Here is a 1,153,433-nt window from a genome sequence, read left to right as displayed (position 1 = left end):
TAGAGAGAACAATCCCAGCCTGGTTCATCTCACATGGTAGTCGTGAGAAACAACCGAGACAATGTACTTTGTAAATAGCATCTGGGAGAGCCAACGAAGACACCCCTCCAGGTGCCTGGACTCTAGGGCATCGCATTTCTGGCTTGCCAAACTTCACCTTTGCTCACAACTTTTCAACTTGAAACCAGAATAGAGGGGCAACCAAGCAAGCAAAGCACGATGTGCATGCAAAATCACCTTGTTTGATCTCAAAGTCGTGGGGATCAAAACCACGTAATGGAGCCTCGGCAACCTCTGGAAATTTGATCTCATTCAAGGACGGTGTTCAATAGAAGAAGTGTTCCTGGGCCCCAGGCAGTTCAAAACCTTGGCTAGATTGGCAAATATTTCAGCAGGAGGTTAGCAAAATTGATGTCAACTTAAATGAGCCTCCTCTGTGGTGCTGCAGAGGTCCATGTTTACACTGCAATATTTTCCGTTACTGTGTAAAGAAGAGAGTGTCCCAGCACATCATCAGTGCAGGCTTTCATAGTAAGTGCCTGACACAGGGGTGGGCCAAACATAGAAAGCAGTGCTCAGAGGCAGTGGTAACACAGCCGAAGCTGGTAACACTGGGAGACTTGGGGAAGCATTTCCAGGCTAGAGACTGCATTTCTGCAGCCTCATGAGGACCCTCAGCCAGCAGAGCCGCAACACTGCAAAGTGCATGAGCTCAGGCAGACCTGGTTCAAATCCCACAGTGCCAGGATTTGTGTAAACTTGAGACAGTGAACTTGAGTCACCATTGCCTCACTTACACGAAATTAGTAAAATAAGCCTACTCCTAACCCTGATTCCCACTTTCCTCTGGACTGGATAACAGACAGATATCTGAATGATGTGATGATCAAGCAGATGATGGTTGTACGCAGCCTAGTCTATAGGACATGCTCAGTCATTCCTGGTGCCTTTGCCTGTCCCCACTCAGACCGCTGAATTATATTAGAAGTGATTTCTGACAAGTAACTGATGGTCTGATTTTTAACAAGGTAAAGACTGGGAGGCTTTAATGCTGGCTACCCTAGAGAGCCTCAACCACAGGGAAGAGCTGCTAAGTGCATGTGCTGATGGCCAGTGACAGAGCCCAGGCGGTCCTGGGCATCTTACTCTGTGCCTTCGACTCTTTTCCTTGATCTGAGGAACAAAGCCTGAAGGAGAAATAGCAGAGGACCAGGAGGTGAAGGAGTCAGTGGGCTCCAGCTCCCAAGACCCGGAAACACTAGAGGTTGGTGTTAAACATCAGGTGACAGAGGTCTCAAGAGAATCTTCAGCAGAGTCTCTGCCCCCAGGGCCCACAGTGTGCAGAAAGTGCCAAGTGGTGGGAATGGACAAGCCCTGGCAGGCCAGGGACATCAATAGAAGGAATTCCACCTTGTGGCCCATCATAGACCACTCCGTGTCTCATAGCTCCTTTGCCTCCCATGGCACAGTGCTTGATGTTTACAAGTGAGCCCCATGGAAAAAAGGGTAAATCAGTGGGAGTGAGGAGATGGGGGTGCAGGTGGGGGCAGAGGACTAGAGCCTATGCACATAACAAAATAAATCGTTTAAATGGCATAGCATTGATGAAAGTCATTAGGTAGCTCTGTGTATGTGTGTTGTGTCTGTCCTCAGTTGCCAAGGTCTCTGGAGGCAGGAATCTTGCCTCGTTCCTGTCTGCAGTCCCACAGGGACTAGGACATATTAAGTATAAAAATCAGTATTTTGAAAGAATATGTGAATGAACAAATTAAAGAAGCTCCTAGAGTCAATGTGTGGGCTGTGTCCAAGTGACTAGCAGAGACCCAGCTAGTCTCTGAGACCCAGCAAATGTGGAGAAAAGCAACAGGGAAACCATTCCTTTGGCCTTCTGGTTACTATACCTGACTCCAGTCTCTCTCCTCCTGGTCTTTTCTGCCCACCACTTTCCAGGACTCGTCCGTCTGCAACACTGCTTGATCCTGAATCTCCCTGCCTGGGTGCCTTCTATGGTTCCCTATTGCTCTCAGCATCAAAATCCTCTCATGACTTTTAAGCCTTTGCATTCTCCACCCACAAGCCTCTCCTTGCCCTTCACCGGCCACACATTCCAGCCAGCTGCTCCCACTGACCACCATCACTCCTGCTCCTCCCTCCTTGTTTCCTGACCAAACCCAAACAGTGTCCAGGGATCAAGACCCATCTAACAGCTCCAGCTGTTAAGGACCTGTTTTGAAACCTCCAGGCTTCCAGTTTGGGCCATGCCATTTAGCAGGGTCAGATTGCAGGTCCTTATTCCCTGGGTTAATCCTGTCTCACCAATGAGACTATTAATTCCAAGAGGAGAGGGAAGCATGACCCTCTGACCCCACTACCCAACTTGCAACTTGCTGATAAATCAATTATTATAAATTATTGTAATTATAATTATAATGAGTATACTTGTATATTAATTGTATAATTATATATATAATTGTAATAATTATATAATTGTAATAAATTATAATTGTAATAAAGTATTGTAATAATTATAATAATACATTATTGTAAAATAATTTATTAAAGTCAATTTTAAAAGCCCTTCTGGGCTTCAGGCACAGGGATGGTGAAGACTGGGTAATATATATGAATGTGATGATTAAGCGGGATGGGTATTGCCTGTCCTGAGGAGAGAGACAGGGACCCCATCAGCCAATAGTGATGAAGAGTGGTCAGTGCTCAGTTGGAGTTGGACGTCGGGGAGACACCAAGCTCACTCCACAAAACTTGCAAAGCCTGGTCTTCCCAAGGAGGTGATGGCTGAGGGAACCCCTCCCTCCCTGACCCAGATCAAACCAAAACTCACCTTTCTCCATCCCACCGGGTTCATGATTCTCATCTCCCCTGATAGATTTGGCCAGGTTACTTACATCTCTGGGCCTCTATAACTTCATTTGTAAAATAATTTTAACAAACCTAATCCTGATCCTAATCCAGTCTCTAACTCTAACCTTAATGGGATGATGAACTGCTAGCAGGACTATGGGATGTTTAAGCTGGATAAAGCCTATCCTACATGCAGGACATAAGAAGTGTCCGTCATTATTGGTTCCTTTGCCCTTCCCTGCTCTGACCACAGACCTTAAGTTTGGGGATCCAGGCTTGTCTTGGAGCTCAGTGTTATTGTTAGTTGAACTTGTCCTGAGAGCAGTTAGCAGTTTCTCAGCTAAGCAGATACTTAAATATATGGAGGTCTACCTCTAATTTACCTGATGAGAAACCTCTTCAGCAGACTGTAATGCCTAAGAATCTCCAGAAAGGAGATTTCAGGCACACCTGCAGAAGTGTCAGGGACTTGATGTAAGTATTTCTAATCCTCCTAAAAGTCATGAAAGTGGTTATTGCCCCTATTTAACAGATAAGAAAACTGCAGTTTCTAGAGGTCAAGTGTCTCAAGACCTCACAACAAGTCAGTGGAAGAGCTGGGGTTTCAGTTTCTCTCCGACTGCAGGAAAACTCCAGTGGAGTCACTCTTCCAGCCAGGATCATTTAGAAGTAAGGGGAGGGCAGTGGACTGATGAGGACCTTTTAGTGACTCTTAGGTCATATTCAGGGAGGCATCAATTCTGTCATTTCGCTGTTTTCTTGTAAGACTTTAGGTAAATTACCTTTCTTCTCTGTAGACCTCAGGCTGGTTTGTTTTTTAAAGTCCTAACGTTTTATGGCTAAGATAGACCGAGATGGGAAGGAGTTTGAGGCAAGTAGGGGCAATTTCAGATAAATGATCTCCCTATCAGCACCAACCTTATAGGAGTCTCCATGGATTCCGCTAGTTTGAATACAAATCACATCTCTCACTTCCAGAACCAGTTTCCCTAAAGCCATCATCCAAGTCAAACCCTGAGCCCTACTTCCTGCCTTTGCAATCCATGCCTTCCTGAATCACCAATGTTCCCCGAGTTCTTCTGCTCATTAGCTGGTCAGACCCCACTGCCTGCCCGCCCCAAGGACCATCATCAGCATTGAGAAGGAATCCAAAAAAGAGCAGTATGGCATGTTAGAACTGGGAGGCACTCAGAGACCACCTACAGTCCCCTCCTTTTACAGGTGAGGAGACAGGCCTGGCAGGAGCTAAGAGACTCCCCACAGCTCCACAAATACCAGCTGCGAAGCCGCCCACACACGTGCTCCTAGGCTCTTACTGTCTGACGGTGGATCACGACTCCATGGAAATTAGATGGATCAGCAGGCAGTGGCAATTGAATGTAGTGGGCTACAGGCGTGGGGGCTGTCAGGAAAAACAGTGCTCAGAGTGATCAAAAAATGTTTCCTGAAATAAATGTGTGGTGAAGCCAGCATTGAAGAATGTAAAGAACATGGAGAACTTTGCTTGAAGACTTTGAAGCAGAAATACGTCTCAGAAATTGTGGCACAGAACATTGCTTGTGGCTAGTTGTCTATGCCAATATCTGATCTCCCTTTCTTCCTCAAAAATAGATTTCCTGATTTTTCGCCACTAGGTACACGAATACCCAGAGTGAGAACGACATTTCCCAGCCTCCTTTGCAGCCAGGTATGGCTAAATGACTAAGTTTTGGCCAATGAGATTTAAGATGAAAGTGCTGTGTGCAACTCCCAGGAAGCTTCTGTAAAGAAATGAGCATGCCCTTCTCCCTTCCTTTCTTTCTTCCCACTGGAATGCAGATGCGATGACTGGACCCTGAGCAGATATCCTGGGCCATGAGGCAGCATGTTAAGGCTGGCAGAGCTGCAACATAGCATGCTCTTGTCAAAATAACATTAGTTTTGGATGGCCTACTACCAGCCTCTTTACATTAGAGGTATGAACTTCTGACTTGTTTAAGTCACTTATAGCTGTCTTTTTCCCCCAAACTGAACCTAATTCCAGCTAATTCAGAGATAGAAAATAAATAAATTCAGAAACCCCTAGGAAAATCCAGAAACCTGAAAGAGAAGCTGGTCTTGCAGGGAGTTGAAGTGAATGGAGAAGAATCACTGACATTCTGGTGGATTTGGTGGATGTTTTAAGAGATTAGTTGTATTAGTCTGTTTTCACACTGCTGATAAAGACATACCCATGATGGGGCAATTCACAAAATAAAACAGTGTATTCGACTTACAGTTCCACATGGCTGGGGAGGCCTCACAATTATGGCAGAAGGCAAGGAAGAACAAATCACTTCTTACGCGGATGGCAGCAGGCAAAGAAGGCTTGCGCAGAGACACTCCCATTCTTAAACCTATCAGATCTCGTGTGATCCATTTACTATCACGAGAACAGCACTGAAAAGACCTGCCCCCATGATTCAATCATCTCCCACCAGGTACCTCCCACAACACGTGGGAGTTATAAGAGCTACAAGATGAGATTTAGGGGGGGAGACAAAACCAAACCATATCACTAGTGGTTCGCATATTTGAGTGTGCATCAGCATCACCTGGAGAGTCTTTTCAAACACAGACTGCTGGGCCCCAACCCCAGAGTCTCTGATGCCATTAGCTTGGGGTGGGCCCTGAAAATGTGCATTTGTAATGAGTTAGTAGGTTGCTGATGCTGCTGGTTCAGGGGACCAAACTTGAAGAACCATTGTTCTAGGCTCTTCAAAGACACTTAACCCAACTCAGTTTTCTTGCGTGAGCCTCAGCTTTGTGGCTCTAAGAAGGAGATATGATTTTCAGCTGCTTTCAAAGACCAGGGAATGTGGGGAGGCAGGAAGGGTCTGAACAACAGCTTGGGCAAGCTGAGCATCCAGCAAAGAGAAGATTTGTGATGCAAATGATTTACTGGTGTTCAGCTGGGAGCAGAAGGGATTTCAATATGGTGAGCCAAATCGAATTCATTACCTGACAATTAGCTCTAAATTAATGCAAGACTGTGCCGTCTGAATGTGCTGTAAAGGAGAAGGTCCCTGACAGCTTGAGATGGGCAGGATCTGAGACATCAGTCTTGGCTGGATTCAGAGAGAGCTTTTTGCCAGCTTGCCTGTGTACTCTGAGCTCAGAGAATGGCCAACACCCCACTCAGACGCCCTTTCCAATTGCACTCCCTCTAGGTTTAGTCCTCATTAACCCAGCCATACCCCATCCAGGATGGACTTGGTCTCCTCTGCCCTGGCACCTCCAGGTTTGTTTCTCAAGAGACTGCCTTTTGCTTGCACACGGGCTGGCTGCTAATTCTCTTGCAGTGAGATGCTGTAGAATGAAACTCATTATGTTTTATAGGAGCAAACTGTTAGCATTGTGTGAGTATATTTGACCTCCTCAAGTGGAAGTTGTAAATCCCTGGAGGATAGAAATTATTTTCCTTCTTTCTTTAGTTAATTATCTCCCCTACTTTTTCCCTCCCCTCCCTTTCCCCTACCTTCCTCCATCACTTTCCCACAGGGCTCCTGATGTAGTGCACACAGGAGTATGGCTGTAATGAATGATGACCTGCAGTTTGAGCATCCTTGGGACTTCATTTATTTATTCATTAAACATTATGTGCCAGGATACAGGTCATCATGGCCTCTGTCCACATAAAATTCATAGACTAGTCTAAGAGACAGGCAACTGAGGAGTTAAAAGTCAGACCCTAGGGTCCTAGGGCATGTATGTGGAGTGGGGGCACAGGCACTTTGCAGAGAATCCTCTAAACATTCTAGCTGGCCATGTGGATCCTCTTTCCCCTTCCCAGGACAAGCCTCAGGGCTGCCAATTGCCTACAGCTCCCACCCTCTGCTGAGGATGCAAAGACGTCGCTGTCTGGGGTTGGCTCTGAAACATAAAGGTAAGGAAGGCAAAGAAATGATGGGGAACAGGAGGACCACAGGGGCTAGATCTGCCGCTTCTCCCTTAAACATCCTGCAGCCCAAATACCCCTCAAAGCCCCTTCCAGTGGGAATCTTTCCTTCCCCAATACCACCTTCTAGCAAGTTCAATAACCTCATATTTACATCCTTGATAAAACTCTTTTAAAGTCTGTTGACAGTTTCCCTTGGTTCGGACAAATGGCCCTCAGTTTTTTCTCTTCTTGTTTGACATTGCTGAACTGTCACGCAGACGGAAGACAGCCAAGTCCATTCCCACCCATTGGTCAGATTCTCTCTCAAAAACAATTAGATTATTTGTGGAATGAATCTGCATTTTAAAAAATTAAGAGATACCAAATAACATTTGCATAGTGCTTTACCAAATGCTGTAACTTTCATATTTTATTTGGTTTCCCTGATCATTCTTGGAATTCCCCCCAATTTTACAGAAGAGCAGTAAATGTCATGGACCAAGGCCTGAGCTCTGGCCTTTGGCTCCCCAGTCCAGTGCTCTTCCCAGTAGACCCTCCCTCTTTACTAGGTGTAGCAGATAATGTCCACATGACACAGGCTCAAAAAAATGTGTGTGTGCATGTGTGTCTGCATGTCAGCCTCAACCTTCCACCCACCTTCTCCACCACTGCCATCACACCTGCCATTCCTGGGTCAGAGTTGCCAAGGAGAATTAAAACGTTATGTTCAGGGGTTTGTCTGTATCAGCCAGGGTTCCCCAGAGAAACAGAACCAGCAGAAGTGGGGTGTGTGTGTGGGGGGGGGTGTGTGTATAAAATATTTACTTTTTATTTATTTTGAGGAATTGGTTTATGTGATTTTAGAGTTGGCAAGTATGAAATCTGCAGAGCAGGCTGGAAACTCAGGCAGGAATTCATGCTGCAGTCTTGAGGCAGAATTTCTTCTTTCCTGGAAAAACTTTAGCTTTTGCTCTTTAAAGCCTTCAACCAATTGGATCAGGCCCCACCACGTGATAGAGGGCAATCTCCATCAGTTGAAGTGAGCTGACAGTAGATGTTAACCACATCTACGAAACACCGTGGTTAGTGTCTAATATTGCAACCTTACCAAGCTGACACATACAGATGACCATCCCATCATGTCCAGTTGCTGGTGATACCAGCTAGAAGGCATGAGGCAGAAGAATTTGGGGTAAACAGAAGTATCCCTTCTAATCAGAAACCCAGAGATAGGATGCCAGGAAAGGGAGCATTCCCCACATAAGACTCAGGGAAAGGGTGACTACTTCGGTCCCATCCTGCCAGGAATTTGAGAGGTGCATTCCTGCCAGAGAGGGAGTCTGAATAAAACTCCTCTACCCAGAGCACAGGCCCTGCACCCTCCCACGGCGGCCTCTGTGGCAAGGGTTCCGACCAGCTCTGCTCAAAGACTTCTGTGCTAGGAAGAAGGTGGGGTCACATCATGGCATCAGGATTCAAACACCATCAGGAGCCAGGAGTGGGATACGTGAAGGGCTGGGAGCTGTGGCCAGAGGCAAACTGGACAGGGACACTTTGTCCACAAGCACCTGACAGTCATCTTTGAAATCACAGCAGGAACAAGGTGCCTCAGAGAGCTGGGGGTCACCAGTCTGCCGCCTTACTCAGAGGTAATGAAGGCCGCAGCCTGAAAGCCACAAGTGCTGAGTCACAGAGTCCGTGGAGAGATTCTGCAGATACAAAGAAAATGGGAAAAATACCTGATACCAACTAGGCTCAAAGACCCCAACACCTGCTCCCCATCTGCAGCCCCTCTCAAATCCTGGAGCACTGATAGGCTCAGTCCTCACACTAATCCTCACCCTCCTGGAAAACAGTAACCCCAGGATTGATTTTTCCTGATTAAATTATTTCCTAAGTTTGATAAATAACACCTGCCCTATTCTATGGCTTTCCTCTGACTCTGTTTATTAAACAACGCTTGAGATTTTTCTTCTTGCATGATAGGTACTAAAGGCACAAAATTCAAACTCATCATATCGAGGGGAGGGCTCCAGCCATCCGTGGGTTTGCATCAGGCAGTGAGTGACGTTTTATTTGCCAAGGGCTGAGCAAGGCCAGGAGCTGAGGCAGCACAGCTTTAATGGAAAGAGGTTTGGTTCTGCAGTCAGACCTGGGAGTCATCCTGGTGCAACCTCAGCCCCTGTGTGACCTTTGGCAAGGACTTAACCTTCATAAGCCTCAGCATGAAAATCGTCTGAAAATAGGGTTTTCCCATCCATAAAATGAGAATTGTTGAGGCATCCATAGTATGGAAAAGAACCTTTGAAAGTGTAAAGTGCACATGAACACAGGAGTTAACCCACTCTCCAACCTGTTTATAAATCCCTCCTGAGCCTTGTCACCCACACCACCTCAGGCAGTCCCTGCTTTGGGACTAGCGTGGGTTACTGGTGCTGTGTCATACACCACCACAAATGCATCAGCAGTTTTTTTCTTTTGGAGGTAGAGCCTTGCTATGTCGCCCAGGCTGGAGTACAGTGGCATAATCTTGGCTCACTGCAACCTCCACCTCCCCTGTTCAAGCAATTCTCCTGCCTTGGCCTCCCAAGTAGCTGTGATTGCAGGTGCCTACCACCTGGTTGATTTTTGTATTTTTAGTAGAGACAGGGTTTCTCCATGTTGGCCAGGTGGTCTCGAAGTCCTGACCTCAGGTGATTCGCCCTCCTCGACCTCCCGAAGTTCTGGGATTACAGGCATGAGCCACCATGCCCAGCCATGCATCAGCATTTGAAACAACCTTTTTTTTATGCTCAAGGATTCTGCTGGTCAAGAATTCGAACAAGGTGTATTAGTCTATTTCACACTGCTATAAAGAAATATCTGAGAGGATAATCCATGAAGGAAAGAACTTTAATTAACTCACAATTCTGCATGGCTGGGAAGGCCTCAGGAAACTTACAATCATGGCAGAAGGTGAAGGAGAAGCAAGTACTTTCTTCACAAAGTGGCAGGAAAAGGAGAGAGTGAAGGAGGAACTGCCAAACACTTAATAAAGCCATCAAATCTCAGAAGAACTCACTCACGATCATAAGAACAGCATGAGGGAAATCACCCCCATGATCCAATCACCTCCCACCAGGTCCCTCCTTTAACACGTGGGGATTACAATCAGAGATGCGATTTGAGTGGGGACACAGAGCCAAACCATATCACAGCACAAGGCAAGAATTGCTTCTCTCTGCTCCACAATGTCTGAGGGCTCAGCTGGAAAGAGTCAAAGGCTGGGGTGACTCAGTGACTACCTACTGGAATCATCCAAAGACCTATTCACTGATACACCTGGCTGTTGGCTGAGGCATCACCTGGGGCTGTTGGCTACAACACCTCCACATGGCCTCTCCATGTGATTGCTTGGGCTTCCTCATAACATGGTGGCTGGATTCCAAGAACAAGTGTCCCAACAGAGCCAAGTGGAAAATGTATTGCCATTTATTTATTTATTTATTTATTTATTTATTTACTGAGACGGAGCTTTGCTCTTGTTGCCCAGGCTGGAGTGCAATGGCATGATCTCAGCTCACAGCAACTTCCGCCTCCCGGGTTCAAGTGATTCTCCTGTCTCAGCCTCCTGAGTGGCTGGGATTACAGGCATGTGCCACCACGCCCGGCTAATTTTGTATTTTGAGTAGAGACAGGGTTTCTCCATGTTGGTCAGTCTGGTCTTGAACTCCCAACCTCAGATGATCCACCCGTCTCAGCCTCCCAAAGTGCTGGGATTACAGGCATGAGCCATCATGCCCAGCCTAATGTATTGCCTTTTATGACCTAGTCTCTGAAGTCTCATAGCATCACTTCAGCTATAACTGCACATCCACTCAGATTCATGGGGAAGAAATACAGGTCCTACCTCTAGATGGAAAGTCCCACTATAAGAATAACGTGTGGGATGGAAGATAGTGTTGCAGTCATTTTTGGAAAATTCAATCTGCCATCAAGTCTGAGTCATTAGATGAATGAACAAGCTGGCAAGTTAGAATTTTGAACCAGGAATGGAACTTGGCGGATGTTGTCTCCCCCTATTCCTGGTCATTTCTGGCTCCAGATGCCCACTGAGGTCAGCACAAGTTGTACCCATATCAGGAAATCTGACCGAGGCAAAGTTCAAACCACGAAGTCTTCTAAGGAAAGAGAAGGACAGACTGCCCTTTCCTCCCACTCCTGACCTCCCTGCCTCCTTGGAGACCTAAGCTTGTCTTGGTCTTTATGTCTCCCCGTTTTCCAGAATGATTGCTGCCTCCCATCCTATGGGCAGCGCTCCCCAGGGTCTGCAGCTCTGGGGTGTTTGTAGCACACCCTGCTACTTGGGAACTTACTGCAAATGCAGAATCTCCACCCCACCCTAGACCTACAGAACCTGCATTTGAACAAGATCCACAAGTACTTCTTATGCTTACTAAAGTCGCTGCAGCACCAGAGTAGGGGAAAGAGAACCTGGTTTGAAAGCTGTCGCTGGGCTTCAATTCTAATTCTAGCTTTGCCCACTTATTAGCTGGACAAAACCATGCAAGTTATTTAACCTCTCTGGGCCTCGGTTTCCATAATATGTAAATTTGGTATGATGACAGCTGTCTCAGTGTATGTGTATGAGTGTCTGAGAGAGACAGAGACGGAAACAGAGAGAGACAGAGCGAGACGGAGTGGTTTTTCCTCCCAAGGCAGAGAACCAACATGTTTCAACTCTAAAGGCCAAGCACCACTGTCAGCCCCGCCCTGCAGGGTGGAGACCTCTCCCACAGCCTCTGCCTGCTGTGGGGTCCATCAGGAGGCTGTGGTGGTCCGTGAAAATGGTGAGCAGCTAGCGCGGCAGGGAGACAGCAAGGCAGACCTTTCCTCTGGAGTGGCCAAAGCGGGAGGCTCAGGGAGTCCCCTCCCAGGAGAGAGCTGTCTCTCTGAAAGGCAAGGGAGTCTTAGGAAGCCTGCTCGCCTTTGGAGATGTTATTATTTCTAACAGAGACTGTTTATCACCCACTTACAGGAGTTTTGACTGGGGCTTTTTGTCACCCTTTAGACTCTGGAAATTAGGTCAATCCGCTTCAGAATTTACTTGAGCCGGGAAACCTGACTTGAAGTGGCAGCAAAGGGGCCCCACCAGCGGGCTTAGGGAGGATTCACAGAACCACAGTCCTTGTGCCCAGGGCAGTCACAGAGGTCACCTCAGCTCTCCCCGCCATGACAACAGCCACTGATGCCAAGGCCTGCCAGGCTCCAGGTGTGTCTGTGAGAATGGGGGAGGGCCTTAAGTAAAAATCATACATCGGTATCATCCTGGAAAGCAGGAGGAAGACAGGGAGAAATGTTAACGGGATCGTTAAATATTCAGTCCCTCTAAGCCTTTATTCAAAATGTTCTCGAGAATGATCTCATCCTTCCCTGATGCTGCAAGCTGTGAAGCAAGCTTGGGTCCCACTATATCAATACCAATAGCTGGAAGTCCTTCCTTACGTCTAACTTAAAGACTTACTGCTCTAAGTATCTGCAACTAGCTTCTCCCAGCACCTTGAACATAATGAGTTTTCTGTCAATGCATGGTGCATTGTTGCTCTGGAAGACTGTCCCCCAAGGAAGGCAGAGAAAAATCTCTTCATAGCTTTCCGGCTTTCCTGGCAGGTCTGGTTTCCTTAAGGCTAGACAGCCCGAGTGTGCTAAGGGTCTTACTAGGCCCACTGGCCTCCTCCCCACAAGAGTCCAGACAGGTGATCAATGCTGAAATTGTCCTTCACAACTGGGCACAAAGCTGTGGGGACATTTGATTTTCTTTTCCCAAAGGAAACTCACATTGAGGTGCCTCATTGAAGTAGAAATAAAAACTAGGGAAATACTGCATCACAGATATCAGGGACTCTCTGGCAGGAAATTTGTTTCAGAAAAAGATCCGGCTGCTGATCCTCAGGGTAACCAAGCCTCGGTTTGTCTTCTGTACTGTGGCCTTTCTGCGAACGTATAATATGTCTGTTTGTTTAGTTGCCCTGCAAAGTTCAGGCAAATCTAGGTAATTGTATAGATACTGTTCTCCAGTTATTTATTAACGCATTTCAAAACATTTCTGCAGAATGTGCTGGTGCTATAGCAGGCATCTCCTCAGAGCCTAGCATCTGCAGGCAGGATTGAGTGTCCTGGGACGGGTCATCTCCGAGTCCTTGGAGCAGGGACACAGAGGTCCTCACTCAGCGTCTTCTGAATCACTGTGTGGCTGCAGGCCAAGTCTCTTTCCCAGCACAGCCACACCCTGCTGGAAATGAGAGGCAGCGGAGGAAGCTGATTAAGTGAAGTTGTGGAGCTTAGGAGCAAGGAGGAGGTGCTGACAGCAGAGCAGACCTTGAAGGCAGGTGCCCCAGGGAGGGAGCGGGGAAAGAGCAGGCCTCCTCCATGCCACCTGGCTGATCCAGAGTCACCTAATCGGGGTAATACAGATGAGTTCTGATGATGAGATCCCCACATAACCAGACTGGGAGAAGCCCAGCGCCACAGCCTGGGGTTGTGACTGGCATGGCTACAAAGGCAAAAGGTTTCCCTGAAGATTTTCTCTCAGCCTGTACAGATCTGGGTCTGGCTTTGGAGTTGAAGGCAAAGATTGAGGGGTCTCTAATAGTGGGGTGGGGGTCCTCAGGCCCCTGTCTGTGTGGGAAAAACATGGAGGACTTGCTAAACTTTGATCCCAGACTGTGGACTGATTACAGGCTACCATGGGAATGGACCGGATTAACCAGCCGAAGGGGTCAGTATCTGACCTGTGGCTGACGAGGTCCCTGGATGCCTCACCAGGAAAAGCCAGCCTTCACCTTCCTGGAAATTCCCCCGTGCTTTCTAATCACAACGTAGCTGCTCAGCGTCTCAGTTCCTCCCGGGAGGATTATCTATCATTTTAGCATGCCAGCACCCTGTCAAACCCATCTATTCATACAAATGTGCTAATAGGAGAGCCTCCTTTTTCTTCCAGAAGCTTCTGTCACAGGCAGAGGAGGACAGAAAAAAAGGGACAGGACAGGAGGGGGAAATGGGAGAGGAGCAGCCTGCAGCATTAGGGACCCACATTGCAGTGATTGAGAGGAGAGAACAGAGGGAATCATGGCAGACCCATGGAGGTGGTGTTTACGACAGATGGGGTCCTGCAAGGGAACACTCTGCTCATCAATGCAGAGGCAGATAACTAACATATCTGCAAGAGGACCAGCTCCTGGGAGCCATCCTGTGAGGTACTATGAAATCCCCATATGTCATTTCACATGTCTGTATATTTGAGTCTGCATGTGGGGTGATGGAGGTGAAAAAAGTTTACACTACCCACCACAAAGAATTCCTATCCAAGATGTGCCCGTGGAAGTTACCAGAACCTCCCACCATCCCTCCTGGCCTGCCCCACCCTCTCCCTCCTGGGTGATGACCCTACTCTGCCTTCTCCCATTCCCCGATCAAAATTCCAAGATCTAGGGCCTCCAACTCCATTTCCACCCATAACTCTCCTCAGGAACTACCTTCCAGGGGGACCTGTTAGAGCGAGCTCATGTAAACGGTAAATGGAGTCACTCAGCAGCAGCTGGCAAGTGTTTTCAATGAGTTGGAAAATCAGGCTGAAGGTATCGTGAAATATGGTGCTTACAGAGAGGCCCAGATGCATGGGCTAAGTACTTTGTGATTAGCCTTACCCATTCCACCCTCCAGCCCCGTCTCTTCACCCTCCTTCTTTCCTTCTCCAGAGTTTTTAAAGTTAAAATGTGCCTGTGTATTTTATTAATATCTTGTAAGAGAAGCTTCTTCAAGCGAGTGGTTCTTTGCCTTAGGGGTCAATGTGATCTTTTTTGTACATGTGTATAGCAGGATATGTTGGCTTGTAAATGTGCGTGAGTTTCTGAGTGTAGGTGCTGAATAAATGTTTATTGATGATGCCTACCTATGCAGTCTGCATGGTGCTTGTATTTCTATTGCATGTGCATTTGCACATCATGTACATACAGAGAGAGAGCGAGAGAGAGAGAGCCTTGCTTCCAGAGAGGCAGTGGTTAGGTGTGCTTGACTGGGATTCACCAAGTGCAGACATCAAAACAGTAAAGGGATGTGGACACCATCTCTAACCTCTCGTTTCATGACGGGCTAATGGAGGCTCAGGGATGCTGAAGGATTTCTCCGGTGTACCCAAGGTAGGTCACAGAAGAGCCTGCGTCAGAGCGTGTGTTTTCCCAGCCTTTCCCACAACCTGGCCCCCGGTGGAGGAAGTGCTTCCCCTCCACCGACCCCTGCCTCCCACATCAGAGGTGCCGCACCCAATGAGTGTGGCCAACCAAGCCCACCAGGGGGTGAAATGAGTCACCTCGACTGTCTCTAGGATGGAAACTTGGTAGGGATTCTGGTTCCTGTGAGCAGGAGGAACGCGAGATGAGAGGCAGGAGGACCGACCCTGCTGCTCTCGGGCTCTCTGTGACTTCACAGAGGACAACTTTGGCCCCTCCCCGCTCAGCTCAGGCAGGTGCACGTCAGTGGACTCTGTCCAACAGGCGGAGTCCATGGAAAGGAAGGACAAGATGATGTAAGCATGAGATCCCAGATGCTGGCCCTGGAAGGGTTTTAGGGACCATGTCCTCATTCAGCGTCCTTGCATTATACAGAAACTGGGCACATAGAGGCTCCAGGACTGGCCAATTTGCCACCGGGACCGGTCCCAGGCTTTGCACTCCCAGAGTGCTGTCCCATTTACAAACCCTCGCCGTCCATTCCTTTTTGGAGTGAGTTCTGGTGGCACTCCTATAGGAGCAGCGTGTGGGGAGGCCTAGGTGTGGCCTGGCCTCAGGTGAGGACACCATCCTGGTGACCCGGCCGCTGCGTCTCTGCTCTTTGTGCCACACTCCAAGTCCCTTTGCTTCCCGGAGATGGAGCAGATGACAGGGGCGCACGGAGGAAGCGGGCCTGGGGACACACGGTGTGCCGAGCTCTTTTGTCCACCTGGGTCGCCCTCCGCAAAGCCACTGTTCCCGGCTTCCCACGCCGGTCCCCAGGCAGCCAGCAGTTGGCGAGGAAGGGGCTGCGGCCGCGCGGTTCCTTCTCCAAGGACAGGCGCGCCCTCTGCTGCTAGAACGAGGAAGCACGAGCCCGGGCCGGCACAGAGCCCGAGCTTGGAACCCGCAGCCGCGCGCACCCACCAGAGAAGCCGGCTTAGTAAAGCCTGCCGCCGCTAACGCATCCAGAGGACTTTCCCTTTCCAGGGTGCTCTGACTCAGACAGGAGGGTATAGAACCTGGGAGAAGGAAGAGGGGCCGCCTGAACTCTGTGAGGAAAGGGAGGGGATCCTTGCATTTGGGATTTAGGACAAAATCCTTGCATTTGGGATTTAGGTCAAAATAGTTACATTTGGGATTTAGGCTCCTTCCCCATCCTTTGTCCTCTCCACGAAGCTCCTCTCACCCCAACCACCAAACTGTGCCCATGAAGTGAAGGGCCCATTAAGGAGTCTGTGGGAGCCGCAGTGTCTGGAGATTTCACTCGGCCATCTCTTGAGCCCTGGGAGAAGTTTTAAAATGTTCACTTTGGCAACTTTGAGCTTGGTTCAAAGCATGGTGTCTCCGCAGGAAGAGTACAGGACTGGGAATGAGGCCTCCTGGAATCTGGTTCCATTTCAACCACTCTTTTCCCTTGTGCTAAGTCACATGTCCTCTCTGTGGCTCAGTTTCCTGACCTATTACATGGGCCTCTCATGTCCTGGAAAATTCACTGAGGTACCAGATGTGCTACAGCATTAGCAAGCAGTAGTGCCACTGCCCTGCTCTGTCTGGGTTGGCTTTCCCTGGAAACTGGCAGTGGTAAGAGGAGGGTGGAGACAGAGCCTCCGGCCATCTCCCCTGCTCCTCGCCCCTGCTGGGACTCCCACTGTGCAATATTTCCCTCTCATCTCTGGACAATCCCACGGACTCCTTCCTTCAGGCAAGGCATCCCCAAGGATGTGCAAATAAAAATGCTGTTGGTGGTGGGGGCAACATATTCAGTGAAAATCCACCAGGGACACTGGCTGGGGCTGGAGCAGGAGGGGGGTGAGGGGAATACTGCTCGAGGAAAGCGGGAGGGACCGGGGAAGAGGTCCCCGGACAGCACCAGCTGGAGGGTCCTAGCATGGGGCCTTGGAGGCAGCAGGGAAAGGAAGCCTCTCTGATTTTAGAATGTTCATGGAGCCAGCCCTGAGTTGCTTTCCTTGTCAGATCACAAGCATAGGCTTTGGGAAGAACTGGTGAACAAACTGTAAGGTGGCATTCTCCTTGTGCCTAGGACAGCTACTGACCCCCTCAGCCTCACCTCATCCAGAAATTGGGGGTGTAAAACCTACCCCAATGCAAGTAACCCGCTTCACTCAGTAAGCAGCACAGAAGTGCACAAAATTATTGTTGTTGTTATCATGATCATCGTGGTCCTATCAGGCCTAACCCTCTTATTTTCTGCATGATGTTCCCTTACTTGAATTTCTGTTTCCTCATCAACAAAAGTCATTTTTGTCCCTCCTTAGTTCTGGGCGTTGTGGTGGGGAGGAGGAAAAAGGCATCCCAGGTGCATCAGCAGAGGAATGTCCCTGAGGGACCCGAAATACTATTATTGACGGCTAAATGTTCCGTGGCTAAAAGCTGCTGTAGCGATCTTTGCATCCACTTGATTTGAATGGGCACATTACTGTAATGTCCTAGTGCTGCAGTCAACACAGGGAAGGTTGAGCTATTTGTAACAAGATGCATGAGCAGCATAAAGATCAAATGGTGGAATAGAACGCGTCTGGCTCACCTGAGAAAACAGGGCTAGTGGCTTTGAATATGGCTGGAATCCATCCATGGCCACCTGCCTCAGAAACACTGCCTGGGGCTTCCTGTAGGGAGGACTGAAGAGACAGGAGCAGGTGGAGAAAGAAGGCAAGTGTGAGGAGGAGAGAGACAAAGACAAGCCACTGGACACCATGAAAGAGAATCTAGTCAAAATTCCAGCTCCAAGGGCATTATGGATGCTAAGAGTCCTGTCCTCCACCTGCAGCTCTGAGAATACTGCCTGTCCTCTAGCAAGCTTTCTCCAAACCCTCATATCTGGACTGAGATCCTCGTTCTTGGTGTCAAGCTGTTCCGGTGAGCAGCTCCAGGCTATTTCTCCCCCTGCGCTCCCATCCACAGGGACAGAGCACGCCACCACTGCAGGTCTCCAAGGCTCCATTTGGAACAGGGGTGATGGGGCGATTGATGCCCTAGAAGGACTAGGGAGGTGGCAGGAGATGGAAACTGGACAGGCTGGACAAAAACACTTGCAGACCCTGATCAGCACGCCCTCCAGGCCAGTGCTCCCTTTTAGCTCATCTCCATTGTCCTCCATCAGCTCCTCCCCAGAACTTCATTTGAAACTAATATTGGGAAGGGTCTGGGTGGAATGCCATTTGGCTGAAATTGAATCCCCTATGGGATGGCCAAAGACTCATCCTCCTTTTTATTTTCCTTCCAAACCCTGGGAAAGTCTCTGGGTCTTGTTTTGTTATCTGCAGAGTAAGATCAGGATTTCAGGCTCTCTACGGACCTTCCTCACTTCTACCTGGTGACCTGCATAACTCACGCCCTCTCCCGACATCACATGTGGCATGGACTCACACTCACGCTCAGCGTTCAGTCCTATTTCTCAGCCTCGTCTCCACACGTGGTGTCCCTTTGCCCTCCTCAAAGCAAGTCTGGTGCCTTTCAGCACTGACATTCTGATGGCTGCCTCTGCCCTCCTCACCCTCCCACTTATCACAGGAGAACTTCCTCCCAGCTCCCCCTCACCACACTGGCTGCTTTATGCCATTCATTTTTATTATTATGGCAAAATATGCATAACTTATTTTTTATCATTTTAACCATTTGTCAGCATTCAATTTGGTGACATTAAGTGCATTCACAATATTGTGTAACCATCACCACTGTCTCATCATCCCCAGTACAAATTCTGTCCCCATCCCCAGATAACCTCTAATCTACTTTGTCTCTATGAATTTCATTATTTTAGGTTTCTCTTATAAATGGAATATGCAGTATTTGTCCTTCTGTGTCTGGTGTATTTAGCCTAGTACGATGTTTTCAAAAAGTCTATCCATGCTGTAGCATATATAAAAATTTCCTTTCTTTTGATGACTAAATAATATGTCATGGTATGGATATACCACAGTTTACTTATCCATTCATCCATCAATGCACACATGGGTTGCTTCTACCTTTTGGCTGTTGTGAATAATGCTGCTATGAACATTGATGTGCAAATATCCCTGCCTTCAATTTTTTTCAGGATCTACCTAGCAGTAGGATTGCCAGATCCTATGGTAATTTTGTGTTTATATTTTTGAAGAGCTGCCAAACTATTCACAGAGGTTGTACCATTTTGTATTCCCACCAGCATTGTATGGCGGTTCCAGTTTCTCCACGTCTTCACTAACACTTGTTATCTTGTTTCTGGATTATAGCCCCCCTAGTAAGTGTAAAATGGCTTCTTCTTAACTTCCCTCAACACCCAAGATCTTTGTACTTTTGTCTGTCAGCCCTAACCTTACAGCACACTAGGCACAAATAACCCAGTTGAAGGCTGAAGGCTCCTTAAGGCCAGGTTCTATTGTCCACAGGCCACCAGGCAGGGCCCAAGTGTGGCATGTCAGTGGAAATAGCCAGTGTCTCCATGAACCAGTTTTGGTCACAGTTGTCTGCCTTACACTGGAAGGTCCTGAACCCAGCTGTCAGTCCTCCCTGGCAGAACCTGTAATGCCCAATGACTTAATAGTGGTGTTTGAGGAATAGGGAGAAAAACAAATGAAAGAGGATGTTTTTAAAATTGGAGGACACTGAAACTAAAAAGACAGGACCCAAAGAGTGAAATGGGAGAGGAGAAAGATTGAAGGAGAGAACTAATCCCAGAATCCAATCTCCAGTGAGGCAGATTCTGCAAGCTCCTTGGCAGTGCCTGATTCTGATGCCTCATGGATCCGAGCTGGGAAATTGAAGAGATGGTGCAGCCCAGCTCCATGCCTCCTTCACTACGAATCACCTGCAGGAGGCTGAGGGGCACAGCTTCCCCTGGGGCTCTGCTGGGCTCCAAGGAGCCTGGGTGCCCCCAAGAATTTCAGTTGGGGCCTCAGCAGGCTGTCCAGCCATTGTCAAGACAGTTGTAGCTCTGGACATTGCTAAGGGAGCTTCTCATTGCCAGGCCCTGGAGGGCTGCAGGCTGCCCCAGGAGAGGCGCCCTTGGGGACTTGGCCACAGTGGAACCTGTGTGGTCCTGCTAAACAGTCAGTGGCTTTGTCCCTGCTTCTTCATGTCCAGACAGCCATGGGAAAAGCAAAAGAGATGCTCAGAAGCTCACTAACAAGGTGGAATAAGGGAGATGACTGGAGACAGCCAGAAGGTCCAGAGAGAGGACTGAGAGTGAGCACACACTAGGGCAAAGGGGGAATGGAGAACACTGATCAAAGGTAAATCCAGTGTGTAGGTCTAAACTGCAACGCTTTCCCCTCTCTGGCACCTTCTCACTCCCTCTTTTCTCATCTCTCTCCCAGTTACTATCAAAGGATAATTTATGAAGGGCTCGAGGCATTGGATATTCCCTGTATTTCAATCTAACTTTTTGCAATCTCCAGTGAACAGCTCGGCTGCCTCTGCCTGTCAGGGAATTTAAATTGCAGATGGGATGGTGAACCTGTGCCCAGAGCAGGAGCAGCCCCTCTGGTGAGCACCAGCATTGCTTAGCAACTAGGCCGGGAAGAACTTTAAGAAGCAGCAGAAAGTTCCACTCTGGAAAGTGCCCTTGAGCCAGGGCATCTCCTGGGAACAGGGAAGGAGTATCCCAGAAAGAAACAGCAGCCAGGCAAGAGATCTGCTCACCCCAGGGTCAGGGGTATGGCCAGGGGGTACAGTCAGCACCACTATGCTCGGTCACCATTGAGTGTGTCCTTTGCCAAGGGACAGAATGCCCTCCAGCCTCCATGTAGTTTTTGACATTTATTGTTTTGGAGAGAGATTTCAAATGCATGGTATCTTCCCTATGTGCCCCCTCACACCTCACACACCAACAGCAAGTAGAAATGGAAATGAATAATCCCAACACTCTAACATACACACAACATGCACACACACACTGATACGGTTTGGCTGTGTCCCCACCCGAATCTCATCTTGAATTATAACTCCCACAATTCCCATGTGTCATGAGAGGCACCCAGTAGGAGCTAACTGAATCATGGGGCTGGGTCTTTCCCATGCTGTTCTTGTGACAGTGAATGAGTCTCACGCTATCTGATGGTTTTATAAAGGGGAGTTCCTCTGCACAGGTTCTCTTCTCTTGTCTGTCACCACGTGAGAGGTGCCTTTCGCCTTCTGCCACGATTGTGAGGCCTCCCCAACCACGTGGAACTGTGAGTCCATTAAACTTCTTTCTTTTGTAAATTTCCTGGTCTTGGGTATGTCTTTATCAGCAGCGTGAAAACAGACTAATACACAGACATAATCACAAGCTGAGATAGGTAAGCTCTTATGCTACTGAAAACAAAATGCCAGCAAATACCCACAGCAGGTCAAAAGGAACAAACCATTAAATCTGCTCCTTTTCCCAGCTCAGTTCTTGGGACAGTGTTTCTTTAATTATGGCCTTCCCTCAATAAAGTATTTGCTACATTTAGCATCCTAGTCTGAAAGGCAAGAATGTCCCAACTATGCTTGAGGCCATCATTAAGGCATATGCTTTTACAGTGGAGCTTGAACAACATGGGTTTGAACCGCACAAGACCGCTTGGACGTGAATTTTCTTTCAACTCTGCCACCCTAAGACAGCAAGACCAACGCTTTCCATTCCTCAACGTGGAGATAACAAGGATGAAAATGTTATGATGACGAATAGTAAATATATTTTCTCTTCCTTAAGGTTTTCTTAATCACAATATCTTTCCTCTAGCTTACTTTGTTGTAAAAACACAGTATAAAGTACATATAACATACAAAACGTTTTATTCAACTATTTATGGCATTTGTAAGGTTTCCAGTCCACAGTAGACTTTTAGTAGTTAAGGTTTTAGGGAATCGAAAGTCATTCTTGGATATTCAACTATGTGGGGGTGTTCAGCACCCCTAAACCCCGTATTGTTCAAGGGCCAATTGTACTTAAATAATTGGCTTGAAAATAAAAATGTAAATAGTAGTTCAGTGTGAATGTTTGGCAAAGTCTGCAGATTCTGGTGTTCCATCAACTTAGAACTATGACGTACCTTACACACAGTCACAGAAAAACACCCCCAAGTCAGACACACCCAACTACTCCTGGCCTGTGTCTACAAGAAAGCTAGTATATTTTCTGGGTTCCTGTTTTGGTTTGAATCATGTCTTACCTAAAAAAGATACATTGAATTCCTGATCCCCAGTACAACAGAACGTGAATTTATTTGGAAATAGGGTCATTACAGATGTAACTAATTAAGATGCGGTCATACTGGAGTGTACTAATACAGTTCTATTAGTGCATTCTCATGCTGCTAATAAAGACATACCCAAGACTGGGTAATTTATAAAGGGAAGAGATGTAATTGGCTCACAGTTCCACATGCCTGGGGAGACCTCACAATCATGTTGGAAGGCAAGGAGGAGCGAAGTGATGTCTTACATGGCAGCAAGCAAGAGGGCATATGCAGGGAAACTCTCCTTGATAAAACCACCAGATCTCATGCGACTTATTCACTCTCACGAGAACAGCATGGGAAAACCCTGCCCCTATGATTCAATTACTTCTCACCAGGTCCCTCCCAGAACACGTGGGGATTATGGGAGCTACAATTCAAAATGAGATTTGGGTGGAGACACAGCCAAACCATATCAACTGTCATGTGAAGATTCAGGGACACAAGGAGAACTCCATGTGAAGATGAAGGCAAGACTGGAGTCATGCAGCTGCTGCAACACCAAGGATTAGCAGCAACCCAGAGTGTGGCCCTGCCAACACCATGATTTCAGACTTCTGGCCTCCAGAATTGTGAGACAACAGAATTCTGCTGTATTAGGCCACCCAGTTTCACCCTAGGAAACACACACAGTCCCTTTTTGTTATTCTGTGGGAGGGTCCAGGAAGGTCCTGTTTACAGACAGTGACAACTTGCTGTGGGATAGAAATGAGTCTGCAGAGGAGAGAGCTGGCCTTGCAGGTTGAGCTTCTGGACACAGATGCTCAGATGGAGTTTGAAGGATTGAAAATCTTTGTGACTTGGGGCAGAGAAATTGATATTGACTTTTTGGTTAAACTGTTATTTTTCATTAAAAGTTTGCTCGATAGACAGTTCATGGCCCTTGAGTGGAACGTGGGGAAGCAGTGCTTTTCAGAGGGCTCAGGCTGATGCAGGGCCCAGCACCTTTGCCCTCATCTTGCTCAGATGCTGCCTGTTGCAGCTGTTAGCTTGTCCTGCTTCTGCAGGGGAAGGAACATACTCCAGGGCTGGTACCCTCCTATCTCCCTGTCTGTATCCCATAGAGTGCTATGCACTTAATAGGTGCTCAGCAAATGTGTGGCGAATCAGATGCATGGGGCATAAAGTATAAAAATCATTATCTGCTCAAACACTCCTAGTGAAGCACCTGTTGAATTAGCACTCAAATCCATTCATTTCTGAATTATTATTACTGCTGTATTACAAATTCCCCGTTTGACGTGGGAACAATCCTGTTTTTCCTTTTGAGTCATTCAGAGTATTGTTTTGCATAAAGCTAAAGTACCTGACTTTATCTTCCTGGAAATTCCATGAGGTAGTGTGGTGGGTTTGATTACCCCACAGCTGAGAGACTGAGCTAAGTATGGGATCTGAGCTCTGACTGGCAAGGAAAGCTGCAAGGGGTGTGGGCTGAGAGTTGGAAGAAGATGGTTCTAGACTTGCTCACTGGATGTGCAAGTGACTTCACCCCATGACAGGGTATCAGAGATACCAACCTGTTAAATGAAGGCATCAACAGCTTAACCATTCTGCATAGCACTCTTTGACCTGCTATCTCCCCACTGTGGTAGACAGAAAAGTGCCACTGAGATTCCCCATTTCTGTGGTCAGTAGAGACCCTCCCCTCCCCACCTCACAACTGACAGCTCCTTCAAGGTCAGCTTCAACTGAGCCACATCAGGGATCTGAGAGAGGCACAGGCATCAGAGGCCTGATCATTTTGTCCTGATGGGCAATTCACACTCCAAAACTTCCGAGGCTTTTGGGGACCTGTGTGACAGACTCAATTCAGCTTCTGCCTTTTCTCAGTCCTACTTCGTCCCTTTCTTTTCAGAGGTATTGATCCCTAACAACATCTCATAGACCAAACTCCATCCCAGCATCTGCATCCAGAAGGCACAACTTGCGACACCAAGTGTATTAGTCCGTTCTCACACTGCTAATAAAGACATACCCGAGACTGATAATTTATTTATAAATGAAAGAGGTTTAGTGGACCCACAGTTCCAGATGGCTGGGGAGGCCTCACAATCATGGTGGAAGGCAAAGGAGAAGCAAAGGCACGTCTTACATGGAGGCAGGCAAAAGAGCATGTGCAGGGGCAGCACCCTTTATAAAACCTTCGGATCTCATGAGACTTACTCATTATCACAAGAACAGCATGGGAAAGGAAAGACCCGCTCCCATGATTCAAATACCTCCCTCCAGGTCTTTCCCACAACCTGCAGGGACTAAGGGAACTACAATTCAAGATGAGATTTGGGTGGGGACACAGCCAAACTATATCACCAAGTCTCTCCTCTGCAGACTTTTTCAAAAGTTGTGATTAAATAGATAAAGCATAAAATGTACCATTGTAACCATTTTTAAGTATACAGTTCAGTGGCATTAAGTACATTCCCATTGTTCTGCAACCATCACCACCATCCATTTCCAGAACTTTTTCATCTTCCCAAATGGAAACTCCACACTCACTAAACAACAGCTCCCCATTCCCCCCTCCCCCTCATCCCTGGTAACTTCTTTTCTACTTTCTGTCTTCATTATTTTGCCCATTCTAGACATCTCATATAAGTGGAATCATACAGTGTTTGCCCTTTTGTGACTAGTTTATTTTATCTAGCTTGTCTTCAATGCTCATCCATGCTGTAGCATGCATCATGGTTTTCTTTTTTGTAAAGTCTGGATAACAATTCTGCATGTGTACTTACCACATTTTGTTTATTCATTCCCCCATCAGTGCATCACTGGACACTTGAGTTGCTTCCACTTTCTAGCTATTGTAAATAATGCTGTGCAGACTTATTTCATCTCACGCCAACTACCCCCTTATACAGATGGGCCTTCCTAGCCTCCTTCAGGATGACCAAGAGCTAAGAGGAAAGGCAGGCATATTCATAGTTTCCCAATCATGGGATCAAGAGGGGCAGTTGTTCCAGCCCCTCACTGCCTCAATGTGATTAGTTGGGCAGTGTCCTGAGACCAGATGTAGGCAAACAGACAAGGCCATATTTGCTTTCCAAGGAGAAAAAAAGGTACACAAGATGCACATGTGAATGACAGAAAAGCCCCGGGCCAATCCAGGAAAGAGTCATGCTCCTGCATCCTTTCTGGGATCTCTTTCCCTACAACACTGTCTGTGGTATTCCTTGGAGGGGTAAACAGGAGGTGAGCATCGCGCTCTGGGCTTTGCCTTGTCCTGCATCCCACTCTGCACTAGCCAGGGGGAGCCCAGGAAGGTTGATATGTTACAAATAATAATCCCTGACCTGAAAAAAAAATGATTGAATGCAGTCATGCAACAGCAGCTTTTTGGATGCCTAATGTGTGCTAGGCTCAGTGCTAGGCATATGCCACCTAGCCATCGAGGTCACCCTTCCAAGAGCTGAGGAACCCCCAATGTAGGTCTCCAAATATAGTGGGGCAGTCCCAACCAAGCACAAGACAAATGCCCAAGGGCGCTGTCCTCTCTGGGATGTGAACTCTGCTCCCGCTCCAAAGACCTGTGCTCCCTGAGTTTCAGGGCAGTTCCCCATCCATCCATGCATCCATCCATTCATTCCACAGTTGTCTTCTCTTCTGCCAGATGCTGTTCTGGGGAAGTAAATGCCTGTCCAAGAATGGTGAAGAATGCAACCCAAGTGGATAAAAAAATGCACACATGCACGCACACACACACACATACAGAGAATGAAAAATATTGCTCAGTGATGAAGATGTGCCCTCATCTCAAAACTATAAGATAGAGCCTCTGACCAACTCCCGTAGGAGGAGAAGCACACCTCATGCCCTGCCCGCACCGGGTCAGCAGTCAGCAGGTGTGGGAGTACTTTCTCTGGCTGCTCTCTCTGTAGGAGACCTTGGGTTGAACAGCCATGAGTCAGTCCCTACCTTCAGAGGGTCCCTCAACTGCATCCCTTAGCACCAAGTGGCCCCTAATGAAGACTCGAGGCCACCCATCCAAACATGATCTTAGTTGTCAGTTGTCACTCAGGAACGAAAAAGCCCAAACCGAAGGCACGTGTGCTCTCCTTCTGTGCCAGAGAGCTCACTGCCTGTCACAAGCCAGGTATGATGTATAGGAATAATAAGGCCCCTTGAATTACCCATTAAGTGCTGTCAGCAAATCACATGATTTCTTTTTTAATATTGCAAATATCTGGCCCCTGGAAAATGATGATGATGCTATCTCCACTCAGCTAGATGATAAACAGAGTTCCTGTGCCAGGGAGTCACCACCCCTCCTCCAGAGTTGTCTCAGAAAAGGCAAGGAAGGATGAGGAGAGGCTCCTGTGGTTTTGAGCTTCAAGTCCCATCTTCATCTGGCACAAATGCCCCTACACTGCACCTCCCTCCAGCCAATGTTCCCTGGCTTTCCTGACAGCATGGCTGAGGCATAAATGCCACTTCCTCTGAGTGGCCTTCTCTGACTGCCTTACCTAAACAGGCACCTTGCACTGTTCACCCTCCAAGCACCTGCTTTTTCATTCCCAGCATTACACCTGTTTGCTTGTTTAATGCATCACTTATTAAACAATAAGCTCTGTGAGGGCTGTCTTGTTAATTATTCAACCCACAGTGCCTAGCACATTGTAGGGCACATAGTATGACCCCAGTAACCACTTGTTAAGTAACTTAATACTCAGTAAACACTGCTTGACAGATCCACACTTCCTAGAACAGTCAGTGCTTCTCAAACCTCATCGTGCATCAGATCACCTAGAGGGTTTGTTAAGCCACAGATTACTAGACCCCACCCTCAGTGTCTGGTGCAGTAGGTCTGGGTGGGGCCTGTGGATTTGCATCTCCAACAACATCCAAGGTGATGACAATGTTTCTGGTACAGGGGACCCACTTTGAGAATCACATCCCTGAGAACTGCTCATAAATGCAGACGCTCACTTTCTGCTCTCCTGGCTTCTGGGCGTATTTATCAGAGCTGTCCATGTGACTCTAAGTGACAGATGCAAAACACGGGGTTCTTCAGATCCAGTTTGTCCAAACTGAATAAAAGTATTCTTATCCCTAATAGTGGGAAGGTAACTTGAGGCCAGTAGATGCAAAGTGAGGTGAGTTGCTCAGCAAGTCCTGGCAGATACAGCACAGAACTCTGCGTACCAGATACACAGTTTCCTGTTCCAATCACTGAGCTGCACTTTTCTGACACCAACTGTAGAAATGAGTTGGCTTCCAAGTGGCTTATTAGAGAACAAATTATTCCCTGTTTTTCTACTCTTTCCATGTGAGTTAATCTGCAAGTCTAAAGTCCAAGCAGGTGCCAGAGTTATTCCTGCAACTGGCACCAAATTGCATTCAGAAAGCACAATTAGCAGTTCATTAATGTGCCTCAGAATGGGATAATCTACATTTTACCCAAAGGCAGCCTCCATCCCCACTGCACTTTACCCTAACGTGCCAACATACAGGTTGCCTGGCTAACCGGGCCTTTGCACATCCCACCATTTGCCAGGTGACAGTCCTTACCTATTCACTGGACCAGAGGAGGAAGGACCCACCCTCCGCAGTTCAGGATCCAAGAAGCACTCTCTATTCATCTTTTCTTCTTCTTCTCCCTGTTCTTCTTCTTCTTTTCTTCTTCTTTTTCTTCTTCTTCCTTCTTCTTCTTCTTCCTTCTTCTTTTCCTCCTCCTTTCTGCTTCTTCTTCTTTTCCTCCTCCTCTTCCTCTTCCTCCTTCTTCTTTTCCTTCTTCTCCTCCTCCTTCTTCTTCCTTCTTCCTCCTCCTCCTCTTTCTTCTCCTTTCTCTTCCTCTTCCCCTTCCTTCCTTCCTTTCTTCCTTACTTCCTTCTTTCTTTCTTTCTTTCCTTCCTTCCTTCCTTCCTTCCTTCCTTCCTTCCTTCCTTCCTTCCTTCCTTCCTTCCTTCCTTCCTTCCTTCCTATTCCTTCCCTGCTTAAACTATTCAGTCTGCAAACCATTAGTGAGACCTAAAAGAGCAGGCACCTGTGCCAGAGCAGGAGGGAGATGCAGTGGCCCACAGAGGTGTTGGAGACCAACAGTATATTGAGGCTGAGGCTGTGACAGAGGAATGAGAGGGTGACCAGAGCTGAACCAAGCATGGTGTGTGGGGCTCCACGGAGATGAGGAGCTTGGGCAGCATGAGACAATGAGCATGGAGTGTGGAGACCTGAGGAATGGGGAGGGCTTCTGCCTTAGGTCAGAGGACAGCCCAGCACAGGCTAGAGACAAAATTGCATGAGGAGGGCATCTATGCCAGGAAGGAGTGATGGCAGCAATGGAAGATTGGTGACACATAGGGAGATTTATCAATTAAGGAAATATGTTCAAGATGACTACAGCCAGGATTCCTGCTGGCAGTGAGGGGAGCCACAAATATAAAAAGGAAAAAAAAAAAACTAAAGTGAATCCTGAGGTGTTAGAATTTATAGTATATATGTGAACTTGGGATTTTTAATAAATAGACAAATCAATATGTAAATATGAATGCAATTTTATGTGTACACATACCTATATGTAAACATACACGTATATATTTCTTCACTCTGTCCCCCAAGAGGGCCTGAGGAACACTCCAACACCAGTGATCACATCTAACCTCCTGGATCTGGGTTTCTAAACAGCATTCTTCTCTACAAGGAAGCAGGACTCTCCAGGCTGGTGCAGGAAAGTACAAGATGAGCCTGGAATGTCTCGTTGTGCCAGAAGTAAAGACGTGCTCAAAGTGTGAAGGGAAGATGAGAAAAGCACACAGAAGCCTGCCTGGAGGGACTCCTACTGGCCAACTCAGAGGCAAACAGAGCAAAAAAAATAAATAATGAAGATCATAGGTTGCAATCCATTGAACAAGATATAAAACCATGAGCTCATGCCAATAAAAATAGATAAGTGAACAAGGCTGATCTCCAAGTATCTCCACACATGATTACTTACAAAGAGGAAAAGAGTAGCTTAATGGTGGAAATGCCTGGCAGACACTACCGCAAGCAAGTAATCAAAGTCAGCATCCCTCATTCCAAGACAAAACAGAATCGTGTGCCGCCTGATAAGATGTGATGAGAAGTTTCTGTGAAACTCTTGCCAAAGATGTATGGTCTGAAATTAATCATGAGGAAATGTCCTACAAAGCCAAAGTGAGGGGCATGCATTAAAACAGTTGGCCGGTAGTCTTCAAAAGCATCCAGATCCTAAGCATTAAGGAAAGACTGGGGAACTATTCCAGATGGAAGGACACTATAGAGACGAGACAAGTAAATACAGTGTGGGATCTTGGACTAGATCCTTTTGCTATAAAGATTATTCCTGGGGCAACTGGCACAACGTGAATGGGGGCTGAGGATTCAATCAGTTCCTTTCCTGCCTTTGATGGTTGTCCTCCGGTCACATAAGAGCATGTCTTTGTTGATAGGATATGTAAACTAAAGCATTCAAGGGTGATAGACATCACTTCAGCAACATATCTGAAATAGTTCTAGAAAAAGAACAATGTTTTGCTGTACTTACAGCTCTTCTTTATGAATGAGATTGTTTGAAAAACACCATTTAAAAAGCTATCACTGTGATGCCCAGTAAAAGCCTTCAGTCTCCTTCAGCCCACATTATCTGTCCATGCTTGCGATGAGCTCAGTCTGCTTAGAGATGCTGAGTGAGTCAGCCTCACACCATGGTGCTGAGGTCATCACAGTCATGCCCACCATCTAAAATATCCTGCATGGAAGAGGGAATTAAGGGGGAGACTGGTGGACTCCATGCTCTTCTGGAGCCCTGCATTGATTTCAGGAAGGATTCAGGCCACAAGAATTGGGAAGATAGACGTCTCTATCATGTTGGCATTGGGTGTGTGGTCATAAGAGCAATGTCCCGACTTCCAGTCTCATGTCTGGCCCCCACAGGTGCTCTGCTCTCAGGAGTATACCCTGGGAAGCTTCTGCCTCCTCCTCTTCCATGTGAGGAAGGCTGACAGAGCAGGGCTATCTATCCTGGAGCACGGGTTGAAAGAAGGGGCGTGTTCCTCTCAGGGCTTGGAGCTCCTGCCTAGGACAAGAAGCCCTTCCAAGGAAAAGAAGCCTCTTCCTATGTAGTTCTAAGTCTACATCTGTCACCATAGTGCAAACACAGCAAAAAGAGACTCATGTGCACCCAGGAAAGCGTGGTCAGGGTAGTGAAGGATCTGAAAACCATGTCATGAGAAGTGAAATCAGGTGAGATGGAGCATCTGTCTTCAAGTATGTGAGGCGGTGGCTCATGGGAGACACTAGACCTATCTTGTATAGCTCCAGATTAAGAACTAAAACCAACAGTGGGCAATGGAAAGAAGTGTAGTTCAGCCCCACATAAGGAAGGAACTTTCCAACACTGGCTGTCTCCAAAATGTCCCAGGTAGCCCACACAGCCTGAGACCCTAGAAGTGGGCAAGCAGACCCTGAAAGACCACCCGCAAGGGCTGCTGCAACGATGTTCAGACCAGACTGTCCTGATGTAGATCAACTTCAGCCTCTAGGAAAAGGAGCCAGAGATTCAGTGAGCAGAGCAAAAATGGAGAATATTGGGCTTTGCTTATGCCAACAGGCTGGCCCAACAAACCAGCACAGCCTCTTCTCTCCCCAGCAGCACACCGTCTGCCACCCAGCCCAACATTTCCAACATTCAATGTGAATAAGTGTCAAATTCCATGGTCAGGGTTTCTAACTTACATATAAGTTACTTGGATAACTTACATATAAGACTCACTGGTCCCAGATTCCTGTGCCTCACCATCAGCACCACAGAGGTTACCCCTAAGTCCAGCTTGACCACAGATCGACATGTTTATAGCAAAAGGACCCAGTCCAAAGTCCTCTGGCCTCTTGAAAAGGTGAGATGGGGCGTCTGCATGATGAATGCTTAGCCTCATCCTTCCATCATCAGCTTCCCTTACTTCTACCCTTGACCCTCCATCCCTTCCACATCATACAGGTGAGCAAGGAGCAGACCTAAGTGGAACAGAAAAGCCATTCTCTCCTTCCCACTTCACCAAGAGTTGGTGATGAAGACAAAAGGTCATCTCAGCCCCTAGAGAGAAACAGTAAGGTGCTCTGAGTCTAGTTATCATCACGATTCACTTGGAGGCAAGGATAAAGTCAACACTGAATGTTTTAGACTTTTCCCTGAAAGTTGTAATCCACTGAAGGGTCTGTCATATACATATATAGGGTATGGTTTCAAATTTGTATTCATTGTTCCCACTGAACTTAATAAAAGGAGGAGACATGGTGATTTGAAGTCAGAGAAGGGGGCTTTCCTGTAGCACATGGAGAAGATGTTAAAGCTTATTGAGTCATCATACGGGAAACATTATTCTCCAGGGGCCTAAATAAAGAATCAGAGCAGTGAGATCTTATTCAGCATTTGATGTTTCAGTTTCCCAAGAAACATTCTTCCTGTTGAATTTGCAGCTTGGATGCAATGCTAAGCAGACCCATTGGCCAACCCCTCCCATCGCCACACTCTCACTAAGAGTTTTAAGGAAAACCAGTTAAGATTTATTAAACATTTTTATTATTCAACGTATATTGCACTCAGATCCATTTGCACAAGTCACTTTTACAGAACTCATGTATTCACATTACACATTGTTAGCAACTTCATTTTAGTGTCTCAAAGTTTACCTAGTAGCAAAGTCCAAAGTTGAGAACAACTGACAACTAGATCTAGAAATACATATATATTTTTATTTCTGGAAACTCTGCTTACTTTACTTAAGTGTTGTTTCTGCTGCATTGCATGCTGCATGGTATTGCTCACTAATAACCCCTCTCTGTGGCATTATCTGCCCATGGTGGAAAAGCCAGCAAACATGCCCTGGGCAAAAGCAGGCACAAGCAGACAGTGTGCTGGACTGGCTGTCCCAAGACCTGGCATCCATGTTGTCTCTGCTGCTAACTCACTAGGTACCTTGGGAGAATCCCCTTCAATTCCTCTGCCTCGGGAATCCAATCTTTTCTATTTACTTCACAGAGTAATGGGGAAGAAACATCAAGATAATGGATGTGAAAGTGCTCAGAAAAATAGGAAGGGTCTTCAACCTATAAAGTTAAGCCTCTGTCATTAGGATCAGGTTCAGAAAATGAGGTCTGAACACAGGGCTGTAAAGCAGACAGGTTCTGAGACACGCCTAGCTCCATTCCTCATTTTACAGGTGAGAGCACCATGGGGTACACATCACAGCTACTCACAGGACAGCGGTGGGGCCAGTCAGGTTTGGATGGGACACTAGAAGCCCCAACCCATACTCAGATGCCCACCCAGTGGCCATCTAGCTGCCGCTTAATTACCTTTGTAGACCAGGAGCTCACCTCCTCAGAGGCAGCCCCTTTCACCTTTGAAAGGCTTAGGTGCTTAGGAAACTTTACCAAAACACGAGGAAGGGGAAGAAATTATGGTAGCCTTATCAGAGAAATGCAAATCAAAACCACAATGAGATACCATCTCAAAACCAAAATGAGATACCATCTCACACCAGCTAGAATGGTGATCATTAAAAAGTCAGGAAACAACAGGTGCTGGAGAGGATGTGAAGAAATAGGAACTCTTTTACACTGTTGGTGGGACTGTAAACTAGTTCAACCATTGTGGAAGACAGTGTGGCGATTCCTCAAGGATCTAAAACTAGAAATATCATTTGACCCAGCCATCCCATTACTGGGTATATAGCCAAAGGATTATAAATGCTGCTATGAAGACACATGCACACATATGTTTATTGCAGCACTAGTCACAATAGCAAAGACTTGGAACCAACCCAAATGTCCATCAATGATAAACTGGATTAAGAAAATGTGACACATATACCATGGAATACTATTCAGCCATAAAAAGGATGAGTTCATGTCCTTTATAGGGACATGGATGCAGCTGGAAACTATCATTCTCAGAAAACTATCACAAAGACAGAAAACCAAACACCGCATGTTCTCACTCATAGGTAGGAATTGAACAATGAGAACACTTGGACACAGGAAGGGGAACATCACACACCAGGGCCTTTTGTAGAGTGGTGGGAGGGGGAAGGGATAGCATTAGGAGATATACCTAATGTAAATGACAAGTTAATGGGTACAGCACACCAACATGTCACATGTATACTTATGCAACAAACTTGCATGTTGCGCACATGTACCCTAGAACTTAAAGTATAATTTTAAAAAAAAAGAAAGAAATTATGGTGGCCTTTTCTCTTCTAATAATTGGTGTCACTGGTGCTAAAACAACCCCACAGACTGCATCTACCCCCTTTCCTATACAACGTGCATTGAGTCCACGTGTGTTCCCTACGACACTTTTCTTCTCCAGCCTGTGCATCCCTACTTTCTTGGTTCCCACCTCACTTCAGTCTCTGTCATCCTGGTTACCCTGCAATCAGCATACTTGAATTTGTCCACAACTGGCTCCCAGCTCCTCTCCCAGGTGGCCATCTTGTCTTTGGCTATTGACAACCTGTATGTTCAGGAACTCATCTGTCACCTTCCTTTTGAGCAGCTACTGTCCACAGCTCTTTAATTCCACAGTAAGCCTGGGTGTCAGGCCTGGACAAAGAGAGCTCCACCTGCTCCTCGTACATGATTGATACCTAGCAGAAGACAACGACCTTGGAACAACCCAGGAAGGTGGATCCAGAGTCTGAGGCTTGGCTGGGGCGCTGGTCAGGGGCCCCCACTCCAGCAAGGAAGCCCCCTACATGTGTAGAAGGCGTAAAGAGAGGCCTGTTGCCATGGTGACTGTCAGGCAGCCTAGCCTGCCTGAAGCCTGTGAGGAAAGGCTCTGGGAAGGATCGTAGTGAGATGCAGGAATTCACCCACAACCACTACCAACCCTCCAGGGGCATTTACTGAATCAAGCAGTGCCTGGGCTGTTTCAGTTGTGGTCCAGAGAGGAGGATTGGGCAGGGCTGGCATAATCCATTCCACAGGAGGGAAGGAGGCCTTCAAGTGTGTGTGTGTGTGTGTGTGTGTGTGTGTGTGTATGTGCATCTGTGCATGTGTGTGAGCATGATTGTGTGTGTGCAACTGTGTGTGCACCTGTGCATGTGTGTGTGCATGTTTCTGTGTGTGCTTGTGTGTGCATGTGTGTGCACCTGTGCATGTGTGTGTGCGTGTGTGTGCCTATGTGTGCTGACACATTGAACTGACACAGCACTGTCTTCTCCTTGGGCAAAGCCTCTTTCTTCAGGCGCCACAGTTATGTGAAGCATCTTGGAGCAGCTGGGGGGATATGAGCAAGACTGAGGAGTCATTTCTCCTCCATGCCCCCAGAGTGCTCTGCCCACGCCTCCATTAGCACTAATTACATTGTGCTCTAATTCTCTGTTTACACGTCTGGCTCTCCCACCAGAGCAGCTCCAGTGCAGGGGCTGCATCTTGTTTTTATATCCCTGATTCCTAGGACCATTCTTGATATATAGTAGGTGTTCATTAAGGGTTGCCTGAATAAACAAATGAATCTCTGCCAAGGACAGAATCGGAGTGTTCTGACTTAAAATGGCAGCATGCGAGATTGAGGTTCAAATCTCACAACAGCTTTGTGCAGTTCCTGCCATGTGTAGGATACTGTGCTGGGCATACAGCCTCATCTTCAGGGACATCACACTCAGTGACAGGGACAAGGCAGTGGGCCATCATATTTGTAGGCTCAAATACCCAATTACCCAACATATTTGTAGGCTCATTACAAATTGTCTTTATTAACCAGTCATTCCTTCCTGGGACTGTAGAAAGCCTTTATTTGTTGACCTGTTTCCTGTCACTGTCAATACTTGAATGTAATGACATTGTATCTCTTTTAAAAGATTTCATAATTCAAATTTTTCACTAATTCAGACCAAGTTTCCACAAATTATTCTGAGTTAAAGAAGTTTGGTTGTGCTAAGTTGGCCCATACGAAATTGGTGCTATTCAACCATTTTTGACCTAGAAAAATGACAATTTTATATGGTTCAATCTAATACATTTCTTTTCTGGTACCCCTTTCCAAGGAACTAAAATCATTCTTTATTTCCATGCTTTCTTCCTATGGTATTTTAAAGATAAAAGTAGAAGAGTGGGATTGACTGCCACAGCCAGCAACCACCTGCTCCTCAGTTCACAAGTACAGAAACTGCAGACCTGTTGGGCACGAACTTAGCAGCCAGAGATGGGTGATGAGTGCCAGGCAATGACAGAACTGTGAGAGGAACCCAGAAGACTCACCACCAGGGTGCCTGCTTGGTAGGTTACCAAGGAAAGGCCTGGGCTTATTTCATGTTTATTTAGTTGTTTCTGATTTACGTACGGTCCAACTACTCTTTTTCATGCATAGGTTTATGCATTTTGACAAATGCATAGACTTGTGTAACTGCAATGAAGATAGAAAACAGTTCCATCATTGGTCAGTTTTTTGTTTGTTTGTTGTTTTTAAATAATCACTTTTATCTTACCTGGTTCCTTTTTTATTTTATATCCACTTTAGTGGAGACATGCAACTGAAAACTGAGTGCATTTCTTGTAATAGCCTCATCAGATTTATCTGGCCTTTAGTCCTATTTGACATTTCAAAGCAAGAGGAGAAGGGAAAGGAAGCAGTAGGATGAGATTTGGCACCAAGTTACATTGAGAGAAGAGCAGTGTTTTTCTCTAGATTCCCCATCTCTGATCAGAAGGACATACCAGCCAGGGAGGGAATCCTGTGAGGATAAACTTTGCCATGCATCCCAGGTGCACTCCTGGAGAATTATGCCTAATTCCAATTCTATCAAAGAGTCTATCCATCTCTGTTTCTGCTGGTCACCAAACGTTGCCTCCTCTCCTCCCACCCATGCATTCCCTAGCATTTCAAGTAAGCAGAAAATTGATCAAATCACTTGTAAATAAACTTAAATATAATGGACAAATTATTATTATTTAGGGAACCTTTTGAAATGTTTTTATATGAATAAATATCTTTCCGAAAGAATGGTTTTAAACCATAATGGACGGAATTTGTACATTCACATCAGGGTTGCTCTTTGAAACATTCCTGTAGGATGTTGTTGGCTTATTCCAAGTTTGCTGCTATTACCCAAAACATTGGTTGAACTTTGCTTCTGAAACTGCCTCCAGAATCAGTATACAAGACATATAAGAAAACCAGCCTTCTTTTTCAGGTCACATATATTTCCATCAAGTATATTTTCCTCTTCCTGGATATTTATGAGAGCTGCTCTCCACTGATTTTCATTAACCTAATGTCCAACCTTAAGGTCAGGAATAGAGCAGTCAAACATCATTAATTTGGAATCCACTATTTTGGAATAAGAAATAGTTCAGACAAGTAAACTTCAACCATACAATTGCTTTCTTTGAAAGAAGGACCCTTTGTTAAGCAAACTAATCATATATGCAAATCAAAAGGCAACTATTTAAAGCTACTCAAAAGAATAAACTGAATTGAATAAGCGTTCTCAAGTACATATACCCTATATTAAAGCATCCTTTACCCAACATATCTGTAGGCTCATTACACATTGTCTTTATTAACCAGTCATTCCTTCATGGGACTGTAGAAAGCCTTTCTTTGTTGACCTGTTTCCTGTCACTGTCAATACTTGAATGTAATGACATTGTATCTCTTTTAAAGGATTTCATAATTCAAACTTTTCACTAATTCAGACCAAGCTTCCACAAATTAGTCTGAATTAAAGAAGTTTGAGTTTACTAGGTTGACCTATATGAAATTGGTGCTATTCGACCATTTTTGACCTAGAGAAATGACAATTTTACATGGTTCAATCTAACACATTTCTTTTCTGGTGCCCCTTTCCAAGGAACTAAAAGCATTCTTTATTTCAATGCTTTCCTCCTATGGTATTTTAAAGATAAAAGTAGAAGAGTGGGATTGACTGCCACAGCCCCCAACCACCTGCCCCTCAGTTCACAAGTACAGAAACTGGGAGATTTAACAGAAAGAAGAAAAACATTCAAAACACAACTGCTGCTTTTTTTGCTGTACAGAGCTTTTAAATTTGATGTGGTCCTACCTGTTTATTTTTGTTTTTGTTGCCTGAGCTTTTGGTGTTATTTCCATATAATCATTGCCAAGACCTATGTCACAAAGCTTTCCTGTATGTGTTCTAGGAGTTTTAGGGTTTCAGGTTTCATATTTAAGTCTTTAATCCATTTTGAGTTGATATTTACGTATGGTGTAAGATAAGGGTCCAATTTCATTCCTTTGTGTGTGAATATCCTGTTTTCCCAATACCATTTATTCAAGAGACTATCCTTTCCCCCTTGTGTGTCCTTGGCACTGTTGTGGAAAATCAGTTGACCATATACATGTGGATTTATTTCTGGGTTCTCTGTTCTGTTCCATTGGTCTAGATGTCTGTCCTTATGCAAGTACAATACTGTTTTTATTACTGTGGCTTTGTAATATATTTTGAAATCAGGAAGTATGATGCCTTCAGGTTTGTTCTCCTTTCTCAAGATTAGTTTGGCTATCCATGGTCTTTTGTGGTTTTACATGAATTGTAGAATTTTGCCTCTACTTCTGTAAAAAAAATTATTGGAATTTTTTTAGGTATTTGCATTGAATATGTAGATTGATTTGTGCAGTAGAAACACTTTAACAATATTAAATCTTTCAATCCACGAACATAGGTCTTTCTTGGTTGTGTCTTCTTTAACCTCTTTGTCACTATTTTAGAGTTTTCAGTTGACAAGTCTTTCATCTCTTTAATTAAATTTATACCTAAGGCCAGGTGTGGTGGTTCATGCCTGTAATCCCAGCACTTTGGGAGGCCAAGGCAGGCAGATCACCTGAGGTCAGGAGTTTGAGACCATCCTGGCTAATATGGTGAAACCCCATCTCTACTAAAAATACAAAAAAGTAGCTGAGAGTGGTAGTATGCACCTGTAAACCCAGCTACTCGTGGTGGGGCTGAGACAGGAGAATTGCTTGAACCCAGGAGGCGGAGGTTGCGTTGAGCCAAGATCACAGCACTGCACTCCAGCCTACGTGACAGAGTGAGACTCTATCTCAAAAAAAAAAAAAATTATACTTAAGTATTTTATTCCTTTTGGAGCTATTGTAGGTAGGATTGTTTTCCTAATTTCCTTTTCAGATAGTTCGTTGTTAATGTAGAGAAATACAAGAATCAACAGAGTAAAAAGGCAACCCACGAAATGGGAGAAAATATTTGCAAACCATATCTCTGATATAGGGTTAATCTCCAAAATATATTAGGAACTCCTACAACTCAATCACACACAAAAAAATAACTAATAATACAATTTTTAAAAGGCTAGGGACTTGGATAGACATTTCTCCAAAAAAACATACAAATGGTCAACAGATACAGGAAAAATACTCAATATTACCAATGACTGGGGAAATGCAAATCAAAACTACAATGAGACATCTATCTCCTCACATTGTCAGAATAGCTATTGTCTGAAAATAAAAATTAAAAAAACACAGTGCTAGTGAAAATGTAAGAGAACTTGAAACCCTTGCACACTATCGGTGGGAATGCAAAATGGTGCAACCACCATGAAGAACAGTATGGAGGTTCCTCACGAAATCAAAAATAAACTACCATATGGCTTAGCAATCCCACTTCTGATTATCTATCCAAAATAATTAAAATCAAAATCTCGGCCGGGCACGGTGGCTCACATCTGTAATCCCAGCACTTTGGGAGGCCAAGGCGGGCGGATCACGAAGTCAGGAGTTCAAGACCAGCCTGACCAACATGCTGAAACCCCTTCTCTACTAAAAGTACAAAAGTTAGCCAGGCACAGTGGCACATGCCTGTAGTCCCAGCTACTTGGGAGGCTGAGGCAGAATTGCTTGATCCTGGGAGGTGGAGGTTGCAATGAGGCAAGATTGCATCATTGCACTCCAGGCTGGGCAACAGAGCGAGACTCCATCTCAAAAAAGAAAAAAAATCTCAAAGAGATACTAGCACTCTTATGCTCATTATAGCATTATTCTCAATAGTCAAGATGTGGAAACAGCCTAAATGTCCATCTATGGATAAATGGATAAAGAAACTGTGATAAATATAAGAATGAAATACTATTTAGCCTTTAAAAAGAAGGAAACTGCAATATGCGAATGCAGCATGCAATATGAGTGAACCTTAAGGACATTATGCTACATGAAATAAGCCAGTCACAGAAAGTACACAAATCATGTGTCCCTCCACTTACATGAAGTATCTAAAATAGTCAAATTCACAGAATCAAAGAGTGCAGTGATGGTTGCCAGGAGCTGGGGTTGGTGGCAGCTGGGGGGAAGGAAGAAATGGGGAGTTACTAATAAGAGGCATAACATTTCAATTGAGCAAAATGAATAAGCTCTAGAGATCTGCTGTATGACAATGCACCTACAGTCAACAATACCATATTGTACACTTAAAAATGTGTGAAGAAGGCAGATCTCATGTTAAGTGTTCTTACCACAATGAAACAAAATTTTAAAAAGCACACACACAACTGTTGCAAACTGAGCATAAAAGAGAACTATATCCAGAATAAATAGAACTTAAAGCTGCTTCCCCATCGTCCACACTCGCACCCTCTGCTTTAGACCTGTTTGCCCTGAGAAGTTGGTTGGGCAATCTAAAACTCGCTTCAGGGACAAAATACATCCTTCCTGTCCATAAGTATAATCCACATGAGCCCAAGAGATTCTGATCGTGTGAAGTAAAATTCCAACCTAAGACTTCCTAAAGGACTGGGGATGAGAGGAGAGGAAATTAAAGTTTAATAGAATGGAACCTCGGAAAACAGACAAATGCAAATTAGTAGAGAGAAGCAGAAATTCTTCTCATTTTTAAAAGCCTCTTCATTAACTTATTTTATAGCATTCTGAGAATTTGTTTAAGGAATGCAGGGATGTGTAGATTCGAGAGTGCAAGAATGACTCTTCTCTGCTTCTGGAAAGGAAACGGATTTGCACTGTAGCAAGAAGTATTACTGATGAGTATGAAAAACTTCCTGGATTGTGAAGCAGGGGGATAGCATCACACCGTGAACTTTCTTTGTCTGGAGGTATTACAGTAGAGGAGCCCACTTGGAGAGATCGGGATTAGTTTTGTCTTTATTCGACGTTGTCCTCCTCTGCCAGAGTCCCCTGTGGCTGGATTGTAGATTAGTCCCCATGGCCACATTGGGCCTCTTTGAAGTAGCTATGGCCACTGGGAAGAATGAAGATGAGCATCAGTCAGTAGATTCCTCTGCAGAGCTGGGGAGCTCCATCCAGCCAAGAAGACTCTTCTCCCATAAAGACCCCTTTTACGGGAGCCATGTGATGTTGCTGCTTGCAACCTCTTCTGACACATGCTTCCGGAAACAGAGAGGGAGGAAGAGCTACCTGAAAAGGTCTCCTCTGCACTGTGAGGTGGGGGAATGTAGGAGGAGTGATGTATGCTTAGTTTACTTTTAAGCAAGTGACATACAGACATGGAGAATGAAAATACAAGATAGGTTTGAAGCTGCAAGCTTTCTCGGGGGAGCTGCAAGGAAAGGGGCTCTCCGCGAGGCAGCTCCATTTCCCTATGCCCTGTGTTACAGGGGGGAGCACTCCCCACTCCTGTAAAGCCAGACAAACCTGCCACTTGAATCCCCATCTCCCGGTGACTTGGGCACACAGTGGCAGTATATGGCAATAGAATTAATGTGACTCTAAAGTAATTTGAAAATGGCAAGAGTAGCAAATTATCACATGAAAATGCAAATTGTTCCTTATCTGGACTGTTCCATAGATGCTATGATTCATCACTGAGTGTTCAGCTGTATTTCCAAGTAAGATCTCAGTGAGAGGGTAGAAAGGCAGGGCTGAGGCACGTTCTGCCTGAAGAGATTTATAGCTCCTTTTATCCAGATGTAAAGTACACGAAGTTGGGAGGGAATATTAAACCTATAAAATCTCAATCTATCATGGAGTCCTTATTTGAGGAGGGCCAAAGGACACACAAGCACACACTTAAATCCTCCAAAATTTCCTCTCCTCAGACATGCATATACCTCATAGGCAATTCACCCTTCACTTTACCTTCTTACCTGAGTCAAGGCAAATTCTTCTATCCATCCATCCACCCATCCACCCACCTACACATCCATCCATCTACCCATTCATCTATCCAGAGTTTCTTTCATATATTTACTCATTTTTACTGGGTATATTGGTGAATCCATTAAGCACTTACTGCTGGCCACAGTCACAGTTTCCGATTACGAAAAGAGATCCAAATGAGCTTTTTTTTTTTTTTTTAACTTTCTCTTTTACTAACATTTATAGCGGATGCTTGTTAAAGAGGAGATGCTAAACTTGAGAACTGCATCAGAGCCCAGTGTGTGAATGAAAAGCAATTGTCTAAAAGCTGGAACCCAAAGGAAGACATCCCTTAGCCAGGTCAGGAGGTAATATTCACATAGTGCTTTCTGGGTGCCAGTGCAGTTTTAAGTGTTTTATGAATACTAATTCATTTACTGGGATCAGAAAATGAGTGTCACCCTAAGTGAAAGTCACTGGCAGGTCACACTTCCACTTTTGGCAACTATTAATATCATGGAGAAAAATCCCTTAAGCTCAGGATATGTCCTAAGGGAGCCAAATCTAGGGTCTTTTGCAGAGTCTCTGCACATCCTACTGTTGGTCAAAGTAGGCTCCAGGAGACTGCCATAGAATGGGTGACTTCCCCAACCTCCCCATGTTCCCATGTATCCTTGTATCTCTTCCTTGCAATCTGGGAAGCCTGACCAGTAAGCGACTATCCAAAAGGCTGTTCCACTAATGACTTCCTGAGCCACAGTGCTGCTGGAACAAAGAGCTCCTGTATGGGAAAGGTGGGCAGCAACCCTGCAAAGGGAGCCTGGGGCTACTGTCAACTGGAGCCTTTACAGCAAAGTTCCCCACCCCGCAGGCTGCAGATGAAGAACCGGGCTGTACAGCAGGAGGTGAGTGGAGGGTAGGTGAGCAAGCATTACTTCCCAAGCTCCACCTCCTGTCACATCAGCAGCAGCATTAGATTCTTATAGGAAGGTGAGCTCTTTTGTGAACTCGGCTTCTCAGATTCCAAGGAAGAGATACAAGGATATCTGGGAATATGGGGAGGTCAGGGAAGCCACCCATTCTGTGGCAGTCTCCTGGAGTCTACTTTGACCCACACTAGAGGTCAAAACACTATTCCAGGCCTATCTCCTAGCTTCTGGCAGATTCTTGGCTTGTGGAAGCTGAGCTCCAATCTTCATATGGTATTCTCACCTGACTCTAGCATGACTTCATCTTAAGGAACTACACCTGCAAGGACTCTATTTCCAAATAAGGTGCCAGTCTCAAGTGCTGGGGGTTAGGACTTCAACTTATCAATGGGGACACAATGCCATCCCATAACACAAGCTATGGGATTTGGACTTTACAACAAACTGTCACAGGACTGCAGCCTCCAATTTGGCCTTTCAAAAGCGTATAAAATTTGGCCTTTCAAAAGCCCCCTACTGCCGATGTCTAAAAACAATAATGAGAAGCTATGTCAGAGACCTCCCAACCCTGCTTCCTGTGAAGATTTCAGCAGGGAAGACACCATAGCTGGTATTTCCAAAGCTCAGATGCCACTGTCAGAGTTGCTTCAAGCATCCTTGTCATACTTCCCACCTCTTGGTCCCTTTGACATGTAGTTTCAGGAGAGGCACAGAATTGCTCTCTTTCCTAAACACACTGGCTGTCCTCCCAGAAGAAGCTGCACAGAGGGATTTTGAGTGTTTGGTCATCCTTCTCATGCAGACTGACACAACCCTCCCAGACTTCTGCATGTTCCACTTCGGCCCTCTACCCCCAAGGACTGCCCTGCAGATATCAATAGTTTTCTACAACAGAAGCGGAGAGCTGGGAGCGACCATATGTAGAAGGCCACCTAAGACTTCACAGCATCTAAACCAAGCAGAGGAGGCACCTGGTTCAGATGCTGCTAAAGATAAACTACACCTTTAATGAGATGTAATTTACATACAATAAATTTCATCAAATTTTAGCATGTAACTCAGCACATTTTGACAAATATACATGGGTGTGTAACCACCACTACAGTCATGACACAGTATTTCTATTCCTTGTGCTTCTTTTCAGTCAATATTCTCCTCCTCCTTCCCTGGCAACCACTGATGTGCTTTCTGCTTTTTCAGAAAAAGTTTTGGCTTTTTCAGAAGGTCACATAAATGAAATGATTAGCTATGGAGTCTTTTGTGCCTCGCCTTCCTTCATTTAGGATCACGTTTTTGAGATTCTTCATGTTGCTTATGCCAGTAGCTCATTTCTTTTCGCTGCCAAATAGTATTCCATTATGTTCATTTGCCACAGTTTTTTTATCCATTTACTTGTCATTAGACATGAGGGTTATTTCCAACTTGGGTCCAATAAGAATACAATTGCTCATACTGGCGAACACTGTGAAACCCCGTCTTTACTAGAAATACAAAAAAAACTAGCTAGGCATGGTGGTGGGCACCTGTTGTCCCAGCTACTCAGGAGGCTGAGGCAGGAGAATGGCATGAACCCGGGAGGCAGAGCTTGCAGTGAGCGGAGATCGTGCCACTGCACTCCAGCCTGGGCGACAGAGCAAGACTCCATCTCAAAAAAAAAAAAAAAGAATACAATTGCTATGAGCATTTGAGTATGTCTTTGGGCTGACCTATGTTTTCATTCCTTTCAAGTAAGTACCTAGGAGTGGGCTTTCTGGGTGGAATAGCAAAACGGTATTTGACTTTTTAAAAACTGCCGCTGGGCTCAATGACTCACACCTGTTATCCCAGCACTTTGGGAGGCTGAGGCAAACGGATCACTTGAGGTCAGGAGTTTGAGACCAGCCTCGCCAACATGGCGAAACCCCGTCTCTACTAAAAATAAAAAAAGTTAGCCAGGCATGTGCCTGTAATCCCAGCTACTTGGGAGGCTGAGGCAGGAGAATCGCTTGAACTGGGAGGCGGAGGTTGCAGTGAGCCGAGTTCGTGGCACCACACTCCAGCCTGGGTGACACAGCGAGACTGGGTCTCGAAAGAAAGGAAGGGAAGGAAGGGAAGGGAAGGGAAGGGAAGGGGAGGGGAGGGGAGGGGAGGGGAGGGGAGGGGAGGGGAGGGGAGGGGAGGGGAGGGGAGGGGAGGGGAGGGAAGGGAAGGGAAGGGAAGGGAAGGGAAGGGAAGGGAAGGGAAGGGAAGGGGAGGGGAGGAAGAAACTAACTGCCAAACTGCTTCCCAAAGTGGCTGTGCTGAGTGCTTTGCTGCACTTTGCTGAGTGCTGCTGCATTCTCAGCAGCAAGGTATGACAGTTCACGTTGCTGCACATCTCCATCAAAACCGAAAATCATCAGTTCTTTAAATGTTAGTGATAGTGGTAGCTCATTGCAGCATTAATTTGCATTTCCCTAATGAGTAATAATGTTGATCATCTTTTCATGTGCTCATTTGCTATTTATATATCTTCTTTGGTGACATGACTGTTTAAATCTTTGCCCTTTTTTTATCATGGTGTTTGTCTTATTAATCAGTTTTAAGGATTCTGATCCATGAACATAATACATATCTGTTTATTTAAGTCTTTCTTAATTTCTTTCAGCAATGTTTTATATTTTTCAATGTGAACGCCTTGCATATTATTTCTTGCACTTGAAAAGAATATGCAGTCTGCTCTTGTTGGGTAAAATGTTTTATAAATATTAATGACCTCAAGTTTGCTAATCGTGTTTATGACCTCTAGATACTTGCAGATTTTTTTGTAGAATTGCTCTATAAATTTTTTGAGAGAGGACTATCAAAGTCTCCAACTGTAACTGTGGGTTTTTCTATTTATTCTTTCAGTTCAATCAGTTTTGCTTTGTGTATTTTGAATCTTTATGTTTAGGTATATATGCATTAAGGAATTTTATGTCCTCTTGGTGAATTGACCCCTTTTATCATTATATAATGCCCTTCTTTATCTCTGGTAATTTTTCTCATCCTGAAGTCTGATTTGTCTCATATTAATAAAGCCACATAAGCTTTCTTTGTCTTAGTGTTAGCATAGCATATTTTTTCCATACTTTTACTTTTAACCTATCTTTGTCTTTATATTTGAAGTGGTTTCTTATAGGTAATATGTAGTGGATTTTGTCTTTTTATATCCAATCTGACAATTCTTTTATTTGGAATGTTTAGACCATTTACATTTAATGTAATTATTTGTATGATTAAATTTAAATCTACCATTATTATTTGTTTTGTTTTGTTTTATTTGTTTTTTGTTTTTTGTTTTTTGTTTTGAGATGGAATCTCGCTCTGTCGCCCAGGCTGGAGTGCAGTGGCACAATCTCGGCTCACTGCAAGCTCCGCCTGACGGGTTCACACCATTCTCTTGCCTTAGCCTCCCGAGTAGCTGGGACTACAGGTGCCCACCACCATGCCCGGCTAATTTTTCGTATTTTTAGTAGAGACGGGGTTTTACGGTGTTAGCCAGGATGGTCTCGATCTCCTGACCTTGTGACCCACCTGCCTTGGCCTCCCAAAGTGCTGGGATTACAGGCGTGAGCCACCGCGCCTGGCCTTATTATTTGTTTTCTATTTATCTCATATGTTCTTTTTTTCTTGTTTTTCCATTTTTTTCTTACTGTATTTTTAGGACACCATTTTATCTCCAATATTAGCTATACTCTCTTTGTTTCATTTTTTTAGTGATTATTCTGGGGTCTGTTAAGTTATCCCAGTCTGCCTTCTCACATATAGTGTAAGAATCTTACAGTAGTATATTTCTATTTCTTCCTACTATCTCTTTGTGCTGTTATCATACATTTATTTCACCCAATAAACCATAAGTTACATTGCTATTATTTTTATGTAAAACAATTAATTACTAAGTCATGCATTTAAAAATGAGAAAGAATTTGTTTTATATCCACCCATATATTTAGTACTTGGAGAACTCTTCATTCCTCTGCATAGATCTAAATTTTCATCTGTTCTCATATTTCTTCTACCTAAAGAACTTACTTTTTTTTTCCAGTTCTGGTGTGCTGTGATATATTCTCTCACCTTTTGTTTGTCTGAAAATGTTTTCATTTCACCTTCATTTTAAAAGATATTTTTAACACCAATGAAAATGAGACTCTGTTTCAAAAGAAAAAAAAAGGAACTAATGAGCAATATTAAGTCTTTTGCTCTTATCTGATGTATCTGGGGAAAACAAACACATAAATAAATAAAATATATTTTTGCTAGGGATAGAATTCTAGGTGGAGAATTGCTTTTTTTTTTTTTTTTTTTTTTCAATCGTACCTTGAAATGTTGCTCCATTATCTTCTGGTTTGCTTAGTTTATGATAATGTGCCTTGATGTAATTTTCTTTATGCTTTTTCAACTTTGGTTTTATTGATATTGTTGGATCTATAGGTTCAAATTTTTCATCAAATTTAGAAAATTTTTGGCAGTTATATCTGGAAATATTTTTCTGTCCTACCCTTTTCTCCTCTCCTTCTGTAATTACAATTACATGCAATAGGCCACTTAATATTATACCACAGGTCATGCACAATTCTGTTTCTTTTTTTAAGATTTTTTCTCCTGTGCCTAATTTTGAATTATTTCTATGCTATTTATTTATTTATTTATTTGAGATGGAGTCTTGCTCTGTCGCCCAGGCTGGAGTTCAGTGGCGCGATCTTGGCTTACTGCAACCTCTGCCTCCCAGGTTCCAGCGATTCTCCTGCTTCACCCTCCTGGGTAGCTGGGATTACAGGCGCACCTCACCACGCCTGGCTAACTTTTGTATTTTTGGTAGAGACAGGGTTTCACCATGTCGGTCAAGCTGGTCTCCAATTCCTGACCTCAGGTGATCCGCCCACCTTAGCCTCCCAAAGTTTTGGGATTACAGGCATGAGCCACCGTGCCCAGCCTATGCTATTACTTTAAGTTCAGTGATATTTACTTCTGTAGCATCTTATCCACTGTCAATTCCACCCAGTGTATTTTTTCATTTCAGTTGTTGTGTTTTTCACCTCTAAAAGTTTCACTTGGCCTTTTTTTATATCTTCTATTTCTCTCCTTCTCTTACTCATATGTTCTTTCTTGGATATACAGATCATTTTTATAATTCTTTTAATATCTTCATCTGCTAATTCCATATCTTTATAATGTCAGAGTCTTTTTCTACAAACTGATTTTTCCCCCACTTGTTCATCTTATTTTTTTGCTTCTTCTAATGGCTTGTAATTATATGTGTGTTGCATGTTGCTCTCATACACAGTTAAGTTACCCAAAGTCAGTAGAATATTTTTGAGGCTTGCTCTTAAACTTTGTTGGGGCAGGTCCAGAACAACCATCGGTCTAGGGTTGTTCTGGCTCTACTACTGAGGAATGCTCTTCTGAGGATTCCACCCCATGCCTTATTTATTAGGAGATCTTTCCACTATAGCTGGTGGGAATATGAATTATTCCCATCCTTCTGTGAGCTCTAGCGATTGTTTAGTCTACTGCTTTCTACTGGGTTTTCCCCCGCCGTGGTGAGTTTCCTTTCGTGCATGTGCTAATCAGTACTTAGCCCAAGCTTCAAGAAGACATCGCTACAGATCGTTAGAGATTGCTCTCTGGGCAAGTCCATTCCATCCTCTGTGCTACTCTGCCCTGCAAATTCAAGTTACCTTTTTCTCCCCAAATTCTGATACCTGTCTTCTCAAGTGAACAAGATTACCAAGCCGCATTTTTCTCCCCGCACCGTCACCTCACACCGTGGCTTAGAAACTGTCTCCATGATTAGGCTGGTACAATCCCGGTACTCGCCTCCTTCATTTTCTTTTTCTTAGAGCTCACACTCCTGCACTACCTGCTGTCTGATGTCTATAAACTATTGTTTCATGCATTTTGTTTTGATTGTTTAGTTGTTTAAAGTGAGAGCATAAATCCGATCCCAGTTACTCTTTTGTGGCTGTTTGGTGGAAGTCAGTATCTATATGGAATTTTAAAGGATAGATTTCCACATTTCCCTCACTGATCTATCCTGTTATCCTATTTAACCTCGCTATTATTCCTTCCGAACCGCCGTATTTTGGATCTACTGGAAGGGGCTCGGCACAGATACAGTGTTCAGGATACTGCTAGAGCTTTACCAGCCTCAAGCATGCACTCTCCAGGCAGCAGAAGAATGGAAACTCAGCTGGCCTTAATACAATGGTCCCTCAATTTCTTATCACAGAGAAATGTGTATTTGGCCAAATGACCTGAGCCTAATCAGTGGGAATGCCAAACAGAGCCCTGTACTGGAAGGAACCTAGTCGTCAAGGGAGGAAGAGATGGAGCGGGGAAGGAGTGATGCCCGTGGCATCTGGGGAGGGGGAACTAGAACTGAATTCTAGTTCCATTCTGCTGCTTAGTGGCAGTGTTCATTTGGGCACGTCACTGAGTTCAGTTTTCTCATCTGGATGACTTTGAAGTTTCCTTCTAATTTTAACAGTTTATGCTCCTAGAACTCGATCATAGTCTCTTTCCATCAGCTTTTCCACATAGGTAAGTTATGCACGCATTCTTCTCTGTTCCCTGATCCTGAACACTGCCACCCATCAGTTCTCATCATGGCTGCAGAGGGTCTTCTGGGTTGAGGGGGCCCCCATATGACCTCAATGCTGGGCCATTATCTTCCTGGGCTCACCTCTTCCTTTATTTCTTCAAAAGGACATATATGTGTCATCTCATTTGCCAGATTCTTCTTTTCCATTTGCCATCACATAGAAATGCATGTTCCAAATCCCTGGTAACTCCAACCCTGACAACTGCAGTCTTCCCTTCCCCCCCCCCCAAATGCAACAGGCATCACTGCTTCCCCACTCCATCTGTTCCTACCTTGACAACTACCTGCTGGATGCTGTGATAGTCACTGCACAACAGCTCTGGGCCTGGCATCAGGAGAAGAGGAATAGAGTAGGGTCCAACAAGGGCTGGTAAGATTCCTGTAAAATAACAATCCCTATATCAAATGTGTTCATGCTCCAGCAATCAAGCCCAGAGAACTCATTCCATTCCCAGTGGAAATTTAGTGAAAAAACCCTTAGGATACAGACATTCATCTCTGACTCTGACCACTCCATCCCCGGGTGACCTTCCTTCTGTGGACCTTGTTTCTCTCCTATCTAAAATAGGGTGCACCATTGCTGGGCCCTCCATGACTCAGCGTTGTTGATAGGGCCAATAAGATCATAATGGCAAGGACAGAGTTTGCTGGATGCAAGGAGGCAGCATCAGTGCTGAGATAATTAGCTTTTCTGTACTGATGAGCTGCAAATGCACACACAGGAACTTTCTTTTCAGGCTTTCAGGCTGTTAAAAGATACTGTGATTTCCCAGTTCACCCCTAGAGTTTCTTTGTGTTGTCCTGAAGAAAAAGAGAGGGAAAGGAGGGGGCAGGTTTACTCCACAGTTGCTATTTTAGTATCCAGAAGAGTCAGCCTTGTTGATTGCAGAGAGATAGTTATCTCTTCCAGGGCTCAGTGAAGGTCACCTTCAAATCTTTTTTATAAGCCAGAGGCTCCTTTTTCCCTTGTGCTCAGTCAATGCAAACCCTGGGACAGTGGAGTCAAAAGGGGGTGGAAGGGGCACTGTGCAGCAGAAGCCCTGAGAGCTAAGAGAAGAACTCTGTTCTCTTGGTAGGAGAGAGGGAGGAAAAGGAACAGGTGAGAGGGATGTTTAATGCCACTCCCCGCAGTACAATATAATAGATGTCTGGTAGGAATGTAACTGAGAAGTCATTTTTAATAATGCAGATAAGGACATAATTAATGCCCTTATCTGCACCGGATCTCCCCCAGGAAGACAACAGGATAACTGGGAGGGAAGGGTTATAGATTCGGAGTCGTAGCTCTTCTATGGGTGCCTGTGATTAGGACACAGCCACTGCCTAGGGGGCCAGGGCTAAGGAGGGGAAGGGAGCCGTCAGAAGGATTCTCAGAGATGTGACACCGGTTGCAGGAGTTACATCTATTAAAGGAGTTAATAGATGTAATTCACTTAGCATAGAGTCTAGCACATTCTCAACACTGCAGGAGTAGAAGCAAAGGGGGTTTTCAAACACTCATTCAGCCCCTCATAGCTGTGGCAGAAGGGGCAGAGAATGTATCGCACAAGAGATACACAGAGATGCCTCCACAGAGGAAAAGCTTCCTGTGACAAAAGTCATCATCAGCCACCCTAGAATCCAGACCCTCATTCCAACACCTGTGTGAAACAAGAGACCAGAGTGATGCTATCTCCAAGGGCATTCTAAGCCAGGCTGCTCCTTGTAATCTGGTCTCATTCCTGCCCTTTGCCCCCTCTCCACATGTCTCTCTGTTCTTCCTTTCCCAGGTTTCCTGGATGTCACCCACATCCACCCCTGCACCAAGACAAATCATACAGGGCCAGGCTCTCCTGAGAAGGCCTTTGCAGACTGCTGCTGGCCTCCCAGCAAGTGCTGCATCTCTGCGAGCCACTGAGCATGCAGGGACCCTCTGAAGAGACAGCTTTGAAATGGGATCATTTTCTTCCTGGAAGCAAATGGGTGTTTCCTCAAGACCCTATTTCTACATTAAAGTATGAGAAATTCCATCTTTGAAGCTCCCAGTGAGGCCAGACATCGGGTTGGGGTGGGGACAGGATGTTGATAAGAGTCAAATCTAGAACACTGCGTTCTTACGCCCTCATTTCACCCGGTGTCTCTGGGCCTGGCCTCTGGGAGCTATTTGTGATGTGTGGGATGAGTGCATGCGCCAGAAAGTATTCGTGTATGAGTTCAAATTTATGTGCTCACCTTGCCCCTTGGGGTATTACTGGCCTTCAAGTTTGACGCCTTTGGAAGCTGAGTCCTCTCCCATCCTTTCAATCAAATTCAACCTTGCTGCAGTAATCTGTCTTTAACAACTCCCACTGCAAGTCAATAAAATGTCAATTTAGTTCTCCTTTTGTTAAATCTTAAATCTGTGTAACGCCTCTCCTTTCCTTTGCTTGTTAAGTGCAGCTCATGTTTACCTCCCCCAGCATCTCCCAGCCTCCTCAGTAGGGGCACCTGCCCTTGAGCACAGGAGTAGACATGCTCACTCAGATGGGAGTCAGCAGAGGGGCCCTGGAGATAGGGAGACCTGAAAAATGGAACCACCAGCTATCTCTAGTTTTCTTCTATTCTTGGAAACCCTGAGCAAACCAGCCTTCTTTAGGACCACTAAGGTCCTTGATTTTCCCAAGCTTGCTTTTCAAGTGGGCAGTAGTGAAGTGGACAGTACTGCATAGGCATTAGGAATGAGACTTTGACTCAAAACCCAGCACCGCCACTTACTAGCTCTATGGCCTGGGATAATTATTTAACTTTTCTGGATCTCAGTTTCCTTATCTGTCTAACGGGATAACAATATCCTCATTGCCTACATAGGCTGATTAAAGGAGTTAATAGATATAATGCACTTAGCGCAGAGTCTAGCACATTCTCAACACTGTATACCTGTTTGCCATGATTTATTATTTTCTGGTTTCTTATCCTCTATCTTCTCTCCAGTAATTCAGTTTCCTCCATTGGAACTATGTCTTCTCCATTGGGTACAGCTTGAGGGATAAATAACTAGAACCTCTCCCTTTTCCAGACAATGAAAGGGTGCCTAATGCAAGCAATGCGTAGGATGCCCTTTCTGGAATTTGAATCTTGAGCATAGGCACAGACTGAAAACAATTGGCTGCAGCTGCATCTTGACCAGGCTCATCCTAATTGGCCACCACTATGTGGTAGCTGCTTCTGGGCCCCTGGATGCAGCCTTTGTTCTTGCCTGTCCCCAATCCCATTTCTCCCTTCCATGCTGGGAGCTCCCTTTAGGAGAATTAACCAGTTTGTTTCCTCTGTTTGCAATCAAAGAATCTTCATCCATATGGAAGGAGTTCAGAGTTCATGTGTCTTCATGAACCAGGGCTCCTATCCTACCATCTCCTGCCTCCTTCCCTGTGCCCACTCACTCCACCTGCTTTCTGACCCCTTCTCTTATGTTTTGCAAGGCAAAGAGAAGCTAAAGGAGAAGAAGAGAGAGTCCCAAAAAGTCTAGGCAAAGAGGAAGAAACATGAAGAACATCAAGCAGTGATTCTTTCCTTGGGTTTGGTGTGCCAGCCCTCCACCCGGCTCCACACCTCCCTGGCTCCATTTCCCCTTCAGCAGCCTCCCTCCTCTCAGTGAAGAACTCCTTTGTGTTAATGGCCACAAATGTGGCAGAAAGAGAAGCAGGAAAAGGACAAGACAGCTCTGGCATCAGCCGCAAACTGCAGGCCTCAGCATCCAGCAACATCATGCTGAAAGCAAGCTGCTCCCTGCTTCTGCCCTTCATGCCGCCTGAGCTGAGCATCTCACTAAACCTGCATTTCAATCAGCCCAGTCCACCTAGAGGATTCCTCTGGGAGGCAGGCTCACTTGCCAAAAGTAACTTGGCCAAGGTTTGATTGATTGGAAGCCAAATCATCATTTGGCAAGATGAAATTGATGAATGTACTTTCTGCAAATTGAGTTTTGGTGAATTTTCCCAGAGCCCCTGTGCCCAGAACCACATTCAGAGAATCACCACTTAAAAAAAAAAATTCAGGGTGTCCCAAGAGTCTATTCCAAGGGAAAGTCTAGAGAGGTAGATAGGGAGGTCACCTGACATTTGGGAATCACCTACTCTGTTCCAGGGGCCTTACGGACACGATCTCATTTCATTCTCCACACCCAGCCCATGAATTAGGAACAATTCACTTTATATGTGGGAAACCTAAGGCTTGAGAAGTAAGTGACTTGCCCACAGTCTCTGCCTTCAGAGGTACAGACCTTTCTTTATGTCCTTCAGTCTCCTTCTCAGCCATCTCTTTCCCCACCTCAGGCCAGGCCAGTGAAGAGTGGTCCAGCCAGAAATAAACCACTCTAGAAACCCACAGAGTCATGCAGAGGCCAGCATTTAGGCTGTAATCCTGCAACTCACCCATATTCAGTCCAGGCCCCAATCTCTTCCATTTGGCAACCAAAGAGTGAAGAAGAAAACTGATGTTCTGGGAGGGTCTGCTGTGTGACATTGTCACACACACTTGTTTACATAGTCTCCTCTGTTTGAGGCCAGGGCTCCCAGCAGTGCATATAGCTCACCTAGGGTCACATAACTCCCAAGCGGTGGTGACAAGTCGCCCCAGCAGTAATATCACTTGCTTTCCTGCCAGTAGCATTTGTGCCCATATGTTAAGACTTGTTTAGGTCTGCACCTCAATGTTACAGGTAAGTAAATGAAGGCTCAAAGAGGGGCAGCCCATTGTTGGCTTGGTGTTCCAACAAAGCAAGCCTTTGAGTTCCCTGATGGAGCATGGGACGTTTGAGCCTTTGGTCTTCCTGGCCTAAGATGTGGTCTTTATCGCTGAATTTCTAAGAACTGTGGGCTTTGCCTGTTGCCAAATTACCCTCTAGGACCTTGGCTCCTCCAAGCCCACTACAGAATCCAGCTGAAGCTTTAAATTATGTCAGCCTGTGGAAGTATCTAAGGTGAGTGATTGATGGGCTGCTATCCGAGAAAGCAGAATGGACCAAGCTCAAAGATCCGATAGGCAGCTGTACCACACTTTCCTGAAATGCAAACCCCACCCCCACGCCACCAGCCTCCAGATTTCAGCAGCATTACTACCCATCAAGGACTGCTTAATTTGCCTTCAACATCCAAAGGCTGTCAGCAGGGAGGGCACTGCCAATTAGTCCATCAGTGAGTGAGATCAGATGTAAGGTTGTAATTGCCCCGGGACCCATATAAAAGTATCAACATTCTGTAGGAGGGTGAGAGACCCAAGAGTTTGGAGCAAAAAGAGATTCTGACTCTAAGAGAAATGGCAGTCGCAAGCTGAGAAGAGCAAATACATAATTATTTTAGCTCCTGGATGTCCTAGTATTAAGGAAACTGGGTCCTATAAATTCCTTCTCTTCAATACCTCCCAAATTCCTTATCTCCTTCCCTTTCCCATGGCCACCCCTTAGCTCTTGTTTACTCTGATGGTAATGCAGAGCAGGTAAGCCCCTAATGGGGCTTAGAAAGGGAGGTTTCTTAGTTTTGCCCAGGAAAGAATTAAAGGGCAAGCCGCAGTAGAAGAAAACAGCTTTACTGAAGCAGTGTTACAATTGTGGTGGTTTTATAGTTCCATGACTGCTCCTGCACAGCAGGGTGACCCCATGGGCAGAGAGTAGCATCTCAGGGCAGTTTTGTAGTCATATTTATACCTATTTAATTACATGTAGATTAAGTGGCAGTTTATGCAGAAATTTCTAGGGAAGGGGTAGTAACATTTGGGTCATTGTGTCATTGCCATGGAAAGGGGCAATAACTCCAAGTGTTGCCATGGCAATGGTAAACCTACATGGCACACTGGGGTGTGTCTTATGGAAAGCTGCTTCTGCCTCAGCCCTGTTTTAGCTAATCCTCAGTTTGGTCTGCTGTCTGAGGCCTGCTTCCAGAGTTGAGTCCCACTTCCTACCTCAGCAAGAGTATATCAATAGCCTCCTAAAGCCTCTTTCTGTCTTGACTACTGCTCCTTCCAGTTCATCTTTCACATGCCAACAGGGTGATTTGTCTAAAATGAAGTCCACCTAAAATGTCATTCACTTAGGGCACAGGTCTCTAAATTGGCATGCATATACTCAAGAATACACAAGATGCATTGGGGTGTAGGAGGAAAATAAGACAACATATATTTTCATTCATTTTTCTAAAAACTAATTATAAAGAAATTGAGTTTTCCTAATATGTAATACACGTAATATGCGTCTTGACATTGGCAACCCTGTTTAGCCCAGGAGGTGTCATGAGGGGAAAATGGGGGCCCTACAACAAGGGGATTAACAGCAGTGTCCTCATTCAGTCTTTCAGGGTCAGATTTTTCCTCTCAGTGTACCTCAGTGGCACTGAGTCAGGTTATTCAGAATTCTTGATGCATAAAGGCTTCTCATGGGTCATTTATTCATTTATGTATGTATCTACTTTTCACTATCTGATAAGCACTTGTAATTCAACCATCCATCTTGAAGACTAGGACCTTGGCAAAAACTTTCATCTCGCTACACGCCCATTCTCCTGCCCAGCCTCTTGTTTCCACCACCCAAAGCAGCCACCATCCTGAACCACAAGTCTATTGTTCCTTTACTTCCTTTGAATATAGTGTTGACTCATCTATATGTATTCCTTAAAAGTATACATTTTTATTTTAGTTGTTTTTACCATTATAAAAAGGGCTTATGCTGCATGCAATATTCTGAGTCTTTTCTTCCCCCACTTAATAAAACTTTGCTAAGATTCATTCACATTGCTACACTGCATAGTTTCATTCATTTTTACTGCTATGTAATATCCCTTTGTGTGACTTTACCACAATTTATTCATCCACTCTCCTCTTCATAAGAACTTGGGTGGTTTTTATTAATAGATAAAAATAAAAAATTATTTTAAAATTTAAATGGAAATGCAAAGATCCAAAAATAGCCAAGACAATCTTAAAATATATGTATATTCTCCAAAAAGACTCATATACATAATTTAAAAGGAACATCAAAATTCAATAAGGATAAGACAAATAATCCAACAGAAAATAAGAAAGACTCAAACTTCATGAAAAAAATCTAAGTGGCCAATAAATACACAAAAAATGCTCAACCTCAAATCTTCAAAGAAACATAAAATAATACCATAGTAAGATATGACCTCACACCTAACACAATGGTAAAAAAGTAGAATGACTGATAATACTAAGTGTTGGTGAGGATGTGGAAAAACTGGAACTCTCAAGACTTGCTGGTGAGAGAATAAATTGGTAGGACCACTTTGGAAAACCGGCATTATCTACAAAGTTGAACGTATGCATTGTAGTCCCTGCTTACCCAAGGGTTTGGCTTTCCACAGTTTCACTTTCCACCATTTTAGTTACCCATGGTCAGCCAAGGTCTGAAATAGGTGAGTATGGCACAATAAAATAATATATTTTGAGGAAGAAAGACTACATTCAGATAACTTTTATTGAAGTATAGTGTTATAATTGTTCTTTTTTCATTAGTTGTAGTTAATCTCTTACTATGACTAATTTATAAATTAAACTATATCATAGGTATGTAGGTATAGGAAAAAATATAGTATTTATAGGGCTAGCTCTATCCATCGTTTCAGGCATCCACTGGAGGTCTTGGAACATACCCTCCACAGATAAGGAGGGACTACTACTGTATACTCTATGATCCAGCAATTTTACTACTAGATATATAGCCAAAGGAAATGTATACATACATAAACTAAAAGACATGTGTAGGAATTTTTATAGAAGCACTATTTATCATAGTTCAGTGCCAATTATAAATTTAGCTCCAAGGACATACATACTATATGTATATATACACATACACATTCTTCAGCATACCTACATCAGGATATAAGAGAGACTGGAATTCGCCTCTCCTCAGCAAGGTGTATGGCAAAAGTATTTCTAAGTACAGTGGGCTACAGAGAGGCATTTCTATCCCCCATAGGAAAAAACTGATTGTGTTTCTAGAACTTCTACCTGGGGATCCAGTGCTAAATATTCACTCATCACCAGAATTTTCTTTAAATGAAAAAATTTGTATTTTGGATTTTAGATATTCAGCATGGGATTAATCATGATCCTAGTTATGACTCAATGCCAACATTGTTTCACATATACCCCACTTTTTTACGCACTCATTCATTCAATTATTCATGCATTCATTCATTTTTTTTTTCACTATCTGTTTTAGTCCATTTGTGTTGCTATAAAGGAATATTTGAAACTGGATAATTTACAAAGAGAAGAGGTTTCTCTGTCTTGCAGTTCTGCAGGCTGTACAAGAAGCATGGAGCCAGCATCTGCTTCTGATGAGGGCCTCAGGCTACTTCCACTCATAGTGGAAGGGGAAGGGGAAGGGGAGCTGGCTTGTGTAGGGATTGCATGGCAAGGGAGGAAGCAAAAGAGAGAGAGAGAGAGAGAGAGGGCAGGTGCCAGGTTCTTTTTAACAACCAGCTATCATGTAAACTAATAGAGCCAAGAGCTCACTCACCCCATCCCCAGGAGATTAATCTACTCATGAGGGATCCACCCCCATGACACAAACACCTCCCATTAGGCCCCACCTCCAACACTGGGATCAAATTTCAATATGAAGTTTGTTGGAACGAACATCCAGTCTATAGCACCAACCAACTCAAAATCTAGAACAATACGAACAGCATGTCTGCATGTTCCTCTGCTATTCTGGCCCTCTGCCTTGGCTCTCACCACCTCTGCCAGGGGTAATAATTACACTAAACCTTTTGCTTTTCTTTCCTTTGCTTTATTTTTCAGTTGTATCACCAAGATATGCATGCCTATGTCACCTATTTTTTAGTTGCAATTTTGAAGTTTGATGTGTGTAGACTTCTAGAACTTGCATTTTCCCACTCACTATATTCTAAGATTCACCCATATTGCTACATGCAGTTTACTCCTTTCCATTTCCCATGCTGTAAAATATTCCATTTGGTGAAGATGTCATTATTTATTTATTCTTCTCTCCATGGACTTTTGGGTTGTGCTACGGACAGTCTTGTTCAAGTCCTAACCCCCTCCCTTCTCACTCTGGTTGTTATGGCTACATTAGGTTTGGGGCATGGATTTTTGGAAAGGTGGTAAAAAAAAAACTCATCATCATCATCATCATCATCATCATCATCATGTGATGGTGATAGCTGATATTTGTCTGAAGTGTTACCTGTTACAAAGAACTTTTATCAACATTATCTAATTGGACAAACTCCAAGAACAGGCAGGCCTATCACAGGGTTAGGAAACAACCAAATCCGCATCCTTTAGATCTTGTTTCATGTGTTACTCTGACCCATTCTGGAGCCTTGGGCTTGACTGGCATTTCTCTCACTGTAAAGCCTAGTTTCATTGCAATACATCATTAAAACTGGATGGGACGTCTGAGAAAACTGAGACATTGAAAAAGGCTATCAGAGAGCAGCCAGGCCTAGTATCACCCAAAGTTTTTTTTCCTAGTCTCCAGCCAAAAGCCAGAGCCTCCATGACCGTGGGAGGCCAGGGGCTGCCCAGGAGATAGAATTTTCCCCACTACCATCCACCACTGGTCCTCCTAGGATGAGAGTCAGTCATCTTTGACTCTTCCAGGCTGTCTGCCTCTCCCAGTTCCATGTTACCCCTGGTGAAGCCAGGCTCACTTGGTGGCACAATGCCAGCATTCTCCACTCCCCATCCCTATCACTGAATAATGAATACCAGCTAAGTGTTGAGCAAGTGCCAGTGAACTTCGAGCAAATATTCCCCCTGGAGCTTGGATCAATAACACTTAGCTGCTCCTTTTCAGCCGGGAAAGGGGGCAGCAGGAAACCCATCCTGAACCTTTCCCTCAGGGACAGGCTGTCTGACATCCCCAAGCCCACCCTCAAGGGCTCTTGACTTTCCAGTGCAGGAGTGAAGACTTGTGTCCACAGGAGACTAATTACCCTCCTTCCTCAGCCCCTGTTCCCCAAACATTCCCTTGGAATGTGATTGTTAAGCTCCATCTCCAAGAAAGGGCTCTTTCCCTGGGAGCTCTGCTTGGGTAGCCTATGAGAGCTAAGGGGACACTGTGTTCTGGATTCAGGGGTGGTCACCAGCCATCTCATAACCTTGAGCTGCATAGTTTGGGATTAGAGAGGAAGAGAAGAAAAGAGAAGGTGTTTTACACATGTACATCAATTCGGTGGCCTTGGCCATGCTCCATGTCTAATCTAGGCACTGTCAACTCCAGCCTGGTTCTGAGAATCACATCTTCTTTGTTCTTAGAAATCTTGCAGAGTTGAGAGAGTAATGACAACCAGTAGTCACAAATGCCTCTTTTGTTCCAGGCTCTGTTCCAAGCCCTTGGCTCTAACTCATTGTATCCCATAGTAACTCATGAGGTACAGGCTATCATCTCCACTTTAGAGACAAGGACGTTGAGACGTGAAGAGGTGAAGTGACTTGTCCAGAGTTACAAAGCAAGGAAGCATGAAGCCAGGGCCTTGTCCCAGGCCACCTAGATCTAGAATACATTGTCTGGACCATTCCACCAAGCCACTTCCATAACACCTCACCCCTGGGCTAGAACAGGAGCTCTGGAGGCAGATGTTCCTGGCTCTGAATCCAGCTGTTACTTACAAATGATGTGGTAGGTACATTTCTCAACCTTTCTACTTTTCTGAGTCTCCCTTTCCTAATGTAAAAAACTGAGATAATACTCAGCTCAAAGTGCTGTTGTAAAAATAAAAATTCAATAAACTACAGAGCTGATATTCAACAGGTATTTATTTCTTGAGGGGCTGAAGCGCCTTACTCTTCTCTGCAGAGGCAGGCCTACTGGCCTGGTCTGGAAAGCCTTGGCCCACATTTGAGGTTCTGGCATCACCTCCCTGGCCTGGTATCAGGTTGCTTTTCCCAGGTTCCTCTTCTTGACACTTTCCCAATATCCCAGCCCCCTTCAAGAGTGGAGAGTTAAACCACTTCCTTCCCCTGGCCCTGCTGGCCTCTATTACTCCCGCCAATCTCCCAGGCCACAGCTGATGCCTGCCAAGGTAGACTTTTAAAGCCATTCCCCAAATACTGGCAGGGGCTATGTCCTCCTCAAGGAAGGCTTGACCACACCATCTGGAAACACTGCTTTGCTGATGGCACAGCTTAGACCTGTGGCCATATAAGCTTTTCAAAATGGCATTACCCCCTCCACCTGAGTTAAATGTCTCACTTGGTCACAGTAGACCTGGCACATTGGTTATAACAAACCACCCCAAGCCTAATGACATCACACAACAGTAATCATGTATCATCTCATGGTTTAGGTGAGTCAGGAATTCAGATGGGCAGGGGAGGATGTCTTGCCTCTGCTCTGTGATGTCTGGGGCCTCAACTGGAGCACATGAGGGCTGTAGGGCTGGAGTCATCTGAAGGTTTGACCAGGGCTGGAGGATATGCTCTCAAGGTGGTTCACTCATATGGCTGATGAGTTAGTGCTGGCAATTTTGTTCCTCTCCACGTGGGCCTCTGCACAGGGCTACTGGAGTGGTGTATGAGTTTGCTAGAGCTGCCATAACAAAGCACCACAGACCAGGTGGCTTAAACAATGGAAATTTATTTTCTCACAGTACTGGAAGCTAGAAGTCTAAGCTCAAGGTATCATCAGGGTTGTTTCTTCTGAGGCCTCCCTCCTTGGCTTGAGGAGGACCACCTATTCCCTGTGTCTTCTCACAGTCTTCCCTCTATGCATGTCTGTATCCTAATCTTCTCTTCTTATACAAATACCAGTCATCTTGGACTAGGGCAAATGCTTAAAGACCTCATTTTATCTTAATCACCTCTCTAAAGTTCCTATCTCCAAATATAGTCACATTCTGAAAAACTCGGGATTAGGATTTCAACATATGAATTTGGGGAGATACAGTTTACCCCATAACAAGTATCCTTATGAAATGGTGGCTGGCTTCCCCCAGAATGAACGTTCCGGGAATATTGGGTAGCTGCTGTCATGTCTTCTATGAGTAGATTCAGAAGCCACACAACACCAATTCTGTGCTATCCTACTGGCTTCATAGATCAACCCTATTCAATATGGCAGGATGCCACAAGATGACATGTGTTCTGGGAAGTGAGGATCCAGGAGGGCAGCCTGGAAATGAGCTACCACCACACCCAGGCAAACAAATGCCTCCCACATTCACCACACACCAGAAGAGAAGCCCACCCTGAAAGACAAAGTCCAGAAGGCACAAAGCCTCTTCTTGTGCTCAGCAGCAAGGCAGGAGGCTCCAGAGGCATACGGAGAAAGAAGGTGGCCACGTTCTTCTCAAACTACCATCTCTGGGGAGGAGAAGTTTTACTCCCTCCATGGAAACCTGGGGCTAGCATCCCAGATGTAAAGAGAGGTTCCAGTCTGGTCCTGGGTTTGCTCCACCTGCCCTGTTGTATAACTGCACAGTGCCCCTACAATGGACACCACCGAGAGGACACAGATGGAAAAGATGAGTAAGATAACTGTCGTGCACAAGGAGCTTACAGCATACATGGCACAGAACAAGTGCACAAAATAATAACTCACAAGTTAGACTGTGATTGTTAATTCCTAGAGCACATAGCTAGCTCTATATGTGTAGCAGAGGAGGGAAAGGTTTCACTCCTTTGTTCCAAGTATATGTGACTTAAAAGCAGAACCCTGGTATTCCTTCTCCCTTATCTGATTAATCTGCAGAAACAGAGAATCATGGTAAAGCCAGCATCTGATACTGGTGATCATAAGGTCAAAGGTCTGTGTCTGGGACCCCAGATGATTTGCAGTTCATTTATTGAGTCCTCGCTGGGAGTGTGTCCATGAAGACATGGGTCAGCTGAAGACCATGTGCCTCGTGACTGCTGGCCTTCTCCAAGCAGATGTAGCCTTCTGATTGGCCTAGTGCTGAAGTCCTAAAATACTGGGTCCTACCTTCGAGTCCTGGGCAGGGCTGCCTCTCCTCCCCTTTTCATGTACCCCTCAGGCTACACACCAGAATAGCCAGTTCTCCTCAGTCAGTTTTCCCATCACCTTCCTCCTAAGCGAAAACTCACCTGGCTCAAGTTTTGGGGACAAAAGGGGAGAAGAGCTCATCCTGCAATGTTGCTTTCTCTTCCTCAGAATCTTTGGGACGGCCTAAAAGTTCCTGCGTCCCCGCCCTACTAGAGAGTGGGGGGATTCCTCCAGTCCCAGCTGGGCCCACCTCCCAGTCACCTCATCCATCATCCTGACAGGTGGGCCCTGGAGAGAAGCTATAAGCAGGTCAGGGGTAATTAGGATCCATTAAAGAGATGAGGCTGAGCTGCAGGGGGGACCATTCATTCCACAGCACCCTCTTCTAAATGGGGCTGTCAGCCATGTAGAGCTTGCTCCCGTGAGTTCCTGGGGAGGCTGTGGCAACCGGGTAAAGAGCATCTTGAAGACATGGAGGCCTGGAGATGAGGCAGGGGCCATCAGCCAGCATTCCTGCAGAGAAGGCAGGGGGCAGAGAAGGGGATAACAGAACCCACCCCCAACCCCCACCAGCAGGGTCTCACATAGGGGCTTGTTTGTGAGCCAAGTCCTCAGCTTATGACTCCACACTCTGCAGTCCAGGCTGCTTTCCATGGCCTCCCTGCGCATCCCAGCCCAGGGCAAGACTACATCTCAAAATAAAATTAAATTAAATTAAAATTAAAATAAAAAACAAGCATTGGACCTAAGATGGGAGCACTCTTCCTCTTGCTCTCTTGCTTTTGGGAAGGCCATGCCCTGCCTATGGAGTAGCCATTCCTTTGTTTCTTTACTTCTCAAATAAACTCGTTTTCACTTTATTCTGTGGACTCACCCCAAAATCTTTCTTGCATGAGATCCAAGAATCATCTCTTGGGACCTGGATTGGGACTGCTTTCCAGTAACATTTTGAATATAATTTAGTGTACTTAATGTAGGCACAAATGTGATCTGAAATACGCTGGTTGGGTCTTTAGTAGGATTTTCTTTTTCTTTCTTTCTTTTTTTTTTTTTTTTAGGACTGGGGATACCCAGTTCCCTTACGTCTGACCAGTCCATTTCTGAAAGGACTAGAAAACATCGTGGTTCACAATCCCACAAACAGTAGCCCAGGACCCCTGGGGAAGGCACCTCTCTGCCTCCTCTTTTCCGAGACCCCCGCAGAGCAGAACGAGTGAAGCTCGAATCTTGGGGGCCTTCCGTCTGGCCGGCCTACTGCAAGGTCTGTGCTTGCTTTGCCTTCGTTGCTATTGTTTTCAGTCACGGCAGCAGTTAAGCCCACATTAAGAACAAATGAGAGAGGCCAATTACTAATGTGCTGAGGGGGAAAAAAAACAACCCATAAATAATTGTACTGAGGTTTGATGTTAAATATAAGGAGGACTAATAATTCAGACAGGCAGAAACTCCTGAATCTACCACAAAACTCCCCAAGGCAGAATGGCAGCGAATGGCCACACATTTGCATAATAGCTTTCTTGTTGTTCTCTTTGTTCTTTTTGTTGCTTCAACTAATTGCATTTAAGCACCCTGTTATTTCCCTCATTCCTCTGAAAGGAGCCAGCCCCAGTGATCCATAAAATGGTAACTTTCACCAGCACAATACTGTTGTTATACACTTATAAATTGAGGGATCTGAAAAGAAACAAAGCTCTATATCAAAATAGCCCCAGGACCTCTCCTTTGATTCAATTTGTTGTGCATGCTTTTCTCCAGGGCTGGATTCACAGGTGGGCCACCTGCACCCCCATGCAGCTGTCCCATGCTAGCTGGTGCCCTGTGGTTAGAAAGGCCCTGCTTGGTTTAATGCTCGGCTGTCACTGTATAGAATTGCTCAATACTTTTTAATAAGGGGCCCCACGTTTTCATTTAGCATTGGCCTTGCAAATTATCTATGCTTCTCACTCTGAGTCAGGTCTGGCTGGGATAGTGCCTAGCTCCAACGGCAAAGTAGACATCATGTGGTGAAGTCTCCCAAGAGTCCAACAGCTATCGCATTTCTGCCTCCTCTAGTATTCATTTATATAAGCCACCCACCACCCTTGATGGCCATGACTCACGGAAAAGGGAAAATTCATTTCCCCAGGACACAATCTGACACCAAACTTTCTGAGCTCAGCTTGCAATTTAGCTGGAACCAAAAAAAAAGCACAAAGATCTCTGTCTGGATGGGACTTTTAATTGTTGAAGTCACTTCCTTTGTGGAGAAACCTGGATGAGTTGAAGAGGTGTTTCCCTGGTCCTAGGGATTCTAACGGTCCCACTAAAAGGAGCATGGGAATGCCCTACACCTGCTGCTTCCTTCCCACTTTTGCATCTTTCAAGGTAATCATTAATCTATTCCCACAACAAACGTTACCGTATTACTCCAGGCTGTCCTGGGCATCAGGGATCCAAGTGTAAATGACAGAGACTCAGTCTCTGCCATCATGGATCTCATGGTCCCATCTCAAATGAGACCCAAATGCCATCCCCATGTCCACAGGCATGGGAGGACTAACTCTCACATTCTAACCTTGGAGCCTATTGCTATTCCACTAGGAATAGCTGCTCCTTCTTCCTACCAATGCATGTCTGGCTCACTTGATCGCCAGAGTCCAGCTTGAAGTAGATTTCTACCAGAAGTCCTTCCCTGATCACTGCCCTAGGCCGCTCCACTCAGCTGCCTCTATGCTGTACCCACTGGGGACTCAAGTGTTTCCAGGACACTCTGTGTTTTTCAGTTGCTATAAATAATGTAGTTTTCTTAGCCTGAGAGGAGATTCTAACAGATCTGAAGTCTGTTTTGCTCCCTACCTTTATGACTGTGCCTGATGTAGCAAGTACTGTTTGTTGCCCACACGAATCTATTGCCCTCTTCTTGGCCAGTAGAAACCAATTTTGTTTCCATATTGACACTTTCCTTTGAGTCCTTCTGCTGAAGATGGGTGACTTTATCTCTAGCCACTTCCCAGGAGGGTGAGACATGGATATTGATTGGTCTATGGTGATCCCATTCTCTTTCCTACCATTGGTTTAAGAAGGGTCATGAGACCTCGTCTTGATCAATGATACATAAGAGAAATGATGGATGGTTTCTACAGAAAAGATTTCCAATCGATAGAAAGAAACTCAGGGGAGGAAATGGTTCCTTCTCTTCAGTTGGATTAGTGTCATGTCCCCATGGGACACCTAGAACTGTGGCAGCCACCTTGTGACCGGGAGAGATAACACCAACAGGTTGAAGCTGACGGTGAACAACGATGGTGTTCTTGATGAGGTGATTAGATAGACATTAACCAACCTGGTCCCACCCTACCTACTTCCAGGATTCTGGCCATGTAACTTTAATATTTTTATCACTTAATATACATTTATTTCGGTTTTCTGTTCTTTGTAGCTGAAAGCTTTCTAAATGATAAGAGGTTTGCCTGTAATAGGTGTGCTTTGTGGATTTTGTCTAATTAAATGTTGGGAACAGGGTGTGCAGGGTCTGCCCTTGGAACAGGCTAACTAGACTTCCTGTAAGGAATGTGAGTGGTCTAACAGAAAAAGAATATAGGCATTCCAATGTTTCTGAGGGCCAGTTCTGATTTTATGCCGGACTATGACTTTGATAATTGGGAATGTGGGAAATTAAGACATTAAGAAGTAAAAGTATTGACTTTAGTCACATCACAAACTAAAGAAATTCAGTCTAGAGCACTGACTTGGTGTAGAAGTAAAATTCCAAGTAGATCTCCATCTACTTCCTCTGGCTGGGGGGCACTTGCTTCTTTCTGTAAGTGATCAAATTTAAAGAAAATGTTGTTTCTTGGGTCTAAAAATCTGCTATTACCCAGGTTACTGAGTTCTGTAATTAAGACCTGATCTTTTCCCCTGGGGAGTGCATGAGCGATGAATTCAGCAGCTATGCATACCTTCTCCTCACCCAGCACCCAGTCCTCAAATTCAGCCAGCTTGGGCTGCTCTCCACACAGTGAAATTTTAGGAATATCTGTGTAATCTAAAATTATACCATCTAGGGCTAATAAAATCTGGAATTCCATTATGAGACATTCATTCTTTTGGCTATATGTCTATAAAAGTCACTAAAATCCAATCATCCCTATGTAGGAGTAGCCCCTTTTCTTGAGCACAAATAGGATATAGAAAATGGGGCAGGGGACAATTTCCTGGGATGAGCTTATTGTTAAAGAGTTGAACAGATTTATACAGAAGAACCTTGGTGCACTAAAGACAAACTTTTCTTATGTCTCAACTTTACTTGGAAATAATGACTATCTTCGCGGAAGGAGCAGCACATGCATTTTCCCACTGTAACATGGATCCATTCACGCCTGTGAAGATAGAAGGATACGAAGATCAGAAAGAAGCAAGTGGCCCCCACGAAGAGGAAGTAGATGGAGGTCTGAAGTCCCGGAGACAATTCTGTGACAGTGCTTTAACAGTGTATGCAGCAGCCCAGGCACAGTGGCTCACGCCTATAATCCCAGCACTTTGGGAGGCTGAGGTGGGTGGGTTGCTTGAGCCCAGGAGTTCCAGACCAGCCTAGACAACACGGCAAAACCTCACCTCTACTTTAAAAAATACAAAAATTAGCCAGGTGTGGTGATGCACGCCTATGGTCCCAGCTACCCAGAAGGTTGATGCTGCAGTGAGCCACTGCACTCCAGCCTGGGCTACAGGAGTGAGACCCTGTTTAAAAAAAAAACAAAAAACAAAAAACAAACAAACAAACAAAAAACCCTATGTGAAAGATCATTATTCCAATGGCCAAGGCTTCTATACTGTTTGTGCTAAAACAGACTGTTATTGCATGTACTGAAAGCCACCAGTTTCAGCCTAAAAACTTCTGGAATGATCATTGGAGATAAGAGCAGAAGTCCACAATCAAACAACCTATAGCCCAGGTAGTTGAAGTGCTTAAAATTCAGGTTCACTATTATGAAGAGGGTAATGCACCATTGGTCAGTCATAAAGTTGTACAGGATTCACTAACTGTCTCGAATGAAGTACAAACTGTAAAGGAGTTTATTAAAATCAGAGAATGCAGGAAAGGAGTATCAAACAGCAATTAGTAAAAACTATCAAATGATGTCAGATGCCACATTAAAGGCCTTGCACCGGCAGCTACTCATTACCTGCACCAAAATTGATGAGAACAAGCTACTCAGCTACAAGAATGGCAAAGAAATGCAGAAGACTTAAAGGCTGAATGTAGGATTCTTCTGTATGTGGAAAGACAAAGATTCAACGTGTGGTCGTATGACAAATAAGTGATTTATAAACAAGAGTGATATTTTGCTAGGGCTTTCAAAGTTAATGGATTTTCTAGCCAGCCTCATGGAATACTGTTGAACCTCTAGCATTGTCTTGATTCTTTTCTGTTCTCTGCCTTGTAATTTTCTGTTATCACTATATCCATGTGTGAATCTGTTGTTGTTGTTAATTCTGCCACATTTAATGTTGGAAAGAGACATCTAATCTGGAGTCACTTACTGTTTAGAAAATTTTCCTAGCCGTGAAGCCCTGTTACTGATTTAGACAAGGTGTGATGTTCACTACTTTTCTACTGCTATTCTTCCAAGAACTTCTGGGACTTCAGTGGTTTTTACCGCTCCACCAACAGCTGAAGAGGTATTCCTACAAGCTATAGCTAAATGGAAGACATATTCATCCTTCTTCTACTTTCATCTTCATTTATAGCATCTCATAACTGTTGATTTCCAAAGTTTGGATTGGGGCTTTTCAGGTCCTTTTTGGAGGGCAAAGGAAGTTTTCTGGAAATTCCATTATAGCCAGCTTCTCTGGGGAACTTGTTTTTAAATCCAAAGACTTGAACCACCTTCCCTGCAAATGGACATGTCTGCTTTCTTCCCCTCTGTCATTGTCTCCTTCTCATCTAGTACCATTGTAGTTATAGACATCTGCACTCTTAGAAGAGTTTTATTCACTTATTTTTTTAAAGCTCAATAACTGATGACATACTGTGGATGTAGAGGTATAAACCTTGAAAAATCCAGATGTTGAAGGAAAAACGAGTATCTTCTGCTTTAATACTTTGTGGCAGGATTGTACTGTAAGCAAAATAATCAAACAACTATGCACATCACAAATAAAAAATAAAAATGAACCAAAGTGAAAAGGGTGGCTTCCAGGTAGTATCTTCCTATTGTAACCTGTTATTTAAGGGAATACTAGCGATTTCTTTCAAATAGGATGTAAAACATTCTAAATTACTCTTCCTTAGTCCTGCCTGCCAAGAACTCAAATGTAACTGTGATACGGCAACCCTTCCCAGGTATTTTGGCAGGTACATGTATGATCTCAGAATACACAGGTAACATAGATACGATACAACAACTCACAATGGTGAATTCATTTACATTGTTCACACTTCTATGACCAAGTCCTAAGGGAAGGTCAGTTTTTTAAAAAAGAAAAACAAGTAGTGCCTTCCTACCGATCTCCAAATGCATGTCAAAAAAGAAGGGTATTTTTGTTTCAACTTCATTTTTGCTCAGTAATACAGTCAAGTCAGAGTTTGTTTCCAAGTAACCCATTGAGCTGTGTAAGCATTTTTGTTTATTTCAAATACAATATGTTTACATTATTTGTCATTCACACTATCCATCCATAGCACATTATCTTCTGTATCAGGTAGTCCAGTAGAACCATATGTGTTTTGTTCTAAAGAAAAGCATTTTTCACTGTCAGTAGCTGCCAACTTCTCCTGCTTGAAGGCCTCACTCTTGCCTTACCCTGCCATGAATGTTCTGCCTTTCTCAGTTGCCATGACCGTTGACCTATTCTCTGCCCTAATGTAGATTTTGGCTGACTCTACTGTCCAGTGTACATTTTTGTTTGCCCAATTAAAAGGTTCTGAGTTGGTGAAGGGGAAAGAGAAGGCATAAGGAGGCCTGCAAGCATGGGCCTGGCAATGAATAAGACCCATTTCTTGCCGGGCACCATGGCTCATGCCTGTAATCCCAGCACTTTGGGAGGCCAAGGCGGGTAGATCACTTGAGGTCAGGAGTTTGGGACCAGCCTGGCCAACATGGCGAAACTCCATCTCTACTAAAAAAAAAAAAATGCAAAAATTAGCTGGGTATGGTGGCCGGTGCCTGTAATCCCAGCTACTCAGGAGGCTGAGGCATGAGAATCGCTTGAACCGGGGAGGCAGAAGTTGCAGTGAGCCAAGATCACACCACTGCACTCCAGCCTGGACGACAAAGCAAGACTGTGTTTAAAAAACAACAACAACAAACAAACAAAAAAAAAACTATTTCTTCTCTTCTCCCAGAAAAAGGAAGAACACCACCACCAACAAAATCACCTTGACTAATGTAATGGAGTGCCCAAAACACTGTGGGCTGCCCAGAAGGAAGGAGAAGTTCACAAATATAGCAGCCTTCTTCAGCATCCCTCTAGCTGCAGAAAAACAAGGAAGCCTTTGGCTGTGGGTTGTATTTCTTCTGCATTTCCGCGTCTCACTCATGGCTTTCTGCCAAGAAAGTCTAGCCACAAAAGACCTGGGAGAGGGGCTCACTGAAGGGGCATGACTGTTGCCAAGGAGACCAAAGGACAGTGAGGGGAGACACAGGCTCCTCTGTCTGCTGTTAAACCTTCATAAGAGAAGGAAAGACAGAGAGAAAGTGCAGGCAGCAGGAGTGGACCGTTCCACCCTCCATCCAGGCAGGCCACAGACAGGTCCCTTCATGGAGACTCTCCCATACAAAATTGCCACCCAATTCACCTCAGCGGCCTGTCCCCAAAGTGGTATTCATGCTATATCTAGACTCAATTCAGCTTGTGGAATGCATTTTAAAGGTAGAGAAACCAAAGCCTGGCAATGATTTGACTGTAGTGAGTCAGTGACTGCTGTGCATCTCTCAATGGCAGCTTTTCAGAGACCACAGAGCAGTGGGGAAGGGCTTGACAAGCAGGTGCCCCCAAGCTAGGAGACCAGCCTCAATACCGAGCCAGAGGTCTGGCTAGGCCACCTGTGCATTCCCAAACTCTGGTGGCACTTTCTGCCCTGAAGAAAGCTGCTGGAACCCACCCTGAAGGGAGCTACCTCAGGGGGTCACTTTTCCTATTTTAGTTCCATGAGACTGAGTGCCCTTCGCTCCTCGCCCAGTCCCTATATAGCACCAGTGAGCCCCTAGGGGTTGTGGCCTTCCTGCCCTCTTCCCAACCTAAGGTCCCTGGTGGATTTCTAGCCTCTAAGAAGCACAACTTGAGAGTGGAAGGATCCTGGGTCCTATAGCTTTCAAGCAATATCTGGGGTGTTGCAATAAAACAGTGCTGCCCAATAGAACTCTCTGTGATGATGGAAATGTTCCCTGTCTATGCTGTCCAATACATAGCCACCAGTCACATGTGGTCATGGAGCACTTGCAATGTGGCTAGTGCCACTGAGAAACTGAATTTTTAACTTTATTGAATTTTAGTTAATTAAAATTTAAACTCAGAGAGCTGCATGTGGCCAGTGGCTAAGGCACTGGACAGAGCAGGGAAGGATAAGGCCTCACATAGGCGGTATCCATGGATACCAACAATAGGGGATAATGTGATCTCCCTTCCCCACCAGCCCCTCCTTGAGAGGAAAGCACTGAGGGAAGATGGCACTTCTTGGGGGAAATCAGAAGTTTGTCTTCGCTATGTGTCCTTTCCTGCTAAAAGTTCCACGCGTCAGTGAGCTATACAAACCCTGAAACGTGTAGAGAAAGCAATGCCTAGGCACCTGTGTCAGCACAACAGACAGGAAGGGGGCCACAGGGCTGGGGGAACACTCTCTGCAGGCCTGGAGAACTGAAAGCCTGGAACCCCCTCACTTTCCAGTAAAGTCTTGAAGAAATTTGATGTTGTAGGAAAGATGGAGGTAATAACTGAACATGTATACATACTTCGGGGTGTATATGAATTGAAACTGTGCTCACTCTGTTTCAGGGAGCCTTGCTATGGGGCCGTCTTCCAGGTTGAAACCTCATGGTAATAAATTTCTTCTGCTTTTTTCTAAGTGCCTGGGTTGGGGTCTGAGTCCAACTTTCCTTCTGTCACACCACGTCAAGGTAGAGAGAGGAACCAGCATATTCGTGTCTAGGCAGTTCTGTAATCTTCAGAGCAAACAGTGATCAGCTTCTCATTTTCACAGAGCCCAGGTCATCACCTTTATGATTTTAGGAGATTGTTTCAGGAAGAAGCCGGGGTATTTGGCAGACAATAAATGTGAGGCACACAATCCAGGCAAACGGAGCTGCAAGGATGCACCATGATTGCTGAGGGAGCCAGGCAGCATGACTGGACTCATCACTTCTCTACCCGAAACCTGTTCCTTGTTTGTACTCCCCATCTCTAGAAGATAACCTCTATCCACTCACTTTAGAGAGAAATCTGGCAGGGATCACCACAGACACCCTTTTCCCTTGTCCCACATCAAATTAGTCACCAAGCCCTGTTGATTCTAAGCTAGAAATGTCTCCAAGTTCCCCTCATCCTGGCCTTCACTGTCACCATGGGGGTCCTTGCTGCTTCTCACCTGGGGCCCCGCCTGTGTCTGATTCCCATATCTCCCCACTCAGTCTATCCTTCATCACTGGCCAGAAGCACGAGGCTAAAACTTAAGCTATATGGTGCCTATCACTCCTCTGCTAAATCTGGGTTTCATTTAGCCTAAAGGATAATGTCAGCACTACTCTGTGTGACAGGAAAGGACTCTAAGGAGCTGTCCCCAGGGTCTCTATCCAGTCTCACCTCAAACAGGTCTGCCTGCATGGACTCACACTGCAGTGGACTCTGCCTTCTCAAGCCTGGTCTTGGTACATGCCATCCCCTCTCTTCAGAGGCTCTTTTCCTAACAAACTCCCATTCAATCTTCAACAAGTAGCTCTAGCACCCTCTCCGCCATGAAGGGTCTTTGGGATGCAAGTGGAATTGGATGCTCCCTTCTCTCTGCTCCACAAACCTCCAGTGTAGATTGTGATTTGCTTTTTTGTTCCAAAGTCTGTCTCTGTTTTAGACTGTGAGCTCCAAGCTCCACAATGCCTATGACTATGGCATCTAAGTCATTTCTATCCCCCTGTTGCTCTGCACGTGCCTCGGATATAAAGGAACTAGATGGATGGATGGATGGATGGATGGATGGATGGATGGATGGATGATGGATGGATGGATAAATGGATGGATGGGTGGGTGGATGAGTGGATGCATGAGGGGTTGGGGAGGTGGATCGATGGATGGATGGATGGATGGATGGATGGATGGATGGATGGATGGATGATGGATGGATGGATAAATGGATGGATGGGTGGGTGGATGAGTGGATGCATGAGGGGTTGGGGAGGTGGATCGATGGATGGATGAATGGATGAGTGGATGCACAGGGAGTTGGAGGGGTGGATGGATGGATGGATGGATGGATGGATGGATGGATGGATGGACGGACAAACAAATGAACAAAAAATAGGTTCCACAGACTAAAACCAGGCAGGAGACTCTAAAGGTTAACTTGTATTAGCATCAGGGTGTGGGAAAGCCAGAACTACGGTCAGGAAGGTGAGCCAGATTCCTGGAGTCCCAAGTGACTAAGGGAGAACCCACAGGGAGATACAAGCCTTCAACCTGACTCAGGCAAAGAAAAGACATGGCGTGAGTAGGAATCCCCTGAGAGGGTGGAAATGAAGGGGCTGGGAAGAAAGTGGCAGCCAAACAATAAACCGTGATGCTGAAGAGTCAGCTATGGGGTCTGTTAACCCAAGAGGGGCTGTATGCCAAGAAGTTCAAGAACTGTGTAGACTGGAGACAACCAGGACCACTGCCCACCCCAGAGAATCCGAAATCAAGTCCTAGAGTGTTCAAGCCCTGTGTACACACCAATACCATTCAGAGGAGAGAGTTTTGCCAGAGTCTCCAGTAAGGAAAAGTACTGAGGAGAGAGGGTGGTGACAGAGTGAAGGAACACCTGAGGGAAAATATCTAAGGGTGGAAGTTGTTGAATAGCAAGACACTTACATGGTTTCAATGTATCTCCCCGACAGGTTACTTGTCAATTACAAAAGAAAAGAAAACCATAACAGCAGAGTAATCTGGCAGATGCCAATTTAACCAAGGGACTGAAGCTGATGTCTTCAACGATGAGACAGACCCCCATCTTTGCTTCCTAATATGAGGCTTCCCCATGGCGCGGCATTCCTAACCCAGCGGAAACCTCAGACAAGTCCAAACCCAGGGACATTATGCAAATTAACTGGCCTGTACTCTTCAAAAATGTCAAGGTCATGAAAAACAAGAAAAGGCTGAGGAACTATTTTAAATTAAAGGAAAATAAAGAAACACCATTACAACAGCAACGTGTGATCCTGGATTGGATTTCGAACAACCCCCAAAATTGCTATAATGGACATTATTGGGACCACTGGTGAAGCTGGACTGTGGATTGTAGATTAGCTGACAATAATCACATAAGTGTGAAATGCCTTGATTTCAATACTTGTAATGAGGTTTTGGAAGAGAATGTCCTTGCTCTTAGGAAATATGTACTAAATTATTAAAGGGTAAAGGGACTTTATGTAGGGAAGTTACTCTCAAGGGGTTCAGAAAACCAATGATATCTTTAGAGAGAGAATAATACAGCAAATGAGGCGAAATACTAACAATGAGCGAATCTGGACAGGTAGCATAAGGGCATTCTTTGTACTTTTCTTTTAAAAATCTTTAAGTTTGAAATTCTTTCAAAATAAAAAGTGAAAATGCAAAAGGATCTGAAGGAAGAGCGTTTAACCTCGAGGGAGAGTTGTAAAAGACCAACCCAAATTCCTCTTGCAGTAACTGGGATCAAGACTTCAGGTTAGGCCCTCAACAAGGGATGACAAAAGAGCAAAGCTGTTTTTCCTAAACTCTACTTCTTCCAGAGTCTGAAAAACACTTGTTTTTATCTCTTTGCCTGCCCCCTCCCCACATTTCAGAATCTCCCCCAGAGCCAGTTTCCATTTAGATAGGAAGCCAGTATTGAAATCTGTCTCCCTACAAGTCACTCCATGAGGCCCTGGGATGTAAAGATGAAGAAGGAACTATTCTGCAGGATTCAGATGTCTGATGGGAGAGAAGGGAACATGAGTAGCTAGTCTCATAAAATGCTGAGAAAGCTGCACACGATACCACCGGGAAACAGAGGCACAATGTCCAGAAAGGAGACTCCAGGAAGAGGCACGAGGGGTGACACTACAGCTGGGTATGAAAGTGGGAAGAGTTTGCCAGTTAGGTGGGAGAGAAAGGAGGCTAAGGGGCAGTAGCATTTTCTAAAGGTTCAAAATGAGAAAAATCTCAGAAGGATTCCAGGGCCAGGCTTGTTCTGGGAATATCCAGTATCCAGTGGAAATGGAGGTTATAAATAGCAGGAATAGTAAAATCTTAGGTAGGGGCCAGACCACAGAGATTTTATCTACATGCCAGTGCCTGAGCAAAGGACAGCCCATGATGTAAGAGAGTAATGTGATCAGATGTGATTTGCTCTAGAAAATTCCAGTTGCCATATGAAAAATGTATTGGTTGGAGGCAAGACAGGAGACAGGGAGCATAGTTAGGAGGTGGTGACAGTGAGGCTTGCAAGGATGAGGTACAAGGATGAGGCAGGCCAGGAGTTACACAGCCCCTGGGTGTGAGTGTCTCCATAAATTTCTTTTTTTTGTATTTAATTTTTATTTTTTTATTATACTTTAAGTTCTAGGGTACATGTGCACAATGTGCAGGTTTGTTACATAGGTATATATGTGCCATGTTGGTTTGCTGCACCCATAAACTCATCATTTACATTAGGTATTTCTCCTAATGCTATCCCTCCCCCAACCCCTCAACCCCCGACAGGCCCTGGTGTGTGATGTTCCCTGCCCTGTGTCCATGTGTTCTCATTGTTCAATTCCTACCTATGAGTCAGAACATGTGGTGTTTGGTGTTCTGTCCTTCTGATAGTTTGCTCAGAATTATGGTTTCCAGCCTCATCCTTGTCCCTGCAAAGGACATGAACTCATCCTTTTTTATGGCTGCATGGTATTCCATGGTGTATGCACCACATTTTCTTAATCCAGTCTATCATTGGTGGACATTTGGGTTGGTTCCAAGTCTTTGCTATTGTGAATAGTGCCACAATAAACATACGTGTGCATGTGTCTTTGTAGTAGCATGATTTCTAATCCTTTGGGTATATACCCAGTAATGGGTCAAATGGTATTTCTAGTTCTAGATCCTTGAGGAATCGCCACACTGTCTTCCACAATGGTTGAACTAATTTGCACTCCCACCAACAGTGTAAAACTATTCTTATTTCTCCACATCCTCTCCAGCATCTGTTGTTTCCTGACTTTCAATGCCTAACTGGCATGAGATGGTATCTCATTGTGGTTTCGATTTGCATTTCTCTGATGACCAGTGATGATGAGCATTTTTTCATGTGCCTGTTGGTTGCATAAATGTCTTCTTTTGCGAAGTGTCTGTTCATATCCTTTGTCCGCTTTTTGAGGGCGTTGTTTGTTTTTTTTTCTTGTACATTTGTTTAAGTTATTTGTAGTTTCTGGATATTAGCCCTTTGTCAGATGAGTAGATTGCAAAAATTTTCTCCCATTCTGTAGGTTGCCTGTTCACTCTGATGGTAGATTCTTTTGCCATACAGAAGCTCCTTAATTATATCCCATTTGTCTATTTAGTCTTTTGCTGCCATTGCTTTTGGTGTTTTAGTCATGAAGTCCTTGCCCATGCCTATGTCCTCAATGGTATTGCCTAGGTCTTCTCCTAGGGTTTTTATGGTTTTAGGTCTAACATTTAAATCTTTAATCCATCTTGAATTAATTTTTGTATAAGGTGTAAGGAAGGGATCCAGTTTCAGCTTTCTACATATGGCTAGCCAGTTTTCCCAGCACCATTTATTAAATAGGGAATCCTTCCCCCATTTCTTGTTTTTGTCAGGTGTGTCAAAGATCAGATGGTTGTAGATGTGTGGTGTTATCTCTGAGGCCTCTGTTCTATTCCATTGGTCTATATATTTGTTTTGGTACCAGTACCATGTTGTTTTGGTTACTGTAGCCTTGTAGTACAGTTTGAAGTCAGGTAGCGTGATCCTCCGGCTTTGTTCTTTTTGTTTAGGATTGTCTTGGCAATGTGGGCTCTTTTTTGATTCCATATGAACTTTAAAGTAGTTTATTCCAATTCTGTGAAGAAAGTCATTGGTAGCTTGATGGGAATGGCATTGAACCTTTAAATTACCTTGGGCAGTATGGCCATTTTCATGATATTGATTCTTCCTATCCATGAGCATGGAATGTTTTTCCATTTGTCTGTTTCCTCTTTTATTTCATTGAGCAGTGGTTTGTAGTTCTCCTTGAAGAGGTCCTTCACATCCCTTATAGGTTGGATTCCTAGGTATTTTATTCTCTTTGTAGCAATTGTGAATGGAAGTTCACTCATGATTTGGCTCTCTGTTTGCCTGTTATTGGTGTATAGGAATGCTTGTGATTTTTGCATATTGATTTTTGTATCCTGGAGTGTCTCCATAAATTTTACACCCTGGGCACCTCATTTACCTCATCCTAGTCCAGCCCTGGGGAGGAGAGGAGCCATTTATGCAAGTGGTAGGATCCTCAAGATGCAGTGATTGTGGGTATGGGGATGACATGGAGGGAGAGAGAGGATAGTTTAGGGGAGACTTCTTGGTCCTGGAGACAGGGGTTTGCACAGTGAGAAGTACAAAGGAGATATAATAATGTTCAATTAATAGAGTGGGAGCAGATACCAACTTCCTCTGGGCAAAGGCCCAGACTAGCACTCCTGAGCTGACTGGACTCCCCCACTAATGAGGATGCTAACCAGGGCACCTCTCCCTCCCTGTAGGGGTCAGCCTAGTTGGCCTGCCTAGGGCAGTGTTTGCCAGTTGGCCAATTATTGTTGAATGAAGAGGAACTTCCAGGGGTCTGATTTTCTGGCCTCCCCCCCTTGTAGGACAGCAGTCAAGAAGTGCTCCCAGGCCCCCTGGGAGGTTGGCCCTAATCCTTGTCCAATGACCAGCCCCAAGCACAGCTCTTAGCTTTCGTTGTAAGCACAACTGTTGTGAAAGACCCAAATCTCCCTTCTCCCAAGGGATAGAGAGGTGGAGATAATGCTTTTTATTCCACAGATGGGACATCTGAAAATAAAGGGATGTCTTAGTCTGTTCTGGCTGCGATAACAAAATACTGTAAACTGGGAGGATTATTAACAACAGAAATCTATTGCTCACAGTTCTGGAGGCTGAGAAGTCCAAGATCAAAGAAGATTCAGCATCTGGTGAGGGCTCATTTTCTGGTTCATAGAAGGCATCTTTTTGTAGGGACCTACATGACAGAAGGAGTGAATGAGCTCTCTGTGGCCTCTTTTATATGAGCACAATCCCATTAATGAGGTTTCCACTCTAAAGGCCTAATCACCTCCCAAAGGCTCCACCTCCTAATACCATCACCTTGGGGGTTAGGATTTCAACAAATCCATTCTGGAGGTGGGATATATAAACATCCAGCCCATTGCAAGAACTTACCCAGGGTCCTACAGGACATTTGCCTTCTAGTTTTTTGTTTCTGGTACTTAAGCTTTGACCATAGAGTGACTTGTTACATTAGCTAATATTTTTTAGCTATCTTACATCTTATAATCATGTGTATGTTATTTCTCTGATCAGGATGTCTGTCCTTCAAAATTAGGGACACCATTGTCATTATTTATCCTTAAATCTATATCACAGGTGAGAGAGGAAGAGCTTCTAGAAGCTCTAATAAAAGAAAGCTTGAAATGTTTTTTCTGACATATTATTTTACATAAGACTAGTGCGTGTAACATTGAAAAGGACATTCAGGCCCCTAAATGTTACATGGATTACCCAAATTCATATAATTGACAAGTTCAGGACCTGGGTCTGCTGATTTCTACTCAAGGGCTCTTCCCATCACACCAGGGACCATGCGGAAGCACACAGAGCTCTTGGGAAGTGCAGGGACTCTGGTTTCAAGCCACCTGTTTCACTTGCCCAGCTTTGTGACCTTGGGCAGGTAGCTGAAGCTCTCTGTCCCAGTTTCCGACATCTCAACCAAAGCAGGGAAGGTGATGACACTTGCCTCAGAAAGCTATTTTGAGAACCAGAGGAGCTAATACAGAACTCAGCAACATTTGTGTTCATACTTCCTGGGCACACAGCTGAACCGGCGCTTCTCAAGCATTTTTTTTTTTTAGACGGAGTCTCACTCTGTTGCCCAGGCTGGAGTGCAGTGGTGCAATCTCAGCTCACTGCAACTTCTGCCTCCTGGGTTCACATGATTCTCCCACCTCAGCCTCCTGAGTAGCAGGGATTACAGGCACACGGCACCACACCCAGTTAATTTTTGTATTTTTAGTAGAGAGGGGGTTTTGCCACATTGGCCAGGCTGGTCCCGAACTCCTGACCTCAGGTGATCCACCCACCTCAGCCTCCCAAAGTGCTGGGATTACAGGCATGTGCCACCACGCCCAGTCTCAAACCTTCATGTGCACGAGTCACCTGGGAATCTTGTTAAAATGCACATTCCCTCTTAGTGGATTGGGATGGGGCCTGAGATTCTGCATTTCTATTAAGCTCACAGATTATGTTGATGCTGCCGCTTGGGGGACCATGCTTTGAGTGTAGGAAAAATAACAGAAAAACTTGCCCATCCTTCAGCCATATAACAGAACACATTTCTGCTACTTAAAATGATGCTCCATTTGTTGATGTGGAAGTATGCTAACTGAGCAGATGTAGAAAAGATGTAGAATAGAATTTCATATTGTTTAAATATAGCTAGATAAATAGAATAATAACATTTATCAGATAGGAGAAAGAGAAAGGGAGGGAGAACGAGACAGGGAAAGGAGAGGGAGAGGGAAGGAGAGGGAGGAAGGAGAGGAGAATGAAAAAGTTACATAAAAAGTACTGACAGTGGTTATCTCTGGAGGATGGAATTGCAGCTCTTATATTTTTTTCCTTATAAGTATTTGAATTTTCCCATTTTCTACTATAGCCATGCATTTCTTTTATAATGTGAAAAAAAGTTATTTTCATCTTTAAATGAACCCTAAATATGCATTCATTTACCTGCCTAAAATGCATTCATTTATAGCCCTCCCTATAAACAAGGTGGTAGTTCCAGTTGGGGGGTCCTTGGGTGCCCCCATAGGGAGTACCGAAGTCGTTGGCCCTTTGGAAAGGGATGTGACAAGGGTCAGGCAACACTGTGAAAAACCTCAGCCCAGGCTCCTCAGAAAAATGCTCTGAACATCCAGGGCCATGTGAGCTGTCCATCCTAGCCACTGGCTGTACAGCTTGTGGGCCACAAGTAACAGGACAAGAGGTAACCCCGAGCCTTGGGATGGGGCCAAACACTGTAGCTGAGATAACCATGTGACTTGGGGGAGGGAGCAGCACCTGCTGACATCTCTGACTGACAGGCCCCTTCGATCTGATCTGCGTTCCTGCCATGTCCCCTGGCTTCTCCCCAGGGTTCTTTCTCTCTGCACCACATTGTTTCATTCTCTCTCCTCCTCTCTTCTAAATAAAATTTAAATCCCTAAGACACTGTCCTTAATAAATCCTCCCTTCTGATCCCACAGGGTCACACAGCACCTTGATTATTTTAGTTTTCCTTCTTTTTTTTTTTTTTTTTTTTTTTTGACAGAGTCTCGCTCTGTGGCCCAGGCTGGAGGGCAGTGGCGCGATCTCGGATCACTGCAAGCTCTGCCTCCTGGGTTCATGCCATTCTCCTGCCTCAGCCTTCCAAGCAGCTGGGACTACAGGCGCCCGCCACCACATCTGGCTAATTTTTGTATATTTAGTAGAGACGGGGTTTCACCGTGTTAGCCAGGATGGTCTCGATCTCCTAACCTCGTGATCCGCCCGCCTCGGCCTCCCAAAGTGCTGGAATTACAGGCGTGAGCCACCGCACCTGGCCTATTTTAGCTTTTCAAATGGGAAAACAAGTAGGGCAGAATAGCAACCCACAGGGGGCCCCACAGCAGACAGCATCAGAGTCAGACTAACAGCCTGGAGATCTGGTTTCTGGGAAGGAATTCCCTAACCTTATTTCTCTTATGCCTTTGAGAACCAGGACCCAGCCCCTGCGGCAGGGTTTTGTAAGCAGAGGTCTAAAGGAGTGAAACATGCATCCAGGAGCATATGGACTCTCTGCCCAATCCTGCACCACGGCTCCATGAACACACAGCCTTCCACTGTGAGTCCAGGGCCACCGGCAAGGCCCGTGGTCAAATGGGGAGTATCACTTGGGGTAGGCAGAGCTGTAGGAAAAAACAGACACTAGGCATTCAGCGGCTTAAAGAATAAGAAGTCTATTTCCCTCTTATGTGATAGTCTAGATGGGTTTCCAAGTTGAAAGCACAGCTCTGCTCCACGTAGTCATTCACAGCTCAAGCCACCAGCTGCTCTGCCAGCTTCAGTGTGTGGGTTCTAAGGCTTCCCTGCGAATGGGCATTTCAACCAGCCAGAGGGAAAAAGGACATAGAGGAGACAGGGGGAGGTTTTGACAGGCCAGGTGTGGAGGGGGCACTCATCATTTCTGTTCATGTTCTATGATTAGGTCTCAGACCCATAGCCCAATCTAACATCAGAGGAGGGAAATTATTCTAGTGGTATGCCCTGGAAGAAGAGCACATGAGTTTTGATGGATAGGCAGCAGTCTCCACCAAATTTTATTACCTTGGGTCAGACTCCAGATTTCAGGGTCATAAACAATTATTGGACACCTACTGTGTGCCAGGCACCATACAAGGAACTAGAGACCCAAAGATGAATAAGACAAGTCCCTGCCCTTGAGGGGTTCATATGCAGAAGAGGTCCTCACTGTGGGCAGTGACTGAAACCTACGTCACAGGATTTGGGAATGAGAAAATATAGCCAACCCAGGCCCCTCCTATGCTCCACATTTGCAACGAAGAAAATAACAAGGGACTTGTTCTTCATGGGCATGCAAACAGGGACTAATGAAGTCCACAGGTGATAAATTGGTGCATAGATGTGCAGGTAGAGTGCCCCAGACCAAGTATGCATGTGTTTGAATGTGTGCATGTATGTGCACACATGTGCATGTGTCTGTGAGCACATATGCATGTGCTGGAGTGTATGGGGGTGTGTGAAAGAAAGAGAGGATTAAATTATGTTTAGGACTAGCCAACATCTTCAACTAACATGATCATTTCCTTTCTATTCTGAATTTCAAAGGACTGCATTAGCCTGGTCTAGAAGTTTAAGTACAGTAGCTGCAAATGAACTTTATTTCTCCTTTCATAATAATATTCTTTCTTATTCTTAGATTTTCCCTCAGGATGATTTAATTCCATTCCACAAAGTTTAATAAAAACGTATCCCATCACCCTCTAACCCAAAGTCTCAGCCTCTTGTTGTCCCTCAATTCTTCGGCACAGTGGTCTAAGTGGGGCACAGTGATCAGTCGTCCGGGTACAAGAAGAATGTCCCAGCCTCCAAGGGAGCTGAAAGGAGAGCCCTCTGGCCTAGTGTATTCTCAGAGACCAGACACACAGCCCTCCCTGGCAAAGGGTTCCCAGCCCACAGCAGAACTGGCTTGGATGGAACCATTTCCATGGTGCAGGCAAGCAGACACGGTTTTCTGTCCAGAAACAGAAGATGCTAAGGTCTAGGAAAATAGGAAGGAAAGGCCCAAACAAATGGAGAATATTGCACACCTTAGCAAAGTCAGGGGAGTTGGACGTCCTGAGATGAGGCAGGGGCAGCAGACCTGGTCTGGAGGAGCAGCCTGCAGAGGGACAACCAAAGGGGTAGTTAGAAGCTGATGGGTCCATGAGCTTCCAGGATTTTAGGCAGACAGGAAGATCTGAGGCATTTGGTTCCAAAGCTGGAGTGGAGCCTACCACAAGTCAGGAGGAGCACTTCCCAACTACAGTCTCCCCGGGGAGACGCTGTGTTCACCATCTCCTACAGTCACCTCCACGTAGTTCCACTATGTCCCTGGGAAAAAAGGAGTACTGCGCAGGCTCCAGTCTGCAAAATTTAGAGCGGCCACCACTTACTCCTTCTGCAAGGGAGAACCTTGCTGGCCAGCATCACACCAGCCTGCAGTCCTCCTCCTGCTCCCAGGCTGAGGATCAGAGAAATGATGGGACAAGGGCACAGCCACCCTTCAGGGGTCAACCAGGTGGTGCCAAACTTGCCCTGAGTCTTGCTGCAGTGGGAGAAAGAGAGAAATCCATAGTCATAGTAAGGACAATATACAAGCAATTGTGATGATTCTCCCACCTGCACAGAGCTTTATATTTAGCAGGGCCCCTTCCTTTCTGTTGTCACCACCCATGGCCCTGGGTGGAGATACTGGGAAGGCAGGAAGAACCCCCTGCTCCATCCTTCGTTTGGGGGATCACCCCCACTGGCAGAAGGAAATGGGCAGCACAGGGCCTGGCCCCTGTTTCCACAACTTGCACTGGTGAATGTTGGGCAGCTGCGTCCTTCCCATTTGCTGGCATGAGCACTGGGAGGAGACACTGTCAAGGCTCCCTGGTGCCAGAGGCGTCCTCAGAGGACATTCAGCCACTGCCCCTGCCTCTGGGAAAGACAGGCAGCCCCTGAGTCATTGCGGGCAGATGGGAGCCTGTCCTATTTTTTCAAAATATCCACAAGACACGGTACCATCTGCTTAGGTAGTCAAAGGTGTATGACGATCTGACAAGGCCAAATAGGAAACTGTTACAGCACCATTTATGGCTGGGATCAGCAATCTGTGCAAATGAAAGAATCCCTTTTATCTGAACAGCATTTTTTAGTTTACAAGGTACTTTCTGAGGAGCTTTCTAGTTTTCTAAAGACTTACCTGTGACACTTCTTAAAGGAGCACTACTTTTTAAATATGGGCCTTATCTCTAAGAATGAATGAGTAGTCTTGGATGTGACCTGGGTGTTTGTAGTTTTAAAAAGACCCACAGGTGATCCTGATGCACATCCAGAAGGCAATCCCTGGTGGGCACCATCTCCTTACTCCTCATGGCTGCCCTGAAAGATAGGACATCCCCTAGTAGGCCTGATTTGCTGATTAGAAAACTGAGGCTCAGGACACTGAAGACGCTTGTCCAGGGAAACGCCATTAGCTAAGACCCCAGTCCAGGTCTTCTGAGCACTGGTCAGTGCTCCTTCATCTCTTCTTACTGTCCATCATCAGCAGGATGGAAGAAGCTCCCCTGTTCAAAAATATACCTCCAAGGTGGGTGGGACCTCTGAGTCATCCACGTGCTAATTAATTTAACATGCTCTCATAGTGCTCTGTCATGTCAGCCATCAAGCTTCTACATCATTGTGAGGGAAAGAAAGGAGGTAATCCTTATAAACCATGAGCAATGTCAACTGAAAATCAGCCCCATCCAAGTGGTGCATACACGTTGAAGCTGTTTAAGGTAGTTTCCAGACTTTCTTGGTAATAAAAACCACCTGAGACACTCAAACTGCAAATTCTTTTCTTAAAAATGTTTTTAGAATGTGTTTTTAAAGACTGGATCAGGATCTTCAGCAGAGGGGATGAAGAAACTACAGCTCTAACAGGTGACTTGATGATTCCCATCCTCACAGAACTTTGGGGGAAATTGCTCCAGGACAGTGGTTCTCAACAGGGGAAGGTGGTTGCTGAAGCACGGCAGGGCTCCAACTCAGCACTCTCTTCTTAAAAGTTGTCCTTGAGTCATTTCTGGGTGGCAAGAAAATCCATCTAAAGTAGTTTCTCAACCTCGGCACTGCTGACATTTGGGCAGGTGAATTCCTTGTCGTGGGGGGCTGTCCTGCATTGGAGGGTGTGTAACTGCAGCCCTGGCCTCTCTCACCAGATGCCAGAAGCACTGCCTATTCAGTTGTGGCAACCAAAAATATTTTCAGATGTTGCCACATGACCTGGTGGGCAAAGTTATCCCCTGTGGAAAACAGATGGGATCTAGTGGAAAGGATGGTCTAGTGGAAAGGATGGGGGCTCAGGTGTAGACAGCCCTGGTGGTCTCAGGTCAGTTCTGCTATGACCCTCCCTGTGTGATGAGGCTGTACACACGACTCCCTAAGGCCTCAATTCCTTCGTCTGCAAAACAGGGAGAAAGTCTGTCTTGCAGCAATGTTGTAAAGATAGATTCTGATGCAGAATGCAGGGTTCTAACTTCCTTAGTACAAGGCACCTAAAGGTGGGGAGAATTAGTCACAGTTTCCCTGAAGCTTCTGGGATTAATCCAACAATTAACTCCATAGAGGCTGCTTCCTCGACTCTGCCACCAAAGCAGATGCCCACCTGAGCAACCATTCTGGAATCAGCTTATGGCATTGACTTTCTCTGCCACTTTGTGGGTCATCTCTACTGGCCCTCATTTCCCTCTACTCTTCCCTGCAAAGAGGGAGAGGGGGAGAGCAAGAGAGAACCACACAGCCCTTCATAAACAAGTCATTGGAGGTTAGGGCATTCTCCAAGACCAGAGTGGTATGTGCATGTTGAAGTGCTCTGTGCATGTTGAAGTGGAATGCACATGTTGAAGTGGTCCATGCGTGTTGAAGTGGTCCGTACTTGTTGAAGTGGTATGCGTGTGTTGAAGTGGTCTGTGCATGTTGAAGTAGTCTGCGCATGTTGAAGTGGAATGCATATGTTGAAGTGGTATGCACATGTTGAAGTGGTCTGTGCATGTTGAAGTGGTATGCGCATGTTGAAATGGTATGAGCATGTTGAAGTGGTATGTGCATGTTGAAATGATATGAGCATGTTGAAGTGGTCTATGCACATTGAAGCGGTCTGTGCATGTTGACGTGGTATGTGCATTTGAAGTGGTATGCGCATGTTGTGAAGTGCTCTGTGCATGTTGCAGTGGTATGCACAGGTTGACATGGTCTGTGCATGTTGAAGTGGTAGGTGTATGTTGAAGTGGTATATGCATGTTGACGTGATAGGTGCATGTTGAAATAGCCGTGTATGTTGAAGTGGTATGCACATGTTGAAGTGGCCTGTGCATGTTGAAGTGGTATGTGCATGTTGAAGTTGTATGCGTGTGTTGAAGTGGTAGGTGCATGTTGAAATGGTGATACATGTTGAAGTGGTAAGCACATGTTGAAGTGGTCTGTGCATGTTGAAGTGGTTCACACATGTTGAAGTGGTCCATACATGTTGAAGTGGTATGCGCATGTTGAAATGGTCCACGCATGTTGAAGTGCTCTGTGCATGTTGAAGTGGTATGCGCATGTTGAAGTGGTCCACACATGTTGAAGTGGTCTACGCATGATGAAGTGGTATGTACATGTTGACATGGGCCGTGCATGTTGAAGTGGTAGGTGCCTGTTGAAATGGCCATGCATGTTGAAGTGGAATGTGCATGTTGAAGTGGTCTCTGCATGTTGAAGTGGTATATGCATATTGAAGTGCTATGCACATGTTGAAGTGGTCCATGCATGTTGAAGTGTTCTGTGCATGTTGAAGTGGTATGCACATGTCAACATGGTCCATGCATGTTGAAGTAGTAAATGTGTGTTGAAGTGGTATGTGCATGTTGATGTGGTAGGTGCATGTTGAAATGGCCATGCATGTGGAAGTGGAATACACATGTTGAAGCACATGAAGTGGTATGTGCATGTTGAAGTGGTATGCATGTGTTGAAGTGGTAGGTGCATGTTGAAGTGATATGCACATGTTGACATGGTACATGCATGTTGAAGTGGTCTGTGCATGTTGAAGTGGTATGTGCATGTTGAAGTGATATGCACATGTTGACATGGTCCATGCAGGTTGAAGTGGTCTGTGCATGTTGAAGTGGTATGCACATGTTGACATGGTCCATGCATTTTGAAGTGGTAGGTGCATGTTGAAGTGGTATGCACATGTTGACATGGTCCGTACATGTTGAAGTGGTAGGTGCATGTTGAAGTGGTATGCACATGTTGACATGGTCCGTACATGTTGAAGTGGTAGGTGCATGTTGAAGTGGTATGTGCATGTTGAAGTGATATGTGCATGTTGACATGTCCATGCATGTTGAAGTGGTCTGTGCATGTTGAAGTGGTCTGTGCATGTTGAAGTGGCATGAGCATGTTGACGTAGTCCATGCAAGTTGTAGTGGTCCATGCATGTTGAAGTGGTCTATGCATGTTGAAGTGGTATGCGCATGTTGAAGTGGTCTGTGCCTGTTGAAGTGGTATGTGCATGTTGACGTAGTCCCTGCAAGTTGAAGTGGTCCATGCGTGTTGAAGTGGTCTGCACATGTTGACATGGTCCATGCATGTTGAAGTGGTCTGTACATGTTGAAGTGGTATGCGCATGTTGACGTAGTCCCTGCATGTTGACATGGTCCGTGCATGTTGAAGTGGTCTGCGCATGTTGAAGTGGTATGGGCATGTTGAAGTGATACGTGCATGTTGAAGTGGTCTGTGCATTCTCACTTTCATCTCCAAAACCCTTTCATAGAGCTTAACAACAGCACACAGGGTAAACCTCCAACAAAAATTCTTTGTAAACATGTGTTTTCAGCTCCAGGTAATAATACCCTGCATGCTTGTACTAGAGTGATAAAAAGGCATCTAGACAAAGGTGTACTTTCCTGGCGTTAAATAATCAGCATTTCAGTAGAGCCTGGTTAGAGGTTTGATGTTTTTCTGGAGAGGGTACCTGGGGACCAGGCTTTCCTTAATAGGTTAAGAGCCACATACTACACAAGTGACCCTCAATTGATACAGGGTGTATAAAGACAGAGCTTGTCCTAATAATAGTCTTAACTTACATCAATCATGCCATGGACCAGACTCAAGTATGAGTGCTTCACCCACTTACTTCTCACAACGATGCTATAAAATTGGTACTGTTATCACCATTGTAGATGAGGAAACTGAGGCACAGAGATGTTAAGCATAAGAAGGAAGGATATGTCCATAGCCAGTGAGTGGCTAAACAAGGAGTCAAAGCCAAGGAGTCCAGGCATCTGGAGGGGAGGAACGGAGTCATGTTAATTTGATTTCAGCCCCTCCCCACTCCTACTAAACTGAACACACAGAATGTACCCTCTTGCGTTAATCAAGCATTCCAAAAACGAGAAGTTCTGTGGACGAGTGGAAAGAACATGAATTTGGAAGTCAAGTTAATTCCTCCATCTGTGTGACCCTGCATAAGTTACTTAACTTCTTTATTAAGCCCTAGTTTATTCAACTGTAAAATGTGAACACACCTCACACAATTATTTTAAGGGAAATAAAATGAGGTAGTGTTCATCATACAACACCTGGCACAGAGCTAGCCACTTGGCAGTTCCTCAGTAAATGTTTCTTCTCTTCCCTCTTCCTCACATCTTGTTGAAGACCTTGTCATTGACTCCTGGACAGTGAGAAATCCTTCTCTCATGTCAGAAATCATCCCCCAATCCAGGGATTTAGTGGAAGACAAACTGGTATTTATACTTGTTCAAATTCAGGTTGACTGACACACACAACAAGGGGCTTATTATCCTCTGTGTTAAATTTGGCCCCACATCCTTCTTTTAACCTATATTTGAGCATCTACCATATGCCAGAATGTTCTAAACCATGGGATACCTCAGTGAACAAAACAGAAATGGGTCACCTTGCAGGGCATGCTTTCTAAACATGACCACTGATTACTGTCTACAGGGTCAGATTTACATGTGTTCTATTCCAAGGACAATTCAGGTCATACGGTGTGACTGGAGGGGACTTGATAACCACCCTCCAAAGCCTGATTACCACACTACGAGTAATTCTCTTGGTTTGGGGATGGCATTCTATGGCATTGCCTCACGTTAAGCCATCATCGGTCATTGACCTGCGGGAGTGAATTTATCCAGAGGATCCAGGTTCACACTGTATCTCCCCAGCCCCATCCTTTCAGATTCTAGATCTAGTGATTCTCTGAGCTCTGTGGTGTAGCTCCTGCACAGCGAAATGCCTGTTTCACCATTTTCTATCATATGAGGTGGGGAGGATGTCAGGAAAGGGGACAGAATGCAGAACTTCTGCATTCCTACTTTGAAACAGGTCTGTGACTTGTCACTCCTCTGCCTCAGTCTCACTCCTATTCCTAAAACTGTGCAAGAGCTTGGGCAGAGGAGTTGTCCTATTGCTGTGAAACAGATATTAAGTTCTAGAAACCAGCCTTCTTTGGAAAACTCCGTGCCTCACTCTGCTGTCTCCGGATGTCATGGATACAGAGAGGAGTCATTCTTTGCCTTGGGGAGAGAGAGAAATTGAATCTAGAGACATCACATGGATCATCTTAGCAGCATCTACTATATTAAAAAAGAAAGAAAAAACACCCCACCAGAGAGGCAGCAGCCAAATTAATTGTTTTCCTGATTAACAAAACACAATTAAGCCCCAAATGCCGCCGCTTGAGGGAAGGTCATTTGCAGTTTTTTTCCAGGGACTGTTCTGGCCACAGAGCAATGACAACTTCATTCTGGTCCCTGCAAGAGGGGCCGAGAGAGAAATAATGCCACAAACTTATTATGACCGTGCTGTCTAATTCCTCTCCAGGGAAGCCAGACCCTACATCAGCCTGAGTGCGGGATACAAAGGCAGACAGGAGTGTTGTCACTAAACAGCAGTGACAGCAGCTTCAAAGGACCATGTGCAAACTAGGGTGATGAAGCGAAAGGGCGAGGGTAGCAGAGGCCATGGGGAAGACTGTTGGCTCCTGCAGGGCAGGGGTCCTAAAAGTCCAATGGCCTAGAACTGCTCCTTGTGGAAACAAGCTAGCCTCTCAATGCACAGTTATGGAATTGGGAAGGAAAGAAAGGAGGGATAGGGGCAAGTAGAGAGGAAGCAAGGAAGTTTATAACTGAGGTGACTTTATGAAACTGCATACTGGAGAACTGAAGCATAATTCCCTGTTTGTTTGTTTGTTTGTTTTTGAGACGGGGGTCTCACTCCCATCACCCAGGCTGAAGTGCAGTGGTGTGATCACAGCTCACTGCAACTTCAACCTACCAGGCTCAGGTGATCCTCCCACCTCAGCCTCTCCAGTAGTTGAGACTACAGGCATGCACGACCACATCTGGCTAAGTTTTTGTATTCTTAGTAGAAATGGGGTTTTGCCATGTTGGCCAGGTTGGTCTTGAACTCCTGGGCTCAGGGGTATCCACCCACCTCAGCCTCCCAAAGTGCTGGGTTTACAGGCATGACCCATCATGCCCAGCCCATAATTCCAGTTTTTCTGGGTTTTTATTTTATTTTTTTTAGACAAGAGTCTTCCTCTGTCACCCAGGCTGGAGTGCAGTGGCATAATCTCGGCTCATTGCAGTCTCTGCCTCCCAGGTTCAAATGATGCTTGTGCCTCAGCCTCCCCAGTAGCTGGGATTACAGGTGTGCACCACCACACTCGGCTAATTTTTGTATTTTTTAGTAGAGATGCAGTTCCACTGTGTTGGTCAGGCTGATCTCGAACTCCTGGCCTCAAGTGATCTGCCTGCCTTGGCCTCCCAAAGTGCTGGGATTACAGGTGTGAGCCCCCATGCCAGGCCTAATTCCCAGTTTTGAAAGTACAGTAATAAGCGTAAGAATGCCTCCCACGGTCACCTGCCTACAGTATTCCAGGCTCCCTGCTGAATGCTTGCCATCCAGAGCCTCGTTTCACCTTCCCAACAATCCTGCCCATTTTACATATAAGCAAATTCATGAAAGTTGAGTAATTTGTCCTAGGTCACAGCCAATAAGTAGAGTTGCACCCACATCTCTCCAACCCATATTGTCCGCCGCAAAGTCTGAGAGGCAATTTTCTCTGAAGCCACTCACCTGGGGCAGCACTAACAGTCACCGAGGCAGGGCTGAATGCAGTGTGACCCACTGCTCCCTTCTGCATCACCAGCCCTTCTCTGCCAGTCAAGGGCTTCCAGGGAGACACATCAAAGCAACAGTGGAACCCCTGACCTTAGGATTAAATGCCCTGAAGAGTCGCCTTGCTGTCCACTCTCGTGTCTCTAATGTTGAAGATGCCTGTCTACCCATACCATGAAGCTGTGGGGTACAAGGCAGGGGAGATGGGGGAGGGATGAGGGTGGCAGATGGAGCTCAGGTCTTCAATCAAAGACAACCAGGCAGTGCCCCAGCTCCACAATCCTGGGCAAATCCTGACCTTTCTACCACTGTTCCTCATTGGAAAACCTCTCTAAGCCATTGCAAAGATTAGGGGTAAGTTATATAAAGCGCTTGGTACATACAGGCTCTCAATAAGGAAGGGTTAGGATGGAGATTAGATGAAGATGTAACCAAAAGTGCAAGACATGTTTGGAACAATTTGCCTTCATCCAGAAGGAATGGGTGGAGGCAAAGCTCAAGCTACACAAACAGCAGGAACCTGCTTCCCTCTGGTGTCTTCCCTCTCCCCTCACCTCCTCCACAGACAGCCGCCATTCAAGGGAACTCCAAGAAAGGCCAAAGGGTCTTGCCAAGGGGTCTTGTTAGAAGCCACCCTCCCACAGACTCTATGGCCTGGGGATAATTTTGTGTAGTGTCACTGACAAGGTTTGGTTGTGTCCTCACCAAAATCTCATCTTGAATTGTACACCCCATAACTCCCACGTGTTGTGGGAGGGACTCAGTGAGAGTTAATTGAATTAGGGGGTGGTTTCTCCATACTATTCTCATGGTAGTGAATAAGTGTCATGAGATCTGATGGTTTTATAAGGGGTTTCCCTTTTCTCTTGGCTCTCATTCTCTCTTGCCTGCCACCATGTAAGACGTGCCTTTTGCCTTCTACCATGATTGTGAGGCCTCCCCCGCCACGTGGAACTGTGAGTCCATCAAACCTCTTTCTTTAAATCAATTACCCAGTCTCAGGTATGTCTTTATCACCAGCAAGAAAATGGCCTAATATAGTGACCAATCTATTTTTTGTCACATATGGAGCAGTCTAGGCATTGTTTACTTGAGATCCCAGGAAACATGTGCTGGATGAATATCTTGACATTTTCTTACTTGGTGACTCAGTCTCCCCTCATGAAAAGTGAAGATCATTATCTCTACCCACTTCTCTCCATTCATTGACATTGTGAATATACAGGAGAAAACTCTGGAAATATTCCAAGAACCATTAGAAAGCTGGTAGGACCGTAGGAAGTCTTGGAGAAAGATTTCCCTCCTTGGAGGAGGAGGAGAATGCCTCTGTTCTAAGGGCTCAGTGGGGGAGATCCCAGCCTCAAGTTCCCTCTGTACCATTGCATTAATGCACTGCATAGCCCCAATTTCCCCCCTAAATCTCAACCAGCCTGTCTACCAAATAAACCAGGTGAGTGAATACAAACACGCTCTAGAAACAGGCTGCTGGCTAGTATATCATTGCCACTGTCAATCCCACCCAGGATCTGGAGCAGAGGGGAAGGAGCATCACATTGGGATGTGCAGGCATTTCCTGCCACACAGGAACACAGACCACTGCGGCCTCCTATCATCAGCCACACTCTGCCTTTATTACTGTCTGGTGCCTTGCGTCTTGGAGGAGTACTTCCTGTAAGTGGGAGCCCAACATGGGCTATGTCTAGGAGCCACAGACTCAAGAAGTCCAGGTCAAGGAAGGACCCAACAAAGGGAGGTGAATGGCCCCAAACTGTGCATCAGCCTTGCAGTGGTGAAATGACTTGAGACAAGGGGACCACCTGTCCAGGGGTACCCCGGGAGCCACAAGATGGGAGAACCTGGTCTGACCTCCATTAGTGTCTTAGGGGCCTGGGCAGCAGGGTTTTTTCTGCTAGGCCTTTCTTTCTCAGAAGCCAGGCTAGGGGCTGCTCGGCTGAGACTCCGGGTCCTTCAAGAGTCGAGGCTGCCTTGTTTGGATTTTTATTGAGTTCACTCACTTCTCCCTGGGGCTCAGTGCAGACCAGACATCATGTCCCACCCCCTCGCTCTGCCTCCTCTGCTCCCCCTGCCTGACTGTAAAGAGAGACCCTCCTCCTGGTGACCTCTAACCTCCTCCCAGGGAGCATGCCCACACTTTATGCTCTGAGATGAGGGGCCAGTTACTCCTCACGGGAGGAGACACAGGTTACACTCCAGAAATAATAGGTCCTCATGTCCATGGAGGTTTATGTACTTTACAGAGTACATTTCACATCCACTCTCTCATTTAATTTGTGCATTCAATTAGCAGATATTTATTGAGGGCATATGACATGCTGAGTGCTGCCCTAAACAATAAGCATGCAGTGGAGAACATGATAGATGAAGACCCCATTCTCACAGGGCTTAGGCTGAGAGACAGGCAACAAACAAGGAAAGGAACAAGATACTTTTAGATAATGATAAGACAGCCCAAGAAGCCAGTTATGGTAAAGGCAAAGCATGGGATTTTGTGAGTCTATTGTAGGGGGCAGGTGGTATCTCTATAGATAGGGTGGTCAAGACCTCTCTAAGCAGACGACATTCATGAGCAGAGCCCTAAATGATGAAAGGGGCCAACTCTGATGCTCTGAGAAACTATGCAGATGGGAAACAGCAAGGATTAAGATTCTGGGGCAGAAATGAACTTGGAATGTTTGCAGGACAATGACAGGCTGCTGTGGGTGAGAGTGGAGGAGGGGAGGGGAGGGGAGGTGGGAGGTCAGTGGTGTCCAGAGCCCATGGATCTGGGAAGCAGACAGAGCAGACCTGACCCCCTATGGTTGTGTATGTTTTGCAGGTGAGAAATGTGAAGGGGGTCAAATTCACATATGAATTTGACGTTAGAGCTTCCACTTGCACACAGTTCTCCAGACTCTGGGTCTTGTGCACTCTCCTGAACCAGCTGCCTCCATGGAGCATGGCTGTCAGGCAGGAGCTCATCTGTCTCCACCCTTTTGAGGCAGAAGCCACTCCCTCCATGTTCACACCACTGCGTACTATCTGTCCCTCTGGCCTCTGAGGATTTGCATTCATTCATTCACTCAACAAATATTTGCTGAAGACCCACTATGTGTCAGGGCTCTTTCTAGCAACTAGAGATACCGCAGTGAATAAAATAGACAAAATCCCTCCCTCGACAATGGAGCTAACATTTAAGTAAGGGGAGATAGAAACCAAGCAAATAAATATTTGTAAAATATGTTAAATGGTGAAAAGTGCTATGGAGAAAAACAAGAAGGAAAAGGAAGATAGAAAACACAGGCTTTTGGGGTTCGACAGAATAGGAGAAGACCTCATGGAGATGATGTCTGCACGAAGAGCTAAAGAAAGGGAGAAAGGAGCCACACAGCTCCCTAGGGGAAGAGCATTCCTGGCAGAGGAAACAGCAAATGCAATGCCCTGAGTAGGGAGGCTGTTGAGGAGTTTGAGAATCTCTGATGGTATGAGATAGATAGATAGATACATAGATACATAGATAGATAGATAGATAGATAGATAGATAGATAGATAGATAGATAGATAGATAGAGAAAGAAAGATGATAGAAAGAAAGAGAGAGAGAGAGATGTTTGGATAGGCAGACAGACAGATGGATGGGCAGACTGACAGATCGATAGATTGATAGACAGATGATAGAGATAGATTAGATTAGATAGATAGAGAAAGATGATAGAAAGAGATAGATAGATAGATAGATAGATAGATAGATAGATAGATAGATAGATAGAGAAAGAAAGATGATAGAAAGAGAGAGAGAGAGATGTTTGGATAGGCAGACAGACGGATGGATGGGCAGACTGACAGATCGATAGATTGATAGACAGATGATAGAGATAGATTAGATTAGATAGATAGAGAAAGATGATAGAAAGAGATAGATAGATAGATAGATAGATAGATAGATAGATAGATAGATAGATAGATGATAGATAGAGAAAGAAAGATGATAGAAAGAGAGAGAGAGAGATGTTTGGATAGGCAGACAGACGGATGGATGGGCAGATTGACAGATCGATAGACTGATAGACAGATGATAGAGATAGATTAGATAGATAGATAGATAGATAGATAGATAGATAGATAGATAGATAGATAGATGATTGGATAGGCAGACAGGCAGGCAGATGGATGGATGGGTGGATTGACAGATGGATGGATAGATAGATCGAGAGATGATAGAGATTAAATTAGATAGATAGATAGATAGATAGATAGATAGATAGATAGATAGATAGATAGATGAGTTTTCATTCATGGTTCCTGGCTCAACTCTCATAGCCCTTGTTATAATGTTGGACACTTTAAGCCAGCCTTAGAAAACAGAATCACAAATACACACACACACACACACACACACACACACACACACACACACACACACCTTCTCCTGTCCCCGTTCACCTGCTCCTTCTTCTCCCCAGGGCTGGAATCTTCCCCCACCTTTCTGTCTTGGAGCTGGCAATAAGAAGTTCTCTGACCTACCTTGTCTGATTGAAGATCCTAAGACCTTCATTTCAGAAGGTGTCCTGCCCCACACCCTGAGGCTCAGAGGAATCTGGACAGGCCTCACTGGGTTTCCCCACTCAGTCTATTTGTATTAGATCACACCCTTTTTCTCCAATCACATTTCTACATGGTTGTGAATCATGCCTATCCAAAGAAGTCTACATAAAAGTCCTAAGAGTACAGGGTTGGGGAAGCTTCCTGATAGCTGAACACATGGAGGTTCTTGGAGGCTGCCACTCCCAGACAGGGCATGGAAGCTCTATGCCCCTTCCCCCACACCTCTCCCTGTGCATCTCTTCATTTGTATCCTTTGCAATATCCTTTAAATAAACCAGTAAATGTAAGTGTTTCCTTGAGTTCTATGAGCTGCTCTAGACGTTAGCCCCCCAGGTGGAGAATCCCTGATTTGTAGTTGGTCAGTCAGAAGCACAGGTAAAACAACCTGTGCAATTCACAATGAAAGTTGTTGGGGGAGCAGTCTTGGGGACTAGGCCCTCCCCATGGGATCTGACGCTATCTCCAGGTAGATAGCATCAGAGTGGTATTGGATTGGAGGACACCCAGCTGGTGCCACTGCAGGATTGATTGCTTGCTTATTGGTGAGAAGAAATCCCCATCCACTTGGTCACAGAAGGCTTCTGTTCATTGTTGAGTGAAAGAATGGAAAAAAGCCCTTGGAGTGTGTTTTTTCCACTCAAAGAAACATGCCAAGCAGGCAGTGTAGCTGGGGAGGAATAAGCAAGGGAAGAGGCACTGGGGACCTGGAGCATGCCACACCACATCCCCTCCAGCCCAGGCTCCAGTCCCATGGAGGAAGGACCCTGCAGGCATCACTGACCCCACATGCTCCTCACCGATCCAGGGCTCACTATCCAAAGACCTCAGTTGCACAGACAACCTCTGAGAGCCAGATTTGGAGCAGGCAAAGTTCCCAGTGAAGAAAACATGGAAGTTTTAACAGGAAATGACATAAAGTGAAGAACTCCAGACTCTCAGCTACAGCTGCGTTGCAAGAGTGAAAAAGCATCACAGGCCTCTCAGCTTCATCTTAGCTCTCCACATATTATATGTGTTAAATAACAGAACTTAACGAAAGCTAGTTACATAAATTTGGAGAAAACAGCAACAAAGCACTTCTCATAACACAAGACATCAGCTCTTTTGTTTCATTGCTTTTGGCATGAAAGTGAGTTACTGAGAGCAGGTACTTCAGAAGGATACATAATTTTGGTATTTTTCACCTTACCATCGGGAGTACTGACTCAATAGATCATTTGCTGTTAACAAAAAAAAAAAAATGACCCACGTCTAATCTCCTTTTTTCCCTGTTGCCTTTTTTGAACTAATTCAACAGTCATCAACTGACAGGGTGATGCTCACCTTTACCCACAGCTGTTGAAAACAGACTGCTGCTAGATTCTAGACCCTTGAAGGGACCACCTAGAAAGTTATACAAGGCTTTGTGCAGTGTAGAAGGTCAAAGTCCATTGTAATGAACTCCAAGGAGATGTAGCCACATGTGGTGAGGCCACAGTGGAGCAGTACAGCCTTGTTGCTAAAACCTATGGTCTGGGCCGGGTGCGGTGGCTCACGCCTGTAATCCCAGCACTTTAGGTGGCCGAGGCAGGCAGATCACCTGAGATTGGGAGTTCGAAACCAGCCTGACCAACAAAGAGAAACCCCATCTCTACTAAAAATACAAAAAATTAGCCGGACATAATGGTGCGTGCCTATAATCCCAGCTACTCGGGAAACTGAAGAAGGAGAGTCCATTGAACCCGGGAGGTGGAAGTTGCAGTGAGCCAAGATCGCACCATTGCACCCCAACCTGGGCAACAAGAGAAAAACTCCATCTCAAAAAAAAAAAGAAAAAGAAAAAAGAAAAAGAAACCTACGGTCTGGAGTTGGACATCTTGGGCTCAAATCCCAGTTCTACTACTTACAGTTTGAGTTTCAATCATGCAAAAGCATCTTATGCCAAGTGACTTCATTCTAGCTCTTCAGAGATTTTATGCATCAAACTACAGTCAGATCGTAATGAAAGTTGTCAACCTAGGACAAGCAACTTAATGCAAGCCTGAGTTTTCTCATCCGCAAAATGGGTACAGCAATGTTATCTACCTCAAAGAAGGGTTGAGATGTTAAACAAAAGAACCATTGAAAAAAATTTGCATGGAAACTGCTCTATAAAAGTAAGTTACCACCATTAAATTTTTATTAAAATACTGGAAATGAGTGGGCTAATCAGCTAGAATTGGGTGTGTTTGTGGTTATAATGAAATCCAGAGACATGGTCAGTGAACTAAAATAAAATTGACTTCTGCACCTAGGCCTCCTATATCACTTTCCAAGAGCTCCTAGCATCACTTACCAAGGGCTGCCTCAGTCATTATCTCACCCTGAGCCCCCTCCCAATCCCTCCTCTGTGAAACGGCTTAGACTCCACGCCCTACGAGGTCCCTTATGGCTCTGTTGTATGTCTCTAAACAGAGCTGGAACCACATAGGGGGAAGGATGATCACAGGAGGGCCTACACTGTCTGCCCTTTCCTGGAAGAGAGGACAACCCCCTCTTGCAATTGATCACCTTACCCTTGGCTGGCCAATGTTCCTCAGATTCACATTCTTCCCTTCTGTGTGAGGCTGCCCCAGTTTTCCTTGGTGGGAAGTGAGGAGCTAGGATTATGAGATGAGGACCTCGCACATGTACACACACATATACATTCATGGGCACATGTGCTCACACACACATGCACACCTCTTGTGCCTGATGCCTCAGTTGCATAGAACAGGATAATTTAAGTCCTCTCTGGTGGCAGCATCTGCACCAGCTGCTGCATCCAGTGGAAGATGCTGTTAAATCTCCCACAAATTGTCTAGAGATGGAGAACATCTGGATTCCTGGCAGGAGGATGAGAGAGAAAGCAGTTCTACTCCACACCCTATCCCTTGCTCGAAGTGATTCTCTTTCTCAGTGTTCTCCAATCCAGACACTTTGGCCAAACAGGCTGGTGCATGGGCCCAGCTGCAATGAAGCCTGGGAGTGTGAGGCCCGGGCCCCTGAGTAGCAGAAAATCTGGGATGAACTGCTCACTCAGCAAGGTAGAATCCAGAGGCTGTGCTTGCTGGCTGAGTCCTGGACTCCATCTCACAGTCATTTCTACCAACCTCCCGATATCCTCAGTTTCCCTAGTTGGGTTTCACACCAGCTGCTCAAGCAGTACGTTGTGAAGTGTGAAAATGGTTCAGAGAACCAATTCCAAACCTCCAGATGAGGAAATCAGAACCTGCCATTTGAGTGCCTTGGCACCCAGGCTAATCTACCACATTCAGCTCCAGGCTTCAAATACAAACAGCTCCCCAGGGCACTCTGCTCATCACTCCTCCGGGGCACCCTTGGATGGAACTTCAGACCTTTTCTGAACAGTATGCCTGGCAGCTCCGTCCATAATGACCCTCCCAGTCCAGCACCTGCGGGATCCCCTGCTTGAAAGAGACCCTCTTCCACTCCCCATTTCCCAGGCATGCCGGGAACCAGAGGGGCCTCTACCATATAAGCTGATGAATCTCCTAGTTCTGCTCCCTTACTTAGTAAACAAACATTTCTTCCTTGTTTCTCCATGTCCAGTGTAGCCTCTGGGAGCCCAGGGCCCTCAGAAGCTTCAATCCAGCAAGCAGGGAGTCTGGGAGCCCAGGAGGCTGCCTCCAGGGCCACCACATCGTCTGGGGCAAATCAACCCAATTCCTCTCTGCTTCAGTTTCCACGTCTGTAAAATATAGACAACGATCTCCTTCCTGCCTGACCCCAAGGGATGTTTTGGAAAGCAAAATGAAGGTAATTTGAGTGGATAGTATTTAAATGTAAGTTTTTTGTAAAGTTTGGGGTTTGTCTGTGTGTTGCACTCAATTTAAGAACTCTTATTTTGTATTAATTCCTGTGAGATTATTTTGGATGAGAACAAGCCCTCTTTCTGGGGCTCACGATCCTATTGGAGGAGGTTAAAGAACCAGAGAAAAGTAGTAGGGCTAGGGAAAATAGCAAAACAACACAAGCTAAAACAAACAAACAAAAAGCCCCTCTGGAATCCAGAGACCCTGAGTCTTCCGAACATCCCTGACAAAGCTCTTCCTCTCCCTGTTACCTTCATCATGGGAGAGGTGACAGCTTGCAGGTATAAACTCCCTGCCCAAATGGCCCCTATAGTATTTGACCCTTTTCCCTATCACTCTGCTTATAGTTCCAGAACTTGAATAAGAAGCTAAGAAAATAAGAATATATAAAATAGTCAAATCTATCTCACCAGCTCATGAGTGTCAGCTAAGAGAGCACAGTTCAGGTGCTCACTGAAATCCTACAGGCTTCTGGATTGTGAATGATACATTTCTCAAGCTAAAAGGTACTTTCAGAGAAGAAATGATGGCCGGGCGTGGTGGGTCACCCCTGTAATCCCAGCACTTTGGGAGGCCAAGGCAGGCTCCTCACCTCAGGTCAGGAGTTCAAGACGAACCTGGCCAACATGGTGAAACCCCATCTCTACTAAAAATGCAAAAATGAACCAGGTGTGGTGGTACTCGCCTGTAATCCCAGCTACTTGGGAGGCTGAGGCAGGAGAATCATTTGAACCCAGGAGGCAGAGGTTGCAGTGAGCCGAGATTGCGCTACTGTACTCCAGCCTTGGCGACAGAGTAAAACTCGGTCTCAAAAAGAAAAAAAGAAAGAAAGAAAGAAAAGAAAGAAAATGATGAGGATGACGATGATGATGAGAAGCCACTTTTGCTACCATAGTTTATTGAGCAGCTCATGTGTGCTATGAACTTTCCATGTTTTAATTCTAAGCCCACATCAGCCTTATAAGGCTGATGGTATTATTAGTTTGAGGAGCACTTCTCAAACTTCAGCATCTACCAGAATCACCTGGAGGACTTCGAAAACCCAGATTGCTGAGCCCCACTCAAGAGTTGACCATTCAGTAGGTCTGGGGTACAGCCCAAGAATTTGTATTTCTAACAAGTTACCAAATTATGCTGATATTGCTGCTTGGGACACCGCGCTTGGAGAGCCACTGAGTTAGGTGTTCAAAGGAGGCATCATAAAAATTAAGTCATCTACCTACAGTCAAATCATTTAAAAACATCTGAGCTGAGATTCAGACCTAAGTCTGCTGACGCCAAGCCTTGTACCTGTACCTTGGAGTCTCATTTTCTCCTGAAGATGAACCCCCTGCAGTTATCTAAAATCTGAAGCTTTTTGAAGAAGGTTTGAGGACACAGCAAAGGAAAACAAGGCCAGATGTATGAGACTTGGTAGAGGCCTGGGACTGCTTCAGAGGAATTCTGCAGACAGGAAAGGTTAACAGAAGTCATCCTGGATGCTTTGTTTCTATGCCCAATTCCACCTCTAACCAGATGTGGTCCTCACGTGGTCCTCACAGACCATTTCAGGTCTGAAATTCCAAGAGGTCAATCCACAAACTTGCCACAGGTGACCTCTGAAACCCACTCCAATACTGTGGGACTGAATCTAAACTTTAATGAAGTCACTTGAACTGGTTGCTGTGACTCAGTTTCCTTGTTTATTAAAAAGGAGAGTGATTTCTGTCACCCCAAGGTCCCAGCTTGATTGTGTAAACAAGTGGTGCTTACAAATAAATGCCCAGTGCTCACAGCTCTTTCATAATGGGTGTTCTATAAACACCAGCCGCCATCACTATTATTGGTGAGGTGGAGCGCTCTCCAAACTGGGAGGTTTGCAAAGCAATTTCCAAACATACTTCTCATTGTTGATGTTGGCAAGAGCTTTAAAACATTCCTGGATGCAAGCATTTCCTGCAGATTTTAACTCTGTTCTCTCTCCTAAAATTTTGATTTGGAGAAAGAAAAAAAAGAGAAGAACCATTTTACTTAGTGGTTCTATCATTTCAATAGCTCCATCTCCTGGTCCCTGCATCTCTGTGTCTGCCACCACCAAACACCATGTCAACAAACATTAATTCAAAGTAAATTAAGTTTTTAAAAATAGCGAGACATCTGCATATAATGTTGTTTTATCATTACAATTAGGCAAACTGATTTAAAGCAAATGCAAAATTATTTCAGGAGGACTTTATTCCACATGAGACAAACAGGGCTGGGCAGGCCCCAGGCAGGCGGCTGCATCCTGCACCTTGTCCATCCAGCAGTGCTACCGGAAGCAGGAGGGGACTCTGGAAGCTGCACCGTTGCTTGGCTTTCATTGAGTTCATAGCCCTGTGACCCTGACTCTGTGTGAGGTAATTCCCATCTCTTAGAATCCAGCCTGTAGCTGGTAGAATCCATCTGTGCCCTTCTCAAGACACAAATCTCCACTCGAGAGGAAGGTATTTACTCTACCCATGGAAGGCACTGGTCTGCTCCTGAATCCTGGGGAGCAGGTATTTCTCTTCATTCTGCCCCAGATTACGTTTTTGAAAATCCAAAGGCAGTTCTCAGAGTCAATCACATAGAAAGAAGGGGAAAGATCATGCCCCCCATAAGTGCCACTTGATAAATGTCTTCTTCATTGTAGCCCCAGAAAAAAAGAGTTACTATTCCCTCACAAAGAGGCATCTTTCTTAAATCATATCATGAGATTTGTGCAATCCATTTTATTCCCCTTTTTTGCCTTAGTTGCCAGACATCTCAACACTCAAGTATTCCATTGCAGTCACTAACGGAGCTTAGATTTTCTTGTTATTATCTCTGCTCCTTCTTCTATAGGGTTCTGAGCTTTTGTTTTGTGTCTTATTGAATGCATGCCATTTAAAGGAAATCAGGCTCAGAGTTAACATTAACCCTGCATTTCAGCAGGAATGGAAAGGACCTTATAATGTTTTTAGGAGCCGGAACTGGCCCAGATTCATTAATGAACTGAATTATAGACCAATATTCCTAAGAGGGGGTCTCATGGTGGTAGAACCATTCCAAAAGGGAGGTGAGAAGAGAACTCTAATACTATTTATTGAGTGCCTACTCTGCCTGTCTCCTTAATTATCTTATTTCATGTGATTTGCACAAAAACCCTGTGAGATTGGTTGAATCCTTCCCTATAACCCCCAGTTGCCTCATTTGTAATCTGGAAACAGGTTTCCTATTCAAGTTCTCATAATTAGTGAGTGGGGCTGAGATTAGACACAAGATAGGCCTGACTTCAGAGCATATATCGGGCCACTGCTAGCTAATGTAGCACTTTTGTGTAAACCCAAGAAAGGTGCCTCTGAGGGAGGACACAGTCTTACAGTGATGGGGACACTGCCCTCATGTAAATAGCACCTGCGCTATAGAGAGGGCATTCTGCTTCATTCTCAGAAACAGCCCTGAGAGAGGCAGAAACTGCTAATTCTCAACAAGACTTTTGTTCTCCTTTTCTTTCTGGGCCACAACACTGGGCAGTATTTTCCAGTCCCTGGGCTTCTAGGTGGGGCCATGTGACCACTCCTGTTGAATGGAAAGAGGGCAAGCATTATATATGTCACTCCCAGGCTGGGCACAGTGGCTCACATCTGTAATCCCAGCACTTTGGGAGTCAAGGTGGGTGAGTCACCTGAGGTGAGGAGTTCAAGACCAGCCTGGCCAACATGGTGAAACCCATCTCCACTAAAGTTACAAAAAAATTAGTGTGGTGGTATGCACCTGTAATCCCAGCTACTCAGGAGGCTGAGGCAGGAGAATCAGTTGAGCCTGGGAGACAGAGGTTGTAGTGAGCTGAGATCACACCACTGCATTCCAGCTTGGGCAACAGAATGAGACTCCATCTCAAAAAATAATAATAAATTTAAAAAATATGTCACTGCCAGCTTGGCCTGTTAACTCCTAGGCAATTCTCCACTCTCTCTCTTTCCCCATCCACTGACTGAGCAGAAAACTTTGAGGACTGGAAGAGGATGGAATCATGAATTGGAAGGACTCTTGAGTCCCTGAATGACCTTGTGGAGCAGAGCCCATTGCACCTGTTTCAAACTGGACTATGATATGAGTGACAAATATAATTGTATTGCATTTCAGCCTCTGATTTTTCAGGGTTCTTATGGTACTTGATTTGTCCTAATGCAAGCCCAAACCATCTTGCTTCCTTTTAACAATCTTGCCTAAAAAGATTCAAGTGACCACTGGCTAAAAGCAATTGAAAAGGTTCTCATCCAAGAGAATGGAGACAGTGGGGAGATTATTTCATTTTCTTATTCCTCTAAATAAAATTCTCCATAAATCAGCTCCAATTGTGTATATCTGTTACTCCAAGCCCAACCTTCCAGAACATTTCAAGTTAACTCATTTTTCATGAGAGTTTCAGTCATACGTATGAGTCATAGAACTGTGGGGTATTAAAGCTAAAAGGCACCTCTGCGATAATTCTTGCACATTTTGAAGATAAGAAAAATAAAGCCAAGATGTTTGGCTTCTCTGGGGTCCCAGAGTCAAGGCTGGCATCCAAGGCTCATGACCTCACGACTCTGGGTCCAGGGTTCTTTGCTCTCCCCAGATGGATGGAAGCCATGCTCAAGCAGCTGAACACCATGAATGGACACAGCTCTGCCTATAAACACTCCCTCAGAAAGCAGTGAGGGTGTTCACATTGAGGCAGTTCTATGGGTGGAGGCCACTGGCAGCCTCCACTGGACAGGTTGGGTATGTTCTCTGCTGCCCAATCAGGTCCAAATTGCACAACTCTAAGTCAAAGTGATGGAGCTATGGCAACCCTGTCTCCAGGTGTCCATGGCCACCGTCAGTGCCTGTGTTAAAGCCTCTCTGAGATTGTGAGCTAGTCCCAGGCACATCCCCGTGTTTTCCAGCTGATGGATCATGCTTCCCGAACAAATGTAACGTCACTTCAGTCAGGGACTCTGGAGTCTACTTTCTCACACTAAGAGCGGGGAGCACAGCTTCCCAAATCACAACAGCCCCTCTTCCTTCCTCTGGTTCACTGATGCTTTGAAAATAAAGAATATTCCCTCTGAGGTCCCATCTCCTTTTTAAAAAGAAATTCAGGCTCCAGTTCTAGATTAAATTAGCATTTGTCCTCTCTAATTGTGTTTGCAGCTGCATCCCAATAGGAAATAAAGGAAACCAAGAGAAAAAGAGATAATAAAAGCCTCCTTCTAAATGAGGCTGGAGTGGAAAATGAGGAGAAGGACCGAGAGGCCAGTGGGCTTGTTCCAGCCTCTCTGCATGCTGCTTTGAACAAAAGCTTGCCCGGGAGAGAGTATGGTCTGGCAGTGGCCAGCTCACTGAACAGGGAAGCAGAGACCAACTGTAATTCCACTCTCTATTCAAAAGGCAATTTTCTCCAAGACGTCCTGACACTGAGCCTCAATTTCCCCAGCTCTACAAAGCAAGCGGCTGAAAAATCATGGAATAAATGTCAGAAGTTACATTTCATCTCACCAGTTCACTTTGCAGAGGAGAAAACCCAGGCCCAGAGAGGGACAGGATTTGCCTAAAGTCACCCAGCTAATATGTGGCAGACGTCATCTGGTCTTCATTGCTCAGCCCCAAGCTCAGCCCTGCCTCCTTTCCTTGCACAAGAAATGCCAAGAGACAATGGTCCCAGAAAAGGCTCAGAGTGAGGTTATGAGTATTTCTTCCCCAGACACCTTTAAACGAAATAGCCCTCTACCAGCCTGGGTGCAGTCCTGTCTGTAAACAGAGGAACAGAATAAGAAACAATGTTTTAGGAATCAGAGGTTTGGGTGTGCACTGAACATGGGCTGAGGAGCTGATGCTGGATGTTTTGGAAGAGCGTGGGGCTATGGATCAGGAGATGCTGGATTCTCAACTCAACTCAGCCATGAATCATGATCCTGACCTACCTGCTTCAGAAGATTATCATGATTTTCATAAAATAATATAATCCAAATTTTATTTTACTTCATTTTATTTGTAGAGAGGGAATTCTTGAGTGAATCTCACCCAGTTTCTTTGCTAGATTTTGGGATCATTTTAGAAGGCCAGAACTCAGAGACGTTAAATGGCATGAACTTCAGAACTCTACTTCCTAAGCCAATGCAACCTTTGCATTGCTTTCTCCAGATACTGGGGCCCACGTAAGAAGTCGAAGCTCCACAAGCTCTCCAGTGCTTTCTCAATTCATAAAGGAGTCTCAGTGCTAGGCTAAAGCAGAATTGGGGTCTGGGATGCTGCAGGGAACCAGTTATCCTTCCTTGCTACTCTGTGATGTATTTGACCCAAAGTCTCCTCCCATGGTGATTCCAAATCTAAATAGCAGTCGTTTAGTCAAAGTCTAAGTGCTCTCTCTAAAATCTAACATCAAGAATTATTCACAGACTTCTTGTTTTGAAACCACGGGGAGAATGTTTTGCAGATTCCAAGGCTTCACACCACTCACTGAATCAAATCTTCAGATGTGAGCTCCAGGAAATTGATCCACATTTATCCATCCTGAACTAAGAGCTCCTTATGCATTTAAAATTAAATAAAACTAAATCTAAACACCTGAGCACCACCTGCAGGGCCCCATGGGAGCTCCCACCCTCAGCTCTCACCACTGCAGACACACTGGCACGCTTGTGTTCTTCATGCCAAGCTCATTCCTGCCTTGGGGCCTTTGCACTTATTTTCTCATCTTCCTGGAGCAATTCTCTTCCTGATATTTCTGTAACTGGTTCCTCTTCATTATTTATAGAAGTGTTTGTTCAAATGCCATCCTCTTCATTACTTAGGCCCCATGCAGTGCCTTTGAGATGTCTGTCTTGACCATCCTATCTAATACTACACCTCATCCGTCAAGTCCTTTTCTACCCCAAGAGCATCTTTGAAGACAGGACCTTTGTTTTGTTCTCTTCCACATGCCCAGCAACTATAGTAATATCTAACATGTCATAGGTACTGAATAAACATTTGTTGAATGACTGAATGAACAGCATTACCCTGTTTTGATCTAAGATTCTCTTCTTTATCTGTTTACTGTTTACTTGTATATTACCTAACTCTCCCATAAGAATGACAGTTCCCTGAGAGCAAAGTCCTCCTCTATCATGTACCCACCATATCCTCATTGCCTCCAATAGTATCTGACCCATAGTAGGTGTTCAATATATAGTTGTTGAATGAATGGATGGATGAACTAATGCATGAGAATCCTTGAGCTGGGACCTCCGTTTGGGCTGGGGACAAGGTGACTGTCTCAAATAACAAACATATTTCTAGTCACTGTTCAAGAAGTAGGGATAATTTTTTAAAGTCTTAAAACATGTACCTTCACCCAAAATTGCCCACAAATTCATGAGGGGAAACAGAAGTATGAATGAAACCATTGCAAGAGCCTCAATATGGTGTGTATTAGTCCATTTTCACACTGCTATAAAGAACGCCACCTAAGACTGGGGTAATTTATAAAGAAAAGTTTAATTGACTCACAGTTCCACATGGCTGGGGAAGCCTCGGGAAACTTACAATCATGGCAGAAAGTGCAGGGAAAGCAAGGCATATCTTACATGGTGGCAGGCAAAAGAGAGTGCAAGAAAAACTGCCACTTTTAAACCATCAGATCTCATGAGAACTCCATCACTATCACAAGTACAGTATCGGGAAAACCACTATCAGGCTGCAAATTTTCCAAACTTTTATGCTCTGCTTCCCCCTTTAAATATAAGTTCCAATTTCAAACCATTTCTTGGTGAGCACTATAACTGAATGCTTTCAGAATCAACTAGGTCACCTCTTGAATGCCTTGCTGCTTAGAAATTTCTTCTGCCAGATAACCTAAATCATCTCTTTCAGGTTCAAAGTTCAACAGATTTCTAGGGTAGGGACAAAATGATGCCAGTGTGTTTGCAAAAGCATAGCAAGAGTGACCTTTGCTCCAGTTTCCAGTAAGTTCCTCATCTCCATCTGAAACCACCTCAACCTGGACTTCATTATCCATATCACTATCAGCATTTCGGTCAAAACTATTCAACAAGTCTCTAGGAAGTTCCAAACTTTTCCACATGTTCCTATCTTCTTCTGAGCCCTCCAAAGTGTTCCAACCTCTGCCCATAAGTCACTTCCACATTTTCAGGTTATCCTTATAGCAGTACCGCACTCTTCCTGTACCAATTCTCTATATGAGTCCATTTTCAGACTGCTATAAAAAATACCACCCGAGACCTGGGTAATTTGTAAAGAAAGGAGATTTAGTTGACTCACACTTCCACATGGCTGGGGAGGTCTCAGGAAACTTACAGTTGTGGCAGAAGATGAAGAGGAAGCAAGGCATGGCTTACATGGCAGCAGGCAAGAGAGGGCACAGGAAAAACTGCCACTTTTAAAACCATCAGATCTCATGAGAACTCCCTCATTATTACCAGAACAGCATGGGGGAACCCGCCCGCATGATCCAATAACCTCCCACCAGGTCCCTCCTTCAGTATGTGGGGATTACAATTTGACATGAGATTTGGGTAGGGACACAGAGCCAAACCATATCATGGTGTAAACAAGATGTTTTAGAGCACAGAGCAAGAGGCCACCTCTAATCCAGACAACCAGGAAGTCTTCAGGGAAGATGTGATGTTTGAATCAAGCCTTAAACAAGGAAGTAAAATGGGAAAGTGGAGAAGTGGAAAAAGATGCTCAAAGAAGAAAGAGATTGAAGGCCGATGGCATGTTGAGGAAAGAGCTGGTGGTGGAGAGTGTGGGGACCAGGTGATGCTGAGAAACTAAATTTCGATCAATAGGTCAATGATTCCCCAACTGTTCAAGCGGGAACAATCTCTCTCCCTTTAAAGGCTCTTTATAAATAAGTATATGAAAATCAAATATTCATTCATACAGAATGAATAAACCTTTGAAGTCTTAAAAAAATATAAAGCCCATACTTTACTCCAGAAACATGAAACAAAGGTCAGCAGCCACAATTTTGAAAGGAAATAATTTCTCTACGTTTCAGTGGCCATCACTTGATCATAAGTATATTTTAATTTGATTGATTAGAAAGCATAAGTATACTGAGAATAGCAGGAGGCAGCCAAACTCCTAGGTAGATAGGGGACTAGGTGAAACCCCACCTTCAAGCCAAAAAAACAGCATGAAGGCTGAAAGACGGGACTGCTGATCCCAGAAAAAATTCAAGACTCAGAGTGAGAACTTATGTTCCTATTTGCCTGCCCCTCCCCTATTCTAGCCCATAAAATCCCCAGTCTCAGTCACACTAGGGGGACTTTCCCACCTTCAGGTAGGGGGACCACCCCTGTGTCCCCTCTCTGCTAAAAGCTGTTTCATCACTCAATAAAACTTCACACATTGCTCACTGTTTGATTGTCAGTGCATCCTCATTCTTCTTGGGTGGGGGACAAGAACTTGGGAACCAATCCACAAGCCAGACTCAGCCCCAGTGGGTGGGCTATCTCCTGCAACAGGTAGCCTGGTTGAGCAAGATCTGGGTGGCGCGTCACTGGCCAGAGGTCCTTGGCTTGCAAAGTGACCAAGAAAATCCTGTGTCAATACTACATACAAAAGGCTTTCTAAAAAATTAATAGACTATTTTTGAGGGAAGAAGTTTTAGGTTTACAGAAAAAAATTAGTGGAAAGTACAGAGAGTTTCCATAGATCCCCCCCCGCACCTGCCTTCCTTGGGTTCCCCGATTTTTAACATCTTGCATTAGTACAGTACATTTGTACAATAGATGAACCAATACTGATACATTATTATAAACCAAAGTCTGTGGTTTACATTAGGGTTCACTCTTCGTGCTATATAGTCTATGGATTTTGAAGTGTATGTTGAATGTATCCACCATTATGGTATCATGCAGAATAATTGTTTTACTGCCCTAAAGATCCTCTGTGTTCTTTCTATTCATTCTTCCCTTCCTCCCCCTACCACAAAAAAAAGCTTTTTTTTTTTAAATTTTTTTGAGACAGAGTCTCATTCTGTAGCCCAGGCTAGAGTGCAGTGGCATGACCTCAGCTCATTGCAAGCTCCGCCTCCCTGGTTCATGCCATTCTCCTGCCTCACCTCCCGAGTAGCTGGGACTACAGGCGCCTGCCATCACACCCGGCTAATTTTTTTTTTTTGTATTTTTAGTAGAGACAGGTTTTCACTGTGTTAGCCAGGACGGTCTTGATCTCCTGACCTCGTGATCTGCCCGTCTTGGCCTCCCAAAGTGCTGGGATTACAGGCATGAGCCACTGCGCCTGGCCAAAAGAGGCTTTTTAAACCAATATTTTGTATTGTATTGATGACAACAGCATTTACCTGCATTGAAAAACCACGTGCATAATTTGCTGATCATGTGTGTGAGACTGTGTGTGAGACATGGGTTCCTGAGCCCCAGTTCTGGAGAGTCCTCCACAGATTGGGAGCCACTGCTAAAGGTAATAAGGAGCCATAGAAGAATGTTGAGTAGAAGCTTACTAGGTTGGGTTTGGGGTCTGGGAAGTTAAACAGCAGCCTTGCAGACAGGGAAGATGAGATAGAGGGATCCATGAGGAGGCCACGTCACTTCTGGGTTCTCCAAGACGTGTCATCACCTCTGCACATGTTAGAGACATGATTTTATGAACAGAGGCACTAGTTTTGTCCCCTTTGTCTCTTCACACCCACCCCAGTGCTGAAAAACAACAAACAAACAATGATGCCGCAGAGATAAAGTGGAACCAAATCACAATTTCATGCTGATTTTCAACCATGGCGTCCTGACCATCAGAACAGGAGAAACTCTGAAATGAATTGCATGCGGTGCTGCAAGCGGGGCTCTATGCTTTTCCAATCAACTAACATATTGGTGAACATCCTTCTAGACTTTTTCCTGTATGTATTCGGATCACACTGCCATATATCATTTTTTTTCACTCTCTATATTATTAACACCGCTATGTCATAAAACATTTTTCTAAAAACATGATTTTTAGCTGTCACATAATATTCCACTCTAGGAATGTCCCATCATTTACCATCCTCCCACAGATGGACACTTAGAGAGTCTCCAGTATTTCACTATTATAAATAGCACTGGGATGCACATCCTTGTACATAAATCTCTGCACATCTCTGATGATTTCTTTGGGACAGATTCTTAGAAGTGTGAGTGCTAGAATGTTTGCCATCTTGATGGATTTTCCATCTCAGTGTTCCATCCTCCCTTGTGTCCTGATGGCAAAAGATAAATACCCATGGAGGAATGCATGTGAAAGAAAAAAGGAGCATTATCTGAGTGCTGGCAAACAAATCACAATGGAATAGAGACACAATTCCCGAGGGTTAATCTGAGTGATAGGCAAGGCTATTTATTTATTTACAGCATTTACCTGACTCCTTCTATCTAAAAGGGACTGACCAAGAACAAAAAGAATTAAAAGTATCACATGAAAAATGTCAGAGGGGGTAGGGAAGGAGAGGTTGCCAGGACTGCAGTGACTTAGTTGTCTCAGACCCAAGAAGAATGAAAACAGGAAGAGCAAGGGAATTTTGCAGTCTCAGTTCCCCCTTCTGCTAGGGTTGCCAGAAAGTATACAAGTTGCCCAGTTCAATTTGAATTCCGCCCCCCCAAAAAACAAATAATTTTTTAGTGTAATTATATCCCATGCAATATTTGGGACATGCTTATCCTAAAAAGTACATTGCTGATTTGAAATTCTAAAGTAGTGGGTATGCTGGATTTTTATTTGCAACTCTACTTGCTGCACAATTATACATACCCCTAATTGCTGCATAATTATCACTGCACAATTTAATTGGCAACCCCACTTGCTGCACAATTATTGTGGACTAGCTATTATGAGAAGGTCAGCAGTCACACAGGTGGGGGAGGGGGTGAATGTGAATCGAGGTGACACATAACTTGGTACCCTGCAAACTGAGAGCAATAGTTAAAGCAGCAGGGGCTGCGGCTTCTTACCAATGAGGGGGTTTATTTGGGGGAATCTCAGTCCAAGGATTCCTACTCTGGAGAAAGCAACAGAGCTATCCAGAGATACGGAGGTGGCTCTTACTGCAGCCTGCATGGGGCCTGGGGCTCTGGGTGTGTGCCAGGATCACTGGGCGAGGAGCCAGAGAGGACATGCACAACTCAGGTAAGGGAAGGCTGTTTCCACTGCAATCTTTCCAGGTAGAATGTGAGCAGGCAGCTGAAGACAGGCTGGTGCTGCAGACCTGGAAAATGATTCTCTCCCTGACCTCGCTTTTGTCAACAAACTGCTTTGCTTTATGTAAAGGAGGGAGAAAAAAAAGAAGGCTTGCTCTCATTACATATACACACACACACACACAGAGCACCTTCCCCAGGTTGTGCCTCAGCAGTCCCTCGAACAATATGTTCTAAATTAATAGCATCAGGAGATAATGGTTTATAAAACAGGAGTTTGTATGCAACCAGGGGAAATGTTCAGCTCCTTATTATATAGCTATATATTTTTTGCAACCAGATTATGAGCAAATGAGGTTAAATGCAAACGCACACGCACACACACACGCACACAGATAAATAGGCTTAAATTTTCTGCTCCCTCAGACGCCCTCCTTTGGTTTTGTTTGGGCTATCACACATGCTTCCACTTTTCTGCTTGTCTGATGTTCCCGCTCACTGTATTTCTCCCCTCATTATTTTCTTTTCCTCTATTTCTTTCTATTTCTCTTCTTTCTTGGTTTTCTTATTATTCATTCTTTGTCTTCCTCTTTGAGGCAGGAAAATGGCTAAATCAAAAATAAATTTCAAATCATAAAATGTTAGGACTGGAAGTTATCTCAGATATCTAGATGGATGTCCTTGTTTTGCAGACAAACTGATGCCCATGAAAGTAAAGAGACAGGCTGGGCACAGTGGCTCATGCCTGTAATCCCAGCACTTTGAAAAGCCAAGGTGGGCAGATTACTTGAGGTCAGGAGTTTGAGACCACCCTGGCCAACATGATGAAGCCCCACCTGTATTAAAAATACAAAATTTAGCCGGGCATGATGGCGGGCTCCTGTAATTCCAGCTACTCAGGAGGCTGAAGCAAGAGAATTGCTTGTACCCAGGAGGTGGAGATTTCAGTGAGCTGAGATCAGGCTACTGAACTCCAGCGTGGGTGACAGAGCAAGACTGTGTCTCAAAAAAAAAAAAAGAGGCCGGGCGCGGTGGCTCAAGCCTGTAATCCCAGCACTTTGGGAGGCCGAGACGGGCGGATCACGACGTCAGGAGTTCGAGACCATCCTGGCTAACACAGTGAAACCCCGTCTCTACTAAAAAATACATAAAACTAGCCGGGCGAGGTGGTGGGCGCCTGTAGTCCCAGCTACTCGGGAGGCTGAGGCAGGAGAATGGCGTAAAAACCCGGGAGGCGGAGCTTGCAATGAGCTGAGATCCGGCCACTGCACTCCAGCCTGGGCGACACAGCAAGACTCCGTCTCAAAAAAAAAAAAAAAAAAAAAAAGAAAGTAAAGAGACTTTGCCAAGGTAAGACCACAGTTTCTAGTACTTAGGTCTTGGGGACAATCTCCTCTATCCCAGTTCAGTTCCCTTTACACTGTCTCAAGCTTTTCCTAGGATGTGACGCCCTTGGATAGGTGGAGTAACCTTCTGATGTGGGGTGAATTAACTCCCCCAAAGAGATATGTCAACATCCTAGCCACTACCACCTGCCATGCCTGTGAAGGTGGCCTTATTTAGAAATATGATTTTAGCAGATGTAATTAAGTCACTTCATACTAGAGTAGGATGGGCCCTAAGATGAGGTCATACTGGAGTGGTGTGGGCCCTTAAATCCAATGACTGGTGTCTTTATAAGAAGGTCCCGTGGGCCGGGCATGGTGGCTCATGCCTGTAATTCCTGCACTTTGGGAGGGCAAGGCGGGTGGATCACCTGAGGTTAGGCATTCAAGACCAGCCTAGCCAGCATGGTGAGACCCCGTCTCTACTAAAAATACAAAACTCAGTCAGGCATGGTGGCAGGCATCTGTAATCCCAGCTACTCGGGAGGCTGAGGCAGGAGAATCACTGAACCCCCGTGAGGTGGAAGTTGCAGTGAACTGAGATCTCGCCATTGTGCTCCAGCCTGGACAACAACAATGAAACTCCATTTTTAAAAAAAGAGGCCCCATGAAAATACAGGCACACAGAGACAGAAGAAGAATACCATGTGGCAAGGGAGGCAGAGACTGGACCAACACAACTACAAGCCAAAGGACACCAAGGAGTGCCAGTGGCCACCAGAAGCCAGGAGGGGAACAAGGAACAGATTCTGCCCCAGGGCCTCCTGCAGGAGCCAACCTTGCTGAAACTTTGATGGTGGATGTCTGCCCTCCAGAAATTTCTGCTGTTTTAAGCACCCAGGTTGTGGTACATTATTAAGGCAGTCACAAGAAACCAGTAGGCCTTCTCAGGCTGGCACAGCTACAGGCACTGACACAGAGACTACAGCGCAGTTGTGCAGACGGAGGGCCCAACCTCTCTCCTCTCTTACATGCTGCCTTGATCCCCTGGAGAAAGGTACCTAATGAATATCTCACATGGCCAAGAGCTTGGGCCTGGTGTTGTTGGGATATGAAGCAGTGCAAGACACAGTCCCTGCCTTCAAGACATTTCTGTAAGACTAAAATAAGGAAGGCCATCCGAAGAGATGGCTGCAGGGGTTCCAAGAAGGGGCCAGGCTGCCACTGTCCCAAATCAAATGATTGTTCAAACTGAAGCTCTATCTAGAGTAAACAGAGCAACCCCATACTTGCTGAATGGGGATCCCCCTGAGACCCAGCTTTGAGGGGAAGCGGACCCTCCAGGGATGCAGGCTGTGTTCCTGATAGGCACCGCTTGGACATTCCTGAGAGCCGGCAGGAGCCCGAGCACTGGAAACTGGATCAGGGCTGTGTTCAAAGGCCTGCGCAGCCTGTCCTGCCACATGCCCATGCTTGAGGAACCTGAACACTTGTCCCAGAGCTGGCCATTGTCCAACACAGTCCCTCTGGTACTTGACCCTGAGCAAGTGAAGAAGGGTGTGGAGGGACTTGGGCAGCAGTGAGGGCAATCTCCACCTTTCCCCTTGTCCCTGAGCTGTCTGAGCGCCTCTCCTTGAGCCTGAACGCACCCCAGTCCTACACTTCCGCCCGGCCTCTGAGCTCTGCAGAACTATCGACTCCCACTCGGAGCTACGGCACACGGCCTGCCGGGCCAGGCCAGAACCAGTGGCTTCCCAGGACCCAGAGGGAGCCTTCCTTCCTACAGGGTGTGAGAGGTCCTGCTCTGTTCCAGAACACAGTGGAAAATGGGGGGCAGGCCAGGAGCTCTGGGGTCCTCTTCCGTTTGGACTCCTAGTAGGTTGCCTGTTCTCGGATCCCAGAAAATTAAAATGTCCTTTATATTAATAACAGGGGCAATAATCTGCCTTAGGTCTTGAATCCAAGCAGAATCCAGTCAGTGTAGCTCTCCCGGCAGACGCTGGTCTGTCTTGCTGATAATGAAGGAAGCAGACGGGGATCAGAGGGGAAAACCAGGTTGGTCTGTGTAGTCAGAGGATTTGCAAGGGAAGGGGGGCTGGAATTAAAATTAAATATTAGGAAGTGGAGAAATCGCATGTGAAAAGACAGGCCTGAAAGCGATTCAGGAATTGATGAAGCTAGAGAGAGAGGGGGAGAGAGAGCGTGCGAGAGAGAATGACAGCTGGGTGGGCTGCTGAGTACATTATTAATCTGAAATCAGATTATAGCTTTCCCTCCTGAATTAATTCTGGGGAGAGTACATGGGGAGGGGGTAGGGGCTGCTGATAGCAGTGGGTTTTCCTTGAGCATTTATTTTTTATTCTACTTTCTTGTCGTTTAGTTCTTGAGTTGGGGCTTTTCTGGATAGGGAGGGAGGTTGGTGAGTGATTAAGAGTTAAAGGGAAATAGCAGGAGGAACAATGAATAAAAGGAATCCTCTGTATGCAACTCAAGGGAAAGTCCAGGATCAGATTAGATTGCTTTTGCCCCATTTCTTGAATTAAAAGATCAAAAACAGGAACGTCTTTTTCTTTTTGTCCAGAAAATGAGGTGTGCAAAAGAATGGTCTCTTCCCACAGTTTTAGTTTACACAGAGCATGTCCCTCCCAATCAGTCCCATGGGTGTCTCCCGGTTCTTCAGTATGGGAGCAGTAGGATCTCCTTGAGATCCTCAAAGTGAGGTTTGAATATACCACATCATTGCTATTTTAAGGCAGACCATCCCAGCCATGCCCCCAACTTAGTGAAAACTCATCTACCTGTTTTCACATGATGTAGAGGAAAAAAAAAAAGAAGTAATTGTATTTATTTGTGTAAAACCTGTCCCATAGCCAAGCAATTCTAATTGTCAGAAAGCCATCCCTTTCACACACTGAGCTTCCCAGTGACCTCATTGCTTTCACCCCTAGAGGTCTGCTCCCTTCTGGTTGGCGGCCACTCTCACAGAACATGGTGGCTATCTTGCCCAGTGTGTTTCTCTGTGTTAAATCAGGCTAGATTCTTGACTCTTCCTTATATAGCATTTTCCAGATCTGTTAGCTACAGTTTGCCCCTTTCCCCTTTAAAATACGGTCCCTATAACAGAAACTGATAACAGAAACGTAAACAGAAACTGATTTTCTTCCCTTCGTCTTTCTTTCCTCCAATCCATTCTCTACACTGCCACTAGAGCAATTATTACAAAATTCACACCCCACCCAGTAACCCACTGCTGGGCAAAACGCTTCAACAGCTCCCACTGCCTACAAGAAAAATACTGCTACTCCCTAGCATCTTCCAGAGCCCCCTCTTTCCTCTGACTACTCCAACAGCCTAACCAGGGTCCTGAATCCGTTATTACCCAGCCACTCCATAATCCATTCGCTACAGCAGGATTTATCATCTTCTCAAATTATATTCCAAAGGCCCAGTATTTTGAGAGGCTGAGATAAGAGAATCACTTGAGCCCAGGAGTTTGAGACAAGCCTGGGCAACACAGCAAGACTCCATTTCTACAAAAAAAATTAAAAGTTAGCCAGGCATGGTGGTGCGCACCTGTAGTCCCAGCTACTTGGGAGGTTGAAGTGGGAAGATTGCTTGAGCCAGGGAACTCAAGGCAGCAATGAGCTTTGATCTCACCACTGTACTCCAGCATGGGTGACGGAGTGAGACCCTGTCTCTAAAAAAATAAAAATCAAAACAAAAACCAAGTATTGGCCGGGCACAGTGGCTTACACCTATAATCCCAGCACACTGGGAGGCTGAGGCAGGCAGATCACAAGCTCAAGAGATCGAGACCATCCTGGCCAACATGGTGAAATCCCGTCTCTACTAAAAATACAAAAATTAGCCAGGTGTGGTGGCATGCACCTGTAATCCCAGCTACTTGGGAGGCTGAGACAGGAGAATTGCTTGAACCCAAGAGGCAGAGGTTGCAGTGAGCCAAGATCATGCCAATGCACTCCAGACAGAGCGAGACTGCATCTCAAAACAAAACAAAATCAAACAAACAAACAAAAAACACAAAGTATTACCCCTATTTACACCTCATTAATGAATCTCCGTTGTGCTTGGACAACGGAGCAAACCCAAATTCCTTCCTAAACCCGACAGGGTCCTGCATGATGTAGCCCATACCTGCCTCTCCAACGCCTCTAACACTCCTCCTCACCCACACCCCAATTTCAGTCCTTATTTCAGTTCACCCTCTTTCCTGCTGCACACCTTTCTCTCATGCTGTTTCCTCTGCCTGGAATGTGCTTCCCTCAATCCTCACATGGCTAGTTCCTTCTCATTACTCCTGCGTCAACTGGATGTCACCTCCTCAGAGAGGCCCCCCTTGACCACCATATGAAAATAGCATCCTCCCTCACCACACATACGTAACTTTAAATTACAGCACTGGATCAAATTTGTAACTTGAGGGTTGGCTTCTTTCTTGTCTATTTATCGTCTGACCCTCTCATTGGAATGTGACCTGCACAAACCAGAAACCAGGAGAGTTTGTTCATCAGTTTATACCCAGTATCTCATCTCGTATCTTGTGCATAGATTATGCTCAAGAAAATATTTGTTGTTGAATGAATGAAGGTCTCAAATTCCAAATACCCTTATGTCCCATCCTCCTGCTGCTCCACTCACTCCCTAAAATCCAGGTCAAGAATTCAATACAAAGTCATCTCTGACTTCAAGAAACAGAGGTCACCATTCCTTCCATGCACGCAGGAAACAATAACTGGATGTCCACTTGGTGCCATGCATGACGATAGACACTGAGAACCTTGGAATAAATCAACACGCATCCCTGGACCTCGAGGATCCTGCAGCCTAGTGGACATACCATGGGAACACACTCCCTAGGGTTTACCCTCTGCCTTAGGCTGCCTTGGGCCTGCTGCTCTGCGATGTTTGCATTCACACAAAAGACCCGTCTCACTCAAAAAAAAAAAGAAAAAAAAAAAGCCCTCCCTGGAGAAAGCCCAGCTATTTATTGAGTGCCACCTGCCACATGGGTTAGTCCAGCCCCAGATTTTTCCTTTATGGCCAACCCCATTTCAACCACAGCTGATATCCCATCTGACCCTTCACAACTGTTGAGAAATGAGGGGCAATAAATCGCCATCCACTGGCCCAGCCTGGCTCCCTGCCACCGCACTGCAACCGTCACCGCCTCTGCCTCCACACTTCAGAAGAAAGACTTTACAGGAGCCGCAGATGATGCCGAACTTCAATTAGGCCCTGCTGGCAAATTAGTCACGCAGGGTGACATTTTCCAATCATAGACATTAGCATCCCCCTAATTATGAAATTGTGGAGCTAACATGTTTGGGAGAAAATAAGACCAGTGTTCTCAGCATCACAAGTGTGTGTTTGCACACACACATGCACACACACACACATGCACACGCATGCACACGGGACCATGGGACACTGCCATTTACCTCTGCCCTAACATTGTTTAAAGTTAACTTTGCCTTTGCTTAGAAGGAGAGATGAAAACCACATGAAGGAAATCCTTAAATCTCAGCGACTATTTCTAAGAATTTCACAAAGAGAATTGCATAAAACAATGGCTGTTGGATGCAGCTGGAAACCATCATTCTTAGCAAACTATCACAAGAACAGAAAACCAAACACCGCATGTTCTCACTCATAGGTGGGAACTGAACAATGAGATCACTTGGACTCGGGAAGGGGGACATCACACACCGGGGCCTATCATGAGGAGGGGGGAGGGGGGAGGGATTGCATTGGGAGTTATACCTGATGTAAATGACAAGTTGTTGGGTGCTGACGAGTTGATGGGTGCAGCACAGCAACATGGCACAAGTATACATATGTAACAAACCTGCACGTTATGCACATGTACCCTAGAACTTAAAGTATTATTATAATAATAATAATAAAAACAACGGCTGAAATACTGAGGGCATTAAACCAGGCTGAGATTACACTCTCTGCTCTTTAGATTCAGGCCTGGAAGCTAAAAGCACTTACATGGGGATGGGATGTAAGTTTACCATGCTCTTACTCTGTGACTTTGTGGAACTCGTGGAAACTGAGCTCTCCTCCCACACCTAGAACTCATTCATTCAACAAAGACTTATTGAGTGTCTACTGGGTGCCAGGCACTGATGGAAGCACTCAGGATTCATGGTGTACAAGGAACTCTAATGCATATGTGCACACGCGAACAATGATCAATGCTTACATAGCTTGGACAACACGAGGGTGTCAGGCAGCACAGCAGTGATGTTCATTACTCTGATGTTCGCCAGGCAGGACTGCTTGATGCAACTGCCTCTGGAGCTGTTCCTGCTTCGAAAGGCAGCTCTTCCCAGGTCAAGGTCTACCTTTAGCCACTCTTCCTCGCTGGGATCTCCCATAGCCAAGTATTCAATACATTTTGGTCACTAGAAAGGAATGAAGGTTTAGAGAGTATAAACATAGTCTTAAGTATATAAATAAGCAGATATAGGCAGTGTATTTCCATATTAAAGGCAAGAGAAATAGAGGATAAGTGATTTATGCAAAGTTAAACCAAGCTTATAGCAAAGTTATTATATATGTGTTTGCATACATATACACATATATACACACACTTACACATATGGATATATATGGGTGTATTTTATTTATATATGTGCTATATTTATACATGTGTGTATGTGTGTGTGTATGTTTATATATCCACTTACTTATTCTGTTTATCTCAGGGGTTTCTTGAAGGAGTAAATAAGTATGTAAATTCCCTACCAAAGGGTCTAGCACATAGTAGGCATCCAGAAAGCATTAGCTATAATTGCTGTCTTTGCTTTATGACCATCTGAATGTGACGACAAGCCAGGCTCCTCCACCCTGCACCATCTGGTACTGCATTTCTGAAGGCTACATCTGCACTTGCAGCTCTACTAACATAAAGCCTGCAGCTTCATCATAACACGGCTGCCTGATCCAGCCTGGAGATGCCACCTGCCTCCTTTACAGTAGGAGCCACCCTATCCTATCCTATGGGTACCTTAGCAGGGAAGGGACAGCCACCATCATCATGCCTGCAAACCCAGCACTGTCCTCTGTCAAGCATGTAAAATACAGTTACTCATTTGTATTCGCTTTTTGCCATGTCCTCCTTCCTCCCATCTGATGTCACCTGTCTATGCACACTCAATCAGGGGACAGACAACGATCGAAGCTGGAGACCACCCAGGAGCTCAGCATGCCGGGAGGCTGGCTGGAGCTATGTGCAATCAATCTCTTGTCTGTCCACTCTCCATTGCTCCAAGCACACTGGCTCTGGTTAAGAGCCAGCAATAGGACTTCTAGTCCAGTGTTCTTTGACTCATCACTCTCTCCCCTTCTGAGCTATATCCCAGACAGAGCCCAGTCCCCTCCCCATGGCATGCTGCCAGTCATGAAGACGTCACTGGAATGTCTCGTCTTTTATTTTTTTAATGCTGCTCCCTGTCGCCACAGATTGATCTGCCAGTTAAATATTTAGACATGCTCATCCGCCTTAGTCATAAAACACTGCTTGACTTTGAGCAATGAGCAAGGAGGTACTGAGGCTGCAGCTATTCCCTGCCTGGGACATGGGGAGAGATGGAGGCAATGACAAGAAGAGCACTTCACCCCCTGGGTCTGCGTATCTCTGCCAAAATCCAAGCAACTGAACTTGAGCAAGTTCCACACCTCACCTCCAGAGCTTGAGGGGGCTCATGGGGCAGTGGGTTCCTATCTTAAGTGGCCAAGGTCATCAGTTCTGCTCAATCACATCCACTGGCCTGGCTCAGACAGTCCCATTCTGCCCCAGCCTTCCCAATTAGCAAATGGCCTTCCTGTCAGCTGGCTCATTTAATCCTCACAGTATCTGTAGGAAAGCTAAGAGTGCTGGCAACATGGCATGACACCCATTATCTCACTTAATTGTCACAACAATCCCCCATGAAATGGGAATTCTTGTCCCAATTTACAAGTGAGAAAGCTGACAGTCACAGAGGTTAAGTGAATGCTCAGCCCAAGGTCACTCAGGAGGGAGTGAGGGATCTACTACTAGAACTACCTCGACACCCATGTGAACCCAATGTGTTCTTTCCACCACACAGCCACAGACAGTCACCAAATAGCCATAGAAGGTCACCACCAAAGTAGACCCTCTGAATTAATTCATTATCACCTTGGCCAAAACTCCCCATTATTCCTCTGTGAGTTCTGCAGAAGGTCAAGGTCCTTCCTGGGAAATATTGCTTGCCTCCTAATCATAGGAAGAGATATAGGGCCAAAGGAATGGAACACCTGAGCTCCCTGCCTGAACTTCCGAACAACTAAACTATACGACAATTTCAGAGCCACGGCCGTCAAAGCCCGAGGGCCCTGTTCCAGGCTGTCTGCAATAACGTGAACTTCAGAATGCGGATCATCATTAGCAACTCTTCAAAGGCAGCCTATAAGGACCCTGGGTGACATAAGGGCAAGGTGGGCAAAGTGGGCCACAGAGAACAGTGTGATATGGAGGCTATTGGACACTCCTGAGCCCACAATGCCTCCAGCCCAGTGTTTGCTCTGACAGTGAAAAAGGTTTGCAAAGAAACCCTTCTTTTCATTCTCTTGTTTCAAAAATAAGCAGGTTCTCGGTCATCTAAGCAGTTGGCAATTGGGGAAGGGGTTGGGGACTGGGGGACAGGGTGTAGAAGCAGGGGCTGGAAGGTTGGAACTGTCCAACAGTCCAAGAAGCACAAGACAAGTTCTGCTTGAGACCAAAGACTCCAGCTAGAGAAGCAACCACTATAGTGCCCAGCTTCTGCGGGGAACAGCCAGAGGAAAGCTAATGGTTATTGAATCTTACTTTCTCACTCTCCACTTGGAGAAATTGAGGCTTTGAGAGAATTTTAAATGCCTTCCAGAGGGTCACTTGGATTTCCTAAGTCCCAGCCAGCACTCACATTTGTCTCTGGAAAACCAGCCCAGTGATTACTATCTAGGAGATACTCCACGACTCCCCGAAGATACTAACGTGAGTATAAGAGTGAAGGTCACAGTCTTCGGTTATAGGAGTGTTTGATCAAGGAAGAAAGAGAAGGAGAATGGAAAATGCTAAGAAAAATAAAAATAAAAGATGCTGCATGGGTCTAAAAGGATCTACTTTGTCATTTTATACCTTTCCAATATGTGCAGTGGTCTATATTCAGGCATTAGAGTCTGCAATATTTGTCTCTAGTGGCCACCCAGGTTACATGTTTGTCCAAAATTATACATCCTTAAGCTGAGTTTTTGTTAAAATGGTAAAGCAATAAAGCCATAATATTTTATGATGAGATCAGAGTGATACACCCAAAAAGCAGCATTTCACTCCCACCAACTTCTTCCTAAACCAGTCCAAAAGGAGCAGAATTGCATTTCCTCAGGATTCCCTCTTACTCATAGGTAAAGCCCCTCTAACTCTCCCCTCCTTATTGATATTTGTCTGCTGAGAAAAAAATGGAACTCTCTACCACCTCTCAGAAGTGGTGACCAGATTTCACAAGTTTCAAAAATATACTCAGAATAACACTTACATGACCCACCAGATTGGGCCTGGATCATTAAGCCTCACCCTTCTAGAACATCTCAGTAGCAGGGAGCTCACGAGAAATAGCAGCAAATCCCTTTTTCATTGCATTCATTGATTCCCAAGAGTCTAAAAGAGGGGTTCACCTACCTTACTCTTGGGAGAAAACATGCTTCCTCAATTAGAGGAGAGTGAACCCTTCTGCCCACACTTTGAAGCACATCTCCACCCCACAGTAGCTCCTCCAAAATTGGTCAAAGCCTCATATTCATCAAGCCACATGGTGCCAGCAGGCAGGATGGCTGCGTTGTAAAGTGACGCACATCAGAAATAATTTTCTATGCCGAATGGGTGAGTGGATTAGTCAAGACTTTTTTGACTACAAGTCTACAACAAAGCAATTTAAGATAAGAAGAAAGGTGAATTATTGTAGCCACAAATCCCAAGAGTGGAACCTAATGCAAGCCTATCTAGACCAAGAATGTCATCAGGTATCTATCTATCTATCTACTAATCTCTTGCTCCATCTCTCAAACTCCTTTTGCAACTCTTCCATCTCTCAACCCTGCTTTTCTCTGGGTGTTAGCTTCAACTTCCTTCTTACCATGTACAGTCCTCCTCCATGGCACGGACAGAGGCCTCAGGTGACTCTACATTTATAGCACTTCAGTTGGTAACACCCAAGAAGGAGGAAGACCTCCTCTTTCCCAGGTCCATGGATCAGCCTTGCTTGAGTCACATCCATGTTCCTGGATCAATGTGGCCATGACAAGGCAGGAATGCAGATACTGTAACTGGTGGCCTCTACAAGAATGACAAGGAATGGAAGAGAGGCAGTCTCCCAAAAGAAATGGCAGTGCCATTGCCAGAAAAAAAGATAGGGACAAGTATATTGGATGTCCACATAGAAAGACAGGCTAGTTGTTCTTTCTTCATGAGACTAGTTTTAAAAAGTGGACTCAGAAATTTCTACAGAAGGCCAGGTGCGGTGGCTCATGCTTGTAATCCCAACACCTTGGGAAGCCGAGGCAGGCAGATTGCCCAAGGTCAGGAGTTTGAGACCAGCCTGAACCAACATGGCAAAACCCTGCCTCTACTAAAAATACCAAAATTAGCCAAGTATGGTGGTATGTGCCTGTAATCCCGGCTACTTGAGAGGCTGAAGTAGGAGAATCACTTGAACCCAGGAGACGGAGGTTGTAGTGAGCCAAGATTGCACCACTGCACTCCAGCCTGGGCAACAGAGCAAGACTCTGTCTCAACAAAATAAAAAAAAGAAAGAAATTTCTACAGAATATTTACATTCTAGATGTAAAGAATAGGAAATAGGAAGCTAAACTTGGGCCTCATGATCTCCAAACCAGATTTTTGCAGAGAAGGCTGGCCTTTGGAGTGTCAGTTTTCCTAGCTACTAATGAAGTCATAGGTTTTCCCATTTGACTCTTGTTCCCTGTGAATATCCTTCCTCAGTCAGGAGCCTTGAAGGAGATAAACGGTGGAAAGTAGGATTCAGAGACAACATTTTATTCACATCTCTGGCAGTCTCTCAACTCTCTGTGCCCTGCCCCCTCTCTAAAAGTTCCTCTTGAACCCACACTTGTAAAGGCCAAATGGAAGAGATAAAGGAGAAGAGAGTAAAGCAGGATGTGCAGTCAAGAGAGGTTGGCACGTGCTCACAGCCGGGAGGCCGACTTCAAAAGATGCTGAAGAGAGTGCTGGAGTGTCTCCCCCATCACACCTGCCTGCATGTCAGCAACATGCAAAGTCTGCAGTGGGTGAGTCTTGCAGACTGTGGCTGATGATGTTGATGACAATAACCGATGATTCAGGGATGAACATTTTTTCCATCACTTGCCAGGTGAGTGACCCAGGGCAAGTTACTTAACATCTATGATCCTCAATTTCCACATCTGTAAAATGGGAATAGTGATTGTTACCAATCTCACAGAGTTGTCATGAAAATTAAATGAGATAATGCCTTAAAACAGGGCGGGCACAGTGGTTCATAGCTGTAACCCTAACAGTTTGGGAGGCCAAGATGGGAGAATCACATGAGCCCAGGATTTGAGACCAGCCTGGGCAGCACAGGGAGACCTTATCTCTACAAAAAAATTAAAAAGTTAGCCAGGTGTGGTGGCATGTGCCTCTAGTCTCAGCTACTCAGGAAGTTGAGATAGAAGGATTACTTGAGCCTGGGAGGTCAAGGCTGCAGGGAGCCATGACCATGCCACTGCACTCCAACCTGGGCAACAGAGCAAGACTTTGTCTCAAAAAAGTTGCTTAGAACCGTACCTGGAACATGATAAACTCTCAACAAGTATTAGGTACGCTGTTACCATTAGCAGCAAGATCTATGTTCAGTCTTTAAACTGAAAAAAAAAAGTGTCTCAATCATATATGCACTATTTTTCAAGTGTGTTATTTTCATGAATTAAATATAAACTCATTGAAAATTGTTACTGAATACAGTGTACCCTACAGTAATTATGTATCTTCTCAATCAGTCAACATTCAGGTGCAGTTACTCCCATGTTGAGATTCCTTTCTTCCAATTAAAAGAATCTTCATATTCAAAAAAGGTTGAGAAGTACCAACACATATCACAATGTTGTCTCTACAGTGACTTCAACCCCAGAGAAGTCATGCCTCCAATGCAAAGTTTAGGACTTGATCTCTTACCTTTTCAAAGAAAGATGCTCTTTTTCTATTGCCCTTTGCTACCGTTGCTTGCAAAGAAATTAAGTAGAATTCATGGCATCAGCAAGCATTAAATATCCCCATCTGTCCTGCCTACCCTAGGAGTTTTGCGCACCTGGATTTTTCTCTCCTACCCATGATGGATGGCCAGGAGCCACACTGTCAGAATGACTTCCAATCCATAAATAGCTCTGCCATTTAGATGCCATGGGGATAACATTAATACCAAACACAAAGGCTAAATAAAAAGCCTTTAGCAACTGAATGGCCCTTAGATTTCAGAGTTATCGATCCAGTGGAGCCTGCTAAGTTATTATGGCTAAAGCTCTGCTCAGAGAAATCTGTGATCCTGAGAAAAGTTAGCAAAAGTCATAGTCACCTTTAACTACAAAGTGCAGTGAGAGGACTCCAGGGCAGCTAATTACCCCATCCACTCTGGCACATCCCAAAGGCTGTGTCCATTCCTCTGCATCTGGTCTGGGGAATGGCTCTGTGGCTCAGTTTCCCCAGATCAACAATAGTTCAAAATGTACGGTGCTTTTAACTTTTGATTTCAGTCTCACAACAACTCTCCCAGATGGGATGGACATTATGACATTTCTGTATCATAACGAACAAATTAAGAAACAAAAGGTCACGTGAGTTGCCCAAGATCAAGTAATATGTGACAGACAGAGCTGGGACAAGAACGGCAGTCCCCATGTCCCCCCAGCTACAGAAGCCCCAGATTGGTTCCTGGAACCTGCAACTAGTTCTTTGCATCATCTCCTAAGGCCTTCTTTGATTGAGGGCTTAGACTCCATCTGGTGCTGGGAGTTGCTATCACCTAGAATAATTTATACCTCTTTCCCTTAATAACCTCCCCAACTTCAGGTCTGAAGTAAGTTTGTCATACTGCTTTAGGCTAACTGTTGAGCAAAAGCACTGGGGTGGCCACCAGCAAATGCTGCTTGGTGCAGGCTGGCACTCATGGGCAGAAGGGGCTGAATTTGCCTTGGTTCTCTAGCATCCTGCACAAAGCCATGCTGGGATTGGGTTGCAGGATCACAGGGGGTGAGATGGAGGGAGGGTGTGTCAGCAGAGGGACCCCACTCCCTACACCTCTCCTTTTAAGGGACAAGCATGAGAGGGGCCATGGAAGTGAGGCAAAAACTGTCTGAGATTGGCTGCAAAATGTCCTGAGCTTGGGCACCAGCTATTTACAGGAGTCACAGGGAAGGCTAGCAGCCCTGCTTCTGGATGTAGGAGGCTGAGAAGTTGAGGGTGTGCAGCACCTCCTGCTGGAGGGGGCAGGGGAGCCCTGAGCCCTGCTAGCTTGTTACCAAGCTACCCGAAGAGATATTGGGGACAAATCGTCAGTGGCCAACACTGCTTGTTCCCCATATTTGCATTTTTGGACTGTCAGTCTCGCCCCATGATGGGGGATAGAATAAGGAAGAAAGGGAACATAAAAGATATCTCTAGGGCTCCAAGGCCATGTAAAGAAACCACAATACAAAGCCCACTCACCACAATGGCCCCTTCTCTGGGAGAAGTCCTGAAATGTGGCCATTGACCCCCCAGCCTTCACCATGGCTGACTGATCCATTTGTACACCCCTAAGTAAATCTGGTTTAATCACATTTTCTTCCAACAGAAGATTTATCTTGTGGGATGGTGAGATCTCAAGAAATGTGAAAACGGGGTTGCACCATGGCAGGACAAGGTGATAAGGTCTAGGTTCTCCTATTGCGGGGTCTCCGGGCATGCCCCAGTTTTTCCCCTCTCTGAGTCTCAGTGGTTTCACGTGCTTCTTTGAGCCCATGAAATTCACCAGTGTTCCTTTAAAAATGTCCCTTTTGTTTAAGCCACCCAGAATTGATTTCTGCTGTTGCAGGGGCAGAGGAAGGATATCTTAATTAATATGCATGGAATAACTATTTTCAAACTCTTCTGTATTATACTCATATGTAAAACATCCTGAAGAAAAACACTTGGTTCCTTTCATGAATCTCTGCAACAAACCTTTTTAAAATTAAAAACCTTTTTACAATTAGCAGAGAACCATGATGCTCTGTAATTTTCATTAATGTAAAAGATATGTTAGTAGAGATAGAGAAGAAGGTTGGATACAGAAAGGTTTGTTATAGGCTCAAAGACTCACTCCTTAAGGGATTTTTCTCTCTGTTTGTAATCAGAGTGGGAGCAACCAAAGGGAGGCGGGAATAGAGTCCAGGGACAATAGCACCTGGTTGCAGGTTGGGAGAACCCAGGTTCAACTCCAAGCACCTCCCACCTCACTTGACCTTCAGGAGGCAGGGTGGGGCACAGGCTCTACCGCCACTCTTCAGCCATGTGATCTTGTGCTGTTTCTAAGTCACAGCATCCTCACTGGCTGGCAGTAAGGAAGTGCTCAAAAAGCATTTGCAGCTGTTATTATTGTGTTATATTCTAGAACCACTCTCAATCAGATGGTTAGCTAGAGAGAAAGAGGGATGGGAAAGGTATTCTAGAAGCAAAACTTGGAGAAATTTTTGAAAAATGGTTTGTTTTTGTGAAGGAGCTGTTATCCTCTAGAACTAATTAGAGAAATGATGAAACACTTAACGCTTTGCCTCCGATAAATCATAAGCAGGGTTATTAGAAGGATCAGCAGGAGAGGAGTTAGAAGTGATTTTCCGAAAAACCGTACACCAGCCTAAGGACATTTTTGACACTTGAACCACCAAAAGAAAGTTAAGTGTTCTCCTTGAGTTGAGTAGGGAGACCAACATGAGGCCACAGTGATAATTAATGACCCAGGGGAATGAGATAAAAAGGTACTTAATTTGAAGACAGACATTTATATTTCTTTTAATATTGTTCCATATCATTTCCCTTGTTTTATCTCATAATTAAGAACCGTAGTTATATTGACAAAGGGTTATGTTTCTGAAGGAAAACTTAAAAGGTTTGGCCAAATGCTACATTTCTATTTTATGCCAATAATAAGGGGGGTGGGACTGGATTCAGAACTGGTTCTTTCCTGACTGTGATGGCAGCACGGCAGTGGAGCAAGGTACGAGCTCAGGCCTTTCGTGGGGACCCTTCCCCTAACTCTGGGTGTCTTTTAGGTTGCTGTCGGAGAAACCTGCTTACATATTCCTGGTATTAAAAACACTCCTCTCAAAGTGATGGCAATCAAAGCTGTTTTCAAAATAAAAATATTTACAAAGTGTTTCGTGAATAGCTCATTCTGTTGCTCAGAGGGCCTGACGGGACCACAAGTGGAGCCTGGGCAGAGATTAGGCAAAGTCAAGGGCACTTAGCAAGAAGCCCAGTCCTTCCATAGCCCTGGATCCCATTGATGGGGCCCCAGTGGGGTTCAAACACCTGTATCCCCATTGACCTCACCTGTCTGGCAGCTGCAGCTTGAGCCTATGAGAAAACTCGTGTAGATCTGGATCCCATGGAAAACAGCTGAGACCTGCCTTTTTGGTTAACAAAAAATCATCAATGAAGGTTTATTCCATGTTGAGGCTGAGACTGTAACAGTAATGATGCTAATTGTGCCAGTCTAAAAGCTCAGGCTCAAGCAGAGCCTTACGTATGTGTCCACCTGAGACTCCCTGTCCTTCCATTTGTATTTATCTTAATCTTGTTCATTATTGTGCCCCCTTAGGGTCTCTATGCCAATACCAGGTTTCTGTGGCCTTAACAAACAGAATATGTTTCATTATCCTAATGCTATACAAATTTAAATAGAAAAGTGGGAAACAGAGAGGGAGCAAGCATGTTGCACCTTGACAGCTGGTGTAGGTGCTGTAAATGGGCATTGGTGTGGGCTCTGAGCCTCTGGAGAGGGACAGCAGATGCTAACCTGCCTGTGACTGTGACTGCCTCATGCCGGGAAGAGACATGCCTGAGAGCTGGCTGCACACATAGAAAGGGAGGCATCCGCACATGGAGCTGGCTCCAAGGAGAAGCCCTGCTGTTGGAGGCCTCACTCCTGCAAAGTTCTGAATGCTGGGTTAGTGACAATGGTTGTAACTTATGGGTGGGATGGAAAAGCTATTTTTAAAACTTCTCATTTGTGTGGCAGGAAAGTCCTTTGGCCTAAAGACCAAGAGCCGAAAGTCAATTGCAGCTGAGGCTACCAGATGTGACCCCAACAGAGCACTCAGAACAAAGAGAACCCGCCACCAAAGCTGAACAGAACTTTTCAGCTCTTTCTTCAACCCTTATGCAAAAAAGCGTAAGCCAATTAGAGCACCTGAAAATGTGACTGAGATGGAGAAGCATGACTTTCTGGACTGGGTGCTGTGCAGCTTTGCAGGGCATTGGGGTTCAGAATCAGGATTTTTCCAGGATCCTGAAAAGCTATCACCAGCAAACACAGCTTTCCCAGACACAGAAGTAAAGCGTCACAGATTGAAGGGGGTTCCTGACAGGTTAATGGCAGCACTCTCCCCAGCCCTCAACACGCACACACCCACTCGCTCTCCTCCCCTCCCCCCCGGCCTCCTGCTAATGAGAACAGATTTATAAGGCTGCTCCTGGGAGAGCTGCTCAGCTGTCAACCTGGCTTCCCCCCAGGTTCTCCATGGGGCCTCCAGTTTCCAGGGCCGACAGGCAGGGTTTGACTCACTTAACATATGTGTAGAGCTGACTACAGGCTGGACATGTGCAGGGTTCCCGGGACACAAAGAAGGCTGAGGCCCAACCGCGAAGGAGTTCACCACCAGTTGGGAGTCAGACATGCAGGCAACTAGTCATCATACAAGTCACAGCTGACTCGTACATGCCCCTGGCAGGTCAGACAGTCCCATGAGGAGAAGGCTGTAGTTCAAGTTCCACGCAGGGGCTCCTCAAGATGGCCCCAAGCGAGCAAGCTTCACTCACCCCTTCACTTAGCCCCACTCAGCTGTGAGCAATTTGTCCAGCAAGAAACTAAGAAGGGCGATGTCTCACATCTGTCTCCAAAGCACAGTTTTTCAAGTTGACACTAAAGCTAAAATTATGTATCAAAAAGAGACCCGGTGTAAATCGGTTCCATCAATTTGAGTGAATTTAGATGGATGAGTCTCCACTGGCACTGAGAAATAGAAGGCCTATATGAGATGCTGAGGTCAAAGCAGACCTGCCACCACAGGCATCTCCCCATTTCTCAGAAAGGAAATAAAAAAAACCAGCACTATGGTCCATCCCTGCGTCCCTACCCCATCTCACAATGCTGTGTTCCCAGAGGATCCTTCCACAGTTGGCTTCTGCTCCAGCCTAAACTTCATTAATGTTGAACACACAGAGATTGTTCTGAATGTGGGAGGCTGTGTCTTCACCTGAGATGGGAAGAAAGGGATGATTGATATGCCGTGTGTCTATTTCCCTGGGAGGGGAGAGGGAGGCACCTGGAGCCCTCTCCAGTGGCAGAGGTGGCAGGAAGAGCAGAGAGTTCAGGAAAGGCAGGCAATCAGCAGGGTGAACAGACAGGTCACCTGCCACCAGGAGGCAGAGCCTCTCCCTTCCCCAACTTTGAGCCCCACCTCACCCGAACCTCCCTCTATCTGTCACAAAACCTCCTAGATTCTCAGAGACTTGATACAGCCATGCCAGGCCCCCAGATCACTCACCTACCACAGCTTTCTTCCAAAAGGTCCATTTCCCATCCCATTATCAACTTCACAATAACTTTGTTTCACATGAGTATGCCAAGAAGGGCCACTTTCCTGAGGAGGGGCGTTATCTTGTTTTATTGTCACAGCAAACCTGGGACATGGTGGACCTCGGTCTGGCCAAAGAGAAAACTGAGGCACAACAAGGAGGCTAATAAATTAAAATTATAAAATGAAATGAAACAACACTGCAGAGGCAGGACTAGAACCTAGGGCTCTAGACTCTAGCCCTTGGTGCTTCCCATGGCTGACCTTGCTCCTCCGCCTTCTTGTTGGGCTCATCTTGGATCCCTTTGCCTCCATCTTCCCCCTGAAGAACCTCAAAGACGGCGGAAGGTGGGACCCACATGACCCATGCCAGTGCCCCACTGTTTATGAAGACCTTGTGGCTTTGTTCATGCTTTGCACATGGACTTGATGATGGCTGTGGGGTATTCTGCGTTATGAATGGACTAGGACAGAAACTAGCAGAGAAATGTGACTCTGAGAAGAAGCTCAGCTCCAGAGGGTAGGACAGTTAAGGTCTTGAGAATCATTTGGGATGGGGTGCACATTGCCTGAGGCTCTCAAACATCCTCAGGTCTGTGGGCAGCAGGGCAGTGGGGAGGGGCCTGGAGCAGCTCCACTTTAGGGAACAGTAAGTAGTCAGGGGTCCAGGTCAGGCCCTGCCTCCTGGTGTCCTTGTCTGCCAGCTGGGAAGCCATCTGCCCAGAAAGGTCTCTCCCCTCTTCTGGGCTGATTTCTAAAAATATGCAGCTTAAAGACTCCCCTGTGATTTTAGCATCCTACTCTCCCAAATCCCTAAATGGCTGAGCTCACCAAGTGGGTGAGGAGAAAAGATGGGGGTCACTGCAAGGCGGAAAGGGGCAGGAGATGAGCTGTGTGGTGGCAAGCTGCCGAGAGCCCATTCTGTTCCGGGTCAAGATGCACCCCCCTCCCCCACCCCGCCGCAACTGGGCTGGACCAAGGTTGCATAGCATTTTTGCCCAACACTCTAAGGTCATGGGTTGGAAACAGGACTGCTGTGCCCGGGAAAGAGAAAGTGGGAGTCGAGACAGGACCCCCAGCCTGAAAGAACCAGATTATCTGACAGGAGACCAGGAAGCAACTCAGCCACGGAGGGGCAAGCATGATAAATTGTGGATCAGGGGCCTGGTCACAGTGACCCGGAGAAGGGCCCACTCCTGCCAGCAGGACAGAAGGCTGGCGTGCTTACATCTAGAAACTTCTGGCCCAGGCTCTTTTGATCTCCGAGTGTAGCAGATGCTGCCAATGCCTTCCCTGTCCACAGCCCTTTGTCCTACGCTGGGGCCCCTAAAGACAATTTGTGTACAGTCAGTGGTCTCCTACCTCGCTCTGCTGAGATCATTCACTGGCTGCAGAAGCTCGCTGGGCTCCTTTTGGGAAAGATGGAGTGTCAAGGAGTTCATGCTCTGGGCAAGCCTCAACTGAGGTGTAAACGCCCACCACCTTGCCCCCGGGAATGCAATTCCTAGTGTTGCTCCCACAGCCCCTCAGAGGGTTCCAGATGAACAGAGCCCCAGGGGAGGGACTGACTCTACTCTTCATTGTCCCTTCTCCCTTGCTGGTCTCACTTCCCCACTTCCTCTGCATGCATCCTGGAATCACCGCCTAAACTCCTTGCACCAAAATCCTTGTCTCAGGGTTGGTTTGAGGGGGGAAGGATTTAAACTAAGACATCTGTTATGGATTGAATTGTGTCCCCTAAAAAGATGCAGGTGTTGATGTCTTCACCCCCAGGACCTCGGAATGCGACCTTATTTGAAAATAGGGGGTGGGTGCGGTGGCTTACGCCTGAAATCCCAGCACTTTGGCAGACCAAGGTGGGTGGATCACCTAAGGTCAGAAGTTCAAGACCAGCCTGACCAATATGGTGAAATCTCATCTCTACTAAAAATGCAAAACTTAGCTAGGCGTGGTGGCACACACCTGTAGTACCAGCTACTCGGGAGGCTGAGACATTACAATTGCTTGAACCCAGGAGGCGGAGGTTGCAGTGAACCAAGATCACACCACTGCACTCCAGCCTGGGCAACAGAGTGAGACTCCATCTCAAAAAACAAATAAATAAATAAAGAAAAGAAAATAGGGCCATTGTAGATGTAATAGGTTAAGATGAGGTCATACTGGAGTAGGGTAGACTCTTAATCCAACACAACTGGTGTCCTCATAAGAAAAGAAGAGACACACAGAAAACGGCATTGGATGAGAAAGGGAGAGATGCAATATCTGCCTCCCTGGGGATTGGGGTGATGTCTACAAGCCAAGGAACACGGAGGATTGCCGGCAAACCCCAGAAGCCGGAAGAGGCAAGAAAGGATCCTCCCCTACTGGTTTCAGAGGGAGCACCTTGATTCCAGACTTCTGGCCTCCAGCACTGCAAGAGAATAAATGTCTGTTGCTATCAGCCACCCAGTTTGTGGAACTTTGCTATAGTGGCCCTGGGAAACTTATATAGAACCTGATGACAGTGTTTAGGTGCAGGCTAAACCTGAGTATGGGGTACAGTGACACGCACTGTGAAGGTGGGAGGGGAGTGCGGACCCCCTGAGATTGTCACCCACTTCGCAGCAGTTTTATGCACTAAGTAGGAGGACCCAGGCCTGCAACGGGCCCTGAGAAGCAAAGCCAGCTGAGGCCTCGGGTGTCGGGGATCCTGCCGACTGTCTGCCTACCCTCCCCAATCCCACCTCCATCCCCCTTAAACCTAATACCACAATCCCTTACTGATATTAAAAACTGACAAGGAATTTTGCCACCGGCACTAGCATTTTAATATTGAAAGGTTGTGAAATCTAATAAGAGCTACAAGGAGGTTGATGGGGATGGCGTCATTTTTCCCCCTTCCAAGCTTCAATAGAACTGGGATTCAATAAGCAAATGTGACAGAATGTGTAATTTCCCCTTGATCCACCACGGCCAGGCATTTCCTGTTTAATAACCTTAAGCCAGCGCACACCCCCCTCCTTGAACGGCCCCCTCCCCGAACATCTCTCCTCTCCATCTTATCAGAATCATCCTTCATTTGAACGCAGCTCAGACTGGCACTTTGGTGGCACCTTATCACCGCTTGAAGACACAAAGGGAACAAGCTGAAATATTATTTTTCCCCTTTGTGGAAAGGTGTTAATGAGATCTTCCTGCCTTAGCCCTGCCTGAGGCGGCAGGAGATTCCTGATCTCAGCCCTTTCCGGTCAAATCTCAGCTTTAAAACCTGTCCATGAAAGAGGGGGTTCCTGGCCCACACCCAGCCCCCAGACGAGGGGAGGCTGAGACAAAATTTCCAGCTAGAAAGTGATGAGGAGTGGGAGGAGCCCACGCCTGACCTGGGAGGCTGGGCTCTGAGAGTCCTGGCCGGCCACAAACAGCTCCACATGTGATATTGACAGCAGGCACTTCTGGCTTCCTGGCCTTGCCTGCTGGAGCAGGAGAGGGCAGCAGAAACTCCAGGGCGAGGTCTGGGATACAGAGTGAGAGGAGTCCTACAGCCTGCCATGGACACCTGCCCCCGGCCTCCCAGCAGAATCCAAGCCCAGGAGCGCCAAAGAAGGTGTTTCCGGGTGGGCTGGGGCTTTACAGGAACACAATGAAATCTGTAGAGTAAGCCAGATTTGCCAGACTTATCAGGAAAGAGATTTCTCTAGACACCAGCTGAGCATTGGAATAAGAAAGGTATTGTCAGGTGTTGATTCTTGTCACTGCTGCTACACAGAGCATAGAGCAAGCATTTCCTCGGTGCTGGGCACACACTAAGACCACACATGCAAGGAATGGTTAAGGGCGTACAGGTATGGACCTAGCCTTGGTATGGAAGAAGGGCTTAGTCCTCTAAACTCAGGAAGGAGGCAGGACAGGCGTGGACATAGACTCACTCTCAGGAAGCCAGAGGACTGATGAGTGAGGTCCCATCGACGGCCTCAATGCTTTTCCTTATTTACCCCCCAAGGACACTTCCATTGCTAGGCCACAACCACCCTTTTCAAACTTGGCCACCTCTTCCTTCTTCTCTCCTGGAGGACTTTATGTACCCAAGTGCCTGGAAGTTTCACTTGCTTCTCACCTGTTTGCCTCTGTCTTGGTCGGTTCATCTGGATATTAGAGTAGAAAATAACTCAGAGGTATTTTAAGGAGGTCACATTTCAACCATGGGTTTTGAAAGTGTAACTATGGGCTGGGCGCAATGGCTTATGCCTGTAATCCCAGCACTTTGGGGGACCAAGGCAGGCGGATCACAAGGTCAGGAGTTCAAGACCAGCTTGGCCAATGTGTTGAAACCCTGTCTCTACTAAAAATACAAAAAAAAAAAAAAATAGCCCAGCATGGTGGTGTGTGCCTGTAGTCCCAGCTACTCAGGAGGCTGAGGCAGGAGAATCTCTTGAAACCAGAAGGTGAAGGTTGCGGTGAGCTGAGATCACACCACTGCACTCCAGCCTGGGTGACAGAGTGAGACTGAAAGAGAAAAAGAGAGAGAGAGAGAGAAAGGAAGGAAGGAAGGGAGGAAGGGAGGAAGGAAGGAAGGAAGGAAGGAAGGAAGGAAGGAAGGAAGGAAGGAAGGAAGGAAGGAAGGAAGGAAAGGGAGGGAGGGAGGAAGAGAAAAAGGCAAGGAAGGAAGGAAGGAAGGAAGGAAGGAAGGAAGGAAGGAAGGAAGGAAGGAAGGAAAGAGAGGGAGGGAGGCAGGGAGGGAGGAAGGAAGGAAGGAAGGAAGGAAGAGAAAAAAGCAAGAAAGGAAGGAAGGAAAAGAAAGAAAGAAGGAAAGAAAGAAAGAGAAAGAAAGAGAAAGAAAGGAAAGGAAAAGAGAAAGGAAGGGAGGAAGGAAGGAAGGAAAAAGAAAGAAAGAAAGAGAGAGAGAAAAAGAAAGAAAGAAAAGAAAAGAAAAGAAAGAGTATAATGTTGCCAGGCAAGAAAGGAGAAGGTGGACCAGGCAGAGCAAATCTGTTGAATGAAGCAGGTCCTGGGGCCTAGATATGCTTGAACTATTTGGGGACAGATCGAGGATCCTCAGGACAGCAAAGACAAGTTGAAACAACTGAGAAAGAAGGAGGCTGGAAGGGAGGGTTTGTTCTTTCTGGGAAAGGTCTTCAAAGCCACCCAAGAGAGATGAGCATGGGATCTAATGAGAATGGAGGTGAGGGCCTTTGTAGGTTTTTAAAGCTCTCGAGTGACATAACTGTTTTGCGTTTTTGAGCCATCACATTGCTAACGGTGCAAAAGAGGTACTGGAGGGTAGAGAGATTGCTTGAGCAGATGCTGCAGTGATCTAACTCAGGGTTGGCAAGCTTTTCCTGTAAAGAGCCAAATAATAAGTATTTTAGGCTTTGCAGGCCATACTGCCTCTGTGGCAACTATGAAAATGAATGAGCATGGCTGTGCTCCAATGAAACTTTATTTACCAGAAAAGGCACCAGGCAGAATTTGGCCTGAGGACTACAGTTTGCCAACCTCTGGTCTAAGCCATAAAGAGATAGATCGAAAGTAAGGGATTCTGCCCTGCCTTAATGAGGTGCCCTATAAAGAGAGCAGAGCAGCTTGGGGGCAAAGAAAGGCATAAAAAAGAAAGAATAGACTCATCAAAAATGATAAGGAAGTATTAGAGTCAAATTTGACCCAGACCTCTCCTCAGTCAGAAATGACGTCAAACAATAGATTTTTAAAGTGTCCTTACATTGTGCATTTCCGTCCCTATTGCAGAAGTTAGGAAACTAAGACAGACCCTTGGGTAAGGAGAAGCATCTGCTACCCACAGCTACCCAGGAGGGCAATCGCCAGGCAAGGAAAGTAAGGGGTGTCCCCTGGCTGTGAGTCCCCCAGAGCCCAGGCAAAGAAAGGCATCAAGAAAGCATGACATCCTTGTCTCCTGTTTCAGTTTTCTCAGGAGTGAGCCAAAGAGAGCATTGCTACTCCTCAGAAAGGAGATGTGAAGGCTGCAGTGTGAACGAGTCATTAACCATCCCTGAGTCTTCCTGCAATCACCTCACTAAAGCCCAGAGAAAACACATTCTTTGTCCAAAGCTACGCGGCTTGCTCATTGTAGAACCAGAAATAAAACCCAGGGCCCTTCTCTCATTTCTGCGCTAATTTGGCTACACCTACTTCTTCACCAAATAACAAAGGATGTGGGCCAAAAAATCAGAACTGCTCATTAAACGTGTCCCAATAAACACTCAAACACACACACACACACACACAGAGCACACTCAAAAACATCTTGAATTTTTAAAAAGGAGTAAAAATTCCCCAGTTTCCACTGCTCCGAGTCCTCTTGAGCAGGAACAATAGAGCTTCTTCATTCTCTGCTGCACAAACCATCGTCATGAGGACTTGGTATTTACTCGGATAAACATAATCTGCCCTGGAATGGCAGCCGGCTTCCGCAGATCACCTGACTAATAACATTTGCAGTTGCTATGTTACTTCAGCTCCTCATTTGCCATCATTTGTTACTTGGAGTTCCTGGAATTCCCTGCAAAGCTGTGGGAGGCAGACGGGAAGCCACGCTGGCTTGGAGCGAGGTTTGCCAGGATTCCAATCACACCCTCCCCATTGATGGCCAAGCCAGGGCCCCCATTGCTGGGTGGGGTGAACGGCAAGCTTCCTCTGTGCTTTCCCTGCTGGGTCTCTTCTCCTTGAGCCACAAAGAGAAGAGGATGCTAACAGGGGTTTGAGAGCCACAGAGACTGCCCCAGGTGAATGGAATAAGGAGCTAGGGCATCCAGAAAGCACTCATTAAGGATCATCTAATGTTTAGTATCAGTAGCTAAAAAACAGAGACAATGCAGTACCATGTAGAAGAACTAGATTTGGAGCTGGAAGACCTGGATTTGAATCCAGGCTCTGCTAAGAGCAGCAGTTTGTCTTGGGCAGGTGTTTTGACCTCTTGGAGCCTCATTATAGATTTCTCATCTATAATGAGAACAGGATATACATACTTCCAGAGTTTTCTAGTGAGAGCAGAATGATATAATGTGTGAGTGAGCTTTTAGTAGTCCTGGTGCATGACAGGGTTCAATATCACCACTGGGTCCTTCCTTTGTCCTATCTGCAGGAGGGCCTGGATGAGGGTTTGGCCCTCAGTTTCCAGAGGGCTGGGAATGAAGAGCTAGAAGACAGTAATGACAGACAACAGCAGGAGAGACAACCACACAAGGACAGAAGCCAAGTACAGGGAACACACCAGGCAAGGGTGTCACAGGCCATGCTAGTGGGGCCAGGGCACTCTGCAATCTCTCTTCATTGCAACGAGTCAATGGAACTTGTTGAGAAAGGGAGTTTTCAGTTAAGCGTTGCCAGCACATACTATGGTCAAGTCAAGAGTGGGAAATTGTTGGAAAAGTGGTCAGAGAGAGGGCTGGGGGGGCAAGACATGCTCAGTTTTCCTCTTGGCTGCTTTAATTCTATGCTAGGTGCAATCTCAGAAGAGGTCTCCTCCAGCCACGTCTTCTTCATCCATCTCTTTTGCAAATGGCTGAAAGGCAGGGAGGAGGATCTGAGAGCAGGAAGAATCTTCCTGCTCCCATTTCCCAGCTCTGGTAGTGCTAAACTTGTCCCAGTAATGGAAACTAGCCCATGTTCAGCAAAAAGGCTCCAGGCCATTCTGTAAAAGTAGATTACAATTATCCCTTGGTGCCTGTCCGTGGGGGATTCATTCCAGCACCTCGTATGAACACCAAAATCCACAGATGCTTAGGTCCCTTACACAAAATGGTGCAGTATTTGCATGTAACCTACACACATCCTTTAAATCATCTCTAAACCACTTACAACACCTAGTACGATGTAAATGCTATATAAATAGTTGTTACATTGTATTGTTTAGGGAATGGCAAGAATAAAAAGTCTGCACTGTACAGATGCAAACCTCATAGGCTCAACCACGTCTTTGATCCACAATTGGTTGAATCTGTGCCTGTGGAATGGTGGATACAGAGGGCGGACTGTACACGGGGCTTTCCTGCAGGAATCTCTTTTATCCACATCCTTCTGCAGAGACTGCGGGGCCTCTGCCTGTATATATGCCTGTCACAATATTTGAGAAAAATATTCCAGGAAAAGTCCCTCTTCCAAGAGGAATATTTTATTGTTTATGAGATAATTTACTTTAAAATTCTTTGGCATAAACAACCTGGGATGTATGTGGAACTGTCCCTTAGGTACATTCAAGGTGGTCTGCGTTTGAGACACCCTAAGCAGAACAGAACACTCCAGGACACTCAACAAGCACAGAGAGTCCCTGTTCAAAAAGCATCCCTTTCAGAGCTGATACGTAGCCTTCAAAACAGCAGTGTCGAAAATCTACTAGGTCAGTTTGCCACCTGAAAATGGGCATAAAATGAACAACTCTAACCATCAGCATCAGTGCCCGTGCCATGAACAATGGCATCACAACTGTTCTGACCAAGGTGATCTGAGCCACCCTCCAGATGTAGCTAGGGCTATAGCTGACGAAGGCTGTAATCTCATCCATGGCTTGGCAGAACGTTACCATAACAAAGCCACACTCCCTCTTGTAGATGCTCCACACAGGATCACCATTATTCTGTGAACACATACCTCCTTCTAGGTTTCTGCTAGCACCAGCCAGAGTTGAGAGCTCTGGCCACATCCAGGTGCTCTGGTCCACTTGGTGGGAAACCTGGACAGCTGAAGGTGCTATAGAGTGTGATTTTTAGGGCAAACACTGGAGTCAGCCTCGCTGCTTTAAATTCAACCCCACTGTTCACTAGCTGTGGGCCCTGGGGATATGGCTTAAACTCAGTGTCTCAGTTAATACATGAAAAGGGCTTAGAATCATGCTCAGCAAACAGAAAGTGCATTGTTAGTCAGCATTATTATTACCACCCCCTAGAGGAGAGCAGAGTACCAGGTCATTGAAGTCCAAGGCACCAGGTTGTATGACAATAACCACGACTACCTTCTGATGAGCACCTTAATCACTGTAAGCACACTCTACCAGCTCCTTCCTACGCATTAATTCCTTTAACCCTCACAACTCTTGGGGTGGTTATTATTAGCCCCATTTTGTGGGTGATGAAATCAAGGCTTAGAAAGATTAAGTAACTTTCTCCTTGTCATGTAACTTAAGGCAAGGGAATTAAGACATATACCAAGTCCTGTGTTACCCCAGAGCCTGGGTTCTTCCCTACCACAATGCCCCACCTCTCCCTAGGATGGCCAAGCTATTTCTGGGAGCACTTTGACTCTCTATGTTGACTTTTCTACCAAGGAGAGAAATCATGGATAATGGAATATCTCACCTCCTTGACAATTATGTTTCTCATTTTGCATTAACAAATTAGCATTCGGGTTTATCAGTCCATCTCTTATTGAGAGACAGGACTAGTTGGATTTCCTAGGCCAACTAAGAATTCCTTTGCCTAGCTGGGGAAGGTGACCGCACCCACCTTTAAACAAGGGGCTTGTAACTCAGCTCACATCCAACCAATCAGGTAGTAAAGAGGGCTCACTAAAATACCAATTAGGCTAAAAGCAGGAGGTAAAGAAATAGTCAAATCATCTATCATCTGAGAGCACCAGGGGGAGGGACAATGATTGCGATATAAACCCCAGGCATTTGAACCAGGAATGGGCAACCCCCTTAGGGTCCCCTCCCATTGTGTGGGAGCTCTGTTTTCAACTCTATTAAATCTTGCAACTGCACACTCTTCTGCTCCGTGTTTGTTCCAGCTCGAGCTGAGCTTTTGCTCACTGTCCACCACTGCGGAATGCCGCCATCGCAGACCCACCATTGACTCCTACCCCTTTGGATCCAGCAGGGTGTCCACTGCACTTCTGATCCAGCAAGGTGCCCATTGCCGCTCCTGATTGGGCTAGAAGCTTGCCATTGTTCCTGCATGGCTAAATGCCCAGGTTTGTCCTAATCAAGCTAAACACTAGTAGCTGGGTTCCACAGTTCTCTTTCATGACCCATGGCTTCTAATAGAGCTATAACACTCACTGCATGGCCCAAGGTTCCATTCCTTGGAATCTGAGGCCAAGAATTCCAGGTCAGAGAATAAAAGCCTTGCCGCCATCTTGGGAATGGCCTGCTACCATCTTGGGAGCTCTAAGAATGGTCTAGTAACATCTGGTGGCCTGTACGGGGATTCTCCAAAGTGGTGAGTAATATAGAATCACTTTTGCTTGTTATTCTGTCCTATCCTTCCTTAGAATCAGAGGAAATACCAGGCACCTGTTGGCCAGTTAAAAACAATTAGCGTGGCCACCAGACTTAAGACTCAGATGTTAGGCTTCCTGGGAAAAGGCTTTCTAACAACCTCCAATCCTTCTGGGTTGGGAGCATTGGTCTGCGTGGAACCAGCTTTGGCTTTCACAATGTCCTGGGGGAAGCCGAGGGCCTACTAGAGGCAGAAAGCTGTTGTCCCAAACTCCGGCATTGGCCAGTGGAGATCATGGCACAGCCAGAAGTCTCTACTCAACAGTCGCCCAAGCATGTGCCCCTACCTCTCCTTCTGACCTATACCTCCTGGGTCCCGACCACAACTTTCTTGAAAGTGTAGCCCCAAAATTCTCCTTACCTCTGAATCTACTTCCTCCAATCCCTGCCTCCTAGATGCTAATGCTTCAGACTTTCACTTCCTCTCCCAAGTATTAGAGCAAGTTGTACCTCCAAAGGGATCTAGGGAAGCTCTACGCTATGTCCTTAGGCATCTAGGCTATGAACCCAGGGAGTCTTGCCCCGGTGTCCCTCCCAATTAAGGTATACAGCTCTCGACATGGGCAGTTATTTGGGGCCCATTCCCCACCACCCTTGCCAGGGCCCCAAGTTTGTAAATGGCTAGGAGGATTGCTCTCCCATTATGTAAGATGCTCTCCCCCCAAATTTCTACCCAGCTTACCCTGCCTCCGCAATACAATCTCCAAGCCTTGGCTCCTTGGCCAGGGCCTTAGAACTGATGACCCAGTACTTTAACAACTGGAACTGGGTCTACGACAACATAATAGATCAGGATGAAAGTGAATTGAGTAAATTAAAGGGAGGCGCATATTCCTATAGTGGCAAATGGGGGCAATGAGTGAATTTCCTTCCACTGTGTTCCCAAAATCCATCTACAGAGAGAGAAAGGAAGAGACAAAGGGACAAAGAGGGAGTCAGAGAGAAAGAGAAAAGGGAAAAGAAAGAAAGAATGCAGAGGGAGAGAGAAAAGAGGGGAAAGAGAGAGAGAAAGGCAGAGAGAAAGAGAAAAGAGAGAAAGATGCAGAGAAAGAAAGAGAGGGGAGAAAGAGAGAAAAAACAAAGAGAAGGGAAAGAGAGAGGAAGAGACAAAGAGGGAGTCAAAGAGAGAAAGAGAGAGAGAGAGAGAGAAGTAGTAAAGGAAAAAACAGTGTACCCTATTCCTTTAAAAGCCAGGGTAAATTTAAAACCTCTAATTGATCATTGAAGGTCTTCTCCAGGACCCTATACACTCCAATACCAAACAAGGGCATAGCCCAAAAGCACTGAGACCACTAACAACCCATAGCCTTCCTATCAAACATCCTTAACCCAGTAACCTGAGGATGGCCCAAACGCATTCAATCAGTAGCAGCAACTGCTTTGCTAACAGAAGAAAGTAGAAAAATAACTTTTAGAGGAAACCTCATTGTGAGCACACCTCACCAGTTCAGAACCATTCTAAGTAAAAAAAAAAGCAAAAAGGTAGCTTACTAACTGAAAAATCTTAAGGTATGGGGCTATTCTGTTAGAAAAAGGTGATTTAACATTATCCACCGAAAAATTCCCTTAACCCAGCAGGTTTCCTAACGAGGGATTTAAATCTTAATTACCAAACAAAGGTCCGATCAGATCTAGGAGGAACTCCCTTCAGGACAGGATGATAGATGCCTCCTCCCAGGTGATTGATGGAAAAAAAACACACACACACACACACACACACACACACACACACACACAATGGGTATTCAGTAATTGATAGGGAAACTCTTGTAGAAGCAGAGTTAGGAAAATTGCCAAATAATTGGTCTGCTCAAACATGCAAGCTGTTTGCACTCAGCCAAGCCTTAAAGTACTTACAGAATCAAAAAAGTCTATCTCAATCCTCACTCAAAAGGTTACCTACCCCCTCTCTGAAATGCATTTGCATAAGAACTGTTGTTTATGGGAATGCATCTTGATGGGGCAGCTGGATTGTTATGAAATACTCAGGAAACCAGCCCAGCTCTAGAACTCACCCCTGAGTGCAAAGGCAACGTTGGGCATGCTGGTAAAGGACCACTAGAATCTGGCAGCCCGGACCCCTTTCTTTGTGGTCAAGAAAGGTGGGAAAACAGGTGCAGGACTGCTACATCTGTGAGCGTAATGAATTCGATAAGCAGAGGTCCATAGGTGGTTACGCACCCTGGAAAGGAACTCACCCCTGAGCACAAAGGCAATGTTGGGCACGCTGGTAAAGGATCACTAGAATCCAGCAGCCCAGGCCCCTTTCTTTGTGGTCAAGAGAGGCGGGAAAACAGGTGCAGGACTGCTACATTGGTGAGCATAACTAATTCGATAAGCAGAGGTCCATCAGTGGTTACGCACCCTGGAAAGGAATAAGCATTAGGACCATAGAGGACGCACTAGGACTAATGCTCATCAGAAAATGACTGGGGTGCTGGCATCCCTATGTTATTTTTTCAGATGGGAAACATTTCCCCCAAGGCAAAAATGCCCCTAAGATGTATTCTGGAGAATTCAACCCAGTCAGACTGTATGTACCTTTTTCCCTCTCACACTTGAAGCAAATTAAAATAGGCCTAGGTAAATTCTCAGATAACCCTGATGGCTATATTGATGTTTTACAAGGGTTAGGACAATCCTTTGATCTGACATGGGAGAGATATAATGTTACCGCTAGATCAGACACTAACCCCAACTGAGAGAAGTGCCACCATAACTGCAGCCCGAGAGTCTGGCGATCTCTGGTGTCTCAGTCAGGTCAATGATAGGACGACAACAGAGGAAAGAGAGCAATTCCCCACAGGCCAGCAGGCAGTTCCCAGTGTTGACCCTCACTGGGATGCAGAATCAGAACATGGAGATTGTTGCCTCAGACATTTGCAAACTTGCGTGCTAGAAGGACTAAGGAAAACTAGGAAGAAACCTATGAATTATTCAATGATGTCCACTATAACACAGGGAAAGGAAGAAAATCCTAATGCCTTTCTGGAGAGACTAAGGGAGGCATTGAGGAAGCGTATCTCTCTGTCATCTGACTCCACTGAAGGCCAACTAATCTTAAAGGATAAGTTTATCACTTAGTCAGCTGCAGACATTAGAAACAAACTTCAAAAGTCCACCTTAGGCCTGGAGCAAAACTTAGAAACCCCATTGAACTTGGCAACCTCGGTTTTTTATAATAGACATCAGGAGGAGCAGGCAGAATGGGACAAACGGGATTTAAAAAAAAAAAAGGCCACCACTTTAGTCATGGCCCTCAGGCAAGCGGACTTTGGAGGCTCTGGAGCAGGGAAAGGCTGGGCAAATTAAAAGCCTAATAGGGCTTGCTTCCAGTGCGGTCTACAAGGATGCTTTATAAAAGATTGCCCAAATAGAAATAAGCCGCCCCGTCCTCCGTGCCCCTTATGTCAAGGGAATCACTGGAAAGCCCACTGCCCCAGGGGACGAAGGTCCTCTGAGTCAGAAGCCACTAACCAGATGATCCAGCAGCAGGACTGAGGGTGCCCAGGGCAAGTACCAGCCCATGCCATCACCCTTACAGAGCCCCGAGTATGCTTGACCATTGAGGGCCAGGAGGTTAACTGTTTCCTGGACACTGGTGTAGTCTTCTCAGTGTTACTCTTCTGTCCCGGACAACCGTCCTCCAGATCTGTCACTATCTGAGGGGGTCCTAGGACAGGCAGTTACTAGATACTTCTCCCAGCCACTAAGCTGTGCCTGGGGAACTTTACTCTTTTCACATGCCTTTCTAATTATGCCTGAAAGCCCCACTCCTTTGTTAGGGAGAGACATCCTAGCAAAAACAGGGGCCATTATACACTAGAATTAGGAGAAGGAAAAAGGGTAAATATATATACAGACTCTAAGTATGCTCACCCAGTCCTCTATGCCCACGCAGCAATATGGAGAGAAAGGAAATTCCTAACTTCTGCAGGAACACCTATCAAACATCAGGAAGCCATTAGGAGATTATTATTGGCTATACAGAAACCTAAAGAGGTGGCAGTCTTACACTGCTGGGGTCATCAGAAAAGGAAAGAAAAGGGAACTAGAAGGGAACCGCCAAGCGAATATTGAAGCCAAAAGAGCCACAAGGCAGGACCCTCCATTAGAAATGCTTATAAAAGGACCCCTAGTATGGGGTAATCCCCTCTGGGAAACCAGTACTCAGCAGAAGAAATAGAATGGGGAACCTTACAAGGACATAGTTTCCTCCCCTCAGGATGGCTAACCACTGAAGAAGGAAAAATACTTTTGCCTGCAGCTAACCAACGTAAATTACTTAAAACTCTTCACCAAACCTTTCACTTAGGCATTGATAGCACCCATCAGATGGCCAAATTATTATTTACTGTACCAGGCCTTTTCAAAACTATCAAGTAGATACTCAGGGCCTATGAAGTGTGCCAAAGAAATAATGCCCTGCACTTCAGGCCTACATTTCAATCCCTGTATCTTTAACCTCCTTGTTGAGTTTGTCTCTTCCAGAATCGAAACTGTAAAACTACCAGTGGTTCTTCAAATGGAGTCCCAGATGCAGTCCATGACTAAGATCTACCACGGACCCCTGGACTGGCCTGCTAGCCCATGTTCTGATGTTAATGACATCAAAGACACCCCTCCCGAGGAAATCTTAACTGCACGACCCCTACTACGTCCTAATTCAGTGGGAAGCAGTTAGAGCAGTCATCGGCCAACCTCCCCAACAGCACTTGGGTTTTCTTGTTGAGAGTGAGGACTGAGAGACAGGACTAGCTGGATTTCCTAGGCCAACTAAGAATTCCTCTGCCTAGCTGGGGAAGGTGACCGCACCCACCTTTAAACAAGGAGCTTGTAACTCAGCTCACATCCGACCAATCAGGTAGTAAAGAGGGCTCACTAAAATACCAATTAGGCTAAAAGCAGGAGGTAAAGAAATAGTCAAATCATCTATCATCTGAGAGCACCAGGGGGAGGGACAATGATTGCGATATAAACCCCAGGCATTTGAGCCAGGAATGGGCAACCCCCTTAGGGTCCCCTCCCATTGTATGGGAGCTCTGTTTTCAACTCTATTAAATCTTGCAACTGCACACTCTTCTGGTCCTTGTTTGTTCCAGCTCGAGCTGAGCTTTTGCTCACTGTCCACCACTGCTGAATGCCGCCATTGCAGACCCGCCATTGACTCCCACCCCTCCAAATCTGACAGGGTATCCGCTGCACTTCTGATCCAGCAAGGTGCCCATTGCTGCTCCCAATCAGGCTAGAGGCTCACCACTGTTCCTGCATGGCTAAGTGCCCGAGTTCATCCTAATCAAGCTGAACACTAGTTGCTGGGTTCCATGGTTCTCTTCCATGACCCATGGCTTCTAATAGAGCTATAACACTCACCGCATGGCCCAAGGTTCCATTCCTTGGAATCTGTGAGGCCAAGAACCCCAGGTCAGAGAATAAAAGCCTTGCCGCCATCTTAGGAGTGGCTCGCCACCATCTTGGGAGCTCTAAAAACAAAGACCATCCGGTAACATTATGACCTGAGTTGGGGTAGTGGTTAATGGCCTTAGATGCATGTTAGATTCACCTTTTAAAAATCCCAGTGCTCAGGGCACACCCTGGGCCAATTAAATCCAAATCTCAAGGACAGCTACCCAAGCATCAGTATTTTTACAGCTCCCCAAGTGATGATAACGCATGTCAAGGTCATGACCACTGGATGAGGGTAACCAACAAGGCTGCATCTAACAAACTCCTGAAAAATTAAGCACCTGATCCTGCGACATTCTGAATCACCATGGCCATGCTTCTTGGACGGCCAATAGCATCACCTCCCAGATCTCAGAAGGAAACTCTGGGAATGAACACAGGGCTCAAAACCGAGGCTTTTCTTCCCTCCCAGCAGAGAAAAGAATGGTTGGTGTAAGGTCTGGGCTCTCCCTCCACACCCCTTGTGAACAGCCCTCAAGCACTGCCTCCAGACAGCTCACGCCAGGCTCCTTTATCCACCTCCCTGACTCATACAACACATTTGAATCTGGACATTTGGTTATTCTTCTCAAAATGAAGGATAGGGTTTTTGCCTGGGATATAATGAGTTGAATAAAATTTTATGGGTCTCTCTGGGAAGACTGAGTGTGGGTCTGGGGCCAGAGCGGGAGGGGCAGGCAGAGGGCAGATGGTAAGAGCTTAAGGGGTCTCTCCCCAGGGACAGATAAAAAGGCTGAAGCAGAATTCCCGGAAGAATCAAAGGCAATCAGCGGATTAGCATACAAACTGCCTCCTCTCACGCCAGCTCCTGGCAGCCAAGCACCCATCAGGGGCAGCAGGCTCTTATCCCTGCAATAAATACTTAAGAAAGCTCACTGAAGCCAAACCTCTCCAGAGGGCAGTGGGGAGGAGCTAGGGTCTCAGGATCCAGTAATGGTCCCAGAGAGGGCGGTGAGGAGAGGGCAGGGGGTAGGTGGACAGGCATGGGGTTGGGAGAGGGGCCCAAGGTAGACATAGGAATGACATCAGTGCCCATGGGGGACCTGGGGAGGAATTAAGACACCATCTCCTCCACTCAGATGCTGGGGACTCCGAACCTGTCACCTTCTCTTAGGGCAGCGTCTGCTTCTATAAAGTAGGGAGACAAAAGCTGCTTCCCAAAAGAAAATGCTGTAACAGTGCCCCATACAGTTCTCACTTCCAATAGCAAGTGACAGAGAGGAGATAGCCTTTACATGCCCCTCGGCATAACAGAACTGGTTTGTTTTTTTTGTTGTTTTTTTTTTTTTTTTTTTTGAGACAGCGTCTCACTCTGTCACCCAGGCTGGAGTGCAGTAGCACAATCTCAGCTCACTGCAACCTCTGCCTCCCAGGTTCAAGTGATCCTCCTGCCTCAGCCTCCTGAGTAGCTGGGACTACAAGCACATGCTACCATGCCTAATTTTTGTATTTTTAGTAGAGACGGGGTCTCACCATGTTGGCCAGGCTGGTCTCGAACTCCTAACCTCGTGATCCACCTGCCTCGGCCTCCCAAAGTGCTGGGATTACAGGCATGAGCCACCGTGCCCAACCCAACTGAACTTTCTTTAGACAAATCTCTTCCTGACTGTAGGCTCTGACCTCTTGTTTCTTAGAGCACTTATTTAGCAAGCTTGCAATTATACATTCTTTCTCTGCCCCTTTGAGAGGTAAATCTCTCCCAGCCTCTTGCCAGTTTTATAACCCAGGAATGTCTTTTTCAAGAACCTGGGAGCCATCCCTTTGAAATGTAAGCATCAAGAAGAATAGGGCCCCTCTCTCCCTGTCTCTGTGAGAGGGTAGTAGCCTAACTTCCATATGGGACAATGAGCAACCACAGATGTTCCTTTCTCTTTCCCCTGCCCCATAAGACTTTTGCTCTGTGAAGCCTCAAGATAACTAGGAAATACCAGTGATTGAACTTTTAATGGTCCATATTCTACATAGAACAATGTGGACATTGAACAACTATTCACTGAAGTTGACATTTTCCTACCTGTGTTTGCCATATACCCACACTATCCCTTAGGTCCCTGCAACTTGTCCCTGAGCCCAGTGGATGGGGAGCCCCCAATAACCTACCAAAAGGTAGAAGCCTAGCTTATCCCATTTCTTAGCCTCTCCTGATATCCTGGTGATGAGAAGGAGGAGTGAGTACCTCCCACGACCTTCATGGTGAGCCCTTAGCTCTGTCCTCACAGCTGCTGAGCCAGGCTCTACATGGCTATGCCCTTCACTTCATCCTCACCTCTCTTTGGATCCTTTTGGCTTTGATACTACCCATACTGGACCACTGCTAAGATGACCTCAGTATCCATCTTTGTCTCCAACTAGAAAGAAGATGTCTTGCTTTTCTCAGTCCCACCACTGGACCTTGAACGTGGTTTCATGGATCCCGAGGGAAATGTTTTCTTTGTGTTTGACCAGACTGCCCTCTCCTTTCCAGAGGCAGGTTTGCGGTGAGTGAGTTCAAGCAGAGCCTCTTATCATTCCCAGGTACCTGGTCTTTCTTTGGCTTGGTCCATCCTACCACCAGATTCTTTCCTTCCACATGATCACCCCACTCCCATAGCAGCACTCCACTGTCCCCTTCTGAAACCTGATTCTTTTTCAAGGCCCCTTGAGACCACCAAGCAAATCAGGGATTGTGACTAGGGAGAAATTGGGTTAGTCACCAGCAAGAGGGACTGCTGCAGGCCAAAGCCTCAGTCTCAGCTCACAGATACCTACCACCTGGACTGAGCCTTCTGCTCCTTTGAAGTCTACAGTAAAAAAAAAAAAAAAATTGATTTTCAAGGGCAGCTCACAGATTTGGTCATGTGACTTCATTACCATATAACTTTCAGTCAATTATTATAGACTATCACTGTCCTTGTTGAGGTTGGGATTTTATGCATCTAGGGGTCCACCTGGATAAAAAACAAATACCTAGTTTTTTAAGATATTTAATGGCAGGGTGGAAGACTGATAATGATTTAAATAGCTAATTTTATTTAGCACTTTCTATGTTTCAGTCACTCTGCACTAAACACCCTACACAGATAACTTCATTTGTTTTCAAAATATGTAGAAAAGAAAACTAGGACTTTGAGAAGTTGGGCTATTTGCCCAAGCTCACACAATTAGGTGCTGAGGTCAAGATATGAACCCAGGTAGCCTAAACTCATAATCATTACACTCCACCACCTCCTTATTACAAGGACATTTCATGATATTGAATTCATCCCTCCCACCAGAATCAATACATAACTTCTCAGCATGTCTTTCTGAGCTGTTTCTGCTGAGAGAACCAGCAGCATCAAAAGGATCCATTGTTTAGTTTATGTATTTCTCTGTGTTTTTAGAGACAGGGTCTCACTCTGTTGCCCAGGCTGGAGTGCTGTGATCATAGCTCACTGCAGCCCCAAACTCCTGGGCCCAAGCAATCTTCCTGCCTCAGCCTCCCAAGTAACCAGGACTATAGGCACCCACCACACCCAACTAATTTTTTTATTTTATTTTTTGCAGGGATGGGATCTCAGTATGTTACCCAGGTCTTGAACTCCCAGTCTCAAGTGATCCTCCCCGCTCAGCCTCCCAAAGTCCTGGGATTACAGGCATGCCACCATACGAGGCCAGAATCCATTGTTTAATTGGACTCATCAAACAACAGACCAATTGTCTATTACTGGCATTTTATGGATTTGTTACTGCCACTCTATTTCAAAACACCTTATATCAACCATTTTACTATACCACAGTGACCACATGGCCTGGATTTTCCAGAGTAATCCAGATTTCAATATCATGACCTATTTTTTATATAAGCCACAAAACACTTAAGAAATTATATTATATTCATATGCAAAACAGCCCCTTACCATTTGCCTCTTGCATCAACAAGGAGCCCAGATTCAGATTCCTTCATCAGACTTCCTTTTTCAAAATGTCTTGGGCTCTGAAAATATAGTCATGGTAGCCTGTGAACTCCTTCCTATCATGATGAGGTAGTTTTAACACACTTGCTCATGGCTGAGGCTAATTTACACTTTAGCCAAGTGATGGTGTCACATGGTATCATCGCCACAGCTGAGGCAGAGCCTCTCCCAGTCACAGCTCTGGTGTTTAATTAGCCTCCATCTTCCTACTGACTGCAACCATCATCACTGAGTCCATTCTTATTCATTATGGACTTCTGGTGGCATTACTGCGATTTCCCAGCAGCCCGATTTTCCCCCCTAGAGAACAGACAGCAGATTGTCATCAAGCACTGAAGCAAGTCCTCACCACTCCTCATGTCATGCTGCTGTGCCTGGCACTGAGCCCTGCATCAACCAGGCCTGGTCAGACAGACTGGAGGCCTAATTGGTGCCAGGAACACATGTGGTCGGGCATTCTGTTGGTTCTGTAGTTTATAGACTGCGCACACGCCCCCACACCCCCACCCATCCCATACACATGTGTTTACACAGCCCTCCTCTGCAGCATGTCCAAGAAACATGGAAAATGACTTTGGCCAAGAGCCACGAAGACTAGCAGTTCCAAGTGATTGATTCTCAACTGAAGGCAGGTGGAAGGCAGAGATTTGCCTCTTCTAATTATCCATCTCTTCCCTCCAGGTAACCTCTTGGCCATTGAGCCTGTAAGGGATGTCACCAGCTTCCTAAAATGTATTTCACTCTGCTGGATGAAGTAGGCTGCTCATGACATAAGGGTCATGGAATATGTGGGGTGGACTCCCTCCTTCTATTCAATAACTCAGCATTTTGGTATATTTAAAATTATCTCTAACTCTTTGCTTCTGAAATAAAAGGAAGTTTATGTGAAAATATATTAGCATGGTGAAAGTATTAAATAAAAGTCAAAGACTTTCAGTGTTAAGGGAAAAGACAGACAAGGTCCATGCCCTCCAGAGCAAGAGTTCCCCACCTGGGGAATAGAGGGCAGAGGGTAGACACATGGTCTGGAGAGACAGCAGATTGAGACAAGCATGACTTTATTTGGCCATCACTGATCCATCACACAATTTCAAGCAGGTCCACTTTCCACACACCAGTTGACATGTATGGCCGGGTAATGGAGCAAGACCGCTACAAGCTGTCAGCAATGAGCTGGTAGTAATGAAGGCAAGGCCAGAAGGTGAGCAGGATGGTCAGAAACCCAGAAAGCAATAGCAAGATGTCAAAGCCATGTCTGTGTGGTAGAGTGGAGTTCAGAACATGGCTGTGGTTAGACCAAGAGAGCAAAACAAGAGATGCCAAATCCAAGGAGGATGTGAGAGTCAAAGTGGGCACATCCAAGCCCAAGTTGGCAGGAGCCAGCAGGAATGCAGGGTACGGAGACTGAAGGAGGGGACAATCCAAGTAAACCCCCGTGGAGTCACCAGTGGGGGTTCCACAATGGTAGTCCCTCCCATCCCCTCATAAGCAAGCATTTTCGTGTGATGCTAATGTGCATCCTTTCATTTGTATACATTCTTGAAAAATGTGTACTGTGACTTTGTGAGCATGCATTTTCATTTATATAAATATTATTGTGCTATGGATCTGGTTCCCCTTTTCTTAACTCTTTTCAAGAAGCTCTCTGTATTTAAGATCCTTCCATGTTACTATGTGCATATCCAGCCCTCTGTTTCTAATCACTGTACAATAATCCATAGCAAGCATCCACCATGCTATACTGTGTCATCTCCTGGTGATGGAACCCAGATTGCCTCCAACTGCACCTTCCCCGCCAGCCTCATGAAACATGGGGTTATGAGCACCCTCATGCATGCCACTATGGACCTATGAAAGAACTGGGGGGTTATGTGCCCTAAAGTGGAATTTGGGGGTCATAAGGAAAATGTATTCTTAACAACTAAATCATGTGAGATGGTTCCAGAATGGTTGCACAGTCTACATGCCCACCAGCAGGGCAAGGTGATTCCTACGTCTAAGGATTCCCCATTGAAGTTCTGGGGCTCTGCTTTTTTCCATTTATTTCTTTCTGTGCCAGGGTACCTAATACCATTCAAACAGAAACTTCACATGAGGGCAGTGCTCAACTTCTTCCCCAGGTGACCACAAAAATATTTTGAGACCCAATGCATGTTTGTGCAATTCTTCTAGCTCCCACCTAAATGTTCTCTATTTATTCTCAGGATTTCAAAGGACAAAATAACCAAGGCATATTTTCAGGCAATATGTTTCTAGCATTCCCCAAGTCCTTTGACCTGCTGACTCCAATTGCCACCATCAATAGACACCCATAATAAAGTGACTGCTCAAGAATCTATACCGCATTAACCATAGCTGTGTTCATCTAATAAGATTCTGTGCCAGCACACTGTGATTTATATGGGTGTTTAACTTCCATATTTTGTTGTCTTTCTTCTGAGTTATCTTCTCATATCACTCTTATTCTACCTTTGATTTTTTTTTCCCCTTGGGTTTTTCTGCTCTCTTCTAATTAAATATGTGTATAAGTATATGTGCATAACTCTGATAGATATAGATTGGACTCCACCTCTGCTGCCAAAAGGCTTAAAGGCATAAAACTACATCTTGAATCTATAGCCCGGGGGCACACAGCTGTTTAGCTTGTTTCTTTTTGTTTTACCACTCCCCAATTGCATTCCCTCCTGCCTAAAGTGACACCATCCTGCCTAAAGGTGAAGAGCCAGTCACCGTTCTTCATCCCTTTTCACATCTTGACTCCGTCATTACAAATGAACCGCCTGCAGAGGCTTCTGCATAGTCCCCACAGCCATTTTTCTTGGTTGTTTTTGTTTTTGATTTGAGACAGAGTTTCACTCTTGTTGCCCCAGCTGGAGTGCAATGGCACGATCTCGGCTCACCGCAACCTCCACACCCTGGGTTCAAGAGATTCTCTTGCCTCAGCCTTCCAAGTAGCTAGGATTACAGGCATGCACCACCACGCCTGGCTAATTTTGTATTTTTTAGTAAGGATGGGGTTTCTCCATGTTGGTCAGGTTGGTCTCGAACTCCCGACCTCTGGTGATAGGTCTTCCTCGGCCCCCCAAAGTGCTGGGATTACAGAGAGGAGCCACTGCACCCGGCCGATTCTTCCTGTTTTACACCCATATTTTCCAGCTTTTTTTGAGACAGGGTCTTGCTCTGTCACCCAAGCTGGAGTGCAGTAGTACAATCACAGCTCACTGCAGCCTCAACCTCCAGGCTCAATTGATCCTCCCACCTCAACCTCCCTACAGGCGTGTGCCACCACGCCCAGCTAATTTTTTGTATTTTTTGTAGAGACAGGGTTTTGCCATATTGCCCAGGCTGCTCTTGAACTCTTAAGCTCAAGCCATCTGCCTACCTTGGCCTCCCAAAGTGCTGGGATTACAGGTGTGAGCCACCGCACCCAGCTTATATTTCTCAGCTTTCTTGCAGATAGGTCTTGCCTTAGATGAAGGCACCTATGTAGCCATTCTTCCTTCTTCCAGCCCTCACTGGCTGGAAATAAAATGTGATTATGAGAGCTGAAGCACCACCTCAGATCATGAGATGGACAGTGAGGGCATTGTAAGGATGACAGAGGACATACAGGGAAGGATCCTGGGTCTCTGCTGATAGTCGAACTACCGCAGAAGCCCTGGACTGCTTACCTAGCATTTCAAATGGCAAAAATAAGCTTCTCCTTCTGTACGCCATTAATGTTACATATTAGCCTAGCCAGTACATATATGTTCCAGGGGCCGCAAACATTTTCTGTAGGAAATATTTTAGGCTTTTCAAGCCAAGACATTTGTTGCAGCTATTCACCTCTGCTCTCATAGCACAAAGGCAGCCATAGACAATATGTAAACAAATGAGTGTGGCTGTATTAAAACTGTATGTACAAAAAGAGACATTTGTTGGGTTGGATTTGGCCCATAGGATACAGTTTGCCACCCCTCATACAGAGGATATGGGGTTTTTTTTGTTTGTTTGTTTTTTGGTGTTGTTTGAGATGGAGTCTCGCTCTATCGCCAGGCTGGAGTGCAATGGCGCGATCTCGGCTCACTGCAACCTCCGCCCCCCAGGTTCAAGCGATTCTCCTCCCTCAGTCTCCCGAGTAGCTGGGACTACAAGTGCACGCCATGCCCAGCTAATTTTTGTATTTTTAGTAGAGATGGGATTTCCCCATGTTGGCCAGGATGGTCTTGATCTCTTGACCTCGTGATCCAACCACCTCAGCCTCCCAAAGTGCTGGGATTACAGGTTTAAGCCACCGTGCCCGGCCAGGATATGTTTTTAAACTTTATGTCAATCCTATCATCACATTGTATGTATCCTTCTGCTACTTGGTTTCTTCGTTCAGCATTGTTAGTTTTTTTCGTTTTGTTTTGGTTTTGCTTTTTTCTATTTATGCATAATAGATGTACATAGTTTCAGGGTGCATATGATAATTTGATATATTCATATAATTTGTAAAGATCAAATCGTGGTGTACTTGAGAGATCACCTTGATCAATATCATGTTCTTGAGATCTATCCATGTTACATATGTCAATTTTATTCAATCATTCCAGTTACTAGAAACTATAGCATTTGAATAAATGCTTCACTATTTATTCATTCATTCTCCTGTCAATGATCTTTCAGGTAGAAATAATTAGGTTTGTGGTCTTTCAGGTTGTTTCTAATTATTCATTTTCACAAACGGTGTTACAGCCCACACTCACCGGAATGCCTCCCGAGGCCTATGTGACTTTCTGTAGAACTCACTCCTGGGAATGAAATTACTGTATTCACACAGTATGTGCATTTCCAGCTTACTAGCAATTTCCAAACTTTCTCTCCACGACGGTACCAATTAAACCCTCCATCAGTATATGATGGCTCCCCTGGCTCCACGTTGTTACCCATACTTGCTATTTTCAGACTTCCTAAATTGTGTCAATCTGATCGGTCAGAAAAGTATCTCACTGTGATTTTAATTTGCATTGCCTGTTTACTAAGGAGGTTGAGCACTTTCTCATGTATTCACTGGTCATTTAGGTTCCTCTTTATAAAATTCATTGGTAGGCTGGGCACGGTGGCTCACACCTGTAATCCCAGTACTTCGAGAGGCCGAGGAAGGCAGATCACCTGAGGTCGGGAGTGTGAGACAGGCCTGACCAACATGAAGAAACTCCATCTCTACTAAAAATACAAAATTAACCGGGCGTGGTGGCGCATGCCTGTAATCCCAGCTACTCAGGAGGCTGAGGCAGGAGAATCACTTGAACCCAGGAGGCAGAGGTTACAGTGAGCCAAGATGGCGCCATTGCACTCCAGCCTGGGCAACAAGAGTGAAACTCTGTCTCAAAAAAAAAAAAAAAAAAGAAAAGAAAGGAAAAAGAAAAAAAAAAAAAAAAAACCTCACTGGTAGTATCTTTTAGATTATTTGTAGTTTTCATGTTGGTTTGTAAGTGATTGTCTCGTATTCTGGATACTAATTATTTATCTTTTGTAAGCTTTACAAATATCTTTATCAACTCTGTAACTTGATTTTTAATTCATACTTCAATTGATGAATATTTTTAATTTTAATGTAGTCAAACCTATCTAATTTCTCATTTTAGTTACTGCTTCTGACATCTTAATAAGCCTTTCCTATTTCCAAGGTTACGAAGACATTCTCTTACACTTTCCTCCAATGCTTTGAAGTTTTCCTTTGCACATTTAGGTCATTTAATGTCCTAAAATTGATCTTAGTATAGGTTTCAAATAGAATTTTTTCCATTATAGATTACCAAGTTTTCCAGTGATGTTTGTTAAATAGCCCATGCATTCCTAACAGATTTGCAATGCACCTTGTCACATATCAAATGCCCATATATTCATGGTTTTATATCTGACACTGCTTTTCTATTCTTTTGATCTCTTTTTCATTTCCTGTGCCAATACCACACTGTCCTAATCATGATAGCTTTATAATAAGCCTTGATTCCTGGTAGATCAATTCCCTTGATTTTTGTTATTTTTCTTCAAAACTTGATGACTTGGATATTCCTGTTCCTTTCTTTGCTCTCCGTAAAAAATTTTAGAATCTGCCCACCAGGTTCTATGAAAAAAGTTGTTAGGATTTTGCCTGTCATTGCATTCAATTTACAGATTCATCTAGAGATAATGACACCTTTGCAATAGTGACTCTTCCTAATCACTCTGTCTCTTGCACTTCCACGGCATCAGAGGACAATAATTTGAGGCAAATTTATGGCCAGTTGAACTGCTGTAATCAAAGGTTGTTGATTAATGGTTCTGTGTCAATTCAGAGAAAAGTTCCCACTGCCTGGCTACAGGATTCTGTCCTTGACCTTGTCCTTTTGAAAATACCTGTCAATCAATCAGTCAGATTACAGCAACCTGATAGGGAGAGCACGTGCCACAGATGACATAATCAAAATTCACAATGATCTCAATAGTCTAGGCTACTTGGCCGAAGCCCAGAAAATAACATTTAACAAGTATAAATGCAGAGCCCAGCAGCAATTTCTGAAATTCACTTGCACAAATGCCAAGAGGTTGCAGAGGGAGTACTGATTTGGCAGCAATTTATGTGAAAAGGATTTTGTGGCACAAGGGAGGCAGGTAGGTAGTCATTGATCACAAACCTAATATGAGGCAATAATATGATTTGGCCATTTAAAGAGCTAAGGCAAACTTATTAAAGTCAATATCCAGTTCATGTGAATTACAGGCTCCCTGTACTCTGGTGTTATCTGATCATATCCACAGCACATGCTTCATCTTTGGATGCCACACCAACATATCTCAGAGCATCTAAAGAAGGGTGGACAACGTGGTGAGAGATTGTGAAAAGCTTTCAATGCAAGGTCTGGATAAAGAGGCATCCATGCTGTTATTGCTTCCATGGCAAAGCAACAAAGTAAACCACTGTCCAGCCTGTATAAGGCAATACTCTCTAACTTACGTTGAAGATGTCTCCAACAATGGAATGGTCAGGTGCATAGTAGTTAGTGAATTTCTGCTGTTATAACCATTCTAGCAGGGGCTAAGAGAACACGTCCCAAATGTGTGGCATGGATAGGATGCCTGCTTTGGGTGGACTCCTTGGTAAGTGACCATGGCTTTAAGATCATACATTTTTTTCTGCCTGGTCCAGCACAAACTTCTTCAATCATAAATATAAAGAAGAAATAATACACAGGTAGGCAAAGGCAGGAACACAGAGTGAATACAAAATGAGGAAGGATTTTGTCCAGATTAGGCCAGATTAGGAAGGATTTTGTCACCTTTTTTATTTAAAAAAAAATGCATTTGTGAAATATTTCAAATATACAAAAAGCACAGAGAAAAACAAAAAAAATATCTATGTCTCTACCAACAAGATTTAATCATTGCTATATTTTGCCATATTTGTTTAAGATTTTTTAAAAGAAATAAAATATTACAGGTATGGTCAAAGTTACAGTACCTAGTCTAACCCATTTCCCATGAGAGACAATTCTCCTTAAGTTGGTATATATCCTTCTCACCCGTGTATTGAGCCTTACTACACATTTCCATTAAAGTATATAGTATTAAGTGTTTTTAAATTTTATAGGAATGGTTTTAGGCTATTTATAATATTCTGCAACTTGCTTTCTTAGAAGACCATTATAAATAAGGCTGCAACAATCATCTTTGTACACATCTCCTTGTTTATACATGACTGTCTCAGAGTATATATATCTAGAAGTGAAATTGCTGAGTCAGAGTCACAGGTCTGAAATGTTACTAAATACTGCCTAATTGGTTGTACCCAGGAGTACTATAAGACAGTTTCCATTATCTCACATTCTAGCTGATACAACAAACTTTCACATTTTTGATAAACTGATTGGCATGAAATGGCATTTCATTGTGATTTGAGAGTTTCTGGCATTTCTGAATGCTAGAAAGATTGAATATTTTTCATATACTTATGGATTTGTGGAATTATTCATATATTCTGGACATTTATCCTTGATTGATTATATACAGGTCAATATCTTCTTTTAATTTTTTACTTTTTTTGAGATGGAGTCTTGTTCTGTTGCCCAGGCTGAGTGCAGTGGCATGATCTCAGCTCAGTGCAACCTCCACCTCCCAGGTTCAAGCAATTCTCCTGTCTCAGCTTCCCGAGTAGCTGGGACTACAGGTGCACACCATCATGTCTGGCTAGTTTTTGTATTTCTTTAGTAGAGACGGGGTTTCACCATATTGGTCAAGCTGATCTCAACTCCTGACCTCAGGTGATCCACCCGTCTCAGCCTCCCAAAGTGCTGGATTACAGGCATGAGCCACCATGCTCGGCCCAGGTTCTTCTACCTGTGACTTCATTTTCTTACTGGCTCCACTCTGATTCTCTTCTTATTCCCCACTGAGCACAAGTCACCTGCAATCTAGTATCTGCTGTCACTTATAAGGCATGATTTCACCATTTAGTCTGCGGGTGGTTGGTTGCTTGTTTTCATCTTTGGCATGAAACTTGCAATTCCAGGAACTTCCATGGGCGGTGCTTTTGTTTTTGATGTGGGAGTTAGTTAGATGAAGTTGAGTTTATAATTGGGTCAGTTTTCACCTATTTAGTTGTTTAAATAAAACATTACTTGTTTCATAATTAATAATGAACAGTTATCTAACAAATTAGAAGCAAAGTTTAAAGAAATGGGACACCAAGGCACAAGTCATAGGCATTAACGACAACCTTGAGAAAAGCAATCGTTTATTCTACCTCTGGTTCTATTTTGTATGGGGATCAACCTTGAGTCAGGCCAGCCTTCCCTGTTCAGCTTAATCACCAGAATTCCGACCTAAGGCTGCAGTCAGCACTGGCTGCACTAAGATTTCAGGTCAGCTGGGTTTACGGCAGGAAGGGCGAAAGGAGTCAAAGCCAAGAATTATTAGCTTCTTTCAATTGTCTTAGAACTTCTCTCCGTTCTTGCTTAGGGATCACTCTCCATTCCTTTTTTGCCCATCAGAGAGAGGTTACTACTGGCAACCAAGCTGCAAACTCATTCACTCATCCTGGTTCTAGGTAGCCTTCAATACGTGGGTTTGTTTTCTAACTTCTACAACCAAGCATTTAAACACCTCGTTCAGACTTCAAACACCACTTTTATCACACATTTTTCTTAAAGTAAATGTTTCTTAAGCATTCACTGTCTGAACATTTAAACTTACAATGTGAATGCAAAAATATATATATTAATTTATGGCCAAGAAGAATGATATCCCTTCTGCTCTCTGTCCCTATTCACAGACCAGAGTTGGCCACTAAGCAACACAGAGTCCTGCAAAGCAGCTGTCGCCTGATCTCAGCTCCCACCAGACCAGTTCTCCTCTTAATTTCTCCTTTCACCTTCCATCTTAACACTTAGCTTCCTTGTTCATTTCATAGTCCCGAAGACCCAGAGAAGGAGAGAGTCAAAGTAATACTTATATCTGATAACAGATTACAATGGATTAAGGACATTGCATGATAAATACCAAATAGATACAATCAACTGGGGCCTTGCAATGGGTCACCTGATTTTAACTATAACAAACAAAGCACTAAACACTTAGATCTACCCCAGCTACAGATGAATTCTGAATGTCTGTCTCAAAGGTGTGCTGTAAACTTGAGGAATGAGCAAGAACATGGGACAAATTTCCATCGCTGGTCATACAACCCAAAGAATCAGCCCAATTCATGCGGTAGGGAAACACAGTAGGTGTTGACTAAACACTTGGAATTTGGGGCCACTGTGCCCCTCTCTTTGGATTTCTCCATTGGCCCAAATGAGAGAGGTCTTCTGCCTCCAACCACAGCAGAGGGTGCTAATCTGCTGGGTCAGAGTCTGGGATCACCATCGAGCCATGTTGCCTGGAGGCTGGGTGACCTAACTGAAAGGTAATGGGAATGTACAAATATGCCCTCCTCTCCACCCAGACCAGGTAAAGCTGGGTGGGCCAACCTTATCCATACAACTGCTTGGCTAAGCCCATGAAGCTCTAAGTGTTTTACAGGCATTACTTTCATCTGCAAAACAGAAATAAACCATTGTTTCTCAAATGCAGGATGGTCCAGGAAACTACCATCACCCTCTGCTCTCCAGCTCCTGGGCCCTCCTCAGCCACTGCGGTGCCTGCTCCCTTGTACCTCTCTTCCCAACTCCTACTGCTCCTCCCTCCTGGAGATCCAAGAACAAGTTCCAATTGTCCACCATTCTGGTGCAATTTGTTTGGGAATTGCTGTCCTAAACTACAGGGTTCTGATGAACTGAACTATTTAGCCTGACCCAGAAGCCATTGCTTAGGAACAAATGTTGAATCCTAAGATAGCAGAGCAAGCCCCAGGGTGAGCAGGGGACCTCCTGAAAACCAGCAGAGCAGGGAGATCTTCTTCTCTCTTCTATCGTATTGATTTGCATTGGGTGCACTGTGTCACAGGCTACTTTGTAATTTATCATGTGCTATTTTTTATATTATCCAGACATTTTTTAGAGTCCATGTCCTTGGACTATATCCTTGAGATATTATTCAGCCTTAAATGGGAAGGAAATTCTGGCATATGCTACAACCTGGATGAACTTTAAGGACATTATGTTGGGGAAATAGGGAAATAGTCAAAAGGTACAAAGGTTCAGTTACACGGGATAAATAAGTTCTAGAGTGTCAAATCCATGGAAACAGAGAGTGAAATGGTGGTTGCCAGGGGATGGGGGAGAGGGAAGTGAGGAGCTATTGGATGGGTATAGAGTTTCAGTTTTGCAAGATGAAAAAGTTCTGGAGATTAGTTACACAACAATGTGAATATACTTAACACTACAGAATTATACACATAAAACTAAATTTTCTTATATGTGTTTCACCATAATTTTTAAAAAGAAAGTCCATGTCTTCTCTTTCCTTTGTAGATTCCCTAGTAATGCCTTGCACCATGCATACAAATGCACCCTGTCTTCATCAAAACATTTTTATCAGTCATTACAGGCATTTCCACCCCATTATCTTATTCAATGTAATGTAATCGTTACAGTAACCTTGATAGAGAAATATTGTAGCCCAATTAATAGATAAGGAAACTGAGGCTTGGCAACATTTATGTGACTTGCCCTCAGCTAATTGGAAACAAAACTGGGGAAACACAGCTGTGCAATTCCAGATAAGCATGATTCCCAGTTGTTTTATTAACCTGGAGATCTGGAATTGAATTCTTTGGGGTTAGACTCAGAGGAAGTGTTTCAAAAGCTCCTCCAACATCAACAGCTGAGAATACAGATTCATATGTGACCAAGGTTCAAGAAGTGTGTATGTGTGCGTGTGTGTGTGTGTGTGTGTGTGTGAATATCGCCAGAAAAAAAAAATTACCACTTCATGTGTAGGGAGGAAAACCCCACAAACTCTCAAGTCCCAAAGAAAGTACAGTAGTTTTTCCTCATACCTTGTTGGTGGGAATGTGAACTGATACAGCCATTATGGAAAACAGCACAAAGGTTCCTCAAAAAACTAAAAATGGAATTACCATATGAGCCAGCAATCCCACCTCTAGTCATACACCCAAAAGAAATAAAATAATTTCAAAGATAAATCTGCACTCCCATGTTCATTTTTCAGCATCACTCACTATGGCCAAGATGTGAAAACAACCTAAGTGTCCATCAAAAGAGGTGGATAAAGAAAATGGGGTGATAGTCACAATGGAATATTATTATTCAGCCTTAAAACGGAAGAAGGCCGGGCACAGTGGCTCCCACCTGTAATCCCAGCACTTTGGGAGGCCAAGGTGGGAGGACCACTTGAGGTCAGGAGTTTGAGACCAGCCTGGCCAACATGGTGAAACTCCATCTCTATTAAAAATAAAAATTAGCGGGGTGTGGTGGCACACACCTGTAATCCCAGCTACTCAGGAGGCTGAGGCAGGAGAATTGCTTGAACCTGGAAGGCAGAGGTTTCAATGAGCCAAGATCATGCCATTGCACTGCAGCCTGGGAGACTGGCTAATCTCAATCAGCCTGGGAGACACGCTGGTCTAAAAAAAAAAGAAGGAAACCCTGCCATTTATGACAACATGGATGAACCTGGAAGACATTATACCAAATGAAATAAGACAGGCACAGGAAGACAAACACTGCATGATCTCACATACGTGTGTGTGGAATCTTAAACAGTTAAACTCCTGGAAGCAAAGGGTAGAGCAGTGGTTGCTAGGGGCCAGGTGGTTGGAGAAATGGGGAAATAGTCAAAGGGCACAAAGGTTCAGTTACACAGGATGAATAAGTTCTGGAGATCTAGTGGACAGCATGGTGACTGTAGTTAACAATATTCTATTGTATACTTAAAATTCGCTATGAGGGTAGATTTTAAGTGTTCTCACCACACGCACACAAAAGTGGTAATGATGTGAAGTGATAGATACGTAATTATCTTGATTGTGGTAATTATTTAAGAATATATATGGGTATTAAAACATCACAACGTATGCCTTAAGTATATACAATCTTTGTCTGTCAATGATACTTCAATAAAGCAGAAAACAAAAGAACAAAAAATATAGTAGTTCTCAAACACAGACAAACAAGCCAGAGGCAGAACCAGCCTCAGAATTGGTTGCCATGGGCAACATAACACCATTCAGTCTCCACATCCTTGACTTGCATGTGGCTTGCTGTCCTCGGGCCTCGCAGCTGGAGGTATCTGAGCAAGGACCATGGCCAGAGAGGAGAGTCTGTCCTCAGGAAACGCATCCACCCTGAGGATAGAGACAACTCTGATGAGAAAGATCTGGGGCAGAGCTCCTCTCTGAGAAAGCAAAGGGCAGAGAGTGGAAGGTGAAGGGAAGTGGTGGGTGTGGGCCAGCAGATCATACTAGAAAGGACAGGAGTGTGTGTGGCTTCGAAACCTGTATTCTTCTGAGGCCAACAATTCTGACAAAAAACGTGAGGCCACTGTTGCTGACAAGAGAGAGAAGGCAGCCCAGTCATGTCTCAGGGTCTCTGCTCATGTCATCACCCTGCATCCTTCCTCTACTATTTAAAGACAGGTGGTAGCATACAGAAAATTCTTTTTTTTTTTTTTCATTAATGGTCTTTCCTTTAATATCTTAGTTTTCTCTAAACAAACACCATAACCCTCTGGCCCTCGTCTTTCTCCTGGGGTCTTTTCTCCCCACTTTCCCTTACTCTTATCCCTAAGAGTCTGCTTAGGGAGATAAGAGCAGATCAGGTCTGCTCCCCTGATCTCCTGGACCCTGGGAGGAAACCATGTGGTTGGGCTGGAGAGGAGCAAGGAGATGGATGTCCCCATAGAATGAGAGAGGCATGGGGTTCAAGCTGTGCTGCATCCCTCCAGATCTTCTCCAGAGCCTTCCTGAGATGGGAAGAGGGAAAGCTTTCCCACTTCCAGCTAAACCTATTGCCTTCACATCCCAAAATATGTCTTCTTGTCTCTCACTCAACAGCTAAACATACAAAATTTGGAAAAGTTGAGAGAATAGTAAAGCTGGAATATTTCAATCAACAAGCAAATATCTTTGCAATCCCTACCAAACCCAACCACAAGTCCTCACACTCAGCTTGGGTAGGTAAGACTGATGCACAGGAAATATATATTGTTCTGCTAAACATATTATCAATAAGTCGTATTAGCTAGGATCCAACTGGTGACCTTAGGCAAGTCACTAAACCTCTCTGATCCTCAATTTCCCCATATGTGAAATTAGAGAAAGGGATGGAAGAGAAGGAGAATACCTCTCCTACCTTCCAGGGTCACATGAGATCATAGGTCTCTACAAAAGCTGTTGGAAAGGCCAAGTGAGGAACCCATCTCTTGCTTCTGAGCCACATTTCACCTCCATCCCACCATCAACCGCCTCTTGAGGATATGTAAGTAACATTTCCCAGAGCCCTGTTTGTATGGGTAAGGGTTAGACACAGGGTAGAGGAGAGATAGGTTAGAAGGAGCCAAACACAAATCATTTCTGCAAATGTATGAGCATATTCAGCATTTATAATGAATGCCTGGAAGGTGTGATGCATGTGCCTGTGCACTGCTGCTGGATCTCAGCTCTCCTCTTCCTGCCTGCATTCATGTCTGTCCCCTTCACTTTCTGTCATGCTCAGCTGACAGTAATATACGCCACCTTTCAAGAAGGTTAGAAGAGGCCTGAGTGGGCAGCTTTGAAGCCAGGGCACCAAGACAGGTGGCTCTGATAAGGGCAAGCAGAAGCCTGGCTGGGGAGACCCTGGAGGCCAGGAGCCCTCTGAAACCCCATCTGCAGTCCTTTGTGTTTCAGGTAGGAGCAGTGTAGGAAGCCCTGCCCCATGGCAGGTCACGTGGCAGCTATAACTTGTCCTTCTGTTTCTTTGCACTTTGTGAAGGAGACCTCAACTGAACCCACAAAAATGACTTTTTCACAGCTATTATTCCAACCAGCAGTCCTGGGGGACTGGTGCGGTGGGCAGAGGTCTTGTGCTGCCTCATAAAAAACCACCTCAAGCCATAGCAGGATGCCTGCAACCCATGTTGGAGGCTGGTCAACCAAGGGATCATTGTCATTCAGGTCAACCAGTTGGTCATTCTGTTCACCTGTCAAAGAATGTTCCTAAACAAGTTCAGTTACAGTGTCATACCCTTTTTTGCAAACTAAGAAGTATCAGGATCCCTCACCCCACCCCCAGGAAGGAGGATATCCCTGTGTTGTTGAACCACCCTTACTCCTCTATGATTAGAATGGTTGGAGAACTGTAGGCCTCAGCTATGTACTTGATGGCATATTTGGCAGGGACCTAAAAGAAAAACAGGAATACCCCTGTATTAGTTTGTTCTCACACTGCTATAAAGAACTACCGAGATGGGATAATTTATGAAGAGGTTTAATTGACTCACAGGTCCGCAGGCTGTACAGGAAACATGGCTGGGAGTCCTCAGGAAACTTACAATCATGGCCGAAGGCGAAAGGGAAGCAAGTACTTCTTCACATGTCAGAGCAGGAGAGAGCGAGGGGGAAGTGCCACACACTTTTAAATCATCAGATCTCCTGAGAGCTCACTCTCACAAGGGGAAAATCTGCCCCCATGATCCGATCAACTCCCACCAGGTCCCTCCCCCAACAATGGGAATTACAATTTGACATGAGATTTGGGTGCGGACATGGAGTCAAATCATATCAACCCCTCCCCGAGAAAAGATACTAGCTTTTTACTTTACCTGGTATTTGATTTACTTTAAATGCAGCATTCACTTTGTGCCTTGCTTTCTTGAGTGCTTTGCTTTTCATATATTAAGTACTTAATCCCCACTTAAGACCTCCCTCATCTTAGAGGTATCATATGAGTAGGAAGATCATGAGACATAAAGAAATGGCATCCCAAGCTTCTTGCCCAGTGGCAAGGCTGATGTATTTGAGGAGTGATGGATGAGAATGCCTGAATGAGACTATCCCTGAGCCCCCAAGGATGATGCATTGGCAGGAGCTGGCTCTGCCAATCTTGCCCACCCTTGGGGTACTATGATGGCAGTAGTTACAGGTTTGAGGACATGGATTTAGGGACATGTTGTGCGTTGTGGTGGACACAGCCTACATTGCCCCAGACTAAAGGCTGACTATCTATGAAAGACCTGCTTCTAGCTCTGCACAAGACCCACGGGAACCTAATTCTTCCTCAAGTTGCACTGAAACTCAACTCCTTAGGTGTCTATTGTTTTATGCTCCATTGGATTCCCATCTGCGGCAGGCAGCATATTGCACACTCGTGGAGCAGCATGCCTGTGCCTGACCTGCTGGGTCAGCCCTAAGCACCCTGAGCCAGGCAGTGTGGTGGCTGTGGAGGACTGGCAGTTGCTGCAAACCCAAAGCATGGAAGAAGAGTTACACTTCTAGTCTCAGGGTTCAAGATGTATGGACAGGTCCATGTCAGGGACAGGGTGATTAACAGAGCCCTGCTCTCAGCAGCCTGTGGGCACAGCAGGAGGGTCGGCTGACAGCAGCCTGAGGGTTTCTACTACTGGTTTCTTTGTTTGAAGCTACAGCATCAAAGGTCTGCTGCCCAGACTCTGTCTACCTGGCCAGCTGGTTGGCTGGTCCTGTGGATTGAGAGATCCTTGCTGGAATAAGACCAGGTGCCATCATGATCAAATCCCTTGAGAACACAGGTTCTTAAACTTATAGGACATACAAAATCACTCCCGGGGTTTGTTTAAATGTGCACTGCCCAGCTCCATCCTCAGTAATTTGAATTCAGTGGGTCTGGAGCAGTGCCCAGGAATTTGCGTCTTAATAGACATCCCAGGTAGTTGCGATGCAGAACTGTATTTTGAGAATGAAGCTGAGTTCCTTTGCTCTTCCAAGTACAGTCTGTGCACAAGCAACATCTGCATCATTAACTCAAAAGCTCAGGCCTCAGCCCGGATCTACTGAATCCCTACCACCAGTTTAGCAAGAGCCGCAGGTGACTGATTCCTATGCACATTGCAATTTGAGAAGCACAGCTCTGGAGTAGGTTCTCAAACCAGCATGAATCTGTATCACCTGAAGGTCCTGTTAAAACCACAGATTGCTGGACCCCACTCCCAAAACTTCTGCTTCAGAAGGTCTCGTGTGGGGCAGATGCATTTATATCTCTAACAAGTTCCCAGGGTACACTGATGCTGCTGGTTCTGAGACCACACTTTGAGAACTACTGCTCTAGTCTAGCAGATTTTTTTTTCCAGCCCTGCTTCATCCTGTCATCACCTGGGGAACTTTAAAAACAACTGCTCCCTGAGTCGTACATCCCAGAGGCTCTAATTTCATTGGTTTCCAGGCCCAGCCTGGACATCTGGATTTAGCAGTTCCCCCGGGTGATCTTATTGTGTAGATAAGATTGGGAACCATTGCTCTGGAGTCAGACAGCCTGGAGACAAATGCCAGCTGGTGACCTGAGAAAAGTTACTTAACCTCCTTGAGCTTCAATTCCTTCCAGTAAAATATGGATGATAATTCTTACTGTTCAGGATTCACATGGAAATTCATAATATAATGAAAGTAAAGGATCAGGCATATAATAGGTGTTCGATTCATGTAACTTTATCTTCCTGTGACACTGTCTTCAAGGGGAGCCCCCATATCTCAGCACCTGCCCTCCAAATTCCCTCTATTCAGCATACATTTACTGAGTTGTGCCTGCTGTGGATCAAACACTCTTCCAGGTGCTAGGGATACAAAGGTGAACAGACAGGCCTTATTCAGGACCTTAAATTAAGTGACGAGCTTAAACTCAGGTGGGGGAGATAGGCAAAAAAAATTTTTTTAATTAAACTTTAAAATGTGAAAGTTTATATGAAGGAACAAGAGGCCAGAATCTGGGGAGAAAAAAAAAAAGAATCTGGTTATGTAGGCAGTCACGGGTCAGGGAAAGCCTCTCTGAGAAGGTGCCATTTTTGCTGACCCCCAAGGGAAATAAAAGAGTCCTATCACAGTGGACCCCTCTGATGTCTGGCATGAGAGTCGTCTGAACCAGCAATCCTGACGTTGCTAGTGAAAGACACAGGTCATACCCCAGACTCTGTCTCCTCTCAGCTGGCTGCAGCCAATGTCCCCTGATGGTGGCCATGGAAGAGGCCAATGCCAGTAGCACACACAAGTCCAGGCATTCTGACCCTTTCTAAGGCTGCCAAGCAGAACCAGCCCAGAAGGACCGTGGCTCCATGGCCAGAGTCACCAAAGCCAGGGTCTTGTGGTTCTTCAACTACCACCTCAGTGCAATCCATTACAATACAGGGATAAAAGTATGGCCAGGATGTGCATGAAGTGTAAGGCCCACTTGAAGCAGTAGGATGGGTAGGTGGCTGAGAAGATGGGAGGGCAATGGAAAGGCAGGTGCGTTCATCCATTTTGTGTTGCTATAACAGAAGAACACAGACTGAGTAATTTACAAAGAAAATAAATGTATTGCTTACATTTCTGGAGGCTGGGAAGTCCAAGGTCACAATGCCTGCATCTGTCAAGGGCCCTCTTGTGTCTTCCATGGCAGGAGGCAAAAGAGCAAGACAGGGCTGAACTCACTTTCTAGTAAACTTGCTCCCACAATGACATTAACCCATTCATGTGAGTAGAACCCTCACAACCCAATCACCTAAGAGTCTCACCTCCTAATACTACCACAATGGCAATTAAATTTTATCACGAGTTTTGGAGAGGCCATTTGGACCATAGCAGCAGGCCAAAGCCTACTCCTCCAACATGACAACCAACTACCCCATGGCCAGCTCAGTCCTGACATTTGGATTCAGCCTTCAGTCTGTCCACTCAAGATCATTTATCCAAAGCCTCAAGCCCAGTTATGGTCCTGGCAGGTACTGAGAAGCAAAGAAGCCCTAGCACCCATTCAGAAGGCACAGATACAATCTACAGAGATGCTTAGAAATGCAAGAGCTCAGACTAATGGCAAAGATAGACAGCAACATCTGGCAATAAACCAAGAAAACAGAGCATGAAAAAACATTGCATCCTGCCCACCCTGAAACCTCCACATACCTGGATGGCATCAAATATGTCTTTTCACCTTGTAGTCTACATTCTTCCATGGGGAAGACCCATTTAAAATGGGTCATTCAAATCCAGGCTGCAGCTGGTGCTCATTTTCCTATTAGCTCTGGAAGGTTTCCAGTACCCACACACCCCACTCACTGTCTGCCTGGAGAAGGACCTCATTCACCTGTCCATAAACCTAGCAGATGGAGATAGCATGGAAACTTAATTTACATACTTTATGGAGCCTCAAATATGTCAGCAAGCAATTCTTTCTCTATGTCTGTCGTTCACAAATATCTGTTGCTATCTCCCAAGTGCCTTAAGTACATCATCTCATTTAATTTAGTGTTTACAACAACTCTATATGATCGACATAATGATGCTCATTTTCCTGGTGAGTAAATTGAGACTCAGAGAGGTCAAGTGACTTGCCCAAGCTAACACATCTAGAGGTGGAAAGTCAGAATTTGAATTTCAGACAGCCATACCCTTGTGCTGTCTCCATTGACCGACATGCCACATTGCCTCCCTTTCCCAGTGGGACTGCCTCTCCTCCACCTGGTATCTTCTGCAACATAGAGGGTTTAGGGAGGCAGAAGTCACCCCAAGAGCATATCCTCCACTCCGATGTAAACCTGATCTTTGAGCACCCTCGATCCTGCTTGAGACATGAGTTGGTCCATCCTCATTACGAACCCAGGGATATAGCCACAGATGCAAATAAAGTTACATTTTCCGACAGATACAAATGGATTTGTGTAAAGGCATCAGAACAAAGCTGCTCTGCTAAGCCCTCCATGAAGGTGCAAATTGCTAATCTGATTTAAATGCATCACTGGTTTGCTTAGGTCTCATCAAAAGGTTTGGATACAAGAGTCAAGGAATAATAAAAGTTTCTCATATGAGCTCTACTCATATTTGAGCTTGAAATGAATTCTTAGTTGTTTGTTGTGGGAGCCAATTTCTGTATTTTAAAATGGGGTTGGCAAGCAAGACAAGGACAGGACAGAAAGGAACCAATAAAATCAAGAGCAGGGATTAATTAAAGTCCTGGAGATGGCAACAAAGGAAGGAGGGTAATCACGCTTCTTCCAAGAAAGACAAGTTGCGGGATTTTATATATATATATACACACACACACACACACACACATAAGTTTCTGGAAAAATAATTTAATTTTAACACCATCTCCACAAATCGACTGGGCTTATCTGTCTCCCATAGAAAGTAAAGATTGCCCTTTTCTGGCCAGGGGGTAATCTCATTTCCCCTCTCCTTATCATTTATTAGAAATCAAAATATTGTTTCAAATAGATGTGTTTAATATTTCAGACTACATAATGTGACCAGCACAAAAGGGCAGCGTCAGTAGGCAGGCTACAGAAGTTAGAGAGGAGATGAAAAATGACCCTGAACCACATGACCATAGATTTCTCTCCGATCTATCCTTCCTCGTTCTGGGAGACTTGGCTTGTTGGCCATCGCTCATTCTTGAACTTCCTCCACTCTGAAAATGGGGAAAGTAACTTGAAGATTTCCCTCCCCTGCCCTATGGTATAGAGGTATTCCAACAACATTGATTGCAATAGCCACTGTCTAAAGCAAATTTCCCTTTCCAAATGATTTTGGTCATAGAGAAGCTAAGATGTTTTCCCAGTAAAAACACCACTCTATATAAGGCTGAAAATTCTGGCAAGAAAAAAAAATTAAGACTTAGGTCATATCTATTAGCCATGTGGTCCAAATTAGTGGCTTATTTTTCCTTTGTGGCATTTATATCTTAGTCCTTGGCAGCCACCTTCTCTCAACTCCTCTCATATCTAAAGATCTGGTGACACATCACGTCCTAGACTTCCACTACCTCCCGTTTTCTTTATATTTAAAATGCCTGATGGAAGCTGGGTGTGGTGGTACACACCTGTATTCCTAGCACTTTGGGAGGCTAAGGTGGGAGGATCGCTTGAGGCCAGGAGTTCAAGACCAGCCTGGGCAACGTGGCAAAATCCCGTCTCTACAAAAAATGTAAAAATTAACCAAGCATGGTGGTGCGCATCTGTAATCTCAGCTACTTTTGACGCTGAGGTGAGAGGATCACCTGAGCCCAGGGAGGTCGAGGCTGCAGAAGCCACGATTACATGACTGTCCTCCAACCTGGGTGACAGAGTGAGACCTTGTATCAAAAAATAAAAATAAAAGGTCTGATGGAGTTAATTCATAGTATTGTGCATCACACGTGGCTATCTGCATTGAACACCTGATGAACCACAGTCTCCAAACACCTTACATTCTAGACTCTCAAACAGGCAAAATGCAATCCCTCCACTTTATCAATTTGGCAGGTTTGAAATTCAGTGTGTCAGGTTTACCCATAATGAGTAACACCTCAACTCACCCAGATGATGGCATCAGTGTGAGGGATAGTGGCGATGCAGCTAACCCAATTACCAATTGTTCTGGATGTGCAAAGCGCCGTGCGAATGCTAAGTCATAATGTTATGGCTTCATCTGAAAGATGTGCATATCACCCTGGAGCATCAGCAAGTCAGTAACATAATTTGCAATAAGTCATCATTAATTAACGCTAAATTACCAGGTCCTTCCTCGGGAAGCAGCATATTAAACTGACATTGGTATGTGAAGAGTTCATTATGGTTAATGCTATGAGAACACAAACTGAAGGACTTAATAGTGGATTAGAAGGTGTTTATGTCCAAACACCTCATGTAGGCCCCCAGCTGCCACACTCCAGCAAAGACATTAGCTCGTTGCTAAGGACGAACATGGGAGATGGGGAAATTTACATGAAGAGGTTCTCCCAGCGTGGAGTAATGAGGTATTTGGAAGCGTTGAGAAAACGTGAAAGAGCAAGCTCACCCAGCCCTTCCCCTCATCCTTACCTCTTTCACACCATTTCCATGAGACAGAAGCAAGGAGCAAAGAGATATCAGCAGCAACGGGCCCCTGGGACAGAGGGAGGGATCAGATTCACCTGGGGAATGGGAAGGCATGGATGTGGGGAAGGGTGGGATATGATGGTGGGAAAACTCCTCGGGTGATTTCGTTGACCACCCCACATCCCCCTTCCCCACCTCACCAACTGTTATGGAGTGATTTTTGCCACGTTTAATGTTATTGCTTCAAATTGTAATGTGAAATGATCCTAACCAACATAAATTTGTGAGGCACATGGTTGTAAATCAACATTGCCATAGCTAATATAATCGCTAACCTATGTAGACATTATCATAAAAACAAAATGAAAGGGTGCACAGGGTACAATGCTGATGATCCAACAGCAGCACTTCTGTGGCTGTTAAACTCATTGCAAGAAAGGGATGCGAATCCCTGAACCACAGGAATTGGAATGCAGTGGCTACAGCCTTGGTGCACCTCCTTCATTCCCCAGAGTGAAGGGACCTAGTGGCAAGCACACTTTAGTACAAGTTTCCGTACTTAGTTGTAATAAGTCCTCATTCAAAAAGAGGCCCATAGTCCCAGCTACTCAGGAGGCTGAGGTGGGAGGATCACTTGAGCCCAGGAGTTCGAAGCTGCAGTGAGTTATGATTGCACCACTGCACTCCAGCCTTGGCTACAGAATGAGACTCTATCCCTTAGGGGGAAAAAAAAAAAAAAGACAGAAAAGAAAAGAAAGAAAATAATAAAAATAAAAAGGAGGACATTTCTTCTGCTACTAACAAAATATTAGCATAAAGACAAAGAAGTGTGAAGTCTTTGGAGAGATATATTGTTTTTCATGCATTCATTCACTCAACAAATATTTACTGAGCATTCTGATAACATTCAAGATACAAAAAAAGAGAGAGACCAAAAGGCTTATCCTCAAGGCACTCTCCTGCTAGCATGAAAGGGAATACAGTGCACAAATAGGCAATTAGTTATGAAATGGTGGAGGAGTAGAAGGATTCACAAGTTGTGCAGAGCAGATGGGGGTGGGGGAAGGAAAGTGACAGGGATACCTCTCAGAAAAAAATATACATGGGCTGAGGATAATCTGGGAGGGGAGGCTAGGGCCATTCCAGGCAAAGGGAACCATCTAAGCACAGCCACAATCCTGGAGAAGAAAGCCCTTCCTACCACCAGCCCCATCCCTCCCAGCTAGAACAGACTGGACCATGATAGACACCAGATCCACACTAAGCCAATTGATTTCCTCTTATAGGATGACCAAACTAAATGAGTCACCTGCCCTGAAACTTAAAACTCAAATGTCCAGCCTGCCATTTGGAGACCCTGTATTCAGAGGAGAGCAGAGACGGGGGTCTCTAAGGAGAAGCAGGGGAGGGAAGTAAGCACACAGAGAAGGGCAGATCCAAGAAACCATGTGACCCCAATGCCGAAGGGAGGAGAATGAAGGTTTTCAGGCACAAGTCTAGACCTTCATGAGGCTCAGCTATTTTCATGGGCCATGACTTCCGTGAAATACTCTCAATTCTTTTGAATAAAGTCCCCTTAATTTAAGACAGCTGGGCCAGCATTCTGGCTGGGAGGCACTGGCAAACAAGAGACACTGAAGGATCCTGGGTGGAAATGGGCTCTGCTGTACCCTGGCATATGGCAGTCACTGCAAGGGTGATCTCAGACCCACCCAAGTTAATCATCATCACCAGAAGTGAGAGGACTGCAAACAAACTGATTGGATCAAGGACAGCGGGGCTGGATTCACCAGGAGGTCTTCACACCTACTCATCAGTTTTTTATAAAGATAAAATCTCTGAAGCACTTGTAGCTTCTCTGGAGAAAGACGTGAGATAAATACAAGGTATTGTTAACGAAAGGGTCTTTCTCCTTTATTATAAAGCTATTGGAAAGGAATTGCTTTTCCAGGCCATAAGGGAGCTGCAGCCCAATCTCAACAGGTAACCTTGAAAATCAGACACAATAGCCGTCCCTTTTCTCAATTCTCTTTCTTCCCTTACTTACCATCCCTCCAAAAACACACTTATCCATTCACAGTCTTTTTCATGTAATGAGACTACCACCTCGTCCTCTGCATACTGAACAACCATGACTGTCGCTGGGCCAGACCCTGCCCTGTCTCATCAGTTCAGCATCCATCATGCTTGGCCTACGATGCCACTGAATTCTGGGTGGGAGGATGTGTGGCCAGGAAGGGCAGACGTCTTTCATGGCTCATAAGGAAGAGCCTTCCCGGTTAAAGGTTATGTACAGCACCCTGAGGAGTTCTACTTTTGAAAGATCAAAGAAAAAGTCCCTCCTGGTACAGTACGTATAATTTCTTCACAATTCTTTCTGTGGCAACAGGATGTTTGTGTCAATAAAACTGTGTTCAAGTATTTTGCATATGTATGGTCACTGGAATGCAATCCAAAGATCTAAGGAAGACACAGATGAAGAAAAGGGAAACCACTGACATGAGGCAGATGAGGGTGCAAAAGAGGTAGGCGTTAGATACATTCGCTTTGTAAAAATGGAGGCCAAAAACCAGGAGTGGGAACTGAGAAACAAGCATTTTCTTGGTATTCAAGGATGCTTAGGGAAAGCCCTGCCCTGGGGACAGAAGCGGCAGGAAACTATGCTCTCTGACTGTGGGCTAATTCCCCCATAAAAGAACTTCCTAATTCATCTATGGAACCTGCTGTAGGACATAGGACTTCGAGGAGTCTTGGTTTCTGGAGAGCTCCTGAAATGCCTTCCCTGTGAAATGGAGTTTGCAGAAGTGGCTGGACCACTGGAATGCTCTCTAGACCTCTGAGCCCTGATAAAGTCTTCAGCGAGACTGAGATGTAACAGCATCCCATGCCGAACCTTTCATCCCAGGGATGTTCCAGAAGGCAGACGCTTCCCCTGTGGACCACATCAGCTCTCTGGAACACAGGCATGGGGGCTTGGCATCTCACCAGCACATATTCAGATTCATTGTCATTTGGAGTTGAAAAGGACACTAGAATCACCAGGTATAACCCTCTCCATGTCTCAGATAATATGACACCACAGGTTGAAACATTTCACTGTCCTCTGGGGTTCTCCAGGAAGAAGCCATTTCTGTTTGCATTTAATACAGCTACGCTGTCATTGTTAGAACCTAACTCCTCTGTCCACCCGGCCATACAGGAGGCACGGTTGCTGCACTTGAGCTCACCAACTATGCTAGAAGAGACTGGTATTTGACCTAAACAAGTTATTCAGAATAGCTTCTTGGGTCACATGACCTCTTACAAGTTGTTTTGAAGGGAACCTGGGCTTCAAAAACAGCATTATATAGTCCCAGCTACTCGGTGAACCCGCGAGGTCAAGGCTGCAGTGAGCCATGATCATGCCACTGCACTCCAGCCCAGGTGAGAGAGTGAGACCCTGTTTCAAAAAATAATAATAAATAATAATAATAATACAGTATTATCTGGGGAGACCATGTATTTGTTATCTATTGCCATGCAACAAATTACCTCCAAAACTTAGTGGCATAAAAAAACAAACTTTTAGTATCTCACATTATCTGTGGGTCAGGAATTTGGGCATAGCTTAGCTGGGTATCTCACCTCAGGGTGTCTGACAAGCTACCGTCTGGTGTCACCAGGGCTGCAGTCATCTCAAAGCTCAACTGGGGAACATCTGCCTCCTCAGTTGACTCATGTGGTTACAGGCAGAATTGATTATCTTGCAGATGTTGGACCAAGGCTTCTGTTCCATGCTGGCTGTTGGCCAGAGGCCTCCCCTAGTTCCTGCCACATGGACCTCTCCATAGGGCAACTCACAACATGGCATTTGTTCCATCTGAGCAAGCAAGAGAGTAAGAGAGGGCATAGAAGATGGAAGCCACAGTCTTTTGGGAGTCTAACTCAGAAGTGACATCTAATTACTTTTCTCATAGTCTGCTTAGGAGAAGTGAACCACTAGGTCCAGCCCACACTCTGGGAGAGGGGATTACACAAGGACATGAACCCCAGGAGATGGGGATCACTGTGAGGCCATTTTGGAGACTGCCTACCACACACTAAATATTACCTTCTCATATTACCTTTACATACTACCTTCTCATTTACATGTCTCTATCATGGGGATTGGCAAGAAGAGAAGGAAAACAGCAACCATGCTGCCCAGATTCCTTCTGTCTTTGCAGTAGTCAGCCATTACCATTAAGCCTGTGCTGAAAGGTAAGCCCACATGGTCATATTTTGGTATAGGACCTCCCTTCACACCATATCTGCTAGGAACACTGGTCAAAGCTGAGCCAGAGTCCTCTCCCAGGAATGAGTAGTTGAGGTACACAAAGTTAAACTGAATGGTCACCTAGAAGTGAGGCCAGAGCCAATACAGTGTCTTGAGCGAAGCCATGCTCAAGCTGAAGTTAGGACAGCGGAGACTAGGTATAAGCAGAGGTAGCCAATCAGCAAAGAAGAATCTAGAAGAGCAAAGACAGAGAGATACCAGGACCGTTATGACATAAGGACTGAGACAAAGACACAGAAACACAGAGAAACTGCCTCAAGGCTTGCCTCTTTTTTATTTTTTTTCTGTTTATTCAGTCTTGACCACATACCTTCTTCCCTGTATCTGAGCTAACCTACATTGGGTTTTGTTTCTTTACCTTTAATCCTGACTAAGACAGGTTTTCCCCAGTCTGTTTCTTCTCCTAGAAAATGATTAACATCAATTCGATTTCACTCCAGAAAATGACCTTTGAGATGTGAAATAATGTGCAGATTCCAAGCAAAGCATATTTTTGTTCAAAGCACAGGTGCAATGCAATTCATTTCCATAGCTCTTTATTGAGAGGGAGGTTATTGTTCTCTCTGTGAATCAAGGGGGAAATGTAATTAAAGCAAAGAGAATTTGACTGATCCTAAATCAAACTAGTCATTAAACTAGAGCTTGAGGGCCAATATACTTAGCCTTCTGTATTAGTCCATTCTCACACTGATAATAAAGACATACCTGAGACTGGGTAATTCATAAAGGAAAGTAGTTTAATTGACTCACAGTTCTGCATGGCTAGGGTGGCCTCAGGAAACTTACAATCATGGCAATAGAGGAAGCAAACATGTCCTTCTTCACATGGTGGCAGCAAGAGAGAAGTACAAAGCAAAAGGGGGAAAAGCCTCTTATAAAACCATCAGATCTTGTGAGAACTCATCCACTATCATGAGAACAGCATGGAGGTAAGTGTCCCCATGATTCAATTACCTCCCACTTGGTCTCTCCTATGACATGTAGGGATTACGGAAACTACAATTCGAGATGAGATTTGGGTGGGGACACAGCCAAACCATATTACCTTCTAAACCCACAGTAACTTACAAAGTGAAAATATATGTTACAAATTCATACAAATGTGCATACACACATGCACATACCTGCATGGCAACAGACACACGTCACAAACTAGGAAAATGAAGTCTCAGCAAAGAGCAACCTCTCTTCACTCGTATTGATGTATCACAAGACAATATGCACCCCTTGAGTCAACTCCCACATGGATTTGCTTTCAGAGCACATTTTCTAAGTATTCAACAGTCTGTCAATAGAGAAACCAACTCTAGAGTGGTTTACAGGACTCCCCCAGGCAGTTCACGTAAATATTGCAAACTGCAAGTTTATACTGCCAACTCACTGCAGATACCCAGAAGAATAAGATTTTACAAGCTCTCTTTCCACAGGAAATCAGACTGCAAATACTGAGCGATCATAGCTTGGATAATGCTGCCCCCTTTGATAGATGTAGCCTGAAGAAATGTCTTTCTTAATATATAAATGATTTTTTAATCATAAAGGTAATACGTGCTTATTATGGGGAATTCTGAAATTTCAAAAAATAGAGAGGAGAAAATAAAGTCATGTATAAATACTACCACAAAGAGACAACTGAGGTTTGTGTTTGGTATATTTCCTTCTAATCTTTTTTCCATATCATATTATATATGTACATATAGAATATGTACATATGTGTATATATTGCATATGAGTATGTATATCCATATACATATATGTATACACACTATATATATTCGCATCTTTTACAAAATTGAAATAATACTTTTTGTTTTGCTTTTTTCACTTATTATTTGCAAGGGAGACATGGGGAAAGACTGCTAATAGGTACCCAATTTCTCTTTGGAGAGATAAAAATATATTAAAATTAGATTATATTGCTAATTGTGCAACTCTGAAAATATACTAAAAACATTGAACTATACACTTTGAACAGGTGAACTTTATGGTATGCAAATTACATGTCAATAAAAGTTGTTTAAAAAAAAACCTTAGATCCCAGCACTTTGGGAGGCTGAGACGGGCGGATCACGAGGTCAAGAGATCGAGACCATCCTGGCTAACCTGGTGAAACCCCATCTCTATTTAAAAATACAAAAAACTAGTCGGGCGAGGTGGTGGACGCCTGTAGTCCCAGCTACTCAGGAGTCTGAGGCAGGAGAATGGCATAAACCTGGGAGGCAGAGCTTGCAGTGAGCTGAGATCTGGCCACTGCACTCCAGCCTGGGTGACAGAGCAAGACTCCGTCTCAAAAAAAAAAAAAAAACTTTAGTGAGATACTGTCACATACCTATCAGGATGGTTAATATTAGAATATTACTACATGGCTAATATTACTATATAGCCAACATTAGAATATTAGAATACTACTACATACCTATTAGAATGGCTGATAGGTGTAAAAACAAAAACAATTGATTTTCAAAACTTCAATTCCAAATACTAGTTAGGATATAAAGTAACTGGAACGCTGACAAAAATATAAAATGGTGCAGCCACTTTGGAAAACAGTTTGACAGTTTCTTCCAAAGTTAAACATGCACTTACCATACTACCTGACAATCCTACTCCTAGGAATTTACCCAAGAGAAATGCATGCATATGTCCACACAAAAACCTATCCCTTGTGCAAATATTCATGGTAGCTTTAGTTACGTTAACCCCAAACTAGTAACAACAAAAATGTCCCTCAATAGGAGAATGGACAGAGAGAAACTCCCTCAAGCTTTGCCTCCTTTTATTTTTTCCTGTTTATTTAGCCTTTATAACATATCTGTATATCACATATTAAATAAAAATGTGATATATTTATTCAGCAAAATACTATATAGCATTAAAAAGGAATTACCATTGCAGGCAACAACATAGATGAATCTCAAAACCGTTATGTTGAGTAAAAGAAGCTCTGCAGAAAAGACAAAATACCAGATTGTTCCATTGATATGAAACTCTAGAAGAGGGAACTCTAATCTGTCACAACAGAAAATGGATCAGTGGTTGCCTGGGTCTGAGAATGGGAAAAAGCAATTGAGTACAAAGGAGCATGAGGGAATTTTGGAGAACGATGATAAAACTTTGTGTCATGATTGTGGTGGTGGTTATATGGCTGTGAGCATTTTTCTAAACTCATCAAATTGTATACCAAAAATTCTTAAATTTTTTTATATGTAAATTATACCTCAATAAAGTTTATTTCTAAAAATAAAAAATTCATCAAACTGTAAATTTGTAGGTGCATTTTTTGGTATATAAATTGTATCTCAATAAATTTGGGTTTTTAAAATGCACAAAATGTATATTCTATTGTGTTCATTTTCACAGGTCGTTAAATATTTTTCAAAAACACCCTAAATTAAACATTACACAGCTATTCTATTCAATGTTATAGATGTGCCACAACTTCATTAGCCATTATTGCTGAATACTTAGCAATGTTCTTTTTTTTCTTTTGCACTTAAAAAGCATTGTAATCAACATCTGCCTATATAAAACTTTGTCTAAGTTTCAGATTCATGAAAAGGGGAAAACTGGGTCAAACAGCAAAAATATTTCCAAGGCTCTCAATACATGTGGAGCAATATTTTCTCAAAGTTGATTGCTTTTAACTGTGTGGGTAGGAAGAGAAAGAGGCTTGTTGCTATTTCTCCAGCTCCTCTGCTAGAAGAGAAGCCCTTTATGTGGATTCCCATGAAAGAAGCATGGGGCTACAGAGGCCATGGGTTCTTGTCCTAGCACTATCAACTGCTTTGTAACTTTGAGTCATTTCCTCCTCTTTAAATACTGTCTTTTTTGGTCTGTATGGTGGCTCATGCCTATAATACCAGCACTTTGGGAAGCCAAAGCAGGAGGATTGCTTGAACCCAGGAGTTCAAAACCAGCCAGGGCAACATAGTGAGATCCTGTCTCTATAAAAAATAAGTAATAAATAAATACTGTATTTTTAATCTCCAAAATGAGAATACTAACTTATGGTAGCCAAATATTTTTTGACAGGACATAAAAAAGCACTAACCATAAAATAAACAATTGATAATTGAACCTAAAAGCTTGTGTTTATTCAAAGACATTATCAAGAAAAAAGACAAACCACAGACTGGAAGAAGTTATTTTATAAAACATATATTTAACTCAGGATTTATATAAAGAACCCTAAAAATAATTAGGAAAAAGGTGGGCAAAAGAACATGCAATTAAGCATGCACTTCACGCACACACACAAAGATTCACGTGGGTAACATGCAGATGAAAATGTGCTCGGTATTATTAGTTATATGGAAATGCAGATTAAAACCACTTGAGGTACCACTATATGTCCAACAGAATGGCTAACATTTAAAAGACTGACAACACCAATGTTTAGTGCGGAGACAGAGTAATTAGAACTCTTTCATTGTTGACAGGAGTGTGAAATGGTATAATCGCTTTGGAAAACTGGAAGTACCTACTAAGATTAAACATATATACCCTTGTGAGGTAGGAGATTCACAGGATTTGTTTTCTGAGCATCAATCAGGACCCTCCTGATAAAAATGGGTTGCAATAAAGAAACAAAATGAAACCAGCAGATGGCAAGGGAAGTGACCTCTAGTTGCCCTCACTGCTCAGTAGCATAAAGAAACTCCCACCAACACCATCACAGTTTACAAATGCCATGGCAATGACCCGGAAGTTACCTTATATAGTTCCAGTAACTTCCCCTACTCCTTTTTTAAAATATTCTGAACAATCTGTTCCTTAATTAACATATAATTAAAATAGATACAAATATAGTTAGCCAGCAATCCACAGGGGCTGCTGCTCTGCACTGCTACTGTTGCTGTTCACTGCTGCTGCTGCTTTTCCTCCTAGGGGCTGTCTGCTTATGAGATAGCTCTGCCCTACGGATGGAACAGCCACTTTGCTGTACGCTGATACTCTGGGCCACTCTGCCCTCCTCTGTCTGTGGAGCAGCCACTCTGCTGTACACTGTTGCTCTGAGAATCTTACTTTCTTTCACTGTCTGCTCACTATTGAATTCTTTCCTGAGCAAAGCCAAGAACACTCCTGGGGTAAGCCCCAATTTGGGGGTTCATCTGTATCACTTGGACTCAGCAATTTCACTCCTAGGTATATGCCCTAGGGATATAAATTTGTGCACAGGTGCACCAAGGCACGTGCAAGAAATTTGATAGCAGTTTTATTTTTAATAGCTAAAGAGTTGAAAAACCCAAATGCTCATGAACATAATAATAGATACTTGGTGGCATATCTATATAACAGAATGCTACTCAATAAGAAAAAACTAACTTCTGCTTTACGCAACAACCTGGATAAATTTCTCAGACATAATGTTGAACAAAAGAGCTCAGATTCAAAAGAATACAGATTGAATGATAAAATTTATATAAAGTTCAAGAACAAGCATCCATCTGTTCTTGGTAGTAGTAGAAGTCAGAATAACAATTCCTTCTGGTATGGGTGGCAGAGGTATTGACCAAGAAGAAGCACAATGGAACCTTCTGGGGGCATGGAATTGTTCTGCATCCTGCCCTTGATGGTTATTACAAAGGTGTGTATATATGTAAAACTTCATTTGTCTGTCTTCTTAAGATGTGTGCACTTTCCTATGTATATGCTATGCCTCAATAAAAATAAATGAAAATTAAATAAAATTAAAATATTGGACTAGATGATAACTGGAGTTTTTCCAACCTTTTACAGTCTCTTCACTTTCTATCTTCTTTCTCTCTTTTCCTCTATTTCCCTTTTTCCCAAGCTCTCCCACTCTAAAAGCTTTAGTTAACACTGGGCTTGGAGAGTTCACACATCTGCATGTCTCCAGCCCCAAACCCATCAAAGAACATCTCATCTGGATTTGCCACCTCCTGCACCTCACCGACACCACAACTTGTCCAAAACAAAACTCATCCTCTTCTACCTCCTCACCCTCACCCAGAGCAGGTACCAATCAGTGTGGCTCCCCAGCTCACAACAGGATCAGTCCTAGTGTGTGGGTGTGGGCTACCACAAAGCAAGCCTGTACACCATGAATATAACTCCAGGCCAGAGGTGACTGAACCAGGAAGAGACTTCTCCACCAAGCTGGACTAGACTCCCTGTCCTGTGAATTTAAAGGACACACAATGAGGAAAGGACAGTCTCTTCAATAAATGATGTTGGAAAAACTGGATATTCACATGCAGAAGAATAAAATTAGGCTTTTTATTTTACACCATATACTAAAATCAACTCAAAATGGACTAACCATTTTTAAGGCTTAAATATAAGACCTTAAACTACAAAACTACTAGAAGAAAACATAAGGGAAAAGCTACACAACACTGATCTGGGCAATGATTTTTTGGATATAACCCCAACAAAGGCAAAAATAGACAAATGGGATGGCATCAAACTGAAAAGCTTCTGCACAGCAAAGGAAACAATTAATAAAGTGAAGAGACAACCCACAGAATGGAAAGAAATGTTTGCAAACTGTACATCTAACAAAGTGTTATCAAAATACAGAAGGAACTCAAACAACTCAATGGCAAGAAAACAAATAACCCAATTAAAAATAAGCAAAGGACCTAAATAGACATTTCTCAAAAGAAGACATACAAATGGCCAATAGATACATGAAAACATGCTCAGTATCACTAATCATTAGGGAAACACAAAATAAAACCACAATGATTTATCACCTTTCACCTGTTAGAACGGCTATTACCAAAAAGATGAAAGGTAACTGTTAGGGAGGATATGGGAAAATGGCAATTCTTATACATTGTGGGAATGTAAATTAGTTACAGCCATTATGGAAAATGGTTTGGAGGTTCCTCAGAAACACTAAAACTAGAATCACCATACAACCCAGTAATCCCACTTCTGGATGTATAGTCAAAGGAACCGAAATCAATATGTTGACGGGAATATCTGCACTTTCACGCTCACTGCAGACTTATTCACAATAGCCAAGATAGGAAACAGCCTAAGTGTCACCACATGATCACATAAGTGTACTATACAATCTCACTTACATGTGGAATCTAAGAAAGCAGAACTCGTAGAAGTAAAGAGTAGAACAGTGGTTACTAGAAGTAGGATGTTGTTCATCAAAGGATATGAAGTTTCAGATGGACAGGAGAAATAGGTTTCATGATTTATTGCACACCAGGGTGACTACAGTCAATAATTATGTATTATATATGTCAAAATAACTAAGAACATAAATTTCAAATGTCTCACCGTAAGAAAATGATGGGCAAGTAAGGTAATGGATATGTTAATTAGCTTGATTTAATTATGTCACATTATACACATATATCAAAACAGCCCACTCTACCCCATAAATGTATACAATTACGGTTTGTCCAGCTCACACCTGTAATCCCAGCACTTTGGGAGGCTGAGGCAGGCGGATCACAAGGTCAGGAGTTCAAGACCAGCCTGGCCAACATGGTGAAACCCCATCTCTACTAAAAATACAAAAATTAGCTGACCGTGGTGGCACATGCATGTAATCCCAGCTACTCAGAAGGCTGAGGCAGGAGAATTGCTTGAACCCGGGAGGCAAAGGTTGGAGTAAGCTGAGATTGTGCCATTGCACTCCAGCCTGGGCACCAGAGCAAGACTCCATCTCAGGGAAAAAAAAAAGTTGCACTAAGAGCCATTGAAACAGACTCCTGTTTGATCTCTCTCTCCCTGCAGTCTCCTAATTCTCTAATTCATCCTTCACAGTTCTGTGAAACGGGGCTTCCTAAAGCCCACTTCAGACCAGACCATTGTACCATTCATGGACTTTGCCAGCTCCCCATTAACTACTGGAGTATGAGTGCAGGCTCCTTAGTGTGGCAGTCAAGGCCCTCCACAATGGCCCAACTTCCCTTTCTAGTTTCTGCTCTGATGCTCTCCTTCCTGCTTCTCCCAAGACCCATGCCTTGCCCCGTCCAATTGCACTAGACAACACACACGCTCCCCATAGATAGGTTCACACCTCTTGGCCTTTGCTAATGTTGTTCCCTTAGCTTAAATGTCACACCCCACCTTCCTGCCATCACTTCCTCTGTGGCCATGGAGACCTCACCCCTTTTTGGAGGCCCAGATAAAATGCCAGTGTGTGTAGGAAGCTTGTCCTCATTAGAATTCATCATCAGAAGTATTTTGTTCATTCTTCTGGTGTGGGTGTGTCGTACCTGACCTTGAGGGACCATGATTTGCACCTGAATATGTTTATCTGGGAGCTAAAACTAGACGCTCTTTTCTACTCTATCCGTCCTTTCCACCATCAACCCTACCATAGAATCAGTGCTCAATAGCTGTCTGAGGAATTTACATTTTCTAAAACTACCATAAAAAAAAATGAAAATGTAAAAGGAGGGATGACAGAGGCCAGAGGCCTGTAGGGTGGGGTGAGGGGCAGGGGAAGTGGGAATGGATGGGGTGGAGAAAGTGGGGGGAACGTGGGAAGTGGTGGGGAGGGCACAGCAACCTAAGAGAATGAAAGAACAAGGAGCAGAGGAACAAAATCCTGAGGAAATGGAACTCTCTTCCATGACAATTTTTTTTTTTTTTTTTGAGACAGAGTCTCCATTTGTCACCCAGGCGGGAGTGCAGTGGCATAATCTCGGCTCACTGCAACCTCCGCCTTTCTGGGTCCAGGCAATTCTTCTGCGTCAGCCTCCTGAGAAGCTGGGACTACAGGTGCGTGCCACCACGCCTGGCTAATTTTTGCATTTTTAGTAGAGACAGGGTTTCACCATATTGGCCAGTCTGGTCTTAAACTCCGGATCTCAGGTGATCTGCCCGCCTCGGCCTCCTAAAGTGTTGGGATTACAGGCATGAGCCACCGCACTTGGCCCCATGATAATTTTTAAATCAAAAGGGATAAATGCTGACCAACTTATCCCTGTCAAGGGTGCTTCTGGGTATGGAGATGAGACAAGGGGCAGATCCAAGGCTAAGAAGAAGAGCATGGAAGACAGGCAAGAAGCTCCCGTTTCCCTAAGCCTGGCTCAGAAGCAGAGGGCACTTTAGCAGGGAACCTGCTACCTGTCCTGATGGACTGGTTTGCTTCCTACACCCAAGGGCATAGCAACTGGCTCTTTTAAACATCAGAAATGAAGCAAAAAGACAAATCTTTCCATGGTGTTGCCTCCCCTGGCAGAGAAATGATGGAGGTAAAAAGAAGAAGAATGGAAAGGTAAAGACAATCTGAATCTCTACAAAATGCCCACAAGGCCAAAAACTTCCAGGTGATGGACTGTCGGCAGCCTCAGACCCAATCTCCCTGGGAAGGGGGTTACAAAGCGAGAGTGAGAAGGGGAAAGAATCGAAAGGCTTTTTATAGCCCCTAATATCTCTTCTGACAGCAGTCTGCACAGCTTTCCTGTGCCAGGATGCCAGGAAGACGAATGGATTTGTCTTTCCGTTAAATACCATTACCCAGAGCACTGGGGAGAATGAAGAATGGGTTGCAAACTCACACCCGAGATTCCATCTCTTTTCTCATAATTAACAAAAAGGCTACAGAAACAACTCTCATGTGTCCTCCTCAACCCATCCCCACCAACAACACACGTAACCTCAGAAAATAGGTAGCCCACTGAACTTCAGCAATCACCACCTAGCACCAGTGCCCAGCACACGGCCAGCCCTGAGGAGCTGAAGTTCAGCCCTATCAGCATGGTCAGGTCCACACGAGTCAATAACCTACTCCAAGATCCATTAAGCCACTTGTAGGAGCCCATCATCTTAGGTGGGAAAACCCAGTAGCGTTTTCCATTAAGAAAAATAGCAAGGGTTTGCTCTTTGCTATAGGGGCAAATGATTCTGCTTATTGATGGAACTCTCAGTTGCTTTAGTGATGTGAGCCATTCACAAGCATCAAAACAAAGGGAGAAAAACAAACAAAAGTAGTGGTCCCACCTCCAGTTTAAGGATACATTTAACAAAATATGGGCAAGATCTGTACATCGTAAATAACAAATACTGCTGTGAGAAATGTAGAGATGTCTTATGTTAAGTACTAGAACTAATACATGAATTTAGCAAGGTCATAAAATACAAAGTTAATATACAAAAATCAATTGTATTCTTCTATATTAGCAGCAACAATCAGAAAATGACATTTGAAAATAATTCTATTTACAGTAGTGTCAATAAATACATAAAAACATAAAATACTAGGAATAAACCTAGTAAAAGTCATTTCAGACCCCCACACTGAAAACTACAAAACATTGTTGAAATAAATTAAATAAGACCTAAATAAATAGAGATATCCCACATTTGGTTTGGAACACCCAATCCTGTCAAGATATAAATTTTCCCCCAAACTAGTATACAGCATCAGTGCAATCCCAATTAAAATTCCAGCTAGAGTCCCAGGAGTCACTTTTCCATGCCTCCCTTTGCCATCTCTGAAGTGAATGAAATGATTGTATTAGGTCTTGAATATTCATTTGTCAATGGTCACTGGCCTCTCCAAGGAGGAAGACTCTGTTTTCCTGGTGCTGATCGAATAGAGACCTTCTCAGAGCACAGCCATGAAACTCAGTAAAAATCCTTTTTCTCCTTGCTTTTGCCAGCATTACAAGTTACCTGCCTGTTGACACCACCAGAGCTGCTTCTCCACCCACCCTGTCTTGGGAGCCAGTCAAGGTGGCAGTAGGCCACGTGACATGGTTCAGCCCAGCGTCACACCCCATACTCTCAAAGTGGGACAACTGCTACTCCAGATGCCTGGGTTAGAAGGCACTTTCTGACTCCTACTAAATAAAGTCACCAACTTGGTGACACTAGATGCTGAGCCTCAATTACCAGGTGTGGAGTGAGCATAATGACAATACAAAAAGGAATACGGTAGGGTGTCTGCCCTCACGGAGCTCCTAGTCTGTAAGTGAACTGTGAGAAATAGACACATCTCATGATGTCCAACGGATCGAGGTCAGCACTAGGGAGACAGAATACAGACTGTGGGCAGCCCAGGGAAGAGCATGTACCTCTGTAGTTGGGAGCCTCAATCTACATAGGGGCTTCCCTGTCTCTCATAGGATGAAATTTTTGAGCACGGAACCCGCAGTACTCCATGGCCCCAAGTTGGCTGCCCCTCCCCTCCAGACATGCTACCTTAAGCCACCCTAAACCACTCCCAGGCACCTGACCATGATACTCCCTTCCCTCCATGACTTCCCCCATGCTCCTCCCTCTCCACAGGACATGAACACCTTTCTTCTCATCTCTTCTGTGTCACTCTGAGATGTAGCATAGGGGGCCCCTCCTTTGTGAAGTCTTCCCCAATTCTCCTCACACAGATGCAGCAGAATCAGACTTCCCTTCTCTCTGTCTCAAAACCCGCATACCTTCTTCTATTAGGGCAAGTGACTTTGGGCCTCTTTACACGTTGCCCCCACCCCCAGCCTGCCACCTCCCTAGAAGTAGTAACTGTATTAATTTGCTTGCTTACTTTTCAACAAATGTTTAGTGAGGACCTGCTCTGTGCCATGCACTGTTCTAAAGTCTCAAGAAAGAGGTTGGCAAGGTCCTTATTTCTCTGGAGCTTCTGTTTAGTGGAGGATGGGGAGACAGGAGACTTCCTGAAATAAATTGAATTTTTAAAAGCATAAGAGCGATGAGTACTCCATAGAATAGTATTTACAAACAAGGTAACCTCATAGAAGGTGACTGTATGGCTACTTTAGAGTGGATGGTTACAGAAGGCCTCTCAGAACAGGTGACATCTTAACAAAGGTGTGAATGACAGAGTTACCCACCCATTAAGAAAACTGGGGGGAGAGCTTTCCAGGTACAGAGAACAGCTAGAGCAAAGGCCCTGCTATGGACAGAATTGTGTCCCCCCAAAATTCATATATTGAAAGTCAACCCCTAGTGTTACTATATTTGGAGTAAGGAAGTAGTTTGGTAATCATACTTAATTAAGCTTAAATGAGGTCATAGGGCAGAGTCCTAATTTGATAAGGTTACTGTCCTTATATGAGAAGATACCAAAGAGTTGAGTGCTCGCTCGCTCGCACTCTCTCTCTCTCTCTCTCTCCCCCCTCCTCTACCCCTCCCAACCCCCCCCCCCACTCCATCATATGAGGGCACAGTGGTGGCTCACTATTTTAGTAGGTGCCCAATTAGAAAACCATTGAATAAATAGGGAATACGAGTAAAACTTTTCCTTTCAGAGAAGTCATTAACCCAATGTCCTCGATGAGCCAAACCTAAGTGGCATGTCAGCCTTTGAGTTTTAAATATTGTTTACTCTCTGGGTGAATGGTGGGTAGTTTTATTCCCCTCATCTTTTATTATCAGATAGAAATGTGTGTTTAAGGTGAAATCCAAGTTCTTTTTTAAACCTTTCATTCCAAGGATCATTATAATCAAGGAGACAGGAAATCTCCAGATAAGAGGCAGTAGAAGGATGAATTGATAAGAAACTGCAACATTAAGGCATAGAGCTCCTGCATTTCCTCAGCAAAGAGAGACTGTGGAAACTGTGGCCCCCTCTCCCACTTCCCAGAATGACAGGAGGCAAGCCTGGGCTAGTCCTCCCTGCCCTGAAGGGTTGGTGCTGACCCTGCCACCACCAAACACATTGCTTGTGGCCCTGAGCAAACTCTCTTCCTAACTCTATTTTCCCCCAAGGATTAGCTGATGCAACAGTTTTGATAAGCATTGGCTGATTTCAGTCACTTATATTCATTGCTCAATAAATAAAAGGGCAAGGATCAGCCTGAGATTTGGATAGTGGAGAAAAGTGTTCCTTTTACTTATTTAGAGATAAAAGGGCCAAGAAGAGGAGTCATTGGCCACAGGCTCCCAGAAGGAGGCAGGAGGGAGCTGGGAGGAGTGGGCAGGACTTACAGCTATCAGGGCCCTAATGCCAAACAAGGGCAGCCCAGGAAAGGGTTGAAGAAGATGGTGTCAAGAGTGGGCAGAGCACAGGTCGGGTCCCCCACGGGTGACGACTGTCAACGAAAAGAGTCAAACTCTGTAAAACATTTGAAGAGATTTACTCTGAGCTAAATACGAGTGGCCATGGCCTGTGACACAGCTCTCAGGAGGTCCTGAGAACACGTGCCCAGAGTGGTCTGGGCAAGCTTGGTTTTATACATTTTAGAGAGGCATGAGACATCAATCAAATACACGTTAAGAAATGCATTGGTTTGGTACAGCAAGGTGGGACAACTCAAAGCAGGGGCTTCCAGGCTACAGGTGAGTTTAAACATTTTCTAGTTGACAATTGGTTACGTTTGTATAAAGACCTGGGATTGATAGAAAGGGAATGTTCTGGTTAAGCTAAAAGATTGTGGAGACCAAAGTTCTTTTGAAGCCTTATAGTGGCTGCCCTTAGAGACAATAGATGACAAATGTTTCCTATTCAGATCTTAGTTAATCTCTTCAGGATTGGGAGGTTCTGAAAAAAAAAAAAAGAGAGAGAGAGAGAGAGAGAGAGATCTAGCTATGTTAATAGAGATTCTTTACAGATGCACATTTTCCCCTACAAAGGACAGCTTGGCACGGCCAGTTTTAAACATGGCAAAGAAACACGTTTCCAGGCAAAATATTTTTCTTTCTTCTCTCGTAATGTTATGCCAGAGTCAGGTTGGAAAGTCTCCATATATAGGGTTAAATAAAACCCATCTGATGAGAATTTATGATTTGTAGGGCCCGACTCCCCAGACCCCTTAGATAGGAATTAGAGCAAGTTAGAAAAAAAATCTGAGTTTAGTCCTCATGGCAAAATGGAACAAGCCATTTGCTCACGTGCTCTTTCCCATCTTTGGGATAATGGCATCAGGGATCAGATTACCTGGGCACAAACCGCACCTTTGCCATCTGAAAGCTGTGTGAACTTAGGAAAGTCACTTAACCTCTCTGTTGTCCGGTCACCTCATCTGTGAAATGGAGATAAAGTAATGTTACCTGATAGAATTATCATGAGGATAAATAAGTCAGGACATGCAAAGCACTGCCTGTCATAAAGGAAGCACTCAATAACCATTAGTTCTTATCTTTGACATGCTGATAAAGGTATTTTCCCACATACCTAGCAGAGTGGTTTTTAAAATATTTTTTAAATAATAATAAGGTCATCATATATTTTGTTTTCTAAAATATTTTCATCCTATGATCTCATTTTAACTTTCCAGCAAATATATGATATTGAAACTTTAGATGCAAAAGTACTTTGGAATTGTAGGAGACTTGGTGAGTCACTTTTATTTATTTATTTATTTATTTGAGACAGGATCTTACTCTGTCACTCAGGCTGGAGTATAGTTGTGCAATCATTGCTCACTATAATCTCCAGTTCCTGGGCTCAAGTGATCCTTCCACCTCACCCTCCCCAGTAACTGGGACTACAAGCATGCACCACCATACTCGGCTAATTTTTATTTTTATTTTTAGTAGATATAGGGGTCTCTCCATGTTGCCCAGGCTGGTCTTGAAGTCCTGGCCTTGTTGAGCCACTTCTAAGGAAAATTGGCTCAGACCTGCTTGTGGCAGCCTTAGTCAATGAGTTTCTTACCACCTGACTCCCACTCTCCCGCCACTAGTAATTAGATCGGGGTGGGCACCTGATCCAATGACAGCCAATCCCTGGGCTGCACAGAAGTCTATATATCAGCCTGGAGAAAAAAATCTGTTCAACAGAGTCATGCTAGGTTTATCAAAATCTCAAGTCTTAGAAATTTGAATTAAAACATAAAGGTTCTGGGAACATAAATCAGTACAATTACTTTGGGAGCAATATAACAGTGTCTATTCAAATTTTAAAACGTCATAATCTCTGACTCAACAGTATTATTTCTGATATGTAACCTAAAGAAATATGTACCACATAAGCCAGGTGCGGTGGCTCACGCCTGTAATCCCAGCCCTTTGGGAGGCCGAGGTTGGCAGATCACGAGGTCAGGAGATTGAGACCATCCTGGCTAACATGGTGAAACCCTGTCTCTACTAAAAATACAAAAACAAAATTAGCCAGGCATGGTAGCGGACGCCTGTAATCCCAGCTACTCCAGAGGCTGAGGCAGGAGAATAGCATGAACCCAGGAGGCGGAGCTTGCAGTGAGCCTAGATCACACCACTGTACTCCAGCCTGGGTGACAGAGCAAGACTCCATCTCAAAAAACAAAAAAAAAAAAGAAAAGAAATATGTATCACAAAAAGACACATCCAAGGATGTTTTGCACCATTGCTTATTGACAAAGCTTGGAAATATGGAAACAACCTAAATATCCACTGGAAATGACCAAATAAATTGTGATATATCATTCAATAGAATGCAGAAGGATCACTTCAACCCAGAAGTTCAAGACCAGCGTGGGCAACATAGCAAGACCCTGTCTCTATAAAAAATAAATAATAAATAAACAAGTTTAAATACTGTCTTTAAATTTCCAAAATGAGAATAGTAAGTTACAGTAGCCAAATATTTTTTGACAGGACATAAAAAGCACTAACCGTAAAATAAACAACTGGTAATTGGACATAAAAGCTCATGTTTACTCAAAGACATTATTAACAGAAAAGGTAAACCACAGACTGGAAGAACTTATTTTATAAAATATATATTGAACTAAAGTTTTTTTGTTTGTTTGTTTGTTTAGACAGAATCTCACTCTGTCACCGAGGCTGGAGTGCAGTGGCACTATCTCGGCTCACTACAACCTCCACCTCCTGGGTTCAACCGATTCTCCTGTCTCAGCCTCCCAAGTAGCTGAGACTATACAGGCGTGTGCCACCACGCCCAGCTAAATTTTGTATTTTTAGTATTTTTAGTAGAGACAGGGTTTTGCCATGTTGGCCAGGCTGGTCTTGAACTCCTGACTTCAGGTGATCTACCCACCTCGGCCTCCCAAAGTGCTGGGATTACAGGCGTGCACCACCACACCTGGCTAAATTTTATATTTTTAGTAGAGACAGGGTTTTGCCATATTGGCCAGGCTGGTCTTGAACTCCTGACCTCGTGATCCACCTGCCTCGGCCTCCCGAAGTGCTGGGCTTACAGGCGTGAGCCACCGTGCCCAGCCAGAAGTAAGGATTTATATCAAGAATTCCTAAAAATAATTAGGGGAAAAAAGTGGACAAAAGAACATGCAATTGAGCATGTACTTCACACACACACACAAAGGTTCATGTGGATAACATGCAGATGAAAATGTGCTCAATATTGTCAGTGTCTGGCTTACTTTCTGTACTAGTTGCCATAAGCCAAGGCAAAGGATGTAGGAAGTAGAGCTAATGGAAAGGAAAGATGGCAAATCTGACTTTGGACATTTAGTGTCTGTGGGGCACACAGGGGAAGATGTACAACAGGCAATTAGATGTGTGGATCCAGAGGCAAAGAAAGAGGTTTGGGTTTAAAAAGAGATATAACAGTAAAAGATATGGGAGAGGATGAGCTCACTTGAGGACACTGCCTTGAGTGAGAAGGAAGGAAAGCTTAGGAAATAACCTACTTTTTTTTTTTTTTTTTTTTTTTTGGAGGGACGGAGTTTCGCTGTTGTTGCCCAGGCTGGAGTGCAATGGCGTGATCTTGGCTCACTGCAACCTCCACCTTCCAGGTTCAAGCAATTCTCCTGCCTCAGCCTCCCGAGTATCTAGGATTACAGGCACATGCCACCACACCTGGCTAATTTTTGTATTTTTAGTAGAGACGGGGTTTTGCCATGTTGGTCAGACTGGTCTTGAACTCCTGACCTCAACTGATCCACCCACCTCGGCCTCGAAAAGTGCTGGGATTACAGGTGTGAGTCACCACACCGGGCAAGAACATGCATTTTCAAAAAGGACAGCAGGGAAGAGGCCTCAATAAGAGAGACTTTGAATTTTGAATGGCCAGAGGTTCACCCTGGGATGCCAACATTTAGTCAAAACAACCAGACAGTTGGGTAACAGAACCCTTGGGGTCTAAGCCTTTCAGGAGAACACTGAACTAGAAGTTCCTCTTTGGTGTCTAAAAGCCAGAAGATTCAGAAGTTCCAACTTTTCAGCTCCTGAAGATTTTGTGAACATGAATCAGGTCTCATGAAGCTTTTTGGAGAAGGATCAATATGCAATGAATACAGGTGATCTCAAGAGGCACAAGCCCAGAGGACTCCAACTGTCTACCTTTGAGTACAAGATGCAGGAGACTTCTTAAACACAAAAGTGTTTCCCCTTCAACTCAGGATCAATACTACTCACTTTTACCCCATGGGCCAAATTTCTATGTATTTTTATTAAAAGTGAAGAAAATTCAGGCTTCGGAGTTGCAATTCACCTAAGTATAAGCCCTGAAGCTTCAGAACCACGACTAGGAAATTACCACCTCACCTATCTTTAGCCTTGATTACTGCAGTCTTGACAGAATGTAGGAAGTAGAGCTGATGTGAAGGGAAGACAGAAAGTCTGATTTTAGACATTTAGAGTCTAAGGTGCCTGTAGGACACACAGGGGGTAGTTATACAACAGGATCCAGAGTTAAGAAAAGAGATCAGGATTAAACAGAAGACATATGATAGTAAAAGATAGGGGAAAGGATGCTGGCTATTCCTGGAGATAATCGACACAACTAATAGCCTCTAAAGTGTTACATGATTCAAAGTACATTCCACAATCTGTTCTTTTATCTTCTGAATCAGGGAGCAACCCGGTTAAAGTTTTTAGGAAGGGACAAGCAGGCTATTTTTCAAAAGAATGACAGGGCCTCTCTTCTGAACAGCTCAATTAAGAGGGTCAGGAAAAGGGAACGAGAAGGACGATGAACATGAAACCCTCATTGGTCTGGATCTAGGTCTCTGATGATATTGAAAACTGCACCCCATGCACATACCACCAACAATGGATCTGTCAGAATCCCCAGTAGCTGAAATGAGGCAGAAGAGATGTGTGCCCTCGGCTTCCAAAAAGAAAAAAATAATAATAATAACCCATGCATTACAGATTTGGAATATGCTTTCAATGAATAAATATATGGAGATGATTAAAAGATGTACATGGCAAATAGCTGGCCAGACAGGCACTGACGTGGATGTGCCATAGGCTTATGTATTTACAAAACACAATGTAATAGAAATGGACATCATACTTTGCATTTATATAGCAAGTGTTTCTCCAAGGACCTCAAAGGATTCTACAGCCATTACTTGATTCATCCTTGTTACATGCTTGTAAAATGAAGGCGAGGCAAGGATTACTCATCCCATTTTATTAAAGAGGAAGCAGAAGCCCCAAGAGGATCCATAGATTGGCCAAGGGCATATTGTGAGTCATTTATTTGCTCAAAATCATGTAGGGGCTGAAATTCGTCCTAAATTGTCCTTACACCTGCTGATTTTTACCTGCAGACTTCTGTTTCTCAAGCTTGTGTTTGTGATTCAGGCCATCAAATGGGCAGTGTTAAAGGAAGGGTATAAACTGGGGAAGTGAAGAGGTTAGCAAGCATTTGGCATTTCACTTTTCCTTCAGTAGACAAATGCTTCTGCATTCTTATGGACAGGCACAGCGTTCTTTACAACCACGTGGAGAAAATGTTCCTATCATTGTTGCACTGGAACCAAGAGACATGGCTCCATGTTAATACTCGCCAGTTAATGACTGCCCACAATGCATGTATTTTTTGTTTTCATTTGTCTTTTCCACACGCACATTTTTAATGTGCACTTTATATTCATTATGTCATTTATCTTGCAACTACTATATGAGCTAGATATTTCCTTGCAAAATTAAGAGACAGGCTTAAAGAGATTAGATGACTTGTCCATGGTCCCATAACAAACAAGTTTAGACTTGGGATTTGAGTGAGTTTTTGCTGATTTGAATAGATGTGCACTTCTACCATGTTTTACCAATAGAACTTCACTTCCACAGCCAGCAGGGGTCCTACAGTCAGGCATAGCCTAGAGATGTATAAGAAAGCTGGGGCCAGCCTGGGTGCCTACCTCACACACATGTTCTGAATGACAGCCCAGGGTAAATGCAGAGATTATTCCATTCTCCCCAGACAAATACATGGGATACGGCCCCACCTCAGCCACTCTGATTGCCAGGGTAGTTTGGGCCTTCCTGGTTCCAGATTCACACCTTGCATCTGACCCAAGCCCAAGCTAGCGGCAGTGCCAGCTGAGCTTCATAAACAGGGGATGGAAAGGAAGAACAATAACCTAGAAGCTACTCCAGGGCGCTCTTCTCCCACTTGCACCGACCACTACTAATTGGCATCTGAGTTCCAACCATCGCTGGGCAGTAAGGATAGGGTTTGTCTCCTGGGGGCACCCATTCTTCACAGAGTGGAAAACTGAGGCTCACACATGTTCAAAGTTACCAAGGAAATCAGAAAGCGAAAAAGCATCAGGGGCTATTTTCCCCAATGTTTTCTGTAATTTTGATTTTAACCATTAGAATGTGCTATTGCAAGTGGTAGAGAAAGCCATCCTCTGAAAATGCAGAATGGAAAAGAAAAATTCTGAGATGTATTATTATCCCCATTCTCCAGATAAGAAAAGTGATGCTCAGAGTGTAAATAGCACATACTAAAGCCAGGATCCGAACGTGGATCTGTGGAAGTCATGCCCTTTCCATCAAGCCTCACTAACCTCCAAAGAGTTTGATGGTGTATCCGTCTCCTGATGATGCCATCCCGGTGGTGTCAGAGGAGGCTTTGAGCGCAGCCTCAGAACAGCAGTATGAGTTATAGATGCAGAGAAGGCCAAATGTTGGTAAGATGCCCTTCTGTGAAATTCTGCAGTTACTTGGGCTGGCACTGGGATGCAGCCTCTGCAGTGCTGTGACTCTCAGGGTTTGCTTGCCAGCCAGTGCTGTCCACAAACATAAGTCACATATTGATAGAGTTTGGAAATTTGCCCCACCCAAATCTCATGTTGAAAAGTCATCCCCAGTGTTGGAGGTGGGGCCTGGTGGGAGGGGAGGGGATCATGGGGGTGGATTTCTCATGAATGATTTAGTACCATTCCCTTGGTGCTGTTTTTGTGATAGTGAGTGAGTTCTCGTAAGATCTGGTTGTTGAAAAGTATGTGGCACCTCCCCTCCTCTCTTACTCCTGCTTTCTCCATGTGATGTGCCTGCTCGCTCTTCACCTTCCACCATGATTGTAAGATTTCTGAGGCCTCCCCAGAAGCAGATGCCGCTATATTTCCTGTACAGCCTGCAGAACAATGAGCCAATTAAACCTCTTTTCTTTATAAGTTACCCAGTCTCAGATATTTCTTTATAGCAATGCAAGAACGGACTAACACACATACACAGTGTTAAATTTCATGGGAGCCACAGATGCAAGCCACATATGATCTTAAAACATCAGGTACTTACATAAAAATAAGCAAAAAGGAACAGGTGACATTAATTATAATAATACATTTTGGCCGGGCGTGGTGGCTCACGCCTGTAATCCCAACACTTTGGGAGGCCGAGACGGGCGGATCACGAGGTCAGGAGATCAAGACCATCCTGGCTAACACAGTGAAACCCCATCTGTACTAAAAATACAAAAAAAAATTAGCCAGGCGTGGTGGCGGGCGCCTGTAGTCCCAGCTACTTGGGAGGCTGAGGCAGGAGAATGGCGTGAATCCGGGGAGCGGAGCTTGCAGTGAGCTGAGATCGCGCCACTGCACTCCAGCCTGGGTGACAGAGCAAGACTCTGTCTCAAAAATAATAATAATAATAATACATTGTATTGAAACCAATAGAGCCATTAGATTGCCATTTCAACATGTCATCAATATGCAAAATATCAATGAGATACTTTACATATTCTTATTCTTTTTATCTAGGTCCTCGAAACACGTCACCATTTGGACAAGCCACATTTCAATCACTCAACATCCGCAGGTGGCCAGTGGCTTTCACATCGGATAGTGCTAATCTAGAAGGATAGGATGGCTCAGAAAGCTTGGACTGTGGATTGCGGATCTTGACTCCGATCAACTGCCAGGGTGACTTAGCAAAGGGCTTGAAAGGTTAGACACTATTTCATTTCCATCTCATGCCAGTTACTAGACTCTGTTTTCTCAGTTTCTTCATCTATAAAACAGAGATAATAACAATATCTATCTCGTAGGCTTTTGTGAGGATGAAATGAGGAAGTGCTTAGAACAGAAACGGGCACAAAGTAAGCAATATAAAGTCATTCGCTATGTTTTTCTTATTTCCCCTGGGACTCTGTTTTCTTTTCTGTAAAATAAGGCTATTGAAAACAGATAAGCATTGAGATCCCTTCTTGCTCTTATTCAATGAAAACCCTGGGTGGGAATCCAATTCTAGTGCTGTCTTATCTCTGTGCATTCGTTCTGAAGCATGCACTGGGCAGGGCCTCACATCCAGACTGTTTTATAGCAGAGGCTTGCAAGGTGCTGCTGTGGCTGCCTTAAAGTTGGGTAGGCAGAAGGACTTGCCTCATTTGTTGTCAGTGTTAGAAGCTTGTTCCCTCTGTCCTGGGTTCACGCTGACTTGCTCCCTGGACAGCCTCCACATTCTCACAGTTGTCCTCCTCAGACACAAAGTTCCCAGTTATAAACCCTCACGTATTTGAATCTCTAAGCTAGAAGAAATCCAAGCTGGACCTGGAGTTTGGGGGAAAACTCATCCATTTCCAAGTTTCTTCAGCACCAGCTAATAGAAAAGAATCTCCCCGGGAATGACAACCCTGCAGCTTTGCACAGCAGCTGTTCTTGGGGCTGAGAGAGGGATGGGAAGCTGAGTGGTCAAAAGGACAAGCCCTTGAAAAGTTGTGAATGAAGATGCTGAAGCCTCGGCAATAGACATTCTAGCTCAGGAAAGTCCAGCTGTCTGGCTTCTTTCCCCTAGAGATCAAACTGAAGAACTGTAGAAATTCAAGGTGGAGACTAACCAGGGAATCAGACACCTCCTGCCCAGAGAGGCTGGCAGAGACGAGTGCATCTCAAACTCATCTCCAGGGATCTCTCCAATTCACTCAGAAGCTGGAGTCTCTGCTACTTCTTGGAGGTCAGGGGTCTGCAGACTGATGTGTCTTCATGCCAGGAATTCTTCCTCCCCATTTTACTGAACAGAGGAATGGCAGGGCTGCTCTTCTCAAAAGAGAAGAACAAAACCATGGCCCCTCCTGCCAAGCAGCGGTTTCCTCCCAGCTGTTCATGTAGATTTGCTGAGAGCTACATTCTCCCATATCAGCAAGCCCTTAATCAAGAGCCCACCCTGAAAAGAGATATGCCAAAGAATTGGAAGTCACAGACCTACCCATGAGAAAGGACTCCAGACCAATCACTGGGCAACAGTGAAACCAAACACCATCTTGGTTCTGATGGAGGAAGGAATGAAACACAGAGACTCTTACACTCAGCCATCATTGGCTATTAGGAGAACCAGACCCTGACTCCTCGAGCCTTCTCTAGGCTGAACTAAAGAGCTGTTTTCCATCTCCCAGACACAGTTACTGAATCTGACATATTTCAATATTCTGGCCTGGCTGAATGCCTACTAGGGACTGAATGTTTGTGCCCCTGCAAAGTTCATATGTGGAAACCCTACCCATCCCCTTGACGTGATGCTATTAGGAGCAGGAGCCTTTGGGAGGTGATTAGGATTAGAAGAGGTCATGAGTTTGGTGCCCTTGGAGTCACAAGAGAGCCTCAGCTCCCCACTCTCTCCTGGGGAGGATACAATAAAAGAAGCTGGCAATCTGCCCAGAAGAGGGCCCTCACCAGAACCCTGCCCTGCTGGCACCCTGATCTCAGACTTCCAGCCTCCAGAACTATGAAAAATGTTACAAATGTCTGTTCTTCCTAAGTGACCCAGTTCGTGATGTTCTGTTGCAGCAGCCCGAATGGACTAATACGGTGCTCCTCGACTGCTGAGGGGCTGCGTTCTCCCTTTGTGGCCTACATGGCCGAGCTGCACATATAAAAAGCTCCTGAATGCCACTATTTTCATCAGAAGGGCAGGTGGTGCACTAATCACGTGGAGGTGCCAACATGGGTGCCTCTGTCAGCGCCACCATCCCATACCCATCAACTTCACCACACCCTCAGCCCCCGTCGAGCTGGGGCGACAGAATGCTGAGATGGGAGAGGTCTTCCTCATACAACAGCCAAACAACATCACCCCAACCCAGGCAAGTCCCAAAGGGAGTTTCCTGTCTGCCCCCATGAAGGGAAATGAGGGCCCTGCTTGTCCTGGACCACGGAGAACTGGAATGTGGAGAGGCAGAGAGAGCTGGATATTTCTGCACGGCAAGAGCAGGAGTTTTTCACTCTGAAGCCACCTGTGGTCCCCGGTCTCAGAGCCTCTCCAGGCCTGTTCCTTCTGCTCATTAGGTAAATGTGCCAACACAAGGAAAGAAATCAAGATCTATTTAGCTTTTCCCACTGGCCCTGTCAATCGTTCCGAGGAAGACAGCTCCTGCCACACAGCTCAGGAAATGGGCCCCAGAGGGCCAAGAAACAGTTCCATCCCGTAAATGTATTTACACAGCACAGTGCTTGTTCTTCACGTTTCACCGGCAGCCCACCTCTCCCGAGTGCCCGGGGAAGTTTTATCACCTGGGAGGGCATGCGCCGCTGCTCCACCAAGACCCTCCTTGATCATCAGAACAGACAGATTGTGCAGAGACGCGGCCTCCCTTGGCGAGGTGAGGAAAGGCAGCTCCGGGGCTGACAGAAGGTGGCAGCTCCAGGGTTGACAGAAGGTTCTCCAGCCAACAGGAGAGGGCTGGGCCCGTGGCACCCACAGAACATTTCTGAACACCCACTGTGCTCCCTGGCTGGGGCTGCCTCCTCTGGCAGCTCTTCTCAAGATCAAGGGAGAGATGTGGGTTCTGGTTACAGCATCTTTGAAAAGGCTACCACTTGGAAATTTCGGGAACAGGCAGAAGTATGGGGGATCAAGATCAAGATCGGACAGGCAAGACTGTATTAAAAAGGCTAGGCATTCCAGAGTTTTCAGAGCTGCAAGGGGAGTTCAAACACTATCCAGTCCTCTTGAACATTGTACAGAGGAGAAAACTGAGCTTCAGAGAAAATAAGAGTCTATTCCATAGTAGTTAATAAGACTGAGGGCTTTGGAGCCAGTTTGAACTTGGTTGTAACCCCAGCTCTACAACTTGCTTGCTCTATAACCTGGAATTTGATCTCCATAAGTCTCCATTTTCTCATTTGTAAAATGTATATGAGAAAACTTCCCTCGTATGTTTTGTAAGGTTCACATGAGATAAGGAAGTAAATAAAGCACTTAGCGTAGGAATTGAACAATTTGTGGTAAACGTTATCATTATAATTACGTAATTTGGCCAAAGTCATCCAGAGAATTCTTATCCGAGGCAGAACTCAAATTCAGTTCTTTCAACTCCTAGAGCAGTGTTCACTTTCCAGTGATCAAAAAGACCTTCAAAGTGAAGTCACTTTCTTTATCATTTAGGAATTTCATTCATCTACTAATACCAGTGGCTTAGAGAAATTAGGGTTGTATTCTCTTGTCAATCTAAATAACAAAGAGAAGTTCTCTAAAAGAAAAGGTGTTTATTTGGGAATAAGCATTGTAATGGAAATACATATGCCATAGTAAACTATGTGTATATTCAGGGAAGACAAAGGGTTTTAAAGGAGAAAATGAGGAGAATTGCATAACTGTTTTGAAATAATTATCCCTGGATACAAAGACCAATGACAAGGATGATGCCAGTCCGAGGTTAAACAGGCAGTTGCTGGGTAGATGTCCTTGCAGAAGGATTTTTTGTGTAAAGTTGCAATGCCCTTTGCACAAGGTTGTGGTTTTTACAGTCTTCTGTGATAGCTTTTGTTACCAGGCGTATAAGCATGAGAAACCTCTCTACATAGCCTCTCTGGCTCTATTTGTTAGATTTTTCTTGATATTAATGACTCCATTTTCATCTTAGCACCTTTCACCCCCCACATAAAGTAAAACCAAAGGTAAGTAGTAGAGGATTGGTAAGGAAGCACCGTGAATCCAGACTTCTCTATTTTTCTACCAACCTGAGCTCTTTGTTTTTATCCTCAAGGTCGCAAGATAGTTGCTGTGGCTCCAGCCATCGGGAGGAAATGGAGTGGAAAGGGGCGATGGGGCATTCCTTTGAGTATAGTTATAGTTAGCCCCCTTTAAAAAGATTTCCTGGAAGCCCCATTCTGTGGCGTTTGCTTCTAACTGGAAGCCCTGGATGCAAGGAAAGTTGGACAATGCCTGATAAAGCCAGGGAATTATTTACAAAGAAGGGGAGAATGAATACTGTAACAGCAATGAACAATCTTAGCCTTTCAGCCACACTCTCTGAGATAATGGGGTGTCACCCTTCACATCTGCCTCCCACCCAGGACCTCTGGAGGAGTCTCTGAGTGTTTCCCATTTAAGCTTGTGGCTGCCCAGTGTCCCAGCCTGGTCCAGGATCAGTGTCTTACTGCCCCACAGCACCTGGCCCATGCTTTGGCCCATGCCACTCACTGACAAGGACTTTGTGCAAAAGCAAAAGTGCAAAGGAGGGACTGCTGGAGGAGAGCCCTACCTTGCCCACAGCTTCCCTTGGTGCCTATAAGTTTAGAGGATGAGTTCTTTTTTCTTCCCTTTAATTAGAGCCAATCTGAATAACACAGAGCAAACACCTTTGTGAGTCATTTTGTAAGGAAAATTTTGCCTCTTCTGCCCCAAACCCTCCAAAGGTACTCTGTTTCTCTCACAGTAAGAGCCAGAGTTCTTGTGCTGACCTGCCAGGCCATAGAAAATCTCCCCTAGGCACCTCTTTAGCTTCTCCCCTTTACTCTGCTCCTGACACCACAGCCTCCTTGCTGTTTCTCAAACACACCAGGACACTCCACGCTCCCAGGGCCTTAGCACTTGCTATTCTCTTGCCTGGAATGCTCTGTCCCTTGGCATCTGAATGGTTCCTCGTTCACCTCCTGTAAGGCTTTGTTTAAAGGTCATCTTCTTTTTTTTTTTTTTTTTTTTTTTTTTTTGAGATGGAGTCTTGCTCTGTTTCCCAGGCTTCGTGTGATCTCAGCTCACTACAACCTCCACCTCCCAGGTTCAAGCGATTCTCCCACCTCAGCCTCCCAAGTAGCTGGGATTACAAGCATCTGCCATCATGCCCAGCTAATTTTTGTATTTTTGTAGAGACGAGGTTGTACCATGTTGGCCAGGCTGGTCTTGAACTCCTGACCTCAGGTGATCCACATGCCTTGGCCTCCCAAAGTGCTGGGATTACAGGTGAGAGCCACTGCACCTGGCCAAATGTCACCTTCTCAATGAGGTTGCACTGACCACTCTTTAAAACCATAATTCCCTAGGCACTCCCAAACTCTCCTCTCACTTCCCATAGCACTCATCACCTCCTAACTTTCCATGCACTTCATTTATTTATGTTTGTCATATTGCTGTGTAATGTGTTTCTTATGCCTATTTATTTCTATATTATGAGGGAAGAAAGTTCTGTCTGTTTGGTTTACAGCTGTACCCTCAGCATGTAAATAAGAGCCTGACGCACGAAGCAAATTCTTAAGTATCTATTGAATAAGTGCACACATAAGCGTAGCTCAGTTTTGGGACAAATTAGAATCTCCAGTCAAAGAAGGCAATTGACAAAAAAGGAATAGATAAGTATCTGAAGTAACCAGCAATAAAAAAAAGAGCATCCATATAAAGTCAGATCAAGAAAATGGCCATCTTAGAGAAGACACAGAAAATTAATGATCTGGATTTATGGTACTGCTTTCTCACCCAGATGAGTAAACACATTAGCTATCCACTCTCTAGGTAATTGTTGTCACACCCATTCAGAGGAAGGGGATGCTAAGACCCAGGAATGGCCAGTCCAGTATCTCCTATGGTCCTACTAAATGACCCAGCATCTTAGATCCTGGCTCAAGAGACCATAGCCTAAAAGAAAGTGGGCTCTGTCCCAAACTGGCTGCCACCAGGACAATTGTTCATTTTCTTTCACCTTCAACTTTCTGTTGACTGTGTCCCTGCTCCTAAGCTGCTCATTTACTCTATGGCTTCCACAGGCATCCCTTTACCTATGTATGGGCACTTTTCAAAATAAGACTACCTTGTGACTGAAAGCAGTCAAAAGGACTTAATCAGAAAATGGACAGCCATGCCCCCTCCCATTCATATGCCTCAATACTCACATTTGAGGGGTGCCCAGGTGATGAGATAATTAAATCTCTGTCCCTAAGTCAGCTAGAAATTGGTTTTTTCTTCTCTTGCTGAAAAGTTAGAAAGTGATTTTGAAAATGCAATGCAGAGAAAGTAGTCTTTCTTTTCCTCTCTCCTCTAACCATGGAAATATCCACTACCAGAGCTTGATTAATGTTAAATATGACCTTTCGCAAAGTTTCTTGGCAGTTAATTTATGATACTTCCAGATTCTAATGTATCAGGCAGTGGCTGTTTATGCATTTGATGAAGTAGTCTTTGTCCAGAGTTGATATGTTTTACCAGAACTTCTGTAGCTCGCTTTTCCTTTCTCTCTCTTGCTGTTTCAATCTCTCTTTCAGTCTAACTTTGTGCTTGGGTATTTAATCAATTTGACTGGGAAGAAAACATGAATATATTTATGAATTCTCAGTCCCTAAGTTGTCATGCACGCTGTATTAGCTTATTACTGTATCTCCAAGATAATTCTTTCCTCTCATCTCCCTACACCTGTGCTTTTGAGTTCAGGGAGATCTCAGCTCAACCAAAATTACTTTTAATGTTTGGTTTGCTACAAGAGCTGCTTTGAGGGTTTCTGTCTTGAACAGGTGTATCTTCTCTTTGCATCCTTATTGCTTTTGCCTTTATTCTTCACTGTCTCTGAAAAAAAGAAATCTAGTGAACTAGATGTGAGCTCCAAGAGGTTATTTCAGCCCAAGAATGTAACTAAGCTTAATGAGTGGAGGAGAAGCCAACAAATGGGTGCCTGGGATGCAAGGAACTCAGGATGCTTCACCTTAGAAAGTACATGATGATAGTCAATTACTACATGAAAGTTTCAGGATATCAGAGATTTTAGCCTGTCTTTTCCAGAACCTAGAATGGTGCTTGGTACAGAGTAGTTGTACAATTTTTGTGGAAAGAAAGAAGGAAAGTGAGATATCAAGCAAGGGAAGGAAGACCACAGTCTCTAATACAATGACCTTTAAATCTTTTACTAGAGTTTGGTAAATAGCCCATGAGGCCGTTTTTGGATTTTTATAATAAAAGCTCAGGGAACTACCAGAATCTTCTTACCTTTCTTTTCTTTGCCACTACCTGAGAAACTGTTATAGGTGTTATAGGTGCTGAGAACACCTTTCCCTGAGTCCTGGAGCTCCCTCTATGCTGTCAAACCAGGTGTCTGCACTTGGACCAGCATCTTTAAATCTTTGAATGCATCACGAATGGCTTTACCTACAACAGTGAGGACAGGAAGAGGCCAGCAACCAGAGTAGAGCGAAAGCTCCACTAAGTGGCATCAAAGGCCCAGGTGAAGCAGGAGAACATAGATTGATGAGAACTATGTGGTTACTCCAAAACTATTCTGCAACCTAGAGAAAGAGCAGGGGAAAGGGACAATTAAGTTTGCCCAAGGTTAGGAATCAGCCAAGTAGATGCAACATGAGCTCAAGAGGAAAAAGGAATGGGTGGAACCAGAAAAAAATGTGGGATTCAGGCTGTAAACAGAGGTGGAAGAAACCAAGGGCTGCATGGGCTCTGTTAGCATTTGGTCTACAAGTTTTATTTTACATTTGCAAATATATAAATCATTGATGAGATGTTTTCTTTTCTAGCCATTTGGGCATAAATTACACACATCCCAATTTTCTTTGTCCTCCCAAGGAGAAAACTGAATGGAGCCAGGCAGAGCTGCTATTCGCGTCACACACCTTCCGAGGCTACTCACACAGTGTGACATCCCAGGACTCTAGAGCAGTAAGCCTCACTTGTGAGACAAAGAGACAGATGTCACTTCTACAGTGTGATTTGAAGGGCAACAGGAAACCTGTGTAGCCTCCCTACCCCATGCCTTCTGTCAACCTTCCATTGTGCCTGAAATTTCCCTATTACTCACTGCTTAGATTTACTGTACAGAAATGCTAATAAAGCACAAATGTTACCTGGAGGTGTCACGCAGCTGAAGCAGTCCAAAAAACTTGAAAGTCGGACCAAGCTAGGGTCAGATCCCAGCTCTCACTCTATAGCAGTGGGATACCTGGCAAATTACTTAGCATCACAAAGACTCTCTATCCTTATTTATAAAAATCTGAACTCTACCTACATTATAGGGTCATGATAAGGCTAATTTGACTAACATGTATAGAGCAACCACCACAGAAACTGATACCTACTGGGGGCCCAAGAGATGTTCCTTCTTTTTATCTTTATCTATGAAAACTGGCATGGTGGGAAAAGCACGGGACAAGAGTCAAGGACCATGGGTTCCAGTCAATGCTGTTCCACTAAGGAGCTGTGTGACCTTCTTAAAGTCACTTTATTTCTCTGGGCTTGAGTTTCCCAGGGACCTGAACTGGATTTATTCATTCAAAAAATGTTATTGAGCTCCCAATATGTGTCCAGGAGCTGTTAATCTGCTTGCATGATGAATAAATGAATGAATGTGTGTGAAATCGTGGTAAGCAATAGACAGATAATTAAAATGTAGTCTTATGATGGAGAGGTCCTGGGTAGCTACTTCAGATGGAGCACCCAGGGAAGACCTGTGGGAGGGGGTGAATTTTATACTGAGGTCTCCAATGACAAGAAGGAGATAGCCATCAAAAGATCAAGGGGAGATGCTGTCCTGGCAGAGGAAACAGCAAATGCAGAGGCTCCCTGAAAAGAAGCAAGCTTGGATGACTTCCAAAGTCCTTTCTAGGACCAATAGCCCTTATCTTGTGTTTTCTGTGGTCAGGATCTGAATTTGGATATGACACTAGGATAAGTCAAATGGCAGTCCTTTTATGGGCTGATCACTGCCAGTAAGAGGTAGATAGTGATACAGTTAGACTAGTTATGCTAGGGGCCAGCTGAGCAAGGGAAAATCATAATCCAGACTGGAAAGAGAAAAGTACAGCTAAAAAAGCAAAGACATCATTGGGCTATAAAGAATATTTAGAGACTGGGGCCAATTTCCTTTCAAAGCACCAAGCAGGCCCTTATCATAAGACAGTGACAGAGAAACAATGACAGAAGTTTGCTGCTTGGACAATTGGACACTTTTTTGAAGCCCCTTTACAGCAGCTGAAGAAGGGCAGAACTAAGTCAGGAAGAACATTCCTAGAAGAACTTAGAAATAAGGGTCTGAGCTAGGAATATTTTGGTCTCAGATGACAGAATAGATATTCATTCATTTACCTCACTCATTCACTCATTCAACAAATATTTATTGAGGACCCACTCTTCTAGGCCCTGCTCTTACAGCTGGAGCCATGGTATTGAAGAAAGCAGATAAAAATCCCTAGAAAAAGGCTGGGTGCGGTGGCTCATGCCTGTAATCCCAGCACTTTGGGAGGCCAAGATGGGCGGATCACCTGAGGTTGGGAGTTCGAGACCAGCCTAACCCACACGGAGAAATTCCATCTCTACTTAAAAAAATACAAAATCAGTCGGGCTTGGTGGTGCATGCTTATAATCCCAGCTACTTGGGAAGGCTGAGGCAGGAGAATCACTTGAACCTGGGAGGTGGAGGTTGCAGTAAGCCGAAATCGCACCACTGCCCTCCAGCCTGGGCAACAAGAGCAAAACCTGTCTAAAAGAAAAAAAAAAAAAATCCCTAGAAAAGTCCTTACATTCTAGCAGGGAAGATAGATCTTGAGAGGTCAAGATCTTTAACCTGAACAAGCTTAGACCTTTTATTTGCTCTAAATATTGAGTGCCCAGTCTGTGCCTAGTGGCGGGTTAGTTGCTGGGTACTGTGCTGACCACACCTGGTCATGCAAACACATAATAACATATATTGATAGAAAATTTTACTGCCCTCAAACCACTGATCTTCTTTCATCCTCATGCCACCCTACAAGCTCTCAAAGGCAAAGAGGTTTGCTCAGGCTCACCATGCTGAGCGTCTGGACTGCATCCCAGGTCATCTTGCAGTCTAGAGCTCTTTCAGTTATATCACTTTGTTGCTTACTATAGCAGATGTTTTCATTCTGTTGAACTAACCTATATGCACCTTCCCAGACATTATATTGGAAGCAAGAACTGTGAAGAGGCAGGAGCTGAGAGAATTCACTGTGTTGATGTGTGGCAGCAGCTACTCCCAGGTTCCCAGGGCAGCATCCAGTGTCGGTGGTGTCTGCAAGGCAATCGCAGCATCAGTGTTGGGCTGCAGCAACAATGGTGTCTTCACTCCTTTAGTTTTGTTGCATGATTAGAAACATTGCTTCCAGGTGTATAGCCTACAATCCAGATACTCTAGGCTTCCTGAAGATATTCTGAACTACCAATATTCATTTTAATAAATTCTTTTTTGTATGTGCTTAAATCAACCAGATTTGGTTTATGTTGCCTGAAACTACACACTGTGACTGCTATGCTTACAAAATCCTTTGTCCTCATTTACCAGCAGGATAGGCAAAGTTTTCTACAATTTAAAAAAAAAATCCCTAGTGGTTTAAAACCATATGGCTTCTCTCTTGCTCATAGCCCTTGTGCATCCCAGGTTGACTGGATTTTTCCAAATAAATGTTTAAATATTTTGAACTAAATAAAAATGAAAATACAACTGATCAAAATTTGTGGTATGCAGCAAAAGTGGGGTTTTGAAGAAATTTTCTAACATTGAATGCACACATTAAAAAAGAAAAAATATCTAAAATCAATCATTTAAGCTTCTACCTTAGGAAACTAAGGAGGAAATAGAAATGTAAACCCAAAGAAGCATAATACAAAATAATAAAATTAGAGCAGAAATCAATGGAAGTCGAAACGAGAAATCAATAGAGAAAAATCAAAAAAATCAAAAGCTAGTTTTTTCACAAGATCAGTAAAATTGATAAGCCTCTAGTCAAGTTACAAACTACTAGTATTGGAAATAAAAGAGGAGCTACTTCTACTGATCTCGTGATCATTAAAAGCATAATAAAGGCTAGTTTAAAAACATAAGAGCATAATCAAATGCTAATTATTTTCAAATGATGAGTAAAATTGGTACACCTCTAGTTAAACTGCAAATTACTAATATTAGAAATTAAAGAGGAGCTATTTCTACTGATCCCATGAACATTAAAGGTATAATAAAGGAATATAAACAATTCTACGTCTACAAATTTGATAAAATATATGAAATAGACCAATCCCTTGATGGGTATAAATTACTGATACACAGGAAGAAACAGAATATGAATAACCTATATCTATTGAAGAAACTGACTCAATAATTAATAACCTTCCAAAAACAGAAAATACCAAGTCCAGATGGTTTTACTAGTGAATTCTATCAAACATTTAAGGGAGAAATTATACCAATTCTCTATGATCTCTTTCAGAAAATAGAAGCACACGGAACATTTTCTAACTCTTTCTATGAGGTCAGCATTGTCCTAATACCAAAACAAACCAGAGAAAGACGTTAAAAGAAAGAAAAATTAGAGGCCAATATTTTTCATGAACACTGATGTAAAAATTCTCAACCAAATATTGGCAAATCAAATCCAACAATGTAGAAAAAGAATTATACACCATGACAAATGAGATTTATTCCAGGTATGCAAGGCTGGCTCAACATTCAAAATTACTTCAGGCCGGGCGTGGTAGGTCATGCCTATAATCCCAGCACGTTGGGAGGCTGAGGCAGGCAGATTGCTTGAGGTCAAGAGTTCAAGACCAGCCTGGCCAACATGGTGAAACTTCATCTCTACTAAAATACAAAAATTAGCCAGGTGTGGTGGTGTGTGCCTTTAATCCCAGCTATTTGGGAGGCTAAGGCAGGAGAATCGCTTGAACCTTGGGGGTGGAGGTTGCTGTGAGCCGAGATTGCGCCACTGCACTCCAGCCTGGGCGACCCAGTGAGACTCAGTCTCAAAAAATAAATAAATAAACAAAAATCACTTCATGTAATCCATTACCTCAACAGGCTAAAGAAGAAAAATATACAATCATATCAATAGATGCAGAAAAAACATTTGACAAAGTCAAACACCCATTCATTATTTAAGGAAAAAAAATCAGTGGACTTGGAGTAGAAGGAAACTTCCTTACCTTAATAAAGAAAGTCGCCCGGCTATCCCCGAGGCCACTGAAGGTCAGCACAATCGTGACGTCCCCTGCACCGGTGGCCTACCTGACCCATCAGCAGAAAGTGTTGAGGCTTTAAAAGGGGGCACTGCCAATATCATACTGAATGGGCAAAAACTGGAAGCATTCCCTTTGAAACCTGGTACAAGACAGGGATGCCCTCTCTCACCACTCCTATTCAACATAGTGTTGGAAGTTCTGGCCAGGGCAATCAGGCAAGAGAGAGAAATAAAAGCTATTCAATTAGGAAAAGAGGAAGTCAAATTGTCCCTGTTTGCAGATGACATGATTGTATATTTAGAAAACCCCATCGTCTCAGCCCAAAATCTCCTTAAGCTGATAAGCAACTTCAGCAAAGTCTCAGGATACAAAATCAATGTGCAAAAATCACAAGCATTCTTGTACACCAATAACAGACAAACAGAGAGCCAAATCATGAGTGAACTCCCATTTACAATTGCTTCAAATAGAATAAAATATCTAGGAATCAAACTTATAAGGGATGTGAAGGACCTCTTCAAGGAGGACTAAAAACCACTGCTCAATGAAATAAAAGAGGACACAAACAAATGGAAGAACATTCCATGCTCATGGATAGGAAGAATCAATATCATGAAAATGGCCAAACTGCCCAAGGTAACTTATAGATTCAAGGCCATCCCCATTAAGCTACCAAAGACTTTCTTCACAGAATTCGAAAAAACTACTTTAAAGTTCATATGGAACCAAAAAAGAGCCCACATCGCCAAGACAATGACAAGCCAAAAGAACAAAGCTGGAGGCATCACACTACCTGACTTCAAACTATACTACAAGGCTACAGTAACCAAAACAGCATGGAACTGGCACCAAAACAGAGATATACACCAGTGGAACAGAACAGAGCCCTCAGAAATAATACCACACATCTACAACCACCTGATCTTTGACAAACCTGACAAAACAAGAATTCTGTGTTTAGTAAATGGTGCTGGGAAAACTGGCTAGCCATAAGTAGAAAGCTGAAACTGGATCCCTTCCTTACACCTTATACAAAAATTAATTCAAGATGGATTAGAGACTTAAATGTTAGACCTAAAACCATAAAAACCCTAGAAGAAAACCTAGGTAATACCATTCAGAACATAGGCATGGGCAAGGAATTCATGTCTAAAACACCAAAAGCAATGACAACAAAAGCCAGAACTGACAAATGGTATCTAATTAAACTAAAGAGCTTCTGCACAGCAAAAGAAACTACCATCACAGTGAACAGGCAACCTACAGAATGGGATAAAATTTTTATAATCTACTCATCTGACAAAGGGCTAATATCCAGAACCTACAAAGAACTCAAACAAATTTACAAGAAAAAAAACAAACAACCCCATCAGAAAGTGGGCAAAGGATATGAACAGACACTTCCCAAAAGAAGACATTTATGCAGCCAACAGACACAGGAAAAAAATGCTCATCATCACTGGCTGTCAGAGAAATGCAAGTCAAAACCACAATGAGATACCATTTCACACCAGTTAGAATGGAGATCATTAAAAAGTCAGGAAACAACAGGTGCTGGAGAGGATGTGAAGAAATAGGAACACTTTTACACTGTTGGTGGGACTGTAAACTAGTTCAACCATTGTGGAAGACAGTGTGGAGATTCCTCAAGGATCTAGAACTAGAAATACCATTTGACCCAGCCATCTCATTACTGGGTATATACCCAAAGGATTATAAATCATGCTGCTATAAAGACACATGCACATGTATGTTTATTGTGGCACTGTTCACAATAGCAAAGACTTGGAACAAACCCAAATGTCCATCAATGACAGACTGGATTAAGAAAATGTGGCACATATACACTGTGGAATACTATGCAGCCATAAAAAAGGATGAGTTCATGTCCTTTGTAGGGACATGGATGCAGCTGGAAACCATCATTCTCAGCAAACTATTGCAAGAATAGAAAACCAAACACTGCATGTTCTCACTCATAGGTGGGAATTGAACAATGAGAACACTTGGACACAGGAAGGGGAACATCACACACCAGGGCCTGTTGTAGGGTGGGAGGAGGCAGGAGGGATAGCATTAGGAAATACACCTAATTTAATTGACAAGTTAATGGGTGCAGCACACCAACATGGCACATGTATATATATGTAACAAACCTGCACATTGTGCACATGTACCCTAGAACATACAGTATAATTTTAAAAAATTTAAAAAAAGAAGCGGGCGCTGCACCACCTCGAGTTGTGGTGCATCCAAAGCGACAAATACCAATACTTTGCTTATCTGATGAGAGCCTGGTTTGAAGAACATAAGAATGAAAAGGATATGATGAAGGCCACCCAGCTGCTGAAGAAGGCTGAGGAAGAATTCTGTTATTTTCAGCATCCACAGCCATACACCTTCCCTGACTCTCCTAGGGGTGCCTCCTATGTGACATATGAGTGCTACAAGGTACCAGAATGGTGCTTAGGAGACTGGCATCCTTCTGAGAAGGCAGTGTATCCTGATTACTTTGCCAAGAGAAAACAGTGGAAGAAACTGCAGAGGGAAAGCTGGAAACGAGAGGTTAAGCAGCTAGAGAAGCAAATGCCACCTGCCCAAAAGGAAGGTGATTTGCCCCCACTGTGGTGGCATATTGTGACCAGACCCCGGGAGCAGTCCATGTAGAGAGAGAGAGAGAGACAGACCTCATCTTTCATGCTTGTGCGTGAAATACATTACAGAACATACACTTGCTCTAATAAAAAATCAGTGAAATGGGGGGGGGGGGGAAGAAAGCTTGCCAACCCCTACAGCTAGTATTATATTTAATGATGAAACTAGATTGTTTCCCCTGAAAATCAGAAACAAGGAAAGGAATTCTCCTCTCACCACCCTATTCAGCATCATACTAGAAGTCCTAGCTAAGACGATAAGATAAGAATTAAAAAATTAAACAGATAAGGAAGGAAGAAATAAAACTGTCTTTGTTTGCAAATGTGATGATTGTCCATGTTGAAAATCCCAAAGAACTGACCAAAAAACAAAAAACAAAAACAAAAAAAGTCTTGAAATGAACAAGCAATTATAGCAAGACTGCAGGATACAAGGTTAATACAAAAAAATTTAATTGCTTTCCTATATACCCACAAGGAAAAAAATGGATTATAAAATTAAAAATACATCATCTATGTCAGCACCAAAAAATTGAAATACTTAGGTTCTAATCTAATAAATAAAATCAATACAGAATCTATTTAGGGAAAACAAGTCTGATTTAAAAAATCAAATATCTAAATAAATGGAAATGTATTCCATGTTCACGGATAGGAAGACCCAATATTGTTAAGATGTCAATTATTTCCAACTGATCTATAGATTGAATGTAATCTTGATCAAAATCCTGACAAGTTATTTTGCAAATATCAAAAAAAGATTTAAAGTTTATATGGAAAGGCAAAAGACAAGATAATCAACACGATACTGAAAAAGAAGCACAAAGTCAAAAGGCTGATATTACCTGACTTTAACACTGCTAATAAAGGTACAGTAATCAAGACAACATGATATTGGAGGAAGAATAGACAAATAAATCAGTGGAACATAAAAAAGTCCAAAACAGACCCACGCAAGACAGACCACCTATCTTTGACAAAGGAGCAAAGGAGATTCAATGAGGAAATAGTAGATTTTTAGGCAAAGCATGGTGGCTCACACCTGTAATCCCAGCACTTTGGGAGGCTGAGATAGGAGGGTGGCTTGAGCCCAGGAGTCTGAGACCAGCCTGGGCAATATAGTAAGACTGTGTATCTACAGTTTTTTAATTAGCCAGGCATGGTAGTACACACCTGTAGTCCCAGCTACTCAGGAGCTGATGTGAGAGAATCACTTTAGCCTGGGAGGCAGAGGCTGCAGTGAGCTGACACCACACCACTGCACCCAGCCTGGGCAACAGTCTAAGAATCTGTCTCAAAAAAAAAAAAAAAAAAGATACCATAGATTTTTAAATAAATGGTACTAAAACATCGGACATCCTTAGGAAAAGATTAATCTAGATACAGACCTTCCTTCTACTTTTCACAAAATATTACCTCAAAAAGGATCATAGACCTGAATGTAAAACTATAAAACGTCTAGAAGATAATGTAGAAGAAAATCTAGGTGACTTTGAGTTTGGAGATGAGTTTTCAGATTAAAAAGAAAAAAAGAGCAATACATGAAAGAAAAATATTGGCAACTTAGATTTTATTAAAATTTAAAACTTCTGCTCTGCAAAAGATACTTTTAAGAGAATGAAAAAACGAGCCAAAGACTGGAAGAATATATTCACAAAGCACATGTCTGATAAAGGCCTTGTAGCCAAAAGGGAAAAAAAAAAAAAAACCTTAAAACTCAATAATAAGAAAATAAACAACCCACTTTAAAAGCTGGCAAAAGACTTGAACAGATACCCCACCAAAAAGATACACAGATGACAAACAAGTATATGAATACATGCTCAACATCATATGTCATTAGAGAAGCGCAAGTTAAAACAACAATGAGATACCACTAAATACCTATTCTAATGGCAAAAAAAAAAACCCTAACAATGCCAAATATTGGCAAGAATATTATTCAGTGGCAATGCAAAATGGTGTGGCCACTTTGAAAGATAATCTGGTGGTTTCTTACAAGGCTTAAACATAGTATTGCCATACAATCCAACAATCGCACTCCTAGGTATTTATCCAACTGACTTGAAAACTTATGCCCACATAAAACCTACAAATGAATGTTTATAGCAGCTTTATTCATAATTGCCAAAAACTGGAAGCAACCAAGATGTAACTCAATAGGTAAATGGATAAGCAAACCATATTCTATACAACGAATATTATTCAGTGACAGGAAGAAAGTCCTACCAATCCATGAAAAGACAAGAAAGAAATTTAAATGTGTATTGCTAAGTGAAGCCAGTCTGAAAGGGATACATACTGTATGATTCCAACTATATGACATTCTGGGAAATGAAATACTATATAGACATTAAAAAGGTCAGTGGTTGCCAGGGGTTCTGGGTAGGGGAGGGATTAGCAGGTGAAGCACAGGAGATTTTTAGAGCAGCAATAGGATTCTGTATACTATAATTATGGGTATATGACATGCATTTGTTGGGACTCACAGAATTGTACAATGCAAATAGTGAACCTCTATGTAAACTATGAACTCTAGTTAATAATAATATATCAGTATTGGGTCATTAATTGTGACAAATATACTATACTAATGTATGATGTCAATAATAAGGGATATGTCAGTAGGGGAGATACATGGAAACGCTGAACTATCTGCTCAATTCTTCTGTAAATCTTTTTTTTTAAGACAAAACCACGCTGTTATGCATGTTAGAGTGCAAATGCAGCAGCATGATCATAACTCACTAAAACTCCTGGTCTCAAGCAATCATCCTGCCTCACCCTCCTGAATACCTAGGGCTACAGGCACATGCCACCACACCCAGCTAATTTTCTTTCCATATTGGGTAGAGATGGGTCTTGCTATTTTGCCCAGACTGGTCTTAATCTCCTGGCCTCAAGGGATCCTCCCACCTCAGCCTCCCAAAGCACTGGAATTATAGGCATGAGCCAGTGTGTCTGGCCCTTCTGTTAATCTAAAACTGTGCTAAAAAATAAAGTTCATTAATTTAAAAAAAAAAAACTTGATGGTTTAAAATAACAATGGTTTCTTTCTTGATCGCACTTCATGTTCATGCTGGAATTGGCTGCTTTTTCCTTATTCAGGAAACTGGTACAGACTTATTCAGGGGCAGCCTGGTTGATGAAAATCTCATCTTGAATATCACCAGTCTTCATGAAAGAGTGGAGAAATCATTCAGTGGTTCTTAAATATGATGTACCAGAGGAGGCACATGGCTTCTGCTCACATTTCATTATGAGTAAATCATCCAGCCACACCTAGCTTTAAGAGTGATGGGAATGTAATTTTATCATGTGCCCAGAAAAAGAAAAATCCAAATTCTAGTCACTAGTCCTAATGACTACCACCCCTTTTTTCCTAGTTCCTTCTCCTGGTCCAGCGTTATCACCAGGACACTTGTGCACAGGACACTTTTGTGCCAGCACACAGAAAAACATTCTGGCTGCTCAGAGGCAGAGGCTCTCCAAGCCCACTGATCCCTGCTAGGGTCATTGATACATCTCAAGCAAGCTCCACCCGCTTAATTGCTTCTTCACTTTGAAATCCCTCCTGAAAAACCTAGTGCTTTTATGAAGTTCTTCCTTGGCTTCATACCCTCAGTATCAATTTACAAGAGGGAAAAAGTCCAAAGAGAAACAGAAGAAACATTGGGAAAAGTATGCTTCAAAAATCCTTTGTAGGTTAGAAGATCAAGGACCTCCATACCAGCTTTCACTCCATTGAGTGTTGCTCAGCAAGGAGCTTGACCTGTCTCTTCACCTACCACCACAAAGGCCAATGGCAGGCTACAAAGGACACATCCATTGTAAAGAATTATAAAGTCTTGTTCTGTTCACAGTGGCCAAGAATACCTTGAGCATTCTAAAGCTGAGATGAGTGGAAGAAAAAGTGTTACTAGGACTACTTGATTTGCATGTGACAAATTTAACTCAAACCAGCTTAAGCACAAAGAGAATGATCTGGTCTGTGTAACCAAGAATTCCTGTCCAGATTCAGGAATTAATTTGAACAATATCATTAGATCTCAATCTCTCTCTCTCTCTCTCTCTCTTTTGCTTTTCTGAGTTGATTTTATTCTCAGGCAATTTTCTCCCACATGCTAAAAAATTGGCTTAGGGAGCAAAATGGTTTGGCTGTGTCCCCACCCAAATCTCATCTTCAATTGTAGCTCCCATAATCTCCATGGGTCGTGGGAGGGACCCGGTGGGAGGTAATTGAATCATGCCGGCAGGTTTTTCCCATGCTGAATAAAGGGCAGTTCCCCTGCACATGCTCTCTTGCCTGCTGCCATGTAAAACGTGTTTCTGTTCTTCCTTCACCTTCCACCATGATTGGGAGGCCTTCCCAGCCATGTGAAACTGCGAGTCCACTAAACCTCTTTTTCTTTATAAATTATCCAGTCTCAGGTATTTCTTGAGAGCAGTATGAAAATGGACTAATACAGGTAGTTAAATCTATCCCAAACTTTCAGAAAGTTAGCTCTTTCAGGAAGAGAGAGGCAGAGACAGAAGCACAGAGAGAGAAAGAAAACCTCTGCCACTGGTCCCAGCAAAGTCCTGGAAGAATGCTGAGGATTCTAGTTGATCAATCGCAGGTCACATAGGCCTCCTTGAACCAATTGCATGATCACTGTAACTCTGTCCCATAGGATCAATATAGAATAGACTTCTTGTTGGAAAAAAGATGTTTATGTTTCCAGAGAAAAAGAGGAGAGGAGAGCTACAACTACCAGAGCCAACCACAGTAAGGGGACAGAATCAAGCAAGCACACAAGCATGTGCAAGCACGTACATACCCACATTCAGGTAGCCCTTCCATCATCAGACTGCCCATCTTAGAAACAGGTTATGGTTCCAGGATTGTCTAAGGCTGAAGACGATAGAACCGCTCCTCCAGAGCTATAGCCCTGCTGCCGTCCTCCACAAAGATGGAACTTGCCTGTGCATGCTCTTCCAGGTCTCCCTGGTTGAACACCTCCCTTAGTAATTTGCATACCCACCTCATGCCCATTATTTATCTTGAGGAAAATAATGGTTTCTGTTTTTCTTTGCACTCCGTCACATGATCCAGGGATAGTCATTCAGCCAGTATTGAATGAATGTCTGTATCTCTGGATGCATAAATGGACAGAACAAAGAGCTTCTAAGAAAGTAGAATATACAGTCCCTGACTCTGGGATCTTTTCACTTTGTCAAGGACAATCAGAATACCTCTTAACATAACAGAACAGATTTAAATAAAAGCCACAAGAATAAATTAACTACATAAGATTTGAATCAGATAGTGATCAGAGGATGCCAAGTAAAAGTGTAAACAAAGTCAGGCTCCCACAGTTGTCAAGTGCACTTAGAGACAGCTTTTGCTTCTTATTATTTGTGCTCAAATCTTATTCATCTCAGTAATGTGATTCTCAAATGGGAGGGACACATGGTGAATGCCGAGAGCAGCTTGGATTGGAAGGGCCCATGGTGCTTTGATTAGTACAGAGGAACAAACCCTAGGGCTCTGATTCCTGCCCAGGCCTAGAAAAGTCTACCCCTCTTTCCTGACCACCAGTATCCCACTAATCCCAACTGTCCTCCATCTGGGAGTAGGTAATTTCTCCATTTGCAAAGAGTAAGAGTCCTTCCCATCCTTCCTCCTCTGACATATGCAGACTACACATTAGCATGGTAATGTCTCATGCCATTAGTGAGTAACGTGCTGAATAATTAGGCTATGAAAATCTAACAGCAGGGATTTTTGTTTTATTAGCAATTTTCCATCCTATTGTGTTAATTTCATCTCATGTCAGCCGGCTTTCTAAGTAAACAATGATCACAGGCAGACATCAGTTCCCAGCACATTGTGCTGCTGTGGGTGACTTCACAGACCAGAAAATGGCTTAAGTTGTCTTTTGTCTTGCAGTCTCTGCCTTCTGTTGATGTCACAAGATCTCTAGTCCCTGGTTTCTTATGACCCTAGAATATTCATTTCCTCTTTGTGTGTGTCTTTCTCTGCTTGTCTGTTCTCAATCTATCTCAATGTCCTTCTTGCTCATCTTTGTTTTTCTTCTCCCTCTTTTATGCCTTCTCCTCTCCAATACTTCTGTGTGCCTAACTGCAATGACATTGCACTTTTCAATACCACTTTCTTTTCAAATAATTTTCACATCCATCTTGCATCTTCTGCCCCCACTTCGTTTTTCCATACACCTTCTTTAATGTCTCTCACTTTCCTCCCCAATTCATCTGCTTTTCCTTCCACTTGACTATCTTCTCACCATTCCTTCCTTCACCTCCTGTACTCTCCATTTGGCCTAGCTCCTGGAGTGCTATCTTTCAGCCTCTCACCACCCTCCATCCCTCACCCCTCCATACACACACACACACACACACACACACACACACACATACACAACTCATTTTCTCCTTCCTGCTCACCAAGATTCCTGGCTGACAGATGATTAATATTGGGCCCAGGCATGCTGGAAAGTTTAATGCTTGTTCTGTGATATCCCCACAGTCATCAAACATCGGCAAGTTTCTCCCAGAGCTGAGAAAAAGTTCTGTTACTTAATACGTTGCTGTTGTCCAAGTTACAAAAGCACCTTCCAAGTCCCTAAGAAAGATCATGGAGAAAGGTATTGGCAGCATTTACCTGGGTCACCACATGGACAGAGCTGATGAAGAAGGGTCATCCTTAATCAAAAGCTCCTCTTTCATTCTGTTCCTTTCTGTCTGACTCCAGGAGAGTAGGAACCTGGATTCCCCCAAGGCAGGATCATGTTTACTGACTCTACCCAAATATCCAGGCCAAAGAACTAGAACAATGAGGTAATATCTCCTTCAAAAAAAGATATAGCTAAATACCAATAACTCAAGCACTCAAACTATGCATCCACAGAAGACCAATAACCCAACAGGCTGCTGTCTGGGGCAGCAGTTTGGGACACGCCAAAGCAATGTATAATTTTTATAATTAACCCACAAAATGTAACATAGTTGCCCTTCCTGCTAAGGGGCATAAATATTGTCCCTTTGATTTCATTCACCCTTGCCTCCTCATCATTCAGCCACATTTCACCATCCCTCCTCTATAATGCTCAACATGTACATGGCTATTTGATGTCTCAAAAAATCAACCGGCTTAATAAATGAGATTTTAGCCCTACAAAGATTGTCATGACTCAGATGAAAAAGAGAGCCAGAAGAGGATACAAGAAGCTTTTGAAAAGCACCAAGGCCCAAAAGGATCTGAGATATTTGCAAATCTGTCCCGTACCCACAACTGTGCAGCAGTGAGAATTACAAAAGAAATGGAAAATAATTTCCGTGATCTCAAGAAAACGTTGATTAGACAAGAAAATAGGATTAACTCTTAGATTCTGTGAAATAAGCTACACATATAACACAGGCATTTTAAAAGAGATAGCTAATGTAGCTCCATGAAATCAAAAGTGATTTAAGACAGATTTTGAACATTCCTGCGTAGAGAAATAAAACAATCAAAGCACAAATGTGGAAATGTGAATGGCCTGGAATCACAGAAAAGGCAGCTTTGCTGCTATGAGCAATGGAAACTACTCCACTGATAGGCACTTCCAGCTGCTGTCCCAGCACAGCGACCTCACCAGCATCACGCCAGGACTGAACCACTGAAACCATTATGTTTAGTGCACAGTGAACCAATTTTAGAATAAGAAATGGGCAAGCCAATCTCACTTCTGCCACACCTTCTTCCTCTCAGCTCTCATCGCCTGTCCATATCAATATCCCGCATCAGACATACAGACAACCCCCTATACCGACTGCTGCACTAGCGAGAATCACCTCGCCCAGACGCGTTCACCCTGCATTCAGCACATCAGCATTCAGCACCACGGCCAGCGCCTGAGGCGCAGAAGGGAGCGAAACCCAGAAGGGGCAGCAGAAAACATAATCATTCTCTCAGTAGTCAGCCACAGGGCTCCTATTTCTTTCTCTTGTTTCTGAAGCTTCTTCCCTCTGGGTCCAGGCAGGGCTACTGCATCTGGGTATCCATAAAAATTGACTGTGTTGTACTAACATATTCTGTGATTAACTGGTAGGAGAAGAAAAGGGAAAGCACCCCTCCCCTCCTCTACATATGTGCATAGATCCCTCCCTCTCTAAGAAGCTGGCTGCCTTTGACAAATACTGGAAACTCCTTCCCACCTCCTGCCTTTTAATGACTAAGAGAGCAAGACCTGTAGTCAAGTTGTCTTCTCTAAACTCGACCACATGGTAGCTGTGTAACCTTAGGCAAGTCACCTGCAAAATGAAGATAAAAATAGTACCTATCTCATTGGCTTTGCTGTTATTATTGTTCATGATCAGTGCTATCATCTGGCGACACTGGTCACCTTGCTGTTGCTTGAACATACTCCTGCCTCAAAGTCTTTGCATTCACTATTTCCTATGCTTAGAACCTTTCTCCAAAATAGCCATGTGGCTTGCTCCCTCACTTTCTTCCAACTATCAGTGAGACTTTCCCTGGTTATACCCTATAGTACCTCTCTCTCCACCACTCCCTACATCCCATTCCTGCTTTATTTTCCTTCCTAAAATGTATTACTTTCTGATGTACTAAATATTATGTTTATGTTTTCTCTATCCCCTTTTAGAACGTAAGCTCCATGAAGGCATGAATTACATTATGTTCACTTGTATCCCTCATGCCATTAAACAGTACCTGGCATGTAACAGGTGTTCAAAAACACTGGGTGAATGCAGTGTTATTATTATTATCAAAATGATTATTCAAGGATGATTTTCTCTATTTTATACAGGAGCAAACTGAAACATTTAAAAAATGTGGCCCACCTATAAAGTGCAAGCAGAAAATAATGAATTGAGAGCCAACCTTTCAATCTATTCCACCAGAGCAGCCCATAAACTAATGAAGTATTCAAGACGCAGTTTGAGAGAAGTTCCCCATACCTTGAAGAGAGTCCTTGGGTAACCATTTTCAATCTCCTCCACCCCTCCCCAGAGCCCAGCCCAGGACCCTGTGGAGACTGCTGAAGGTTGGCAAAGCTCTAAGTCTTCCCTGATCCAATGTACATCCCAGAAGGATCCAACTCCCATAGGTCTACCTGGCTTCAGGCCTTTGACATGGGGACTTGGTGAAAGCTAGGCAGCACTCAGCACTGAGAAGGCCATGCCACCAGTGTTCTGATACATCAGGGTTCATCTCAGCTTCTTCTCCTCCCAACAGAGTCTCATGCTGAGACTCATGCTCTTCCATCAGCCAGGAGGAGCAAGGTGAAGGGCACAGGGCAGGGATCATTCTGAATCTCTTGCAAAAAGAGTTTGCTTCCAAAGTGGCCAAAGTCCCCAGTGGAATTTGCTGATGAAGACTTTGCCTTAGAGTCAGGATTGAGGGAGGAGATGAGCCCGATCCCAGGATGAGGTCACATAAAAACCTCCTGCACCACGACTGTGCTAATGAAGAAGGGCCCCACTGGGGGACAGGAAATTCCAGATTTGTGCTGGTAAAGCCCACCTGAACAGCTATTTTTTTCCCAACACTGAGGCTTGCGGATGAAATAAGAACACCAGAGACAAGACAGGTAAAGGAATAAATGAGAGATAGGAAACTCTGGTTCTGCTACAAGAAGGCCATTGAAACCAAGCTCAATTCCATAAAAGTGAGTCCTGTGAGAAACAGGAAGACAGAGTCACAAACCAGGTCGCTATGTGTTAATGAAGAAGTCAAAGGAGAACTTCTACAACTCAAAAGTCACAGGCTCCACATCACACAAAAGAATGGCACACTGCAATTTGTACAGCACCAACCAGAGAGCTTGTTAAAAATGCAGAATCCCTGAGCTCCACCCCATACCTGCTGAATCAGGATCTCTGGGGCTGGGCCCAGGAATAGGCATTTTAACATGCTGCCCAAACAAGTTTTGTACACGCTGAGTTTTGTTTGTTGTTACTGTTGTTGTTGTTGTTGTTGTTGTTGTTGTTGTTGTTGTTGTTTGAGACAGTTTCACTCTGTCACCCAGGCTAGAGTGCAGTGGCACAATCTCGGCTCACCGCAACCTCTGCCCCCCAGGTTCAAGCCATTCTCCTGCCTCAGCCTCCCGAGTAGCTGGGATTACAGGAACACACCACCACACCTGGCTAATTTTTTATATTTTTGGTAGAGATGGGGTTTCACCATGTTGGCCAGGCTGATCTCGAACTCCTGACCTCAAGTGATCCACTCGCCTCAGCCTCCCAAAGTGCTGGGATTACAGGAATGAGCCACCACGCCCAGCCCATGCTGAGTTTTGGAAGCATAAATGCATTGCCCTGTTGAGGAACAGCAATTCAAATCACTCCAGCAAACCTTTGTGAGACCTTCCATGTTCTGGACTATCTGATAGTGGCTGGACTTCCTGGCAGTTTGGTTGGGAAGAGGGGGTGACTTGGGTGTCCTCTTATCCATACAATGGTCAAACAACAACAAAAACCTTTGGGAAGGCTGCGAAGAGCAGCCAAAAAGCTTCATGGATTGGGGCAGAAGAAGACAGGAGCTGCTGCTTGGTGTAGCAGAGAGGCCTGCAGAGTTAGAAATTGGCAAATTATCTGGCCTTGGCCCTTAGGTCAGACTTGGATCTCATTCTCAGAGAACTAGGGTACACTCAGTGTGGCTGATAGGTGGGTGGGAGGGAGAGGCCAGGTCACTCTGGGAGATTGGTACCAACCTCGTCCCACATCTCAACACATACATCGCTTTCAAATGTATCTCTTTCTTCTTTCCTACTCAGCTATGTAGAGAAGCACAGATGCACAGAAACTCATGTGTGAAAGGAACTTAAAGGTCAGCCAGCTCAGGCCCCAACCAATATAGTCCTGATGTTTGTCTCTGTTGTCCTTTTCTTTCCTGCTAAGTGTGAGGTCTACCTAGGTCATCCAAATAAGATACACACTTGTTTGCATTTCTCAGCAGCAAAAAGGTTGTTGATTCATATTCTAGAGGCAGTAAAATCTGCAGTGAGGACCTGAATCTATCCAATATCTGGCACCTAAATGGCTGACAGAGCTCCCCCACTTCCCCAGGAAAGACTAAAAGTACTGTGTGGAAGTACGGCTTCCCCCGAAGTTCCTGGGGACATACTGTGTTTCTTTGGATAATTTTGATGTCCTTTAAGTGTGCTTTTAAACTTTGCTTCCCAAAAGGTACTAATACTACAAGTGGAGTCATTTCTGATTTTAGCTCATCACCTTTAGCCACTGTCATGAACCCAAGAGGCCTAAATTCAAGATCCTGTATTGTTAAGAAATTTCAATGAAGAAGCAATGGCTTGAGATTAAGAAACCTGCTTTAGCCATTGACACTACCATCTCCCCAGCCTCTGTATGTGAATCTGGAAAATGGGGCAGGTATGGCAGCTCCAAGCTTGTCAGTGACAGTACATGAAACCATGCCTTCTCTACCATCAGAGCTCCCAGAAGAGAGTGCAATATGCATGCCAGGTGGTGTTATTAATGACACACTCAGGTGCTTTCTACAGTTTGTGATTAGTACTAAAGGGTAATAGTTAACTGTGTCACCTTCTCAAGACAACACCAAGCAGAAGGTCCTGGCATTAAAGGAATGACCTGCTGCTCCCATCTTTATCGGAATTTTCAGCATTTGCACTGACTCACTGATGACAGCAGATAGTGCTCAGAGAGTTTGTTCCAAGAATATTAATTGGCTTCCCTATTCAGTGATGCTCACTTACTCACCCCACTCCCTCTCATTCTTGCTCTTTCGCTTTCTCCCTCTTTGTTGAGTTGACACAGGCAACAACTCCTCAAAAGCTGTTTCCTCAAAGCCACAACAGCAACAGGCAACAGCAGCCTCAAGAGCCTCAGAAGAGGCAGCAGTGTACAGCATCAAGAGCTTTGCTTCCCTTCGTTTCAGGAGGTGAGAGGAGCTACGCCAAGGAATGCAGAGGGACCTGGCTGCTCTAGAATCTCAGCTCCTCTCCAGGAGCCTGGCACTGGGCACAGAGTTACCATGAGCACACATACCAAATAGGGTGGCTTCCAGCTGGCACAGGGAGTCGTACCCTCAGCATTGTTGGGAAGAGCCGAGGAAGGATGGGGCAGAGCCAGCTTCTGGCTAGAACTGAGATGCAGCCATGACAGGAGTAGGGGATTGGAAAGCCATAAGGCAGCACCATGCAATTGGACACAATCTCTAGCAAGGAAATCCATCTGTCCTTGAGACTCAGGGAGGGAGGATGCTTTACTGAAGGTCACAGAAAGATGGAAAGGAAGGGCCAAATATTTCCAAAGGACTCAGGCTCTGCTTCAGAGAGTTCAAAAAAGAGCCCATAAATAAAGACAAGATATCAAAGTCAACAGATTTCTTCAGCTCTCTGGGCACTACCTACCTGAGCTATACTTCTGGACAAAGCACTCAAACAATGTTACAGTATATTATAATATTATAGTATATAATATTTGGATACCGCATTAAGATTTGGAAAAGCCTCTGGAAAATGCTTTAAGTCTTCATAGTTTTATGCAAGACTGCAGACCCTGCTCCCCACGGATGCATCGCCTCTCAGTGCAAGTCCCACCACCACATCCCTGGGACACAGGGCCCCAGGAGAAGAAGCTCGGCCCCTCCTCCAGCCCAAATCTAGCCAAGGTTCCCCCTCTCCCCTCTCCCAGCAGGCACTCTGTTAAAATGCCTGAGACTCTGGCACCCAGAGCAAGAGGCAGAAAGAGAGCAGTGAAAGCGTCTCCGATAAGCAAGCATAGCAGACAGGGTGAACAGCAAACCCCCTGGAACCAGACAGCCTGGGTTCAAGAGCTGGCCCCATCTCCTGCTAGCTAGTGATTCTTGGACACAAGACTTAACCTCTGTTCCTCAGCTTCCCCACCCAGAAAACAGAGCTAGTAACAGCAGCACCTATCCTCTGACTGTGTTGAGGGGATTCAGTGACAGAGTTGAAAGAGTCCTTAGTATGGTGCCTGACCCCTAGTGACTATTCATTAAAAAACAGTGCACTAATATAATACCACGGGGAAGGCGTGGTATTTATACGGGACAGGCGGAGGACTGTGGTCAAGGCAGCTGTTTTGAACTGTAGAAGTTCAAACCCACTCAATACAACTTGGCAAGGACAAGCCCATACTATACAAATTGGCTAATTTCCTGCAAAGAAATATCCTGGTGTGTAGAGAACAGGAATTCTTACATACTGTTGGTACAAATGTAAATTTGTATAACCATTATGGAAAACAGTATGGAGGTTCCTCAAAAAGCTAAAACAGAACTACCGTAAGATCCAGCAATCCCACTACTGATATATATCCAAAGGAAAGAAAATCAGTAGACCAAAGAGACATCTACAGCCCCATGTTTACTGCCACTCTAGTCACAACAGCCTAAGTGACTGGAATCAGTCTAAGTGTCCATCAGCAGATTAATGGATAAAGAAAATATGGTATACATCTATAAATAGAATATCATTCAGCTATCAAAAAACAATGAAATCTTGTCATTTGCAGCAACATGATGAGCCCGGAGTACATTGTTGGTGAAATAACCCAGGCACAGAAAGATAAATACTCCATGTTCTCACTCATGTAAAGCTAAAAAAAAAAAAAAAAAAAAAAAAAGTTGATCTCATAGCAGAGAGTAGAAGAGAGTTTACCAGATGCTGAGAAGGGTAAGGAGGAGGGGCAGATAGGAAGAAGTTGGTTATAGGATACAAAATGACGACTAGATGGGAGGAATAAGTTCTAGTGTTCCATACCACTGTAGAGGGACCATAGTTAACAATAATTTATTGGATAGTGTCACATGAAGGTGAGACTTTTGAATGTGCCCAACACAGAGAAATTATCAATGTTTAAGATGATGGATATGCTAATTACCCTGATTTGATCATTCCACATTATATGTATCCAAATATTACTATGCACCCCATAAATATATGCAATGACTATGTGTCAATTTTTACTTCAATAATTTTTTAGGTACAAGTGGTTTGTTGTTACATAGATAAGTTCTCTAGTGGTGATTTCTGAGATTTTGGTGCACCCATCACCCCAGCGGTGCACGCTGTACCCAGTAGGTAGTCTTTTATCCCTCACCTTCCTCCCATCCTTCCCTGTGAGTCACTAAAGTCCATTATATTATTCTTATGCCTCTGCATCCTCATAGCTTAGCTCCCACTTATAAGTGAGAATATATGACATTTATTTTTCCATTCCTGAGTTACTTCACTTAGAATAATGGCCTCCAACTCCATCCAAGTTGCTGCAAAGGTCATTATTTCATTCCGTTTTATGGTTGAGTAGTACTCTATGGTGTGTATATATACCACATTTTCTTTATCCACTCATTGGTTGATCTCTCTGATCAACCAAGGAGTGAGATAAGGTCTCTCTCCGTCACTCAGGCTGGACTACAGTAGCGCAATCACAACTCACAGCAGCCTCTACCTTCTGGGCTCAAGCAATCCTCCCACCTCAGTCTCCCAAGTAGTTGGGAACACAGGTGCATGCCACCATACCTAGTTAATTTTTCTTAATTTTTGTAAAGATGATGTCTCACCATGTTCTCCAGGCTGGAAAAATGTTTTTCAGGCTGGGCACAGTAGCTCACACCTGTAATCCCAGCACTTCGGGAGTTGGAGACCAGCCTGAGCAACATGGTAAGATCCTCTGTCTACAAAAAAATTAAAAATTAGTCAGAAGTGGTGGCGCATGCCTGTAGTCCCAGCTACTCCAGAGGCTGAGGAGGGAGGATCACTTGAACCCAGGAGGTCAAGGCTACAGTGAGCCACGATTGGGCCACTGCACTGCAACCTGGGCAACATAGTAAGACCATGTCTCTAAAAATAAAAATAAATAAAATTTAAAATGTTTTTTAAAATTGCTGTGGACACACAACCCCCACTGATTTGAGGCTCCCATTGTCTTGCTGACATGTCCCTTCTTCCTCTGGTCATCTCTCTCTCTTTTTTTTTTAATTTTTTGTTTGTTTGTTTTTTCTTTTGAGACATGGTCTCACCCTGTTGCCCAAGCTGTGGTACAGTGGTGCAATCTTGGCTTACTGCAACCTCCCCCTCCTGGGTTCAAGTGATTCTCCTGCCTCAGCCTCCCGAGTAGCTGATAATACAGGCACCCACCACCACGACTGGCTAATTTTTGTATTTTTTTCTGTAGAGATGGGGTTCCATCATGTTGGCCAGGCTGATCTCGAACTCCTGACCTGAAGTGATCACCCGCCTCGGCCTCCCAAAGTGCTGGGATTACAGGCATGAGCCACCGTGCCCGGCCATCTGGTCATCTCTTCTAAAGTCCCTGAGTCCTAGGCCAGAGGGGCCCTCTGTGTTCTCATAACCCCTTGGCTCCTTTGTGGAATGAGATTTGAGGAAATGCAGGCAGGAGAGGCAGGGGGCCTGCCTCTGCCCTCACTCCTCCTTCCCCCACCTTGTAACTCTTCCTTCCCCACCTCCCACAGGTTCCCGTGACAGCTGTTGGGGTGAGAGCCAAGTTTTCTGCAGCCCTTGCCCCTCCCCTGCAGGCGCCCCTCCTTCCGTCCTGGGATCTCCCTCCTGAGCGTGTCCCACACCCGTATTTGTTAAGCTGCGGAGGACACAGTAATTGCCCAGCAGAAAACACGGGTGTAGATATTAGGGAGCGCCGGGGCAAAGGCACTAAATGAGATTCTTGTTTTCCAAACAGAGCCCGAGATTTAATTACAGCCTTTCCAAGTGCTTATTAAAAACCCTTATTTTTTTCCTTATTGTTTTCCTGCATGGTGCATATTGAATCAGCCACTGCTGTTGTCTTGTTTTTGGAGCGTTCATAAAAAGAACCGATGTGGAAAATTGCAAACACAGATTGTACCCAAACAATACCTTCTCCCTTTGCTTTTCTTCCTCTTCTTTCTTCCCACTGAATAACAACATGGGAGAGTGTTTTCCGTGCACATCCGAGCCCTCTCAAACAGCCGCAGGGGGTCTTTTCAGCACTCAGAGACCACTCCTCCACCCTCCTGAGAAACGGGAGCAGGCCAGAAGGAGCAGGAACCCATGTCCTGTGCGAAACAGGAGGAGACAGGTGCTCTGCAGAACTGCAATCATAGACCATCAAGGCCAAGAGGGCCCTCCGCAGAGTGACCTCACCATCCCATCACGGGTGAGGAATCTACTTGAGCAGAGAGGTGAAATGATGGAGCCTAGACACAGCCAGTTCCTTTGTCTACTCGACCAGAGCGTCTTCTACTGAGGTGGCTCCCTTCATACTTCTGGCATTTGCACCCAGAAGGATCTGTGGACTCTTTTTTTAACCCATACAGTTCCTCCTCTGGCAAGAGGGTTGGTCTCTCCAAGGCTTCCCCTTCTCACTGGCAGCGTCCCATATTGATCATCAGCAGTGCTACCCCCAGGTAGCAACCCTGCTCCAAGAAGACCAGGTCCAGGGTCCCAGCCAGATGCGATATCAACCAGGGACTCAAGTTTTTAACTGCCTGCTTACCTCTGAATGATATTGCCTCTCAAACAAACAAGCCTGTTTCCCAGCCTTTCTCAGAAAGTTTCCATAAGACAAAGTCCTAAGGAGGCACCTTAGGGACTCCTTAGGGGAAAGAGACTAGACCCCTTTGGGTGTCCTCAGGTCCTCACCAGAGCCTCCCTGCCATGAGCCATCGTCGCTGCCCTCCCCGCTTGCCCAATTTGGATCTGGAATCCAGGCTCTAGAGGGGAGGTAGTTCCTCTCCCCATGCCATCTTTCCCCCCTGCTGCTCAATTGGCAGGAATGGGGGGGCACCAATTATTGCCAATTTGGAGGAGTGATGCCAGCTTGGGGAATGTGTCTTATTGAATGCTGGTTAAAATTCTATTCCCCCTTCCTGTCCCCCACTCCTCATATGCCACACTAGCACCCAGTCTCCCAGCTTCCATTCTGCTCATTAGCTCAAGTCGCCCTTCTTGGGAAGGAAGGGCAGAGCAGGAGTGATGGAGCTGGCACCCTCTATTCCAGCTCCCTGATAGGAAGCCTGCTGAACCCACAGTCTGCCACCCTCTGCTCAGGTTCCTCCCTGGTGAGGAAGGGTACTTGTGCTTAGATTACGAAGCCAAGACCTTGGCCATGTGATTCCAGAGAAGAACTCTTGGTTTCCTCCTAAACTTCATTTTTCTCTGTCCTTCCAATTCTATTTTTCAAGCTTACACAAAGTTGAGAGTTGAGGTGGGAGGAACTTTCCAAAGAGAAGGCAATTGGCAGATTCCTTCATGGCTCTCCCACCCCCTCACAGAGTGGACATCTAAAGTAGACCTCAAGGAGCCTCAAAATCCCACTGCTCCAGCATGCAGGCAACCTCACCCCTTGGGCTGTGAACCACACACAGGAGGCTGGGTGAAGTGTGGCAAGACCAATGAAAACCTAAAAAAGCTGATATTTCTGCTGAAACTCCCCAAGTCTACTCTCCCCAGCAGAATCATGGAACTTCAGAGCAAAAAAACTACGCCAAATGCCGAGGTTGATTCTCAATTTCAATTTCACGCTTCTGTCTCCAGAGCTGGCAAAGCTAAAAGTGACACTTCCCAGAGCTTCTCATACCTCAACTTGGGTTCTGCTCATTAGCTGCATTTGTGCCAGAATTGGGGAGTGGGACCCAAAGGACGTCATCATCTCTCTGCAGAGGTGCAGTGGGACAATCAATGTTGGTTGTTGCTGGATTCCAGGGCCCATGGTCTTGTCACCAGCTTCAAGGGTGTGATGATGACAGTGGAGGCTACCACCCATGACAGCAGTTTTCTGACCGGTGGCCTTCAACTTCATTCTTCTGGCTCTTCCAGTGAACTTTGTAAAGACTTCACTCTCTGTATAAAATTATTTTCTGTTCAAAATACCTTGAGATATTTCAGTTTCCTGGTTTAAATCTTGACTGATACAGTCTCTGTATCCATTTTGCAGATGAAGTTCAAAGAAATGAAGTGACTTTCCCAAGGTCCCAGAGCAACTTAGAAGGCAGACCTGGGACCAGATTCAACTTTCCTCACTCTAACCCAGAGTGTATTCCACAGAATAGTGAAGAAGAGAGTAGCTGTCCTTTTAAAACTCCCCTTCCTTTCTCCCAGAAGTCCGCCTCCCCACCCCTAGCTCAGCAAGTGTGTGTGCATGCGAATGTGTGTGTAGACACACACAGGCATAGCCATACATGTGCCCTGGCACAGACTAATGCAGTGTAGCCCAGTTTTGAAGTGTTCTGTCACTGGTACCACCAAAAGTCCAAGTGGCTCAGATGTGACCTTGGTGCTGTGGCTCTATTAAACTTCTTTCGGGGAACAAGCTTTTATTTCATGGATGATTCAGAATCTCCGTTCAAAGGAAATCGATGTTTTGCCAGGCATTTTCCCCCTTGAGAGATGGCCAGAACTCACGGTAAGAACAGATAAAGACAATGTAAGTCAGCAGCTTCGAACAACAAATAAAATAGCGGAACCTATGAGAAAAGTCTCTGAAGGTGATGTTGCTTAAAAACTGTGTCTCCTGGGGAAGCTGTTAATAGCCTGTCATGTGGGGCCCCAGGGAGTGATCCACCAGCCAAAGTAAACCTACAGACGAGCTTCACTTCCACTGGCTCCGAGGAGTTCTGGACTTGGGCTTCCCAGCTGAACTCTGCTTGGGCCTGGTGAAGTTATGTCTAGGCCTTTGAGTTGGACAGAGCTTCTTTCTGAAGGGAAAATTCATTCCACCTTTATGGAAGGGGCAGTGGTCATTTGCTTAGCAAACAGTGAGGGCTATATGAAGGAAGAGGAGGAAATGGAAGAGAAGTCCATTGGAAAGCAGAGTAATTGACCATCAGAAAGTCCGTTATTATTCCCTCTTCCTCCAGTTCTTTCCTGAATCTAAAATGTGTTGCATTAAAAGAATCGGCCTGGCCTGCTTTTAGAAGATTCCCCCACTCTACCAGCCCCTGGTGTTGGGCAGATCATCTTTCAGCCATTTCTTCCATCTAAGCCCTCCACTGTCCTCTCTTCACACTCCACACTTGGTGAGCCCCAGAGTCATTTGTCCCCAAAGCCAACCTATCTAGCAGGCCTATTTATGGGAAAGTTTTCATCGGACTTAAACAAAATGAAAAATAAAAATAAGGATAATTCAGGGTGTGTGTGTGTGTGTGTGTGTGTGTGTGTGTGTGTGTGTGTGTAAGGTTGCCAACCTTCCTTTCTTGGGAAAATTATCCTTTATTTCAAGAATATTCCCTTCCAGGGAATAGTCCTTTTTCATGTTAAAATATCCCTTCTTTCACGAATTGGTAATAGTAGTAATAGTGGTTTCGCTGTTGTTGCTGCTGCTGTTCTTTCAAGGTGGGGAGCAGGTTGTTTCTTTTCTTTTTCAACATTCTTGCTTGACAAAAGGTATCAGCTCCCTCGTGTTAGTCCTGGTTTGTTTGTTTTATTTTTACTAGTCTGTGCCAAGTGTAGACCTATGATATCCCCTGCCTGTCCCCCTCGCATTTGCAAGACCCATGCAAAGGCCCCAGGCAGGTTCCTCCTTCCTCTCCTCTTCCCTCCAATTTCTTTTCAACAGTGCAGCAGATGAGCCAGAACTTGGAGGCTAAGGGCTCTAGGCTGGCTACCAACCCTTCCTAAGACAGTCGTGGGGACCTGACCTCCCGTTATGCTCAGGAGAGCCACCTACCCACCATCCTCTACCAACTCTTTCCCAACATAAACCAACAGCTTTGATGTCAGCCCATTGAAAATCACATCAGTCTCTGACCCAGGGAAGCTTCAAATTGTTTTTAAAAGGCTACTGGTGAGTATATGAGATATGGTGTTCCATCTCAAAACCAAGCCTGTCCTCTCTTAAGAAGGCTGTCAGCTCCAAATGAGGCAAGTGCCAGCCCAGCAGATACAACACACACTTAGGACTAGCTTCCTCTTTGCCTCTGCGGAAGCCCCTCACTGCCTGCAAGGTTCCCTCGGCAGCTTCCTTCTGCCTCCAGCTTTATCCTGCTTGTGATTCGAATGCAAAATCAGCCAAAGAGATGACCACTGTCAGAGCTGCTCCCTTCCTGGAACCACCACTGCTCCAGATGGGTACTCACCGCCACCCAGTTCATGTGCAGGCTGCAGCCTCAAACCCTGCAGGCCTCCTCCCCAGCAGGACTTCCCCATCATCCGGGCACCTCAGGGCTACAGGAATGGGGTCTCCATATAGAGGGGTCCCTGCCAGCTCAGTGAGTTTTTCCTATCTTCACCTTGTGCCCAACCACGCCAGCAAGCTGCAGGGTCCCCCACTATATACTTTTGTGATTCCCTAGGAGGTGAATTCGGCTGCTAGATCTTCTGGCCCCAGTTTCTTTTAATCTCACATACATATTAACTCATTTAATGTGTACTATTATTATTGACATTTTATAGATAGGAAAATAAGGTACAGAAAGATTAGTCCACACAACCCATAGCTGGGGGAGCTGGGATTTGAACCCAGCAATCTGACTCGAGAGTCCACGCCCTTAACCTCATAGTGTTACCCCTGTGCCTGGCACACAAGGGTATCCTGAGACCCAGAGCTTTGGACAGAAGTAGGATCCAGGGAAAACAAAGATCAAGAACTTATCTCCTGCCAGGCCCCAAATAAGTCCTGCCAAGAGATCTCTTAGAGTCTCAGGAATGTGGAAATAGCTCTGAAGCTCTATGAAAGCTGCTCGCCTGACCCAGGAAGCTGTGCTAAGCCCCTATTCATTCAACACCCTCTTGTAGTCAGTAAGAGCTTCATAAGGACACTAGGAAAACCCCTAGAGGTAGTTTAAGGCAGGACCCTGACACCTTCCTCACCGTCAAGGCCACCTTCCCAGACCTACCTCCTGACTTAACTCACTCTCCAGGGCACCCCCAGATGTCTCTGAGGCCCACCGAGTTTAGGGGACCACATGATAAGCAGTGGCCCATAGCAAGCCTCTGTGCAAATTATAAAAAGAAGCCCTTTGAGAGTGGACAAAGCCCTGTGGAAGCACCATGTGGTAAGCAGAATGAAATCTGCATTCGAGTCCCCACTAACCCCCCAAATAGGTGCCTTCATGCAGTAAACAACTGTGTGCTGCTTTGGAGGAAGAACATTCCAGGTGGAGGGAATAGCAAGAGCAAAGGACCGGAGCTTGGGAAAGTGCTTGGCACCTCCGAGGAACAGCAAGAGGCCCTGGTGGCTGGAGCAGAGGGAGCTGGGAGAGCAGTGAGAGGTGCTGGGGCTGAGTCATGCTGAGCTTTGAAAACCATCATGAAGGCTTCGGCTGTTCCCTGAGTGAGATGGGCCCATTGGAAGCTATTGGGCAGAGAAATGATGTCATCTGAGTTACATATTTTTAAAAGTCGCTCAAGCTACTGCGTTGAAAATTAACATGGGAGGAAGACAGGAAAGCTGGGAGGCTTGTGCAGCATCCAGCCATGAAATGCACATGGCCTAGGCCAGGCAAGTGAAAAAGATGGCAAAGTGGTTGAAATCTGAACCTGGATGATAGGATGTGGAGGATGAAAAAAGGAGTCAAGGAATAATCAAAGATTTTGGGGCCTACGCAATAAAAAGGTAGAGTTGCCATTTATTGAAATCAGGAAATTGCAGGAGGAGCTGGTTTGGAATGGAAGATGAGGAATTTGAGTCTGGACGTGTTAACTTTGGGGTCCCTTTAGATACCTAAATGGAGGTGTCAGATAGTCAGTTGGATAAAATTGACAACTGATGAAATATGGAAGTGGTCAGCATAGAGATTCTACTTAAAGCCATGACACTAGACGAAGTCACCAAGGGAGTAAGCACAGGGAGAGATGAGAACAGGAACTGAGCCTTCAATGGCTGGAAGTTGGGAAGAGGAGGAGGAACTAACAAGAGTCTGAAAAGGAAAGGCCAGGCACGGTGGCTCACTACTATAATCCCAGCACTTTGGGAGGCTGAGGTAGGAGGATCACTTGAGGCCAGGAGTTTGAGATCAGCCTGGGCGACATAGTGAGACCCCATCGCTACAAAAATGTTTGAGGCTGCAGTGAGCTATGATTGCACCATCTACTCCAGGCTGGGTGACAAAGTCAGACCCTATCTCTAAAAAAAAAAAAAAAGAGTCTGAAAAGAAGCCACCAGCAAGGCAGGAGGTGTTCCAAAGCCAAGTCAAGTGTTTTGAAGAGGAGAAGTCAGTGCCCAATGCTGTTCACAGGTCAAGATGAAGATGAGGAAGAACACCTGCCATTGGACTTAGCTAATTTCCTGCCACTTATTCTCTGAATAGTCTTGGATGAGTTCATGTAACTCTGTAGGCACCATTTTCTCCATGGTGATAACATAATACCTGCCTTGTTGGATGGTTGTGATGAGCTGCTATGTTGAAAATAGAAACTAAAGTACCTGTCACCATGCCCAGCACAGGGCAAACACTCAACAAATGGTGGCTATGAGTAGAATTAGATATTCCACTCATTGTTCTGCTCTTCTGTTCTTAAGATAGCAAAAGAAAGAAATGAAGAGGAAGGCAGATTATCTGTGGAAAAAGCTTCAGAGATCTTTTCTAGCTTCTTTTTCTCAGGCTTTGAAACATCAGTCTAATGGTTTCCCGCCAAGATGTCACCAAAGCCCTACGAGGGGTCCGATGATTAATAGGGAGACAAGCAGGGTATAATGCAACAGGGAGAATTCCAGCAGTGTCCGGGAATCTCACCACCACAGAAGGCACCATTGGAGCAGAGCAGTCATGAATAAGAATCAAGGTGGATGTGGAGGGAAGGGGGCAGGGAAGAGGCTCCCCTGGACTCTATCCTGGAAGTTTTCTACTGCAGCTCCTGATGATATATGAAGCCCTCACAAACACTTATACACCATTGGTGCGAATGTAAATTAGGTCAGCCCCTGTGGAAAGCAGTTTGGAGATTTCTCAAAAAATCAAAAAGTAGCTACCATTCAAGCCAGCAATCCCATCACCAGGTATCTGCCCAAAGGAAAATAAATTGTTCTACCAAAAAGACCTGCACTCTATGTTCATTGCAGCACTATTCATAATAGCAAAGACATGGAATCAACCTAGGTACCCATCAACAGAGGACTGGATAAAGAAAATGTGGTACATATATGCCATGGAGTACAACTCAGCCATAAAAAATGTGTTTTGCAGCAACATGGATATAGCTGGAGGCCATTATCCTAAGCCAATTATACAGAAAAGGAAAACAATATCTCACATGTTCCCACTTATAAGTGGGTGCTAAACATTGGGTACACATGAACATAAAGATGGGAACAAAAGACATCAAGGGGTCGGAAAGCGGAAAGGAAGGGAGGGGTCAAAGGCTGAAAAGAAGTCTCCTATTGGGTACTATGTTCACTATTTGGGCGATGGAATCCACAGAAGCCCAAACCTCAGCATCATGCAACATACCCTTGTAACAAACCTGCACATGCACCCCCTGCATCTAAAATTTAAATTAAAAAAAAAAAAAGCAGCCCTCACAGAGCTGACAGCCCCATGGGTTACCATGACATTCTCAGGGCAGCACTGAGGTATCCCTCATAAGCACCCCAGCCCCTCCCAGAAAACTCCCTCCTGGGTGACAAAGCCCATCTGCCTGGGATCTGCCTGCTGCCCACCCCTCCACAACTGCAGCACCTCCCTGCCCTTTGGATCTTAGATGGTAAGGCCACCATATACATCCTACATGGGGCCTTAAGACTTCCAGTTACCTTAGTCACCACAACCCTCCTACTGGCTCCCACCAGGTCAGAACTCAGACCTGCCTCACCACAGGGCTGCCTGGCCTCACTGCCCAGCCTACCAGGGTGACGTGGTTGGGCATATAGGAAACAATTCTATTTTCCTCAGCTCTGTGTCAGAGTCACAATCTCCTTCACTCATCATCACTGCATGTTTGTCTCTCTCACCTCCAATCTGCCAGGCCAAACCCAAGCTCTCTTTGGGTTGCCATGGCAACTCACTTTACCACTACATTTACCTTGACCCTAGAGCCAAGGGACTGAAGTCTAGGCTTGCAAATCTTTGGGATGGCCATCAATGAAGCTAGCAAACAGGCTGGACATGCAGGTGAGATCACAGATAGAGGGGGCACTTGCCCTTCTTTGCTATTTCTGTGATAAAAAATTGGAGTATGCAAATAAGAAACAGGACATTTTTCAAATCTGTCTACTTTTCCCTGGTCCTGTCTGCCATTAGCCCAGTCCAGGCCATCAGCTTCTCTTCCCTGGACTAGGCCAGTGGCAAACAGGACTGGAGGAAAGGGAAGCAACCTCCTAGTTGGTCCCCCTGACTCAAGGCCCTGCCCCTATCTTCCATTCTCCACCCAGGGCCAAGCATTGTTTTGTAGCTGGGAAACGAATTGTACCCTCCCCTGTGGGACACATGTCAGAAATGCCTATTGTCCTCAAGATAAAGGCCCCTCAAGGTTCCAGGCCCTTTATGCTCAGGCTCTAGCCACCTTTCAGTGCCTGCTATCCCTTCATCCTCACCCCCTCAAACCCTGCCGTCTATGATCCCATCACCCTGAGCTTTCTCTCCTCTGGGCCTTTGCACATACAGTTCAATATGGTTTGGCTGTGTCCCCACCCAAATCTCATCTTGAATTGGAGCTCTCATAATTCCCATGTGTCATGGGAGGGACCCAGTGGAAGGTAATTGAATCATGGGGCCGGGCCTTTCCCATGCTGTTCTCATGATAGTGAATAAATCTCATGAGATCTGATAGTTTTATAAAGGGGAGTTCTTCTGCACATGCTCTCTCTTGCCTGCCATGTAAGATGTGACTTTGCTCTTCATTCGCCTGCTGCCATGATTGTGAGGTCTCCCCAGCCATGTGGAACTGTGAGTCAATTAAACCTCTTTCCTTTATAAATTACCCAGTCTCAGGTATGTCTTTATTAGCAGCATGTGAACAGATTAATACATTGTTCCCTCTGCCTAGGTTGCTCAGCGCCTTTGTCTAGTTAATTCCTACCCAACCTTCAGGGCTCAGTTTAGTTTTCACTTAGTTATCCAGAAAGCCTTCTCTGATAGCCACCAGCAACTAGGCTGGATGCCTCAGAGTACCCTCCCATGGTGGCTTACCCATCCCCTCTTTGAAGCCATATCACCTGTACTCTGATTCTCTATGGGCTGTTCTGCCTTTCCACTGACTGTCAGCTCCCTGAAGGCAGGGGTGACTGGTTTTTGCTCATATCTCTATCACTAACACTAAGCCCCTGGGAGGACACAAGAGCCAAGGAGTTTAGTGTGTGAATGAATGAATGGGAAGATGGAAGGGAATCTCTGTATATAAGACTGTCAGTATATCATTTCTACTACAGAATGTTAATGAAAGAGTTTACTGAATGGTACTTCTCCAATTGTCTTGGCTTGCAGAATCACAGCTAAGGTCTTAAATCCAAAAATAATGGCATGAAGTTCTCCCTACATTCTTAAGGAAGCTGCCAGAAACTTATAAGGCCTTCCCTGCAACTACAATTACACCTGCCTTCCCTAGGGGAGGGGAGGAAGAAGCTTCCCAGAATCAAAGTCAAGTGAAGGGGCTCCAACAGAACCCTTTGTAGAGACAGGGAGTGCCTGGATCTCATTCAATCCCAGCAGGAAGAGGCCTGCTGGGTCTTTCCCAGGTCTGTTTGGACATTTCTTCCCTACCACAGCAATACTCTGAGAGGTCATATCAAGCTGAGCAGAGGGAGGAGTGGAGCCCTGAACAGATGCAAGATTGAGAAGTGAGTTCTACACTCATGTAGACCAGGCTGCTTTTTAGTTCCTCAAAGGGTCTGGAAAGCCAGGGCTCTGTCTGAGACGTCATTAGGGCACAGGAAGGGAAACTCATCCTGATGTCCTTGTATCCCTTTCAGGCCAAACTGTTCAATACATGAATTCCATCAGGAAAGAGGGATTTGTGAATCATTTACGTCTAGAGAAATAAGGCGGTTGGGGAATTAAATGAGGAAAAAGTTCTTCTCAAGCTCTGGAGATGAGCTTTTAGGGCTCCACAAAGCCCTGGAAGAATCGTTCTCCTCTTCTTCTCTCTGCCCCATCACTCCTCCTCCCCATGTTATTTCCCTGTTGTCTGGTTTTTTGGGTTTTGTTTTTTGTTTGGTTTTTGGTTTTTGTTTTGAGATGAGGGTCTCACTATGTTGCCCAAGCTAACCTTGAACTCCTGAGCTCAAGTACTCTTCCCATCTCAGCCTCCCAAGTGGCTGAGACAACAGATGCACACTGTGGTGCAAGTTCCGTCATAAAATGCTGCCACCCAGAACTACAGAAACTCCAGGGGCACCCCAGTGGGTGTCCAAGGGGTGGCTCTGAGATGAGGTAGCTTGGCCAAGGGGCTGGTGGCCTCCCCTTGGGGCTAGAGGCTGCAAGGCCAGGCCCCCTGAACTGCTCTAGATACTGGAGTCCCACTCCTCTGGCTGGGCTGCAGGTGGTAAAGTCTGGCCTGCTTGTGGGAAATGGGGATAGGATTGGAAGAAGGAACTCCTTCCTGTATCCTGCATGGCTGCCTGGCTCTGGCCCTAGAGATGTCATCAGGCTATCTGTCCGGAGGAGTGGACAATGGAGCTGCTGAATTTAAAAATGGCCAAGCTCTGCACCTGGTTTCCCATGTTATTTTGATTATAAAATATGAAGCCTTTGGATGGAGATTCAGCATTAAAGTCAAGCATCCAAATGCTGAATCTACACCAATGCTATTTTCAAATAACCAGAGAAGAGGATACGAATGGGTGCAACATCTGGCTAAGATGTTTTCCTCCATTATTCATTAAAATGTGTGCCTCGGCATCCTGAAAGCACAGCATGTACCCAAATGCAAAACAAGTCTGACTTAGCCAGCACACATGGTACCCCCAGCCCTGCCTGGCTTTGGACAAGAACACAGCTCACGGCTCTGAATCCTGAGATCGTATTTCTGCCCCAGCCAGAAAATCCAAGCAACCTACATAAGAAACCCCAATCCAAGAGGAAAATTTAATTCCTCTTTGGTTCTTAAAATGATCTAGTTTTCTCTCTCCCCTCTTCCCTCTTCTGTCTCCAGCTCCTTCATTCCAAGTATTTATGACATCATGACTCATTAACATTCTTCCCAGGACATCTTTAATAAATATGCGGGGGGAGCCCCGCATACTTGGATATTAAATATTAAATTTATAAGACATATAATCCTAATTAAGTTGAATGTAGTCTTGTGCATTAAATTAGGAGAAAGAGAGAGGGTACAAAAGAGCACAGTGGACACCAAGAAGCCCAGGAATCTGGCTACAGCGCTTGGCCATTTTTAAATTCTAGCAACTCCATCATCTACTCTTCTGGACAGATAGGCTGACAGCATCTCTATGGTCAGAGTCAGGCAGCCACTCAGGACACAGAAAGGATTTCCCCCTTCCAAGCCTATCCCCATTCCCCATAAGCAGGCCAGACTTTACCACCTGCAGCCCAGTCAAAGGAGTGGGACCCCAGCGTCTAGAGCAGCTCAGGGGGCCTGGCCTTGCAGCCTTTAGCCCCAAGGACAGGTCACCAGCCCCTAGTCCAAGCTACTTCATCTCAGAGCCACCCCCTGGACAACCACCGGGGTGCCCCTGGAGTTTCTGTAGTTCTGGGTGGCAGCATTTTATGATGAAACTTGCCCAAAGCATTTTCTCTGATTTAGGCCTCCTCTTCGCTGGCCTGTTTAATGGTGCCTAAAGGAATGTCCCTCCAGGGTATCCCTTTCCATGCCTCACACACACCTGAGATGGCCTGTGCCATCTCCTCTTCTTCCTAGAAAACATCAAGCGCTGGGCTGTGCATGGTGGCTCACGCCTGTAATCCCAGCACTTTGGGTGGCCAAGGCACCAGGTCACTTGAGGTCAGGAGTTCCAGACCAGTCTGGACAACTTGGTGAAACCCCATCTCTACGAAAAATACAAAAATTAGCTGGGTGTGGTGGCACGTGCCTGTAATCCTAGCTACTCAGGAGGCTGAGGTAGGAGAAGCACTTGAACCCAGGAGGCAGAGGTTGCAGTGAACCATCTCAAAAAAAAAAAAAAAGCATTACACCCAGTTTCACTCTCATCTTTCTCACCCAGTATTTATTGAGTACCTATCATAGGCAGCTGTCTTTCCAATTCTACAAGGAACCTCAGAGTAGAAGGTGCCCTGCCCTCTCAGAGCCAGCCAAGCATAGGCTGCTGTGAAGTCAAGAAGGTGACCAGTTACTCCAGGATTATGGATTACCAGCCTCCTCCCCTGAGCCAGGGCCAGGTGGGAAAGGAAAAGATTCAGTTGGCAAATGTTCTGAGGAGGGGCTGCGGTACCTGCTTAGCCAAAGTTCTCACTGGTGGACACAGTCAATTTCTCATGCCAGTTCCGAGCCCCTTGATAGGATGGAAGATGTAAAAAGGATAAGCCATGATTCTCACCCTCAGAAGGCATCTATTCTTGTTGCCTTGAGAATAAAGCAAGGCAGAAAGGAGTGAATGTTCAAATGTGCAGGACTAGGCAACCCCTGCCCTCTGCAGAGCCTCTCCTTATTTGCAAGAGTGCAAATAAGAACACGAGCAAAGAACCCTGGCCCAGGGCCACCCCCAGCTCCTTCCTTCCCTTCCTTTTTCCACACCCTGTGGGGGCTTTGCACACATGTGACAAGATGGTCCATACATCCAAGTCCCCACCCTACTCCTGCCAAATAGTTGTCCTCTGTGGTCACACACTTAACACCCGGCAGGGGACTGGGCATCACTTGGGCAGGAAATTCTGGTGTCTCAGGTACATGAACATAGTCTAGAAATACTGTGCCCTGTGGACAGGGGCCTGTTGCAAGGAGGGCCAGAGGGAAGCCTTCTAAAGCACAAGCCCGAAAGGCAGGGGGACGGCTTGAGGCCAGGAGTTTGAGAGCAGCGTGGGCAACATAGTGAGACCCTATCCTTACAAAAATAAAAATAGAAAAATTAGCCGGGCATGGTGGCATGCACCTGTAGTCCTAGCGACTCAGGAGGCTGAGGCAGGAAGGTTGCTTGAGCCCAGGAGTCTGAGGTTACAGTGAGCTATGACAGCAGCACTGCACTCCAGCCTGAGTCTCAAAACCTGTCTCAAAAACAAAAATACCTGATAAAAGGTATTTGTCTCAAAACTTCAAAAATGATCAAAAACTTATGGCAAACATAGCATAGGGGGCCTTTTTAATAATTCTTGCAGAAATTAGAACCGTAAGCCACTCTTAGTGGTACATGCCTGTAGTCCTAGCTACTTGGGAGGTTGAGGCAGAAGGATCACTTGAGCTCAGGAATTTGAGGCTACAGTGAGCTGTGATCATGCCACAGCACTCCAGCCTGGGTAACAGAGTGAGATCCTGTCTCTAAAAATACTAATAATAATATGTCACAAGCCCAGACAGGGGTCTGGCTATCTGGCTCTAGGATGGTGCTAATGGGGACTGCATGTTCTTCAGGAATTTGGAGCGGGGCTCAGGGGAAGGGAGAAAGCTTCTAGGTGGAGGAGAACGAAGCAGAGTGTGCATAAGTGGGCAGAACCCAGAGAGACAGAGGGCATAGAGACATTCCAGAGAGGCCAGCTAGTGCAACGGGGAAAGCCGTAAACAGATATGACATCATCTGCTCACTCAGGGGTAAGGTTATATCCTATGCTGGGAAGCATCACAGGGCCAAGCAGCAGGACAGAGAGAACAAAGCGGTTTCCTTTCTGACATCTTCTAGTGCTCCAGTCACTGCTGGAGAAGAAATACTGATTTTGTGAAGAGAAGCCCTTACCTACCTGTGCCCTCGTGTGACTTTGGTGGGTCTGGCAGCTGCTTTCCTGCCAATCGATGGGAAGTGGCTACTGACTGATGCTAGCTTTCACTGGTAACGGGAAAGTCAACAGCCTCTGGCCCGTTCTGTGAAGGACAAAAGCAGAAAAGTGCTCAGAATCCTAAACAGGAAAACAGATCAAAAGAAGGGTGGGACATCCAGGAGACAGAGACAAGGGGTAATTAGCTGTTCTGCTCCCTAAAAGGTAGGACCTAGGCAGTCTTTGCTGCTCAGAGCCAGGTCAATGAGCAGCTGCTGCTGAGCTCAAAATAAAATTGAAAAACTGAGGAACTACCACCCTCTCTGGAGCAAGAGAATGCAGGAACAGCTCAGCTTGGATTAGGGCTTGAAGCTATGAAACCCAAAGAAAATGCCAATTTCTTAGCACAGCAGAGGAAACAGGACTGGTCTGATATGGGATCAGGCTGGCTTTGGGGAGCTGGACCAACGCTCACAGAGCTGAAACCTCTTCTGCAAAAGACACATGCAGGATGATGCATCTCTCCAGTACGTCTGCAATGCCCACCTGGAAGCCAACTGGGTAGACCTAGCGGTATGATCACAGCAATGTTTTATAAATATGCACGGAAAAACCTGGAAGGAAACACACCCAAGTGTTTACCATGGCTATGTCTAGGTCATTCAATTGTGGGTGACTTTTAATTTTCTAGTTAAAATGTGATCTATCTTCCCCATCAGAGCACCCCCTTAAATTATGTTATTATTCTGAAGAGTCTGCATGCTATCGATGCTTAAGCTTGCAAGCACTTGTTGCATTTGAAATGACCAGTCTGAAATCATGTCATCAATAACTTTCTATGAGATAGTCAGGAGAAGGCAGACACAGGCTGTGACCACAAGAACAGCTCCAGACAGACCCTCAGAGACAGAAGGCTGGTGAATAGACATTGGGTCAGCTGGTCAATACCCTTGGAGCCATGCCCAGCTCTCTGCACCTGGAGTTTGCAGGTGGAAATAGCACCAAGAAAGGAAGCCTTTGCCAAGAATGAGGACAAGCCAAGAAGTCCAAGAATGCAAAGCATCAGTCGTAAGAAGTTCCACTTGACAAGCTGACCTTCTGTCTAGGAAGGGCCTCCGATATATGGGGGCCACGGAGAGTACGGAATTAAAGGGGTATGCGCAGATGAGTGGGGCACACTTGGGCCTGATGGGAGACAAAGCAATTAGCCCGGAAAAAGGACAGCAGGATATGTGGGTGGGAAGGCCTGATGCAGAGCCTAGCCTTTCCCAAGTTCATCGTCAGGGATGAGCTCATTTGAGTTGGGCTCCATCAGCTCGTGAAGACACCCAAGCCCTCTGGCATTTCCTCTGTTGTCTGCATCCACTATGTTTGTTCATGTCTGGGGGGAATTGGATTTTAGACTCCCAGGCTGGAAAGCTCAAGGATAACAGGATTAGAGCATTTCCTGTGCCTTCAACACACGCATGCAAAGAATCACAGAAGGAAGGCGAGTTCGCCCAGAGAAAGACCCCATCCCCCAGAGTCACTTCACAGGAACATGTAAGCTGCCACTTTCAAAAGCCGTGGCTCCTGGCTCCTCTCAGCAGCCCCTCCTTCATCTTCTAGCCCCCAAGAAGCAGCTTCAAGGTATAAGAGGGGCAGGGGTAGTGTCAGAATTCTTTCTGACCATGCACACCAACCTCTGACCAAAGAACTGACTGGATGTCAATGGGTGGCCCCCAAGTGGACAAGTCTGCCATGTCCCCTCCAGCATCAGAGATCACATGGTTGGTATACATCTTTGTCTTCATTCACTGCACCATTTTTTATTGAATAGCTAGTGCCAGGCCACAAGACAGACAAAGACAAGGTCACTACTATCACAGAATTGCATCCTAGTGGGAGACAGAAAAAAAAATACATAATAAGGACATAAGTTAGCAAAGTCTTATCTCCCCAACCTCTTAAGGTTAGAGTGTCCCAGGGCTCAATCCTTACGCCACTTCTCTTTTCCACCTATACCCACTGATGACTCTCACACAAACGGCTTAGCCCAAGTGTTGTCTCAGAGCTTGGACACTACCCAAACGTCTACTCAGTATTTCCACATGGAGATAGAGATACATAAAATATATCATATATATTATATGTATATATGTATTTGTATATGCATATATGTATTTATATATGTATATATACACATATGTATACATATATGATATATATGCATATATCATATATATTTGTATATTGTATTATATGCAATGTATAATATATATTATATAATATCTAAAATGATCTATAACATATAAAGTCAAATTTAACAAATTCAAAATTGAACTAATAATCTTCATAAATTTACTCCCCATATAAACTCCCCATCAAAGTAAATGGCAATAGAATCCTTTCAGCTGCCCAGGTCTAAAATCTTGAAGTCATTTTTGACTGGTCTCTTTTTACATATCCTATATCTAAGATGTTAAGAAATCCCACAGGTACTACCTACAGAATATATTCAGAATCCAGTCACCTGCAAGGAGGTGGAACCTGTAGTGTGCTATGATCGCAATGCTGCACTCTAGCCTGGGCAACAGAGCAAGGGCAAGACTCTGTCTCAAAAAAAAAAAAAAGAAAGAAAGAAAAGAAAAAGAATCCAGCCAGTGAACTCTACCGCACCACTATGATCCTGAACCAACCTACCACCTTCTCTCACTTGGATCATTGTGATGGCCTCATAAATGGTCTCTTTGCATTCACCCCTGCCCCCACAGTCAGTCCATCACTCAGTAGCCAAAGGGATCCTGCATGGTAGGTGTCACATCTCAGGAATTGCCTGGGCATGGACAGTCACTCGCAGGCCATGCAAAGTGGGAGAGTCCAGGTCCTAACACTAAATCCTTTCGATAGGGCAGAATAGAGAATGGAGGAGTGCTTCTGCTATAGGGGTCGGAAGGAAAGGTTCTGTCCAGCAGGCAGCTCTGTATCCCAGGGGAGCAACAACCTCTGGCAGCAGTCCAAGTAATAGAAGAGAAGGAGAGTCCAAGGCAGGGAGATGAGATGTTCTAGGGGAAGAACATCCAGTCATGGGGATGCTTGGCCAGTGATTCCCAGAAAGCAGGAGAGCAGCACAGAGAGGAAAGGGGACCCCACCACTGTCCTTAAGGAAGTGCTCAGGTCTCTGTTCTCAGTTTACTCCAACCCTGAAGAGAGCTCAAGACTCTCCTCTCTGCCTCTGTCTCAAGGACCAACAATCTAGACTGAGACCAAAGACACTATTAGGCCAATGTGATGGGAAGGACAGACACAGGAAAGGTAAAGTACTGACATGGGAAATTCTGACTCTCATCACTCTGGAATGCAAGGGTCTGAGCCTCTTGGCCCTTCCTTTAAGTGCTATGTGTATCTTCTTGTTTCTTGACCTCCCAAGAGAACTGGTATAGTAAAATGGGCCAAGGACTACCTTCCGCCCCTTTTTCCATGCCCCACTCCCTAAACAAGAACTGAGGTGGGGCCAAGGGAAAGGAATCCTGGTTGGATGCAAGGGGACCTACCCCCTCTGTATGTGGTCTAAGTTGCTTTAGTAGAACCTGGGATTATACATAGAGCTTTAACGCCAAATCGTAACATAGTGCATATTTGTGGGTTATATAGTTGATATGGTTTGGCTCTGTGTCCCCACCCAAATCTCACCTTGAATTGTAATAATCCCCACATTTCAAGGGCAGGACCAGGTGGAGGTAACTGAATCATGGGGGCGAGTTCCCCCATGCTGTTCTTGTGATAGTGAGTTCTTGTGAGATCTGATGGTTTTATAAGGGGCTTCCCCCTTCGTGTGGGTCCCATTCTCTCTCCTGCTGCCCTGTGAAGAGGTGCCTTCCACCATGACTGTAAGTTTCCTGAGGCCTCCCCAGCCATGTGGAACTGTGAGTCAATGAAACCTTTTTTATTTATAAATTACCCAGTATCAAGTATTTCTTCATAGCAGTGTGAGAACAGACTAACGCAATAGACAACATATATCCGCCTACTGAATCTGGCAGGGCAGAACATAGTTTGGCATTCTGACTAGCTCCTCTTCAGAGTCACAACTAATGTTTGCAGTATAAGGCATGACGTGTGCTTGGCTGCCTATCTATTTAGAAGACTAGACTATAGGGAACGAGTCTGCAGCCTCCTATTGTCAGACAGTCATTGCCACATCCATTTGCACTAGTTTAAACTCCTCTCTAAAGCCCAAAATGCAAACACACAGACACCATAAGCCCCAGGTCCCAAGAGTCCATCTGTCTGCATCAGCAGCAGCCTCCCCACACCCACTCTCAATACTACTATCCATAGAGCAAACTCTGTGTCATTTTGCTCCTATCCTCAGCTCTAAGGCCATCCACGACCTTTCCTGCCTCCCCTTCCCATCCCTCCCTCCCCTGGGTGCTGCTTCTTGGATTGCCCAGGGAGACAGTGTGCAGTCAACACCATCCCATACAGAAGCTGCCGGAGCATCATATCCTGAGCATCCTAGAAAGGAATGTAGGTAGTGGGTTGAAGCTGGCAGCCACTCGCTCTGTTTTCTCTCAAATCCCCACTCTAGCTGCCTTGGAACTCTCTGATTAACTCCCACATTGGCTGGTAATTTATCAGTAAGCCTTGGCAGAGCCTCTGTATGGGAAGCTCTGGGATGCAGCCATGCTCTGCTTGGTGAGAATGGGAACCCCACAGAAGGGGGCTGCAGGTGGACAGCAAGTTACAAGAGTGCCCACTCCCAAGGCCTTTCACACCCAGCAAGGCTCTCCTTCTGGGCATGCAAACTCCTATAGATAGTTGTAGTCACTTGCCCAGAGGGGTAGTACACTTCTAATGCATGTGTAGGTGTGTATATGTGTGTTCATGCATGTGGTAGAGGAGGGATCAGACATTGTTATCAACATCATTCAATATAATCATACTACACTGGGAAGTATCCAGCCTATGAACAAGTGTGGAATAAAAATGTCTATGTGTAGACTTAACCCAGGTCAGAAGTCACCAAAATAGAAGGAAACGGCCTTGCTATCCACTTGCGTTTTATCCTAGCCACCTATTTTTATCCTGGAAAAACAGAAGCATTCAGGCGGGGCACGGTGGCTCATGCCTGTAATCCCAGCACTTTGGGAGGCCGAGGTTGGTGGATCACTTGAGGCTAGGAGTTCGAGACCAGCCTAGCCAACATGGCGAAACCCCATCTCAACTAAAAATGCAACAGTTAGCCTGGCATGGTGGCAAATGCCTGAATCCCAGCTACTCAGGAAGCTGAAGCAAGAGAATGGCTTCAACCCAAGAAGCGGAGGCTGCAGTGAGCTGAGATCACGCCACTGCACTCCAGCCTGGGCAGCAGAGCGAGACTCTGTCTCAAATTAAAAAATAAAAATAGAAAATAGAAAAATGAAAGCATTCTAATCAATTTGAGAACAATTGCTTGAGAACAATTTTTAGATTGGCTGAGACATTTTACTTATTGTTGTTCATGAGTGAGTGCAGGCTTGAAGGAACAGCAATTCATATGCTCTAGATCGATGTATTCTTATTCTTTAACAATGATTAGCACTTTGTATCTGTGCATGAGAAACAGACAAATATGACAAAGTTCTTGCCTTCACTATTTTCAGTCTTCAGAAACATCCGTTAAAACTTGCTTTTTATGCATATTCAAATCAGATATTGGACACCATGTAGATTCTTCCTAAAAAATGAACGAATTGACTTTAGTTTTTAGCAATGTGGCAAAAGAAATAGCCTCCTATTACCAAATACTAAGAAATGGTGGCCAGGCATGGTGGCTCACACCTGTAATCCCAGCACTTTGGGAGGCCAAGGCGGGCGGATTGTCTGAGGTCGGGAGTTCGAGACCAGCCTGACCAACATAGATAAACCCCATCTCTACCAAAAATACAAAATTAGCCGGGCATGGTGGCACATGCCTGTAATCCCAGCTACTTGGGAGGCTGAGGCAGGAGAATTGCTTGAACCCGGGAGGTGGAGGTTGCGGTGAGCCAAGATCCGCCATTGCACTCCAGCCTGGGCAACAAGAGCAAAACTTGGCCTCAAAAAAAAAAAAAAAAAAAAAGAAAGAAAGAAATGTTGGATAAAGTAAAACAAAAATCCTTTAAATGCATGGCTGATCTCATAAGAAAAGAAAATTCTTAGAGATGACAAGAAAAAAGGAAGCTGAAAACTAGAGTGGTAAGTGGTGCTGATGCAATGGCTGTGTTCAGAGCATTTTTTAAAAAGAAAGAAGCTTGGGTTTGAATAACCATATAGGAATGAGACACAAAGCCTCGAGACTGGATAAAATGGGGAGGCAGACCTAAAAAAAAACATGATCCTTGAAGTTTTATGGTCTTTGTGCAAAGACAAAGTAAATATATATATATATATATATACACACACACACACACACACACACACACACTGTCAAAGAGAGGTGGCACAGAAGCCCATCTGTCTGGACTGGGGATCTGGGTAGCCAAGAAACATCTTCTTAACAATTTATAACCACAGGCCTGCCCTACACTATCTGCATTCTCTCAGAGCCTCACAATTAAGAAAGCCACATAAAAGCAGCCCCTTCTAGTAATGCCTTGAGCACAAGACAGAAACAAATGTAAACCATCTCTAGAAGGAATATACTCTTATATACGTTGCACAGAATACCACTAAAAAAGCTCCATTAAATGACAGCTGGAATTTCCAAATTGCAAAACACATAAGGACAGAAGACAGTGAATGGGAGTTATAAGAAACAACAAATAACAGAATTTGACCCACAGAATTTTTAGTTAATAGAATTACTCAATGCAGACTATAAAATCAAAAATGCAAATTCATTGGTAATATAAAAGAAAAGGTCAAAAACAAAAAAGGAGCAAGGTTTTTAAAGTGACATAAAATTTCTATAAAGAAATAATGTAGTTATTGGCCAGGCATGATGGCTCACACCTACAATCACAGCACTTTGGGAGGCAGGCCAAGGCCGAATGATAGCTTGAGCCCAGGAGTTCGAGACTAGCCTAGACAACACAGTGAAACCCCATCTCTACAAATAATTTTTAAAAATTAGCTGGGCATGGCGGCACATAAAGCTACTTGGGTGGCTGAGGTGGGAGGATTGCTTGAGCCTGGGAAGCAGAGTTTGCAGTGAACCAAGATTGTGCCACCACACTCAGCTTGGGCAACAGAAAAAGACTCTGTCTCAAAAAAAAGTACAAAAAATAAGAAATAATAGTTATTAAATTTTATAGAAACGTGGATAGATTTTCTTTCTTAAAAAAAACAGCTAAAAATGCTAGATAATTTTTTTTTAGTTTTCTTTCTTTTTTTCTTTTTCTTTTCTTTTTTTTTTTTTTGAGACATTGTTTCATTCTTGTTGACCAGGCTGGAGTGGTGCAATCTCAGCTCACTGCAAAATCTGCCTTCTAGTTTCAAGTGATTCTCCTGCCTCAGCCTCCTGAGTAGCTGGGATTACAGGTGCCCGCCACCACGGCTGGCTAATTTTTGTATTTTTAACAGAGACAGGGTTTCACCATGTTGGCCAGGCTGGTCTCGAACTCCTGACCTCGTGATCTGCCAGCCTTGGCCTCCCAAAGTGCTGGGATTAGAGGCGTGAGCCACCACGCCCAGCCCACAGTCTTTTTTCTAAAAACCTCAAAAAGCTGACAACTAGGGGATTATCAGACCAAAATCTATGTGACAAAGAAAATCAAGAATCTTTAAGTGACATTTGTTCTGAGGGCATTTGCCAAAGCAAAAGAACTTCAGCCTTGAGTTTACTCAGCTTCACAAGGCTTGGGAGACAAAAGACAAAGTCCAAAGCCTGCCCAACATGGGGAATCTCACAGTGAATCTCTTTCCATAAGGTTGGGAGCCCAAAAAGCTATACCCTCAAGATACACTTTAAATAGAAATAAGCCCAGCCCACCCTCACGCTCTCAGGGGACCACATCAAAAGTTGCCTTGGTACAGAGAAGAGCAGGAATAAAACACTAACAAAAAACCCTATTACTGAAAAATTGAAACCAGAAGTCAGATTTTCAACCCATTTGAATGGCCCAAATAACTTCAAACAATAAATTCAGCTTAAAGAGAACTGGTATCAGTACTGTTCTAAAGCATATGGAAGAAGTAAGTGAAATCCTGTCTGCAAAAATGAACCTTCATCCTAGGCCTCAAAGAAATACCACAAATAAGTACCTATAAAAAATGTGCAGCTTGGCTGGGTGGGGTGGCTCATGCCTATAATCCCAGCACTTTGGGATGTCTAGGCAGGCGGATCACTTGAGGTTGGGAGTTCAAGACAAGCCTGACCAACATGGAGAAATTCCATCTCTACTAAAAATACTAAATTAGCCGGGCATGGTGGCACATGCCTGTAATCCCAGCTACTCAGGAGGCTGAGGCAGAGAATCTCTTGAACCCAGAAGGCAGAGTCTGCAGTGAGCCGAGATTGTGCCATTGCACTCCAGCCTGGGTGACAGAGCGAGACTCCATCTCAAAAAAAAAAAAAAAAAATTCAGCCAGCTTATAGTCAAAAATAACCAAGCACAAAAGCAAGCAATGCACCATGAATAAAAATAGCAGAAACAGATAGACAAAGTCATTCATTGTACACTGAAATTACAAGGTTAGATTATAAGACAATTGTGTAGTCTGTCTTTAAATAAATACAAGGCAAGCTAAAAAAAAATAATAAAAAAAAAAAAACCCTGCAGGCAAACAGAAACTGTTTAACAAACACCCAGGCAGATTTGAAAATGAATAAAGTTGAAATTTAAGAATTAAATATGAATTTGGGCAGGGCATGGTGGCTCATGCCTGTAATTTCAGTACTTTGGGAGGCTAAGGCAGGAGGATCACCTGAGGCCAGGAGTTTTGAGACCAGCCTGGCCACACAGCAAGACCCTGTCTCTATAAATACATTAATAATATGAATTAGAATTTAAAACTTGGGGTAGATTTAACAGTAAGTTAGACAATCTACACAGAGAATTCAGGCCAGGCGTGGTGGTTCATGCCCATAATCCCAGCACTTTGGGAGGCTGAACTAAAAAAAAGCTTAAAAAAAATTTACTACAAACAACTCCATTATATCCTAAATACATACATATACACACACACACACACATATATACATATACACACACATATATACATATATATGCATATATACATATATAATATACATATATATATTTGTATTTTTCGAGATGGAGTTTTGCTCTTGTTGCCCAGGCTGGAGTGTAACAGTGTAATCTCGGCTCACTGCAACCTCTGCCTCCTGGGTTCAAGCGATTCTCCTGCCTCAGCCTCCCGAGAAGCTGGAATTCCAGGCATGTGCCACCATGCCTGGCTAATTTTGTATTTTTAGTAGAGACAGGGTTTCTCTATGTTGGTTAGGCTGGTCTCGAACTCCTGACCTCAGGTGATCCCACTGCCTCAGCCTCCCAAAGTGCTGGGATTATAGGCGTGAGCCACCGTACCTGGCCCTTACATCTTTTTTTTTTTTTTTCTTTTTTTGAGACAGAGTCTCACTTTGTCACTCAGACTGGAGTGCAGTGGCATTATCTTGGCTCCCCGCAACCTCCGCCTCCTGGGTTCAAGCAATTCTCATGCTTCGGCCTCCCAAGTAGCTGGGATTATAGGCAGCCACCACCACACTTGGCTAATTTTTGTATTTGCAGTAGAAATGGGGTTTCACCATGTTGGCCAGGTTGGTCTCAAACTCCCTCCCAAAATGCTAGGATTACAGGCATAAGCCACCGTGCCCGGTCTATATCTTTTTTTTTTTTTTTTAATGAATCTGTGGTTAAAAACCTTCCACCAAAGAAAATTCAAGGCCTAGATGTCTTCACAGGTGAATTTTTCCAAACATCAAATAAGAAATCATATCAATTCTACACAAAAACTTCCAGCATATACAAAGTGTATACAGAATACTTCCCAACTTATAAGACTAACATCACCTGCATATCAAAACCAGATGAAAACACTACAAGAAAAAGAAATTATAAACCAATACCCTTCATAAATATAGCTTCAAACATCTTTAACAAAACATTGACATGTCAGGTTCAAAATTAACAAAAATAACTCATCATAACCAAGTGGATTTATCCAAGAAATGCAGGATAGTTCAGCAACCAAAATTAGTCAACGTAACTCACCATATCAACAGGCTAAATCATTTCAACAAAAGCAGAAAAAGCCTTTGACAAGATTCAACATCCATTTATGATTTTCAAAATCAGCAAACTAGGAATAACAATGAACTTTCTCAATCTCATAAATGGCATCACTAGAATCATATATAATGGTGAAAGACTTTATAACATCATATTTTATAGGTGAAAGACCAAATGGTTTTTCTCCTAGTTTAGGATTAAGGCAAAAATACCCACTCTTACCACTCCTATCCAACATTATAGTGAAGGCCCTAAGAAGTATAAAAGAAAAATAAATAAAGGCATATAGATTGGAGAGGAAGAAATTGCCTTTCTTTACTGACAATTTTTGGATAAAATGACCTGAAAAAAATCTATCAAAAACCTACTAGAAATAAGTGAGTTTGTCAAGGTTATAGAATACAAGGCTAGTATAAAAAAAAATCAATCTATTGCTATATACTACCAATGGAAACTAGAAATTTTTTTTTTTTTTTTTTTTTGAGACAGAGTTTTGCTCTTGTCACTCAGGAGTGACATGATCTCAGCTCATGGCAACCTCCGCCTCCTGGGTTCAAGTGATTCTGCTGCTGCAGCCTCCCAAGTAGCTGGGATTACAGGTGCATACCACTAGCCCAGCTAATTTTTGTATTTTTAGTAGAGACAGGGTTTCACCATGTTGGCCAGGCTGGTCTTGAGCTCCTGACCTCAGGTGATCCACCCGCCTCAGCCTCCCAAAGTGCTGGGATTATAGGCGTAAGCCACTGCTCCCTGCCAAAACTAAATTTTTAAAATGCCATTTACAACCACACCAAAATACATAAGATACTTAGGTATAAGTCTTGAAAAATATGTGCAAGATCTGCTGGCTAAAAACCACAAACTACAAATGAAAGAAAATCAACTAAATAAATAGAGGATATGTCATGTTCATGAATTGGAAGATTCAATATTGGTAGTCTGGCAGTTTTCCCCAAACTAATCTAGTGATTTAATATAATTTCAAGAAAATCCCAGCATAATTTTTATATAAATCAACAAACTGATTCTAAAATGTATATGGAAAGGCAAAAGAACTAGAATAGCCAAAACAATTCTGGAAAAGAAGAGCAAAGTTGGAAGACTAATGTTACCTGATTTTCACACTTCCCATAAAGTTCTTGGAGTCAAGTCAGTGCAGTATCCAAGAAAAGATAGACATACAGATCAATGGAATAAATAGAGGGCCCAGAAATAGACCTACACATAAAAGGTGAATTGATTTTGACAAAGGTGAAAAGGTAATTTAATGGAGAGAGAATGGTCTTTTCAACAAATGGTACTGGAACAACTGGATACTACATGCAAAAAAGTAAACCATTATTCATACCTTGTACCATATACAAAAATTAAAAATCCGGCTGGTGTGGTGGTTCATGCCTGTAATCCCAGCACTTTGGGAGGCCAAGGTGGGCAGATCACCTGAGGTCAGGTTGGTCAAGACTAGCCTGACCAACATGGTGAAACCCCATCTCTACTAAAAATACAAAATTAGTTGGGCATGGTAGTGCATGCTTGTAATCCCAACTACCCGGGAGGCTGACTGAGGCAGGAGAATTACTTGAACCCAGAAGCCAGAGGTTGCAGTGAGCTGAGATTGTGCCGTTGCACTCCTGCCTGGGTGACAAGAGCGAAATTCCATCTCAAAAAAAAAAATTAAAAATCGATAACAAACATAAATGTAAGAGCTAAAAGTGTAAAACTTCTAGAAGAAAAACTAAGAGAAAATCACTGTGACCTTAGATTAGGCAACAATTTCTTAGCTGCAACACTAAAAGTACAATCCTTGAGAGAAAATTAAGAAATCAGACTTTAGGCCAGCGCGGTGGCTCACGCCTGTAATCCCAGCACTTTGGGAGGCCGAGGTGGATGGATCACAAGGTCAGGAGATCAAGACTATCCTGGCTAACACGGTGAAACCCCGTCTCTACTAAAAACACAAAAAATTAGCCAGGTGTGGTGGCGGGCGCCTGTTATCCCAGCTACTCGGGAGGCTGAGGTGGGAGAATGGCGTGAATCCCGGAGGCGGAGCTTGCAGTGAGCCGAAATCGCGCTGCTGCACTCCAGCCTGGGGGACAGAGCGACACTCCGTCTCAAAAAAAAAAAAAAGAAAAGAAATCAGACATTACCAAAATTTAAAATTTTTTCACTCTATGAAAGAGTGAAAATACAAACCACAAACTGGGAGAAATTTGCAAATCACATGCCTTATAATGACTTGCATTTAGATTATATTGAAAGTTCTCAAAACCCAACAATAATCAAACAACCCAACTTTTTTAATGGGCAAAAGATTTAAACATACGTTTCACCAAAGAAGACATGCAAATGGCAGGTAAACACATGAAAAAATGCCACAACATCATGAATCACTAGGCAAATGCAAATTAAAACCGCAATGAGGCCAGGCACAGTGGCTCATGACTGCAATCCTAGCAATTTGGGAGGCCGAGGAGGGGGATCAGTTGAGCCCAGGAGTTCGAGACCAGCCTGGGCAATATGCCAAGACCTCATCTCTACTAAAATTCAAAAAACTTAGCCAGGCATGGTGGCACACGCCTGCAGTCCTAGCTACTTGGGAAGTAGAGGCTGCAGTGAGCCCTTATTATGCCACTGCACTCCAGCCTGGGCGACCAAAACACACACACACACAATGACATACCACTGCACACCTATTAAAATGACAAAAAGACAACCCCCCCGCCCGCCTCCTACCCTGCAACAAAAAAACCTGACACAGCCACTTTAGACAACAGTTTGGCATTTCCTCATGAAGTTAAACATACTCTTGCCCTACATAACCCAGGTATTTACCCAGATGAAATGAAAATCTATGCTTACAGAAAACCTACATGTAAATATTTATAGCAGCTTTATTCATAATATCCAAAACCTAGAATCTGTCTAAATGTCTGCCAGCTAGGAAATGGATAAGCAAACTGTGGTAAATCTATACAATGATATACCACTCAGTAATAAAAAGAAATGAACCAGTGATACACACACCAATCTCACACGCATTGCACTATGTGAAAAAAGTCAGACTCAAAATGCTACATACTGTATTCTTCCAAATACAGTAGTTTTTTAAAAGCAAAACTATAGAAACAAAAAAATCAGTGGGTAGTAGGAGGAAGGGGAAGACTGGACTTCCCAGAGGCTCAGGGGAAATGTGGAGGATGATGAATTGATTCTATATTTTGAATGTACTGGTGGCTCTACAACCATTTGCATCTATCAAAACTCAGAATCACAAACTAAAAAGGATGAATGTTACTGTATGTAAGTTACTTGAATTTTAAAAATGAAAACTAGGAAAATGGCATTAATCATTTAGAAAGATGTGCAGCCTTGCTCACAAAGAGAAATGCAAACTAAACTGCCCTGAGGTACTATTTTTCACCTTTCAGACTGGCAAAAGCTCAAAAGTATGATAATATATCCTATGGGAAAGGCTGTGGAGAAACAGGCATTCTCACCTACACCCCTATGGAAGTGAATTTGTCAATAATTAGCAAAATTACATATATATTTACTCTTTAATTCAGAAATCAATCTCAAAGAGACATTGGTAAAAATACAAAAAGACATACGTAAGTCTATTCATTGTAACAATCTTTATAATAACAAAAAAGCCTGGAAACAAACCAAATATCCGTCATCAGAAGACTAGTTAAATATTCTATGGTACATTCACAAATAGACTATTATACAGCTGCCAAGAGGCATAATCCTATGTAGTGATCTCCAGGATATGTTGCTAAGTGAAAAAAGCTAGGCAGAGAAAAACACGTATGGTATGTTATCATTTTATCTAAGAAAAGGTAGGGGGTTACAAAAATATACGCATTTTTGCCTATATTAAGAACAAATAATAGAATGATACGTTATAAAAATATTTCAATTGTTTCCTACAAGAGGAGCAAAGAAATGCTGTGGGGGTAACAGGAATGGAAGTCAGGTTTTACTGAATATGTGAAACTGTATAAATGTTTTATATAATTATAAGAAAATTATAAAGCAATCCCTAAAAATCAAATGCAGATTTACGTAAATGAATCTAACCTAAACTAACTTATGTCATCTAGTTGGTGACACAAACACAAAAGAATCACCCAAATGATTTAACTGAACAATCCTAGAGGGATATATGCTCAGGGCCAAGGAAAAAAAGACAAAAAAAATCTAAACTATTTATGGGGAAATCAAATGAGAAATGTTGTGGGTGTTGTAAACCAGGATTTTTGGTGTGGAAGAATGGAGGAGGTTAAGTGAAAGTAATCCTGAATTTCAACTCGAATTGAAAATACCAGTATAAACTCACGATATATTATATATTTTTCTTTAGTTACATATTTTCTAACTCCGTTCACTGAAAAGGCTTAGAGACAATGACCAACCCACGGCAATGAGCACCCTAGCACCCAGATTGTGGGATTCAAACACTATTCTTACTAAAATAAACCAGGACTCCCTGAAGAAATGGCTGACTCCAAGTCAAGGCATGACATGCTATAGGACGGACAAACATCTTTTCATATGAGAAAGAAAGGCACTCTCAAAACCTACTAGGCTCATGTCAAAAAGGACTCAGTAGCAACCCATAGAGGATTACACTAGCCAAAGATGGAAAATTTTATATGTAAATAAGGAAAATAATGGCAGCAGATTGTCCCACATCAACTGTGTTTACACATACATGGTTCATAATTCCTTGGTCACCTTTAGAGGACGCTAGGGAACCAAACTGCTATTTAGAAAACTGACAAAGGCAAAGAATTAGGCATTTATCTTAGCTCACTGTACTCCAGCATAATCAAATAGGTAAGGAAGGGAAGTTTCTCTTTGTAGAGATATTCCTGCTAATAAATGAAGAAGGAAGAAGGAACAATAGAATTATAATATCACCATATTTTGTAGCCCCTAACGAATTAATATACCTAGGTAATGATCATCAATGTCAGCTAATATCACAAAAAGAGAGAGGTATTTTGTGCTGCCTGATGGAAGTATGCAAAATAACCTGTCAGGAGTTCTTGAAATGAAATCTTAATCTCAAATCAAGCTTCTAGATATAACTATTAATTTACAGGTAATATAGGAATGAGAGGAGCATGTTGATTGATACAATAAGAATGAAATCGGCAAAGTCCAGACTGCGGGAAACCACAGAACAAACTACCCAGTTCTTTGGCAATCACAGGAAAAGAAGAGATGCAAGGGAACCAGAGAGTAAAAGAGATCTAAGGGGCATATGAAAGACTTGCAATTAATTAGTGGATCTTTACTGGCTCCTTATTCAAATGAAGAAACTGTACGAGAGAGAGAGACAGAGACAGAGAGAGAGAGAGAGAGAGAGGGAACCAGAAAAAATAATATTGATAATATTAGTGAATTTTTAAATTTTAGGTGAAATAACAGTGTTATCGTATTTTTTTTTAAAAAAAGAATTCTTATAGAAATACATTCTGAAAAAATAAGAATGAAATGATACAATGTCTTTTTTTTTTCCAAAATAATCTGGAAAGACAGAGAAAGGAGAGAAAGTTGTAAATGAAACAAGATTAGCCATGTTGAATCCAAGTGTGGGTACATGGGAGTTTGTTATATTTTAAAAAAAAAGGAAAAGTAAAGATGTGTTCAATCATCCTGTAAGAAGTCCAGAAAGGAGAAAAAAAGAAACATAGAACAGGTAGGACAAAACACATGAAATATAAGAGTCCATATAAATCCAGATATGTTGCTAATTAAAATAAATGTGAAAGAATTACATGCTCCAGTTAAAAAGTCAAATATTATCAATTAAATTCTATTATAGGTGGTCTTCAAGATATACCTCTAAAACATAGGTTACATAAATATCAAAAGGAAAAGAATGAAAAACATATAGCATACAAATGTTAACCAAAAAAAAAAAAACTATTGCAGGTATACTAATATCAGGCAAACCAAATTGATGATAAAGGATTTCTAGTGAAAAAGTAAGTTCCTTCATAATACAAAAAGTACAATTCATGAAAGAACTCTAACAATTTTAGACTTGAATGCATCTAATAACACAAACAATATGAAAAGCAAATTTGACAGATCCAGAAAGAAAAATATACAAATACACAAACATAATGGGGAATTTTAACGTATTTCTCTCAGTAACTTAGAATGAGCAAAAAAAATCAATAAGAATAAGAAGAGGTGGGCTGGGTGCAGTGGCTCACGCCTGTAATCCCAACACTTTGGGAGGCCGAGGCAGGCGGATCGTTTGAGGTCAGGAGTTTGAGACCAGCCTGGCCAACACGGCGAAACCTCATCTCCACTAAAATACAAAAAAAATTAGGCAGATGTAGTGGCACACGCCTGTAATCCCATCTACTCGTGAGGCTGAAGCACGAGAATAGCTTGAACCCAAGATGCAGAGGTTGCAGCGAGCCGAGATCGTGCCACTGCACTCCAGCCTGGGCAACAGAGCAAGACTCTGTCTCAAAAAGAAAAAATAAAAAGAAGAGATGAACAATAAAATTAACAAACCTGGCCTAATGAACATATATGGAACAGGAAGTGCAAAAACCTCCATTTTCAAGCATATACGGAACATTTATAAAAACTGATAATTATAAAGTAGATTTGTATAATTTTCAAAATATTGAAATAATATAGAGCATATTCACTGATTTAAATGTGATTAATCCCAGTCTGGGCAACATGGTGAAACCTCGTCTCTACAAAAACTTAGCTGGGCATGGTGGTGCGCACCTGTGGTCCCAGCTACTCAGGAGGCTGAGGTGGGAGGATTACCTGATCCCAGGAGGCAGAGGTTGCAGTGAGCCAAGATTGCACCACTGTACTCCAGCCTGGCGACAGTGCAAGACTCAGTCAAAAAAAAAAAGTGATTAAGCCAGAAGTGAATATAAAACAAATATAACTAAAAAAGTACCAAATGTTGGCCAGACGCGGTGGCTCACGCGTGTGATCCCAGCACTTTGGGAGGCCGAGGCGGGCAGATCACGAGGTCAGGAGATGGAGACCAGCCCGGCTAACATGGTGAAACCCTGTCTCTACTAAAAATACAAAAAAAAAAAAAAAAAAAATTAGCCGGGCATGATGGCACGTGCCTGTAGCCCAGATACTCGGGAGGCTGAGGCAGGAAAATCGCTTGAACTCGGGAGGCGGAGGTTGCAGCGAGCTGAGATCGCGCCACTGCACTCCAGCCTGGGTGACAGAGTAAGACTCAGTCTCAAAAAAAAAAGAAAAGAAAAGAAAAGAAAAATACCAAATGTTTAGAAATTAAGAAACTAAGTTCTAAATAATCTATAGGTCAAAAAGAAATTATTACATAAATTAGAAAATATTTTGAAATGAAAAAATTTGAAATGAAAATATTTTTACAATGAGAACACTGCAAGTCAAAACTTCAGAAATTATACGAGGAAAATCTGTAGTCTTAAATGTACATATTAGATAATAAGAAAGGATGAAAACTTTATAACCACAAAATTGAAAGCCTAAATAAAATGGCCACTTTTCTAGCAAAATCTAGAAAAACTAACCCAAGAACAATAGAATAAACACTAATCATTAAAGTAATTAAATCAGTAGTTAAAACTCATTTGCAGGAAGAGGGGGAAGAGAGAGCTTTCTGGGCCATATCATCTTACAAGCATATTCTACCAAAACCTCAAGAGAAAAATGCAATCTTACTCAAATTGTTTCAGAGAAGAAAACACATCAATGTATGAGTCTTTAAAAATTTTGATTCCAAAATCAGACAAAGATAGTAATAGGAAAGAAACTTTTCAGGCCAACCTCATTTATGAAAAATAGATGTAAAAAATGTTAAACAAAAATTTTTAACAAACAGAATCAAATCATGTTTAAAATAATAATACTATAATTAAGGCCATGTAAGATTTATTGCACAAGGGCAAGGAAAATTTAATACCAGAATATCTACTCATACAAGAAATCACATTAACAGAAGAAGATAGAAAAACTACACCATTAACTCAGTAGAGACAGACAATCTTTCGCTTAAAAATGCATTAGGAACTTATTAATCTAGAAATAGGAGGGATCTTAATAGCTACCAAAAATCTTATACTTACAGTGAAATAGAAGTATTTATTTTTAAAATCAGGAACAAGGTAAGGATACTACTCTCCTTATTCTATTCAGCATTTTAATTGAAGTATAAAGCTATAGTTATTCCAAAATAATATGATGTCTACATAGAAGGCCCAAGATGATTTTAAAATTAATTAAAATTTGTAAGTGAATTTAACAAACTTCTGGGATGAAAAATTATTATACAAAATTTAATTATAATCTATATACCACTATCAAAGTTAGAACATTTAATTTTTATATATGTAATTTACAATAGCAAATCAAATTAGAAAGTATCTAAGAATAAATCTAACAATAGGTGTGCAAGACCTTTATTGATAAATTATTAAATACATTTTAATGCCCTTTAAAACAAGAAATTAAAAAATAGAGTGCAATGGTATGATCATGGCTCACTGCAGCCTCAACCTCCCTGGGCTCAAGTGATCCTCCCACCTCAGCACCCTCCAACCTCTATATCCCCTCCCGTCCCCCTCACCCCTACTAGCTGTGACTACAGGCATGAGCTACCATGCCCAGCTTTTTTTTTTTTTTTTTTTTTTTTTTGAGAGGGAGTCTCACTCTGTCACTCAGGCTGGAGTGCAGTGGCACGATCTCGGCTCACTGCAAGCTCCGTCTCCCAGGTTCAGGCCATTCTCCTGCCTCAGCATCCCAAGTAGCTGGGACTACAGGCACCCGCCACCACGCCCGGCTAATTTTTTTTTTTTTTTTTTTTGAGAGACAGGGTCTCACTATATTGCCCAGGCTGATCTCAAACTCCTGGGCTTAAGCAATCCTCCTGCCACAGCCTCCCAAACTGCTGAGATTACAGGCATGAGCCACTGTGCCTAGCTTCCAATCCCATTTCATACCCATTAGATTGGCAAAAAAAAAAAAAAATGACCCTACCAGATCCTGGCAATGATATGGTGCAACGGGAATTCCATATGGTGCTGGGAAAACTACTTTGGAGAACGATTAACATGTAATCCACGATCCAGTCATTCCACTCCAAAATATGTCTCCGAAAAATTCTTCTACACATAGTTAAGAAGTTTATAGAAGTCACTATTGCAGCATTGTGTATAACAGTGAAAAACTGGAAATACCCTAAATGTCCATCAACAGACCTCGTCTCTACAAAAAATAAAGAAAATTTGGCTGGGTGCGGTGGCATGCACCTGTAGTCCCAGCACTTTGGGAGGCTAAGATGGGTGGATTGCTTAAGTCCAGGAGTTTCAGACCAGCCTGGGCAACACAGCAAAACTCCATCTCTACAAAAAAAAAGAAATACAAAAATTAGCCAGATGTGGTGGCGTGCACTTGTGGTCCTAGCTACTTGGGAGGCTGAGGTCGGAGAATCACCTGAGCCTGGGAGGTCAAGGCTACAGCAAGCCATGATTCTGCCATTGTACTCCATCCAGCCTGGGTGACAGAATAAGAGCCTGTCTCAAAAAATAAATAAACAAACAAAAAATAAACAAAATTAACGAGGTATGGTGGCATATGCCTGTTGTCGCAGCTACTTAGGAGGCTGAGATGAGAGGATTGCTTGAGCCTAGGAGGTCAAGGGTGAAGGGAGCCATGATCAAGCCAGTGCACTCCAGGCTGGGTGACAGAGTGAGAGCCTGTCTTTAAAAAAAAAAAAAAAAAAAAAAAAAAGTACTATTTCATACCCACAAAAATCTTCCTAATGCTATCCCTTTAGAATTACACCTTCCCTTGCCTCTACTCCCCACCATCCCTAACCTCTGTTATCCACTAATTTGTTTCCACTGTATACTTCTCTCACTTTGAAATTTTATGTAAACACAATGATACAATATACATCATTTTAAGATTGGCCATTTTCACTCAGAATAATGCCCTTTAGATCCACCCAAGTTGTTCCATGTATGAATAGTTCCTTTTCATTTCTGAGTAGTATTTCATGTAATATAGGTACCACAATTTATTTAACTATTAGACTTTTGTAGAACATTTTGGTTGCTTCCAACCTTGGGGCTACTACAAACAAAGCTGCTGTGGACAATCATACAGAGGATTTATGTGAGCATAATTTTTTCATTTCTCTTGAATAAATCCCTAGGAGTATAATTGCTGAGATATATGGTAAGTGTATGGTTTTTCAAATAAATCAATCAATTATTTTCTAGAGTGGTTATACCATTTTACTTTCCTATCAGCAATATGTGAGAGATCCTGTTTCTCCACATCCTCACCAGAATTTGGTATTGTTATTTTGTTTTACTTTAGCTGTTCTGAGGAGTGTGTAGTGATATCTAATCACGATCCTAATTGCATTTCCCTGACAACTAGTGATACTGTACATTATTTCATGTGTATATTTCATGTGTATATCTTTGGTGAAATGTCACCCCATGTCTTTTGCCTATTTCTTGTTTTTTTCAGTGTTGTTTTGAGATTCCTTTATATAGTCTAGATATGAGTTCTTTATCAAATACGTGGCTTGTAAATATTTTCCTCCACTCTGTAGCTTGTCTTTTCATTCTCCTAACAAGGTCTTACACAATGTAAGAGATTTTAATTTTAATGAAGTTCAATTTCTCAAGTTTTTATTTTTTTTCTTTTATGGATAGTGCTTTTCTTATCATTTCTAAGAATTCTGGAGGTCCCATATTTTCTTTTAAAAGTTTTATAATTTTATAGTTTACATTTAAATCTATAATCCATTTTTAGCTAATTTTTGTATAAGGTATAAGGTTGTTAAGTCAAGCTATTTTAGGTTTTTGGTAATGTTTTTTGGGTTGCATCTGTGTTTTTTTGGTTTGTTTATTTTACCCATAGATACCTAATTGCTCCAGCACTATTTGTTGAAAAGACTGTACTTTTCCATTGAATTACTTTTGTATTTTTTTCAGAAATCAGTTGGCATGCAGGGTAGAAAGAAAGAAATTAAACTGTCCCAACTTACAGATGACATGATTACCCATGCAGAAAATTCCAAGGAATCTACAACAAAAGCTCCTAGAGCTAGTAAATGAGTTCAGCAAGGTCACAGAATATAGTATTAACATATGAAAATCAATTACATTTCCATATCCTACCAATGAACACATAGAAACCAAAATCAAAATTACAATGTCACTTATAATTGCTTAAAAATAAATAAAATATTTAGGTATAAATCTAGCCCTTTCTGACATCTTTCTGTACTGCCACAATGGTGTGCATGAATGTCCTGGTTGATGCTCTCAAAAGCATCAATAATGCTGATGAAGCAAATGGCAGGGTCTTATTAGGCCGTGCTCCAAAGTCACTGTCTGGTTTCTAACTGCAATGGTGAAGCATGGTCACATTGGTGAATTTGAAATCACTGATTATCACAGAGCAGGGAAAATTGTTGAAAACCTCACAGACAGGCTAAATAAGTGTTGAGTGATCAGCCTCAAATGTGATGTCCACCTCAAAGATCCAGAAAAATGGCAGAATAATCTGCTCCCACCCTGCCAGTTTGGTTTTATTATACTGACAACCTCAGCTGGCATCATGGACCATGAAGAAGGAAGCTGAAAACACACAGGAGGGAAAATCCTGGGATTCTTTTTCTAGAGACATAATACATATTGACAAAATGCCTCAGGGACAGAAAAAAAATCTGAAAAAACTCCCAGCATACACAGGAGTATGCTGAAAACTGCAAAACAATAATGAAAGAAATCAAACACCTAATTAAAATGGAGAGACATACTATGTTCATGGATTGGAAAACTCAACATAGTAAAGATGTCAATTCTCCCCAAATTTATATACAGGTTTGATACAATTGCTGTCAAAATCCTGGCAAAAAAAAATTTGTCAATGTTTTATAATCTTTTTTTTTTTTTTTTAGACAGAGTCTCACTCTGTCATCCAGGCTGGAGTGCACTGGCGTGATCTCAGCTCACTGCAACCTCCACCTCCTGGGTTCAAGTGATTTTCCTGCCTCAGCCTCCTGAGAAGCTGGGATTGAGCACAACTGAGCTGCCACACCTAGCTAATTTTTGCATTTTTAGTAGAGATAGGGTTTCACCATGTTGGCCAGGCTGGTCTTGAATGCCTGACCTCAAGTGATCCACCCACCTCAGCTTCCTAAAGTGCTGGAATTACAGGCGTGAGCCACCACACCTGGCAATGTTTTACAATCTTAAAAAATCTCTTAAATCAAACAGTGTTTACTGATTTCAACTGAAAGAATGTATGTATGCCTACATGTGTGTACATGTATGTGTATGTAAGTGTGGGATTAAGCTTTAATTCAATTCAGTAAAATACAACCCATCGTTGGGCTTGGCAATTCATGGGAGGCAAACATGCCAAAAATCTCTTCTGCCCATTATGCTCAGCTTATATGAGATACAAAATAGAATCACCTGTAAAACGAAGAAGTATGTGGATCACTATATATTACATCTTGCATCCAGAAATGCTTTTCTTTGCCTTTTCTTCCTTCACCCTTGTCTGAGACCCACTTGGGAGCTGTCTTTCCCTTGCAGCTGCCTCTCAGAACAAAGCTGAGCACAGATGAGGACTTCAAGAAATACCAGAACTGACTCTTAATCTAGTCACTTTTTCCTTCACTTTCCTCTTGCCCTCTTCCAAACTAAGAGATATCCAATATCTACTTGGGTCATTTGAGATCCACACAGTGCTCCTCCCTTCATCTTACCCAGCGAAGAATGCTTTTTATTCTTTTGTCTTCTTCAAACAGTTATTCTCTGCTCCACATTCCCAGCAGCCCACCAGTGTCCCGGTCTGATTATGGAACACTCATTGATATTCACCACGGTACCCTCGTGGGTGTCTTCTCTACCCACCGATGTGTCTAGACTTCCATGAATGTCAGCATTGAGAAAAGCAGGTTAAAAATCAGTCATGAGTCAATGAGGAGGGCACAGAGCTCTGAGGTGGGACCCTGAGCTATGGGGCTGAGGGGACATCTGGAGTGTTTGTGGTGACTCACAAATTAGTGTGACACAAGATTCTATGAGAAAGTCAAATTCCATTAAACAGCTGCTCTTAGTAGTGACTGGAAATTTTGTTGGTTGATAATCCAAATGTAAATCACAGACTTAATTTCACACATTTCAATCCAGAAGTCTTGATGCTGTGTGAACATAGCTATGATTAGACTCTACTGAGTTCCACTGCTCTGCTAACTTCAAGGTAACTTGAAACACTCTACAATTGTCACATAGTACTCATGCCCAAAACACTGGCTCTGGCTTCACTGCCAGTGGATAGGATGAACTGTAATTAACAAATGAATGAGTATTTACTGCCTGAGCACCCTCCGAGTGCCAGGTTCTGCACTAAGCACATTGGTAGACAAAAAGGCAAACAAGTTTTGGCCTCTCCTCTCCAAGATCTTACAATCTAATGGCAGGAAAAAGAGCTATCACATAAGAAACAACTGAGAATGTCTTAAATAATGTACTGATATCTACATTCTGTAGGTAAGTTACAAGGAGGATAATCAGAATAAATGGCAATGTCAGGGAAGATTTCATGACCAGGGCAAGATTTTCACTGTGACTTTCAGATGCCTGGTGATGGGGTGGGTGGTAAGGAGAAGAGAAGCTGTTTGAAGCAGAAGGAACTTGCCAGCCCCACAAAGACAGGAAGCTTTCTAGCTAGCTGCTGTGCCCACCTCCGGAGCTACTTTGAGTGTCCCTTCCACAGCGAGTGGGTACCATATGGAGATGACAGTTGCCCCAGCTGATCCATATGGATCCTCACCTCACTAGTTCTCCCTAGAACTTATGGGGACCAGTTGCTGATACCTCAGAAAATCACAATTTAATGAAAGAAGCATAGACTTGGGGGTAGGGCCAACTCAAGTTCCTTGCTTAGATGACCTCAAGCAAGGTACTTTTCCTCTCTAAGCTTTAGCCTTTTTATGTGCTAAGTGGGACTAATAATGGTACCAAACTCATAGGATTGTTATGAAGGATAAATAATGCATGCACACTGCCTGGAACATAATACATACTTCATAAAAAAGTAACTCTTGTCATTGTTTTATACAGTCAGTATTTGTGTAGATTTATCCATAATGGGTGCCCATTTCTTCCCACATCCTTATGCTTCTACCTGGGATCTTTTCCCTACTGTCTGGAGAGTTTTTTAGTATTTCCTTTAGGGTAGGTCTGCTAGTAAAAAAATTTCCTATTTTTGTTTGCCCAAAAATGCTTCACTTCACCTTCACTTTTGAAGGACATCTTCAATTAATGGGTATAGAATTCTAGGTTGGCAATTATTTTCTTTCAGCACTTTGAAGATATCATTACATTGTCTTCTGGCTTCCGTCATTTCTAGCAAGAAGCCAGCTGTTGATCTTACTGCTGTTTGTTTGAAAGTAATGTATATTTTCTCCTCTTTGGTTGGTTTTAATATTTTTCTCTTTCCCTTTTGTTTCAGGCCATTTTATTAAGATGGGCCTAGATATATGGTTTTATGGTATTTATCCTGCTTGAGGTTCATGGTGATTAATAAGCTCATGGCTTGATTTTTTGTCACTTTTGTAAAATTCTTGGTCATTATTTTTTTCAAATATTGTTTCTGCTCTCTTATCTGTCTCGTTTTCTGGGATTTCCACTGCACATATGATCGACATTTTCACCATGTCCCTTCTATCTCTTATACATCTTTCTGAATTTTCCATCTTTTTCTTTAGTCTGGATATTTTCTTCCATCTTCAAGCTCCCTATTCTCTTCATGTGTGTTAAATCTGTTATAAAACTCATATTGTGCTGCATTTTTTCAGTTCTAGAATTTTTTGTTTGTTTATTTATGGGTTACAGTTCTCTCTTCTGTACCTTATTTTACTTCCTGAGTATGTTAATTATTTATTTTAAAGTTGATTTTTGATCATTCTAAAATCTGTATCTACTGTGGGTTTATTTTTACTGTTTGTTTTTTCTCTACGTTTTTTGTCACATGGTCTTCTCTCTGGAGATGACTCACATACCTGAAGCCCAATGACACCACGATTATTTTCCAAACTATGTCCTTAACTCCACCTGCTACTCCACCCACTTTTCTGAATTTAATTCTCTCAATCGCTTTCCCTATCACATGATGCTTGTATAGAATTCTAACAAGTTTATATTATGGTCCTTTAAACATAGAATTACAATGTGATACTTTTTTTCTCACAGCATCCAAAATGGTATTTGAGGATTTTGTGGCTTAACCTTCCAACGCTGCCTCTCACACATCCTACAATCCTACAAATTTGAACTAGTCCCTATTGCTTGTTGCCCTGTATTTAGTTGCTCACTTGTTTCCTGTTTTTCTACACCAGTACACATTTTAGAGTTATTTCCAGCATATGGAATCCCCCTTCTCTTGTATCTGCCTATCCAAATTCTATCATCTAAGTCCCAGATTAAGTGACATCCCCCTAAAAAGTAAACCCTGAATCTTCAGAGTTTGTATTAATCTCATCCTTCTCTGAGCACCCACAGCCTTCTATCTGAATGTCATTTGTGTCCAGGTCTCATTTCCACCAGCAGCTAATTGAGGATGGTGGCAGGCAGCCATTGTTCCTCTCTTCTAAAGATCCTTTCTCCCTTCTAGGGTCATGGTTATATGCTCATCTGACTTTCCATTTAGGAACCACCTCTTCCCACTCTCAGACTGAATGTTTCTAGCAAAACTAACTCCCATCCCTGGCTCCAGGGCTAGGGATTGGTTCAGAGCTGGGACAACAAAACCTGGGAGCCTCAGCCATGGAACTTACGCTGGAAGGCAGGGATTTGAAGCTGAAAGGATGTCATGCTATCTCTTTTTCTAACTAAAACACTGCAAAGTCTCCCATGTCACTTAGAAGAGAAGCTTAGAATGTTCTATATACATCTGGAACTCCACTTCTCAACTGCTTCCTTTTTTTTTTTTTTTTTTTTTTGAGACAGAGTCTCGCTCTGTCGCCCAGACTGAAATGCAGTGGCATGATCTTGGCTCACTGCAACCTCTGCCTCCCGGGTTCAAGCAAGTCTCCTGCCTCAGCCTCCCGAGTAGCTGGGATTACAGGCACATGCCACAACGCCCAGCTAATTTTTTGTATTTTTGTAGAGACTGGGTTTCACCGTGTTATCCAGACTGGTCTCAAACTCCTGACCTCGTGATCCGCCCGCCTTTGCCTCCCCAAGTGCTGGAATTACAGACGTGAGCCACTGCGCCTGGCCTCAACTGCTTCTTTGATCTTTAACCCTACTATTCTCCTCACCTACTCTACCTCAGCCACACTGGTCACTTTGATATTCCTGAGACATGCCAGGCATAGCCCTGCCTTCATGCCTTTGCTCTATCTGTCTGGACCACCCTTCCTCAGACACCCACGTGGCTAACTCCAAATGGAGACTTGAAGAAGTCTCTCTCCAAATCTCCTTTTATCGGCAAGACTTCCTCTGAATTCCCTATTTAATGCTGGCACTCACCATCACCACCTCACTATTCCTAATGCCCCTTTTTCTGCTCTGCTCTCTCTTTTCTCCAAATCACTTCCTCTTCCCAGTGTATTCTTTAATGTGCTTATTCATACATTTACTTATGTAAACATCTAGTGTAAACACACACCAGAATCTAAGCTCATCAAGGGCAGGGATCTTTGTCTACTTTGTCGACTAGTATGTCTCAAGCCCTAGAACAGTCCCTGGCTCAGAGAAGGACTGCAGAAATCTCCATCAGCTGTGGCATCACTTGGAATCCCTCGTTTCTGTAAGCGTATCTCTGCACCCCACCTTTTATTTGGGTACTAGAAAGATGTTGATGTTCAGCTAGAGTGAGTGTCCTGTGAAAGTATCACCTTCACAGACTTCTGTGGCCCCAGAGCACTTTTGCTCTCATGGGCAGGGATACCTCTTGCCTGAAGTCACCCTTTCCCACCGTCCTCACTTTAGGAGAAATTCTATTAATCAGGCAAAGAAAACAAGCTGGGAAAACATGGACTCCCACTGGACTCTGGGAAGTTGAGATTGAGCTAAACAGAAACTCTAGGTAAAATAAATCTATTGAATGCAGTAAAATAAATTTGGGAGCACAGTAAATCATAGTAAGCGCAAATGTGGTTCAAATGGCCTCCTGATGTCAAAATGTAAATGTTAACCAAAAATGTCAGGCTTTTGCACTTTGCAAGTCATTTTCATGTCTATATTTCACATTGTCTTCAAAACAACTCTAAGAAGTAAATCATGCCCATCTTTAGAGATAAGGAACTGATAATCAGGGAGAAGGGAAGATGCACACACAGCCATTCAGTCATGTGGTAAGCCTGGAACCCAGGCTCAGCTGTCACAGAACAGTTTTTTTTGCTGGGTGTTTGAAGCTTTGGGGTGTGTGGCAGTGCACCCAAGGGTCTTAAGGCCACAATGCAGATGTGATATGTCTCCCCAAAGCATCAATTCTATCCCAACGTTCATAGAAATAAAAAATGTTATTCTTAGATTAAAACAAAGGCGGATTTTGCATAAAGCACAATGCACAATATTTGCGCAAATTACTAAGATTAAAAAATTCAGCTTAAGACAAATGTCCATCCTTGCAGAAGTCAGCTTAGAGCTCTGTAGCACACTTTCGCCACCTCTATCTAGCTTTTACATTAGCCAGCTATGTGATTTTGGGCAAATTGCCTAACATCTCTTAACGTCCCTAATTTTTCTCACCTGTAAAATGGAGTAATACTGCCTTCCTCATAAGTTTGTTGTTATGAAGTTTAAATTAAGATACATAAGAGAAACCCCAAAAACAGAGCCTTACGCAGAAAAAAAAAAAAAGAATGAAAACATTCATTTTCTTATCATTATTATCTTGAAATTTTTTTCTTTTTTTTTTTTTCTTTTTTTTTTTTTTTGAGATGGAGTCTCACTCTGTTACACAGGCTGAAATGCAGTGGCACAATCTCGGTTCACTGCAACCTCCACCTCCCGGGTTCAAGCGATTCTCCTGCCTCAGCCTCCCGAGTAGCTGGGACTACAGGCACGTGCCAACATGCCTGGCTATTTTTTTGTATTTTTAGCAGAGACAGGGTTTCACCATGTTAGCCAGGATGGCCTCAATCTCCTGACCTCGTGATCCGCCTGCCCCAAAGTGCTGGGATTACAGGCATGAGCCACCGTGCCTGGCCTATGTTGGAATATTTTCTTAAAAAATATATATATATATAAAAGCCAAGAAGAAATCATCCCATTAAAGTCCCAAGCTCTTAATGTATCCAGTTTAAGGTTTCACTTGAGAAGCAAGAACTGGAAAAGATTTACGGGATAGAAATTGCAAGAGTGATTAGGGATTAAAAAGCAGAATGCTTGAGGAAAGTTTAAAGGAACCAGATTTTCTTTGAACTTGAGGTAGAAAGAGCTGAAAGAGACTTAAAAACAACGTTTGCAAAATAAAGACAAGGGCCCAGCTGTTGTCCATCTCCACCAGCATGGAAGGGGACACTCTGACCGGGTTGGGGTTGAGGGTGGGGGGCTTGGATTCGGCATCAGAAGAATCTGTGTGGCTATGAGAAATGTCAGAACTACTGAGAGAAAAGTGGAGTCATTTCCCTGCAAATTTACTTGGAGGTTCTAAAAAACCCATCCAGGCACATGGGTGAGAACAAGCTGGTCTTTAAGCATGAAGTACCGCCATCTGCGTAGTTGGTTTCCTGCACCATGAATTGAAATTTCCTGCATTATCTTCTCCTCTGAACCTGTCTGGCTGCTCCACATTTCTGTTTTACTTATTACTTTGCACAAAACTATCTGTGGTTCCTACCAGAGGATAAATGCTACCTGCAAGGCTTTTTCCTGAAAAGGAGTCATTAGCAGTGTCTAACACCATAACTCCTTCAATGAGCTCCTGTCAATCAGGAGAACACTCAGGAAAGGGACACAGAACAAGTATGGGTTTTTTTGTTGTTATCGTTGTTTGTTTGTTTGAGACGGAGTCTCCCACTGTCACTAGGGCTGGAGTGCAGTGGCGAGATCCGGTTCACGGCAACCTCCACCTCCTGGGTTCAAGCAATTCTCCTGCCTCAGTCTCCCAAGTAGCTGGGATTATAGGTGCCTGCCACCATGACTGGCTAATTTTTTTGTATTTTTATTAGAGACGGGGCTTCACTATGTTAGCCAGGCTAGTCTCGAACTCCTGACCTCGTGATTCACCTGCCTTGGCCTCCCAAAGTGCTAGGATTACAGGCGTGAGCCACCACACCTGGCCACAGTATGTTTTTAAAGCTCAGACAAGAGAAAGGCAGGGCTGAAATGCCCAACTTAGGATGATAAGGGTAGGGTGTGCTCAGTTTGCAAGGAACAGGCTGGCGGCATTGGAGGGGCCTTAGCTTGGAGCAGGAAGACAAAGGGTAATTCCTCACCATCCACTGCTCATCCTGCTTCAAGCTGGCTCTGTCCCCTCAAGTGGGAGCCCCCTGTAGGCAGGGACTTTTTTATGTGGATGACTTTATTCCCAGGGCCTAGAAGAGCACATGGTCCCCCTCCCAGGCACATAGACAGGTCAGGTGCACACAGACATGCAGGCCTCCTCCCACAATCCACTGCAGGCACTTGGGCCAGCCGTGCAGCTGCAGCTGTGACATCGAGGTCCCTGGGGACCCGATCCGAGGCTAACACTTCCAGACCCGAACTCAAGACCGCCTTATCCTCCCTCCACCTCTCTTCTCAGTACCATTCCCCCAACCCATCTGTCTGGTTTTCCCACTGCCTCTTCCCCAAGATGTGCCCCTCCTCTGTTTCTGTCTCTTTCCCTCTCTGGATCTGTCCCATCCCTTCCCCTGGATCTGGCCTGCCCCATCCACCTTGTCTCTTTCCCCAATCTTCCCCACGCTCTGTCCAGCTGTGCCCACTTCTTCCCCAGCTCTGCCACAGCTCTGCTCTCAGTCAGCTCTGCTTTTCCACATGCCCCTAATCGGCCCCCAGTGCTGGTCCTCCGTCCTCCGGCTCCATCCTACTCTCCCCTCTGTCTGTCCCCACCTGTGGGCCCACCACTGGTTCTCTTTAGGAGGGAGGAGTGGCTGGGTGCAGTGGCTCACGCCTGTAATCCCAGAACTTTGGGAGGCCAAGGTGGGCAGATCACCTGAGGTCAGGAGTTCGAGACCAGCCTGGCCAACGTGGTGAAACCCCGTCTCAACTAAAAATACGAGAAAAAAAAATTAGCCAGGCGCTGTGGCAGGCACCTGTAATCCCTACTACTCGGGAGGCTGAGGCAGGAGAATCACTTGAACCTGGAAGGCAGAGGTTGCAGTGAGCCAAGATGGCACTCTAGCCTGGGCGACAAAGCGAAACTCCATCTCCAAACATAATAAATAAATAAATAAATAATAAAACGGGAGGGAGGAGTGAGACTATTCCTAGGGCTCAGAAACACCCCTCCCTGACTGAGGGAGAGAGAATACACACCTGGTATGTAGTAGAGGCTCAATCATGTGTGATAAACCAGTAAGCGAATGAATGAACACTGCAGAATGAATCATTTAATAACAGTACACCTGGAAAGCTCAGGAGTGCAGAGAACAGAACCCTGGCATCCTCACCGTAGGATCTTCTGCAGCGTGGAGTACTTCTCAGGTGCCAGCAAACATTGTCTTCAATCCCTGCTTTCTGGGGAGAGGGAGCCTGCGAGAGAGGCCTTGCATCACCCAGGAAAGCAGAGTAACCTCCAAGGCACAGGACAGGACTGGCCATTGTTTCAGATGGCAGAGAGAACAATGGTGCTGAGGGGCTGACCCCACCTTGAGGCCCCCCCTCAAAAACTCCCTCTAGGCAAAAAACAATAACAGAAACTCTAGATGCAGGCGAGTTTATCTTTCCTCAAGGAGTTGCAAGTCCCTAGAGACCCTGGGCCAAGCCCTTTGCAGTTGCCAACACCGACCTGCTACATCACCCTGCAATGCTGCCAGATGCTGAGTGGGGGGCCCCTCACTATGAATGGAACCTGGCACCTGCCTCCAGTCTCAATTCAGTGGCGCTGACAGCCATGTCCTGAGGAGCCCAGGAATCCAGAAAGGGGGAATGGCTGAGCCCAGTGCAGAGGCTTCCAGAAGCTAGAGCAGCTGGGTGCCAGGGCTCATGTCAAGAGTTTGAGGGTGGTGGGAGGGGGCTGAAGACACAGTGGTGGGGGCACAGAGGACAGCCCCTCTGGTCCATGCAAGGTCAGGAGGGGCCTGGGTGGAGGCCGAGAGGCTGCCTCAAGGCCCGCTGGGTGGGTGCGCCCTTGTCATTGTTACTACCTGGGCTCAGCAGTGTACCCTAGAGAGCCCGGCCAGTGGGATCCACCTGCTGACTTTCCATCCCATCCTCTGCGTTCATCTGAGCCACACCCACGGTCCCCTCGTGTGTGACACAAGCAGCCCCTGTGAGGGCCACCTTGACCTCCCCATTAGCATCACCAGGACACCTCCCCCCTCAACCCCTGCTGCCCAAAGGAAATCAACACGTGTTTCCAGGCCTGGCCCCCACGGCAGCCCTGCTGCGTCAGGCCCTCTGCTCTTCCAGTGCGCGCAGGCAGCACAGGTCATTAAGACATTCTCGACCTGCGACCCGCAGGCGCACACCCGCTCACAGAGGTGGCCTCCTTGGAGCCCAGGACCGTGGCCGGGAAGCACCGGGAGGGTCCCAGGCATGCAGTGCTACTGCCCCCTGCTGGCAGCTTCTGGAACACCGCGGGCTGATGACAAGACAGAACACGCAAAAGGGCCTCCTCCCTTCCTCCGCTCAGCTTTACAACAGGGAACATTCAGGGTTGCGGCCCTCAGTGGGGACGTGGAACTGGCTGCAGCCAGAATAGTTCCCAGTTTGCGGAGAGGGAACGGGCAGCACAGAAAAAGAAAGCAGGGGGAGGAGGGCGGAGAGACGGGAGCTCGCAAGCCAGCCTGAAGAGTAAGTGTATACACGCCCCTGCCATCTGTGTTGCCCTTCCCAGGTTACAGAGGACGTTCATCTTCAGTGAACATCACAGCTCTTTCAGACGACCCTGAAAGGCAGGGCAGGGCAGGTAGGGTTCCTTCTGTTTCGCCAACAAGATCATGGAAGCCCAAGGAGCTGGTATGCTTCAACTACAGTCACACAGCGAGGTGCTGGGTTGCACCCAGCATAGCGTCTGCCTCCTTGTCCAGGGCTCTGATGTGTGATATTAAACAAGTGTTTCTGGGCCCCTGTGGTGGCCCCAGAGCATCTACAGTCATGAGATCTTGTTCTGACAAAAACTCCCTCTGCCCCCAGAGCTAGACCCAACCTGTTGCCTGGTGACAGGCAGGTGTGGGCGGGGAGAGGCTGGGTCTAACAATGGTCTGTATTCTCCATGACAGACTGGAGGACACATTAAGCAGAGATTAGCAGAGGTCTGAGAAAACAGAAGTATCATGGAGCGCAGAGGTCCCGCCCCAGCGTAGCAGCTAGACAGCCCCTGGGATGCTGAGATGCTGAGCTAGCCTCCACAGCAAGGCTGGAGTTTGCGTGGTTGCTCATTTAACCTTGAGCTCCTGTTGCTTTCCAAGTATTCAGGAAGAGCCAAGGTTCATAGATAAAAGCAGCCACGGCCGGGTGCAGTGGCTCATGCCTGTAATCCCAACACTTTGGGAAGCCGAGGCGGGTGGATCATCTGAAGTCAGGAGTTCCAAACCAGCCTGGCCAACATGGCAAAACCCCATCTCTACTAAAAATACAAAAATTAGCCAGGCATGGTGGTGGGCGCCTGTAATCCCAGCTACTCAGGAGGCTGAAGCAGAATTGCTTGAACCCAGGAGGCGGAGGTTGCAGTGAGCCAGTGCCGCACTACTGCACTCCAGCCTGGGTGACAGAGTGAGATTCCATCTCAAAAAAACAAAAAAGCAGCCACACACCCTGGGCATGCCACAGGCTGGACTCCTTCTTTTGATAATGGAACCCTCTTCCTCCCTGGGGACAGATCAGCTCAAGTCAGCCTCCCCAAACTTCTATCTGGCATCTCTCAGATTCTCCCTGTTCTTGTCTGATCTCCTACTGCCTCTGCCCTAACCATTGCCCAGACTCCCCTCCGCCTGCCCTGCCCTTCCCCAGGGCTAAGGCCCCACCAGGGTCAAGGGCACAAATGGCCCTTCCAAGCAGGAATAAACTGATTGGAGGAAGCAAACCCATTCTTCATCCCTGTCTCCAAGTCACCATAAGCGACAGCGAAATGCATCCTCTGCTCTGGACCGAGGAGCCGGTGACAAATGGGAGACTTGTTCTTCCTCTGGAATTTTTTTTTTTAATGCTGAGAGAGGAAAGGAAGAATATTTATTAGTGCGGAAATGGGACTTGTCAGAGCCTGTGAACGCCCCCACACGTGTCTGTTCTCAAGGAAGAAGAAAGACAAGTTAAGGAATCCAAGACCCTTGTGAGCCATGAAGCAGTCTCTCCAGAAATAAAATGTGCACCCAAGCAGGGGCTCCAATCAAGCACTTCCACCAGCTAGAAAAGGGAGCTGCCAGAGGAGAAAATCCAACCCTGCTCCTACTGCCACCCCCGGCCCCGCTGCAACGTGGACAGTCCACCCCAGCCCTCTCCCGCCTGACCAAGTCCTGCCATCCTTCACCCCTCCCTGCTGCCCTAGGGCCAGAGGGGCTAAGGCAGCTCAGATATAGGCTAATTCGGGCCCAGGGAATGCTTCCTGCAGGAGGCGTCACCTCACAGAGAGTTCTGGGGTCTTTACCCACTGTCCTCAGGTCAGGCCTGGGCAGCGTTGAGCCTCTTGGCCTCCTCCCCTGTTCACTCCCTCATTCACTCAGGGACCGCCCTCCCTCCAGGCGCCAAGACAGTGCTGGGTCCCATGGGGAAAGAGAGATGAGTAAGACCCTGTCCTTGTCCCTCATCATGGCTGAAAAGGATGATGGGCGACCAAAAGTCACATTTCTGTGTCATGTTACTGTGTCGTGAACTTTGACGCAGTGACCTCATCTCGGGCTCCAGGGTGACAGCTGGTTTCAGAGCTCCATTGCACAGAAGAAGAAACTGAGTCCCAGAGAGAGGAGCGGTGGCCCAGCCTTAGCCTGACCCGCAGCCTGACCCGCTCCACACGCTTCCACGCTCCTGCCCGCGGCTGAGCGGCAAGGCCGGTCCTTCGGCCATCGGGGGAGTGAATTTCATCCTCAAGACAGAGACACGACCACTGGCTGGGGTCCTCAACTCTGAGGGTGTGGACTGCCACCCACAGTAGCTTCTCGCACAAACCAGAAGTACCCTCCAAAGAGCAGGCACGACTGGAGGAGGGGACAGATAACCCCTGTTTCTGAAGGCTGAAGCAAAGTGGAGAAGTCAGGCGGCCTGAACCAGAGCTCAGAACTGAGGTCCTCGTTGGCACTGTCCAGGAGGACCACCTTCAAAAGCCACCGTCTGCAAAAGTAACCCCACCCACAACTCCTGCTACACTCTGTATACCCCAGGGGCTGGAAATGTCCGTCCAAAGAGGCTTTCTTGAGGAGAAGAAGATTCTGGCCTAGCCTCACCCTCTGCAATTCTCTCCGCGCCTTCCTGGCCACCCAATCCCCCAGGAGAAGCCAATAACCCCCGCCGCTCTGTGGCTGCGGCCATCCCAGCCTCATGTGTGGGTCTCTCCTGCCCTCTGGTGGACAGACTCCAGCAGTGCATCCTGCATAACCCAAATGCAATCAGCTTTCCTCCCACAGCCTCTTCAGTCTCTGTTCCTCTTCCCACAGGATCCTGTATCTGGGCCCTGCACCTCCAGGGCCATCCTGAAGGTAGGGGGTTGCTCTCTGCTCCCCCACTCCCACTCCCCTTATCTCCTCCTTTCTGACCACAGCATTCGGGGACCTTCTGACCTAGCATCCAGCTCCTTCTGCATGGCTGATGCCCTCCCCCTGATGCTGCCGGGCCTCCCCTGCAGCATGACCCCTTCCCCCTGGGTCTCCTTGCCTGGATCTCATCCCTGCTGTCTGCCTGCCAGTCTGGTCTCCTCCGCCACTGAAGGCTCTGATCATAGGTTAGGGGCTGACCTGGCCCTAGATGCCCAGCTGTAGCCACCAGCTTCAAGACTCTGGGCGGCCTGTTTCTGAGCCTCTGCTTCCTTGGGCTTGCTGGATTTGGTTGCTGGCCTTGGTTCAACCGACTTCAATTTAACTGGCATTAACCAAGCAGCTCTGCTCTTTAGCAGATATTGCCCTAGGAACAAAGAGAATAACAGAGGTGAAGAGGCTGCAAATCAGTCTACCAGGGAAGGCAGACACAGGCAAGAGGTACCCGATCAGAATGTGCTGGGTGCTGAGCCAGGAAGAGCGTCTGAGGACAGCAGGGCCTGGGAGCCCCAGGGAGAGGATTCATGGGGAAAATGACCTAAATCCTAGGCCGATGGGGGAGCAGGCTCCCCAGCACAGAGCAGAGGGGATGCTGGCTATGACAACCACCACCACTGAGCACACCTTTACCTACACTGTTCTCACCTCACCCTAATGCTGAAGTTAAAGCTGATGTTATTATCCTGCTTTTGAAAGATAATAGAGCCTCAAAGCGTTAGGGTACCCGGCCCTGGGTCTCATCGCTAGCAAGTGATTTGAACCTGGTGCCATTCAAGGCACCATTCTGTTGCTTCCCTAGCAGAAGGCAGAGCGTGAGCAAAGGTATGGAGGTTGGAAGTGGCAGCCCACTCAGGAATGGAGAGTGTTTCCAGGCAGGCTAAGACAGCGTCACGTGAGCGTGGGACCTGCACTCTCAGAGCCACACAGAGGGCAGATGAGGAGGGCAAGATGAGAGGTGGGTGACCACGTGTCCCTCACTCACCCTTCCTTTTTTTTTTTTTTTTTTTTTTTTGAGACAGAGTCTCGCTCTATCACCCAGGCTGGGGTGCAGTGGCGCAACCTCTGCTCACTGCAACCTCTGCATCCCGGGTTCATGCAACTCTCCTGCCTCAGCCTCCCGAGTAGCTGGGATTACAGGCGTGTACCACCACACCCAGCTAATTTTTTGAATTTTTAGTAGAGACGGGGTTTCACCATATTAGCCAAGATGGTCTCGATCTCCTGACCTTGTGATCTGCCTGCCTTGGCCTCCCAAAGTGCTGGGATTACAGGTGTGAGCCACCGCACCCAGCCCTTCCCTTTTACTCTAAAAAAACCCTTGGTTTTTATCTTAGTTCTTGTTTACCCTAAATACAAACTATATTTCCTAGCCTTCCTCGCTGGTAGATGCGGCCATGTGGCTAGGGGTACGCAGGTAGAACCTATGTAAACAGCTTCCAGGTGACACTTTGAAAGGAAGGAGAATGCCTCTGACACCTCTTCCTGCTGGCTGGGTTGCGGGCGAGGTGGCAAGGGGCGCCAGCTCATGCAAGCCAGGGCATGCCTCAGGAACAGCAGGGCCACAACATGGAAGATGTCACGCTGTCCTGGGAATGCTTATCATCAGGTGTTACTTGCAAAAGAGAAATCTACTCCTCTCACGTGTAAGCCCTTATTTGGGTCTCTGCCACGTCAGCTGAACCTGAATTCTAGCTAACATAAAAGCTATCACAGGGGTCTCAGCCAGACAGCAAAGTCGGAGGCTATAGAAGGGAAGGGGCAGGGGCAGGAGATCCTCAGATTCTGTGGAGACAACTCCAATAGGATTCGGCACGTGGTTGAATGTGGGCGGTGGGGAAGGAGGACCGGCAAGGCATGAAGTTGACAGCAGAATGGAGGTATTTGAGACAGGCCATCCTCTTCTTTGTCATTTCACTTCTAGATCTCACCTTCTCCTATGTGCATCTCCCCTTCTTCAAGACCTCTCCTTTCCCCGGGTTCAAAAAATCACTTGACCAAGACCTCTCCTGCTTCTGCCCCTCACCTGTGCTTCTCTTTGCTGGACACCACCTCCAGCCCTGCACCACCCAGCCTGACCACTTCAGTGTCTTTTAGAGACTCTGCAAACAGCACCTCCCCACTGGAAGCTTCCCTGACTCCTTTGAGCTGGGTTAGGTCCTCAATCTCTGTGCTCCCTTCTGACTCAGCATGGACCCCACTAGGAGCTCCAGGAGGGCAGATACCTTCTCTTTTTTTTTTTTTTTTTAAGAGACTGGGCCCAGGCCAGGCACAGTGGCTCATGCCTGTAATCCCAACACTTGGGAGGCTGAGATGGGTGGATCACTTGAGGTCAGGAGTTCAAGACCAGCCTGGCCAACGTGGTAAAACTCCGTCTCTGCTAAAACAAAAATTAGCCGGGCGAGGTGGTGCACACCTGTAGTCCCAGCACTCAGGAGGCTGAGGCAGGAGAATCGCTTGAACCCGGGAGGTGGAGGTTGCAATGAGCAGAGATCACACCACTGCACTCCAGCCTGGGTGACAGGCCAAGACTCTGTCTCAAAAAACTAAGAGACCGGGTCTCATTCTGCCACCCAAGCTGGAGTGCAATGGCACATTTACAGCTCTCTGTAGCTCCATTTCCTGGGCTCCAGCCATCCTCCCACCTCAGCCCCCGAGTAGCTGAGACCACAGCGGTGCACCACGGTACCTAACTGACCATATTCACCTTTGGATCTCAATGCCTGGCATCCTGCCTGGCACAGGATGGGCACCCAGGAAATACCATTATCCAGGATTTTCCTTTATCCCTGCGCCTGGAAACCATGTCCTGGCTCCCCGTCACCATTCCCCCTCGGCAGGCTCCACCCACCTGAGTGGCAACACTTAGATGAAACAAAAGCAAACCAGTCAGCGTGGAGAAATGAAGCCTCTAGAAGCAATGTCAGGTAGCTTTCTTCAGCCACCCAAACCACACTCTGTTTCAGAACTGCCATTATCAAAAGGTAACAGGTTTCCATAATCTTACTCCCCATTGGGGCAGAAAAACATGAAACACGCTTTCCCAAGGATGTGTAACTTGAAATCTTCCATACCTTAAAATTTAGGTATCCATTTCAGAAATGATGCAGCCTTAGATGAAAGAAGACAAATGTCGCTATTTTATGGAGAGGAAGTTATGAAACACCACGCACGTCAAATCTCCATATACCTTTTCCTCCTAATGCAACCAAATGATACCTTTATACCATTCAATCAAAGGCTCAGTAAGTCGGCACGGGGAGATGGGGCTGCAGCAGTAATCATCGATGTTTCTGGCAACCCCCGGCACCAATCTCCTGCATTCTAAATACATGAAAGGCTTCCTCAATTTCACTCTCCATCGTCATCAGCCACAACAGATATTTATTGACTGCCTGTTATATGTGGGACATTTGCTGGGTGCAAGGAAAGAAAACTTGAAATTTCCCAAAGATTTTGAAAGGGGAAAGATCTATACTTTAGAAGTAAGTTATCTGTCTCTTAAATGAGCCACATGTATAAAAAAGACAATTGCAGAGACTGTTACAGAGATGGTCTAGACCGTTATACATTCTCAGATTGCTCCATGTGCAACGTTTGCCAAATACATGACAATGATGCCATCATAATCATTCAACGGCGTGGTAACCTAATCGATGTGGGAGACAAAACCTTCCAAAGAGGATTTATAGCTCTTCTGATCCTCACCCGGCCCTGCCAATTACAGATGGGTAAAATATTTCCATGATCTCATTCTCCGTTTTACCATGAAAATGTGCAGACCGAATCTGTATTTTGAAATCAAGAAGGTCTGAAAAGGGCTACTTATCTCCAAACGTAGTCGCACATAGATTTAAAACAAATGCAATGGCTTTAGGGAGGAAAAAGACAGAATTCTTTGAACACAAAAGCTCTGTGTGCCTTTTTTAATGAGTTCAGAAAATGATAGAAACATTATTGTCCTGCAAATGCTCCCTGAGTCATGGCAGCAGCATGAAGCCTTTATCAGCCATTTCTTCACGTCTCTTTCTACATTCAAATCACTTAGCATCATTATTAGCAAGGATTACAATTTACATGATTGTACTCATCTGTGCAAGAAAACATGAAGGGAAGTTTCTCAATATTTTGAATCAGGTTTTATATATCTGACATGTACCTTTTTTTTTTTTTTTTTTTTTTTTTTTTTGAGATGGAGTCTCACTCTGCCATCCAGGCTGGAGTGCAGTGGCGCGATATCGGCTCACCGCAACCTCCGCCTCCCAGGTTCAAGAGATTCTCCTGCCTCAGCTTCCCGAGTAGCTGGGATTATAGGCACCCACCACCACGCCTGGCTAACTTTTGTATATTTAAATGGTTAAAATATATTTGTATATTAAATGGTTTCACCATTTTGGCCAGGCTGGTCTTGAACTCCTGACCTTGTGATCCACCCGCCTCAGCCTCCCAAAGTGCTGGGATTAGAGGCGTGAACCACTGTGCCCGGCTGACATGCACCATTTCTATCAAATGTCTGTGTACTTTTTGTTAAATGTGGAGAAATAGGGTCTCTATTCCTTTTTAGTATGGAGGCTGAGAGAAACCAAAACCCAATTTCTTTATTCTAAAAGATGAGAGGGACCAGGCATGGTGGCTCAAGCCTATAATCCTAGCACTTCGGGAGGCTTGAGGCAAGAGGATGGCTTGAGGCCAGAAGTTTGAGACTAGACTGAGCATCATAGGAGGACCCCATCTCTACAAAAATGAAATAAATAATTAGCTAAGCGTGGTGACACGTGCCTTTAGCCCTAGCTGCTCAGGAGGCTGAGGCAGAAGGATGGCTTGAGCCCAGGAGTTCAAGGCTGCAGTCAGCCATGACCACATCACTGCGCTCCAGTCTGGGTGACAAAGTGAGACCTTGTCTCTAAAAAATATTTTAAAATGAAAGATGAGAGGACTGAGGCCCAGGAAGGAGCATGAACTGTGATGCAAGGAACAGGGACAAGATTGCCTGGATGGGACGCTGAGACCTCACTCTGGATTTCCTGGGCACTGAGCTTCCCAAGCCCAACTTCTCATGGAACCGGTGGGTTTCCTCCCCGGCCTTCACCTACCCCTCGGCAGAGGAGCTGAAACTTCTCATGGAACCAGTGGGTTTCCTCCCCGACCTTCACCCTAACCCTCTGCAGAGGAGCTGAAACTTCTCACAGCCCCAGGTCTCCAGGCGCTGAGCAGCTGGTATTCCCAGACAACTCTCTTTATAGCTGGCACTGAAAACCAGATGGCTCAGCACCCAGGCAGTGAGGTTTCCCTCCCCTGCCATCAGTCGGCCCCACCCTTGCCACACAGAAACCAGACCCCAGGGGGTAAAGTCCTCCCAGTGTGATGCAAAGCCACTTTGCGCACCCAGGCAGGCCTCTTTGGGGATAACGAATGGGGAAAGAGGGGTCTGCTGACTCAGCTTTGTAAGTTCTCCTTACCCATGCCCCCATCCCTAAAAGAACTTTATTCCTTAACATACCATGTGAGATTGTGGAATGTGTACCGAGCCCTGATGCACCAGTGGGCAGCAGAAGGGACCTCTCTGTGTGACTGTGGTGATCATCACAGGACCACGTTGTGCCATACAGAGCCAGTTAGCAACAATAGTTGGGAAGAAAACCCAGGCCCCAGACTCCCAAACTGCTACATTGTTAGAACTTACCTCAAAACACTTCAGTATAGATGGTAATACATATAAACATGTATCACAGTTATACATGTACAGTCTAGGGGAAGTTATTTAACATTTGAAGTTCGTTAATGGGGAATACATACTCCCGGGGCAAACAGCATCTGAAATACTTTCATGAAAACCCCATACCCAAGAAGTAGCTGCTTAAAGCATTCCAACCAACTAGATTTCTGATTGACATGACAGCTTTTGTTAATTAGTATAACGGATGTTAGAAAGCATTTCATTGCTGAAATGAGTGCAGTTCAAGACGCATGGGTGGATAAATGCATTTCATAGGCGTTCTCACCCGTGTGTGTGGGGTGGGGAATGGGTGTAAGAATCCACTGAACCCAGTTGCTTATGGCCTTTGGAATAGCAACCCAGGTCTTCTCCATTTGGCGGTTATGGAGGGTTGTCAGCTGATCCCAGCTAGAAAGTTAACTGAACCTTCTGCTCAAGCATTTCTTCATCTACCAGGTATGCAAAGTGCTCCTAAGGGAACCCAAGAGTCAGGGACCTGGGACATCATGGAGCCTACATGAGTGGGTTTCCTGACCTTTTTTGTGCCTGTTTGCTACTAAATTTTGTGCATGTAACAGAATTCATTCTAAGATTTACTTCCACTGGAACATACCATGAGATACAAACTGTAGTAGGAAAAAAAAAAAAACTAAAACAAATCTATATTCCTCACCCATCTCTAAATAATATAAAGGACTGATACCAAACAAAAAGAACCTAAAATAGTGAATGACCTAATTGGCTTCGGCAAGTCTGCAACACCATTCACTGCTTTTTCTGCTAAACTATCCAGTCCACCATATCTTATGATGCATCACCCTCTTTAATGAGCAGAATCAAGATCCAAAATCACTTTAGCAAGCTGAAATGTGGACTTGAATCATCAAGATGAAATTTCACAGAGGTAAATGTGAAATCCCAGAATCAGTGTGCAAACTGTCGATTGCAAAATTATAGGATGGGATGAGAGACTGGGTTTGCAGCAGACTTGTATCATAATCTCTGAATTATGGGTTTAATGGAAGTTTACAGAGTGAACAGGAAAAACTACTAAGTGTTCAGATGGCATCTAAAGTTCAAGGGAAAGAGCAATTTCACAGTGCTCTGCCCTCATCAAACCACATCTGGAATATGGTAATAAATTCTGGGTTCCATATTTTAAATCATTTTGACAAATGAGAATATATCCAAAGGAGAGTGACCAGGAAGATAAGGAGTCTTCAAATAATAAATCTCACTTAAATAAATAACTCATGAGATCTATCCTGGAAGAAAACACAAAAGAAAATACATTTAAACATCAGACAGTTGAGAGCTTGTGATGAAGAGAGTGTTTTGTAGACTAAGAGGTAAAAGATTTCATCTAAGTAGAACAGATAGCTAGAAGTGTCAAGTAATGTAAGGTGCTGACTATAGGATAATTTCTGTCTTATGCAGTAAGTATAGTCATCACCATCATCGCCATTATCATCACCATCACCACCATCATCACCATCACCATCATCACCATCATCACCACCATCATCACCATCACCATCATCACCATCACCACCATCATCACCATCACCACCATCATCACCATCACCATCACCACCATCACCACCATCACCATCATCACCATCATCACCACCATCATCACATCATCACCATCACCATCATCACCATCATCACCATCACCACCATCACCATCACCACCATCACCATCATCACCATCATCACCATCACCATCACCATCATCATCACCATCATCTTCAGCATCATCAGCATCATCTTCATCATCATCACCATCATCACCATCCTCATTTTATAGATATGGTATTAAGACTAAGACAAGTTAAATGACTCATCCCATATCACATTGCTCATAAGAAAGCCACTTCCAACACTGCCATTCTATAATTTTTAATTCTCTAAGAAGCTATCTCTTTTCTCGTCTCTTCTTGACAAGAGTGAAGGGAATGTGAGTCAGGGGTCTACCTTGAGTCCTTCCTTTGCTGCTTCTCCCATGTAGCAATTGGTAAGATTATAGGTATTTATTTGTTCATTCATTCATTCATTCATTCATTTGAGACGGAGTCACTCTGCCACCCAGGCTGGTGCAGTGGCGTGATCTCAGCTCACTGCAGCCTCTGCCTCCCAGGTTCAAGTGATTCTCCTGCCTCAGCCTCCTGAGCAGCTGGAATTACAGGTGCCTGCCACCATACCTAGCTAATTTTTATAGTTTTAGTAGAGACGTGGTTTCTCCGTGTTGGCCAGGCTTGTCTCAAACCCATGACCTCAAGTGATTCTCCCACCTCAGCCTCCCAAAGTGCTGAGATTATAGGTGTGAGCCACCATGCCCAGCTATGAGCTTTTATATTAGACTAATTCTTTAGGATCCAATCCCCAGTTCCGCTATTTATCACTCATGCAACCTAGGGCAAGTTACTTAGCCCCTTCCATCCTTAGCTTCTCACTCATAAGGTAGTGTTCATGAGAAGAAATTTCTCATGGAGTTTATTTGTGAACTGAGCTAAAGCACATACACCACTGTGAAGGTGCCAAGGCACAGTAAACACACAATAAAAATTTGCTAATTGGCCAGGCACGGTGGCTCACGCCTGTAATCCCAGCACTTTGGGAGGCCAAGGAAGGAGGATCACAAGGTCAAGAGATCGAGACCATCCTGGCTAACACGGTGAAACCTTGTCTCTACTAAAAATACAAAAATTAGCCGGGTGTGGTGGCGGGTGCCTGTAGTCCCAGCTACTGGGGAGGCTGAGGCAGGAGAATGGCGTGAACCCAGGAGGCGGAGTTTGCAGTGAGCTGAGATCACGCCACTGCACTCCAGCCTGGGCAACAGAGCAAGACTCTGTCTTTAAAGAAAAAAAAAAAATTGCTAGTTATTGCCCACCTTTTCCATGCTGAGCACGTAAAGACACTGCAAGATCCACAGAGCCGATAATCTAGCTGCAAAGCCTTCTTCTTCCAGGAAGCCCGCCTCAAACAAATAACAGAGGGTCTGAAAACTTTGCAGGGGGTCTGTAGTACTGTCAGTCTCAAGGCTAATGAATTTCCATTCCAGATACTCAACTTCCAAAGGTACCACTCCCTAAATTGATCTTCCTGAAAATGTCTCCAGCAGAGGACTCTGCTCTCAAAATATCCCTTCTCCCACTTTATGAAAGAAAATCACACTTTTTCTCACCCACTCGGAACCTCACTGTATTTTTCACATCTTTATCCTCAGATGTGAAAACATCTGGGCATCAAACAAAAGAGCGATTTTGAGGCATTGGTTTACAGGGTGAGAAAATGAGTGACTCCATTTACTTTCTTCACGTCACATGATTTTTCAGTTCTTTGCCTTCTGTGAAATTGAAGGAGAACTAATCAAATGGCTAACAGATAGATTGCTAAAAATCATTTTTGATGGTAGATCATGGTACAATTTTGGGCTTAAAAAGTTTAGAAGTTGGCTGGGTACGGTGGCTCAATCCTGTAATCCCAGCACTTTGAGAGGCCGAGACGGGTGGATCACGAGGTCAGGAGATCGAGACCATCCTGGTTAACACAGTGAAACCCCATCTCTACTAAAAAATACAAAAAACTAGCCGGGCGAGGTGGCGGGCGCCTATAGTCCCAGCTACTCGGGAGGCTGAGGCAGGAGAATGGCATGAACCTGGGAGGCGGAGCTTGCAGTGAGCTGAGATCCGGCCACTGCACTCCAGCCTGGGCGACAGAGCGAGACTCCGTCTCAAAAAAAAAAAAAAAGTTTAGAAGTTAAAAAATTGAATAACAGATCGGACAAAACTTCTTCCTTCTCCCTCTCATTTATGTGAATGAAGCTGTTAGGTGCTCACATCTATTAAAATAGAAGAGCAAAATGTATACTGAATCCTGTCTCATTCAAGCAATAAGCAATATTTGCTCATACATACTTAACCTAATGCCTCAGTCCCATTCATCTCAGGACAGGATACATTTCTATTTTCAAAATATTTAAGTATTTCTTTATCAAAATGTATTTGGTATTTTGATCAATAGCATAGCTGCAAAAATGATCCAGAAGAAGTGTGTCCAACATTGAAGTATTTATGATCACAGAAAATAAAATTTAATTTTATAAAATTGGTGTATTGCTGAGAAGCATGAAACAATGATCAGTAAAACACATTTAAAGGCAAAATCAGAGTAAAATTATTCACCAGGAAGTGGTACAGAAAAAATGGGTTCCAAGAGGAAAATGATATAAAGTTTCCAACTTTTTTTTTTTTTTTTTTTTTTTTTGAGCCAGAATTTTACTCTTGTTGCCCAGGTCGGAGTACAATGGCCCAGTCTCAGCTCACTGCAACCTCCACCTCCCGGGTTCAAGTGATTCTCCTGCCTCAACCTCCCAAGTAGCTGGGATTACAGGCACCCTCCACCATGCCCGGATAATTTTTGTATTTTTAGTAGAGACAAGGTTCCACCACATCGGTCAGGCTGGTCTCGAACTCCTGACCTCAGACAATCTGCCCGCCTCAGCCTCCCAAAGTGCTGGGATTACAGGCGTGAGCCACTGTGCACAGCCAAGTTTCCAACTTTTTAAGAAGTTGTATTTGCATTTGTAATAAATGATGGTAGGTATCAAATCACTAACATATTTAGATTACTTTGAACACATTTTTAATGATGTAATAGTTTTATTTTTAAGTGAAAATATTTAATGTATGTTGGAAGTTATCTTTTGCAACTATTATTTATTTTGAAAATGTTTATAAAACTTTTTAAATGTGCTACAAGACTCATTGGTTTTCAGAACTATTTTAAGCAAAAGAAGGTAAAGACTACTGAGGTGGCTGCTATTCATCTCTCCTAAAGAGACTGTCTGCAGATTAACACAACCAATTCTGCTACTCTCTCCCCTTCTTCCCCATCCACACAGTAAGCATAGTTCTTATTCAGTAACGAGGAGGAGCTGGGAAACTTTAGATTCCAGAAAGATGAGGACAAAAATAACCCTCAAATTTCTAAAATTTTGGAAAAATATAACCAAAAAAAAATTTTTTTTTTTTTGAGACGGAGCCTCACTCTGTCACCCAGGCTGGAGTGCAGTGGCGCGATCTTGGGTCACTGCAACCTCTGCCTCCTGGGTTCACACCATTCTCCTGCCTCAGCCTCCCAAGTAGCTGGGACTACAGGCAACTGCCACCTCGCCCAGCTAATTTTTTGTATTTTTAGTAGAAAAATACTTATGTTAACCAGGATGGTCTCGATCTGACCTTGTGATCCGCCCGCCTCGGCCTCCCAAAGTGCTGGGATTACAGGCATGAGACGCTGCGCCCGGCCGAAAAAAAATTTTTAATGTATAGCTAGCTGAGCTCTTGAGAAGAGGTAAGTCAGGAGATTCTCAGGTGCCAGAAACCAGGTGGGAACTGAAATCTGGGGCAGTAGGTTTAAGCTGACGCTATGGCTGATCTAGTTCATCTGAGGTCGTTCATCTGCCCTAGTTAAGTCTGAGCTGTTAATCTCAGTAACCAGCAGCTTCCTATACCCAAGTGTAGGAAATGAGATTTTGTATAGTACAAGGTGGGAAGTTAGCACTAAGATCCCTTAGCAGAACCAGAACTCTCAAAGAAATGTGACCTCAGCAGAAGGATGGATTCGAAAAATTCATTCACCAGGACAGGCGGACTCCAAGGAAATTTATCACTTCCTTCCTGGTTTATCTGAGAATTTTAGACAACAGGTCTACAACTTACAAGAGTTTGGGGTTTGGAATAATACCACCCTATGGGTCTGGAAACCCCCAAGTAGGAAAATTAACATAAAATTGGTTCCATGGAAAGAGATAATCCAGGAAGCCCAGCGAGGCAAATGCTCTGAGGGCACCTGCACACACACCACCCACCGGCAAAGCACCACTGAAAATGAGAGATAACCATCCAAACGTATAAGGAAATATCCACTATCAGCGAGAGTCTGCAGACAAAAGCAACAAGAGTATCAAGACTCAAAAATTTCAGATAAAGAAAAAATTGACAGAGACTATAAAACAAGAATATTTAAGTAGACACAAAAGAAATAATTAAAAGTGGCTGTGCAGAAGCTCTTTAGTTTAATCAGATCCCATCTGTCTATTTTGGCTTTTGTTGTCATAGGTTTTGGTGTGTGAATAGGCAACATACATAATGGGAGAAAACTTTTGCAATCTATCCATCTGACAAAGGGCTAATATCTGGAATCTACAAAGAACTTAAATAAATTTACAAGAAAAAAAACAAACAACCCCATCAAAAAGTGGGCAAAGGATATGAACAGACACTTCTCAAAAGAAGACATTTATGCAGCCAACAGACATATGAAAAAAAAGCTCATCATCATTGGTCATTAGAGAAATGTAAATCAAAACCACAATGAGATACCGTCTCACGCCAGTTAGAATGGCAAATCATTAAAAAGTCAGGAAACAACAGATGCTGGAGAGGATGTGGAGAAATAGGAATGCTTTTACACTCTTGGTGAGAGTGTTAATTAGGTCAACCATTGTGGAAGACAATGTGGCAATTCCTCAAGGATCTAGAACTAGAAATACCATTTGACCCAGCAATCCCATTACTGGGTAGATACCCAAAGGATTATAAATCACTCTACTATAAAGACACATGCACAAGTATGTTTATTGTGGCACTGTTCACAATAGCAAAGACTTGGAACCAACCCAAATGCCCATCAACGATAGACTGGATAAAGAAAATGTGGCACATATACACCATGGAATACTGTGCAGCCACAAAAAAGGATGAGTTCATGTCCTTTGTAGGGAAAGGACATGGATGACGCTGGAAACCATCATTCTCAGCAAACTAACACAAGAACAGAAAACCAAACACTGCATGTTCTCACTCATAAGTGGGAGTTGAACAATGAGAACAAATGGACACAGGGAGGGGAACATCACACACCGGGGCCTGTTGTGGGGTGGGAAGAGGCGGGAGGGATAGCATTAGGAGATATACCTAATTTAATTGACAAGTTAATGGGTGCAGCACACCAACATGGCACATGTATACATATGTAACAAACCTGCACATCCTGCACATGTATCCCAGAACTTAAAGTACAATAAAAAAAAAAAAAAAAAAAAGTGGCTGTGCCTGGTGACTCATGCCTGTAATCCCAGCACTTTGGGAGGTTGAAGCAGGCGGATCACCTGAGGTCAGGAGTTCGAGACCAGCCTGGCCAACATAGTGAAACCCTGTCTCTACTAAAAAATACAAAACTTGGCTGGGTGTGGTGGCTCACGCTTATAATCCCAGCACTTTGGGAGGCTGAGGCAGGCAGATTATGAGGTCAGGAGATCAAGACCATCCTGGCTAACACGGTGAAACCCCGTCTCTTCTAAAAACACAAATAATTAGCTGGGCGTAGTGGCACACGCCTGTAGTTCCAGTTACTTGGGAGGCTGAGGCAGGAGAATCACTTGAACCCGGGAGGCGGAGGTTGCAGTGAGCCGAGATCGCACCACTGCACTCCAGCCTGGGTGACAAGAGTGAGACGCTTGTCTCAAAAAAAAAAAGAAATAATTAAAAGTGTAAAGAGAACACACATCATGAAAGAAGAATGAACTATTTGGGGAATGATCCCAAAGAAAACTCAGGCCCAAATGATGGGAAGTGCCTTTATACTGCCTTCTGTCTGGCAACTGTCAGGATCTTTAGTGAGATAAGACCCCCAAAGGTCTAGAGAATGTCCAGCCAGGCAAGTGGTAAGTGGCAAGCCAGACTGCTGCAAGCCTATCTGTGCTGTGCATACACCAAGCTGCATCAAAGTTATGCTTCCAGGAGGGCTGAATCACCCTGCACTTTGGAGCAAAGCCCAGTTTGGCCAAATGACCTTTCAGCAGACCCTTCCTAGAGTTACCTGTTGTTTGCAGAGTTAATAAGAAAATCAGTTGGTGTTGTATTGCCTTGCTTTTAAGCTCAACTGTGGGCTGGGCACAATGGCTCACGTCTGTAATCCCAACACTTTGGGAAGCTGAGGCAGGCAGATCACGTGAGGTCAGGAGTTCGAGACCAGCCTGGCCAACATGGTGAAACACTGTCTCTACTAAAAATACAAAAATTAACTGCCTGTGCTAGCATGTGCCTGTAATCCCAGCTACTCGGGAGGCTGAGGCAGGAGAATCGCTTGAACTCAGGAGGCGGAGGATCGTGCCACTGCACTCCAGCCTGGGCAATAGAGCAAGACTCCATCTCCAAAAACAAAAGGATCAACCTTGGGGTGGGGCACAGATCAGTTTTCTGCAGAGAGAGTCATGATGCTAAGCCAGAAAGATACACCAAGACTCAGGAAACTGTTATATAGTGTGGAGTCTACAGAGAACAATTATAGACTCACTGGATGGTCAGACAGGAAGGGATCTTGGGCATCATCTTCTTAAACCTTTGTTTTCCATAAAAGGAAACAAGCTCAGAAAGGAGAATTAATTTTCACGAGGCTGTACCCCAAGTTTGTGAAACAGATGAGGCTCAGACTTGGTGTCTCCAGCCCTGAACCTGCAGCAGAGCTGGCTGAAAGCAAGCCTGCGTGAGTGACCTGGCCTGCCCGGCCTGCCCTTTCTGTTTCCTCCCTTGGATGGAGCCCCTCCTCCTCCACCCACAGACTTCTAAGAGGGGAGCACAATCGGGGATGTGTAAGATGGGCAGGAGGCAGGATGGGTTTCCCTCATTAGTTGACGTAATTACCCTGCAGGGGGGTAGAATTATATGAGAATTTTATTTTTGTGTCAATAGGGTTTGGTTGTGTCCTCACCCAAATCTCACCTTGAATTGTAATAATCCCCATGTGTCAAGGGTGGAGCCAAGTGGAGATAATTGAATCGTGGGGTGGGGTGGTTTCCCTGATACTGTTCTTGTGGTAGTGAATAAGTCTCACGAGTTCTGATGGCTATATAAAGGGCAGTTCCCCTGCACATGCTCTCTTGCCTGCCACCATGTAAGACGTCATGTTGCTTTTCCTTCGTCTTCCGCCACGATTGTGAGGCCTCCCCAGCCGTGTGTAACTGTGAGTCCATTAAATCTCTTTTTCTTTATAAATTACCCAGTCTCAGGTATTTCTTCAGAGCAGTATGAAAATAGTCTAATGCAAATATACTGTCTTCAGGGGAAAATCAAATTCTCCTGATAAGACTTTACTTCGGGTTGCATTGTAATAAAATAATCTCTAATGGTAAAACTTTAAGCAGGTACAACCTAAGAACAAGAAGAGGCAAGGAAGAGATACAAGCACCCCTCTCCATGCCTCAGCCCAAACTTAGGCCACCCCATCTAGCCTCTCAGTGATCTAGCTCTAGTATAAGAACCCAAAAGGGAAGACTGGGAAGGGAAGAAAAGGACTAATCCATGCCTAGGAGGAGAAGCACCAGCCAGCCAGCCTGCAGCAAGCCCACAGAAGATCTGGAAAAGAGCAAGGCTAATTTAGTCTTGGAACGTGACTCAGAGCCACCAGAAGCAGCTGTCACCCTGCTTATCCCCTTCCTGCCCTGCCTATCATTCACTCCCCCGGCTCCCCGCAAAAACCTCCTGCCTGTATGACCTGTTGGCTCCTAAGTGAGGGAGCAGCTCCTCTTCCCTTGGTGACGCCTCTGTGTGGGCTCTCTAACCAACCATATGTTTGAGCATGCCACACAACCCTGCAAAAAAAGACAGTAAGGCTCGTTCCTTGGGGACCCTAGTGTCGGCGAGGGTGAACCTTCCCATCTGAGGAAGGAGGTGAATGTGAACTGCCTCATCCTACACGAATGATCTGGGGACAGCAGAGGGGACTCCACTGAACCCTTGGGTCAATTAGCCCGAAATTAAATTTAAAGGGCAATGACATGGAAATGAAAGATGGTCATTCCACTAAGAAGAGCAGATGCAGCACTGTGGTTAGGAGCACGGCCTCTGGTGTGCGACAGACCTGGGTCCTGGCGCTGCCGCTTTCTGCTCATGTGACTTCATGTAAATTACTCAGCTCTCCAAATTCCAGGTTCCTTATCTATAAAACAGGATAATAACAGCTAGCCCAAGGAGTTACTGGGAGGATTAAACGAGACAGTGCATTAAAAGTACCCAGTTCTGTGTCTGCACGTTGTAGGTGCCTGATAAATGTTACTTCCTTTCTTCACCCTGGGCCAGATACCACTGAAGATATGAAGAATAAAAAATGCTGATTGCAGAGAAAAGTTACGTACAAAGGGAAAACCCTGAAGACCCACATGAGGATGAGACCAGACAGGTCAAAAAGAAGGAACAGCAACAGGACTGAACAAAATCTTACCTCATTTCATTCTAGGACTCCAGAGTCTTGGAGTTTCAGGGATCCCTTGGCTTCTCTTCCCCTCAAATCCTCTTTTCCACCCAGGTGTGTCTGTCTGTGTCTTTCACAAACTGATCTACCCAGGTGCCAAGACATATGCCAGCCAAGCAAGAAGCTCCTGGCCCAGAAGGTGGTTGACTTAGCCTCTGCTCCATCCCTGCTGGGGATCCCCTTACCTTGTACCAAAACCCTTGCCTGAATCCTGACACCTGGTTGCCCAAGCCCTTGGCCTGGGCCCCTGATGCGTCTTTTGTTCTCCAGGCTCCAAGTGTGCATTCCAGGCAGCTCTCAGCTGACCTGGCCTGGGCCCTCTTTGAACAGACCTTGGACACTCATTTCTCCCTGTCTCAGCTGACCTCTCTGATTTCAGACCGGCCAGGTTTTCAGTCTTCATCCAATCTGCCTAGATTCTCACTCTTCTTCCCTCCTTAACAGGTCTATCCCACTTTTGCCTGAGACCCAGGATGACAAGTAGCAACTCAAAGACCAACTGGAATCCAACGATGACCGTTGCAGGGTAGGAGTTTAAGAAAAGAAAAGCTCCGAGTTATCTCTCCTGTAAGGAATAGCACTGCCTGAAGCAATTACTCTGGAAGGCAATTTGGCAATATCTAGGAAGGCCAAGGATGTGCATACCCCATCACTCAGAAGATTCATTCGTATTGGTCAGGATAGACTAGGACAGTGATACTGCTGTTAAAAACAACTCACAGGCCGGGCACGGTGGCTCACGCCTGTAATCCCAGCACTTTGGGAGGCCGAGGCGGGCAGATTATGAGGTCAGGAGATTGAGACCATCCTGGCTAACATGGTGAAACCCTGTCTCTACTAAAAATAGAAAAAAAAAAAAAAAAACACAAAACAAATTAGCCAAGTGTGGTGGCACGTGCCTGTAATCCCAGCTACTAGGGAGGCTGAGGCAGGAGAATCTCTTGAACCCAGGGGGCGGAGCTTGCAGTGAGCTGAGATTGCACCACTGCACTCCAGCCTAGGTGACAGAGCAAGACTCCATCTCAAAACAACAAACAAACAAACAAACTCACAAATAATCAACAGTATAAGACAACGAAGGTTTATTTCTGCCTCATGCTGCTCGTCTCTCCCAGCTCAGCTGGAGTGTCTGTTTCAAACTGTCCTCATGCGGGGACACAGGCTGATGGAGGCTCATTTTCTGCAACTTCAACAGTGACCATAGTAGGGAGAAGAAAAAGGTAAGTTGCATACAGGTTCAGGGAGGCTTCAAATGCTCACATTCATTGGCCAAAGCAAGTCATATGGATGCTTCTATCTTCAATGGCATGGAGAAATGCAACCCAAGGCACTCACCGCAGGTTTTCCAGACAGCAAGCTGGTTAGTACTGGATAGATTTTCCCTTTTCCCAGCTAGAGGGGCAGTGCCCAGCTCATCTTCCTGCACTGGTATCTTCTTCCTCCCCGATCAGAGATGACTGTAACATCCCACAAGGCTCAAGGTCCTTAGACAAATCTGATAAGCCCAGCACCCCAAATCCAGACTGCCTAGCACTAAGCATCTTGTGTCTCCCCTCTAATAAAGCTACACTCTTATACTTTCCCTACAGAAAGAGACACTGCAGTGTGGAAGAAGCTTTCCACTGGAATGAACCCCCAGCCCTGAGGGCAGGTGGTCTGGCCCTGGCATCACCGAGAGAGACTGTACGCATGAAGCCTTGCTAACCCTGGTCTTGTGAGTTTGTCCTTTTATAAAATAGCTCCTATTTCTTTATGCATGTCTTGTGACATTGTAGAATTCATTCAACGCTTTGCATGACCAATGTCAGACCTGAGCAACCCATCTGGAACAATAGCTAAGAAGAGAATCAGAAATACTGGTGAACAGCAATAATGACTCACACAGTCTAACCTCATTCAAAAGCCAATATTTGGTCTACTCTTATTCCTGGATGGAAATATACTCTTCCTTTCTCAAGGGAGATAACTCAAAGGCCCCATCCCAACAAGGCATCAAGCTTAAAGCCCAAGATATCAATTTTTCACAGTAATTTTTACATCAAAGTGATGAGTAGTTATCTCTAGATCTTGAGTCAATGTCTCTTTATTAGAAGACTAAAAAGATAAGCTGTCTTTGCCAATGTACCAATATTTAATGTTGAACCATGGGACAAGAAAATGGCAGTAAACACTCCCATTCAGAAAAGAGAATAATGGGTCACAGCAATTCTGAAATCTCAGAGTATTCTTCCCCAGGGATAAAGTGTATTCTTGATTAGGTCTTGACTTCATCTCCTGGAACATTCTCTGTAGGCCTGAGCTTACCCTTCAAGAGATAGCCCTTTTCCACCATCTTTGGCCACAATTGCAGGGGAACCCGGAAGATAGGCTCTCCTTATGGGCAGAGCATCCTCCTAAGCACATTGTCTGGAGGATCCAAAGTTTGTTTTGAGATTCAAATGAAGTCTAGATGAGGTCAGCGGTTCTTTGGCAGCATGTATAATTTTCTCAAAACCCTTAGTCTCTTATCATTTGATTCCAGGTAATGCTAGGGGTCAAACTTCCTTTATAAATAAATCTCCTGTTAGCTATATTTCTTTACTTTCTTTCTACCATGCCACTCTAGATTTAATTGAAGATATTTTGGTCCACACCCTTAATCTTTTTCCCTGGTACATTTTGTCTAATTGCTAGAACAGGGACCATTACTAAAAGATGCCTTAATACATCCAGAGATTTTTTAAATGGGCGTAACATCTATGGCTGTGATTTCATCCTTGCTTACAAAACTAAATTTTCATCATTCTTTGTCCAAGCCTTTCTCAATTTTATCTTTGACTGTTTGGAGATAAGAAACATTTGCTTTTTCCAGACCTAAAAGGGGTGTACATTGGCCAACTCTTTCCTGAACTCATCTCTTTCTTTTAATACCTTGCCAAGCATTGTCAAGAGTAAGTAACACACAATATTCTGCTGACCAAATGCAGTGGCTCATGCCTGTAGTCCCAGCACTTTGGAAGGCTGAGGCAGGAGGATCGCTTGAGCCCAGGAATTCTAGACCAGCCTAAGCAACAGGGTAAAACCCTGTCTTTACAAAAAAAAAAAAAAAAAAAAAAATTAGCCTGGTGTGGTATCATGCACCTGTGGTCCCAGCTACTTGGGAGGCTAAGGTGGGAGGATAACTTGAGCCTGGGAGGTCAAGGCTGCAGTGAACTGTGATTGTACCACTGCACTCCAGCCTGGATGACAGCATGAGACCTTGTCTCAAAACAACGACAACAACAAAATTCTGCTTTCCAGACTTTTTCCCTAAATCTGTAAGTTCATTAGGTAAATTATCTACCTCTCAAATTCCTACAAGTGCTGCTGTACATAACGTTTCTCCGCTGCGTAATGTGGGTGACTATTTCTCCAGCCTTCTGTGTTTTCTCACTGCACATCACACAGCACCTAAGCCAGCACCATGAACAAGTGTTTTGCTGAAGGAGTGCTGCTCTGCAGTTACTGATTTATGTTTCAGACAGAATGGAAGGTTATGCTGACTGAACAAGATAAACTAAATCTCAGGAGCTAAAATCAAGATAGATTTCTTCCTCATGCTACGTATCCATCATGGGTTAGCTAGGAGCAGAGCTCCATGCTGTTCTACTCACCAGAAGGAGGAGCATGCAGCCTCACCACCCAGATGAGTCAATCCCAGCACTTTGGGAGGGCAAGGCAGGAGGATTGCTTGAGCCTAGGAGTTCGAGACCAGCCTTGGCAACATAGGGAGACCCTGGGTCTACAAAAAATAAAAAATAAAAAATGAGTTGGGCATGTGGCTGCACAACTGTGGTCCCAGCTACTTGGGAGCCTGGGGTGGGAGGACTGCTTGAGTCTGGGATTGTGGCAGTAGGAAGGAAAGGGAGAATCCCATACTAGATTCTAAGAGCTTCCACCTGTGAGTGACATTTACCACCCCCACTTATATCTCATTGGCCAAAGATGTCACTTAGCTAGGTCTAACATCAAGGGGACAGGGAGTACAATTGTGTCTTGGGTCCAGCAAGAGGAAAAATGGAAAATTGGTACATGGTAAACAGCATCAATGATTGCCATTCAGCTTTAGATATATATCCTTGAGAGACTCACATATATATGACCAGGAAAACTCAATACAAGCATGGTTCTTGACACATATTTTGTAATAGCAAAACATGGAGTGGGGACAACTCAAGTGTCCATCACTGCGACAGTGGATTTTTTTAAATGTGGTATATTTGCATAATGATTTTTTTTTGAGAGAGAGAGTCTCACTCTGTTGCCCAGGCTGGAGTGTAGTGTCGTGATCTCAGCTAACTGCAACCTCCGCTGCCTCCCAGGTTCAAGCGATTCTCCTGCCTCAGCCTCCCGAGTAGCTGGGATTATAGGCATGTGCCACCACACCCAGAAAGTTTTCGTATTTTAGTAGAGATGGGGTTTTACCATGTTGTCCAGGCTGGTCTCAAACTCCCAGCCTCAAGAGATCCGCCCGCCTTGGCCTCCCAAAGTGCTGGGAGTACAGGTGTGAGCCACCATACCTGGCCCATAATAAAATATTTTTAACAATTTAAATGAAAAACTAGAATTACAAGCATCAACCTGGATAAATCTCAAAAATATAACATTGAGTGGAAAGGGCAATTTGTAGAATACAGCATGATGCTATTCGTGTAAATTTGTAAATATATGCAGCATTATAACATAGTGCTCATAGAAGTACCTGTAACTGTTGAATTGAACAAGCAGGGCTCATGGATATAATCATAAAGCAACTTTATTGTTCTCCATTAATGTTCCTTTAAATTTATTTAGTTAGGCATGTTCTTCCTTCACCCCAGAGAAATTTAGGCAGTTCTATCCAGTAAACAATGTCCTCCAGTTAATAAATAATGTTTTAATGTAATCATCATAACTTTTTACTGTATTTGGTTACTCCTTTTATCAGTCAATTATTGCCATAACTATGCTACATAATAAACCAGCCCAAAGCTCAATGACCCACAGAAATAAGCTTCCATTTCTAGCTGGCAAGTCTGAGGGTCAGTGGAGTGGCTGCGCTGATACGGGCTGGCTCAGCACTAAGCATGAGCTCCATTGGAAGAAGCTCCAGGTGTTGGCCAGGCACAGTGGCTCACACCTATAATCCCAGCACTTTGGGAGGCTGAGGCAGGTGGATCACCTGAGGTCGAGAGTTTGAGACCAGCCTGAACAACATGGAGAAACTCCGTCTCCACTAAAAATACAAAATTAGCTGGGTGTGGTGGCAGATGCCTGTCATCCCAGCTACTCGGGAAGCTGAGGCAGGAGAATTGCTTGAACCCAGGAGGTGAAGATTGCAGTGAGCCAAGATCACACCATTGCACTCCAACCTGGGCAACAAGAGTGAAACTCCATCTCAAAAAAAAAAAAGAAGATGCTCCAGGTGTCTTATTCTTTAGGAATACTGGTCTACCTGGGAAATGTTCTCTTGATGATGGCAGAGGCACAAGAGGAAAGTCTCCAGTGCAAGGGCACTGCAAGCCTCTATTCATGTGACACCAGCCCACAGCCCTCTGGCAAGTCACATGGCCAAGCCCAATACCAATGGGGTGGGGAAGTACACTCTACACTCTGCCCCGGGAGGGGAGGGAATGCTTACAAACTATGCAGCTCAGGCCAGCTACAGAAGAGCCAATCCAGTGGAGAAAGAGACTGACTCCTCTCCCACCTTGCCAACCCTAGTTTCTGACCCCTCCAGATCAGAGAAGGGAGAGGAAGGGAAAGGGGCAGGAAGTTCTTACTTGACCAATACTGGCATCATCCTCTGTAGCCTAGGAAATGGTTAAAGGTGACTCTCATGGATGCTGCCATGAGTTTTCAGGGTCTTCAGGGATCTTTAGAGCTCCCAGTCTCCTGATAATGACCAGTGCATGTCTTATCTAGCTGGTCACTGACTCCTTCCACAGCCCTGAGAATCAGGAATGTCCCCAGCTTCTATCTGCAGAAGTCTCTTTATTCTTCTCCCCCAGGCCATCTTCTCCATGGGCTCTAGAAGATCCTCTGCAGCGCTCTTGCACTCCTGGCACAACTGGTCTCATGTTCTTCACTCTGGCAAACTATGGGAGTGCAGGGACCCCCAGTGAAGCCATCTACCTTGGTTCTACCTTTAAAGTAGCTGGTCAACCAGTGACCACCTTTGTTAGTCCATAAAGATACTACCTGAGACTGGGTAATTTACAAACAAAAGAGGTTTAATTGCAGGGCAAGGTGTTCATGCCTGTAATCCCAGCACTTTGGGAGGTAGAGGTGGGTGGATCACCTGAAGTCGGGAGTTCACGACCAGCCTGACCAACATGGAGAAACCCTGTCTCTACTAAAAATACAAAATTAGCCAGGTGTGGTGGCGGGTGCCTGTAATCCCAGCTACTCAGGAGGCTGAGGCAGGAAAATCGCTTGATCTCGGGAGGCAGAGGTTGCAGTGAGCTGAGATCGCACCATTGCACTCCAGCCTGGGCAACAAGAGTGAAACTCCATCTCAAAAAAAAAAAAAAAAAAAGAAGTTTAACTGACTCATGGTTCTGCATGGCTGGAGAGGCCTCGGGAAACTTACAATCATGGCAGAAGATGAAGCGGAAGCAAGGTATGTCTTACATGGTGGTCAGAGAGAGAGAGAGAGAGAGAGAAGGGGAAAGCACCAGACATTTATCAAACAACCAGATCTCATGAGAACACACTCACTATCACAAGAACAGTATGGGGAAAACAGCTCCCATGATCCAACCACCTCCCATCAGGTCCCTCGCTCAGTACATGGGGATTACAATTTGAATTACAATTCAAGATGAGATTTGGGTGGGGACACAGCCAAATCATATCATCACCCTTTAGATTTCTCAAGTGAGAGTCTGGCACTTGTCCCCTGAACACCCAAAAGTGCAGAGGATGCTCATCCAGGCTTGAGGTGGGAGGTAGGCCCTTCTGACCTCTCCCCTTCAGAGAGCATGCACCATGGAGCTCACGAACAGGAGATGATGCCATAAATCCTCCTCAAATCTCAAATCTCTGACTCATTTATACTCTCATTGTGGATGAGGGTTAGGGGTTGTTCAGCTGGTCTTCCTTCATAAATCCTCCAACAGGACCTCACTTCTCATCTATTGTCTGGGTGCCTCAGCTGGAACTTCCACTTTACCTGCCTTATTGATATACAAACCTTTGTAGTAATCATATAGAAACATAAGCAAGAAGGAAATACTCCAACTTCAGGATGGTTGCTACATCCCTGGGGAGGAGGAGATGACTAGAAGGGCATCAGAGAGGGACAAAGAAGGTGGCCGGGATGGTGAATTTTATGTGTCAACTTGGCTGGGCCATGGAACCCAGATATTTCATGAAACATTATTCTAGATGTTTCTGTGGAGATATTTTTTAGATGAGACAAACGTTTAAATCAGTAGGCATTGAGTACAGCGGGTTACCCTCTGCAACGTGGGCAGGCCTCAGCCAATCAGTTTGAAGGCCTGAGTAGAGCAAAGACTGACCCACCCCAACCAAGAGGGAATTCTGCCAGAAGACTGGCGTTGTTTTTTGGTTTTGTTTGGTTTTTAGTTTACACAAAGGCAATTTATTCACAGCAAACAATTTGAGGAGTCCTGTTCACAAACAGTGAACACAGCAACCCTCCTTCTGGAAGATAATGTCAGAGCGGCTGGGGGTGATGTTCTCAATCTACCAGATCTTCGTACGTGAGCGGGCAAGGGTTCGGGGGACCAAACACACCCCAGGTCCAGGGGTCTTGGGTCTTGGTCCTATTTCCTCCTGTGGCCAGGAGCTTGATGTGTAAGGCAGTGATGCCCAGCTCCTTGCCCCTCTGGACCACAGCCTGAGCAGTCAACATGGCAGTACATGAGGAGGATTCATCTTGGTCAGCCTTCTCCTTCATCCCACCGGCCACATGGCAGGTGGTTCCTTGCCAGAAAGATCAGTGACATGGACAAAGGTGTCATTCAGGCTGCCTTAGGATTCAAACTGCAGCTCCTCCCTGGGTCAGCAGCCTGCTGGCCTATCCCAAAGATTTTGAATTTACTAGTTTCCACAATTGCCCGAGTCAAATCCTTGAGCGAGAGAGAGACCCTCTGATATGGTTTGGCTCTGTGTCCCCAACCAAATCTCTTCTCGAATTGTAATCCCCACATGTCAGAGGAGGGACCTGGTGGGAGGTGACTGGATCATTGGGGCGGATTTTCCCCATGATCTTCTCATGATAGTGAGTTCTCATGAGATCTGATGGCTTAAAATGTAGCACTTCCCCCACTTCTCTCTCTCCTGCTCCACTATAGTAAAGATGTGCTTGCTTCCGCCATAATTGTAAGTTTCCTGAGGTCTCCTAGCCATGCTTCCTGTTAAGCCTTTGGTACTGTAAATCAATTAAACCTCTTTTTAAATAAATTATCCAGTCTCAGGTAATTCTTTATAGCAGCGTAAGAATGGACTAATACACCCTCTTTTTTTCTGTTTCTCTGGAGAACCCTAACTAGTATAAGGACTTAACTACAGATGGACAAGGTGAGGCAAGACTGAGTATTATAGCTTGTAAAAGTTTTCTTTTTCTTTCTCTTTTGTTGTTAAAACCTGCACGGGCAGTTCCTGCCTTTTGCCACAGTGCATTTTATCCCTAGGTCAGGTTATGTTGCTCTTGGCCAAAGACTGCTTTGAGACAAATGCATTCCTGGAAACTACGTTGTAAATCCAATTGTCATAAAGCAGATTGAGCTTTCCCATGGAAACAATGTTACCAGCAGGACTAGTACCCTGCCCTTGCACAGAGCTTCGTAGATCAAAAAGGACTTTCACATACACTGTTGCATTTACTCCTGGAAGGTAGCAATATGTTCTCTGCTTTTACAGAAGCAATTGAGGCGCAAAGAAACAATTTGCTAGGGTCAGATGGTTAATAAAGGACCCAGCTGGGACTCAGTCCTCATTTGGTGGTCTTTCCAACTTCTTAACCATGCAAGGTCTCAGCTTCACACATAACAAAAAGTGTAACCATTGCAAAAATTCCAGAACTCCAGGCCCCCACAACTACAATTTTGCTCTTAAGTCACACACACACACACACACACACACACACACACACACACACACACACACCAGGTAAATGGGCATACTGATTCCTCAAGAGACCCCTGAACTATAAAGCAGACATTTAATATGTAAATAACCACCACAAAGTTCCAGTGTGGTGGTTCACGCCTGTAATCCCAGCACTTTGGGAGGCCGAGGCGGGTGGATCACAAGGTCAGGAGATCGAGGCCACCCTGCCTAACACAGTGAAACCGCATCTCTACTAGAAATACAAAAAACCAGCTGGGCGTGGTGGTGGGCGCTTGTAGTCCCAGCTGCTGGGGAGGCTGAGGTAGGAGAATGGTGTGAACCCGGGAGGCAGAGCTTGCAGTGAGCTGAGATCGTGCCACTGCACTCCAGCCTGGGTGACAAAGAAGAAAAAAAAAAAAAAAAAAAAACCTTGGACTTGGCTTCTCCAGACCCCTTACTGGGAGGCACAGCCTTTGGCTGTGATGACACTCCTACTTTGATATTGCAGCTATACTATATTCTGCTCCACTAATAAATGCATATTTGGAAGCACTGCCCTTGTGAACCTCTGAACTTTCTTTAGAAATTGAGCCCTGTTTAGTGGCAGCTGTAGTGCATCGCCACCGTTACAGGTGGAGTTATTTTCCCCCAAAATTTTTGTGCGGAAGTTCTAACCCCCAGTACTTCAGCATGTAGCCTTATTTGGAAAGCAGGTCATTGCAAATGGAACTAGACTAGATGAGTCATACTAGAGTAGAGTGGGCCCCTAACCCAATACAACTTATAAAAAGGAGAAATTTAAACAGAGGGAGAACATGCAACATTTCACAAACCAAGAACTAGCAGATGCTAGGAGGAAGATCTGGAACAGATCTCTCCCTGGTGCCTTCAGAGGAAGTGTGGCTCTGCCTACACCTTGATCTCAGACCTAGAAAGCCTCCAAATAAGTTTCTTTTTGTTAAGCCACCCAGTTTGTGGCACTGTATTACGGCAGCCTTAGCAGACTAATACGTGTGCAGCAAGCCCCCATTCTCTCCCTCTCCCACCTGCAACAAATGCTGCTGTCAGCTCAACTCTGGAATCCCTAGGTTCTCCCCCTCATCATTCTCCATGTGGGACCCTATGACTTTACCTCTCTTCTCCCCAAGCGAATGTGTTCTCTTCTTAGCCAAAGCATTTGCAGAAAAAGAAGATGAGGACAAGGAAAGGGGGATCATTTTCCAAGGATCGCATGCATAGCTCATTAATATTAGGGGTGTGATGATGACCCAGGAGTTCTGACTCTCAACTCAGTGCCTTTTTATCTGTCAATACTAGGTTTGCCTCCAGGGGTGACTCTCGTTACCAGCTGTCCTGATGTGCACCTCTCTTGCTCCTTAAAAGTGAATTGTTGGACATGCATGGTGGCTCATGCCTGTATTCTTAGCACTTTGGAAGGCTGAGGCAAGAGGATTGTTTGAGGCCAAGAGTTCGAGACCAACCTGGCCAACATAGCAAGACCCCCCCATCTCTGTTTTAAAAAAAATAATTTTTAAAACAAATAAAGAGAATTGAATTTAGAATAGCAAACTTGGGCCAGGAGCAGTGGCTCATGCCTGTAATCTCAGCACTTTGGGAGGCCGGGTGGGGAGGATCACTTGAGGTCAGCAATTCAAGATCAGCCTGGGCAACATAGTGAGATCCCATGTCCACAAAACATTTAAAAAAAAAATTAACAGGGCATAGTGTCACAAACCTATGGTCCCGGCTACTTGGTAGGCTGAGGTAGGAGAATGGTTTGAACCTGGAAGATCAAGGCTGCAGTGAGCCATGATCACTGCACTTCACCATGGACAACAGAGCCAGATCCTGTCTCAAAAAAAAAAGAATAGCAACCTTGATTGAGTCATCTTTGTAACCCCCTTCAGCAGTCCTTCACTGTGTGAGTATTTTTTGTTGTTGTTGTTTGTTTGTTTGTTTGGAGAGACGCGGTCTGGCTATCACCCAGGCTGGTTTCATTTAAACTATTAGGCTCAAGTGATCCTCCCCCATCAGCCTCCCAAGTAGTTGAGACAAGTACACAACACCACACCTGGCTGATTTTTTAAAAAATTATAGAGACAGAGTCTTGCTATGTTTCTCTAGCTGGTCACCAACTCCTCACCTCAAGTGTTCCTCCCACCTCTGCCTTCCAAAACCCTGGGGTTACCATCATGAACCACCATGCCTGGCCTAATAAATGTTTTAATTGGATTGATCAAAACATCCCTTTCTGTTCAAATCTAGAAGATCTATAGGGAATAAAACTCTAGGTCAGTGTTTCTCAAAGTATGCCCAGGGGAACCCTTGCAAAACTTTTTTTTTTTTTTGGAGAAGGAATCTTGCTCTGTCACTCTGGCTGGAGTGCAGTGGCGCAATCTCGGCTCAGTGGTCTGCAGTGGAGGCTGGGGACACAACTTAAAAATAAATTTTGCAGGCCGGGTGTGCTGGCTCACACCTGTAATCCCAGAACTTTGGGAGGCTCAGGTGGGTGGATCACCTGAGGTCAGGAGTTCGAGACCAGCCTGGCCAACATGACGAAACTCCATCTCTGCTAAAAATACAAAAATTAGCCAGGCATGGTGGCAGGAGCCTGTAATCCCAGCTACTTGGGAGGCTGAGGCAGGAGAATCGCTTGAACCTGAGAGGCAGAGGTTGCAGTGAGCAGTGAGCTGGGATGGTGCCATTGCACTCCAGCCTTGGGCAACAAGAGTGAAACTCCGTCTCAAAAAAAAAAAAAAAAAAAGAAAAGAAAGAAAAGAAAAGAAACACAGACACCTGGGTACCACCCCAGAGACTAATTCAACTGGTCTGGAGTGCAGCCTGGGACTGGGGGATTTTTAACAACCACCCAGGTGACTTTCTGGGCAGGCAAGATTGAACCCACTGCACTAATGCTTTAAGACACTTGAGCATTCTGTGTAAAGAGAGTAAACAACTTGTCAGTTTGCTAGTACTCACACCACTTTTAAAACTCAAAGTTGCCAGGCACAGTGGCTCATGCCTGTAATCACAGCACTTTCAGATGCTGAGGCAGGTGGATCACCTGAGGTCAGGAGTTCAAGATTAGCCTGGCCAACATAGCGAAAACCCATCTCTACTAAAAATACAAAAATTAGCCATGGGGGTGCCTGCCTGCCTGTAGTCCCAGCTACTCAGGAGGCTGAGATGGGAGAATCACTTGAACCTGGGAGGTGAAGGTTGCAGTGAGCCAAGATTGAACCACTGCACTTCAGCCTGGGCAACAGAGTGAGACTCAGTCTCAAAAAAAAAAAAGTTCCATGTCCCAGGAACCTACTCAGTGCTGGACAAACCAGGACTCTTGGTCAACCCAATAAGGAATGACATCTACATGCAATTAAAGATCAACAGGGGCCAGGTGCGGTGGTTCACTCCTGTAATCCCAGCACTTTGAGGTCAGGAGTTCGATACCAGCCTGGCCAACATGGTAAAACCCCATCTCTACTAAAACTACAAAAAATTAGCCGGGCATGGTGGCATGCGCTGAAATCCCAGTTACTCGGGAGGCTGAGGCAGGAGAATCACTTGAACCCTGGAGACGGAGGTTGCAGTGAGTCAAAATCACACCACTACCCTCCAGCCTGGGTGACAGAGCAAGACTCCGTCTCAAAAAATATGGCCGGGCGCAATGGCTCATACCTGTATTCCCAGTACTTTGGGAGGCTGAGGTGGGTGAATCATGAGGTCAAGAGATGGAGACCATCCTGGCTAATGCGGTGAAATACCGTCTCTACTAAAAATACAAAAAAAATTAGCCAGGCATGGTGGCGGGCGCCTGTAGTCCCAGGTACTCGGGAGCCTGAGGCAGGAGAATGGCGTGAACCTGGGGGGCGGAGCTTGCGGTGAGCCGAGATGGCGCCACTGCACTCCAGCCTGGGCGACAAAGCGAGACTCCGTCTCATAAATAAATAAATAAGATCAACAGGGCACAAAAGTGCTGTGTTAGGAACTACGCAAAGGTGAGCCTGGTGTTTCTCAGTTGGAACGCCCCTCCCCAGCCCACCCAACTCTGGCTCTCTCCAGTTCTTTCCAGAGAGTTCACAGGGAGTTGCAGTGTTCCTGCAGGGTGGTTGCTGCCCCTGCATCTCTAGTCCTGATTTCCTGACAATTCAGAAAGCATTTCCATGTTGGCCCAAAGTTTCTGTTTCCTGTTCCCTCCCAACACTATTTTTAGATCCAGCAGACATTTCCTGCCTTGGCCTGTCCCGCCCGCCTCAGTGTCTATCCCAGCCTCTGATATCAGGGTACATGCAGGGTGGGCCTCAAAGATGAAGTATCTGATTCCAGGTCTGGGACCCTGGTGGCCAGGAGCAGCTTAGCACCCAGCAGTGATCCCCCCAGGCTGTTGCTTTCCTGGTTTACTTTGTAAGCTTCAAAATAGTAGTTTCTCAGGTCCTTTTCCTTCAGCCTGTCTATACCAAGCTCCCTGTGCCTTTATCCATCCGTCTACAGCCTTAAAGGTGGACGAGCCCAACATGGTGGTATGTTGGCTGACTGTGCTACAACTTAACTGCGAGCAGACAGCAAAGTTTCAGGATTAAAGGTCTATCTGCAGCCTCCGTTTTCCAAACACCTCCTGTTTGTCAGGCACTATTCTCGTCTCGTTAAAGCTCACCGCAATCTTATGAGGTGGCAAAAGTCTTCATTTCCCAGATTAGAAACCTGAAGCTCAAAAAGGTAGACAACTCACCCCAAGGTGCACAGTGGCAGAGCCTCACCAAACTCCATTTCACCAACTGAAATGCCTCTATGTCAGCATTTTTCAGTCTTTTCTTTTCTTTTTGTAATCGCCCTCCTATGGAGCCTTTGTAGACATTTTTTCCCCTAATACTCCCTCCTTTATGCAACGTTAATACTACAGACAGACCACATATCAGCTTATGGACTGAATGTGTATCTATGCTTTATACATTTAAAAAATAAGAATTGGGCCGGGCACAGTGGCTCACACCTGTAATCCCAACACTTTGGGAGGTTGAGGCAGGAAGATTGCTTGAAGCCAGGAGTTTGAAACCAGCCTGGGCAACATAGCAAGACCCCGTCTCTACAAAAAGTTTTTAAAATTAGCTAGGCATGTTGGCATGCACCTGTAGTCTCAGCTACTTGGGAGGTTAAGATGGGAGGATCACTTGAGCCCAGGAATTTGAGGTTGCAGTGAGATCACTGTACTCCAGACTGGGCAACAGAGCAAGACCCTGTCTCTAAGGGAAAAAAAAAAAAAAAAAGAAAAAATAGATTTTTTTACTCTTCAGGAGCCAATTTCGTCCCCTTCGGGTGGTAACACCCTTGTGGAGAATGCCAGCAGGGCTTGAAGTCTTACTGTTTTTTTTTTTTTCTTGAGACAAATCTCGCTCTGTTGCCCAGGCTGGAGTGCCGTGGCACAATCTCTGCTTAGTACAAGCTCCGCCTCCCGGGTTCACGCCGTTCTCCTGCCTCAGCCTCCTGAGTAGCTGGGAATACAGTTGCCCACCACCACGCCCGGCTAATTTTTTTGTATTTTTAGTAGAGACGGAGTTTCAACGTGTTAGCCAGGATGGTCTCGATCTCCCCACCTCATGATCCACCCGCCTCAGCCTACCAAAGTGCTGGGATTACAGGCGTGATCCACCACACCCAGCCAAAGTCTTACTGATTTATTCTTTTTGCAGCAGATGCTGGTGGAGAAGAAGAAGGTAAAACCATAGAGAAGAGTTTCCCAAACTGACATTCCCCAAACTGTAGTGTGGAGAGGTGGTTCCCAGGAAGGACTCCATGACCAAATGCACCTGGGAAATGCTGAATGCAACCCCCACCTTTGATTTTATCAAAACATCTGGGTAGCTACTTCAAAAACACTGTTTAACTATTTCTACAACTTAAATTATGTTTTACCAATATATCCTAATTTAACTTGACCATCAATCTCTCATTTTTCTCATCTTCTCATTTTTTCTCTCTCTGCATTTGAAATTTTCATAAATATTATAAAAATTAACTATATTATAATATGGCATAAATATTAATTGTATTATAGTATAAATATTAATTGTATTATAACATTATATTAATTTTATATTGTGTTATGATTATATTGATTATATATTATATATAATATTGTTATATTAATTATATTGTATTATTAATATTATAAATTACCTTGAGTTAATGTTTATAGAACATCCTTTTGGAAATGAGCCATAGATACAGGGTCGCTTTGTTTCCCATGTCAGTCTTGCTGGTGACATTGGCCTGTTTAGGTGAATAAGCAGCTTTTTCTGTGATCCAGTCAAGTCAGGCCAGTCAGACCAAGGAGCTATGACCGTCGACACCAAGAGAACACAGCAGCGTCAGCCCATCTCGCTGTATTTCAGCCAGGTGCAGGCAGCAGGAACCCAAGAAAAGAAATACATCATGGCAACGTCATTAAACTCTCACTTACTTTGTGCCAGACAGCAAAGCTGCCACTGGCAGGGCCCCACTGTCTCTGTGGGGGCCACTGCTGCCTTATGGGAGCCCACAGCACGGAGCGTGGAGCCCTGGCCTCCTAGGTCCAGAGCAATCAGCAAAGGCGCCCAGATGCTCTGAGAGCTCCTCTTCCCCAAGCAGCACAAGCCTGTTGCCTTGAAATCCCCTGCCCTGTCTCCACTCTCCTATCCCAGTCACGTTCTAAAAAAGGGGCCACACACCTGGCTTCCAGGAGCTTCATAGACTGATTGTATCAGAATCTCAGAGCATCAGAATGTGAGTTTCACACAGATGAGTCTGAAAAGACCCGTGTGTGAATTCCTGAAACACTAACTCTTAAAGGCCCCCATGTCAGACGCTTTGGGACCACAGCCTTTGTTCAGGTGAAACCCCTGATGCAGGCTTCTTGGAGAATTTATCTTGATGTGGCCTCTTAGCTGTAGTCAGGACCCTGGAGGGCAGGATGTGTTTGTTCATCTTTTTTGTCCCCAGTATCTAGCACAGTGCCAGGCATGTACTGCGTATTTAATGAATACTTGTTGCGTCAGTAACCAAATGTACAAATGAATGAAGGAATCGTCCCGCGCTTAGGGCAGAGTTATCAGCCCAGGGAGCTCTGTCTAAAGAACCTGGGCCTGCTCTTTAGGGAGAAGGGATCAGTAGTTAAAACCAGAACAACACCTGGACAGCACATGTGCAATTACTCACAGCATTTGCTTTAATTGCTTAGTAAATCCACACGATGTAACTTTATGCATCTCCAATAATTCCCTTGTTTGTTTTGAAAATCCTTGATAGAAAATAGACAGCGGGCTGAGCGTGGTGGCTCACGCCTGTAATCCCAGCACTTTGGGAGGCCGAGGCGGGTGGATCACAAGGTTAGGAGATCGAGACCATCCTGGCTAACACGGTGAAACCCCGTCTCTACCGAAAATACAAAAAATTAGCCGGGCATGGTGGTGGGCGCCTGTAGTCCCAGCTACTCGGGAGGCTGAGGCAGAAGAATGGCATGAACCTGGGAGGTGGAGCTTGCAGTGAGCTGAGATCGCGCCACTGCACTCCAGCCTGGGCAACAGAATGAGACTCCATCTCAAAAAAAAAAGAAAGAAAGAAAGAAAGAAAAAAAAAAAAAAAGAAAATAGACAGCAGGTGGGTGTTGCATGGAGTAGAAATGCCTGACTGCTGACACCTGGCCACCTTTCCCATGAACTGACAGGGACGGAACCCGTGCTGGGATCCTGAAGGGGCGGCTCCACAATAGCCACCTGATACTGAGGGGTTGCAAGCTGGTCCTGTACCTATCCTGTCATGCATGAGGGGCCTCCGACCTGCCACACCCTGTCACAGCCCCCTCCTCATCCGTGTCATCCTCACGACCATCCTGGGAGGCAGGCAGCCTTGGAGACTTCGCTCCCATTTACGTTGAGACGTTTGGGGAAACCCAGGAAGAAATCCGACCCCCTTGGTACAGAGGTGAGAGAAGGAGGTAGAGACAAGACGCTGAAGAGGAGAGACACAAGCAGAGAGGGGGACAGGACCTATTCTTAAAAGAGGATGCGCCCAAGCCATGGCCGTGGTGAGACGCCCGGTCGCCCTTCCACTCTCGGCCACCAGGTGGCGGGCACAGGCCAACTAAGCCAGGCAGGGCTCAGGAGAAGCTGCCCAAAGGGCGGCCCAGGCAGAGGCAGCACTGCCAAGGTGGGACCATGCCCAGGAGGACACCGTGCAACACACATCCCACAACACACACAGTGCATCCCAACACACACACTACACAACATACATACCCCCAACACAACCCAACACACACCACACATATACACCCCAACACACTACACACACCCCTACAACACACACCCCACAACACACACAATGCATCCCAACACACACTACACAACATACCCCCAACACAACCCAACACACACCACACATATACACCCCAACACACACTACACACAACCCTACAACACACACCCCACAACACACACAATGCATCCCAACACACACTACACAACATACATACCCCCAACACAACCCAACACACACCACACATATACGCCCCAACACACACTACATACACCCCTACAACACATACCCCACAACACGATGTACCACATACCACACAACGCATGCCACACACACCCCTATAATTCACACCCACAACACACAATGCATCCCAACATCCGCTACACAACACACATGCCCACAACACAACCCAATACACACCACAAACACCCTTACAACACACATCCCACAACAGAATGGACCATATACCACGCAACACACACCACACATACACACCACACACACCCCTACAACACACACCCCACAGCACAATGTACCACACAACTCATCACACATCCATACAACACACCCCACAACACACACACAACATACCACACAACACACATCACACACCCCACAACACAACACACAATGGACGACTCACCACACATACCCACAACACAACATAACACACAACACACACATCCCTACAACACACACCCGACAACACACCCACAATACAATGTACCAGACAACACACAACACACGCAGCATACACACAACACATAATGCAACACATAAACCTTACACACACATCACACAACACAAAAACAACAGCACACACCACACACACCACAAATACACACCCCCACAACACATACCACTACAACAGATAAACACATCACACAACACTAAAACACCACAGCACACACCACACACACCACAAATACACACCCCCACAACACATACCACTACAACAGATAAACATATCACACCACACACACAACACACAGCATACACAGCCTACATATACAATATAGCTCCCATACACCACAGCACACACAACATATACCACAACAACACATATGACACACACAAAACATCACACACACACACCCCACACCTGCAGCGACTGCTCACTATCCCTCCACTTTGGGACACGTTAGATTCTTCTGCCCCACTCCACACCCTGCTTATTCAGCCTCCAACCCCAAACCGCCCCCAACAGCACTCCTCCCCTTTTTCTCCTGGTATCTACAAATTCCAAAGTGCTCTTCATCAGCTTTTCCCAAACACGCCTGCCCAGGCCTTTCCCTCCCACTGTCCCCGCACCTCCACTGTCCACTCCTCATGAGGGAAAAATAAAACCTCCGCCAGCGGAACACTTTCTGCTTCACCAGGAGTTTTCCCACCTGCTTTCCTTTTGACCGTCTCAACCATCCTATGAGGAAATAATGAGGACTGCCATTAGATGAGTTGGAAAACAGAGTCCAGGAGGCTGAGCTCCTTGCCCGTCCAGATGGGAGGACAGGGCCAGCTCTTCAGATCCCAGGGTGCACCTCTGCGACCCCCACATCCCGCAGCCACACCCTGCGTTCCACTCTCCAGACACACACCTGTCACTGCAAAGAAGCCCAGGTGTGTTGGGAGGGACAGGTGAGGGGAATCGAGGGTCACTGCCCAGAAGAGGCAGAGAGCCCCATTCCACAAGGCTCCATCTGCTTTTCCAGAAGTTTCTACCCTGGGAAAGAGGCACTCACAACCAGAGCTGAATTCTCAGTCTTCTTTGCACAAAAGCGAAGAAGACTGAGAAAGTCACTTGCAACTTAGTGAATGGCCATTTCTGCTGGAATTTGTCGCATGTGTTAATGACTCAGCACAGGGACTCCAGGGACAAAGGTTCTCAACACCCTGGCCACAAGAAATGGGAGCTGGGTCTCTGTGGGACTGAGACCCTCTCCCCCCATCCACAATTCCCAGCTTCAAGTTGTTTTAAATACAACAGAGGGACCCAAACCTCCTTTTGGAGGCAAGAGGTATCTGCATAAGCCCTGCCTGGATGCCATTTCTTCACCCGCATCCATAGCACCTTCAGGTGGCTCCTGTAGGGATGTTAAGAGGCAGTAATTAAGGCTGGGCACCATGGCTTACACCTGTAATCCCAGCGCTTTGGGAGGCCGAGGCAGGTGGATCACGAGGTCAGAAGTTGGAGACCAGCCTGGCCAACACCCTGTCTCTACTAAAGATACAAAAAATTAGCTGGGTGTGGTGGCACGCACCTGTAATCCCAGGTACTCGGGAGGTTGGGGCAGGAGAATCGCTTGAACCTGGGAGGCAGAGATTGCAGTGAGCTGAGATCGTGCCTCTGCACTCCAGCCTGGGCCACAGGGCGAGACTCCGCCTCAAAAAAAAAAAAAAGCAGTGATTAGGACTGAACACCTAAGACAAGGGACAGGAAGAGAGTGGGGACGATTAACTCAGACACAGTGCAGGTCCTGGGGCTCAGGCCTCTTTCAGGTCAAACACTGTTTTCAGCCCCCAGGGTCCTTCCTGACTTCTAACATGGAGACCCTTGCAGCCCAAACCCACTTTAGGGTGGCTCTCAGACTTTGGGGTGTGGACAGCTGCTCCTGGCCTTGGGGAGGCCTCTCTCAGACTCAGCCTCCTGCCCAGAGCTAGGACTTAGGTGAGTCAAGTGAGCACCCAGGGCACAGATATGCAGGGCACTTCCTCTCAGGGCAGGTACTGCACCCTGAGCACCTCGCTGCCTCCTGCTAGCCCTGCTCCAAGCTACCCTTTCCCCTCCCATCCCTTCTTCCACCTCACACGTCCATTTCTTCATCCAAAATATGGAGGCCACAAATCTCACACAGTGGATGCAATGCCCAAATGACATGTCACCATTTCAAAAATGCATTGTTTGTTCATTTTTCTTATTTCTATTTTTTGAAATGCTTCTGAAAGCAGTAGAAGTTCCCAACTGAATCCTTTGTTCAGAACATGTAAACACGGCCAAGGAATGAGGGCTTGTTCTGGTGGAACCGTGTTCTTGGGGGTCAGGGAGGCGGGAGGAACAAAGACCTTTTCCACCTGCAATGGAGTTTCCCAAAAGTGTGAGAACTTCCTAAAGACCGTTACCTAAGACGTTAAAACAGTCCCCAGTGTTCAGTGGGTGTGCAATAATGGCCAGTAACAGCATAGTCCGAATCCAGGCTGGATACATCACACAATAGATGCGAGGTACCCCATGCTAAGATAACGTGGGATAAGAAACTGTGGTCTCAGCTGGGCACAGTGGCTCACGCCTGTAATCCCAGCACTTTGGGAGGCCGAGGTGGATGGATCACGTGAGGTCAGGGGTTCGAGACCAGCTTGGCCAGCATGGTGAAACCCTCTCTCTAATAAAAATACAAAAATTGGCCGGGCACAGTGGCTCACACCTGTAATTCCAGCACTTTGGGAGGCCAAGGTGGGTGGATTGCCTGAGGTCAGCAGTTTGAGACCAGCCTGGCCAACATGGTGAAACCCCATCTCTACTAAAAATATAAAGATTAGCTGGGCGTGGTGGTGGGCGCCTGTAATCCCAGCTATTTGGGAGGCTGAGGCAGGAGAATTGCTTGAATCTGGGAGGCGAAGGTTGCAGTAAGCCAAGATCATGCCATTGCACTCCAGCTTGGGTGACAGAGCAAGACTCCGTCTCCAAACAAACAAAACAAAAATACAAAAATTAGCCGGGCATGGTGGCAGGCACCTGTAATCCCAGCTACTCAGGAAGCTGAGGCAGGAGAATCGCTTGAACCTAAGAGGTGGAGGTTGCAGTGAGCCAAGATCGCACCCCCCAAAAAAGAAAGAAAATGTTGTCTCTGCACACAACAGAACTTGATGCAGCTATGGAAAGAAAGGAAACTTGCTACCTGCTACAACACAGAAGAACCTTGAGGTGAAGTGAATGATTACACCTATGTCCATGAAAAGAGTCCCCTCACATAAGGGATATAAAGAACTCAAACTCACAGCAACAGAAAGTAGGATGGTGGTTGCCAGGGGCTGTGAGGAAGGGAAACGGGGAGTCGTTCTTTAAAGGGTACCATTTTAGCTTTGCAAGATGAAAAGTTCTGGAGATTTGTTGTATAACGATGTAGATATATGTAACACTACTGAACTGCACATGTGAAAATGGTTAGGAGGGTAAATTTTATGTTATGTGGTTTTTACTACAATTAAAAACAAATGAGGGCCGGGTGTGGTGGTTCACACCTATAATCCCAGCACTTTGGGAGGCTGAAGCGGGTGGATCACATGGTCAAGAGTTTGAGACCAGCATGGCCAATATGGTGAAACCCCATCTGTACTAAAAATACAAAAATTAGCCAGGCATGATGGCGGGAGCCTGTAGTCCCAGCTACTCGGGAAGCTGAGGCAGGAGAATTGCTTGAACCCAGGAGGCGGAGGTTGCAGTGAGCCGAGATCGCGCCATTTGCACTTCAGCCTGGGGGTCACAGAGAGACTCCATCTCAACAACAAAAAAAAAGGCCAGGTGTAGTGGCTCATGCCTATAATCCTAGTACGCTGAGAGGCTCAGGTAGGTAGATGGCTTGAGCCCAGGAGTTCAAGACCAAACTGGGCTACATAGGGAGACCCCCACCCCTATCTCTACAAAATAAATTAGCCAGGTATGGTAGCAGGTGCCTGTAGTTCCAGCTACTCAGGAAGCCAAGGCGGAGGATCACTTGAGCCCAGGGAGCCAAGGCTGCAGGGAGCCATGATGACGCCCCTGCACTTTAGCCTGGGTGACAGGAGACCGCCTCTAAAATAAATAATATAAACTAAGAATGAATGATGAATGAATGAACCTGAGTGAATGGTGACCCAAGCACAGAGTTCGAAATCTGAGACGGTGCAGCTGAGAGTATCCCTCCCTCCTCGGCCCCACAGTTTTGCCCAGCTGAGACCAAGTTTCCACAAACAACCAAGCCAGTTTCAAAGGGGAGAGGAAATCACAGGAACCAAGCGGAGGAGGTGGGAGGAGTTTGTTTACATGATCGTTGTAAGAATTTCTGAGTTCAAGGTTTGTCATGTGCGCTGCGTTGAAGGCCGTTTTAGGCATCAACTCAGTGAATCCCTCCTTCCCAGGCACCTCCAACACAGTCCCCAGACTGCAGGCACCTGCTCAGTGCTGGACACACGCTTGTGGAATGATTTTGTCTGAGACTTGGCCCCCACCACCCCGCACAGGCCTAAAGCACACACAGCCAGGGATCCCCGCAGGATTCCAGTTCCAGAGTCCTCGGTAGCATCTACCCAGGGAGCAGCCAAGACACCTAGCATCCCCGGTGACTGCACGCTTTCTGCCTACACCCTCCTGAAGCTACTGTACTCAACCGTGGCCTCGTCACCTGGATGTTAAGAGAGCAAGAACCCTGGCAAGGTGGGAACAGAATGGATCTATCAGGAAGACAAGTGATGACGGCATTTCTGAGCCCGTGGGCAAAGGGCCTGTGTGAGAGCTTGCAGAGGCACGTGCGTCAAGGCAGCCAGGGCTAGAGAGGGAGGCCAAGCACCATCGCCCATGGCCTGGTTCTACCACTTTAAAAGGAAATGCCTCCCCAGCTCATGATACATGGCAGGCACTTTGCACAACTTATCTGATTTTGTCCGGGTAACCACCCTGAAAAGTGGCTGCTAATGTTCCATCCCAGGAGGCTCCGAGTTGTTGACTGGCTTGCCAGAGGTCAGGCAACCAAGGAGGGGTGGTGGCGGGATGGGAAGTTAAGCCTGCCTCTGAGGAGGTAACTTCTGAGGAAGTTAAGCTAGCCTCTGAGGATGTCCAGCACGTCAGCAGTCAGCCACGGGGTCCAGGGCCTCTGCGTAGGGACATCACCAACTCAGCTTCCCAGACCAGCTCAGGCTCAGCTCCTAAGAGCCTCCTCCTTACCCAGCCTTCGGCATAGAAAGTGTTAACGTGAGAGTCACAGCCAGGCTCCTAACGCCTGTTCCCCAACTCTCTGCATTTCCCGAACCCCACTGGTTTCCAAACCAGTCCGGGACCTGAGTTCGTCACGCGCTTTTTTAAACTTGTAATTGTAAATGAACTTTTCCTTCCTGCCTTTCTAGCCTCAGATCACCCCAGTCTTTTGGAAAAAGCGACATCACACTTTGCATCTTGCCTGTTGGTCAATTTCTTCTGTTCCAGCTCTGAGTTTTTGGCAATTCTTTCTCTTTTCTTCCCTTCCTTGGACTCTCCTTGTCAACCCTTCAATTGTTTTGTAATCCTCCTCAGAGCATTCCTGCTAGGAACGTATTTACACTCCTCAATCTCTTGTTTTCACAGAAGAATAACACAAAAGCAAACACCACAACCACCACAATCAAAGCAGCTAATTCCCGAGCTCTGGGAGCAAGGCCTTTAAAGAATGGAGTCAGGTTTGATTTGGGGTGGGGGTGGGTCGGTGGAGGGTTAGGGCAGGGGAGGAGACATTCCTGGCTTAGGAGCAGGGAGTTTAGGGTTATCTCGAAATAATTGCACTTAAAAGTGGTTGCTTCACTTCAAAGGAGCTTTTAGGGCCGATGTGGGCTCTGGCCATCAGAGCCTGTCCGCTGAGCATGCAGTAAAAATGTGAGAAAGAACAGAAGCAGGGCCCCGCCCTCCACGCCACCCTGGGTCCCACACAGACAGCCAGGCTGTCAGGGCAGATTCCAGAGCTCGTTACAGGCGTTACTGTGAATCTCACCTCCTCGCAAGATAGCCTCTTTTGTGGCAAAGGGAGAAACTGAAGCAGAGGGCAGGTGGCACCCAGTCCTCATGGAGCAACGAGGACTCTGAGCCACCCTGGGCCTATCTCCGTACACCCTCCTCCCCCAAGAACCCCTCACCAGGCTTCCTGCCTCACTTGGTGGCTTTCACACATGTCCCAGGCTGTGGGGACAGTGGTGGTAGAAGAGGCTTCTGGAGAGACCCAGTGTGCAGCAGGGACACCAGCATCACATGTGCAACCCCCATGCCTCCGAAGGGCCAGGCCTCTAGGCTGATTCTCAAGAAGCAATTAGAAAAAGTAACGGTGGACAACCTTTAGTGAGCACTCATGCTACGGTTTTGGCTTTACACCAAGGGCGTTCTTCTCCTTTAAGCCTGCTCACCACCCAGTGAGGGAGCTGATCTAACCATTTCCAAAATTCAGACAGTGGTTCAACATCACCAAACATTAGGGAAAAATGAAAATCAAAACCACAATAAGGGCTGGGCACCACGGCTCATGCCTGTAGTCCCAGTGCTTTGGGAGGCTGAGGTGGGCAGATCACTTGAGTCCAGGAATTCGAGACCAGCCTGGGGAACATGGTGAAACCCCATCTCTACTAAAAATACAAAAATTACCGAGGCATGATGACGCGTACCTGTAATCTCAGCTACTTAGGAGGCTGAGGCAGGAGGATCATTTGAGCTCAGGATGCAGAGGTTGCAGTGAGCTGAGATTGCACTGCTGTACTCCAGCTTGAGCAACAGAATGAGACCCTGTTTCACAGAGAAAAAAAGAAAAACATCACAAGGAGATATCACTTTACACCCCGCAGGAGGCCATTATAAAAAAAAAAAGGCCAGGTGTGGTGGCTCACACCTGTAATCCCAGCAATTTGGGAGGCCGAAGCAGGCAGATCACAAGGTCAGGAGATTGAGACCATCCTGGCTAACATGGTGAAACCCCGTCTCTACTAAAAACACAAAAAGATTAGCCAGGCTTGGTGGCGGGCGCCTGTAGTCCCAGCTACTCAGGAGGCTGAGGCAGGAGAATGGCGTGAACCCAGGAGGCGGAGCTTGCAGTGAGCCGAGATCGTGCCACTGCACTCCAGCCTGGGTGACAGAGCGAGGCTCCATCTCAAAAAAAAAAAAAAAAAAAAAAAAGTAAGAACTGTTGGCAAGGATGTGGAGAAGCTGGAACCCCGTGCACGGTTGTGGGACAGTAACATGACGCAGGTGCTATGGAAACCAGCATGGTGGTTCTTCTAAACAGGTGAGTCATTCTCAGAAGAACACAAGGATTCATGAGAAGGTGCGTGGCTTCAGATGTCTGTGCCCCAGATTATGCATTTTGATCAATCAATGGAGTGAATTCTTTTAAATAAAAATAGAATGGCAATATGATCCAGCAATTCCACTTCTGGATAATACCCCAAATAATCGAAAGCTGGGACTCAAACCCCCATGTTCATAGGAGTGTATTCATAATGGGCACGAGGTGGAAGCCACCCAAGTGTCCATCGATGGATAAATGGAAAACAATGTGGCATATTCATCCAATAGAATATTATTCAGCCTTCAAAAGGAAGGGAATTCTTTCGGTGAGGCACGGTGGCTCACACCTTTAATCCCAGCACTTTGGGAGGCCAAGGTGGGTGGATCACAAGGTCATGAGTTCAAGACCAGTCTGGCCAACAGAGTGAAACCCCGTCTCTACTAAAAATACAAAAAAAAAAAAAAAAAAAAAAAATTAGCCAGGTGTGGTGGCGTGCACCTCTAATCCCAGCTACTCGGGAAGCCGAGGCAGGAGAATCACATGAACCTGGGAGGTGGAGGTTCCCGTCGGCGTGGTGGTTCACTCCTGTAATTCTAGCACTTTGCAAGGCCAAGGCGGGTGGATCATGAGGTCAGCTGTTCAAGACCAGCCTGGCCAAGATGGTGAAACCGCTTCTCTTCTAAAAATACAGAAATGAGCTGGACATGGTGGCAGGCACATGTAATCCCAGCTACTTGGGAGGCTGAGACAGAGATTTGCTTGAACCCTGGAGGCGGAGGTTGCAGTGAGCCGAGATCACACCACTGCACTCTAGCCTGGGTGACAAGAGTGAGATTCCATCTCAAAAAAAAAGAAAAAAAAAGAAAAAAAGGAAGGGAATTCTGGGCGGGGCACAGTGGCTCACACCTGTAATCCCAACACTTTGGGAAGCCAAAGCAGGAGGATCTCCAGAGGCCAGGAGTTCAAGAACAAGGTGGCAACATAGCAAAACTCAGTCTCTGTGAAAAGGTTTTTTTTTTTTTAATTAGCTAGGCATAGTGGCACATGCCTATAGTCCCAGCTACTCAGGAGGTTGAGGTAGGCGGATCAATTGCTTGAGCCTAGTTGTTCAAGGCTACAGTGAACTAGGATGGCACCACTGCACTCCAGCCTGGGCAGCATACCAAGACCCTGTCTCAAAAAAAAAAAAAAAAAAGGAAATTCTGACACAGACTACACACCATGGATGAAACTCAAGGACATTATGCTAAGTGATATAAGCCAGTCACAAAAGACAAATACAAATACTGTATAATTCCATTTACATGAGGTTCCTAGAGTAGTTAAATTCACAGAGACAGAAAGTAGAATGGTGTTTCAAGGGCCTTGGCTGGAAGCTTGGGGGAGGATAGGGAGTTATTGTTTGGAGGATACAGAGTTTCAGTTTTGCAAGATGAAAAGTCCTGGGGATAAATGATGGCACAACATTATGAATATACTTAATGCCACAGAACTCCCTTAAAAATGGTTAAGATGGTAAATTTTATTTTATGTGCATCTTATCACAATTTAAAAGTTTTTTTATTTTTTATTTATTTATTTATTTTTGAGGTGGAGTCTCATCACTCTATCTGTCACCCAGGCTGGAGTGCAGTGAGTGGTGCAATCTCAGCTCATAGCTCACTGCAACCTCTGCTGCTCGGGTTCAAGTGATTCTTCTGCCTCAGCCTCCCCAGTAGCTGGGATTACGGGTGTGCACCACCATGCCTGGCTAATTTTTATATTTTCTTTTTTTTTTTTTTTGAGGCGGAGTCTCGCTCTGTCGCCCAGGCTGGAGTGCAGTGGCGCGATCTCGGCTCACTGCAAGCTCCGCCTCCCGGGTTCCCGCCATTCTCCTGCCTCAGCCTCCCGAGTAGCTGGGACTACAGGCGCCGCCACCACGCCCGGCTAATTTTTTTGTATTTTTAGTGGAGACTGGGTTTCATTGTGTTAGCCAGGATGGTCTCGATCTCCTGACCTCGTGATCCGCCCGTCTCGGCCTCCCAAAGTGCTGGGATTACAGGCTTGAGCCACCGCGCCCGGCCTAATTTTTATATTTTCAATAGAGACAGGGTTTCACCATTTTGACCAGGCTAGTCTCAAACTCCTGACCTCAAGTGATTCGTCCACCTCGGCCTCCCAAAGTGCTGGGATTACAGGCGTGAGCCATCATGCCTGGCCTTTAAACTATTTTTTAATGAGGAAATTAAATTGTCCAGGATTAAGAAACTCTCCCAAGGACAGGGCTGAGATTTGAATTCAAGATCTACCTAGGTGCCGGGCGAGGTGGTTCACGCCTGTAATCCCAGCACTTTGGGGGGCCGAGGCGGGCAGATCACGAAGTCAGGAGATCGAGACCATCTTGGCTAACATGGTGAAACCCTATCTCTACCAAAAATACAAAAAATTAGCTGGGCGTGGTGGTGGGCGCCTGTAGTCCCAGCTTCTCGGGAGGCTGAGGCAGGAGAATGGTGTGAACCTGGCAGGTGGAGGTTGCAGTGAACAGAGATGATGCCACTCCAGCCTGGGCAACAGAGCGAGACTCTGTCTCCAAAAAAAAAAAAGAAAAAAGGCCAGGCGTGGTGGCTCACACCTGTAATCCCAGCACTTTGGGAGGCAGAGGTGGGCGGATCACTTGAGGTCAGGAGAAACCCCGTCTCTACTAAAAATACAAAAATTAACCGGGTGTGGTGGCGGGCTCCTGTAGTCCCAGCTACTCGGGAGGCTGAGGCAGGAGAATTGCTTGAACCCAGGAAGCGGAGCTTGCAGTGAGCCGAGATCGTGCCACTGCACTCCAGCCTGGGTGACAGAGGGAGACTCTGTCTCACAAAAAAAAAAAAAGATCTACCTGGGGTCAAAGCACCCGACTTCCAAAGGCTTCTGTAGAGTCAGCCACATTCCCTTGCTTGTGCCCTGGTAACCACAGCACACTTTTCCCAGCCGACACTCCAGGCTCCTGTGCACTTGGTGGTTGGGGCATATGCACCTATTAATCCACGCCTATTTTTGGGGCACCTATACACCAGGTTCTGTACCAGGCACAGAGTATGAAGATGAATAAGACAGAACAGGTTCCTGTCCTCATGGTACTTATATTCTATGAGGAGAGACAGACAATAAATACATAAACAAATATCCGAGAAAATGACAGATCATAATGAGAATTGTTAAGGAAATAAACCATTAATAAGAAGGGAAATAAGGGAGGGTGGGAGGAGAGAGCAGGTGGCTTTAGCTGGGATTGTCAGGGAATGACCTTGTGAGGAGGAGACGTCTCAAATGGGGCCCACAGGTATTGCCAACAGAGGATACAGTTTATCAAAGACGGAGCCAGGAACAAGCTCACCATGGTGAGAGAGAGGGGGCCAGAGTGGCTAACCCAGAGAGAAAGAGGTGAGAAGGGGTAGGAGATGGAGATGGAGAAGCAGCAGGGCCAGGTTCTAAGGGGCCTTGGAGGGCTTGCTGAACAGTCTGAATTTTCTAAGGGCAATAGGAATAATTGAAGGGTTTCAAACAGGGAGGCATGGTGTTTGATTTTTGCTTTAGAAATAGCTCATAGATGCGGCTTTTTTCTATGTGAAGTGAACTTGTCCCTGGGATGTCATCAAACCTCTGCTCTATCAGGGGGACTCAGGGCTCAAACCAGGACCTCTTGGAGCCTCCTGGATGGAGGCGTCCTGGCCCATGATACAAATGCACTCTATTCTCGGCCATGCGTGGTGGCTCATGCCTGTAATCCCAGCACTTTGGGAGGCAGAGGCGGGTGGATCACGAGGTCAGGAGTTCAAGACCAGCCTGGCCAACTTTGTGAAACCCCCGTCTCTGCTAAAAATACAAAAAAATTATCTGGGAGTGGCGGCAGGCGCCTGTAATCCCAGCTACTCGGGAGGCTGAAGCAGAGAATTGCTTGAATCCGAGAGGTGGAAGTTGCAGTAAGCCGAGATCACCCCACTGCACTCCAGCTGGGGTGACAGAGTGAGACACTGTCTCAAAAAAAAAAAATGCACTCTACCCAGATCTTCTGCATCTTTGTCCCCTGGGGCACACTGACCTTTCCACAAGGGCTCTCTCAGAAAGAAGAGGGCCTTGGAGACAGCACCATATCCGGGAGTAGCTGAGAAACACTCTGAACTGGCACGAAAGGGCTAGGGGCTAGACCTGCCTTTCCCCAGCCTCCACATCCCCCATCTGTAATAGGGAACCAGTAGGGAGAGGGAGGAGGAAATCCCTGCTCATCTTTGCTGAATTATGACTTAAGGAGTCAGTGTAGGAAGGACGTGGGAATTAATTCCCTAAGTTACAAGGTGTCCTTTCTCTAAAAGGTGGAGTATTTTTAGCTTCCTAAGCAGCTCAAGAGAGTCAGGAGCTGTTTACACACGAGACAGCTGAGACGCAGAGATGAAGGTTCTGAAGGCCCTAATCACTGACAGAACCACAAAGAGAACCTGGGTGTTCCCTTCCCGAGTGTGGCAGCCCCGGGGCCCCTGCGCCTGTCTATAAGCAGGAGCCTGTGCTCCCAGGATTGGCCAGCCTCATTATTACACCTGCTGTCACCCAAGGCCCACCCTGGACCTTCTGAACTCTCTATCAGCGGCTAGCCCTGATATAATCCATCTCCATCTGCTCAAATTGTCAGAACTACGTGGCAGGTGGAGTGATGCTTTGCTTGACCACCACGATGGTTTACATTAAAATAACCCAGCTCCAGTTAGGCGGAGCCCCCTGGATGGGGCTCCCTGTGTCCTCACACTGAGCTCATCATTTTCTCTTCTCTGAGCTTCAGTGTCCCTGTCTCTGGGATATCCTTGCTCTCTCCTCTGCGCCTCCTGCCATCCCTGTTTTCTGGTACCTACAATGGCCATCCCTTCAAAGTTGGGATAGCCAAGGCTTCATCTTCAGCCATCTGGTCCTCTCACCTCACGCTCCCCTGGACTAGAACCATCACCCCCTTCCTGAGGGGACCTGGCACCAGCTCCAGCCCTAATCCAGCTCTGGGCTAAAGAGGCCAACTCGCTACAGAACCCCAACCCCCGTAACTGTCCTACAGACACAAAACTTAGCTTGACTGATGTCAAAATAATTACTTCCTTCCCCAAACTGGCTCCCTCTCCTGGGTTCCATCTCCTTAAATGCCATGGTATTTGGCAGCCAGACATTCATCCTCTCTGACTTCACCCATGCTCATTTCCCAGGGGAAGTGACGACATGGAAGAGTTCTCCTTTCAGCATGCCTCTCCCCACTGTCCTCTCACCATCGCCACCACCATGCCCAGCCCTCACTCAGGCATGTGGCTCTGTTGCCTGGATGACCACAGTGTATCTCAAATGGCCACTAAGCTTCTGAGCCCTACCCGACACCAACCACCAGAGGTATTTCTCCAAATCACAGATCTATCCGCACACGTTACTTCCTGATTCCAAAATCTTCCACGGTCCCCCACGGCCTCCGAACCCTTCCTAATCCACTTTAACCACCTTTCAGAGGCTGCTCTCACATTCTGCAAAGCGCCCTTCTCCTCAGCAAGGCCACGTTCGTCGTTTCCAAACGCACCACACACTTTTTACTCACTTTCTTCGTGCAATTCCTCTGCCTAAAATGAGAATCCCTCCCTCCACTCCTACCACTAGGCAAAACCTAGACTCCATTCAGATGCCATCTCCAGTGAGGGGGCTTTCTCTGACCCTCTGTCCTAAGGGCTGCATCACCCTGGCTCTGTCTTTAGCCACTGGGCTACGGTCCTTTGGGTGATGGTCCGCTTCACCTGCCTGGGAGCTCCTGAATAAGGGCAGGTCCTGCCTTTGTATCCCTGGCTCCTCTCAAGATGCTAAGCACATCAGGTGCTCTGACATTGACAGAATTGAATTCATTCATACATTCATTCATTTATTCAGTCAACAAATAATTATTTACACCCCCTCTCTCTGCAAAGCATAGTTTTAGGCACTGGGGAGAGCAGAGGCAGGTGGTGGTGGTGTGCAAGGATGCTTGACCCAGAATCCACTAGAGAACTAAGATGTGCGGCCGGGCGCGGTGGCTCAGGCTTGTAATCCCAGCACTTTGGGAGGCTGAGGTGGGCGGATCACCCACCTCAGTCGGGGGTTTGAGATCAGCCTGACCAACATGGAGAAATCCTGTCTCTACTAAAAATACAAAATTAGCCGGGCGTGGTGGTGCATGCCTGTAATCCCAGCTACTCGAGAGGCTGAGGCAGGAGAATCGCTTGAACCCAGGAGTCAGAGGTTGCAGTGAGCGGAGATCATGCCATTGCACTCTAGCCCGGGCAACAAGAGGAAAACTCCATCTCAAAAAAAAAAAAAAAGAAATGTGCACACTCACACCTGTGCCACTTGACATGTGACCCATGGCTCATGCTTGACCCAGAATCTGCTAGATACCTAAGATGTGTACACTCATACCTGGTCCATCTGACACATAAGAAGGGCTGCCGGGCGCGGTGGCTCAAGCCTGTAATCCCAGCACTTTGGGAGGCCGAGACGGGCGGATCACGAGGTCAGGAGATCGAGACCATCCTGGCTAACACGGTGAAACCCCGTCTCTACTAAAAAAATACAAAAAACTAGCCGGGCGCGGTGGCGGGCGCCTGTAGTCCCAGCTACTCGGGAGGCTGAGCCAGGAGAATGGCGGGAACCCGGGAGACGGAGCTTGCAGTGAGCTGAGATCCGGCCACTGCACTCCAGCCTGGGCGGCAGAGCGAGACTCCGTCTCAAAAAAAAAAAAAAAAAAAAAAAAAGAAGGGCTGTGTGAACATTGCAAAGGGCAGGGGGATCCATGGAGGGACATATCCCAGCACAATGACTGCCTCTTCCCCAACAGTCCAAGGGGCCTGCTGGGACCCAGGCCTGGGAAGGGGTTGGAAGCTATTGCTGAACACCAGGCAGCATCAAGCATTCCAGTTCAGTTCTGTTAAAAAATGCTTCAGGCACCATGCTAGGAGCCACTCAGACATGTGAGTTCCCACTGTCCTTCACGGTCTCAGATCCCATGACCTTCGGGAAGTCCTCTCTGTCTACCCCAGGCCACGAGAACGTTCACTCCTCCAGACGCCTACAGCACTCACTCCCTGCGGGGCGGAAAACTGTGCTCCACCGGTTCTTTTCTTTTTTGTTTTTTGAGATGCAGTCTCACTCTGTCACCAGGCTGGAGTGCAGTGGTGCGATCTCAGCTCCCTGCAACCTCTGCGTCCCGGGTTCAAGCGATTCTCCTGCCTCAGCCTCCTGAGTAGCTGGGACTATAGGCACACACCACCAGGCCCAGTTTTTTTTTTTTTTTTTTTTTTTGAGTTGGAGTTTTGCTCTTGTTACCCAGGCTGGAGTGCAATGGCACGTTCTCAGCTCACCACAACCTCCACCTCCCAGGTTCAAGTGATTCTCCTGCCTCAGCATCCCAAGTAGCTGGGATTACAGGCATGCACCACCATGTCCAGGTAATTTTGTATTTTTAGTAGAGACAGGATTTCTCCATGTTGTCAGGCTGGTCTCGAACTTATGACCTCAGGTAATACACCCGCCTCGGCCTCCCAAAGTGCTGGGATTACAGGCATAAGCTACCGCGCCTGGCCTAATTTTTGTATTTTTAGCAGGATTTCACCATGTTGGCCAGGACGGTCTTGTTCTCTTGAACTCGTGATCCGCCTGCCTCGGCCTCCCAAAGTGCCGTGATTACAGGCGTGGGCCACCGTGCCCGGCCTCCACTGATAATTTTCTATCTGTAGGTCCTATTCTTTGTATCAGTCAGCGCCCAGCAGAAAACAAATAGCCCACTCTAACTAGGATGATTGTAGGAAAGGGTTTTTTTTGAGATGGAGTCTTACTCTGTTGCCCAGGCTGGAGTGCAGTGACATGATCTTGGCTCGCTGCAACCCCCATCTCTCAGGTTCAAGCGATTCTCCTGCCTCAGCCTCCCAAGTAACTGGGACTATAGGTGTGCACCACCATACCCAACTAATTTTTGTATTTTTAGTAGGGTTTCACCATGCTAACCAGGATGGTCTCAATCTCTTGACCTCGTGATCTGCCTGCCTTGGTGTCCCAAAGTGCAGGGATCACCTGGCTAATTTTTGTATTTTTTAGTGGAGACAGGTTTCACCATGTTTTCCAGGCTGGTCTCGAACTCCCTACCTCAAGTGATCTGCCCACTTTCACCTCCCAGAGTGTGGGATTACAGGCATGATGAGCCACCACGCCTGGCCTATTGTAGGAGAGTTTTAAAAAGAAAAGGGCTGTTTACACAGGGCAGATTGAAGAGGAACCAGAGGAGACAGGGCTATACCCCAGGGCTGGAACAAGGCACCTACTTCCCCCTTTGAACTGAACAGACTAGGAAAAAGTTTACCACTAGTCCTGGAGAGGAGGGCAAATAGGACACTTGGACAGGAGGCGCAGCTGTCCATTCAGGGATCCCCAGAGAGGGAGCGGGAGAAATAAATCCCCAAAGCATCTTCCTCTATCCCACTGTTCTCTTGCCAGAGCTTCCCGCTGGCCAAACAGAGGGCAAGGGAGGCCCTGGTGTAGTCTGCACGAAATGCAGACGGGGTGGGGCTGGGCCCCCAGGGGCAAACAGGTGATATCTGACACATTCTCCAAACTTCAGGAAGCTCCCAGGCGCAAGAGGTGTTTGTTCTGCACCTGGCATCAGCCTCGCTCAGAATGCACCTTGAGAGTGTTCTGGCTGAATTAGCGACTGTCATGTTCCTTCTCAAGGTTGCTCCTAGCCCACCTCGGGGCCAGACTCATTCAAAGCAAAGGAGATCTGCAGACAGAGACCAAAAGCCTGAGCTGGACTTTAGGCCAGGAAGGCAGTGTCTCTGCACCTCAGTGACTTTACCTGTTAAAAATAAAACCAGTGAAAAATCAGAGGATTGTTACAAGGATAAAGAGGTATTTTACAAAGCATGTAGAGGTGTGTCCATCAGATAACAACACTGGATACCCAATACATGTTCATTGTCAGCTGCTGTTTGCTGAACTCCCATTGTCTGCAGAGCAAAAGGCCCTGGCCCCAGCTCTGATAAGACCCCCCTCAGGCAGAGCTGGCTTTCTTCGGAACCCTTTTCCACCATCTTCCCTTCCTCTTCCCACCTGCTAACATCTCTAGGTACAGTGTTCTGTACCTTCTGGGCCTGAGAGGCGATGGGAGGTTCAGTTGCTTCCTGCAAGTGCCCTGCTGACACAGACCCTGATACAGACCCTGAGGCTGACGAGGGGCCTGCCCACCCAATGCCAAGACCCAGGGTTGGCCTCACAGATACATTGGGATTTGCAGTCTTTGTCCGCTAACCTACCTAGATGCTCTGGGTTTGTTTTCCACCCAAGACTGGCCAACACCTGACTGTGGAGTCCTGGGGCCACCGTGTTCCCTTTCTAGGGGAGCCAATGTTTCTCTCCAACACAGAGCCCATCACCTGGCTTGTAAACATCTAGAGAGGGAGGCTGGGGAATGGGGCCACTGGGATTCCAGGGCTCCCCACCAACACCCTTTGACATAATTCCCAAGCTGTACCAGGATCGTGGGAGCCCACAAGTCCTCCTGAAGTTTCTCTAAACATGGGGGTCCCGGGTACAAGGCGGCTCCAGTCACAACCCCCAGCTAGGAGCTGGCAAGGCATGCAGGGCTTTGCCCTTTATCATCATGTCAGCCCAGCCAGGAAGCTCCCCCACCCCACTCACCAGCACCATAAACAGGGCCCAGAGCAGGAGAGGGGGTGGAGGTGGGGGGATGACGAACTGCTCTCTCCGCAGCAGTCAATTAAGAAGGAAGTTTAAGTTAAGAGGGCCATTGCGTTATTCCACTTATGAGAGGAATGTGGCCTGGGGCGGCAGTGGTACCTGCTCTCACGGCTCTGGTGCTCTCCCTGTGATGGTGATAAGGGGGTTCTGGGGGAGTGAGGCTCTGTCTCCTGGAAGTGCTCACCCTGAGCTGCCTGCAGGGCCCACAGCAGGGTATCCCGGTCAGCAGGTTCATCCAGGACCCCAAACCCCACAGCAGGTCCCCCAGGCCTCTCTGGCGCAACCTCTTTTGTCCGCTCTGTGTCTTATGCCCCACCCTCAGAGATGCCCAAGTCCGTCTGCTCCCAGACCTATGCAGATGTGGCTGTGTGAGCCAGGCAGTTTGAATAGAGGGGCTACACTCCATCGGCATCAGGGCCCACTCCAGTGTAAACGCCCAGGACCGGCAGGATACCTGAGGGCACCGGAGAAAGAACACTCTCACCAGCTGGCTGATACTCACAATTTCACCCTTAGACATTCATGTCTTCGACTTAAAACTCTGTATCTTCAGGAGTCCTCATATACTCCTACCACCCCCTTCCCTTTAGGCGCTCACATGTTAATTCCAATGGCAGCTTTCCAGAGACAGTGGCCTTGCTCTGGTTGTCCACCTTGGAGTACACAAGTCCTGGTACCAAGAGGGCATGGCCTGCCAATGAGGAGACGCTGCTGAGGACTGGCCCTTCTGAGACCACATGGCTCAGTAGAAAGGGCAGCAGCCCAAGGGTCAGGAGTCCTAAGCTGTGTGAGCTTCAGCAGGTCATTTACTCTCTCCGGGTGTCAGTTTTCCCAACTCTAAAATGAGGGGATGGGAGCAGATGTCCTCTAGCTTCCTCCCTGCTCCAGAATGCTCTGCTGTGCGTGAACCTGACCCTCAAAGACAAAGAAAAGCCCCAGCCCAGGCATGCCCTGTGGTGACTGAAGGCAGCTGAAGTTTAAAGTTTTCAGCAGATGCTTCCAGGCATCCCTTCTGCCTCTTTTCTGCCATCCTCAGGCTCCTCCACGGGCCCCAAGTCTTGGGTCTCCATCTATCCTTCTGGACCGTGCTGATGTTGCCACACACTCACACCAAGCAGGTCTTCCAGCCTTCTGAGTTTGTATAAAAGCAAGGTCCTGGACCAGGCACAGTGGCTCACACCTGCAATCCCAGCACTTTGGGAGGCCAAGGCAGGTGGAATGCTTGAGTCCAGAAGTTCCAGACAAGCCTGGGCAACATGGAGAAACCCTGTCTCTACAAAAAATACAAAAATTAGCTGGGCATGGTGGCACATGCCTGTAGTCCCAGCTACTCAGGAGACTGAGGCAGGAGGATTGCTTGTGTCCAGAAAGTTGAGAACGAAGTGATCCAAGATTGCACCATTGCACTCCAGACTGGGTGACAGAGTGACACCCTGTCTCAAAAAGTAAAAAATAAAAAGCAAGGTCCTTTGGCACTAGAGTCTGTCCTCTGACTTTAGGCTGAACGTGACTTTTCCAGGAGCCACGTGCAACTCCAATTCTGTAGCATCGTGGAGCAGCCCCTGAGCAAGGCCCAGAGCAGAGATTCCATGCCTATCTGTGGCTGCTCTCCTCAGCTCTGCTCTTGCCTCTCTCCTGCACCCACCCTGGGTCTGCTCCCAGGCCTTCCTCGCAGCCCTTCCTCATGCTTCTGTGTGCAGCTTGGCCTCCTATCCCCGGACCACCTCCTGTGCTGGCCTGGGGAGCACATTTCCCACGCACTCCTTGGCGATCGCCATCTTCCCTTCTGGTAGTTCACGATCACATTAGTCAGGACAGAGGCCAAGACCAACAATTACAGCAGCACTGGATGCCTTAGTGGAAATTGTCATGCTATCCCACATCCGTGTCACACCCTGACTTAAAGGAAAGAAAGAGGCCAACCCAAAGCCTTCATAAGCTTTCTGCATGAAAAGTTTGCATGAGAGGCTGGGTTCAATGGCTCACGCCTGTAATCCCAGCACTTTGGGAGGCCAAGGCAGGCAGATCACCAGGTCAGGAGATGGAGATCATCCTGGCTAACATGGTGAAACCCCGTCTTTGCTAAAAATACAAAAAGTTAACCAGGCGTGGTGGCGGGCGCCTGTAGTCCCAGCTACTTGGGAGGCTGAAGCAGAAGAATCCGCTAAACCTGGTAGGTGGAGGTTGCAGTGAGCCGAGATTGCGTCACTGCACTCCAGCCTGGGCGACAGAGCGAGATTCCATCTCAAAAAAAAAAAGTTTGCATGAGAGTCCTTGGGTAGAAGAACATCAAGGCACTCACGCACCCCGCTTCCAGAGGTAGCTGCCAACACCTCAAACCTCAGGGCATCCCAAGAGTCCCTCCCTGCAGATAAAACACTTAAAGCCAACATTAACCATTTCTCAATCACGTCTGGCCTGTCCCAGGAGAGCTCTTTTATCTATAATCACCTTGGTAAAGGGGAGGTCACAGAGCTCTTTTGCCTCAAAGACTTCCCTGGTCTTGGCCTGTCCTGGGTTGTTGTCTTGTCCCTTCACCCCTAGTCAGGGTGAGGACCAAAGGGATGGTCATTCAGTAGAGGGGGGGTGAGCGAGGCTGATGTCTATTTCTCTACCAAGTTCAAGCATGACAGTGGAGGAGTCAGATGCCTGGACCAGGGACGGTTGGCAGGAGGGAAAAATGAGGATGCCCTCCTCCCCATCTGATCCTCAGGTGGTGGCCCACCATGTTTGCAGGAGTGCCGCCAACAGGAAACAGTTCCAATATTGTGTGTTTGCCAGTGGTTCATAAATCAGTATAATTTAGCTCTCCACAAGAAACCTAAAGAATTATTTCTCCACGTCCTCCTTAATTCATACCTTCTCCCCAGGAAGGCCAACAAAAAATGTTCTCTCTTAAAGCCTATTGATGAGAAGTGGCTTGAACTCCAACTGTAAAACCCTGAATTCAAAGCATAGAGATAATACCTTTCAATTAAATATGTATATATATTTAATCTTTTGAAACAAAAATAGCTATGATCTCCAATGTGGCGAGCCAGTTCTCTAAATTCCAAGGCCCCAGTAGAAAGCTTAGAAAGAGATGCGTTAAGCCGGGTGCGGTGGCTCACACCTGTAATCCCAGCACTTTGGGAGGCCAAGGTGGACAGATCACTTGAGGTCAGGAGTTCGAGACCAGCCTGGCCAACATGGTGAAACCCCGTTTCTACTAAAAATACAAAAATTAGCTGGGCATGGTGGCGCATGCCTGTAGTCCCAGATAGTCAAGAGGCTGAGGCACAAGAATCACTTGAACCTGGGAGGTGGAGGCTGCAGTGGGTGGAGGTGGCAGTGAGCCTGAGAGAGTGCCACTGCACTCCAGCCTGGGTGACAGAGTGGGATCCTGTCAGAAAGAAAGAGAGAGAAAGAGAGAGAGAGAGAGAGAGAAAGAAAGAAAGAGAGAGAGAGAGAGAGAGAGAAAAAGAAAGAAAGAAAGAAAGAAAGAAAGAAAGAAAGAAAGAAAGAAAGAAAGAAAGAAAGAAAGAAAGAAAGAAAGGAAGGAGGGAGGGAGGGAGGGAGGGAGGGAGGGAGGAAGGAAGGAAAAGAAAGAGAAAGAAAGAAAAAGAAAGAAAGAAAGAGAAAGAAAGAAAGAAATAAAAGAAAGAAAGAAAAGAGGGAGGGAGGAAAAGAAAAATAAAGAAAGAGAAAGAAAGAAAGAAGGAAAGAAAGAAAGAAAAAGAAAGAAAGAAAGGAAAAGAAAAGAAAGAAAAGAAAGAAAGAAAGAAAGAAAGAAAGAAAGAAAGAAAGAAAGAAAGAAAGAAAGAAAGGAAGGAAGGAAGGAAGGAAGGAAGGAAGGAAGGAAGGAAGGAAGGAGGGAGGAAGGAAAAGAAAGAAAAAGAAAGAAAGAAAAGAAAAGAAAGAAAGGAAAGAAAGAAAGAAAGAAAAAAGAAAGAAAGGAAGGAAGGAAGGAAGGAGGGAGGGAGGAAAAGAAAGAGAAAGAAAGAAAGAAAGAAAGAAAGAAAGAAAGAAAGAAAGAAAGAAAGAAAGGAAAGAAAGAAAAAGAAAGAAAGAAAGAGAAAGAAAGAGATGGGTTAAGAACAAGGAAAGAAAGCACAACTTGAGTCATAAATACTCTCAAGAGACAGTCCCTGTTAGCTATATAAACTGACACCAAAACTTTTAGATAAAATCAGAAACAGTCTGTCCCTAGTGGAATATTAAGTGCAAGGTGGGATTTGGAGGATAAATCCCTTATCTTTAAAGCTGACATCAGGGAGATTAATCACCCACAAAGCCAGGGCGCTTGCTCCTTCTAAGAGAGGGACCCAGCCCCTCTGCTCAGCGGACCACAGACCTGAGCCAGTGGGACACTTTCTGCACTCTCATGGTCACCCAGAGACCCTGCTGCCTGACGCAGCCAGAAACTCCCTCATCCGAACGGCCTGAATATCTGCCAAATGCCTTTGCCAGGGCCTGACGGTCCAAGTGCAGAGAATAGCATTTTTAATTTAGCTGCTTTTCTGTCTCTTTGTTCTTGCCTGTGCTTCATTATCTTGAGAGGTCTTTAATAACTGAGCAGTCCTGGAACATTCCTCCTTGGCTTCTCCCACATGGCTTTTTCCACCCCAGTGCTTGGAGGAGGATGCTGGAGCCCTGAGCTGGTGCTGGCTGGAGCATCTCCTGCTGGGGCTGCTGGCACGAAGCCCTGGGGCAGGGACTGGGAAGAGAGGGTCCTGGAGCCTCCTTGCAATTTGTCAGCCACAGGAAATGAGAGTTATAGCAGAAAAGAAGAAGGTATGTCGCCAACACTTCCTCCCCACCCTGCACACACACACATACACCCATGAGTCCTCCAGCAGCAATGCCTGAGTCATCGTGTCCCATGAGTTGTTAGGTCAGAGGGGTTTCGGGGTGAAAGGTGTCCTAGGTTTACAACACACCGAATCAGGTGTTTTCCCACAGCTCACTGTGACATTTGGCACACACCCCCATGGACAGGACATTATTACATAAACGGCGAGGCCCCAGCTGCTCAACACCCAGGTGGCAACTATAGAATGTTCCAGATCTCCAAAATGCTTCTCAAACTATCAGGTTTTCTGTCTCTCCAGGTGGGAAGAAGGGAGGTTGCTGTTGTCAAGGCCACAGATGCAGGCACTGGGCTGGGATAGAAGCACCCAGGCTGAAGCCAGCCCCTGGCCCAAGGGGCCCACGGCCACATTCAGCAGGCTATATTCTGCAAGACCACCAGCAAAGGTCAGGGAAGCGTCTCAAAAAAGGTGATGCTAGAGCCAAGCCCTAGACGTCCCATGGTGTCTGAGCCGTCTTCTACAGGAGGGCTCCCGAGTGTGAGCCCAGATACCCCAGGCCTGAGACCACCTGCAGCTCAGAGCAGGCCAGAGCTGCCAGAGCACAAGACATTTGAGAGCTGATAAGCCTAGGGCCAGGCGCGGTGGCTCACGCCTGTAATCCCAACGCTTTGAGAGGCCAAGGCAGGTGGATCATTTGAGGTCAGGAGTTCGAGACCAGCCTGGCCAACATGGTGAAACTTCGTCTCTACTAAAAGTACAAAAATTAGCCGGGCTTGGTGATGCATGCCTGTAATCCCAGCTACTGGCTACTCTGCAGCCTGAGGCAGGAGAATTGCTTGAACCGGGAGGAAGAGTTTATAGTGAGCTGAGATTGCACCACTGCACTCCAGCCTGAGTGACAGAGTGAGACTCTGTCTCAGAAAAAAAAAAAAAGAGCTGATAAGCCTAGAAAGGAAAGCAAAACAAGTCAAAAGGTTTGAATGTTGAGGAAAGAATTTGGATTTCCTTTACTCTAGAAAATGGATTTCTAAGGAGGGCTTTAGAGTAAAGCAACATTCTGGTGATGGTTAGAAGCGCAGCCCTTAGGGACAGATTGCCTGGCTTCCAGTGCCAGTTCTGCCACTTACTGGCTATGTGACCTGGGGAAAGATACTTAATCTCTCCACTCCTCAGTTCTGCTATCTGTAAAATGGGCTAAAGTGCTTCGTCGATTATAAGATGCATGGTGTGTTTTGTTTTGTTTTGTTTTTAACACATCTAAACATCATCTTAGACTCATTGGCTAGGTGACCACAATGACACAGTTCTCATTACTTGTGCAAACATACCAAGAATTACAGAATTAATGTCATTTGGAAGAAAATCCACACTTTTAAGAAATACTGCTTCCCTTAATGGCACAGAAAAAATGATGCAGAAAAATATAACTCTGGGTTATGATGATTCTGAGTTTCAAAACAGTTCAGAAGGATGGGACCCTGAGGATGTGAAAATTTTAAGTGTATCTAAACATTTCTTTCTTTTTTGTTGTTTTTTGTTTTTTGTTTTTTGTTTTTAAGACGGAGTTTCACCGTTGTTGCCCAAGCTGGAGTGCAATGGCGCGATCTCGGCTCACAGCAACCTCCGCCTCCCAGGTTCAAGCCATTCCTCTGCTTCAGGCTCTGGAGTAGCTGGGATTACAGGCATGCACCACCACAGCTGGCTAATTTTGTATTTTTAGCAGAGATGGAGTTTCTCCATGTTGGTCATGGCTGGTCTTGAACTCTGGACCTCAGGTGATCCACCCGCCTCGGCCTCCCAAAGTGCTGGGATTACAGGCGTGAGCCACCGTGTCCGGCCATTTCTTTCATTTGTAAACATCCTAAGTATGCACAGAATAGATCTATGACTTTGAAAACCCACGTTTAAACAAACCTAAAAGGGCACTTTCATTAAATATAAAATTACAACTCTACGTGACAAGAAAGCATTGTGTCATAGTTTTTCTCTTGGTATTACAAAAATCAGGTGCGTCTTACAACTGGTGGCACGTTAAAGTCAAGGAGATATGGTTAGAACCATACAGACCTTTTAAGAGTGTTAGGAGTAAATGGATTAATATTTTGGAAGTACATAGAGTATCCTGGCACACAATGATTCCAATATGCACACTATGAGATAAATGAATAGAATCTATTTTTTTTTTTTTTTTTTTGAGATGGAGTCTTGCTTTGTCACACAGGCTGGAGTGTAATGGCGCGATCTCAGCTCACTGCAACCTCTGCCTCCCAGGTCCAAGCGATTCTCCTGCCTCAGCCTCCCAACTAGCTGGGATTACAACTGTGAACCATCACATCTGGCTAATTTTTGTATTTTTAGTAGAGACGTTTCACCACGTTGGCCAGGCTGGTCTTGAACTCCTGACCTCAAGTATCTGCCCGCCTCAGCCTCCCAAAGTGCTGGGATTACAGGCGTGAGCCCTGTGCCTGGCCAGATAAATGAATAGAATATGATTTGTGTTTTATAAATGTTCTTAGCAGGACTGAGCATTAAAGGAGTAGACTGTGGGGGCACAGGGCAGGAGACCCCCATAGTGGTCCAGGAGAGAGATTATAAAAGCCCAAGGTAATCATGGTCATGAGGACAGGCAGAGGGGATGGGCAGACGAGAGTCTTGGAGGTGGGTCTTCACCCTTCTGTTACTGGCTGTGTGCACATGAGGAAGACGGAGGAGATGAACACAACCCCCGAGATTTATCCTGGGGCCGCAGAGTGGGGCTTTCACCTGCAATGGGAAATCCTGAGAAACAGGTATGGAAAAGAAAACAGTGGGTTAAGGCCGGACCATGCTGCCTGGGGATGTCTGTGGGACATCCAGGTGGAAGTGTCTGGCAAGAAGCTGTCAATTAAGGTTCAGAGGTCAATGGACATATCTGAGACTATGGAAAGAATGAGGGAAGGAAGGAAAGAAAGGAGAGAGAAAGGGAGGGAGAAGAGGAGAAAGGGAGGATGAAGGGGAGGGAGGGAAGAGGGAAGGAAGAGAGCTGAGCTGTTCCTGCAAAGGAACATCATCGCTGGAGCACTCACCCCCTTCTCTTTAATACCTGATTTAATTGTACATGTGTCCGTCTCCCCACTACAGAGTGAGCCGGGGGAGGCCGTGCTTAGCTCAGAGTCTGGCATGTGCCAACTGTCACCTGAGCATCTGTTGGATGGGTGTCTCTCCTCATAGATACCAGCATCTGCCAGGTGGAAGCCTCATCTCCGGGTCCCTCACTCCTCACGGTGCTCCTGCAGTCCATGCTGGTGACTGCAGAACAAAACTGACTGGGAACCAAAGTGGATCAGGAGGGAAGGGCAGGCTCCTTGCCAGCATTAGTGCTCAACAGAGGAGGAGAGAGAAGAGGAGGCAAAGGAGACAGGAGACAAGAGGAGAAGGCAACACAGGACACACCCCACGGGCACACAGGTGAAGGAAGAGAGGAATAAGACCATGCGAGGTGCAGCCGGTAGATCTGGATCTGCCAGGCATCCCAATGGCTGGCCCCTGTTCGACCTCTGTGTCCCTACCTTTGTGTGTCTCACAAATCACCCCGACCCCACTGGGGAAACCCCACCCACTCAGCTTTCCTGGGACAAGTTCTTCAGATCCCAGGCAGCAGCCAAAAGTGTGAGGAAAGAGCCCTGCTCTCAGGAGCTTAAAGCAGGGGCAGCCAGCCCCTCTGTGGCTGGGGGACCTGGAGCCGAGCCCTCACCTTGCCAGATGGGCTTTAGTTTCCTCCTCTTGCCATGAGCAGGTAGACTCAGAACCTCGACTCTGTTCCCTCCGCTGCCCGCCCTCCCCCTCCCACACCCTGCAGGGAGAGTGGCTGCAGGACACAGTGATGGCATCTTCGTGGTGCTTGTGGGCACAGGGCAGGAGACCACCCATCCCTATCGTTCCAGACCCTTCATCTTTCCCCACAACGTCTCTGTTTCTTTTGTACCCACTGCCCTCATTCAGGCCTTAGGAACCAGAGTTCCACTCTGCGACACACAGTAGGTCTCAGCCATCAGAGTCAGCTTTGCTGGTCTCTCCTGCCTGTTCCAGGGCACCCCACCCACACCCCAAGACCTGCAGGTCTGGCTGTCAGCCCCGGGCATGTTCCTGTGATCACGTCATTGTTCCATGTGAGTCACTGTCCTTTTCAAGGAGAAAGGCTGAAGGGGAAGTTTGGGACCACCCTCCTGGTTCACACCCTCCACCAGACAGGCTTTCCGTGAAGCCCCCATGCTGAGGGGACAGTCCAGCCCTGCCCTGTCCGCTCCAGGGCCCAAATTGAGAAAATGGACAGAGAAAGAGGGAGACCACTGCCCAGCCCGATCTGCCCTGAGCCCTGACATTTACAAACCACAGCTGGAGGAGGCCCCAGATCCAGGGGAAGCAAAGGAAACAGGGGCTGGATGATGTCAGGGGACCTGTGCCCCACCTGCTCCACCCCACCATACTCCCCATGGATGCCTCAGAACGAATCCAAGCTGGGTTTTTGGTCACTGTGCACCCACCCTCCACCCCAGGCCGATCTGAGCCCTGCAGGGTTTACTCCCCAGCCAGCCGCCCCTCCTGCCAGGCCCTTAGATGGGTCACAGGGGCATCCCACCCAACACTGGCATGGGGAGACTTTCCAAAACCCTGTGACATGTTCCACTGCCTGTGCTCTTCCCTCGACCCAGCCAGCTGGGAGGGGACAAGGCCACCTTATGTCACCAGAGCTGAAAAGGGAGAGCTGAGCCTGAATGAGGAAGAGGGGACCAGGAGGTCGCAGAGAGCCCACAGGAGACCAGGGCCTAAGAAGCGTGGGGTCGTACCTAGAAAATGATGGCCTTGGTGGCTGTGAGAGTCCCCAGAGACCAAGAGGCTTTCAAGGAGACTCTGAGGCAGAATTAGAGTTGGGACAGGCAGGGGGAGGAACGGGGACACTCAGAGGAGGGAGGAGGAGGCTGGAAGTGGCAAAGAGAGACACAGCAGCCAAATGTTGTAGCCAGAAGTTTCGTAGGGAGGTGGGGAGGGGCGTGTCAATGGGGAATCTGGAGAATGATAACCCCAAGGAGGCCCTGAACTGGAGGCCAGAATGGGGTCCTTAGAGGGCATGGTTGGCAAGCTCCAGTGGCTCAGAATGCAAACCTTGGGGAAAATGAAAAGGAAAAAAAAAAAAGCAGCACAGATTTTGGCAGTGAATTTTCCTGGGTCGGTAGACACACAGGAGGTAGGCGGCATGTGGGTTTAGGCAGGGAGGTAAGTGTTGAGAAAAGTTGATTTTTTGGAGATACTTTATGTCTTGGTGCTTGGTTTATCCAATTGTCAAAGCTCCGACTTCATCTGTCCAACTTCATGTTGGACAGTTTCGCAGATATTTTTACAAGGTGCCTGCTCCTTGAGGATGGAGACATTCTTTTATTCATCTTTTATTTCTAGCAGTGTGATAATTTAAAATATGCAGTAATTGGGGCATGGGTTCCCGCCCATGAGAACAGCCATCAGCCAACACACCTTCCCCGTGACCATCAGCTGGGCTTGCACCCTCTGCAGTGCTGCGTCCCAAGAAATATTTGTTGCATTGAAATGATGAATGAGCATCCATTTAATGAGGGGAAATATCAATCAGTTTAGTCAAGCAACTGGCTTGACTTGGAGATGGAGGTACCTTTCTTTTCCCTGAATTCTGGTCTTAATGAGGGCCCTAGGCTGGCACACAGAGCTTGGAGCAGTATCACATGGAGGGCACTGCCCCGACACCTGCTGTTTCCTTTACATGGGCGAGCTGGTCCTAAATGAGGGGCCAGCCCAAGGAGAGCAGCTGGGCCCCGCTGTGTTTTCAGAACCCAAGACTGCCTCTGGCATCAGCAAATAGCACCAGAAATTTTAATCAGAACGCAGGGACAAAGTAAATAAATAAAAAGAAACCAGTGACAGCTGCTGGCCATCACCCTAATTAAAAACAAATATGCAATCCACCATGGTCAGCTTTTTGCAGTTCCCTGGCTCCCCCTCCACACACACACACACACACACACACACACACACACACGTTCACACGCAAGCAATAGGCCACCTGTGTAGGGACAGAGGTCACCGCCATGGGGGCAGAGCTCTGGGCCCAGACAGAGAGAGACTCCTTAGTGTGTGTGAGTAGGTTACCGAAATAGACGTGGCCACAGTGCTGAGCCCCTGCAGCCTTGAGTCCTCACCCCAGCCTCGAGCTTGTGCCTGGGAGCTGGACCTCCAACCCCAGGCTTCCCAAGGTGCTGTCCCTTAGGACTGGGAAACTCCTGGCACAGGTTTCCAGGCCCACTCCTTCCCTTCATGCCAATATTGCTCAGATTTCACCTCTTCAGAGAGGCCTTCTCTGCACATCCTATCAAAAATAGCACACATGCAACCAGGCACAGTGGCTCACGCCTGTAATCCCAGCACTTTGGGAGGCCGAGGTGGGCGGATCACGAGGTCAGGAGATTGAGACCATCCTGGCTAACACGGTGAAACCCCATCTCTACTAAAAAATCAAAAAATTAGCCGGGCGTCGTGGTGGGCCCCTGTAGTCCCAGCTACTCGGGAGGCTGAGGCAGGAGAATGGCATGAACCCGGGAGGTGTAGCTTGCAGTGAGCCAAGATCGCGCCACTGCACTCCAGCCTGGGTGACAGAGCAAGACCCTGTCTCAAAAAAAAAAGAAAAAGAAAAAAGCACACATGCAACCTGTTGCCTTCTTTTTATCTTTGTATTTATTTATTTTTTGAGACAGGGTCTTGCTCTGCTGCCCAAGCTGGAGTGCAGTGGTGCAATCTCAGCTCACTGCAGCCTCAAACTCCTGGACTCCAGTGATCCTCAGCTTCTGAGTAGCTGGGACTACAGGCTAATTCTTTTATTTTTTGTTGAGGCGGGATCTTGTTATGTTGCCCAGGTTGGTCTCCAACTCCTCTGTTCAAGGGACCTCACAGCTGAGACTACAGGTGCTAGCTACCATGCCTGGCCTCCTGTCACCTTCTAACCCCTTGTGTCATTTTATTTGTCTTCCAAGCCCCCCTCTCTATGTGAGGTTATATTATTTTTACTTGTTTTCACTAGTTTATCTGTTACCTTCCCAGCCCCCTGTGCTAGCCCTGCACATTCACACCAACCTGTGGACTGGGACGACTGGGCTCACTGGGTCTCGCAAGCTACTCAAATGATGCGTGGCACAGGGTAACCTGCCAATAAATATTTATCAAATGAACAAAGGGTTTTTCCTTCCATGTCAAGATGACCTCTCTAAGTTGCCATGGCAAGTGGAGCTGCTCTTTCCAGTAAAGGGTGAGGTGTAGAGTGTCCCCCTTCACTCTCATCACAAGGCCACCCACCCGAGGCCCACACAGAGGTGGCGCTAGGAGAAATGACCATCACGATAGCCTCCCTGTGCCAGGCCCTCTGCTAGGTTCTCTGCATGTATTTATTTATTTATTCATCATTTATTTATTTCCTATGATGACCTTAAGCGGTGGCTGTTTGTACCCCCATTTAGCAGATGAGAAAGCCAGGGCTTGGAGGAGAAACTTAAGTTTCCCAAGATCATTGAGCTCATCCGTGATAGAGCCAGAACTTAAACTCACATCTGTTTGACTCCAGAGCTTGGCTACAAAGAAGCTTTTTCCTAGGACAAAACTACAGCCTTTGAACCATCCCTACTAAAACCTCCCCTCAACCACCCAGAAAGCACCTGGCCCTCGCCCTGCTTCCTGGAGGTCACCAGACTGCCCAGGGAGGGGCGCATTTGCCACCAGCACACTCACAGCACTGACGGTGCTGAAGGAGTTAATGAGACTCAGCCTTGCACCCAAGTTTCCCAAAGACTCATCAAAACCTTTGGGGGGGATGAGGGAGAGGTGGGTTTAGTGGGGACAGGGGGAAGGTGCAGAGGACAGGCTGTGGGATGGAAGGCTCTCCTTTCTAAGCATTGTCTGCCGTTATCACAGGGCAGGGAGGGGCTTGCTCAGAGGCTCCCCTTTCCCTGAACCTGATAGACATCTCTTGGAGTTATCTCAGCCAGAGGAGAAAGCTGTCACCCCAGGGCAGCCAGATTCCCGAGGCCTAAGACAATGGGGCGGAGTTTCCGGCCAGAGTCAGCGGCAAGATGGGAGGCAGGGCCCCAGGCTGACCAGCAGCAGGCAGAAACTCAGGGCACTGGCAGAGAGAGCCACTGGGGCAGGGAGACCCAGGCTCCAGGACGCCCCAGCTGTTGACTCACCGCTGTCTCAGGAACAAGTCATTTCTGTGTGTCTTTGTCTCCTCCTCAAAAGGACAAACTCATCCCACACCTGCCCCTCCAGGGCTCAGAGGAGATCGGCCAGGGAAAGGGAAATGGAAGGCCAGCTACAAACAGAGAGAGCCTTTAAGTAATAACACAGTTTTCACTGGGTGCAATAGCTCGCGCCTGTAATCCCAGCACTTTGGGAGGCCAAAGAGGGCAGATCACCTGAGACCAGGAGTTCAAGACCAGCCTGGCCAACATGGTGGAACCCCGTCTCTATTAAACATACAAAAATCAGCTGGCATGGTGGCACATGCCTGTAATCCCAGCTATTCAGGATGCTGAGTGAGGAGAATCACTTGAATCTGGGAGGCGGAGGTTGCAGTGAGCCGAGATCGTGCCATTGCACTCCAGCCTCGGTGACAGAGTGAGACTCCATTTCAAAAAAAAAAAAGGAAAGAAAGAACGCAGTTTTCTCAGCCTCCTGAAGTTTCCTGTGCGCAGGCGCCCCATGGGCACTTTCCATAAGTATCATCTCACCCCCCCGCAACACCCCGAGAAGTAGGTACTTTCATTGTTCCTCCGTTACAGATGAGGAAACTAAAGCTCCAAAGGGTTAAGTCACTTGCCCTAGGAACTTCTGTGCTGCATTTTTAGATCCAGCCATCCTCTAGCCTTTCCAGTTACCATCAGCTCAATTATGGGTCCAGAACCCCCCAGGAAACTTTCCATGGGGAATGAAGATGGTTCTATTGTCTACTACGATACCTCTGACCCATTTAAGCCACAGACAATACGGGCTCGTTGACCAACATATGGAACTGTGGAGCTGTGTGATTCTTTTCAGCTCTGATGATACATTTCCTGCTTCGTGTCATCGCTGGCTTTTGGAGACCCTTTGATGGGTGGGGTCCCCTTACGGCACACGGCTCACTAGGTGGGTGAGGACCCTGGGAATCAGGAGATTGAATTTCAGGCTCAGTTCTGCTGCGAACGGCAGTGTGACCTCCGCCTATCGCATGGTGGGAAACCTGTCCTCTGCACTTTAGAGGGCCCTCCCAGGGCCCACGTGACCCCTCCCCGCTGTTGGTGCTGTGCAATGTGCTAGTGCTGAATTGGTGAAAGGGCAGTAAAAAGGAGAATGCTCTCCAGGAGGTAAGGAAGGACTCATGTGAGATCAGCACTGTTCAGCACAGAATGTTGAGGCAGAACAAGTTCCCCATGGGAGGCCCCGAGGCCCCATTCTGCAGCAGGAGCTCATACAGGATCTGGACACCTGAGATGGGACCCAAAGCTGAATCCAGGGATAACAGATCCAGGGGCCAATCTAGCCAAGCATGAGTTACCTGTCCAGTCTCTATTAAACATACAAAAGTTAGATTCTTTGATCATGCAGTCCAGTTTTTTTGATTATTCAGATAATTTATAGACCCCAGAACCTTGTAGTAAGCTTATTGCTCAAAGATCCTCAGTGAACACACAGAAACTCTAGGACTGTTGACGGCAGAAGAAACAAAATGACATTCTTAAAAGAAAGTATCATATTTGGCCAGGCGCAGTGGCTCACGCCTATAATGCCAGCACTTTGGGAGGCCGAGGCAGGCGGATCATGAGGTCAGGAGTTCAAGACCAGCCTGGCCAACATGGTGAAACCCCATCTCTACTAAAGATACAAAAAATTAGCCAGGCGTGGTGGTGCGTACCTGTAATCCCAGCTAATTGGGAGGCTGAGGCAGGAGAATCGCTTGAACCCAGGAGGCGGAGGTTGCAGTGAGCCGAGATCACGCCATTGCACTCCAGCATGACAGGGTAAGATCCCGTCTCAAAAAAAAAAAAAAAAAAAAAAAAAGCACAATCTTTTAGAGCACCATCTCCAAGCACTTCCATGGGGCAGATTTGAGGGTAGATGCCAAGAGTTTAAGTTTAAACAGGGCATTTGAACAGGGTGCCCAGACCAAAGAGCCAACTGATTTTTCTAGGTGTGACCCCAGTACCCCAGCAGAACCTTTGAGGTTCCTGTCAACTCTATTTTTGTCCCTGTGTCTGGGAAAAATGACTAAATTTCCTTTTATTTGGAACCAAGCCCAACTCTGAAGTTGGGTGGATGTAGCCACACTTCCGCACCCAAGTTTCCGCAGGTTTGAAAACAAGGCTGGGTGTTGCAGAGAACAGCTGTGCTAACAAGCACGGGTCTTATCTACAGGAGTCTCGTCCTCCGGGGTGTCCTGTAGAGCCAGGGCAGTGACTGAAGAGTGGCCAGCCACACCCCACAGACCCAGGGGTTGGGCAGGGAGCCTGAGCCAGAGTCACAAAGGGGCTGGCTCATCAGATAAGGAACCCCTGGGAAAACCCATAGCAAGGACCTGAAGAGTCCGTTCACTGGGGTGGGGGACTTGCCACCCAAAACTTTTTCCAGAACCTTCTCCAGAAAGCCTGGCCTGATTAACCTCAGCCTACCTGAGCTGCCTCCTTTCTGTGCGTTCCAGTACCCAAGTCACGTTGAGTCTACCCATCTCTGTGCACAGGGTCTAGCTCTTTTTCTAATCAACTATAAGCCCTCGGAGTCATCATGTGTCCTCTTCCATGCTGGACCCTTTATCAAGGCCCACCTTGGAGGGGGCTTTTTCCATCTGCCTGGATGCCTCCGTGGTTCTCAACTGTGACTGCACAGTAGAGCCATCTCAGGAAAGTTAGAAAATACCCCTGCCCTGGGCTTATCCCAGAGTTTCCAGTTTAACTGGTGTGGGGTGCAACTCCAGCATTAGTACTGATTGACTGATTGATTGATTGATTGATTGGAGACAGCGTCTTGCTCTGTGGTCAGGCTGGAGTGCAGTGATGCAATCATACCTCACTGCAGCCTCAACCTCCCAGGCTCAAGTGATCCTCAGCCTCCTGATTAGCTAGGACCACAGGTGCACCCCACCACACCCAGCTAATGTTTTTGGTTTTTTGGCTTTTTGTTTTGTTTTTTCATTTTCTTTGTGGAGACGGGGTCTTGCTGTGTTGCCCAGGCTGGTCTCAACTTCCTGGCCTCAACCCATCCTCCCACCTCAGCCTCCAAAAGTGCTGGGATTACAGGCGTGAACCACTGTGTGCAGCCCTTGGTATTTTCTTAAATATGCAGCCAGGGCTGAGGTCTTCTGCTTTGGAGTGTGGACACCAACCTGGAGCTGCGATTCCTAACTCTGAAGGCTGGGAGTTTGAAACAAGGAGCCCAGGAGGGAGCTGGTAGAGTTCCCCCACGCAGCCTCTTTAAAGAGCACAGAGATCGGCCGGGCGCTGTGGCTCACGCCTGTAATCCCAGCACTTTGGGAGGCCAAGGCTGGTGGGCGGATCACGAGGTCAGGAGATCGAGACCATCCTGGCTAACACAGTGAAACCCCGTCTCTACTAAAAATACAAAAAATTAGCCGGGTGTGGTGGCGGGCACCTGTAGTCCCAGCTACTTGGGAGGCTGAGGCAGGAGAATTGCTTGAATCCAGGAGGCAGAGGTTGCAGTGAGCCGAGATTGCGCCACTGCACTCCAGCCTGGGTGACACAGCGAGACTCTGTCTCAAAAAAAAAAAAAAAAAAACAGAGATCAACATAGTGAGTCCCTCATTGGACTGGGCTGCTGGCTGGGGGAAGGTAGTGAGTCCCTCACTGGACTGGGGCTGCTGTCTGGGGGAAGGGAAGTGGTCACTGGGTAGAATCTTTCTCCCTTCCAAAGCAGAGAGCATGACTTCCAGCCAGGAAAGATATCAAAATGCTTATCAATGGGCATGATCAGTCAGAACAGGTCCCTGACTGTCAGGACCGATGCCAGCCACACTGCTACATACCCACTGGATGCCAGCCCAGCTCTGGGCTTCTGTGCTCACCCTTTAAAACTCACTCAACAATGCTCAGTAAACATCTGTTTCAATTTCTAACTCTCTGTCTCTTTTTTTTTTTTTTTAAGACATGGTCTTGCTCTGTCACCCAGGCTCGAGTGCAGTGGCTCACTGCAGCCTTGACTTCCTGGGTTCAAGTGATCCTCGCACCTTAACCTCCTTAGCAGTTAATTCCCCTATTGAGAGTGTAAAAGTCATAGTTGTTCATGGTAGCAAATCCAGGAAAGCATGAAAAGGAAATCCAACTCATACACACACTCATTCGCACACACACACTCACCCACCCACACACACACTCACACTCACACACTCCCACATACACACTCACACACACATTCACACACATACACACACTCATGCACACACACTAACACTCTCACACACTCACATACATACACTCACATACTCACATACACACACATATAAACATATACACTCTCTCACACACACACACACAGTGCCTCTCAACTCCTGGGATTCAATGAGTTAATAACTATAATGTTTAAAATAGTACCTGGAACATAGTAAGTGCTCTGTGAGTATTTCCTGATAATCTTCTTTTTATTACCCAAGACATTTTGGCATGTAAGGGCCAAGAGAGTAAGAAAAATCAAAAGGCCTCTTTGTTTGGAGGCAGGAAAGATTGCTGGGTTTTGGGTGGTCAGGCATCATTTACCGGATCCTAAGAATGGACAAAGGCCCAAGCCCTGAGCTTTGGAAATGCCCCAGGAACAAAGGCCAGCATGGGCAGAAGCTTGGGCAGGCCACCCAGCTGGGCCCCATGCACCCACCGTCAGACATCCTGCGGCTCTCCTTTTCTTTAGGTGTGATGGGATGAAGCGAAGGGGATTCCCCGGGCAGGTGTAAGAACCTGCAGGCCATCACAGTGCAGCTGTTTGCTGAGTTCTGCTGTGGTTTTGTCTGCTGAGTGAAAACTGCAATCCGCAAGCTGAGGGAAATTCCGAGCAGGCCTGGGAGGAAGATCTGGGAATGGCCACATTGCATATGGGAGAGCAGAGGGGTTTTTAAGTCTGAAAAAAGAGCAGGAAAGGAAGAGGAGGCCTGGCAGCCCAGTGCCAATGAACAGGGATTCCGGAGAGGGTAGCGACGTCTACTGGGCAGGGGAGTCTGATGTCGAGTATTGCTGGGTGATTAACGTGTGATGTGACCCTCTCTTCTGTACCTCCACAAGACCTCCAGGAAAAGCTACTCTTCTCCCCAGGGCTTAGGGGTCTGATTTTTATTTACAGGCCGTGGAAAGTTGGTTGACCCAAAACCTGGCACGGGACAGGCACAGAGGCCCCCCATAGGGAGCAGGTCCACAAAGGCTGCTCCTGATCTTCATTTCAGGCCAATCTGGACTCCACAGGATAAACACAGGCAGAGGAGGAAGGGCTGGAAGGAATCCTACAAGCAGGATGCAAGACCCAACACCACCACTGGGGTGGTGAGCTGTGCAGGGGAGGCACACGGCCGGCTCACACACAAGGGAATGTTTGTGCGGGAGGCTCCAAAATCCCCTCCGTGCATATGTATCCTCTGCCTTATCTCTCCAGCCACTGGGCAGTGGATCCTGGGAAGAGCATGTGTGAGGGAGGGGCCCGAGCAGTTTCCTTTGATCCAACCTTATCTACTCTAGAGGGTGTGAGGCCCAAGGCTCCCCCAGGCCAGGCCTATAATTCACACGTTCTGGCCTCCAGGCTTCAGGGGGGTTATGTTGGTGAAAGTGCAGTCCTAGTCTGTACCAGCCGTACCCTCCCACCAGGCCCTGGGGATTAGGGCCGGGGGGCTCGTGCATTCCTTTGGACCACCTCACCTCCAGTCTCCTGTGTGTAGCAGCCTCTCAGACTTCTACGGGGCAGGCCCAGAGCCTCTCCTGGCACCTAAGGAAGGCTGTGTGGCATTTCAGCTGGAGAAAAGAGGAAGTGAGATCTTTTCTCCCCAGGAACCTCAGGCCTTCCTCTCAGACAAGCCCTTTCACCTGGCATCTGCCTCCCCCAGTGCCTGTGGCTAGGAAGCACCTCCTCAGTGCCTGACAGACCTGCCTCCGCAGTGCCAGGGGAGGAAGTGCCAGCAGGAGTGGCACAGAGTCACCCACCTGCCCCCTGTCCTGTCTCCCAACAAGCCTCCATCTTTACTGTCCCAGAGAGGGGCAGCCATTCCGCCCCTTGCTCTTGGAGGGCTGAGCCGTGCTTTTAATCCTTTTATCCCAGAGCTCAGCCTGGGCCTTAGCTGAGTCTTCCAGGAAGAGACACTTCTGGAAGGCTCCTCTCTCCTCAGGACCAACCTCTTTCATTTGTCCTTGCCAGAAGGAGAGCCTGTGTGGTACCGGAGAAGATCAGGGAGTCAGAACTCCTGGGTCTTGTGCATTTCACTCTCCACATCAGCTGCCCGTGTGGGAACTTGAGTACCCACCGAGGTGGGTGAGGGAGGATGGGCTGGGCTCCCCCCATTGCTGGAGGGTGAGACATGGGCCAACTCCACAGCCAAAGAGCTGTCTCCCTTGAAGACCTTCCAGTTAACATTTCCTCTCCAGAGAAGATAAACAACTGGGCTGGTGATATCAGGGGCCACCCAGTGCTTAAAACCAGGGAGGATTGCTCCTCTGAATTCGGGTTTGTATTTTGGTGCTATTTTACCAGTAACTCTCACCTTGGCAACAACCTTAGGAGGTGGGCAGGTTTTACTGTCTCCGTTTCAGAGACATGACAAGATGGAAACTGAGAATGTGATGCGGCTTGCCCAGACCTCCTAGCCACTACATGATAGCCAGATTAAAGCTCAAGCTCCTGGCTCTTCTCTGAACTGTACACAAGGGAAGGAAGGGTGCCCAGCTCGGTTCTCTTCTCTGGCACCCTGGGATTATGGAAGCAGCAGAGAGGGGAGAGTTGCTCAAGGTAAGCCTTGAGGTACACCCCAAAGTTCCACAACAATCAGTCATTAGTCGCTCATCAGATAAGCAGTAAGTACCCACCTCATCCCAAGTACTGCTCCAGGACATTTCTAGTGGGAAGAGAGGGACATTAAACAAGCAGTGACAAGAAAGCCAGAGCTATGGGAATCTAGTCTAGGAGCCAGGGACAGATTCCTGGAAGAAGTCCATTTAAGATAAGACCAGAAGAGTGAATAAGAGTTACCCAAGCCATGAGGAAGAGCATGGACACCCTGTCGTCCGCGTGGAGATCTTTAGCAGAAATAGGTGAATGTGAGAGGAGTCTAGACTACAGATAGAGACTTCAAAATTAGTAGCCTAAGGATAGATGGCTTCAGCCTTTCCATGCCCAATAACCAAAAAATTTCCCCAAGTAAACAGACCCTAAGTGAGGGAAGTATGCAAACAATTTTTTTTTCCTTTTTTTGAGACAGAGTTTCGCTCTTGTTGCCCAGGCTGGAGTGCAATGGCGTGATCTCGGCTCACTGCAACCTCCGCCTCCTAGGTTCAAGCTATTCTCCTGCCTCAGCCTCCTGAGTAGCTGGGATTGCAGGCATGCTCCACCACGCCTGGCTAATTTTGTATTTTTAGTAGAGACGGGGTTTCTCTATGTTGGTCAGGCTGGTCTCAAACTCCCGACCTCAGGTGATCCACCTGCCTCAGCCTCCCAAAGTGCTGGGATTACAAGCGTGAGCCACCACACCTGGCCTTTCTAAACAAGCTTCCTATTATATTTCTAGTTCCAATCAACTAGACCAACAAGCCTTCTCCTTTTTTTTTTTTTTTTTTTTTTTTGAGATGAAGTCTTGTTCTGTCACCAGGCTGGAGTGGGAGTGCAATGGCATGATCTCGGCTCACTGCAACCTCTGCCTCCAGCATTCAAGCGATTCCCCTGACTCAACCTCCCGAGTAGCTGGAACTACAGATGCGCACCACCATGCCCTACTAATTTTTTTGTATTTTAGCAGAGATGGAGTTTCACCATATTGGCCAGGATGGTCTCAATCTCCTGACCTCGTGATCCACCTGCCTTGACCTCCCAAAGTGCTGGGATTACAGGCATGAGCCACTGTGCCCGGCCACCAACAAGCTTTTTCACATGGGAACTCTAGATCTAGTGGCCACTGTCTACAAGGCCAACCATTCTGCCTAGAGTCCACCATCCCCTCCCTTCTGTCCCAGGCCCACCCAAATTGGGTTTACCTCCGTCTTCCTCTATATTGGCTCTCTGCTCCTACTACAGGGCAAGATGCTCGCATCATGAGCATCCTCTTCTTACCCCTGTGGCTCCCTCAAGCCAAGCTGCTGGTTCTCTCCTCCTTTTCTGTGCCAGGTGTGTGCCTGTTGCTCTCAGATCCATTCTTAGCCCTCTCCTGCTCTCCTCTGCTCTGGACTGCTGGGGAACTGACTGCTGCAAGCTCTGTTCCCCAAGTTCTGCTGCAAATGAGCTTCCAAACAGCAGACAGGGTTGTCCCATGAAATGGGGGAACCGGAGACAGCAAGCAAGCAGGGCATTTCTCTCCCTTCTCTCTCTGCCGGTGGGGTCTCCAGCAGGACCTGCATCTCCTTCACATTTCCACCTCCCATCCGGCAGCCCTGTCATGCTTCTGCTTCCCACCAGGTATCCCTGACTCTCAGCTCTCGTCCTGCCACATGTCCCTCCTTTATGATGCCAGGTCCTGAGGTCCGTTCCTGCTCATGATCACTAGACCACCACCTCCTCTTCCTCTGCTCTTCCAGTCGCGAGGGCAGTGGCAGCTTCCCCATGCAGCTACCCACTGACTTCCGCTTCCCCACTGCCCTCTGACCTTTCTGCAGTTCCAAGAACCTTGATCTAGCTATCTGCATTATGTTCCCTGCATTGCAGTGGCCCTTAAACTTCTTGGTGTCAGAGCTCCTTTACATCTTTCTTTCTTTCTTTCTCTCTCTCTCTCTCTTTCTTTCTTTCTTTCTTTTTTTTTTCAGAGACAGGGTCTTGCTCTGTTGCCCAAGCTCTAGGTACAGTGGTACAATCACAGCTCACTGCAGCCTCAAACTCCTGGGCTCAAGAGATCCTCTGGCCTTTGCCTCTCAAGTAGCTGAGACTACAGGTATGTGCCACCATGCTCAGCTAATTATTATTATTATTATTTTTGAGATAGGGTCTTGCTTTGTTGCCCAGGCTTGTCTCAAACTGGTTGCCCCAAGCAATCCTCCCACCTCAGCTCCCAAGTAGCTGGGATTACAGGCATGAGCCACCAGGCCTGGCTTCCTTTGCATTCTTAAATATCAAAGACACTAAATAGCTGGATTTGATATATTGATATTTACCATATTTGATAGTAAAACAAAACAATTAAATATTGACTGGGCACAGTGGTTCACACCTGTAATCCCAACACTTTTGGAGGCCTAGGCAACAGGATTGTTTGAGGCCAGGAGTTTGAAAGAACAGCTTGGGCAATATAGAAAGACCCTATGTCCTCAAAACATTTAAAAATTAGCCAGGTATTGTGGCACACACCTGTGGTCCCAGCTACTCAGGTAGCCCAGGTGTGAGGATCACTTGATCCCAGCAGTCAGAGGTTGTACTGAGTTGTGATCATGCTACTGCACTTCAGCCTGGGTGACAGAGTGACAGTCTATCTCAAAAAAAGAAAACAAATTAAATATGTATGCATTTAAAGTAATAAGCCCATTATTTGTTAACATATTTTATTAAATACTTAAAAAATTATATTAAATCAATAAATATATTTATATTCAAAATCGTTAGATGATAAAGCAAAAAATACATTTATGAGAAAAGTGGCATTGTTTTACATGTCTGCAAATCTCTTTATTGTCTGGATTAATAAAAGACAATTGGTGGGCCAGGCACGGTGGCTCACGCCTGTAATCCTGGCACTTTGGGAGGCCAAGGCGGGTGGATCACCTGAGGTCAGGAGTTCGAGAGCAGCCTGACCAACATGGAGAAACCCCATCTCTACTAAAAATACAAAATTAGCCGGGCATGGTGACGCATGCCTGTAATCTCAGCTACTCGGGAGGCTGAGGCAGGAGAATCACTTGAACCCAAGGGGTGGAGGTTGCAGTGAGCCGAGATCACACCATTGCACTCCAGTCTGGGCAACAGGAGCGAAACTCCATCTCAAAAAAAAAAAAAAAAAAGACAATTGGTTTCTCATATCTGCTTCTATATTCAGTCTGCTGTGATATATTCTTTTTACTGAGGTATCTGAAGAAAATCCAGCTTTGCAGATTTGTACTTGAAAAAGAGGAATATTTTAATAGCTGTTGCAGATAATTCTGGATGTTCTTCTTTGCATACTATAACTTAACAAGTGGTCATTTCTTTTTTCTTTTTTTTTAGAGATGGAGTCTCGCTCTGTCGCCCAGGCTGGAGTGCAGTGGTGCGATCTCGGCTCACTGCAAGCTCCACCTCCCGGGTTCACACCATTCTCCTGCCTCAGCCTCCCGAGTAGCTGGGACTACAGGTGCCTGCCACCACGCCCGGCTAATTTCTTGTATTTTTAGTAGAGACAGGGTCTCACCATGTTGGCCAGGACGGTCTCTATCTCCTGACCTCGTGATCCGCCTGCCTTACCTCCCAAAGTGCTGGGATTATAGGCAAGAGCCACTGCGCCCGGCCAACAAGTGGTCATTTCCTAAAGGTAGCTTGCAATGTGGAATCTGAAACCCCATCAGTGAACATTTTGCACCCTCATACAATAAAACGCATTAGTCTCTCTTGTACTTTAAATGAATCTTTTGTCTATGCATGATTTTTTTAATTTCATGCATTGGTCACTTGAAAAATATTAGTTCATTACATTATAAAAAGCTTCCAAGTGTGGGCCCATTTTGTGTGATATCAAAAAGCTGTATTCATTACCATCAACACCAACCTTATCTGAAAAGGCTTTCAGTATCAGCCAGCCATCACACTCACAGCAGCGGATACAAGTTTTGCAAAATTCTAATTTCTGCTTTAAAGCTGAAACTTTATAATTGGCCACAAATACTATCAGTTGTTTTTTATTGAAGTGACAGGCTCACTTTGTTCATTTTCAACAAAGTATCTGCAAAACATCCAAGTCTGAACAAACACAGTTTGTCACTCTTTCAAGCAGAAAAAATGAGATCCAAAGAAGAAATGGTCTAGTTCAGCTCACAGGTCTCACAGGTCAAAAAAAATACATACTTTTTTCTTTTTTTCTTTTCTTTTTCTTTTTTTTTTTTTTTTTTTTTTTGAGACAGAGTTTCGCTCTCATTGCCCAGGCTGGAATGCAATGATGGTGCGATCTCCGCTCACTGCAACCTCCGCCTCCTGGGTTCAAGCGATTCTCTTGCCTCAGCCTCTTGAGTAGCTGGGATTACAGGCATGCTCCACCACGCCTGGCTAATTTTATATTTTTAGTAGAGATGGGGTTTCACCATGTTGGCCAGGCTGGCCTCAAACTCCTGACCTCAGGTGATCCACCCGCCTCGGCCTCCCAAAGTGATACATACTTTTTTCTTTTTTTTTTTTTTTTTTTGAGACGGAGTCTCGCGCTGTCACCCAGGCTGGAGTGCAATGGCCGGATCTCAGCTCACTGCAAGCTCCGCCTCCCGGGTTCACGCCATTCTCCTGCCTCCGCCTCCCGAGTAGCTGGGACTACAGGCGTCCGCCACCTCGGCCGGCTAGTTTTTTGTACTTTTTAGTAGAGACGGGGTTTCACCGTGTTAACCAGGATGGTCTCGATCTCCTGACCTCGTGATCCGCCCGTCTCGGCCTCCCAAAGTGCTGGGATTACAGGCTTGAGCCACCGCGCCCGGCCCGATACATACTTTTTTCTTAAGACAACCATCGTTCATCACTCGGCACTAGAAGCGTATGCACACTTCCTATTTCATCACATGGAAAAACAGGAAGAATCGTGGGTTAAGACTTTATAAAATTAATACTTCTCACTGCTTCATCAAAAACATTTTTAAGTGAAATGGGCTTCTTATTCTTTTTTCTGCGCGTACCCAATGGTAAATAATACAAGGCAGCTGCTACAGTGTGGGGCCATTGCCTCAATTTATGCTAAGGCACCAACCGGATACAGAATTCAGACATTGAGGAAACTATTTCTCTCCAAAACTTTCTTCTATGGACTGTCAAATGGGGCTTCCCTCTGGCTTTGGACTGGGTTCAGCCAGTGGGAAACACCAGCCAGAGACTGGAAGGCAGGAGGCAAGAGACCAAGACACATGTTCTGCTGGCTCCGCTCTCCAGGTCACTGGGGTTCCCTGCAATCCCGCCAGGCAGCCCCCTCTGGACAGCTGTCTCTCTGGATCCCCTTTCCTCTCCCCTCAAGCCAGGGGACGGTAAGGGCTCCCAGCTGTTGTTATTATTATACTGTGCCATCTCCTGCTGGTTTTCTGTACCCTTACCCACCTACTGTAAATGGTCCTTCTATTAAACTCTTTCCAGTGATCTTTGTGCATGCCATTGTTTCTCTGCATATACCATAACTTACCATCGACTCCCAACCTCATAGTCCAGGCGTCATCCTTCCTCAGTAGCCAGTCCTTTCCTTTCTGTCGATGGCTCTCTTTTCTCACCTCCTACCTCCTATCTGCAGGGCCACCAGGTTTTTTATTTTTATTTATTTATTTATATTTTTGAGACGGAATTTTGCTCTTGTTGCCCAGACTGAAGTGCAATGGTGTGATCTCAGCTCACTGTAACCTCCGCCTTCCGGGTTCAAGTGATCTCCTGCCTCAGCCTCCCGAGTATCTGGACTACAGGCGCCTGCCACCATGCCCGGCTATTTTTTGTATTTTTAGTAGAGATGGGGTTTCATCATGTTGGCCAGGCTGGTCTTGAACTCCTGACCTCAGGTGATCCACTCACCTCGGCCTCCCAAAGTGCTGGGATTACAGGCATGAGCCACCGCGCCCAGCCCAAGGCCGCCAGTTTTACAAGTGTTCCGCTCCTCTTTCCTTTACACTCTCCTTTCCTTAGGCACTCTTCCTCTTCCACCATTTCCCTTGGGTCATATACCCATGAAGAGGATAGGGGTAGGCTATTCTGTTACTTCATCCTCCAGTGCGAGTAGGGCTTAGGAATCATGTTTCTTTTGTTGTCACCTCTGAATGTTATAATGTCTTTCCTAATCCCTACAAAACAATAGGGATCCTTGACTTTATGCTTATACTTTATGTGAAGATACAAATTTGACCTTTAAATAACAGTTGCTCTCCAGATAGAGAACAGAGCTAAAGAAAGGACAGAGAGACAGAATGGTAGGGTAGAAATAGTGCTGGGCTGGGAGCCAAGACCAAAGTGTTCTAACCTAGCAAACCAAGATGTAACCCAGGAGCAGTAAAAGCAGGGTTTGAGGTCAGGGTCTTGTTAGCTGAAATGAGGACTTACTTTGTAGTTCTGTTGTAAAGATAAATGAAACAGTATATATGAGGCACTTAGTACAATACTCATTGCATTGGCCAGGCGCCGTGGCTCATGCCTCAAAATCTCAGCACTTTGTGAGGCGGGTGGATCACCTGAGGTCAGGAGTTCGAGACCAGCCTGACCAACATGGAGAAACCCTGTCTCTACTAAAAACAAAAAATTAGCCAGGCATGGTGGCACATGCCTGTAATCCCAGCTACTTGGGAGCCTGAGGCAGGAGAATCACTTGAACCGGGGAGGCGGAAGTTGCAGTGAGCCAAGATCGTGCCATTGCACTCCAGCCTGGGCCACAAGGGTGAAATTTTGTCTCAAAAGAAAAAAAAAAAAAAAAAAAAAGCCTCATTGCATTATAAAAAATGGTAGTTATTGGCCTGGCGTGGTGGTTCACGCCTGTAATTCCAGCACTTTGGGAGGCAGAGGCAGGCAGATCATGAGGTCAGGAGATCGAGACCATCCTGGCTAACATGGTGAAACCCTGCCTCTACTAAAAAAAGAAAAAAAAAGAAAAAAAAAAGCCGGATGTGATGGTGGGCATCTATAGTCCCAGCTACTCGGGAGACTGAGGCAGGAGAATGGTATGAATCCGGGAGGCAGAGCTCGCAGTGAGCCGAGATTGCACCACTGCACTCCAGCCTGGGCAACAGAGCGAGACTCCGCCTCAGAAAAAAAAAAAAAAAGAAGTTAAAAAAAAAAGGTAGTTATTGTTAATTCTGTTTCATTGTTACACTAATGGTATTGTCACATTGTTTCATACAGTGTTGTGTCACAAGTGCCTTGGAAAGTATCTGGCACACATTAGGGATTCAATAAATATACGTGTCCAATGAATAAATAAATCAATGAGTTCTCAGCTTTGCCAATGACAAACAGTGTGATCTTGAACAAACAACTTCACCGCCCTGGGTCTGTCTGCTCTGCTATAAAGAAGAGTATGGGCACAGGGTTGTCACGGTCCCTCCCAGGGCAGTTCGCCATGCCACAGAACAGGCAGAGCTGGGGGCCAGAGGAAACTCGGTGCTCTGGACAAAAGAAGCATGGGCACTGGTAGAGTGGGCTGGTGAGAAAATGCCAAAAGCAAGGCAGGAGGGTCTGCAGGTCTCCACTTCCCAAAGGAGGCAAGTAATTAGGGCTGCTAATTCCCCTGGACCACAGAACCTCCTCTGTTCTCCCTGGCTCCCTTTGGGTTAAAAGAAGAAGTTGTAGAACTGCAGGGGCGGGCCGGGCATGATGGCTCACACCTGTCATTCTAGCACTTTGGGAGGCTGAGTGAGGCAGGTGGATTGCCTGAGTTCAGGAGATTGAGACCATCCTGGCTAACATGGTGAAACCCTGTCTCTACCAAAAATACAAAAAATTAGCCGGGCATGGTGGCAGGTGCCTGTAGTCCCAGCTACTCAGGAGGCTGAGGCAAGAGAATCGCTTAAACTGGGGAGGCAGAGATTGCAGTGAGCCAAGATTGCGTCCCTGCATCCCAGCCTAGGTGACAGAGGGAGACTCTGTCTCCAAAGGAAAAAAAAAAATGCTGGGGGCTTCCGCCCCAACCCCTCATCCCTGTGTCCTGGGAGCCTTCCAGAGCCTGGGAACTGCCCGGCATTATATCGCCATGGTCTGTGGTATGGGCCTGAAAATTTGGCCTCATTCATTCACTCATGAGGTATCAGACCTAGCTAAGTGCTGGGGCATAGCTGGCAGTTAACCAACTCATCACTGCTCTCATCCCATTCAAGTCAAGGGGCAAGCATGAAACAGGTACTCAAATAATTGATTTCAGGTTGCAATAAGTACCACAAAGAAAAACAAAGCAGGTAACGGGGCAGCTAGGGTGCTTAAAGGAGACTCCCTCGACCCACGGCATCCTCTCCTGGGCTAAGATGCAGGGACTGGCAACTGGGAGACTGTCAAGACCTGGGAGGTTGGAGAGAAAAGAGAGGGAGGGGAAGAGAAAGAACGAACGTGGTTCACAAGGCGGGGCAGGGTGCAGGGAGGCCTGAGTGGCTGCTCCTGGCAATTATATAGGCACCTCCTCCTGCCCCACTTAGCTGAGCCCTGTGAAGGACCAAAAGCTGCCAGTGGCCAAGGCCTTGGCTTTGCCTGGTGCTCACCTGAGTCCTCCCCTCTACTCCCCTCTGGCCTCAATCTTTTCTTTTTCTTTTTTTTTTTGAGATGGAGTCTCGCTTTGTCACCCAGGTTGGAGTGCAGTGGCCTGATCTCAGCCGACTGGCAAGCTCCGCCTCCTGGTTTCACGCCATTCTCCTGCCTCAGCCTCCAGAGTGGCTGGGACTACAAGTGTCTGCCATCATGCCCGGCTAATTTTTTGTATTTTTAGTAGAGACAGGGTTTCACCATGTTAGCCAGGATGGTCTCGATCTCCTGAACTTGTGATCTGCCTGCCTCAGCCTCCCAAAGTGCTGGTATTACAGGCGTGAGCCACCACGACTGGCCTTTTTTTTTTTTTTTTTTTTTTTTTTGAGATGGGATCTCACTCTGTTACCCAGGCTAGAGTGCAGTGGCGTGATTTCAGCTCACTGCAGCCTCCACCTCTTGGGTTCAAATGATTCTCATGCCTCAGCCTCCTGAGTAGCTGGGATTACAGGCACACACCATCATGCCTGGCTAACTTTTTGTACTTTTTACTAGAGACGGGGTTTTACTATATTGCACGGGCTGGTCTTGAACTCCTGACCTCAGGTGATCCGCCTGCCTCGGTCTCTCAAAGTGCTGGGATTACAGGCGTAAACCACCATGTCAGGCCCCAGTCTTTTCTTCAGAAGCCTCCTCAGCACCCCACCCCCAAACCTGAGCTTGTGAGAGTCTATCAGCCAACTCAGAGGCCTGGGCAGGGCCCCAGGGGAGGCCCCAAGATGGCCTGGCCGGGAGTGTTTGTCTGTCTCTGGTAGAGGACTGAAAACACAACAGCATTTTTCCTAAAAATCAAGTGACCCCAAGACAGCTGTCATCTCAGAGGGCTGGGCCTGCAAGACCTCCAGGACTGCTCCCAGATCTCCTGGGCCTGCCTGTCAACGAGCTCCAAGGAGTGAGGACATCACCACCACACTACTGCCACAGTCACCCAGCCTGAATCCAGGGAACAGACCCCAGGAGAGCTGACTCAGGGCTGCCGTGGAGACAGGAGGGGCAGGACAGGGGTTGGGGTGGAGGGCGGACAACCAGGAGAAACTCAGGCCTGACCTCTACTTGATGCCAAACCTCTCCCTCCCACAAGGCCAGTGCTCAAGTTCGCCCTGGTTTATCCAAGCCAACATGTTAGGCCCCCTTGCCCATGAAGTCTTTCTTAATTCTCTCACCTGGATGGAATTAATTGGCTCATTTGTTTCTCAGCAAATATTTATTGCACCTTCCATGTGGCAGCTGATACAGAAAAGTAAAGCAATCCTTCCTTGAAGGAGGCCACATTCTACTGGAGCAGATAAAGAAATGAGTGTGGCCGGGCGCGGTGGCTCAAGCCTGTAATCCCAGCACTTTGGGAGGCCGAGACGGGCGGATCACGAGGTCAGGAGATCGAGACCATCCTGGCGAACACGGTGAAACCCCGTCTCTACTAAAAAAATACAAAAAACTAGCCGGGCGAGGTGGCGGGCGCCTGTAGTCCCAGCTACACAGGAGGCTGAGGCAGGAGAATGGCGTAAACCCGGGAGGCGGAGCTTGCAGTGAGCTGAGATGCGGCCACTGCGCTCCAGCTCCGGCGACAGAGCGAGACTCCGTCTCAAAAAAAAAAAAAAAAAAAAAAAAAAAAGAAATGAGTGTGAAGAATGCTGGACATACGTGTGTGTGTGCATATATGCCTATCCCGTGTCCTGGGAAATCCTTTGGTCTCAAGTTGACTGGGACACTTGGTTACCCTAGAAAAGAACAGGTTCAAAAAAAGAGAGGAAGCCAGGGATCTGGCGAATTCACTGATTAACCACATTGGGTAAATAAGCGTTGGCTGGGCAGGACACAGTGGCTCACACCTGTATCCCAACACTTTGGGAGACTGAGGCGGGAGGATCGCTTGAGCCCAGGAGTTCGAGATCAGCCCTGGCAATATGAGAGATGCCATTTGTACCAACAATTTAAAAATTAGCTGAGTGTGGTGGCACACACCCGTGGTCCCAGTTACTTGGGAGGCTGAGGTGGGAGGATCATTTGAGCCCAGGATGTTGAGGCTGCAGTGAGCCATGATCAGTACCTCTTGAACCACAGAAAGTCAGCTAGCCTGGAATTGCCCAACCAGATTTCTGGCCTTGGATTCAGTCTTTGAAGATTTTTTTTTTTCCTTTTTTCTTTTTCTTTCTTTCTTTTTTTTTTTTTCAAGACAGAGTTTCTGATCGGGCACGGTGGCTCATGCCTGTAATCCCAGCACTTTGCGAGGCTGAGATGGGCAGATCACAAGATAAGGAGTTCGAGACCAGCCTGGCCAACATGGTGAAACCCCGTCTCTACTAAAAATACAAAAATACATGGAAATACAAAATAAATGTAAATACAAAAATACATGGAAGGTGTGGTGGCGTGCACCTGTAATCCCAGCTTACTCAGAAGACTGAGGCAGGAGAATCACTTTAACATGGAAGGCAGAAGCTGCACCATTGCACTCCAGCCTAGGTGACAAAGCGAGATCTCATCACAAAAAAAAAAAAAAAAAAGACAGTTTCCTTCTGTCACCCAGACTGGAGTGCAATGGCATGATCTCGGCTCACTGCAACCCCCACCTCCCAGGCTCAAGTGATTCTGGTGCCTCAGCCTCCAGAGTAGCTGGGATTATAGACATGCGCCACCACGCCCGGCTAATTTTTATATTTTCAGTAGAGATGGGATTTCACCATGTTGGCCAGGCTGGCCTCGAGCTTCTGGCATCAAGTGATCTGTTCGTCTTGGCCTCCCAAAGTGCTGGGATTACAGGCATAAGCCACCAGGCCCAATCAGAGGTGTTTTTTCATGTCACAGATAAGCCACTGCACTCCAGCCTAGGTGACAGAGTGAGACCCTGTCTTCTAAAAAAAAAAAAAAAAAAAAGAAGGTGGCTATAGGTGGACACAGAGAGGGTGTGTCTATATATGGGGAAGTATTAAACCTTTCCTTTCCTTTGGAAGTGTTAGACCCACCACGCCCCTACCCCCATGGTCTTCTGATCCTGACTGCCCTTGGGCAGTTGCCCTCCATCCCTGGCTCATAGCCCCTGCACAGCCCCTCAGCAAGGCTGCAGCTCTCTGTCACCTTTCAATGACCCCTCAGAGGGGGCACACTGGGATTCCATCCCCCTTCAACAGACAGAGGCATCTGGCACCCTCCCTTTGCTGGTAGCCTAGGCCCCAGTGGAATCATGCTTTGGCGATGTCTCCAAGCAGCTGTCTTTAACCCATTCGTGTCCAGCCCACCAGCTTACTCCACGCGCACGTTGACCCCTGTACTCACATTCTGTGTCCCTGTAGAGCCTCAAACACCCTCGAGGCGGGTCAGGGCAGCCTCGGCTAGAGACAACATGACTCTTAGTGTATTCCCCTCTGAGAAGAGACCCAGGAGCGCCCCCCCACCCCCAGCCGAGACAGGGTCAGGAGGAGCAGCAATGTTGTTCTACCGATGCCACGCGTCCACCAGACCCCACGCCTGCCCTCTAGCCACCGTCACGCTCAATGCCGCCTCTGTTGTAAGGCCCCTTGTGAAAAGCCCCTGTGTTGCGGCTCCTGGCTCCAGCGAGGTCTTTGGCACAAGGTCTCCATTCATACCAGGCTCGCCTTTCTTGGCCACACAGGCAGCCCTTGCTCCGAGAGGAAAGCTGCTGGGTGCAGGGTGGATCTTCCCCCTTGGCTCCCAGAGAGGCCAAGACATGCTGCCTGAATTCCCTCTCTCCACCCAGTGCCGCCTTCTGTCTGCCTCCTGGGAAATCTTGACACCAGCTCAGAGGGACAGGGCTGAGGAATACCCTGACTACCGCTCTGCCGGCCATCATCTGAGCCCCTGGCTCCACGAAATGTCAGCGAGAGGACATGCACAGACAAAGCGTACAGACAAAACTTTCTCCCTCTTCCGATGAGCTAGGGGATAAAAAGAGCCCTCTAAAAGACACCTATCTCTAGGGACTGAATAGAGAGTCAGGGCTGAGGAATGAGGCTGCGGACAGGGATTTTATCAGGCTAGCGAGTTAGCCGCCTGGCTTTCTGAAGCACATGCGGTTTGGTGAGTCGGAGTCCTTCGCTATTCTGCAGACCATTCGTGTCCCAAGCAACAGAACACAGCAGTGGCTCTCAAACTTGAATGTGCCTCAGAGTCACCCAGGGGACTTATTAAAACCCGGAGGCCGGGCGCAGTAGCTCACGCCTGTAATCCCAGCACTTTGGGAGGCCAAGGTGAGCGGATCACCTGAGGTCAGGAGTTCAAGACTAGCCTGATCAACATGAAGAAACTCCATCTCTACCAAAAATACAAAATTAGCCGGGCGTGGTGGCACATGCCTGTAATCCCAGCTACTCAGGAGGCTGAGGCAGGAGAATCGCTTGAATCCGGGAGGCGGAAGTTGCAGTGAGCTGAGATCATGCCATTGCACTCCAGCCTGGGCAACAAGAGCGAAACTCCGTCACACAAAAAAAAAAAAAAAAAAAAAACCCAGGCCGGGCATGGTGGCTCACGCCTGTAATCCCAGCATTTTAGGAGGCTGCAGCAGGAGGATGGCTTGAGCCCAGGAGTTTGAGACCAGTCTGGGCAACATAGTGAGACCCTATCTCTACAAAAAATAAAAAAATAAGCCAGGCACGGTAGCTCATGCCTGTAGTTCCAGCCACTAGGGAGGTTGAGGTGGGAGAATCACTTGAGCCAGGAGTTCAAGACCAGCCTGGGCAACATAGTCAGACCCTATTAGACTTCCCTTGGTCCCTACAACCTATAAGGTGAGTAGTCGTTATTCCCATTTCACAGGAAACAAGAGGCCCTAAGGTCCATCACTGGCCCAAGGGTAAGCAACTAACAGAGTGGCAAGCAGCGCAGGTTCTGAGGCCGGGTCGCCCGACACCAAGAGGGGAGGTGGAGTTTGTCAAAAAGCTTCCAAGAGGAAAAGTGACCCAAGCCACAAGGCGAATGCAGTGAGCAGGATGTGCAGTGAAGAAGGCGTGGGGAGTTTGTGAAATGTCATATTGAAATCGGGGGTGTGGGATAATTGGGAAGTGTGGTGGATGTGGGTGGCCAGGTCAAAAGGCCACATCAAAGGGCCTCGCAGGGTGAGTTGTAGAGGCTGGGAGGAGGACACCCTGGCTGCGGGGGGCCTTCGGGGCCACACCAAGGTCCCTGGGCCAGGCACTGCAGCTATAGCCTGCTACTGCAGAGTCTGAAGTTGGCAATAGCACCACTAAGTCAGTACTTCAGGGAAAGTATTCTGTCTGCCAGAGGGGAGCAAAAAGAGCTGGAGGCAAGTTCACCAACCAGGCGGGTACTGGCAGAGAGGGAGGCGACTCCCCTAATATTGTCATGTGGTAACTGGAACAGCCCTCTACGGGTTGTGTACTCCATTTCTTATCACTCCCAACCTCTCCCCTAAGATTATTTATGAGTTGTCATCTTCTGTGCTTTTTCTCACCGTCTGAGGGATCCTCGTGACCCCCAAAGAACTCGATGTCCTGCAGAGAAGGGAGAAGAGGTCACGGTGAAATAAGCTGGCAGAGTGAGGGCCGGCAGACATTTACCCAGATGGCCAAGGACCCCTGCCACATCAAGCGTCACTCAGTCTCTTCAAGACGTCTTACAGAGAGAATTCTTGGGACTCTTTCCCTGTCTCTTTTTCAATCCTTATGATAGAACAGCAGCTTATTCTTTTTTGTTCAGCCTCCAAAGGAGAAGAACAAAAGAGCCCTGAGCCAAGTGAGTGCTCCTCCTAAAGGGTCCTCGGAAAGTGAACAAGTTTCCACCGCCCCGGCGCAGGTGGGGTGTTTTGTCTGCTCGACCCGCCCGCCCAGGGGCTGCTCCCACTGGGGACAGGAGTCCAAGAGTGTGCACTGCCTGATGGAAACGTCCCTGCCATGTACCGGCAGAACCACGCACAAGGCCCATCAGTCAGCCGGGTCACAGAAGTATCTTCTTACATGAGGACAAGTGCATGGGCTGAGTGGGGCCATGCCTGATTTCATTTCTCCTCATCCAGGCTTTTAGTGAGTGGGCAACAGGCCAAGCCGGGCCTGGAGGAGAAAGTCGCCATTCCCATCCATGGCGCCTGTGGAGCACAGCCAGAGGTGGGGGGAGATGCCGTTTGAAGGAGGCTCTTTGGAAATTCTTCACATTTTTTGGCTTTTGTCTCTGGGCATTGAGATGGAGACCCACATTTTACTCTGCGGAGAGTTCCCAGTCTTCCTTTGCATTCAAAAGGAAGATCCTGGAAGAGAGCTGAAAGAATTCTGCGGCTTTTTCATCTCAATGACCAATGGAGTCATTTAGGGGGTAGGGGGTCCAGCGAGATTTGTTTCACTGCATTTCCCTTTCTGTCTATAGCCCCAGCCCCAGGCCCAGGTCCTAAGTGATGTAAATGTGATGCTCTTTCTGGGAAGAGCAGCTCTCCCAGACTCCCTGGGTTCTCGGGTGAATGTGACAGGGAGCCTGGACACCTGGGTTCTGAGGACTCTGCAGGACCTCAGGCAAACCACCGTGAACTTGGAAGCCACATTTCCACCACCTCCCGGCATGGAGGAGAGTTTGGCCACATCCTCTGACTTCCCATCCAGAGAGCAGTGAGGGCACCCATGGTGATAGTCATGGTGTGTTCAGTGTGGGAACATGAATAAGAGGCGGGGACATCACGGATAAGTTCCATCAAGAGCTTAGCCAGAAGCTAACCTCAGCCAGGAATTTCAGATTTCCACATATCTCTCTGTCCAGCAAGCCTTTTGCAGTTGTGAAGGAGGATCTCTGTTACCAATCTGAGATCCCTATCCTTTCATTCCTAGATGAATTGCTCATCCCTCTCCCACCAGATGCCACTTTGCTTCCAAATCAACAAGCAACTAGTGATTCACAAGCAACTGGGGGAGGAGGAAGCTGGGAGGCTGCCCATGAATACCATCCTTTGACTGTCTCTTCTCACTGTCTTCCTGATTCTGGGACTCCAGATCACCTGTACTCTGCAGGGCTTATGTTTTCTATTGTTTTTCTATGACTGAGAAAGGGGTCGCTTGAGCCACCCTATCCTTTTTGTGACCAAAATAAAGTCTTTATCAAGGGCCCAAAGGAGAGATCTTACAGAAAATGGGGCACATATTCCTTTAACTGTTCTCCAGTACCCTCTCATCAGCCTTCTTAGAGATCCTTGTACCTATCGTCAGGTTTTGTCCCCACCCACAGAACTGATCCCCCGCCAAGGGGAAAAACTAGCCTAGGTGGAGAGGCACCAGCCTTTAATACATGAGTCTGCCAGGGCATCATTAACTTACTGCAGGGCCTCAGGGGAATCACTTAGCCTCTCAGCTTCAGCTTTCTCCAGCAAAAAAGGAAAAGGTTGGACTAGAAAACTTCTAAGATTCCTTCCAGACATGGCAGCCCTAAGGCTCAAGTGTGAGCTCTACCTTTTTTTTTTTTTTTTCTTGCTCTGTCACCCAGGCTGGAGTGCAGTGGCACAATCTTGGCTCGCTGCATCCTCGACTTCCCAGGCTCAAGCAATCCTCCCACCTCAGCCTCCCAGAGCTCCACGTCTTACTGCAGGACAACTTATCCATTTCCTTCTTCAGCTGTTCAGGTACTGGCCCTGCCCCTGGGGCCTGGCTATGGCTGCAACACAGTAAGGATCCAATTCCTTTGCGGCTCAACCCTCCTGTGGGTGGCTACACAGTGCAAACCACAGACAGACAATAGCCATCTCTCTGTGCAATGTGGGCCCTGATGAGACTGGCCATTTCTCCAGGCTCTGACCAGTGTCACAGCACTGTAAAGACACCCCTCTCAGGGCCACTGCCCCAGTGTTCCCGGAGGGGGGTCCTTTCTGAGTGCTGGAGCCACAGCCTAAACAGACGCTTAGAACTTGTCTGCATTTTGGCAACTTCTCCAACAGTATTTCTATTGCTTTTTTTTTTTTTTTTTTGGCTTTTGCTTTTCAAATTTAGAAAACACATTTTCCTATGAAAATGGATTATACTGGCTGGGTGCGGTGGCTCACCCCTGTAATCCCAGCACTTTAGGAGGCCAAGGTGGGTGGATCAGCTGAGGTCAGGAGTTCAAGACCAGCCTGGCCAACATAGCAAGACCCTGTCTCTACTAAAAATACAAAATCATCCGGGCATGGTGGCACGCGCCTATAGTCCCAGCTACATGGGAGGCTGAAACAGGAGAGTCGCTTGAAACTGGGAGGCAGAGGTTACAGTGAGCCAAGATCCTGCCACTGCACTCCAGCCTGGGTGACAGAGCAAGACTCCATCTCAAAAAGAAAAGAGAGAGAGAGAGAGAAAGAAAGAAAATGGATTATATTGACTCAAATTTAGAAAACAGTTTCCTCTGAAAATGGATTATATTGACTCCCGTCGGCCCCTCCTTTCTTGAGATAAGCCCAGCAACTCCTTTACAATGAAATCCTGATCATCGGGAAAATGGCCTTTTCCTTTTTGTAGCAGACAGCTCAGCTTCCCACATCAAGGGACAATGCAGTGTTCACTTCCACTAGCCTGGCTCCACTTGAGCTGCAAGCTCCCTAGAGCCCTGTGCTTGCTTCGGTGAATGATTGTGTGCCACTGTGTGTGTTGCTTCATGTGAGTGTTTATCTCTGTGTCTGTGTCTCTATCTCTCTGGCTCTCCCTACATGTGGCTGTCTGTGGCTCTCAGAGGATCTCTCTTTCCCGCACTGTCTGTCAAGGCGTGTGTTGGCGTGTTTGTCTCTCCATCTGCACAGGTCTCTCTGGGCTGTGCACAGATGCTCCTGTTACTCCAGTAGAGTCAGCCCACTTTCCCCTTCCATTCACTGCCAAATTTCAAGTTTTTCTGTAGGTAACCAGTGGTGGCTCGGCGCCCAGGAGCAGCCTCTTTTCTGAACCTGTGCCTTCCCGGAAATCTGAGTCAGCACAGCCAAACTCCCTCCAAAACACAACTCCAATGACAGGAGGATGTGTGGGTGATGAGCCCTTCACCAAGTCTCCACAGGATGACACAGGAGAGATTTTATCCCATATGCCATCACATCAGAAAAATTCAATCACACGTCCCAGGTAGAAGACTCGGCTCTCTCATTAGAATTCTTCTGAAAGTGTCGCTTTTATTGTGTAGTTGACACCAGAAGACCTGGCTCACCTGCAGCCCCCTTTAAAAACACCACCTGCTCCTTGGGACCTGCGGCAGTTGGGCCACAGCTGATTGGACCAAGGGTGGGCACCTGACCTGGATGCTGCTGCTCTATTGGTTGGCCGGTGTCCAAGAGATGGTGATTACCTGAGCCAATCAGGTTCTCCTGCAGCCAATGCCCAGTGGGACCCAAGTGACGGTTGGCAGAGAAGCAGAATGGCTCTGGAAGAAAAGCAGAGAATGGCCCTGGAAGGAAAGCAGGGACGGGAGGGATGGAGCCATGAGGCCGCAAAGGAGAGGAGGCTCAGTGCTCTCTCCCCAGAATGAGAAGCTGCAGGTGCAAGGCTGTACAGCTCCGGGCTCTGTTACAGTGCTTCTCTGCATCCCTACCTAGCAGGTGCCACAGGACACATTGGGTTACTGATACATCCTGTTAAATGGCACCTGGATGGATTGCTGAAACACCTCCTTGCCTTTTGGGGGCTCAGAAACTGATACCCCAAAATATGGCGAGGCGACATGCAGAACTGCGGAAGCCTCAAGGTCTCTCTGACCTTTTCCCCACTCCCATCGTGTCTCCCAAAGAAGCTGAAGTTCCTTTATGTGCCTGAGATCCAGATAATTGTTTTTTTCTTCCCCTTTCTGTAAGACCAAGAATATAACCACACCTGAACAGACCCTTTTGCTGTCAAAGAGAACTATTTCTGGTTAATCTCTGTTTCCTGATCTATTCATTCTCCCCAGTAATCCCCCCAACAGAATTCCTGTTCTCCCCCGTCCATAACTTGTTTTGTCAGGTTGGAATACAAGCTTTTGAATCTCACTGGGCGAGGGGGGTCTTCATGCTGCGGGCTCCCGTGTCTACATGTTAAATAAATGTGTACATCTTTTCTCCTATCAATCTGCTTCATGTCAGTGATTTTCAGGAAAACTTCATAGGGCCAAGGGGAAAGCTCTTCCCTAAACCCTCAAATCACATCCACTCTCCAAAAGGCCAGCACTCAGCTGATTTCTGCTCTTACTGCTTGGGAAGATCCCTGGATCCCTTGGAAGTCAGCCTTCAAGAGCCTTGTTGGCTGTTTTCTTTTGTTTCTTGTTTGTTTGTTTGTTTGTTTGTTTGTGTTGTTGTTGTTGTTTGAGGCGGAGTTTCGCTCTTGTTACCCAGGCTGGAGTGCAATGGTGCGATCTTGGCTCACCACAACCTCCGCCTCCTAGGTTCAAGCGATTCTCCTGCCTCAGTCTCCCAACTAGCTGGGATTACAGTCATGCGCCACCATGCCCGGCTAATTTTGTATTTTTAGTAGAGACGGGGTTGAGAAACACCGTTGGTCAGGCTGGTCTCGAACTCCCGACCTCAGGTGATCCATCTGCCTTGGTCTCCCAAAATGCTGGGATTACAGGCATGAGCTACCATGCCCGGCCTGTTGCCTATTTTCATGTGTTATATGTACAGGTTAGGTGTGCTGCTCAGTGGGGTGTCTGGTACCCTTCCTTGAATGACAGTCTGTGTAACTGAGGCCCTGAGGGAAGTTTGGGTCAATTTCCCATGTACACATTTGAGGTCGGGGTAAACACGGCTGAGAGGCTTTCCTCTCCCTTCATGTCTTTCTCATACCATCACTTGAAGACAGTTCTTCCCCCAGTACCCAATCAAGTGAAATCCTGGATCTCTTTGTCTTTGAATATCAAGGACCATCCACAGAGTACCTACTACCTTGTTGGGTCGCATGAGTTCCCTCCACCCAATGTGCTCCACTCTGGCTGGGCCATACAGTTAAAGGGGAGTGAAGCTGGAGAAGAATGTGTGGACGTTTGAGGCTTTCATCTCTTAAACAAATAGCAAATTCCTCTGGGCTGCCTGTGCTGGAATTAAACAATGATGTGTTCAGGGAGGCTCTAAGGCGTTCCCTTAGCAACGCCCAGGCTGTTTTCAGGCAAGATCTGGTTAAAGAGGAAAGAGAACAAAAATAATAAAGGGACGGGTCTGGATGGAGTCCAGGAAAGGGGGTCTTTTGGCTGAATGTGTGTGTTTTGTGTTCTGATGTGTTTGCAGTCCTCCTTTATGCTAAGTTTCCTCTCGCCTTCCCTGATACGTCTCACTGTTGCGAGGTGGGCTCACTGGAATACTAATGGAGGCTAAGAAGAGCACACGCTACACAGGGGGACCAGTTAGGTAGGGAAAGGTGTCACAGCTGGGACTACCTAAGGGAAAAGTGACACATATGAAACCTGCTAGGCTGGCTCTTGCTATCATAAAGGTCATGGGAGGAAGAGGGTGAGTGGCCAGGCTCCTCAAAGGTGCTTGGGCCTTAGGCAGGGCAGAGGCCTGTATGGTAGAAAACCATCAGACCCTACTCACAGTGTGATCTGTGGACAGCAGCAAAGCCATCCCCTGGGAGCTTGACAGCAATGCAGAATGTCAGGCCACCCCAAGCACGCTGAAGCAGGGTAGGTATTTTGACAAGACACCCAGGCGATGAATGCATGCCTGTAGTTAGAGAAGCAGAGCCCTTTCTCTGTCTCTCCCAGGATTCTGCAAATCAGGTTTGTTTGTTTATTTGTTTGTTTGTTTGTGACAGTCTGGCTCTGTCACCTAGGCAGGAGTGCAGTGGCTCGATCTCTGCTACGTGCAATCTCCACCTCCCAGGTTCAAGTGATTCGTGTGCCTCAACCACCCAGGTAGCTGGGATTACAGGCGTGCACCACCACTCCCCGGTAATTTTTTTTTTTTTTTGAGACGGAGTCTCGCTCTGTCGCCAGGCTGGAATGTAACGGTGTGATCTCGGCTCACTGCGACCTCTGCCTCCCAGGTTCATGCCATTCTCCTGCCTCAGCCTCCCAAGTAGCTGGGACCACAGTCGCCCGCCACCACGCCCAGCTAATTTTTTGTATTTTTAGTAGAGACGGGGTTTCACTGTGTTAGCCAGGATGGTCTCGATCTCCTGACCTCAAGATCCACCCACCTCGGCCTCCCAAAGTGCTGGGATTACAGGCGTGAGCCACAGCCCCTGGCCAATTTTTTGTATTTTTAGTAGAGACAGGGTTTCACCATGTTGACCAGAGTGGTCTTGAACTCCTGGCCTCAAGGGATCTGCCTGCCTCGGCCTCCCAAAGTGCTGAGATTACAGACATGAGCCGCTGCACCTGGTGGGATCCTGCAAATTTATCACCACCTTTCTAGAGTCAAAGTGGACTACTAAGGCAAGGTGGCAATTCCACATAAAACCAAGCAGATTCAGTTTGCTGATTGATAATGCAGTTTTGGGGGGTGTGTGTGTGTGCATGCACACGTGTGTGTGTGTGTTTTGAGACAGGTCTTACTCTATTGCCCAGGCTGGAATGCAGTGGTGCAATCTCAGCTCACTGTAACCTCTGCCTCGTGCATTCAACCAATTATCCCACCTCAGCCTCCAGAGTAGCTGGGATTATAGGCTCACGCCACCATGCCCAACTGATTTTTTTTTTTTTTTTTTGAGACAGAGTTTCACTCTTGTCACCCAGCCTGGAGTGCAATGGCACAATCTTGGCTCACTGCAACCTCCACCTCATGGGTTCCAGCAATTCTCCTGCCTCAGCCTCCCTAAGTAGCTGGGATTACAGGTGCCTGCCACCACACCCAGCTAATTTTTTTATATTTTTGGTTGAGATGGGGTTTCACCATGCTGGCCAGGCTGCTCTTGAACTCCTGACCTCAGGTGATCCACCTGCCTCGGCCTTCCAAAGTGCTGGGATTACAGCATGAGCCACTACGCCTGGTCAATTTTCGTATTTTTAATAGAGACGGGGTTTCACCATGTTGGCCAGGCTAGCCTCGAACTCCTGACCTCAAGTGATCTGCCCACCCCGGCCTCCCAAAGTGCTGGGATTACAGGCCTGAACCACTGCACCCGGCCTTGGTGGGTTTTTTTTTGTTTGTTTTTTTTTTGTTTTTTTTTTTTTTTTGAGACGGATTCTCCTTTCTGTCGCCCAGGCTAGAGTGCACGGATCTCAGCTCACTGCAAGCTCCGCCTCCCGGGTTCATGCCATTCTCCTGCCTCAGCCTCCTGAGTAGCTGGGACTACAGGCGCCCACCACCTCACCCGGCTAGTTTTTTGTATTTTTAGTAGAGACGGGGTTTCACTGTGTTAGCCAGGATGGTCTCGGTCTCCTGACCTGGTGATCCGCCCATCTCAGCCTCCCGAAGTGCTGGAATTACAGGCTTGAGCCACCGCGCCCAGCCTTGGTGGGTTTTTTAACATCGATTTTCTGTGATCATGATGACAAAGATGATGCTGATGGTGAAGATGACATGGGTTGAATTGTGCCCCCTGCAAAAAGATATGTTCAAGCCCGAAGCCCTGGGACCTGCAAATGTGACTGTATTTGGAAACAGGATCTTTGTGGATGTAATCAGATCATTAGAGTGGACCTCATCCAATAACTAATGTCCTTAAAAGAAGCAAGACAGCCGGGTGCGGTGGCTCACACCTGTAATCCCAGCACTTTGGGAGGCTGAGGCAGGCGGATCACGAGGTCAGGAGATTGAGACCATCCTGGCTAACACGGTGAAGCCCCATCTCTACTAAAAATACAAAAAATTAGCCAGACGTGGTGGCACATGGCTGTAATCCCAGCTACTCAGGAGGCTGAGGCAGAAGAATTGCTTGAACCCAGGGGGCGGAGGTTGCAGTGAGCCGAGATTGCGCCACTGCACTCCAGCCTGGGCAACAGAGCAAGACTCCATCTCAAAAAAAAAAAAAGCAAGAGATTTGGACACAGACACACAGGGAGAATGCCATGTGATGATGGGGGCAGAGATGTGTCACCTCTCAGAGTGATGGTGTCACAGCCAAGGAGTGACAGGGATTGATGACAGCTGTCAGAAACTAGGAGACAGGCATGAAACAGATTTTCTCTCAGATTTCCCAAGAAGGAACTAACCGTGCCAACACCTCAGTTTCAGACTTCTGGCCTCCAAATTGTGGGACAATAAATTTATGTTATTTGGAGCCACCCAGCTTACAGTTCTTTGTTCTGGCAATCCTAACAAACTAATAGATAGTTTCCTCTCTTAAAGCACTTTTATATGCATTTTCTTGTGAAAGCAGAGGCAAAGAAGCATTTTAACACTTTACAAACAAGAAAGCCCCTTTAGCTGGGCATGGCAGCTCAGCCTGTAATCCCGGATATTCAGGAGGTTGAGGTGAGGGGATTGCTTGAGCCCAGCAGTTTGAGGCTACAGTGAGCTATGATCACACCAACGCACTCCAGCCTAGGTGACAGAGTAAGACCCCGTCTCAAAAAATAAATAAATTCTTTTTTTTTTTTTTTGATACGGAGTTTTGCTCTTGTTGCTCAGGCTGGAATGCAATGGTGTGATCTTGGCTCACCGCAATCTCCACCTCCCGGTTCAAGCGATTCTCCTGCCTCAGCCTCCCGAGTAGCTGGGATTACAGGCATGTGCCACCATGCCCAGCTAATTTTTTGTATTTTTAGTAGAGATGGGGTTTCATGATGTTGGCCAGGCTGGTCTCAAACTCCCAACCTCAGGTGATCTGCCCTCCTTGGCCTCCCAAAGTGCTGGGATTACAGGCGTGAGCCACCGCACCCAGCCAAAATAAATAAATTCTTAAAGAAAGCTGCTTTATTACTCTGAGAAGTCACAAAGTGATGGTCCTAAGGCCACAGAGTGGGGAAGTCATGAAGATGGGCCTGTGCAAAGAAGTTCACACTCCGGGGATGGGGGCCTGCTGCCTGGCCTGTGCATCTGACCCTCGGTAGCTGCCCCAGACCTGAGACCACCAAGGACTCTGAGTGGGAGGGAAGAACAGTGTCATGGGGCTCATTCTTTCCAAAGTGAAGATCCCACAGCTCCTCTTCCATCTGTATCACATGGGCTCACAGGTGCTGTCTGCAATGTGTGTCCCAGCTCAAAACTGGATGTACCAGCCTGGGCAACATAGCGAGACTCCATCTCTACAGAAGATCCAAAATTAGCCGGGCCTGCTGGCGCTCGCCTGTCGTTCAGCTACTCGACAGGCTGAAGTGAGAGGATTGCTTGAGCCCAGGAGGTCAAGGCTGCAGTGAGCCATGATTGCACTGCACTCAGCCTGGGTGATAGAGCAAGACCCTGGCTTAAAAAACAAACAAACGAAAAAAATTGACATAACCCAAGTATGCATCCTACATGTGGTCCAGAAATTCTAACTGGAGTTATCAAACATCACTTCACCTCCATAGTGACATTGCCCTGAAGCCCCCAGATCCTGTTTTATTTTCCTCCTAACACTTAACCTCACCCACAATGCTCCTGCCTATTAACTTAATTTCTGTATATTTCCTGTCTCCCTTAATAGAATGTAAATTCTGGTCCCCAGAACAGAGCTTTGTCCATGACAGGCCCTCCACAAATAATGGGAAGAGAACCTGTTAAAAATAAAATATAATGGCATTTGCATGTACTGAAATGTTAAGCGGCCACTGAGAAGAAGGAGTTAGATCCACGTAGTCAGTCCACGGGAAGATGGCCATGATATCACTGGGGCGGGGGAGCATGTTGAAGAGTCATATACATTGTATGATCCTGGTTTTGAAATATATATATATATATATATATGCAAATATTCATGGGTTTTTATTATTTTTTATGTGGAGACAGATTCTCTCTACGTTGCCGAGGCTGGTCCCAAACTCCTGGCCTCAAGCAATCCTCCAGCCTTCCAAAGTTCTGGGATTACAGGCATAAGCTACCGTGCCTGGACAGTACTTTTGTGTATATATATGTACACACAAATACATACGTTTAGATATATATTATGTATTTGTATATGTACATGTCTATATATGTGTGTGTGTGTATATACATACATATATAAAGAGAGAGGGGACAGATATACACTAACTATTACAGTGTGTGAAAGGAAAATAAAAACTTGGGATTCCAATTCACTCTGCCAAAAGGAAAAAATTAAGCTGAAAGCTGAGTCATGGAAGAAACTGCCATTCCTTTTGTTCCTAAGCAGACAGTAGCTACAGATAAAAGATCAAACATCTCCACAGGCAGCTACTCTATGTTCACCTTATCTTACGTAAAGTTCTGATTGACTGAGTGCAAGACAAATACAAAATTGACTATTCCCCAATTATTCCTTTTCTCTTGCAACATGTGGATTATGGTACCCACCTTTTCTCCCCTGCAGCCTGCTTTTCCTCTTTAAATATTGAAATCCTCAAAATCATCCTTGGAGAGAAACATAGAACACAGACCTTTTTTGTGACTTTCCGTGTTTTTCTCCTGGGCTGTCTTAACCTTGGCAAAATAAACTTCTAAATTGATTGAGACCTGTCTCAGATTTTTGTTTTTGTTTTTGTTTTTGTTTTTGAGGTGGATTCTCACTCTATTGCCCAGGCTGGAATGCAATGGCATGATCTTGGCTCACTGCAACCTCCGCCTGCCAGGTTCAAGCAATTCTCCTGCCTCAGCTTCCCGAGTAGCTGGGATTACAGGCACCTGCCACCATGCCTGACTAATTTTTGTATTTTTAATAGAGACGGGGTTTCACCATGCTGGCCAGGCTGGTCTTGAACTCCAACCACAGGGATCAGCCTGCCTTGGCCTGCCAAAGTGCTGGGATTACAGGCGTGAGGCACCACGCCAGGCCCTGTCTCAGAATATTTTTTTTTTTTTTGGCTTACAAGTGGCTACCTCCTGGAGGTGGAGAGGAAGGGAGCATGGTGGGAGCCAGAAGCCAGGGACCAGGGCCAGGCTAAAGGAGGCAAAGCATAAGGCCAGTTACTTGCTGAGGGAGAAAATGTGCCAGAGTCAGAAGAGGGACATGAGGGAGGAAGACCAAGGACAAATTCTACCTCTGTGGCTCTTTGGCCAAGCGTTGGCTAACTAGGCCGCTGATCTGGGGATAATCTCTTGTGCATTTTCCTTTTTGTTTGTTTTTGAGACAAAGTCTCACTCTGTTGCCCAGGCTGGAGTGCAATGGCATGATCTCGGCTCACTGCAACCTCCGCCTCCCAGGTTCAAGTGATTCTCTTGCCTCAGCCTCCCGAGTAGCCAGGATTACAGGCATGAACCACCATACCTGGCTAATTTTTGTATTTTCAGTATAGACAGGGTTTCACCATTTTGGCCAGGCTGGTCTCGAACTCCTGGCCTCAAGTGATCCGCCCTCCTCAGCCTTCCAAAGTACTGGGATTACAGGCGTGAGCCACCGTGCCCAGCTTCCCTTTTTCCACTCCTGCTGCTGTTTCATTGTGCATGCCTGGGCAGGGTGACAGTTTGCAGAATCAGCAGGCAGGGCTAGAGCAACCTTTCCTCCCCTACGGGACATAAGGGAGCGGCTTTCCCCCATGGACTTCTAGGCTCTTTGCTGAAAATCAGTAATGGAAGTGTTGACAAGCGGGTATGAGGGAAGGTCTGGTGTGTGCATTAGGGTAGGAGGAAGAGGGTGACCAGAGGGACTTGCTGAGAAGGCCACGCAGGAGTGGGCCCCGCCTCATCAGACCTCAGGCTCACCTTCCCATCCTCCAGGTGACCAAAAGGCTCGCAGGATGTCTCTCTGCCTCTCCCTAACACAAACAAGCACAAGCAGAGATCCCTGCCCCAGACGAGAGTGCAGTGTCACAGGCTCTTTTTTTCCTGAGACAGAGTCTTGCTCTGTGGCCCAGACTGGAGTGCAGTGGTGTGATCTTGGCTCACTGCAACCTCTGCTTTTCGGGTTCAAGCAATTCTCCTGCCTCAGCCTCCCAAGTAATGGGATTACAGGTTTCCATCACCACACCCATCGAGTTTTTGTATTTTTAGTAGACAAGGTTTCACCATGTTGGCCAGGCTGGTCTCCAACCTCTGACTTCAAGTGATCTGCCCACCTCAGCCTCCCAAAGTGCTGGGATTACAGGCGTGAGCCACCGCACCCAGCCATGACAGGGGTTGTTGAAAGTCCAGCACAAACACTGTAAAAGTATTGCTATTTCTCCCCAACCTTGCCAGCATCTGTTGCTTCTTGACTTTTTAATAATCGACATTCTGACTGGTGGGAGATAGTATCTCATTGTGGTTTTGATTTACATCAGTGGTGTTGAGTTTTTTTTTCGTATGTTTTGTTGGCTGCATGTATGTCTTTTTTTGAGAGGTATCTGTTCATATCCTTTGCCTACTTTTTAACGTGGTTGTTTGTAAATTAGTTCAACCATTGTGGAAGACAGTACAGCAATTCCTCAAAGATTTAGAACCGGAAATACCATTTGACCCAGCTATCCCGTTACTGGTTATATATCCAGAGGAATATGAATCATTCTATTATAAAGATACATGTATGCATATGTTCACTGCAGCACTATTCACAATAGCAAAAACATGGAATCAACCCAAATGCCCATCATTGATAGACTGGATAAAGAAAATGTGGGCTGGGCACGGTGGCTCACTCCTGTAATCCCAGCACTTAGGGAGACTGAGGAGGGCAGATCACCTGAGGTCAGGAGTTCGAGACCAGCCTGACGAACATGGAGAAACCCCACCACTACTGAAAATACAAAATTAGCCGGGCATGGTGGTGCATGCCTGTAATCCCAGCTTCTCAGGAGGCTGAGGCAGGAGAGTCGCTTGAACCCAGGAAGCAGGGGTTGCGGTGAGCCGAGATTGCGCCATTGCACTCCAGCCTGGGCAACAAGAGCAAAACTCCATCTCAAAAAAAAAAAAAAAATGTGGTACATCCGCACCATAGAATACTATGTAACAAGATCATGTCCTTTGCAGGAAGATGGATGGACCTGGAAGCCATTATCCTCAGCAAACCAATTCGTGACCAGCAAACACTGTGTTCTCACTTAGAAGTGGGAGCTGAACAATGAGAACCCATGGATACTGGGAGGGGAACAACACTTGGCCACTGGCTAGGGCTCTGAGCCCAAGCAAGGGGCTTCCCTTCTCCCCAGCAGGAGTAGCACCTGTTTGCCTGGTCTAAGGGTTGCTGTGGAGGGCAGTTGGAGCAGGGGTCTAGCAAAGAGGTTGAGAACACAGTCTCTGGAGCCAGATTCCTTGACTTTTCAACCCATTACCTGTGTGACCCTGGAGAAGTTACTTAATCTCCCAGTGCCTCAGTTTTCTCACATGTAACACGGGGATAATAATAATAGTACCTACTTCATAGGGTTATTATGAGGATTAAGTATATTAATACACGTAAAGCGTCTAAAACAGTCTCTGCCTATTAAGATCATGTCTGCAAAGCTCTTTGCAGAATACCTGACTCTGGATAACACTCAATACTGAAAAAATAGAGGGAGATTATGGGCCAGGTGGTGCACAAGCCTGGAGTCCCAGGTACTTGGGAGGCTAAGATGAGAGGTTCACTTGAGCCCAGGAGTTTGAGAAAATGTAGGAGAGGCCAGTCACAGTGGCTCATGCCTGTAATCCCAGCACTTTGGGAAGTCCAAGCAGGTGGATCATTTGAGGTCAGGAGTTCAAAACCAACCTGGCCAACATGGCTAAAAATTCAAAAATTAGCCAGGTGTGGTGGCGTGTGCCTGTAATCCCAGCTACTCGGGAGGCTGAGGCAGTAGAATCGCTTAAACCTGGCGGCAGAGGCTGCAGTGAGCCGAGATCACACCACTGCACTCCAGCCTGGGTGACAGAGCAAGATCCTGAAAAGAAAGCAAGCAAGAAAGATGTAGGAGAATATCTTTGTGAGTTAAAACTGGAAAGGAAATCTTTTTTTTTTTTTTTTTTTGAGACAGAGTTTTGCCCAGGCTGGAGTACAATGGCGTGATCTCGGCTCACCGCAACCTCTGCCTCCCAGGTTCAAGCAATTCTTCTGCTTCACCCTCCCCAGTACCTGGGTTACAGGCATGAGCCACCTTCCCTGGCTAATTTTGCTTTTTTTTTTTTTTTTTTTAAGTTCTCCATGTTGGTCAGGCTGGTCTCGAACTCCTGACCTCAGGTGATCTGCCCGCCTTGGCCTCCTAAAGTGCTGGGATTACAAGCGTGAGCCACCACACCCAGCGGAAAGGACATCTTTTACAAATGTTTATAGATTTTGGGGGTATAAATGGAGATTTCTTACACGCATATATTATGCAGTGTAGCCTGGGCTTCTAGCATACCCATCACCCGAATAGAGCACATAGTACACAGCGGGTAAGTTCTCACCGATCACTCTCCTCCCACCCTCCCACCTTTTGGAGTCTCCAGTGTCCATTATTCCACTCTGTATGTCCATATGTACCCATCGTTTAGCTCCCACTTATAAGTGAGAATACGCAGTATTTGACTTTCTGTTTCTGAGTTATTTCACTTAAGACAATAGCCACTTAAGACAATAGCCTCTAGTTCCATCCATGTTGCTGCGAAAGGTATGATTGCATTTTTTTTTTTTTTTTTTTTTTTTTGAGACTGAGTCTCGCTCGGTTGCCCAGGCTGGAGTGCAGTGGTGTGATCTCGGCTCACTGCAAGCTTCGCCTCCCAGGTTCACGCCATTCTCCTGCCTCAGCCTCCCAAGTAGCTGGGACTACAGGGGCCCACCACCGTGCCCGGCTAATTTTTTGTATTTTTTTAGTAGAGACCGGGTTTCACCGTGTTAGCCAGGATGGTCTCGATCTCCTGACGTCGTGATCTGCCCGCCTCAGCCTCCCAAAGTGCTGGGATTACAGGCGTGAGCCACGGCGCCCGGCTTTTTTTTTTTTTTTTTTTTTTTTTTTTTTTTGAGACAGAGTTTCTGTTGCCAAGACTCGAGTGCAGTGGCGCAATCTGGGCTTACTGAAACCTCCGCCTCCCGGGTTCAAGCGATTCTCCTGCTTCAGCCTCCTGAATAGCTGGAGCTACAGGCATGCACCACCACGCCCAGCTAATTTTTGTATTTTTGGTAGAGACGAGGTTTCACCATACTGGCCAGGATGGTCTCCATCTCTTGACCTCATGATCCATTCGCCTCAGCCTCCCAGAGGGTTGGGATTACAGGCACGAGCCACCACGCCCAGCCTGATGTCATTCTTTCCTGTGACTGAGTAGTATGCCATTTGCTTTATCCAGCCCTCTGTTGATGGACATTTAGGCTGATTCCACAACTTTGTTATTGTGAATAGTGCTGCAATAAACATATGAGTGCAGGCATCTTTTTGATATAATAATCTTTTTCCCTTTGGATAGATACCCAGTAGTGGTATTGCTGGGTTGAATGGTAGTTCTGAGTTCTTTGAGAAATCTCCACACTGTTTTTCACCAAGGTGGTACTAATTTACATTCCCGCCAACAGCGTGCAAGTGTTCCCTTTTCTTCACATCCTCACCAACGTCTGTTGTTTTTTGACATTTTCGTAATAGCCATTCCGACTGATGTAAGATGGCGTCTCATTGTGGCTGTAATCTTCATTTCCCTTATGGTTAGTGATGTTGAGCATTGTTTCATATGTTTGTTGGCCACTTGTAATGTCTTCTTTTGAGAAATATCTGTCCGTGTCCTTTGCGCACTTTTTTTAATGGGGCTACTTGTTTTTTTCTTGTTGAGCTATTTGAGTCCCTTATAGATTCCGGATATTAGTCCTTTTGTCAGATGCATGGTTTGCAAATAATCTTTCCTATTCTGTAGGTTGTCTGTTTACTGTGTTGATTATTTCTTTTGCTATGCAGAAACTTTTTAGTTTAATTAAGTCTCATTTGTCTATTTTCGTTTTGTTGCATTTGCCTCATAAATATTTGCTGTTATTACTGTAGTCTAGTCAGGAGGAATAGAAACCCACACTGGGGTGGGACAGTAAGAAAAGACAGTGACAAGGAAGAAGGAAGAGAACAAATGCAGTCAGTGATTGGACTTAGGGAGTGGAGAACAGGGGAGCCTGGGGAAGGCCTGGTTTCTTAGCCTGGGTGCAGGCAAGATGGCAGGAAAGCTGGGATCAGAGGCACAGGACCATTGTGGCCATGAACCTGTGAGATACTCTTTTAAACTCTTCTGCCTGAGCGGCTGATGAACGTGGAGCAATGGAAAAATACCTGTAGCAGCGCAGAACAGAGGTGAGGCAGGTGCGGGGAGGGGCAGAGCCTACCCAGCTGGCCCAGAGAGGGCTTCCAGAGTGAGAGGTGCTTAGTCTGGACCAGCACAACGGGTCCGGGTCCTTGGAGAGTTCCAACCCATTCACCATGCTAAGCCTGGGATGGATGCGTGTGCATGCAGATGTCCAGGGAGCTCCTAGGAGGGGCTGGGGAAGGCGGCAGGGCAGAGGGTGTGGGCAGGGACATAGCCAGTAAAAGTATGTCCTTTACCCAACCCCTGAGGGATGGATCCCTCAAGGACAGAGGTGCTTTCTAGGGTGGAGAGGATGGGCAGAGCCGTCCCCAGAGAGGAAGCTGTGCAAACGCAGGCCCAGACCCAGGAAAACACCCAGCCTGTGCAGAGGAGACCAGGAGGCCCCTGAGAGGGCGAGGAGGCAAGGCGGTTAGAACGGCTGAGACCGAACTGTGAAGGTTCCCATGACAGACACTGTCAGACCTCTGAGCCCAAGCTAAGCCGTCATATCCCCTGTGACCTGCACGTATACATCCAGATGGCCTGAAGCAAGTGAAGAATCACAAAAAAAGTGAAAATGGTCAGTTCCTGCCTTAACTGATGACATTCCACCATTGTGATTTGTTCCTGCCCCACCTTAACTGAGGGATTAACCTTGTGAAATTCCTTCTCCTGGCTCAGAAGCTCCCCCACTGAGCACCTTGTGACCCCCACCCCTGCCCGCAAGAGAAAAACCCCCTTTGACTGTAATTTTCCTCTGCCCACCCAAATCCTATAAAACGTCCCTACCCCTATCTCCCTTCCCTGACTCTTTTTTCAGACTAGCCCACCTGCACTCAGGTGATTAAAAAGCTTTATTGTTCACACAAAGCCTGTTTGGTGGTCTCTTCACACGGACACGCATGACGGACAACACACACACACTCCACACACTCCACACATACCACACACACCACACCACACACTTACACTACACACACATACCACACGCCACACATACACACACTGCACCACACACTCACGCTACACACTGCAGCACAACACACACAGCACACACACCACACTCTGTACCACACACTCATGCCACCCACTCACACCACACACTCAGACCACACACACATTGCAGCACCACACACACCACACCACACCACATACACCACAATCTGCACCACACACTCACACCACACATATACACGCTGCACCACACCCACTACACATACCACAGACTACACACACACTGCACCACACACACTACGCAAAGAACACACGCCATACACACACACTACACTCACACTACACACACACACCACACACACTCTGCACCACACACTCACACCACACATATACACGCTGCACCACACACACTACACATACCATAGACTACACACACACTGCACCACACACACTACACAAAGAACACACGCCATACACACACACTACACTCACACTACACACACACACCACACACACTCTGCACCACACACTCACACCACACATATACACGCTGCACCACACACACTACACAAAGACCACATGCCACACACACACACTACACTCACACTACACACATACCACACACACTCTGCACCACACACTCACACCACACACTCAGACCACACACACATTGCAGCACCACACACACACACCACACTCTGCACCACACACACCACACATACATATGCCACACCACACACTTACACTACACATACACACCACACACACCATATACACACTGTACCACACAAACACTACACACACACTGCACTCTGCACCACACACTCACACCACACATGTACATGCTGCACAACATACACTACACACACACCACACTCATCACACACACTGCACCACACACTCACACCACACAAACTATACTACACACACTATGCCACACTCAGACCACACACACACACACACACACACAGAACCACACACACCATACACTGGACCACAGACACACGTATAATGCACCACACACATTTCACACACACAACACCCACACATTTCACACACACAACACCCACACATTTCACACACATAGCATTTGCACATACACATACACCACCAACTACACACTACACATGCACATTACATCCTTAACTACCTAAACACGTGACAAATTACACCTGTACACTACTCATGCCCACAAGACCACCTGTCATGCACATACTACCCCTCCCCCCACACACCCCCCCCACACACACACACACACTGCACCACGCTGGAGTTATGCCTCTAATAAATGTGAGCACTGACTTGTAAACAACCTGAATGAATAAAAGGTAAAAGGCTTTCAGCCTCTCATGCCACTGGTGGGCATTCAGACCCCAAATAAGGTTTGCATCTCCTGGATTTGGGGAGACCTCAGGGAACTCCGTCCCCACTTCCTTCCCATCAGCATCACAGGACTTCTCTCTGTCACTTGTGACCAGGCCAAGGTAGAAGCTGCCCCTCCCAGCTGGAGTTCCAGCCCCACAGGCCTGCTCCAGCCCCTCCTATCTCCCTCTGACGCACTTTGGCACCTTCCTGTCTTGGAGGACCCTGCCCCCAGAGGGCCCCCTCCCGCCTCTCCTTGGATAAACTCAGGTTATCTGTCCATCTGCTGGCCACTGGCCTGTTTATCTTCTTAGGGCTTTCTTCCTGAAATAGCTCAGGGTTATCTAAGCTGCGGGTGTGCCCCCGCCTGCCTGACAGCCACCTCCACCCCTCCAGGGAGATTGGTCACTCATCCCCAGCAGTCCTTCTCCTTTAATCCAGACCTGAATTCCACACTTACTAGACTAAGCTGGAGCCCTTCCTGGGGAGGCTCCGCACCTCCACCTCCATCAGGTTTCCCAACTGCCATGCATGTCCAGGACAGTACCTGATGGCTTCTGTTCTCCCTGGGGGAGGTGGTCAGGGCTCGTGAGCTCTCCAGTTACCCCTGAAAGTTGCCAAACTCAAAGCCAAGCTCATCTGAAATCCTCTACCTCTCCTACATTGCCATTCAAACAGTCACGTCAAAGACCTGGTGTCCAATAGCTCACGAGGGTGACTACAACTAACGTCAATTGATTGTCCACTTTTTTTTTTTTTTTTTTGAGACGGAGTCTTTGCTCTGTCACCCAGGCTGGAGTGCAGTGGCGCGATCTCCACTCACTGCAAGCTCCGCCTCCCGGGTTTACGCCGTTCTCCTGCCTCAGCCTCCCGAGTAGCTGGGACTACAGGCGCCCGCTACCACACCCGGCTAATTTTTTTGTATTTTTAGTAGAGACAGGGTTTCACCGTGTTAGCCAGGATGGTCTCGATCTCCTGACCTTGTGATCCGCCCGTCTCGGCCTCCCAAAGTGCTGGGATTACAGGCGTGAGCCACCGCGCCCGGCCGATTGTCCACTTTAACTTAGCAAGTTAGCCAGGCAGGTGACAGGTGCCTGTAGTCCCAGCTACTCAGGAAACTGAGGTAAGAGTATTGCTTGCGCCTGGGAGGTTGAGGCTGCAGTGAGCCATGATTGCATCACTGCATTTCAGCCTGGGCAACAGAGAAAGATCCTTTCTCCAAAAAACTAAAATAGCTAGAAGCTGACAATTCAAATGTTCCTAACATAAAGGAAAAATAAATATTTGACGTGATAGATATCCCAATTACCCTGATTTGATCATCTGAATGATCAAACTATCACACATATCCCCATTATTAGCCACCATGCTCGGCTGATTTTTTTAAATTTTTATTAAAGACTCTGTTGCCCAGGCTGGTTTCAAACTCCTGGCCTCAAGCGACCCTCCTGCCTCAGGCTCCCAAAGTGCTGGGATTACAGGTGTGAACCACTGCATTGGCCCTAAGCATGCTTCTTTATTTATTTGAGATAGGGTTTGGCTCTGTCTCCCAGGCTGGAGTGCAAAGGCATTATCTTGGCTCACCACAGCCTGGAATTCCCAGGCTTAAGTGATCCTCCCACCTCAGACTCCCTAGTAGCTGGGACTACAGGCAGGTACCACCACGACTGGCTAATATTTTTGGATTTTTTGTAGAGGCGGGGTTTCACCATATTGCCTAGCCTGGTCTGGAACTCCTGAGCTCAAGCAATCTGACCACACTGGCCTCCAGAAGTGCTGGGATTACAGGTGTGAGCCACCGCACCTGGCCCAAGCATGCTTCTTTAAAACAACAACAAGGCCGGACGTGGTGGCTCACACCTGTAATTCCAGCACTTTGGGAAGCAGAGGCGGGTGTTTCACTTGAGGTCAGGAGTTCGAGACCGGCCTGGTCAACATGGTGAAGCCCTGTCTCTACTAAAAATACAAAAATTAGCCAGGCATGGTGGTGAGTGCCTGTAATCCCAGCTACTCAGGAGGCTGAGGCAGGAGAATGGCTTGACCCCAGGAGGCAGAGATTGCAGTGAGCCAAGATCACACCACTGCACTCCAGCCTGGGTGACGGAACAAGACTCTATCTCAAAAATAAAATAAAACAAAAATGAAACAACAACACCTTTCCGAGACTCCAGAGTAAAATCTCAGTCACCTTCCTGAGCCCTTGCCACCACAGCAGTGCCCCTCATCAGCACCACTGCCCAAGCCCAGGCCCTCGTTCCTTCCAGGCCACAGTCCTCAGACAGCCTCCCCATGGGCACTGGGATTCCAAGTCTCTCACACTGAGGCATCACAGAAACAGACTTATGCTATCATTTCCTCTTGGCACTTCCCTGCTTGAGACTTTCTATGGCTCCCTGTTTCTGGCTGCATCAAGTCTGAACATGTGTGTCTGGCTCTCAAGGTTCACCTCCACTTGTCTAACATCAAATCCCATGACTCTGTAAGTACTGCCCTCAGCAACCACCACACAAGCGTGCTCTTGGGGCCTCTATGCCTCTGCCTGAGCCGGCAATATTTCCTCTACCTTGTCAAGACTTCCTCCCACTCCAAGTCCTAGTTTTGTTAAGTCCTCTTCCAGACCTCCCATCATTCCTTGATTCAGCTTATTTTATTTTATTTATTTATTTGAGACAAGGTCTTGCTCTGTTGCCCAGGCTGGAGTTCAGTGGCATAACCTTGGCTCACAGCAACCTCTACCTCCCAGGTTCAACTGATCCCCCCACCTTAGCCTCCCTAGTAGCTGGGACTACAGGCACATGCCAGCATGCTCACTCAACTTTTTTATATTTATATTTTTAGAGTCACAGTCTCACTATATTACCCAGGCTGGTCTCCAACTGCTGGGCTCAAAAGATCCTCCCACTTTGGCCCCCCAAAGTGCTGGGATTATAGACATAAGCCACCATGGCCGGCCAATTCAGCCAATTTTAACTGAGCACTTTCTATGGACCGATGTGGAAGGTGCTGCGTCTGACCAGCCTCCCCTCTTAGCTCCAACAGCATGAGTCACTCCTTCCACACACTTGGGCACAGACCCAGGAGGTCTTATAATGTGCCACATTACAGGCCTGGCGTCCCACCAACCATGTCACAAGCTCGAGGGCAACAACCTTGTCTCCTACGTCTTCTGTGTCCCCCATGGCCCTGGCTCCTCCACTTGGGAACTTCACAAACCACAGGCTCTTTTTTCCTTTGGAAGACTAACACAGGGTTGTCAACTTTTTATTTTATCAAAGAAACACCTTTTTTAATTACTGCGTTGTCATAAACAAAGGCACATTTTAACACTAAGAAAGGAGAAAGAACATAATCCTAGAATAAACTTTTGAAATAAAGCTATACTGCTAAGCTTATTCAATTTCAAAAGTTGTTTATTCAACTTTTATTATTCAATAAAGTTGTTATTCAATAAAGTTTATTCAACTTTATTCAACTTTTGAAATTGAATAAAGTTGTGTATTCAGCTTTTGAAATTGAATAGATAAAGTTGTGTATTCAACTTTTGAAACTGAATAAGCTTAGCAGTATAGAAAAAATTCACCACATTTTCTTTTTCTTTGTTTCAGAAAATCTCAGAAAAAAAAGGACAGTCTTTTCCATGGAATACATTTAGCAAGATGGAAAATTCATTACATGCCTTTTCTTTTTCAGTTCCCAGGGGACAGGTGACCATTTTATCAATGTCCATCCCAGCATTTGGGAGCCACTGTCTACAGCCCCTCACCAGGGCTGAGCACACCTCAAGTGAGAGGAGTAGTCATTTGATCTCTTGCTTTGGTTATTGGCAGGAAAAGCTATCCTGAGTGTCCTCTCACCAGATCAGGCCTGGGATCCAGGGATATGACTGGTCCAGGCAGTGGATGACCCCACACCCAGCTGCCCATCCCCTTAGACTCTGTCTCAGACTTTTGTCTTTTTTTTTTTTTTTTTTTTTTTTGAGACAGAGACTTGCTCTGTTGCCCAGGCTGGAGTGCAATGACGTGATCTTGGCTCACAGAAACCTCCACCTCCTGGGTTCACGCGATTCTCCTTCTGCAGCCTCCCAAGTAGCTGGGGTTACAGGCGTCCACCACCACATCCAGCTAATTTTTGTATTTTTAGTAGAGACAGGGTTTCACCATGTTGGCCAGGCTGGTTTTGAACTCCTGACCTCAAGTGATCGCCTGCCTCAGCCTCCCAAAGTGCTGTGATTACAGGTGTGAGCCACCCCACCCAGCCCATTTATCCTGATTTTGTGCTCCTGGAAGCTGGATTCTGTAGGCACGCAGGTATTTGTGACACTCACTGCTTCCTACTCTTGGGCAGTGAAGCCCTTGAGTCTCAGAGGAGCCAGGAGGGAGGGTGCATCTGGAGTGGTGAACAGGAGCCAGAAGCAAATGAGTCCCAGACACAGACACCCCCACACCACGGCGGCACAGCTCCTGGGGTGGGAACCCTGAGTGCTGCTGGGGCTGTGCCCTCTCCCTTCCCTCTCTGAGTGGGGCTTCTTCAGGGGGGAAGTGCAACCTAACTTTCCACTTCTCAGCCCTGCATCCCTGCAGCCGCTTCCAAAAAAAGCCACTGCTGCCTGGATGGGAGAGAGAGACAGAATTTTTCCAAAGGATGTGTGTGTGCATTGTTGGGAGCAGCAAGCATTTCAGTGAACCCCGGGTCACAGCACAGCCTGACAAATGGCAGGAAGTTCAGGACTTGGGCCTGATAGTTTTTGCACAAAGGCCCCATAGCCCAGCCAGGTGAGCTGGGCCCAGGGACGGACACAGGGGCCACCGCCCACCACTTCCTGCCCTTTGTTGGCCCATGTGAGAGCCTTCCCGGCGCTCCAAATGGCCTTTCTTTGGTGCCTGACTCCTGTGCTTTATTTATGGAGAGGAGCTCCTCAATATAGAAACGGGTGGGCCAGGAGCCGGCGGCAGGATGTGGGAATGCAGACTGGCAGGGTGCCCACCACCGGGGGCAGGGTTGCCGAATTAAAAGAATGTGGCCATAGATACCCAATAAGCCTGCCTGATATTTATATATCTGAAAAGATGTTCCGCATGTTCCCCTGGCACATTTCAGGGAATCACAGCCTGCCCTGGCATGAGGCTTCCCTGTGGCCCCACCCTTGGGTTCTCATGGCCTGGCTGGCCTCTGCCTGAGCGTGAGTCAGGTCACGTGGCCTGACCCTCCAAGGCTGGTGGGCTTCTTGAAGGAAGGGGCCATTTCTTTCTACCATAGGAGAACCTTTGTTGCTGGCATCTGAGGGTCAGCTAGATGCCTGGGGTATGTGTCTATGGGCAACAGTGCATGTAGGACCCTTTTATGCTCCCAATCTTTTCTTCGTTAGCATCATTTCTGGTGGAATTCTTCCCAAAGGCAACTACACATACTCCTGCTATCTCAGATAGGATACTTAGAACAGAATTTGCACTTTTCTTGGAAATTTGGGGTCTCAGTTGTGAGTCCTGGGTAGAGAGGTAGAGAGAGCCCTGACCAGGTAGGTTTGAGATCTGGGCTGCCACACTCACACTGCCTAGCTGTCTGTGCAACCTGGAGCAAGTTTCTTTTCTTTTTGAGACAGAGTCTTGCTCTGTCACCCAGGCTAGAGTACAGTGGCATGATCTCAGCTCACTGCAACCTCCGCCTCCCAGGTTCAAGCAATTATCTTGCCTCAGCCTCCCAAGTAGCTGGGATTCCAGGCACACACACACACCTCACAGAGGTTGGCCTGACAACACTGTTCATCTAATTCGCATGTTCTGCAGTTCCATGATTTGTTTTGTACCATGTGGTCATGCAGTGATGTCAACACAAAAGTGACTGAGTTACAAAAGGCCATTTGTCCTCCACACTAACTCACAGCTGACTTTTTGAGTTCCCATGACCATTTTTGGTAGATTTCCTTTTCTCTTATCTTGACTTTAGGCTAATTAAAAAAAAAAAAAAAAAAAAAAAAATCTGCGCCCGGGTGCGGTGGCTCAAGCCTGTAATCCCAGCACTTTGGGAGGCCGAGACGGGCGGATCACGAGGTCAGGAGATCGAGACCATCCTGGCTAACACGGTGAAACCCCGTCTCTACTAAAAATACAAAAAAATAAGCCGGGCGAGGTGGCGGGCGCCTGTAGTCCCAGCTGCTCGGGAGGCTGAGGCAGGAGAATTACGCGAAACCGGGAGGCGGAGCTTGCAGTGAGCGGAGATCTGGCCACTGCACTCCAGCCTGGGCGACAGAGCGAGACTCCGTCTCAAAAAAAAAAAAAAAATCTGATATTGTAGAGATGGGGTCTTGCTATGTTGCCCAGGCTGGTCTCAAACTCCTGGGCTCAAGCAATCTTCCCAACTTGGCCTCCCAGAGTGCTGGGATTATAGGCATGAGCCACTGCGCCTGGCCTAGGCTAATTTTAGACCATTGTTTATGGATCCATCCACAGCAGCAACTCTTTCTCTTTCATGTTTGTGACTTCTTGATCTGCTATAACTATATGCAAATCAAGCATTAACAGATAAGAGTAAACATGTAAATGCACAGATTTATGTGTGTACTTGAGGGATAATTTTGACTAATCAATCACTTTGTGTTTTCTTTCTAATCCTTACTTGTTTTTTCGTTTATTTGTTGGTTCATCGGTTGTTGGTTTTTTGTTTTTGTTTTTGAGACAGAGCCTCACTCTGTCACCCAGGCTGGAGTGCAGTGGTGTAATCTCCGCTCACTGCAAACTCCCCCTCTGGATTCCAGTGATTCTCCTGCCTCAGTCTCCTGAGTTGCTGGGATTACAGGTGCCTACCATGACATGTGGCTAATTTTTGTCTTTTTAGTCAAGACAAGGTTTTACCATGTTGGCCAGGCTGGTCTCAAACTCCTGACTTCAAGTGATCCACCCACCTCGACCTCTTAAAGTGCTGGAATTACAGGTATGAGCCACTTTCCTAATGTTTGACCCTATTGTGGAGAAAGGAATTTGTGAGGAAGCCAAAAGCACCCGGCGTGGTGACTTACGCCTGTACTCCCAGCACTTTAGGAGGCCAGGGCGGGCAGAAATCACCTGAAGTTAGGAGTTCAAGACCAGCCTGGCCAACATAGTGAAACCCCCATCTACTAAAAATACAAAAATTAGCTGGGTGTGGTGGTGCGTGCCTGTAACCCCTGCTACTTGGGAGGCTGAGACAGGAGAATTGCTTGAACCTGGGAGATGGAGGTTGCATTGAGCCAAGATTGCACCACTGCACTCTAGCCTGGGCAACAGAGCAAGACTCCATCTTTTAAAAAAAAAAAAAAAAGTCGAAAGCACAATGAGGTACTACCATACCTTGCTAATATATCTCTATTATACCTTTATAGAACACAGTAGGAACTTAATGAATTATTGTTGAATGGGATATCTTCCCTTTCTACTAAAAAATTCACTGAGGGTATCAGTGTGCCTCATCCAAGTTTATTTCCAAGCGAAGGTGTGAAGTGTGAAGCAGACTAGGCCTGCATGCTTGTTTCACAAAACACTGCTCCTTTGTCCTCCTCCTACAAAACATAATATTCCCTTCCCTTCCTCACAACCTCTATCCCCCTCTTACATGGAGCCCCATTATTCCCATGGAAGGAAAGGGATGAGGTAATTAGATTATCCTTTCTTCTCAGAATGCAATTTGGAAGTCCCAGACTTCTCTAGAGGCCACACAGAGGCATTTCAGGAAGGTGATGCTCAAAAGATGATAATAACTGGGCCAGGTGTGGCGGTTCACACCTGTAATCCCAGCACTTTGGAAGGCCAAGGCGAACGGAACCCTTGAGGTTGGGAGTTCGGGGCCAGCCTGACCAACATGGTGAAACCCCTTTCTACCAAAAAGTACAAAAGTTATCTGGGCATGGTGGCACATGCCTGTAGTCCCAGCTACTTGGGAGGCTGAGGCAGGAGAATCACTTGAACCTGGGAGGCGGAGGTTGCAGTGAGCTGAGATTGCATCACTGCACTCCAGCCTGGGTGACAGAGTGAGACCCTGTCTCAAAAAAAAAGAAAAGACAAAAGAAAAAAAATGATAATAACTAACATTTGCACAGGCTTGGAAATTCACAGAGTATTCCACATGCTAGTTTCACCGAATTAGCTCTCCCATCCTGAGATGGTATTGCCCGCATATGACAGGCCAGGTAGAGTTAAGCTATTTTCCAGGATGAATTTTCCAGCCAGGACTTTTCTCAATGTCTCCACCCATCTTAGCTGGAGGGAAGCCAGGACGATGGGAGATGGTGTTGTAGGGGAGTCAGGGGGTCATCTCCTTCCACAAGGTAAAGACAGAGTTATCCTTAAGTGGAGAGAAAAAGCAAGGAGGAGGCAGGAGGCACCAATCTTGGGGTCTGAAGTAAGACCTTAACTTCCTTATTAGAACAAGGTAATTAGCTGTAGGTTCTGGCTGACTTTGTTTGCCATCAGAGTACACTGGGACAAACCTGGGATTTGGGATCAGAAGACTTGAGCTGGACTGGAGCTCTGGCAGCCTTAACTTTCTCACCCTGGAGAAACTTAAACTCTCTGCGCTCCCTGTCAACCCTTGTCTACAAAAGGAGAATGATAACAACAATACAACGGCAGCAGCAACAATACAGCCACAGCACCAATAATACTTGCTCTCATTCTTGTTCATAAGGTCAGTATGAAGATCAAGTGGGTCCGTGCACATGAAAATGCCCTTACGACATGAACCACAATATTCTAGCAGGTTGTCCTTGGTTTTCACTCATCCCACAGATATTAATTTAGCACTTACTATGCTCTGGACCCTGAGTTAAGCCCTGAGAATTCAATGAAGAAAGAAAAGGAAAGGCATCCCCAGTGTTTGTCCTCATGGGATCATCCACTTCATTCCTCCACAACCCTCTGCTTTGGAACCACTAGGCTATGGAGCACGGTGGGCTGCCTCTTTGGACATCAGTGTCGTTATCTGTTGTAATTGTTGCTGTAAGAATTAAGTGACTTTGGCCGGGCGCAGTGGCTCACACCTGTAATCCCAGCACTTTGAGAGGTCAAGGCAGGTGGATCACCTGAGGTCAGGAGTTCAAGACCAGCCTAGCCAACATGGCAAAACCCCATCTCTACTAAAAAAGCACAAAAATTAGCTGGGCGTGGTGGCAGGTGCCTATAATCCCAGCTACTTGGAAGGCTGAGGCAGGGAAAGTTGCTTGAATCAGGGAGGCAGAGGTTGCAGTGAGCTGAGATCATGCCACTGTACTCCAGCCTGGGTTACAGAGCGAGACTCCATCTCAACAAAACAAAAGTATTAAGTGACTTAATTTATGTGAAACATCTACATGTGACTTAGTGCCTGTCACAGAAGAGACACTCAATGATTGTTAGCTTTTTCTCTAAAGTGTCCTTCAAGATCACACCTCACTCTGAACAAGAAGACTTAGTCACTGACTAAAATACCTTCCTGTGCTCAATGCAGATGGCTAAGACATTTCAAGGCTCTGCTGCTCCCTGGAGCTCTGAGCTTTAAAGCATTCTGTCCACCTTGGTCGTGAGCACGCTCTGTGCTTTGCCCTCCAAATAGACCTAGAGCTCCTGGAAGGTAGGGACTCGCCCAACCAGCTCGGTTCTCCTCCTGTGGTGGGCCCAGGAAGGGACTAGCAACCTGTCCGCTCTCAAGTCGGTGAGAATGCACTCACAGCTCTAGTTCTGTGGACTTCCCTTCTGGCTTGCCACTGAAGTGTGAAGTGCTCTGAGAGCAAGGCCAGGAAGTGTCAGGAAGAGCCTCTGACACTCACAGTTAAGGAAGGATAATTTAATAGTCTTAGGAACAGTCGCGACTCTATTTTCTCTGACAAAACCAGTCCAGGCATGAAAAAGCAGCCACAAAGATTGTGAACTGGACGCTATTTTCTGGCTCCCTGCTCCCAGCTTGTAGGGCCCACCCCAACCCTAGGGAGTGTCCCATGTAAGAACACGGTTCTCCAGTCTGGCCACAACCTCCTGCCTCCTGCCGTGGTTCCAGGCCCAGATGGCTTGTCTGTGCTAGTTAGGAAAAGGCACCGCAAGTTCTGGGCAGGCCAAGCCCACACCAGGGCACAATCAACCTCATCGGTCAAGGTAGCCCTCCAGCTCCTACAGTGATGGCGGCCACTAGGTGCTGTTGATACGGAAGCCTGCAGGGCTACCCTGACCTCGATGGAGCTTCTGGTCATCACAGCCTGGGCCACTAAGGCCACCAAGCCCTCTCACTGCTCAGTAGAGATGTTACTCAAACATATCTTTCTTTTTTTTTGAGACAGAGTCTTGCTCTGTTGCCCAGGCTGGAGTGCAGTGGCACAATCTCAGCTCGCTGCAACCTCTGCCTCCCAGGTTCAAGCAATTCTCCCACCTCAGCCTCCTGAATAGCTGGGATTACAGGCACCCGTCACCATGCCCAGCTAATTTTTGTATTTTTAGTAGAGACAGGGTTTCACTATGTTGGTCAGGCTGGTCTCAAAATCCTGACCCCAGGTGATCTACTCGCCTCGGCCTCCCAAAGTGCTGGGATTTACAGGCGTGAGCCACAGTGCCTGGCCTTTTTTTTAAAGACAGGGTCTCACTGTCATCCAGCCTTGCCCTCCCAGGCTGAAATGATCCTCCAATCTCAGCCTCCCCAGTAGCTGAGACTACAGACATGCACTACCATGCATGGCTAATTCTTTAAAAAATTTTTTTGTAGAGATGGAGTCTCCCTGTGTTGACCAGGCTGGTCTCGAACTCCTGACTCAAGTGATCTGCCCACCTTGGCCTCCCAAAGTGCTGGAATTACAAGCGTGAACCACTGTGCCTGGCATCAAGTTCGTCGTCTTGTTTTTTTTTTTTTGAGATGGAGTCCCACTCTGTCGCCCAGGCTGGAGTGCAGTGGCGCGATCTCGGTTCACTGCAAGCTCCGTCTCCCGGGTCACACCATTCTCCTGCCTCAGCCTTCCGAGTAGCTGGGACTAGAGGCGCCCGCCACCACGCCTGGCTAATTTTTTTGTATTTTTAGTGGAGACGGGCTTTCACCATGTTAGTCAGGATGGTCTGGATCTCCTGACCTCATGATCTGCCCGCCTTGGCCTCCCAAAGTGCTGGGATTACAGGCATGAGCCACCACACCCAGTGTCTTGTTTTTATTTCCTCTGTGATTTTATTTTGAATAAAATCTTGTCTTGTCTTGTTTTTATTTCCTCTGTGATTCAATCCTCTCGCTATGGGAGCTGGACCACAGGATAGCCTGGGAAATAGACACTTTCTGGCCTCAAGAGTTGAATCTTCTCTCTGTCCTTGGCCTAGTGTTCTAGAACCTGAGTGGTGTGTGACTCTCTCATTCCTTAGGACAAATTCTCTGCCCAAAGGCTTTTGAACTCTCCATGCAGCTCCATGCAGGTAAAGGGCTCCATGCAGGTAAAGGAATCCCTCTGATGGACCTGAGCCCTGATGGAAACACAGCCTAGTTTTAAACTGCAGCCCTGCAATACACAGCCATCCTCGGCATCTCAAGATGCTTTCGTCTAATTGCCCTTCCATGCGTGAATGCCCACCTTTGGGGCCTCTGGTGAACCCTTCACTCATAGGTCCTCCTGGTGCATCCATTTCATTGTTTACATTGCTTTCGTTGATGAAAAGTTCATTGCACAGATCCGTTCCCAAGTCCCAGATCCAGCCCTCAATTCTGGGGACAAGCCAGACGTGGTCTCTGCTCACGAGGAGCTGGAGTGGAAGGTGGAGAGATCGCAGGGAGAATATAAATTATGAGAAGGCCGGGTACGGTGGCTCCCCGCTGCAATCCCAGCACTTTGGGAGGCCAAGACAGGAGGATGGCTTGAGCCCAGGAGTTGGGGATCAGCCCAGGCAACATAAGGAGATCTATAAAAAATAAAATCTCTATAAAAAATAAAATCTCTATAAAAAATAAAAATAAATTAGCCAGGCATAGTGACACACACCTAATGGTCCCAGCCCCATGGGAGGCTGAGGTGGGAGGATGGCTTGAGCCCAGGAGGTCAAGGCTGCAGTGAGCTGGGATCACACTACTGCACTCCAGCCTGGGCGACAGAGTGAGGCCCTGTCTCAACAAATAAACAAGCAAACAAAAAAGCACAGCGGACGTTGATTGTCTCACAGTTCTGGAGGCTAGAAGTTTGAGTGCAGGGCGTGGGCAATGTTGATCCTGGCTTGGGGCTCTGGGAAAGAATCTGTTCCAGAGCTCTCTCCTGGTTCCTGGTGATGGCCAGTGATCCTAGGCGCCCCTAGGCTGTAGGTGTGTCACCCCAGTCTCTGCCTCCATCTTCATGTGGCTGTCTTCTCTCTGTGTGCCTCTCTCTGAGTCTCCACGTGGGATTTTCCTCTCTGTATCTTCTCTTCTCTTCTTCTTTTTTTTTTTTTTTTTTTTTTTTTTTTAAGACAGAGTCTCCCTCTGTGGCCCAGGCTGGAGTGCAGTGGCACGATCTCGGCTCACTGCAACCTCCGCCTCCCAGGTTCAAGCAATTCTCCCACCTCAGCCTCTCAAGTAACTGGGATTACAGGCGTGCACCACCATGCCTGGATAATTTTTGTGTTTTAGTAGAGACGGGATTTCACCATGTTGGCCAGGTTGGTCTTGAACTGCTGACCTCAGGTGATCCGCCCACCTCGGCCTCCCAAAGTACTGGGATTACAGGCGTGAGCCACCACGCTCAGCCCTTCTCTTCTTATAAGGACATCAGTGACGTGGGATTAAGGGTCTACCTTACTCCAATATGACCTGGTCTTAACTACATCTGCAATGACACTATTTCCAAATAGGCTGCATTCTGAGGTAGGTGCTGGGGGTGAGGACTTCAACATACATCTTTTTTCTGGGGGACAAAATTCAATTCATAGCACTTGGTAAGTTTAAATTCTTTCTTCTCTTCTAAAATAGATATAATGAAAGTATCTCCCTGCAACATGAACATTAACTAATAAATTTCCAGTGTTTAGTCTTTTGAATAAACATTCAAAAAGATGGCCACTACAGTGACCAATGTTGGTAACTGGCCAACCTGCTAGGAATTCTTCCAGAAAGGGACACATCCCATTCCTTTTTCTTTTTAAGCCCCAGTGTCGTGTCTAGCACAAAATTAGAGCTCAAAACGTTTTGCTGTATGAATGAGCAGTTGCCATTTTGAGAGCAATGTTAAGATCAAAGGCGTGACTTTGAACGTCTATTTCCTTCAAAAAAAAAAAAATATATATATATATATATATGGAGAAGAATTAGGCGATGGTTCAAACTTTCCTGGATAACTCTTTTTTTCTTTTTTTTTTTCTTCTTTTTTTTGAGACAGGATCTCACTCTGTCACCCAGGCTGGAGTGCAGTGGTGCAATCTCAGCTCACTGCAGCCTCAACAACCCTAGGCTCAAGTGATCTTCCCACCTCAGCCTCCTGAGTAGGTGGGACTACAGGTGTGCACCACCACGCCTAGCTAATTTTTGTATTTTTAGTAGAGATAAGGTTTCACCATGTTGCCCAGGCTGGTCTCAATGTAATGTGTTTTACGTTGATCCATGCCACTAATCATTATCTAGATAGGCTTTTTTTTTTTTTTTGCCTTTGCTGATCTGTGGCTTCATTAAGCCTTAAGCTGCATGCTTCAAGCCATGCACATATAACTTCCCAGTTAGATCCCAAACTCCTCAAAGTCCAGTATCATGCCTTTCGCTCATTCTGTATCCTCCAGGATCCCAACTAAGTGTGATGCTCATCCTGGTCCCTAGAATCACTTGTGGCAGAATCCACCATCTTAGTGTTCATCTTTATTTCAAGCAGCAAACATTTGTGGAGATTCTTCTAGGAGCCGGGAGCCAGCAATGAACATGAGGCAACATCCCCCCTCTGCCGCAAGAGAAGGGGCAGGAAAGGACCGGCTCGGGTGCTCCCATTATCACAGCATGGCAAGAACTCCAAAAACGATATGAAAAACATGCCCCAGGGAAGAGAAATTCAGAAAATAAGCTTCATGACTGAGGTTCTTTTGAGCTGAACTGTGGGAAGGGAAAAAAGAGGATTCGGTCAGGCGTGGTAGCTCATGCCTGTAATCCTAGCACTTTGGGAGGCCGAGGCGGGTGGATCACTTGAGGTCAGGGGTTCGAAACCAACTTGGCCAACAAGGTGAAATCTCATCTCTACTAAAAATACAAAATTAGCCAGGCGTGGTGGCGCATGTCTCTAATCCCAGCTACTCGGGAGGCTGAGGCAGGAGAATCGCTTGAACCTGGGAGGTGGAGGCTGCAGTGAGCCAAGATCGTGCCATTGCACTCCAGTCTGGGCAACAAATGGAACTCCATCTCAAAAAAAATAAAAGGATTCTTGGAGAGAAAGGGGTTTTCACTTGAAGGGTGTAGCTTTTCAAATAGCTATGGTAGAGTTGACCGCCTAGCTTTGAAGCCCAGCTCTGCCACGTACTACCTGTATGACTTTGGGTAAGTGATTTAACCCAGTAGGCCTCAGTTTTTTTTCTTTTCTTTCTTTATTTATTTTTTTGAGACAGGGTTTTGTTCTTCTTGCCCAGGCTGGAGTGCAATGGCACGGTCTTGGCTCACTGCAACCTCCACCTCCCGGATTCAAGTGAGTCTCCTGTCTCAGCCTCCCACGTAGCTGGGATTACAGGCACCCACCACCACACCCATCTAGTTTTGTATTTTTAGTAGAGATGGGGTTTCACCATGTTGGCCAGGCTGGTCTCGAACTCCTGACCTCAGGCGATCTTCCCGTCTCAGTCTCCCAAAGTGCTGGGATTACAGGCATGAGCCACCATGCCTGGCCTAGGCCTCGGTTTTCTTATCTGTAAAATAGGAAGACAATTGTTTGTTCCTCATAGGTTTGTCATGAAAATTAAATAACGCTTGCAACACACTTCAAATAGGGCCCAGCACAAAGTAAGTGTTCTGCAAACAGTCACTATTGATCATTAGACTTACCTGACATATGAAGAAGAAAACATCTTCAAAGACTGAATTCAAGGTTAGAAACCTGCTCAGGTAGTTCCAGGCTCGACAACTGTCTGTGGCGCAGAGGTGCCTCATTCTATATATTTAGTGCGTTACAGTTTCCAAGTAAAGCCTTGGGTGGATTTTTGGTTTCAAAAGTGGAGAGAAAAATGCTGAGGGGTCACTAGAGGAAAATGAGGAGGCTGGGCTTTGGGGTGCGCCTGTGGAGTGGAGATCTGGGACTCTGGAACCTGCAGGGCACTGGGCAGAAGCAGGGAAGTCTCAGAGCTTTATTTCTGTGGACAAAGCAACAGGCTGCAACTGCAGTACTTAACAGTTGGACAGACAATGCAGTCTTTTGATCCTTCCTGTAAGCGGTGGTTGCTGCTAGAAAAGCAGATTCTTCAGTCATCAGATGATAAAAGGGTGGGAGCTGTGCTCTTTGGTCTGGAGGTCCCCAGGGAGACATGTTAAGAAATGTTAGATCCAGGCTTTCTTCTAAAAAGTCCAAATTATTTTCCCTAGTGAGTTTGCAGTCTAGATAAAATAACTTGGATGTAAGAACCTGAACTCCTTGACAGAGCACTGTTAGACACTTTCTAAAAGATGATGACACTGCAGAAAGTCACTCACTTGATGGTTCCTATGGAAAGGATGGGGACCTCCCCCTTCAGAATAAACTAGGTACACTCACTCCCACCTTGGGACAGAGTAACAAACCACGGGATCTTGACCCTCGCACCCTGCCTCATCCATCACTGTGTCTATGTCTAGGGGTTCATAAAAAACAGCACATGACCGGCCACAGTGGCTCACACCTGTAATCCCAGCACTTTGGGAGGCCGAGGTGGGCAGATCACTTGAGGTCAGGAGTTCGAGACCAGCCTGACCAACATGGTGAAACACCATCTCTACTAAAAATACAAAAATTAGCCAGGCATGGTGGCAGGTGCCTGTAATCCTAGGTACTCAGGAGGCTGAGGCACAAGAATCTCTTGAACCTGGGAGACGGAGATTGCAGTGAGCTGAGATCATACTACTGCACTCCAGCCTAGGTGACAAAGTAAGATTCAGTCTAAAAACAAAAAGGAAAAAGAAATAAAAACAGCACATGGCTTGGCGTGGATGCTCACACACCTGTAATACCAGCATTTTGTTCAAGACCAGCCTGGGTGACAAAGTGAGACCCCTGTCTTTACAAAAAATATCTGGGCATGCTGGTGTGTGCCTGTGGTCTCAGCTACTTGGGAGGCAGAGACAGGAGGACTGCTTCAGGCTGAGAGGCTGAGGCTGCAGTGAGCTATGATTGCGCTACTGCACTCCAGCCTAGTTGACAGAGCAGGATCCTGTCTCAAAAAGAAAAAAAAAAAAATCACAGAACGGCCTTCAGAAACTGTCCTTCCATAATTTGAAGGTTTAAAAATAGAATAACCTTGAGGCACCCTGTGATAGAAAATGGGGTGTTCATCCCTGGAGTTAAATGAGTTGCCCTGGTCAGCGTTAGATATCCACTTATGTGAGGTCCATGAGCGACTGTAATAAAACAACTAATAAGCCGGGCGCGGTGGCTCACGCCTCTAATCCCAGCACTTTGGGAGGCCGAGGCGGGCGGATCACAAGGTCAGGAGATCGAGACCACGGTGAAACCCCGTCTCTACTAAAAATACAAAAAATTAGCCGGGCGCGGTTGTGGGCGCCTGTAGTCCCAGCTACTCGGGAGGCTGAGGCAGGAGAATGGCGTGAACCCGGGAGGCGGAGCTTGCAGTGAGCCGAGATCGCGCCACTGCACTCCAGCCTGGGCGACAGAGCGAGACTCCGTCTCAAAAAAAAAAAAAAAAAAAACAAAAAAAAAAAAACAACAACAACAACTAATAATATAAACATAGTAATACATGATAGGTACAAGGAATGTTTAGTTTTCAAAGCTCTTCAGCAATTTTGCCTGCAGAGTTTCAAATCCTCTGAAAAGTAGTAAGGGCAGATATCCTTTTCCCCACTTTGCAGATAAAGAAACTAACATTTACAGGGTTTCCTGATATTGGGCCAGGCGTGGTGGCTCACGTCTGTAATCCCAGCACTTTGGAAGGCTGAGGCAGGTGGATCACTTGAGGTCAGGAGTTTGAGACCAGCCTGGCCGACACAGTGAAACCCTGTCTTACTAAAAAGTACAAAAATCAGTCGGGCATGGTAGTGGGTGCCTGTAATTCCAGCTACTAGGGAGGCTGAGGCAGGATAATTGCTTTAACTTGGGAGGCAGAGGTTGTAGTGAGCTGAGATCGTGCCACCACACTCCAGCCTGGGAGACAGAGCAAGACTCCGTCTCAAAAAAACAAAAAAGAGTGTCCTGATATCATAAGCCAGTTGATGGTAAACAAAGCACAAAAACATAACTTTTTGCTTTTTAAATTACCTTTGGAGGATGATTCATTTATTCAGCCAGTATTTATTGAGCAGCTACTAAGGCCAGGCACATGCTAGGCCTCAGGTGTAGGTGTGAAGACAGAGACATGGCCCGAGGTCTCATGGAGCTCTGAGCGTCCTGGATGGGGCACCCTGCACACACAAAGAACCGAATCTGGAAATGCATGACCCACTCGTGCTATAAGGGAAGAGAAGGCAAGAGCTCTGTAAGCTCTGGGATTCTCAAAGTTCGCGATTTTACTCAAGCCCCTAAGCTATTTGTCAGGATTCTTTCCAACTTGAGAATTCTGGAATTCCCACATGGCGCCTGCAAACAGCATTTGTGATGGTTCGGGGCAGGGGAGGCTCTGCTTTTTCTTCAGCCCCTCAGCCGCCTCTGCTCCGGGCTGGCCCTCTTGGAGCTGTGGGCTCTGTCTTCCTGCCACAGAGGCAGATCTTACAACCCCAGCTGTGCACTTTGCATGTGCAACTGTTATCAAGTGCCCCGGTGACATGGGGAAGAACAATGCTTTAGAGGTTAATGAAATCATAGGAACCTCCACTGCTAAATCCCAGCCTCATGTGTTGCTGTCATTTGTTCGTATCTGGGTTGCTTGTTTGCTCTAGCGGGTCTGCAGCCCTGACCCCTTGGGGTCCCGGCAGGGCTGCTCTATTTTACAGTTGAGAGAAGGACACCTGAGCTACATACTTTTCCCAGAAACCTAAGGCCCTGAAAACAGAGTGTGTACTCAAAGAGCAGAAAGTATGATGGACTTGCATAAATCTGGGCTTGATTTGTGAATCAAACTTCCAGGAAAGGTGAATAGAATCCCGTAACAATTACTAACCAGTCAAGACAATTAGGAAGCCCCCTGCACATGTGAAAGGGAGAAGTGGGGAACAATAGTGTGAAAACGCCGGGGTGGGGTGGCAATTCTGATTTGTGCAGATGGAGGAAGTAGCCCAGAGCTGAGCAGGATCCTGTGATTACATGGAAAGTTCTGTGTATGTTTGCCTTCAATGCACGGCATGGTCTCTTGTGTATTGTATAATAAAGGCTCGGTAACTGGAAACTGTAAGGCTAAGTACATGTCCATTCTTATTCAAGTTGGGTGGGCCCCTTTGGGGATCCAGGGTGGTGTGGATTTGAAAAGTTTACAAATGACTTTGGATAAGTGATTACAAGAGGTTGTGTGGGTGAACCAATCATTTCCTTGATTTTTTAAAAACACTAGTAGTCGACTGGGCGTGATGGCTCACCCCTGTAATCCCAAGACTTTGGGAGGCAGAGGCAGGCAGATCACCTGAGGTCAGGTGTTCGAGACCAGCCTGGCCAACATGGTGAAATCCCATCTCTACTAAAAATACAAAAATTATCTGGGCATGGTGGTGCACGCCTGTAGTCCCAGCTACTTGGGAGACTGAGGCAGGAGAATTGCTTGAACCCAGGAGTGGACGTTGCAGTGAGCCAAGATTGCATCACTGCACTCTAGCATGGGTGACAGACTGAGACCCTCCCTCTCAAAAACAAAACAAAAAAACACTAGTAGTCTGCTTCATCAGCATCATATATTTTAGATTGCTCCTAGGGTCAGATAGTTCATCTTTTCGCCATGTTTATGGGACACAGAAGGCAAAGTTGTAATATAATGAATATCCGTTTGCAGCTGTTTATTTACCCTCTAAATATCATAGTAGTTTTGGGAGTCAGGCTGCCGGGTATGAACCCCGACTCCACAACTGTTAAGCTGTGTGGTTTTAGTCAAGTTACTTAATTTCCACAAAGTCCTCTGATTCCTTATCAGTAAAACAAGATTAATAACAGCACCTATCTCGTGGAGTTGTTGTGAAGATCCAATGGGCCCATCCATGTAAAACACGTAGCTCAGCGCTAGCACACACGGTAAGGATTGGTGGACTCCAGATAGTATTCACATTGTTCTTATTATTGAATGCCAATATTGCAACTACTCTGCCCTCAACCTGGACCAGGTGCTGTGCTGAGAATGAAACGGACACAAACAAATACAGTGAGGTTCTTGCCCTCAAAGAAAGAACTTAAGGTCTGTCTGAGTAACTAACAAAAGGCGCACAAAGTCAGACAGTGAATGAAGGCACCAGTACAAGGCAAAGGGAATCCAGAGGAGGAAGTGTTTCTCTCTGGCCTGAGGGGCAGGGCTCAGGTCAGAATAGGCTAGGAGATGACTGGCAGGTGGGAGCAGGTTAAATCCAGCACAAAGAGCAGCATCTAAAGCATTCAAGAGTGAAAGCGTGGCCGGGTGCAGTGGCTCACCCCTGTAATCCCAGCACTTTGGGAGGCCGAGGCGGGCAGACCACTTCAGGTCAGGAGTTCGAGACCAGCCTGACCAACATGGTGAAACCTTGTCTCTACTAAAAATAAAAAAATTAGCCAGGCGTGGTTGCGGGTGCCTGTAATCCCAGCTACTTGGGAGGCTGAAGCAGGAGAATGGCTTGAACCCTGGAGATGGAGGTTGCAGTGAGCCAAGATTATGACATTGCATTCCAGCCTGGGTGATAGAGTGAGACTCAATCTCAAAAAAAAAAAAAAAAAAAAAAAAAAAAAAAAAAAAGGGAAGAGTGAAGGTGAGTGTCATAGTTGAATCTAAAGAGTTTTATCTGCCGGGCCCAGTGGCTCATTCCTGTAATCCCAGCACTTGGGGAGGCTAAGGCGGGCAGATCACCTGAGGTCAGGAGTTCGAGACCAGCCTACCCAACATGGAGAAACCCTATCTTTACTAAAAATACAAAATTAGCCGGCTGTGGTGGCCCATGCCTGTAATCCCAGCTACTCAGGAGGCTGAGGCAGAAGAATCGCTTGAACCTGGGAGGTGGAAGTTGCCATGAGCCGAGATCATGCCATAGTTGCCTGGGCAACAAGAGCAAAACTCTGTCTCAAAAAAAAAAAAAAAAAAAAAAAAAAAAAAGAGTGTTCTCCCAGGCAGTGGGAGAAGAGGTTGGAATGGTTAGTTGGGGCCAGAATTAGGGAGTTTGGTCAGGTACGGGATGAAATCCCATCTGACTCTGAGGCCACTTCTCTGGTGGCAGGCGAAGGGAAGGTAGGAGAGGAGACGGGTGAGGATGCAAAAGTCAGGCCCTGCCAAGGGTGGGAAGGAGAGCCAGACACAGCTCTGTCCTCAAGCAGCCACAGCTCATCAGGGAAATTAGCTGCATACATGTCAACATCAGGCAGCAGGGCCACATAACAAAGACACAATGATATCATCTCATCCCAAATCTCATATAGAAATGTAACCTCCAATGTTGGAGATTGGACCTAGGGGGAGCTGATGGATCATGGGGGTGGATTTCTCATGAATGTCTTAGTACCATCCTTTTGGGTGCTGTCCTTGCAATAATGAGCGAATTTTTGTGAGATCTGGTCATTTAAAAGTGTGTAGCACCTCCTCCCTCACTGTCTTGCTCCTGGTTTTGACCGTGTGATGTACCTGCTTTCCTTTTGCCGTCCACCATGATTGTAAGTTTCCTGAGGCCTCCCCAGAAGCTGATCAGATGTTGGCCCTAGGCTCCTGCACAGCCTGCAGAATTGTAAGCCAAACAAATATTTCTTTCTTTCTTTTTTTGAGATGGAGTTTTGCTCTCATTGCCCAGGCTGGAGTTCAGTGGCACGATCTCAGCTCACTGTAACCTCCGCCTCCGGGTTCAAGCGATTCTCCTGCCTCAGCCTCTCGAGTAGCTGGGATTACAGGCACACGCCACCACACCCAGCTAAGTTTTTGTATTTTTAGTAGAGATGGGGTTTCACCATGTTGGCCAGGTTGGCCAGGCTGGTCTGAGGCTCCTGAACTCAGTGATTCACCCACCTCAGCATCCCAAAGTGCTGGGATTATAGGCTTACAGGCATGAGCCACTGCACCAGGCTGAATCTGTTTCTTTATAAATTATCCAGCCTCAGGTACTTCTTTATAGCAATGTGTTAAAGCAAACTAAATAGGGCCTGAGAAGGACTATATTTGAGTCCTTGTGGATGAACTGTAACCTAGCTTAATAGGCAGACAACATTGAAAACCTAACTTAGGGGTATGCGCCTGTAACAATAGCCAAGTCTTGGCCAATCCCAGGGGCCATACTTCAACCATTCATCTACTGTTGAGTGTACAAACTGTGTTCAAATAAGGCAAACACCAAGCTGTAACCAATCCAGCTGTTCTGTACCTCACTTCCAATTTCTGTATGTCATTTCCCTTTTTTTGTCTGTAAATCTTCTTCCACTACGTGACTGTGCTAGAGTCTCTGTGAATCTGCTGTGATTCTGGGGGCCGCCCAATTTGCAAATCGGTCATTGATCAATTAAACTCCTTTAAATTTAATCAGCTGAAGTTTTTCTTTTTATATATATATACACACACACATACTTATATACTTTCTTTATATATATATATATATATATATATATATATATATATATATATACTTTTTTTTTTTTTTTTTGAGATGGAGTCTCACTCTGTCACCCAGGCTAGAGTATAATGGTGCGATCTCGGCTCACTGCAATCTCCATCTCCTGAGTTCAAGCAATTCTCTTGCCTAAGCCTCCTGAGTAGCTGGGACTACAGGCACCTGCCACCACGCCCAGCTAATTTTTGTATTTTTTAGTAGAGATGGTGCTTCACCATATTGGCCAGGCTGTTCTTGAACTCCTGAATTCAAGTGATCTGGCCATCTCAGTCTCCCAAAGTGCTGGGATTACAGGCGTGAGCCACCGTGCCTGGCCTGAAGTTTTTCTTTTAGCAAATGTGAGAACAGAGTAATACACATGTCTACCTTCGGGTTATCCTAGGGAAATAAGGTTTTCATCTGCTCATCTGTAAAATGGGATCATGGTAATATATTTGCCTTTCCAGATATATGAAGATTAAATCATGTTAGGAATGTAAAGTGTTTAGCACCATGCCCAGAATACGGGCAAAATTCCATGCAGTACTATCCAAGTGCTGATTCTGGTCCTGGTCAGCCTCCAGGGTGGAGGAAGCTAACTGCACACTATTTTTACTATACCGGGCAGGGGAATGGGAGGGATGGTCAGGGACTGAGTGAGAATGGAAAGCAGGTTGGGGTGTAGGGCGAAGACTGAGCCGAAGCTGATGCCTTGGTCTTCTTTTAGTTCAATGTAAGTAGTAATTGTCTCATAACTCCCTCCCTCAGTTCCATCTCCATGGCACATTGTCTTTTGCTCCTGCCAGGGGACCTGTGCCTTTTTGAGTTGTAAGACCAACAGCTGTGGGACACAGATGCATGCAATGGGCTGTTAGAACAGGAGCTAGAGTTCTAAGCTGCTTCTGGAACCTGCGCTGTTGATGAGTTGAGTGAGTGAGGACTTCACCTCCACTCTCTGGGACTCTGCTTTCTTCCCACATTGGGCCAAGCTCTCTAACATCTGCTGAGCCTTCGACTCTCTCTTAGATGCTAGGCCTGGTCCCAAGGGCCCACGTTCAGGTAACTCCATTACATCCGAGCAGGAGGGACAACCCCAGTTTTGCAACCCACAGCTCTGGCCTGCAATGGATGCAGCCATCGTGGAAAACCCTCTCTACCTGCTGTGCCAGGGCATGACCTGCTCTTCCAACCCACGGCGAAGGGCATCCAAAAGAAAAAACATCTGTTGAAGAGCAGGCTCCTCATTGGAGTGAATGCAACAGGAACCACATGGGCATTGAAGCTCTGCTGTGGACACAAAGTTTTGCTCTTTTTTTGAGACGGAGTCTCGCTCTGTCGCCCAGGCTGGAGTGCAGTGGTGCGATCTCTGCTCACTTCAAGCTCTGCCTCCCTGGTTCAAGTGATTCTTCTACTTCAGTCTCCTGAGTAGCTGGGACTACAGGTGCCTGCCACCTCGCCTGGCTAATTTTTTGTATTTTTTAGTAGAGATGGGGTTTCAGTGGTTAGTCAGGATGGTCTCGATCTCCTGGTCTCGTGATCTGCCTGTCTCAGCCTCCCAAAGTGCTGGAATTACAGGCATGAGCCACCGCGCCTGGCAAGTTTTGCTTTTTAAATGTATTTATTGTGCACCAGCGAGGCATTGTGCACACCCCACACACAAATTCTCGCAGAGATTCTGCAAAACTGATGTTATTTATTTCATAAAGGAGAAGACTGGGGCTCACAGAGGTTAAGTAAAAGCTCAAAATCACACAGTTACTAAGTCAAAAAGCAAAGATGAAGTTCTAACTCATTGCAAGGCTATTCCTATCTACCATGACAAACTGCGTTTCCATCCATACCTTCAGTGGCGAGGTTCCCTTGGCCTGAGATTAGTCCTTCCATCTCTGCTTCTCATCCCATCTCTTGTAACTTCTCCCTTTCAAATATCTTCTTCTGGTTGGCCCACAGTCATATACACATTTCCAATTTTCTTTTTCTTTTTTGTTTTTTTTTGAGACGGAGTCTCTCCCTGTCGCCCAGGCTGGAGTGCAGTGGCGCGACCTTGGCTCACTGCAAGCTCCGCCTCCCGGGTTCACGCCATTCTCCTGCCTCAGCCTCCCAGACAGCTGAGACTACAGACGCCCGCCACCACGCCCAGCTAATTTTTTGTATTTTTAGTAGAGACGGGGTTTCACCATGTTAGCCGGGATGGTCTCGATCTCTTGACCTCATGATCTGCCCGCCTACATTTCCAATTTTTTAAATTTTATTTTATTTTTTGAGACAGGGTCTCACTCTGTAACCCAGGTGGAAGTGGCGTGATCTTGGTTCACTGCAACCTCTGTTTCCCAGGCTCATGCTATCCTCCCACTCAGCCTCCTGAATAGCTGAGACTACAGGCATGTGCCACCACACCTGGCTAATTTTTACATTTTGTGCCGAGATGACATTTCACCATATTGGCCAGGCTGGTCTCAAACTCCTGGGCTCAAACGATCCGCCTGCCTCAGGCTCCCAAAGTGCTGGGATTACAGGCATGAGTCACCACGCCCGGCCACATTTCCAATTTTTAAATGAACCAATGCACACAAACTTTTCCCTTGACTTCATGTTCTCCCTTCTTCCCTTCCCATTCACGCTCGCTGCCTCCATTTCCTCATCTCCATTCTCTCCCCTCAGTTACTTCACTTTACTAAAATCACCCTGGGTAAGATCCCCAAGGACCCTTTCATTGTAAACTTCAGCTGGTAGATTTCAGTCGTTGGAGCAGGTGACACTCTTGACCACCTCCTTCTCATTAAAACACTCTCCTCCCTCCGTTTCTATGGCCTCCTTCTCTGTTGGTTGACTTTCTATTCAGCAACACATTCTCCATCTCTTCCCAAGCCCATTCCTTAATGTTGATCTTCTTTTTTTTTTTTTTTTTTTTTTTGGGAGATGGAGTCTCGCTTTGTCACCCAGGCTGGAGTGCAGTGGCAGGATCTTGGCTCACTACAAGCTCCGCCTCCTGGGTTCACGCCATTCTCCTGTCTCAGCCTCTGGAGTAGCTGGGACTACAGGCGCCCACCACCATGTCCGGCTAGTTTTTTTTTTTTTAATTTTTAGTAGAGACGGGTTTTACCGTGTTAGCCAGGATGTTCTCGATCTCCTGACCTTGTGATCCACCCGCCTTGGCCTCCCAAAGTGCTGGGATCACAGGAGTGAGCCACCGCGCCCTGCCTTAATGTTGATCTTTTGAAGGGCTCTGACTTCAGCCTCTTCTCTTCTCCACGGCAGAATATTCCTAGCCCATCATCTATAGTCATGGCTACAACCCCATCTGCTTGGTTATGGTTCTTGGATCTCCATTTCCAGTCCTGACTTCAGGTCTGAGCTTCACTGTCACAGATAAAACTTCTAGGTCAGGTGTGGTGGCTCACATCTGGAATCCTAGCACTTTGAGAGGTCAAGCTGGGAGTATCACATGAGGCCAGGAGTTTGAGACCAGCCTGGGTAACACAGCAAGACCCCATCTCTATTTATTGGGGGGTGGGGGGGAAGGAAAGAACTTCTAGACATAGCCCCTGAGTCTTGTCTTGGATATAACTTTGAGACATGGCCATGGGTCTTCAGACCTGCTTGAAATTGGACCCATCATTTTCTTCTCCCACATTTGCTTCTCTTCTTATATTCTCCATCATGGTTTGTTCCATTTGCTCTCCCTCCAACCATGTCACTCAGATAATTCATGCAGTCCTGCCACGTCTTTCTGCCCTCAACACACCACACACACCAGCCCACATACCATGTCCACATCCAGTGGGCCACTGAGTCCTATATCAATGCTACCCTCAGATACCTCTTGCATCAGGCCCTTCTCTTCTTTCCCACCACCACTGTCTGAGGGCAGGCCCTTTAGGGACAGCTGCACTAGCCTCCCCAAATGCTGTGCTCACCTCCCACCTCACATCAGCACACCCTTCCTAAGTCCACTGCAGCTAGAATGATCTTTCTTTCATGAAAAGCTGATCTTGAGGCCAGGTGCAGTGGCTCATGCCTGTAATCCCAGCACTTTGGGAGGCCAAGGCGGGCAGATCATGAGGTCAGGAGTTCGAGACCAGCCTGGCCTACATGGTGAAACCCCATCTCTACTAAGAATAAAAAAAAAAAGTAGCTGGGCATGGTGGCATGGGCCGGTAATCCCAATTACTCAGGAGGCTGAGGCAGGAGAATTGCTTGAACCTGGCAGGTGGAGGTCGCAGTGAGCCGAGATCGCGCCACTGTACTCCAGCCTGGTTGACAAAGCAAGACTCTGTCTCAGGAAAAAGAAAAAAAAAAAAAGGAAAAGAAAAGCTGGTCTTGCCCCTTCCAGCTGAAACCCTGTAGTGACTCTTCATTGTCTAAGCATCTCACCTTTACCCACCTCCCAAGCCTCATCTCCCATCACCCCCACAAATCCTATGCTCTGCTGAGGGCAAAATACCTGTAGATCTTGTTCCATCTGCCCAAAAAGCCCTCCCTTTCACTCTTCCCTTGGTGAAGTCCTACAACTCCTCCAAGACCCAGTTCCCTCCTCTGGAGCCTTCCTTGACCTCCCCAGGTGGGGCTGAGCCATCCTGCTCTCCACTTCCCACATGCCCACCCATGCCGGTGTTACAGCCCCTACTACACGTTAGTCATGTTTGTGTACAGGGTTGCATTCTCAGCAACCTATCACACTCTGCCTGTTAGAGTAAATGTTATTGAATAATAGTACATAGAGGCATGACTTTGGGGTGAGCTGCCCAACTTGAGTCCCAGCTGATATTCATAGAACCACACAACTTGGCAGTCAGGGGTAACCCAACCTTGGAGATAAAATCCAAACACTTCTTCATCCATGCAGCCTTTGAATATCATGCACCTGCTTGGGGTCAGACACCACCATACTGGGCACTGGATTCCAAGATGAAGTAAACACTGCTCCGACCCACAAGGAACTCAGAGGTCCGTGATTAGAAAGCCCAGGTAAGAGCATCCCTAGCTCCTTACAAGTAGGAGTTGTGGCTTCAGGATGGATACATGTGTGCACTCATCTTTTACTGGGGGATGTGGTAGCGGACAGTCTGTCTCACCCCTAGATGTTGTGTCTAGGGATCAATATTACTTAGGAAGAGGGTCAAGAGGACTTACTGAGTCTGTACGTAGGGATGCACTTATGTAAACAACATCACCAAATTGCACCTGGGGCAGAGAATTATGACCCCTAACATTGACAGCCAGGGGCCATGGAAAAATGTGTAACCTTGTGCCATGGGTTCCTGCGTAATATCTTCCAGGTGACATTCATATTTGCATTCAAGATCTGTATCTATAGATCTGTATCTGTATGTATGATGTTGTAACTGAAGGACAAGCCCAAACTGGGCTTACTCTGTTGATAACAAAATGTCATGCTGCCCCCAGCATGAGCAATAGAAATCTCCCCTGGAACTAAAATGACTAAGAGACTTGATGGGAACCCGAATGCCAGAACTCTCTCAGAAGCCAGAGGTACAATGGCTTGGAAGATGTGGGGCTAAAAGTCCACCTCAACATACCTTTCTGTATATGGTCACATTTATTTATTTATTTATTTATTTAGAGATGGAGTCTTGCTCTGTCGCCCAGGCTGGAGTGCAGTGGCGCGATCTCGGCTTACTGCAAGCTCCGCCTCCCGGGTTCACGCCATTCTCCTGCCTCAGCCTCCTGAGTAGCTGGGACTACAGGTGCCTGACACCATGCCTGGCTAATTTTTTTTGTATTTTTAGTAGAGACGGGGTTTCACCGTGTTCACCAGGATGGTCTTGATCTCCTGACCTCGTGATCCACCCGCCTCGGCCTCCCAAAGTGCTGGGATTACAGGCGTGAGCCACCGCGTCTGGCCAAACAGTCAAATTTAAAGCCCTCCAATCAGATTCTGTCAGGTCAACATTCCTAAATCTTTTCCCTTGCCTTCGGATCCCATAAATTTACCCCAGGTCCCAAATCGGGGAGACATTTTTTCTTTTATTTTTGAGATGCAGTCTTGCTCTGTTGCCCAGGCTGCAGTGCAGTGGTGCAATCTCAGCTCACTGCACCCTCCACCTCCCAGGTTCAAGCAATTCTCCAGCCTCAGCCTCCTAAGTAGCTGGGATTACAGACGCATGCCACCAAGCCTGGCTATTTTTTGTATTTTTAGTAGAGATGGGGTTTCACCATGTTGGCTGGGCTGGTCTCAAACTCCTGACCTCAGGTGATCTGCCCACTTCGGCCTCCCAAAGTTCTGGGATTAAAGGCATGAGTCACCATGCCTGGCTGGGGAGACAGATTTGAATTCACTCCTGTCTCTTTGCTGACCAGTTTTGCAAACAAAGCCACTACTTTCTCAAAAGCTAGTGTTCCATAGTATTGGCTTCTGCGCCCATGGGGCAGCAAAACCATTTGATTGATAAAAATGTGAAGGCCAGACACAGTGGTTCTCGCCAGGAATCCCAGCACTCTGGGAGACCGAGGAGGGCAGATCACCCGAGGTCGGAAGTTCCAGACCAGCCTGACCAACATGGAGAAACCCCATCTCTACTAAAAATACAAAATTAGCAGGGTATGGTGGTGGATGCCTGTAATTCTAGCTACTCAGGAGGCTGAGGCAGGAGTATCGCTTGAACCCAGGAAAATAACCAAAATGCAACAAACCTCAGAAGGAATGATCCTGCAAACTTCCTGATGAAAAGCTTCAAAGACAGCATCCATAAAGTGCTTTGGGTTTCAAATATAAGCTCAGGTGTTCTAGGCTGGCGAACTCACTAGTTGGAGCACAATGCTAAATGGGGCCAAAAGCACAGGCCAATTACCTTGGGGTGGCTCATCTCACTGGCCACCAGTGACCTCAAAACCCAGCCAGCTTCATTCCAGAAAGCCACGTTGTACACAAGTTGAGGGGGGCTGTTGGATACTGGGGAGAGTTCAGCACAATTCTCACTTTTCTGTGTCTTCTCTAAGCCCAGATGTCTGCTCTCATTTTAATTTTGCATGATCTTGTAATGGCGCCAATCCCAAATCATGTGCATTTAAAATGCCCTAAGCTTCAAAATATACGCTCTCTTTATAAAGTTAACGTGATTGCTTCTGAGTTTTTAGAGAAATTGAATGATTGAGTGCAAAAACACTGTTTAAATCAGACAGCGTGCTATACACATTTAAAAAAATCCCAGTTAAAAAAAAATATGTATATATTGCTTGGTTTCAGAAGAGAAACAGGCCTTTTATTGACATGATGTCAGGGGAACAGTACTAAAAAAACATCAAAGATAGTCACACACACACACACATATCGGGAACACCCTCTGTCTTTCCCATATGCGGTGTGGAAAACGGGGCCAGACGATCCTGCAGAAACTTCCTGATGAAAACAGCCCCGTCAGCCCTTCCCCTAAGCTTGAGGCCGGCTGCCACGGAACCCCATCCAGGGCTCCAGAGCTTCCTTCGCGGCTCCAGGGACGCACTGCCCTGCAGGCATCGCCTGCTTACAACCGACTTCAGGGGCTCACGAAGTACCCTGTCCCCGGGACGCGGCTAGATCCTGGGGAAAACCCCTCCACCCAGCCCCATCTGGCAGAGAGACTCCAGATTAGCAGCTCCGGAGTCACGTGAGCCAAATTCACGCCGTACCCCGGTTCCAAGGTTAACCACCCCTCGCCCCCTCCGCTTCGCGGCCGCGCTGATGTGCCTCCTCCTCAGGCGGTCCTGGGGTCTGCGTCTCCCAAGCAGCTTTCAGGGGTAAAAAGGAGGGGAGCGGGGGAGGGGAGACGAACTTCTTTGTTCTTACGCCAGATAAACTCAGTTTACGGAATTCTCCAAAACTCACTCCCATCCGCAATGTGCAAATATCTCTGATCCTCACGTGGAGGGCGAGCTACTTCATTCATTGAGACTTTCGTGTTCCTGGCCCTAGGCTAAGTATTATCTTGTAGGATCACATTTAAGTCTCCCAGTAACCCCCTGAGGTAGGTGTTATTATCCCTATTCTACAGATGAAAAGAAATGAGGTACTGAGAATAACTTGCCTAGGGTTTTACAATTAACAGATTGGCACAGTTAGGTTTTGAGTCCAAGTCTGTTTTGACCCAAAAGTTCTAAATCTTTGTAACTGTTCTTTATATAGCAGGAATAAAAGTAACAACCACTCCTTGCAGAGCAATTACTATATTCCAGGCACGGTATTTCTCCAAACTACTTTCAGAGGCAGGTTTGTCACTTACCTGTTATGTGACCTCAGGAAGTTTCTTAACCTCTTTTTGACTCAATTTCCCTGTCTGCAAAATGAGGCTAAAAATATGGTTGTCATGAAGAGCAAACGAATTAATATACGTAAAGCCTGGCACACATTCATCCCTGAAATTGTTGCTGTTGTTTTTTTAACCATCATCTCCATTTCACAGGTAAGGAACCTAGCCTTGGAGAGGTGAAGCAGTGAATTAGTCCAGCTTGCCCGGTGCACACCCAGCTGCAAGGACCCGCTCAGAAGTCGTGCGGGATGGGGGCCCGCCGGCAGGTGAATTGCACTTGGCAGGTAGGAGATGAGCTTCTCCGGGGTCGCTGCAGAACGCGCCGCAGCCCGGGAGGCCGCGAATGGTTATCAGCTACCACGCAAGGCTGGAGGTCCGCCCGCTCCGGATTTGCTCGTAGTGCGAGGGCCCCTGCTGTGTGCTGGGGGTTCCCGCCAGGCCCACTCAGAAGCACTCGGGGGGACACCTGTGGGCGGGGCCCAGCTGCCCCGCAGAAGCCCCCGGCCCCGGCCCGCGCGCACACATTCAAAGCCCCCCAAGGCGCGGAGGCTGCCCGCCCTCCCGCCCGCCGCGCTTCAGGGCGGAGTTTCCTCCTCTGCTCATTGTTCACGGCCCAGCGCCCGCCCAGCCCCGGCCCCGCCCTGCCCGGCCGCCGCCGCCGTGGGCGGGCTCATGGGGGAGGGGGAGGGGGAGGGGGAGGGGCGGGGGCGGGGGCGGGGGCCGGCGCGGACGGGACGGGCCAGGAGTAGCCGCAGCCGCCAGTGGGGCCGCAGCCGCGCAGACGCCGCCCAGGACGCAGCCGCCGCCGCCGCTCCTCCGCTGCTGGCTCTGCGCCCCAGCCCCGCTCTGCGGCAGCAGCAGGGAGGAAGAGCCGGCGCAGCGCGACCCGGGAGCCCCGGGCCACAGCCCGGTCGCCGGAGCCACCCACAGGCCTCCCCGAGCGGCGCCCACTCTCCTACCGTCCGGACGCGCGGACCCTCCGCCGGCCCCGCAGCCACCTGCTCCCGGCCCAGAGGCGAGGACACGATGCGCTGCGCGCTGGCGCTCTCGGCGCTGCTGCTGCTGCTGGTGTCGCCGCTGCTGGCCTCCCAGGATGGTGAGTGGCCGGCCCGGGCTCCGCCGGATGCCCCACCGTGTGCGTGTGCCCCCTACCCTGCCAGGTTGCAGGGAAGCCCGACGCGCCGCGTGGTCTGACCCGGAGCAGCCCTGTCGCCGCCGGGGTGATACACGAAGCCCTGACCTTGCACCATCCACGCCCCCTCCAAACTCCACTACGCGGCAGGTGCAGGGCCCGAGCGTGGATTCGTCTCCAGTCTCCACTCGGGAGGAGTGGGCAGTGGATTCTGCCCGGGCAGACAGGGGCGCGCCGGTGCTAAGTGGGTTTGCTTGGGAAAGAAAAGGGAGACAGCACCGCGAGGCTCGACGCTTCTGCGGGACCCTTGGGATCTGATTACACCTTTCCTTCGTGTTGGAGGGAATGTGGGGCTATATTGTGTATTCGTTAATTCCAGGCAAAGAGGCAGGCGAGAAGCTCCCGAGGAAGTCCCTGAAGCAGGTGACAAGCCTCCAGCCACTGTCCACGCGGGCAATGTGCTTACCCGTTTGCAGAGAGGGTTTTCCAAGCAATGTGTGCAGGCTCAACCCCCTGAGCCCGTGCTGGGGCAGGTACAGAGACTGTGGAAGTGGACCTTCCATAGTCCCAGAGTCACCTGGCTGAGTGGGGGTCCTACCTCCGTGTCCCCAAACCAGTCACTTCTTAGTGCGTGGCTACGATGGTGAGACCCCCTCGAATCCTGTTGTTCAAACGGGAACTTCTCTCTCGTAGAATAGGATTGAGCTGCATTTTAGACACACCTTAGAAACCGTACCTGTCTCTCAAGGAACAGAGCTGTACCTCAGAACATTCCCTCCTTGTTTCTTTTCAAGGTGAAATGTTACTCATTCTCTTTGGGGGAACAGGTGATGGCTGCAAACTCAACCAGAGCAGGTGTTCCTAAGCCCCTAGGAACATCCGGAGTCGGATCAGGACCATGGGAGAAGCGTATTTCTCATTCTCTCTTGCCCACCTGAGCACGTGTCTGCAGGGAGAAAGGGGAGGTGGTGTGATCACCCTAGGCCAGGAGGACTGCAGGGACAGCACAGACAGGGAAGGGACTCTGCCGCGAGCAGGTGCTGGCAGTTTGGGACTGGACTCCAAGGGGCGGGGGGAGATGGGAGGGCAGTACAGTCTCTCCTCTACACCGCAGGAAACCTTTGGTAGTGGGCAGGGGCTGGCACTCAGGGAGCAGGCAGGTGTGGGCATCCTCCTGTGGCTGGCGGGAGACTCCACCAGCCTGACTAGAAAGGGAAGGTCCTGGCGGGGAAGAATGTGTGTCCCCGGAAGAGGGGCTGCAGTGTGAGGAACAGTCAAAACAGCTTTCAGGGTGGCAATCACTGAAGAGCCACACGACATGCAGGGTTGAGATGACACCAGAGTGTGGTGGCACTCCTCAGCCCTACTCTCTGGGGACAGCTGGACTTCAGGGTGGGCCTTCATATGAACCTTTTGTTGGGAAGCCTCTTAGAACCACCCAGAAGGGCGTTGGGCTGTGTCAGGAAAGAGGGGTTAGTCCCTAGTGCTTCTGAGCTTAAGGTGGCTGAGCCACCCTCACTTTGAGGAGTGGGAGGCGCTGTGGGACAAGACCCTCCCTGTTCTGCCCTAAAAGGAAATGTTCCTAAGCCACCAGTGGGCAAAGCTCTGACTCTAGCTCACTGCTGGCTTCAAGGATGGATGGGACTGTCTTTCCTGGCACCTGGGCACTGCCAGAAACCATGTCTCTTCCATGAAGCACCACTTCTAGCCTAGCACGGGGCATGGCACATGGCAGAAGCTTGGTATGTGGCAAACAAAAATGACCATAACCCAGTGCCTGCTATAACCAGCAAGTAACCTGGCCCATCCGAGCACTGTGTGCATTACAGAGTGCAGCACTGTTGGGAAGCACTTAGGAAAGTGCAAAGTGCTAAGTGGGGGATGGGGGGAGGATGATGATCATGATGGTGATGATGATTTGCATATATTGAGGCCAGAAAAGTCTTGGTAGGGGGGTTGCGGCAAGCTTGGTCTGTTTGGTAGCTATGGTGCATTTTACACCACCCTCTAGGGACTCAGGAAGGCCAGCTCCATCCCTGTCCTTCTGAAGGTCTGGTCGCCTGGGCCGCTGTCATCAGGAATAGCATAAACACTGCCCCCCACCTGCTGGAATGCTGTGATTTGATTCAAAGCAAGAAAGATTTATAGCTCGAGTCTCTGCAACAAAGGAATTATCCCCAGACAGATCCATCCCTGCCCCTCTCCCCCAGCTTACCTTCCAATATATGGGCAGATCATGCAGCCTACAGCAAAGAAAGCATTCTCCTTAGGGGCCGGACAATTCATCAGACCCCCTTTCCGTGCTTTTCGGTTTGATAACCATCTGGCAGAACCACAATGGTAAGTCACATCTCTGTGCCTCCGTTTCCTTATCTGTGAGATAGAATAAAAAACCAAAGGGACCTCTAGTTCCGCCATGATAAGATATCTGGGGTTCTGTGTTCCCTCAGCTACCGAAAGGACAAGCTGATTCAGTATTGGCAATCTGATGTTGAATGGATGAATTCTGGGCAACAGGAAGGCAGCTTGGTGGGGTGGAAACACTCAGGCTTTGGGTCAGAGAGATGTGCGTGACCATGGACAAAATAAGGGACTTCCCTGAACCTCAGTTTCTTCATCTATAAAGTAATAACAGCAATACCTTGTGGGTTGCTATGAAGATGAGTGAGTATATATATCATGGGCTTGACTTTACGCCCAACTCAGGACCACCACTCAGAAAATAGCTGTGATGATTAGTAAGCATATATATTGAGCACCTGGTGGGTTTAAGGGACCCCAGGTGTTGGGATTCTGCCAGTGTTTGTGGGTATCAGTGGATGGATGATAATAAAAACTGAAGCCCCAGTGCCACTCTGTGGGACAGGGAGGCATATGTAAAAGGGTAAGATTTGGAAGGGGTGGTCTGGAGAAAGCCTCCTGAAGGAGGTGGGGTTTTCACATAGGGATTTTAAAATTAAAAGGGTCAGTGTTTCCTAATGTGGCTGAGGCTCTACACATTGTAGTATGTAGGGGGAGATGCAGACTAGGGACGGGGAGTCTGTGATGGCAGTTCTTGAGATGGGGTCATTGAGGCTTTAGGGAGATCAGCTCTCAGAGCTGAAGAGAAAGTTCCACGGTGGCAGGGCGTGACTGCTCACACCTGGAATCCCAGCAACTTTGGGAGGCCAAGGTGGGAGGATTGCTTGATTCTAGGAGTTCAAGACCAGCCTGGGCAACCTAGTAAGACTGTCTCTACTAAAAAGACAAAAAAATTAGCTGGGCATGGTGGTGGCATACGCCTGTAGTCTCAGCTACTCGGGAGGCTGAGGTAGGAGAATTGCTTGAACCTGGGAGTCAGAGGTTGCCGTGAGCCAAGATCACGCCACTGTACTCCAGCCTGGGCAACAGAGGCAGACCCTGACTCAAGGAAAAAAACAAGGTGCCCAGGGCTGGGGTGGGGGAATGTGGGTGTCTCCAGCATGGTGCAGCTTGGGACAGGATCTGAGGCATGAGTGAGCTGGACATTGGGGGTTAGGAGCCAGCCTTTCTAGGGAAGACCCAGAAGCACCTGGTGTCATTGTGGCCAGAGCTTTGGGGTGTGGTCACCCAGAGAAGGGCTGAGGAGGGGAGCGTGGCCTGCCCAGGAGGGTCCTCAGGGTGTCCCCCAGGCCTAGAGGCGTGAGGGAGAGGCATGGAGGCTGCCCCTAGTCTGGTTTTCCTCAGGAGCCCATGTTTGAAGGGAGAGGAGGGTGCTGCCCGGGATTTTGACACCACTGCCCTGTGGAAGCTGAGACGGGAAGGGGACTCCATGTGGTTAGAACTCCCCCCCTGCAGGGAGGAAGGGGAAGAGTCACTCCCAGCCGCCCTCAAGCATCATCTCTGAGACGCCTTCCCTGGTTTCCTAGGGAGAACCAACATGTGTTCCATGATCTGTGTGTCTCCTCCGCCATGCGGTAAGGCCCTCGAGGAGCCAGCAACGTACTCACCGGCCCCTCCAGGGCCCAGCCCAGCACCAGGCGCTGAGCAGTGGCTTGGGATACGCTGGACTGTGGGACCGAGGGGAACCAGCCTCAGCCCTGGCTTCAGGCTCCCTGGAAGGGGAGTTTGCATCCTGGGAAGAGATGTCTGGCCAGTGGGCTTGTTCTCCAGCAGCCGGAGCTGGTGGGAGTAACTGCTGAGGTTTAAGGCTTCTGTGGGGCAGGTGACCCCTGTTGGAATTGGGGCTCAACACTTAACTCAGAGCCCTTCACTCCTTTTTTTTTTTTTTGGAGACAAGAGTCTCGCTCTGTCACCCAGGCTGGAGTGCAGTGGTGAGAACCCAGCTCACTGCAAGCTCCACCTCCCCGGTTCAGGCCATTCTCCTGCCTCAGCCTCCCGAATAGCTAGGACTACAGGCGCCCGCCACCACGCCCGGCTAATTTTTTTGTATTTTTTAGTAGAGACGGGGATTCACTGTGTTAGCCAGGATGGTCTCGATCTCCTGACCTCATGCTCCGCCCGCCTCAGCCTCCCAAAGTGCTGGGATTATTACTGGCGTGAGCCACCGCACCCGGCCCAGAGCCCTTCACTCTTAAGGGAAGTGGGAGGAACCGTGTCTACAGTTCACTGGACTTCTTGGGAGGGGACTTAGATGACCCCTATTCCAGGAAGGGCTGCTTCTTCACACCCTTTGAGGCAGAGGCCCTCTTCAGGGCTGCTGAATGCAAGCTTTGCTCTAGCCGAAATGGAAGCCATTCCTACGTAGTCAGAGAAAGAGAATGGCATTGCCCTGCCCATCCCTACCCACCAGCCTGAGCCTGCCTGGACACTTTCATCGGACCTCAGCCAGGAGCTCTTTACCCAGCTCTGGGCTCATTTCCTATTTGCACCCACTGGGCATGAAGCAGGGCAGGGAGCTCAGCTGGTGGGGTGTCCCGGACCCAGGAACACGGGCAAAGTTGAATGGGTCTCTCTTTATCATGTGTCCTGCCTGCTTGATGGTGCTGTTAAGAAATCAAGTGATGTAGCAAATCCAGGATGGTGACTCCTACCCTGCACAGGCCAAATGACGGGGGCATTCTCTTTAAGAAAAGCCTTCAAGAAAATCGACACAGAGGATCCCTTAAAGGAGCCTCTTCATATTTGCAATAACATTTGCCATATGACTGCTTCGAGTAGGCAGCCTGCGGGCTGTGTGCAATGTGTAACTCAGTTGGCAAAGGGTACTTTCCACACCACTTCTAAATGAGCCAGAAAATCATAGGACACAGAATTCTAGAGCTGCGGAGCCTTCTGGAAGTCATCTGCTACAACCTGCTTGTTTCAGATGGAGGATTGCAGGCCAGGGAGGTAGGTTCATTTGACCAAGTTGCCAGTGACTCTCAATAAATGGCTTTCCAGGAGATGGGTGTGCACACGTGTGTGTGTGTGCACGTGTGCATGTGCATGTATGTGTGTACACGTGCGCATATGTGTCAGCTGTGGGTACCAGAATAGAACTCAGCCCTTTCAGTGCTGATTCCCTCCTGGGAATTGGAAAAACTCAGCAAATCCCCTTTATATAATTTTTTATTTTACTTTTTTTTTTTTTTTGAGATGGAGTCTTGCTCTGTTGCCCAGGATGGAGTGCAGTGGCATGATTTTGGCATGCTGCAACCTCTGCCTCCCAGATTCAAGACATCCTCCTGCATCAGCCTCCTGAGTAGCTGGGACTACAGGCGTGTGCCACCACACCCAGCTAATTTCTGTAGAAATGGGGTCTCACCATGTTGACCAGGCTGGTCTTGAATGCCTAACCTTGAGTGATCTGCCCACCTCGGCCTCCCAGTGCTGGGATTATAGGCATGAGCCATCATGCCTGGTGAAAAGCCTCTTTAAAAAGGATTTTAGGATGGTGACAAACTATACTGTGCCCACATCTCTTTCCCTACCCCTCTACCATCAGGGTAAATTAAGGCTTGGTGTCACTTTGCTATTTAAGAGTTAGGCTCCTAAGGGTGCCTGAAATACTGTGCCATAGTACTGGCCACCATGCATTATGCCTATATATGTCTGTGTTTGCCACTGGTCCACTAGCTGAGACCCCCTGTCATGTCCACGGCCTCTAGCCAACTAGGTGGTTAAGAAATGTTTGCGGGACAATTGGCTGCACAAGATGCAGCGTTCAGCTGCAGATTCATCAGTGGCCCTTGCCCACATCTCCTGCATCCCAAGCTCTTGCATTGTCTCTGAGTCCTGGCCCTGCCCTGAATAACTGGAGCAGCAGCAAGCACAGACCCTCAGCTAAGGGGGTCTCCTAGCTAAGGTTGGCCCCTGGGCCACCTCCCACCCTCCCTACCCTCTTACCCGACACACATCACCACCACCCTCTCTTCCTTTGTAGCCTTATTCCCCTTGGGTCAGCCACCTCACACTTCCCAGGACCAGGGTGCAGGGTGGCACCTCGTCCGCCAATTGTCATGGCCGGAAGGCTATGTGCCTCCACTCAGGGGGAAGAGAATTCCAAGAAGTGGCTGAAAGAGGCTTGCTATCTAGCCCTGGATTAGGGTACAGGGGCCTTCCAGAGCCAGGCCCCTAGGGATGTGTGGACTGACCTGAGGTCTAAGCTGTCTGATCTCTTACCTTCCTGCTACCTGACCCTGATCAGGGTAGAAGGGACAGCACTTAAGCAAGCCGGTGAGGGGGGCATTCTGTAATTCTTATACATACTGGCTGTGTGTGAGGCTGAAGCCACAGCTCCTTCTTAACTGAAATTCAGGGAGCCGCCGGGTGCGATGGCTCACGCCTGCAATCCCAGCACTTTGGGAGGCTGAGGTGGGCAGATCATGAGGTCAGGAGTTCGAGATGAGCCTGGTCAGCATGGTGAAACCCAGTCTCTACTAAAAAGACAAAAAATTAGCCGGGCATAGTAGTCCCAGCTACTCAGGAGGCTGAGGCAGGAGACTTGCTTGAACCCAGCAGGTGGAGGTTGCAGCGAGCCGAGGTCACACCATTGCACTCCAGTCTGGATGCCAGAGTGAGACTCCGTCTCAAAAAAAAAATAAAAGAAAAGAAATTCATGGAGCTCTGCCTGAGGACGGAGGCCCTTAAGTCTCCATCCAGCCAGGTTCCCATGCCAACCTACTCCCAACACACAACAATTGGAACACACAGAACCCTCCAGCTGGGGTAGCTTGACTTTATCTCACAGACCATTTCAGGGAGGAGAAACTGAGGCACAAATGCAAGGACTTACAGTAGATCATACAACCAGCTCTTCTCCCAAATATGTACGTGGTTCACTCCCTCACTTCCTTCAGCTCTCCCCGTGAATGCCACCTTCTCAAAGAGGCCTTCCGGGGCTGCTCTGCATAGAAACCCCTCCCTGCAGCACACTCGTTTCCTCCTACTCGCTTTTATTTTCTCCATAGCACTCATCACCTGATTTGTCTGTCTCTCCCCCATTAGACTGTAAGTTCCATGAGGGCAGGGACTTCCATTGTGCTGTAGCCACAGCACCTAGAATAGCACTTGGCACAAAGTAGCTGTTCCATAAATATAGGTCGAAGGAGTGAGTATGTAAGTGAGTGGGTGTCAGGGCTGGCTTAGAACTTAAAGTCTTGCCTGCCAGCCTGTGCTCTCCAAATGCAAGGCTCTTCACCTGATTCAAGAAGGAAGTGGCAGGTGGGGACTGGCCCTAGGTCCTGGGGGAACAGGCATATGGGCAGGAAGGAGCAGGGATTCCTGGTAGGAAGTGGGAGGGGGGCCATGGGAGGTGCAGCAGCGTCATGTCTCCTGTGCTGTCCCCACCCAAAGGATCCTTCAGCTGAGAATTGGGGCTTGTGTTTGTTAGAACTTGATTTGGCTGTTCATAGCAACAAAAAATAAGTAGTGGATTAAAGAAGACAGGCGTCAGTTATATCTCTCTCATATCATAGAACTTCAGAGGGCTGGTGTAGTGGTTCTCCTATCATTCACACGTGGCCTCACGGTCCAAGATGGCTGCTGGAGTTCCAGCCATCAGGAAAAAGGAACAAGAAGCATGTGGCTCCTCTTTTGAGTGCGCCTCCCAGAAACCACACGTGACACTTCCAGTCACATTTTGTTGAACAAAACTTAGCATGTGGCCACACTAGCTGAAAGTGGGGCAGGAAAGAGAACTTAGGGAAGAGTAATTTTTATTTCAGGCACTCGAGTGCCTAACTGAAGAACAGTGGTTCAGTTACATAGAGGAAGCAGCGAATGGATATTTGGAGTAGGTGACTGGCAAATGCTACTGCAGAACTGGTCCCTGCAAACCCTGGGCTTCTCTGTAGCGGCCCTCTGTCCCCGCCTTGCTGGTCAGATCAGCTTCGCCTCTGCACGAGTGAAACACGGCTCTTAGGCAGCCTGGTCCCACTTAGCCTTCCAGTTATGTGGCTGTAGCCTTCTGGTCTGAGGGGCAGTTCCTGGTAATGCACAAAGAAACCTGGCTCCTTCCTAATTGGGTCTTGAGCTGCAACAGGGATCCAAGGTGTCCCAGGACCCCCATGAGCCGGGCCTTGGGCAGGCTAGGTAGGGGAAAGACCTGGGTTCCCCCACTGGCCTGTGGATAGGGAAGAAGTGCTTCTGCTCCCCATCTCCCCCTCTCACCTCAGAGCGGGTGAGTGCAGGGCCAAGGAAATACTGTCTTAGGGGTTTGGACAGTGACCCCTCAGTGACAGCAGCAGCCGGGGCCAGTGGCTTTGAAACCTGCGGGAGGTATTCCGTGGAACTGCCTTGGGACCACCGAGGGTTTGGGGTGCACACCTGGAGAGGAAAATGAAGAGGAGGCTGATTTGAGGGGAGTTTTACGTCCACCCTTTTCACGAAGGCCCTTCGGTATGATGAGTCTCTACGCAGGAATTTCTTTGACAAAAAAGTTTTGCTGTGACGGCGAAAAGAAGAAAAATGGAAATCTCTGCGGATGCTCTGCGGTTAAGAGGCTTGGATTTTAGCCACGGCTTCGACACTTGCTAGCCTTGTGATCTCAGACTTGTTCCTTGACCTGGGCTTCTCCAGCAGAAAGTAGGTATTGTGCCCTCCTCCATAGCAAGGGCTAAATAGGATCATGTAGGGGGTGCCTCTGATATGCAGAAAGCATCCACATGGGTTGATTTTTTTTTTTTTTTTTTTGAGACGGAGTTTCACTCTTGTTTACCCAGGCTGGAGTGCAATGGCACAATCTCGGCTCACCGCAACCTCCGCCTCCCGGGTTCAAGTGATTCTCCTGCCTCAGCCTCTGGAGTAGCTGGAATTACAGGCATGCACCACCACACCCAGCTAATTTTGTATTTTTAGTAGAGATGGGGTTTCTCCATGTTGGTCAGGCTGGTCTTGAACTCCCAACCTCAGGTGATCCGCCTGATCGGCCTCCCAAAGTGCTAGGATTATAGGTGTGAGCCACCTGCGCCTGGCTTGTTGGTGTTATTTCTTGTATTGGCGTCAGCCCTAGCCCAGCGTGAGGTGTGAGTCAACGGACCCCCACGCCATGCTAGAGAGCACCCTCTGCGACCTCACAGGGCCAGGCTTTCTTCTTCACGGCCCTTCCCCATTACTCAGGCTGGGGGCCTCAGTGCGGGGAGGCAGGGTCAGTTGCAGACTGCAGTTTCAGATAAAGGTAGCCAGGGTGGGCTTAGCTAAGAAGCAGCTGAGGTGGCCCCCTGCCCCTCCCTGACCTTCCTGTTCCTGCCTGGTGCTCCTCAGCTCACCCCTAGGGGGCACTGCCCTTCACTTTGGGGCTTTGAGTCAAAACAAACTTTTTTTTTTGAGACAGGGTCTCACTCTTTTGCCCAGGCTGGAGTGCAGTGGCAGGATCTCGACTCACTGCAACCTCTGTCTCCGGAGTTCAAGCGATCCTCTTACCTCAGCCTCCCCCATAGTTGGGATTACAGGCACCTGCCACCAAGCCCAGCTGATTTTGGGGTTTTTAGTAGAGACGGAGTTTCCCCATGTTGGCCAGGCTGGTCTTGAACTCCTGGCCTCAAGTGATCTGCCCGCCTCAGCCTCCCAAAGTGCTGGAATTACAGACGTGAGCCACGGCGCCCAGCCCAAAACAGGCTTTCTGAAGTCACCTGCACCCTGATCCTGGCAGCCCCTGAGGTGGTTAGCCCATTACTTGGTTAAATGCAGTCTTCCAGCTCCTGGCTCTCTCTCTACCTGGATAAATGCGCTTGTGGTTGGCTAATCAGCTCCTGGCCACGCCCACTGTAACTCCCTCCTAGCCCTGGGATCCCAGTCTCCCTTTCACTTTCCTTTCTCAGATCACCCAACCCTGAGCCTACCCTAACTCTTGCACCAAATTCCTCTTGATGCCATCGAGCCAGGCAGTGAAGCAAGATGTTGATCTTTCTGTGGCCAGCTCTCCATTTTCCTTCTCAGGAAAGGGAGGGCCTGGGGGAGGTGCATGGAGCTACACCCAACAACTAGGGCAAGGAGTATTTCCTCACAAGGATGAAAAGTGGGAGGAAGATAGGAAGGGAAGGTAAGAAGTACTCACAGATCTGCCTTGGGGGCATTGCTGTGTGCCTCAGTTTACTCACATGGTAAGTCTGGGGTAGCACTGTATGAGGTTTTTTATTTTACTTTTATATTCCATAAAGCAAGCTGTGTTCCAAACTGTGTCCAATAAGAACATTTCGTAGTCCTCGAGATTTTAATAGTTACGCTCTCAATGAATATTTAATAAAATGAATACATTTCCCTTCTTAGAAGGTCAAAATACATTATGATCTTACATGCTTTGAAATGTCCTCTAAGGAGATTACTTTTTACCTTTGTTTAACCCATCATTCCCCAAACGTACTTTAACCATGGGACCATTTCCTTTTCGGCTTCCTCTTTTTAGTAGAACATCGATTAACATCTTGTGAAACACTCGTGTTTCCCCAGGATATTTTGGGGGAAATAATGATGTGAAGATAGAGTGACCAACTGTCCCAGTTTACCCAGTATTAACAGGTTTTCCTGGTATGTGGGACTTTGAGTACTAAAACCCAGACACTCCTGCGTAAAGACCAAGCTGGAAAGGCATTAACTATAACAACACACTGATATGTGTCCGGCTGAAATGAAAATGAAACCTCACCAGGCCCTCCGACCTTAGGGGATTATAGGAAACGACATGGCAGGTCGCAGCCAGTGTGAAGGCTGCTTGCCCCAGAGTCCATTGAGAACAAGTGACATTCAAGGCTGGTGGCCCCTCAAGAGTGTTTGCAGTGGTGTTGCTTCTAGCCAGAAGTGGGAGGCTCTGTTAAAAGAACTATGGAAGTGTGTGTTTTTGATGTTTGATCTTTCTGCCCAGATGGGGGCAGACATTGTTTGTCGGTTGCCTGTGGCTGGCTCTTTCCTGTTGTGCCTCTGTCCCCTGCTGCTTTGAGTCCTTGACCCTGACGGCATCATGGTACTGTTTTAGATCCTGAGTCCCATCATCCTGTCAGCTTGGAGGGGAGCTTGGACAAGGGGATTCCAGGATGTTCTGGTAGCCAGCACTGTCATAGTGGCTCATGGACAGTTCTGGCTGAACAGGGCCTGCTGAGTGTGTGGGTCTCATCCACCTTCATGCTGTCATTGTTCCTGGGAGTTGGTGGCTGAGGGGGTGGTGTGCTTGTTTGTTAAGCCACCAGCTTGCATGTGCTTTTCCAGCTGCAGCTAGCACCTAAGGCACTACTTGCAGGTGTGACAATGAAGAGGGGTGCCCGTTGCTCAGCCAGATGCAGTCCTGCACCCTGCCCTGGGGGCACTGCGGAGCATGGTGCAGGGCGTGTGGGGGCCCTGCTGCTCCCTCCCCAGGCCTGTGCTGTCCTAACTCCTGCCCATGCCTCCCCGATCTGGAGGCCCCAAGAACACCACCCAAAAAGTTGCTTCTCATCCTGAGGCCATCCTGGGTTTAGCTTCTCCATGGCCGGGGTTCTAGAGAGCTTGTGCTGTGGATCGGCTTCTGGGGAAGGGCAGGGTGGGAGCCTGTCCTGTCCTTTCATTCACCCATGGCATCCAATGGGGGCGTTACACTTGGGCAGGGAAATTCCCTGGCTTTACAGTCCTGGACGAATCTGGAAGTCTGGTCCTGTTGACGCAGAATCACATCTCTGAACGCCACAGGCACTCTAGGGCAGTCGTGTCCATGTGCCAGCTATAACTGGCCCTGGGGCCTCCTGTTGGTTGAGCACTGGGTGTTTATGTGTGGGTGCGCCATGTGTACACAGGGCTGGTGGCAGACACAGTGAAGAGGCACAGCAGGGTCCATCTGAGTTGGGTGTTGAGCTGAGGAGTGGATTTGCAAAAGAAAGAGATCCTCTGTCTGGACACTCACAACCCAGTGCCCTCCCTGCAGGCCTCAGTTTCCTCATCTGTGAATGAGGAGCTGGCCCAGTGGCTCTCAGGGGCCTTGCTGTTTAGTGTTTCCCATGGTCTAAAGCTGGGTGATTTTGGCCCCAGGACTGCTGGCGTCATGGGACTGATGGGTGTGTGTGGCTGCATCTGCAGAGGGAACCTAGCTGGACAGTGTGGATGCTCTGAGCCATTGGGAATGGCTGGAGGGGGCTGTTCTCGTGCATTTGGTTTCTGGGGAGGTGACACCATGGATTCCTAGGTCATGTGAAGGGGGGCATGGACACATGTCCTGTAGTGTCCTGGGGGCTCTTGGTGTTTTGCTGGCCTCGGCCCTTTCTTCATCTCACTGCAGGTCAGATGCCTCCCCTTCCCCTGTCCAACGACCAGGAGGGGTGCGGCAGCTGGAGCCAGGCACATGTGGGCACTCAGGCCCCACAGGATTGGAGAGCCGCACTGGGAGTGGGACTGCATGGTTCTAGATGCCAAAGAAGGCGTGGTGGTGCCTGGTCCTCTGACTGCTTGCTCATCTCTACTTGTTGGGCTGAGATCACATGACATCTAGGGTTCTTCTAGCTCTAACATTACGACCCTGGGATGCAGAGGAATGTGATGCCTGTGTGACTTTTAAGGAGCAGGGGACAAGGGATGACCCGGCACAATGGTTCACACCTATAATCCCAGCACTTTGGGAGGCTGAGGCAGGAGTTCAAGACCAGCCTAGGCAACATAGTGAGGCCCTATCTCTATATACAGTTTAAAAATTAGCTAAGTGGCCGGGCGCGGTGGCTCACGCCTGTAATCCCAGCACTTTGGGAGGCCGAGGTGGGCGGATCATGAGGTCAGGAAATCGAGACCATCCTGGCTAACACAGTGAAACCCCATCTCTACTAAAAATACAAAAAAATTAGCTGGGGGCGGTGGCGGACGCCTGTAGTCCCAGCTACTCCGGAGGCTGAGGCAGAAGAATGGCGTGAACCCGGGAGGCGGAGCTTGCAGTGAGCCAAGATCGCGCCACTGCACTCCAGCATGGGCGACAGAGCAAGACTCTGTCTCAAAAAAAAAAAAAAAAAAAAAAAAAAATTAGCTAAGCATGGTGGTATGCACCTGTAGTTCCAGCTACCTGGGAGGCTGAGGTGGGTACTACTCGCTAATCCCAGAAGTCTGAGAGGCTGTAGTGAGCTACGATTGTGCCACTGTAGTGAGCTACGATTGTGCCACTGTACTCCAGCCTGGATGACACAAGAAGACCCTATCTTTAAATGAATATGAAAATAATAAAAAGTTTCAAAAGTAGAAAACACTGGCTTAAAAACATAACTTCGGCTGAACTGATGACCAAAAAAAAAAAAAAAAAAAAAAAGAAAAACAGAGAACATCCCAGCCTCTGGTCACAGAGCACCATGGACTCAGCCCCAGCCTGGCCCTGGCCCCTGCGTCCAGCCCGAGGGGTGGCATCAGCTCCTCGTGCTGTGCATCTCTAGGCCTTGTGCCAACAAAGACCAAGCTGTAAGGGAAAACAAGAAAGGTGACAGCTCCTGGGACCAGGATCTCTGGATCCCGTGATCCTGGCTGTGCCTCTCCCTAGGAGCTGCACTGCTGCCATGCTGCAGAGGGCGGGAGGCTCTAACTGGCACTGGACCTGCTTTCCAGATGGGAAATCCAAGGCGGAGGATGCGGGGGATTTTACCTAGTCATGTCTTGAGGCTCCAGGTACTCCTTTTCCCCTTCATTTGTTGTTGTTATTGTTGTCATCGTTGTTGAGACAGGGTCTCCCTCTGTCACCCAGGCTGGAGTACAGTGGCACAAACATGGCTCACTGCAGCCTTGACCTCCTAGGCTGAAGCGATCCTCCTGCCTCAGCTTCCTGTGTAACTGGGACCACAGGCATGTACCACCATGCCTTGCTAATTTTAAAAATTATTTGTAGAGATGAGGTCTCATTATATTGCCCAGACTGGTCTTGAACTCCTGGGCTCAAGTGATCCTCCTGCCTCAGCCTCCCAAAGTGCTGGGATTACAGGCGTGAGTCACTGCAGCCAGCCTCCCTCCCACTTTGAATTTGCCTTTTCTTGTTCTGGGCATGGGAGTGGCCAAATAAACTTGGCCTAGACATCTGGGCCTCTGCACCCACCTTGCAGGGTAGCCAGACTGGAAATACAGTAAAGAGGGCAGAGAGAGAAGGGGCATGGAGCCCGTGAGGGCCAGGGGGCAAGAGGCGGTGCCTGCCTTTCCTCCACCCCTTTTGGAGCCCCAAGTCTGACTTAAGAATCAATCTTGTGTGATCTAAGCAAACCTGACCCCTTTCCTAACCTGCGAAACTTTAGAGGGAAATAAATATTTTGCTCCCAGTTTCTTGGGAAAAGAAGAGCTGTGAATTCACAGCTGTGTGCATGAGTGTGTGTGTGTCATTGAGGTATTTACTCAGTCATTGCCTCTGATCCCCCTCTCTGATGTCATGAAACTACTTTTAGGGGATGAATATTCAGCTGTTTGGACACCTGGCTCCAACTGGGGCTGGCCCTGAGATTCTTGATTCACTTCCCTAGGCGGTGCCCGTAGGAAACCGGGCTTCCTTGACGAACTCTAACGTCTCAAACACAGGGAGGGCCATGACGACTTGGCTTTGTTTAAAAGGAACATGGCCTTTAACTTTCCCTGCAGGCCCTGGCAGGGGACAAGGGAGCCAGTCCTTAATTGTTTAATGATATCCACTTACTTGGTTTCTTTTCTTTTTTCTTTTTTTTTTTTTTTAGATGGAGTCTTGCTCTGTTGCCCAGGCTGGAGTGCAGTGGCACAATCTCGGCTCACTGCAGCCTCCGCCTCCCAGGTTCAAGCAATTCTCTGCCTCAGCCTCCAGAAGAGCTAGGATTACAGGCGCCTACCACCAAGCCTGGCTAATTTTTGTATTTTTAGTAAAGATGGGGTTTCACCATGTTGGCCAGGTTGGTCTTGAACTCCTGACCTCGTGATCTACCTGCCTCAGCCTCCTAAAGTGCTGGGATTACAGGCGTGAGCCACTGCGCCTGGCCTGTTTGTTCTTTTTAAGCAACACCCCCCCACCCCTAAGTCGCCCCCAACCCCACCTCCACTCCACTCCCCACTGTCCAAAAGATACAGGCTCCACTGTCATCAACCACCAAAGAAATTCGGATTGTGTGCTCTGTAGGAGGTAATCATGCTTTTTCTTCCACCTGTGGGGCCAAGGAGAGAGTTAGGTGGTAGTTTTAGCTTTATTTGCCCTGCTTTGCAGAGTAAGCAGGTGACCATCGGAGAGCCTTAGCTCCTGCTCCTGCCCCACCCTCAGCACGCACGGAGTTAGTCTGGGATTTTGCCTGGGGAACGTGCCCGGCTGTGAATTACTGTGCAGCAGGGAGGACACAGGTGTTAGTCCTGGAAGGGGAGAATTCTCGCCAGGACAGAACACAAAGAGGATAGAAATTCAGAAAACTGTACTTACTGCCTTCACCTTCAGTGTCCACCAGACGGAAGCAGATCCTTCCCTGGGAAATTCACAGGCTCCATTTCACAGAACTTCCTCCCTCTCTTCCCAGAGGCACTGTCCGTTTCAGAGGTGACTGTCCCACAGCCATGCGTGTGGGACTTCCCTCTGGCTTGGGGCCCTTGTTTGTTTTAGGCCAGGAGTGGAGACTGGGCCCTGGTGGAGGTTTCCAGGGGCCACTGAGAAACCCATACACATCTGGTTATTTTCACAACTGCGGGAGGCCAGAGGTGGCGTGGGAATGACAACGTGCTCCCTCAGGACAATATTTACCAAGGTTGTTTTTGAACTTACTGCTAGGGGAAGAGTTGCGTGCCAAATGTCCGCACGCTTTGGCCCTGGAAGTGTGTGTGTGCCTGGGGACAGGTCGCAGGCGCTCCTGGGAGCACGAACAGGGCCAGTTGAGAAGTGTGCGGGTCTGTGCAGACCCAGTGTGATGAGTGTTGGGGGGCGGGGGTGGGGTAGAACGCTCATCCCTGAGACAGTTGGGTTAGAATCCGGCTCTCTGACCTGGGGAGGGGCCTTCCTGGGCTAGTCTGTCTCTCCTTTTCTGAACGAGGTACATAACAGGCCAGACACTGTGGCTCACTCCTGTAATCTCAACACTTAGAGAATCTGAGGCAGGAGGATCACTTGAGCTTAGGAGTTCAAGACCAGTTTGGGCAACATAGTGAGACCCTATCTGTATAAAATAATCAAAAACATAGCTGGGTGTGGTAGCGTACACCTGTGGTCCCAGCTACATGGCAGGCTGAGGTGGGAGGATCATCTGAGCCCAGGAGGAGGTTGAAGCTGCGGTGAGCTGTGATCGCGCCACTGCACTCCAGCCTGGGTGACAGAGCAAGACCCTGTCTCTAAAAAGATTAAAAATTAAAAGGTACTAAAGGTGTGTCCTCAGAGGGTGCTGGAGACACAAATGGGATCATATGCAGGAAGAACGAGGCACGGAGTCCCGCCAATATGCTAAGACCTCAGTATTTGCCCAATGTTAAGTTTACAGTCATGATGACAAACTGCTCTTAGGAGGTGTCATTTAATAGGTGGATTTATAGAAAGTTCCAGCATGTGAGTGAGGCAGCATGTCCACCCCTCTACCCGGTGGTCTCAGAGCTGCCCTGAGTGTACCAGGACACATGCAGTACCCAGACTGGGCACAGAAGGTCCTGTCGCCTGCTCACAGCAGGGGGTCGGCAAGGCTGGCCGAGCCTGGCTGCCCCTTCCTCCAGCCCCGCCCTCAGTAAGGTTACTGTAGATTTGGAATATTTAAAGATTTTCCTCAAAGGTTTTACATTTCGGGGGCTGGGAGTGGTGGCTCAGGCTGTAATCCCAGCACTTTGGGAGGCCGAGGCAGGCGGATGGTTTGAGGTCAGGAGTTCAAGACCAGCCTGGCCAACATGGCGAAACCCCATCTCTACTAAAAATACAAAAATTAGCTGGGTGTGGTGGTGCACACCTGTAATCCCAGCTACTCTGGAGACTGAGACTGGAGAATCACTAGAACCCGGGAGGCGGAGGTTGCAGTGAGCCCAGATCACAATACTACACTCCAGCCTGGGTGACAGAGCAAGACCCTGTCTCAAAAAAAAAAAAAAAAAAGCTTATACATTCTAAAAAATATGTTCATTTTGTTCCAACTTAGATATGTCTCCCTTGACAGATGAGGAAACCAAGGTCCAAGGACGTCTCCAGCTCACACAGACATCCAGGTCTCCATTTGCAGAGCTCACTTTTTCTGTGGAGGCTGCATCATATCTTGGATGTGGTCGTTTAAACTGACCTTGAAGACAGGGCGAGGGGCCACTCTGCCACCTCCCCTAGGTGCTGTGGTGGTGACTTTTGTCTGGGAGCCCATCTTGGGCAGGCGAGGTGAGCGAAGGCATCCGGGCATCAGCCCTGTCCCCACCCTTGCCTGCCTGCTGGCCGGTGGGTTGGCTGTCCCTGGGCACACGGCCCGGGCAGACAGATCAGGATTCACATGGTCTGCAGCAGGCGAAGGGATTAGGAGGCCCTGGGGAGGGTATTGTTTTAAGGAGGTTAGTCTGTTCTTTCCAGCTCAGGAAGAAACCAGCCTCTTCCCTGGGCAGGTTGGTGGTCCCTAGACAAAGCCTGACACCACGGACAAAGCTGTCCAGGGGCTCGGCATGGGGACGCCCCTCTTGTTAGGAACAGCAACAACAGCGGGAGGGGGAGTGGGGAGACGGATGGGGAGAGGGGAGCCGTTGACAGGGAGAAGAACCAGAGCGTGCAGTGGTGGGCTGAGCCCCAGGGAGTGGCAAGGCAGGAATCTTGGGTGGCACCATCGATTGAATTCCAGGCTCTCCTGTTACCTCTGTGCCTTCAGCCACAGAATTCTAGTCATGAGTAATCCAAAGAAGGTATTTAGAAGCTTCCTGCTTAGGTGCTCGGTCCTTTTAGTGGGTAGGGGTGGGGTTCAACCCTCTGACCTCCACCTGGAGGATGCAGTGTCACCAACTCTGGGCCAGATTTTCATCAGGTGGGACTGCAGAGGTCATGGAACCCTGGGCTGTCTGCATGATATGGGAACTGAGCCCTGCTAGCTGCTGTGCCAGTGCAGGACAGAGGATGAAGCTGGCTCCCCGCAGTGCGCTTCTGCCCCGCCACTTCTTCCCTGCCAGGCCTCAGGGATGGAAAGCCTGGTCAGAGAATGGGTCTGGGACACACAGCTGAGTGGGGCAGCCCACACAGAGACAGCCTGAGGGTCTGCCAGGAGCTGGGGGCATCCTGCCAACTAAGTCAGAGCACAGGGGAGGGGCCAGGAGCTGGTCTCCTGGTTCATCTGTCTCCTGTACTCGGCAGGGCCACAGTGGGTCCTGTGCAGCCTTGACACAGACCTGTTTGAAGTGCATACAGAAGTTCCCCAGACAGGGACTGCGATGGTCATGGAAGCCCTACTCACAATGGCCCTAAACTGGAAGCTGCCCAAATGCCCATCAGCAGCAGAATGGACAAATAAATAGTGGCATATGCACACAATAGAGTCCTCCACTCTAATGGGGGTGAACAGTCTGCGACCGCACCCCACGAGAAGGATGAGTTAAACCTACCAAAGCTGAGTGAGGGAAGCCAGACCCAAGAGTCTTGACGGTGTGATGCCATTGATATGAAATCCCACAACAGACACAACGCTGAATCTTCTCAGTCAGAATAGCGGTTACCCTCAGGGATGGAGAGGAACACAGGCAGGGCTTCTGAGACGAGCTGTCCTGTTTCACCATCTGGTGCTGGTTAAATGTGCGTATTCCCTCGAGGACAATTAATCAAGCTGTACACGTGTGATATGCACCTTTTCTTGGGGGGATGGGGATGGAGTCTTGCTTCCACGCCCAGGCTGGAGTGCAATGGTGCAATCTCGGCTCACTGAAACCTCCGCCTCCCACTCCCAGGTTCAAGCAGTTCTGCCCCAGCCTCCTGCGTAGCTGAGACTACAGGCATATGCCACCGTGTCTGGCTGATTTTTGTATTTTTAGTAGAGACGGGGTTTCACCATATTGGCCAGGCTGGTCTTGAACTCCTGACCTCAAGTGATCCGCCTGCCTAGGCCTCCCAAAGTGCTGGGATTACAGGCGTGAGCCACCGTGCCCTGCTTTTTTTTTTTTTTTTTTTTTAGTGGGAGTCTCGCTCTGTCACCTGGGCTGGAGTGCAGTGGCACGATCTCAGCTCACTGCAAGCTCCGCCTCCCGGGTTCACATCATTCTCCTGCCTCAGCCTCCCGAATAGCTGGTACTACAGGCGCCCACCACCACGCCCAGCTAATTTTTTGTATTTTTTTAGTAGACATGGGGTTTCACTGTGTTAGCCAGGATGGTCTCAATCTTCTGACCTCGTGATCCACCTGCCTCAGCCTCCCCAAGTGCTGAGATTACAGGCATGAGCCACCGCGCCCAGCCGTTTTTTTTTTTTTTAAGACAGTTTCTCACTGTCTTAAATAATAACGCTGGAGTGCAGTGTTGCAATGACAGCTCACTGCAGCCTTGACCTCCCAGGCTCAAGTGATTCTCCCACCTCAGCTCTGCAAGTAGCTGGGACTCTAGGTGCACACCACCAGGCCTGGCAATTAATTAATTAGTTAACTAATTTATGCATACATACATATATACATGGTCTCACTCTGTCATCCGGGATGGAGTACGGTGGCACAATTATGGCTCACTGCAGCCTCGGCCTCCCTGGGCTCAGGTGATCCTCCTGCCTCAGCCTCCTGAGGAGCTGGGACTATAGGTGTGCGCCACCACACCCAGCTAATTTTTGTATTTTTAGTAGAGATGGGGTTTCACCATGTTGGCCAGACTGGTCTTGAACTCCTGATCTCAAGTGATCTGACTGCCTCGGCCTCCCAAAGTGCTGGGATTACAGGTGTGAGCCGCTGCACCTGGCCATGTGCCATTTTTTAAATGCCTGTAATTCTTCAATGAAACATTTTTAAAAATGAAAGGGGAAAGGGGCTGTTCTGAGAACCTCCTGACTGGGCACAGTAGAACCTACCGTGAGCTTGGGGCAGTGACACTGAGGAATGAAAACACCAGGCTCCAGACAGGCAGCTCAGGTGGGCCTCCCAGGGAGAGGGGCGCTGTGGACAGGAACCAACAGGGAGAGGCCCCAGGAGAAGTGGCAGGAAGGCCAGATTAGGCACCTTAACCTGCTGTGTTTGACTGGCCTTTTTTGCTGGCTGATTTCTACCCCAGCCCTGACGCCAGCTGCCGCTGGCCCGAGGGTGTAAGCACCATCCTGGAACACACTTATCAGGTGTTTGTTGGGACTGGGTAACAGTCGTGGTCCCTCCTACAGATGCCTCAGCATCTGCCCACTGAGGGGTGGCAATACCAGCAGACAGCACCAGCCATCCAGAGGGGAGGGCACCTCTCCAAGGACCCGTCATGCTCTACGTCCCTCTGGTGTCTATTATTGGAGTGTGGAACTTTCAGATTTTAAAATCTATCTTACTTTTTGAGTGGTTGTTTTGAGTAGCTAGCTAACTGCTAAGGTATTTCCCTTTGCCATATGAGTTGGAACTGTTTTTTCCCAGTTTGCCATGATGTGGCTTGGTTTCTAACAGGCTAGTACAAGTGACACTTGTCAGGCCCTTTAGGGAAGTCAGAATAGGATCCACAGCTGGGTTGAAAACAGTCCTTTTTGGCCAAGCACAGTGGCTCATGCCTATAATCCTAGCACCTTGGGAAGCAGAGGAGGGAGGATCACTTGGGCTCAGGAGTTTGAGACCAGCCTGGATAACACAGCGAGACTCTGTCTCTACAAAAAAATTAGTTGGGCATGGTGGTAGGCACTTGTAGTCCTAGTTACTTGCGGGGCTGAGGTGGGAGGATTGCTTGAGCCTGGGAGGTCAAGGCTGCAGTGAGCTCTGATTATGCCACTGTACTCTAGCCTGGTCAACAGAGTGAGACCATCTCAAAAAAACAAAGAAACAAAAGTAGGCCTAGCCCGAGGGGCATCTTAGACATCAGTGGTCCGCACTTGACTGCTTGGCCAGCGTATTTGTCGGTGAAGTTTTCTTGGAACACAGTCAAACCCATTTATGTACAGGTTGTCTGCGGTTGCCTTCAGGCCCATGACGGCAAAGTTGAGTAGTTGTGGCAGAGACTGTATGGCCCCCTACAAGGCCTAAGATATTTACTTTGGCCTTTTATTGAAGAAGCGTGTGACCCCTGTTGTACACTACTGTGTCACAGAGCGATTCCACACATGAGAGCGTGTTCTTTCCTGCACGCAGGGCCGTGGAGAGAAAGCTGCCCCCGGTCAGACTGGCATCCCAAACGGACCTGTTTACTTGCTGTGGTGTTGAACGCTTTCTTCACTTTTGTGTGTATGTGGTCCAATTGGCTTACCATACAACTTACTGTAATAACCATTTTTAGAGGTGCAGTTCAGTGGCATTAAGTACTTTCACATTGTCATGCACCTGCTACCATCATCCACCTGCAGAAGATGTTCATCCTCCGACACAGAAACTCTGCACCCATCAGATGCTAACTCCCCCTTCCCTCCCCTCCAGACTGCCTTCGCTTTCAAAATGGGGATAATAACACATATCTCATGTCCTTTTGAGAATTAAGGAGATACCCTAGCCCTCCATTGATGGTCAGTATATTTCTTTTATCTTTTCTTTTCTTTTTTGAGATAGGGTCTTGCTTTGTCACCCCAGCTGGAGTGCAGTGGCTGGATCTTGGCTCACTGCAACCTCTGCCTCCCAGGCTCAAGCCATCCTCCCACCTCAGCCTCCTGAGTAGCTGTGACTACAGGCTACACCACACCCAGCTAATTTTTGTGTGTGTATTTTTTGTATAGACAGGGTTTTGCCATGTTGCCCAGGCTGGTCTTGAACTCCTGAGCTCAAGCGATCTGCCCATGTCAGCCTCCCAAAGTGCTGGGATTTCAAGTGTGAGCCACCGCGCCTGACCACATGTATTAAAATACCTTTTAATACATTTGAGTTCCCTGCCTTCTTCCAGAGTCTCACTTCCATCTTGGTTCACACCCTTTGTGATGGACAAGGGAAGGAGGCAGAAGTGATTTGAGCTTCATTTCCCTGAGGAGGAAACCCAGGCCCGAGAGGGAGAAGGGCACAGCCAGTGAAGTCTGAGCTCCAGCCCCCTCCTGATCCCCACCCCATCCCTGCTGCCTACCCCCGCCGGCCACCCCTGTGGTCCTGACATCAGGTGCTGGTCCCGGAGCCCAGCAGACCTCACATAGAGCTTTCACAGATGGTGGTCTTGCCCTGCCGGGATGGGGTGTGGGGTCGTTGTCGGGCCAGAACTTGAGGCTGACAGCCGGAAAGCCCCTCCCTCAGTCTCTGAGCCAGTGAGGAATCACTTCCTGGAGCTGGGGTCCCCCAGGCCTGGGTTTCCTTTCCTTCCCCGGGAAGGTTCAGGCTCAGCCCCTCGTCTGGGTCTTCTCTTGACCACAGCTGCCCTGGTGCCTCATCTTCTCCCCTCCCCAGATCAGCCATGCCTCACTGGGAAGGAAGAGCCCCATGGGTCTGGGCAGACCTGTGCCTACTCTTGTCTGGGCAAGGCCTGTGCAGGTGTGAGTGGCTTGAGAGGGAGTGGAGGAGGTGGGCGGCGCGGTTCTAACAGGGAAGGGGAGGTGGGGTGCAGTGCAGGGCGGGAGAGTGGAGTGCCTTTCCTTCCCCCCTGCAGGGCTCAGCAGGAATATAATTAGAGCTGACATAGACCGGGCACTTTCTATGCGTACACACTGCTCTCAGTACTCAAAGGTATAGAGTTTGTTACTTTTATTACCCTGCTCCCCACTTCTGACAGATGGGAAAACTGAGGAACAGCGTTCAGACATGTGTGTTAAAAGTCGAGACTCTTGCCTGGTTGTACAGCTTGCGTGTGGACCGGAAGCCGGGTGGTCGGGCTCCCTGCTACCTGCTCTTAGCCTCTGTCCTGTGCTGCTTCGGTGGGGAGTCACAGAGGGGCACCGCTGAGGCAGTGATGTGGGCACACGGGAGCCAAGTAGCCTTGGGTGCTGTGCCCTGCTCCCAGGTGTTGAGGACAGGAAAGAATGAGGACTTGTCAGCCCCGGGAAGAAGTGGTGTGAACCAGGGCTTCTTACAGGTGATCTGGCCACAGTGCCCTCCCTGCAGGGAGAAATTCTCCCAAGTGAAGGTGGCCCTTCCCCATTGCTGGGACATCTCCACGCTGGACAGTGGCAGCCCCCTCCTGCCCAGGGAAGCAGGCAGACGGGCCCCACCCTAGGGGAGCAGCGGGTGGCGGCCAGGCCAGCTGAAACAAGCTGATAAGGGCAGAACAATTCCAGATTTGAAGAATGCCCGGAATTATCTCCCCTGAGGGGGCAGCTCTGGGCCCCTCTGGGAGAGGTGATTCTGAGAGGCAGGCCTGATGACCCCACCCCTGGGGTGCCGTCCTGCTGCCCAGAGTCTCAGGGTCCCAGGGACCGCAGAGCCAACAGAACTGCCAGGGTCCCAGGGAAGGGACGGGGAGGGTGGAGCATGACTGGAGTCTGTGGCTGCACCTGACACTCAGCCTGTGTGGGGGTAAGGGGCGCAGGTTGGGGACCCGGCCCTGCCCCAGACAGTTGGAGCAGCCCTTCTTGCGTCTCTGTTCTCGTTGTGAATCTCCATCCTGAACCCCTTGTCTTAGCTCTGACTTTTGTTACAGTATAACAGAATACTGTCGGCTGGGTGGCTTAGGCAACAGACATTTATTTCTCACAGTTCTGGGGGCTGAAAGTCTGGGGGCAGATCAGGGTTCCGGCATGGTCAGGTTCCGGCGCGGGCGTTTCCTGGCTTGCAGACAGTGCTTTCATGCTGTGACCCCACAGGGCAGAGAGAAGGTCTGATGTCTCTTCCTCTTCTTAAAAGGACACTAATACATCATGGAGGCTCCATCCTCAGGACCTCATCTAAACCTAAGTATCTCCCAAGGCTCTACCTTCACACTGGGGGTTCGGGCTTCCACATATGCATTTTGCGTGGGGCCCAGACAGTCAAGTCTGTCGTACCCCTTATACCCAGGGAAGTCAAGCCACCCCACTTTTGGGTTCCTAAGCAGGGGACCATTTGGAGGGAAAGAGAGCAACCCCAGGAGTCACTACCCCCTCTTTTCCAGATGGGGACCTATGGCAGACCAAAAATGTCCCCCCACCTCAAAAAAAAAGATATACAAGTAAAAATCTCTGAAACATGTGATTATTATCTTATGTGGACAGAGGGTCTTTACGGATAACTAAGGACCCCAAGATGAGAGCATGCTGGATTTCAGTGGGTGGGCCCTAAATCCAATGACAAGTGTCCTCATCAGAGGCATATAGAGAAGGTGGCCATGTGACCATGAGGGCAGATGTTGGAAGGATACTGCTTTAGCCAGGGAGTGTCAGAAGCACACACCTTGATTTTAGACTTCTGGCTTGCAGAATGGCGAGAGATTACATTTCTGTTGTTTTAAGCCTTTGTGGTAATTTGTTATGGCAGTCATAGGTAAACTGATCTAGGTAGGACCTGAGTGCAGAGATGGGCCAAGGTTCACCCAAGCACATGCAGACGGGGAAGACAGCCATCACTGGTTGGCGAGAGTGAGGCGAGTCAGGTCCTCCATGGCCTTCCCATGCTGTCCTCTGCAGACAAGCCCCTGGCTCTTATCCCGGGTCAGGTTCCTCCTGGAGGCACCAACATCTGGTTGGCACCTTGCGGGTTACAGAGGGGGAGACACTGGTTTTCTTAAAGCCACAGAGGGCAATTGTTTATAAGCGGGTGGATGTAGCATTAATAAGATTTCAGAGCCGAAGACCAGAGCCAACAGCCTCCAAGGACGGGACCCACACTGGGTTGGAGAGATCCAGAAGGGCCTTTTGGTGGAAAGAAATGAGCGCCCAGCTAAGCAAGAGCTGGGCAGGGGGATGACCAGACTGCTGGGGCAGGGAATTAAGGGTACTGACTTTTTTTTTTTTTTTTTGAGATGGAGATTTGCTCTTGTTGCCCAGGCTGGAGTGCAATGGCGCGATCTCGGCTCACCGCAACCTCCGCCTCCCGGGTTCAAGCGATTCTCCTGTCCAGCCTCCCAAGTAGCTGGGATTACAGGCCTGTGCCACCACACCCAGCTAATTTTGTATTATTAGTAGAGATGGGATTTCTCTATGGTGGTCAGGCTGGTCTCAAACTCCTGACCTCAGGTGATCCTCCCACCTCGGCCTCCCAAAGTGCTGGGATTATAGGTGGGAGCCACTGCGCCCGGCCTTTTTTTTTTTTGAGACATGATCTCTCCCCATTGCCCAGGCTGGAGTGTAATGGTGTGATTATAGCTCACTGCAGCCGCAAACTCCTGGGCTCAAGTGATCCTCCTACCTCATCCTGAGTAGCCAGGACTACAGATGCACCCCCCACCCCGGCCATGCCCACCTAATGTTTTGATTGTTTTGTAGAAATGAGGTCTTGCTATGTTGCCCAGGCTGGTCTCAAACTCCTGGGCTCAAGTGATTCCCCTGCCTTGGCTTCCCAAATTGCTGGGATTACGGGTATGAGCCACCAAGCCCAGCCCTGACCTCACAAAACCCAAGACACATGGAGGTGGGACCGCAACATGGGGAGCATCAAGTTCTTCACAAGGAAGGCAGGGGAGTAAGGGGGCTGCATGCAGGGGCAAGAGAGGGCACCTGGTGCCTTGGTGCTGGGAGGAGCCCTGGCCAGGTGAACAGAGAGCAGCCCCGGGTCCCTTACTGACCCGGCTCTCTCATCCCACCCTGCCTCGCTGTCCTGCCCAGCTACCACCCAGAAGCCTGGCAATAAAAGGGCCAGTGTACAATGGCCAGCAGGACTTGTAGCCTGAGAAGGTGGGCCCTGGAGAGCTGGGGGTGGAGGCGTGGGATGTAGACCTCAACCTGGCTGAACCCCACAATGGCATCACACCAGGCCCCTCCCATCATACCAGGCCCTGCCTGAGTCCTAGCAGCTCCCTGCACCCCCTGGAAAGAAGGGGCTCGTGGAGCAGATGTCACATGTTGGAAAATGATGTTAGGGTTGGGCAGCCCTTGGAAAGGCCCCGCCTGTACCCCTAGGGAGGCCCAGCGCGAGCCCTCGGAAGTGACTGGCTAGGATGGCTCTGCTGTCACAGCCAAAGCAGGCTTACCTAGTACACAGTGTCGTGCTCGACAGAGTCCGAGGCCAGGGTGTGTCATACACACCCAGAGGGACCTTAGGAATCTTCTGGCCCACCTTTCACAGATGCATTTCAAGAGGGCGGACAGCTTGCCCAGGCCTGGGGGTCCCACGCAGGGACAGGACGAGGAGGTTTCGGACCTCCCATTTCCCAGCCTGCGCTCTTCCCTTTGGCACACCAGTCGAGGAACACATCCGCCCGTCTTGCCTGTCTCTCCCCTTGGAGCTTTTTTGTTTTACTTCTGTGGAGATGAGTTGGGGGTGGTGAGCAGAGGACAAAGAAGGAAGGAGAGGTCAACACTGGTGTCCAGGCCGGAGCCTCCCATCCCACCTCCTCCCTGGACTCTTTCCACACCCCTCTTCCCGGAGCATTCTTTCCAGTTTCCTTTCCCACTATTAATAGTCAAGAGTCAATCCTAGGTCTGGAAATAGCCAGGAACAGAGGAAACAGGCCCTCCTTGAAGATTGAAGCAGCCTTCCCACCGCAGGGGAGCAGGCCGAAGTCCGTCTTCTCCTCCCACTGTCCCCCTGGCCCCTGCGGGAGCTGGCACTGTGCTAACTCATTCAACATAGGCTTCCACATCAGCAGGAATGTCATGTCATTTCTGCCCTGCTGTGATGTACTGGCCTTTGCAGCCCTGTCCATCACTCACCGGACTTTCACTCCATCCTCTTCATCTCAATACGTGTCATCATTCTTGTTGACTTCAGTAGTCACTTGGGTAAACACTGAAATACCCTGGCCTCTGTTTCTCAACCTTTTCTCATCTCTACTTCATTGGGTCATTCCCATTTCACCCCCTGAACTTTTTCAGCCCCTCAAACTGTATCACCTCTGAAATCTTGGCATTTCCTCCTTGTATCACTGTCTCTCTACCTTCCAACTTATCTGCTCAAGTAAACCCACATCACAATGCTTGAACTCAAGACGTAACAAAGTCCAGTAACCTTCCTCATTGCCTTTTGGCCCCTACCTGGCCTTATTTCTGTCTTTCTCCATCCTCTATGTCAATAATCCACCATTAGAATCCCTACCTTGCAAAGATATTCCCAAATTCCTTGCACCCTCTCCTGCTGTCATACCTAGCAAAACCCCATTCTCAGATAAACCTTTGCCTCTATTTTTCTACACCAAGCAGCTGAACATTGCTACAGTAAAATCTGGCTGATTGCATTAACTTTAAATTCATGATGCCATGCCTCAATTTGGCACCAAATACTACTTGACAATCATATTTTACTTCTTTTTTGAGACTGAGTCTGGCTCTGTCACCCAGGCTGGAGTGCAGTGGCCGGATCTCAGCTCACTGCAAGCTCCGCCTCCCGGGTTTACGCCATTCTCCTGCCTCAGCCTCCGGAGTAGCTGGGACCACAGGCGCCCGCCACCTCGCCCGGCTAGTTTTTTGTATTTTTTAGTAGAGACGGGGTTTCACCGTGTTAGCCAGGATGGTCTCGATCTCCTGACCTTGTGATCCGCCCGTCTCAGCCTCCCAAAGTGCTGGGATTACAGGCTTGAGCCACCGTGCCCGGCTCATATTTTACTTCTTTAGCATGGTAGTTCTCAAAGTGTGGAACTCTGGCCAGACGCATCAGAATCTTTTGGGAACTTGTTAGAAATGCGTATTTCATATCCCAGGCCTGCGGAATCAGGAACTCTGGGGCTGGATCCAGCCACTGGTGTTTTCACAAGGCCTCTGTGTAATTCTGACGCTTGCTGAAGATTGAGAACCTCTTTTCTAAGAGGTTCATGTTCCTATTTCCAACATGAGTATTTTACACTTTTCCCTCAAACACTCCCTCCTCCTTTTTTCTATCTATATCACTATAGCTGATTTCATCTAGACTTCATTGAGAAAATTAAAGCTGTCAAATGTAAACTCTTTCTACCACCAAAATACAGCTGTACTTACGACTGTATCCATTTTCTTCCCTCCTGTTTCAAAGATGGAAGTGTCGGCAGGGCGCGGTGGCTCATGCCTGAAATCCCAGAACTTTGGGAGGCTGAGGCGGGTGGATCACTTGAGGTCAGGAGTTTGAGACCAGCCAACATGGTGAAACCCCATCTCCACTAAAAAAAAAATACAAAAATTAGCCGGGTGGTGGGTGCTTGTAATCCCAGCTACTTGGGATGCTGAGGCTGGATAATTGCCTGAACCCAGGAGGGAGAGGTTGTGGTGAGCTGAGATTGCACCACTGCACTCCAGCCTGGGTGACAGAGCAAGACTCCTTCTCAAAAAAAAAAAAAAGGTGTCTGACTATCCAATGAAGGCCAAGTCCTCTATGGGTGCTGAGTTGGCACAGGTATATCTCCTCTGCATCTTAAGGACCCTATGAAACAGTAGGAAGAGAACACATACACAAAGAAAGCATTCATACCAGCTCTAGCATCTCCTACCTTTGAAAAGAAAACAGAAGTTTCTTAACTGTCCCAGCGCCCCCCGGCTGCTGCCGTATGTCTCTGATCCCCTAGCATTTGATAACGAGTTGTCCACACATGCAAACTCATTTTCCTACCATTCATTCACTCTTCAGTCTGCCCGAGTCAGGCTTCCACCTGCCCTGTGCCCACTGAAACTGCACATGGTGGTTGCCAGGGACTTCTCTTTGCCAGTCTCATCATTCAGCACAGCCAGCCACTCCTTCCTTAAAACAAAACAAGAATCTAAAGCAGAAACTTCTGTTGCATCTCCCTGTTTCCCCTTAGAGATAACTAGTATCCTAAACTTAGTGTTAAATTCTCTGTAAAATTTTTGTAACATTTTCTGTTTCCCTAAAAACATTTAGTTTTGCCGATTTTTGTACCCTGTAAGTAGAACCATGTAAGTGTTCTTGTTCTTCCTTTTATTGTTCAGTATTATTCTTTAGATTAATGCTAATAGAGGTAGTTATAGTCCACTCATTTTCAGTCCAGTATAGCATTCTCGGAGAATATACTATCACTTTATCCATACTACTGTCAGCCGTACTGTCGACTGTACTCTACTGTACTACTGTCAACACTGCGTTTTCTTGCTACCTATATGGGGCCAATGTAAACTATTCTTAAGGGCATTTTTGTAAATGCACTGTGATGCACATTTTGTCTCCCTAGGATAAATGCCTAGTGATACAATTGGAAGTTGTGGGCCGGGCGTGGTGGCTCACGCCTGTAATGCCAGTACTTTGGAAGGCCAAGGTGGGTGGATCACTTGAGGTCAGGAGTTTGAGACCATCCTGGCCAACATGGTGAAACCCTGTCTGTACTAAAAATACAAACATTAGCCGGCCATGGTGACGGACACCTGTAATCCCAGCTACTAGGGAGGCTGAGGCAGGAGAATTGCTTGAACCCAGGAGGCGGAGGCTGTAGTGAGCTGAGATCATGCCACAGCACTCCAGCCTGGGCAACAGACTTCTTAAAAAAAAAAAAAAAAAAAAGGAAGTTGTGGATTGAACAATATGCGCATGTCTTTCTTTGATAATGCCACACTCTTTTCCAAAGTGTTTCAACCAATTTACACTACTGCATATTCTTGCTACCCCTTCTTACTGACTTTAAAATGTTTGTCAATCTGATGGGTATGAAAAGAAAATTCTTTCTTATTTTGCATTTCCCTCATTACTAATATTCTCAGATGTTCTTAGGCTGTTTGTGCCATTTTTTTCTGAAAAATGCATGTATAATTCTTTTATTTTTCTATTGGGCTGTTTTCTTAAGTATAGAAGTTTTTGGGGCATATCTACAATTTTTTGGAATACCACTATAAGGATGATTTGTTATTTAATCATTTATTTATCAGATTAGACTCGTGGATATTTATTTTATTCTTGGGGTTCCAATCCAATATTTCTTGTTTTGTTGCTCAAATTGTTCCAGGTTTGGCCATTATGAGCTCTTTCCTGTTGACCCTCTTTCAGGTCTTTCAGGTTGAACTTGCCTTCCTCTTCCTTTTTTTTTTTTTTTTTTTTTTTTTTAGCACTTCTTTACTTTCTGACATTACAAGATGTTTCAGGCTCATTTTGCATTTTCCCTGTATCAGCACTAGAATCAAGCCCTTTCTCCAAGGAGCCTTGGTTCCTTTTTTTGTAGAATGGTATCAGAAACCAAATATGGACCCTGGGTGTACCCTATGCTACTGGTATGTCTCTGCTTCTAGATGCTCTGAGTGGACAGAGCTGGGAAATAGACATTTGTTAACTATGTATTCATTTCCTCATCTATCATCTATTTGTCTATTGAAACATGAGTTCTGACTGACTGACATCCGCTGTCTCTCATCAAGCATCGCAGGGCTAGCGTCCTCTCCACCTGTTTACTTACTTGTAACTTCTTTCTCCAACAGTTAGAAACCTGGCTTATGTTATCTATAATTTGTTTAATTATTTGTTCAATCCTAGTATACATGTAAAGTAGGTTTGAAATTGACATGCCCTTGTAAGAAACATTCTTATTACTTAAAATACACTGTTTATATGCAGTTCTTTTGTTACAGTATCTAGTTAAAAAAAAAAAAACTCTTCTAGAGTCGTTTAGGTCAACTCTTGTTCTCCACCCCCTTTAGCGAGGTTATGTTATACCTTTTTTTTTTTTTTTTTTTTTTTTGAGACAGAGTTTAGCTGTTGTCTCCCAGGCTGGAGTGCAATGGCACGATCTCGGCTCACTGCTACTTCTGCCTCCCAGTTCAAGCAGTTCTGCCTCAGCCTCCCGAGTAGCTGGGATTACAGGCACGCACCACTGTGCCTGGCTAATTTTTGTATTTTGTTTTGTTTTGTTTTGGTAGAGATGGAGTTTCGCCATGTTGGCCAGGCTGGTCTTGAACTCCTGATCTCAGGTGATCCGCCTGCCTCGGCCTCCCAAAGTGCTGGGATTACAGGTGTGAGCCACTGCGTCTGGCCATGTTATACCTTTAGAATATAGTTAAATTGATTTTTGTAGTCTCCATTACATCCTAGGATTTCCTGGACATCCGAGGTGATTATTTTTCTAAATTGGCATTAAGTAAAGTTAATTCTTGGAGTACACAAATCTTTGGGTTTCAAGAAATGCAGAGTCTTGTGGATTCTTGTGCATCACTCACTGTCCTAAAAATAACCTTGTATGGAGCTGAGGAGTCCGTTCCTCCCAGTTCTCTCAACCTCTGGTGTCCACTGATCTGTTTTCTTTCCCTATCATTTTGCCCTATCTATAAAATCAAAATGGAATCATGCTGTGCAGACTTTTGGCTTCTTTCACTTAGCAAAATGTATTTAAATCTTATATATGCTGTCACATGAATCACTAGTTTATTCCTTTTTATTGCTGAGTAGTCATTATATGGCTATATAATATCCATTCACTTGCTGAAGAATATCCCGGTGGTTCTCAGTTTTGGGTGATTGTAAATAAAACTGCTGTAAACATTTGCATGTAGGTTTTTGTGTGACTATAGGTTTTCATTTCGTGTAGGTAAATAAGGGTGGAATTGCTGGGTCATATAATAATTGTTTGCTTCACTTCAAAAGAAACTGCTAAACCGTTTTCCAAATTATCTGTACCACTGTGCATTCCGACCAGCCATGTATGAGAGATCCTGTTTAGCGTTTGGTTTTGTCAGTTTGTTTGATTTTAGCTATTCCAATAGGTATGTAATGGTGCTGCACTGGAGCTTCAATTTGAATTTGCCTAATGACTAATGATGAGTATCTTTTCATATGCTTATTTGCCATCTGTATATCTTCTTTGGTAATTTTTCCTTGGAGATCTTTTGCCTGTTTTAAAATATTGGGTTTTTATTGTTGAGTTTTCTTTGTTGTTTTCTCTGTGTGTGTGTGTGTGTGTGTGTGTGTGTTTCCTATTGAACCCGGTAGGACTCACAGTACAATGTTCAATAGGAGTGGAAAGAGAGGACATCCTTGCTTTGTTCTCAAACTTCATAGCAAAGCGTTCGGTCTCTTCCCATTAAGTATGATGTTAGCTGTAGGTTTATTTGGAGACATCACTAATTAGGTGAGGGAAGTTCCCTACTATTCCTGGTTTGCTGAAAGGTTTTGTTTTGTTTTAAATCATGAATGGATGTTAAATTTTGTTAGATGGGCTGGGCGCGGTGGCTCACGCCTGTAATCCCAGCACTTTGGGAGGTCGAGGCGGGTGGATTTTCTGAGCTCAGGAGTTTGAGACCGGCCTGGGCAACACAGTGAAACCCCGTCTCTTCTAAAATACAAAAAATTAGCTGGGCCTGGCGGCGTGCACCTGTAATCCCAGCCACTTGGGAAGTTGAGGCAGGAGAATTGCTTGAACGCGGGAGGCGGAGGTTGCAGTGAGCTGAGATCGCACCACTGCACTCCAGCTTGGGCGACAGAGTGAGGCTGTCTCTGTCTCAAAAAAAAAAAAAAAAAAAGTTAGATGATTTTTCTGCAAATATGAAGAGAATCATATGGTTTTTCTTATTTTGCTTCTTAATGTGTTGAATTGCACTGATTGATTTTTCAAACACTGAACTGTCCATGATGAGCCTCACTTGGTCATGATGTCCTTTCTATGTAGTGCTAGATTTGATTAGTCATCAGGGAAATTAAAAAACCACAATGAGATACTACTTCATGCCCACTAAAATGGCAATAATGGAAAAGATGATAATTGTTGGCAAGGATCTGGAAAAACTGGACTCACAAAACAATTGCTGATTGACATGTAAAATGGAGCGGCCGCTTTGGAAAATAGCTTGGCAGTCCCTCAAAATACTCAATAAAGAGTTACCACATGACCTAGCAATTCCGCTCCTAGGTATGTACCCAAGGGAAATGAAAACATGGTCACACAAAAACTTGTACACATAGCAGCATTATTCATAATAGCCCAAGGGTTAAAACAACCCAAATGTTCATCAGCTGATGAATGGATGAACAAAAATGGAAGCTCCATACTATGAAATATCATTTAGCAATACAAAGAAGTAAGGAACGGACACATGCTACCATGGATGAACCAGGCAAACAAAAGTGAAAGAGAAAAGCTTGAAAACACATCAAAGTAAAAGAAGCCAGTCACAGAAGACCACATAGTGATTGATCCCATTTACGTGAACTCTCCAGAATAGGTGAGTCTGTAGATAGAAGTAGATTGGTGGCTGCCTACTGTGTGGCTTTTCTTTTGCTGTGTTTTTAGTGTGAAGGTTTATGTTAATGAAGACACAAGTTAGGCTGGGCTTACAATTTGTTGTTGCTGTGGATACCTTTGCTGCACCCGGGGCTGCAAAGTCCTCCAGTAATATCTCTGTGGGTCCTTGCTTGGCTGTAGCTCATCCTTGTTTGCTGCTCCTCAGATAGTCTGCCTTTTGCAGCTCCCCACAGCTGTATTCCACTGTTTTTATTTGAGATGCATCCTCACCATGTTGCCCAAGCTGGAGTGCAGTGGCACGATCTCGGCTCACTGCAACCTCCACCTCCCGGGTTCAAGCGATTCTCCCATCTCAGCCTTCTGAGTAGCTGGGACTCCCATCTCAGCCTTCTGACCACGCCTGGCTAATTTTTTTGTATTTTTAGTAGAGACAGGGTTTCACTGTGTTGGCCTGGCTGTTCTCCAACACCTGACCTCAGGTGATCTACCTGCCTTGGCCTCCCAAAGTGCTGGGATTACAGGCGTGAGAGCCACTGCGCCCTGCTGCTCCACTGTTATTTTTTACTTCACACTTGCTGGCCTTGTAGAACAGGGGAGGGGACCATTTCCTGGTGTTCTGTTTAAGTCTCCCTCAGGCCCTGGGAAGCTGAGCTTGGGGGTGTGGCCTTCACTCACATTCCTGCCTCTTACCTAGATGTTGCAGCTGGGTTTAGCTTCAGGAGTAAGGAGCTGTTTTATTTTTCCTGTACTCTTCCCGGGCTGTGGGAGGTTTCCGCCAGTGCCCTCAGGCCGGAGACTTTGTTGACCTCCACCTGAAAGGCTTTTTTCCTGCCCTATAGGGATGTGGAGGGTATGGAGTTTCAGCACCGGCTGTTTCTTTCCCCAGCGAGCCCCACCCACAAGGGGTTGCTTTTTCAAGGCTTCCTGTGAACACCTGATGGGGTTCCTAGGAGTAAACTGCCCTGTGTTGTGGACATTACAAGCCTACAGCTCATAGGGCTTCACATTTTCATACTAACCCATCCACAGCTTTTAGAAGCTCATTTAAAATTTGTCTTTAATCAGCTGAGTGCGGTGTCTCACGTCTGTAATCCAGCGCTTTGGGATCAGCACAAGGTGGGTGGATCACGAGGTCAGGAGTTCGAGACCAGCCTGACCAACATGGTGAAACCCCTTCTCTACTAAAAATACAACTGAGCATGGTGGTGTGTGCCTGTACGCCCAGCTGCTCAGGAGGCTGAGGCCAGAGAATCACTTGAACCTTGGAGGCAGAGGTTGCAGTGAGCCAAGATCATACCACTGCACTCCAGCCTGGGTGACAGAGCGAGACTCCGTCTCAAAAAAAAAAAAAAATTGGCCTTAATCTTCTTACTGAACTTTGCCCACGTCCCAGGTAAAGCAAGTGCCCTGGTCGGGTTGCTCCCTGCAGTTGTCCATCCATCTCCACTTTTTAGGGGCGTTTTCTTCATGACCTCAGGGCTCAAGAAAAGTCATGACTTTTTGGCTTCTCAACTTTTTCTTTTCTTTTTTTGAAACAGAGTCTTTGTTTTGAGATGGAGTCACCCAGGCTGGAGTACAATGGCACAATCTTAGCTCAGTGTAGCCTCCGCCTCTCGGGTTCAAGTGATTCTCCTGTCTCAGCCTCCTGAGTAGCTGGGATTACCGGCCCCCGCCATCACGCCTGGCTAATTTTTGTATTTTTAGTAGAGATGGGGTTTCACCATATTGGCCAGGCTGACCTCGAACTCCTGACCTCAAGTGATCCACCCGCCTCAGCCTCCCAAAGTGCTGGGATTACACATGTAAGCCACCATGTCCAGCCTCTCAGCTTTTTTCTTGTAGTCAGAGTAGGAGCAAAGTTCTTTCTAGTCTGCTCTCATTAGCTGAAACCGGAAGTCCTATTGTTTCTTTTGATGAACACAAATTCTTAACTTTGATGCTAAATGTATCAGTCTTTTTCTTTGGTTTGTGCTTTTCATGTTTTGTGGATGGACAACTGTATATGAAACAATTCCTTTTACAGACACATATTAGAGCAGAACAGACTGTGCTATAGAAAGTTCATTCATGTAAGGCCAGAATGATTTGATCTTTGAATCCTGTTTTGGAGTTTCTTTATGATAAAAGTAACTATTCAATTTCTTTTTTTTCCCTTTTTTGTGGTTTTATAACTTTGTTTGGTGTACTTGACAGTCAGCAGTTACTTCTCATCCACATTGACTGTCTATAGATTTTTGAAAGTGGTAACAGGCACGTGGGTGACCAAAGTATAGAGCTTGTTTGGTGGATCTTCATCCTGTTTCCTGGACAACCGCACAGGGATAGATAGGTATGGGACATTCTTTATTCCTTGGGCCCAGACAGCTTTGATGAGCCTGGTATCAATGCGCACATCTGGAGTTCCCATCTCCTTCATGGCAAATTTCTGGATCTCTGTGAGTACCTGAGGGGCATGCTGCTTGAAGCCCACTCCAGGATGCTCTTGGGATTGTTGATGGTACATTCTCGGTCACCACCTCGTTGATGGTAGAATGGCCTTTCTTCTCACCACCCTTCTTCGCAGGAGCCATTTTACCGCACCCAAGTTGGAAAGGCTCAATTTCTTTATTATTATAGGATAAATGATTATTTCCATTTTCCTTGAGTCACTCTGGTAAGCTTTTCCTTTTCCCAAGAAATTTGTGGCAGGGCACAGTGTCTGATATCTGTCGTCCCAGCACTTTGGGAGGCCGAGGCAGATGGATCCCTTGAGCCCAGGAGTTTGAGACCAGCCTGGGCAACATGGTGAAACCCTCTCTCTACAAAAAATACAAAAATTTTAGCTGGGTGTGGTGGTACATGCCTGTAGTCCCAGCTACCCAGGAGGCTGAAGTAGGAGGATTGCTTGACCCCAGGAAGTTGTAATGAGCCAAGATCACACCATTGCACTCCAGCCTGTGGGACAGAGTGAGACCCTGTCTCAAAAAAGAGAAAGAAATTTGTCTGTCTCATCTGCTTCAAATTTATAAGTATTTGCCCATAAGGTATTATGCTTTAAATATCTATTATTATTTTTGTACCTCACATTGTTTACTTATACCTTTGGATTTTTTTTTCCCTTTTGATCAACTTCTTCAAAGACTTTTTGGTACTTTATTAGCCCGTTTAATAAAACCAGTTTTTGATTTTGATATTTGCTATTGTATTTTGCTTTCTATTTCTTTGGTGGTTCTTTCATTCTTCCATTTTTTTCTTTAGGTTTGTTTTGTGGCTTTCCATTGTCAGATTGAAGGTGGTAGATAGAGGACCAGGCCGGGGTTGGTCCTAAAGGAGGACAATGGAAATTGCAGCGTGGCTCACACCCTCAGAATGCCTGTTCCTGCCCCCACCCATACCTAAAGGTCTCTAAGAGAATTAGTTCCCTGTGATCAGCTGAATGAGGAGTGAAAAAGCCAAGCCTGGTTTTATATGATTTGGGGTAATATGCTAGTACCAGCCAAAAGTGGACGGTGACAGGAGAAAAGCTCTATTTAGGGGGGATCCTGAAGGGTGGTGTAGAAACAAAATTCTCCCAATGACCAGGACTTTAAAGAATACATTTCCCGGTCTTTTGTTTTTGAAGGAAAGGTCCACTGAGGCGAGGTTCTGAACAGATTCATCGGCAGGAGCTAATGATTTTTAAAGCAATGCTAGGGAACTCAGAAGGAACAGCAGTGGAGAATCAGTGTGACTCGGAAGGTTAGGCAGGCATGTGGGGGGACCCGCAGGGATAGGTCTGGAGTGTGAGGATGTTTGCCTGGCTCTGGAGAAGGTTCTGGGTAATCAGATGGGCAAGATGATCCCTTCTGCATATCAGTTTCTTTCTCCATCGCCTAATGATGGCGCTGTGGACCCGTGGCCAAGTGGCCATGGTGGAGGGCGGCCCGTTCCGGACCTGCATGTACCCTCCAGGCTGCCACATTTCTTGTCAACGGCGCCGTTTCTGGACTCCCAGGATGCTTTATTCACCATCACAATTACCCCACAGACCATAGGCTTTACCAAGGAGCTCACTCTACAGCAGAATCAGTGGCCCGTTAAATTTAATCAGACTTAGTGTGAACCCTACATGTGGCTAAATAATGAAGCAGGAAGGAATATGGCTAGAACCCCAGGGATTCCCCATGGTGCCAGTCATAAAAGTAAATGGAAAGACCTCTTACGGACAGCATCCTTAAACACTCTCATCCCCAATAAAATCCAGTATCCAACACTAATGTTGCCAGTGGTGCGAACTGCTGATGCTCGATGGTGGTAGAAGTGATGGTCTCAGCAGACCAGCTCAGGAGAAGAGGTCTTGAGCACTGTTTCTGACTTATGCTTGATTCTTTAGTCACCTCGAGTATTTTATTAGCCAACGCACTATCTTTTTAATAGATTTACTTTCTCTTTAAAGCAGACAGAATTAATTTCTAATATTTGAAAGACTCCTGGTTTTTATACGAGGATGTAGGAGAGCAGATTAGGAGAGCAAATGGCATTCCCCCCCAAAAAGACATGTTCAGGTCCTAATCTCTGGTACCTGGTACATGTGCAGGTGACCTTATTTAGAAATAGGGTCTTTGCAGATGTAATCAAGTTAAGATGAAGTCATACTGGATTAGGGAGGGCTCTAAATCCAATGACTGCTATCCTTATAAGAGGAGAGCTACGTGGCCGGGCCCGGTGGCTCACACCTATAATCCCAGCCTGTAATCCCAGCACTTCGGGAGGCCAAGCAAGGTGGATCATCTGAGGTCAGGAGTTCGAGACCAGCCTGGCTAACATGGTGAAACCACATCTCCATTAAAAATACAAAAATTACCCTGGCATGGTGGTACACACCTGTGGTCCCAGGTACTTGGGAGGCTGAGGCATGAGAATTGCTTGAACCCACGAGGCGGAGGTTGCAGTGAGTGGAGATCGTGCCATTGCACTCCAGCCTGGGAGACAGAGACTCCATCTCAAAAAAAAAAAAAATGGAGAGTTACGCAAGGAGGAAGGTCATGTGTTGATGGAGCCAGAGATCGCAGTGACACAGCTACAAGCCAAGGAGCAGCCAGGATTGCTGATTAGAAGCAGGAAAAGAGTCTTCCCTGCTACCTTTGGAGGGAGCTTGCCCCTACCAGCCTCGGACGTCTAGCATCCAGAACCGTGAGAGAATATATTTATGTTTTCTGTAGCCACCTAGTTTGTAGTCATTTGTTAACGCAGCCATAGGAAAGAAATGCACAATTCATTCAAGGAACACTGAGTCCATGAAAACTTTGAGTTCTGGGACCTGGTTAAGTGGCTGCGTTCTCTATCGTGAATCAACACAGTTCCCAGTTTGCGGACCCTACACCTAGGAAGTCAGTGAGCTGCCCAACCATTTTGATCCGAAAGAGCACATAAGCTCTTAGCTGCTGCTCGAAATAGCCTTGGTTACACCATTGTGATCGCCACACTGGTCTTGCTGCCCACTGTGGAAGCACACACACCTTTTTTCCTGGAAATGAAATTCTATTATTTTCTCTACACCAAGGAACCTGGTGTCCATCCCCACTGAAATCAGCAGCATTTCCTATTAACATACCTGACCAGTGAAGGACAGCCACAGAGTTCTCAGAACATGTGAATAGTCCTCTTAACAATATCCCAGATGTAATCAAATCCAAGCCACCATCAGTTATAAGATGCACTATTATTTTATGAACCACTTAGAAAAAAAGCCAGGCATGGTGGCTCGCACCTGTAATCCCAGCAATTTGGGAGGCTAAGGTAGGAGGATCACTTGAGCACAGGAGTTCACGACCAGCCTGGGCAACATAGGGAGATCCTGTCTCTACAAAATTTCTCAGCTGTCTTAGTGCACACCTGTGCTCCCAGCTACTTGGGAAGCTGAGGCGGAAGGATCACTTGAGCCCCGGAGTTTGATGCTTCAGTGAGCCCAGATCATGCCACTGCACTACAACCTAGGTGACAGAGCAAGACCCTGTCTCGAAAAAAAAGAAAAAGCACCACAGTCAAAGTGTTATTTATAATACATTCTCATTTCAGAGACACGGAAAGATGTGAATCTTAGAAGTCATGAATTATGTTGCCCAAAGCCTTGTAAAGGGAGTGTCATTTGAGTTCTCATGACACACCAGAGCATGAGTAAGCAGGACAGACATGATAAACATTCTGTCTTTCCAAGACTTTGCCTTTTTTTTTTTTTCCCCCTGAGACAGAGTGTCACTCTGTGCCCCAGGCTGGAGTGCAGTGGTGCAATCTCCCGGGTTCAAGCAATTCTACTGCCTCAGCCTCCTGAGTAGCCAGGATTACAGGTGTGCACCAACACGCCCGGCTAATTTTTGTATTTTTAGTAGAGACAGGGTTTCACCATGTTGGCCAGGCTTGTCTTGAACTCCTGACCTCGTGATTCATCCAACTTGGCCTCCCAAATTGCTGGGATTACAGGCGTGAACCACCGTGCCCAGCCAAGACTTTGCATTTCTTCCTATGCATTGTTCCAGGGTATTTCTGACAACTCAGCTTTATTTAATGTGGATTTCCATTGAGTCCAGGTTTCAGTCATCCAACTAAGAAAGCAATGAGAACTACCTGTAGCTGCTGGAGTCAGTATATTGGATCCAAAACCTATGGTATGCGTACCCATAATTCAGCCTGATATAAAATTATGATCATCCTCCTTTTGATACAGCACCCTTATGGTAAATATCCATAAGTATTTGCAAGTTTCTTTCTAGATATTTTTAGTGTGTGAGCCTTCTCCTAGGTCAGAGTCTGTGTTTTTCCTCCTGGGACATGCTGGAATCTGACTCTTGTTATAGGTTTGAAGAAAAGAAAGAGCGGTGGGGATCATGATGAGATTCGGTTTTTGGTGCCAATAAGCTCAAGTGAGGTTATCGAGAATCTTACAGGAGAGCAGTGGTAGCGCTTCCTGGCAAGTGAATTCCATTGAAGATGGAGATTTATGGGTAGTCTGACTCATCTACACCCTCTCATGTCACCATTTAATTCTCTAAGTTGGCCAGGCATGGTGGCTCACGCCTGTAATCCCTGCACTTTGGGAGGCCAAGGTGGGCGGAGCATCTGAGGTCAGGAGTTCGAGACCAGCCTCGCTAAGATGGTGAAACCCCATTTCTACTAAAAATACAAAAAATTAGTTGGGCATGGTGGCATGAGCTTGTAATTTCAGCTACTCGGGAGGCCGAGGCAGGAGAATAGCTTGAACCTGGGAGGCAGAGGTTGCAGTGAGCTGAGATTGCGCCATTGCACTCCAGCCTGGGCAACAAGAGCGAAACTCCATCTCAAAAAAAAAACCAAATTCTCTAGGTTCTATTTTCTTTCTTTTTTTTTTTTTTTTTTTTTTGAGACGGAGTCTCGCTCTGTCGCCCAGGCTGGAGTGCAGTGGCGCGATCTCGGCTTACTGCAAGCTCCGCCTCCTGGGTTTACGCCATTCTCCTGCCTCAGCCTCCTGGTTCTATTTTCACATAAGAGACCTGGTGAGGTTATGAATTAACACCGTAATTCGGCAACTCATGGAATCAAGCTTTTAAAGTCTTTTGAACGTCTCAGCCCTTCAGCTGCAAACAAAGAGACTCCTTGAATGTGTTCTTGGAAAGTCTCTGGTTTTCAGTCTGTGCTTTCACAGGAGGATTTAGGAATTTGAATTTGTTGTTCTCTTTCTTTAAACCAGTAGTTTTCACTGGCAGTGATTTTGTCTCCCTCAGGAGACATTTGGCAATATCTGGAGACATTTTTCTTGGTTACAACTGGAAAGGGGCGTGCATGTGTATTACTTGCATCTAATAGGTAGAGGCCAGGAATGTTGCTAAGCATTCTGTGTATAATGCATAGGACAACTTCCCATAACAAGAAATATCCAGTTCAAAATGCCAGTAGTTTCAGAGTTGAGAAATCCTGTTTTAAGCTGTTCACCATTGTAAGAAGCAACCATCCAGGGCTGGGTGCTGTGGTTCACACCTGTAATCCCAGCACTTTGGGAGGCCGAGGCTGGAGGATCACTTGAGCCTAGAAGTTTGAGACCAGCCTGGCCATTATAGCAAGATCTTGTCTCTACAAATTATAAAAAAAATTAGCTGGGTGTGGTGGTGCGTGCTTGTGGTCTCAGCTACTTGGAGGCTGAGGTGGGAGGACTGATTGAGCCCGGGAGGTGAAGGCTGTAGTGAGTCCTGATTGTGCCACTGTACTCCAGCCTGGGCAACAGAGCAAGATCCTGTCTCACAAACAAAACAAAACAAAAAAATCATCCCACATATTCCTTAATTCCCCAAATACGCTGATATAGTCCCTTTGCAATCTAGTATCTTGCCAGATGACACTATGATACCATCAATAGTAAGAAACACTGTTATTTTATGAACTACTAAGAAGAAAAAATGCCTGTCAAACCCTCACATTGCACTGCTTTTTTTTTGTTTTTCTTTTTTTTGAGACCGTGTTTCACTCTGTCACCCAGACTGGAGTGCAGTGGCATGATCTCAGCTCACTACAACCTCTGCCTCCCGGGTTCAAGTGATTCTCCTGCCTCAGCCTCCTGAGTTGCTGGGATTACAGGCACCCGCCACCACACCTGGCTAATTTTTGTATTTTTAGTAGAGGCGAAGTTTCACCATGTTGGCCAGGCTGGTGTCAAACTCCTGACCTTAGGTGATCCACCTGCCTTGGCCTCCCAAAGTGCTGGGATTACAGGTGTGAGCCACCGCGCCCAGCCTGTATTGCTTTTTAAAACAGATTTGGTGAGTGTGCCTTTCATACTCTGGCAGCAGCCACTGGGCCACACCAAAGCCACTTCCTGGGCACTTCACTTTAGATTAGAGGTGATAATGTCACTGCTTATCCTTGAGATGTCACGGGACACTTGCAAGTATTCCTTAATACTTGCAGAATTTTGACTGCCCTTTGTCCCCAGTAAGGCCTGACAACCAATCCCTGAAGTCTTGCTGCCGGCAGCTACTCCTGATAAACATTTCTGCTTTTCAGTAGCAAAATGTGTGTGTAAAAGATTTTGGATACTGTCCAGTGTATGGAGTAGCTGGGATTGCTGGAGGCCACAACATTCAGAGCTACTTTGAACATCACCCAAGCCAGGCTGTAGAAGTGATCCAGGGAGGCCAGCGCTGCTTACCCATGCCAAACACCAGGTGGCGCTGCGGCCCGGGATGAGTGCTTGGCCTGCTTGGCCTCACCTCCATGCATGATGTCACCACTCTTGCCTGCAGAGCCCCTCACGGCTGGAATGAGACTGCTCATTCATGGTAGCACTGCCACCTGCTTATGCTCATCCCAGGGGAGGCTGGCAAGGCAAAGAGCTGGCATTTTCATAGGAGCATTGCCATAGGAGGCAGATTCTGCTGCCATCAAGTCTCATGGGGTGCAGAACTCCCAAATATAGAGAAATGGTATGGGCGTTGGCTGGTACAGAGAACGGGATGCAGCCAGCAGCCCCCTTCCCACCACTCCCTTCTGCTCCAGACAGAAAACTAGGAATCAACGTAGATTCTCTTCTTCCCTCACTTAGGACATCAGCAAGCAGTTGATCTCCAAAACAGTCTTTACACTATCTGCCTTTTGTCTCCAGTGTCAATAGCTTCCTGTGGCCAACGCTGTTCATTCCATCTGGATCACTGCAATTGCCTCCTAACTTCTCTTCCCTCTTCCACACGCTCTTCTTTCCAGTCTGCCTTCCCCAAAGCAGCAGGAACAGGTTTCTCTGTAAGTCATCCTATAAAACTTCCTTGCTTTAATGCCTTCAGTGGCTGCTTTTTTGCATCAAGAATAAAATCTGGAATCTGCATTTTGGCCTCTGAGGAGGATGATCTTATGTCTCATTCTACGTAGGATATGATTTTTTTATTTTTATTTTTTTGAGACAGAGTCTTGCTCTGTCGCCCAGGCTGGAGTGCAGTGACACCATCTCAGCTCACTGCGACCTCTGCCTCCCGGGTTCAAGCGGTTCTCCTGCCTCAGCCTCCTGAGTAGCCGGGACTACAGGCTGCACCACCACACCCGGCTGATTTATTTTGTATTTTTAGTAGAGACGGGGTTTCTCTTCATTGGCCAGACTAGTCTGTAACTCCTCAACCTCAAGTGATCTGCCTGCCTCAACCTCCCAAAGTGCTGGGATTATAGGCATGAGCCACCGCACCTGGACGAATGTGATTTTTAAGAGAGCCTTTTATTCTCAAAAATGTCTGGTTTGGACATTCAGTTGCTGTCACTGTCATAAGACCCTGTATTTTCTCAGCCCTGTGCCTGACCCCTCCTCACCCAACTCCATTCCTGCTTGTCTTCTTTCAGCTCCTTTCCCTACTCGGGGGCTTTGCAGATTCTGTTCCTTCTGCCAGGGACACTTTTCCTCCCATTCTTCACAAAGCATTCTCCTTGTTACCCTTTAGGACTTAGCTTAACCGTCACTGCAGAGATGCCTTTCCTTCCCTCGCTCGACATGGTCCCTCCCTGCTCGCCTCTGCATCCTTTCCTTCCTCACTTCCTCCGTGCTCTGTCCACGTGTTTAGTCTCTGCCTCTCCACCACAGTGTAAGCGCCTCGAGGGTACGACTCTCTGTGTCGTGTTCACCATTGTGTCTCCACTGCCTGACACAAAACCCATTTCCTCAAGAAATGGCAGGTGAAGCCGCCATGCTGCATGCAGTCTGGGCACTCGGCCTTTCTTTCTTGGCACAGCTCACCTGGTACTGAAATAGTAATTTGTGTAATTTCAGTTTATCATCAGTTTCTCCTAGATTTAACTTCCATGAGAACAGAGCCCATGTCTTTTTTTGCTTAAGCTCAGAACAAGGCCAGGGCAGTTCAGGAAGCATTAGTCTGTGGAATTTTCTGTGGGCCATGTGCCTGGGAGCTGGGGAGGAGGAGACAGAGGTGTTCCTGGAGGCTGGTTCTGGGGTAGCATATTGAGAAACTTAAGGGGGATGTGCGTGGGGCCGGACGGGGAGGGCAAGGTGTGCACGACAGCCTCCACGTGTGGTGGGCCTTGCTGGCCTGGCCTCCCCTTCAGCAGCATTTCGCTTTTCTGACCCCGCTGCACGCCAAGCTGCCCGCTTAGAGGTTTCTTGAACCTCAGAAAATTCGGGATTTACCAAAGACCCAGGCCTTCAGCAAGGCAGACGGCAGGGCTGCGAGCAAGACCTCTGAATCCTGGGGAAGAGCTGGAGAAGTGTGGTGAGGAAGTCTCCCAGCCCTAACTCCATTCTGTGTTGTCTTTGCAAACAGCAGCCCCGACTACTAAGAACCCATCTAGCACAACACCGGAAACCACTGTCAAGCAAGGCCTGACTTCAGCATCCAGTGTCTCCACTACAGCTACAGTCCAGCAGAGCACAGTCCCCACTTCCAAGGCCGTGAACACCTTGGCCCCGACCACGGCGAGCACCCGTGGTGTGTCCAGTGACTCACCGGGGACTACAACCCAGGTTCCGCAAACCTCAGGCCCAGTCACCACTACCGTGACTACAGGATGCTGCTCAGACAACACTACTACCGCCAACAAGGGCTCCAGGAGCACGCAAGGTGCAGGCGCCACTACAGTTGCAATCTCCACGACCACAGTGAAACCTAACACCACAAGCAGCCAGAATGGAGCAGAAAATACAACAAACTCTGGGGGTCAACGCAGCCACAGTGTGACCACAGACCTCTCATCCAGTAAGGCAGAACATCCAACCACCCATCACCCTACAAATCCAGTCAGCCCCTCACAACCCACTTGGACGCATCCTGTGGCCACCCCAACACGCTCGGGACATGACCATCTTACGACAGCTTCAAGCAGTTCAAGCAGTTCAAGCACTGTGGCTAGCCCTGGCCACACCTTCACAAGCCCGGGGATGATCACCACCCCACGTAAGTAATGCCTGGCTTTCTTCAAGCACCAAGAAACTTTTCAGGGCCTGATTACAGGGCATGATGGCTCATGCCTGTAATCGCAGCACTTTGGGAGGCTGAGGCAGGTGCATCACCTGAGGTCAGAAGTTCGAGACCAGGCTGGCCAACAGGTCTCTACTAAAAATACAAACATTAGCTGGGTGTGGTGGTGGGCGCCTGTAAAGCTACTCAGGAGGCTGAGGCAGGAGAATTGCTTGAACCCGAGAGGGGAACAGTTTCTATTCCATACCTGTTTATTTTTGAGATGGAGTCTCTCGCTCTGTCACCCAGGCTGGAGTGCAGTGGCACAAACTCTGCTCACTGCAACCTCCACCTCCGGGTTCAAGCGATTCTCCTGCCTCAGCCTCCTGAGTAGCTGGGACTACAGGTGTGCACCACCACACCTGGCTAATTTTTTTTTTTTTTTTAAGTAGAGACAGGGTTTCACCATGTTGGCCAGGCTGGTCTTGAACTCCTGACCTTGGGTGATCTGCCCACCTTGGCCTCCCAGAATTGCTGGGATTACAGGTGTGAGCCACTGTGCCTGGCCAATACTTATTTATTTATTTATTTATAAGAGCTGGTCTTAACCTAGTAAATCAATTTCAAAATCTACCTGTGGATCATGAGCCTTAGGATCATGACCCATCTCAGATCTGTGGACCCAGAATTTCTGAGTGCTCCCTGGTGATGTTGCTGCGTATCAGCAGCATATGGTCTGAAGTCAGCAGGCCACCACTCTACAGGAGGGTGCCACACAGGAGTGTGGGCTCCGGCTGAGATAATCCTGGATTCGAATCCCTGCCCTGCCACTTGTTGGCATGGGAACTCGGGCAAATCACTGAGCTCCTCGGAGCCTCAGTTTCCTTGTTTATGAAATAGGGACGGTGACGATTCCTCCCCCAGAGGGTTGTTATGAGGATTCAGTAGGAAAGTACCTTTGAAGCACTTGGTCCCTTGCACACAGTAAGTGGTTGGTGAATGTTCACTGCAGCTGCTGTGACTTCCTTTGCTGGGTTATTCCACTGGCTTGTCATAGGAGTCAGTCCACTTCTTCCGTCTCTGTGGGAAGTAAGACTAAAGAACTTGGGAAAACTATTAGAACGAGAAAAGACTGTCCTCTTCTCACGAGGGTGCACTCATCTTTTCCCATTACCCTCGTTTTCCCAATGACAGCGCCATCAGTTATCTCGCAAAGAACTGAACAGACCTCCAGCCAGATGCCAGCCAGCTCTATGGCCCCTTCCTCCAAGGGGACAGTGCAGCCCACAAGCCCGACGACAGCATTGAGAATGTCTCCCCTGCCAGAGACCATGAGCTCCAGCCCCACGGCAGCATCAACGACCCACCGATACCCCAAAACACCTTCTCCCACCTTGGCTCATGGGAGTGACTGGGTAACTCTGGCGGGCGTGGGGCAAGTCTGAGAACCCAGACTCAGGTAGAAGGGGCTTTAAGACAAGCTTTTCTGTTCTTTCCTCCAACCCAGGGCCCCTGGCTGGGGCTTTGAGCAGCACTTACCCGTTCGCTCCTCCCTTTCCCTGGTTAGCCTGGTCCTGGTTTGGGCTGCCCTCAAGCCACGCAGCCAGGACATACCTGGTTCTGGAATGGGTCCAGCCATGCCTCCGGCTTGCCATGAACTCCTTCCTATCTGGGTCACCCCTTAGTTGGGGGGAAGTGTCAAAGATTCCCTGACTATGAACCCAAACCTTAATCTCAGTGGCTTCTTGCAGACCAAGTGTGAGGCTCCTGAGATGCAAAGTGAGAAGCTCCTCATCCTGAACCTCACAGGAAACACCCTCTGTGTGAGTAGCTCGCTGATCTGAGGCTCGCAGCAGGGCTGAGGGAGGGAGAGGGAATGCATGTTCTTTCTAAGTGCATTTATAAGCATATTTCTAAGGCGCATTCGCTTTCTGGCCCTCATTTCTTCCTAGTAGGAAGTGGTCCTTTCCCATCTTACAGAGCGACAGACCGAGGTTTAGACTTCTCTAAGTCAGGACACACCCACAGGACTGAACCCCCTCGCCCCCCGGTTTCCTCGGTTTTCACTGTGTGACTATTCCCAGTATGCTGAGTTGAGGGACCCTGATCCTAGTTCCTGTTTGCCCTTAGTTCTGGGAGTGACTTTGGTGAGTTGATCTCTTTGGGTTTTAGATGTCTCAGTTGAAAACGAGAGGTGAGGCCAGGTGTGGTGGCTTACACCTGTAATCCCAACACTTTGAGAAGCTGAGGCAGGAAGTTTGCTTGAGGCCAGAAGTTCAAGACCAGCCGGGGCAACATAGGGAGACTCCGTTTCTACAGGAAAAAAAAAAAAAAAGAGAGAGAAAATGAGAGGTGTAGTCTGCCTGAGTCTCTCGGCTTTAATCGTCTGTGGCTTCACATTTCCCGGTCTGTGGACTATCTGAGAGCCTTGATGGACGAACAGTCCTGGGAGATTCTCCCTCTAACCTGAGGAGCTGACGGGATGGGTGGGAGAGAAAAGGGCCCAGGAATGCAGGAGCCACTGCCAGCAGTTCTCCAGTCTGGGTGGTGTGTGTATGTGTGAGCACCTGTATGAGGGAGGTATAGCAGTGTGTGAACAGCCTTCAGGCTGGCGGTCTCCCTGGGGCCAAAGGCTTTGGTCTGGGGATGCGCTGTGCATACTTGGTAAATAGCTGCTGAGCGCTGTGTGTGCTGGAGATGGCTGGCTCACTGCTGCCCTCTCCCGGTCAGTGCCGGTTGTTTGCAGCCACACCCTAGGAACCAGAACTAGAACAGACCCAAACACTGTGTCTATAATAGGACGGAGAATTTGGGCTTACAACACTTTAATGCTGCCTGAATTTTCTGCAGTTGTTTTCTTTTGGGTGTCCATTATGCCGGCATTTTCCAAGTGAACTTTACAAAAGCCTACATCTTGACCAGAGTTTAAAACACAGTGGTGTTCTCCTAGGGTTGGGCTTATTGGACAAGGCAGGCATTGCGTGAGATGATCTCTGGGGACAGTCAGGTGCCCGCCCAGCCATTCCTCAGACCCCCTTTTTGGATGTAGCTTGGCAGGCTGTATGATTGTTTGTGAGAAACATTTTTTTTTTTTTCCTTGCTAGACAAGGAAGATGGAAAACCCTGGATCCCTTCCTGATGTCAGGGTGGGGAATGAGTGAGCTTAAGGAAATTCTGGTAGAACCCTTAGGGGTGGTTTGTATGGGTTCTGTGCTAAGCCATCCCTAGAGTCCTTTTCTTTGTCTTAGACATTTATTCCGGAATCAGGTCAGAGAAACCCCAGGGAGGGGTGCCCCTAGATGGCACGGCAGAACTGGGTAAAAAAAGCTGCCCATACCTCTCTCCTCATCCTCAGCCCTAAAGCCACGTCAGCCATAATCTTTCTTCTTAGAGCTAAATAAGACTCCTCCAAGATATCCTAGGGGTAGAATTCCACCTGTTCCCTTACTCAGTGGAGGCCCCTTCCCCTGTCAGCCTGTCTGTGTCTTCAGAGCCAGAGGCTCTGCCTAGGGCAAGGGCACGTGGATTTCAGCTTTGCGGGTAGAGACCCTTCTGCTGAGAGTTGCAGCCTCCTCGCCTGATTTCTCTGAACTGGGCATGAAAGGCTGGTGAATGGGAGTTCAGGGGGAATTGGAGTCTCCCCGCAGGTTGTGGGGTGGGGTCGCTGTGCAGTGCCCCCACTCTAGCCCTTTCTAGGAATGGAGATGAAAAAGACCCCCAATCCACAAATAGCTTGGAGGGAAAAAAGGGGCACTAGGGTGAAAGGAATGAAAGGTGCAAGCATAGACCAGATAAACACAGTGTGGGGAACAAGCTGATGGGAACGAGGCAGAGGAGGCAGGAGCTGGCCCAGGAGAACAGCGTGCAACCCTTGGCTCCTGGCTGGCCGGCATGGAGCAACAGCTGGGGCTGGAGAGGGAGGCAGGTTCTAGCAGAGCAACAGTATTGTCCCGACGGAGCTGGAGGGCAGCCCTACAGGCCTAGGCTGCTGTCACACTCCCGCGGAGTCACCTGCGCTCTCCCCACCATAGGCAGGGGGCCCTCCAGATGAGAAGCTGGTCACGCTGATGTGCCAAGCAGTCAAAGCCACCTTCAACCGGACCCAAGATGAGTGCAGCATACGGCTGGCACGCATTCAAGGAAGTCAGGCAGTGGCCGTCAAAGAAATCACTATTCACAGTGCGTGGAGGGCACGGGGTCCTGGGCGGAGGGCAAGGGGGCCTAGGCTGAGGCCTGCATGGGTGGGAATGGGGGCGTGCAGGAGCCACATTGGAGGGTGGGTCACAGTGGTACCCCTTCTGTTCCCTAAGAACTGCCAAGCCACACCCCCTCCCAGGTCACCCAAGAGACACACTCAGGAGACTGAGATACCTGCGTCCCTCTCTTGGAGTGCAGTCCCCGTCCCCCACTGCCTCTCTCTGGGCTGGGCCATTGGACAGCGTCTCCCTCCTCTCCCACAGCTAAGTTCCCTGCCAAGGATGTGTACGAGCGGCTGAAGGACAAATGGGATGAACTAAAGGACGTAAGCGGCCCCCCAAGTGTGGGGACAGAGTAGAAGCCCCTTGTGGGAGGTCTGGTTACTACCCTCTCTCTGTGGGGAGGAACCCCATCACGTGCCTGCATGTAGACGAGGGTGGTGGCACGGACCCCAGCAAACTGCAAGCAGAGGGGCTCTACAGTGAAGCCGGGGGGCTGATGGAGAGAGGGTGCCCCCAGACTGTTTTCTGCCACTTCCTGTGCAGGCAGGGGTCAGTCACATGCAGCTGGGGGACCAGGGGCCACCGGAGGAGGCCGAGGACCGCTTCAGCATGCCCCTCATCATCACCATCGTCTGCATGGCGTCCTTCCTGCTCCTCGTGGCGGCCCTCTATGGCTGCTGCCACCAGCGCCTCTCCCAGAGGAAGGACCAGGTAAGCAGCTGTTTGTGGCCACACAGAGGAAGCAGCCCAGGTCACCAGAGGAACCCTCCCCTCGTGATTCCCAAGTTGCAGAAAAGGAAAAGGGAGCAGGCCCTGGACCCTTTCTAATGGGCAGAGGCCATCCCTGATGGGCAGCCGCCTCAGTCCACGGAGCATTACAGAGGCAGCGTGGCAGAGGACACAGCGTGGGCTTTGGAGTCAGGAAGTCTTACTTTTTATTTTATTATTGTTATTTTTTTCAGACAGTGTCTCGCTCTGTCACCCAGGCTGGAGTGCAGTGGTGAGATTTCGGCTCACTGCAACCTCCACTCCTCGGGTTTAAGTGATTCTTCTGCCTCAGCCTCCCCAGTAGCTGGGATTACAGGTGCCCACCACTATGCCCACCTAATTTTTGTATTTTTAGTAGAGATGGGGTTTCGCCATGTTGGCCAGGCTGGTCTCAAACTCCTGACCTCAAGCAATCTGCTCGCCCCAGCCTTCCAAAGTGCTGGGATTACAGGTGTGAGCCACCACGCCCAGACTGGAGTCAGGGAGATTTGGTTTAAGTCCTGGCCCTGGCCTTGAGAAAATCAGTCAGATGAGCTCTTTGGACGTCAGGTTCCTCATCTGCATAGCAGGGATAACCTCCTTGCAGAGCTGGTCTGAGGATTCATTGATAGAAGCAGGTCTAGGTGTTCCTGTCTAACCAAAAATTTTTCCGCCTAAAACGCTCCCCAGGTGATTCTAGCATGCACTCAAGGTTGTGTTTGAGAGAGGCAGAAAGCCCCTCTGCCACATGGCTGCTATCTGCGGCAGGGATGGTTCTAGAGACACCGTACCCATCTTAGAGAGGCTTAGAGAGGGCTCAGTCACCCAGCGCAAGACAGGTCATTTTTTAATGATCTTTCCCCATTCATTACGATAGGTGAAGTAGGTGTCTGGAGAGGAGGTTTTGGGGGAAGGGATGAAGGGGAGGAAAGAGCTTAGAGGACTCTGGAGAACAAAGGTCATCTCCACTGACTTCACCGGTCTGCCACCAGGGTGAGGGTGAGGGGCAAGTCTTTGTTCCAAACTAGTTCCGGGAAGGCTGAGAGCCAGAATGACCACCAGGAGCAGCCAGCCCCACAGGGGAGCAATGAGGGCCTGCTTTAGCTACAGTGGGGCTCCGGAGTGGGAGGGGTACATGCGCTATATTAAGCTCCGAGCCCTCTGAAACCCCCTTCTCACTGGTCACCTTCCCCACTCTAGCAACGGCTAACAGAGGAGCTGCAGACGGTGGAGAATGGTTACCATGACAACCCGACACTGGAAGTGATGGAGACCTCTTCTGAGATGCAGGAGAAGAAGGTGGTCAGCCTCAACGGGGAGCTAGGGGACAGCTGGATCGTCCCTCTGGACAACCTGACCAAGGACGACCTGGATGAGGAGGAAGACACACACCTCTAGTCCGGTCTGCCGGTGGCCTCCAGCAGCACTGCAGAGCTCCAGACCGACCACCCCAAGTGCCGTTTGGACGGGGAAGGGAAAGACTGGGGAGGGAGAGTGAACTCCAAGGGGTGTCCCCTCCCAATCCCCCCAGGGCCTTAATTTTTCCCTTTTCGAGCTGAACAAATCACATTCTGTCCAGATTCCTCCTGTAAAATAACCCACTAGTGCCTGAGCTCAGTGCTGCTGGATGATGAGGGAGATCAAGAAAAAGCCACGCAAGGGACTTTAGCGATGAACTAGTGGAATGCCTTCATTCCGCAGTGAGGTTGCCGAGACCTGAGGAGGGTAAGTGACTTGCCCAAGGTCAGAGCCACTTGGTGACAGAGTCAGGATGAGAACAAAGATTCCATTTGCACCATGCCACACTGCTGTGTTCACGTGTGCCCTCCGTCCAGAGCAGTCCCGGGCAGGGGTGAAACTCCAGCAGGCGGCTGGGCTGGAAAGGAGGGCAGGGCTACATCCTGGCTCAGTGGGATCTGATGACCTGTAAGTCCAGCTCCCAAGTTTTCCTTCTCCTACCCCAGCCTGTGTACCCGTCTTCCCACCCTCTATGTTCTTACCCCACCCTACACTCAGTGCGTGTTCCCACTTACTCTGTCCTGGGGCCTCTGGGATTAGCACAGGTTATTCATAACCTTGAATCAACCCGTTGTTCTGGATTCTGATTTTCTCACATTTGCCTCGTGAGATCGGGGCTTAACTCACACAGGTCTCCCTGCGTGAACCAGGTCTGCTTAGGGGGCCCATGTGCAGGTGGAGAGAGAAAGGGACACTCTTCAGTCCAGGCTAGCGTCTCAGGGCAGCTGATGAGGGGGTCAGCAGGAACACTGGCCCCTTGCCCCTGGCACTCCTTGCAGAGGCTCCCCGCGATCTTCTTTGGGCTTCCATGTCCACCAGGGACTACAATCTGCTGTAGCTACTGAAAGCAGCGTGTTCCTTTTGTTGTTCACTGCTCAGCTGATGGGAGTGACTCCCTGAAACCCAGTATGAAGGAGCAGTGGCTGCAGGAGAGGCCTTCCCAGGGCCCCCCCATCAGCGATGTGTCTTCAGAGACAATCCATTAAAGCAGCCAGGAAGGACAGGCTTTCCTCTGTATGTCATAGGAAACTCAGGGACATTTCAAGTTGCTGAGCGTTTTGTTGTAGTTGTTTTCTAACCCAGCCCTCCACTGCCAAAGGCCAAAGCTCAGACAGCTGCAGACTCCCAGTTAGCTCATCACACTCATTGATTCTCCTGGGCCGCAGGGAAAGAGGGGCCTGCAAAGCGCAGTGCATGCTGGGTGCATGAAGGGCAACCTGGGGGACAGACTGTTGTGCGAACATCTCACTGTCCTGGCCTGGAGCTAGGCCTTGCTGTTCCTCTTCTCTGTGAGCCCAGTGGGGCTGCTGCAGTTCTCTTGCAGTTTCTGGTGGCATCTCAGGGAACCACAAAGCTATGTCTATTCCCCAATACAGGACTTTTATGGGCTGAGCAGTTAGCTGCCATGTAGGAGGCTCCTAAGCAGTGGGCATAGCGAGGTTTCATCTGATTGAGAAGGGGGAATCCTGTGTGGAATGTTGAACTTTTGCCATGGTCTCCATCGTTCTGGGCATAAATTCCCTGGTATGAAGTAGGAAAATGGGCAGAACTGCTTAGGGGAATGAAAATTGCCATTTTTCGGGTGAAATGCCACACCTCCAGGGTCTTAAGAGTCAGGCTCAGGCTGCAGTAGTTCTGATGAAATAGGCTATCCACTCTGGAAGGCTTACTTTTTAAAAGGGTAGAGGGAGAGGCTGGGGAAGATCTCTGTCCAGCCCCGTCTGCCTAATTCCTTCCTCATAGCCTGTAGCCATCTGATATCGTAGGGGGAAAGGAAGGCCAAGGGTTCACTTAGGGCCCCAGCGAGTTTCCCAGGAGTTGGGGGATGTGAGGCTAACAAGGTCTGAAAACATCTGCCCCAGCGCTCTGGTGTTTGGAGGTGGGCAAGATGGAGAATAGTGCCCGTTTGGGGGGAAACAGGAAATCTTGTTAGGCTCAAGTGAGGTGTTTGCTTCCTTCTTGCCCAGTGCTGGGTTCTCTCCACCCAGTAGGTTTCTGTTGGTCAGACTGGATTATTGCTCCTTTGCTGATCCTGGGACACACTTCACCAGCCAGGGCTTTTGACAGAGACAGCAAATAGGCCTCTGCAAATCGATCAAAGGCTGCAACCCTATGGCCTCTTGGAGACAGATGATGACTGGCAAGGACTAGAGAGCAGAGTGCCTAGCCAGGTTGGTCCTGACTCTGCCGACTCCATCGCTCTGTCCAAGGAGAACCCGGAGAGGCTTTGGGCTGATTCAGAGGTTCTTTATATTCATCCAAACTGTGTTAGTCTAGTCTTAGGGCAGCTTCAGAATCTGACACCTTGCCTTGCTCTTGCCACCAGGACACCTATGTCAACAGGCCAAACAGCCATGCATCTATAAAGGTCATCATCTTCTGCCACCTTTACTGGGTTCTAAATGCTCTCTGATAATTCGGATTCTGGGTCTGGGAAGAGGTAAGGGGAACACCAGAAGCTCAGCATGACTTAAAACAGGTTGTAGCAAAGACAGTTTATCAACTCTTTCAGTGGTAAATTGTGGTTTCCCCAAGCTGCACAGAAGGCCAGAAACCACGAGTATGGTGACTGGGAAGCCTACTGTCATGTGAGTGGGGAGCAATGCTTATGAAGGAGGTACAGAATATTCTTTGCATCGTAAGACAGAGTACGGGTTTAATCTAGTCTAGACACCAGATTTTTTTCCCGCTTGATAAGGAAAGCTAGCAGAAAGTTTAAACCACTTCTTGAGCTTTATCTTTTTGGACAATATACTGGAGAAACTTTCAAGAACAAGTTCAAACTGATACATATACACAGATTTTTTGGATAATGTAAATACAGTGGCCATGTTAATCCACCCTGCACTGCTTTAAGTGAACATACTTTGAGAAAACATTATGTTACCTGAGTGATGGCCAAGTTTTTTCTCTGGACAGGAATGTAAATGTCTTACTGGAAATGACAAGTTTTTGCTTTTTTTTTTTTTAAACAAAAAATGAAATATAACAAGGCAAACTTATGATAAAGTATTTGTCTTGTAGATCAGGTGTTCTTTTTTAAATTTTAAAATGCAACCCTGCCCCCTCCCCAGCAAAGTCACAGCCCCATCACAGTAAAGGTTGGAGTCAATATGCTCTGGTTGGCAGGCAACCCTCTAGTCACGGAGAAAGGTATTTCAAGATCTAGTCCAATCTTTTTCTAGAGAAAAAGATAATCCGAAGCTCACAAAGATAAAGTGACTTCCTCAAAATCACATGGTTCAGGACAGAAACAAGATTAAAACCTGGATCCGCAGACTGTGCGCCTCAGAAGGAATAATCGGTAAACTAAGAATTGCTCCTTGAAGGCGCCAGAATGACACAAAGGACAGAATTCTTTTCCTAGTTCTTACCCTCGCAAGGCTAGGGAGGGCATGAACACAAAAATAAGAACTGGTCTTCTATACTTTCTCTGAATCATTTAGGTTTAAGATGTAAGTGAACAATTCTTTCTGCCAAGAAACAAGTTTTGGATGAGCTTTCATGTATGGAATTTATTCCAACAGGACCGAGGGACCAAGGAAACAAGGTGGGGGAGGCAGAGAGGGCAAGAGTAAAACTGTAGCGTAGCTTTTGTCACTGTCACTAGCTGATCCCTCAGGTCTGCTGCAAACACAACATGGAGGGAGGGCGCGGATGACTCTTTAGTGTGGGTCTTTTTGTCTGTAATGTTCAACAGTTTGCCCAGGAAGTGGGGGATCATATGTGTCTTAGTGGACAGGGGTCTGAAGTACACTGGAATTTACTGAGAAACTTGTTTGTAAAAACGATAGTTAATTATTGCATTTTCTTACAAAAATATATTTTGGAAAATTGTATACTGTCAGTCAATTAAAGTGTTTTTGTGTAAACTGGCTCAAGCTCTAGTATTTTGCTGTGACTTAAAGCCTTCACTTGCGACGAGGCTCATTGCCAAAGCACCTGAGAATGTCGGATCACACTCATAGCACAGGGGCCTCTGTGCTGAGTTACACTTGTCCAACTCTGCGGGCAGAGAAACTAGGAGAGAGTAGGAGAGAAGCTGAAAGGAAAAAAAAGGGGGATCCTAAAGGTAGTTATGAGTCTACGTTACTCAAACTGTCCTAGTGACCGTAAACGACCTCACTTTCCCCTAAGATGTTGTTGTATAAATGTTTCACTGTCTTCCTTCCTTCTACTTCTGCCTCAGATACATTGGGAATCACCAATATCAGAAATCTCCAAGGGGGCTGCTGAAGACTGATCAGGTATGAAAACACTGGCAAAGGGAACACACATACACACGCACGCACGCACGCACGCTCTGTTCTGGCCCTGTTTCTGCCATAAATGGATCTGTTTACTGCCACAAGAGGCTTCTGCCTATCCCTCCTCCAGGTCTACAGTGAAGATAGAGGTTTAGGGAAGGACTCACTGGAGATGATTCTGACTTTCTCCATCTCCTAGCGTGGTTTGATCCACAGCTGCATGCTTCCTCACTGGAAGGGGAAAACTTCATCATTCCCAACTTGCAGAAGGGAAACTGTCAGGTAGAATTGGTCTGTAATCTTAGTTGCTAGACAACAATCTTGTCTGTTTGCCTAGCATCTTACCATTTACAAACCATTTTATAGGAAACCTATAGGTTTACAAACCTATCTTACAGGAATTGTCCCCACTCGGGAAATTAGATGCAGGGGTTAAGTATTCTCTTTGAGATTGATCACACAACCATTTAAATGGCAGCACAGGCCTTGATTCTCTTTTTGCTCTTTAGTCCTACACTCTTTTCTTAGTATCATGTTAATGCCAGAGTTCCAACAGCAAAATACATTTCTAGAATGCAACCACTGTTACAATATGATTTTCCTGTCATGAGAGTTGTGAAAGGCAGTTAAACCCTGAAGAGAGGGCTAGAGTTGGGCCAGGGTTATTTCGAGGTTAACTTCAAGAGGGTGCCAAGGATACAGAAAGGAGTCCAAGTACAAGGAACTCACACAGGACGCTGGCCATGGTCGAGGTGCACTGTTCTAAGAGTGACTCATAGCTTATCATGGGCCACAAGTTAGATCTAAGACCCCATTCTCTTCCTGAGTAGGTCATTGACCTGCTCCCTGCCTGCCAACCAAGACACATGCTCATTTGTCAATTTAAATGTGTTATGCTGATTTGTCACTAAGAACCTCCCCTATAAGCTCCCTCCTAAATCACAGATTTCTTCTGTACACAAGGGAAAAAAGTAAAGCATAGAACTGGCTACATAATTAACACCAGTGATAAACACTAAGATAGCTAGTGCTTTCAAAGGCCTTGGCAGGGAATGGTGGCTCATGCCTTTAATCCCAGCACTTTAGGAGGTCAAGGTAGGAGGATAGCTTGAGCTCAGGAATTCAAAACCAGCCTGGGCAACATAGCCAGATCCCATCTTTACATTTTTTTTTTTTTTTTTTTTAAATTAGCCAGTTGTGCTGGCACGTGCCTGCAGTCCTAGCTACTCCGGATGCTAAGGCAGGATCACTTGAGCCCAGGAGTTGGAGGCTGCAGTAAGCTACGATCATACCACTACACTCCAGCCTGCATGAGAGTGACACCCTGTCCAAAAAAACAAACAAACAGCAACAACAAAAAAAATCAATAGGATCCCAGCAAACAAGATCTGCTGCCAGTATTTACTTCACAGAAGAAATGAGGCAGAGAAGGTGTGGTTGTGAACAATGCTATGCAGAAGTCATTGGTCATCAGGAAATATCAGCCAGGATTCCCGATTCCTCCTGGGCTCTCCATTCTATGACCCAAGTTTAGAGGGTAGCTGTACAATGCTGCTATGTACATCGCCAAGGGTCCTAACTTCCTCTCGGGGTTTGCCAACCATTAAAACTTACGAACATAGTGCTAGGCAGGCTACTTCTGCATAGTTTCTCCTTCCCTATAATAAGAATGTCTCCGGCAAGCATATGATTGACGGCTGCTGCTTTTGCTGGGTGAAAGCCCACAGGAAAAAAGGCCCCATAAGACAATAGTGAAGCTGTAGAGTAAGGATGGTGGCACCATCCTCTGCTGCCCCAACCGCCCTATGCCCCAGAAAACCCAAGTCTCCAGTCCCCTCTTGCTTTTTTCTTTCCAAGACATGTAAAAGGCAAAGGAAGATGTAGCATAATGTGCTGCTAAAGAAGAAACGTCATTAACCAGGATTTAGACTTACGCCAGGACTGTACAAGCCTCAGATGGTCTTTCCAGTCATATTAATACCTTCAGAATCTGAACTGTTAGTGATAAACCAATGTTGCCTTCATTTACAGGGAAAATGTTTTCCCCCAGTTTCTAGGAACCCTGCAGTCATTTATATGAGAAGCTATGGGAGCATGGGCACACACAGCCATTTCCCTATTGGGTGCTCGGTCGTCTTCCTTAGACGGTAGAAGCCCCTAACGCAGCAACTTCCAAGCTCTGTAGTACAGTCTCCACATGCACTTGACCTGGGAGCAGCTGGCTCTCATCTGTGTTTAGGGCCAAGGTTTCTTTACTTACTGCTGTCTTCCCACCAGAAGGTAGTGACAAACATATCAAGGGTACTGTCCTGCATTTTGATCCTTTTGAGTTAATTCTCTGGAGGACTGACCAAGGAAAGGTCAATTCCTTACCTTATCACTGCACCTCATGCTTTCCTGTTTTGAGAACACAAAGAAACATTACTTAAGGGCCACACTCAAAGGACACCCTAGAAATGAAAGCTCTGCAGTAACATTTGGATTATTCAATTTGTAAATTGAGAAAGCATGATCCCTGTTTGGAATAAAACCAGCTGACAATTCACTCCAGAATGCATGATCACAAAGCCAAGATGTAAAGCAGACCAGGAGGTGGAAAGGGCAGAGAGGGGATCTCGTTACTGAGAGTCCCACCACTCGGCCCCAGTGATCCAGTACCTTTATCTGGCATATTTCTCAGTTTAGGTTTTTCAAGATTTGGCCCATAAAGTGTCTTTCCCCTTTAATGGGGACAGGGATAAAGAATTTTCCCAAACTTTGCAACACTTCTAGGTTCTCTCCCTTTACTATCTTTTCTGCAACGAATTTTCCATTTCAGTTCAGTCTTTTCTTCTAGTTCCTAGCCTGTACAAGCATATCCCCTTTCAAGAGGAACACAAGTCCAAATGGACAAGGCAAATAAAATAAGGCTGGTTCATGAAATAATTTACCAGTGGTCTTTAAAAGTGGAAGCCTTCCCGCAGAAACTTTGTGAGTACGGCCAGAACTTCTTTATCTGAGCGCTGTTTCAAAGGAAAACACCCAAAGGCCCTTCGAAAGCACATCATTTTCAATTTTTGGAAGCCTAAATAAAACTTACCTTTCTGAGGGAAAAAACACAACTGTAAAGTCCAAGGACATTTTAAAGGTTCACTTCAAAAGTAGCTTAAGCAAATACAAGAGACATCTTGTAACATCCATATATAACTTTTTATTAAGAAAATGAACAAAATACATTCTTTCTCCATATGTACATTACATACAACGTAATTCTACAATTGCCATTGTTCAGCAGATCACTCATTTATTCACAGAGTAGAGTTAACACATTTACCAAAGCTGGGATCTGAAAATTATTTGTACTAAAAAAAAATCCTAAAAAGTCCATACAGATTGGATAAAAGATAAACCAGGGAGTAACATGAGGGGAATGGGGAAGACTGCAGAACACAACAGAGTCCTAAGAACACAATGATTCCTAACAATTGATGTCAGAAGAGATCTGATACCTATAAAGCACTTCTGTTTAAAAGCTCCAACCAGCTCATGCCAGCTTTCCAGAGTCCCATGATTTCCATTTAAGACGATGTGGATACTTTAAGATATGGCCCTGACCCCACACTGCCACAGAAGAGGGGGTTAGAGTAGAACCAAACAAGTTAGCAGTTTTCTCCTCCACACATTGAGTCTCATCTGAAATACTGAGGTGCAAAATGTGTGAGTCTCAGCTAATGTGCAGAGAAATACAATTTTTTTGAGAGACATTTGCTTAAACGTGGTAAAGAACTCTTGTTTTATGGACTCCTTGCTTCATGTTCATTTTGTCTGTTTTTCTTTTGGCTTTTAACAATAGCTCATCTTTTTTGAATGTGAATTTAATTATGACCATATTAAAAAGTCCATCATAAACAAAGACTCCTCCTCATGGTATGAATATGCTCCATATGCCCATAATGGTGCATAAAGGATTTAGAAATTCAAATGAGTCTTAGGGTTGAAATTTCCAATGACCTGAGCAAGGCAGCTCCCTATAGCTTCTGGATAACATCTTACACCCAGAGTTCAGGCTTAAAGAGACCCATCAACACAATTATTTTCAGATTGTCTGTCTAGAAAAGGGCAATGCTCAAAGGAATATAAATAAGGGTGGGGACATATGCTTCCAGCCTGGTCCTTTCTCCATGTGGTTAAAAACAAAACAATGGAATGGCTGTGTTAATTTTTTTTTTTTTTAATCTTTTCTAGCCTTTACTAAAATGTTTGGTAATGGAAATAAGTCAGGGAAAATAAAATGAAGAGGTCTCATTACTTAGTTAATACTGGTTTTTCTTCTTTATACTTAGTAATTTCTTAGTTTTTAAAATGATAAACCTATTTTGACAATCACTAACATCAATACATTTTATCATAAGTCCCATAAAAGATATTTAACATTCTCCACCTTTTGGCTAAGCTGGCTGCTACAGCACCACATTTCCAGTCCAGGAGATGTTTTCACAAACAGAAGGAGCAATTCACAGCATTAATAAGCAGACTTGGAAAGATAGATTTTATTGGCTATGGAGGAAGTTGTATCTTTCTTCTCAATCTAATTTTCAGTCCCATTTCGGTTTTAAGAATCTATCTCTATCAGAGGGGATCTTAATTTCTGACTACTGAGTACTTCCAATTTATAAAATAGCTGACTTTTAAAAAATTCTAACATCTTTCCCAAACTGTTTAGAAATATGCCATATTTGAAAGATGGAATACTGTTTGTTCCCAAGACCAACATAAGAAAAGGAGGTCCTCATCTTTGCTTTCCCGTACTCTTCCTCTGAGGCTAACGACTCAACTGTACATAGCTTTTGGAGTGGGAGCAAGGCAAGAAATCTCTTTAAAAAGAGCATTTAAAAAATGTGTGTCTATGTGTATATATATTTATATGTCTACATAAATCTGTTCACAGGAAAATGTTACATTATTTTCAACTCTAAATTATGCAGAAGACTATACAAAGTAGTTAGTTAATACTATACTATCTACCTTCTTTTCAAAAGACATTTCACACAAATCCAAAAAGTAAACTGGCTTAAAGAATAAGACAATCATAACACCTCTTGCCCAGGCTAATTGTAATGCTTAGGAAAGGAAGTTCACGTTTATTTTTCTAAATGGATGATTTGTAAGTAAGGAAGAAAATTGTTTACAATTGATCAGTCACCAAAATAATTTTTTTTTTCTGGGAAAGGAAAAAAAAAAATCCCAAGATCAGTATACGACTTCTTAATAAATTTATCTTCCCCCGTGGAAGACTACTCATAAGTAACCTTTTGGACTCTGATATTTTATTATTAAATTTGGGAGTGAGTTGTTAATTACTTGGTATTAACTATCTTGTAACTTGGTATTATTTGAGGCAACACACTACAGCTGTCACTTGCAAACACCTGATGGCATGGCTCTAATGGTGTAAGATCCTCTCCTTTGTTGTAACTCAATTCACAAAGCTCTGCCAGTTGCAATGGGATTGGGATTTATTCTGCATGCCTCCTCTAATTTAATTAATCACTTTACAGATGTGGAAGAGACCTAAAGAAAAAACCAAAATTATGAAATACTTTTTTTTTTTTTTTTTTTTGAGACGGAGTCTCGCTCTGTCGCCCAAACTGGAGTGCAGTGGCCGGATCTCAGCTCACTGCAAGCTCTGCCTTTTGGGTTCATGCCATTCTCCTGCCTCAGCCTCCTGAGTAGCTGGGACTATAGGCGCCTGCCACCTCGCCCGGCTAGTTTTTTGTATTTTTCTTTAGTAGAGACAGGGTTTCACGGGGTTAGCCAGGATGGTCTCGATCTCCTGACCTTCTGATCCACCCGTCTCGGCCTCCCAAAGTGCTGGGATTACAGGCTTGAGCCACCGCGCCCGGCCTATGAAATACTTCTGATGCCAAACCCAGATCTCATTATTTCTTGGCAAAGCAAAATTAACAGAGACCCTTGGGATGATATATAATTAATTTAAGGCAAAGAAACTAATTATCAGTTCAATTCTGTATGTGTTACAAGTTATACATGAAATGACAATTTTCCTCCTATGTTAAAGGGCTAGAAAATAAAACCAACCAAATGACATGAGCTAAACTGTAGCAAAGGCTTTCTTGAGATTTGCTAACAAAGGAGAAATAAAGCTCAAAATTGGCTTTTTGAGTGGCTCCTTAATCATGCACACAGGCTTGTTCAGTATATCACACAGAGTGTTTCTTCTTCCTGCCAATTAATTTGGCATTCATTAAGTAATGAATGAAACTGAAGAATGATGATCTCCTCAGGCTGGTATTTGTGTGGCAGACAGCTCAGATATCTGAGCTAACTGCTGGGACTGCTAGCATCCCAGATGGTACAGAGCTATGTTGCAGCAAGAGCTTAAACTCAGTGAATAAGCAAGGGAGCCCCCAAACTGCATGTGGAAATGTTTCATGGCTGGTTTTCCTGCTGGATCCTTAACAAGGAACTGGCTATACATAAGAAGCTGCTCACCTAGTTTAAGATTTAGAGCCCATTAACACTAGATTTTCTGTTTTAAGATCTCACACGGTTATTTGGGAGAAGGGAAGAAAGGTAACTAACCAAGAAATGCTACTTCCCAAAGATTATTTGGAATTACTGAATATTCTGGAAGCATGAGCTTTGAGGCCTTTTGGTAGTCTTTTCCCCAGCATCTCATTAACAAAATTATTTTAGGGTTAGAAATGAAGAAATTTCTTTTTCCTTTCTATTTGTGGACCTCTAAAATCCATGGGCAAAAAAGCTCCTATTTTTCCTCCTCTAACATACCCTCATTGTCTTCTCTAGCTCGTTCCTGAAGTTTAATACTTCCAAGTCAAAATGCCTTAGATAAGCAAAATAAGACCTTGCACACAAATGTTTAATAGTTCCCTGAGGCTGTTTGAAAAGCAGATAAAAAGGAAGACATTATTTTATAATTAAAAGTGATACCTTAGAACTGGTCCAGTTCCCTACTAAACATTTCACCTTTTTTGTTGTTGACCCTACAGCTTTCAGATAACATCCATGTTAAATTCTGTTTTCCTGCAAGCTCGGCAGTGTTTGGGGATAGACAGCATACTGCAAATCTTATTTCCAAATAACGATTCCAATTAAGAAGATAAACTAGGACTACTCTTTCATTTTTGTGTTTTTAAGCTGTTAAGTAGGATCCAGCTCACAAAACTTTAGCAAAAAAGACAGTGATAATTTCCTCCGATGGCATTTCTCTCTGCACCACTAGAGAAACTAATTTACTATAACCTCTAATGACTCTTTAGGTTAAGGGCTACAGAAGCTACCATCAGATGATTTCACTGGCTATGACTGGCATAAGAGTTAGTCATTTGAAAATGGAGCTAAATTCACATTTTTTTGTTGTTGTTTTTTGGAGACAGAGTCTTGCTCTATTGCCCAGGCTGGAGTGCAGTGTTGCAATCATAGCTCACTGCAGCCTCAAACTCCTGGGTTCAAGTGATCCTCCCACCTCAGCCTCCCAAGTAGCTGGGACTACAGGCACGTACCACCACACCTGGCTAAAAAACAAAAAAAATTTTTTTTTTTTTTTTTTTTTAGACGGAGTCTCGCTCTGTCACCCAGGCTGGAGTGCAGTGGCCGGATCTCGGCTCACTGCAAGCTCCGCCTCCCAGGTTCACGCCATTCTCCTGCCTCAGCCTCCCGAGTAGCTGGGACTATAGGCGCCCGCCACCTCGCCCGGCTAGTTTTTTGTATTTTTTAGTAGAGACGGGGTTTCACCGTGTTAGCCAGGATGGTCTCGATCTCCTGACCTCGTGATCCGCCCGTCTCGGCCTCCCAAAGTGCTGGGATTACAGGCGTGAGCCACTGCGCCCGGCCAAAAAACAAAAATTTTTAAAGTACAGATGAGGTCTTGCTATGTTGCCCAGGCTGGTCTCAAATTGCTGGGCTGAAGCAATCCTCCCGTGTCACCCTCCCAAAGGTCTGGGATTACAGGTGTGAGTCACTAAGCCCAGCCTAAATTCACATTCTTGAGGGGAAGAGACATTTATAAGACTGTATTATTTTTAAGAGAAAAAAAAAGAAAAGCAATTATTTCTTTTCTTTTTTTTTTTTTTTGAGGCGGAGTTTGCTCTGTTGCCCAGGCTGGAGAGCAGAGGCACAATCTAGGCTCACTGCAAGCTCCACCCCCCCGGGTTCACGCCATTCTCCTGCCTCAGCCTCCCGAGTAGCTGGGACTACAGGCGCCCGCCACCACGCCCAGCTAATTTTTTGTATTTTTAGTAGAGACGGGGTTTCACCGTGGTAGCCAAGATAGTCTCGATCTCCTGACCTCATGATCTGCTCACCTCGGCCTCCCAAAGTGCTGGGATTACAGGCGTAAGCCACCGTGCCCGGCAAAAAGCAATTATTTCATGGCAATTGAAGCCATTTCTAGTATTCAACTATGTCAGAAATTTAAAGTCAATTCTTAACACAAATTCTAACTTCAGCAGAAAATCAATGCCACTCATGAGAGGTAGGAATAGAAACAAAAAGATTAAAAAATACAATAAAAAGAAAAACAAAAGGTAAATGGAAATTCTGATGATATGCTGAATTCAGGAGCTCTGCTATCAAACTTGTACTTTACCGTAGATATTTCTATGACAAGAGTCCCTAATGCCAGGAAAAGAGGCCAACACAGGTTTCTCCATTAAAGCTGCCACAGCCATTATTACTATCCCCAAATGAAAATGACTCAAGTATGTTTACAGCAACATCTGAATGCTATTAATTCCTTATTAATTTCATTATTCTCTTGTCATAAATAAGGATAATAGAGCACTTGCCTCAGAATTGATCTTTTTTTCCCAAGTAATACAATGCTCCTACAGAATGCCACAGAAAATCTCAGAAGTCTAGGGCTAACAAAAGTCAAGAATAAAGTTACATTACCTAAGAAAAATAAATGGAAAAACAATTCACAGTATTTGGTGGATAGAAGGAAACCAAGGTTTTAAAAATCATGTATAAATAGAACCTCTAAGACAGGATTTATTGAGAAAAAGAAAAAGCATTTGGTGAAGAAATTGACATACTGCAGCAATGAGTCCTCACCCAAAACAAATGAGGGCAGCATCATTCATGTGAGCTCGTCAGCTTCATATTATTTCGACAAACTTGGAAATGTCTACCTTCAACCAACAGACCTCTAGACTAGAAGTTTTGGATAGCCAAGTCATTTCAGCATTAAAACAAATCACAGGGAGATAGAAGCCAGGGTCTAGAACCACAAAAGAATAGTGTTATTTGACTAATAAGGATTACAAAAATCTCTTGTGTTAAAGCGCCCAAAGATCTAATCCGTCATATGTAGACCCTCTATGATACTCCTCCAGTCATAAACTTTTTCTGGGGCAGCCTTCACATCCTAGATCAGGGGCTATTTTAGGAATTCAAAACTTGGTGAGAATTCAGGCAAGAATTTCTGCAAAGGGATGAAATTGTGGATTAATGTGGATTTTTAAGAAAAGAAGGGTTAGGAAGGGTTGTTTTTTTTTTTAATAGTTAGATGACTTTATTTAGAATATACGTTGTAATGATTCCCTCCCACAGAAATCACTTTAAACCATAACACACAAATACTGTGCAACATTCAACCAGCTAAGGATTTCACGTGACTTTCAGGAAATAAGTGACCCACAATTACCCAGTGAATTCCATGTAGTGTTAAGAATAATTGTAGGTACTTCTTCATGTAATTACCATGAAATTGAGTATAATTTAGAGAATAAAATCAGGAACATACTCCTAAGTGCTTTTTTGATCCATTAAGCATTCGTGCTTATCTCTCACTAAATGCTTGGGTGCCTCAAACTAGCTTTTGTTTACAGGCTAGATTTTAAAACACTGTTTTATTATACCTCTGTTAATGTATCTCTACATAGCACTTTAAAAGCAGACGTGAAGAGACCAACTGGAATAAGCTGCCAACTATTTATATACAATATACATACTTTGCCCAAGAATGCAGTTTTAGCAGCTTAAATCACTGAGCTCTAAACCCATCAAACTTTTCTATGATAAGCCAGTGACTTTTTAATGTATTCTATCAGTTTTTACTTATTAGACATGGACAGGTCTGTTTTCATATAAATGAAAATCAGGTCTAAAAGATGGCCTTGATAAGAGTTAATACTGTCTGTCAGCTTCAGCACAGAGGTAGGCATTCAAGTCTGAATTCCTTTGTTTGAATAAGAGTGATATATTCTTGAATCAATCAAACTGGCCACACGAGGTCTCTGCCATTACCAAAATAAAATGCAAATGCACTTAAGAGGTATCTTGAAAATCAGATTATTTCTCATGAAGTACAAGCACTGAAAATAATGTTGGATATCTAGTTTAATTTCTGGTTGAAAATAACGTATTATACTAGGAAAAAGGAAGACTGAGGTTGAAGTTGGAGATAATACAAATGAGCAAACTGTATCCCACTTAATTCATGTGTCTAAAGTGTTAGCCAGGTGTTTCAATTAGGGATTCACCTAGGCTAGAATGAAATAATTGTTAGGTAGTAAAGCATATACACTTGGCTATATAAACAGTGTACCTAAATACCAAATTCGATTATTTAAATTATAGTCTATGCTGGAATTCTTGGAAATACATGTGGGTCCTCACTAAATAGTGACATCTTGTGAGCAACATGTCAATCTTGGTCATGGATATATGAAGCACTACATTCTCTGCAATCATTTCCAGCAGTGCTCCCATTAAAGCCCCACAGTACTGTGTCTGACTTTTCAATTATCTCCTCAGTACATCTATCTCACTTTGGCAAGAGCAAATGGCTCGCTATGATTCAACCCCATTTAAACATGGCGGTGAGCAAAAAATTCCAGAAATGAAGGGGGAAAATTTTACCTAAATAAAGTGAGGAAAGATGAAATTAAAACAAATATGTTTTCCAAAAAAACTAGTAGGGAAGCAATTAGGGAAAAACAAAAATAAAATTACTGAGGTCAAGAACTTAGTTTCCTCCAAGTAACATTTAAGGAACTGATGAAAACAATTACAAAGAAGCACTGTAAAAATAAATGGTGGAGGGCAGGAGGATTTCGCTTGCTTAATCTTTTTAAAGTGCCAGAATTCATACTAAGCAAAACTAGAGCTTTTAAATTTAGGAAGTCTTAGCAAGTTCAAGTTCTTCCTTGTCAATCTTCTGATTTTCACCTGTCTCCCAAAAGATTTAACAGGCTATATTAGTGATATTAACATTTTATGTTCTTGTGTCACTCAGGGGAATCATTTTATGAAACTGTTCAAGTATGTAAGTAAACTGTATTTGCTTGACTGGATAGCCACTTGGTTATTCTGCAGCTACACAAGTTGGTACTTGCTTAATTATATAGCATACCCTTCACAAGTAAAGGTACAGATCAAATTGCTTAAGAAATCACTGTTGACTGCTTTGGGATGCTAGGAAAGCCAAGGAGCCCATGATTCAAGCCTAGAACTAACAAAAATACATTCCCATCAATCCCCAAAAGAAGTAAAACCATGTACTAAAGACAGAATAAAGTGGGACCTCAATGTTTCATTCCTATACATGACACTTTTTGAAACTGCAGGTTAATTTCTTCTTTAGTGAGGCCTAATCTTGCTACTCAGGGACATACTTGATTCCATAAAGCTATTCACTCTTAAGAGCCACTGGATCGACCAACATTTCTTTAATACGAGTCTGCTTTAGCATGGTGGCGGTCAGCTTCACACAACATGGTTTTTGAGCAAATGTAAGCACTAGCCAGATGCAGGTTCCCCACATTGCATTCCACAGCACCTTCTCAGAAGACATGTACCTCTCTCTCTCACAAAAAAAAAAAAATTGACCTGTGGAAAAGTGCATCTGCTATACCTTGTTTTTTAATGAAAAAATATTTGAACTGTTCACAAAGTCTGGTCTATGTGCTTAATGAAATGCCTGTCAGTTGTATACCACTGGACAACCACAAACCATTTCTCTTTAAAATATCAATATCCACAAGCAGATATAGAGAGACAATGTGTATAAAAATAAATGAAAGCAAAGCTCTGGAAACCCAGCCTCCTCTCTCAAATGAAAATACTACAGAGACAGCACAAGAGAAACGGGAGCCCTGGTTCTGCAGAGCTCGTCTGGACGAAAGAGTCATTTTCTCCTAAAATTGCTATGAAGATATTATTCACTACTCGATCCCTCCTGCTGGTCATTTTTAGAATGGCTCTTAAAGGTTCTGAACTATTGTCTCCTCAGTTTAAGGTTTCTGTGACTCAAAGTCAGATGCTACTGTAATATCTACTATAAAATATATCATTACAGAAATATTATATACCAATCTCAGATAGGTGCTAGGGTCAATCTCAGGTTTCATGTTTAGTTTTATGGCCAAGAGTGCAAACTTGAGACCTCAGTTCTGCCTACTGTTTAACGTAACACAAAACAAGTCAACACAGACACAGATATCACCTTAACATACATCAACTGTCCTAGAGAACTATACACTTGTTAAGAATGAAGTAAAGAGGTAAACAAGTGACACCACTTACACGCAGTTGTGTGATGGGAGGTGAAGTGAAATGGGAAGGGAGAAGGCAGGTCAAATGACCAACAGCAACAACATTCAAAATACTTGTAGTGCCGAATCTGTTAATAGTGCTTATTTCCCCCAATTAAAAAAAAGAAATAAAAATCTGAAAGGGTAAACTGCCTAATTTTTCTTTTATACTCATTAATTCTTAAAAGATAAAGTAAGAAAAATATATATATATATTTAACTGGAAAGTATACCAATTTCACTTTATTAGCCTAATTTAGGAATAAGATGAGGAGAGCAGGGATGAGGTCAGGCATGAAGGAAGAGGGTAAAAACTTGTGATGGTTAAGATCCCTTCAAAACTCTGGTGCAGTCCTCAATCACTGCAGCTTTACTGTCAGTCAATGGAGCTGCAATCCAAAAGATGGAAAATCGACTCCTGTTTTCCATTTCTGTGTCCAGTGACTCTTCAGTTACAGTGTGATGAGGTCTACCAGGTTGCCTTTAGGTGGAGTCATGCTGTCAGGAAAGAAATTTACTAAGGTGTCAAAGAGCTGAGTTCTTTGAGCATAGGTGTGATCCACATCAGAAAAGCCTGGTGAAGAAGATACAAAGAAACATCCATTGTGTTTAAAACATGTAACAGAAAAACTAGTTGAGACCAGCAGCAATGTATTTTTATAATGGAGAAATCAAATCAGGCTTCAAAACCAGGCAGACACTACTGATCTGACCCCAGTTCCACTACCTGGCTGTGGTGTGACCTTAGGTAAATTAATCAGACTTTCTGGCTTTCAGACTTTGCTTCCTCAGCTGTAAATATGTGACAATCCTGTTTACTTCATCCAGTTATCGTGCAGATTAAATGTAATTACATGAAAAACGTCTAGCAGAAGGACTGGCAATTCAGTTACTAAATAATATTGATCTTTCTTCTCTTCCTTACAAGGTCTTTCCTCTGCTGGTCCACTGAGGAAATTCCACTTGTCTTTTCTGACTTGTTAATGCTTCTGAACCACTAAGAAGTTTTTTGGTAATAAAAATATAATAAAATCAAAATGAAAGGTCTTTAGAAATTAGTCTAAAATCATTAATGTCTCTGAGACAGCTGGAGGTAGTCTCAGAGAACTGAGTGATGACACAGATGACTGAGGGAAAGAGATACATGTACAATATATAGAATGGTACCTGCACGTAATAAACACTATACCTTTATGCTACTATGTACCAGGCCCTATGCTAGGCACACATTATGTGAGGAATAGGGCAATAAACTACTTCTATCCTGATAAATATTAGAAAGCGCATGACATTTTTAAAAGGTAGGGACTGTTAAACTAAAGGATTTTTCCCCTAACCTCTAATAAACATTCAACGATCAAGTTCATTCCAGCTAAAGGAACATTCAGTGAGATGCTGTCTTCATCAAGTGGTTTATCTCAGCTGCTTCAGATTTCTTACATACAAATGAGATATTTAAGTGATAAAATAAAATAAATAATTTCCCCTATTCCTGAAATAGCTGAGACATGAGAGCACTGCTGAGTGCCATGAGAAACAGAAACAGAGCCATCAAGAGTTATATATGCCATGGTGTTCAGTGAAGGCGACTTCAGATCAGACTGCTTTTCATTCAACTTAGAGAACCATTTTAGGTCCAATCTGTTTTAATCTTGTAGAAGAACAGGAATAGACCATAACATTGCCAAGGATACCAGTTTCCTGGAAGGAACATAAACAATGCCTCAAGAACAGCACATTCCTTTTTATTTTTTAAAAATACATTGTTTTAAGTTTGAGGAAAATGTTTACTTGAGATGAGCTTGAGTTTAACAAAGCCCACTATCGGATCATGGAAATGAATGGAAAGAAATACTCCAACATATTAACAAAGGTTATCTCTGCGGTGAGATAAGAGTCTTCCTTTCTATTTTATGCTTTTTTTAAAAAAAATTTTCAAATTGTTTCTTTTTCAACTTTTTATTTTGAAAAATTTCAAACCCACACAAAAGTTTCAAGAATTGTGCAATGAACACCCCATATAGCCTTCACTTAGATTCATCTCATCAATTGTTAAAAGTTTCACCAAATACGTTCTCCCTCTCTCTTTCCCCGTGTGTGTACCCCACTGAAAATCTTTTTGCAGAACTATTTGGGAGTAAGTTTTAGACAGCTTTGCCCCCTATATGCTAAAACTAATTTCAGCTAAGAACAAGAACATTAACTTACATAATCAATATATATTAAATTCATGAAATTTAACATTGATGTCCCAATAATACCAGTCATTTTTCAGTCACTTTTTTATAGTCATGTTTCCTACTAACATCCAATCCAAGATCACATACTGAATTTAGTTTCCAATCTCTTGAGTTTGAAATAGTTCCTCAGCCCCCTTTGTCCTTTATGATACTAGTACTTTTGAAGAGCACAGAACACTTATCAGTGGAATGTGTTGAAGTTGGGTTGCCTGATTGTTTCTTCATGTTCAGATTCAGTTTATGCAGTTTTGGCAAGAATACTACAGAAGTGATACTGTGTGTCTCAGGGCATCATCTCAGAAGGCATGTGGTATCAGTTTATCCCAACACTGATGATGTTAACTTTGATCGTCTGCTTAAGCTGGTATATATGCCAAATTTCTCCAAGGTAAAGGTATTCTTTTCTACCTTTGTAATTAATAAACTACTGATAGGGAGATAGCTTGATGAGACTGTGTAAATATCCTGTTCTCCAACAGCCCTGCATCCAATAATTTAGCGATCATTGATGATTCTTTCTAAAACAATTATCAGTTATATGATGGTGATTTTCTAACCCTATGATTCCTTCTACAGTTGTTGACATTCTATTGTAAAGAAGAGCTTTTTCTTCCCCTCCTCCCATTTTACTTATTTGTTCACATCACTGTGTACTCAGGGATTCTTCTCTTGTTCACTATGTTATACTCATTACTGTCATCATTCATTCTGATACTCATAGTGTCCCAGATTTGACCAATGAGAGCCTTTTTGAGCTGGCTTCTGTGTCTTTTTGAAATATACGCATTAATTTTGGGGTATCTTCTTACTTTCTGATATATGTCCAAATTCATCTTTACACAGTTCTGGAGTCCTAATTCCTTTTAGCTGTGACTATTATTTAAAAACCAAGCAAGAACAGCTGTACTAATTGCCAGGGTGTCACTGTTTCTAGGCCTATGCACACATACCTATCATATGCATACATTTTTTTTAGAATATTACAGTTCATGCTTTTATTGTTAATTCTAATTTCTTAAAGCCCCAGAGGATTTAAGAAATTAATCCTTCTCTTATCCCATTCCATATCTCCTTTCTTCCACCAAGAAAACCCTCTCAGCAACATTGTATTTGTTCAACTTAAAATACATAAGAGTTCTAGATTTGCTATATATGTACCACCACCAACAAAAACTCAACATTACTTTGCTTTGTTTTTAGACTATACCTCACTGAAAGTATACAGTCTAAGCACTGTACTAAAATGGCTTAGTTCTCTCTTTTATGTTCTGAATATGTAGAAGTACAATGCTGTGTTATATTTTTAAAATAAGATATTGATTCTGTAATGCTACTCTAATAAAGTAATACCATTTTCTTGAGATCAAATTATCTAAGAGGGAAGAAACACTGAGTTCCTGTGTGGTAGGTACTTTAGGTATGATTATATTTCATTGTCACAAAAACAATGAAGTATTATAATCTCCAGTTTCAGATGAGACGACTTAGAGAGATTCAATAATCTTAAAGTTATTACTATTTTTGTTCTTCATCTATCTCTTTTACACAGAAAGAGATTCAGTAATTCAATGAAGTCTCACAGCTAGGGAGGGAAGAGATGGAATGTGGAACCCACGTCTGTCTGACTCCAAAGCCCTTTATTTTTCATTAACTCATAGTCATTAAGTGCTTAAGTTGTAGGGCAATGTACTAAGCTCATTTAACTCTCAAAGCCACATCTTTTATTTTTATTTACTATTTACCTATGAGGAAACTGAAATTTACACTATCATTAGATGAACGGTTAAATTATGGTAGATCCCTATTATGAATAATTATGTATCACTTTGAAAGAATACAACTGATCTAGTGTAGCTTCATAAAAACATCTACAAGCCACATGACTAACTTTAAAAAATTATGCTGCGGAATATGTTTTTACATTATATAATAAATTTAAACAGCACATACAAACCTATATATTTATATGGGTGTGTGTGTGTGTGTATATAGTTGATCTTGATCATTTACACATTCCGTATTTGTGAATTTGCCTGTTTGCTAAAATTCATTTGTAACCCCCAAACCAATACTTGTGGTATTTCTGTGGTTATTACAGACACGTGCTAAAGTGGCAAAATATTTGAGTTACCACACGCACACATCCCCAGCTGAGGCTGAACTCTGTGATCTCTGCTACTTTCTAGTTTCGGCTCTTACTATCCACAACAGCCCTTTCACCATCTGTTTGGTGCCACATTTTTGTGTTTTTGGTGGCTTCACTGTTTAAAATGGCCCCCAAATGTAGTGCCAAAGTGCTGTCTAGCATTCCTAAGTGCAAAAAGGCCTTATGGGGAAAATATGCATGTTAGATAAGCTTGGTTCAGGTATGAGTTAGAGTGATGTTGACCATGAGCTTAATGTTAGTGAATCAACAACATATATTAAATGAGGAATCTTTAAACAGAAACACACATAACATGTGGTTATATATTGATCAGTAGATAAAATGTTATGACCAGAGGCTTGTAGGAACCTAACTCTGTATTCTACTTTGAATGAGAACCAACTGCATCTATGTCTGTGTATATGATTGTGTGTGTGTAAAGGTGTATTACATATAAGTGATTATACTTGAGGGTAAAAGACAGAGATTGAGGAAAGTTGTTTAAGGAGAATCCTAAGCTTTATATGTAATCAATGTTTTTTCTAGAAACAAATAAAAAAGGGGTGGGGATCTAGGAAACTCATCAATAGCACCACAACTACTTAAATGGCACTGCTAGGACAACAAGGTGATACTAATTCTAAACCTCATGCTCCTAATCACTATGTTTATCTTACTTTATTTTCATACATAAAATAAAATGGAAAGAGGATGTAACCATTTGAGCAGTGGAAACTGGTAAAGCTCAGTGAGAGGTAGCACATTTAGTGGTTTAGAGAAGGCGTTCTGAAGCCATACTGACAGGGTTTTAATCCTGGTTTTGCCCTTCACTAGCACTATGCCTGGGCAAGTTACTTTAGCCTCTCTGCACCCTAGTTTCTTCATATACAAAAGGGGATCACATAGTAGCTACTTCATAGGGTTACTGTGGGGTAATCATGAGTTAAGACATGCAAAGTGCTTAGAACAGTACCTGGTCCCAAAGTAAGTGCTCAATAAATATTAATTAGCTATCACCCTATCACTAGTAGTATGACTGAAGGCAATGACTGCTCTAAAAATAAAGTGACCTATTAGGAATAATTTTTTGTTTTTAGAGATGGGGTCTTGCTACATTGCTCAGGCTGGATTCAAACTCCTGGGCTCAAGAAATTCTTCCATCTCACATCACCATGCCTGGTTAGGAATATACTTTTAATTTATCATCCTACACGTAGCTGGATTTTCCTACTGTGGTAAAGGAGAAATAACATGAATTCTCATTTTTTTCCTAGCATACACATTATTAAATGTATACTTATTTCTAACACTAAACTTCATATTTGGACTGTAAACTTCTAAAAAGAGTTGTGAGGACCAAAAAAGGACAAACCTGGGCAAGACAGTGAGATCTCATCTCTTCAAAAGATGTAAAGAAAGAAAAAAAATTAGCTCAGCGTGGTTGTGCATGCCAGCAGTCCCAGCTACTCAAGAGGCTGAGGCAGGAGGATTGCTTGAGCCCAGGAAGTCCAGGCTGCAGTGATCCATGACTGCACCACTGCACTCCAGCCTAAGCATCAGAGCAAGACCCTGTCTAAATAAATAAATAAATAGGTAATATGCTTTAGAGACCAGATTTTTCCTACTTGTCACAAACCTTGCTGAAAAGAAGTTTAATTGTTCCAATTCATACTTTCTAGAAATAACATACAGCTCTCAAACTTAGCAAAGTGACTGAGTTCAATCTTACAAGTGCCTATAGCCACCAGAAGCTCTAAAATCAAGATCCTTGGAGATTTTCTCCAAGGTCACACATTTTTCCAAAACTAAGATAATATCACCTTCCATCTTTCCGATTCTTTAAAATATTACATACAATATTAATACTTTTATTTAATTCTCACTAAGAGATGAACGTAAATTGGATTATTTCTGGAGGGAGTCATTCACAAAGTTTGGCTGAGGCTTTTTTTTTTTCAGACCTTAGAAAATGAAATATTCATTTATACAGTGAAAGGTATAGTAAATAATCCATTTTATTTCTAATCTAATTGGCATAAAGATAAAATAGTCTGACAGAAAATGAATAAAAACAAGAACCAGGAACTCTAAATAGGCATGAAACCTTATGAAAAGTACTTCTTGTTTATAAATAGTAAATCAAATTTCTCATTATTAAAATTAGCATACAATCTGAATTTGCTCCTTATCCAAATTCACCAGTGTTACAAAGGTGACTTTTTTTTTGAAAAACAGAGACAAGATTCTGCTATGTTACCCAGGTTAATCTTGCACTCTCGGGCTCAAGATGATCGTCCCACCTCAGCCTCCAAAAGTGTTGAGATTACAAGCATTAGTCATCGCACCTGGCTAGAAGATTACATTTTTAAGGCAGTCAATATTAATGGTACCCTGAATGGAGCATTATTGCTTTACTGTGCTAAATGTCTTCCAGAATTATTTCACTTAATTCTCTCAGCAATTTGAGGCAAGTACTCCCATTACCTCCATTTTACAGATAAAGAAACTGATAATTAGAAAGTTTAAGTAACTTGCTCAAGATCACTTTTAAGAGATCCTGACTCTTAACCACCATCTCACATTCCAACCTCCTAATCACTAGGCTATACTACCTCCCCTCAGACAAGACAGGAAACAACATCCCACAGGAATTTTCCCTGCTTGTATTTTTCTCTTTTTGTGTTTGTATTGTTCTCAGTACATCTGAGGTTTGTTTAGAATCCAAATAAAACAAACTATTCCTGACAAAATATATTAGTTGGCAGTGAATAGGACAGAGTCAAAAGAAAGGAAAGGAGTTAAGCTGAAGGTAAAATATTTGCTGACACCACCCTAATTAATATATTTAAATTGCTGCCAAGAAATTCTTGTTCTAAAGGCTAAAAATAAGTCAGTTAGATATAATTTAGTGCTATCCACTAATAAATAAAAATAATGGGCCTGGGCTGTGGTATCAGACATAAGGCACACAATCATTCAAACAGAATATATGCCAGACCCCCAATTCATGTATCAGTACATCTATTTCAAATGCTAGAATTCAGAAGAGCATGAACTTTCCAAATTAATGCTTACACCTAGGTTCTCCAGCTCACAGAGTGGAGATTTCTAGTAGCCTAAGGACTTCAACTCGAGTGTATGAATAGTGGTAAATCATTATCTAAATTCTTAGGAGAACCTTCTGGAGTCACGTTTATAGCAGTTTGCTGAGTCTAGTCCTGAGGAATCCTACATATTCTGAAGTTAGAACTTAGGACTGGAGTTGCCTTGATCAGTCTAGAAGCCTCAATCACTCGCTATGGATAAAGGGCAAGACCTCAAGAACACCTCTATTTTTTCATCCCAGTGAAAAGCACCAGAATTATACATACTCTTTTTTCTTTGAGGTACCGTTCACTTTTAAGAGATAAAAGGTCAAATAATGAAGAAACTAAATTGATATCCTAAAGTGTTAATTTATTCCAAATAGAAAAAATAGTATTTATATTACATACAATGGAAAATTTCAATACTATTGCTCAACTCTAAGGCAAACAATAACTGCACTAGCATCAATGGGATTAATATGCATTCACTGACCAGAGGAAAGGTAGGAATTTCCATACTTCAAGAATATCATCTTGGTAAAAAAATGAAGCTACTAATAAGTTATCCTGATGAAAATACCCTTGCAAATTCACCCAAGTAAAGGTGTGGGTTCTGCAGATTACCCACTTTACTACAGTCTTGGATTTTTTTTTTTTTTTTAGATAGAGTCTTGCTTTGTTGCCCAGGCTGGAGTGCAATGACATGATCTTGGCTCACTGCAACCTCCCACTCCTGGGTTCAAGCGATTCTTCTGCCTCAGCCTCCCGACTTGGGATTACAGGCACGAGCCACCATGCCTAGCTGATTTTTTTGATTTTTTATTTTTAAAGACAGAAGGTTTCTCTCTGTTGCCTAGGCTGGAGTGCAGCGGCATGATCTTGGCTGACTGCAGCCTCTACCTCCTGCGCTCAAGTGATCCTCCCATCTCAACTTCCTGGGTAACTAGGACTATGGAAGCACACTACTACACCTGGCTAATTTTTTAATTTTTTTTTTTTTTGTAGAGACGAGGTCTTACTATATTGCGCAGGCTTGGCTCAAACTCCTGGTGGGCTCAAGCATCAGCATCCCAAAGTGCTACGATTACAGGTATGAGCCACTGTGCCTGGCCTACAGTCTAGTTAATAATTCATTAATACTAAATGACAGTATTACTAAATGAAGACTAAAGTGTCTGAGAAAAACTTGAGTTTCAACTAGAAGTTATCTTGAACAATTAAGATAACAAAATTCCCATTTTTAGGAAAGAGATAATCTATCTTCTGTGCTCCCAAAACATTGCCTACCCCATAGCTATTCTCCTGGTGACACACAATTCCATAAAGAACAAACTGAGAAGAAAAACTATTTAATCAACAAGTATTATCTCATAGTATGTATCAGTAATACAGCCTACATTCCAAGCAGTGCTATACAAATTAATTTATTTTGACTGTGTTTCTATTGCTATCTGTTTGCATACTAACACAACAATTGGTATAATAGTCATTGCAAACTGAACTGATAAATGATACCTGAAAGTAACTTTGTAGCAGGTTATTAGAAATTTTGCATGATACCCTGAAACTTCATTTGCTCATCTATTTGTTTGAAACATCTCACCTGATGTTTCATGTAAAGGAAACCAAGATCCAACCTTCCAAATGCTAGGGCATCTAGCTGGATAAATTATACTGCAATACTTACCTAGAGCTGTAAAATCTGAACCAGATTTGAATAGAGCTGATGCCAGGAGCTGAAACTGTTTAAGAAAGAAAAAAAAAAAAAAAGCAGCAAATTAGCTGGCTAAGTGCACTGAAGGAAAATAACCTGCTGTAACTTTGACCATTTATCAGCAACTACATATTTCAGAATATGTGTGACATAGGTCTATTCACCAAATAGTGGCAAGAAGAACACATTCAGATTACAGAATACAATGACTTTTCTATCAGGCTGCTATTATCATTTTCCAAAATACTGGGCCATTTCCTGGAATTATTTTATTTTTAAAATGTATTAAAATATGTATTTATTAAGGAACAACAGCACAATAAAATAAAAAAGAAAATTGTCATTTGAATCTAACAGATATGATCAGATTGGTGCCCTGGGCTCTGTTACCGAATTTTTAGCATATACACATTCTCATCTCAAAATAAATGTAAGCCACTGTAAAATACCTGATGTCTCAGCTGTGTAAATCAAAATCTGAGAAAAAAAGCATGTATAGACCATTTCTAAATTACAACTTAGCTTGAGATTCCACAATGATATATAATCACGTTGTTAAAACCCAAAGGCCTTTTTTAATGGACATAATGTTGTAAATGATGCCTAGATTTCCAGGCTGTCAAAGTTAGTTTAAAACAGACAATGTAATTTAACAATGAAGAAACAGAGTAAGACAAAACTATTGCAACATTAGCAATTTAACAAATAGACACAAAATAAAAAATCTGGAGAACTATTTATATTCATCTTGAATGAGAATGCAGGAAAAGAGGCAAATTAAAGGAATGAATTAAAGCAGACAAACTCCTCAATGGAGTTACTGGGTACTTCCCAAGACCTGAGCGGTTAATATCGCCAATTCCTCAGGATATATTTCACATATATGTTTGCAGTCTTTAACATTTCAGGTATTAAATCATACCAACATTTGTAAGCCCTGATGAATGGTCCGGATGAATCAGAAATTGTACAAATATTCCATAGGTATTCATCTAAGCAAGAGTTACGAAAATGGGGGGTAAAAAGAAAAATTTAAAAATGCATAGAAGTTCTTTATGTATTCTGGGTATCAGTCCTCTGTCAGATATATCTACTGCAAGGATTGTTTAGTCTGTGGCTTGTCTATTTATTTATTTATTTATTTATTTTTTGAGGCAGGGTCTCGCTCTGTCACCCAGGTGGGAGTGCAGTGGCGTGATCATGACTCACTGCAGCCTTGACCTCTTGGGCTCAAGCAATCCTTCTGCCTCATTTTTTGATTTTTTTTTTTTGGTAGAGACGAGGTCTCACATGTTGCCCAGGCTGGTCTCAAACTCCTGGTATCAAGCAATCCTTCCTCCTAGGCCTCCTAAAGTGCTGGGATTACTGGTGTGAGCTACTGAATCTGGCAATATCTATTTATGTTTTTAGTAGTCCTTTAATGAGTAGAAATTTTAACTCTTTTGAAGTCCAATTTATCAAGATTTTTCTTCAACAATTACTGCCTTTGTTCACGTCCAAGACATCTTTACCTGTCCCAATGTTGTGAAGATAATCTCCTGTTTTCTTCTCAAAGTCTTATTCTTCTGGATTTTATCTTAATTAATGTTTCAGTAAAGAGTGAGAAAGGTTTGAGGTATCCAGTTATTCAGTAGCATTTGTTAAAAACTTTCTTTTCCCTGTTGGACTTGGCACCCTGGTCAAAAAACAACTGACCACATATGTATGGGTCTACTTCTGGACTCTATTCTGTTGTATTGATCTATTTATCTATCCTTAAGCTAGTAGCACACTGTCTTGATTACTGGGGCTTTACGTAGAGTCCTGAAATCTGATAGTATAAGGCTTCCAATTTTTTCTTTTTTCAAAATTGTTTTAGCTAGTCTAAAACCTTTGCATTTCCATGTAAATTTTACAGTGGTTTGTCTATTTCCTCAATGACAACAACAATAAAAACCAAATTTACACTGCATTAAAAGGCCAATTTGGGGAAAATGGGCAGCTTTAAACAATTTTTATCGTTTCAATCCATAAATATATCTCTTCATTTATCAAGGTCTTCTTTAATTTCTTACAACAGACTCATTCTACCCATTTGATATTTCTCTTGCTAATATAAACTATGCTTTTCATTTTCTAATTGTTCTCTGCTAGTATAAAAATAATTGCTAATAATTACTTTTTTTTTTCTCCTGACCTTGTATTTTTGTCATCTTGCTAAATTCACTTGTCCTAGTATATTGTTTTGTAGACACCATGGGGTTTTGAATGTACATAATCATGTTACCTACAAATGCAAGCAAATTTACTTTATCCTATCCAATCTATATGCTTTTTATTGTTTTTTCTTTATTACACTAGCTAGTGTAATTCCGGTAGAATGTTGAATAGAGAGGCTGATAATAATTTCCTTGTCACAATCTTAGGGAAAAGGGTTTAATGTTTAACAATTAAGAATAGTCCTAGCTGTATGTTTTTCACAGGTGTCCTTTAGGAATTTAGATTCAAGAAGTTTCTTTTTATTCCTAGTTTGCTAAGAATTTTTATTCTGATGAGTCTGAATTTTGTTAGATGCTCTTCTTCACTTACTAAGATGGGTTTTCCTTCTTCATTCTGTTAACATGGTGAATTACACTGAATTTTTTTTTCAAATGTTAAACTAGTCATATATTCCTAGAATAAACCACCACTTAGTCATAGTACACTAACCTTTCAATATATTCCTAATTAACTAAAATTTTCCTAAGAAGTTTATATTTATGTTCATGAAAAATATTGGTCCATGATTTTCTTCGCTTATAATGTCTCTCTTGGAATTTTATTTTATTCTAATTTATTCTGAGATAGGATCCCACTCTATCGCCAAAGTTCAGCATGCAGTGGTAGGATCACAGCTCACTGCAGCCTCAACCTCCCTGAACTCAGGTGATCCTCCCACCTCAGCCTCCAGAGGAGCTGGGACTACAGGCATGCACCACCACACCCAGCTAATTTTTTGTATGTTTTTGTAGAGACAGGTTTTTGCCATGTTGCCCAAGCTGGTCTCAAACTCATAGGCTCAGGCAATCCACCCCTCAGCTTCCTAAAATGCTGGGATTACAAGCGTGAGCCACCATGCCCTGCTTTTGTTGGGATTTTATATCAAAGTTAACCTGGCTTTATAAAAGGATTAAAGAAGTATCACCTTCCTCTAATTTCTGAGAGTCTATGTAAAATTGTATTTTTTTCTTCCTTCTTTAAATGGTTGATAAAATTTACTGCTATTATGGGCCTAGAGTTTTTTGTTAGAAAATTTTTTATTACAAATGTAATCTCTGTAGTAGATATGGAGTTCCTTAAGATTTTCTATTTCTTCTTGTGTCAGTTTTGGTAAACTGTGTCTTTTAAAGTATTTGTCAATTTCATCAAGTTGCTGAATTTGTCGACGAAGTTGTCCATACCCACTTTACTTTTAATATATGTAGGGTCTATACTGATGCCCTCTTTTCATTTGTGATGTTGATAATTTATGTTTTCACTTTTTTTCTTGGTGATATGGTTTGGATTTGCATCCCTGCCCAGATCTCACGTTGAATTGGGGGAGGGGTTTGGTGGGAGGTGACTGGATCACAGGGGCCGATTTTCCCCTTGCTGTTCTTGTGACAGTGAGTTCTCATGAGATCTGGTGGTTTAAACCTGTGTGGCACTTCCCCCCTCATTGTCATTCTCTCTCCTGCCACCATGTGAAAAAGGTGCTTGCTTCCCCTTCACCTTCTGCCATGATTGTAAGTTTACTGAGGCCTCCCAGTCATGCTTCCTGTTAAGCCTGTGGGCCTATGAGTCAATTAAACCTCTTTTCTTCATAAATTACCCAGTCTCAGGTGGTTCTTTACAACAGTGTGAGAACAAACTAATACACTTGGTAAGTCTTGCTCGGGGTTTATCAATTTATTTACCTTTTCAAAAGGCCAACTTTTCACTTTTAACATTTCTCCATTGTTTGTTTCCTATTTCATGAATTTCTTATTTTCTACTTATTTGGGGTTGAATTTGCTCCTCTTTTCTAACGCCTAAGGTGAAAAATAAATTTTATTGGCTCTACATATAGGATAAGGAGAAAACTATTATCTTAACAATCTGATTAAATAAGTGGAACTGTATGTACTGGCCTAAGGATTTTAACACATACCAAGTGATATTACAGACCTCTTTCCCAAACTCTGGATTTAAATATCCAACAGTCACCTCAACATCTTAAGTTAGCTGTGTCATAGATATCTCAAACTGAACATTTCCAAATTTAAACTCCTGAATGCCAGTCAGGAGTCCCCACAAACCAGCTCCCCCAAGAACATTCTCACCTCAGTTGATAGTAACTCCATCCTTCCAGTTTTTCAGGCCAAAAACTTTAGAGTCATTTCTTTCAAACACTAGATCTAATCTATCATAAAATTCTGTTGGTTCTATCTTTAAAATATATTGAGAATCTGCTCTATTTTACTTCTCACTGTTCTATCATTATTTTGGTCCGAGCTTCAGTAACTCCTTGTGGCCCAGGCTGGAGTGCTGTGGCACGGTCTCGGCTCACTGCAACCTCCACCTCCCGGGTTCAAGTGGCTCTCCTGCCTCAACCTCCCCATTAGCTGGGATTACAGGCACCTGCCACCATGCCCGGCTAATTTTTTGTATTTTTAGTAGAGATGGGGTTTGACCATGTTGGCCAAGCTGGTCTTGAACTCCTGATCTCAGGTGATCCACCCACCTCAGCCTCCCAAAGTGCTAGGATTATAGGCTGAACCACTGTGCCTGGTCCAATACTTACTCAGTTCTAATGTGCTATATAATTTGCTTCTTTAATGTTTATTGTCTTTCTCTACTAAGATGTAAGCACCTCCTGGGCAGGGATCTTGTTTGGTTTGCTGATATAGCTCCTCTGCCTAGAATGCCTGAACTATTATCGGGAATCGATACACATCTGTTAAATGAATGACACCAGTACTCTGGAAACTCTGCAGAAGTGTAATGAATACAAAATGTGTTATTGTAGCTGAAAACTTATTCTCATTCCTTCTCTATTACAGAAGTCTTCTCTGAAAGTGGTATAATTGACTTAGGCATCCTTTTCTCAAGCCTTTTCTAGAAAAAAATATATTTTTTATAAGATTTATTATAAGTTCATCACCAATTCAGAACCCATGTTCTGAGACTGGAGGAAGCAAAGAACATTTTTTTGTTATATAGTTGATAGTTGTCAATGTCCTGACAACAGGCACAATGATGATGATCATAACAACCGTGAAAAAAAAAAATCTAAAAAACACTTTTCGTGTTTTGAGACTTAAATGAGAAAGTCATTTAATAACACGAAATTTTTGTAAAACACACAAACAGAACAAAAACAAGTTACTATAGGAAATGAAGAGCAGTAAGGCCCTTCTCAATGAGTGGAATGATTTCCTACAATGAAAGTGAAGATCTACATGCCTCACTGACAAATATCATCAGTATACATGTGAACTGTCACCAGAGAATTTCTTCCCCACAAACGGACTGTTGGATATAAAACATTTTAAAAGTCAAATCTGTTCACACATTAAAACAAAATAATAGTATTACAGACCAGTTATTCTCAATGTCAGGAATGTTTTCTGTTTTCTGTTCTTTAAGAGCAGACAGAAGAGAATCTTAGTGTGAGGGCATTGTTTTAAAAAGTGGGGTGATTCTGATGCCAACATACACACATACACACACACACACACATACATATACTACCATTTCTTTCTAACTTCTACTAGGGTTCACCAACTCTTGCTAGATTAAGCTTTTATGAAATGGAATGGAAGCTGGTGGCATACAAACTCCTAAGTTGTTACTACTTTAAAAAGAAGAAAAAGAGAAACCAGCTACCAAAATTTTAAAAATGGCTTAAATGAACTTGAGATACCTCCCTGTCCTGTTTTTTTCCCATCAGTTTAACTTTAAGAACAAACTGTCTTGTTTTCTTTGGCCTAGTTGCAGCTCACACAGCTGAAATTATTTACTTTGAAATATTTTGTTTTGGCTTCAAAAAATAAGGAAAAAATGATTGTTCCCAGTTACAGCCATTTTACACAGAATATGGAGAAAACACAAGGAAATCTATGCATAACTCTCAAATGTATGGCCTAACAAAATTAACATTAACGGACTCTTCACAACTAAGTACACTTATAAGTCATAAAAGATTAAATCAAATATATTCTGCCACTTGGCAAAACTATAATTATTTCTCCTATTTCCACAGTATCATCAATTGACTGAAGACAAACATATTCTGCCACTTGGCAAAACTACAATTATTTCTCCTATTTGCACAGTATCATGAACTGACTGAAGACTCAAGGAAAGACAATTAACTGTCCTCCTTCATGGGGGTTCTAAAGTATGTTCTGCAGATTCTCTACCTAGTGAAGGGCTGTAATCAATATCGAGAGACTTAGGACTTAATTTTATAGTACGAAACTATGAAAGAGTATCTCTTTGTTATGGTGCTGAAGGCACGGAACCTCTGTTGCTTGAAAGTACAATAAACCTGGAGCCTGAAAGTGATTCGACATTAAATCTGACACCTGTGTCAATGCTCAAGCATGCCGGGCACAGCTTGATACTGCTATTACAAAGCCAAAGCAAGGCAGCAGCTAACAGGGAAAGAGACCTAAGGGTCAAAACTATATATAATCAGCACAAATTCTGTGAGTGGAAGGCAAATGCACTGCAGTTCAGATATTGCTAGATGAACAAGGACAGCTGGCAAAAGGAAAAAATGACAAAAAGAATCTCAGATATTAGCGGAAAGAGAGCGTATGAAACCACAAAAATCACTGCAGGCATATTCACACACCATGGATAAGCAAACATGTTCTTAAGGATATAAAATCTTTAGAAACAGTTGTTTCTATCCCAATGTTATGTAACAAAAAACTGAAAAGTAATCATTGGCTAACTGATTTCTCAATCTTAGCAACTAGGAATGAATGAAATTAGTAGCCTATAGACAAACTATACTGCTACAACATTCACATAACTAAATATTAAGGCACCAAGGATTCTAACTCCCACCAATCTCTCTTCATTTTCTTCCTAAGCAACAGGGGATTTTTCTTTCCTCTCTTGGGGGATCTAAACTATCAACAGAAAAGTTTATATTGAAGCATTATGTAATCCTTAAGTAAAATAATCATGGGACTATGGACAAAGTAAAAATTTCTATTTGCTTTCCAAAACACAAAACTAAGTTAAAACTTTATACCCGATAATCCTTTTCTGAATGGACCAAGGGTTTTTGGTGACTTGAATCTTATCACATGAAAACATGCCTATTCAATTTTTATTTCACCGGCTCTGTGACATTTTAAAGATTATTGATGTCATCATATTTTCTTCATTTTCCTTTACACACTCAAGAGCAAAATCATTAAATATGTTAGGAAGACATTTAAAAATGCAACTTCTGAAATTTATTACCACCTTTCTTTACCTCTTTTGTCTCTTCTGGGTCTGAATGATCCACAGTTATATAAAGATCATTTTGCAAATATTTCAGAGCACTAAGGGGATCCATTTGGGCCTTTTCTTCAAACCTAGAAAATGTAAACAAGAATAATTATCTGGAGTTATGACAAAGTATCAGAAATGTCTTTCAGACCTGGAATAAAATACACTGTTACACTGTGTATGAGTTGTTCTAGATATCTAGAAAATGTCAGTTTAGGAATCCAGAAGTAACAATACTGCCATGTAGACAGTGTAGGCGTGGAGTTCTTGGAAATGTAATGGTAATGCCAGGTGGTCACAGGCAGCTGTGGTGCTAGAGACTGGGTAGGAGCATTTCCTACTCTTCTCTTAAAACTACAAGGTAGGACTAAACCAGCTACCAAACAAAGTGAATATGCTACATATTTTATAAAACAGAACTTCAAAAAATCCCAATGTGCTTCATCCAAAACGAGTAGACATAAAAATAAAAACACTTGCTTAGATTTGTATGTTTTCTAATGGAGATGCTTAACAGACACCTTGGAAACTGAAATAAGCAGGGTATCTTTAAATGAGTATCATTAACACTGATTACTTTTAATGAGATTATGTCCATGTCTCAGTCAGTAAAAACAACTGCAGCAACCACTTCTCAAGCATTTGTAATATGCTAGACATTGTAATGAGTATTTTACATGTACCACTTCATCTATCCTCACAATAATGCTATGATGATGATCTATTTTATCACCGTTTATCACAAAAAACATGAAAATAGCGTGCTGTGGCTCATGCCTGTAATCCCAACACTTTGCGAGGTCAAGGTGGATGGACGGCTTGAGCCCAGGAGTTTGAAATCAGCTTGGCCATCATGGCAAAACCCCATCTCTACAAAAATCAGCCAGGTGTGATGGCACGTGCCTACAGTCCCAGCTACTCGAGAGTCTAAGGTGGGAGGATTGCTTGAGCCTGGGGGTGCAGTTAGCCATGATCATACCACTGCACTCCAGCCTGGATGACAGAGTGAGATCCTGTCTCAAAAAAAAAAAAAAAAAAAAAACCCCAAAATGAAAAACTGAGGTGCAGAGAATGAATCTGGATGAGCTCTCCTAAACAACAAAAAACTGTATGTATCTATATATCTATTTGAAAAAGATAACGTCTCTGTTATATCATAATTACATATAGATTTATTTCTAATAAGTTGGCATGCTTTTCAAAATATACAGACAAGGAAAAGAGGAATTTCCTTTGAGTAGGAATGGCTATGAAGAGCCTTTCACGATGGCATTCAGGTTGATGGCATCCTCGGTGACAGGGTATCTGTACTTCAGGCAGGGGCAAAGACTAGCAAAATATTACAGCTCTCTTGTACCAGGCAGTACCGTAAGAGTGACAGCCAGGCTTACAGCCTTCAGATGAGAGTCCTTTAGGTAAAGACCATGTTACTCTACCATCTTGTCCACAACAGATTAGATTAGACCAAGGTTTTGGTACCCATGCTTTGATTAGCAGTTTATAAAGTGGTTTGGCAGAATTCTTCCTAATAGGGACACTCTCCCCAGGAAATGCTTTCTAAGAAGATTCTTTCTCTTGGATAATCTGAATGTGAGACATATAAGGACATGTAAAGAGCAGACAGAAATAGAGAAGGCAGTAAACAGAAGCCATGAGATGGCAGATTCTGTCCATCCGTCCATCTACCTATCTATCTATCTGTCTATGCTTCTATCTATGCCTCTATCTATCTATCTATCTATCTATCTATCTATCTATCTATCTATCTATCTATCTACCTACCTACCTACCTATCTATCCATCTATCTATGCCTCTATCTATCTATCTATCTATCTATCTATCTATCTATCTATCTATCTATGCCTCTATCTATCTATCTATCTATCTATCTATCTATCTATCTATCTATCTATCTACCTACCTACCTACCTACCTACCTACCTACCTACCTACCTACTTACCTACCTACCTACCTATCCATCTATCTATCTATGCCTCTATCTATCTATCTATCTATCTATCTAGGCCACGAGGTTGGGAGAAAGTCAGCAGTAGTCAGTAGAACAGGACAAGCAGATGGAGAAAGAAGCAGACAGAAGTACAAGGAAAAGCTACAGTAGCACCCAGCTACTAGAATTTTTTCAGTATCCTAAACAATTCTCCATCCAGTTTCACTGTTCAAATGCTGACAAGGTGCCTTAATTCCCTGAATAATCTAATAATAAATTCTTTTTCAGCTGAGGTATCCAAAGCATGGCATTATCCTTTACAACCTGAAATAACCTAACCAACACACACATACAATCCCATATCCAGTAAAGAGATCAGCTTCCTGAAAGTTATGTTTTCCACCTTCATTTTCTGAGCTATTTTTGGCTAGCAAGAACTTATCACAGACTTGTGTCTGTAGCCTAGAATCGTATTTTAATCAACAGTTCTGCCCTGTTTCTAAGTGAACAGAAATTAATCCTATCACAATTTTTTTTGCCCATTTCTACCCACAAATCATCATCAAGTTTGGAAACCTGAATGTCATATGAAAAAATAAAAGTGGTATTTTATTTATTACATCACATGACATCAGTAAGAACAAGGAGATACTTCCTTGGCACACAATATACTTCTTTCTCTCCTTCTAAATTTATATTCTAACTAAACAGAAAAATTGTTTTCCATTAAGAACAACAACAAAAATAAGCCAGTCTAGCAGTTAGTACAAGCTCCCATATTAAAAAAAGAAATCTGCATAATATTTGAAAAAGGCAATTTTTGTGTTCTACCCAATTCATAGACACAAACTTCTATCTATTCTGTCTATAATGTAGCGATGTCCCTCAAATTCTTGAATTTACCTAACAGCTTGGTAGAGAAAAAGGTCTAAAATAAGCCTTTTATTGTCAGTTTGAATTGGCAGTTGACAAGATTCTCAAGATGCCCTGAGTCATCCTTGACTGCTCTCTTTCTCTCATACCCATATCAAATCCATCAGGAAATTCTATTGGCACAATCTCCAAAGCTTATCCAGAATGTTAAGGTGCCTTCTTGATCTCTTGTGGAATGTCTCTTCCTCTGCCTGTCCTTCAAATGGTGGTGGTCCTCAGAGAATACCCAGCAACCCTTCACTCTTCTTGCTCACCCCGAGCAAGCTCCTTCTCCCCGTGACTCACAACTGTAATGTCAGGCCAAGTCTTTTCACCAAATGTTCAGATGGCCTCCACTTGCATGTCTTACAGACTTCTCAAACCTAAAGTGCCCCAAACTGAAATAATCTTTTCCAACACATAAACCTGTTGTTTCTGAAGAATTCCCCACCCGAGGGAAAGCAGCCACGAGTTTTACCCAGTTCTTCTGGAAGAAAATACAGAATGATTTTTATAAAATATAAGCCTGAATGTGTTACTCCCCTACTTAAAATCTTTCAATCTCCCCTAAGAGTAAAAGCTGAAGGCCCCTTACAAGCTGTCCCTTTCCTAGTCCCTTCAACCTCATTTCTTATCACAATCACCTCACTCATTCCACTTCCACCACGCTTCTTCTCAATTCACTCCTCAAATTATTCAGGCATTTTTTTAACCTCAGAGCCTTGACTATTACCTGTCTAGAACACTCCCCACCCCACCAGACAGCTACATGATTCAGTCCCTCTTGTCCCTTAAGTTTCTATTCAAATGCCATCTTCACTGTGCAGTCTATCCTGATATTATTTAAAACTACATTCCCACCTCCCTCACCTGTATAAACAATAACTCAATCTGTTTCTTTTCATAGTACTTACCATCTAACATGTAATATAAATTCCTTATTATGTTTACTGTTAGTCTGCCTTCTTAAGAATGGAAACTTGAGGGCAGAGTTTTGTTCATTTTCTTCATTGATACATATGTATATATGACAGTTAAGCGGTGAGCTCTGGAATCAGAATGCTCAGGCTCAAGTCCTGGCTCTGCCACATAATAATATACAGGGTCTAGCATAAAGTAATTGCCAGGCTGGTCTTCAACTTCTGGCCTTAGGCAATCCTCTTACCTCTGCCTCCCAAAGTGCTGGGATTATAAGCATGAGCCACTGCACCTGACCCTAAAGCAAATTTTTATTACCATGTAACACTACAGTAACCAAAAGGACAGAAACCCTTTTCTGCATTTTTTAGTAATTTATTACCTTCTAGGCTAAAAAGCAAACATGACTCAGGGTGGGGGAGGGTGTGTGTGTGTGAATGTATATGTATATATGAAAATGCTTGATTAAATGATTTTGCAATTAAATAATAAAGGTGATATAAAGCCACAAGCCTATTTTGAAATTGTATTGTGAAACATCAAATTAGGAAGATATAGTATAGTCAACTATATCATCACATTCACTGTTAAGAGAGTTATCAAGAGCTCAGGCACGTGCCATTAAGCTAGAACTGATCTAATTTGTAGTTAGCTTTGAGTTACTTTGATGTAGGCATGTCACCTTCACAGAAATTATTTTCCATTTTTTAACAGTTGCAAAATTTCACTTGTTCTGTTTTTATAAATTTTTAGCATCAATATCTATATTTTGTATCTTCCTTTGAAAAAGGAAAGCAAAAATAAGTAGAACAGGGCATTTACAAAATTCATGATCTTCGTAGTATTTACAGTGTCATTATTAAATATGCGAAGAGAAAGTTCTATCTCCAAAGCTAGGTAATACCAACAACAGCTGATAATGTTAATTAAATGTTTTCAGTGAATTATTTTCATACCTGTGTTTTCTTATGAGGTACTTGCAATGCCTCAGTAAATAATCTTTTGAAGGTCTACACAACTTCAGTGACCAGAAGTCATCTAATCTCATCTTTGGAGAGCAAGATTTTCCTGGATTCCCACCAAATAAATAATGAACCTATAATAAGCAAAATAAGCCAGACTTTAAAAAATGCATGCATACCCAAGATATTTTAGTAGCAGTGCATAAAAGGTTAACTTACTGAGCCTATTTAAATAAAAAATTAAAAATTATATTGCATTTTTACCAAAATCTTCTCTCGATTTTTCTCATTTCTATTTTACTTTAAAGCACCATGGCTACTTAAAAAAACTGCATGTATGCTAAAATGAGTTATGTTACCACAATTACAATGATAGTGGAAGGCATGAAACAAAAACAATGATAGGAAGAAGCTAATCCATGATATTATTTGCTGAGGACAACAAATAATGGGGATAAAATTAATCAACATATTGATCATATAACAAATATCTTAAAAATTCTGACATAAATGCTCAATTACTAAAAGTTAACAGTCAAGTCAACAGGTCAACTAGAAACTTTAAAAAATTTTAACATCTTAATTTTGCTTTAACTGAAATGCCAAATATTAAATGGCACATATAATTTGTGAAATAACATTAAAAAATTATTCCATAATTCAATACCAAAAATGAAATGCAAAAGGAATTTATGATTTCACTATTACATTAATCAGAGTTATCTGTTCCTCAGATAACTTTGGAAGATAAAACAGTGAAGAAACAGAATCACTTTCATAAGTGGTAGAAGTGAGAGTATAACTGCCTAAATTTATTGCATTTGAATGTTTTTCTGTACTTATGCAAAAGCATTTAAATATTTAAGTATTTTAATTACAATTAGTGTATAAATTTATTAAATTTAAATTAAAATATTTCCTAAAATGTTAAAAACATTTATATTCATTGGTGTTTATATAATAGAGTAATTATCCCTATCCTATAGATGGAAATTCATTTACTCCTTAAATTGAGAGGTTATAAAAGAAAGGGCTTTTACTCACTCCCATGGTAGCTTTTACCTAAAGGTCTCAAAGTATATCATGTAGAATTTAAATAATCATCCGTGGCTTAACAGAAAGAATTGGTCTCTGTCAGTAATTTACTATATAATCTAAGTCCGATCACTAAAGTACATGGTTAAGTTTAAGGGAGAAATAAAGAAATAACTCTCAACACTATGACACTAAAAATTCACAACACAAGACCATTTCACAAGGCTGATTTAAAAGATATATCACTAGTATATCAGGAAAATTAAGATAAAAAGACTTCTTACACAATGGGAAAATCTAAAACCAAAAACCATGTTATATCACAGAACAAGGTACCTGAATGCTGACAACTGTACATCTTTTACTTGGATATTCACATTGTAGAAACAATAGGCTATGTCATATCTCTAGAGCTATACAGCTAAAAAGCTGCCACTGACTATTTCCAAAAAAGGAAAAGTACCAAGAATTACAGACTATGTAAAAATGCTTATTCTCTTAAGGAATTTTAGGGAGAAGTGATATTGAGTGTTTAATATTCTATTGAATGTCTACTATGTATTTTAACTTTTTACTCAAATCCAATTTAAAACAATCAGAAAGATATATTTGGGGATTAATTCAGACAGTAGGCCATGGAAAGTTTACAGGTCAATGTAGTTAGGATACCTTGTGTAGCTCATCGTATACAAGCTGATGGGCAAACCTTGGACATGGTTCTTCTTCCTGAAGACTTTTAGTTGGATTATCCTTTGCAGCTTGATCATTCTTATAGACACAAGACCTGCAAGACACTGCTTTTAAGGCATTCTACCTTAGAGAATTAGCAGCAAAGATAATACAACTGTAGCAAGTAAATTAATTGCATGTCTAACTACTAACAAAAAATTTTAGAAATATGTTCACATCAAATATTAAAGTTCTAGTTACTCAGGCTGGGCGTGGTGGCTCACGCCTGTAATCCCAGCACTTTGGGAGGCTGAGGTGGGTGGATCATGAGGTCAGGGCTTTGAGACCAGCCTGACCAACATGGTGAAACCCCATCTCCACTAAAAATACAAAAATTAGCTGGGCGTGGTGGCGGGCACCTGTAATCCCAGCTACTCAGGAGGCTGAGGCAGGAGAATTGCTTGAACCCGGGAGGCGGAGGTTGCAGTGAGCCGAGATTGCGCCACTGCACTCCAGTCTGGGCGACAAAGTGAGACTCCATCTCAAAAAAAAAAAAAAGGTTCTAGTTACTCATAAAACACTCTGAATTTGTTAGAACTGAGTTCTGAAGTTCTTTTCATGTCCATTAAATAGCTCACGTATCCTACTATTTGTTATGAAACACAAACAGCATACATGAAAGCTCAAACTAAAGAAAGAGACGCTATTTTATGTATGTACAATAAAAAGATGTACAGTATACACTGCTGTCATTTGACTGTAAATAAATGTCCTACTTAGAAAATAATAAATTCCTTAGCTGCAGAGCACTACTCTCCATTATGAAAGGAGAAGTTCTCTGAAGTGCTTCTGTTCTGTACAATATTCACTTATGGAGCAATCACAGAATGTCAGAGCTGGATCCCTGTTTTCCCAAAGCAAAATGTGCAGCACCAGTTCTGTGGGATGCTCTATGACACAAAAGTCATGGTTTGGAAATGCTAAGTAATACTGTCCCCTCCCTGCTATAGTCAAGCCTCTTAGTTTTATGAAAACTAAGATCTGGGAACATTAAAAAAAAAAAGCATTGTTCTCAAGTTCACACAGAACTAGACTAGAAGAGAACAGAACCTAGACTAAAATACAGTTCTCTTGAGTCCCAGACCAGGAACCATCTACTACTTGAAAAACACAGAGGTAAAATCCATTCACTGAACATCACTGTATACACAGGTACTGATACTAATTTTTTGTATTGACTTTTAAATGTACAATGTCACAAATTAACATAAGACTCTTTCTTCTTTTGAATAAACCAACAACCTCAAATAACTGCTACATTGGGATTGCAGCAGATACAAGCGTTCCTTACCAACTATTCCTCACAATGTCATAAATCCAGAATGAATTTCTAACATTTTCTTCCCTCTTTTCCTTATCTTTGCTGAGTCCAGATAAGACATGTATTTCATTCAGTTCTGGATCGATAGTTGCTCTCTGTGTAAATCCTGTCATTGGAACTACAAATTAAAGAAAAAAAAAGATGAAAATACTCCCTTTAGATAGTTTAGTATTTACTTTCTTAATTCTTTCTTTCTTTGTTTATTTTTATTTATTTATTTATTTTGAGACGGAGTTTTGCTCTTGCTGCCCAAGCTGGAGAGCAATGGCGCCATCTCGGCTCCCTGCAACCTCTGTCTCCCGGGTTCTCCTGCCTCAGCCTCCCGAGTAGCTGGAACTACAGGCATGCACCACCACGGCTGGCTAATTTTGGATTTTTAGTAGCGATGGGGTATCTCCATGTTGGTCAGGCTGGTCTCGAACTCCCGACCTCTGGTGATCTGCCTGCCTCGGCCTCCCAAAGTGCTGGGATTATAGGCGTGAGCCACTGTGCTTGGCCTATTTTTTTTTTTTTTTTAAGAGACAGAGTTTCACTCTATTGCCCAAGCTGAAGTACACTGGCACAACCATGACTCACTGCAGGCTAGAACTCCTGGGCTCAAAGGATCCTCCTGCCTCAGCCTCCCAAGTAGCTGGGACTACAGGCATGCACCACCACACCCAGCTAATTTTTGGATTTTTTATAGAGATGGGGTCTTGCTACGTTGCCCAGGCTGGTCTCAAACTCCTGGCCTTAAGCAATATTCCTGCCTCATCCTCCCAAAATGCTGGTGTTACAGGCATAAGCCACCACACCCCGCCCCTACTAGTTTCTCTTGAAAATATCAATACACCTTTATTCTGCTCTATGTGTCCACATACTTAACTTCTAACACACTACAGAACTTTTTAATTAAACAATAAACAATTATATATTGCCTTCTCCTTACTCTATGAGCTCCACAAGCAAAGAGGCCGTTTTGCTCACTATTTTGTTCCCAGTATCTAGAAAAGTGCCTGGAATATAACAATTACTAAATGATTTGTGGAAAGACTAAAGGAATGTCAATTGCCAGCTACAGGGAAAAAAGAAGCAGAAAGAGGTATGCAACATAATCATTTTTACATAAGGAAGGAAAGGATATACTTTAATTAACTGATTTATTATCTGGGACAGTTCTAATTTGATTGTAGAGATTAAATATTTAAATCTTGACCTGGGGAAAAAAATTTGACAAAAGGTAAAGCACAGAGTTGCTTAATAAGGTCAGAGTCATTGAAAATATCTGTTCATAACATACAATAACTTCCAAAAAATAAAATTTAATATTCTGGGCCAGGTACAGTGGCTCATGCATGCCGTATCAGTGCTTTGGGAGGCCAAAGTGGGAGGATCACATGAGGCCATGAGCTCAAGACCAGACTAGGTAACACAATGAGACCTTGTCTCTATAAAAATTAAAAATCAGCCAAGTGTGGTGGTGTGCACATGTAGTCCTAGCTATCTGGGAGGCTGAGGTGGGAGGATCCCTTGAGCCCAGAGTTGGAAATTGCAGTGAGCTATTATCGTGCCATTGGACTCTAGCCTGGGTGACAGAGTAAGACTCTGCCTCTAAAGCAAATAAATAAATAAATAAATATTCTGGGGTATAATATGCCATTTTGTTTTCCTGAGTGGCTTAAACTCCCCGAAGTTAATAATGCTGTATTTTTCTAAGAAACCTATTAAATAAATGATCATTCTGCATTATCCAATAATCTATAAAACACTGATATGGCATATGCCAAATTTTCTTATTTTTATTTGAAAATATTATTTGAAATACAATTCCATATATATAAAGTGCATATTATGAACTCAGCTACTTCACAAATAATTGTCATGATCTAAAACAATGTCATTGTTTTAACATTTCTTTTACCCATGAACAATTATCATAAGCTCAAAAAGCTAAACAAGTATCAGACTGAAGTGAAATATTTATGTCAACCTAGAATACTATGTATGGCAGGAGATGCCAGCCATATTGATCTTGGTCTTCTTTATCTGCTTTAGTGGGACCAAATAATCCAGTATTTATTTTTTCCCAATCTACCTTAAATTCATGTGTCATTTTACATTCTTATTTGATAAATTTGGGACATTTTAAGGACTATCCAAATGCATTCCACAGTAACTATATTATAAAATTACACACACACACACAACATATAATTTGTATACACACATACACGATATTTATATGTATACACAAACATATATCAACCTGATCTTAATAACAGCCTACGCACTCATACCACAGTCTTTTGTGTATGTAAAGTCTGGTACAGTCGAACGTCCATATCCCTGGGTTCTGTGTTCAAGGATTCAAACCACTACAAATTTAAAATATTAAAAAAAAAAAAAACCCAAACAAAAAACAAAACCTATAAATGGCTGCATCTGTATTGAAGATGTACACACTTTTTTCTTGTCATTATTCCTTATGACAACTATTTACATAGCATTTACACTGTATCAGGTATTATAAGTAACCTAGAAATGACTTAAAGTATAGGAGGGGATGTGCATAGGTTACACCATATCACGGACTTGAGCATCTGAGGATTCTGGTATCCAAGGGAGGTCCTGGAACCAGTCCCTCAAGGATGCCACGGGACAACTGCCTTTTCTTAATAAGGCACGGTAAACTTTCAGAGGCGATGTGCTCAGGTTCTGACCTCTATTCCTCAGATAACTTTGGAAGATAAAACAGTGAAGAACTGGAATTACTTTCATAAGTGGTAGAAGTGAAGAGTATAACTGCCTAAATTTATTGCACTTTAATTTCTTTAGATAACTTTGGAAGATAAAATAGTGTAGAACTGGAATTACTGTCATAAGTGGTAGAAGTGAAGGATATAACTGCCTAAATTTATGTATTTAAATTTATTCTATTTTGTCTTAATAGTGAGTCTTTGAATTAAAAATTTAATAACATGGCTTGGCAAACTATGGCTTGATGTGGCCTGCTCAGGGTAAAATCAGGCAATGTCCATTCATTTACATGTTGTCTACAGCTGTTTTCACCTACAATAATCATCAGAGCCTATAACTCACCAGAGATAAAAGATGGAAAACTTCCAAATAAGTCATCGAATACAAAGAGGAGAAGTAGATTGTGAGGAAGACTTCCGTGGAGAGCTTCTAATAAGGACATAGGGGCCTGAATAAGAATGACAGCAGAGCTTAAAGTAACTCCTAATCTTTACTTTGTTAATCATACAGGTTCCCAACTGTGTGCCTATTCTCAGCTTATGCATTCTGTAAGAAAGCTTGGTTGACAGTATGTGCTGCGCACTTGTACAAGACCTTGATCAGTGTCTCATTTATGAGAGAAGCCTACTGGAAAAAGAGACCTATACATTGTAAAAAAAACCACTGTTAACTATCTTTCTTAATTGATACAGTCCTTTATTCATAAATGTTAAAGTTTAGACATGAATTATAGACATACGAGGAAAAAAATCAACAGTGCAAAAGAGAGGGACCTAGATGAACAAATAGAACAACTGGGAAAAGACAAATCACAGAAAAGAAAATAACTCGGGGGCGGGGGGGAACCCATCAGTATCCTTGAAGAGATTAAAGAGAATATTCCATGTGCAAAACAAGAATAAGCTACCATAAAAAGGAGCAGGGACTATGAAAAGATACTAAAAAGTAAAACTATGACCAAAAACTTCAAACGACAGAATGAAAATACAGACATAGTTAGAAACAAAGTCAGTGGTCTCTAGATAAAACTGATAAATCATCAGAATAAAGAGCAAAAAGATAGAAATGATGAGGGAAAAGTTAAAGGACACAGAGGATATATCCATCGAAGTCAAATTATCTGAAAAAAAGACCAGAAGGAAAGAAGAAATAATGTAGAAGAAAAAATAAAAAAAGTTTCCCTGAACTGGGTGTCCGGTTTGAAAGAGCCCACTGCAAGCTAGGCATGTTTAATTTAAAAAGATGGTGCACACATACATCTATATCTATGTTTAATTTTTAAAAAAAGATGATATACAGATGTACATCTCTACCTTAATACGAAACGTTAAAACTCCAGGAAAAGAAAAATTCTAAAAGCTTCCAAAGAAGGAAACAGCAGATTACTATATACAGAGGAATAAAAATCAAACTAACATGAGACCTTGTCAGGGGCTCAGAACACAATACACTCTGGCATGCTAAGTACTTTGAACTAAAGGACACTGGAAGGCCTCAGAACAGCTTCAGTACCAAGTTCTCTCTCACTTCTTTTGCCCTCCTGCCTCTCTTCCCTCATTCTCCCTAGAAGTGAGTTCATCAAATCAGAATTCCTCTTCCCCAAGGTGGGTCATAAAAACTAGAACCTCTTTTTCCCAAAGTCAGCCTAGACTTTCAAATTCTAAAAACTTGAATTACTGATCCAACTTTCCTCTGCCTTTCTGTCTAGGAGCTGGCCATAAAGAAATTCTGTGACCCACCCTTGTCTGATGGTAGGTCCTAAGACCCTTCTCTAGCAGGGTCCTGCCCCATACCCAGGAGGAAGAAATGCTACACAGAGGGGCCAAGAAGAATCCGAACAGACAGGCCTTGATGGATTTCCCCACCTCAGTCTATCTGCATTAAATCATAGCCATTTACCAAATCACATTGCTAACCAGCTGTTCATTCTTCATTAAATCTCAGCATAAAAATGGACAGTTTTCCCTGTATCTTTGGGTCATTTCTTCTGAAGGCTCACACACCACATGAAACTTTGATTAAATCAATTTGTTATGCTTTCTCGTTAACCTGTCTTTTATTATAGGCATGTCAACCATGACTCTTATAAGGGATGAGGAAAAGTATCACAACTCTTTTGGCCCCTACAACTTATCAGTAACAATGAATGCTAGAATACAATGGAAAAACAACTTTAAAATTCTGAGAAATATAAAAAGATACGGAACCAACCTTCCATTTCCAGTTAAACTAGCAATCTTAACGAGGGCAAAATAAGGGAATTTAAGTTCATACATATGACTAGATATATACAAAAAACAAAACAAAACAAAACAAAAAAACAAAAAAACTTCTTTAAGGAGATACTCCAACAAAACAGAAAAAGGAATCCAAGAAAGAAGATGACATGAGATATAAGAGATGGTGGAACTGATATATAACACGGGAAAGGAAAGTTAGAAAGAAAATCAAGATCCATTAACTCTTGAGCCTTGTATATGACATTTTAGTGTTAACAATATAGAAGAGTTTCTTCTCTATATTCTAACCACAATACCTGAATTTATATAGTGTCCCATTTTCCCCTTCCGCCATGGTTCCATGACCTAGAATATTGGTCCTAGTGTTTTTCTTCAGGCAACAAAAAATTTTGATCACCATTTATCACATACTTCTAGCATTTCCTAGATTCAGTTTTCACTGAGTCCTGCTCCCAGATGGGTTTCTATTGTGGGTCTCTATATGGCAAATGTGCTAAGGTAAATATGCCTGAGAATATTTTATGTCACCCTCACATCTCAAAGTTAGGAAGATTTAAATTTCTTGGTTCAAAGTTGTTTTTCTTGGCTGCTTTTAAACTTTATCCTTTTTTCTCATTCCACATTGCTGTTCAACTGTCACACGTCTATGTTCTTGTTCCCTTATAGGTCATCTGCTTTTTCTCTCTGAAATCTTTCAGCATTTTCTCTCTGCTAATCTTAATTCTACTTTAATCTGCTTATGTATGTGCTTTCCCTTATTTGTTCTATTTGGTACACTATGAGTTCTTTTGCCTATCTGAAGTCTTTCATCATTTTTGAATTTTAGGAAATGTATCTCCATTATTTCTACAATTATTTCACCTACTTTTTTTTGGAGACAGAGTTTCACTCTTGTTGCCCAGGCTGGAGTGCAGTGGCACAATCTCAGCTCACTGCAACCTCCGCCCGTGGGTTTAAGTGATTCTCCTACCTCAGCCTCCCAAGTAGCTGGGATTACAGGCATGCACCACCAAGCCTGGCTAATTTTTGCATTTTTAGTAGAGACAGTGTTTCAATATGTTGGTCAGGCTGATCTTGAACTCCTGACCTCAGGTGATCCACCCATCTTGGCCTCCCAAAGTGCTGGGATTACAGGTGTGAGCCCCCGTGCCTGGGCTTAAATTTTTATTTTTCTTTTCTTCTGGAATTCCTTTTAAGATGTTGGTACTTGTACAATTCTCTATCTTTCTTAGTTTTTCTATTCTATTTTCTATTTCTTTATCTTTTTTCCCTGCTTTTTCCTGGGAGAGTGCTCTAATCTTCCAATTGATTAATTCATTCATACCATCCTACTTACATTTATTGTAGTCTTTATTTTAATTATATTTTTCATATCTACTATTTCCATATGGTTCTGTTTTTATAATGTTTGGATCTTATTTCATATTACTAGTGTGTTCCCTTACATCTTTAAGTTTATTCATCATGCTTATTTTAAATTCTTGGTTCACCTGTTGTTGTTGGTTTTTTTTTTGAGATGGAGTTTTGCTCTTGTTGCCCAGGCTGGAGTACAATGACACAGTCTCAGCTGACTGCAACTCCCGCCTCCTGGGTTCTGGGTTCAAGCAATTCTCCTGTCTCAGCCTCCCGAGTGGCTGGGGACTACAGGCACATGCCACTGCGCCTGGCTAATTTTGTATTTTTAGTAGAGACGGGGTTTCTCTATGTTGGTCAGGCTGGTCTCAAACTCCTGACCTCAGGTGATCCACCTGCCTCGGCCTCCAAAAGTGCCGGGATTGCAGGCATTAGCCACCATGCCTGGCCATTCATCTGTTTTAATAATTCTGCTTTACATCATGTATGTCTTTTTTGTTTTTTAAGACAGTTGTAGTCCTCAACTGTCTAGTTATGTCAGCATGCAAGGTAATGTTTTTCAGGGAATCAGCTCTTCTTTCCGATAAGATATACTAGACAGGACTCAAAGGCCAGGCCTTAACTGGCATCAGTACTGGTAGAGATTAAGGAAAATAGAGAGGAAAAGTCGTAGGGTTGTGAACCATAGGCACAAAGAATCAGAATCATTTCCATATATGATCACACCCCTATGCAACAGTTTCGTACCTTTAAACCCTTCAGAGGAAGTAGAAGGCAGTCTCCCTCGACAAAGGGAGGAGAGAAGAAGAAATGAACTATTGAGAACAGATGGTCAGTCCACATGTTTTCATCAACTTTGAACTCCAGCACGGTTTCTGCACTGCCATAATGTTTGCCCACGGAATTCTGACACTAGTAGGATAGGCTACCGCTGCTAGTTTCTATAGTGAAAGGGTAAAAATTAACTGAAGGTTGATCTGGGGGAGAGAGAGCCTTCAGTCTCATTTAAGGAGTTTCTGGAATCCACCTGCTCTCAATTTTATTTCTCTGGGGTTGATTCTGGGGAAGGGAATCAGCAGCCTGTGTCAGTTTGCTACTTTGGCAGAAGTACTTTTCATTTTATAGCATTCTATGTTATTTGAGTTTTGCTTTATTGATCATGTGAATTCCATTACTTTTATAATAATTATAATAAAAAAATGAAAGCTGGTTAAATAAAAATGGCAGTATCAGAAAACAAAAAGACCTAAAGGCCAAAACCAAGAAAGCAGCTTTCATTCTAATATGGCAAAACTATTAATACAGTTTTCTGTACTGATTTTCCTTGCAAGATGAAAACAAGGCTATCTTTTCCATTTTTAACAGTTTCTTTTCTTTTTTCTTTTTTTTTTTTTTTTTTGTTTTGAGGCAGGGTCTCACTCTGTCACTCAGGCTGGAATGCAATAATGTGAATTCAGTTCACTGCAACTTCTGCCTCCCAGGTTCCAGCAATTCTTCTGCCTCAGTCTCCTGAGTAGGTAAGACAATGGCCATGCATCACCATGCCAGGCTAACTTTTGTATTTTTAGTAGAGCTGGGGTTTCACTATGTTGGCCAGGCTGATCTTGAACTCCTAACCTCAGGTGATCTGCCCACCTCGGCCTCCCAAACTGCTGGGATTACAGGCGTGAGCCACCAAGCCCGACCAATTTAACAGTTTCTAATGGGTATAGTTGGGGGAGGAGGGAAGGACAAAAGATCTGCAACATATATGATTTTAAAAACTTTAAGATTCAACTGCTAAAAAGCTCAACTGAATGCCAGGACCTTAACCAGTCTTTCACCTTAACCAGTTTAGAAACTGACTCACAAAGAAAAATTAATCAAGCAGATCAGTAAATGTTAATCATTAACATATTTTGAAAGAACATTTATCTGAAAGAAAATAAGAATGATACAACAATCATCACTGCCAACTCGTTATTTTTAGAATTGTTTTAGGAAGTTACAATGATAATCCTTCAACTCTATTTCTTCTTTAACATCTTTAAAACTCAAAATAGAACAGCTAAAGGGGAAGTAAAAAAATTTTATCTATATGTCTGAATCACATCTTTTCTCTTCCTTCCTTGGTTTATCCTCTAAGCAAATGGGAGAGATTGTCAGAGTATTTAACATAAAGAAACCCTGTGGGAGGGGGGATAAAAAGAAGTTAACAAACATTTTCGAAGTCCTTTGAATTCCTGAGGAAGATATGTTATTGCATTAACTTATGAATTAATCTCAACTCTATTTTTGCTTCATGGTCCAGTGCACATACTCATTACTGATTTGCTAAGACAAAGGAAAATAACAATCTTCAGAGCTGTCACAGAAACACAGAATCTAATAAAAAACAGCTTTCCATGAATTCACTATATATTAGGGTATTTTCAGCTCCAAGTAACAGAAAACATAACTAACAGTAGATTAATTAGCTCATGTAACAAAATTTTGCAAGTAGCTCCAAGATTGTTTCAGAGTTCAACCAAATCATGGTGCTAGGTTAACTTTCGGCAATTTTCTTGGCCTTCTCATTTTTGAAACTTGCCAGTACCAGCTCTAAGCATCACATCCTTATATGGAGCACCCAAAGCAGGGAGGGAAAGAATTCTTTCAGCATCTCTCTATTGCCATCAGGGAAGACATTTTTGTCAAATGTCCTCCAGTAGACTTTCTTTATGTCTCACTGGCCAGAACTGTGTCACATGGGAGGAATGTAAACTGAAATAATTTGCCAAAGGATAATAATGACTGGTTTACACTAACAATGATTCACCATTCATCCCCTGGGGTTAGGCAACTTGCCATTACACAAAATTATGGTTTGGTTAACAGAAGAAAGAGCCAATGACTCTTGGGTAAGCAAACAACAGTGTCTGTCACATCCTTCTCTTTGAAAGTTGGGACATTTTAAAGGTTGGATGGGGACCTATTAAGCACTAGCAGCAACTTCAGTTCAGAACTAACTTCTATTACTAGCTTTTGACACTCAACAATATTTACTGATTTATCTCAGCTGTATTAAGCTACAAAAAACCTGAACTCATTGAATGGACCAACCAATTTATTTACTGGTGGACAATCAAATAAATAAAAATCAAATAAATTGATGGTCAATCTATCTCCAGATTTTTTCTCCTTGCATGCAATACTATGATAAATATCTCTGTATAGTTTATTTTTTGTGGATGTATAAAAGTATATGAGTAGGAAAAGTTCCTGGGTTTTGTAAAATGCTTAGTCAAAAAAACATATTTTTTGCATTTTAACAGATAATGATAAAGTACTGTTTAAAAAAAAAAAAAAAACGGGCTGAACCAAATACATTTCAACCAGAATGTAAGATACCTGCTTCCTCATGGCCATACCAACATTCACTGAGTGTGATCTTTTAATTTACACTTAAAAGTTATGAATAAAGCTGAGCATCTGTATATGTGTAAATTTACTGGCAATATGAATTATTTTTTCTTTAAAGTATCTATTCATATCATTTGTCATTGTTCTACTAGAGGATTATCCACCTTTTATTGGTTTGTAAGAGTCTTTTGTTCATTGTAGGAACTAAGCTTTGTCTTCATTGCTAGCTTGTCATTATTTGATATTTTAACAATTTTTTATATTTTTTAATTTTGCAAAAATCAAACATTCTTTTTCTTTACGATTTCTGGGTTTTGTGGCATGTTTAGAAAGGTCTTCTCTTAATCCTAGATTATTAAAAACAATTGGAATTATAATTTTATTTCTTAAGTATGAAACCTAAGTTCACCTAGACTTTTCTTTGATATACAAAAGTCAAGTAGGGATCCAGATTTTCCCATTCATTCATATTTTATTTATTTATTCATTCATTCATTTATTTACTTACTTACTTATTTAAAGAGAAAGAATCTTGCTGTTGCCCAGGCTGGAATCAGATTTTCCTTTTTTAAAAATACTGCCAAGTCTTAAGCAATGTCTCCATGTCATATATTGTTTAATCTATTCTTCGTCTCTGACTGGAAATGCCAACTTTACCATATACTAAATTCTCATATGCATTGGGGACATTTTTATACTATCTGTTCTATTTCATCCCATTAATCTGTACCAAACTGTAGCTTTATAAATAACTGGTAGTGCCAGTACTACTTCATTAACTTTCATTTTCAAAATTGTTGTTAGTGTTCTTGCATGTTGGTTTTTACGTGTGAACTTAATAATTCTCATTTACTATCAAGTAACCTAAATTTCATATCTAAAAATACAAAATACTTTTGTAAAATTGTAACTAGCAAAAACACCCCTGGGAGAGTGGAAGGGGGAAATTAGGGAAAGTTATTATTACCAATAATTTTGACAGGGAAAAAAGTAGATACTCTACTAAAAAAGTAGATACACCAAATACAAAAGATACTAAACTGACAGCAGTGAAGCCTAGTTATGTTGAAAATAAGCGCTACCATTTTCTAGTTCAGTAACTAATCTATGTATAAAAGTATATGAGTAGGAAAAGTTCCTGGGTTTTGTAAAATGCTTAGTCAAAAAAACATATTTTTTGTATTTTAACAGATAATGATAAAGTACTGTTAAAAAAAAAAAAAAAAAAAAAGGCTGAACCAAATACATTTTAACCAGAATGTAAGATACCTGCTTATGACAGCTAATGACAGCAAATCATTAGCTTCAAAATCTTCTCTGTGTTGCTGGTTTGGCTTTACTCATTTAATTGGTAAAAGTATAAAAGGATCAGAAACATAAGGAGTTATGACTATACTAATTTTTTAAAATGTCAGTAAGCACAATAAGCACATTCCTAGGGCCGAAATGAAAATCAGTATGATTTTGCTTTTAAGGTTTTCATAAAAATTTATTTATAGATAAATCAAGTTCTGTAGACATAACTCACATAGTCCTCATATCTTAGTTTCACAGCCTGATTACAGCAGAAGGGAATGAAATTTAATTTTCAAAATTTTGGAGATAGATGGTCTTATGATCAACTGGTCCAATCCCCTCATTTTCAGATGAATAATCAGGTTCAGGGAAGTTATGTAATTTTTCTAGAACTGCAGAGGGCTGAGTGGCAGACCCAGACAAAGAGAGTACCAAGTCTTCCGATTCTCAATTTGCTATTCTTTCAATTGTACCAATCTGCTACGACGGTTAGAACAGGATGGAATAAAAAATGGCAGATGTGGGAAAACAGAGTGGACAGAATTTAAAGATCAAAACAGCTAAATACATAACTACTAAAGAACAAGGATCAGGTTGTAAGAGCTCAGTATTACCAATACTTGACTTAGCATTTGACAAATGAAGAAGGTTCAATATATGTTTCTTACTTGAATGAATATGAACAGGAGAAAGCACTCTTACTACAGCAGACTGAGTTTCTATAGCAAACTACAAAACTCTGGTGGTGTGACAGATCATCTTCTACACATACATTTCAATTAGTGTTAAATACAGAGCTTACATATGGGGAATCTGCTAAACCCCTTGTGTTCACAGTCTTATTGCCAAAAGTTTCTCAGAAATAAACTCAAATTTTAGATATGCTGAATTCTGATGTAATTATGTATGTGTTAGACACAATGCTAATAAATCCCTTAAAGCAGCTGCCAATCCATTGATTTAAATTATAATTTTCTTCTGCGGAGAGCATAAAATTGTTACACTGTAGTTTAAAAATAGGAATTAAAGTTGCTTCAGATCTTTAGATGTTAAATCTAAGATGGTACATTTAGATAATTATAAAGAGCAACAATTTAAGATTTTATAGTATCTGACAATACAGAATTACATAAACAGCAGTAATTTTACTATTAGCTATACCATCTCGGTGATCTCAATAGTTCAAACAAATTTATTCTATGAGCTCAAACAATCCCATTTGATACTCACATTGTAAATACAATTTTAATCAAATAAGCCACATTACTGAATCACAGATAAACACAGTAATTATATGTTAAGTCCATCTCAAATTACAGTAATTAACTGGAGTAAAAAAATCTTTAGAACAACAGTTAACAAACAACAGAATGATTAATAAGCTACAGAGCATCTACATAATGGATAAAATTGGTGTTTTCTAAGAATATTTTAAAATGTGGGAATTTAAATAGTATTCCACCTTCTTAAAAGTACTTTTCATGGCTTACAATAATCTAGTAAGAGAGAAAAAAATGTACTTTTTAAAAGTGAGGTAAAAGTAATTCTATGGGAGGGCAATATAATATACCATGGTTCTGATGTGAGGTTTTTTGAACAGTCTAACTTAGTTCAGTAAAACACTTTTAGGAGATCTAGAGTACTGAAACCACTGAATGCTCTTTAAGAAATCGTGAACAAAGTCTTGTCTATTTCAGCTGATGTTTGTACAGGTTTTGAAAAGCACAGTCAAGATTTTATACAGCCAGATGAATACCTAGAATTGTGTTAACAAGGATGGCTAGAGCCACATGTTTTTAAATTTCTAACCTGGGCTTAAGGCATTAGAGAATTTTGGGAGACAACAATCTACAAGCTAAGATCTGAGAGGTAAGCAGTACAAGTTAGCTAGATTTTGGAGGTGAGAGGAAAGTGATTCAGGTAGGAGGAATAGCATGGGCAAGTATCAAAGGCAAGTAAAACACACTATCTATAAAGATTTAATATTCGGTGGTCGTGAAACAGAGAGTTGGTGGCAAGAAGTGTACAGATACGAAGTACAGGACTGCAGAACTGAACTGGGGCACATCATAAAAGAGTCTGTGAATTACGTTAAGTTTAGACTTAATCCTGAGGGCAGGGAGAAACAAGATTTAAAGTGAAGAAGAACACCTATCAGGTTTATATTTTAAAAAATATGTTCTTTTCTTCATTAGCACTAATCTAAAGGTAAGGTTGTCACTTTATTTTTCCTCTCCATGTACAACTGTAACTCCATGAAGATAGGGCCCTCATTCACAGTTGTACTCCTAGTGCGTAGCTTATTGTCTGGCACACAGTAGGTGACCAAAAAATATCTGCTGTATAAATGTTAAGGCATATGGTTCTATTCTTTACTGGTAACACAGAATAGCTGTATTCTGCTTGCAGTGTGGAGAATGGGTTGCAGGGAGGGTACACAGGGAGAGGAAGTCTAGAGACAGAGGCCAAATAGGTGATGTTAGCCCAAACTAGTTCATAGTGAAGCAGCAATGGGAATAGAGAGATGAGGCAAAATTGGCATGATTTGATGTTAACTGGCTAGATTAGTGAACCTGAGGGTAGCACTAACATCTTTTTGTGAAAATTAAGGCACCCAACAGTAACACCAACCAAAACTAGAGGGTTAACCCATCTCTACTCCTAGAGCAGCCATGAACGGAGACAGTATTTTCCTTAAAATCTAATTTGGGCCATTTACAAATGTGGAAGCAAAAGCTGAGACATTAGGTAACTTGCCTAAGATTAACTAAGGACTGAAATAGACTCTGGAGAGCCAGAACAGTGGTTCTCAATCCCAGCTGCATATTAGAATCCTCGAGGAGAGAGAAAGTTGGGGGAGAAGTAAGAGGGACATGGGAAAACGAATGGAAAGGAAGGAAAAGAAAGAAAGTGAGAGAGGCAGAGATGGAGGGTGGGGACAGAAAAAAAGAGAATAATTTCCATTTCACTCTAATATGCTAACAGAGCCACTGAGGTTCCTCAATTCCAAGTATAACTGCAACAGTTTTAGGTGGGAAATTTTTCGAAGTAATTCTAACCAGATGCTCAACCCCTGCCATAAAAATCCTCAGTCAACAAGCCTTTGAACTAATGCAACTCACAGGAATATTGTCAAAATTAACCACTTGGAAAATGTACACCTAGACAAAGAAGTGGTATTTTCAAAACTTAAATCAGATCAGGACACTGATATTAAACCTTTGAATTATCTCCTATTTTATTCGGAAAAAAAAAATCCAAACTCCTTGCATTTGTAACAAGGCACTAAATACTGCGACTCTTATCTCTGTAGCTCTAACCTAGTTTCATACCAACTTTCCCCATCCTCAATTCATACCAGTCCCACTATTTCCGAACACCCCAGGTTCCTTACTGCTTTGGAAACTCTGTACTTGTTCTTCTCTCGGTTCTTCACATGGTTCTTCCTAATTCTCTACTTTTCATCTTAAATCTTAAAGATTATCTCCTCAGAGGTGGTTTCCCAATCTACTCTGTCTAAATGAGACCTCCCCTGTTACTCATTATCAAAACATCCAGTGTATTTTCTTCATAGTACTTAGAACACAACTGCAGGTCTCTCTCCACTAGAATGTGAGTCCTCTGAGGGAAAGGATCCTCCAGGTCCATAGATGAATCCCAAGTGCCTAAAATAATATTGGGCCTACAGAAGACAATGAACAATGTCTGTGAAACAGGTGCTTTTATCCACATTTTGCAAATGAGTCATTAATAAAAAACACCAATTTATAAGCAACAGTTAAAAAGAAAAGCTGATCAAATTTCTCACCCTACTGTTCAAATTAGCATTTTAAACCATTGCACCTTAATCAAAGTCACTCTTTTATGTACAATAATCACAGGCAAAGCAACTACTATGCAGGGTAACTGTAAATGATCAAAACAGGACACTTTTGAAAATGAATGGTGCACTATTAATAATTATGCCAGGGCAATATGCATAATCTAAGCAAACCAGCCATTCCATTACTAATAACCTCTTGGATGCTGAGTTTTTAAATTTACAAGGTGTTACCAATCCCATGAAGTTCCCCGCTTAAGACACACACCCTACTATGCTAGTGCCTAATATAAAGATCACTACAGTGAAAACAGAAGACGAAAAAAATTAGCAAACATAGAATAAAAACATAGAATAAAAAGTTTTTAAGCTATTGATTCTTGCAACCCGCCCCCCAATCGAAGGATTTCCTTCGAGCAGAAAGTATGTGAATTTCTAAATGAATTGTTTGTGTGTGTGCTTGTTGAGGGTTGGGCGGCGGGTTGCAAGAATCAATAGCTTAAAAACTTTATACATATTTAAAAACAGATAGAACTGAATAAGCTGATAGAATTTTCTTTCTCTTACTCAGAATTACTCAATTAAGGAAATAAAGAAAGGGTGAAAAATGATTAGAAAGAAAAGAGAATGAATTGTAGTTTTCTACCTAAAGTAATTAAGACATGAGAAAAGAAATCACTCAATGCCCTTACCCATCCCAGAGTCTTTCTTGGTGCCATCTGATATTATGTCTACATGATCAGAGTCCACATCATAACTAAAGAAATCATTCAAATAGGTCTTTGATCGCTGGCCACCAAATACATATAAGCAACGATTTTTCTGAAAAAGAAGAAAAAAAAGAAGAAAGGAGAAACTTGTCACTTCCATGAAGAACTCAGAATGAGCCTTTAAAAACTTAAACCTCTACAAAAGTAATTTTACAATAGATCCCAATGGAGCTGGAATAAAAGGGAAAGAGGAAGCTCTCTACATATTGCTAAAAGGTGATCTCTAGGACATCCTGTTAAAGAAGAAAAGCAAGGTGCAGAATGATATATTCAGGTTCCTTCTTCCTTTGTGTAGGAATGGAGAAGGAGGAACATCTGTGTATGAGACAAAAAGAGAGGGAGAGAGGGAAAGAGAAAGCGAGAGAGGGGAAAAGTGAGAGAGACAGCACGCGAGCGAGAGTAGAGATTTTTTCTTTTTTTCAAAAACGAAGTATAAACCAAAACCTAATAAAGACAGTTACCTATAGTGGCAGGAACAGAGCAGGAAGACCTCTCCAAAAATACCTTGACATATGGTTTTGACTTTAGAACCATGTATATGCTTTTATTTAATTAGAAGACAAAATTAACTAAAAAAAGAAAATCTAAAATTTGGGCAAAAAAAATCCAACAACAAATAAACCTATCTGTATACAAAGATACACTCACACAGAGAAGTAGTATTTCTAGTGATTTTAATACATACATTTTGACTACCCATCCCTAGAAGTCTAAATCCTAAACAGAAAAATAACCAGAAACCAACATTAAACAGCACTCAGTGATTCTGTTGTTAGCTTTTTTACTGTGAAAGCTATTACAGACAGACAAAGCAAGTAATGTTATGAAGCAGTATTTTAACCTTAAAAGACACAAAAATAGGCCAGGCATGGTGGCTCACACCTGTAGTCCTAGCATTTGGGCAGGCCAAGGTGGGATGATTGCTTGAGACCAGCCTGGGTAACATAGCCAGGCCCTGTCTCTACTTCTTCTACTTCTTCTACTTCTTCTACTACTTCTACTTCTTCTACTTCTACTACTACTACTACTACTACTACTACTACTACTACTACTACTACAACAACAAACCCAGGTGTGGTGGTACACACCTATAGTTTTAGCTACTTGGGAGGCTAAGGTGAGAGGATCATTTAAGCCCTGACACTCAAGGCTGTAGTGAGCTATGATCTGCACTCCAGCCAGGGTGGCAGAGCAAGACCCTATCTCTAAAAAAAAGAAAAGCTATAAGTTACAAAATAGAAGACATTAAGATAAAAAATATTTTATTTGAATTAGACAAATCAGTATGAACTCACGATTTAATTCTTCTCTTACAAAAAAAGATACATAAATATGTGGTGGTGGTGGTGTGGGGGTGCTCCTACTAGCCAAAGAGAAAAATTTGAGCATCAAGAAAGTGGCTGGGTACAGTGGCTCAGGCCTGTAATCCCAGCACTTTAGGAGGCAGAGGCAGGTGGATCACCTGAGGTCAGGAGTTTGAGACCAGCCTGGCCAACATGGTGAAACTCTGTCTCTACTAAATACAAAAAATTAGCTGGGCGTGGTGGTGCATGCCTGTAATCCCAGCTACTTGGGAGGCTGAGGCAGAAGAATCACTTGAAATTAGGAGGCAGAGGTTGCAGTGAGCCAAGACTGCACCATTGCACTCCAGCCTGGGCAACAAAAACAAAACTCTGTCTCAAAATAAAAGAAGAAGAATGACAGCACTGGATAGAAATACATCAAATATGTAACATACTTAATAATAAAATTTCTGTACACTTATCATTGGTTAGCTTTGGAGCCTCAAAGTTAACTCATTAATATGAAAAACAATAAAGGAAAACAATCAAACATTTATACTGCCTATTCAGTATGCTTTACATTTCAGGGTAACCAAAAGGTTAATGAGAGGAAGTTTTTTTTTTCTCCCTCCATAATAGGAGAATCACACACTTAATAAATGCAGAGGAAATGACATCATTAGAAAAATCACCATCTTACACATCCTAACGAAATTTAGGCAACGAAAGGCTACAAAAACCATTAGGCACAAGTTTGAAAGAAAACTTTATAATTGATCAGTCAGGCTAATAACACCCAACCTATTAACATCATCGAAAGCATGACAACCAGTTATTAAATGCTTCTTTATATTTTGCAATCAGAGTGTCTATAAAGTATTCTTGCACATTCTCCCTGGCCCCCAAAAAAGACAGTGAATCTAAAATCAAGCCTCTGAGTGCAATGACCAGTTTATAGGAAATATGAAAGAGGAACACATTAAATTACACTACGAAGATAAAATCAAAATCAAAACTGGAAACATGGGAGATTCTAGAGCACAAATGTCTCGCTTAGTGGGTTGTGTGTGGGGGGGAGAATAGGGAATAGGAGGAAAGAATACTATTACAATTTTTTAAAAAATGTATGAGACATAACAACCAAATGCAAAATACCTTTTTTGAATCTTGACTTAAACAAACCAACCAAGTAAAGATATTTTTCAGTATATTAGAAAAAAAGAACACAGATAGAATATTAAATGATAATAAAGAATTGCTTTTATTTTGGTTGATAATGATACTACAATTATGTTTTCTTTCTTTTTTTTTTTTTTTTTAAGAGAGAGAGTCTTGCTATATTGCCCAGGCTGCAGCACAGTGGCTATCACAGGAGTGATCGCACTATTGATCAGCATGGGAGTTTTGACCTGTTCTGTTTCTGACCTAGCCAATTAACCTCTACTTAAGCAACCTGGTGGTCCTTCGGTCTGGGAGGTAACCATACTGATGCCAAACTTAGTATGAACAACTGATCAAGCACAGTGCAATGTGGCCCAGAACTGGGCTCCAGCAATCCTCAGCCTCCTGGGTAGCTGGGACCACAGGTGTGTACCAACACACCCAACTGTAATTATGTTTTTAAAAAGCCCTTATCTGTTACAATTATACACTATAGTAGTATTTACAAGTATGATGATACAGTATCTGGGATCTGCTTTAAAACACTACAGCAGGTGCTGCAACAAGAAAGGAATAATAAAAATTTTAAAAATACTCCAGCACAGTAAAATTTAAGAATAAACTTAAAAATCAAAGAAACATCAAGAAAATGAATGAAATTAAAGTGGAATAGCTGTATGAAAAATGAGCAGATTATTGATGACTGCTGAAACTAACAAATGAGCACACAAAAATGTATTATTAATTATATTATCCTCTCCATTTTGTACAGAGAAAAACATGTTTAAAATACATGTTAAAGAACATGTTTAAAATATTCCATGATATTGTTTTAGAGCTATGTTCACAGAAAGAAGACCAAGATTTCATTAAAACATCTGAAAAGGTTAAAAAAAACTCTGTATGTTGGTTTTGCTGATACATTTATTATTATTATTATTATTATTATTATTATTATTATTATTGAGACAGAATCTTGCTCTGTCACCCAGGCTAGAGTGCAATGGCATGATCTTGGCTCACTGCTGCAGCTTTTGCCTTCTGGGTTCAAGCCATTCTCCCACCTCAGCCTCCCAAGTAGCTGGGACTACAGGCACAGATCACCATGCCAGGCTAATTTTTGTATTTTTACTAGAGATGAGGTTTTCGCCATGTTGGCCAGGCTGGTCTCGAACTTCTGGCCTCAAGTAATCCACTGTGCCTGACCATTGCTGATACATGTAAATTCTAATTCTATAAAATCAAATCTTAAATTCTTTGTACTTAATGGAGAATAGCAGAAGGGAAAAAAAGAGAGAAAGAAATTGTCCTTCTAATTACTAAGAGAAATTAGTAAGTGGAAAGACCTAAGAAAGGAACAAAGCTACAAAATCGATTTAAGCAGTGAAATTAGTCGTGAGATTGCCTAGATTAGTAGTCAGGTAATAACTACTTAGGAATTACCAGGCTGATGGGAAGAGTCTCACAATTAGCCAACAGTTCACTGTTAAAGAAGTTTTGTCTTTCTCTGTCATTGCTACACTAATCATTTATTCCTAAGGAAAAGTTTTTATCACTTCCTGGAGAATTAGATTTCACCACTTCTTTTCCTATCTAGGTATACATGATAAAATAACATTTACGCAATGTACGGAATATTCTTACTGAGTGGAATAGCATGCAGTGTCCTATTCGAGACTGGATGTCCTCAGGCCCAGCATTACAGGAGTCCTCTCGAAGAAGTTTCCAGGTTTGACATTGACAGTTGAAAGCAAATAAGCCACTGAATTGTGGTTCACTGGCTCTGCTGTCATCTACGCTGCCATTACAAGTCAAAATTCTACCACCAAAAGTGTAGATCATGTGTTTTTCTGAGTCCATACACATCTATCAGAACAAGGCAACAGATTGAATAGTTTTAGTTTGTTCCTGTCATATGTGCTAAAACAAAACCAACATGTACAGTTTTACATTCTCAAAAAAAAACTAAACTTTGTCCCTAATGACACTAAATATCACCCGATTATCATATGCAAGTTTATAAATACTTTTTCAAGTTGCCATTTTTCCCAGTGAGAGTAAAAACATGTTGGGATAAAGAGCTTTCTGCTTTCTTGAAACTGCATAATTTTTACCAAAATCAACCAATGATACATGAGGTGTAGATTGATACGTAAGAGTGAATACTTATCATATTTCGGGTGAATAGTGATCATACTCTCCTTATTAAAATTCCCTTTCATTCTAGGCAAGCATCCTATTAATATTACTACCATTTATTAAGCGATCAGATATGCAAATAAGAGTGGTACAGCTAAATTCATCTCTCTGCATTTATTTTTATAAAACCCTTCAAATTATGTTACAAAACAGTAGAACAAACAAAAAGACATTTACAACAATCAAGTCTCCAGACTGACTTCTACAGAGTAAAGAACTCTATCTGCTTTTAACAAAGCACTATTAATTTTCTTTGAATTAAGCTATACACTTCATGTTTAAAAGTCAAGCTTTATTCTTCCATTCTTCCAACTCAAGATTGTAGCTTTTCTCAATCTCCTGACCTCATGATCCGCCCGTCTCGGCCTCCCAAAGTGCTGGGATTACAGGCTTGAGCCACCGCGCCCGGCAAGATTGTAGCTTTTCATAAAAATGTATGAGAAAACAGCCATTTGTCATGAGACAATAAGAATCAAATTCTGTTTCAAATAATACATAAATCCAAGTTGGGAATTAGCTGTTAAACGTAAGTGGCGTTTATATAAAGAATAAATTGTGTACACAAAACATCTATGTTTTGCTAAAAAAAAAAAAAACTAAACATTTGATATTCAATTCTTCTACCAAATTACTTCTGCTACTTATGTATTTTTGTATTTTTTTAATAAAAGGCTATTTTCATATATGTGTGTGTGTGTGTATATATATATATATATATATATATTTTTTTTTTTTTTTTTTTTTTTTCCTCCCCGAGACAGAGTTTCACTCTTGTTGCCCAGGCTAGAGTGCAACAGTATGAGCTCAGCTCACCACAACTTCTGCCTCCCAGGTTCAAGCAATTCTCCTGCCTCAGCCTCCTGGGTAGCTGGGATTACCCGCATATGCCACCATGCCAGGATAATACTGTATTTTTAGTAGAGACGGTGTTACTCCATTTGGTCAGGCTGGTCTTGAACTCCCAACCTCAGGTGATCCACCCGCCTCGGCCTCCCAAAGTTCTGGGATTACAGGCATGAGCTACCATGCCTGGCTATTTTCATAATTTTAAAGGTATTAAAAAATTGAGGTTATTATTATTAAAAAGAAAAGATTCTAACATCTCCTAATTTTTATCTACCACTAAAAAGATCTACCTCATTAGCCATTTCCTAGGTTTCTCAAAGACTTCTATAAATTAAGATGAAAATCTATTCCCTAAGGGTGAAATCTTGGTAAATATGGTGGAAAAACAAAGATGTCTGGCCTACCACAGAAAGTATTCCTATTTTTTAAATGATCATATAGTTAAAATCAGCACATTGCTGAAGACAACTCAGTTTGGCTCCATCCAACTACTGCCTCCGTTGAGGGCTCCATTGGAGCTGGGTCACATTTCCCTTGCTGAAGTACTTCAGACTCAATCACTCCAAATATCTGGGAACTATGCTGAAAATCTTTAGGGACTCACATTAAATGAGTTTATTTCCATTTTTTATTAACTCACAGATTCATACTAATGGCCAATCTTTGTTACCAACCCCCTACCTTTCTACTTCGTATGGCTACAAAGAGAGTTTCTTTCTTTTTGAGGATATTCAAGCTTAATTTTGATGTGGCTTACTCTCATTTGTTTGCAGGGCTGAAGTATAAACATCCTTATCTTGGTAGTTCTTCCTAGGACACCAGTCTAAACCAAGAAACCTTTTAATATTTGATTTCCACTCTTTTGATTTGTCATTTTTACTCTCCAAAAAAATTTCTGAAAAGCTAGTAACTTATTAAACTCTGTATGATAATGTCTTTTCCATCAAAGACTTAAAAAAATCTTTAAAGCCAAAAGTTTAAAGACTATTCATTTATTATGTCAGGGGTTAGATATTTAATTTTTAAAATCAAACAAATAGTGGATAACCACTTATTTTCCTGGGAAAAATTATTTTTTGAATCTGAAAATGACTTTATTTTACCCTATCACAGGAATACAAGATTGGTAAGGGTTTGGCTGGGTTCAAAATAATCGTCTCCTCACAAAATTTGAAGATACTGCTATAAAGCCTTCTAGGTATCCAGTGTTACCCAACCTACCACTTTCCCTTCTACAAACCTCCAAAAATGCCTCATGACCCAGTGAGAATATCAATGAGCTGAGATCTTCAATTCTTCAACTGAAGTTTTTCCTGCTACTTCTTGGCTAGCTCACTTTCCATTTTCTAGTAATTTCCACAAAAAGTGATTACACTTGAAGGACAGTTTGGCTAGATATAAAATTCTTGGCTCACACTGTCTTTTCTTGAATGTCTTCTAGATGTTGCTCTATTATCTCCTGGCACTGAAAGGAGATGTAGAGAAATCTGATACCGGTCTCATTTTAGTTCTCTTATAGGTGACTTGATCATTTTGTCTACTTGCTATAAAATGATCTCTTATCTTTTATAGTCAATGTTATTAATATATGTCTTAGAGTTAAGTATTTGGGTCAACTTTTTCTGAATATAGTATGCCCATTTGATATGTGGAGTAAAATCTTTCTTCAGGAAAATGTTCTTGAATTCAATTGATAAATATTTGTTTTTTCCATGGTTTTGGTTTTCTTCTTTAAAGTCTCCAATTACATATATGTTGGCTCTCCTCTGCCTACCTTCCCCGGTTAATCATTTTTACCTCTTTGTTTTATCTTATTCCTATGCTGTATGATCATTACCTATCCTTCTTTACACTCTTTGTAGATAAGTCTTCATTTCTGAAAGGGGCAATATACCAGGATATAACTTTCATTTACTGTTATTTTTCTTTTTATTGTTTTTCTTTAGAATGTCTCTCTAAAGCTTTATTTATTGCTTTTTAGTTTTTCATATATAATTGAGTTGAATTTTCCTGGACCAGATGACTTTACAGAGGATTTCTGTGGAAGGTGGATATTCTTGCTCAAGAACTCCTTCCTCTGTTGCTATTGAATTGAATGATTCCTTCAAAATATGGCACTTCTGGTGAAGCCATATCTTCTCTAATTTTATGAACCTCATCTGGCTTACAGGGTTGATCTCAAGCTTTGAGCTCCCCAAATTTCTTACTGGCCATTGCAAAAGGAGCCATCATTCCCACTATGTTTCCTTCACTTTTACAAAATAGTGCTTTCTGACATATATCACCTCTGGATCTTTCTGGGTACTTTACACATGTTAATTCACTGATTCTTCCAGTGGCTGCCCTGGGTGCAATCTGTGCCCTGTCCCTGACACTTCTCACTATGATATACAACTGCTAGGCTCCCTCTGCTTTCCCAGGCCTCCCTATTATACTGTTGTGAAAAGTTCTGAATATTTCAGTTGTTTTTGGATAAACTTACAAGGCACTGGGAGTTGTAGGTTTACTCTGGCTCTTGATTTTGCTGAGAGAGAGAGTGTGTGTGTGTTTAAATCTTTTTGCTTGATTATTATTATTCCTGGAAAACCACACAAAGCAATATCAAGGAAAGCTTGAGAACTAAACTGCCACTATGTTCTTAAGAAATCCAGAAGTCTTTAAATTTTATTTTTTAAATATGTTAAAATTAAAAATGGCAAATAGCTTTTAGGCATGTTTGTATCGTATAGCTTTCTCATATTTTTATCAAATTTGAACATTAAGTTTTTAAATCCTAAATTGTCATGAACACCACAAGCTATTTTTGGAGTGTCATAAACACTACAAGTATAAGTTCTAACTTATAGCTTTATTTGTATGAAATAGAATAGCAAAATGCAGGAGCATACAGATTACTTGCTCACTATTACAGGGCTAGTTGTTGGCTGAATGAGTACTGAAATCCTTATTTCTTCACCCCCAGTGTTCTGCTGTACCACCTAATCAGTTGAAAACCATGCATTATTTAATAGCACCCAGCTTCCAAGAAACATCCTATTTTATAAAATCAAGAGACACAAAGGCCACACCCAAGAACTCTCTACATGCTACTCCTAAGCTATTCTTTTTTTCAATCTGTTAAAAAAAAAAAAAAAAAAAAAAAAAAGGACATCAGCATCTTTTGTAAAAGAAATACATAACCATTTGGGAACAAGAGAAGAAATTGTTCCCTAACAATATTATCTGCTGATATTTCTAAAAAATCAGAACCAGCCTAACTTTTCTTGGCATGCTTATTTTCCACATGAAGAACATTGAGGGTGTCAGCGGGGATGTGCATAGCTTTGTGGAGCTCAGTTAAATAGAGCCAACAGAAGTTCCAAATTTAAGCTGGGGAGTATTTCTAAGAATACTGGTGTTGATTTTCTACCTACCACTTAACTTGATAGGCATAACTCACTCTTCCTCTCCTTACCACTCTCCTATAACAATTATATGTTAATAGAAATATGGCAATAGGATAGTTTAAAAGCAAAGAATTAACAAAAATCTATAAAGACACAATAAACAAAGACCCTGGGTTCTGACTCCTAGATAAGATTTTAGGTCTCACCTAGGTTTTGTCATAATTCTAGTACCACCTCCCATTTCCCAAATACTAGATAATTTATGTTCATCAACACAGAGTTATAGATTTTTAAAGTCTTTTTCTCCTCAATACATAAAAAAAAAAAAAAAAAAAAAAAAAAAAAAAACTTGGGATGTGGGTTGAGCCAGGTAAAAACTTGCTTATAGAATTCAAAATGGTTACTGTCTTTTTTGACCTACATTGACTTTGTATGGAATAAGTATTCAAAGACAGGTAACAATGATAATGACAATGATGGGGCTAATGAGAGCTACATGTATATTAATATTAAAATGGCTTACAATGAGGCTATGTTCAGTCTTCTAGTCAACAACATTATTGTATAATTTCTAGTGGTGCTGAGTTTAATTTAGTATGTCAAATTCCTCTCCAGGTTCATAAAATTTTGTGACTATAAACAAAACAAAATATATTTCACTCTAACTGGAAGAAAAGCTCTAGATTTCATCTAGTTCATTATAAAGTGATTTTCCATTTCTTACAGGAATGTAGAATAAGAAATATAATTAAAAGGGTAATTTGTTACTCTTATGATTTATGCATATGCATTATAAAACTAAATGTGTTTTTCCTAATATTACTCCATCTGCTCTCTAAAGTTTCTATAAATCAACAATCTATGTCCTGAGATTTTTGTATTTTGCCCTGAAACAAACAAGAGAAAAAAATTTAAAGAATAACTTTATACCTACTGAAACAACAATTATTATTATCTGTCATAGGTATTTGTCATGGAAGCACTACTAGACAACTCAGCATAACATCTAACATAAACTCTAATTGCAAGAATCACTAAGCACTGATTAATTCCATCATATATTTAACTGTGCATCAAACCTGATGATCAAACACCAATTTCGGCCCTCCATCAGCAGCAGTATCCTCACTTAGTAACATCCACGTGTTTGTATCAATGTCATAACGATAGAAGTCACTTTTCAGAGATTTGCTATTCCTCACAGAGGAATCCAAATAACGCCCCAATGTGTAGATCTGCCTCCGTTGAATGTCAATGCACATTTTATGACATGATCTGGCACTAGGACCATTCTGTAGAGAGAGAGAAAATGAATAAACAAATAAACAAATGAAAGAGAAAAAACAATCAAAGAACAAATAAAAGACAAATTAAATGCCCTTTTTATTACCTTTCATTAAAAGGTTTCTCAGAGACTCACATCAAGTCAACCAATATGAGTCCAACACTAGGCTTAACTCTCTAAAGAAAAGCAAAAGCAGTAAGCAGTAGGAGACACAAATCTTACCTTAGAAATGCTTAAAATCTACCATGAAAGATGAAATGAACTACACTGCAGCTTATGGCACTCTGTTGATAACATCTATATGGTTTCTACCATATACTGCACTGTGTTTTAGTCATTTGTGCACAGAGTTCAATTCCCTATTACATGACAATCTACTTTAAGACATGTTTGGTCTTTATGAACATTTTTGTATTTCTCATCAGACTCTAGCACAAAAGAGGTACTCCAAGAATATTTAGAATCAGTGAATTTCAAAATTAGAAGAAACATCAATAAAATCTCTAGTTTAATCACTTGGACACAGGGTGGGGAACATTACACACCAGGGACTGTCGGGGGATGGGCAGCAGGAGTAGGGATAGCATTAGGAGAAATACCTAATGTAAAAGATGAGTTGATGGGTACAGCAAACCAACATGGCACATGTATACTCACCTATCAAACCTGCACATTGTGCACATGTACCCTAGAACTTAGAGTATAATAAAAAAGAAATAGAATCTCTAGTTTAGTTTTCTCCTTTTAAAGATGAGAAAATACAACCCTAGCAAGAAAATATAAGACCAGGATGATACCTTTAATATGCTAGTGACAGAAACTAATAAGAATCCAAGTCTATGACTTCTTTATCCATCCTTTGCATTGTAAAATCAATTTTCCTGACTGAATAAACAGCACAGCTACAGTAAATAAATAGGGAATAATATTAAGAATAGTATTTATCAATAAATTAGTTAGCTGGTATCACTTGTATCACAGGACCCGATAAAACATAAAACATACTGTAGTATAATCAAAAGGATTCATGGGGGAAAAAAGAACTTCAACTGCACAGGGTTTAATTAGTTGAAAGGGGGAAAGGAAAGGAAACTAATGTTTGTTAAACAACTCCGAAGTTCTGTTTACACTATTACTGTGTATGTGTGTGTTCCATTTAATCCTTATAACAACCCCGTATGGAAATATTATCACCATTTCACAGAGTCCACCGTCACAAAACTAGGAAGTAAGATAGCAAATCTACGCCCTTGTGTACCACAGCCAAAAACTGGGCTCTTTCACAATTTCAGATTATTTTTTCTAGAAGAGAAACAAAGGCAAAAACATACTTGTTAAAACAGTGTATGCAGTTATGACTGAGATGAAGAGTTCTTGCTGCAGAAATAACAGAATTGATGTATAAAGTGGACATAGGAAGCTTGATGAATGACTGACAGAGGAGACAGTTTATGATCTTGCAGGCAATAAAGAACTACTGGTGGTTTCTAAAGCAAGATACAACATAAAAAGGCAATATTCTAAGAAGAGTAATCTAGCAGTATTAATTAAGTGAAATGAAGGAATATTAGGCAGGAAGAACAGTATTTTGACAATGAAGTTGATGTAAATGTACACTTTAATATTCATACTATTATTTTTAAACTTATTTTAAAATATTTTTGTCAAAGAATATCTTCAGCAAATAAGGTGAAAATTTTATTTAAGAAAGGATTTCCTCCATTAATAATCTCAAAAACAAAGATGAAGTAACATATATCTATGCCATAATGCATAGAGTGTAAAACTTGAAATTTTAATAAGAGAATAATAGAACTTCTTGCTTCAACTAAATAAGCACAAATAATATTAAAATGATGATCAAATTATATGCCAAGAAAAAAGAAATAAAGATAAATCAATAGACTAGAAAACATGAAAAAAATAGAGAAAATTAACAAAGTTGGTTCTTTGAAAGACTGATAGAATTATAAACCACTGGCAAACTAATTTTTTACAAAAGAGGGAAAATACAAATTGCTAGTACCAGAAACAAAAGCAAGATTAACACTACAGACTTCCTAGAAATGAAAAAAGAGAGAATACTATCAAAAACATAGGTAAAATCTGACAACGCAGATAAAACAGACATAATTCCTTAAAAAACCTAACTTACCAAGATGACATGAGATGAAAGAGGAAAATCTGAAGTAATTACACATACTGAAAAACTGAATTCATTATTGCCCACATATCTACACTGGTAAATTGTATCAAGCGCTTAAGGAAAAAACGGTATCAGTTTTAGACAAAATTTTTCAGAAAACGGGGAAAAAGAAAAACTCTACTGTTTATCCACATTCTCTTCCATTCCTAGCTTATTTTATGAGGCCAACATAACACTGAAACCAAATAACAATACTACAAAGGAGAAGGAAGAGAAGGGAAAGGAGGAGGAAGAAATGGGGAAGAGGTGGAGAAATCATTTACAGGTGGCTAGGACCCCTTATGAACAAAGACAAAACCAATCTTTAATGAAATATTACCAAACAGCAGGAGCAGTATATGAAAAGAATATTTTACAACAAAAAGGTGTTTTTATCTCAGGAATGTAAAGTTGATTTTACATCTGAAAATCAATCAGGATAATCTGCCACATTAAATTAATAAAGAAGAAAAAACACAATTATATCAATAAATATGTAAAGGAGCATTTGGTAAAATTTATCTATTCATGATCAAAACTCATAGCAAAATAGGAATAGAAAGACTTTCAATCTGATAACAGATGTAAGAAAATGTAAAATTTAATTTTCTTAATGACACACTGAATATTCTCCTGCTTAGCTATGAAACAAGACAGGGATGTCTTTTCTCACTACTTATATTTAACATTGCTCTGGAAGTTCAAGTCAGTGCAATAAGGAAGGCATTAAAAAATAAAATAAAGGTTGGGCCTGGTGGCTAATGCCTGTAATCCCAGCACTTTGGGAGGCCAAGGCGGGAGGATTCGTTGAGTTCAGGAGTTCAAGACTCCTCTGTACATTCAACATACAGAGACCCTATCTCTATACATAATTTAAAAATTAGCTGGTCATGGAGGCACGCGCCTGTGGTCCCAGCTACTGCGGAGACTGAGGTGGAAGGATTGCTTGAGCCCAGAAGGTCGAGACTGCAGCAAGCCATGATCATGTCACTGCACTCCAGCATGAGCAACAAAGAAAGACTGTCTCAAACAAACAAAAAATAAAATAAAATAAAGATGGAAAAGAGAACAGAAAGAAGAAAAATGACTGCTTCTTTAAAATACTCTAATAAAAAAAAAGAAGCTATTAGAAATAAGTAGACTTAACAAAGTGACATGATACGAAGGCAATATTAACAAACCAATAGTATTCCTCTATATTACCAGCCAACAAATGGAAAATAAAAAATTTTAAATTCCATTATAATAGCACAAAAAGCAAAATACACTGATATCAAGTTAACTAAAATATTACAGACCTCTTAAATAGAAAACTTTTAAGAGTGCTGAGAGATAATGAAGACTAAAATAAATGGAGACTAAACCATATTCATGGAGTAGAAAGATTCAGTATCATTAAAACACCAATTTGCAGCTGGGTGCAGGTGCTCATGCCTATAATCTCAGCATTTTGAGAAGCTGATGTGGGTGGATCACCTGAGGTCAGGATTTCGAGACCAGCCTGGCCAACATGGTGAAACCCCACCTCTACTAAGAATACAAAAATTAGCTGGGCAGGTGCCTGTAATCCCAGCTACTCGGGAGGCTGAGGTAGGAGAATCACTTGAACCTGGGAGAAGGATGTTGCAGTGAGCTGAGATCGCATCATTGCACTCCAGCCTAGGCAACAAGAGCAAAACTCTGTCTCCAAAAAAAAAAAAAAAAAAAAAAAAAAAGGTCAAACAAAATAAAACCCACCAATTTGCTCCAAATTAATATATAATTTACCATATTCCCATCATAATCCCAACAGTTTCAGAAATTGATGATTCTAAAATTTATATATTACCTAACTTCATGAATTACTATAAAGTTACTACTATAAAGCTACAGTAATCAAAGGAGTGTCATACTGGTTAAGAAGAGACCAAAATATAATAGAACAGAACAGAGTCCAAGAAGAGACATATACTTACATGATCAATTGATTTTTGGCCAAGGTGCCAAAGCAAATCAATGAGCCAAGAAGATAGGGAGTAACCAGAAATCTCATACATTGCAGGCAAAGTATAAAATGGTATAACCATTTTGGGAAAAGCTTTAAGTTTCATTAATGGATAAAAGGGTGAGAGTTTGATGAGTAACAGCATATTTTCATAATCTTGAAATGTCTCCCTATAAATTACTTGTTAATTATAAATTAGACAAATCTGGTGGGCATCCCCTTAACCAAGTGATTGAAGCTAGTATCAGATAAACGGACGTAATGTGTCTCCTGATATGATATACTGAGGAGATGCTAATGTGATCTATGGGTTATTCTTGCTAAAAATATATCATCTAAATCCAATCCTAAGAAAACATACAAACCCAGCTGAAGGATATTCTAAAAAATAACTGCCCTGCACTCTTTAAAAATCATCAAAGTCAAGAAAGACAAAGAAGTTTAGAGAACTATTCTAGACTAAAGATGACTAAAGAAGCATGACACCAAAAAGCAATACATGATCATGGTCTAAATTCTGGGCTGGGGTTGCAGAGTGACAAGGGATGCCTATAAAGAACATTACTGGGGCATTATTGGATAATAGTCTATATCTGAATAGGAACTGTGGATTAGATTAAAGCAGCAGTTCTCAGTGTGGTCTGGGGTCTCCAAGGTACTTCAAGGGAGTCTATAAGTCAAAGTTATTTTTACAACAATACTAACAAAAAAAATTTGTCTTTTCACTCTTATTCTCTTATGAGTGTATGTGAACATTTCCGGAGGCTACATGACTTTCTGATACAGCAACTGAATAAAGAAGCATATGAATCCAGATGTCTTTTATTGAGCCAAACATTAAAGAGATTTAGAAAACTATACAAAAATGCCACTTGAGGGCCAGGCACGGTGGCTCACGCCTGTAATCCCAGCACTTTCAGAGGCCGAGGCAGGTGGATTATGAGGTCAAGAGACCGAGACCATCCTGGCCAACATGATGAAACCCCGTCTCTACTAAAAATACAAAAATTAGCCAGGCATTGTGGCAGGCGCCTGTAATCCCAACTACTCAGGAGGCTGAGGCAGGAGAATCGCTTGAACCCGGGAGGTGGAGGTTGCAGTGAGCCGAGATCGCACCACTGTACTCCAGCCTGGCAACAGAGTGAGACTTCGTCTTAAAAAAAAAAAAAAAAAAAAGCCACTTGACTTAGCATGGTTGTCTCAGGAAAAAGCACCTTTGTAATTGTCTGAGCTGTGAACTGATGGCAGTTGCTTCTTCTACGGCATACTATATATTTACTTGAAAGAACAAAGAATGACCAAACTATGGTTATTTGGACATTATGGCAGACATTTTCTCAAAAATGAAGCAGTGTATCCATCTTGAAGGAAAAAAAATCAACAAAATTTGTTGCCGGTATTCTAACGCATGTTTTAAAGCAAAAATTCGAATTATTGAAAACCTATCTGCCACTCTGATCTTGACATCTTCCCAATACTTAAAAGACTCTAATGAGACTGATAGTGATATTAACAAATGTGGCATATTTTGTAATACAGTATCCCAAAAACCAATCTTTGGAAGATGTGCATAACTCATGGAACCAATATTTTTCAAGTGACCAACACATGGATAAACATACATTCATAGGTAAAAGATCCAAAGAGCAAAACAGATCAATGGATTTTAACATAACAATGCAAAAAGTTAGCTGGTATGGTTTCAGAGTCTATATTGCAACTATCTTTAAGAAAAAAACACTTGTCAATTTGAGATATGAAATCAAAAAAGAACATGCAATTATTTGAAAAGGCTATTAAAATACTACTTTCTCTCAAAAACACAACTATATGAGGTCCAACTCTCTTCATGTATTTCACAGGTAAAACATGTTGTAAGACAGTAAATGTAGAAGATATGAGAATCTAGCTGCCTTAGCTAGACATTAAAGAGATTTATAAAAATGCAAAACAATGCCACATTTCTCATTTTTTGAAAGTTATTTTTAATAAAATGTTTTATATCCACCTGTAATAGGTTTATTACTATTATTTAAAATTGATTAAAAATATTTAAAGTACTCAGCACTAAGAACACCAATGGGTTTTTGTTTAAACGTCTAAACGGCCCCTGAGACCATGAAGTTTGAGAAGCACTATTACAAGTAAAATCCAACAAGAGCCATGTCTAATTCCTTCAAATGCTACAATTCTGTGAATACTCAAGAAAATGGAGATATGATTTAAACAATAAACAAAAGTAAGGAACATTTTCCCATCCTCCCTTTATGAAAAAAATATAATCCAGCCTTTTCCAAGATACCTCTTGCTGTAAATTTGTTTTCATTAATAATCATAGCTTATAGCCACATTATAAAATATTGGATTTTTATAGTTAATCTTAAAAAAAGAATCTAGGAACTAGATTGAAGCTAATAAAAATGGCCTTCATTGACTACTTTAAAAAACAATACATTCGTTTTGAACCTATAAAAGCTTACTTGCATACGTACGTGAACATTTAAAATATTTATTCTCTTTTAAAAATGTTTTACTTATTTATTTTTTGAGATAGGGCCTTGTTCTGTCGCCCAGGCTGGAGTGCCGTTGTGCTATCATGGCTCACTATAGCCTCAACCTCCCAGGCCCAAGTGATCATCCCACCTCAGCCTGGCCTAAAGTAATCATTCTCTTTGAGAGCTGAGCTATCCTCTTATCCTTCAATCTCCTAAATGTGTTATTAGGTACATATTTAAGTTAATTAAAGTGAATTAAATTAATTTTGCTTTTTAATTGTTTATCATGCTTCTAAAATACATACTCTGGGATCTCATCAAACAGCAACTTGCACTCACTGGTATGGAAAATTAGATATATGAACTACTTAATTGTTCAATTTTGAAAGGAATGAGCATTTATGCTAGATACATACTATCATTCAATTCACAGAAAGATCAACAAAAGGTTTTTATGAGTCTATTAATTAACTATAATAAATCTCAGCTCTGGTACTGAATCACCACGTTACTTATCTCTACTGACCCTGAACTAATAGAAAGTGTTCTCATCAAAATAATCTCTATATTTTAGCAGCACGAGTTTTAAAATAATTACTTATTGCATTATAAAGATTACTTACAATATATGTACATGGTATAAAAAATAACAGAATGAAGTTATGTACCCATACCCAGCTTTAGAAGAATAACATTTAATATTACCTTTAAACCCCCTAACCTCTCTGGATTTTGTATTTATTGTTCCTTTTTCTCTGGTATTAATTTCTCATTTAACTTACCTCACCTACTTACTAAAGAGTAAGAATGTGCACATCCTTAAAATACATACATTTTAAAGAATGTGATTCATGCTTTTAAGGAATTCAGATAGGGAAACATGAAGATAAATCAATCATTATAGTAAGCCATTCAAGTATTAAAAGGGGTTAAGTGAGCACATCAAAAGAAGCTTTTAATTCTTCTTGGCGAGGTCAAGAAAGGCTTCACAGAGAAAGTGAAGTCTGAACTGAGTTTCAAAGAATAAGTGGGTATTTACTAGGTAAAGTTAGGGGGAGATCCTCTGTTAATTCCAAACAAGGAAAACAACATTGCCAAAGGACACAGGTGAGAAAGCTGAATAATTCCAGCAACTATAACTGGCACACAGGAGATGAGGCTGGAAAAGAAATTGAGTAGCAAATCTTGATGAGAAATTTGGAGTTTTCACTCCAAATTTTACTCCAAATTTTCCAAGCAAAAGGAACTGAGATAAATTGTTTTATTATTGTTGTTGTTATTTATAATTTCCTATATCTATGACCTTTAATAGTATCCTGCACAAATTGACTCTGGACTTGGTTACATGATTGCTTTTTGCTATCAGGGAAAGAAAAAAATTGATGGACTGCTCGTGTCTACTTCATCCCCTTTGCAGCCCAGCACCTGCCACGAAAACAAGCTCTGGCTAGCCTATATAAAACAGAGCCAGGCAGTCCCAGTTGAAACCATGCTAGACCAGCTGATAGATAGCTGACTCCTAGACAAATTAATGAGCCCAGCCAAAACCAAAAGAATGACTGAGCCAACCTGTAGACTCACGAGCAAATAAATGCTTATTACTCTATGCCACTGAAGTTTTATGAGTGCTTGTAATGTAATAAACTGTGTAAACGATAACTGAAACAAAGGCTGAAGCTAACCACAGGGTTTAAGTAGAGGTGTCATAGGATCAAATATGGTATTTAGGGGACTTGTTTTTGTTTTTTTTTTTTTGAGACAGAATCTTACTCTGTTGCCCAGGCTGGAGAGCAGTGGCGCCATCTCAGCTCACTGCAACCTCCACCTCCTGGGTTCAAGGGATTCTCCTGCTTCAGTCTTCCAGGTAGCTGGGATTACAGGTATCTGCTACCAGGCCCAGCTGGAGTTTCTATTTTTAGTAGAGATAGGGTTTCAGCATGTTGGACAGGCTGGTCTCAAACTACTGAGCTCAGGTGATCTGCTGGCCTCAGCCTCCCAAAGTGCTGGGATTACAGGCATGAGTCACTGTGCCCAGCCTTGTTTTTGTTTTGAGATAGGGTCTTGTTCTGTCACCCAGGCTGGAGGCAATGCCACAGTAATGGCCCACTGCAGTCTCCACCTCCAGTCCTCAAGCAATTCTCCTGCCTTGGCCTCCCAAAGTGTTGTGATTATAGGTATAAGCCACAACACCAAGCCCAAATATGCTTTTTAAAGACTGTGTTGATGAACAGAGAATAGGTCAACAATGGAGACATAAAAAGTATAAGAAACCATAAAGTTGAAAAAACTGCCAAAAGGAATGGAGAGGAAAAGACATTTGAAATGTGGTATTGGATGACCTGTTGGATCATGTCAGGCACTTGGAGAACTGTTGGATCTTAGGCACTAATTAGACACATTCACTGAAGAAAAGGGAGGATTTTAGGATGAAACTTAGGCTTAACACAAGAATAATTACAGATGTCATCACCCTAGATTTATGATACTTTAGTAGAAAAAAGTTAATTTTTTTTTAAAGATTTGTCTTTTGTTGTTGAAGACAGAAATAATTATTTCAGAAAACAGTACTTCAATACTGAAAAAGGAAGGCCACTTACACATCCTTTCCCAGGGGTAAGAAAAGTAAATCAGAATTTCAACATCTATTTGAAAAAACAAAAACTGTCCAGTGATTAATCCCTGAACAGTTTTTATTAACATAGTTTCAGAGTAAGCAAGAACCTAGTTCCCCAGGATTAAAGACACAGCACTAGATCTTTGGAAATGGCCTTCCTAGATCAAAATCAGTGGGTTATGAATTAGGCCTTTTTATCTCCTTTTCATTTGAGGCTCCTACTGTTTTCTTATAGTTCATTTTTCACTTTATATCCTGAAACAGTTTAAATGGAGAGTGCAATTAAAATGTTCTACAATGATTTGAAAAAATAATAAATGAATTAATATTTGCTTTACTCCAGGATATAATCATGCACTTAATTCAAAGCCATAGACCTAAGCCATCTTATTCACTATGGAAATGCTTTATGTATATGTGCATACGCAGACATGCACATGCATACATATGTACAATTTTAATAAAAGATAATATATATCATTTATGAAAACTGACATATAGTAAAATAACAGGGGCCAAAATAGTGAGATAGCGAGTGTCAAAAGCACAATATTCCAGAAGAAATAAAAATAAGATGAACGTTAAAGATAAGAATAGAGGTAGTGGAGACATGAGCAAAAAAGACAGTTACACAGTTACATTTCTAGGCTAACGCAGTTTAAAAACAAAATGATATAAAAATCCCCATTTCTATCTCTATAATACAGATTTGGTTGTGTATCAGTAGCTGAAGAGCCAGTTATAGAAGCTGAAATTCAAGAGTACTTAAAAAAACCTGTTTACCACAAACTCTATTGCTACTACTGCTGATAGACATTAGTGAAGAATATAATCACGCCGAAAAACAAGTGCACATCTACGTCCCTACTGTAATAGAGATGTATGAAAAGTCCGAGAACTTGCCTCTTTTTCAGTGTCTCTAGAGATACATGTCCACTGGTTCTCCTTCACACTGTACGCCCAGAAGTCAGCAAGATCTTGTGTTCCATCCCAGCCACCAAACAAATAAACAGTCTCTATGAAAATCAGAAAAATATGTGTAAAAAAATAAAGGACAAAATAAGCATAGGCACCCAAACCTATAGCTGTTTCTAAGACCACTTAAGAAGGCACATCTAAATAAATTTTAAAATAAAAATGTTAACCTGGTAACTCTCTCAAATATATACTAGACTAGTATATCCTACGAATGAATGGATGCTGCAGAACCACTATTTTGAGAGATTTATAAAAATACAGATAAGTAGGAGGCATGTCCCAAGATTCTGATTGCACAGGTTTTCAATGGGTAAAAATGAGTCTGTATTTGTAAAGTATCCCAGAAAAATCTAATGTGCAGCTGGTTTGGAGCTTCTGTGTTTGGCCTTGAAAACTTTACATTTACCAGCTTCTTAATAATGCAGCCACTTTTTATCCACTATGGAATTTTAAAATTCAGATTGTAAAAAATAAAAACTCCAGAGGAATATACAGTGTAAAAGTATAGCATAAGAACATTTAGCTGTTTTTGAAAAAAGTCGTATTAAAGGTAATTTCTCTCTATTGCTATATCAAAAACAATGGCTAAAACTAGCTTTAAGTTAAAATTAGATATCTTAAGAAAAAGTGATCCATAGCTTTGATATTCCTATAAAAACTGGGGAAATTTTTTCCAAATATATGGTGGTATGTTTAACTCATCAGAAATTATCCTTTAAGTCATTCTAAGTATCTTGAGAATTTGGTTTCTTCTGACTCTGAAATGTCTACTATATTCACAGACTTTATCACTGACAAAACTGATTTTCTTGCTCAGTGAATAATGAATCTTTACATATAACATTGTGTATCATAGATCCTTCTTTATTTTCATTATTCATTTATTTTGAGACCGGGTCTCTCTCTGTTGCCCAGGCTGGAGTGCAGTGGTGCAATCATGGCTCACTGCAGCTTCCTGGGTTCAAGCAATCCCCCCAACTCAGCCTCTTGAGTAGCTGAGACTACAAGCATGTGCCACCATGCCAACTTTTTTTCTGGGGGGTGAGGGGGTACAGACAGGGGCTCACTATGTTGTCCAGGCTGGTATTGAACTCCTGGCCTCAAGCAATCCTCCTGCCTCAGCCTCCCAAAGCGCTGGGATTATAGGCATGACCCACCCCATCTAGCCCCTTCTTTATGCAATAATAGTGCATTTCCAACTGGGTGCGGTGGCTCACGCCTGTAATCCCAGCACTTTTTGGGGGCTGAGGCGGGTGCACCACAAGGTTAGGTGTTTGAGATCAGCCTGGCCAACACAGTGAAACTCCGTTTCTACTAAACATACAAAAAAATTAGCCAGGTGTGGTAACGGGCACCTGTAATCCCAGCTATTCAGGAGGCTGAGGCAGGAGAATCACTTAAACCTGGGAGGCGGAGGTTGCAGTGAGCTGAGATCACGCCACTGCACTCCAGCCTGGGGTGACAGTGTGAGACTCTGTCTCAAAAAATAAAACATAAAAAAAAGTTGTTTCCTTTCTTCAAATATTTCCCCCTTTGTAACTGTTTTAAGTCTACCAGTTGTATAAGCTCACCAATGATTATCTTTTAATGTTAAATAAAACACTATATGAAAACTGTAAAGTCATGTACTCTCTAACTAACACGCCTTAGGCCTGTATATATGGAAGCTGCCATCCAAGTTATATCCCACCATGCAGGGTTACAATTCAAAGTGTACTTGGAAATACTAGAAGACTATTTAAGAAAACCTTTTGTCATTCACAGAGTTAGGCTATCTTCTACAAGATTGCTGTCATATTTGCATATAATTTCAAACTCTAAGTAAATTTTTCAAGTGATTTGTCTCTTCTATCCCCCAAATACCTGGGGAAATAAAAAAAAATGTTTCACTGTTTTCTGGATAAGAACAGGCCACTGGAGGACGACTGAGTTCTAGTACTAACTGGGTGATCAGTACAGATCATTTAAACCTCCTAGGTTTTAGTTTTTTCGTCTGCAAAATTTCAGTGTTGTGAAGTCCTTCAGATATAAGTTACATGAGGCCAGGCACAGTGGCTCATCTGAGGTCGGGAGTTCGAGACCAGCCTGGTCAACATGGTGAAATCCCATCTATACCAAAAACACAAAAATTAGCCTTTCATGGTGGCACACATCTGTAATCCCAGCTACTCAAGAGGCTGAGGTAGGAGAATCGCTTGAACCCAGGAGGTGGAGGCTTCTGTGAGCTGAGATTGCACCACTTCACTCCAGCCTGGGCAACATAGCGAGACTCCATCTAAAAAAAAAAAAAGTTACATGAAAACATTCTGAAGGCTGACAAGTATGAACATCACTTCTACCTTTAAAATATGCATAAAATGAAAAATACTCTATAGTTACTAAGTACAATAAAAATGATATTATAACTGACTACATGCCTAATTCAGTACATAAAACACTTTTGGCGCTGTATAAGTGTGAAATAATGCCAATTATTTCAAATTACCAAAAAAACTGTCCTATCTTGGAACTATAAAACAATCCATTATCATCAGTTAAGTAACATTCTGTTTCCAAAATGGCACACGGTAATACTCAAGACACATAATTTTACAGCAAAAAAAAAAAATTAAAGAATTTTCATCTGGCTTAAAAATTATTTGCCAAGGCCTCACTAAAAGGAAATTAACCCTGTTAAATTCTGAAGCCTGGAGAGGGGGTATATAACTAAAATAGCAATAGCAATTGACCTTTTGTTTTACAGTGTTTCTGGGTACCCTCTGGATAAGGTTACCCTGGTTCATTAACTTTAATAACCCTTCCTCTTGGGCTCTGGGTTCTCAATGTTCTTTCTGAAAAGCAGGTCTCTTTGTACGCATAAATTCTCACAGCAAAGAAAACCCACATTTCCACAACAGCCTCATTGATAGCTGAGCAAAATAAAATCTGGCACGCAGTAAGCATCCTAATGGAATTAAGCCAAGATGTCATTCCTATCCATGAAGGCTTTGTGGTCCCAGCTGAAGTTTAATAGTAAAATTAAATGAATCGGATGGAAACTGAGCCTTCTGACATACCTGAATGAAAATGCATAACAAAAATTTTAATTAATTCATCTAATTATTTAAGTCATGCAAAGAAGAACTATTATCTGGAAACAGACACCAGAAAAGGTATTATTTAATGCACAAAGGATATCAAAGACCTTTAAAAATTATGGATATAACTGGAGAGAACTGTAGAGAGAAGTAAGGAAGTAAAAAGGAGAAAAAAGAAAGCATTAATATTTGCAGTAAGGTAGTAGATTGGTTAGGGAAGCTCATTCTTGTGCTTAGACGTTCTATAATAATTCATTTACATCTGGGGCAGTACGATCTTCTTCAAGGAGCAACCCCTTCACCTCTTCTCTATATTTTTTCTGAATGGGGTATAGGCTATAGTGTCTATCCATTTCTCCCAGCACTTTGAGGAATGTTTATTTAACACTTTTTGAGTACTGAGAATTAGCAAAGCACTTTAGAGAATTAAAAAGAAAGAAGACATAGTCCCCAGTCCCTATCCTCAAGGAACTTACAATCTAGTCAAGAATATCAAAAGGCAAACAGATCAACATAACGCAAGGCAGACTAAATGTCATAAGAAAGGTAAACAAGTTAAAAAGCACCTGAGGGTTCAAAAGAGGGAAGAGAGTATATCTGGCTGAGGGGACTCAGAAGAGATTTCATGGTGACAGTGGTATTTGACCTATGCACCAGCAGGAAGGAAAAAAAAAAAAAAAAAAGAATAACAAAAGTATAGAGACAGAAAAACACATCAAAAGCGTTTTACGGAAGGTGTACTCTAGTCAGGCAAATCCTGGCTACAATCCTGGCTCTATCACCACAGCTATGCGACCACCACACAGTTCCTTAACTATTGGTTTCTTAATCTCTAAGATGTGCTACAGTATCTATCCCATAAAGCTGCTGTGAGAATTAAATTAAATTAAATAACGCATGTTAAATGGTTAAACTGTATGATGAATAAATACACTGTTTGATTTAAAAGAACACATAGGTAGGAGGTGGAGAGGAGGTTAAAAGACAGGCAGTGTCCAGATCATGGAAGGGATTAAATAACAGGATAAGGGCTTTGAACTTGATTTCACACAGACAGTGGAGAAGCCACAGAAGATCTTAGGCAGAGGGGTAACAAGGTAACATCAGAACTTGCAGCATACAGGACTGACTGAAGGAGTTGAGAATGACAGGGATTGGAGGTAAAGTGGCCAGTAATAGCTTATGTTCGAAATGTCAAACAAATTTTATTCTAAAACACTGAGTCAATCAATCACCAATCAATCTATTTTTCATTACTTAGGCCACAAAAACTAAAATTCAACCATATTCTTTGGTATACTACATGTACCAATTTGGTACTAGTATAAAACAAACTCTGGAGCTACCTACTACCAGTAGTACTAATCTACACATCTTATATGCACTAAAAATAATGTAGAAATCTAAGGTATATAAAGACATCTCAGTGTCTTTGCACAATGGAACAGGCTTTTTATTTTTAGTGCCCAAGTGCAATATCTGTCTTCTACTTTGATTTTTAGGATAAATCAGACTGTGTTGATTGCATAACCCTCCACAAGATGGCACACTACTTTTGCAATTAAATCAGTTTTTCAGTTTTTCCACTTTGACACTGTATAGGATGCATATACTATGCATTGACATAGCCCTGACCCAAAACTTAGACAAAATTCATGTATCAAAAAGAAGAGGTAGGGGAAGGGTTAACAGGCTGGTGAAATAAGTTACCTTAATTCTTAGTTTAGACACTGACAGAAAAACAAAATTTTTTTAAAAAAAGGTTTTAAGAAACACAAATTTATCTTTAAGACAGAAATAAAACTCTATAATAATTAGACGAAGAGTTTAAATCCTTCTAAAAGTGAAGTTTAGTAAGACTTAAATTAACATGACAATTTTTGAAGAGAGAAATAAATGGTAAGGGGAAAAATATTCTATATGCTCTTTACCCTTCCCTTCTTAAGCCATCCCCTTGAAGTACCATGACCCAGCAGATTATCAACTGGATTCACTGCCTCTCTTTTTAAATAAAACTGTATTCTTACGTAAAGCTATGGTTACAACACTATCTAAATCTTTTGGGTGAATTCAACATACAGTCACTTTCCTTGCTAAAAGGCTGAATGTTATGCCTATGACAATATACTTTGTACTCTTAATGAAGTCTGCATTTCAGAATTACTTTCTGTTAACTGTGTAAAAGAAAGATGCACATTACTTTCAGAAATACAGCCACATGAATAAATTTGTAATAGCAACCAAAACCCATGTTTAGGCACTCCCTTCAAGTTTCTTTAAGGAACATCAAGAAAAACTGAACGTGGTACCACAAAATAAAAGCACTTTCAGGCTGGACGTGGTGGCTCACTCCTGTAATCCCAGCACTTTGGGAGGCCAAGGCGGGAGGATCACCTGAGGTCGGGAGTTCGAGACCAGCCCGACCAACATGGAGAAACCTTGGCTCTCCTAAAAATACAAAATTAGCCAGGCGTGGTGGCACATGCCTGTAATCCCACCTACTCGGGAGGCTGAGGCGGGAGAATCGCTTGAATCCAGGATGTGGAGGTTGCGGTGAGCTGAGATTGCGCCACTGCATCCCAGCCTGGATGACAAGAGCAAGACTCCGTCTCAAAAAAATAAATAAATAAATAAAAATAAAAATAAAAAAATAAATAATAATAAATAAAAGCACTTTCATAAAATTGCTATAGAATAGTTAAAGGTTCAAATTTCTACAGAAGGGCTCTTCCAAGTGACAAGCAACTCTCCATCAACTTCTTTTGTAGATACCAAATATTAGAGCTTTGCCTAAGTCTTCGTACCTGCTCTGGTTGAGAAAGAAGAAAAAGGCTTAAACTGTAGGTTCTCAAAATGTAATGAGAGTTACACAACAAGGAACAGCCTAACACAATGGAAATTTATTAATACATTTCTAACTCAGCAGACTTCCACACTGAAACAAAATAGACATGGCTTTTCTCTCTTTCTATTCACTGTTCTTATCCCAGTCGAAAACCAAGTCACAGTTGAAGAATCTTAAGTGGAGAGATGCCAGGTACAGGGATTACAATTAATAAAACTGATCCAGTAGGACAAATCCAGTAGGACAAAATACAACATTCCTTCTCTACCATGGCATGAATGATAGGACTCCCTTAGGATGGAAGAAAGCTTTGAAAATTAAATAATAAAATTTGTGCCATCATACACCTTTTAAAATGGTCACTGTATCCTTAGAGAAGGCAGCAATATGGGGGGGAAAAAACCCTATAGACTAAAAAAAGAAAATAAAATCTACATACTACTAAGTTTCTAATATCTAAGAAAACAAGGTATATGAAACACCGGGAAGCAACAATTGCTTTAAAATATAAGCCATGTTAAATAAACTGAAATTAACTTTATGAAGTTTTACTCTAGTGAAGGTGTTCTTTTTAAAAAAAAAATTCGAGAGACAGAATCTTGCTCTGTTGCCTGGACTGGAGTGCAGTGACATAATCATAGCTCACTGCAGCCTCGAACTTCTGGGCTCAAGCTATCCAAGCCTCAGCCTCCCACACAGCTGGGACTACAGGCACGTGTCACCATGCCTGGCTAATTAAAAAAAATATTTTGTAGAGACAGAGGTCTTGCTACGTTGCCCAGGCTGATCTCGAACCCCCAGCCTCAAGTGATCCTTCCACCTCAGCATTCCAAAACTCTGGGATTATAGGTATGAGCTACCATGTCTGGCCAGTGTTCTTAATTTTGTGAGTTAGTAAGAGTCTCTTTGATTATCTGAAGCCATGGATTCTCTTCCTAGAAAAAATTTGCAAATAGACAACATGTTGCGCCTAACTTCAACAGATAAAGAACCCTTGTGCTGGAAAACTTCAAAATGCATATTTAAAGTAATAACTGAGCTTCTTTAAACTATATTTTACTACTTATGCACCAATTTTGTTAACATGGAATTTCCTGGTTGTTCAAACTCTACTTAGAGAAAGTTATTCTTTACTACTAAACCTACCTGATCTTCATCAACAATATTCTTATATATACTTTAGTATTTTGTCTCAAAAATATTATAAATATATTTACGGTTTCCCTTCCCTAAGGCACTAATTATACAAAAGATTAAACAAATATACCAAAATAACATTGATTTTTTTAGAATGTGGAATTATGAGTGAGTTACTTTTTCCCCTCAACACTGCTTTTCAAACTGTTTTAAACTTTTTCGAAAATTTTTTAATTACTTTAAAACATTTCCGTAGTGAAATTTTGTCCAATTATACAAAAAAACCACAAAAGTTCCTTTGAGTTATATAAAATTATCTCAGCATAATTAATGACTGCTGCATATTAATATATGGCATATCAAATGCATGTTATATAAATATTATATGCATATATAAAATACATTATTTCATTTAACTCTCATAATTACTTAGTTTATTATCACCATTTTAATCAATACAATTCATTCAAGATTGAACAAGAAGTCAGGGTTAAAGCCAGGATTCAATCTCAGGGATGTCAGACACCCATCTTTCCTTCCCACAAACTTAACACCTACCTATTATATTTGGCTGCCATATCATTAAGATCCGACTAGAAAGGTTCTTTCAAAGATTGATGATAAATACAATCTCTTTGAAAGTGATTAAGATCAACCTGATAATTAAGATAATTGCTGATCAATAACACAGCTATGGTACCTAAATGATTAAATAAATACTAACAGTATATGAAAGCCCTCAGTAAATCATGCTACTAATAGTCATAATAGAAACATAGAAGAAATTTTGGAGAGAAAAACCCAAGGATATACCAGATTCTGCACTTGAGCCCAAACCAAGTTCAGAAAGCAACAAATTTTACTTTAACAAATGCAAAGCTCTATATTTAGTTTTTCTACCTAGATCCCAAAGTAATGATAATTACAGCTTTGGGAAGCATAGTCTAAATGGTATAACAAGCAGAATCCGAAAATTTAAATATGTTTGAATATAACCAATAAAATAGATCCACCACAGAAAATATTAGTATAGTATAATACATGACATAATAACCTGATCTACTTATCAAGGTTTACAGCAGTATCTGAAAACAGTTTCCAAGTAAATATTTTTCTTTCTACCCAAAGGAAAATGAATTTTAAAACTTTGATCCAATCCAACAAATATTTAGTACACGTCTACTCCATACTAGGCCCTATAGTCATAAAAATAAATGAGGCAAGATCCTTGGCCTTCCCCCTTGTCCATGGGGGCTGGGAAGCTGGAGAGACAGCAATGGTATACACAATACCTATGTGAACAACTCTAAAACAATGTGGAAATTATTGTAGTAATAACGGTTTGAACAGTGTTACATAAATACAGAGGGAATTAATTATTATTTTGCTTAGATCTATCTCCTGAACCTCAAACTAATATATCCAACTGCTTACTTGACATACCTATGTAGATGTCTAACTGGCATCTCAGACTTAACTTGTCTAAAATCAAGTTGCTGAACAACCCACCATATGGGATCCTCTTGTACCCATCTTAGAGAATGGTTACACCATTTTTCTAATTGTTCAGGTCAAAACTTTAAGTCATCCTTAGCTTCTTTTTCTCACACTCCTCATCCAGTTCCTCAAAAAATCCTGTCAGCTCTATATGATACCTTTTAAAATACATCCAAAATGTGACGAATTTTCAACATTACTACTACCATTCTGGTATAACCCAGTGCTATAATCACTTCTCAGATGAGCAACAGGCTCCTTAAAGTAAAGGACTCGCTGCTCTTCACTCAATTTGTTTTGTTAAACTGCAAGGTCAGTTCATAGCGTTTCTTAAACCCAACAATGGCTTCCCACTTCACTCTGCACATAGGTTAAAGTCCCAAACAAAGTGCTAAAAAATTCAACACAATTTGTCCCCCCAGCTATTTCTCTGACTTCACCTCTTACCACTCTCTTTCTCACATACCTCTGATCTAGCAACAAAAATTCTGGAAAAAAACCAAGAATAGTAGAAAGGTGGCAATGTTTTACTTTGTAATAATATCTGTTCAATAATGAATATCACCTGTATGAAGACACTTTATTTGAATACCTGGTTCAGCAGTACTTACCATAAAATGTCAAAAATTAAGGGATTAAGCTCTTTAAGAATATCTGTAATGAGGCCAGGCACAATGGCTCATGTATGTAATCCCAGCACTTTGGGAGGCCGAGACAGGATGGTCACTTGAGGTCAGAAGTTCAGGACCAGCCTGGCCAACATGGCAGAACAGTGTCCTACTAAAAATACAAAAATGAGCTGGGTGGGCACCTATAACCCCAGCTACTCGGGAGGCTGAGGCAGAAGAATTGCTTGAACCCCAGAGGCAGAGGTTGCAGTGAACCGAGATCATGCAACTGCACTCCAGCCTGGGCAACAGAGCGAGACTCTGTCTTTAAAAAAAAAAAAATATATATATATATATATATAAAATAAATATATACATTATATATATATAAATTTATATATATATATATATATATATATATATATATATAATGAATCTTCCCAGAAAACTGCACAAAGACAAAAATTTTGCACACCATTTAAAGATTATCATGGGCCCCCTTAAAACCTATTCATGAAGCTTCATGTAAACAAACATGAAATATATCCCAAGGCGAGAGAACAGAACAAAAACTTGACAGCAATAGCTGGCTGAGACAAAAGATTGGGAATGCCGCGGTGTGAAAGTTGTTAGACTTCTGAATAGTGTTTTCTGGTTTCTTTTGTTTTCTCCTGATCAGATTCCTGGATTACCCACACTCACAACCAGAGACCTGTTTAATTTAACCTGAACCGTAATTTCAGTCTTGTGAAAGTTCAGAGCTTTTCCTATTGAGTCCCAGGGCATCTTTCCTCATATTTCTCTCTGCTTCCAGACACTGGAATCCACAGAAGTTGCCTCACTACTGCCCTACCTCAGTTTGAACCCCAAACCTAATTGTCTCATCAGTTTCTACCACAAAATAAATAAATAAAAATCAACTCCAAAATCAATTTTACTAGAGAAAACTTCTAAGAATTTGGTGAGTAAAGAAACAGTCATGTCATGAAATGTGGCATTCTGCCATCCATCTGGCTCTACTACCACTTATCTCAAGCTTGTCCAACCTGCGGCCCATGGACTGCACGAGGCCCAGAATGGCTTTCAATGTGGCCCAACACAAATTTGTAAACTTTCTTAAAACATTGTGAGACTTTTGTTGTGATTTTTTTTTTTAAGCTCATAAGCTATCATTAGTGTATTTTATGTGTGGTCCAAGACAATTCTTCTTCCAATGTGGCCCAGGGAAGCCAAAAGATTGAACACCCCCGATTTATCTCCAACTTTTTTTTTTGAGACAAAGTCTTGCTCTTGTCCCCCAGGCTGGAGTGTGATGGCGCGATTTTGGCTCACTGCAACCTCCGCCTCCTGGGTTCAAGCAATTATCCTGCCTCGGCCCCCTGAGTAGCTGGGATTATAGGCACCTGCCACCATGCCCGGCTAATTTTTGTATTTTTAGTAGAGATGGGGTTTTACCATGTTGGCCAGGCTGGTTTAGAACTCCTGACCTCAGATGATCCACCCGCCTCAGCCTCCCAAAATGCTGGGATTACAGGCATGAGCCACTGCACCCAGCCATCTCTTTCTATTTCTTCTTCCCTTTCTCTGATCCTAATGAGACAATTTTTCTCAGTGTTGCAAAAATAGTTCCTTCCACAATCAGGTCTCAGTATTTTACTTTGTACTCCAAAGCACCTTCACCAATACATACAGTTCTCTTCCTAAAACGAATGCTATTGAGTAAAATTTTCTCCAACTTATAATTTAAAGTAGAAAATTTTAAAAATACATTTTAAATAAAAAAATTTTAAACCACTGGTAATTGTACCACCAGACATAACTAAGGTCAATATTTTGGTATGTGTCCTTCTAGTCTTCCCCTCTATAGTAAATGATAAATTTAAAAGGAATCATCACTTCTGTCTCTATTTCTATACCAAGATATCAAAATATCGACAAAAGGTTTCAGATAGCTCTTCTTGGAAACATATTTTTTGAATGTAAAAAACGAAAACAAGAAAACAAAAGAGGAATTCCACCTCCAAATGTTTTATATGCCATCTCTATTACTGATAACAAGGATCACCTGAATCTGGTGAAATCCTTTCGACCTCAATGTCCACATATAGTTAGTACTGTTTCCACACTATACGTGGCAATGGTAACATACTGAAAAGCATGAGAACTTGAGCAACGGACAATGTATATTAAATGACCACCCATGATTCCTTTTTAAGGCTGAAAAATCTAGTTTTGTCATCCACCATGGGCCTAAATAAAGTTTGACCCAGAATTCATAACGATTAAAAGAAAAAAAGAAAACACTCTAAATGGGTGCAAAATGGCTCTAACTAAAAAATTTTCTACTAACAGGGTAATTCCCTAGATTTCCTGTGGTAGAAATATTTGCGTAAAAGTGTATTTCCAAAGTACTTCTGTAGCTTTCTATAAACTGCTGTCAATATTGAAGTGTGGATATAGGCCGATTTTTCTTTGTACACCTTCACTAACGTATAAAAACTCCTTAGAAGCTATCAAAAAGACATTACTCCTTTAAAGGTCCATCTGGAGGAAAATTCCATGACTATAATAGTCATTCTCACTACTCTTTCTTATAATTTCTAAAGTAAATCTAGTAGTTACTCAAATAACATTTTTTCTTTTTTTATTTTTTGACGGGGTCTTGCTTTGTTGCCCAGGCAGGTGTGCAGTGGTGTGATGATGGCTCACTGTAGCCTCCAATCCTGGGCTCAAGCAATCCTTCTGAGTCAGCCTCTCGAGTAGCTGAGACTACAGGCATACACCACTACACTCAGCTGATTTTTTTTATTTCTTATATAGAGGGGGGTCTCACTATGCTGCCCAGGCTGGTCTTGAACTTTTGGGATTAAGCGATCCTCCTGCTTTGGCTTCCCAAAGTGTTGCAACTACAGGCATGAGACACTCACTGTGCCTAGCTGAAATATTTTTTTTAAAGGGAGTAGGGGTAAGGACCCTGACCATCAAGAGTTTGCTAATGCATAAAACAAAAATATTATAGAAAAATATCTAGGCCTTCACGCCACTGCACTCCAGCCTGGGAGACAGAGCAAGACTCCATCTCAAAAAACAAAAAAACAAAAAAAAAAAAAAAAAAAAAAAAAAGAAAGAAAGAAAGAAAAATATCTAGGCCTTTATCACTTTACTGTAAGTATTTCAAAGATCTCTGACCTGAAAAGTTAGATTTTAATTCTCAATGACTTGCTCACACTAAGTTCTGTCATGACATTTGCCTATTCTTTGAATAATTTTCTGTTTTCACATTTCATGGATTATAAAAAGAGAATTTTTTTGTCTTTTCTTACACATGTACTTTACCTATCAATAATTAACGCAGTAAGCACTACGAAAATTCCTTCTGCTCCCCCAGATAAGGTGAGCTTTAATTGTTAAAGTAAACCATATTACTTTTATATTTAAGGAAAGTGCATTTTGCTTTAAAAGGTAAAAGCTCTTCTCAAATAAACATAAATTTAGTATATTATTATAGCATACTATAACCAAATTTGTTCGAAAGGGTGGGCTGGGCATGGTAGCTCATACCTGTAATACAAGCACTTTGGGTGGTCCCAGCAGGCAGACTGCTTGAGCCCAGGAGTTCAAGACCAGCCTGGGCAACATGGCAAAACCTCATCTCTATTTTAAAAAAAGGTTGAGGGGGAGGCGTGTTTAATAATATTTTCCTTATAGTACTGCTGGAGAAAAAAGAAAAGCATTATAAATTCTACTCTATGTTCAAAAAAAGGGGAAGCTACTGCAGACAATCTAAAAATAAATTATCATGTCTGTATTCATAAATTATTTAATTATTCTGGATAAAAAAACAATTTGTATATAAATCTGGCTCTTTAGTAAATAAGCATACGAATATTTATTATACTCTCAGGCAGAAAAAAAAGATGCCTAAGACTCTATAGCTAATTCAAGCCTATTTCTGTAGGGCAGAAAGGCATTCGGAAAGAGGGACCAAGATTAAGAAAGTCAATTCCTATATGCCTTAAAATGAACCTTTTCCAAAGAGACCCTAATAACAGTCTCAAACCAGTTCAGAGGTGATCATAGAAATTTAGCTTTTAATTTTAAAAGAAAAGTTATAATTTCTCTTCTTACAAAAATTATGAAAATAAATTCATGTCAAGAAGACTTAGTATCTACATTGTAACCATTTTTATTCTTAATTATTTTATGAGTCTCCAGAGCAATTATTTTATTCCCGAAGCAATATGAGTTGGCATAATACACAGTAGAACTGAGCATTCATTACTCTTGGAAAGAGTGGTATTCTATGCAGTAAAGTTTTCTAAAATCCAATAATAACATATAACTATGCTAGATTATTGGTATTATTTGCTTTTTAAGCGGCTAATCTGAGACCTATTATAATGTTGGCATTAACCTCTAAATATTATGGTAATTAAGTTTTCCTAGGTTTTAGAAACTTAAGAAACATGTTTGCTACCAAGCTTCAGAACAAAATTTAAAAGGCAGGAAAAAATACAAAAACAAAAAACAACAACTAAAACAACGAAATTATTTACAGGCTTATGAAAAGTTTTTAGCAATTAATGGACTTACCAACACTTGGCTGCCTAATTTGATATCTGCTTCCTCTGAAAATGTATCTTAGTTCTCTTTATTCCAGTAATTCTCATATTACTCTACTACAATATAAGCGCAACAAAAATCCAGAAGTACACCAGTTTTCCATGAAAATACAACACATATAAACTAGACACATACACACATAAAAGCCCACGTTACACTTTTTTTAGGCAATCTAATTTCATTTGTGTAAGAGCTCCCCACCCCCACCCCCGACCCTTCCTTACCTGTCACTGCCTGGTTTAGATGATGCCTGTAGCCAATGAAGATTTTGTTTTCCATTGCAACTGCTACTCACCTGTTTGAACATCAATAACCATCTGATGGCCTCCTCTCATTCCTGGTCGGTTATCTTCCCCATCACCTTTAGTAGAAATAACAGTTTCTTTTAAAGGAATAACAAACAACAGCATACCCAGAGTAAATTTATTCATAAGTCTGTAATCAGTAGTAAAAATAACCCACACTTATTTTTTCAAAATATTAAGAATAAGTAAAAGGACTCATAAAAGTAACAGTATGACTCAAATCTGTATTTATAATAATCTTGTTCTTTTTTCCAAATGCTTTCAGGACATGAATGAACTTGGAAGTTATTTTTGATTTATTTATGATCAATGCCACAAACCAGCAGACACAAAATATTATACAAAAACATAAAACAAAAATCTCTAAGCCCCTTGGGTGCCAAAGTGAAGGTCAAAAACATTACAAAATTAGATCTCCTGTATATATTCTAGGCATAGTTCATTAGTATAATGAGCAGTTTTAAAGTTGAGTTATTAAACTATTTACAAAAACAAAGATGTTATCAAGTTTTATATTAATGATATTAATTTTGTATAATGTGTACAATTATTTTGTATAATTTTTGTACAATTTTGTACTTTGTATAATTATTTTATATAACTTTGTATAACGTATTAATTTTGTGCCAATATTTCAACAATCAGTTCCCACCTAATTTACCAACTACTTCATTTAAGTACTGACTGAAGAAATCTAAGATTTACTTCACTTTGATTCTTATTTCCATCAGAATTTAATAGGCAGGTTTAAATACAATCAGTAAAACTTTATTTAAACTTCCAAAAGAGAACACTATTATTCAACTTGTATCTAATCTTACTTTACACCAAATCTTACATAAATAAAGTTATGGCCGGGCGTGGTGGCTCACACCTGTAATCCCAGCACTTTGGGAGGCCAAGGTGGGTGGATCACCTGAGGTCAGGAGTTCAGGACCAGCCTGGCCAACATGGTAAAACCCTGTCTCTACTAAAATACAAAAAATTAGGCATGGTGGCATGCGCTTGTAATCCCAGCTGCTCAGGAGGCTGAGGCAGGAGAATCACTTGAACCCGGGAGGCGGAGGTTGCAATGAGCCGAGGTTGCACCACTGCACTCCAGCTGGGCAACGAGAGTGAGACTCCATCTCAAAAAAAAAAAAAAAGTTATAACTTCATTTCGGTAGTTCAAAAGGTTATAAGATTCTAATGTCTTACCTGATATAAACTAGAAAGCCTAAGGCTTTCTTCATAACTCTCCTATTAGTTGAAATATATTACTTTGGCTAATAAGTTTCCCTGTATTGGCTTTCTCCTAATGTAAAATGGAGAATATCCAATTTTATACTAATTTCACAAGGGTCCTATGAAAATGACTGAAATGTCAGTTCTTATATACAGAAAATAAGACACAAAACTGAAGCTTTTCATTACTACTGTATTCAGCGGCTAATCGTCCAGAAGTTCCCTTCAAATCCTTTCTCCTAATAGTTAAGCCTTTAGACTGTGCAATTTATTATCATTGAAGTTTTGCCCTTTCTTCTTTTCTTCCCCCATTAGTCAGTATCACCATTTTTAAGAATAGATTTAAGAAAGCATATTCATCCCTGAGAGGTCTGAGGGAAAAAAGAAAGCACTAAAATGAATCCATTTTCAGTATGTATTTTATATGTTGAATCCATTAGTTTGCAAATACACAATTACAGTCTGTTTGCTAATAATATGTGTCTTTAAAGAAAATTACCTCATACATGACTGATAAAATAGGAGAATGATGCTCATCTAACATCAATTATGGAGGTTCTTGAGCAATTTTCCCCTGCATATTAATGTGCAACACTATCAGGAGAAAGCTTTCTCACAACTAAAGAGAAGTCCTTAGCAATACATGAAGACCACAATGAAAAAAGCTCAGTATCCACAGAACTGTCTTCCTTTAATGCAAACAGTTGCATTAAGAAATTGCTACACTTTCCACTATGTTAACTATCTGGCAAAGCAGTGAGTACAGATTAAGAAGTGACAAAAACTTCCCCCTTATATGAAAATAAGGGATTCATGAAGAAGACTATACTCTGGATCTGATTTCAAGTTTTGATGAAAACAGTCTTTATTAGAAGCAAATGCCCTCCAGGATCCACATTTCAAAGATGAAGGCATGAGCCCAGGGCTTAAGTCTAAACACACTATGATGTTCAATATAAGTACCTTTGAAGATTTAAATGCACTGATATTAATTTTTATTATAATTATTACACTAGTTTTTATTAGTAGCTGGTTATAAAGTTCCACAGATTTGGAATGGTCTTCTGCCTTTCTATTTTTCTTATATGCCCTGCTAGGTTTAGCAAGCAATTTTGCAGAACTTAAGCTTTTCAAGAACATGCGTATGGCAATACAACACAGCCTATAATTTTATACCATGCATCTATCAAAGCAGTTTATAATGATATTCTGTGTAAAAGCTGCCCAACCTTCTGTTATGGCAGTAAAACAAAAAGGTTTAAAAAGAAAATTTTAATATAACAACGAATTCTACTACCTGGTTAAGGAACCTATGTCTTGTTTTAAACATCTGCTTTTTATTTATTTTGTTATGGTTGTTGTTTTGTTTTTTGAGACACAGTCTCACTCTGCTGCCCAGGTTGAAGTGCAGTGGTATGAACATGGTTGACTGCAGCCTCGACCTCCCAGGCTCAAGCCACCCTTCTACCTCAGTACCCTAAGCAGCTGGGACAACAGGTGCCTGTCAACGTATCTGGCTTTTTTTTTTTTTTTTAAAAGATGGAGTCTCTATCTGTCTCCCAGTCTGGAGTGCAATAGTGTAATCTCAGCTCACTGCAACCTCTGCCTCACAGGTTCAAGTGGTTCTCCTACCTCAGCCTCCCAAGTAGCTGGGATTACAGGTGCACACCATCACACCCAGCTAATTAATTTTTGTATTTTTAGTGGAGACAGGGTTTTGCCATGTTGGGCAGGCTGGTCTTGAACTACTAACCTCAGGTGACCTGCCCACCTTGGCCTCCCACAGTCTTGGGATTATAGGTGTGAGCCACCACACTCGGCTGTATAGTTAATTTTTTGTAGAGACAGGGTCTCACCATGTTGCCCAGGCCAATCTTGAACCCCTGAGCTCAAGCAATCCTCCTGCGTCGGCCTCCAAAAGTACTGGGATTACAGACATGAGTCACTGCACCTGGCCAACATCTTTTTTATTAACATAGTACTATGACACTTGAACTACCTTGGGAAAACTGAAGACTGAGACATTGAAGAAACAGAACTACAATCTAGAAGGTATGGCTTACCTTTGGTACTTTTGGGAATGATTTGACTCCATCGTGGTTTATATTCCTGTTGACTGATATACTGATTGAACAAGCCATCTGCAAATATTGAAGAATGAGAAAGAATTATACCTTAACTACTTATATTATTTATTATAGAAAAAAATTAAAATTTAAAAGACGACATTAAGAGAAATTACTAATATGTCACTAATAAAAAAACACATTTTCATAAAATATGCATCACTTCAATTTCACTTCATGCTACCCCAACTATAAATAGTAAAATATTAATTGGCACAACCATGCAAACAAATTGCTTTAGGGGAAGCTCATATTAAACGTACTATGTTTCTCACCATTACTGCACCTATTAGATACAAAGTCATTGCTGCATTCAATGGACAAGTATGTGACATTACCAAAGGGTTAGAGACCTTGAAAGAAGGAAAAGGGAGTCAACTGGGAGGGGAAAAAAAGTCATAAGACAATTTAAGGCTGCAAAATAGAAGCAGGAGAAAATAAAAATAAATAATCTGTATAAATGTGCTACTTCATTGAAAAAATACCTTACATATCTTTAAAAAATCTCTTATATATCTTTAAAAAATCATTTATATCATTATTATAAATATAATTGGGAAAAGGATAATTTAAGATTAGGAGAATTATATTTTAATTTCTTTTTGTGACCTCCCACCACTTGTCTTTATTTCAACCATGAAATTCTTAATCTTTACATCCTATAATGACATGGATTCATTGCATCCCAATCTCTTTCCCCCAACAGTGCTTTGTGCCAGTTCTTTTTGCCACCCATATCCAAGAGAACTAGAGAAGAAAATAGAGCTCTAACAATTTTGGTCTAGGTCCTTGATACATTTACAGGAAAAGGGAACACTAACTTTAACATGTGAATTCCATTATTATACGGTTTTGAGTACAAAACTACATAAAGATAAAAGTACTAACAGCAGTAATAAAACTATACTTATGGAACACTTACCAAATGTTAGAATTTATGCTGTCTCATCTCATTTAATTCTAAAAACAATCCTATGAAATACCCATTATCATCTCCATTTTATAAACCCGGAAATGTGTATTTAAAAAAAGTAAGAAACTTAACCAAAACCACACAGCTCTTACTTAAATGGTGGAGTTGGTACTAAAGTTCTACCACGCTTTCCTTACTCCTGATTCTGCTGTATCGATAAACTCATTATCTACTTATTAAGTTGTTACACTAGTTACTGTAATGGTATGGAGACTGAACTCCCTACATACATCCCCACATACAAACATAAATAATTATGAAGCCCTATTCCCGTGGCCCTCAACAAAGATTAGTTTAAGAATGGTATGGAACCCAATTTTGGCTAATGAAACATGAGGAATCTTCTGGGAGACTTCTAGGCAATTTTCCCTTACTTCTAAAGAGACATACAGAAAAGAAAAATCTACTATTATACTTCTGGAATATCTGCATGTAATGTATACAAATATTAAAGCCAATTTATCGAAGTACAAGAATGTAGTCAATTCTATAATGATGACACAGCAGAGTGAAAGAAAGAAATGATCACTGAGTCAACCAACCATGAAATCCACCTTACCTCTGGACTTCTTGCTATGTGCTACAATAACATTTCCTTAGTTTTTAGGCTACAAATCCTAGCTTTTACATGCGCCCAAATAGCGTAATTTATAAAGTGACTTTTACTATAAACTCTGTCATGTGGCTCAATTTAAAAGTAAAACTATTTTCTGTGATTTATATATTCACCAGAGACTAAGCAATTTAGAGCATTCCCCCTAATCTTTCTTTCCTGGGTAATTATGAAGCTCAGTTGTAACCAACCCTTTCAGCTTTCAAGACTTTTCAGCTGGCTTTAACTGGAAACTTCCATCCTACAGGCACAAATTTCCTTTCTTCTTTCCCTTTGAGACTTTTCAAAATTCTTGCAAAAAGTCAATAAATACTGTAAACACTAAAGCAGGGTAAAGGTTAAAAAAAATGCATTGCATTTAGTATCTTGTTTTAATGTAAAAGAACTTCCTACAACTTTCACAATCTAAAAACAAAAAGTTGACACTGCTACATCCCAAATAATCTCCATGCTCCCTATTATTTCTAATTCTTGGAAACTCTTGCCAATAAGGCCTTTTGCCTTGGTAGGCTTGCTTTAGATATATAATTCAGCAAAAAAACTCAGCCTCTCTATTGAAACAATAATGACATTCTCATCTATAAAAATATGACATCCATTACAATGTTTGAAAATCTCAGAAACAAATTAGTAAATAAGAAATTTAAAGATGCCTGTGAACCATGTGAGTTCAAAAAATTATTTCTGTTTAAAGAAGAAGTCAGGCAGTTGCTAATATTTCTGTAAGTCTATTTTTGACAAAAATCTAAAGCAAGAGATCAGAACAGTCAGATAAAATTAAAACTATACAAAAGAAATTTAAATATCACTAGGAGAAAGCACACTAAGAATTAGTTGTTAATAATTTTTAAACTATTTAACTAGAGTCTCAGGTCCAATATCACTTCTTTTTTTTCCAATAATTATGACTATACTAAATATATTTCATAGAGTCCTCATTGAGCACAAGCAGTTCTTTTCTCCAATAATAGTGGATACTCTCTTTAAAAAGCACATGATGGCCCAGCCTAGTGGCTGAGACCTGTAATTCCAGTGTTTTGGGAGGCTAAGGCAGGAGGATCATTCAAGGCCAGGAGTTCAAAACCAGTCTGAGCAACACAGAAATCCTGCCTACACACACACAACATGATTTAAAAATGAGACTTAGGAAGCTTTTACCAAAAGGGAAAAAAATTTCAAATCTCTTGCCCAGAATTAAAAAGAAAACAAAACCCAAAAAATCCACATAGATTATAGTACTGCTGCCTAGTTATATGTATTCATATTTGATAAATTCAAACTTTTATCAAATTTGGTTTTTCCCCAAAATAGAGATTATATACAAAAGAAATAATTTAAAATGCATGTATAGGTAAATAACTTATAGACCATAAAATCTTTTTTGATCATTCAAGAATGATGAGATCAAAAAGAATTTTTAAGAAACGAATTTCATCAGTTTGTCCAAATTCTAAAAAAAAGGCCAATATTATACCAGTAATAATATAATAATCAATATTAGGACATTGAACCAGTAAATATTTACTAAGATAGTAAAGCTTAGAGATAAAGAGTATGGATCTTGGCACCAGACTACCTGAATTCAAATCTTAGCTCTGTCACTTACTAGATATACCATCTTAAGCAAATTAATCATTCTCATATATTAAACGGAAATAACAACAATATTTACCCTAGAAGGTAAGCATGAAAAATAAATTCATGTAAAAGGTCTAGGAGAATAGATGGCACATTATCAAGCTCTCAGATATGTTACTTACGATGATGATGATAATGATACAGTGTTTGGAAATATACTTGACAGAAAATTAACAATCTTTTATGAACAAAATGAGAAATACAGCATCAAGACAAATACGAGTTAAGAGGAGGAAGGAGTGATTCAGTGATAATATAACGAAAGAAGATACCTTGAAAGAGTTGGCTTTGAAGAATGCACTGGAACTGAACTATATGAAAAGGAAAGTAATCGGAAAGAAAATACAGCATACACAAAGGCACAAAGGCATAAATGAGCAAAAATTATGAAAAAAAAAACCATGTTTCAGAAAAAGAGTCTGGCAGTTGGGAAAGGGTTAAAAAAGAGTGAGATTTTGCATTATGAGCATTACTAAGAAACAAAATCTTAAAGAGAAAAAAGGAAAAATCTTGCTATCCTGGAACACAACCCTACCTCCTAACTCAAAAGAAGCTTCTAAAAATAGGAAAAATTCACATTCAAAGATTAATAGTGTTAAAAAAGAATCAACCCAAGAATTATACAATATAAAAAGGAAAAGAAATGAATTTTTTAAAGTAGCAATGAATCTGATTCAACAAAAAAATATAGCCATGCAATAGATGAAAGTAGCCAAATACCTTTCCACAAATAAAAAAAGCAACTCTCTCTATGAAACATGAGTACAGATTAGAGATACAAGCAGTTGGAAAGTAGACATCTAAATAGTTGGAAAAGAAACGGTAAGACAACAAAAGGAAACAAAAATTGAATTGTCAGAGACAAGAGAAAAGAGGAATGAACAAATTGAAAATATCACAGAACTGAAGGTCAAAGTGTAAGAAAGAGACACTAAAAATAACATAGTAGTGGAAATGGGATAAAGGGTTTAGAGAAGCTTAAAATATTAAACAGAAACATGCAGTTAAAAAAGATAAAGGAGAAAATAAAAGAAATGATAGACTAAGGCAACATATATTTAACTGAAAGAAAACCAAAACAGACAATAGTTAACAGGGCTGCCACACTGGAGTTTCGGACAGCCTTGTTAATGTAATTACAAAATAATCTAAAACAAATATAAAATATTTAAACAGTCAGAGGGAAAAAGATTACATTAAAAAATGGCAGTTGAAAATGACAGCACACCTCTCAAAAGAAACAATGGAAGCTGATTAATAACAGTCAAATGATATTCAAAATATATTTCAAGAAAATCAGTGTCAATCTGGAATTCTACATCTAGCAAAAATACCCTCCTAGAAAGGAGACAAAATTTTCAGGTCAGCAATTCTGAGAGAGTTGAATTGCATTATAGAAGAAATTCTAAAGGATGGGCTTACGGCACAGGGAACGAACATAATCTTAGATATAAGATTAAAGACACAAACAATAATGAAGAGAAAAAAACAGTAAATATTTGGGTAAAATTAATGAACAATTGCTATATAAGACTAATATTTTATAGGGTCTTCGAACATGGTATCAAAATAAATGACAACAATAGAGCAATCGACAACAATAGAATAATGAATTAGAAGGTGAGAATATGAAGCTGAAAGTCTACTAAATCCTACATGGGAAGAGAGAAAAGGCACTGATCGGCTGGGCGCGGTGGCTCACGCCTGTAATCCCAGCACTTTGGGAGGCCGAGGAGGGCGGATCACGAGGTCAGGAGATCGAGACCATCCTGACTAACATGGTGAACTCCCGTCTCTACTAAAAATACAAAAAATTAGCCAGGCGTGGTTGCGGGTGCCTGTAGTCCCAGCTACTCGGGAGGCTGAGGCAGGAGAATGGTGTGAACCCTGGAGGCGGAGCTCGCAGTGAGCCAAGATCGCACCACTGCACTCCAGCCTGAGGGACAGAGCAAGACTCTGTCTCAAAAGAAAAAAGACACTGATCAATTTTGTTAAGGCAATCATGCATACTTGTTGTAATTTCTAAACTAATCATAAGTCAAATGATTTATTAATAAAATAAAATTTTATTTAAATAGGTTTGTTTTATTTAAATAAAATTTATAAGAGATATTTCTCTTCAGAGGGATAAAGGTTGAAAATAAAAGATGGAAAAGATATGCCATATGGGCCGGGCGCGGTGGCTCAAGCCTATAATCCCAGCACTTTGGGAGGCCAAGGTGGGTGGATCACGAGGTCAGGAGATCGAGATCATCCTGGCTAACACGATGAAACCCCGTCTCTACTAAAAAATACAAAAAAAAAACTAGCCAGGCGAGGTGGTGGGCGCCTGTAGTCCCAGCTACTCGGGAGGCTGAGGCAGGAGAATGGCGTAAACCCGGGAGGCGGAGCTTGCAGTGAGCTGAGATCCAGCCACTGCACTCCAGCCTGGGTGACAGAGAGAGACTCCGTCTCAAAAAACAAACAAAAAAAGATATGCCATACGAATAAGAAATGAAAACAGATCTTAATACAATTTACACCTGAAAGCAAAAATATTTGTAGAGATAAAAAGGCACTTCATAATAAAAGATTTAATTCAAAATAATTTAAAATTTGTTTTCAACTAAAAACATGGCATCAAAATGTAAAGTTAAATTAGACCAACTATAGGAAACATACGATTCCATGATCATAGTGGAAAGTGTTAAAATCTTTCTCAGTAATGAGAATCAGAAAATTCTTATTGATAAAGATTTGTGCAATATGATTAGCAACTCTGACCAACTGAACAGATATACAACACTGCTCCAACAACTACAGAATTCACATTCTGTTCAAATACATATGATATGTTTATAAAAATTGAATAAGCTGGGCTACACAGCAAGTCTCATTAAATTTCAAAGGAGTGGAAACACACAGGATATGCACTCTGGACCCTATGCAATTATGCCAGAAATCACTAACAAAGAAAACAACTAGTAAACCTCCACAAATTTGTAAATTAAAAACCACGGTTCTTCCAAAGAGCCATTTCATTTCATAATGAAAATACTAAACTGAACAAAAGTAAAAATACTTCATAGCACAACTAAAGAACAAGAAGAGGAAATTTTATTTATTTATTTATTTATTTATTTGAGACGGAGTCTCGCTCTGTCGCCCAGGCTGGAGTGCAGTGGCCGGATCTCAGCTCACTGCAAGCTCCGCTTCCTGGGTTTACACCATTCTCCTGCCTCAGCCTCCCGAGTAGCTGGGACTACAGGCGCCCACCACCACGCCTGTCTAGTTTTTTTTTGTATTTTTCAGTAGAGACGGGGTTTCACCGTGTTAGCCAGGATGGTCTCGATCTCCTGAGCTCGTGATCCGCCCATCTCGGCCTCCCAAAGTGCTGGGATTACAGGCTTGAGCCACCGCGCCTGGCCGAGGAAATTTTATATATTTAAATGTATATGGGAAATTTTCAAAGTCCGAAAACTAATGAGACCCTGCCAAAATAACACAAAAACCTCCACACAAAGGTAACTTCAGGTCCAGTTGCCTTCACTAGTAAATTCTACCAAGCTACTACTCATTCTACACAAACACTTTTAGATTCCTGCCTCATTCTAAAAGGCTAGAACTACCCAAACACACCAAAAGATACCAAAACACGACATGCACATTATAAGAAAACTGCAGACCAATATCTTACATACACAAATATATGCAAAAATACTTCATAAAAATGTGGCAGATCAAATACAATACCTGAAAAGAGTAAGACACCATTTTCAAGTAGGGTTTGTAACAGGAATACAAAATTGCATTAAAAACAGAAAATCAATGAAGATAATTCAATATACATATGCCTTTATAATGCTTTGCTTTACCACGCTTCACAGGTACTGTGTTTTTTATAAATTGAAGGAAGTCTATGGATGCCATTTTTCCAATAGAATTTCTTCACTTTGCGTCTCTCTCACGTTTCAGTAATTCTCGCAACGTTTCAACGTTTTTCATTATTGTAATATCTGTTACAGTCACCTATGATAAGTGATCTTTGATGTTAATAATGTAATTGTTTTGAGGCACCATGAACTACACCCTTATAAGACAAGGAACTTAATAAATGTGTGTATTCTGACTACTCCATAAACCAGTAGTTCCCCCATTTCTCTCCCTCTCTTTGAGCCTCCCTATTCCCTGAGATGCAACAATACTGAAATTAGGCCACTTAATATCTTTACTGGCCTTTAAGTGTTCAACACATACCTCTCACTTTAAATAAAAAACTAGAAATAATTAAACTTAGGGAGGAAGGCATGTCAAAGGCCAAGATAGGCTGAAAGTTGACCTCTTGCACTAAAGTTGACCAAGTTGTACATGAGAAGGAAAAGTTCTTGAAGGAAATTACAAGTGAACCCACGACTGATATGAAAGCAAAACAGACTCCATATTTCTCCATATTAATATGGAGAAAGTTAGAGTGGTCTGGATAAATTAAACCAGTCATAACACTTCCTTAAGCCAAAACCTAATCTAAAGCATGGCCTTAACTCTCTTCAAGTGTATGAAAGCTGAGAGAAGTCAGAAAACTGCAAAAGAAAAGTTGGAAGCTAGCAGAGGTTGGTCCATGAAGTTTAAAGAATGAAGCCATCTCTATAACATAAAAGTACAAAGTAAAGCCACAAGTGTTGATGTATTATAGAAGATGCAGCAAGTTATTACTATCTAGAAGATTCAGCTAAGATCACTGATGAAGGTAACTATACTAAACAGATTTTCAATGTAGACAAAACATTCCAATAGACTTCTATTAGAAGAAGGTGCCATCTAGGACTTTCACAGCTAGACAGAAGTCAATGCCTGGCTTCAAAGCTTCAAAGGACAGTGTGACTCTCTTGTAAGGGTTTAATGCAGCTAGTGACTTTAAGTGGAAGTCAATGCTCATTTACTATTCTGAAAAATCCTAGGACCCTTAAGAATTAAGCTGAATCTACTCTGCCTGTGCTCTACAAATGGAATAACAAAGCCTAGATGACAGTACATCTGTGTACAGAATGGTTTACTGAATATTTTATGCCCACTGTTGAGACCTACTGCTCAGAAAAAAAAAAAAAAAAAAGATGTATTTCAAAATATTACTGCTCACTAACAATGTACGTGTCACCCAAGAGCTCTGATGGAGAAATACAGGGAGATTAATGTTTTTATCCCTGCTAACACATATCCATTTTGCTGCCTATGGATCAAGGAGTCATTTAGACTTTCAAGAAAGTCTTGTTATTTAAGAAACACATTTTGTAAGGCGATAGTTGCCACAGATAGTGATTCCTCTGATGGATCTGGGCAAAGTAAATTGAAAACCTGGAAAGGATTCACCATTCTAGATGCCATTAAGAACATTCATGATTCATGGGAAGAGATAAAAATATTAACATTAACAAGAGTTTGGAAGAAGTTGATTCCAACCTCATGGATGATGTGGAGAGGGTTAAAGACTTCAGAAGAAGTAGTTAACTGCAGATGTGGTAGAAACACCAAGAGAACTAGAATTAGAAGTAGAACCTGAAGATGTGACTGAACTGCTACAATCTCATGATAAAATCTGAATGGATGAGAAATTGCTTCTTATGAATGAGCAAATAAAGTGGTTTCTTGAGAAGGAAACTACTCCTGATGAAGATGCTGTGAACATTGTTGAAATGACAACAAGGGATTTAGAATATTACATAAACTTAGCTGATAAAGCAGCAGCAGGGTTTGAGAGGATTGACTCTAATTTTGAAAGAAGTTCTACTGTGGATCAAATGCAATCAGACAGCATTGCATGACACAGAGAAATCTTTTGTGAAAGGAAGAGCTCATTGATGCAGCAAACTTCATTTTTGTCTTATTTTAAGAAACTGCCACAGCCACCCCAACTTTTAGCAATCACCATCCTTATCAGCCAGCAGCCATCAATACTGAGGCAAGACCCTTTACCAGCAAAAAGACTGTAACTCACTGAAGGCTCAGATGATCATTAGCATTTTTTAAGTAATAAAGTATTTTTATGTTAAGGTATGTGCTTTTTTTTTTAAAGAAATAATGCGACCGTACCTTAACAGGCTACAGTAAAGTGGAAATATAACTTTTATATGCATAGGGAAAGGAAATAAAATTTGTGTGACTTGCTTTATTGTGACATTCACTTCATTGCAGTGGTCTGGAACCAAACCTGCAATATCTCCAAGATATGCCTATAATTAACAACTACTGCACAATCCAAAAGAAAAGAGTAGAGAGATTTGTTTTAAAGCAGGATAACAGAAAAAAGAAAGAAGCAGGGAAAGACAGAGGGAGAAGGGTAGAGATTTCAGGTTGAAACTTTATGACTACCTTATTAAACTTTATCCTTCCCTTATCTCACAAAAGAAAAATTCTCTTTCTATAGCAAAAAAAGATAAGCTCAGCAAAGGGAGGTTTTCAGTACAATCTCTACATGTTTGAGTAAAACATTCCTGTCCCTAGGTGATTACTTTTGCCTATCATCACCGGATCCTGCATTGGCAAAGAGGTAGTAGCAATTATTGGTTCTGAAATCACCTATAATAAAATGAAATGTAAATACAGTGATATTTCTAGACAAATAAAAAGCCTATTAGAGAAATAAATACAGCCTTACGCTTTCTTAAAATACAGACAATACTTAAAGATCATACTAAGTAATATACTAAAAATACTAAAAGTAGCTTTTGTATCCTCCATTACAAGAAGCTTGACAGAGATTCTTTTGATTCCCTAGATCTTCCTATTTAGCAGGCAGGAACTTCTTGTCCTTCTCTGCTATGTTTTTAATAGAGCAGAAGCCAAAAAACTCTGCACTGTTTACTTCCTTATTTGTCCAACAAATCATCATCAATGAGGTCAGAAGCAAACTGAACAACCCTGAAAGGAATGTTTATTAACTAACAGTGTTCCAGGCCAGTTTAGAGAGCCCATAGTATTCATAGTACAAAAACTATGATGTGGCTGTTTCAAGAATTGAGCAACTACTAATTTTTCTAAACTTGGTTCCTTTCTGGAGCCAAAGGATAAGTTAAGTCTCTGTAGATATTAAAACTGCACAAGATTTTTATCAGCTAATCTTAACCAACTGAGTACGTCACTAAAGACAGCTTTAAAATATATAACTGTTTTTAGCTTATTAATTGTATAGAGTTGCCTGTGCCTGTTGTTTTGCTTTCCCTTCACAAAATAATAAACGCCTTATGATAAATATCTGAAACAAACAAAAAAGCTCTAAAATTACCTATGCCTCCCTCATCCTATGAGGCTAAAATACAGAATTCACTCCTAGAAATGGCACACATACATATATATATATACACAGACATACATATATATACACACACACATATACTTTTATTGGTAGCTTTTCAAAGTCTGGTAAGAGATTAGTTACGTGTTTTGTTTATACTCCAAAATATATTCAATTTCAAACATACCAATCATTTATTTGCAAGTATCATCATCAATCAAGTAAGCAATAACAATGTACAAGGCTTAGAAGCAGATTTGTCATATTTTAAAAAGTGGAGCTCAAAGCAATTCATTTTAAGTTAACTTTACATTTACAAACTCAAAGAAGGCAGTGCAGGTCTGGTTTTTTTTTAGCTACCCAATATCTAATAAATATGAATACCTAGTAAAAGATGATAACTGTGATAAAATGAAAATGAGAGCAAATCACTGAAAAATGTATTATTTCTTATTTCTTCCTATAAAAGATGCACCAAATTCAATTCCACAAGTTTTGTATTGTACAACTATTCTGTTCTTTGTCACTATGAAAGTTACTGTGGAAGATTTTTAAAAAATGTCATACTATAAGCAACAGAGTCCCTTTTTAGTTTAAATAACAAAACGCATCAGACCTTAAATATCCAAATGAGCGTTACCCTCCAAAGTCAATACCCTGGGAGATAATATAGATGTTCAACTATTCACATTTCTTTCAAAGCCAGATTACAGGTCACACAAGAAAATCGGCAATTATATAGTATTTACACCATAAGGAAGTTATTTTCAATACAAATCTCCTTGTTCCTTATATATAATTGCTTATTAATAACACTTTTTATTATCTAGCCCCCTCTTCTCAAAATACACTGTTAATAAATATTGGCTATCAATATCAAAATATTTCTGATACAGTTTAATGCTAGTTGATGCTATCATTTGTAAGTGCACGGTTTCCCAAGATGCCAACTTAAATTTATATGTGAGTTCAAGTACATTTCATTTTTTAAAGTCTCATTACATCATGGATCTATTTTACATGAAAGAAGTCCCTAATCCAAAGAGCTAACAATCTTTAACTGAGTAAAAAAAAAAACAAGAAAAAAAATTAGAGTAATAACTGGCATAAGCCTATATTCTTTTCGTGAAAGTTTCCCGTATGTACTTGAATTTACCCTAATAACCAATCAAAGTTTCATACCATTTACAGCTTTTTCAATCAACTCTTCACAAGCATCAAAATCACCCTTCAACACCAGCTTGTCATGAATATCTGTTAACATGGGATGTTCCAGTGCAATCTTGGTTTTCTTTTGCAGTGACTCAAAAGCTTCTGTATAGTTGTGTTGTCTGAAGTGTTTTAGGCAAAGGCGAATAGCTTCCTGTTCACGGTACTACTAGAACACAGAGTAAGTATGGAAAGAAGAGATTTGGTTAGATGATACTGTAGGAAACAGTTAACAACAGTAAAAATAACTAATCTACACTGAGCATTTATTAACACTATGTCCCAAGCAGTGTACTAACCTGATTCATTAGGTATCATTATTTGGCTCTTTTAACTAGCAAAACTAAAACTTGGCCTGTTCCAAACTTGTCCAAGGTTACAAAGTATGTAGCCAAAAGTTATTAAACCAAACCTAATTCCAGAGTCTCAACTTTGAAGAAAGGGAGAACACCTATTTCTTAAACTCCACTTAATATTGTAAAAATTATAACTCCATAGTGTCTATTAATCCCATTACAATGCAGGTACTGAGAGCACAAAAAACATGAAATAATTCACATACAATTATATTATGCTTTCTATTTTTGGTTTTTAAGCTATTACTTGAATGACAAGTATCAAGTATACAGATACTTCAAATTTACAAACATGTGTTATGACTCAAAAATCATCAAAAACAGACTAAATTTAATTTTTTTTTTTTTTTTTTGAGACAGGGTATTGCTCTCTCTCCCAGGCTGGAGTGCAGTGGCGTAATCTCAGCTCACTGCAACCTCTGCCTCCTGGGTTCAAGCAATTCTCCTGCCTCAGCCTCCTAAGCAGCTGAGCTTACAGACACATGCCACCATGCCCAGCTAATTTTTGTATTTTTAGTAGAGACGGGGTTTCACCATGTTGGTCAGGATGGTCTCGAACTCCTGACCTCAGGCAATCCACTACCTCGGTCTCCCAAAGTGCTGGGATTACAGGTGAGAACCACTGTGCCCGGCCCAATTTAATTGTTTTCTAAGCCTGCACTACCTCATCTATTAAGCAGCTATAAAGTAGACATCTCAATTAACTGGAATCCAAAAAGCAGGCACTTAATTTATTAAAAATTTCCCCTAATAGGACAGATGCCAAAAATACAATCTTATAAAAAGGATTTTTTTTAAAAAATCTCAACTTCAGGAGTATGTTCTGGGACTACGTCAAATTTCCTAACTATACCACTATTCAAACAAACAGATGACATGCCAATCAAACAACATGATAATCAAACAACAATGTTGCATGATAATCAAACAACAATGATTTACTTATAGGCATTACCCTTTAATGAGGCAAGAAAATAAAATGTATTTAGGAAGATGTATAAGATCTGAAACACAAATCAGTTGATAGCTGACTTCTTAACTAATAAAAGGTCATTAAACATCTAATCCTTACACATTATAATTAACTATTAATAACTTAATTATAATTAATTAACTATAACTTACTCTTGGCCTCTAAAAAAGATTTATCGTAACTACCATGTAACAATATATATTACAGTTATATTAAACAGCAATATTTTTTAACCCTGTTGACTACTTTAGGAGTCTAAATCACATCGACATCTTAAATTTTCCATCAGACTGCAAAACTATCCCACTAAAAACTATGTTTTAAGTATTTATATGAATACAAGTAAAAAAAACAAAATTCAGAGTCAAATGGGTATAATATAAAAGCAGACTGTGGAGCCAAACTGCCTGAGTTCATACACTGGCTCAAGCACTTTACAGTTGTGTGATCCTAGGCAAACTATTTAATCTCTCTGTGCTTCATTTCTTCATCTATAAACTAATGGGGATAGTAAGTGCACCTGTCTCATAGAGTGATAATGACAAAGTGAGTTATTAGGATCGCTTAAAAGCTGGCAGACTGGAAGTACCTAATAAAACGTTAGCTAACTGTTATTATTATTTTGAATATTTTAAATTATTCTCAATGAATAAGAGATTGACATATTTCTCCTTTTATAGCCATTAAAGTCAGGATTTAAAATACAGTCCTACCTTGCTATACCAGTTGAGACAAGGTTGTACTACATCAGGATCATCAATGCCACTAAGTTCAACATACCAGATGCTAAAGTTAAAGCTGGGTCCCCAGGACAAGAGTGGAACTTTAAGAAGAAGAAACAAAAAGAAGAAGAAAAATATTAACACAGTTCAAATAAAACTTTAGCAAAGTAAAAGCACTATTCAACCTTATAAGGATTCATTGAACAAATTTTCTGGGCATCTTTTATATGACTAGCATGGTGCTAAGGCTACAACAGTAAAACGAAACAGATGACCCATGCCAACATAAGATTTCCTTAGTTAATAAAAACACTGTAAGATAAATTAAAAATGTTCATATGTCTACCCCCAAATAAATGCCACCAGAATTAGATGATTTAACAGGTAAATTTTACCAAATGTACAATCAGCAAAAAATTACTTCAGAATTTAACCTACATCAGAACACTGAAAGAGACTGAAAGTTCAATTATTTATCAGTGGCATAACCCTGAAATCCAAATCAGAAGAAAAAAGACTTAAGGCCAATTGCAGCTATGAATATATATTTAAATACAAATTAAAAGGAGAAAAGTTGCAAAAAAAAATCAATTAGATTTTCATTGTAACCAGATAGATCTCACTCCAGGAATGGAAAGATGATAGTTCAATAAATAATAGGAGCTGTATTAACATAATGTACCACGTTAACAAAATAAAAGAAAAAACACATTTGATAACTTTAATACATTATTATTTTTAAACCCTCAATGTATAAGCAATATAAGGCAATAAAAAATTTCCTTACCTACATTTTTTTAAAAAGCATCAAAAACCTTAAAAATTAAACCTAATGGGAAAATACTAAGTATTCAAGTCAGAACAAGACAAACAAGTCCAATATCTCTACTATTCGACACTAATCAGAGGTCTCAGCCAGCGCAATAAGGAAACAAACAAACAAACAAATTAAGAAAAACGAATTGTAATTTAAAGATGACCTGTCTACCTAAAAAAATTCAAGAGAGCCAGGAGCAGTAGCTCACACCTGTAATCCCAGCACTTTGGGAGGCTGAGGCAGGAGATCACTTGAGGCCAGGAATTCAAAACCAGCCTGGCCAACACAGTGAAACTCCGTCTCTACTAAAAATAGAAAAAATTAGCCAGGCATGGTGGCATGCGCCTATAATCCCAGCTACTCGGGAGGCTGTGGAAAGAGAATCGCTTGAACCCAGGAGGCAGAGGGTGCAGTGAGCTGCCATTGCACCACTGCACTCCAGCCTGGGCAACAGAGTAAGACTGTCTCAATGTAAAAAAAACAAAAAACAAAAAAACAAAAAACATATATATATATATATATATATATATATATATATATTCAATTGAAAAACTTTTTATTTGTAAACAAGGTAAACACACAAAAATAAACTTTTCCTATACCTACAATAACCAATTAGAAAATATAACTCAAAATTAAGTCCTATTTATAATGGCAAAAAGCTGAAAATATCTCAGAATAAACTTAAAATACACAATATTTATAAGAAAATATAAAATTGTAGTGAATAATTGAATACATGAAAGAACATACTATGTTCCTATATAGGAAAACTCAACGTTGTAAATGTGTAGTTTTCTCCAATTAATTATAAATTTAACATCATGTCAATCAAAATCCCAATGGTCTTTCCGGAGGTCCCATGTAGTCAAAACTATTTTTTTTTTTTTAGTAACAACACTAGTTACTTTTCAAAATAACTATTTTTCAAAATAACATAATAAACAGTTTTCTAGCCTTTTAATAATAGCACCATTGCACTAATGGCACAAAAGCAATGGTGTATAAAATTTCTGGCACCTGGGTACCAAACTAATGGCACCAAACAGTACTAGTAGTGCTCAGTAAGTACAAATTGCACTGTACTCCTCACCACCATACACTGGCAATAAAAATAAATAAATAAATATAAAATAAAAAAAAATTTTACCGATGGCATGGAAAATTTTATTAAACTCCCATCATTAAGTACACATCTTTTTAATATCCTGTGTGACAAAATGAGAATTGCATATAAAGCATTTTTGTTGTATACCAAAGCACAATGGTTATCTCAAGGAAAGGACCTGTACAATTATTCAAGTTGTTAGTTTAAAAACCAATTTATTTTTCATGGGTTGCCATTTTATTCTTGAAAGAAAAACAGACAACCTATGATTGTTTAGATTTGGGTATTTGCCAAACATTTACATGTCATTTCAAGGAAAATAATTAATGATATTTGCTGTCAAGGATAAAAACCAAACTTTCAAGAGAAAAATTAGAATTTTGGAAGATAAGTATCCACCACTGTGAACTTAACTGATTCCCAACGCTTAGATTTTTTAAAATGAGATTACTTGTGATATTAATAAACGTGATTTTTAAAATATTATATAATGAAGTGTTTCAACATTTGGGAGATCTGTATCATTCAGGTTATTTTCTAAATAACCAATGAATGTTACAAAATCACACCTGGCTAAAAAGTCCAAGATAGACCAGTGAATTTTAATGTAGCAATAGATTCACTGATGCAGTTTCAGAATCAATAATGCAACTATCTTTAAGAAACTAACACTTGTAGAGTTTTGACGAAGCATCAAAATAGAATATCCAGAATAGCTGATACCAGGCTTAATGATTTCCAATATCCGACTGAATAAGGAAGACATATGGGGTACGATACTTTTATGTATTTTTGTCATCTAAAACAGGGGTCCCAAACGCCCAGGCCCAAACCTGTATGGGTCCATGGCCTGTTAGGAACCCGGCCACACAGCAGGAGGTGAGCAGCGGATGAGGGAGCATTACCGCCTGGGCTCTGCCTCCTGTCAGATCAACACTGGCATTAGATTCTCAAAGGAGTGCAAACTCTACTGTGAACTGCACATGCAAGGGATCTAGGTTGCACACTCCTTATGAGAATCGAATGCTTGATGATCTGAGGTGGAAAAGTTTCATCCCAAAACCATCTCTCTGCCACACCCTGCCCCTACTTCTGGATCCATAAAAAAATTGTCTTCCACAAAACTGGTTGCTGGTGTCAAAAAGGTTGGGGACCACTGATATAAAGGAAGCTGTGTGAATAAGAACACAGGCAGTAGCAACCAGTCATGAGAATGTATGAAGTACTGCTGGGATATTTAATATGCCTTTGTTTATGTATGTAAACCACACACATTTCAAAAAGTTTTTTTTAACAACAAATATTAAATTATCATTATTGTTTTAGTGTTTATTTCTTTATGCAGCAGTGTCATTTAAAAGTTTATCTAGTAAATCACATAGCAATAACCATCAAGTAGTATAAGAGTCAGAATAAAATATGATTCTAAACTCAAAAAGCACCAAGAATATAGTCTATATATGTCACCAGACATAAAATATTAGAGATTTCCAGGTCCAAGTCTCATTAAGAATTCATTTATTGGTCCTGGTGCAGTGGCTCGCGTCTGTAATCCCAACACTTTGGGAGGCGGAAGCAAGAGGATCACTTGAGCCCAGGAGTTCAAGACCATCCTGGAAACATACTGAGACCCTATCTCTACAAAAAAAATTAAAAATCAGCTGGGCATGATAGTATGTGCCTGTAGTCCTGGCTACTCGGGAGGCCAGATGGAAGGATCACTTGAGCCCAGGAGTCCAGTGTTACAGTGAGCTATGACCACACTACTAAATTCTAGCCTGGGTAACAGAGAAAGACACTGTCTCTTAAAAAACAAAACAAAACAAAAACCTTTTAAAACACTTGCAGTGAAATTTATTCTGTTACCCAATGGTTCAACAGAAATATTTCTAGAATAAAATTAGTTATAATTTTTAATACCTTTAAAGAATACCTTTAGAGGAAGGAGGTAAATCATGAAGTTATCTCACCAAAGGGCATCATATATTACAGATGAATAAACAATATAATTAATTTTCAAGACTAAAAGGGAATGTAAAAAATGAGCAGAATCATGTCCACTCACTTCAAATGCCAGTGATTTTTGATATCATTAACAATACTAATAATGCATATAGAATACTATAAGAAATCTAAAAGTGAATTAAAGCTCCAGGCACATGTTTTTGTTCCCTAATAAAAGACTCCTCCCTCATCAAATAAAAGAACTAGAAACTCCTAATACATATCCCAAGGCTAGCAGTTTGTTTTCTAGGATTCAGCTTTTCCCCACAGGACAATCAGACATGAATATAATCAACATCCCTGTGTGTCACCTTTTTTCATAAAAAGGCCAGCCTGGGCAAGACAGCAAGACTCAGTTTCTAGAAAAAAATTGTTTTTAAAATTAGCCAGGTGTGGTGGTGTGCTACTAGGGAGGCTGAGGTGGGAACATGGCTTGAGCCCAGGAGCTGGAGGTTGCAGTGAGCTCTAATTGTGCCACCTGAGCAACACGGCAAGCCCCTGCCACTGCTCACACCCGTAATCCCAGCACTTTGGGAGGCCAAGGCGGGCGGATCACCTCAGGTCGGGAGTTCAAGACCAGTATGACCAACATGGAGAAACTCTGTCTCTACTAAAAATACAAAATTAGCCGGGCATGGTGGCGCATGCCTGTAATTCCGGCTACTTGGGAGGCTGAGGCAGGAGAATTGCTTGAACATGGGAGGTAGTAGGTTGCCATGAGCCGAGACCGTGCCATTGCACTCCAGCCTAGACAACAAGAGCAAAACTCTATCTCAAAAAAAAAAAAAAAAAAAAAAAGAGGTTCTGAGAGATCCCAAAAATTCAAGATTAACTATTCTGAAATAGTGCATCTACTATTCTACTACAGATTTAATGACATAAGTATACTTAGCACAGTAACTGGCACATACTAAGTGTTCAATAATTGTTAGCTGTTATCTATTATTATTATATTAATTTTCCTCTTAATAGTACACTTCCAAAATGTCACTTTTCCACATGCTCTCCTAAAGGGCTTCCTGGACTTAATACTCAGACTTCATGCTCAGAATTTACGCCACATCCAGCCAGAGCAAAAGCCACTCTCTGAAGTCTCCACAATCATCCAGGCTGCAGCTGACTCCTTTACAAAAATCCACATCCCTCCATTTACCAAAAACCAAGACTCCCCCTGAATCCTTCCAAGACCCTGTACCTCCTTTTGCCCTCACCTACCCCTGATTTCCTCATACAGCTGTTATTGTGACTATGAATCCAAATGTAAACCCTTCGAGCCATCTGTAACCAATACCCTCATCCCATTCTACTTTATGTTTACTTTCCTCTGATCCAGTCTCCTGCTGAGGTTTCCCTTTCCAAACTGTAACTTGCCCTTGGGAATCCAGTCTCCCAATTAATAACTTACCTCTGTTACTAAATTTTTCTTTTATCTCTAGGTCTTATCTAAAACCAAGCTTCTTTCTAAGGCCAACTCTCCTTCTACACTAATTCCCATCATAGTCCCTAAAATACTACATGTAAGAAGGCATGTAAACACAAGCTTTAAAATTGTAAGTATAAAAATGCACAAAAGAGATATCCAAAATGAAATCATTTCTTCCATAAATGCTCTCTTAAATTAAAACCCCAGATCCACAAACTAGAACAGAACTCAAGAAAATATCCAATATAGCTACCTATCCTACCATTAGACAGAAAAAGCATTAACATCCTCATTTTATACAAAAAGTAACTTAAGAAAGTAAAATTTACCTGAAGGAAGGCAGTCCAATGATATCAGTTCAGCTTTGCTGGTACTCTGAATTACCCACAACAGATCTTAAAACTTAACCCCTGCCACACAGTAGAAATGTGGGCTATTTTCCTTGTTAACAATTTATGACCAAACTTACTTCAATTTGCTTTAAGCAAAACTTAAATGAATAAGCTATATTCATTATAAATGAAAATTATTATAGTTACATGTCAATAAACAACTTGGAGATGATCTGCCATTGTGTTAGCCTTGCTTCTATTCTCCTCCATTACGTGAATAATTGAAGGCTGACTAAATTTAGAAATTGTGCCGTATAGGCATTAACTTGTTTTTTAAATACAGCAAGATCTTTCAAACATGTCACTATAGAACACAGATGTAAAATACTCAAAGGCTTTTTTTCTTTTAAGTCAAATTCTAACAATTTACCTGAACCAAATAAATATCTGTGCTAAATTACCACCAAGAGAGAGCTATACATCATTCAGGTCCTCTACTGGAATAACTTTTGAAGAAAATACGACAAACTACAACTACTGACCTAACATATGGCCTTTTAGTTCCATATTTCTTTATATTACTTAAAACAAAAAGTTCTTAAGAGAATGTTGGGAAAGGGTTGGGAAGCAGATACTGCTGACTGGTATTAACATCTTTTAGAGAAAAGTAAGACATACTAAGTTATCTATATATTAATATTCTAAATAGAAAATGGGCTAATAAGTGTCTACTATTATTTGGAAAGCTCCAATTAACATTTTGCCAAATACCATAAAACTAACCCTAGATCAAGTAAAAGACATCATTATGCCCTATAATTAAAAAGGTGATGGGAGAAATGGGTGGCTGTTGATGAAAGGGTAAAAAGTTTCAGTCAAACAGGAAGAATAAGTTCTACTGTAGAACTTATCTACTGTTCTACATCTAGAATGAGATCTACTGCACAGCATGGTGACTACAGTAATAACAACTGAAAATTGCTCAGAGAGTAGATCTTAAATGTTCTCACCACAAAAAAATCTTAAGTATGTGAGGTGAGGGATATGTTAATTAGCTCGATTCAATAATTTCACAATGTATTCATACGTCAAAACATCACATTGTAAACCATAAATATATATATAATTATTTGTCAATTATACCTTAGTAAAGCTGGGGGGAAATTTTTTAAGTGCACATATTCAACTACTCAGCAAAAAAGAAAAGAAAGGGGAAAAAAGGCTGACAGAGCTAGAAAAGATTCCCATTTCCACTGCTTGTATACTTGAAATATAAAATCATGAAATTGTTAAAGCTATGCAAAGGTCTTTAGGAACTGGTAAATCTAAATACTGATGAAAACATTACTTACTACAAAAGAAGGAAATAACCAAAAGTTAAATTTATTTTTAAAATTTGCTTGCTCATAAATTCTTATAAGAAAATAGAATATAGGTTTTTATTTATAAGTATTTATTATAACAGAAATTATAATACTACTAAGTGACATATTAGAATCCAACTGTTCCAAAAACAGTTTCTGTATATAAGCAGTCTTTCTTAAGACCTCAAATATTCTTTTGCCCAACAGAACTATCTGAGTCACAAAACAAAACGGCAGCAACTCTTGACAGATTGGCAAACAATGACTCTGTTTGTTCCAAAAGAGTAATTATTCTCCCAAATCAAAATGTGGAATCTGGCTTTTATTATTATTCTTCAAAGTATCTAATTCACTTTAATCCCCATATTAATATAATATTCTCAAAAGTATGCAATATGGTTATAAATTAGAAGATTTGTTTTTTTTTTTTTTTTTGAGATGGAGTCTTGCTCTGTCTCCCAGGTTGGAGCGCAGTGGCGTGATCTCGGCTCACTGCGAGCTCTGCCTAATGGGTTCACGCCATTCTCCCGCCTCAGCTCCCCAAGTAGCTGGGACTATAGGCGCCTATGCCCAGCTAATTTTTTTTTGTATTTTTAGTAGAGATGGGGTTTCACCGTGTTAGCCAGGATTTAAGTCCTCAACTTCCCTACCTTCTAAATAATAAATTCTAAAGGAAACAAAATCACCTGAAAAATACTCATTTTGAGGATGCATTATAAATACTTTTTTAAGCTAAAATACTTGCTAAAGAAATACATGCCTTAAGGTAATATTTTTCAAACAGTGATTTATAACCTATCAATGGGTTATTAAATAAATTTAATGGGTCTGACCAGCATTTAACTAAAAAAAATAAATAAAATAAAAGAACATAACAGATAATAACCATAACATACTGCCTTAAGGATTTTATCAGTATTTGGTTTTAGAATACTATTGTTTTAGTATAAGTGATAAACCTTCCATAAAATTAAGGCAATCAAATCACTAGATCCCATAAAATCTAAGAAAACTTTCAAATGAGAAAACATATGGAAAAGATTCCACTTGAAATAACTGCCATTTAGTAATGAATTTATATAAAGCAGAAGTCAGCAAACTTCTCCTGTAAAGGGCCAAAGAGTAAATTTAGTGGGCTCTGTGGACTATGTGGTCTCTTGCAACTACTCAAGTCTACTTCTGTAGCACAAAAGCAGACACAGACAATACGTAAACAAACCAGTGCAGCAATGTTCCCATAAAATTGTATTTAAAAAAACGAGGGGCCTGTACGATTTGGTCTATGGGCTATAGTTTGCTGACTAATGATACCAAGAATTTGTTTCTATTCCCAAATGCTAAAACCTTACCTATTTTAATGAATCGACAAGGAAACATCTGTTCGTCAATTTTATGCTTCAAGGTGAATGTTTCTTTGTTATAATCATTCTTTAAGCCACTGTAGGAAAAAAAAAAAAATAAGGCTGTTAAATCTGACTTCATAATTTAGTAAATGTACTAGAACACGAACTAATGCATACTCAGGTTTTAAGTTCAAACTAATGCTCAAAATATTATGACCAAGACAATATAAACAAGTAGTTAAACATGGGCATATAGGTCAAAACTAGCACATTCAAATCAACAGCATTATAACTGGATTCTCTGAATTACATGAGAATTAATGAAAAATGTTCCGTATTATAAAGAATATAGCTACAGTGCTTAAAAATGTGTGACAGGGCCTAGTGTCCTGAATGGATAACTGAATATAACAAAATTTTCAAATGGTAAGAAGGAAATTAAAAAACAATTCACAGTCAAATCCAACAACTTAAACAAAACCACATATTAGAATTCGCCGAAGAATTTAGTTATTTAATTTTGAGATGCCAATGTTTCCTTTATAGTTCAAAAAATTTTCAAAGCCAGCCTTACTCTGTTTAATAGCATCTGCTTTATCCTAAATAAAAATAAATGCATATCACCTCTCTACTTAAACAACTAGGACTGACACAAGGATTTATGGGAAAGTCACTCACCCTCAGGTTGCTATTATATTTCCTGAAATACTTTCATGACTGAAATCAAATACAGTATAGAGTATTTGCTTATATAAAATATTATGTTAATGGGCCATACCATATCACAAATACATTCTTTGTTTTTTTTTTTTTGAGACAGAGTCTTGCTGTGTTGCCCCGGCTGGAGTGCAGCGGCGTGATCTCGGCTCACTGCAACCTCCGACTCCCAGGTTCAAGCGATTCTCCTGCCTCAGCCTCCCAAGTAGATGGGATTACAGTTGCCCACTACCATGCCCAGCTAATTTTTGTATTTTTATTAGAGACAGGGTTTCACTATGTTGGCCAGGCTGGTCTTGAACTCCTGACCTTGTGATCCGCCTGCCTCAGCCTCCCAAAGTACTGGGATTACAGGCGTGAGCCACTGTGCCCAGCCATCACAAATATATTCTAAATTTCCATGGTTTCATTTGTCCATTCTATTAGCTATCTGATTTTTCATTTGCTGGGCAGCAAATTAACACATTCATTCCTGGTTGTCTAATATTATTAAAACTCAAATTTACTGAGCTCCTTCCAAGTGACAGGCATGCATCTTTCAATTTATAAAACATTCCTCTTTTTAGTCTCCAACTTACAGTAAACCACTGCTTCTGGATTAAGGCAATTAATCTTAGCCTTTTGCAAAGAGCCTGTATTTTTTTACAGCAAAGATTATAGCAAAAAAAATTATTAAAGCTGAAAATATTTCTGAAGTCATTAACAGCTCAAAAATACAATTAAAAAAGGAAGAAACAAAAAAGTTTGATTCTTCTTTGGTAAAAATATTAACTAGGGTCTGTTGGTTTAAAAAAAAGAAAGAAAGAAAGAAAGCTAACTCAACCCACAGTATTAAACTAAGGCATTAGGAATAGAAGAGAAGGAATACTCTTTTCTCCTTTGAAAGAAAAATCAAACCATGCAGATTAGCTACAAAGAGACTAAGACTACATTTTGTTTAGAAGACAGCTCTCTTCCCCATAACCATAACTCACCTGGACAACAGCTCTGTCATATTCTCTTCATTCATGCCACCAAAGACTTTAAATTTCTTCAAATTGCAAACATGAGTTTTCTCATATTTTCCAAATGTGATATTCTGAACTATAGCAGGCCTTTCGAGTTTTAGAATCAAGTACTAAAAACAGAAACAACCAAATTTTATCCTCTTCTGTTTAAAACAAATGTTAGACAACTTTAAAACTATTGCCAGTTAACAGGAGAATGTATAAGGTTCATCCTTGTCCATCCTGTACTAGCAGATTTTTTTTTTAAAGTTATTGAATAGTACATAACAGCCTTTTAAAGGTTATCCCACCAGAACCACTTTTCACTCCAGTAGATCCCCAAAACTACATTATCCCCAACACTGCAGGTGAAGGGGGAAAAAAAGAACTAGTGAGATAACTTCTAATCAAAGAATGGTATTCAATAAAAGATATAACCAGACTATGCAAAACCAAATAAAACAAGATTAGAATACAAAAATAGCAATTACATATTCCTACGGACTCTACTTCAATAACTAAATCAACGTTTCAAAGCAGCACTAAAATTTTTAGATCTAGAAGCAAAGATTTACTAATCAACCCTGCCAAGTTTACAAATTTAAAACCCACATCTATTCTAGATATGTCTAATGTAGCTCGTTTTCCTACTGCACATTGGATAAAATGGGATCAATTAAATAGAGAACAATTTACATCATGCAGACAGTTCCCTATTATAAAAATTAAGAGGAAAATCACCACTGCTTGAACACATGCTGGAAAAGCTATTCAGAAAAACAATTCAGATGTTTTGTTGGAGAGACGTCATGCTTCATGATATTGGATGATAAAGGTGGTAAGAATAAACTTGCTGGTCCTGCTGCCTCTTATCACACACAAAAATTAACTCAAAATGGATAAAAACTGATCCAACATCAATCCTTTAGGACTGAAGACCTGGCCGGGTGCAGTGGCTCACACCTGTAATCCCAGCACTTTGGGAAGCCAAGGGGGGGGGGGGGTGGATCACAAGATCAGGGGTTCGAGACCAGCCTGGCCAACATGGTGAAACCCCGTCTCTACTAAAAATACAAAAATTAGCTGGGCATGGTGGCAGGTGCCTATAATCCCAGCTACTCAGGAGGCTGAGGCAGGAGAATTGCCTGAACCACAGAGGTGGAGGTTGCCGTGAGCCAAGATCACGCCACTTCATTCCAGCTTGGATGACAGAGCAAGACTCCAGCTCGGAAAAAAAGAAAGAAAGAAAGAAAAAAAAAGACTGAAGACCTAAATATAAGAGCTAAAAATTTAAACATCTTAGACAAAAACTACAGGCAAATCTTCATGACTTTGGATTTGGCAATGGATTCTTAGATATGACAGCAAAAGTACAAACAAAATAAAATAAATTGGATCTCATCAAAACTAAAACTTTAGTATCAAAGGATACTATCAAGAAAGTGAAAAGACACCCTATAGAATGGGAGAAAATATTTGCAAATCATGTATCTGATAAGAGTCTGGTATCTGGAATATATTAAAAATGCCCTTACAATTTAACAACAAAAAGACAAACAACCCAACTTAAAAATAGATAAAGGACCTGAATAGCCCTTTCTCCAAAGAAAGTAAACAAATGGCCAACAGGCACATGAAAAGATGCTTAACATCATTAGTCACCAGGAAAATGTAAATCAAAACCACAAAATATGATTTCACATCCACTAGGATAGCAATAATAATAATAATTTAAAAATGCAAAACAATAAGTGTTGACAAAGCTGTAAAGAAACTGGAACTCTCATGCATTGCTGGCAGGAATGTAAAATGGTAGATATACTGTGGAAAATCATTTGGCAGTGCCTCAAAAAGTTAAACAGAATTACCACATGACCAAGAGCGTCCACTCCTAGGTATAAACCCAAATGAAGTGGAAAAAAAAAAGAAGGTATACACATAAACAGTTGTACATGAATGTTCACAGGGATACTGTTCACAGTAGCCAAACGGTGGAAGCAACCCAGATACAAAAGGTATCTGACTTACCCAGAACAAGTATATGCATAGAGGCATAAAGCAGATTAGTGGTTGTGAAAAGCTGGGCTGAGATCGAAAGGGAGATACTCCTTACCGAAGTTTCTTTGTGGACAATGAAAATATTTTGGAACTAGATGGAGGTGATAGTTGCTCAATTCTGTAAATGCACTAATTGTCACTGAATTATACACTTTAAAATGGCTAACTTTATATTATGTGTGAATTTTACCTCAATAAAAAAAGAATTAAGTTGGTGGTGACAAGAATGGTAATGAAAATAACCCTAATATTTTATGAGCACTAACTTCTTATTTGGCACACTGCTGAGACTTTTACATGCAATAGCTCACTCACAGTAGTAGTGGGAGGAATATATGAACACAGGTTACTCTCTTCATCCTCATTTTACAGATGAAGAAATACAGTTATACAGTTAATAAATGACAGAGTTGAGATCAAAAATCAGTCATCTGCTTCTGGCTTACACTGTTGGTTGGCTGACCCAACTTCCATTCCCACCCTAGTTCTTCCTAGATACCCTCCAGGCAAGGGTAGACATATGACAAAGGCCAATGAGATGCAAGCAGCAACTTGTAATGGGTTAATTTTTGCTTTCTGAAACAAATGCTACCTCTTCTTCTGCCTCTTTGCTATATGAACAGTTACAACTGCAACAATCACTGTGCAACCATGAAGAGAAATGGCCAAGAGAATCTTAAAGATAACAAACATTAGTGAGCCACTCAACTCTCATCAGCAGCAGCCTACCTCCAGTTTTACTTTTTCATTCACAGCCACTTTAACCTGTATAAATTCCAGCCATATTAACTGTACATATTTTAGTACGTTTCTCCACAAGATACAGACTTAAAGAATATTCATGATAGTTACATACCAGAAAAAAATAACAGTAGCTCCTTAATATAATGGCATCAAAAAATCCTGTCATTGTTCACAAATCCACAATTGTCTAATTTAAAAAAATGGTTTTTCTAGTTTGAAGTTCAAATAAGGCTCATGAATTATGATTGGTTAATACACCTCTTAAGTAACTTTTAATACACTGGTGTCTCTCAACTGCATTTTTCCCCCTTTAAATTTTTTGCTGAAGAAACTGGGTTGTTTGTCCTTAAGACTTTCCCACAGTCTGGATTTTGTTGACTACACCCCCTACCTCAATGTTTATTTTCTGTAAATTAGTAATTTAATCTTCTCTAGTTTTCTTACGTAGGGAACAACAACCAGAAAACCTATTTGTTTAATCCACTGTAACAGAATCTTCTGTTAGTTGAAGCTAAAAGCATTTCTACTGATTCACTGACCCCAGCTGACCAAAGCTTTAACCACTACTTCATAAGGACTGTTTACTATTAAACTGATATTCTCTAGTCATTAACCTTCTTTATCCCTATTAAATTAATAGGTGTAGTAATGTGTCTTTTGGTAATACAAAGTTTCTTTAAGAATACAACTGCATACTGAACAGATGATATAGGTCTGTTCGCACTCTTTATCTTTGCATATTTAAGATAATATAGGTAGATATTCATATCTATCTTTTTTGTTAACTCACACTCCCTTCATCCCCGTATATCCCCCTTCCTCTCACTCTTCAGTCATCCTTTTAAGTCTTAGACATCACCTTTCCCTGACAATTCATTTAGCATAGCCTTGTAACTGTAATAGTAAAAATGGGCCTTTATACAAATTGTTGTACACTATCCATTATCCCATATACTAAACGCCTAAAACCAATGAAAAGCATGTTTGTACATATATAGTAGTATTAACAACCAAATATCGACAGAATTTTTGTTATTAAAAATAAAATAAAAATCTAGAATATCTAAAGTAAAACATAGTGGTCTGACTGAAGAACATTGTGGGTAAAATTTTAAATGTTTGAATCACATTTTAACTTTATTGGTAAGTTTTTCAACTCCATTTTTTCCAACTCTTCCTTTTTCCTTCTCTTTTCTTTTTTTTTTTTTTTAAAGACAGTGTCTCACTCTGTTGCCAAGGCTGGAGTGCAGTGGTGAGATAGGGTGTATTAGTTTCCCTGGGTTTCCATAACAAATTGTAACAAATCAATGGCTTAAAACAACAGAAATTTATTTTCTCACGGTTCTGGAGGCTGAAGTCTTAAATTACAGTGTCAGCAGTACCATGCTCCCTTCAAAGGATCACAGAAAGGATCCTTCTTTGCTTCTTCCAGTATCTGGTGGCTCTTGATTTTTTTGGCTTGTGACAGCGTAACTCCTATCTCTGCCACCCATCTTCACATATCTTTCTTCCCTGTATCTGTGTCTTTTCTGTGTCTAGTAAGGTCACTTGTCATTGGATTTACAGGCCACTCTAACCAAAGATGCTCTCGCCTCGAGATCCCTACCTTAATTACATTTACTAACACTTTATTCCAAATAAGGTTACATTCTGAGATGTCACATATCTTGGTAGGGGTGGGGGTGGGGGGAGAGACCATTCGATCTACTACACAGAGCCAGCCAGGCAAAAAAAAAAAAAAAAAAAAGCAGTGAATGCTTATGAAAATTAGCTCTAGGTACCGCTATTAAAATGTCAGTGTGGTCAGTCACAGCTTAGTAGGCAGGGCAGAAAATGGTATGTGCTGAAAATGAAGAGGCAGGCAGTCACCAGATCATGCAGTTTGTGCAATTACATGGAGTTTGAATTATAAATGCAATGGGATCTACTAAGCACAACAAAAAGCTATGATCTGATTAACATTACACACACATATGCACACAATGTGCATTACAGAGAGTGGATTAAAAGAACTAGCAGACCAGTTAGGATTCTGTCACAATAAACTCAGGAAAGAGGTGAGATGAAGGAGACTTGGACTAGAAGAGTGCAGAGATGGACAAGAGTAGACAGTTTTGACACACATTTTGGAGAAATAATTGATGGGATCTGGTGACAGATTGCATGCAGGGAAAAAAGAGGAGGCATCAAGGATGATGACATAGTTTCTGACTTGAATAACAGGGTAGCTGGTGATATCACTTACTTTGATGGGAAGAACTGGCAAAGAAACAGGAAGTACAAAAATGAGACTAGAAAAGTCCAGATTTTATATCTATGTATATCTGAGGTTATGTAATAAATCACTCCAGTGTCTTAAAACAACAGTGGTTCATGATTTCTCATGATTCTGTGGGTCTGCTAGACAGCTTTTCCATTGGTAGCTCCTGGATTCATTCATGTAGTTGTATTAAGCTGATGGATTGGCTAGGGGACTGGGCTTAATTGGAGTGGTGAATGGGAAGGCTGGGGCTAACTGGGATTAGGCTTTCAACCTCAAAGAAGCTAGACGGGCTTTCCTCAAGCACAGTTATCTCTAAGTTTCTATAGGCCTTGCTTAGAAGTTGCAATATCACTTTCTTAGACTTCTCTGTTGGTCAAAGAAAATCACAAGACCAACCAAGACTCATGAGGTAGAAGAGCCTGCACCTTCTGCTGGAAGGAGCTGTAATTTGTGGCCATATTAAGAAATTTGGACTCTGCTCTAGGACAAATAGAGAAACATAAAAAGGTTTTAAGGTGTGGAACAATAGCAACAAAATTTGATACCCATTCAGGATTAGAAATTCTCAGAAAACTTCAAACAGGAGGAAATTTTCTCAAACTAACACAGGGCATATATAAAATATCCATAGCTGGCGGGGTGCAGTGGCTCATGCCTGTAATCCCAGCACTTTGGGAGGCCAAGGCAAGCAGATCACGAGGTCAGGAGATTGACACCATCCTGGCTAACACAGTGAAACCCCATCTCTACTAAAAATACAAAAAAATTAGCCAGGTGTGGTGGCAGGCGCCTGCAGTCCCAGCTACTCAGGAGGCTGAGACAGGAGAATGGCATGAACCCAGGGGGGCGAAGCGTGCAGTGAGCTGAGATCGAGGCACTGCACTCCAGCCTGGGAGACAGAGTGAGACTCAGTCTCAAAAATAAAATATAAAATAAAATAAAATAAAATATCCATAGCAAAGCATCATGCTTAATGATGATTCCCTCTAATATTGGAACAGAAGGAAGGCTGGGGCAGTGAGTGGTGAGAACAGGAAGGGGAAACAATGGATGCAAAGAAAATATTTGCAAATCATATATAAATCTGATAAAGAACTTAAATACAAAACATACAGAGAACTCTCGAAACTTAACAAGAAAACAAATTTCAAAATGACAAACCTTTCGAACAGACACTTCACCAGAAAACAGTCAAGAAAGCAACAAGCACACAAAAAATGGTAACATCATTAATCATTTTAAAAATGCAAATTAAAACCACAAAGACTTGTGTATTAATTTTTTTTTTTTTGGAGACAGAGTCTTGCCTTGTCTGTCGCCCCGACTAGAGTACAGTGGCAAGATCTTGGCTCACTGCAACCCCTGCCTCCCAAGTTCAAGTGATTCTTGTGCCTCAGCCCCCCAAGTAGCTAAGATTACAGGCATGAGCTACCACGCCTGGCTAATTTTTTGCATTTTTAGTGGATATGGGGTTTTGCCATGTTGGCCAGACTGGTCTCGAACTCCTGGCCTCAAGTGATCTGCCTGCCTCGACCTCCCAAAGTGCTGGGATTACAGACATGAGCCACCATATCCAGCCACTTCTATTTTAATATTTAGCACATCTTTGTAATAGCCAAAAGTTGGAAAACGATTCAATGTTCATCAACAGGTATATGGATAAACAAACTGTGAGATATTCATACAATAGAAATCAAATAGGTAACAAGATCCTGCCATCATTACCTGAATAATGACACTTGCACTTGCCAGTATGTTTGTGAGTACACACAGACGTATGCATGTACATGTTTAAATTTGTATTTGATGAACCCATATAAAGATATGAATGAGCACAAACCTGATTGTTAGCATTGGTTATCAGAGAAGAGGAGATGAGAGGACAAAAAAAGAAAACAATTATTTTGTTAATCCTATTTAAAAAACCAACATGTATGGTATTCCACTTATGTAACATATGTGTCTGTGTGAGTGTATGCATAGAGTTAAGCTGAACTATCTTCAAAATGACAGCAGTGGTGGTGGTGGTGGTGGTGGTGGTGGTGGTGAGGTCAGGATGATGGAATTCAGGTGATTTCTAATTTCTTTTAAAGTTCTTATGCTTTTATCTCCTTTTTGATTCTCACTTTTAGTATTTGTAATTTGTATAAACAAAAACGTTAAAGTCATTTTCACAGTGATACGGGCAATATTTTGAGACCTTAATGAGAAAACATTGCTGTTAATTCTAGATCATCTGTGCTGGTAGAGTAAATGTAGCATGAAGGAAAATCCCATAAATGCTTTAAAGATACAACGTCACCCTTTTCTGTCATCAAATATGTGGTTACAATACTGATACTGTCACGGAAAACATGTCTTTCAAGATGACTGGTGAAAACTCTCTAAGGTTGGTTAAAATGTATAGGCAGTTGCAAATGTCTTTTTTTTTTTTTTTTTTTTGAGAGGGAGTCTCGCTCTGTCGCCCAGGCTGGAGTGCAGTGGCGCGATCTCGGCTCACTGCAAGCTCCGCCTCCCGGGTTCACGCCATTCTCCTGCCTCAGCCTCCCGAGTAGCTGGGACTACAGGCGCCCACAACCGCGCCCGGCTAATTTTTTGTATTTTTAGTAGAGACGGGGTTTCACCGTGGTCTCGATCTCCTGACCTTGTGATCCGCCCGCCTCGGCCTCCCAAAGTGCTGGGATTACAGGCGTGAGCCACCGCGCCCGGCCCTGCAAATGTCTTTTTAATTGACATAAGAAGGGTTAGATCATAACTCTTTTACTGCAATTATAAGCTTCTTCCAAGGTAGTTTAAGTAAATGATATGCCTTATGGAGAAAATACATGTGTTAGATAAACATCATTATGATATAAGTTATAGTATTGTTGGCTGTGAATTCAATGTTAATGAATAAAAAATACCTATATTAAAGTTTCTTTAAACAGAAACATACATAAGACAAGATTATATATTGATTAGCTGATGGAAATATTGTAACTGAAGACTCACAGGAACCTAACCCTGTATTTTCCTAGGAGCAATGGTTCAGTACTTGTTAAATCACTGTTCATGACTACTTTATAGGACATAACTACTGTGAATAACCAGAATCAATTGTATATGAAACCAAAATACTTGCCATAGTTTAAGGGCAGCAAAGTAGCTACTACGTTTATCCTAATCCTTGCAATTACCGTATGATTATGGGAAGAATTAAAAACCACATCAACATTCAGTGAAATAAGGTTTCTCCTTATTCAAAACTAAATAAAACTAATTTATATAGCATGATTATCCTCTTAAGTGATTTGAAACAAGCAGGTCACGTAATAGCTTATTATTAGAATACACTAAAATGTAACTTTTTACATCTGCAATATTATATTACAGGTGACAATTATTTTCTTAGCAATACCTGCCTATTATAATAATACTGCTACTTTACATAAAGTATACTAAATTGCAGAAAATGCTCTTGCATACATTCTTATTTTATTCTCATAAATGCAAGCTGCATTTTGGGTATTGTCTTTTTCATTTCTATTTTGGTCCTTTTTAATACAGTTTTCGGTTCTTTGCCAAAATTTTCAATATTAATTTTCATCTCCTTTTTTCCTTTCACATAGCAAGGGGACTTATTTTAAGACTTATATCTAAAACTCCTATTATCTGTAAATCCTTCTTTTTGATAGACACCAAATATGAAAAACTAAAAGTAACTAGATGCCTAGGGTATCAGCTTCCTAAAAAAGTATATCTTCTACTGTAGGTCTATTGCTAGGGATACTATCAATTCTTGATTATTTTAATCCAGTTTCAAGTACTGGGATGATACGAAACTGGGCTTCACCCCCTGTGAGGGCCCGACTATTTCTGGTTCACGCTTTCTCTTCAGACATAGCTTCAGGGACTTAACCCAGAGCAAGAGGAGTCTACCACCCTATCACACCCCAGGTTCTAGCTTCTAACCTGTATCTCCCTGGCCCCAAGTGTTTGCCAAAGGTGCTATTTCGACTTCTTAATCTCTTAGAACTTGTTTAGGATACTCAGCAGAAAAGTGGCCCCAAGCAGTTCTTTTTGGATTCCCATAGTCTTCTAAATCTTGTCCCCATCACTTTTGAAAAAAAATATTGTGGGCACACGGTAGGTGTACATATTTACGGGGTACATGAGATGTTTTCATATAGGGATGTAATGTGAAATAAGTCATCATGGAGAATGCGGTTACCCCTAACCTCAAACGTTTATCCTTTGAGTTACAAACAATCCAATTACACTCCTTACGTTATTTAAAATATATATAGTTATTATCGACTACAGTCAGCCTGTTGTGCTGTCAAATAGTAGGTCTTATTCATTTCCATCACTCTTTACTACCTTATTTTCAATATACTACCTTCAAAAATATTTTTTAAAATTTCACTTCTATTTCATCTTTTCTATCTGTGCTTAGTGGAAAGTCTTGTCAAAACTGACTTTTTTAAATTATATTTTTCATTTATAGAAGTTTTATTTGGTTCTTTTTCAAATCTGCCACATCACTTTTTAGTGTCCAATTTCTTTTATTTCTTTAAATACAAGTAGTTAACTTAATTCCAGTATCTTTCAGTAGTTTTAATTCTAATATCTAAAATTCTGGAAGGGGGTTCTGCTATTTGTTCTGCTAGTTCTTAAAGTATCTTATTTTCTGCTATACTTAGTTATCTTTGAGTGTGTACTGCTCAATTTCCTTTAATAATGATTTGTGGATAATACCTGAGGCCTAGAAATAAAGGTAACTATTTTCAGAGAAGATCTGCATTTGCTTCTGCTGAGAACCTTAAACGTACCATTCATCCTCAATCGCTTTAAACTCAAATCATACCACAAGGTTTAATGGATAGTCAAGTATTGAGAATCCAACTACCAAATGTGAACAAAAACCAATACACAGCTATAACCTCTCAGAGATGAGTTTTCTTCCTCATTTTCCCTTCCTCTACTGAGTGTCAATGCAATTCTTTCCACAGTCCCCAGAAGGTGGGGATTTATTCTGTTTAATTCTTATCCTGAGAATGAATTGCTTTAAGGTTCCAGCTTCCCAAAAAAAAAAAAAGCCCCAGTTTTCATTTGTGCACGTGCACATATGTGTGTGTATGTGCACGTGCGTGTATTTTTTTTTTTTTTTTTTTTTTGAGACAGGGTCTCACTCTGTCACCCAGGCTGGAGTGCAGTGGCATGATCTCGACTACCTGCAGCCTTGACCTCCTGGGCTCAAGCAATCCTCCCAACTCAGCCTCCTGAGTATCTGGAACTACAGGCACATGCCACCATGCCTGACTAATTTTTGTATTTTTTGTACAGACAGGGTTTCACCAGGTTGCCCAGACTGATCTCAAACTCCTGAGCACAAGTGATCCACCCGTCTTGGCCTCCCAAAGTGCTAGGATTATAGGCATGAGCCACCACGTCCAGCCGTGGATATATCTGTTTTTTATTCAGTGCATTTGGGAACCTTCAGATCAAGAGTGGGAAAGAAATATTATAGCTTACAACCACTAGAAATGCAAGACTCTGCTACATATCGATACATGAAAACTATGGTTCACGCTTGTAAGCCCAGCACTTTGGGTAGCCAAGATGGGCAGATCACCTGAGGTCAGGAATTCGAGGCCAGCCTGGCCAACATGGCGAAACCCAATATCCATTAAAAATACAAAAATTAGCTGGGCGTGGTGGTGCACGCCTATAATCCCAGCCACTCGGGAAGCTGAGGCAGGAGAATCACTTGAGCCTAGGAGGTGGAGGCTGCAGTGAGCCAAGATTATGCCACTGCACTCCAGCCTGGGTGACAAGAGCAAAACTCAATCTCAAAAGTAAAATAAAATAAAATAAAATAAAACTATACCCATTCCATCCAACATGGCAGTTTCTTATAAGACTAAGTAAACATTGAAATTGCTTTCAATTTTATTTTTTCTTTTCTGGTAAAAATGTTGTCCCTTGAGATTGGCCATGGAAAACCCCAGTTATATTTCAGTAATAACTACAATGAAGAAAACTAGATTGCATGGTATTTATTTTCATGACAAATTAGTCCTCCTTCATTACAAAAACTTCAGATAACTTCTACTATAGGACTTATCACATTGAAATATTTCAGGGTATCTGATGCAATACCCGTGGTTCATCAAGAGGAGACAATATTGAATTCCCTACAGTATTCAAATACCTGAAGTTTGGCACTTCATAGATGCTTACTAAATAATTTTTTAATGAATGAATAAGCAAACAAAAAAGTTAAGAAAAGCATTAAATTCTACTACCTTCAAAATATAGCCCAATAACAAATAAAGACAATTTCATAATAATAAGATTATCATAGTTTCAGTTATGATCACTGAATTTTCTTTTTTGCAGAAAAAAGATCATTAACAAGAAATAAAAATAACTAAATGAAAAACACTAACGTACCACAACTCAAGCACTAAAATTATTAATAAGTAAAATGAAAAAATGAATCAAGAAAAGCATGATTAAAAACACAGTGTAAGTCCATTAACGTATGCAAAGAGATTTTAATGTAAATAGGAAAAAGCAAATTACAACCACAATGAGTTAAAATGAAAAATCCACCAGACTGGCAAAATATAAAAACCACCCATAGAAGTGATGAGGAGAACGTGATCCAACAGCAACTTCCATACACACCCAGCAAGAGGATAAATTCTACAACTACTTTGTAAAACAGTTTTCTACTACCTGATAAAGTTCAAAACACATATACCCACCCTATGACTCAAGAATTCTACTCCAAGGTATATATACCTTAAAGAAACTCTTACACATGTGTACCAGGAGACAACATATAAGAACATTCACAGCAGAACTGTAAAAAGCCTAAATGCTTATCAACAGCAAAATGGATAAATACATTTTGGCATATTTATACACAGGAATACTATATGGTAGTGAAAATGAACAAACTGCAATTATATATAACAATATTAATAAAAATCATGTTAAAAAACAGCAAGTCACAGAAAATTTATAAACGACTAAATTAATTTATATTTTACTTTTACAAAGTCAAAGCCAAAAAAACTAAATCATAAAATATTTATATGCTCTATCTATGGAATATTATTTTAAAATGCTTAATAAAACATCAATTATAGTTACAGGGGAGGGGTTAGAGGAAAGAGATAAGAGGGGGCTCATAGGAGGCTTCAAAAGATAGCAATCACTTTCCATTTCTAAACATGGCTGATGAATAAACAAGTTATTTGTTTTATTCTTTACATTACATATAAAAATTATAAATATATATATATACACTTTTTTTTTTTTTTTGAGACAGAGTCTCTGTCGCCAGGCTAGAGTGCAGTTGTGCAATTTTGGCTCACTGCAACCTCCGCCTCCTGGGTTCAAACGATTCTGTTGCCTCATCCTCCTGAGTAGCTAGGACTATAGGCATGCACCACCACACCCAGCTAATTTTTGTATTTTTAGTAGAGACAAGGTTTTACCATGTTGGTCAGGATGGTCTCGACTTCTTGACCTTGTGATCTGCCCGCCTCGGCCTCCCAAAGTGCTGGGATTACATGCATAAGCCACCGCGCCTGGCCACTTTTTTTTTTTTTAAGCATAGATCAAAGGTTTCTATGTTGCCCAGGCTGGCCTCGAACGCCTAGAACGCCTAGCCTCACCTCCTTATACACCAGGACAACAGGCCTGAGCCACTGTGGCTCCCAAAAATTATAAATAAATATTCTTTAGACATGTATTTTGCAATAAAACATGTAAACACCAGGGGATCCAAATACGTAGGCAAAGAGAAAAAAAAAATACACATATATATATATCTCCATGAATTACACTACAATTAAAAAATAAAGTAAGTATTATTTACCCATTTGCTTTACCTAGCAGAGCATTAATTTCTTCAAGGATATGGACATATGTGTGCCTAGTACATTATAAATACTAATGCTGAAAGCATATAACTGAAAGAATGATTTTAAATTCAGTCAACCATAGACACTACTTGCCAGGGAAAAGAAATTTAGCACATGGTCCTGATGTCATTTAAAATATTATTTTAATATGAAATATAATATTTTAATAAAATAACAAACTATTTAAGTTTATTTTCCCCATAAGATAGTCATGAGTCAAAGTTCAATTTACTAACATTTCCTTAAACATTTACACAATAACCTGAGTGTAACTGTTCTGGTAGACAGAAGTAAAAGTTCATGTTTCATCAAATCTCACACTGCATTTGCCTATGAGATAAAAATTCTTCCAAAATTTAATAAACAAGCAAAAATAGAGAAAATAAAAATTTACCTCACAATCTCAAAAAGAGAATAAACTATTAGGAGATTCCAGATAACTAGTATCAATTGAGTGTTTATTTAAATGTTCACTTCTAAACAGCATTAAGGGATACATGTAATCTTACCTGGGGAGGATAATTGCTCTCTGAAGACCATCTTGAAGATTGGTCATTTGGTTTGTCCACTAAAATGTTCCTGGAATAAAGAAAAGTATTAACAAATTAAAAGAACATGAATAGGCAAAAACAGGAATAATCTACCAGATGCTGAAATTATCACAAAGTTATGTAATGTTTGGAACTTGAATAAGAATAGAAAACAAAACAGAGTAAGAAAAGCACAGAAAACTTCTAGTAGATAGAAGATTTTAAAATATAACAAAGGTAGTATGTTCAACAACAGAGAAAAATCAAGACTTTTCATAAGCCACTTTTGTTTAAAATAAAAAGTTCTATTAACACTTTACACTAAGTGTCAAAATGAACCTTAGATATACATATTTAAGAATTTAAGGAAAAAATAGCTGGGTGCAGTGGCACACGTCTGTAACCTCAGCTACTTGGAGGAAGACTTGAGGCCTGGAGTTCAAGGCCACAGTGTGCTATGATGGATCATGTCTGTGAATAGCAATTCCAGCCTGGGCAACATAGCAAGACTCTGTCTTTAAAACAAAAAAAGACTTCAAGGTAAAAATAAAGCAATAAAATACCTAAAAATAAATAAAATACCATATACACATATTATATGTAGCATGCATTATATAATATTACATGTAATCATATTGTTACATTATATATTCATTACATATATCATACATGCATCTTTTTTTAATACATATATAAAGTACATCTTTGGAATAAGACACACTTTTAAGCATACCATCAAAAGCAGAGCTGTGAGTGGAAAAGGAACTGATATAAGTAACTTTAGAAGATGGTGATTACACTGGAAACTGTAAGGCTAAAGGCAAGCAGAGCTATACATAAACACTGCTTGATTTGGTAAAGTTGTTTTTCACAAGGAATATGGGTTAATTCCTATGTTACATACATACTGGGGTTGAACAAATAAGTAAATGGCTGGTAGATGTGGGAACCATGTTTCTCACTTTTGGAGGGGGACGTTACAGTTAAGCAAGGGGAGGGAGAGCAGAAGGAACCCTGTGGTACTGGATTAGAATCAGAGACATCAGTGCAAACTTGTGTTTACCGTAATATAATATAAATAAATAATTATGGGGTGTGTGTGCACAAACAGTATTTTCTAACTGTCCACTGAGGGGGACTAGAAGCAGTGACACACCAGTACCCGAAAGCACACCCAGCACCCTGATATTTGTTTCTACATACCATCCTCCAATAAAAGAAAACAAGAGTAGCTGGAGAAATGGCTGATTCTAGAGCTGGGTAAGAGAATACAGAAGACAAACCTGGAGTATCTTATACAAGAAAAAAAGAAGTGTTTTTTTTTTTTTTTTTTTTTTAGAGGCAGAGGAAGGGGGCGATATGGATCATGTCAAAGGGTCACAGAGAATGACAGGCCAATGCTAAAAAAAATTAAGTGGTAAAATATACACGAGTCCATATTGATATAACCCCAGTCTAACCAGCAGGAAAACATCAGAGGAAGGTTCAATGAAACAAATGAATATTCCTCCAAACTCAATATAATAAAAAACAAGGCAAGACTGAGAAACTCACAGACTAGAGGACAATAATGAACATGACAACTAAATGTAATGCGGGATCTTGGATCAGAGAAAGAATAATTTGTGGGAAAACTAATGAAATCCAAATAAAATGTGGCATTTAGTTAATAGTAGTGTACCCTTGACATCTTAGTTGTGACAAATGTATCATGGTAATGCAGGACATCAGCAACAAGGGAAACTAAGTAAAGAACATATATAGTAACTCTGTGCCATCTTTGCAACTTTTCCATAAATCTAAAATTATTCTCCAATACAAATTCTATTTTTTAAAAGTCAGATCTATACTGGCAAAGAGAAGGTGCTTAATAATTACAGATTTATTTATACCATCACAAATAAGAGACTTATTATCAAAAATAGATGAATGAATTTTTTTAAAAAGCACAGTGTTTGGAAAACAACTGCCTTTAACACATGTTCCACAAAGGCAAAACACAAATACATAAAACAACTAAAAATCAAATTAACAGGCAAACAGCCAACTAGAAAAAATAAAGGCAACATAAAATACATTGCGCTAACTAAAATTTGAATATTTAAAGAGCACTTAAATATAAATACCCCCATATGAAAATGGTAAAAAAAAATCCAAAATCAATAATCAAAAATTGGAGATTAAGACAAACATATATATTGCCCCTATAAAATTAGTCCCACACCCTCAAAAATAACTACATTTTACAATTATAACAGCAGTTGTTGGCCAGAGCTGGTAAAATGTTACTCTTATATTTTGCTGATAGGAATGCAAATTAATGTAACTTTTCAGGAGAAAAATCTAATCGATAGCAAAAACATTTCAAATATGTACATCCTCTAAATAAAAATGATGACAACCATGACAATGACTGTGTTTGAGTCCCAGACAATGTTTTCTATGTATAAACCATTATCTTTGAAGTATACAAATTAAGAAATTGAAACATAGTGCAGGAAAAAGGTAAGAGAAAGAAAAGAAAAAAGAAAAGAAAAGAAAAGAAAGGAGGGAGGGAAGGCAGGAAAGAAAGAAAAAGAAAAAGAGAAATTGCCTAAATGTATGCACCTAAGTAGGGATTTGAACCCAAGGCGGTCAGACTACAAAGTCCATGCTCTTAATCACCCTATTAAGCCTCAGAATTCTTCCACTTCTTAGAACTTTATCCAAAGGAAAAAAAAAAAAAAAACCTAGGGGATATAACTCATCCACATTCATCAAAGCACACTTTAGGAGAGCAAGCTGTAAATAAACTAACAATGTAGGATTAATTAAATTATAACATGTCTATACAGAATACCATGTAAATTATTATGTATTCTACAGCTTGACTTTAATGTCATAGGAAAATGTTCAATACATAGTAAGTGAAGGGGAAAAGTAGTTAACTGTGTATGTAAAGAATCAAGTGTTGCAAAGTGATAACATTCATACACAGGGAGAAAAGGCAAAGAACATATACTAAGTTACTAATATAATTCTCAAAGGGAGATTACAAGTGATTTTTTTTCTTTGTGCTTGTGTTTTTTTTCAAATTTTCTAAAATTAACACAAATTCCTTTCCTATCAGAAAAAAAGCTTTTTCTCAAAAACGAATTAGGAACACAGAAGACTGAAGATATGAACTGAGTCTGAAAAGACTATAGTACAATTAAAAGCTAAAGAACGAGAATGATTTTTAAAAATCACATGGATATACATGTTATAAAGCATGAAGGAAAATCTAATACATTATAACTATGATAAATTGGAACCACAGAAATCATGAAGTATAATAAATTTGGGGAGGGGAATGTTAGATGTCACTGAAGTGAGGTAGTTCCTTCATCTTTCACAGTTCCTAGGAAAGAATGTTTCTGAAGTTGATAAAAAGAAAAAAAAGTAATACTATTTAAAGTTTAAAATTAAACAAAGATAGAAATAAAAGCATACCACACACCTTCTAAATTATTTGAGACAGAAAATCGAGAAGGCATCAGGGAGAGACCCTGTCTCTAAAAAAGAAATTCAATGATGACATAATTTGTCAGTTGTAATGAATCAAATAAAGCAAAAACCACAGTAAATATGAGAAGAAATTGATTCTAAAAATAGGAGATTAACAGCTCTCAGCATCTGGAAAATTAACTATATATATATGTTATATATGTCAAGTATAATGTAAAGTATTGGTAAGATAGTGGTAAAGAATAATGTTACTATGAGGAAAAGTAAAGGAGAAACAGGCCTCAATAACATAAGGAAGCTAGCCATGTCATAATCTGAAAAATGAGCAGATGGACCACTAAATGCAAAATCAAGGGGGCCAAACAGTTACAATATGTTTTGGTCTTGTGAATTTTGACATGCCTATTAGATAGCCCACTGGAGATATGGCAGTTGGCTATCTGGGGCTGAAATTCAAGGAAAATACCAGTGCTGAATAAAATATACTCTTCAGAGATGTCAATGTATCAATGCTATTTAAAGCCACAACATTCAGTGAGATGACTTAGGGAATGAAATAGAGCTCAGAAGAAAAGCTTAAGGATTGATTATGCTCCGGGGGTCCATCATTTAGGAGGTCCAGAAGAAAAGAATCAAGCATAAGAAACTGAAGAAAGCCAAAGATGAAGAAAATGAAAACCTAGAAAATGTAAATACTAAGTGAAGAAAGTATTTTAAGTAGAAAGAAAAGAAATTTTTTGCAAAATGCTGCTGAGAAGACAAGGACTGGGTGACACATCTTCACAGGCCTAAATGTTGCCATACACACGGTACTTAATAAATATCTGATAATGAAATGAACAAATAACACAAAAAAGAAAAAAAATTAAAGGATACAGTACATTAATCCCACTGATTACCTGTAACTTAAAGCTCATACTAAATTGAAATGAAAATTAAAAAGAAATAAAATACAGACCAGAAATGGAGTGAGGTTAGCCTAGAGGGTTTGGAAGGACAGAAGCTTGAAGATACTCCTGCTGATCTCCAGTCCCAGCACTAAGCCAACTAAGTATCTCTCCTGAGCCCAACAGGTTACAGAGGACAGGCTCAGATCTTTAAGAATCTTGACAAAAGCTTGGCCCTAGGAGAAGAACCATGAATTCCTTGAATACTTCTCTCCCTAAGAGTCAGGCATCAACTGCATGCTGTGACAATCTGCTATCTCTACCCCACTAAGAGCTTCAAGAGAAGTAATCTGCCCTAAAGGTGAGAAGAACTTGCCGTGTCAGTTGAAGCCATCTAACTGCCGAGGGGTGTCTCCTGGTGACCCACAGAAATCTAACACAGGAAGTGGTATACCAAAAGCCACAAGACAAGCATTGCTGGACTGCCAACTATTTGAGGTATGCGAAATTTTACCCAAGGAGTACACAATGCAAAAAGTTTGTAGGGAAAAATAAATATACAAAAAGCGCTAAGAAAACTTATTTAAAAAAAAAGAATAGTGACAGGAAATCATCTTGTCACTTTTAAAACACTTTTTAAAAGTAAGAATTAAAGATTTTAATTTAAAAAAGATTCCTTTAAAAAACCATTTTAAATCCTCTATAATTAAAAACAGAAAGGACTGGAATAGGAAAAAAATAATAGCTCAGAGAAACACAAATCCAGATACGAAGCCCAGTGTAGATGGAAACTTAATATCAGATTAAGGTGATATTTTAATTCAGCAGGAATTGATAATTCATTTATTAAATGATGCACAACTGAATATCCATCAGAAGAAAGTTAACTCCTGTCTAATATCATATAAAAGTAATCTCATGGCTGGGCGCCGTGGCTCACGCCTGTAATCCCAACACTTTGGGACGCCGAGGCAGGCAGATCACCTGAGGTCAGGAGTTTGAGACCAGCCTGGCTAACATGGTGAAACCCCATTTCTACTAAAAATACAAAAAATTAGCCAGGCATCGTGGCATGCGCCTGTAATCCCAGCTACTCAGGAGACTGAGGCAGGAGAATCGCTTGAACCCGGGAGACAGAGGTTGCAGTGAGCCGAGATCGCACCATTGCACTCTAGTTTGGGCAATAAGAGCGACCCTCTGTCTCAACAACAACAAAAAGTAATCTCAAAGATTTAAACATACACATATACATACAAACCCTAGGGGAAAAATGTAGGGGCCAATACGTACAACCTAACATGTTAGAGAGATCTTTCTGCCAAGAAACACATAATCTATAAAACAAAAAGTAACCATTTGATTATATTAAAACTTTCAAATTTTGCGTTACGAAAAGTGCCATGAAGAAAAACAGGAGACAAGCAATAGTTTGGACAAAAATCTCTGCAACTCATATGACTGACAAAGATTCCATATCTAGAGTATGCAAAATGTTGTTACACTTCATAAGATGAACAACAGAATTGAAAATGAGCAGAATGCAAGTCACTGAAGAGTCATTCAAACAGCCAATAAACTATGACCAAAAATATTTCTCAAAATCCCTGTATATTGTCTGTGTCATGGAAAAAGAAATTAAAATAGTAAGATATCCCTTTTTACCCATCAAATTGATGAAATTAATCCCTAATTATCAGAAAATTGGGGAGAAAAGATGAACATGTACATTATCCTAGCCTTTATGGAAAGTTTAAATATTAAAATTTATTAAAATCTAAAATGTACATATTCTTTCAACTAGAACTCTCATTTCAAAATCTATCCCACAGAAGTAAAATCACCAGTACGTAAAGACATATGATAGAAATGTTTGACGCCACATTTTCTGAGGTAGCAGGGAAATTATCAAACAAATTATAGAACATACATCATGGAACTTTATACTACCATTATAAAAAACTTGAAGGGATTTCTACTATGCAGGACACAAAGAAGCATGTAAGATTCTATTCTTGTTTTAAAAACCTGTTATATACAGGGGTGTGTGTGTGTGCGCGCGTGTGTGTGCATGTGTGTGTGATTATACAAACAAGCAGGTATATGATCCAATGTACATCAAATTATATAAAGTACAAATAGTAGCCCAAAATGAGGCATAAATACCATTAAGAGATCTTACTTATTTTCTTATATTTGTCATATTATTCATATATAATATAATAGCATATATTATTTATAAAAATAGTAAAAATAGTTATTGTTGAAAATAATAGTTGACATGACAGCAAACTTCCTGCATTTATAGCAAACTGACTTGCAAACTGATATGGTTTGGCTCTGTGTCCCCACCCAAATCTCATGTTAAATTTTAATTCCAAATGTTGGGGGAGGTACCTGGTAAGAGGTGATTGGATCATGGGGGTTGAATTTCCTCCATGTTGTTCTTGTCAAAGTGAGTGACTTCTCACAAGATCTGATGGTTTAAAGGTGTGTGGCACGTCCCCCCTCACTCTCTCTCTCCTGCTGCCATGAGAAGAAGGTGTTTGCTTCCCCTTTGCCTTCTGCCATGATTGTTTCCTAAGGCCTCCCAGTCATGCTTCCTATCAAGCCTACAGAACTGTGAGTCAAGTAAACCTCTTTTCTTCACAAATCACCCAGCCTCATGTAGTTCTTTATAACAGCATGAGAACGTACTAACACACCATCAGAAAATCAAATCAGGCTCTACTTTTCCATCATTTTAAAGACATAGAAAAAGACAGCAAAGAAACTAATAAAAGCTCATTGTCTCTTAAAATTTTTAAATAATGGATCTTATTTCAAAACATAAAGTAAGATCTAGACTGTTTTTAATTCTTCCTCCTACGATGTTGCTCCCCTCAACCCATTTCCACTCTCCTGCAAGGCAAATGAGAAACCAGTTTAGGGTAATGACTATTAACATCAGTCCCTCAGCAGTGGTAATAGAGCCTATTGCCATAGTAGTATTCTATAAAACATGTTCATTATTATCCTCCCTTGAATTACTTTCCAAAGACTTATACAATCTACCATCACTAATGATATATATAGCCTTTCCTCCTTCTAATTTTCAGGACTAAGTGAGAGGCGTTAACCTCTTATACTACATATGTCAATCATGGTATCAATTCAACATCCCTTGTTTTTAAAAACGGAATACCCCATCCACAGCCTCTACTGAAGGAGCAATCATAGGCAATATGCTTTGTACATTTGATTTTTACTTATGACTATTTTAATGACTGCTAATCTTGGCTATCTCCTATGACAGGAGATGGGATGGGCCAGTATGGAAATAAAATTCTAAGACAAAAAATATATAAGTAAACAGAACGAATGAAACAGAGAACAGAGATACCAAATAAAAGAGAAATAAGGCAGTCAGTAGCATAATAAAAATGAAGCAGATGTAGAGCAGAAGGAGGGGTATCTTGAGAGACCATGCACTAGAGGGAATAATAAAGAATAGAAACTGATAGCTTTTTAGTTCCACTTGCCAGGAGTCACTGCTCTGGCAACCAAAGCGATTGTGACCACAACACTCTTCTAGATACCCATGACTTTCATTTATACTAACATCTAGAAAAATAGAAAATAAGTTTTATAAGACACAATTCGGTATCAACTATATGAGTCAAATAATAAAGATTTGCCAACTAGAGTTAAATTAAGTATCTGTCATTTAAAAACATTTAAAATGCAAATAATAAGTGAGAACTGGTCAAGAAGAATTGAAAAAAAGAGTTGGGTTGAAGACTAAAATGGCTACCTATTTCCATCAGGTTAGTTTAATATTAAAATGTACATTTTCATTCCTACCAATGCTGGATGAAAACTGAAAGCAATAAAAATGAATAACATTTTAAGTTTCTCATACACAAAGACTACAAAAGCAAGACTATGAGTAATTAAATTCTTCTATTAGAACTTTAAAAATTTATAATGAAACACAAATGGGTAACTGAAAAATGGGATACAGTTTTAATTTTTCCCAAGTTATATGTCTCTATTTTTGCATATTTTAAAATCTACTATATCTGTATATACTACCAATTAAATGTCAGGAACAAACGATTACAATTCATCATGAGAAGATAATTTATTCGGCATTTTAGGTTTCAATTCAAGTCAGTAAATTAAAAACCTTTCCTGATTACATATGCTTAAACCATAAGCTTGCTTAGCAATACCTTTCAAATTAATACTCTTGTTTTGTTTTGAGACGGAGTTTCACTCTGTCACCCAGGCTGGACAGTGGTGCGATCTTGGCTCACTGCAACATCCACCTCCCAGATTCAAGCAATTCTCCTGCCTCAGCCTCCAGAGTAGCTGGGATTACAGGCGCCTGCCACCATGCCTGGCTAATTTTTGTATTTTTAGTAGAGACGGGGGTTTCACCATGTTGGCCAGGCTGGTCTCGAACTCCTGACCTCAAGTGATCCTGCCGCCTCGGCCTCCCAAAGTGCTGGGATTATAGGCATGAGCCACTACACCCAGCCCCAAATTACTACTCTTAAGAATACTTAAATATAACAGCAGAAATTGGGCAAAAAATTGAGAATTTAACATTTTTTCTGATAATGGCTGCTCAGGATGCTTATCAGTAAGACCAGCCAACTTTAAATGGGAAGTTTTAGATACTTTAAAGCCACCCCTAATTTTTATATGAAGAAAAGTCAGTCAAGCAGCATTTTAGGAAGTATAAAAGGATGTTTTTCCTTTGGTAGTTTAAAAACATCCTTTTAACGCCTGTGCCTTTTTGTTGAATTATATGATAAAATGGATCTGAAAAAAAATCAACTTCAACTAGAAATCTTAAGATTTTGGATCTTGGTCACTAATTGGTTAGATAATCCATTACATAATCTCTCAGGACTTGAATTATTTTATCTGCAGTATAAAGGGAAAGGTTTAATTCTTTAGTCTCAAATTTCTTTCAGCTGTCATCAGGGCAATTGAATTGCACAACTCTAGGAAATACTACTCATGAAGGCCAAGTTAACATTCTACATTTGTATGAAAAGCTTTCACATCCTTCATTCAAGGTATCATGTATACTCTTGCTCCTACACGAAAGTCAGTAATAACAATCAATCAATCAACTATAATAGAGCTTCCATTACATGTGAACACTCTGCTGGGGTAATACCATATCAGAACAAGAATGGTTATTTGTGGCCAAGGGGATCACAAGGTATTTTTTAAACATAAAAAAAAACAAAACCCACATAAAATTCAAGAGACAGACAAAAAAAGTATACAATAAAGGCCACACACCTATGATCATCTGATCTTTGACAAAGCTGATGAAAACAAGCAATGGGGAAAAGACTTCTCTTCCAATAAATAAGATGTTGGGGTAACTGGCTAGCCATATGCAGAAGATTGAGGCTGGACCCCCTTCCTCACACCATATACAAAAATCAACTCAAGATGAATTAAAGATTTAAATGTAAAACCCAAAACTATAAAAACCCTGGAAGATAACCTAGGCAATACCATCCTGGACATAGGAACAGGCAAAGATTTCAAGACAAATCAAAAACAATTGCAACAAAAACAAAAATTGACAAGTGGGATCTAATTAAACTTAAGAGCTTCTGCACAGCAAAAGAAACTATCAACAGAGTAAACAGACAACCTACAGAATGGGAGAAAATATTTGCAAACTATGTATCTGACAAAGGTCTAATATACAGCATCTATAAGGAACTTAAATTTACAAGAGAAAACCCAAGTAAAAAGTGGGCAAAGGATATGAACAGACACTTTCGAAAGAAAACAAACATGACAACCAACAGGTATATGAGAAAAATCTCAGTATCACTGATCATAGAAATGATCATCAGAGAAATGCAAATCAAAGCCACAATGAGGTACCATCTCACACCAGTCAGAATGGCTATTATTAAAGTCAAAAATGACAGATGGGGTAAGGTTACAAAGAAAAGGGAACACACTGTTAGTGGGAGTGTAAATTAGTTCAACCATTGTGGAAAGCAGTATGGCAATTCCTGAAATAGCTAAAAGGAGAACTGCCACTGAACCCAGCAATCCCATTACTGGGGAGATACCCAGAGGAATAGAAATCATTATACCGTAAAGACACATGCACACGAATGTTCACTGCAGCACTACGAACAACAGTAAAGACATGGTGTCAACCTAAATGTCCACCAATGACAGACTGGATAAAGGAAATGTGGTATATATGCACCATGGAACACTATGCAATCATAAGAAAGAATGAGATCATTTCTTTTGTGGGAACATGGATGCACCTGGAGACTATTATCCTCAGCACAACTACTGCATGTTCTCACTTATAAGTGGGAGCTAAATCATGAGAACTTATGAACACAAAGAAGCAAACAACAGACACTTGGGACTCTTGAGGGTGGAGGGTGGGAGGAGGGAGAAGAGCACAAAAGAGAAAAGATCACTACTGGGTACTAGGCTTACCTAGTACCTGGGTGATGAAATAATCAGTACAACAAACCCCTGTAACACAACCATGTAACAAACCTACATGTGTGCCCCGAACCTAAAATAAATGTAAAAAAAAATAACCAAAGTCCTTATACATCAGGAAATACTGATAAGGAACACACTTAAATACCCAAGAATAATCAGTTTGGTAAAAACTGGGGGCATTCTCTCCCAATATTCAAGAAATATCTTTACCTGCACACACGGGAAGTCTAGAGAGTTTTTGATTATAGCTACAAATGTGTGGGAAGGGGGAATTCTGATAACTTTTCGAGGCTTTCTGATTTAAAATCTAAGAACACTGTATTTTGAAAGGATAAGTACATGTAAATAAATAAACAAGCATGTTTTTTCTAAAAAAAAAAAAAACTGATTCAAAATGCAGTAAGGATCAACTCTTAAGTCAATTTTTAATATCTCCAGCTATAAAGAATATACTGTAAATATGATAGCTCTCTCCCAAATCACTTATACTTACATATAGTGCAAAGGTTTAGACTCACAAGTATTTCCCAATTTTAAGAGCATAGTAGGAAGGGGATCTTACTATTTGTTGGAGTTACTTATCAAACAAATATTTACTGAGTCCTACCCTTATGCTAGACAGTGTTATAGGCCCTGGGAATACCGTGGTATACGCGATAGGTATACCTCCCCAGTTGTGAGGCTAACATTCAAATGACAAGCAGCAGAAAATAAACAAGTAGAATTGTAAACAAGATAATTATGGACTGTGATAAGTGCTATAAAAGAAATAAATAGGGTGTTGACACAGGGCAGGACAGTTTTTTTTACCAGGGATGGTACAAAAAAAGAAAAAAATCACCGCTCTGAAAATATTTTAATTATGCTAATTAGAAGGAACTACTCATGTAAAAATAAAGAAAAAACCTATTCTTCACAAAGGAACCAACAAGTTCAAATTCTGGTCATAGGAAATAATCTGACCAAGAAAATCTGATAACTAAGTAAAGTTAGATAACACATTCTTCTCAGGCTCCAAGACTTGCAGGTAAATGCAGAGAAGGCTGGAAAACTGAGAGAGGCAGATTCTACACTCTAAGAGGACTGCAGAAGTATCCTACCAACGAATACTCCTACTTTCACGAAAACAGAGACCCATTCTGAAAAGAAACTGCAAGAAACAGAAATAGACCTAAGCAAAGCAAAAAGAATGAGAACTCTCCCAAATACAATAAACAGGTATATACAATAAACAGGTATATTATACTCAAATAAAATAAAAGAAAAAATTTCAAGAAAATCAAGTACAAAAAACGTGAGCCTAGGACTGTATATATAATCAAACTATCTTTCAAGTTTAAAGGCATAGTTAACAAAGCATTCCTTGAGCCACTCTTTCTGAGAAACCTTCTGACGAATAAACTATACATACCGAAGAAATGATTTCAAAAGCTTCAGCATAAAATCTGGTTACACGAAATAAAAATATTTAACCACCGAACTAAAACTAACCATGAATATAAGAATGACATACATAACAGAAAATAAATGTGTGATGCAACAATGTAGAAAAGATAGAGCTAACAAAAAAAAAAAAAAAAAAAGAGAAGAATGGAGAGAATAAGTAGAATTTGGAATACACTTACTGACTGCCTCACCAGTACAAAATGAAAGGAAAAGATCATCACTTAAGATCAGATGTTGGGAGAGTGAGGAAAGAAAGTTAGAAAAAGTTCCCAGTTAACTTCCTCAGAGAGATTTAAGTGTTAAAGGAACAGGATTGAAGGGAACCCAAAAAACAAAAACAAAAACAAAACAAAAAAAACCCCATAAAAGGTAGACAACATGCAAGACAGATGGGTAATGTACCATGGAAAGAATCAGTGAGCTTAAAGATATGATAACAGAAAGTTCCCAAACTGAAAAAAAGAAAATAAAGAAAAAAAAGAAACAGAATATCCCAAAACTATTTTCTAAAAATAAAAAAGCTATAACAGGTGCATAACTGCAGTATGAGAAGGGAAAGAAAGGAGCAGAAGAAATATTTGAAGTAATAATGGCTGGAATTTTCCAAAATTAATGACAGGCACCAAACCACTGACCAGAGTAAACCAAGCAGGAAGCTCAGAGAAAACCAAGCAGGAAATAGCAAAAAAATTTACAAGTTGGAGTATCATATTCAAACTGCAAAAACCAAAGACAAGGGAACAAAACCCTTCATTTATAGAGAAACAAGGAGAAGAATTACATTGGATTTCTCATCAGAAACTATGCAAGCAAGAAAAGAGTGGAACGAAATACTTGAAGTGTCAGGGGAAAAAAAAAAAGAAACAAAAACACTCACCTAGACTTCCATATCCAGTGAAATTATCCTTTAAAAGTGAAGGAGAAATAACTACTTCCTAAAACAAAAACTAAGGGAATCTGTTACCAGTAGATATGCCTTGCAGAAATGTTAAAAGAAGTTCTTCAGCAAGAACAGCTATATAGGTTACAACATTGATCTATATAAAGAAAGAGTGTCAGAGAAGGATTAAATGAAGATAAAATTAAAACGTATTTTTTTTTTACTCTTAACTGATCTAACAACTGTTCAAAGTAACAATGTTAACAATATATTGAGTGATTATGGCATGCAGATAAATGAGTAAGAACAACATTATAAGGGATACAAGAGGGGAGTAAGAAATACCCTGATAAGTACATGGCACATGAAACAGTACACTGCTACTTAAAGCTGGACTTAGTTTAGATGTACATAAATATCACAAATTCTAGGACAACCACTAAAAACAAGTTAAAAAGAAATGTAACTGATATGCTAAGAGATGAGAAAACAGAATCACACTGAATGTCCATTTTAAATCAGAGAAGACAGAAAAAGGGGAAGAGAAGAAACAAAGAACAAGTACAGTAAATAGAAAACAGTTACAAATATGGTAGATATCAATCCAATTGTATCAACAATCAATTAGTATGTGAATGGTCTAAAGAAACCAATTAAAAGGCTGTTAGAGTAGATAAAAAAACAAAGTCCAAATATGTTGTCTACCAGAAACCCCCATAAAGATACAAATAGGTGAATACAAAGAAATGGAAAAAGACATACCATTCTTTAAATAGAAAACTGGAATAGCTATATTAATTCACATCAGACAAAGCAAACACAAGATCAAGGAAAATCATCAGGAAAAAAGAGAGCCATTAACTAGGCGCAGTGGCTCATGCCTGTAATCTCAGCACTTTGGGAGGCCAAGGCAGGTGAATCATTTGAAGTCAGGAGTTCGAGACCAGCCTGGCCAAAATGGTAAGAAAGTACATGCTTTAATTTTATTTCTACTAAAAATACAAAAATTAGCCAGGCATGGTGGCACAGGCCTGTAATCCCAGCTACTCGGGAGGCTGAGGAAGGAGAATTGCTTGAACCTGGGAGGTAGAGGTTGCAGTGAACCGAGATAACACCACCGCACTCCAGTCTGGGCGACAGAGTGAAACCCTGTCTCAAAAAATAAAAGTAAAAAAAAAAGGAAGCATTAAATAATTTTAAAAACTGTCAGTACTCCAAGAAGACATAACAATCCTTAAGGTGTCTGTATCAAACAAAAGCGTGTCAAAATACTTGAGAGAGACACTGACAGAAGTTCAAGAAGCATTATTATAATTGAACACATCAATATCTCTCTGTCAGTAATTGACAGACTCAGCAGGCAGAAGCTCAGAATACCCTTGAACTGAACAGCATCATCAATCAACTAGATCTAATAGACTTTGCAGAGTATTTCACCCAATAACAGCAGAACACATATTCTTCTCAAGCTCACACAAGAATATTCACCAAGGAAGATCATAAAATATATGTTAGTAATGTAAAAGAGTTGAAGATTACACAAAGTATGCTCTCAGACCACAATGAAATTAAACTAGAAATCATTCACAGATAGATGGAAAATCCCAAAATATTTGGTGTAAACATACTTCTAAATGATACATGGGCCAAAGTAGTCTCCAGATAAATTTAAAAATATTCTGAACAAGTGAAACTAAGAACAAAACATCAAAACTTGTGGGATACAGTGAAAGGAATGCTTAGAAGGAAATTTACGGTATTGAAAGCATTTTATTAAGTCATAAAGACTTAAAAACAATCACTTAAGCTTCCACCCTAGGAAACTAGAGAAAAGCAACTGAAGCGTAAACAAAGCAGAAAAAGTAAATAAATAAAAATTAGGGCAAAAAAATCAATGAAACTGAAAACAGGAAATGTGTAGAATAAAGCAAGAAACCAAAAGCTGGCTACCTGAAAAGACCAATAAAACTGACAAAACTCTAGCAGGGCTAACAAAGAAAAAAACAGAGAAGACACAAATTACTAATATTGGAAATGCAAAGGAGTGATCACTATTGATCACTTGGATATTAAACAGATAATAAAATGAACAATTCTATTCCCACAAAACTGATAACATAAATGAAATGGACAAATTCCTTAAAAGATACAAACTACCAAAAGTCAAGAAAGTGACCTTCTGAATATGCCAATAACTATTAATGAAACTGAATTAGTAATTAATAATCTTCCAAAAAAGAAAATCTCCAGGCCCAGATGGTTTTACTGGTGAATTCTACCAAGCATTGAAAGAAAGCAATGATACCAATGCTCTAGAATGTCTTTCAGAAAAGAATACCAGAGGAAACACTTCCTAATGCTTTGCATGAGACCAGCATTACCCTAATACAAAAACCAGATAGAGACATTACAGAAAGAAAACCTCCAGCCAATCTCTTATGAAATATGGATGCAAAAATACTCTCAACAAAAAATTAGTAAATCAAATAAAAAATGTATACAAATAATTACACACCACAATCAAATGTATTTATTACAGGGCTATTTCAACATCCTGAAATCAATTAATGTATTACACATCAATAGGCTAAAGAAGAAAGTCATATGATCATATCAACAGACGCAGAGAAAGCATTTCACAGAATCCAACACATATTCATGATTAAAATCTTAGCTAACTAGGAATTCTGGTAGCCCTCTTCAATTTGATAAAAGAGTACCTACAAAACACCTACAAGTAACATCATATTTAATGGTGAGAAACTAGATGTTTTCCCCCAAGACTGGAAATGAGATAATTCTATTCAATACCATCCTGGAAATGCTAGCTAAATCCAAGAAGATAAGGGGGAAAAATGGTCTATGGATTGAGAAGAAGGAAACAATACTGTTATCATTCATAGATGACACGACTGCCTATATAGAAAATCCCAAAGAACTGACGAACTCCTGGAAATAATAAATGATTATAGCAAGGTTTCAGGATATAAGGTTAATGAGAGGGACTAAAAGAAACAAAACCCCCAAAGCAGCACATCCAGCACCCAGATTTTGATTTCTTATGCCTTTCTCCAATAAAAGGAACAACAGTTCCATGGAAAAATGGGGCAGAAAATAAAACAAGATGAGGCTGGAGCATCTTGTAATACCAGAAATTAAGAAAGCACTAAAACGAAAAACAAAACAAAAACTTGATGGAAGTTATGTCAAAGGGGCACATGAGCCAACTGAAACAGCTTCCAACAACTAAAGCTGGAACAATTTGAGCAACAAAATAAACAAAGTAGTACTGGATTATAATAAAGTATAAAATAAGTATCTGAGCTCACATGATACAAATAAATTACTGGATAAATTAGTATGGCAGAAGAGACAAATCTCCCATAAAGAAGAATTCCTAAGAAATTATGTAATACTCCACTCTAAAGAACTGAGAGCACTCCCTCAGTGTTAGCTGTGTATAACGACTTCTTTCCAAAGAGTACAGTATGCAAAAGGGAAAAAAGGGGAAAATATTACAGTGGAGAAACCTGACAAACACTACCTCAGGGAGGTGATCAAGGGCCTGCTTACAATATATTCCCTCCCAATCACCCAAACTCCAGTAGAGAGGCATCCTACAATATACCTGTTTTTTTTTTTTTTAAAGGTATTAAGTTAAAACAAAGAAATCAGAGCCTTCAAACATAAAAGCGAAAAGCAGTTAGAAGATATAATGCAAGAGAAGACCTCTAATTACAACAATAAAATACAGTATTAGCCATAAGCTTAGAAAAGAAATGTGCAAAACCTATGAGAAAATTGTTTTAAACAGCCCTGAGATAGAGAGATAGACAGACAGACAGACAGACAGATTAGATAGATAGATGATTGATTGATAGATAGATAGATAGATAGATAGATAGATAGATAGATAGATGGAAAAATGCAAAGACATGCCATGTTCCTGCATAAAAAGACTCATCATCATAAAAATACAATTCTATGTTAACTTATAAATTTAATTACACCCAAAAATAAAAACAGGTTTCCCTACAACTGGAAATAGCAGTATGAATTCAAGATATTTTTTCTCCTAAAAAAATTTATTTCCTAGCTCTATCACCTAGAAGGATCTAAAAGAAATGACAATCTGGTAACATTAAGTATCTCTATTTTCCAATTATGTACTCCGAACATCATGCCTCAACTAAAGCATGGTAGATAAAGTCATTTTCCTATGCCAAAAAGCAAGAAAATAAAGAATGGGGTCATGTCAAGGGAACACAGGAGAAAGCCTGAAGGGGCTCCCACTGGCCTAAGATGGAACCATCTGGCATCACAAAGAATGACTACTGAAGTCATTTAAAACACAACAAATAAAGAGACTAATGTTCATAAATGCTTTTCGTTTTTTTTTTTTTTTTTAAATTAGTTAGACACCTGGAGGTATATAACAACTCACTATGCTGAAAACTAGTGATTAAAAGGAAAGCATTAAGCATTTATCATGCTTTTCCAGTAGAACTATATTTCAGAGTAACCAAAAAGCTCAAATAGATGAGGTAAATTTTTACCCAGGAAAATTACAGCTAATAAATGTGAAAGGAATGGTAAGATGAGAGAAATCCAATTTTGACACTTCTACTGAAATAGTTTATTCTAACAATGAGTTATCTTTGGATATTAACATGATTAATGAAAAGTGGAGAGCTTTACAAAAAAGTTGTCACCACCACATTTTGTGCCTTCTGAAGTGATAAAATACAAAGTATATGGCACCACCTAGGGAATGGTCTTTCTACAAAAGTGATGGAGGCCAATGTGGGAGGATTGCTCAAGGCCAGAAGTTTAAGACCAGCCTAGGCAACACAACAAGACCTTGGCTCTACAAAAAAAAAAATTTTTTTTAAATGAGCCAGGCATGGTGGCACACGCCTGTAGTTCCAGTTACTCAGGAGGCTGAGATGGGAGGATCACTTGAGCCCAGGAGGTTCAAGGCTACAGTGAGCCATGACTGTGCCACTGCACTCCAGCCTGGGCAACAGAGCAAGACCATCTTAAAAAAAAATCTGATCCAAAATCTAAATAAGGTTTTCTGTTTAACTTCCAGTATATATAAAGCACAAATGGAGGAATTAGTCAAATGCCACTACAAAAAAACAACTGAACATATCTAGAATGGGGGAGCTTCTTCAGGACAAATGACCCAATTTCTTCAACAAATCAACAGATAAAGGAAAACAGCAAGAGGATGGGAAGACTCTTCTTCTTTTTGCTTTTTAAAAGAGACAGAGTCTTGTTCTGTTGCCCAGGCTGGAATGCAGTGGCACAATAATAGCTCACTGACGCCTCGACCTCCTGGACTCAAGCAATCCTCTTGCCTCAGCCTCCAAAGTAGTTGGGACTACAGGTGCGCACCACCATACCCGGCTAATGGAAGAATTCTTGATAAAAAGAATTGTAAAAGGGACATAACAACAAATACAATAAGCGTTTGGATCCTGATTCAAACGCTTATTGCTGATTCAAACGCTATAAAAAGACATTTTTTAGAAAACTGAAAATTAAATATGGACTAGGTATTAATTGTAATTAAAGAATTACTGCTAAATCTGTTAAGTAAAATAATGACATTGTAGCTATAAGAGAAAATGTCTCTGGCAGGGCAGTTCAAAGATGGCCTCAAATGATCCCCACCACCAAGTATTCACACCATTGTGTAATTCCATCTCATTGTAATTTCATCTCATTGAGTGTAGGTTGGCCTAGTGACTTGTTTTTAACCAAGAGAATATGGCAAAGGAGATGGGACATCATTTCTGGGTCTACGCTACATAAAACTGTGACTTCCACTTCACTAGCAGACTTTCCCTTGTTGGCACTGATGAAGCAAAACACCACATTAAAGACGCCCACGTGGCAATGAACTGAGGACAACCTCTGGGCAACAACTTGCAAGAAACTGAATCCTGCCAACAATCACATAAGCTTAGAGGCAGATCCTTCTCCACTCAAGCCTTTAGGTGAAACCACAGCCCCAGCCAACATCTTGACTGTAGCCTTAGAGACCTGGAGCAGAAGACCTCTATGTCCAAAAACCGGACCCTCATCGATATAATAAATGTGTATTGTTTTAAGCTGCTAAGTTTGTAGCAATTTGTTATAGATTAACAGATATCCAAGGCCAGGTGCAGTGGATCATGCCTGTAATTCCAGAACTCTGGGAGGCTGAGGTGAAGGAGTGCTTGAACCCAGGAGTTTGAGACTAGCTTGGGCAACATAGCGAGACCCCACCTCTACCAAAAAAAAAAAAGTTTTTAAATAAAACAATGAAATAAAAAATAACTAATAAAATGTCCTCTTTTTCATGTATACTGAAATATTTAGAAATAACATAACTTATATTTACTTTAAAATAAACCAGAAGAAAGAAAGAGAGGTGGGTGCAAATACAGGTTGAAAACTATAGAATGTCCATGGCCTAGCAAATAGCAGGCTATTGTAGTATCATTAGGTACTATCACTCAAAGCAAAACTCAAGTCAACTTATTAGTACCAAGCAACTGAAAATGTTTGAGCATGTAGTAATTATCTCTAAGGACTCAAAGCACTTTGGGAACACATACCTGCAAACTCCACACAAATGAATGGAGCAACCACTAGGAAAAAAGAATGGCAACAAAATAAAATAAACATTCCTATACAGAAGAATGATAAAATAGGAAATTCTCACTAGACAAAAATCAAACTAAAAAGCTCATTAACATGATTTGGTGTCTCCCCAAAACCAAAAAATCAATGTATTGAGACACTCATATAAAAATAGTCCTCAACCGCTGAGTATCTCAGAAGGCTTGAATTATCAATCTTTTCAGAAATTAAATGACCCTTCAGAATATATTTCAAAACCAAGAACTATCCCCTTTCTACCTAATGCAAAGATCATTAAATTTGTACATGATCTGGCAATGATTTACTGCTTAGTACACACAGTCTTCAAACCTTAGACAATATAACAATATAATCACAGAGGGATTAGAAAGATTTAAGGCCGGATGCGGTGGCTCACGCCTAAATCCCAGCACTTTGGGAGGCAGAGGCAGGCGGATCACAAGGTCAAGAGATCGAGACCATCCTGGCCAACATGGTGAAACCCCGTCTCTACCAAAAATACAAAAAATTAGCTGGGTGTGGTGGCACGCACCTGTAGTCCCAGCTAGTCAAGAGACTGAGGCAAGAGGACAGTTTGAACCCATGAGGTGGAGGTTGCAGTGAGCTGAGATCGTGCCACTGTACTCCAGCCTGGGCAACAGAGCAAGACTCTGTATTAAAAATAATAATAATAATAAAAAAAAGATTTAAGAGATCAAACTGTTTCTAAGCACTCTCAAACCTTCATTTATATGTAATTAATTTAACTAAAACAATCACTATCATCTAACTATATCAAGTTCTTAAAATATCTTTGCTGGGCAACAATTTAGCTTAATATGAACTATAATATGTGGATGTGGGGAAGAGTACATGTCTTTAAAAAATTACTCTGTAATATCAACTCTTTGCTGTCTTGCGTCAAAAAAGAACTTCAGAATCTAAATCCCTCATTTTGTATGAGAAAAAAATAAAAGGCTAGAGAAACTAAATGACTGATCTAAAATTACCAATTAATCGGTGGTAGAACTAGGATTAGAACTCAAGTCCCTGGTCCTAGGTCAGTGTTCTCTCTATACCACACTGTCTCAATTCTTTCATGTTTTCCTTTGCATCAGATCCAGCTTTTGCCACAGTATAATACAGTAATTTAAACTGTACTAAAGATGACAGGTCAAACCAATATTATCTAATCCAAATCTGCTTACTTAATGAGAACTCTCCTTTCATTCCCATAATAGGTATCTTTGACTAATGCCCTAAGTCCCATGGTAAAGCATTTTTCAAACTCTCTTCCTCAGAGAAATCCAGAGGATCTACAAATATTTTTAAATTACATTTGTGGGACCCTGTCTAAAAACAAACAAACAAACAAACAAAAAACCCAACAACTATAGTTAACTCTTAAAACTATTTAAAAATTCAGAAGTAGTATAGATCAAATATTACCACAATGGATAATATCATCTATAAAAACTTGTGTACCTTGTTTTGTGTTAGCTTTGGAATGAAACTTCTCCCAACATCTCTGCATATACATGAATTATTTTCTTTTTTTTTTTCTTTTTCTTTTTTTTTTTTTTTTTGAGACAGAGTCTAGCTGTGTCGCCCAGGCTGGAGTGCAGTGGCGCGATCTCAGCTCACTGCAAGCTCCGCCTCCCGGGTTCACGCCATTCTCCTGCCTCAGCCTCCTAGTAGCTGGGACTACAGGCGCCCGCCACCACGCCTGGCTAGTTTTTTTTTTTTTTGTATTTTTAGTAGAGACGGGGTTTCACCATGTTAGCCAGGATGGTCTCGATCTCCTAACCTCGTGATCCACCTGCCTCGGCCTCCCAACGTGCTGGGATTATAGGCGTGAGCCACCGCGCCCGGCCTCATGAATTATTTTCTACATGTGTCCCTGATTAACGGCTGTAGTTGTATGTTAGACTTTCAAAAGCTCATTTCTATATATGCCTGTTCGCATAAAATTCACAAATAAATTCACACCTAGAACATATCTGATAAATGGGCAAGGTTGTTTTAATGCTCTCTTCATATATTTTATTTTATTTTATTTTATTTATTTTTTTGAGACGGAGTCTCACTCTGTTGCCCAGGCTGGAGTGCACTGGCTGTGATCTTGGCTCACTGCAAGCTCCGCCTCCCGGGTTCACACCATTCTCCTGCCTCAGCCTCCAGAGTAGCTGGGGTTACAGGCGCCCGCCACCACAGCCAGCTAATTTTTTGTATTTTTAGTAGAGACAGGATTTCACCGTGTTAGCTAGGATGGTCTTGATCTCCTGACCTTGTGATCTGCCTGCCTCGGCCTCCCAAAGTGCTGGGATTAGAGGCACGAGCCACCCCGCCCAGCCTCTTCATATATTAATAAGAGATATGTCATACGGCAAATCACAATATAGATAGCTGTAGCACAGAATACAACTTTGGAGTGCTTTTCTGTTTAAATATTATATGGAACATGAGCAGTTTAGTGATATAACTGAAATCAAGTTTATTACAGGTAATAACTCTCCTCACTCAACAGTCAGACAACTCATACTTACGTATCTTAGAGCTCTCAGCCTTTCCTTTGTTAAATTCAGAATGTTCATCAATTCACAAACCATTAGTTTGTTACTATACTATGATTACCTCACATGCCAGCCAACATTTGTTTCAAAAGCACTACTGTCTTTATAATTCAGTACCCATTTTTGCAATTTAAAAAATGTTATTGCACTTTATAAATGGAAAACAGAAATACAAAAGCCTACCAGTAATATTAATCCACTTGAAACAATAATGGGCATCAGATTAGCCAGACGAAGAAAACTTCAGATACTAGATTTAACCAGTTTAAGCATAAATGAAATGCTGAGAAAACAGTTTTTAAAATCACATCAAAAGGCAAAAGTAAAGGAGCCAATTATGGATTTATTGACTCTCACCTCCAAATTCACCCTTTTTTCCTCCTCTTTGAAAATGGATTTGGGCCCTTTATGTTTCCTTTACCAGCTGGCACAATGTTAAGCTGTGTCAGTAAGAGGGGGCAGGAGTCATCGCAGCAAGTAAGGGTTTTTTGTCATTGGGTTTTTTTGTTTTTGTTTGGCTTCTTGGTTCAGGTATGCTTGGCCTGCATGCTCTTGCAGCATACATAGCTTCTCCAGCTCTTCATTCCTGCCATACAGATTTCTCCAGCATCAGGCTCCAGCAGCATATACAGCTTCAATGCCCAGTTCCTGTGCCTGAGCAGCTTCTCCAGCACCAGGTTCCTGCATCTGAATGCAGACTAATTATGGATATTTTTGCACTTACTCTCTTGACAATCAGCAAGGCTGTTCAAACTAATGACTTCAACTGAGTCTTTCTTTAGCTAAGATAAATTTTCCTCTATTTTTTTCCTTTCATTTCTATTTTTTTTTCTAATCCTTTTCTAGGCCTATTATTAGGTAGAAGGTGCAGGGCTGCTATATACAATTATGCAGGTTGCACCGTGCACTAGAAGATCCCACTGAAGAGTGAAAGCTGAAATTCAGCCTGTGTCCCACCCATCAAGTCCTGAATCCCGGTCAAAGAGCATCATCTGCTCATTAAGCCACATGTCCTGAAGGTGAGAAGGCGGACCTTCTGGATCAAGGCTAGCCTCCATGTTCAATTTTTCATTAATATTTTCCTATCTTTTTGCTTTTGTTTAGATTCCAAGTCTTTTCTATCTATACATGTAACTATATAATAAATACATATGTATATGTAATTATATAAAAACAATAACTTTTGTAGGATCTTCATCATAGTCTAGTACTTTGGGCCTAGGCCCAAAATAACAGGTTATTTTATAACCTAGGAGCATCAGAATTTTTGAAAGATTCGCAAGTAACTTGAATGTGCAAACTGCTGTCAGTTAATGGTGCACAAGCTTTTCTGCTCAAGTACCCTCTAAATTAATTTTGAAAATCTATGCACATCCTCAACATTTTTTAGTTGCAAAATGTTTCATACCTTATAATTATCACAAAGGTTGTGATTTCCAGTGTACTTTAAATTTTTTTTTTTTTTTTTTTTGAGATGGAGTCTCGCTCTGTTGCCCAGGCTGGAGTGCAGTGGCCGGATCTCAGCTCACTGCAAGCTCCGCCTCCCGGGTCTACGCCATTCTCCTGCCTCAGCCTCCCGAGTAGCTGGGACTACAGGCGCCCGCCACCTCGCCCAGCTAGTTTTTTGTATTTTTAGTAGAGACGGGGTTTCACCGTGTTAGCCAGGATGGTCTCGATCTCCTGACCTCGTGATCCGCCCGTCTCGGCCTCCCAAAGTGCTGGGATTACAGGTTTGAGCCACCACGCCCGGCCAATTTTTTTTTTTTTGAGACTGAGTCTCGCTCTGTCGCCAGGCTGAAGTGCAGTGGCACAATCTTGGCTCACTGCAACCTCCGCCTCCCGGGTTCAAGAAACTCTCCTGCCTCAGCCTCCCGAGTAGCTGGGATTACAGGTGTGCACCATCATGCCCAGCCAACTTTTGTATTTTTAGTAGAGACAGGGTTTCACCATGTTGGCCAGACTGGTCTTGAACTCCTAGCCTCAACTTACCCGCCTTGGCCTCCCTAAGTGCTGGGATTACAGGCATGAGCCACCACACCTGCCCAAATATTGTTAATTTTTAATAAAGTTGTTATATATGCTCTTTTAAAAGCATCAATAGAATAAAAATACCATCATCTGTTTTTTAAATGAACAGCCTCTTCTTATACAGTCAAAAGTTTATATTATCTTGGTTTCTCCTTAAACTTCCCCCACAGACTTTTCCAAAATGTAATATATGCTGGAAGGTCTTTCATTTTTCACTCCATATGACTTCTTTGAGAAAATGCCATGTAAATTAAGATTAAGCTTTTTTTATTTTTCATCATGAGATTCCAAGTGATTTTAAAAATTTCTTCTGGATGTTGTTATCAATTTCGTAAACATATTACTGACCAAAACAATATAAATATATTAAAAACTTTGACAGATGATTAAGTATAAAGGTATTAGAGATGATTCTCAAAGACACGTGTACTTTCAAAACAATTATCTCATGTATATATGAACAAATATCACTGCTAGAATCAAATGGGATTCAACATCAACTCTATAGTTATTTTTAAATTTTTTTTTTGAGACACAGTCTCGCTCTGCTGCCCAGGCTGGAATGCAGTGGCATGATCATAGCTCACTGCAGCCTCAAATTCCTGGGCTCAAGTGATCTTCAAGCCTCAGCCTCTCAAGTAGCTAGAACTACAGGAGCACACCACCACACCTGACTAATTTAATGTTTTGTAGAGAAGAGGTCTCGCTATGTTACCCAAGCTATTCTCCAACTCCTGGACTCTATGATCCTCCCTTGCTCACATAAATAAATACAAGGCAACAGAAGGAATTTCTGTTACTACAGTTTGAGAATTCAAAACCTGAAAACCCAAAATCAGAAATGTTCCAAAATCTGAAAACTTTTTGAGTTCTGACCTGACACTGCAAGAAAATGCTCATGGGAGCATTTCAGATTTCAAATTTCAGATTAGGGATGCTCAATTGCTAAGTATATATTAACATAATGCAAATATTCCAAAATCCTAAAAATTCCAAAATTCAAAACACTTCTGGTCTTAAGCATTTCAAGTAAGGGATACTCAACCTGGACTGTTCCTGTACTGCTAATTTTTTTTTTTTACCACCTTCCAAATTATATGCCAAAAATCGCGTAACGAGCTATCATTAAAAATTATTTATGATCAGTCCAGGTGTGGTGGCTCACGCCTGTAATCCCAGCACTTTGGGAGGGCAAGGCAGGTGGATCACCTGAGGTCAGGAGTTCAAGACCAGCCTGGCCAACATGGTGAAACCCCATCTCTACTAAAAATACAAAAAAAAATTAGCCAGGCGTAGTGGCATGTGCCTGTAATCCCAGCTACTCAGGAGGCCAAAGCAGGAGAATCGCTTGAACCCAGGAGGTGGAGGTTGCAGTGAGCCAAGATGGCACCACTGCACTCCAGCCTGGGCAACAGAGCAAGATCCGGCTCAAAAAAAAAAAAAAAATTATCTATGATTTATCAACTGACAAATTGATTAGGTCCTCCTTTTATTTTGTTTAAAAGAATTGAGAACCACCTTTTTTGCATTTAACCAACAACCAGCAACGACAATACTGCTGGTGAATAGACCACACTTTTGAGGAGCAAGGGCATAAGCCACAGGCATGTTCTTAGGCAAATCAATTTTAGGAAAGAATACACAAGAACAGTAAGACTTAGGAAACTGAGTATTTTAAAACTATTTTTGCCCGCGTACCCAGTGGAAGGTCTACGTGTAATCCCAGGGATAAGCATGCCTGAATTTGAAGATGCTCAAAATTAGCTACTAAAAACTGAAACTGCTGGGTCATAAGAGTACTTAAAATTTTAATTTTAAATCATAGACTTAACTTTATTCACATCACTTTTCTATTAAAAAATCCTTTGATGGCTCCTCACTTTAAAAAAACAAAGGAACTCACTAACATGGGACACAGGATCCTATATAATTTGTGTTTATAATCAAAGCAATTCACACAAACACAATTATCCATTTTTTTCTTATTTAAAAGTAGTATTTGTTATTTGCTAAAATAAGATAATATTTAACATTTCAGGCAATACCCAAAGAAAAGGCACTTAAAAAATAAAAATCACCCCAATTACTACAACCCAGAGATAATCACTTAATATTTTGGTAAATCTCCTTAAAATCTTTTCTATATATACAGGCATACAAATCGTGTGTGTTTTTAAAATATAAATTGAATCAAACCATTTTAAAATCAGGGTTTTTTGCTGTTTTCTCTTTTATATGCCATTGTATCTGAAGCATTTTCTCTACATCATTAAAAAATATTCTAAAATTTACATGTGGCAGCCCAATATCCCATCATAATTCAAGGATATACCAAAAGACTGTCTCATTAAATCCAATAAATCTCAGGGCAACACATCTCTATCAACAGCATTAGATATCTGCTAGAAGATTAATCCGCAATTCACACATTCTCAGATTTATGTAAAAATAAGTGCTCCCTGTATGCCCCAGAAAAGCAGGTTAAAATATCATAAAAGATATCTTAATTTCCTCAAAAGAGTAAAATAAAATTCAAAGAGTTCTGTTTTCAATATATTTAATTTTTTTACAGAGAGTAGTACATCCCCTAAATGCATTTGTGATAAGTGCTTATTATCTTCTGATATGCAGAATCATAAAGAAACTATAAATAAACAGAAGGGAGTTCACTGACAAATAACGAGGAGAATAAATGTTAATTACGCAGAGAGGAAAGTGGCAAGTGACTCTGGAACAGTATCAGTCAAGTTACCTTCAATAAACACAATATAATACTGTAACTGTGAAATAAATCTTAACAATAACTGAAAAGACTTACTAAAAGCATTAAAAAAGGATGAATGTGGAAAGAAATAAGGACAAGGACACCATTTCATATATACAAAGTCTAAGAAAGAAGTACATGATCAAGGACCCAGTCCATTAAGTGCCTTGTATAAACTTTAGGGAAAAGTCTACCTCCAAGCATCTTTCTGGTTATGATATGCTACACTAGCCAATTTCCTAAATTGGAGCTGCTGAATATGCACAGGGGTAAGGATAAATTCCTACATTCAAGAAATGCAAAAAATGGCAAAAGAAATTAAATCAGTACCCAAAGGAAGGCATAGCTCATTTACCTCTTTCAAAGTCTCTCCTCAAGCCTTCCTCAACAGTGGAAGCGCAATTCTCTGAATTTCAGTTCTGCAGCATTTACTGCTTTTGTCACTTACTCATACTTAGCCTTTGCTACCTCCTATTGAACCATGTATGGAAAGTGTATCACCAGAGTTTCTTTCTTCTACCTTCTAACAGATCAGGCTATCATCTGGAATCAGTAAGCACCTAATAAATCTGTTTATGTTAAAAATAGGAATTTGAAAAGCCGTAATACCACTATATAGCAATAAAAACATACGTTTTTTAAAAAGGTTTGTCTTTAACCTGTCACCCATCATAGCATTTTAGGTTGTAGAAAACAGAGATCTCCATAGATGCCAAAGACTTAAACTTTCAGACCTAGATGTATGAATTTTCCAATCATCTGAAATTCTAAGCTCTGGAAGAAACTATTTTGTTAAACTAGAAGTTATTTTCAGCTCTTGAAAAATCTATGTCTCTCACTTCCCAGTCATCAATGCTGAAAGAAACAAATAGAAAAAGATTAATTTGTTTTAAAAAAACCTATTCTCATTTTGTATAAGGAAAGAATTCATTAACAAATTTCACTGCTTCCAAAAATGTCTCCCATTTGATATTTCACATATACACAAACAATATACATTTTAGGAAAAAACACACTGACTTTCAACTACTGTCCCCAGCATGAACTGCTTAGCAAAGTATCATATGTGTACCTATGTGTGTACATGCCTGTACATTGATAGGTAAATATCTTCAAAGATGAAGGCAGGGAGCTAATTCACATATTCTCAAGAAAAATAAGGAACACAAAGGACTAGCTAAACTGTCACAGAAAATTCTCAAAGTAATACATTTGAAGTCAAGCAATTTGCTATCTAATCCCAAATGATCACTTTCCTTACAGGGCTTCAATTCATACGCATTAAACGGTTTCTTGACACTACATAACAGAAAAAAAAAAAAATCAACAAAAAAATCTGGCAGTTTCTCCAATAACTAAATCATAGAGTCAGCAAATGACCCAGAAATTCCACTGCTAGACATATACCCAAGAAATGACAACATGTCCACAAAAAACTTGTATGAATGTTTATTATAGCAGCATTATTCATAATAGCCTGTAAGTGGATATAATCCAAAGGTCTATCAACTAATGCAGGGATCCCAAACCTCCAGGCCACAGACCAGTACCGGTTCCTGTTAGGAACTGAGATGCACAGCAGGAGGTGTTGGCGGTGGGTTAGCAAGCATTACTGCCTGAGCTCTGCCTCCTGTCAGATCAGCATAGGCATTAGATTCTCATAGGAGCACCATCCCTACATGCAAGGGATCTAGGTTGGGTGCTCCTTACGAGAATCGTTGTTGTTGTTGTTGTTGTTGTTGTTGCTGTTTTGGTTTTGTTCCTTATAAGAACCTACTGCCTGATGATCTGAAATGGAACGATTTCATCCTGAAACCATCCTCCCCGCTTACCCCGATCCATGGAAAAACTGCCTTCCACAAAGTCAGTCCTTGGTGCCAAAAAGGTTGGGGACCACTGAACTAATGAATGGCTAAACATACTGTGGTATATCGATACAATAGAATACTTACCAGCCATAAAAACGATGTAGTACAGATACATGATACAATATTGATGAACTTTGAAAACAATATCCTAAATGGAAGCCAATCACAAAAGGCCATATATTATATGATTCCATTTATAGAAAAAGTCTGAAATAGGCAAATCTATAGACACCAAGAGTAGTTTAGTGGTTGCTCAGAGATGGAAGAGTAAGTGGATAATAGCCAAAGGCTACAATTTTCCTTGAGATTATGAAAATGTTCTAAAATTGACTGCAATGACGGTCACATCTGTGAATGTATAAAAAATCCATTGAATTGAATACCCTAAAGTAGAATTGTATGGTATATAAATTACATCTCAAAAACACTGTTACATGAAAAAAAAAAATCAACCAACAAATAATTATGTTCAAAGAATTAGAGGAAATGATCCCTATCTTAAAATTAATAAAAATACAGATACTCAAAAACTATTAGGCAAATCAGATTCTGTAATAAACTGCACTCTACAAATTTTTCAAAGTCTCATTAAAAATATTACCTATAAAATCATAAATAACTTCATAATAAAAATCATTTAAAACTCAACAATTTAAATAAAAAGCTTTCTATTGTTACAAGTCTTTCCAAATATAATACCTCCACCCTAGAGATAACCAATTTCACTCAAGACACTCTCAGATTTTGCTGAAACTCATTGAAAAAAAATACAGAATGGACTTAAAACTATGTCACTAATGTGATATTCTGAATATGGCCAATATGACACCTTACAGTCCTAAACCAAAACTGCACTAAAAAGAGAAAAGTAATCAAAATGGCTAGTTAATTCACTCATTTACTCATTTAATAAATATCATGCTTGGACTACAATGATGAAGGAAAATTCCATACATTCTATGGAGTTTTTGGTCTATTTGGGAAGACAGCTATTAATCAAGTAATTATACATTTTAATACATTATACATTTTAATACAGGAATAATTATACATTTTAATACAGGAAGCCAGGCATGGTGGCTCACGCCTGTAATCCCGGCACTTTGGGAGGCCAAGGCAGGTAGATCACCTGAGGTCCGGAGTTTGAGGCCAACATGATGACACTCCGTCTCTCCTAAAAATACAAAAATTAGCCAGGTGTGGTAGTGCACACCTGTAGTCCCAACTACTCAGGAGGTTGAGGCAGGAGAATTATTTGAACCTGGGAGGCGGAGGTTGTAGTAAGCCAAGACTGCACCACTGCACTCCAGCCTGGGCGACAAAGCAAGACTTCATCTCAAAAAAGAAAAAAAAAGCTGTAATTACAAACTGTAAAAAATGATCGACAGGTACTTGTTGCTATGAAAACATTTAACTGTAGGGCCAGGGGAGTGGGTGCCAGATCAATGGGGAAAGGGGGGTCGGGCAGGATTTCCTGAGAAAGTGACATTTTAGCTGACAGCTGAAGAATAAACAGGAGTTAGATTTTATGACTTTTCTGATGCAACTTCTTAATCAAAAGGGAAAAGGGAAGAAAAAGGACAGTGACAGGAAGGGAAAACAAACGTATCCAGGATTGTTTAAAGTAGCTTATTATAGCATTTCTATGTATATAAGACAACTTCCTTAACAACAAATACATAGGTGATATTGGCCATAATATTAGTCATACTAAAAAAAAAAGTAGGAATATTTTTAAAGTATTAAATACTAACATTTACAAAAACCAAAGTTTACACCAAACCCAAGTATCTTCTTTCTAGACCTACATCTTCACAGAAATATAAGATTCCATAAAAGTTCTAACAAAAAGGTAGATAATTTAAAAATCTTATTACATGAAGGGAAATACTATACTTAAAGATTAAACTCTCAATTTTCGTTTTTTTTTTTTTTTTTGAGACTGAGTCTCACTCTGTCACCCAGGCTGGAGTACAGTGGCACAATCTCAGCTCGCTGCAACCTCTGCCTTCTGGATTCAAGCAATTCTCATGCCTCAGCCTCCCAAATAGCTGGGAGCACAGGCATGCACCACCACGTCCTGCTAATTTTTGTATTTTTAGTAGAGATGGGGTTTCACTATGTTAGCCAGGCTGAATTCCTGACCTCAAGTGATCCGTCCACCTCCGCCTCCCAAAGTGCTGGGATTACAGGCATAAGCCACTGCACCTGACCAACTCTCAATTTCCTAACCTTATAAACAAGTAAGTCTCAAAAGAAATGTGCAAATCACCAATAAAACCAAAAGTAAAATCTCATTTTAATTCTTAATAAACATTTAAAACAACTGCTTAACAATCACTCTTCAGCCTTTTGGCTAAGATCAAGAATAAAACAACTGCTAACAAATCATGTTATAGTTAGTTGACCCTTGAACAATGCGGGGCCTAGGGGCGCCAACTCCCATGCGGTTGAAAAAGCCATGTATGACTTTTGACTCCCATAAAACTTAACTGCTAATAGCTTACTGTTGACCAGAAGCCTTATCAATAACATGAAGGGCCAATTAACACATATTTCTTGTGTTACATGTATGACATACTTATTGTATTCTTACAACAAGCTAGAGAAAGGAAAATGTTATCAAGAAAATTAAAAGAAAGAGAAAAAGTATTTACTATTCATTAAATGGAAGTAGATCATCACAAAGGGTCTTCATTCTTGTCATCTTCACGTTGAGTAGGCTGAGGAGGAGAAAGAGAAGGGATCGACCTTTCTGTTTCAAGGTGGCAGAGCGGAAGAAAATCATGTATAAGTGGACCTGCAAATTCAAATCCATGTTGTTCAAGAGTCAACTGTATTTATGTTCCAAAATTCTTTCCCATCAGATAGCAAGAATAAGCAGTTAATGAAGGAAAACACTGAGCAAGAGACAAAGAACTCTGGGGATCAAGTCTTACATTATTACATTAATATAACCATGAGAAACTCATAGGCCTGTAAGATATAACACTATTCCAAAAGAACTAAACACAAAAAGATTTCTGCTTTTGAATATGACGGAACAGTCTGTAGCAGACCAACACTCCCTCTTGAATAGAAAACCTGTATTAAATAGGGAGAAAGTTCTTAAAATATCAGAGACTTTCTGAGGTAGCTAAGAACTCACTGAAACTTTGAGGTGACAAGAAACTCACTGAAGGGTATCTCACATTCTGTGCAGCTTTCCCTTTCAAGACATGTCACCTATTTCTTTAATGGCACAGGACAAGAGGGTGGGAAGCCAAAAAAGGACAGCCACTAGGAGGCAGAGAAGTCAGCAAAGTTTTTGGCAATTTCGTGGGAGTAGGGGGACAAAACTTGGTAGCTAAGTCTTGAGGAGTCAAGATCCCATAGTGATCTTGTGAAGGCACAGAAGAACAAATCTGACACTTAGTACTGATTTTCCTCTTGAGGGATTTGTCAGCTTTTAAACTACACATAGCAAAAGGCTAAAAAGCCAGCAGAAAGCAATTAAAAAGGAAGAAGGAGCTTTTAAAGCTCTCATGGGTCCGGAGAAAAAAAAAAGTTGGAGAAGCCCTAAAAACACCCTATCTCTTAACTGAGATCTCTAGGGCACTAACAAGTTGGAAGCCAACTACAGGTAGAACAAGGTTTATAAGGCTGAAAACCTAACCTCAGCTCAGTCCTTGACAGTTGCAGTGATCTCTACCTGCCTGCAAGAAGATGGGTGAATCTGAAGATATGTGAATCCTATCTGGGGAAATGTATCATTATAGATACAAAATGTGTATCTAAAATTCTGCACATAATGTCTGGCACTCAATCAAAAAGTTGCCTAATAATAATTATTACTATTATGTTATCCACATATAATAGTATATATAATGTACAATAGAATATATAATTAACATATGTTAATATACAAATATATTAACTATTATTATTATTTGACCTAACAAGATGCTAAACCAAAAGGAAAAAGATGATGGAAACAGGCCTATAGGTGATCCAGATACTGGAGTTTTCAGACACAGACTTTAAAGCAATTTGATTAATATGCTCAAAAAATACATGACTTTCACATGAGAATCAGAATCTATCTTAAAAAGAGAGAACCAAATAAAAATTCTAAAACTAAAAAATACTATAACTAAAATTAAGAATAGACGGTTTTAAAAAGCAGGTTGGACATAGTTAAATACAGAATAAATGAACTGAAATACAGTCAAGTAAAAACTATCCAGAATGGAGTAAGAGGACGAAAAAAATTATAAAAATAACAGAAGAGAGCAAGAGACATATGGGGGATGATAAAAAGTATAATAAAGATTTAATTGGAGTCACAGAGGAAAGCAGACAAAAATGGGGCAGAAACAATATTTTTAAAAGGTCAAAATTTTTTCACAACTGATCTCATACTACAAATTCAAGAGGTGCCAGAAACTTCAGAGTACAAACAAAACCATTATTAGGTGCATCACTGAAAAGCTGTTTAAACGTAAAGAAAAAGAGAAAGACAAAAAGAAAGGCAGCTGAACAAGAAAGTCACATTACCTTCCAAGAAGCAACAATAAGTCTGACAGCTGATTTTGCAACAGAAACAATGGAAGCTAGAAAACAATGAACTGAGACCTTTAAAGTGCTTCAAGAAATAACAGCTAATAACGCAGAACTCTACAGTCAGTTAATATATTCTTCCAAGATGAAAATAAATGAATTTCAAACAAGCAAAAACTGAGAATTCAGTACCACCAAACTCCCCAAAAGGAGCTCTTCAGACAGAGGAAAATTAATCTCAGATGGAAGCATGTAAATACAAAAGGAAATAAAGAACAATGGAAAGGGTAAATATTAACTGTACAAAATAACAGTCTCTGGATTTAAATGTAGACTTGAAATGCATGGCAATGACAACATAAAAGCAAGAGAATGATAAATGCTATTAAAGTTTTCTAGGGTCCTAACAATGTCTGAGATGTTTTTCAAAATCCTAATGAATATGCAACTCTAATGTACCACAAGAATGCTTGTGGTAATCTAGTGTAACCACCAAAAGAACAGTAACAGAATATATAACAAGCTATTAAAGGGAGGAATAAAATAACATTTTTTAAAACACTTGATTAATTCAAAAGAAGGCAACAATGGAGAGAAAATAGAATATAGAACCAGTAAGACAAACAGAAAACAATAAAATGATAGCCATAAACCCAAATTTATCAATAATTATATTTACTGTTAATGAGCTAAATACACTTCAGATTTAATTGAAAACAGGCAAACAAAAATCTGTTTATTCTTAACAAGAAAGAGACCTCAAATATAAAGCTACAGAAGCATTAAAAGCAAAAAGGAGAGGGAAAGTTATACCACACAAGCAAACAGTTGCCAAAATAAAGCAGGTGTAGCTATACTAAGACGACTTTGAGGCGAGAGACAAGTATTACTAGACATAAAAAGGGACATGTTATAACGATAAAGAGTCAATATACTAGAAAGATATGTTTGTATGTGCCTAGTAATATGACTTCAAAATACATAAAGCATACAGTTTAGTTCTTTATAGAACTAAAAGGAGAAATATACAAATCCACAATCACAGTAAGACACATTTAACACTTAACCTCAAGACACCTCTCTGTAATGAATAGAAAAAAAGGCAAAAAAGATTCAGTAAGGATAGAGAAGATTTGAACATCACAATTACACAATTTACAAACTTGAACTTAACAAAGTACAGAGAAGACAGTAGTTAATAGCAGAATGCATAGTCTTTTCAAGGGTACATAAACATTTATAAAAAGGCTGAGCCATAAAATAAGTATCAATAAAGGTCTAAAACCATCCACAGTGTGTTCTCTAATCATAGTGAAATTAAGAAATTAGTAACAGAAAGATAACTAGCAAATCCCCAAATGTTCAAAAAGTAAGCAATATACTTGTTTAAAAAAAAAAAAAAAACCCACAGGTCAAAGAATAAGCCAAAATAAAATTTGAAAAACATTTTTGCATAAATGACAACGAACATGTAACATACCAGAACTTGTGGGATACAGCTAAAATGAGCTGAGAGGAAACCCTACACTCTTATGACTAAACATAGCCTAGTTTTCCAATTATTATTAACTACCAATTCAAAATATAAGTTATGTTAGGGTATTTTAATCTAATTAACTGCCATTCAACAACTTTTTAAATGACAGATTTATATTAGACTACTTAAATTATTACTAGATAATGACTATAAATGACATTTCCTTTCTCTTTGTATACTTTTTAAAACATGGATTAATCTTAATAAGTAACATTTCATCATAAGCAAAACCCATTAAACAATATCTTTATCTACAGTATGAATATATATATATATATATATATATAGTATTATACAGAATGTTGCTTTGACTTCACGGATTTTTACAAATATTCATAACCAAGTCATGAAGTTCTCACTAAACAACAAAAAAATTTTTTCTAACTGAAACATCTCCCCAATGTGCAAAGATGTTAAGAAGTATTTTCTTCAAAAGTCCCCCATATTAATAGATGATAATACTGCTGGACTTCTAGAGCTTTATCTGACCACCCCTTAATAAGCAACAATGTACAGAATCAGCCATTCACAAAACAAGCCCTGGGAAATCCAGTAGTAGAGAAGATACCCGGATGAACTATCCTAAGATTGAACCTATAAAGACCTAAAAATTTTATAAATTTTCCACTCTATCGTCCCTTATCAGAGATTTCTAACAAATGATATTATAAACAAATAGTAATTAGGGATCTCTAAATTCTCAACTGTTCATTCTTTGAAACATTTTATACATATTAAAATGTCTATTATAAATAGCTGTATCTCTATAGACTATGTAAAGTCTAGAAAATCTTTCATATTTCCAAAAATGATTTTTGAATGACTGAAATACAGCAAACTCATTGCCACAAGTGGCTGAAATGTATCTTATTTACATGTAAAACATCACAAAGTATTTGTATCAGGCCAAAAATCATTTATTAAAAACCTATTTAAATATTTACCTAAAAGTTAATGCAAATAATAGGACCATTTACCCATCTGCCCAAAAAACTCTACATAAACCTCTCAACATTTATTTGATCAAGATAAAAAGTATTTCTACAGAAGAAACTGATGCTCAGAAAAGAATCATAACTTGCCAAAAGTCACAAAAATCTAATTCTAGGAATCAGCTCTGCAGACTCAAATTATCATCCTGAGTTTACCTAATACATTTCTTCCATCCTGAGTGTTTTTATTTTTCTGAATTTCTAAGAGTCCCAGACTGAAAAATACAGAACTTTCAGTGGCCAGTAGATTCCCAAGCAAGGCCAGTGTCTTTAAATCTCAGTTTAAGATAGGGAGAAAAGGAAGAAAAGGAAGGGCATAATAGTCTCTAGTCTCCTGGGAGTTGCATGCCTCCAAACTAGGGGTTCACAAATTCTAGGTTGCAGGAGCCTATAGAATTATTGTAACAAGACCTCAAACCCATTTGCATAACCACCATTATCTGTACACCAAATACACAATAAATTTCATAAATATGTTCTATTTTCAACCAGATGTGATTAATAAAATCAAAATTCACTTAAAAGCTAAAATAAAGGGATAGAGGACGAAGAAACAAAAAAGTTATTGGGAGCATTATCACTTTTGAATTATATAAGCAATCTCTAGACATCTCTAAGGACCTCTGATTTAAACATGTTTTCTTCCAAATTACCAAGGATAATGCCAAAATGAACCCAGAGTAGTCCACACAGATAGAAGGAAAATAAACTGATATCTTTAATCCAGCAACTCAACATCTAGGAATTTATCACCAATGAGTTCAAAATTTTTTTCCAGGCTATGCGCAGTGGCTGTAATCCCAACACTTTGGGAGGCCAAGGTGGGAGGATCACCTGAGGTCAAGAGTTCGAGACCAGCCTGACCAACATGGAGAAACCCCGTCTCTACTAAAAATACAAAAAATTAGCTGGGTGTGGTGGCACATGCCTGTAATCCCAGCTACTCGGGAGGCTGAGGTAGGAAAATCGCCTGAACCTGGGAGGCAAAGGTTGAGGTGAGCCGAGATCATGCCATTGCATTCCAGCCTGGGCAACAAGAGCAAAACACCATCTCAAAAACAAACAAACAAACAAAAAAATTTCTATAAAGCAAAATTACCTCATGACTCATAATGGTCAAACAACAACAAACACAAATGAAAATAAAATAAAGCCACAAAGCCTAAATGTCTAATAACGAGACCAATTAAACAAAATGACATAAAGTCATTACATGGAATATAATGCATCCATAATAAATAAATTTTGGCTGGGCACAGTGGCTCACACCTATAATCCCAGTACTTTGGGGCACTTAGGTGGGAGGATCATTTGAGCCCAGGAGCTGGAGACCGGCCTGGGCAACATAGTGGGACCCCATCTCTACAAAAAATTTAAAAAGTTAGCCAGGCTTGGTTGGCTTGGTTGGGCATGGTGGCTCATGCCTGTAATCCCAGTACTTAGGGAGGCCGAAGCAAGTGGATCACCTGAGGTCAGGAGTTCAAGACCAGCCTGGCCAAGATGGTAAACCCTGTCTCTACCAAAAATAAAAAAATTAACCAGGAGTGGTGGCACACACCTGCAATCCCAGCTACTCAAGAGGCTGAGGTACAAGAATCGCTTGAACCCAGGAGGCGGAGTTTGCAGTGAGCCAGGATGGTGCCACTAAACTCCAGTCTGAGTGATAGACCAAGACTCTGTCTACAAAAAAAAAAAAAAAAAAAAAATTAGCCAGGCATGATGGCATGTGCCTGTAGTCCCAGCTACTTGAGAAACTGAGGCCGGAGGATCGCCTGAGCCCAGGAGGTCGAGGCTGCAGTGAACTATGATCATGCCACTGTGACAGAGCAAGACCCTGTCCCTTAAAAAAAAAAGACAATATAGAAGAATATTTAATAACATAAGGAAATATTTACTATTTGTTAAGGAGGAAAAAGCAAATACAGAACAGTAAACAGAGGACAAAAGTAAATTGAAAAACATACATCTACAGTACAAAATCTGGAATGATAATCAGTATTTAAAGGGTGACTAGTGATCTTTAGGTAGTGTTATCAAGGTTAATTTAAATTTTGTTTATGTGGGTCCATATTTTACAAATATTCCATAACAAACGTAGAGCATTTTTTACATCAAAATATATATTAAAATATATATAAAGTATATTTTTATATATTACATAAAAAGTGTCTATTTTTTCTTCTTAGACATGGGGTGTTGACGAGGTGCTGTCTTTTTCTTTTGTAGAGACAAAGAGGAAGGAAAAGAATATATATATACACATTTACATATTTTTTACGTAATAATATATAAATATGCATATATGTTTTATGTAACAAAAATATATAAATATTTATATATTTTTTTCCTTTTGTAGAGATGGGGTATTACTATGTTGCCCAGGCTGGTCTCAAACTCCTGGCCTCAAGTGATAGTCCTGCCTCAGCCTCCCAAAGTGCTAGGATTACAGGCATGAGCCACTGTGCCTAGCCTATATTCATTTTCAAATGTGAAATTTTAAAATTAGTTTTAAAAATAGTTGAAATAAATTCATCTTCTATTCTAGTGGTCAAATCATAACATTTGTACTCTGAACCATGAATCAATCACATGTTGACACAAGGTACTATTTTAAGTACTATTTGATTTTAAGTAATAAGACTAACAGGAAAAAGGTAAACACACTTAAAAATCTATCAGATTTTATCATCTAAATTATCTAAGTCATTCAATAATACGTAAACAAGATAAGAATCATTGTATACCAATGAAATTACCTAATATGTAAAAAATACTTTCAAAGTTTCTCCCTGTTCTCATGAGTATACTAAAATCTTACACATCAAGATAAAATCTATTTTTCCCTCTCTTGCTGGTCTAACCTTAGAGCACTTCTTATCTGTAATCTCAATTAGACATATACAATAGCCATGTATAATAACGAGCAGCTTTCGTAACAGAAGAAGTCAAAAGGCCCAAGATGAGAACCTTATCACCTACATTTTCTTCCTCCTCCTCATTATTATTATTATTATTGGAGATGGGGTCCCACTGTGTTGCCCATGCTGATCTCAAACTCCTGGGCACAAGTGATCCTCCAGACTTGGCCTCTCAAGTGCAGGGATTTCAGGTGTGAGCCACCCTGTCCTGCTCCTCTTACATTTTCAACTCTTAGACCTGGGCAAGTTAACTTACCTCTCTGAATCTCACTCTTCCTAGCTCTAAAATAGAATAATAATATTTATCTCATAGGGTTTTTGTGAAGACTACATCAAAGAACGCATGCTAAATGCTCAGTACAGAGCCTGAAGAATAGAAGGTACTCAATAAGTGGTGACTGTTATTAAAGTCACAATGCAATAGTTTTTAAGTCAGAAAACCTGTCAAGCCTCTGGAAAACTATATGACCCTGGGCAAGCTACTTACCCTGTATGGACCTCAGTTTCATCCTCTGCAAAACACACACACATATATAATACCTATCTTACAGGTATGTGCCAAGAATTAAACAAAACTGTATACAAAAAGCATCTTGCATATATTAAGTGCTCAACAAATTGTAGCTAGCATCATTATTAGGTGCAAAAAAAAATTTGAGTACAGGGATTAGCAGTTTACAAAACATTTTTATGTATAAGAGTATGTGTAATTCTATGAATTATTTAAATAAGTATATTTAATTCTTAAATTAGGTGTAAATTTCAGAAAAAAGTAAAATACAGGCAATCTCTTCTAAGCACACAAAAATAAAAGGCCTTTTTTTAAGTCTCAAAGTAAAAATGTGTTCCCTATAACTGGATCCACTTTAACATTTTTAAAGTCCAAATAAATCAAAAAGAGTTGAAAGGGGAAATGTTTACTTTTTCTGCCTCTGGAAGAAGCGAAAAAAAATTCTAAGTCCTTAGAAAGAAAATAGAGATAAAATTGTTCAATTTTTTTTAATGACTTCACATTTCTTTACACAACTAAAATATAAGTGCCTTTAATACAAGAGCTCTTAAAGTTCTGATTTCCTGTACTATATATACCTTTGTGCAGAAGCAGTAAAACACTATAGTTAAAAACCACAGACTGTGGAGTCTGACTACCTTGATTCAAATTCTGGCTCCATCGTAGCTGTGTGACCTTAGGCAAGTTTTAACTTCTCCCTACCTGTTTCCAACATCTGGCAAATGGAGATTCCTCTTGGGACTGTGGTAAGGATTAAACGAGTTAATACACTTAAAAATGTTCATCAGAGAGCCTAGCAAATGGATGGCACATCACAACTGTTTACCATTTTTGTTACTGATTTATTACTGCCACCTCGAAATGCTTATATCTATGTTAACAAATACGTGCCACTTTGTGGACAATTTCAACAAATGTCTTTACCTAAAATGAGACCTGTTTAAGAAGTACCTTAATATGGTTTCCACTGCCAATAAAGATACAGCAATTGCTGCTAGAGAGGATTTTAGGGCAAAGGTAAGTAAAGTCCATCCTTTCTTACATCTTCTGTCACACAGAGGAGTAACATCTTTGCTTGCTAATAGAAGTTCAGAGCCAAGAGTTTTATAATTTAGGCATGACACACACCAACCCAGCAGACACAATATTCTCCAACATGTCATAGAGATTAAATAAGATATAGTAAATGGAAGTGTATGAAAATTACATATGTATTAAATACTATTTTATGTATGTACTTGAGAAAATTGCAGCAATGTATTTCTCCAATCTCATATTGTTGCTTTCTAACTCCAAAACTAGTGTTCTGCCCACTGCAAACCAGGGGCCAGAGTAACAAGACACAAAGTCAGATTAAAGTTGCCATCCCACTAAATCATTTCCTGCTTGAAATGTACTTTCTTAAAATGTCTGTACAACAGATAACGCAAATAGTACTTGTATTATCCAAGCCTCAGGCCTACACCAAAAATTTAAGGAGTGACATCCTGGAAATAGGCCAATTCAAGACCAGAAAAATGTCTCTACAATTAGATCAAACAATGCCACACCAATTCCCAACTGTCCATAATCCTAGCCTGAGTACAGAAAAAAGCTGAATAACTTCAGATTCAAGAACATGATAACCCAGAATATCAGAGGTCAAGTACATAGGGCCACATTTCAACTCCAAGTACATGGCTGGAATGTTTACCTGGCTCACTAACTGAAAGTTGGGTTTCAGCATCAATCAGGGATACGGCCATGAATAGGCTACACAGGCCAGATCAAACCACAGGTCACTTGGCACCCTTCATTGGGCCAGATCCTACTGAATGCCAACCCTTGACCTGGTGAATAAAATGGGAGGCTGGCAGTCAAGACAGATTCTTCCAGTTGCAGCTCCATTTTGAGATTCTTCATTGATATAACCAGTGAAATCAAATTTGGATAAACGTGAAGAATTTCTCAAATATAGATGGAAAACTTACTTGAGTATGCTTCACAGATCTAGCCACTTTTTTGTTTAGCAAAATACTCAGTAAAATATATTATTCATTAATTTGTTTTGTTCATAAAATCGTTTCGGTCCTGTGAAATGGTTAGAGAGACAACTAGCATTTTTCTTCAGGATCTGCACAGCTCTTAAGCCTTTACTAAGCCAGTTTCTCCACTAGCACGTAAAATTGGAGTTAGATTTGCTCCTCCTTTCAAAAATAAGGCAAAGATAAATAAGATACTATGTAAGAGTATTTTCAGCATTTCAGAAGGAACTTGCTAGAGAGAGAAAAAAAAAAAAAAAACCCCTAACAATGCAACTGAACTCTTTTTTAACACCTAAATCAGGGATCAAGACAAAGCCGGTGTTGAAAATCAAATTCATTAAAGCCAGATTTTTCTATGTTTGAGTTTCTGGGTTGGGAAACGGGTCTGTGTCCATAAAAACCCATCTTCTAATGAGCTGTAATACTGAAATTCTTCGGTAATGTCACTCCTTCCCACTCCCTATCTTTTTCAGAACTTCCAGGCATTAAAGACAACGTCTGCCAATTCTACAACTTCTCCCCGCCTGCTAGGATTCAGATGGATTCCACAACTTTCCAGCCTTCCGTGACTTTTAACACTACTCTAGAGCTAAACACTTTTAATGACCCCACTCTGGAATAGGCACTCCTCGGCTTTACACTTTGTCCCGGCAGCAATCGACTGAACGACATGTCCCCCAACGCCGACCACCTCGGACGACCTCAGACATTCGGGGTAGTTTGCAAGCGGGCCGGGCCCCGCAAGCTCGGATTCCTGCCCCACCTCCCAGAGCCGCCCGTCCCCTAAGCCCTCCTCAACCTCAACCCCCAAATCCCAAGCGCAGAACAACTGGGCTTCCGGTTCTCCTGTGCGCGCCCCGGATCCACCACACACCTCGCCCCTTCTCCCTGGGCTCGCTCTCAGGACCCTAACCCTTTCCCGAGCGGGGCCGAGCAACGCTTTCAGCAGCTGAACTAAGACTCCGGAGGCCGCACGTCCCCCTCAGCAGGCCCCGCCTGGGCCTCTCGGCTCGGCTGCCCTCCATTGCACCCCTGGCCCAACAGTGCTGACGCGGAAGAGTGGGACAGCACGAGCTCAGGCCCCGGCACTTACTCGGGAAGGTAGGTGGAGGAAAAGGAGCTCCACTTGTGTAGCGCGTAGGGGAGAAGCCGGCACTCGGGCGCCGCAGCGACAGCTCCGCCAGCCGCCATCTTGTCAGCACCGTAGCGGCCGCCACCGACCGCTGGCCGCGAACGGAGGAGCGGAGGGGGCGTGGCCTGCTCTTAAAGGGGCCGCCGCCCTCCCCGGCCGCCTGCGCTCCCTGCCCCGCATCGTTACCCGGGCCCAGCTAGGGGCCACGGTCCTATCTCGGGGTTTTCTACGTGGCTCGCTCCTTTGACGGCCGAGCGACACTGGGTCTGAGGTGTAAGCGCTTTTCCAGGCTCTTCCCTGGGGCTTGGAGGGGAATGGCGCAAAAGACTTTTCTTACAAGCAGAGGTAAGGACAAGCCAAGATGATTACGAACAGAAACACGTTGTAGTTATGGAGCAGAAAGGGAAAATAAGAAGACTAAGTTGGAAAAGGCACGCCTGTGCGCTTTTGGAAGCCACCGCCCTCGCCAGTTTGTAAGTCCTTTACGGAAACAACACTGAAAGGAGCTGGAGGGCAGTAGCTAATGTGTTGTCCTCCTGGAATGGTCCTGGTTTTAAATGTCTTGTCCCCGCCTTCCAGAGTCAGATGGAGACAGGAAAAGGAAATGGTCCCGTGTCCTCCTACCCTGTTTGGTTTGCAGTCTGTGATGCCCTGCATTGTAAACATTTCTTGTGATCCGCGTCCTACTAATCTTGTGGCATTGGTTTCCTGGGGAATGACGTTCACCCACAGACCGAGTTGGGAAGCTGCGTGTCATCATTTTTTCAGTTGGCAAATCTGCCCACTTTGAACTGACATAATTGTAGCCTAAAAGTTCAGCGAGAGAGAAGTTCAGGAAAAAGACTATTCCTTCTTCTTAGAGGCAACAGCAGCCCTGAAAACCATATGGACATCATACCAGCTTCTTATAACAAAAGGAGCACTTGGTCTAAATATCTGGCAGTTTTAGATAATGTTCTCATCAAGTACCTGTTTGTCGTAGTTATGCATATTTATTCCTTGGCTTAGCCACTGCAGTTACCAAAGAGTATGTCTTTCATTGTCTAAGAGGTTAGACTCCTGAAAGCCTGGACAGTGTCATAATCTCCACCTGAAGAGTGGAAAAATTCAAGCAGAGTTTCTCAGGAAATGACCAAGTGAGTCGAAACACCTCAGTAATTGTATTCTCTTCCCGTTGTAATCATTAACCTGCCGAAACTCCCTCAAGTCCTTTCCTGACTTCCTGTTTCTACAGGTGGAAATTTAATGATAGGCTCTACTAGGATATCAGATCAAAAAAGCCAAATAGAAAGGCCAGGCTGGGCACAGTGGCTCACGCCTGTAATCCCAGCACTTTGGGAGGTCCAGGTGGGAGGATCACTTGAGCCCAGGAGTTTGAGACCAGCCTGGTCAACATAGCAAGACCCCCATCTCTAAAATAACAAAAATAAAATAAAATAAGAAAGGCCACAAGTATGTTCACCTTTAAAATTACATGTGCTTGGCCAGGCATGGTGGCTCACACCTGTAATCCCAGCACTTTGGGAGGCCGAGGCAGGCGGATCACCTGAGGTCAGGAGTTCAAGACCAGAGTGGTCAACATGGTGAAACCCCGTCTTTACTAAAAATACGAAAGTTAGCTGTGTGTGGTGACATACACCTATAATCCCAGCTACTTGGGAGGCTGATGCATGAGAATCACTTGAACCCAGGAGGCGGAAGTTGCAGCAAGCCAAGATCACACCACTGCACTCCAGCCTGGGAAACAGAGTGAAACTCTGTCTTGGAAAAATAAATAAAATACAGTAAAATAAAAAATTACATGTGCTCTGTGTGCTGCAGCAGGTTGGAAAAGTATGTGTTCCTTAAGGGAATGCTGTAACCCTTGTGACTTGGGTGGGAGCTGCCAGAGACAATGGGAAAGGGCCAGAGAATGTTAGCCCCAGAGAGGATATGGTGATTATCTTTGGAGAAAATAGACACTTTAAAGGGGAGGAATTAACTCACTTGAATTCCTTTGGGCCCCAGATTTTCTAATTCCACTTCTTACCTTAATGTAAGTCAAGTCCTTGTTCTTTTCCAGACATAGTTCCTGAGCAATCTTTTTAAAAAACACATATTAACTAGTTCTTTTTAGGCTTAAATCCTTTTGGTGACTTTCAGCCCCCTTCTAAACTGTTTAACAGAGGCCCTTCCTAATCTGCCTTGATTTTTCTCTCCAGCTTCCCTCGCCCCCACCCCCCCATCTTTCTCCTTTGCGCTTTTGACATCTGTCCACTCACTAGCACACTGAATTTGTTCCCATAGAGTCCATGTTCTCTGTAGCCTCCAGGGCTTACTCTAAGGCAGGCTTGGAATATTCTTTACCATACTTTACCTGGCTAACTCCAGCTCATCCTGTAGACTATTTGGTCCTGGAAATTTTTTTGGTTTTCTTTTTTTTTGAGACGGGGTCTCCCTCTGACTCTGTCACCCAGGATGCAATGCAGTCACATGAACATGGCTCACTGCAGCCTTGACTTCCTGGGTTTAAAGGATCATCCTGCCTCAGCCTCCCATGTAGCTGGGACCGTAGGCAGACGTCACCACACCAAGTTACTTTTTTGATTTTTTTGTAGACACAGGGTTTCCCTCTGTTGCCCAGGCTGGTCTTGAACTCCTGGGCTCAAGCGATCCTCCTGCCTCGGCCCGGCCTCCCAAAGTGCTGAGATTACAGGTGTGAGCCACTGCGTCTGTCCGAAAATCTTTCTTCATCACCTGCTTTGGGATTAGGTGACCGTTTTCTTAATTTTTTTTTTCCTACGCAAGCTAACACAAGATAGGTAACATTTTTTACATTTCTCTTAGCACTCTAAGTTTCCCTCTTTATCTTTGCACGCATCACAATTTATTTTCATTTCCTCTTTATTTCTCTTTCTTTCTCTCTAAATGATAGCTCCCATGAAGATAAGAGTCATACATATCTTGTTCACAGTTGTATCCTCAGTCCTGTTGATGTGTCTAGCAAATAGAAGATATTCAGTAAATATTTATCAAAGAATGGATGAATAATGCTAAAAGAGAACTTGAATTAGAGACTTTTGCGTTGCAAAGGAAAAGAAAATGCCAGCACTTCTCAGACTACAAACCTGTATCCCGGAGGTATAATTGCTACTCAGAAGGTAAAGACACAGGATAGTGTGGCTTTCCTGCATCACAAATTTTATAAATGGCAAAATAATTTAAAGCATTCCTATGTTAACATAAATACAGATAGTTATATTATGATACTGAGCCGAAATTTTTTTAAATGTTAAGAAAAGAACTTTATCTGAGGAATGCAAATCCTTTTAAATTATGAGGCCCAGAGAGGCATTAAAGTGAAACAGCGATCCTGTCCTTCTCCCCCACTTTTAAGCTGTGTATTTGTCTCTTGAAACTGCTTACTATTGCCACAGAAGCTAAACATTAACCTACTGATTAATGCTGCACCAGACATTATAACCCACATCCTATAGTTTCATAATGTGTAGCCAATCACTATCTTGTTTTATTTTAATGTAAATTCTTGGTAAATAACTCAGGAACTGCCTCATCTTTCCCTTTAAAAATCCACTTGCAACTGCTGCTACTCAGAGCGTATGTTCAAGGCAACTTGAATCTATGTTCCCGAGTTGCGGTCATCAAGCTTGGCCCAAATAAATTCCCAACTTATATTAATTTTGTCTCAACTTCTTCCTTTTAGGTCAAACATCTAGAGTAAGTCAGCAGGATACGGAGTGATTCCCCCACACACCTGGTGTTTCTCTCTGAAAGCAGCGCTTGGTACCAGTGTGAACTCTCCGCCTTCAGAAGTCTCGTCAGGTGTTTCAGGCGAGTTCTCCTGAATGTGGACCTCCCACTCTTGGGTTGAAGGCCTAGACTTTATTTGGGCTGTTTTTCAAACCCTTTCTTTCCTTTAAGTGTGAGGGCTTCGGTCTCTGTCTTTGGACAGAAGATCCGGGTAAAGAGCTCTGCCTTTTCCCCCGCTCTGTCTTACAGCAGAGGTGCAGGTCATGGTTTTTCTGCCTCTGCTTCAGAACCAGGGGTTTGGGTCAAGGTTTTTCCACCTCTGTCTCACAGCACAGGTTTGAGTGAAAGAACTGGCAGTTAGGCACCAGTGGTTTCATTTTATATTGTATGCCTTTGAGATAGCAGTTGTTTACTATCGCTTGAAAATTCTGAATTAGTCTTTAATTTTAACCAATTCCTGTTAGTTCCTAACTGAAATGTATACCTCTTTTGCTCTTCCAGATGGACGTAATATGAGGGTCTGGTCCCCCATACCTTGAGGACTCTGTTGCCATCTGACAATTAGAGACAATCCAATTGTCCTCATCCTTAAGGACTCTGCTGCCATCTGACAATTAGAGACAATCCAAGACATGCCAGTTTGATCCTAAACACATTCCTGGCTTTGGTCACTTTTGAAAAGTTCCTAAATTATGAGAAATCAATAATAAGAGGGTTCAAAACCTGAACACTCTTTTTAGAAATACCTGCTGGAATTACATATACGATTTATGGGGTACTCTCTTGTAGTGTCTGGGAAAGTAGACCCATCTAACCTGGAATGATCATAGGCAACAATGACCAAAAATGGGCATCTTTTGATATACCTAAAGTAATTTATTTGTATACACCATTGGAAAGAGCTGGTTTTAGAACCAGACATGTAAATATGAGACTTACTTCCACTGGCACCTAAAAACTTCTAAAAGAAATCCTGAAAGAAAAAATCACCTTCATTCAAGAGGTAAACAAAGGGATATTTGAAACTATTTAAAAAGACTTTGGAGTCTTTCTCCCTTTCACCTCCAGATCTTCGTTTTCCTTCCAGCTCTGTGATCTGAACTCATCCCTTTCTGCTTCTTCCCTTGGCCTCCATACATTTCTTAGGCAGAGATTTTTTAAAATTTCACAATGTACACATTTCCTTCTCTCAGGGGAAATGAATTTAAATTTAGAGCAGAAGGAACAAGTAGAACAACAACAGAACAGGAATAAGACTGCTGAGACTATAAAAATGCAGATCCATCAGAATTCTTTCTAACCAGGTCTAGTGAATGACACTATGATATGGTCTGGCTCTGTGTTTCCAACCAAATATCTCGATTTGTAATCCCCATGTGTTGGGGGAGAAGCCTGGTGGGAGGTGATTGGATCATGGAGGCGGTTTCCCCCATGCTGTTCTCATGATAGTGAGGGAGTTCTCACGAGATCTGATGGTTTAAAAGTGTTTGGCAGTTCCCTTTCTGGCTTTCTCTCTCTTGCTGCCTTGTGAAGAAGGTGCTTGCTTCTCCTTCACCTTCCACCATGATTGTAAGTTTCCTGAGGCCTCCCCAGCCATGCAGAACTGTGAGTCAATTAAACCTCTTTTATTTATAAATTACGCAGTCTTGGGTAGTTCTTTATAGCAGTATGAGAATGAACTAATACACACTGATTTATTGACCCACTATCAGACAGTACCCTTTAAATCTTATCATGTCTTTAAAATGCTAACATTCAGGGAATTAGCTAAGCAGCATTCCAGATGAGATCAGACGGAAACAAGATAAAATCCTTAAATGCTTAAACTGCCTGCTTTGGATTCCCTGCAAGATTTACCAAAAAACAAATACACAAACAAAAACAAAAGCAAAGAAAACACTCCACCCCGTGGTAAAATGGCTAGGATTTGGTGCTTTCACCACTGTAGCCTGAGTTCAATTCCTGGCCAGGGAGCTAATCTCATTTGTTTTAAAGTATTGTATGATTCTTGACCTTTTGGGATACCATTTGTAATTGATCCTTATCCCTTTCATGGACAACTTTTGATTTCCTGTCTTTTTCCATTTGTAAGACATACAGACCATTTGGACCTTCATGAGTACCCAGCCGAGAAGCTGAGATCCTAGAAATCATGACCAGACAGAAATGTGAATTGTACTTCACTTGTGGCTAAACTCCTTTCTTTGAGTTGTCTTTGGGGTGATTCTGGGTCTTGTGAGGACTGTGTTGCACCTCCTTTGGAGATGCCCCATGCATCCTTGGTTAAGTCATAACCTTGATTAAGGCTTACTGGTTCACCTTGGTGAGTCATTTGGAAGCATACCTTTTTTTTTTTTTTTTTTTTTTTTAAAGTTCAGAAGCCAGGAATAACAGCTATTTGTGCTGGCTAATACCTGATAATGAGAGACTTGAAAAGTTTTTCTTTTTTTTTTTTTAATTTTACTTTAAATTCTGGGATACATGTGCAGAATGTGCAGGTTTGTTACATAGGTATACATGTGCCATGGTTGTGTGCTACACTTGCCAACTGTCATCTAGGTTTTAAGCCTTACGTGCTTTAGGTATTTGCCCTAATGCTCTCCCTCCTCTTGGCCCCACTCCCTGACTGGCCCTGGTGTGTGATGTTCCCCTCCCTGTGTCCATGTGTTCTCATTGTTCAACTCCCATTTATGAGTGAGAACATGTGGTGTTTGGTTTTGTGTTCCTGTGTTAATTTGCTGAGAATGATGGTTTCCAGCTTCATCCATGTCCCTGGAAAGGACATGAACTCGTTCTTTTTTATGGCTGCATAGTATTCCATGGTGTATATGTGCCACATTTTCTTTATCCAGCCTATCATTGATGGGCATTTGGGATGGTTCCAAGTCTTTGCTATTGTAATGTGCTGCAGCAAACATACATGTGCGTGTGTCTTTTTTTTTTTTTTTTTTTTTTTGAGACGGAGTCTCGCTTTGTCGCCCAGGCTGGAGTGCAGTGGCCGGATCTCAGCTCACTGCAAGCTCCGCCTCCCGGGTTTACGCCATTCTCCTGCCTCAGCCTCCCGAGTAGCTGGGACTACAGGCGCCCACCACCTCGCCTGGCTAGTTTTTTGTATTTTTAGTAGAGACGGGGTTTCACCATATTAGCCAGGATGGTCTCGATCTCCTGACCTCGTGATCTGCCCGTCTCGGCCTCCCAAAGTGCTGGGATTACAGGCTTGAGCCACCGCGCCCGGCCTGCGTGTGTCTTTATACCAGAATGATTTATAACTCTTTCAGTATGTACCCAGTAATGGGATTGCTGGGTCAAATGGTATTTCTGGTTCTAGATCCTTGAGGAATCACCACACTGTCTTCCACAATCACAATGGTTGGATTAATTTACACTCTCACCAACAAGTGTAAAAGCTTTCCTGTTTCTCCACAGCATTGCCAGCATCTGTTGTTTGCTGACTTTTTAATAATTGCCATTGTAACTGGCATGAGATAGCATCTCACTGTGGTTTTGAGTTGCATTTCTCTAATGACCAGTGATGATGAGCTTTTTTTCATGTTTTTTGGCCACATAAATCTCTTCTTTTGGAAGTGTCTGTTCATATTCTTTGCCCACTTTTTGATGCGGTTGTTTTTTTTTCTTGAAAATTTGTTTAAGTTCCTTGTAGATTCTGGATATTAGACCTTTGACACATGGGTAGATTGCAAAATTTTTCTCTCATTCTGTAGGTTGCCTGTACACTCTGGTGATAGTTTCTTTTGCTATGCAGAAGCTCTTTAGTTTAATTAGATCTCATTTGTCAGTTTTTGCTTTTGTTGCAATTGCTTTTGGTGTTTTAGTCATGAAGTCTTTGCCCATGCCTATGTCCTAAATGGTATCGCCTAGGTTTTCTTCTAGGGTTTTTATGGTTTTGGATTTTACATTTAAGTCTTTAATCTATCTTGAGTTAATTTTTGTATAAGGTGTAAGGAAGGGGTCCAGTTTCTGTTTTCGGCATATGGCTAGTTTTCCCAGCACCATTTATTAAACACGGGATCCTTTCCTCATTGCTTGTTTTTGTCAGGTTTGTCAAAGATCAGATGGTTGTAGATGTGTGGTGTTATTTCTGAGGTCTCTGTTCTGTTCCACTGGTCTATGTATCTGTTTTGGTACCAGTATAATGAGTTTTGGTTACTGCAGCCTTGTAGTATAGTTTGAGGTCAGGTAGTGTGATGCCTCCAACTTTGTTATTTTTGCTTATGATTGTCTTGTCTATGCAGGCTCTTTTTTGGTTCCATATGAAATTTAAAGTAGTTTTTAATAATTATGCGAAGAAACTCAATGGTAGCTTAATGGGAATAGCATTGAATCTATAAATTACTTTGGGCAGTATGGCCATTTTCATGATATTGATTCTTCCTATCCATGAGCATGGAATTTTTTTCCATTTGTTTGTGTCTTCTCATTTCCTTGAGCAGTGGTTTGCAGTTCTTGAAAAGGTCCTTCACGTCCCTTGTAAATTGTATTCCTAGGTATTTTATTCTCTTTGTAGCAATTGTGAATGGGAGTTCACTCGTGATTTGTCTCTCTGTTCTCTATGATTGGTGTATAGGAATGCTTGTGAATTTTGCACATTGATTTTGTATCCTGAGACTTTGCTGAAGTTGCCTGTCAGCTTAAGGTGATTTTGGGGCTGAGACAATGGGTTTTCTAAATATATAATCATGTCATCTGCAAACAGAGACAAGTTGACTTCCTCTTTTCCTATTTGAATACCCTTTATTTCTTTCACTTGCCTGAGTGCCCTGGCCAGAACTTCCAATACTATGTTGAATAGGAGTGGTGAGAGAGGGCATCCTTGTCTTGTGCCGGTTTTCAAAGGGAATGCCTCCAGCTTTTGCCCATTCAGTATGATATTAGCTATGGGTTTATCATAAGTAGCTCTTACTATTTTGAGATATGTTCTATCAATACCTAGCTTATTGAGAGTTTTCAACATGAAGAGATGTTGAATTTCATCGAAGGCCTTTTCTGCATCTATTGAGATAATCATGTGGTTTTTGTCATTGGTTCTATTTACGTGATGGATTACATTTATTGATTTGTGTATGTTGAACCAGCCTTGCATCCCAAGGATGAAGACATCTTGATCGTGGTGGATAAGCTTTTTGATGTGCTGCTGGATTCGGTTTGCCAGTATTTTATTGAGGATTTTCACATCAATGTTCATCAGGGTTATTGGCCTAAAATTTTCTTTTTTTGTTGTGTCTCTGCCAGGTTTTGGTATCAGGAGGACACTGGCCTCATAAAATGAGTTAGGGAGGAGTCCCTCTTTTTCTGTTGTTTGGAATAGTTTCAGAAGGAATAGTACCAGCTCCTCTTTGTACCTCTGGTAGAATTCGGCTGTCAGTCCGTCTGGTCCTGGGCTTTTTTTGGTTGGTAGGCTATTAACTACTGCCTCAATTTCAGAGCCTGTTATTGGTCTATTCAGGGATTCAACTTCTTCCTGGTTTAGTCTTGGGAGGGTGTGTGTGTCCAGGAATGTATTTCTTCTAGATTTTCTAGTTTATTTACGAGGAGGTGTTTATAGTATTCTCTGATGGTAATTTGTATTTCTGTGGGATCAGAGGTAATATCCCTTTTATCATTTTTTATTGTGTCTATTTGATCCTTCTCTCTTCTTTGTTAGTCTAGCTAGTAGTATATTTTGTTAAATTTTTTCAAAAAACTACTCTGAATTCATTGATTTTTTGAAGAGTTTTTCGTGTCTCTATCTCCTTCAGTTCTGCTTTGATCTTAGTTATTTCTTGCCTTCTGCTAGCTTTTGAATTTGTTTGCTCTTGCTTCTCTAGTTCTTTTAATTGTGATTTTAGTGTGACAATTTCAGATCTTTCCAGCTTTCTGATATGGGCATTTGGTGCTATAAATTTCTGTCTTAACACTGCTTTAGCTGTGTCCCAGAGTTTGGTATGTTGTCTTTTTGTTCTCATTGGTTTCAAAGAACTTTGTTATCTCCCTTAATTTTGTTATTTATCCAGGAGTCATTCAGGAGTAGGTTGTTCAATTTCCATGTAATTGTGCAGTTTTGAGTGAGTTTCTTAATCCTGAGTTCCAATTTAATTGCACTGTGGTCTGAGAGACTATTTGTTATGATTTCCATTATTTTGCATTTGCTGAGAAATGTTTTACTTCCAATTATGCGGTCAATTTTAGAATAACTGCCATGTGGTGCTGAGAAGAATGTATATTTTGTTGATTTGGGGTGGAGAGTTCTATAGATGTCTGTTAAGTCCACTTGATCCAGAGCTGAGTTCAAGTCCTGAATATCCTTGTTAATTTTCTGTCTTGTTAATCTGTCTAATATTGACAGTGGGGTATTAAAGTCTCCCATTATTGTGTGGGAGTCTAAGTCTCTTTGTAGGTCTCTAAGAACTTGTTTATGAATCTACGTGCTTCTGTATTGAGTGCATATATATTTAGGATAGTTAACTCTTCTTGTTGCATTGATCCCTTTACCATTCTGTAATGCCCTTGTCTTTTTTGAACTTTTTGGGTTTAAAGTCTGTTTTATCAGAGACTAGGATTGCATCCCCTGCTTTTTTTTTTTTGCTTTCCATTTGCTTGGTAAATATTCCTTTGTCCCTTTATTTTGAGCCTATATATGTCTTTGCACGTGAGATGGGTCTCCTAAATACAGCACACTGAAGCGTCTTGACTCTTTATTCAGTCTGTGTCTTTTAATTAGGGTGTTCAGCCTATTTACATTTAAGGTTAATATTATTATATGTGAATTTGATCCTGTCATCATGATGCTAGATGGTTATTTTGCACATTAGTTGATGCAGTTTCTTCATAGTGTCACTGGTCTTTATATTTTGGTGTGTTTTTGCAGTGGCTGGTACCGGTTTTTTCTTTCCATATTTAGTGCTTCCATCAGGAGCTCTTGTAAGACTGGCCTGCTGGTGACAAAATCCCTCAGCATTTGCTTCTTTGGAAAGGACTTTATTTCTCCTTTGCTTAAGAAGCTTAGTTTGGTTGGGTATGAGATTCTGGGTTGAAAATTCTTTTCTTTAAGAATGTTGAATATTGGCCCCCATTCTCTTCTGGCTTGTAGGGTTTCTGCAGAGAGATCTGCTGTTGGTCTGATGGGCTTCTCTTTGTAGGCTACCTGAACTTTCTCTCTGACTGCCCTTAACATTTTTCCTTCATTTCAACCTTGGAAAATCTGATGATTATGTGTCTTGGGGTTGATCTTCTCAAGGAGTATCTTAGTGGTATTCTCTGTATTTCCTGAATTTGAATGTTGGCCTGTCTTGCTAGGTTGGGGAAGTTCTGGATAATATCCTGAAGTGTGTTTTCCAACTTGGTTCCATTCTCCCCATCACTTTCAGATACACCAGTCAATCGTAGGTTTGGTCTTTTCACATAGCCCCATATTTCTTGGAGGCTTTGTTCGTTCCTTTTCATTCTTTTTTCTCTAATCTTGTCTTTACACCTTAGTTCAGCACGGTGACCTTCAATCTCTGATATCCTTTCTTCCACTTGATTGATTCAACTATTGATACTTGTGTATGCTTCACCAAATTCTCGTGCTGTTTTTTTCAGCTCCATCAGGTCATTTATGTTCCTCTCTAAACTGGTTATTCTAGTTAACAGTTCCTGTAACCATTTATCAAGGTTCTTAGCTTCCCTGAATTGGGTTAGAACATGTTCCTTTAGCTCAGAGGTGTTTGTTATTACCCACCTTCTGAAGCCTACTTCCGTCAATTCGTTAATCTCATTCTCCATCCAGTTTTGTGTCCTTGCTGGAGAGGAGTTGCGATCATTTGGAGGAGAAGAGGCATTCTGGTTTTTGGAATTTTCAGTGTTTTTGTGCTGGCTTTTCCTCATCTTCGTGGATTTATCTACCTTTAATCTTTGAAGCAGATGACATTTGGATGGGGTTTTTGTGTGGGAGTCTTTTTTTGTTGATGTGGTTGTTGCTTTCTGTTTGTTAGTTTTTCTTCTGACAGTCTCCTCTTCTGCAAGTCTGCTGCAGTTTGCTAAAGGTCACCTCTAGACCCTATTTGCCTGGGTATCACCAGTGGAGGCTGCAGAACAGCAAAGATTGCTGCCTGCTCCTTCCTCTGTAAGCTTTGTCCTAGAGGGGCCCCAGCCTGATGCCAGCCAGAGCTCTCCTATATGAAGTATCTGTTGACCCCTGTTGGGAGCTGTCTGTCAACCCCTGTTGGGAGGTTTCTCCCAGTCAGGAGGCTTGGGGGTCAGGGACCCACCTGAGGAGGCACTTCATCTGTTAGCAGAGCTGGTACACTGTGTTGGGAGAATATCTTTTGTCAGGAGCAGCTGCTCTCTTCAGAGCCAGCAGGCAGGAAAGCTTAAGTCTGCTGAAGCTGTGCCCACAACTGCCCCTCCCCAGTGCTCTGGGGACAATCCAGTGCTCTGTCCCATGGAGATGAGAGCTTTATCTGTAAGCCCCTGACTGGGGCTGTTACCTTTCCTTCAGAGATGCCCTGCCCAGTGAGGAAGAATCTAGAGAAGCAGTCTGGCCACAACCGCTTTGCCACGCTGTGGTGAATTCTGCCCAGTCCAAACCTCCCAGTCTCCTTAGCACTGTCAGGGGAAAACTGCCTACTAAAGCCTCAGTAATGGCAGATGCCCCTCCCTCCACCAAACTCAATCATCCCAGGTCAACTTCAGACTGCTGTGCTGGCAGTGAGAATTTCAAGCCAGTGGTTCTTAGCTTGCTGGGCTCCGTGGGAGTGGGATCCACTTAGCAAGACCACTTGACTTCCTGGCTTCAGCCCCCTTTCCAGGGGAGTGAACGGTTCTGTGTCGCTGGGGTTCCAGGCACCACTGTGGTACGAAAAAAAAAAAAACTGCGACTAGCTCAGTGCCTGCCCAAACAGCCTCTCAGTTTTGTGCTTGAAACCCAGGGCCCTGGTGGTGTAGGCTCATGAAGGAATCTCCTGATCTCTGGATTGCAAAAACCATGGGAAAAGCATAGTACCCAGGCTGAGTAGCACAGTCCCTCATGGCTTCCCATAGCTGGGGCAGGGAGGTCCCCCCGCTCCTCACACTTCCTGGGTGAAGCAATGCCCCACCCTGCTTCTGCTTGCTCTCCGTGGGTTGCACCCATTGTCTAACCAGTCCCAGTGAGATGAACTGGGTACCTCAGTTGGAAATGCAGAAATCACCTGCCGTCTGCGTTGGTCTTGCTGCGAACTGCAGACCGGAGCTGTTTCTATTTGGCCATCTTGGCCCCTCCTCGAAAAGTTTTTAAGAACTCCATAGTCAAAAGCCAGCTTCATTAAAAACAGATTCGCAGGCGTGGTGGCTCCTGCCTGTAATCCCAGCCCACTTCGGGAGGCCACAGTGGAAGGTTGCTTGAGTCCAGCGTGGGCAATGTAATGAGTCCCTGTCTCTACAAAAAGTAAAAACAAAACTTAGCTGGGCATGGTGGTGCGTGCCTGTAGTCCCAGCTGCTTAGGAAGCTGAGGTGGGAGGATCATTTAAGCCCAGAATGTGTCAAGACTACATGAACTGTAATCATGCCACACTGCACTCCCACTTGTGTGACAGAGTGAGACCCTGTTTCTATTTTTTAATTTTTCTTTCAGTATCACAGAACAGAGAGACTCTCTCTCTCAAAACGAACAAACCAGGGCCGGACATGGTGATTCATGCCTATAATCCCAGCACTTTGGGAGGCCGAGGCAGGCGGATCATGATGTCAGGAGATCGATACCATCCTGGCTAACACAGTGAAACCTGGTCTCTACTAAAAATACAAAAAAATTAGCTGGGCGTGGTGGTGGGTGCCTGTAGTCCCAGCTACTCAGGAGGTGAGACAGGATAATGGCAGTGAACCTGGGAGGCGAAGCTTGTAGTGAGCCAAGATTGCACCACTGCACTCCAGCCTGGGCAACAGAGCAAGGCTTTGTTTCAAAAACAAACAAACAAACAAAAATGAGACTCAACCTCGTCCCACCTCTCTGCTGTCTTCAGTACCACATGAAAGGATCTAGAGGAGACTTCTAATGACTCAGACCCCTTAAGGAAGACAGAAAAAGATGCCTCTCACTCCCTTTCCGGGTTCTTCTGTCTTCCTGTGGAGTCTGAAGAGTCATGGAGAGATTTCATGACAGTTTCCAGCACACAACTCTGCTCTCTTTTGTGTCATGTCACCTGATCCCTTTGGCTTTTAGGCGTACTGGATATTATTCTGTTCTGTTAGAGAACACTTAACCTTTGTGTGTGTGATGGCTGGCAAGTTACTGATGAGAATTACAATATTGGAGTTGGCTGACAGAAGTTGTTTACAGTGAATGGTTATTATTATTACTACAGGGAGTTACTGGTTTCTTTGCTCGTTAAGATAAGAAAGGCATGGTTTAAATACTTAGAGAAATGTTTTTGTATTGAAGTACACCATGGAAGTGTTGCATGGCCCAGTCCCATGGTATTTCCCCTCTTTTGGGGGACCCAGGATTCAGCCTAAAAATGGAATGCTTAATTTTTAAAGATCTAGATGCTCTGCCTTCAATTGCACCTGCTTTTCACATATTTAAATTATTAGGTTCTAAAAACTCTAAATGTTTTGTTGACCCTGTTCCTTAATGGGCTCTGCCCTGAGCTCAGTGATCCAACTGGAAAACAGACTACATTAAAAGCTACTTATCTAAGTGAAATAGGTCTCCTTATAAAATCCAATGATAGATTCCTGTGATTTTGTGTTACCTTGGCATCCATTTTTAATTTTCCTCCAACATACCCAAACTCCTCCTTGAAAAGGCTTAAATTCTTTCTCTTTGTGCTTTGAGATATAAATTTACTACCCCATTTTCTCTAAAACTCAGTACAAGCCTCTTCCAGAGTCAAGAAAACTTTTTTTCCCTTGAACTTTAAACTTTTCCATTTACAAAGGTACAGTTTGAATCTAACTGTCCTTTTAAACTAGTGAGTTTTACCAGTCTCATGACTAAAATTTTTTTTCTCTGCTTGGTTTTGTTTTGTTTTTCTTACCTCAGTTCATCAGCAGTTTCAATGTGGCTAAAATTTTTAAATTAAAGCTATAAAGTCATTATCTGTGTCTGGGTGATTTATGTGTACATGTATACATGTCTGTTTATATATTGCCTACATGGTACCATTGACTTATAGAAAAAGTGCTTATAAATAATATAACCAACCCAAATGCTTTTCATGGTCCCTTGACTTTAGTAATCTTGGGTTTAAATTAAGATGGATTTCCATTTTAAATTATTAGTGAAGTAAAATAGAAACATCTTCAAATTTTAATTCAGACGTGTTTGCCTAGATATGTTGGTCAGACTGGTTTATACTGTCTCTGCTAAATGTTTTAAGGTCGTTAAGGCCATTGCTTTTATGTTATTTTTTGATATTTGCTTAATTTGTCTGTGAGCTTATATCTTTGGATTTCAGCCTTTAGATTCTGAGTACTAGACAAGTGGCCCTGGGGACAGTGCCTGGGCCCCATCATCCCTAGTTGAACTATGCCTCTTGGGTATACTGCAAGGAGTTGGATCCTCCAGGCATTGTCTCCATAGCACTGTCATTTGTTCTGAGCTCTGGTACATAATTAAAATCGCTTACTTCTTAGGTTTTTCACTGAAAATTAGGGTTACTAAGAGTTAACATTGTGGTTAATATATGTAACTAAAACTACTAGGCCAGAAACATATAAAGAAGATGTAAAGAAAGTTGAAAAGGGTAATTTTTTTCCTTTACCTAAGAGAGGACTTTGGTCAGAATGATAAGAGGATAGTAAATCTTTGTCCTAAGTAGAATACCAATATTAAAAAAATGAAGTATAGGACAAAACTGAAGGTATAAGCAAGTTGTAAAATGTTTGTGGAAGATTAATATCATGAAAAGAATTTTGTATGTGATACAGTTGGCTAAAATTAGAAGGAGATTATTGACTTTTTCTAAAAATTAAGCATTGATATTTAAAGCACACTGATGTGGGACCCCTGTTTCAGAGTAACAGGGTTTTCTTGGAGCATTAATCTGCTCTTTAATAGAAAAATGTTTAAAGGTTATGGAAATCTTATGCAGTTAAAACTGAGGACTAGATGCGGTGGCTCACACCTGTAATCCCAGCACTTTGGAAGGGTGAGGTGGGTGCATCACCTGAGGTCAGGAGTTTCAGATCAGCCTGGCCAACAGGCGAAACCCCATCTCTACTAAAAATACAAAAATTAGCTGGGCATGGTGATAGGTGCCTGTAATCCCAGTTGCTTGGGAGGTTGAGGCAGAAGAATCACTTGAACCTGGGAGGCAGAGGTTGCAGTGAGCCGAGATCACACCATTGGATTCCAGCCTGGGTGACAAGAGTGAAACTGTCTCAAAAAAAAAAAAAAAAATCCACTTGTTACTGCTGCTACTCAGAATGTGTATTCAGGGCAACTAGAATCTATGTTACTGAGTGGCAACCCTCAAGCTTGTCCCAAATAAACTCTCTATTTATATTAATTTTGCCTCAGCTTCTTCCTTTTAGGTCAACAATGTTAAGATAAAATAGAAGACAAAAGAAATGTCAAAATCTGCAGGAGGCTGCTAGTAGTTAGGCCCTTAGTACTCTTCGGCACATCTTAACTCTCCTTTGTCTATAGGACATGATTTTAAGTGATGGAGTTTATTGTAAGATACACAGGGAAAGCCTGGAATTTATAGTCTCTCTAGTTCCCTTGCAATTCAAAGACTGAGACCTATTGAACCTTATGGAAAACTGGACAATGGATCATCATATTTTAGGCATAACAGCAGCTGTGATGACACAACAGCTCTAGTGACCCAGTTGTCTTATCATCGCCCACAAGCTATCATCTTTTACTCTCTGTATTAGTCCATTCTCACACTACTATAAGGAACTACCTAGGCCGGGTGTGGTGGCTCACGCCTGTAATCCCAGCACTTTGGGAGGCCACGGCAGATGGATCACCTGAGATCGGGAGTTGGAGATCAGCTTGACTAACATGGAGAAACCTCATCTCTACTAAAAATACAAAAATAGCTGAGTGTGGTGGCACATACCTGTAATCCCAGCTACTCAAGAGGCTGAGGCAGGAGAATCACTTGAACCTGGGAGGTGGAAGTTGCGGTGAGCCAAGATCGTGCCATGGCACTACAGCCTGGACTGGACAACAGGAGTGAAACTCTGTCAAAAAAAAAAAAAAAAAAAAGAACTACCTGAGGCCAGGCAGGGTGGCTCACACCTATAATCCCAGCACTTTGGGAGGCCAAGGCAAAGTGGATCACCTGAGGTCAGGATTCAAGACCAGCCTGACCAACATGGTGAAACCCTGTCTCTACCAAAAATACAGAAATTAGTTGGGCCTGGTGATGCATGCCTGTAATCCCAGCTACTTGGGAGGCTGAGAGGGGAGAATTGCTTGAACCTGGGAGGTGGAGGTTGCAGTGAGCCGAAATCATGCCATTGCATTCCAACCTGGGTGACAGAGCAAGATACTGTCTCAAAAAATAAAAATTAAAAAAAAAAACTACATGAGACTGGATAATTTATGAAGAAAAGAGGTTTAATTTATTCACAGTTCTATATGGCTGGGGGAGGCCTCAGAAAACTTACAATCATGGTGGAAGGCAAAGGAGAAGCAAGTACCTTTTTCACAAGGCAGTAGGAGAGAGAAATCCAGTGAGGGAAGTCCCAAACACTTAAACCATAAGATCTCATGAGATTCAATATCATGGGAACAGCATGGGGGAAATTCACCTCCAGGATTCATTCACCTCCCAGCAGGTCCCTCCCTTGACACCTGGGGATTACAACTTGAGATAAGATTTGGGTGGGGACACAGGGCCAAATCATATCATTCTGCCCTGACCCCTCTCCAATTTCATGTCCTTTTCAAATCGCAAAATACAATTATTCCTCCTCAACAGTCCCCCAAAGTCTTAACTCATTCCAACATTAACTCAAAAGTTCACAGTCCAAAGTCTCTTCTCAAACAAGGTAAGTACCTTCTGCTTAGGAGCCTGTAAAATAGAAAACAAGTTAGTTACTTCCAAGATACAATAGGGGTTCAAGTATTGGGTAAATGCTCCCATTCCAGATGGAAAAACTAGCCAAAACAGAGGGGCTACAGGCCCCACTGCCAGTCTGAAATTCAGCAGGGCAGTCATTAAATCTTCAACTCCAAAATAATCTCCTTTGACTCCATGTCTCACATCCAGAGTATGCTGATGCAAGAGGTAGGCTCCCAAGGCCTTAGGCAACTCTGCCTGTGTGACTCTGCAGGGTACAGCCCCTGCGACTGCTTTCATGGGCTGCCCTTGAGTTCCTGCAGCTTTTCTAGGTGCACAATGCAACCTCTCAGTGGATCTACCATTCTGGGGCCTGAAGGATTGTTGTCCTCACAGGTCCACTAGGTAGTGCCCCAGTAGGGACTCCATGTGGGAGCTTGCACTCCACATTTCCCCTCTGCACTGCCCTAGTAGAGGTTATCCATGAGGGCTCCACCCCTGCAGCAGACTTCTGCCTGGATATCCAGGTGTTTCCTTACATCCTCTGAAATCTAGGTGGAGGATTCTCAAACTTTAACTCTTGCCTTCTGCACACCTGCAGGCCCCACACCTCGTGGAAGCCACCAAGGCATGGGGCTGCACACACTGAAGCAACAGCCCAAGCTGTACCTTGGCCCCTTTTAGCCACAAGTGGAGCTGTAGTTGTGGCTAAAAGGGGCACGGCACCCTGCATCCCCCAACTGTGGCTGGATGCAGGATGCCATGTTCCAAGCCTGCACAGAGTAGTGGGGCCCTGGTCCCAGCCCAAGAAACCATTTTTCCCTCCTAGGCCTCTGGGCCTGTGATGGGAGGGGCTGCCTTGAAGGTCTCTGAAATGCCCTGGAGACATTTTCTGCATTGTCTTGGCAATTAACATTTGGTTCTTCTTTACTCATTCAATTTTTGCAGCTGGCAGCTTGAATTTCTCCCCAGGAGATGAGTTTTTCTTTTCTACCACATAGTCAGGCACAAATTTTCCAAACTTTTATGCTCTGCTTCCCTTTTAAACATAAGTTCCAATTTCAGATCCTCTCTTTGTGAACGTGTATGACTGTACACTTTCATAAACAGCCAGATCACATCTTCAGTGGTTTGCTGCTTAGAAATTTCTTCTGCTAGATACCTTAAATAATCCTTCTCAGGTTCATAGCTTCACAGATCTCTAGGACAGGGGCAAAATGCCACCAGTCTGTTTGCTAAAGCATAGCAAGAGTGACTTTTGCTCCAGCTCCCAGTGAGTTCCTTATCTCCATCTGAGACCACCTCAGCCTGGACTTCATTGTCCATATCACTATCAGCATTTTGGTCAAAACCATTCAACGAGTCTCTCGGAAGTTCCAAATTTTCCCACATCTTCCTGTATTCTGAGCCCTCCAAACTGTTCCAACCTTTGCCTGTAACCCACTTCCAAAGTCAGTTCCACATTTTCAGGTATTTTTATAGCAGTGCCCCATTCCTGGTACCAATTTTCTGTATTACTCCATTCTCACACTGCTATAAAGAACTGCCTGAGGCTGAGTAATTTATGAAGAAAAGAGGTTTAATTGACTCACAGTTTCACATGGCTGGGGAGGCCTCAGCAAACTTAACAATCATGGTGGAAGGTGAAGGAGAAGCAAGCACCTTCTTCACAAAGTGACAGGAGGGAGAGAGAAAGGGGGGATGTGCAACACTTTTAAACCATCCACTCTCCTGAGAACTCACTATCACGTGAACAGAATAGAGGAAATCCCCCTCATGATCTGGTTACCTCCCACCAGGTCCTTTCCTTGACAGGTGGGGATTATAATTTGAGATGAGATCTGGGTGGGGACACAGAGCCAAACCATATCACTCTCCAATGCCTTTCAGTATGCGTCCCCATATTAAATACTTCCCTAAGAGAGAGAATAACTCATTGTGTTTGGTCACTATCCACTCTCTTTTTCTTGCAACATATATTTATGGAAAGGCTGTGATGTGCCAGGGGTAAGCAGACAGGCCATACAAGAGCCCTACTTCACACAGCTAATATTCTGGTGGGGCAAAAAATGATAAATATAATAAATAAGTCCACTAGATAATTTTAGTCTGTCCTATGTAGAGACTAAACCAGGGTAATTTTTAGATTGGATAGTAAAGAAAGCTTCTCTAAGAAGGTAATACTTAAACTACTACAATGATGAAGAGCCACCCCCACAAAGCCTGAATAGAAAGAATTGTAGGCAGAGACCGGGACCTTTACTGATACAATGACTTATCCAAGGAAATAGAGCTAATCAGTAACAGACCCAGAATATTTTTGGTTCAAAAGCCCATCCTGTTGGATTGCATCACATTTCTTCCCAAATAAGTTGCTATATGGGAACTAAGTAAACTCTAAAGCACTGTTCAAATATAAGATATTGTCAAATAATAGTATTACTAAAAGGCCACCAAAGTTAACGAAGGAAAACAAACACAGCTGAGTTTATTTTTCAGGCAAAGGAACACACCAGTTGGCTGAGGGCATAAAGCATGTGTTTTTAATTGTTAGGAAAAGGTTTCATGGTTGCTTTGCTATTTAAGGCTGAGTCTGTTCATGCTTCTATAACAAAGTAACTGAGACTGGGTAACATATAAAGAATAGAAATTCATTTCTCACTGTTCTGGAGGTTGGAAGTACATGATCAAGGCACCCACAGGTTCAGTGTCTGGTGAGGGCCCAGTCTCCCTGCTTCCATAGGTGATGCCTTGTTGCTGCCTCCTCCAGAGGGGACTAATAGCTGTGTGCTCACATGGTGGAAAGGATGTAAGGGCAGAAAGGGGGCCTACCTAGTTCCTTCCAACCCTTTTATAAGGTTAATAATCCCATTCATGAGGACAGAGCATCATTCCCTAACCACCTCCTAAAGGCCCCACCTCCTAATGCTATTGCATTGGAATTTTTTGAGATGAAATTTGGAGGGGACACAAACATTCAAACCACAGCAAAGGATGAAAAACAAACACTCCAAATAGGCCAGAGTAAATCCATAGATCTCCACATGATTGGTTAATAGAAGACCCATATTTCATTGGAAAAAAGTCTTCAGATAGGTCCTGTAAGGGTTTTGCTTCAGCTTACTAGGATCAACAAAATTCGTGTTTTCTTTAACAGCGCTAGCTGTTAAAGGGCAGTTGAAGCACAACACAGTATTCAATGCGCTATCCCCTAGGCAAGCTCTGCTATGAATAAAAGCATTTCCTTTTATGATATTATTATGCAACAGATGAAGAAACTAATATCCAAACATGTTAGCTGCCATGCCTAAGGTCATTTATACAACCAGGCTGTTTACACATCTCAGTCTAGAACCCAAGTCCCCAGTTCTCAATCACTTTCCAAATGTAATTTTTTGTTTTGTTTTGTTTTTAGAAACAGAGTCTTACTCTGTTGCCAAGGCTGGAGTACACTAGTGGCGTGATCATAACTCTCTGCAACCTTGAATTCCTAAGCTCAGGTGATCCTACCTCTTCAGCCTCCTGAGTAGCTAGGACTACAGGCGTGGGCCACTTCCTCCAGCTAATTTCTTTATTTTTTTTGTAGAGTCAGGGTCTTCCAATGTTGCCCAGGCAGGTCTCAAACTCCTGGCCTCAAGAGATCCTCCTGCCTCAGCCTTCCAAAGTGTTAGGATTACTGGCATGAGCCACTGTGCCTGGTCTTCCTAATATACTTCATGGGGCATTTTTGAGGCCTATTCCTATATTGTACACATACAGCACATAATAGGCACTCAAGAAATACTTTTTAAATTGAATCTCCTAATTCCTCCTGAATTTCTTCTCACTAGTGTATTATTATGTTTAAATAAATAAAAGGAGTATGCTTAGGGATCATCTATAAGTCAGAAGACTAGAAAGAATGAAAGGCATGGGGCTGTTGGTCAGTTTTTTTTTGGTCCATAAATGTAGAAAATCACAATGGGGGTATAAGAGTGAACTTTTCTCAAAATAATTCATGTCGAACACTTCTCATATGAGGAACTTACATGCATTATCTCAATCTTCATAACAGCCCCACAAGTAAACCGAGATTCTTAGAGGTTGAGACTAACCAAACTCATGCGTCCTCTGTATCATACAATTCTCAAGTGCTTGCAATCCTAACATCACCCCAGGATTCAGAAGTCCAAGAGATGGAATCTCTGATACGTTCCTAAAACAAATGGTTCTACCTCAATCTTATTTCTGCTCACTCATGGTTCCGGTATTAACTCATTACAACTTTGTCATTGTTTAAGATTATTTATTCAAGCATAACATTGCCAAAACGAACAAATGAAAAGCAAAGAATACCAGGGTTCTGTTTGTTGAGTAAGGGGATATCCCTTTTATTTTCCAGGAGAAAGTAATTTCACTCCTGCCCCAATGGGCCCTTTGCCCAAGACACAGGTGAACATTGAGGCTGGCTTCAGGTATGAAGCTAAGGTCTGTCTTCTCCCAGGAGGTGGCAGCAGCAGCAGCTGCAGCCTCCGCCTGCTGCAGAAATCAGACAGAATTCATCTGTTTTCCTATTGGCATCCAAACCCAGAAATTCCTGGTTCCAAAGACCACTTCATCCCTTCCTTGGTTTTGCAGAGCTTAGTTGGAGCTGGGGCGTTGGGAGTTCAGGAGTTGGCAATAATTCCTCTTTATAAGTACTTAGTTTTTTTTGTAAACACTTTGGTCTGGGCTGTGACCTTGAAGCATGTATGAAGGAGGTTCAGGAAGTCTCTGGCCAGGGAAAAAGAGCTTCAAAAAGAAACAGTAGCTGAAACACATCCACAGAAGCATAAATCTAGAGATCCCAGTGCACAGTTTGGTACCACACAAATGATACAGATTGTAGACCTGGCCTCTCAGCGACCAGCCAGCTGACCTTCTCATTGAACCTGTCAGAACCATAATTTCCTCATCCACCCAGCATGGACTAGGTCATCTCGAAGCACCTGCTAATTCTTAAATTATAAGTTACTGCACTTTTATTTTCTGGACTAACGGCTGGGCCTTCACCCTTGCAGAATTTTTTAAAATCTCAGACACAACAAAGCACTACTGGTTCCAAGTTAATCCCAGTTGAGCACATATGCTGGTTTGGCAAACACTGCCAGCTGCATAGAAGGCGGGCAGGAATCCCAGGAAATGTCTGCACACCACTCAGCTATGGATGAACTGTCAACTGCTGGGGGTTGCTTTGCAAATTACCACATCTAAATGAAGCTGACAAAATGATATTTCAGAAAAGAAATTAACACTGATGCCTAGTGTATTTGGAACCAAAAGGCCTTTTGGGAAGAATGAAACTGGCTCAGGAAAAGAGTACCCCAGCTCTCCAGGTAGAAATGTTAAGTCAAGATCTTCCATACTTTTCTCCCATCACCACCAGTCAGATCGGCAGCCTTGTCTTTGTGAAGGAGACGGAACTAGTTCCTTTCATTTTCCCCCAGCTTCCACTTGGATTGGTTAAACTTTCATCCATTTGTTCAGTGAACATCTACAGATCACCTCCCATGAGTCAGGGACTGGGTGTACACCTGGTTATTGAGGAGCTCACAATGGAGTAGTCAGATGCTAAATGAATTAATATACATGGAGCATTCAGAAAGGGTTGGAATGTAAAATATAATAGAGGTGAAAGAGATAGTATTCTCCCTAAGGCCACAGGCCAAACACTATACTTTCTAATAAAAGCTATCCCTAGAGTATGGCACAATCATCTAGAAAAAATCTCATCCTCCTATAGGTATTGGCCCCTGTGGGATTGTCAATTAAACTTTTCCTATTTCACATGAAAGTTGTCATATTAGAATCCCTTCCCAGATTGGGAGTTTTGGCTCCGGAAGCCCACTCTAAATGGAAATGTTGTACACGTTACCTGGCATCAAAGGATGGGGCTGGTGGGACAACTTCTGTCTCCACCTCTTCCTCTTGAAAATATCAGCACAGGTGATGGGCAGGTTAAATAAGTTTCAGTGTTACTGCAACAGAGAGAACTGAGGAATGACAGAGGTAGGAGAGTCTGGTGATAACAAACCCTAGATAGCTTCACTCCTGAGAAGAACCATATTCTGGAAGTTTGGAGAGCAGGTCAGAGGGCAAGAAAACACAGGACTGTCCTGTGTGACAAGGAATGAACTGAGCTATAGACCATAACAAACAAGCAGAAAAGAAGCAAACCATTTCTCCTGGTTCCCTGAACTGATTTCAGATTAGTCTGAAAAGGACAATTGAAGTTTGCCTTCCAAGAGACGCTAGATGCCCTCATAATGTTGAAATCAAGTCCAGTATTTCTCGAACATAATTTTTTAATAGAGACATTTCTTATGTTGATGATTTCTTTTCTTCCTGTAGAGTTCCAAATAAGCCTCAAGAGGATCTTCTTCCCACAGCTCCATGGGCAATTCACAGCTATGCCAGTTACTACATGTATAGCACAAAGGTTGAGAACCTCTGGCCTTTGACTGAGTTTTATCCAACTGAATGTTTAGTTCACTGATGTCATAGCCCCAAAAATAATCAGTGTTATAATGGGATTCTCTGGTGAACATATTTATAGTGAAGCCTCTGAGCAGCAGTTCTCTCCCTTGGCTTCACACGGGGAACTTTAAAAAATCCTCACCCCACATCACAAACCAATTACATATTAGGGGTGGGGCCTAGGCATCAACTTTTCTTTAATCTACCATAGGTATCAACATTTTTGTATGTTCCTCAAAAGATGGCTATGTACAGCCAAGATTGAGACTTTCCCACATTAAGTCTTAGAATAATAAGAGGCAGGAAGCTGCTAGTAACTGACAGCTGAGCTCACCTCCTCCCTTTGGAATTTCTCCTGAAAAGCCAGCATGAAGAAACCAAATACTGCAATGGCAGCCAGCATAAACATCCACCTTGTAAGATTTTCATTTCTGCCTTCCCACCGTATCCACCAGGTCGTCTACAATTAAAATGATTTGAGTACCTACAAAGTTATGAACAGTGACTAATCAGTATTTCAAAGACAGAACCGGTAACAGGTGATGGTGGTATGAATGCCATGCTCTAGAGATTCCACATTCTTTTTTTTTTTTTTTTTGAGACAGGGTCTCACTATATCACCTCATGCTGGAGTGCAGTGGCGTGATCTCGACTCACTGCAATCTCTTTCTCTGGAGTTCAAGCAATTCTCCTGCCTTAGCTTCTGGAGTAGCTAGGATTATGGGTGTGTCCCACCATACCTGGCTAATTTTTTTTTTTTTTTTTCACTAGAGACGGTGTTTTGCCGTGTTGGCCAGGCTGGTCTTGAACTCCTGGCCTCAAGTGATTCACCCACCTCGGCCTCCCAAAATGCTGGGATTACAGGCATAAGCCACCTCTCCCAGCCCCACATTCATCTTAAAAACAAACATAAATGCTTTTTTTCCCACCCTCCAAACTCCTCAGTCTTGTCTCTCTCCCCAATCTCCATCCATTTTTCTTTTCCCCTTTCTCTCCCTTCCTGCCTGCCATCTCCTTTACCTGCTCTCCAACCTTGTCACTGTTATTCTTGTTGCACTTATTTCTTGTATTTCTTTCTTAGCCTCCGCACCTCACTATTCCCTCTGTGTCTTATTTTCCTTTAGTCTCTATTCTCTTCCCCTTACCCACAATTACACATCTTTCTTCTCTGTTTCATCATCTTTCCCACTCGCAGCTCCTTAATTGGCTATAATATGAAGCAAAAGCATTCTCAGATGGTTATAATTATTAACCCATTTCTTGTGTGCCCCAAGAATACTCACCAGCAGCACTTGTGGCTGCAGCGTTTACCCCGAGATAACTTTGCCACAAAATGTCTCGCTTTTATTATTATTTTCACATCGCTCTAGTGTATTGACTTTGGAAACAAAAGACATCATTCTGTTTATAGCATTCTATTTTTAGAGGTGGTATTTCCATTTACAAAATACAGTAATTCTCAATCGCTGAAAATGTCAAATCCTAGAAAACGTAGCATTCCTATGTGTGATGTTAACATCGTTAACGAACAGTTGGCCAAAGATTCGTTTGATGAATCCCATTTCTCTGAAATAGACAATTCTGATGTTTCAGACAATTCTGATGACTCAGACGATTCTCATGTTAGTTCCGTTTAGCATTAACTCTAAGAACAGTTTTTATATTTTATTTTCACATTGAAAATCAGTCAGATTTGCTTCAGCCTCAAAGAGCATGTTTATGTAAAATTAAATGAGTGCTGGCAGCGAGCTACTTTTTTTCTAAATGGGAAAAGGGTTAAATAAGATATTCTATCAGTTTTAAAAGCAGATAAGTGCTGAAAATACTATATTTCTCTCTCCAAGGAGAAAAACAAAACTAGCTCATAGTTAGCACTCCTTAAATCTTAACTAATTATTTTTCTTACAACTCTCTGTATTGGCCCCAGATTACTTTTTTCATTGACCTTCACCAGAAAAATGGTTCTCTGTTCTTCAATTCTGACAACAGCAGCTGACATCAATATAAAAAGAGAAATAAGCTAAAAACAGTAGTTGAGTGTATACACCCTGAATTGAATATTGAGTTGCAAAATCATCATGATTATTATTGTAATTACAGAGAGGAGGCATTGCAATAATTGTTCAAGTGTCTTCTTCAGGAAATAACTAAAACAGGGCCAGCTGTCACAAACCACCCTACAGTAATGATCCCCCTGTGTGCATCTTCAGTATTCACGGTGACTCTATAATAACAAATTTGTGCACTCATCTAACATCCTTTTTCAAAATTTTTAATTTTATAAACAATAGAAACAGAGTCTCACTGTCGTTGCCCAAGCTGGTCTTAAACTCCTGGCCTTAAGCGCTCCTCCTACCTCGGCCTCCCAAAGTGCTAATCTGATGCCTTTAAACAACTTAAAAAATAACAAACCTATGATCGGATCCAGTATTTCGCTTGATAGTTGACCCTCGTTTCTAAAAGGTGTCCATGAACAACCTTAGAATCATCAACTACCAAACAAAAATGGCACCGTCGATTTAATAACAAACTAGAGTGGGTGGTCCAGCATTCACCTGCAACATGAGGGCAACAAATCTAGGTACAAGAGCAGAGTGGAAGCCAGGCAGGTAGGTCAGCAGACAGCTAAAACACTTAGGAGAAACATCTACAAAGACAGGCGTGTTTTATTGACTTGAAAATTGTAAACAAACAAGATCTGTGAGAAGAGAGGGAAGGCCTTGTTTTTTGTTTACTTGTGAAATCAGCCAAAAGTATTTGAAATTTTCTCTTCCCAAGATACAGCTGTGAAATGACTAATGGAAATTGAGTGAGCCTGCACCAGGAACTGAATGTGCCACTTCACTGAGAACAAAAAAATGTTCCCCTGACAGAGGCTGTCCTCTCAGATTAATACCTTGGGTGCTTTAAAGAGGACCAGCCAGGCACAAATATGATGCATTTGTAAAGAGGAAGAATCATCCAAGCACCTTGGCAAATTTTTTTCGTATCTCAGTACCTCTGAGTCATGTGTATATTTTAACTTGCATGTTCCTGAAGAAATTCCACAAAGAGGCAAAGAAAGAGAAGGAGAAAGAAAATTTCCTATTATATTATTATTCCCCTGCTGGGCTTTCCAATAAGAGTCTGGCTGAAGGCTGAACCTGAGCTGCTTCAAGGATGAACCTGGTAACTGCTCTGATCCAATCTTCCTAGGTTCTGAAATTCACACTTCCAGTTGCAATGGATCAGTACCATTTGCATATTTGCATCTCCAGCTAAAAACAATTTACCCTGCACACAACTTTGTCCTATTTCAGTAATTAAAATTTTGTCTTCAAAACTATCATAAGGAGCACTGATTGACATTTTGAAAGTTGTTTCAAGGCACAATCTGTGCATTTTTTTCCATTGTAAAAGTAAGACATGACCATAAAAAATCATCCCTCTGTAGACTTGGGGGGAGTGGTTCTAGGGCCCCTATATACTAAAATCTATACATATTCAAGCTCCACAGTTGGCCATATAGAACCTACAGATACAAAGAATCAGCCCTCAGGATATTTGGGCTTTGCATCTGCAAATACTGTGTGTGTGTGTGTGTGTGTGTGTGTGTCTCAGACACACACACACACACACACACACACACACACACATATGTTTGTTTGTTTTTTGAGACGGAGTCTCTCTCTGTCACCCAGGCTGGAGTGTAGTGGCGCGATCTCGGCTCTCTGCAAGCTCCGCCTCCCAGGTTCAAGCGATTCTCCTGCCTCAGCCTCCCGAGTAGCTGGGACTACAGGCGCCTGCCACCACGCCCAGATAATTTTTTGTGTTTTTAGTAGAGACAGAGTTTCACTGTGTTAGCCAGCCTGGTCTCAATCTCCTGACCTCATGATCTGCCCTCCTTGGCCTCCCAAAGTGCTGGGATTACAGGCGTGAGCCACCACGCCCGGCCTGTATATATTTTTTTAAGAGATGAGGTCTTGGCCAGGTGCGGTGGCTCATGCCTATAATCCCAGCACTTTGGGAGGCTGAGGCAGGTGGATGGCTTGAGTCCAGGAGTTCGAGATCAGCCTGGGCAACATAGTGAAACTCCATCTCTACCAAAAATACAAAAAAATTACCTGGGCATGGTGGCACCCATCTGTGGTCTCAGCTACTTGGGAGGCTGAGGTGGGAGGATCGCTTGAGCCTGGGAGGTTGAGGCTGCAGTGAGCTGAGATCATGCCACTGCATTCCAGCCTGGGTGACAGAGTGAGACTTCATCTCAAAATAAATAAATAAATACATAAAAATGAAAATAAATAAAGAGATGGGGTCTTGCTATGTTGCTATGCCAGTCTCAAACTCCTGACCTCAAGCAATCCTCACACTTCAGCTTCCCCCCCGAGTAATTAGGATTACAGGTGTGAGCCAACTACTGTATTTTTTAATCTGAGTTTGGTTTTAAAAAATCCAGATACAAGTGGACCCATGCAATTCAAACCCATGTTCTTTAAGGGGCAACTGTAAATTGAAACTTCAAACTGGTTTAAAATGGAAAGGAAAAATCTCCTTCCCACTCTTATCACAAGGCAAGTGCTGTTAATTATTTCTGGTGTATTTTTTCCATATTAGGATATATAAAATAGACTGCATTTTTACACAGAGAAAATAATATATAGCATCCCATACCTTGCTTCGTTCATTTAGTAATATAGCAGAAATTTTTCCATAATAGCACATGTAGATGCTTTAATTGTTGGATGGGCCATAAATTTATTTGTTGCCTAACTGATGAAATGTCCTTATACAGATATCACTGGGGACTTGTATGACTCTTACTGTAGGATAAATTCCTTTCAATGAAATTGCTGGATCAAAATATATGTACATTTAGGATTGGGTTAGATGTTCCCAAATTGTAACCGCCAAAAAAAAATTGTTCCTTTATATTCATCAACAGTGTAAGTTTCACTGCAACTTTGCCAAAACTAAGTTTTATTAAATTTAAAAATTTTTGTCACTCGTAGGTAAAAATGGTATCACATTGTTGTGACCTGCATTGTCCTAAGCACTAATGAAGCTAAGTATTTTTTCAAGTGTTTCCTTCCTTCCTTCCTTCCTTCCTTCCTTCCTTCCTTCCTTCCTTCCTTCCTTCCTTCCTTCCTTCCTTCCTTCCTTCTCTCTCTCTCTCTGTCTCTCTCTCTCTCTCTCTCTTTCTTTCTTTCTTTCTTTCTTTCTTTCTTTCTTTTGATAGGACGTTACTCTGTCACCCAGACTGGAGTGCAGTAGCACAAGCATGACTCACTGCTGCCTCCATCTCCCAGGCTCAAGCAGTTCTTCTGCCTCAGCCTCCCTTGAAGCTGGGACTACAGGCAGGTAACACCATGTCCAGTTAATTGATTTTATTTTTAGTAGAGACGAAGTCTTGCTATGTTGCCCAGGCTGGTATCAGACTCCTAAGCTCAAGTGATCCTCCCACCTGGGCCTCCCAAAGTGTTGAGATTATAGGGATGAACTACCACACCCGGCTTTTTGCCATACTTATTTGTATGAAATATTTGTTCCTATTCTTTATGTGTTTTTTTCTGTTCATTTTTTCCCTTATAGAACTGTAAGATCTTTTAGTAAAATAAAGAAATAAGCACTTTTTCTGTTGGATTGCAACTTTTCCTACTGTGTCATTTGTCTTTGGCTCTATTTGTGGTGTTTTCTTCTTGTTGTCATTTTTATTCTTACCATATAAAGGTTTTAAATGTTTTACACAATGCATTTTCAGCATTTATCTTTTTGGTTTCTGAGTTCTGCCTATGTTTTAAATGTTAGCTTTTGGCTGGGCATGGTGGCTCATGCCCATAATCCCAGCATTTTCAGAGACCAAGGTGGGAGGATTGCTTGAGCCCAGGAGTTCGAGACCAGCCTGGGCAACGTAGTGACACTCTGTCTTTACACAATAAAATAAAATAAAGAGCAAAAATTAAAATTAAAAAAATAAAAATTAGCTCTCTTGCAAGACGGGTCTCTTTGCAGTTGCCATTTTAATGCACCAGAGCTTGATTTGAATTTCCCTGTCACATGGTAGAGGTTAAGAAATTAGGTTTTTCTGTGGAAAGAGAAAACTTACAAAGGCAAAGTCACTAAGAAAAGGGAAGGCATAGGGACCCCATCCTCCCATCGTCCTCTCGGTGACCTGCTAGCCTCACAAGATGGTTTGTGTTCCAAGGAAGGGAACTCTGTCCCTCTTTGGGTCTCTTTTTTGTATGTAGCAAGTGTGAGAGCAGCCTTATCATGAAAGGAATAATCAGATTATCTTGGCACCAGGCAGCCTGGAATTTATTGTCAGCTGTTTACCAGAGAGATCTGGGAAACGCACACAAGCTGCCCAGCATCTAGACTTTGGGTCATGTGGAATGTTATACAAGGGAAAGGAAGACAGTGGTCCCTTGGGAAGATGAGCTTGTGTACAGTTTCTCAGGCTGGGAGAAGCCCCCTTCCTCAGCCCTAGCTCTCCACACCTGGTTTGAGCTAGCTCATTTCCCAGGCAACACAAAATGAGCACTCAGATGTGTTTAAAACAGGCCTCCTCCTTCTATCACATGAGATTAATGAAGAGCCAGGCAGTAGAGATGCAATAAACTTGCTCTTTCCCCAATTTTTTATTTTGAAAATTTTCAGATCCACAAAGATTGAAGAATAATAGTACAAGGAATGTGCCTGTACTCTTCAGCTAGATTCGCCAATTATTAACATTTTTTTCACTTTTGCTTTATCTCTTTCTGTAAATACACATTTTTAACCGTTGAAGCATTTAGAAAGTAAGTTGAATACTTTACAGTTATTCAGTTAAAATAATTCAGCACACACCTCCTAAGAATAAGGGCATTCTCCTCCATTACTACAGTTCCATTTTCAGGCCTGGGAAAATTAACAATGATTCAATAATAACATCTTTAAAGTTCATATTCAGATTTCTTCATTTGTCCCAAAATGTCTTTTATATAGCCTTTGATCCAAGATACTAACAAGGTCCATACATTGCGTTTGGTTCCATTTCTCTAGTCCAGTGCCCTGAGGTGCGCTTTTAGCAATGCTTGGAGACATCGTTGATTGTCATGACTGGGGGTGCTACTGATATCTAGTATCTAGAGACCAGGGATGCCTGCTAAAAAGCCTGAATTCACAGGACAGCCCCCCCCCACAACAAAGAATGACCTAGTCCAAAATGTCATTTAGTACCTAAGTTGAAAAACCCTGTTCTAGTCTATCAAGAACCATTTCCCTACTTTATTTGCTTTTTATGACACTGACTTTTATTATTATTAATTAATTTAGAGACAGGGTCTCACTCTATTGCCCAGGCTAGAGAGCAGTGGCATGATCATAGTTCACTGCAGCCTCAAACTCCTGGTCTCAAGTGATCCTCTCGCTTCAGCCTCTGGAGTAGCTGGTACTACAGGTGCACACCAACACACCCAGCTAATTTTTTTATTTTTTGTAGAGATGAGGTCTCACCATGTTGTCCAGGCTGATCTTGAATTCCTGGCCTCAGGTGATCCTCCCACCTCAGCCTTCCAAAGTGTTGGAATCATAGGTGTGAGCCACGGTCCCCGGCCGGCACTTACTCTTTTGTAGCATCTAGTCCAGTTGTTTTGCAGAACGTCTCTCACTATACATTTTTCTGATTGTTTCCTCATGATCAGTTTGCATTTAAACTAATGCAAAAATGCAACATAGATGACTATAAACATTAGCTATTACTGCATAACACGCTATCCCAAAATTCAGTGGCATAATATTAAGAACCATTGGCTAGGTAGTTCTGCTGCTCTGGACTGGGCTCAGCTGATTTTGGCTGGGCCGATTCATGCATCCCAGTCATTTGGTAAGTTGACTAAGGGCTGGTCAGTCTGGGATGATCTCAGCTGGGATGACTGGGCTCAGTTCCATTAGCCTATCACACTTAGCAAGCTAGCCCTGGCGTGTTCTCATGGAAAAGGCAGGGTCTGAAAGAGTGTAGATGCCTCTGTTGAGGCCTACGTTTACAGCTGGCACTCTGTCACTTCAACTGCATTATGTTGGCAAAAGCAAGTGACAAAGCCAGCCCAGAGGTAAGTGGTAGCGAAATAAACTCAACCTCCTATTGCAATCAGTCTATCAAAGTAATATTGTGTACCTCTTACTGCATCATATAGGGAGATATACAATGTCGGGTTGTCCCACTATTAGTGCAGTAAAGCTTGAAACTTGATTAAGTGGTAACTAACAAATCCCTCCTTTGGAGAGCTCTATCTTTTATATATGTGGGATGATGCTTCAGTGTACCGTATCAATCCTTTTCCCCATTAGTTTCCTGGAGCTATGGTAACAAAGTACTCACAAATTGGGTGGCTTAAAAAACAGAAATGTATTGTCTGGAAGCTGGAAGTAGGAAAAGAATGTGTTGGCAGGGCCATGCTCCCTCTGAAACCTGCAGGGGAAAATCCTTGCCTATTCCAGCCTCTGGTAGCCCTAGGCATTCCTTGGGTTGCAGCTATAACACCTCAAGCCAGCCTTGATCTTCACATGGCATTCTCCCTGGTCTTCTTATAAGGACACCAGTCAGATTGGATTAGGAGCCCACCCTACTCCAGTATAACTTCATCTTGGCTAATTATTTCTGCCACAATGCTGTTTCCAAATAAGGGCACATTCTGGGGTGCTAGGGATTAGGACTTCAACATATCTTTTTTGGGGGACATGATTCCAGCCCTAATATCCATTAACCTTTCACTTAATGGCTTTATCATCCACAGATGATCCTTGGGGATTGCACAACAGTGTTTTTCTTAAGCATCATCATTTTCTCAACATTTATTAGCTGGCATTCTCGCCTCCTTTCTTCCCTTCCCCAAGTTTTTAAATCACTTTGAATGCATGGTTTTTGCTTTGCAAAAACCCATCATTTTTATACAACCATACAAACAACATTTTCATGATCAGCTTGCCTCAAATTTGACTACTGAGAGTCCGTAAGAGCAACTCTATATTATTCTTATTTTAGACAGGGCCTGGCTCTGTTGTCCAGGTTGGCGTGCAGTGTCATGGTCATAGCTCACTACTGCCTCAAACTACTGTGCTCAAGCCATCCTCCCACCTCGGCCCCCCGAATAGCTAGGACTTAAGGCACATGCCACAACACCCGGCTAATTTTTAAAATTTCTTTTGTAGAGGCAGGGTCTCACTATGTGGCCCAGACTGGTGTCGAACTCCTGGTCTCAAGAGATCCTCCCGCCTCGTCCTCCCAAACTGCCGTGATTACAGGTGTGAGCCGCCATGCCTGGCCTATTTTCAATTTTATTTTTAAATTTAAATCTCTCTTTTTTTTTTAATGTGACTACTCCAACTAACTCACCTCTGTAGACCCTATTACTGTCATCCAACTGGAGCAGCAGTGATTATTCCCCATGGCAAAAGTCGCATCATCATTCCTAAGTACAGCCATGATGAAAGCTGCATTCTGCATTATATATATGTTAAATAAAATGAAAGCTGTATTATTTTGTATTAAGCGGGTGGATCACCTGAGGTCAGGAGTTAGAGACCAGCCTGGCTAACGTGATGAAACCCCATCTCTACTAAAAATACAAAAATTAGCCAGGTGTGGTGGCACATGCCTGTAATCCCAGCTACTTGTAAGGCTGAGGCAGGAGAATTGCTTGAACCTGTGAGGCGGAGGTTGCAGTGAGCCAAGATCACGCCACTGCACTCTAACCTCGGCGACAGGGTAAGACTCTGTCTCAAATAAATAAATTTTAAAAAATAAAATGAGATATGAGGAAAAGCATGGATTTTGGAAACTGATGGTTTGCATCCTGGCTCTATTACCTATTAGGGATGTGATTTGGGGCCTTGGTTTGTTTATCTGTACTATGGTGATGATGATATTTGCCTCACAGATTTAAGCCTAGCAACTTATCTGACCTAGAATGGGTGTTATTGGTTCTCGTTTTTCCATATCCTGATGATAGGCTGTAGCTTTTAGCTCATGTTGGATAAATCACAGTGCTACAGAGTCTACCAATTAATTAGGAGTTTGTCTATCTCATTAATTCAAAGTATGCTCACTAGAAATTAAAGAGAAGTTGACCTAAGTTTCAGCTAAAGTTTACCTTTAAATACCTTTGGGGAGAAAAGACAGTTGGCTAATCAGTCTATTAAACAATATTGTGGAAGGGAGATCATCTCTATTCAACTTAAAAGAACAACTTTTGGGAAAATCTTTGGCATTGCACTTGCACCATAGGAAGCTCATTTAGAAATCAGTCTTCAAAATAGAGTCCAACTTTGTTTACCTGAATACAGTTTGTTAATTCATTCCACAAAGAGCATGAGTGCCAATTACGTCCCATGCAATGTTCCAGGCACCTGGGATACATCAGAGAATGAAACAACAGCCCTGCCCTTGCTTACCCTTTAGTTGGGAGAGAGAGGTGAAAAACAAATTTGCAAATTACATAGAGTATTAGAAGTAGATAAGTGATAATGAGAAAAATAAAGCAGGGGTGTACAGAGGATTGCAATTTCATTTCTATTTATTTATTGTTTGAGATGGAATTTTACTCTTGTTGCCCAGGCTGGAGTGCAGTGGTGCAATCTCGGCTCACTGCAACCTCTACCTCCCAGATTCAAGCAATTCTCCTGCCTCAGCCTCCCAAGTAGCTGGGATTACAGGCACCCACCACCATGCCCGGCTAATTTTGTATTTTTAGTAGAGATGGGGTTTCACCATGTTGGTCAGGCTGGTCTCGAACTCCTGACCTCAAGTAACCCACCTGCCTCGGCCTCCCAAAATGCTGGAATTACAGGTGCGAGCCACTGTACCTGGCTGAGGATTGCAATTTTAAATAGCATTGTCATCATTTAAAAGACAATATTTGGGCAAAGAATAGAAAGAGGTAAGGAAATTAGTTATGTGTCCCCCTAGAAGAACCACAAACAAAAAGGCCCTTGGTCAGAAGTGTGCTTGGCCTGCTGGAGGTGCAGCAATGAGGCCAGTGTGGCTGGAATGTAGTGAATGGGGGGAAATATTTTATCTACCTAACAAACACTTAAATAGCCCTTACTAGTAGCATTATTTGAAGCACATGAAAGATATTAACTAATTCTCCCAGCAAGTCTATGAAGTAGATACCGATTTTATCTTTTCCAGATGAGGAAACTGGAAAGTTAAATAACTGCCCCCAAATGACACAGTAGTCATGTGATAGAGTTAGGATTGGGACTCCGGTGGTCTCTCTCTAGTGACGCATGCTGTTAAGTTCTAAAGTATGCTGTGCTGCTTCCTGGTAGGAAGAGATAAGAAATAAGTGGGAACTAGATCCTGTAGCTTATTAGAGTCCATTGGTAAGGATTTGGGGTTGGGGTTGTTTTTATTTTTTGTAGAGATGAGGTCTCGCTATGTTGGCCAGGCTGGTCTCAAACTCCTGGCCTCAAGGCATCCTCCCACCTTGGTCTCCCAAAGTGTTAGGACCACAGGCGTGAGCCACCACACCTGGCTACTTGCAGGTTTTAATAATCATCCTTCCCCACTTCCTGCAAATGTCATCATGTCTGCCACACCCATAAACCCCCTTCTAGGTTTCTAATAGACAGGACACCAAATTACTTATCAATTTATTCTGCCATTCCAAACAAAGCCATTTAGGCCAGGGGTGGGCGCACCTGATCTAGGGCATCAGACCTATGTTCATGAGATGGTTTGTCAAGAAGGCTTTGCCAGCCGGGCATGATGGCACATGCCTGTAATACCAGCACTTTGGGAGGCCGAAGTGGAAGGATTGCCTGAGCCCAGGAGTTTAAGACTAGCCTGGGCAACACAGTGAGATCCCCATTTATATCTACCTTAAAAAAAAAAAAATATATATATATATATTTTTTTTTTAATCCCCATAATCCCCACATGTCTAGGGAAAGACCAGTGGGAGGAGATTGGATCATGGGGGAGGTTTCCTCCATGCTGTTCTCGTGATAGTGAGTTCTCATGAGATCTAATGGTTTTATAAGGGGCTCTTCCCCCTTATAAAGGAGTGTGGCCCTGTCAATACTTAATTTCAGACTTCTGGCCTCCAAAACTGTGAGAAAAAAAATTCTGTTGTTTTAACAGAAAAATATGTATAATATATATAAATATATATATATTATATATATATATATATATTTTTTTTTTTTTAAAGAAGGCTCTGCCTAACCACCTGCACTTGATGGTGAACAGCCAAACCAGGCAGATTCTTTTGTTGAGTTGAATATGAAATACAGAGAGGGAGTCAGCAGTTAGAAATGAGCAGAAACTAAAAGATACACAGAGAGAAGGAAGAAAGCTGAGGTCATGTGGCAGCAAAAAGCATGCAGCAATAGAAGCTGTGAGATGAGAAAAGAATAGAAAGTACTGAGCAGCAAGGGCAGCGGAGAGTCACAATACTAGCAGATAATTAGAGTGCAAAGCAACAGATACTGACTACCGAAGAGCCCACAAGATAACCCAGTTGCTAGGGCGGCACTGTGTGCTGAATCACCTTCCCACTCGTCGTTGCCAGCGCGTGGCAGAGAAGGACATGGGGCTTATATTAGTCTTAAGCTTAGATCGAGGTAATCTGAGTATATCTCTCTGTTCTGAAAATTAAATTTTTGCTTCTTGGAATCTCTATCACTCAAGATCATGGCAGGAAACTGAAGGCACGTTCTGCTGGGATTTTGAAAATCATTTGATGAAATTGATATTTACAAGGATGTAGGGAGGGTGGCGGGAACTTCAGAGGATACTGAGGCACCCAAGGTCGAGTAACAGTAGAAGTCCAGGCCTGAAGAGAAATAGTTCATCAGAGTCCAGAAAGAGCTATAACTGTGAAGGGGCATACCTAATGCCAAACCCGTGGTGCTAAAGCAGGGAGGAAAGGAGAAGAAATATCTCAACCTCTTTTTCCTCCTACCCTCTGATACTTGCTGATGCCTTCCATTGGACAAACCCAACAGTAAGCCAGAGGGCATTGGCTCCCAGGGGATAACATCTGTGGCGTAACATCCTTGTCAGGAATAGAGTGTGGCAGAGAAGGACATGGGGCTTGTATTAGTCCATTCTCACACTGCTATAATTTAAAGATACTACTGGAGCCTGAGCAATTTATAAAGGAAAGAGGTTTAATTGACTCACAGTTCCACATGGCTAGGGAGGCCTCAGGAAACTTACAATCATGGCGGAAGGCAAAGGGGAAACAAGGACCTTCTTCACATGGTGGCAGGAGAGAGAAGAGTGAGAGCAAAGGGGGAAGAGCCCCTTATAAAACCATCAGATCTCATGAGAACTCACTATCATGAGAACAGCATGGAGGAAACCTCCCCCATGATCCAATCTCCTCCCACTGGTCTTTCCCTAGACATGTGGGGATTATGGGGATTAAAATTCAAGATGAGATTTGGGTGGGGACACAAAGCCTAACCATTTCAGGGCTACAATGGGCTGAATGATATTCTCCTCCCCTCCCCTGCCAAAACATGCCCACAGCCTAATCTCTGGAACCTGGGAATATTACATTACATGGCAAAAGATGTGACTAAGTTCAGGAGCTTCAGAGGAGGAGCTTATCCTAGATCACTGTGGCGGGCCGTAAATGCAATCACATGTATCCTTATAAGAGAGAATAAGAAACTTTAAGAGATAAAAGGAGGAGGCAATGTGACCTCAGAGGAGTGGCCACAAGCCAAGGAAAGCCTGGGGCCTGCAGACGCTGGAAGAAGCAAGGAACAGATTCTCCCCCAGAGCTTTCAGGAGTGTGGCCCTGTCAACACTTGATTTCAGACTTCTGGCCTCCGGAACTGTGAGAAAATAAAATTCTGTTGTTTTAACCTACCCAGTTTGTAGTAATTTGTTACAGCAGTCACAGAAAACCAGTACAGGGGCCAGATGGAGAATAACCAGCACAAAACCTATTCATCTCAGATGGGACAGGATGATATACTTGATCACTTTAGCTAGACATTCTTTTGCCTGCCTTTTATATTCCCTTTGGTACTTTTTTTTTTTTTTTTTTGAGACAGGGTTTCATTTCACTCTCTTACCCAGATTGGAGTGCAATGGCACAATTGTGGCTCACTGCAGCCTTAATCTTTAGGGCTCAATCGATCCTCCCATCTTAGCCTCCCAAGTAGCTGGTCCACAGGTGTGCACCACCACTTCCAGTCTTTTTTTTTTGAGATGGAGTCTCGCTCTGTCACCCAGGCTGGAGTGCAGTGGTGCAATCTCGGCTCACTGCAAGCTCCACCTCCTGGGTTCATGCCATTCTCCTGCCTCAGTCTCCCGAGTAACTGGGACTACAGGAGCCCACCACCATGCCCGGCTAATTTTTTTGTATTTTTAGTAGAGACAGGGTTTCACCGTGTTAGCCAGGATGGTCTCAATCTCCTGACCTCATGATTCGCCTGCCTCGGCCTCCCAAAGTGCTGGGATTACAGGCGTGAGCCACCGCGCCTGGCTACTTCCAGCTAATTTTTTAAAAAGTATATATGGGGCCTTGTTATGTGTCCCAGGCTGGTCTCAAACTCCTGGCGTCAAGCCATCCACCCACCTTCACCTTCCGAAGTGCTGGGATTACAGGTGTGAGCCACTGTACCTGGCCCACTGGGACTCCTTTTGGGATCGCTCGTATGCTTCAAACTACATGCTCCTGAGTTATAGCTCTTTTGTTATACAAATATTATTTTATCCAAATAAGATTATGACATTCTTATTTGAAACAAGAACCTGTCTTGTACATCTTTGTAGCCCATAAAAATCTTAGCACAGTACTTTAAATGGAATGGACATTCTGTAATTGGTAAACGAGAAAGAAAGCTTCCATTTGTCCATCTGTAAATGGAAAATAACAATTTCTACTGACTTGCCTCTCAGAGATAATGATGGCAGTGTTTCCTGGAAACAACTTTTTGTACCTGTAACAGAATGATATATCTGAAACACCCATTCCTACTGAGGCAATTCCTTGGAGGAGGAAAAAAAAGACAAACCTACATTTACTTTTAGTATGTTCTCCAATCCACGTGCAGATGAAACTGCTTGCAGATCACCCCACAAAGGAAAAGGCAGGGGATAATTCAGAAAATATAAGAGCTGAGGACTGATATCTTCTTAGGAACTTTCATTCATTCAATAAACATTCATCAAAGAACTACTATGTTCAAATATAGTCCATTGGCCGGGCACAGTGGCTCACACCTGTAATCCAAGCACTTTGAGAGGCCGAGGCAGACATATCACTTGAGATCAGGAGTTCGAGACCAGCCTGGCCAACATGGCGAAATCCTGTCTCTACTAAAAACACAAAAATTAGCCCGGCATGGTAGCGCATGCCTGTAATCGCAGCTTTTTGGGAGGCGGAGGGCACGAGAATCGCTTGAACCTGGGAGACGAAGGTTGCAGTGAGCTGAGATGGCACCACTGCACTCCAGCCTGGGCAACAGAGTGAAAATGTGTCTCAAAAAAAAAGTCCATAGATGCTGAGGAAACACACGCAGAGAATAAGGCATGATCCCAAGTCAGTAATTGTCACGCAATATGATGAATGGTTTTTATAAGAGCAAAATGCTATGGGGCCAGAAAAAAGGGAATGACTAACTATTGATGGGAGTTTCACCAAAAATACCTCACATTCAAGCTGGTCTCTTAAGACTGCATCAGGCAGAGGTGAAGTCAAGGGCATTCCAGGACCAAGAGAAATAGCTTTGCCTGAGCTGTTGCCAAGCAAACCACACCCTCAGCTCAGCCCTATCGTATCTACAGAGGCCTATTTTTATTCATTATCTTCATCGCTACTTTTTAAGAGAAGAAAAGAATGCTGACTTCTTCCCTAATTTTGCATCCATGTATTTTATATGCCAAAGAAAGGTGATTGTCAGGAGGGAAAATAGAAGTTGACTTGTGGCAAGTCCAATTACGACAGGTACTAACATCCATCCGATAATAAGTTAACACGGAAACGCTTACCTTTGCTGAGCTTCTACCTCATTTTGGAAAATTGGGTTAGGCTATCCTGTGAATGCGGTACCAGGGGGAAAGTGGACAAGATATGAGCGCATCCCGTGTCTCATTGCCCCACACCAGGAGGTTCATCTTTGGCAAACACTCCTTGAATGGGAATTATGGCTGAGGCCCTTTTTCCTCCCCTAGGCTGACCTTCACATCACTCCTCGGGGAACAGCTCAGTCTAGGGCACCGCCTAGCTTCCCGCCCAGGCCAGCCCTGCTGGGCCTCTGAGACTAGAGCTGTGCTGCTGATGAGTGGAAAAAAGGAGAAAAAACTCTTAGGACAGCAGCCAGGAGAGAATGAAAGACTGGCCAAACCCACCAAGGAGCAAACGGTTCCCCATCCTCACCCTGCAGCTTCCACTGGAAAAGTGGGGAGGCTGGGGAACCGGAATCTCAGCCTCAGAGTATACATCACTTGTCCTTGTTTTCCCAAGAAGCCTCTACCTTCCAGGCCCTGCCAGGAAGCTGGCAGCATTTTCCTGAAGCAGTAATAACAAGGACAGCGCGTTCTAGCCTGCCGGAGCCTGCTGGCTGGTCACTCTTTCCACTGCCTTTTGTTTTCATGCATCATTCCCCTCACTTGCTTCTCAGATTCCTCAGGGCTTTGAAAAAGCCACAAATGCTCCACACAGTGACACCACCCAGTGGGCTGGCAGACATCACTGACAGGCACCTTGCCCTAAGCGACCGCACGTATGCAAGCCCTGACAGCTGATACCCAGCCACACACCCGGTAAGAGGGAAGGCAGCATTCAAAAAGGGCCCACCCCTATTCACCTAGCTGGCAAAGGCAGGGCTTTAGATCAACTACAGTCCAGTGCACTGGTAAATCACAGACCGCTTTTTTATTCAAAGTGTATCTGTATGTTGGGCAGTGGTACTTCCCCCACCCTTTCCTCAAACATCTAAATCCAGTCAACATAGATGCTACCAACAGAGCACCAGAGTGGCCTCAGGGTGACAATTCACATATCAATATATTAGATTATATACTCATGCATACTTGGAGCAGACTTAACTTTATTTGTGTTTTAGAACCACCTGTAGCCTATTTCAAACCACACTCCAGAGTGAACCTATCAGAATCTATGAAAATAGGGCCCAGATATGTGTATTTTTAAAAATCTTGACAGCGTTGGTTAGAATGTGGGACAAGACAAATTCTCATATATCATTGATGAGATATATAACAATTGGTTCAGCTACTGTGGACAGTAGGCTGGAAGGCAATCTAGTCAAGTTGGAAGTGCGCATATCCTATTCCCTAGCAATTTTTGTTCTAGATATGTTCCCTAGAACTCTCACACACGTGTTCAAGGAGACGTACACCAGGGCATGATTTACATCATGATTTGGAATAGCAAAAAACTGGCCATAACAAATATCCACCCACAGGAGAATAGATAGATTCTAGAACATTTACACAGTGGAGCACTACATTGCAGTACTATATAATATAATATTATTATGTTTTATAGAATGGATTCATTCTACAAGTACCACAGATAAATCTCAAAATCATAATATTGAGAAAAAAAAGCTACAGAAAAAAATATGTACACTATTTATATGCAGGTTTAAACATGCAAAACTTGCCTATTGTGTAGTAAAACTATAAAAACATGTGAGAAGGACGCTCACAGTCTTCAACAGATTGGTTACCTCTGGAGAGAGTTGAAATGAAAAGGCCTTCTCAGCCGGGCACAATGGCTCACGCCTATTATCCCAGCATTTTTGAGAGGCCAAGGCGGGCAGACAGCTTGAGCCCAGGAGTTCCAGACCAGCCTGAGCAACATGATGAAACCCTGATTCTACAAAAAATACAAAAATTAGCCAGCTGTGGTGGTGCATGCCTGTAGTCCCAGCTACTTGGGAGGCTGAGGTGGGAGGATCACCTGAGCCCAGGAGGTCAAGGCTGCAGTGAGCTGTGAGTGCACCAGTGTACTATAGCCTGTTCTGGGCAACAGAGTGAGATGCTGTCTCAAAAAAAAAAAAAGAAAAGAAAGAAAGCAGGAAAGAGAGAGGAAGGAAGGAAGGAAGGAGGGAAGGAAGGAAGGAAAGAAGGAAGGAAGGAAGGAAGGAAGGAAGGAAGGAAGGAAGGAAGGAAGGAAGGAAAGAAGGGTGGGAAGGGCCTTCTCTTGTAACTAGAAGGTTTTACCATGGCAAGCTGTTATTATTTATTAAATCTGGATAGTGAGTCCATGTCCCACAGGTAACTCTGAGGGTCATGGCCATCCATAGCGGGAGGATCTTTTGAGATTCTTAGATTCTCAGTTACAGAAAATAAAAGTTTGATCTGTATAATGAGCTATCCCCATAAACATAAATGATACTGACGAGCCCTCTCAGTAATGTATGCAGATTGACACGCTGTTCACGAATGCAGGAGCTGTTGCACAGGCCCACTCCCCCTCCCTCACTAGGTGCCTATGTGACCTGCTGGCCTTGTGAGCATCCTAAACAGAGTCAGAGGTGCAGTGGAATGAAGATGGGGATTGGTCCACATGTGGAAATCATGACTATAGTCATACCCAGAGATTTCCAAACGTGGCTGAAAATCAGATAAAACTTGTAGTGCAATTGTCCATGCCCCACCCTCTGAGCATATGATACAATAGGTCTGACATGAGACTCTGGAATCTGTATATTTAAAAGGCTTGCCAAGAGATTCTGATGATCCACCAGGTTTGAGAAATGATAGCCAACCGTGGTTATATTCTATCAATGTTTTCAAAAAAGATGGGTAGGAAGAGAAATGGGAGAAGAGGAAGTAAAAAAATTAAAGAAGGAAGGGGAGAAAGAAGGAAGGGAAGGAGGGCCAGGTTGAGCCTTCAAGCCCAGCTCAGATCTCTCCTCCTCTATTTCTCCTAGACCTGTATAGCCTCCACGTCCCTCCTAATCCCCTGACCTTTGCTAGATCTCTAATCATCTGTAACATTCATTTGGCAATTATGTACTTCCCTGTATGTTGCTGTCATGGGCTACTGTTTAATCAATAAGTTTATGTCTTATTTTTTGAATTAGGCTATAAGCTTCTTCAGGACAAAGACCATATTTTCTTCATCTTTCTATTTCTTTTTTTTTTTTTTTTTGAGATGGAGTTTCACTCTTGTTGACCAGGCTGGAGTGCAGTGGCACTATCTCGGCTCATCACAACCTCAGTCTCCCGGTTCAAGCGATTCTTCTTCCTCAGCCTCCCAAGTAGCTGGGATTACAGGCATGTGCCACCATGCCCGGCTAATTGTATATTTTTAGCAGAGATGAGGTTTCTCCATGTTGGTCAGACTGGTCTCAAACTCCCAACCTCAGGTGATTCACCCGCCTTGGCCTCCCAAAGTGCTGGGATTACAGGCATGAGCCACTGTGCCTGGCCCATCTTTGTATTTCTAGTGTCTAACAAGATACCTCCCACAGAGTAAGCAGTAAAGCACCATGATAAGAATATAAGATAAAACAGGTTCAGAAATGTGGCAGTGGCTGGGCATGGTGGCTGTAATCCCAGCACTTTGGGAGGCTAAGGTGGGAGGATGCTTGAGGCCAGGAGTTCAAGGCCAGCCTGGGCAACATAGTGAGACCCCATCTTTGCAAAAAATTTAGAAATTAGCTGAGTGTGCATGTGTAGTCCTAGCTACTCACAAGACTGAGATGGGATGATTGCTGAGCTCACGAGTTGGAGGCTGCAGTGAGCTATGATCATGCCACTGCGCTCCACCTGGGTGACAGAGCAAGACTGTCTCTAAAACAAAAAAAGAAAAGAAAAGAAATATGGCAGGATACAAGATAAATAAACAAAAATCAATTGTATTTCTATACACTAGCAATGAGTAATCCTGAAAAATGAAATCCAATGCAATCTCTATCAAAATCCCAACATTTTTTTATTTTACAGAAATTGATAAGCTGATCATACTATTCACATGGAAATACAACCCAAAATAGCCAGAACAATCTTGAAGAGGAAGAACAAAGGTGGAAGAGGCATAGTTCCTGATTTCAAAACCTACCAGAAAACTACAGTAATCACGACATAAGGCATAAGGATACACATATAGATGAATGGAATAGACTTGAGAGACTAAAAATAAACCCTCACATTGGTATTGAATTGAATTTCTGAAGAGTGCCGAGACAACTCAATAGGGAAAGAACTGTTTTTTCCAACAAATATTGCTGGGACAACTGGATACCTGTAAAAAAAAATGAAGTTGGACTCTCAACACTATACAAAAAGAAAAAGATTAACTCAAAATGGATCATAGTCCTAAATGTATAAATTAAAACTATAAAACTCCTAGCAGAAAACAAGAGTAAATGTTCATGACCTTGGATTTGACAATAGTTTCTTAGATATGTCACCAAAAGCAGAAGTAACAAAAGAAAAAAATAGATACATTGAACTTCAAAAGTAAAAACTTTTGTTCTTCAAGTAACACCATCAAGAAAGTGAAAAGACAACCCACAAGACAGGAGAAAAATCTTTGCAAATCGTGTATCTGACAAGGGACTCATATCCAGAATATTTTTAAAACCCTACTACTACTCAAGAATAAAAAGACAAATAACTCAATTAAAACATGGACAAAGACAGCCTGGCCAACATAGTGAAAACCTGTCTCTACTAAAAATACAAAAAAAATTAGCTGGGTGTGGTGGTGTTTGCCCATAATCCCAGCTACCCTGGAGGCTGGGGCACAATAATTGCTTGAACCCGGGAGGTGGAGGTTGCAGTGAGCAGAGATTGCGCCACTGCACTCCAGCCTGGGTAACAGGGTGAGACTTTTTCTCAAAAAAGAAAAAAATAATTAAAAAAAAATGGACGAATAATTTAAATAAACATTCTGCCACAGAATATATACCAATGGCCATTATGCACATGAGAAGATACTTAACATTATATGTCTTTCAGGAAATGCAAGTCAAAACCACAGTGAGGTATCTCTTCACACCACAAGAATATCTATAATAACAAGAACAAGTGTTGGTAAGGATCTGGAGAAACTGAACCCTCATCTATTGCTTATGAGCACATGAAATGGTGGCACCACTTTGGAAAACAGTTTGGCAGTTCCTCAAAATGCTGAACATACAGTTACCAAATTACTCAGGAATTCTACTCCTAGCCATACGTATGCCAAGAGAAATGAAAACGTATGTCTACAAGGAAACCTGTACATGAATGTTCATGGCAGCATTATTTATAATGGCCTAAAGTGAAAACAATCCACGTCCATGAACTGATGAATGGGTAAACAAAATGTGGTATAGCCATATAATGGAATCTTTTCAGCCCCAGAAAAAAGTAATAACTACTGATGATAGATGCTACAGCATGGATGAACCCGGAAAACATATGTTAAGTGAAGGAACCCTGTCTCAAAAGACTATATATTATATGACTCCATTTATACCAAATGTCCAGAATAGGCAAATCCATAGAGACAGGGACTAGATTAGTGGTTGCCTGGGGCTAGAGTGGGCTTGAGGGTGGGGAATGGGAACAGGGAACGGCTGCTGATGGGTACAGGGGTTTTTTGGGGGATGTTGAAAACGCTGTAAAATTAGATAATTGTGATGGTTGCACAATGGTATTAATACAGTAAAAAGCCATTGAACTATACACTTTATTTTTATTATTATTATTTTTGAGACAGGGTCTTGCTCTGTCACGTAGGCTGGAGTGCAGAGGTGCAATCATGGTTCACTGCAGTCTCCACCTTCCCAGGCTCAGGTGATCTTCCCACCTCCACCTCCTGAGTAGCTGGGACAACAGGTGTGCACCACCACACAGCTAACTTATTTATTTTTTGTAAAGATTGGGTTTCTCTTTGTTGCCCAGGCTGCTCTTGAAGTCCTGGCCTCAAGTTATCCTCCTGACTCAGTCTCCCAAAGTGTTGAGATTACCAGTGTACACCTGGACCAAACTTTACACTTTAAATGGGCATTTTTTTTAATGGTATGTGAACTATATCTCAATAAAGCTGTAAAAGAAATAAAAAGATGACCCAGTTTTGAATTCTAGTTCAATTACTGTTGCTGATCATACCAAGCTCATTCTCCCTCAGGATCTTCGCATTTGCAAAGATCCATGTCGTGAGATCATTACCCCAAAATGTTGCACTGCTGGCTTCACATAATTTAGGTCTTCTGAATCTCTTATCCAGTGTTGCACAATTTCCCCCTACTCCTGTCAGTCATGTCAATTACCCTATTTTACTTTTCTCATAGCTTTAATCACTATTGAAATCCTCTTGTTTCTTAATTTACCAGTTTCCTATCTGCCTCTCCCACTAGAATAAAAGCTCCATGAGAATAGTCTTAGTCACAGCTCTATCCGCATGTCTGAAACAGTGTCTGGCACACAGTAAACATTCAGTAATAGATGTTGGATGTTGGATGAATGAAAGGTGGCCAACCTCCAAGTTTCACTTAATCTCTGTCAATCTTCATTTCCTAGCTACAAAGTGGCATTATAATAAAAATTACATTTAGTCCATAGGATTGGATTAAGAATTGAATAACAGTGCATGCAAAAACATACCTCATAGGCCAGGCACAATGGCTCAGGCCTGTAATCCAGCACTTTGGGAGGCTGAGGTGGGAGGATCTCTTGAGTCAAGGAGTTCAAGACCAGCCTGGGTAATGAAGTGAGACTCTGTCTCTACAAAAAAATAAAATTTTAAAAATTAGCTGGGCATGGTTGGTGCATGCCTGTAGTCCTAGCTACTGGGGAGGCTGAGGTGGGAGGACCGCTTGAGGCCAGGAGTTCGAGACTGCAGTGAGTTATGATCTCAACAGAATGACACCTGTCTCTAAAAAAAAAAAAGTTCATAGTAGACATTCAATAAATGTTAATAATCATTATTTTTACTATTAATACCACCACTACTACTCTCTAGTTAAAATGGTCCAGATGAGGATAATGAACAACTAAACTAAGTATTATCAATGGAAAAAGAATGCCTGGGTCCCATCTTCAAAGCTGGACAAGCTTTGCATTCAAGGGCCTTAGAATTTGGCCCCTCCTTAACCTAAATAATAATAAGTATAGTTATTATTGGATCACCTGGATTATAAAGAAGAGAAAACAATAAAAAATAAAGAAGGTGGCCAGGCACAGTGGCTCATGCCTGTAATCTCAGCATTTTGGAAGGCCGAGGTAGGCGGATCACTTGAGCTCATGAGTTCCAGACCAGCCTGGGCAAAATGGCAAAACCCCGTCTCTACAAAAAATACAAAAATTAGCCAGGCGTGGTGTGCCTGTAGTCCCCGCTACTCAGGGGGCAGAGGTGGGAGAATGGCTTGAGTCCAGGAGGCAGAGGTTGCAGTGAGCTGAGATCACATCACTGTATTCCAGCTTACATAATAAAGCCAGACCTTGTCTCAAAAATAAAACAAATAAAATAAAATAAAGGAGGAAAAGGAGGGGAAAAGAGAGAAAGACTAAAGAAAATTGCCCCAACAAGAAGAGAAAAGGAGAGAATGGGCAGATCTTATGTCTATTGATCATAATCCATTAACTTTTTTCCTTTATTTTTGTTGATATATAAAAGGTATACATATTTGGAGGGTACATGTGATAATACATTCATATAATTTGTAAAGATCAAATCAGTGTAATTGGGATATCCATCACCTTAAATATTTGCCTTTTTTAAAAAAGACAAATATTTAAATGCTAGAGACATTTAAATTACCCTCTTCTAGCTGTTTTGAAATGCACAATTGGCCAGGTGCAGTGGCTCACGCCTGTAGTCCCAGTACTTTGGGAGGCTGAGGCAGGTGGATTGCTTGAGGTCAAGAGTTCGAGACCAGTCTGGCCAACATGGTGAAATGTGTCTCTACTAAAAATGCCAGGCGTGGTGGCTCACACCTGTAATCCCAGTACTTTGGGAGGCCGAGGCGGTTGGATCACCTGAGGTCGGGAGTTTGAGACCAGCTTAGCCAACATGGTGAAACCCCATCTCTACTAAAAATACAAAATTTAGCAGGGCGTGGTGGTGGGCACTGGTAATCCCAGCTATTCAGGAGGCTTAGGCACGAGAATCGCTTGAACCTGGGAGGTGGAGGTTGCAGTGAGCCGAGATTGCACCATTGCACTTCAGCCTGGGCGACAGAATGAGACTTTGTCTCAAAAAACAAAACAAAACAAAACAAAAAATAGCTGAGTGTGGTGGTGGGCGCCTGTAATCCCAGCTACTTGGGAGGCTGAGGCAGGAGAATCGCTTGAACCCAGGAAGCAGAGGTTGCAGTGAGCCAAGATTGTGCCACTGCACTCCAGCCTGGGCAACAAGAGTGAAACTCCAGCTAAAAAAAAAAAAAAAAAGCACAATTGATTGTTGTAAACTATAGTTTACAATATAGATCACCCTCCTGATCTATCAAACACTAGGTTTTCTTTCTTCTTACTGTATATTTGTACATTAATCAACCTCTGTTCACCCTTCCCTTCCCCTTCCATTAACTTCTTACCCACTTATTAAATATTACACAAGAATTTAGTGAGCTTTCATTGAGTACAAATACTTGTACAAGAATTTAGTGAGCTTTCATTGAGTACAAATATATCAAGCCATATATTTGGCTCTTCCTTGGTGACTTAAAAGATCCATGTCATGAAGTCATCAAAGCATAAATCTGAACCACGTGGAGAGTGAGGCTGCTGCGTGGAAGCAGGTCATGCAGCCAGGGACTGACGCTACTGAGCAGCATCCACATCGAGGCTTGTCACATTTGTAATACTCCTCCCCAAACATCAGACAGAGTCACTGAAAGTTCTCCTTCACTGTCTTTTGTGAAGGAAATGATATGTTATAGTGGCATATCCATCAGGAAAGTTATGATTATGCTACCAGAACAAATGACCCCCAAACCTCAGTGGCTTACAACAAGAACAGTTTTGTTCCCATTCATGCTGCTTGTCCACGTTAAGTCAGCTGTGACTCTGCTCCAGTTTATCTTCACTCAGAGACCCAGACTGAGTGAAGCAGCCACTATTATCTGAAACATCACTGGTTGTCATGAAGAGGGAAAAGAAAAATGGTGAACCACACTCTGCCCTAAATCAACACACACATCCCTTTCACCCACCTTTCATGTGCCGTTGGCACATTGCTGCCCCCCATCCTCTTGGGATTTGGCCCTAAGATGTTCTCCCATGCCTGGAAATTCTGATTATGCACTTGCTGCGCTTTCCCATCTAGAACAGATCTCTGAACTTTGACCTCCCTTCAGACCTCTAACCCCTGACTCTGAGCTTGACTTTCCTTTCCGGATTCAAGTGCACATCGCTCTTCCTCTACGGATGACTCAACCCTAGCTCTCCCTCTCTCCCCAACATTTTTCTCCCAACTTTTTGTGCTCAGAAGCTGCCCTTACCTCCCCACCAGCGCCTGAATCTTCCCAAGCAATAGACCCAGAATAAAGGAGAGGGGGACACTGGAGGAAATGCTTCTGCGGTTTCCTTCCCTATGGAGTTTGACACTCCTAGCTCCCTGTCCTGCCTATCTTGTTCTTCCTCCTTAGAAGAGTGACTTAATCCAATTGATGAATGGGTGAAGATGACACAGTCTAGCACCTCCCTTCTTCCTCTTATGTATCTGCCTGCCCAGAATGAGGATATCATTGTGCCCTGCTTCTCTGGTGGGGCCAGGTCTTCTTTCTGACCCAACCCCGCTATCCCAGCATGGGAAGGCCTGTCCTGGTCAAACGTTGTTGCTTGTGACAGGGTGGATAAGTCTACATAAGTATGTCTACCTTCAGCTGTACCTTTAGCTTTCACAATAAACAGCCTTTATCAGTAATCAAGGTGGTTATGGACTGAATAACAACCTCTCAAATTTATATGTTGATATCCTAACCCATACAAGGTGATGGGCCGGGCACAGTGGCTCACGCCTATAATCCCAGCACTTTGAGAGACCAAGGCAGGTGGATCACTTGAGACCAGGAGTTTGAGATCAGCCTGGCCAATATGGTGAAAGCCGTCTCTACTAAAAATACAAAAACCACCCCCCCCCCCCGCCGCCAAAAAAAATATATCTACTAGCTGGGTGTCGTGGTGCATGCCTGTAGTCCCAGCTATTCGGGAGGCTAAGGCAGGAGAATCACCTGAACCTAGAAGGTGGAGGTTGCACTGCACTTCAGCCTGGGAGACAGAGTAAGACTCCGTCTCAAACAAAACAAAACAAAACAAAAAAACTAGGTGATGGTATTAGGAGGTGGGGCCTTTGGGAGGTCACCAGGTCATGAGGGTGGAGTCCTCATGAATGGGACTAGTGACTTCAGAGAGCTCTCTTGCTGTCTTTCTGCAATGCAAGGATATAGCAAGAAGTTGACTGTCTGCAACCTGGAAGATGCCCTTACCAGAACTTGACCATGCTGGCACCCTGATCTTGGATTTCCAGTCTCCAGAACTGTGAGAAATAAATTTCTGTTGTTTGTAAGCCAACCAGCCAATGGTACTTCATTATAGCAGTCTGAACTGACTAAGACAAAGGTGATATTTTGGTCTCCATCTGCTCACTCTTTGGTCTAACTTCTCATCTTGACCAGAGATGGAAAGTGGGTAACAAAATGTTACTAATGGGATCTTCTCAGAAGCCAAGAAGGGAAATGATTTAAAAGACAACTGTGTGTCTCAGTACTAAAAAAGGAGCTTTACAAATATTAGTTTATTTAATCCCTACAACCACCCCCGAATAGTGTTCCTTATTGTCCCATATCACATAGAAGGAAACTGAGGCTCAAAGAAGTTAAGAAACTTGCCCAAGTTCTCATAGTGAGTGGCAGATGTCTCTCTAATTTCAAAGCCCAAGCACTGCTTACAAGCTTGTCTTTGAGTGACACCAAGACACTCCTCAGGGACTGAGGCAGCAATCTCATCTCTCATCTTTTTTTTTTTTTTTTTTTTTTTTTGAGACAGGGTCTTGCTCTGTTGCCCAGGCTGGAGTGCAGTGATGCAATCACAGTTCACTACAGCCTTGACTTTCCTGGGCTCAGCTGATCCTCCCACCTCAGGCTCCCCAGTAGCTGGGACCTCAGTTATGTGCCACCACACTGTTTATTTTTGTATTTTTTGTAGAGTTGGGGTTTCACCATGTTGCCCAAGCTGGTCTCAAACTCCTGGGCTCAGATCATCTGCCCACCTCACCCTCCCAAACTGCTGGGATTACAGGTGTGAGCCACCACACCCGGCAGCAATCTTATGTGAATACCTTATCATAACCAACTGAGCTGGCAGTTGGGCAACACACAGGGAAGGCAAAGATGATACAGTCAAAGGACAAGAAGTAAGATGATTATAAAATTCTTGGCCGAAAAACATCAAGGAATCTATTTTTGCCAGTTTTCTTGAAGACTTTGAACAAATGACCTCCCCTGTCCCCAACTTATGTTTTGGCACCCCTACTTGTAAAATAACTTAATAATACCCATTCCTACTTAAGTCAGAGAACATGTCATGTTTCTCTGAGCCTGACCCCAGCACAGTTGTCCCTGTACTCCTACTTGCTATTGAAAAACAAATGTATGATCTATTGCCTCGGGTGGCACATAGAGTGAAAACAATTATAATGAATACTGAATGAACTTAACAATATATGAAAACCAGAAGTAGTGAATTGATGAACAGAAAGTGATATTAAAATGTCAGGCTGGGCACGGTGGCTCACACCTATAATCCTAGCACTTTGAGAGGCCAAGGCAGGATCGCTTGAAGCCAGGGGTTTTTTAAGAGATGGGATCTCACTACGTTGCCCATAAAAAATTAGCCAGCCATGGTGGTACACATCTGTAGCTCCAGCTACTTGGGACCTGAGGTGGTGGGAATCACTTGAGCCTAGGAAGTCAAGGCTGCAATGAGCTCTGATTGTGCCACTGCACTCCAGCCTGGGTGACAGAGCGAGACTCTGTGGCAAAAAAAAAAAAAAAAAAAAAAAAAAAAAAAGTCAGCCACAGGTATCTGATCCTTTAGACAGACAAAGCTTTGATCTGACCCTGAAGGACAGTCAGCTGGCCGGCTGAACCACAGTCCCTCTTTGTGAGCCAACAAACTCCTCAAATGCCAAGGGACCTGGCAGGGTTTCCAGGAGCTCAAACCACTGCTTTCTTCTCATCTTGTCCACAAAAACTCAGAAAGTGCAAGGGCACCCCACAGGCCACTAACCACATTCCCAGTGGTCCTCCAGGGAAATCTGATGCTAAAAAATGGACCTTTTCCAAAATAGGCTCAAGCCAGATGAGGAATTACAGAAAGGACAGTCCCCCATGGAAAATACCCTGCCTCTGAATCCCCAATGTCTTCATTAGGGAACTGAAAACACAGCCACACCAGCTGGTCTCAGCTGCTTTGAAGCACCGTGGCACAGTGGAAAGAGCAAGGCAGAGGACTGGCACCAGGGATGAGGTTTCTAGTCCCCAGCCCTGCCAAGTTCTAGCTGGGTTATCTTGGCAAAGGTACTTAACTTCTCTGGGCCTCACTCTCCTCATTTGTAGAACAAAGTTTGACCAGACTGTGATATCTTCTCATTCTAACATCCTTTCTCTCTCCTCTTTGGATTAGCATTTTACATTTGAAGACAATTAAGGGAAATTCTTGGCTGCTACGTTTTGCAGAGACCCTGCTTAGTATGGTTTGGCTGTGTACCCACCAAATCTCAACTTGAATTGTATCTCCCAGAATTCCCACGTGTTGTGGAAGGGACCCAGAGGGAGGTAATTGAATCATAGGGGCCGGTCTTTCCCATACTATTCTTGTGACAGTGAATAAGTCTCACGAGATCTGATAGGTTTATCAGGGGTTTCTGCTTTTGCTTCTTCCTCATTTTTCTCTTGCTGCCACCATGTAAGAAGTGCCTTTCACTTTCCGCCATGATTCTGAGGCCTCCCCAGCCATGTGGAACTGGAAGTCCAATTAAACTTCTTTTTCTTCCCAGTCTCTAGTGTGTCTTTCTCGGCAGCATGAAAACAGACTAATACACTGCTACTCCAGTGATCATGCCTGTCTCCTCTTCATATTCTTCATTGGCTTCCCTTTTCTCATGAGGGTAAGCCAAAATTCTCTTGATTGGCCCAAGCCTCTCTATACAGCCACTCTCCTCTCAGCCCTACCAATCACATATTTTATTTTCTGGCAATATTGAACTACTTGTACTTTCTCATAATACCCTGACTGCAATATTAAATATTTATTGAGCATGTACTGTATGTTAGACACATTTATAAACCTTTGCACATACTGTTTGCTTTGCCTGGTATGCCTTGGGTTAATTAGGGTAGAGCTTGCTGCTGTAATAAGCAAGCTATGAAATGTCAGTAGGTTAACACAACATAGGTTATTTCTTATCCATGTAGCAGCTCCATAAAGTCTTCCACCCAAGGTCCTTCTGTTTTGAAGCTCTGCCAGCCTCTCAGCTTCAGAGGCCTTTGCTTCCAGAGCTGGTAGCCAGGAAGGAGAAGGAAGCAAAGGCAAACCCACATCTTCATCTGTCCCAGCAATGACCCACATCACCTCTGCTCATGTTCCACTAATAAGAACTGGTCACCTGCCCCCACAGAGATGTACAGGGAATTGGAAGTTGTTTGGGCCACTTCTCATAAAAACATAATACTCTGCAAGGACAGCACAAATCTTTAATTTTTTTTTTTTTTTTTTTGAGATGGAGTTTCGCTTTTGTTGCCTAGGCTGGAGTGCAGTGGCACAATCTCAGCTCACTGCAACCTCTGCCTCCTGGGTTCAAGTGATTCTCCTGCCTCAGCCTCCTGAGAGCTGAGACCACAGGTGTGTACCACCACACCTGGCTAATTTTTGTATTTTTAGTAGAGATGGGGTTTCATCATGTTGACCAAGCTGGTCTCAAACTCCTGACCTCAGGTGATCTGCCTGCATTGGCCTCCCAAAGTGTTGGGATTACAGGCGTGAGCCACCATGCCTGGCTAAATATCCTTTTTTTTTTTTTTTTTTTTTTTTTTTTAGAGACAGAGTATCACTCTGTTGCCCAGGCTGGAGTGCAGTGGCGTGATCTCAGCTCACTGCAAGCTCTGCCTCCCAGGTTCACGCCATTCTCCTGCCTCAGCATCCCGAGTAGCTGGGACCACAGGTGTCTGCCACCACGCCTGGCTAATTTTTGTATTTTTAGTAGAGACGGGGTTTCATCATTGTTAGCGAGGATGTTCTTGACCTCCTGATCTTGTGATCTGCCCACCTTGGCCTCCCAAAGTGCTGGGATTACAGGCATGAGCCCCTGCACCCAGCCTCAAATCTTTGATTGTTAAATAGCCATCTCATGCCTTTCCTCAACGTGGCAAAAGTTTATTCACCCTTCAGACCTCAGTGCTACCTCCTTTGTGACGCCTTCCCTGACCTATGTAGGCAGATCTAGGCCCTCTCCTTTTCCTTGTCCCACTGCACTTTGCACTTTTCTCCATGACATTCATCACATTGTACTGTGTAGTTTACATGCCAGTCTCCTCAACTGGACTGTGATCCTTGAGATCAAGAATCTTGTAGTTTTATTTCTGTGTTCTGACAGTTTAGCATAGTGAATAGGAAGGAGTAGTTTTATAGTGATATTGAACAAATAAATGTATATAAATAAATAAATAATTGAATTAAACAGAAAGTAAATGAAAGAATCAATGAATGATTACCCTAAAAGAGAAGCTGGTCTTTACAGAGGAAGAAAGACCCCAGTTAAAAGAAAAAAAAAAATGATGATTCAAGGTTATCCAAGATATTTTTGAAAATAAGCTATTCATATAAATATTACTATTATAATTAACATTTTGCATTAATATTTATTTAGAACATTTCTCTCCCATAAGCTTCATGAAGGTAGGGACCTCATATCTATTATTCTTTGTTCTGACTCCAGCATTTAGCACACTGTCTCGCACATAGTAGGCACTCAACAATTATTTTGGAGTGAACAAATGGAAAATAAATGAAGAAATACATGAATGAAGATTGCACCCTTAACCCAATAATTCACATCCTAAGTGCATAACTTGGATTATAATAGGAAAGCATAGATGGACCAGTGAAAAGTTACCACCATAGGCTGGGCACGGTGGCTCATGCCTGTAATCCCAGCATTCTGGGAGGCCAAGGCGGGTGGATAACCTGAGGTCAGGAGTTTGAGACCAGCCTGGCCAACATGGTGAAACCCTATCTCTACTAAAAACACAAAACTTAGCTGGGCATGGTGGCACACCTGTAATCCCAGCTACTTGGGAGGCAGAGGCAGGAGAACTGCTTGAACCTGGGAGGCTGAGGTTACAGTGAGCCGAGATTGTGCCACTGCATTCCAGCCTGGGCAACAAAGCAAGATCTTGTCTCAAAAAATAAAAATAAGCTGAGCACGGTGGCTCATGCTTGTAAAATCCCAGCACTTTGAGAGGCCAAGGCGGGCAGATCACGAGGTCAGGAGATTGAAACCATCCTGGCTAACATGTTGATAACCCATCTCTACTAAAAATACAAAAAATTAGCTGGACATGGTGGCACACGCCTGTAGTCCCAGCTATGCAGGAGGCTGAGGCAGCAGAATTGCTTGAACCTGGGAGGCGGAGGTTACAGTGAGCTCAGATCTTGCCACTGTACTCTGGCCTGGATGACAGAGCGAGACTCCATCTCAAAAAATAAAAAATAAATAAATAAATAAAATAAAAATAAAAGTTACCTCCATAACTAGAAAAACGGCACAAAGTGCATGTCGGAACCTTACCACTGTTCCCTTGTACATCACCCTCTTTACATGAGATGATAACAAACATTATTTGAGGAAGCTAAAATCTCAATGGGAATGCTAGCCTGTGAGTAAATGAGGACAAATGGATGTCTCTAAAATAGCCGAACTATGAAATAGCCTTTGTAAATTGGTTAATGAGAGAAACAGGAAGAAAGAGTCCAAACAGTAACGGAGTCATGACAACCGTGAAAAATACATTGATCGAGAAAAGACAGAAACATTTAAAAATATTTTAAGAAGACATATTGCAATGAGCTAAATGTTTATGTCTCCCCCACATTTATACATCGAAACTTAACCCCTAATGTGATGAAATTAGGCAGTGGAGCCTTTGAGAAGTGATTAGGTCATGAGGACAGAACCCCCAGGAATGGGATAAGTGCATGCCCTTATAAAAGAGACCCCAGAGAGCTAGCCTGCCCCGTCCACCATGTGAGGACACAACAAGAAGACGCCCTCTATGAACTAGAAAGCAGGCCCTCACCAGACGTCAAATCTGCTGATGACCTGATCTTGGACTTTATAGTCTCCAGAACTGTGTGCAATAAATTTCTGTTGTTTACAAGTTACCCAGTTTATAGTATTTTGGGATAGCAACCCAAACAGACTAAAACAGATATGAGGACAGTTTTTCAAATGTTTATAACACATTTATTCTCTTCATAGGTCCCATGTGACAAAGTTTGGTTTAGATATGCCGCATGGCTTTGGGCAGATGACTTGCCAGATTTTGTAATGAGAACCATCTGATGAGAAGAGCAACGTGCAAGTGTGTTCGCAACTTACAATCAGCATGTCTGCATGGGCTTGGTCTAGGTACCTTGGAACTCTGGAAAGTCCTATGTATGTACAAGTTAAGTTCCAGTTTGGACTGATTTGTGGTAATAATAAGCTTGATGGATGGACTTTTTCCAGAAACTGACCGAGACACTAATGGTAGGTTTGGTCATTAAATAAACTGAAAATAAGATAGCATATTTATTTTCCACATCTTTGATGATACGCAAGAACAGGACTGTCTGCCTGTTCTGAGGAGCTCTCTGTTTTTCTGTGTGGCAGAAACTGCTATGAACTGAGCTTGGAGCTAGACTGTACTTCCTAGCCTCTCTCAACGTTGGGTAGGGCCATTGACTGAACTCAGTCAAAGGCATGCGAAAGTGATGGGTGCCAGTTTCAGGTCTGGCCCATAACAATCCTCCTGTGCAGTTCTCTGCAGGCTCTCTTTTTCACCGGCTGGGTGGAAAGGACTCTGGGGACGCCGCGGAAGACAGAGCCCCAAGATGGAAGGAGGTTATGTGCTTGAATTACTGCGTAGAATCAAATCACCACATTCCACACACCTCCACTTCTACCAATCTGTATTGCACTGTGACAAGAACAGTATTTGCTTGGGGTCAAACCATTTAAATTTGGAGGTCATTTGTTATTACAATTAGCCTATCTGACCAATACAATCCCTTTGCCCAACTTTCCTGTTGGTCACAAGTAGAAAGAGAGACTAGGGTAAATTTCTGGAGTCTCAGTGCATGGCTTCAGATGATCTAGACAAAAGAAGGCATCAGCAGCCAAGCTCAACATCAAGGAATTTTGCAGGATTCTGGAGTGAATTTTAAAGCCTTAGAAATTCCCACAGAGCTGAAACCATGCATCTCCTTATCTCACTGTCTCCTCTGGACATTTTTATATTCTTGGAAGAACAGTGAATAACCATCTCCAAACTAGTTCTCGTGTAAAACCCAACCCAGCCTATGTGATTTATTTAATATGTCTGGAGTCTAGTCAATACCACACTTAAACCTGTCTTGTGTTTGTCTTTTGTTAAACATGGTAATTAAAAAGAAGAAAAAAATAAACTGGTAAGAAACTTTTGTGTTTAGAGGTACGTAATATTTTTAAAATTATTATAAAATGTTGTGGTTGAGCACAATACTAATGGGCAATTATGGAGAACCCAAATGCTGTGGTGAAAATGAGGTCTTTGGGTGTTTGCCTGAAGATGTTATTGGGAAACTATTGTTTACTTACCAGACTTTGAAAATTAAGTCCTTCTTCAAGTAGCCTCCGGGTATTAAGGACAATAAATAAAGATGTGCTGACTGAAAACATTTAAAAAACAACTTGTTACAGCCCTTAAAATAATAAGGTATAAATTCAGTTTAAAACAGAATATTCCAAATTCATCTGGCCTGCCCAACAGAACACCAAGATTAAAAAGCTGGAATCTACTGGTCAACTCTCTAAAGATGTCGCACCAAATGAAGTTTAGCAGGGACCTGGGACTGCAGTTCTAGTAAATGCTAGATAGCTTCTGGCTGTTCATTGTAACCCTGAGCCCATTTATGGAAAGGCAATGACCTTATCTTCCTATCCTGGAGGTGTCTACAGGGAGAGAAAAACCTGGAAATAGTCAGGACCCTGGTGGAGGGAAGAGGTAAGAGATGTAGAAGAAGGTCTTATTTATGTATATGTATGTATATATGTATGTATTTATTTATTGAGACGGAGTCTTGCTCTGTTGCCCAGGCTAGAGTGCAGCTGCAGGATCTTGGCTCACTGCAACCTCCGCCTTTGGAGTTCAAGCAATTCTCCTGCTGTAGCCTCCCAAGTAGCTGGGACTACAGGTATGTACCACCATGCCTGGCTAATTTTTGTAATTTTAGTAGAGATGGGGTTTCACCATGTTGGCCAATCTGGTCTCAAACTCCTGACCTCAAGTGATCTGCCTGCCTCAGCCTCCCAAAGTGCTAGGATTACAGGCATGAGCTACCACGCCCAGCCAGAAAGTCTCATTTCTTAGAAGTGAGATGAGAGAGGTTGACTTAGGATAGTACTTTTCTCTTTGGGAAAAAATATTCTATTGCCTTATTTTCAAGGGGCTTAAACTAAGCTTGTGTGATCTTCCAACTTTCCACAAACTTTCCTTCTATCCTTTTTCCCCAAGACACTCTATTCCTTTTTCTTTCCACCTAAAGTGCTAAATTTCCATAAACATGCAGACTTGGTACTTCTGAGACAATCACCTAGGAATCAAGCAGAGGAATAGGCAAGCCTAAGGAAATGGAGCTAAGGCATTAGTTCCCATGGGAAACTATGGAGCCAAGGAACTGAGTGTCTCCCTCAAGATAGGGTCTGTTCATCAACACAAAGGATGTGGGACTTCCTTGTACATTCCCTAATCAGAGCCCTTAGACTAGACAGTTCTTGAGGGAGACCTGTGTGGCCATGCAGAACTATGTTAACGTGAGTGCTTTGCAACCTCTTCTGTCAATGATCAGATTCATTGTTCCCCCAAGAGCTGTATGCTTTGAAAAACTTTTATCTACCAAATAAATTACATTTACAAAGAAAACACATTAAGTATTTATTGTGTATGAGGTATTGTATGAATAAGTGCCTTACACATATTATCTAGAATTCTCACAGTAGGCTGCAAAATGGTAATTATTACCCCATTTTACAAATGAGTATATTGGTTGAGAGATGTTAAGTAAATTGCCCACGACGATTGCAAGAAACAAAATTCTGGTTCTGGTAGACAGCCTCACCTCTCTACCATATTCTTTCCAGTGTACTCCCTTTATTCTATAGATAACACACACAATCTGATTTTTTTTTTTTTAAGATGCAGTCTTGCTCTGTTGCCCAGGCTGGAGTGCAGTGGCATGATCTCAGCTCACTGCAACCTCTGCCTCCCGTATTCAAGCAATTCTCGTGCCTCAGCCTCCCAAGCAGCTGGGACTACAGGTGTGCACCACCATGCCTGGCTAATTTTTGTATTTTTAGTAGAGATAGGGTTTCGCCATGTTGATCAGGCTGGTCTCAAACTCCTGGCCTCATGTGATCCACCGGCCTTGGCCTCCCAAAATGTTGGGATTACAGGTGTGAGCCACAGAACTTCTTAATATGAGATGCAGTTTTTACTATGAGTTGGTGCTGCATGACCTCCACTACCTCGCAGGCCCCCACTCTCCCCAAAAAGGAAAGAAACCTTCCATTATTTTAGTTAACTTGGTCAGGCTTTATTGAGGGTAAATATACAATATCTTCCAGGCTTTTTTTGAAGTACTAGACATAGTTGAAGCAATGCCATTACTATCCTATAGAACTAGGAGAGCCTGGAGAACCTGGAATGGAAGCTGGGTAGGAGGGAATTCACATAGACCCAGCCACAGCCCCTCCTCCGCTGGGATTCTTCCACTCCTTTGATTCTATGGAGTGTTCAGTAACAAACCCTGGGCTGATGTGAAGCAGGAGAATTTTTCTGGAACACAACATTTGGTAGGCATCAGGGAATCAGGGAAGTATGCCAGCCTAGGCTGTGGAGTGGCAAAAGGAGGAAATGAAAGAAGAGTGGGTGGGGAGAAAGAGGGAGAAGGAGCAAGGCAGAAGAAGAAAGAAAAAAGAGAGAAAAAAGAAAGAAAGGGGCTGTGCATAAAGAGGAAGAAAAGAGAACAGGATGGCTGACTCTATACTGTTTGGCCTTGCAAACTACCATGGGGTCTTTGTCACCAAACATAAAAAGTAAGTGCCAGTGGAGGTGAGAGACATGTGTGCCTAAGTCCCCTGGGAGGGCTATTGTTGAAGCATTATTTCCTCAAAGGTACTTTTGCTCCCTCCTTACCCAAGTGAAGTCAGAATCTTTAAAAATTATAGAATAGGCCAGGCGCAGTGGCTCACACCTGTAATCCTAGCCCTTTGAGAGGCAAAGGCAGGTGGATCACCTGAGGTCAGTAGTTCAAGATCAGCCTGGACACATGGTGAAACCCCGTCTCTACTAAAAATACAAAAAAATTAGCTGGACATGGTGGTGGGCGCCTATAATCCCAGCTACTTGGGAAGTTGAGACAGGAGAATTGCTTGAACCCGGGAGATGGAGGTTGCAGTGAGCCGAGAGCGCACCATTGCACTCCAGCCTGGGTGACAGAGTAAGACTCTGTCTCAAAAAAAAAAAAAAAAAAAAATTACAGAAGAAGTGGAGAAAATGTATTTTACTAATTCCAGTTGCAAAACAAAAAGTGTTAGTCTAGTATCCTAAGGTTAGATTCTGTCCTGCTAAGGCAGAAAATTCACAACCTCTCTAGCTGAAAAACAAAAGTACAAAAACAAAAAATGAACACAAATAAGCAATAATAACTAAAAAAAAAAAACAAACCCAAAAACCGTCTGGGGATCCAGAAATATAGGCAACCTTAGGCAGAGTTTACCTGATGTGGGTATTTAATTGCTATATATAAACAAAAGTATATATATGGATATTAAAAATAACTCATTTTCCTTAGAAACCCAAATTCTTACTTTTGTAAATGAAACTATTCAAAATTAGTTCCTTATGTTTCCCTGGGTCACTTATTCAGTGTACAGTAGCTAAAAGACAAGAAGTAAGCATCAAACAAAGAGGACAGATGCATACTTTTTCCTTACTCTAAATTTAAATGGTATTCAAGAAACATCTTAAGATTTGTTTGTTCTGCGTCTGAAATAGATGCTCTTCCTTAATTTTTTATTCGGTAATCTGAAGTGATTTGTCCGAGTTAGGGGAGGAGTGGAGGGCAGGGCTATTTTAAAATGCCATAAAGGCTCTCCTGTATCTGAATTCCCAAAGTGTTCTGTCTTTAGTAAGTGTTAGCAAAAAGATCTATTTGTCTAGGGTTAAATTCTGGCTCACTACCAATTTCAGAGTACCTTCTTACTGGGCCCAGAGAAAGAACAGTCTCTGCTAGACCTCATATTCCAGAAAGGTTTGCCCTGATGGAACACTCTGGGAAACAAACTTGAACTCCTGTGTCTACTCCATAGAGAAGGAAAAGCCTCTGCCTTTATCTTCTTATCCTTTATACAGGATAAAGGCTATATCCTGGGTGCCAGGCAACTCCTCAGAGTCCCTTTATCTGAACAGGTAAAGTGGGGACAATCATTTCTTGAAAGTGCAATCAGGCTGGGCGCAGTGGCTCACACCTGTAATCCCGGCACTTTGAGAGGCCAAGGCAGGTGGATCACCTGAGGTCAGGAGTTTGAGACCAGCCTGGCCAACACGGTGAAACCCCATCTCTACTAAAAATACAAAAATTAGCTGGGCATGGTGGCACACACCTGTAGTCCCCAGTACTTGGGAGGCTGAGGTGGGAGAATTGCTTGAACCCAGGAGGCAGAGGTTGCAGTGAGCTGAGATCGTGCCACTGCACTCCAGTCTGGGCTACGAAGTGAGACTCCGCCTCAAAAAAAATAAATAAATAAAAATAGGTGCAATAATCAGTTCTTCATTTTAAGAAACTTATATATGTATATTTTGAGACAGGGTCTAGCTCTGTTGCCCAGGCTAGAGTGCACTGGCATAATCATGGCTTACTGCAGCCTCAACCTCTCAGGCTCGAGCAATCTTCCCACCTCAGCCTCCCAAGTAGCTGAGACTACAGGCACATGCCACCACACCCAGCTAATTTATTATTATTATTGTTAATTGTAGAGATAAGGTCTCACTATATTGCCCAGGCTGGTCTTGAACTTCTGGGCTAAAGTAATCCTGCCTTGGCCTCCCAAAGTGCTAGGAGTACAGGCATGGGCCACCACATATGGTCTTAAAAACTTACTTTTAACAGGCTGTTGTCACCTTAACCCAGTGAACAGTATTGGCCTCATCAACAGTGGGACAACCAGACATTATGTACACAGCATTACCTGTGAAGAATTCTTACCAAAATGTATCACTCTTTTCAAGCCTTTAGGTCTAATTTTCTGTTTATAAGAAATGCGGAGAACGGAAGTACAAGTTTAAGAATGCAATAAAGAAGGAATCAGACAAGGTAGAACATTCTGTAGAAAAACTGCCCCAGAATCATCAAGACGTCAATGTCATGAAAAACAAAAAAATGTATGTGAGTGTGGAAGAAGGAGACAGTTCTAAATAAAGAGCCTTAAAAAACATAATAACCAGGCCGGGAGTGGTGGCTCATGCCTGTAATCCCAGCACTTTGGAAGGCCGAGGCAGGCAGATCACTTGAGGTCAGATCAAGACCATCCTGGCCAACATGGTGAAACCCCATCTCTACTAAAAATGCAAAAATTAGCTGGGTGTGGTGGTGGATGCCTGTAATCTCAGCTACTTGGGAGGCTGAGGGAAGAGAATTGCTTGAACCCAGGAGCAGAGGTTGCAGTGAGCTGAGATAGCACCACTGCATTCCAGTCTGGCGACAGAGCAAGACTCTGTCTCAACAAAAAAAAAGAAAAAAAGAAAAAAAAAAGAAACATAATAACTATAAATGAAATAGTGGATCTTGTTTGAATTAACCAGAATTAAAGATATTTTGGAGGAGGGGGAAGTGGGGAGCTACTCTTTTTTTTTTTTTTTTTTTTTTTTTTTTTGAGATGGAGTCTCGCTCTGTCACCAGGCTGGAGTGCAGTGTTGCAATCTCGGCTCACTGCAAGCTTTGCTTCCCGGGTTCAAGCGATTCTCCTGCCTCAGCCTCCTGAGTAGCTGGGACTACAGGCGCACACCACCACGCCAAGCTAATTTTTTGTATTTTTAGTAGAAACGGGGTTCTACCATATTGGCCAGGATGGTCTCAATCTCCTGACTCATGATTTGCCCACCTCAGCCTCCCAAAGTGCTGGGATTACAGGTGTGAGGCACTGTGCCCAGCTGAGTTATTCTTTAAAAAAATTTTTTAAATTTTAGATTCAATGATTTGTTATATAGGTTAATTGCATTTTATAGGGGTTTATTGTACAGATCATTTCATCACCCAGATAATACACATAGTACCCAATAGGTAGTTCTTCTGTTATCTCCCTTCTCCCACCCTCCACACTCCAGTAGGTCGTCATGTCTGCCGTTCTCTTTTGTACTCACACTTATAAGTGAGAACATAAGGTATTTAGTTTTCTGTTCCTATGTTATTAATAGTTCGTTTAGTACTATGGCCTCTAGCTCCATCCAGATTGCTGCAAAGGACATGATCTTTTTTTTTTTTTTTATGGCTGCATAGTATTCCATAGTGTAGATGTACCACATTTTCTTTATTCAGTCTACCATTGATGGGCATTTAGCTTGATTCCATGACTTTACTATTGTGAATAGTGCTTCAGTGAACATATGCGTGCATGTGTCTTTATGGCAGAATGATTTCTATTCCTTTGAGTATACACCCAATAATGGAATTGCTGGGTGGAATGGTACTTCTGTTCTCAGTTCTTTGAGAAATCACCACACTGCTTTCCACCATGGGTGAACTAATTTACATTCCCACCAGCAATGTATAAGTGTTCCCTTTTCTCTACAACCTCACCAGCATGTTATTTTTTGACTTTTTAATAGTGGCCATTCTGACTGCTGTGAGATGGGGTCTCATTGTGGTTTTGATTTGCATTTCTCTAATCATTACTGAGGCTGAGCATTTTTTCATATGCTTATTGGCTACATGTGGGTCTTCTTTTAAAAAGTGTCTGTTCATTTCCTTTGCCCACTTTTTTATGGGGCTGGCTGTTTTTTGCTTGTTAATTTGTTTAAATTTCTTACAGATTCTTGATATTAGACCTTTGTTGGATGCATAGTTGGCAAACACTTTCTCTCATTCTATAGGTTGTCTACTCTGTTGATAGTTTCTTTTGCTGTGCAGAAGTTATTTAGTTTAATTAGATCCCATTTGTCAATTTTTGTTTTTGTTGCAAAATTGCTTTTGGCATCTTTGTCACAAAATTTTTGCCAGGGCCTATGTCCAAAATGGTATTTACTAGGTTATCTTCCAAGATTTTTATAGTTTTATATTTTACATTTAAATCTCTAATCCATCTTGAGTTGATTTTTATATACGGTATAAAGAAGGAGTCCAGCTTCAGTCTTCTCCGTATGGCTAGCCAGCTATCCCAGCACCTTTTATTGAACAGGGAATCCTTTCCCTGTTGCTTGTTGTTGTTGACTTTGTCAAACATCAGATGGTTGTAGATGTGCAGCTTTCTAGGCTCTCTATCCTGTTCCATTGGTCTATGTGTCTGTTTTTGTACCAGTACCATGCTGTTTTGGTGACTGTAGCCCTCTCTATTCTGTTCCACTCATCCATGTGTCTGTTTTTGTATCAGTACCATGCTGTTTGGGTTACAGGTAACGTCATGCCTCCAGCTTTGTTCTTTTCGCATAGGATTGCCCTGGCTAGTCAAGCTCTTTTGTGGTTCCATATGCATTTTAGAAGCTTTTTCTAATTCTGTGAAGAAGGATAGGAATAGCATTGAATCTGTAAATTGCTCTGGGCAGTGTGGCCATTTTAATGGTATTGATTTTTTCTATCCATGAGCATGGAATGTTTTTCCATTTGTTTGTGTTATCTCTCATTTCTTTGATCAGTGTTTTGTAATTCTCATTGTAGTCGTCTCCCTGGCTAGCTGTATTCCTAGGTATTTTATTCTTTTTGTGGCTATTGTGAATGGGATTTTTTTTTTTTTTTTTTTTCTGAGACGGAGACTTGCTCTGTCGCCCAGGCTGGAGTGCAGTGGCGCAATCTCTGCTCACTGCAAGCTCCGCCTCCCGGGTTTACGCCATTCTCCTGCCTCAGCCTCCCGAGTAGCTGGGACTACTCGCCCAGCTAATTTTTTGTATTTTTTTAGTAGTGACGGGGTTTCACCGTCTTAGCCAGGATGGTCTCGATCTTCTGACCTCGTGATCCGTCCGCCTCGGCCTCCCAAAGTGCTGGGATTACAGGCGTGAGCCACGCGCCCGGCCAGGATTGCATTCTTGATTTGGCTCTCAGCTTGGATGCTGGAGTATAAAAATGCTGCTGACTTTTCTTTGAGAGGCTGAGGCGGGCGGATTGCTTGAGCTCAGGAGTTTGAGACCAGCCTGGGCAACACAGTGAAACCCCATTTCCACTAAAATACAAAAAAAATTAGGCAGCCATGGCGTGCGCTTGTAGTCCCAGCTACTTGGGAGACTGGGGCAGGAGAATTGCTTGAACTCGGGAGGCCGCTGCACTCTAGCCTGGGCGACAGAGTGAGACTCCATCTCTGAAAAAAAAAAAAAAAAAAAAAAGATGCTGCCGATTTTTTTACATTGTTTTGTATCTTGAAACTTTGCTGAGGTTGTTTATCATATCTAGAGATCTAGGACCTTTGGGCAGACACCATGGGGTCTTCTAGGTATAGAATCATATTGTCTGCAAAAAGCAATAGTTTGACTTTCTCTCTTCCTATTTGAATGCCTTTTCTTTCTTTCTCTTGCCTGACTGCTCTGGCTAGGACTTCCAGGAGTCATTCTTAATGAGTGTAGAGTTTCTGTTTGGAATAATGAAAAAGTTCTGGAAATAGTGGTGATGCTTTCACAATATTGTGAATGTACTTAATGCTATCAAATTGTACACAAGAATGATTAAAATGATAAATTTTACATTATATAAATACTTTACCACAATAAAAAAACATTTGGGGGACAAAAGGGGGCATTTTTAATGTAGATGAGTATTTGATTCTCTTGAGTTATGTGAATCTTGTTAAAGCTTGGTAATGGAATTGTTTAGCTAACAAAAATATGCTTATGTTTTAGAGGTGAATGTTAAAGTATTTAGGGGTGATATATTAATATATGCATACATATCTACAGATATGTATACACATACTATTTTACCTCAGAAAAAGGACAAGAAAAAGGAAAGATGAAGAATATATGGCAAACTTTTAGCAATTGTTTGATCTAGGAGGCAGATAATAGTATCTATTATACTATTCTGTCTCCTTTTCTGAGTACACTGGGCTTATGCAAGAAAGAGGGAACTAGAAACAAATCCCTCTGTACAATCTAGCCTGTGAACAGAATTCTTAACTGGCCACATGAGTTTCCCAGAGGTGATGCACTGTGGAAGGCCAGACTTTCTAACAGTAAGAAGAGGGGTGCACAGGATGAGTGGTCATAGCCATGTAAATCTGATGAAGGCATTACATATATGTATTTTTTTAAAAATCCAAAAAGAAAGTTCAAAAGAGTGGAGAAGAAGTTTCAACCCAAAGCCAGAGTGCAGGCAGTCTGTACAGAGAACCATTGCATCCAGCTAGAACTGGCTCCCCTGTTACCCTCATATCCTCCCTTGAGGTTTAAGCTGCTTAATCACACTGAAAGGCCAGACCGTTGCATTTCTGGGAGCTAAAAAGAGGGAAAAGGGACTATTTTCATCAAAGGCACCCTGTAAATCATATCCCTTTCTACAAATCAATACATCAGAAAGCAGGTCACTAGGTTGTATCTCCTCTAGATGGTTATGAAATTCATATCCATCCTTACTCTTTCATGAATAGATATTTAGTATATTCTGACTGGAAGTGAGCTCATAAAAGAAGGGAAGAAGAGGGAAAATATAACCACACAAGGCACTAATAAAGAAAAAGCTCTGGGAATGTAAATGGATGGCTTCCCCTACCCAAAATATCTGATAACAGCTGCAAAGCACTTCATTTATACTAACAATTGTAACCTTGCTTTAAAACATAAATTGCTTTAATAATTCTGCAGTTTCTTTCCTGGGTTAAAGTCTTACTTGGAAATATTGAAATGCACAGTGTCCTACTTTCCTCTAATGGGTCTTTGATTTGCAAGGAACTGTAAAGCATTCTTATTCACCGAGGCATTCTACTCAGGTTTGGTTTGACCCTATCTTTTCCGCTACTTCCATCTCTGTGTCTCCGTCAGGAATCTTCCTCCAGCAACAAAGCATCTCAGGAGAGAAACATCTACTCTTTTTTCTACCCACTCTTTCCAGTTCTGCAAGAGGAGACAATAAACACTATCTGATTGCAGGCAAAGGGCCAGGTTTACAGTGAGTACAGTCACTGAATGTTAAAAGATTACACACGTGGAACTTTCTCTGTGGTGTTGTCCTCTCGGGAAAAAAAGGGGCTTTTTTTTTTTTTTTTAATTTTTTTTTGAGACAGAGTCTCACTCTGTCACCCAGGCTGGAGTGCAGCGGCATGATCATGGCTCACTGCAGCCTTGACCTCCTATGCTCAAGCAATCCTCCTGCCTCAGCCTCCTAAGTAGCTGGGACTACAGGCACACACCACCACACCCAGCTAATTTTAACATGTTTTTGTAGATATGGGGTCTCACTATGTTGTCCAGGCTGGTCTCAAACTCCTGCACTCAAGTGATCCTCCCACCTTGGCCTCCCAAAGTGTTGGGATTACAGGCATAAGCCACCACACCTGGTCTCTGCTTTTTTGATGCTGAAATAACAAACTGAGCATCCATGACTTTTCCCTATGTGGGAGAAAGGAGATCGCCTCTCCTCCCCTCCCTTGCTCTTCTCTCTCTTCCCCTTCCCTCCCTTCTCCTTTCCTTACTCCTTTTAGTTAGCCTCAGTGTTAAGAGGACATTTCTCTGAGATGGGATAAAGTTTAGCCATTTGGTTCTCATTTGTCTCCCAAATGTACTTGGTTGCTCTCCTATCCTCGCACCCTGTGAAGTGTGATAAAATTGCAAGATTCAGGTTTGGGGATCTAGGGCAAAGAAAAATGCCCCATAAATCTTCATTCTTGGTTATGAGGTCTAGGCCAGCTTACCAGACAGTTCACATTTCCGTTTTAGGCACAGCTTAAGTTTGGGCTTCCCATAAGTTTTGGTATGTTTTGCTTTCATTTTCATTTATTTTAAAGTATTTTGTAATTTCTTCTTCGACCTATTGTTTATTTAGGACTGTGTCGTTTAATTTCTGCATGTGTTAATTTATCACATGTGTCTTATTGATTCTGATTTTAGGTCACTGTGGTCAGAAGTCATGCTTTATATAATTCCGAATCGTTTAAATGTATTAAGGCATGTTCTGTAATCTAGAATGAGTATATCCTAGAGAACAGTCCATATTCAATTGAGAAGAGTTGTCGACTGTGCTGTTGTTCATTGGATCATTTTGTAGATACTTGTTAAATCTTGCTAGTCTACAGTGTTGTTACAAGCCCAGCAATACATTGTTATAATTATTACTTAATATGATTTTATGTATTTTAAAGATGAGGAGAAAATAAAGCAAGTATATATGTATACAGCTTATATAAATGTTATACTAACCTTTTATTTTAATTGTATTTTTTATTTTAGATTCATGGGATACATGCACAGGTTTGTTACATAGATATATTGTGTGATGCTGAGGTTTGAGCTTCAAATGATCCCATCACCCAAGGAGTGAACATAGTACCTGATAGGTAGTTTTTCAACCCTTTTTAGCCCTCCTCCCTCCCTCCCTCCACCCTTTTGGAGTCCCTGTGTCTATTATTTCCATATTTGTGTCTAGTGGTTAGCTCCTACTTATAAGTGAGGACATGGAGCATTTGGTTTTCTGTTTCTGCATTAATTCACTTAGGATAATGGGCTCCAGCAGCCTCCAAGTTGCTGCAAAGGACATGATTTCATTCTTTTTTCATAGCTGTATCAACTTTCTTATTTACCATTTCTGGTTCTCTTCATTTGTTCCTGTGCAATCAAATTACCATCTCATGTCATTTCTTACTCTAATGTAGCTCTGCTCCCACCCACCTCATTATGCTGTCATTGCCAAATATTTTTTATACAGCTGCTTTTAAAATAATTTAAGAGAAAAAATGAGAAAGAAGATGCATATATAGTGTCTTTTAAAATTATGTAATTACATTTACTAGTCCTTTTTGTTCTTCTATGTGGGTTTGAATTACTGACTAGGGTCACTTGAATTCCACCTGAAGAACCTGTTTCTTGCAAAGTCAGTAATCTAGCAATAAATTATCTCAGATTTTGTTTATCTTGGAATGCCTTTCTTTCACCTGTGGTTTTGAAAGATGTTTTTTCTGGTATAAAACTAGTAGACAGGCTGGGAATGGTGGCTCACACCTGTAATCCCAGCACTTTGGGAGGCCAAGGTGGGTGGATCACCTGAGGTCAGGAGTTTGAGACCAGCCTGGGCAACATGGTGAAACCCTGTCTCTACTAAAAATACAAAAATTAGCCGGGTGTGGTGGTACAAGCCTGTAGTCCCAGCTACTAGGGAGACTGAGGCAGGAGAATCACTTGAACTCAGGAGGTGAAGGTTGCAGTGAGCTAAGATCATGTCACTGCACTCTAGCCTGGGCAACAGAGCGAGACTCCATCTCCAAAATAAATAAATAAATAAATAAATAAGCAAACAAATAAATAAATAGGTCGGGCACTGTGGCTCACACCTGTAATCCCAGCACTTTGGGAGGCTGAGGTGGGTGGATCACCTAAGGTCAGGAGTTCAAGACCAGCCTGGCCAACACGGTGAAACCCCGTCTCTACTAAAAATACAAAAATTAGCTGGGTGTGGTGGTGCACACCTGTAAAATCCCAGATGCTCAGGAGACTGAGGCAGGAGAATTATTTGAACCTGGGAGGCAGAGGTTGCAGTGAGCTGAGATCACGTCACTGCACTCCAGCCTAGGCAACAGAGCGAGACTCCATCAAATAAATAGACAGACAGACAGATAGGTAGATAGACAACAACTAGTTGACAGGCTTTAAAAATTTTCCTTTCAGCATTTTGAATATTCCATCCCACCGCCTTCTGGCATCCATTATTCCTGGGGAAAAGTCAGATGTTAATCTTACTTGAATTTCCTTATACATTATGAGTTTTTTTGTGTGTGTTTTTGTGTTTTTTTCCTTGCTGCTTTTAAGATTTTCTCTTTATCTGTCTCTTTCAACATTTTTACTCTGATGTGTCTGGGTATGGTTCTCTTTGTGTTTATTGTACTTGGAGTTAGTCGAACTTCTTGGATGTGAAGATAATGGATTTCATCAAATTTTAGAAGCTGTTTGGGCACAGTGTTTCACACCTATAATCCCAGCACTTTGGGAGGCTGAGGCAGGAGGGTCGCTTGAGGACAGGAATTTGAGACCACTTGGGAAACATAGTGAGACCCTGTCTCTAAAATAATTTTTTAAAAAATTGTCCTAGGAAACATAAACCCTGTCTCTACAAAAATAAATAAATAAATAAATAATAAAATTTTTTAAATTAACCAGGTATGATGACACATGCCTGTGCTCCCAGCTGCTCTGGAGGCTGAGCAAGGAGGATCTCTTGAGCCCACGAGGTTAAGGCTGCAGTGAGCCATGATTGTGCCACTGCACTCCAGCCTGGGCAACAGAGTGAGAACTTCTTTCTAAAAAAAAAAAAGGAAAAAAAAAATTCAGCCATTGTTTCTTCAAAAATTTTTTCTGCTCCTCTCTCTCCTCCTCTTCTTCTGGTAACCCCATTATGCAGATGTTGATGTGTTTAATGGTATTTCACATTCCTCTGAGGCGCTGTTCATATTTCTTCATTCTTTTTTCTCTTTTCTTAAGATTAAATAATCTCTATCTTCAAATTTGCTGATTCTTTCGTATGCCAGTTCAAATCTACTATTGGGCCCCTCTAATTAATTTTTCTTTTTAGTTTTGCACTTTTTAATTCCAGAATTTCCATTAGGCTCTTTTTAAAAATATATATGTATTTGTTTATTGATTATCTCTATCTAATGAGGCATTGTCATCATCCCTTCCTTTACTTCTTTAAGCATGGTTTCCTTTAATTCTTTGAACATATAATAACTGCTTTAAATTCATTGTCTGCTAAGTCTGATATATGAGCCCTCAAGTAGTCTGTTGATTACTTTTCCCCCTCCTGTATGAATCACATCACATTTCCTGTTTCTGTGAATGTCTCATATTTTTGTCATTGTTGAAAACTGGATACTTTATATAATATAGCAACCCTGAATACTGATACTTCCAACCCAGGACTTATTGTTGTTGTTTATTTCTTTAGTGACTTGGCTAGTTTATTTTAGTGAAGTCTATTTTCCTGCAGTGTGAAATCTCCAATGTCACTCCTCAAAAGGTACAGGGTTGGTCATATGCACAGCCCCCTTGGGATGGCAATCATTTTAGCAAAGCTCTCTTTGATTGTCTCTTTCCCTGCTCTCTCTCTCTCTGTTAAGTTCTCTGCCTGTGTTGGCATAAGCCCTAGGTGTTAGGTTCCTCTAGTTGCTGGTCATTCTATTGTTTTCAACAATGCCCTAGAGTATAAATAGTTCCACATTATGTTCCAATTAAATTTAAGCATCTTTGCTGGGGTAGTTTTTGAGGTCAGTCCTTGAGGTTTGTTCTGACCTCAGGATGGCTCTTCTTAGCTGTCTCTTTCCCTGGTTCTCCCTGGTAAACCAGCCTACAGTTTAGCTTGTTGCACACATTGAGCTACCAGCTTCTTCTTACTTGCTTTTCATTAAATTCTCCATTGTTTACAAGAACTCTCTGTAGCTTGAACTTCTTCATGCTTTGTTCTAAATAAAGCCAGTCCCTTTTGGAAGAGCTTCAGGCCTCTCTGTTCTCATCACCTGCCTCTTCTCTTGGACAGAATCTCTGAGACTCTGCTCTGGAACTGTGGCAGGGACAGTGACCCACTTCTCTTGGAGTGATAATTCTGTTTCATAAGCAGGGTACCGGGTGGGGGCAGTGGTCTCTGGTCTTCTGGACTTGTATCTCCCTTGTGGAACCTCTGCCCTGAAAAAAAGCTGGGGTGAGGACAATTTACCAACCTACTGTATCTGGGGGAGAGCTTCTGCCCTATAGGTAGGGGCTCATTGGAGGAATGGAATCACCCACCTCTTGGCTGCACTTGCCTGGAACTTAGCATCTGCAGCATGGAGCTGGGAGGATGAGAAATGCTGGTGGCCTGCCCCTCCACAGGGAGATAATGTAGTCCTTGACTGGTATCTGGGAGGAGAGGGAGCTCTGTTCTTCCAACACCCCCTCAGATTGGAGCTTCCATCACGCTGACCTAGTTGGGGTTGAGCGGGGAGGGAGGGAACAGTTTTTGGTTCAGAGGCCACGGAGTCCTAACTGTTCTTATCAGGATTTAGTAGATTTTCCTGAATAAATATTTCTTCATTTGTTGTATGCCCTTAGGACAACTTCCAGAGACATCAAATGGTTGTCTTAAAAATAATTTTCACCAGTTATGGTTGTTTCATTGGGACTGGGTCTGTAGAGTTCCTCATACTACCATCCTGGAAATCATCTCCTAACAGGATCTTGATAACACTAAACTTTTTCTTGACTGCTAACATTTGTCTGAGCTCCTATCCAAGGTTTGGGTTCTGTTGAAAAATTAGTGTAATATGAACACTAAATTAAAGGTGAATTTGGAGATAAAGGTGTTAATAGATTACCCTCTGTCCAAATAAAATCTTTGTAAGAGGTTCTAAGAACCATCCCCCTTGTGCATGCTAAGAACAGAGCACCACAGACACTTATCAAAATAAAACACATGACCAGGAATCAGGAGACAAAACTTGATACTTAGCTCTTTCTCTGGTTTTCTTGGTGATGCTAACTAAACCAGTCAACCTCTTCTGAGCCCCAGTTCCCAGGAACAGTATATTGTATTAAAATATTCATCTTGCCTGGGTTTGGTGGCTATAATCCCAGTACTTTGGGAGGCCAGGTGGATGGATCATGAGATCAGGAGATGGAGACAATCCTGGCTAACATGGTGGAACCCTGTCTTTACTAAAAATACAAAAAATTAGCCAGGCGTGGTGGCAGGCGCCTCTAGTCCTAGCTACTCGGGAGGCTGAGGCAGAAGAATCACTTGAACCCAGGAAGCAGAGGTTGCAGTGAGCCAAGATTGTGCCATTGCACTCCAGCCTGGGTGACGGAGCAAGACCGTCTCAAAAAAAAAAAAAAAAAGAAAAGAAAAAAGTCGTTTCACTATGATCCCCTAAATAAGGCATGTGGTTTACATTGTGTTTATGGTGGAGCCATTTTCATTAAATCAAGTCCATTGCTTTCCCCCTGCCGTTCTTCGTGGTGGACACCATGCATCTGTGAGGTATCTGTCTGGGCTTGGGGGCTATTGCCGCTTTGAGTTTGTGAACTCCAGACTGAGCCTTGGCCTATATATAAAATCTGTGAAAGAAAGGGGAATAGGACATTCAGGGTTTCAGGTTCTGATCTTCTGGTCATGGTCTACCATTTTAAACCAGAATTATGACTCATCTTCCTGAGGCACTGTTGTTTTTGGTTGCCTAAAATGAAGTTGGGGCTGGGAGTGGTGACTCATGCCTGTAGTCCCAGCACTTTGAGAGGCTGAGATGGGTGGATTGCTTGAGCCCAGGAGTTCAAGACCAACGTGGGCAACATGGCAAAACATCTCTACAAACTTCTCCACAAAAAATACAAAAATTTCTTGGGCATGGTGGCACATGCTTGTAAGTCCCAGCTACTTGGGAGGCTAAGGTGGGAAGATGGCTTGAGCCCAGGAGGACAAGGCTGCAGTGAGCCTTGTTCACACCATTGTACTCCAATCTGAGCAAGAGAGCAAGACCTTGTCTCAAAAAAAAAAAAAAAAAGTTGCTTCCTAGACAATTCACTTTACAATTATGCCCAACTAACTTTGGAGCAAAGTTTGCCTCCAGCAGGATCTTTATGAGGGCCTATGGCCCTGACTTCATTTTTACTGACCTTAATAAGCACTGCCATCAGCCATTTGAATACCTTGGAGATAGAGGTCAACACGTCCCAACAGTCATTACAGTGGTTAAAGTCAGTCACTTCCCAAAGACTAGGTCTAATAAGCTCATGTATAAGACGAGGACTTTGGCCAAAAACCCCTAGGTGTGAATTGAGACCAACTGACCAAAGCCAACCCAGTTTTCTTATGTGCAGCAACCAAAACATCACCCTGTCCGGCACACAGTGTTGCTGCAGCACAATAAGGTTGTTTAATATCTTTGGTGCTCAAAGGGGATTTATTGCTTAATGATTATAGAGTTTTTGTTTTGGAAGATGGTAAAGTTTTGGAAAGAGATAATGGTGATGGTGGTTACACAAGATTGTGAATATACTTGATGCCACTGAATTATACACTTTAAGAGGGTCAAAATGGTACACACACACACACACACATACACATTTGGGGCCCCAATGAGGCTGGCTCTCTGTCCAGAACAGTCTTCAAATTGCTTAATAACAACATCTGATCTGAGGTTTCACCAGCATGTGAATTTTCTGAAGAGCTCTGCAGGTTTTCAGTGTATTACTGCTATTAGCATGGCAAACGTAAAAAAAAAAAAAAAAAAAAAAATAGCTTCCCATATCTATACCTGTTTCTCCAGAAACCTGTTTCTTTACTCACACTTGGGAGTGATATGCAACAACTTGGAGTCCAGGGATATAGAAGGACTTACGATGGTGTATGTACATTTGGAGTTAGCCTGAGTCGGCATCTACTTCCCTGTGCCCTCATTAAGTGGTACCTAAAATAACTAGCAGGATCATTAAGTGGCTTACCCCAATCCTTCTCAATTGTTAGACTTAATCTAGAATTATGACGATACAACCCCCAATTAACTGCAAATCGTTTTGAATATCCTTTTCTGATTGACTATGTCTTTTTCCTGTTTATCTGTTAGCCCGCCACAGCCTTGTGACCCAAGGCTCTGGAATGGATCAGCTCTCCTACTCACTCCCTCTGCGTACACCACATCTCCATGGAAACAGCTTGTCAGGTCCTGCTTGGCTGCAGGCACTAGAGACCTCTCATCTGCAGCCTCGGTCCTGCAAGATTCAGTCTTAACAAGCCAGCCCGTGTGTTAGGAGCCCCTTCCTCTCCAGCTAGTGGGATCTGGGATTGTCACCAAGCCTCCCTTGGGGGACACCCGGGGAGTCCTCAGCTCCACTGAGTTGCCTTGATCTGCCTCCACTAATATTCAGGCTGATGGAAGGGTCTCTTCCCTGGGTTCCTACTTTAGCCTGCACTCACCATCTCCTTCCAGCAAGCCCTCTCCTCCCATCATCTCCCCCACCCACCAAAGCCGAAGCCCCTCTGAGCTCTTCAGGCCCCACCTGTGGCTGACCACCGCGCTCAGTGGAGGCAGCTCCTTTATATCTCTCACAGTCTTCTTTTTCTGCTTCCCTGTGGTCTCTGCTACAGGCTGGGCCCACATTATTTCCTTCTTCAATTACTGCCTGATTCTACAAAGTGGTCCTCGTAGTTCATGCTTGCTTTCTTTGCATCCAATCTTCGCATTAAACCACTGAGAAAACGTCCTCAAAAGGCAGACCTGCCCCTGTCCTTCCCCGACAGAAAGTCAGTTAGTGGTTCCTGACCCCTCCAGATAGAATTCTGACCTGCCAGCATGACAGGTAAGCGGACACTTATAATCTGAGCCATGCTCCCCTCTCCAGCAGCATCTCCTGCCCCTTCCCCTGCATATTCTGACCTCAGCCACAACAACCCCCTTTGCATCCCCAAGGAGCTACGTGTTCTCTCTAGTCTCTGTGGCTGGGCACTGCTGCCACTCTACCTGGAGGGCCTTTTCTCCTCCCTTTCTGTGTAAGCTTTCCATGCATTCTCGGGGGAGTGCTCCTGACTCTCCAATTTGGGGTAAGTGCTCGTCTGAATTCTCCTAATGCTTCTGGTGCATGTCCCCTTTCTGCTTCTCTGCTAAACTGTCAATTCCTTGAGAACAAGGAATATACCAGCCTCCAGCTCAGTGCCTAGCAAGGTCAAATGTCTGTTGTATAAGTGAAAGAATGAAGAATGAGCCTCTGGAATAAACATGTCTCCACACAGTGATTATAAGTACATCCTTTACCAGAGACTTCTTTTGTTGGGCGCCAATCATCCTCCAGATTGCACCAGCTGTGAGTGGGACACTGCCAAGGCATTGCAACTTAGACTGCTGGCCTCCATCCTGGGGGGCACTTCTACAAATGGGTCAGTTGCCCCAGCTCAGCTCTGGCTATCCCTGGCTGCCTCAATTTTGTTAGTCACCGGGGAGATCCTTAATGACCTCATGTCTGAACCCATGTGGCCTCTATCAGCAGCTGGAGAGCCATTCCTAAGAGCTGAGATAGTGAGTCAGCCCTCATCTCACTGCCCAGGGAAGATTCCTTTCTCACTGGTTGCGTAACTTCACTCGGGCTATGTTTTCCTTAGTGGAGTCCAAGATTTGGAATCATTGTAAGAGGAGAAAATGGCAGGTAATCTCAGGAATGGATAAGACCAGTTATGTTTCTCCAGGAGAGGGTTTCTTGGGGTGGGAGAAGGTGAGGAAAGTGGTAAGTGACCAGTGTTCGTAGATAAGTAAGTCAATCAAAGGAAGACTTGAATGTATATGGATTCTTGTTCCCAGAGAATGCAATAAATTATCTGGGAAAGAAGCCAGGACAAGAGAGACCTCTCAGCAGAGGCAGGTACCCACCCACGTGGGTACAAACTGTGATATTAAAACAGCCTTCAGCCTTCATCCCTCTTCTATACACTTTTTCCGAAATCACCAACACAACTCTTCTCCAGAAATGAGAAACCAACCAACTTTTCACTGTGAACCTGGATGAGATGAGAAAAAAGAAAAAAATGGATTTTGGAAAAAAAATGGAGAGAAAAAAATGGATTTTGCTTCAGATTGATTTCCCTTGCTACCAGTATAAGGTTTACACAGACAGGGAGGAAAGAGGACTCTAGGTAGAGGACGGAGCAACACAAAGGCACAATCTCACTTCTACCCCCTTTGCAGTAAGTAAGCAAAAGATCCATTAAATGAGAAAATGTATGTGAAAGCACTTAGCACAGTGCGTGGCAAATGGATGAGAGTCAATAGTATTGACTTTTTTGTTGTTGCATCTATGCTCAGTATAAGAACCCATGAGGCAGATTCGTTTGTGGAAAGAACAACCCGGGTGCCAGCAGAGATAGAGGGGTAACCATCTCTACCTGGCTGAGAGTTACATTTTTGCCAATAGAGACTCTTTCTTTTGACTCTATTAAAAACAAACACCAATAAGAGGCAAAACACTTATTTGCAAAGGCAACAACACATTTGCCGAAGACAAAAATGTCTTCAACATTTCTATTTTACTATTAGTAGCTGCTTATATTCTTTTTTTTTCCCCTCACGTCTGTAATCCCAGCACTGTGGGAGGCCGAGGCAGGCAGATCACTTGAGCCCAGGACACTAGCCTGGACAAAATAGGGAAGCTTCATCTCTACAAAATAAAACAAAAATAAATAAATAAATAAAAGTAATTAGCTGAGCGTGGTGGCACATGCCAGTAGTCTCAGCTTCTTGGGAAGCTGAGATGGGAGGATTGCTTGAACCCGAGAGTTCAAGGCCACAGTGAGCCATGATGGTGCCACTGCACTCCAGCCTGGGTGACAGAGTGAGACCCTGTCTCACACACACACACACAAACAAAACAAAACAAAAAAGGCAGTAGCAGAGAGAAGTTAAAGGCATTAAACATTATAAATGGGGGAAATGTACAAATCCATTTCTTAAAGCTAAGACAAAAACCTGTCAGTTCAAATGGGAATACTACTAGTCTAATAACTTCTACTATAGAAATAAATAATTTTAACAGCTGTAAGGTTCTAACAGAGATGAGACAGCAAATGTGGAAACCAAGGAACAACCCGGTCATTTGCCTTGTACTGGGGCAGTTTTGATTGGACATTTAGGAGTGGTGGAAGATGGCATCTGTCGACAACTTAGAAGGTGTAATTGTATTTTAGGAGGCAAAGGGAAACAGAATCACGAGCACCTTCACACATATAAAGCTCTCAGTAAGCTGGGCGCAGTGGCTCACACCTGTAATCCCAGCACTTTGGAAGGCCAAGGTGGGCAGATCACAAAGTCAGGAGTTCGAGACCAACCTGACCAACATGGTGAAACCCCATCTCTACTAAAAATACAAAAATTAGCCAGGCGTGATGGTACGCGCGCCTGTAATCCCAGCTACTCAAGAGCCTGAGGCAGGAGAATCGCTTCAACCTGGAAAGTGGAGGTTGTAGTGAGCTGAGATGGCGCCATTGTACTCCAGCCAGGGCGACAGTGCAAGACTCCATCTCAAAAAAAAAAAAAAAAAAAAAAGAAAAAAGAAAAAAAGAAAAAGAAAAGCTCTCAGTAGGCAGCTTCCAACTCTGCTTCATGTATCTTAACACAATGAGAAGTTACAACTCAGAGTACTTGGAAGTGCTCAATAATGTTTGTTTAATCAAAACAAACTAAAAACAGAACAAAACAAAACTTGTAGTTGTCAACACCAGTTTGCCGTGTCCCATATTAGGTTTAAAAAACTGATCAGATTAATACAGGCTCTGAAAACAAGCTAACTATGCCCTACATCTGTACAGCACTACCACACACACACTTTCTTTCCACTCTCAACAGTGCCCTGAGATAAGTCATCTTTACCCTCTCCATTTGCAGGTACGGAAAGAAACCACATCACAAGAAGCAAAGCGACTTGCTCAGATTAGCAAGATAGCCCTAGAATCTAAGATCTAAATTTAATAGATAAAGTTAAAAGTCTTAAAACAGTCAAGCACAGTGGCTCACACCTGTAATCCCAGCACTTTGGGAGGCTGAGGCGGGTAGATCACTTGAGGCCAGGAGTCCAGCCTGGGCAACATGGCAAAACCCCGTCTCTACAAAAAATTAGTCAAAAACAACAACAACAAAAACAAAAAAAACAAAAAAAAACAAAAAAAAAAAAACAAAGACTAAAATCACTTTATTGGAGGAAGGGGGATTTTGCTTAATATTGTAATAAAGAGCTGTTACAGCTCAATAATTAAAAGGCCAAGACTCCAATAGAAAAATCAGCAAAGGACATGAACAAACAAATCATAAAAGGAGATCTCTGTAGCAATCAAAGAAATACTTTATTGTTAAACAGAATCTGCCTAAAATGTGGGTTTAGAGCTCTCTTGTAAGATGGCCCAGACTAGACTTCATAGTTCAGGGTGAAGTTTTATGGGCCCTTTTTCTTGTCTTAATCCCAAACCCGAATCTTCTCATTTTAACACCCCTGGCTGGGGGTGAAGACACAAGAAAGTCAAGCGCGCTTGGAAGAATTGGTCGGCATTCCCCGGGCCTTGCGAGCAAACAGCAGCAGCTGACGAGGCAGGGTGTAGAGGGCAGCCTCATGGAGCCTATGGCCCCGGATGTTCTCCGGTGACAAGTCAAGCCTCATCTAGCTTTGTGCAGAGTGCCTACAAGGTTGCTACTCAAAGTGTGGTCTGTGGGCTGGTGGCATGGACATCCCCAAGGAGATTATAGAAATGCAGTATCTTGGGCCCCCTTCCCAGGCCTCCAGAACCAGATCTGCATCTCAGGGGCTTCAGAAGTCCGGTCCTAGGGCACCTGGCTTGGGCTTTGACCATCACAGGTGCACAGCAATCATGCATCTGCCCATTGAACAAAAGGGTGGACAGGATGGTCTCTGGGGTCCCTTTCAAAAGAAATCATGAGACTTAATGAAAATTGTCATTCAGCTGAGTAAACTACAGTCATGCGTTGTTTAATGACAGGGATGCATTCTGAGAAATGCATTGTTAGGGGACTTCATCGCTGTGCGCACATCACAGAGTGCACTTACACAAACCTAGATGGGATAAGCCCACTGCACACCTAGACTACATGGCATAGCCTATTTCTCCTAGGCTACAAACCTGTATGGCATGTTCCTGTACTGAATATTGTAGGCAACTGTAACACAGTAGTATTTGTGTATCGAAGCATATCTAAACATAGAAAAGGTACCGTGGCCGGGCGCGGTGGCTCAAGCCTGTAATCCCAGCACTTTGGGAGGCCGAGGCGGGCGGATCACAAGGTCAGGAGATTGAGACCACAGTGAAACCCCGTCTCTACTAAAAATACAAAAAATTAGCCGGGCGCGGTGGCGGGCGCCTGTAGTCCCAGCTACTCAGGAGGCTGAGGCAGGAGAATGGCGGGAACCCGGGAGGCGGAGCTTGCAGTGAGCCGAGATCGCGCCACTGCACTCCAGCCTGGGCAACAGCGTGAGACTCCGTCTCAAAAAAAAAAAAAAAAAAAAAAAAAAAAAAAGAAAAGGTACCGTAAAACGACAGTACAGGGCTGGGCACAGTGGCTCACACCTGTAATCCCAGTACTTTGGGAGGCCGAGGCGGGCGGATCACCTTAGGGTGAACTCCTGAGGGCAGGAGTTCAAGACCAGCCTGGCTAATGTGGTGAAATCCCATCTCTATTAAAAATGCAAACATTAGCTGGCCATGGTGGTGGGCACCTGTAATCCTAGCTACTCAGGAGGCTGAGGTAGGAGAATTGCTTGAACCTAGGAGACAGAGGTTGCAGTGAGCTGAGATCATGCCACTGCTCTCAGCGTGGGCAACAGAGTGAGACTCTGTCTCAACAAAAAAGAAAAAGAAAAGACAGTATAATAATCTTATGGGATCACCACTGTACACGCAGTCTGTCGCTGACTGAAATGTCGTCATGCAGCACTTGACTGTATCACCATTTTACAAAAGCCTTTAAGTAAGATTAATGAATTAATAACAGTGCTTTGGTTCTGATATTTTTGACCGTGAATTTAGAGTTTCTTATTAGCATCATGTCACTGGGCTTTTTTATATGCCCAGGAGGCACCAACAAGGCGTAAAGCCTTTTCTCATTCATCCCTTCTAGTCTACCTCTCACAAAACAGAAAGCGTTGGGATGTAAAATCAAATGAGTAGAAATGAGAACAGAGCTACAAAGGCTGGAGGAAAGGGTGCCCCCCTGTAGGGATGTCGCCCTTTTCCCTGCCTTTCCACAGAGAGCAGGGCCCAGAAGCATTCACCTTGTACATTCGGGCATGTGTGCAGAGGAGGGGTGGGTGAAGAGGGAAAGAAAAGACTAGAAAGAGAAAAGAAGGGGCCAAGAATCAAGGACCCCTGTGCTGCTATCCTATGAGCCAACACGGGCAGACATGCCAAATCTGGCTGCCAAAGTCCTTTTGAGGCAACTGCATGCTGCATCATCATCATCATCATCATCATCATCATCATCATTGTAACTCTACTTGCTATCTGCCAGCCTCTTTACTGAGCAGACCATCTTAGTAGCGACCCACCTTCTAGCCTCAAAGCTGTCCATAGACCTTAGGCTGCCAGGAAACCAGTTATAAGCAGGGAGACAAAAGGGATCCAGAGGATGGAGAGGCATTCTGAGTTCCGCTAATGAGTGAGGTGAGTCACGGGCTGACTCAGACGAACAAGAAGCCTGTGAGAGGGGAGGTGGTGGGGGGCCGACTTCAGAGGAGCCCTGCTGAAATGTTCAAATGGGAGCTAGGAGGCCAGGGACATAGTGTTATTTAGAGAACTGCCTGCAGCTCTGGCGTTGGAGGGAGGAGCGGGTCATGAAAACAGAGGAAGAAAATTGCATTTGAAGCCAGAAGCTGAGTTGTGACTCTGTAGCCTTCTCTACTTTGAGAAATGTGCAGCATTCTCTAGTGACACCCACCTGTTCTTTGGCAAATCCCCAAAAACTAACTCAATAGGCATTAATGGTCATCAGGTCCCCGGGGAGTAGAGGGAACTTGGGTACCACTCGATTTTTAAAATCTCAATTAGAAGAATGAGCCTCTTTTGACTTTCTTTAGTATTTTACATTTGGAGAATCTTGTGATCCAACCATATTTTTTGTTTGTTTTTTTGAGACAGAGTTTTGCTCTGTTGCCCAGGCTGGAGTGCAGTGGCACAATCTCAGCTCACTTCAACCTCCGCCTCCCAGGTTCAAGTGATTCTCCTGCCTCAGCCTCCTGAGTAGCTGGGACTACAGGAGTGTGCCACCACGCCTAGCTAATTTTTTATATTTTTAGTAGAGACAGGGTTTCGCCATGTTGGCCAGGCTGGTCTTGAACTCCTGACTTCAGGTGATCCGTCCACCTCGGCCTCCCAAAGTGCTGGGATTACAGGCATAAGCTACATCACAGGGCCTGACATACTTTTAAAACAAATTAAATATATGACTAAGGTGTCTTCTTTCCTGCTAATGGCTACTTGAGGTTTTGAGTTTGCAGAGTCCAGGCTCACACACTTTTACAAAGGTCGGTAACGGCATTGTTCTATATGGACTGTGGAAATGACACGACTGTCCCCCGACATACTGTATCTAGGTCCCCTAAAAAGCAGGTGTTTGTGAGACAGCTAGACATAGGTATAGACTATTTGAGTGGCACAATTTTTCTTCGTGTGCTAAATAACCGACACAGAAATCAAACCCCTGGCTTCTGCCAATTCAGACAACGTAAACCAACTGAACTACCTAAAAATCATTTTGGTTGATTACGTATTTATATGTAATTTGATGACTATTGTCTCAAATGTACTTCACTAGGATGGTACCATGGCTGTGCAAAAGTTTGGCCATCTGTGAACTTTCCTCTTTTTTTTTTTCTTTTTAATTTTTAATGACCAAAACGAAGCATCTAAAACCGCAGCTTCTGGGAGAACCACTTGTTCTTGCCTGTCTTGTATCTCTCTTCAAACTCGACCTTGGCCTCTTGTTGGGTCTTGTGTTTAAGAGCAGGGCCTCTGAAGACATCTTTATTGATGACAGTTCTGTCCAAGGGGATATCCACAGAGTACCTTGTGGGCATTAGGTGACTGTGGTTATAAACTTTCACAAAAGACTTGATCTTTGACCTCTTGGCGATCTTCTTCTTGCCCATGGCAGCTGTCAGCTTGCGGGGATAGCAGTCGATTCCAGCCACCAAAGCATGGCTATAGGGGCGATCTGAGGTACCATCATCAATGTTCTTCACGATGATGGATCTGCATCCGGAATAGCATCCAGCCAGGACAAGCACCACCTTCCCAGGTTTCACGAACTTGCCCACTTCAGCAGCAACCGCTCGGGCCTACAGCAAAAAGGAACTTTCCTTTTTCTTTTTAAGAGACAGGGTCTCGCTCTGTCACCCAGCCTGGAGGGCAGTGGCACAATCACAGTTCACTTTAGTCTCAAACTCCTGGGCTCAAGGAATCCTCACACCTCAGCCTCCTGAGTAGCTGGGACTACAGGCATGCACCACCATATCCAGCTAATTTTTAAATTTTTTTGTAGAGATGGAGTCTTGCTATGTGCCCAAATTGGTCTCAAACTCCTGGCCTCAAGTGATCCTCCTGCTTTAGCCTCCCAAAGTGCTGGGATTACAGGTGTGAGCCACCATACCTAGACAGCTGTGAACTTTCACGGAGATGGAAAATACTGTCTTCCAAAAGTAAAAGTGTTTCAACTTTGCCTGTCCTCAAGAGATGACAATAGCAGTTGGCCGTGACGGTCTTAGACTTGGCCAGCTGGTTTTCCATTGCCAGCAGATTTGTTGTATTTAATCTTAGGTGTTTTGCAACATTATTAACCTCAGTGTCTGATGATTGCAAAAACAATTCAGAATGCTCAATGTGCTATTGAGCATAATCCTATGTTCAGGATTATGATGAAAATAAAACAGATTAACAGATTGAATGTGGTAAGAAAAATCATGTGTTGCAAGCGGGTAAGAGATGGATCCTTAGTCAACAGGGTGATTCAGAAAGACAAAAAGGTTCAAAATGTGAAAAATCCTGGTGGGGTCTATGCAATGAACAGCAATTAGCAGAAAATAAGGGAAAGTAATCAAAGAAATGGAAACAATGTTGAGCATGTGATGTGAGAACTAGCATCAACTTTGACTGCCTGTGATCCAAATATTAATTCAGATGGAAGCTAAAATTGTGTTCAAGTACTTAAAAGCTAGGCATGCTGACAGTGCTAAGGAGTTTTTTGTTTTGTTTTGTTTTGCTTTGTTTTATTTAGACAAGATCTCACCCAGGCTGGAATGCAGTGGTGCCATCAGCTTCCTTAGCAGCTGGGACCATATGTGCAGGCCACCACACCTGGCTACTTTTAAAAAATTTTTTGTAGCAACGAGTTCTCACTATGTTGCCTAGGATGGTCTTGAATTCCTGGGCTCAAATAATTCTCCCACCTTGGCCTCCCAAAGTGCTGGAATTACAGGCATGAGCCACCACCCCGGGCTGCTAAGGTGTTCTTTTTATTTATTTATTTTTTTTACTTGAGACAGAGTCTCGTTCTGTCATCCAGGCTGGAGTGCAGTGGTGCAATCTTGGCTCACTGCAATCTCTGCCTCCCAGGTTCAAGCAATTCTCATGCCTCAGCCTCCCAAGTAGCTGGTACTGTAGGTGTGTGCCACCACGCCTGGCTAACTTTTGTATTTTTAGTAGAGACAGGGTTTCACCATGTTGGCCAGGCTGGTCTCAAACTCTTGGCCTCAAGTGGCCTCCTTTGCCTCCCAAAGTGCTGGGATCACAGCCTAGCCTGCTAAGGAGTACTTTAGGACACTTGCTCACCAAGGGCTGCCCTGACTGATTTTCAGTATGTATGAAAGGATCTATTACGAATAAAGTGGTCCATGGAATGAATATCAGCAAGAAGAGGGCTCTGCCTAGTTTTAAATCTTGGAAGGACCAAGGTGTTTTTCTAAGCTTAAATCACTCTTAGCCAGTTTGTCTTAACAACAGTCTTTCAGGACTCACCGTTTTGTAAGGTGTATACACATTTCTGTGTCTATTTTTGAATCACTCTTTTTTCTTAACACTAGATATTTAGATTTTCCTTTAGCTCTTAGCTAGTTGTTTAATGACAGCTTGGTATCCCATTTGCCTACTGTGTCATTTAATCCACCTTTTGCCGGACTCATAAAAATTCTGATATTAATATTATTTGCCATAAATGGTTATGTTTATCTGAATATTTTATTAGGACAAATTAGTAGAGTGAAGTTACAGGTTATAGCGTATGAATGAGTTTAATGTTTTAATATGGTTTCCAAATTTACCTCTGGAAAGGTTTTGCCAACTAATATCTCCATCAGAAAAATACCACTGTTCCTATTTCCATGTACTTTTGTCTATATTAGATATTATTTTTCATTTATCTCTCTTCATTTTGAGGAGACAAAAATGTTTAAATGTTTACATGATAGTTATTGAGATCTCTTTCTATGATTTTTCATTTATATCCTTTGCCAATATTTATATTTGAGTATTTGCCTTTTAATTATTGATTTGTTAGACATGATTACTAGTAGACCTAGATCTAGAGCAGCTTCACAATCTGCTTCTCATACATTAAGGAGAGTCATCCTCTCCCTAATTTTTTGGTAGCCTTTTAACTTTATAGTATTCTGAAGTGGCAGGTCCCTGCCGGGGGGGAGCTTTACTTATAGTAGTCATCATTAGTTTTGTTTGTTTGTTTGTTTGTTTGTGACAGGATCTTGCTCTGTCACCCAGGCTGGAGTACAGTGGCATGATCATGGCTCACTGCAGTCTTGACTTCCTAGGCTCAAGCGATCTTCCCTCCCCAGCCTCCCAAATAGCTGGGACTACAAGCACGCACCATCATGTCCTGCTAATTTTTAAAATTTTTATAGAGATGGGTCTCATTCTGTTGCCCAGGCTGGTCTTGAACTCCTGGTCTTGAGTGATCATCCTGCCTCAGCCTCTCAAGGTGCTGGGATTATAGGTGTGAGCCACCAAGCCTGGCCTTACCTTGCTTTTTAAAAGTTAACAATATGTTATTAATAGGACACCTTCAACAGAAAGGCTTTCTTTTTCTTTTAAGAGATAGGGTCTCACTACGTTAGCCAGGCTGGTCTCAAACTCCTGGCTTTAAGTGATCCTCCCATCTCAGCCTCCCAAAGTGCTGGAATTACAGGGATGAGCCACCATGTCCAACCCGGGAAGAAATTTAATGTAAACATGGGATGGGATGACTCTGGCATCAAACAAGACAACTTCAAAATTCCTTTCTCACCATAAAAAAATGAGGGCTGGGTGTGGTAGCTCATACATGTAATCCTAGCAATTTAGGAGACTGAGGTGGGAAGACAGCTTAAGGTCAGGAGTTTGAGATCAGTCTGGGCAACATAGCAAGACCCTGTCTCTACCAAAAATTTAAAAATCAGCTAGGTGTGCCATGTACCTATATAGCCCTAGCTACCTGGGAGGCTGAGGTGGAAGGGTCACTTGAGCCCAGGAGTTTGAGTCTGCAGTGAGATATGAGCTATGTTCACATCAGTACACTCCAGCCTGGGTGACAGAGTGAGACCCTGTCTGAAAAAAAAAAAAAAAGAAAAAGATCAGCATATGAGGTAACACATAATACATAAATTAGCTTGATTTAGCCATTCCACAATGTATGCAAAAGAAATTTTAAAAATAAATAAATGGAGCACCCTGCCACTCTCCCCAGCACCCCTTAAAAATTCCTATCTTGGTTCTGCCACCATAATCACAGAATCTCAGATTTGGAGAGTGTGGTATAAGATTTGCTAGTCATGCGACAAAACCCAGTTCTTCTTTTTGCTAGGAAAACAGCTCAACCAAATTTTAAGTCTCCCTTGCAGCTAGATGTGGCCATGTGACTGAAATCTAGTGGATAGAATGTGAGCAGAGTTTATGTGCACTACTTCTCTGTTTTAAGGTCCAGCCCATAAAAACCTCCCCCACACGATCCTCCATATTCTCTCCCTGTCTGTTAGCAGGATGTCAATGCCTGTCAGTGCCACATGTTGAAGATGTGAAGGTGGGAGAATCACAAGATAGAAGTGGCCTAGTTCCTTGAATTACCACTTGGAAGAGAACCACCACTATCAGCCACTATTACCACATCCATGGTGAATGTCAGATGAGTGTGAAATAAATTTCCTTTCAGGCTTGAGCCATGAGACATTTTTTAGGTTTGATTATTACAGCAGCTAGTGTTCCCTTAATTAACACAGGCAGCAACCTCAGAGTCCCTGTAGTCCAGACTTCTTTCTGTCCAATGCCTGCTTCTCTTCCTTGGCATTCTACATGACTGGTCATCCTGTCTCTGCAAATAAGTGATCTCATGACCTCCAATTGAGTTACGATCTCTTTGCAGGAAGTGGCTGTGTTAGTCAACATCGTGTCTTTAGTGTCTAGCAAGACTGGCATAATGCAACAGCTCAATAAATGTTTTGGGGTGAGTGAAGACATGAACACGTCCTGAGGCAAAGAATTAATTCACTACCATATCAGTCAGTTTAATATACTTCAATCAGCTTAAATTATTAGAACATTACTTATACGGCGCTAATATCCGTCATCCTTTACTAGTACCAATTTAGGACTGCCCTTTGCAGGCACACAAGATAAGTCTGAGCCTTCTTCAAGATAGACCTTTAGTTTTTTTGCTACAGGGTCTCACTCTGTGGCCCAGGCTGGAGTGCAGCGGCATGATCTCAGCTCACTGCAACCTCCGCCTCCTAGGTTCAAGTGATTCTCATGCCTCAGCCTCTCAAATAGCTGGAATTATAGGCACCCGCCACCAGGCCCAGATAATTTGTGTACTTTTAGTAGAGACAGGGTTTTGCCATGTTGACCAGGCTGGTGTCGAACTCCTGACCTCAGGTGATCCACCTGCCTCAGCCTCCCAAAGTGCTGAAATTACAAGTATGAGCCACCATACCCAGCCACCCTTTAGTTATTTTTGATGATACTCCCTCCCATCCCTTCCATGACAAATCCCCTGGTCTCCAGGCTAAATAGTCAACATTCGTCAATTATTTTTTTCTTGCTTGTAGTTACCAGAACTCTCATCTCCATCTTTACCTGCTTGTGGGCACACCCAGGTCTATCACTGCTTCCTACTCAATGGGTACTCAGGACAGAACATCACATCATAAACGTGGCACACACTGACCAGCCCTTGATGAACCATTTGCCCCACTTAGTCAGGACTGCATACTTCGATTTATACAGTCTAATATTTTCATTGTCTCTGAGGTGACCATGTCACCTGTTGACTAATTTAGAGCTTGTGATCAAACTTCCTATCTCTTCTATCTCCTTTCCTCTGGCTCTAACATTCATACTAATATCTACTATGTGACCTTAGACAAGTCATTCCACATTTCTGGGAATCATTTCCCATGTGAAAAATGAGGTAGTTGGACCAGGTGATTTTTCGGATTTTTTTTCTGCTTTCTAACATGCTTTAGGTCTAAAGCAGGAAGTTCTGGGAGACTTCACTTTGTACTCTGATGTAAAATCTCTCACTCATAGGAGTATGGGAATGTAAATCAACCCGGAAATGCTAAACTCATCAAACAACATGAAACCGTATAGGTAATTTTTCTCAGCTGTACTACACTTGTATCCACAGATATCTGGATACTGTGACTAGGCCAATGGATTATACCAAACTGTAGTCATTAAGAAAAGAGAAAATCAGGCATAGGCAAAAAATAAGCAAACAAACAAAAAATCAGTGAGAGCTTGGGGGGAACCAGACTGTGGTTTTCTCCATATTTTTCCCTTCTCTTCCCTTCTCTTCCCTTCCCTTCCCTTCCCTTCCCTTCCCTTCCCTTCCCTTCCCTCCCCTCCCCTCCCCTCCCCTCCCCTCCAAGGCCTCCCCTTCCCTTCCCTTCCCTTCCCTTCCCTTCCCTTCCCTTCCCTTTCTTTTCTTTTCTTTTCTTTTCTTTTCTTTTCTTTTCTTTTCTTTTCTTTTCTTTTCTTTTCTTTTCTTTTCTTTTCTTTTCTTTTCTTTTCTTTTCTTTTCTTTTCTTTTCTTTTCTTTGAGACAGAGTCTCAGTCTGTCGCCCAGGCTGGAGTGCAATGGTGTGTGATCATAGTTCACTGCAGCCTTGAACTGCTGGGCTCAAGTTATCCTCCCACCTAGGCCTCCTGAGTAGCTAGAACTATAGGTGTGCACCACCATGCCCGGCTAATTTTTAAATATTTTATGTAGAAACAGGGACTTGCTATGTTGCCCAAGCTGGTCTTAAACTCCTGGCCTCAAGTGATCTTCCTACCTATGCCCCCCAAAGTGCTGGAATTACAAGTATGAGCCACTGCACTATCACACCCGGCCCTCTCCATCACTTTTCTTTTTTCTTTTTTTTTTTTGAGATGGAATCTCACTCTGTCACCCAAGCTGGAGTGCAGTGGTGCAATCTTGGCTTACTGCAACCTCCACTTCCTGAATTCAAGTGATCCTCCCACCTCAGCCTCCCTATTAGCTAGGACTTCAGGTGTGCACCTCCATGTCCGGCTAATTTTTGTATTTTTAGTAGAGACGGAGTTTCACCATGTTGGACAGGCTGTCTCAAACACCTGACCTCAAGTGATCTGCCCACTTCGGCCTTCCAAACTGCTGAGATTACAGGTGTGAGCCACCGTGCCTGGCCTCCATCACTTTTTTAACGGGGATAGGGACCATGAGAAAGGGGACATACATTTCATTCAGCAGAAAGCTTTGTTTTATGTGTTGTCAATTTCCTTATCTCATTTCACATACTGTACAACCATACCAAAAAAATACCCTCAGCTATTGGGCAAATAAATGCTATTTGCTAGAGAAATCAAATTATATCTCCATATGTCTTACCTTTGGTCAAATTCTTATCATGCAGACATCTTACTGCTTACATTTTAGTTACTACTTATATTTTAGCTGATTAATTTCTCCTGATATTTCTGCCTGACAGCCCTCAATCCATACCCAAGAGGCTGGATCCATCTCTCACCCTAGACTAAGATTCTACAAATTATTAATTGACCTCCTTTGAAAAACTCATTGCCAGCTTTATAACTCGATCTGGGCACACTCCCCATCAGGGCCTGCATTTCCTGTGGATGATGCATTGGTTTCCTAGGTGACGGTGGGAAGGAATAGACCTGTTAGCTTGTGGCTTCTGACTCACTCACTGCAATGGACGTCATAGAATTGTAGCTGAACAAATGGATGCTGCTAATAAGTATGTGCCTAAGGTAGCAGCGGGGCACCAATGGTTAAAACAATCCCATTGTACCAGCTCTCCCTCCCTCTAAGCAAGCCGACAGGCTAACAGAAATATCGGAACTCAAAAAAGATACAACAGATTTCCCCAGTCAAATATAAGTTCACAGTGGAGTCCTATTTACATCCCCGAGATTCTGCTCCTATCCCTGGAGAATTTCCTTTTCCTTTCCAGAATGTAGAAGTACCAGGATTCTGTAACAAATCGTCATATGGAGGCTGAAGAGAGTGTGATGGAAACAAGCCAAAAACTCACCAGAAGTCTGTTCACGAAGGTGACAGCTGCTTTTGAACTTTTACATTTGTTTCTTGAGAGGCAATTCACAGTGGACTAACCAATCATCAGAGCCCAGAGTGAAACATACATTCTGTTGAGCAATTAATCTTCAGAAAAGTTGAATTTCATGAAGCCTGAAGACGCGCTCTCTCTATCACACACACACACACACACACACACACACACACACACACACACACAGAGAGTGTGTGTGTGTCTTCTTGTCTTCAGGCTCACACACACACACACAGAGAGAGAGAGAGAAAGAGAATGATTGAGATTGACTTTCTAGCTACCTCCTTTTGCATCAACTGATCTCAGCCACGTACAAGTCAAAGAAGACTGCCTGAAGTAAAAAAGAAAATATGGAGAGCCGCGTGTCCTTCATGTCTGAACCAGGGAAGACTGCATGGATTCTTTAGATTCTTGAATTCCTTAAATGATGAGCAAACCTAAAGGTTCCCTACTGGAGATAATGCATCTTGTTTTCCACTGGGCCTTGAGGGATGCTTTAAATAGCATCAGCAAGCATCCGAATGAATTAGACAGCAAATGTAGGTTAGCTTTATTTAGACAGATAAAGACAAGCAGAGAAAGTTGTCTGGTTCAAGGGCAGTGCAGCCTGACACGACAGCCTTTCTCAAAGGAGGGGAAATTGCTTTGGGAGAGAGAGGTATTTTGGGCAAAGAGCAAAGTTCCTTGGATCTCCAGGGAAAGAGATGCTAAATTCTTCAGTACAGAAGAGCAGGAATTGAGAATGGCTTGCCATTCATTGAAGGAAAGAGCTGGACAGTTAAAATATAAAGCAAAACTTAGTATCACACATCATCTCTAAGTCCGCACATCATCTTTTCTCTTTCCTATTTCTTGGGAACACCACCAGAAAAGACAAGCTTCCCAGAACACAAGCTGGCCTAGCCAGTTTACACGAGTCCTCTGGAGTGTACTTGAGACCCTTGGCAAATTCTGAGTCAGGAAATTAGTGCAGATGAAGAACCCTTGGAGACTGGAAGCCTAGGAAGCAGGGAACCTGGCAAATTTGGGGACATTCACACGTTATACAGAAATGTGAATGCTTGAAAAAAAAGTTACAACTAATGAATTTGGTTAATTTTCTTCTTCTTCCCCATCCTCTCTTAGACTGTTTTTTAAAAATAAAGGCCGGGCGCGGTGGCTCATGCCTGCAATCCCAGCACTTTGGGAGGCTGAGGCGGGCGGATCACCTGAGGTCAGGAGTTCAAGACCAGCCTGGTTAACATGGTGAAACCCCCGTCTCTACTAAAAATACAAAAATTAGCTGGGCGTGGTGGCAGGCGCCTGTAATCCCAGCTACTCAGGAGGCTGAGGCAGGAGAATCGCTTGAACCCGGGAAGTGGAGGTTGCAATGAGCCGAGATCATGCCTTTGCACTCCAGCCTGGGGGACAGAGCAAGACTTTGTCTCAAAAAAAAAAAAAAAAAAAAGAAAAGAAAAATGCTTTCTTTTTTATTAAAAAAGTGCTTCTTCCTATACCTTTTCTGAAAATAAATGCCTTATGGAAGATCTAGAAAAAAACATAACTCTGGTATGTGTTTTCACTGTGATGTTTATGGCTTCTCCTCTTTTTGTTTTTTTTTCTCAGTTGGCAGAAGCTGAATGATATTTGATGTCTTAAAGTCCAGTAGGTTGTAGCCCCATTGGTAATTAGTTTTAAAGATTTTTAAAAGTCTCAATTAGTACATTCATATTATTTGAATAAGTTATAGTTTTAAAGATTTTTAAAAGTCTCAATTAGTACATTCATATTATTTGAATAAGTTATAATTTTAAGCATTTAATAATTTTATGAGTAAACCATTTTACACTTGCATATTTTTATGTTCCTAAAGGAACAATGAATTTAGACTTGTAAAATATTTTTAAAATATCTAAAAAGTTTGTTTTGCATAGATTTTCATTTCTTCCCAAAACTAATTTCGTAGATGTTTTCTTTCTTTAAGGGTATTACAGCTTCTGAAAAGTATACAACTTGCACATCACCAAGACAGCGTCATGGGGAAAATATGCTACAACCCTGTCATGACGCCAAATGGAAACTTTATTTTTATTTATTTATTTATTTAGTTTTGGAAGACAGGGTCTCCCTCTGTCACCCAGGCTGGAGTGCAGTGGCATCGTAGCTCACTGCAATCTCAACCTCCTGAGCTCAAGCCATCTCCCACCTCAGCCTCCCGAGTAGCTGGGACCACAAGCACGTACTATCTTGCCCAGCTAATTATTTCGTTTTGGGGTTTGGTTTTGTTTGTTTGTTTGTTTGCCAAGACAGAGTCTCGCTATGTTGCTCAGGCTGGTCTCGAACTTGTGGGCTCAAACAATTCTCCCTCCTCAGCCTCCCAAAGTGCTGAGATTCCTGGCAAGAGCCACCATGCCCAGTCTAAACTCCATTTTGAATTAAATATTTATGCCGCTTTCTTTGTACTTATTATTTATGCACTCATTTCACTCATTCTCTCCTTCCACAATTATTTGTGGAGTTCCCCCTGTATGCACATAAAGTGAGCATTATACTCAGTGGTTCCCTTTCCTCATGATCACTGCTTTTCTCTTCCTAATTATTAATTATTTTTATTTATTTATTTATTTATTTATTTATTTATTTATTTATTTTTTGGAGACAGGGTCTCCCTCTGTCACCCAGGCTGGAGTACAGTGGCATCGTAGCTCATTGCAATCTCAACCTCCCGAGCTTCTTTCACTCTGGGCACCCCAAGCTCACTCTCTAGTTACCTTTGCTGGTAAACTCGTGTATGTACTAAAAATGTATTCAGTTGAGAAGTACAGTCTTTCATTTTAACAAAAAGCACACAAACTTCCCTAGTTCACTGCCAAAAACTCAATATTCTTTTAACTATTTGTGAGATTGGCAAATCAGTTAATCATTGGATGTCGTTATAATTCTAGGAAGGTGATGGAAAGCCAATCGATATCACTATAATTATAAAGTAATAGATTCAAAAGACTTATCTGAGAACTGGATGCCAAGCTTATTCCAATGTTATATTAACATTTTATAAAACCCCCTCACCTAAGCCAATCCTATAAATTTTTCACGTGTGTGGTTACAAGAATCTAATCAAAAGGAAAACTACTCTTTTATTTCTTTGTGGCAAAGGAGCTAACATTTCTACATGAACTGAAATTGAAAAACTTAATAGCATCCCTGGGATCTATAATTTTTTGTTCTGACATCTTTAATCACTTCGCTATTAGAGTATCTTTATTATAATTTCTCAATTTGTGCTAATAATAAGACCTTTTACAGGTTCTTCAATAAGTCAATTTCAGAACGTGTTTTTAATATTTTTTAGATGCTGGAGAAAAACTTTTATATGGAGGTAGAAAGCAAAGTTAAAATCAATCACTGATCCAAATAAATAAAATATGATGTATATAACATTAAAAAATTATAGGAATGAATTTTTTGTTTGTGTTTTTCTGTGCTCTTCATGTTCGCTGAACTAAATATTATAATTTCAGTAATTTTTAACACTCTAAAGGAGAAAAAATTGTAATAGTATTTGACTAGGTAAAATAAGAATCACACGTTTTATTTTTATTTTGTGACATTTGTGGTTCTTCAGCATGACATTGGCATTCTTCCTCTTCTGATGCAACTTCCTTCTCCGTTTCATTTTGTTTTGGTTGAAGTTGTTTCAACCTCCCCCTTCTCTGAGCAGTCTTTCAGCTTGTCTGAGGTTTTGAGCTGTCACTTTGTTTTCTGAATACCCACTTTTGTTTTTGGTGGCAACACCTACATATAAACATCTAGCCACCCATCCAAATGGACACACACCCACATACACTCAGACTCATAGACACACAGACACAGATCTGCACAGACGAGCATGCACACATGCACAGCCTCAACGTGTACATCCTCCTGCAGCGAGTTCAAACCACTCCAGCTGTTTTCTGGCCCTGGCCACAAAAGCAACAGTCGAGTTCTAATGTCAGTTCTCTGATTGGAACCAGCACTAATAAATGCTGCTGCTTCCAAGGGAGCCCTTATGTCACCTGGAGCAAGAGGAAGACAGCTGCACAGGTTCAAGACGATGGAGCCAAGTGCTTCAGGCTGCATGTAGTTATACACAGTGGGGAAGAAACAAGCATTGGGGTTCTACCTGAAGTGCTTTGTCCCAACTATCTTTTGACAGCCATGGACTGATAGATTAAGACTCATTTCCTATGTATGAACTCTCTGAAGCTTTTCCTGACGTGCTAACTGTCCCTCCTCTGTACTGCTACAATCCTTGTTTGGTTGAATGTGTATCTTCTCCTCTCCTGCCCTGCCAGACCCATCAGATTTAAAACTTTTTTTTTTTGAGACGGAGTCTTGCTCAGTCACCCAGGCTGGAGTGCAGTGGTGCGATCTAGGCTCACTGCAACCTCTGCCTCCCAGGTTCAAACGATTCTCGTGCCACAGCCTCCCAAGTAGCAGGGACTACAGGTATCCGCCACCATGCCCAGCTAATTTTTGTTTTTTTAGTAGAGATGGGGTTTCATCATGTTGGGCAAGTTGGTCTCGGACTCCTGACCTTAAGTGATCCATCTGCCTCAGCCTCCCAAAGTGCTGGGATTACAGGTGTGAGCCACTGTGCCTGGCCAATAGAGACATATAAACAGAAGCCATGATATCCTGGTCAGTTGCAAGATGAGACAGAGGCTCCCTGTGCCATTACTCGCCCAGACTCAAGGCTTATGTACTATAGGGAAGGAAGGCACAGGACAATTGAAATTACCCTGCAGGGAAAGGCAAGGATGCCATGTGAAGCTGACTAATGGTAAGATTTACGATTAAGGTTGTTTTGACCTAAGGGAAGATGCATGGTAAATACATGCTCTTACATAAGGAACAGCAGATAAACTGGAAATCTTAGAAGCCTTCCCAGAACTGGGGTTAATCAGAAGTCAACATGGCGGATCAGCATCCAAGGTGCTTTGGCCCCCACAAGGGACTACATATGAAAGTAACTCAGCAGCAAACAGAGCTGCTGCCTCCTCATCATCCCCACCACTGGGATTTCTTCTGGTGACCAATAAATAAGTTTGTAAACCAAATATAAAATACTAAGCCCTCCAACTAAGTAGACTCCCTTTTGGCCAAAGGAACCCCCAGAAAATCCCAAAAAACTGAATTCCCAGCCATGATGGGAAGGGAGGTGGGACACACCTCCTTATACCTCCTCCCTTTTGGATTTGGGCACAACTGACCCATATTAATATTAAAATAGAGACCATAAGACTGTCAAAACAGACTTTTTGTGGCAGTAAGATACCAAATTATAAACAAGACCTAAAGCCATGTCAGGTAAGTGTTAAGTCACACCCTACAAACCACAGAATCTTGTTAAATGGATTTTAAAAAATTAACCTGGTATAATGTGGCTTACTTTCCAAACTGACCCTCATATAGCCACAGGACAGAAGACCCTGAAGGAAATAAAAATATTTTAGCCCAAAGTATATTTCTTTGACATATTTTGAAGTAGCCCTGCAAAGCCATCATGAAAGGGGGAAACCTGCATCTGTAGAGAATCTCTATTAATGCAGCCAGGCTTTGTTAGATCTAAGGGAGATTCATTGGCTGGGTGCAGTGGCTCGGGCCTGTAATCCCAGCACTTCAGGAGGCTGAGACAGGAGGATCACTTGAGCCCAGGAGTTCGAGACCAGTCAGGGCAACATGGCAAGACCCCATTACTATGAATAACAAAAAAATTTAGCAGCCTGTGGAGGCGTGGGCTTGCGGTCCCAGCTCCTCGGGAGGTGGAAGCAGATGGATCGCCTGAGCCCAGGAGGTTGAGGATGCGGTGAGCCATGGTCTTGCTATCACATATGTCCAGCCTGGGTAACACAGTGAGACCCGGTCTCAAAACAACAACAACAGCAACAACAACAACATACACACACACACACACACACAGGTCTGAAAAGAGACATTGGCCAGGTATTCTCTCTGAGGGTTGTGATCTAGGAGGCTTCCTCTACATAACAAAGGCCTTGGTCCCCACAACTCCTCTATCTTAACTCAGACATTTCTTTCTACTAACTTCAAGTCTTTAGATAATAACTTAACTCTCTCAACAAAAGGGGGCAAGGGCATCACACACTGGGGACTGTCGCGGGGTGGGTGGCTAGGGGAGGGATAGCATTAGGAGAAATACCTAATATAGATGACGGTTTGATGGGTGCAGCAAACCACCGTGGCACGTGTATACCTATGTAACAAACCTGCATATTCTGCACATGTACCCCAGAACTTAAAGTATAATTTTAAAAAAAAATCCCTAAAACCCACCTACGGCTTAAGCTCCACACCCTCCCCCTACATCTTGCTTCAAGATATCACATCTTTTTGGACCGAGCCAATATACACTTTCTGTGTATTGATTTATGTCTTTGCTTGTAACTCCTGCCTCTCCAAAATATATAAAACCAGACTATAACCTGACCACCTCAGGACCACTTACTCAATGCTTCTTGGGTTTTTGTTTTCTCTGGGCTACGGTCACCTCTACTGACTCACAATCAACTCTTTAAAAGATTTTACAGAGTTTGGATTTTTGGTGAACAAGTCCAATCCTACGCCTTTAAAAAACTTGCAAGTGTAAGTCAGAAGAAACTGTTCTATCAAGGAAGATTGTGTTAATAATGGGAAAATGTGGCATGGATCTTTTAAATTGATTGATAAGACTTATGTTCCAAAGTACAGTGTTTCAACATTTGAACTGTTTTAGCATCAAGAGAGGGTAAGGATGAGATGTAACTGTGTCTGGTTCTTCACTTGCATGATTTCATTTTAATTCTCACAAAAACCCATAAAAGAGATCTTATTGTCTTCATTTTATAGATGAAGAAAGCGAGGCTGAGAAAGGATAAGAATTAGGGGAAAACCCCTAATACTAAGAGTCAGCAGAGCTGAGGTTTGAACCCAAATGTGCCTGACTCCAAAATCCTTTCTTTATTCCTCTTGATTCCTCCCAAGAGCTATTTTTAAAATGTTGACATAAGGGCCGGTGCAAGGTGGCACATCATGCCTGTAATCCCAGCACTTTGGGAGGCCGAGGTGGTCAGATCACTTGAACCCAGATCTTGAGCTCAAGAATGTTCAGATAAGAACATCAGAATGTTCTGATAAGAATGTTCTATTGCTGAGACCAGCCTGGGCAACATGGTGAAACCCTGTCTCTACAAAAATAAAAGTAGCTGGGCGTGGTGGTGCGCACCTGTAGTCCCAGCTACTCAGAGGGCTGAGGTGGGAGGATGTCTTGAGCCTGGGAGGTTAAGGCTGCGTTGAGTGGAGGTTGCACCACTGCACTCCAGCCTGGGGAACAGAGGGAGACTCTGTCTCAACAACAACAAAAAGTGTTGATATTAACTTTTGGCTGAAGAGAGAATGAAAAACAAAGACTGGATATTGATTAAGCTCCGATTATGGGCCACACACGAAGCTGGGCCCTACTGGGGGACAGAATAAATCATCCTGTGCTGGAAGGGAAGAGCATGGAATGCAGGGAGCTGCCACATGAGCAAAGGATGAATAATAAATAATGGAATATGAGTGAAGGCCGGGCGCAGTGGCCCAATCCTGTAATCCCAGCACTTTGGGAGTCTGAGGCAGGCAGATTAGTTGAGGCCAGGAGTTTGAGAGCAGCCTGGCCAATGTGGTGAAACCCTGGGTCTACTAAAAATACAAAAGTTAGCCATGTGTGGTGGTGCACGCCTGTGATCCCAACTACTGTAGAGGCTGAGGCAGGAGAATTGCTTGAACCTGGGAGACACAGGTTACAGTAAGCCAAGATTGCTCCACTGCACTCCAGCCTGGGCGACAGAGTGAGACTCTGTCAAAAAAAAAAAAAGAAGAAAGAAAGAAGGAAGGAGACAGAAAGAGAGAAAGAGAAAGAAAGAAAGTGAGAAAGAAGGAAAGAAAGAAAGAAGAAAGAAAGAGAGAGAGAGAAAGTGAGAAAGAAGGAAAGAAAGAAAAGAAAAGAAAGGAAGAAAGAAGGCTAGTTGTCATGAAGGGAATTGCCTTGTGCTGGAGAACTAAAGGGAGGAGTGGTCGGTTCTGGTTGTGTCCAGAGGCAAGGAAGGTTTCATAGAACACTGGAAGAACGTTCTGATAAGATGCTGAGCACAGCAGGGAAGGAGTCCCAGGTGTCAGGACACTGAAGAGTAAGAAACGGGTTACAGGAGCTGGGTAGAAAAGCTCACATGATCTCAGTATATGGTTGGACTAGTGAAAAGTGATGGTAGATTTGAGGCCCACCATAGAAGGTTGTGAAGAAAAGTCTGAACACGAAATGGGAATTCTGGAAGGTTTTTGAGTGGGAAAGGCAAAGATCCAATCAAATCCTTGACCGAAACATCTCAAATTATTGCTGAATCCATTCTGACACCAGATCACAAGTACACGAGGTACACAAAGCAGAAAAATATAGAAAATCAATACTCCTCATCAAGACTCAAAAATAAATGGCCCACTTACTTCCAAACAAACAAACAAATAAAAACAAACAAACAAACAAAAAAACCAGCAAATGAGAGGATATATGCCTGAATGAATGAGCCCAAACCCAGCCTGCCCTTTTCCTTCTGCACTGGCCAAGTATAGTCCCATTCTCATGACTCACAAGACAACCTCATCAACCAAAAACCCTGGGGCAACAAATACAATGCTCTGCTCCCACATAGAAAAAACTCCGAAGAGTGAAATGACAATTCCTTTCATTTCCTTCCTGTTCAGAAGCCAGACCACGAAGATTTGCTGAACTATCTTCTCACCTGAATACACTAGATAAACATGCTAGGATGGGAACTGGATCCTGATGGCTTAATTGAGTTAAAAGGAAAAGTGCGGATCATCTAAAAGCCTCTCAATGGTTTCAGAGAGGCTGTCACCGCTCTGAAAGCCCTAATGGCATTTCTCAGTTCCTTGGTTAGGGAGGAGCAGAATGAATTTCCTAGCACAGAACTCAAAAGCACTGGAAGTCAGCAGTTCTGAAAGACTGCAGAAAGGGCTTGTTTACATTTTTCTCTTGGGCTGAAACCCATCTATTTAAACTTTAACCAGAGGCAATTATAAAACCATGGTGAGCCAGAGATGGCAGCCTGCACAACACAGGGAGACAGAGGCCAACAGTCTGGCATTGAAGGAGGAAAGAGAGAGGAGTATTTTGAGAAAGGGGCCAAGGAAGAACAACAAGGAAGGTTTTAGAAGCAAAAGGTGTCACCTAGGCAGCTGGTCTTTATGAGAAGTGGCTGGGGAGAAAGTAGGGAGGGAGGGGAGAAGGCAGGCAGGGTGGAGAGGCCAGGAAGGACAGCAGGCTCTGAGGGAGTAGGAGGGGCTGGGGCTGCCACCAGCCCACCAGTTCACAAGTCCCACCCAGTAACCGCTGACTGCTCTAGCTCCTCTGTTTATACCTTTTTTCCCTCCTTGGGTCAAAAGTGCATTAGTCCAGAAAACCAGCAGCCATGAGGAGAGGCCAGCCTGGAGCAGACACACCCAGCCTGCCAGGACACAGGCCCTCTTCCTCGAAGGCCAAGCCTCCTTTTCCATGCAAGTTTTCCTGGCAAAGACCCACCGGGGAGCCTTGATGAGTAGCCCAGTGACGTCAGAGGAAATACCCAACTCGACAAAGGATCCTACTCCAGTTGTTAATAAACGAAACTGGTTAGTTAGCATGCCCTGATCTGGGTCTTAGAATCTCCTGAATCCTAAGGACAAACTCAGAGAGAGATCTGTTGCTCCAAAGTGAATGTTTTTATCTTGGATTTGAGGAGGTCTGTGGACCTGACACTGACATCAGGGCCGGTTTTAGACGCATATACAAATATGAGGTGGCCGGGACTCCAGCTGTTATGGACTGAGTGTTTGTCTCTTCCCAAATTCCATATATTGAAAATCTAACCCCCAAAGTCATGGTTTTAGGAGTGGATCCTCTGAGAGGGGATTAGGTCATGAGGGGCTCTGATCAGTGCTCTTATAAAAGAGACCTCACTGAGATATCTTCCTTCCTTCCGCCATGTGGAGACACAGCAAGAAGGTGCTGTTTATGGACCAGAAAGCAGGCCTCACCAGACACCGAATCTGCCATGACTGTGGCTTCCCAACTGTAGAGCTGTGAGAAACAAATTTCACATGTTCATGAGCCATCCATCTATAGTATTTTATTACAGCAGCCTGAGCAGACTAAGGCACCGTCCCCCAAATCTCTAGTATTTCTATTTTTTTTTTTTGAGACGGAGTCTCTCCGTTGCCCAGGCTGGAGTGCAGTGGCGCAATCTTGGCTCACTGCAAGCTCCAACTCCCAGGTTCACGCCATCCTCCTGCCTCAGCCTCCCGAGTAGCTGGGCCCACAGGTGCCCGCCACCATGCCCGGCTAATTTTTTGTATTTTTAGTAGAGACGGGGTTTCACCATGTTAGCCAGGATAGTCTCCACCTCCTGACCTTGTGATCCACCTGCCTCAGCCTCCCAAAGTGCTGGGATTACAGGCATGAGCCACTGCGCCTGGCTAAATCTCTAGTATTTCAAGGAGCTTGTTATCCTAACCTGAGAGGTTCACTCCTTTGAGGGTTTTTTTTTGAGACAGGGTCTCACTCTGTCATGCAGTGGCATGATCACTGTAACCTCCAACTCCTGGGCTCAAGTGATCCTCCGGCGTCAGTCTCCCAAGTAGCTGGCACTACAGGCACATGCCACCACGCCCAGTTAATTTTTATTTATTTTAATTAATTATTTATTTATTTTTTGAGACAGAGTCTCGCTCTGTCACCAGGCTAACGTGCAGTGGTGTGATCTCGGCTCACAGTAGCCTCTGCTTTCCGGGTTCAAGTGATTCTCCTGCCTCAGTCTCCCCAGCAGCTGGGATTACAGGCACTTGCCACTACGCCCAGCTAATTTTTGTATTTTTAGTAGAGATGGGGTTTCACCATGTTGGCCAGGCTGGTCTCAAACTCCTGACCTAAGGGGATCCACCCACCTTAGCCTCCCAAAGTGCTGGGATTACAGGTGTGAGCTACCGTACCCGGCCTCAGCTAATTTTCAAATTTTTGTATAGAGACCAGGTTTCTCTGTGTTGCCCAGGCTGATCTCAAATTCTTGGCCTCAAGTGATTGATTGTCCCCACTAGCTTCCCGAAGTGCTGGGATTACAGGTGTGAGCCTCCAAGCCAGCCAGTGCTTTGAGTTTTCAAACTTTTTGTTTTGATGTCCCTGTTAAGATGCAAATGCAGGCAGGGTTCAACAGCTCACAGCTGTAATCCCAGCACTTTGGGAGCCCGAGGTGGGCAGATCACGAGGTCAGGAGTTCAAGACCAGCCTGACCAACATGGTGAAACCCATCTCTACTTAAAATACAAAAATTACTCAGGTGTGGTGGCATGTGCCTGTAATCCCAGCTACTCAGGAGGCTGAGTCAGGAGGATCACCTGAACCCAGGAGGCAGAGGCTGGAGTAAGCCGAGATCGCACCACCGCACTGCAGCCTGGGCAACAGAGCAAGACTTCGTCTCAAAAAAAAAAAACCAAAAACAACAACAAAAAAAGCACATGCTGTGTATAGGGCTGAGACTGTAACTTAGAAGTGATCAGCTCATTTCTTAGCAAGAATTCGCTATCAGTTCCAGCCAGCTCAGCAGGAGAAGCCTGTGGGAAGAAGATCCAGGAAAAGCATTTTAGAGATGGAGAATGGGCAGAGGCCTTGGGAATTATGAGCAGCAAGCTGGCAGGAGGCATGAAAGAGCCAGAGACAAATCTCTGTGTAGCAATGAGGCCTGGTCCCACAACACAGGGTTAGTGTAGGCAGCAGAAACCCAAGCTCATCCTAACTTCCTGTAAATCTTTCTTCTCTGCTAACCCAGTTCTTACAAGGCAAAGTCATCTGGGGCACAGCCAGAGGGACATATGGAAGGTTCAGAGGATTAGCAGAGTACCTGTGATGTTCCGAGCTATGGCTACGGTCTTCCAGAGTAAGGAGGCCAATGTCCTGGGCTTGTCTCCAGGCCAGTTTGCTGTTCTCACCAGAAAATCTATCCCACAGCTCTGAACTGGTTGCCTGACTCCAGCCAACCATCTAAAAATTTCATGACCCTGTTCACAAGGGTCTGGAAGGGGAATGTGGGGAAGAGTCCCTGCAAACTCACCCAGATTGGCAACAGATCCTTGCCTATGTGGGGGCAGAGGACGTCTTACCATGAGGATAGCATAGTGCTTGTTCTATGCTGAAATTGTATTTGTTTATTTATTTTTCTGAGACAGAGTCTTGCTCTGTCACCCAAACTGGAGTGCAGTGGCATGAACTCTGCAACCTCCCAGGTTCAAGCCATTCTCGTGCCTCAGCCTCCCGAGTAACTGGGATTACAGGTGCACACCACCATGCACAGCTAATTTTTCTTTTCTTTTCTTTTCTTTTTTATTTATGTATTTATTTCTAGCAAAGACACGATTTTACCATGTTGGCCAGGCTGGTCTTGAACTCCTGACCTCAGGGGATTCACCTGCCTTGGCCTCCCAAAGTGTTGGGATTACAAGCGTGAGCCACTGTACCCAGCCTGAAATTGTTCTTTTTAATGTTTATATGGGTAGAAATGGCTTCCTTGTGCCCTGATCCCTGGAGAGAAAGAAGGGTAGAGTCTGATGTCTTCTGCAGAATTAAGCCTGTGAACACATGACTGCCAGTGGATATCCCCGGGGGCACACAGAAGTTTCAGAGGAATACACACACTGCCCATACCCAACAGAGAGTGTTATACCTTAGGGAAGATGCTTTGTACAAGCAGCCATGAAATCTCCGAAGGAGATCCTGGGAGACTATATATAAACCAGAGTGGCAGCACAGTGGAGTGGTGAAAATCACAACTGCAGGTATTAAAGATGCTAATACCAGAAGGATGCCTTCCCTTCTTCCACCATGTGGGGACACAGCAGGAAGGTGCCATCTATAAATCAGAGAAGTAACAGCTGGGTAACTCTGAGCAAGTCCTTAACCTCTCTGGCCTGCAGTTTCCTTTTCCTCATCCATAAAATTCAGACAATAGTAGTTCTTAGCTCACAGGGTTGTTGTAAGGATTAAATGAATTAATATTTAAAAATACTTAGAGGCCAGGCGCAGTGACCTGTAATCCCAGCACTTTGGGAGGCTGAGGCGGGCAGATCACTGGAGGTCAGGAGTTCAAGACCACCCTAGCCAACATAGTGAAACCCCATCTAAAAAACTACTACTGTAGTTTTAGTACTACCGTACTAAAAAACTACAGAAATTAGCCGGGCATGGTGGTGCATGCCTGTAGTCCCAGCTACTCAAGAGGCTAAGGTAGGAAAATTGCTTGAATCCGGGAGGCGGAGGTTGCAGTGAGCCGAGATCACACCACCACACTTCAGCCTGAGCGACAGAGCAACATTCCATCTCAAAATAAATAAATAAATAAAATAAAAGCACTTAGAACAGTGTCTGTCACACAACAGGAACTATTTAAGTGTTATGTTTAAAAAGTGGCAAGAGGCCGGGCATGGTGACTCATGCCTGTAATCCCAGCACATTGGGAGGCTAAGGTGGGTGGATCACCTGAGGTCAGGAGCTCAAGATCAGCCTGGTCAACATGGTGAAACCCCGCCTCTACTAAAAATACCAAAAAAATAAAAAATAAAAAAAATAAAAATTAGCCAGGCATGATGGCACATATCTGTAATCCCAGCTACTCAGGAGGCTGAGGCAGAAGAATCATCCAAACCAGAAGGCAGAGGTTGCAGTGAGCTGAGATCATGCCACTGCACTCCAGCCTGGGTGACAGAGCCAGACTCTGGTCTTCCAAAAAAAAAAAAAAGGTGGCATGATCAAATCTCCGGGCTGGAGACCTCAGTTGGTTCCATGATTCACCCAGTGTCCTAAGGAGGTCTTCCGTCGGCTCTGTTCTGCACTTACCCTCTCAGCATACTGGCATGAGGAGGTTGGAAGATGCCTGGACAGCTTTCTCCACCAGCACTAGGCAGGGACCCCTTCTCTACGCTGCGTCTTGGCCATGTGCATGCCCAGGGCCATGGCCAAGCCAGAACCAACAATGGAGAGCTCCACCCAGGGCTTGGACCAGAAATGGGCATCCCTCAATTCAAGCCCCGCAGGTCCTTTCCAGGCTCCATGGCTGTACTGTCACCAAATGTTGCACCTCAACCTGTCCATCATGAGTGCTGTGCACCAAGCCAGGGTTACAGAACACAAGGAAAAGCTATACTTGAGAAAGGTAGGAAGAGGTTTGCTGCAAATCACTGATATGGGGCAGATGGATTCACACAGGAGAAAAGGTATACAAGTTTACTTCATATGTATGAAACTGCTCACACAGGGTTGACAAGAATTGCATGCCAGGTTCTGGACGGAAATATAGGTATTTATAAGCATTAATATAATAAAATAGATTACATAATATGTTATATAATATCATTAATTAAATATAAGCATTAATCAGGCTGCACTTTGGCCCACTTCCTTGCTGCTAAAAGTCACTAGATACTGAAGATTTGTATCCTCTCTGTTTCTCTAGATGGGATCTCTGATGTTAGAATCAATCATAAGGCTTTTGTTTAAGGATTGCTTAAAATGTTTTTTAGACCCCTAATTCTAACCAATTTGAAGACCCCCCACAGAGGAAGAGGATCAGTATGAGCGAATAGCTGCTTCATCTCCCTGTCCCATGATATCACTCTACACTCTTCTACCAACTGAAGACCTCCACACTGGCCCACTCCAAAACCCTTAACAACCCTAGCTCCAAATTCCTCCTGGAGATGGGTTTGAGTTTTTCTCCCATCTCCTTGTTCAGTGACCCTGTGATTAAACCTCTTTCTCTGCTCCAATCGGGTGTCTCGGTATATTGACTTGCTGTGGGCATTGGGCAACAAACCTATTATGGTTACGTGTATACAAGGGAGCCTTCAGAATGAAGACCCAGCTTCCCAATGAGATACAAAAGCTTTGATACCATCTTGAGGCTACAGAAAAAAAAAACGGAGGCTTGGATCTTTGTACAGCAGGTTATGGGAGTGAGGAGAAGGAGAATTCTGTTGAGGGGCAATAAATGATTACTGGGGAAAATGATAGGATGGACACTAGAAATTAACTTGTAAATAGTTTTCATTGCAATAATAAATGAGTCTGAAAGACAGGTATTATCTTGTGAAAGGGTCTGTTCATGTGTGGTTACATTCTTGGTCTTCCAAAGAGGGAAAGAAAACGATTGTTCTGCTTGGTAAGACCGATCTCAGGCAGATAAAGGAAATTCTTTGGTAGAGATGGGGGAGTGAGGGGGGAAGGTCGGAAGATCAAAGAGACCTTGAGGATTCTTCAGTGTGGCATGTCAGTGGGCCATATTGTGGGGTGTTGGTTTCTGAGCCCCACCATAGAGAAACTAGCAGGTGGCAGGAAGAAGGAAGGATCACGTAAGAGGAAACCAAACACACAAGGAAAAAAGTAAAAAGCTGAAGTAAGTATAAGGAAACTTTTTTTGTCTCTCTATTTTTGGCCAAGTGAAAAAAACAAACACAAGAGAATAAACCCAGCGACTAGAATCAGACACAGCCAGTGGAGGGAGGGAACAAAGGCGAGCTGCAGAACTGCAAATCCATGCTAATTAGCTCACCCTTCCTCCTGTGCTGGGCTGCACCCAGGGCCCGAGAGCCATTTGTACCATGGCCTAATAATGATTTCATTTCACAGACTTCCTCCCACTTTTTTTTTTTTCTTACAAAGTCCATCACAATTCTGTTTTGGGAAGTAGAAACAGCATCTATCTTTAGACAAGTTAAATGCCAAAAGAACTCAGATAAGCATATCTGAGAAGTAAAGAATAGTTGGTGTGACCAGGACAAATCTCAAATCACAAATATTCGAAATTCTTCTTTGTGCCTTGGAGAGAGAAGTGCCTTTGTTTGCTGAATTGGCTCACAGAACCACTTGGCCTTTGTCCTGTTGTGTAGGACACAGGACGGGGAGCAGAAGCCAAAGGGAGGCAAAATATTTGTCAAGTGCCTACTATGATATCAGGCATTCTGCAAGATGTTAGAAATGCCTCTGCCCTCTGGATGCTAACACTTTTTTAAAAACATTTTTAAAATTGTGGTAAAAATACCCACAAGATAAAATTTGCCATCTTAACCACTTTTAAGTCTACTGTGCCTTTGTGTTAAGAGTGTACACATTGTTGGACCAGCAATCTCCGAAATTTTCCATCTTGCAAAACTGAAGGTTTGTACCCATTAAACAACTCTCATTTCTCCCTCCTCCCCCAGCTTCTGGCAACCACCATTCTACTTTCTGTTCCTAAGAATTGACCATTCTAGATACCTCACATGAGTGTAATCACACTCATAAATTAGTCTCATAAATAAGTCTGAAAGACAGGCATTATCTTGTGAAAGGGTCTGTTCATCTGTGGTTACATTCTTGGTCTTCCGGAGAGGGGAAGAAAATGATTGTTCTCCTTGGTAAGACTGATCCCAGACAGATAAAGGAGCTTCAATTTCTTTGGTAGAGATGGGGAGTGAGGAGGAAGGTCGGAAGGTCAGAGAGATCTTGAGGTATTTGTCTTGTTGTGACTGGCTTATTTCACTCAGCATCATGTTCTCAAGGTTCATCCATGTTGTAGCCTGTGTCAGAATTTCCTTCCTTTTTAAGACCGAATAATAATCCATTGTATGCACATATCACATTTTATTTATCCACTGGAAACCACCTTTACAAAAATTATGACAGTGAAGGAAATCTAGCATAACTAACTACATCTTGCTTTTAACCTCACAGGCTAACTTGCTCATTCCAAGCTAATTATGGGAGGAATTTAGTTCATAGTTTAACTTCAAAACAAAGATGATGACACTTCCTTCCTGAACTCACCCCCTCTACTTGCTCAGGAACCAAAACCACTTTCGTATAACGAACATAAGTCCATAAGGTTAGAATGGTGACGGGGTCTGAATACTGCTAAGATATACACATAGTTAAACTCTAACCAGTCATTGTTTTATAACTTGCCTTTAAAAACTACTTACTACTCAGAAGCCATGTAGCGAATGGTAACGAGATTTATAACTTTCCCTATTGTCCCTATAGATAACATCATTATTGTAAAACCTAAGAATGGTATTTGAGATATTTTTCAGACCTTATATTCCATATGGACCGACTAGCACCACCCAGACCCGTAACCTGCACCCGAGAACTGACTCAGTGCAAGAAAACACCTTCAAGCCCCTATGATTTCATCCCAGCCCAACCAATCAGCATTCCCCATTCCCTAACCCCTGCCTGCCAAACTATCCTTGAAAAACCCTAGTCCTTACATTCTTGGGGAGGTGGATTTGAGAATTATCTTCTGTCCTTCCACTTGGCTGGCCCCGCACTTATTAAACTCTTTGCTGCAAAACCTGCTTTTTTGCATTGGCTTTTCTGGGCAGCAGGCAAGAAGGACCCGGCTGGGCGATTACACATTCACCTGTCATTGGACACTTAGTTTGCTTCCGCCTCTTGGCTATTGTGCATAGTGCTGCAATGAACACAGGGGTACAAGTGTTTCTTCAAACCAACACTCTTTCAAGGAGCCTATCCCATCATATTTTGTTTTGTTTTGTTTTTTTGAGACAGAGTTTCACTCTTGTCGTCCAGGCTGGAGTGCCATGGCGCAATCTTGGCTCACTGCAACATCTGCCTCTCAAGTTCAAGCAGCTCGCCTGCCTCAGCCTCCCGAGTAGTTCGGATTACAGATGCCCACCACCACACCCGGTTAATTTTTGTATTTTTAGTAGAGACAAGGTTTTGCCATGTTGGCCAGGCTGGTCTCGAACTCCTGACTTCAGGTGATCTGACTGCCTCAGCCTCCCAAAGTGTAGGGATTACAGACGCGAGCCACTGTGCCCAAGCTGTCCCATCATATTTGGATGATTTATTTGCCCATCAATTGGCTCAGCTAGATTTTTAGTTGCACAGGGATCTGTTTTATTTATCTTTGTGTCCCCACTTCCTGTACAGTGTGAGCACGTGGTAGGAACTCAATACATATTTGTATTTGTTGAACAAAATAATTTATTTTTACATGTCTTAGTCGCTACTGTTGCAGCTGGCTGTTTTACATATTTTAATAAATAAGTTTTACAATTTTAATGAATGCTATTTTGATTATATTTATATACTAAGCTAGTTTATATAAAGGGATTCATATAAAAAATATCTAAATCTCAATCAAAATTCACTTTCTAGATGAAATGCCATTGACAATTCCTTCCCACTTATTTTGCTTAAAATCAACTATTGTGGCTCTTATTCCTGTCTTTTTATCCTCTCATTTTCTCAAGTCATGGTACTGCATAGATCCTGAGGGCACTCAATAGGGGGTCTCCTCAGTTCATGGGACCTCTTGTTGAATAAAGCCAGGTACGGGCCCAGAGTTTGGTTTGCTCAGCTGAAAATCTTTGTTTGAGTTATTTTCTGTGAAGAGCCACAGGATGAAAAAGGCACAGCCTTATCATTGGAGGAACTCACAGTCCTGTGGCTATCTGGCTAGTAAGAGGCCTCCATTATTTCGGGTGCAGAAAATAGTATTTACCTCCATTCCCCATTCCCCAGGTGACAAACACAGACACAAATATAGTGTTTACCAAGCATAAGGACCTGAAAGATACTGTAGAAATTCTGTAGCATTGTGTTTGGTGATAATTACTACATGAAGTATCGGCAGTAGTAGAAGCTAGTTCTGTAATCCTTTACAAAATAGACATTGGAATTATGATTTCTGGTCAAGGTAGCATTGTTGAACCTTTGAGGCACTCGCTCAGCTCTAAGCACAAAGCAATGATTACTAAAATATAAAAGAGAAAAATTAAAAGACACAGTTTTCTCCAAATAAAACTTTTTTTTTTTTTCTTTTGAGACAGAGACTCACTCTGTTGCCCAGGCTGAGTGCAGTGGCATGATCTCGGCTCACTGCAACCTCCGCCTCCCAGTTTCAAGCGATTCTCCTGCCTCAGCCTCCCGAGTAGCTGGGATAACAGAAGTACGCCACCACGCCGGGCCAATTTATTGTATTTTTAGTAGAGTTGGAGTTTTGCCATGTTGGCCGGGCTAGGCTTGAACACCTGACCTCAGGTGATGTGCCTGCCTCAGCATCCCAAAGTGCTGGGATTACAGGTGTGAGCCACTGCGCCTGGCCCAAATATAAACTTTTCTTTGGACCAGAAATGCAAAGCAATAAATGGGGTTAAAAACATGGGCCGGTTGAGTTCCAGGTCTGAAAGGAGGCAGAGGATGCTAGAATGGGGCTTCTAGACCCCTTAGAGGGGACTAAAAGTGACCTGCATGGAGTGAGGGGAGTGGGTTGTAAGCTAGGTTCACTGCTTGAACCTATGGGCTAGACTGAGAGCCCCTATCCCAGCCAAACAAACTGGCTTGTTAGAGAGGTTAAATAAGCTGACCACATGTGGTAATAGGCTTTACATGAAGGAATGATAGGGCAGGAAGAAATGACACAAGACAGGAAATTGGATCAAGCAACTACAGGCCTCCATGACTGAGTCCATGGTATCTCCATCACCACAGCAGAGAAAAAGAAAAGACTAACTCTCCTTCTTTGGATAATGTAATCGTTTATGAAGAATATCAAACAGACTGTCTGAAAATAAAATCAGAATTAAAAAGACAACTCAGGCTGGGCTCAGTGGCTCACATTTGTAATCCTAGAACTTTGGAAGGCTGAGGTGGGAGGATTGCTTGAGCCCAGGAGTTAAAGACCAGCCTGGGCAAGATGGCAAGACTCCCAGATAATCTAAAAATTAGCAGGGTGTGGTGATGTTTGTCTGTAGTCCCAGCTATTCAGGAGGCTGAGACAGAAGGATCCCTTGAGCCAGAAATTTGAGGCTGCAGTGAGTTATTTTGGTGCCACTGCATTCCAGCCTGGGCAATAGCCTGAGATCCTGTCTAAAAAAACAACAATTGTTTGGGCATGGTGGCTCACGCCTGTAATCCCAGCACTTTGGGAGGCTGAGGTGTGTGGATCACTTATGGTTAGGAGTTCGTGACCAGTCTGACTAACATGATGAAACTCCATCTCTACTAAAAAACCCCAAAATTTAGCTAGGTGTGGTGGTGCATTCCTGTAATCCCAGCTACTTGAGGGGGGCTGAGGCAGGAGAATCGCTTGAACCCAGGAGGCGGAGGTTGCAGTGAGTTGAGATCATGTCACTGCACTCCAGCCGGGACAACAAAGCAAAACTCTGTCTTGTATGTTGATTGGTATAAGATCAACATACAAAATTCCACTGTAACCCGACATCTCAGTATTTATCACATACAACATTTACTAGCAAACAAAAGATACCACACTTAATAGCAATATAGTGTCTAGGAATAAATGTAACATGTATATTTGTATATAAAATATTCTTATGGAAAACATTGGAGAAGATTTGAATAAATGTAAACATATGCCTTATTCATGAGTTAGAATATTCATTATCATAAAGATGTCAGTTCTCCCAAAGTTAATATTTAATTTTTAAATATTTAATATTTAATTTCAATGCAAACCCAATTAAAAAAATCCCAACCTGATTATGGAACATGGCATAGTGATTACAAAGTCCAGGTAGAAAACTAAAGAGTCAAAAATTACATGCCTTTGGTAGAAAGTAACAATATACAACTTAAAGTGGCTTAAGCAATAAGAGGTTTATTATTTCAGATTACAGGCTGTCCAGTGATAGGTGACCCCAATATTGGTTACTTCAACAGCACAGCAGCATCATGGGGACCTGGGACCTTTTCATCTTTCTGTTTAGCTAATCTCTGTTTGCTGGTTTCCAGCTTGTCCCCTCAGAGTGACAAGATGGCTGCCACAGTACCAGCCATCATATTTTTCTCCAACTTTGTACAAACATAGGAAGGGCAAGTCTTTTTCTCATGTACCTTTTTCAGTGTGAGGAAAACTTACCCACCCCATCCCAACCCCACTCTAGCACAATTCCACTTGGGTCTCATTGCCAAGACATGCAACACAAGCCCATGCCCAAACCAATCCTAATGGAATGGGATTACTATGACAGGCTTAGACTATGCACCGCGGCAGAGGGCCCATGAATACTTGAAAATAATTGAGGTTAGAAAGGAGAAAGAGGGCTGGGCTCAGTGGCTCATGCCTGTAATCCTAGCACTTTGGGAGGCTGAGGCAGGTGGACCACCTGAGGTCAGGAGTTCAAGACCAGCCTGACCAACATGGTGACACCCCATCTCAACGAAAAATACAAACATTGGCTGGGTGTGGTGGTGGACACCTGCAATCCCAGCTACTTGGGAGGCTGGGGCAGGAGAATCGCTTGAACCCAGGAGGTGGAGGTTGCAGTGAGCCAAGATCATGCCACTGCACTCCAGCCTAGGCAACAAGAGCGAAACTCCGTCTCAAAAAAAAAAAAAAAAAAAAAAAAAAAAAAAAAGGAGAAAGAAATAATATTTGTTGGTCAGATAACCAACCATAATAGCCAAGGCAATTTTGAAAATGAATAAATCAAGGGGTTTGCCCTACAAAGTATGAAAATTTAAAACCAGAAGTCGCATAGCAATTCAGTCATGAAAAGATGAACTATTTAATAAATATGTGTTGGAATAATTATATACATATTTCCTATTTCACGTCACAATAAGTTTAAGTTGGTTTAAAGACCTAAACACGAACAGTAAAACTTTATATTTCCAGAAAAAAATACAAGAGATTATGTTTACACCCTTGGGGTAGGGAAGAACTTATTAAATAGAGCATAAAGGTATAAAACATGAAGGAAAATATGGATACATTTTACTACTTTAAAAAAGAGATTATCAACAAAAAGAAAGCTCAGACTGAGAGGAGATACTTTGCTAGGCATAAAACCATCCAAGTATTAGTATTCAAAAATCACAAAGAACTCATACGAAGCAATAAACAACTATTTCATACCCATAAATTGGCAAAATTTTTTAAATTCTGAAAATGCCAAAAATTAGCAAAATGTGGAGAAACAGAACTTTTGGAAAGCAAAATGGTACCAGATATTAATACAAATCCTAAGACTTGTAGTTCCTTCCTTAGGTAAATTGTCTAGATTCATGGTTTTCAACCAAGGGTGATTTTGCCCCCCGAGGGAATATTTGGTAATATTTGAAGATATTTTTGGCTGTTAGAGATGAGGAATGCTGCTCAACATCCTTCCTACAGCAAAGAATTATCTAGTCCAAAATGTCAATAATACAAGGTTGACAGACTCTGGCCTAGAAAAACTCACATGGTGTGCACCAGAAGACCAGTATTTAAATGTTAATTGTAGCATTGCTTGTTATAGCAAACACCACTGACAACAAACTAAAAACAACCTTCACATCCTTAAGGCAAGAGGAAGGATAAGTAACCTATATTCAAGCGAGAGAATAATGTACAGAAATTACAAATAATGGCTTAGTTCTTTGGGCTGCAATATAAATACATCTAAAAAATAATAATGAATAAAAAACATGGCAGAATATCATATACAGCATAATATAGTTTCCCTTTATACTTTACAAATGCAAAACAATACTCTGTATTGTTTATGAATATATATGTATAATATAAAAGTATAAAAGTATGCATGGGAATCACGCACACAATTATCTGCAACTTCCACATAATAGTTACTTTTGTGAAAAGAGGGAAGGAGAAGAGTAGAGAAATGAATGTGATCGGTGGTAGGTAAGGGGCCTCAAATGTATTGTAAGCCTTTTACAAACAAACCCTAAAGCAAGTAAGTCAAAATTAAGATCTGTTAAGGTAGGTGTTTTACACATAGATGTTTGTTAAACTATTTTTCATAATTTTCTGTTTGCCTGAAATATTTTATAATGAAGATGTTTTGAAATAGTTTAAGAACTGCATTTGCAAGAATGAATATTTCTTATGTGTCTAAGGAGCAGAGAGTTGCTGCAAGGACCCAGTGTTTCTAGAAGACACAGCGCCACTCCAAAAGAAGTTAGAGAAGGGAAAAGTGACCTATAGGTAAAGAAGAGTCTATTCATAGAAACACCCTCTCCCAGGGATTCCTGGTAGGAAGAGAATTGGCTTTCCTGCTGTGTGAGTGATTGGTAGGCTAAGCCTCTGTCCATGGTCCTATCCCTCTGCCTCAAAACAGCCTTCAAGGAAGGAATTTAGAGGAAGGTTCAAGTTTGCCTTGGAGGAAAGCACTGAAGTGTCCTGGATAGAGCTGAGAAATTGAGAGAAGAGGAAACATTTTGGATACAGTATTGGGAAAGAAGTTTCTATTCTCTGCAGTAGGAGCCAGCAGCAGAAAGGATCCTGCGGGACAGCCATTCTGTGTAGTGACGAACAGCTTCAATTGGTGGAGAGACCTCCACTGGCACTGAGGCCTGCTTGGGAATAACGATACTGTCTTCTCTCTGGCATTTCATATTTTCAACAGAGGCCTTCTCATTTCTAATGCTTTTCATCATTTCTCTCCAACACTCCTGTAAGACCAGTCAATAATCATCTTTGCTTTTTACAGAGATGAGGAGACACTAGCAAAGGTTCTCCAAAGACTTGGAGTCTTTCTATTAACCAATATTTTGACCTAAGCCACTGGGGATACATAAACAGTGAAAGTAACTCAACTGAGAAGGATCTTTTATGAGCCTCCTAGAGTAATCGCCCATCTTTTAAAAAGAAACAACATTTCTTGAGATCCCAGGAGGTGTCTGGCACTACACAAAGTGATATGAGCATGAGAGTGCAGAACATAATGTTTGGGAACATAGTGTTCCTCTGGGGACTAAAAAATTAATGCAGATTCAAAACTGTTAAAAAAAAAAAAACAAGCGTTGGTTGTAATAAATTACAGGAAGACAAAGTGAAAAGCGTAGGGGCAAAAACCCCAAGCATCATGGGAAACTAGGGAGCACAAAAGCAGAATATGATGAGCCAATTAACCTTAGGACAGTACAGACTCTCAGTAAAGGCAGAATACAAGAGACTTGGCCTGTGAAGGCAATTTTGCAGACTCAGTTACTTGTACACATAGACAATCAATAGATGTTCCTGATGGCCCACTGGCATCTATATATTTATATATAAATATATATTATATATTATATATATATATGTATATATATGTATATATATATTTGCTTGCAGTAAATGAAGCCCAAGCCACCCTGCATATAATAAAGTATTTAGGAAGAAAATAAGTGGGTTGGCAAACTTTTAATGTACATAACTGGAGACCTAGTTCTGGAAAGCAGCTCTAATGGAAATAGGAGCAATTGGGTTTATAGATGCTGATTTTTATCAGCAACCAGAAAGTGTGCTAAAAGCTCCATTTGGCCTACTTATAGTTCCCCGGGTAAGTTAGTGGGGAAATTTCACTAGATTATGTGTTATATATCAGGAGAGGAAATACAGCAGTACACGAACACTGTGTCGCACAGGTAAGACAGTATCTTCATAGAAGATATCTTCGTGGAGATCACTTCATAGAAATGTGTACTCTGGTCTAGGACAGTGTTGCCCCACCATGGTGATGGAAGGTACTTGGTAACATGGGAACCTGCCTGTTCCTCAGACTGAGCTTTCCCCACCACCCCAGTATACTGTATTTCCTATTTTAACAACTTCAACCCTGCTAACCTATCAATAATAGGGAAGTCAGACTTATATGTTGATGGTCAGCTTCTAATTTGGTCTCCCTCCTGGTCACCTCAACTTCATTCACTTTTATGCTTAACGCTCCCCTCCCCACTTTCCCTCCTCCTCCTTTCCCCCTCCCCTCTTCTCCCCTCCTCCCTCCCCTCCCCCTCCTCTCCTTCCCCCCCCCTTCCTCTTTCTCTCTCTCTTTCTCTCTTTCTTTTTCTGAGACAAGGTCTCACTCTATCTCCCAGGCTGGAGTGCAGTGGCACAAACACAGCTCACAGCAGCCTTGACCTCTTAAGCTTAGGTCATCCTCCCACCTCAGCCTCCCAAGTAGCTAGGACTGCAGGTGTGCACCACTATGCCCAGCTAATTTTTTGTATTTTTTTTTTGGAGACAGAGTCTCACTCTGTCGCCCAGGCTGGAGTGCAATGGCACAATCTCAGCTCCTGGCAACTTCTGCCTCCCAGGTTCAAGCCATTCTCCTGCCTCAGCCTCCCGAGTAGCTGGGACTACAGGTGCACGCTGCCACGCCTGGCTAATTTTTTGTATTTTTTAGTACAGATGGGGTTTCACCGTGTTGCCCAGGCTGGTCTCAAACTCCTGAGCTCAGGCAATCCACCCTCCTCGGCCTCCCAAAGTGCTGGGATTATAGGCGTGAGCCACCATGCCCAGCCAATGCTTCGTGTTTTCTAGTACTATAGTCTTATGCTAAGATTTAAAAGATCTAGAAAATTTTATTCCACTGGAGAAAGGAAGGAATTAGGCAGTCACTTCCACATGAATATCTAATAGGCATCTCAAACACAACATGGTTAGAAGAGTACTCCTGATTCTTTTTTTTTTCTTTTTTTTTTTTTTTGAGACGGAGTCTCGCTCTGTCGCCCAGGCTGGAGTGCAGTGGCCGGATCTCACTCAGCTCACTGCAAGCTCCGCCTCCCGGGTTTACGCCATTCTCCTGCCTCAGCCTCCCGAGTAGCTGGGACTACAGGCACCCGCCACCATGCCCAGCTAATTTTTTGTATTTTTAGTAGAGATGGGGTTTCACCGTGTTAGCCAGGATGGTCTCAATCTCCTGACCTCGTGATCCGCCCGTCTCGGCCTCCCAAAGTGCTAGGATTACAGGCTTGAGCCACCGCGCCCGGCCTATCCTGATTCTTTCCCTTAACCTTCTTTTATCAAATAACAAGATTTAAACAAATAGTTTTACTTCTTTTCATAAACAAGATGTTTGGCAATAGATGATTTCTGGTGTTGACCCAGCTGCTCATCTATACTACCCAGGAATCAGGTAAATTTTTTTCCTACTTTATCATATTTAATGTATTGGTCTTTAATCTTCATGTCTTTTGTCTTACAGTGAGATGATGGCTGCCATAGTTCCAGCTATTGCGATGGTATTCCAGACAGCCACATCTATCCCCAGAGGCTTTCACTTAGGGCTTATTAGCCAGAAATGAGTCACCCCTAACTGCAAAGGAGATGAGGGAATTGAGTATCTAACAAAAGGGCAAGAGATTATTATGACTGAATGACAGCAATCATAATTCATCACTTAAAGCTGGACATACTGTCATCCTAAACAAAGTCAGGGTTGTGTTAGCAAGGAGGAAGAAAGGAACAGCTATTCGGGAGGGAGTTATCAGGGTCTTCCACACTTCTTGTTTCCAGCCCACCTGTCTCACTAAATGGCATCACCATCCACCCAGTGCCTGAGCTGATAACAGAGGACATATCTTTGGTTCCTTTTTCTTATATCTTACATACAAACCATCAGAAAGTCCCATTGACTCTGCCTTCCACACGCACCCTGTACACCCAACGCTCCTCATCTTTACTGCTAGTATCCTAGACCAAGTCGCCATTGTTGGCCTGAATTCCTGCAATTGCTTCCTAATCATCTCTGGACTTCCACCCTTGCTCTCTACAATTCATTGACCAAACAGAAAATCACTTCCTTGCTTAAAACCTTCTGAGAGCTTCCCATCTCACTTAAAATCCAAATTCCTTACCATGGCCAGCCATGCCTAAATGATCTAGGTCCTGTGCACTTGTCCAACTTCATCTCATACCACTTTTGCGTTTGCCACTGAGTTCCAGCCACCTAGGCCCTCTCTCTCTTTCTCAAACTCAAATTTCTTGCCATCTTGAGGATGTTGGAACCAGCTGTTCTCTCCATGTAGAGTGCTCTTCATTCTGATCTTTTCATGACCAGGTCCTCCCTGTCATTGAGATCACTCTTCAAATGTCACCACTTCAGACAGGTCTTCCCCTGCCACCCAGTCTAAAATAGCCACCTTGTCATCTACCACTTCACTCTATTGTATTGCTCTGCATTGCTATCACTGTCTAACCTTTCATAGTCTAACACATCATATTTACCTCTTTATATATCATGTAATGAAATGTAAGTGTTTCCTCATTTTCCAACTCCCCTACACTAGAATATAAGCTCCATGAGAGCTGGGACCTCATCCGTTGTGTTCGCTGTTGTATTCCTAGCACCCAGATGAAGGCACATGGTAGGTTCTCATCAAAGATTTCTGAATGATTGAATAAATGAAGGGAAAAATTTTTAAGTAGAAATATTAAGAATAAAAATAATATCTGTAACATATTACCAGCATCTTTGAGTTATTATTATTAATATTTTTCAAGACAGGGTCTCGCTCTGTCACCGAGGCTGGAGCGCAGTGGTGCCCTCTCAGCTCACTGCAGCCTTGACGAACCTCCCAGGCTCAGGCAATCCTCCTGCCTCAGTCTCCCAAGTAGCTGTGACCACAGGCATGCATCGCCACACCCAGCTATTGTTTATATTTTTTTGTAGAGACAGGGTTTTGCTGTGTTGCCCAGGCTGGTCTCAAACTCCTGGGCTCAAACGATCTGCTAGCCTCGGCCTCCCAAAATGTTGGGATTACAGGCGTGAGCCTCCATGCCTTTAATTCTTTATAGAGCAAAATTTCTTTGCTAGTTAAAGAACATACAATGTGTTGTGCTTTAAGACATCATAATGAATAAGCAACATTAACATCTTTTACCCTACCTCTTTCCTCCTGTGTCCTCCTTTCCGAAGGTAAACACACCACTTATACCCCAATTGTATCACTCTTTCAGCGCAGGTATCAAATGACTTATTTCTCTTTGCCTAGTAATGTGGTAACATTTTCTCACTCTTTTCCGAAGGTCTGGGACAACTGAAAAGAAACATCTGGGGACTGTCCTCCCTCCTTCCATTTTTGGCCAGGATTTTAAGAAGGGGGAAACCTAAATATTCTGGGAAGATGTGAGAAATATTTAGCCTCTGGAACATTTTGCCTTTTTCTTAGCTTTTTCATATTTTTATATATGTTCTTTCCAAAGGCTAAAACCATCTCTACTCCCTTGACTGGAATTTTAGATTTTTCATCAGGCTGTTCTCCAGGTAAAATGACAAAATCAGAAAAATTAATAGATCCTCTTCCTTTCTATGATCCTCTCAGCCTTTTCCAGACCTTTCCAATCCCAAGGTGACCCTCTGCAGGCCCAGGCTTCTGGATCAGTGGTTAGCTGGGCCCATGGACTCAGCCTGTGTTCTAGACTTTAGTACATCTGGAAGGTGATGGTACATTGAAACCATGCAGCAAAAACTTGGGAAGTTTGAATCCGTAGCAAGGGCTCAGCATGCTAGTGATGCTGATCCGCATGCTCCAAAATGCCTGTTGGGCAACATCCTCCAGTCCTGCCCATAAATAACACACACAGGCCAGGCACGGTGGCTCACGCCTGTAATCCCAACACTTTGGGAGTCCGAGGTGGGTGGATCACCTGAGGTCAGGAGTTCGAGATCAGCCTGGCCAACATGGTGAAACCCTGTCTCGACTAAAAATACAAACATTAGCTGGGCATAGTGGTGCCCACCTGTAGTCCCAGCTACTCAAGAGGCTGAGGCAGAAGAATTGCTTGAACTCAGGAGGCGGAGGTTGCAGTGAGCCAAGATTGCGCCGCTGCACTCCAGCCTGGGTGACACAGCAAGACTCTGTTTCAGGGGGGGAAAAAAAAAGTTTTTCTCAGCTGGAAGCAGAAGAGAAAAGTCAAAGAGATTCCAGAGGTGAGAAAGATTCGAGTGATTGCTGGCTTTGAAGGTGAAGATGGGAGAAAGCGCATGAGAAGGAGAATGTGTGAGGCCTCCAGGAGTAGCCAATGGCTCCTGGTTGACAGCGGGAAAGATAAAAAAGCCACAAGGAACTCGGTTCCTCCAGCGATCTGAATGGGCTTGGATGCGGAGTCTTCTCCCGAGCCCCCAGGTAAGAGTCTAGCCTGATGGACACCTTGATTTCTGCCTTACTGGGACCCTAAGCAGAGAAACTAGCCAAGTCCACGTGGACTTCTGACCTAGAGAACTGCAAAACCTACGGAATAAGTGAAATGTTGTTCCAACTCCCTAAATGTGAGGTAATTTGTTACACAACAGCAGAAAACTAATACATCCCTTCAGTTTTCGTATCACTAAATAAAGGTAATAATGTCTGACTATGCCCAAGAAGTGCTCGGAAAACAAATATTAATAAGATTTAATTAATATGTTTTAATTTTAACAGAAAAGAAACGTGTTAAATTATTTCCCAATGTTGTGATTTTTAAATTAATTAGAATACTATTGAGGTTCAATCCAGGGCAATTAGACTGTTAAATCCCAGTTAGGTTTGTTTTCTCCGATTCATTGCAGTTGCAGGGCAGGGCTAACTTTAGAAGCCTCATCATAAAGCTTTAGAGCATGGAATTGTTGTTGCAGAGGGACATTATTTAACTTGCAGCTTTTTCTTTTTCTTTCCTTTTTTTTTTGTTTTGAGACCGAGTCTTGCTCTGTCACCCAGGTTGGAGTGCAGTGGCACAATCTTGGCTCACTGTAACCTTCTCCTCCCAGATTCAAGCAATTCTCCTGCCTCAGCCTCCCAAGTAGCTAGAATTACAGGTGCCCACCACCACGCCTGGCTAATTTTTGTGTTTTTAATAGAGACAGGGTTTCACCATGTTGGCCAGGCTGGTCTCGAACTCCTGACCTCGTGATCTGCCCGCCTCGGCCTCCCAAAGTGCTGGGATTACAGGCGTGAGCCACTGCACCTGGCCTAACTTGCAACTTTTTCAAGTCATAAAACAATGTGTTGCATTTTGTTGATGTTCTATTGGATACTATATCTAAATGTCAAATATAAGGACTTTTTTTTTCTTAAAGATATTTCCCTTTCTAAAAAATCTTGACCTTCAACTTGGGAATACCTGTTGAAATTTGGCAAGCTATTCCTGATCTTGAGAAAATTATGAAAAGAAGAAGCAAAAGATGATCATACGTATTTTATAAAATTGATCACTGAAATAAAAGAAAACCCCAAAGCTGGGCAAGAATGTTCTGACTACATAATCATTCCCCAGGTAGACCAAGATTCAATGGTGCTGAGCCTGCTAACCCAGATTTATCCTACTGAGAATAGGTAACCAGGAAGTACTCTGATGAACATCAGCTCAGGCCAGAACTAGTTTAAACAAGGTGGTCCGGGGAAGAGATTGTATACAGAGTGAGAACATTCCAATTTATATGCAGACTTTATATACAGGATGAGGAGATGCAAGAAGTATAGCTTGGTAGTTAAAGCTGTATTGGTCCTAGGTAAGTGACTTAAATTCCCCGAGCCTCAGTTTTCTCATGTCTAAATCAAGATAGTTTTTCGGTGTCCTTCGCACAGGACACAGGACATGGAGCCATCAATAAATGAGGGCTGTGTTAGGATCTAGCAACTCATCCTTCAGCCCTTGACCCGGAATCCCAGATAATCCCTATTTTAATGGATGCTAATAGCTCTGCTGGCTGGACCCAAGCATCATGTTCAAAGCAAAAGACTGCAGGCCAGTGTTCAGGCTAGAAGTCTAAAGCAAGTGCTCCCTTAGGACAGGGAGAGACAGAGAGAGTGGGAAAGGCTATGAGAAACCGACTCCCCAGGCAGGAGTGGGGCACTTACTAGATTCACGGAAGGAAGGACCTACAGACAAATATTCACAAATAAAAATCTCTTTCTAAAATAATCCAATTTTCTGGCCCAATCAGTTGACAATGACTTGGCCACTGAAGATCATATTTTTCCAACATGGTCCATTTTCTTGGCTTTCCTAAGTCATTAATTATGACCATGTTTTCCCAAATGTGGAAATTCCCCTTGCGCAGATGCAGCCGCTGCTGGCCAACCCTCCTTTCCTGAGAAGTCACTGCAGCACAAAAATATTTTTGTTTTCCCCAATTGCCCACAGGGAAAATTTCCTCACTCTTTTTTCCCCTCCTCCCTTAAAATCCTCTGGCAATTTCCAGGAATCTAAGTAAACCAGAATTACTTAGATCACGAAGGGCCTTTTAGATGTTCTACTTCTAACATGACAAAAAAGAATCTGAAATTTAAATTCAATTATTATTAAACCAATCCCAAGAGTTCCTTTTAATAAATGAAGGCAATGCCACTGAAATCGAAAAACTCCCACTCCTGCCTAAAAATACGGCTCTCGGACTTGAGAGTTTAAATTATAAACAGTGGTAGCCAAAGTGATTAGTGTTATATCTGAATCAAATAACATTATGTGAAACGTGCTTCATACCTTCATACATGGTAAAGCTCTCTACAAGTGTAGGCATTTGGCACCAATGTGGGCACGATATACAACACAGATGATTATTCAAATTGTAAATTTGTATTCAAATTTGTTAGATGAATTACCCCAGTTACCTTGTTCATCTTATGGGTTTATCAAGGTGCCTGGTACAGGGCTTACGACAGTGGAGGACTGTAGGAGATATTTTATTCTTTTCAGAACATTCATCAAGAAGCATTTCTGTGCCAGAAACTAAATTTAGTTAGTGGGGAAGCGGTGGTAGAGCGATGAATCAGGCTGGGTCTCTGCCCTCAAGGTCTTTAAAATCTAGTAAAAAAAAGCATGATCTCCACACTAGCACAGTGATTTTAGCCAGGGACAATCTCTCCCCTCCCCTCCACCATGGGGACATTTGGCAATGTCTGGAGACATTTGTGATGATCAAAACTGGAAGTGGAGGTACTACTGGCATCTAATGGAAAGAGGTAAGTGCTGCTGTTGAACATCCTATAATGCCCAGGACAGTCCCCCAGAACAAAGAATGACCTGGTCTAAAATGTCAGTGCCAGGGAGCCGTGGTGGCTCAGGCTTGTCGTCCTGGTGCATAAGGAGGTGAGGCTATGCATTTGAGGACAGCCTGGGCAACATAGAAGCCTCTAATCTATACAACAACAACAACAATTAAAAAATTTGGCAGGGCACAGTGGCTCACGCCAGTAATCCTAGCATATTGAGAGGCTGAGGCGGGTGGATCACAAGGTCAGGAGATCAAGACCATCCTGGCCAACATGGTGAAACCCCCACCTCTACTAAAATACAAAAAATTAGCCGGGCATGGTGAATCACTTGAACCCGGGAGGCAAAGGATGCAGTGAGCTGAGATCACGCCACTGTTCTCCAGCCTGGTGACAGAGCAAGAAGACATCTAAAAAAAAAAAAAAGAAAAGTCAATAGAGTCAAGGTGGAGAAACCCTGAACAAGCTATATTAGCTAGAGCAAAACACTGATTGATTAACTAATTGGTTGATTAGTGTTGTTCCACATGGCAAATGACTTTCACCCAAAGACTCTAGTCATTTTGAATTTGTGTCTGTAACCTATTAAAAGTGTTAAGTATCTTTTGAATACGTGAGTACATTTAGACGGGTGCTGAATAAAGCATAAGATAAAGTGTCACCTGGAAAAATAAATGATAATTTAGAGTGAATTGTTAACCCAAGAGGACAAAAATTTTCTAGCTTGATGCCAAGCATATAGTAACTGCTCAGTGAACATGAACTGAACATATTCAGATAACTTCGCAACACTCATTTGTCAGAAGCTAAAAGAAGAGTCATATCATTAAAGCACTCCTCGTAGTCATACAAACAGTGGTAGCCAAAATGATTAGTGTTGTATCTGAATCAAATAGCATTATGTGAAATGTGCTTTATACGTAGTAAATCCCTATACAAATGCAGGCATTTGGCACCAAAGTAGATACAGTATACAAGACAGATGATGATTCTAATTGTAAAAATGTGTTAGATGAATTACCCAGTTACCTTATTCATCTTATGAGTTTACCAACGTGCCTGTAAGTAGTAGCCTTCTTCCTGGAAACTCTTCACTATAGACTGCTGAGAATTGCATATCGTACCATGAAGAGATATAATCATGTAGTTTTATATTATAGCATCCAAAATTTTCACTAACTCAAGTTGGTGCTTCCTCAGTATGCCTTAGTGAATGCTAATGAAGTGTGAAGTTTCAAACATTAAAAAACTGAGGTGGGGCTGGGTGCGGTGGCTCATGCCCATAATCCCAGCACTTTTGGAGGCCGAGGCGGGTGGATCACCTGAGGTCAGGAATTCAAGACCAGCCTGGTCAACATGGTGGAACCCTGTTTCTACTAAAAATACAAAAATTAGCCAGGTGTGGTGGTGGGCGCCTATAATCCCAGCTGCTCAGGAGGCTGAGGCATGAGAACAGCTTGAATTCAGGAGGCGAAGGTTGCAGTGAGCCGAGATGGCACCACTGTACGTCAGCCTGGGCAACAGAGCAAGACTCTGCCTCAAAAAGAAAAGAAAAAAGAAAAAAGAGGTGGCCACCTCATGAATTTAGGGAAGGAGGAAGTAGTGTTTTGGAAGTAGGGCCTTAAATCCTTTACATACAACGTGGCTTCTCTTTAAATACAGTAACAGTAAAACAAAGTAGCAGTGGCACTGGCTTTAATCTATTGCTAGATACATATAAGCATCAATAGTAAGAGAATGGTTAAGTGCCACTCTTAGTTAAGGATCAATTAAAAGTAAAATTCTATCTTTAAATTAGAACATGTCAGTGGAAAAATATGACTTAATTTACTAAAATTATTTGCACTTTAGTTTTTCAGGAAAAATGGTCAGGTAGTCCAATGTGCTAATACTTTGAGATAAACAGAGCTATTGCATGGAAAATCTGTACTTTTGATTAAGTAATTATCTTCAATTTTGATATAATGGTTACCAAGGAAATATTGGCTTTCTTCTTCCACCTATTTGACCCGTATTTTCTCAACGTAAGTTGGTGACTAAGTCAGGAAATGGCATCTAATTTTGTATTAGCATTAGTCAAATGCAAGTAGAAGGGGGAGATACCATACACATTTTAAAAAGAACAAATAATCTGCCATTTGGATAATCAGTATCAACGTCTGTTGAACTTAACACAGGTAATGTTCTCGATTTTTGCAACATAAAGGACCAAAGTTTCTTTGAGTTTGAAAATTTCTACTTAAACTTTTTGCCCAATTATGAGTTCCGCAGTGAAGTTTGTTTAGGAATGAAGAAGGGGAATTTTACTCTTTCCTTTTCATAAAGAAATAATTAAATACATAAAAATGACTTCACCTCAGTAAGAGAAGGAATCTCAGGGTAGGAGTTTCTTCATAAATAACTGGGGTTAAAAGTAACACATTAGGCCAGGTGCAGTGGCACACCCTGTAGTCCCAGCTACTCAGAAGACTGAGGCAGGAGGATGGCTCAAGCCCAGGAGGCAGAGATTGCAGAGCTGAGATGGTGCTACTGCACTCCAGCCTGGGCAGCAGAGCAGGACCTCATCTCAAAAAAAAAAGCAACACATTTAAATAATTACAAGGCCGGGTGCAGTGGCTCACACATATAATCCTAACACTTTGGAAGGCTGAGGCAGGCGGATCGCTTGAGGTCAGGAGTTCCAGAGCAGCCTGGCCAAAAAGGCGAAGCCCTATCTCTTCTAAAAATACAAAAAAATTTTAGCTGGGCATGGTGGCACACACCTGTAGTCCCAGCTACTTTGGAGGCTGAGGCATGAGAATCACTTGAACCCTGGCAACAGAGGTTGCAGTGAGCTGAGATAGCATCACTATTCTCTAGTCTGGGTGATAGAGGGAGACTCTGTCTCAATTGAAAAAAAAAAAAAATAGGCCGGGCATGGTGGCTCAAGCCTGTAATCCCAGCACTTTGGGAGGCCAAGATGGGCGGATCACGAGGTCAGGAGATTGAGACCATCCTGGATAACACGGTGAAACCTCGTCTCTACTAAAAAATACAAAAAACTAGCCGGGCGTGGTGGCGGGCGCCTGTAGTCCCAGCTACTCGGGAGGCTGAGGCAGGAGAATGGCGTAAACCCGGGAGGCAGAGCTTGCAGTAAGCTGAGATCGGGCCACTGCACTCCAACCTGGGTGACAGAGATAAAATCCATCTCAAAAAAAAAAAAAAAAAAAAAAGAAAAGACTCAGGAAAATATTTCATGTGCTCAGAAAAAGAGGTATAACTAGTAAAAATGGGCCTTGATGTGATATATAAAGGCCTTCTCAGTAGCATCCACCTTCACCTATAATGAAAATATATGCCCTTTTTTCTCCAAGAGAAGTGGGTATGGCTAAGTAAGAATAATATTCTTCAGTGAATATTGAAATAGAGTTTGGGTTGAAGAGGCCAAGAGTTCGACACCAGCCCAGGCAACATAATGAGAACCCATCTCTACAAAATATTTAAAATATTTAAAAATCATCTGGATTGGCATGCATCAGTAGTCCCAGCTACTTAGGAAGCAGGATTGCTTGAGCCCGGGAGTTGGAGGTTACAGTGAGCTAATGATTGTGCTACTGTACTCCAGTCTGGACAACATATTAAGACCCTGTCTCTCTTTTATTTTTAAATGTGAGTTCAATAGAAATTAGCAAATATCTTTATTTTCTTTCTTTTTCTTTTTCTTTTTTTTTTTTTTTTGGAGACAGAGTCTTGCTCTCTCACCCAGGCTGGAGTGCAGTGGGGCGATCTCGGCTCACTGCAAGCTCGGCCTCCCAGGTTCACGCCATTCTCCTGCCTCAGCCTCCCGAGTAGCTGGGACTACAGGCATGTGCCACCATGCCCGGCTAATTTTTTGTATTTTTAGTAGAGACGAGGTTTCACCGTGTTAGCCAGGATGGTCTTGATCTCCTGACCTCGTGATCTGCCCACCTCAGCCTCCCAAAGTGCTAGGATTACAGGCGTGAGCCACCACGCTCGGCCTTTATTTTCTTTTATGTGTCAATGATCTAACCCTCAATTCAGCTATATCTAAAACATAAGATATGTTTCCTTGGGCAAATCCTGGACTCAAGGGATTCTCCTGCCTCAGCCTGTCAAAGTGCTGGGATTACAGGTGTGAACCACGCTGCCCAGCCTGAACTCACGTTCTTATCACTGGTTATGGACGGAGAATTCTAATTAATTCCCTTCCTCTCATAACTTTTCAAATAAAACAGACATATAAAAAAGTCAGTTTTGGAGTCTCTCACAATTAGACCATCAACAATAAGATCAGCCTTAGTTGCCAAAGAGTAAGTTGCTTCTTAAAATTCTAAGTTATCTCTCATTTCTACATCTAGAATGATACTCCCCTAACATTGGTGATGGTTATTTTTAGGTGATGGGACATAGGGTTGTTTCTTCTTCTTTGTAATATTTTGTGTTGTTTGAATTTTTTTTATAATTCATGAAAATAATAGTCATTTTTAAAATCTCTCCATTCAATTTAGTTAGAAAAATTTGTAGTTCACAGTCTTATACCTTCTCTATTAGCTAACTAATTTTCAAAATTTGCTTTTAAAAAATTCAACCCCACTTTCGTCATTACAACTCATTTTAAAAGAATCTCCCATTTAGCCAGTGTGGAAAGAAAGGATATCTGACTGTTTTCACAGGACACACTATCTTTTAAATTTTTTCCTTTGTCTATTTTTGTTCTTTGTGTTGTCACATTTAGTTGTTTCAGAATCCTGCTGAACTTCCCAAAGCATTCCGAAGGAATACCATCACATGCAAAATTTAGGTAACTTAGGAACGCTTTGCTCAACTTTGCTTTTCTTTAAAAGAAATTTTTTTTCCATGACACAGCCTCAGGAGGTCCTGACGACATATGTCCTACTTTGCTCAATTTAGTGTTCGTACATGTTGGAATATAGTTTAAGACAAGGTTCCTAGGTAAGATAATCCCAAATTTTCTTTTGTGGCACAGGTGTCAGAGCAACAAAGCAGGATGAATTAGGAATAGACTTGGACAATACTGTGGTGTTGAGGCTTATACATTCTTTACACAGTTCTCCTTTTCAGGGTCTGGCCTTCATGGTGTGATGAACACCACAGACCAGTAAAATCTTCTAAGCGTCTTTCAGTCAATGATTCACTCTCACTGCATCCTGGATTCTGGCTCAATAACAGAAATTTTAAAATAGCTGGTTTTTAAAATTAGTCCGGTGTGGCGGTGTGTGCCTGTCGTTCCAGCTACTCAGGAGGCCAAGGTGGGAGGATGGCTTGAGCCTGGGAGGCAGAGGTTGCAGAGCTGAGATGGTGCCACTGTGCTCCAGCCTGAGCAATAGAGCCAGACATTGTCTTAAAAACAAAACAAAAGAAAACAAAATGGTGATTTTTAAAATGTTGACAGTATTTGATTAGAAATCATTCATACTTTTTTTTTTCTTCTTCTTCTTTGGCATTGTGGTTTTAATGCTATTTGTACTCTATATAAAAGTGGGAAATGAAAGAGAGTTTGTGTCATTGGAAAATTTCAAGGTCAGGCTGGATGGTTATCCAAGGTCAGGCTGGATGACTATCAGGCATGCTCTAGAAGAGAGAATCCATTTAAAGGAAACTTGACTAGGGAGACCTCTCAAGTTCATCTTTCAATCCTGTGCTCTTGGCCAGGTACAGTAGTTCATGCCTGTCATCCCAGCACTTTGGGAGGCTGAGGTGGGAGTTGCTTGAGCCCAGGAGTTGGAGACCAGCCTGGGCAACATAATGAGACTCTGTCTTTACCAAAAAAAAAAAAAAAAAAATTTTTTTTGTTAATTAACTGGGCATGGTGGCACGCATTTGTAGTCTCAGTTATTCAGGGGGCTGAAGTGGGAGGATTGCTTGAGACCAAGAGGTCAAGGCTGCAGCAAGCCATGATTGTGCCACTGCACTTCAACCTGGGCAACAAAGTAAGACTTTGTCTCAAAAAAAAAAATCAATCCATCAATCAATCAAGCCTGTGCTCTGAAGTTTACCCTCTAATCTTATGGTAGTAATGCACTATTTTGGAAGAACAGGAGTCTCTTCTGGTCATTTTCTTCACTTTGTCTTGATTCTGAAGCCTTTGTGTGTGTGCCAGCTCTGAGAATTAAACAGAAGAGGATGGGGCGTGTGGAAAAGTATTCCTAGGAGACTCGGAGCTGTCCAGCAGTTAAAGGAGTTGCACACAATGAGCTCCAGCTAATGAGACTTGTCTCGGCATTTGGAACAGGGATTCAGCGAGGCCATTCTTGACCAGGGAGAGGGGTGTGTATGTATATGTCTATATAGAAGTCTTTGCTTACCCAACCCATTCCCAGTAGGGATTTTTTTTTCCTGATTTACATGTTGCATTTCTTTTAAAATGGGGGTTAATGGGCTTCTAAATTGTATAGAAAAAAGAGCAAATAATAATGTACAGAGCGAGCTAGAAGGAGAAGAGTTGAAGAGGACAGCAGGCAAAAATAGGACTACTACACTGTACAAGCAGTCTTTCAGTTTGTTAATTGCAAGCTATTTAGCAAACACACACACATTCTATGCAAACATGCCGTATAAGTAGGTGCCACTCTATGACAGCTTCATTATTTACATTTTGCAGTCAGCAGTCATTTTAGCACACCATTTTGGGAAAATAAATGAATGTGTTCTAGTATTAGCTTACAAAGCCGTCACAGCCTTTTTTGGTATAATAAATAAATAAGTAAATAAATAAATAAATAAAGTAGAGTTGGCCTAAAAAGGTTGTTCGGCCTTTTTTCCTTTGCGAGTGACAGATGGATTCGCTTTGACAAATACCCACTTGATTGACATTCTGAAGAAAGATGTAAAAATCCTTAAGCTTGTTTTTATATTCTTATAAATGGTTCTTATAAATGGTTAAAACCTAGCTGTGTTTTCTTATATTGCCTTATAAGGAGGAACCCATGTTTCCACAGACATCCTAGATTTGAGAGGAGGAATGGAACATGGGGAAACATCTCATCCAGCTTCCATGTGCTATGCAATTCAGTAGTAAGCCAACTTTATAGGTAACACAACTGAATGTGGAGAGGCTAAGTGATAATTTTTCAATAACTTGAAAAATTACAAATTTTAAAAATAAAAAATTTAATTAAAAAATTACATTTAAAGTTTCTAAAAGATTTACATATTCATGGTAGAAAATTTGGTAAATATAAAAATATACACAAAAAAAGAAAATTAAAATTATCCTGATGAAACTACTGGTTTTTGTTGTTGTTGTTGCTGTTTGAGACAGAGTCTAGCTCTGTCACCAGGCTGGAGTGCAGTGGTGCAATCTCGGCTCACTGCAACCTACACCTCCTAGGTTCAAGTGGTTCCCCTGCCTCAGCCTCCTGAGTAGCTGGAATTACAGGCACGCGCTGCCACGCCCAGCTAATTTTTGTATTTTTAGTAGAGACAGGGTTTCACCATGTTGGCCAGGCTGGTCTCAATCTCCTGACCTCATGATCCGCCTGCCTCAGACTCCTAAAGTGCTGGGGTTACAGGCGTGAGCCACCGGGACCGGCCGAAACTACTGTTAACATAGTCTCCCAAACACATATGAAATATGTACGTGGTTACATATGTATGTGGCTACATGCATATTTCATGCTCAAAATATTGAGGAGGAAAAAAAGGCAAAGTAAAACAGTTGTTGGCCCATCTTTTCCAAATTGGGAATCACTGTCCACATTTTTTTTTTTTTCAGACAGAGTCTCGCTCTGTCACCCAGGTTGGAGTGCAGTGGTGCGATCTTGGCTCACTGCAACCTCCACCTCCCAGGTTCAAGCGATTCTCCTGCCTCAGCCTCCTGAGTAGCTGGGACTACAGGCACCTGCCACCATGCCTGGTTAGTTTTTGTATTTTTAGTAGAGATGGGGTTTCACCATGTTGGCCAGGCTGGTCTCAAACTCCTGACCTCAAGTGATCCACCCTCCTCGGTCTCCCAAAGTGCTGGGATTACAGCCATGAGCCACCGTGCCTAGTCCACTGTACACATATTTTAATCACCTTCTTCAATGCGTCTCCTCTTCCCCTGAGACCAATCTGACGATAAATTGTAAATGGGGTGCCATATCTCCTATTTGAAAAATAGCACCAGGTTTGTAGGTAATTCCTTACCTTTGTTTTCTTCAATAGAGACCCAGGAAATTGTAAAAGAAGTATGATACTGCAAAACACCTTTGTTTTGCGAGATAACTTTGGAGGTGCCGATGTTGACAGCTGTAGTCAGTCACATGCTTACCAGAACAAAGATCCCTACAAAGGGAGAAGTTAACTTTAGCTTTGAAAATCCTTTTATCCTTCATGATTTGATGCCTTTAAATTTGTCACCTGAATGCGATATTAACATAATCGTCTGCATTTCAGCTAATGAATGCACCTGCTTCTAAGACTTTATTTTAGGAGTTTTAATGAGCTCTTCAAAAGAGTTTGCCTGGACTTAGTGCACGGCTAGAAAAATAGCAGCTGTAAGCAACTAACAACACATTCAGTATTTGAATCAAGCTCTGTGAAGTTGTTAAACTTGAGAAGGAGTATCTATCCATCTGTTTGTGATAAGGGAAATGAAAATTGAGATGTGGCTGTGGCATTTGGAAAAAGCACTAAAGTAACTGGGTCTGGCCAAAGAAGGTTATTAGCTGGCTGTATGTATGGATCCCAAGCATATGAATTTAATGTATTGATTTAAGCTAAAATCTAGTTTTCTTGTCTATCTAATAATGGTACCCATTTATAAGCTTGTCAGGATTAAATATCTCATCTGTTATATGCACTCATTAACATTAGATTTTATAATTATGATGCTTATTAAGAAGATGTGACTTTACAAAGGGCCACATATAGTATGAGTCCATTCATAGGAAATATCCTGAATAGGTAAATTCACAAAGTCAGAAAGTAGGTTGGTGGTTGCCAGGGGCTGCAGGGGGAAATTGGAAGCAATTGCTTAATGGACATGGGGTTTCCTCTGGGTATGAGTCAAACGTTTTGGAACCAGATACAAGTGGTGGTTGTACAATGTTGTAAATATACTAAATGTCTCTGAATTGTTCACTTTAAGATAGGCAATTGCCTGGGCACAGTGGCTCATGCCTATATTCCCAGCACTTTGAGAGGCTGAGGGGGACGGCGGGGAGAGGACTGTTTGAGCCCAGGAGTTCAAGACCAGCCTGGGCAACAAAATGAGACCCTGTTTCTGGAAAAAAAAAAAAAAAAAAAAAAAGCAAGAGAAAGAAACAACCTAAGTAATTTTATGTTATGTGAATTGCACCTCAATAATTTTGAAAAAGGGCCTGGTGCTGTGGTTCATGCTTGTAATCCCAGCATTTTGGGAGGCTGAGGTGGAAGGTTTGCTTGAGCCCAGGAGTTTGTCACTACCCTGAACAACATAAGGAAACCACATCTGTACAAAAATTTAAAAATTTTTAAAATTAGCTGGGCATCGTGGGCAGGTGGTGGGGGTTGGGGAGTTGAGGCTGCTGTGAGCCATGATGGTGCCACTGAATCTCAGCCTGTCTCAAAAATAATAATTTTTAGCCGGGCGTGGTGGTTCACGCCTATAATCCCAGCACTTTGGGAGGCTGAGGCGGGCGGATCGCGAGGTCAGGAATTCGAGACCAGCCTGGCCAACATGGTGAAACCTCATCTCTACTAAAATACAAAAATACAAAAATTAGCCAGGTATGGTGGTGCGCACCTACCTGGCCCTTTTTCAAAATTATTGAGGTGAAATTCACATGACATAAAATTACCTAGATTATTTCTTTTTCTAGCTTTTTTTTTCCCCAGAAAAAAAAGTCCCAGCTACTCCAGGAGGCTGAGGCAGAAGAATAGCTTGAATCCGGGAGGCGGAGGTTGCAGTGAGCTGAGATCACGCCACTGCACTCCAGCCTGGGCAACAGAGTGAGATTCCATCTTAAATAATAATAATAATAATTTTTTAAAATGTGACTTTGGATTTAGTAAATTCCATTTGATTGGCTATAGGTTGTAAGACGGTTCCTAAATAAATAATTGCTCATCAAGACATATAGTAAGAAAAAAAAAAAACTGATCTCCTTACATAAGTAATCAGGAAGACTGTTTCCTTGCTGAATCATACCTTGACTCCACAGTGAAGATTTTTGCAAGGGAAAACATTAACCAATCTCTGGAGGTCCAAATCCCTAAACAATTCTGTAAGCCATTTAAATTTTGTAACTATTATATGGAAGTTAGCATATTAGAATACGTATTTACTTCCAATATATATTTTAATACTTTTTATTATATAGTCAAATTAATTCCATGCTTGTTACACTGATTTCAACATCACATTTTCATAATATCCCTCCTTTTCTTCATATGCTCCTGTGTGTACTTTGGGTAGTAGTAACAACCCATCCAAAACTCAAGTGAATGGAAGACAAAAAACACAGGACAAATGTTGCTTTAAAAACATACACAGGAGGTTGGGCGCAGTGGCTCACGTCTGTAATCCCAGCAGTTTGGGAGGCCAAGGCAGGTGGATCATGAAGTTAGGAGTTCGAGACCGGCCCGGCCAACCTGGTGAAACCCTGTCTCTACTAAAAGTACAAAAATTAGCGTGGTGTGGTGGTGGGTGCCCGTAATCCCAGCTACTCGGGAGGCTGAGGCAGGAGAATTGTTTGAAGCCCGGAGGTGGAGGTTACAGTGAGCCGAGATCGCGCCATTGCTCTCCAGCCTGGGTGACAGGGCGAGACTCCATCTCAAAAAAAAGGACAAAATATATATATATGTATATATATACACAAACACACACATACAGCAGGCCAGGCACAGTGGCTCACACCTGCAATCCTAGCACTTTGGCAGGCCGAGGAGGGCAGATTGCCTGAGCTTAGGAGTTCGAGACCACCTTGGGAAACATGGTGAAAACCCATCTCTACTACAATACAAAAAAAAAAAAAAAAAAGTCAGGCATGGTGGCAGCTGCCTGTAGTCCCGGCTGCTTGGGAGACTGAGGCACGAGAATTGCGTGAATCTGGGAGACAGAAGTCGCAGTGAGCCGAGATTGCACCACTGCACTCCAGCCTGGGCGGTAGAGCGAGACTCCATCTCAAAAAAGCAAAAGAAAGAAGAAAAGAAAATATATACAGCAGATACATTACAGACCAATTGGAGGTAACATCCTATAATGAAGATGCCACAAATTTTTATCTTTCTCTCTCCTTGTAAAATTGGTAACATGAAGGCAAGATAACTTAAGTAAATGGAAAATTCTTCAATTTCCTTTTTATTTTATCTCAATAAAAGTGAGGCAGCTATTCTAGCTAGGGTGGAAGTAATTTATTCTCTGGACTCCTTCTCTCCTTCACATCATCCTGACCAACAGTTTTCCCTCAGTATTTGGAGCTGGTTCATTGGTGTTTCACTCATACGCCACAACACTGGAGAATCACTCAGAAATCAGGACCAGCTTAGGAATCTTCGCCAGCTTGATGCACGAGTTTCTCTGGAAAGGCATTGATTTCTAGAAGCCCCCAATTTGAATCTGCTGGAGTAAGCAGCCTTCTGGCAACTGCTCGCATTCCCACATCTCAAGAGATCCACTTTATCCAGACTTGCATGGAGCAGCTCTCCAGAAGACATCCAGTTCTACTTTTAGACCTTAGCTTTGTAACCTGAGCAAACAACCCCACGGGGGCTCACCTCCAGCCGCCCTTAGGCAGTGTTTTGCTACCCAAGGCGAGCTGACCTTACACTGATGAAGACCTGCTGTCTATGGCCTAGCTAGTCACAGCGTGGTCCTCAGAAAGGCAGCATCAGCGTCACCTGGGGGCACAGAGTCTCAGTCCTCACTCCAGGGCTATTGAATCAGAATCTGTAGCTCAACAAGGTTCCCAGGTGATTTGTATGCATTTTTAAGCTTAAATAGCAGTGGTCTAAGGGACCTGCCTGAGTTGCTTTTTCCAGCAGTAGAACTCACTATGTCCTGGTCTGAAGTTGGTAGCCATCCATTTTCCACTAGCAGTCTCTACACAGATTTCTCTGCAGTGCTCCAGGGCAAGCTCTCTCTATTTTGGATGAATTCCCAACCAGTGGGTCTTATAGCAATCTGCATTTCTATTATTTGGGTGGTCACACAAGTAGATAGCACAGCCTCCCACTAGCCTAAACCATACCCATTCCCCTCCAACTCATTTTGTTCTCCTTATTCCCACAGCTGTAGTGTTACAATGATCATAAATTATTGTTAAAGAAGAAAATTACCAAAAGAAAAAAAAATAGTCTCTATAAACCTGCATAGTTTAGAGCTAAAGAATATGTTAAAATTTTCCATCATGGAAATTTCCCAGCTACTGGGCTCTTTAGATTTTTTTTTTTTTTTTTTTTTTTTTCAGAGCTGCAAGCAAAGAATGGAAATTTCCAATTGCAGCATCAAGGGCTGCTGTTCTGCTGACTGTCTTGCTCAGCCGGGGTCATCTGCTTCTCTAAGACATCAAGGAATGCCAAGGTAGGTCTGAGAGAAAACATATACTTCCTCTGCAGGAAGGAAGGAATGCCCTGATGCTTTCTCCAACTTGTAATTAGGGGAGGGGCAGGAGAGGTGACATCCCCCACTCCATCCACCTGGATGTGGATTTTGTTGTTACCACCTATCAGCGGCTTATCCTACTTGACATCTTTCCAGTGGCAGCTGGCTGGCAGGTTTTCCGTTTTTTAAGAAATCCTTAAGGTGGTGGGGGATCCAGAGAGAGGGAGGGAACCAACATTTTTGAGGTCTAGTCCTCTAAGCAACCCACCAGGTATTTTATATATGTTATGTCATTTAGCCTTGTCACACTTAGCCTTCATTACATTTAACCTTGTGACCCACCCAAGGTTAACTTCTGATTTTCTGCACTCAAATTTTGGAAGCATCATTTGTTCTTCCTAAGACAGCCCTATTGCCCCCAGCCCTCCTAGAAACCAGTTATCTTCAAGCATCCTGAAGGTTTTGTTTCCACCTCCTCAACAACATCAACAGCTCTGTTCCTTCTCATTATATCTAAGTTGAAAGATATTTCCATTCACAGCTGGTCCTGATGTCTGAGTCAACAGGCGTCTAATAGTTCCCTAAATTCCGTCGTGTACCTCCCCACTCACTACTGCTATTACTACAGAAGTATGATGGCAGCTCCACGAAGTTTGAGTATAAAGGCATTGGCGTCTTGCAAACAAAGCTAAGGACCCTGACTGGCTCTGGGCCAGAAAGAACATTCTCATACCTAGGCTGGGTGGGTTTGTCTGGGTGGTTTGGGAGTTTTGCTTTTTTTGTTTGTTTTTTAATATAAAAGACCTTTAGGGGGATTCTGAAATACTGTAAGAAGCAAGAGCTATCTATGTTTACTCTCTTCTTACAGACAGCCGTATCATACCAGGAAAAGAATTGCTAAGGAGGTCTTCTGACCTCACTGTTGCTATTTATACATAACATCATTTATTGAGACAAGTTTGGTAATAGTGAAGATTTTCTAGCAATAAATTTTTTAAAAAATCATTACATGGCTAGTGAGTTAAAAAAATTCTCCCATATCTGTCATTTCAATCACATCCATATCCATAGATAGTGATATGATCTTTGAATACAGTGATCAATTTTACCACCACCCAATGATGAAAGTGGAGGCAAACGGGAATCAGTCAGAATATTGTAGGTCTGTTTAGGCTTTAGTCTCAAAAGCTGATGTTTAGTTGAGTTATTGCTTACATCTGTGACAATGGTTTTCCATATCCGTTTAACCCATTACAACTGAGTCTGATTCCCTGGTGAAATTCATCAAGTGGTATTTGAATATGAGTCTGGGTCTCATGTGATATGCACACATTTCCAACAGGCTTCTTTCTACCCCTCCTCTGTATCTGTCATTAGCCAGAAGACAGTGGTCCTCTGAGTTGAAGACACTGATGATTCATATCTGTGGGTGGGGCCGAATAGACTGATGTATTCAGACCACAGAGATGACTTTTAAAATTCTGTGGTTGGAATACACGCTGTTTTAGATGATGATTGATTGTTTGTGATTTCAAACATGGCCTCAATTCTGTCCCTCCTGTTTCCCTGCCCCTTGCAATGTGACTCTGCAGCTCCTCCCATCAAGAGCTGGAGTCTGTTTCCACATTCCTTGAGTCTGGGCCTGCCTTTTGGCTGGCTTTGGCCACTATAATGTAATTGAAATAATGGTGTTCCGATTCCAAGCCTAAGCCTCAAGTGTGTGCCTCGGCTCTCTCCTGAAACCTGCCACTGCTGTGTGAACAAGTCCAGGCTAGCCTGCTGGAGGATGTGACATCCTGTGGAGTCGAGATGAGCCACTCCAGCTGAAGCCATTTTAGACCAGCCAGCTCCAAGCAAACACACGAGCTGATCACAAATGTGTGAGCAAGCCCACCACAATCAGCTGGGCCCAGCCCAGATCAGCAGAACCTCTCAGCCAATTCACAGACTCAAGAAATAGTGACTGGTAGCTGTTGTATGCCATGTAATTTTAAGATGGTTTGTTATAAAGTAACAGGTAACTAATACAGATGACCAATTATCTTCTCCCCCCGCCCCCTGTGGCTAGGAAGCTCAGAGCCAAATTCCAAAGCCAATCGTAGAAACTATACTTATTTATTTATTCATGTTTATTGCATACTTTATGGGTGACATATGTACAATCTTCTCTCTCCTTAATGGTGAATTTTTAAAATTCGATAATCTATTGTTTACCACATTGACTCTAAACCAACTGAATACCTTGTTTTAAATATTTAGGTGGTTGTTATTTATCAGATTAGAAGAGATGAATCTAGAGTGAGGATTGGCAAACACTCACTTTCTTTCTCTTTGTTTTGAGCCACAGTCTCACTCTGTCACCCAGGCTGGGGTGCAGTGGTGCAATCTTGGCTCACTGCAACCTCCACCTTCTGGGTTCAAGAAATTTTCCTGCCTCAGCCTCCCAAGTAGCTGGGACTACAAGCATGCACCACCATGCCTGGCTACTTTTTTTGCATGTACTTTTAGTAGAGACGGGGTTTCGTCCTGTCGGCCAGGGTGGCCTCGAACTCCTGGACTCTGGTCTCGAAATCCTGGACTCAAGTGATCCCCCCACCTCAGCCTCCCAAAGTGCTGAGGTTACAGGCGTGAGCCACCACACCCAGCCTAGGACTGGCAAACACTTTCTGTAAAGGGCCAGCCAGAAAATATTTTAGGCTTTGCAGTCTGTATAGTCTCTGTCACAACTACCTAACTCTGCTGTTATAGCACTAAAGCAGCCATAGACAATCTGTATACAAATGAGCATGGCTGTATTCCAATGAAACTTAATTACAAAAACAGGTGGTGGATCAGATTTGGCCCTCAGGCCATAGTTTGCTGACCTCTGGTCTAGAGCAATATGTACTATGCAAAAACATCTTCACCTACACTACAGTCTCCTCAACTTTATTGTAATTTATCTCAGTTGTTTTGAAAAAAAAAAAAAAAAAAACAGACAAATGAGGTGAATTTACTTCCTCTAGCAGAGGACAAGAAGAGGCTGACCGTGCGGTAGGAAACTATACAGCATTTGTACCAGGGCAAGTATGACACTGAACAAATCCCCTGGCCACTTTGTCCATGACTGCTTATTTAGTTTAATGCTGAAGGCCAGACTAACACAAGCAATGTCTCATTTGTTTTGTTTCATCCCACAGCTTCTAATCTCAAATACTCATTTAACAAATGCATGCTGGATGTCACAATAAGGATGGCGCTCCAGTCCTCCTTGCCTACTCGGAGTTCCCTGAATGTATTGTGCTATTTCACGCCTCTCTAACTCTGCACACAATGTTCCTTCTGCCTGGAACACACTTAGCCCTCTTCTCTTACTGGCTGACGCCTACACGCTGATCAAAACTAAGCTCAATGATACTGCCTCTTGGAAGACTTCCCTGAGTGCACTTCTACCTCCTCACCCTCAACCTTCAGCCCGCACACTCAATCTCGGCATTTATTCTACTAAACTCATAATGAAGATAGCTAATGCTTATATGGTTCCAGGCACTCACTATGGGCCAGGCACAGTTCTATCCTGTCATTTCATTGAAATTATTGGTATGCTTGCCTGTTTCCACAAGACAATGGTACATTCAGAAACATTTATTGAGTACTTTGTAACTGGTATGCTAGGCAAAGTAAATAAAACAGTAACTTACAGACCATAAGCCCACTGAGGGAACCTACTGCATGTTATTTGTCTTTACCTCTCAATACCTAGCAGTGTCCAGAGCAAAGGTTTTGTTTTAATTTTTTTTTTTTCAATCACTGCAGCCGTGATCTCCTGGTCTCAAGCAATCCTCCCACGTCGGCCTCCTGAGTAGCTGGGGCTACAGGCGTGTGCTACCACGCCCAGCTCATTTTTTAAATTATTTTTTATAGAGACAGTGTCTTGCTATGTTGCCCAGGCTGGTCTTGAACTCCTGGCCTCAAGCAATCTTCCCACTTCGGCCTCCCAAACTGCTGGGATTACTGGCATGAGCTACCCATACGTGGTCAGAACAGAGGTTTTTGTTTGTTTGTTTGTTTGTTTTTGAGCCGGAGTCTCACTCTGTCACCCAGGCTGGAGTGCAGTGACATGATTTCAGCTCGCTGCAACCTCCACCTTCTGGGTTCAAGTGATTCTCCTGTCTCAGCCTCCTGATAGCTGGGATTACAGGCATGTGCTACCATGCCCAGCTAATTTTTGTTTTTTAGTAAAGACGGGGTTTCACCATGTTGGCCAGGAGGGTCTCAATCTCTTGACTTTGTGATCTGCCCGCCTCGGCCTCCCAAAGTGCTGGGATTACAGGCGTGCACCACCACACCCGGCCCGCAGAAGTTTTAAATTAATATGAGACGAACAAATGAAAATGCCACTTATATGGTACAAAATATGTGCTAGGCCATGTTCTAAGCTCTTTACATCTCTAAGCCTCAAGACAACTTTATGGGGTAGCTGGTATAATTATCACCATTTCACACACGGGAATTGAAGGCATGGAGAATTTTTAGGTAATTTTTCTAAGGTCACAGAGCTAGTATGTGACAGCTGGTTCCAGAATCTATGCTCACAACCCCTGGATGAAATGAAAGCTTGGGTGACTCAGCATAAATCCATTTCTACTCCTGGGAGAGTCATTTTTTCTTTTTTTTTTTCGAGACGGAGTCTCGCTCTGTTGCCCAGGCTGGAGTGCAGCGGTGCGATCTCAACTCACTGCAACCTCCGCCTCCCAGGTTCAAGCGATTCTCCAACCTCAGCCTCCCGAGTAGCTGGGATTACAGGCATGTGCCACCATGTCTGGTTAAGTTTTTTTTTTTGTACTTTCAGTAGAGATGGGATTTCACCGTGTTGGCCAGACTGGTCTCAAACTCCTGACCTCAGGTGATCCACTCACCTCAGCCTCCTAAAGTGCCGGGATTACGAGCGTGAGCCACCGTGCCCAGCCCCTAGGGAAAGTAATTTAAAAGATGCATCTTTGAGAACATCGATTGTCCAGTGGTACCAGTCACGTGCTTAAGCTTAGGCGTCAGAGAATTTGTTCACATCTGGTCTCAAGGGCGTGATGTAAGTGAGTGATGTTGGTAGTGGCATTGACAGTACCTGCAAGGTGCAGGCTTACATTTACAAAGCATTATGGTTGCATTCTGAACTCTGATCTGATTTCTTCCGTCACCCTGTCTTCCTCTCGGAAGCATCAATGCTCGGGCAACTCCAGCACAGTTTCTGCCAGCATGTCTCTGCCATGTTGACTCTTCCCTGACGGCAGGCAGGTTCTACAGTAGATCCATCCGTGTTGGCCTATTCCCTTGGACACGTCGGCAAATTAGCATTTTGGAGAAGACTACACGGAAACATCCATAATACTGGTGAACCTGGCTGGGCGTGTGCATCTTTAAAAACGTATTGCTAGGTGGGCATGGTGGCTCATGCCTGTGATCCCAGCACTTTGGAGGCCAAGGCAGGCAGATCACCTGAGATCAGGAGTTCGAGACTAGCCTGGCCAACATGGTGAAACCCCGTCTTTACTAAAATTACCAAAAAAAAAAAAAAAAAAAATTAGCTGCATGTGGTGGCAGGTACCTGTAATTCCAGCTACTCGGGAGGCTGAGACAGGTGAATTGCTTGAACCCGGGAGGCGGAGGTTGTAGTAAACCGAGACCATGCCATTGCACTCCGGCCTGGGCAACAAGAACGAAACTCCATCTCACAAAAAAAAAAAAAAAAGCATCACTGCCAGTCATTTATAGAAGGCTTTGGAAGTTCCCATGGGGCCTTGCAAGCAACATGCCACTCAGCAGGGAAGATAAAGACAGGGAGAGACAGTGACTGGCCTGCAGCTGTCTCTAAGGACAGGCTTGCTCTGCTGAAAAAAACAAAGAACAGATATTTGGAATAGAATTTTGCATCTGAAACAAATATGGATTTGGATAATTTTAGGTTTGAGCATTAAGACATTAGAAAATAAAGCCAGGCACAGTGGTGCACACCTATAGTCCCTGCTACTAGGGGGGCGGAGTTGGGAGGATTGCTTGAGCCCAGGAGTTTGATGCTGTAATGCCCTGTGATCGTGCCTGTGAATAGCCACATAGTGTGACCCCGTCTCTAAAAAAAACCTAAAAAAAGAAAGAAAAGTGATCACAGAGTCCCTGCAGACACTTGAAGTCTATGGTCTGTCTGAGTAGAGAACAAATGTGTCCATTCTCCCACCTCAAGGCAGCTTAAAAAAAAAAATGTAACCTTTCTTCTTTACTCCCTTTGCAAATTAGGTAACTAGGAGGAGGTGAACAGTCAATTTCCTCAGTGGCTTCCACTGATGGTTTAGAGGACCCAACGAGGTACCAGGGCCAGGACTGGTTCCCACAAGCTTCCCGTTCTCAGTCTGGGGCACAACAGAGGCTAAAAAGAATTCAAAGATTCAAGAATTGGCTCTTAGAAGCAACCATGTGTCACCATAGAGCTGGGCAAGATTGTGCTTGTTGACTTTTCTCCTAGTCAAGAATTAACCCTGAGACTTCTCTAGGAAGACATTGATTGCCTGGCTGGAAAACATTGCTTGCCTGGCTGGAAAACTTCAGAAACATTGAGTTGACCACTATTCTCAGGCACCTGTACATACATTTTTCAGGGCATTGGGTAGAATTTACAGCATCTTATTTTCCAATTAAAATAATCTGTTACTGCATTTGTAGTCTGTTTCATATGGTTTAACATTTAATAATTCTCTGTTGCTTTTATTACGAAAACTTGCATTCTCTCATGTAGAGCAGAATCTCCCTGAGGGCAAGATTTATGCCTTCACTTCTTTGGACTCCTCCACAGGACCAAATGAAGGAGTACAATGGTGGGTGGTCACGAGGGAATGATTACAGGACATAGTATTTGGAGACCTGGGCAGTTCCAGTGCTCCTCACCCCCCGTCAAGCTGAGTATAGGTCCTCAGAAAGCACTTAAGTCTCAGAGTTGCCATTTCCTCATTTTCAGATTGCCTCTCTTACCTTACCGGTTGTTGGGAGGATCAAATAAGATAATGTCTGTGAAAGTATTTTGTGAACCAAGATCTGCTAGCTACTGAAATGTAAGAAGTCATCAGAAGAGGCACTTAGGAAATATCTGATTGATTTTTAATGATAAGATATTGTCTTCCCCTTTCTCCTTTACATTCAGCTCCTTTGAGGGTGTTATTTTGCAGGATTTCACTTTATATGAGTAGCAAAACCACTCCACGTCCGCCTGATACTGTGTGGTAGGTCCCCTAGTGCATTTCACCTCATAATTACCTTAAAATTTGACTGACATTTAAGCAAACCAACCAAAAAAGTCACAAGGTATGCCATGGTCACATTGATCACAGAGGATTTGTCAAGATCAATGCATGAGTACCCCACTGGCATTTCAGAGCCTTTCTTGTGCTGCTGCGTCAGCCCACTAAAATTACACCCTAGGCAAAGATTATGTATATTTCTGTACTCCAGCACATAGTTCATACATGAGAGTGGCAGATCATTGCTCTAAGCCCAGGCCAGTGAAAAAGAAAATTAAAATGTGGCAGTATAACGGGGAATTTCACAAAAAGGTGACACTATAAAACAGACTCTTTAAACGACTCATTTATTTGTAGTCTTTATTCTCTATTTGTTCTTAGCAAAGAAGACAATCTATAGTAACAGAATTCTATATGACTCATTAGAGAAATCTTTCAAACATGGTTATTCCTTAAAATGCTTCTAGAAGATATAAGGTTTAGTCTCAGGGTTTCTTCTCACTCAACTGGAGGAAAAAATAGAGATGCTAAGGGATAAGCTAAGTTGTATATTCCAGAGATTTGTTTATATAAACTCCTGATTCCTCATCTAGTTCTTTGGGCCCAAATAACATGAAAGTAAAAATAACTAGACAGAGACAGCTTGGCTGCGGTAAGTACTGTCTTCTCTTTCTGAAGCTTTTCAATTCCAGTATTTTCACACGCTATTCCTGAATGCTATGGGAACCTGTTTTTCCCCAAGTTCAATCATATAGTGTCAACTGCAGGACAGGCATCCAGGTTTGAAGCATTTTGTCAACATCTTCAATCCAAACCAGTTTTGAACTCTATGAACTCTATTGATGAACATATTTATGATGTTCTTTTTTTTTTTTTTTTTTTCTTTTTGAGATGGAGTTTCGCTCTGTCGCCCAGGCTGGAGTGCAACGGTGCGATCTCGGCTCACTACAGCCTCCCCCTCCCAGGTTCCAGCAATTCTTCTGCCTTAGTTTCCTGGGTAGCTGGGATTACATGCACGCACCACTACACCGGTTAATTTTTGTATTTCTAATAGGGATGGGGGCCGGGTGTGGTGGCTCATGCCTGTAATCCTAGCACTTTGGGAGGCCAAGGCAGGTGGATCACCTGAGGTCAGGAGTTCGAGACCAGCCTGATCAATATGGTGGAACCCCATCTCTACTAAAAATACAAAAATTAGCTGGGTGTGGTGGCTTGCACCTATAGTCCTAGCTACTCAGGAGGCTGAGACAGGAGAACTGCTTGAACCCAGGAGGTGGAGGGTGCAGTGAGCTGAGATTGTGCCACTGGACTCCAGACTGGGTGACAGAACGAGACTCCATCTCAAAAAAATAAAAAATAAAAATAAAAAAACCAAATAGAGATGAGGTTTCACCATGTTGGCCAGGCTGGTCTCAAACTCCTGCCTCAGCCTCTCGAGTTGCTGGGACTAAATGTGTGCGCCATCAAGTCCAGTTAATTTTTTTTCTTTTTGTTAGGGATGGAATCTCCCTATGTTGCCCAGGCTGGTCTCAAACTCCTGGCTTCACATGATCCTCCTGCCTTGGCCTCCCAAAATGCTGAGATTACAGGGGTGAGTCACTGTGCCTGGCCTGAAGCCTCATTTTTAATAGATGTTAGTAGCTAGTAACATTAAAGTCATACTAAATACCAATACATTTTAATGTTTAAACCTGATAACATGCTTATGCATATATAGTTTTCTATAATAATTTTATTTTCATCAGATGCTTTTCTTTCTTACTCTCAAATCTCTCCCACTTCTTCTAGGGCTGATGTGAGGCCAAGACTCTTTCATAATCAATACTGGAGAGAAAATACCTAAGAGGAGGAGGAAGTGGTGGATTTAACATTAATTATTATCTTCCTATGACACCATGATCTCCTCCCTTTGCTTGAAAAGTTGCAGGAAAATAATGGTGATGGGAAGGGGAAAACATCCAACTGCAGAATTGATTATTTGTCCATTTACCCCCAAAATATATGGTGAGTGGCAGGCATGTAAGGGTGTCACTGTACTCTTGATATTGAGGGAGAGCATGAGGGGCAAATATTATAACACAAATGTTTCAAGATGGAGAGTTTCTTGTACATACTAAGTCATTTATTTATTATATATATAAATAAACATTTTTGTAGAGTACAAATAGCTTTCTGTATGGAATTATTCTAAGATTTATCAAAATGTATACCAGTTTGTAACCAAATCATTCCCATAAGGGATCTAAAATACTAATTTTAAGAAAGAAATAAATTAGAATGACATTGAGTAGAAGTTATACAGCTTTCTTTTTCTTTTTCTTTTTTTTTTTTTTTTTTGAGACCAAGTCTCACTCTGTTGCCCAGGCTGGAGTGCAGTGGTACGATCTTAGCTCACTGCAACTTCCACCTCTCAGGGTCAAGTGATTCTCCTCCTCAGTCTCCTGAGTAGCTGGGATTATAGGCACCCGCCACCACCCCCAGCTAATTTTTTGTATTTTTAGTAGAGATAGGGTTTCACCATGTTGGCCAGGCTGGTCTTGAACTCCTGACCTCAGGTGATCCACCTGCCTTGGTCTCCCAAAGTGCTGGGATTACAGGCGTGAGCCACTGTGCCCGGCCTTATACAGCTTTCATAAAACATTTGTTTCTTCTTTTATATTGTTCCTCATGGTAAAAACAGCAACATTTCTATATAAATGGTAACATTTACACCATTTGCTTCATTTTAGGATTTGTGATTGCTCTTGGGAACACGCGTCCTGCTGTAGCATGAAGGGGAAGGTATAATTTGGAGCCAGACGAAAGAAAAAAGGTTTCTTTCAGAAGCAATAGATTTATGTAAATGTAAGGATTACATACATCAGGATACATCAGAAAAGGATTAATAATTTCACCAGGTAGTCTAGAGCTACATTTCATATGCGAGTTCTTCACAGAGCTATGACAAACTTTGTAGAACTCAAGTCTTCCATGGAAAAAAGGTCATAAAAAGTCTTTTGGCTGGGCGTGATGGCTCATGCCTGTAATCCCAACACTTCAAGAGGCTGAGTCGGAAGGATTACTTGAGACCAGGAGTTCAAACTGCTGCGAGCTATGGTTGTGCCACTGTACTCCAGCCTGGATGACAGAGCAAGACCTTGTCTCTAAAACATAAAAAATAAATGTTAAAAATAATAGAACCAGCCAGGTGCGGTGGCTTACGCCTGTAATCCCAGCATTTTGGGAGGCCAAGGCGGGTGGATTACAAGGACAGGAGATCAAGACCATCCTGGCTACCATGGTGAAACCCCATCTCTACTAAAAATACAAAAAATTGGCTGGGTGTGGTGGCGGGCACCTGTAGTCCCAGCTACTCAGGAGGCTGAGGCAGGAGAATCACTTGAACCCAGGAGGCAGAGGTTGCAGTGAGCCGAGATGGCGCCACTGCACTCCAGCCTGGTGACAGAACAAGACTCCATCTCAAAACAACAACAAAATAATAATAATAATAATGTCTCTTTTAAAAACCAAATGCAATGGAGATAGCAAGCCACAAAGTGTATTACAGTATTAGTCATAATTATTTGCCTTATCACTCTTGATAGCTTATTTTGCATTCAGTAGAGTTAGAGAAATGTATGGATGAATACTGATCATAATTCTTCTCCGCGTGGACTTTAGAATTTCAGGATAACAGCTGGCCTTCTTGCTTCAATAGGTAGACCCTGAAAGGAATCTGGGAAGTGCCGGCCATAGCAGCTCCATCAAGACAGGGCTCATTTCCAGCCCTGCTTCACTGAGTAGCGAGATATTTGTTGCCATCTAAGTGTGATGTTGAAGGAAGTGAGGAAAATAATCTTCCTTAATTATTACATGGTGCCCATGACCTTATTTATTATTTCACTAGTAAAGAAATAAATTGTATTTCTTCTTCAACATATTCACAGTGAATCTCTGAGATACAGGAATATGCTTATTCAGTCAAGAAAGGTATTTATTTATATAAGAGAAGCAAGTGCTTCAGAAGAAAACTTTCTCGTTAACAGCAGAAGGAAATACTTTTTATAAATTATCAAGCCAGTAAGTCTAAGGAAAGGGGGGGGAAGGAAACAATAATGAAGTATAATACGTAGTAAAAATAAAATAGAAAGAATAAAAAATATCAAGTACCACTGAAAACGTGAACGAGTTGAATCTCTGTCAAAAGACAAACTTTTAGATTGGGCTAAAACAAAATTAAGCTATGTCTGAGGAATTCACGTCTAAGAAAGTGACTATGAAAGTTTGCAAATAAATGACTGGGCAGATATATGTCAGGCAACTCCAAAAGCAGGAGTGTTCAACCTGAGAATGCTGATTGCCAAAAATAACAACAAAAAAGGAAAAAAGCAAAACAAACAAAAGCAGGAGTGCCAATATGAACAAATTCAAGGCCAGAAGCATTAAACAGGAACAAGAGACTGGAACGATTGAACAGACTGTGGCGAAGATTGCTAGATGCTTATACAATGTCCATTCCTCTTCATCCTTGCTAACAAAACTTCAATTTAATTTGGAGCAGCAGTGTGTCCACATTTTTTTTAAGTTAATTTTTCCATCTCCTTTTATAGTAACGGGTAGACAATAAATTGTAGGTGGCTCATGCCTGTAATCCCAGCACTTTGGGAGGCCGAGGCGGGCAGATCACCTGAGGTCAGGAGTTTGAGACCAGCCTGGCCAACATGGTGAAACCCTGTCTCTACTAAAAATTTTAAAAAAAAATTAAAAAAAAAAATGGCTGGGCATGTGGCAGGTGCCTGTAATCCCAGCTACTCAGGAGGCTCAGGCAGGAGAATCGCTTGAACCCAGAAGGCAAAGGTTGCAATGAGCTGAGATAACGCCATTGCACTTCAGCCTGGGTGACAAGAGGGAAACTCCATCTCAAAAAACAAAAAAGAGTAAGTTGTAAGCAGAAGTTAGTGGATGGGGCCTACTGAAATCTAACTCACCTGGATTACTCATTTTTACTCTTTTTCCTCCTTCCTGTCTGGAGTATGTATGTGATGGCTAGAGCTGCAGGAGCCATCTTGCAACCATGACTTGAAATATGGGTGCCACACACTAAAGGTGACAGAGTAGGAAGACAGAAGTAGCTTGCATTCCAGATGACCACAGAGGTACTATTCCAGTCCTGGACTTCCTACCTCCAAACATCTTTTATATGAGACAAACACAGCTTCATGTACTTAAGCCACTACGATGTGGGTATCCTTTTTTATGCAGCCAGCCCAATTTCCTGTGATATGAATAGAAACATGACAAAGATACACGAGTTATCAGCTATTATGCACTAAAAAACAGTGCAAAATAAAAATCAAAAGACAAGGAGCATTTGATGAAATTATAACCATAGTGGTAGATTTTAATACATCCCTTTCAGAATTTGATAGAACATGAAGTCGAAAACAAGCAAGAATATAGACAACTATAATGATATCATCAAAGGCTTATTATATACACATATATAAGAGTGTATGTGATTAGTAAACAGCATAAAAACCACATATATATCTTGCAAAAAGGGAATATGCAATCTTTTTTTTTTGAGATGGAGTCTCGCTCTGTCACCCAGGCTGGAGTGCAGTGGCGCAATCTTGGCTCACTGTAACCTCTGCCTCCCAGGTTCAAGCGATTCTTCTGCCTCAGCCTGCTGAGTAGCTGGGACTACAGGCACGCACCACCATGTCTGGCTTTTTTTTTTTTTTTTTTTTTGTATTTTTAGATGGGGTTTTACTATTGGCCTGGCTGGTCTCAAACTCCTGACCTCGTGATCCGCCCTCCTTGGCCTCCCAACGTGCTGGGATGACAGGCATGAGCCACTGCGCCCGGCCCAATCTTTTTATATGTGTATGGAACATTTAAAAATCAATCACATATGTGACCATAAAAGATTGTGTAGGGTACACAAGAAAGACGTTGGAAACAGTCTGTTCTACAGCTTGCTGGCCAAGTGACCTTGTGCAAGTTATTTAACCTTTCTGGCCTTTGTTTCTTTGGAGAGTGGAGATCATAATAGCCAGAATTTTAATCTTTTATCATTATTACTGTCCCTCCCAGCCTAGCATTTTCCAGCCTGAGGTCCATTTACCTACATGAAGCTGCTAGTGCCACATGTCACTAGCTCTATGTAGAAGCCGTCGATGACTGTCACTGTTTCCCATTGGAGGGTCAACAGCAGGCTAGAAGGTTAGCTTTTCTCAAATGGGCCTCAACTGAACAGTGAACACAGGGCTGTCTACTACAGAATTCAAGAGCAGCAAAAGAATGTTAAATGGATGAATTGTTATTTGCAGGAAAAGAAACGGGCACCATGTTTCCAATTATTCTTCATTTCAGACAGCGACTCGCTGTTTCCATTGGCCGGCACAGTAGCTGAATGGGGAACACTATGGAGTAAACCTGCTGAAGAAGGATGAATGTGCGCCAGTGAATTTTTTTGACACAGTCCTAGCTTTATTTTTGCTTATTGTTGGCAAGTTAATGAGAAAGTCAATATAAAACAATTGACAAAAACTTGGTAAATAAGGCTTAAAAGACAAGAAATCTTTATAGCTCCCCAAAAGATAAACTTTTTGTACCAACAAGAGTCATTGCAACATAAGACAGAACTTCCAAATTTAGCTGTTGGTTAAAAAAAGGAAAACAATAGTATAAATCTTTTTAAAAACCCACAAAATAAAATATTTTTATTGTCAAAAAAGCAAAATATTAAAGCACATGAAATATTTAAAAATACATAAAGAAAAGATAGATTTCCATAAATAAGTACTTCAATACATAAAAATATGTGAATCTGTTAAGAATACCATTAATTGCATATTTTAGGAAATTATTAGTTTGCATAAATTAAAAATATATAGGATATGTTACAAATTACAAATATTCAATGTTTTGATAAAATAAACTTTAATAAAAAATATTAACTTCAAAGTTTATCCCGGAACTTAGAGGGAAGGCAGAAATGAACTGAATATAGTAAGTTCCTCAATTCATTTTAGGTCACAAACCAGGGATAAAATAATCAATGTCAGTGGGGAGTAAATGGGGTATTTGTTCCTTTGCTTTTGGAGATCTGTAATAGCATCATCAGAGTAATATTTGTATTTTTTTTTTTTTTGAGAGGGAGTCTCACTCTGTTGTCCAGGCTGGAGTGCAATGGCACGATCTTGGCTCACCGCAACCTCCGCCTCCCGGGTTCTAGTGATTCTACTGCCTCAGACTCCAGAGTAGCTGGGACCACAGGCATGTGCCACCACACCCAACTAAATTTTGTATTTTTAGTAGAGACGGGGTTTCACCATATTGGCCAGGCTGGTCTCAAACTCCTGACCTTGTGATCCACCTGCCTCTGCCTCCCAAAGTGCTAGGATTACAGGCATGAGCCACCGCACCTGACCTGTTTGTATTTTTATATGTTTAATCTCAAACATGTTGACATACCAAAAGAGAAATGGGAGTTATTTGGGTGTCCAAAATCTTTCCTAACTCTCTAGATGTTCCTATTTTTTCTTAGCATTATTTTAGGGCATTAATTCTTCAACAATACCTACTCCTTCCTCTTTTTTTTCTCTTTTTTTGAGACAGAGTCTTGCACTGTTGCCCAGGCTGGAGTGCAGTGGTGCGATCTCGGCTCACTGCAAGCTCTACCTCCTGGGTTCACACCATTCTCCTGCCTCAGCCTCCTGAGTAGCTGTGACTACAGGTGCCCGACACCATGCCCAGCTAATTTTTTGTACTTTTAGTAGAGATGGGGTTTCACAGTGTTAGCCAGGATGGTTACAAACTCCTGACCTCGTGATCGGCCTCCCAAAGTGCTGGGATTACAGGCATGAGCCACTGCGCCTGGCCTACTCCTTCCTCTCTTTTAAAAAATGTTGTGTGATTACAAAATTGGCTCTCATCTTTCTGCTTAGAATCACCTAACTTCTGTACTCATAAATATTCTTTCCCTGTCTTTGCTTAAGCTATTGTCAATCACAGAAGCTCCATCTTTTCATATGTGGGAGAACATCAAAATCAGGAAGAAGTTTCTTCCACCTACTCTATCTGTCTGTCTGTCCATCTATCTGTATCTATCTATCCATCCATTCTATCTCTCTATCTATCTATCCATCCATTCTATCTATCTATCTATCTAGCTATCGTCTATCATCTATCTATCTATCTATCTATCTATCTATCTATCTATCTATCTATCCATCTATCCATCCATCCATCCACCCTATCCATCCATCTATCTATCTATCTATCTATCTATCTATCTATCTATCTATCCATCCATCCATCCATCCACCCACCCACCCACCCACCCATCCATCTGCCTATCTATGTATCCATCCACCCGCCCTATCTATCTATCTATCTATCTATCTATCTATCTATCTATCTACCAGTTATCAGGGAGGGAGACAACTGGGGAAGAGAGACAGAGAACAGACTTGTCCTGTCTGGATTGTACTGGAAACTTAGAGACTGTACTTGCTCTTCTTCTGTAACTCTACTCAAGAGTGCAATATTGTCAGAACGAAATGAATTATTTTAATTCAACTTGGCAGGTAGCAGTAAATATTTACCGGTTTGAATTATCAATTCTCATCAAGATTGGTACTGAGAACTATATGAAAACAATTAGAAGATTTTTCTTAAAGGATCATTTTTTATTCCAAAATTTGTGATTGTAAAATGTGTATGCGTCTGTTTAATCACGTCAGGCACAGGATCATCTTGTATTCCTGCCTTCTCCCAACACGTGGAGGTCAGATGCCTCGTGCTGCCCTCACCTCATGTCGGGAAGAGATACCACAAAGTAATTTTGTAGGATAAAGAAGGATTAAGAAGAGAAAACGGGTTCTGAAGAAAATGCAACACACGAAATCAGGAATCTCCCTTTCCCTGGAACTTTCAAAGCCTTTTAAAATCTATCTTGTCCCCGTTATTTGTTTTCCCATCACCAGGCAAGAAAATTCAGTTTTTCCGATTAAGAGTGCCATCTGTGTCTCTGAAAAAGGACACATATTGTGGAATGAGAAGGAAATGGTGGAGTGAGGGATAAATGGGGATCAAAAGTCTTTAAGGTCTGGAGAAGCAAAGTAAAACCTGAAAACTCAATTCAATTGTCAGTTTCTTCCTCCAGTAGCACTTCTGGTTACAAGAAAATCTGTAGTAAATGAAGACTATGTTGTTTTGTTTTGTTTTATTTTGTTGTTTTGATTTGTTTTTTTAATTCAGCTCCTACAGGAGAAGACTGTTTTTGTTTTCATTTCTTAAGCTGCTCCTTGTGGAGCAGCACTGAGTCAGCTGAAAACTATGTTTCTGTGTGTGTTTTTTTGTTTATTTGTTTGAGATGGACTCTTGCTCTGTCACCCAGGCTGGAATGCAATGGCACAATCTTGGCTCACTGCAACCTCTACCTCCTGGGTTCAAGCAATTCTCCTGCCTCAGCCTCCCAAGTAGCTGGGATTGCAGGCGTGCACCACCACACCCGGCTAATTTTTGTATTTTTAGTAGAAATGGGGTTTCACTACGTTAGACAGGCTGGCCTCAAACTCCTGACCTCAGATGATCCGCCCACCTTGGCCTCCCAAAGTGCTGGGATTACAGGCGTGAGCCACCACGCCAGGCCAAGACTATGTTTTTATAAACTTAACTTGCATTATCATTCTAGGACTCTGATATGTCCCTCTTCCACTTGTTGGTCAATAAAAAAAATTCATCTCACTCATAATCCAATCATTTAACATGAGTCAGAATGCATGACTGAGTCAAGGTTCAACTAGCTGTAGTATTTTTCCTCTCATTAGATTTAATATTTCCTCCAAGATGGGCTTGTAGGTCAGGTATTTCCTCACTCCCAGATAGCTACAGATTTTTGTTGTGTCTGTTGTATGAATGTGTGTGTGTGTGTTTGTATATACAAAATATGATGTATATATAAGTATTTGAATAGTGTTACAAATGCAAATTTAAAGAAAATATTGATTTTTGTCAGTTCATTCAATGAAAACACATATTCACTAATGCAAATCTCATGTTACAGAATCCACCTGATTTTCATTTTTTTAAATCAAGTAATTTTTACTCAACTTTTACAAATTTGACTCAGTCATTTCTCATATGCTGGGGATCAAAATCTCCCTACTACATTTAAGTCATTCATCATAGCTGTCAAACATTACACAAAGACTTACAGTGGAATGAATACTATGGATCAAGTAGAAGTGGTTGCTCCCCAATTGCTTCTGACAGCATTTCTATTTTCAGTGTTTCCTGAAATGCCCAACAACAGGTTTGTATACGTCAGAACGTTTCTTGCTGCAGTTACTATAGGAGACAGTACAATGGCTTTTCATGGTGTACAAGAAAGGTAGATTTCAGTTTCTATTCTCTAACTTTGCTAGGTCTTCAGGTATGCTCATCAATAAATTCATGTGTGAATAGATTAACGAACTCCAGATCAACTCTTCGAAGGCTCTTCATTGCTTTGGTGGAAGGTGAAAGGCTCACACTAGGTCTTGCGTTCACAGCTCTTCTCCACCTGGCCCCAATCTAACTGCTACTATGTCCCTTCTGTGCTGGTCCCACTGGTCTCCTCATTGTTTCCCAAAATACACCCTGGACATTTCCACCTTCAGGCATGTACTCAAGCTGTTCTTCTCAACTAAAATACCCTCTTTCTTTTGTTCTACAAACCCAGGTTCTATCTGTTCTTTGTCAATGTTATATTTCTTAATTATACCAAATAATGCATAAGTATATCCTCATTAGAAAAATATTCAAACAGGCCAGGTGTGGTGGCTCATGCCTGTAATCCCAGCACTTTGGGAGGCCGAGTCAGGTAGATTACCTGAGGTCAGGAGTTCGAGATCAGCCTGGCCAACGTGGTAAAACCCTGTCTCCACTAAAAATACAAAAAATTAGCCAGCCATGGTGGTGGATGCCTGTAATCCCAGCTACTTGGGAGGCTGAGGCAGGAAATTACTTGAACCTGGGAGGGGGAGGTTGCAGTGAGCCAAGATTGCACCATTGCACTCCAGCCTTGGCTACAAAAGTGAAACTCAATCTAAATAAATAAATAAATAAATAGATAAATAATATTTAAACAATATAGAAGTATATGTACAGTAAAAACTGAAAGTCCCTATTAATTCTAGCCCTTCCCCTCTCCCACCTGCCAACTGTATTACCCTTCTTCCAATATGCTAGTTATCCTTCCGACCTTTTTTCACTGCATTTAATAAACCCATACAATTTTTTTTTTTGCTTCGTTTTTAGGTAAGTGGGGTTACAGTATACACTCTGTCCTGTGGCTAGCTTTCTCCTCTTCAAGACCTATATTAAATTTCCCCCCTCTCCCCAGAAACCTCCCTCACCATTTCAGCATCCAATGACCTCCTCCCCATAACCCTGCCTTGGATTTCAAACACTTGGTATCCATGGTACACTACTGGCTTCTGATTCATCTCTTTATGATGTCGGGTTGTCTAACTTTTTTATGTGTGTCTTATCATTGACATGTAAAATCTTTGAGGGGAGGAATATTATCTTGCTCTTTTGCAGCGTTTAGAACTGTATAATGCCCAAAACGGGTCTTCAGCCTGATTTTCTTAAGTGAACTTTAGGTTTCCCATGTCCTGATCTAAGATGGAAAAGCTCTGCTCAATTGCAGGGAAAAATGAAAATATACTATGATGAAGTACTTCAGCGTTTTTGTGGCCTTTCCTAAGAATTCTCTCAATCTGTTGTACATGGCGGGTTTGTGGATTTCTATTAATATAAATCAGCTGAGAAGTGCAGCAACTTTGTGAGGAGCCAGAGACCCCAGGCAAAAACTTTTCTTCTCTGACCTGTCAGACCAAGGACAGCTCCACGAGTGACAAACCCTCAGAGATTAAATCATCACAGAGTGAAAGGGAGGTTTACAGCACAGGCTGATGTGGGAAAAGCTTGTGAGGGAAGCACCAACTAGCCAAGGGGAACTCAGTCTCTCAGACGTTTCAGACTTCTAGAATTTCAGCTCTCACTGAACCAGCTTTCCAATGGAATTAGTCAATGGCATAACAGCCACAGCAATTCAAAAGGCCTTTCATTTTTCCTTTTAAATTAAAAGCTGTAAAGTCGAATCTGAAATTCCTTTAAAAAATGTTATTTTCTCAGCATCACAGAGAAGGCAAAACAGCCAATACAACACATCTGTGTTTTATGTTAAATGCTGTCTCTTGAACAAGTTACTTAATCTTTCTAGGCCTCAGTTTCTTTATCTAAAAATGACTATAACATTTGTGCCTACTTTATTGATTTCTGAGCATTAAAATGAGACAATTTAGTGCAGTATGCAGCAAAGGCTGGCTCACAGTAAATTCTCAAAATTGTTAGCTGTGATGAGGGCAATCATGTTATGATTCCTCACGTCTGTGTCAGCAGCTACAAGGGCTCTCTTTCTCTCTCTCTCTCTCTCTCTCTCTTTCATAAAGATAGGGTCTGCTGTGTTGCTCAACAGTGCAGTGGCATGATCATAGCTCACTATAGCCTCAAATTCCCGGGCTCAAGTGATCCTCCCACCTCAGTCTCCCAAGTATTAAGATTACAGGTGTGAACCACCATGTCTAGGTGAAAGGGTTTTCTACGTGGGACTTTAGCCAAAGAAGGCACACAAGAACACTGTTGAGCTGTTATAATGGTGAACACTATGAACAACATTTCTTGGGAAATTCTATTTAATTCCTCCATCCCCATTACAGTGAATTTGCTTAGAATCTTTATTCAACAGACTATTGCTTGAAAATAAATGGGTTATTAAATGGAAAAATCTCTTTTTGTGAAAAATTTTCTCTAAAATCCTATTAGTCATAACTAGATAATACATTCCTTTTGACATCTTATAAGTCTGCTATTAATAATCTCAATTCTTAAGTCTAAATAACCATTTGAAAGGATCTAACTCAATTAAGAGTTTTGCTTTATCAAAAAATGTTCTATTGTCTCAAAAAAACAGCTTCCAGATCCTTCAAATGAGGCCATTAATCAAAGCAGATAAAATTAATTTTAGTTACTAAATAAATACTTAGAATACTGCAGATAACCAAAGTAGTTAAAATTAACAGTAAGCTGTTAATTTTTTGGTCTCAAATAGTTATCGAGACACTGTGACATATGCAGAAAAAATCGGAAGCAATGAGCTGGTTAATTCAGACACTGATATTTGGGGCATCAATTGATTACAGGTTTCAGGTTGAATTATTCTGTTATTCAATTGTTTACTCCACTTAGGCAATGCCTATATAATAAGTTAACTTAGGCTATCTTAATAATTGGTGTGTGTTTGTTAGTGTATTGTCTAAGGACATAGGACTTTAGATGAGAAAATGAGGGTTTCGGCTGGACACGGTGGCTGGCTGGTGCTACAGAGAACAGCCAAGTGGGAATCCTTAATGTCTACCAATGGGGACAGGGGTAGCTAGAATGAGAAAACTAGAAGGGGGCATTAATATGGTGGCTTAGCCTTGATCCATGTACATGAAGATTATCAAGATGCATGGGGGCAAGTTGTGTGGCTTTTTTTTTTTTTTTTTAGCTTTTCTTGTTTCATAATTGTGTCCTTCATAATCAGGCAGACACAGCCTAAAATTATACAGGAAGAGTGGCAAAGAGGAAGGAGTCAGGAATGAGAAAGTGCAGGAATGAGATGTGGGAGGCTAATGAGCTGTAGGGCCAGCCATTGATGTCAGGATCCTCAGAACTAAAAGTAGAAGCCATCAGCCTGGAGACTCACACTTACCACTGATACCCAACAATGCCATCTAGATGGTGGTGAGTTAGTTGTAACAGTAGTTTCTTTTGAGTATTTTAAAAAATGATTATTATAAAAAATTAAATAGCACATTACAGAAAGGATATAACCTAAATACAGAAAACTGAAAGGATTTAGAAAAAATAAGTCACCAATAATTCCATTAGCCTAATGCATTTAACATCAGCATTGGGGTTAATTTCCTCCTAGTCCTTCTTTGGGTGTATATTTAAAGATAAGTGAAATCATACTCTATACAGTCATGGATCCTATTATTTTAAGTATAACATTGCCTTGTAGCATTTTCCTTGTTGCTAACCAGCCTTTCATAACTATCCTTTTAACAAGTGAATAATATATCATTAAGTAAATGAACAGTAATTTACTTAATTTACCTGTTTCTGTATATTGTTAGATGTTTAGAATCTTTCCAATTTCTTGATATTATAAATACCACATTAGTATACATTTTTCCACGTGTTTTCTTTTCCACATTTTTTTTTTCTTTTGAGACAATCTTGCTCTGTTGCCCAGGCTGGAGTGCAGTGGCACCATCACAGCTCACTGCGGCCTCAACCTCCCAGGCTCAGGTGATCCTCTCACCTCAGCCTCCTGAGTAGCTGCGACCACAGGTATGTGCCATCATATCTGGTTAATTTTTTATATTTTATAGAGACAGAGTCTCTCCATGTTGCCCTAGGCTTGTCTTGATCTCCTAGGCTCAGGCAACCCTCCTGCCTCAGCCTCCCAAAGTGCTGAGATTATAGACATAAGCCACCATACCTGGCCTTCTTTTCCACATTTTAGATTATCTTCTTAGAATCGACTTTCAGAATTTTCAAAACATAAAATGTTCCAGGAGATGGACATTTTATGACTCTTTATACTTACTGCCAAATTACTGTTCAAAGGGATTATAACAATGCCCAGTCCCAAGAATGGTGTAATGGTGTATGAGAGTAGCAAACCTCATCATACCCTGGAAAACAGTGGATCATTTCATTAATTTTTTTTTTACAGCTTCAGTTTCCAGGTTGTGATATAAACAAGTAAACAAATAGTATGTTAGATGCTGATCAGTACAATGGAGAAGAGGAAACTGGAGAGAGGGGATGTGGCAGGGGGAGTGTTACTGTTTTATACAGGATGATCAGGAAAGGCCTTTCATAAAAGATGATATTTAGGCCGGACGCAGTGGCTCACACCTGTAATCCTAGCATTTTGGGAGGCCATGGCAGGCAGATCACCTGAGGTCAAGAGTTTGAGATCAGCCTGGCCAACATGGTGAAATCCCATCCCGTCTCTACTAAAAATACAAAAGTAGCTGGGCATGGTGATGGGCACCTGTAATCCCAGCTATTGGGGAGGCTGAGGCAGGAGAGTCACTTGAACCCAGGAGACGGAGGTTGCAGTGAGCTGAGATTGTGCCATTGCACTCCAGCCTGGGTAACAAGAGCGAAACTGTCTCAAAAAATATATATATATATATTGAATAAGAGCCAAAAGAAGTGAGGGATAAAGGTGTAAGAACAGACTGAGGAAAGAGAGTTTCAGGCAGAGAAAACGCTAAGAAAGGCCCTAAGGCAGACCTATGTCGGACAATGTTTGGGGAACAGCAAGAAGGCCAGGGTGGCAGTGCCCAGTGAGAAGCGGGCAAGGAGGAAGATGAGCTCAGAGGGAATGTGGGCAGCCAGGCCACTGAAGGCTTTATCAGCCATTGTAAGGATGTTTCTTTTACTCTGAGTAAGATGAGAAGACATTGAAGTGTTTTTTGAGCAGAGGCAAGTCAGGAATTGGCTTGTGTTTTATATGATTATGTTAGCCGATGTGTTCGGAATGGGCTATATGTGCTCGAAATCAAACTCAGCATCTTTCCCGGCAAACCTCCTACAGTCTCAGCATCTCCATCCTCTGACTCACCCATGCTCAAAACCACAGTCATCTTTTACATCCCAAAACCAATTGTCGCCAAGCTCTGTCAATACTACCTCCATAATGTATCTTGCATTTGCCTTCTCTGTCCATTCCCATGGCCAAAAGCCTACCATAACCATTTTCTTTCTTTTGAAATGGGGTTTCCCAGGCTGGAGTGCATGGGCATGATCACAGCTCATTGCAGCCTCGACCTCCCAGGTTCAAGCAATCCTCCCATCTCAGCCTCCTGAGTAGCTGGAACCACAGGTGCACACCGCCACTCCCAGCTAACGTTTATGTTTTTCATAGAGATGGGATTTCACCACGTTGCCCAGGCTAATCTCAAATTCCTGGGCTCAAGTGATCTGACTGCCTCGGCCTCCCAAAGTGCTGGGATTACAGGCATGAGCCACTGTGCCTAGCCCCATAACCGTTTTCTAACTTATCTCCCAGGCTTCTACCTCTCTGCTCACCCTCCTACCATCCAGTGCCGCTAGAACAATCTTCCCAGCAAAGCTGATCACTCAGGGGTCTTCGTGTTATCTTGGCTGTCTCCCTGCTCTTCACCACTCATAAGGTCCAAATTCTTCAGAATGGAATTCAAGCCCTACTACAATTTGATCTTAATCTAGCGCTCAAAACTTATCTTCCATTGTTTTATTCAGAATTAACTGTGCCTTCCTGTCTAACAAGTTCCTTGAACCAGCTCTGTACTTTATTACTGTACATCTTTGCTTACATCATCTCCACTTTCCTGCACCTTCTGTTTAAAACACCCTTCCCTTGGGCTGGGTGTGGTAGCTCACGCCTGTAATCCCAGCACTTTTGGAAGGCTGAGGCAGGCGGATCATGAAGTCAGGAGTTCAAGACCAGCCTAGCCAACATGGTGAAACCCTGTTTCTATTAAGAATACAAAAGATTAGCCAGGTATGGTAGCGTGTACCTGTAATCCCAGCTACTCAGGAGGCTGAGGCAGGAGAATCGCTTGAACCTGGGAGGTGGAGGTTACAGTGAGTGGAGATCACGCCATTACACTCCAGCCTGGGCAACAAGACTGAAACCCTCTCAAAAAAATCAAACCAAAACAACAACAACAACAAAACACCCTTCCCTCAAATCCCTACCCAGTAATCCTACCCACACTTCTGGGATCCCAAATATCACTTTCTTCATGAAGCCAGCCCCATTCTCCCTGACTGTAATGATGTTTTTGTTCTTCTGTGCCCCCATAAATTCTATTCCACTACTCATACATTCCGTACCACATTATACTATTGCTTTGTGAATATGCTTTCCTTCCTGCTAGGTGATAAGTTCCTTGAGAATCCGTGTCTCGTTCATTGTTGTAGCTCCTACAGCACTTATTTCAATGCCTTGAACATAGTAGGTGTCCAAGAAATGTTTGTGGAACTTAAATTCCCCAAGGCCTTGTTGCCAATTTGTTCTTGGAACAGAACTAGAATTCAGGTCATCTGATTCCCAGCTCCCTATCTCTTTCCCAATACCATTCTATCTCTCTGTCTTCTTTCTATGATTCATTGTCATCTCATCTGAATGACATTTGAAACCGCTAAGGAATTTTACAGAAGAGTGACTTAACAAAAAACAAATGCTGGAACATATTTTCCATGTAGCTATTTAAGCCAAAGTGAACCTAGTGAAGGGGCACTAAAAATTTGACCCTGAATAAAAAAATAAAAACAAACTACAAAAAACTCCAAAAAACAAAAAACGTGGCACATATATGTCCAGAAACGTTTTAGCTTCTTAGGGTTTGATTTTTGGCTTGCATTAATCTTATAGTAGTCAAGTTGCCATGTTTCTTGGTATGCTATAAAGTTGTAGTCTGGGGGAAGAAATAAAAAACAAATAAGTGGCCGGGTGTGGTGGCACATGCCTGTAATCCTAGCACTTTGGGAGGCCGAGGCAGTCAGATTGCTTGAGGTCAAGGTTTCGAGACCAGCCTGGCTAACATAGTGAGACCGCATCTCTACCAAAAAAGATACAAAAATTAGCTGGGCATGGTGGTATGTGCCTGTAGTCCCAGCTACTTGGGAGGCTGAGTTGGGAAGGTCGCTTGAGCCTAAGAAGCAGAGGTTGCAGTGAGCTTAGATCTTGCCACTGCATTCCAGCCTCAGTGACAGAGTGAGACCCTGTCTCAAGGAAATAAAAACAAAAACAAAAAAAAACCAAAACAAATAAGTGTATTTTTCTGTTTAAAAGCTCTTAGCAAGATTTTTAGCCCCTAATAATATAAGAGGGTTTAAACATTTGGGAACAAGGCCCTGTGGCAAAGCTTAATTTGCAATTATTCCAATCCTCCCCCTGCCTTCCCAACTTGGAAAAATAGCCCAAGGAGCTACTGTTCTAAACTGGGCATCCTCTTCGGTATTTGAAATTTAAAAAGTAAATTATACCCATGATACATGTTGTATACAAGTATAATATATGTAAAATGCAAATAAAATTGTCATAGCATTTAATAACTCATAATAGTTAGCATTAATGATATATACATGAGAATTATTTGTGAGCGAAGAACACTGATGCCCTTAGGAAAAGGAAGATTTGACCAAGTTAAAATATATATTTTAGAGAATGGTTTAATATTTTAGACAATGGCTTAGTATTTCAGAGAATGATTTCTCTCCTTGGCAGTTTTGTCTTCCTCTCCACTGAAACTTAGAAGAGGGCAGGATTGCTGTGAAGAATGTCCTATTGAGGTTTCCACAAATTCGAATGAAATGGGATGAAATTAAAACCCTCCACTTTACAGGGAAAAGGGATGAAACTGAAGCACTCATTCATCTCAGTCTACTCCATCTCAATCTGAATGTTACAGCAGAGGCTGACCTGTGAATTTGATGTGAATTGTGATAGAATCGTAGAAATGAAAGCAAGCTCTGAAATAGTTCCTTCTACCTTCGATCCTCAGTGGGTGAGTCCCAAACCATTACAAAGTTAGTATTTAAGAAACTTTCTCATAGGCAATTTCCTCCAACTGCACCCTAAATTCTACTTTACAGAACTTCACAGACCATTTTTCATGTGCTCTACAACGAAGACGTGAAGACAGCCTTTTGCCACAGCTAATGATCCTAACCATTTTTCTATCATGTGGGTTACATTTCTGGACTATGGGGAGACAGCCTAGAGTGATGGGTAAGAATTCAGAATTGGAGACAGAGTTGCGCTTAAGTCACAGCTGTATGATGATAGGCAATTGACTTAAGCGCTCTAAGCTTCAGTTTCCTCACCCATAATGCAAGCATGATAATACCATCCAACTGATCAGATTACTGTGCGGACTAGTCTAGAACCAGTGCTGTCCAATAGAAATATAATGGAAGCCACAATGTGAGCCACATGTGTGATGTAAAATTTTCTAGTAGCCCATTAAGAAAAGTAAAAAGAAACAGGCAAAATTAATTTTAGTGCTATATGTTATTTAACTCATGTCCAAAATATTTCAACAAGTAGAAAATGTTCATGAGTATTTTACATTCTCTTTTGTGCACTAAGTTTTCAAAGTCCAAAGTGTATTTCATACGTACAGGTTGAGCATCTCTTATTCGAAATGCTTGAGACCAGGATAGTTTCGGATTTTAGATTTTGGAATATCTGTGTATACATAAATGAGACATCTCGGGGATAAGACCCAAGTCTAAACGTGAAAATCATGTGTTTCATGTGCAGAATATATACATGGCCTGAAGGTAATTTTATATAATATTGTTAATCATTTTGTGCATGAAACAAAGTTTGTATCAATCGAACGATCAGAAACCAAAGGTGTCACTATCTCAACCACCCATGGGACACTCTGTGCTTGTCTAGCAACATCATTCCTGACGCTCATTTATGTGCTACTGATAAGCAATCATTTTCTCACGTTTATTTAGATGTAAGTATTCAACACTAAAAAATATAACACCGGCTGAGCACGTTGGTTCACTCTTGTAATTCCAGCACTTTGAGAGGTCCAGGCGGGTGAATCACTTGAGGCCAGGAGATCAAGACCAGCCTGGCCAACATGGTGAAACCCCGTCTCTACAAAAAATACAAAAATTAGCCACGCATGGTGGTGCATGCCTGTAATTCCAGCTACTCGAGAGGCTGAGGCAGGAGAATCGCTTGAACCCAGGAGGCGGAGGTTGCAGTGAGCCTAGATCGTGCCACTGCATTCCGGCCTAGGTGATAGAGTGATATACATATGTGTGTGTGTGTGTGTGTGTGTGTATGTGTGTGTGTGTGTATATGTATATATATGTGTACATATGTATATATGTATATATAACATACTATTAAAATAGTGAAAAAGACAATGTGTTCAGGGTAACTAATCAGCACAGCAGCATCCCTTAGAATACTTGTATCATTTGCTAAACAGCAGCAACAGCACAGAACAGCAGACTGTCACCACTAACAATGCCACTTGTAGCATCATAGTCCTCAAAAAGCTTTGGATTTTGGAGCATTTCATATTTTGAATTTTCAGATTAGGGATGCTCAACTTCCCTAATTAAGGTATGTATAGCATACCTTAATTCAGACTAACCATGTTTCAAGTGCTTAAGAGTCACATGTGACCAGTGGCTATGATATTGGAGAGTGCAAGTCTAGGAAAAAGGCTGTGAAGCACTTAGCATTATGCTAGGTATAGATAATTCTACAAAATCGTCCCGAATGTTATTGTTAGAGGACTGCGTAATCTTCTCAAAGCATTCATGTCTTTAGACTGACCCAGTCTCTCATGCTCTTAGAAGTACCTGGAGAGGTTCCACTGCTTAAGTTTGAGCCCTTCAGTTACTTTAATGGGTACTTCCTTATGGTCACTCCCCATCTATTGTACGGAGAAGGTGACAAAAGGTGGCCTTCGTAGGGGTTCTGCATAGAAAATACACACATGGAGTGTCAGCGACCTTCAGGGTACTGACTTATGAAACCCTAAGAAGGAGACAGCATCATATTGATAGGACAGGATAGGACATTTGCTAAAGCAACCACTTACTCCTATATTTTTCCCCTTCCGAGTAGTGAGGCTTAGGTAAGTAATACATATGATGAAAAGTTGATTTGTTAAATTAAACATAGGCCCAGGTGCGGTGGCTCATGCCTGTAATACCAGCAATTTGGGAGGCTGAGGCAGGTGGATTGCTTGAGTTTAGGAGTTTGAGACCAGACTGGGCAACCTGGTGAAACCCTGTCTCTACAAAAAATGCCAAAAAAAAAAAAAAAAAGCACAGTGTGGTGGCACACGCCTATGCTCCCAGCTACCCAGGAGGCTGAGGTGGGAGAACAGGCGAGCTTGGGAGGCAGAGGTTGCAGTAAGCCAAGATCGCACCACTACACTCCAGCCTAAGTGACAGAGTGAGACCCTGTCTCAATAATAATAATAATAATAATAATAATAATAATAAATAAGTTCAACTTAGAGTTCCCTTACAACTGAACGATTCTCCTAGGTATGTACCCAAGAAAATTACAAAACGTACGTTTCCACAAAAGCTTGTACACAAAGGTACACAGCAGCATTATTTATAATAGCCAAGAAATGTAAACAAGCCAAGTGCCCAAGAGCTAATGAATGGATAAACAGCATGTGGTATATTCATACAATGAAATCTTTTTCAGCCACAACAAGGGATGAAGGACTGATACAATATGGATGAACCTTGAAAACATTATGCTCAGTGAAAGAAACCACTCACAAAAGGCCACATATTGCATGATTCCTTTTATATGAATTTTTTTTTTTTTTTTTTTTTTTTTTTTTGAGACGGAGTCTCGCTCTGTCGCCCAGGCTGGAGTGCAGTGGCGCGATCTCGGCTCACTGGAAGCTCCGCCTCCCGGGTTTACGCCATTCTCCTGCCTCAGCCTCCCGAGTAGCTGGGACTACAGGCGCCCGCCACCTCACCCGGCTAGTTTTTTTTTTTTTTTGTATTTTTTAGTAGAGACGGGGTTTCACCATGTTAGCCAGGATGGTCTCGATCTCCTGACCTCGTGATCCGCCCGTCTCGGCCTCCCAAAGTGCTGGGATTACAGGCTTGAGCCACCGCGCCCGGCTTTTATGGATATTTACATTAGGCAAATCCACAGAGCCAGAAAACAGATGAGTGGTTGCCAGGGTCTGTGGGGAGGAGAGAATTGAGAGTGACTCTACCAGGCATGGGAGTTTTTTTTCTGGGATGACGGAGGTGTTCTGGAGCTAGGCTCAGGCTCTGGAGCCAAGCAGCCTGTGTGAAAGCCCAGGTCTCACTACTCATTCGCTTTGTGATTTTCAGCCATGTTCCTACCTCTTCTATACCTCAGCTTCCGTTTACAATGACGATGGTAAGACTGCCTGGGCTTGTTGCGAGGATTCAGATAGTTAACATATGTAAAGTGCTCAGGAGAATTCCTGGCCAGTGATATATACTATTTTTTCCCATTATAATTGTTTATGACTTTAAGAAAATTGATATATAATAGTTGTACATATTGTAGGGGTACATGTGATATTTTGAAACCTGATAGCTATTTTGAAATATATAATAAATTATAGTCAACTTTAATTCCCTACTGTACTGCTGAATACTAGAATTTACTTCTACTATCTAACTCTATGTTTGTACCTATTAGCCAATGTCCCTTCATCCCCCGCTCCCCCTTCCCTTCCCAGCCTCTGGTAACCACCATCCTACTCTCCACCTCCATGAGATCCACATTTTTAGCTCCCAGATATGAGTGAGAACATTTGGTATTTGTCCTGCTGTGCCTGGCTTATTTCACTTAATATAATGACCTCCAGTTCCATCCATGTTGCTGCAAATGACAGGATTTCATTTTTTAAATGGCTGAATAACAGTCCATTGTGTGTGTGTATGTGTGTGTGTGTGTGTGTGTGTGTATATATATATATATATATATATATATATCCACATTTTCTTCATCTGTTGATGGACACTCAGCTTGTGTGATAGATATAGATATTTCATAAGTGACCCTGATCACCCTGTACCCCACTCTTACTTATTTCTGTCCATAGCATTAGTCACTTTCTTTTTCTTTTTTTCTTTTTGAGACAGGGTCTCTCTGTTGTCCAGGCTGAAGTGCAGTGGCATGATCTCGGCTTGCTGCAACCTCCACTTCCAGGCTCAGGTGATCCTCCCACCTCAGCCCCCCTAGTAGCTGGGACTACAGGTGTGCCACCACACCCAGCTAATTTTTTTTTTTTAATGTTTTTTGTAGAGACAAAGTTTCACCATGTTGCCCGGGCTGCATTCATCACTTTCTAACCTACCCTGTGATAACTTGCTCATATATCTTGCTCGTAGCCCATCAACCCCTACTAGAAGGCAGGGATCTAATCCATTTGTTTGCTGCTAGATTCCAAGCACCCCAAACAGTGGTTAACACAGAGGAGGCACCCCACCACACTTTCTGAATGAGTGAACAAATGGTTGGCACTTCTCGCCAATGGCACTGGGCAGCCTGGATGGAAATGAGATGCACCTTTTACTGAACATCTTTTTGCACCATTTTCTATTCTACCATGTGCTCGGTCCTTTTCATAAAGACAAAAAGTGAAACATGAAATACAGAAAATAAGAATACTTGACCTGAGGGAGAAGCTGGTAGCATTAAACAGTAAGACTTTAGGCGTCAGTGCAAAGTGTGTGATCTAGAGAAAAAAGTGAGGATGTGGTTGCGGGCCACCTTTAGACTTTTAGCCCCTGAGTAAAAAGTGGAATGACACCTCAGAAATGGCACTCAGTCCTAGTCTTGAAGCACGGTGTGTACACAGGTTAATAAGAAGTTTGTTTGTTTGTTTGTTTGAGACAGAGTTTCACTCTGTAGCCCAGGCTGGAGAGTGCAAAGGCGTGATCTCGGCTCACCTCTGCCTCCCAGGTTCAAGTGATTCTCCTGCCTCAGCCTCCAGAGTAGCTGGGACTTTGCCACCATGCCCAGCTGATTTTTTTTATATTTTTAGTAGAGACAGGGTTTTGCCTTCTTGGCCAGGCTAGTTTTGAACTCCTGACCTCAGGTGATCCGCTTGCCTCAGTCTCCCAAAGTGCTGGGATTACAGACTTGAGCGCCCGGCCTAACAAGAAGTCTCAATAAGATCTTACATATTGTGCAATATGTGTTCTGTACTTACGGGTACAATGAGAAATTTTTCCATGGCAAGAGGCCCGTTTCCTGGCACAGTAAACAGAAGAGCTTGTGGAGGGTTGTTGCCCACTTCCCACTGCAGCATGGACAGGCAGGTGGCCACAGTGGACAGAATTCCTCGGGCAGGGACAGAAGGTCTGTCACCACTGCTGGCAGTGCCCTTCCTCATTCTTTAATGAGCTCCAGAAACTAATAAAGATTACAGGATCCCAAATACAAGACTAGACTCCAAATGAACTGTTGTGTAAATGTATCCCAACTAATGTGGGGTAAAACTCTGCTCTAAGTTGTGTTTGAGGTCTCTACCTCTTTCCTTCCTTCAGCCTTAATACCGCTCTGCTCTATTCTGTTAGGAAAAAAACAACTGATGAGTCACCAGCTTCTTGGGTAATGTATTATCCTTTTCAGGAGCTTTTGCATGAAAAAAGAGGTCAAAAGGAGAGAAAGAAAGAATAATGGTGATGATATTAATAATACTAATAATGATGACCATAGCTGATGATAACTGCATCCCAGCTATTCAGCTAAAAAATGGATACGATTTCTCTAATTTAGTCCTCCAACAATTCTATGAGGTAGATATCACACCTATGTTACAGATGAGGAATGAAAAATCACATAGCAAGTGGCAGATGAAGGCAGATTGTCTCTAAAAATTTTTGCTCCAAGGAATTTTTTAATTTTTGAGACAATGTCTCTCTCTGTGAGCTGGGCTAGAGTACAGTGTTGTGAACATGGCTCACTGCAGCCTTGACCTCCAGGTGATCCTCCCACCTCGCATCCCAAGTAGCTGGGACTACAGGCACACACCGACACACTCAGCTACATTTTTTTTTTTTTTTGTATTTTTTGTAGAGACAGGGCTTCACCATGTTGCCGGGACTGGTTTTGAACTCCTGGCTTCAAGCGATCTGCCTGCCTCAGCATCCCAAAGTGCTGGGATTACAGGCTTGAGCCATCGTGCCTGGCTATGTAAGAATTTCTCAAGTGGAAACTTTGATCCTGTAGGAAGACAGCTGGGGAGAGTCAGACAATCACAGCAACCCTCAGTTGTAGTGGCAATGACAGTTGAGACTTGAAACTTCAAATAACCCACTGTATCTATGACTAACTAGGTTCAAATCTTGAGTCTGACATTCTTAGGATTACCTGGTGGCAAGTCACATACTCTCTTTGTGCTTGAGATTGTCGTTAGAATTCATCGAGATAATGCAAACAAAGTACTTACAACAATGCCTATGAATACATACATGAGGCACTCAGATGCTGTGTACAGGTGCTCCTCCACTTACAACGGGGTTATGTCCTGATAAACCCATCATAGGTTGAAAATAACAAAAGTCAAAAATGCATATAATACACTTAACCTACCACACATCGAAGCTTAGCCGAGCCTACCTGAAACATGTTCAGAACGCCTGCAATACGGTATTCAGTAAATTACACGAGAAATTCAACACTTTATTATAAAATGGGCTTTGTGTTAGGTGACTTGGCCCAGCTTCACAAGAGAGTAGTATCTGCACATTGCTAGCCCAGGAAAAGATGAAGATTCCAAATTTGACATATGGTTCCTGCTGAATGCATGTCACTTTTTTTTTTTTTTTTTTTTTTTTTTTGAGACAGAGTCTTGTTCTGTCACCCAGGTTGGAGTACAGTGGGTGTGATCTCAGCTCACTGCAAGCTCTGCCTACCAGGTTCACACCATTCTCCTGCCTCAGCCTCCCAAGTAGCTGGGACTACAGGTGCCCGCCACCACTCCTGGCTAATTTTTTGTATTTTTTTATTAGAGACGGGTTTCACCATGTTAGCCAGGATGGTTTCAATCTCCTGACCTCGTGATCCACCCGCCTCGGCCTCCCAAAGTGCTGGAATTACAGGTGTGAGCCACCGTGCCCAGCCGAATGCATGTCACTTTCACACCACTGTAAAGTCAAAAAATCATGATAGACCATTGTATTAGGTTGATGCAAAAGTAATTGCATTTTTTGCTATTAAAATAATGGCAAAACCCGCAATGACTTTTGCACCCCTAACAAGTCATTGATGGTCTGCATTTTGATTGCTACAAATCCCTGCTAAGTATTAGAAAACCCATAATTTATTTCTAGCTTCCCAAATAACAAAGGTGCTCTTTTACCTAATTTTATAATGTAGTTGTTCATCCATTGTCTATAGAATTTTTATTGAAAAGGTGACATAATCAAAATTTGAAGGTAGACACACCAAATCCCATTTCCCTAACACAACAATTATATTTGGTTTTGTGTATTGCTTTCAAGTTTTGCTAACTCTGAGAAGCGACATGGAAAGGGCGCTGTACCAGATCAGTTTGGGATTTTGTCACACTCTCACAAAGTAGCTGTATGACTCTAATGAAGTTACATAACTGCCCTTTGTCTTCATTTTCAAAAAGTTTAAAATGAAGGGGTTAGGCCAGCCGATCTTTAAGATCGCTCTAGCTATAACAGTCTACGATTTTGCCTACAATCTACTTTTTTTTTTTTTGCTTTCATAATCATGGTTCAGTTGTATATAGAAGGTACATTAAAATAATGTTTACAAAGTTAGTTAATTTCCTAAACTATGTTTGGAAAATAAAGTTTCACATATAATGAGCTCTGCGAAGGTAAGTTTACAATAAAAAACCCCAGGAATTTCAAAGATAACTGCCAAAATTACCAAAAAGATATAAAAATTCACATCTTAATACATTCATGATATATGTACGTTTACAACGAAAGGATTTATAATTCAATGCATTAATTATAAGGAACACATTAAGTTTGACAAGCCCATTCTAATCTTTGTGGATTGCTTCCTGTCAATACCATTTCATGGAGGGATAAACTATTTCCTCCTTCATTTCAAATGCAGAATAGCTTGGTGATGAAATAGCTCTTCCATCTACACACAAAATTGTAGAAGTAAAGGAGCACTTTGCAGGATTTTCTTCAGATATAAAGGGCAAATAAGTAGGACTTTTAAGGAGTCAAATATACAGTTATTAATTTATAATGTAAATATGAAAACGTTAGAGCAGTGTAGTTTTTCCATATGGTATTATTGCTTTTTAAAATTTCTCTATAAGAAAATCAAAAAGGGAAAAACAAAAAAGGCACAGTTCTACCTGACATAGATCGGCAGAACTATGTCAGCGTAAATGTCTAAAATGTCTATAACTATTAATGCAGTGAATCAGTCACTCTCTCCCCCACTGCCACTTAGCATGTAACCTGGTATAACCTTTCTGGAGGTGATCTGACAATACTAATCAAGAGTTTAAATATGTTCCTACCCTCTAGTCGGGTAATTCTACTTACAGAAAAGTGTATGAAGGAAATAATAAGTGCACAATTGCTTTGCCACACTTATTATATACAAGTGTAAAGAACTGGGAACATGTAAATAACCGGAAATAGAAGAATAGCTAAATAATTGATGCTACACATATATGAAATTTATGTATATATGCATATATATTTATGATATATGTGTATGTATATCATATCATAATATAGATAACAAGGGTGCTCATTGCTTCTGGCTTAGTCATGTTTCTAGGTTTTTCGGTGAATGGAGGACCTAGGAGATCTGTCTATACATGTACATATACATCCTAAATTTATATCAACTCTCAATTCAAATTCGGGACCACAGGATTTCTGCCTAAGCGCCTCCATGTTATATCTATATTCCCTTCCTCTCATGCTGAGAATCCTGCTTCTCAAGGACAGCAGGCATAATAAGATTAGAATATCCCACAATTAGGCCGGGTGTGGTGGCTCACGCCTGTAATCCCAGCACTTTGGAAGGCCAAGGCAGGTGGATCACCTGAGCTTAGGAGTTCGAGACCAGCCTGGCCAAAGTCAAATCTACAAAACAAGGTGAATTCAAAGCAGTCTAGTTTCTATCCCTATCCCCCCACTTTCTTTCCTCCCTTTTTCATAGGTAACTATTATTAATATTTTGTGATGTGAATCCTCCTATTCTTTGTTCTCTAATATAAGCAAATGTATTTACATATGTGTGTGTATGCATGCATATATGTGTGTAGGTATACAAATTTACATATATATCCCTTCTGACATATATGGTAGCATTGTAGACTCACATTTCTACCCCCATTTTTTTTACTTGTAATATATCCTACAGATCAATCCATAATAAGTATATTTGAAGATCCTACTTCTGGCCAGGCGTGGTGGCTGATGCCTATAATCCCAGCACTTTGGGAGGCCAAGGCAGGCAGATTGCCTGAGATCAGTAGTTGGAGACCAGCCTGCCCAGCCTGGTGAAACCCCGTCTCTACTAAAAATACAAAAATTAGCTAGGCGTGGTGGCAGGCGCCTGTAATCCCAGCTACTCGGGAAGCTGAGGCAGGAGAATCACTTGAACCCAGGAGGCAGAGGTTGCAGTGAGCTGAGATAGCGCCACTGCACTCCAGCCTGGGCAACAGAGCGAGACTATGTCTCAAAAAAAAAAAATCTTACTTCCATTTTATAGCTACACAGACTCCACTGTGTGTAGGTATCATAGTTTATTCAACCAGTCCTCTATTAATAGACATTGGGGTTATTTCTAGTCTTTTGGTATTATAAATAGTTTCTGTCCTAAGGTTTTGTATTATATTTATATATATTCACATCTTAAATATGAGTAATTTTTACTATGTGGAAATATATAAGGTTAGCCTATGCCATCTTGTACCAAATAGCAGGAGAGCTATCAAAAACTCTAGGGTTGTGTCAAAAGATGTCAAGAACCAATTTAAAGATGCTATCGCAGACCAACGAGGATAATTTAAGCATTAATAAGAATAATAAATAATATGCACATAAGCACATTAAATACATTTCAATAAATGAGTTCAAATTATAGAGAAAACAAAAGTAATTTAAAAATAAGACAAAGCAAACACCAATGGCACATGCCAAGGAATGATAGGATTAAAATATTACCATTTTTACAATCCTTAATGAACTAATAGATCCAGGTAACATCACAAAAGAAGAGATTTTTATGTACCACCTAATGGCAAACTACTCCACTCCCTAGGAAGCAGTCTTGCCAAAAAAAGGAAAAAAATATATGTATATATGAATCTGATCAGGCCTGTGTGTAGTTAGAGGACAGAGGAACAGTTATAGGACAGCTCCTATGTTGAGCTACATCATAGGAATGCAATCGGAGACATCCAGACTGTGGGGAGTTCTACAGGACAAACAACTTGGTTTTTGCAACAAATAAGTTACGAGGAAAAAAATGAAATTAAAAGAGATTTATGGAATTTAAATTCAAAGAGATTTAAGAGACATATCAACCGACCTCAGTGCATGAACCTTATTTGGATCCCGCGACAACAAGCAAACTATAAAAGTAAGTTATACTTTGGGAGGCCGAGCAGGGTAGATCACGATGTCAGGAGTTCGAGACCATCCTGGCCAACATGGTGAAACCCTGTCTGTACTAAAAATATAAAAATTAGCTGAGCATGGTGGTGTGTGCCTGTAATCCCAGCTACTTGGGAGGCTGAGGCAAGAGAATCGCTTGACCCCCAGGAGGTGGAGGTTGCAGTGAGCTGAGATCATGCCACTGCACTCCAGCCTGGGTAACAAGAGTGAGACTCCATCTCAAAAAAAAAAAAAAAAAAAAAAAGAAAAGAAAAAGAAAAAACAACAACAAAAGTAAGTTATAAGATTTGTGAGACAATTAAAAATTCCAGCACTGAATATTTCATACTACCAAAAAATTGTATTAGTTAATGTAGATATGATAATGGTTATGTTTTTTACAAGTCCTTATCTTTTAAAGATTCATATTGAAATAGATATATTTTAGACAGAGTGTCAGTCTGTCACCTAGGCTGGAGTGCAGTGGCACAACTGTAGCTCACTGCAGTCTTGAACTCCTGGGCTCAAATGATCCTCCCACCTTATTCTCCCAGTAGCTGGGATTATAGGCACTCACTACCACACACAGCTAATTTTTTAATTTTTTGTAGAGGCAGTTTTACTACGTAGACCAGGCTGGACTCAAACTAATGGCCTCAAGTGATCCTCCTGCCCCAGCCTCTGAAAGTGCTGGGATTATAGGAATAAGCCACCACACCCAGCCATATCAAAATTTATGGATGAAATAATATAATATCTGGAATTTGCTTCAAAATAAAATGAGATGGGGAGAGGAATGGGATATTGATGGGCTAGACATGAGGTCCAATTAGACATGGGGTTCTTTATGCTTTCTGTTTACTTTTCCTTATGTTTCATTTTTCTATAATAAACCATTAATATGCATTTATATATCATGATATTCTGGTATATGTATGTGTGTGCATGTGTCTGTTTGTACGTGTGTATAAATTTAAAACAAAATTTTAATGACGATATCTCTGAGTGATAGAATCATCTTGGTGATTTTTATTTCCTTCTTTTTACTCTGTATTCTGTATTTTTATACTGCACATGTATTGCCATTTTTGTAATTCAAGTATAATTCACTTCTGATGCAGTGAATAAAATAACTTTGTCCAGTACTCTTTAAATACAACTGGGCAAGGCTAATTATTTAATATTCAATTACATTTAGTTTTGATTGTGTACAGATCATAGTTTATGAAGATATAGCTCTAAAGGAAAGTTTGAGGTTTGGAAATTCTGTCATTTGATGTAATAGGATAATTTTAAATGTATAGCTCAGGAGTACACCGTTCATTTTTTTCCTCCTTTTTATATAATACAAAAACAACAGATCCAGTTTGGCACAAACTTTCTCCTCCAAAGCCACCTTTGTGCTGAAATCCAGCATCTCAGGTTTCAGTCAAGTAATTTGCAGATGAGAAAAGGTTTCTTAGCAAAATGTTCTTATGGTTTTACTACAGTGTTAGTTCCCAGTAATTTGGCAGAGTACTGTGTTCACAGCTAAGTGAGTCAGAGGGAAGGCTGCTCCTTCTGATTTTCTGATATGCAGAGAGGACAGGCAGTTATCAAATCAAATCACTCTTTTTTAACCACTAAAATAAATGTAAGGCTATGACAGCAGATGCAATCAAAGAAAAATATAGTTAATGAATATCTGTAGTTTATTACTAGTTAATACAAGGACTGCCTGGTTTATCATTCAATTATGAAAAAGTTATTCCTTTAAGGTCAATAAAAATTTTTTAAACCAACTTACAAAAACAAGCCTATTTTATAATCATATCACCATCTGAATGTTCTATTATCAGATAATTGTCCCTTCTTCATTTATTTTGAAATAGATATTTTATTTATCTAATCTTCTCCTTCTGCTTGGTCACATGTCATTTTCTCCTAAATAAACCTTTGTCAGCTCCTGTCATGAAATCTATGAACAGATTATCATGGAAGTACTTTTTTACCCTGAATGTAGACTTTAAAGCAAAATCATAGGTAGATTTAGTTATTCATTTGAAAGTGAAACTTTGATTTAACAAATGGCTAGAGGCAGACAATTTTGATTTGGGTCCATCTGTCCATTTGAGTTTCCATGGATTATTATATACTGCACATAAATTCAATTTACACTTGCAACTATGTTCCAAGCTTTGTGCTAAGTATTTTCATATATAATCCCAAGCTATTTGTGAAATAGCTATTTTATTATTTTTGGTTTGTTTGTTCGAGACAGGGTCTTGATCTGTCACCCAGGCTGGAGTGCAGTGGTGCCATCATAGCTCACTGCAGTCTCGACCTCCTGGGCTCAAGGGATCCTTCCACTTCAGCCTCCTTAGTAGCTGGGACTACAGGTGCATACCACTACACCCAGCTAATTTTTTTATTTTTTTGTAGAGACAGGGTTTTGCCATGTTGCCCACACTTGAAATCGTTATTTTAGAGAGAGATTAAGTTGCTTGCTCAAGATCATACAGTCATTGAGTTATTCCAGATTTTGTTGCCACTTTTCAGTTATGAACAATGGTGATTGAGAGCATTTGTAACAGTCCTTGGTGCCTAGTACTGGGCCTTGTACTAGAAAGGTTCAAAGGATGATAGACATCTATCTGGTTGCAAAAACAAGAGGTACAAGGTAATTATCGGAGGAAAGACGGGGCCCGCTGAGGTGGAGCATGCTTTCTCTCATGCAGAAACCAACTAAAAGGAGAAGGAAGAGGGAAGTCTGTTCTTCACAGCAGCAAAGCGGCACTAGCTTTCTGCCTTGATCTTTTAACAAACTTAGGAAGGTTCCAACATCTTCAAGCCTGGGAATACACAGTGTTTGAATGTGATGACCAGCAAACTAAGGTCAACCTGAGAAAGTTGATTCTTGACATATTTCCAGCAAGGGTCACTTGTTTCATCCCAACAGACTCAAAGTTAAGAATTAAAAACCTCAACTGTAGTAAATTACATGTTTGAAAAACAGAGTTCTAATTACTCGTACATCCCAAATGCCAGTGGGGCCTACTCTATTCATGTACTCATAGCTTTATGAAAAACTGTTTGTTTGGGATGTGGTTTTTTAAAAGTAATTTACCTTGGGACAGGTTTAGTTGAAGAATGGAATATGTGAGAAAAGAATTTTCCAACTTTTGTTGACTCAGAGATGAAAAGGAAAATACGTTTATATGAATATGGCTACTTGTTGATCTAAGACACTTGAAATTTCATTTGCTAAATGCCATATCCAATTATAAATTTCAAGCATAATTTCCAAACCATACCCTTGTTCTAATACTACAGAACCATCTCAATGGGCATCAACTGGGCATCAAATTAACTATTCCTATAAGGCTACACTAGAGTTACTACTAGAAACATTTCATTTGTGGAGACATAAAGACAGGTTACACGATACTTTGTAAGTGGACTTGAACTAAAGGATATTAGAAATAAATAGGAACAACAAAAATAAAACATGACTAAACCAGCTCTCCTGCCACCATCAAAACAAACGTTTCCAAGGAACTGAAGCCAAGAAAATAGAAATCCACAAACACAAAGGCCAAGATAATCAGTCGAATCTACTAAATCTCCATAAATGACAAAACAAAACACTAAAAACCAAGCAATACCAAAAGCCCACCTGCATTGAATACCAAACAACACTGAATTTTCTGCCCCACCGCCTGCCACAGAAATCCGAGCCTGCAGCTAATTTTAAAATGACCAAATCTCCAAAAATTCTGAGAGATGTCAATTTTAAAGACACAATATCTTCAATCATATAGGTCATGTCCACATTAACATAAGTAGTAATTATTAAAAAGGAAGGAATCTCCTTTATTCGTTTTAAAAACCAATTCTTTCTCAGATTTGCCACAGAGCCAGACCAACTTAATTGTTCAGACACAATAATATTAGACTGAACTATTTTTCTCTTTCTTCTTTTTTCTTTGGAGACTGGGTCTCACTGTGTCACCCAAGCTGGAGTGTAGTTGCACAATCATGGCTCACTGCAGCCTCTACCTCCTTGGTTCAAGTGATTCTCCTACTTCAGCCTCCCAAGTAACTGGGACTACAGCTGTGCACCACCACGCCTGGCTAATTTAAAAAATTTTTAGAGACGGGGTCTTGCTATGTTGCCCAGGCTGGTCTCAAACCCCTGGGCTCAAGTGATCCTCCCACCTTGACCTCCCAAAGTGTTGGGAGTACAGTCATGAGTCACCGTGTCCAACCCTGAACTGTGTTTCAATCCAATAATTTTTATTATGGAGAGAAAGCTGGGCAATTTAAACAATTATGTGCTTTATTTCTCCATTTCTGTATTCCATTCTTGCTAATATACAGGTATTGAATTTAACTTGTTTCATTCTTAATGGTTTATGTCTTCTTTTTAGAAAAATTTATACCAGCCAAAAGGCTGCAGGGTAAGTGTTGGTGGCTAGTTCCTATGAGTAACAAGTCATAGTCCATAGAGCCCAGGATGCTGACCTGGAGAACAGGCCAAATTCTGCAGATGTGGTAGTTCATACCTGTAATTCCAGCTCTTCGAGAAACTGAGGTGGGAGGATCACTTGAGCCCAAGAGTTCCAGGTTATAGTGAACCATGATCACGCCACTGCACTCCAGCCTAGGCAACAGAGCGAGACTCTGTCTCAAAAAGAAAAAATTCTGACTGCCCTGAAAAAACCCTGAATACCTACAACATAGAAAATCTAAAGCTTGTGCATAATGCTTGTCAGTGGTTAAGTTCATGCACGTTACAGACTTCACCATAGCCCTCCCACCATACCACCATACCATGGATGCAGGTACTACACAAGCCTCCTTGTATCCACATGACCATTTCTTCTCATTTGGATGCAGTATCTGCTAATGAGCAAGGTCACTTGAAAGAGAACTGAACTCGGAATCAGAGTCCAAGTGTGTCAGTTCCAGCTCTTTGGGGGACTAGACAAGGCAATTTAGTGCAGTGGATCAGTGTCTGCCTGCTAAAGTTAGACAGTGTGGGTGGAAATCCTGGTTTTCCACTTTCTAGCTATGTGACTATAGGCAAGACTCTTAAATCTTGTGACTCGGTTTTCTTATTTGTAAAATGACAATGATATCAATAACTACCTTAGAGGATTAAATGTCTTAAGATGGTTTAGAACAGAGTTGCAGATATTCTAAGCACTCAATCAATGTGGGCAATTATTTTTACTAGCTATATGACCCTGGGGAGCTCAACTAAGCTCCGTAAGACTCTATTTCATCTTCTGTACAAGAAGGGGTCACGATCTCACATGGTCTTTATGAAGACTGAATAAACTCAAGTAACACATACGTGGAAGCTATTTTTAAGACATAATCAATGGCTGGGGGCAGTGGCTCACACCTATAATCCCAGCCCTTTGGGAGGTCGAGGTGGGTGGATCACCTGAGGTCAGGAGTTCGAGACCAGCCTGACATGGTGAAACCCCGTCTCTACTAAAAACAAACAAACAAAAAATAGCTGGGCATGGTGGCAGGCACCTGTAATCCCAGCTACTTGGGAGGCTGAGGGAGGAGAATCACTTGAACCCAGGAGGCAGAGGTTGCTGAGATCAAGCCACTGCACTCCAGCCTGGGCAACGGAGGGAGATCCCATCTCAAAAAAAAAAAGAATAATAAATAAAAGTAAGTAAATAAATAAATAAAATATAATCAAGTATCAGATGACTCCTTCAACCTAGCAGAATTAGTTCCTTTCTGTTCTTTGCTTCCATCATACTTAAAAAACATACATGCAACTGCTATAGCACTTGTCGCAAGGTACTGTAAGAATTTGCCCACAAGTCTTCTCCCCCACCAACAGCACATCCTCCGATTCACCTCTGCACCCTTCACACATTGGACATACCTGGGACAGGACCGGTACTCAATAAATATTTGCTTAAATGAATATCGTTCAAACAATTGCACAGGAATTCTCAAGGCCTTTGCTGGGAATGATGGATTATCACTTTTGCTGAGGCTCCTCAGTAGACGACCCAGAAATGTGCTTTTCTTCAGGCACAATATATTGAGATTCTGTCATTTCAGATCCCGCCGGTGTTGTATTTGTAGCATTTGTTCATTCTTTTCACTTAATAAATAATTAGCAAGCACCTACTCTGCCAGATCCTATGGTGGGCTCCATCTAGTATGCCCAAGTGGCAAATGGCCAGACTAATACAGTTCCTGCATATTACATATAGAGGGAACCTACATACTATAGAATCATCCACCCTTTGAGATAAACTCCTCGGTTTGATTATTTCATTAGGGTGATAGGATCTCAAGGTGGGAAAGAACGGCTTTCTAGAAGTAAAAGTCCTTATACTTTACTTTTATTTTGATTTACTTATTTTAGAGACAAGGTCTCACTCTGATGCCCAAGCTGGAGTGCAGTGGCATGATCCTAGCTCACTGCAGTCTTGAACTCCTGAATTCTAGTGATTCTCCTGCCTCAGCCTCCCCAGTATCTTGGACTACAGAGGTGTACCACCACACCCACCTTGGGGTCCTTATAGAATAATTAAGGTTTGCGATCTGACTGCCTGGGTTCAAATCCCAGATCTGCTTTGTACCAAGGTGTAAGTTCTTGGACAAATTGCTTAATCCCTCTAAGCCTCACTTTCTCATCTGTAAAATGAGCTAGTGGGATTGATGTATTAGAAACGACAACCACGTTAATCACATATTATGGCGCTTGCCATACAGTACGCACTCACTCTGTGTTTGCTATTATAAACAAATCTATTCTCCTCATTTCCTCACTCGGGTGTTTGAACTTCTGTCACAAATGTACCCAGTGAATGGGGCATGACTGCCCCGCTTCTGGGCCCCAGGGTCAGGGAATTTACTACCTCCAATGGTTGTCATTTGGCTGCTAGGCAGATCTCGCAGTTGACCAGTGTTAATGGGTTGAAATATACATGCTTACATCTTCCACTCATTGGCCCTCAATCTGCCATTGGGATTGTCCAGAAGAAATCAAATCTCTCCTCTGCCGGATTAGACCTCAAACTTTGAAAGGTAGCTACATATGCTAGTTTTCACCACCCCCCTTACACACCTACATACAACCTTGGATCTTTTTGTTATTTCTGAATAATTCTGTGCAGCAGATTTCTTATTATCCTTTTTATTTTTCTCATATAATCCTTTGTTGATCAATGTATCCGAATGTCTGAAGCCCAGAATTCATAAAACACAATAAATGTGGTCTGATCGTTGGTGAGTACTAGAGAACTAGTTCCCCTCTGGAACATTACATTTCTATTAATACAACAAAAGATTGATTTTTTAAAAAGCTACATCCCACTGTGTTGACTCATCATCTTCTTACAATCAACAGGAGACTGTAAATCTTCCTGCCGTGTGTAGCTGTAAGCCATCTCGCCCCCACTCAGTACTTGTACAATTCAATTTGGGGATCTTTGAGTACTTTATATTGGTACCCATTAAACTCTATATGGTTTGATATGATTCATTATTACATTTAGTCAGGATTGGGGGCGGGGAGAGAATCTGATTGTATCCTCCAACCTATTTGTTATTCTTTCTAGTGTGTGTCATCTGTAAATTTTTTAAGCGTGCCGTCAGTATTATTGTCTTAGTCATCGATAAAAGTGTTCAGGGAAAAACCAGACTTTCATTAGATCCCTAGAGATCCGAATGTGCATTAGCCCCTTTGTGTGTGTGTGTGTGTGTGTGTGTGTGTGTGTGGTGGGGGCGGGGGTGGGGTGGGGACGGAGTTTCACTCTTGTTGCCCAGACTGGAGTGCAATGGCACGATCTCGGCCCACTGCAACCTCTGCCTACTGGGTTCAAGCGATTCTCCTGCCTCAGCCTCCGGAGTAGCTGGGATTACAGGCATGTGCCACCACACCTGGCTAATTTTGTATTTTTAGTAAACACTGGGTTTCTCCATGTTGGTCAGGCTGCTCTCGAACTCCTGACCTCAGGTGATCCACCCGCCTCAACCTCCCAAAGTGCTGAGATTACAGGCGTGAACCACTGTGCCCGACCCACATCAACCTCTTGAAAGAAAGAAACAAACAAAGAAAAACAAGGGCCAGGTGTGGTGGCTCATGCTTGTAACCCTAACACTTTGGGAGTCTGAGGCAGGAGGATTGCTTGAGGCCAGGAGTTCAAGACCAGCCTGAGTAACATAGCAAAACCTCATCTCTATTTTAAAAAGTATAAAAATTAAAAAGCAAAACTTAAAAAATACATTATTCATTCAATCAAAAAATATCTACTGAATGTCTTCTGCGTACCAGTTACTACTCCAAGTGCTGAGCATCTAGTGCTGAACAAAAAAATTGTCTGCCCTCATGATGCTTACATTCTAGAAGGAGAGGTAGACAATAAACAAAGAAGCGTTATGAAAAACAAAAGCAGGCCGGGCGCGGTGGCGCATGCCTGTAATCCCAGCACTTTAGGAGCCCTAGGAGGGTGGATTAGAAGGTCAGGAGAGCGAGACCATCCTGGCTAACACAGTGAAACCCTGTCTCTACTAAAAATACAAAAAAAAAAAAAAAAAAAAATTAGCCGGGCGTGGTGGCAGGCGCCTGTAGTCTCAGCTACTCGGGAGGCTGAGGGAGAACAATGGCGTGAACCCAGGAGGCAGAGTTTTCAGTGAGCCAAGATCACGCCACTGCACTCCAGCCTGGGTGACAGAGCAAGACTCGGTCTCAAAAAAAAAGAAAAAAAGAGAAAAACAAAAGCAGTTATGGAGCTAGAGAAATTTGACAGTGGGGATGGAATAGGGTTGCCAATAGGCAGTATGGCTAAAGCAGAGTTGGTTTTGGAGTATGGTTGAACTACTCATGTCCTGCATTATTCAACTGGCCATGAGTGGTGAGCAAGTCTTTCTGAGTCTCAAAATCCACTTTTATTTTTATTTTTTATTTTTTTCAGATAAGGTCTTGCTCTGTTGCCTAGGCTAGAGTACAGTGTTGTGATCAGGGCTCACTGCAGCCTCGAACTCCTGGGCTCAAGTGATCCTCCTGCCTCAGCCTCCCAAGTATCTGGGACTACAGGCACATGCCACCTGTAGTCCTAGATAATTTTTAAATATTTGTAGAGATGGGGTCTTGCTATGTTGCCCAGGCTGATCTTGAATTTCCAGCCTCAAGCAATCCTCCTGCCTTGGCCTTCCAAAACACTGGGATTACAGGTGTGAGCTACTGTACCCAGCTGAAAATCCACTTTTCTCTATGTAAAGTCACTTTAGGAAAAAATCAACAGAGCAATGATAAAGAATTTCTTTTTTTTTTTTTTTTTGAGATGGAGTCTCATGCTGTCGCCTGGGCTGGCATGCAGCGGTGCGATCTCAGCTCACTGCAACTTCCGCCTCCTGGGTTCAAGCGATTCTCCTGCCTCAACCTCCTGAGTAGTGAGATTACGGGCACCTGCCACCACGCCCAGCAATTTTTTGTATTTTTAGTAAATATGGGGTTTCACCATGTTGGTCAGCTGGTCTTGAACTCCTGACCTCGTGATTTGCCCGCCTCGGCCTCCCATAGTGCTGGGATTACAGGCATGAGCCACTGTGCCCAAAGAATTTAAATACTCATGAAACAGAGGAGAAAATGTGAAAGGATGGAACTCCTCAGAAGACTTCACAACATTTCTCGGTACACATAGCACATTCAAACAATGTGAAAACAACTAGACTAGTCAGGAGTCCAGTCACATCTTCTGATGAAGACTCCAGAGAGAATTACAAAAGCATTACTCTACAGGTACGGTCCATTGTTGACAACTAAACAGAGAAAAAATGAAACATCAACACTTACCGAATTCCAGTCCCCATGTTTTCAAGTATGGAGCAGGTTATGAATCCAATAGTTTATGGAGTCAGGAGGACGGAATGTTTGGATGATCCCAAAACATGGTTTGAGAGTCTGGATATGGAACTCTGGAAAAGACGCCCACAAGGGACAGATGTGAAGTATACCTCTATTAATTACCCTCTGCTTGCAATTTTTTTTTTTTTTCTTTTGAGACATAGTCTTGCTCTGTTTCCCAGGCTGGAGTGTGGTGGCGCAATCTCGGCTCACTGCAACCTCTGCCTCCGAGGTTCAAGGGATTCTCGTGCCTCAGCCTCCTGAGTAGCTGGGATTACAGGCGTGCACCGCCACATCTAGCTAATATTTTTGTATTTTTTTTTTTTCAGTAGATGCGGGGTTTCACTGTGTTGGCCAGGCTGTTCTTGAACTCCTGACCTCAAGTGATCCACCCACCTTGACCTCTCAAAGTGCTGGGATTACAGGCAATAGGCCACTGTACCTAGCCCCCTCTGCTTGCAATTCTAATGTTGATGAGTTCTTCTAAATTTGTTTTATCTTTTTTTTAAAAGAGATGGGGTTATCTTTTTTTTTTAAAAGGGCTGGCCTCAATCTCCTGGGCTCATGGAATCCTCCTGCTTCAGCTTCCCAAGTAGCTGGGACTACAGGTGTGCACCACCATGCCCAGCAATAGTTTTAGTGTTTAAATAAATCCCTTTAATGTTTGAGGGACTGGACAAATCTTTGTTGAGTAAAATACTAATTGCTTTCTCCGATTGGAAATTTTATTTATTATTATTATTATTTTGAGACGGGGTCTCACTCTGTTGCCTAGGCTGGAGTGCAGTGGTGTTATCATAGCTCAGTGCAGCCTCGACCTCCTGGGTTCAAGTGATCCTCCCATCTCAGCCCCCTGATTAACTGGTACTATAGGTGCACATCATACCTGGTTAATTTTTTTTATTATTATTATTATTTTAATTTTTTCTTTTTTTCTTTTTTTTTTGAGATGGAGTCTTGCTCTATCACCCCGGCTGAAGTACAGTGGTGTGATCTTGGCTCACTGCAACCTCCGCCTCCCAGGTTCAAGTAATTCTCTTGCCTCAGCCTCCCGAGTAGCTAGAAGTACAGGCACACACCATCACATCCGGCTGATTTTTTTTTTGTATTTTTAGTAGAGACAGGGTTTCACCATTTTGGCCAGGCTGGTTTCAAACCCCTGACCTCAGGTGATGTGCCCACCTCGACCTCCCAAAGTGTTGGGATTACAGGCATGAGCCACCGTGCCCTGCCTTTTTTTTGTTTTTGTAGAGAGAGACTTCTTGTGTTGCCCAGTCTGGTCTCAAACTCCTCGGCTGCAGCAACCCTGCAGCCTAAGGCTAAGGCAACCCTTAGCCTCCCAAAGTGATGGGATTACAGTTGTGAGTCACCACACCCAGCCAGAAATGTAATTTCTATTTTCACAATGATACCTTTGACATTCGCATTCATTCATTTCTTGAGCATTTTTTTTATACCAAATACTTTATTGGCATTAGGAATACAAAGGTGGATAGAAAAAATAAGGTCCCCGTAAGCACTTACAGGAACCTCACAGGAGAGGGCACGGTAGAAACAGGAAAGTCAGCCGTGATAAAGAAGCGTGTTATGAAGAGATAAGTACTGAGAGCCCTAGGAGGTCACCTAACCCAGATTTAGGGAAAATTGGAAGTTAGTAACTTGTACACAGACACTTAGAAGGTGTGAAGGAGTTAACCAAATAAAGAGGTGGGGAAGTCTGTTTCAGGTGGAGGGCACAACGTACGCAGATTTTGGAAAGAATGTGAATGATTATGCATGCTGAGTATGTGAGTACTAAAAGTAGTTTAGAGAGTCTTAGAGTGGTCAGATATGAGACTGGAAAGGTGAGCAGCACCAAATTATGAGAAATGTACAAGCCACATTCTCGAGGAGATAGAATCTACTGAAAGTCATGATGGATTACATGTTGGAGTTTTGAAGACAGAAAAGTCCGGACTGGAGATCGGGTTTAAGACTTGGACAACTGGGTGGATAGTGGATATCATTCACTAAGACAGCAAAAATATGAAGAGGAAATTGAGGAGATTTTGGGGAGAAGGTGCTGAGTTCAACTTTCGATGTGCTTGTTTTGTGATGACTGGGGAACACTCAGAGCAACAGGAAGTAGTTTGATCTAGAAATCTGAGGACACGCGTTTAGAAGTCATGCGTACGTGACAGACAAGAGAGTTCACAGCGATGAATGAGATGCCCTCGGAGGGTGTGTAGGAGCAGAGAAAAAGAAAGAAGCCAGAATAACACCAAAGCTTAAATAAAGGATGGTGTGGGTCCGGTGCGGTGGCTCACGCCTGTAATCCCAGCATTTGGGGAGGCTGAGGCGGGCGGATCCTGAGGTCAGGAGATGGAGACCATCCTGGCTAACATGGTGAAACCCCATCTCTACTAAAAATACAAACAGAAAAATTAGCTGGGCATGGTGGCGGGTGCCTGTAGTCCCAGCTACTGGGGAGGCTGAGGCAGAAGAACTGCTTGAACCTGGGAGGCAGAGGTTGCAGTGAGCTGAGATCGTGCCACTGCCCTCCAGCCTAAGTGACAAAGCAAGACTCTGTCTTACCAAAAAAAAAAAAAAAAAAAAAGGATGGTGTGTTAGTTCATTCTGTGTTGCTTAAAAGGAATGCCTGAAGCTGGGTAATTTCTAAAGAAAAGAGGTTTATTTGGCTCACAGTTCTTCAGGCTGTACAAGAAGCATGGCAGTCACATCTGCTTCTGGTAAGGTCTCAGGAAGCTTTTACTCACGGCAGAAGGTGAAGGGCACCAGGTATGTCACATGACATGGCCAGAGACAGAGCAAGAGTGAGAAGAGGAGGTGTTGCTCTTTTTAAACATCAGTGTTCATGTGAACTAATAGGGCGAGAACTCACTCATTACAGCAAGAAAGGCACCAAGCCATTCATGAGGGATCCACCCCCATGATCCAGACACCTCTCACCAGGCCCCACCTCCAATGCTGGGGATGAAATTTCAACATGAGGTTTGGAGGACACAAATATCCAAGCTATATGAGATGAGCAGAGAAAGGACCCCTGGAAAAAAGAGTGAGAAGGTATAGCCAGAGAGGTAGGGGAAAAAGAATTATGAGGTATCCAGAGAACAAAGGAAAAGCATGTTTCAAGGAGTAGGCTGTGGTCCACAAAGGCAAATGCTATCAAGAGATCAAGCAAGAAAAAGACTAAGAAGCACCCATGGGTGAGAACCATGGAGATATCTGACCAGTTTGGCAGGGAGCAGGGTCCAGGGAGGCAGCAGTCAGGTCATAGTGAGTTGAGGAGTAAATGGAACCAATGGACACAGACACCTGTTTCAAAAAATTTGCCTTGAAAGTGGAAGACATAATCCCTAAACTTTCTTTCCAAGGTTAAGGAAGGTGGGCCGCCATTAGGCCCTTACCACCTGTGTGTCAGCTCAGCTGACCTCATGCCAATGCTCTTGAAGGACATGGCCTGTGTGTTGAACGGCAGCCCAAACACCAGTACTGGTCTTGGCCAAAACTGCAGAACAAACCAAATCAGCCTTTTGTGTCCTCCTCCTAACTCTTCTTCTGCACCTGCCCCTGTCCCTAGGCCTCTGAGGTCCACACAGACTTCCTGGTCCATGGCCCACTGTGAGGCGTGAATGTGCACCTGAACTCTGAGCAGTCCACTGGTGAGATGACCTACAGAGGAATGAATCTGTTCTGACACATTTGTCACACCGTCACTATCTCTCACTTCTTGTCATGGCCTATGTATCGGGACCAGTCAGAGGGAGAGGAGAGGAGTGTAGTCACCTTGGAGTCTGGAACAAACAGCTGGCTCTGCAGCTGGCCAGGCAGCTATCCAAGCAGGGGGCCTCCCTAGGAGCAAAATCCAGAAGCCAAAATAAATGGGTCAGGTGGAAAGCGGATGACTATAACTGCAAGCAATGCTGAAGGTTGGCCCTGGGAACTGAAGGTGAGTCAAGGCCTAATGGACGGACACCTGAAGGGGTTTGAATGAGAGGGGAGGGACGGGCAGAATCCAAGAGCAGCGGCCAGAAATGGGTTAGAGTCAATAGACCACACAGAGGCCACAAACGATGCTGTACAGATGTGTCCATCACCACCAGCTCTCTGTTACCCTGAATCCCAGGGTACTGTTTCAGATCTCAGACCTTCACATGAAATTTCTGATATCGACAATTCTTCAAATCTTATTTCCACAACACTCCTTCTCCTGCCATCCTATCCCTGTATTCCAAGAAGATAGGAAAGCCCTGGGCCTGGTTGGGGTGCTAATGAGGTGCTCATAGGCCTTAGTGGTAACTAACCTGAAATAGGTCCCCCATCCTAAGAACCAGGAGTGGAAGTGAAGGCCTGGCACAGTTAATTTAGGCCCTAAATCAGTAAGAAAGCTAGCAGCATGACTTGATTCGTGGAAACATTATTTCTAAGTTGTAATCATTCCAGATTACTTAGGTTTTCCAAAACGCATACAGCGACTGAACTGAAAGGCTTAACTGTCTTCAGTTTGTGATTAGAGCACAGAGAGGAGATAAAGAACACTGGTAAACATCACATATAAATACACTGTTTCTGCCCGTGCACAGACAGGCTAGGCTGCACAAACTTCAGCTTTCAGCCGAAGAATTTTTTTTTCATTTCACTCAAGTCAATAGTCACTTACCCGCTGAATATTGCTTAAAGCAGAGTTTTCATCTAATTCTCCTTTAATGAGCTTGAAAAGGCAAAACTAAGTAATAATACCTCATTTGTGTGTAATGCTTGTCTTTCAAAGAAGGCATCATAACCCATTTTAGACTACCTAATTTACAGTAACAACACTTTTACAATGTAAATACTAGTAAGGGCTATTATCATTTTACAAATTATGCATGAAAGAGACCGAGGCACCTAGAAATGAAATGACTGGTTCAGTGTAACTTCCACTTCAGAGGGGTTACGGCTGGTTTATTTTTAAATTTTTTTATGAAAAATTTAAAAACCATGACTAATGAAATGATGCTTCAAATAAACATATTTATTAAGATGTACCTTGTGCTCCAATTTTAAAGGAAAAAATATTTTGCTTAAAAGAAATAACAAGGACCAAAATGTTCCTGTGTTCCAGCCAGGCGCAGTGGCTCACGCCTGTAATCCCAGGACTTCAGGAGGCAGAGGTGGAGGCAGGTGGATAACCTGAGGTCGGGAGTTAGAGACCAGCCTGACCAATGTGGAGAAACCTCGTCTCTACTAAAAATACAAAATTAGCTGGGCGTGGTGGCACACGCCTGTAATCCCAGCTACTTAGGAGGCTGAGGCAGGAGAATCACTTGAACCCGGGAGGCGGAGATTGCAGTGAGCCGAGATTGTACCATTGCACCCCAGCCTGGGCAACAAGAGCGAAACTCCGTCAAAAAAAAAAAAAAAAAAAAAAAAAAAGGAAAGAAGAAAGAAAGAAAAGAAAAGAAAAAAAGACAAGACAAGACAAGGACCAAAATGTTCCTGTGTTCTGGCCAGGCACAGTGGCTCACACCTGTAATCCCAGCACTTTGGGAGGCCAAGGCAGGTGGATCACCTGAGATCAGGAGTTCAAGACCAGCCTGGCCGACATGGTGAAACCCCATCTCTACTAAAAATACAAAAATTAGCCGGGTATGGTGGTGCATGCATGTAATCCCAGCTACTTGGGAGGCTGAGGCAGGAGAATTGCGTGAACCCAGGAGGCGGAGGTGGCAGTCAGCCCAGATCGTGCCACTGCACACCAGCCTCGGCAACAGAGCAAGACTCCATCTCAAAAACAAAAACATGTTCATGTGTTTCACAGATCACATCTCTCTCACAAATCTAGAATTAAACCAATCAATTCCTACCACCCAACTCTGATGTTCATCAGCATAATTCCACAATCTTGTGTCACACACAGTACAAGTCATGGGATGGATCACTCCCCTTTCCATACGCATTACGTTGCAATAATCTTGTCTCAATCGGATGTGGAAAAAAACATTATATGTGCAAATTCTGCATATACGTGAAGTCACTGACACTCTTTTTCTTTTATTAGCTTCAATTAGGGGCGTAACATTTTTCTGATCCTTTTATACATTCATTCATTCATCCACACTCTCCAGCCTTCATGCAACTATTCAACAAACACGATTATGTGCTCAAAATGTACAGGCGCTATTCTAGATGCACAGGATAGAAATAGGAATAACGGCTAAGTGTGATGGCTCGCACCTGTAACCCCTGCATTTTGGAAGGGGATCACTTAAGCCCAGGAGTTCAAGACTAGCCTGGGCAACGCAGGGAGACCCCATCTATGCAAACAAGTTTTAAAAATTAGCTGGCTGTGGTGGCATGCAAAAAAATAAAACAACCTAGGAACCCCAGAATTAAGACAAAGTCACAGGCTTCAAGAAACTCACAGTCCAATGGGAAATCCAGAAGAGAAAACCATTGAAGTTCACTGTGGTAGGTGTGGCAATTGAACTACACGCAAACGTGGTCTGGGGCTCTGTGTGTGAGTGGGTGAGGAAGGCCTCCTGTAGAAGGTCCTCCTAGAACTAAGCATGCCAGGAAGAAGGGCATTGGGTGTTCCAGGGAACAGCATGGGCAAAGACACCAACAAATAAGAGCAGACGATGCATTTGGAGAACGGCAGGACATGTGGTACAACAGGAGTTGTTCAGTTACTTTATGGCTGGTTCTGTTTCACAATCTGGGCCCTGGACATCCCCAAAAATGCTTCTATGAAGGGAAACGTGTTGTCCTCAGTCATGTAAGTAAAAACACATTCTATATGGAATCGGTACCAAAATGCCTTTTGAAGCTTTGACCATTTGAGGAAAATGACACAGGGAACAACACAAAATCAAAGTTTGGGTCTGGTCTACCCAGGTTTGTATTCTTCATACTTCATTACTGTTGTACTCCAGTGGGGAGCCAGTAGGAACAGCCTGCTTATTCATCAAATCTAGGCGACCACTTGGTCCACCTCCATTATTATTTCAATATAACATTTTTATAGAGAAACATTTTGAAGTACAGCATTTTCAAATACACTATGTTGGATGGATCAGGTTTTTCCATACTCACCTCTTCCTGACCAGGCAGACTTGGTGCTGCTCACCCCGCAAAAAGGGCGGGAGTCAGCCTGAAAGGCTTATTCTCAGGAACCCCACACACCTGCAAGAGGTGTTTGAAAATAATCTCTCAAAATCCTACACCCAAGTCCCTGCAGGGACAGCTCTTCCTTCAGGCCCCCTCTGAGAAGTCTTGCATGAAGGCCTTTATGAACTGGGACCAGGAGGAGATAAAATTGCAAGCACAACAGAGCTTATAAACAACCCTCCCTAGACTCACCCTACTGCCTGAGTAATCCCACCTGAATTCCCTTGTCACTTATGCAAAGCTTTGCACCCTGAAATCACATCATTGTTTCTACTCGGGAGTTTTTCAGAGACTCAGAATAACTCATTTATCTATTTTGGTTCATGATTGATCATGGGATCCTCTCGAAGACATTATTTCTTCATTCATCTGACTTTTATCCATTCAACAAGCATCTACTTCCTCATTTCTGCCTACCTCTTGAAGCCAACCCAGTCAGCCTTTTGCCCCTATTACTCCACTGAAAACACACCGATGAAGCTCGCAACGACCTCCGTGACATCAAATCCAAATTCACAGTCTTCATCTTACTCCTCCTCTCAGCAGCCTCTTGGCACAATGTTCACCCCCTTCTAATAAAAACACTTTCTACCCTTACCTTCCATCACACCTCACTAGGTTTCCTCCTACCTCATTGTTGCCTCCCAGTCTCTTTGGCTGGGCCCTTCCCAGTGTCTGAATATTGGCAGCCCCACTAGGCTTGTCCCTCTGCAATTGTCAATCCAGTCCATTACCTTAAATATTGTATTTCTCACTCTGATGTGTCCCTAAACTCCTGACATGGAAGTGGAAGAGGGGCCAGGCACAGTGGCTCACGCCTGTAATCCCAGCACTTTGGGAGGAGGCGGGCAGATCACCTGAGGTCAGGAGTTTGAGATCAGCCTGGCCAACATGGCGAAATCCCGTCTCTACTAAAAATCCAAAAATTAGCTGGGCGTGGTGGCGGGTGCCTGTAGTCCCAGCTACTCAGGAGGCCGAGGCGGAAGAATCCCTTGAATCTGGGAGACGGAGGTTGCAACGAGCCGAGATCGCTGCACTGCACTCCAACCTGGGCGACAGAGCAAGATGCCATCTCAAAACAAAGACAAGAAAAAGGAAGTGGATTCTTTTCCTAGAAGCACTGAAGGAGGAGATGAGTTGGCAAGGAGAGGAGTGGCTTTTTTGTAAGAGGAATAGGATGAAAACAGGCACAAAGGTGTGGAGAGGGAAAACTGTGTTCCAAGAAAAGAGAGAAGTCTGATGTGGGCTGGAAATCAATGCTAAGGTATGTTGTGGCTGTATTGCAAAGAACCTTGATTACAGCTAAGGAATCTGGACTCGATACTGAAGACAGTAAGTAACTATCAGCATTTCTTAAAGAGTGGAAAGATGTGCTCATTCATATTTTTAAAAATTAAAATAAAAACTTTAGTGGCAGGATGAAGACTGAGCCAGGAAAGCCAATTAGAAGACTACTGTAATAGTCTAAAGAAGGGATTAAGGTCTGAGTCACCATAGCAGCAGTGGGGTGAAGGGTAGTAACAAGTCCAGGGGGGATTTAGAAGTAGTACTGCGGACACAGTTATCAATTAGAATGAGGTTTGGGAGCAGGAGAGACAGGTAGAGGTTGAAGTGCAATGACACTAAGCTAAAGGCGGGAAGGAGAGCAAGTGCAGAGGCGATGCTGAGCACGGTATGAAGCTCACAGTAATTGTGGGATATCCAGTGCAAATGAATGACATGTCTACAGATCAGGAGAGAGGTCTGTACTGAATGTACAGGTTCATGAGTCCGGGCCCAGCAGTGGCTCCGTCCTCATAATGAATAGGATATCTTGGGGGCAGACAATGAGAAGGACCAAGCAAAGAACACTGAAAAACAGCCTGAGGCGGCTGTCAGTGGAGAAGGACCCTAGCAATAGACTGGAAAGGAACAAAGATGGGGCATGAGAGTCGGACAGAGGGAGGTCTGCAAGGAAAGAGACATGAGACCTTCCCAGAGAAAATGATCAACAGCTCTCTCTGGGGTCGGACCAGGGATAAGGCTTAGTAATTAGAAGACCTGATGAGCACAGTTTCTAGAGAATTAGAAGTCAGCAGGCCAGGTGCAGTGGCTAATGCCTGTAATTCCAGCACTTTGGGAGGACGAGGCAGGTAGATCAACTGAGGTCAGGAGTTCAAGACCAGCCTGGCCAACACGGTGAAGCCCCATCTCTACTAAAAATACAAAACTTAGCTGGGCTTGGTGGTGGGTGCCTGTAATCCCAGCTTCTCAGGAGGCTAAGGCAGGAGAATCACTTGAACCTGGGAGGCGGAGGTTGCAGTGAGCCGAGATCGCACCATTGTGCTCCAGCCTGGGTGACAAGAGGGAAACTTCGTCCCAGCAGTTTGGAAGGCTGAGGCAGGAGGATCACTTGAGCCCAGGGTTTGAGACCAGCCTGGTCAACATACTGAGACCTCATCTAGTAAAAAAAACTTAAAATAGAGGCTGGGCGCGGTGGCTCACGCCTGTAATCCCAGCACTTTGGGAGGCCGAGGTGGATGGATCACGAGGTCAGGAGATTGAGACCATCCTGGCTAACACGGTGAAACCCCATCTCTACTAAAAATACAAAAAATTAGCCAGGCATGGTGGCAGATGCCTATAACCCCAGCTACTCGGGAGGCTGAGGCAGAAGAATGGCGTGAACCCGGGAGGCAAAGCTTGCAGTGAGCCGAGATCGCGCCACTGCACTCCAGCCTGGGAGACACAGCGAGACTCCGTCTCAAAAAAAAAAATTAAAATTAAAATTAAAAAAGAAGTCAATCTTGAGTGGCTTGAGTGAAGACTCCTCTTTGAAGTTGGCCAGGAGGGAAGCAGGTAAGGCTGGAAAGAAGGTGGAATTGGGCAAGGAGTAGGAATTATTTTATGGAATGGGAGTCCTGAGTACAACAAGTGGCCATCTAGCTTCTGCTCAAAATCTCTAGTAAGCCTACTACCCCACAAGACAACTGGTTGGGCATCAGGCTTGGTACTTCAGGGCCTAAAAATATATGCAAGGTACAGTCATGCTCTGGTCTTTTCCTTCCTTCCTTCCTTCCTTCCTTCCTTCCTTCCTTCCTTCCTTCCTTCCTTCCTTCCCTCCCTCCCTCCCTCCCTCCCTGCTTTCCTTCCTTCCTTCCTTCCTTCCTTTCTTCCTTTCTTCCTTTCCCTTTCCTTCCTTCCTTCCTTCCTTCCTTCCTTCCTTCCTTCCTTCCTTCCTTCCTTCCTTCCTTCCTTCCTTCCCTCCCTCCCTCCCTCCCTCCCTCTCTCCCTCTCTCCCTCTCTCCCTCTCTCCCTCTCTCCCTCTCTTTCTCTCTCTCTTTCTCTCTTTCTTTCTTTCTTTCTGACAGAGTCTTACTCTGTCACCCAGGCTGGCATGCAGTGGCTCAGTCTCGGCTCACTGCAACCTCCGCCTCCCAGGTTCAAGCCATTCTCCTGCCTCAGCCTCACGAGTAGCTGGGACTACAGGCGCCCACCACCATGCCTGGTTAATTTTTGTATTTTTAGTAGAGATGGGGTTTCACCATGTTGGCCAGGCTAGTGTTGATCTCCTGACCTTGTGATCCACCCACCTCAGCCTCCCAAAGTGCTGGGATTACAGGCGTGAGCCACCGCGCCCGGCCTTTGGTTTTTCATTTATTGGCCCAAATCTGCCTCCTTCCAACTATAGCTCTATCCTCTGGAGACACACAGAGTATAAGAAGACTTTCTTTCCATACGACAGCCCTCCAGCTAACTGAGAATGGTTTCCAGCCACCTCTGGGGCTTTCCCAATCATTTCACCTCTGTGAAATAATCCAGTCGTTATGTATGGGTATATGTATGTACGTGTGCGTGTGTCTTTTGTTACCAGCTGGCTGCTCTCCTCTGCATAACCATACCCTAGTCTGTTAAAGTCCCTTTTAAAATGTGGCACTCAGAATTAATCACAATTCTCTCCATCTGGTATAAGCACTTAGAAATCAGTAGGCACATTCTTTCCCTTTTCCAGGACACAGTCCTTCTGTGAATGCCACCTGAGATTGTATGAGTGTTCTGACAGCCACACTACTGACTCGTGGTGTTTTAGGATCAACTCAAATCTTGAGATCTTTTGCACTTGAAATGTTGATATACTAGGTCTTCTAAATCTAACATTTACATAATTGACTTTTAAAAGCCGATTGCAAGATTTTATACTTTTTCCCACTATTATGTATTTTTACATTTGCTTTTCATGAGCCAATAGTAAAAAGTGGAAAGGTTTAAGAGTCAGACAGCTCTGGATTTGAATTCTGGCTCTGTTACATAGTCCAGTGACCTTGAACATGTCATGTGATCTCTCTGAGTCTCAACCTGCTTATCAGTGAAAATAGGGCTAATCCTACCTGCACTGTGAAGTGGTCCTGAGTCTGAAACCAGGGCAGTATAATACCTGAGGTAAGTTCTCAATAAATGGTGGTTTTCTTGTCTTCCTTTTCTTTAATTCTCTCAACTTTGAATCCTTAGCAGAAGTATGCCTTTTAAATCATTGCTCCAGGTTAATGTATCTTTTAATAAAAAAATTTGAGCATAACAGGAGCCAATAACCAAAACAAGATACTTTAGTATAATAGTTAAGCATGTGGCTTCTGAAACCAGACTTTCTGTGACCCATCTGAGCTCTTCTAATTACTAGCTATCTGGTGATTACAAGCAAGTTCATAAACCATCCTGAGCCTTGGTTTGCTCATCTGTAAAATGGGGATAACAATACCTGTTTCTCCAGCTGCTGGGGAAGATTAACTGAGATGATGAATGAAAGCGTTTTTGCATAGAACCTTGCACATAAGTACTTGGGAAGTGGTGTTTTTATTACAGCTTAGAAACCTCCAGGTAAACAATGTCCTATTAATCTGCACTTTTTAATTTGAGACACAGTCTTGCTTTATTGCTCAGGCTGGATGCAGTGGCATGATCATAGCTCACTGCATCCTTGAACTCCTGGGCTCAAGTGGTACTCCCTCCTCAGCCTCCCGAGTAGCTGGCAATACAGGTGCACACCACCAGGCTCAGCTAATTTTTTTTTTTTTTTTTTAAGTAGAGGTGAGGTCTCACTATATTTCCCAGGCTGGTCTCAAACTCTTGAGCTCAAGCAATCCTCCCACCTTGGCTTCCCAAAGTCCTGAGATTACAGGTGTGAGCCACCGTACCCAACCTTTTTTTTTTTCTTTTTTTGAGACAGGATCTCCCTCTGTTGCCCAGGCTGGAGTGCAACGGCATGATTATAGCTCACTGCAGCTTCAACTTCCTGGACTCAAGCAATCCTCCCACCTCAGCTTCCCAAGTAGCTGGGAGTCTACTTGCATGCCACTATATCCAGCTAATTTTTGTAATTTTTGTAGTGACAGGTCTTACTATGTTGTCCAGGCTGGTCTTAGGACTCCTGGACTCAAGCAATCCACCTGCCTCAGCCTATCTCAAAGTGCTTGGATTATAGGCATGAGCTACCTCATCCAACCCACATTTGTGTGTGTAATCATTTTATCTACTAATAATACATTAGTAATAAATGTAATAATAAAACATTTCATCTACTAATAATACTGAATAATACTGTTTCATTGACCATTATATTGTTCACCAGTATCCCTTGAAAACCTCTGTCCAATGACAGGTATGACAAATATGTCTGTCATCTTCTTACCTATTAACATTATCTACAGAAAAAACTAAACCAGCTACAGGATCTTGGGCAAATCACTTGACATTTATGATCTCAGGCTCCACTTCTTTGAAATGGGAGTAATGGTAGCAATATCTACCTTAGAGGTCTGGCACGAGGATTACGTGACTTAAAGCACATGGAAGATAAGGAAATGACAGTGGTTTGGAAATACTTAATTTCAGTGAACCCAGATTGGCTCTTGTTGATACCAACTTTCTTTCCCTAACCAAACTAAGCTTATCAGGGTGTAGGTTCTGGAATCCACCATTTTCCCTTTTAAAAATTGGCACAGTTGCCCAACCCGAGGCATATGGTATTTCTTCTGTCCTCAGTGATTCCTCATAGCATGACTATAATCACACCTGGAAGTTCCTTTTGTATCCCTAGATACTGTTTATATGGATCAGAAGATTTGAAGCTCATTTAAATTTGAATCTCATCTAAATTTAAATTTTGTCTAATTTAAATGTATCCTTTCATCATTCACCTTGGCTCCCATTTCATCTTAAATGTCTTCTTAATCCAGACGATAAGAACACGCATGTCTATCGAAGTGGACTTAGACTATAGAACTCATACCCATAAAATAAAATCAATTATAAATCCACTACCACAATATTGCCACTGTTAATATTTTTCTCCGTTCAGTCTTTCTTTTTTCTGAGAAAATATATTTAAAAATAAATAACCTAGCTGGGCATGGTGGCTCACACCTGTAATCTCAGCACTTTGGGAGGCCGAGGCAGGATGATCCCTTGAGGCTGGGAGTTCGAGACCAATGTGGACAACACAGCAAGACCCGGTCTCTAAAAAAAGTTTTAAAAAATTCACAAGGTATAGTGGCACATTCTTATAGTTCCAGCTAATTCAGAGGCTGAGTCAGGAGGATCACTTGAGCCCAGGAGGTCAAGGCTGCAGTGAGCTATGATCAGGCCACTGTACTCCAGCCTGGGTGACAGAGAGAGACCCTGTCTTTAATAAATAATAAATGACCAACCTTTTCTGATGTCATGATATCTTCCATAACCTGCTTTTTATTGGATACATAGATTTCATCATGGGAATACACAAAATTTATGCAATAACTCTTTTTGGACATTTGTTATTTCTAAGTATTCAATATTATAAAGAATACTACATTAAATATTTTTCTACATTAAATTTTCTTAGTACCTCTAGTTATTTTCTTAGGATGAAGTCTTAAAGATGAAATTGCTGTGTTAAATAAGTGGTTTGTGTATGTTAAGGTTTTTAACACACAGTACCAAATTGCTCTCAGAAGGCTTAGACCAATTTATACTCCCAATATGGTATGAGAGTTCTTACTTTTCTGAATCTTTATCCATGTAAGATATCATTTTAAAGTTCTTACAATTTGCTAGGCGCAAAGGCATCTGGGTTTTACTTTGATTTGCATTTTCATTAATTAATAATGAAACTGGACCATTTTCATTTTCATTGACCAGTTGAATTCCTTTTTTTCCTTTTTGCCTTTTGTTGTTCTTTACCTGTTCTTCTTTTGAGATCTTGTCTTTTTCTTGTAAGTGTATGAGTTGTATGTCTGTTAAAGACACTATCGTTTGTCGTATACATAAAGTCCTAGAATCTCTAGCTTGGGCAATAGAGGAAGATCCTGTCTCTACCAAAAAAAAAAAAACAAAAAAAATAGGTGTGGTGGCACATACCTGTGGTCCTAGCTACTCGGGAGGCTGAAGGGGGAAGGATCACGTGAGTCCGGGAGTTCGAGACCAGGCTGGGCAACATAGGGAGAACCCATCTCTAAAAAAAATTATTATCCAGACATGGTGGCACACACCTGTTATCCTAGCTACCTGGAAGGATTGCTTGAGCCCAGGAGTTCAAGGTTACAGTGAGCTATGAATGTGCCGCTGCATTCCAGCCTAGGCAACAGAACAAGACCCTATTAAAAAAAATCTTCTAGAATTTCTTATGTATCTTTTCATTTTGTTTGTGCTACTGTCTTATCTACATAAGCTATAAGTTCTAAGTAATGAAATATATCAATGTTTTTCTTTCTTCTTCTCTTTTAGAGACAAAGTCTTGCTATGTTGCCCAGGCTGGATTCAAACTCCTGGACTCAAGTGATTCTCCTGCTTCAGTCTCTCAAGTACAATGTTTTTCTTTTATAAACCATAAACCATTGCTTTTTTGCTCATGAAGACCTTTACCACTCCAAGGTCCAAAAATGCTTATACCACTTTCATCTTTTAAGCACATATCACCCCTATTATATGGGTGACTTTTCACATTTAATTGTTTAATCCATCTGAAATGTATTCCATTCTTCTTGGCCACATGTTTTTCCATTTTTTTGAATCAGAGGTGATACTTCAGTCCCTTCTCTTTATGTTCAAGCTGCATATGGACCACTTGGCACATCACAGTTTCTAGGGGCCTGCTCATATAGGGTTGGAACAATTTCCTCCACAGCCAACTGATCCATAGGTTCTCTAAACTCCTTCTTCAACATGAGTTCCACAGACCTAGTAGAAACAGACCACAGCTCCAACTCTCCGCTGAATTGATTCTGGTAACGTTTCTGGCTTTTGGCTCCCTTGTTCCCTGGTTACTTACTCGGACCATTCCTGTCCTTTATTAAACAAGCAAACAAAAACAAAAATACTCAGCATCTTGCTTATACCATTTCACAATGTCTTTCCTGATCTGTGATCCCAAACCCACAACGTGATTTAAATACCTTCCCCGAGGAGCCTTCTATGTGGTTAATCGAAGCCACATAGTCGGACCCTGGAGCCCCTGGGCTTTAAGTCAATCATTTAATCGATTCAGAAAAGGCAGGACACAGTGGTAGACACATATTATGCTCCAGGCACAGTTCAAAATGCCCTGCCCAGGGCAAGCCATTCCCATCTGGCCACATGTTAGACACTGTTCTGAGCATCTTCACAGAAATTCCTTTATTCTTTCTTGCATCTTGGCCATGCCTGGTCTTTTCAACACCCATCCCCTGTCTCCATTTCATCCTCCTCTGTGACACACATGTTCAGTGACTTGGCTTCTGTGTCCGGCAATGGACTCTCTCTACCCCTTCTCAGGTTTTGATCAGTTTCTCCTTCTTGTCCTGTCTCTAATATTTGCTGCACTCCTGTTCATCAGTCACACTTGTGCACTCTCCTTTGTGTGCTCCATGAGATAATATGCCTCTGCGTGTGGCCTCCAAACTCCTTTCTGACTCTTTCCCACCTTTTAGTGGTCACTGGCTGCAATGCCACTTCCAAGATCCAAGACCTCTCATCTGCTAAGTGCGACTGATACCAGCAAACTGAGTGAAAAACAATTCCATATTTCTTCTATTCTTTTTTTTTTTTTTTTTTTGAGATGGAGTTTTGCTTTTGTTGCCCAAGCTAGAGTGCAGTGGCGTGATCTCAGCTCACCACAACCTCTGCCTCCCAGGCTCAAGCGATTCTCCTGCCTCAGCCTCCCGAGTAGCTGGGATTGTAGGCATGCACCACCATGCCTGGCTAATTTTGTATTTTTAGTAGAGCCGGAGTTTTTCCATGTTGGTCAGGCTGGTCTCAAACTACCAACCTTAGGTGAACTGCCCACCTCAGCCTCCCAAAGTGCTGAGATTACAGGTGTGAGCCACCACACCCGGCCATATTTCTTCTATTCTAAGATCAACATATGGGCTGGGTGCAATGGCTCATGCCTGTAATCCCAGCACTTTGGGAGGCCGAGGCAGGAGAATCACCTGAGGTCAGGAGATTGAGACCAGCCTGGCCAACAGGGTGAAACCCCATCTCTACTAAAAATACAAAATTTAGCTAGGCATGGTGGCATGCACCTGTAACCCCAGCTACTCGGAAGGCTGAGGCAGGAGAATTGCTTGAACTCAGGAGGTGGAGATTGCACTGAGCCGAGATCGTGCCACTACACTCCAGCCTAGGTGACAAGAGTGAAACTCCATCTCAAAAAAAAAAAAAAAAAAAAAAATCAACATATGGTAGGATACACCACCATTTAATTGCTGCTTTGAGAGCCCTCCCAAAAAACACTGCCATGTTAAATGTACCTACATTCTCATTTTAGAAATATTTAAAAAATGGCGGGGATATCTGTACTTTAGAATCTAGGACATGCTATAGTTAAATGACTCTATTTTTCACTTAACTACTCACATATGACATCTGCCCCATTCAGTGGTACTATCCTTTCTTCAGTATTATTCTTTACTATAAACATAAGCAAAAATAAAAGTTCATAATTCATTGTCTTCAATACTTTTCCCAGACCTCAGCTGTCTCTGGTCATTAGCCCTTCTGACATTATTCTCACGGGTCTCACGGATCTGAGTCCTCCTTTTTGAAGGAAGTCTCATTATATACCCCTTCTCCTGCCTTTTATACATGTCCTTTAAATGTATGAGCTTAAGTGAACACTTCCAGAACAACCACATTGATCTTTTTAATCTTTTTTTTTTTCTGGATTTTTTATTTTTTGCAGAGACAGAGTCTCACTTTGTTGCCTGGGCTGGTCTTGAACTCCTGACCTCAAGGAATCTTCCTGCCTGGGCTTCTCAAAGTGTTGGGATTACAGGTGTGAGCCACAGCCTGATCTTTTTAAGATGCTCATCTTTTCTTCATTTAAACCACTGATTTTGTAAAAACATACACTTCCAATCATATTGTTCCTCTTGCCCTTTATTTCCTAGTTCCTGGCCAGAGGGGGAGTCTTGTGTCCATATTTTCTCTTAACTTGCTCCTCTTGTTCATGTCAGGTTAACAAGTGCAGAATTGCCTTCTTTGGCTATTACAAATTCAAAGCTACCCTGGTCACTTATTTTAAGTTGTTTGTCACTTCCACTTTGCCAACACATTTTTCTTAGCTGGTTAGAATTAAGCATCGAATAGTACCTCTTCAGTAAGCAATTAGTTTAAATTTAAGTCATGCCAACTTTATTTGACGATCACTTTTCAGCAGAATGAGACTGTCAGTAGATGTCAGATAAGCTGAAGTTCTCCATTACCCCTATATCATGCCCCTGTGCCAATAATTTTGTCATTTGTATTGGGAAAGCATTACTGATGTTGCCATAACAGGATCACAAGGCACACTAGGACTAGTTGACTGCATACAGCCAGTGGAGAGAAGGTACAAGCCAAGACCTGGGGAGGGGGATGCTCCCTGGGGCAGGGCTCTGAATACAGAAACCAGCCTGTATTTGGGCAGCTGGCCTGTGCAAAACCTTGCATCTCTTAATCACATAAATTTCAGGAAGCTGTTAATGCCAAGCAGTTTAGCTTTACCTCAGCAGTGGGTTATCTATAAAGGGGAAGGCACATGTGTCCCATAGTTTGAGAAGAGCACAGCAGGGGTGCAGGCAGCAGCATACCGCCCTCTGCAAAAGATGACTGGTCAGAGCTAAGCTAAAGAAGACATCAGGATCATGATAAAGTAGGCTGGGGTTCAAGACAGGGACCCACATCCAAAGGGAGACTGGGATACAAGGCAAGAGGACCAGAGACTGAGGTGTTGAGGCCAAGGTGGAAGCCCATATTGGGCAGAGGGGTGGGGAGGCACAATAGGAGGGAGCTACAGATGTCTGAGGCCCCATGGCTGACCTGGCTAAAAGGAAGCACAATGGTGGGGCCGATACTAATGCTGACTTTCTCCAGTCTGAGCCAGTGTTTAAGTACTGGGGAGGGTGGGGGTTGGACCTATAAGTAAGGCTCCTTGGACAACCCAGCAGCTGGTTGCTAGGGAAGACAAAGGCAAGACAACTGGCCAGGTGCCTTATTCTATGCTCCCGTGACAATGTCACTTCTGCTTTTATTTTCAGCCAAATGTTCTCGGCCAGGTGTTTAGCCCCCAGATTTGCGGGTTTCTATATGTGTCCGTGACTTCTTGACTTGCAAGGTTACTCTGCTTTGCCTTTGGTTGTGTGCTTCTTTTGAATAAGTTACCTACCTTCATATTGCTGTAATGCTACAACAACAGCTACCATTTACTCACTGTCTACCATTTCCCAGGTACTACACCTGCTGATTTACATACATTATCTCATTTAATTCTCACAACCTCCTTGAGAGGTAGGTGTTATTATACCCATTTCAAAAAGAGGAAACTGAAGCCTATATGGTGCATGTAATCACCCCAAGGTCATGCAGCTGGGATGCAAAAGAGCTCAAATTTAAACTTAGTTTTGTCTGACTGCCTATTGTTGCTTTAAAAGACTGAATTTATACATTGATACTGTGATACACCTGAACAATTCTCATGGAACTTATCAGTCACTAGATCTTTTGTCTGTCAGTCTGCCTACCTATCAATTATCTATCCTCTTTTATCTTCAACTCCATAATACCCAGTACTGTACTATATAAAAAGTAGATTTTTTTTTTTTTTGAGTCAGAGTCTCACTCTGTTGCCCAGCCTGGAGTGCAGTGGCACAATCTCGGCTCACTGCAACCTCTGCCTTCCAGGTTCAAGCAATTCTCCTGCCTCAGCCTCCCAAGTAGCTGGGATTACAGGTGCCTGCCACCATGCCCGGCTAATTTTTGTATTTTTAGTAGAGACGCGGTTTCACCATGTTGGCCAGGCTGGTCTTGAATTTCTGACCTCGTGATCCACCTGCCTCAGCACAGGCACCACACCCAGCTATTTTTATTTGTATTTTGTAGAGACAAGGTCTTGCTGTTTCCCAGGCTGTCACATTTTTAAATGATTGGAAAACGTGAAAAGAATAATGATATTTTATGACACATAAAAATTATTTGAAATTCAAATTCGTTTTATTGGAATGTGGCCAGGTTCACTCATTTAAATTTTGTCTATGGTTGCTTTGCACTACAATGGCAGAATTGAGTAGCTGGGACAGAGACTGTAGGGCAAGGAAGGCCTAAATTATTTCCTTTCTGGCCCTTTATAGAAAAAGTTTACTGATCTTTGGTATAATTAAGTGATACAGGATGGCATAACATTTTAAGTATTGTTTAAAATACATCTATTATTGTATTTCCTAAAATTTGTAATTCAAGGACACTCTCTTTTATTATGTAGAAGATCTCCACATTGAACAGAGTCAAACATGTCCTCCTTTGATATTCTGTACAGTGGCCCTGAGAGCAGCAGCACTTTAATGCAGAAACAACAACAGACTAAGAAGTTGGTGGTTTCTCTAAGAGGTTAGACGTCTCTTCCTGCCAGTAGTCACCTTTCTCTCTCAAGGGAAACGGGCTGGGCAGCCTTATGAGTGATTACAGTGTATTACAGAACTGTAGTGGCACAGAAATGGGTGCTCCAGGTTCCATCAACTCATTCAGGGTGATGTGGTGGGGTCATAGATGAGGAAAAGCAAACTGCTCTTTTCGTCATCACCTAGGACCTAAATAAAGATGAAAATGACTCAGCTTGACCAGACACAGGTGAATATCACTTCTCAAAATGTTTTCTGAAGGCACTTACATGGCAACAACATGGTTCTGTGGGAGCCCCATCAATGTGTTAGCTCAAGAGTAAAACACAGGGAGCAGAAAGAACCTCCTTACATTTCCTAAGATCAAGCTGGGTTTGCAGTCAACCTCAAGGGAATCTGTTTTACTTATTTATTTTTTGAGACCCAAGCATAAATTCTACTGTCTTTCTGCATGTCTGTCTTTCTTGCCATGCATCTTTCTCTCTTTCTTCAACCTAACAAAAGTTTACTGATCATTTATTATGTGTGGGTCACAGGGCAAGCCCCAGGGAAACAAAAATAAACAATAAAATAGTACTAACTCTCAAGGAGCTTAACGCTTACGTGAGAAACAAATTAAAATAATCTTCCTTGACCTTTTGGCAGTGTTTAACAAAGAGTTGATCCTCCTTAACAGATTCTTCTCTTGGTTTCTTTGGCACCGTGGTCTCCTAGTTTCTGATTTTCAGTCTCCATTGCCAGCTCTTTCTTTTCTTTTCAGTCTTAAATGATCAAGGTTTAGACCTGGACCCACTTTTTTTTTAGTCTTTCTATCTACCCTCCCGAGGCAATCTTCTTTCAGATTTATAAATCCAGTTCCAGCAGCTCTTATGAGCCTCACAGCCGTATCTACAAGTCTTCAGGGGACATCTGCATTTAGAACTTTTGATCTTCCCCTGTGTGATAGTCCATTCTTGCACTGCAGTAAAGACATATCTGAGACTGGGTAATTTTTAAAGAAAAGGAATTTATTTGGTTCTTGGTTCTGTAGGCTGTACAAACATACTGCCGCATCTGCTTCTGGTGAGAGTCTGAGGAAGCTGATACGGTTTGGCTCTGTGTCCCCACCCAAGTATTATGTTGAATTGTAATTCCCAATGTTGGGGGAGGGACCTGGTAGGAGGTGACTGGATCATGGAGGCGGATGCCCCCCTTGCTGTTCTTGTGACAATGAGTGAGTTCTTGTGAGATCTGTTGTTTGAAAGTGTGTAGCACTTCCCCTTCACTCTTTCTTTTCTGTGCCAGCCATGTGAAGATGTGTTTGCTTCCCCTTTGCCTTCCTCCATTATTGTAAGTTTCCTGAGATCCCTCCAGCTATGCTTTCTGTACAGCTACACAGAACCATGACCTATTAAAGCTATTTTCTTTATAAATTACCCAGTCCCACATATGTCTTTATAACAGTGCAAGAATAGACTAATATAGAAAATTGATACCAGAATTGGGGTATTGCTATAAAGATATATGAAAATGTGGAAACAACTTTGGAACTGGGTAATGGGCAGAGGTTGGAACACTTTGGAGGGCTTAGAAGAAGACAGGAAGATGAGGGAAAGTTTGGAACTTCCTAGAGACTTGTTGAATGGTTGTGACCAAAATGCTGACAGTGATAAGGACAGCGAAGTCAGGGTTGAGGTGGTCTCAGATGGAGATGAGGAACTTATTGGGAACTGGAGTAAAGGTCACTCTTGCTATGCTTTAGGAAAGAGACTGGTGGCATTATGACCCTGCTCTCAAGATCTGTGAAACCAAACCTCAGAGACATGATGTAGGGTATTTGGCCGAAAAAATTTCTAAGCGGCAAAGCATTCAAGAGGTGGCCTGGCTGCTTCTAAAAGCCTATACTTATTTGCATAAACAAAGACATGACTTGAAGCTAGAACTTATATTTAAAAAGGAAGCAGAGCATAAAAGTTTGGAAAATTTGCAGCCTGACCATGCAGTAGAAAAGAAAACCCCATTTTCTGGGGAAGAATTTAAGGCTGCAGAAATTTGCATAAGTAAAGAAGAGCCAAATGTTAATAGCCAAGATAAGGGGAAAGCATCCCAGTCACTCCAGCTCCAGCTGTGGCTAAAAGGGGCCAAGGTGCAGCTCAGGCCGTTGCTTCAGAGGGTGGAAGCCCCAAGTTTTGGTGGCTTACATGTGGTGTTGGGCCTGTAGGTACACAGAAGGTAAGAATTGAGGTTTGGGAGTCTCTGCCTACATTTCAGAGGATGTATGGAAATGTCTGGATGTCCAGGCAGAAGTCTACTGTAGAAATATAGCCCTCTTTGAGAACCTCTACTAGGGTAGAGTGGAGGGGAAATATGGAGTTGGAGCTCCCACACAAAGTCCCCACTAGGGCACTGACTAATGGAGCTGTAGGAAAAGGGCCACTGTCCTCCAGATCCCAGAATGGTAGATCCACCGACAGCTCGCACTGTGTCCCGGGAAAAGCCACAGCCATTCAACACCAGCCCAAGAAAGCAGCTGCAGGAGCTGTATGCTGTAGAGCCACAGTGGTGTAGCTGCCCAAGGCCTTGGGAGCCTACCCCTTGCATCAGTGTGGCCTAGATGTGAGACATGGAGTCAAAGGAGATTATTTTGCAGCTTTAAGATTTAATGACTGCCCTCTGGCAGCCATTTTGGACTTGTATGGGGCCTTTACCCCTTTGTTTTGGCCAATTTCTCCCTTTTGGAATGGCTGTATTTACCCAATGCTTATGCCCCCATTGTATCTTGGAAGTAACTAACTTGTTTTTGATTTTACAGGCTCATAGGCAGAAGAAACTTGCATTGTCTCAGAATGAGACATTGGACTTGGACTTTTGAGTTAATGCTGGAATGAGTTAAGACTCTGGGGGACTGTTGGGAAGGCATGATTGTGTTTTGAAATGTGAGAAGGACATGAGATTTGAGATGGGCCGGGATGGAATGATATGGTTTGGCTCTGTGTCCCCACCCAAAACTCATGTTGAATTGTAATTCCCAGTGTTGGGGGAGAGACCTGGTGGGAGGTGATTGGATCATGGGGAAAGATGTCCCCTTTACTCTTCTCATGATAGTGAGTTCTCAAGAGATCTGTTTGTTTAAAAGTATGTAGTACTTCCCACTTCACTCTCTTTCTTCTGTGCCAGCCATGTAAAGATGTGTTTGCTTCCCCTTCGCCTTCCACCATGATTGTAAGTTTCCTGAGACCTCCCCAGTGATGCTTCCTGTACAGCCCACAGAACCATGGGCCAATTAAACCTATTTTCTCATTAGCCAGTCTCAGGTATGTCTTTCTTTTCTTTCTTTCTTTCTTTCTTTTTTTTTTTTTTCTTTTTGAGACAGAGTTTTGCTCTTGTTGCCCAGGCTGGAGTGCAAGGACACAATCTTGGCTCACTGCAACCTCTACCTCCCAGGTTCAAGCGATTCTGTCGCCTCAGCCTCCTGAGTAGCTGGCATTACAGGTGCTCACCACTGTACCCAGCTAATTTTGTATTTTTAGTAGAGATGGGGTTTCACCATGTTGGCCAGGCTGGTCTCGAACTCCTGACCTCAGGTGATCCACCCGCTTCAGCCTCCCAAAGTGTTGGGATTACAGGCATGAGTCACTGCACCCAGCCCTCAGGTATGTCTGTATAGTAGTACGAGAATGAACTACTACAGGAGCTTTCAATCATGGCAGAAGGGAAGGGGAGCCAGCAAGTCACATGGTGTGAGCAGGAGCAAGAGAGGAAAGGCAGAGGTCCCAAACTCTTTGAAACAACCAGGTCTCTCATGAACTAATTGAGCGAGAACTCATTCATCATCAATAGGCTGGCACTAAGCCCTTCATGAGGGATCTGCCCCCATGATCCAATACCTCCCACCAGGCCCCACCTCCAATATTGGGGATTACACTTCAACATGAGATTTAAATGGGATAAATATCCAAACTGTATCACCCTGCAATTCTGTTTCTGTCCTAGGATTCTCCATCTTAGTCATGCTCTTGCACCTCTGTTCATGTACCTGATCTTGGAAGAAAAGTCAACTATGACAGTGTCTCCCTCTCCATAACCCACTATTTCCAATCAATCATCAGTTTCTTTAAAATAACTCTTGGCTCTCATCATTTCTCTCCCTGTGTGTTTCACTGCCTTAATCTGGGCAACCATGATCTCTCACAGGAACCATTAATGTACCTTCCAACTGTTCTCTCCACATCTGCTCATTCTCTTCTCTATTTTATCTCCCCACAAGTTATGTTTTTTAGACCAAAAAATGTAAACCGTCTTTTAAAAAGAAATGCAATGCTAGCAAAATACACGCTGTTCTTCATCGTATTTTTTTTAACTTAGTAATGTATCATGAAGATCTTTTCACACAAGTATGCCTAGAATTGTCTCACACTTTTAACAGCTGCCTTTCACTTGTTTTTTATATTTTTCTTTTCTTTCTTTTTTTTTTTTTTGTTTTGTTTGTTTGTTTTCTAAGACAGAGTCTTGCTCTGTCACCCAGGCTGGAGTGTAGTGGCGCAATCTCGGCTCACTGCAATCTCTGCCTCCTGGGTTCAAGTGAATCTCCTGCCTCAGTCTCCCGAGTAGTTGGGATTACAGGTATGAACCAACACGCCCAGCTAATTTTTTGTATTTTAGTAGAGATGACGTTTCACCATGTTGGCCAGGATGGTCTCTATCTTCTGACCTCGTGATCCGCCTACGTTGGCCTCCCAAAGTGCTGGGATTACAGGCGTGAGCCACTGTGCCCAGCCTCTTTCACTTGTTTAATTCTATCATAATATATTTAACCACTTCTCTATTGATGGCTGTTTTCAGTCTTTAACTACTACTATAAATCGTGCTTCAGTGTAGGTACTAGAAGAGTCATCCTTCAATATCCGTGTGAGTATATCTATTGGATAAATATATGACAGTAGAATTGCCACGGTAAAGGCTTTGTACATTTAAAATGTTGCCAGATTGCCCTCCATAGAAGTGATACCACCTTTCACTCCCATTGGCAGTATAAGAAAGTGCCTGCTTCCCAGCCTGGCCAGCCAAGTATATTATTAAAGTTTTTTATTTTTGTCAACTTGACAGTAAAAAATAGATGTCACTGCAGTTGTGATGTGCATGCCTTTTATTATTACACATTTTCAGATACATTTGTATTTCTTTGACTACAATCTATTTGTCATACCCTTTGCCCAATTTTCCAGAGTTTTAAAGGTTTTTTTTTTATGGATTTGTAGGAGTACTCTGATTTCTTCTTAAATAGTTTAATTTCCAGGTTCTATCAGATATCCTGGTATCTTTTCAAAGTAATGATTTAGTCAATTTTTAAATTCTAATAATAAGTAATCATCGAGGGCTAACTCCATTATAAGGGAGTCCATATGTAGAATGCATGAATTGATTTGCAGAAGTCTTGAATTCCTGAAAATAATTTCACAAGACTGCCTTATGCCTATACCTATTCCATTTCATTTCATTTTCCTAATAGCCTTGTGAGGCACATAGTATTATTAACCACAAAGTGAGGCTCAGAGAATGTAAACATCCAGGATCACACAGCTAGTAACTCTTCCACTTCCAGAATCTTAAAAACCTAGTAATCATTGCCACTAGCCATTCCAGTTGCACTAAGACTCTGATTCTTGATGCCTCCAATTTCTAATAAATGGTTGTTTTTCTCCTTTTCCTACTACAGACATCCAATGAATATATGTGTGTGTGTGTGTGTGTATATATATATATATTTTTTTTTTGACTTATTTATTTTTGAGACAGAGTCTCGCTCTGTCACCCAGGCTGGAGTGCAGTAGCGAGATCTCAGCTCACTGCAAGCTCTGCCTCCCAGGTTCACGCCATTCTCCTGACTCAGCCTCCTGAGTAGCTGGGACTACAGGCACCCACCACTATGCCCGGCTAATTTTTTTTATTTTTAGTGGAGACGGGGTTTCACCATGTTAGCCAGGTTGGTCTCGATCTCCTGACCTCGTGATCTGCCCGCCTTGGCATCCCAAAGTGCTGGGATTACAGGCATTAGCCACCGCGCCTGGCCCTAATGAATATTTTTTAAGTGCCTGACATGCCAGTAATCTTCATAAGGTTTGCATTTTAGAGGAGTTCTCAACCATACATGATAAAAATGAATAGTAATAAAGTTCCACTACTACAAAAAAAAAATACGTAGGATAGTTGGAAACGTGGAGAGAGAAGGACATTTCAGGTGGAGTGATCAGGGAGGACTTCTTTGAGGAGGTGACATATAAGCAAAGATCAGAATGACCAAAAAAATATTCCAGGAAAAGGAAGTATATGGGGTAAATTGTATAATACAAGAGCAAATTCAACACGTTTGAGGAAGATAAATAAGGCTGGTGTCACTGCAGTGGTGGAGAGTGGTGGGAGATGAGGTTGAAGAGGTGGTCAGGGATGCTGTACAGGGCTCCATAGGCCCTGTATGGAGGAGGAGTCTGGACTTTATCACAAGTGCCGTCAGCAGACATGGAGGGATTCTAAGATGAGAAATCACATGATCTGATTTATGTCTTAACACTTATGATTTATGAAACTCTAACTGTGCTGTGGAGAATGAGGACAAGAGCAGAAGCAGGAAAACCATTTAGAAAGCTATTACAAGAGCACAGAAGAGGGATGATGGTGGTTTGTATTAGAGTGGTAGCGGTGGAGATTGAAAGAGACATTTTGGAAATGTTTTGGAGGTAAAGTTAACTTGAATTCTGAGGATTGTGAAAACGGAGGAAAAGAGAAGAATCAAGAATATCTACATGCTTTTTGTGTTGAGTAATTGGTGGATGGTAATGCCATTTAATTTGAAGGCTGAGAGAATAAAGAATTCTACTAGGGTAGTATTTCCTTCTTTCCTTGCGCCGCCTTACTTAAGCTTGCAGACCATGGATTGCACCAATCTCTTTCCAATACTTTTATTTTATTTTCTTCCCCTACTTGCCCTTTAGTCCTTCTTATATAAAAGAACTTCATCTATCTGCATCCTCTACTGTCATCCTGTCTTCAACTCACTGCAGTTTGGCTACTAACCCCATTTTACTAATAAACTCCTTCTTGCCAAACACACCAATGACCTCCTTATTACTAAATCAAAAAACTTTTCAGTACTCTTCTTCTTTTCTTTTCTTTTCTTGAGACAGAGTCTTGCTCTGTTGCCCAGGCTGGAGTGCAGTTGTGTAATTTCAGCTCACCACAACCTCTGCCTCCTGGGTTCAAGAGATTCTTGTGTCTCAGCCTCCTGAATGGCTGGGACTACAGGTGTGTGCCACTACACCCGGCTAATTTTAGTAGAGACAGGATTTTGCCATATTGGCCAGGCTGGTCTGGAACTCCTAACCTCAGGTGATTCGCTCACCTCGGCCTCCCAAAGAGCTCGGATTACAGGCGTGAGCCTCCACAGCTGGCCACAATCCTCTTTTTCTTGATCTTTCACTGGCATTTAATACTGCTGATATTTCCTCCCCTGGCTTCTCTGAAACTACTTGTTCCTGGTCCTCCTACCTCTTGGGATATTTTTCCCCTGTGTTTTTTCTTTCCTCACTTTTTAAATTCAGTGTTTTCATTGGGTTCCAAAGTAGATCCTCTTCTTTCCTTTCTCTATGCCTTCTCTTGGAGATTTCATCTACTTCCATGAACTATTCCTTATTCTGATGACTCCAGCATAGATCTCTCTCCTGAGTTCTAGACTTCTCCGTTCAATTATGTAGTAGACAGCTTCACTTTGATATTCTATGGACACTTCAACTCAACATGTTGAAAACTAAACTAATTACCTTTACTCCACAACCTGCTTTTCCTCCTGAGGTCCCTATCTTGGACCTCAGGATATATCTGCAGGATATAATGGGAGCAGATTTACGGCTTATGAAAATGGAAGGATACCACTGATGGAGGATACCATCAATAATCAAATTCTGTTGGTACTATGTCCTTAATATATCTTGAACCCTTTCAGTTCTTCCTTTCTCCATTTCCATTCTTGCTACCTTAGTTTAGACATCCATCATTATTTCGTTCTTATAATGTGATATGGTTTGGCTCTGTGTCCCATCTCAAACTGTAATCCCCACGTGCTGAGGGAGGGACCTGGTGGGAGGTGACTGGATCGTGGGGGAAGTTCCCCCCATGCAGTTCTCATGATAGTGAGGGAGTGCTCATGAGATCTGATGGTTTTAAAAGTGGCAGTTTCCCCTGCAAACTCTCTCCTGCCGCCTTGTGAAGAAGGTGCCTGCTTCCCTTTCGCCTTCCACCATGACTGTAAGTTTCCCCCGGCCGGAGCACAGAGGCATGATCTCCTCTCATTGCAACCTCCGCTTCTCCGGTTCAAGTCATCCTCCTGAGGAGCTGGGACTACAGGTGTGTGCCACCAGGCCTGGCTATTTTTTTGTGTGTGTTTGTGTTTTTGTAGAGACAGGGTTTCACCATGTTGCCCAGGCTGGTCTCCAACTATTGAGCTCAAGCAATCTGCCCACCTCAACCTCCCAAACTGCTGGAATTACAGTAGTGTGCCACTGCACCCAGCTGAGAGATCTTTCTAAAATGAACATTTGATCAGTTCACTATGCCCCTTAAAATTTATCAGTGGTTCTCCAACAGCCTTAGAATAAGTTCAGACTTTTTAGGATGACATACTCGACCATGCTAATCTTCCTGGATTTCTCCTTCAGGACTTCTGCCACGGATTTATACAATGTATTTATTTAGAACCTACTTGCCAGGCTCTTGTTCTTCACCCTCAACTCTCTGGGCACAGCTTTTTCCCTAAGGTCTTTACACATAGTACTTTTTTTGCTTGGAATATCTTTCTCTGTAACCTGCCCACTTGTCTGGCTTACTTCTACTTATCCTTCAGAACTCATCTCAATATTCACCTTGTGTGGTTAAAGACCCTATGCGTGGTCAGGGTTAGGCACCCTTATAAGCTCCCCTGTTGATATCACCTCACTGTTGCCTCATCAACTGCATATTCATCTTTGTTCTCATGATACTATAATGTCCTTCAAAGCGGAAACTGTGTCTTATTCATCTTTGTATTCCCAGCACCCAGCACAATACCTGACACAGCGCAAGCACTCAATAATGAATAAAGTGGCAGAGTTGGGTTTCAAAGTCAGGTCTTTTCTCTCTGGCACAAATCTCACATTTCTTCATGCCACTTCTCAATACTGTGAATCTGAAAAATACTAAGAGCTGAGCAAGGTCTATTTTTGCCTAGCACTAATTAAAACACAGGCAAATAGATTATTATTAGTTCCATGAGGATTCAGTTTATATTTCTGTATACCCCTTCCTCCATCATTCCACCACTTGGATCATCAGAGTACTTAGGATTACCTATATCTAAAATGACTGAAAGGCTAGGCATGGTTGAGTGCACCTGTAGCTGCAGTTACTCAGGAGGCTGAGGTGGGAGGCTTGCTTGAGCCCAGGAGTTGGAGGTCAGCCTGGGTAACACAGTGAGATGTTGTTGTAATAAATAAATAAGTAGACTGAAAGAACTTTCTCTATACTTTTATGTCCTTTTGTAACTCTTATCCTGCTGCTTCCATAATACCACTGAGGCAGGGAGAGACTAAGTACATGGGGAGTAAGGTAAATTTTATTTTTCTGTCAACAGACACTAAAAATGGATACATCAATAGAAAATCATTTCTCATCATTTCCCTCAAGGTTCCTATGGATAGATACTAAAGGTTCAGTGCTAAAATTTAACATTGCAAAATCCAGCTAAAATTGAAATTTTTATGTAGTGAGTTCAATCTCATCACAGAAGTTTGTAAATGGGAGGAGCCTTAGAAATCCTTTAGTCCAGCACTTTCATTTAAGCTTCCACAAAGAAACTGACATAAGACCTATAATGGCTCACTCAAGGTCATCCAGGCTATTGATGCCATTATACATCTTTTTCAAAGGGCTTTATTTTCCATCTAAACAAATTGTCTACATCAGAATCCACCTATTTACATAGGGCTTATCTTTCTGATATTGCCTTTGCAATATCCTTGTTATAAAGAGGAAGGAACTGAAAACAAAACAAAACGAGGTTGTCTTGTCCAGGGACGTAGGGGAATTGGTAAAAGAGACAATTAGTACACAAAGTGATGGGGTTTCCTATTTGTAGTGCAGCCTTGTAATCACACTGTGTTCTCTGAATGCCACAATGCTAACCCAAGCTTACTTGTCCTTCCTGGGCCTGGATTCCATTCAATTCTATGCCTTATTTAGTCTAAATGATTTCCCCAGCTTCAACGTGTATTTATTTATTTATTTATTTATGCGTTTCATTTTAGAAGCATACTTAAATCTACTCTTTACTCGAGTGTGTCTTAGTTCTAGTGCTGAGGAATGAAGATTTTGGGTAAAAGAAATCGAGATGATTTTTTTTTCTAGGCTTTACATTTCAAGGATGGTTTCTCAAATGGCAACTGGCAGTCTGCTCCTCAAATGATGACGTTTTCCACGGGAATTAGAATTTAATTGGAATAATTTGTTTTCAACGGGAAGCAAAGATTTCTTTCCAAGAGGATCAGTTTGATAATGTTTTACCAGCTAGTGCTACGAGACCAAATATAAACCAGTTCTGAGAAACAGGAAGTGAACTGACTGGTCTAGTCTGAGTGTCCCTGGCAGTGACGCAAATACAGAAATCAAATTAGGAAAACAAGATATGTGGGTGTGAGGCAATCGATAATCCAGGATGCTACAACATAAGCAAGAACGCCTTTAACCCGATGCCGTTCATTTTAATAACACCCTGAGCAGTTTGATTTCCATGGAACACGCTAGTGATTAGAGAGCAGCAGGAGCTTGGGTTCCCTAGCAACAGCATGTGCTTTTGAGACAGTCATTAGCCTTTCAGTTAATCCCATCAACCCCTTACCTCTAAATGTATGACTGACATTAAAAAAATGATGTTTTAGAAAGTGCTTTGAAATTTCCAGGAGTGCAATGGAAGGGAATAATCATAATTAAAAAGTTGTCTGGAGAACTACAGTCCAGTGAAGGAAATAATGTTCCTACATGCCCAGCCTGTCCGTAAACTTCCCTGCTCTCAGTTGTAGGTTCTGAATTCCCGTGGCAAAGGGCAAGGGAGGTGAAATTGTTCAGAGTTTCAGGCAGTCTTCTCACCCAACGTGAGTAGTATTGCAATGTCTGTCGGAATCATGGCTCTGAAGATGAGGAGAGGAGCGGGGTGGGCAGTTTGTGTGGTGAGGAGTCTGGCCGCAGGTAGACTGGGAGGGAATGTCACACACAGTTTTCTTTCTCCTTTAAGCCGAATGAGGTACTCTGGTCAAAGGAACTTGGGGAAGGAGGATGGTGAGGGGAATGAAGTTCTTCTTCCTATTGATTATTTTATTGCACCAGAGGCTGTTTGTCCAAGGCCACTGGCCAAGAGCATTATTTTCGTGGCTAAAGTGAGGTTGGGCAGGTTTCCCATCCCTTTCGCTAGTTTTAAACAAGACAACCCAGAAAGCGCAGCAAGGCTCTGGGAATACGATGTGGGTTGGCTTTTCCTACTCAGCTGCACCTTAAAGCGCCAGGCCATTGGGCTTGATACTTCTCAAACCCTGAATCATTGCCTCCAGCTCTGCCCTGGGTTCAGGATGCACCACTCCACCCTCTGTGTAGCTTGGGTCAACTTCGGGGCGTCACTCGAATAGTAATTATTGCTGCGTTTGGCTGGACATCCTTATTACGGCCTGGGTCCCTCTCAGCTGGACACCGGGCTCCTTAGTTTGGCTGGGATGACTCCAGTACTTCCCGCCGCCCCACCTTACCCCCCTACGCGCTCCCTTCCCAAGGCGACCACCTGCACCGCCCCACTTACCATCTGCCCCGCGGGGAGGGCCCCCCCGGGCTAGCGGAGCCCTCCCTGCTCCCGGGCGGCTTTGGAGGAGCTCGGTGTTTGCCTCCAGCCCTTCGCTACCGGAGGATCAGGTTCCTCCCCTCCTCCCCCTCCAGCTCCGGCCGCCGCCGCCTCCTTCTTGCATGACACAGCAGAACCGCAGCTGCTGCAGCAATTCCAAGCCATCCGCCCAGGAAGCGCCGCAACCGGGACTCGGGAGGGGTGGAGGGGGCGAGGCAGGGGCCACGGCCCCGGGGGATCCTCGGCCCCACTGTGCACCACACACTCCTTTCCCAGCCCAGGGGCACGCGAACAAAATGAGGCTCAAGCTGACCAGGCCGAGCTGGAGGAACGCTGGGGCTTGGCAGCAGAAGGGATGGGACCAGAGCGAAGGGTGTGGAGGAGACCCCAGTGAGGGCCGGGACATTTCAGGTAAAGAGAGGTAAGAAGAGGCCCAGACGTCAAGGGCCAGACTGTGAAGGTGAATAGAGGTCAAAGAGAGGTAAGGAGGTACAGTTGCAGAGAAGAGAGGCCAAGCTGGGAAGGGCGTGGGGTTGGGGGCAGCTGCAGGGGAGGATGGGGGGTATAGTCTTTGGGGAGGCCTGAGCTGAGCGCCCAGGCAGAAAAGGGGCTGAGTTGGGAGGCAAGGACTGTAGGAGGAAAGGGATGAAAGAATTAGGCATGAGATAGGAAGGTAAAACTTGGGAGAGATATTATAGAATTAGAAGGGTTGGAATGGAGCTCATTCATCATGGCTGATGAGGTAAACTGATGAGGTGGAGAGAGAGTGTCAAGGCAAGGCCAAAAGAAAAGATCTTCCATCCCACTCTTCAGTTTCTTGCGAAGTTTTTTCTTGATTCCGCCAATCCAAACAGTTTCCCTTATAAAATGGAAACGCATTAACTAAAAAACCCAGAAATAGCTATCTGGCTTAGATTTACAGGATAAAATCTCCGTGTCTGTAAAAACTTTAAGGCAGAAATTTGGGATTTATGGTACAAACCCTTAAAGGGACTGTGAGTCAGTAATACCCACAGCACTCAACATTGTGAGTTTCCACACATCCCTGGACTTAAGTAAGTCTTTCCAAGTGTTTGTTAATGCTAGAAATGATGAAAAAATTAGTGGCTCAAAAATATTAAAGTGCACATGCTTTTTGCTTTCTCTATGTACACACAGATACATATATGTATACTTTCTAGCGACTAGCAAGTATGGTATGGCTAGGGATAATTATGTTTTTCTGATTATTTTGTTTCCCATCAAACACCCCACGAATTTTACAGCAGACCGCCTTCTTGTCACCATTTGAAAGAATGTGGTCAGAAAAGTAATGCAAAAACTGCCACTTTGGTTTTGTCTGTACCTTCCAGGTCATATCTCCGTACCTCACTTCCTGACACAAACAAGTTTTCACTGTTGTCAGCAACAAAGCCCTAATATAGCTGCGGAAGAGAAAAACTGCATTGCATTTTGCCTCCTGCAAGCATCATCAACAGTTACTGGAGGAATGTAATTCCAGAAAGCTTGAAAGCCGTGGTGATGGTAATTATGTATCAAATGCCTGGTTCTATTTCTGTTATTATTGTTTTGTCATTTCTGTTCTCCCAGCGATCTGACTGAACTTGCAGAGGGACAAATCCGGTTTTTCTTTTTGACTTTTGTCAAACTGAATCAGGCCTGATAGAAAACTCATTGCTCTCCGAGGAAACAAAGTAGGAGCCATGAAATGTCATTTTAACAGAGCGTGGGTTTGGTGACTGTAGGAAAGGATTTGAGGACGCTCCTTCTGTTCGGCTTCCTATGTCATGAGCACAGACTCCACGCACGCACAGACACCACGGCTCCCGGATGCTGTGGCTCCCCGATCTGGGCTCCTGCAGCGCCAGAAGCCCCTCCGGGATGCTGCGAGGGGCTCCCGGTGGGTGGAGGTACGGACGCCGCTGCGGCCGCCGCCGCCAGTCCTGCTGCTGTTGTTGCTGCTGCAGTCACGTGGGAGCCCCTTTAAGTTTCCATAGAGAGGCCTCTCTGGTGTCACATGATGGACATGATATAATGAAACAACATTGTGGAGAGGAAAGCATTAGGGGAGCCCACGGCTACAAAAACAAGTGAGTGAGAAGAGGTGGGAGGAAGAGAAACTACGCCACCTCCCCTGCAGCCGAGCGCACGCAGCAGCCTGGCGTGACAAGTGGGCGACGCCGGGGGGCAGGGAGCCGGGGTCCTCGGCCCTGGCCGGGGACCCCACCGCCCACCGCGCGGAGAACAACTTTTAGCCGGCAGCCCAGGCCAGCGCGGCACCTGTCTCCTGAGTCTCCACCGCTCCTCCCCATCCATCCCAGGGAAATTCTCAAGAATACTCTCTACAAATCTACGTGCGCATCGTTTTCCCCTCTCGTCGCGCCCGGGAGGAAGGAACGAGGCAAGGAGCTAAGCAGCGTGCGTTCAGCCCTGGGGTAAGTTCGTCAGGTGGGGAAGCCAGTCCCGCAGGACTTTGGGATGGGAATTTTGCTCTCCTTTGCGATCTCAGGGCGTGAAAAAGGCGTCCCCTCCGCTCCTGGCGGGGCTGATCGGCTGGCTAGTCAGTTTCCCCTTAGCACGCCCCGTGCGCCCACCCTCGCTCGGCCCGGGGCCCCCTCGCCGCCCCCCGGAAAGGGTCTGCGGTTCCTGGCCAGGACCTTCGGAAGGCGAGCGGGGGAAGGTAGGGCTGTCGCGGGAACCCGGCTTGTGGGAGCGATTTCGCCATGTTTGTGTTGCTAAGAGCACTTTTTCCCCTTTGCTGTGGCTTGATGCCACATGGCTCCTCTGGAGCTGCCGCCGGGCTGAGAGAGTGTGTGTGTTTTTTTTTTTCAATGTCCGCATTCCAGCTAATGTTGCGCAGATAAAATTCAAACTTGAGGTAAACAGAAGAAGAGGAGGAGGAGGAGGAGGAGGAGGGGAGGGGGGAGGGAGGGGGAACTGTTTCCATTTCGAGATCCCACCTCTTCCCTCCGCGCAGCCCAACATCCCGAACCTAGAGACAACTCTCGCCTTTCTCCCACGTCCCCCACCTTTGCTGTCAACAAGAAATAAGGCCGGGGGGGTGGGGGTTGGAGTTGGGGGGTGGCATGCTTATTAATTAGAAAGGACACGGTGTCTCGGTTCTCCACTGGAATCAGCAACTCCTTGGAACTCGGGCCTCTGGCCCCGTCCCTCTTTTCTCCGGCAGGGACGCAGGATGCCTTGGTGCACTCTGGAGACGGGGACGGGAGGCTGCAGCGCGCCTGGGTGGGGCGAGGGGTGCCGGTCCCCTCACGCCCTCTGACTTTAGGATATCAGACAGTGTCTCTTCAACCCCACCCCAGGCGCAGGTTTCCAGAAGGTGGGGTGGGTGGGGCCCCCGATTTCCAGAAGGCGAGTTACCTAGCAGGTGTGTGGGGTGGGCATTGCTATTCGGTAAGTCTGTTGCATGGGGTAGGATGACGTGGGAAGCTTAAAAGCTTTAAAGCCAGCCCAAGGGTAGAGCTGCGTCTGCTGTTTTTTGTTTGTTTGTTTTTTCCTGTGTGTGTGGCAAATTAGGGAGAAAAATCAAGACGTTCCCCCCAGTCCTCCCTCGGTGTAAACGTCTGCTCCAGCTCGCAGCCCGCTGCTGGGTGAGTGGCGACGATCAAGGCGAGGGTGAGCTTCGTCACGGGGAAAGCTGGAGGCTCCTGACAGCTCGTAGCCGTCCTCCCCGCGCCCCGCCCTAGGCGGAAGGTGTGGGTTGGGTGGTCCGAAGAGGGTGACGTCCGAGGTGGGGTGGGCACAGGCTCGGGATCCCTCGCAGAGCTAGGGGCCGCAGCCCCGGTCGCCGGGGAGTGCCGTGGCAGGGAGGCGGCGGCCACGTGAGGGGTCTGCGGAAGCGCCGGAGCTGAAAGCCGGGGGCGAAGTGCGTAGCAGAGTCGTGACGGGGGTGACACGCAGCAGCCGGGGGCGGCAGGCCGCCGGAGCCGGGCGCCTCCCACGCAGGGCCGGCGTTCCCCGCCGCGGGTGGGTGCGCACTAGCCGGCCCTCTCCCGGGAGACCGTTTCCGGGAGCGGGCGCGGGCGGGGCGGGGCCGGCGCGGTAAACAGGGTGGCGCTCTCTGCCCTCCCGCCCCCGGCCTGCCGGGGCGCGCGGCCGGCGGCGGCCGGACTGGCGGAGGCGCGGTCGCGGCGCCGGGCAGCGGGGGCGCGCCCGCTCTCCGCCGCCCCCGCGCGCGCCCGCCGCCGCCCGGCCGGCCTCCTCTGTTTTTGTTTTCATGGAGCCCGCGTGCAGCTGGCGCGTGTCGAGTCACGTGCCAGGGGCGGGATGGGGCCGGGGCGCAGGAGGCGAGGGCTCGGTGACGTGGGCCGGAGGGGCCGGCGCCCGAGGGGGCGTGTGACCCCCGATGGAGCCGTGTCTTGCGGGTGGCCCGGCGCTGGGTGAGGGGTTTGGTGCTTCTCGGCGAGCAGTGCTAGGTTCATCGTCGCAGCGCTTCGGGGAGCCTTGTCCAGGCGGGAGGGCCTACCTGCGCTGCTGGACTCAAAACTTGGATCTTACAGGTGGTGTGTACATCTCTGTGGACGTGTAGACACTTCTGTGTGCTCCTGAAGGACGGCTGCGCGTTATAACCAACTGGAGTGCTTTAAAAAGAGTTCTAACGCCCAACCCAATCCCAGACCAATTGGACCCACATCCAAATAGGGCCTGGACGGTGTATTTTTAACCCCCACTTCCCCGTAAGTGATTTTGGTGCAGAGTGCGAATTGATACAAGTAACCAGCTTGATGGAATAGCTACTTGTGAAATCATACCTATTTAGGGACAAAATAGTAAGAACAGCTAAAATAGCTAACACGTACTGATCTGTCACTCAGTGGGGTCTCTGTGTCAGATATTGCGCCTCCCCATACATGGATCTACTCGTAAAAGTACTGTTACCCCTATTTTACAGCTGGAGGAGTGAAAGCTCGGAGTAAAATCAGGGAGGACGACTGTACTTAGGACCTAGAGAGGTCGAGTTCAGAACCCTTACTTTCAACAGACACGTATGCCTCGTGGAAAACGTCCCTTTGCCTAAGGGCCCTATGTTTGTGTGAATAGTAGTACTTATGTTCGCCTAAGGGCCAGCTGGTTTATGTGGGTACATTTCTACTGTTAAGATTTTTGTTTGAAAAGCTTTGCTTGTATAAGGGAGGAAAATCATTTGGAGATTCTTTAAGGCCTGTAGGCGACTTTTTCCAGAAGTTTATTGTGGATTAAGGAGAGAGGGGATCTCCGTAATTTGAAGTGAATAGGTTCTCTGGAAGTTTCTTGTTCTGTTTTTGAGACTTGAGCATTTGTATAATATGAAGGGGAGAGTCCGGAAGAGGCAAATATTTTCCAAGTGTTTGCATGAGCAACCACAAGAGTGCTTTAGGTTGCTGGATGCGATACAGTTGTGGTGTGGTCACAGCTGGATGTACCCAGAGGTGCAGTGTGGTACAGAGTAGCAGAAGTTCTGCCATTAGCATTTTGGATTAAAAAAAAAAAAAAACTGGTCTGGAGTACAGAAACTTTGCTGTTACATCTCCTTTCTCCTCTTAATTTGTTTCATTTGTCTCCTGGTCAGATAAACTGTTGGTGGGACGTTTAGATGTGGGAGTAGTCTATTTCATTAGTGTTTTCTGTACAGAGATTCCAAAGAAAACTCATAGTAAACAGAGGTTTCTCCCTGAAAACAAATGATACTAGCTACAGTGTATTTGTGACCAATATGTATTAAGAGTACCGTGTCACAAAGAACTTTATATTCCTGTTGATTGCTGTCAAATATTGTTAACCTCTATGGCAGGCATGGGTATATTATTTAACAAATTTTAGGGATTGGTTTTCGTATTACTTGCAGTTTTGGTGAGGAAGGCTTACAGACCTGCCCAGGCAGACATGACTGGAACGTGAGTATCTGTGGTCTGGTGTGGAAATAGCTCTGTAGCCCCATCTCGCTCCTCCCATTGTCCACCCCCATCCTCCTAACCATGAAACACATTTTTCACCAGCATTGCCAAACCACTTGGGGTTCCTGTGCACGGCTCTGCTTAGTTTGCTCTTCTGCTTCTTGGATACCTCCTTCAGGAAATGTTCCCTGATTTCTCCTCAGAAACCATTGAAAAAATACCCTCCCTGCGTCATCTCTGCATTGTATATATGCTTGTCTTACTGCGTTATATCACAGCATATCTCATTGTGTTTGTTACATATTGAACACCACTACTAAATTGGGCTCTTCAAAGGTGGGAATGGTGACTTGTTTATCTGCACATCACTGGCACACAGTGAGCACTTAAGTTTATTGCATTGGTCGCAATTAAATTTACTTCCACTTAAGTTGCATTATCTGTGTTGGTGTTTTCCTGAACCACTCATCTTCATTCTGAACTGTCCTCACCTCCTTCTCTGCTACTAGCTACCAGGCTAAAAACACAGCTGCAAGCACCCCAAGACAAAACTTACACAGAAAGTACACAATACTAGTAACACATTATCAAAGAAATAGGAAGGGGCAAAATATCAGTTTTTCACTTGTTTGTGAATTTCATCCTTCACAAACAAAGGAATTTGTGAATTCCTTTGGCAGATTGGACGGTGTGAATTTTCTTGATTACTAATATATGCTGGAAGAGATGCCCAAGGTTGTTTTTACTTTTCGACTTACTTGGGAAGGAAGTACTACGTTACCAGTGGACGTGCTTTGATGTGCCATAACAGAGCACAGGTGCTTCATCACGTTTCATTGTTGTAATTTTCAGATTATTACAGAGGTATTTGTAGAGCAGCACTGTCCCATAGAGCTTTTGGAGAGGATGGAAATGATTTATAAATCCGTGTTATCCAGTGTCGTAGCCACTAGCCACTTGTGGCTATTGAGCACATTAAGTGTGACTGACGAACTGAATTTCTTTTCTTTCTTTTTTTTTTTTTTTTTTTGGAGACAGGGCATTGTTCTGTCGCCAAGGCTGGAATGCCGTGGTGCTATCTTGGCCCACTGCAACCTCTGCTTCCCAGGTTGAAGCGATCCTCCCACTGCAGCCCTCCCAAGTAGCTGGGATTACAGGGACCTGCCACCATGCCTGGCTAATTTCTGTGTTTTTAGTGGAGACGGGGTTTCGCCATGTTGCCCAGGCTGGTTCTGAACTCAAGCAATCTGCCTGCCTCAGCCTCCCAAAGTGCTGGGATTACAGGTGTGAGCGACTGTGCCTGGCCAGAATTGAATTTCTACTTGATAAATGTAAATAGCTGCTAGTGGCTACTGTATTGGATGGCACAGTTACAGAGGATATGTTTGTGTTTAAATCCTGTAATTGATAGATCATCATTTAGGCTAAGGTATTCTGCCTTTAAAAGTCTGCGGTCATCTTCTAGGTCTTAACACCATGCTTCCCCTTCATAGATTATAAGGTGCTTAGTGGGTGATATTTTAGGCCTATGTGGGGCCTTCATATTATGGAGCATTCGTGTGTTCTGTGGCTTTCCATGTAGTGCATGTGGTCTCCCTTTTTCAGGAGCAGAATGGAGTGATTATTAGTAATTATGATTATGAGTAATTATTTACAAATGGATGTGAGCCTTTGGCGTATACACTAAATGAAAGTCCTATGAGTTGAATCAGTACTTTTCTGAGATGCATTGTGAGGGGAAGGAACTGTGCTTGTCTTGCTGACCATTGTTATCTCCAAGGCCTAATATGCTGTTCAGCACCTGTCAGTGCTCATAAATATATGTTGAATGAATGAATGTTCAATTAACTTGAGCCTTCTAGTTTAGCTTCAGAGGCTGTATCATGGAGCTGAGAAGAGAAGTAACCAGTAACTACACCACTGGCTTTATAGTTTTTCTAAGGAATGCAGTCTCTCCAGGGGTACTATTGTTAGCTCTGTGACTCTGATTTCTTTCTGCTAAGATATGTAGCAGGAATTGTTACACTTATTTGATGACAGATTGAAAAATAAAGTCACAAGAAGATTTGGTGCTCAGGTCATACAGAGAGAGTTGGAAGTATAAATCAAATTGAAGTAGTTGTTTCTGTTGCATTGTGCACTCATCCATGGTAATTTTTTTTTTTTTTTTGAGATGGAGTCTCTCTGTCACCTAGAGTAGAGTGCAGTGGCACGATCTCAGCTCATTGCAGTCTCTGCCTCCCAGATTCAAGAGATTATCCTGCTTCAGCATCCCCAGTAGCTGAGATTACAGGTGTGTGCCACCACGCCCGGCTACTTTTTGTATTTTCAGTAGAGATGGGGTTTCACGATGTTGATCAGGCTGGTCTCGAACTCCTGGCCTCAGGTGATCCGCCTACCTCGGCCTCCCAAAGTGCTGGGATTACAGGTGTGAGCCACGGCACCTGGCCCGTGATAACTGCTTCAGAGGAAATAAAATAAAATAAAATCATGCACTGAACTATGTTAGAAAGTTTGGGTTATAAAATCAAAGTTTGTTTGGTAATTGTATATGTTAATGGAGTCTGAAAAAAGGACTGGAAATATTATCTCTAGTGTGGCATGACATTGACAAAACACCTTAACCATGACAAACAGGAATGGAAACATTTCTTTCTTCAGCTTCCAAATCTCATGTATTCTATGACTTTTTTTCTATGGTAATCCTAGCACCCGAGTTACAAGCTTGTCAAACAGGATGTTTAAAATGTAAACAGAAACTTGTTTAATTGTGTAGATAACCCCTACTAGGTTTTGAAATATATATATAGAATAAGAGCCCTAAGACCAAAAATTGTTGATTTTGTTTCATGTAGTAGATCCTATATTGGGGGTTGTATTGTAGCCAGATATTTGGTTTAGTACCTTTAGGAGGTGATACACATAGTCTGCTGTCTATACTATGCATCAGACTTAACCTACTTTGTGCTGCTCTGTGTGTTTGGATTTTAGGCCCATCTTCATCCACAACAGCTTGTTCCTAGGATAAATGTTGTCTTCCTATCATTCTGCCACTACATGTTCCACAAATGAAAAGTAGTGTTATCATAGAGTAAGTCAAACACAATTGGAAATACAAATCTGTTGTCTTAAAAAAAAAAAGTCATAGAATACATTCCAAGATAAAATGGGAAGACTTATCTTTTAGGCAATTCCTAGTCCTTTAGTCCTTACTTCTCAAATACCTTTGCTGTGAACCTTTTGGGTGGGGCAAAAAAAATAAAAGCCCCCAAACCGAAAATAAAATTATCAACCACGTGTTCCGTCAATTCCTGCTGTTGCCCTTGAAACCAAACCAAAACACGAGCATAACAAGACAAAACCCACGACTGCTAATAGCAACAAAAGCTAACCCAACCAACCACACAGAAAGAGCCTGTGAGATTTGAGTTGTCATTTTTGTAGCGAGGTCACATGTGAAGTCTTTTTTATTTAAAAAAATCTTTATCTTTTTCAAGACGGGATCTGGAGTGCAGTGGCATAATCGCAGCTTACTGCAGCCTCAACCTCCTGGCCTCAAGCGGTCTTCTCACTTCAGCCTCCCGAGGTGCTGCGACTATAGGCGCATGCTACCATGCCCGGCAAATTTGTGGGGTTTTTTTGTTGTTGTTGTTTGTAGAGACAGTGTTTTGCTATGTTGCCCCGGTGTGTCTTGAACTCCTAGGCTCAAGGGACCTACCCCCTCGGCCTCCCAAAGTGTTGGTTTACAGGCATGAGCCACTGCGCTCGGCCAAGTCTTCTTTTTTAGGTATTGAATGTAAATTACTGATGACAAAAATACTTGCCTGTATCTGAGTAGATAGTAATGATATTAGAATTAATGCTACAAAAGATCAGGATGTATTTTTGCCTAGAAGATCCTATGGGACTACTTGGATTCAGGTATATAGTTTAAGAATCATTTTGAAGGTCACTGACTTGTTCGAGTTTGAGAATGTTACTGACTTCACTTCTTTCTCATCGGTGGAGTGGTTGGATTGAACCTGTGGTTCTCAAACTTTGGTGTGTATCAGAATCACTGAAGAACACACTTGACTGGGCCGCACCCCAGAGTTTCTGACTCAGTAGGTCTAGGGTGGGCCCACTAATGTATGTTTCTTACAAGTTTCCAGGTAATGCTGACATTGCTGGTCAGAGGGCCAAACTTTGAGAACCACTGGGATAGACAGTATCTTCTAAAGTTCTGTGATTTTTTTTTTTTTTGGCCTGTTCTTCCCACCCCCATCACTTTTAGCAGTGATCACTGCTTGATTTCTAAAGGATTATGTCATTTAAAAATTGCTCTATGGCAGACTGAGTTGTAAAAGTTTAAAATGGATTAAATTAATTTTATTTAGAATTTCTTGAGAACTCCATATATTTTCCAAAAATATTGGGTCTGTTAAAACTCAGATTGGGTGTTCCTACTTAGCTAAAGTAGAAATCCCCAGTTAAAATATATTAAAGTATTTCTGATGTTATTAAATGACAAAACTATTTGCTACTCCTTAAACCTAAATGTTGTATTAAATCTAACCAAATGCCTTTTATTTATTTAGAAATGGTCTCACTCTGTCACCCAGGCTGGAGTGCAGTGGTACAATCATAGCTCATTGCAGTCTCAACCTCCTGAGCTCAAGTGATCCTCCCACCTCAACCTCCTGAGTAGCTGGGACTGCAGATTTGTGCCACCACACCCAGCTAAATGAAAAATATTTTTTTTTCTAGAGATAGGATCTTGCCTTGTTGCACAGGCTGGTCTTGAACTCCTGGGTTCAAACCATCCTCCCACCCCTACCCTCCCAAAGTGCTGGGATTACAGGAATGAACTACTGTGCCTGACCAATTTATTTTTAGAAATGGAGTCTTGCTAGATTGCCTAGATTGCCCTTGAACTCCTAGGCTCAAGTAATCCCCCCACCTCAGCCTTCTGAATAGCTGGGACTACAGTGCATGACACTGCATGTGGTCTTCTCTTAATATGCAGCTACAGAGTATAATGCAGCACATTATATAGTTGTGGACTCTCTAGATAAAATGATTTTCGTGAGACATAGTTTTTTCTAGACAAAACTCCATGGATTTGGGTCCATAATAGACTGTGGCAGCATTAACTTGGACATCCCCTGAAGATAACAGCCTCATGGAAAAATCAGGGTTGCAGGAAGGAAATGTCCATCAGGGGCATGGATGAGTACGTTAGGGCACAGTCATTCCTGATTTTGATGACCTTGGAGAATAGTGGTGGCTCTGTAGTTTCTAAATGAGGGCACTGTGGGGCTGGAATCTGGTAGGAAAGGGGGTGGGGTTACTAGGAGACTTGTCTTCAAGCAGTGCTTGCATAGCAAGCACACCGTTCTTACTTAGAGTATGTTTATGGGGAGGGAAGGTCTTGGGGAGGCATTTGGTAGAGATTCCAGGGCATTCAAAGAGGACAGATGGTGCTCTGGAAGCATTCCATGTTAAACCAGACTCCAGGTGCCGAGACTCAGATGGACTCAAGGTCTTAGTTGAATCGAAGTGAGGTTTGACAGTATATTCTAATACGATTGAATTTATTGGAGAGGAAAGAAAAGTTAAAACTTTGAGGAAAATGTATATAACTTGACCTGAAAACAGAGAAATAGAAGAAATTGGTGAGCAGGGAATGGGAAGACAAAAATGGAATGTTGTAAGTTTTTAAATGTCCTAAAACTTTTAAAAGACATATCAACTATGTCAAGACTAGTCAATAGCACAGGGTTCTTTGTTAGAAAATAACAAATGAGTAAGTTTTCCTTTTTGTTTCTGGTGAATACTTTGCAATATCGCTAGGTGCTATTATTTGACTCATATCAAATGCCTTTCCAAAATTATGTCCAGAATTCATGCAGTGCTTACATTTTTAGATTGCTTTATGATCATTACCTTGTTTAAATCAAGTTTCTGGAAGGCACACATGACACTTATTACTAGGCGTGCTTTATGGATTAGGAAACAAATCATTTGTATAGTGCAGACCACGAAGCTGTGCTGAGACCGTGAGACTTCTCTGCTTTTCACACTACCAGTTTTAGTTTTATCTTGAAATTGTATGTTGTCCCACTGCTTTTATAAAAGGATTGAACCTTAAAATCTTAAGAGTTGATTTGGCATATGAGTAATTGATTTGAGACTGTGTTTCACGGACACAGCTTTAGATTTTGATCACCTCTTTCTCTTTAAAAAGAGCTACGTGTGATTTGCTACCCAGATCTGTACTCATTTCTTGACTCAAATACGTATCTGTGACATAATCTTCGTAATTAAATCTGTGAAACTGTTTTGAATCCTTCAGACTTGACAGTGTGAGGCTGGGGTTGGCAGTCTGCTTAACAAGATGCTGGGACCACCTCTGAATTGGTGAATCAGGGAGCTGCTGTGTGATCGCCTCCCCAGGCTTTCCTGGAGTTTGTCTCTGCCGCTTCCTCAAGCCCTTCAAAAAGGCTCCTGTACTTTAGAGAGTCAGGATGTTAATGACAGTTCTTTTTTCTTGTACTTAATAAGACTAGTGCTTAAGTGGCAGTGTCTGCCTTTGCCTTCTCCCATCTCTTTGTGCTCCTTTCTTCCAACTTCTCATGTTTCTGTTTCTCGCACAGCCAGGTGTCCAGCATCCCATGCTGACTTGTGGTTGGCCAGAACCCCCCCTCGTGGATTTCCTCCACATTTTCCTCTTCCTCCTTAAGTGGGAAGTTCTCTTTCTGGTGGCTCTGACTGGTCTTATATAGTTTGTTGGAAAAAGTATTGCGGTAGAGTAGTATTTGATACTGTGCTGCACCTCCAGGAGTGTCCAATCTTTTTACTTCCCTGGGCCACACGGGAAGAAGAACTGTCTTGGGACACACATAAAATACACGAAAACTATCAATAGCTGATGAGCTTAAAAAAAAAAAAATGCAAAAAAAAAATTGCAAAAACAATCTCATAGTGTTTTAAGAAAGTTTGTGAATTTGTGTTGTCAAAGCTGTCCTGGGCCACATCTTGGACAAGCTTGCTTACAATATTTCCGCTGGATTTCTAGTGCCAACTAGCTATGGAACCCTGCGAGAGATTTGAGTCTCTGCTCATCTGAAATGAGAGGTTGGATGGAGAAGGGTCTTTCCAGCCCTAAAATGCTGTGATTGAGATTATTCATACGGTGGTATGGTTGTAGATCCTCCCAGGAAACTTCAGCATTTGAAAGGTACCCAGTAATCAAGACTGGTCTCTGTAGGGGTGATACCTTTGAGTCCCCAGGTAAAACGATCTTGGACTCCTTAAATTAGACTGCCTGCCGTGTGGCTGGCCCTCTTCTTCAGGAGTTAGGGATGGGTCAGGAGGGCACCCTTCTCTTTTTTTGTGTGCTATCTACGTTAGAAGACCTGAATATTGAACCTGGATTACACTTTGGAAAAGTTGCTGACACAGGTGTGAAATATTCTGCTGCTTTTCATCTCCACGAAGGAGGCAGTCACCTTCTAAAGTCATTCTTTCGGTGATGGTATTTAAACCACTAGGGGAGTTTCTGGGAACCTGCTTCATACCTCTGTCAATTCTTGTACAACTCATAAAAAAATGCCACTTCAGATCTTTCTCTTGCAAAATTGTGTGTGGCTTGTGACCATAAGTGCTAGTGTCCTATTTCTAGGGACATTTTTGTTAGTACTGAATCTTTTTGTTATGTTCACCAAGCTACTTATCTGTCCATTGTCAAGGCCACTGACAGTTGTTTTGCTGTCTGCTTTTGTATTGATGTATCATGCATTCATTGCACATATTGTTTATTTTTAAAACTCTGTGTTTATCTTTTTTGTTTATGTTTCCAGAGAGATTAGTTACTGCTATGCTAAGAACATTTATTTAATCCTTTGTCCTTAGTGTCATTCGTATTCCTTTAGCTATTCCTAGTTTTTAGCTGTTTAGAATTTTGTAAGACCTACTTTTTATAGGCTCAGTTCCAAAATAATTTGTGATGACTCTTCTATTTTTAGCATGTATTGCCTGAAAATTCAGGTATTTAATAGCAAATGAAAGTTTTTTTTTTAATGCCGTTTATTTTGGATTTTATCTTTGAAATCTGTAGTTTGTTTTATGCCTCTTAGCTTACAAAAAGTTACTCTGCTTACACGTCTCTTATTTTTATGGAAAAAGATATAAAATCCCCCTTTACTCCTCTTTTTAAAGGATTTTAAATTGAGATTCTTTCTGCTGCTAATTTAGTTCTCCTGAAAAAGAAACATAGGGGTTTGTTCTTTGCCATATATCTTTGTTACTACCTGACAAGCAGTTTGGAGCAAGGATTTTATAGGCTTAATCAGTACCCTGTTTAGTCGTTTCATATCATCTGCAGAATGTTTTTGAGATACATGTTTTTTAAAAATAAAATATTATTTGGGATTCTAAACAACAGAAATACCCAAACAACAGAATTGCTCTAAAGTTTTAAAAGTGATCATCTGTGTGAGAAATCATGCCTTGCAATAACCGAAGAACATTTGCTCTTCTGTGGGAAACAGTGGCAGCACGTCCTGGCTCATTCTGTGTCTGAGTGGTCCAGCCTCTTACCCCAGAAAGCCGTCAGCATTGTGGAGGGAGACCACAGTGGCTCCCGAGAGTCCATTGGCAATGCATGCATTCTGACTGCATTTATTGTTGCTTTTGGAGAGTAACAGTTGTTTTAAAGCACTGAACTGTGATTGCGTAAATACTCATCTTACTTCCTAAAACGTGTTTTTTGATCATCATGCTCTTTTGGAGTAAGAACTGTAAGCTCTGGTAAGATTACTCCTCAGGAACATGTTGGGTCTTGGACATTGCAGGTCAGTCATCTAGGGCAGCGGTCCCCAAACTTTTTGGCACCAGGGACTGGTTTGTGAAAGATAATTTTTCCACGGATGGCTGGGGTGGGGGATGGTTTCAGGATGATTCAAGCACATTCCATTTATTGTGCACTTTATTTCTATTATTATTACATTGTCATATATAATGAAGTAATTATACAACTCACTATAATGTAGTATCAGTGGGAGCCCTGAGCTTGTTTTCCTGCAACTAGATGGTCCCATCTGGGAATGATGGGAGACAGTGACACGTCATCAGGCATTAGACTCTCATAAGGAGCCCACAGCCTAGATCCCTCACATGCGCAGTTCACAGTAGGGTTGGTGCACCTATGAGAATTCAGTGCCGCTGCTGATCTGACAGGAGGCAGAGCTCAGGAGGTAATGCGGGTGATGGGGTGCGGCTGTAAATACAGATGGAGCTTTACTGGCTAGTTCACCGCACACCTCCTGCTGCGTGCCCAGTTCCTAACAGGTCATGGACCAGTACCTGTCTGTAGCCCGGGACTTGGGGACCACTGACCTAGAGTATTCTGGACTGTAGACTCTTGTGTTCCTTTTCATGCGTTGGAATCTTCCTAGTCTTCAACAGGGAGTCTAGGAGCAGGCACAAGGAAACATGTCCCCTCTGGGTAAACTTTCTGTCCAAAATTAAAACAAACAAAAAACCGGAATACGTCTGGAATCTATCTGAGCGTTTTGTGGATGCCGGCCCACCCTGGCCCTGGCATATCAGCAAGCCAGTTGGGGACCATTCTTTTCCTCCCTATTTATTGCCTTTTTTTCCTGAGTTCTTTACTCACTCAGTTTCCTCCCTTTTTTGTCTTTTTTGGTTCCTTTCCATTTCTTCTCCTTTTTCCTTTTACTTTCTTCCGTTCCTAATATGGATAGCCTAGTAAACATCCTACGCTTACCGTAGGCATTTTTTTTTCTTTTTTTAGCCTGATTAATAGCAGTCCAAAACTAAAGACAAATTTTACTCTGATATTATAGTCTGTAAAATCGCATGCTGGTGCGAATTATTTATTTATTTGTTTGTTTATTTTTTTGAGATGGAGTTTCACTCTTGTTGCCCAGGCTGGAATGCAGTAGGACAATCTCGGCTCACTGCAACCTTCGCCTCCTGGGTTCAAGCAGTTCTTCTGCCTCAGCCTCCCAAGTAGCTGGTATTACAGGTATGCACCACCACACCCAGCTAGTTTTATATTTTTAGTAGAGATGGGGTTTCACCATGTTGGCCAGGCTGGTCTCGAACTCCTGACCTCAGGTGATCCACCTGCCTTGGCCTCCCAAAGTGCTGGGATTACAGGCATGAGCCACCGTGCTCGGCCTGGAGTTTCACTCTTGTTGCCCAGGCTGGAATGCAGTAGGGTAATCTTGGTTCACTGCAACCTCCACCTCCTGGGTTCAAGCAGTTCTCCTGCCTCAGTCTCCCAAGTAGCTGGTATTACAGGCATGCACTACCATACCTGGCTAATTTTATATTTTTAGTAGAGATGGGGTTTCAGCATGTTGGCCAGGCTGGTGTCTTGAACTTCTAACCTCAGGTGATCCATCCACCTCAGCCTCTCATAGTGCTGGGATTACAAGTGTGAGCCACTGTGCCTGCCCCAGAGTTTCACTCTTGTTGCCCAGGCTGGAATGCAGTGGGATGATCTCAGTTCACTGCAACTTCCACCTCCTGGGTTCAAGCAGTTCTCCTGCCTCAGTCTCCCAAGCAGCTGGTATTACAGGCATGTACCACCACACCGGGCTAATTTTATATTTTTAGCAGAGACGGGGTTTCACCAAGTTGGCCAGGCTGGTCTCTTGAACTTCTAATCTCAGGTCGTCCACTCACGTCGGCCTCCCAAATTGCTGGCATGACAGGCGTGAGCCACTGCGCCCAGAAAGTGCTAATTATTTCTGAAGAGTTTAACATGTTTATGTAGCATATTTCAGGTTGAATGAAAAAGATATGTGAAATGTATCACTTCCCCAGCTTTTTTTGATATTTAAATAGGCATTCAAATAGGTTTCAGATTGGTGTTTAGACTTTCAAATTTAAATAGGCATTCAAGTAGGTTTCAGATTGAAGTTTAAAGAGCAGTTTACCTAAATTTTGGTAATAAATAACTATATAGAATTTCAGGATCCTTTCTACATATGGAAATTTTTGGTAAACAAAGATATTGTTTGGGTTAAAGTAGTATTTTTAAATTTCTTAAACTATAGCAGAGTTTGGTATGTAAAAAAAAAGTAGTAGAGTGAAATTTGTGTTAAATAGCAGCTGACCTATGCCACTCTCAAGGAGCACCGTGTATTCCAGCTGTAAGGGCCTTCAGAGCTCATTGAGTTCAGTCTTCTCATTTTATAAATGAGACAATTTACTTAAACTTACACACCTGGTTCACAGCATAGATGATCACAGTTAGGTCTTCCACCTCCCTGTCCACTGTACTTTTTGGGCAGAAAGATAAGGTTAGGAAATTTAGAAGTGAAGTGGACAGAATGAGCATGAGAAGACCACTGTATTTGAGTTCTCAGGCAAGCTTTGACTTTAACTTCTGAGTTACGAGATGTTGGACTTAGGTGTGTTTAACCTCTTTGGATCCTAATTTTCGGAGGGTTGTATTTTTAGGTCCTTCTGAAGTCCATGACATAATCAGGTGAAAAAAAATGAAATAGGTTTCAATTCTTCTTATTGTAGGTTTGTGCGATTTCAGTTTAAGTAGATATCCCTATTTTTTAGTAACATTCCTTTTTTTTTCTTGTTAGTGAATCAGCTTTTCATCGTGTGTTGTTGTTAGACACAGGTTGTCTGAGTCAACGTGCTAGTTGCCTCTGTATTCAGATGTCTCTAGCATTGTGTTGATTAACCGAAGTTAACACACTTTAAAAGGCAGGTCTTCCCTGATTTCAAACTGCAGGAATATCCCGTGGACACGTTACTCAGAAGTACTCTTTTTCAAGTGGTTTACACTTTCTTACAGTCTTCAAGAGTAATTTCATCATGTAAGTAAAATTTAAGATAATTTTGCTCCTCTAACTTCTAGAGCTGCTTTATTTGTGGTCATGGAGCAGGTTTTTTCATTCTTAGTAAGATAATCTGGCATTGTTTGTGGCAGAGAGAAGACAGTTCTAACAATGTGGAAGGATGGGAATGATGAGATGAGTTTAAAGTGCTGAAGAAAAACTGAAAGACTGGAGGTGTTTTTAAGAAGACTGCCAGTGAGCTTTGAGACCTTTTCCCCATTGCCTAGCAGTAGTTCCCAAATTGTTTTAAAAACCCATTCTAGGCTCGGTGTGGTGGCTCATGCCTGTAATCCCAGCACTAGGGGAGGCTGAAGCAGGAAGATTGCTTGAGTCCAGGAGTGTGAGACTAGCCTGGGCGACATAGTGAGACTTTGTCTTTACCCAGGTGTGGTGATGTGTGCCTGTGATCCCAGATACTCAGGAAGTTGAGGCAGGAGGATTACTTGGGCTTGGGAGGCCGGGGCTGCAGTGAGCTGTGATCATGCCACTGCACTCTAGTCTGGGTGACAGAGTAAGACCCTGTCTCAAAACAAAACAACAAACCATTCTTTCAGTGAACACTTTTTTAATACCTATTATGTGCATAGCATGAGTTAGGTGCTGTGGGAATTACAAAAGAATTGTTCATCTAGGGCTTTTTGCTGTAGGTGCTTACTTTCTAGCTGAGTTCCCAATACTTAGGCCATGAAATGGTGAAGTGCAGTGAAGGAGTACGCGCAGAGAGTGCTCTAGGTGAGAAGGGACAAAGCAGTAGGGGAAGACTCCAGGGAGCCATGGAATCTGAGCAGTTTGAAGGACCAGTAGTAAAGAATAGCTAAAAAGAACTCATTTTAATTTTCTTTTGGGAGAATGCAAGGGAAGTGGTTGGGCTAGGTTAGGACATAGGCTTGGGAGTTGGGGAAGAACCACTGTATGTTTTAAAGTGTAAACCAAACAGTGGCAGAGGCAGATCTCAATCAGTTTAGAGGTTTATTTTGCCAAGGTTGAGGACGCGCCCCCGAAAAAGAAACACAAGTCACAGTAGGATCTGTGTCTTGTGCTTTTTCCGAAGAGGAATTTGGGAACTTCAATATTTAAAGTGGAAAGAGAAAGCAGGAGGGGAAGGAAAAAAAAAAGGAGAGTGGGTAGGCATTGAGGCAAGTGGTTACATTCTTGGGAGGCTCTGATTAGTACTGCTCAGTGAATCTACATTTTTACATGTGAAAAGAAAGGAGTGGGGGGAAAAGTTGATTATGCATTCGTCGTGTGCTCAGTAAATCTACATTTTACGTAAGATAAAGTAAGCATGTGAAATTACAGCTGTTTGGGAACAAAAGTAAGGCAGTTTTTTCGTGATTCAGTTTCCAGGCTTAACTTTCCCTCTGGCATAGTGAGTTTGGGGTCCTGAGATTTTATTTTCTTTCACAGTGGCAAATGGGGGAGACCCCATGGAAATAATACAGGCTTTTTGCCCTAGCTTTTTATAATATTTTAAAAATTTCACACTTAAAAAAATAGTACTGTGAGCACCTGTATACCCTCCGTCTGTATTCACTAGTTAACATTTTGCTGTGCTTGCTGGCTTGTTCCAGGTGTGTGTATTTTGAACCATAGGTGGTAACCATGCATATTTGTATTATTTTGCCTCATCGTTTGAATGTAAGTTGCAGACATCATGACATTTCACCTCTAAATACGTGCTAAGGAGGACTGTTTTCTGTATATACCTGCCAAACTGTTGTCACACCCACAAAGTCTAGTATTGATGCAATAACCTGGCTTAACATATAAAAAATATTTAAACATGAAAGAGTGTTTATTTTTCTTAAAAAAATGTCAGACTTGTCTGGGACCACGCATATTGAATAAATTGGTGTGGTGAGGCTAGAACCACAGAAACTGGTTTACACATATTTGAAGAGTCATATGTAGCCATAAAATAGAAAGAGGAAGCTCATTGTATTCTGATCTGCTGTACAATGAAATCCTGAGTAAGAACAAGGCATAGAAGAATGTGATAAAAGAGAATTTATAAACATTTGCATGTATATAGATATAATCTCTCTGAAAGGATAGAAAAAGAACCATAATATTCCATGCTTTTGAGATAAGACATTAGGTAGCTGGGAGACAGGTAGACTTTTCTCTGAATACTCCTTTTTTACCTTTTATGTTCTATTTTGCATTTTGAACTATGTGAATATTACTTACTCAGAAATAAATGGTAAAGAAGCACGCATAGGCTTTTGTTGTTACCATTATTAGCTCTGTAACATGTAGGAGCATACTTCTCTTTACAGCCTAAAAAGATTTGGAGAATGAGACATGAGGCACAGACAATGGAGAAAAATTTTATTATTTCAGTTTTGAAGGGTGTTTTAGTCCATTAGAGCTATTGTAACAAACTATTGTCGACTGGTTGGTTTATAAACAACAGACATTTATTTCTCACAGCTCTGGACGCTGGGAAATCCAAGATCAAGGTGCTGGCAGATTCAGTATCTGGTGAGAGTCAGCTTGCTGGTTCATAGATGGCACCTTCTCCCTGGGTCTTCACATGGTGGAGAGAAGCAGCAAGCTCTCTGGACCCTTATGAGGACACCAGTCTCATTCCTAAGGTCTCTATCCTCATGACCTCATCTAACCCTAATTATCTCCTAAAGACCCTACCTCCTAATCCTATCGTCAGGGAGTAGGGTTTCAACATATGAATTCTGGGGAGACACAAGCCTTCAGTCCATGACAAAGGGAAATTTGCTATTTGTGCCACTTTTTAATAGACTGAGATACTCATGGTGTAAGAAGTTATTTTTTCAGGAGCTGCTAGTAGGGAGAGTAGGGGCTTGATGGGAATCTGATATCCAGGAAGTAATGGAATTTCACAAGGGAAAGCACAAAGGAAGGAAGGAAGGTGTAGTAGAAGTACAGAAGATGATGACTGGGATTTAGAGTTTGCCTTATTGATGTATTCATACTATTTTTTGAGATGGGGTCTTGCTCTGTTGCCCAGGCTGGAGTGCAGTGGTACAGTCTCGGCTCACTGCAGCCTCCATCTTCTAGATTCAAGTGATTCTCGTGCCTCAGCCTCCAGAGTAGCTGGGATTACAGGCGTGCACCACCTTGCCCAGCTAATTTTTTTATTTTTGTAATAGTAGAGACGGAGTTTCACCATGTTGGCCAGGCTGGTCTCAAACTCTTGACCTCAAATGTTACCTGCCTGTCTTGGTCTCCCAAAGTGCTGGGATTATAGGAGTGAGCTACCATGCTTGGCCTATTCATACCATTTTTTGAGGACAAAAGATGGCGTGTTAAAAAAGTTGCTAAGAGAAAACATTTAGAAATAATGTCTGCCTATTTTTTCAATTAAAAAAATCATGTTTCTAATGCCTGATTTTTTAAAAAGACAGCTTCTTAGATTTTACTGAAGATTATGTGAAGGTTAAAAGAAAGCCTTATTGGGTAAATGCTATAAATCTGTTATTAGTAAGTTATGTCTATTTGATAGCAGTTTGATTATTTTGTGTGATAATTTTTATATAATTATATGATGAACTTCTGTGATATTTACCCTTTAAAATTGCTTTTTCTCTGTTTTGAGATGTTGCATGAAATGTTAAAATTAATTTCGGAGTTAACTCAGCCATAGTTTATTTTCTATTTTGTTAATGATTAACACGAAGTTATCGATTGGTACTTAGAGCCTCTTCTCTTGAAGGCCAGTGTTTGTTAATTAGTGAGTGTTGAATTGCTCCCGGTGTCCATTAGGCATCTTGTGGTTAATGGAGACAGATGGTCTGCCCTTGATAGATGCTTCTGGAAAGTTAGCATTTCAGCAGTGGCAGTTACATTCCTGTCAGGCAGGACTTCAGGAAGAGAGGAACTCTGTACCATTTGATCCGGATTCCCAGGTGTGACTTTGCAGGTGAAGAAATTTGATTTTATCAATTCATTTAGGGTGGATGGAGATTGTGAGACTGAGTAAAGCTATCCAAGCCAAGCAAGCTTACATGAGATTGAATTCTCCAGTGTATTAGTTGGCAGTGGGAGATGTGCTGTAGCCAGCTGTAGACTTTTTGAAAGGATGAAACTTGAATCAGAACTCTGTTGGTGAGCATAGAAATAAGATGGGAAAGAACTGGATATTTTCAAGTTGTCTGTGAAGCCATGAGGATTTGACAGAGAACTCTTTCCCTTCCGGGGCTATCCTCCCTAAAAAAATGGAGCCCAGGCTGGGTGCGGTGGCTCATGCCTGTAATCCCAGCACTTTGGGAGGCTGAGGCAGGAGGATTGTTTGAGACCAGGAGTTTGAGACTAGCCTGGGCAACCTGGCGAGACCCTATCTTTACAAAATTAAAAAATTAGACATAGTGGTGCATGTCTGCAGTCTTAGCTACTTGGGAGGCTGAAGTGGGAGGATTGCTTGAACCCTGGATGTTGAGGCTGCAGTGAGCTGTCATTGTGCCACTGCACTCCAATCTGGGTGATGGAATGACCCCCTCTCTCTCAAAAAAAAAAAAATATATATATATAGCGTGTGTGTGTGTATATATATATGGTTACACACCCACACATTTATGAACAATGTTTGGTTTCACTTGTTTTTTATCTTTATGTAGCAGAATCATACTGGATATATTCTTCTGTACTTATTTCACTAAACATTAGGATTTTGATGTTTTAACAGTGCTGATGCATGTAGCTCTAGGTGATTAATTTTCATTGCTGTTTAGCTTTCCATTGTATGAAACTATGCCATAGTTTCATAGTATGAATATGCCGATTTCTCCATTCTCCTGTTGACTGATGTTTGGGTTTCATGATTTTTGCATTGTGAACAGTGCTGCGAACACTTGTAAACTTGTTTCTTGGAGAATGTGCACAGTCTCTACAGATTGTATTCTCTCTTTATTGTATTACATGAAGAGACAGAAATAATCTCTATGTTCCTGTATTTACTCAAACAGCTGATGTTAACATGAGAATATTAGTATGGAATTAAGGTCATTTATGAATGTTGTTAAGTTAATTCAGTTGATTTCAAGTTCTGTCCTGAATAAAAGCAATATTTTTCATAAATGACTATTTCACACTTAAAAAATATTGAAAAACACTAGAAGATAGTAACATTCCATAATATCACCACCCTCATTTGGTAATTATAAAATTAGGCTGTAAAAATTTTGTTTTACTATCAGTCCTATCTGCCTCTGCCAAAACACACCCCAACCCCTTTACTTAGAAATAGTTTATCACCATTACCAATTATGCTTTTCACCTTTACTTTGTGCTTAGAAAAGTCATCTCTATACATTTGCACATATTATTAAAGATATATATGTATGTATATATCATTTTTAGACAATAGCATGTAAATGCAATTTAATTTTTTTTCCCCTTCTTGTTGAATGTTTTTTCAAAAATCAGGATATTGGCCAGGTGCGGTGGCTCATGCCTGAAATCCTAGCACTTTGGGAGGCCGAGGTGGGCAGATCACCTGAGGTTAGGAGTTCAAGACCAGCCTTGGCAACACGGCAAAACCCCATCTCTACTAAAATACAAAAATTAGCTGGATGCGTTGGCGTGCACCTGTGATCCCAGCTACTCATTCGAGAGGCTGAGACAGGAGAATTGCTGAGACAGGAGAATTGCAAGACTCTGTCTCAAAAAATAAATAAATAGGCCGGGCACGGTGGCTTATGCCTGTAATCACAGCACTTTGGGAAGCCGAGACGGGTGGATCACCTGAGGTCAGGAGTTTGTGACTAGCCTGGCCAACATGGTGAAACCCCATCTCTACTTAAAAATACAAAAATTAGCTGGACGTGGTGGCACGCACCTGTAATCCCAGCTACTGGGGAGGCTGAGGCAGGAGAACTGCTTTAGTCTGGGAGGCGGAGGTTGCAATGGGCTGAGATCGTGCCATTGCACTCCAGCCTGGGCAACAAGAGCAAAACTCGGTCTCTAAATAAATAAATAAATAAATAAAATTGGGATATTAACACTGATACTATAATATTATCTGACTGTAGACCTTATTCAGATTCTGTTATCCCCAAAATATCTTTATAGTAAGAAATTACCAGATCATATGTTACATTTGGTTAACCTGGAACAGCTTCTCAGTCTCCCTGTGTTTTGTGACTTTGACATTTTCGGAGAGTACTTGGCAATATTACATAGTGTCTTTCAACAGTAGTTTGTTTGTTTCTTCCTCGTGCCTGTATTCAGGTTTTGTGTTTTCTGTAGAAATGCTACATGAGGGACGCTGTGTTCTTCTCAGTACATCTTATTCAGAGGCACGTGATGTCTGTTTGTCTCACCACTGGTGATATTAACTTAGATCCCCTGGTTAAGGTCAGGTTTCTGTTAGATTTTCTGGTTTCTCGTTTTTCTCGGAAAGTTACTGTTTCCTTTATTTCCAATAATAATTGTGTTATGGAATGATATTTTTAGATTTCGTTAATGTCCTGTTACTCCTCACACGTTTAACCCTAGGCTTTTAAAATCTATTGATGCTTGTGTGCATCATTTATTCTTATGATGGCTGCCTAATGGCGATTTTTAAAAGTCCATCATTTCTTCATTTATTTATAGTTGACTTTCTTCCCCCAAAAAGAGCTCTCTCTTCAATCTCATTTATTTATTTCAGTGCATATTCATGGATTCTGATATTAGTCTTAATTTATTATTATTACGTATTTTGATGCTGAAATTATCCCAGATTTGGCCAGTAGGAGTTTCTTCAAGCCGCCTCCTGTGTCTTTTGACACATCTCCTTCGTTCTTTGAACATATTCTTTCTTGTGCATGTAGAATGTTTCTCATTGCATACCTTCTCTGCCTCAGCCCTAGAATCAGCCAGTTCTCTGAGAAACTCTGTATGAGAGTGTCTGCTTCTCCATAGCCTGGCCAAGAGTGACTTTTTTTTTTTTTTTTTAATTTTTGCCAATTTGATAGTTGAGAAATAGCATCTCGATGTAATTTAAATTTGTATTTTTTCCACTATAAGTGGAATTGAACATCTTTTAATATGTCTAAGGGATATATATGTGTGTGTGTGTGTATAAGTATATGTGAGTGTATGTATTTTCCCATGTCCTTTGCCCATTTTTCTGTTGTTTTTGTCTTTCAGAGTTCTTTATATATTATGGTTATTACTCCTTTATCTGTGATATGATGCAAATATTTTCTCTCATTTTATCTGTTGCCTTTTGTTTACAATAGAGTGTTTTTGGCCATATAGAAATTTTTAAAAAGTATGTAGTCAAATCGATCAATCTTTCAGTCTTCCCAATTTTGAGTTGTAGGTAGCAAACCTTTTCCTGCATCGAGATGAGAGAATTCACCTTTTTTCCCCCTTCTCGTGGTAGTATGGCTTCATTGCTTTACATTTAGATCCCTGATTCATTTGGAGTTTATTTTAGTATATGGTATGAGGTTTTCCAGTGGCTAGCCAATTATTGTAACATTGTGTTAATCCATTTTCACGCTGCTATGAAGACATACCCTTGACTGGGTAATTTATAAAGAAAAGATGTTTAATTGACTCACAGTTCAGCATGGCTGGGGAGGCCTCAGGAAACTTACAATCATGGCAGAAGAGGAAGCAAACATGCCCTTCTTCACATGACAGCATCATGGAGATGTGCCAGACAAAAGGGAGAACAGCCCCTTATAAAACCATCAGATCTCATGAGAACTCACTATCACAAGAACTGTATGAGGGTAACCACCCCCATGATTAAATTACCTCCTTACTGGGTCCTTTTCATGACACGTGGGGATTATGGGAACTATAATTCAAGATGCGATTTGGGTGGGGACACAGCCAAACCATATCAAATATCATTTATTAAATAGTTTTTGCCTTGGTGATTTTAGATGCCACCTTTATCATATACAGTACTAAAACTTCATCTGCACTTGGGTCTGTTTTTGAACTTTCTATATTACTCTGTTGGTTTTTCTGTCTATTCATGTGTCAGACACTTTTCATCATGGAGGCTTTAGACTATAATTTAACGTCCGGAAGAACTCATCCTTCCCTCTAGTGTGTGAGTGTTTTCCTGGCTGTTACTGCATATTTATTTTTCAGTATGAGGCTTAGTATCAGTTGTATATCTTCATTTAAAAAACTTGGTTTATTTATGAGGATTACATTAAATTTCTAAATTAATTTATGATGAACTGACATTTTTATGTTAACTTGTTCTATCTGAATATAAGAGATGTCTATTTGTTAAACTCTTCGTTTGTGTCTTTTTAAGAATGCTTTAAAGTTTTCCTCAGATGTGTTTAATACATTTATTTTAAAATTTATTCTTAAGTACTCAGTTTTCTTTGTGCAACTTGCTTTGTTTCCACTTAATATATCACATACAGCTGAACAGGTCAGTACGTGTTGATCTATTTCATTTTAAAAAGTGGATCCATGGTAAGTTATGTCTGTGTATCTGTTAGTATGGGGGAATGTGAGGGTAGCAGAAGTCATAATTTCTATCTTAAATAACTAAAACATAGTTTTGGAAATCAGATATGTTTATGTACATTAAAAAATATAAAAAAAATTCCTGTGTGGGTATTCAATTCAATTCCTTGAATTGAGCCTAGAAGAAAGTGTTGAATTTAGTTTAGTGGAGAGGACCAAAAAGGACATTTCGTGTGACAATGGCATAGACTAAAGTAGAGGCAGAGTTTCACCATGTCGTGTGAGGTCAGTGATATAACTGGCCCAGATGATGTTTCTGTACTCAAAGATAGAGTAAGGGCAGTTATTGGACAACTTGAGTGCCCAAAGAAAGCATTTGGATTTGTCACACTGGCAGCAGAGGCCTTCTGAACTACTAATCTATTGCAGTGTAACAAATTATCCCCAAATTTAGTGGCTTAAAACATCAATCAACATTTATTGATGTCCGAGATTTGGGATCAGATTAACAGCATTCAGGCTTGGGGTCTCTTGTGGTGAAGTCAAGATGATAATCAGGGCTGGACATGGAGGCTCATGCCTCTAGTCCCAGCACTTTGGGAGGCTGAGGCAGGAGGATTGCTTGAGCCTACGAGTTTGAGACAGCTTGGACAACATAATGAGACCCTATCTCTATTAAAAAATAATAATAATTTTTAAATAGATGTTAGCCAGTCTTCAGTCATCTTAAGGCTTTATTGGGGCTGGAGGATCCTCTTCCAAGATGGTGCACTCACATGGCTGGCAAGTTGGTGCTGGTTGTTGGTGGGAGGGCTCAGTTCCTCCCCTTTGTGGGACTCTTCACAGGGTTGAGTGTCCTTATGACATAGCAGCTGCACTCCCCAGATAGAGCGATTGAAGAAAACAAGACAGAAGCTTCAATGCCCTTTTTGACCACGCGTTGGAAATCATCCCCCATCACTCTCACCGTGTTCTCTTCCTTAGACACAAGCCAGTAAATTCTGCCCACATTCAAGGGAAGGGGAGCTAGGTTTCACCTTTTAAAAAGAGGTGTGTCAGAGAATCTGGGAACAGATTTTACAACCACCACACTGTCCTAAAGAGGAGTGATGGTATAATTTTGAAAAGGAAAAAAGTCTAGGATCCAGAGAAAGATTAATCTGGTAGTAATGTCAAAGATGAATAGAAGAAAGGGAGAAACAGGAGGTGGATCGTAGTGATGCGATCTAGCAGTCAAGTGATGAATTTAGTTGGGAGCAGTGAGAGGGCAGAGGTAGGACACATGGAAGGGAGACAGCAGAATCCCTTCCCCTGTGATGGTTGAGTTTTCAATGACTGACTATGTAGAGAAAATCAGGGCAGTGACTTTGGGGAAAGCCATGGTTTGGGATATGATTAGGAAGGGGAGCTGGGTCTGTTGGATTAGAGAGAAAGAAGAGCCAATTGGGTTCCTGCAGGATGGAAAAAAGCAGAGTGATCAAGAGCTTCAGATGTTGCAGAATTCGCAGAGAATGATGTTTGAAATGAATGCATTTGCCTGCAAGGTTATTATAGGTGACAGCAGTTTAAGTGGAGTAGAGCAATTTTGGAAATTGGATTATAACATTTAATTTGATGATTAACTTTTTACAAAGTGCTTGAGGTGGGAGGATGAGGAGCTGGTATACCATTCACGACTCAGATTTTGAGATCTTATGTCTTTCTGCCTCCCGATAGTACCCCCAAGACTCCCTGGAATGGCACTTCCACTCAGCTCTTGGATTGAAGGCAATGGAGGAGGATTTTACCTCACTCATTTTCAGGGACTCTTTTAATTGCATGTGAAATCAACTGACTTTATTATTTTTTTGCTTACATATCGCTTTTAACTATCCTCATGTGTGCTCTCCCCAGCCCCATTCATTTCCCTTCCTTTCCCTTCTCCCTGGTCGGTAAGCATTTCAGATCATGATCCAAGACAAAGATCTATTTTTCTTCTCCCTTACCTCCCAACTTCAAGCATGATTCTATGATTCATATACTTTGTTAACTGAACTTGCAGGGATGCAATTAATATATAAAAAATATAATTAAAATTGCAACCGGCAAATGTAAATACTAAATTGAAAGAGTCTTGGTTTTTTAATTTTAATTTTAATTTTTTGTAGAGATGGGGTCTTGCTGTGTTGCCCAGGCTGGTCTTGAATCCCTGGCCTCAAGTGATCCTCTCACCTCAGCCTCCCAAAGTGCTGGGATTACAGGCATGAGCCACCACACCCGGCCTTATTTAGTATTATTTTATGTTCTGTATCTGTACATAGATTTAATCTGTTTTCAAATTAGTGAAATAATTATCAATAAGATGGAGTAAAAACATGAAAATAATTTAAAAATGTCTTTATGTGACATAACACAGATTTGTGTAAGGATATGAGATTAAGTCGACCAAAGATGGTGTAGTAAAACACTGACAAACCCAGAAATTAAATGTGAGTTTTCTCTGTAACATGGTGTGATGATGATTATATTATTGTTATTTTTTCTGATAGGGCTATTTTCCTTTGAAGAAGAAATGTTGGGTCCATTTAAGACTTAAACTAAATTACAATAGCATTAATAACTATGGTTCCAAATTAGGAGTAGTCTTTATGCTGTGAAAAAAGAAAAACTATTGTTGATAAGTTCATTTTAGCACAAAAGGATAGGATTGTTCTCAGTAACATCATCTTTGAATAAATAGGGCGGCCTCTGATGATGTAGCCTCGTTTTGCAGTGTGCGTGGGAGGTGAGCATAGAAGAGACAAAAGGGCCAGGGGATGTTGAGAAGGAATAGCAGAAGGGAGGGACACCTGGGTGCCTTCACTGTGGATGGCACAGATCGTAAGTGACTGGAGGGGGCAGAGGCTCTGACTGTGTCAGTATTGCCATTAGGTATTCCTTACATAGACATTAAGCTTTTTCTGTGTGTCTGTGGGTGTGAGAGAGGGAGACGAAAAAAAGGGAGTGAGAATGTATATGTCTCCGGAGATCACTGACTGTGCTGTTTACTTTTACCGTTAAAGATCTAGGGCCAGGTGCGGTGGCTTACCCCTGTAATCCCAGCACTTAGGGAGGCTGAGAGCAGGCGAATTGCTTGAGCCCGGGAGTTTGAGACCAGCCTGGGCAACATGGTGAAACCCCATCTCTACAAAAAATACAAAAATTAGCTGGGTGTGGTGACACACACCTGTGGTCCCAGCTACTCAGGAGGATTGGTTGGGCCCGGGAGGTCGAGGCTGAGCTATGATGATGCCACTAGCTACAGTCTAGGTGACAGAGAGACACCCTGTGTCAATTTAAAAAATAAAAAGATCTGGATATATTTGGAGATTCTATCATGGCTTTTACTCCTTGTACTTGAGCAATTGACAGAAAGTTAATCTGGTTAATTGATATATTTTCCATTTCCTGTTTCCCACTCATCCTATCCCCTCCTCTTTCCCTCTGAGTTCTCTGAGTCTCACTTCAGACCTTGTGGGTCCTAGAAGCTTCCACCAAGTGTCTCTTCCATTTCCAGGGCCCCACAGTTGCTGGGCACATTGTCCTCCTATGTGCTCCTCTGTCTCCAGAATGTCCTGGGAATCACTGTGTGTAGGTTTCTACAACCTGTGTTATTTTTGTCTGTGTGTTTGTTTTCGCTTCTCTGAGGGAGGAGCCAAGTTTCATCCATGTAGCTCCACATGGAATAAATGTGAGTTGACTGAACGAATGAAAGATTTCCCCAAGCCTTGTAGTAGACGTGCTTGGACCATGGTGGTCCATCAGTGTGGCAGTGGAGTCCCTGAGCGTTAAGGATTGGGAGACGTGTGACTAGAGAGGTAGACCACACAAGCCATGAAGCATCTAGGGGTGACTGCAAACTGAGTGAGGCAGGTCTCCTGGTCCTGTGGTGCTCCACAGAGAAGGTTTCTGGGATGGCTTGGAAGCAAGAAACAGATAAATGCAGTGCTGTGTGCTAAGCATTGCAACCTCCTGCACAAACTGCTCTGGGCACTTCAATTAATTTGCACTCTGGGGGTTGGTCTGGGAAGATTGGCGTTTGAGTTGAGTCCTTAAGAGCGTGCAGTTGCTCACCAAATGGAGAAGAACAAGGAGCATGTTTCAGAAGCAGCATGTACCACACTGTAGAGGTGGGAATTGTCATTTTCTTGAGAAGTTGTAATGGAGCTTAAGGTTCAGGGGCATTGGGAGTGGGAAAGGAGCAGGAAATGAGATTGGAGAGGGCCATGTGTGTAATGCTGAATGACTGGCCTTCACCCCGTTGACTGTGGGGAACCATTGGAAGTTTTAAAATTAGAGGAATGGCGGAGATTCACGTTTTAGAAAATGCCTGGCAGCAGTGTGGAAGATGGACTAGAAGGGGAAGACTAAAGAGAATAGACGAGTTGGGAGACTCCTGCAAAGTCCACCTGAGTGTGGTGAAGGGCCTGGATTAGGCCTTGATAGCAGCGATGTGGTGGAGAAGACAAAGTTGCATATGATTTTGGAAGGTGGAATTTGCGTGACATACCGGAGCTACAGATAACAGTTGTGGGAGGGATGGAAGAATAGAGAAGGAAGAGTTTTTTAAGCTATAGCCATTGAATGGGAGAATAGAAAGGAAGCACCGAGTTTGGTTCCGGACATTTTAGAGTGGGGCACCCAGATGGAAAGAACCAGCAGACGGAAACATATTCACACGTGTGTAAATGGGTGAGATTATATAAGGAGAGCTTGCTGAGCAAAACGAGAGAGGGTCACGCAGAGGACTCTGGGACACTCCAACATTTAAAGAGCACACTCAGGAAAAGAGCCATTTAAGAACTGTTCCAAAAGGAGACATAGCTACCAAGAGGTCAAGTTGAGATGAGCAGGAATACGAAGCCATTGGATTTGACCAGCCAGGGCAACAGAGTGACCCTGTCTCAAACAAACAAAAACAACAACCAAACTTTTCCAAAAGAATTTGTTATAAGATTTTTGAAAATACCAAGCACTTTTCAGTGTGTGTGTGTGTGTGCGTGGCAGATGTTAAATATACATAACATAAACTTTACCATTTAATCATTCTTGAGTAGTTTTTTTGGCATTAAGTACATTCACATTGTTGTACGACCATTACCACTGTGCATCTCCAGAACTCTTTCACTTCCTGTGATTGAAACTCTGTACCCATTAAACAACTCCCCATTTCCCTCTCTTCCATCCACTGACAACCACCATCCTACTTTCTGTCTTTATGAATTTGACTACTCTGGGAACCTCATACAAGAGGAATCATGCAATATTTGTCCTTTAGTGACCAGCCTGTTTCAGCGCAACATATTCAAAGTTCATCCGTGTTGTAACATGTCAGGATTTCCTTCAGCATTTTAAAAATATAATTTGAATATAACTTTTTTTTTTTTCCAAGAAACCAACTATTTACAACCATTACAAAGTCCTACAATCTGCCACATCAGTTTTACACAGGGAAGGGAATTAGAAGAAGGGAATTCACGTCGATCACAGACATCCTGTTGAGCATGTGTCAGGCGCCACGCCAGTTCCAAGTACTTCGTCTAACTCATCGAATCTCCATAACAATTCTGTGCGGTGACATTATTTTTCTCATTTTACAGCTGAATAAACTGATTTTCAGAGACTTACGTAGCTTGTGCAAGGCCACACAGCTGGCAAATAACTGAGCCAGGATTCAAATCCTGATCCTCCCAATACCCAAGGCCATGCTCTTTTTAGGACCCTTCGGTTCTCCCTGTGGTCCTTTCTCTAATTATATGACTCTAAAGGAGTCAAATCTCTTTGCTTTGAATTTAATGAAGTTGTGCTTTTTAAGGTTTTCCTGGTGTTCAGCAAATACACAAGGCTCCTCATGACATTAAACCACTCTTATTTTGTATTTTACCTTTTAAGGACAGAATCAAGCATTTGCCAAAAGTAGAGAATTAATTGTGTAACTAATTAATTCAGTTCACATAGTTATTTGTTTAATGTTGTTTGATGTGTTTGTCCAACTTAATATTTGTCTGGGGTCATTTACAGAACTAAGTTGATTTGTAGGTTAGATTTCTGAAGGAAAATACTTTTTTAAAACTAAACTTGCAGTTTCTATTCTAATCACAAATAGAAAAGGAAGAAACTTTTTAAAATGAAAAATATTTAACCACTTATTTTTGAGGATCTCACAAAAACAAAGTATTATGCAAGTAATCTGACCGTAGTATTTGAAGCCAAAAGCCACAGGTTGAGATTTGCCATGCTGAAGGTTTTTTTTTTTTTTTTTTAATCTGCAAATGTTTCTTTGAATTCTTGAATGCTCTATCCTGTGCCAGTGAAAGATGTTTTTCTTTAAAGATCTTAGCAGTGACTGACATATCACTGTTTGAGCAGATGATCCTGAGAAAGTAATCAAAGCCATTTACAGAACAGGCGTTTCTGTAACTTGGGCCCTTCACGGAAGTAAGCCAATGGGCTTGTGTGTTGTTTGAAGACTGGGCTTATCTCTGCATCTTTGTTCAGTGTTTGGCTTTGAGAGCACCACTGACTCTGAGTTTCATCTGCACTCTGTGACCAATTGTGAGAGAGACCCAAAGTCTGAAGTTTATGTTGACGTTAGAAAGTCATTCTCTGAAGCCTGTTTTTGGAATGAGTTTAAAGAAGGAAGAGTACCAAAAGCCAGGTCCGGTCTTGTAGTGGATGTTTTGGAAAGAAAGGATCATGGTTCTGTGGGACCATAAGAGTGGATCAGATTACATTCTAATGTAATGATGAAAACAAAGACTAATAAATCAGAGGGACTCTAAAACATCCTAAAATCTTCCCTCAGGCAAATAATACCAGACCTTCGAGGGCGGATAATTGTTTTCTCTCCATTTTCTTTTTTCTTTTTCCTTGCAGATTGACAGAATTAAAAATGTGACAGCCCCCATCAGTGGTTCATTTAAGTGTTTTGGTATATAGGTGATTAGAAACCATAAAATATCTTCTGCTTTATTTTAAAGCTATTGTCTCGCTCAGACTGCATAATTTAAAGGCAACTGTGTAATTCATGGCTGTGGTGAAACATTTCTGATCCTAAAAGTCATGGACGAAAGGGGGCATTTGCCTACCTAGCATCAAGGAGCTTAAACTGTAATCAGAAGTCCATGCATTATTGCTTTATTCAAATGTAAAGGGAAGATGAATGCTCAAGATACAGCAAAGGATCTTTTTAAAATATGCAATTTGTGTGACTCTTGCTGAGTCAGATGAGTGGGTGATGCTGGGCAGAGCTGTAGAAGAAAACTGACTTTCAGCAAGGGATAAGAATCCATGCTAAACAGGACAGGAGTGAGGCTGAGAATATGCTCAGGGAGAGTGCGGTGATTGGAATATTCGTCCCTTCCAAAACTCACGTTCACATTTAATCCCCAGTGTGGCAGTATTGAGAGGTAGAGTCTTTAAGAGGTGATTGGATCATGAGGGCTTTGCCCTCATGAATTGATTTACCCACTCATGGATTAATGGGTTAGTGGATTAATGGGTTGTCATGGGAGTGGGGCTTGTGGTTTTGTAAGAAGAGGAAGAGAGAGTGACACTCAGCCCCCTCACCATGTGATACCCTGCACTGCCTCGGAGTCTGCAGAGTCACCACCAGCAAGAAGGCTCTCACCAGATACTGCCTCTCAACCTTGGACTTCCCAGTATCCAGAACTGTAAGAAGTAAATGTCATTTCTTTATAAGTTATCCAGTTTCAGATGTCCTGCTCTAAGCAACAGAAAATGGACTAAGACAGAGAGGGAAGCCTCTGGAAGGGGGAAGCCTGAGTGGTGAAGTGGTGAGTCCAGCAGCTGAGGAGAAAACTTTTGACCTGAAAGGGCTAGATCTCAGACCCAGATGGAAAAGCACTTTCTCTTTTTACTTTGGGGCTTGAGAGAGTGCTCAGCCTGAGTCTAAGAGTGGAGGTAGACCAGCCTAACAAAAAGGACTGACTCCAAGGAATTGCTAGCCAGAGGGAAAATAAAATAAATCATGGAAGGCTTGGGAGATGCCTTTTGATACTTTAAACCAAGCTTGTCCAACCTGCGGCCTGCAGGCCACATGTGGCCCTGGACAGCTTTGAATGCGGCCCAACACAAATTAGTAAACTGTTTTAAAACATGAGATTTTTTTTTTGTATGATTATTTGTTGTTGTTGTTAGCTAATCACTATCATTAGTGTTAGTATATTTTATGTATGGCCCAAGACAATTTTTCTTCCAGTATGGTCCCAGGAAGCCAAAAGATTGGATACCCCTGCTTTAAACCTACCATGATAATTGAATACTGTGAGATTTTTATGTGTAAAATTTAGTCCAGATGGCTAGCATTTGAATTCCCAGGATACACAGCAGTAATTTTTTTGTTTTTCATAGCAGTAAATTTTTTGGTGTTTTTGAACAAACTCAAGTCTGTTATTCACTGCAGAGTACCAAGTAGGAGATTCTCATTAGCAGATAAGAGAAAGCAAAATATGATGTCTTTACAGGAGAAAACTATGTGTTCAATTAAGATAGGGTGACAAAACCCAAGTGTGAAACCTACTAGTGGGGACTGGCAGAAAGATACCCTATTTTACACAGTATTCTGTCCTTACATAAAGTTACTCTCTAATTGGCATCTCTTGGAAAAATGGCTGGATTTGGCCCACTTAAGTAGGTCCAGGAGGGGCAAAGACTTGGAGTTTATTCATTCATTTTGGGAGGAAGCCCAGAATAGTCAATAGAACTAAAGATATGACAGGAGTAGTAGGTGCATGTCCTGTAATGTAGTTGGAATCCTAAAAACTGGGATAAGTCTGAGGTATAGGGGTTACATGACTCCAATTTATCCCTGGTTTTTGTCTTCATTGTCTCCACTGCTGTTAGGTTTTCTGAAGCCTTGTCTTCTCTAGTTTAAATTGGAGCAGGAATTATTCTTTGATAAAAGGCAGCACCTCAGTTAACTTTCTCACTCAGAATATATTTAGTCAACAGATAACTGTTGACACATACTAAATACAAGTGCATTACATGCTTTTGGAGGATACAAAGATAAATCAGGCAGAGTTTATTCTTAAGTTTTCTCATGTAATGGGGGTGGAGGCGATGTACCATCATTTAATGGTTGAGAACTGGGGTTCTGCAGTCAGACCCAAGCTGGTTCGGATCCTGGTGTTGCAATGTATGAGATGTATAGCCTTGGAAAAAGCTACTCAATCTCTCCTAAACCTTCGAGGCTGTATGTCTAGTGCATGTCAACACCAGGATATGTATAATAGTACTTATGTCATAAGGATGGCTGGAGGCCTATGAGATAATGGTTGTAAAGGGTTTAGAAGACTCCCCAGAGCATAGTGAGTCCTATCTGAACACTGACAACACACACAGATGAGCAGAGGTGCTTTATGGACCCAGGGGGTTCTGGCTTTGCTGATGTCCAGTGTTAGAGGTAGGGCTTGGGGAGTACCTATATTGGAAGCAATCACTCAGATTGTATGTCACTGGATGACATTGCCAGAGGCAAACAAGAAACAACATGGCAGACACAGAACTTTTTTTTTTTTTATCCACAAAAGTGGACTGTATTTTTTTGTTTGCTTTGATGTTTTGTTTGTATTTTTTTTTTTTTTTTTTTTTTGAGACTGAGTCTCGCTCTGTCTTATAGGCTGGAGTGCAGTGGTGCGATCTCGGCTCGTTGCAACCTCCACCTCCTGGGTTCAAGCGATTCTTCTGCCTCAGCTCCCCTAGTAGCTGGGATTACAGGCACCTGCCACCACACCTGGCTAATTTTTGGAGATGGGGTTTCACTATGTTGACCAGGATGGTCTCGAACCCCTGACCTCAAGTGATCTGCCCGCCTTGGCCTCGCAAAGTGCTGGGACGCCTGGCCTGTCTGTATTACTTTGCGGTAACTCTGCCATTAGGGGAGTTGAATCAGACTCATCTGATAGGAAGATGACTTAATCATCAGTTATTTTAGTACACAGTTATTGAGTCTGTCTTTGCACCCATTATGGGTTCCAGCACTAGATCTAGTTTATTAGCACTGAAAATAAAGCAAATACTAAGCCATATTGGTGATTGGCTTACAAACTTAGGAGTTTGGCTGGCTGTTAAGGATAGGTGTCTGTAATATTAGAAAGTTTTCAGGCAAAATGAATAAAACAACCAGATAATAATTTGGGAAATAATAAAGGAGTGGTGGAGTTGGGTTTCTGTAGCTGACTGTTTTGCTCAGACATTGTGGTGTCAACTTACTTATCTCTAAACATTTAAATAGATTACTGACTGGCCTGGGATGTTGTCTGTTCTTTTTTTAAAAAAATGTTATATAATATTTGACCCATACAAAAGGTTATATAATTCTGTATAATTAATGGGACGTTATTAACACACTGAAGCTACCGTGTGAGGAGGCACCTCACTCATTTACTGCATTATTATAGCTTGCTAAACATACCTTGGTTAATAAGGAACTATTTCTTGAATGTCACTTCTGTGTCTCCTGCCAAGCATCTGATGGTGGACCCGAAGCCCTTGTTGACCAATAGGCTCAATATTTAGGAGGGAGACCTGGACAGCAGAGTAGAGGTGTGTGAGGACAAGCGGGGCCCTGCCAGCATTTGTGTCTGTCACCTCTAACCACAAAGGGAATAATGACTTGAGAGAGCCCTGCCTGCTTGCTGCAGCTCCTCCTTCCCAATCTCAGGTGAATTCCTCTTGATTTCCTCTAGCTGTAGCCTAGAATCATGTATAGAAAAGGATTCTGGGAAATGTAGTTCCCCTTAACCAAATGCTAACAGTACAAACCACAGTTGTGCAGCTAAGTATATGTTTGTACTTACTTGTTATACTGGAAACAGGAGAGAGATTTGTAATTATTTCTGCTTCAAAGATATCAGAATAGTTATTTACTGTTCAGGTATCAGATTCATTTAAAAATGACATTTAACTTGATTGTATCATTATTTTCTTTTCCATTAAACCGTAACTATTTTTAAAGCCATGAAATAACTTAAAAAACAGAACTAATTTAATCTTACCCTCTCCTTTGGAAAGAAAATATTCCTTTTTTAAAGTGAAAGCAAGTTTGAAAAAAAAAAAAAAAAGGAATAAGGAATGGCTACTGCATAGACAGAGCAGTGGCCTGGTCTGCTTGCCTGAGTATACTTGCAGTTATTTCTAGACTATATGCTAAACAAGGGGTGGATTATTCATGAGTTTTCCAGGAAAGGGGTGGAGATTTCCTGGAACTGTGAGGGTTCCTCCCCTTTTTAGACCATATAAGGTGACTTCCGGACATCGCAGTGGGATTTGTAAACTGTCATGGCATTGGCAGGAGCGCCTTTTAGCATGCTAATGTATTATAATTAGTGTATAATGAGCAGTGAGGACAACCAGAGGTCTCTTACGTTGCCATCTTGGTTTTGGTGAGTTTTGGCCGGCTTCTTTACGGCATCCTGTGTTATCAGCAGGGTCTTTGTGACCTGTATCCTGTGTCAACCTCCTATCTCATCCTGTGACTAAGAAAATAGTCTTCTAATTTGACAAATCAATTTGGATCTCATTGTGCTAAAAAAGTTTTTTTAAAAAATATTATCCAATACAGTGCCATCTAGTGACAAATCAGTTACTTGCTGGTTATGGAAAATAGTTCACTACACGTTTTACGTCTTGGTAAGTCAGGAACTTCACTTCTAATTGTGCAAATTCTTAAGACGTATTTTAAGCGACTATTTCTAAATAAATCAAATATTTGTAAATAGAGAGCTGGAAAATATTTTTTAACCCTCAGGCTTTATTATACATATGTATCACAATGTGTCTGTTTACTTAATGCCACGTGGACCCAGGAATAAAATCAAAATCTGTTTTGTCTAATAAGGTGGTAATAGGATTATTTTAGAAACGTGACGTGAAGGAATGAGCATGGCTTTAAAATCAAACAGACATGAGTTTGTCTATTTGGACTTATTTTTCTTATGACTTAGCAGGTAATTACTACCTGCCTGGAAGTGCACCAAGCACTATATATGTACTGCCTCAGTACGTAGTCACAAAACTCCATAGGTATTTTACAAATGAGGAAACCGGCCGGGTGCAGTGGCTCACGCCTGTAATCTCAGCACTTTGGGAGGCCGAGGCGGGTGAATCGTGAGGTCAGGAGATCGAGACTATCCTGGCTAACATGGTGAAACCTCGTCTCTACTAAAAATACCAAAAAAAAAAAAAAAAAAAAAATAGCCAGGCATGTTGGTGGGTGCCAGTAGTCCGAGGTACTCAGGAGGCTGAGGCAGGAGAATGGCGTGAACCCGGGAGGCGGAGCTTGTAGTGAGCCGAGGTGGTGGCACTGCACACCAGCCTGGGCAACAGAGCAAGGCTGTCTCAAAAAAAAAAAAAAAAAAAACCAAACAAGCAAATGAGGAAACCAAGGCAGGGCAAGGAAGTGTTGTGGTGCTTACTTCATTGTAAATTTTTTAAAAAAATTGTATTGAGATGGAGTCTTGCTCTGTCACCCAGGCTAGAGTGCAATGGTGCGATCTCAGCTCACTGCAGCCTTTGCCTCCCAGGTTCAAGCTGTTCTCATGCCTCAGCCTCCTAAGCAGCTGGGACCACAGGTGCCCGCTACTGCGCCCGGCTGATTTTTGTATTTTTAGTATAGACGGGATTTCATTCACCATGTTGGCCAGGCTAGTCTTGAACTCCTGACCTCAAGTGATTCACCCACGTTGTCCTCCCAAAGTGCTAAGATATCTCATTGTATTTTTATTGTGTGTGTTTATCTGTTTTATGTAATAAAAGAGTGCCCCTTAACAGAGAGGGTCTTACTCAAGAATATTGCGTTTTTTCCTGCCCCTATTGTAGACTGGTATGTCTACAGTTCAGCTGCTGAATATTTGATTTTTTTTTTTTTTTTGTCCATGAAATGAAAACACAATACCCTTGACAAGAACAATAGTACATTACATTGTTTTGATAAAATATCATTGTTTTCTCTATATTTTCTTCAAGAGTGAAAAATATATGTAATTTTTTATGAAGGGTATTATACAGTGGCACAAGCACTAAACTAAGCAACTCTGGGTTCTAGTCTCTACCTGGCCACTTGTAAACTAGTGTTAATTTAACTCTAAAGTTTTACATGCCCACAACCTGCATATTCCAAGAGCTTGTTACATACAAGGCTTGTTACAAAGACCAGCAATCTCCCCGCACTCACTCCTGCCCCATCCCCTGCTCTCTGAGCTCAACTCTTAGAGCGGATTGTTCTGCTTGTTTACCTCCAGCTCTCTAAACAGGCATTGCTCTGTCCTCTTCTTAATTTTTCAGTCTTAGGCGTTACCTTTGACCTCTCATGATAAAGGAGAATTTATCTTACGCACCCCCACCCCATGTGCACAGCCCTTCTCTCATTATAATTACATTTTGAATAATTCAGCATTTACATTGTTAGGACTTTGAAAACATTATTCCCAGACGAGTTATATAATCTATGGTTACCTTTTCTTTCCAGTACAACTTTTTGTTTTCCCTGGTGTTAATAATTCTTTTCTTTTTTTTTTTTTTTTTTTTCGGAGGAGGGCATTGTTTGCTTAGATTTTATGTGCTTTTCCCGTGTTCGTCCCTAAACTGTTCCCCCCATGTAAACTACTTGTGTCAGAAGTGTTAGGATGCCAGGAAACAGCATTGTCAGCCTACAGGCAGCCTTCCTCTTTGGCCACGTTGTCTTTTCTCGGGTTAGCTAGAACTCTCTGCTGCCTCCCAGAGGGATGGTGAGATTTAGGGTCTGGATGAACGTGAAGCCCTATTTGTGTGCGACTAAGACTGCTTGTCAGCAAGAACAGTCAAGAATGAGTCTTCTGACAGGCAGAAGCACTAGTTAGTTTTTACCGTGACCAGTCATGAAGAAGCAGAGTAGGTAAGTAAAGGTGCCAGGGGTGAAATGAAGACCAAATGGTATATAAGATATGTGCAAGCAATAGTTAGAACAGAAAGAATCCTTTTTCTTTCTTTTTTTTAAAAATACCTTTTTTAAAATAATGGAGATGGGTGGGTGGCGCAGGGTGGCGGGGGTGGTGGGGTCTTGCTATGTTCCCCAAGCTGGTCTTGAACACCTAGCCGCAAGTGATCCTCTCACCTCAGCCTCCCAAAGTGCTGGGATTATAGGCATGAGCCACTGCACCTAGCTGAGAAGGAATCTGTGAATTGCTTCTCATTGATTGTTACAGGAAATGATGTTGGAGACATAAATGATCTAATGACTCTTAGCTTTGTAGATATTTTGTTTACCTCAATCATAGATTTGGTCTGGTTGTGAATCATGTCTAAGATGTTACTTCTGGGGGCATCATTATTACATGCATGGGCGAAAAACTAGAGGGCAGAAGGAGTCTATGCTGTTTTCATTAATAGAAGAATTTGCTACGGAACTGTTTTAAGTATTAAATACACAAAAGCTGCCATTCCAGATAGCTAGCACTAGGAGGCCACAGAGACCATGATTCTGGTGGATTCAGATTGAGTCCTGCATCTTTCCTATTGGAATTGGAAAAGAAACCAAGGGTACGTAGTCTAGTTGAAATGCTGTAAACACTTCTTAAAGTTCAGGATCAGATAAACTAGATTAAAAATGCCAGCCTGTTTTTCATAATGCAGTAACAAATGAATCTAAAATATGCAACACTGCTTTCTTTTATGCTTGTGACATTCTTGGTAAATAACACAAGCAGAGTATGTATACTGATGTATAACCACCACTTTCTTCCATTGCACTTCTGATTTTTAGTTCTTAAGTCCCCAGTCCCGGCCCTGATTACTTTATGCCCAGATGACTTTCATAGCCTTCTAATTGATGACGCTTTATAGCTTGTAGTTCTCCACTTCATTCTATGTATTGAAAGCAAGAGTTTTCATCAGAAATGGTTTGGTCACACATGCCCTATGATAAGCAACCTTTGGTAGTCTCCTGTCAAATAGTATTTCAAGTCCAAGCCTCTCTATTCATTCATTCACTCATTCATTCTAGACATATATATCAGGTGCCTTTACTTGGGCTAAACCTTGGCTCTCAAGACAAACACTTGGGTTCTGCCCCCAAGAGCTTCATATTTGCATGTGCATTTTCTCAGTATTCTCCAGTCTCTCTTATGGCTAAGTAAACATACCTTGTCTCCCCTAAATTTTTACCTTTGTGCCTTTAAGCATAAAGCAACATCTGTCATTTTATAATTCTCTTCCTTCAGAACTGCCTCTGGTTATTAAAAACCTGATCTACCCCTGTTACTCTAGGATCTTTCAGCTTTGTGTTATTTAATTTACACCATATTAATTTCGTTTATTTTTACTTTTTTTCTTAAAATTCTAACTATGCGTGTGCTGCTGCTTAAGTACAAGTTGGCCTTTTATTTCTTTATGTTTCCCGTTAGTGCCAAATAGTGCACGTTCCTTCTAAACAAATGAAATGTTACTTTAATGACTGCAGCACATCCCATGGGTCGCTTTCCCTGTAACCTTCCAGTGCCCTCTTCTTTTCCAGCAGAACCTCCACTTTGCTCAAGAATCCACTCTTCTGTGTATACCCATATGCTCTGGGGAAGCGAGTCTCAGGCCCCAGTCACAGCCCACGGCTGTCAGGAAGGTTCTCTTCTTGCCAGTTGATAGGGTTGAGCGTGAACATGTGACCCAGTTCTGTCCCTGGAGACATAAAGAGAAGCCGGGTGGAGGCTTCCAGAAAGGTTTGCCATCCTGGTGAAAAAGAGTTGGATGAGAAGTTCTGCCCACTGTGGGCCGAGCTCCAGCTGTCTTGCAGCCATGAAGGGAGCTAGCCCAAGCATCATCGCCACACGGAGGGGGGCAGAAAGACAGCTGGGGCGGGGGCCTTGCTGCATTGCTGAGCCATCCTTTGTTGGGATTTCTTGTTATGTGACGATAGTGAGGCTTTGTCGGCTTGGGATTTTCTCTTATTTTCAGACAAAGGCGTCTGGCTAACTCTTCACCATCAGCTCTCAGTTTAGATTTCCCTGATCTCTGACAGCATCTCCTGCCATGCCTTTACCACACCATGTAGTAATAGATTATTTGCTTCTCAGCACCACAATTGACTGTAAACTGTGTATGAGAGCAGTAACTTCACCTTGATCACTGTTATGAGATGTGCCTAGGAACTAGCATAGCACCTGGGGACTGATAAGTTTTGAACACCCATATTTATTCCTGGTATCCTGAAAGCAGATGCAAAGTTTCTGGGGCAGGGACAAATTATGATTATTATAGCAATAACCTAGTGCAAGAGACTTGAGTTTATAACCCCTGGAAGATTTCCACAGTCCTGGTTTCATCGTCCTTCTGAAATGTAAACACATAGCTCAGGGGAGGTAAGTCCCTCACTATCTGTTCAGTCAGCTTTTATGTTTTAAGGTTGTCCTTTAACACAAGTCCTGGTAAAATTTTCCTAGCTTTAAATGTGCAGAAGTATAAAGATACTCACTTCCTCACACTGACATAGTAGGTGCTCAATAAACTGTTTAAAAAATTTTTAACAAATTTGAAGAATAAATCTAATTTCAATCTAATTTAGTGATGTCAACTGGGTCAGGGATTGTGGGATTTTGTGGGGGGATGGGGGAAAGCGTATGAGAATCATCTGGGGGACGTTTTAAATAAACAGTATACTTCTCACCTGCCAATTCCGACGTCTCCTATTACTGTCATATTCCTCAGGGTTTTTAAGTTTGTTTTTGTGGCCAAAAGGATGAGAACCTGGATATAGACCACACTATGTTTGAGCCTTTCTTATGAAAGTTAGGAATGGAACCATTTGTCTTGACACCTTGACACCCAAGTCTGCTATCTCAATGCTTACGTTCATTGCACCAGAGTCTTCTGTTTTGTGTTTCCTTGTATGGATTTGGTAGAATTTATTAAAGGATGTTTCATTTTTTAATTAATAGCTTGCCTTTTTCTCACAGAGGGTTTGAGGCAACTTTACAGCACAAATACATAAAATGAAATAGCATATAAATAGAAAATCAGAACTGAGAAAAAAGGTTGCAAATGTGTTGATTTTAATTCAGATTTGCTTCATGTTTTTATTTGTCATGCAAAATGACAAATAGCATCAATTATGTTAATAGTTTTTAACATTTTTATTTAAGCCACATCCCTGTGTTGTAATCTGTGAGACCTCTTCTGAAAAGAGTGACCACAGATACACATACACGCACTCAATTTTGCTGTAATTGTTGTCCCTGGCTCATCCCTCCTTCAGTGGGGGTACATGGAAACTTCTTGTTAGAGAAGGTGAAACATACTCATTTCTTAGGAGGGAAAAAATATTCTTCGTATTAAGTTCTAAAAAATTTATTTCTTTAATAAAATATACATACAGAAAAATAGACTAAGCTATCAAATACCATCAGTTTTGTAATATTTGCTTTAGATTTTAAAAAATAATACAGACGAAATAGAGACCTCTTATTTAGCTCTTTTTCATTCTATTCTGCTCTTTTCCTCTACAATAGAAACCACTATCCTGAGTTTAGTGTTTAACATTTCCAAACATATTTTATGCTTTTACTACCTTTGTTTACATCTGCATCTATCTATCTATCTATCTATCTATCTATCTATACTTTTTTTTTTTTTTTTTTTTTTTTTTTTGAGACAGAGTCTCGCTCTGTCGCCCAGGCTGGAGTGCAGTGGCCGCATCTCAGCTCACTGCAAGCTCCGCCTCCCGGGTCTACGCCATTCTCCTGCCTCAGCCTCCCGAGTAGCTGGGACTACAGGCGCCCGCCACCTCACCCGGCTAGTTTTTTGTATTTTTTTAGTAGAGACGGGGTTTCACCGTATTAGCCAGGCTGGTCTCGATCTCCTGACCTTGTGATCCGCCCGTCTCAGCCTCCCAAAGTGCTGGGATTACAGGCTTGAGCCACCGCGCCCGGCTTTTTTTTTTTTTTTTTTTTGAGGTAGGGTGTTACTCTGTCACCCAGGCTGAAGTGCAGTGGCGTGATCTCGGCTCACTGCAGTCACCACCTCCCAGGTGCAAGCGATTCTCCTGCCTCAGCCTCCCGAGTAGTTGGGATTACAGGCATGTGCCACCACACCCAGCTAATTTTTGTATTTTTAGTGGAGACGGGGTTTCTCCATGTTGGCCAGACTGGTCTCAAACTCCTGATCTCAAGAGATCCTCCCGCATCAGCCTCCTAAGTGCTGGGATTACAGGCGTGAGCCACAGCACGTGGCCTGCATCATTATGTATGTAAGACATTATTTTATATGATTTGAAACTGTATAAACCATGTTTCATTATAGGCCTCTGCAGCTAGTCTTTTCACCTAACATTTGTTTTTTAAAAAAATTGTGGTGGAAAAAAAAAAAAAACCACATAACATGAGAGTTACCCTCTTAACAAATTACTGTGTACGGTACAGTATTAACTAAGCATAATGTGGTACAGAAGATCTCTGGAACTTTTCATTTTGCATGACAGAGACTGTTCCCATTGAATAGCAACTGCCCATTTTTCCCTCCTTCCAGTCTGACAACAGATTCTACTTTCTGTTTCTGTAAGTTTGATTACTTTAGACACTTCATCTATGTGGTTTCATGCGGTATTTGTCCTTCTTCACTTAGCATAATGTCCATCACTTAGCAACAAGATTCATCCATGTTGTAACTTACGACGAGATTTCTGTTTTAAGGCTAATATTCCACTGTCTATATACACCATATTTGCTTTGTTTTTTCATTTAACATGGATGGTTAGGTTGTTACTACCTTTTGGTTATTGTGATGAATGCTGCAGTGAACAGGGGAGTGGTGCAAGCATTTCTACACAATTCTGATTTCAGGTTTTTTGGATAAATATCCAGAAGTGGGATTTCTGGTTTATATTATAGTTCTATTTGTAATTTTTTTGGGAATCTCCATTGTTTTCCGTAGAAGCTGCACCATTTTACAGTCCCACCAACAATGCGCAAGGGTTCCAGTTGCTTCAGATCCTCACCAACACTTGTTATTTTCTGGGGTTTTTGTTTTTGTTTTATATAATGCCCATCCTAACATGTATGAGGTAACATCTTGCTGTGGTTTTCATTGGCATTTGGTGATTGGTGATGTTGAACATCTTTTCATGTACCTGTTGGTCATTTGTATGTCTTTTTTGGAGAAATACCTATTCGAGTCTTTGGTCTGTTTTTTTCAGTGGGTTATTTGTTTTTTTTTTTCCCACTGTGTTGTAGCAATTCCTTATATATTTTGGATATTAGCCCCTTATCAGATACATGGTTTGCAGATATTTTCTCCCCCTTCCATAGGATGCCTTTTTACTCTGTTGATTCTTTACTTATCTTTAATACTTGTAGCTGTCCTTATTTCTTTCATAAATATATATGTAATACTCATATATACAATATTTCATTATGAGACTGTATTGTATGCATATTCTCCTGATTCACATTTGAATTGTTTCCAGTTTTTTGCAATTACCTGTATTCTGATATGTACTTCCTTTTGTTCCTGTGCCAGTTTCTCTAGTGTACATTTTCAGGAGTGGAATTACTTGGCTGTAGGTATGCACATCTTCATCTTTATTAGATATTACCAAATTGCTCTCCAGAGTGGTTGACTGAGTTTAACTTTGTTTCATTAGTGTATGGTACTTTGCCAGTCTGATGTGAAATGCTGTTTCATCATAGTGTTAAACTGTGTCATACTGAACTTGAACATCTTATGTTTATTTTCACCCAGATTTCCTTTTTTGTTAACTATTCACAATTTTTTGCCTCGTGTTTTTCAATACAGTTGTTTGTGTTTATTTGCTGACTTTTAGGACTTAATGTATCCTGAAGATTAATAATTTTTTGTTATGTATTTTATTAATATCTTGTAGTCTGTGGGTTGGTTTTTCATTTTGTTTGAAGAATCTTTAGAATTAAAAAAATTTCAACATAGTAACACATTTATCAGTCTTTTACTTTATAATTTCTACTTTTGTGTGTGATTTTAAAAATCATTACCTGAAGAGCATTTTTTTCTAAAAATTGTCAAAGTTTTATTTTTACGTTTAAGTCTATAGCTTGAAAATGTGTCTCTATGATGTGAGATAATGATTTTATTTTCTTACAGTTAACCTATGTCTCAGGATAACTGTTGTTCAATAGTCTGTCCTTTCCCTAGTGATTTGCAGTGCCACTGCCATCATATATCAAATTTCTGAACATACATGTGTCTTTTTCTGGGTGCTCTATTGTTTTTCATTTATCTTTACTGTTTTACTTATCATGGTTTCATATAACTTAGTTTTAGAGAGCAGGCTGCCTGTTTTCTTCAAATGTGTCAAGATTGTTCTTGGCCCTTTTTTCTTGTGAATTTTAGGATCAGCTTACCATGGTCCATGAAAGACCCTGTAGGGATTTTGATTGTAATCATATTGTATTTCAGTTCAGTTTAGGGATATTTATTAAGCCTTCCATCCACAAATATAGTGTATTTCTCAACTTACTTGGTTTTATAATGTTCTCTGTAAAGCTCTTGGAGATTTTTTTGTTAGACTGATTATTAGAAAGTATATAGCTTTAGTTGCTGCTTTAAATGGTAGGTACCTTTTCTTATTAAAATTACAATATGAGGTTTTGGCTTATAGGAATTATATTAATTTTGTATATTGATCTTTAACAACATTGATGAACTTATTTTTTATTAGTTTTAATGGTTTTCCTTCATAATTCTCTATATAGATAATGATTACTTGGAGATGAAGACAATTTTGTTACTTCACTTAAATGTTTATATTTCCTTTCTGTCTTTTTTATTAACATTGACTAAGTCCTCTGTTATGTTCTTAAGTAAAAGTGATGATTGTAGTCATCCTTGCATTTCCTAGGTTTTGAAGGAAATACTCCCATTATTTAACCGTTAAGTGTGATTTTGTTGTAGGGTTTTGTTTTTGTTTTTAAGTTAAGCAAGTTCTTTTCCTGATATGTGGGATTCTTTTTTTTTTTTTTTTTTTTTAAATCATGAAGGCTGCTAAAGAATTAACACAACCATTTTTTCATTTTTTAAGGACAAATCTGACCTTAGATTAACTCTCTACTCAGTTCTCCTGAACCCCTGGTAAAAGGAGAATGTTCACCATGTTACCAGGCAACATTGTTGTGGTGAAAGTGACCTCTGTTTGGTAAATGTATCTGGACTGGGAGGAACTGTTAAGTGAACTCTAAATTCCTGATTAGAAGCTGTAGCTTCCTCAGAAGTACTGACTTTTCAGAAGTGGGTATGTCCTTTGTGGGAACCCTGGACGCTGTGACTAGCACCGTTGTATGATATTTGGTTTCTGCTTGGGGCACAAGGTTTCTAAGCCAGCATGTCTGTGCACCACCTTTGTGATTTTATTTTATTTTATTTTATTTTATTTTATTTTATTTTATTTTATTTTATTTTATTTTATTTTATTTTATTTTGAGACAGAGTCTCTCTCTTGTCGCCCAGGCTGGAGTACAATGGTGCAGTCTTGGCTCACTGCAACCCCCACCTCTGGGTTCAAGCGATTCTCTTCCCTCAGCCTCCCGAGTAGCTGGGACTACAGATGTTCGCCACCATACCCAGCTATTTTTGTATTTTTAGTAGGGACGGGGTTGCACCATGTTGGCCAGGCTGATCTCAAACTCCTGACCTCAAGTGATCCACTCACCTTGGCCTCCCAAAGTGCTGAGATTCAGGCGTGAGCCACTGTGCCTGGCCCACCTTTGTGATTTTTATTTCCCTGCCTCTGAGCTGTCACCTGGATGCCAGAGAGAATAGCTCCTGGATGCCATGTGGGCTCCTGTGGGGACTCGTTCCACGAAAGGAAGCACCTGAAACTGCCCTGTTGGCATGCTGTGTTTTCTTCTGTGCTTCCCGAGTAGTTGGCTGTGGGGTGTGGCCTTGGTCATTGGGTAGCTCAGAATGTGTAATTAAAAGTTCCACGTGGGCACTGCAGTGCATCCAAACAAAATACAGAAATAAAAGTGTTTCCTGGGGCTGATCTAACTTTATAACTCTCACTTAACATCCTCAATTTCTAATATTTATCTATTGGAATGCTCATGTTTTCATTGACTATAAAGATTTCAGATTGAACTTACAAGTATATACACTATACTATCTTTTTTAATGTGTTAGATTCTGTATATGTTTGCCAACTCCAAAATGGTTCTGCTGCTAAAAAAAAGTTTGATAACTAATATTTTAGACCTGTACTCTCCAGTGGGTAGATACGTGTTGCTGTAATATGGCTATTAAGATGAAATATAATTACAATTCAGTTTTTTAGTCATACCAGCCATAATTCAACTGCTCACTCATCGTATGTGGCTAATGGCTACTATATTTGACGTTGTAGATACGGAGCATCTTCATCATTACAGAAAGTTCTGTTGAACAGACTTTCTAGGCTTTATTTTTAAAATGTATCCACATTATCAGAGCGTGTTATGTTTTTACTATATATGCTCTATGCAATAAGAATCAGCATATCTTTCAGGGACAGTATTGAAGACCCCAGTGTATTATGTACAGAATGATCCAGTAGAGAAATATTTCTTAGATTTGAGTACCAGGATAAGTTAAGTTTCTCCTGAAATTTACCCTCTGATCATGTCTGGTTTGTAACTGATCATTTTTCCCTTTCTGCTTTGTCTACTAGAGAGTGTAGGGCCAACTTTATGGCTCACTTTAAGTAACCATTTGGCCTGCATATTTGTATGCTTTGTATAATTTTTGAAGGCTCTAGTTTTATCTTGCTAGTCTGCTTATTTTCTTGTCTGGATTTTTGTATTAATATAACTTTATAATTTTTGCATTTTAAGGGGGGGTGTAAATACAGTATAATGAGTGAATACCTTTAAGATTTTGATTGATAGTTATTATTAGGAGCCATTTATTACTGAACCTCAGAGGTGAGAAAGGGTGAGGGAGCTAAAAGCAGTCAGTCCTTAGCTGATCATTATAATGTACACATATGTAATCTGGACTGCTCACCAAATGAAATGACTTAGAATGTACACCTGTCATACAACCAGTTTAGCCTGCTTTTCTAAAATATTTTTCATTTTCAAAATAATGTTTACAGAAGACTTACTGAAGTTGATTGTAAAAAATTTCAAACTTTTAAGTGTTGCTAGGGAAATGTAACCAAAAACATATCTGATTATTTTACTCAAACTAGTAAATAGGGTTTAAACAAAGAGGGCAGAGGCTGGGTGCGGTGGCTCATGTCTGTAATCCCAGCACTTTGGGAGGCCGAGGCGGGCGGATCACCTGAGGTCAGGGGTTCGAGACCAGCCTGACCAACATGGAGAAACCCTGTCTCCACTAAAAATACAAAAAATTAACCGAGCATGGTGTCACATGCCTGTAATCCCAGCTACTCGGTTGTGGTGAGCCGAGATCGCGCCATTGCACTCCAGCCTGGGCAACAAGAGTGAAATTCCGTCTCAGAAAAAAAAAAAGAGGGTGGAGGACTCTTTTTAACTTTGCTTATGAAGAGAGTTTTTTTTTGTTTGTTTGTTTTTTTATGGCAATCTGATTCTGGGTGTTCATGCCTTCTCATTGGAAAACCACCACTGTGCTTTTTTCTCTTTTTCCATTTTTTTTCTTTCATTGTTAGAGATGGATCTCTCTCTAACTGTAACTGTGGGAGGGTAGTGATGTAATCACAGCTCACAGTAACCTCTGGCTTTAGCCTCCCAGTTAGCTAGGACTATAGGCACACATTACCACACCTGGCAATTTTTTTTTTTTTTTTTTGTAGAAACAGGGTCTCACTCTGTTGCCTAGGCTGATCTCGAACTCCTGGGCTCGAGCAGTCCTCCTGCCTCAGCCTCTCAAAGTGCTGGGATTACAGGCACTGAGCTACTGTACCCAGCCTTTTTTCTATTTTATTCTTGTCTTGTATATTTTACATTTTATAGCTTTTCATGTTTCTGAAACCACTTACCACATTTAGGCCAAAAGGCAAAATAATAAAAAATAACCTCACCTAAAAAAAAGTTTAAGGATTAAGTACTTCCATATACCAGTGATGAACAGATTTGAACAATATATTTGATTTTATGCTCTCTAGTTGCTAAAGTGAGGAAAAGAAACAGAATTATATTGTTTTCATGTGCTGACAGCCGGAAGCATGTAAACATCTGCAGAAACCAAACGTTTCCTGGAACTAAGCTTGAGCAGAAATCTATCACGTGGACCTTTGTTTAAAGAACCTTGTGAAAAACCACAGTTATGTAAAAGACCCAGGAGCGCAGTTCTTGTGGATTAGATTCTCTAGGAGGCAGAGAGTCTAAGGAGATCAAAGAAAACAACGACTTGGGAAGTACATGTGCTGAGCCCTGGAGCCAAACTAGCAGAAGGGAGTTTTGGAGGCACTGAATCCAGGGTCTGTGCTTTTTGGGGGCTGTAGTAAAAGAAAGGAGTATAGGCCTGGTACAGTGGCTCATACCTGTAGTCCCATTACTTTGGGAGGCTGAGGCTGGAGGATGGTTTGAGGCCAGAATTCAAGACCAGCCTGGGCAACAAAGTGAGACCCCTTCTAGACAAAAAAAAAAACAACAAAACCTGGGTATGTTGGTGTGTGCCTGTAGTCCTAGCTACTCAGGAGGCTGAGGCAGTAGGGTCATTTAAGTCCAGGAGTTGAAGGCTGCAGTGAGCTATGCGGGTACCACTGCACCACATTTGGGTGACAGAGCAAGACCCTGACTAAACAAAACAAAGGAGGCGGGGAGTTTAGAAAATACCACGATTGTTAAGAGGACCATCCGATTTCATTTTCTCTAAAATATTAGATATTGTCAGTGTGGTTTTTGTATAGGTGCTGATTCTGTTCTGTTCATCTTCAAGTAACAAATAAATGCCTGCAGTGGAGATATCTTATTTTGATGATTAATGGGATGCTTTTAAGCTTTGAAGAAAGCAAACAACATTTTCCGTGGATCTTTAAGAGCTGGGCTAATATTTTTGCCCACACAGAACTCTAATTCATTTCAGAGTCAAGGGCAACAATAGAATATTATTTCAGTGACCTTGCATTTGTTAATACAGGTTTTCATAATAGAAAGCAATTTAAATCTTCAGAACTAATGTAACGTGGAAGAAACAACTCTTTCCTGAAATATATGAGGGACAAGTGTAACAAACAATTCATCTTTACTCTGACAGTCTCAACTGAAAGACTTCAGTGTGGTCATAGTAGTGCATTTTCGACTCCCAGCAGACAAGTAAGGCAAGGAACCATCAGCTCCCAGGCTACTGTAGTCATCCATGGAGACGAGGGAGGCTCGCATGGCAGTGGTTGGAGCAGGAAGAAGTACTTAGAATTCAGATGTAGTTTTAAGATGGAGCCAGCAGGGTTTGCTCATGAACTGGGTAGAGGGTGTGAGGGAAAGAGAAAAGGCCAAGATGACTTGGAGGATGGAGTTATCCTTGCCTGAGATGAGCAACCCTGTAGGAGCTTCAGGCATGGGGCCCTAGGGGAGCATCAGGAATTTGGCGTGGCATGATATTAAGAGGGGAATGTCTATTAGACATCCAGGTGGAGATGTCAAGGAGAAGCCTGAAAAATGAGCCTTGAGTTCAGGGAAGAGGTTCACGCTCTTATTTAAGGTGATGAGACCCACTGAGATGACCAGGAGGGGAGGGAGTGTAGATAGGAAAGTTCGAGAACTGAGAGTCCCGGGTCCCTCTGGCATTGAGAGACTGGATGATGATAAGTGGTTTAAAGAATGGCCAGTGAAGGAGGAGGAGAGTCAGTAGGTTGTGGTGTCCTGGCAACCAAGCAAAGAAACTGTTTAAAGAAAGAGGAGAGTGATCAGCTCTGTCTGTGCCCCTGGCAGGTCCAGTAAGAGGAAGACTGAACAGTGAACGTTAGATTGAGTGAAAATGGTTTCTGCTGCTTTTTTGCCCAAGTCGTCTTGAATGAATTCAGTTAACCTCTCTCTGGGGATAACAATGGTACCTACCTCATCAGGTGGTGGTGATGGACTATTTGTTTATTTAAAAAAATTTTGGCTGAGACAGGATCTAGCTCTGTTGCCAAGTTGGAGGGCATTGGCATGATCACAGCTCACTGCAACCTTGACCTCTTGGACTCAAGCAGTTCTCCCGTCTCAGCCTCCCAAGTAGCTAGGACCATAGGCATTGCCACCACCACACCCAGCTACTTTTTTTATTTTTTTGTAGAGAAGGAGTCTTGCTGTGTTGCCCAGGTTGGTATCAAACTCTTGGACTCAAGCAATCCTCCTGCCTTGACCTCTCAAAGTACTTGCATTACAGGCGTGAGCCACCATGTCCAGCCTATGAACTGTTTAAGTGGATGACCAGCCTAAGCAAGAAAGACCCCATTCCAAAAAATAAAATAAGCTGGATGTGGTGCCATGTGCCTGTGGCCTCGGCAACTCAGGAGGCTGAGGTGGAAGGATCACTTGTTCCAGGAGTTTGAGACTGCAGTGAGTTATGATTGCCCCACTGCACTCCAGCCTGGACGACAGAGTGAGACGCTGTCTAAAAAGAAAGAAATAATGCTCGCTTTGGCAGCACATATGCTAAAATTGAAGTGATACAGGGAGGAGTGGTGTGGTCCCTGGACAAGGATGGCATGCATATTTGCGAAGCATTCCATCTTTTAAAAATTCAATTTAAAAAATTTTTAAAAAGAAAAAGTAAATGGATGAGAGAATTCCTTTAAAGTACCTCTCCCTGTACCTGGCTTTTGGGCATTTCAGTCAAAGACATTGCTGGCTTTAACAATAGCAGTTTTAGGGGAGCAGTGGGGACAAAGCCTGATGGGAATAGGAAGAAAGAATTGGAGACAGCAGATGGAGTCAGCTCTTTTGAGTATTCTTATAAAATTGGATTAGAGAAATGAGTTAATTCGTGAGACTGTGGGGTGAAGAGGAAAGGCCAGTAGGCAGGAAGGCCTCCCTCCCTCCCTCCTTTCCTCCTTTCCTAAAACCACAGACCTTCTGCAGTGATGGGAATCATCCTGTGTAGAGGGAAAAGCTGATGATGTAGTTGGATTTAGGATCATAGATAACAATGGACCGAAATAACTAGGTTATCCTTGCCACCTGCCCCCACCTCTCAGTCTTTTATTCATTCACTTAACAAATACTTATTGTAAGTTCACAAGGTGCCAAGGACCGAGCTTAGGTGCTGGGAACAGTGGTGGTTAAGGGACTAACCAAACGGGCACGAGCTCTACAGTTGTCACAGTCTGGTGGAGATAGGCTTTCTAAAAACACACAAATACAGGTTTGGACGAACGCTTTGCAGGAAGAGTACAGAGTGCTTTTGAGAGGAAGAGAGGGAGAGGAGCATGGTGTGACCTAGACGGGGAGGCATACAAAGGTCTCTCAGATGTGAAAGATGACCATGGCTGAAAAGAGCATCCCAGCAAAGGGAACAGACCTTGCAAAGGCCCTGGGGCAGGCGAGAGAGACGCTGGTGCTTTTGGAGATTTGAGAGAAGACCAGAGTGGCCTGAGAGGTGGGAAGGGAGCAGGTCATGCAGGGCTTTGGAAGCCTCCATATTATAGCTTATGGGATATCATGTCTAAGGGCAATGGGAAACATTGAAAACTGTTTTAGTTGGGGAGTGACATGGTGAGATTTGCATTGGAGAAAAACATACGACCCATAATGAAGTATGTCATGGTGAATGGATCGGAGGGGCAAAAGTGGAGGAAAACCCCACCAATTTAGGCAAAAAGATAATACCTGTGAAAATACTTAGTCTAAGATATGTATAATTTTGGTATAGAAACAGAAGTGAGGATATCCTCTCTTTAGCAGAATTTGCTTTGCACTTAACCAGGTTTCTTACTTCCATAAGCAGAAATTAATCCCCAGTGATAGAAAAGAGTTAATGAACACATTCTCCATTTTCTTGTTAAAAATAATGTCAGTCGAGAAGAATCAGCCGAAACTTTGAAAAAGATTGTGGCAACCTTGTGAAAAGTAAAAATAATGAGACCTTATTAAATTTTTTTTCTAGAAAAAAATACCAATGAATCAATATTAGGAGACAGAATCTGTTCAGAAAACTCATTATGGCCAGGTGCGGTGGCTCACATCTGTAATCCCAGCACTTTGGGAGGCTGAGGCTGGCAGATCGCTTGAGCTCAGGAATTTGAGACCAGCCTGGGCAACATGGTTGAAACCCCTGTCTCTACCAAAAATACAAAAAATTAGCCAGGTGTGGTGGTGTGCACCTGTGGTCCCAGCTACCCAAGGGGCTAAGGTGGGAGGATCACTTGAGCCTGGGAGGCAGAGGCTGCAGTGAACTGAGATCTCCTCACTGCACTCCAGCCTGTGTGACAGAGCCAGACCCTCTCTCAAAAATAATAAAGGCCAGGTGTGGTGGCTCACGCCTGTAATCCCAGCACTTTGGGAGGCCGAGGCGGGTGGATCACTTGATGTCAGGAGTTTAAGACCAGCCTGGCCAACATGGCAAAACCCCATCTCTACTAAAAAGATAAAAATTAGCCTGGTGCGGTAGTGGGAGCCTGTAATCCCAGCTACTTGGGAGACTGAGGCAGGAGAATCACTTGAACCTGGAAGGCGGAGATTGCAGTGAGCAGAGACTATGCTGTTGCACTCCAGCCTGGGTGACAGTGCGAGACTCCGTCTCAAAAAGAAAAAAAAAAGGGAGCAAGTTCTAGTACTGGGTGGATATTTTATTGCACCAATTTAGGCTTGTCCCCAGAGATTTCTTAAAACAGAAAGGCAGTTGTAATACCAAGTATTGCTGTATCAGGCCACCTGCTACTCCAAGGCCATGAATTAACTTGTTCTAAGCCCTCAAGGAAAGAAAAGAGGAAACAGAGGTTTATTCCCTATCAAGACAGTCCACTCGAGAAAGTTCTGTCTTGGTTGTAACTTCAGGTTTCTTTCTTACACAGGCATTTTATTAATGCTTTTACGAGTTAGAAGAGTTGGGATAATTTACCATCTGGAGTTTCTCTGCCTTGCTGATCTGAGCTCAGACCTGCTAATTTACCAGAGATGACTGATAACACCCTGTAACAGCTGAGTAAGTAGATTCTTCTGTTTGTTTTACTGCTTTTTAAAAAGGTTTAAAGTTTTAAAATACTATAAACTTTAATTGGGTTCTTTAAATTTTGTTGTTGAATAATGCAATTATTATGATGATTTTAATAAGTGAATATTTTGTAAATAATGGGATTCTGGAAGAAATTAATCCCCGATGATAGAAAAGAGTTAATGAACACATTCTCCATACATAACACTTTAGCATTCAAGAAACATAGGATTTAAATACATATATTAAAAATTTAGGCCAGGCGCAGTGGCTCATGCCTGTAATCCCATCACTTTGGGAGGCTGAGGCGGGTGGATCACCTGAGGCCAGGAGTTTGAGACCAGCCTGGCCAACATGGTGAAATCCTATCTTGACTAAAAATGCAAAAATTAGCCAGTCGTGGTGGCGGGTGCCCATAATCCCAGCTACTCTAGAGGCTGAGGCAGGAGAATCGCTTGAACCCGGGAGGCAGAGGTTGCAGTGAGCTGAGACTGTGCCACTGCACTCCAGCCTGGGTGACAGAGAGGCTCTGTCTCAAAAAAAAAAAAAAAAAAAAAAAATTAAAAGCATTCTCCTTAGTGCTTTATTTCACTTTTACATTATAAAATATAAAAAAAAATTGGTAAAACAACTGTTAATACATTTTAAAAATGCAACTGTATATAAAAATTATCTTTGAATGCAGGATGCATTTTGGTTAATTTGAAAAAATACTGGTTTAGTGGAAATATAATTTTAATAGTTGTTTCTATTTGAAAATAATGATTTTTCTGATACTAATATAGATAAGATCACAGAATCTCTCTGGATTTAGCTTTGTTTCTCAAACAGACTAGGGAAGAATGGCTTTCATTCTTTCTAATCAAAACACCTGAATGAAGTTTAAAGTGTTTTAAGTGTTGAGTCAGTTACCTTGAAAACAAACGGTTTCTCAGAACAAGAGCTATTATTCCTCGTACTATATCCTTTGAAACTGTTTTGACAAAACGAGTAAACCGTGAAGTTGTACCAGGGCCTTGTTTGGTAATCTTAAAATAAAAACAATGAATAAATCTGCAAGATATTCCCCACTGCAGTGGGATTATTTAATTTTGGTCCAAATCTGTGTTGTCCAATATGGTAGCAACTGGCCGCATGCCACATGTAGCTATCAGACGTTTGAAATATGAGTAGTACTAATGGAAATGTGCTCTGCAGAAATTACTGTATTTCAAAAATATATATATGAAAAGGTTAAAATATTAGGTTTTATATTGAAATGATAATATTTTGGATATATTGAATTAAAACTTATTATTAAAATTAATATCACTTGTTTTCGTTTACTATTTTATGTGACTGCTAGAAAATTTAAAATTACTTGTAGCTTGCATTATATTTCTTTTGGATAGAATTGATCTATATCATCACATACAATCAACATTCTTAGTCATCCAGTACCTAGCATTCTGTAGCTCTTGAACTTTCTGGGCCCCATATGGATCAATTCATATACATTTGTATTGTTTTAAGAATGTGGTTCTTTGATTCATCAAATATTTATTGACTACCTACCATGTGTCAGACAGTATTGTAGGTATTGGTGATACAGTAGTGAACAAAATGAACTAAACTCTCTGCCTTCATGGAGGTAACATTCTAGCAGGAAGACACAGACTAAGAACAAATAAAAAAGTACAATATGTAGTATATAAGAAGGCAATGAGTGCTTTGGAGAAATGTAAGGCAGGCAAGGGTAAGGGCTAAAGAGTTCACTGGTAAAGAAGGTGTTCAGGGAAGGCCTCAGTGAGAAGATGTGAAGAAGTTGATGGAAAGAGCCTGTGGGTGTTTGGGGGAAGAGTAGGCAGAGAGGATAGCAAATGCAAAGACCTTGAGGCAGAAGCATGCCTGGCTTGTTTGAAAGTAGAAGGAGGCTAGTGAATGGAGTGGAGTGAGTGAAGGGGCTGTAATCCCAGCACTTGGGGAGGCTGAGTCTGGGTGGATCACGAGGTCAGGAGATCGAGACCATTCTGGCCAACGTGGTGAAACCCCATATCTACTAAAATACAAAAAATTAGCCGGGCGTGGTGGTGGGTGCCTGTAGTCCCAGCTACTCAGGAGGCTGAGGCAGGGGAATCGCTTGAACCCGGGAGGCAGAGGTTGCTGTGAGCCGAGATAGTGTCACTGCACTCCAGCCTGGCGACAGGGTAAGACTCTGTCTCAAAAAAAAAGATGAGAGGATATGGATGGTCACATCATGTTGTCAGAGGCATTTAAACCAGAGCAACCCCATCTTGAGTAGGGGCTGGGTAAAATAAGGCTGAGACCTCCTGGGCTGCATTCCCAAACACGTAGGCATTCTAAGTCCCAGGATGAGATAGGACGTCAGCACAAGATACAAGTCATAAAGACCTTGCTAATAAAAAAGCTTGCAGTAAAGAAGCCGGCCAAAACCCACCAAAACTAAGATGGCGACGACAGTGGGTGACGAGAGTGACCTCCGGTCGTCCTCATTCATTGCTACAGTCCCACCAGCACCATGGCAGTTTACAAATGCCAGGACAGCGACAGGTTGGTACCCCATAAAAAGGGGAGGCATAAATAATCCACCCCTTGTTTAGCATATAATCAAGAAATAACCATATAAATGGGCAACCAGCCACCCTCAGGGCTGCTCTGTCTATAGGGTAGCCACTCTTTTATTTCACTTTCCGAATGAGTTTACTTTCACTTTATAGACTTGCCTCAAATTCTTTCTTGCATGAGATACAAGAATCCTCCCTTGGGGTCTGGATTGGGATCCCTTTCCCCTAGCAGTGTGAGCGGTGGTTATTGTATGGGTTTTGGCTTCCAGTGAGATGAAAAAGAATTGGTGGGTTTTAAGGAGAGAAGCGACATGATCTTTCTACTGAAGCTAATGTGATTTGAATACTCTGGGCTGGGGGTGGGGGTGTTTGCAAGGGTAAAAGCAGAGAGACCGACTGAGGCTACTGCAGTGACCCAGCTGAGAGATGATGGTGCCTGAGACCATAAGTGAGGGATGTGATGAGAAATGATGGAATTCTAGTTATATGTTGTTGTGAAATTAAATATGGGATAAGAGACAAAAAAGGGGTGTCAGGGAAGACTCCACAATTTTCAGCTTGAACAACTGAGTGTAGGTGCCTTTGCTGAGATGAGGCAGGTGTGGATTGTGGAGGGACCGATTGGAGGCAGCACTAGGAGCTCAGTTTTAAACACATTAAATTTGAGATTCTTCTTTAGACATCTAAGCAGAAAGGTCATGTAGGCAGAGTCTGGACTTCAGTGGGCGGTCAGGATTCAAAAGGCAAATTTGGAGTCATTAGCATTGAACTGTTGTTCAAAGTCATAAGAAGGATTGAGGCCGCCAAGGGAGTGAGAAGAATGGTCTGGGGCCTCTCCTGGTCCCATAGAGTCAGCAGGGCAGACTGAGGAACAGACAGGAAGGTGTAAGTCGTGATACTCTAGACACTGAGGGAAGCAGTAGTAACCCACCTTGTCAGATGCTGCAGATGGGTTAGGTAAGATGCCAGCCGAAAATTGATCAGAAGATTTAGCGGTGAGGAGGATGTTAGTGATCTTGGCGAGTGGTTTCGGTGAAATGGTAGAGACAAAAGCCTGGGTGGAGCAGATTCCAGGGAGAATTGGAGGAACTGGATTGAAGAGTAAGTTACAGACAGACTCTCTTTTGAGTAACTTGTGAAGTCCAGAAGAGTCAAGGAAAGTTTTGGTTTTGGTTTTTTAAGATGAGAGAAATTACATGTTTCTCCCAATGCATGTGTTAGAGAGATTTCATGGCTTACCAGATTTATGATATTTGAGACCACTGCCTGCTGTGTTAGGTGTGGAGGTGTAGTGCTTCCCTCCTAAGATGATTTCATAGAATTGTGTTGTGGAAGAGGCGGAGGGGTGGGAGGGGTCGGGGGAGAGAGAGAGAGAGAGAGAGAGAGAGAGAATGTAGAGGTTGGCACTGAGTATGTTAAAGGTGGCTTTTGCAATTGTTATGAAATTTGGCTGCTGCTTGCTCAGTGTCTACATTCACATTCCGGGAATTAAAAATTTTAAGGTAACAAATGTTAAGACTAGTTCTCCTCAACTGAAAATGTTGAAAAAGCTGATGTTTGGTGTGTAATTCCTTTTCCTTACTTTTGAGGAAGTTATTGAAACATTTGAAGACGTTGAGGCAGAGACAATACCCAAGGTCACACAAAATGAAATATTGCCAGAATACCTGGATTTTAGATCTGATTTCCTAGCTCTGTGGAACACTTAATCCCTCTGTGTTCAGTTCCAGCAGGTATAAAACGAGGATAATATTTGCTCTACCTGCCATAGGAGGTTTTTATGAGGATCAGATGAACTGGTAGGTGAAGGGGCTTAATCAACTATAAAGCATTGTATTATATAAATAGGAAGTAATGATGTTAAAACTAAATTATACTTGAGGATTTTGTGATAGCATGTGAAATAACTGGAGAAAGTATAACGTAACAAAACCTGGGCTGAGAATATTTGTAATACATAATCTTACTAATAGAACTGCAAGAATTTGCTTTTTGCCTACGTCAGACTTTGTTAATACACCACAGAATCGATCGTGTTTGGGTGATCTCAGAGTTCTGCGGTCAAGCCACAGCTGAGGTCCAAGCAATCAATCAGTTCATCTTCTAGGAGTCTCAAAGTTACTCAACTGGCTATTTTGGTACTTTAATGTAATGTTATCTTGCTGTTACTATGTGGAAGAGCCACTCTCTTAATAGAAAATATTCACGTTCTGATGATAAATTTTCTATCAGACTTTGAAAGCATTTCTATATTTGATACTTGGAGTTGAATTATAGTCATGCTTCATTTTTGTATTATCATCATACTTTATGCTGTGAAAAATTGAGAAATTAAAAATGAGTAGCCAAGATCACTTCCCTTAATGGTGATGTGAAGAGGTGATTCTCTTTCTGAATAAAACAAGCGTAAAACTGGGCGAGATTGTCCAAAATGGTCGTTTCTGGGCCCTGGAAACCTACCAAAAAGGCAGATGATAAATTGAGAAGCGTTATTGATACACTGAATCTTTGGATATGAAGAATAGGGGTTGTGGCCTTCTCGCATGGGGGGCTTCTTCTGTCTCCTTGCCCACTATCTCAGTATTGTCGAGCTGCTGTTTTATCAGACATGAGAGACTCAATTTGAAGTGTGGGTAAAGATTGCGGTTAAGAAATCACAGCGTTCAGCTGGGCACAGTGGCTCATGCCTGTAATCCCAGCACTTTGGGAGGCTGAGGTGGGTGGATCACAAGGTCAGGAGATCAAGACCATCCTGGCTAACACAGTGAAACCCCGTCTCTACTAAAAATATAAAAAATTAGCCGGGCATGGTGGCGGGCACCTGTAGTCCCAGCTACTCAGGAGCCTGAGGCAGGAGGATGGCGTGAACCCGGGAGGCAGAGCTTGCAGTGAGCCGAGATCATGCCGCTACACTCCAGCCTGGGCGACAGAGCGAGACTCCGTCTCAAAAAAAAAAAAAAAAAAAAAAGAGAAATCACAGCGTTGCTGGCTGAAAGTGGCATAATCAGTTAATAATGAAAAACCCACAGCTTTGCTACTTTGAGTTTGAAGTTTGCTAGTTTGAGGCCACCCATCCAGAAATTTAACAAGGAGATCCTAGAAATGAGAGACCTATACAGGGCTAACGTGGCTCTCCAGCCATCTGTAGCAGACAGCTAAACTTTGCATGCCCAGGGGATACTCAGTAGAGCCCAGCAAAAAGTGAAAGCCAGAAGAGACTTGAGATCTGGATACAACCTTGAACGCTGCCTTCCATGCACAGACTGTTGGATCCGCAGACGGTGGAAGCCTTACCGGTGCAAGGTGGCTGGGCTCAATCTCTGCCCAAATCCACTGGCTGACCACTAAACTAAGCAGCCACTCACTCGTTAGGGAAATGCAAATTAAAGCCATAATAACAACCACCAGAATGGCTAAAATTAAGAAGATTGACAATCCAAGTGTTGACAAGGATATGCGGAAACCAGAATCCTCTCATATTGCTGGTGGGAATATAAAACAGTATGGCCATGATGGAAAACAGTCTGGCAGTTTCTTAAAAAGTTCAGCATACACTTAATGTGTAACTCAGCAATTCTGTTTCCAAGTATGCTAGTATGCTGTCAGGAAAAATGTCAGCATGTGTCCAGGCCAAGTTGGTATACAATGTTCACAGTGTCACCCAGCAAGCAAGCAATGGGCCTGCTGCCCAAGGCACATAGAGGCCAATACCATGGCGCTGGCTTTTGAGGAAAAAGAAGCTTTATCATGACTGGGCTGGCAAGGAGCCAGGAAGAAGCACCCAAATCTGCCTCTTGGAGCTGGTAGTTGGGTAGAGTTTTATAGCCATAGGGTGATAGGATGTGATACAATTGGATCTTCTAATGAAGTGGTGCTGGGGGTGTTTTCTGACTGACTTCTGCCATGAGGCTGTGCCAGAGCTCGATCTGATTGGATTCTGGATCCTGTCATGCCATAACCACTTTTTTTTTTTTTTTTTTTGAGATGGAGTCTCACTGTTGTCGCCCAGACTGGAGTGCAGTGGCGTGATCTCAGCTCACTGCAACCTCTGCCTCCTCCCAAGTAGCTGGGATTACAGGTGCCTGCCACCATGCCCAGTATCTGTGTTTTTAGGAAAGATGGGGTTGTGCCATGTTGGCCAGGCTGGTCTCGAACTCATGACCTCAGGTGATCTGCCCGCCTCAGCCTCCCAAAGTTCTGGGATTACAGGCATGAGCCACCACACCTGGCCTCCACTTCTTAATTCAATCCCTTCTCCTTGGTTGGAACATTTAGGTTGTCCCTAGTTGCATACTTGGTTCATCTGGACATGCTTAGGTTACATGATGTTCAACCTGGGGGCCCATGGCAACTGAAAAACAACTCACAACTTTGTTACAGAAGAGAGGAACCAAACTGGTCTGATGTGGTTAGAACAGCAGCTTTAGCTGTGATTGAAAATTGAAACTAATGTATGTGTCTGTCAGCAGATGAATGGATAAGCAAATTGTGGTATATCTGTAGAGTGGAATAATACTCAGTAATGAAAAGGAATGGACTGTTGGTAGGTACAGTGACATGTATGCATTGCAAAATAATAGTATGCTATGTGAAAGAAGCCAGACACCTTTCCCTACAAAATAGCATACTGATTCCATTTAGGTGAAATTCTAGAAAATGCAAGCTAATCTGTAGTGACAGTAGATCAGTGCCTGCAGATCAGAGGATGGCTTGGGAGAGGAGGGAGAAAGGGATTCCAAAGGAAAGAGCACAATGAAACATTTGGGGGTGATGTATATATTCATTATTTGATTATGCATGATGATTTCATGGGTGTATACGTATGTCAAAACTCATCAAATTGTATATTTAAATATGTGCAATTTATTGTATATCAACAGTAACTCAGTAAAGTTGTAAAAACTATGCCCATTCAAAAAGCAAACAGATGTTCATACTATTCACAGTAGACAAAAACTGGAAACAATCCAAATCCATCAACTGGTGAATAGATAAACAAAATTTGGTATGTCCATATCAGCCATGAAAAGGAATAAAATTCTGATTCATGGCACAGGTACATACTACAATATGGTTGAAGCTCAGAAACATTATACCAAGTGAAAGGGCTCTGTATTGTATGATACCATGATATGAAACTTTTACAACAGGCAAACCTTAGATCAGATCAGTGCTTTGCCTGGGTGTGGGGTGGCAGCATGGAGATTGGTTTTAAACAGGCACAGCAGAACAGTTTGGGTGATGGAAATGTTCCTGGTGATAGTTGTGTATAAATTGTATGAAAATGTGTGGAATTGTATGCTTAAAATGGATAATTTTCATGACATGGAAATTATACCTCAAGAAAGCCACTAAATGTGGGTGGCCATTCAGAATTTCAAATTCGCTTTAAGATGACCATTCAGGCTGGGCGCGGTGGCTCATTCCTGTAATCCCAGCACTTTGGGAGGCCATGGTGGGCAGATCACGAGGTCAGGAGATCGAGACCATCTTGGCTAACACAGTGAAACCCTGTCCCTACTAAAAGTACAAAAAATTAGACGAGCGTGGTGGCGGGCGTAGTGGCAGGCGCCTGTAGAGGCAGGAGAATGGCGTGAGCCCAGAAGGCTGAGCTTGCAGTGAGCTGAGATCACACCACTGCACTCCAGCCTGGGTAACAGAGTGAGACTCCATCTCAAAAAAAAACAAAAAACAAAAAAACGCAAAAAACAAAAAATGATGGCCATTCAAGGACTTGAACTATAGTACTGATTTCATTGTAACATATTGCTTTGGAATACTTTGGTGAGGTTCACTGAATTTATATTCTATGCCAAATGCTTTTTGGATTCTGATTGTAAATTAGTTATTTGTTAATTAGTTAAATTGTAAAATAATTTAAATTAAATTGTAAAAGAGTTGGTTTTCCCAGAATTTAGTGACCAGGAATAGCTGTATTTCCCTTGCATATGATTTGTCAAATGATTGGTTTTATGTTAAATAGTTATTAACACCCCCCTCCCCACTGGAAAACATGTTTTTTGGATTAATATTCTATTTGTGTAAAGTAGTTAAAATTTATGGTGGTGGGTTATCCTTCACTTTTTAAATTAATTAATTAATTAATTTTTATTTTTTTGAGACAAGTTTCACTCTTGTTGCCCAGGTAAAGTACAATGGCGCAAGCTCAGCTCACCGCAACCTCTGCCTCCCACGTTCAAGCGATTCTCCTGCCTCAGCCTCGCGAGTAGCTGGGATTACAGGCATGTGCCACCACGCCCGGCTAATTTTGTGTTTTTAGTAGAGACAGGGTTTCTCCGTGTTGGTCAGGCTGATCTCAAACTCCTAACCTCAGGTGATTTCCCCACCTCGGCCTCCCAAAGTGCTGGGATTACAGGCGTGAGCCACTGTGCTCGCCTATTTTATTTTTTGAGACAGAGTCTCGCTCTGTTGCCCAGGCTGGATGGAGTACAGTGGCGTGATCTCAGCCCACTGCAACCTCCGCCTCCCAGGTTCAAGTGATTCCCCTGCCTTAGCCTCCCAAGTAGCTGGGACTATAGGCATGCACCACCGTGCCCGGCAATTTTTTTTTTTTTTTTTATTTTTAGTAGAGATGGGGTTTCACCATGTCAGCCAGGCTTGTCTCGAACTCCTGACCTCAAATGAGCTGCCCTCCTCGGCCTCCCAAAGTGCTGGAATTGTAGGTGTGAGCCACCATGCCTGGCCCTATCCTTCACCTTTTAGTTCTTCAGGAAGGAAATTGATGGTGGCTTAATACCTTTGCTTCTAGGCCTGGGTGTCCACCCACCTGACCCCAACTGCCGTATATGTAGAGATAGGGGGTAATCGGAGCATAAGATCCTTGCAGTGGTTGGGGAAGTGAAGCAGAGAGACACCCTCTTGGAGCACTTCCCAGCTGGGTCTAGCCATTTTCTGCACCAGACCAGGAATCAGTTATCTCTGGGGTTAGCGACCTCACACCTTTGCCCCGAATCCCTCCATATATAGGAGATTGAATTTTACTTACTTGGGTCAAAGTGGGCGTTTTTTAGTTAGACATTTACCTAATTTTAATGAACATGCAATGACCCTAGGACATCCTGCCCATGATTCTGCCCAAGTTTATGCAAACAGAAAAAATTTATTTTGGAAAAAATAATTCTTAAACTGAAATTCATTAAGCCATTTTTCCAAATAAAGTACCAACTAGTTAACCAACTTGTACTTTTTCTCTTTTTCCTTCCCTCAAAAGCAAATCCCTTATTCAACAAAAATTTGTGGAACACTCATATGTTTCAGGCACCCTGAAGATAAAGACACACCCACCTGCAAGGATAAAAGAAGCATAGTGGGGAGGTGGGGTGGGGCTGGTGTCCAACCTGCTTCAAAAGGGAGGAGGAACATCCACAGAGAGGGGCTGGGGAAGGCCTTGCAGGAGGGCATGGAAGAGCCAGGTTCAGAGGGATGAATAGGACTTGGCTGTTATCCAGGTTGCAAGATGTTGGTAAGGACTTGATCTAAAGCTGTGGCATTGGGATTAAAGAAGAGAGGGATCGAGTCAAGAGATTCAGTGACTGGGAGTTATATGCCCTTTTGACTGGCAGGATAGGGAGAATATAGGAGAAAAAGGAGTCAAGGATTAGTTCAGCTTTTGCCTTGACCTCAGCAAGTGGTGGGGAATTCACTGAGCTGAGGAATACAAAATACTCAGAGGTTGTATCTGTTTGTTTTGCTTATTGATTTAGGAGACCAGGAATTCACTTTGGAGGTTTGATCAGGGGAATGCAGCCTACGTTTGATTGGACTTTAAAGCTGATCCTCTTTGCTCCATGGCCCAGCTCTGGGGGGGACACACATGCTGCATCAGGCAGAAAGGGGCAGCTAGCGAGGTCTTGGCCAACTGTGGGTGGGCAGCATCATGAGCTGTAGTCTGTCTCACTTGTACAGGTGGAATCCCCATGGGACACCGGGGCATTTCCAGAGTGGAAGAATTCTTGCAGGTGAAAATGTGTCACATTGAAGAATTTAGTAGTTCCTTTTGATAATTATTTTTCCTACTTGCTCTCTTCCCTTCTTTCCTCTGTATTTTTACCATTTATGGGAGTACATCCTTATATTTCTGTGGTACAAGGAAGATAAAAAGGGTCAACTTTATAAAAGACTAACCAGTCCTTGACTTGTATTAGCTCATTTAACTGTTAAAACCTGTAAAAGAGGTACTTTTCATCATATAAATTCATGATGAAGATAAATAAAATAGGTGTTTGGGAATCAGCAGGTTTTGAAATTTTATGACATGCCATTAACACAAAGCATAAATTCTTGTTTTTTTTTTTTCTGAGACGGAGTCTTGCCCTGTCGCCCAGGCTGGAGTGCAGTGGCACAATCTCGGCTCACTGCAAACTCCACCTCCTGGGTTCAAGCGATTCTCCTGCCTCAGCCTTCTGAGTAGCTGGGATTACAGTCATGTGCCACCACACTCGGTTAATTTTGGTATTTTTAGTAGAGATGGGGTTTCACATGTTGACCAGGCTGGTCTCAAACTCCTGACCTCAGGTGATCCACCCGCCTTGGCCTTCCAAAGTGCTGGGATTACAGGCATGAGCCGCCGCGCCCAGCCACATAAATTCTTTTATTCAGATCCATTGACATTAACATGTAAATAAGGATGACAGTTTATTGTTTTGGAAATTCTAATTACTTGTCCTTCAGAGAAGCGCTTTTAGTTACAAGTGGGTCCATAACACACAAAATTCTGTTTATGGCCGAGCGCAGTGGCTCATGCCTGTAATCCCAGGACTTTGAGAGGTCAAGGTGGGCAGATCACCTGAGGTCAGGAGTTCCAGACTAGCCTGGCCAATGTGGTGAAACCGTGTCTCTACTAAAAACACAAAAATTAGGTGGGTTTGGTGTGCGCCCATAATCCCAGCTACTCGGGAGGCTGAGGCAAGAGAATAGCCTGAACCTGGGAGGCAGAAGTTGTAGTGAGCCAAGATCGCGCCACTGCACTCCAGCCTGGGCAACGGAGCAAGATTCTGTCTCAGAAAAAAAGAAAAAAAAAATTACATATGTTTTGATAATATTGAAAAATAAATGTGGAAAATGATTCTCCTTAGGACAGTTTATGCCCATTATTCACTTTGCTGTTTTGTTAATGATCACGAATATATTAAACTGAAAATACTAGCTAAGCAGCTGCTTTGAAACTACATCAAAACAGTAGAAGTTTAAAATTAGATTCTTCTTATTGCATTAAATGCATCTTTCAGTAATATGTGGTTGCTACTTGCTTTACATGTATTCTTGGAAATTTAGTAACAAAAAGAACACGGTATATAGATGCTGTAGGTCATGAGGTGTGGTGCAAAGTGCATGGCCTTGGGATAGGGATATCAGACATCTGAGCTGAATCTCAGTCCTCTGGTTGTGATGCCTCGAGGAAGTAAGTTGCTGGACCTCAGTTGTGCTGTTTCCTGGTCTATAAAATGAAGACAATAAAGAACCTGCTTCAGTGCTTTCAATTCAAAGAATTTCTTGGGCTTGAGTGCTAGAGTAAACAGGCAGTTTCCCTTTGTACCACAAGAGGGAGTGCCTGTATAGATGTTAACCTGAGCTGAGGTTTGGATTTCTTTCTAAAATGTCGCTGAAAATTTAGGAATAAACGGATTACTGGGAAAACGTTAAAGAAAAAGGTTTTTTGACAGTGTCAGGAGAAAGAGGAACTCGAAACACATAATGGGTTAACAGGGTGGGATTACGTATAAAATTCCTTTAAGGTATGAAAAGCTTTGTTAACAGAGTGTTACATATTTCATTCCCAGTCAACAATCCTTTATTAGTCAATGTCTGACCATGTTGATATATTTGTTATGTTTTCCTTCTCTTTTGTAACCGTATTATAAATTTTTTATATTAAACAAATATAGAACTTAAAATTTAGTTTCTTAGTAGTAGTCCTGAATAAGTAACGTTGGTTGAAGTTGAATTGTTTGTGCTCAGTGCCTTGGATATGTACAAAACCTGTTTGCTTCAAATTAGTGAGTTAGAAAATATTTTAATCTTTTCATCCTGCTCCCCTCCCACATACTTTTTTTCCCTCTTATTTTGAGCTTCTAGATCCTTTTATTCGTGATGTGTTGCTGTCATACATAGCTCACATTGGGTGGGAACAGAGAAAAACATTGTTTCCGTGGCCCAACCCTAGGGACATGGAACTCATTTTATTATACAGTGAAATTTTAAAATTTGAAACCAAGACCAGATCTCAACAAACAGAGTGGAATTGACAATTGTGGAATTATCTAACAAATTTAGGGAAAAATCCAGTTGTATCTCAGTTTTGTGAATGTGTCCTTCAATTTACAATTTTCAGGTAATCTATTTTAGTAGTATTTGTATTATACATAAAGCACATTGTTTTATAGAACTGTAATTATACCATAATACTTTTTGTATTGGGAAATGTTGAGAATTTAGAAAGAACAATCCTAGGCATTTCCTTTTGCTCTGTATCCTTCTGTTTAGAAGTTTTCCCTGTGGTTTGTTCCTGGCAATTAAACACTGTTCAAATTCAGAGTCAGACTGCCCTGGCTCAAATCATGGCACCACGATGTGTGAAACTTGACAAAGTCAAAGTTATCACTATAATTTCACTCTCAGTCACTTGAAATCCACTAATTTCTTGAGCAGAAGAAAGGGAAGTGGAATTACTGTAGAAATTATGCATAATTTTATATTATCTCTGTAGCAGCCTGTTTAAAGTGATCATTGCTAGTACACGGTATAGAATTACAAACTTGTAAATACTTCTCAAGATTGCCACATTAAAAAAAAAAAAAAAGCAAAAAGAACTCTGTAGCCCTGTTTTTTTAATTTCCAACAGGAAATTTGTTCTTGTTTCAAAATGTGGGAACACCCATTATTCTCTGTTGGCCACATGAATGTCATCCATTTGTTTATTGCAGCAGAAAAAAAGTGAAGAATGGTTGATACAAGGGCAAGCTGTTCCTTTTAGGTTACTTTAAAAAGTCATGGAATTATTTCGGATATACAAAGGGGGAGCATAAGGAATACTCTAACCGATATGTATGTATACAGTGTCCAGTATAAGAATGAAAATGTAATGTAGTTATTAAAACATTGTGTATGTGCTTCCACAAGCCTGTCCTCCTTTCTACCTTCCAGAAGTAACTTCTCTCTTGAATTTGGTGTTCATCATTCTGGTGCATGCTTTTACAATTTTACAAAATACACATGCATTCCCAAACATAAATAATACTGTTTCACAACATAAATTGTATTATGGTACATGTTTTAAAACAGGATATACATTGTGTCTGTTGCAAGTCAGGTTCCAAGGGAAATGGAACTGAGAAGATTAAGGCCAGGCGCCATAAGTGCCTCATGCCTGTGATTCCAGCACTTTGGGAGGCCCAGGCGGGCGGATCACTTGAGGTCAGGAGTTTTCAGAACAGCCTGGCCAACATGGTGAAACCCCATCTCTACTGAGATACAAAAAATTAGCCGGAGGTGGTGGTGTGTGCCTGTAATCCCAGCTACTCAGGAGGCTGAGGCAGGAGAGTCGCTTGAACCTGAGAGGTGGAAGATGCAGTGAGCTGAGATCGAGCCACTGCACTCCAGCCTGGGTGACAAAGCAAAACTCTGTACCCCCCGCCCCAAAAAAAAAACAAAAGAAAAGAAAAGAAGATTAACATGTAGGAAGTTGTTAAGGAGATTTTAGGATTAACACTTGTGAAATAGGAGGAAGCACAACTGGGCCGAGGGAGGAATTGGGCTGCGATGCTATCACAACATAGGCCTCAGCTGATCCCAAAGGGAATGCTGAAGGTGGGGTAGCCCTTGAGGATGGTACCAAGCTGGGGTGAGGGGCCAGGCCTTGGTAGCTTCACATTCACCAGTTATGGGAAGAAAACTATCCCTGAAGAAGGGATGAGACCTTGGTGAGGTGCCTCTTTCAACTGAGGGCTGTTAACTTGCAACACTCCTAGAAACTGGGGGATAAGCTCTTTAGTCCTAAAGAGAGACCAGCAGCCGTCTCAGTATTCACTACAGTCTATATTGTATACATTGTCTGAGCCTGCCCTTTTTGCTGTATGTTTTTGGAATTTACTTATATTAATATTTGTAGTTCTAGTTCATTTGATTGTTTTATGGTATTCAGTTTTTAAAATATGTCACAATTTTAAAATGTATTTTCCTATTGAGAGACTTAAGTTTTTACAGTTTTTCACTATTAAAAAATGTGGCTATATGAATTCATTTATATTTCTCCTTAGTGCACATACCAGAGTTCATCTGGGGTATACAACCAGAAAATTACGAGGTCTTAGGGTATGCACAATTTCAAATTTAATAACTAGAATGAAATTACTCTCTGGAGTGGTTGTATCTCACCCCATGCCTTCATAATCACTTGGCATTCTCAGGTCCTAATTCTACCAAATTTGATGGGTGTGAAATAGTATGTCGTTATAGTTGGATTAGAATTTGGTTGATAACTAGTGAGTAGTATCTCATTGTCGTTTTATTAGAATTTGGTTGATAACTAGGGAGATTGAGAATTTATGTGTTTATTTAGCTATTTGGGTTTCTTCTGTGAAGTGCATTTTCTAATCATGTGATTTTTCTGTTGATTTCTTTTTCTTACTGATTTGTAGGCAATCTTTATATATTCTTCATATCAATTCTTTGTGGTCTATATGAGTGAAAATATTTTCTCCTGGTTTAGGGCTTGATTGTTAACTTTTAAAATAATGCCATTTGTTGAATAGGAGTTTCCTTGTAATGTAATCCTTCCTTTGGGCATTGTTTCTGGGTGTATTATTTTAGAAATTCTCCCTTAGGCTGAGGTCATAGAAAATATCCTCTGTTAAAAGTTTTAAAGTTTTGCTTTTCACAATTTCACCTGCTGTCCATCTAAAATAGTTTTGTGTACAGCATGAGGTATAGTTGCTAATTTTGTTTTTCTCATGGATGACCTGTTGTCTTAGCACCATGTAATAGCCTGTGCCTCCCTTCTCCAACAATGTGCAGTGCCATTCTGTCCTACCAACTTTGTCTATGTAGATCTACGTCTTTTTGTGTGTAGGGGTGGTGGGGGTGGGGTGGTGGCGGGTGGTGGTGGTTATTTAGTTCCACTGGTATATTTCTTTTTTCTTGCCCCACTTTCATGCCCTTTTTTTTTTTTTTTTTTTTTTTCTGAGACGGAGTCTCACCTTGTCACCCAGGCTGGAATGCAGTGGCACAATCTCAGCTCACTGCAACCTCCGCCTCCCAGATTCAAGCGATTCTCATGCCTCAGCCTCCTGAGTAGCTGGGATTACAGGAGTGCGCACCACATCCACCTGAGTTTTTGTATTTTCAGTAGAGATGGGGTTTCACCATGTTGACCAGGCTAGTCTCGAACTCCTGACCTCAAGTGATCCACCCGCCTTGGCCTCCCAAAATGCTGGGATTACGGGTATGAGCTACCATCATACTTTTAAAATGTGTCTTTATTTCTTTATTGTGTCTCAGTGTCTGGTAGTTTAAGTCTCCTTTTCTTTTTCTTCTTTAAAATCATCCCTACTCTCTGCATTTTGCTTTTCCATAGACATTTTAGAGTTCTGCTCCATGAAAAACCCTCCTTTGATTGAGGTCATGCATTAACTATATAGATTAGTTTGAAGAGTAATGATGTTCTTATGGGATAGATGTTCTGTGTATGTCTTCTTTGATACCTATATTTAGGTACACATCATTTTTATGACTTTTTCAATGCCAGTAAAGACACTTCTTCATCAACAATTTAATGACTGCATGACCATCCATTACTTAGCTAGTCAGTAGTTTATGCCCTGTTAACATTTAAATTAACATATTTCACAATGCTTGTTTCGAACTTGCATATTTCCCATCATAAAATTGTATGTAAATATTCACCTGTTTTATTCTAGTAGTGCTAGGAGTTGTATATAATTAAGTATTCGAGATGTATTTGAGTATAAAATGTGAGAAAAATATCTTTTTCCCCACACAGCCAGTTATTGAATACTTAACCCTTTGGTCTGACATTCACTTTTTGATTTTGCCATCAAGTAACCATCCATAGCGCCCATACATAGCAGGCACTCAATAAATGTTGGAATAAATGAATTTGTTTTGAGTATTTGTTTTGTTTTCAGATGTTTTATTATTTTCCACGGACACGTCTGTGGACATGCCTGTCTATTCTAGTTCTACTGCCATGCTGTTTTAATTATCAGAGCTGTATAATAAATTGTTGAGTGTGGTTGAGCATCGTTATCATTATTATTTTTTTCAGAATTTTTCTGGGCTACTTCTGCATCATTTTTCTCTCGGATAAGCGAAAATAATTTGGTAACTTTCCTGTAAAACTACTATAATTTTGACTGACACTGTGTTAATTTTCTTTCTTTCTTTTTTTTTTTTCCTTCGAGACAGAGTCTTGCTCTGTCACCCAGGCTGGAGTGCAGTAACCTATCTTGGCTCACCACAATCTCTGTCTCCCGGGTCCAAGCCATTCTCCTTCCTACCAACTAGCTGGGATTACAGGCGCCCTGTACCACGCCTGGCTAATTTTTGTTTTAGTAGAGATGGGGTTTTACCACGTTGGCCAGGCTGGTCTTGAACTTCTGACCTCAAGTGATACCCCTGCCTCGGCCTCCCAAAGTGTTTGGGATTACAGGCTTGAGCCACCATGCCTGGCCTACACTGTGTTAATTTTCTTAAAAAAAAAAAAAAAAAAAAAAATCCTTAAAGGCATTTGTATTTTAATTTTCTGGCCTAATGAGTGCTACATATTCATCTAGTTCATAAATTCTGGAACTTTTTAGTTAGAGCAGGTAAACCCCCAGATTTCTTTTTGGGTTAAAATTCAGTGTAATTAAAGAAATCCACTGCAGCAAATGCATTCCTGCCACATGTTTATTCTGTAAGGACAAAATGTTTTTCTATAATGAACAGCACTGCACAGGCTTTGCTGCCTCCCCCTTACAAAACAGGTCTCTCATGGTGCCACGTGTTCCCTGGCTGGACAGATTCCTGAAAATAGACACTAACTGCTGCTTGGTTGAAGAAGCCTTTTTTGTGTGTGAGCTACTTTCTCCCCCAGATATTTAAAGGAATTCTATATCCCCACTTCTCTGATTTACCTTTTTTTGTGGTGAGGAAACAGGACACAGAGCCTGCTGGTTATGCAAGGGAGATCTGTATGACTGTTTCACACCTGCCTGGATGCTGGCAGTGGTATTTGCCAAGTGAAGTCTGAAGGCTGGTTTGTCAATGTGTTTTCACAGAGCACTGAGGGCTCCCAGCCAACCTGTTTAGGCCTTGTCTTTTTTTCTTGCATAAAATTGCCTATTTTTCACTTCAGATGGGGGTGTTAGGTACTTCAGAGATGTTTGTTCTTGTCGCATGCACGCCATCTGTGGTCTACTGGCATCTGAGACAGGTTCCCAAATCGGCCAGTGTGTCTGTTGGTCAGCAGGCAGGGTGACCAGACCCAAGCCTGTGCTTGTCCCTGTCGCTGCAGCCAAGGCTGCAGTGCACACCTGAAGGACCATACGTACCTCGGTGCTGTTGGCCTAGTTTTTAAAAATTTAAATAAACTCTTTATTTTGGAATAATTATACATTTGAAGACAAGTTCAAAGATAGTACCGAGTTTCCATATGCCCCTTACTCAGTGACTCCTGTTGCTCTTACATTATTATTTTACATTTGTCACAATTAAGGAAGAAACATTGGTACTTTACTGTTAACTAAAATCCACATTTTCTTCAGAGCTCACCCATTTTTCCGAATGTCCTTTTTCCGTTCTGCACTTAGGATATCACAGCACATTTAGCCACCATGTCTCCTAATGTCCTCCAGTCTGTGATCGTTTCTGAGATGTTTGTTTTTGATGACCTCGTCAATTTTGAGGAATACTGGGCAGGTATTTTGCAGAATGTACGTTAGTTTAGATTTTTTCATGTTTTTCTCATTATTAGACTGGGATGTAGGTTTTTGGGAGGACAATCACAGAGGTGAAGGGATATCCTTATCACATCCGTGTGAAAAGAGAATGCTATCAACATGACTTACCACTGCTCATGTTCACCTTGACCATGGAAATTTGTTTCCCCGTCTTTCCAATACTCCGTTTTGTGGAAGCAGCTCACCAAGCACTGCATAGTCTCAAGTTAAAAGTTTTATTACTTGTCTTACCTGTTGGTATCCAGTTATATTTGAAACCATACCTAATATTTTTTTGACTCTGAATATAGAGAGTTTGTGTTTAGAGCCTTAAGAATGAATAAAAATTTATTCTAAACCTAAGAAGTATTGGAAATAGTTAGTAGTATGTTGAATCTTTCTTCCACTCCTTGTACATTTGGTTTATTGTTTGTTTTGTTTGTTTGTTTGTTTTTTGAGATAGAGTCTCTCTCTCTCACCCAGGCTGGAGTGCAGTGGCGTGATCTCAGCCCACTGCAGTCTCCGCCTCTCAGGTTCAAGCCATTCTCCTGCTTCAGCCTCCCAAGTAGCTGGGATTACAAGTGTGTGCCACCACGCCTGGCTAATTTTTCTAATTTTAGTAGAGATGGGGTTTCACCATGTTGGCCAGGCTGGTCTCAAACTGCTGACCTCAAGTGATCCGCCTGCCTCGGCTTCCCAAAGTGCTGGGAATGCGGGCATTAGCTACCGCGCCCTTCCTGGTTTTACTTTTAAAATCTTCATGCTCTGTAAAATACATCATCCTTCTACTGCACCAGCTACTGCATTCTGCTCATTCGCCTCCACAGATTGTGCTTCCTTCTTCTGGCATAAGAATGCCTCCTTTTTCTCCTGCTGCCAGGGAATAAAGTTTAGTATGTGAATGTTTTATCCACACTGCAGCTTACCTAATAAATACCAAAATATGTTTATTCTCATGAATCTGCTGTTATCTTTTTATGTGTAAATTAAAGATTTGTGAATTTGAATGCTCTCTGACATCATGAATAGTTGTTTGTTTTTTTGAGACGGAGTCTCGCTCTGTCACCCACACTGGAGTGCAGTGGCACGATCTCAGCTCACTGCAACCTCTGCCTCCCGGGTTCAAGCAATTCTCCTGCCTCAGCCTCCCAAGTAGCTAGGACTATAGCCGCCTGCCACCACACCCAGCTACGTTTTGTATTTTTAGTAGAGCTGGGGTTTCAGCATATTAGCCAGACTGGTCTCGAATTCCTGACCTTGTGATCCACCCTCCTCGGCCTCCCAAAGTGCTGGGATTTCAGGCGGCACCCGGCCCCTAACATCGTGAGTAGTTTGACCTTCCACACACCACTTCTTGTAGAGTAGTTGAACCTCAGGTTTCAGATAGCTTGTTGTTTTCATGTTTGTGGGAGGTGAAATTCTTAATGAATTTGATCATTTTTGTCTGATTTTCTTTTCCACTCCGATAACTTTCTTTACATTTTCATTTCAAACCCATTTGCTAAAATATGGATGAAAGAAGAATATGTTACTATTTTAGATACAATAGGAATGTTCTTGAAGAGATGTATATAAATGATGTATTTGTTCATTGAATCATCATGTCACATGTTTTAGGAAACTGTTTCAAAAAACTGTGTGATACATTTTATGATTTTATATGACCAATTTTCAGACCCACATTTGCAGACATTTTACTTCATCCTCAGTTGCAGGCATTCCATTAAGGTGGACTGGTTAAAGTGTCTTTTCAGAACATTAGAACTTTGTGTTTCCTCTTCATGGTGTTACCATCAACTTACTTAAGAACAGTAGAACTTCCTGTTCCCTCTCTTGGTGTTACTGTAATTTATTTAAGAAAGTTGGAGTATGTTACAGTATTTTATTTCTAAGCCAGTCTTGGGATCTAGCACCAAGGGAAAAAGTTCAAAAAATGCATTTTAACAAGTCTTTTCTCACTTCATGGTCACTTGGTATGACGACTCAAAACAAGAATAATGTTCTTAATCAACCACAGGGGAAATCCTTTCTTCAACCCTTCAATTCTACTTTTAGTCAGTCAAACAATTCTTAATTTCATGCGGGGGATTCCCACACGTTCTGTAAGTTTCTTTTAACGTTTCAGATATGTGTAGAATGTAGGATATGATTGCATTCGTCTTATATCTCAGTGGTGTGAGGTCTGTTCAGTGTCCCGCTACTTTGTTTTAATATTACTCATTCTTTTTTCTAAGTATGGATGTGTAAGAAGGAGCATGATAAAATGAAATCTAAAACTTAATTGATTTGTTCTCAGGTTAAAGGCCTATTAAATGTAAGATCTTTGGATATATTCTGGGTCTTTTTTTTTTTTAAATGCAGCAAGTAAAGAAAATTCTACAGAGCTTTGGACGCGAGGCTCCTCCTTACCTGCCTTTTACTAAACTCACCGTGTCCTCCCTGGTTAGCTGTAGGCTCTCGCATGCTTCAAGCTCAGTAGTCAGGGTGTATTTTTACTGCTCAGATCTGATAGGTGTTGAGGCCAGTTTCTAAGGCTTTGAAATGACCTTCAAAAAGATGATAAATGTTGAGCCCCTTTTGGAAAAATATACTGAGATAAAGAACTGTGATAAATCAAATTATAAGGTAGATCATCTTGTAGTTAGTACTCTATAGGAAAGTTAGTTAGGCCAGGCGTAGTGGCTCACACCTGTCATCCCAGCACTTTGGGAGGCTGAGGCAGGTGGATCACCTGAGAGGTCAGGAGTTCGAGACCAGCCTGACCAACATGGAGAAACCCCGTCTCTACTAAAAATACAAAAAAATTAGCCAGGCGTGGTGGCGCATGCCTGTAATCCCAGCTACTCGGGAGGCTGAGGCAGGAGAATGTCTTGAACCCAGGAGGCGGAGGTTGCGGTGAGCCGAGATTGTGCCACTGCACTCTAGCCTGGGCAACAAGAGCAAAATTCAGTCTCAAAAAAAAAAAAAAAGAGTTAAAGAACATCTGTGGGGACCACCTATGTTGTTCTGGGACTTTCTAGTGTTTGTGTAGGAGAATACCACGGTTTCTGTGGGGACAGGTGGTTCCCATTTCAGTGTGTTCCGTCACCCTCCTCTGTCCCTCTAAGAACATGGGAAAAGCCTCAGTGGTAGACAGGAACCTGCCATCAGTCCTTCCACTCTGAAGCACCCTTGCAGATGCACCAGATGGAAGTTGTGTTAAATGAGAAGAAAACTAGTAACCTCTATACAGACAGCAAAGTCCCTGGACATTCCCTTTGTCCTCCAGCACCAGGTCCAGTCCTCAGGGGAAGTTTTTTCTTACTGAGAGTATTCCCAGAGATCTGAAAGGCCAGGGGGAAATTGGAGGGGAACAGAGACTGTCTTTCTCTTAAGGCATTTAAGTCATCCAGGGCTGGTCGAAGTAGCTCCCATTTGTAATCCCAGCACTTTGAGAGGCTGAGGCAGGAGGATCATTTGAGACCAGACTAGGCAACAGATTGAAACACTGCTTGTATGACAAAAGAATTGGCTGGGTGTGGTAGTGCATGCCTGTAGTGCCAGCTACTTAGGAGGCCAAGGTGAGAGCATTGCTTGAGTCTCAGAGGTTAACAGAGCGAGACTCTAGTCTCAAAAAAATAAAATAAAAATAAATAAATAAAAGTCCTCCCATCCAAAAGCCAACAAACAACAATAGTAAAACAATTTTTCCTGAATATTCCTGGTGTCAGCCTTGGTGGGTGCTCGCTGCAGGAGGTTGCTGAGTATTCGAAGGCCCAAGGAGGCAAGAGACCAAAAAGCGTCCTGAGACTGCAAGGCAAAAGGACCTGCTTTAGGTTAGGTAGCATTTGTTAAAACTTTTCAGACAGTTTAATTTTGAGCATGTGCCAACAGTTTATTTTAGCTTTGCAATGCAAGGAGAAAGTCCTGCAGTAGGCACATTCAACGATTCACTCTTGGTAGGGACATTAAGGGAAGAAAGTGATTAAATATCATCATTGAAACGAATGTCTGGTTAAAAAACTCTACACTGTGGTAGCTGACAGTCAGCCGGGTAGATGGTAATGAGTTGCCCAGAGCAAGTCTTAATTTCCTTAAAGTTCATTTAGGAAATTGCATTAGATAAAAAGCAAGTTTCCCCCCACCCCCCGACCCCCGATCCCCCCCCACCCCACCCCCCACCCCCCACCCCCCGCCCAAGAATGCTGTTCATTTCTTCCTAGTAGGATATTGTGAATTTTATAGTAGGCCACTTGATTCTGTTCCAGACTGGGTACGGAGCAGTTTTTCTTTGACAATTTTGAGATTACAGTGGAATGCAGTCAAGTTTTCAAGGGCATACCTGGTGAAGAGCTTTCTAAACTAAGCTGAGAGGAACTTGGGTTTTCATCCTGAAGGCAGTATAGAAGCCAGGGAGGGAATTTATTTAAGTGAAGGAAAATCTTGACCATCCTTGTGGGGAGTGGATTAGCTACAGTGTGAGGTTGGAGCAGTGGGGATAGTAGTTAGCAGAAAATTTTAGTTATCCTGGGGAGAAATGATGAGGGCCTTGAGGTTCTTTTTGTTGTTGTTTGCTTGTTTTTTTTGAGATGGAGTCTTGCTTTGTCACCTAAGCTTGATTGAGTGCAGTGGCGCAATCTCGACTCACTACAACCTCCGCCTCCTGGGTTCAAGCAATTCTGCTGCCTCAGCCTCCCAAATAGCAGGGATTACAGGCACATCTCACCATGCCTGGCTAATTTTTGTATTTTTAGTAGAGATGGTATTTCACCTTATTGGCCAGGCTGGTCTCAAAGTCCTGACCTCAAGTGATCTGACCACTTTGGCCTCCCAAAGTGTTGGGATTACAGGCAAGAGCCACACCATGCCCGGCCTGAGAGCCTTGAGTTCTGATCTCTCTTTTCCTCTCCTACCCAAACTCCTCTACCCTGAGGCAGAAGCATAGCTGGGGGATGGAGGTGGAAATATGTTGTTGCTTTTCCTCCAGAAGAGTTGGTTCAAAATTTATAAATTTAAAGTAAATGATGGTAAGATCATGATGCAAGGATGTTAGAGAAAGCAGCCAGACTTTGAGATCAGGGCTGAGAGAAAGTAATCAAAGGCCTTCTGCTGAGTGTACTCTGCCTCCAGCCACTGGGCCCACTTGCCCCACTTGCCCCACCTCTGTCTTCCCCAGGCGCTGCTCACGTCTCTAGCCTCAGGCACTGCTTCAGAACCACAGTACCATCTGGCCTGGGTGTTCTGGCTGTTCTCAGTATTTCTGCTGTCATTTGCTGGAATTATGCAACACTCGGTCCTTCCTCTGAGGGCTGCCAGATGAGCCTACTTCAGTGCATCTGCTGTGGTTAAAACAGAACCTTCTGAGATGCGTTTATGCTAAGTTGCGTACATATTTGTGTATGGTGATCAGCCCTGTTTACTTGGCATACAGCAAAATAGATCTATGTTTTCTTGCCACTGTTCAATGATGATGTCATGTCATTCTGGGCAGGGGTGGAGCTAGGTTGTAAGAAAGGACAGGGAACCAGAGCTGGTGGCAGAGCTAGGGGTGGTTTCTGCAGTGGTTGGGGGGTTGCATCCCCTCTGACATTATTTTACTTTGGTGTCTCCATGGTCTGCTTTCCCAGGTTCTTTATTGTCTTTCATTATAATGTTTAATGACTACCATGTTAACATATTACCATAAAAATAACACTCCACAATTACCTGGTAACAGATTGTGTGGGTGCATTTGAAGACATGCATTTCTCTTCTGAATTTTCTGTGAGTAGGGACTTGGCCTTTTAAACTTTTATTTCTCCAAGAAACCTGTATTCAGAAAAAATAGTTACTCACCTTTTGTGTGTGTGTTTTTTTTAACATGTCATCCAGGTTGCAAAAATATCTGGCTCTAATAATTCTGGAGGACTTAGTTTTTGGGGAGCAAAGGTAGTGAGTCAAACCTGCAAGCTGAGAAATGAGAATGCGTTTGAGCTTCATCATTCAGTCTGGAGGTTTCCTAGGCAACCACTTATGTAGTAATTAAAAGATGAGGAACTAAAAAGGTATGTGCTTGGCAATTTTAATCCTCAAATGCAATTCTTGTCAGATTGAGATCACAGAAACAACAACTTAAAATAAGTAAAATAAAAAGCCCAACATTTAATTAAAGGACACACACTGTTATTAAGGGGTGTGTGTGTGTGTGTGTGTGTGTGTGTGTACGTGTGTGTGTGTGGTGCTTTATCTTTTTAATGCTCTGTCTTGGAAGAGAATGTTCATATATATGTATATATTTTGTGCTCCCTTATTTGGGAAAGCAGAAGGGAGGTTATCACTTCAAGTGATTGCTTTAGCAGTGAAGTTGATTATTATTGGTTAACATGTTTGTGTCTGAGTGTGTCACCATCAGTAGAATCTCCAGCATGTGGAGAAGAGAGCTTATTAGTCATGTTTCTTTTTTCAGTGTTCATGCTGGAGTTTATCCAGATGCTTTACTTGTTTCAGTCTACCTTAGGTTGTGCTGAAATGTCCTCTTCCGTGGCTCAGGAGAAAGCGTAGAAAGGCCATTCATGAATAGAAATGCGAGACCCTTTCAGCAAGTAGAAACAACCTCAGTTTGCTAAAGGTTTTCCTCTTAACTCTTCACACTCACCCTTTTGATATAGATTTCTACTTGGGTGACCTGAAGGATATGAGAAACATTTTTCTTCCTCTGTGAAACACTAACACTCCCAGACTTTAACATAGACTTTCATTAAATTCCATTTTAATGAAAAAGGTGGCTTTTTTTTTTTTTCATGTGTCAGTGAAAGAGGAATGTTCTACTAGTTATGTGAGACTCACTTTCTTTTTTTTTTTTTTTTGAGATGGAGATTCGCTCTTGTTGCCCAGGCTGGAGTGCAATGGCGCGATCTTGGCTCACTGCAACCTCTGCCTCCTGGGTTCAAGCAGTTCTCCTGTCTCAACCTCCCGAGTAGCTGGGATTACAGGCATGTGTCACCGCGCCTGGCTAATTTTGTATTTTTAGTAGAGACAGGGTTTCTCCATGTTGGTCAGGCTAGTCTCGAACTCCTGATCTCAGGTGATCCTCCCACCTCGGCCTCCCAAAGTGCTGGGATTACAGGTGTGAGCCACTGCGCCCAGCCTTCATTTTCAACAGTTTTAGAAATAATTACTATCTGAAAAGAACCAGAATGACAGAATCTTAGCACTGCTAGTTTTACATAGGGTGGTGTTATGGTCCTAGATAGGTGTCCCGTAGAAATGTTAAACACGGGTGAGATGTGGGAAGTGGCTGTTTTCTCCTGGAGATGGAGAGGAGCCACCTCCCCATACTGAGCATCTGTGGGCGTCATGAACGTTTGGAACTTACAGCCACAATCATCTGAATGTTTGTGGATGTCCCAGTTGTTTCCCTTCTGTTGCCATCAACTTTGGGACTTCCCTACTGTAGAATTGTAGCATATTAAGTAGGGGACCTCAGTTGTTATGGAGTTTTAATCCACATAGCAAACTCTTGTCTAGAGCTATGTCTCGGACATTTTTTTCCTTTTTCTATAGCAATAGTGAAAAATTTCTTATTCTTACAGTCCAAATATATGTAAGTGTACTTAATTCTTAAGTTTATTTTGACACTGACATTTTAGTGGTATTGATGATACAGTTCTATCTTTAATTTGATTTTGTTTATTTTTTTAATCATTAGAGATGGGGTCTCACCATGTTGCCATGGCTGGTCTTGAACTCTTGGGCTCATGCAGTCCTCCTGCCTAAACCCCCAAGGTGCTGCACCCTTAATTTTAACTTGTTTCATTTAAGTTACGTATTTGAAATGTCAGGCTGTACTTTATGAACTGCCTTAAATTACTTTTCAAACAAGATGGGTTATAAGTAAGGTGATGCTTTGGCCTATTATTTTTAATATCTACATTTTCACTTTTTTGTGAGATAAAAACTAATGGGGCTGGGCACAGTGGCTCATGTCTATAATCCTAGCACTTTGGGAGGCCCAGACAGGCAGATTGCTTGAGCCTAGGAATTCAAGACCAGCCTGGGCAACACGGTGAAACCTTGTATCTACAAAAAAAAAAAAAAAATTAGCTGGGCTTGGTGGTACCCACCTGTAGTCCCAGCTACAAGGGCAGCAGAGATGGGAGGATTGATTGAGTCAAAGATGTTGAGGCTTCAGTGGGCACCACTGCACTTCAGCCTGAATGACAGAGAGAGACCCTGTCTCAGAAAAACAAAAAAACAAAAAAAACTAATCAATTGATGCATGCATTTATTCACTATACCAGGCACTGTGGATACAGAGATTAAGACCTAGTCCCCATTTTAAAGGTGCAAACAAATCCGAAAGGAGAGACGTGAAAATGCATATCATGGTACTAACAGCAAAAGCTTCACTAGCACTTACTGTATGGAAGGCGCTGTTCTAACTACTCTCTGGGCATTAGCTCATGAGTGGATAAATAGCCTGATGAAGTTCTTACTGTTATTTTCTCCATTTTATACATAAGTAAGGTAAGACCCAGAGAGATTAAGTGCTTGCCCAAGGTTACAAATTTTGCTGTGGTTGACATTTGAATGTGTTAAGTGCAATAACAGAGCTATCCATAGAGTGCCGTGGCAGAACAGGGGAGCATTCAATTGGGAAAATGGAAAATAGAAGGGTGGATATCAATTAAATTTTCCCAAAGGAGACAACAAGATGATTCAGAGGAGTAGAAGAGCTAAATTTCCCCATGAAATACCTCTAGTAACATAAAAAGATGCATCATATATGAGACTGTAAGTTGAATGAGTGACAAAATATTGGAAGATCAGGAGATAGTAAAAATATGCCAGATCCCTGCATCTTTGGTACAAATGATAAAGAAATAGATTTCCAATTTTGAGGCAAAACTTTGTTTCCAGTTGGTATAAGATATAATAAACACTTGGCATTAAAAAAAATAAAAATGGCAATTTACTTACACCCTGTAAGCTTGTGGGTAAATGTGTGATCCTTTCTGAAAGTTTTAAGATAGATTTTCCATTCATTGAAGATTTTACTTGGAAAACCTGTAGAAATAGTATTTATTTTGTATAAATGCAGGGGAAAGGTTGATATGCATCTTCCAGATTAAAAATTGGCAGGAATGACCTGATTAGGTAGATTAGTTTTAACATTACAGAGATGTAACTGTTCAGAAGGTGGGATTGGTAGCACCCATTCTTGGCATGGCTGCCCTGGATCATTGCTTTTCCTCCCTTGTGTGATAGCCCTCCTCTTTGGAGCATCAGCCATGGGTAAGACCCATCGTTTTGTCCACCTTGTAACTGTGACCTACTGACTTGCCCATCACTCCCACTCGTCATTAATGACTGGCTCATTGCTTTCCAGCCTGCTTCAGCTTCATTAGACAACCCATCTGTTTCTGTGGCTGCTTGGGTTTCGGGTTTGTATTAGTCCACTGCTAATAAAGACATACCCAAGACTGGGTAATTTATAAAGAAAAGAGATTTAATTGACTCACAGTTCTGCATGGCTGGGGAGGCCTCAGGAACCTTACAATTATGGTGGAAGGCTCCTCTTCACAGGGCGGCAGGAGAGAGAATGAGTGCTGAGCGAAGGGGAAAATCCCTTACAAAACCATCAGATCTCGTGAGAACTCACTATCATGAGAACAGCATGGGGGAAACTGTCCCCATGATTCAATTACCTCCACCTGGTCCCACCCTTGACATGTGGGGATTAGTAAAATTCAAGGTGAGATTTGAGTGGAGACATAGAACAAAACCATATCAGGGCTCCTCATCATCAGTGATCTTCTCCTCAGCTGACCCCAGACCCCCCAGTCTTTAGACCTTGTCTGCTTACAGTTCAGATCAGCAAGTCAGAAATTCTCTATTTGAGGCCAGGTACAGTGGTTCACACCAGTGATCTCAGCACTTTGGGAGACTGAGGCGGGAAGATCGCTTGAGGCCAGGAGTTAGAGACCAGCGTGGGCAACATAGTGAGACTCTGCTGCTACAAAAAATTTTTAAAAATTAGCCAGTCTGGCTGGGCAAGGTGGCTCACACCTGTAATCCCAGCACTTTGGGAGGCCGAGGCGGGTAGATAATGAGGTCAGGAGTTCGAGACCAGCCTGGCCAGCATGGTGAAACACTGTCTCTACTAAAAATACAGAAAATTAGCTGGGCATGGGGGCACACGCAGCTACTCAGGAGGCTGAGGCAGGAGAATTGCTTGAACCCAGGAGGCAGGGGTTGCAGTGAGCCGAGATCGTGCCACTGCACTCCATCCTGGGCGATAGAGTGAACTCTGTCTCAAAAATAAATAAATAATAAAATAATAATAATTAGCCAGGCCTCGTGGCAAATGCCTGTAGTTCTAACTACTCAAGAGGCTGAGGCAGGAGGATTACTTGAGCCCAAGGAATTAGAGGCTACAGTGAGCTATGATGGTGCCACCACACTCCAGCCTGGGTGACAGGATGAGGCTGTCTCTAAAAATAAATTAATAAATAAAAGAAATTTCCTATTCACCCACTTCTTCGAGCCCATCCACCTTGCCACAAAAATTTATTCCCTACCTCTGCCTACATTAAGACTTGTAGTCTGCTGTTTACTTTACTTGGTGTTGTATCCATCAATTTCTTCTAACCTTTATTTCCCTTCTTTTTTTTGAGACAGGGTCTCACTCTGTCTCACAGGCAGGAATCTATAGCCTTGACCTTTCAAGCTAAGCTGTCCTCCCACCTCAGCCTCCTGGGTGGCTGGGATCACAGACACGTGCCACCATGCCCGGCTAATTTTTTTTTTTTAAATTTTCTGTGGAGATAGGGTTTTGCTGTGTTGCCCGGGCTGCTCCTGAACCCCTGGGCTCAAGTGATCTGTCTGCCTCGGCCTCCCAAAGTGCTGGGATTACAGCTGTGAACCACCGCACCTGGCCTATTTTCCTTCTTATACAACTTAGAATCCAGGGTCCAGACTGTAAATCACTCTCTAGCCAAAGCCCCCCATTTCCTGATCGTTTGTTCCTTTTTCTTGTACCTGGGCTGCCAAGCACTCTGGGAGAAAATCACACACCTGGGCAGATTGGTACCGGTGCACGCAAATTTCAGGCACTCACTTTGGCACTATGCAGTAATTGTACATGTTATTCTGGTTAACTGTCACTCTTAGGTTTCACGGTGACTGTTACAAGCCTAGCCCACTCTCTTCAGACTTGTGCCTGCTTCTCTTCCCCGCTTCCTCTTCACAGATGATCCAATTTTCCACTTCATAGAGCCTAGCGAGGCTGTCACACAGGAGCTACCGCACCTCCTTGCCACCACGCTTCAAAACTTAAAATATCCCCCTCTGCCCTCATCCTCACCCAGCAGCCCGTTTCTTCTGTCCTTCACGTGCAGACGTGGTGAAGGGTTTCTGCAGGTCATCTTCTTCCTTGCCTTCCCATCCACTGCACTCCTGCAGTAGGTCCCTCCATCCCACCTGCCACTGGGTCCCCACCTGGTCCTTGGCCTCCAAACCTGACAACCCCCTAGTTTTTATGTGTCTCTCACTGCCCTTTCTTTTAGTTGTCTTTGTTGATTTCATCTCTGTCAAACTCACTTCTGTCAACAGGCACGCACAGATGTCTGTTTTCTCTTTTAACTATAGCAAAACAATTTTGGGCTTCTGTTCTCCTCCTTCTGCTGGAGGGTTGGAGTCTGTTGCAGAGCGAGCGGCACCTGGCTCTTTTGTGCTGCATGAATGTGGGCACTTGCACGGGCCCTAGGACTTCTCACTATCATCTTAGTTGAATGCTGTGCCAGGCCGTATACAGTACCCACGTCTCTTAGCGCTGAGCAGTTCTACACTGTGCAGAAGTAGTACCCTAGCGTGTATTCTGCACACATGGATGGGGGGATGTTTGATTAGCATCTTTCAGATTAGAAATGGGCAGGAATTTCCCTGATAGACGGGTTTCACCATTACAGTATTCTGAAAGTGTGGTCCTCTGCAAGGCTCAGCAGTGCCTATGAGAATTATCAAGGTGCACTGAAGTGGCAGTTTTGTCCCCCTCTTTTTTTTTTTGAGACAAGGTCTTGCTCTGTCACCAAGGCTAGAGTGCAGTGGCGCAGATCATAGTCCCCTTAAGCCTTGACCTCCTGGGCTCAAATGATCTTCCTGCCTCAGCCTCCTGAGTAGCTACACCTCACCCTCCTGGGACTACAGGTGCATGACACCACACCTGCCTATTTTTGAGATTTTTTTGTAGAGACGGGGTCTCACTAAGTTGCCCAGGCTTGTCTGGAGCTCCTGTTGGCCTCCCCCTCTGCCAAGCCTCAGATCTGTTCTGTTTAATGCCTCTGCATCACTGATTCTCCTCTTCGCCGTGGAGGGGTTGCTGCCCGCTCCTCTACTGCTCCTTCAAAGGCTGCCTCTACTCATCTTGTTACTCCTCTCATTTTCTTTTCTCTTCTCTTATCTCTTCAGTTGACTTTCATGTCAAAATCTGAACGTTTAGTAGGCATAATTCATTGATTTATGTTCCCGAGCTGGGCATTTGGGGATGCAAAGATTATGAGAATGACACAGCACTGCCCTTCAGGTGACCCTAAGAGAGAAACATCTCAGCGTAGAATTCCAGGAGAATATAATAAAGACTGCTACAGTCTGTGCTGAGCATTTTATTTACGTAATTTTATATAATCTTTTTTATTTTTTTGATACGGAGTCTTGCTCAGGCTGGAGTGCAGTGATATGATCTCAGCTCACTGTAGCCTGCTTCTCGGGTTCATGCAATTCTCCTGCCTCAGCCTCCTGGGTAGCTGGGACTACTGGCACCCACCACCATGCCTGGCTAATTTTTGTATTTTTAGTAGGGATGGGGTTTCCCCATATTGGCCAGGCTGGTCTTGAACTTCTGACCTCAGGTGATCTGCCTGCCTCAGCTTCCCAAAGTATTGGGATTACAGGTGTGAGCCACCGTACCTGACCAGATAATCTTTAAAAATCTCCTAAAAACTACCGGGACTATCCTCATTTTACAGAGGGGGAAACTGAGGCTCTGAGAAGTGAAGTCGTTTGCTCAAGGTCACTTAAACAGTAAGTCACAGAGTGGGAAATGCAGTCTAGGTTTGGTGAGGCTGTAAAGCCCATGCTCTTAACTCCTGTTAGTATAAGTACAGTTTTCTGCTCTCCCACATCACCTTCTTCAAAGGGCTGATGATAAACAGAATTCACGTCCTAAGAATAGACTATTTACATGTTGAATATTAGCTTTACGTTTATAGTGAGGCATTGGAGAAGTAACTAGCTAAAAGTCATTTGTGTATTGCTGGGTTTTTTCTCCATTGGTTACAGTATGATTACTAGTAACACAGCATCCTTAGTCTGCCTGAAAATTATACTAGCCTCATTTATTTTGTAATGCATTTGTTATAACTGTGTTTCTCATTGGTAATATATTTCTAGCAAAATATTGTATTCGCCTACTGCTACCTTAAAAGCTAACTTCAAACTTAAGTCTTAAAATATTTCACAGCTTTGAAATTTTAAGTGACTTACAGCCAGAGGAAAAAAGGAAGGGTTATCTATCGTGGAAGCCATGTAGGAACCACTTTATAGATCACTAAAGATAATTTAGTCCGATTTAATCTATTACACTTATCTGGAAACTAGCACCTCTGCATCCTTCTGGGGAATCTAAAATGCTTATATGCAGGGCCTGGCAATAGTGATGTGAACCTGGATTCAGTTCTTTTTGGAGCGCTTCCATTTTACATGTTCTGACCATCATAGTACTCTCTCCCACATTGACTCCTTTTGCTTCTGTAGTTTTACTGCAGACAAGGAATTCACAGTAGATGGTTCTGAGAGATGATTCTATGAGAATTATTTATTAATTGATCCAATAAGTATTTATTGAGCACTCCCACCAGCCTGACCCAGCTCTGAGTGCCGGGGATGTAGTGGGGCACAGAACAGCATTTCTGCCTGTTTGAGCTTTTGCCCTAGTGGGTACGGGGCACCCAGTAAACATGGGGTGCCATATCAGGTTATGATAAATGCTGTGAAGAGATGCAAAGCCAAGTAGAGGGATAGAGAGTTGGGTTTCACTAAGTCTCCAGACCTCTCCGAGCAGGTGACAGTTAGAGGAAGAGCGTTCCAGGCAGGGGGAGTCACACCCTGAGGTGAGACAGTGCTAGGCAGGTCAAAGGAGCACCTCTGTCAGCCCTCATGTCGCTGGAGCAGAGTGGGCAACAAGGAAAAGAGCATTTGGAAATGGAATTGGAAAGGTACCCGGGGTCAGTCCATGCAAGCCTGATGGGTCGTGGTGGGCAGTTTAGATTGGACTCCCAGTGGCAGGAGATGCCCTTCCTGGACAGAGGAAAGGTGTGTTAGGACTTTTAATAGTAAAGGGTCACTGGATGCTATGGGGGCAGTGGGGGTGTGCTGGGGACAAGAGTGGAAGTGTGGTGTGGTTCAAGTGAGCAGGGTGGTCCAGGTGGGCAGGTGGTAGCTGAGACAGGGTTAGTAGCATTGGGGGTTGGAAGAAAGGGTTAGATTGGGGACGCTGAAGATAGAGCTGGTAGAATTTGTTGATAGCTTAGTTGTAAGGTATGAAAGAAGAACTAAGGATAATTCCAAGACTTCTAGACTGAGCAGTTAGGTAAAGGGAAGTGCTGTTTACTGAGATGGGGAAAGTGAGGGATGAACAAGGTGAATAGGAGGAGATGTTATCAGGTGTTCCATGAAAAAAGGATTTCGTAGTGAAATTTGTTTTGGAAACATGGTTCTAGAGCATGACCAGGGGCTGGAGTAGAGGTGGCAGAGGTGGCAGGGGGAGGGCTGAAGAAATCCATTTGTCTTTATCCCCTTACTTTCACCTCCTTACTACTAATATTTCCACCAGGGGTTGCTGTATGAGGGTGTAATAAAGGAGAACAATCAGCTAATTCCACTAGTCCAGCCATTTGTCAGTTTAGTCAGACAATGAGTTGGTGATATTAATTGACCATAATCATAATGATTGTACCCATTGTCCAGATAGGGCCAGTCCCTGTGTTTGATTGAAGCAGAACAATCAAGGTTCTAGTCAAAGTCTCTCGAGGAGTTTTCTCACGACTGCAGACAAGGAACATAGCATTTACCCACAATGTTGAATTCCAGTAGGATGCTGAGTGAAAGTTCCTTGTGGGGAATGTGGTAGGAAGTAGCAGAACAAGATGAAAAACTATTCACAGAGAAAAACTCCGGGGCAACAGTTGGGTCCGTGGCTCAACTGGAAAGATAAAGTGTTGAAGAGGTTAGGCAGGTTCCCTCATGGTCCCTAGGGTTCAGGACAAATTCTACAAGGCTTGTTAGGGAAAAAGAAATCTTAACAAAGCTTGGTTGAGAATAGGGAGGAACGGGGTCCACCAGGGCAGTTCTGTGTTTGAGTGATGAGATGTTGCCCCCGCCATCCTTTCATTCATTCATTATTTGAGACGGAATTTTGCTCTTGTTGCCCAGGCTGGACTGCAATGGCACGATCTTGGCTCACTGCAACCTCCGCCTCCTGGGTTCAAGTGATTCTCCTGCCTCAGCCTCCTGAGTAGCTGGGATTACAGGCGCGCACCACCACACCCAGCTAATTTTTGTATTTTTAGTAGAGACGGGGTTTCACCATGTTGGCCTGGCTGGTCTTGAACTCCTGACCTCAGATGATCCACCTGCTTCAGCCTCCCAAAGTGCTGGGATTACAGGCATGAGGCACCACACCTGGCCTTATTTTTAATGAGTTTTTGAAGGCAAAATCCACATAACATAAAATCAGCCATTTTGAATTGAATAATTCAATGGCATTTTAGTACATTCACAATGTTGTACAGCTAACCTTCTGTCTAGTTCCAAAGCCTCTTTATCCCCCTATAAAAGAAACCCTGTTTCCATTAAGCGGTCACTCCCTATTTTTCCCTCTCCTCAGCCCCTGGCAACCACCCTAACCTTTTTTTATGGGGAACAAGAAAGCAGCTTTGACCATGGGTGAACATACAGGCTGCTTAGGACCGGGATATGTGGATTTGGGATGGCTGTTTGCAGGCATTGCTTGGGAATGCTAGCATCCCTGTACCTGGAGACCTCAGGATCTGTGGGAAGCCCCGGTACCCCCACACTCAGAGTGGAGGAAGCCACTGGGCTGGTGGGAAGCTGAACTTGAATATGACCTCTCCTACTGGAATAAAGTGCCTTTGGCTTCCAAAGGAAAGAGCTGGGAGAGGCTAGTTGGTTGAAGCAACCCAGACGGAGCTTCTGGGACCACTTTCAGGCAGTTCAGTTCCTTGCAGCACAGCAATGAACAATGAACAGGTATGGTTAAAGGTAACAAGGAAAGTGTCATTTCCAGCTTGTCTAGCATGGGTTTGGCACCTCCATTCATTTATTGGGGGCATCAAGAGATTGTGTAAACATATGAGGACTTTGAATCACTAGTACATTGTTTCACACTGGAATTTATATCACACTGGAATTTATAATAGCCTAAGGTCCAGATACTTGGTTGCTTATCTGCTTGGTTGGAAATGCCGTTGTTCCAGCTATTCAAGAACCAGGCCAGGCACAGTGCCTCACACCTGTAATCCCAGCACTTTGGGAAGCTGAGGCAGAAGGATCACTTGAGGCCAGCGGTTTGAGACCAGCTTGGGCAACACAGTAAGACCCTGTCTCTACCAAAACAAAACAGAAAACAACCAGATTTCAGATCCTAATGTTTCTGTAGTGCTTATTAAGCTGAGTGAATGGAGTGGAGAAAAATACAGAAAGGAGAAGGAATTTTTGGTTTTTCCCCTTTCTCCTTCTGTAATGGACTGAATGTTTTTGTCTTTCCCCAAAATCCCTATATTGAAGGCCTGACTCCCAATGTGATGGTATTTGGATGTGGAGCTTTTGGGAGGCAGTTAGGTTTCCATGAGGTCATGTGGGTAGGGCCCCCATGATGGGATTTGTGTCCTTAGAAGAAGAAGAGAGACCCAAGTGCTCCGTCTCTCCCTGCCTTATAAGGGCACAGCAGGCCAGGAGGAAAGCCCTCACCAGGAACCACATCTGTTGGTCCCTTGATCTTGAACTTCCAGCCTCCAGAACTGTGAGAAATAAATTCCTGTTGTCTGTGTCACACAGTTGATGGTGTTTTGTTAGAACAGCCCACGCTGGCTAAGATACCTCCCCTTTTTATCTGTTTGTTTAATGCATTCTACATGCCAGTTCTACAAAACTAAATAAGTAGATCCAAGCAATATAGTGGTATTTAAAGTAAGTAAAAGTTTATTTTCCTCCCTCCAATCATAATCCCTGGGAGGTAGCCATTTTAAGTTTGGGGTTTGTTTAGTCTTCTGTCCTCACACCATCTCATTAAGGTAGTAATTAGCCACTTGTGGCTGTTTGAATTTAAATTAATTAAAATTAAATATAGTTAACCGTTGAGTTCCTCAGTCACACTAGCCACATTTCAAGTGTGCCATGGCCACATGTGGCTGGTGGCTGCTGTGATGAACAGTGCAGACGTAGAACGTTTCCATTCTGACAAAGTGTCCTGTTAGATCGCAGTGCTGTAGAGGCATTCTATTCCTATACAAACATATACACTGACATGGTTGGCATAACATTGTACATACTGTTCTGCAGTTTGTTTTTTTTTTCGCCTAACAGGGAAACTGTTAATTTAGTGTGATCCACATGCAACGTCATGCCAGGAAAAATGTAAAACAGAATGCATAATCAAGCATAGAGTTTGGGTAAATTAAAATTATTTTAATTTCAAATTTTAGAGGTAATTGCAACATAACTTAATGCTTGTTCCAACTTTAACTAAACAAATTATTTTTGGAACTGGTCCACTCTGCCTTGCATATGTTAAGAAAGACGATTCTTAGGAGATGTACTTGGGCTTAATCTGCTAGGCTTACCCTATATAGTCATACACAGTTCCTGTTGTTCTTCTGTTTTATAAGAGGAGTTGATATCTTTTTCTGCCTTCCCACAATTCAGTGACCACTAGGCACATGTGGCTATTTACATTTGAATCCGTATTTTAAATTAAAACATTACTCAGTTGTACTAGATGTGAAGTACTCCTTAGACCCATGTGGCTGGTAGCTCTGGTGTTGGGTGGCATGGATGGGGACATCTCCATTGTTGCAGAAGCTCTGTTATATAGTGCTGCACTCTGCACTTGGTTCAGTTACATCTGTCATTAAATGCAGTGACTTTCCACGGGAGAGGATGGGAGAAGCAGTAACTCCCAGGGAAGACATCGCGGAATTTCTGTGATTGGATGGAGAGCTTGCATTTTCATGCCCTTCCCACTTGAGGTTCTGATGCTTTTCTCAAAAGACATAAGTCTTCCAGCTGTCTGTTGAGAATTAGTGTTCCATAGTAAGTTAGTTGTGGGAAAGAAAATTGGTGCCAATAGCTTTTAAGGGTTGGACTATTACTGATAATTGGTGAGGTCCATACATAGTTAAACAGCACCTATATATAACAGTAAATGCTGCTGTTCAATTTCAACTCGAGAGCGTTTAGTAACATTAATTACAGCAAGTGCTGACAATTACATTGAAGCTTTGTAAAATGACAGAAAATTAGAATATTGGAAATGCATTCTGTATTGTGTACAAAACAGGATGTATTTATGCCACTTTTTATGGTTAGGAAATACATAATCTAGAGGGATTCACAAGAAACAGAATACTTTGCTCTGGGAACAGAAACAGTACAAGAAGAACACTGGTGAAAGAGATTGACTTTTTCACCGTATACGTGTTCATATACTTCATATACTTTGTAAATATATGCTTGTTTTATTAGTAGAAAAAATCAAATAATGAAGGAAAAGATAAAACACATTCTTAAAATGTGCAGAATGCAGAATAGGTCACTTAGGAAGCCAGGGTCACATAGGACAGAAAGAATTGCACAGTTGAGTGAGAGCATAGGGCTGGCTTCATGTGGCCAGAGCGTAAACCCTCACGAGGCCGCCGGGCACACCTTCTCCTGATGCTGGCACAGCATTTCTTAGATTCTGGCTATTCTGTAATAATTAAAGCTTTAAAACTGTTTTTCTTACATAAATTTTATACATTTTAGGAAAAAAGTATTTCTAGTACTGATTTTTTTTTTTTTTTAAATACAACCCTTTTTAACACTTGTGGAACACAACTTAGGAAATGCTGATTGAAACTCTTGCAAATAATTAGAACAGAAAGATGAGATTGAAAAGAAATTATTTTAAGTCTGGGTCTCCCTGCTTTAGCACCAGTCTGAGGCAGGAAAATGGCGTGAACCCGGGAGGCAGAGCTTGCAGTGAGCCGCGATTGCGACACTGCACTCCAGCCTGGGCAACAGAGCAAGACTCCGTCTCAAAAAAAAAAAAAAAAAAGAAAATGAATCTTAGCGTTAACGGAATTTAAATCGAATTGTGACGCATCGTGGCTTATTTGGCATAGCCTGCCCACAGATAAGCCACATGGGCACTGAGGGTTCTCTTAAAAGTCCACACTGCTCTTTCTCCTTCCCCATCCTTGGCTGACAGGTACTGTCAGTGAGGAATAGGTGGGAAGGACAGCAGGGTGGGGACGTGGACAGTGGAGACAGAGTGGCTTTCCTCCACCACCACACCTCCGTACTTCTGCGTCCAGGAGCATCAAGGTGGAGCGTCTGTAGAGTTAACGGTGAAGTATTCATTTTTGAAAACTGAATCCTGTAATTCAGCACCATTAATTTTTCTATTAAAGCAAATTGCTAGGCTCTATACCTTTTCAGGAAAGAAAACTAACCAGCTTGGGAAAAATTTATGTCCCGAACAGCATGTGCTATTAAGGAAATCTTGTTTGTTGTGGAAATTTAAGGCAGAGCTTCCCAAAGGCAAGGGTAATTTGCAAAATATTTAACTACTAGGACAGCATGGGAATCCAGTCATTCGGGGCGGATGCCAGCTCAAATAACTGGTGTGCTGTACCATGCCTACAGGCTGAATGTTACTCCTCCTGGAAGCTAGAGCCACTGGAGATAGGAGATGAGCCATTACTGAGTTCTGTGGCAGAGCCTGCTGATTGGCCCCCAGTGTCCATACTCCCCTTTATATAGCAACCTGAGACCTCCTTCATAGCCATAGCTATATGGCCATGTTACTAAATTCTGGTCAGTGGGAGGTGAGTTACCACGTGGGCCCTTCCAGGAACCTTCCTTAAGGGACAGTGTGTCTTCCTGCTTTGCCCTTTCTTCTCCGTCCCTTTCCCGTTCTGCTGTCTGGAATGTGGAAGCCACCATCTTGGACCATGAGGTTGAGGTCACACATGGGTGGAGTGCGGTGCTTGCCTTCCTGGGCATTTCCCTGAGAAGGAAACTTCTCTTGTTTAAGCCACTGATATTTGGGGTTTCCTGCCACCCTGAGCCAAACCTAATTCTAATTAATGTAGCTTCCAATCTACGAGGCAAGTTCAGCTTGATGTTACTTAAAACTTAACCGTTCTGTGAGCTGGGTATTGCTGTTTTCCTTTAATGACTTACGGGACTGGGATTAAAGAAAAATTAAGTAACTTGCCTCAGTACTTCCCAGCTAGGCCAGCATCTGAATCCCTGTCTGACCTTTCTGAATTCCAGTCTCCAAAAGTTTAATCCTTGCTGTAGTGATTAACATGAAACTGAAGGAGGGCATGCGAAACATGGTTTTGCCACATTCATGTTTTGGCAGAGCCCCAATTTTGTGGATTTATATATATATATATATATAAAGATGTTGGGTTTTTCAGAGAAATTCATTTGTGGCTTTTTGAAAGTGACAAAACACGTTAACTATATTTCAGTCAGTAATACTTATCAGAAGAGCTTTGTTTTTTATTTCAAAGAATCCCACGTGGTTCCTCTAATTTCTAGTATTAATTGTAGTTTGCTAATTAGGAGAGTTCTGTGAAAAGAAAATAGTTGGAAGAGAGACTGTGGTTCATTTTCTTTAGTTATATCTACATTGGAGAACAGGTCAAGACAATTAGGAATTTTTTTTTTTAGAATTCTCTATGCAATAATTCCAAAATGTTCCCAATATTTATTACGTGATTATGTAGAAATTAGGATGATAGTGAAATGAAAGCCATCAATTATTTGGATTGTGACATGGGAGCAGCCCCTGCAGCCAGTGTTTCTGCAAAGTTTAGTCAGAGGAGAACAGAGACCTAGATGGCCCCGTGCTGTGCTGCTGGGGGGCCTAGGAGGCTGGGTGTTGGGGAAGGAAGCTGGCAGCGGATGCCTGGAAGGCCAGTGGGGCCCAGCAGTTCTGGGGAGGTGGCTAATGGGGCCCAGTGCAAACAAGTAGCTGGCAGCAGAACCTGCAGTGGAGACGAGGGTCTTGATCTGCAGCCAAGGCTCCTTCTGGTGGGACCCTGAGTAACCCTTCAAGTCCATTCATTTTTGTCCTCAGAGTGGAACACTTAATTGGCCACAAGCACAGCAAACTCCCAGTGTGTTCCCAGGAACACAAGATCTGCAGGATTTGCCCTGTGAAAAAAGGATGCTGTGGCAACTAAGTTTGGGAGAATGCTGTGTTGCAATACCTCTCCTAGAAACTCACATGCCCTCTTAGCACTGTAAAAGTCTAGGATGTTGAGAAATTCGTTTAACTTTATTTAACCCAGTTGCTGAAACTGACTTGAACATGGAAATCAGATTTTTTTTTTTTTTTTTTAAAGTAATGACCTATGGAACTACTACATGAATTTTGCTGACAAGCAGTTAACAGTGCTCTCAGAAATAGTTGTGTGAGTAGGTTGAGTTCCTGAGAAGATGCTAGATTTGAATCTGACAGCCTGGGACTTTTCTGGGTGTCCTACTTGCTCTTGTTTGCCAGTCCGTATTGTCTACACTTGAGTGTGCTTGCTCATACGTATTTCATAGAAGCAGAACTTTGATGCTTGAGAGGCTCTTTGAGGTCATCTAGTTCTGCCTTCTCATTTGCAGATTGAAGAAACTAAGGAAGGTTAAGTCACTTGCCAAAGGCCAGTCAGTGAGTATGCTGGAGCCATTCAGTGTGCCATTAGTCAATTTGAAGTGGAAATTTCTTGAGTGAGTTCCTTACTTTCAAGACTTTCATAGTGATATCTGGAGATTAGGATGGGATAAGAGTGAAAGCATTGCTGTTGGATTTCCTGCCAAGGTTTGGGATGGGTAAAATGAGCAAAAGAAAGAGTGCCCTGGGTATAGATGGTGCTTAATAACAGGACTGCTGCAGACGAAAGCAAGAATCCAGATCAAGACTGCCCCCCAAAATTAACTTTTATTTATTTGTGTGTCTAAGAATGACTTAAAATAAGCTCCTATTGCAAAAGAATGTAGAAAGTGCAGTGGTGCAATCATGGCTCACTGTAACCTAGACCTCCCAGGTTCAAGCAATCCTCCCATCTTAGACTCCCAGGTTCATTCATTTTTGTCCTCAAGAGTGGAACACTTAATTGGCCACAAGCACAGCAAACTCCCACAGGAGTTCACCACTGCAACCGGCTAATTTTTTTATTTGTAGAGACAGGGTCTCTCTGTGTTGTCCAGGCTGATCTCGAACTCCAGGACTCAAGCTGTCCTCCTGCCTTGGCCTCCCAAAGTGTTGGGATTACAAGCATGAGCCACTGCGCCCAGCTGCTTCTGAGTGGCTCCTAAGCAATGAACCGATGAACAACTAAACAGATGACATTGTAGCTATTGCCATATTTCATAGCATGGCGACTACCTTGAGTGCGTCGTGCTCATTAGCTGCAGGAGGGAATGCTTGTTTTTCATGGAGTTAAAGGTTTGAAAGCATGTTTTTTGGAACTTTCTATAAGGCCCACATTATTGACATCCTTAAGATCCAAATTATTTTGCTTTAACTTAGGTTTTTTTTCCTTTCTCAGTGAAGTTAGTAGACCCTTGCTTATTGATTGGTATATGAAATTGGATCATTTTATTGTTGTGAGAGGTTCTCTTTTATTGAGTATCAGAATATCACCTTTCATACCTTTTTCGGAGCTAATTTTGAGTGTTTTTCTTGTGTTTTATGAAATACTATCTGTAGTCATCTAATGAAACAATGCTGTTTTTCTATTACAAAGCTTTCTGTTCACGTGTCTACATTTGAAGTTACTGCATTCAGAATGAAAGCCATACATCTGACCTCAGGATGTAAGGATATTCAGTTTTCTTCCTGATAGCCTAGGAGGAGGAAAAGAATGACAAGGTTGTAGCATTGCCCTGTTTCTGTTAGACAAGAGAAGTCCTCTAATGGCAAACCCTTGATGGTGTGCAGTTTCCAAAGTCTGGTCCCCGTTGGAGCCTCTCATCTCCCATAGAGTGAAAGAGAGATTTGCCTCAGCCATCAATGTCTATTGAAACTACAAGAAGAAGTTTAAATTAAACCAAACATGCAGAAGATGAGAAAATAAGTCTTATTTCTAAGAATAGGATTTTTTTTCCCCATGGCTGTAGACCTGTGGGCTTTTAATAAGTAATAATGAACCTTTACAGTAACTACAATTTGAGTCAGATAATTTTTCTCTGATTTATGCCACCGGGGTGACTCATGAGGGCACAGCATTTTAGAGGCTCTTTCTGAGACAGAAAATGTCTCTGACTTTTGTCAAGTAAGTAATTATTGATGTAGCATGAGGATCTTATAATCTAGAGGAAAAAATTATTTATTTTCGTATGCCTATTAATTTTCCATCTGTTGAACTGAAGCCAAGGAGAGATGAATGCACAAAGCTGCTTCACCCTTCTCTTCCTCCCAGGCTGAGTCTCTACCCCATGTGTCCCCTCTTGCTCCTGGAGTCCCCAGTCAGCTCTTAGAGGCATCCTTGGGAACCTTGTTCACATGATACTTTAAATGGCAAAACCTTTTTAGACCTTTCCGCCTACAGACAGACCTTCCTCTAGTGTCTTTGTCCAGGGTTGAATGATTACACTTATAATACTCGAGTGGAATTATTTACTTACATGTCTCTGTCCCTTTCTGGAGAGTGACTTCCTTAGAGCAGGGCCTAGGTGGTCTTCATTTTGTATTTTAGGTAGGACCAAGCACAGCATCTGAAACACACAGTAAGCCTTCAGTCATTGTTTGTGAAAGTGAACTTCTCCACATAATAAAATGGTGCTTTAGAATTTCTTTTCATTATACTGAAGTAATTTTTCTCTTTTTGACTTCAGAGTCACTCACCCTCAGAACTGAAAAAATGGAAAGAAATGATAGTATTCTTCATCATTCCTTTTATGAGTCTAGTGGACTCTCTAGTCTTCACAAACATAGGACTGACAACTGTTGTTTTATATTAATATTTTGTTGTATAAACACCTGTATATTTTGTGTTGCTAATTGTGTGACAAAACTGAGTCTAAAATATGTGGCTAGAAAATCTAAGAAACCAAGATGAGAATCTTCTATGCTTTGTAGATTATGTCATCTTTGTATCATCATGGTGTGAGGTGTTTTCTTGGATTGAGTTCCTCTGAGACAGAGATGCATGTTGTCTGTTTGGAAGGTAAAAGAAACATTTTAAGGGAAGCAAGATAGGGAAACAATTGGAGCCTAACTTTGCTGGACACTCTGGGAGCCAGTGTAAGGACCAGGCCTTAGTGTTAGCCCACATGGGTCACTTACACATCAGCTCTGGACAGTCTCTGATGGAGAGTCAGGCAGTAGCGGGGTGCTGGCATTAATCTCCAGTGCTCTGCCTGCCATGTGGGCCCCATCCATGCTCATGGCACAACCCTCCAGCAGAGCGATGGCAGCTGGCTGCCGGTGGAGAGCCCAGTAGCAAGCCCAGAAATAAGGCCCAGGGACTAGGGGTGGGGGCAGGTGGTGTCAGGCATATTTGTGTGCTTGTTTATTTGACGTTTCAGTCTCAGTCCTTTGAATCATGAATTATCAAGATCGAGATTATTTGAAACATTTAAGAATTAGAGAAAAATAATAAGCACAGTATTTTCTTCTACTTGAACGGGGGCAGTTCTTCCTTCAAGAGGGAGAAGTTTACGAAAGATTATTCTGTCTGAGTAGACCTCTCCACCGCCTGCTTGAACTTTGGTCCCTGATCAGTTCTGCCTTTGAATTACTCCAGTTATTATAAAGTTCTTCCTTATGTTGAGTAGAAGTCTGCCTTATGGTGATACGTTGTATTTCTCAGACACGGATACGGAAGTGGCGCCCTCCAATTCCTCCTCCTCTTGTTTTCTCTTTCGTCAGCAGATGGCGTCTTCCTTCTCTTTTTCTTTCTTTCCTCCCTCCTCTCTCCCCACCCTTGGCAAACATTTGTCACCAGGACGGAGGCTGTTAGAAAAACGTCTCCCTGTGACATGTTGTCTTTTCAAAAGGACAAGGAGGAAAGGAGGAAACAGTTTTTCATTGCTTAAGGCACATTACAACTGGCTGGTTCTCTGTAGCACGTTTCTTAGACGAACACCCGTTTTCCTTTAGATTCAGAGCTGACATGTTATTGTAACAGTTAAATTTGGCTTTATATTTTTATTCATGCTGCCTTGCATGTAGATGGTTCCTTTTTGGTTCCTTTTGACTTTTCTCTTTTCTCTTTTACGTAGATGCGCACCTTTTGTTAATTTTACCTTTTAAAAATACAAATGTAGGCCGGACGCGGTGGCTCACACCTGTAATTCCAGCACTTTGGGAGGCCAAGGTGGGTGAATCACTTGAGGCCAGGAGTTCGAGACCAGCCTGACCAACATGGTGAAACCCCATCTCTACTAAAGATACAAAAATTAGCTGGGCATGGTGGTGCATGCCTGTAATCCCAGCTACTTGGAAGGCTGAGGCAGGAGAATTGCATGAACCCAGGAGGGAGAGGTTACAGTGAGCCGAGATCATGCCACTGCACTCCAGCCTGGGTGACAGAGCGAGACTTGTCTCAAAAAAAAAAAAAAAAAAAAATATTTTCTAGAGAAAAATCTTTTGACGTACAGATAGATTAAAATGGATTTGTACTTAGTTTTGGAATAAAACTGATAAGACATTGATTTGGCCTAATCACTTTGAACGCAGACATCGCTGGACACATAAAGATTTAAAATTGGGCAGAGAAAAAAAACTGGGCAATTTTTTGTTTCACCTAGATTCTTCCAGTATTATGGGCAGAGAATACATACAACTTAGTGAAAGATTGTTAATGACTAGAAGAGGATTTAATTCACACGTATTGTAAAATCAGACTGCATATGGAACAAACTGTGTGTTTGAACTATTTAAGTATTCAAAGAAATATTTAATATTTCTTATTCGCCTACTTTGCCCCCTTTTCTCCTCCTTTCTCAATCAGTAAATATTTACTGGATGTTTCCAGAATGAATGCTGCATAAAAAACAAGTATATGAAATTGTCTTTGTTATCAAGGATAATATAACTGAATGTAATTTACTAGCCCACTTTGCTGCTTTAGGAAGAATACTAAGGTGAGCCCAGTTTAACATTACCTCTAATTTCTGCTTGTTCAAATCCAAGCTGCAACTCAGTGCCATCTTCTTCATGATTATCTTTACTCCTACCCATCTCTACCTCCATTCCCCCCAAAAGTGATCTCATACTCCTCTGAGCATCCTTAGCATTTCTTCAGACTCTTTTCTTGGACTTTGCTCTTTCTCCTTTATAGTATAGTTATATTATAGTTGTTGAGCGTGGGCTATCTTCATTCCTAACAGTTCTCATTCTAGTACCTTGTATAGAAATGCCATTCACTAAATGACATATTGAATGGGTATTAAATTTATATTAAGTGCCTTGGCTCTTAGTCAGGCCTAGATTTCAGTCTCAGCTCTGCTATTTACTATCTGTGATTTTGGCCAAGTACTAACCTCTCTCAATTTCAGTTTGCTATTCTGCAAAATGGGAATGATGATAATGACTATTTGATGGAGACTTTGTGAAGACGGATGATTTTTGCAACAGTGTAGGTAAAACATAGTGCCTGGGCATAGTAGTGCTTGGTAAATTTGGATGTCTGTCCACATGCTTTTCCAGGATACATGCACAGACACACATACACACATTGTGTATGTGCAAGATGCTAGGCACTAGAAGAAAGATGAAACCACACAAATCCTATGCTCATGTTGCGTAAAGAAGAAATAAAACCATGTAAGGTAGAGGCGAGGTGCAGTGACTCACACCTGTAATCCCAGCACTTTGGAAGGCTGAGGTAGGAGGATTGCTTGAGCCCAGGAGTTCAAGACCAGCCTGGGCAATATAGTGAGACCCCCATCTCTACAAAAATTAAAAAAAAAAAATACCCGGTCATGGTGGTTCATGCTGGTGGTCCCAGCTACTTGGGGAGTTGAAGTGGGAGGATTGCTTGGGCTTGAGAGTTAAAGGCTGCAGTGAGCCGAGATCATGCAACTGCACTATGGCCTGGGCAACAGAGCGAGACCCTGTCTTCAAAACAAAGCCAAAAAACTGTCTAAGGTGGAAAATGATGGCACCATTGGAGCAGCAGAGATGGAGTGCTGTGGGAGTTCACTTCTTTCTCCCAGAGATTGATCTTAGGCAAGGTATGGTTTATGGAAAGTTTTAATGCAAGAGGTGGCAGTTGTGCAGAGAGCAGAAAAGTGGGTAAAGCTTGGATGAGTGGAGATGGAGGCAAGAGAGGCAGAGAAATATTAAAAATGTATATATTTTGTCTTTTCAAAAATGGATTGTACATTGGAGTTTTCTAGTCAAAGGCTGAGATTGGAGATGGATATCCCCATTGGTCTGCAAGTCATTTTGTAGACTTGCCAAGTGCCTGTGTGGGTTCTCAGATGGCCTGCTGTCTTTGATCTAAGTGTGGCAGCTGTCGGGTCAGAAATGAGGAAATAGATTGCTAGCAGTGCACCAGGACTGCAGCTTTGGTAGTCTGTAGCACTGTGTTGGGTATATTTCCCATGGATATGGAAAAGGGGAAGATGTAACTTGGTAATCATCTCTAAAGATATGTCATCAAGAAGCTTTTCAGCTTAATTGTTAAATATTCAAATATAGGCCAGGTGCGGTAGTTCATGTGTGTAATTCCAGTATTTGGGAGACTGAGGTGGGTGGATCATTTGAGGAGGAGTTCAAGACCATCCTGACCAACGTGGTGAAACACCATCTATACTAAAAACACAAAAATAAGCTGGGCATGGTGGTATGCGCCTGTAATCCCAACTACTCAGGAGGCTTAGGCAGGAGAATTGCTTGAACCTGAGAGATAGAGGTTGCAGTAAACCAAGATCGCGCCGCTGCACTGCAGCCTGGGCAACAGAGCGAGACTCTGTCTCAGCAACAACAACAAAAAATTACATATAATAGAAGCTCTCTCATCAAGTATGAGTTAACCATTGAAAAAAATATATGGAATGTTTTGTACTCCAGCCTGGGCAACAGAGTAGGACTCTGTCTCAGCAACAGCAACAAAAAATTAAATATAATATAAAGAAGCTCTCTCATCTTGTGTATATACAGATTTTTTTAAGTAATTGGAAGTAGATGAGGAATAAGAGAATCAAGTATGAGTAAACCATTGAAAAAATATATGTAATGTTTTTGCTTGTCGCACATCGTATCGTCCAAATTCAAGTGTGGACTTTAATCTCCAGTCTCTAGTCCATCCATAAGGGTAATCTCAGTGATTCCAGTTGGCATAAAAATCTACTGCTCACACTAGTAGACTAACAAGTTTGCCCTTCTTCTCCCGCCTTCAAATGCCTCCCCCAGTTCTTACACTGTTTAAATAGGAAATTGGGAAGCATTTATTTTTTTCCCAGGTTCAGCAATCCCATTTTTACTGTAAACTAAAGTTAGAAGAGTTTAGTGGTATATCCTCTGATGGACTAGATTGCTGGTCCTATCAATTACTAGCTGTATAAGCTTAGGTAGCTCATTTTCCACAGAATTCTGTTTACTTATCAGTGTAACTAGGCTAGTAAGACCTGTTTCCCTAGAAAACATAGATTCTTAACCTGGCATTCATAGATGGTCTTCCTTAAAACTGCATATGTAAAGTTAAGACTGGTGGTGTGCATCTATAGTCCCAGCTACTTGGGAGGCTGAAGTGGGAGTATTGCTTGAGCCCAAGAGTTCACAATGAGCCTGGATAACATAGCCAGACCCTATCTGTTTAAAAAAAAAAAAAAAAAAAGTAAAAATAAATTAGAAAAACTATGCATGTAGTTATGTGTTTCTGGAACCCTTATCTTTTTTTTTTTGGATTCTCAGAGGGAATTCTTCTCTGCTCCCCCCAAATTAAGAATCTCTGTCTTAGAAGTTAGTGTGTATTTGATAAGCAATAATAGATAGAAAATGCTGTACTAATGTAAAAAGCCGCATTATTTCAAGTAGATTATAATGACTCCCTACTTAGACCATTTAATGTTCTCTTAAGTATGAGCTTATCTTTTGTAGGTCATAAACAGAAAGTAGAAAAAAATCTACTAAAGAATTTAAAAATCTAAATAAACCTAGATTTATTTGAAGTCTCTTGCATTCTAAGCCAGATACCGTTTCCGAGTTGTTTGGATTGTCTATTACTGTATAACACACCACCCTAAAACTTACTGCATTCATACAACTGTCATTTTATTTGCTCATTAGTCTGTGAGTTGGCTAGGGCTCAGGTGGATGGTTCTTCTGCTGGTCTCTCGATTATCTAGAGTGGTTACACTAAGATAGTGACTGGGGCTGAAATATCCAAGACATCTTACATGTCCAGCACCTTAATGGGGACAGTGGAGAGGTTTTGACCTTTCTAACTACATGGCTTGCTTAGTCTTTTTAATATGGCAGCTGAATATCACTAGATATTCTGAGAGATACTTTTATTGGGCACGCCCCAATATGCAAGCACTCATGAAGCTTGTGCTTGCATCATGCTTTCTAATGTCACATTCTTCCAGCCCAGAGTTGGTGTGGGAGGGCATGAGCATGGGTGTGATCACCAGTAGGCATGATTCCTTAGGGGCCACCAAGATAATATGCCACACTACCATATGGAAGTGACTCATTAAATATTTTTATTGAATGGGAGACTTAAGTTTTCAATGTAGTAGAGTTCATGTCTTCACTTTGATAAAGTTACTTTTATTTTTTTGTTGTTGTTTTTTTTTGAGATAGAGTCTCACCCTGTCACTCAGGCTAGAGTGCAGTGGCATGATCTTGGCTCCCTGCAACCTCTGCCTCCTGGGTTCAAGTGATTCTTCTGCCTCAGCCTCCCAAGTAGCTGGGACTGCCAGGTGCGTGCCACCACACCTGGCTAATTTTTGTGTTTTTAGTAGAGACGGGGTTGCATTATGTTGGCCAGGCTGGTCTCAAACTCCTGACCTCAGGTGATCTGCCCACCGCGGCCTCCCAAAGTGCTGGGATTACTGGTGTCAGCCACCGCACGCAGCCAATAAAGCTACTTTTTAAAGTAAATGTGCACTCAAGTGTTCCCTTTATTGTTTGTGGTAATATTTATTTGTTTAGATAATCCAGTTGTCCTCTTTTGGTGTCCCAGTTCATACACAGCTAAACATAACTTAAAATTTGTTTGGAATTTGAAAGTACAGAATTTTCCTGTAATTGAGACTTTTTAAACTTTTGTGGTTGGAGAAGGTATTCTATTTTTTGAAAATATCTTTAAGTTTTATGTAAATGGTAAACACTAAGTATTCTTCCCCTTTACTTACAGCCACTCTGGGAACCTGAGACTAGAGAAAATAAAGTTAGTCTCTTGTTCTAAGGAGGGTCTGGTTTAGAAATCTGATTTAGATACAGATAAGTTGCAAGAAGCTTGAGGTGATTGAGTGGAAGATACGATTTTGTTATCAAAGTATGTTTCTGTTTTACAGATTGTATTCATCTACAACTCCTTATTAATATATTTAAGAAGTCATTAACCTACCATTGATTACTTGATATAGAAGGGGAAAGGGTGGTAAAAGGTGAAATAGAATTTTTAATGTTTTTTTTTTTTTGGTTTAGGATTTTTTTTAAATTCTAAGAGTTTCAGTCATTTGGGGACAATCAGAAACAAAAAAATAAAAATAAAGCATTGATGATACTAATACATATCAAGGAAATCATTGCCTGTGACACAGCTTATCTGGAGTCAGTGTTTTACAGATTGGTGAACATCAGCTCATTTTTCCATGGAGAGTAATAGCCTGTCTCTTCCTTTGAAATATTTAAGAAACATTTAGTTTATGAGAAAGCTCTGATAGATGATTGAAATAACAGAACAGAAAACTGACCACACTTAAGCACAGTGCATCTGCATTTACTTAAGTAAGGTACTGAAGTGCAGTGCTTCTCAAACTTCACTGTGTATGCAGAACCCTGGGGCATCTTGTTAAAAGATTCTGATTTAGTGGCTCTGGGATGGAGCCCTGAGGCTCTGCGTTTCCGAGAAGCTCCTACACAGTGGGAATGCTGTTGGTCTACCAGCAAGTCTTTAGTATAGGTAACCCTGCTGAAGTCTTTGTTCTAGGCAAGAAGCCCACACTAATCCCCTCACCCATTGGGCTGTGGTGGCCTTTCACTTTCGTCATTCACCTCCAGCAGTACAAGTAGAAATCCTTTTAGGATCTTTTCACATGTGCTCGAGTCATTCATCTCACAACTAGAAAATGTTTCTTAATTTAAAACCGTTTCTGGGGGGATGTGGCATTAAGTTCGTTTGTATAAATCTGACATTTGTTAATAGCTGTGATTTGAAAATGAAAAAGCTCTTTGGCTTACATCAAATAGATTAGTCCCTCAGAGATTCCTTATCAAGACCCCCCCATCTGGATATAACAGGACTTCTGTTTCTATCAGATTGTCCACTAAAAACTAAGGTATGTGGAGGGGCCAGCATTAGCTGAGTGCTAGCTAGTGGAAATAGGCTCAGGTCTGTTCACCAGCGTAACTGGCTGGTTGCCTGAGTTACCGCCAGGACTTCATCTGAACCAGGACACCTAGAGGCATGACCATCCTTCTTTTACTCGGGTGGATTCATTTCTTTAGGAATTTGTTTCTTGTGTCTGATTTAAACATATCTCTGGAGGTACTGAAGACTGACCCGCTGTCAAAAAACAAAATTCAACAAAATTAGCTTAAAGATCGAATTGGCTTTCATTTGCTGTTTTAAAGTACGGCAACACCTCATTCTATAAAATACAGTGGGCGTTGCGATGAGCCGAGCAGAGGAGGTTGGTTTTATAGGCAGAAAAGGGCTGAAGAAAACAGTGAACAAAAAGTGATTCATCATTTCAGAGTTATTTTCCTTACAAAGGTTAAAGCAGAGGGGACTTCCTTATCATGCCAGCTAAAACTGGCCTTTTTGAGGATTTGGCTCTTCTCTCTCTCTCTCTCCTGATTTCTTGGAACAACTTAGTTTCCACTTGGTGGCTCGGGACTTCAGCCTGAGTGACTCCATTTTGGTTTGGTCTCTGGGGCCTAGTGCAGGAGCTCAGTCCAAACCAATGGCCTACTATAAATTTTATTTACCACTGCGTTTTTTAAAATACAGAATCTTTACCATAGAATCTTTTCTCCTAGCTTTAATAGAGGCAAGCCATTGTAAGTACAACCCCTTGGTCTAGAGCCCATCCAAATAGTCCTACCAAAAACCAAAAATTTTTTAATTAGAAAATATTTTTAATTGAAAAACTACATACTGAACTCCACCTGAGAAGACACTGCTGGTGATCTATAGTTGGTGGAACTCATGCTTGAACAAGTTTGCTCACACAGAGGCAACCTGGGCAACAGGAGTGAGGGCTTTGGAGTCAGACAGACCTGGCTTTGAATTCTTGCTCTGCTGTTAGAGCTGTGTGACCTTAGGCTAAACCTGATTTAAATCATTTTTCTGAATCAAATCAAATCTGATGAGGGTTCCCGCTTTTCAGAGTGTGTGGGAAACCCACTCTCGTTACTGCGATCCCTCCCTCCGCCAGAGGGGAAGAGGGACTCCTGACCCCCCTCCGTATGTGGTTGCTCTGTTCATGTCCCTGGCCCAGCCCCCTGGCATCCTCTCAGAAGGGGGAACCTCTGTTAGTGCTTCGCAGGGGTTTCCTGCAGAGTGCCCCCAACCCCTTGTTCACTGAGGTCTCCACTCTGACAACACTTTGATCTGGAATCCTGCCTCCTGCACGTGTGTGAGTGGGTCAGGGCTTTTCTCTTCATGGGACCCTAATCCTTTCCCCTCCCAGTTTTGGGGAAACTAACCCCAGGGACTGATTCACTTCCAGCTCTGTTCCCACAGGCCCACAACCTTCACACTCGCAACTCTGGGCTCCAGCACCTCATTCCTTCAGTCTCTGCCTTCAAAACACAAAGGTCTCTGGTTAGTCTACCTCATACCTGGGGAATGCTCCTCTCTTTTTCTAAAACCACAAGAAAAATCTGTTTATAACTACAACCAACATTTATTGTGTGCTTATTACTTGGAGTCAGGCACTATTGTAGAAGACAGTTAAGTGTCTTCAATTCAATTTACATAACAATCCTTATAGGTATAAACAGGAATAATATATTCTACACATATTACGTTATTCCTGTTTATACCTATAAGGAAATTGGGGCTCATAGGATTGGATCAGGAGCCTACAGCTCGTGAGTGGAAGAATCTGAATTTCAACTTAGATCCCTTTATTTAGTAAACCATGGAAACCTGGCTACTGAGTTCTCACTTTGCCAACAACCTGTTTCATCTTGTGTATGTTTCTTAAATATATTTCCCATACCTGAAAAAAATCAACACACAGGAGTTGCATTTCAGAGTATCTTTCCATCTGAAAAATTCGTGGTTCTACTCAACTGCTGTTTTACTTCCATATTTTTAAGCAAGGAAACTGTTTTTAAACTGTAAAGAGTTCAGAACTGCAGAGGCCCCTGGGAAGTGTAGCTCAGTGTGGGAGGAGATATTCAATAACTACTGTTAAAAATTAGTGGTTCTGCAATGAGAGCACAAGGACACAGGGAGGGGAATAACACACCCTGGGAGTGGGGGAGAGCATCAGGAAAAAGAGCTAATGCATGTGGGGCTCAATATCTAGGTGATGGGTTGATAGGTGTAGCAAAACACCATGGCACACGTTTACCTGTGTAACAAACCTGCATGTCCTGCACGTGTATCCCAGAACTTCAAATTAAATTTAAAAAATATTAATGGTTCTTGGCCGGGTGCAGTGGCTCACGCCTGTAATCTCAGCACTTTGGGAGGCCAAGGTGGGCAGATCATGAGGTCAAGAAATCGAGACCATCCTGGTCAACACGGTGAAACCCCGTCTCTACTAAAAATACAAAAATTAGCCAGGCTTGGTGGTGAGCACGTGTAGTCCCAGCTACTCGGGAGGCTGAGGCAGGAGAATCACTCGAATCCAGGAGGCGGAGGTTGCAGTGAGCTGAGATCACGCCACTGCATCCCTGCCTGGTGACAGAGTGAGACTCTATCTCAAAAAAAAAAAAAAAAAAAAAAAAAAAAAAATATATATATATATATATATATATATATATGTATGTGTGTGTATGTGTGTGTATATATGTGTGTGTGTGTGTTTGTGTGTATATATATATGTATATATGTATTTCTCAAACTGAAGGAGCCTGCAAATACTTGAAAAACCCTGATGTTGACTTTGAGAAATCATGCAGAATAGGGGCCGAATGCAAGAGAAATCGTCTTTGTCCAAATTTTAAATAAAGTAAGATTCTGGAAGCCACACTGATGCTCTGGCTATTGATTGTCCGTGAAATTTTAAGACAGAGTTAAATAAATTCTATGAATATGGTATTAAATTAGTGGTTTCTTTTCTTTTTTTCTTTTTTTTTTTTTTTGCCTAAGTTTAGATTCTTACCTTTGTACCTAGTACAAGGAAATTACTGAGGAAAATGGTCCAGGAACACATGTATGCAAACATCTTCTCCAGGTCTCCTGCAGCCATAGACTGATGTTTAAGGAACATTAAGAGAAGTTTTCAAACTTCTGGGAAGCAGTGAATCTTTTCATTAACTGAAATCTTACATGAAACTCTACCATGTAAAACAGATAAAGTGCTATCTTACTAAGTATAAATTTTTGAAGTTTACACTTATGAGGTTTATTTACGGCCGTGTCAGTAAGAACAATGAGGCTATTACGAAGATAGAAAACTTTTTAAGTCAGGTATTGTTAACTTCTAATAGCTATAGTCACATCATCTTCTGTCTTTAAAAAAATTGTATGCTTTGCTTTAAATACAGGATATTTTTAAAGTCTGTTTTTATAGATAATTGTTTGCAAACCGTAACAGAGTTTTTGGTTTGGTTTAAATACCTTGCCTTGGGATTCCAGGATACATTTTAGTTCAGCCCATGGAAGATAGGGAGTATTTGTTTCAAAGCTGTAAGAAACCCTGTAACTGAACTTAGGAAACAGTTGCTCACATTCCTTATCATAAATCTAGTCATACAGGAAACATCTAATTCTTAGAATAAATATTTACTCTCTCTCAAGTGGGATATTATCACAAAGGACTTTACGGTGCCATGAAAGCAAGGCCGTACAGATGGCCCTGAGCCTTGCCTGGCATTTCATCGAAGCCCACGCTAGGGTGTGGTTTTGTATTCATGTGCTTGCTTGAACAACTTTAGGAGAGGAGACTGTGCAGGCAGGTACTTCTCACAGGGCCGAGTTGGGCCTACAGCTTCCCTCACCAATGTCACACTTAGGAGAAGTTCACATGTGAGTGAGCACAGAGCAGGCAGAGCAGCCTCCTGTGAGGGCTGCAAGGTTGCCCGGCCTGGCCGGGTTTATTGGCACACGCCACATTCATGGGCAGAGATCTGCAGTGCGTGAAAAGTTTGCATATAAACCATTTCAGGTTGTTTTCTTAAATTAAAGCTTAAAAAATATCCAAAATGTATTTGAACATCAGAAACAGATGTTTGTGGTATCCTTGGAGCACTTCCATAGGAGTCTTTTAAAAAACAGCCTGATTTTTACTAGATGCTTGGTTTACGTTAGGAAGAATGTGTGGTTCCCTGTGGAATACAGGGAAGAAGTTAGGGACAAGTTGGTAGTGCAGATGAGAAAAATAACTACAATTCAGAAAATGAATTTGTGTACAAGAAGAAAGAACAAAGTACCTTTGAGTACAAACTGGGGAGTGACCTCTTCTGGCCAGAAAGCAGGGAATATTTCCTGGAAAAGAAGGCATTTGGGGAGGACTTTGAGTACGCAGAGGACTTGGATAGGAGACTGTTGGGAGAAACGGTGATGTCCTAGGGCATGTTACCTATTGGGAGAGTATAATTTTAGGGGGAAATTACGTAGACATCACTTACTTCTTAAACCATTTATTACCTTCTTCATCAGGTATATTAGCTCTACTGCATATGCATTTTGAAATATAATCTTCAAAAAGACCATTCTCTATATATACAACTTAAGCATGCCTGAGGAGAGTCTCTTTAAGTTGTTACTCTCTGGCAGACATTTACTTGTTCACATTTAGACTTTTAATGCGATAATTTTGCCTAACTTGGCTGCCCCTTTGATACCTACATGCGTCATACCCTAAACCTAGCATCTGCAGGAGTGACAGCCATTCATTGATTCATTCGTTCGCCCACGCTGGCAATATTGAGCATTTATTTATGTGCCAGGTCCTGGAGAGTTCCAGGTACCCAGCAGGGAACAAGTCAGAACTGGACAGGTGAATCAGATGCCTGGAAACCACCTGAAGTTCTTATCATGAAACTGTACTGAAAAAGATAACAATGCAACTTTTCCTACAAGGCGATAACAGCATAAAGTGAACGCCTCCCAGAAGCTTGTACATTTTAACAGGATCAAAGCTTTGCCTAGAACTGCTTCTAATCAGGCTCTGTGTGAGAGTGAATTGTGGTTTGAGCCTTGGGACTTTTCCAGCCCTCCTAAAATTATATGGCTTTTTAAGCAGCAGGGTTGGTAGTGTCTCCTCTGTACTTTGAGGTTGAGACTGGCTCTGATAGTATTCCTTTCAAGAAAGTAGCTTAAATAAAACTGTACCGCATTGGGAAAATTAATTAGATATACCATGACTGAAATAAGCTCTTTTGAGGGACAGGACGGCAGAGCACAGAGAAGGGAGTATAGCAGAGTGGGAATGCACAAACTACATGGGTGCACCACCCGGCCCTTGGTCCTTGGGTGAGTCACTTAACCTCTTCGTGCATCTGTAAAATAATATTAGGACAATAATATTAGTATCCGCCTCAAAGGATTGTTGCGAGAGTCAAACAAGTCCATATAAACAGAGCATTTAGAATGGTGCCTGCTTTAAAGTAAGCATTATAATTAGCTATTATTTCTATTAGCTATGCATTTGTCCAGCGTGTCAATTTTCTGAGACTATATAGTGGATACAAGGTAAGAATGGTTGGGAAGCTAGATGAGAGTGGTTAATTTTTTTCTTCCTCTTCTTGTCACTCCCTACCCGCCTGCCCCATAGACCCCAGAGTTATTTGTTTCATAAGGCTATAACATCATATTTGAATGTACGACCTTGAAAAATCCTGATTAAGTAGTTCTGGGCAAAGCTCTAATGGTTGGAAAATAAATCAGGCCTCCCACACATACCTGCTCAGCCAAGAATTTGTTTGCCCCAGAAACTGTGGGTGGGCGGGAATGGAAGCAGGCACACGCCCAGGCTATGCGAACTCTCTGTTCTCGCTGCAGACTGTGTTGTCACCCTTCTCCTGCAACTCGCCGGTGCTTTCTGGGCATTTCTTTGCATTCTCAATTCTAGAAAAATATTTTCCTTTTAAAAAACACGTTTTCTCTTTTTTCTCCGACTCCAAGAACTGCCACTGCTCCCCTGTTTGTTTTCCACAGTTTGGCTCTTTATTTGCCCCTTGGTATTGCACGTACATAAATATCTGCAAGCCCAGAGGGCAACATACAACGTACGGTGTTGAACAGTAGGGCTCCCTACATGGTTCCTGAGTTTCGAGGTCTTTGGCAAGACTCTCTGGAAGTCCATGAGTTTCTGTTGATTCCTGTAGCCAGGAATAGAGGCCTCTCGCCTTCACACTGGGCCAGAGCTTGAGCCCCTCCCAGTTCTGGAGGCCAGGAGTGGCTGCAGGGCATCTCCCGTCTGCATCCTGGGGGGATTTGTGGGAGTGTTTCAACCCAGGGCTTCAGAGAGGTGCCTGTGTTCCTCTTCCTGTGAAGCAGGCCACATTGGGCCTTGCAGGTCTGTTTGACACTTAGTTATGGGTTCCTGGCTTGTTTAGCGTTTTTCTTGTTAGCCCGGTAAACACTGAATCCCGTTGTCCTAGTTAAGTCCTCTCCTTGGGGCAGATGTGCGTTTCTTTCCTCTGTAGAACAGGTGAGTGTGGGGCCTCTCCTGTGGTAGGTGGTGTGGGATAGGGTGGCAAGAAGGCTCTGCAGGTTGGAAAGCTCCCCTGGGCAGAGCTGAGCTTAGAAAGTTTAACTTAGGCACTCTGAGCCCTGACTCATTACCATCAGTTACTGTTTCCTCAGAGGCCACTCTAAAGGTGACCATGAAACTGCGGGCACTGAGCGAGCTCTCAAGAGTTGCTCTTTTTCCTCTATCTTCTTCCCAGGTTGTGAACTCCAGGTTTATTGTAGGGATAGTGGATGTTGGATAAATCTTTCTTTCTCTTTTTTTTTTCTTTTCTTTTTTTGAGACAAGGTCTCACTCTGTCGCTCAGGCTGGAGTACAGTGGTACAATCTTGGCTCACTGCAGCTTTCACCTCCTGGGCTCAAGCCATCCTCCTCCCTCACCCTCCCAGGTAGTTAGGACTAAAGGCATGTGTCACCTCACCACACCTGGCTAATTTTTTATTTTTTGTAGAGGCAGGGGTCTTGCTATGTTGTAGGCTGGTCTGAAACTTCTAGGCTCAAATGATCCTCCTGCCTTGGCCTCCCAAAGTGCTGGGATTACAGGTGTGAATTCTTTCTAATAAGTTAACCAGACTTCAAAATGAGGAACTAGGATTTGGCGGTCTTTGCCCTATGGTCAGAATCTGGATGAATCTTCCTAAGAGACAGCATCCTTCTCCCTCATGGCTGAGGAATCTTGGAGGCAGCAAGAATTTAGTTTGAATTTTGCCATTTTATTTCCCCTCTAATTTGCTCAAATATAAGAAAGAACTGGCAAAACAAGCAAAGATTTTGTTTTGAAAATTAGACCCTATGTGCAAACAGCCTCAAATCAAGAGTAACCACCAGACATCTTATTTCTCAGCATGTTTGCTTTTGTTCTTGCTGCAGCCATCCTGGTTGGGTGATACATGAATATTTTTCATTTGGAAGTAGATTCATATTCTGTGACATGGAACACAGACCACTTTGTACTGCCACTTTAAAACCTGTCAGATGAGGCTGGGTGTGGTGGCTCATGCCTGTAATCCCAGCACTTTGGGAGATCACTTGAGGTCAAGAGTTCGAGACCAGCCTGGCCAATATGGCAAAACCCTGCCTCTCCTAAAAATACACATACACAAAAAATTAGCAGAGCATGGTGGCGCACACCTGTAATCCCAGCTACTCAGGAGACGGAGGTGGGAGAATTGCTTGAACCCGGGAGGCAGAGGTTGCAGTGAGCCGAGATTGCACCCTGGCACTCCAGCCTGAGCAACAGAACGAGATTCTGCCTCAAGAAAAAAGAAAAGAAAAGAAAATGGGCTGGGGCCACACATGGTGGCTCATGCCTGTAATCCCAGCACTTTGGGTGGCCAAGGCAGGAGGATTGCCTGAGCCCAGGAGTTTGAGACCAGCCTGGCCAACATGGTGAAACCTTTTCTCTGCTAAAAATACAAAAGAAAAAAAGAAAATTAGCTGAGCATGATGGCGTGTGCCTGTAGTCCTAGCTACTTGGGAGGCTGAGGCAGGAGAATCGTTTGAACCTGGGAGGCAGAGGTTACAGTGAGCCGAGATCGCGCCACTGCCACTCCAGCCTGGCCGACGGAGTGAGACTACATCTCAAAAAAAAAAAAAAAGTGTCAGATGAAGTCAATATGATACAGTCTGCGGCTGGCCGATTTGCTGCACCATCCTGCCTTTTTTCCATTTTATAAATACAGCATTTTATTGAAAAGATCTGCTAAAATCAGTTTTAAGATCTGATTTATGAATTGATGTTAGACCACAAGATGTCTGCTAATGTTTCTAAAACTGCATCTTGAAGCTATTTTTTTTTAAGTCTCATGAAATAAAGACCTTTGTTCACTCCTCCTAGACTATGGTGTTCTCATAATAGAGAAGGTCCACCGTGTTTCTCTCTGTAGTAACACAACGAAATGGAGCTGGCAGTTCACACGCACATGACTCTGACACCCAGGATGTGGAGGCTGCAGCCTCCTTCTTTAGGCCTCGTCCCTACAGCAGCCCAGGTTGGCCTTGGTGTCCAAAGAGTCCAGAAGCCATTCTGTTGTCCCTCAGGGCAGTAGTCCAGGATAGAAAGTGGGACTAAAGGAACCAGGCTGCTGGGAAGGTGAGTTTCGGAGTGTGCTGATAGGCCCCACGTTGGGGAAGAATGGGGAGACAGCAAGGACAGCCGGGAGGTGCCGGTGCTGACTCGGTGCCCTATGCACCAGCAGAACCCAGCTCTGTGGCTCGGGTGTTGGTTCTGGTGATGGAGGGAAAGGTGCCGATGTGCCTGATGCCGATCATTTCGAATAGTAATGAGCGTTGTTAGCAATGGCTCTGTAGTTCTCAGATGTATTCACCTACATGCCATGCCCCTGAGAAGCCCCAGTCAAATGGCCCTTGATGGAAGTGACCACAGAGCCCAAACATGTCATGTCTTGAAGTAGGTTGTTGCCTTGGGTGTTAGAGTGTAAGAAAATGAACAAATGGTAAAATAAAACTTCCCAACCAGGCACGGTGGCTCACGCCTGTAATCCCAGCACTTTGGGAACCCAAGGTGGGTGGATCACCTGAGGTTGGGAGTTTGAGACCAGCCTGACCAACATGGAGAAACCCCGTCCGTACATAAAATTAGCCGGCCATGGTGGAGAATCGCTTGAACCCAGGAGGCGGAGGTTGCAGTGAGCCAAGATTGCGCCACTGCACTCCAGTCTGGGCAACAAGAGTGAAACTCTGTCTAAAATCAATCAATCAATCAATCAATCAATCAATCAATCTTCCCTAAGGCTTGCCTGAATTAGGGAAAGTTTGAAGACTCACTTCACTTTCTGGTATTCAGTGTTCTAACATAAAGGCTTACAAAGTGTTGCTAGGTAGTATTGCCAGTAGAGGCCCCTGTGCTTGTTTTAATGATACAGAGTTATTGGCAAAGTGCAGTGAAATGCTGTGGACCCATTTTCTGCAGGCATCTCAGTAACTCTGAACGATGGTTTTTTGAGACTTTATTTACACTGCTAAAAACTATGACATATATATGAGTAAAAGCAAAATATTGGGACTATTTCTAAACAGCTAAATAACAATAAATGGATTGTAAACATACATAAAATAACCTTAATGAAGGCCACAGTAATTCATGTCTTTCTGTGTAGAGTAAGTTCATTCAAATCAACATTCCTGTCAGTATCAGAGTTCCTTCTACCGTATGCATAGCAGATGATAATTTAGGCATCATCATCTCTTTACCTGCCTCCCCTCTTCTTCCTTCCTCCCATCATCCAGTGTGTGCTGTGTCCAGGTCACTATGGTCAGCACTGAGGATACACAGGGAAATAGCACGTGATCCTGCCCTCAGAGACCCGACAGTCTAGATATTGACAGCAGAGGGAGATGGTGCAGGGGAGAAGTATGCTGAGCGGGTAAGAAGCAGGCTAGCCACTCTGCTTGGAGGAGAGAGAGCACAAGATTCACAGAGGAGGTTGGGTTTTCAAGTTTGCAGGGATGGCCCAGAAATGAAAAGCGTTGTAGGCACAGCCCATGTGATATTTGCAGTCGTGAAGCTGTCTGGGGAGTGGCATCCGGCTTGGCATGTTTGCAGTGTATGGTACTGGAGAGGAACAGGGTGGCAGGTGGAGACTATCTCAGGAACTATGGGAGCTCCTTACTTCGCAAAAAGAGAAGTTCTGTGTCTGAGAAGTGTATTTTGTTAGAAAGTATGTCTGTATCACAGACCACTTCTTTACTGCCACTTTAAAACCTGTCAGATGAGGCGGGGCACAGTGGCTCACGCCTGTAATCCCAGCACTTGGGGAGACTGAGGCGGGCGGATCACCTCAGGTCAGGAGTTCGAAACCACCCTGGTCAATGTGGTGAAACCCATCTCCACTAAAAATACAAAAATTAGCCAGGCTTGATGGCATGCCACTGTAATGCCAGCTACTTGGGAGGCTGAGGCAGAAAAATCACTTGAACCCAGGAGGTGGAGGTTGCAGTGAGCTGAGATCTCGACACTGCACTCCAGCCTGGGCGACAGGACAAGACTCCATCTCGAAAAGAAAAACAACAACAACAACAAAGGAAGGTATTTTCCTATATTGTGCCCAAGTCCATCTCCATTTCCTTTTATAATTATTCTTCTTGAGATGGAGTCTCACCCTGTCACCCAGGCTGGAGTGCGGTGGCGTGATCTCGGCTCACTGCAGCCTCTGCCTCCCAAGTTCAAGTGATTCTCCTGCCTCAGCCTCCTGAGTAGCTGGGACTACAGGCGCGTACCACCACGCCCAGCTAATTTTTGTATTTTTAATTGAGACGGGGTTTCGCCGTGTTGGCCAGGCTGGTCTCAAACTCCTGACCTCAGGGCATCCGCCCACCTCTGCTTCCCAAAGTGCTGGAATTACAGGTGGTCAGCCACTGTGCCCAGCCTCTCCTTTTCTGTTTTACCTTTGGGTTCAAGCCACAGGAGCCACACAGAATGAGTCGGCCTGCTCTCTGCCACGTGCCTTTGTATGTAGGTGGGGTTGTGCTTCTTCAAATCTTGCCCCAAGCTGTGTATACCTTTGTTGATCCTCCTTAATAGATGTTGGCTAGTAGGTTTTTTCTTTATGTAACTCAACGGTAATTCTTGTTGGTCCTTTCAGAGTCTATAAACAATTGATTGTGATCTCCCTGATTTATCTTATAGATCTCCAAAGCAGTTGTTGCCACTGTAGCCTCTTGTCTGTTGGCTTCCTTTCTGCCAGGTCCTCCCTCTGTGGTTTTACAGGATTCCCAAGGGATAAGAACAATCATGGGTGTTAGACCAGACTCTCCTTTGCTTACTGACTTACATTCAGCCTTTTTTCACTACACTTCTTCCTTTGGTCATCTTAGGATTTCAGAGAAACAAAAAGTAGGTCATGCTCACAAATATGCTGGGGATCCTTTTGTTTTGTTTTGTTTTTGAGACAGAGTCTCACTCTGTTGCCCAGGCTGGAGTGCAGTGGCACAATCAGGACTCACTGCAGCCTCCATCTCCCAGGCTCAGGTGATCCTTTGCTGGGTATCTTGTCATAGAGAAGCAGTATTTTTTTTTTTTTTTAAACCTCACCACTGTTATCTTTTGTACTTCAGAAGCAAACTAAGAAAGAAATACGTGTCTGAAAAATGTTAAAAAAAAATGAATTAGGATGAACTAAAATAGCTCAGAAGAGTTGAGAGACGTATGTTATAGCACAGGCAATATTGTCATAAGAGTTATCTATATAAGAATCTGCTTTTTAACAGGCTTGCAGGCAGCTCGTGTGCACCTGGGAGTTTGAAAAGCTCTGCTCTAGTGGACAATTGATATTCCCTGAGTCACCATGAGTGACTGATCTGTTGGTAGCTCTGTTCAAGAGAAGCTAAACAAATATGGCATATCAGCCATAAGAGTCAAATGTTGAGAATCACAGTTTAATTTTGTTTGCAGCTACACACCAGGCCAAGTCATCATGTTTGACTAAACAGCAATGTTCTGATTAGGGGAGGACGTGGCTTTGTCTCCCAAACAGATGAGAGTCATGAAGAGCTGCTCCCCTGCCCTGGAGTAGGATGGTTTCCATGACGACAGTTCTGCACACTGAGCTTCCCCCCCCCCCTTTTTTTAAGTCCCGTGTTAATCAACAATGCAGAGACTAAAAAGGGTACTTTATTTCATTTTTAAAGAATTTCACGATATCTCAATTTTACTTTACATTATATTATCATCATATGTGTCTCTCAGAGAAAGTCTGTGTGCAGCAAAGTGTGGTTTTGTGAGTGATGGGCCAAACATTTCTTCATCGATCTCAAACTGGCGCAGCTGAAACATTTCAGGGTTAGCCCATACTGACCTCAGCTTGGTTTTAAGGATACAGTACTTCTCTTTGGTGTTTGTCCTGCTGTATATCAATAGGTCTTCAAGTGGAAAACCTTTTGTTACACAGAGTCGTTAACTACCATGGTCATGTGTATGGACTGATCTTTCTGCTCACCTAGGGGAGAAGTCTTTCCTTTTCACAGTAGATTTAAAATGCTAATATATGGTGGTGACCAGTATAAGAAGCACTTGTATGTTAAGTTCTTTTATAATGTGATGCAAAGGTTTGATTTGCTTGACCTTTTGCACTCTCTATAAAGATCATCTATTACTTTTTTTTTTTTTTTTTTTTTTTTTTTTTTTTTTTTTTGAGACAGGGTCTCGCTCTGTTGCCCATGCTGGAGTGCAGTGGTGCAATCTCAGCTTGTTGCAGCCTCTGCCTCCTGGGTTCAAGCAATGCTCCCACCTCAGCCTCCTGAGCAGCTGGGATTACAAGGGTACACCACCACGTCTGGCTAGTTTTTGCATTTTTAGTAGAAACAGAGTTTCAGCATGTTGGCCAGGCTGGTCTTGAGTTCCTGACCTCAGGTGATCCACCTGCCTCAGCCTCCCAAAGTCCTGGGATTACAGGCGTGAGTCAACATGCCCAGCCTGATCATCTATTACTTCTGTAGCAGATTAAAACCCACTAAATTTTCTTTTCTAAAAGTACTAATTAAAACAAAAAGCATGGTTAGTGAGAAGAGCATTAAGATCGCTAAGATCAGCCCTTAGGGAAGTGAGAGTTAGCTCCAGGGCCTGTGCTTCAAGCTCTGCGAAGACCCCAACAACTGTTTCAGCACCTGTGCTGGCGCACCTAGTCCAAGCCCTTGTCCTCTCCTAGCTGCATTGTCCCAGTAGCCTGGTCACTGGCCTAGCTGCCTCCTTGCCTTCTTTTCAGTTTATTCTCAACACAACCAGATCACGTCGCTGCCCCTCTCCAGCATTCCATGGGGCAGGGTGCTGCATGCATCACCTCAGTTGAATTCCGTGGCTCTCAGAATCAAAGCCAACAGTCTTTAGTGCTGGACTATGAAACCCCTTGCTCACATCTAGGATCTCACCTCCTATTACTGTTCCCTCATATGCCCCAAGACAGGCCGTGCTTCAGCCTCAGGCCCTTTGCACTTGCTGGTTCCTCTGTCTGGAACTGCCCTTCCCAAGATGTCTGCATGGGTCTCTTCTCCACAGTCTTCAGATCTTTGCTCATACGGCAGTTTCTCAGGGAGACTTTCCTTGAACGCCCTATTTAAATGTTGACTCCCACCCCCTACCCCTAACACACACACAGTCTCCGTCACCCTCTCTTGCTTTGCTTTTCTTCATACCACGTATTGTCATCTGATGGGTTTTATCTTTTACTTTAGTATTTATTGTCAGTCTCCTTCCAGAATGTTAACTTCTTGAAAAGGCCTTTTGTTTCGTTCAGTGCCTATCCACACCACCTGGAATGAGGTGCACACTATTTGCAGTGCACACAATTTTGAAAGGGTGAATGAAATTGACCCTCTTTAACCCCATAACTAGATATGAATTTAGAGCCAAATGTATTATGAGGTTTCTTCCCACCGGTTTTGTTCTATCACATAAGAAGATTGAAATGTTAGAACGTCGTATAAAAATCAACCACAACTGTGAGCCACTTAAAACACTCTATGCAGTGAGTTAGGAAATGCCCATTAATTGTTGGTTTGTTAGGCAAATGGGAGAGCACCACACTCAGTGCACGCTGGGTCTCCTGTGTGCCAAGCATGCGGGGCAGGCCCTGGCGATGGGAGGGGCAGGGAGTGGGGCCTCCTCCTAGGATCTCACATTGCCTTGCTGTTGCCCCCTGGTTGTGGCGGCATCCCGCAGCAAACCCAGGATCTCACGCACCCTCCTCTGAGAGCCACTGCTTTGGTCTGTGTGTGTATGTGTATCCACTCGCCAGGGTTGTTTCACCAAGGACTTCCTTTGGCTGAAATTTGTTTTCCTTTTTGTTTATAGTGTTTCTTAGTAACCCACTGCTGTGAGTCCTCTCTGCTGGGTTGCTACCCAAATGTGTCTTGAACTTTGTGCTATTTCTTTTTTAAGATCTGAAGATTTATTTTGGCCATGGAAGTGTAGGACACAAAAATTTACAGAAGTGAATGTAGACAATGCCCATCTAATTACTGGTGACCCAGTGGTGGGGGTGCACAATGTGGGGGATGGAGCCCCTTCAGCAGAGCCCCGTGTCCCTGTTTTTGGAATCAATTTGGCAATAGATTCTGAAAGCCCAAAGCCACCATTCATTCAAGAACATATCTGTTGAGTAGTCACTGCCAGGGAACATACTAATAAAATGAGCTCAGTGTCCACCCTCATGGAGCTTCTTATAGTCTAGTGAGAGAGAGGGATCTAAATTAAATAAATGCGTAATGCGTAGTTACATGTAGTTACAAACTGTTCAAGTGCTCTGGTGGAGAAGGTCAAGGTGTCCTGGGATCTTAGCATAGGGGAATTTGTCCTAGTCGTGGGATCATGTAACTGGAGTGAGAACGCACAGGTTCCTGGGTAGGCATGTATGTCGGGGGAGGGAGGGCAGAATGTGTGCGTTAATTTTCAAGGAGAGAAAATAAGGTGTGCAAAACCTCTGAGGTGTTGATGGATCTCGTTTATTCATAGGAGTGAAAGGAGACCAGCGTGGCTGAAGTGAGAGGATGACAAGGGAGAGTGGTACATGGAGCGGGCAGGGCCGCAGCAGGGCCAAGAGTCATCCCCTACGTTTATCATAGACCAATGCAGAGCACTAAAGCGGGGGTTTAGACAGGGCTCAGCCACGATCTGTTTTCTATTTTAAAAGGTTTCTTTTGTGCCAGGCATGGTGGCTCATACCTATAGCCCAGCATCTCGGGAAGCTGAGGCAGGAGGATCACTTGAGGCCGGGAGTTCCAGGCTAGCCTGGGCAACATAGCAAGACCTACAAAAAATAAAAAATGAGTGGGCATCGTAGTGCACACTTGTACCTTATCTCAGCAACTTGGGAGGCTGAGGTGGGAGGATCGCTTGAGCCCTCGAGTTTGAGGCTACAGTGAGCTATGATTGTAGTACTGCACTCCAGCCTGACTGACAGTGGGACCCTGTCTCCAAAACAAACAAAGGGTTTACTCTGGACACGTGCATAATGAATTGGAAGGGAGGAAGTGTGGAAGCTGGGAAAACAGCAAGAAGTGTTTTGTGTTTGTCCAGGACAAAGAACAATGGCAGCCTGGACTAGGATGGTGGTGGTGGTGAAGGTAGGATAATGCTTGGCTAGAGATTGTTTTGGAGGCCATTGGCATCTAGGTGGTGACTGCTCCGATATGCTCACTGAGCAATCTGCCGTTAATTTGCCCTAATCTTTGCCTGCCTGTGAGGTGCCTATGCCTAGGATTTACTGGCTTCCAAACTGGATGGAGCAAGTGTCCAGGATATCTGACAATTGCATTTTTCATTATAAGTGAATACTTCACCATTTGGGCCTTATCAGTCTCTTAAGAGCTTTGTTAGCATGAATCGGTATTGATCAATGTGATCATCTCTGGTACTTTAGAGAGACGTTTGGAGCCAGAGATTTCAGGGACAGAACCTAGACACTCATGAGTTCCCAAAGGTAAATGTCACCTGCCAGAGATTATGAACAATTACCTTTTCTGGGGAATAACCTCTTTTTTTGACAAATGCTTTCCATTATTTTTTTAAAATTTTAAGTAAATCTTCAAAACCAAATCCACCAATTGTTTCTATCTTTAGAACAGCAATTATTTCACGTAGTGAGGAAACATAGTGACCACCTGAAAAAGAACTTGAAGGAGTGTGGTTTGAAAAGGCATATCAAATGTAGAAGGATTCAGAGTCCAGGAGCGTCTTATTCTAAGTTGTTTCCCTGTGCATCTTTTTATTGTGTCACCTTAATTTCTTTTGAAGCCACAAGTTATTTGTTTTTCAAATCTCTTATTATCTGTGTATGTAGTAATTATGTTTTCTTAAGATTCTATTTAGGAACTCAGTAAAATTAGGCAGCTGAAATAATTGGCTAAAGTTCAATGAAGCCTTTTTGGCACTCTGAGTCTGGAAAATAGCAAATAATAATGTAAAACATTTTGTGTGCATTTGTACCTATTCTCTAACGATATTTTCCTCCTATTTTGCAGGAGGAAAATGGAAGAAGCAGTGATACTTTTAGTGAAACAGAATAAACCACTGAACAGGTAACTGAGATGAGTAGTTGTATATACATTTATTAAATAAGTTAATAGGCCGGGCGCGGTGGCTCACGCCTGTAATCCCAGCACTTTGGGAGGCCGAGGCGGGCGGATCACAAGGTCAGGAGATCGAGACCACGGTGAAACCCCGTCTCTACTAAAAATACAAAAAATTAGCCGGGCGCGGTGGCGGGCGCCTGTAGTCCCAGCTACTCAGGAGGCTGAGGCAGGAGAATGGCATAAACCCAGGAGGCGGAGCTTGCAGTGAGCCGAGATCGCGCCACTGCACTCCAGCCTGGGCAACAGAGCGAGACTCCATCTCAAAAAAAATAAAAAATAAAAAATAAATAAATAAATAAGTTAATATTTGGAAATGCCTAGAATAGTACATGGCACATAGTAAACAGTACGTAGGTGTTTGCTGTTACTAAGTTCTTTTAAATGTACATAAGCCCCAAATAAACCAGTTATACAAACCAAAAATACCCAACAAAAGCAAACTCTCCTCCTAAAGCAAGTGTGAACATCATTGGTAAGTTCTGACATGGCCTCTGTAAAGCCTGTTGTCGTGGCTCTGAGAAACGTACCTTAAAACCAACCTCTTTGAAACGTCTTCATCTTTGAGCACCCTGTGTCCTTGAGCACCCATTCATTTTTGTCTTTGACCTTCCAAGGGTCAGATTGGTTTCCAGTTTGAAACCGAACAAACTTCTTTAAAATTCTTGAAGACGTAGTTCCCGGGGAGCATAGCGTAGCTTCCAGGTGGCTACTGAAATGGCTGACAGTTACTAAAGATGGTGAGGATGGAGTTAAAAGCAGCACAGCACTCCCATTTTCTGATGATGGCAGGTGATATCCTTGGAATAAGAAGCTCCAAACTATCATGCCTGCTTAGGCACTAACTTCCTGTAATTGTAATCAAACTGTCGGCATTGCTGAGGCCTACTGACACCTTCAGCAGACGTTAATAAGGGGCATATTACGTGTCCAGTCCTCTACTTGGTGATGGGATTTGACGTTCAATGGATTATCTTTCTGCTCACTCCACTCCCATCTTTCTGGATCTTCACCAGTTCCTGCCCAGATAGATGCTGTAGGTCCTGCCATCTGCCTCGTCCCCAGCCTTGCTGTCTCTCCTGCCAGCTCCCCTTCAGCCCCTTTATCCAGGTGTCATACCTTTATCCAGGGTGTCATACCTTTATTCAGGGTGGGAAAAGATGCCACAGATGGGGCTGAGAGTCGCATCTGGTAGTTAGATTTTTCTCTCATGGCATTCATGTTGCATCTTCCTCAGCCCTGACTTCTGCTTCATAATTTACATAATTAATTTTAAATATGATGTATGTTTTACCATGTCTCCCTTCGGGGATTTTGGGATATTACCTTTGACAGTTACGTTTCTGTTTTGGAGGTCTTGCAGCTGGCATTATTAGCATGAGGGAGAGGTGGGGCACTGGGGGTGCACTGAACATCTCCATGGCTTTCAGACCTTTTTAATTGAACCCCCAGGAGGGAATACCTGTTACCTTAGGGCCCAGCACACATATTTGTACATGTGGGTATGTGGTTTCCTGAAGTAAGACCTTTACTATGTGCAAGCTGGGATAGAATTTTTTATATTCTATCACTTTTCTTTTTCCTTTTTCTCTCTTTTAAATGTTCATCATCATCAGCAAAGTGGATTTCTTAACCTGCTATTTGGTTGTCCTTTGACAAACTTGCAGTATTTCAGTGCTATGGTAGGGATGCATGGTTTCTTGCTTTTCTCCCGATATTCTTCTCTAACTTGTCCAGCTTTTCTTTTTTTTTTACCCCTGAAAATGCCTCGAACCTGCTTTAACTTTATTCTTTATGTGCCAAGCTCTCTCCTTCCTTTTGTAATAAGCTTCTGTTTCTATTTTCTCACCTACTGTTCCCTCAACTTTCTGTCTGAACTTGAACATTCTTCTCCTGATCAAAACCTAAGAATCCTTTTGTTTACCATTTTGAATAAGATCAGTCCTTCTGTGCTGTTAGATACCTGGTTATCTCTCGGTTGGTGCTATGGGTTGTAGAGAGACATCTGCTGGCCTAAGTGTAGTATTGCATTGTTTTTCTATGCTGAAGTTCATTACCCTGTCATTTTTTAGTACCTTAAACTTTTAGAGTTGCAGTACACAGTGCAGTGTACACAGTGCAGTGCAGGTGAGCTTGTGTACTGGAATGTGTCGAAGTCATCTACCTAATCTCTTCAAACATTTTTAGCATTTAGCTCAACATCTAATTAACTGAAATGTAGTCACACATTATAACCCAGTTTAAGGAGCTGCAATCTAGTAGGAGAAAAGGATTTCATGGTAAAACCTGAGTCCTCACCTTCACGTATTTTCTAATGAGACTGCAAAATGACAGTTAAGTAGAGGTTTGGATCCATTTAAAACTTTTGGAAATAATTCACTCTTCCAAGATAAATGAGAACCTATTTTTTTTATTTGTATAAATTTAAAAGGTACAAGTGCAGATTTGCTACATGGATATACTGTGTAGTAGTGAAGTCTGAGCTTTTAATGTAACCATCACCTGAATAGTGTACATTGTACCCATTAAGTAATTTCTCATGCCAACCCCCTCCCACTCTCTCACCCTTCCAAGTCTCCAGTGACTGTTATTCCACACTCTTTGTCCACGTGCACACATATTTAGCTCCACTTATCATTGAGAACATGTAGTATTTGACTTCTTACTTCTGAATTTTTTTTTTTTTTTTGCTTAAAATAATGACCTCTAGTTCCATCCATGTTGCTGTAGAAGACATTATTTCATTTTTTATGGCTGGGTAGTATTCCATTATATATATGACCACATTTTTTTCATTTAGTCATCAGTTGATGGACACTTACATTGGTTCCATAACTTTGCTATAGTGAATAGTGCTGTGATAAACATATGACTACAGGTATCTTTTTATATAATGATTTAATTTTGGGGTGGTGTATACCCAGTAGTGGGATGGCTGTATCAAATGGTAGAATAACTTAATTTTTAACTGCTATAGGTTTGCAGCTTAGTTTCTTCTATGAGAGGTATGATTGGTGCTAGCTATAAAGCTAGTGCTGGAAAAATACAAAATTTAAAATCTATTGCTTCTTTACCTTGAAACTCTAGTTAGATTATCACAGTGATTCTGTACTATCCTTGTCTTAGCAAACTTCTCACTGATTTCAGATGCAAGTTTATAAAGGAATTGCAATTATGTACATACACCTAAGATTTCTCCATAATACATTTTACAGATTATAATGTGCAAAAATGTTCTTTTAAACAAAACTGAACCAATATGCACCTATCTTTGAGGGCTATTTCTAAAGCTAAAATGCAGTACACAAGATACTGTATCCCAGTTTCCTGCTTTGAAAAGATCTCACTGGAATAGTTGGTAGTTGTAGACGTTTCTAAATGTTTTGTTATTGAAGCCAAGCTGAAGCTGCTCGTTTGATTCTTTAACTATGTCCTGATTTCAGTTATGATTAATGAAGCCTTTCTATATCCTTGAAAATAGCAGAGTCACCAAAAATTTAGCCGAATATTAGTATTATAGATTAACATATTCCTTTATTTTACAATTATTTTTAATTATTTAAAATTTTATTTTATTTTATTTTTTATTTTTTTGAGATGGAGTCTCGCTCTGTCACCCAGGCTGGAGTGCAGTGGCGTGATCTCGGCTCACTGCAAGCTCCGCCTCCTAGGTTCATGCCATTCTCCTGCCTCAGCCTCCTGAGTAGCTGGGACTACAGGCGCCCGCCACCTCGCCCGGCTAATTTTTTTGTATTTTTGATACAGATGGGGTTTCACCGTGTTAGCCAGGATGGTGTCGATCTCTTGACCTTGTGATCCGCCCACCTCGGCCTCCCAAAGTGCTGGGATTACAGGCATGAGCCGTTTACAATTATTTGTAAAGCACATAGCACAATTTGGATTACTTTGTTTTGTAGTAGCTAGAGTTTGAAAGGATTGTGAGAAGATAATAAAGCAGACTTTGAAGGCTGGTGGATGCCGCAGTGGATCTGTCAGAATTATTTGAAAAAGTCACTCTCTAGGATTTCATTTTGATTTTTCTTTTTTAATTTTCTAAGATTATTTTTAATGATTTATAATGCGTTTTTTTCATTAAATAGAACTCACACAATAATAAAAATTTTCTGTTTTATTCTTAGCCTTACATTAGAGGACACGAATCCTGCTTTGGACATCTGTTCCTCAAATACGTTCATTCTTCTTTGACTTACCATTTACCTTGAAGAATAATTAAACCAGTCCAGTATTCTTTTTTTTTTTTTTTTTTTTTTGAGATGGAGTCTCGTATTGTTGCCTGGGCTGGAGTGCAATGGTGCAATCTTGGCTCACTGCAACCTTCACTTCCCGGGTTCAAGCAATTCTCCTGCCTCAGCCTCCCGAGTAGCTGGCATTACAGGTGCCCGCCACCACGCCTGGCTAATTTTTTGTATTTTTAGTAGAGACAGGGTTTCACCATCTTGGCCAGGCTGGTCTCAAACTCCTGACCTCGTGATCCGCCCACCTCAGCTTCCAAAGTGCTGGGATTACAGGCGTGAGCCACCGCACCTGGCCAACCAGTCCAGTATTCTACAGTCTTGTGCATTTATAGCATTTGGGTTAGGAAACAATTGGTGCATCATCTCTTCCTAGAAAAGCGTCTAGAAAGGCCCGAGGTGATGCAGTAGTACTTTCCTGGCAGTCACATCATTTAGAAGCAGCTGAAAGCCAATCCTAGGAAAATGCCTGAGGGGTTAGACTAGTAGGTCATCTAGATCCCTCTATAAATTGAGGAAAAACAAAAAAGAGAATAATTGTAGAGAGCTAATGAAAAATCCTGTCTTGGGAAAACTAAATAAGCAGCTCCTGTATAAGGGCCACAAAGACATACTCTTTCTGCCTTTCCCAAGGTAGCAACGTGCTATAGCCCGACGTCACCAGTGTCCTGAAACTGCTCCAACGTTGATCTCGCATTTGCGTTTGAACTGAATTCTTTTCATTCTCTTTCCTTTTGCCTTTTGAAACACCCTACTACTTGTTCTCATGCCTCTCTGATTATTTCTTCCACGTAATTTTATAAGCTACACTAAAACTTGGGTTAGCAATGGGTATTTTTTCCCCCGTTGCATTCTTGGTTGATGAGCTCAAAGTATTATCTCAGCAGAGGCAGAGTCAGGTGCTTGGGAAGTGGTATTAAAGAGATTTCAATTAAATACTTCGAAACCACTTCATTGGAATCCCCAATTTAAAAAAAGACATCATAAAACGAGTCTGTAACTAGATTTTGGTGGTTGTCATTTGGAAGAAATTCTAAGAGTGAATTCCAGCCTGTTTCCTGATTACTGTTTTCCTTATTTACTCCTAGTACGTGGTACACGACTGGAATCCAGTAGAAAAGCCCCAGAATGTGTATTTTAGTCCCTGTAGCCAACCACTTTGAGAATGTACAGAAAAGGAGGCTAAATTCTTGCCCCTGCTGTGGCTTCCGTTCATAAGCTTTTGTCTCTTCTCTACTCCATTTCAAAAGCTAAAGCTAAGTGTCATAGGACAAGATTGTAGTGGCTTCAGAGAATGGTAGGCTTGAGAAAAAGACTATTGATGATCCACGGGGATAAATTATGATAGAAATTTAAGCAGTATTTGGGGACATAAAATACTGTTTTTGAGTTTAGTAATCCCAAACAAGAAGAAAAACATGTATTTTTAAAAATGTTTTATATTTTTCCCATTTTTTGGGGAAGTGAAAATAGAAACTATTATTTCTTTTTTCAAGACACCCAGGTTGATCATGAAAAGTGTAAGAGGTCACCATCTTACCTCTAAGTGCTCAGAGGTAGCTAAGCACTTCTTTTAAATGTGTGAATAAAGGAAAAAACACAAGATATTGAACAGTGAGTGTGTTATGGGTTGCTAGTTTTGAACTTCAATGCTTAACAATGCCAAAGTCAAAGTGTTCTTGTGTTGCTATGAAATAATGTACCAATACATACAGAGTAGCTACTATTGTTGCCACATGCAAAGAAAAGACAGCATACTCAGTAAATTCTTTTAGCTGTGTTTCTTATAGTTAAGGAATGTTGATCTATTTTATGTTTTTCTGGTGTAACTTACACAGCAAAGAAAACAATCATGTTACTAACATTTTGCGAGTATTTCCCATATGCCAAGCACTGACTGAAAAACATAAGGGTAAATACTACAGGTACTATCATTCCAGTTTTATAGGATGTGCATGCTATAAGAAAGACAAAGTTAGATTAGTGTATGAATGAACACCATTACCTACCCCTGTTGGGAATCAATGATGATAATCTCATTAGAATATTGTGCTAATTGGCTGAAAATAATATGTCAGCAATATTTACAGCTTTAAAAAGCTTTTGGTTTTACATGGTTGATTAGCAGTGATGGCATTACAAGGAAAATACAACTAGGTTATAATAGTATTAAAATAACTCAAGTTTTTCTAAGTTTGAAACAATATTTTTGATGTTAAAAGTTTTTAAGAAAACACTTGCAATTTACAGTGTATTGTTTAGTCCTCAGAGACAGAATAGTGTAATTAAAAAAAAAATCAAAGTAGAGCCAGGTGTGGTGGCTCAAACCTGTAATCCCACCACTTTGGGAGGCTGAGGCAAGTGGATCACCTGAGGTCAGGAGTTCAAGACCAGCCTGGCCAACATGGTGAAACCCTGTCTCTACTAAAAATACAAAAATTAGCCAGGCATAATGGCCTGTGCCTGTAATCCCAGCTTAGGAGGCTGAGGCAGGAGAATTGCGTGAACCTGGGAGGCAGAGGTTGCAGTGAGCTGAGACCGCGCCACTACATTCCAGCTGGGGTGGCAGAGTGTCTCAAAACATAAAATAATAAAATAAAATAAAATAAAATAAAATATAGCATTCCCACTTGAAATATGTATAATCAACATTATGCACCCACATTAGTATTTCAGTTATTCCTACACCAATGATTGGGAAAAAATATATACAGAAATGGAATTGCTGGATCATATGGTAGCAATTTTTTATTTCTGGAAGAACCGCCATGCTGTTTTCCGTAACAGCTGCATTTTACATTCTCACCAATAATGTAAAAGGGTTCCAGTTTCTCCATATCCCACCACTATTTATCTTTTGTTTTTGTTTTTCTAATAGGCATCCTAAAAGGTGTGAGGTGATATGTTAAGATTTTGATTTGCATTTCTCTTAAGATTAGTGATGTTGAGCACCTTTTCATATACCCGAAGGCCATTTGTATGCTTTTTAAAAAATGTCTATTCTGCTGGGCTCAGTGGCTCACGCCTGTAATTCCAGCACTTTGGGAGGCCAACGCGGGTGGATCACTTGAGGTCAAGAATTCAAGACCAGCCTGGCCAATGGGGTGAAACAAGGTCTCTACTAAAAATACAAAAATTAGCCAGGTGTGGTGGGTCACGCTTGTAATCCCAGCTACTTGGGAGACTGAGGCAGGAGAATCACTTGAACCTGGGAAGCGGGGGCTGCAGTGAGCAGAGGTCACACCATTGTACTCCCGCCTGGGTGACAAGAATGAAACTTCGTCTCAAAAACAACAACAACAACAACAACAAAAGTCTATTCAAGGCTGGGTGCGGTGGCTCATGCCTGTAATCCCAACACTTTGGGAGGCCGAGGTGGGTATATCACTTGAGGCCAGGAGTTCAAGACCAGCCTGGGCAACATACCAAAACCCCATCTCTACTAAAAATACAAAAATTAGCTGGGCGTGGAGGCGCACGCCTGTAATTCCAGCTACTCAGGAGGCTGAGGCATGAGAATTGCTTGAACCTGGGAGGCGGAGGTTGCAGTGAGCCAAGATTGTACCACTACACTCCAGCCTGGGTGATGGAATGAGACGTTGTCTCAAAAAAAAAAAAAAAAAAGACAAAAAAAAAGTCTATTCATTTTTTTTTTTTTTTTTTTTTTTTTTTTTTTTTGAGACGGAGTCTGGCTCTGTCGCCCAGGCTGGAGTGCAGTGGCTGGATCTCAGCTCACTGCAAGCTCCGCCTCCCGGGTTTGCGCCATTCTCCTGCCTCAGCCTCCCGAGTAGCTGGGACTACAGGCGCCCGCCACCTCGCCCGGCTATTTTTTTGTATTTTTTAGTAGAGACGGGGTTTCACTGTGTTAGCCAGGATGGTCTCGATCTCCTGACCTCGTGATCCGCCCGTCTCGGCCTCCCAAAGTGCTGGGATTACAGGCTTGAGCCACCGCGCCCGGCCAAGTCTATTCATTTTAAAATGTCTTTGCCCATTTTTAAATCAAGTTATTTTGCTGTTGTTGTTTGGCTTGTTTGCTGTTGAGTTGTAGGAGTTCATTATATATTTTAGATATTAACTCTTTACCAGATATGTGGTTTGCTAATATTTTCTCCCATTCCATAGGTTCCCTTTCACTTGGTTGATTTTTTTTTCCTTTGCTGTACAGAGCTTTTCAGCTTGATGTCATCCCACCTGTGTATTTTTGTGTATTTTTGCTTTCATTGCCTGTGCTTCGGTGTCATATTCATGAAATCATTGCCTCGACCAGTGTCATGAAGCTTTCCCCTGTGTTTTCTCTTAGGAGTTTTATAGATTCAGGTCTTATACTTAAATCATTAAACCAGCCAGGTGCGGTGGCTCACGCCTGTAATCCCAGCACTTTGGCAGGCCAAGGTGGGTGGATCACTTGAGTTTAGGAGTTTGAGACCAGCCTGGCCAACATGGTGAAACCCTGTCTCTACTAAAAATACAAAAAAAAAAATTAAAAAAATAAAAAATTAGCCAGACACAGTGGTGGCTGCCTGTGATCCTAGCTACTCAGGTGGCTGAGGCATGAGAATTGCTTGAACCCAGGAGATGGAGGTTGCAGTGAGCCGAGATCACGCCACTGTGCTCTAGACTGGGTGACAGTGAGACTATGTCTCAAAAAAAAAATCATTAATCCATTTTGAGTTGGTTTTCTGTATGGTGTAAGATAAGGTCTGTATTTGTCTGTTCTTGTACAGCTTTAAAGAAATACCTGAGATGGGGTAATTTATAAATAAGAAGCTTGTTATAAATTACCCCATCTCAGGTATTTCTTTACAGCAGTGCAAGAACAGACTAATACAGACCTCATCTAATGTAGTTGTGGCTCACGGTTCTGGAGGCTGTACAGGAAACACGGTGGCTTCTGCTTCTGGGGAGGCCTCAGGAAACTTACAATTGTGGCAGAAGTCAAAGGGAAAGCAGGCATGTCTTACACGGTTGGAGCAGAAGAAAGAGCAGTGGTGACAGAGGAGTGCCACAGGCCGTTAAATGACCAGACCTCACGAGAACTCAGTTACTATTACGAAAACAGCACCAAGGGGGAAATCCACCCCCATGATCCAGTCGCCTCCCACCAGATCCTACCTCCAACACTGTGGATTATATTTCAACATGAGATTTGGGGTGGGGACACAGATCCAAACCGTATGATTCCATCCCTGACCCCTCCCAAATCTCATGTCCTTCTCATTTTGCAAAACCCAATCATGCTTTCCCAACAGTTCCTCAAAGTCTTGACTTTTTTCCAGCATGACCTCAAAAATCCAAAGTCTCATCTGAGACAAGCCAAGTCTCTTCTGATCATGAGCCTGGAAAACAAAAAAACAAGTTATTTTCAAGATACAATGGAGATACAGGCATTGAGTAAATACTTCCGTTCCAAAAGGGAGAAATTGGCCCAAAGAAAGGGGCTACAGGCCCCATGCAAGTCTGAAACCCAGCAGGGCAGTCATTAAATCTTAAAGCTCCAGAATAATCTCCTTTGACTCTAAGTTCCACATTCAGGACACAGTGATGCAAGGGGTGGGCTCACAAGGCCTTGGGCAGCTCTGCCCCTGTGGCTTTGCAGGATTCAGCCCCAGTGGCTGCTCTCAAGGGCTGGTGTTGAATGTATATGGCTTTTCCAGGTGCGGGGTGCAAGCTGCCAGTGGATCTACCATTTTGGGGTCTGGAGGACAGTGGCCCTCTTCTCACAGCTCCACTAGGCAGTACCCCAGTGGGGACACTGTGTAGGGGCTCCAGTCTTACATTTCCCCTCCACACTGCCCTAATGGAGGCTCTCTATAAGGGCTGTATCCCTGCAGCAGACTTCTGCCTGGACATCCAGGCTTTTCTATATATCCTCTGTAATCTAGGCAGAGGCTCCTGAGCCTCATTCACTCTTGCACTCTGTGCACCCACAGGCTTAACACCACACGGAAGCTGCCAAGGCTTGTGGCTTACATCCTCTGGAGCAGTGGCCTGAGCTGTACCTGGACCCCTTTGAGCCATGGGTGGAGCTGGAGCTGCTGGGATGCAGGGTGCAGTTCTCATGGCTGTGCAGGGCAGCCGGGCCCTGGGCCTGACCCACAAAACCTTTCGGTCTTCCTAGGCCTCTGGGCCTGTGATGAGAGGGGCTGCCATGAAGTTCTCTGAAATACTGTTGAGGCCTTTTCCCCATTGTCTTGGCTATCAGCACTTGTCTTTCTTTTAGCTTGAATTGCTCTCCTGACAATGGGCTTTTCTTTTCTGCCACATGGCCAGGATGCAAATTTTCCAAACTTTGGAAACTCTGCTTTTCTTTTCTAAAAAAGTTCAAATTACAGGTCATTTCTTTGCTTAGCATGTGAGCAGCCAGGCCATGTCTTGAATACTTTGCTTTTCAGAAATTTCTTCCATCAGATACCCTAAATCATCACTTTCAAGTTCAAAGTTCCTCAGATCCATAGAACAAAAGGGCACATTGCAGCCAGGCTGTTTGCTAAAGCATAGCTTTACTCCAGTTCTCAGTAAGTTTCCCATTTTCACCTGAGACGTCTTCAGCCTGGACTTCATTGTCCATATCACTATCAGCATTTTGGTCACAACAATTCAACAAGTCTCTAGGAAGTTCCAAACTTTTCCCTCATCTTCCTGTTTTCTTCTGAGCCCTCCAAACTGTTCCAACCTCTGCCTGTTACTCAGTTTCAAAGCTGCTTCCACATTTTCAGGTATCATTATAGCAATGTCCCTTTTCTTGGTACTAATTTTCTGTATTAGTTCATTCTTGAACTGCTATAAAGAAATACCTGAGACTGGGAAATTTATAAAGAAAGGAGGTTTAATTGGCTCACAGTTCTGCAGGCTGTAAAGGAAGCATAGCAGCTTCTGCTTCTGGGAAGGCCTTAGGAAACTTACCATCATGGCAGAAGTCAGAATGAAAACAGGTACATCTCACATGGCCAAGATACAGAGCGAGAGTTGGGGAGGGAGGTGCCACACACTTTTAAATAAGCAGATCTCACCAGAACTCACTCTCTCACTATCATGAGAAGAGCACCAAGAGGGAAATCTGCCCCCTGCCTCCCACCAGGCCCCACCTCTAACATTTAGGATTACAGTTCGACATGAGATTTGGGTGGGGATACAGATCCAAACCATAACAAGAACCAATTTGATTATGTTGCATGTGGATATTCAGTTTTCTGAGCACCATTTGTGGAAGAGATTATCCTTCCCTGATGTGTATTCTTGGTACCCCTGCCAAAGATCAGTTGACTGTGTATGTGTATGGGTTTATTTCTGGGCTCTATATTCTGTTCCATTGGTCTATAAATCTGTTTTAATGCCATTTCTGTACTGTTAAAATTACTGTAAATTTGTAATACATTTAGAAATCAGGAAGTATGATGCCTCCAAATTTGTTCTTCTTTCTCAAGTTTGTTTTTGACTATTTGGAGTCCTTTGTTGTTCCATATGAATTTTAGGATTTTTTAAAATTTTTGTGGAAAATACCATTAGGATTTTAGTAGGGATTGCATTGTCTGCAGATTGCTTTGGATAATGTGGATATTTTACCAGTAGTAGCTCTTTCAATCCATGAACATGGGCTTTCTTCCCCTTTATTTGTGTTTTCTTCAGTTTCTTTTATTAATTTTATGTAGTTCTCAATGTAGAGATATTTTATCTCTTTGGTTAAGTTTATTCCTAAGCATTTTATTCTTTTTGATACTATTGCACATGGGACCCAGCAATCTCACTGTCGAGTATATATCCAAAATAACTGAAATCAGGATCTTGAAGAGATACTAACATTCTCCCATTCATTGAGCATTATTCACAATAACCAAGATATGGAAACAACTTAAACATTCATTGATGGATGAATGGATAAAGAAAATGTGGTATATACATACAATGGAATACTATCCAGCATTCAAAAAAGGACATCTGCCACATGCGACAACATGAATGAGCCTGGAGGCTTTCTACTAAGTGAAATAAACCAGTCTCAGAAGGACAAATACTGCATGATTCCACTTCTGTGAGGCATCAAAAATAATCAAACTCATAGAAACAGAATAGAATGATGGTTGCCAGGGGCTTGGAAGAGAGGGAAATGAGGAGTTGCTGTTCAATGAGTGTACATGTTCAGTTATACAAGATGAATAAGTTCTAGAAGTTCACTATACAGCACTGGGCCTGTAGTTAACAATACCATATTGTGCACTTAAAATTTTGTTGAGAGGGTAGATCTCAAATTAAGTGTTCTTACCACAATAAAATAAAATGTTCTGTAAAAATAATAATAATTGGAAAAAATAAATCCAGCATCTCTGGTGGAGGGAGCAAATAAATATATACCTGTAATCAATTTTCAGTTTACTACCTTAATGAATGGGAACATTAGCATGGGTAATCAAAAGCTTTCTTTTCACTGTAAGTTATTTTCTTGTTTAGGTTTTTTGTTTTAGATTCTTTGTTTTTGAGAGTGAATAGCTGCTGGCATTGGATCTGGAATAGCTTAGTATGCATTTGTGAAAAAGAGAAATCTCCTTATAATTTAAGATATGTTCCAAATACTGCCCCCAAATTAAAATTACTACATAGTTAATTTTATTTCCATTGTAAATTGAAATTCATAAGCCTATTCTTAAAACTGTGTACTCCAGGACAGAGCAAGCAGTTAACACTTGAATCGGTCTTGGCAAGTTCTCCTGTCTTCCCTCCTTCACTATTTCCAGCCCCTGCCCCCTCCACGTTTTTTTTTTTTTTTGAGACAGAGTCTCACTCTGTCACCCAGGCTGGAGGGCAGTGGCACCATCACAACTCAGCTCACTGCAGCCTCAACCACCCAGGCTCAGGTGATCCTCCCAGCTCAGCCTCCGAAGTAGCTGTGGTTACAGATATGCATCACCATGCCCGACTAATTTCTTTGTATTTTTTGTAGAGACAGGGTTTTGCCATGTTGTGCGGGCTGGTCTCAAACTCCTGGACTCAAACCATCCGCCTGCCTTGGCCTCTCTAAGTGCTGGGCTTATAGGTGTGAGCCAGCGCACACCCTTCACCCTCCTTTTAAAGTGAAATTTGTGGAAGACTTAGATCAAGGATATTTGGAGGAGAAAATAAAGTCACAAAATAATTAACCATTTAAATTTGGAGAAGGGAGGAAGATTAGAGGACATCTACCTTAAGATTTTCAATTTGCAGACGAGGCAGCTGAGTCTCCAAACTGATGAGAATTGCACAAGGCCACAGAGCTATTAAAGAACAAACCTTTTACTGACAAATAAGTAGTACTTATTCAACAGATGTTTCATAATTTTGAAAAATGAATGTTAAACCTCAATCTTTTTTGTTTTTAAATACCCAGCTTGGAAAGTATTTGTCTTAGCAAAATGTAGTGGAAAGCAAAACCTACTCATACCCAGTTCACACTATTTTTCCACTCTGCTAGATTGAGGGCAGCCTGCCATGTGTACAGATAGGAAAGGAAGAGAGAGGCCCACTCTTTGCCTCAATGACAATGAAGGTTTTTATGGGATAATTTTTAAAACTACAACTACTTCCTTCTCTAACAGTACTTGCTCCCTGAGAAGTTCCCTGTCCTTCTAAGCTGCGTGTACCTTTATTCAACTCAGAGAACAACTCCCCTAATTCCTATATTCTAGAGAGGCTTCTGCCAGATTGCTTCAACAAACAAAATGCTACTGTTTAGAAGGCTGTTCACATTATTTTTTCCTGGGTCGATACAGTTTTCATATTAACCATGAGCATATGACATTAATGCATGACACTAGCTCAGGCTGCATTCCTACCCTTGATTCCCATCCCCTGCCTCATAAGCCATTCAGCTTCCCAATTAAAAAAAAAAAAAAAATTCTCAGCCGGGCGCGGTGGCTCATGCCTGTAATCCCAGCACTTTGGGAGGCCGAGGCAGGCGGATCACGAGGTCAGGAGATCGAGACCACCCTGGCTAACACGGTGAAACCCCGTCTCTACTAAAAATTAGCCGAGCGAGGTGGTGGGCGCCTGTAGTCTCAGCTACACGGGAGGCTGAGGCAGGAGAATGGCGTGAACCCGGGAGGCGGAGCTTGCAGTGAGTGGAGATTGCGCCACTGTACTCGAGCCTGGGTGACAGAGCGAGACATCGTCTCAAAAAAAAAAAAAAAAAAAAAAAAAATTCTCATTCCCACAACCAGACACTACTCTCTTCTGATCTTAAAAATGAATCCTCTTGGTCCCAGGTGCAGCTAATGAAACAAGGTAAATGGGGCAGGGAAAATGAACATCATCACCCAAAAAAGTCCCAGCATGTTAATACCGCTTGCAGAATGTGTCATATTAATTAAGTGCAGACATTACTACTCTTTTATCTAAAAGCTGTATATTTCTTAGAAGCTGGTAGACTAGTTTGGTACATACTTGAATCATCCTTTTTTTTTTTTTTTTTTAAACTACAGAGAATCTGTCCCAGCCCATGCCAAAAGTATTGGTTTTAAACACCAAGAATACTTGGTAGAAATAAATGGTTTAATCTGTTTATTGAAAGAAATTACCTAAATGTACCTAAAAATAACTTACAGTTTTACAGTGATGAATAGTAAAATTGTATTTCCTGCTTCTTGAATGATATTGGCATGTCAACAGTATTATTCAATGAGAAATTTTATTTTCACAGCACTCTACTTTAACTGTATTTTCCAAAGGAATATTAAACTTTCATTGTCTTCATTTTAGTAAGTTATTTGGAGAATGTATATACAAGCAAATTATGGTAAAGCCTTGTCACAGTCTACTTACAACTAAAAAGATTTTGTCTTTTTTTTTTTTTTTTTTTTTGACATGGAGTCTTGCTGTCACCCAGGCTGGAGTGCAGTGGCACAATCTCGACTCACTGCACCCTCTGCCTCCTGAGTTTGAGCGATTCTCCTGCCTCAGCCTCCCAAGTAGCTGGGATTACAGGCGCCACCACGCCTAGTAGAGACGTGGTTTTATCTTGTGACCAGGCTGGTCTCGAACTCCTAATCTCACATGAGCCATCCACCTCAGCCTCCCAAAGTGCTGGGATTACAGGCGTGAGCCACTGCACCTGACCAGATTTTGTCCTGATTATCTGCATATTTCATTGTATTTTTAAATAATACCAAATTATTCTAATAATTTAATTATCAATATCACAATGTGCTGTCCATCATGATACATTAATTTTAAAAGATTTTAAAAAAATGTTTCAAAGATGCTATGTTTGTTTGGCCAAAAGGCATTTTCAATAGCAAAATATCAAATTATGTGGCTAAGATATGTTGGCAGATGAAGACCTAAATATTGTTTGTCCTTCAGTTGCAGGATTTATTTGCACTGGCCATTTTAACTCACATATGAGAGACACAGTACTTACTGTGTTTACCCAGCACTTAAACAGCATTTAAAAAGTAGGGTTCTTACTCGTGGACACAATTCCTAGGAAAGGTAACCATGCTACCAAAAACAGTGTTGATTTTTACTGACTTTACTATCTGTCTAGGCCCTCTCTATAGGACTTACTATATAACCTGAAGACAAGGGTGGGTAGATTAGAGGAGTAAGACATCTTTTGGCACATATCTTTTCATATGTCTTCTGAAACACATTGGTACACTTGTCACAGTGTACGTTATACCTGAAATTTCTTTGGGTTCTATTGAAAACCAATGAGGACAGGAGCACAAGTGGGTGAAAGAAAGAGGCACCCCTAGGAGCTCTGTCTAGCCAGACTAGCAGCAATCGCCCCTGTGACAGGATTCACTGGTTTGGAGAGGTAAGACCTGGAAGATGTGTTAGAGATGATTGGCTCATACAAAAGTTTTAAGAACCAACACCTGAGAATGAATTCCTTTTAACTCTGAAATAAATAAGAGTTAGATTCAGTACAGAAAAATAAGAACACACTCAATTGCATCCTTACATGTTTTCTAGAGAAGGAAGAAAGAGATAGAGTTTGAATGAATTTGCTAAGAATTGTGTTCAGGATGCATTAGGGTATCAAGGTGGAAAAGAGGCTGTCTGGAGCATAGACTATGGACTAGAGCAGCAGGAGGAATGAGGACAGACAGCAAAGCACAGGCAGTAGTGTTTTCCTTTACGTGTTTTTTCCCCTCCTTTTCTCTCCAGTATGAGTCTTACTCTCCATTATGGATGACTGTGGTATTAACTGTTAAGGATACGGTACAGTTGGGATCAGGATTCTGGACCCAGACTTCCTGGGTTCAGATACTGGCTCTGCCTCTTATGCAACTGACTTAACTTTTTAGACTCTTTTTTTTTTTTTTCTTTTTCTGAGACTGAGTCTCGCTCATAGCCCAGGCTGGAGTCCAGTGGCGCGATCTCGGCTCACTGCAAGCTCCATCTCCTGGGTTCATGCCATTCTCCTGCCTCTGCCTCCCGAGCCGCTGGGACTACAGGCGCCCGCCACCACGCCCGGCTAATTTTTTGTATTTTTAGTAGAGACAGGGTTTCATCATGTTAGCCGGGATGGTCTCGGTCTCCTGACCTCGTGATCCACCCACCTCGGCCTCCCAAAGTGCTGGGATTACAGGCGTGAGCCACCACGCCCGGCCGTTTCTTAGATTCTTTATCTGGAAAACAGGGATAATATTAGTATCTACCTCCATGGGACTATTAAGGGGATAAAATGAGTTAATGATGTATAAAATACTTAAAATACTACCAGCACATAATAAACACTCAATATATGTTAGCCATTAGTATATGACCCTATTTCATGGATTTTTTTTTTTTTCTCAGATTTTATCCTCTCCACATAACCCCTCATGTGGGGAGAGTAGACACCACACTGGGTGAATGAGTGAATAATGACTTGCATGATATCTTTAGAATTGTTTATTATTAATGTAAATGCATCCTGATTTGTGGGTTGGTTTCCAAGTTAAGGACATAGAAGCATAGCACTGATTAAAATTAAACTCACACAAGATCCACTCACCTAATTTCAAACATGATTTTTAATCTTCTTTTCTAATAGACTGTTGTTCCTGGAACTCACAGAAAGGATTGTGTTTTACATCACGGAAAAGTACATGCAACACATACACATACATGAGACTATTTTATGAAAAAATAGTTGCCCTACTAAGTGTGAACTCTTATTTTCTATTTTGTTCTAGTCTGTTTCATCTTCATAAAAATGCTGCTTTCAGTGCACTGGATTTATTTTACAACCCACTAATGGATTACCCTACAGTTTGAAAAACATTGGGTTAGACCAGTTTGACTGTTGTCAAGAACCAAAAAGAGGTACCCTTGATTATAACCAAAAATCCCTTCCTGATCATTTCCCTTCCCTAACTTCCCCTGCTACGGGAACTGGAATTCACCAGCCTTACACATTCACACACACACACATACTCACACAAACTCTCTCTCTCTGTCTCACACTCACACTTTAACATGTCACCAGCCTATTTAGTAAGGTCATAGTTTGTGTTGCCATTTAAAAGACCATATTCATAATATTAAATGCATAAAACTCATTACTATAAGATAGGGTCCAATGATCATTTTCAGTAAACAGTTTTAAGTTAGCTATGTTAATAGTAAAGGATTTTTCAGATTCTGATATCTTAACATCTACTCCCCTCTTCTTCTCCACAGTTAAGTAAGAAATTAAGAGTGTCATGCAGGAAAATGATTTTATTGTAAGAACAGAGCCCTAGAGGCCTTGTTGCTTTTTACTGAGCTGTCCATGGGCTCTGGCTTGGTCCTTCTTGGCCAGCACCATGTTTGGGGGCTAATTCCTGCTCATGCTCTGTGACCATGAAGCCGAACAGACACCACCACTGAACTCTTGACTTTGGGCTCTCATCAGTTGAGTCACCAGCCAGACCAAATAACTATCTCTTTGAAAGACTGACCACTAAATTCTTACCAAGTTTGCCACACAAGGCCTTCCCAGTTCATACACACTGGCTTTGCACATGTCCCAGGCATGCACATGGCTGGTCACACACATCGCCTGCCTTTGGTCAGTCTCTTGTCCTCTGCTCCACACAGCAGTCAGGCTGTCCTGGTTCAGGTCATATGACCAGTCCAGCACCTTTTCCATCTAAGTTGGGAAAACTTTGAATATTATGTTCTTTTCTCTTCCTGCCTTTTTTTGAGATCATCGTCTTGTTAATTCCATACATACTTTTTATCACATTTCTTTCATATTTCAAGTAAATCTGTTTCTGTTTCTAAGCTTTTTTTCTTTCTTCCCACTTTGAGAGCCCCCAGTGTATTAGTAATTTTGGAGAGCCCCCAGTGGTATTAGTCATAGCGGATGAGCTTAAGAGTAGTGATACAGCCTGGTGCTGTAGTACATGCCTGTAGACGCAGCTACTTGGGAGCCCAAGAGTTCAAGTCCAGCCTAGGTAACATAGCAAGACCCCATCTCTTTTTATTTTTTAGATGGCGTTTGACTCTTGTTGCCCAGCCTGGAGTGCAATGGCTCAATCTTGGCTCACTGCAACCTCCGCCTCCCAGGTTCCAGCGATTCTCCTGCCTCAGCCTCCCGAGTAGCTGGGATTACAGGCATGCACCACCATGCCCAGCTAATTTTGTATTTTTAGTAGAGCTGGGGTTTCTTCTTGTTGGTCAGGTTGCTCTCGAACTCCTGACCTCAGGTGGTCCTCCCTCCTCGGCCTCCCAAAGTGCTGGGATTACAGGTGTGAGCCACCGCGCCCGGCGACCCCCTCTCTTTAAAAAAAAAAAAAAGAGAGAGAGAGAATAGTGATATAATCATATCAAGGGAAAAGCACATGATATGTTTTTGGAGGTAAAGTAAGGCATAATAACCGGTGTCATCAACTTCCAAAGCTCTTGAGTCTCAGTTGGCTTTCTCCTGACTAAACCTTCTTATATTTGCATACAGATAAAATCATTCTTAGTTATTATTTTATACTTTATATAATTATTAGTATTGCAACACAATTAAAATATTTATTTCATTTGGATATATAATATTACATATAGGATACAAGATATGAAATAAGTTTTGTGAAATGACCTGGGTACTATCATTAGCAGCAATATTCCTAAGGGAAAAGTAGCCTCAGTCCTAAACCACAAATACATAGATACATTTTGGGAACATAAGCAAGTATTTGAGAACTACTTTAATGTCATTATTTCTCTCTCTCTTTTTTTTTTTTTTTTTGAGACGGAGTCTCACTCTGTTGCCTAGGCTTTAGTACAGTGGTGTGATCTCCACTCACTGCAACGTCTGGCTCCTGGGTTCAAGCAATTCTCCTGGCTTCGCCTCCCAAGTGGCTGGGATTACAGACACCCACCACCACGTCCAGCTAATTTTTGTATTTTTAGTAGAGATGAGGTTTCACCATTTTGGCCAGGCTGGTCTTGAACTCCCGACCTCAGGTGATCCGCCCGCCTTAGCCTCCCAAAGTGCTAGGATGTTCTTGGAAAGAGGTTGACTGTTTTAAGATACTGTAAGTCCTACTACAGTGCTTCCATAATTTTTTATTGTCAATAATAAACTAGAAATCATAGGAAATTGAGAGTATTCTGAAAGGAAGGATATGGTTAAACATGGATTTTGAAAAGACAGTTCACTTGTATTCCTTCTATGTACATACTTCTGACACTTGCTTGGATATAAAGTTCCCTTCTTTTAAACACTGTTTATTCTATGGGACAATTGATTACAGAACATTGGGACCTTCCCTGATTCAGGTTAGTGGTCCCAGGTTACCCAGGATAGCTGCTTCACTCTGGACGTTTTCTCTTACATAGATGTGAAATGTGACAGCTTTGCCAAATGAGACACATTATCTTTTTTAAAACTGAGAAACAGCTCAACACGGTGGCTCACGGCTATAATCCCAGAGCATTTTGGGAGGTTGAGGTGGGCGGATCACCTGAGGTCAGGAGTCCGAGACCAGCCTGGCCAACATGGGGAAACCCCTTCTCTACTCAAAATTCAAAAATTAACTGGGCATGGTGATGGGCGCCTGTAATACCAGCTACTTGGGAGGCTGAGAAGGAGAATTGCTTGAACCCGGGAGACAGAGGTTGCAGTGAGCTGAGATTGTGCTACAGCACTCCAGCCTGAGCAACAGAGCAAGACTCTGTCTCAAACAAACAAACAAAAAAACCAACTGAGAAGTAACACTCAGAAAAAGAAAAGATTATTCAACTTTTGTTAGCAGAAGTTTAGAAGTACATATTGCCTCTTCATGAAGGAATTTCAGTCTTTGTTTTCTGTGCTGACCTGATATTATTAATATAATTTTCTTGATAATGATTACCTAGCAGCACTTTAAATTCATTTCCCATTTTAGAGTTCAGGTATACATACACACACGTACACACACAGTGTACATATATATGTGTGTGTATATATGTGTGTATATATGTGTGTGTGTATGTGTATGTGTGTGTATATATATTTGCTTGAGTGTTAGTATATAGTCTGAAACTTACTGTCCCCTATGTAGCAAACTAATGGTCACTAGTGGAAGTGAAATTTGGCAAGGGATCTTAATCATCAAGGTGATATTCTCATTCATTTAAACTGTACATCTCCACAAAGTTTTGTGTTTCTAAAATGACCTTGAACTTGCAAATATATTAAGGGTATTGTTTTCAAAGGGATACAGATGGAAATTATAATCTTCATGTCAGGGTCCACACTGGCCAAATATGTCCCAGAATTCCTAAGCTCAGTGTTGCAAGTAGCATTTCAAATATGACTTGACATGACTTTCACAATGTTTCAATGTATGCCCCACTTTGAGACACAAAGGCATACGTAAAATAAAATGATAAAGTATTAATTTAAAAAATCATCAACGTCTGAGAAAATAGAAAACAGAGGCTTTGGGGTTTGGCAGTGTCGCCGCTGTAGCCACCCTGGGGATGAGTTGAGAAAGTGGGCCCAAATAAGGAAGGCCTGTGGGCCCTGCAGCCCACCCACCACAGCAGCGAGCATGTGAGGATATTTGGTCTTCACCCAAGATTTCATTTAGGGGAATAGAAGGGACTTGAGCGCTAACACAACTTGAGAAACACTGCCCCAACAGACCTGCATTTACCTATTAGTCAAAACACTTGGAATACCAAACGTACCAGATCCGCTCATAGTAGTAAGTCAGAGGTCAGCTTCCTTCCCCTTTGTGTTAGGATGCTACCATGCATAATCATCCTGAAACAAAGGTGCAGGGGAGGATTTGGAAAACTTGTTCCTAAATAAGCTGTCTTCTAAGTTGAGCTCCCCTTCTCTAGAAAGTTTCCTTAGGAACTTTATGCATATTAGAGACAAAGATAAAACCCCTTTTATTAAAGCAAAAAACAATGTTAATAGTTGTTGGTGATGTCCAAATAATATTTTCAAGTCATATTATAATGATGGGGTTTCCCTCAGTACTTTGGATTGAAATAAACGGGTTAGAAGGGAGAACAGATGACAGGAGACTTCTTTGAAATTTCTGAAAGGCCATACAATCTTAGGTTGAATAAAGAAGGAATAAGAATAGGAAATACGGGGCCGAGTGTGGTGGCTCACGCCTGTAATCCAAACACTTTGAGAGGTCGAGGCGGGTGGAACACCTGAAGTCAGGAGTTCAAGACCAGTCCAGCCAACATGGTGAAACCTCATCTCTACTAAAAATACAAAATTAGCCAGGTATGGTGATGGGTGCCTGTAATCCCAGCTATTTGGGAGGCTGAGGCAGGAGAATTGCTTGAACCCGGGAGGTGGAAGTTGCAGTGAGCCGAGATCGTGCCACTGCACTCCAGCCTGGGCAACAGAGTGAGACTCTGTCTCAAAACAACAACAAAAAACACAGGTGATTTCTTTTAAATACATTTCCAACAGTATTTCTCTGTTTCCTTTTTTAGAAATCCTTTCTGTTCATAGGGCAGTTGGGGTAGAGATGGACACACTTAGCCAGCACGGCGTCGTCCGTGGAGGATGCACTGTGTGTCTCTGCTGTAAGATGTAGACACCTGAGTTTGTGTGTTCAGATACTTTCGAAGAAGTTTTTTTGGTGAGACTTCTTTGACAAAGAAAACTGCATGTAAAGTTGTTGATGTGGTGTCTGGAACATAGTAATGATCGATGCAGGAGGAAGATAAGGGGGAAGGTCCCTGGAGAGCCTCCCACCAGCCTGTGCACTGGGAGGAGGGGGTGGAGCCCCAGGAAGTTCTCATCCTTTGCAGCGGGAGCCTGGCCTCTCCTGTTCCTGGGTGGTGACTTGGGATTCAATCTGTGAGACGGGGGCCTGTTCATAAAAACCCTTCTTGCTTTGCTGAGAGTCTTTTTCCTTTTTGCCCATTAGATTCCGTAACCCCTCACCCTTCAAAGGGTCTGTGTGCATAACTCTTCCTGGTCCTGTGACAAGAACCCAGTTTTTTCTACAATAGTAAGGAGTCAGTGAGCATTAGTGTTCTTTCTCTCTCTTTTTCTTCCCCTTCTCTTCGGCAGTATATTTTTCGTTTTCCAGTTGTAGCATCTGTTGGTGTAATTTTCATATTCTCCCTCAAGTAGGGCATTTTCCAGGTTTCTGCAGCTTGAACTTTTCTCTCTTGGTGGAGTGAAGCAGAGGTGGGTGGGGAAGGGAGACCAAGTGAACCCAGCCTGGCTCTCCTTTTATTTCCCTGGGGTTAGAAGCCACAAGTTGTCCTGAGGAGGCTTTGCTGTTCTTGTCGCTCCTGACTTCAGCAGGAATCAAGGACAAAATAACTGAATGACAAAGGAAGATGGAAGCAGCTATAATCAGCCGTTCAGCTCCAATCACAGGAAAAGTAGCCCTCAAACTTTAGAGGACATTAGAATGACCTAGGATGCCAGTTAAAATTCATCCTCCTGGGCTCCTCCCCAGAAATTCTGAGTCCAAACTTAGGTAATTCTTAGTTTTTAATGTTTTGGTTGATCACTAGTATAGCACAAAGATTAATATATTTTTTAAGAGTTTTTGCCACTCCTTGGTAGAGTCTGCTACCCTCAGGGAGCCCCAAAATTATGTCTCAGAATTCTTGGCTTAAAAAATGAGCCACACCATCCCCACACCTATGTATGACTCTCAGACAGTCATGTAACACGAACAAGCTTTGGCAGTGGTGTGAGATTTATTTGTAAATTGCCAGTGTCAACATAATTCTTTTCTCATTGGCATTGCCTAGTTAAGGAGTCAAATCTCACTGTGGTTTGTTCTCTCTGTGGTTTCCGTAGGGTTGGGGAGAATGCTGCAGAAAAACGAACCCTCTCTAGTTTTGACTGTCTAGGGAGTAAAAAAAAAAAAAAAAAAAAAAAAAAAAAAAAAAAAAGCCTGTCATTTTTCTGAATTAGGATATAAGACGCCTGCCCTGAAGGTGGCAAATCAGACTTCCACACGCATTGCCTTCATTTAGCCAATAGCCCGCTCTGAATGTGTATATTACGATGTGCAGTTTCATTCATCAAGGGGATTTCGGGCTCCAGCAGCACGCAGCCTCCAGTCTTGAGTGACTCCTGGGCTTTGGCTCAGCAGTAACTCCTCCATAAAAACAAGTGTGTGCATCTGGCTGTTAGAAGAATTCGTGCTCATCCGGGTAAGGATAAACTGGAGAAATTATTCCTTTTTTTTCCCTTTGGGTGGTTTTGAGATTTTTAAAAAATTGACCCTCTCTTTTGAGAAGAGCTCAGAACTATTTGTCTGAAGTTTTTCCATCCAGGCTGCTTTATCGTATTATCCACTGTCTTGCCCTTTTCATGTAAAATCTACCCTCTTCAAAACATAGTTTCATTTTCAAATTTTAAAAGATTCCATTTTTCTTTCTGTGCATGAAACTTTAAAAATTTAAATCACCACAATTGCTACTGGCTTAGAAGTGGAGTCTTATATTTTTAGGAAGTATACTTTAAAAGTAGGCAGAGGGGAGATCTGTGTTAGCATTTGGTTTAAGAAACAATGATTGTTACATTAAAGGGCGGATTTTCAGACGTACTACTTAATCTACTCTGACAAAGAAGCTATGAGCTCGCTCTCTCTGCCACTTTTCTCCCGATCTGTGTTCTCATGGTGGAATCGGCTCATCTTTTTTCCTTAGGCATGTGGTTTAGTCTGCGTTCTAATGGTGGAATCAGCTCATCTTTTTTCCTTAGGCATGTGGTTTAGTCTGTGTACATTCAGTGCAGTGGCATTTTTCTTGAAGAAGTGACTAAGGCTTCTTGGATGAATTCTGTCTTTGAAAGAGGTGGTAGAATTGCATCAGAAAGGCATTTACAGTAAATGGCTACCCCCCCTTCCTGTAATGACCGCATGTGAAAGAATGCATTAATTCTTGTTTTGAGGAAATGAGAGTTGTAGAGTTCTATGAAAAACTCCCTTTTTTATCATTAGTTAGCCAGGTTTGAATGTTCACATTTTAAAAATCAGGCTCATTTTGTGCTATCTAAATAAAAGCCACAAAGATACAGCTTTCCACTCCATGTTCTACGTGGAGTAACCAATCATCCTGAACTCAAAAAGAGGCAATTATGTTGAATATGGCTACAGTTAATGGCATAAGCCTAAACTAATTTCTTCATAGTCTTTTTTTATATTAAGTTACTATGCCTCCTAGCTATGTTGCTGATATGTCCATCAGGATTTGATTCTCAGTGCGATGGACGATGAAGACTAAAAGGAAACTCCCATAGATGATCTGGTCAGGAGTTCTCATAGAAGCAGTACCGCCCCCTAGGTGACAGAGTGGAAATTTATGAGGCTGTTCTGGTGGTACAATGAAGGATTTTTTTTTTTTTTTTTTTTTTGAGATGGAGTCTCCCTCTGTTGCCCAGACTGGAGTGCAGTGGTGCGATCTCGGCTCACTGTAGCCTCTGCATCCTGAGTTCAGGCGACTCTCCTGCTGCAGCCTCGTGAGTAACTGGGATTACAGGCCCATGCCACCATGCCCAGCTAACTTTCGTATTTTTGGTAGAAATGGGGCTTCCCCATGTTGGCCAGACTGGTCTCAAACTCCTGACCTCAGATGATCCACCGGCCTCAGCCTCCCAAACTGCTGGGATTACAGGTATGAGCCACTGTGCCCAGCCCTAATGAAGGATATTTCATGAGTGAGAGCCAGAGTCCTTAATGTCCCACTGTAGAAAAGACATAAAGAATTGCCCTGTGGTGCACATGACTTTCACCTGTCCTGTTGGACATTCATGTAGGGACAGCTCAGTTTATAATTTTCTTTTTTTTTTTGAGACGGAGTCTTGCTCTATGCCCCAGGCTGGAGTGCAGTAGCACGATCTCGGCTCACTGCAAGCTCCGCCCCCCTGGGTTCATGCCATTCTCCTGCCTCAGCCTCCCGAGTAACTGGGACTACAGGCGCCCGCCACCTCGCCCGGCTAATTTTCTTGTATTTTTAGTAGAGACAGGGTTTCACCGTGTTAGCCAGGATGGTCTCGATCTCCTGACCTCGTGATCCGCCCGTCTTGGCCTCCCAAAGTGCTGGGATTACAGGCTTGAGCCACCGCGCCCGGCCCAGTTTATAATTTTCTAAACCTAGACTTAACTCCATTTTTTCATGAAAATGCAAAATAATTTTTGCATACTTTTAATATACACAGAATAGATTCATTGTCATTCTCTGGTCCATCTATACTACTTCTTTCATTTTCTTGCACTTTTAATATGGAAAGCTTCTAATCTGACTTCTCTTAAATACAAACTTGTTCTTTATAAGTAAGTTACAAGCATCTATTTGAGTACATAGTTAACTGCCTTGAAAATTATTTATATAATGAAATGTTAAGTATTTTTTGTTATACATTGCTTTTTTTAGATTATCTTTTATGTTACATTTAGGATATTCATATTTTAAAGCTGCATGTACAGTAGTTAATATTATCAAAAATTTGATTTTAGAGTACTAAATGGGACATGACAGAATTTTTTGTCATATAAAGAGGGCTTTGAGACTAATGGGTAGGGTTTTGAACCAACGAACCAATCCCTGCCTCAACGTTTAAGGAAGGAGGAGGGTATGCAAATTACCCAGATAGGAGGGATGCTTATCTTCTTCATGAAGCTACCCAGGGAGGATTTCACATGTATCTCATTAATTTGTTCTAGTATTTTGAAATCTTCATATTAAGCTAGTTCTTCTGTATTAATATTTTCTAAGAGTTTTCATATGTCACTCTAAAAACATGACTGGGCCAGGTGCAGTGTCTCATGCCTGTAATCCCAGAACTTTGGGAGGCCAAGGCAGGTGGATCACTGAGGTCAGCAGTTTGAGACCAGTGTGGCCAACATGGTGAAACCCCATTTCTACTAAAAATACAAAAATTAGCTGGGCATGGTGGCAGGTGCCTATAATCCCAGCTACTCAGGAGGCTGAGGCAGGAGAATCACCTGAACCCAGGAGGTGGAGGTTATAGTGAACTGAGATCCCACCATCTCACTATATAGCCTGGGCGACAGAGCAAGACTCTGTCTCAAAACAAACAAACAAAAAAAAACATGGCTGGGCACAGTGATTTACACCTGTAATCCCAGCATTTTGGGAGGCCATGGTGGGCAGATCACCTGAAGTCAGGAGTTCAAGACCAGCCTGGCCAACATGGCAAAACCTTGTCTCTACTAAAAATACAAAAATTAGCCGGGTGTGATGGCACACCCCTGTAATCCCAGCTGCTTGGGAGGCTGAGGCAGGAGAATTGCTTGAACCCGGGAGACAGAGGTTTCAGTGAGCCAAGATCGCACTGCTGCACTCCAGCCTGGGTGACAGAGTGAGACTCTGTCTCAAAAAAACAAAACAAAAACAAAAAATCTATGACCTTTGGTTACTCCCCTTCTATAGAAAAGACAGGCAGGTATTGAGAGAATTAAACTTCTGTAAACTTGCAGAGGAGTTAAAAGCAGACTCAGGTTTTCCTGAACAGTGGACATGGTGGCACTGTCCCTTTGTCATGAACATAATCCACATATGCCATTACAAACTGTTCCAGTACTGGAAGATATAACACATTCTAGGTAAGGTATTGTCTCTATGGTAGATTAAATCATCAGAAATACAAAAGCTGGGTGCGGTGGCTCATGTCTATAATCCCAGCACTTCGGGAGTCTGAGGTGGGTGGAGCACTTGAGGTCAGGAGTTTGAGACCAGCCTGGCCAACATGGCAAAAACCCATCCCTCCTAAAAATACCAAAATTAGCCACACGTGGTGGTGCACACCTGTAATGCCAGCTACTCGGGAGACTGAGAAAGGAAAATTGCTTGAACCTGGGAGGCGGAGGTTGCAGTGAGCCGAGATCACGCTTCTGCACTCCAGCCTAGGCAACAGAACAAGACTCTGTCTTAGGGAAAAAAAGAAAGAAAAGAGAAAGAAAAAAAGAAATACAAGTGTGAGGTTAAGGTACTCAAGCCTGTGCACACATAGTGTTCCCTATTGTTATTTGAGGCTCGCATTTTTAATTTCATAGAGCTTTTTCTTGTATTTCTCGTTTTTTTGTTGTAGTTGTTCTTGTTATGGGCATGTAATTATTCTCAAATATTTCCAGGAATACTAATAAATTGGGGTGTTTTTTTTTTTGAGTTTTTTTTAGAAAAAAAAGTCTCCTCTTAATACTGTTTCTTCCAGAGTCTTTTTGTTGTTTATCTTGGTTTTTCTCTTTCATGTTGCAGACTTTTAAAATGTATATTTATTTTTGATTGTCTATTCTTTTTAAAAATGAAGTGGCATTATGGCTGCCTAGAAGTCCTGCATGACAGCACCTGCCTCTAGCAGGCTTCAGCCTGGGTGCACACAGCCACCCTGAGCCCTCTTGCTGGAGAACTGCTAGACGTCAGAATGAGCAGGGCTTGACTGTGGGGTTCTCTTCACCACACTAGCTGTTTGGTCCTCACTAGACAATTTGTTTAATTTTTTTAGAGAATCATCTCCCTTTTCTTATTTTCGCTCGGGAGTGGGGAAGCTGTAAGGTTTCTTCTTTCTTTTAAAGACAGGAAGTAGTCATGAAAGGAATAATTGTTGATATCCAGACTTTTTGATTCTTCTTCTCCTTTCTACCTTTCTTGCCACTTCTGTCACATACAGTTCATACTTTTGCTGAGTCTGCAGCCTCTTTGGGGTCCAACTGAATAAAATCAACTATTCACTGCCTTGGCAGTACCCGCTCAGAACTCTCTGGGCTGTAAGCTGCCTCTGCTCAGTTTCATCGCTCAGTGCTCTCCCCACATCCTTCTGGCTTCCTGACATTTGGTGAAGTCTCCCAGGCCCTTGAAAGTTGTCGTCGTCATTGTTGTGGGCGGACATACCCCTTTTATAATTATAGTGGGGTCTTCCAGGTGCCCTGACCACCATCATGAAAGGAGAAGTACTTTCATTTGTTGATTTGTCAGAAGCATATCTGAACAAGTAAATTGGAAATACCTTTAGCCAGGCATTTAGCCAGGGAAAAGATCAGATGGAGCACGATGACTGCAGTGGGTACTGGGGTTTGGGAAAACGAACCCTCACAATTACTGGGTTGGGAGGAAACAGTGGGCTGACATTATTATAGAAAGATACGCTTTCCAACCAGTGAAGACATAGCCATTAATCATAGAGCCCCGTAAGAAGATCTTTTAGCTTTGTTGCTCAAAGAAAGTTGCATCTTGTAAAACATACAACTTAGTCATTTAAAAAAATCTTTAAGTAGTGGTACTTGTTCCTGATCTTAATACAAATTAAATTTGGATATGCCTGCTTAATTTCTTCCCTGCCCTTTAGCATAAGAGCTTCTGAGAGAATCTCCTATTCTTCCCTTCTGTACTATTTATTTCTTGGGGCATAGACCCTCATACTCACTCTTCTTTTTCTTACAAGAAGCAATTCACATTCTCCTTTCCCATCTCCTTTGTGGAAAAAAGCTCCAAACCCTTATTAATTATCCCTTTGTCATGTTTGTCAGGTCAGTCCTGAAAGTGTACAGCAGACACTGTGAAGATGGGAAAAGTAAGATGTTGACTAATTAGTTCTGTAACTTCTGTGACATAAGTGGTATCCATTTGTGTCAGAAGAAAGCCTGAATTGATGTTTCCATCTCACACTTCCCTCATTTTACTTGGGAAGCAGTATCTTTGTGAAAAATCCCTGGAGATCCACAGTTAGGGCCAATTACTGCAACATGATGGAACCTTTAGGTTTTTCTCAGGCCTAGCCTCATTTCTAGCACAATACTAGGAGGCTAAAATCTACCTCTGAAATTTGCAAGGCAATACTGACGGATGTTAGCTATTTTTTATGTAGCTGCTTAGAGACAATTGAAGATAGTAAGGGTCATAAGGGCCTTCTCCTATCTGACCTCTGTACCCCTGTAAGTTGTTTACCAGCTTGGAGCTTCCTGTACAGTTCTAGATCAAAGAGCAGGTCCTCTGAGGCCGTGCCCTTGGAAGCAGAGACGGTGAATAGTGAAATGTACTTAGCTCTGAGGGAGTGAACTCCCAGGCAAGCAGAACCCACTTGGGATTTTATTTCTGATATTGACCAGAACATCTATCATCAGCCTATGCCAGACACCCCCTTTCCAAACCTTCTTTCTCTCACCTATTTCGTATAACTTCCTAGAGATGAAGAATGTTTCTGAGTGTGGATTGTCAGAGGTCTGCTGAAAAATGGTGGGCCTAAAAAAGATACTCTGTGACTGCAAGAATGTAGAACACTCCCACACTGGTTCTGGGACCTGGCATATTGGTTGGCTATTACTGTTGAATGAGAGGAGAACCAGCAAATTCCTTCTTTTCCTCTGGAGGAAATACCTTGTATGGATGGTCCCCCACAGAAGAGACAGCCATGGCTAGTTGTGAACTGAAGTAATTCAGATACAGGCCCCATTTGATGGGATCTAAGTGTGCAAATCAAATCGCATTCTTCAGGAGGACATGGGGATGTTAAGACAATTAAGGAAGTCCTACCATCCCTCCATTTTAATGGATGTAAAATTTACATGCAGTGAAATTCACAGACATTCAGTGTACTCCTGTTCCCAAACCCCAGTTAAGAGAGAGAACATTTCCATCACCAGGTTTCCTCTTGCCCCAGTCATTCCCTACCCTCCCTGACAAAAACTTTCTGCTTTCTATCATTGCAGTCTTGTTCTTGAGCTTCCTCTAAATGGAATCATACAGTATATACTCTTTTGCGTCTGGCTTTTCTTTTTCCACCCAACAGTTTTATATTGTTGTCTGCATCATTCTTCCTTTATTGCTGGGTAGTATTCCATTGTATGAATAGACCCAATTTTAAACTCTGTTCTCCTGTTGACTGACATTTTGATCGTTTCACCCTTTTGGCTATGATGAATATTAAGCTGCTGTGAATGAGTTTTCTCTCATTCTCACTCTTTTTCTTTTCTTTTTTTTTCTTTTTTTTTTTTTTTTGAGACAGTCCCACTCTGTCGCCCAGGCTGAGCTGCAGTGGGGCAATCTCGGCTCACTACAACCTCTGCCTCCCAGGCTTAAGCAATTCTCCTGCCTCAGCCTTCCGAGTAGCTGGGACTACAGGCGCGCACCACCACACCTGGCTAATTTTTAAAATGTTAGTAGAAATGGGGGTTTCACCATTTTGGCCAGGCTGGTCTCGAACTCTTGACCTCAAGTGATCCACCCACCTCAGCCTCTCAAAGTGCTGGGATTACAGGTGTGAGCCACCATGCCCGGCCCATTGTCACTCTTTTTTAGGTTTAATTGCTGCACCATACAGTAGGTGTATGTTTACCTCTGTAAGAAACTGCCAAGTCATTTTCCAAAGTAACTGTACCATTTTACACTCCAACAAGCAATTTATGAAAGTTCCAGGTGACCCAGTATCTTAACATTGTATATTGCTGGTTTTTCTACTTATGGCCGTTCTCTTGGATATGAAGTAGTATCTCGTTGTCGTTTTCAGTTTGCATTTTCTTGATGAATCACATATACTTATTGGCCATTTGTGTATCTTCTCTCTTGAAGTGTCTGTTCAAGTCGTTTGAGTCTGTTTTTCTTTTGCCTGTTTTAAAATTGGATTGTCTTTCTATTATTTTGGTTGGTAGGAATGTTATACATATTCTGAATAAAGTATTCTTGTCAGAAGTTTATAATGCAAATATTCTCCCAGTCTGTGGTCTATCTCCTGTTTTTTAAAAGTGTCTTTTGATGAGCAGAAGGTTTTAATTTTGAAATAATTTCATTGATCAAAAATGTTTTGCCTTTGGGGAGACCAAGGCAGGGGAGGATCGCTTGAGACCAGGAGTTTGAGAGCAGCCTGGGTAACATAGCAAGACCTCGTCGCTCTACAAAAACATAAAATATTTTTTTAAAAATTAAAAAAAAGTTTCTATATTATCTGTATTTTTTGTTTCCTAAGTACCCGTTGCCTCCCCAGGATTGTGCAGATATTTCCCTGTGCTTTCTATTAGAAGACGTACAGCTTTAGCTTTTATGCTTTAGTTTATGATCTATCTCTAGTTGATTTTTGTATATGGGGATAAGTAGAAGTCAAGGTTCATATTTTTGCATACATTTTCCCAGTTGTTCTAACATGGATTGTTGGAAAGACTTTCCTTTTTCCATTGAATTGCTTTGGCGCCTTTCTTGAAAATCAGTTTTCCATATATGTATGGGTCTATTTCAAAGGAACTTGAAGAATGTTTGTATAGACCACATGCGGCATGCACTCAAGTCTAGGAAATAACAGTTCACATTGGTCAAGCCTCAAGTGACTGGCATACTCTTTAACTCCTGTATCATGAAACATTTATGTCAAAGATCACTGATGGAAGCTGTATGTGGTGGGAGGCATTTTTTGCTTGTTTTATGAAGCTAACCCTGCTGAAGCCTCCAGAAGTTCCAACATTCCCATGTTAAATTGATGTTCTTATCGGCACAGAAATAGACCATAAAAAGTGAGATCTAGCCTGAGCCTGCAGGCGACTTCAAAAAGAACAAAATTAACTTCACTTTTCTTATCTGAAAAGTTGGATATGTGTGGATTCAAAACTGAGTGATTTGGAACTCATTATAATGAAATGTGGGCCAGACAAAAAATAAACACTCTTAAGAAAGACATTTTTCATGACGTAAAGATGCTTGTAAAGGAAAAAATTATTTTAATAACAAGTATATTGTATGCAAAAGTAGATCTGATTTTAAACAAGCCTTGTCTATGAGTAGAATCTCTACCTGGAAAGGTTTTTGTAAATGGTTTGGTTGAGCATGTTTATTTGAATATAGAACTTTATTTCTTTTAAAAAATTCCTTGATTTGGAAACCAAAGGCTGAATAGAGTAGGAAATGCACCCAAATTATTCTGTTAGAAAGGCAGAATAAATGGTGATGCTCTCTTTTGACACCCTACATTTTAGGACTTTGAATTTGGTGCTTTCATGGTGTGGTGGTGTAGGGAAGTGATTAGTGCGGGACTCTGAGGCTGGGCTGCCTGGATTGGAATACCAACTCTGCTACTCAACACAGGCAAAGGAATCGACGCTCCTGTGTCTCCCCCTAAATGGGGAGAATAAGAGGTACCTGCCTCATGGTTTGGGTTAAAGTATACAAAAGGCTTAGAGCTGTGCCTGGTTCACAGTGAGCACTATGTAACTGCTGGCTGGTAATACTATATTAACTTTATAATAAAAGAACACAAAAAAAGGAATTCGTAAAGGAAAAACATAAAGCAAAAGGGCATTCCACTCTTCTGTGATTCAGCTGTCTCACTCTTCATAATAGACTTCCCAGTTGGCTGATTCAGTCACGTTTTGTTATTAATTCCCATTCTCTCAAAAGGATACAGAATTAAAGGGTTTTCTTTTGAGCTCCTTGGGAGATGCGTGCCCTGAAAATAACCAGGGATGCTTCATATTCGTTACCAGAATTATTTGTCTCTACAGAAGGACTTTACAAGGAAAGACGCATTTCAAGTTTACGTCGTCCTCTCCACTCATTTGAAATACCACCTTCCCAAGCCTGTGTTTGGACTTGTATCTTTGTGCTCAGCTCCTGGCCTCTGTTTCTGCTTTCTCTAGCAGTTTCCTGGCAAAAGCGGGAATGAGAGCCGAGCCTGGGAGAAGTGGCCAGGACAGGCCTCTCCCCACTCAGCTTCCCACCACCACTCGGGCAGGCAGGAAGAGCCTGAACTGTGATCACCTGCCCACATTTAGTAGGTTGACAGCGCCAGAAACAAAATCTGGCTCAGACCAAACATGAAGGTCTGTTACTAATGATGTCATTTCCGTCAAAATCCCGTTTGGGTTGCACAGACTGGGTTTGACTGTAGGGATTGTGCCGCACGTTGTCACAGGAGGGTCATCATGTTCTGTGTAGACCATTGTCTTTGCTGTACATATGCGGTGAAGGCCTATAGAAAATTGATGTCCTTTACTACAGTGACTTCCTGGATCTCACTGTGTGGAAGATGCGACTCCTCACAAGGCCTGCTCAGCGTAGTCACGGTTTTGTTTATGTTCTTAGTGTTGTTTGATAGATGCCACAGACGCAAAGAGCACTGGGATGTGGCGCCCATGACTTGGCAGGCGGGAGAAACACACTTGAGGAGGCAGCTTTCCACTCTCCAGCGGCTGATCCATGCCATCCCAGTGCCCCTGCATCTCCCAGCGGCTCTGCACACACTGCCCACTCTCCACCTCCTGCATCTCACTACGTACTCTCAGTAACTGTCCATCCCTCCGGTGTCACAGAGGGAAGAGAGGCCAGAAGGTGGACTCCCTCAGGTTCTCACTGTGAATCAGCATTCCCCATCTGTGCCTGCCTGGCTTTCCTTGCCTCCTGTTTCAGTGCAAGGGGAGTCCTTCCTCGTGCCCAAGGCCCTGAACTCCATGCCCTTCCCTCTCACCTTCTCAAAGACTTTCTCTTTCTGACCATGTACTTTTTATTCTCCACTGACTTTGTCCTGCGAGCACTGAAACCTACTTAAGTCTTTCCCATTTTAAACAACACAGGCCTTCAGTATCACCCTGCCTTTCATTACCTCTCCATTCACTTCTCCTGCCAGGGCCAGCCTTTTGGAAGAATTGTCTCTAGTTATTCCCTCCCTGTCCTCACTCCTGCCCACCCCTCAGGCTGCTCCAGTCTGGCTTTTGCACCAGTGACCGAGTGGATTCTGCTCTAGCCAAAGCCAGTAGTCTCCCTCCTCTCTTTCCTGTGGGCCACGTTTGTCAGATGCATTTGGATTCTTGTCTTCCTCAACCTCTCAGTGGTGAGCAGGGTTTGATGTGTTCTCCTCCGTGGCCTTTGAAGACTCACCCTACCCTTCTTGCTTTTCCTTCTCATTGCCCTTTTCAGATTCTTTCTATCCGTCTCTAAGCTCCCTACTGATATTCCAGTGCCCACTGGGCATCTGCACTTGGATATCTTGTTGGCACCTCATATCCAAGAGGTTCCAAATTGATCCAAATACCCAAGCTTGAAACCTGTGACCTATTGATCCTTTCTCCTCACCTTCAGAATCCAGTAAGAAGGCAAATCTGGTCAAAATTCTACCTATCAACAATCATCAAACCCATCTACTTTATCTATCTGTCATGTCCTTCTTCTTGGTCACCATTACCTTTTACCTGTATTAATGGATTAGCAACTCTCTCCCTGCTAAATTTCCCCTGATCCATTCTCTGACTTCTTTCTGGGCGATGCTTCTAAAAGCATCCTCATCCTTCTTCTTCCCTGCTTTAATTCTTACCCATTTGTTAAATGTCCTGTACCCAGATGGATGGGGGCCTCTGCAGAGCATGCGTTCTAGCCTGTACATAACCAGGTCATCATGGCACTAACAAGTTTATGGGGAGTTGGAGAAGAGAGTTGTTTCCCACTCCGCAGAACTTTATGAAAATCCCAAATGTAAATCAGCCACTCCTGCCCCAGAGCTCTTGGTCGTGGGCTTTGTATCCCTTCCATCCTTCCTCAGCCTCTCCCATCTGTAGTGACCCTACCCTATTTCTCCCTTTTTACTTATTCAGAGGATCTCAGTTCTTTCCTGAATGTTCTGATCCTTAAGTTTCATTCCTGTCTTGTCTTTGGGTTTCCCTAAAAGCAGATTTTGAAAAAGCATGCAATCTGGTCTGTCTTCACTACTTAAGAGCTGTGTGACCTCTCCGTGCCTCCATTTCCTCATCGGTAAGAGTCTACTTTATAGGATTGTAGGGAAGATTAAATTAATTCATGCACAGAAAGTGCTTAAAGCCCTAGCTGACCTGTAATGATGGTCAGTAAAGCTTGCTGTGATAACAGTGATTACTATTATTATTAAAAATATCACTACTTCCAGGTTGCCATCCTCAACCAATCTAGCTAGACCAGATTAGAGCTCCCTCTTATGTGTACTAATAGCACTGTGTGCCTCCTTTACATTGTAATTGCCAGTTTGCTACAGGAAGGATGATGAAATATTGTTCATCATCCAGCACCTAGCCCAGTGCCTGGCAGAGTTATATAAGATGTGCTCAAGTATTTTTTGAACAAAATTAATGAATCAAATAACTTGTAGAAAGAGCATTCCAATTACGCTTTGCTTTCTTACCTTTAAATAGCCACCTCTTTAAAAAAAATAAAACACGGCCAAGCGTGGTGGCTCATGCCTGTAATCCCAGCACTTTGGGAGGCCGAGGTGGGTGGATCACCTGAAGTCAGGAGTTCGAGACCAGCCTGGCCAACATGGTGAAACACTGTCTCTACTAAAAATACAAAAATTAGCTGGGCGTGGTGGCGGGTGCCTGTAATCCCAGCTGCGTGGGAGGCTAAGGCAGGAGAATTGCTTGAACCGAGGAGGCAGAGGTTGCAGTGAGCCGAGATCGCACCATTGTACTCCAGCCTGTTCAACAAGAGAGAAACTCTATCTCAAAATAAATTAATTAATTAAATAAAACACAACAAACAAAATAGAACTCTGCCCCAGGGGCCTGTCTTTAAATCTGGCATTTCTCAGTGAACTTGGGGAAACCTCTCTAGATATCTAAATCCTGGAACAGTTCTATCTCAGAGCTTCTGCCCAGCTCTAGAATTCTTTACATCTGTGGTAATAGCATGAAATGGGTATCGAGTACATTTTAAGGACACTCAGAGTTTCCCTTATGCTTATGTTTTTTTTCCTGTTAGTTGATGAGAAAATGTCATCATGTTGCTTGGATTTGTAGGTTCTTTCCTAGTTGTGGGGAATTTTTCCGAGCTGGCTATTATGAGAGGGTCTCAAAAAAAACCACAAAGAAGTTCGGTATATTATGTTCAAATTAAACACAGTATCCCTTCTTATTTTCACTTTTGATCTGGATTTTCACTTCTGAGCTGACTTCTATAATTATATTTAAAGAATTTAGTCTCAGAAATAATCCTTAAACCTTTCTCGCATGCCAAATCGGAAACTTATTCAGGACTTCTAATTCTGGTGATTTCTTTCTTTCTTTCATATATTTATAGATGAAATATGTATATACACACATATACACAGATAAGACTATATCTATATGTAAATACAGATACTTAAAATATATCTGTATATATTTTAATTGTGGTAAAATATATAACAGATAAATTACCATCTTAACCATGTTTAAGTACACAGGTCACTGGCATTAAATACATTCACATTGTTGTGCACCCATCACCATCATCCATCTCTGAAATCTTTTCATCTTGCAAAACAGAAACTCTGTCCTCATTAAACAACAACTCCCCATTCTCTCCTCCCCCCAGCCCCACCGCAACCACCATCGTACTTTCCATTTCTTTGAATTTGGCTATTCTAGGTACCTCAGATAAGTGAAACCCTACAGTGTTTGTCCTTTTGTGACTGGCTTATTTCACTTAAGCACAGTGTCCTCAAGGTTCATCTAATGTTGTAGGATTACAACAACATTGTAGCATTGACATGGTTTCTTTGCTTTTTAAGGCCAAATAATATTCCACCGTGTAGAGATACCACATTTTATATATCCATGTGATGGACACGGGTTGACAGACACAGGTTGCTCCCACGTTTTGGCTATTGTGAATAATGCTGTTAGGGACGTGGGTGTACAAATACCTGTTTTAGTTCTTGCGTTCAGTTCCTTTGGATCAAATGAGTTATTGATCCTTCTCTATTGACGCTTCTGTTTTCATGGACTCTTGCCTTACTCTTTTGATCATTTCGTGTTCCTCCCCCCATCGACCTTTGGGCCATTTTTCTGGCAATGTCCCTACTATCGAGGTTCTCATACTTCAGTTGGACCCTCACAGAACTGCTGCCTGGAGAAAACAGTTTGACAGCTGAAAAAATATGATTCATTACCACCTCCTACACACACACCAATTCCTGCGATTTTCTGAAGGTATACCGGTGGTTCCTAAATTAAAAAAGAAAATCTCTTGGTCATATGGCAGATTTTTGTAGCTATTGATACTCTGTATTTTGAAATTTAACTGTTGATAATAGCAGCTTCTTGATGTATCAGTCCTCTAATTGTGATATTGTTATCTGTTTCTTATCATGAAAACAATACATGACAATCGTAGAAAACTTGTAAGGTGTAGAAAAGTATTATACACAATGGCACTACCTGAAAGCAACAGCTATTAACATTCTGGTGCATAGGCTTCCAGTCTCTTTCATGTAAATTTTTACATAGTAAAGATCATATTGTTTTGCCCTTTCTTCTTTGCATTTAATAATAAATATAAGAATTTCTGGCCGGGTGTGGTAGTTCATACCTGAGTAGCTGGGAGACTGAGGTGGGAGGATAGTTTGAGCCCAGGAGTTTGAGGTTACAGTGAGCTATGATTGTACCATTGCACTCCCCCTGAAGGAAGACCCCATCTCAAAAAAAAAAGAAATTTCTTGTTAAAAAGTATTTGCAAATATTTTCATGATTTTATATAGCTGAGAAATATTTAGAGGGTGGTAATTAGCATAAATAGAATTTTTCCAGTTATAAAAATAATATATTACTTACAGAAAATGCCAACCATCTCAAGATTATAAAGAAGTAATAAAAAATCTAATGTCTTTGTCTGCCCTTTTTAAGCTTTTTTAATGTATCCTAATCCAGTATTGAGACCACCTTGTCCCTCCCTTCTTCTCACTTTCTTTCTTACCTGGCAACATTAGTATCATGTTTACATATGATTTTGTATTCAGCATTTGCACTCAACATTATCTTTTGTTATTTCCAATATCATGAAGCATTCTCCAAAAATCATGATTTAAGCATATGAATTTTTACTGTGATCTGGTTAGTCACATGCTCCATTCCACCTTTGGATGTTTAAGTTGTTCCCAATTTTATGCTTTTGCTAAGTATGTCCTTGTATAGTTATCTTCCTATGTATCTGTGATTATTTCCTTAGGAGATATGTATAAACATCTTAGGAGTTGAAACAGTTTTAAGGCTGAAAAAATACATATATTGCTGATTTCCTGAAATGGTTGTCTCACCTCACTTCATGAGCTTTCTTTTTTTTTGTTGTCCATCTTTGTGACTGGTGAAATGAATTTCGGTGTTTGCTCATGAAGTTGAGCATTTTTTTCCATATTAATTGGCCTTTCATATTTTTGTGTTAATTGTCTGTTATTACATTTTACCTTTTACATTCAAATACTATAAAGAATATTATCCTGTTACAGCTATTTTATTTTTTGCTTACCTTTTTATTGAGAGACAATGCCTCCCTCTGTCACCCAGGCTGGAATGCAGTGATGCAACCATAGCTCACTGCAGCCTAGAACTCCTGGGCTCAAGTGATCCTCCAACCCTAGCCTCTGCTAGGACCACACATACGTGCCACCATGCCTTGCTAGTTTTTAAGTTTTTTGTAGGAACAGGGTCTCACTATGTTGCCCCAGGCTGGTCTCCGAGCCTTGAGCAATCCTCCTGCCTCAGCCTCCCAGAGTGGTGGGATTACAGGTGTGAGCCAACACATCTGGCCTTTTTTTGCTTACCTTTCAATTCTGTTTGCTGTTTTTTGACATATAGGGGTTTTACATTTTGTTGCAGTTGGATTACCTTGCCTTTTGTTACTTTTTTCATTGCTTCTATAAAGCTAAATCTTCTTTTCCCATTCCAAATTCAGAAATAATTTTCCACTAATTTAATTTTCTTCCTTTTCTTCTTTTATATTTAACTCTAATCGCCACAGAATTAATTTTGGTGAATCTTATGAAGTAGGAGTTAATTTTACTTTTTCTAGAATATTATCTGGTTCTTGTGTTTATTCAGAATCCAGTATAGCTGTGACATGAACCAAAACAAGTGATTTTTCTTATTTCAGTGCCTTGATTTTCCCATTAGGAGAAATGAGGAAGCCGTGAGTACCAGTGGAAGGACCAAGCCAGGAAGAGGGACTGGAACCATCTCAGAAGCCGTTCCCCTCAGCCTGGAACTTGCCCTGTCTCCTCGCAGATGAGGTAGGAGGCTCAGCACAGGCTGGCGGGAGCAGCCCACAGCAGCAGTGAGGGTCAGTGGGCCTGTGAGTTAAGAAGAAGGTGGCACAGAGCGAGGGTCTCTGGGTCCTGTTTGACTTTTCCATGACTGGGATAAGTAGCCAGGGCTTGGCTAGTTGGAGAGTTACTCGAACCTCAGGTGACAGTTGTAAGGCAGCACATGGTGAAAAAGAGTCCTAGCCTGGGAAAGTCCAAAATCTTGGGTCTGCTTTTCAGTTCACTCACCTATCTCTGTGACATAGCAAAGTCTCTTAACTTCTTTAATTTTCCGATTAGTGGTATAGTTGCAGGAATGAAATAAAACTGGTCCTGATTACTCAGAGATTCATTTACTGATTACTCTTTTTGTGATCTGAATAAAGAGTACAACATCTCTCAAAAGGTAACAATTTGATATTTCAGGAAATTAGAGAAGTTAAGAGACTTTGCTGTATTATGCAGATAGTTGACTGACAGCTGAGCCCAGACCCAAGATTCATTTATAAAACAAAAGAGAAGTACATACTCTGAGGTTTATCCTAAATAAACTAGTCTAGGTAAGTGGCTGAGCTAGGTTTGCCATGAATCAATCTGCTGAGTATATTTCTTGGTAACTAGTTCATCTTTCCTTAATTCAGTCAACAAATATGATACCAAGTTTAGTAAGATGATGACGGATGTCATGTAATACTCCATCTGGAAGACTGTGTGCTTCTCAGCTTCCCTAACTTTTCTTAATCTACCTTAAGCTTCCCTTCTGAAAGGTTTCTGTCTTTCCTAACAGTCTCTTCTTACCGCCAGCTACCTCTTGTGTTTAAGAATTTAAGGAAGATGAGCTAGGAATCAAGAAATACCCAGAACTGATTCCTGTCACTGGCCCCACCCTGCCACTTGCCCAGAGCTGTGGCATAAATTTTTTTAATAGGCTGAAATAAAGATATGAATAGTATTTTGGTATTAAGCATTGATAAAAGTAAAGGCCATGAGATATACCTGCTCTCACCATGTTAATTTTCTATTATTGGTATTAATAAATTATTACTTACTAACATATTCACAAGAATTGCATCGAGAAAAAAAAGCAGCCACAGGCCAAACCTTTTGAATTTCAAATGTTTATATTAATGTATTGTATTCTAGAAAAGTAGAATTGTCTTAAGTAGCTTTGTAATATAAAGTCATCTATCAGCCCATGACACCTATTAGAATGTTTCAACCTTTGTCTCCCACTTTTTTGTTTCTAGACTGAGTGTACTTGGTCTGGTATTTGTGGCATAACTTACAGAACACATAAGAATGATACAGACACTACTTAATGACGACCTAGTACAAGCTTAGATAGCTAAGGTGAAAGCTTCTGTGGCCTTAACATTTTCCTCTTGAAGAATGTATTTGCTGTAATAAAATACAGTGACTACTTGAAATCTATAAACTTATGTGAGGTCTGGATAAATCTGAGCAACTTTCTTTTTTGTGCTCCAGGAACCCATGCACTATATATACAAATAAAGCTTAAGTAAACATCACTGCTGCAATCTGTGTTTTGTTTGATTATATTACGTATTGCCTGATCTTTAAATAATGATGAAAAATAACATAACCATGTTTTAACATAAACCTTGAATGGATATGAACTTAAGGGAAACAGTTTCTTGGATAATTAAACTTTATTGTCTCACCGTGCATTACTTGGGTCTTGTAATATTTTTTAAAACAGTCCTGGGGATTTATTTTTTGAGGCGTCCAAATGAATTATTAGTTCTCAAAAGCCGTAGGATATTCCTGGGTCGATATATCCCCAAAACACTATTTTTAAACTGCTTAGTTTATTTTTCTTAGCATGCTCATCTGCTGCATAATTTTCTTTGCTATGGGTCACATGATTCCTCCCGTCCATAACTCACGCACTTAAAATTCTCACTTCCTGATTGAGCCATCAGATTACGTAAAATGTAAATCAGCCTGAATACCTAAGAGCAGGAATTTTAAGGGGGAAAATGCCGTTTTCTTTTCCTGTGTAATTATTAACCCTTAAATATCAGAGTGAGTGTCTGCTCACCTATTTGTATTTGGAAATGAGAGACTGTTAGGGGTTTTTCTTGGCCCTTCCCTTTCAGATTGAATCAGACTTTGCTGCTTTCCTTATAAAAAATAATGTACCAACTAGATAGACGGTGGGAGTGGTATCGTTGCAGGAATGAAACCAAAAGGGTTCCGATGATTGAGAGAGATTCATGTATTTATTAACTCTTTTCATGATCTGAATGAAAAGTACAGCATCTGTCAAAAGGTAACAATCTGATTTTCAGAATTGCAAGTGGCCATTTAGCCTTTCTGCTGCCTGAAAAAAAATGAAAGTAATTTCTAGCAGGCAGGATGACACTTGTTTTATCACGAATCTGACAATCCAGCACATTTTCTCAGAGCAATTTTGAAGTTGTCATAGAAACAGCATGGCATTTGGAGGGTCTTTTTAGTAGTTCTTTAGCTAGAGTTAATTAATTGTATAACTCTGGATGTTTTTCTTTTTACTCCTGTTCGACAAACAAGGGCTATAATTGCTCAAATATGTATTTTGTGTTCTATATTTTTTGGTGACTGTAGTTTAAAGACGTGATGTTTCGTAAGTGGTTTCAGTAAAGGTTATCAATTGATTTCAGATACGTTAAACTTGGGTTTTTAATTTCTTTGTAAAATTGCACTATCGTTGTGGCACCGGGATTTAGTTTTATTTAAGAAGTGAATCTGGGGAGGTATTTGCACAAATTCAGTTGTGGCTTGCTTCCACTGGTTGCAGCTATCCTTTGCTTTGATTTTGGTGTATTTAGAAAAAGAACTGGGGAATGCAGAAGGGGAAATGTGTCAGGCTTACAGGAGAAAATTGTTTCTTTAAAAACGCAAGAGGCAGGCACAACACCAAAAGCATGTTCCAGAAAAGAAATAAATTTGACTTTGTGAAACTTAAGAACGCAGTGCTCTTTGAAACTCTAAAGTATACTTAAATAAATTCTCCCCTAGGAAGATTTGTGGGAACTTTTTATTGGTGGAAAGTAGGTTGGAGCTTCTATTATTAATAGTAAAACTCTGTGGCAGAAATTCTTGCCAATATGGCGGTTGGTGAGAAAGGAATCCCGTTTCTTGGGCAGGGAGAGGGTCAGAAGAAAGAATTGTCTGTGCTGGGTCTGGATGCTGGGACTTAAAAAGTATTAGATATACAGTGCTTTGTGCTTTTTGTTTCCTTGTATAAGTGAACCGAGAGATGTGACACTTCTAAAACGTCTCATGAGTTTTGTGGGTTTAATGCTAATGCCACTATCCTTACTGTTCTGTGAGTATTTGTTCAGCCACGGGTGATTCAAGAGAGTTGGGGTAGCAGCGTGTGCAGCCAGCAGCAGTCCAGGTGCTAATGTACCACTGGTGATGTCAGGAGTTACGAGACAGCGGTTTCAAAACACTGCAGTAAACAAGGTCAAAGTGTCCCGTTTCGCTGGAAGAAAGTTTGTTTTTATGAGCTGGACAGTACATGGATGAAGTAATTTTTCAAAACAAACTTTAAATTTATACATGTATTTTTTTTTTCCTTCTTTGGATTAAAAAAATTGGCCCGTTGAGATTAAATAATGGTTATGTTTTTAAGCAGAATTATGTTTCATATGTTTTTCCAGTCTTTAATTGATTTTCTGTTTTTCACAGAAGAAATGAAAATAACTTCTGATGTAGGGATTCTTAAGTGCAGTTTTAGAGAGCAAGACAGGACCCAGTACTTTCAAAACACGGCAAGTGCAAGTCACAGTCCCTAGTAAGATATTCCTTCTCATTTTGTGCCTTTGACTCTTATTTAGACAGACGTTTAAGTACGAGAAAGCTAATGGCGCAGATTCTGCTGACTGTGTGGCTCTCGTCTTAATGCGTTTTCCAACCTTGAACCTGAGAATGCCAGAGGATTGAGTCTCTGGACATTCATCTGAGCAGATATCTGCTGGCCGCCTGGTTCGTGAGCTAACAAGTGGGCGTCCCAGGCTTGTGTGTGTAGTCACAACAGTGGAGGTGCCACGTGGCACCCAGAGGTCGACTGGGGCTACCGCGGGGCTTCCCGATCCTCACAAGTGTGTCTTCAGTGTCTGAGATGAACTGGGAACTTGGGGCATCTTTAGAAGCGCAGACATTTGGAGTTCCACGGCAAACCTGGATATAAGCACTCACACAGCTTTTAAAGTGAAAGCAAGGACCTTGAGGAAGGAATTGCCGTCATCTCATTCCCGTCCTGCTTACTGGGCTGGGGAACAAAGTAAGTTCTGCTTGTTTCTTTGTTAATCAGTCTCTCCTGCGTGTTTTTTCTTGCTAACATTATTAGACACCCAATATCTGGCACATGCCAAGTTTTTTCCCCTTCACTGGGAAGTAGGATAGAGTTTATTCAATAACTGATTGCTTCTTTTATCTTTTCCCTCTTCCCATATCTACTGTGCCGGCTTGCTGTTCAGAGATAGGAAGAGATTGAAATTTATTATCAAGGAGAAAACAAAAGGTGTTTTGTTTTGTTTTGTTTCTAAATGGTCCAAGAACTTTGCCATTAGGTAAATGACTATGACACAGACAAGGCGTTTTGCATGGTGTGACCAGGAGTACCTCCAGCAAAGCAGCCCCAGTTCGCCGCCCTGATTTCCATTTGGAAGCAGGCAGAGTGGGTTTCCCCAGCACTGGTGTTAAGGCAGAGGGTCCTTGTGCAGGAATTGTGCAGAAACTAGGTGGGAAGCTGTCATAGACAAGAGGCTGCAATTTAAAAACGCATCAGGAAATGGAAAAGAGCTGCAAGAATATCAGTTATTTAATGATGTTGATCAAAACAAATTTAATATAAAAATGAGATACAACGTATAGAGACCTAACCCTGTCAACAGCAACTAAACTTTCTTTCATGTTAGAAAGTTTTGTGCCATGTAGATTTATGGGCAATGTGCTTAATTGCCTCTAGAAAATAATGAAGCGGCTTCGTCACCGCCGTAGAAGATCCTGTGACACTAGCCTAATTCTGACACGTGGCTCCTGTTTCCCATTTTGTTTGTATCTTATGCTGATCCTCTCTCCAGGGATGTGATGTGGATTGATTAACTTATAATACAAAGTTCTATGGTTTTTGAAGATGCAGAGTAAATAGAGATGAAGAGTGGTTTGTGATTTGTTATTAAACGATCTTCCCTTCTACATTTAGGACTGATTTTTACTGTAGAATTCTTTTTTTATTTTTTTGTTTGTTTGTTTTGTCAACTTGAACAGCAATACTTTGAAGGTAAAAGATGGGAGCACGACTGGAGTGGAACTGGAAAGCAGAAACTAGGGGTCTTCTATGTCTAGTATGGAATATTGTGAATTTAAGGTAGAGCTTCTGTGTCCTGGGAATTCATATTTTATCTCAAAGTGGTGCTGATAGGACTGGAGGTAGCTGTATTTCATTTGAAACATTCCAGCCTCTTTATAGGAATATCTGTGAATTATTAATTCAGCAAACATCTTTAAGTGTCTCCTTTATGTATAGTGTTGTGGTTAGAGCCGTAATTGTTTCACCATTAAATTTACAGAAATTCAGTTTGTAAATGAAAAATTCAGAACAGTTTGAAAGAAGGGCGAATGAGCAGAGTATTACCATCGAAACAGTCTTGTTAAAGATAGTGCCAAGTGAGCAGGACTGTCCCTTCTAAGCTGCCCCTCCTAATTAAAGGGAAAGGTGGCTGCCATCTGTCTTCTTTCATTCAAGGCAGTAGGGGGTCTAGGGTAGAAGGAAGCAACCCCCCCCTTTATTTTTCTCCCACTCTTTTTTATAGTCAGCTTTCTCCCTAGTCAGTGACCCAGAAGGTCATTGATGATCTGTCTGTCTCAGAATGAATAGTAACATAAGCATGCTTGGCACTTGCAAAAAAAGAAAGTTTATAACATGCACTGATCCATTTAAAGTTCTGCTTGAATTATGTCTGAGAGTATTGTAATCTCTGTGTTGGTGTCTCTGCCCTGTTTGTTACCAAGGGCACTACTGGCAGGAAAAGTGGGCAGTTTTACTTTTATTGATTTTGCTTTTCCATGAAAAAATGTTTACACTCCACTGGGCATCATCAGAAGATGGCAGCACGTGGCTGTGTACAGGAGATGTGGGGACGTGCAGGAGTAGTATTCTGAACCAAAATCAGGGACACCTGTTAATGATGATACATCTATGTCATCTCAGGGGAAAGCGTGAACAAGCATGGCAACAGATGTCCAAGCTACTCAGTGGCGTGCTGCAGTTTTTGGACCAGTTATTGAAATTAATTCACACTGTTTAGCTTTTGTTAAGCAATAAGCCTTTTAACCTTTTTCTTGTAAGAATACGTTGCAGGAGAATTTAGTTAGTTTGGGGTCATGTCTTAATTGCTTTGGAAATGTAGAATAGTCCCTCCAACAAAATGACTGCATTTTCTTGCCTCAGTTTCCACCTCTCTAAATAGAAGAAATATCTGCTGCTTTTATAAATTATATAAGAGAATATGAAATATTTTCCATCTTTCATAAGAACTGTATTATAACTGAAAAATTCTCAAATCTTCAGTTATGTTGATTTTCAATTTTTATATACCTAAGCAAGGTGTTAACAGTCTTCTAAAGAGATTCAGCTGTTACAAACCTTGTTTAGTTCCCAAGTAGCAGGTATGGACTTCTCAAAACATACTGGTTTTTAGAACTCTCTTTGTGACACAGAAGTGTGGTATTTCTTAAACTCGTAACAATATATTTGGAGAGCTCAAATGTGAAAGTCATGTCTGTAATTTTATTTAGAGCTTTTTTTTTTTTTTTCCCCCAAATTTGTCACCAACTTGCAACGAGATTTCTTGGAAACATAGACGTGTTTATGTTGTTGTGCCTTGAGATGAACATGTGTGGGCTTCTGAAGACACTGAATGTATGACTGGATGATACCTGAAAAGTGGGTCACTTCCTAGTCAGCGAAGGGTACACAGGGCTGAACAGGCAGGGCTTTTTGGCTTTTTCCATGTTTCTGCTTTTGGTGTGTGTGTGTGGACTAATTTTAGATACTCAGCTAGGAACTTGACTGGCTATCCTTTTTAGCATGTGATTTAAATTAATTTGGTTTTACCCATCAGTATTTATTTCAAGGGGACTAAATAAACACATTAAATGAAGCACTTAAGAACATTCTTATTTTGACTATCCACAGCGGTGGGAAATCTCTGTCCTTTGAGGGTAGGAGGAAGCCAGTAGTTAGGTCTCGTGAATATGGTAGGTGATCAAACCACTGATTGAAGTCATTGTTTCATGTTATAAACATGTGCGGAGCCAGCTACTACATTTCATTAGAAGGTACTGTAGATTCAAAAGTGAACGTGGGTCTGGCATTTCAGAAGGACACAGGTTAGTGAGATAAACGACTGTAAAAAGAGGCAGCACTGTAGACTGATGTCTACATCATACTGATGTCTACATGTGCATCAGAGGTGCACATGTGTTGTTAGAGCCCAGAGGGGGTCAAAATAAAAAGACACAGGGCACAGTGGCTCATACCTGTGATCCCAGCACTTTAGGAGGCTGAGGTGGGAGGGTCACTTGAGGCCAAGAGTTCAAGACCAGCCTGGGCAACATAGAGAGATCCCCATCTCTACAAAAATAAAAATAAAAAAATAAGCCACACATGGTGGCATGCGTCTATAGTCCTAGCTACTTGGGAGGCTGAGGCAGGAGGATCACTTGAGCCCTGGAGTTGAAGGCTGCAGTGAGCTATGATCACACCACTGCACTGTAGCCTGAGTGACAGAACAAGATCCCATCTCTGAAAAAAATGGATGAGTGAATTAATTAAATTTCAAAATAGAGACTTAATGGAAAATGAGAATTGTTGTGTACATGATTTATGAAGTGGCTTACATAATAGAATTTTGGATATGAAAGCCCTGAAAAATAGCTTCCTATTTTAAGGATGAACAGACTGGGATTTATTTCTGAAATTCTATAATTCTCAGTCAGTTGTAAGGCTTTCATTATATAATAGACTTTTTTTTTAACCAACGGAAGTTGGACCTCTTCAAAATGTGAGGTCCAAAAAGGTTTTGGGTATTGTTTGAATAACTCTCTTCTCCAAAGTAGACTGTTTTTGAAAAATGATTTCTTTCTGACATTTTAAAATTGAATATTTTTGACACACTGAATGCACCGAAGCATTATATGTCATGTTTATTGCCGAGAGTAGCTGTATAGCTTGTGGGAGACAGTTAACTTGGAGCTTTCTTGCATCTGGAAGTATGGGGAGAGAGAAGGCTTCTACACATCTCCTTTCATGTTATATTCTACAGGGAAAAAATTTCTATCCTGTAGACACTAGGTGACTCCCTTATGGATAATTTCATTTAACAATGATTTATGGGTGTTGCTCTATGCCAGGCACTGTTCTAGGAACCGATGCCAAGGCTCAGCTGATGGGCTACAGACATGAAGCCCTGTGCTCCTCAGTGGCACTCTGTAGGTAGATACAGAGCCACCATCTACTGGGTGCTTCTCCTAAGTGTGACAGTGCAGGCTGGCATACAATGCTACCCTCAAAGAGCTTGAAGCTAAGGTTCGCAAGGTTCTGTGCACAGGTAAAATTAGAATAAATACAGAGATGCCATAACAAGATGCCTTAGCAAAAAGAAAAACAAAGAATAAATGCAGAGAGAAAGAGAAATGTATAAAAGGTAGAGAGAGAAACACACCACAAGTTCATAGAAAAGAAAGGTTGTGTGTTTATCTGTGGCTGGGATGCTCAACAAATGCTTCATGGATAAAGAGCCTTTGAGCCAGACATTGAAAGAAAGGTAATGTTGAACTTGAGGACTTGGAATATCCTCGTTGAAGGAAACATGAGCTAACGCATAGGTAGGGAAGGGCAATGCCAGGTACAGAGTGGGCAGGAATCGATTTGTAGTTGCTGGGCAATGGTGTGTGTAAATGACTAAGGAGAAGATCAGGTAGCAAAGGTCCTTGGAGGCCAGAACCCAGAGAGCCTTGAATGGCATGTAACTAAATGATTTAAACCTAAGTTACTGGGGAGCAATGGAAGAATTTGAGTGGCAAGAGTCCCCGTCCTGAAGAGAGGCCTTGTCCGGGATCAGCATGTGGGTGCCTCTGGACTGTGAAATAGCCAGAGCTGGGAAGCCTTTTAGAGCTGCTGTAGTGGTCCAGGAAGGAGGTGGGGAGGGTCTGGGTGAGGGCAGGCCACTAGATGGAGAAAATGAATTTATGAGATGGAATTTAGGAACTGCCTAGATAATAGGGGTTGGCTGATGGGAAGCAAAATGCCCCAGAGCTTTGAACTCAGGTGCCATTCATTATTTCTATGCCATCTGCCAGGCATTACATAGCTATTATCTCATTTAATCTTCTCCTAATCTTGTGGGTTCATATTTTCATCCTTATATCAGAGACGAGAAAACTAAGGCTCAGAGAAAGTTAGCAACTGCTCTAAAATTGTACGGTTAACACGATCTAGAACAGGGACTTCGGTACAGGCCTCCCTGACCCCCAAGCCTGTGTTCTTTCTACTGTACTAGGCCTCGAAGACAGCGGACGTGAGAGTGAAGACAGTCTCTGTCCACTCTGGCATATTCAGCGTAGGTGCTGGTGAGATTCCCACCTTTAGGTGTCCATCAAGTGGCTGGAGACATGGAGCCGAATCTCGAGGACATCGGGAGGATTGAAGGTCTGCATCCTCATTTATTTATTTAGTAGTTACTTGTTGTGTCTTCATAGACCAGCTTGGCAGCACGAATGCTGAGGTCAACAAGAGAGGTGCGTCCTTCATGGAGCTGCCAGGCTGGGAGGGAGCCCTGATGGCGTGGCTTGAGTGTAAGGCAGGAGGTGTGCAGATTGGCCATAGGAACTTACTGGCCTAACCTTGTCAGGTCAGGGAAGCTCTCTAGAGGCAGATGTGGTTCTCAACATGATACTCAAATGATGAGGACCCAGATAAAAAGTGGGAAAACGGCACATCCCAGGCCATGGAAGTAGCGCGTACTCAGGCAGAGCAAGAGAGGAACACAATGTCTTTAAATCAAAAACCACATGTGGCTGGAATGGAGGGAACAGCGAGGAGATTAGGCTAGAGAGGTGAGCAGGAACCAGAATAAGAAATGCCTTGGAAGCTGTGAGAGGCTTGGAATTCACCTGTGAAGAAGAGAGTAGCCTCATCTGAATTCCTTGCCTCGATCATGGTCTCCAACAGAAGGTTAAATGGCTGTGGAGTCTAGAGGTTTTTTCCTTCGGTGTGGGCATCACCTCTTCTGAAAGGATGGTGTAATGGCTAATTGTATGTATCAGTTTGGCAAGGCCACAGTACCCAGATACTTGGTCAAGCACCAGGCTAGATGTCGCTGTGCAGGTATTTTTTTTAGATTGAGGTTTAACATTTATATCAGTAGACTGAGTGAAGCAGATTATCCTTTGTAATGTATGTAGGCTTCATATATCATCAGTTGAAGGCCTTAAGAGAAAAAGACTGAAGTCCCTAAAGAAGGAACTCTGTCTCCAGACTCCCTTCAGACTCAAGACTGCAACATCAGCCTGGCGCGGTGGCTCACACCTATAATCCCAGCACTTTTGGAGGCTGAGACGGGTGGATCACTTGAGATCAGGAGTTCAAGGCCAGCCTGGCCAACATGGCAAAAACCCATTTCTATTAAAAACACAAAAATTAGCTGGGCGTGGTGGCAGGCGCCTGTAGTCCCAGCTACTTGGGAGGCTGCGGCATGAGAATCACTTGAACCCAGGAGGCAGAGGTTGCAGTGAGCTGAGATGGTGCAACTGCACTCTAGCCTGGGCAACAGAGGGAGACTCTGTCTCAAAAAACAAAAAAAAAGACTGCAACATCAACTCTTCCCTTGGTCACCGGCATGCCCTGAAGATTGTGGATTTGTCAGTCCCTATAATTGCATGAGCTAGTTCCTTAAGGTAAATATCAGTATCTACCCCTACCCCCACCACTCACTCTCTCAATCTCAACCTCTCTCTCAATCTCCGTTTACCTCTCCCTCTCCCCCTATTGGTTCTGTTTCTCTGGAGAACCCTGACTAATGCAGATAGGAAGATAAAGAAATTTAAACTGTTCGACTCCCGTTGATATTAGCAGAAAGCTGCATCAGGCTTCTCTAGGTGTTCTTGGTGTATGTGTATATTGCTTTTTGTATAGATGAGAATAGTGAAGTACAGAAGGGATGTGATGTACCCACAGTCATGCAGAAGGCTGATGGGAGAGCCAAGGAGAAAACTCAGGTTTCAAACCTCTGGTGTAGTTCAGGTGCTTTCTTGCTATTTGGCCCTCATGTTTTTATTAGCAAGGTAATGAAGTTACTGAGTTTGCCGTGCGTAATTATTGGTAATGTTTATGGAATGTTCTCTGTATGTCAGGCACTGTTTTAGTTGCCCTACAGGTGTTAATGATTTTAATCCTTACAGCTACCTAATGAGATAGGGAATAATAGTATCCCATTTTACAAATTTTAAGCAATGAGTCCTGAGTGACAGAGCAGGACTGAAGACTCAGGCAGCCTGTCTGCAGAGGTTGTGCTGTTGACCACTCCACCGCTTCTCAGCTTAATGCCCTGGGCACAGCTTTTCATCTCTCCCTTTGGAACCATTGTCCAGAATATTTATGATGGTAGTGCGCTCTTGGTAGGGCTTGTGTTGAAAGAGAAAATGCTTACAAGTTATTTTTCAAGAGGCCCTTCGATAATGCTTCTTAGCGCCTTGAAAAACAGAAAGCATTCCCATTACAGCAACATTGTAGACCTCCTGCTAGAGTATATTTTTAGCAACTAGACTTTGCTGTCTAGCCTAGTGACATTGGTGGGCATCTGATTTGCCCAGGGTGATACAGGAGTGTGATAAAGTGGTGATACGAGTTGGCTCCTGATTCAGCATTTTGGGGTGTGTTCTGGGGAGAACATAGCAAACCTCTTTGTGTGTGTCCCTTGGTTCTTTGAGAGAACAGTCATCATAACTCCCATTTATTAGGTCTGTTGTGTGCTAGATGCTGTTTTAAGTGCTTTATAAACATTGTCTCATGGAATCTTCTCAACAGCCCTGAAGGCTGGCATTACCATCCCATTTTACATATAAAGTAAGCAGTGATTAAGGAGTTAAGTCACATTTCCAAAGCAAGTAGCAGAACCAAGGATTAAACCTCATCTGAATGACTCCAAGCCAGTGTTCTTGGTCACTTGGCTGTGTCTATACTGGGTATCTATACTGGAGCTCACCATTCTTCCCCGTAGACTATGAACTCTGTGAGGGCCTTTATTGATTCTCCACCATACTTCGCACCTGCCAAGTACACTACCTGACACATAGTAGGTGCTTAATGCATATACTGTCATGTGTCACTTAACAGTGTGGATAGGCAGTTTTGTCATTGTGTGAACATCATAGAGTGTACATCCATAAACCTAGACGGTATAGCCTACAACATCCCTAGGCTATATGATATGGCCCTGCTGCTCCTAGGCCACAAACCTGTACAGCCTACACTACAGCTGTACTGAATACATTGTAACACAGTGGTAAGTGCTTATATATCTAAGCATACATAAACATAGAAAAAGCAAAGCCGTGCAGTGTGTTACAATGGCTACAGTGTCACTAGGCAATAGGAATTTTCAGCTCCACGTAATCTTACCGGCCCGCCATCATGGATGTGGTACACCATTAACTGAAATGTTATGCTGCACATGACTGTGTACGGAGCGACTAACAGACCCATTGTGTTCTCTGTGATCGCTTCTGAATGACTACAGGACCAGGGCCAAAGAGCACAGACCTGTGAGTGCGTTATGGACTTACGTGGGTTTAGCCCTCACGATAGATATGAGCATATCATAATGAGTGTATCTAGTGTGTGAATGTATATCATAACTTAACCACTTTATGGACATCATAGTTTATCCATTTTAGTGATTCCAGGACATTGTATCTATCTGTGCTTTTTTGTTGTTGTTGTTGTTGAAATGGAGTCTCACTCTGTCACCCAGGCTGGAGTGCAAATGGCACAATCTTGGCTCACTGCAGCCTCTGCCTCCCCAGTTCAAGCCATTCTCCTGCCTCAGCCTCCTGAGTAGCTAGGACTACAGGCACACGCTACCACACCTGGCTAATCTTTGTATTTTTAGTAGAGATGGGGTTTCACCATGTTGGCTGGTCTCGAACTCCTAACCTCAAGTGATCTGCCTGCCTCAGCCAAAGTGCTGAGATTACAGGCATGAGCCACCACGTCTGCCCTCTAGCTATGCTTTAAGACAGGTCTCTCAGCCCGGACTGGAGTCGTGTAATACACGGCTTTGTCAGTAGCTCTCCTTCCCGCAAAGAAGTCTTGATAATCTTATACTCATCCCTGCCGTTAGGATTCAGGACCAATCTTTTATAGCCTGTACACCACACTGGTCTAGGACAGCACCTAAGTAATACTCATGCTATAAAATATTCATCAAGTTATATATTTTTTAAAACATCCCCAAAATTATCTTTTTCCTGTACTGAGAAGAATTTCAGGCTCCCCTCTCTCTCACTGCCTCTCTTCACACACACCTACCTTAGTCTGTCACCTATTTCGTAAACATATCTTCTTTAAAAAAAGAAAGAAAAGGCAGTACATGCTTTGTAAACTGAAACTAGATCATTTATATTTGTAGCATTTTTTTCTCCTTGAGGTTAATTTCCTTTGCTTCCCATAACTGGAAACTAATGATTCACTGCCATTATATAAGCTTATTTTTCCTCTTGGAAATAGTAAATTATAAGAGGTTTGACCAAAAAATACACATCAAAATTAGGCAGTATTCGGTGTTTAGCCTCCATCTGCCTTGTCTTCTTGTCTTTAGTTGTGCAAGTAGATGCTGATGATTTCTGGCAGAGCTCAAGTAAATCATGTGAATTTACTTTTTTTCCTCATAAAACAGATGGCATGGTCTAGCTCTGGGCTTGTATGTTTCATGAAGTACATGGGTCTGAGTGCATATTCATTTTGTGAGCCAAGGTTTATGCCTTCTTTTATAATTTTCTTTCACCGAAAATTACCCGGAGAGCTAGAAACTCCGTTTTTGTCAGTGTAAGAAGCTTTAGAATCCATATCCAGACTAAGGCCACGGAACAATGTAGATTCACTCAGTGAAAACTCACTAGCGGCCTTCTTTGTACTAGACTGTCACCTTTGCTTGGCTTTGAGAAGCTTCAAACTAGGGCAGTTTATGTTTGGAAATGGCCAGTCAAAATAGCAAGACAGACATAGGCAAGGATGTAATTTTTTTAAAATTTAAGAGGGGAATGGTGGAGCATGAATCAAAACAGAAGGTACTCTTACCTTCTTGGAACTATAAAATAAATACATTTGAAAAAGGCACCCTCTCAACCTTCCGAGAGTCAGAATTTTTGCTGCCACCCCTCATTTTGAATCTATTCTGAATTTTTTATTCTTTTTTTAGTAAGGAGGAAGAAAAATTTCTCCTGAAGAATTCATTGGAAATTAAAATTGACTTGCGTATTTTGTATTCTTTGGAATGTGATGAAGACTGATTTGAAAGGGCAGTGCTGGATTTGGTCAGGCAAAGGAAAGGAAGACGGTTACATGCAGTCATCCTGCCTAGCTCATCCCCGCCACGATGGAGAAGTGGGGTTGCTTTCGTTGTACTTTTTTCATTTCTTTTCTTGCCAAGCCCAGTGGCTTCTGTTATAACATGTGGCAACTTCTCCCTTGGAGACTGACTCAGTCCAAGTTACCATAATATTTAGGACCAGCTACAAAGACGTTTCTTCCCCTAAACCTGTGCCAAATCTAAATCAAACTATCTTCTCCTCCTTAGCCATTCAAATAGCTCCAGCTCTTATATAAAAATACGAGAAATACATAGGCCTCTTTTTGTTTTACTCCTGTTCAAACAGATAAACAAGGCACATCATGCCTAGTGTTGCTTTGAGCTCAATCACTTCCTCCTAAAACAGTCTTATACTATGTTGATTTTAAGAATTGCAACTTAGGTGTTCAGGAAGGAAGCAGACATATTCTGAGAGCACAGTCATTGTCTATGGTCTCAGAATATGTTTGCTTCCTTCTAGAACATCTGAGTTCTAGAAACTGCGTACAATAAACTGCTGTCAATGCTGCTGGAGGAAGGAAGAGTAATTCTGACATCACCGGCCTTCAACAGGTGTGGCTCTGAGCTTCTGGGCCTCAGAAGCCCTGACCTCTAGAGGCTGGGGGTCAGCAGGGCAGGGAGGTGATCTCGTCGTGGATGGCCACAGGTCATCCACCTGCCAAACAGTTAACCCTGAACAAGTCACCTCAGTTTATTTTGCTTTTAAAAAAGAAAGTCAGCAAAATAGAAAAAAAAAAAAAAAAAAGATTCTTCATAAATAAATGTGTTCTGATCTGTAAATACCCTGGTCATTTCCCCCTTGGCATTTGATATACATAGTGTAGGCATATTTTAGTCATCCTTGCTCAAGTAATTATATTCCATAACCAACTTTATTAGCATAAATTAACTTCCTCATATTTTTAGCAAGAGTTACTTTCCTTCATTGCTTAGCTTATTGTTTTGAAATATGAATTACTTCCAGCACAGTTCATTTTTGTGGATGGCATTTCTGTCTTTTTAATTTATAATTATTTGACATATACAAAAGATGGCATGTAATATACAAGTAAACTCTAAAGCACAATTTTAAAGGTGCTGCAGTGAACCACCATCCAACTTAAGAATTGGCTCATTACAAATGAGCTCTCTCTAAGCATCTTATTCCTAGCATTTTCCTGCTTTCCCACTATTCTGAAATTTGTATTCATAATTCTCCTAATTTTTAAACAAACGTATATTTTTTATCACAGTGTGATGAGTAAATGTGTGTTGCTAAAGGCATTTTGAGACATATAAAAATACTATCGGACTATGCACGGTCTTTTTGGAACTTGAGTTTTTCCTCCATATTATATTTGCAAAATTCACCCATGTTTTCAGGTATAGCTACAGTTCCTTCATATTGCCAGAATATTCTAGTATGTAAATATATCATAATTTATCCACTATCATGTTTATTGAAGGGGGGTGGGAAACAAGGAGCTCTCTTTTCAGACATGTTGAGTCTGAGATCTCTATTAGAAATCCATTGGAAGTGATGACAGGCAGGCGGATGCTGTAATTCAGGAGAGAGGTCTGAGATGGAACTAACAGCGTGGAGATGGCATCTAAAGCATTGTTTTCCTGACTGTTCTTAGAATGATGGGCTACTTAGCCCATCAGCTGAGATTTTTGTGTTAACATTTTTTTAAAAAATTTCTTAAAGGTCTACCTGGTGTTTTTTGTTTGTTTGCTTTTTCCCAAATCTGCCTGATCACTTTGCTGAGGTGTGACTCGTAAGGGAGTAAACGAGGAGAGTATGAGCTTCAGAGAAAAAGGGGGGAAGTATTTTGCCAGCCCTCATGGAATTTTGTGAGATCCAAATGAAATGCTAGATGCAAATTTGCTTTGTAAACTGAAAAAAGTTATGCACTTAATTATTATATTTGATGATGGTACCTTGTTGGGTTCTTAATACCTCATATTCACTGAGTGCTTACTTCATCTGTATTAACACATCTCATCTTTATAACAATCTGTGAGAAGCAGGTAGTGTAGATTCATATTTTACAGAGGAAACTACAGCTTATAAATGGTAGACCCAGGATTTGAATTCATAGAGTCTGCTTCTAGAAGGTGTGTTCTTAGCTCCAGTGCTATACTGTCATACTGATTTCCTGCCTACCTTCTCTCCTTCCTTCCTTCCTTCCTTCCTTCCTTCCTTCCTTCCTTCCTTCCTTCCTTCTCTCCTTCCTTGCTTCCTTCCTTTCCTTCCTTTTTTTTTTTTTTTGAGACAGGGTCTCACTCTGTCACCCAGGCTGGGGTGCAGTGGCTGAGAATAGCTCACTGTGGCCTTGACCTCCTGGGCTCAAGTGATCCTCCTGCTTCAATTTCCTGAATTACTGGGACTACAGGCACATTCCACCATGCCTGGCTAATTTTTAAATGTTTTGTAGAGATGGGGTCTCCCTGTGTTACCCAGGCTAGTCTCAAACTCCTGGACTCAAGTGATCCTCCCAAAGTGCTGAGATTACAGGTGTGAGCCACCACACCTGGCCATACTGTCCTTCTTTAAATGACAGGTTTCTTCCCACTCCTTCAGCTTCAAGAGTACAAACATTTTAGGATCACATTGCAACATGTCCACCTTGAACCCAGCTACAAAAATCCTACCCCAGGCAATGGGCCCCCAGCAAAGGGTTGTGTGTGCTGACCTAGTTTCACCACCGAACCCAGCCCCAGACCTCACAGGGCACTGCTCACCTGCCAAGTGCCCACTCCGTGCTTGTTGAAAATGGTGTCTTGATTTCAGTTATTTGCCTGAAGCCACCCAATAAGTCAGTAGTGGGCCAGAGAATAGAAACCAAGTCTCCTGCCTTTCAAGTGTCACGTTTGTTCTGTGTTAATAAACTATATACCTCCAGGGGATCTGGCAGAAATTTGAAAGTGCTTAATTTTACTGCAGTAAATACTTAAGAATCCTTTTTAAAGGAAGTCAAGCCCCGGCCAGGGAAAACGCGACCTGCTCTGAGGGCCTTTGACAAACTGACATGGGCACTAGGACTAGGTCATGGATCATTGGCCCTTGATTCTGTCTCCCACTGAGCATCCCAAAGGGGTTGAGACCTCTGCTGGAGCCACTAGGCTTCAGCCGGACCTGGAAATGTTCTCAGAAATGAAACTGGAATGCATGATGTCCTGGATTCATCAGGTCACAGCTGACTGCCATCAGGAGGTGTGACGGAGAAGGTTCCATTTATGCAACACTGTGGTGATACAGGTCAGGACCCAGGGGAATTAGCTCAGCCATCTGAATTGGCACCTCTCTGCTTTTCTCGCTGAGTGACAGGTGCTTTGCAGTTGGCTTCAGATGTTTGTGAATGTGCTGTGTTTCCTAAAGCCATGTCAGTCAGGAAGAAGATGTAGGCATTCAGGAGGTGGGAGAAGAAAATCTGAATTAGAAACAACTTGAGGATGGAGAACACAGGGAGGGATGGATTTTTGTCATCAGAAGAACACCAGGCAGATTTTAGTCCCTCAGCTAATAATACCATTTGAAAAATTGATGGAGAAATGTAACTGGAAGGTTTCGGCAAGACGAAAGCTGCATCTCCAAGGCTGGACTCTGTGTGTTCAGGTGAGAACTGGGTGTGAGTGTAATTATCAGAAGGGAGGGTTGTCACAGAAGGTGCACGATATGGAGTCACAAGGGGATGCATTATTTCCGTGAGTTCTCACAGTTCCCAGGGCAGCCACAGATGGTAGTAGTTTATGTCTGTCTGTCTGGACAGAAGGGGCAGTAGGCAGTTGTGGCAAGAAAAATGGACCAAATGAGGGCTGCACTCAGCAGGTTAAATTTGCTGTCAGTAAGTGTTCCTAGGTGAGACGCTTCAACACTAGAATGCTCTGCTGGGACTTTTCTTCCCCTTAGAAAAGTTCTTTGGACCAGGCGCAGTGGCTCATGCCTATAATCCCAGCACTTTGGGAGGCCGAGGCGGGCAGATCACCTGAGGTCAGGAGTTTGAGACCAGCCTGGCCAACATGGCAAAACTCCATCTACTAAAAATACAAAAATTACTCACGCCTGTAATCCCAGCACCTTGGGAGGCTGAGGCTGGCAGATCACAAGATCAGGAGATTGAGACCATCCTGGCTAACACGGTGAAACCCCTTCTCTACTAAAAATACAAAAAACTAGCCAGGCGAGGTGGCGGGCGCCTGTAGTCCCAGCTACTCGGGAAGCTGAGGCAGGAGAATGGCGTGAACCCGGGAGGTGGAGCTTGCAGTGAGCTGAGATCTGGCCACTGCACTCCAGCCTGGGCGACAGAGCGAGACTCTGTCTCAAAAAGCCGGGCGTGGTGGTGGGCGCCTGTAATCCCAGCTACTTGGGAGGCTGAGGCAGGAGAATCACTTAAATCTGGGAGATGGAGGTTGCAGTGAGCTGAGATCGTGCCACTGTACTCCAGCCTGGGCAACAGAGTGAGACTCCATCTCCAAAAAAAAAAGAAGGTTCTTTGTTCATACTTTCTCTGCGCTGCTGCCAGTAACTCTGGTGCTGTTTTCTGCAGCCTGTGTCGGTGGCTGGGACTTTCTCGACGGCAAGGCAGGCCGTGCATGAGGCCTCTAGGACCCAGGGTTGCCTCCCAATGCCGACGGCCCTGCGCTGTGTGAGCTTCGCAAGCCAGTTCCGCTCGCTTCACCTCAGGTTCCTTGTTCCTATGTGGACACGTTGCTTGTTTGGAGGATTAATTAATGACAGGGAATGTAAAGTGCGGTTGGTTTTGCTGGGGAAAGAGCAGGGAAGTGGAGACCTAGGCAACGTGATGTCACCTCTCTGATGAACTCCAAGGCCCCTGTCAACACCGGTGCCCTTGTCCTGACATTGTGGGGTTTGTGGCATGATTGGAGAGACCTCGCGTGCTCTCTGGGCAGCCCTTGTTAGTGCCGCCCGACTAGCTAGGAGATCCAGAGTTTCATGAGAACCCTCCCTCAGTGACAAAATCCGCCTTCCTCACTGTCAGGCTCAGGTTGTCCTGTGCCCCCACTGAGCCTGCTCATTATTGATTAATGAACTTGTAAAATGAGAAGTATTGTTTTACCAGAAGCTACATGTTTATGTGGGTGGTAAAAATGAGAAGAGTTGCTTGAGAACTGGTTCTCCTTTCCATGACTATATCCAAAGTTCAAATCTGGGCTTTGTGGTTATAAGACATGTTGAGTGAATAAAAATGAAGGAAATGCTGGGCATTTATCACATTTTTTTTGAGACAGGGTCTTACTCTGTCACCCAGGCTGCAGTGCAGTGGCACGATCTCGGCTCACTGCAGTCTCCACCTCCCAGGTTCAAGTGATTCTCATGCTTCAGTCTTCCAAATAGCTGAGATCACAGGCATGGGTCACCACACCCAGCTAATTTTTGTATTTTTTGTAGAGACAAGCTTTCGCCATGTTGGTCAGGCTTGTCTCGAACTCCTGGCCTCAAGCGATCCATCCGCCTTGGCCTCCCAAAGTGCTTACAGGCATGAGCTGCTGCGCCTGGCCTTTCACAATTCTTAAACTGTTGACTTACAGAAACATAGACCTGTATGAACACAGAGATCACCTGAGAGGTCTGTCACAGAACTACCTGCTGTCATGGGTGATGTACAGATAAAAATGTGGAAGATCTAGAAACTAGTCATTTCATTCGTAATCTCTGCCGTAAGTAAACATTTTAGTTTAATGGTAAAAGGTCACTCAGGGTTATTATGAGATTTGATGAACTCATGGCTACAAGGAACCTTTAACTGTATGAATGAAAGATGAAACTGCAAAGGCACTCCTATTCACTACAACCAGTGCAGTGGCTGTTTCTGCCTTTCTTTTCTTTCCCTCCTCCCTTCCTTTTTCTTCTGTTTTTTTCTGGCACTTTCCTCTCACTTTCCTCTCCCTTCTACCTTATTTTTTTCTTCCTTTCCTTCTCCTTCCTCTCCCTCTTTCTGGCAGTAGCAGTTATTTTTAAATTTTTATTACTTTTTTTTTTTTTTTTTTTTTTTTTGAGACCGAATCTTGCTCTGTCACCCAGGCTGGAGTGCAATAGCATAATCTCGGCTCACTGCAACCTTCACCTCGGGGTTCAAGCCGTTCTCCTGCCTCAGCCTCCCGAGTAGCTGGGATTACAGGCACCTGCCACCACACCTGACTAATTTTTGTATTTTTAGTTGAGACCAGGTTTTGCCATGTTGGCCAGGGTGGTCTCGAACTCCTGGCCTCAGGTGATCCGCCCACCTCAGCCTCCCAAAGTGCTGGGATTACAGTCATGAGCCCCCACACCCGGCCCCAGCATTAGCAGTTTTTACACAAGAAGAGCATAGGCATGAATCCTGCCTTCATGGCACTTACACACTAGCAGAGGCATCTGGCAGCAAATAAGCACACAAAGGCAGCTGCAGGGTACGATGTGCCGTGACGTAAAGGGACAAACACCATGAGAGTCTGGCTAAAGCCTGGCATGTGTTAATCCTGTGTACCTATTCAGAAACTAGGGTTCATGACAGTGCTTCTGTTGTTACCTATTAGAAGTAGCTTTGTAAATATAAAGATTGTAGTTTTGTGAAGCTATCTAGTATAGAGGCACTCTGGGAGGTTAGCATTATGGAGTTTTTTCATAGAAAGGATGGATAGATCCTAACAAGCAAAAGTGGCAGAAACTAGTTTTTCATGTGTACATTGTAGGATTGAAAGATAACTGTTGTTGAGTGTGATAAACTGAAACTTTTTAAAAAAAATATATTACTATTTTTTACAAGTTAAGTTAGAGCAAGATATGCTGATTCTCTCCCATTTTCAAAAGAGGAATTGGAAAAGGGAGAGCTCGTTTATGTGGTATTCACAATAGCGTCTGTTCCTGAAGACAATTCTTGGAAAAATCTCATGAGTGTTCTCAGACTGAAAACAGGGATCCAGTCTGCTGTTCATGCAGGACTCGGGAGGCGAGCGAGCATGTGATACCAGGAAGGGTCCCAACCCTGCCCTGCTGGGGAGCCCTCGGTGGCGAGGTGGCCAGTTCAGGCTTCACTTCAGAACATGGATACTGCTGCGTAGGTGCTGGAAGGGTGCTGCATGGGTGCCGGAAGCTGCTTGGCACAATGCATGTCCTGTTTCTTGCCACTTGGAAAGACGACTGTGGAAGTCAGGTCTTCCCAGTCCTCACCAGTAAAGCAAGCAACGAATGCCTTCAGTCCAGGTAATGTGTCCAGGCTTTAAATTCTCCGGATCTGTCTTTGGATACCCTGGGAACAAGTCTTGTCTCTTCTTAGGCCCTTCTGACTAAAAGCAGCCAGGACTTTTAAACTGACTAATTTTTAAAGATTTCCAAATAGAGGAGAAAATTAAAGCAAAACTTTATGAAAGCTGAAAATGATCTTTCCAACTTTTCTCATTCAGAGTAGAACACTGGAGCATTGAAAGCTTGCTCATGTTTGTGATTGATCACATATTTAAAAAATTGTAAAATAAAGACCTCATTTTAATTTAAAAGTTCACTTCATCACCATCATTTCCACGAGGTTCTAGGTCTTTTGTGAACAAATTTAAAACAGTGCTTTCTTTATAACATGAATTAAATCTAGATCCCAATGATATTTGGCACCTTCTAAATACCCAGATGGCCACTGCATTTGCCTTGAAGTGAAGACGTGTGTAGAGTTTTAATCACATGTTTTATTTTTTCTCTTTTAAATATCGCCTTTTCAATAGTTGCTTGTTAATGAATGACTGATTGTTTACTGCAGTTTATAATCAGGAATGTGAACATTAAAAAATTCTAATCAGGATACAGGTTGAAAAACACTTTCCCTCTCATTCTCTTTCCTTATGCTAGAACAATAAAAATAAATTGTCCTTCCTTTGGAAACATAATAGTAAGAAATTTTATCATTCTCTTGTTGAAAACTTAAGTTTAATAAAACAGTTCAGAGGAAACTTAATTATAGTTCTTATACTACAAAAAGCTCTTATAAAAACAGGGGTAGGGCTACAATAAATTTTACCTCTTGAGCATAACCACCGCTTGAAAAAGAAAGATGGAGTTACAAAATGATTGTTGCTTTATCTTCTCCATTGTTTAATGCCTGAACATACTTGGATTTTTTAACAGCAGGAACAAGACACAATATTTGTTAGCTACCCAGGTAAGATCATTTGAGTCCAAAGACCAGATTCCAGAACAGACAGCAGATCCCTGTTGAGGACATGGGTTGTCAGGACAGCCTGGAGGCAGAGGGGTGGATTCTGTTGTAGGTGTCATAAGTGACATTTTGGATCAGATTTTTAACCCTCTTTTGTTTTTGAATGTGAGTAAATCTTCATAGCAGATTATTCTCATGAAATAAGACTGACACTATGACCTCAGGGAAAGAGTGCTTTGGGGGGGAACTGCTTATTCAATTAAGCAAAGAAAGAGCTGATAAAAGGGGCTGTCTCAGAGCTGTTGTTTCTTCTGCTGAACTTTTCCAAATGGGAGCACAGAAGTCCTGAGAACACTGCCTCTCTATATGTTGTGCTCAGTCCACACACTGCCAACACATGTGCATACACACACACACACACACACACACACACACACACACACACACACCCCTCCCTCAAAGACAACCTCTCCAGCCTATGGTTTTCCAGAATTAGCTTTTCCAAAGTACCTTGAGCACTAGGGGTTCAGACTGGGATTTGGGTTTGGTGACAGCTGACAGTGCTCCAAAGGCAGAGAACTGAACTTAGGGCAAATCTGTGGCAACAGAAAGCTCTTTTCTGTTCCATGAAAGTCGTGGATGATGCTTTCAGATCCTGTCTGCAAATTGCCCAACATCACATTGATAATGGAAACAAATGATCTGACACTCACATAGCTAAATATAATTTATAATTTTGATGTAAGGTTGACACATGAAAGATCATGCTTTTCAAACTGCTGTGATGACTTACACAGACAATTCATTTTAGATAATGGTGAGTTAAGCCTGGCAGCCTCTGAGCGTTTTTCACTCATTTGTGCAAACACCTGCAGTTGGGTACTAATGCACATGTTTAATTGCTTAAACTTAAATTATAAAATCCCTAAAAGGATGTTTTTCTCCTAGAAAATAAGTCAGGTCTCTTGCAAAGACTGCCTGCTTTCATGAGCTTCTTGTATTTCCCGGGATGCTTATGCGCCAGCCCCTGTTAGAAAAGGTCTGCTTTTAAACACAGGAAGTTGAGCCCTTCAGGTAAAGTGCCGATGTCTGAACCATCAGCAAAATCACTACACCCGTTCCCTGGGAAGTCTAGTTCGTCAGAAACAAGTTTAATTCGGGAACTATAGTTTATCCAGGTTCCGTGAAGGCAATTAGCACTGGGCAAGGGCTGTTTGATCAGCCTAGAGACACCGCCTTTACGCCTAAAGCTCCAGTCATTTGTCTCTGCTCCCGCCGACTCGCAGCGACCACAGAAGACATCAGAACTGCATGAAAATGGCCCTGCCCCTGCGACAGAGCAGGGCGCTTCTGGCTTGCGCCTTGTTATTTGTCCCTCCAGTGGTTCCTAGCTGTTGTGACGTCAAGGCTGCCATTCAGAGCAGAGAAAAAGGAAACCGTGGCCTCTCTTCGCATCAGTGGCCCGGACAAGCTGTTGTTTCTCAGGCATCCAAAGCGCTTTCTGTCTGGCAGAGCTGTGCATTCCATGCCTGGGTGACCTGGTTAAATGGAGGAAACCAAATGCTATCTGCTGAATGCTCTCCAAAACAAGCATTCCGCCCTGCGCGTCTCAAGCACAGGCTTCACTGCCTCTGAGGACTGTGAAGGGAACAGCAGCACTGCCTGCATTTGCCGCTGGCATATTCAGCTTCTGGTCAGAGTCTTAAAGGAGAAAATAACATCCTCAATGGCCTCGATTAATACACACTTCACCGACGTCTTTGTGCTGCCTTTGGGGTCAGTGCTACAAAATCCTTTTTAAAAAAAAAGGATTCGGAATCACAGTCAGAAGTTCCCAACTGCTGAACTGCCACCTCTTCCTTCCCGTCTCACTTCGGCTCACGCCATTCCCCAATTTCAGATTTCTGAATTCCAGACAGGCTCTTGTGTATGTGACTATATTAATCTTCCACGGTGCCTCACTGAATGTGTGTATGTTTTGCACACACATGAGAAAGACTCACAGGTGTAATGCGTGGATCACAACTCTATTATTTTCTTAATGAAGAGTAACACTTTGTGCTTTTCAGAGAAAAGGAGCTATTTCACAGCGTCGCAGAACTCTCCTTAGGAGCAAGCCAGGATCTCTGTGGCAAACATCAATCCTGCAAGGCCAAAAGCTCACGAAGAAAGTTGTGATCACTTAGAGTGACTGCCTTAGAATTGACCGACTTCAGACTACATTTTCTGAGGACATACCTTCTTGGGTTTCTTTCTGGCATGAGGGACTATTTTATTAGATTCTTGGATTTGATTATAGTCACCAGAAAAAGCAAGGTATAACAACCACACTTTGTGTTCCAGAGTTGTCTTAGTTAACTCAATATGCATTTGAGGTTTTATGTTACAAATCCCATTAAATCTTTCTCAAAATAGCCCTTCTCTGAACCTTTGATGAAGAATATTTGCAGGAACCAAAACCATTTGATATATACACCGGTATGTGTCAGGAAGGATCGTGATACAGGGGTGCCTTTGGAAAGCGGGTTATTATAGGACAGAATTCTTCCAGGTCCCTGACTCTTTGTCTTCTGAAAAAAAGGTGGAGCTCTTCAGATGTCTAGATAAAGACAGAATGGATGGAGTGAATTACGTAAAGTTAGGATTTAGACTGAGGGTCTGCAGGGCTGCAGTCTAGTTTTGCCTCGACAGTCAGACATGCCCAGGGTCTGGCCTAATACCATACAAATGCCATATCCACACTGGCATTGACACAGTGGTGAGAATGAGGCATGGGGGTGATGAGCAAGGCTTCTTGCTCGGTGCTTTGGTCTGGGTGAGCCTGAGATCTTGAAATGAGAGAAAAACTAGGACATTACTTTCCATCGTGAGCTGAAGAATTAGTTCTTTCTTGTTGCCTACTATTTGCATATCAGTTAATCATTTTCTTCTTTTTTTTCCTATTACTACCATTTCAAAAGGTACTTGTTATCTGAAGATAACTGATACAGGACCACTACTACTATTTTAAGAGCATTGAGTTAAAACTGAATCAAACATTTAAAAACAAATAGTCACTTTTTTTTTTTTAAGGTCTTATTGGGACTAAGTCCTGAGAAAACTAAAACAAAAGTTGAAGCTTAGTTTTATATAATAGAAATTTGGGATATGATGAAACAGCATGTTATTTCTTAGAAGAAAAATTGAATGTTGACTTCTAAAGCAGAATCATATAAAAAGGATGATTTTTGTATAAGCATTCGCATTTCCCCGAAGGCCTCTCTTAATCTTTTGATATACAAACCATTCTCTGGAAGAGTCTACCTCTCCTGTAATCACCTCTGTGGACTTTCTCTTCCCCAGCTGTTAACTGTTGAAACTGTCTTTCATCCTTATTTGTCAGTGACCCTATGTGACTCATGCAATTTGCTGGTATCATTTTTATCAACTGTGTGAAAAGCTGCAATTCCACCTTACAAGTGAACTGCATTGGATTTTCATTTTATTCTATGACATTATTCAACCAAGAAAGTGAGCAAGCATAGATGCTGATGTTAATGAGGACTAATAATAAGCGATCACTGTATTTGTCAGTATTTTTATAGGATGATGACTTTTGCTTCCCTTATGCAACTTGGTAACTACAGGGATTCAGATAATGATTACTCAAGTAATGACTCCCCACCCCCTGCCAAATATTATGTTGTATTTAAAGTACTCAGTATGGTTTAGTGGGCTTGATAATCAACCACATGTAGATTTGGAAGCCACCCCTGACACTTCACTGAGTTCTATAACCTTGGGTGTGCTTTCACAGAACCTAAGATTCTTGATCTTTTATATAGAGTAATAAAAGCAACCTTGCATCATGGTCATGAGGATTAGAACCCATATGTATAAAACCCCTGAGTAGTACCCTGTGCATGAGCTTAAGAAATAGTCCTGTCCTCACTAGGGCTGTTACTGCTTTTGTGTGGTATCTTACATTTTATATGAGACTTTTACACATATTTTGTTTAATTCTTTATATATAAACCCAGAAGCTAGAGAGCTTAAGTTTTACCCTCTAGACATTGCAAAGTCACAGAAAGATTTTGAGGAATGCAGCGACATGAATTTTACTACATTTTAGAAGAGCAGTTGGTGACTGTATGCTCTGCATCAGCTAATAACATTTGATAGGCAGTTTTTTCATGGCATAGGTGAGAACACTAAGGCCCAAGGATATGATGTACTTTCTTGGCAACAGGTAGTTTGGTTCTGGCATAGCTAAGCCTAGAACCCAACCTTCCTACTGCCTGCTGTTTCTTCACCACCCAGTTGCTCATTGGCAAGTGAACCAATTACAAAGGCTGTCTTACTTGTCCAAGAATAGAGAGAAAGGTGCACCCTGGGTGACTGGAAACGGGAATGGGAGGGAGAGGATGGAGGCAGCAGACATTGAAAATAAGTATTGACTAGACTTGGTGACAGAATGGCTCAGCTCGGCTCAGTGAAGAAGGGAGTCCAGAGGCCAAACTTGCAACCCTGGTAGATGGCTATACAGTTAAGTAAAGTAAAATCAATAGAAGGGTGTTGGTTTTTTTGCTTCACGATGAACTTAAAGGGTCTGCCCTATCCAGATAGAAATATGTTAAAGATATAGGTAGGAGAGGTAGCTACCATTAAAGATACAGATTTGAGATTAATGCCACAGAAGGAGAGCTGAAACCACTATACTGCATATATCTCTGTGTGTGTGTGTGTGTGTGTGTGTGCTGCGCGCACTTGTGTTAAACTGGATTTGTTGGCATATCTCCAATTCAAGCCTGGGTCACGTGATTATGCTGTAACTTATTGCCCAGTTATAATCACAAACTGTTACACCTTCATCAGAAGGAAGAGTGAGTTCCCTAGATCAGTGTGTTTGTGTGTTTGTTTTGTTGGATGGATCCTGCCGAGGCACTGAGAGACAGACTTTGCTGGGCCCTGTTTTGTAAACAAATCTGTTCACGCACGCTTTCTTCTATCATTGGATGTGTACACTGGCTCTGATTTTCCTACTCGACATGCCGAAGCCTAAGCATTTAGAAGCTTGTTTTCTTTTAGAAGTAGGCAAGCATCAAAGAAAAACATGCACATGCATTTAAAGTGTGCACATCTACCCTAAGTAAGTCTTTGGATCTTTACAGTTGTAACCCTGGGTCATGTGCAGTATATTTCAGCCCACTACACACAGCAGACCTGCAAGGCGTCCTGACAGCCCCCACAAAACTACGGACTGAGCTTAGTGCAAAAGAGAAAGCCCTTTTTACCCTTAAAGTTCATTGCATGGGCCATTGTGGGATTAGTCACCCCAGATGATAAAACATAATACTGGTTTTCCTAAGTAGGGGTGATTCAGCTCTTAGATTGGAATATGAACTTAATGTATATAATACATACAGTCACTTCCTGAACTTGTAGTTTTTTGCATGTTTTATTTAATATTCTAGCCAGGTTTAAATTTTTATGGCAGGAAGTATGTGAATGGTTATGACAGGAGTAAATAACATTTGATTTTATGATTACAGTACAGGAAGTAACTTTTCACACCAAATAAATCTTTGGGAAAAAAGTGCTGGCTTATAAATTTAACGAACATAAATTTTCCAGAATCTTGCATACAGTCGCCTTTGCTCTCTTAAATGGAACTAAATACCTGGCTGGTCTCCTTTTTTGCTTAACTTTTTTTGGTCAATGAATGTCTTTGTTTTAGAAAGAGGTATTTTCGAGTGTTTTGATGTGATCCAACACGACGTAAACCCATTAAAAGATTCTAAGCGAACATAATAAGGCCAAACTTTAGTGTAAATAGCATGAAAGGCTGGAACACTAAATAAAACATTATTTTTTTCCTTTAAGAGTAAATAGCTAGGCTAGGCGTGGTAGTTCATACCTATGAACCTGTGAACCAGTGCTTTGGGGGTCTAAGGTGAAAGGATTGCTTAAACCCAGGAGTTCAAGACCAGCCTGGGCAACATAGCAAGACCCCTTCTCTATTTAAAAAAAAAGAAATAGCCAGATGTGGTGGCACATGCCTGTAGTCCCAGCTACTCAAGAAGCTGGGGCAGGAGGATCACTTGAGCCGAGGAGTTTGAGGCTGCAGTGAGCTATGATGGCGCCACTGTACTCCAGCCTGGGCAACAGAGCGGGCCTCTGTCTTAAATGACCAAATTATTTTTCATCATTAAAGCCCGGGAAGCCTCCAAACTGCCACCGAGGCAAGTTCCTTCCGGTGACTCCTGTAGCCATGATGTGCAGGCACTTGGGAGGAACAGCCTGTTAACATCAGAGAGGCTGTTGCATGTGAACAAGTTTACAGAGAAGAGGAAAGAATTGGATAGAACTTCAGTTACACTTCATTGTAAGCAGAACTTTAACAGAGCCTCTGTTTTTCCTTGAATAAAAAAGCGAATAGTGGGAATAAAAGGTTTAGAAAAGATTTCTTTCTTCACCCTTTTCATCTTAAAGCCTGAAGATGTTGTAATGAGAAAAATATTGTGACATTCATTTCTGAAGGTTACTATTACACACACGTGAATTATGTGAGCGAATGGATGGATGCCTGGCAGATTAAAATGTAGAGTTCCAGAAGCATTCGTAACCACCATGTGGCTATGACACAGCGGCACATCATTGGGCTGGGAGTGAAAGGATGAAGGTTCAGACTTCAGGTCTGGGTCTGGGAGCCTCACCCAACCACCCTGACGGAAAACAGGATCTCTGAATCCCGTCTACCTCTACAACTCAGTACCACACATTGTGCAGCTAAGTAACTTGCAAGTTATATGAAACTGTTTTCACAGGACCAGCAGAGTTACCACTGCTTAGTGGTCCTGAATCTTCATTACATTTTTACAGAGAATATATTTGCATGTGACATGATTAAAAATCTACCTCGTGTTTTTACGGTCTTGGTAGGTTTTAAGGTCGTTTCTTACATGCTGTTTTCCTTGCTGTGCAGCCAACCCGGGTGTGACTGGCAGACATGCTGAGGGCAGGCTCTGGAGTGTGAAGTCAAGGTCAAGCCTCCCTGGCTCTGAATCCTGGCTCCACCACCTACTGACTGTGTAACCCCGGGCGTGTCCTTAAGCTCCGTGGGCCTCAGTTTCCTTATCTGTAGGATGAGGATAAAAATAGAACTTACCTCCAGGGCTGCTGTGAAGATTAAACAAATGGACGGATGTGCAGTTTGTGGTAGCTCCTGAGCGGGCCCTGCATGTCAGTGTGCTGTTGTCGCTGACGATGAAACTGGCTTAGAGAGGTTGGGTGATAGGCGCAAGAACAAATTAGCAAAAAAGACGAGCCAGAACTCAAACATAGCCTTAGGACTTCTCAGTGGCTGGTGCCCTTCAGTTGTGAGACCACTCTCTCCCCTGCCTATAAAAGTGCCACGAAAGAGTGCTCTCCATTTGTTTGTTTAAAAGAGAACTGAGTAAATGTTAAACGTGAAGGACATTTGTCATGGGGTTTTACTTTGTTTGGAGAGGGTGGACTCTATAACTCTTGAAAGGTGTCCACAGCATAGCAAGGGCCTGGACAGCCTCCATGGTTTCATCACATTCTCAATATCCAGCCTTAGAAACAGCTCCCTTTAGGTCCCCAAATTAACAGGAGTTTCTAAAGGATAGCAGCTTTTTTTGCAACTGCTGCATCTGTTAGATTCATGTTCTCTTTGCTGCCCCCTCCCCAAGCTTCTACTTCATGATCTTTTTGTTTTGCTCGACTTTTCCTCTTTTTAAAACCTCTGCATTGGCCACCCAGGACTTAAGAGGAACTTTCCTGGAAAGCCGTCTGAAACAGGAACAAATTGCACAGAAACACTGAGAGCTGGGAACTTGTGTGTATACCTGTCATAGTGGGAGACGGAGGCTTCCTTCTGAGTAAGAGAGAAGAGTGGATATTCTAATCGCTGCGTAGTGGTCAGGCCTCTTTTGCTGAGCTTGGTATCAATGGGATTTTAAAAAATGGTAGCTATTTGAAAGTACTCTCCATGTAAAGGGTTCCTGTTCCTTTGGCCCTATCACAGAATATTCCTATTTTTCTATTGAGGTTCATAAGGTTTCATGGGCAAGGGCTGAGATGACTATTGTGTAGTGTAGTTGTTTTAAATTAAAAATTTACCTCTAGTTATAGGTGCTACCTTTTACTTACCCTCAATTTGGAGATTACATCATGCAGGCTGGGCACAGTGGTTCATGCCTGTAACCCCAGTGCTCTAGGAGGCCAAGGCGGGAGAGTCGCTAAAGGCCAGGAGTTACAGACCACCCTGGGCAACAGAGCAAGGCGTCATCTCTACCAAAAAAAATTAGCTGGGTATGGTGGCACTTACCTGTAGTTTCAGCTACTCCGGAGGCTGAGATGAAATGAAGTCAGACCCTGCCTCTAAAATCCATCAATCAATTATGTGTCTCAGGCAAATGCTTTCCATACTCTTCTTGTTAAAATATCAGTTTGGTAAAGATGATAAAAGCGTATCACATCCCAGGAAGTTGAGGCTTCTGTGAGCCAGGATCGCGCCACTGTACTCCAGCCTGGGGGACAAGAGTGAGACCCCATCTCAAAAAAAATGAAAATTCCCTTCCAGAGTATAAATCACAGATTATGTTTTTATATTTTTTTTTCATATTTATCTTGAGTATCCAAAAATGTGAACTAAAAGAGTTGGGGTCTAAGTGGCAAAGTGCTGCCGTGTTACAGGTTAAGGGCTTCCATGGATTGTGTGATAAATACAGGTGTGAATTTGGGTAATGTGTTTTATTTTTCAGTGCCCATTAAGTAGAAGTTTATATTTTCCTCCCTCCTCCTTCAAGAGGCCCCCTCCCCACCGTGTGGCACATGGAGGCCCCAAGTTGGAAGCACATTCACAGCCGGAAGCTGAAGGACAGGCTCTGAAAAATCTATCTTTCAGCAAAACACCTACCAATCTCAGAAAGTGAGCTTTGTCACCACTGATACTCTGTCAGGTGGGATGAAAGCAATTTTTCTTACTCATTTTGCCCAGTTGTCAAGAAATACTGCTCTTCTCTCTGACATAAATTAACAGGTTTGGCTACAGCCTAGAGAAATACAAAATGTCACATTTGAGCCTTAGTGGCCGGTTTTCAAAGGGGGGTGCCTGAGTGTGAGCACCATGTCGGCTGTTGTGTTAATGTGGCTGGGTCTCATAAATAGGTATTTTTCTGCCCCTGTGATGGACAAATCTGAAACAGTTTTTCCATCTCACAACCCCAGGGGATGGTATTTAGAGGCTGATTTTTGGCATCTCAGTTCCTGGTAAGGAAGATGAATTCCGTATTTGAAATTTGGGGACAAACAAAAATAACTCTTTCTCTTTCCTTGAAGGGTTAATGCTCCAACCAGCCTCAGATTGGTTCGCTTGAATCTTAAAATTACTTTTCTGGTCACGCGCGCCGAAGGTCTAAGCATTTGTGAAATGTCTTTTCCCCCCCCCCCCCCACCCCTTGATGCTGTTCTCTTTGGGCTGTCTTAATTACACAGGGGTTGAGAAACCAAATTAAAATTAGGCGTGTCTGGTCAACAGTGATCACGTTGCATGCTTTTAGCTTTGCTTGTTGAAGTTGCTTCTCCTCCCTGAGTGGCTTTCCTCCTATTTTTTTTTTTTAAAGGAAATATCATAAGCTCTTTCAGAAATACTCACAGGAAGTGAGTGTCCGTATGCTGGTTACTCACCAGCAACTGAGTGTTGGCAGGTGGAGAATGCTACCGCAGCCCGCCCAGACGGATCTGCAGACTGGCCCCATTGCAGAGGATTAGACACAGGGTGCGTGGATCATAGGGTTTTTGTACAGAAGGCAGTTTTAAGAGGAAATTGGTCACTGCATGTCATCTCGAGGGGTGGTGATTCAGGGAGCAGGGCTGGGGGTCAGAAGGCACGTGGCTGCCATCTCGGAGGTTCCTGCTCACTTCTCAGAGGGCAGGCTGGCTTCTAAAAATCAATGCTCCCTCCACCCCCAAACAGCGATTCTTCTGCAGTGAATCACTTCCAGAAATGAATAGCCACAGTTTTTTGGAATGAACGTTGTGAAATCCCTCCTTTATAATGGCAGGTTTTCAGTTGGTGGTTTTATCAGAATTTCTCAAGATCAAAACGAAACCTTCTCTTTAAAAAGGAAAGAAAGTACTATCGATACAGAAAGCAAAAGTATTTCCAGTCTCCTACTGAACTGTCACGGCAGACCTCTCTGTATCTATATTTAGAGATGTATGTCCATATATTTGCCTGAATGTGTGAGTTCTTGGAAGTATGGATTCGTTGCCAGGAGCTGGTGATTTCCTATGCAGAGGTCGCTCACTACAAGAAATGTTACACTCGGTGAGTAGGTGGTAGCTTCTGAAGATTATTGGTAACCCAGTGTTGGTCGTCTTGAGTCATGGATTTAAATGATGGCTAGCAAGCTCTTAAATACCTTCTGCTTTATATGATACAGAGCATGGAACTGTAGGACGCACAGACGGCTGTGAAGGGTTTTTAAGAATATGGATTCATTGAATAATCAGTGAATCTTGTGAATATACACCTTTGGAGGAGGAAAGGGTGTTTTACAGAGGGAAGTGGTTTGTAGGGGCTTTTAAAGGTACAGTTATCGCTTTTCTATATTTATTTTCAGCATCGTTCAGTCCTCCTGTATGAAAGAAATAAACAGTCTCAACAGAGAAAAAGTTATGCTGACTCTTTAAATGAAGAAGCTCAATCCTCATGTTACTCTTAACTGGACTTTTTTCTTCCTAAATATTCATAAGGGAAACTATCCCATGAAGGCAGCTAACTTTCTGGCAATCTCTACGATGTGTCTCATTCAGAACCTGGTGGGCTCTCCATGCATTATTGGCAGCACTTTTATCCAGGGGCACAGAGAGGGAATAGGGTTACTGGAAACAGGGAGTGTAGCTCAAGGAATTGTTCTCTCTCTGGAGTGGATAAGTTGTTTGACCTACTGACTCATTTCACAGGAATTAGGAAAACAACCTAGTGTGGTTTTTATTGTTAGTCCTGGAGGATTCCAAAATCTGTGTGCCTACAAATAAGATGAGCTGGGGAAAGGGAGCGCTGGCATTTGGCGTTTCTACTTGCCTCTTTTCCTGGTGGAATCCGATCCTCTGCTTCCAGGACAAGTCCTGCGCTTGGGATCCTTTGTACAACCATTCACAGGTGAGTGTGTATGACAGCAATTTCTGATTTCACTAGTTCTTGCTTCTAAACGCCTAAATGGTGCTTTGTCTAGGGAAAGGCTTTAAAGGGCATTTTCCCCCGGTACGTTTATAATACATTTCATATTTACCTACAGAAAATACGGTGGATGTGATAATAATTATACAAGACAACCCACAGACAACAATGAAAGTTAAGAATTAAGATACATTCTGATAGATTTTTACAGCATATTGACATAAAGGCAGTTTTGGTTTTGACATACGTACACCAAAATGATATTTGTAATGCTATTTAAACACAAGTATACAAGGCACCAGTGTATTCTGGCAAAAATAATATAATTATCAACAGTTAATGAAAGGCTTGTGCTTTGAGCTACTAACAAAATGTTAATATGTAGAGAAACTTGTGATTCATGATGTTATGGTTTTCAACCAATGTTATCAAATCAGCTAAAAATATCAGAAGAGGACAAAGAATGTATGTTAAACATGGATAAAAGCAGAAACTGAGAAAAGATAGCTTTGATATTTAACGTGTTAGATTATGGCCTCTATATAATGTCACATATGCTGGACTGCCCCCCCCAAAAAAAATCACACCCTCAAATTATGATCTTAATTATTCAAAGGATGTTTGGCGTGTTGGTGGTATAGTGGTGAGCGTAATTGCCTTCCAGAAGATGGTTGGTGTATAATTACTAGAGAATTTCTTGCTTTCTTGGGAGGTGGCTTAGTAAAAGGTTGAGTCAGACATACTGAGGCTGTTTATTCAGTGTGCTATGCTGTGCTGTGTCCGAATGCCTGGGAGTTAAGAGTTGTTAACCTTTCCAGGGTGCTAGATCCCTTTGAGATTATGATGGAAGCCATGAATCCTTTTCCCACACCTGTATGCAAACATTTGCCTGCCCATTTACAGACCCAAAGAAGCACATCCATGTACCCCACGTGAAGAAGGCTGCCCTGGACTAAGCCCTCACTGTGACTCTGCTGTTCTTAAGCTTCCCAGGAAACACTGTTATTTAAAAAGACGAGCCATCCAGGTCAAAAAGAAGTCATTGTGGTTACTAGGTGGGGGTGCAAAGCCAAAGACAAAGGGTGGGGAAAATACATGACTAATAATAAATAAAGAGCATGGTTAATACCAGAGCCTCCAAACTGATAGCCCAGAATCCCTCAACATTTAGCCACGAGTATTTGTAAAGTACGTTGTGAATTCAGGTGGAGGGCTGAAGACTCAACATTAAGCAGTTGGGCAGAGTTTTCATATGTATATTTGTCTATGCCTTTTGCACAATGTAAAACTAGGAAATCTCTTTTCATTTTTCTATTGTGCACACTACCACATTAGGTAGGACTCAAAATCATCTCAACTCCAGGAGTATAATTCGTAACAATTATAACAAAGCATAAAAATGATTCTACATTAGCAGAAGAAATGTAGTAGGGATAGATTTAAAATAGCATGGTTGAGTACAAAAGAAACATCATTTTTTTAAAAAAAATGCAGCCTTTATCACTCATCAGCTAAACTTAAGTCAATGCTGTGAGGCCGTTGTGGGAAAAAAATAGTCATGATTCTTGGGTATATTAAAAGGAGCATGACACAGAAGGGTAAGAAAACAAGACTTAGTGTTCGTCAGATTCATCATTGTGTCCTGTTTGAGTCACACTTGAAAAAAGATTTTGGACAATTGTGAAAAGCTGATACACAAGCAACAGAAATTACACGCCCTTCCAGGAAAAGATAAGGCAACTGAGAGTTTTATTCCACACAAGGCTAGAGGATTTCTTGCTAATGGCCTTTAAGTAGTAACAGTCTGGTTTATCCTTATATTCCTGGGGCCTTCCACACTGTCTGGTGCTCCGTACTTGAGATGATTGTTGTGTTTAGTGATACGAGTAATGTTCCTGTGATAGACTTAGCAGGAATAAGTAAGTTCAAATAAAACCAGCGATAGTGTCATGACAGACAACATATAATACATGAATTTGCTGGGTGATTAATACACAAGGATGACTGTCTCACTTGTGAGGATGATAAAATACTTCAGCAGCTAACTGGGGGAAGCTACAAAATCTTGGTTTGATACCTCTTTCAGGATGAAAGCAGATTAAGTCTCCTGGGGTGGTGGAAACATGTATTCATTCATTCTACAAACCCTGAGGGCCTGCTTGGCTAGGTGCTCACGGTCTGGTAGAGGAGACAAAGATACAGAAACAGAGTCACAGTGTGTGATGAGTGCCATGGGAGCATGAAAACAGCATGTGCAGGGCTTGTGACACTCAACCTCCACCCCGCACAGCTTCCAGTGGAGGCAAAGTCACAATTGACTCAAGGGACAGGCTTGGCCGAGTTAGCTGGATGGAAGGCAGGTGGGACAGCCTGGCCAGAGGCCCAGACCTGTGTGTGTGGGGAAGGGGTGATGGGAGATGCAGACTCGGCAGTGCTTGGAACAGGTCTGAATGCTGCGCCTTGCTAGCCTGAAGATTTCCACCCAGAAGCCTGACAAAGTCAGATGTGCGCTTCAGAAAGGCCAGGCGGGCTGCAGTGAAGAGAGTGACTTGAGGGGGTGGGGGACAGGCCATCGAGGCAAGGGGACCAAATGGAAAGCTTTGGTCAGGGCACACATGGTGATGGATTTGGGGGAGAAATGGGGGAGGGTGATGCAGGCAGAGTGGCCAGTGTTATCAAGTGGCATCATTCACCACAAAATGCAGTCCAAGAGGAAGCCCAGGTGTGAGGGGGACAGGTGGCATTCAGACGAAGCCCAGGTGTGAGGGGGACAGGTGGCATTCAGACGAAGCCCAGGTGTGAGGGGGACAGGTGGCATTCAGACGAAGCCCAGGTGTGAGGGGGGACAGGTGGCATTCAGACGAAGCCCAGGTGTGAGGGGGACAGGTGGCATTCAGACGAAGCCCAGGTGTGAGGGGGACAGGTGGCATTCAGACGAAGCCCAGGTGTGAGGGGGGACAGGTGGCATTCAGACGAAGCCCAGGTGTGAGGGGGGACAGGTGGCATTCAGACGAAGCCCAGGTGTGAGGGGGGACAGGTGGCATTCAGACGAAGCCCAGGTGTGAGGGGGGACAGGTGGCATTCAGACGAAGCCCAGGTGTGAGGGGGACAGGTGGCATTCAGACGAAGCCCAGGTGTGAGGGGGGACAGGTGGCATTCAGACGAAGCCCAGGTGTGAGGGGGGACAGGTGGCATTCAGACGAAGCCCAGGTGTGAGGGGGACAGGTGGCATTCAGACGAAGCCCAGGTGTGAGGGGGACAGGTGGCATTCAGACGAAGCCCAGGTGTGAGGGGGGACAGGTGGCATTCAGACGAAGCCCAGGTGTGAGGGGGACAGGTGGCATTCAGACGAAGCCCAGGTGTGAGGGGGGACAGGTGGCATTCAGACAAAGCCCAGGTGTGAGGGGGGACAGGTGGCATTCAGACGAAGCCCAGGTGTGAGGGGGGACAGGTGGCATTCAGACATGTCAGTACACAGAGAGTCAGTGGCAGAGACAGAGCCAATGGGGAGTTGGGCCGTGTGGATAAGGACTTGAGTGAAGACCTATCTCCAAAGCAGGGGATCACGCTTCTAATTTTTTATATGGTGTTTTTCATTTTATTGTTACTCATTTGTAATGAAACCTCCTTTTTTATTGTATATATTTAAAGTGTCAACCTGCTGGTTTGATACAATATGTGCATAGCAAAATAATAACTTACACTCAAGCTATGAGTGTACCATCTCACAGTTACCTTTTTGTGCCTGGGTAAGCCCACCTAAAATGTACTTAGAAATATTCAGTGTCTTCACTGTGGTCCTCATGCTGTACTGCAGATGTATTCATCTGACATCATTCCAGCTTTATACCCTTTGACCCACATCTCCCCATCCCCCCCAGCCACCACTGTGTTTCTATGGACTGTATTTGACTATTTTAGATTCCACATATTACCTCTAATCCTCAAAGCTCTATTAGGGTTTTGTATGTTTCCTTCCCGCACTTTCCTACAAACACGCAATTTGCAGAATCAGCATAATTCTGTAGAGGTTCATTCATTCATTCATGTATTTATGAGATGGAGTTTCACTCTTGTTGCCCAAACTGGAGTGCAATGGCGCAATTTTGGCTCACTGCAACCTCTGCCTCCCGCGTTCAAGCGATTCTCCTGCCTCAGCCTCCCAATTAGCTGGGATTACAGGCACGCACCAGCACACCAGTTAATTTTGATTTTCAGTAGAGACAGGGTTTTACCCTGTTGTCAGGCTGGTCTCGAACTCCTGACTTCAGGTGATCCTCCTACTTCAGCCTCCCAAAGTGCTGGGATTACAGGTGTAAGACACCATGCCCAGCCTGTATAGACACTTTCAATCCCACTTTTAAAACAGGCATGTTCTCCCTATGCTTTAAAATGCCTCTAAAATATTTCTAATGGTGCTAATTCTCTAATTTGGGAGTGTCTAATTTGCTTCCAGTTTTTAAAAACTATTTTTATATTACAGTAATTAACCTTTTAAATACATGAATCTTGGGCATATTTTTAATGATTTCCTTAGGAGAGATTCCTTGCAGTGAGTTTCTTGGGTAAAAGGAGGTTAAGTGTAAGATTCTTGATATACCTTGCTAAGTTGTTTTCTAGAAAGCTTGAACCAAGTTCTACACATTTTAGCAATGTATGAAATGTCCTTCTCTCCATATCTTCATCAGCATTGAGTGTTCTCTCTTTTTTATCTTTAGACAAAAAGGTTACATTCTTTTTGGTTCATCTACTCAGAAGCTGTTTAATGAATGTTCACTCCATGTCAGGCATGTGGCATGTTTTCATCTCTACCAATAACATTGAACTTTCTTCATGTGTGTATCAGCCTGCTGTTTTCTTTTGTAAATGTTCTGTTCATGTCCATTATCAACTTTTCTATTAGGGTGTGACTGTTTCTATGATATATTTATAAGGGTGTGTATGTGTGTGTGTAAAATATTTGAGGCAAATATTTTTCCCAGCTTCTTTGACTTTTAATTTTGCTTATACTTTATTGGAAATACAGAACCATTATTATTATTATTATTATTACAGTACTGTAAGTTCTGGGATACAGGTGCAGAACGTGCAGGTTTGTTACTTAGGTATACACGTGCCATGGTGGTTTGCTGCACCCATCAACCCATCATCTACATTAGGTATTTCTCCTAATGCTATCCCTCCCATAGCCCCCCACCCACTGACAGGCCCTGGTGTGTGATGTTCCCCCCATGTGTTCCCATGAGAACCTTTATATTTTATGTAGTGGAGTAAATGATTTTATTTTTTTCCTGTATAACTTCTGTTACCTCAGGCTTAGGAATTCCTTCCTACCCAGAAGTTAGAAAATATTCATCTAATTAAAAAATAATAATAATTTCATTTATAACATTAAACTCACCAAATTCGACGTAAGATGTGGCCAGGCCCAGTGGCTCACACCTGTAGTCTTAGTGCTTTGCAGGGCTACGGTGGAAAAATCGCTTGAGGCTAGGAGTTCAAGACCAGCCCGGGTAACATAGTGAGGCCCCACCTCTACCAAAAAATTTAAAAAGTAGCCAGGCATGGTAGCATGTGTCTGTAGTCCTAGCTGCTTGGGAGGCTGAGGTGGTGGGAGGATCACTTCAGCCTAGAAGTTTGAGGCTGTAGCTATGATCATGCTATTGCATTCCAGCCTAGGCAACAGAGCAAGACCCTGTGTCTTTTTTTTAAGGTGTGAAAAAAGATCCAAATGGAGTCTGTTCCACATAGTAAATCCCCCATCATGTATTGAGTCATGTATCTTTCCCTATTAATTTCCATATTTAATTTATGTTTCAAGACTTTTTGCTGTTACATCCAGCGGTAGGAGCCCATGAACTTGTTGGATATTGGTAACCACAGACAATGTGATAATACTTTTTTCCAACATTTTATTATGAAAAATACACTGGCTAGATTCTATAATTAATATTCTGTCACTTCACCATCTATTCACATAATAATTCTTAAACCTCTCAAATCATTATTTGAATTTCAAAGTGGACTATCAAAGACATTTTCTCTAACCCTATTTTTCTCTAATTTGTAGTTTTGATTTCCAGGAAGCCTTCAGCAATTCATATTATTAGTACAGTAAGAGAGTAAGCCACACACTAAATACCAAGAAAAACTACTTTCCAAAACATGTTTTAGTCGTTTATGAAGATGGCTAGCAAGGGGGCTTCCTGGGACACAGTGCTGGGGAAACGGCAGGCCCTAGGAATGGGCTTTGAAAGAAGACTTCTGTCACTGTCAGATCACATTCCCAAGTGGCCATCGTCGTGCTCTGCCAGGGAACCCTTAGCAGAAAGGCTGCTTTGCCCAGGATCTGGCTTGTCACCCCAGACCAGCCCTACCACTGTCTGGCATTGAATGTCCCTGGTCCAGAGTGAGTGGCCAGTTGCATAGACCTTAGACCAAGGAGCTTAGTCACCTCTTCCCAGCCTAAATTGTGAGCACCCTAAATTCCCATGGGTTGTTGAGACCTAATAGCATCCTGGCTTAGAGATGGGATTGCACCTGGGTCTGCACAGGAAACTGGCCTAGTGTGTGTGCTGCTTGGTGCAGCGTACCACCAGCCACATGGAAAAACCCACAGCCTGCAATAAAAGATTCGCCTTTGGTCACCACTTGACATTAGCTGTGGTTTAATCTGTGTAATGTTTTTTCCCCCCCGCCATCTAAGCCTCAATTTCCTATCCATAAAATATGTTGGTTTTGGCCAGGCATGATGGCTCACGCCTGTAATCCCAACACTTTGGGAGGCCAAGATGGCCTGATCACCTGAGGTCAGGAGTTCAAGTCCAGCCTGGGCAACATGGCAAGACCCCATCTCTACTAAAAATACAAAAAACTAGCTGGGCATCATGGCACATGCCTGTAATCCCTGCTACTTGGGAGGCTGGGGCAGGAGGCAGGAGGCAGGAGAATCGGTTGAACCCGACAGGCAGAGGTTGCAGCAAGCCGAGATCGTGCTACTGCACTCTAGCCTGGGCCATGGAGCAAGACTCTGTCTCAAAAAAAAAAAAAAAAAAAAAAAAAAAGTTGGTTTTATTAGATGGCAGAGAATATTTTTTTTTCTCTATCCAAAATCTGTGATTTTAATCTAGAACACTGAATGTAGGTCAGGATCCACCCCATTTTCAGAAATCTGGGAAGATCTTTTTTTATTTCCAGCTTCTTGGAATAAATAATTTCCAGGATGTTACAAACATTGATGAAGTTCACCAGAACAGACCCAGGGTTAACATTTTAAAGTCGTTAGATATGGCTCCAGGAAAAGGCAGGAGAAGGCACCCGTGAGACCCTGCAGAGGAGGCCTCACCCTGGGCAGCCTTAGGGCTGACCCGCTGCCTTACTGAGCGTATTCCCGCCTCTACCCCCAGAGACTCACTCTGTGGGTCCGGTGTCACCTCGATTCTAAATTCCCTGCTTCCTAGCGAATTATGCTATCGCACTTTAGAAGCCTGGCCAATAAATGCTTTGAAATTTAAGGATAGCTATCCTGAAAAAATTTAATATAACCTAAATTGATAGTCTCGTGATGTCAGTATTCAGAAGAGGCGTTCTATTTCAGCAAGTGGTTTTCAGAAAAAAATAAAATAACCTGAGTTTTTCTCCTGCCACACTCCCCTCTTGCTTTTATGCTGCAAAAAGAGCTTGTTGCTTGCCTGATGCACCGTGTTGTTCTCTGCCTCTGAAGATATAGCTCCCTGAGCCTCCCCACGTTGTCCACCTCTCCAATACCATTGCTCCACTGGGAAGCTGGCCCGGAGGTGCCCTACCATGTTCATCTCTCCTAGCCCAGGGCTGTCTTTAACGTTACAGAGACACAGATATCAAAGTGTTGCAATTTATTTGGCTTTCATTAATTTGCCGGAAGCAAGGGAGGGTAGATACAAAGTACTCCTCTAACCTGTTATTTCCCTTGCTGTTAAATGTAAAGAAGACTGATGTAAGAATCTTTGCCTTCCACCAGTCATAACCATGGTATGCACAGAGCTTATGAATCATCTTCTAAATCCACAGCTAGTTTTAAAATTTAGCTTCCAGGCTAGATCTGCAGGAAATGATTGTGAGATCATAAACGCTATGGAGTGAATATGAAGTTACTTACCAGATGCCATAAAGTTAGCTCAAGGAATCCTGAGGAAGATGTCACTAAGAAAACTGCTTTCAAAGCGGAGTCAGACCTGCATGGCATTTATTATCTCCATCGTGTTACCATGCCAAACATATAAATAGCTTCAAAGTGAGTTCAGATTAAAACACAGAAAAATCTTTGGATATATTCACAGGCAGTAGGGGTCATGTAACAAGTTAGTAATGAAAATAAAAGATATTTGAGGTGCAGCCTCAACTTTTTAAGATGGATCTTGAATAAAAAGGTCTAATGAAATATTCTATGGTATTTTCTCTGGGATTAAAAAAAAAACAAAGCCAAACAAAAAACAAGGGGGCACTGGAACAACGTTTTAGATAGACCACGGGTGTTTCCCAATGGGCATTTGTAGTGCACTTACTTAACTGAGAGCCCTCTCATATGAAACTGGAACGTCACCACCATGTGACAAAGCATAGACTAGCCGTGACCTAATATGTACTGACCATGACTAACGCAGAAGTCCAGGTCACTGCGGTTGTATTTCCCGTGGCCTCAGTGTTCTGGGGTTAGGGTTAACAGAGATAATTTATTTCTGTGTTCAAGTCTCTAATTCTTCCATCATGTAGACTATAGGTGGGAGCAGACTGGATTCAGCATTGCTACAATAAAAAACAACAAATAGAACCACCACCAACACCACGTATTGAGAACTCCATGTGCCAGGCACTGTGCCAAATACTTGATTTGATTATCTCTTTTAATACACAATCCTGTGTGACAGATCCTACCATGAGACCCATTTTACAGATAGACAACTGAGGCTGGGGAAGTTGGAAATGGAGGAGCCAGGATTCAAGTCACAGCAGTCTGGCTCCTGTGCCCAAGCTTTTAATTTGTATCCTATTCAGTTTTCATAAATGAATGACTCGTGTTGGAGGTGTTTTTATCCTTGGGGCCAGTTTTATTCAGCCAGTTTCCTTTGGTGGTGGTTTTAATGTGTTAGGGAAGAATGCATGTATTCCCCACAGCTGGGCACCTTTGTGCTGGATCACCTGGCTACAGCTCATGCATAGTGCAGATTACCACATCCCGCCCCCATGACTCAAGCAATTGTGCTGTGGGTATAGTAGGGTATGTTCAAAAAAGGCAATTCACAAAGCAGCTGTCCCAACTACCAAGAAAAACAAATGTGGCATAGCCCATGACAGAACCCCCTTTTTTCATTATTAGACATGAACAGAAGCTCATTAATGCCATCCAGTAAGTTCAAGCCCTATAACTTAAGTACACCGTCAGGACCCAGAAAGAAACCTGTTGTCTTGTGATGTTATTGTTGCTTGGTTGACCTCATAATGTCTTGACAGGGCGCAAGACACCCTTCATGATCTGGTCTTACCTCTCAGGACTCCCCCCATCCTTACCATTGTTTGTTGATCTCTAGTGCAGCCAAATGAAGCCCGTCATGCTTGCCCTCTGCCTGGAAGCTCTTCCTTCCCTTTTCCTGGCCAATGGCTACTGTCCCTTCAGAGTACTGTTCAGATGAAACCTCCTCCAGGCAGCCTGTGCTGACTCCTAAGGGCTGGGCTAGGTGCCCCTTGGGTGCTTCCACAGTCCCCTCTGCTTACCCAGTTGTATATGTGTCATACTATGTTCTGTAATTCCTATTTTTTGTCCATCTTCGCTGGCTTACATTGACCCCTTAAAAGCCATGACTAGGGCTGGGCACGGTGGCTCACGCCTGTAATCCCAGCACTTTGGGAGGCCGAGGCAGGTGGATCACAAGGTCAGGAGATCGAGACCATCCTGGCTAACATGGTGAAACCCCATCTACTAAAAATACTAAAATTAGCTGGGTGTGGTGGCACGCACCTGTGGTCCCAGCTACTCGGGAAGCTGGGGCAGGAGAATTGCTTGAACCCAGGAGGCAGAGGTTGCACTAAGCAGAGATTACGCCACTGCACTCCAACCTGGGTAACAGAGTGAGACTCCATCTCAAAACAAAAAACAAAAAAACAAACAAAAAAAACATGATGCCATGATTGGGTAGTGTTTACTTTTGGATAAATACCTGGACACATGATAGACAATAAATGTTTGAGAGAGAGAAATGACCTACTGGGTAAGACCAAAAACTAATGTATACTATGTCTAGTGTTCACAGTTGACAAGATGCTTTCACATACATGACCTCATTTAATCCTCCTGGCAACTCTGGGAAATAGATTTCTGCATCCCTGTTGTACTAACCAGGAAACATCAGCCTGCCCTGATGGCAGGGACGTGGTTAGCAGATGGAAAGCCAGGACTCAGGCTCAGGTCTTGAAACTCAGATCTTATGCCCCATGTACCACCATGTGGATATTCTCGAGGCGTCTCTCTGAAATATTTCCAGAATCTTTCACAAAAGTCCTGTGTCATCCTTGTCCTGGCCAACTAGACTCAGAGGGAGGATTGATGGATTTTCATCTTCCTCTTCCCCTTCGTCTTTTCTTCTTAGCATCTTCCTACCGTCCCCACCACCGCGCTTTTCCACCAAAAGCCTGATGCTGGCATGTAATGGACCCTTTCCAAGTTTCAAGGTGTTGACAGTAAATCTTTTGTATTTAGACCAGGCCGGCTGCTTTCCTTCTTTTCTTGTGGGTAGAACTCTGGAAAAGTGGAGGGGGGGTGGGTGGGGCTTCAGGTAAAGTGCATCAGCAAATCAGGTAAGTCAGATGGTCGTTGTGTTAGTGGGTAAGAGATGAACTGGGGGAGGGGTGTGTGTTTGGGCAGTGAGCAAGCCAGCAAGAGAATGTGAGTGGGCGGCCAGTTGGTTGGCAAGTGAGAGGCTGTGGAGAGGTTGCTGCTGGGACGGGCTTTGCAATTAAACAGTTGAGCAGATCTTAATAGCAGACTGGGGCGGTGCTCTCTGCAGGCCTGCGGGGAGCGGGGGAAGCAAGCGAGCTGGAAGCATCTTTGGGCACAGAGCAAGATACGAATTTCATAAGCACATAACCTGAGGAATAGAATGCAACCAGAGGAGGGAGAAATAGAGATTCCAGGCAGCGTTTCCTAAACTTAAAAAATTCTGAATACCCAGTTTTGCTTTGTTCTGGGGGCCTCTGGCAATGCTGCTGAAGGGAGGAATTTGCAATTCCATAGAAAAGTGAATTTATCACCACAGTGGAACATGAGACCAAGGTCATAAATCCCTTTGTTTGGAGTGTCCATTCTGAACTCCTTTTATACTTTTATTTGCAGGAAGAGGCTATACCAGCAAGTATTATGGTTTTACTGGGTGGGGTGGCAAGGCCAGGAAGAGATGGGAGATGCTGTTAAAGGTCCTTTCTCCAAAACATTCAGAGATCAGAGGGGAACTCAAGAGGTCAAAGTAGGCTGACGTCATTGTTCGTCCATTTATTCAGTAAACCTTTCTTGAGCACCTACTGCGTGCCATGCGCTGGTTGGCAGTGAGGTGAAGATGATAGTGATGAAAACACAAGCATGGTCTCTGTCATCGTGGAACCTAAGTAAACACACACCAAAAAAAAAAAAAGGCCCAAGAAAAATCATGGCCTGAGGGGAAGGCACTGAGATGACAAGGACCTCCTTCCCAGTGGTTCCCTGAGGAGGTGATTTCCAAGGTCCCAGCACAGGCATGAGCAGGAATGTGTGGGTCAGGGGGTAGGGGTGAGAGCTCTCAGCATAGAGAGCAGCACATTTCAGAGGTCCTGGAGTAGGGAAGGAGGTGGCAGGTGCAGCTGCATGGTGGCCACTTCCATTTCAGAAGTCTTCTGGAATGTCTTTTTTCTTTCTTTCTTTCTTTCTTTTTTTTTTTTGAGACAGAGTCTTGCTCTGTTGCCCAGGCTGGAGTGCAGTAGCACGATCTCAGCTCACTGCAACCTCTGCCTCCCGGGTTCAAGCAATTCTCCTGCCACAGTTTCCCGAGTAGCTGAGATTATAGGTGCGTACCACCACGCCTGGCTGATTTTTACATTTTTAGTAGAGATGGGACTTTACCATGTTGGCCAGGCCGGTCTCAAACTCCATCTCCTGGAATCTCTTGATGAGCCCCTGTGAGGTTCCCCTGGCCAGGGCATCCCCCCAGGTTATTCAGGACAGACCTGTCCCCAAGAGACTGCCTGCCACTGCTGCTTCTTGTGAATGTCACTGTGAGGGGAATAAATAAGGATAAACCAGAAAAGCAAACTGTAAGAAATCTGAAACCAGTTGTCAGTTTTCAGGTGCCCAGGAGCATGACAATATGCCTAAGGGACCATAACAGGACTTGACATGGAGCTGGGTCTAAAGCAGATGACCTGGTGGCTGCAGCGTGTTCCACACAGGCGAGCATTGTGAGGCCAAAGGACTGGTGTTGAGCAGGATGAAAAGCACAGTGTTGGTTAATTCTAAAGAGTGAACCTGCAGGAAGAAATGAACTTCGGCCTTGGAGTGGGGGTGGGGCGGGGCTAGAAGGAAGAGAGGCTCGGAAGTGTGTTGTGTAAACGTGGTTCTGTTCCGTCTAATCTTTTACTACCTGTAGGGACAGGTGGATGCAGCAGAGCTGCTGGCAGGAAAGGTGGAGTTTTTTCAAGGTCACGGGTTAAGCAATAGAGTAGAGTATCTTTGCAGCTGCAAGAGGAGGTGCGAGCAGCTTGTTCACAAGGTGTATTTTGCAGGAGTTTCCCCTTACAAGATCTTATTTGCTTGAGAGTAGCGTTAGGGATTTCTGTGCCAACAGTTAGCTGGATCTCTGCGGTTGAATCGTTATCACCAATCTATAGTTAAAATAAGCATTTTAAAAAAAAAAAGGGAGTCTACTTTCAAAGTTTTCCCAAAGTGCCAGTCTGAAGCAGCTACCTTTAAAAGCTGTTCTTGAATAATAGGTTGCTATATCCTAGTCTGTAATCTTGGACTAATGTCTGAGGAAGGAAAAAAAAAAAAAAAGAATATTCTCTCTTTGTCCGATTAAGAAGTGGAGGTAGACAGCGATTCGACATGTTGTACGGGCGAGGCTGTGCTGAGCTTGCGTCTGGGACAATGACCAGACAGATGAAAAGAGAACTGAGAGATATTTTTAGCACATCAGGACTGCTTTGAAACATTGATTTTTTTCCATCTCCTCCCACCCCCCATAATTCCAGCAGGAGGGTTCAGTGGCAGGTGCTTTAATTCAGTGTGTAAACATCTTCTATATTACACACTAAAATATTCACGAGGAAAGGGAGTTGCTGATTTGAAGGCGTAGCTTTCAAACCCACGTCTGTGGGCTCGGTGGTCAGTGTCCCGCCACGCAGTCTGAAAGTGTGACGTGACCAAGGAGGATCCCCAGGAGGATCCTGTGTCTTCTGTGGCCAGGGACTACTCCTTTCCTCAGAGGAGCGGGTTCACAGGAAACCGGAGCAGGAGAATGCCTTTAGCCCCACTCCTGTTGGTCCTCGGTCCCTTCTCCTTTGATCAGGTGGTTCAAGCACGCCTTGAAGTTCCGGTGTTCAAACAACGTGACCTCTGCAATTAGGTTCTAACACTTGTCAGTGCCCAACTTAAACCACTAGCAATGTTAGTTAAAAACCTCAGGGAGGCTGGGCGCGGTAGCTCATGCCTGTAGTCCCAGCACTTTGGGAGGCCTAGGTGGGCAGATCACTTGAGGTCAAGAGTTTGACACCAGCCTAGCTAACATGGTGAAACTCTGTCTCTACTGAAAATACAAAAGTTAGCCAGGTGTGGTGGCAGGTGCCTGTAATCCCAGCTACTTGGGAGGCTGAGGCTGAGGCAGGAGAATCACTTGAACCCGGGAGGCAGAGGTTGCAGTAAGCTGAGATTGTGCCACTGCACTCCAGCCTGGGTGACAGAGCAAGACTCCGTCAAAAAAAAAAAAAACAAAAAACCACCTCAGGGGGCTGTAAATCAAGCACAACTGAAGCAAAGATAAAAACGGGCAGTCTCAGAATCACCTTTGAAGGTGGAAGGAAGGGCGTTTGTGTGTGGCAAGAAGAGTGTACATTCATACAAGGGTTTTTACTCCTCCTTTGAAAAGTCCTGCTTGGTGGCTGGCCAGTTTGTCATGCTTGGCTGCCCAAGCAAGTGGTGGCAGTTGGAGCACAGGAGAAAGCCGCAGGGGTTGAGGAAGAAGCGCTGGAGAGGGCGCCTCCACCTTTCGGCTGCCCCGACCTGTCTCCAGCCCCAGGGCATGTGGTTCTGGGCCGGGCACTGGCCCTCTCTCTGTGGACTGTACCAGGCAGCAGGTAGCGCACAAGCTCTGAGGTCAGGCTGCCTGGGCCTAAACTCCAGCTCTGCTCCTTGCTAGCATCTGGGCACATTCGAGTTACTTCATGCTTTGTGCCTCGGTTTCCTCACTGTGAAATGGGGATGGTAACAGGACCCTCGTCCCAGGACTGCTGTGTGGATTGAAGTGCCTGCAAGGGGATCTGTCTTTTCTGGGATCGCGGTGGATGCTGTGTGTTCCAGGTGAGGGAGTCTCTTGCTTTCTCCTACCTCTTGCAGCCGCTTTGCCTCTGAGTGGCAAACAGCAAGTGGCTGAAAATCACAATAAGCCCGTCAGAGAGTGGTGATAGGCCACAAGGCCACAGTGGGATGGGCTCTCCATGCCCTCACCTATGGAGCGGGATCAGGGCGTCCCTTCTTCCTGGGGTGCCCACATCATTCCCTTGGAAGTTTAGACGGCAGCCCTTGCCTTGCCAGACGCAGCGACGCCTCCCAGCTACACGTGGACTCTGCGGCCCAGCCTCCCTCAGATGTCCTGCGTTGCCTGAGGGAGACCAGGGGCCCTGGGGGGTGGCTGTCGCTGGCCTGGGGACGGGGTCCCCGCAGGTGTTAAGGGTTCTCAGCGGCATTCGCCAGCGTCAGGTCAGACTTAGCCATGGGGCCCGAACTCTCCACGAGTTGGTTCTTGTTGGGGATGATGCCCTTCATCGAACCCCTTGGTCCCCAGCCTGTATCGTCTCAATCTCTTCGCAGTTGTCAGAAGGCCCAGCCGCCACCCTGAAACAGCCCAAAGCTCTCTGAAGAGCACGAGCTTTTATGCTTCTCTCCCCGGATCAACTGACTTTTTCGTTGCTTCTGTGGAGGCTTTCTGTGGGAGAAAAGCGTGTTTATGGGGCAAGCTTAGAGAGCTCCGGTCCCCACGGTGGGATTTTTTGAGTGGCTCTGCCCACGTGGTGGTGAGCCCCAGTGAGGATGGGACGCATTTTCTGCTAGAATGGCAGTGCGAGGCTGCCACCTCGTGGCCAGCACGAGGCAGTGTGTGTCTCCCTTGCTGGAGCTTCTGGGTGAAATAAACTCATTTTAAAGGTCTTTAGTAAGGCCCTCACTCCCTCACTCTCTCAGTGTGCATATCACTCCAGCTCCAGGGCTTCACGCGTCTGTTGTGGCATCTCTCAAATCTGTACTTTGCCGTCTCTTTGACTCCAGAGTCACTACCTTCCAATAAGCCCTTCTGACTCCAGACCGATGCTTCTAAAGCATAGATGTCATTGTCTTTCCCTCTTTCATGGCTCCTCATTTTCCAGGTTCCAGCCCATGTCTCAGGAGGCTGCTGCACCCACTCCTCTGCCCCAGCCTGTGTCTGCGCACAGCTCTTCTCTCTTCCTTCTGGTTTCGTCTGGCTGACACCTGCTCATCCGAGAGTCATCTCAGATGCCACCTCCTCCAGGGATCCCCCGTATTAGATTAGCTTCCCTCTTCCCCATTCCTAGCTGACTTCTTTCATTATGCTTCAGATCCTTTTTTTTGGAAGAAAAAGAAAGAAAGGGAAGACAGACTGGCCAGAAGGAAGAGAGAGAAGGAGGGAGGGCATATCAGAGAATTCAACACACTGCGTTTTAACCAGGTACTTTTCTTCGTCTCCCACAAGGCATCAGAGTAGAGACTGCTTTTCATCTCTCTCTCCCTTGTGTAATAGCACAGTGTCTGGCAGATAACTGTTGCTTGCTAATTATTAGAAGGAAGAAAGGGAGGGAGAATAAAAGCCAGCATCACCATGCGTTCTTCCTAAGTGCGACGGATGTCAGAAAAGAACTCTGTTAGGCTCAAGGGGCCCTAGAGGAACGGCGCTGCGTGCTGGTTCAGATGGTAGCAAATGCTCTCACCTGCATTGACAGCACTTCTTCACCTCTTCTTTCTACCACCACAGCAACTGTCTCCCTCCAGCCCATCTTCCTGCTAAGTTCATCTTTTATGCAGCATAGCTTCAGTCACCTCCTTTCTTTATCAAAACACTTCGACAGAAGAGTTCCAAATGCCATTTAGCCGGGCCGTCCAGGGCCTCCACAGGATGACCCCAGCCCACCTAGTTTTCTACCACTCTTTATGTGTTTCCTAAGTACCATTCATTATTTTCGGACTTGGTATTTGCTGATGAATTTAATTACTTACTTGAGAGTGTGGCAAAAGCACATCCTAAAATTTCAATTAAAAGGAGTTTGATTGACCTGCTCTGAGTTTAAGGCACGTGCTGGTCACTGTGGGAGCCATTAAAGAAGGTATTGTTCTGTGGCCACCAGGAACGGATAGCCCAGCTGGGGACAAGACAAAAAAGCAGGAGGCATTAAGGAACAGAGAGCAGAAAGGAACATGTCACAAGTGCGCAATTAATCGCCAAATATATGGCTGAAGAAGGGGTGGTGATGAAACCAGATAACGTCTGTGAAAGTGCCTCTCCCCCATCAGACTCCCAGTTCCGAGCAGTCCCACAGTCGGCCCCTTCACAGGGCATAACCCTGTCATTCCACCTGAAACGTACACACTCGGCCTGTCCTGCAAAGCCCGTCGTGATAAGGCTTGCTTCTCCCAACCTCATGGGACCCCCGACCCTGGAACCCTGAGCTGCAGAGCTGGAGAGAATGCACTGTTGTTTAGTATACATGTTCCTTGAAACATTCCTCCCCATTTTCCTTTGGTGTTTAACCTGTTCTTCCCTTAAAATTCGGCTTTTCCTTTAAAATCCAGCCTGGAGCTCCCCAATGAAGACTTCTCTGGCGCTGCACGCAAAACTCACCACCTGCAGAGTCTCTGCTGTCCCTTGTCAAATACGTGTTTGTGACATCCACTGGAAGGCATCGGGCACGTTTCTGTCGTCTGTGTGACTGTGGACCTCTGCCGCAGGGGCCATGTCCTTTCCCTTTACAGTGACTGATGAGGTACACATTTTGTCAGTGTTTGTCACGGACTGAAACTTAACACATTAGAAAGGACAGCAAAGTCGGTTGACTCTAAATTGTTAAGGCACAAGCTCTGTGAGTTCAGAAGAGACATGTGCCAGAATCGGTCCCAGGAGGTTCTTAGAACCTACCAGTTCTAAGTAGGAATTCTTAGAATTGGAAGGTCAAAGCTTTGTACATGTGAAATAGATCAAACAATAAAAAGAATCCCATGTGGAATGGCGCAGTGTCTGTGGCTCCTGACGGCTCCCCCATTCTCTGCTCCAGGCAGCGGGAGGAGAAAGCCTGCGGAGTGGGGGCAGCGGAGACAGAACATCTTAGCCCGAGCAGAGGCTTTATCTAAGGAAGTAGAGCGAATGCTCTGAAGGTGGGTTGGACTTAGGTGGTAGAAAGGTTTCAAATGCACTCTGTTATCTTGTAGGTAGTGGCTGCCGTTTATTACTTTAGAAAATCATGGCGACTTCATCAAAGTGGTGTTTTAGAAAGATGATCCAGGGCTGTCTTTTCCCTTTGAGAGTGGGAGGTGCCCTGCGGCCCTACCTTCATTTTCTGTGATGGTATTCCCAGTGGTTTCCTCCCTGTGGCTGTGCGGCTTAGTGGTGAACCAAGAGGCTTAGGATGCAGGTGCAAAGCCCCTCTACTCTTTAATACCTCACCACAAGGTGCAGGATCTTTCCTTCTGTAAACAAAGGCTTTCCTTCTGGCACTGCCCTTGACCTGCTCGGAGCTGTTCTCTGATCCTTTGGGTCTCTCTGCCCTCGTGACTGGCAATGACCTGCTAGGCAGCAACCCCCATGCAGCAGGTGGTCCTCCGGAGCTGAGTCACCGCCCCGGGAACCGGGCCCCCGTGAGGCCATACAAGGCAGTCCCACGCCGGGCGGGTGTGAGTGGCCTCTCCACCTGGCCCCTGGGTCTGGGAGGGCTCTTTCAGTTTGACACAGAGAGCAAAGGAAACTCGGAGTTTTGGCAAAGCAGAAAAACGTTTTACCTGTGATCACAGTTATGGGCCTTGGTTAGTCATTTGATTTCAGCACACCAAAATTATCATTACATGAGACATGGAAAGGAAGGAAGAAAGCTTTTAAATGATGTTTTAAGATTCTGTTTGACCTGATGAATTAAGAGCGCTGAGAGGTAATATAACATGGAGAGATATCTAAGCCATTGATTGATATTGTAGGCAATGAACAAGTGAGGCTCAGATTATTTTTAAAAAATTTTTCATGGGCACTGATGGATGTTTAAAAAATTATGACGTGTTCTGTTCATTTCCAGAGAAGAGAAAAATGTAGTGTTGCTTTTGAAAGGAGGTTTTAAAAAAAAAAAAAAAAAAGTCTAGCTTATTCATTACACCAGTGAATAGCGATGACTTCAGTCTAAAAAGCAAGTTAACCATCATCTCTCTCCTTGCCTGGGAAAAGAAGCCTTTATCTAAGTAGCCACAAGATGGGCAGGGCTGACCACCCGGTCATTTCGGCTGATCAGGATTTTCCAAAAAACAAAAAGCTCTCTCTGTTTTCACAACTGAGTGACAACTCTTAGGAAATACTACCAGCTTACTCAGTTCGAGTAAGGCCATGGAGAAGTCTGGTGACAGTTAATCATTCAGTTGCCTGGATGCACATGTTACACGTGGCTAACGATGCTGTGACCACTGGGAGCTTTCAGAATTGGAGAAAACAGCATCATGTCTCTTGCTTTCTGAACACGGAATTTTTAACTTTTTTTTTTTTCTGGAGACAGAGTCTCGCTCTGTCACCCAGGCTGGAGTGCAGTGGCGTGATCTTGACTCACTGCAGCCTCCACCTCCCGGGTTCAAACAATTCTCCTGCCTCAGCCTCCCAAGTAGCTGGGATTACAAGCGCCCACCACCACGCCTGGCTAATTTCTGTATTTTTAGTAGAGATGGGGTTTTGCCGTGTTGGCCAAGATGGTGTTGAGCCCCTGGCCTCAGGTGATCCACCCACCTTGGCCTCCCAAAGTGCTGGGGTTACAGGCCTGAGCCACCACATTCCCAGCCAGAATTTTTTAAGTTAAAAAAAAAAAAAAAAGTTTCAGTGTTTGACCTTACCCATTATGTGCCCAGTTAGTTCTAGATCCGTGACAGCTTCCTTAAAAAAAAAAAAAAAAGAAAAAGAAAAAGGAAAAAAAAAACGACTGTCATTTTCTTGGGAAGCTTTTCTTGAGCTCTGCATGTGTATGCCTGTGTCTGGGGCATACACAAGGACTCCGGCAGGTCCACTGAACTCTACCACATAGTTGCCAGATACACTGTAAACTGTGACCTGGAAGTTGCGATTTACTCTTTTATTTTTCTGTTTACTTTGCATGAGTACTGTATGTATAAAAAAGCAGCCACATATGGATGGTCAAAGGGTTTCCTAGAAATATGGATAGTCAGAGGGCTTCCTAGAAATATGGATGGTCAAAGGTGTCCTAGTTTTTCAGGTAAATTCTAGAAACCAGAACCATATCCCAATTCCTGTAGCCTTGATTATTTCAGATCAATAGAAGCAGAATCCAAATGCATTTGGAGCTTAGAGGTCAATTGATTTGGAACCCATTCCAGTCCAAAGAATCTCTAGATTCATTGATTTTAGAGTATTGTTTAGGGGAAAAGGACTTTAAAAGTTGGGCGGGGGAGCTTTATTCTTTACTTTATAACCTGTGTGGGGTGGGAGAATTAACCTATTCTGGATAGAGGCTGCAAAATCCAGTTCTGGTGACCACACTAGAAAGATTAATGAGCACTTAGCACCAAATTAAATACCCACCCCCCACCTTTATGAAGTGGAGGTAATAGTACAAATGTGACAGCATTAAACATTGAAGCCATTAGAAGGAACTTGGGAAGTGCTCAGGCACCGATGAGTTAAAAACACAGACATCCAGTAAGTGAGTTCCCGCTGGGCACGGGTCTGTTTATCCTGCCTTTCTGAAGTCAGAGCCAACATTCTTAATGGTTTTGAATGATTCAGAATGTTTCTTTTTTGGCAGGGCCAGTTTCCACACATGGGCTTATGACTAAAGCCCCTTCGGTGAGGTCCAAAGCAGAAACCGGCCTCACACTTAATGTCGTATTTCAGAATCGTCTTATTTTAGAGCAAAAGGAAAACTATTAAATACAGCTTGCTTATTTCAGACACGAAGGGACGGAACCAGGGAGGCTTTGGTCAGCCAGAGGTCACAGGACTGGAGAGAGAGGCCAGCCCAAGGCAGACCTCTGGGTTCTGGGCCCAGCCCTCCCTCCTCTGCACCACACAGCTCCTGTCCAGACCTCGGAAGGAGGTTCCAGCGTGGCCTCGGTGTTCTGCTGGAGGAGGCAGCTTGCCCTTTGAGATCATTTAGAAAACGACTTGGGTCAGAAAGGAGAACTTCGTTTTTACAAAAGGAAACAAATCAGTTATTTGCCATAGACAGCTTTTGCAAAACATCCTTTGCCAGTGTCATGAATGTATTAGCTCTGGGACAGAAACAAGAATAATAACAGTTCTATCTACTATTCGCCAAAAGAAGAGACTTGATATACTTCTTTTTTTTTTTTTTTTTTGGATGAGAATTAACTTATGCCACACTAGTTCTTAATAAAACAAACTGAATCCTTACCGCAGGAGAAAGAATTGAGCAATGTTCTAAGAACATGCTGTACTCTTCGGGGCACTGAGTGAATGTAATATTTAGAAGATGCCCTTGAAGCTCACAAGTGCCTCTTGGGATGGAGTAAAGGGGGAGACACGGCGAGAGAACTCGGACAGAGAAGCTGTCCATGGGAGGAGAAGGCCTTGGGAAGAGCCATCGACTCACCCCCTTCCTGCTTGATTGAGGATTTTGGGGATCACAGATGCCATAGGAGAGAACCCATTTCTTCAAAGCCAGGAGGTAAACCGGCCCACCCCTGCTGTGCCCACCACACTACAGCCAGTAAGGGTTCTCCTCTGAACCTGAGCCACTGTCCCCGAGAGCCAGAAACCGGCCATGTGTGGCGTCCCCAGAAAAGGACATGAGCAGGTCCTCAGCCCTGCCACACACATTTGTCTAAGGAGAGAAAGCAAGTCAGCGAAATGCGATTTGCACCGAGATCTCTGCACCCAGGGAGCCCTCCTGTGGAGTCAATCCTATTTTTCCAGGTGGTGTTTAAATAGCTTCATGGATCACTTTTTTTTTTTTTTTAATTGATTATTACAAAACGTGTTTCCCCCCAAAGAATGTTATTTCCCCCCAAAGAATCAGTATTCAGTTAAGCAACTCCAGGATGATCTTTTAGTCGGAGGAGCTGTCTTTTGGTCCTAGTAACACTAAGTGCCATTTTTTCCTCTTCCAAGCCCATGGACACAATGTGGAGGAAAAATGATTCTATATTTAGCTTCTAGCATGATTTTGGAGATAAATGACAGCCACCTCCCAGACCCCCTCCCCAACACCTGTATTGCCTTATTGTTATTTTTATTTTTTTGAGACAGAGTCTCCCTCCGTCACCCAGACTGGAGTGCAGTGGTGTGATCTCTCAGCTCGGCTATTTTTGTACTTGTAGTAGAGACGGGGTTCCGCCGTGTTGGCCCGGCTGTTCTCGAACTCCTGACCTCAAGTGATCCACCTGTCTCGTCTTCCCAAAGTGCTAGGATTACAGGCATGAGCCACTGCGCTCCGCCTTGTCTTTATTTTTAAAGTAGGCAATTTATTTTATTTTAATTATGTGTGTGTGTGTGTATGACAGGGTCTCGCTCCGTTGCTGGAGTGCTGTGGCACCATCAAGGCTCACTGCAGCCTCAACCTCCTGGGCTCAAGTGATCCTCCTGCCTCAGCCTCCCAAGTAGCTGGGACTACAAACACTACCACGCCCCGCTACTTTTTAAATTTTTTGTAGAGAGACAGGGTCCTGCTGTGTTGCCCAGGCTAGTGTCAAACTCATGGCCTCAAGTGATCTTCCAGCCTTGGCCTCCCAAAGTGCTGGGATTACAGGTGTGAGCCATCATGCCCAGCCCAGTTTATTTTAAAAAGAGCTACTGGTTGGGTGCAGTGGCTCACGCCTGTAATCCTAACACTCTGGGAGGCCCAGGCAAGTGGATCACCTGAGATCAGGAGTTTGAGACCAGCCTGGCCAACATAGTGAAATCCCATCTCTACTAAAAATTAGCTAGGTGTGGTGGCGCATACCTGTAGTCCAGCTACTCGGGAGGCTGAGGCAGGAGAATCACTTGAACCTGGGAGGCGGAGCTTACAGTGAGCTGAGATTGTGCCACTGCCCTCCAGCCTGGATGACAGAGCGAGACTGTCTCAAAAAAAAAGAAAAAGCTACTGAAGAGCAGAGTTTCGCTGTGTTAAGACCCCCATGCATCCATAATGGCCTTCCCTCAGATCTCTCTTCCAGGGAGCTAGGGCTGTCTACACATGCTCCGTAGAAACAAATGCACATTTCCTACACGGGAGTGAAATGGAGAATCATTGTGGTGATAGTTTAACTGAAATCTACTTTGGATTTTTTTTCTTCCCTGTTTTATTTGTTTAAAAAAATCATAATCCGGCAAATGCATCAAATGAAAGCTGTGGGTACAGTTCTAACAGAAAATCACACAGTAAGCTGGGACAATGGAACAGAAAGCAGTGGGTATTGTTTTCTTCTTAAGATTTTTATATTCACATTGGATGAGAATGTCTCCTAACCCTCCCCTTGCTGCTGTTTTTGGGATGGGTACCTTACTCATGGCCTCCATACATAGAGGGAGCAGATTCAGGACAGAGGCTTTGCACGCTCCTGAGTCCCTCCTAAGCAAGCACTCCCTTCCCTGCTCCTCATGCTAGATTTTCTGCGCACTTGCAGTCATATGGAAACTGTCTTCCTTCTTAGCTGTGCGTGGGAAAGTCACCCCAGTGTTTCACCTGCAGTGTGAGTGTCATTTGGGGTCCCACGCCATGATCCTCTTCCTTTTGACTTCTGAAGTTGGGGTCAGGGAAAGGGACTCATTTTGAGCCAAAGGGCATTTTAAGGGTATCATTTCATATATTCACTGTCTCCAGCCAACACTGCACTCTAGACAAATGGGTACCTTTATGTCCCATTTATTAAGACATCCTGCAAAAGGGGCTCCTGGCCCCTGTGGGAAGCTTGAAAGGAACAGACCATATCCTGTTTCTTTTTGCTCCTACCTCTGTGGGGAATCCTTATTCTGACCCCAAAGTCTGGTGCCATACCTGTGGGTCCCTGCATCTCCTAGAATTCCGCCTATGCTAGTGTTTAGCCCGTGTAATAACAGTTTTCTGTCCACAGGGCTGTATCCCCTCCGGCTTGTAAACTCCGTGAAGACTGGCCCCAGGTCTCACTCGCTCCTGTCCACAGCAGTGCTTTCCACATGTTAGGTCTTAACAAACATCTGTTTCTTCTACTCTTCATAAAATTCACGTTTCTTCTCACCCCCTGCCATCCCTGATCCCAGCTAACTTTCACCCTGTGTGCGGGGGTGGGGGATCGACATTTGGGCTCCACCCCCACACGCCTGCTGGCCTGTCATCTCAGATCCCTGGTGGTGGGACATCTACTGTGGCTCTGCCCCATCCCCCACTGTCTTCACCCCTGCCACCTCTGGCATGGTTTTACTGTCCCCTCCCTGGAGTTCTCCCTTTCTCCCCTGCCCAGGCTGCCCCCGCTGGAAAGCCCAGCTCAGGCCCCTGGCCCTATGAAGCCTCTCCTGACTGAATAATCCATCAGCCTGCCCTGAGCTCATCTGGTCCCCAGTGACGACTGTGCTCTCCACCAGCAGGACACACCGGAGCACTTTCTCTGTCCCTGCGAGTTGGACTCCATTCCACAGTTAGGTCCTGGGTCACAGACAGACATTTCACATCCCCTCCTCGGTATTCTCCAGCAGTGTGCAGCACAGTGCAGGCTCCTAGGAGGCAGCTGGTGGATATCTACCCATGATTTTAAGAGGTCTGTCTTGACCAGGAGTGTCGAGAAGTGACCTGTGTCTCTGAAGCATTGCTGCTGGTTAGTCCCTCGCGGAAGAAGTGACATGTCCCTCCTGTGTCTGGCTCACGGGGACCGGCGCCTCCCATGTTTGCCCCTGCCGTGCCCTGTGGTTTCCTTTGACACCCTCTGTCATTGTCTATTTTTATGTTGTAAAATCCAGTGGGATTCACCTCTCCAATTTGCTCCCATGTCCTCCTGGTAAATTGTAAACGCGGTGAATCAATGATGAGTAATCAGTAGGCAGAAATGGAATTTCCTGGTCCCAGTTTCAGATCGTATCTGTCTTTCCCCAGACTCCTAACTTCTTGTTGGGACATCCCTTGGTCTGGCCCTTCCCTCCAGAGGAGCCCCCAGACCCACCCACAGCCTTGATTTACTGATGCCTAATCTTATTTTAGTTTTTCACACCAGTTTTAACAATTCGATTGTATAGATCTTCTGGAAATTTTACCCCAAAATGTTAGCTGTTCCATCCCCTCACAGGGGAATGTGGTGGGGGGGGGGTTAACATGTTGAAAATCTAGGTATCATGTGTTTTATTTGAGTTAGCTGTGTTTTCACAACAACTCCGAGAGTTAACATTATCATTTCTACTTAATAAATTTAAAAACACACACACACACACACAAAAACTAAAGCCCCAAAAGGATTGAACAGCTTGCCAAGGCTGTGTAACAAGTGAAATCTGAATCCAGGTCTGTATGATCCCAAAGCTTAAGCTGCTGCCCGTCTTCCTATTCCCAGTTCAAACGTGCCTTGAAATGGGAGCTCACTTGATAGCACTTGGCTTTTAAACGGCTACGTACGTGTAAGTTCCTTCACTCAAATATGCTGGGGCTCAGGAGGAGAGGCAGAGAGAAGGAAAAGGTATTGATTGATCGATTGGATTCTAAGAAGAGATAGAGATAAGCTTCTAAGACCTTTCAGGCCCCAGAGTGTGACTGTTGAGCACCTAGGAAGTCCTCACTTGCCCCTTGACTTCCTGCCGGAGCCTCGGGAATCGCATCAGTGCAGCGTGCTCGCTGGCTGGGCTGGAACTTGCTGCTCTCCTCTGCCGTGGCAGGCTGGCTTCTGCCCCTAGATTGGAACTGCCAAGGGCTGCTATAGAAGGGACAGACTTCCAGTGCTCACCGGGGAGCCAGAGGTATCCTGGGAAGCTGAAAATGCATTTGTCAAGCTCAGGTCTTCACAGCTGAGAAACCCCGTCACTAACCCGCAGTTTTCTTGACCAAAACTTTAAGTGCTCTGTTTTTCCCATCTGTAAATAATGTTCATACATCTAAATCCTCGGAGGTTGCAGGGACAGTGGCTAGAAAGCCCCCACATTATCTAGAGGAGTGACGGAGGGATGAAAGAAGCATGCTCTATAATTAGGTTTTATTACACGCTTTTTAAGGTTAACTGAAGGGCTTCCCAGCAGCTCCCCCAGCCACTTTTTCAAATACTGAAAGCTTCCAGAAAGCAGCAGACCGGGGTTCCTCACAATCTGACACAGACCTCAGTTACTGTTGAAAAGTGAAAGAGGGCCGGGCACGGTGGCTCACACCTATAATCCCAGCACTTTGGGAGGCCAAGGTGGGCGGATCACCTGAGGTCAGGAGGTCAAGACCAGCCTGGCCAACATGGCAAAACCCCATCTGTATTAAAAATACAAAAATTAGCCGGGTGTAGTGGCGCACGCCTAAAACTCCAGCTACTTGGGAGGCTGAGGCATGAGAATCGCTTGAACCCAGGAGGCAGAGGTTACAATGAGCCGAGATCATGCCGCTGCACTCCAGCCTGGGTGACAGAGTGAGACTCTCTATCTCAAGAAAAAAAAATGAAAGAGCTCTTGTCTGACACTGGTTTCTATCCTCATTTTTATAATCAGACAATTTTGGAAACATGCTATTATGATAGTGTTTAAATATTCCCGAATTCTGTGTGTTCGGTAGCTTCAGGTTGGTTTGATTCTTGCTTTACCCCAGTGCCTCTTCCTTCCCATCTGCGCTTCTCAGCTTGGTTTTTTAGATGTATTTTTCTGTTGTAGGACAGTATTGAAGGGCTTTTTCTGACCATTTCTTTTACTGGCCAACCTCCTCTTGGATTTTAATCTCAGTTCTCAAGAATCTTCCCAACATACCCTGTTCCTGTGCTACTATCATCTTGAGAGCTTCCTAGTCACTGAAGAGCATGTTCAGTAGCCCCTGGCTTAAAGAGCCCACCTGCCAATCACAGACCACCTGCCAATCACAGACCATTGTCTTGACCATTCAGCTCCGACCCACACATCTGGGCCACATCATCCCACTGGCCAGTAAGCCTGGGGAATGCTCCGTGGCCTCAGCTGTGTTCAGGTTCCTCAGTGGAGCTGTAATCAACTTAGAAATTGCAATTGGTTGGTAACTTGACAGAGCTTTCTTCATCAGACTGCTGAGTCATGCAGCCTCTTGCTGGGTAAAATGTGTTTTGAGATGTAATCCCCTATAAGGATCCCCCCTTGGAGCTACTGTGAAGGCGCTCCCAGCTTCCCTAGCAGGTCGCATCAGGGGGACGACTGAAGGATTTACTTGAACAATCAGTTTTCAGAAATGAAGACGACCTTACGACCTTGGCTTCTCTCTTCTGATGCAGCTGAAAGATGCATTTCGTCTGTAAAGTTAGACCAGGTAGGAGAGAATGTGAGGCGGTTTCCGTTCTTCTCAGTTGCCCTCCACCTGATTCGGAAGCCGTCACAGACTGTCCGTGCAGACTGGCGCTCCCCTCTGCAGGCCTTCTGCAGCCTGTACTGCTACAGCACGAGGCTGCAGAATCAGCTGTGAAAACAGAAGCCACCTTCCGTCTCCTGTGCGGGATCCTTGCCTGCCTTTCTTCTGTGATTGGATCTATAGGCTTAGACTGTGTTTTATTTCCTAAAACATCTTGCTGAGCAAACCTTGCTGCTCTGCCTCATGTTAGCGGTTTCCTTAGCAACGGCCACACCTCGCGTTTTCTCCCGCACAGAGAGCACCAGCATGAGGGGGCATGTGTTGCTCGCTGTACAGGAACTTTCCCAACCTGTGTGCAGGAAGGAGAAGGTGCTTTCTATTTCTCGTTTTTAAAAATGCCTCTGTTGGTGACACTGGTGGAGAAACGTGCTTACAAGAAAACAACTGACTTTTTCTTCTGCTGTTACTCTAGGAGATTTCCTAGGAGCTCACACTGTCATTTAAATTCCAGGTGCAAGTCTTCCGAACAAATGCCTCCTGAGGATTTGTGTGCCTGGAAAATATCTGTGAACAGATTGCTTTTACACCTCCGTAAGTAGAGGCTTCTGCTTGTAAGTCAACCTCAAGGGAATTTTGTTTTATTTTGTACCTGGATGATTCCTCACTACATTTTTCTTTTTCTTTTTTGAGGTAGGGTTTTGCTGTGTTGCCCAGGCTGGAGTACAGTGGTGTGATCACGACTCGCTGCGGCCTCAACCTCCCAGGCTCAAGTGATCCTCCCACCTCAGCCTCCCAAGTAGCTGGGACCACAGGCGTGCACCACCACGCCTGGCTGATTTTTTACAATTTATTTTGTAGAGGCAGAGAGTCTCCCTGTGTTGCCCTGGTTTCAAACACTTGGGCCAAGTGATTCTCTGCCTCAACCTCTTAAAGTGCTGGGATTACAGGTGTGAGCCACCATGCCTGACAAGCCCGATAATTTTTTTTAAATGGTCATTTTGACCATTTGATCTCTACTCTTTTTCTCTCAACCACCCAACTCCCAATTTACTAATTTACTGTCAAAAAGAGTCTATAACATGAACTCCTGCTTAAAAACAAGGATACAGATCCCATATTCAGGTCTTAGAATGGGAAGAGGAGAAGGCAGTTGAAAATATTAAATGTATGTATTTCAGTAAATCCAGTTGGAGATGCCATTTCAGCTTCGCAGTCAGTTACTCTAGAATGTGTCCATGTACGGCAAAGCATGTGACAGCAGGATCTCTGCACCCTCTCCATTTACCAGCTGTGCTGGATCTCTTAGCCACATCTCTGTTTATAATGTGCTCATGGAAAACTATTGTGTTACTTTTATTATCATAGCTAACATTTACTGAATATTTACATTGTGCTAACATCGGTTCAGATGGCTTCATCATATTTACCTGATTTAATCCTCACAACCACCTTATGTGCTAGGTCCAGTTATTACCATCTTTTTTTTTTTTTTTTTTTTGAGATGGAGGTTCACTCTGTCACCAGGCATGCAGTGGCGCGATTTAGGCTCACTGTTGCAACCTCCGCCTCCCAGGTTCAAGCGATTCTCCTGCCTCAGTCTCCCAAGTAGCTGGGACTACAGGCACATGCCACCATGCCCAGCTAATTTTTGTATTTTCAGAGATGGGATTTCACCATGTTGGCCAGGATGGTCTCAATCTCTTGACCTCGTGATCCACCCATTTCAGCCTCCCAAAGTGCTGGGATTACAGGTGTGAGCCACCGCACCCGGCCTATTAACCTCATTTTACAGACGAGACTGAGGCACAGAGAGTTAAAGTGATTTGTGCAGGGTTGTGTGAGGAGCTGGTGGCAGAGCTTGGCATTCTGGCTCTGGAGTGTGCATTTGGTCATCTCACCATACAGTGTCATAGAAATAGGAAACTGGAGAAGATAAACTGTCGGGCTGTATTTTGGAGTCAGTATTTTAACACTGTCATAATCTGAAGCATGACCTGTGGGACTCATCACTGTGCTCTTTGACTTGAACTTCTTTAAGGTTAGTGGGAAAATGAGGCTTTAGAGAAGGACAGGACTGGCTTAAGGTCACACTGCATGTCGGAAGTGTGGTGGAGGGTCCAGGTCTTCTGACCATTCAGTACAAGCCAAATGGTGCTAATTTCTAATTTTTCTCCCTTTCTCTTGGTGAGTTATTTGGTGCTACTTCTACTCCTCAGGACCAAAGCTGGCTTTCACGGTTTACTCATGTACTTACTGATGAAACCCTGAAACTTGGAGCCAGTGACTGTTCAGAGGTCCCTATGAAGATGCGCTGAAGGGTGTAAAGGATGGAGCAGTAAAGAGTGCTGGCTGAATCCCTGGGCTGGGAATCAGGCATGTTGGAGTTTGAGTCCTGGTCTGCCACTCCAGCTCTGTGACCAAGAGGAAGTCATGTACCCTTTCTAAGTCTCTAGCCCATCTTCTGAAAGACGAAGATGCTACCACCAACCATGTTAGCGGTTGTGAATGCCAACAAAGTCCATGTGAAGCACACAGCAGTGGCTGCCGTGGACTAAGTGTTCCCAAGATGGAAGCTATGACAATTTCACAGAGTACTCTTCCCATCATTTTCCAGTTCATTTTGGCCTTTTCCCTCGAAATCACTCCAGTGTTCTGAGCCAGCTGATAAGACACCAAACATTCATATAGTGCTTTAAAAGTGACCCACTGTTTTTATAAACGCATTACATATGACCCTAACAACCACTGCAATATAGAAATTCGCATCTCCATTCTCCAGATCAGGAAACTGAAACTCGGAAAAATTAAATGATTTGCCCAGGATCACATAGCTAGTAAGCAGCCCAGCCAGATCCTGTGTTAACTTGTTCATCCACTTCCTATAAGAAAACATCCATTCAAGGCATGTGGGGCAACAAAGAAAGACTTAGAGCTGTGTGGCCCCTCGTCAGGACAGGGCCAGCTGCACCTATAGTCCGGCTGGAATACGCGACTTAGGACTATTGTGTCCCATGTCCCAAACACTTTGAAGCCACATCTTAAAGAAGTGTCCTGCTCAGATGCAGTTCTCCTTGTGAAATCCGCAGGCCCCAAGGGAAGTGACTTTAATCCAGTTTGCTCATGCAAGAACAGACTGGCATTTCACATCCAGGAAAACAGTGGATTTGTACTGTTCAGCTTTTGCCATGCAAGGAGTTCCTGGTGTCATTTATCAATTTACATCTCAGGCTCCAGCTTCACTATCAGATTTGGAAGAAAAAAGTTACAAAGAAAAGGCAGCGTGCTGAGAAACAGCAGAAGCGCGACAGTACAGACTGGGTTTTGAGATGGAGACACATTCTCATGGCTCGTGGGCTGAGACACACCGAGAAAGGATTTTCTTCTTGAAAGATGATTGTTTTAATGCTGGAGATGGAGAGTTTTGACAATTTTAAGTGCATGTTCTGTGTGTAAGAGTCATTACATTTTTTTTTTTCTTTCAGATGTTGCCATGCCTTAAAATTGCTGATGATTAAAATAGAACATCCTGAGTTACAGAAATTCAGCCCTACCGTATCCTGGCCTAAAAATACAGAACAATCACATTGATTGTTGGAAATGAGAGGCTAGGGAGGGTTGGAAACATGCTAATGTTTACTGAGTGAAATCTTTCCTTCTCAGTAGAGTTGCCCTTGCAGCTGAAAGTCACTGAAAGACTCAACAAAATCAGCGGATCCCACTTGCTCTCACTCTCTTCTCGTTTGCATGACCTGGAAAGAGAATGAATGAGCCCTTTTAAATTTATCAACTGGTTTTCTTCCATCTCCTTCCTAGTAAGCCATGGGGGTTTTTGCTGTTAACTGGGTAGCCAGTCTCTTCATGCAGACTTGTTTTCAGGAAACTAGCCTCTTGCTTCATGTGAAAACAGGGACCCAACTCAAGATGCCTATCACAGTGTGTTCTGTTGCATCACAGTTGCATCTCCAGCTTCAATACTCAAGTTGGGACTGTTGTGTTCTGATGTCTCGAACATTTCAAAGCTACATCCTTAAAGAAATGTCAGGCTTAGGTAGAATTCTTCTTGTGAAATCCTCAAAGCCCAGGGGAAGTGACCTTAAGCCAGTTTGCTGGCTTTTCATGTCACAGAAAATAATCGACTGCCACTACTCAGCTCTTGCCACACCTGGTGTGGTCACTACTTGCCAACTCAGCACCCCACTTTCTCCCCAAGGACATAAAAGCAGTGTGGGAAGATATACCAAATGACCTTGTCACACGGGGCTAATATGAAGAGCCCATAGATGCAAAATAATATACCTTTATTCTTCTGATTTTTTTTTTTTTTTTTTTTTTTTTTGAGACAGAGTCTCACTCTGTCACCCAGGCTGGAATCCAGTGGTGCAATCTTGGCTCACTGCAACCTCTGCCACCCGGGTTCAGGCAATTCTCCTGCCTCAGCCTCCCGAGTAGCTAGGATTACAAGCACCTGCCACTACACCCAGCTAATTTTTGTATTTTTAGTAGAGACAGGGTTTTTACCTTCTTGGCCAGGCTGGTTTTGAACTCCTGACCTCGTGATCCACCTGCCTCGGCCTCCCAAAGTGCTGAGATTACAGGCGTGAGCCACCGCGCCCAGCCTTTTATTCTGGGAGGGAGTCTGATTGTATCGCCCAGGCTAGAGTGCAGTGGCATGATCTTGGCTCACTGCAACCTCTGCCTCCCTGGTTCAAGTGATTCTCCTGCCTTGGCTTCCTGAGTAGCTGGGATTGCAGGCATGCGTGGCCACCATGCCCGGCTAATTTTTTTTTTTGAAACACAGTCTTGCTCTGTCGCCCAGGCTGGAGTGCAATGGCACAATCTCAGCTCACTGCAACATCTGCCTACTGGGTTCAAGGAACTCTCCTGCCTCAGCCTCGGCCTCACTACAGGCATGTGCCACCAAGCCCGGCTAATTTTTTTTTTTTTTTTTTGTATTTTTTTGGTAGAGATGGGGTTTCACCATGTTGGCCAGGCTGGTCTCAAACTTCTGACCTCAAGTGATCTGCCTGCCTCAGCCTCCCAAAATGCTGGGATTACAGGTACAAGCCACCACGCTCAGCCTTCTGCTGAATTTCTGAGAAGCATACATAAAGACAATGTAAAAAACTTAGCATATTTGTTTGGCCCTGCTAAGGTCATGGTTGAATATATACTGTGTGTGACGTATTTGGTATATGAGATGTATATGATCTTATCAGACATAAGTAAAAGAAAGAAATTCATCTTCAGGAAAAATTTTCCCCATAACTGAAGTGTCAATCATTTGAAAAACTTCTGGGCAGTAGGCAAACACTGCAACGAGTTATTTATCAAAAATAAGCAGACTTTGGAGTTTTGTGACTAATGAGAATAATCTGGCTGCTGCTTTTGTACTTCAGTCACTGATACTGCGAATTACACTAGCATGTACAGAAGGAGCAGGGGGTCCCTAAAGGAATCACAGAATTAGTGAAACCATTATTTTAAACTTGTAGTGATTCTTCTGTCCTGGCACTTTTCCCAGTTTTGGTGCTTAAGTTTACTATCCACTTGAAATGTGTCACTGCCTGTCACTTCACAAAGTATGTGCCTTTCATTGCAGTCAACAAGCTGTTTACATCTTTGATGAAATGATTGCCACACATCTCCATAGCCCTGGTGTTCTATTCCTTTATTCACAGAGATTTTTTTAAAAACTAGCCTAGCAGCAATAGGTATGTGCTGTGGATGCTTCTCCATGATAAAGGATGAGTTTGTGCTGGGATCTCCTTATGAAGAGATAACTGGCCAAGCCCATGAGGAACAAGCATGTTATGGTAATCAGAAGGTAAGCAGCCTGCAGTGCACCTCCTGACTGACTAGCACTGAACCCACTTGGAATCATCAACCACAGGCACACGGTAATTGGATGTTCTTCTAATACACATAGCGAGATTGTAAAATGAGGATGATATATGAGGAAAGTCAGAAGGAGAAACTAAAGTTCAGTTCTTAAATATAAACCAAGGGAACAGACTAAGTGAATGGTACAGCCAGAATTAGAGCCTGTTTTTTACAAGGTGGTATGTCATGATAAGCCAAAGAAAAGGTTGGGTAGTGTTTTGAGGTTAAAAGAGACCAGTCTTAGTGAATCAACCTTGATGCAATCTGGGTTTGAAAAAACTATTAAAAACCTTTTGTTTGGAGAAAGTGGGAGAAGTTGGATGTGGAATGGATATTTGGGGGTACTAAGGAATTGTTTATTTTCTTAGGTATGGTAAGATTTTGTGGTCATGTAGAAGAGTGTCTTCATTTTATAGAATGACCTCATTATTTAAAGACATTCTGAAGTAGGAGCAGTGTATGTATGGGTGGTTGTCAATTTACTTTCAAACAATACAGCAAAAAATACACATCTATATTACATACAGATAACTAAAGCAAAATATGGCAAAAGGAATAGTTATTGAATTTAGATAGTATGCATTTAGGAATTATTTCAAATTTAATGTATAAATTTTTTTATAACAGTTTATAAAAACAGTGCACACCCCTTTAGTTAGGTGGCCTGGGTACATGAAATATCTTCTTGGATGCCTAGAACACAAAAAGGGATGACAACAGGCCACCTAATAAGATGATATCAAGAACTATACTGTGAGGGGGAAAAAGAACTGTTGCAAAAAATAATTTGCCAAGGAGAACTCAGAGTACAAAGCCTTACCTTTGGAGTGGAGGGAAGGAGAGTCTTAAGTAAAGCTCACAAAAACCTCTAACTCACTCATAGATGCAGTCTAAGGAATTCATTCCAGAAGTGACATTAGCATCTCATTAGTGCCATTATGTGACTTGGCCTCTGAGTTAGTCTATTTTCTTCCCTAGACCCCAAAATCTCAGTAATCCTTTGGATCAAACAAAGTTATCTCCAGGTGAAAATCATAGGTTTAGGAAAGCATTTTTCTTCCACTCCTACCGAGCACTTACTTGCTTGGTCCTATTTGCATGTCCGATGGACGGTTCTCCAGCGCCACTGCTGGTCATCCTCCGCCTGCCTGGGTACTTGATCCCAGGATGCCTCTGACTTCTCCTGCCTTTACCCAAGCAAAGGATTTTCCTTGTCTTCCCACCCAAGAGTGACGGGGTTGACATGTGCCCTTGCCTCTAAATGATAAAGCTGAACCTTTGGGCAACTTAAGAATAAGGGGAGTCCCAGGCATGGTCCCCCATCAATAACAAATTCAGTGGCATCACTGTATGAATAGATGAAATTTGCCAAAGCTCTGTTTAGACCATTAAGTAACTCACTCACAACTAGGTTTCAACTTTTCCTTTCTAGGTTGTCTTGGGTTTATGGTAAGAGAGCATTATGAAGAAAAAAATAGATCCTAAAGCTTCTTCAGGAAGCTGGTTTCATATGGTGGTTTAGATTTAAATAGTGATTGTCTAGCACCATTTGAAATCAGTGTTCTTGGGGGAGACCAGCTGCGCCGCACTGCCAACAGCAAAAGAAATGAGTGGGACAGCTCGGAAGTATTTGAAAGCAACAGCAGGACGGCTGTAAGAACCTGCCTCACGTAGCTGACCCCTTCCTCACCCCTTCCAACAGTGGTGGCATATATCACAAATGGCAGTCAGGTCTCTGCAGTGGCAGATCCAACCAACTGTGATCGAAAGTTTTCCAAAAATAAGTTGTGTCTGTATTGAACGTGAACAGACTTTCTTCTTGTCATTATTCTCTAACAATACAGTATAACAATTATTTGCATAGCATTTGCATTGCATTAAATATAAGTAATCTAGAGACGATTTAAAGTATATGGGAGGATGTGTGTAGGTTGTATGCAAATACTACACCATTTTCTATCAGAGACTTGAGCATCTGTGGATTTTGGTATCCACGGGGCTTTCTGGAACCAATCCCTCAAGGATACTAAGGGATGAATGTAATTGTACAGGATATCGCATTGTTGGAATTTTATACTTCTTTGTGGAATAAACCTATAGCACTTAATGGATAGTACAGACTCATTCCATCATGCCTGGGTTAAAGGGCCCAATGTATGCTGGATTTAGTAAGGTTTGGGCCCTCCCAAACTTCACGTCCTCCTGTGACCCCTTAGAGGATGACTGATTTCTTTTGGTGTTCAGAGTCAATATAATTTTCTAGCACCATCTGAAATCGGTTATAATGATTGGGGAAGAGCACCATGACGCTGATTGATGAGAGGAAATGTATTGGTGACCCTTGGGTCCATGGACAAGAACTAAGAAAACAAATGCAAAGCAATAATGCAAAGGTGATTTTTCTTCTTCCAGTTTCTAAGTTGAGTTTCATTGACCTGAATTGCATGTGGTATCATACTAACAAATGGTTCGCTATTAGCATATCATGAATGGTTTATACTTTATAAAAATTCCACAGAATTGCTGGGGGTTTTGTTTCGGTGATGGATACCTAGAAACACTCCTGGGGAAAATGGATGACTGGCTTAGATGATGGGAAAAGAGCAGTGAGGGAGTCAATTCTGTTGTCTACGAGACGCTGCACCAGCTATCTCTCAACTCTCCTCTCTTACCGGGCTGAGGGTTCCCTCCGTGGTTAAACAGGTCATTTTCTTACATAAGGAAAAATGGTCCAGAGAAACTGAGTTTCTGTGGCTGAGAGAGAACTGTGCTAATATGTGTTGGTTCAGTTTAGAAGGCAAAGCAACGAAAGCAGGTTCTACTTGAACGAGGATCCTAGAGCATACCTTTGATATGGTTTGGATTTGTTCCCTCCAATCTCATGTTGAAGTGTGATCCCCAGTATAGGGGGTGGGGCCTGGTGGCGTGTTTGAGTCATGGGGCGGATCCCTCGTGAATGGCTTGGTGCTGTCCTCACTTAACGAGTTCCTGCTCAGTTAGAGGGAGCTGGTTGTTTAAAAACGCTGGCACCTCCTTCCTCTCACTCTTTCTTCCTCCCTCTCTCGCCATGTGACACGTCTGTTCCCTCTCTGCCTTCCACCATGAATAAAACATCCTGAGGCCTCACCAGGAACCGAGCAGGTGCCAGTGCCATGCTTGTACGGCTGCAAAACTGTGAGCCAAATAAACCTCTTTCCTATATAAATTACCCAGTCTTAGGTATCTCTTTATAGCAGCGTAAAATGGACTAACACAGTCTCACTAGAAGCGAAGTCATAAGACCGAAAACCATACTGAGTTTTTAGGTCCACTCAGAGGCAAAAATAAAAGGTTCTTTAGAGCAGCATGATTTATATAGTCCTTTGGGTATAAGCACATGTACCCTAGAACTTAATGTATAATTTAAAAAATAAATAAATAAAAAATAAAATAAAAGGCTCAAGAATGAGCCGTCTCAGCCACTCTCCTCCAGGGCCCCCGAGTGCAGCTCCCAACACAGGTACTGTGCAGACCGCCCACCTGTGGTCCCCATGTGGTGTCCTGGAGAACTGCGGGGGCATCTGGTGGAATTCAGACCTTGTCCTTCTGTTTTCCTTCTGGCCTGAAAAAGCCACTGGCCTCACAAGAGTTAATATTGTATCTACCCTGCTTAAGCTTTCCCGCTCTCACACCACCTCCCTCCTTTTCCCTCCTGCCTGTCACTTGTCTGGAAGAGGCCTTTTTTCCTCGGGGCTAACACATGCAATTTGTAGTCAAAACATTCTGTCTACCACACAAATCCAATGAGAATCAGGATCATTCCACCACATCTTTTTCTATCCTATGGTTATTATTTTCTCAAAACTCTTTGTCTTTTGCTTTCTTACCTATTTGCTGTTTTCCCTGAGTAATCTTATTTACTCCCCTGGTTCCAAATACATCCCTATATGTTGATTCCCCTGAAACTAGAGCTCTAGCCTGGGGTATTTTTTGAGACCTCTTGCTTTTTATATTTTTAGTGGCTCCTGAGTATAATGGTTTAGCCTGCTCTTCTAAACTTGTCTCAATTTAATCTATTTATGCCTGAGGTTGCAGTTTTTTAAATTTTTGCCATCAGACCTTGGCGATGACCTTGAGCAGTAGGAGACAGACAACTCCCACAGGCTTAGTGTTCCAATAATGGAACACTAGGCATATAGCCAAAGCCATCCACATTGCCTTCTCCCCAAAGCCAGCTCTCCTTGCTCTGCCCCATGGTGAAAGCTGTGAATACCTGAGGTCTGTGACCTCTTCCCTCTCCCTTACCCACATCCACACTCAGCACAACTTGTTGCTATTCTCTCTCAATTATCTCTTTAGAATCCATCCCTTTCTCTGCTCCTCCTAGACAGCTTTCTGTCTCCTAGACACCCCTCACCATTAGTCTAGCTTTGCTGTAGCCACCAGTTAATCTTTGTAAAATACACACGTGAGCTGGGTGCGGTGGCTGGTGCCTGTAATCCCAGCTATTCAGGAGGCTGGGGCAGGAGGTTGCTTGAGCCCAAGAGGTTGAGGCTGCAGTGAGCCATGATTGCATCACTGCACTCCAGCCTGGATGACAGACCAAGATCCTATCTCTTTAAAAAATAAAAATAAAAATAGTTTAACCACATGACCTTGCTCCTTGTCCCTCACTTTTAGTTGAACTCTTACGTCAACCAAGTACCAGACCCTTCGTGACCCCACGCCTACCTGTGTCACCATCTTCTGGCTGTGCTTCCTGGGGCCTGCATTCTGTGCTCACCCAGCTGCTTGCTGCTGAGAACACTCAGGTATCTTGGCATTTCTCAGCCTGTGTCTGTGCTGTTTCCTCTGCCCACATCTCCCCTCTCCTCCTCCTCCTTGTCAGCTAGGGACCTCCAGCCCCTAGGGACTGTCCGCTAGGGACCTCCAGCCTGCAGCCCCTGGCTCAGGTGTGAACTCGTCTAGGAAGCCTTCCTCCGCCTTCCGCATCAAGGCTTAGATCCCTGGCAAGGGCTTTCTTCTCTGCCCCGTCAGAGCCCGATGGCACTTCGCACGTTACACTCTGATGACTGATTACCTACTAGGCTTCTCTGCGAGGCTGGAAAATCCTTGCTCCTAGGAGGGATGGCAGACAAGAACAAGACATGCTGTGTATACTCCGTTCTTACATACCACGCGAGCTATCCTTTATGTAGGTGTCTGTGGCAAATCTTCCTTCTAGGCTGCAGCCTCCACTTTTCATAGTTTCTCTCCATTTTCATTTGCCATGTGCATGAGGAATAAAAACTACTTCCAATGATGACCAAAGTAAAATTGAAGAAAATAATCCTGCTTCAAAGAACATTTCTAAGACCATAAGTATGATTTTGATGTATCTTCCATTATGGATTACCCATGTGGTTTTTTTTCTTCTAAATCCATAAATAAGAATTGTTTAATAGGCTAGAGAGCAATGAAAAGCACAATAATTAAGGATTGTTGTCCTCATTTCATAGAGCAAACAAAGACAGAAAAACAGATGTGCCTTAACCAAAAAGGGCAGTCAATTTATGCTAAGCAGACTGAACCCCTTTAAAAGTAATCATTTACAGCGACCAAGGGCCAAGCACGTGATCACCACCCTCCCCTCCCAACAGCTCTGAAGCGGGAGTAGTGTTTCCCCAGCTTATGCATGAGGAAATAGATGCACAGAAAAGTCAAGTAACTTGCCTGCGATGCCATGGCCAGTCAACATGAGGGTTTGAATTACAAATCAGGTGGCGGTGGCGGTGGCGGTGATGATAATAGCAGCTTATCATCATCATTGAGCTCTTATTTTGTGCTCGATACTTGGTAAGTATTTTGCATGAATTAGCTCATTTAGTCTGACTTTCAGAACAGCCCTTTGAGGTCAGTGTTACTATCATCATTCTCATTTTGCCATGAAGAAACAAAAGAATTAAATAATCCAAGATCGTCTAACTGACATTTCCAAGCAGGAGCACAAACCCGGATCTCTGTGACTCCAGAGCCTGTGCTCTTAAATCAGCACTGCTCTTTTCAGTGTGGGAGATGGTGTAAATGGGTGTGTTCACTTGCTGGGCAGCCTTATTGTGGTCCCCTTGATCCCCACCTACTGGCATTCATGCCCTGTGCCATTCCTTCCCCTGGAGTGTGGACTAGACCTAGTAACTTGCTTCTAATGGATGGAATATGTCAAAAGTGATAGGATGTCACTTCTGAGACTAGGTTACGAATAGACTGTGATGCTGCTGTCTTCTTTCTCAGGCTTGCTCCCTCACGACGTGCTCTCTCTCTCCCTCTCTTTCCTCTCTTCTCTCCTCTCTCTCTCCTCTTACCTCTCTCGTGCACGTACTCTGGAAAGCCAGCTACCATGTTGGGAACTGCCCAGTGGAGAGGCCCACATTCTACAAGGAACTGATATCTTCAGCCAGTACCTCGCCAGGACCTGAGGCCTGCTGAGAGTCACCTGAGTGGCCTTGGTGGGTCCTCTCTCAACGAGCTTGCAGGTGACCGCTGTGCCAGCCAAAACCTTGATGGCAGCCTATGAGTGAGTGACTCTGAGCCAGAGGATCCAGTTAAGCCATGCCCAGGATCCTGACGTGCAGAAACTATGACATAATGTTTATTGTTTTATGCCACTAACTTTTGGGGTTAGTTATGCAGCAATAGATAGCTAATACAGTTCACAGTATCCTTGTCTAGCCTCAAACATTCTGCCTTTAGTATCTAACTTTTCTAACTTTTTAGATAACCTTTTTTTGGGGGGATAATTTTAGATTTACAGAAGAAAGGCACAGATAGCATAGAGAGTTCCTTTATATTTCTCTCCTAGTTTCCTCTGTTGTTCATATGTTATAAAACGATGGTTTTGGGTTTTCTGAGACAGCGTCTCGCTCTGTCACCCAGGCTGGAGTATAGTGGTGATCATAGCTAACTGCAGCCTTGAACTCCTGGCTCAAGGGATCCTACTACCCCAGCTTCCCAAGTAGCTGGGTTCACAGCATGTACCACCACACATGGCTAATTAAAATATATAAATATATACATAAATATATAAAGAGATTTAAATATATAAATATATACATAAATATATAAAGATATTTAAATATATTTATATATACATATGTTTAAATATATATTTATATAATATATTTCTAATATATTCTATTTAATATAAATATATATTTAAATATATATATATATATTTTTTATATATTTATATATATATAAATAGATATATAAAATAGAGACAGGGTCTATGTTGCCTAGGCTTTTTTTCTTTTTTTTTTTTTTGAGATGGAGTCTCGCTGTCACTCAGGCTGGAGTGCAGTGGTACGATCTCAGCTCACTGCAGCCTCTGCCTTCCAGGTTCAAGCAATTCTTATGCCTCAGCCTCCCGAGTAGCTGGGACTACAGGCGTGTGTCACTATGCCTGGCTAATTTTTGTATTTTTAGTAGAGACAGGGTTTCACCATGTTGGCCAGGCTGGTTTTGAACTCCTGACATCAGGTGATCCACCCTGTCGGCCTCCCAAAGTGCTGGGATTACAGGCGTTAGCCATCGCACCCTGCCGCCCAGGCTATTTTTTAATACTAAGAAATCAACATTGGTACATTACTGTTAACTAAATTTCACTCTTTATTCATATCTCTCTAGTTTTTCCACTAATGTCCTTTTGCTATTTCAGGATTGGTGTCATATTTTTAATAGCCTAATAGATATCGTATTGCACATACACCTCTCTGTGTGTAAGGAAAGACAGAAGAAATATACACATAGATTTGCTAAAATGTGGGAGCTCCCTCTACAGACAATAAAGGAACATTAGCAAAGTCTTTAGTTAGGTGGTCTTGTTTATAACTGGAAAAATAATAGTTACGGTAATTTAACTCAAAAACTGCTATTATGTGAAATTACTGGGGGAAAGTAGAACAAACAAAAAAATAGTAAGACCCTAACCAGTCAAAAATGCTTTTTAAAAATCAAATATACCTTACTAAAAAGCAACAATATTTTAATAAACTGAAACTTTTAATTTTAACTTATTAGTAAGTATATCAAATATTGCTCCAGATTTACAAATCATTCTTTTCCACTATGATGTCAATACACATTAATTTGTATATAATATGCAAATACTTAATTTTCCTGTAACTATTCAAATGGGAAATATTCAACAAAGAATACTAATTTCCTTGTTAATTCCTGTGCTGTGTGAACCAAGTCACTTGATCTTTCTGGGTTTGTTTTCTTTAGTATCAATTTATATTACTAGAATTTTACAACAAAGTTGTGTAATACAGTCTTTTAATACTTTTAAACACTTTGCAGTACAAAACTCTGTATTTAAACATTTCTATTTCCTAATTGCTTAAACATTTAGCTGCATTATTTGTAGCTTTTCCAAGTGATGCTTAACGACAATCCATATAAAACTAACATTCTCAGGAAAAGAATAAGTGGTACTGCCTAGAGAAAAAAGTCCCTCCTACTTACTACATCTACCCTCCTGGGTGAATTTTTTTTTTTTTTTTTTTTTTTCCTGAGACGGAGTCTCGCTCTGTTGCCAGGTTGGAGTGCAGTGGCGCAATCTCAGCTCACTGCAACCTCCACCTCCTGGGTTCAAGCGATTCTCCTGCCTCGGCCTCCCGAGTAGCTGGGACTACAGACGTACGCCACCGCGCCCAGCTAATTTTTGTATTTTCAGTAGAGATGGGGTTTCACCATGTTGGCCAGGATGGTCTCGATCTCTTCACCTCATGATCTGCCCACCTCAGCCTCCCAAAGTGCTGGGATTCCAGGCGTGAGCCATTGCACCCGGCCTGAATTTTTTTAATATGATATAACAACGAGAAAAATCATTATGAGAAAATAACACATACTTATGAGAAAAAACTAGCTTTGTATAGATCTAAAAAAGCCATTTAGTGAGACAGGGTTTTAAAACTCTTCTTGGTGACCTAACAAAAAACCCAAACAAATAAGAAAAAAAAAAAAAAAAACAAGAACAAATTTGAAGCTGATTCACAAGAGTTCAAGTCTTGGTGGCCAGAGTTTGCTGCTTAGTTGACTCTGAGTGACTAAGCTCTTCTTTGTAGCCAACTCACCTGTTTCAACAGTTGACAAATAAAAAAAAAAAAAAAGGACAATAAAATACATTGCAGAATGAAGGGGTGCCAAAGGAGAGAGAAATGAAATCTAATTGGAAAAAAGTGAAGCCAAACATAGTGTAAGCTCATTCACAAGACATTACTACCCAGATCTCTGAATTTAAGTTTTCTCTTCTCCATTTTCGAAAGAGATGACAAGAAAGGAAGATGTTTACTAAAGAACTGCAGCACGAATTATTTCTGTATTGTAAATGATAAGATATTCTATTTTGAGGTTACTTTATAATTCATTTATGTCTGTTGTGCCTAAAATCTTAGCTATTCAGAATGATGACAGCTCCTCAGATACTATGGAAATAATGAATCATCAAAGGCATACATTTCTTCACTCTTTCGTGTTAACTAAAGCAGAATGTATAGCGCGGAGACTTTGTAAACGACTCTTACTTAACTGAAACTACAATGGAATCTGTGTACTAGCCATACAAAATCCACTATACAGTGTTCTTTAGTATTGAGGTAAAATTTCACATAACAAAATTTACCATTTTTACCATTTTAACCATCTTAAAGAATACAATTCAGCGGCCTTAGTACGTTCACAGTGTTGTGTGACCATCACCACTCTCTAACTCTACAACATTTTTATCACCCCAAGAAGAAACCTGTACCCATTAAGTAGACATTCCTCATTTATTCCTCCTCCCAGCTCCTGGCAAAATCTGCTTTCTATAGACTTACATAGTCTGGACATTGCATGTAAATGGAATCATACAATAGGTATGATACATGATACATACATACAATAGGGATGATACATGATAGAAGGTACCAGCCTTTTCTGACTGGCTTCTTTCACTTAGCATGATGTTTTCAAGGTTCATCCATGTTGTAGTGTGTATCAGTACTTCATTCCTTTTTATGACTGAATAATATTCCATTATTTGGATAGACAATATTTTGTTTATCCACTTACAGGTTCGACTGGCATTTGAGTTGTCTCGTTCTTTAAACTTTGATTTCTGTCAATGTAATATATATTCATAGATTAACAAGTAAGAGGGCACTGAGTCCCACAGCAAACAGCTGTTCTCTGTCCTACTCTGTTCTCCCGCAGGCAGCTGCTTTCAAATCATTTATCTGTTTCTTCGGATAAATGATTCTGTTACTTACATTTTAAAATGCTCATACCTCTATGTCTTCATTTTGACTTTATTTTTTGAATTTTTTGAATTTTTCTACTATGGGAAATGAGAATTTAGCTTTAACTCCACTACCACCTGTACACATATTACTCCATTCGCCTTCACAATTTAGTTATAACATAGTTTTCTGTTAACTCAAGAATTGGTTTTGATAATTATATAGATACTGTTGATATCATAACTACATAGTTTTAGATTTCTTTTTAAACCTTTTTATAAACTCTGAAATGAAACATTTTATCATTTAAAATTTAAATCATGATATACTTAACAATTAATTCCTAAACCTTATAGAACTGTAACATTCCCCTTGGCATTTTCAGACCCCGCACACAGTCAGTGTGTGTGTGTGTATGTGTGTGTACACATCCTTCAGTTTTCTGACAAAGGTCATTTTTTTTAGGTTTTTAATTTTCCCATATTTCATTGATCATTTCACTGGTTATGGAATTCCTGACTGGCTCAGACATTGGTTTTCTAGCCCCCAGTGCTGTGAACAGGTCTGATACAATGCTGATTTCTGGCCCTTTTGCTCTGGAAGTTTTGAGGAGATTCTGTTTGTCCTTTGTGTCCTTTAAATTTCCTGAGTTTGTGCCACAATAGAGGTCTTTTTCATTTAATATACGTTTTTTTGTTTGTTTGTTTGTTTGTTTGTTTTTGACAGGGTCTCGCCTCACTCCCGTTGCCCAAGCTGGAGTGCAGTGGTGCGATCACAGCTCACTGCAGCCTCGACTTCCCAGGCTCATGTGATCCTCCCAGCACAGTCTCCCAAGTGGGTGGGACTACAGGCGTGCACCACCATGCCCAGCTAGTTTTTTATATTTTTAGTATTGACCTCCATTCTACAGCTGTTAAAACAGAGGCATCAGAGGGAAGAACAGCTTTCCTCGGTCAGTGAGGACTAGAAGAAGCTCTAGTGTTTTCTCTCCTCCATTCCATCTGGGTATAATGGCCACCCATTGCAGTGGGCTTTGATTTTTTTCCAAGAATGGAGCTTGGAACCCCACAGAAATTGTGTTTTGTTAATAAGCTGATGGAAGAATTTTTGGCGTTGATTTTAAATTCCCATAGTCTGCTTCTAGCGAAGCTCCACCCCGCTCATTTACTCTCTCTCTCTCCTCTTTAGGGGCCAAAGAACAAAGTGTAGCCAACTGTTTGGAAGCCACCCTGTTTTGAAAAGGCTTTTTCCACTCAGGTGGCCTTGCGCCGAATGGCCAACCCTGCCCACTGTATGGAAACAATAGATGCTGCCTTAGAAGGGAGCAAGCTGGCACTGCCCTGGTATGTGGGTGCGGCCAGGAAGCTTTGGGCCAAACTGTGCAGACTTGCTGTCTCAGGATTAGCACTTTCTACAGCCACAGCAGAGACGAGGGGCAGCAGGCACACAGCCCTTCCTCCTGGAGATGAAAGGGGTCTGTAGGTGGATGAGGACCTTGTTCACCAAAAGTCACAGGAGGAAGTCAAAGACGAGGAGGATAGAAAGATGGTGGTGCTTCTATCACCTACAAATTCTGCATCTATGAAAAAAAAGTCCACAGAATTATGGCCCTGAACCAATCTGTATCAACCCTGAACATGCTGGATGCCACCCACTGTGGGTTGGGCAGAAGATGGTGCAGGCCTGGCAGAAGTTGGTAACCAATACTGTGCCCGAGGCTTGGTTTGGCAGGAGGTGACAGGACAAAGGTACCAGAGGATGCCAGCTGGGTGCCAGCCTTCTTAGCTGTCAGAACTGGTCTCGGAAAAAAGGACAGCCGTCGGGTATGCTTTTGTAAGAGGCAGTTTTACTCTTGCAGACAGCTGCCTCTCCCTTCCTTCCTGTGACTGAACAGGCCAGAGAGGAAGGTCAAGGGCAGGCAGGAGAACAAGGACAAAGGCGTAAAGTGTGGATTGTACATGGACTCCTGTTCTAATCCAGCTCATTTACTGGCTTTCTATGTCAAAAAACAAAAAATTAGAAAGTTGGATGGGAAAGATGCTGGCACAAATGTAAATGTGAACTGAGTTCCAAAGGAAAAGAGTCAACAGATAAGAGATTCTTGTGGGTACCCTAGCTGCGAATGACTTTGAAATGGCCTTGGAAAGGGTCCTGATGGGCAAAAAAAAAAAAAAAAAAAAAACCACTAGCCCTATTTTCCCTATATAGAAGCCAAGGTCAATAGCAGTACCTTGCTGAAATGTCTGGAAAGTGAAAGTGACAGAGAAAAAGAGGATTGTGGACATATGTGTTGGCCTTTTTTATCTGAAGGTGCTATGGCTGGTGAAGATGGGCTGCGTTCTGGGACCCTGGGAGAGCTGCTCCTGAGCTCATGTCTCTGTCCCAGCAGCAGGAGCCCCTCAGTGCTGTAGAATGTGAGGTCTACTGTGAGTCCAAAAGACCAGACACGTGACGCACTCCTCTGCTTTCTGGAGCATAGTATCAGCCCTTAGAAGCAGCTGTTCGCCTCTACTTTAGTAGCTCAGCAAGAATTCAGTTCAGTAAAAATTTATTGAGCACCTACCCTGCTCCAGGTACTCTCTAGGCACTGAGGGGTTGGGGGAGGTTTCCTGTACTGTGCCCAGAACTCTGCTCCTCAGGCTTTTCTCAGCTCAAGATACGGGCTTAAGCAGCTAAACTGATTGCAAGTGCCACCCTTCTATGCTACTAAAAACCCACGCTGTTCTAGACAAAGTTGATGTCTAGCTCAACATACCACACCTTCTCTCTGAAGTCCTTAAGTTCTGAGACAGGGATCCCAGGAGGGATGCAGGACTCTTGATGCTGAATGAGAGGCAAGACCCTCTGTTCCTGTTGCTCGACCCTCTCCCAGGTCCCCTAGAGAAAAGTCTCATCTTGTGGCGTCTCCCTCCTAAACCAATCCCTGTGCATCCCTTTGTTTGTGCCGCGTCCACACACTAATCTCTCTGCCTTGTGTTTGCAGATGCTGATAGGATGGAGCTGCAGTGTGTGTCTGTGGAGCAGATTAAACACTTTCTGCCCCAGCCTGTCTTGTCTTCTCACTGGTTAGCAGTCCTTGGAAGAATAAACAATCCACACAAGCTCCCAGAAAGCAGGAGTTCCATGATTGATGACCAGAGTCTCATAGCACAGAATTCATCTCTAAAAACAGGTTTGTAGTTGACCAGACTCCACCAACTCAGATATGTCCGCCCCTAGCTTGAGATGGAAGGTGAGGGGAAGGTCGAGTTCACAGCTCAGTACTCTGAGGACTGTCTCTGGTCAGGTTCCAGATCAGAATAGACCACTGTCCTGTCACTATCAGTCTAACACATGGGATCTCTGGTAACACACATAGTGCATTCTGCTTTGCATCACTCATATGCATATTTTTCTCACCAAGTAGACTATAAACTTCTTGATTCAGGGTCCATATTGCCAGCATATGCCTAGTATAATATAGGTACTCTCTGTGTTTAATCAAATTGGCATGGAAAGTACTATTCCCTGCAGACTCTGGGATTCTGGAGGATTAACCTATGACAGAGCTTTATATAAACACACATTTGCTGAATGTCAGCAACGAAGCAGCCCACTGCTGCTGACTCCAGTGAAGTCAGGAACACCCACACTGAGCAGAGGCCCTTGTGGTTATCTTAGGAACAGTGACATACCTCTTATCATTCCCCATAAATGGGAAAAATATTGCGCTTGGCCTGCCTTGAGTTTACTTTGGGGCCAGGTTGTTTTCTGACAATTCAAAGAACTACTCATATGTAGATGGCGTTCAGGAACCGGGAGCATCCGAATCTATACGTTTTAGCCAGAAATTTCCCCTACATTTTATACCTCAAAAGGAGCTCAAGGGAGCAGATAAGGTTGGTAGAAGTACAGAAGAGAGGAGGGGTGCTGTACTTCCCCATATCACTTCTAGCACATCTCACAACTAGGAGTTTGAATCTATTACCTTTGTAGGAGTTCCGTTTTCAAGTTCAGAGGATTCAGCACCATGGTCAGAGCCAACGACATAACAAATGTGAACCTGAAGGAAACCCTCTCTGTAGGAGGAAAATGAAGGGAGTCTTTCAGAGAAGTATTCTCTGTCTTCCCCTACTCTGAAAACCTCTAAGCCAATGCTTAGGTTAGCCAGAGGAAAAAACCATACAACTCCCAAGTCCATGTTATGATAGGCCCCTTCTGTCTTCAAGTGTTGCCTGAACTAGGAACTATAGGTCTCAATCTGAATTTATCCCAGTGTCTTTCTCACTTTGGCAGTAAGTTATGTCTTCTCTTTTTTGTGTGATTTTTTTAGAGACAGAGCCTTGTTCTGGTGCCCAAATTGGAGTGCAGCAGTGCAATCACAGCTCACTGTAGCCTTGACCTCCCAGCCTCAAATGATCCTCCCACCTCAGTCTCCCAAGTAGTTGGGACTACAAGTGTGTACCACCACACCTGGAGAATTATTTTTTAAAAATTTGGAGAGATGGAGTCTTACTATGTTGCCCAGGCTGGTCTCAACTCCTGGACTCAAGCAATCCTCCTGCCTTGGCCTTCCAAAGTGCTGGGACTTCAGGCATGAGCCACCGTGCCTGCCCCCTCCTTTTTTTGTATTTTTAATTGATGTATCATAGTTGTACATATTTTTGGGGTATGTGAGATATTTTGACATGTGTACAATGTATAATGATCAAATCAGGTTAATTGGGATATCTGTCATCTTAAACACTTATCTTTTTGTGTTGGGAACATTATAGTTCTTCTAGCTATTTTGATACAATAAATTATTGTTAACTATATTTTTCTTACTGTACTGTTGAATACTGGAACTTCTTCCTTCTGATTTTATTTTTGTACCCGTTAACCAACTTCTCTTCATTCCTCCTGCCCCCGCTCCCTGCCTCTCCTCTGATAAACACCATTCTACTGTCCACTTCCAGGAGATCCACTTTTTAAACTCACACACATAAATGCAAATATGTGACACTGGTGCCCAATAACATGTAGTTCCATCCATGTTGCTACAAATGACAGGATTTCATTATGTTTGTGGGGATAATATTTCATTGTGAATATATACCACATTTTCTTTATCCATTCATCTATTGACGGACACAGGTTGATTCCATAATCTTGGCTATTGTGAATAGTTCTACAGTAAACATTGGAGTACAGACACCTCTTCGATATATTGACTTCTTTTGGATATATACCCAGCAGTGAGATTGCTGGATCATAGGGTAGTTTTCAGTTTTTTGAGAAGTCTCCATACTGTTTTCGTAGTGGTTATTGTACCTTACATTCCCACCAACACTATAATAGGGTTCCTCTTTGCATCCTTGCCAGCATTTGTTATTTTTTTCTCTTTTTGATAATAGATATTCTAACTGAAGTGAGTTGATATCTCATTGTGGTTTTGATTTGCATTTCTCTGATGATTACTGATGTTGAGCATTTCTAATCTACCTGTGGCCATTTGTATGTCTTCTTTCGAGAAATGTTTACCCAGGTCTTTTGAACATTAAAAAAATCAGATTATTTGTTATTTTGCTATTGAATTGTTTACGTTTCTTACATATTCTATTTGATTCATTGTTAGATGAATAGTTTGCAGATATGTTCTTCCATTCTGAAGGCTGTCTCTACACTTTGTTGCTTCCTTTGCTGTCTAGAAGCTTCTTAGCTTGATGTAATCCCATTTTTCTATTTTTCTATTTTTGCTTTGACTTCCTATGCTTTCGAGGTCCTACCCCAAAAAATATTTGCCCAAACCAATATCCTGTAGCATTTCTTCAGTGTTTTCTTCTAGCAGATTCATAGTTTCAGGTCTTACATTGAAGTCTTGAATTCATTTTTGGTTGATACTTGTATATGATGAAAGATGGGGATCTCATTTTATTTTTCTGCATACAGATACACAGTTTTCCCAGCATCATTTATTAAGGAGACTTTTTCCCCCCAATATGTGTTCTTGGTTCCTTTGTTGAAAATGAGTTGGCTTTAAGTACACAGACTTATTTCTGAGTTCTTCATTCTGTTTCGTTGGTCTACATGTGTCTGTTTTTATACCAGCACCATGCTTTTTTGGCTACTATAGCTCTGTAGTATAATTTGTTTGTCTGTTTGTGTTTTGAGACAGGGTCACTCTCTGATGCCCAGGCTAGACTGCAGTGATGCAATCTCAACTCACTGCAACCTCTGCCTCCCGGGTTCAAGTGATTCTCCTGCCTCAGCCTCCCGAGTAGCTGGGATTACAGGGGCCCACCACCATGCCCAGCTAATTTTTGTATTTTTAGTAGAGACAGGGTTTCGCCATGTTTGCCAGACTGGTCTCAAACTCCTGGCTTAAATCAATCCACCCACCTAGGCCTCCCAAAAGTGCTGGGAATACAGGAGTGAGCCACTGTGTCCGACCTGTCAGGTAAAGTGATGCCTCCAGTTTTGTTCTTTTTGCTCAGGATTGCTTTGGATATTTGGGATCTTTTGTGGTTTCATATTTATTTTAGGATTTTTTTTCTATTTCTGTGAAGAATTGTCATTGGTATTTTTATAGGAATTGCATCAAATCTATATATTGCTTTGGGTAGTATTGTCATTTTAACAATATTAATTCTTCTGAAAAGTGAACATGGGATGTCTTTCCCTTTCTTTTTATCCTCCTCAACTTCTTTAATGGATGTTTTGTAGTTTTCCTTGTCGAAGTCTTCTACCTCCTAAATTTATTCCTAGGTATTTTATTTGTAGATGTTGTAAGATTACTTTATTGGTTTCTTTTGCAGATTGTTGGCTGCTGGTATACAGAAATTTTACTGATTTTTGTATGTTGATTTTATATCCTGCAACTTTGCTGAATTTGTCACCTCTAATAGGTTTTTTTGGTGGACTCTAGGTTTTCCTAAATATAAGATCAAGTTGTTTGAAAACAAGGATAATTCAACTTCTTCCTCTCTAATCTGCATGCCCTTTATTTCCTTCTCTTGACTAATTGCTTTGGCTAGTACTGTGTTGAATAAAAGCAGTGAAAGTGGGCATCCTTGTCTTATTCTAGTTCTTAGTGCAAAGGCTTTCCACTTTCCCATTTAATATTAGCTGTAGGATTCTTATATGCAGCAGCCCTTATCACGCTGAGGTATTTCCTTTCCTTCCTGTCTTTCCTGTCTTTCCTTTCCTTCCTCTCTCTCTTTCCCTTTCTTTCTCTTTCTTTCTCTTTCCTTCTTTCCTTCTTTCTTTCTTTATTTCTTTATTTCTTCTTTTTCTGTTTCTTTTATTTTTTAAGATGGAGTCTTGCTCTGCTACCCAGGCTGGGAGTGCAGTGGTGTGATCTCGGCTCACTGCAACCTCCACCTCCCAGGTTCAAGCAATTCTCCTGCCTCAGCCACCCAAGTATCCGGGACTACAGATGTGCACCACCATCCCTCGCTCTTTTTTTTGTGTTGTTTTCGTAGAGACAAGTTGTATTAGGGTTCTCTTTTACTGTATTAGTTCATTTTCGCGCTGCTGATAAAAGACATACCCAAAACTGGCAACAAGAAGAGATTTAATTGGACTTACAGTTCCACATGGCTGGGGAGGCCTCAGAATCGTGGCAGGAGGCAAAAGGCACTTCTTACATGGCAGCAGCAAGAGAAAACTGGGGAAGAAGCAAAAACAGAAACCCCTGATAAACCCATCAGATCTCATGAGACTTATTCACTATCATAAGAATAGCATGGGAAAGACCAGCCCCCATGATTCAGTTACCTCCCACTGGGTCCCTCCCACAACACATGAGAATTCTGGGAGATACAATTCAAGTTGAGATTTGGGTGAGGACACAGCCAAACCACATCATTCTGCCTCTGGCTCCTCCAAATCTCATGTCCTCACATTTCAAAACCAATCATGCCTTCCCAACAGTCCCCCAAAGTCTTAACTCATTTCAGCATTAACCCAAAAGTCCACAGTCCAAAGTCTCATCTAAAACAAGGCTAGTCCCTCCTGCCTGTGAGCCTGTAAAATCAAAAACAAGGTAGTTACTTCCTAGATACAATGTAGGTACAGGTATTGGGTAAATACAGCCATTCCAATTGGGAGAAACTGACCAAAACAAATGATTACAGGTCCCATGCAAGTCCAAAATGCAGTGGGGCAGTCAAATTTTAAAGCTTCAAAATGATCTCCTTTAACTCCAGGTCTCACATCCAGGTCACGCTGATGTAACAGGTAGATTTCCATGGTCTTGGGCAGCTCCACCCCTGTGGATTTGCAGGGTACAACCTCCCTCCTGGCTGCTTTCATGGGCTGACATTGAGTGTCTGCAGCTTTTCCAGGTGCACGGTGCAAGCTGTTGGTGGATCTACCATTCTGATATCTGGAGTACAGTGGCTCTCTTCTCATAGCTCCAGTAGGCAGTGCCCTAGTAGGGATTCTATGTGGGGGCTCTGACCCCACATTTCCCTTCCACACCATCCTAGCAAAGGTTCTGCATGAGGGCTCCACCCCTGCAGCAAACTTTTGCCTGGACATCCAGCCATTTCCATTCATCTTCTGAAATCTAGGCCAAGGTTCCCAAACCTCCATTCTGTGTACCCACAAGCTCAACACCATGCAGAAGCTACCAAGGCTTGGGGTTTCAACCCTCTGAAGCCACAGCCTGTGCTCTTTGTTGGCCCCTTTCAGCCACGGCTGGAGTGGCTGGGACACAGGGCACCAGCATGGGTACCCCCCCTGGGTCTGGCCCACAAAACCACTTTTTCCTCCTGGGCCTCCAGGCCTGTGATGGGAACAGCTGCTGTGATGGTCTCTGACATGGCCTGGAGAGACACTTTACCCATGGTCTTGGGGATTAATATGAGGCTCCTTGCTATTTATGCAAATTTCTGCAGCCAGCTTGAATTTCTCCTCAAAAAATTGTTTTATCTTTTCTACTACATCATCAGGCTGTAAATTTTCTGAACTTTTATGCTGTGTTTCCCTTTTAAGATGGAATGCTTTTTAACAGCACCCAAGTCACATTTTTGAATGTTTGCTGCTTAGAAATTTCTTCCACCAGATACCCTAAATCATCTCTCTCAAGTTCAAAATTTCCACAACTCTCCAGGACCAGGGGCAAAATGCCACCAGTCTCTTTGCTAAAACATAACAAGAGTCACCTTTGCTCTAGTTCCCAACAAGTTCCTCATCTCCATCTGAGACCACCTTTGCCTGCACCTTATTGTTCATATCACTATCAGCATTTTTGTCAAAGCTTCTAGGAGGCTCCAAACTTTTCCACATTTTCCTGTCTTATTCTGAGTTCTCCAAACTGTTCTAACCTCTGCCTGTTACCCAGTTCCAAAGTCACTTCCACATTTTCAGGTATCTTTTCAGCAATGCCCTACTCTACTGGTACCAATTTACTGTATTAGTTCGTTTTCATGCTGCTGATAAAGACATACCCAAAACTGGGAACAAACAGAGGTTTAATTGGACTTACAGTTCCACATGGCTTGGGAGGCCTCAGAATCATGGCAGGAGGTGAAAGGCACTTCTTACGTGGTGGTGGCAAGAGAAAAATAAGAAGGAAGCAGAAACCCCTAATAAACCCATCAGATCTCACAAGACTTACTCACTATCATCAGAATAGGACAGGAAAGACGGCCCCCATGACGCAGTTACCTCTTACTGGGTCTCTCTCACAACATGTGGGAATTCTGGGAGATACAATTCAAGTTGAGATTTGGGTGGGTTACACAGCCAAACCATATCACAGGGTTTCACCACATTGGCCAGGGTGGTCTTGAACTCCTGACTTCAAGTGATCCACCTGTCTCACCCTCCCAAAATGCTGGAATTACAGGCCTGAGCCACTGTGCCTAGCCTGAGGTATGTTCTTTTTATACCAAGTTTGTTGAGGGCTTTTTTTCATGAAGGGACATTGAATTTAACTGAATGTTTTTTCAACATTCATTGAAATAATCACATGGTTTTTGTCCTTTGTTCTGTTGATGTGATGTATCATATTTATTGATTTGCATATGTTGAACCATCCTTGCATCCCTGAGATGAATGCACTTGATCATGGTGAAAGATCTTTTTAATGTTTTTGAATTCTGTTTGCTAGTATTTTGTGGAGGATTTTTACATGTATGTTCATCAGGGATATTGGCCCACAATTAGTTTTTTCTTTTCTTTTTTGTTTTTGCTAGTGTGTTTGTCTGGTTTTGGTATCAGGATAATGCTGGCCTGGTAGAATGAGTTTCTCTCCTCTTCACTTATTTAAAATAATTTGAGTAGAATTGGTATTAGGTCTTCCTTAAGTGTTTGCTAGAATTCAGAAGTGAATCTGGCAGGTCCCAAGTTTTGAGGGGAGACTTTTTATTGTAGCTTTGATCTCATGACTTGTCATTGGTCTGTTTAGATTTTCTATTTCTTCATGGTTCAATCATGGTAGAGTATGTGTTCAGGAGTTTATCCATTTCTTCTAGATATTTCAGTTTGTGTATAGTTGTTCATGGTAGTCTAATGATTCTTTGTATTTCTGTGGTATTAGTTGTAATGTTTCCTTTTTTGTCTCTGATTTTATTTGTTTGGGTCTTCTTTATTTTTATCTTAGTCTAGCTAAAGGTTTATCAATTTTGTTTATCTTTTCAAGAAACCAACTTTTTGTTGATCTTTTGTAATTTTTTTTAGTCTCATTTCATTTATTTCTGCTCTGATCTTTATTATTTATTTCCTTTTACTAAATTTGGGTTTGGTTTGTTCTTGCTTTTCTAGTTGCTGGATGTGCATAGTTAGGTTGTTTATTTTGAGTCTCTTTTTAATAATATGGATATTTACTGCTATAAAATTCCACATTAGTACTACTTTTTCTGTATCCTATAGATTCTTGTATGTTTGTTTCCATTTTTATTTTTTTAAGAAATTTCTAAATTTCCTTCTTAGTTTCTTCACTGACCAATTGGTTGTCTGGAAGCATGCTGTTTAATTTCCATGTATTTGTACAGTTTTTAACATTCTTCATTTTATTTATTGTGGTCAGAAAAGATACTTGATATAATTTCCACTTTTTTGTATTTGTTGAGACTTGTTTCATGGCCCAACATATAGTCTGTCCTGGAAAATGTTCCATGTGCTGATGAAGAATGTGTATTCTGTAGAAGTTGGGTGAAATATTCTGTAAATGTCTATTAGGTCCATTTGGTGTACAGTTTCACTCTGATTTTTCTTTGTTAATTTTCTGCCTGGATGATCTTTCCATTGTCAAAAGTAGGATGTTGAAATCCCCTCTTACTGGTGCACTACAGTTTATCTCTCCTTTTAGCTCTATTAATATTTGCTTTGCATATGTGGGTGTTCTGGTGTTGGGTGGATATATATTTACTCTTGTTACATCCTCTCGCTGAATTGACCTCTTAATCATTATATAATAACCTTATTTATCTCTTTTCACAGTTTTTAAAGTCTATTTTAGCTTATATAGTTACTCCTGTTCTTTTACGGTTTCCATTGCATGGGATATCATCTTTCTATCCCTTCACTTTCAGTCTATGTGTATTTTTTTTTTTTTTTTTTGAGACGGAGTCTCACGCTGTTGCCCAGGCTGGAGTGCAGTGGCGCGATCTCGGCTCACTGCAAGCTCCGCCTCCCGGGTTCCCGCCATTCTCCATGTGTATCTTTACAGGTGAAGTGAGTTTCTTGTAGACAGCATATTGTTGGGTCTTGTTTTTTAATCCATGTGCTACTCTTTGTTTTTTTAATTGGAGAATTTAGTCCATTTACATTCAGTGTTACTATTGATAGATAAGGCCTCACTGCTGCCATTTTGTTACTTGTTTACTAGTTTTATGTAACTCCTCTCTTCCTTTCTTTGTCTTTCTTTGCAGTTAAGTGATTTTTCTCTAGTAGTATGTTTTAATTTGTTACTTTTTATTTTTAGTCTATCTGTTATAGGTTTTAGCTTTGTAGTTACCATTAAGCTTACAAAACACATTCTATAGTTATAACAGGTATTTTAAACTGATACCAACTTAATTTTGATCATAAAAAAGCAAAGACAAAAACAAAAATCCCAAACAGATTAACTCCCTTCTTCCTCCACATTTACAATTTTTGATGTCACCAATTACCCTTTTTTATTGCCTGTCTCTTAACAAGTTATTTTCATTATTATTTTAATAGTTTTGGCTTTTAGTCTTCTGACCAAAGATATAAGTGGTTTAATTATCACAATTGCAATATTACTATAATAATTACATTAGAGTCCTTTTCTTTCAGTTTGAAGAATTTCCTTTAGCATTTTTTGTGGGATAGTTCTGGTTGCTATAAATATAAAGTCTGTCTGGGACAGTCTTTGTCTCTCCATTTCTGAAGAACTTTTCTTGATACAGTATTCTTGGTTGGTGATTTTTTTTCCTACAACACTCTCAATATTATCGTCTCCCTCCTGGCCTGAAAAGTTTCTGCTGAGAAGTCTGATGCCAGGAGTACTGGATCTCCCTTACATGTTATTTGCCTCTTTTCTTTTGCTCCTTTTAGAATCCTCTCTTTGTCTTTCATTTTTGCAAGTTCAATGTAATATGTCTTGGGATATTCTTATTTGGGTTGAATCTGATTGGTGATCTTTGCTCTTCCTGGCTTGGGTATTTGTATCTTTCTCCAGGGTTGGAAAGCTTTCTGTTATTATTTTGAATAAGCTTTCTACCCCTTTGTCTTTCTAAGTTCTTACTTTAATTCCAATAGTGAATATTTTATTTTTTGATGTTGTCTCATAGATACTGTAAGCTTTGTTCATTCTTTGTATTCCTTTTTCTTTTTTCTTCTCTGAGTATATTAAAATAATCTCTCACTGATTAATTCTGCTATTGATGCTCTATATTGCATTTTTCGTTTCATTTATTGTATTTTTCGGCTCCAGGATTTTTTGTTTAGTTTTTTAAAATTTTTCAATGTCTCTATTAAATTTTTCTGATACATTTCTGAATTGATTTTCTGTTTTCTGGAATTTCATTGAGTCTCCTTAAAGCAGCTATTTTGAATTATTTGAGAGATCACACATCTCTATCACTGTAGCGTTGGTCTCTGGCATCTTGTTTAACTCATTTGTGAGGTCATATTTCCCTGAATGTTTCTGATGCTTGTAGAAGTACAACAATGTCTGCATATTTAGGAATTAGGTATTTATTTTAGTCTTTGCATTCTGGCTTTGTTTGTGCCTGTCCTTCAGAGGGTCTTCTGGATTCTAACCTGACTGACTGTTGTGTTCCCTGAGCCTGTGATCACTGCAGCCATCTCAGCACTAGAGGACACTCCAAGTTCAGGCTAGCCATGAGTTTCATGAGGACTCTGAGGTTGACATGGCTTTCCAGCCCAGATGGACTTAGGGAAGACCCCAGGCAGATACTGGACTGAGGGACCCAAGTCCAGAAAACCGTCCTTGTGGCCCAGACAAGTGTGTCTCCTACCAGATCTCTGCAGTTCTCAACTGCAGCAAGAGGAGATGGAGTTGAGACTGGACCACTTCAGGAACTACTGTGAGAAGCAGCTGGTGGGCCTATCTCATTGTCTCAGATGAACACGCATCACCCAGCTGGTATGAGTTGGGTAGTTCCTAGACTGCAGCAGTAGGGGCTAGAGCTGAGACTGGGCCCCGTGGAATCTGCTATGAGAGACTGGAGAGCCCAGTCTCAGCTCAGAGGAGTTTATATCACCTAGCAAGTGTCTCACAAATAAGATAGTTTCTTGTCTACAGTAGGAGGGGCTGGAGCTGAGTCTGGGTCTCCTTGGGATCTGCTAAAGGATGGAAGCTAAAGAGCCCGTCTTGTTGGGCCAGACAAGTACACATCTCCCAGCAGGTCTCAGCACAAATAGGATAGTTCCCTGGTTGCTGCAGAGGGCAGGGTGCAGCTGAGACTGAGTCTACTTGGGATGTGCTATGAGATAGAGGTTGGCAAGTGTGTTGGGGACAGTCAGGCTTTTGGGTTGTGGGATATGGGCAAGTCTCCTTCTGGGTCCTTACATGAGCACCTCTGAACTGAGACATCAGCTGAGAAAGGCTGGAGCAGAGCCACAGGGCCACTTCCAGGTTCACTGCTGAGACTGATGTCAGTGGGCAAATGAGTCTTTCTGCCAAGGCACTAGTATGCACAATTCCTTCTAGACTCCTTGGCAGATAGTTCTGGTTGCAAGCTCAAGGCCAAACAGGGCTGTAGCCAACAGCAGATCCCAAGAGGTCCCAGTCTCAGTTCTTGCCCCTCCTCCTGTAGTTGGGGAATGATCCTATCCATGCAGAAAGTTTCTTGGCCATTTCCAGGCATGAACCTGGAAGCAAGCTCACCAGATCAGCTGACCTGGGTGTTGGTCTGTACTTTCAAAACAACCCTCCTAGGTCTTGGGCCCTCTGAGGGTTTCACAAACTCCTACCTGAATCCTGAGGCTCCCACTGATGAACTTTCAACTGTAGATGGGTACAAAAATTCTTGTACCCATATTGTAGTTGGGGGATATGAGCAGGTTGCCTTCTATTTTGCCATCTTGGTGATGACACTCAGTAAATGCTTTCTTCATATTGATTTTCTGGTCCTGTTAATCTGTGAAATGGAGAGAGCCATTGTATCTCTTAGCTGGGTTAATCCAGATAGCTTAGTGATCATCCAAAACAAGGTAAGAGTCTGACTTCAAGGGCCCTGGAGGAAGATCCCTGGCCCCAGAACCATTCCTCTGCCCCTACCTCTCGATGGCCCTTCTAAGAGAAAAGATACACTTATGGAAGTACAGAGTGATTCGATTAAGTAGGGGACACAGTGGAAGGGAGCTAACATCTGCTAAGTCCCCCATGTGTCAGGTATGAAATTCTAACTATCATTTCACCTGCACAGCAACTTGATGAAGGTGAGAGTGTCTAGCTCCCTTCCATAAGTACATGTGCACAAACATGAAGGCGGTGCACAGTTGTTGAGGTGTGCACTGCTTCCACAATGTTGAGGAAGACCATTCTTGTTAATAATCAAGTACTTGCCTTATGTGACAAAATACATGTTTTCCTAAAAAAGTATATGAAGTTAAGTCACAGATCAAATCCTACTAATCTGCAGTTTGCATTTAAACACTCAGTAATTCCAGGCATGGTGCTAGGCACTTTACCTAATCTCACTCAATGTTCACAACAAACTCTGCAAAACACATAAAGTATTATCCCCATTTTCAGGTTAAGATATGGAGATTTGCCAAGGCTGACTAATGCAGTCAGGGTTGCACAGCTACTAAGTGGCAGGGTCAGGATTTGAACTCATCTCTGCCTGACTTCCAAGGATCTCTGTGTCCTCAGACATAAGGAAAATCACAATGGAGAAAATACTTCAGTTATATATTATAAGGAAAATATTATTTCCTAATAAAAGGAGTCAAAATTACTGAAGTTGAACATCCCATCAAAGTTTCTCTGTTACCCTACAAGGTAGAGAGCAGTGGGAAAAAGAGGGACAGTAGATTTAAGTTTTGTTCCTTGATTTGCTGCCATGCTGCTTCAGGATATAGAGTTACATTGTCTTCTTTTTAAAAACTCCTATGGAATAGATCAGACTTGGATATGGAACTTAAACGATAGTTCAAGTGTTTTTTTCCTCTCATTTCAGGCTTAGAATCTAGCAAAGTTAGAAGGGAAATCCTTCCACTGGGCATGTAAAATGTAAAACAAGCCCCTGATAGTAGATGACTCTTTGCTTCTCTGACCTATAGTAGAATAATGTATAAAATGGAAACTGCAGTAAATGAATATAACCAAATGACACAGACACACACCTGCACACCCACTCTCTTTGTGTCCGAATGCTGATACACTGCAGGTACAGTACAGTGACAGGGTGTTCCTAGGAAGTTGATCAATGATTCCCTTCCACAGTTCAGGTTTTATTACAGGAGGTATTCGTTAGCTAACTACCATTAGTCAAGTACCCTGGTGTGCCTTCTTCAAGAACTCCTTTAAATGCTCCTCTTTTATTCTACTTTCAAGTTCCAAAAGCAGATGCTTCTTTTATAGAAAAGCCTAATTGCTGTGGAATCTAATGCATGTCCTACTTCCATATCCAATTCTCCTCCTTCCTGTTTAATGGACAGCATTCTCATGACTCACCTTTGATTTGTGAGCTGGAAGGCACCACACCTTTTTTCGGTCCTGCCTGCACATATTAAGTGTCATCAACTCTGGAAAAAAGAATTCATGAGTTATGTCAATAATATGAGACATTAAAAGAGACTTGTCCTACAAACAAAACAGTAAATGACCAATGCAAGTTGTTTTAGTCCCATGTGCATCTCTACCGCACCCTAGAGCCTATAATGATTCTGTTTTCTTCATGTTCATGGCACAAGGAATGCCTTAAAACTCATCATTAGATAACATGTGCCTCATTAGTATTTGTCCATTCTAACACTTTAAATTCTTTTTGAATTGGCAAAAAGGAACAAAGAGAAGTGAAATTTAGATATCTAATAGATAATGTAAAATAACAAAACAGCAGCCTATAGAGCAATGGAATGTGACGACTGTGTGTTCTGTGGTGGTTGTTCTTGGTTTGGATGGTATATATCTCTGAATAATTTCCCAGTATTCACTCAATTTGATGCTACTATGAAAAACCGCATTCCAAATAACTCTTGTTGCAGATAATTCCCGTCTTCCTGTTTCCCATCCTAACAGAATACAATTTTGTTCAGAGGATGAGAAAAAATATATCCCATTAAATACTTGCCTAATACATCAGGTGGCCTGGGACACAGGTCTGGTTAGTGATGCTGACAAAAGGCTTCTAGGTATTTACGTGAACGCTGTTGTGTTTCTACTCAAGCACTGCTCCTTCTGCCTTGAGTGCTGATATGAAGCCTAGAGCTGCGGCAGCCATCTTGCAAGCGTGAGATGAGGAGCATGAGAATTACAGCCTACAGCTAAGGGTGGCAGAGAAGGATGGCAGGAGCCTGGGTCCAGGATGGCACCACTGCCTCCTTTACTAGCTTCTGACTTCTTATTGCTTGAAATAAACACCCATCACACTTGTTTAAGTCACGGTTACTGTGGTTCTTTGTTGCTTGCAGGTAAAGGCTATAATAACCAATGTAGTCTTACACACACCTTAGCTTCTATTTCTAAATTCCCAAATTAAAGCTATACATTTCTCTTAAATTCAGAGAGAAGCTACGTAGCCATGTTGTCTTTATTTGGGGTCTGGCATTGATACTCCACAACAGCCTCTTGTATTCATTATAATCAACTAGAGACAGATAAATACTGGAATTAAATGGGGGAAAATGAAATTATAAACGTATAGGTAATTATGAATAGTTACTGGATCTCACGGTGAGGGACAACTATGTTAAAAAATCAATGGAATTGGCCAGGCTTAGTGGCTCATGCCTGTAATCCCAGCACTTTGGGAGGCTGAGGCGGGTGGATCACGAGGTCAAGAGATCGAGACCATCCTGGCTAACACGGTGAAACCCTGTCTCTACTAAAAATACAAAAAAGTAGCTGGGTGTGGTGGCGGGTGCCTGTAGTCTCAGCTACTCAGGAGGCTGAGGCAGGAGAATGGCATGAACCTGTGAGGTGGAGCCTGCAGTGAGCCGAGATCATACCACTGCATTCCAGCCTGGGCGACAGAGTGAGAGACTGTCTCAAAAAAAATAATAAATAAAAAATAAATAAATAGAATTAAATAAATAAACAAATGGAATTATAACCTTTAGATGGGCAAAAGCAAGTCTGACAAGACCAAGTATTGCCAAGGTTGTGGGGAAATGGGATCTCTCACATACTGCTTGTGAAGTGGGTGAACTGGGCAACTACTTCAGAGAACAGTGTTTCCACATCTAGTAAACATACCTTCTGCACACAAGGGCTATGCAGAAGAATGTTTACTGTAGCACCATTTTGTAACAGTGAAGGCCTAGACATACTCTAGACGTCCATCAATAGGGTGATGGATAAAAACACTGTGATACAGTCTTAAGGATATAAAAAATAAAAAGAAAAACTCAGATCTCAACATCAATAGGGACGGATTTAGTGGCACACTGAAGCTAGCTCATGAGAACTAAATGCTAACATTTCAGTTTTGTGAGCTGGTTGATGTTACATCTATAGCTTGGTATAAGCTATGTTAGCAGTATTTACAACATGGAAATTAGCAAAAGCCACAAATCATCCCCTCTCCACAGGAGCTGCTTGTTAAACATCTACTAGCACATCACTGGAGAGACTTCAGAAAAAAAACTATTTATTTTAAAAGGCATGTTTCAGGGGAGAGGAAAATGGAGAGTTGTTTAATTGATATAAAGTTTCAGTGATGCAAAATGAATTAGTTGAAGAGATCTATTTAGCATCGTATTAATACACAGTCAACAGTGCTGTAGTATACACTTTAAAATTTATTAAATATGACAGTTTGTGTCAAATGTTTTCACCATCCATGCACATATCCCAAAATAAAGGGACACAAGGAAACTTTGGAGCTTACAGTTATGTCTGTTAACTTGACTGTGGTGATGGCTTCATGGATGTAGGCGTATGTCCAAACTCATCCGACTATGCATTAAATATGTGCAGTTTATTGTGTGCCAGTTACATATCTCAATAAAGCTCTTTTTAGAAAAAAGGCAAGTTGCAGGATGAAAACAGTATGATAGCACATACTTAAAGTTTAAAGAACACGTTCAGATATGTAATGTATTTGTAATATTTGTAATACTAATAAGATATAGTCTAGAAGGATAGATACCAAGTTGTGATAATGATTATTGCTGGAGAGGGGGCCACATAATAGGTGGGGTAATGGGGAAAAGGGGGCTTAGGTTTTTTAATCTGTTATGTTCTATTTAATTAAAAATATCTGAAGCCCAAACAGAGCATTAATGTTGTTCATTTCTGGGTGGTAAATATAAAAATGCTTACTCTCCTCTTTGTCGATTTCTATTATTTAAATTTCCAAATAAAAGAGGCAAAATGAAATGAGAGTCAAAGAATATGTGCTTATCACTTTTCATTGCCTGTTGATGAGAGTCGGCAGGAATCCCACTGCTGGTAGAGATGTAAAATGATGCAGCCACTGTAAAAACCAGTTTTGCAGTTCCTCAAAAAATAAACACAGAATTACCATATGACCCAGCCATTCCATTCTTAGTTATATACCCAAAAGACTGAAGAACATACGTTCAAACAAAATGTCTGAACACACACCTGTGTTGTACAGTTGTTCACGGTATTATTTGCAGCGTTGTTTATAATAGTAAAAAGGTGGGAACAACCCAAATGTCCATCGAGTGCTGGGGAATGGATAAAGAAAATGTGGTTCACACCTACTAGGTTGGGAAGAATGAAAACATCCTAAGCGTTGAGGATGTGTAAATATTGGAACCCTGGTACATTACTACTGGAAATGTACATAGTACAGCCACTCTGGAAAATACTTTGACAGGTCCTCAAAACGTTAAACATAAAGCAACCATATGACCCAGAAATTTCACTCCTTAGTGTAACTTAAGAGAAACATGCATAGTCAAAAAAACTCTGTACACGTGCTCCTCGACTTGTGATGGGGTTACATCCTGATGATAAACCCACTCTAAGTTGAAAATATCACAAGTTGAAAATGCATTTAATACACCTAACCTACCAAACATCATAGCGTAACCTAATGTAACTTAAACATGCGCAGAACATTTATATTAGCCTACTGTTGGGCAAAATCGTCTAATACAAGCTTGTCCAACCCATGGCCTGTGGGCTGCTAAAGCCCAGGAATAGCTTTGAATGCAGCGCAACGCAAACTTGTCAACTTTGTTAAAACATTATGAGACTTTTTGGTGATTTATTTTTAGCTCATCAGCTATCATTAGTGCTAGTGTAATTTATATGTGGCCCAAGACAATTCTTCTTCTTCCAATGTGGCCCAGGGAAGCCAAAAGACTGGACATCCCTGGTCTAAGACAAAGCCTATTTTATAATAAAGTATTGAATATCTCATGTAATTTATTGACTATTGTACTGAAAGTAAAAAGCAGAATGGTCATATGGGTACTTGAAGTATGGTTTCTACTGAATGCACATCATTTTTGCACCACTATAAAGTTGAAAAATCGTAAGTTAAGCCATCATGTGTTAGGGACTGTCTGTACATGAATATTCAAACAGCATTATTCTTTACAGCCAGAATGTGAAAGCAATCTGAATGTGCATCAATTGAATGAATAAATGAAATGTGGTGTAATGTTCGAATGCATTATACAACCATCGTTAGGGCTGAATAATGTACAACAGAATATTATTCAGCCATTGAAGGAATGAAGGACTGACTGACTGATGCTACAACGTGGGTGGACTTTGAAAACCTTATTCCAAGTGAAAGAAGCCAGTAACAAAAGACCACATGTTGTATTAATTAATTTATATGAAATGTCCAGAATAGGCAAATCGAGACAGCCAAAAAGCAGATTAATGGTTGTCAGGGGCTGGGAGGACAGGGGATGGGGAGTGACTACTTAACTGGTACAGAATTTCCTGTTCTGGAATTAGGCAGTGATGGTAGTTACACAATATTGTGAATGTACCAAAAGTCATGAATTGTATGATTTTAAATGGCTAAAATGATGAATTTTATGTTATATAAATTTTACCTCAATAAAAAAGTAATTTAACTATGACATATTAAATGATACTGATTCCAGAGAGACTGCATTGTAAGAAAAGATGTGTCTCAGGGTTGATAAAATGTGATATATTTGATGGCAGAAATCTGGAGCTTCTGGCCAGGCGCGGTGGCTCATGCCTGTAATCCCAACACTTTTGGGAGGTCAAGGTGGGTGGATCACTTGAGGTCAGGAGTTTGAGACCAACCTGGCCAACATGGTGAAACCCTGTCTCTACTAAAAATACAAAAATTAGAAAAAAAAATACAAAAATTAGGGTGTGGTGGTGGGTGCCTGTAATCCCAGCTACTTGGGAGGCTGAGGCAGGAGAATCACTTGAACCCAGGAGGTGGAGGTTGCAATAAGCCAAGATCATGCCACTGCACTCCAACCTGGGCAACAGAGAGAGACTTAGTCTCAGAAAAAAAAAAAAAGAAAGAAATGTGAAGCTTCTGTACAAATAGCATTGTATCAATTAGGAAATGAGTTGCTGCATTTAACAGAAAAACCCATATCAACAGTGATTTAAACAAGTTAGAAGTTTTTGTTTCACAGAAGTTCTGCTGTGGATAATCTGGGGCCCATGAACTCTCTCCATGGTTTGTACAGGGACCAGATTCCTATATGTCCTATATTCAGTATTTGGCTTCCATCCTCAGTGTTACTTTGTGGTCCAAGATGGCTGCAGAAGTATGAGCCATCATTTCCCATTCCAGGCATTCAGCAGGAAGTGGGAAAGGACAAAAATGCCTTCCTCTCGGCTAAGTCAGTCTCTCTGAGCAGAATAAAGACACGGTTAAATAAATACATACATCCAGAAAGTGGGGAAAGCTGTGCGAAAGCAGGATCCCCACCTGTTTCATCAGTGCATTCCCAGGACTTAGCAGGAGGAAGAGCACACTGAAGGTGCTAAAAAAAAATGTGTGAAATGAATGGATACCTTCGTGGATATGGATAAATACAACCATTTACATATTTTCAAAAATAATCAACAGGGAAATGTTATATGGGAAAGCAGAATATTACACTATATTTAGTGTAATCTCAATTTTATTGAAAAAGTATACGTATGCCTAGAAAAAGAGATTAGATACTAATGGATCAAGTGATTTTTCAAATATATAGTGAAATTGCTCTGATATTTTATTCATACTTTTATACATTTTTCAAAATTCTGCAATGAGCCAGAGTATTACTTTTTCTAATCAGAAAACAAATCAATAATCTTACAATTCATCTAGAAGAGGACTAATCCGTCTAAGTATTAAAAACAGGTAGCTAAGCGAATTAACACAGAAACAGAAAACACAATATAGTACGTTCTCACTTATAAGTGGGAGCTAAACCCTGGGTACACATGGACATAAAGATGGGAACAACAGACACTGGGGACTCCAAAAGGAGGGAGGGAGGGAGGGGGGCAAGGGCTAAAAAACCTTCCTGTTGGGTACTACGTTCACTGTCTGGTTGACCGGATCTACAGAAGCCAAAACCTCAGCATCACACAAGATACCCTTGTAACAAACCTGCCCGTGCACCCCCGAATCTAAAATAAATAAACAGATAGCAAGGCCTGGTGTGGTGGCTCATGCCTATAATCCCAGCACTTTTGGAGGCTGAGGAAGGAGGACTGCATGAGGCCAGGAGTTTGAGACCAGGTTAGGCAACCTGTCTCCCCAAAGAAAAAATTTTAAAAGCCAGAAAGAATGTTCCCACCCACCTCCAAAAAGTGCTCTCCTCAGCCGCCTTCCACCAAAATAAGATGGCTGGGTGTGGTGGCATGTACCTGTAGCTCTTGCTACTCAGAGGTTGAGGTGGGAGGATCCCTTCAGCCCAGGAGTTGGGGCTGCAGTGAGCCATGATCGCACCACTGTACTCCAGCCTGGGTGACAAAGCAAAACCCTGTGGCAAAAAATAATAATGATAAAATATACATTTAAAAACAACAGGTAGTGAACCTCTACACCAAAGAGAGTGGCCAACAGCCCCATCCAGCAACTTCGCTTTATTATTTTTGGAGAAGGAGGATGCTGATATCTATCTATAGGGACACCATGTGGAGTCACACCTATCCCTGCATTTCAAGGTGGCAAATTGTTTGTCTACTTAATAGTACAACATTTTTTTCAGCCTAATAGTTGAGCATATATACTCATTCTTTAAATGTGAAGACAGTTTTAAGGCACACAAGGAAAGTTATCCATTTATCAACGCAAACTGATCTTCAGCTTTCAGATCAAGATAACTTGCAAGTGATTGCACTGAACTCGGCACTTCTCAGCACAATGCATACGCACTGACACCTTGGAATTGTCTGTTTTCTCTCTGTCATGAGCTAAATTGTGTCCCTCACCACCAGCATTTCAAACATTGACATTTTAAACCTCAGTACCTCGGAATGTGAGCGTACTTGGAGATGGAGTCTTTAAGTAGGAAGTAAATTAAAGTGAGATCATGAGGGTGGGCCCTTATCCAACACGATCAGCGTCCTCTAAAAAGAGATCAGGACACAGACACGCAGAGGGAAGACCAACTGAAAACACACAGAGAAGACGGCCGTCTACAACCCAAGGAGAGAGCCTCAGAATACGCCAGCCCTGGCCACACCTTCATCTCCGAATCTCTGTGCTTGAAGCCACCCAGCCTGTGGTACTTTGTTATGGCAGCCTAAGCAAACCAATACACTCATCCATCCTGTTAATTATATGTTTGGTGACAGTGAGGGTTAATTTGACGTGTCAACTTAGCTAGGCTCTGATGCTCAGTTGTTTGGTTAAACACCAGTCTCGATGTTGCTACGAAGATATATTTTAGGTGTGATTAATATTTAAATATTTAAATCAGTAGACTTTGAGTAGAACAGATTTCCCTTTGTAATGTAGATGAGTCTCATCCAGTCGGTTGAAGGTCTTAAGAAAAATGACTGAGGTCCCTGAAGAAGACGGAATTCTGCCTTCAGACTCAACTACGATATCAACTCCTCCCAGAATTTCTAGCCCATTAGCCAGCCCCAACCTACCAACCCCCGAATCAAGAGCCAGTTCCTTAAAATAAATCTCTCTCTCTATATATATATGTATAGGTATATATTTCTATATATACACACACATATGTGTGTATATATTTATACACATACCTATCTGCATACATGCACGTATACATATAGGTGTATCCATATACACATGTATACATATATGTGTGTATAAATATATATACGTATAATTATGTATGATTCTGTTTCTCTGGAGAACCTCAACACAGTGACTAAGGACTGATGCTTCATCTACTTAATTCTGTGCCCTTGCTTGTTTTATTTAAAGTATTTTTAAATATTTTAATACATTTTAAAAGTATGAGGCATAAATATTTCCAATCGTATTTCTCATACTTTTCAAATGTAAAATACATTTACTTATTTCCAGATTTGTGGATGGAAGAACTGATCAAATACTTGCATCCACGCAAATTCATTCATTGGCGTGCTGTTCTCTCTCATGTCTTAACGACGACCTCGAGCACTGCGAGAGGATGTTACCAGATGAGAGCCGGGGACAGGGCAGAGAGATCATCCGCAGGCCTTATGGTTACACCCATAGTGTGCTGGCAGCCAGGGAATTCCACGAGAATGAACAATCAGGGTTATAATTTTCAGCTCTGTTGCGAGTATCCTGCCTTTGCCTTTTGATCCTGCCTAATCTTGTTCTCCCCTGCACATTTGCTGCCTCATTCTTCCTTCAGGAATGGCAAGTTTTCTTTCTGCTAAGTACATAAACAGCTTCTAATCCAGCAGTCAGTCAGTTGAAGATGTAGAGGGTTTGGCCAGGAGGAGAAACAGAGATGTGACAAACACAAGAGAGCAATGGGCGAGCCTGGGGAACGCCCATGCACGCGGAGTTCCTGGAGGGCAGGGCATGCAGGGGCACGGAGGATGAGGAATGTGCCCCACTCGCACCTGTGACCAGGGACACAGACGTGTGAGCCTCGCTGACAGAAGACAGCTGTGGGACCTGAGGGATCAAGAGCTTCACACAGCTAACAGAAAGACACATACCTGCCAATTTCTAATTTTCAAGAGGCTTCTCATGAAAGTGAGGGAATTTAGAGAAAAATAAAGGGCAGGGTGGCTCTGGGGAAGACTCACATGCCTGGGATGGCGCCAAAGAGGGGCTGGGCTTTGAAACAGTGAGAGATATGCGGAGGGGCCGGGCGCAGTGGTGCACGTCTGTAATCCCAGCACTTTGGGAAGCTGAAGCGGGAAAACCACTTGAGCCCAGGAGTTCAAGACCAGCCTTAGCAATAAAATGAGACCCCATCTCTACAAAAAAATTTTAAAAATTAGGCATGGTGGTACCCACCTGTAGTCCCAGCTACTTGGGAGGATGAGGTGAGAAGATCACTTATGCTCCAGAACTTAAGACTGCAGTGAGCTATGACTGCACCACTGCACTCTAGCCTGGGTGACAGAGCCAAACCCTGTCTCTTAAAAACAGGAAAAAAAAAAAAAAAGAAAAAAAAGGATATGAGGCAGCCCAGCAGCCCGCATGACAAAAGACACCAAAACCATTTGGGAAGTCTTACTCACCATAACAAACCAAGAGGCAGTATTGTCCAATAGAACTTTCTGGAGTGATGGAAATATTTTATATCTGTACTACCCAATATGATAGCCTCCAGGCATATGTCACTACTGAGCACTCAAAACATTGCTAGTGCCACTGAGCAACTGGCTTTTCCATTTTACTTAATTTTAATTAGAATTTAAAGGGCCACCTGTGGCTGGTGGCTGCCATATTGAACAGCACAGCATCAGGTGTTTGTAACACACTGATTGAAACACACTGATTGATGTGTCTCCCAGCATAGTTTGGGGAAGGAGTGCCACGAATAAATGAGCACATGATCCTCTTGCTACGGAATGCTCCACATCTGAATTATTAGCAATCTAAAGGTTGGGTGGAGCCGGTGAGAATGAAGACACCTCCTCTTTTTTTTAGGGTCTTTAGGAGACCCCAGTCTGGTCATCAGTTATAACCTGAGAAACAAAAGCTAAAACTTCCCACCTTTGGTCCGTTTCCAAATGTGGGACTGTTGTTTTTAGGTACCTCAATTTTTAGTAGATTTAGAAGAAAATCCCTCCAGCTGTAAGGGAGCTTTATAAATAGGAAAAAAATAACATTTGTCATATTTGCCTTGGGAGATTTGGCTCAGCCACGGACTCAGAAGCTCTGGGCAACCCCTCTGCATCCCCTCCCCTCACCTGTTCCATCTATACAGCTGAGAAAGAAAGGCTTTCTCTGGGTTTCTTTAAGGAAAAAGATTAGAACCATTATAAAGCATTTTAACAAATGCAAAGTACCCTTCTATATAAATTATAACATGTTTTTACTTACTTGATTTCTTCTTTTGGGGGGAAATGAAGCACTGCTTTTGCGTATGATATGGAAGAAGTTTAATAGCACAATTACAGCCGAGTCTTCAAAATACAGTAAGAGGCCACAGCCGCCTGTGTGTCCAACTGAGCGCACGTGCACCAGCGGGGCCCGAGCAGAGGGAGCACTCGGCTTTTGTGGGGGAAATGGAGGGGGAGCCATGGGTTAGGGATAGGGAAAGCTGTGGGGCATATTATGCCCTGGAAGGAGAAAGCACAAAACCAGAGGCTCTGAGGGACAGAGAGGAAGGAGGCCAGAGCATAAGGCAGAGCAAGCCAACAGCCATGGAGGCTGAAGAGACGACGGAATGCCTACAGGAGTTCCGTGAATGTCAAAACATGATCCTCGACCAACTGAATGAACACGAGGGCAGGACTGCTTTACTGACATCACCCTGATTGTAGACGGACACCATCTGAAGGCTCAGAAGGCTGTTTTGGCTGCTTGCAGTAAGTTCCACAAATTATTATTATTATTATGATTATTATTATTATTATTATTATTTTGAGATGGAGTCACACTTTGTCGCCCAGGCTGGAGTGCAGTGACCCAATCCTGGTTCACTGCAACCTCTGCCTCCCAGGTTCCAGTGATTCTCCTGCCTCAGCCTCCCACGTAGCTGAGACTACAGGCACCCACCACCACACCCGACTGATTTTTGTATTTTTAGTGGAGACAGGGTTTTGCCAAGTTGGCAAGGCTGGTCTCGAACTCCTGACCTCAGGTGTTCTGCCCACCTCGGCCTCCCAAAGTGTTTACAGGGATTACTGTAATCCTTTCCAAAGGGATTATAGGCATGAGCCACCCGGCCCCGCCGCCTTCTACAAATTCTTTCTGGAGTTTACCCAAGAACCTTTGGTGGAGATAGAAGGTGTTAGTAAAACAGCCTTTTGCCATTTAATTGAGTTCACATGTATAGCAAAATTAATGATACAACGAGGAGCAGCAGCCAGTGATGTATGGAAAGCAGCAGAACGTCTACAAATGCTAGAAGCCATCAAAGCCCTTGAAGTCAGGAACAAAGAAAACTTCAGGCCGGGTGCAGAGGCCCACGCCTGTAATCCCAGCACTTCGGGAGGCCGAGGCAGGCAGATCACCTGAGGTCAGGAGTTCAGGACTGGCCTGGCCAACATGGTGAAACTCCATCTCTACTAAAAAATACAAAATTTAGGCCAGGTGCGGTGGCTCACACCTGTAATCCCAGCACTTTGGGAGGCCAAGGTCGGTGGATCACGAGGTCAGGAGATCGAGACCATCCTGGCTAACACTGTGAAACCCCGTCTCTATTAAAATTACAAAAAAAAATTAGCCGGCCGTGGTGGCGGGCGCCTGTAGTCCCAGCTACTCCGGAGGCTGAGGCAGGAGAATGGCGTGAACCCAGGAGGAGGAGCTTGCAGTGAGCCGAGATCACGCCACTGCACTCCAGCCTGGGTGACAGAGTGAGACTCCGTCTCAAAAAAAAAAAAAAAAAAAAAAGGAGAAATTTTCAAAATGTTTCCTAAATCTCATTGTCACCTGTCCTCTAATCTGATGCCTTGTCAGTCCCTGGTTATGTGATCAAACCATTAGGCTCTACCTATAAATCAGTATGAATCCTCTCCTCACTTATTGTTCATAAATCAGCAAGGAGTCTTATGCCAGATGATCTCACCTTTAACAAACAGTAGACAATAAGACAACGGGCCATAATGCTTCAAGTCCTATCCCATGGGAGTATTTTCCTACTCCATTTTCTTTCATGATTATCTCTGATAGGGGTTACAATGCCACTACGTTCTGTTGCTGGCCATTATAAAGAGACATTATGTTGCCTTTTCCAAGACCACCCTGGACCGCCACACCCCCATCCTGGGCCTATAAAAACCCCCAGACCCTAGCAGGCACAGACACAAGCAATGAGATGTGGAGAGGAACACAGCGGCAGAAGTGCACGCAGGCGGCTGGACGTGCAGCGGAGCAGGGGAGCGGAAGAGCACAGGCACAGGCACAGGCACCCGCAGAGCTGGCAGGCCATCAACCCAACCGGCGGAACGCGGACGCCCTGGGGAATTTGGCAGGGGCGGTAGGAGAACAGTCTGACCGCTGAGCGGCCTGACTCTAAGGGAAAAACCACCTTCCCACTCTATGCCCCTTTTGGCTCCCCATCCATGGGCCGAGAGCTACTTCCACCATTCAATAAAATCTGCACTCATACCCCAAGCCCACATGTGATCCGATTTTTCCGGTACACTAGGGCAAGAACCCTGGGCTACAGAAAGCCTTCTGTCCTTGTGATAAGGCAGAGGGTCTAATTGAGCTGATTGGCACAAGCCGCCTACAGACAGCAAAATTAAAAGAGCACCTGTAACACACGCCCACTGGGGCTTCCGGAGCTGGAAACATTTACCCCGAGACACTGCCTTGGGGTTGGAGCCCACGACCACGACCTGCCCCGCTAGGTGTTTGCGCCGCAGGTACCGAAGAAGCTAGCCGCGCACCCACCACACACCCTGTGAGGGGGATAAGGGAGCTTTTCCTGTTTCAGTACCACCAAGGTGACAGAAAAGGGCAGATTAAAGAAGACGTCAGCTGTGCATCTGACCCCACAAGCAAACGGGAACACGTGAAATCACACTTCACTGAGAGTTTCAACTGTGAAATATGCAGTAAAAGGTATCTTCAGGAGAGCGCATGGAAACAGCACCTGAATTGTGACCCACCTTGAAGAACGTGGAGGCAGTAAGAAGCAAAGAACTGGGGGAAAAAATTCATGTATGTCAGTACTGTGAGAAACAGTTTGACCATTTTGGACATTTTAAAGAACATCTTCAAAAACATACAGGTGAAAAACCTTTTGAATATCCAAATTGTCATGAACAATTTGCTAGAAACAGCCCCTCAAATGTCACCTCACTGCATGCCAAACGAGTAGGGGCAAAAAAGAAAGAAAGAAGCTCTATGAATGCCAGGTCTGCAACAGCGTGTTTAACAGCTGGGACCAGTTCAAACATCACTTGGTATACATACTAGAGATAAACCCAACCATTATACTTTATGTGACTTGTGGTTTATGCAAGGAAATGAATTAAGGAGGCATCTCAGTGATACAATATTTCAGAGCATCTAGTAATGGAAGAAGTTCTTTCAGTAGAAACACGTGTACAAGCTGAACCTGTGACATCAATGATATTACAGAACAAGCTGGGAAGGTGCATGTGCTCCTACTGTTTCAGGTCCAGGTGGATTCAGCACAAGTGACCGTGGAACACATCCACCCAAATCCACGCCAGGACAGCCAGGTGCCCGACACACACAAGTGAGCTTCCAGAGCGGGCCCAAGTGGGTTGAATTCAGTGGGCTGAATTCAGCCTGAAGAGGGTACTGGAGTACATGGAGAGGAGCTGCATGTGGAATGGGTAAATCAGATGCCAGTGGAAGTACAAAGTGAACTTCCAGAAGCAGGCTGGGTCCACAGGACCCCAGAAATCATGACCCAAGAGGAGACAGAGCCTAGCCAAGCAGATGCTGATGAGGCTGCCAGGGAAGATCACGAAGATGCTGAGGATTAGAGACATGCCCACAGCACATTCTGAAGCTGAAAAGGCAGAGAATGAGGACAGAACAGTTACGCCGGTTTTAGAATGAAATTACACATGAATATACTTTTAAATATACTTGTTGGGTTTTTGAACTGATTTGAACTGATTTGAAGGCAGTATGACTGTCCTTAAGCTAACAGACAAGTGGACCAAAGTTAAGCTATTTCCTGTTGTTTCTGTTTCGGTTGGAACAAGTCGATTCCCCTCCCCCAACTTAATGCCACAGCAGAGGAATCTTTTCCATAACTTAAATGGGTTATATTCTTATAACGCAGAGGGGTACGAATGTAACTATTTTCATTGTGGTAAAAGTTCTCCCTATTCTCTTTTCCAGGTCATGTTCTTCCTCAAATTTTTTCCGTATTGTGAAATCAAACTGAAATTATTAGAATAAAAGTTTATGTATTCTAATGTATGGTAGAAAATCGAATATATAGGAAATACAAGGCTGCATGATGAAAAGTACATTGTTACTGTATGGCTGAATTTTGGCTTCTGGCTTTCTCTAGTCTGAACAAATGTTCTTGTCTAGCCCGGTAGTCACCAAAGCGTCTCTGCAACAGGAAGAGTCGTGGTGAGGAAATTTCTAGACTATTAAAACACACACACACACACATACCCATGTGCCTTTTCAAAACCGACTAAAGTCCTATAAAGCATCTCTGGTTCTTTCAAAGTTTGTATTGTAAGGAGCAATGTAGACAATGCTATGATACTTTATATTTTTCCTTATAATGACAACCAACAGTTCTTTTCACTTAAGTTAGGTTAAGAAATTTTATTTAGTGGTAGCTGAAGGGCAATTTTCAATTGGGAAAATTCATTGACATCTGTGGTAAACTTTGTTTTGATGAAAGTTGCACTAGTATTTTACCACCAGATGAAAAAAAAGAGGAGCATCATTTAAAAATTAATGTATTTAAAATAAAGTACAGAGAAAAACATGTCTATAATTATCAGGCTTTGTTTTGAATGGAATCTTTTCCCCCAATCCTTAAAGACCCCGTGCTATAACTTTTAAAGCCATACAAATAAAAGTGCTAAACTGTGAACTTAAAAGTAGATGCATAAATATTTTTAATCAGTATTACTTAGAAAATAAAATCTAACAAACACATTTTTAAAAATAGAGTAAGAAACTTCACAAAATGATCTCAAGGTAAGAAACATACAATTGGTTTCACATGTCAGTTTTTAAGAGATTTGTTACAGACTGAAAGGGGAGTGACTGGTTGCAGTAGACACTGTGACCAGCTTTCAAACAATGATCGTGCCTTGAGTCATTTCTGAGAAATCGGTAAACAAATTCTTTCACTTTTACTGCTGCATTATGTTGCTCAAACCCATCTGCTTTGTACCCATTTGAAGGCTCCATCACACATTATTTTGGAAATGGTCATCCTGAGTCAGACTGAGTAATCCCAGTTAATGAGTTTGGTTTCCCTCTCATCTGGTTTTTACTCAATCCTCTGTATCTATCCCATTTTTTTTTCTTTCCTCAGAGATGCCAGACCACATCATCCTAAACACTAATGAGCAAGAAGGAAATTTCCATGTTAGTGGAGGGACCCACTAAGGTTAGGGTGCCATACAATGTACTGTCCAAACCAAGACGTGTTAGAGAATGAACGGGGACCATTTTAATAATTCTGCTGGGGCAGTAAGAATAAACTGAATACCCTAACTAAAGAAATAAACAAAAAACATATGTAAAGGTGGTCAACTTCATTAGTTATCAAAGCAAAAACAAAATGAGACCATCGTACACCCACCACATTTGCAAAAATTAAAAAGTACAACAGGCCGGGTGCAGTGGCTCGCGCCTGTAATCTCAGCACTTTGGGAGACCGAGGAGGGCAGATCACGAAGTCAGGAGATCGAGACCATCCTGGCTAACACGGTGAAACCCCGTCTCTACTAAAAAATACAAAAAATTAGCCAGGCGCGGTGGCGGGCACCTGTCGTCCCAGCTACTCTGGAGGCTGAGGTAGGAGAATGGTGTGAACCCGGGAGGCGGAGCTTGCAGTGAGCCGAGATCACACCACTGCACTCCAGCCTGGGTGACAGAGCAAGACTCCATCTCAAATAAATAAATAAATAAATAAATAAATAAATAAATAAATAAAATAATACCAAGCATTGGTAAAGATATGGAGCAACAACTTGTAGTGTTGGGAGCGCATTTTAAATCACTTCTGAAAACAATTTCACGTGATCTGGCAGAGACGAACATGCATGCGTCTTACAATTCAGCAACTTCACTCCCATGAGACAGGTACTAGAATATTCACAGAAGCATTGTTTCCAAAAACCTAAAACTGAAAACAATACAAATATACCTTAACATTAAAATTGATACATGTATTATTTATCAAAAATAACTGACTGATTACTTGACTGAGTGGGTCTCACTATATTGCCTAGGCTGGTCTTGAACTCCTGGGCTCAAGCAATCCTCCTGCCTCAGCCTCCTGAGTAGCTGAGATTACAGGTGCATGCCTGGCAAAATAGATACATTAAAAAATAGCTACATTCATCTATACAGATAAACCTTATAAACACTGCATTTACTGAAAGAAACAAATTAAAATACTGCCACTTATATAAGTTCAAAATAGCTCAAACTAAACAAAAGTACATGCTTTGGTGGTAAAACTGTAACTAAAAGCGTTGCTCTCATTAACCCCAAAGTTAGGATGGTGGTGAGCTCCTTGAGAGAGGGAAGGGCACATAAAGGAGAGGCTTCTAAGATCTTGGAATTATTTTATTTATTAACCTGGATGATGGTTACATAGAATTTATTATCTCTCAAAGTAGAAAAACATTGTATAAACAGAATGATATAAGAAGTGTGAAGGAGGGCCCAGAGCAGTGATTCATGCCTGGAATCCCAACACTTTGGGAAGCCAAGGTGGGCGGATCACTTGATCCCAGGAGTTCAAGACCAGCCTGGCCACCATGGCAAAACTCTGTCTCTACAGAAAATACAAAAATTAGCTGGGTGTGGTGGCATGCGCCTGTAGTCCCAACTACTTGGGAGGCTGAGACACGAGAATTGCTTGAACCCAGGAGGTCCAGGCTGCAGTGAACCAAGATCACGCCACTGCACTCCAGTCTGGGTGACACAGCGAGACCCTTTCTCAAAAACGAAATTTGTTTTTAAGCGTAAAATGTGTGATAACCATTAGAGCTGGTTATCTTCTGGGCATCGATATGATTATTTCTCGTGGCTCTTTGTGGCTGGGTAGGGCCATGTAATCAGTCTGGCCAATAACTTGTGATCAGAGGTGATGTGTGTTAGCCGGGCACGGTGGCTCACGCCTATAATCCCAGCACTTTGGGAGGCCAAGGCAGGTGGATCATTTGAGGCTAAGAGTTGGAGACCAGCCTGGCCAACAAGGTGAAACCCCCTCTCTATTAAAAATACAAAATTTAGCCAGGCGTGGTGGTGGGTGCCTATAATCCCAGTTACACAGGAGGCAGAGGCAGGACAATCACTTGAGCCCAGGAGGAGGTTGTAGTAAGCCGAGATCACACCACTGCACTCCAGCCTGGGCAACAGAGCAAGGCTCTGTCTCAAAAAAGGAAGGAAGGAAGGAAGGGAGGGAGGGAGGGAGGGAGGGAGGGAAGGAGGGATAGAGGGAGGGAAGGATAGAGGGAAGAAGGGGGAGGGGGAGGGTCATTTCCAGGCCAAGCGTTTGGTTGCCTTTGCAGCGCCTCCAGAACCTTCTTTTCCCCTGACATGGTGACTGGCACTATGGCTCCCTCAGCCCATAGTGAGGACAGCATGGACTGGGGTCCTCAGCCAACCTGCAACCTGCAACGTACGGTGAGCAAGAAGGAAATCTTTGTTGTTTTAAGCCACTGCAATCTGTTACCACAGCATTACCCTGCCTTTCCTGATGATAAAGAGAATGTCAGGAAGAGGTGGGTTCAGGGAAGGCAGGCAACATTTAAGATGAGACCTGGTTACTGGAAAAAAGGAGTTAATCCTGGAAAGAGTTGAAGAAAGAGCATTTCCAACAGAAGAAACTGTTGAATACTAAGACCTTGCAGTGGGAATGAATTTTGAGGAACAAAAAGAGTGCCAGTGAAAAGAGTGGTAAGAAAAGCCAAGAGAACAATAAAAAATGCGATCAGAAAGGTTGGCAGGGACCACAGCATGTACACACTGTAGACTGTGGTCAAGAATTTGGTGTTTACTCCTAGGCAGCCACTGGTGGGTTCAGTTCGGAGGATGATGAGATACAGATCACGTTTTAAAGGGGGGTAATTCTTGTGCCATGTGGAGGATGTGTTGGGGAGGCCAAGCATGGAACCATGGAGCCCACTTAGAAAGCAGGTACTGGTGAGAAATGATGGTGCCTTGAACTTCAGTGGTAGCAGGCAAAAAAGAAGTAAAATTTGGGGAATGTGTTTTGCACGTGCATCTGGCAGAAGGCAAATGAGGGATCACAGATGACTCTTATGTTTTTCTTTTTTCTTTTTTTTTTTTAGACGAAGTCTCGCTCTGTCGCCCAGGCTGGAGTGCAGTGGCACGATCTCAGTTCACTGCAACCTCTGCCTCCTGGGTTCAAGCGATTCTCCTGCCTCAGCCCTCGAGTAGCTAGGACTATAGGCGCCCGCCACCACACCCATCTAATTTTTTGTATTTTTAGTAGACATGGGGTTTCACCGTGTTAGCCAGGATGGTCTCGATCTCCTGACCTCATGATCTGCCCAAACTGCTGGGATTATAGGCATGAGCCACCGCACCCGGCCAACCCTTAAGTTTTTCAGTTGAGCAGTTATTTGATGGGGTTATTTACTGAAATGCGGGCAAATGAGAACAGGCTTGAAGAGAGGGAATGAAGTTAATTTTTACTGTCTTAGCTTTCATATCCATTAGACATCCATGTGCGTATGTTAAATGAACTACTAGACAGATAACCCCATTTCTCAAGGGAATGTCCAGAACTGAAAATGTCTACATTTGGGAGTCACTAGCATGTAAGTGATATTTAAATCAAGGGAGTAGATTAGATAATCTAGAGACGGAATCAATCTATCTGTCTGTCTGTCTGTCTATCTATCTATCTATCTATCTATCTATCTGTCTATCTTGAGATGGAGTTTCGCTCTGTCACCCAGGCTGGAGTGCCATGGCGTGATCTTGGCTCACTGCAACTGCTGGCTCCCAGGTTCAAACGATTCTCCTGCCTCAGCCTCCCAAGTAGCTGTGATTACAGGCACCCGCCACCATGCCCGGCTAATTTTTGTATTTTTAGTAGAGATGGGGTTTCGCCATGTTGGCCAGGCTGGTCTTGAAATCCTGACCTCAGGCAATCCACCCACCTCGGCCTCCCAAAGTGTTGGGACTACAGGCATGAGCCACCACTCCCGGTCTAGAGAGGGAATTTAAACAGAGAAAAAAAAAAAAAAAAAAGATGTGGAAATAGGTGAAAAATACTGACAAACCTGTGGTCACCAGAGCCAAAGGAAAAACGTATTTTGAGTGCTTTTGAGAGGTCAAGTGAGACATGAGTATTGACAGTATTTTAACATGGAGGCTATCGGTAGCTTTGATGAGAAAAGCTTTAACAGAGTTAGGGAGGGGAAAGCCAGATTAAGGAAGCTGAAGAGAGAATGGAAGAGAATGAAGAAAGAAAGGAAGAGAATTTCCATAGGTTTCACTCTGATAGGGAACCAAGAGTGAGATAGAGCCTGGGTGGAGTCCCATGGGAAGGGCAGATTTCTCTTCTCCTAAGATGGGAGGTACTGGGGTGTGTTTATCTGCTGATGCTGTTGAGTAAGAGGAGTGAACTGAAGACGAAGGAGATTAATAGGTTAATTCACAAGGGAAGAAATGGGTCTGATCCAGAGGAGAGATCCTTCAACCAAGGAGGGTAAATGCAGGCAGATGTTGGTCTTACCGATGAAACTACAAAGAATTGCTCTTTAATTGTGGCTATTTTTACTTAGTTATGAACAACATAAATGGAATAATATTTCATGAATATTAAATAAAAACTGAATAAAGACCTGAAACTGCATATTGAAAGGATTCCCATGAAGCAAATAATGGAAGGTCCCACATATTTCTTGGTTAATATTAAATGTTAAGAGCAAAGAATAAATTCTATCAGCATGTAAACAGAAAATAAAGTTAACAAACAAAGGAAAAAGCCAGGCTGCATTTTGGTCCAGCCATAATGGAATAGTTTATATCAAGATTATAAATCTCCTACAGAAAACAACTGTAAAAGATACGCCATATACATTAAAAAGCTGTTTTAAATTATTTGGAGAGCGTGTAACTAAGACAGGATTTGAGGAACTGTGATACCTGAGACTAATGAGGCCAACCTCATGTTTACTGCCTTCTTCCTTCAAGGCACTTGCTATTTCACAGCAAAGCAAGGGAACAGAGGCCCAATAGAAACAGCAGATGGAATTTAGGAAATATGGCTCATAATTCAAAAATGATACAATTGTATAAGCAGAAAATTAAAAAGCATTGTCAGATGGACTATTAGAAGTAATGAATTAGCAAGGACATGGGACACAAGATTTATATTAAAAAGTCAATAATATTTTTTACAGTGAGGCTCAAAGGACTTTGTTGAAGGCTACACTCTAAAATACTAAGGCATTAAACGCATATTTTAAATTTGCCCATTAAGTTTTGGGGTGGTTGAGAAATTAAGTACAAAAATTTCCAAATAACATGCAGAAGTTGTTTTTAAGCTTAAAATCTCATATTTTAGCTACACCCACACAGATGATGTAGAAAACAGCTGAATTTCAGTGTATCTGAATGATCCAGATTATGTTCCTTCCAAAAGAGATAGTTTTACGTACGATCATTTTTCATACGAAGCATATAAAAAGTCACCCAGAAACTACCACGTATTTACCACACAGACATTGTCCATCTTTATCTGTAATTCAAAACCATGTAATTCTTCTTATGCAACAGAATGCAGTGTGTGAGAAGTATGCCAAGAGAAGAGTAAAAAAAAAAACCAGGAGCCGGGCACGGTGGCTCACGCCTGTAATCCCAGCACTTTGGGAGGCCAAGGCAGGTGGATCACAAGGTCAGGAGATCCAGACCATCCTGGCTAACATGGTGAAACCCCGTCACTACTAAAAATACAAAAAATTAGCCGGGCGTGGTGGCGGGCGCCTGTAGCCCCAGCTACTCAGGAGGCTGAGGCAGGAGAATGATGTGAACCCGGAAGCGGAGCTTGCAGTGAGCCGAGATGGCGTCACTGCACTCTAGGCTGAGTGACTGCAGACTCTGTCTCAAAAAAAAAAAAAAAGAAAAGAAAAAAGAAAAAAAAAATCAGAATACATTCATTAAAAAAAAATTAAAAAAAAAAACTCAGCTGAGTGCGGTGGCTCACGCCTATAATCCCAGCACTTTGGGAGGCCGAGGCAGTGGATCACCTGTGGTCAGGAGTTTGACACCAGCCTGGCCAAAATGGTGAAATCCCCTCTCTACTAAAAATACAAACATTAGCCAGGCGTTGTGGCCCAGCTACTCGGGGGACTGAGGCAGGATAATCAGGAAGCAGAGGTTGCAGTCAGCCGAGATTGCGCCACTGTACTCCAGCCTGGGTGACAGAGTGAGACTCCGTCTCAAAATAAATAAATAAATTAATTAAATTTTAAAATTTTTAATTCAATGCTATTTTTATACACTAACAACAACAACAACAAAATTAGACCATGGAATTTGTAAAAACCAGGTTGGCCTTACGTTCTGTCCCAATATGTGATGTCAGAAAATAACAGAACATTGCCTAACAAGTTTTTTCCCTTTAAAATTATACTATTTATTTGATATAAACTCAGAGTATTTTATCAAGTTACTTCCTGCTCCCCCATGAATAGAATTAATTCTGGTTAATGTGGTCAGCCCAAATACAGTTCTAACAAGTTTGGAGGGGAAATGTTTGTCATCTGTGTAAGGGTGTGCTTGTTTTCATGGTGAAATTATGGTGTTCCTTCGTTGTGGCTATTTTCCAGTAAAAATTATGATGCTGTACTTCAGCTACCTGTAAGAAGAATCAACACAAAGAATTCATGAATGATCAAAACACTTTGAAAAGACTGGTGGTTAAGTATCAAATGATTCAAAAACAAGTAATTTTAAGATACCTTTAAGTGTACTTACAAAACATACCTGTTAGGCACGTGTACAAAATATAACTTTTGGAGTAACAAATGGACAAAAATAACAGGCAGGGCATAACAAAGTTGGACAGTAGAATTCTATTTTGTCAAATATAATTCTGTGTTTCATTCATTAGGTGTTAGATAATTATTAACTTAAGTTTATTTGTAGCTTTTTATTGAAATATCAGATGTACATATAAAGTGTACAGCTCACTGAATTTTCACAAAATGAATACACGCACTTGAAAAAACCGCAGAGATCAAGAAACAAAAAACATGATTCACATCTGAGAAGGATAAATATATTTTGGAAAATTAAAAGTGCCACTAGCACAAAATTAAAAAGTAAAACTACCCCACCAAAACTGTAACATTAATGAAACTGCAGTTCTCTTCAGTCAACAGCAGAGGGTGCCCTTGAACTGTGAAATATAGTCAGCCAACTAAAATCTTTACCCTTGCCTGATATTGCTGGTGCCAGAAAAAGATGGGACATTTCCAGACGAATGGCAAAGGGCAGAGAACATCCAAATGAAGTCTCTGTACAAAGGGAATGTAAAATAAAAATCAAACACTTCAAATGACAAAAATTCCCTTTCACAAAATGAAGCAGAAAGAAACTGATGCACATTACCAACCTGAATGTAACATTTTTACCATTTGCAGATCTGAAAGAAACACCTAGAATCATATATTCAAAAACTCAGAACAGGAACAGACAAAAGAAAAAAAAAAAAAGCAAACAAACAAAACCCCAGGAAGAAATAAAATAAGAGTCTTGCAGTAATAGTGGAAGAACTGCTTTGGGCCAATTCTCTGGCAAATAACGACCATAATTCCACTCCAAATATAAAAAGGAGCTACTTGACGGCCCTGGAGAACAACCAAAAGGAAGCAGAAAGGGAGAGAGGATTGGCACTTGGCAGAAGATAAGAATAGCACTGTGTAAACTTTCCATGTTAATGGTTTTTAGCCTGAGGACAGGCAGCCCAGTTCTCCTTGAAGAGTTTACTAAATCTTGGGTAGAGACCGGCAGACTTAGAAGCTTAAAGAATCAAAAGACAGGGTTTGAGGCAACCACAATGGATACAAAGATGGAGGTAGTTATGTGTTGAATGGTGTCCCCCCAACATGCATATGCTGAAGTCCCAACCCCCAGCATCTCAGGATGTGACCTTACTTGGAAATAAGGTCATGCAGATATAGTTAGTTAACATGAGACCATACTGGGCTAGAGTGGCCCCTAATCCAATACGACTAATGTCCTTTGGGGAAACTTGGACACAGACATGCACACAGGGAGAATGACATGTGAGGACTGGAAGGTAAGTGCAAGAACACATGTTCAAATGTTTCTAAACATCAAAACAAAATGTTTAAAGAGCAATGAAAACATAGAGAAAGAGACATATTAAGTAAAACAAAACACAGTTAATACAACATTAAAATAGCTATTGAACCAAACGCGTCACTCATTTCAATACATGTAAATAGAAACTCACGTATTAAAAGGAAAAGACCTGCAGGTTGTCCCACAAAGCAAAACCCAACTCTATGCTGCAGTTAGGATATAAACCTAAATCAAAGTGAGTCAGAATAGCCAGTAAAAGTCAAGAGGTGTAAAAGTATAGGGCAAACAAAATAGTAAGAAAACAGATTGTGCAAACGATACCAGAAAATGTTGAATTTGAACAAAAAGTGAGACAACAAAATATTTGATAATGCCAAGAGCCATAATTCACAAAGATCACATATCAGTTATGAATATATATGACACAAATAACACTGCAAATACCTTTATCAGAAAGTTAAGGATATACAGGGAGAAATATACAAAACTACACTAAAATTAGGAGACCTACATTTCAGTCCAACATAAGACACAGGTCAAGTGGACAAATAATCAGGTGCTTTTGCTTTTGTGCCTCAGGGGCTTCTGAAATCCACTGAAACTTGCTATTATGTATTGAATGTCTATGTCCCCCCAAGATTCATATGTTGAAGCCTTAACCCCCAGTGTGATGGTATTTACAGATGGAACCTTTGAGAAGTAATTAGGTTTAGATGAGGTCATGAGGGTGGACCTTTCATGATAGAATTAGCGCCCTTATGAGAAGAGACACTAAAGAGCTTGCTTGCTCTCTCTCTGGAGTGTGAGGACACATTAGCTCTCAGCAGGCAAAAGAAAGAGTCAACAATTTTGTAGTTATATTTATAGAGATTATGTAGACTGAAGAACAGAGAGAAAAAAGAATGAAGAAAAATAAACAGAGCCTCACAGAAATGTGAGACATCATTAATCACATCAACATATGCATAATGAGAAGGAGAGGAGAGAGAGAAAGGAGAAATAATGGCTGAAAACGTCCCAAGTTTGGTGAAAAACATTAATGAATACATCCAAGAAGCTCAGTAAACTTTAAGTAAAATAAACACAAATGTTGGAGACCTAGATTGACAGTAACAAGATGGAGGGACAGGGGTTCCAGCACTTGTTTCCTCACAGAAACATCAATTTGTAATAACTATCCATGCATAAAAATAACTTCACAACAGTCAGGAATTCAGATGAGGGATTAGAGTACCTGGGTGGAGCACAGATCTAAAAGATACACTGAACAGGGCAGGACAGTTTTACATTACCCATGACAACCTTCCCCAAGCACAGGCCGTGCAGTACAGAAAGACATACCCTCTACGTGGAGGAAAAACAGTGAAATGAGCACCCATATTTGCTGTAGACCCTAGCACCAGGACCATCCCAGTGACCCCTGGTGGCAGACCAGTCCCTATGGCTCCAGCTCCAGGCCTACCCTCCTGCTAGGCTGGAGCCCAGGACCCTGCACTACAGGTGAGCACTTTCCCTAGTGCCAGACCAACCCCCATGACCCCACACTCCAGATCAACCTCACTGGACCCAGGCTTCAGACCCGCTCTGTACCTGCTGACACCCACAGTCTCAGGCTCAAGGCCTACCTGAATGCCAGGCTGGGCCCCAGTGGAACCAGGTCTCAAGCCAGCCTCCACGTAGGCAACAGGCCTGCCCTTGCAGACCCAGGATCCAGGCCTGTACACACAGACCCTGGCTCCAGACCTCCTCCTGCAAACTCAGGCACCAGGCCTGCCCATGCAGATCTAATACTTAGGTGTGCCTCAGTGGACTGAGGTACCAGGCTCACCCACCCACTGGCCCCGGCATCATGAAAGCTCTCCTAAGGGCTCCAGCAGCAAGCCCACATACAGACCCCACTATATGACCTGCCCAGAATCTCTCGGTGGGCTGAATGTTAAAGTGCTTTACCTGCTGAACCCAGTCTGTAAAGACTGAAAGAGATGCCTACTTCTTCAAATGTGCAAACACTAACTCAGGCCACAAGAATCACAAATAATCAGGGAAACACACCACCACCAAAGGGACAAAATTAAGCATCAGTAATGACCCTAAAGAAATGGAGCTCTACAATCAGAATAATTAGGGTATCCAATGGACGTTGGGAAGGGTAGTGGGAAAGATGGGGATAAGCAGGGAATGGTTTATAAATCATTTTATGGGTACAAAAATACAGTTAAATAGAATGAATAAGATCTAGTGTTTGATAGCACAGTAGGGTGACAATAGTTAACAATAATTTACTGTATGTTTCAAAATAACTAAAAGAGTAGAATTGGAATGTTCCTTAAAGAAACGGTAAATGCTTGAGGTAATGGATACCCTAATTATTCTGACTTAATCATTCTACATTGTATGCTCGTATCAAAATATCACATGTACCCCATAAATATGTACAACTAGTGTGTATACATAATAATTTAAAATAAAAAACCTTTAAAGAAATAATGACAGAAAACTCCCAAATCTGGAGAGGTATATGAACATCAAGATCCGTGAAGCTCAAAGAACCTCAAATAGATTAAATATACAGAGATCTTCACCAAGACAAACTGTAGTCAAATTGCCAAGTGAAAAACAAAGAAAACGTGGAAAGCAAGAGAAAAACAACTCATCACATACAAAGGAGCCACCATAAGATTAACAGCAGACTTCTCAACAGAAGCATTGCAGGTCAAGAGAGAGTGGGATAATATATTCAAAGTGCTAAAGCAGGGGGGAAAAAACCCTTCAACCAAAAAGACTACACCCAGCAAAGCTGTCCTTTACAAATGAAGGAGAGATTAAGACTTTGCCAGACAAACAAAAGCTGGGGTTGTTCATCAACCTAGACCTGCAGTGTAAAAAATACTAAATGTAGCTCTTCAAGTTGAGATGAAAGGATGCTAAAATTACAATGTGAGAACATATGAAAGTATAAAACTCACTGTAAAAGTAAGAATATAGTCAAATTCAGAATACTCTAATACTGTAATGGTGGTATGTAAGTCATTTTTAACTCTAGCATATACATTTAGAAACAAAAGTATTACAAATAACTATAGTTTCAATAAAATATTAATGAATACATAATGAATACACAATATATAAAAGATGTAAATTGTGACATCAGTAACATAAAATGGGGGGAAGGAAATTTTAAAGTGTGGAGTTCTTGAATGTGGTTGAACTTAAGTCATTATCAGATTAAAATACACTGATACAACTATAAAATACCTTATATAAGCCTCAAAGGAACCACAGGGAAAATACCTGCAGTAGATACACAAAAGACAAAGACAAAGTAATTAAATGATATCCTGTGCCACTACAAAAAATTATCAAATTATTAAGGAAGATAGTAAGAGAGAAATAAAGGAATGAAGGAACTACAAAATAGCAAATAACAAAATAGCAATAGTAAGTCCTTATCTATCAATGATTACTTTAAATATAAATGGACTCCAGTAAAAAATATAATGGCTTCCTGGATTTAAAAACAAAAGCAAAAGAGACCCAACAATATGTTGCCTACAAGATACTCATTTTAGCTTTAAGGATACATACAGATTGAAAGTAAAGGAATGGAAAAACATATTCCATGTAAAGTGGTAACCAAATAAGAGCGGCAGTGGTGGCTATACCTATTAACAGAGAAGATAGATTTTAAGTCAAAAATTGTCATGCAAGACAAAGTCACTACATAATGATAAACAGAAACATTCATCAAAAGGATATAATAATTATAAATATATTTGCACCCAACATTGGAACACCTAAATATATAAAACAAATATAAACAGAATTACAGGGAGAAATAGATAGCAATACAATAATAGTAGGGTACTTCAATATCCCACTTTCAACAACAGATAGATCGACCAGACAAAAAACCAATAATGAAACAGTATACTTGAATAACAAGTATAAACCAAGTGGGCATGATAGACATATACAGAATATCTATTCAATGGCAGCAGAATACATATTCTTTTCAAGCTCACAAGGAACATACTCCAGGATAGATCATATTGTAGGCCACAAAACAAGTCTTCACAAATTTAGGAAGACTGAAATCATATCAAGCATCTTTTCCAATCACAATGATGTGAAGCTAGAAACCAATAATAAAAGAAAAATGAAATTCTACAAATATGCGGAAATTAAATAACACACTCCTGAACAATGGGTCAAATAATACATCAAAAAGGAAATTTTTTAAGTCTTGAAACAAATTAAAATGAAAATACAACATACTAAAATGTAGGGGATGTAACAAAAGCGGTTTTAAGAAGAGAGTTTATAGTGATAGCACCTACATGAATTAAAAACACATCAAATAACTTAACTTTACAGTGCAAAGAACTAGAAAAAGAAGAGCAAACTAAGCCCACAGTTAGCAGAAGGAAAGAAATAATAAAACTCAAAAGAGAAATAAATGAAATAGACACTAGAAAATGACAAAAAAATCAAAGAAATAGTTTTTTAAAAACAATATACAAAATTGATAAACTTTAGCTAAATTAACCAAGAAAAAAGAAAAATTCAAAGTTATAAATAAAAAAGAAGACATTATAATTGATACCACAAAGAATCATAAGAGATGACTATAAACAATTAAATGTCAACTACTTAGATGACCTAGAAAAAAATAAACTATTATGACTATATAACCTATCAACCACGAATCATGAAGAAAAAATCTGAAAAGACAAATGATGAATAAAGATACTGAATAACTAATGAAATGTCTCACATCAAAAAAAAAAAAAAAAAAAAAAGCCTAGGAACTGATGGCTTCATGACTGAATTTTACCAAACATTTAAAGAAAAATTAACCAATCCTTTTAAAACTCTTCTCAAAAATGGAAACAAGGCCAGTATTACCCTGATACCAAAGTCATACAAGGACACAAACAGAAGAAAAAACTGCAGGCCAACATCCCTAATGAACATAAATGCAAAAATCCTCAACAAAATACTAGCGAATTGAATCCAACAGCACATTAAAAAGATTATACACCATGATCAAGTGTGTTTTATCCCTGGAATGCAAGGATGGTTCAACATAGGCAAATCAATAAACGTGATACACCATATTAACAGAATGAAAGGCAAAGATCATATGATCATCTCAATAGATGCAGAAAAAAAGCCTTTGACAAAATTCAATACCCTTTAATAATAAAAATTCTCAATAAATTAGGTATAGAAGGACTATACCTCAACACAATAAAGGCCACATAAGACAAGCCCATTGTTAATATCATATTCACTGGTGAAAACTTCTCCTCTAAAATAAAAAATAAGACAAAGATGCTCATTCTTGCCACTTCTATTTAACACAGTACTGGAGATCCCAGCCAGAGCAATCACGCAAGAAAAAGAAAAGGCATCCATGTCTCTTTGCAGATGACATGATGTTATATGTAGAAAACCCTAAAAACTCCACCAAAAAACAGAATTAATAAATGAATTTAGCGAAGTTGTAGAATGCAAATTAAATATACAAAAATAAGTATTATTTCTGCAGAGAAACAAACTATCCAAAAAAGAAATTCAGAAAACAATCCCCATTTACAATAGATCAAAATAAAATACTTAGGAATGAATTTAACCAAGGATGTGAAAGATTGGTATATTAAACACTTTAAACATTGATGTAAACCACTGAGTAAAACATTGATGAAAGAAATTTGTGAAGACACAAATAAATGAAAAGATATTCATGAATTGGAAGAAATAATAATGTTAAAATGTCTATACTATCTAAAACCATCTACAGATTCAATGCTATCAAAGTTTTACAGCATTTTTTAAATAAACAGAAAAAAAATCCTAATATTCACATGAAGCCAAAAAACACCCTGAACAGTCAAAGCAATCTTGAGCAAGAACAAAACTGGAGGCATCCATCCTCAATGCAAACTGGAGGTAATCATTTCACAATACATTTTTATGTGTACAAACATCAAATTGTATACTTCAAACATGTATAATTTTTATTTGCCAATTATGCTATAGGTGAAAATAAAATATAAGAGTAAATTAATCCTTTATTTTCCCCCACAGCAGAACTTAAAATAAAAGATAATTAATTTATGTATTTACTGAAGAAAACCACAAATACTGAGATCTGAAGATAAAGAGAACCATTTGAAAGTGACAAGAAAAAAATAACTGATTACTTACCAAAGAACCCCAATAAGATTAATACCTGACTAATCAGACACAATGGAGGCAGTAGGTGGCATATAACATGAGTTAAAAGAAGAAAATCGGATTGAAGGGTGAGACAGATCATTCAACAATGATATATGGAAACCTCAGTGCCCCACTTTCAATAATGGATAGGACAACTAGGCAGAAAATTTTTTACAAAAGGAGAAGATGACTTGAACAGCAGTACAAACCATCTAGACCTAGTAGACATTTATAGAACATCCCACCTAATAACAATAGAATAAAAGGTGGAAACTACTGCTTCCAGAGTAACAAGAAAAAAAAAAAAAAAAAAACAGACCAAACAAACAAAAACCTCACACTTATCCCCAAAGCCATCGAGAACTAGATACAAATGAGCATAATAAACTAAACAGCAGAGTACAGCAAGCCCTTTACATATGAGTAAAGAGCTGTGGACATTTTTATATATAGGGGCCAATGTCTACTCTGGGCATAGGTGAGTAGAGGAGTGGCCTAACTATAGAGGAAATTTTCAAATAATGTAAAAAAATCCATTGAATACTTAATAATAGTGTGGGCTGGCAAGACGAATTGGAATTTGGAAGAGCTCCAAAGCAAATGTAAATTATCTAGTGCAACAATTCCCTCTCCACTCTAAGAATTTGCTGCAAAAGTGACAAAGGGGTATCCTGAAGTATCAGTGGAGATGAGGCTGGAAACTAGAGAAAGTTTGTGCAGTCTTGAGTGTTCTGATTCTAAAGTCTAGTTGTAGTTGAATCCAAAGGTCATCTAAGCCAACTGATGTGGCAACTAATCTCCTTCCAGTTAAATTCTGACCATATCAAAGGGATGAACCACTTAGTGGCAACAATGCAGGAAGTTGAGGTTGGGCTTTAAAAAAAAAAGTAAGATTTATTTTACTCCGTTTAAAAGCACAGGAAAACTTAACTTAGTTAATACTGTAGCCCAATTCCAGTCTTCACATCTTAGTTGGCACTGGACAAACAAGCCATCATCCCATAAACCTGAATGGAAGGAAGGATTTGAAAGTTCTGTGAAAACAAAACACAAAATATTATTCAGCAGTATCCACTATCATTTATACACAATTTTTGCCTTACAGTAAAATATTGAGACATGAGAACATGTAAAAAAAAAAAAAGTGATACATAAGAGAAAGGAATCATCAATAGGAGACCCACGAGATGACCTAGACAGAGAAATTAGCAGACTTATGACTTTAAAACAACCACTATAAATATAGTTAGGAATTTACAAGGAAAGAAAGAAGGAATAGGTGAAGACATGGAAAATATGATACATGAAATGAAACATTCATTGTGTACCCTTAACATCATATTAGGCACCACAGAAAAAAAAAAGATCAGTGAAATTTGAACACAGGTCATAAAATTTTTGCAAACTTAACCACAAAAGAAAAAGCATCTGTTTTGTCATGTCTGGCTGAGGCAAAGGTGGAAAAGGACTGGGTAAGGAAGGAACTAAGTGTCACTACAAGGTCCTACACATGACAGCCTGCAAGACATCTATCTGCAAGCCTCCTATCTGGCATCTTGCTTGGTGTGGTGGTGTCAAGAGCATTTCTGGCCTCATCTATGAGGAGATCTGGGGCGGGCGGGGGTTGAAGGTGTTTCTGGAGAATGTGATCCAGGATGATGTCACACCAAGCATGCCAAGTAGAAGATGTAACAGCCATGGGCATAGTCTATGTGCTTAAGCAGCAGGGGTGCACCCTTTATGGCTTTGGTGGCTAAGAATCAAGGTTGAGATTTTGAAAATAATTTTGAATTTTGCTGAAAATCAGATACGCTAAAAAAAAAGAAAAAACTTCTCAGTACCCAAGTGTCTCATATTTAATTCTCTGTACAATTCTTATGTGGAATCAGAAATTTGTATTGATGCCCTTACTATATTTGAGATCATCTATCACAATCTCAGAGCAGAAGTGTTCAACTATAGAGAAGTCAACAAAGGTTCCCTTTTTAAGCATATGCATTACATTGGAGTGTGTGTTAAGAAAATTAGAGCCTTAGCAAATCACCATGACCTCTTGGTGAAAGTGAAAGTTATAAAACTAGTGAACAAATTCTGACTGGTTACGTGCTCTCAAAAGATTTCAAGAAATTTCTTGGTTTTGCAGCTGGAGGCATTGAAAATTGAAAGTTACTGCTTTTTCACTTACTCATATAATAAAGGGATCCTTTCAGCTGCTAGTTTTGAATAATGTATCACCCAGAGTGATGTTATCTGTGACAGTCACCTGCTTCAAGCTGAACCATCTTATGAATATCAAATAAATAGTCCTCTTGTGCTGAAAACACATTTGTGATTTTAATCATGCTGCTTGGATTGAAATATTTTTTACTGGTTCCTCTGTGAATTGACAGTGAACCTGTCTATTATAAATGATTTACTCTTGTGTTATTTGTTTTGACTTCAATTTATCCACCAAAAGTTTCATTTGTGTATCATCAAAAAAGTTGTATGTTTCAACTGAAAAAAAGAGAAAGAGTGAAATAAAAATGTATAAAGAATCGCTGATCTGTGGGACAATTTGAAGTGACGTAATATATATAATTGAAGTCCCTGAAGAATAGTAGAGAGAGAATGGAGAAGAAAAAATACTTTAAAAAATAATGACCAACATCTTCCCAATTTGAAGGTGAACAAACCCGAAGCACCACTAAGCTAAGGAAACCCTAAGCAAGATGAACAAAAAGAAAACTATGCTGAGGCACATACATAATTGTCAAACTGCAGAGAACCAAAAAAAAGAGAAAATCTCAAAAACGGCTGGGGGAAGGGGGAAGGGAGAGAGGGATATATCACAGTACACATAACAATAAGAACTATGGCTGACATCTTACTAGAAACAATGGAAGCAGGCTGGGCACAGTGGCTCATGTCTGTAATGCCAACACTTTGGGAGGCTGAGGTGGGTGAATCACTTCAGGTCAGGAGTTCAAGACTAGTCTGGACAACATGGCAAAACCCTGTCTCTACTAAATATAAAAAATTTAGCTGGCCATGGTGGCATGTGCCTGTAATCCCAGCTACTCAGGAGGCTGAGGCATGAGAATCACTTAAACCTGGGAGGTGGAGTTTGCAGTGAGCCAAGATCATGCCACTGCACTCCAGCATGGGTGACAGAGCTGGGAAAAAAAAAAAAAAAACAGAAAAGAAAACAATGGAAGCCAAAAAGCAATGGGAAATCTTTAAAATGCTGAAGAAAAAAAAGTAAACTAGAATTTTAGAAAACACAACCCTTCAAGAAGAAAATAAAAATAAAAATATTTACAAATAAGTAAAATTTGACAGAATTTGTTGCCAGTAGACCTGCACTACAAGAAATGTAAAAGGAAGTACTCCAGGATAAAGGAAATGTAATACCAATTTGTAACAGATCTATAGGAAGAAATTTAGAGTACCAAAAATAGTAAATATGTTGTTTAAAATGTACTTGTTTTCTTAACTTCTTTAAAGGAAAACTGAAGTAAAAATAACAATACATTGTGTGGCTTACAAGAAATGTGAAAGTTTATATACAGATATGTTGTACTTAGTAATAGCAAAAAAACAAAACAAAACAAAACAATAAAACAGGCTGGAGGTTGTTAGAAATATAACATTATGGCTGGGCGCGGTGGCTCACGCCTGTAATCCTAGCACTTTGGGAGGCTGAGGTGGTTGGATCACCTGAAGTGAGGAGTTTGAGACCAGCCTGACCAATATGGTGAAACCCCATCTCTACTAAAAATACAAAAATTAGCCGCACCTGTAGTCCTAGTTACTCAGGAGGCTGAGATGGGGGAATTGCTTGAACCCAGGAGGCAGAGGTTGCAGCAAGCCGAGATCACGCCACTGCACTCCAGCCTGGGTGACAAAGCGAGACTCCATCTCAAAAAAAAAAAAAAAAAAAAAAAAAAGGTTAACAGATACTATATTAACTCACAGGAGACTATGATGAGTTGGGTATCTGCACCATAACCCCAGAGTAACCACTTAAAAGAAGGGGCGTAGCTAAAAAAATCAAAAAGAAGGATAAAGTAGAATACTAAAAAAACTGATTAATCTGAAATAAAGCAGGAAGAAAGAACAAAGGGACAAAGAGCAGCTGGGATAGACAAAAGAAGACAGTAAGATGACAGGCTGAAACTCAACCATGTCAAGAAGCAGCTTTCTGACTAAAAGCAAAGATTGTCAGACTGGACAGAAAATAAGACCTGACTATATTCTGCTTACAAAGATGAACTTTGAATATAAAGACACAGATACACCGAAAGTAAGAGGTACAAAAATATGTAAATACTAATCATAAAAAAGCTAGAGTGATTATATTAATACCAGACAAAATAGACTCAAAACCAGGAGTAAGGCCAAGCATGGTGCCTCACACCTGTAATCCCAGAACTTTGGGAGGCTGAGGCAGGTGGATCACCTAATGTCAGGAATTTGAGACCAGACTGGCCAACATGGTGAAACCCTGTCTCTACTAAAAAAAATAAATAAATAAATAAATACAAAATAAATAAATAAATACAAAATAAATAAATAAATAAATAAATACAAAAATTAGCCAGGCGTGGTGGCTGTAACTCCAACTACTCAGCAGGCTGAGGCAGGAGAATCACTTGAACCCAGGAGGCGGAAGTTGCAGTGAGCCAGTATCACGCCACTGCACTCCAGTCTGGGTGACAAGAGCAAAACTCTGTCCCAACAAAACAAAACAAAACGAGGAGTATTACCAGTGATAAAGAGGGACATTTATTAATGAAAAAAATAGTCATTTCATCAAGAAGATACAACAATTCTAAATGTGTATGCATCTAGAAACAGAACTTCAAAAATATGTAGCAAAAACCAAGAGTTGAAAAGAAGAATTAGACAATTCTACAGTTATAGTTAGTGATTTCAACACTCTATTTGATATAACAAGTAGACAAAAATCCATTAAGATATAAAAGATTCGAGTAATACTATTAACCAACTTGACCTAACTTATGTTTATTAAATACTACATCTAACAACTGCAAAAAAAATACATTTCTGTTCCTGTATGCATGAAAACAAGATAAATTATGTGCTGGATTATAAAGCATGTCATAATAAATTTCAAAAGATTGAAATTGCACAGAATATGCTCTCTGACCACAACAGAATTAAATTAGAAATCAGTAATAAGATGAGCAGATACTCATCAAATCTGTGGAAAAAATAAAATATTAATTTTAGAGGAAGCCAGGTGGAGGGTTTACAGGAACGCTCTCTGTTATTTTTGCAACTCTTTTGCAACTCCAAAAGTATTCCAAAATAAAAGGTTGGATTTTTTAGGGGAAAAAAAAAAAAAAACCAGACACTGAAGACAGACCACAGACTGGCAGAAAATATTCTCTTCAGATAGATGGATGATTCATAGATTGATAGATAGGTAGATATACAGGTAGGTAGGTAGGTAGATAGATAGATAGATAGATAGATAGATAGATAGATAGATAGATAAAATGTATGTGTAGATAAATAGATATCTCCAAACTTTATAAAGAACTTACATCCAGAGTTTATAAAGAACTACTACAACTCAATAATAAGTCAAACCATCCAAATAAAAATGAGTAAATTATTTAGAACACTTAATAAAAGAAGATATAGGAATGGTCAATAAACATATAAAAAGGTACTCAACTTTATTATTAACAGGGAAATGTAAAATAAAGCCACAATGAGACACCACTTCACAACTCTTAGCATACTGATGAGCATAAGAAACAAGTGGAATTCTCATTAATCACTGATGGAAGTGATTTATGGTACAACCTCACTGGAAAAAGTTTTGGCAGTTCCTTCTAAAGGTAAATGCCCACCTATCATAAGACCTAGCAATCCCGTTTCTAAGTATACCTCTAAGAGAAATGAAAATCAATCTTCACAAAATGACCTGTATAAAAAATATTTATAGCAGATTTATTCTTAATAGCCAAACCTGAAAATAACCCAAATGTTTAACAGGTGAACGGAGAAATTGTGATTTAGTGCTTATCACCAAAAAGGAACAGATTACAGATCTACACAACAGCATGGGCAAATCTCAAAAAAAGTTGTATATTGGGAAGATGGACACTCCATTTACCCTGATGTGATTATAATGCCTGTATAAAAATATCTCATGTACCTCATAAATATATACACCTACTATATACTCATAAAATTAAATAACAAAACAAAAACATATTGTATTAGAGTTTTCCGGAAAAATAGAGTAGTCCCAGCTACTCAGGAGGCTGAGACAGAAGAATCGCTTGAACCCAGGACGCAGAGGTTGCAGTGAGCCGAGATTGTGCCACTGCACTCCAGCCTGGGCAACAGAGCGAGACTCCATCTCAAAAAAAAAAAAAAAAAAAAAGAATCAGAATATCAGTTGCCTCGGGAGCTGGGGTGGAGTTACTGGAAAGTAATACAAGGGAATTTGGGACGATGATGAAAAGGTTTTGTATCTTTATTTGGATGTTAGTTTCATACGTTTACACATTTGTCAAAAGTCATTGAAATGTATACTTAAAATCTCTGCATATTACTGTATGCAAAGTATATCTCACTAAAACTGAATTAAAAAGGAAATTCATGGAACTAAACTTGACATTCAGAATTAAAATTCCCAATTATTAAATAAGCTAAAGCTTTAAGTATATTTTATTTCTACCATTCTGCTTGTAGTTATCAGAGAAAGTATCTCTAATCAGGAAAAGATTCAGGTTTTGTGGGGTCTGAAATGTCTGTAATTTTGAAGGCCCATTGGGATTAAGAAAACACAAATTTACAAATACAAATTAGGTATGAATGAGAATATTTATTTAAAATGATAATGTAACCAAAGGAAATTACAAAATTTTTAGAATCTGACAATACCACAAACATCACAAATCCAGTGTTTTTATTCATTTATTGCTTGACCATCCTCTGTAATATTTTCCCCTATATTTTTGGCTACATACGATTTGATCATCCGTTTATATGACAATGATTTTGTAATATCACTTTCATAGAGATAAGCGAAAGATAATTTACTCTTCTAGCATGGTTGATGTAATTTTTTTATGGTTGGTTATTGGGATGTGTGAAAGGTGCAACTTCATCTGCAGAAACTGTTGTTTGTGGTTGTGCTACAGTTTCATGCCCTGGAAATAGTCTTTCATGTGATTCCCATAAAAAATGTATGGTATATTTGTAGTTGGATATACTGCCTTATTGAACATACTCCTCATAAAAGAGTCCTTTTGTTCTGGCTAGGCATATATGAGAACCAAATCCTGAGCTTGTAATTTTACATGTCTAACAACTGCAAGAATTCTCTGTGGATTAGCATGTATTTCCATACATTCCAAACCTTGTTCTTCTACCACCACCACATAATTCTGGTGCTGGACACACACCCTTATCGCAACAAGATCATCAGCCCACACTTTTATGTCATGATGCTGCAGGAATTGGCTCCCTGGGTAATAGCAGTACTCTAGGAAGCCCTCTCTGCACCAGGACACCTAGCAGTAACATAACTCTATGGAAATGACAGCAAATCACATAAACATATTCTGTAAACCCTAAAATAAATGTATCCCCAGCCTGATTTCACCTTAGTCAGATCTAAGTAATGCCCAAGGCCATCCAGTAGCAGTCAACCTGAGGACGCATGTGACCAAGGAAAAGTTGAAGAAGGAATAGCAACCCTAACTGACTGTAGTTAAAATAAAGATTGTACTTTTGGGCCAGGGCCAGGCGCGGTGGCTCACACTTGTAATCCCAGCACTTTGGGAGAACGAGGTGGCCAGATCACCTGAGGTCGGGGGTTCGAGATGAGCCTGACCAACATAGAGAAACCCCATATCTACTAAGAATACAGAATTAGCCAGGCGTGGTGGTGCATGCCTGTAGTCCTAGCTACTCAAGAGGCTGAGGCAGGAGAATTGCTTGAACCCAGGAGGCAGAGGTTGCAGTGAGCCGAGATCGCACCATTGCACTCCTTCCTGGGCAACAAGAGTGAAACTCTGTCTCAGAAATAAATAAGTAAATAAATAAAAATAAAATAAAACAAATACTGTACTTTTGCAAATTTTACAGAAACACATGGCCATTTGAACACACTGCTGGAACTCTTCCTGGGAACTTGGAAAGGGCCTGTGCAAGTGTGTGGTCCTGAAGATTAGTTTTCATTAAACCTGTTTCTGTCTCTAATTCTTTTGTGTGGACACTTCTTGAGAGCCTGCTACTCTTGTTCTAATTATGCAGAAACCTCAGCTGTTTCCTTTTCTTCCAAAAAAAATCAGGCTTTTGTGTTTGATTTGTGTTTGATGAGGGAGCTGTCCAGTTCCTACAAAAGATGAATGAGCAGGCCTTCAAACACTTTCCAAATCCTAAATTATACTGCAGTTCTTCATTCAGAGGATGCAAAAGGAAGAAAGCCCAAATAGGAACTCAATGCTAACAAATGCACTAACTTGAACCACAGCGCCCTCTTTGGGAAATGAAAACCTTTCTTGATATCAGGTTTCCATTTATCCAATATCCAAAATAGGCTTTCATTTATCCAAAACAGAATTTTGGAGGAGTTGGATTTCAAAGATTTTGTTCAATATCTCCCATTACAACGAAAATTAAAAAGGAGAAACAACTAAACGGAAACTTCAAAGGCATATAGAAAGGGATATAAGGATAGAATCTGGAAAAATTCAGTCTTTCTGCAAAATACCTGTATGGAACACTGGAGTCAGTTATTTCTGCGAGAATAAGTTGATTTATATCCTCACGGAAAGAGAATTTAGGCCCTCTGGCCACCTCAAATCCTTTCTGGAGCAAGATATAAGGGATATGACCAGGCCCGGTGGCTCACGCCTGTAATCCCAGCCCTCTGGGAGGCCGATGTGGGCATATCACTTGAGGCCAGGAGTTCGAGACCAGCCTGGTCAACATGGCAAAACCTCGTATCTACTAAAAATACAAAAACTAGCCAGACGTGGTGACATGCACCTGTAATCCCAGCTACTCGGGAGGCTGAGATGGGAGAACTGCTTGAACCCAGGTGGTGGAGGTTGCAGTAAGCCAAGATCACACCACTGCACTCCAGCCTAAGTGACAGAGTAAGACACCATCTTAAATATATATATATATGTATATGATATGTACATAAATTAATAAATTCATACACATATAACAATCTGAAAGTCTCCCTCAGTTCCACTCAACTCTACTCTGGAGGCAGTGTGATACAATGCTAAGTGCACAAACAAGACTCAGCAGACCTGGGTTCTGGTCTCTGCTCTGCCACTCACTACCTTTGTGACCTCAGGTATGTTAATTAACCTTTCTAAGCCTTAGTTTCTCATTTGTAAAACATTAATAGTACCTACTTCATCAGGCTGTTGTGATTATTAAATGAGATAACATGTGGAAATCGTGTAGAATAATGTGTCACACAGTGAATATTCAGTATATGTGAACTATTGTGGTGGTTGTTATTATATGGCTTAGAATCCTTGCTCTGCAGCTTACTAGCCAGGAAACCTTAGGAAAATTATACTTTTCCAAGCCTCATTTTCCTCACCAATAATATGCACCTCTATCTTACAGGATTTCTGTTACGACTGGAGATAATACATTTATGTTTAATGTATTTGAGACATTTAGAAATGGAAATTTCTACTTGCGAGCAGAAAGTTCAGTAAGAAATAATGATGTGTTAGAAAATAATTTTCCAATCACGCTGACCTTGATTAAATAGGACATCATTTAGGATAGAAAATTAGCTGTGAAGCAAAAGAAACTATCATCAGAGTAAACAGGCAACCTACAGAATGGGAGAAAAATTTTGCAATCTATCCATCTGACAGAGGGCTAATATCCAGAAGCTACAAATAACTTAAACAAATGTACAAGAAAAAAACAACCCCATCAAAAAGTGGGCAAAGGATATGAACAGACACTTCTCAAAAGAAGACATTTATGCGGCCAACAAACATATGAGAAAAAGCTCATCATCACTGGTCATTAGAGAAATACAAATCAAAACCACAGCAAGGTACCATCTCACACCAGTTAGAATGGCAATCATTAAAAAGTCAGGAAACAACAGATGCTGGAGAGGATGTGGAGAAATAGGAATGCTTTTACACTGTTGATGGAAGTGTAAGTTAGTTCAACCATTGTGGAAGATAGTGTGGCGATTCCTCAAGGATCTAGAACCAGAAATACCATTTGACCCAGCAATCCCATTACTGGGTATACACCCAAAGGATTATAAATCATTCTGCTATAAAGACACATGCACACGTATGTCTATTGCAGCACTATTCACAATGGCAAAGACTTGGAACCAACCCAAATGCCCATCAATGATAGACTGGATTAAGAAAATGTGGCACATATTCACCATAGAATACTACGCAGCCATAAAAAGGATGAATTCATGTCCTTTGCAAGGACATGGATGAAGCAGGAAACCATCATTTGCAGCAAACTAACACAGGAACAGAAAACCAAATACCACATGTTCTCACTCATAAGTGGGAGTTGAACAATGAGAACACATAGACACAGGGAGGGGAACATCACACACTGAGGCCTGTTGTGGAGTGGAGGGCTAGGGGAAGGATAGCATTAGGAGAAATACCTAATGTAGATGATGGGTTGATGGGTGCAGCAAACCACCATGGCACATGTATACCTATGTAACAAACCTGCACATTCTGCACATGTATCCCAGAACTTAAAGTATATATATATATATATAATGCTAGGTAGCAACAAAAGAAAAACAAAGTTATGCAAAACATGAGACTTGAAAGAAAAACAAAAAGAAAATTAGCTATGAAATGTGACCTTGGACTGTCCAACGAATGGAGCTAAGTAACAGATGTTGGTGGCTGCATCCAGTTGAAGCTGTTTGACATGGGAGAAGTGTAGGGTATAATAGGACATACTTTTTTTTTTTTTGAGACAGAGTCTTGCTGTCTCCCAGGCTGGAGTGCATGGCATGATCTAGGCTCACTGCAAGCTCCGCCTCCTGGGTTCAAGAGATTCTCCTGCCTCAGCCTCCCGAGTAGCTGGGACTACAGGCTCCCATCACCACACCCGGCTAATTTTTGTATTTTTAGTAGAGACGGGGTTTTACCATATTGGCTAGGCTGGTCTCGAACTCCTGACCTTGTGATCCACCCACCTCAGCCTCCCAAAGTGCTGGGATTACAGGTGTGAGCCATGGCGCCCGGCCAATAGGACATACATTTTTTAAAGATATATGTGATAACCAGCCTCCAAAACAGTCCCCAAATGCTTCTTGCCTCCTGGTATTTACCTGTGGGTAACTGTATCAAGAGTAGGCCAAGAAAATATGGAAGAAGTATATCACTTTTTATACTGACTGATAATTCACAAAGTCTGTGAATTTTAAAATGTATAATTTGCTGATTTTTAGTATGTTCACCAAATTGTGCAATCCTCACCACAATCTAGTTCCAAAATATTTTCATCATCCCCAAAAGAAACACTGTACCCATTAATAGTAACTTCCCATTTATCCCTCTCTCCCACACACTGGCAACCACTAATCTACTTTCCATCTCTATGGATTTATGGATTGTAGATTTATGGAAAAGTCATAACTAGTTAATTGAGGACTTTTCATATAAATGAAATCATACAATAAGTAGCCTTATATATCTGGCTTTTTTCATTTAGTGTAATCCATGTTGTAGCGTGTATAAATACTTCATTCCTCTTTATGGCTGAATAACAGTCCACTGTATGATTATACTACATTTTGTTTAACCATTCATTAGTTAATGGACATACAGGTTTTTTCTACCTTTTGACTGTTATGAATAGTGCTGCCATGAACTTATTTTTATTCTTTGCTGTTCATCTACATTAGTATTTAGGATTATGGATTTTCTAGATCTGATACTCTCCAGCTTTATTGTATTATGATCAGAAGCTGTGATACTGCATTTTTTTTTTTTTTTTACTTTGGATTGATATTTTATTTGTAGCTTAGTACCTAATCAATTTTGGAAACTAATCATGGGCACTTAAAAACAAGATGTATGCTTGGCTTTCAGGTGTGGAATTTTATATATCTCTATTAGATATACGTATATATCTATTAATTACCTTAACAAAGGTAGGTGGTAGTGAGTGTAAATATGCCAATTTCCACATCTTCTATAATAAAGAGTTGACATAGTTCAAAGGCGATAAATCAATATGAGAAATATTAGTCTATTATTTAAAGATATGACAATAATATTGGGTAGCCAAACCTGGGGTGAAGGAAGGATAGGGAGGTGAGGTGTAGAATTATACTTATCTCCTCATTTTTCAAAGTGGGAATTCAATGTAAACCCAATTATAAGGTAAAAAATGATTTAGTATATTGTGTCAATAACCAAAATATGTGAAATAATTTTGCCATTATAAGAAAACAATACTCACATTGGATCAGAAAGTAAAATCATTTATAAAGAACACACCTAAAACAAAGTTACTCATAAAGTTGAAAAATAAGAGGACAGGATGATTCATACATGGCAAATTAAATAAAGAGAATGCAGAGACTTTAATATCAGGCAATGGGAAATGGAAGACAAAGGACATTAAATGAGGGAAACATGCCATTCCACATTGACGACTTAGCAGTCATGACCACTTACGCCCCAAATAAACCATCAAAACAAATAAAGAAAATATTTACTTGCACTTTTTGAATTGTCTTCTTAGTGGGTTCTCTAGGGATTACAATAGGCATCTTAGTTTATCACAATCTACTTTATGCTAATGCTCATAATTCTGGTAAAACACAGAAACTTTACTGCACTATAGCTCTATTTTCTTCTCCATACTTATATTTTTAGATGCTATTTATATATTTATATTGAATATATTTATATTTTATATGTTGATATAATTTATGACATATACAGATATGGCATATATATGTGCTATTACATCTATGTATGTTATAAAACCAACAATAAAGTGTTAAAATTATTGCTTTAAACAATCTATGTCTTTTAAATGAGAAGAAAAGAAAAATGTACACATTTATCCACAAATTTACCATTTTTGATGTTCTTTAATCCTTCCTGTAGATTTGCATTCCTGTCTGTTCTTGTAAAGAATGTTTGATATCAATTCTCTCAGGCTCTGTTTATCTATCACTTTATTTTATTTTCATTGTTAAAGGATAGTTTTTGGAACCCTTGCTTGCCATATTCTTCTGTTAGCACTTTGAATATGTCATTCCACTGCCTGCGAATTTCCATTGTTCATGATGAGGAGTCAGCTGCTAATCACATTATTGCTTCCCCTGTACGTTTGTAGTTATTTTTCTCTTGCTGTTTTCATTATTTTCTCATTGTCTTGGTTTGACTATGACATGTTTAGTTGTTAATATCTTGTGTTCATCCTACCTGGAGTTTGTTTAGCTTCCCAAATTTGGGGAAATGTTGTCACTATTTCTTCAAATATTTATTTACCATTTTATTTTCCTATCTCTTTTCCGGGATATCCATTACACACATATGGATATGAGAGAGAATGACAGAGGGCAGGGGTGGGGTAGAGAGAGAGAGACAGAGACAGAGACAGACAGACAGACAGGGTTGACACTTCAATCTACAGGTCTCCTCTACCTTGACACACTGATTCTTGCTGATGTGACAGGCCCACTTATTTCCTTTTTCATCCTGACCTCCTTAGCCACTTGGTGTTAAGTACTAATCAGGAAGTCCCTGAAGCTAGACAACACACCTCTATTTTGTGATTTCAAAAAACTGTCATAGAGTTTGTTCTGTGTGTCAGTTACTTACACGACTCAATGCCCCACTGGCTCTGTGGGAGGCCATCACAGAGAACAACCTCACTCAGCAGGCCCCCACTTTAATTTGCTCAGCACTCAGCTACTTTCCCCACACATTACGGTTTAAAGTAATAGGTGTTTTCAAGATTAATTAAAGATGTATTTTATTTCGGAGAGAAAGCAGTCTTCTTAAACAGAAAGTTCTTATTGGCTCATTTTTTCACCTCTTTGATCAGCAAATATATATCCAATCCCAGCAAAGTATTTGTCATTGTGCAAGATGCTGAGGACATCAAATATGAAAAAGACTCCACATTTCTGTCTCTAATCTCAGTCCTTAGATGGGTCACTTTTAAAACTACGTTAAGAGTACATCGTAGGCCAGGCGCGGTGGCTCATGCCTGTAATCCCAGCACTTTGGGAGGCCGAGGCGGGCGGATCACAAGGTCAGGAGATCGAGACCACGGTGAAACCCCGTCTCTACTAAAAATACAAAAAATTAGCCGGGTGCAGTTGTGGGCGCCTGTAGTCCCAGCTACTCGGGAGGCTGAGGCAGGAGAATGGCGTGAACCCGGGAGGCGGAGCTTGCAGTGAGCCGAGATCGCGCCACTGCACTCCAGCCTGGGTGACAGAGTGAGACTCCATCTCAAAAAAAAAAAAAAAAAAAAAAAGAGTACATCGTGTGATAATTATTAAATAACTCCTTAAGAGTGATCTCTCAAAGCCACAGCTACATATTAAAGTGGTACAAAGTAGTTTCTGGAAATAAAAATAATTTCTAATACTTCTGTGGCACTTGTAGTGTACCATTTTAATAAGTTCCTTATCAGGCACTCAGATAAAATAAGCATGCTTTCTAGAAGGTACCAGAATCTACCAATCCACTTGAAGTTCAAGTACCAATCTACTTGAAATACATGGCCAGGCGTGGTAGCTCATGCCTGTAATCCTAACACTTTGGGAGGATGAGGCAGGTGGATCACCTGAGGTCAGAAGCTCAAGACCAGCCTGGCCAACATGGTGAAACCCCATCTCTACTAAAAATACAAATATTAGCCAGGCATGATGGTGAGCACCTGTAACCCCAGCTACCTGGGAGGCTGAGGCAGAAGAATCACTTGAACCTGGGAGGCAGAGGTTGCAGAGAGCCAAGATCGCACCCACTGCACTTCAGCCTAGGTGACAAGAGCAAAATTCCATCTGAAACAAAAACAAAAACAAGTACATGACTTAAAAAAAAAAAGGCATCTTGTAGTTCAAATAAACCTTGCAGCTGGTAAGTCCTTCTATCAGACAGGCCCATGTACACAAAATGGCTTCTTTTTATCTTGATATTGCCAACTGAAATGTATCATGGAGAGAATTTCTCCTTACCCACAGAATTTAAGATTGTAGAAGACTTGGCCTGACACTGTAACAGAAGGCAGACTGTCCTCAGATCTGCAGATATATTATTTAGAATTTACTTAAAAGAGCTGGAAAATACCTTCCTTTAGTGAGAAGATTCCAAAGGCCTATGTAATCCTATTTTTTCTGAATACTGACATCAGCAATGTAATACTAATGTCCTTAAAGTGTCAAAAACATCATGCAAACATTTCCGGATATCAAAACTAGATGATATTAGATTTGGCTTTTGGATACCATGCCAGCATTTAGATCACGTCAATTCAAACTCAACCCTGAATCTGACTCTATGCAATTCATAAAATTGCCTTGCCTGAATATAAACAGAACAGTGGGTAGCAGTAAAATTTCCACAACATTTTTCCTCTTTTTGTTCCATTTACAGTGAGAAGCTTTTGTTTGTTTCTGTAGACACACATTTATAAATGTTCTGCTCTGCATGGAAAGTTAACACTACCAGAGTGAGTTTTATTTTAAACATGCAAGGAGATGTTTTTGTATGTACAGAAAGGGAACTAATAACTACATCAAGGAGGAAAATGGGGTAGATAGGTCCTGACAGAGTGTGAGCACAGTGGCTGCACTGAACTCATAAGGGCTCTTGCTAGCTAAGGATAAAATCTCATTATCTCCAGTTATGGGTGACAACATTTGGAAGAACACTGTTTCCAGTTAAAAGTATCCTAGTTATCTGCTCTGGAGTAATCCAAGATCCACTGAAACCAAGGCTGCTTCCCATACCCGGCTGTCATGCGTACCACTGTTGTGCTTATATTAATAATATGAGACTTCAACTCTTGGACTTCATTTCCTCCTGACAATAGCCACCATGAGTTGTTTAGGAGGAGAAGACAATTTAAAGCAACATTTTCTAAGTAACTGAAATAAATCTAGTCTCAGGTATTATGCCTAGAACACCACGAAGAAGCATGTCATGATCCAGCTAGGCTGGGTCATGGGTCCAGATCTAGCAACTCGATCCATTTTCCAAGACGGCAGCAATCTGCGTCAAGTTAAGAACTTGTTTCCCTTCCTAAATCCTTTGGCTGTGAACTGACTTAGAATTGAAAACGTATTATTTTAGCTAAAATTTATGAATTATTTATTTGCCTCAGCTTTCTTTCTTAAGATTTCCTTGTACGTTTAAGTATAACTACAATGTAGAGTTAACCCAATTATATCAGAATGGTAAATTCTTTTCCCCACAAAAAGAACCCTCCGGATTTACAGATGTCTTGCTTTGATTTACATCCATCCATGTTGCAACAGAGCTTAGCCACTTTTTTCTTTGCCTTTCCTTGGTTCCTCCTGCATTTTGAGGGTGGTAAGGAAGTATAAACATTAAAGTATATATTTGATTTATTGCCTGATCCACTTTCTCTGACAATAGAAACAGGCCATATCCAATGAGAAATTAAATCATTCAAATATGTCTTTGTAGCTAGAAATTAATTCACTCTTTTATAAGAATTTGAAACTATGTATTTAGAAAATATATACAGTCATTACTTTAGGAAACTGAATAAAATCCACTAGAAATTTGAGGAAAGGATCCAAGACATTTTCACAACTGTCTTCCCAGGATTCTTCACAGTTGAATACAAAGTAAGACATGAGAGATCATAAGTCTTGAGAAATGTATTTCATATTTAGGGCAAACAGATGTTTCCAGCTGATTTATAATCTCTTCTTTTCTCAAAAGCAGCAAAAAGCACCATTATAAAATGTAAAATGGAGAAGAATCGTCTGAAGGGCCACCATGCAACCATATGGCACAGGATCTAGATTATGCACTGCAGTGGTTCCGAAATGTGGCCCTTGGGCCAGCAGCCTCAGCATCACCTGCAAACTGGTTAGAGATGCAAATTCTCATGTCCTTCTTCAGACCAACTACATCAGAAACTGAGGATGGGGCCCAGCAGTCGCTGTCCTAACAAGTTCTCCAGGTGACCCTGATGCACACTCAAGCTTGGTACCACTGCTCTGTGATTTTTTGTTCTGAATTTGAGGTCTGCTATTGTTAATCTGCCATACTTAAAAAGAAAGGAGTTGGAAAGTCATTTTCAACTAAAAAACATTTCAAACAGAGGAAATAGAAAAAATAAAGGACTGAAGGCCAATGCCTTGGCTGCAGAAGCAGCTAATGCATTTTATTTTTAGACCTCATCAGTTATTTCTTTTCTTTCAATCCCAATATCTTAGAATTAGGCTTTATTGTAGTATCAGAAAGGGCAAACAGTCACCCACAATGCACTAGAACAACTCACAAGCCAGCATCTCGTATGACTGGCTGGTACCCACGCCATATAAAGCTTTAAATGTATCTCCCCAACAGGGGATGGTAGAGAATACAAACACATGGAGCAACTACTGTCTTAGAATTTAATTATGGTTAATAAAGAATACAAATGAAATATACAATATGAAGGCATCAGAGAAGGACCCAGTAGAAAGAAATCACTCCAGATGATTCAAATAAAGAGACCTTAGTGAAGGGAAGATTTTAGAGGTGTGGGCAGGATTAAGGAAGCAAACAAAGTAGGCTCAGAGACCCAGAGACTGGCGACAGTGCAGTCACCAGCATCCCTTGGATGGAAACGACAAGGAGAGAAAATAGTGTCATTGGCAAAGAAGGTGGCCCAGTGGGAGCTGTCTTCACGGAAGGATCCAGTTGCTGCCCAAGATAGAACTCCAAAGCATGAAGCTAGGATGTTAGATATATTGTGACTTACCTCTCCTGCCCTCCAATCTCCTGCCTTCCACCTGCCAAACAAAACCGAGCTAACGGCAAGGGAGCCTGGGTGATACAACCCACACTGGTCTAATGCCCAGGGTATGGAGCCAAGCAGAGAAGAATGAGACTAACTGGGAGGGGTGGAGTACTAGAGAGTAACAAGGATTACCGACAAATAGGACTCAGAGGCTTTGACTCTCATTTAACTCTACTTTTTTGGGAACAGGTACATGCATCATTTCTCTTTTATGATAGGCAGCTTTAATGTTGAACTCCAATTTTTAAAAGGTCCTTAAATAAATATTTACTATTTCAACGTTGTATTAACCCTAGTGATGTCAGCAACTACGACCAAATCAATAACCATAATTATCAGAGACGTTTAGAACTTTTGATTCAGAAATGGCATTGGAACAATTTATGTAGTTAAATAGCTTTTAAAATATTGTTTATATCCCACAAGAACAACTCATAAAAGATATTAGCATATTTTAATTAACATGTTTTAGTAGCAAAATTATATTTAAATGACATTTTGTTATCCTCCTAATAGC

At 42.9% G+C, this 1,153,433-nt stretch overlaps 4 protein-coding genes, 25 long non-coding RNA genes, 3 other non-coding genes and 3 pseudogenes across 64 annotated transcripts; 16 read left to right on the top strand and 19 right to left on the bottom strand.

Moving 5' to 3' along the window:
- Nucleotides 1-12,808: 12,808 nt before the first annotated feature.
- Nucleotides 12,809-36,042, bottom strand: LOC106997670 (uncharacterized). Its single transcript, XR_013415822.1, has 5 exons — nucleotides 35,886-36,042; nucleotides 33,613-33,814; nucleotides 31,939-32,046; nucleotides 29,140-29,326; nucleotides 12,809-13,031 (listed from the first exon to the last, which is right to left on the bottom strand). It is a non-coding gene; the product is annotated as an uncharacterized LOC106997670 (long non-coding RNA).
- A 24,310-nt stretch (nucleotides 36,043-60,352) lies between these two features.
- LOC144339945 (uncharacterized) lies at nucleotides 60,353-307,039 on the bottom strand. The gene is made up of 7 exons (XR_013415573.1): nucleotides 306,691-307,039; nucleotides 295,074-295,201; nucleotides 240,321-240,441; nucleotides 117,738-117,939; nucleotides 81,494-81,564; nucleotides 77,016-77,109; nucleotides 60,353-62,242 (listed from the first exon to the last, which is right to left on the bottom strand). It is a non-coding gene; the product is annotated as an uncharacterized LOC144339945 (long non-coding RNA).
- On the top strand, nucleotides 66,024-66,958 carry LOC100430700 (F-actin-capping protein subunit alpha-1 pseudogene; annotated as a pseudogene).
- LOC114677133 (NADH dehydrogenase [ubiquinone] 1 beta subcomplex subunit 9) lies at nucleotides 210,204-210,584 on the top strand. Its single transcript, XM_077997885.1, has one exon. It carries the CDS (start codon nucleotides 210,204-210,206, stop codon nucleotides 210,582-210,584), a length of 381 nt encoding a protein of 126 aa, XP_077854011.1.
- A 53,330-nt stretch (nucleotides 307,040-360,369) lies between the features above and the next one.
- LOC114677031 (uncharacterized) lies at nucleotides 360,370-410,452 on the bottom strand. Its single transcript, XR_003728339.2, has 3 exons — nucleotides 410,329-410,452; nucleotides 364,202-364,276; nucleotides 360,370-360,423 (listed from the first exon to the last, which is right to left on the bottom strand). It is a non-coding gene; the product is annotated as an uncharacterized LOC114677031 (long non-coding RNA).
- Nucleotides 408,055-466,220, top strand: PODXL (podocalyxin like). 7 transcript variants are annotated; one of them, XM_077997348.1, is made up of 9 exons: nucleotides 420,725-421,003; nucleotides 427,946-428,154; nucleotides 455,252-455,881; nucleotides 457,079-457,299; nucleotides 457,636-457,707; nucleotides 459,916-460,063; nucleotides 460,345-460,406; nucleotides 460,627-460,794; nucleotides 462,031-466,220. In XM_077997348.1, exons 2-9 carry the CDS (start codon nucleotides 428,046-428,048, stop codon nucleotides 462,226-462,228), a joined length of 1,608 nt encoding a protein of 535 aa, XP_077853474.1. In that variant the 5' UTR covers nucleotides 420,725-421,003; nucleotides 427,946-428,045; the 3' UTR covers nucleotides 462,229-466,220. The 7 variants fall into 7 exon arrangements, with proteins under 7 accessions (XP_014990413.2, XP_014990412.2, XP_077853471.1 ...); XM_015134927.3 differs by lacking the exons at nucleotides 420,725-421,003; nucleotides 427,946-428,154 and adding an exon at nucleotides 408,055-410,465 and having other exon boundaries at nucleotides 455,255-455,881; XM_015134926.3 differs by lacking the exons at nucleotides 420,725-421,003; nucleotides 427,946-428,154 and adding an exon at nucleotides 408,055-410,465.
- On the top strand, nucleotides 408,441-409,662 carry LOC144339944 (uncharacterized). Its single transcript, XR_013415572.1, has 2 exons — nucleotides 408,441-408,730; nucleotides 409,523-409,662. It is a non-coding gene; the product is annotated as an uncharacterized LOC144339944 (long non-coding RNA).
- LOC114677033 (uncharacterized) lies at nucleotides 421,012-426,382 on the bottom strand. Its single transcript, XR_003728341.2, has 3 exons — nucleotides 426,247-426,382; nucleotides 425,905-425,980; nucleotides 421,012-422,703 (listed from the first exon to the last, which is right to left on the bottom strand). It is a non-coding gene; the product is annotated as an uncharacterized LOC114677033 (long non-coding RNA).
- Nucleotides 434,472-457,218, bottom strand: LOC114677032 (uncharacterized). The gene is made up of 5 exons (XR_003728340.2): nucleotides 456,841-457,218; nucleotides 448,857-448,974; nucleotides 438,850-439,007; nucleotides 436,911-437,181; nucleotides 434,472-435,471 (listed from the first exon to the last, which is right to left on the bottom strand). It is a non-coding gene; the product is annotated as an uncharacterized LOC114677032 (long non-coding RNA).
- Nucleotides 435,966-443,295, top strand: LOC144339961 (uncharacterized). The gene is made up of 3 exons (XR_013415589.1): nucleotides 435,966-438,197; nucleotides 439,144-440,060; nucleotides 441,793-443,295. It is a non-coding gene; the product is annotated as an uncharacterized LOC144339961 (long non-coding RNA).
- MKLN1 (muskelin 1) lies at nucleotides 461,012-850,762 on the bottom strand. 13 transcript variants are annotated; one of them, XM_077994952.1, is made up of 21 exons: nucleotides 850,683-850,762; nucleotides 818,772-818,893; nucleotides 813,496-813,593; nucleotides 683,957-684,076; nucleotides 594,449-594,518; nucleotides 580,944-581,086; nucleotides 579,259-579,347; nucleotides 570,853-570,962; nucleotides 568,784-568,976; nucleotides 557,048-557,125; nucleotides 553,751-553,816; nucleotides 539,594-539,706; nucleotides 529,207-529,419; nucleotides 523,341-523,562; nucleotides 519,175-519,304; nucleotides 503,627-503,774; nucleotides 502,276-502,390; nucleotides 500,566-500,705; nucleotides 495,813-495,915; nucleotides 488,312-488,366; nucleotides 479,368-479,726 (listed from the first exon to the last, which is right to left on the bottom strand). In XM_077994952.1, exons 4-21 carry the CDS (start codon nucleotides 683,959-683,961, stop codon nucleotides 479,605-479,607), a joined length of 2,115 nt encoding a protein of 704 aa, XP_077851078.1. In that variant the 5' UTR covers nucleotides 683,962-684,076; nucleotides 813,496-813,593; nucleotides 818,772-818,893; nucleotides 850,683-850,762; the 3' UTR covers nucleotides 479,368-479,604.
- On the bottom strand, nucleotides 540,549-543,409 carry LOC144339959 (uncharacterized). Its single transcript, XR_013415587.1, has 2 exons — nucleotides 541,939-543,409; nucleotides 540,549-540,584 (listed from the first exon to the last, which is right to left on the bottom strand). It is a non-coding gene; the product is annotated as an uncharacterized LOC144339959 (long non-coding RNA).
- Nucleotides 578,323-590,474, top strand: LOC144339952 (uncharacterized). Its single transcript, XR_013415580.1, has 2 exons — nucleotides 578,323-578,505; nucleotides 588,628-590,474. It is a non-coding gene; the product is annotated as an uncharacterized LOC144339952 (long non-coding RNA).
- On the bottom strand, nucleotides 584,948-588,534 carry LOC144339966 (uncharacterized). The gene is made up of 2 exons (XR_013415594.1): nucleotides 587,623-588,534; nucleotides 584,948-586,689 (listed from the first exon to the last, which is right to left on the bottom strand). It is a non-coding gene; the product is annotated as an uncharacterized LOC144339966 (long non-coding RNA).
- On the bottom strand, nucleotides 589,533-592,677 carry LOC144339964 (uncharacterized). Its single transcript, XR_013415592.1, has 2 exons — nucleotides 591,890-592,677; nucleotides 589,533-591,204 (listed from the first exon to the last, which is right to left on the bottom strand). It is a non-coding gene; the product is annotated as an uncharacterized LOC144339964 (long non-coding RNA).
- On the top strand, nucleotides 617,934-620,646 carry LOC144339953 (uncharacterized). The gene is made up of 2 exons (XR_013415581.1): nucleotides 617,934-618,449; nucleotides 620,568-620,646. It is a non-coding gene; the product is annotated as an uncharacterized LOC144339953 (long non-coding RNA).
- Nucleotides 636,871-642,569, top strand: LOC144339947 (uncharacterized). The gene is made up of 3 exons (XR_013415575.1): nucleotides 636,871-638,318; nucleotides 640,886-641,013; nucleotides 641,434-642,569. It is a non-coding gene; the product is annotated as an uncharacterized LOC144339947 (long non-coding RNA).
- LOC708986 (large ribosomal subunit protein eL27 pseudogene) lies at nucleotides 720,355-740,179 on the bottom strand (annotated as a pseudogene).
- Nucleotides 772,312-781,534, top strand: LOC144339946 (uncharacterized). Its single transcript, XR_013415574.1, has 3 exons — nucleotides 772,312-772,400; nucleotides 781,183-781,277; nucleotides 781,475-781,534. It is a non-coding gene; the product is annotated as an uncharacterized LOC144339946 (long non-coding RNA).
- Nucleotides 850,763-850,841: 79 nt separating the features above from the next.
- Nucleotides 850,842-1,106,447, top strand: LOC708686 (uncharacterized). 15 transcript variants are annotated; one of them, XM_077997353.1, is made up of 11 exons: nucleotides 853,712-854,332; nucleotides 855,242-855,418; nucleotides 858,789-858,908; nucleotides 870,919-871,082; nucleotides 905,822-905,952; nucleotides 972,755-972,811; nucleotides 1,012,362-1,012,477; nucleotides 1,073,918-1,073,997; nucleotides 1,083,946-1,084,076; nucleotides 1,085,536-1,085,777; nucleotides 1,090,713-1,091,676. In XM_077997353.1, exons 7-10 carry the CDS (start codon nucleotides 1,012,473-1,012,475, stop codon nucleotides 1,085,728-1,085,730), a joined length of 411 nt encoding a protein of 136 aa, XP_077853479.1. In that variant the 5' UTR covers nucleotides 853,712-854,332; nucleotides 855,242-855,418; nucleotides 858,789-858,908; nucleotides 870,919-871,082; nucleotides 905,822-905,952; nucleotides 972,755-972,811; nucleotides 1,012,362-1,012,472; the 3' UTR covers nucleotides 1,085,731-1,085,777; nucleotides 1,090,713-1,091,676. The 15 variants fall into 15 exon arrangements, 6 of the variants coding, with proteins under 6 accessions (XP_077853480.1, XP_077853479.1, XP_077853478.1 ...); XR_013415564.1 differs by lacking the exons at nucleotides 853,712-854,332; nucleotides 855,242-855,418; nucleotides 858,789-858,908; ... (1 more) ...; nucleotides 1,085,536-1,085,777; nucleotides 1,090,713-1,091,676 and adding exons at nucleotides 850,842-851,142; nucleotides 852,074-853,156; nucleotides 1,092,508-1,092,696; nucleotides 1,106,324-1,106,447; XR_013415563.1 differs by lacking the exons at nucleotides 853,712-854,332; nucleotides 855,242-855,418; nucleotides 858,789-858,908; ... (1 more) ...; nucleotides 1,085,536-1,085,777; nucleotides 1,090,713-1,091,676 and adding exons at nucleotides 850,842-851,142; nucleotides 852,074-853,156; nucleotides 1,092,508-1,092,696; nucleotides 1,093,837-1,093,971.
- On the top strand, nucleotides 903,441-903,547 carry LOC114677188 (U6 spliceosomal RNA). The gene has a single exon (XR_003728490.1). It is a non-coding gene; the product is annotated as a U6 spliceosomal RNA (small nuclear RNA).
- On the bottom strand, nucleotides 923,109-928,129 carry LOC144339949 (uncharacterized). Its single transcript, XR_013415577.1, has 2 exons — nucleotides 927,397-928,129; nucleotides 923,109-924,951 (listed from the first exon to the last, which is right to left on the bottom strand). It is a non-coding gene; the product is annotated as an uncharacterized LOC144339949 (long non-coding RNA).
- On the bottom strand, nucleotides 950,305-953,588 carry LOC144339955 (uncharacterized). Its single transcript, XR_013415583.1, has 2 exons — nucleotides 951,599-953,588; nucleotides 950,305-951,515 (listed from the first exon to the last, which is right to left on the bottom strand). It is a non-coding gene; the product is annotated as an uncharacterized LOC144339955 (long non-coding RNA).
- LOC144339960 (uncharacterized) lies at nucleotides 956,309-958,875 on the bottom strand. The gene is made up of 2 exons (XR_013415588.1): nucleotides 957,954-958,875; nucleotides 956,309-957,801 (listed from the first exon to the last, which is right to left on the bottom strand). It is a non-coding gene; the product is annotated as an uncharacterized LOC144339960 (long non-coding RNA).
- LOC144339965 (uncharacterized) lies at nucleotides 965,445-967,876 on the bottom strand. Its single transcript, XR_013415593.1, has 2 exons — nucleotides 967,117-967,876; nucleotides 965,445-966,550 (listed from the first exon to the last, which is right to left on the bottom strand). It is a non-coding gene; the product is annotated as an uncharacterized LOC144339965 (long non-coding RNA).
- LOC144339963 (uncharacterized) lies at nucleotides 982,029-985,831 on the bottom strand. Its single transcript, XR_013415591.1, has 2 exons — nucleotides 985,490-985,831; nucleotides 982,029-984,831 (listed from the first exon to the last, which is right to left on the bottom strand). It is a non-coding gene; the product is annotated as an uncharacterized LOC144339963 (long non-coding RNA).
- Nucleotides 1,019,306-1,026,145, top strand: LOC144339957 (uncharacterized). Its single transcript, XR_013415585.1, has 2 exons — nucleotides 1,019,306-1,023,213; nucleotides 1,025,627-1,026,145. It is a non-coding gene; the product is annotated as an uncharacterized LOC144339957 (long non-coding RNA).
- LOC144339956 (uncharacterized) lies at nucleotides 1,025,507-1,027,900 on the bottom strand. Its single transcript, XR_013415584.1, has 2 exons — nucleotides 1,025,775-1,027,900; nucleotides 1,025,507-1,025,650 (listed from the first exon to the last, which is right to left on the bottom strand). It is a non-coding gene; the product is annotated as an uncharacterized LOC144339956 (long non-coding RNA).
- On the bottom strand, nucleotides 1,035,194-1,045,062 carry LOC144339951 (uncharacterized). The gene is made up of 4 exons (XR_013415579.1): nucleotides 1,044,975-1,045,062; nucleotides 1,043,614-1,043,815; nucleotides 1,042,223-1,042,398; nucleotides 1,035,194-1,036,819 (listed from the first exon to the last, which is right to left on the bottom strand). It is a non-coding gene; the product is annotated as an uncharacterized LOC144339951 (long non-coding RNA).
- On the top strand, nucleotides 1,046,910-1,052,914 carry LOC144339948 (uncharacterized). The gene is made up of 2 exons (XR_013415576.1): nucleotides 1,046,910-1,047,395; nucleotides 1,052,247-1,052,914. It is a non-coding gene; the product is annotated as an uncharacterized LOC144339948 (long non-coding RNA).
- Nucleotides 1,055,681-1,058,145, bottom strand: LOC144339962 (uncharacterized). Its single transcript, XR_013415590.1, has 2 exons — nucleotides 1,056,334-1,058,145; nucleotides 1,055,681-1,056,249 (listed from the first exon to the last, which is right to left on the bottom strand). It is a non-coding gene; the product is annotated as an uncharacterized LOC144339962 (long non-coding RNA).
- LOC144339950 (uncharacterized) lies at nucleotides 1,058,441-1,065,912 on the bottom strand. The gene is made up of 2 exons (XR_013415578.1): nucleotides 1,065,723-1,065,912; nucleotides 1,058,441-1,060,178 (listed from the first exon to the last, which is right to left on the bottom strand). It is a non-coding gene; the product is annotated as an uncharacterized LOC144339950 (long non-coding RNA).
- Nucleotides 1,080,777-1,080,857, top strand: MIR29B-1 (microRNA mir-29b-1). Its single transcript, NR_032378.1, has one exon. It is a non-coding gene; the product is annotated as a microRNA mir-29b-1 (primary transcript).
- Nucleotides 1,081,506-1,081,569, top strand: MIR29A (microRNA mir-29a). The gene has a single exon (NR_032000.1). It is a non-coding gene; the product is annotated as a microRNA mir-29a (primary transcript).
- Nucleotides 1,106,448-1,117,385: 10,938 nt separating the features above from the next.
- Nucleotides 1,117,386-1,119,205, top strand: LOC707832 (zinc finger protein 131 pseudogene; annotated as a pseudogene).
- Nucleotides 1,119,206-1,153,433: the final 34,228 nt, after the last annotated feature.

This window comes from Macaca mulatta, chromosome 3 (assembly GCF_049350105.2).
Source record: "Macaca mulatta isolate MMU2019108-1 chromosome 3, T2T-MMU8v2.0, whole genome shotgun sequence".
Taxonomy (NCBI): Eukaryota; Metazoa; Chordata; class Mammalia; order Primates; family Cercopithecidae; genus Macaca; species Macaca mulatta.
This window is presented reverse-complemented; position numbering and strand designations above follow the sequence as displayed.

Coding starts and splice junctions, on each gene's coding strand:
- LOC114677133 (XM_077997885.1), top strand. CDS start 210,204: ATGAGAGCCTGGTTTGAAGAACATAAGAATGAAAAGGATATGATGAAG.
- PODXL (XM_015134926.3), top strand. CDS start 409,661: ATGAGCTTCTCCGGGGTCGCTGCAGAACGCGCCGCAGCCCGGGAGGCC. Junction 455,882..457,078: donor GGGGATGATCACCACCCCAC/GTAAGTAATGCC, acceptor TCCCAATGACAG/CGCCATCAGTTATCTCGCAA. Junction 457,708..459,915: donor TCACAGGAAACACCCTCTGT/GTGAGTAGCTCG, acceptor TCCCCACCATAG/GCAGGGGGCCCTCCAGATGA.
- MKLN1 (XM_077994950.1), bottom strand. CDS start 637,241: ATGGCGGCTGGCGGAGCTGTCGCTGCGGCGCCCGAGTGCCGGCTTCTC. Junction 568,977..570,852: donor GTCTCAACTGGTATAGCAAG/GTAGGACTGTAT, acceptor GTGTTCTAGTAG/TACCGTGAACAGGAAGCTAT. Junction 500,706..502,275: donor TATACGATGAGCTACACAAG/GTATCCTAACTA, acceptor TGCTTATTATAG/GTTCATTATTTATTTGGTGG.
- LOC708686 (XM_077997353.1), top strand. Junction 1,073,998..1,083,945: donor CAGATTGCTTTTACACCTCC/GTAAGTAGAGGC, acceptor CCTCACTTTTAG/TTGAACTCTTACGTCAACCA. Junction 1,084,077..1,085,535: donor TTGCTGCTGAGAACACTCAG/GTATCTTGGCAT, acceptor CTTCTTTCTCAG/GCTTGCTCCCTCACGACGTG.